The sequence below is a fragment of the Ambystoma mexicanum genome, chromosome 12 (genome assembly GCF_040938575.1).
Source record: "Ambystoma mexicanum isolate Mex_15411 chromosome 12, UKY_AmexF1_1, whole genome shotgun sequence".
NCBI classification, from domain to species: Eukaryota; Metazoa; Chordata; class Amphibia; order Caudata; family Ambystomatidae; genus Ambystoma; species Ambystoma mexicanum.
Window position 1 is genome coordinate 28,342,042 of NC_090936.1, and position 1,153,282 is coordinate 29,495,323.

The following is a 1,153,282-nucleotide window of genomic DNA, read 5'->3' on the forward strand; positions in this document are numbered from 1 at the left end:
TGCTTTGTTGGTGTCACCAGCCTATGATAGAATCCTCAGGTCTAGTCCAACATAGGGCGTAAGCATTTCCATGGGAAGTGGTTCTGGATTGGTGGGGCTCAATAAGTGGTCGCTGCTCAGTTTCATTGCTGGCAGTGCCACAGATACATCCTGTGTGCCAGCCAGGGGCAGATTACTGGATGAAGATCACACTCCCTTCCATGGTGAGGAGATTGGACTCAAATGAGGGAAATCTCACGCAAACGAGGAGGAAAAAGAATCAACATGTTTTTCTCTCTCCTGGAGCGGGCATACTGCTGCGTGTCAGCGACTCTTGCTTAAAGAAAATAGCCCTGCAACGAATGCTGCAGAGATTAAAAGGAAAAAAACACACCCTACCAGACATTTAAGTAATGCATTGTATTAAGTATTTGGAGTAGATTATGGGGTTTTGGAGTGCTGTGGTCTTTTCTGCACCCTTAGTCTCTGGCCTCATTGTGGTGCTTGGGGTGAGTGTTCCTTCAAAGCATTAAAAGAAGTCGGTCCACCAAGGTGGTGTGAGGGTTCAGCAGCTTCGTACTGCGGTTAGTTGTGGGTGGCAGTTGTAACCCTGCATTAGTTAACAATCATTTCGGTAGAGGAAGTGTATTTCACATGTTCCAGGATGTCTGCTGTTTATTGGTTGTGTGGATGAGGTATTAATCCCATTACCTGTTGAGGCATATTTCAGTTACTGCCCCACTCCATACCCATCACTGGGCAGCCTTCACTACTTAAGCAGCCAGTGATGGGATCAATGAGCGTTGCATCGTTATACCACCTCTTCGCCCCAAGACTCAAACTCTGCTTCAAACTCTCGCTTGGCTCTAAACCTTCCTGAGTGATAACACAAGGTTTTCCTCCTCTCAATGCAGAAGGTTTCCTTTAGGTATCATGACCGCTCCACTATGCCAACAATCATTGACGTGGTGCCCTCAGGAAAGCGGCCATATAGAGGCGTTAAGATCCTGACAGTTACTGTAGAACTGAGTAGTGAAGTATAGACGTTGTGTTATGCACATAAATAAAAAGCAATATACAAAGCATATTGAGAGCCTGCTATTTGTAGAACCAACAGTATCTATCAAGCTGTGCGCAGGGATGGAAGGAACGTGCGCTGGAGGAGTTACCTTTAAAACTCTAAATAAGACATCAGGGTCTTCAAGTGGATGAACACATTTCACAGTTTATTTCAGGTTACTTTTGATGAGCTGCGTAAATCTGCAGTGACACATGTATTTTTCTTCATAACGCCATGTTATGTATAATTTCAGAGCTTATGATAATAGGAAATCTTGGCATTTGCAGCTCATGATGCGTTGGACTCCATTCTACCAGCTGGTGATCGCCAAATGTTCCCATGTCCACTCCATCAGTCAACTAAAGAGGGAAACAAACAACAGCAACACATGGTTTGGAATCCAAAATTGCACATGGGACCACATGAATTCCATGATAATGTATGCGTATTTTCTTTAACATGTGTTAGTAGACGCATGCAAAGCCTAGCAAACTGCAGGTTGGATAATTGTCTGTGCTTCAAATGCCATGAATTTCACAGATGTAATTAGTACGTGGGTAAGTGCTATCAACCAATCAGATTGCACTGAATCATGGGCCTCAACATCGGTAACACTTGTAGACTGGACTCAATCTCATCACCACCTTGCAGCTCTGAGTGGAGCTCTTTGCCAGCTGGTAGCGATTAATCGCCAGTGAAACACCCGCAACACTGATGCTTGCTCTTTCCTCATTTTCATTTATTCACTCTGTGCCATCCAGCCTGGTTCCTCAATTTTTTCTGATCCAGAAATGGAGTTCACCCTTGAATTTAATATGGCAGAGATCATCAGGAATGCACAATTCCTTCACGTAATCGGAATTAAACATTTGTAGTGTTGGCCACTGAATGCATGAGCACAAGTTTATTTAGGAAGCAGGAATCTTACCTGGTCGGCCATTTGGTCATGTGACCAGAGTTCCCTGGCATGCTCAACCAAATTATACGTTTACTTAATCAGCATGTCCTCGCACAGGCTCAATTAACAATCAGTTAACCTAAACCTTTCGTCATGCCCTTTTAAGAACTGCATTTTTATGAGGCAGAGTCCATCATCCTGTGCCAGTGAGTCATACTGCCAAATGCCACTCTTTTTCTCTAGGCCAGACACCTTTGGTAGTAATGTGGCCAGGTTGCATAGATGACAACATTCGGGTCATGTGGACGCCTTCTCTATGGTGAAGTAAGGCTGCTGTTGTTTTCAGTGGCAGACAATGCTCCACCTCCATCTTGTGTTTCAGCCCTTCCTCTGGAAGATTCCCTTGGCTGTCGTTACTTTATTGAGCTCAAACCCTTAGGTGTATACATTTACAGTGCAGTTTTCCTGGGGATTCCTTGCCCTCTACAATCATCCTTGCACTGGTGGGTCATTACCCTCAAGCCTTAGACCCTCTGAAGGTTTGTTTCTCTCTAGAGCAGAGGTAAGCAATCTGTGGCTCTCAAGTCTGTTTTGTACTATGACTCCTGGGCTCCCCCATCACTGACTATTCTAGTTAGCTAGGGCCAACGGCCGTTGCAGACCAACATATCTGGAGGGCCAAATGTTCCAGGGTCCTTTTCTAAAATATTAGATCTGGTGCTGCACAGCTAGTATGCTCCACTAGCTGTCCCTTATAATGTAGTGTTTGGTTTGTCGGTGCTTCACTTGGTTGTCTTAAATTGTGCTCTTCAAACGGTACCAGCAATGTCTATTTGCACTGAGCGGTTTGCCGTTTATGCCTAGTTTGCTGCATTTGCACGAAATGCCTCCCTGATATAAGCCAGTGGGTACCATCACTTAGTAGTAGTTTATTATCTGCACTTTGCATTGGATATCTTAGGTACTACTTAATTATAATGAGACAGTCCATGCCTAGACTGTGGTTGCCATTCTCTCCTACTCGGGTGCTGTCACCGTGCCTATGAACTTTCAGTGCTTTCCTGGGTTGGCAGATTAGGACACTGATGAAATGGGAGACATAAGAATTTTAAACTGAGTTCAACTATACAAAGCTAATGCTGAGGTAACACAGAATGCGTTTTATGAAGGGCAGGTACCATTTTCATGGTACTCAACCTTATTGGCGAGAATGGGGATGCTAGAAACCTATTTTTGACATGTACTGCAAACAAGTTTCACTGTGCATGGCTGGCCTTGTGATGGCAGCATTGCACTAAATATGAAGTGTGCTTATGGCAACATGCACAATTTTAAAGAAAGCACTGCAAAATATTTTGTTTCCTGTCACTACGGGGTGAGTTCATTTCTCTTAGGTCAAGTATGTAAACTAAGGAACTAGTCCTGCAGGTCTTGTGTAATGTATAAGAAATTCTGAGGCCTAGATACCTTTTAAAACTAAAATGAATATCCCAAAGAACAAGCCCTTTAGATCTACAGAAGGAACTTGGTGACCCAATCTTTATGAAATGTGTCTTGGCAGTAGCCTAGGATGACAAACTGTCCTTAAACAACCAACCATGGGATAGCACATCCAGCGCAGAATGTTGTATTTACACAGTCTAGATCTGGAATCTGCAGTGGCTTTGTGTAACCTGAAAAATATTTTGACACAGAGCCTTTCAGATGCAGCATGATGAGACAAAGAGGCGGCGAACACGATGAGCCAGAAACTGGCCAAGATAGGAACCCCGGAGTGGTGCAGGTTAGCAACTAGTAAAGGAGATTGAGGCAACAATGGGGACAGGTCCGTAATAAGAAATACTGATGGGCAGCAGAATGTGAAAAAGAAAACATATAGGGTAGGGGAGCAAAATAAGGAAAGTGTCTGACCATACAGAGAGAGGCGACAGAGATGGACCAGTCACACAAGAATGGCGGGAGGGAAAAGGAGATGGTTGGGGATGATATAGAAGAGATGCAAGGATCAAACTCATGCCTCCCCCTTTGCTGCTGATAGCTTTCAACACTTTGAAGTGCACGCTTTGACAGCAGCAGAACCTCTGAGACAAATTAACTCAAAAACACTCATCTCCCATGCCATCTCCGTTGTTTAGAGCCTATTTGCCCCTAGGTAACACATGTGCCAGAGTTTTAAACAAAATGACGCCCCTCACTAACCATCAAGCTTGCCCTTCAGTGGCTCAAAAATCCTGCCATCATAATATTTTAGTGGTGGGCATGTGCTGTGCTCCATTAATAAAATCTCTCTTGACAGAAAGTGAGTGTTTGCGGAAGTGACTGACCTGAACATCGAAGCATTTTCCACTCCGTCTGAAGGTTGTGCCGTTGTTCTTCCACTGCTTGTATGACCACCTCTGCAGCTGCTGAATTTGGTGCAATAGCAGGTGTGTTAACGCCCAATAAGGCCTCAGCTACTGTTTTGAGATATTTTAATTCTGTGTCCTGCCATGAAAAGAAAGAGGAATAAAAAAAGTATTCTGGACTTTTTTTTAAAAAAGTGCTTTACATGACATTTTTTATTTTTAAATTATTGACTCCATATGCCTGTAATAGTCTTTCTAATGCTTGTATCTGCTTGGATTCACATGCTTTGAATAGGGCAAAAGTGCAGAGTATTACATTACTTGTTTTCAAAATCGAAAAGGGATGTTGAGAGGGGGTTTGTAATACTATCCCTACTGTGACGTGTACTATACCCATGGTCCTTCATGCATCGAGGTCTAGAGATTCTTTTGTTTCTGATTTGAGAGTGCATGAAGTGTATAGTCAATTATAAGAAAAGTGAATAGGGTGTAAGTCGCCTATGTAGCTTCTACTCCCAACGAGCGGAGGAAGGCTGGGTGCATGTGAATCTAAGCAGATACAAGCATCACAAAGACAATTACAGGTATGTAAGGTTTGTCTTCTGAGGCTTGTGGATCTGCTTAAAATAGCAAGCAGTATCAGGAGAACGAGGTGGGTTGTAAGAAAGGACAGAGTCAAAAAGTCAGTCCTAGTTTGTGTGTCCACAAAGTAATGCTGGGTGTATGTGTGAACTTTGCTGCATGTTGCTGCCCTACAAATTGCCTCTAAGGGCGCATTTGCAATGAAGGCTAATGTGGCACCAGCACCAGTAACACGTATAGAGTGTGCTCATGGTGTAAATGGGAGTTGTTTGTTTGCTAACTTGTAGCATTGCTGTATGCATTTCACAATCCTTTTAGAGTTGGCTGCTTTGGAAACAGGATGCCCTTCTCTCCCTGCAGCTAAAGAAACAAAAAACGAGTCTGTTTACCTAATAGTACATGACAGATCTCCTAACATCTAGTGTATAGCGGTCTCTCTCTCCAGAGTTTTGTGGTTCTTGAAAAAAGGCTAGCAGTTCAATGATTGGTTGGCATGGAATCTAGAAATACACTTAAGTGTGAACCTTGAGTGTGTTCCTAGGACTACCCTGTTTGTATGTATTGTGACAAAGGGCTCTGACACTGATAATGCTTGGAGCTCACTTACTCTTCCTATAGAGGCGATGGCTATAAGAAAAGTGGCTTTGTAAGGGAGACCTTTTAGGCTTGCCTTATGTATGGGCTCGGGGGGGGGGGGCATGAGCTTACTTGTTTCTATCCCATTCTGGGGTTGGGTTTGCAATTTGGGGATACTTGCTTTGAGATGTTGTGTATGCAGAACGTTCAGCTAAATTAACTTTTTTAATTCTTTTAATTTAGTGTTCCAGTTTTACATTAAAACCTTTCGTATTATATAAATCACTTAAATTAAATCATTATTTCCATCATTACATTTTTTGAAAACATGTTACAAATATTAAAAAGAAGCAATTCATCATTCTCAATCTTGACAAAGGACCGCTTTGAAGGTCATTTCTTATAAATTCAATTTCTCTAAAAAAAATATTATAGTCGCCAAATTTCGCGATACATCTTGGAAGTATTTCTGGTATTGTCCCATGCGTAGCGCTGTCAGATTCTTGCAATTCACTAACAATTGTTCCAAGGTTTCATACTCTTCTTTAGCATTACAATACCCACATTTCGCGTTACTCAGGTCATCTTTAGTTCGAATAGCCAAGATAGATTGAGATGGCCATAAATTGAATGGCAATATTTTTGCTTGGTATTGTTGATCAGGATATTTTCCTATGTACTTTGGTATTTGAATTTTTTCAAAGGGAAGTTCGTGCCTTTGCAGATTTTGTAACTCCTGAATTTCATTTGTGTATTAATCCAATCATCCTCCCATTATTTTATTTTTGCTCTGTCGGGATTCATTATGAGGGTGATCTCGTCAACGTCAGCGCTCTCCATGATCTTTTTACACTGATCTCTCCATAGGTTTAGACATGTATGATGCTTGTTGCGCATGGTATTTGCATTAATTTGGATCAGTGTCTGTCTAAAAGAATCTTCTATTAGATTTTTCCTATGGAGTGATAATGTGCTCCAACACGTTAGCTTCAAGTGATATTAGACCCAGTTCATATCCGATGATCGCAATGGGATAGCTCTTTGGGACCGGAAGTCATTGTTTCCAAAAGATACATTCAATTTGGTCCCACTTTGGGTGGTACTGAGGAAGTTTGGATTGCGGTCCATATGTTATGGTTGGTACAACTTTTTGTTGATAATAAATCAGTACAGGAACTTAAGAGAACGTTTGATATTTAGCATGGATGGTTTTTCCTTGAGAGCTTGAATTTTATTTTTGATGTCTATGTTAAAAGGTGCATCGGGTTTGCTCTTATTTATGTTTATGCCAAGATATTTATACTCTTCAGTACATATCAGTTGAGTTGTTTCAATGAACCACCTGGACTCCGAGATTTTATGGGATCTGTTTTTAATTGACATTTTCATGATGTTGGTCTTTTTTGCTTTTATCTCTAATTTGGTAATGGAAGTATATTCACTAAGGGCTTGTAATTGCCTCTGGAGACAGATGGGTGTCTGGTCGATTAGCACCAGGTCGTCCGCATAAAGGAGCATTGCTATAGGATAATTACCCAATTTAGGAGGAAAGGATCTGGGCAGTTTTAGATGATTGCTATTGTCGCTAATGTAAAAATGTAATAATGCGGCTGCAAGTATACACCCTTGTTTCAATCCATGGTATGTTTGTATGGACTGAGACAGGAGGCCATTTTGGTCCAACTTAATTCTGATTGTCGTGTTGGTGTAGAATTGTATCAAATTAAGGATGTAGTTTGGACAGTCAGCCTATGTTAGTTTATTCCATAGTAAAGGGTGTGATACAGAATCAAACGCTAATTTTAAATCGATAAAGGCAAGAAATGGCGGCTGTTTGGGTATTTTAGATTGTTCTTTCAATGGCAATATTGTTAGTAAGTTTATGCCTGTTCCTAGTCCGGGGATAAAGCCAGCTTGATGAGGATCCATCTTCATAGTTGTATTTAACCATTTCTGCAAATCTTGGAGCACTAATCTAGCATATATTTTGCCAGGCTAGTCTAGGAGGGCATGAACTTTCAAGGAATTGAAAACTAGACCTAGGTCTAACAAGTGACGTAGATTGTGCACTATGTTAGAAGGTGAATAGTCAATGGGATTCACATTAGATGTCTACACTATATTACAAATCTCTTCCATTTGTTAAAGTAGCAATGTCTAGTGTTCGGTTTACGTGCCTAGTTTAATATTTCCTTGCACCTGGTAGGTGAATTAAGATGGCTGAACTCTGACTTCAGGAGCCAAGTTGCTAAATTGGTTGTCTGAGGATGTGGATGAAGGATTGACCCTTTGCTCTGAGCCAACATGTTGCAAGCGCAGATTAGCTTCATTTGTGGGTCCACAGACATTCCGAGTAGGTGCCATTGGTGGGAGTACCATGTCTAACATGCCCACATTAAAGTTACCAGTGTCATAAGTTAAATGTTCGTGATGCATCTTGTGGATTACTCTGTTCAAGAGTGGGGTCAGAGGAAAAGCATATGCAATATCCCTAACCAATTGATCTACAGTGCATTCCCTTGGATTCCCTCTAGGGGGAACCTGGAGGCAAAGGTGTGGCATTATGCATTTTCTCCTGTGGCAAACAAATGTATGTCTGGATGACCCCATTTTGTGAAAATTACAATCTCTCGATGCAGCTCCCACTTGTGTTCTGATGAAAGGTCTGTATTTCTGCTTAGTGTGTCTGCTAGGTAGTTGTGTTCCCCTGGAACGTGTTGTGACATGATGAAAAATATTTTCTTTTAATTTTTATTTAATATGTTTGTATAAACCGTTCAAATATCAGACAACACATCATTTAATCATCATGTGTGTAATACATCTGGTAAATCATTCATTTCCACTTATGCAATAACAGAAAGATTGCTGTTGTCTTTCAGTTGTGATCCCAGTTTTGTTTCAACAGGATGTTGTTCAGGTTTTTTTTCCCCAAGGCCTTCATAGCTGCCAGGGTTAGGCTCACATCTGCCTCGCCCACAATCTTCCACCATTCCTCTGCAAATAACAAGTTTATTTTGCAGACGAAATTTCATAGGTAAATTGTCCTCAGATTTCTCAATGCAGGGAGGCGGTCCTTATATATTGTGAGGTTTCCCAGACTTGAACTCGCTGGCAAAATCTACACCATGGATTGTCATGTGGGTGTTTTTTCCAAAAGTATGGAATTTCTCCTGTCGGAAGCATGTTGAGCCTAAATCTTAGAAATATGTCTTGACAGAAATCAGTTAAGATATTCAGGCATGTCATTCAAGGCTCTTCTTTCAGATGAATTTGAAATGTACATTCGATTGTTGGACTTCTTGTTCTGTGTTTGAATCCAATCATATTATTTTAACTTCTTTTTGACCATGTTAGGGTTTGTTGTCAGCATTTCTGTTGTGGCTCCTTTTTCTTTGAGCCAAATTAGACATTGGCTTTCCAATGATCTATTAGATCTTCTCTTGTTCCGTTTCTTTCAGTTCTAATGATTTCAAAGGGTGGAGAATAGTCTTCTAATATACATTTCCTTACTAAGGGTAAGGATTTCCACAGAACCTGTGATTCCATGGACTTTAGCCCTAACTCGTATCTGATAGCAAGCCCCCTGGGTAGTCTTAGAACCTGTCTCCAGAAAAGGCCTTCCAGCACTGGCCATGTCTCCCATGATAAATCTAATAGCGCTTCTGCTCCATATGTTAGCACTGGTACTACCTTCTGTTTGTAGAATGTACCAATGTATATGAGACGTCCAAACTCTATGACTTCAGGAGCCATGCTGCCAAGTTCATCAAGTGTGGCTGAGAGTGCACTGTTAATCCCCCGTGCTGGGTGAGTAGGTTGTACTGCCACGGGATTTTGATGGGATCACACATCGCCAGTTTGCGCAGATGTGGATACAACAGTTGTCTTCCCCACATAGGAGCAACTAGGATTAGCGTCATCAGTTCCTTGTGTAACTTTTTCACCACCTCCCTCATGAGAGGAGTCAGGGGGCGAGGGGGGAGGAAGCGTAAGCAAACTTCCCTAACCAGTTCATCCATAGGGCATTCCCCTTGGAGCCTGGCTGGGGAAACCTGGACGCGAAGTCTGGGCTTGTGGCAAATAGGTCTATAGTTCGGAAACCCCATTGAGGGAAGAGGTGTCCTAAGACTTCTTTGTGTAGACGCCACTTGTGTTCCTCTTTTAGGGGATCTCTGCTCAATGAGTCTGCTAGAGCGTTGAGTTCCCCCGGAACATGTTGTGTTGACAGGAACATTTTCCGTCTGAGTGCCCATTTTCAGATTTTCTGTGCAAGTCTGGATAGATTTGGAGAGCGTGTACCCCCTGTTTGTTGATCTAAAACATTGCTGTGGTGCTGTCCGTTAGGATCTGCACCAACAGGTTTGTTAAATGGTGTTTGAAAGCCTGTAGGGCTTTCAATACTGCTAGAAGTTCCAGCACATTGATGTGGTTCTGAGCTCCAGTGTGAGACCACAGACCCTGAGCTGTGTGGGGAAGGTAGTGAGGCCCCCCCACCCTGCCAGTGAGGCGTCCGTTGTGACCACTGCCTGTATCTGTGGGTCGTAGAAGGGTTTCCCTCTGGTTTGGTTTTCTCTTGTCCACCAGCGAAGATTTTGTACAAGTGTTGGCGAAACGACCACTGGATCGTCCCACTGACCGCATGCCTGAGACCATTGTTTCATTAACCACTCCTGTATGGGACGCATGCGCAGGCGCACATGAGGAACCAGGTATATACAAGATGCCATCATGCCTATTAAACGTATTGCTTTGCGCACTTGTGTACGAGCGCGATAGAAATAAAATATCAATCAATCAATCAAAACCCTTATCTGGCGGCTGGCCTGATAATGTGGTATTTGCAGTAACAAATGCTCTACTCTTTCCTCTGAGGGAAAGACCAATCCTTCCTCTGTGTTTAGGATAGCTCCTAGGAACTGTTTGGAAGTGCTTGGCAGTAGGCTTGATTTTTTTTCGTTGATTGAGAAGCCCAATTGAAAGAGGTGGTTGATTGTTATTTGGATGTTGTGTTTCCAAATCAGAGGTGATTCCCCTGTTATGAGCCAGTCGTCCAGTTAAGGGCACACTGGGATTGCTCCCCTGGCCAGGTGCGCTGCCACTACCGCCAGTACCTTTGTGAATATACCCTTGGAACGAAGCTATTGCAAAGGGCAGCACCTTGAATTGGTAGTGCTTGTTTGCTATTTTGAAACGCAAGAATTTTCTGTGCGCTGGGAACATTGGAATATGAAAATAGGCATTTTTCATATCCAGTGTTGCCATGTAATCCCCCTTTTTAGTAGCGGGATTACCTCTTGTAGCGTAGTCATGCAGAACTTTTGTGGCTTGACATACTTGTTTTCCGGGTGCAAATCTAATACAGGGCGCATTGTTAGATCTTTTTTTGGCACATGGAAGTAAGATGAAGAAATACCCCTGTTTACCTGGTTGGTTGGGACCACTTCTATGGCGTCCTTTAATAGAAACGCTGTTATTTCTTCTAGAAGGATCCGGCTGATGTTCCTCCGAGTAGACTTTCTGTCGTGGGGGGTGTTCGTGAGGACATTGGAGTAGTTCTATGCAGTAGCCTACTGCTACCGTGTACAGCACCCATCCGTCCGAGATGATACCCTCCCATGCGTGGGTGAAGTTGGAAATGCGTCCTCCCGCTGGAGATGCATGGGAGGGTACCTGGAGCGGAATGTCACTTGCTCCGAGGTGGGGTGCCACCTCGAGCTGGGCCTCTGCCCCGACCACCACGACCTCTGCGTTGTCCTCGTGGATAGCCTTGAAAGGCTTGTTCTTGATTGTTGCCGTAGGAACCTTGGCCTTGATTGTAGCCAGATCCTCTCTGTGAATTTTGGCCCTGAAAACAGCGAAAATTACCGTTACCCCTTTGACCAGTGGGCTTGTTTGTGAGCTGACCCGAGTGTCATACTTTGCTGTCTTGAGTGCGTCTTCTACAGCCTTACCGAAGAGCACATTAGGTTCCACTGGCATATTTATCAGAGTGGCTTGTGTTTGTGGCCTAAAGCCTGACTGGCGAAGCCATGCATGCCTCTTTATAATGGTCCCCTCTGTAATGACTCTCCCGGCATTGTCGGCTGCATCGAAATTTGACTTGAGGAGACAAGTAGACATGGCCCTTCCTTCTGCTGCCACCTGAACTAGTTGTGATTTAAGTGGCTCCGGGGCGGACGAAAGTAACACAGAAACCTCCTCCCACTCATGGCAGTTATAACTTGCCAAAAGTGTAGCGTTGTTGGCTATTCTCATCTGCTAGGCTGCAGAAGAGGCGACCTTTCTGCCCATTGCATACATCTTCTTGCTTTCCTTATCCAGTGGTGCCTTGGAGGAAGAAAGGGGTGTGCCTGCTCTTTTTCTTGTTGCGGTGACAACCAATGAGTTAGGTTTCAATTGGCCTCTTATGTATAAGGGGTCTGATGGTGCAGGCCTAAACAGTTTTTCCACATGCAGGTTAACGGCCCGTGTGAGATTGGGAGCCTCTAAGGAAGGTTGAATTCTGCGTTGTACCGATTTTAACAGTGGGATAAACTGACCTATTGTCATTTTGTCACCCAATATTTGTTCAGCGAAGTCTCTATATTCCTGTACCTCCTGTGTGCCAATACGGCTCAGGACAGGCTCGGACAGGTAGTTAGTCTTAGTTGCGCTCCTTCGTTGCAGGGCGGGCTTCGCCTTCCGGCGATTCACAATTGGCTTCTTGTGCTGGAGTGAAGTCAATCAGCTGATTGGGGCGGGCTTCTTGGCAGGCTGTAAAAGGACTTGCTTGGGTAAAACAAAGGCGGCGACCATCTTGGAAAGATAGAACCCTTGTGGTTCTTAATGGCGCCGTGTAGGTTCAAAAGCTTTTTTTGTTTAGAAACTGCTTCTTATTCAGATTGTATGGGTTAGCAGTAGTTCTAGGCAACAAGTGCAAGCAAATTACACTTTAGACCCAATCGCGCACGGTGCGCAGATGATGCCTGTGAAATGGACAACTGGATGGTGGGGACCCTTGGGCTTACCTGCTATGCAGGGCAGGGTGTAGGTGGTGTTGCTCCTGCAGCATGGTGTGAGCTCCAGCTCCATAGGCAGGCTTCTGCCATTTCCATTTTCTGTAAAATCTTGTATTTTTTATTGGCCCAAACATAAGTGAGATGGTATCCAGTCATTTTACAGAATAAAATTCAGAGTGGTACGTTTTACTGGAGTAAAAAATATCGAAAAAATACAGAACATTTTAAATAAATATATTTGAGGCATGTGGAATCTGCTTAGATCACATGATGTGCATAGGCTGACATCTACTGGAAGCTACAGAGTATTACAGTTGTCGTTTTCGAAACTCGAAAAGGGACGTCGATAGGGCGTGCCAGTAATACTATCCCTAGTGTGATGTCCACTGTACCCATGACCCCTCACGCGTGTAGGACCCTCAGATTGTATTTTTTCTGACAAGAGGTAGCATGAGGAGTAGCGTGAGTACAGATTATCCAAGCAGATAGAAGGGAGATAAGACTACAAGCATCCATGCGCCTTCTCTCAGAGGGGAGGAAGGGTGGGTCACATGTGAATCTAAGCAGATACCAGTATCAGAAATACGATTACGGTGAGTAATGTATCTCTTCTGAGGCTTGTGGAATCTGCTTAGATCACATGCTGTGCATAGATTAGCAAGCAGTATTAGAAGAAGGAGGTGGGATATGAGAAAGGGCCTGAGCAAACAGATGTCTTATAACCGCTTGTCCCACTTGGGTATCTGTCTTGGAATGAGTGTCAATGCAGTAGTGCTGAGTAAAAGTGTGAATAGAGCTCCAAGTAGCCGCTTTGCAAATGGTGTCAAGGGGTACATTTGCAATGAAAGCTAGAGTGGCCCCAATGCCTCTTGTAGAGTGGGCTCTAGGCGTAAAAAAAAGGCAAAGTTCTTTCAGAAAGGGAGTAGCACAGTTGGATACAATTTACAATCCACTTAGAGATGGCACCTTTAGAGACACGATCTCCCTCTTTTCCTGTAGCTACGGAGACAAAGAGTTGACCTGTTTTTCTTAGCGGTCTGGTCTTGTTTACATAGTAGAGGACCGCTCTTCGCACATCTAGAGTGTCTAGTTTCACCACAGCAGAGCTTTTGGGTTCTTGGAAGAAAGCCGGGAGCTCAATGGACTGGTTTACGTGGAATTTTGAAATAAAAATAGGCGAGAACCGAGGGTGTGTACTTAGAACCAGTTTATCCTTATGAACAGTAAAGAAAGGATCCTGCACTGACGGAGCCTGAATTTCACTGACCCTCCTTAAGGATGTAATGGCTACTAAGAAGGCAGTTTTATAGGTCAGGTGTTTGAGACTGGCTTTATGAAAGGGTTCAAATGGTGGGCCCATGAGCTTAGCAAGCACCACATTAAGGTCCCAACCCGGTGGTGGGTTAGAGATTGGAGGGTGGAGTCTCTTTACCCCTTCCATGAAGGCCTTCACCACTGGTACTTTCCACCACAAAACCTTGCTGTGGGAAGTGGTGTAGGCAGATATCGCTGCCAGATGTACCTTGAGTGAGTTGAATACAAGGCCTGCGTCCAGCAGGTGGAGCATGTAGGTGACAATATTGGAAGCAGTAAAATCAACTGGGTTGAATTGCTTATTCTGGCACCAGATAACAAATCTTTTCCATTTATCAAAGTAACAGTACCTTGTGTTTGGTTTCCTAGATTCCTTTAGGATATCCATACATCTCTGTGGTAAATTGAGATGTCCAAACTCTATGACCTCAGGAGCCATGCTGCCAGGTTTATTGAGTTGGGTTGTGGGTGTACTGTTTGTCCTTGGTGCTGGGACAGTAGGTTGTGCCAGCACAGGAGTCTGATGGGTTCGCACACGGCTAGTCTGCGTAGGTGTGGGAACCACGGTTGCCTCGCCCACATGGGTGCAACTAGGATGAGCGTTGTCGATTCCCTGTGCATCCTGTTGACCACCTTCCTCATAAGGGGGGGTTGGTGGAAAAGAGTAGGCACACATCCCTGACCAATCCATCCATAGGGCGTTCCCCATGGAGTGTGGCAGTGGGAACCTGGATGCGAATCCTGGACATTGTTTGTTTTCGCTTGTGGCGAATAGGTCTATAGTGGGGAAACCCCACTGTGAGAAGATGTCTTCTACGACTTCTCTGTTTAGCGACCACTTGTGTTCTTGTGGGAGAGGATCTCTGCTCAAGGCGTCTGCTAGAGAATTGAGATCCCCTGGAACATGTTGCGATGACAGGTAAATGTTCCGTCGGAGTGCCCATATCCACATTTCCTAGGCAAGCTGGGGGGAAACCTAGATATACAAGACGATTGCATTCCGGGGAGGCCGGCGGGCGCATGTGAATCCATGAAAGATACCAATGCTAGGGAAATGGAGTTACAGGTAAGAAACTATTCCCTTCTCCAGCATTGAATCTTTCATGGATTCACATGCTTAGAATAGAATGCACAGCAGTGATCCTGAAAAAGAGGAGGTGTGAATGCAATCGGGTACCCTCCCAAGCATATGTATAGCAAACCACGCTTACGTAGGATGCCAATTTAAAATGCGCAACAGTACATGCACAGATCAATACCTATATACACATATATAAATATATATATACATACACATCCTTATATACATCCATATATACATATGTCAAAATAAGCACAGACCGTTCTTGAAAAGGGCTTACCTTATTGAAACAGATGGCGCAAGACTGCTCTTCCCATTTGTATTTCGTCCGCATGCTGCCGTTCGAGGCAGTAGTGGCGTGTAAATGTGTGAGGCACTGACCATGCCGCCGCCTGGCAAATGTCTGTCAGCGGGATGCCTGCCCACAACGCCGTCGACGACGACGAAGTTGCCCTTGTGGAATGAGCTCTCGGACGCCCTTGTAGCGTTTTTTCTGCTTTTGAATGACAGAAGGCAATCGTCGACGAGACCCATCGGGCCAGTCCCTGCTTTGAAATTGCTTTTCCTTTTGCCGAAGGACCATATGCAATGAAGAGTTGTTGCGTAGATCTAAGTTGCTGAGTCCGATGAAGGTAACATTTTATAGCTCTCTTGACGTCCAAGGTATGTAGGACTTTTTCTGCAGCCGATAAGGGGGTCGCGAAAAAGGTGGGCAGGACAATGGATGAGTGCTTATAATAAGCCGTAGGAACTTTTGAAATGAAACGAGGATTCGTTGACAGAACCACTTTGTCCTTAAAAAACCTTAGGTACGGAGGGTCTATGATCAACGCTTACAACTCCGAGATCCGCCTAGCTGATGTTATAGCTATCAGAAAGGCCACTTTCCATGACAAGAACTTCATCGACGATGTGGCCATTGGTTCAAAGGGTGGTTTCATTAACCCTGCTAGCACCATATTCAGGCTCCACGTTGATGGAAAACGTTTAACCGGAGGGAACGTCCGGAACAAACCCCTCATGAAGTGTTTCACCAACCTGTCACTAAACAAGGGAGGCGACTTCCTTCTCCTCGTGAACCTAGAGATGGCCGCCAGGTTTACCTTTATTGATGAAAAAGATAATCCGCTCTTCGCTAGGTGTAGCAGATACGGCAGAAGCTGTTCCGGAGTAACCCTTAGAGGTTGCACTCCCGTCTGTCCTTGACACCACGTACAGAACTTTCTCCACTTACACTTGTACGACTTGTTGGTGGAAGGGGCTCGCGCTGCTTGCAGGATCCTCCGACAGTCCGACGAAATGCTCAAGGCACCAAATTCTGAAAAGTCAGGAGCCAAGCTGTGAGATTGAGACTGACTGGATTGTAATGCCACACTGTTCCCTCGTCCCGGGACAGGAGATTGGGAACCTTCGGGAACGTTATTGATTGATCCACTGACAGGTGAAGCAAGTCGGAAAACCACAGCTGCCTCGGCCAACACGGTGCCACTAGGATGACCCGGCACCTGTACCTGCGTATCCACTGCAGAGTTCTCCGTATCAGAGGGAACGGAGGGAAGACGTAGAGGAACTTGTCCGTCCACGGACAGGAGAGCGCTTCCCCCAGCGAGCCTTCCTGTGGCCACCTGCTGGCATACATTTCGCACTTATTGTTCCTCTTCGTAGCGAAGAGATCCAGCGGAGGCCGTCCCCATTTTTCAAAGATCTCCCATTTGTGAATTTGGTCCATATTTCTGCTGAGCGAGTCCGCTTGCTCGTTCCGTACCCGCGGAAGATGATGAGCTACGATGGATATATCCTGTTTCAGAGCCCAGTGCCACACCTTCTGAGCCTCGGTGGAAAGGGTTCTGGATCGCGTGCCCCCTTGCTTCCTCAAGTAAAACATCGCCGTTATGTTGTCTGTCAATACTCTCACTATGGACCCTCTGATGTGCGGCAGGAACGACTTCAGGGCCCAGCGCACTGCTCTCAGTTCCAGAACGTTGATGTGCAGGAGAGATTCCCTCCGAGACCAATGACCTTGCATTTGTAGAGTGCCCATGTGTGCTCCCCAGCCTTTCAGGGACGCGTCCGTCACTATGGTTAGCCGAAATTCCGGCTCCTGTAGGGGTACCACTCTGGATAGATTCTGGAAGCTTTTCCACCACTGAAAAGCTAGTAGGAGCTCGTCGTCGTTGACAGTCAGTTTGTCCGACCAGAGCCCTTGGGCCTGCGTCCACCAGTCCGTCAGAAACTCTTGCACCGGCCTCATGAACAGGCGGCAGTTGCCCACCAGAGGAATGCAGGACGTCATAGCGCCCAGAATTGACATATATTTTCTCACTGACTGTCTGGTATTGATTTTCAGCTGACCTGCCAATCGATGATTCTGTCGAGGGATGGCTTCACTAACCCTGACTGGGTCTCGAACTGTGCGCCCAGGAACACCAAGCTTCTCGACGGTGTTAACAAGGATTTCTCGAAGTTTACCGCAAACCCCAGCCTTTGTAAGAGTTGCATGGTGGCCTGCAAACTTGTGTGAGTCGACATAGGGGAGGACTCCCTCACCAACCAGTCGTCGAGATACGGGTATACATGATGGCCTTGCCTTCTCAGCCAGGCTGCCACCGGGGCCAAACATTTTGTGAACGTTCTGGGAAAGGATTTCAGCCCAAAGGGAAGTACTGTGAACTGGTAGTGAGTCCGCCCTACCACAAACCTTAGGAACTTTTTGTGTCGCTGACACATCGGTATGTGGAAGTACGCATCCTGCAGGTCCAGAGACGCCAGAAAGTCCCCTTCTTGAACTGACCGGATCACTTCTTGGAGCGTGAGCATCTTGAATTTTAGGCTTTTCAATGATTTGTTTAGATCGTGCAGGTCTAGAATGGGACGCCACTTTCCGTTTGGTTTTTTCACCACAAAGTATCAGGAATAAACCCCTTGACCCCTCTGTGACGACGGAACTAATTCTATAGCACCTTTTTGTAGCATAAGTGCTACTTCCTGCTGCAACATGCTCAGATGGGTATGAGCTACAAACGCTGGTGGAATGTGCAGAGGGTTGCTTTTGAATTGCAAGGGAATGTCCGTATCTTACAGTGTCCAACACCCATTGATCCGTTGTTATTTGCTGCCATTCGTTGATGTAGCACAATACCCTGCCTCCCAGAACGTTCCGATGCCCGTCATTGCTGGTCCTTTGTCTATCCCTCGTCGACGACGAGTAACCTGTTCTCTTCTTGGGGGCCTGGTAGTCCCGGCGTTGTTTACCCGCTTGAGAAGCCCGTCTGTATCCCTGGGAGGGGTATGCTGGCCTACTGAAGGATCGGTCTCTCTATGCCGAGAATCTGGAATTTCTCGATGCTCCCCTGAAGGGACGAAAAGACTGGAAACTTCGACCACTTTGGAGGGCCCCCAAGGAACACGCTGTGTCCGAGTCCTCTTTCATGCCCTTCAGGGCCTCGTCTACCTTCTCACCGAACAGAAGGTCTCCCTCAAAAGGCATATCCAGCACCTTGTATTGCACCTCTGGTCAGAAGTTGGTGCATTTCAGCCATGCCTGCCTTCGGAGAACCACACCGTTATTCACCTGCTTAAACCCCGATGCCGCGAGGTCCACCGTGATGTTTATGGCATGATTGGAGGCCTCTTCACCTTCCCTGACCAGTAACATCGCCGCCTTACGATGTTCTTCCGGAAGATGCTCCAGCATAGGAGCCAGTCGGTGCCACATCTCGCTGTCGTATCTGGCTACGATGGCCAGGGAATTGGCCGCTTTCACTGTGGTAGCACCTACCGACAGCACTTTTTTGCCGAAAGCATCCTGTCGTCTGGCATCCCTTTCCGGGGGGGTTATGCACTTGTGCTGGGCCCTGGCCTTTCTCGCCGCCGCTGCCGACACCACTGAGTCAGGAGTTGGTTGGGAGGAGAGACACTTGGGGGTAGACTCTGGAGCCTTAAATATTTTCTCCAGACAACCTTTTATCGCTGGTTCCGAAAAAGGGTGGCGCATGGTCTGTAGCCCCTCCTTCCACACATGATCCAGGATGGGTACTGAAAACACTGACCTTCTCCTCTTTCCCATGTGGTCGAAAAGAAAACAGTCCTTTTTCTCCTCTTCCTGGGCCAGGCCGAATTCTGTACAAGCCTTGGCCATCATGGTGTGAAATGACCCAATATCGTCCGGGGGAGACGGCTGAGCCGGGCTTCTCGGGGTTTCTAATTCTGCTTCGGACTCCCAGGTTGGATCCCTGGAGGGGGAAAGAGAGACATCCGATAAGGCTCTACTGTCTGAGTCCGAATCCATCAGCTCTCCTTCCTCACGGCGTGGAGCCGAGAGGTCTGCAAGTGGCCGACGAGACGGGCCCGGGTCGTCGATGGCCGACCTAGCCGGAGTTGCTTGAGATAGTCTGTCGTCCAGTGTCTTCAGCAACGTTTGCAACGTGGATAAGACCTCCAGCGACAAGCGTGACTGCGGATTGAGCAGAGGGGTAGACCCCGGAATGCTCCTGGAGAGAGGCCTGGTAATCCCTCGTAACCCGAGGTCCGCAGGGCCAGCTACTCTCACATCCTCATCTCCCGAGGACACCGACAAGGCCTCTTGTTGCAGTAGTGTCTCTGGCAAAACTGGGACGTTAACCTCTGGTCGCCAGGCCTCTTGCGGAATCTCCGTCAATGAAGCAATAGCTGGACCCAACATCATCGTTATTGTCTGCGGTCCAAGAACGGTTGCGGCCAATTGTGTCAGTGGCAGAGACGTGGTCGACGACTGCCCTGCCGTCGACGACGGTGGCGGTCGTGCAGGTCCTTGAGGCGTTCCCGCCTTTTCCGAACTCGACCTGCGCTTCTCTGCATCTCGACTCGAGGTCGATCTATGATGATCGCCCGAGGAGGATTTAAATTTTTCTTTTCTGTCTTTCTTCGTTGAAGATGAGGATGACAAGGCTTTCTTCGAAGAAGAGTCCTTAGAATGGCTTGTTGATGATTCCTTCTCCGCCGGTCATGATTTCTTCACCGGGGGTTCCGACGATGTCGAGCGGCGCGGGGCCCCTGAAGATTTTGACACTGAGGCCACGCTGCATGTAGAGCCCACCTCCGAAGGCGGGTATGCCCCCGCTCCATCGTTTAACCATGCCACAATTCTTCGACTTCCATCTTTAAGAGTCTTCTGGGAGAAGCCCTTACATATGTCGCACTTGTCCGCCGAATGATGAGGGTGTAGACAATATATGCAATCCATATGTCTGTCCCCCTCGTACACCTTCAACCTGCACGTAGCGCACGGGCGGAACAGCGCTTTTCCTGACATCAGGAGAAACTCCAAAAGCACAACCTAGACAAAATAGTAGACTACACAAGGTGCTCCCACTACTTTCGAGACGCTTGAAATCTGAAGGGAGCCACGGGGGCGGCGCATTTATACTTCTACGTCCTAGTGGGGCATGCGTGCGCGGGCCCAAAACGACATAGATAGGACACGAAAGTGTTGAACGTTTTCCTATGGGAAACGGCTTTATAAGCGTACCGAGGGTTCCCAGTCTGTCGACGGGGAATATTCTAAGCATGTGAATCCATGAACGATCCAATGCTGGAGAAAACCTCATTTAGTAGAGGTTGGTTGTCGACTGGAGAGTCGGTAACCGGAGGTTCCTTGTCTACTGGGGAGTCTACTCTGTAGACTTCTGGGTTATCTTCGTCCTCGTCTTGGTACTCGTCATCCCCATAGTAGTCCGCCCCAGTTTGGACATCCAACGCTGCCAATTCTGGATCCTCATCCTGTAGTGGATCCTCATTATACTAAGAGTATGGCTGTACGTAAAAAGGTTCATCAACTTGCCGGTAAGGGCAAGACCAAACTACTAATGGTATTTGTATTGACCGTGGACCTGTTCTCTTGGACACAGGGTAAGAAGCTGGTCTGATGCAGGGTGGGAGTGGGGGCAACCAGCACAATTATGTGAGAGAGTGCGAGAGGGGAATTAAATCTCGTATTCTTAAATCTAGGCAGCTAGCGGTCACAACTGCAAAGATTGAGGCATCGAAATAGTCATGTAACTTTATTTTAACACTGATGACTAGAAAGTTCCTTGCAAAAGGGTGATTGCCCAGGGAGTGGTTTCGGTGATACCAAATTATCACTTAAAAATGCACTGTCCCACTTGTTGTGGGATGGGAAAGCCCATGCTTTTTGGGTTTTCTCTCAATTTCATGCAGTAACCCCTGTTGGTCTTGGGGGTATCATAAAAATGTTGTGGTGAAGCCACAACAGGTGAGGTCGACCGGTTTCGATGGTTCGTGAGTGATTACCGACCATCTTCTTCAGGACAAGATCGATCTTCATGTGCTACTGAATAGTGTCTGTCCTCTTAATAGGGCAGCGATGACAGGCTGCAAGTGGATCCTAGAATGGGAGACACAAAAGACATAATTGCAGAGAGGGCATGAGTTGGCCTCTAACTGCAATGTTGCAACTATGGTACATCCAGAGTACAGCTAAAGAACCTGTTGCAAGGCAAATGAATGCTAACACAGACAAGGTGCTCGCCAATTTAGAGCAAAAAGCCAATATAATAGTGGCTAAAAACATAGACAAGTCAACCCCGTGGCGGAGGGAAGGGAAAGTGACAGAACCTGTGCACGTGAGGGAAAGGGGAGGGTGGAAGGGGAGGGGTGGGGGGAGGGGGAAGCCGTGGGGTGTGCAGGGAGAGGGACCTACCTGGAAAGGATGGCTGGGCTATCCAGGAGGTCCGCTGGGAGCGGAGAATGAGCTCTCTCCAGTGGCGTACCTGCGGAGAAAGCGAGGCTGATAAGGGACTGGATGAGCCGGGGGAACGCTAGAAAAACGCGAGTGAATTCGCTTACCTGAGGAGAATAGGGGCAGGCACTGAAAAGCTGCAGCCTGCTCGGTCCCAAGGCTGTGGGTGTACTGAGCGGCTGCAGCGGTGAATATCTGCTGTGTCTGACGCTGCATGGAGGCGTGGCACCGTCCATGATGGGCACGTGAGCCAATCGGCTATGACCACGTCACGGGCGTCTGGGTGGATCGGTGGCCTATCAAAGGCGCAGCCCGGGCGGAAGTCTATATCACGGGCGGCCAATCAAAACACACATTTAGGAAGGTGTGTCTGCTGCCGGGCTGGGACAACCATGTATCGGGTGGGACGGCTGGGGAAGAGCCGGACAAGGCGTAGCCCGTGAGATGGCGTGGGCACGCGCGGAGCCAATCGGTGCTCGCTCATCGGTGGGTGTGTGTGTGTGTGGACGGGACTAGGCGCGTGACGGGGCAGGCAGGGGGAGGGAAAAACCGAATCTGCGTGTGGGCTCACAGGGGGGGGGTACCTGGGTCATGAGTGGTGGGTGCAGGGGGTGAACAATGAAAGGGTGCGCGATTGGAACGAGCATGCAGCAAGGGAGGAGTGGAGAAGTGAGGGTGATGCCAGGGAATAAACAGTAAAAAGCTGGTGTATAAGATCCACAAGTGCGCCAGAGGGATAGATCAAAGCAAAGGGAGGTAAAGTTGATGATGCAACATAGGTGGGTAAACAAGGAAGAAACCAATAGATGAAAAAGATGAATGGAAGAGGGAGACATTTGTAAATGGAACAGAAAAACACATAGCAGAGAGAAAAAATGCATCAGAAATTTCTTCAGAAATTTCTTATGTTATCCCGTTAATCACACAGATACATCTGCCAGTGGGTAGTGATTCGTGGAATGTCATGGTTCAATGTTGTAGCATCGCCATTTCTTGCCACTGCATTGCTTCATTCAACCCTTGTTTCCAGGTATTCAAACGAAAAATCCACTTCTGTTCTTGAGTGAAGAGTATGGCATGATAGTTGCCTCCTCGCTTCGGGTGTTTGATTTTTTCCAAAATGGTCCATTGAAAAGACTCTGCTGTCTGTCCTTCCGCCAAAAAATGCGGAACCATAGGTGCTGTGAGTTTCTTAGTACGGATGCAAGATCTATGTTCAATCATCCGTTTCTTCACTTCTCGAGCAGTCATCCCAATATATTGCACGTGGCACGGACAGGTGATCATATAAATTACTCCTTTGGTGTTGCAATTGGTGAAAAATTTCTGAATCCAGGGAGTAGTCCAGCCAATATCCAGACTGGTGCTCCGAACTGTCTGAGTGCACATTGAGCAAAGGCCACACGGACTATGGCCCACAGGGTTGGTCCGGTTCCATAGGGTGACCTGTGTGTTCTTGGCAGTGTCCGTATCTGGCTGCACCGTGTTGACGAGGGCGTCTCTCAGGTTGCGTCTTCTTTTTAGTGCAAAACGTGGCATGGGCATGTTAGACATACCAGTGTTGAGAATGGGCCATAGGGACTTAATTTCCTTTTTGATTTTATTAAGTAGAGGAGAGTAACTCAGTACAGCCGTGATGGTTGTGACATCTGGGTCCTTCTGGTGTTGTTCAAGGGTACATGCGCGTGGGATGCTTCTGGCCCTTCTGTATGTACTCCGGACAATCCTCTGCGGGTAGCCTCGTTCAATCTGTTGGTTTTTTAGAGTCTTAGACTGAGCAATGTAGTCTTCCGTCCTACTACAGAGACGACGATACCGCAAAAATTGGCCAAACGGTAAGTTATCTCTGAGAGATTGGGGATGGTAGCTCGAGTATGTAAGGAGGGAATTCCTATCCGTGTTCTTGCGGTAAACTTTGGAAATGAGCCCGCCTTGTGAGGCCATAATGTCTAGATCCAGAAAATGGGTCTTGCTTCTGTCTTGTTCCATGGTGAACTGCAAATGGATGTTGCGTGTATTGAGCCATTCATGGAAAGCCAAGAGTTCTTCGTTGGAGCCTCTGAAGATGATAAAAATGTCATCTATATAGCGGCGCCAGATGAGCAGTTTGTCAAAAAAAGGGTTGGTAGGAGGATATATATGCTGGAGCTCAAAAGAGTTGACATAGAGATTGGCCAGACTCGGTGCGAAGGTAGCACCCATAGCAGTACCCGAGATCTGTTGGTAAAATTGGTCATTGAACATGAAGTAGTTCTTCGTGAGGGCTATTTCAGCCAAGGAGGATATGAAGGTGGAAGGCACCTCATGAAGATCAATGCCTGAGTCAAGGAGATCTTTAAGCATGGTAAGAGTTTCTTGTTGCGGGATCTTAGTGTACAGAGATTCGATGTCAATGGTGACTAGCCAATCAAGTTCTGGGTTGAATTGCACAGATTCAAGAAGAATGAGCATTGCTGTGGAGTCTTTTACATAAGATTGCATTTTCGGAATTTCGTCCTTAATGAAAAAGTCTACGTATTGAGATAAAGGTTCCAAAATAGACTGAATCCCTGATACAATGGGACGGCCCGGGGTGGGCAGAGTGGTTTTATGTATTTTTGGAAGGGCGTACATGGCTGGAGTCCTTGGATGCAATGGCATCAGGAAAGCTGCTTCCCTTGGGCTGACATATCCTTCTGCTTCCGCTTCTTCAATGATAGGTGCTATCAAAGCCTGCAGAGAGGCTGTTGGGTCACTGCGAAGTAGTTGGTAACTGGAGGTGTCGCAGACCAGGGCTTCCACCATTTTGTTGTAGTCATTGGTATTCTGAATGACTATGGCTCCTCCTTTGTCTGCCGGTTTGATGGTTATGGCTTGATTTTTGGCAAGAGCAGAGAGGGCATCAAGTTGGATTTTAGTACAGTTGTTGTGAACGAATGGAATGCTATCTTCAATTTCTGAAAGTTTTTTCATGAGGGCTTGTTCAAACGTGATAGATTCGGCCGTGTAGGCGCTGGACGGTACGCAGAACTGTGAGGTGGGTCTGAGACCAGTGGCGTCCTTTTGTGGATTAGATTTATCTTCAAAAAATTGCTGCAGATGTATTTTCCGTAAAAGTTGATTGCATTCGATCCGGGTTTGAAAAGGATTGTATCTTGCTGTAGGTATAAATGAGAGGCCCTTTTGCAGGATCTCTTCCTCTGGTCGAGTCAATTGATGCGATGATTTGTTCATAGTAAGGGAGGTGGGAAAGTTGTTGCCTGTCCTCTGCTGCGTGTTACAACCGTCGGCTGTGGCGGTGCGCGCCATCTGGGTCCGCGTGGCCCTCTGCCTCGCTGGCCTAAAAAAGGTACCGCAGGGGTGTTGTGTGGTACGGGGATGTTGTAATGGAGTCTTGGGCCTTGACGTCCATAGCTGCCAGAGCTGTTACCGGAATTAGAACTGGAGTTAGACCATGACCTGTTTTGGCCTCTCTGTGAATTCTGAAAGCGCAATTGTGCTGCATCTCTCCTTGACTGTCGTGCCTCATCTGTGAAATATTCATCGGCAACATACGGGTAGACTTTTACGTGAGTAAAGTTCTGCAAGTCTTTTTTAAGCTTCAAGATTTTTCTATTGAGATTGGTGTCTTTAAATTCTTTCAAAGATGTTTCCAAAAGGGCTAGTTTTGCTGTATATACGTCTATTGCAATTTTGGTTTTGAGAGTGTTACTTTTGATCGTGAGTTCTGCTATTAATTTATCTGTAACTGTTTTAGCTGTATTGATGATTAAAATCAGCCAGTCTCGAGTACACTTGTTCGCAATAAAGGACCAATCTTTTCTGAACTGGAGATTATCTAGGAAAATCCGTGGTTCTATACGGATGATAAGTCCATTGGGGGCAGCATGGGCTCTCAGGTATTCTGTCATGAGGGCTCCATGAAGTTCGGAGCGGATGATCTTTTTCTTGAGAATTTCTATTTCATTCCATTCATCGGTGTTGCTGTTGATGTTAGGTGCCAGGTCAATCCCGAGCAGGGATGGATTGGCCAAGATGTCGTCAACTAATTCTTCAGCAAAAGCTAGGTAATGACCTTCTGCCATGGTGTGGAGGTGATGGAAGGAAAAGGGGGGGGAAAGGGGTTTGAACAAGCCCTCATGAAAAAACTTTCAGAAATTGAAGATAGCATTCCATTCGTTCACAACAACTGTACTAAAATCCAACTTGATGCCCTCTCTGCTCTTGCCAAAAATCAAGCCATAACCATCAAACCGGCAGACAAAGGAGGAGCCATAGTCATTCAGAATACCAATGACTACAACAAAATGGTGGAAGCCCTGGTCTGCGACACCTCCAGTTACCAACTACTTCGCAGTGACCCAACAGCCTCTCTGCAGGCTTTGATAGCACCTATCATTGAAGAAGCGGAAGCAGAAGGATATGTCAGCCCAAGGGAAGCAGCTTTCCTGATGCCATTGCATCCAAGGACTCCAGCCATGTACGCCCTTCCAAAAATACATAAAACCACTCTGCCCACCCCGGGCCGTCCCATTGTATCAGGGATTCAGTCTATTTTGGAACCTTTATCTCAATACGTAGACTTTTTCATTAAGGACGAAATTCCGAAAATGCAATCTTATGTAAAAGACTCCACAGCAATGCTCATTCTTCTTGAATCTGTGCAATTCAACCCAGAACTTGATTGGCTAGTCACCATTGACATCGAATCTCTGTACACTAAGATCCTGCAACAAGAAACTCTTACCATGCTTAAAGATCTCCTTGACTCAGGCATTGATCTTCATGAGGTGCCTTCCACCTTCATATCCTCCTTGGCTGAAATAGCCCTCACGAAGAACTACTTCATGTTCAATGACCAATTTTACCAACAGATCTCGGGTACTGCTATGGGTGCTACCTTCGCACCGAGTCTGGCCAATCTCTATGTCAACTCTTTTGAGCTCCAGCATATATATCCTCCTACCAACCCTTTTTTTGACAAACTGCTCATCTGGCGCCGCTATATAGATGACATTTTTATCATCTTCAGAGGCTCCAACGAAGAACTCTTGGCTTTCCATGAATGGCTCAATACACGCAACATCCATTTGCAGTTCACCATGGAACAAGACAGAAGCAAGACCCATTTTCTGGATCTAGACATTATGGCCTCACAAGGTGGGCTCATTTCCAAAGTTTACCGCAAGAACACGGATAGGAATTCCCTCCTTACATACTCGAGCTACCATCCCCAATCTCTCAGAGATAACTTACCGTTTGGCCAATTTTTGCGGTATCGTCGTCTCTGTAGTAGGACGGAAGACTACATTGCTCAGTCTAAGACTCTCAAAAATCAACTGATTGAACGAGGCTACCCGCAGAGGATTGTCCGGAATACATACAGAAGGGCCAGAAGCATCCCACGCGCATGTACCCTTGAACAACACCAGAAGGACCCAGATGTCACAACCATCACGGCTGTACTGAGTTACTCTCCTCTACTTAATAAAATCAAAAAGGAAATTAAGTCCCTATGGCCCATTCTCAACACTGGTGTGTCTAACATGCCCATGCCACGTTTTGCACTAAAAAGAAGACGCAACCTGAGAGACGCCCTAGACAACACGGTGCAGCCAGATACGGACACTGCCAAGAACACACAGGTCACCCTATGGAACCGGACCAACCCTGTGGGCCATAGTCCATGTGGCCTTTGCTCATGTGCACTCAGACAGTTCGGAGCACCAGTCTGGATATTGGCTGGACTACTCCCTGGATTCAGAAATTTTTCACCAATTGCAACACCAAAGGAGTAATTTATATGATCACCTGTCCGTGCCACCTGCGATATATTGGGATGACTGCTCGAGAAGTGAAGAAACGGATGATTGAACATAGATCTTGCATCCGTACTAAGAAACTCACAGCACCTATGGTTCCAAATTTTTTGGCGGAAGGACACACAGCAGAGTCTTTTCAATGGACCATTTTGGAAAAACTCAAACACCCGAAGCGAGGAGGCAACTATCATGCCATACTCTTCACTCAAGAACAGAAGTGGATTTTTCGTTTGAATACCTGCAAACAAGGGTTGAATGAAGCAATGCAGTGGCAAGAACTGGCGATGCTACAACATTGAACCATGACATTCCACGAATCACTACCCACTGGCAGATGTATCTGTGTGATTAACGGGATAACATAAGAAATTTCTGAAGAAATTTCTGATGCATTTTTTCTCTCTGCTATGTGTTTTTCTGTTCCATTTACACATGTCTCCCTCTTCCATTCATCTTTTTCATCTATTGGTTTCTTCCTTGTTTACCCACCTATGTTGCATCATTAACTTTACCTCCCTTTGCTTTGATCTATCCCTCTGGCGCACTTGTGGATCTTATACACCAGCTTTTTACTGTTTATTCCCTGGCATCACCCTCACTTCTCCACTCCTCCCTTGCTGCATGCTCGTTCCGATCGCGCACCCTTTCATTGTTCACCCCCTGTACCCACCACTCATGACCCAGGTACCCCCCCCCCTGTGAGCCCACACGCAGATTCGGTTTTTCCCTCCCCCTGCCTGCCCCGTCACGCGCCTAGTCCCGTCCACACACACAAACAACCACCGATGAGCGTGCACCGATTGGCTCCGCGCGTGCCCACGCCATCTCACGGGCTACGCCTTGTCCGGCTCTTCCCCAGCCGTCCCACTCGATACATGGTTTGTCCCAGCCCGGCAGCAGACACACCTTCCTAAATGTGTGTTTTGATTGGCCGCCCGTGATATAGACTTCCGCCCGGGCTGCGCCTTTGATAGGCCACCGATCCACCCAGACGCCCGTGACGTGGTCATAGCCGATTGGCTCACGTGCACATCATGGACGGTGCCACGCCTCCATGCAGCGTCAGACACAGCAGATATTCACCGCTGCAGCCGCTCAGTACACCCACAGCCTTGGGACCGAGCAGGCTGCAGCTTTTCAGTGCCTGCCCCGATTCTCCTCAGGTAAGCGAATTCACTCGCGTTTTTCTAGCGTTCCCCCGGCTCATCCAGTCCCTTATCAGCCTCACTTTCTCCGCAGGTACGCCACTGGAGAGAGCTCATTCTCCGCTCCCAGCGGACCTCCTGGATAGCCCAGCCATCCTTTCCAGGTAGGTCCCTCTCCCTGCACACCCCACGGCTTCCCCCTCCCCTAACCCCTCCCCTTCCACCCTCCCCTTTCCCTCACGTGCACAGGTTCTGTCACTTTCCCTTCCCTCCGCCACGGGGTTGACTTGTCTATGTTTTTAGCCACTATTATATTGGCTTTTTGCTCTGAATTGGCGAGCACCTTGTCTGTGTTAGCATTCACTTGCCTTGCAACAGGTTCTTTAGCTGTACTCTGGATGTACCATAGTTGCAACATTGCAGTTAGAGGCCAACTCATGCCCTCTCTGCAATTATGTCTTTTGTGTCTCCCATTCTAGTATCCACTTGCAGCCTGTCATCGCTGCCCTATTAAGAGGACAGACACTATTCAGTAGCACATGAAGATCGATCTTGTCCTGAAGAAGATGGTCGGTAATCACTCACGAACCATCGAAACCGGTCGACCTCACCTGTTGTGGCTTCACCACAACATTTTTATGATACCCCCAAGACCAACAGGGGTTACTGCATGAAATTGAGAGAAAACCCAAAAAGCATGGGCTTTCCCATCCCACAACAAGTGGGACAGTGCATTTTTAAGTGATAATTTGGTATCACCGAAACCACTCCCTGGGCAATCACCCTTTTGCAAGGAACTTTCTAGTCATCAGTGTTAAAATAAAGTTACATGACTATTTCGATGCCTCAATCTTTGCAGTTGTGACCGCTAGCTGCCTAGATTTAAGAATACGAGATTTAATTCCCCTCTCGCACTCTCTCACATAATTGTGCTGGTTGCCCCCACCCCCACCCTGCATCAGACCAGCTTCTTACCCTGTGTCCAAGAGAACAGGTCCACGGTCAATACAAATACCATTAGTTGTTTGGTCTTGCCCTTACCGGCAAGTTGATGAACCTTTTCCCCAGTAAACCGTTTCCCTGTGTATCAGTATCTCCCTACGGTTTGGGAAGGCAATTGCCACTCTGGCTCTCTGAGCTTTAACTTACCCTGTTGTTTCTTTCTGTACGTAAAAAGGGTCAGAAGACCGACCTTGTGTTGGTGCCTCAACTCGAGGTTTTTTACCAGGGGGTTGCGGGTCCCTAGACCCTGAGGGAGTAGCCCCGTCCGGGGTATACGAGAGGAAGTGCTCTGGATTCTTGGCATAGAAGTCTGCTAGGGATGACATTCTGGACATAACTCTGTCTATGTCCTCACTGGACCATTGTTTTGAGCTGGGAATTACCCTCTCTTGGGGGTGTTTCCCTGCAATCTCCTGACTGGACCTATGGGCTTGTACAGGGGTCTTAGAATGTTTAACAGAGGACTTGGAGCTGTCCTTAGGTATCTGTGGTGTAGAAGAAGGTTGAGAAGGCTTCTTCTGCTGTTTTGCCCCCTCACCGTGAGTGGAAGAGTGTTTCCCAGGGGATTTCACCTTTTCCGAGCTTTTCAACATCTGGCGTCGAGATTCGGGGGTAGTGTCCTTTTCCGTAGATGGAGTATGTTTGGACACGGGCGTAGGCGTCGAGCGGTCTGCGGACGCTGACTCCTGGAGTGCGGCCTGGGGATGGAGGTCTGCTTCGCCTTCGGACGATTTAACCTTCATTACTTTAGTAAGTGAGGCACTCTTGGCAACAGTGGATGGTTGCCTGGTGTCATGCGGCGATCTTGATCGAGAACACCCAGAGGACACTGATTCGGTGGACTGTTCTCTGTGTGCCTCAGTCCGAGAACTCGACGTGCGCGTCGAGTCTCGGTTGGACTTTGAGTACTTAGTGGAAGTGGTGTGGGTAGCGCTCGTGTCGCCGGGTGTTTTCCCCATAGCTGCCTTGCCGGGCAACCTTCCGAGGTCGGGGACTGCGCTTGGCTGTCTTTCGACGCCATGTTGCCCTCGCCGTCCGATAGTACGGCGTCGCTACCATCACTGAAGGCGCCCTCCGCTTCCATGGCCTCTCGTTGCCTGGCGTGGTGGGCCCAACGTTTGATCGAACGGTCCTTTAAAGTTTTTGCCTTGAACCGGCTACACGCTCTGCAATTCGCCTCGGGGTGGTCCCTCGGCAGGCAGAGGTTACCGGTGGCGTGTCTGTCAACCCAAGGGTACTTGCGGTTGCGCTTGGGGCAAAATTAGAAAGGGGTACCCTGCATACGCACCATGTGGCAGCAGGCTAGTGTGTAGGAATATATATATATGAAAATATATGTGAGTGAAGAGTATGTACCACCTCCCACTCTCCCTAATTGTACAGGGCCAATGCCAGAGGCCTTCCGAGGCCCGGGCTGAGGCCAGAGGCCTTCCGAGGCCCAAAGTCTGTTGTGTAGTTCGACGGCAGTTTTCTTCTCCGGTCTGGCGTAGAGCTTCGGATTCCGATGACTCGGCGTGGATACTGAAGAAAACGGGGAAATATATATTTAGCAAATTATGTCTAAAGCCAGGGAACTCGGTGGGATGCTTCCGACAAGTATGGCGGAAAAAAGCAATCTGAAGGTCCTACACGCGTGAGGGATCATGGGTACAGTGGACGTCACACTAGGGATAGTATTACTGGCACGCCCTGTGTCGACGCTCATTTTCGAGTTTCGAAAAACAAACTGTAATACTCCGCAGCTTCCACTAGATGTCGGCCTATGCACAGCATGTGATCTAAGCAGATTCCACAAGCCTCAAAAATATATATATTATTGCTTACATTTAGCACCGTAGCCTATACCATGAAAGCTGAACTAGGTACACTATAAAGTGACCCATCTCCTACCTTTGACATTGTACTTCGCTATCTGATTAATGCACCCTAGCTTATACTGTGATTTTAGAATTTAAGTGAACCCCCAGTGCTGAAATGAGCCACCTGCTTACTGCATTTTTTGCCTATACTGTGATTTTCAAATTTAGGTGAACCCCCACTGTTGAAACTAGCCACCTGCATACTGCATTTTTAGCCTATCCTGTGATAATCGAATTTAGGTGAACCCCCACCGTTGAAACTAGCCACCTGCTTACTGCATTTTTAGCCTATACTGTGATTTTTGAATTTAGGTGAACCCCCACTGTTGAAACTAGACACCTGCTTACTGCATTTATAGCTTATCCTGTGATTTTCAAATTTAGGTGAACCCCCACTGTTGAAATTGCACCTACCCATCTGTACGTTGCATTCTTAGCTTATATTGAGACAGTTCAACCTAGGTGAACCCCTACTGCTGAAACTGCTTCCAGCCATCAGCATACACCTAACGCTAACTGCAACTACTGATAACGTTAGCGAAGCACCTACTGCTTACAACTACCCTGCCTAACATGAGTAAAAACATAAATACCCAGACTCTCATACTCACGATTGGTCTCCTCACAATCATGGCCTTTGCAACCTCTAGCACAAGCCCACCCATAGACAGAAACATGAGACTTAGGTCAAGATTACCTTGTATTTATGAACCCAAAAGAAACAAAATAAGTAATACCACCGAACTCCTCTCCACCCATGACCACCTGGCCAAGCGAGCACAGGTAACTAAAACAGACACCCTAAACTCTGTGCCTGCCCACTCTTACACAAAGAAGCACTCGAGCCAAAATAGACACACAATTAAACCTTCTCACAATCCCAATCCTAAGAGTACCTTGACATTAACCGGGTTGCTCATCAACGCTAGATCCATGGTAGCCCATGCCACCAAATTTGCGGACATCCTAAGCAATGGTAGCCTGGACCTACTCGCCACAACAGAGACTTGGCTCCACGAGGCAGCAGGACATAACCTGATGATAGCTATACCTGACAGCCACTAGATCCTCAGAGTAGATAGACCCAATGCCAAAGGCGGCGGCCTAGCCATCATATCCAAAACCACTCTGCCCATTAGGTTCGTCACCTCTCCTCCGTGCTCATCCTGTGAAATACTCACAGCTAAACTGCTGTTATTCAATAACCGCACGCTGAGCATCCATTTGATCTACAGGCCCCCAGAACCACTAGGAACTTTCGAAGATGACCTCACCAGCCTCATAGCGAACAACACTCAAAACCATTCCCAAACCTTGCTGATGGGTGATTTCAATATTGGCCTCAACGACCCAGACAACAAACATGCCCACTCAATAGCAGCCCTACTTAATGATCACGGGCTCACCCAAAAAGTCCTCTCCCCTACCCACATCAAAGGTAGAACCCTCGACTGGGTATCCAATCTCAAATGTAACACTGCCATCACCGACATCGCTCCACAACTTTGGACGGACCACTATTTAATAAACTTCACAGCCACTCTTGATCTCCTCAGCCCCAAATCTATCAATATGATACCCCCCCTCCCTACCACATGTAAAAAAGATATTACTGCCAAAAAACCCATTTCTCTCCTCCTCCCCGCTATTAATGGCCTGGAAAATAACACTGATCGAGACACTTTAGTGCACACCTTCAACAAAGCTATGACCACTGCACTAGACACTATCGCACCAACCAAACTGCGCAAATCCAAGCAAGAAGTGCGCTTCAATGCCTGGTTCACATCTCAACTCAAGGATCTAAGAAAAGAGAAAAGAAAGCTTCAAACTATCTGGCGCAACTCACCTATCGACAACAACAAAGATAAATTAACCCAACTATCCAAACTCTATAAGAAAGAAATTATCAATACAAAAAAAAAATCTATTCGACGACAGAATCACAAAAGCCAAATCAAACACCAAGGAACTCTTTTCCATCCTCTGGGAAATTGAATCCCCCCTACAACAAGTAGACACTGTCCCTAAGGACAAGATATGGTGTACTAAAAAGAAAAAACACCCTATCTAATAAAATCCCAACCCTTCAACTCAAAATAACAAAAAAAAAAGGACTCTCTGCTCCTTTCTGATCAACAATTACCACTGCCTACCGAGCCCAATACTATCCCGCCCTTCAGCTTCAAAACCATTTCATTTCAATCATTGACACTGAAAAGGTCATTCTCTCCCTGAAACCCTCCAACTGCAAGGGTGACAGCTGCCCAGCGCAAATAATAAAGGATGCAGCTAGGGACTTAGCTCCTTTTATCTCGAAACTTAAAATTCTGCCTTTAAATCAAATACAGTACCCACCAATCTGAAAGAATCTTGGGTCCTCCCCTTACTCAAAAAACAAACCCTTGATCCACCCATCCCAACCAACTACAGACCTATCACCTATGTGCCAGTCCTACTCAAAATCATTGACAGAGTAGCCTACTTACAAATTCAGGAATATCTGGAAGCCAACCACCTGCTAGGCTCTCGGCAATCAGGCTTCCGCCCCCTCCATGGCACCGAAACAGCCTTGCTAGACCTCAAGACAAAAATCGAGGAGTTAAAGGATAGTGGAAAAATAGCTTTGCTACTTCTACTGGACTTGTCAGCAGCCTTCCACCTGGTGGATCACGGAGTTTTATGCAGTAACTGCAGGCTTGCTGCCAACTTCACAGGGGAAGCTATAGCATGGGTCCAATCCTTTCTAGCTAACCGGACTATGAGAGTTCTCTCCACCCCAACCTGCACTGATCCCATCAAAATAACATGCAGAGCCCCACAGGGATCCTGTGTCTCACCCACTATGTATAACATTTTCACCAAGCCACTGTTTGACAAGTTGGACAGACTGGACGTCACCTACACTAACTATGCAGATGACACCCAGATCCTCATACCCCTTTCGGGCAACTATGAAGCGGACTCGGCCTTGGTGAATAAGATATACATCCTTATTCAGGCATGGATGGCGACCCACGGACTCTGCCTGAATGACGATAAAACGGAGATACTGCTCCTCGGATCTGACTCTAAGCTAAAAAAACGAACCCCAAATTACGCATCCTTTAAAATTGATAACAATATCATTAAGGTTATGCCTGTGGTAAAAACACTAGGATTCTATCTGGACTCCTCCCTCACCCTTAAGAAGCAAGTCAACTCCCTCACCTCCACAACAGCCTACACTTGCAAATTAATCCGCGCTGCCAGACCATTCCTCTCCAGCGCCAGCTGTGTCACCTAGGCCAATGCTCTTATCATGTCCAGACTAGACTATTGCAAAGCCCTGTACTCAGTAGCCAACAAGTATGTCACTGACAAACTTCAACGATTACAAAATAATGCCTTAAGAGCAGCGCTGAATGTACCATTTAGAGAGCATATCACTAAATTCAGGAAAGAGCCCACAGGCTAAAAATAAAGGAAAGAATCTTCCTTAAAACTATCTCTATCACATCCAAAAGCCTAAACAATCTAGCACCTCCCTACTTAGCGGAAAGAATCTCCAGGAGAACTACGACCCGACCCACGAGATCTGCCAACTCATTTATGCTTGAAATCCCAAGATTTAAACTGACCACAGCTGGAGGAACCAGTTTCCCAGTCAAAGCTGCGCAATCATGGAATACACTCCCAATTGACCTTAGACGTCCCCTACCCTACGCCAGATTTAGACACAATGCTCTCAATTGGCTCCGCACTAACGACCTATAACCATTTCTTCCCCTTACTGCTGCTCTACCTTCTTGACATAACCATAACTACCACTGCACTTAGCATTACTAGTGCAACTAATACACCGGACCCTGTAGCCTATAGCTGTAGGCGCTACCCTAAGTATATGCAATGTTAAGCCTTGGTCCTTGACATGTACCTATGATCAGCTATATCCGGAATTATATAGTGTATTATATGTTGTATTCACATGTATGTACCTGCCTGAGACACACTGTAACTAAGCTTCGAGACTTCTTGTACTTTTGCGCCCAGCTACCTAAGGGTTTGGTGCGCATTATCAAATCAATAAACAAACAAATAAACAAACAAGATGGCAACAGGGCTTAATGTAAGGTCTGATCCACCACTTTGCAACCCACATGAGCCCAAGGTAATTACCCAATCACAGACCTGAGGCAATCAAAGTTCCTAAGCACCACCAAAATGGAGGGAAGTGTATGTAGCAAACTGGTGAGAAAGATGTGTATTGGAAGGTGAGCTGGGGGACATAATTGGAGGGAGTCTAAGTACCATCTTTAGACAAGAGTTTGAGGTTAGAGGGAGAGAAATGAGTAACTTAGAGGAGGATTTGATATCACCTGAAAGTGAGAATTCCTGGCAAAGTCTCAGCAAACTTGAGCTAAATGGCCTTTCTTGCCACAACAGGGGTTGGGGATCATGTAACCAAAGCATGCAACCAAAGCATCACCCACCCCCAGTACTCATTCACTTTCGGCTCCTGGGTTTAACCTCTTCTCACACCAGTTTTACCTCTCAGCACAACACTCACATCACTCCCCTCAGGCTTGTTGAGGACACAGGTATACCCTGCCAGCTGTTCTGCCATCCTCATAACTTGCTTGAACGTGATTGGCCTTAATCAACAACAGCCTTTCTTGCAAGAACACACTACTTGGTCCTCAATTAAGTCTTCTGTATAGGTTAAGCACATGTTCTGGTTAGCCCACATAGTGCCACCACATGACATCATCCTATCACTTGGACATTGCGTTCTAGATGAGAATAAATGCCTTTCTATGACAGTGTTCTGTTTTGGGGCAAACTATTCCTCCAGCATGATTTCAGTGGTGTGAAACACACCACAAGCATTTCCAAAACCCTCCCCAGAAGGTACTAGAGGGACAGCCTTGAAAGCCCTCTGGCATTCAACCATAAGGCAGTGCAACAAAATAGCCAGTTGTGGCCTAGTGCGCTCATGCAGCACATATACAACAGCGACAAATCCTTTGTAGTGTTAGTGTGGCGTACTGATGTTCACCTGTGGCACATTTGACAGAGCACGATAAGATTAGCACTGCTCTGAGTCTGGCACCCACAGCAAATTGTTGTTGCTGAGTTACGGGCATCAGGCTGTGGTGCTTCGGGCGCGAGTGGGGGAAGTGGCAGATTCTAGTCTCACAGGCAGCACAAACATTTCCCCTGCCACAATGCACCCTGCAGCAGCCCTTAATGATGCTCTTCAATCCCCCCACTAAGGTCTTGTACCTCATTGCTGTGCAACAGAGTGAGGGAGCACCACAACCTTCCCCTATTTCTGGTACACATTGCTTGGGTGCAACTTTCTGCAATGGATCCCCACCCCCTTCTTTTCTCTGGCATTGGTAGATCGCACAAGGCACAAACGCTCTAACTGGATAGTGGAGACTAGAAGCCCTCAGCCTCAGAAAGTAAAACAAGTGGCTTCAAAGGAGAGCTCACCAAGATGCACGTATGCACTGAGCACAACAGAATGGACCAACACAGATCACTGGTTGCTCCAGAGTAACTGTCCACACATGTGTGTGTTGGTCCCTCCTCACCGCCGCTCATTTCCAGTGTTGGAAGGAGGGAGCGGTGGCTGTTGGTAACAGCAGTTGCGTTTATCAATTTACAAGGTGGCGAGGCAGGGAAACAGAGACAAGAGCATAGCACCTACCCCCAGTGGTCTCCAATAGTCCACACTAAACCAACCTTGCTTTAACCAATGCATGCATCCACCTTTCATAAACCTAGTCAACCTTCCACCCACACTCCTCCCATCTCACAATATCATGCTGAAGAACTTAAATGGAGCCCATGATTTCAACAACATTTCTATTCACTTGCTGAATCTTAGCAAAATTGACTTTTCCGCATGACTCAAGGATATTCAATGCATAGGATGTCTTACCTGAATGAGTGCAAGGATGCCCCCCTCGCCCAGACCTTGCATTAGCTTTGTCAGCAGCGCTATGCTGCTGATAGTGATTTTACTTTCAGGACCAAACGTTATTACAGTTAATTCTGGCTGAAAGCTGTATGCCAAAGGCAGTATTAAGCTAAGCAAAGTATACACAAAGTTGTCATCTGTTTGCAGATCCTTTAAAAGAAATGAAATGACAAAAACAAAATGATTAAAAGCTCATAGGAAATGATCACAAAAATAAATAACTTAATTCACAAAATTGCAATCAATCACACAGGTTTGGCAGTGAACAAAACTGAGAAAAACAACAAGGCAAATAACTGATACGGTAGGTTTTCATACACTGCACTTGATATAATATAAAATGGATGTGCGGAGTACTTATTCAATTGGATTTTATATTAATATATAGTTGTTGCACTGCAAACTTAATAGCATTTTGCAGCTACCAATATGGGAGGGGCAGAAGGGTATTACAAATTCCTTGGTCCAGTTATGGCAAACAAACACCACAATAAATGGCACAAAATGAGCACAGGATGACTTTTGAGTGTTACAAAACTGTGAAATGGCTAAACAGTGTATGTAGGACTGTTACAGTGCCCTGATGCATTTGGACAGGGAGGTGCTTCAGTCGTGCTGTACTGGTTGTAGGTTTGTTAGGAAGAGAGTTCCAGAAGAAAGTGCCAATGATGCTGAAGTGACTTGTGTTGGGACACAGAGAATGCCTGGGGCTTAAGATCTGAATAAGCATCTACCCGTGGATCTGGTTTTGTATGTTGGTGGGTTTGGGGCCATGGATTGCACTCAAGCCCAGATAGTTCTAAAGGCTATTCTGGCATGTACCAAAAGAGAGGGAAGGCTTATCCTCAATGGGGACTGTGGTGTATGATATACCCTGAACAGGATACCCTATTTACCATGCAACACATTTTGTACTTCTAATAATTCACTAATACAATCATAAAACATTCAGCGGTTAAGTTCTGACACTAAGTGTCAAACAATCCTTAGTACATTGGTAACTGATTGCATAAAATGTCCACACTTTCTTTGTTTTAAGAATTCAATACTGCACAATTTACTTTGATTTGTTGAGACTCAAACACATAAATGTTGTGTGCCCCTAGGCACCTTGCGAATGCAAACTTAAGTTGTTTCTTTTATGCATGTTCAGAATACTAGGGAAATTGTATAGATCACATAAGGAACACGTTACTTACCTGTAACTATTGTTCTCCATCATGGATCTGGCATGGATTCACATGCTCATGAATATTCACCTTCGTCAGGCCGGGGATCCTCGGTAAAAGAAAAAACAGTTTCACTTTCACTTACAAACTGCATTTCTCCTCTAAACCAATCACTGTACTCTGGGTCATACTGCCCCAGCCAATGACTGCCCTCTCCCTAGGCCCCTCCTCTGGCAGCCATCTTCAGATATGGTAAGCACGGAAAGTGGCAGTATGACCAAGAAGAGCCGCAGAGGGGTAGGCGGCAGGGTTTGCATGTGAATCCATGCTAGACCCATGCTGGAGAAGGTAATAGTTTCTTACCTGTAACTCCATTTCTCCAGCATTGGTATCTTTCATGGATTTACATGCTTAGAATATTCCCTGTCGTCAGGCTGGGAATCCTTGGTAAGTTATATAGACATTTTCCATAGGAAAAATTCCGACACTTTTGTGTCCAATCTACGTCGTTTTGGGGCACGCACGCCGGCGCCACTAGGAGGTAGAGGTATATATAGCTCCGCCCCCGCGGCTCCCTCAGATTTCAGCCTCCAAAGTAGTATGGGGGGATCTCTGGTTTGCATGCTCAGGGGAGGCCGGCAGGCGCATGTGAATCCATGAAAGATACCAATGCTGGAGAAATGGAGTTACAGGTAAGAAACTATTCCATTCTCCAGCATTGGATCTTTCATGGATTCACATGCTTAGAATAGATTGTATAGCAGTATCCCCCAACATTGGAGGCGTGTATGCAAACCAACATCACAATAATCACAATGCCCATTTACTATGGCAACACATTACATTATAGCATGTTAACGGTGAAAGAAAATACTTTAAAGCATAGTTGCCGAAGGATGCAACCCCACTTGGGGCTTACCTTATTGGAACAGGTGACGTAGTACTACCCGCCCCATCTGTGTATCCTCAGCACGTTGCTGTGCGAGACAGTAATGTCGGGTAAACGTGTGTGGTACCGACCAGGAAGCCGCCTGGCAGATATCCCCCAGCGGAATTCCGGACCACAAAGCCGTCGATGACGATGTAGATCTCGTCGAATGGGCCCTTGGACGCTTTTCTAGCGGCTTTCCGGCCTTGGAATGACAATAAGAAATGGCCGAAGACACCCATCTGGATAGTCCTTGTTTTGAAATCGCTTTACCCTTAGCAGCAGGACCATAAACTACGAAGAGTTGTCTTGTGTCTCTGAAGCTTTAAGTGCGATGGAGATAAAAATTTTAAAGCTCTTTTCACGTCCAATGTATGGAGAGTCTTCTCTGCCACTGAAGACGGTGTTGGAAAGAATGTAGGCAACACTATAGAAGCATGTTTATGGAACATGGAAGGCACTTTAGGTATGAAATGCGGGTTAGTGGCCAGCACAACTTTATTACTGAAAAACCTCAAATACGGAGGGTCGATCACTAGAGCTTGTATTTCTGACAGGGGTCGAGCAGAAGTATTGGCCACCAGGAAAGCCAATTTCCAAGACAAAAATTTGAATGATGTCGACAACATTGGTTCAAAAGGGGGTTTCGTCAGGGCTGCCAGGACCAGGTTCAGACTCCAGATCGGAGGAAACTTCTTTGTGGGAGGAAAGGTTCGAAACAACCCTTTAAGGAAGTGTTTAACTAGGCGGTCACTGAATAATGGAGTGGAATGTCTCTTCCGAGTAAATCTCGAGATGGCAGCTAGATGCACCTTTATGGATGAAACAGATAAACCGTTTTTTGCCAGGAGCAACAAGTATGGTAGGAGTTGTTCCGGTGTATTCGCCCGCGGGACCAGACCTGGTTGACCTGCGCACCATATGCAGAACCTTTTCCATTTGTATGTGTATGAAGTATTCGTGGAAGGTGCCCTTGCAGCTTGCAAAATGCGACGACAATCCGCTGGAATCGCTAACGCGCCAAACTCGGAGAAATCGGGAGCCAGGCCGTCAGACTGAGGCTGTCCGGGTCGTGATGCCAAACGACCCCTTTCTCCTGAGACAGAAGGTTGGGGATCTTCTGGAACCTCATTGGTTCTGCCGCTGAGAGGTGAAGTAGATCGGAGAACCACACTTGTCTGGCCCAATACGGGCCCACCAGGATCACCCGACAAGGATATCTGTGGATCCACTGCAGAGTCCGACGGATGAGAGGAAATGGGGGGAAGGCATACAGAAACTTGCCCGTCCACGGGAAGGAGAACGCGTCCCTAGCGAGTCTTGTTGTGGCCACCTGCTCGCGTATTGGGAGCATTTCTTGTTGTCTCTCGTCGCAAAGAGATTGAGGGCCGGATGACCCCATTCCGCAAAGACACGGTGTAGTTGGTCGTTCAGTTCCCATTCGTGTAGACAATTCAGCTCCCTGCTGAGAGTGTCTGCTTGCACATTTTTTAGTCCTGGTAAGTGGAACGCCAACAGATGTATGTCGTGTTGTAGGGCCCAATGCCAGATCTCCTGGGCTTCCGTCGACAGGCTCCTGGAGCGAGTTCCTCCCTGCTTTCGTAGTTAAAACATTGTTGTCGTGTGGTCTGTCATGATTCTCACCACTGAGCCCTTTATCTGTGGCAGAAAGGATTTTAGGGCCCAACGCACCGCCCTCAACTCTAGCAGATTGATGTGGAGGGAGGACTCTTCCGATGACCAACGACCCTAAACCTGTAAGGAGTCCAGATGAGCTCCCCACCCAGTTAGAGAAGCATCCGTCACCACTGTCTTCTGGAACGCAGGTTCCAGTAGGGCCATTCCCTTCATTAGGTGTATGGAGATTCTCCACCATTGAAGCGCCTGCACGAGCTGGCCGTTGATGGTCAACTTGCCCGACCAGCATCCTTGACTCTGTGCTCATCGATCCGCCAAGAATTCCTGAAGAGGCCTCATGAAGAGGCGACAATTGTCTATCAAGAGTATGCAGGACGACATGGTCCCCAGTAGGGACATGTACCTTCGTACTGACACTCTGGTGTCGACCTCCCATTCCGATGCCTTTTGTTGCAGCCTGTGAATCCTTTCGAGGGATGGCTTCACCAGCCCCGACTGTGTGTGGAACTCTGCCCCCAAAAAGACCAAGGTCCTTAATGGCTTTAACAAGGACTTGTCGAAGTTCACTGCGAAGCCCAAACGTTGCAGGAGGGACAGGGTGGCATCTAGGCTTTCTTGTGCCCTTTCCGGAGACAGTCCCCTCACTAGCCAATCATCCAAATAAGGGTACACATGGTGACCTTCCTTCCTTAACCAGGCTGCTATTGGAGCCAGACATTTGGTGAACGTCCTGGGGGACGATTTTAGACCGAACGGGAGGACCTTGAACTGATAGTGGGTTTGTCCAACGACGAACCGCAGAAATCTTTTGTGCCGTCGACGCATAGGGATATGGAAGTATGCGTCCTGAAGGTCTAGCAACGACAAATAATCTCCGGGTTGCATCGATCGGATCGCCTCCTCAACCGTCAGCATTTTGAATTTTAAATTCTTGAGCAGTTTGTGGAGCGCTCGTAGATCCAGAATGGGACGCCATTTTCCATTCGGTTTCTTGACGACAAAGTACCGGGAGTACACTCCCTGTCCTTTTTCTGCCACTGGCACCAGTTCTATAGCCCCTTTCTGCAGCATAAGCGCCACCTCCTGCAGTAGTATTCAAAGGTGGGGCTGGGCCGAGAACACCGGTGGAATGTGTGGTGGCTTGCCCTTGAACTGTAGAGAGTGGCCCAGATGAATCCCATCGGTCTGTTGTTATGCGCTCCCACTTGTCGATGCGACGAGACACTCGGCTCCCCAGGACGTCATGAAACATGTCATTGTTGGTTCTTGGTTTGTTTATCTTTCGTCAACGAAGGGTAGGCACCCCGCCATCTGGCGGTTTGGTAATCTCTGCCTCTACGAGAAGATTGGGCCGCACGCCTGTAGCCTTGGGACGAGTAGGAGGGTCTGCTGAAACCTCGGTCTCTAGATGACCCAAACCGGGAGTTACCAGAAGCCCCTCTGAAAGGACGAAAGGAACGAAAATTCCTACCACTCTGGAGGGCTCCGAGTGACCGCGCCGTGTCAGTATCCTCTTTCATGCCCTTCAAGGCCTCATCAACTTTTTCACCGAACAGTTGTTCCCCTTCACACGGCATACCCAAGACTTTATATTGCACCTCTGGTCTGAACGTAGTGCACTTGAGCCAGGCTTGTCTACGTAGAACTACGCCATTATTGATTTGCTTAAAACCGGACTCGGCTAGGTCGACGGCAATGTTTATAGCATGGTTGGAGGCCTCCTCTCCTTCCCGTACTAGCAACATGGCGGAATTTCTATGTTCCTCGGGCAAATGCTCCAAGATAGGAGCCAGTCGGTGCCACATTTCCCTGTCATACCTAGACATAATCGCCAAGGAGTTGGCTGCTTTAACTGTAGTCGCGCCGACGGACAGCACCTTCTTGCCGAAAGCGTCCTGTCTCCTGGCCTCGTCGTCTGGCGGGGTCGTGCATTTATGTTGAGACCTGGCCTTTCTAGCTGCCCATATGATCAAAAAGAAAACAATCCTTTTTATCCTCTTCAGGGACTAGGCCAAACTCCGAACACGCCTTACTCATCATGGCATGGAATGCACCCACGTCGTCAGGTGGTGATGGCTGCGCCGGGCTTCTCGGAGCTTCCATCTCTGCTTCAGAGTCCCAAGTTGGGTCCCTTGAGGGGGATTGTGAGATGTCTGAACCTGATGCTTCACGGTCAGAGTCCTGTAGTTCTCCTTCTTCTTGTGGGATAGGGCAATCTTCTGCCGCGTGGGAAGCGGCCGTAATCCTGGTCGTCGAGCGAGGAGCCGGGCCCGGCTCATCGATGAATGGCGTAGACTGTAGCCGTGCCGGGGCCCTAGGCTGGGGTATTTGTGTGTCCAAACGCTGTAATAGCTTCTGTAGCGTATTTAGCACCTTCAAGGACAGAACCGCCTGGGGGTTCAGTAATGACGAGGTTGTAGGGATGGTACCCCCACCCAAGAGCGACATCGCGCTGGTTGGCTGCAGCCCCAGATCGGTTGGGCGAGCGACCATGTCGCGTTCCTCGTCAGCCAACGAGATGGAGAAAGTCGCCTCTGGTTGTAGCAGGGCCTCCAGCGGAACGGGATCGAAAACCTCCAGTTGGCATCCCATCGACGGAACCACCGTCGACGATATGTTTCCTACCGCCGCAGTCTGAAACGTGGGAGGAGCCGCTGATGACGCAGGCGTCGACGAGCGGGTCGTCGACGAAGCCAGTGGCGCAGGGCCTTGGGGTGTTCCCGCTGCTTTTGGGGCCGACTTGCTGGTCTCCTGAGGAGGATTTAGATGGTTCTTTTCTCTCCTTTTTAGATGAGGAGGAAGAAGACGCGTCTTGTGTGAAGAGGAGGCCTTCGAATGTTTCTCCGAGGGTCATTTTTCGGCAGACTCCGAGGGTCGTTTTGCGGCAGCACGTGCCTTCTTCGTCGGGGGTTCCGACTTACTTCTTGAGGCCGTGGAGCCCACCTCCGATGCCGGGTACGCACCCGCCCCGTCATTGAGCCAATCGACAAGGCGTCTTTTTCAATCTTTGAGGGTTTTCTGGGAGAAACCCTGACAGATTTCACAAGTGTCTGCCGTGTGGTGAAGATGAAGGCAGTAAATGCAGTCCATATGACGATCCCCTTCGTACACCTTCTTAAGACCGCATGTAGCACACGGACGAAACAACGCCTTTCCAGACATCCTCTTGAGAAGAACAAACAGTCACAGAAGTAGAAGTACAACCTAACCAAATAGCAGATATGCAAGGTAATCCCACCACTTTGGAAGACGGTTGAAATCTGAGGGAGCCGCGGGGGCGCAGCTATATATACCTCTACGTCCTAGTGGCGCCGGCGTGCGCGGCCCAAAACAACGTAGATAGGACACAAAAGTGTTGGAATTTTTCCTATGGAAAATGTCTATATAACTTACCGAGGATTCCCAGCCTGACGATGGGGAATATTCTAAGCATGTGAATCCATGAAAGATCCAATGCTGGAGAACAAAAGTTACAGGTAAATAACTTGTTCCTTCTCCAGCATGGGGTCTGGCATGGATTGACATGCTCATGAATAAAGAATACATAGCAGTACAACATTACACAACCACGGGTAGCACCGCTTGGTCTACTCTGAACTCCTGGAATCCCAGTCGACACAGGAGAGTCTCGTGAAGGTGTGCGTGGACCTACACATAACAGCCCTGCAGATGTCCAGCAGGGGAACACCAAAAAGGAATGCCATCGTTGCAGCGATTGCTCTGGCAGAATGGGCTCTTGGACGGCCCGGCAGCGGTCAGTTCGCAAGCCAATGACAGTGCGTGATGCAGCCAGAGAGCCACCTTGAGATGGAAGCCTTGGACAAGGCCTTCCCATGGTTAACAAGACCAAAGTTCACGAACAGTTGAGACATCTTCCGAAAACTCTTCGAGCAACGTCCAATGTGTGCAAGGTCCTTTCAGCTGGTGACAAAGGTTTTGGAAAGAACACAGGTAACACCAAAGGCTTGTTGAGGTGGAATTCCGACAGAACCTTTGGTATGAAGGAGGGGTGGGTCCGCAGCACCACCCTCGATTTGTGGAAAATCAAATATGGCTGTTTGCAGGATAGGGCCTGGATCTCACGCACCCTCTTGGCAGAGGTGATGGCCATGAGGAAAGCCGTTTGCACGAGAGGAACTTGAGAGGGGCTTGATGCATAGGCTCGGAAGGGGCTCCCATGAGCCTCATTGAGTTCCCACGCCGGGGCAGGAGCCTTCACTGGCGGGAAAGATCGAAACAGTCTTTTGAGGAACTCCTTCATGAGAGAGTGGGACCAGAGAGAAGATCTTCATGGAGACCTGGTGTAGCAGGAGATAGCGGCCAGATGCACCTTGATAGAGGCGTGCGCCAGACCCGCCTTGGACAAGGACAACAAGTACGGGAGAATCTGCAGGGCCGTGACCCTGAGAGGGTTGATTTTCTGCGACCGGCACCACGTAGCAAAATGCTTCCACTGGTGACCGTAGCACTTAAGAGTAGATGACAATCTGTCCTTGGCAAGGACCTCCCTGCAGTCTGCCTGCTGGCAACTCGTATCATCCAAGCCCTAGGGCTGCAGGAGCCAAGCCCTCCAGTTCAGACATCCTGGATTGTGATGGAGGATTGCGCCTCCTTCTCTGGTGAGCAGATCCGCGACCACTGGCAGCTTGACCTGGGGCGACGCTGACAGGTTGAGAAGGTCCGGGTACCAAATCTGCCTCTGCGACGAGTATCATCCTGCATCAGCACTGTTTGTATTGATTGATGACTCGCAGCAGGAGAGGCAACGGGGGAAACACGTACAAGAACAGGCCATCCCACGGGAAGGAGAATGTGTCCCCCATGCTCCTTGTCTGGTGGAACCTACGGGCAAATATCTGTCATTTGGAGTTTGCCGCCGTCGCAAACATATCAGGGGTCTGCCCCACTTGACGAAGTTCCCATTTGTAGCATAAGCGCACATCCCTGCTGAGGGAGTCAGCGATGGTTATCTTGACTCCTGCCAGGTGAAAAGGGAGGAGGAACATCCCTTGGTCAACGGCCCAGTGCCACAAGTCCTGCACCTCGGTGGAGAGCGGTGGGGATAGAGTGCCACTGTTTCCTGATGTACAACATCGTGTTGGTGTTGTCCGTGAAGATACTCACCACCTTGGAAAGACTTGTGGGCACAGAACACTGACCGCAGCTCTAGGATATTGATGTAGAGACTCTTTTCCTCTGGCAGCCACAGGCCTCTGGCGTGCAGACGTCCGCTTTGGGCTCCCCAGCCCAGCCCTGAAGGGAAGCGTCCGTGGTGACAGTTTCCTGGTATGGGGGGTTTTGAAACCCTGTGCCCCGAGCGATGTTGGAATGTACGCCCCACCACCTCAGCGCTCAATGGAACTCCTCGTCGAGAGGGATCTTGTCTGTGAAGCTTCCGGACACTTGTATACAGTAGGTGTCAAGGAACTCCTCAAGAGGACGCATTCGCAGCCTGCAGAACCGGATAAGGTAGATGCACGACATCATGCCAAGCAGCGACTTGATGGTCCACTCCGTGGCTTTCTTCAGTGACAACAGCCGTTGTACTTTACCCAGCACGGCCGCTATCCTCTCCTCCGAGGGCGACGCTAAGCAGGAGACTGTGTTGAGCCTTGCTCCTAGGAACAGCGCGTTCTGCTATGGTGTCAAGCAGGGCTTCAGATAATTTATGAAGAACCCCAGATCCATCAGCAGCCCGACAGTCGTCTTCGTGTGTTTGACGTCTACCTCTCTTGAGTTGGCCCGGATGAGCCAGTCGTCGAGGTACGGGTACACGTGTATCCCTCGTAGACATAGATGGGCTGCCACCGGTGTCAGGCACTTCGTGAACACCCTGGGAGCTGACTTAAGGCCGAAAGTAAGGGCCTTGAACTGGCAGTACCTTCCCCACGAAGTGTAGGAACTTTCGATGCTTCCTGTGAATAGGGACGTGGAAGTAGGCGTCCTCCAGATCCAGCAACGTCAAGAAGTCTCTTTCCTCCAGCTGGCCAAGCACGTGCTGCAACGTGACCATCGTGTATTTGTGGGACTTGAGGAACTTGTTGAGATGCTGCAGGTCTAGGATGGGCCTCCTACTCCCTGTCTTATTTTTGACTAAACTATCTGGAGTAGACTCCGGAGCACCGGAGTCGTCTTGGAACTAGCTGTATCACCCTAGCATGGCCCGTACCTCTTGCAGTAGCTGGGGGATGTGCTGCTCCTACCGGGTCACCGTAGGGATCCGCTGACACGTTTCCTGAAACTCCAGGATATGTCCATGGGCGAAAGCTTCCAGCACCCATCTTTCGGTAGTGATCTTTTCCCACTCGCTGACAAACCTAGCCAGCTGGCCTCCCACCCGGGTGCACAGGTGGGGGCCCAAGGTCATGGTCGGTTCCGGCTTGCTTTGGCGCCTTGCCCTGCCCTGCTGGCAACACTGTCCTTCTCCACTGTAGGCTTGGAAACGGCCTCTATGGGCTTCCTGGGTCGTAGATCTGAAAGGCTGACAGTAAGAGGAGGAGAAAACTTTTAAAGGCCTGCCCGACTTTCCTCTGGAGAAACGAAAGGAAGAACAGTGCTACTGTAGGGTGACCAGGGAATGGGCCGTCTCCATATCCGCCTTGATGGCCTGTAGGGACTCGTCAACGACCTTCCCGAAAAGGTTATCTCCGTCGAAAGGCATGTCCAGCACCTTCATTTGGACCTCCTGGCGGAAATTCATGGACTTCAACCAGCCTTCGCGACACTGTTCCCCATCTGCCGGAACCCGTTGTTGGCAACGTCCAGCACCACTGTGATGGCGTGGTCTGATGCTACCTCTCCCTCCTGGAAGATGACGATCGCCTCCATCCTCTTGTTGTCCGGGGGGAACTCCAAAATCAGACCCAGCTTGTACTACAGCGCCCAGTCGTACCTGGCTAGGATCACCAGTGCGTTGGCCGGATTTATGGTGGACGCTTTGGTGTAAATCACTTTCCGCCCCATGGCGTCCATCTTCTTACCTTCGCTGTCCGGAGGGACTGAAGAGGACGATGGCGACCGTTTCCTTGCGGCCGCCGAAAACCACCATTTCTGGTGATGGTTGCAACCTCAGGCACTTGGGTGCAGATTTCGGTACCCGGTACTTCTACAGCCTATCCCGCTTGGCTGGAGCAGTGCAAAGATTCTTCAAGAGGGCCAGGCCCTCCTCCCACACGTCGTCCAGGAGGGGCACTGCCATGATTGTCTTCCTCTTGGCTTCCCGCCTCTGGTACAGGAAACTCTCCTTCCTGGTTTGTTCTGGTACAAGCTGAAACAGCTTGGAGGCTTTGGCGATCATGGAATCGAACGTCCCCACCTCGTCCGGTGGGGACGCCCTAGGATGCGGGGACCCGCTGCCCGCACCGATGATGTCTGTCATTGTGGCTGTACCGGTCTCTGTACCCGTGTCTGGGTGTGCTGGGGAGAGGGGCCCGATGCGGATGTTGAAATGGAGGCGCCGGATGGCGCTTCCTCTTCTTCGTCACTGGTTGGTCGGGCCCTGAGGGACCGTTGGCACCGGCCCTTGCGGCATCCTCTTCTGGATCTCCGACACCAGATTGTGGAGGGAGGACAGGATGTGCAGAGATACATCCCTCGGCTGAGCAGGCATGATCGGAAGACTAGGCCTTGCGCCATTGTCATTGCCGTCCTCCACATCCTCGTGGACCATGTGTAAGGACTCCAGGTGCTCGTCGTCCGTGGACTAAACTCACATGGTCTTGGGCTGGTCCAGAGCCTCCTTGCCCCCCCAACCCCCTTTTTTCCATCCTGAGGGGTCTGAGCCGGACTCGGAGACAGCATTCTCTTCTCCGGCATGCCAGCAGACTTCACCACAGACTTTGCCACAGTCAGTAATTTCCCACCTCGGAGGCAGGGAAACCTTCCGCGCTGTGTGGGTTACCTTCACAGGGTTAATCCCTTTAGCCTCGTGAGAGCCGCCACCACCAGCTCGATCGTTGACAAAGACTTCTCCTGAGCCAATTGGGCCTACTTGGGCAGATTGGCCATCTTCTCCGTTCCTAGCTTCTCGGGCCTCTCCCACAGCTTAGCCGGGTTGGATGATTTCCTTTTCGAGGAGGAACTCGATCGCTGGCTAGCGATGGAGGCAGATGGTGACGTCGGTCACGCCCTGTCCATCACAGGACCCCGCTTGCACAGGGACCCTGATGGAACCGGACTTGCGGTGCTTGGCCTTGTTTTGGAACCCACGGATGAAGCGCCCTCAAAGGACTTAGAAGCCCCCTTCTGGGGCCGGTCGGTCCTGTGTGAGGGGAGGGGCTCGGAGCACGGGGCAGAGGCCTTGGCCTTCCGCCACCCCACCATTTCACTGTGCCTATCCTTTTTCGTCTTGGAGAAGCTGAGGCAGATCTCGCACACTCCTTCCCTGTGGTCCAGATGAAGACAGGTGCTTGTTCTCCACAAACACGTTCCTTAGCCCGCACTTGGTGCAGGGCTTGAAGAGAGATGTTCCTTCCTTCTTCTCCTCTGTCATGGTCGGAGAGTGCAAAGTAGGCCTGATGGCCTTCTGGAAACTTTGACGATCTTTACTGTTGAGGGGTGCTGAAATTCACTGACAATGGATACCCGCTGACGGCAGATGGAGAGAAGAGCACACAGGCTCTTTCTGAGCAAAAATAGAACCCTTTCCTCTGAAAAAACACGAAAAACGTAGAAGTAGCTCTCAGGGCAAACTAGAGGACTCCCAACACTGAAGCATACAGTAAAAATCTGAAGATGGCTGTCAAGAGGCTTAGGCAGAGGACTGTCATTGGATGGGGCAGTAAGACCCAGAGGACAACGATTGGTTTAGAGGAGAAATACAGTTTGTAAGTGAAAGTGAAATAAGAGCCTGGGAGTGGCTGGGGAAGGGAGTCATTCTCTCAGCCTTCGTGAACTGTGACAAAGAGCCTGGGAAGGGAGTCATTCCCCCAGCCTTTGTGAAGTGTGGTAAAGAGTTCAAGAGCAATCAGGGGAAGAAAGCCATACCCCCTGGTATTGGGTACCGTAATGCCAAGAGAGATCAGGGGAAGGAAGCCAAACCCCCTGGTGTTGTGTATCATGAAGCCAAACAGAAGGCGGCCCAGCGAAGGGAGTCTTTCCCCTAGCACTGTGGAAATATTGAGAACGAGATACCTGGAGAAGGGAGACATTCTCCAGGAACCCAATAGTGAGAACTATGGGAAATAGTGAATTATGTTTGTGTTGGAACTTTACCCTTTGAATTGGAACTGAGAACTTTAAAGCATTACAATCTGGGACTTTGTTTGATATCCTGAAAAGGAACGGAGACCTGGGGAAGGGAGTCATTCTCTCGGGTGCATTTCCCACCTACGAAGGTAAACATAGTTCATTTTCAAAAAGAAGGGAAGGGAGCCATTCTTCTAGACCACAGACATCCACTACCTCTTTAGTGTTAGTTACAGTTACAAGTGTGAGGGACAGAAGTAGGCATTTCACACATAACGGTGGACTCGTCATTTACCTAGACATTCTGTCTGAATCCTTAGGTGCAGCAGGGAAACTCCTTTTAGAGTTACAGAGAGATAGATTTCCTCTTTATTTTGATCAAATAAAAATCTATGCCAACAATCATGCCACCTGTGTGTCAGTCTCCTCCTTCTGCACCCTTACACCCCTCAACAGGTCATGATCCATTTAGTGACACGGCCAGATCTGTCCAATCTGACTCTGACCCATGTATCTGTGTGCAGCTTAATTATCATAGACAGTAAGCCCTTCGGTATATGCAAAGCATCGAGTTTGTGCCATAGGCAATTTCTAAGAATGGTATCGAATGTGGCACTCATTTCTATAAATGCCACATATACAGGCAATTGGCTGCTCTGTCCAGGTGTACTCAACCCATTATGCCAGAGTTAGCGAGTTATAAAGAATATTAGAACCTTTCTGAAAACCTCTCTGATTCTGTGGAATAATATTACCAGTATCACTCCATTTGGTTAATTCACGAAGCAAAACTCTTGCAAACATTTTTGATGGAATATCTAACATTGCTAGTAGACGATAATTGGTCAGAGAATTTCTACTTCCTTTCTTGTATACCGGAATTACATTACTATCTCTCCATGACTTCGGTATGGAGCGAGTAGAACTGATATATGAAAATAGATCGTAACAAGCAGCCGCCCACAATTCAGGATTCAATCTAAGTAAAGCATTACAAGTCCCATTGGATCCTGCTGCCCGCAATGTATTCCATTTCTGTATAAACAGCACCAGGTCACTAATAGATGACATAAACCACCACCTAGTTTCTTCTCCCCACACGTAGCAGGGTTCCCCGGAAGGCAAGCCCAATATACTAGCTATGTATTGTGAGAAACCTGACTGTGTCTCACCTGCTAGTCCCCGGGGATCTGACATCCAGTCGGCCAGGACACGGCCATCGCTATTGGATCCAGTTCCTGGGGGTGGACCAGTGCGGAAAGTTCACCTGGATGGGGGATTTTCAGGGAGTGGAAGTGGGACACTGAAGGGTGAGATGCGGTATCCTCTTTTTTTTTTTTACCCTTTTCCCCATCCTGTCCAGCAGGATACATAGAAACTCTACCCTCCCCTTTCCGTACACAAACACTTTCTCACCCCGTGAGCGACAACAGACTAATATCACAGCAGTTTATCTGACATGTCCAAACACAAGGGTCAGGCAGAGTCTAGCAATTACCGACAACTACACACACCTGACTGCCCTTTCCCTTCCCCACTGGGATAAAAGGTTGAGCACAAGAGCATACACTGAGCAAGAACGAACGCACGAGGAAGCAGCTATTCGAAGATGGCAGTTCAAATGGAGGAGAAAGACGGCGAGACCTGAAAGGACGTCAAGGAGGGAGTTGCCCTTTTCAACCCAGACCCGCAAAGCCTCTGACAAAATAAGCAGAAGACCCGGGAACCGCAGCTGGCGAGTGGTGCGACAGATGTCAGCGGTACATGCAACGATCCCGGACTGATACCTAGGGAGGGGAGACGCGGTTGCCATCGTGGTACCATCCTTGACTCTAGAGGCAAAAGAAACGCCAACGGGTTGAGCACAGCCGGTGAGTCAGAAGAACCCGATAGTGGGCCGTGTTAGACTCAAGGTTGAAGTGGCAACATTAAGAAGAATAAGAGACAGAGGTCTTTGTGAAAGAGACTTGGTACCAGAGAAAGAGTGATCCGGTGCCACGTGGGTGCTCATTAGAAGATCTCTGGGTGGTACCCCTCTCTTGAACAAGGAAAGTACTGAACCGTAGGATAGTGGAACTACAAGTACCAGGAGGCCATAGAGAAGGCCAGTGTGATGTCTCAAGGTGGTCATACAAGGGTCAAGCCAAACCCCTTGTACAATCAAAAGTCCTTGGCACGTTGTAGAAATTGTGAACTGTGGGAATGCGAACTGGTTATTGTACATAGACACGCCCTTGCCATAGGATAACAAAGTGACCCAGTGAGACGTGATCGCCCTTCGGAAGTCTTTGTTTAAAGTTGGCAAGTGCAGTGGAAGGTCTGAGCTTGGATGAGGGGGACCTAACAAAAGGAGGTTGTTTAAAAAAGATATAGGGGCTCATTACGAGTCCGGCGGTAACCATGTCGGTACTAAAGGCAGGTTGCCGCCGGTCCCGTAATGATTTACCAGCGCCTGACTTGCCGGTAACACCGGGGGATTACAACCCTGGAGTTCCAGAATCTCAGGCGCCGATAAATTGTTAGTCCCCTTTCCCATAGAGTCCCATATGACTATGGGAGTGGGGACCACGGAAGCACCAGCACCATTAATAACAGTGCCGGTGCTTCCGTGAAAATTCTGCGGGCGGGTACCGTTCAGCCCGGCTGGTCTGACCTGCCGGGCAGAACGGCACCCGCCCACAGAGTTGTAATATACGGTCCGGAACTGTTTTTGTTTTGTTGGTTTTGAAGAAGGCCCTGATATAGAGAAAAGGAACTGTAAGCTTGTGTCAGAAGCCCAGGAGTGTGCTGTGCTCAAGAGTCCCACGTTGTCCCGTGCTAAAAACATAGGGAAGGGAAACCCCGGCCATAACATCCTGACTTATATTTTAGTGAACACTTCTTTCTTTTCTTATGAATCATTAACCCACACAATTTTGTAGTTTAGCAGTAAGGATCGGCAATAGGTTTTTTTTAGTATATTGTTATTATTTTATGGTCGTAGTTTGCTCCAATCTTAGATTTAGGATTAGCTTAGGCCTTTATCTCACTCATTTTACAGTTTAATAAACACCCTTGAACTGTGATCACTTGTGTCTGTCTTGCTTTGATACCATGCTTTCCTTACAGTATCCTTCCCAGTCCTCACTAGAGGTGCCACTATTCATCACCAGGGAGTAGTTCCTAGAGTTGATGACACCTTAAAACAGTCTGGGCTCCTTTTTGCTAGCATGATCCACAAGAGTCAGCCATAGTTCTTTCTTTTTTCTTTGACTAGTCACGCAGCCATTTATTATACATATTTTTCCGATTTCATTTATAGCCACTTTAAGGTGGGGGTTATAATTTTTACCCACCCCCACACTTTCTTGTGTCTATCAATTATTTAATATCACCTCTCAAGATTCTTTTCACGTGCTATATCTTCAAATCATGCGTGTGAGTGCCCTTAGTCCTTTATTCTCCCTGTCTATGTGTATACATTTGTGTATAGTGGATAAAATCGTCTCAAATCCTTCAATCAAATTTTCATTTTTGGCCCTTACACAGAAATGTTCTGACATTATAAACTTCCACAATTCATCACTAGCGAATTGGCTAGCTTTAGTCAATTTAGGCTGATTCCACTTTACACGAAAGCCCGCAATTGAGAGAAACCACTCTACATTTGTCATAGCACTGCGCTGGTTTTTTGAACTCTGATAGAGCAAACAAAAGGACGTGGTTGCTTTCTTTCCCGATGACTATGGACATATCAATAACCAATGGGAGAGCTGCCTGATTAACAAATATAAATTGTAGTTGATGCACTACAGCCGCTAACTCTGGTGCAGCCCCAGTGACCATCCCCTTGACAATACCTATTCAGCATCACAAATAGCTACTGATATAACATAGGTGCCCATGACACACCTTTCTGATTGTAATAATTATTCCTAATAGAAGAGGACACAGCATCAGATACATAAGCAGCAGGTCTCGGGTGAATCTTAAGATTCAAATCTCCCCCTATGATTACTGGTCTAAAGATTCCCCGGTATCTAATAGTTCCTCAAAAGTATGAAGAATTTTTTCCATATAAAACCATTGCAGGCAGGTCATATACAGTCATGACTAAAATCCCCCTATCCCGATATCCCTCCGGTTTGATAGCTTTGGTGCTTAGCTCGTGTGTTCTGATGTTCCAAGTGTTTTCAAGAGAAATGAGTAAACCACACTTTGGACTACCTATAGGAGGACCCTTCACTGCTGGGGCATGTATGGAAGCTCGCCCACTCTCTTTAAAGGGATCCGTACACCTGGTCTCCTGAATTTACGAGATGAATAGATGTATGTTCTCAATTAGGCCTCCATATGAAGTAGTGAGAAGCGCCCCTTGTGTTCCAGGAGCAGACAACAAAACCTTGGTTAGGGTTTCTTTAAGAAGTGCAACTGAAAGGCTCCAAGCAACCATTGCTAATATGAATCCATAACTCCATCATCTGGTACCCTCCCCCTTGTAGTTACCTCTTTATTACTCCCATAGATATTATTCAATAACGATTGCTCAGGCCGGACCTCTTGCATTTTAATGGTTTTACCAAACTGTCCAATAGTCAGATCAAGCAGGCTATTATCATATTGCGATCTAGCTAACTTAACATTTGTACCCTCTTTTAAATAATTAATTCTCATGCAACAGTACCAATTCCATTAACACATCCATTTGAAACACCACATTGAAACAGCTCGGCCCATGCTCCTATAATTAATTCTCATGCAACAGTACCAATTCTATTAACACATCTGTTTGAAACACCACATTGAAACAGCTGGGCCCATGCTCTCTACTTGATCCACAAGCACTAAGGGCTTCATCAGAAATTGGGCGGTGCAGTAAAAAAGCAGTGACAATAGCGTTACTGCTGCATTACCGCACCGCCCAATCACGAGTCTGGGGGAAAGCAGGAGGATTCACCTCACGGGCTGGGGGTGAATGCACCGACTTTCCGCCCATTTTCAGCGCAATTAGCGCTTTAGTAATTGTACCGAAAATAGCCATTGAGTTCTGGGGACTCCAAAGAATTGGGACTTACACCGCCACTTGTGATACGCCGTCGGACCAAGTGGTGGTAATGGTTATTGCGTTGGGCGGTATTCTGGCGGATTTACTAGTGGGATACCGCCCAACTCCTGAGGAGGCCCTATATCTTCACTAGTTATTACCCGCACCGGAATTATAAACTGCAACATTTTCAATAATATAGACAGATTTATTGTGGAGTCCCTGTCATGGCAAGACACACTAGTCAATTTCAGTGCAGTATATCCATCAAATTCAATTTTATGTGCGGTCATGGTACCAACCGATACACAGTCAGTATTATATATACAATCTCTGTTATTGGGCTTGCAATTAGGCCCTTTAAAAGTGTGTGTGTCCCTGCATCAATGACTGTGTTTGAAGTACTTGAAGAATCCCCCTGAAATAGTACTTCCAGACATTCCAATATGTCTGTGTCATCCAACTCCCTGCTGTGAGGGTGCAGAGTAAGGCTTGGACACAATGGTAAAAAAACAAGGGGGTCCTGGGAAGTCCCTCTGCAGGACATTAGTCTCGGGGTTACGAGAGCCTTACCCAGATTCTTTAGCTCACTATCTTTCACAGAGGAGAAATATCCAAAACATATCAGTCTTTGTCCTACCCTGGGGCAGTCCAGTACCGAAAGGCCAGGCAATTCTCCTCTGAACAAGAGTACCAACAGCAGCCCCAGACACATGTTTCGATCCGATTGGACCGCATCAGTAGAGTGGAGCTGTGCCTCTCTAAGAATAGTGAGCACGGGGTCTATGTCTGGATTCCCCTAGTAACTTAGGGTGAGATCCAAAGTTACTTAAATTATGCAAAAAACTAGGGGGTGAAACACGTGTCTGGGGCTGCTGTTGGTATTCTTGTGCAGAGGAGAATAGCCTAGCATGTCGGTGCTGGACTGCGCCAGGGCAGGACAAAGACTGATATATTTTCGATATTTCTCCTCTGTGAAAGATAGTGAGCTAAACAATCTGGGTCTGAGAGAAGGAACGTCAAGCACATCTTTCGTGCGGCATGACGGCTGGGTGGGTATCGTGGTAATACTACAAATACTGTCGTAATGATAGTGGGCCTGCACCTAGGTGCCACACATTAATCAAATATTGTTTGATGCATGTAACGTATTTAAAACCGAATTGGCCTTGTCAAAAAGTGCCTTAAGCTAATTGACTAGTATATATCAAAGACAAAACAGTAACAAGCACAAAAGGTGTGAACGCACCAACCATATTGGCATACTGTACATTCCCCGTTTGGACAATGAATTGCGTGCGCGAATGCCTTGCATATTCTGTGAAAGCTTCACTGATAACAAGTCAGTCCTTGAATGCACTGTCATGGCTAAGTGAATGTAATGTCACTACTGATTACGTAGTATTGGTGGTATATAGCCCACTTAATTGTTAACCAGATTCAAATGGGGGAAATCAGTCTGGCACACAAAACTATTTAAATATTGAGATGGCCAGGGTTACTGACACATGCTTAGAGCTTTATTACTGTTGAGTTGCGATATCCAAATTTAAGAACAGGTCCAGATTTACTCCCTTATTACCAACAGAAAGTGTCATTGAAACATTCTATAAAGCATGGACGTAGGATATTTACAATAATATTCGTAACACCAAGAGGGGCTTTGGTAGCAACAAGCACAATCTATGCAAAGGGTAAAGGGAATCGCTTATGCAGCTAGCCAATGATAACACCATAGTCATTAAGGAAGCAGATAAAGGTTGTAATATTGTTATCATAAATAGAGAGGACTATATCAAGATGGCAGAGGTATATCTATCTACACAAGAATGCTACACAAAATTATCCTTAGATGGGATCCTATTCTACTTTTGGGTTCTCTTTTCCTTCTTTGGCTTTCGCTGTGATTCCCTTTCATTTTACCCTGTGTTCATTCCTTTGGTGCACGTTTCCAGACACATTGCATTGCTTTTCCTTCGGATTCCCGCTGGTCCTGAATTCTCTCGCTGGATTCTTCGTTCCGGCTGGACTCAAGATCTTCCACCCTGTGGACTGCTACTATACAGCAGGGTTTTTTGCCGCTGTGGTTTCCCCTACTTTCTGGCCCTGGCCTTGTGATTACTACACTATTCATATTCCATTATTGAAAGGGTAAGTGGTTACCAAGGCTTAACCTATGCTGCAAGGAAAAACATTCAACTCTTTCAGACCCGGTCCGTCTACCTTGCCAAAGTTGCATGGTGAGTAACTCTTACAGTAAGCAAACCCTAAAAAAGGAAAGATCACCATGGATCAAATGCAACAGGTCCTTGCTGCCTTGCAAGACCATACACAAGAGGTACAACACTTGAAAACTGAAAAATGCCACTTTAATTCACATTGTAGCAGCAGGACCTTCACATACTGAAATACTACCTTCGTTCCTGCCCTCAGGAAAGTTCGATGGTAATCCAAACAAGTTAAAGGAATTTTTGGAGTCCTGTATAGTACAGTTTACTCTAAAGCCTTCTGTTTTTCTTACTGAAAGGGCTAAGGTCAGCCTTTTGATTTCTAATCTAGCTGGTGGTACCTTGGCTACTCCCTTGGTGGTGGCAAAAAAATCAGGTGTTGGATTCTTACCCTGCCTTTGTAAACTGTGTTCAATTCATGTTTGGTCGGCAGGGGTTGACCATAACTCCTCAAGAAAACCTGTTAGACCTTAAATAAGGTTCTCAGGAGAGTCTGACTTACATAACTGTCTTTAAACAGGCGGCTGCCAATACCAATTGGCCTGAAGATGCTTTGGTGACCTTATTTCGACGAGGTCTCTCAGAAGAACTTAAAGATGAGATCTCAAGGGTCCCTAGACCCACAACCTTGAAAGAAATGATCACTTTAGTCCTTCAAATAGACTTCTGCCTGCAGGAGCGACATACAGAAAAAAGGAAATGACGAGTTCAGAAGCCTTCCGAACGCTTTCGAGTCCATTCATGCTATGCTCCGGAGGAAGAACCTGTGCAAATTGGCAGTGCCAGAGGACTGGTGACCTCTGAAGAACGGACTAGGCGTAGAAACCTCGGGTTATGTATGTATTTCGGGTCCAACAAACATATGCTTTGAGACTGCCGGTGGCCCCGTCGAGGCTGGCGGGAAACGCCAAACCTCGTCCTTAAGGGGAACTAGGGTATAAGGAGAGGTTGTAAGTTCCCAAGCACTACATCAACATGAGACATGCATGGTGGTCTTGAAGGTCGATTTACAGCTCTCAGGTAAGACCATTCTCAACATACGTGCACTCATTGACTGTGGACCCGCAAGGAATTTCATGGACGATCAATGGGCCTCTCAACATCATTTGAAGAGAGAACCCACGCCCGTACATATTTCTGTGGAAGGAGTGGATGGTACTCCTTTAAACTCTGGACCTATTAAAGAACACATATCTGTCCTTATCATGAATCTGGCATCCCATTCTGAACCCATTCAATTTGAACTCGTTAAGGCAGCACATTATCCTCTTATTTTGGGCCTAACCTGGCTTCGTCAGCATAATCCCTATGTCAACTGCACAGCAGGCACCTTATTTTTAGGATCTGAACATTGTTTAGCTCACTGTCTGTGTCAAGGTGCTCTTGGTTTTCATTGTAATTTGAGCTACATAGAAACTAAGATGGTGCCTTTGATCAATACCTTGCCCAAAGAATATCAATCCTATCAGCACATATTCTCAGAAGAAGAATACAAAGAACCTCCTCCACACAGAGCAGACAACTATGCGATAGATCTCTTATCTGATGCTAAAGTACCCTTTGGAAGAATGTACACCCTATCGGAACCTGAAAAGGAAGCTCTGAAATCCTATCTACAGACCAATCTCAAGAACGATTTGATCCAGGAGTCCGAGTCACCTGCTGGTGCATCATTATTTTTCATACATAAAAAAGAACTGCAGAATTATGGCCTTGTATTGATTACAGAGGCATAAATCAAATCACTGTCAAAGATACGTATCCCCTCTCGCTTATACCAGACATCCTGGTGGCCGTCCGAGGGGCCACAATCTTCACCAAGTTAGACTTAAGAGGAGCTTATCATCTGCTCCGGATTCGTAGTGGCGATGAGTGGAAGACGGCGTTCCACATGCCTTTTGGCCACTACGAATACTGTGTAATGCCTTTTGGCCTGGCTAACGTCCCATCAGATTTCCAGAGATTCGTGGACCATCTCTTTGCTCATCTCATGCTACCCTCAGTTATGGTTTACTTGGACGACATTTTGGTATATTCTAGATCTCTTTCTGAACACTGGATACATGTTTCAAAGGCATTGTCCCGTCTCCAAGACAACCACCTATACGCCAAACTAGAGAAGTGTCAATTTCACCAAACTTCGGTGAGTTATCTTGTCTTTGTATTATCTTCCACGGGAACTTCCATGGACCCTAAGAAGGTACAAGCCATTACCCGATGGAAGGAGCCGAGATCAGTCAAGGACATACAAAGGTTTTTGGTTTTTTTAATTGTTATAGAAAATTCATAGCCAATTTCGGGGAAAATTCTTACCTTGACTGCTCTCCTACAGAAGGGGATCCGTTTTCATTGAAATGAGTCTGCCCAAACAGCCTTTAAGGAATTAAAGGAACACTTTACTCGGGCACCTATACTTCATCTCCCAGATCAAACCAAGCCTTTCTACCTAGAGACTGATGGCTCCAATGTGGCAGTTGGAGCAGTCCTAAAACAAAAATGTGAAGATCAACTGGAGCCTCCCATTGCCTTTATGTCGAAAGCTTTGACACCATCGGAGCAAAACTATACCGTTTTGGAAAAATAACTTTTAGTGATAAGGAAGGCATGTCTTGAGTGGCATCACCTCTTACTTGGTTCCAGACATCCGGCGACCACAGGCACTGATGACTGCAATTTGAAAGTCTTACAGCAGCATGAGTGTCAGAATAGTAGGCAGGCTAGATGGGCATATTTTCTTTCCTCACATGACTTGGTATTCACTTATTTACCTGGAGCTGAAAACCATATGGCCGATGCAGTAACCAGAATTTGTTCGGATGAACACACCACCACATTGAAGGAGCTTCTTTTACCCAAGGTGGTGTTTGTTTTTGAGATCTCCACCTTTCTTCAACAAGTGAAGAAAGTTACTAATATGAAAGACCTATTGATACAAGGGATTGTACATCAACATAATTTTCAAGGGGAAGACTAGTTGTTGTTCCAAAAACAAGCCCTCTTCATACCTTCTTCCTCTATTCAGTTAGAAGTCCTTCAAATGTCTCATGACATCAAATCTGCAGGTCACTGAGGAGTCAGAGTCACTCAGGAAAATATCACTCGATATTTTTGGTGTCCGAAGGTTATATCTGACGTGGAAAGATACGTTGCGGCATGCACCATCTGTCAACAGATTAAGACTCCACAAAGATTGCCTTTGGGGAAATAAGACTCAGCCAGCTCTGCCTATGACACCTTGGGAACACATTGGCACAGATTTCATAGTGGATCTCCCTCTTTCTCAAGATCAGACCACTATAATGGTGGCAGTGGTTTCCCTAAGTAATAATGCTCATTTTATAGCCTTACCCAAGGTTCCAACTGCTCAAGTCAAGGCTAAAATATTTCTCCAAACCATTTGTCGACTCCATTGCCTTCCTTCGATCATTCTTTCTGATAGAGGCCCATAATATACCTCCAATTACTGTAAACATCTCTGTAAAATATTGGGCATACAACGGGCTCTGACCTCTGGGTATCACCCTCAATCTAATGGACAGACTGAGCGCTTAAATCAATCTCTACAACAGTACTTGAGATGTTTTGTTTCCGCTTCGCAAGACAATTGGGCCTCGTTGCTGCCTTATGCAGAATTTGCATGTAATATCTCATTGCATACTTCTATTGGGGTTAGTCCTTTCTTTTGTTCCTACAGATTTCACACAAGCAGTTTTCCTGCAGCTATTAGAACTTCCAACAAGGTACCATCAGTGGATGAATTGGTGTTCAGGATACAAAAGTGTCATGCAGAAGCCCTTCAGGTACTTACCAAATCAAGAATGACAAGTAAAAGGAGGGCTGATTCCAAGAGACTTCCTGTACCCAACTTCCAAAAAGGGAGTCTGGTTTGGCTCTCGGCCAAATATTTACCCACTAAACTCTCTCCCTGCTACTTTGGGCCTTTCAAGATTCTAAAACTTATTGGCCCTGTGGCCCTCAAGCTCCAGCTCCCTGCCTCCTGGTCTTGAATTCACGCCATGTTTCATGCATCTCAGCTGAAACCATACCTGGAAGACCCGTTCAAGAGAACAACCCAACCAAAGCCACGTCCCCTTGACACCCAGTCTGGTCCTGAGATCGAGGTGCAAGCTATCTGTGATTCGCGCTATTGCACAGGTCACTTACAGTACCTCCTGGACTGGAAGGTTTACGGTCCCTCCAATCGCACCTGGGAACCAGCCTCTGTTCATGCTCCTGTACTGCTCCTGTACTGTTGCAGCGGTATCACAGACTTAATCCTTGGAAGCCGGGACCATGTCTGCCTCAGAGAGGGCACACTGTTAGGACGTTCCCCAATTCTTGATCTGTGTGACAGCGTTGGAGGCGCGGACATCCTAATGGCATCTTAACCCCCTCAAAAGATGGCGTATGCTCAATGGGACCTTTTGTATTCCGCACAGCATTCTAGCTTTTTCCAAGATGGCCACCACGGGCCATGGTCAAGGCAACGGAACGCCTTGCAGACACTAAATGTGAGCCCAGTACTCAGTCTGCTGCGTTGATTTGTGCTCCTGGCCATCGCGACGCCCCTTGTTCACATTCCCATGTTCTTTGCTCTGGCGTCAGCTCCTCCGATACCTGACTTTTGCTTGTTCGGCTCTGGCTCTGAGCCTGCTGTGTTCCCGTTTCTCCTACTTGGGTCCCGGCTCCTCCAGCACCTTGCCCTCGGCATCGTTGGGTTGGGCTCCTCCGATCTTGCTGCCTTTTCTTTTGCTCTGTTTACTTCGGCTTCGCTGGGTTGGAGTAATAACTTCACAGTTGAAGTGCATAGTCTCACGCATTGGCAGTAGCATGAGTGGGATAGCTTAGCACTGACTCAGTTCATAATTGACAAGGAGCTCATGATCATTCATAGTGACTGTTTCGACAGTCAGTTTCGAATGACAAAAGTTCTGAAACAAATGTGTCGGAAAAAAAAGTTTCAATTTTTTTTTTTTTTACTTCTTTTAATTTGGGAACATGCCACAACTGTATAAATGTGTAATTATGTTAAGATTGATTTTTGGCAAAAAGGACTGTGGGAAGGCTTTCAACTTAGGTTGACCTATCCGTTCTTGGGGGTAGGTCTAACTCAGTTCTGCCCAAAACTAAACCCAGTGATGTTACCTGCTTTTATATAAAGGGTGGGAGCTTACAGGGACAGGGCACACACTCTCCTGAATTTCCAGCACCTGCGTATCCCGACATTTTAGATCCATCTGTGCAAGATTCCAGACTCTACTGCCAGGCCAAAGCATAGCTGACCCTATCCCAGCAAGGCCATTGATCCAGAAACCGCACTAAAATCCCAATAACAAGGGGGAAAAGCTGGGGTACCCTTTTTGGGAGCATCCTATGACCAGACCGGCTTTTGCCCACTACCTGCATGTCCGCTGTACCCTTGCCATCCAGTGACCAGACTTGCCCAGCTGTTTGCTGTGAGGGGCGCTCGCTGTGTTGTGACCTGAGTTTTTGAGTCCAGAACCCGGTTGAATGTCCCAAATCCCATGAAGTGCGGATTGTGAGTATTTCCCCATCCCATAGCAACACATAGCGTATCCCATCTTGACCCTTTTTCTTTGTCCCACTCTCAAAGTAATTCTATCCATACCCTGATAACTCGTTTAAAACTGTTAGAATTCTCTGTGCACCCTGTCCTTGATCTCCAAGCTTTAGTGCCACTTTTCTCTTAATTTCTACCTTGCTTAGATCCTAAGTCCTAAGTCATATTTTGGAATATTTTTAATTAATTCCCACATAGAGTTGAACGCGAGGTGAAAAGGTTAAGTTGCAAATTAACCTTGGAACGTACCGTGTCTTTCTTTAACAATCTAGTCTTGATAATCTAGTTTAAGTAAAACTTGTCCTTTTCCTTTCCAAACCGATTTGCTCACTTTAACTGCTTTATTTGACCAATACTGAATTTCTTTCACCTTGAAAATCTCATCCAATTATTAAGCTATAGTCACTTTTTCACTCCTATATTGTCCCTGTGATGTGCATCTATCACCCAGCCTAAAAACCGCATTCTTATTCTGTGTATTTCAGTTTTTTTTTAAACAAAACGTTTTGACATTTAAAACTGCAAATGTGTAAATTGAAATTTTTCAACGTGTGAATTTGGCTGCACTGTGTTTCCGTTTCAAGTTGCTTTTTTAACTACTGTATGACTGTTGTGATACCTTACCTTATAGTTGCTAGTGATATAACATCCCTGATACTATGATAAAACATATTTACATCATTATTTAACCACACATATAATTAATTATTTGTCAAATTTTGAGTGTCAATTTATGCCATTTGCCTCTTATTTTGGGAGGGAAGGTCAGATTTTGATTCTGTTTGCTGCCTCATATTCCCGATTCCCTGCTGCTTCTTACTATCCACTCAGAATTCGATTAATTGGGGTTTGAGGGAACATTGCAGGGGGGCTATCTATCCTAATTGAAAAAGTGTGCCTATTTATTTGTGCTTTGGATATGTTCTTGTAGAAGGTTAACCAAGTATATTTCAGTCGTTTTCACTGTAATTATCACCCCATTGGTGGTTGCTGCCCAATATAAAACTTGTGTGATTTTCTTCGAATTTAAAATACATATTTTATTCCCACCAACAGGCCTGGTTCATGGTGGATTGTGACCCAGGGTATTTGTAAAAGGGGGTGTGAGATGGGTTGGGTGCCAGCTCAATTCGAATTTGTTGAAAATAAAGGAAATTAATTCTAATTGAGGGCTACATCCTAGGCTAAGGGCAAGAGTCCTGACCGATTGGAATCCTTTACAACTTATCTATCGTTCCCATGCTGAATTTGTGAGCCTACAGAGATACCATAAATGGTTGATGTATTTTGTTGTCTACACAAGCGCATTGATACTGGCACATATGTTTTTGGTTTATTGTTACGCATCTAGGCAGGGGTTAGCCTAGTAGTGCCAGAATCTGCAGCTGTAACAACCTTTCCTAATTCACTTCACACATATCTTCAACCCCAAGCACCCGTACAAACCCGGTTACACCCCGGGATACTCTCTGTCAAGTATATTAGGTTGACTAACTTGGCAATAACAGATATTGGCCTTGACTAACTTGGCAATAACAGATATTGGCCTTATCAAAAGAAAGAAGGGGAGGACTGAACATTGGAGAAGGGTTTAGGTTTACTAACGCAGGGGCAAGGCCAAGGTTTTTTGCCAGGAAGGCAGAGTAAGATGGCCCAAGGAGGGCGGCCAGAGTGAGAGGGAAAGCGGGAGCAGGGATCCCAAGGAAAAGGGTCTCAGTCCTAGTGGCATTAAGGCAAAGATCATTGGAGGCGCACCAATCCTGAATTGTGGATAGACAGGAATGAGCAAGAGGGGAGAGGCGGCTGACAGGAGCCTGAAAGAGAGCTGAGTGTCATCCGCATAACACTGGAAGTTAGAGGAGAAGGTGGAAATCAGGTGGGCCAAAGGGGCCAAGTAGACCTTGAAGAGCCAGGGTGAGAGGTTAGAGTCCTGGGAATACCAAATGTGGAGAGAGAGGTGGTGGAGCGAAAGGACCCAACTTGGAGGGAATTCCTGTCCTGTTGTAAATCAACCCCGAGTCCCAACATGCACTTATCCCAACTACTTGCTATATGTAAATAAACCTTACAAAGTTTAAATCTTTACTTATTGAAACATGTATTTGTTAAATGGCCACATTTCAAAGTGAAATTTCACAAATAGGTATTTAGCTTTAAATAGATGTTCATAGTCCTGGATTAAAATGAAAAACAAAACAACAAAAAAGAAATTGGGAGTACCGGGAACATTTCTAGATGAATGTAGAACATTAAAAATCAAATGTCAACCCTAAAGGCAGAATCTAAAATACACATAATTAAAACCATGAAACTTAAAGTTTCCTTGGGGTTCACCTCCTTCCAATTCAGCGATATTTCATATTTGGAGTTTGCAGTCTGAGACGGCTGATTTTCAGAGATCCTTATAGAAATAATTTTTCTGTGAACAAATAATTTACATTAGCAAATGGCAACCAATGTTTAGTTACTGCAACAAGATAGTTAAAGCATAGCCTTTACTTGTATGGGAAATTTTTTAGCATCGCCTTAACAGCAAATAACATATAGCTCTGCTATTATAAGAAGTAAAATTGATCTGCAAATACCTAGACACCAGAGCAAGCCAAGTAGCACTCTTTTCTTTCCATAAGGGCTCATGCTCAGGAATGTGCAAGACTGCCAGGTGCAGCCAATGCTTTGCCTACTTTGTTGCAGTCATTGCACCATAAGCATAGCTCAAGTGTCGATTTTCGGTGAGTGCAAGATATCTCCACAAAGATCTACGAGCATGGATCCATAGTTTGCTCAACATTACAAAGGGAAAAAAGACTTGGACAAGTGTTTTAGAGCGTAATGAAGAAAATAAATGTAATCTGTAGTCACTGTGATCTCAAACATGGTAGGCATTCGCAAACAAGACTGGATTACAATCCTAAATGGTTTAATTGATTAGAATAACTCTAGGCTATCCCCAGAGTCCCCTTTCCTCCATACTGCATGGGCGTCCCTCACTAGGGACAGGAGACAGAACCCTTTTCACCAGAAAAAACCTTCCCCTTTAAATTTAGAGGCGTGCGGGGCGCGGCCCTGGAAGTATGGGCTCCCCTGACTCTGCCCATCATCACTCCTCAGTCCCCCTTGAGGTGCGGAAAATATCACAATTGCCTAAGTGACACCAGTTTTATTAGGGGGGGTGGTGGAATGTATGGAGGAAAGGGGACTATGGACTAAGAGTACATTAGTCACTACGGTGAGTAACCTGTAATTACTCTTACGTCCCGTCCCCTTTCCTCCATACTGCATGGGCGATTACAACTGAATGTAGCCCCAGGGTGGAGAGGTGACCCTCCTTAAGAAAACAAGTTCCTTAATACTGCCTGCTAGAATGCTGTGTCTGACCTGGAGCCGGCATCCCAACAGTAGTGCTTGCAAAAAGCCAAGGGAGTGGCATAAGTGGCCGCCTTGCTGATGACCTGCCACGGTACGTCTCTCTGGAAAACGACTGCCGTGGCCTTAGCTCTGCATGTGTGGGCATGCATGTTTTCCGGAAGTGGTTTGTGTTGCCCATCCTATGCCTCCTTAAGGAGGCCACCATCCGCCTTGCTAAGGAGGCCTTGGAAGCCTGATATCCTGGCCCTGACCCTGCGAGGGTGATAAATCGAGCCTCAGACTTGCAGAAGCTCTTGATCCTGTCCAGATAGAAATTTGGCACTCGTCTAGTATGAAGATAGTGCAGAACCCTCTGAGCATGGTCCTTAGGGTCAGCGAAGAAAGTAGGGAGTACTATCTCCCCCTTTAGATCGAACACAGAGACTACCTCAGTTAAGTACGCGGGTTGCGTTCTGAGGACCACCCTGTCCCTGTGAAAGGTATTGTATGGCTCAGGTGCCATCAGAGCTTGGATTTTGCTGACACAGCGTGCAGACGTAAGCCCCACCAAGAGGGCTGTCTTAATGGTTACTAGCCTGATGTCCGCGGATGCCATTGGCCCAAAGGGTTTATGCGCCAAGGTGCCCAAGACTATGTTGAGGTCCCACACGAGGTGCGGCTTCTTGATGGGCGGGTATAGCCTGGTGAGGCCCGTCAAATGTCTTTTAACCACCGGAATTGATAAAAAACGTCCTGCCCTGAGTTCCGGTAGGCTCCGATTGCCACCAGATAGGCTTTGAGGGTGAACCAGATGGCCATCAACTCAAGCCCGTTGATGAGGGCCACCTGCTTCTGACAGAACTCTCTCTGCGGGCACTGTGGCTGTCCAAGGTAGTTTCCCATCATGCGATGCGATGCGATGGTAACCTGCGGAGCTGGATGACGAAAGGGCCTGCCTATCCGTAAGTTGCTGTCTATGCTCCACCAGACTAAGTTGTGACGGAGATGCAGTAGAATTCTGCCCAGCTCCGCCCGGGAAGCCCTCTCCTGACTCCAGGAGGCTGCGTAGTGTAACTACAATTTAGGCATTGGTACCACCATGCCACGGTCACTGTTCTGCTAAGAAAATGCCCCATGTGAGGGGAAAATTCTCTCGGAGCTCTTGACCCAGATGAGGCCCAGGAAAGTTAGAGTCTGCCTGGACTAAAGCTGTGACTTCTTGAGATTGATGGAAAATCCCAACTCGTGTAGTGGAAGCATAAGGGCGGAGGCACTGTGGAGGACTCCCTCCAGAGACCTTGCCCTGATGAGCCAGTTTAGGTATGGATAGGCGTGGTGACCCTGGGCCCCAAGTAGGGCTGCCACGCCTTCATTCGTTCGTTCGTTCGTTCGTTCGTTCGTTCGTTCGTTCGTTCGTTCTGTACAGACCCTGGGGGTTGGATTGAGGCCAAAGGTTAGAAACTTGCATAGGAAATGGAAGCCCATGATCCTGACCTTATGAAAGAACCAATGGGGCTGCAGATCGGTACGTGAAGGTAAGCATCCTTCAGATCCAAGAAGCACATCCAGTCTCCCATGCACAATATCTCCGCAATATGCATTTGGGTAACCATTGTATAGCGAAAAAAGCGTGAATAGGAGCCCAGACCCGCTGGGAGGCTGGGACTTCTTCCACTGCCTGCCTCTCTACATGAAAGCGAATTACCGCCCACAGAGTTATTGTCCCAATCTGTGGGAGAGGAAGGGAGGAGAGAGAGGCGAAGGAGGGATTGGTAGGCGGTAGCCTGAGAACAGTGCAGGGAGGATCCAAGGGTCCGCGAACCTAGTGCGCCAGCATGGGTGTGCGTCTGGCTATATGCCTTAGCGAGGATGGATAAGGATTCAGCAGTCTGGGGACTATTCCTCCTCTTATCAAGTTCCCAAGCCGTCGTAGAATGGAACAGGTTGCACCCCCCAACCCCCTAAAGGTATGCGTTCCTGGGCGTCCGGGTTGAATTTGGTTGCCCGTAGCCAGACAGTCCTTCTCCTGCCAGTAGCAGTGCAAATGGCACGGCCTGAGGCGTCAATCTGCGCCACGACGGACTCCATTATGTCTTGTGCAACCATATTTGGCCTCCGCCAGCCCTACCTTGCAGTGTGCCAGGCGTTGCACCGGAAATGGTCGAGGAGTGTAGCTGGGAGAGTGCCAACAGCAAGAAGGGGCCCCCTCCAGCTGTCTAAACTTGGCGTTGAGGCGCCTGTTGGTAGGCTGCGCCAAATGGGTTTCAAACGGTGACCTGCTGACCCAAACCGGCTGCTGAGAAGGAGGTTGTGGGGCTGCCAAGACCGTTGGAGGTGTGGGAGCCAGTGTTGTGGGTACTGGAGGCACTGGAACCAAGGGAGGAGTGGCCGTGGGCGCTAGCGACAGAACCAGAGGGGTATGTCCCCGAGGGTCATGGCTTTTCAAGAAAACCTGTCTTCACAGGCCGGTGGAGCGCTTGGAGACGTGGACATGCTGCAGCCTGAACCCACTCTGCCTCACTGTTTGCGGGGTGCATTGGCCCTGCAACGATGAAGGGTATGCCGTGGGCCATGTAGTTAGTGAAGATCAGTCCCACCTGGGAACTTATTTCCCTACCTATTCCCCGAAGGTGGATGGTGTCGGACGAGCTGACATTTTATCAGGCCCGATAGCCATTTTGTCGGGCTGCATGCCGTGTTCCTGTGTCGTGGTGCTTGCCTCGTTGGGCCCCGCCTCTTCCAAGACTGCTGGCGGTGGAGGTTGAGGCCTATCCTGCACCTCAGGACGGGGTGTGGCAGGCAGATTTCCCTCGGCGATGCTGCCGGTAGTGCTGCGTACAGGAGCCACCTCAGACATGTGTCTGGTACTAGGGAATAGCCCTTCGGGCGTAACCCTGGTAATAGAACCTTGGGGCCCCTCCGCTCAGTTACCAGTAGGATCTTGCAACCCCTTGGCCTGGCGGCCAGTAGCTGTAGTAGCGGCCTTGGTACCTGCACTGGTACAAGAACCTGGAAGGTCCCTCCCGTGATTGACCCACATGGACGGAGACAACTTTGCAGGGTGCGTCGTGCATACAGGCGCCCCCTCTGACACCTGTCCGGTACTAAGGTGTAGACCCAGTAATTGAAACTTGCGGCTCCTCAGCGCAGTGAGCCCCCGGTAGGAACTTGCGACCCCTCAGCCTGACGTCTGGTAGCTGTAGCAAGCAGCCTTGGTACCTGCCCTGGTACCAGGACCTGAAAAGTCCCTCCCGCTCCTACACTTTCAGAGGAAGGAGTCGCTTTTGCAGGGTACGTGGTGAGTACAGGCGCCCCCTCGGACATCTGTCTGTTACTAGGGCCTAGCCCCTCGGTTTAGACCCGGTAATAGAACCTTGCAGCCCCTCAGCGCAGCGTCTGGTAGGATCTGGCAACCCCTTGGCCTGACGACTGGTAGCTGTAGCAGCCTCAGTACCCGCACTGGTACCAGGACCTGAAAGGTCCCTCCCGCTTCAACGCTTCCTGGGAAAGGAGTCACCTTTGCGAAGTACGTGGTGAGTACAGGCGCCCCCTCAGACATCTGTCCGGTACTAGGCCGTAGCCCCTTGGGTTAGACCCGGTAATAGAACCTTGCAGCCCCTCAGCGCAATGTCCGGTAGGATCTGGCGACCCCTCATCCTGGCGGCCGGTAGCTGTAGCAGCCTTGGTGCCTGCACTGGTACCAGAACCTGAAAGGTCCCACCTGCTCTTGCGCCTCCTGGGGGAGGAGTCGCCTTTGTGGGGTATGTGGTACGTACAGGCCCCCCCTCGGACCTCTGTCCGGTACTAGGGCGTAACCCCGCGGGTGTAGACCCGGTAATAGAGCCTTGTGGCCCTTTAGCGCAGTCACCGGTAGGATCTAGCGACCCCTCGGCCTGGCGGCCGTTAGCTGTAGTAGCCTCGGTACCTGCACTGGTACAAGAACCTGAAAGGTCCTTCCCCCTCTAGGTGCGGGTTAAAGCAGTGCCCCTATCTTGGGCCTGGACTTGTACTGACAAATTCCTTTGAGTCCTCTGGAGGCAAACCTCTGAAGTGCTCCCTCCCCCGGGCTAACCTGTATCTCAAAGCGCGTTGTAAGCGTGTTGCACGCTCTACAGGACTCCCAGCCGTGGTCAGGGCCAAGGCAGTGGAGGTGGAGAGCGTGGGGGTCAGACGTAAGGAAGAGCCTCTTGCAGGCTGAACACCTGCTGGAGCCTGCTGACGTTGAACTGTGCTGGGGAGGAGCGTGGCGCCAGATGACAGAGGTATCTGATTAAAGACAAGACAAGAAGAAGACAAAAAGAAAACACTTCTGCAGGGAAGAGCGCGTGAAATTACAAAGCCGGAGGCCTAACCCAAGAGCGCTGGTGAAAGCGGTCCGTTCCCGTCGACACGGAAAAGAGGACTAGGGAGTGGCACCGGTGGGCGGAGTCAGGGGATCCCATGCTCCCAGGGCCGCACCTCTAAATTTAAAGAGGAAGGTTTTTTCTGGTGAAAAAGGTTCAGTCTCCCGTCCCTAGCGAGGGACACCCATGTAGTATGGAGGAAAGGGGACGGGACGTAAGAGTAAGCTGGAGTATGCACCCAGGTAAGAGCAGACACAGGATGCTGAGGAGAGAGTAGACTCATGAGTGTTTGGGGTAGTGGTAGTAGAGCCAATAGGCTGGAGAGGAGAGTACTCCCAAGAGACTGTACGGGACAGTAGACCCACAAGGCCGGGGACAGGGGGGCAGTAGGCTAAAGAGGCTGGGGAGCAGTCAACACAAGAGAATGAGAGGGGGGGCATTAGGCGGTGTTAGGAAGGTTTTTTCTTTTAGAATCTTTCCCTCCATTTTCTATGAACCCCCAAACGTTTTGCTTTTGTTTTTTAACGTGGCCTGACTTTTTACAGGAAAGTGAAGCCTTCAGCTTCACTCCGCTGGCCTTTTGCTAATTTATTATGCAGAAAACTGATCAGTCCTTCAGACTATCAGTACTGGGACACTGTTTCCCTTTTGACTTTTTAGTAACTTCTGTGACGAATCAAGGGAATTCATCCCTTCTCCCCAAGGCGGAGCCCCCCTGTGAGGCTAGGGATGTTATCCCACTTTGCAACACCCTCCCTAGGGGTCAGGGCAGTGAGACTTCACCGGGGAAAAACTCCCCGTTTGGGGACAAGGACTCCCGTTCCCGTGAGGAACTCCAGGATGCCTTTCTTGTGATGGTCTATATGGAGATCACATCTAGCACTCCAAATCAGCACAAGTACCATAACTGGAACGAAGAGAAAATGGAATTATACCATTACCAAACAGAAAGAGTGCCTATCTTTTTAAATCAAAAACTCAGTATAACTGTGCTGAGTACGCTGTAAGAGGATGACAAGGGCGAGAGAGAGAGAGAGAGACACACAAGCAGGGGAAGTCCCCTGTGCGGAGAACGTCTGAGGAAGGCGGAGTCAACACAGGCCACGGAGCCCGCAAGTTTCAGAATTTCTTCAGCATGTACAAGGAAGCAGAAGCTGGGAAGACCGGAACAGTGAGCTTGGTGGTGGCATGACAATGCACGCAATGTGGTGGACAGGCTGTTCCCTCAACTACGCCGATACCACTGCACCGACTCACGGGCAGAATACCCATAATGACATTGAGATGCCAGGAAGGAGAAGGAAAGAGGTTCAAAGAGGATGTCACAGAAAACAAACAGAGAAACGAAGAGAATGATGAAGGTGGTCCCACCCACCTACAGGCACCAGAGGTGTTCCCCCTCAACACTGAAGATAAGGGGAGAACAGGAATACAGGGAAGGATAAAGCGACTTGTTCTAGAATTGGAGATACTGTCCCAGTACAGATGGCGAGACTGGCAAGATCCCATTGATGAACTTGAACTGTATGAATGTGATAAAGAGAAGCACAGAACCTACACAGAGCGAGAGGAATACAACTGGAACATTGCTACCTTTGGAAATGAGGAAAATAATCCAGAGACTAAGAAGCACAAGTGGAACACAACAGAGGGATATCATTGTGTACTAAAGACCCGAGGGGTACCTAGGACAGACTGCATACAAAGAAGTCCTGCGAAGGAAAAGTTGAATTGCAACTGTATAGAAGCCCAAACTCTCAGAGAAAAAGACACTACATCAGAATTCTCATAATCCTGTTGGAAGGAGAAAAGGATTCCGACTAGAACCAAGCAACCATTAATAAATGGATATAGAAAGACTATCAATCCCCGTCAAGGAGTTGTTACAACTAACACAAAGTATTACGAGAGACTATTTGAGAATTGCATACTAATCTGAGAAGAGAAGACAAGCGCAGAAGCACAACCAACAGGAGAAGGGAGTCATTCTCCTGTTCTTTGTTGATTATAAAAGTGGTAGGGTCAGTTAGGTTTGTTTTGAACGGCTGACTGTTTTTCTTTGGACATTTATCCATGACTGACAAGCACCTTAGTTAGTAAGGGAGGTAGGGAAGTCTGATAGTGAAAGGGAAAGATATATTCTTTAATAAAAACATGTTGCAAATGTCTTCAGTCTTGCGTCCTCCTTCTGATCCGCCACACTTATTAACATTGCACAAAGCATCTTACCATGCAGTGCAGTGGGGATACTTTTGTATTACCCTAGTTTTTTACACTTGGGATTTTTGGTTACTTTTCTATGTGCCAAAAGACTAGCTGGTGGCAGCAATTGCATTTTTACAATTTATGCATTATTCCTAGCGTGCACAGTCGTGTTTACTGCATATGCATATGGCTATTAAAAATGGTTATTGCGCTAAAATGGCTGTGCCACAAGATTTATGCTTGTTCTTTTGTCATATCGTGGTTTGGCCATCCTGCCATCTAAGGTCAGGAGATCTCATATAAGGTCATGCGTTTGCACAGGAAAGCTGCTGCTTTCGCTGGCTAGTGATGCCTTTGTGTGTGTTCGGCCCAGGAAGGGGTGGGACTGTCTGAGCCCATTCCATATCTGTGGTGCCTCAGAGTCTAAATGTGTGGCATTAGTAGTGTGCCCTAATTGGACCACTGCTGGCTGTTTGATCTAGAGCCTTACCATTGGTGGGCTTGGACTTGTTTCCAGGCTGGATTTGGGATAAGAAGACGGCTCCTGCAGACATTTCTGGAGATCCGCGTTGCCAAGTATCCTGTGTAAACGAGCAGTCGACTGAACATCCGTGGACGACTCCCTAAGAGGTCCAGCATCCCTTCCTGCGTTTTGCCCAGTAAAGCCCTGCTGGACTCCCTGATCTACGAAGGCTGTGATCAGTGCTTCAACCCTTGGGCTGATGGGCCCAACCATGCTCGACATGTTCTCAAGGATCCAGCCGTCCTGAGCCTTCAGAAGTGTCCCTGGACCACCCAGTGTATTGGCCAGCTCACCAGTGGGCTACCTCGGTAGAATCATTGCTGTTCCGTTTTCGCCGCCGGAACTTCGGTGGTTGCCAGCTTGTGGTATATGATATGATATGATATGGCATTTATAACGCGCCTATACACAAGTGTTTGAAGGCGCGACAAGGCAAGGGAGGTAGAACAGAGGGAAGACAGACAGTGATATTACTAGGTCAGGTGTCATTCAGATCACGCAAGTGTACAAGTCGCCTTCCTGCTGAATTTCAGCCTCCCAGCTTTAAGGAATCCTGCTATGGAAGGTCTTCTTCAACCGCGACTGAAAGGAAGCCCGCTCTAACCTGTGTGCAGTAGCAGTCACTGGAACTCACCTTACCCTGTCTGGTGAAGTGTCCTGAAGAGGTCTGCATCAGTGCCTTCTGCATTTCTTCTTCGCAAAGGGTTGCAGTCTGCTCCTGGAACTGACCAGAAAAATCGTTGCACCCTCAGCTCAAGGGCACCTCTCGCTGGGACCAATGGTGGGAAAACCTACCTCCAGCAACCCCCAGTCCACCGACCTAGTCATCTAGGAAAAATCGTAGTCAGGGGGTTAAGTAATTGGAACGCGTTCACCTACCCCTTTTCTCCTTAGAATAAACTTTAGAATGAACTTTGGTTATTCCATTGCTTTTTGATCTAAAAGACTTAGGCCTTTATTCACAGAGTGTTTTCCAATAAGGTTTTACCATTATAAAATGCTTCTGTGAATTAGGGCCTGTATCAGCAATATAGGAATATAATTTTACCTACCTGTAACTTTGATGAATACCTTTTGGAACATTTCACCTACACAAGAACTCTTCCTACATCGCCCCCTTTACCTAAGAAGAAGCTTTGTGACTTTTGGGCACAAGGCCCTATTCATCATAGGGATTGAACTTAGAAAGTGAGGATATCATTCGTGTGACTTGGTTTCATTCTAATGTATCACTACTTAGCTCCTTGTTGTTGAATAGGTTATTGACTACATTTCTAAGAACCAAAAGGTGACTTATATGTTTTATAATTGAGTGTTGGGTGATATTATCACCTGCTCGTTTGATTTTCTAGTGTGTGTTGTGAGCCTAGAATGAATATAGTAGTTTTGTCCAGACCAGTCTAAATTGAATTGCGTGCTTCACTGTGTGAACTCATTGTGGACTCCTGACCTGACCCGCACTCCCCTCAGAATAGCCTTGAATGCTCTCCACGCTTTATTGGGTTTTGGCTAACCTCTCAGTGTTTTCATGTTCACTCTAACTACGGTGGCCTCCTAAAATCTGTCCATCAGGCCAGATTCTGGAAATCCATCTGAACAAAGAGGAGCAAAGTTTTAGTAGTGAAGAAGAAGAGGGCAGGTCAGTGTCTTATAAAGTAAAGATTGTGCTATGGAGTGAAGCGAGCCCTGAACATGAAAAAAGATACTTGTGCAGAGGTGGAGGAACAAGCTTGTGGTGAAACATGAAGGAGGAGGGACAGACTAGTTTGACAGGCTGTAGAAATAGGACTCGAGAGAAGAGGTGTGAGGAAGGCCCAGTAAGCATTCAAGGGAGGTATCTTGTCCACTTATGCTTCGGGCATTGAAAAGGCCTGCCCGCAGCATCCCTGAATACCGATTCAGCACACTGACTCCACTCCATGCTCGAGACTCCAGGATTTAGTTACTTTCATGCACATTCCTAGCTCTAAGGGAATTGGTTTGGTGTTCAACTGCAAGATACCACAATAAGGAGGCTTTCAGATAGATCACTTGTGTATTGTGTGCGTTAAATCCCACTCGTCTTAGTGATAGCCAACCCCACATGCAACTGAACACCTCTCCCGACAGTAAAACATCAGATCACTACACATCTACAACCACCTTCCCTAGCCAATGCACACTAGCACCACGGGCACATAAGGCTCACCTTTGGAAACAGCTGCCTCTAGGCTATCCACACAGAACACCCAGAAACTGATCTGCATGCAGGGCTCGTGTTACTTCCAGCCTGAACGCATCAACTCACTGTGCATATCTTGCATTTTCTAAACCACCCCTCCCCTTACTTACTCACCAGAGCACCTGGAGACCAACAATCTCAACTTAAAAAATGCCTTCTAAATAGGCTTTGATGGTATGGAATTAAAAGATACAATAGAATTATAGCATTTCCATTTTTTAATTGTTCATTTCTAAGAAGCTCGCAAAATAAAAGATTCATACCCTTCTTCGTTTAAGTGGATTCCGCCAACATCTCCAAACATGATGTGTAGTACTCTGTGAAAAGAAAGACATGTTCACAAAACTAGGAAAGGGAACGGTGCATAAGAACACTTACAAATTAATTTCAATTTGAATTCAGTGAATACAAAACTGTGTCAGCATACTTAGGTTCTAGTTGAAGGCTGGTTGCAGATTGGCTGAAAGTAAGTACACAGCTGCACAGGGAAGCCGTGAACTGAATTAAATGGGCTTAAAAGAGCAAGTGGAAATCGCAGAGAGGACTGCCAACATCTGCAATTCCGTGCAATGCAGTCACCTCAGTGCAATTTGTGGGTACTATGTGAAGATGTCCCCAAGAAAATGTAGCCATGTGAAAATGTATTCAGCAAAAAGTTGTTTTAAAAAATGTAGTCCTTCAATACAAGCAATGCAAAGTGTAAAAATGTTGCCAGTAAGAAGGATGCCAAAAAGATATTTTTAAATACTCAAAAGTACAAGGCTGAAACCGTAGATAGGACCCAAACCTCTAACGAAACCTCTACAATCACCAGAACTCCATTCCTAAACCTTCCCCTAACTCCAATTACAGCCCGTCCTACCCTGAACTCTCACAGAACACTAGCCCTTCAGTGCGCTAAATGCTTTATCTGCATATTACTGAATGCAAAATAAATAGAAAATGCACAGTGAACCTTTCTCCAACCCAATCACCAGCTCGCCACAAATTACATAGCCCCTGCCCTAACCCAAACCCTTGCAGTAATACTAGCATTACCCTAACTACAACTCTGCCACTTACCCTAATGCTTACTTTACCCTAACCACTAGGTTTATCCTAACAGTTATCCTATGCCAACATCACTACCCCTTTCCAACCTCTGAATTCCTTTCAGTAACACTTACCCAAACCCACACCCTATCCTTACCCCACCCCATTCCTAACCCTAAACGAGGCAATCACAAGTACACTAAACCCTGCTTAACACACAACATTTCTCGCTACTTTTAAGCTGCATTTTTGACTACTTTTGCTTGGCAACTTATTCAGTGTAGAGGTTTTTAAAAAAAATGGTGTATTGTTTACAATAAACCTTTACAATTGCCATACCAAAACAAATCAATATATACATACAACAATACATGATATATACGATAATAATAAAATCCTTTAGAGCTGCCATCAATTCAATACACCACATCCAATCTAACCAAACAAGCTGAATAACCAATATCATTCATCATTAAAACCCCTTCCCAACCTTCAAAAATCATGTTACAGCAGAGCCTACTGAGGCAGGAGATCCCCCTAAACATCTTTGCCAGAACAATGTACTATCTACTCTGGATTCGTTGGGAACAAGGTTCTTAAAATATGAAGTGTGAAGTAATAAAAGTGTGTTGCAATCGATCAGCAGATGTCTCAATGTCTCCTTTACTGTTTTGTCTTTACAAAATCGACAGTAGGAGTTCTCCACTATTATAAGCTTATGACTAAGCAGTATTTCTTTAGTTAGAAATAAGTTCCATATAAAACGTAGGACGTCTTCTCGATAAGTCCGAACGGGAAAAATATTCAAATAAGTAGCAACAATCCCCCAACATTTATGCTCCAACCCCAAATAACTTTGCAAGGGATATTTAGGATATTGATCAATTGCGTAACACCAGTCCATTTCATAAAGAGCATCTTTAATCATACCTGGAATGTTCTCCGCCCCACAGTCCATAACACAGCTTCCCAATTCACGAAGTAGGTCATCATATCGAGTTCTCGAATTTCGGACTGGATTTTCGCCATACAACACCATAGTGTGTACAGTGCTACATATGAGGTTGTACGCTGAGGGAAGCCAACATTCCAATAAAAACTTGTGAGCATCCGCCACATTGTAGCTTTAAGAGAGGTAAGCCCAAGTTCCTATCGGATTGCGACCACAGCGATCACATTCAGAACAGCCAAAACCTTATGCCAAATAAGAGCATCTACCTTATCAAGAAAATTAAAAGCTCAAAGTACCACCAATTCTATACAATAAATCATTTTCTGAACGGATTTCCCTTCATAAAAATGTAGTACCGGCTTTATGGAGAATTTCCCTACTTCCTGTCTTGATTGCCTATGATTAGGCGTGACCACGAGCCTCTTACCTCCACCTCGTTTGAGGCTGTGAAAACAGACCCCTGGTCATCAGTCATTCATGTCAAAACTCACCCTAGGCTGTATCTCAGCGCTAAAAGGCAGGCATGCGCTTATAAGCGTTCATGTGCTTATCAACATGATAAAATGCACAGTCAAGAATTGTAAAGTTCTTAGACTCAAAGATATACCATTCTGACGCATTACTCTGAATTATACACTTGACACAGGAAATGCGGGACGATAGAGAGTCTGGGAGTTTAGGCGCGGGGTGGGGGAAAACGGCGCAAAAGCGTAGGGAGGGGCGTCCGAATGGCGCCACAAGAAACAAAAGCCCAGGAAGGGCAGGAAACAGCACCTGGAAAGGTGCGAAATGTAACAGCAAGGGGTCAGGGGGGTAACCTGGCCGCCCCTAGGAAGGAACAAAAAGCCGGGGGGGTATAAGTAAGCCTGGAAAAGGAGAGGCGGCACAAACCAGGTAAGAGCTCACCTCTCTCGGGTAGGCTCTTAGTACCTGGAGAAGGGGAAGGAAAAACGTTTGCCACCCAACCCACCCTACAAGAATAACGGAAGAAGAGGGGTGCAGACAGGAACCAGTATGCCGAGTACTCTCTCGGTACACGGTCCAAAAAAGAAGGAGCGGGCAGAACTAAGAACGCCGAGTACTCTTTCGGTACAGGGTCCAAAAAAAGAAGGATCAGGCAGAAGAAGGAACGCCGAGTACTCTTTCGGTACACGGTCCAAGACGCGTCGTAGGCGGCATGTGCCCAGGAACGAAGGCTCAGGGATAACAAGGACTGTGGAAGAGCCTTGGGCAACTTCGGAACTGGACACAATGTGCCCAAAAGCATATGGCAGTGTAATTATTTTGTTGTGTTGTATTTTCTGTAAGAAAATAAAATGCCTACGGCCTACAACTTTTCCATACACATAAGTTGTCTGTAATTTATTACTTAGGTAGGGATCTGGTAAGAGAAGCAAAGTGAACCCACACTACTCAGCCTATGCATTTAATATGACCCCCCTATCTTCTTGGGGTTCTTATTCTCACTAAACAAGCTAAAGCAAAAGCAGATATAACATAACATCACACCTATGAACAAGATAGCCATGTGGGCAAAGACCACGATTGAACGTGTAAGTAATAGAACAAGTTATGGCTTTAGTTTAAAAGCATGGGTAGCCTACATATCTCACTAAGCTACTCTACACTTTACGCCATCAGTCTCCATGCACACAGCAAGTTTCCACTTGTCACTCACCTTTTGGAGCAGAGTGTGCTTCAAATGAAACAGCTACTTCTTGGGTTGACGAGTTCTGCATGGCTGGAACTGGCTGCTGCTGCTCTGCACTCCTCCCCAGCCACTCATCCTTGTGCTGGGCTATACATCTATCAAGTAACATGGTTGCCCTGCATGTGTGAGTACATCAGATATGCTATTTGTAACAGTGAGGAAGCTAGCGTATCTCTTTGTTCTTGGAGGTAGAACTCCTATGTAAAACTACATTAGATGGGTTTTTACACCTCAAAGTGAGATCTTTGCACCCATTTAGTAAATGCCTTCACTGTACTCTGTCATTTGTGAAGTTCTGCAACATTACACACTGTATGCTTCTGCAGGCCATATTAGCCGGTGGTCTGTTTATCGATGTACATCTATCTCACTTGTTACCCACTGTTGCCCATTGTACCCTAAGGCCATTGACTTTGCAAATGTGCAAGATGCTTCTGTTCGTGTATGTAAATTTCCTGTTCCTGAATCTCTATCAGATATAACACTTTACCTGTATGAGGTTAAAAGGCTGCTCTCAGATAACACCTAATGGTGAGAAGTCAAACAGGCTGTTAGCTGTCATTTGTGGTCGGCCGATCTGCCTTAACAGCAAAGCACCATTTCCTGGACATCGGCAGATCTTGCAGAGCCTATGAACACTTGCTCAGCTCGTGTCACACACTTTGTGTGCTTCATTAAATTACTATGTTAAAGTGTGGTGTATGTTTGAAGAACACCTTTCATGGCTACAGGTTGTATAAGATATGAAAAAGCTATCTTAAATTAGTTTGAGTTCATGTCACCCCCTCAAGACAGATATCATAGATCAGAGATTTTAAGCACTGTGTAATCATCATTAAAAACTTCTAGGTGTTATATTTGCAAAACAGGCCCTCTATGTGGGTGGCAAAAAATAAAGCATATAAATCCTAGCAATGGTGAGTAATGATTACTGCATGCACAAGTCAATGAGTTGCTTGGTGAATGCATTTGCGCCTAGAAACATATTGCAGGTGCTAGAAAAAGTCAAATGAATAAATGCATCACCCATTTAAGCAGTTAGACATTATGGCGAACACAAGCATAAATGAATACATGTATTTAACAGTGAGGCATTCAGGTTAAGTTCAATATTCTGTTACTGGAAATAGCTAAGACTACATGAATGAATGCATGTATTTAATGTGAGGTATTTAGGTTAATTCAAACTCCTTACTGGCATTAGTCTTAAGGTAAGACACAGGCTTGTTTGAGAACCCATTAGAAATTAACAACCAACATAACTTGGCTTACCTGACCCAATGCACTTTAGAACGTCTGAACTTGAGCGTATGACCACATGTGTAAACTGTCCAGAGTTTAAATTGGTGCTCCGTGAGGTAGACCAAAATGCCAGTGTCTCTGTTACCCACAGCGATTTACAAGTGGAGGTCATCCAATACGTACGTATTCTGTGTGCACAAACCTGTACCTTGAAGTATATTTTCAGTTCTGTGGACCGTGATTGTGATGCCAGTCTTGGCGGATTCCACAACATTTCAGGCTTTCTGAACTCAGGGTTTGCTGTTAATCTTCTTTTGATGTGCGTTAGGAAGCAAAGTGGTGAAGGAAATAAAATGTGCATGTCAGATTTCTGCAAGGACATGGGCATTAGCTTATTTTGCCATACACTCATGGAAACAGAGGTATCCATTACTTGTCTTGACTGTGGAAGCTCCTGGGGCCCAGGGTTTGAGCAGAGGGATGTTTCATCTTGTTTCTGGCTTGAATCAGGCTTTGCGACTGGAGGCTCAAGTGTTTCACTTGCTGGTGTGTTGGTCTCACTGGAGACATCTAGACATAGTCGTTGCTTTCGTCGTTCTCCGAGCGTTTTGCTTTTCCTTGACATGCTCTCATAGGGAGCTGTGGCTGCTGAGGGGAGGGGGTTCAAGCACATCACAGTAGAACACTTGTGGGAAGACTCTCTGGATGCCATACACGTCTCTGTGCATGGACAAAGTTTTCGCAAGTCGAGTATGCCACAATCCAACTCTGGATGATGGGACTCTGACCCCCACGTTCTTGTCAAGAAGCAATTCTTTGGCGCACATCACACATCTGGCAATAGCTGATACCGTGGACTTCTTCCTGATCAATGAGAAAATGTTTCTGAAAATGAGCAATTTGCTGGTACCAAGTCCAAGTATCAGCAACAGTCCACAAAATGAACTAACTGGTGAATAAGTCAGTGTTTTAATGAATGTGTCCAGCGTGGTCAGCCCTTTTCGAAGAGCTTTTGTGGCAGCCATTGTAACCACAGAATAACCAGTATTCATGCCAGTTAACTGTGAGCTGTCGATTAAAGAATGCATGGCCTCTTCCATTGTATCTTCAGAAGCTAGTAGAGATGCAATCTGTTTGACCACTGGGAATGTGCTTCAAGATAAGACTCTTCACTGCTGCACACTTTTAGACGCATGTTTTGCAGGCGTGCCATATGCAAGGTCAATTTTGGAAATTGTAAGGGTCTTAACTTGAAACTATGCCAGTGTAGGAATTTGAATTGTGATGGCCTGGGTGGATTCAGAACAAACCCATAGCACTTAACTTGTGTACTCACATTAACCAGGGTTGGAACCCCAATTGCAACATGACAACAGGACTCATTGAATTGCACCAGATATGAGCCATTAGATAAGCTGTGTACTTGACTGTGAAGAAATGCAATTGGTGTAACATGAAGTGTGCATATGGTGTCACTGTCACAGGAGTTCACGTGTGCAGCATGCGTGCAAACTATGCAAGTGGAGCCTTTGCATTCATGTACTAAGTACAGTGTTATTTCAGGACTTGAAGGTGACACACATGCATGTGAATAAGGCACAATACAGTCTTCCCTGATCCAAGTGTCATTAAAGGAGAGTTCCGGGACTTTTTTTTTATTGTCCCTACGGTTCGGCCATGTGTTTTTAAGCATAACTCGGTAGATCGTGGAAAACTTTCCTATGGACCTTACCCGACTTTTCGTCCATTAACGCACTCGAAATCAGCCGCCATTTTATGATAATCCTATCACTTGCCGCATCGCCCTGGCTCACCTGCTTTTGCGGCACTAAATCAAATCCCCCGCCCCTGAAACAGACTTGATCAAAACATTCATATTCCCCGCCTCTATCCGTGACGTGACTGAGCTGCGTAGGCAAACGCGCCCAGGCGTCTTATACGCGACTCCACACAGAACCAGGAAATCAACACAGATGAGCTCAAACAACACAGCGCGCCACAATTGGGAATATGAAACTGTACTTTTAAATTAAACCGCAAGATTGTAAATTTGGTAAAGTAAATTTATTTGACATCAAATGTTTTGAGAATATTCAGCGATTTGCATTTTTATTTGTTCACGTTCCGAAAAGTTCGTTTCGAGGCACACGATGTTCCTTTGCTGTACACAGGGTCTTAGATCATCTCACAATACAGCGCCACAATTCGGAATATGAAACAGTGGTTTAAAAGCAAACGGCAAGATTGTACATTTGGCAAAGTACATTTATTGGACATCAAATGTTTTGAGAATATTCAGCGATTTGCATTTTTATTTGTTCACGTTCCGAAAAGTTCGTTTCGAGGCACACGATGTTCCTTTGCTGTACACAGGGTCTTAGATAAATGAATTTTTATTTGCTCTCGATCCAAAATATTTCGTCTTGAGGCAAGCGATGTTCGTGTGCAGTAGACATGGTGTTGGTTTACGATAAAATAAGCTCTTCGGTCGCACTGATAATCGCATGGCTATTCCAACAACGAGGCACTAGGGCACCACAACGGTCTGTATGTTGCATCTAGCCATTAGTACCGCGTAAGGGCATACTTGTACTTGGCGATCGTCCCACAAAATGGTCAGGGTGCTAACGTTGTTCACGCGGAGAAGCAACTGGCGATTATAGAAGCCATCCGCCGGTGTCTGGTACTCGTGACACAGACAATAATGGACGATGTATCTATTTGAAAAACATAAAAAAAGGAAATTAGTCTCACCATCAGATCTTTATTAAAATTATTCATTTTATATATTAGGTCTGGAAATTATTTCATAGCTAGGACAGTGCAACTGGGTTTTAAACGTCAAGGGGGGCTGTAGGATACTGAGACAGTCCCCCAGTGCAGGGGTTGACAGGGAGTGCAGGTGGAGAGTGGAAGGGCCCAGGACCGAGATCGCAGACAGTGGACCAGTTGTAGCAGGGGAGAGGGAGAGAGAAAGCAGAAGCAAAGGTTTTGAGGTGCTTCCGTAAAAGTATGATATGATATGATATAGTATTTGTAACGCGCCTATACACAAGTGTTTCAAGGCGCGACGAGGCAGGGAGGGAGGGGAACAAGGGGAAGACAGACAAACGATCCTACTAGGCCAGGTGTCATTCAGATCGCGCAAGTGCAGAGGTAAGGGGAAAAGGAGAAAGTGCAAGGAGAGGAGGTGGGGGGGAAGTGCAGTACAAGGTAAGTAGCGTAATAAAATAATAAATAATAAATAATAAATAAAAAGGGCCCGCTTGAGGCCAAGGACAAGTCTCGCAGTTCTGTTCTGGATAAGTTGCAGAGGGCGGAGAGTGGAGGCAGGCAGATTAAGATAGAGGCTGTTACAGTAGTCCAGCCTAGAGAGAACCAGGGCTCGGGAGACAGTGAGCTTCTGGGGGAAGGAGAGGAAGGGAAGAATACCTCTGAGGAGGTGCAGCTGGTAGTGTGACTTCTTAGAGACGTCAGATATATGAGGAGAGAAGGAGAGTGTGGAGTCGAAGATGACCCCGAGGTTTTTAGCCTTGCAGGTAGGGACGGGAAGGGGGCCAAGTAGACGGTTCTCCCCAAGATAGTGCGCGGTACAAAACAACATGCCACATAGAACGAACAAGTACAACTTAACCCGTCTTTAAAGCAACTGTATAGTAATTAAATTGCGGTATAAACTCATCTAAAGAGTTACTTACATTATATTTGCATTTTCCATTGCGTCTGTGCGTAGGGCAGCCGCGAAAGACCACTCCTTCTATGCCAACGTTATTTCTTCTAATGAACGAATATGAAATGGCTTTCGTTTCTGAAATTATATTCATTATCGTTTCTTACGTGGTCCAGGCCTGTCAAGGTCAAAATACAATAGAACCTTATTCTGAGTCGTGGGCCATTCTGGCACCCGAGAAAAAATCAAAGCAGCTGACCATCACTTCGAACGAGCACACATTCCAAGTTAGCTACATTCAGTGTAAGGCATTCTCACAGGACTTGAAATTTACACTCCATCTTTGCATTTTGTCTGCGTGCTTTGCAGCCACACAGAACCATAAATACGGAGAGATTCTATATTTATTGAAAAATGATTTATATTACTGTTTGGTTTAATTTAATGCGCAAATGAACAAGGGTGGAGAGACACATTGCATGTACACTGAGCAATCACTTTTATTTACACAATACATAGATACACATATTCAATGGGCCTGCGACATGAGGAGACTCCAGAGCAAAGTCACAGGTGACACCCGGGTGGTTCGCACTACTGCACGGTGAAGGGAGGGGCAAGGGTGGAGAGACACATTGCATGTACACTGAGCAATCACTTTTATTTACACAATACATAGATACACATATTCAATGGGCCTGCGACATGAGGAGACTCCAGAGCAAAGTCACAGGTGACACCCGGGTGGTTCGCACTACTGCACGGTGAAGGGAGGGGCAAGGGTGGAGAGACACATTGCATGTACACTGAGCAATCACTTTTATTTACACAATACATAGATACACATATTCAATGGGCCTGCGACATGAGGAGACTTGAGAGAACAGACAATCAAATTACAATCATTTAAACCGTGATGTGTATTTCTCAATGAGTTCTTCTTTAGGTGGACATGGAACAGATGCAATGTTGGGTGGCAATGCAGTTGTCCCCTGCACAGGTTCGTTCACAGCTCCATTTATGTGCCTATCTAGGACGTCAACAATAAGTTTCTCAATAAACTCATATTGCATATCCTCAAACACTGGTTTGATCACCCATTGTTTACTTCTTTTAGTGAAGGCCTTATTGTAGCGAAGCGTCCCTAAAGTTCCGGTCGTCCTACTTTGTTGACGGCCAACATTATGGTTATGTGCCAAGACCGCTAAAAGAGTCCGATTTATCATGCCCTCCATGCCAAAATGCAATCGTTTTGGCCTGTACTTTAGGCACATATTGTGGAACACCTCCAAATCTCCTGTGTGGCAGAATTCCATGAGTCCCCTCAAAGCTTTTGTTATAGTTTTATCAAATACAATCTTTTCAATGGCTTTGTGAGTGGGTGATGAAGGAATCAACCACTTCTTCTTCCGTGCCTCCTCTGTGGACAAATGGCCATGTTCACAATTGTGGAAATGTTGGTTCGTGTTCCATCGGTGAACATTTGTACAGTGTGGCATTACTGACCGCCATTTTTCCAGTAGAATTTCCAACGACCCTCCACATGTTTTTGAGCTCCACCGAAGATGGTTGCTGATTGACTTGGACCACTGTGAAATACCTTGCAATTCTTTTTTTTTACCTGCAGCCGACAATTTTTTATTGATTGATTTTGCAAGATGCCAAACGTCAAATTGGTGATTTATATTTTTGTACTGTTCTCTCATTGTCTTGGCAATTGAAACGTGTCTGTCCGTGGCTATCAGGTCGATCACCATTCCCCGCGATTGTAGTTCTTGCAATGATGCTACAAAGCCAACTTTCTCCATGGCCACTGAGGATGTACTTTGTGACACCTGCACGACCACCGAACTCACAATTTTCTTACTTTCCATGTCCTGAAAGTGGTAGGTGCAGTACTTGGCTGAAAATCCTGGGCTGTCGCACTGTCCATCACCGGCTAGCCTGAACCGTTTGCCCGCGAATGTACTATCAATAGACATTTTTTCCATTCTCCAAGCTTCGCTAATGGTTGGAAATAGATAATCGGTTTGGTATTTGTAGAACTGAGTTTTCGCAATGAAATGGATTCCCACAAACTGAAAGAACGCTCTAATTTTTTAAAACTTGAACCACTAAAAAGTGCAGCCGCTGCACAAAGTAGATTGCCTGCTGGCAGTTGTCCCAGCATAGGTTGTGCAGACCATGTGAAAGGATGATATTTTGTACAGGTGGCATGTATTTTAAGGTTAGTGCCTCGAATTGCACGAGTCACATTAATCAATGGCTCCCCACATACTTCCCCACCAACCAAATGCCCACATTTCATCCGAATAATAATATCAATCAAACAACTATCGAATACAATGAATTTGGCCTCTTTCCTTATACTGTCACTCTGCATCCCAGCTGGTTCGGCCTGTAACGTTGAGGACATGTCACTCACATGAAAGGTAGAATCTCTGATATCGTCTTCCGCTATGTTCAGTGATATTGATGGTGTTTCATTGTCGCCTACTTCATTCTCTTCCATTGCAACATCTGTTCCTTCTCCGGCGATGGGTGAATAAAACAATTTCTTCAACTTTCTCGCGGTCTTAGTTTTTGCGGGTGTGGATTCTGTGAATTGATCTCCGACTGCATCCGAACTACCAGGAGGACATTCACTATCAATGGCTGGTGGTGGTATAGCTCCGTTGTCAATCACTTCATATTCTTCCCATTGGCACGATGCTTCTCCAGTCTCAAGTCCCTGCCAAAAGGTTTGACAAGCAACATCTCTCGTTCGCTTCACTGTCTGTGTAGATCTAGTTCGTACACCCACTCGCAACTAAAGGACAGATTGGAAAAGGGGTGTTCAGTTTAAACACAACTTACAGTATTGAACTATTAACAGTGAAAAACAACATAATATAGTGACCAGGACACTAGCCTTCTTTTGCTTTCTTTTCTTTGAAACTTTCTTGCCTCGAACTTCAACATCAGGACGCTGTTGCTCCGACTCGTGTGTATATGTCTCCACTTCCTCTTGCGCTGCAACGACTATGTTTTCCTGATAAGCACATCCATCACACACTGACGCTCCATCGACTCCCTGAAACATAGAACTTTCATTAGTATGTATAATAATATCGAAAACACAAAATGTACTTGGGGACCAATACCCACGTACATCTCAATAGCAAAACACGAATGAACGCTTTGTGTAGAACATTCAAACGACAATTATTCACGCATTGTTGATCTAGTTAGATGGAACTGTCAAGATCCATACCTCGGGCTCCTCATAGACTTCCATTGATGATATTATTGAAGATGATGCTTCAGTGACTCCCTGAAAAACAGTAATTGCATTAGTATGGTTTTCTATTTTGATAAAAAGAACATAAAGTTTGTGCAGGCGTCAACGGCTCATCTAAATAGACCTGCACAAATGATCAGTTGTCTAAAATAAATAATGGATATCTAAATATGATTCGATTTGCTCGATCGTTGGAAGTGTCACCACCCAGAAATCTGCATCAACTACTAGGGGTGATGTTCTTGTAGAAGAAGCTCCGTCATCTCCCTGAAACATAGTACTTGCGTTAATAAAGAAGGAAGTATAGCGGATGTAATCAAGTCATATGATCTCGCTTGATCGAGCTGTCAGTATCCATACCTCGAAATGCATAAGAACATCAAGGGACGATGTGACTGCGGTGCACACTTCTGCAAGCTGTTGCGCCGACCCGTAACTGCACGCTCCCCCTTCTTCTTGGACTAATGCTCCATCGACTCCCTGAAACATAGGACTTTCATTAGTAATGAACACAATATTGAAAAAAGAAGACACATAGGAGGGCGACGACAGAAGGACATATCAATGGCTAAAAACAAAAGAAACATTGTGTGTAACAATCACGCTACAAGAATGCAAGATCTGATGATCTCCATCGATGGAACTGTCCTGAAACGTACCTCGAGCATCTGAGTGACATCAACGGTAGTCGTCAATACGTTGGACTCCTCAGCATCTCCCTGAAAGACAGTACTTGAATTATTTTGGATAACAATAATTATAACTGAAAGCAAAGACTAGAGGACGAGTACAAGGGTGTACCATTAGGTAAAATAATTACACGATAAATTAAAACTATTGATTTACATGCCTAAAACAAGTCAGTGGCAGAATAGCCAAGTAAGATTACCCGATAGGCGCTTGAAGTGGCTGATGACTGCAATAACGACACGGATGGAGAATCTTCCGCCTTCATATTGAGTGGATACATAAATGGGGAAATTATTGTTAGCTAATGCTACACACTACCGCAAGGCCGAGAGATAAATACGTAAACTTGACTCACCAGTGGAGGGATGTGGACGAATAGAGTGGGAATAGCGGTTGAGAGCAATTTTCGCCTCGCTCGCGGTGTGTTCTTCTTTATTAGCAATGATGTGGAGTACATGTCAGAGGTAAAGTGCCTGCTGCAGATGCGGTATCGATCACCCCTCTTGTCCGCAAAGACTTCTAGGACTCTACTTTCAAGCTCAGAGGGTGGATATCCGCAATATCGGACCCATTCTCTTATCTGATCTATTGTCTTAGGGAAAACATGCATTATAGTACCTTCAGATTTATTATGGGTCTTCGAAGGACAACCGCCAATGGAACAGGCAGGCATTGTGGAAAGTTCTGAAAAGTAAAGATCAACAATTCTCTATGAATACCATTGTGTTAAAAAATTAAATACATAAAAGGTTCAATGCAAGGTATGTTTTGGTTCTTGGAACTATACACGTTATTCACATGCGGATAAGTATTTGAATAACTTTAAAAAAATACAAAAATAATTTCACTAAACTCAGAACATGTGACTAGTTCCTTGCATGTACTGTCTTGAACGAAAAGAAATTGGACGCAAAATGAGTATGGTACATGGCCTTACCTTGACGAGCAAACAGTTAGATGCAGGGATCAGAGTAGTTTCTTGTCGTAGAACAGGGAGCAGTTCACAGGTTGCAAACTGATGAGTTTGCTCAAAGTGGTCACGGAAGTTCACAGAGACGAAGAGCAGACAACCAGCACCTTCACGGGTTGACTAGCAAAGCGCAAAGAAGTTCTCATTAGAAATATGAAGTGGGTTATAAAGAATTCGAAACAGGGGTGTGTTTGTGAATGAATGACGTGTATATGTCGTGGCATTATGCGGTTTGCAGGGGGGCGTCCCGCGTGAGGGGAGATGCTTGGCAGGAGACACGGGGTCTGGCGGTAGACATGGGAACAACAACCCATGCTCTATAGACCACTTTGAAGTGTACATGGTCTTTGGCACCTCTTGGCCTTTATCGCTCCCTGACAGCTCCACTTGCCAGCACAAGTACCCCGGTGCAAACTGCCTTTGATAGGGCGGGGGGTGGATTGGGGCGGTGGTCGTGCAGACAAGACACAGGAAGACTCGTGAATGGAGACACACTTATGTGGATTGCAGGGGGCCGTCCAGCGTGAGGGGAGATGCTTGGCAGGAGACACGGGGTCTGGCGGTAGACATGGGAACAACAACCCATGCTCAATAGACCACTTTGAAGTGTACATGGTCTTTGGCACCTCTTGGCCTTTATCGCTCCCTGACAGCTCCACTTGCCAGCACAAGTACCCCGGTGCGAACTGCCTTTGATAGGGCGGGGGGTGGATTGGGGCGGTGGTCGTGCAGACAAGACACAGGAAGACTCGTGAATGGAGACACACTTATGTGGATTGCAGGGGGCCGTCCAGCGTGAGGGGAGATGCTTGGCAGGAGACACGGGGTCTGGCGGTAGACATGGGAACAACAACCCATGCTCTATAGACCACTTTGAAGTGTACATGGTCTTTGGCACCTCTTGGCCTTTATCGCTCCCTGACAGCTCCACTTGCCAGCGCAAGTACCCCGGTGCGGGCGGTGGTCGTGCAGACAAGACTTGTTTGCCGTAGGGCCTCACCAAGGAGAGGCCATCTAACTGCATGTAAGAGGCAGGCTGCAGGATCTAGTACATGGAAGGCAGGGGGGTGAGTTTATAAATACCTCAGCCTCCCAGGAGAATATATGGGTGCAGTTCACCCTGGAGACCCTGAACAAAGTGGTGTGGTAAGTATTTTTGGGGGAGGAGGCAAGGCCGGGAGGCTTGATGCCAACCCGCAAAATAACATATGTATGTCTGCTGCATATGGGTTCAACGGTTATGTGGATTGAAGGTGGGCGGCCAGCGTGAGGGAGGATGCTGGCCGGAGACATGTGGTGTGACAAGACAAGGCACAGGAAGACTATTCAATGGAGACACACTAGATTCATTTAAAAAATCAAAAAAACCATTGTTAAAATATATGTTGGGTTTTATTTTAGATCTTAATTTCAATTGAACATAAATAATAAACATTACACATTGTAAAGTTGCGGTTGCAGCACATCCCGGGAAAAGCCGCGGTATTGTCCACTGTCGCTGGGGAAATGTTGTCTAATGGCAAGTACCGCACAGGCAGGTATTACTCTCCGAACGCGGTGTCCGAGCCTCCCGTGAAGCCACCAAGTGAAGCAACGATAGGCCACCAGCCTGTACCACCTGTGAAAATGAAAGATGCAAACTGTATTAAAATGACAACTTTCTTATCACTGTCGATTCAGGTACAAAAATGTCATTCTGCTTTGAAAAAAATTCTATCTAGAAAATGCACAACATGGAACCAATTTACATGCATTCGAATGATATGTAGATGTAGTTTTATATGTGGGAGACGACCATGAAATAGTAGTGGCATCACTGACATCACAACCAGAGTATACTTACTCGTTACTCGGATTACGCGGACGAACAGTGCCGCAAAGTTCGTGCATAAGCACCATCATCATCCTCAACACTGTCCGTGAGAGGCAGGCTTCCCTGAACTCTGGCAGCTCGGTGATGCATTGCGGACTTGGCTCGCCTTCCGAAATGTAGGCCAAGCACCCGGAATTTTCACGGCAGCAGCAGTTCTCCTCCTCAGTTGGCATTAGCTCGCAACGATTGCACGTGCACCAGGTGGAGACGCCGTCCATGCGACATGGTCCAGGCTCTTCATCCGTTGACTGGTCCTCCCAACTGCCGTCCGAATCCCCATCGTTTTCGCGTGCTTGCCTTTCCAGTAGTTCTTCCTCGGTGTACTCGGGCTCGTACATATACGGCATTATTGTAGCCATTGTGTGGTAAAGAAAGTAAAATAATTTATAGCGGTGGTACTGGTATCTGTTCACACGGGCTACAATCAACGAAGGTATTTGACCAGAGCACAGAAACGAGTCACAGAATACTCAAAGTAACACAGCGAGAGTAATGGAATCGAAAATCTGCTGCTGTGTGTTGTGAAACGGTGTGTTTATACTTATTGAGGAAAGAGGCGTCCTGCCGTTTCCATGGCGACACTTCATTAGCTGAGGCGCAGCGATTGTTGACACGAAACGTGCTTTGGCGTTGGGAAATGGGCGGTACGCGTCTGCTGATGTCAGCCTCGGGGGCGGGGGATTTGATTTAGTGCCGCAAAAGCAGGTGAGCCAGGGCGATGCGGCAAGTGATAGGATTATCATAAAATGGCGGCTGATTTCGAGTGCGTTAATGGACGAAAAGTCGGGTAAGGTCCATAGGAAAGTTTTCCACGATCTACCGAGTTATGCTTAAAAACACATGGCCGAACCGTAGGGACAATAAAAAAAAAGTCCCGGAACTCTCCTTTAACCAAGTGCACATGACCCCAGGAATGCAGTTCCTGACATACCATGGAAGGTGTCGTAGGAAGGGGCATATTTAACACACTATGCAAAATCCAATTAATGAAGCCTGGTGCCCAGGCAATTGATGCTGCAAAGCCTTTTGTAAGTACACTAAGCAACAAGAATTTAGAGCCTGACATTGATTGGCATTTTGAAAACTTGGACAAGTTAAGTGCATTTATTTGTTCTGGCCATGAAATTACATTCCAATCTGGGATTCCTCTGCTAAGAGTGGCCAGAAAATCTGTTACCACAGAAATACTTAGTGTGGCTTCTTGATTGCTTCTAATCATAGACAGGTCACTCTGAACCAATCCCACTACATCTGTAATGACATCTCTTACTGCATAGAAGCCCTGCTCTAGCGCTGGATTATTAGAATCTAATGCATGAAATTCTAGTGGCACGGTCTCACTTTCAGTCTGCAGGATTTGCATTATGACTTGTGACCAAGTGTACGTTTTACCTGTTATTGACGCCTGTCCCACCTAACAATGTACTATAGGGTCAGAGATGGTGCAAGTAGCTGCTCTCCTGACACGCCCACTCTGTGTGCACCTCAGAACAGTAGCAGACTGCATGAGCTGTCCAATTCTCTTCTTTTATGAAGTTATCTAGAAATTGTATCACCTCACTCAGGTGATACTGGGAAAGCATTCCTTGGCACAGCTTACCCATGGATATAGCTTGTGTCTGGGAAGTGTTATGGGAATTCCAAGCCCTATATGGGCCCGCACTGGTTCCTGCTTTTCTTTTATTGCATTAATTTGCTTGAACTGCCCATAATACATGACTCCCTGATACATAGGTAATATGCTTGGTGCCATTCTGTTCTTTTTCTTCTCTTTAGGCCGCACTCCCGAACTCACCTTCTTCCCTCTTCCAGTCAAGGTAGAAGCTCAAGTTCCAATTACTCTAAGTGGTCTGGGACTGTGTATAATTAAAAAAAATAGATCAAATGTGGGAATCAACATGCCATGTCTAACGTGTGAACACCTTTGATTTGTCATATCTGCTGATGTCATGCTTACCCGAGTTTCTGCAGAAGCAATGGATTCCCCCGGTTCCTTCTCTGGTTGTACACCACCCTTCAGTTAGTGGGAAGTCTGACCTGCCAGAAGAGTGAATTGTTAGGGGTGAACTCAAATGGATAGGAACCCTCCTTCCCCCTCCCAACCCAACTAAATATCTAAGCACCCTGTGCGTGTCTCACCTGTGTGTTTAATTTGGTGCGCCCTCCATCCTGCTCATGCAGGGGCACTATTTCTTGGGAGTTGCTCTGGAGTTGCTGTCAAGTTCACTGCTTTAGCTCCAAGGGTTCGTGTTACCCAGTTACTGCACTGGGATTTCAGTGCAGGTAAGTTCAGGTAAGTAGAGTCTCAATGTTCGTAACTGCCCAGTTACCTCACTGGGATTATTCAAATCTGATGTTTCCAATCTGCGTGGTGCTATGCGCCAGTTCACAGCACTGGACTGCAGCAATAGCGGTGAGTGGAGATTGTGGAAGAATTCTAATGTCTTTTCTCTTTCTTTGCAGGATACCCGAGGAGGGCAGAAGGTGCGCGAAATGAAGAACTGTGGTTTCTGCTGCAAGCGATGTTCGAGGTAAGTGTAAACATTCTGCTTTAGAGCATGCCGCGCGGAAGCTTGCTGGCGCGTGTAACTCACTGTGAGCCAACTGTTTTATCTCTCTCCTTCACGTTGCAGGGTTAATGAAGCGAACGCTGACTACGGTCGTCGGAAGGAATCAAATCGGGAAGGCTGAAGAGTGAGAACCAGGCGGCGGCAAGCATGTGCTCTCGAGCTTACAGGAAGCACACAAAGCACAGGCTGCTCTTCGGGCGTGGCTTTTATAGGCAGCCAAGCCCAAACACTAGAATGTCTTTTAGCTTCCTGGATGCCAGGATGTCCCACAATGTCCATATTGGAGTGGCAGGAAGTGATGTAACAACCAGAAAACAAGTGTGCAGCTACCCTAAGAGATAGGAGTGTTTATTCTGAGTGACATCTGTGAGTGTCTTGAATGCCAGGCTTTTACCCACTTGGCCGCTACCTGATCTCCCCACCTGCCTCCACTTGCCAGAAGAGGGGGTAAAGGTTTAAACGAGACCCTGAGTCTAGTAATCATGACAGCTGACCCCAAGTAGACCACAGAGGGACAGTTTCCCGCCATGTTTGTTCAGTCATGCTTGAAAGGTATTCTGTCAAAAACAACTGAATTTGCAATATACATGTGCTGTGCATCATTTGGCTCTGGAGGGAACGTATACTGATTTTCAAAAATGTGATCCCCTGCTTGGTATGGTCTCCGTTAAATATATGGGAACTACGTTTGCAATCGGGACTATCGGTTTGGAAAGGCTCTGCACAGTGTTCCCAGAAAGTGTATTTGGGCCACAGGATGGGCTCACGTTTCACAAGTAAAAAGGCATTGTAATATCACCTATAACGCACATGGTACCCCATCTCATGGAGATCCTCAACATCATCAAATGCATCAAACATTGCATTTTGCGCACATGACTGGAGCCTAGCTCTTAACAGTTCTCTATATGTCCCGGACACAGGATCACTGGGTGCAAACAATCTGGATTCATCAATCACAGAAAAAGTGTGAACTTGCAGCTGCTTGGCTGGTCATTAAACGTCTTAAATGATGGCATCCACACAAGACCCATGGTTAGAGGAAACATTTGTATTGAGGCTGGAGTTCCTGGCTCTTGGAGCTCTCTTTTTCTCTAGCATGTGACTTTAGAATAACTTCTTTGCTTGCAGTTGGAGTGGATGCCCTGCTCAAAAAATGCTCCAGTCAGTGAGATGAGAAACACAGTGAGGCTCAGCCACAGTAGGAGGAAATATACTGCCAGCATTATGTAACAGTTTCAGAAAGTATGTCCAAAAGAATTCTTTCATTAATTTAGCAATGAGGAAGGCTCTGTTTCCAAATTGGCAAACCTGCAGTACTTCCCTGAGTTGTGGAGTTACAGTCAAGTGTGGCATATTCTTACTCATCTTGAACGCACATCACCATCATCATTTGCCGAATCTCCATCTCTTCTTTTGCAGGCTCCTCAACTGGAAGAGGATGATTGCATGGAAACATTGCGGTAACCATCTGGAGCGGGTTTCAGGTGATCCACAGAAACTTGTCTGTTGCCTCTCTTGGGTGGTATTGCGGGCGGGACAGCAGTTCGGGAACCTCGTCATCTGATTATTTGCACTACTGGTCTGTAGGACAGGCCAAACAGAGTCTTACCATGGATCTTCTCTAGGACCCAATCTCCTGCTTTGAGAGTGGTCTCAGGACTGGCCTCAGCAGCTTCCATCTGGAGGGAATCTCTCAGCAACATTGTCGCCAGCAGTTGCTCTTGCCTAGAGAGGGGGCTGGGTCTCCCCAGACCCATCTCTATGCAAGAGCAACTGCTGGCGTCTGCAGATCAGGCATAAATAGCTTTCTCCCAAATAAGAGTTCAAATGGAGTCTCACCGTTGCATAGAGACCGGCGTGGTAAATTATTTAAACTTTTGATAACTAGATGCACGTGGTCTACCCAGTTACCCCCCATCGAAAGGATGCATTTATTCAGGCACAACATTATTGAATGGTTTGCCCTTTCTATGAGCTCATTTCATTTCTGTATAATACGGGTTTAGACAAGTGCAGCTCTGATCCCCAAGCCTCTAATGCCTTTCTCAGGGCCCGCGCTGCGAAAGCTGGACCATTATCAGCATAGAGGGTTTGAGTTGCTATCATGGCTACTACACCCGGAGTGCTTGTATGACTGATTTGCAGTCTGCTCTCTTGAGGAATTATCCAGGTGAACCTAGTGCACGAATCCACCATTACTACAATATATTTGTACTTATTTATTGCTGTAGTGGGCCTATATGATCCAGAAATGGAATCTCAAAGGGTGTGGTTGCCTTTCTAAAAGGAGCCTCTTTAGGTTTCTTGCTGTGGTGCACAGTTGTCTTCAGGCATGTGTCACAGTTCGCTATGCACACTTTTACCTGTTGCCTTAATCCTGGCCACCAATACCTGTCAAGGAGTAGCAGTGCAGTTACAGTAACCCCAAAAATTGGTAGATGCAAGTCCAGCATGTGTAGCTGCTATTAGCTTTCCCTGTCTGTCTGCTCCATTAGGGATTCATCTTTGAATAGGATCCCTTTTGTCTTAGGAATTGGGACTACTGCTTTATTATTCTCAATGTAATAACCTGGGAAAACTTTCAGCCTGGGTATAATACCCAAACAAGCTTCTGTTAAGCTCACCTGCTATCCACGGGGACGCCACCCAGCCCTGGTTGGATGATTTGCACTCTCAAACCCTCTCCCGGTCCCTTGGTAAGGCCCCTGGTTAAAGATGGGTCTTAATATTGTAAAAGGTGGATTCTCCATCCTGCTCCGCGTGGCAGGGGCACGTAGATGTGCTGGGCAAGCAGCAACCAAGTTACTTCACTGGTGCAAGCCCCCCTGTGGGAATCCAGGCCTGCTGCGACTCCGTAGGTTTGCTGCTTTACAGTCTTTATATGCATTTCTTATGTTCCTCTTATTTCGAATAATAATGTCTTGCTTCTTTCCTTTTAGGTATGGAAAGGTATTTTGGTGTTGTCATGCAGTTTGAAGATGAGCATGGGCCGGTAGGTGAAAGCGCGGTGTGCGCGATGCTGTCCGGTGAATAATGCGCAATGCGCGGCGCTGTTTCGCCTTTTATATTGCTAACCTGTGTCTTTTCTCTCCTTGCAGGTTGTGATGTTCCTCACCGAGCGCCCTAATGTTCCAGCAATGATACTGACCAGGAGATGACTACCCAGGTAAGAATTGTGTGGCTTTCTTCATTCGGGAGGAAACGTGAGTAAACGCTTACTAATGCTGTCTTTCTTTCTCCTCTTTCCAGGTTATGGTATTCCAGGATGCATGCGGTGTCGGATGATGGAGTTCGTACCTTCAGGTGAGTGGAACTGAAGTCAGCGATGGATTGAAGACAGGATACTGTTCCAGGTAAGTTTCGTGGTGTTCTTTCTCACTCTGCAGGTCCTTGGTTTCAGGTAAGCTGGCATCAAAGAACTGGACACAGTGAGCGTTATGCTGCCCACACCAGAATAACGCAAAGCATTTTCTGCTGTTTGGGTGTGGTTTAAATAGTCTCAAGTAAAGTAATCCAGGTAAAATAGTTCCAGGCCTGCCACACCCAAAGTAGTCCAGGTAAAGTAGTCCCAGGCCTGCCACACCCAAAAGACTAGACCGCATAGCTCAGTTCCTTGTGACGGAGCTATGTGTGTGCCTCCATGTTGGAATAGTCCCAAGTAAATAGTCCCATTCTAATGTTGGTCTTCATGATGGTTATGAGCCTGGCGCTTAACAGTTTTCTATATGTCCTGGACACAGGATCACTGGGTGCAAAAAAAGTAGTCCCAGGCCTGCCACACCCAAAAGACTAGACCGCATAGCTCAGTTCCTTGAAGGCGCCAGTACTGACTCCAAGAGAGTCTTGGATGAGGTTTTAAGGCCTTTGGCCCTAACTGGAAGGCTAACTTGCCAGTGACGGTCGGGGGAAGGGTCATGACAGCTTCTTTTATTTCCTCATCCATTGCTGTTGTTGACCGAGTTATGGCTGCTATTGTTTTTCTCACTGTGTGCTCTTTGGCACATTTATCTGCTAATGCATTGCCAGTACTATGAATGGGCCCTTTTGTATGTGCTCTTGTATGCATCACCCATAGCAATGGATAAGTCTGTTTAAGGTCCCAAACGTGTTTACAGAGTTGCCTGGAAGCAATAGTTTTATGCCTAATGTCTCTAAAGTCATTTTAAATCTACCAATGCAAATCAGTGTTATAAGCCCTAACAATGCAATCTGAATCCAATGCAATCTGAATCCAAGACTACTAGTGTGGGCTTCTCGGAGTCTGCTTGGCACAATGCAAGCAGCAATACGTGCAATTCAGCAGTCTGGGCAGAGATGTCTCCCAGATGCTTTGTTGCAATATCAGTATGTATAAATACTTCTTCATGTGTAAAATGGCCTACCACTGCTGCACATGCAGCAGCATATTTGGAACGTGTTTGTTCCAATAGCTGATATGGCAGAGCCATCACCATGTCAGGCAGTGAGGTGTCTGGTTCTGTATAGATTGTCCAAGTCAATCCACTCATTCTTTGCAATTCTGCTTTATAATGATACTTAACATCTGGAGCATGTTGAGATGCTGACCATTGAATCAATCTAGTATGCAATGCCTTTGCATTGGGATTAGGCACGCTAGCTTTTGAGGCAGACTCAAGTTGAGCTAAAGGTGGATTTATGTGTATAGTTCCATTTGCCGCCAACAGCCTTTCTTTCTGAATGATCATCTGAACTGAAGAAAGAATCTTTTCCCCAGGTGTAAATCTTAATTCAGGTGTGCAATATGCATGTGCCTTATATGCAATTGGTTTTAGTCTCCCCTAGATTGCAAACTGTGTATGTGAAAGCATTATCGCACCGACAGGTTTATTTCTAGGTCTTTTTCTGTATTTCTGTCTTGCAAAGGACCAGTTTGCGTCATTAACAAGTACACATGGTGCAGGATGTGAGTGTGTTCGGGCAACCAATGAGCTGCTTTGAAAACATTTTGTTTTATCAAAGCATACAATGGTTTAACTAGCTGGGTAAAATAAGACACAAAACATCTGCCAAAATTCAAAAGCCCTAAAATTGCTTGCAATTGTCTGAGTGGCCGTATCCTGGCACACTTCTCAAGAAAATCTGCTGACAAGCCTCTACCGTCATCTGTAAGAGTGAATCCTAAGAAGGTAACCTCACGATTTTTTTAAGTTAAATCAGATACCCTTTTGCAGCCAATGTGTGAATGACTACGTCTACTTGTTGCAAGTGTTCAGTGAGATTCTCATGGGTGATGTAAATGTAATGTACATATTGCCAACAATTAGGAATGTCAGCCAGCAAACTTTGTATTCTACTTGAGAATACAAACACCTGGAACTCGCCAACACCCTCAAACAAAGTCATCTTCCAGACTCTTGCCCAAAATTACAAGGAAGCAAACACCAAAGCCAAAAGTAATCTCTACAACACCAGAATCCAGAACGCCCAATCACGCCCCAGAGAACTATTCCCCATCCTCTGTGCACCAATGTTCAAAAAGCACTATCAGACAAAATCACCCTCCTACAAAATAAAATTGAAGTAAAAAAATCCATATTCAATCTTGATCTGGACCACCAACCTACACCTGTAACCCGAGAACCACCTCTGCTCAATAAATTTGCATTTAGACCAATAACCACAAAAGAAACTATTAATATCATTAAAGGACTTAAACCCTCTAGACGCAAAGGCGCATACCTGTCCAACCACACTGATAAAGGAATGTGCTCAGGAACTAGCTCCTCTCATCATGGCTATCATCAATACCTCATTCGCCTCTAGCTCAACATCGGACGACTTAAAAGAAGCTTGGGTGTTACCCCTGTTAATAAAAACACACCTTAGACCCTAATATCCCAACTAATTTTTGACCTATCACGACAGTACCATTCCTTCTAAAAATCCTTGACCGTGCAGCTTATCTGCAGATCCAGCAATTCCTAGAAACCAACAAACTACTAGGACTAAGACAGTCCGGGTTTACACCTGGCCATGGTACAGAGACAGCCTTATTGGATCTTAAAATACAGAGGAACCAATTCAAAGACAGAGGAGACCTCTGTATCCTTCTTCTACTAGACCTCTCGGGTGCCTTTGACCTGGTCAACCACAACATCCTATGCCACCACCTCGAAACTGCAGTCCAGTTCTCACCAGAAGCTATCTAATGGATCAAATCCTTTCTTTCCAATCGCACAATGAGAGTCTTCTCAACTACAGCAGCATCCTCCCCCATCCCAGTAACCTGGGGTGTCCCACAAGGATCATGCGTATCACCAACACTGTATAATGCATTTACAAAGCTCCTCTTTGACAAACTAGATAACATGGGTATCACATACACTAATTACGCAGATGATACGCAAATACTAATCCCAATAAAAGGATGCCATGACACTGACACCCACAACTTGAACAAAATCTACCTCGCCATCCAAGCCTGGATGGGCCAAAATGAATTATGCCTTAACAATGAGAAAACGGAGCTCATCCTAATAGGAAATAAATCTAAACTTGACAACTTGCCAAAACAATACGAATCCTTTAATATCGATGGAAACAAGATCCAGGTCGCCAAAGAAATAAAACTCTGGGGGTCTACATTGATTAATCTTTCTCCCTCACCAGACCGGTCAATGCAGTTGTCTTGTCTGCATCCTATAATTCCAAACTTATCAGATCCTGCAGACCTTTTCTCTCAACCGACAATAGTGTCACACTAGCAAGAGGCTTGATCCTTTCCAGGAAAGGCTATTGTAACTCACTATTCGCAGGCACTATCATGTGTAACATCAAAAAACTTCAAGTTGTGGAAAATAACATGATCAGAGCTGCTTTGAACATAACTAAGAATTAGCATATCTCCTCCACCAGACGACTCATACACTGGCTACCCGTCCACGACCGGATCAAATTCAAAATTCTTACCCTTACCCACAAATGCCTGGCCAACAATGCTCCGACATATCTCTGTAACCAAATCACCAGAACCCAATCCATCAGACCCACCCGCTCCTCCTACTCCAACCGTATCACCATCCCAAGATTTAAGAGAGTAAAAGCAGGAGGATCCAGCTTCCGGTAGTCGCAGCTAATCTATGGAATTCCCTACCACTACAATTAAGAAATGACCCATCCCTGTGCTCATTCCAAAAAAGTCTCAAAACTAGACTATTCAGTCTAGACTTACAACAATGACAGACGATAGGTGACATACTGATTATGCCCTCTTCAAGACATATGCCAAATCAAACTGTCAGTACGATACTGCCTGTTTTTCTGCCTGTACCTGTCCCAGCAAGTACGTACCTGTTTTATGAAGGTAATTACAATCTGTAACTGGAAACAAGCAACATGTAAGATGTACTAAAACTTCACTGTAAATATATTAAGTTCTAGCGCCTTGATGCCTCTGGGCTAAACGCACGTTACAAATGCCAAATAAATAAAAATAAATGTGCTGGGCAAGTTCTTATACCTCTACATTATTGTAGCGAATTTGAAGTGCGTTCCCTTAAAAGTGAATGCCGTGTATTTCTGGCTTTCTACACTTAAAGGTTGTGTGAAATGCCCATTGCGTAGATCAAGGTTTATTTTATATTTGCATCTCTGTAAATTGGCTAGACGTTCAGAACTATGTTGCTTTTGGACTGCCTCTGTCTTACAATGTGCATTCAAAATTCTTAAATCCACAATAAAACGATTAGTACTATCGGGTTTTAAAATGGGCAGCACCGGACTGTTTTGTGTGCTTGCTTGCTTTATAATTTTATATTACCCCCTGGTCCATTAGTTGGTCCACTATGGTCTGCATGCGGGCATTTGCTTGTGGCTTGACTAGATTCTGCCTCTGTGGTGGGGGTGGTTTCAGCACTGGAATCACATGCACTGGACATTCCAGATCATGCCCTACATGGTTTTTAAACAGCTGCACTGCTGCCAGCGCTGCCCAGTCTTATGCATATTTTTGTAGTAGTTCCTCACTCACTTCTTTTGAAAAGGCAGGCATCACTACCCCTTTACCTCTTAGTGCTTGTCTCACATACAATGGTGGGAAATCTTGAAATTCTAAAAGTCCTTTATATTGGATATGTAACTGTGGCCAAAACAGTGCTTCAATCTCTTTGGGATTTTCACCTTCCAGCTGAATGGTTACAAAATACACTTCATTATTTGCTAATGTCTGCCCAGTGGGTGTAGTTATTAGTGCATTTCTGTGTGCCTTTGTATGCTCCAACAGTGCCTTGTGGCTGTATTCAAATATGGAGATATCAGACCCAGAGACTAACAGGACCTCTATCCAGTCAGTGTTTCGCTTAGTTATGGGAATGATTTGAAGAGTGTGTGGACTCTGCATTCTGTAAAACGTGTAGGGCTGCAGTGTTTTTTCTCAACTTTCACGTCCTTCCCCTCAGTTTTAGAACGGTCTGGCGTCTTTGCCTGTGAGGAATGAGATGAACTCTCATCTGTGCCATACTTTTCTGGACTTTCCATTTGTCTTTGGTCTCTGAAATCATAGTCTGTTGGTCTAAACTGGGACTGCCTCCTAGGTTTACCCCAAGATCTTTTACCCATGTGAGTGCCTTTACAATGCAGGGCATCCCTTTCTCCTGTTGCTTTCCCATTCTTTGGTTCATGCTCTGGGCATCTTTCTTCCTCTATTGCTGAAATCTGTTGTCTGTGTGTTCTAGCTCCTTTCTTACCTCAAAACGATCCGCTTCCTTTTGAGGGTCTCCCTTCCTAGTGGGTCTCCCTTCCTGCTGTGTCTCCTTGTCTGGCTTACTATCCTTGTTAGCCTTCTTCTGTGCCTCTGCAGGTCTCCTGCCTAGGTGATCTCTGGCTAGTGATTGATAAGTGCATGTCACTATGTCCCCAAATTGCTTCCTTTGCTCTTGTTCATTTAACTGGGATCATTAAATATGAACTTCTAACCTTCTAGGCTCTCCTTTCAAAAAGGGTAGAATTATGCTCTCCACAATTCTATGATTATTGGATGCTATGGACAAGCCTAAATTCATGGCGAAGCAGGGCCCTGTGTTCCAATAATGTCTGCTAATATTGATGCTAAAGATGTGATAGACGGAATGTCTATCAGCTGTAAATAAAGCCAGCTAGAAAATGAGATCCAGCTGTCACAGTTTGCTAAAGGTGGTGTGCAGCCAGAGGGAAGGAACATGGCTAGTACCTTATGCCTTTATTGATCTCCTGATGGGCTATCTTCTGTACACACTTAACCTTTTTTGATTAAAAAGCTTTTTAGAAAAAATATTTCTGCCTGGTCAGATTATCGTGACTGGGGCATGAGGTTATTTTATTAGCAATACTACGGTCATCTCTAAGAAGTCCCATCTATCTGGGGTGCCACCAGGTCTTGATTGCTTATTATTGCAGGCGGAATAGCCGGCGGCCACTCGAAGGCCAGTACAAGGCCCTGTTTTGCCCCTGTAGGAGCCACACGAGCTCCAGAAGTGGCGCGGGCAGGAGCCCCCACCAGCAGCCACCCACGCGCTCCAACTCCTGGAGGCAGCGACCGCAACTCTACCGCGACCGCAACGGGCCATCCCTCCCACCCAGGCTCGGAGGTGCAACGGCCAGCCCTGTCAGGGCCCCCCCATCTGCCCACACTGCCTCCACATGAAGTCAAGCACCGGTGACCCATCGGGGCACGCACCGCACCGCGCCGACATTCCCTTCCTGAAACAAAATGTCGGGCGCGATGCGGCATGAAAGCGAGGCTCGGCTTCCCCCGGTCGCCTAGCAACGAGTTGCTTTAAACTCGCACTTCCGCCGGCAGGCGGAATAGCCGGCGGCCACTCGAAGGCCAGTACAAGGCCCTGTTTTGCCCCTGTTTAGCGCATGTGAGCGCAACACCCAATCTACATTCCCTCCAAAAGTTTCTGCTGCATTGGAGAATCCAGTACAGAGCCTAGACTGTTCCTTGAAGGAGATAGAAGGTCTCCTGACGGACCCTATAGAAAGAGACTATTCTAACCGTGGGACAGCCTCCGCTATGCCGAGGAGGAAGCAGTACTCTCTACTTGCACTGTCTGGACTCAACCCATTGTGAGTAAAGCATGACACCCTTAGTTGCTTAGTCTACCCTACGATCCACATGTGAATGTCTACTGATTACTGCTAGTATATACACACAAACTTGGTGAATTTACTCTTGCTAACTATTTGTTAATCATGTGCATCAGGCTATTGCTACTATTCTCATGTAACATATCGCGCCACGCCTACTAGTGTCGCTGCAATCATGTTGTGCCCTTTGGTCGCTCATTGACCACAGTAATTGCGTTGTGCCCTTTTGGTCGCTCATTGACCACAGTAATTGTGTTGTGCCCTTTGGTCGCTCATTGACCACAGTAATTGTGTTGTGCCCTTTGGTCGCTCATTGACCACAGTAATTGTGTTGTGCCCTTTGGTCGCTCATTGACCACACTAATTGTGTTGTGCCCTTTGGTCGCTCATTGACCACAGTAATTGTGTTGTGCCCTTTGGTCGCTCATTGACCACAGTAATTATGCTATGCCCTTTTGGTCGCTCATTGACCACAGTAATTGTGTTATGCCCTTTTGGTCGCTCATTGACCACAGTAACTGTGCTGTGCCCTTTGGTCGCTCATTGACCACAGTAATTGTGTTGTGCCCTTTGGTCGCTCATTGACCACAGTAATTGTGTTGTGCCCTTTGGTCGCTCATTGACCACAGTAATTGTGTTGTGCCCTTTGGTCGCTCATAGACTATAGCAATTGTGTTGCCCATGGCCATATATTCACCACACTGCCATCTGTACGAGCCCTATGATTACTGCAACTTAACACTATGTGCCTGACCTCATTCTCTAGATAACAACATAGCAGACTTAGCAGTTACTCTGCCTGCACTATACCATAACTAAAACTCTAGCCACCTATCCAGATACAGGACGCTTACACATTACACAATGCTCCTTATACTATCCTATCTAGTATACCTGGCCTCCTCACTTGCCTCACTCGCCCCATGGGAACATCTCACTATGTCGCCTCTTATAGCAACTACAATACAACAATCCACTACACAATATAACATAGCTGACAGAAACCTAAGATTACGAGCAAGACTACCCAGAATCTTTGATCCGCTCATCAAATACGAAACTAACACCACTCGAGAACCTACTCGCAAACCATTCACCCATAACCACGTTAAGCACAATAACTACCAAACTAACAAAGAAACATTTGCCACTCCCAATGCTGCAAAAAAAACTACTACACATCTTAACCGCACACCTAAACTCAAGGGAGCCTTAATAAACGCTAGATCCTTAGTCGCCCACGCCATAGAAATATCTGAAGTTATCCTGACAGAAGACTACGATTTCCTAGCCATTACAGAAACTTGGCTGCATGAGGCATCAGGCCCAGCACTATCCCTAGCCGTGCCCAATAATTATACTATCCTCAGATCGGATAGGTGCGGAGCTCGAGGTGGAGGACTAGCCATCATCGTCAAAACTAAACTCCAGATGAGACTCACCCCCTCACCAACCATTGAATCTTGTGAGATAATGTCCACCAAGACACCTACAGCTAACTCACAAACCCTTAACCTTCACTTGATATACAGACCTCCAGGTCCAATCAAGAATTTCATAGAAGACTTAACTACCATCCTATCAGAAAACCTTAAAGATACTACTCAATCAATATTACTAGGCGACCTCAATATTGGCTTTAATGATATCAACGACTTACAAGCCACAGCAGCCTCCAACACCCTAACAGAACTGGGTTACACACAAAGAGTGCTTGAGCCCACCCATATCAAAGGGAGAACCCTTGATTGGATTGCTGACCACAACTGCATTATAGCCACTCTCACCATCTCACCCCAAATCTGGTCAGATCACCACCTAATCTCATTCTCCTTGGACACTGCCACCCCCAAACTGCAACAACCGTGTGCACCCCCTGCACTTACCAGAAACAAAAAAAACATGACACTAGACAAACTACTCCCCGGCATCATGCCCACTTTGGACGCTCTACCTGACAACCTTAACCCTAACAGCCTAGTGGAAGAATTTAACAATATCATGAACAAAACTCTTGACAACATCGCACCACTCAAGCTCAGAAACAGCAAGCCAAAGAACCACCTGAACAACTGGTTCACCCCTCTCTTAAAAAATCTGAGATTAGAAAAAAGGAAATGGGAAAATACATGGAAAATTAACCCCAGCCCAGAAAATAAACTGAAATTAGCTAAAATCTCTTCTCATTACAAAAAAGAAATCATCTTAGCTAAACAAGAGACCTACAATAACAGAATCACACAAGCCAAATCAAGTACTAAAGAACTGTTCACCATACTCAGAGAACTGGAAAACCCAATAACACCTCAAGACAACTGTCTTAAAGATAAAAAGTGGTGCTCCGAAATCCAGCAAGCCCTCTCTAACAAAGTCCGAAACCTCCAAAAGAAAATAGAACTAAAACGTGAGACCCTAGCATTCAATATATTACCGCCTATCAAGACACTTCCTAACTCCAAACCCACTACGCAATTCCACTTCTCCAAAGTCTCCATACTAGAAGTAGAGAAAGTAATACTCGGTCTAAAACCGTCCAACTGCAAAGGAGACTTATGTCCAGCACAACTCATCAAAGATGCCGCACGAGATCTAGCACCATTTATCACCAAGTTAATTAATGCCTCCTTTACCACAGGCATTATCCCCAGTAACTTAAAAGAGTCCTGGGTGCTCCCACTCTTAAAAAAGGCTACTCTAGACCCCACTATACCCACTAACTATAGACCTATTACTACGGTACCGTTCCTTCTGAAGATACTGGACAAGGTGGCATATATACAAATCCAGAGCTTCCTGGAACAAAACCAACTACTAGGCTCCCGACAATCTGGCTTCCGCCCTCTTCACGGTACAGAAACTGCATTGATTGACCTGAAAGCCCAAATAGACAAAGTAAGAGATTCTGGAAAACCAGCACTCCTCCTGCTACTAGACCTATCGGCTGCTTTTGATTTAGTGGACCATAAAGTCCTATGTAACCACCTAGATTCAGCAGCACACTTCTCCACTGAGGCTATAGCATGGATACAATCCTTCCTCAGTGACCGCACCATGAGGGTTTTCTCACCTATAGCAGCTGCAGACCCCATCCCTATTACCTGCGGTGTGCCACAGGGATCATGCGTTTCACCAACGCTTTATAACATATTCACTAAGCCCCTGTTTGATGATCTGGACCATCTGGGTATCAGGTATACCAACTACGCTGACGATACCCAGATCCTCCTCCCACTCACAGGGGTTTACGAAAAAGATCTAGCAATGGTGAACAAAATATACAGCATCGCTCAGGCATGGATGGCAACCCATGGCCTATGCCTGAACGATGATAAAACTGAGCTTCTTATCCTAGGCACCGCACCCCTCATCAAAAAACTAAGCTCAAACTACTCTTCCTTCATCATAGATGGGAACTGCATACAATTTGCCAAAGAAGTTAAAACATTAGGCATCTACCTTGACTCTACCCTATCATTCTCCAAACAGGTAAACTCCCTAGCTTCCTCGACAGCCTACACATGTAAGCTCATTAGAGCAGGAAAACAATTCCTTTCCCAGCACAGTTGTCTAACATTAGCCAGAGCCCTTATCATCTCTAAACTAGACTATTGTAACGCACTGTACATAGGAGCCACTAAATCTATCATAAACAAAATCCAGATACAGCAAAACAAGGCCCTCCGAGCGGCATTGAACATCCCCAGGAAAGAACACATTACAGTAATAAGAAGGAAACACAAATGGCTCTCCACCCATGAGAAAATCAGACTCAAAACTGCATCTCTCACATACAAATCCCTACACAACAAAGCCCCCCAATATCTTAAGGACAGATTCACCAGAACACACCCCACAAGACAAACCAGACTTGCTTACACCAATCGCTTACAAGTACCACGCTTTAAACTGACCACCATAGGCGGAGCTAACTTCCCAGTCAAAGCTGCTCAATTGTGGAACGAATTACCCACTACTGCGAGGCTAGAACACTCCTTTTCCTAATTCAGGCAAATTCTAATCAACTGGCTAACGACAGCAACTGCTAATTGAACCCATGATAATGCTCACGCCTGTTTGCTACACAGTATCTGCACCATACGATTGTAAACTTGTATTGTAAACTTGCACCTGTAACTGGTAATGTCTGTAACTGGTAATGTCTGTAACTTGTAACTGTAACCTGTAACTTATGCTCTAAGCTGTACATATTCTTACTTTCTGCGCCCTTATACCCCAGGGTCCGGTGCGCACAATAAATTCTAAACAAACAAACAAACATAAGGCGGGACCACAAGCCTCTTATCTCCACCTCGTTTGAGGCTGTGAAAACAGGCCCATGGTCATCAGTCATTCATATCAAAACTCACCCACCCTAGGCTGTGTCTCAGCACTAAAAGACAGGCATGCCTAGGTTCATTTGCTTATCAACATGATTAAATATATACAGTCAGGAATTGTGAAGTTCTTAGACTCAAAGAGATACCATTCTGACGCATTCCTCTGAATTATACACTTGACGCAGGAGTTATCATGTTAATGCATTTAATATGACCCCCTATCTTCTGAGGGTTCTTATTCTTACTAAACAAGCTAAAGTAAAAGCAGATATAGCATAACATCACACCTATGAACAAGATGGCCATGTATGCAAGTAGCATGGTTGAATGTGTAAGTAATAGAACACGTTATGGCTTTTGTTTAAAAGCATGGGTAGCCTACATATCTCACTAAGCTACTCTACACTATACTAAACGCCATCAGTCTCCATGCACCCAGCAAGCTTCCACTTGTCATTCACGTTGTATAGCGGAGTGAGATTCAAATGAAACAGCTCCTTGGGTTGACTAGTTCTGCTTAGCTGTGACTGGATGTCTCCCTCCTATGCTGCTGCTGCTCTGCACTCCTCCCCAGCCGCTCCGGCTTTAATGGACTAGCAGGTCTGCTGGGCTTCCTGCTTTCCGCCTTAACTCATCCTTATGCTGGGTTATATATGGAACAAGTTACTTACCTGTAACTATTGTTCTCCAGCATGGGTCTGGCATAGATTCACATGCTCATGAATATTCCCAGTCGTCGGGCCGAGAATCCTCTGTAAACGAAAAAAACAGTTTAGCTTTCACTTAGATACTGTATTTCTCCTCTAAACCAATCACTGAGCTGTTACGCTCACCTGGTATCCACAGGGACGCCACCCAGCCGGGTTACTCGCTGGTATGCTTCTCAGTTTTGCCCAGATGTGGTCTGCGGGGAAGGTTCTGCCTTGTGGTAGAGTTAGGCGTGCTCTCTGTCCTGCCTTCTTTGCAGGGGCCCGTTGTCTTTTGTGGGCATGTGCGGTCCAGTTACTTCACTGACGTCGGCCCGTTTGATATCGTTCAGGTAGGTCTTATTGCTGTTCTTTAGTATTGTTGTGATCCTGCATGCCTCTCTTTGTTTAATAATGTCTCTTTTTCTCCCTTAGGTATGCGGACCTTCAGCGCGGCGAACTGGCTTGGTTGAGCCCCGCTGGTAAATGATGGCGCTTTAAGAGCGCTATGATGCGTTAAGTAAGCGCTATGCGCAGCGCTGCGATGGCTTGCCTTTGCTAACCTGTTTTGTCTTCTTTCATTGGAGGTCGCAGTGTTCTTCAGCGCGTGTGGAATTTCCGGAGTGGTGCCAGCCGAGAGACGACCAGCCAGGTAAGCCTTTTGAGCAGTTCATAATTTGCAATGTCTCTTCTGTTTTCTTAATGTTGCCTCTATCATCCTCTTTCAGGTCGTGCAGTCCGGGAGACGTGCAGATCCAAGGAAAGCTGTTCTCAGGAGCTGCGAGTAACTAAAGATGAAGACTGCAGGTAAGATGCTGCTGCTGCTAATGATGTTCCTTTTGTCTCCATGCAGGTTCTGCTTCTCCGAGATTCGGGGGTATAGCTGGACACGGTGAGCGTCACGTTGCAAGCTGCAAAGTAACGCGAAGCGTGTTGTCTTGCTCGGGTGTGGTTTAAATAGCCCCAACAAAATAGTCCAGGTAAAGAAGTCCCCAGGCTACCACACCCAAAACACTAGACCGCATAGCTTGGTTCTGAGGACCCAAGCTATGTGGATGCCTCCATGTTGGCTGACAACACAATAAAGTAGTTTCCAAGCACATTGTTTTTCATGGTGTATGAGCCTGGCGCCATAGGCGCCAGGACTAGCCCCAAGAGCGTTTTGGAAGAGGATGCCAGGCTCTAAAGGCCCGAGTCCTGACTTCACCGGGCCAATGGGTTTGCCAGAGGGGGTTTTGGGCGAGGGTCGTGACATGAGCTCTGGGTCATACTGTCCCCAGCTAATGGCTGCCCTCTCCCTATGCCCCTGCTCTGGCAGCCATCTTCAGATTTGGTAAGCACATAAAGTGGCAGTATGAACCAAAAAGAGCCGCAGAGGGGGCAGCGGGAGGATTCACATGTGAATCCATGGCAGACCCATGCTGGAGAACAATAGTTGCAGGTAAGTAACTTGTTCCTTCTCCAGCATGGGGTCTGGCATGGATTCACATGCTCATGAATAAAGAATACATAGCAGTACAATATTACACAACCACGGGAGGTGGCAAGGCTCAACAGAAGCAATTAATCTTACCTCCGAACAGGCTCACCTTCAAGCGACCAGGTTGCGTAGCACCGCTTGGTCAACCCGGGACTCCTCTCTGGAATCCCCATCGACACAGTAGAATCTCGTGAAGGTGTGCGTGGACCTCCAAGTAGCAGCCCTGCAGATGTCCAGCAGGGGCACACCAGACAGGAACGCCGTTGTCGCAGCGATTGCTCTGGTGAAATGGGCTCTCGGACTGCCGGGAAGCGGTCGGTTTGCCACCCGATGACAGTATGTGATACAGCCGGAGAGCCACCTGGAGATGGACGCCTTCAGAGCACAAGACACACCCAGCTAGTGCAAAGTCCTCTCAGCCGGCAACAAAGGTTTTTGAACGAACACAGGCAACATCAAAGGCTCGTTGAGGTGGAATTTCCGACTGCACCTTTGGCATGAAGGAGGGGTGCATCTGCAGCATCACCCATGTATCGTGAAAAGTCAGATAAGGCTGTTTGCAGGATAGGGCCTGGATCTCACCTAGTGATGGCCATGAGGAAAGCCATTTCCATTAAAGGAACCTGAGAGGGGCCTGATGCATAGGCTCCGAGGGGGCTCCCATGAGCCTCGTCAGTACCACGTTGAGTTCCCACTCCAGGGCAGACGCATTCACCAAGGGGGTTGGGGGGACGATTCATTACAGTCCTTTGAGGAACTCCTTCACTAGACGGTGGGACCAAAGAGAAGACCGTCCTGGAGACCTGATGTAGCAGGAGATAGCCGCCAGATGCACCTTGATAGAGGTGTGCGCAAGCCCTGCCTTGGCCAAGGACAAGTACGGCAGAATCTGCAGGGCCGTGACCCTCAGAGGGTTGGTCTTCTGCATCCAGCACCACGTCGCGAAACGCTTCCACTTGTGCCAGTATCACTTAAGAGTCGACAACACTCTGGCCCTGGCAAGGACCTCCCTGCAGTCCGCCGGCAACTCGTACCCTCTGAACTCTAAGGCTGCAGGAGCCAATCCTTCAGGTTCAGTGACCTGGTTCGTGATGTAGGATTGCGCCTCCTTCACTGGCAAGCAGATCCACAACCACTTTCAGCTTGACCGGGGGTGACGTTGACAGTCTGAAAAGATCCGGGTACCAAACCAGACCGGTGCGACGAGGATCATCTTGCATCAGCACTTTTTGAGTTGATTGATGGCTCGCAGCAGGAAAGGCAACGGAGGGAACGCATACAGGAACAGGCCTTCCCACAGGAAGGAAAACGCGTCCCCCATGGTCCTCGGCTGGTGGAACCTGCTGGCGAATTTCTGGCTTTTGGAATTCATCGCCGTCACAAACAGATCAATCTGGCTTCTGCCCCATTTGAGAAATAGGTGGTCCACTCGTGGCAGGAGCGCAGCTCCCTGCTGAGGGAGTCGGCAATGGTGTTCTCGACTCCCCCCAGGTGAAATGGGATGAGAAACATTTCTTGGGCGACGGCCCAGTGCCATAAGTCCTGCGCCTCTCTGGAGAGCGCTGGGGATCAGGTGCCCCCCCGCTTCTTGACATAGAACATTGTGGTGGTATTGTCTGTTAAGATCCTCACCACTTTGCCCTTGAGGTATGGAAGAAATGACTTGAGGGCCCAGAACACTGCCCGCAGCGCCAGGATATTGATGTGGAGAGCCCTCTACTCAGACAGCCACAGGCCACTGGCATGGAGACATCCGGTGTGGGCTCCATAGCACTCCAGGGAAGCATCCATGGTGACTGTCTCCTGGTGCAGGGGGTTCTGGAAACCTGTGCCCCCAGCGATGTTGGAGCGCCCGCCCCACCACCTTATCGCTCAGCGGAATTCCTCATCGAGGTTCATTCTGTCTGCGAAGCTTCCGGACACCTGGATCCATCGAGTGGTCCGGAATTCCTAAAGGGGTCGCATACGCAACCTGAAGAGTCAGCGACTTGATGGTCTGCACCGTGGCGGTCTTCAGTGCCAACAGCACTGCACCTTGCCCAGTATGGCCGCTACCCTCACATCCGAGGTGGCTGCCAGGCAGGAGACCGTGTTGAGCCTGGCCACCAGGAACTGCGCGTTCTGCGATGGTATCAAGCAGGACTTTGGATAGTTGACTGAGAACCCCATATCCGTCAGCAGCCGGACAGTCCTCTAAGTGTGTTCAACGGCTACTTCCCTTGACCTGGCCCGGATGAGCCAGTCATCGAGGTACGAGTACAGGTGTATCCTCTGTGTTCCGTCTTAATGCGTGCAGATGGGCCGCCACTGGTGCCAGGCACTTCGTAAACACCCTGGGCGCCGACTTCAGTCCAAAAGGGATGGCCTTGAATTGGTAGTGCCTTCATTGTACTACGAAGCGCAGGAACTTCCGATGCTTCTCGTGAATGGCGACGTGGAAGTATGCGTCCTCCAGATCCAGCAACGTCAAGAAGTCGCCTTCCTCCAGTTGGCTGAGCACGTGTTGCAACATGACCATCCTGAATTTTTGAGACTTGAGGTATTTGTTGAGAGGTCGCAAGTCTCAAATGGGCTTTCAGCCCCCGGTCTTCTTCTTTACCAAGAGATATCTGGAGTAGACTCCAGATCCCCGGAGCCACTGTGGGACCAGTTCTATCACCCCTTTTCTTATCATGGCCCGTATTTCCTGCAGGAGCTGAGGGATGTGCTGCTCCTGCCGGACCACCGGAGGTATCCGCTGACACTTTTGCTGGAACTCTAGCCTGTGTCCATGGGGGAGAGCATCCAGCACCCATCAGTCAGTGGAGCTCTTCTTCCACTCGCTGACAAGGCCTGCCAGCCGGCCTCCCACCAGGGTGCATGGGTGGGGGCCCGACGTCCTGGCCAGTTCAATCTTTCTTCAGGGTCTGCGTGCTGTCTTGGGAGCGATGATGACGTCAGCCACCTCCACCGAAAGCCTTGGAACGGCCTCCGTTGGCCTCCTGGGTCGTGGACCGGGAAGGTTGGCGGTATAAAGAGGACACCCTGCCGAAACCTTTCGACGATATGCCGAACTTCCAACCGTAGGCACGAAAGGAAGGGTGGTGTTGTTGAAGAGTGCCCAGGGCACAACCTTCTCCATGTTCCATCTTAATGGCCTGCAATAATTTGTGGACGGCGTTCCAAAAGAGGTTGTCCCTGTCGAAGGGTATGTCCAGCACCCTCGTCTGGAGCACCTGATGGGAGTTGGTGGCTTTCAGCCAGCCACAACGACAGAGGCAGACACCGTTCCCCCATCTGCCAGAACCCTGTGTCCGCGACGTCCAGGGCCACAGCAATGGCATGGTCTGACACCACCTCCCACTCTTGGAGGATGGAAAGTGCCTCAACAGTTTCACTTTCACTTACAAACTGTATTTCGCCTATAAACCAATTACTGAGCTCTGGGTCATACGGTCCCCAGCCAATGACTGCCCTCTCCCTAGGCACCTCCTCTGGCAGCCATCTTCAGACTTCTACCGCACTTTCAAGTGTTGGGAGTCCTCGTGTTTTGCTCTGTGAGCTTATCTACGTTTTTTGCGCTTTTTTCGGTAAAAAGTTTGATTTTTGCAAATAGAGCCTGTGTGCTCTCTAAATCGTCCGGCAAGCGAGGACCCGTTTGTCCGTGAATTTCAATGCCCTTCAAGGGCAATAATCGTCCAAGTTTCATTGAAGATTCCAGAAGACCATCGGGCCTACTCCGGACCATGTCGGAGGAAAAGAAGGAGGGAAGCTCCATTTTCAAGCTCTGCTCCAGCTGCAGAATGTTTTTTCCCCAGAAACGACTATGGTCGTCCCTATCAAATGCAGCCAACAAATCAATTGACGCTCCATGCATATCAGGAAACCTCTTAGTCCTTTTTAATTCCTGAGGGCTTTGACCATAAACCCATTCTGACTAGTACCATGGCCCCTATGGAAACCCATCAGCATTTTGTACAATCTACCAATTCAATTTTCCCATGCCTCCAGGTGACCCAACAAGAGGGAGGCGAAGACCTTACTATCCGCGTCAATAATAGTTATGTGATGATAGTTCTTCGGATCAGTCTTCACCCCCTTCTTATACAGTAAAATAACAAATGAAGTTCTCCAGGACCCTGGAAACTTCTCTGCCAATCTAATATTTTTAAAAAGAATGGTAGGTATGCATCCAGGTGTCTGGTTCTCTTTGAACAATTTATTAGAAACATGGTTAGGACCAGGGGCCCTTGAATTACTAATCCCACCTTCATAGACTTCAATCCCGAACACTCACAAGCTCATACTGCCCTCTCCTGGGAGCAATAAGACAAGCTAGGCTTGGCTCCTGTTCACACCCCCTGCCTATCCCTGACCTGACATCACAACCTGCTTCATGGTGTCATGAGCGCATTCTCTTGGCTCTTATGGCATAGGTGGAAGTTGGCCCGCCATTAGACTGTTCCACCATGTTTTCCCCATTCCGTGTGTTGTCGGTCTAGTCTTTTCCATCATGGCTGCTGCCGGGAGGTTCCCAGCTGTCACACTCCTGGCGGTCGGCGCATTGCAACCGCTCGTATCCTGATTTCACTTTGCAGCCATACGCTAGTTTTCACCTCCGGTCCATACCGGAACTCTTTCCCTTCGCTCCCTTGTTCTCCTGGGCTCTCTGCACCCTGTCTTTGTACTCCAGTGCCAGCCTTTCTCTTTTTGTATCATTTGGTCTCTCTTACCGTACCCTCGCCCCGTTCTTTCTCTCTTTCCCGTTTTTCCTTTTCCTTCTCGCTTTCGCACTTCTCTTGCCTTCTCCGGGTTTCTTTCACCCTTCGCCGGCCTCCCGCCTTCAGCATTTCCCACTTACCTCCTCGCCACTGTGTTAAGTGTTCCTACTCCCTCTCTGAGTCCACCAGCCCTGCCCTCTGGGGTCCTCGTTGTGCTAGCCTCGACCATCTTGCTGCCGGTAGTCTTTACCACGCCTTCACCCTCTCCTTGCCTGAGCCTGGTGTTATTGTTCCTCAGAGTGAATCCTTCAGTTTGCAACCCTGCTTACCATTCCTTGAACCGAGACGCCACAGCTCACTGGATACAAGTTGTCAACATCAAGAGACTGCTACACCGGGGTTATTTGTGTCAGTTTGGCTTTTTCCCTGTTTAAGTCCTTCTTCGGGAAAGGGGCCACAGGGCTGCAGTCCACAGGCGGCCACTGTGGCTTCCTCCGGAGGTAGGATCCCTCTTCTAAAGAAGGAAAAAGACTACAGATCCAGCCGACGTTTAACTCTAAGCAGCCCAACACCAGTGACACAGGTGAGGAGGAAGGGTAAAGCCACAGGTCGGGGGAGGAGGAACAAGGATATAACACATGGCCCCTAAGCAAACAGACAACCCTCAAATGCTATCTCTCATCAATGCCAGATCCTTAAGTGCCCACGCCATCAAAATCCATGACCTTATCCTTGATTCTCACTTAGACATCCTAGCCATCACTGAATCTTGGTTTCATGACTGCTCTGGCCCTCTACTCTCACTGGCCATCCCCCCAGATTACACCATCCTCAGATCTGACCACCTGAATCCAAACAGAGGTGGAGTAGCTCTCATAGCTAAATCCTCCCTTCTCATTAGACAGTGCACTTTTACCTACTACCCAGGCTATGAAATGTTGCTTCTAAAACACACTACTGACCCACAAACATCTTTCAACCTGCTCCTCATCTACAGACAACCTAATGGACCTAGCTGTTCTGACCTTGATATACCATTACTCATCACACCCCTCATGAAACCTTCAACCAAGTGTATTATCCTGGGAGACCTCAACCTGGGCTATAAAGATACCACTGACATCAAAGCTTCAGCGCTAACCTCTGCCCTCAGCGATATGAACTTCTCCCAGCACATACACCCCACCACGCACTCTAAAGGTCGCACCCCCGACTGGATCCTCACGACCAATGCCAAAATTAACATTTACGACATCAACCCAGTTCCCTGGTCTGACCACCCCCTCATCCCTCATCTCATTGACTAAACTGCAAAAACTCCCTGCTGTGTCGCCTAGCCCCATTCAAGTGTGCAACTCTCACAACTTGTAACATGAGGACTTAATTCCCTCTCTCTTAGCTTTGCTAAGCTCCTCTCACCTTGCTCAGAATATAACAGCACACGCCTACTTCAGGCCCTTGATCAGCTTGCCCAATCAAATACAAAATTCTAAAGCCTCATAAACCCAAAAGTACCTGGTTCTCATATGATTTAGTCTGCCTTCGCAGAGAAAAGAGATCACTTGAACTTTTATACAAGAAATAGCCTACTATAAATAACTGCTCTGCTCTTGCTACACTCGCCTTTACTTATAAGAAAGCAGTGATCACCTGGAAAGCCAATAGCCTCAATGACAGAATCTCCAGTGCTACTTCCAGCAGCAGATCATTTTTCTCCATCCTCAGAGATCTAGAGACCTGATCCCCCCCAACCCCTCTCTGCCACACGCACTGACAAAGCTTGGTGCACCACGATTCAAGATGCCCTCTTCGGCAAAATTGAGTTGCTAGGAAGATCATTTACACCAACTTTGCTGACAACACCCATATACTCATTCCCATCACATGTGATCACACTTCTCCATCTGCATTGACGTGTCTAACATCCCCAAAAACATAAAAACACTGGGATTCCACCTTGAAGCTGACTTAACAATGACAAGACAGAATAATGCTCAAGCTTCCTAAACGGCCTACACTGCAAGACTCATTTCACTTAGCAGGCAATTCCTCTCTCCAAGCAATTGCCTCACTCTTGCCCTTGCCCGATTCTCTCTAAATTGGATTATTGCAATGCCCTTTTCATGGGCACATCCTCCCACCACCAATTTTTCAAAATTCCAACTGTTTCAAAATAAAGCACTTTGTGCTACCCTTGGATTAAAACATTCTGACCACACCTCAACCATTGGAGGCAAATCACACTGGCTCCCCATCAAAACATGCGTTGCTTTCAAAACACTGGCCTTTGCTCACAGGTGCATCCACCAAGAAGCCCCCTACTACCTAAACAACTGCATCACCAAAAGTGTCCCAGCACGATCACTTAAGTCAAACACCAGCACAATCCTGACTACCCCACGGTATAAGTACAAAATATCTGGCGGTGTCCGTTTCTGCATCACAGCCCATACACTTTGGAACTCTCTACCCGCTCACATCTGTGACGAGCACTCGCTCACTACCTTCAAGAAACTTGGCAATACCTAGCTCTTTGATAAATACGAGTAACTAATATGGTCATTCAATGCCTTACCTGTTTTTCATGCCTTGTATTCGATCGACTCTTGTACAAAACACTGCGATACCCATTGGTTTGGGAGTTACAAAAATGTCAAAAATACATAAATAAAAAATAAATAATTCGACAAATAATATTTAAAATATCCTTTTGGTCACTCTAGATCCATTTTGCTAAAGCTCCAATCGGTCTCTCCTTAAATTCTGTTATAATATAACGTTCACTGATCCAATTGCTCAAAGTGAGTTACCCAGTCAGCTTCTGATGCAGCGTTAAACTGCTTCATGGACTGATTCATTTCCTGCACATTCATAACTTTCCAGAAAATAGTAATGTTACGAAATTTCAATATTTCAATCATACATTCTGCATCTTCCTGTAAAAGCATAACCTTATGTTGTCCACAAAAGTTCTACTAATTTTGTTATATTTTCCTAGTAAATCCAGTTATCTATATCTGGGAAACAGACAATTTATTAGTAGACGTAATTTTGGCACGCATTAGACATTTTTCCTCTATCAATTTCCCATTAAACTGATGCAAATGCTATCTAGAAGGCGCTTTATTTTGCTTACTGCTAAATTTACAATGAAAAGTATCTCTGGTAATAGTCCCAAGAGTTTTCTCATAATTATACAAATGAAAAGTTTCAAGTTTCCAGTCATAAATCATCCTGCTCATAATGGCACCACCAAGATTTATTTAAACAACCTATATTCCCATCTCTCCAGGTAACCCGGTCACCCCCGATGGTTAACCTTCAAGCTCACTGAGGCACCAATTTCATCTTTTCCTAAGTGGATTTAAAAAACAGCCTATCGATTTAATTAAACCCCGGTGCTACGTAGGTCGGCTTGGGTAATCCCCCTGTATCTTCCCATTCAATATATAGGCCAGGGAGGACAGATTATTATACCGTTTCCTAACATGTCCTTCCTTTTCTGACCGCAACTATATGCAGGCGGGGAGACTACCACCTATATTTACTATCACAATTACCCACCCCACCACATATATTTACAGACAAATTCAGCCAAAGAAAAGAAATTAGACAAATTCTACTGCAACCAAACCTCCCATTCCCTCCTCCTCAATATTATCATTGAATATGCACAGTGAATTTAGGTCGCCTGCAACTAAAACCAACCCACCTTAATTCATACATTTCCATTCTAAGATGAGGTTGGTCAAAGAATCCAGTATCACATCTAGGTTCCCCACCCCTTTATGCCAAGAAACATTTACCACTAAAAATAACCTTGAAACACACGCTCTTTCTATCCTAATCTCAACCGCTAGAATACCCTATGGAAGAATATTCATTTTGGCAGCACCCACACCGTGAATCGTTCTAATAGCGGTTAACAGCCCCCCTGAATGATGACCCCTTTTACTACGGTGGCATTTTGAACAAAAAACAGAGTATCCATCCCATATGGAGCAGTCTATCAACCATGTTTCCTGCCACAACACAATTCCATGAGACCTTAATAGACTCATGACTTCCAAATTAGTGAACAGATGCGTGTTTCCTCTTGTGTTCCAAGATACAACTTTAAATTACTAATAATGCTAAATAGGCATAGAGGATTGCCACTCTTAGAAGCACCCGCCCTACTCAGCACTGATGCATTCATGACCAATCAATATTTTAAAGATTTCTTGGCCCTTCATTATACGAGAAAGAAACCTTTCTGTGTATACCCCCTCCCGCATTCATCAAGACAAAACTATCTCATGCCACTGAATTGCTGAAAAAACATGCTTTTGTGAAGTGGAATACAAGTGCCTCATCACTCCGAAACCAAGATTCAGCAAAAAAAGAAAGTTTCTTTTAAAATGATCTCAGTAACAAAATTTGAGTCAATGTGTAATATGACCTTATGAGTACTAGTTGAATCCACAAACTCAACCCTATCAATATCCCGGGATGTAAGCGCCCTTAAATTAGGAATTTAACCAAAAATAGTCAAAATATTTGTTCTATTTAAGCATAGTGCAACTTCACCCCCATATATACTAGATATAATTACCTTGTTAGGGACAGAGTCAGGTTTAACTGTCCCACACAATCTATCCCTCAAAGTAATAAAAGGAGCATTACCAGATTTCTTAGTGTTTAATGCCTCATTATCTGTACTTCGAGATCCCTTAAGTACATTAAAAACCACACGTTCCCGCCATGCTTCGTTTTTTAAGGTACTTGCGACAGCCTCAATTCCACAGGCATCAGCACCAAAGGGACCCCGTAATAGCCCAATCATATCTGCATTTATATTAATTTGCTTATCACACCTAAACCCTTTTAACTTTTCCAGCAGATTATAGTGCAAAAGAAGTTTGGGCCCCATTGTTTGTTGACTGCTATTCTTTCCCACGTCTAAATGAATTCCAAATCACTATCATTTTGCAGATCAGAAAAGCAGACAAGTTTACCCTGGATCGGGGCATTCAACACAGGCTCCAAACCTGGCAAAGGTGTTTTCAACTGTTTAGTGCCAACTGTATTCTGATATGAGATACATTCCTTAGTCAAAGACATAGCTGACTTTAAAACCATATCTGTAGCAAACTCGAAACCTAATTTCCTGATGAGGAAATACCACAAACTGCAACAAAGTACTCATCTTCAGATGACACTTGTACAAGCTCTTGAACGGGAATATTAGACTTCCCTTTCTTATTGTCTTTTTGCTTAGATGCTTGCCGTTTCAGAGTTTACAAGATGGTTAGATTATGCATGAATTTCTTTGATGATTTCCCACTATTCTTGCATTTCTTCATATTTTTGTTTTTTTATTTTGTTTCCTTCCACCTCAAATCCGCTGGGACTCCACCGTGTCTCTAGATGTACCTTCCGAGGGGTCGTTCATTGCAATTACATCACCATCCAGAGCTTTCTTGGGGCCTTTTCCCACACTGACATCCAACACCGCCGTATTGACCATGTTTTTCCCAACAGTGGGTGTTGGACCTTCACCTTTTATTGTTGAACTAAACAGCCCAATCTGTTTTCCGACCAACTTTTGAATTAGATTATTATCTGACTGAGAATCCTGTACATGATCCAATTCATGTAGAACCTCGTACTGTGGTGCCCTTATAATTGACTGTGTGGTTCTGGTGTAATTCTGGACCCACCACCACCATCCAGTCTACTATTTATCGCAAGCAAAATAGGATCTTATAATGATGAACTAGTTAGTGATCATTGAGCATTAAGTGCAGATTCAAGCTTATTTCACTTAAGGTCATTGAATGTGCTCAGTTTGTTGAGTATATTGTCATAAAGATTGACAAAGGAGCTTAAAACTGTATTTAAGACATATATTACTGAGGCGGTCAAGCTAATCCGCTCATCAACCTCCCTGAGGGTATGATGCAATGGAGCATTCTCACATGCCCTTGTCCTCCCAGAAGCCTTCAATTAGTTCGATATATAGTAGATAATAGTCTCCATGTATTGGAAAAACCGGAGGGTCCAATAATTCATCAAAACCTTCCCTTCTCACAACATTTCCATTAGCTGCCTCCAAATTCAATAAATCTTCCGCTATCTCAGCCATACTTTGATTGTTATTTAATGACCCGCAATCATGGTCATCACAGATGACGCCAATAGGATCGAAATTGGTTTAGTATGAGAACTATTTCCTGCCTGTCTTGACAGGGAAGGTATTTATCTTTTCACAGCCTCACTTTCCATATCCAGGTTATCACCCAAGTTTTGAAATAACTGAAATCAAGGCAACCTCTGTGAGACCATCTGTCTGGCTTACAATACAATTGTTAGAATCAGTTGCCTGGGATGCTTTGAAAGCATTCTTGAGAGGTAAAATTATTAGTTTTGCGTCCTACAAAAAAAAGAAGAAGGTTGAAGCTGAGATTCTGCAGTTGGAATCTGTTTGTAAACAGTCTGAGGAACAGTTTAAATGTTCCCCTTCTGCTTCCAATATGACAGGCGATGCTAGGTGTTTGCTTGATAATGTATTAAGCTCCAACGGAGAGAGGGATTTGTTCTACACCAGGCAGGCATTCTGGAAACAGGGGAGCTGAAGGGAAGAGAGAAAGGGAGAAAAAGTACTTTTTATTGCAGTTGATGAAGGATCAATCTTGAGGAGGAATGAGGACATTTGTGGCACTTTTTTGAAGGTTTTATGAGTCGTTGTATAGAGATGATGGACATATTACAGAAAAAGGGGTGTCTGATTTTTTTGGAACCCGTTACTACGCCGTGATTGGATGACTGTTATAGACACTGGGCCTCATTACGACCCTGGCGTTAACCATGGCGCTATTAGCGCCATGGTTGACGCCGGTATTTTACCAACTCCGCCATGGTGAATGGCGGAATTACCTCCCCATTCCAAGGTTGGCGGGGCGGTAATTCCCCATTCACCATTGGCCCTTCCCCATTCCCATTTCTGCCCCCATAGGGCTCAATGGGAATGGGGAAGGCGGTAATTACGGTCCGCAAGTTGCGGTACCGTAATTACCTCGAAAGTCCCTTTGCGGGTTCCTTCCTTAACGGCTGGTAAAACCAGCCGTTAAGGTCGGGACCCGCAAAGGGACCTCGTAATTAGGCGGTAAGGGTTTAACGGCGCCGACACCTTTTACGGCGCCGTTAACCCCTTACCGCCTGGGTCGTAATGAGGCCCACTGTCAGGAAAAGGACATTATTGTTCATGTGATTGTGGATTCGATGGGTTTGATTTCATCTGGATTGAGTCCTGGACTGGACGGGTTCCCTATTGAATTTTATGCTGCTTTTAGTTGCTCTTGCGGCCCTTTTCTAGTAAAACATTTTGCAGAGCTTGTTGGCTCTGAGGTGGTGGCCGACTAGGAGGACTGCTATAATCACTGTGATCCCCAAACCTGGGGAAGGATCATTCAGTCTATGGAACTTACCGTCATATATCTCTATTGAATACAGATGTCAAGCTCTTGGCTAAGGTTTATGCTATCCGACTTAATCAATTGTTACCTAAACTTGTTCACTGAAACCAGACATGGTTTGTCTATGGCAGAAACAGTTATGAGAATTTAAGAGAACTTCTGGATATTGTCGATCTCAGGGGAAATTTGCATGAAGCTTATGCTGCGGTTAGTATTGATGCAGAAAAGGCGTTCAATAGGGTTAATTGGACATTCCTCCACCAGGTTTTTATCCCGGTAAATTGTGGGCCACGGTTTTTACAACTTTTCAGTGCCCTATATAATGGTGCTGGGGCTGTGGTTACAGTTAAGGGCTGCTCTTACGCTCACCTGGTATCCACGGGGATGCCACTCAGCCCGGGTTAGTTGCCGGAATCTTCTCCCCAATTTCCCTGGATGTTGTCTACAGAGGATGTCCAGCCTGAAAACACAGGAGGGCTGGATTCAAGACTGGCCAACTGAGGTAAGTATCCTCCCACCACCCCTTTTGGCTTCAGCTCTTCTGGGCCCTCTCCTTACCTTGTCGTGATATTAGGCGTGCTCTCCGTCCTTCCTTCTTAGCAGGGGCGCATTGTCTTCAGTGGGCGTGGGTGACCAAGTTACTTCACTGGCGCGTGCCCGTTCAAGTGTCTCTAAGGTAGGTCTTATTGCAGCTTCTGTATAGTTCTGTATAGCGAGGTTTACCTTGCATGCCTTTCTTTTGATTAATAATGTCTTTCTTTCTCCCTAGGTGTGCGGAGCTACAGCGTGGCGAACTGGTTGAGTTGGGCCTCGCCGATAAATGATGGCGCATGATGAGTGCTATAATGCGGTAAGTAAGCGCTATGCGCGGCGCTGCTTTTTCTTGCCTTTGCTAACCTGTTTTCTTTCTTCCTTACAGGTCGCGGTGCTTCTCCAGCGTGTGTGGAACTCCGGAGCGATGCCGGCCAGGAGGCGACCAGCCAGGTAAGCTTCTTGTGCTGTTCGTAGCTTAGCAATGCCAGAATATGCCTTTTCTGATGTTGTCATCTCCTTTTCCCTCTTAGGTCTTTTCGATCCGGAAGGTATACGGTGTCCAGAAGAAGCTGTTCACTGAAGCTGGGAGCGGATGACAGGATGGAGATTGCAGGTAAGATGCGGCTAACGATGTCTCTTTTGTCTCCTCTGCAGGTTCGGTTCTCCGAGGCTCGTGGGTATCACAGGACATGGTGAGCGTCACATTGCAGTCTGCAAAGTAACGCGAAGCGTGCTTTGCTGCTTGGGTGTGGTTTAAATAGCCTCAACAAAGTAGTCCAGGTAAAGTAGTCCCAGGCCACCACACCCAAAACACTATACCACATAGCTTAGTTCCTAGGAACCAAACTATGTGAGTGCCTCCATGTTAGCTGCAGGCCCAATGAAAAAAGTAGTCCACTTTTACATATGTTCTCCACAAAGAGTATGAGCCTGGCGCTAGAGGCGCCAGGACTGGCTCCAAGAGAGTCTTGGGAGTGGGTGCCAGGCCTTCAAGGCCTTAATGGAGCCCCGAGCCCTGATCCTACCTGGCAAGTGGACTTGCCAGTGGGGGTCTAGGGTAAGGGTCGTGACAGCTGCATATCCAAGTGTTTTTCCATCCAAAGGGGTACACTTTAGGCCTGTCCTCTGTCGCCCGTGTTATTTGATTGTTCCATAGAACCCTTGGCCATTATAATCAGGGGGAATGTGAGTATTAAGGGTATTTCGATTGGGGACTGTGTTTCAAAGGTGCTTCTGCATGTAGATGACTTCTGGTTTTGCTTACAAACCCTGAGTCTTTATTTAAGGAATTGCTCTCGATTCTGCAATCGTTCAGCCGGGTTTCTGACTATATATAAGGTTAATGTTTCTAAAACACTGCTCTTTCCGATCTCGACCTTGTGTCACGGGGGACTTTTTGGTGTGGAACGGGATGCCTTGGTAGATGGTGGATTTAGTTATTTGGGTATTCGTGTTACCAGACAGGTTGGCTCGCTACTTGCTTTGAATATTCGGCTTAAAATTGCGGAGATTAAAGCTTTATGTCTTAAATATAAATGGTAAAGGTTGAACCTGACAATATGGGGAAAGATTAATGTGATAACAATGACCGTGCTTCCTACATTACTGTATGCGTTTAGTATGCTTCCCCTTCCTTTCTCGAGTGAACTGCTTTGTGATATAGACCGGGTTTTTCCCACATTCTTTTGGGGGGAGGGTAGGAAATCCACGTTTCCGAATGACATTCTTATGAGGGCAGTACACTTGGTTGGTTTGGCTCACCCAATATTTGCCTATATCACACTGCTTTCTCATTTTGTACCTTGCATTTCTGGCTCAAGGATGATTACGCTTATTGCCCTAACTGGGTTGCTATTGAGAGAGAATCTGTCCGTCCTGTCTCCCTGGATTGCCTGCTTTGTATGGATAAGAAATAGGTTGTTTGTCAGATCCCACCATCTATTAAACAAGTCTTGAAGGAGTGCAAGAAGAGTTGTGAGAGTTGTGGTTTGAAATACATCTTGAGTTTAGATTCTTCTCTGTGGAAGAATCCAGCGTTACGGATTGACGAACATACTATCTCCTGGCCTTTGTGGCATTCGGCGGGTATTTAGAAGTTGGGGTGGGTTTATGATGATGTTTCCATGCTTAACTTTGAATTTTCATGGTTTAAATATAAGCTCCGTCCCTCAGAACCCCCCATTATATTAGGTAATGTTCTCTACATGGTGTCCCTTCGGTTTTTTTGCACTTGGCCAAGAGCAACCCACTTTCGGCTTCATTCTTGTACAAGTTTCTCACACTAGAGGAGTTTAACACTGCCTCCGAGCATGGTAGGGGCATATGGTGTTCAGTATTGGGACATCTATTCTCTGATAGTGAATGGAATCGCTTATGTGTAGGTACATCTAGGTTTAAGCTTGACTTGGATTTGAGATATACCCAACATCGGACCTCTCAATGTATTTATTGGTCCCTTGGAGGATGAAGCAATGTAGGTTTAGTCAAGTTGATACTTTTTGGAATTGTAAATCGGATGTGGGCACCTTTCTACACATGTTTTGGTTGTGTACGAGAGTCCAATCCTTTTGGGATGATGTCCTTCGATGTGTGGATCTCGTGTTAAGCCTTTCAATTCCTTGTGATCCCTTGATATGTGTATTCGGCTTGTTCCCGGTTGAGGGTCAGCTGCCTGTTGGTTTACTCGTTTGGGCCTATAGAGCCCTCTCAATGACCAAGAAACAAATTAAAACATTTTGGAAAAGTTGTCTCCGGTCCTCTGTGGATGTATGGTTGCATGATTTGACTATTCTTTCAGGCAGAGAGAGGGTATCTTTTCAGGTAAAGAAAAAACTCCATGTGTTTTCAGAAATTTTGAATGCTTTCAATTAATTATATGTTTAATGCGGATTCCCCCCCCCTTGTCCCCCCTGTTCCCTCTTTACTTCCCATTCCTACTTCCCATATTTTATTTTTCCTTTTCCCATCCCTGTATCGAGAGGTTGTTTACTGTTGACATATTACTGTTACCGTTTTTATTTGCTTACTTGATGTTCTTATATTGCTGTTTGTATTTTATTGAAAATCTAATAAAGTATTTAAAAGGAAAAAAAGAAAAAACCCTGGTAAGATATTCTCTCCAACACTAATCACATTATTACTCTACACTGACATGGCCAATAGACTGTTTAATACATATGTCGAACGGGCAGCCATAAATGTACTTTCCACAAGTTCACTACATGTAAATAATCCAAGATGATGTATTACAGTTAGTACTCACTGCCACCGTACAATGCAGATTACAGCACAGGTTCCTTCTTCTACAGCTTCACAGCCAAACTGCTCAACTGCATCTGCACTTATAAAATGCACTTGCTCCATGCGCAAATTGCGTTTTGAAGGACTCCCATCAGGCAAGTTGGAAAAGCCGAGAACCAAGCTCCCAGACTAAACCAACAGATGGCAGAGCCCCCGGGAGTATGAGCTGCTCATTAAGAATAATTCCAAGTCAATCAGAGAAACAGTATTTCTGCTCAACTGCAGCCGCACTTAAAATGCACTTGCTCCGTCTGTGTAGAGGTATTTTAACCACAACTTTTTCACTGACTACATTTTTACTGGATACTCCGAGTGGTCAGAAATGTGAGACTGACACAAGGGTATAGTTTTCTTAATGTTTACCATTTTATTAAACTTAAGAAGGGGTGAGATAAACGCCTATCTTTCCCTATCCTAATGAGGATGTCCCCAACTAGCAAACTAAAACTAAAGAAAGATGACCTAGTGAACAAAGTGTCTGACCCTCACACGAATACACATACCAAAAATGTACAAGGAATAATTGGCTGTCTTCGGTTCATCACAACAGTGCAAAAGTTCCAACGTATAGATTCTAGTATCACTCCTTGTGAGTAGGGTTGGGCTCCCATCTCCTGGATCAATTCATGAGTATCCTTGTAAAAGTTATGTGTCAACAAAGTTCTGTTCAGTTCAACAACAAAAAAGTATTTTTCCCCACTCTGTCCTTCCACTTGGCAAGTCCCTTTCACAAACACTTGTTCAAAACTCAAATCAACTGTTATCATCCACAGTATCCTTCTTGGTAAGACAAATGTCTCTCCCACAAAACACAAGTTCATAAACAAAGGCAATTGCTTTCCTCAGGATGCAAAGCAATTGTTAGCACATCACACATATTCTTCAAATTGAATACTTTTGTCACAATAGAACAGCAACTACTTTTGGCAATGCAACAGTTTGTCAAAATGATAACAAAGTTAACAAGTTCTTTCCACCACACCTTTTTGCCACAACAACACTTCTTCAAAGCATTTTCTTCTTTCCTGGTGTACTCACCTGCCAGGACTAACTACTGTGAAGGCCTCATAAAGCAAGACACAGACAACAGATTAAAAATCCAAACAAAAAGGTTTAATTAACTTAAATGTCAGGATGGTTTAAGGCCTAACTTGGCCTATGCTAAGGTTGAATTTCCCTACCTAACGAAACTAAGGAAAGTCTGAGTCAGAAAGTTCAACTTAAAAGTCTGTTTGTCCAAAACATATACTTGCCCTCACAAATAAAGCTAAACAATGTGTAGGGATGGCAGTAATAAAAGAAATAGTGTTTCCGAATAAAGTACTGAGCTTCTTCAAGTTCCTGGTTTACTTTCAAGCTCCCATTCCCAAAGTTCAAAGCAGTCCTACAAAGTCTCTCGGGTTCCCTTCCCCATGTTAAAGACAATTCCACAAAGTCTTGGGGTTCCCTTCCCCAAGTTCAAGAAAATCTTAAGTTCAAAACACAACAGTTCACCAAGGATTGGGATCCTTCCCAACCTCTTTACCAGGGTTACTTTTCCCTAGTTCGCCAATCCCCATTTGTTATCACAAAATTGTCTTCCTGTACATTTTAATTGACTTGCACCTCTTGACATCAACACTCTTGCCTTTCAGTTACTTTTCTGTTTAGGGCACTCAGTCTAGGCATAGTTGATAGACCACACAGGCCATATATCACAGGTAACGTAACCAATGCTCCTTTCTTGTGTGTGATTTATCAATATCCCTCTCATGCAGGGGTCCTCTCGGTCTAGGCACAGTTGACAGACCACACGGTCCACCCAAAACAGGTCTCGCAACCGATACCCCTTTTCATCTGCAAGTTCAACCTTAGTTCCCTGCTTTCCCTTAACAGTGAAGAGTAATTCTTGCCTCAGGTTTACTGTCTTAAACACCTTATCATGGCTAGCTTGGACACCATTCACTTCATTATGCTCTTCGTACTTCTCTGGCTCCTGCCAACACAAGTCTCCTTCTAACCTGCAGTCTTTTGACCACTTGTTTAGTGCCAATACTATTCTCGCACCCTTCTTGGGATTTTACTTGCTTTGCCAATACTTGTATTTCAGTCAGTTCATTCTGTGGCACTTGCCACCTGCACAAGGTTGCTTTTATTCCATTCAGAATATATGCTCATCATTTGCTTTCTTTCTCTAGGGGTCATTAAAAAATTATTATTCAATAATACTTGTTACTTGTTTTCATTCTGTATGGTATTCAGTAAGGCTTTCAATTCGTTGGATGTTCAAAGTTCACATTTTCAGTAATGCTTTCAGTTCGTTCAAGTTTGTAAACACTTGCCTCGGTATTCAAAAGTGTTTATAATAGTTTCTTAAACGTTTGTTATTCATGAAAGGCGTATTGCCTGTTTTCGGATTGCCCCGGTATGAGTGTTCCCCTTCTGTACTCACCAGCTTCAGGCGGCAGCTCCCGTTAGCTCTGCTTTCTTCCTCGCTTGGCTTTTCCCACCTCCACGGTCTCCGATCTTCTCTCACGGAGGGCGGGGAGAGCGCCACTCGCTCTCCAGGAAGTCCACGGCAATCGCAGCAATTCGGCGCCTCACAGCTTCTGCTTACACCCGAATCCAAGGGGGCACAGACCTTCTCTGGTCCTTTCTCGACACGGCATCCAACACTCGCGTCTCCCTCTCCTGTGCCTCCGGTACGCCAGCTCCAGCCGGCTCCACACTCCAGCCTGCTGTACGACCTCTTCCCTCTTGAAAAGCCCGCATTTTAATATCCGTTGGGCTTACTAAGTGGCCACAGGTGGTCACTTAGTCTTACTGCCTGATCATAAGAGAGAGATGCGTGATCTTCACAATATTCTGCAGGCCTCTTCCTCATCTCAGTACTAGATTGGTGAAATTACCTGCAAGTGTTCATCACCCTGAGTTGCCTCTTCCTCGTCCCAGTACCATAGTGTGTTAAATGATGGAAATGTGGGGAAAGGTATTACAATAGCCCATAAAGGCCAGGTTAGGCTGGCTTCAATAGGGAAAGGGGGATACCATGTCTCGTCTGTGGCTATCCTCTCCCTAATCCCCAAGGACCCTCCACCCAGGTGATCCTCCCTAGCTTCTCCAACCCCAGGGTCAGCATCCAAAAGCGATGGCCTTTCCTTGGCCACCTGAGAGCATCCAGGTCCTCAGAGGTGCAGGAGCACCGACCGCTGCAGGAGCAGTGGTGCCAGCATCCATGCTGCAATCGGCCGCTCAGGTAGGCACTTTGCCTTAAACTCTGACCCCAACATCGAAATTTGCCCCAACTCGGAGATTGCCGTATCAGTGCTGCACAATTTGTGGCATTTCAGGATAATACCCTGCCTGGCTTCGACTTGAGCCTCAAAGCCCCATTTTCGTTTTTATCTGCGTGCCACTATTGAAACCCTCGAGGTGAGCCAGTTCCAAGATGGCCACCGGCACACTCACTTCCTCACCAGCGTCCACCTGACCGAAGCGCCCATCCCCATTGGCCAGCCTCCATCTCATCAGGCTAATCAGGCGCCGGCAGGCTTACGCCGGCCCCTTCCCTAAGGATCCCTTCCACAAGGATCCAAGCCTGTCTGGAGCCTGTCCAGAGGTGTCCGAGGCACGGGCCACGGCCTTTGCCCTTCGGGCTTCCCCAGGAGCACAACAGCATCCACTCCACTCCTGCTGAAAGAACACACGCACGTGTTCCCCAAGACCCTCGGTCCACAATGCATCCGGCTGCACCACGACAGATGACTCTACCTTCCTCCTTGGGGAACGGGACCTGACTACCCACACGAGGTAACATTCAACATCAAGCCCCCTGCCACCCACATCTTTGCCAGCCACGCTCGCATACCCACCTAGCAACCTGCCTAAATAACACTCACCACGGCTGACTTGCACCACCCTCTAACATCCGCAGAACTTCATCTTCTAACTCCCACGCACGTGGCATGTGATCTTATCCCACCTAATGCATTGCACGGCCAGCGCACTTGCACTGCCCAACCACCAGTAGTCCATGTCCTGTCTATCCTGAAGTAGGCAGCATCCTGCACCTAGTCGGCGCATTGCCCTAGATGCTGCTCAGCTCACAAGCAACATTCCTATTGTTGATTTTGCACTGCCTTAGCTAAAATCGAACCTGCCTACTGCTGATTTTGCACTGCCTTAGCTAAAATCGAACCTGCCTATTGTTGATTTTGCACTGCCTTAGCTAAAATCGAACCTGCCTACTGTGGATTTATTGTTGATGTATTGGCCTAGCTAAACACTGAACTGCATCTACCATGCTCCTTAGGGCGCTCCTTCTCTTATTGCTCCACTCTGTGTCTTCTGGAATAACAATCCTCACTCAGCCACGCACACATCCGATACGGCCCACTCACCCTCTGTCAGGATTAATCAGATGAGTACAAAGGCAGCGAATATGGCAAGGGAAATGTGCACAAAATCGCACAGTGAATAACCTTGAATCAAACAACGTGCACACAAGAACCAAGACTCATGTATACTAAAACCCAGGAGTGGAGATAGAGTGAAACAATAATACAAATATATGAAAAGGGATGTGGGGTAAGCACTTAGAACTTCCTTATGACTGAAAGGAAAGTCAGCAAACTCCTTACCCACTATGCTATTACAGATACTGACAGCGCTAAACCCACGTAGAGGGCAAGCAAGGACAGGATCTGTGAGCTGACACTCTTGATGATATTGAAATAAAGAACTTAAAAAAAAAACAGTACTCACGAGGACTGGAAATACCACTAGAAGATCAGTAAGCCCACGAACCCTGTTGATCAAAAAGGGACCGAGAAGGCTATAACAGCAATGGGTGGAGGATAACTAAATACATAAGACTCAAGACAAGGGGCAAGTAAGAATTGTGATTATAGAATAGTGAGGAAAACAAAGGCATACACACAGGAGCAAGCTACAACAGCACACCACACCTAATAATCAATGGAAATAAATGCAGAAGTGCAAGGGAAAACATGGAATGCATTCCAATAGACAGTAAGGAGCAGGAGCAGGGAAAACGATATTACAAAAGGCAAACTTCTCCCACCCCTCCAAGGAATAAAGGCAGGAAGCTAAATCTATAAAGGGAAAGACTAAATCATCAACTTTTTCAGTAGCAAAGGACAACATCAAAGAAAAAGAGAACACAGGCAAATTGGGCTGCATCAAAAGGGAAATCACTGAGAAAGGCTGCCTGCAGACAGAGGAAGACAGAAAGGGAAATCTAGAAAGCAGAAATCAATTAAGCACATAAATTAGAAATCCAGGGTAGAGGAACAAGAAACAGAAACTAGGAACTAGGCGCAAAGCTAAGAACCAGGAACAAGGGACCAGTCACAACAGGAACACTGCAACAATGACCAGCGCTGGACTGAAGCAAACTGAGGCTTTTAAAGCTGTTTAACGAGCACACCCCTCAGGTGTGCCGCTTGCTGCACCTGCAGCCACAGGTGTTGCCTATCCTCCACCCAACCTTGTCCTGCAAGTGAGGAGATGAAGCAGTAAGCCAGGCATTCTGGGAAGCATAGTCATTAGATTAAAGAAGCATGCTGGCTGCCAAAAACCTGGAATGGATCCGGAAGGGAAGTAACTTGGAAAATAAGGTTTTAGCGCTCCCAATTCATCACAGCACTGTAGCATTAGGTTCGGAGGAAAAGTCCAGTAGGGAATAAACCCCAAAACATGCCCCCAAGTGGCGGGAACGGGAGCGAGTCGTGACACCCTCAGCCACCCGACATTATGTCTCGCCTCAGCCCGGTCTCACAAACATTGCACATGACGAACTCTGCACTGACACCCACCTCAGGCACCCAACACCTCACCACCGACCTCAACCCCTACCTCAATGACCCAGCCCTCTGGCTTGAGCACTTTGCCAGCAAGCCCACGCCGAACCAACCATGCCCCTCTTCTCTCAGAAATAAAAGACTAGGCACCAGATTCCGCATACGCCCTATGCGCTGCAACCTTCCAAAGCAATCACGACACACACTCCTGTGCCTACCAGTAGAACCCAACCTCAACAAAACCCCCTCTTCAGAGGTGAAACTGCCTGTCATCAAAGGCGCTCTTATCAACGCCAGATCCCTCCCTGCCCACGCCTTAGACATAGCAGACCTTATAACATCGTCAGATCTTGACTTCATTGCCATAACCGAAACTTGGCTACATGCCGCTTCTGGTCCGTCACTATCCCTTGCCATACCACCCGGCTTCAGCATAATGCGATGCGACCGTACCTCTGCTTCCCTCTCGAGAGGGGGTGGCCTTGCCATTATCCATAAAATCACTCTGGACCTAAGAGTAATGACCAACACCAAACTTGAGTCAGCTGAATTACTATCAGTCAAACTCACACTAACACCCAACCAAACAGCCACCATCCACTTAATCTACCGGCCCCCTCCAACAAGTTCCTCCAAAGGGGCCCGAGACCAGTAGAGCGGGGGGTAAAATGGAACCCGATGTATCAAAACTGGAAGGCTTTGAACAAGCTATAAGTCATGTCAGAAGCTGGCGTGCGCGTCAATCAATCAAACACAGGGGTGGGTATGAAAGCGGTGAAGACCCTGTGGGCAAGTAGATCACTCCAGGGCCAGCACCAGAATGTAGCTGGAACTCCCGTCTCAAGTTGGCGTAGCGAGTGAAGCAATCACTGGGGAGAAATGTTGGCGATGAGTGCCAGTCCGTGTCCGGAGCCGTAAGTTATTTTCGGATAAGACAGCTTCTAACCCCATTAAGGAAGCGTCAGTCTGGAGGATAAATTCCTTAGAAAAATCGGCCACTTTCAGAATGGGACTCTGGCATAGAGCTTGTTTGAAGGTCGTTTAACAAATGTTGTCTTCCTCCTCCCATCTGATCTTTTGGGGTTCAGCATTCTTCAATTTGTCAGTTAATCTTGCTGTCTTGCTGGAAGAATTCGGAATAAATCTGCGGTTGTAACCGATTAGCCCCAAAATGAGGGGAGAGGTTTTACAGCAGCCTATAAAGGACGGGGGAGGGTTAGGTTGGTCGTCAATAGGGAAAGGAGGATACCATGTCCCGCCTGTGGATATCCTCTGCCCAATCCCCAAGGACCCTCAACCCAGGTCATCCTCCCTCGCTTCTCCACCCCCGAGGGTCAAGATCCAAAAGCACTAGCCTTTCCCTGGCCACCTATGAATAGTATCCAAGGGGATTAGGTGTGAGGATACACTAAGGTATCTCAAACTTCAACTGATTCCCTTTCCAGTTTCACTCTCCTGGCAGGAAAATACATTTTTACAACTACAATTGGTCTCAGTGGCAATACTTGTTCCAATGTTCTCCACACCAGTATCCCCGTGTGAGGAGGGCTGAACATTGGCTGACTCTCTTAATAGTCTCTTGGTTCTTGGCAATATGGGTTACAGGTTCTCCCAAGCTGGTATCTCGAAAAAAGGAGGATTGCACCCAAGTTGCTTCTTTACTGCTTCTTGATAGCTCTTTGGCTTTGGGCAATGCTGAATACAGGTTTACACACGTTGGTGTCTCATAAAGGGGGAATTGCTCCCTTGTTTCCTCTGTACTGCTTCTTTAAAGCCTCTTGGCTGTGGGAAATGCAGGTCCCCAAGTTGGTGTCCCATTAAAGGGGAATTGCGCCATTGCCGCCTCTGTACTTTATGTGCTCAGTATTCAAAACCATTGGGTACTGCCCAAATGTCCTGCTTGGAGTGCCCCGGTTAAACATTAGCTTCAGGCCTACTCATCAGTGTCCTTTGGTGTTTCTGCTTCAGCAACAGACTCTGTGTTCTGTTCCCTCTGCTGCCAAGCTCCCACATATCTTCAGTAGTCTGCACAGCTCTTCTTCGGAGATCTGATAGCTTTGCTGGGTCTCTGTGTCCACTTCTTCACCGAACCAACCCTAGTTGGGTTGGAAGCACATCTCCCATATGGCTGGGCTCCCTTCCCTCTACCCGTCCACAACGCTGCTTCTTGCTGCACCCTCTGCAATGTCACATGCCTTCTCTTCCTGTGTCGGCTTCAGCTGGAACTCTTCCTTCTGCTTCTGTGGTGGTTCCCGAATTACAGGCTGCTTCTGCCTTTACTACTCCTCCAGCGACACTTCAGCTGTAGCTTAATCTTGGATTTAAATGTCCCGTTCAGGTGCTTGCTCTACGACAACTAAACCGCACAATTATGTTCAATGGCACCTTTGATCCTCACTGACTCTTGGCCCTTTTTCCTCATCTCAGTACCAAAGGCATTATGGATCCTGAAGGTCATAATGGTTTTGCTCCTTTGATATTTAGTTTTTGATTGCTTTGTCAACTGAGAGTTATCAGAGTTAAGGGATGTAAGTGGTTTGTGATTTAACACTGGGTTTAGGACCTCCATTTGAGATATGATAAGAGAATGTCATATTTAATTCCTGAACTCCCAAAGTAAAATTCTTACTCTGTTTAGATGACTATGCTCTTTGGGTAGTTATATGGGGGGGACTTGTGCAATGACAGCATGCCATTAGGTATTTGGGAATTATAGGACTCTCGCCCTCACAAGAAGATGAATATTGCGTCTCTCCTAAAGGAGTTAGCACTTCCACCTGACAGCCATCTGCTCCCATGTGATCCTCCCTCATGATACCACCCGGCGGAGTGTTTATCGAGTGTTTGGACTTGGGGCTTGCCACCACTCCTTTTTCTGCTGCCTGCGCCTGAGTGGCTCTACTACCTCCATTATCATCAGTGGGAGGCTGGAGGCGGACCCTTTCCTATAATACCATAGCTCCTAGCGGAGCATTTGCAGACTGTTTGGCGAGTGTTCGGCATGGTGTAAGGCAGAAGGACAAACATGGACCATACACACGCCTTGATCCCTGGTGATGCAGCTATTCCACAGGTACCCCGTACCTGTAGCCGCTGGAAATTGACTGCTGTTGGGGGCTCTACAGGGGATAAACCAGAGGCGGTGAGCAGCATGTCAGTTGATGTTGGACTAGTTGATGTGCCCTCCGTTCGGCCTGATGACTGTATGGAGCCCCCAAATGACAGACCCGCCCTTCCTGACCCACCCGCGCTGTCCCTCCCTTCTCACACATTCCCAGAAAATGTCTTACCTGCGGTGGATGGGCTCCTCAGTCCGCCGCGGTGGACGGGCTCCTCAGTCCGCCGCGGTGCGGGTCTCCGCTTGGCAGGGGCTCGCCGTGGGCTGCGGGCTGCAACGGAGACGGCTGCGATGCGCATGCGCGCAGTGGAGCTGCGCATGCGCACGATGCCGGAGTCTTGGCGAGTGGGTCAGGCGGAACTATGGAGCGGGCATCTATGCTGGGGAAGCCACTGCAGGCGGGTGACTCGCTTCCTTGGAGGGAAGCAGCGCCCACTATAAATGTGGCAAATAAGGATGCTTTCTGCCTGCCACAGGAAGAAGCTTCTTTTTTAACAAAAATAAAATAATCAGCAAAAACAAACTAAAAAACAAAGCCCCAAAAACTTTTATACCAAGCATACTCTATGAGAGTATTGAAGCAGCAGGCATCTTGGATGGTATGGAAAGTTCACAAGCCCCAAATACTAAGACGTCCCTTACAAAACAAAATGCACAGAAATCTAGCGAAAATGACAAACCAAATACCTTGTCCTCTCACAATAAAGATCCAATGTGTGATATTGAAAAGGGACATTTACAAGCTAATACACAAAAAACTTTGACACAAGGAAAAACAAAAATAACAAAAAATCCATCAAATGGGGCTGGTGACCTTCCGAAACCACTCTCCACTCAGAAATTTAGACTGCGTGCAAAGTCCCTTTCAGGGATAAGAACAATCAGATGGCACTTCAAAAACAAAGACTTACCTACTTTACAGAAAGACATGAGCCTGGCAACTGGGATCATGGATGCCAAACAACTAGACGAAATGGAAATGTCAGATCATGACCTTCTGCTAGCGTCTGGCCGATGCGAGCAATCAAGCTCCCACAATGTACAGATAGAACCAGACAAAAGCAGTAACAGCAACCCACCAAAGGATGACCCTAACCCTAACCCTAAGGATGCTATGACTATAGCAAGCATTGGAAATACAAATGTCCCTGCAACAATTATAATCATTCCTCAACAAAAACATTCAGAACAACTGGAAGAATCTCAGAAGCTGTCTTTTAAGGAACCAAGAAGTACTTCAACTCCGCAGATACCGCAAGTAAAAAGATTCTTTGAAGAAGTGGATGCAAATAAATCTAGTGCAAACATGGTCCCGATAAAAAGGAAAAAAAAACGAAAATGGAAAAACAAGAGTTATAAGTATTGAAGAGGTTCCAAAGGAAAAACAACTTCAGAACAGCGAGCGGAGCTAATTGTGCATTCACAAAAAGGAAAGGAAGATGTCCCTCAGGAACTAAGCAGTACCCTGACTGTGGACTCGCAGCTGGAAGACGAGGAACAAACTGTGCCGGGCCGCATTTCGCACGAAATTAAAGAAAAACATCTTGGAAGAGAACAAGTTCCGTCACATAACCCTTGGCCAATTACAGATATTTGTGCAAACATGGAAGCTGCAGTAGGATCTATGATGACCATAGCACTTGCACCATACTTGAAGTTATATGAGGCACTTCACGAAAACTGCAGAGATCAATCAAATCTATTGGCTCAAATCCAGTCCAAGTTAACATGTGTAGAAAAACACTTTGAAGGATCCATGAAAAAGCGTCGGAAAATGTTATAGTTAAGACGCTAATCGAGCTAATTGAGGAAGCTCGGGAAGACAAGAGAGCGTTTTTGCACTGTTTCAGTGATACTATCAACTTACTTAAAACAGAGAGCTACAAAAACAATGTCCAACATAAGGATAAAAGTACCTCAATAGAAATAAAGGACATAGAGTCAAGGTCAAGTGAGGAACAAAGAAAGGTAAATGTGATGGTTGACCGGAGTAAAAAAAACTGAAACAGAAAACATAAGAAAGACTGAACCTATAGTCAGTCGAGCACTGGCACCTGGCACTTAGAGAACAGAGGGAAAACAGGGAGTGTCCCTGATAAACAGCCAACCGATACAGGCTACTCCTAACAAGGACTGCGAAAACCAGCCTAATGGTACTTATCCATTATTCAACATTGAAAATCTAAAAGAACCAAACAGACCAGACAAGGTGGAAAAACCAAACGAAACATCGGAAAAATTATACAAAAGATGCTGTGGAAAAATCAAATAGAAAATCTAAAAACTTGCCCAATCAAAAATGTTTGACTAATGATGGAACACGGCAGTTTATTAGAAACGTAAAGCCTATAGGAAAAGAGACAACGAAGTCCACCCAACAAGCACCACTAATTAAAAAAAAGGATGGCATATGTCAAACAAAGAAACCAGTACGAGAATACATTAAAGACGTGGAACTAGAGAGTACATTAGAAAGCTCCATAAATGAGTCCTATGGTCAAGAGTCTTCGTTACTCTTATCTGTTTATGAGGATGACAGCTTGCAAGAGTCAACGGAGGAATGTGAAGAGCCCGTGAGCAATAAAAACAACGCTCCGGAATGCCTTGAAGTAGCAGCCTTGACCTTTCGAACTCTGCAAGAAAAAAGAATACAGATTGCAACAAAAAAGGACTTGGAAAGAAAGTTAAATAAAGAAATTCTAACTGCAGATATTATCTGCATTCAAGAGTGTTGGCTTCAAGAACAGCCATACATACATGGAGCAACTTGTTACTTGAATAAAGCTCTTAAAGGTAAAAAAGGCAGATCTACCGCAGGCTTATTAACTATCAACAAGCATACATATGGTGGAAATGTAATTGTCACAATCCACCCCTCACCATTGATACAAGTAATAATCATGCAACAGTATCCAAAAGGAAGTGACACACAAAAAGAAAAAAACACATCATCCATTTGTAACCTATACTGGAATGCAAAAGCAAAGGATGGCCAAATATTCTTGGAATTACTAACTAACCACATCGACCAATTGAGGTCAGAATATGATAACCCGGCATTAATCCTGTGTGGTGATCTAAACATCTCCTGTAGAAAAATCAAAAATCCACAGCCAAATTCGTCCAGTCACAATCGACAAAAACAATCAAGAGCAACAGAATGGCAGATGGAAATGAAGAACCGTGATCTCTTGCAAGTAAATGGTAATGTCCAAGGAGATCTAGAAGGACAACCCACATGGTCATCGCATAATTCATTGCAACACTAGACTACTTTTTTGTTGACCGAAAATTATTTGGCAGAACACTCTCCCTAAAAATCATACCAACAAAAAGTAGTGATCATAAAATCCTAATCTTTACATGCTCAGACCCAGCAATAGAGCATAAAAGGGATGTGGCACCAAGGAATACTTGGCCCACTGACGTTAGTGTAAATGAGGGGCGTAACAGACTGAGATTAACAACACAAATTATTCCCATGCTAACAAATTCAATAAACAAATGGGCAACCTCAACAGGAAAAGACGTGGAGTATGAATCTTGCCTCAGAATTTTTAAAGTGACCACCGAAACAAATAGAAGAACCACAAAAATCAGGGCACATTGTTTCAATACGGATATAGCGGAAAGAAAACGACAGCTGGCTAGAGATTTAAGAGCCTTAAAAAAACAGAATATTGCCTATGATGATATGCAAACAAAAAGAAAAGAATTGAAAAAAGGTTATCGAAATTGGGTTAAAACCCACAGAGCTCTATTATTCCAAAAAGACTCTGAACATATGCTAATGGCGATTCGAAATAAAAATGCAAAATATATATGGACACTGCTAAATCAAAAAGGAAATCACCAAAGTGAGGAACAACTTAACACTATACATGAAACAACGTGGGAACAATACTTTCAAGAAAAATATAATCGCGAGCCAGCAACAGATCTACTGCCTCAAGATGCCAGAAAGGAAAAAGGTTGGGACATCAAATTCAATTTAAGTGAAATCTTGGTACTGATCACAAAAGCAAGCAGATCGCGAGCCCCAGGGCCAGATGGCCTCACGAATGAAATCTTAAAGCAAGCTCCAGAGGTATGGGCACACATGTGCTTTGTACTCTTTAAACGAATAATAAAAATGGGTCATATCCCAGAATCCTGGACAACATCAATTACTATTCCGATCCATAAAAAAGGAGATAGAGCATGTCCGGAGAACTATCGTCCAATATCATTGCTGCACGTTTTAGGCAAACTCTTTGCTGGCATAATCTTAAAAAGATTAAAGGAATGGATACAAAGATCTGGCAACTTCGATCATAGACAAGCGGGTTTTGTAGAAAATGTAGACTGCAGTCTAAACCTTCTAATTCTCAACCTTCTAAAAGCAAAGACCATTCGCGAAAAAATCAAAAACTGTTTATTGCCTCAATAGATATGGCGGCAGCTTTTGATAGAGTAGACCGCCAAATTCTCTGGACCAAAATGAAAGAAAAAGGTTGTCCACCAGACCTGATAGAAGCCATCAAAACTCTCCACACAAATACATCGATGCGAGTGAGACTGGACCAAAAGGAAAAGGGAAACCTAACAAAGGCAATAGCAACAAATTGTGGGCTAAAACAGGGATGCCCACTAGCGTCCATACTCTATAACTTCTATATCTTAGAAGTAAAGCACTGCTTGGAACCACCAAGAGCATGCTCGCCTAAAATAGGAGAAATGAAAATTGGTCATCTCTTATATGCTGACGATCTCATAGTGATGGACAAAACTCAAAAGGGTCTACAGAAAAAACTGGAAGCTCTAAACATACATCTAAAAGAAATGAAACAAAAAATGAATCCGGAAAAATCAGTCATAATGATAATTAAATAAGCAGGTCCTGAAAGTAAAAAATCTTTTAGATGGCATATAGAGAATGACCCGATAACAACAGTTCAAAATGCAAAATATCTGGGAGCAATTGTAAGTGCCAACTGGAGTGACCAACCGTGGATTGAGCATTTGCAGAGGAAAATGGATCAACTAACATCACAGGCATTAATATTGAAAAGAAAGTTTGTAAATTTTCCACGCGCCCGATTGTGGAATTCTACAATGCAAAAGTCATCCCCACTGTAACATATGCTGGCGAAACGGCCCTGAGAATCCCTTGGGAAACATGGGAAAACTTGAAGCCAGATTCTGGTGTAAATTGCAGAAAATTCCCATATGTGTTCCGATAAGTATTATTCGACATGAACTGGGATTGTACTCAATGCAAGTCCGAATCGTCTGGAAAACATTGGCCACCTACAGAAAAATAACTCTGGAGAATTGTCCACCTCAATATCAAATATTGAATAAGGAAGCAGGAAAAATGCCCTTTTGGCCACTGGAGGAATGGAAAGCGAAATGTAATGAGCTGTTGCAAAACTTAAAAGTTACGACAGAAGCCCTTCTGAAACACCCAAAGAGGGTACAATTACTCTTACTATCAATTGACTGGGCAGAAACAGAGTGTGCGAGAGTAGCTTCGAACTATCATACCTTATCAGATATGATAACTAGATGCCCACAGTTATTGCCTGGCTACCTAGAAAAAAGCGCCAATCGGAATCATAGAGACTTAATAATGCGCTTTCGTCTGAACATTTTAAGAACACAGATCAACCTGTTCAGATACGGACTGGCAAAGGAAAAATGATGCAGACTATGCAAACAAGAAGAAGAATCGTCTCGACACTTACTGCTGTTTTGCCCTGAACTTAGATCTGAAAGGGGTTGTCTATTACTACCAATATTGTCACCATCATGTGATCTGGACCTGACTTATGGTGGTCAGCTCTATATGACGACCCAAGTAAGAAAACCATCAAAGGCTTGGGTATTTTCCTGGAAGCTATGCTAAAGAGGCTGGAAGGGAATTAAGACCACCATTATTAACAAGGAATATCTAAAAGGCTTGGGTATTTTCCTGGAAGCTATGCTAAAGAGACTGGAAGGGAATTAAGACCACCATTATTAACAAGGAATATCTAAAACACATAGCCAAACCGCGATTGAAACCAACATAGAACTAAGAAAGAAGAAATAGGAGAGGTTTGGCTTGTGCATGGGGAGGATGGAAAACGTGTACATAAGCAAAAGCTTGTATTTTTTGTACGCTGAATGCTTTAAATAAAAAAATTTAAAAAAATTAAAAAAACTTCCCCCTGACAGCCATCTGCTCCCATGTGATCTTCCCTCATGATACCACCCGCAGGATTATGATCAGGTAGTGTGGGCCTTCCCCTGGCCACATGAGAGGAGATTTTAGGATGGGGTTCAGTGATGACTCTGCAGGATTCATCACAATACCAATTTGTGGTTTGCAATAGGAGTGCCATGACCGAACGTAAATCCAGACTGACCCAGGATTACATTAATTATTTGCACTTTGTGGTGCAAACAGGGGTAAATGCCTGCTGCCAAGTATGATATGATATGGCATTTATAACGTGCCCATACACAAGTGTTTCAAGGCGTGACGAGGCATGGGAAGTGGAACAGAGGGAAGACAGAGACAACTATCTTACTAAGCCAGGTGACATTGAGATTGCCAAGTGCAGGGGAGGGGGGGGGGAGAGAAAGTGCAGGAGCAAAGGGGCGGGGGCAGCTTGTGGCAAGTGCAGGGATAAGTGCAGACCTCAAGTGTCAAGAGCTGGTGGGGACAGAAACAGCCCCCAAGTGCAGGGGTTGACCAGGAGGCAGTGCAGGTGTGCAGCTGGCGGGGAGGGGATTTGGGCCTGAGATCAGAGGGTGTCCAGGTGACCAGTGCAGTTTCAGTCGGAAGTTCAGCATGGTAGAGGGGGAGAGAAAGCAGAAGCAAAGAGGAAGGCCTTGAGGTGCTTCCTGAACCAGAGATGGTTCGCCCCAAGTTTCAGGGAGGCAGGGATGCTGTTCCAGAGCGAGGCCCCAGCCGAAGAAAGATCTACCACCAACGTGTTGCTTGGAGAAGCGACTTACCCTGAAGGAGTTGGAGGCGGATGAGCGAAGAGCTCGAGAAGGAAGATATTTAGGAAGAAAGAGTTGAAGGTATTGAGGACCCTGGCCCCAAGAGGCCTTGTGGACAATGCAGAGGGTTTTGAACTTAATCCTCGCAACCACTGGGAGCCAGCGCAGAGATTTCAGAGCTGGAGAGATACGATCTCTGGGCTTGAGGCCAATGACAAGTCTCGCCGTCCTGCTCTGGGCGAGTTGCAGAGGGCGGAGAGTAGAAGCAGGCAGATTTAGAAAGAGGCTGTTTCAGTAGTCCAGCCTAGAGAGAACCAGAGCTCTGGAGACAGTGGGCTTCTGGGGGAAGGAGAGGAAAGGAAGAATATCTCTGAGGAGGGGCAGCTGGTAGTGTGACTTCTTAGAGATGTCAGAGATGTGAGGAGAGAAGGAAAGTGTGGAGTCGAAGATGACCCCAAGGTTTTTAGCCTCACAGGTGAGAAAAGGAGGAGGGCCAAGAGAGGCCGACCAGAGAGCGATAGGAAAAGAGGGAGCAGGTGTGCTGATTAGGAGAATCTCAGTCTTACTGGCATTAAGTCAGGGATCATTGGCGGCACACCACTCCTGGATAGCGGACAGTCAGAGATGAGAGAAGGAGAAGAGGTGGTGGAAGGCAGCCTGAAAATGAGCTGAGTCTCATCCGGGTAGCACTGAAAGTTGGGGCAGAGAGCAGCAATTTGGTGGGCAAGAACTGCCAGATATTGGTTGAACGGACAGAGAGAGAGACGTTAAACCCCCTGGGGAACACCTAAGGTAGAGATAGAGATAGAGGAGAGGAAGGACGTACATATGGCAGGTGGCATGTAACTTGGATTACTATTGAATCTGCCAGCATTTAGCATGTTTCTGTTACGTCTGTGAAAAACGCAAAGGGAAAAGTCAATTTTTTAAATAATAACATAAAAGGATCCTATTTTATTCAGATGCTTTGATCTGGGTCTAAACATGCAGGTGGATACTACATCAATGGAAAGCAATATCTGCGCGAATAAATGCCACACATGGTCCTAATCTCTTCTGGAGCAGTAAGTTGGCCGAGCAAGAAACGCATCTCCCCAAATAGAAATGAAGCATATGTGTGAAAATAAATCAGAAATAAGTAGCGTTGGCTTCTTTTGAAATGGAATCTATGAGCATGATGATTTTGTATTATAGACATTAGATTCAAGTGAACTCTTCAAAATATTTAATATATCTTGCGTCTCTCTTCAGGAATCCCTTAGAACTGTGTGTTAGATTTTTTGGGAACGGTTCACCAGATCCTCTGTAATTGGCAGAAAAAAAAAGTTAGCTTTCCTCTCCTGCAATTTAATTGTCCTGACAGATAAAGAACACATCTCTTTCAAACAAGTATTGACTTGGAATACACGGTTGGCCATTGCATGATTGAAACCTGTACAAAGGGTCAGACAAAACTTTCTGAAAGGAGCACTTAACTCTCAGAGCTATCTCGCCCGCTTGAGGACTCAGGCCCTACCTTTGGAGGATGGGGGGAGCATTCTGCTTGCTTTAACAAGATCAATCCTTAAACACTGATGGTTTAAGGGTTGATCCAGTGGGACTTGATCCACTTTTACCAAGTGGGTGAAATGCGCATGGACACCAACCATGAGCTTCTTGGTCACTTTGCACCCATTTGGTAGCTCCTAAGCGTTCTAGGCAGGTGCTCGGGTTATTTGACCAGAGTGGTAGCTGGGCTAGCACCTGCATCTTCGGTTTGCCGGTGTAATCTTGAAATGGCACGTGCTGAGCCAGATTTCACCACTGTAGAACCAGACAACAGGGTGCGTCAACAACTCTCACCTTAGAATTGAGTCTACAAGTCTAAAAAGGACACAATGTTCATCAATGTGCTTGCTGAGGTGCAGCCCCTATGATAAAAGCAAAATTCAATAGCGACCTCTGTTGGGTTGACATTCTTGATGTCTTCACATTTCTTCACATCCTACCATTGTTTTTGGTTGCTTTCAATGCTTCCATCACTATTGCCTTGTCCTAACTACATGTTTTTGCTCAATCCTTATTAAGTATGGCAACTGTCCTTTTAGTTTTTACATTGTATCCAAAGGTTAAATAGTGCGGAAGACATTTCCGTCAAGCTGACTAAAACATGAAAGAGTTTCGAACACTGTATTCCAAGACAAGTCTTGTCTAGTGAGAGAACATCACAGAATTCAGGAGGAGCAACACACTTTTTTTTCTATACATGCTAGGTGGCATGTGTGTGATAGATGCTCAGAGCCTTCGAGTACATTTTTATTGAACCTCGCCACATGATGCTGGCCTACCTCATAAGTTAATATGGAGATGAGAGAGTAAGAGGAACACATTGGACAAGGTTCTGCAGCTTTAAGGTCACTGCAAAATGTGGCCACAATCGTCAAGCCCTATTGCATCAACATCAGGCATGTTGTACATATTGCAAACGTAACACACTCACCTGTTTAAGCCAAATCTAATACAGTGCTTTAAGGCAACAACAGCTGCAGCAGATGCCGACAGGCATTCAGAAATTCCACTGCGAACCTTAAAGAAAAACAATGTTTCATCATTATTTATACATTCCTAAGAGACAACTTACTGAACCACATTGTATTACTCATGTGTGCATGTTTATACCATAAAAGAGAACTCCCTAAGATAAATGGATAATGTGTGTAACTGCATCTTTGCGATTTAAGAGAGAATAATGCAGCAGTGAAGGACTACAGCTGGTGCATGACCTTATCAAGCTAGACACTTCTGGGATCAACCACAGTTCGATGCACCTGCAAATTCCAGCGAGTCCTGTCTAGTGCCTAGTGTCCGATGAGGAGGAGCTGGAAAGGATTCATTCACTGCTCAAGTAACAAAGCCTCAGAAGTGAGATGAGCAGAATGATCAATAAAAATGGTAGATGCCAACAAGGCGGCCAAGCAGACGCTATCAGCTTCCCCGAAGAGTCCAACCCTTAGCTACCTGCTTGCACGGGGATTCAGGGCAGCAGATGAGGCCAGGGTTTGGGGGGGGATAAGGCGAAGCTGTTGGAAGCCCAGGTCAAACTCATCCTACGCACGCACCCACCTTTGATATTGAGCACTGTTAGGAGACATGTTCTTTTTGCACCTTTCACTCCATAGATTCCTATAGGTCCGCCAATATTTTTGCTTATTGTTGAACCCTGTACTGGCATTTGCAGGTCATTAAAGCTTCTGCTTTGCTTTACTTCCCTTGCCTGTTTTGCTCATTCTTCAGGGGAAAATGACGAGTGCTTAAGACTGTCAGTCTGAGAGACTGTCTCTCTTTTGGAATTCTTGTATTTTTCAATTGCACACATCACCTTCCAGTGAAGTGTGCTTAGGATACTTTGTATCCTTATACCTTTTTAACCTGATGGCTTTTTAGTTCATCATCATCATTAACTTTATTTGGAAGATAAATCTCCATTAAAGTGCAATTTTCATAATACAATAAATTAAAACGAAATTCACATTAATATCCACATTGATCTTGAAATCATTGTGCACAAAATATGTGTACAATAATAAAACCAATATCAACTTATGTAAATCCAAACCTTAGTATCAAACACGCATCCCACTCAACCTACTGCTGTATCAGATTAGTGCTTATTCTAGTCTCTAACATTCTCTTCTTAAATGCGGATCTTAGAAATGTTGAGACTGATAACACATATGCAGGTTGGGTACAGCATTTCAAGGGTCGAATAACGCGCCCTTGCCGGCAATGAGCCCTACAAAAAAAGAAAATATGTGCCTCATCCTCACGCCCCTTGCCACAAAGAGGGCATAGGGACAAGGGACAGGAGCCACTCTTCCACTTGGTAGACCCATGGGCCAATGGGAGTATGCCTAACCGAAACTTAGCAAACCAGCTTTTAAACTTTGCTACCATCGGGAGGTCCAGATATACCTCCGGCCCCCAGACGTTTCCCCCATTAGGCAATTATCAATTATCATACTCCACGGACACTCTCTGAAGTTATTGTTAACTACCACCTTGTAGGCTCTACCCAACCTTGTGGGGTCACTCCACAGATCCCCAAGCCCAATGTTAAAAAGCATGGTTCTTACATGCCTAAACCATGAGAGTTTCCTACCACCTGCTAATGAGAGCAGCTCCTCCAAACCTTCCCGAAACAGAACTAAGGCTTTATTGTTCCAGATCCGCAGCCAGTATAACATGTCTCGGGAGGATAGCTCAGCGGCAACGTGTTCGCCTTGGGAGCAAGACGACAGAGCAATACAGGTTTGATCCCCGGGTCCACGCTTAGAAACCTCTGGGTATTAAGCGCGTTATAAATAACCTATCATATCATATTGAATCTCGATCAGGCCAAATTCGCACGCCACTGGTGTAGCCGGCGCATTAATGGGTAAACCCAACAATGATTTCAAAAATCTATTTTCGGCTATCTGAATGGCGGTGCAATCATCCGCACCCCATAGATCAGCAACTTATGTTATCCCTGGAATTGTCTGGACCTAGTAGATCTTAAGAGGTACTGAAAGGGCCTCACCATCCAATCTTCTCACCAGATTCCTAATAAGGCTGCACTGACGCAAATGCAATAGCGAACTTCTTGCTATCTGGTCCTGCCATTTTAGTTTATTCGAGAAAATAAACCCCAAATATGTGTACGAGTCTACAGACTGCAGAGGCTGGCCATTTAAGTTGAAATTTGCCCGTACTCTGGCCTTTTTCCCAACACCAACACACTGCATAGTTTTCGTTTAGGAGAAGTTCATTTTAATGCCTTTTTTCTATGGAACAAAACTTGTAGAAAACATCCAATTGGTTCTGCAGGTCAACCAGAGTTTTTGACAGCAAAACTGTCATCCACAAAAAACAATAGGCTCCATTTTCTATTGCCCAACATTGGAGCATCCCTTGCCGCTTCTAAAAAAAAACAGGCACCAGACTGTCAATATATAATAATAATAGCAAAGGTGCCGCAATGTACCCCTGCCTAACTCCCACATGAATAGGTACTGGATCAGTTAGCTCCCCAGTCAACCCCCACCGTATCCATGCCATATTGCAAGAATATAGAGATTTAATGGCATTAACCAGGGATGTTGGGATGCCTAGTCCCTCTAGTACAGGCCACAGAGAGTCCCTCGGGACTGTGTCAAAGGCCGACTATAGATCCTCAAACACCAGATACAAGCATTGTGAGTTAAGAAGCGAGAATTTCCGGCATTAAGAGGTCAAGCCTCATAGCCTGGTCCACGGTGAAGATTCCTGCTCTAAATCCTGCTTGCACATCGGAAAGAATACCTTCACTGGCAACCTAGTCCTCCAGACGGTGCAAAAGCACCCTGAAATAAAGTTTTGCCAGTGAGTCAATCAACGAGATTGGCCTATAATTACTCAGGGAATCCCGATCACCTTTCTAGTATAGTGGAATGATGGCTGCCTCCCTTCAACTACTCGGTGGGTGATTACTGGAAAAAAAAACATTAAAAAGTTTTGTTAAGAAAGGTACCCAAAGCACAGGTTCACTTTTAAAAAGAACAATGGGAATGCAGTGCATGCCAAGGGCCTTTCCCTTTTTCGCTTCAGACAGCGCCTGTGCTACTTCAAGGGATGTGATCACATTAACCCTGCCTTCGTTGGGGGGGAAAAAAGGATGCCAGTGCCTGTCCATTCATCTTGCTTACGGCCTGCACAGACCGCCATGCAGCATATAAGGCAGTGAAATGATCATGCCAAGCATCCAATGAAATGTTGCTTACCACACCCAGCTGCTCAGGTTTGAGGTTTTTCTCCACCAGATGCCAAAACTCTTTAGAGACATTTGACCCGGCAGCCCCACCAAGAGCTAACCAAATATGTTTACCCTGTTCACTCTCCTTTTCAATAAGCATGCATTTATAGTCATTCCTACGTTTTTTAATTAACCCCGGAGTAATAACCACCCCAGACTTGAGTGTGTTAACCAAGACAGTCTTGGCCTCCCGACATTCACGGTCATACCAACCCACAGGTTTGTGGTTAGTCAAGGCTTGGGGGCGTCTTTCCTTGGTGACAAACGGGTAAAGTGTTTCTATAAATAGTCTGTAGAAATCGGCAGTTGATATAGGAGAATATGTCTCTGCATAGGCACCCAATATTGGTAGTAAAGCCTCATAAATTCTGCCCTGAAAAACAGCGTTGGTAACTGGGGCCATCAGCGGTAGATCCGGGCCTGAGAAGAGGGACCGACTTGTACATCGGCAGGCCTACTTGGGCCACTAGTGTTAGAAAAGACCAAAAACGACACTACCAATGTGTCGTGATCGCTCTCAACACTCTCCAAGACCTTAAAAGACACCAACCCATCCCAATGGGAAGCAAGAGCGAGAATATAGTCAATGCGACTCCCCTTGTTCTGCGTGCGAAAGGTAATATGTGCTGGAGAGTCTTCTAAAAACCTCCCATTGCAGGCCCTCAGAACATGTGCGTATAACGATGACGAACCCTGCCCGCCAAGGGGTAACAACGCGTGCTTTGGGGGAATCGACGGCCACGGAACTCCCCATAGTTCATCTTCGGCAGCAAGGTACCACGTAGACTGGCTTGGTTGCTCCAACTGGCAATTAAAGTCACCCAAAACAAATAACTGACAGTTGGGGGAAGCAGCAATAGGTAGGGAGAGCCTGTTCAAAGCCAGCTCCAGGTGCTTAATGGCACTCCGATTTTGCCTCAGATATACATTTTGTTACGCTCACCTGATATCCCCGGGGACGTCTGGAAGGCTCCGAGATCTGGAACCATGGATGCGTAGTTGCCCAGTGCTGAATAATGAATCTGCAATTACAGAAGGGAGGATTTGTGATAACTGTCTCTAATGGGTTAATCTCCCACCTCCCTCTGACCGATTCCCTTCCCACTGGGTTCTTTTCTCACCTTAGTTATTTGTAGGGTGAGCTATCCATCCTGCGTTTCTTGTGCAGGGGTGCTTGACGTTTGTTGGCGAACTGCCCGAGTTGCTTCACTGGTGCAGTACGCCTTCCTTGGGTCCAGGCCTGCTGTGACCCCGAATCTGCTGGTAGGCAGGTAGGTTTGTTAATTGTAAGTCTTTGTTCTGTTTATGGTGGGAGTCTTTATCTCCTTCTTTTCAGGTGCGAAGGTCTTGATGCTGGCGTGCCGGATGGAGAGGCATGTTTTCTAGGTAAGAGAAAGCGCGAAGCGCAGCGCCTTTATTGTCTTTTAAAGCTAACCTGTGTTTTCATCTTCTCCTCACAGGCCGCTCTGGTGCTGCGAGTGGATGAGAATGCAATGAAAAACAGGCCCCCAGAATCCGTTAAGGTAAGTACAGCGCTGTGCGGTTGTTTAATATTGAAAGCAAACCTGAATATGTCTCTTTTCCTTTGCAGATGTTGCTGCAGTGCTCCGGAAGGAAGCGTGGTGTAGCGTATGGAATTCAGGTAAGAGTGATTGGAATTCGATGTTTTGGAAGCGCGCGTTCTAATATTGTTTTTCCCCTTCTCATTATTGCAGGTCGCAATGTTCGAACAGCTGCTGTGGTAGCGGTTCGCCGGAAGTCTTTAAGCTAGTACTCAGAGGTGAGTGATGTTTCTTCTTCTCTCGGTTTCCACAGATTGCAGCCCTGTTGGGATGCTGAGTGCTGGATGGTGTTTTCTCTGGTAAAACAGAATAATCTTGTTCTTGTTCTTGCAGGATTACAGGAAGATGCTGAAGACCAGGAGCTGAACACAGTGAGTGTCACGCTGTGGGTTGCAGAATAACACGAAGCGTGTTCTGCAGTCATGGTGTGGTTTATATAGCCCAGGTAAAGTAGTACCAGGGAAAGTAGTTCCAGGCCTGCCACACCCACAACACTAGACCGCATGGCTTGGTTCTTAGAACTAGACTGTGTGGGTGCTTCCATGTTGGAATTAAAGGCCCATGTACATAAATGGGACCTACTTTGAACAGCCCTTCCTTCCTACATTTAAGCCTGGTGCCAAAGGCGCCAGGACTGACTCCAGGCGGTGGTTTTAAGGCCCTCAGGGTTCTGGTGGGAGCCTGCTTGTGGCACAACGTGTGCCCCCTCACAGTGGTCATGACACAGTTGTAGTTATTTTGACTCGGTGACTATGTGCCTAAAATAAGCTAGAGGCAGCTGTGTGATTTTTACTGTTTTTGTGATATTCTTGTGCACTTTCACATTTACTGCAAATGACTACTTTCAATCAGCGCTTTGGTGTAAGACGCTATAAAAATCAAATAAAATACAAAAGACTAATGGTGGCTATCACCCTAAAATGGCTGTGCCATGAGATTTTTGCTTATTCTTTGGCTTTCTTCCTGCCTCTCAGATCAAGAAATACCATATATGGTAACCCCTTTGCCTGTGAAAGCAGCTGCTTTTGCAGGCAAGTGGGCTTTTTGTGTACGTGAGCCACAGGGGGGGTGGAGATGGTTGGGACTGTCTGGTGCCAGTCCACATCCTCTGGTTCCACTAAGTCTGTTTCTGGGCAGATGTGGTGACCAGTGGTTGTCCATTATTTGACAGCCCCTGGATGTTTGGATGTTGCAGAGCCTTACCATCCGTGTGCTTGGGCTAGCTCCCAGCCTTAATCTTGGTTAAGGATGGCTCCTGCAGCCATTCGACAGATCATTGCTGGAACCAAGACTTCTACAAAGAAGAGCAGCCCGCTGACTATGACTCCTGCAGCTGACCAGCATCGACTCCAGTGATTGGCCTGTTGAAGCCCTGCTCCTCTGTCTGATCTCATAAGACCCTTGTTGGTGCTTCGACCCTTGGACCAGTGGGGACAACAAGTCTAGACCCCTGCTCGAGGAGCCATGCCTTAGAAACCTTCAGAAGTGTCCCTGAACCACCCGGTGGACTGACCAGCTCCCTTTTGAGCTAACTCGCTGCACCCGTTGCCATTCCGAGCAGAGCATTTCCAACAATCTCACAACAAGGGACGCTGTGCTGCAGCTGCTTCTGCTTTAACCGCTGGACGATTACCCGTCGATGCCTAACCATAGTGACTTCCGCTGGATCCATCCTTCTGCAATCCCATGAGGTGTCCTGAAGGGTCTGCACCACCAAGATCTGCATCTTTTCTGCATTGGGGGTATTCTTCAAGAAGTTTCCCGGAACAGTCTGGTTGAGAACCGCAACCACCATCCGAAAACAAAAAGTGACAGCTACACCGGCGACCCCTGGGCTTCCATCAACCGAACCAAGGACAGAAGATTGTGTCTGCAGCGAATTCCTGAAGACCTGCATTCTCACCTGGAATAATCGGAATAAGGGGGGTAAATTACAATACTTGTTTCTGTCCCTCCTTGTGTACCCTAGGGTAACATTGGCTAGAGAGCCCTTATCCGTAAACTTCTGGCCTTGCCTTTGGTTGTCGAGCCTGGGGTAAGGAGCCTTAGCTTCAGTATAGGATATAGTAGGGTACTTACCTAATATGAAGTAAACGCTTACCTTACTTTAAATAACATTAAAATCACCACCATAGTCCACTGTATCATTTCTAAAATACCTTCCCTGTACAAACCATAGGTGGAACTTGTGACCTTTTGGGCACAAAGCCCCAAATACCTTTGGGATGGACTTCAAAAGACAGAGGGTCCTGGGTTGTGATTATTCTAACAAATGTATGTTCCTGCATCTAATTGCTCATCTGGCGAATAATAGTATTTATTGAATATGCAATCTTATTTCTTATGGTTTTTGATTACATTACTTACCTGTGATATTTGTATGCTTAGTGTATTCAGAAAGGCCTAAGAAATAATTGTATTTAAATTTAAGGTCCCATGTTTAGAAAAGTCAACCTACCACATGAATCTCACAATACAGAATTAACAAAATGCATAATTAATAAAAACAAACAGATCATCATATAAAATAGTGTCTATAGGTCATACAAATACATATAGTATTGCATTAAAACAAGAAGAATAAACATCTCAACATACACAGACAATAGCATTAAAACTATTATTACATCAGTAAACATATCAGCAGGAAAGCATTACAAGCTGAGTTTTATCAAATTGATTCGGTTTAGAAATGTACAAAGCCTTATCGATAAAGCAGTTTCAACACCAGAACTCAATCTAGACCAAAACAAAATCTGTATTCAACCATTCAATATTATCAACAAATCGAGAAAAAAAAGGTTTCCTATTTTCTTGAAGTATGGAGCAGTCTATCATGTGTTTTAATGTTTGTAATGACACACCATTGGCACTCAAATCCCAGTGCAACATGAGCCCCATATTTTTGGATCAAACAGCCAACACCTCCTTACTTTATAGGAGATTTAACCTGAATCTCAAAAATCGCCCACACAATAAAGCACATCTATTCAGGGGGAGTAAACCCACAAGTTTCTTTTAGATTACTTACAGTAATTCAAGGATAGTAGACCCTGTCAGTCATGCAGTCACACTCAGCTAATGAATCAAATCCCTTCGTAAACCAACCCTGTTACTAGGATACCTTTCTGAATAGTCAAACACTAATTCATGCAACAGTATAAACCTATAACTACATTCAGGATAAACCTCAGTTATACCCGGTAAGTAGGACCTAATGTTGTAATAAACTATTACAGTTGCTTTTCAGATCATAGGAACACAGATTAAGGTAAGCAATAACGCTACAACTTATTTTAGGATGGCACAAGGCAGACCAAGGTTAGTAAAACCCACAATATACTTATTAAGAATTGCACACAGCTATTCAAGGTGGATCTACGTGATTTCACTGCATCGCAACATTTAGAATGTGAAAAATCTGAATTCGAAATGTGCGCAGTGGTTTAATCACGGACGATTTCAGGCGCATTACTTCCCCCCACAAATCCCCTTACTAACCTGTTGGCAGCATGCCTCGCTGTGTGCCGCCGACTCCCCCATCTCCCTGCAATGCCGGTTCCCTTCACTTACGTGGTTGGGAACCGTCGCCGCAGGGTCCTCTTTTTTTTTTTGTTACAACTTTATGTACATGAAGCACAGGACACCCCCGCAACCATCGTAGCAAACAAGGGTGCGGGGGACACACCCCCAACCCCCACTGCCCTTTTTCACTACAGTGGTACCACATGGTGGATATGATCGAAATTGTCAGCTGTCTGAAATTTTCGGACAGCCAAAATTTGTTCTAATCTACCATACTTGTTTTTTTTCTTCTAGATTTTTTGGGTGATACCATTCAAGGTAAGCAAAACCCAAGGCAGACTTATTCTGAACAGGCTATACAGCAAGTTAGAGGAAAACGACTCAGTTGGGGAACTTGTACATTCATTTCCTAATAGAAATAGTAAAGTGAAGCCAACAGCATTAGTTTTGGGAAGAGGAGCAACCAATTGACAGGCAAGTAAAATAAACCTTCTATATACTTTTGAGAATGGCCCAACACATTCAAAGGAAGGTAAAAACTTTTGTAACTGCTCATATCTCAGCGTGACAGTTACCAAACTCTTTTACAAGTAAGTAACTTTTAAACACTTGTTACATTTCTAGGCAAAAGGTCCAAAACATATAAGTCCTTCCCTATTCTTGCAGCATGAGTGTTCTCAGTGCGTCACGCCACTTACCTGGGGTGCGGGGCGCACCTGCCGTTCCCGGCGCGCCCTGTCCTGGCGTGTCTACCCCCGATTCAGGTTGGGGGGACCACGGTCTTCCGCGGCTCTTGCCGCTTCCGGGTCTCCCGTTTGCGTGGGCTCGCGCATGCGCGGAAGGCTGGGTTTCGCCCTCCGCGCGTGCGCCGTCCTCAGAGCACTTAGGAAGCCGCAAGCTTGCTTCCCAAGCCTCGTTTTGGGCACGTCAGCACCCGGGGACAGCACGGCTTGTGTTCCAAGCCTCCGGGTGCTGCCTGCCCTATATTAAGGGCCAGTTTATTGGAACAAACCGCATCTCAACGCGGTTTGTTTCCTGATCGCGTCCTCGCCCGTGCAGCTCCCTGAGTTGCACCCTTGCCAGCCTTCAGCCTTGTTTTCTTTGCCTTGCCTCCTGGTTTTCCCTTGCCATCCCTCCTGGTTTTCCCTTGCCAGTTCCTAAGGGGGTAGTGTTCAGCTCCCTTCCTTGCCTTTTGGTTCTCCCTGGGGTTCTCCTTCTCTGCTCCCTACCCTAGTCCAGACACCCTTTTCTGGCTGCCCTTGGGTTCCTGAATTCCCCAGACCTTCTCAGCCTTCTGCTCAGTGCTTGCCCTCCTGCCTCCTCAGGGGTCATTTCTGCCTCCATAGCCTGCCTACTGCTCCTGCCTACTCCAGTTCTCTTATTCAGTCTGCTGCAACTTCTTGGAGTCTTCGCTGCTGAATCCTGTTGTGGACCATCTCCGTTTAGTCAAGACCCGCCTTCCCTGTCAGTGCTTGCACTGTCCCAACGTCACGTAAATCAGGGAAGTGCGCCTCTGTGGCGCTGGGAGCCGGTTCACCTCGGACCCTGTTGATTCCAGGGTGGGTGTTGTGCCGGTTCAGCGCGTTGTACTCTCAGCAATCATCAGTTGGACAGCCTGGCAACTTCACCACGACCATCAACCGGAAGTTCAGGTACTCAGCGCCCACGAGACGCTTTCCTTAACAGATTGAGACGCCTGCCTTCTGACTCCGAGATGGATGAAGCTCAGGAACTTCGGGAAGAGATGCGGGCCCTTCGAGCCGAGATGACTGCGCTCTGTCAAGAAAACATTGGTCTAAGACAGATGGTGGCACAAGGTACCGGGGCCACACCTCAGGTTGAAGGCGCAATGGCTCATACCGCACCTATTAAGTTTGATGGAGATTCGAGACATGTGGCTGAGTTTTGCAACCATTGCAGGATACATTTCCTCTTCAGATCCTCCTATTTCAACTCAAGGCAAGGCCAAGATTGGGTATATTCTGGGTAACTTGACCGGGAACGCACTTGCATGGGCAGCCCCCTTGGTGTCTGCCAATAGCCCCATTCTCAACGACTTTGCAGCCTTTGAAAAAGCGTTCCTAGAGGTTTTTCAATCACCCAATCTGGCCTCCGCGGTACAAAACCAATTGATGGACCTCAAGCAAGGAACCACGGACATTATAGCCTACATTGGTCGCTTTCGACAATTGGCCACCGATTCCCAGTGGCCTGAAGTAACCCAAAAGACTGTTTTGTCGGGGATTGAGAGAGGAATATAAGGACGAGTTATTACACATCCCAGAGTCCGACACCCTCCAGCAACTTGTGGAACAGGTTTTGCGGATAGACCACAGACCGGCAGAACGAAAAGGAGAGAGACGTCGAGCTGAAAGGATGTTCTCTAGACCACCAAACTCTCAAACCCGGACTCCTGGGTCTTCAGACTCCGGCCCAGAACCCAGGCAGTTGGGTGCTGTGAGGGGTCAGTTATCTGAAGCAGAACAGAAACGCAGAAGAAGTCTGAGATTATGTTTGTACTGTGGGGCCGCCGGGCATTACTTGGTTACCTGTCCTCTACACCCACAAAGGAAGTCGGAAAACTAGAAGGCCTGCCGTCTATAGGAAAGGCAACGACAGGTCCTTCCTCACTTTCAGTCCTTTCCGGCTCCTGCTCCTTGCTTCAGCCAATGCAACCAGCTGTCTTGTTAGTTTTGAAGATCAAGCTGACATGGTTAGACAAAGAGGTGGACGTTCTTGACTTATTGGACTGTGGAGCCTCTGGAAACTACATCGATTAAGCTTTTGCAGCACGTCATGGTATACCTTTTTTTCCCGGAGAAATGTCCTGCCCGTAGAAGTGATCGATGGGACTCCCTTATCCTCAGGGCCAATACGTCAACATACCATGGGTTTACATATCCAGATCAAGGAACATGGGGAAAGAATCGCTCTGGACGTCATCAAATCACCCTCATATTCAGTGGTTTTGGGTTTACCATGGCTTCTGCGCCACAATCCAACCATCGATTGGGAAGCATGCACTTTGGATTTTGCCTCCGCCCATTGCCTTCGTAATTGTTGCTTGCCAGGCATGCCCCAGAACGCCATCACTTCCATACCCCTTGCAAGGAGTAGTGGCCCACCTGGTTTTTGCTCTTTATCGCCAATCCCTCAGGAGTACGCCGATTTTCACACCGTGTTTTCCGAGCCTGAGGATATACCTCTGCCACCTCACAGAACGTTCGACTGTTCCATGATTTGGTACCAGGTTCGGTGATACCTCACGGGAAGGTGTACGCCTTGTCCGTAACCGAGAAACTGGTCTTACAGGAATATCTGGCTGACTGCATCAAGAAGGGATACACTGCACCTTCGAAGTCCCCTGCTGGTTTTCCTCTATTTTTCGTAAAGAAGAAAGAAGGTACTCTACGTCCTTGTATCGACTATCGTCAATTGAATGACATCACAGGAAAAGACAGGTACCCACTGCCCTTGATCCGGAATATCATGGAATCTCTTCGAACAGCTCAAATCTTCAGCAAGTTGGATCTTCGTGGTGCCTATCATCTGATCCGGATAAAAGAAGGCGATGAATGGAAGACGGCCTTCAAGAATCCATTTGGGCATTATGAATACCGGGTAATGCCATTTGGTTTGTGTAATGCCCCGGCCGTCTTCCAGCGCTTTATGGACTACATCTTTAGTGACCTGATTGGCATCTCGGTTTGGGTGTACCTTGATGATATCCTCATCTTCTCCGCTACCCAGGAACAACATGTGGTACACGTCCGAGAGGTGCTTTGACGGTTCTCCCAGAACCAACTATACGCAAAAGCAGAGAAGTGCTCTTTTCATCAGGAAAGCATGGAGTTTTTGAATTATGTGATCAGCGGCTCAGGCATCTTCATGGATCCAGCTAAGGTACAAGCCATTCAGGACTGGAATCAACCTTCCGATCTAAAGTCCCTTCAACGGTTTTTGGGATTCGCCAATTTTTATCAGCAGTTCATACCTAATTTTTCACAACTCTCGGCCCCTTTGACTCGACTAACCAGCAGCAAAGTACCTTTTCTTTGGAACTCGCAGGCCACCACAGCCTTTGACACCTTGAAACAAGCCTTCAGCACTGCGCCCATTCTGCGTCACCCCAACGACGAGATAACATACATCGTTGAGGCAGATGCTTCCGACTTCGCTGTTGGTGCTGTTCTCCTGCAGAAGGAACACGAATCCGGCATGGAACATCCTGGGGCATATTTCTCCCGCAAACTCACTCCTACTGAAAGGAATTATGCTGTGATTGAAAAGGAGCTGTTGGCCATAAAAGCAGCGTTTGAGGAATGGAGGCACCATCTCCTCGGGGGACGGCATTCTGTGGAAGTTCGTAGTGACCACCGCAACTTACAGTATCTGCGTTCTCTTCAGTGCCGTACCTCTCGCCAAGCCTGGTGGGCCTTCTTTTTCTCTCACTACGATTTCCATATTACTTACATACCCAGTGCTCAGACTGTGAAAGCCGACGCCTTATGCCGTTCATTGGAAGGAGACGTAAGAAGCGACTGTAGGGACATGCCACTAATCTCTCCGAAGCATTTTCTACTTACGCTTTCACCTCATCTCCAGATGATTTTACAGGACACCATAACGGATCCAGCTCGGGCAAGCCTCCGGAAGCAATCGCAAATCACTGAACACAATGGGTTGCTTTTATATCGGAACAGGTTATATATTCCCACAGTCTCTCTTCGGACTCTTGTACTTCATGGGTTCCATGATTCCCGAGTAGGTGGACATCGTGGTGTAAAGGCCACTCAAGAATTAGTATCCAGGCAATTCTGGTGGCCAGGATGGGCCGATGAAGTTGAGCGGTATGTCAAGAGCTGTCCTGTGTGTGCCCAGACTAAGACACTGACGAAGAGACCAATGGGGTTGCTTCATCCCACAGAGATACCTCCTTACCCATGGCACACCATTGCCGCCGATTTCATCGTTGAACTTCCCCCATCTGATAGATGTACCTGCATCATGGTAATTGTGGACTGTTTCTCCAAGACTGCCCATTTTGTCCCATTTCCCAGGATACCCACAGCGTCCCAGATGGCTTTGGCATTCTTCCAGGAAATGTACAGGTTATATGGATTACCAGAAAAGATCATATCCAACAGTGGATCTCAGTTCCTGTCCTCTTTCTGGTGTCAGCTGTGTAGTCATCTCGGCATTCACAGAGCCCTTAGTTCGGGCTATCATCCACACACTAACAGCCAGACGCAAAGAACTAACCAAACTTTGGAACATTACTTTCGATGTTTTGCTAAAGCCACCCAAACCAACTGGAAAACGCATCTGGTTCTGGCTGAAGCCTCCTATAACAATATGGTACATTCCGCTAGCGGACTCAGTCCGATTTACTGTTCATCCGGTCAACATCCTAGGCTGGTACCTTTTCGTCCTGTGCTACCCAGTGCTGTTCCATCTGCTGATCATCTGGTCGTTGCCATCCAAAAACAACACTCCTCCGCACGCAGTACCCTTGCAGAGGCACAGGAGCGCATGAAGCAACAGGCTGATAAAGGGCGCACCCCAGAACCAGCTTTCCGGGTGGGAGATCTGGTCTGGTTGTCTTCTAAGAATCTGCCAGTGCGTAATCTACCTACCAAACTGGCTCCTCGTTACTTTGGCCCTTTCAGGATCACTAAGCGTTTATCCTCAGTGGCATTTCGCTTACAGTTGCCTCAGTCCTGGTAGGTTCACCCTGTCTTCCACTTCTCCCTTTTGAAACCGTACATGGTTGACACTTTCAGGGGATCTTCCCCCGTCCTGCCTCTGTTGACCTCCGGGGGGTACCCGAATTTGAAGTACAGGAGATCTGTGATTCGCGCATATGATGGGGGGTACTCCAGTACTTAGTGGACTGGAAGGGCTAACCTGCCTGTGATCCCACTTGGGAACCGCGCAGTTATGTGCACGCTCCCCGTCTGGTCCGTGATTTCTATCACCGATTCCCTCTGGACTTTCTGGGAGGGGACATAGTGACACGCCACTTAACTGGGGTGCGGGGCGCGCCTGCCGATCCCGGCGCGCCCCGTCCTAGCGTGTCTACCCCCGATTCAGGTTGGGGGAACCACGGTCTTCCGCGGCTCTTGCTGCTTCCAGGTCTCCCGTTTACGTGGGCTCGCGCATGCGCGGGAGGCCGTGTTTCACCCTCTGCGCATGCGCCGTCCACAGAGCGCTTGGGAAGCCGCAAGCTTGCTTCCCAAGCCTCGTTGTAGGCACGTCAGCACCCGGGGACAGCACGGCTTGCGTTCCAAGCCTCCCGGGTGCTGCCTGCCCTATATTAAGGGCCAGTTTATTGGAACAAACCGCATCTCAACGCGGTTTGTTTCCTGATCGTGTCCTCGCCCGTGCAGCTCCCTGAGTTGCACCCTTGCCACCCTTCAGCCTGGTTTTCTTTGCCTTCCCTCCTGGTTTTCCCTTGCCATCCCTCCTGGTGTTCCCTTGCCAGTTCCTGAGGGGGTAGTGTTCAGCTACCTTCCTTGCCTTTTGGTTCTCCCTGGGGTTCTCTTCTCTGCTCCCTACCCGACTCCAGACACCCTTTTCTGGCTGCCCTTGGGTTCCTGAATTCCCCAGACCTTCTCAGCCTTCTGCTCAGTGCTTGCCCTCCTGCCTCCTCAGGGGTCATTTCTGCCCCCATATAGCCTGCCTACTGCTCCTGCCTACTCCAGTTCTCTTGTTCAGTCTGCTGCAACTTCTTGGAGTCTTCGCTGCTGAATCCTGTTGTGGCCCATCTCCGTTTAGTCAAGACCCACCTTCCCTGTCAGTGCTTGCACTGTCCCAACGTCACGTAAATCAGGGAAGTGCGCATCCGTGGCCTTGGGAGACGGTTCACCTCTGACCCTGTTGATTCCAGGGTGGGTGTTGTGCCGGTTCCTTGCGTGGCACTTTCAGCAATCATCAGTCGGACAGCCTGGCGACTTCACCACGACCATCAACCGGAAGTTCAGGTACTCAGCGCCCACGAGACGGTTTCCTTAACACAGTGGCAGGAGGGCTCACTAGGTCTCTAATGGCCAACTGACAGGTCGGGATAGGCACAGATGTAGCAAAAGTCAGAGTTCATGTGGAAAGCTGTTCAAGACAAGTATTTTACTTTAGAGTTGGAGAAAGATTCCAGGGACTTCTGAGAAGACACCCTAGGAGGATTCCAGCAGTGGGCCTGGGTGAACTGGATGAGAGGACTCCCAATCACATGAAACACCCACAAAGCTTTACAGGAATCACACAAGGCTTAAGGTAAGTATTACCCCAGCCAAAACAGTACTTCCGCACAGAAGAAGAGTCTGCAGCAGGACATCTTCAGAATCTGCAGCCAAAAACCTGGTTGATAAGATTCCTTGTCATGAAGAATGAAGACAGGACACTAGAAGGGATTTTTCAACAGGGATAAACCTGAAGGCTGCAAGCAAGAGCTTCTTTGTGCCTGGATGCAGTTCTGTGGTTTTGGCACCCTTTTCAGGAGTCAGGAGAAGACTGAATATCGCTGGTTGGATTCTTCGGCGCTAATCTGATGCAGCACTCTGGTGAGGGGACTTCAAGGACTCAAATCAAGTCTCTGAAAGTCCAGAAGGATGGCCCCAAAGTTTCAGCAAGATTCGGAAGACCGTACGCCGCCCAATGGCTCGAAGACCCAGGGTATTGGGGTATTGCAGCCCCGCAAGGTAGCAAAACAGCATAGGATGGCTCAGAATGCAGGTCTTCTTGAGTCTAGTGGATCTCACCATGCTCTGGGTCGGAGTCATCGCGTTCAGGACACCCAGGTTGATTGGAAGGAAGGGTAACTCAGGCTCCAGTTACACAGCAGCCTCTCTAGTCACTGGAAATCGCTACAGCCATATTTTCTTCGCCTTCCTCTTTGGTTTAAGCTCCAGTGGTCAACTTGTCCGCAGCTTCCACATTCTGAGTTTTTATCAGGAACTACAGCACACCTTCTGCATTCTCTCCCTGCATTTTACAGCACAGGGTGGTCTGGCTGTCCAATCAGGACAGCCAGCCCCCCACTGGGAGTTGATTCTTTCAGGCAAGGTGAAAGACAAAGGGCTGCAGAGTTTTGGACTCCTCCCTCGCTTCCTGTCTTCTCAGACACTCTGGAGCCTGGGCGGGGAATCCAAAGATTCCTGCCGAAGACAAAGCCTCCACTGATGTCGTTCCCATCTAGAAAGGCAGGGGAAGACCTCAGAAATAGCAAGCACAAAAGAAATGGCGAAAAAAGAAGGAGCCCAAAATGGTGTTGTCCTGTGCATTACAAAGGCTGAATTAACAGCCTGCGAGTAAAAATGACAAAGTCATGAAGGTAAAACCGCTGCCACCAGCCATTCATATAAACTCGTAATTGTAACATAAATGTTAGCAGGTAAGTAAGAAAGGGGATACATTGTATCCCCCCAGCACTGCACATAAGGTGGGGTGTGCTGGCTCACTTATACAAAATGCAAAGGGGATGAAAATCCCTCTTTACTACTTGGGAACAGTCGTTCACCCAAGTTTATGAAAGAGAAATTAAAAGGGGAGCCCAAAGGGGCAACCCAGCCTAAGCCCAAAAGTTGTAGATAACCATTACTTCAACCATACACTATGGAGAGACATAACAAGGACACCCATAACAAGAGTAAAAGACTAGGTGAGAGGGGAAAAAGATTCCCCTTCACCTAGGGACAAGGTACCATTGTCACCAAGACCAAGCAAAAAGTAATGGGGTTTACACAGGTCAGTAAGATATATCATAGATATGAAAATCTTACCTAACACTGCACATTGGTTTGCAATCAAACTGCCAATTGATTGATCACTTACCCTCAAGATCGAATCAGCCAATTCTTTTAATGTCAAAAGAGTATCATCTCTGCCTCAATCATTGCTACATTGAGTTCTACACAGTACATTGGGGGAACAACCAGCTTTTCATACAGTGTTAGAACTTTCTGATGCAGTCAACTCTTAGTGGAAAGTAATCCAAATGTGTATCTCGTAGATGCCATTGGGAAACTCTGGGGGAGATTTAGAACTTGCTTTCAAATACGCCCTTCAAGATGGTCCCAATTGATAGCATAATCTTGCGGCTAAGTCTCCACACCATAGAGAAGCGAGGGGACCACCTTTCTTTTGTAAAACTCAACTAAATGTTTATTTGAAAATCTGCAGGAAGTAGAGCAGATTTTCCCCATTTGCAATGAGAGTGTGTCCCCCTTACTAAGAAGCCTAAAGACAATGTAGTTCTTGTTCTGAGTAGCATAAATCTCAAAGCCCAGGTATCTTATGTTGCTCAATGGTATTAAACCTGTAACTGCTGCAGGTTTTCCCTCCCAGTGCTGAGCTCCTTTTTGGACATTTCGGTATGTTACCATTCAATACCTCTTAACTTTTTTGTTACAAGTCATATCCTGCCCAAATGTGCACCCTTCTCTTCTCTAGTGTAGGTGTTGTAACGGCACCAAGGATTTGTAGTGTGCTGAAAAATGGGCTGTGAGAAAAGAACAAAAAAGTGGCAAACTTTGTGTTTTGTTCTCTGAAAATGTCAATAAAATGATGTACAAAGAATACAAAAAAAGTAGCAGGCGCCCATCTCTCGCAGCCATCTACTTTTTCCTCACTGTACCTTTGACAGATGGGAAATATCCATTTGCTTATAAGTCCTTGTATGCCCAAATGGGCAGTCCAGCACCAAAATGCTACGGCAATTCCCTTCTGAACAAGAGTACCAACAGCAACCCCTTACACGTGTTTCAGCCTTGTTGGGCCTCATCAGTGAGGTGGAGATTTTCCTCTCTGAGCACAGTAAGCAGGGAGTCTACGTCTGGTTACCCCAAGGTAACTTCGGGTGACCAACCCCAAGTTCCTTCCAAAAATACAAAAAAGGTAGCAGGCACCCCTCTCTCGAAAGAACACGGCATGATAACCTGTTCAGTGGTTATTAACCACTTTGAGAGTTCGCACCCATCTACTTTTTGCTCACTGTACCTTTCACAGATGGGAAATAACCATTTGCATATCAATCTTTGTGCCGCTCACATGGGCAGTCCAGCACCAAAATGCTGTGGCAATTCCCTTCCAAACAAGAGTACCAACAGCAACCCCAATACACGTGTTTCAGCCTTGTTGGGCCTCATCAGTGAGGTGGAGCTGTGCCTCTCTGAGCACAGTGAGCAGGGAGTCCACGATGTACAAAAAAGCCTGTGTTTTTTTTCTGCTGGGAGCCATGAACAAAAGGTTTGTAGTTCTTAATTTGCCATCTTCCAAGCTTTCAAAAACAGGTTGAGTGAAAAATATCAAATATTTTTCCTAAGTGTACTGTAAGGATGAAGGAGGAGACTGACACGGGTGGTGTGCTTGATGGCATAAACTTGTATTTATAGGCAAAAGAAAGGAAAACCTAACTTTAAGAGGGGGCTTCCTTGCCTCTACTGAAGAATAGGTCAATGCCCAAGTAAATAAAAAGAGTCCACTGTCGTGCTGTCAAAATGTCTTATTCTGTCCCTCAAACTTGTAACTAATATTAAAGAGGCAATGGATCTTCCTGGTAGGGAAGAATGACTCCCTTCTAGACAATGAGCCTCAGTTCGACTCTCTTTGACCCTTACAAAAAAAAAAACTAGAGGGCCCACCTTCAGCCAGCAGGCATTGAAGGTCATGGTGATCCTCTGGGTTGAGTACCTCTCACTGAGGAGGGTCCTCAGGCTCTTCTCCCTCAAGGGTTGAGTCTAGGGTGGACTGAACCCACATGAGCTTGGTCCACAGTGGGCACTGCAGACGCAACAGATAAAGAAGGCGCCCCCCTCACAGAGGTGGCCTTCTTGCGCCTCCTTCTTGCCTTGGGTTTCCCCTTTGGCTTGGTTAAGTAACTATCAATCAGACCCTGTTTGGCCTTAGACATAGTGACTGCAACAGCAGCCAGGGGTGGCCCATCAAAGACCAACCCCAACTCAGCCAGGTCATTTCCCCAACAGCACCTGAGGAGGCAACATTGTCTTATACATTTACAGACAGTGTGGCTGTCTTGCCATCAATCTGGATGGTGACTAAGTATACAGGGGCAAGTTTGGGAGGCCCACCAGCTAACCTGGTGGTTCTCAGAAGAGCACCTACATAGTCCTCTGGCCTGAGTAGGGTTATGTCCACCACTACCATGCTACCCCCAGTGTCTCTCAAACCAGTGGAGGGCTGGATATTAAAGAGGACACTTCTCAAAAGACTCTGGGTATTCATGGGATAGTATTCAGCACTTCTGAGTACTGATCCCAGTCCCCAAGGGAAACTCAGAAAATCTCTGCAGGAACACCAAAGGTGATTCCTGGAGAGAGGGGGGGACAGTGCATAGAGTAAGGGTAGGTTAGGCTGGACTTTTCACTTTGGATCACCCTTCCTGTGATCCTTGGCCCCACGTCTCTAGCAAGTGCCCGGTATGTGTGGAACTGAATTGAGATCACTGGGAGTCTGCTTTACAGCAGGAGGGCCACGACTCTTACTCCCACACCCATTACATTTATTGCTACTAAATCTTTGGAACTTAGGAGAGGGAGGTTTTGATTTATTTGACTGTGGATGCCTTTTGGACTCATCGGATTTCTGGGCGGTCTCTTTTTCTTTGTCTTTGTTCTTCCCAATCTGGTCCTTAGGAGACACCCTCTGGGAGACCCACTTGTCAGCCAGCCTGGCCAACTTAAAGGGCTCTAAAATGTTCTGGTCAGCAACGTACTGATGCAGCTTTGGTGAACAAGATTCAGAAAAATGCTCCAAAAACAAGGTGAGATAATTCAACAAATGTTTTCACCTTGTATTCATCAATGCACCCCATCATGTTCATACGGGCAGCGCTCGCCCAATAAACCCAAGACACATTTGCTCTCTTCTTGTTCCCTGAACCTTCTAAGGTATTGGCTAGGTGTCTTGCCAAACTTGGCAATCAACGAAGATTTCATGCACTCATACTGGCCTCTTTCTTCCACACTCCGCTTCAGAATACAGTCATAACCAGTCTAAGGTACTCTACTCAATAATCACATAGCCATGACGTTGACCATAAGGATTGGGCTGTCACAGACCATTTTAAATGCCTCTAACCACTCGAGAACATCAGAACCCTACACAAACACACCAACCGTATCTTTCATAAACCTGGCAGCAGGAGGCCCGACACTCAACTGGTCTAGCTGAAGTTTCCACCTTATCTTTCTCCAGCTGGAGTCTTTGATGTTCAGTGCCACTGTCTTTGAGGACTACCTGCTGTACCTATTCCTCCTTTTTCAACTTCGTTTCTATTTCCAACCTTTTGTACTGAAATGCCAACTTTGCTCTTTGTAGTTCCAATTTCAAAAGTTCACGTTTCAGGGCATCCCCCTGAAGAACAATGCTGGGTTTGGGTAGTGGCAGGAAAGGTGCCAATCTCATCAGTAGTGGCAGGAGAGGTGCCAATCTCATATGTAGATTCAGTAATATACCCAGGGGCAGGGTCCCTATTGGAATTCCCCCCCTCCTTGAGCAAGAGTATCTCAATCAATCTGGTATCTGGTAATCTACAAGGGCAGTTCTAAGCTCTGTCCAAGACGTATCCTCAAAGTCTCTCTCTTCACAAGCACTCTATAGAGCTTCTAAGCTCATTCTAGTCAATTAACCATTTTACTATTAGCAATAGGTTCCATTGTTTGTCGTGATGTCTCTAGTATATACCACTAAACGTTCAACCTTTCAGAAAAGTGTAGATATTTTGTACATATCAAGGATCAACACTGAGCCCTAAAACCAGTGATCCCACCGCTGCCACCATTCTAAAGACTCGAGAGGTTTATCTGTACTTCTGCCCGCCATATTGTTGGAGTAGAGGCACAGAGCACCCCAGCCAAGGTTCTCTAATGGTATCTATGGATGAGCAACCAAGGCTGAGACTTAAAGGAGTTGATGAAGGCTGTTTCTTAAGTACAGTGAGTACTGAAGCTCCCCACAATGGAATGTCGACACACTATGTTAGGTGATAACACAGTCCATATATTAAAGCATAGAAATCAAGTAGATATACACAAATAAATAAGACTCACTTTGTACTAGAAATCTACACAGGTAATTCAACGTAATATGTACTATGTGTAATATGTAATATCTGGTACCACTGTTACCTTTAAATTCAATTGTAATGCAGCAACTGCTGACAATTATTAAACAGAGTTTAAATTATTAGGCAAGGGTTATCTTCATAAAACATTACTGCAGAAAGGCAGGTAATAATTAGAATGAGCTATCTCGTCCTTCGGACTTCAGGAGTTCATACGGATTCCCTGAATTTCCAAGAGTAGCCATGAGGCTTAATTAGATATTTATATAAACAAATTATTTTGGATTTACAATGAGGTCATTTATTTTTGCATAATTAGCGATTGCAGCAAGATGGCGCTGTAGACCCAGGGAAGTGTGGACCACATCATCTGCGTAGGCCATCCATGATAGTCTAAGCCTGCCCATTTAAGCAGTCCTCAAAGCCCTTTTTTCCACGGAGTCTGAGATATCTGAAATATAGAGATTGAAAAGGCAGGGTAGCAAAAGGCAACCCTGCCGCAATACTCGATATGTATGATTGGATTTGAAAGAGAAGCCTGATGGTCTAATCGAATCTGAATTACAGGGTTATCATGAAGATTAACAATAATATCCAACAGATGGATATAAATTTCCCAGTTCTTCAATTTGGCCCACAGTCACCCACGATTAACAGTGTTGAATGCTTGAGAGAAATCGATTAAGGACACGTAGACCGAAAGGCCACTATGTCCCAGGTGATGTCCCTCAAGCAACTAAAGACCAGTCCATTAAGAAGGATACTCATGTTCATGTGGAACCCACTTTGATATTTTTGGAAATGGCCAAAAACCTGAGCCCACACCTCCAACTCCCCAAGCATCAAAGCAGCAAAGATATTACTGTCAACAGGGCAATTAACAGGATTCAACCATTCACCCGTCTCATATATCGGGATCATGACGGATGATTTCCACGATGATAGGATGCTTTCTGTCCTAAGAATGTTTTGAAATAGCATATATAGGATGATGGGCCAGAAGTGGGGGTAATTGTGTTTTTTTATACTCACTGACTTGAATTATTGTTTCTGTCCTGTGTGGACCCGCTGTCGCCCTAGATAACTCTCACACTTTTCCTGAGACTAAACCTTGACTGCTTTTCCAGTGTAGCTTGATTGGGTTTTGGCGGACCCTCAGTTTCTTTTCCGTTTACCATAAATAGGCTGGCCTCCTAAAATCCTCCCCCCAGGGGCTGATTTTTTAAATCCATCTTAACGAGCACACTACCACTTTACACACTGCATTCAAGCTAAATAAAGTTGCGGGCTGTTAATCTGGAAGAAACAAGAGCCACAGGAAAAACAAGATCAAAAGTAATTCTATCAAGTACGCAACAGTGTTCTTCTAAAGAAGGAACACCTGCGGTTCTTCAAAGCATGCCACCAGTGAAACAGAGATGTGGAAGGAGTCAGAAGCAGATACATTAATTAAGAATAACGCATTAAGTGAGAACAGAAACCGAGACTAATGTCAATATAATAAGGATGCAAATGCTGTACCTGCTTTTGAAGAATTGTGTTCAAAAGGCTTAGGGTCTTTGTAAGCAAATAGGTATCAATTTCATCCTCCATGAGCTCCTTGTGAAAACTGTAAAATGAAATAGCATGCATTTAGCATTCCTCCAATTTCTAAACATGTACTGTATCATGCAACCAAATAGTAACCGACACTAAAAACAGCTGTAGATCCAGCCCTCGACTCAAGTTCTCAACCTTCTTATTTTTAAATCTTTCCTCTGATTGATATTGTGCTCTGCCCTGCCTCTAAAATGTTATATTGTCTGATTATAAGTGTTTTGTACAGCACTCTATTCTACTTAGGTGCTGGGATGGCACCACAGGGAAACTTTGAATAACATACACCACAGAGTTAAAGACAAAATCAGACTTGTCCTGCAATGGAATAAAACTTCAAAAACAATACAAGCTGACCTGAGGTGAGCCTGAGCTTCCTTCGCTGGAACGGTGTCCTCGTGAACGAGCATGCATTTTGGGAGCAGCAGAGTGTTGTTTTCTGAGACGACCGCCGCTGCAATTACAGGAGGGGCCGGAAACAGGAAGCTCTTCATGTGAGATTGCAAAAATATATCTGTTTCAATGGCAACCTCGCTATTGGTCTTCGCAGGAGTGGCCGCTTCACCGCTCCCTTGTCGCCTGGTATTGGCTGCCTGTACAATTGATGAGCCTAGACAATAGAGAGCTTTTGTAGGCTTCACAAAACAAACATGGATACACAATAAATGCACATAACGGGGAACAGAATTAAGGGAAGATTGTTCATAAAAGGCAGTTCTCAAAACAGAGAGAAGTCAAACGTCTGTCTGATATCAAATTATTTGGTTTCATGTGGTGCGATTGACCACAGATGTGGCATCTCTGCACTCCCTACAATCTAAATAAAAGGAAGACAATCAGAACATGAAACACGTGTTAGGGAAGCTGACTCGGTACAATGAGGGCCGTGAAGGTCAGGGTTCAACTGGATTTAGCGAGTTGGTCATCCCAGGGGGTGAGACCGTAGGAGGAATGGTAGGCGGGTCTGTGTTGGATCAGTGGTTTAGTTGCTGTTCAAATTCCACTTAAATAAGTGCTGCTTAAGTAGTTTGCGCAATGTGAGCAGGACGGTTGCAGATCTGTTGTGCAGCAGGCTCGATATTCTAAGAGTGAGGCAAGAGCAGTATTAATACATGTGGGGTGGGATGGGATGGATAAAGACCCAGCCTCTTAATGCATTGTAGGTTAGTGGTGACGGTTTTGAGAAGTGCTACGGGACGTTGGATGGAGAGCAATCCTGTATACACCACAGATTATGAGGTGGCCATCTTGAATATTTAAAGAAAATGGCATGGGTACTGAAAAGCAGACAGAAGCGAGACCAGCAGTTCAGAATGCGGTTTAGAAGATGGAGATGTAGTAACTGCACGTCCTGCTATTTGTCGTGGAGGTTCAGTCTAGGGGATGAAAATCGTGCTCAGTCCCCTTGAGTACATTGTGTTGCTTAGCAGCTACTAATACTAGGACTACTACCTTGCCTATAAACGGACCCATAACCGCTTCATTCCCGTCATTATGAGCTCTGGCACCAGATAATGCCTGTCCATGATTCAACCTTTAATAGACGCTTTTGATCACCTGCTAATCCCATGACATTCACCCAACACCACAAGCTTGCCCCATTACGTTAACTATTGACGGGAGATATTCCTTGGGCTTTGAGTAAGCCCAATGCTCCCTGAGGCATGCCTAGGGTGAACAGGCAGCACACTGCACCTGCCGCAACACACTTCCATTACTGGGCGGCTTTGCTGCCACAGAGCACAGTCCACCACACACCACTCCAGAACCCTGCATAACACAGTATTCAATCGCTTTCTTGTCCCGGGACGGAACAGGCCATGGTGGGCATACATTGTTAATCAATAATTCCATGCAATATTACTTAATGGTGTTTCTGAATATCTGAAATGTATAGTATATAGTATTAGTGAATTGAGTACAGTCTACCGGTAATCCAGAACTGTGCAGCAAAGCATGCAGTGTCACCCCACCAGTCTACAAAGCTATGCCAAAGCCAGCTGAGCGCTGTACCAAGGCAAAATATTGGTAACATACATTATTGAGGTCATGTTCTTAAGTCAAATTTGTTCCAGCCCCTTCTGTGCATTAGTGAGTTCAATGAAAGTCCAGAACTGACAAATGATGACTTGGTGACATGATGTGTTCACCTCGCCAACATAGGCAAGTGGGCACAACACAATAATCAATCAATCTACTAAAAGAAGAGGTCTAGATGTGCACTGCTGGCTTACAATAGTTACACTCAAACCCCGAAGAATGAGTAACTCAGAAGCAACAACACACCTCGAGAGGGAATCCCAGATTGAGCATTACGAAACGCAGAGACTTGTTGCTTGAGTTTAAGGAGAAGCCATCCTGTTTAAGTGTACAGAGTTTTGCCTAAGGGGGACCGTGCTCGGGTAATTCCTCCATGTGATTTATTTAATGGTTGTTCCCCAGGGAATATGGGATGTGGTTTCAAGGTATTCATTTATATTAGCCCACACATTCTAACCAACCTTAATTAACCTGTAACAAGGCTATCGCCTTTTGTCTTGTGTTGATCCAACTCTGCATGGGGACAGTACAGAACGTTTACTCTTGTTGGCGTGTCGACATTTTGTGTGAAGGTTTCATTGGGGTTTACATCACGGTATTTGGTGCTCAGTGGGAAGAAACATTCAAGGAGAGAAAAAAGGGCACACGCTTGTTATTGTTCAAAAAAACAAAACTGAATCCCTCTTCCATTGGTTGGAAAATGGAAAATTGGCATTGTGGTTCTTAAATTATACATCATTTTCCTCTTTGTATTTGATTGCTCCTCTAACCCATGTTTATCATTTTCAAGCAGCCCCAGTTACTGTGACACTCGTGTCTATTCCCAGGCGAAAATGAAGCCATCTCCCGCGTTCACTGTCATTGCAGGTTGCTAACCTTGATGACTTTACACAAGAACATCACAAGAATAAACAAGTGCTCTCACCACTGAATGCCAAACACTTCCAGTATGGCTTATGTGCAGCTCTCACGTTCTGAATAGTTTCAACAGCACTAAAAGAAACGGAGGTTGTGGAAATGTTAAATTATGTTAGATTCCGAGAATGTTTATACCGCTACCATGAAATGGACATTTTGAGAAGTCTACAGCTAAGTGGAACAGGGACAGGAACAGAAATGCCAACTCTTTCTCTTAAGGCTAGCAACTCTTCTCCTCCTTCCAAACTATCCAACAGTCTGTGGTAAGTTAATGGTACATAAGAACCTGCTTTGGGACAAAACGAGCAAAACCTCTTAAATGTTTATCAATGTTGCTACGAACTGAGCACAATCTGCATATACGCAAATAAGGGGGTAAGCAGGGTGGAGACGGATCCCCTATTGCCCCCAATTTACATATGCAAAGTTAAAGTAACAGAAAAAATAGCAAATTACCTGATCCCTTCTCCCTGGTCTCAAATTGTCCTTGTTTGAGCAATGGGGAAAAGCTGTAGTGAACTGTACACCTTTTGGCTATTTCTAAAAATCGTTTCACTTCCCTCTCTGTCCCATGCCAGCTCTACCAGTGCATGTTCAACTGCAGATTGTTCAGTTTTGACTTTCCAAAAGGTACATTTCCCATGAAGGGGAAAGTCACTATTTGTTGTGTGGCCCGTATGCTTGCACAGTGTGGACATGCGCACATCGCTTAACGTGTGTGTGGGTTAACATGCAGGCCCAAAGGGTAGAGCAACCAGCTCCGGAGACCCGTGCAAAGGAGAATGTGGACTGCCACCTGGTGAAGCAATCCGGTACTGCCCATATAGGCTTTTTCCCTGTTTGGGGGCTCTTGGCCTCTGTCCCTATCACGGTCAAGGTGGCCTCTGGTGGAGCTCACCCCTACCTTCACGAGTGAAAGAAGGGGAAGAAGGCAAAGAAGAAGGAAGAAGAAGAAGGAGGAGAGGATTTCAAGAAAGTCAGAAGAAAGAAGAAGGCAGTCACTCCAGACAGCTCTGCAGAAGATCCAGGTGAAGAGAGCCAGGGGAAAAATCTCTCAGAGACTGACAGCTTGCAGCGCCAAAAGACCAACATAGTTTCCTTGGAGCAGTATAATGAAATAGTGAATGCTCTACAAGGGCTTCAAGTAGAGGTCCAGAATTTACGTGCTGAGAATGTCACCCTAGGCCAGCAAGTAGCTGCACGAGAAGATATCAGAGGCAACCTTCCCCCCCTGGCTTTTCCCTTTGGGAAGTACAACAGCAATCCTAAGACTTTCAAGGAGTTCCTGGACGCCTGCATGGTCTATTTCACCTTCTGACCCAAGGCCTACGAACTGGATAGGGTTAAGGTCAGATTTCTAGTGTCGAATCTGCTGGGGAACGCCCTGGCAAGGGCAACCCCTCTAATCACTCAAGCCGAACCTGCAATGAACGACTATGCTCTTTTCACCCGACAGTTTTGGGCTAGGTTTGACCGCCCCAAAGTTCAGTTATCTTCTTATGAAGCTCTTCTGGATCGCCGCCAAGGTACTCAGGACGTCCAGACCTACGTATCATCATTCATGAAGCTTGCTGTAGACGCTGGATGGCCGGACTCTGCACAGCAGACCCTATACCGCAGGAGCTTACATGAAGACCCGAAGGACAAGCTGGCCAGGGTGTCTCGACCTGCTTCATTTCAGGACTTAGTATCTTTGACACTCCACATAGAGTTCCGGCTACTGGAAAGAAGACATGAAAGAAGGAGGACAAGATTCTCTCCTTCCACAGGACCCTCTCCAGCAGTGCCCCCTAGTCAGAATGGCATGGCAAGAGGCCCCCTGACCCTGGAAGAACGCAAGAAGCGTAGAGATCAGGGACTCTGCATGGATTGTGGTTCCTCAAAACACCTACTCCGCTCCTGTCCCGAAGTGCCTCCTAGGCGTTCGGGAAACGCATCTCCCCAGCCTTAAGCAGGGAAATGTCCCGGGTAGAAGCAGCTGGTCCCTGCAACGTTACCCATCAGGAAAGAAGCACTGAGCATAACAGACTCATGGTATTTTCAGTCCGACTATCTGTTGAAGCTGTACCAACATTGGAAGTACTGGCGATGTTGGACTGCAGAGCATCAGGCAACTTCTTGGACCTCCAGTGGGCACAAGAACATATCCCGTTGCACAACAAGGGTACCCCCCTCCAGTGGAGGGTGCAGACGGGTCACCTCTTGTCTATGGACCCATAATCCAGGAATCTTGTCCTGCCACGTTATCAATGTTCCAACACCAAGAACAGGTAGTCTTTGATGTCATCAGGGCAGCCCATATTCCTGTCATCTTGGGCATGCCCTGGCTGCGAAAGCACAACCAATTGATCAACTGGACAGCGAATACCATATGCTTCCGCTCGTCATGCTGTACTCAGAACTGTCTGCTTCAACCGAATCTGGGCCCAGGAGAAGGGACTGTGGTCTCTGTGACAACTTCAGTAGTTCAAACGATCCCTCCTTGTTACCAACAGTTCTCAGACATCTTCGAGAACAATCTCCCCCGTTCCTTGCCACTGCATCGCGCTGAGGACTGTGCAATTTACCTTATACCAGGGGATTCTGTATCCTTTGGCCGGATGTACCCAATGTCTTAACCAGAAAGGAGGGCTCTTAAGGAGTATCTGAAGGCCAACCTTCAGAATGGACTCATCCAGGAATCCGGCTCATCAGCTGGAGCTTCTATGTTCTTTATCCCAAAGAAGGGGACGACAGAGTTCAGACCCTGCATCGATTACTGCGGATTAAACAGCCTAACCGTGAGAGACCAGTATCCCATGCCTCTGATTAAATAGGTGCTTGAGGCGGTACAAAGGTCTAGTGTATTTACCAAACTAGACCTGAGGGGAGCACATCATCTGCTGAGGATTAAAGAGGGCAATGTGTGGAAAACCGCATTCAGGACCCCTCTGGGACACTTTGAATACCGAATAATGCTGTTCGGTCTGGTAAACGCTCCCGCAGTCTTTCAGCAGTTTGTCGACAAGGTGGTGGCAGACCGGTTATATGCCTCGTCATAGTATACCTGGACGAGATGATATTTTGGTCTTTTCATCATCTGTTTCGGAACACCGGAGACAAGACACGTATTGGAAGTGCTACAGAGGCTGTGGGATCATCAACTTCTGGTCAAACCAGAGAAATGCACCTTCGAGGCCTCCTCAGTGTCGTATCTGGGTTTCATCCTCTCAAAGGGTGGGGTCCATATGGATCCCAGATCAAGTGAAGGCAGTGCTGCAATGGCCTACCCCTATGAACCCAAAGGACATTCAACGGTTCTTAGGCTTGTCCAACTTCTACCGGAGGTTCATTCCTGTGTTCTCTGACATTTTGTCTTGCCCATTATCGCACTGCTGAAGAAAGGGAAAAGATTTGAATGAGACACGGACGCCGATCAGGCCTTTCAACTCTACAAGAAGGCCTTCCCCTCAGTTCCCATCCTGATCCAAACCAACCAATCCCTTCCATTAATAGTGGAGACTGATGCTTCCGGAGGGGCAATAGGAGCACCCTTACTGCAGACTGGGGATGATGGCAGCGAACATCCCGCAGCATACTATTCCCGGACACTTACCCCCAGTGAAAGAAACTATTCAGTCTTAGAATGGGATCTACTGGCCATCCCCCAGGCCTGTTTAGAGTGGAGACATTTGCTACAAGGAGCAGCACATCCCTTTCTGGTTCGTACCGACCACAGCAATCTAAAAGGTACTCCAACAGATGGAGTGTCGTAACTCCCGACATGCCCGATGGGCTTATTTTCTTTCTCAGTTTGATTTTGCCATTACTTATCTGCCCGGCAAGGAGAACGTTTTGGCCGACGCATTATCCAGAAGCCGTGCGAAGTTACCAGCCAGTTCCAAAGACATGAAGGGATGTTAACAGGCAAATGGGTCCTGGGGGACGTTCATTCCTTTCTGCAAGAAGTCGAACACTCCACCCAACTTACGCCCTTGCCCCAGGGCCAAGGACAGCGATTGGAAAAGAGGGGAATGATATTTTCACGACGGGTTATTACATCTTCCGTCCAAAGACCTTCAGGCACAGGCCTTGTCCTAGTGTCATGATCTCCCTTGCGTAAGATACAAAGGCCAAAAGACTACACTGGATCTACTGTCTAGGTACTTTTGGTGGTCCACTATGGATAAGGATGCCAAAGTCTACGTAGCAGTATGCCCTTTATGTGCTACCAGCAAACATTCCACCCAAAGACCCATAGGTCTACTCCAGCAAGAGCCATCACCCACACAGCTGTGGGAACACATCTCTACGGATTTCATTGTCAACCTTCCACCTTCACAAGGATCCAAGACTAATATCGTTACCGTAGACTCTCTTAGCAAGCTAGCACATTTTTTCCATCTTCCGGGCTTACCATATGCGCCCGAAGCAACTTTCAGTGTTCAGTGTCAGGTTGCATGGCTTACCCCACACAATAGTGTCTGATAGGGGGACTCAGTTTACCTCTAAGTTCTGGTCTACTCTCTGCAGCCAATTGGGTATCAAACAAGCACTGTCATCAGGGTACCATCCCCAGAGTAACAGCCAAACGGAACACCTAAATGCCACCCCAGAGCAATAGCTTCGATGTTTCTGCAACCAAGAACAAGAAGGATGGGTAACCTTTCTGTTCATGGCGAATTCACTTATAACAATGCTGTAGGTACTTGGAAATGAGAAGACCAGCCTTCAACACTTAGACCTACTGACTTTTATTTGCAGAAACAACAGGCTTCTTTAATTCTGGGGAAAATGAGGGAAAACATGCCATCCACTTTTCTTTCTCAAAAGATGAAGATACTGTTCAGGAATCATTCTGCTGAGGCTAACAGTGTTCGGGTTTTTTTTCCAGGAGATGGGGCTCTATTGTCTTTTATTCTGTGGAAACTGTTTTCCTAGGAATCATTCACCATCGATTCCTTAAAGTCTCATATTGTCTTATAAGCCTCCCTGTTCATTTCTCTATTATTCTCCAGAGGGGAAGTCTCCAGTTCACAGCCTCACTGGTGTTGCTTGTACTCCAGCCTCTTTGGCACAGCCCCTCCCCTTGTTGGGAAGGCTTCCTGGACAACCGTTAACATGGTCCTTTGCCTCTCTGTTCATTCACTCTTCCTCTCATTCATTCGACGCTCACCTTTGCTTCCGGCCCCCTCCGCGGTGACTTACAACAGCTGCGAGCACTGCGAGCAGATCCGACAGCTCCTTTGATGAGAGGGATGGGATGAGAGACGTCAACAGCTGGGTCTCAAGTGCCGTTAGGGTCGTTAGCAACAACTCTCTCAGGGCTAACTTCTTCTTTTGGCATAAATATCTTAGCAAGTGTCTATAAACGGGTTATAACAGGATAGGGCACAACGAGTGCAACTTGGACTACTGTTTCCTTATGGTCGGACGTCAATAGGCCCACTCATAGGCCACCTCCTCCTCAGGCCCCGGGCCCTCCTCCAACTCGTCTCTCTAACTCAAAGACAGAAACCAGAAACCTGTGTCAGTATGACACTCTTGGAACCTTTCTTGTTCTAGAGCATTATCATTGGTCCAATTGTCTGTCTCTCCCAGGTTGTAACCTCCCTCCATTACGACCTCATCCCACAAGGTCTGATTGGCTTCTTGCTAGAGGCCTTGTCCTGGCTCTGATCTTCCTTCCTTTCCAGCACCTTGTCACAAATCCTCCCCCTTAAGCCCTTACAATCGGGAAGGGCATGCAATCTGGATAAATAATCAGCTTGAGCCATTTTCTTGCTTGGCTGATGAATGGTGTGGAAAGAGTATGGTTGTAGCGAGAGAAACCATCTTAAAACGCAGGGATTTGTGTCCTTATTTCTGGACAGCCAGACCAAGGGAGCGTGGTCCGTAACCAGAGTAAATGTTCTTCCCAATAGATAGTACTTTAGAGTTTCTACGGCCCATTTCACTGCCAGGCACTTCTTTTCCATGGTCGCGTAATTAATTTCATGAGGTAAGAGCTTTCTGCTGATGAACAAGACAGGCCTTTCTTCTTCTCCCTTACTCTGGAAGAGTACAGCGCCTAATCCTGAACCAGAGGCATCTGTATGTAGGTAAAAAGGTTTCTCGAAATCCGGACATCTTAGAGTGGCCTTATCCGATAGGGCACTCTTAAGGGTCACAAACGCCTCTTCGGTTTCTGTATTCCTCCATTCTCTCTTACGTGGTACATTGGCTTTCAGAAGGTTCGTCAGGGGGGCAGCGATTGTCGAGAAGTGTGGGATGAATCGCCTGTAGTATCCTACGAAGCCCAGAAAGGCTCTGACCTGTCTAGTCGTTACAGGGAACTGTAGCTTACTGATGGCCTCTACCTTCTCTTGTTGAGGATGGATTTCTCCTCGACCGACATAGTAACCAAGGTATTTGGTATATGTGATGGCCAAATGGGTCTTTTTGGGATTGACATGTAAGCCGGCTTCCTTTAGGGTTTGGAATATCGCCTTTAAATGTTTTAAGTGATCCGGCCAGCTTTGACTGTATACCACTATGTCATCTAGATATGCTACGATGTATTCTTCATGGCCCTTTATCAAATAGTTCATTAGCCTCTGGAATGTGGCTGGGGCACCATGTAGCACGAAGGGTAACACAGTAAACTGGAACAATCCGGCCAGGGATGTTTTCTCGCGGTCAGCATGGAACACTGGTATCTGCCAATACCCCTTTGTCAGGTCAATTGTCGACAGGTGCTCTGCTTTGCCCAGCTTCTCTAACAGATCGTCAATTCTGGGCATAGGGTATGCATCGAATTTCGAAACTTCATTTAACCTTCTAAAATCCATACAGAAGCGAGTGCTCCCATCTGGTTTAGGGACCATTACTAATGGTGAACACCACTCACTGTGAGATGGTTCTATTACCTTCATGCGTAGCATCTCTTCTATTTCTTTATTAACCGCTTGTATCCTGGCTTCCGGGATCCTATATGGTCTCAGCCTCACCTTTGTACCTGGAGATGTTCGTATGTGGTGACATGTCAATGATGTTCTACCTGGGATTGAAGAAAAAATCTGTGTAATGATTGATTAGGTCACACAGTTCTTTCTTTTGACGTGGGCCATGGTCTGGGTTGACATTCAGGGCTTCTTTTCCTATGTGGTCTTCTGCTGAGGGGTAGATATTCTGTAACTATTTGGTCATGCTCAGTATTAATATCCAACGTTTCCTTAACGGCGAAATCCCCTAGCTTTAGTAGCTGCTTTGATGGGATCTCTTCGGTCTTGAACGCCCCTATTGTGGCCACCGGCTCCTCCCATCCCTTTAAAAGATGAATATGGTATGTTTGAAAGGGAATTCTATTCCCAGGTTGATGGACTTGGTAAGTAACAGGGCCCAAAACTTCTTTTATCTGGTATGGACCCTTCCAAGATGCTAGCATCTTATTTTCTGTAGCAGGGAGTAGCACGAGGACTTGGTCGCCCACCTGGAAGGTACGTAACTTTGTTCTTTGGTTGTAATAACGCTCTTGTTTGACTTGAGCCTGTTGTAGATATGACTGTGCCACCTCCTGCAATTTCTCCACTCTGGACTTCAGCTGAGCCGCATATTCGGTCAACGACATTTCTGTACTTGGCTGCTCCTCCCAACTCTCCTTTAGGATATCCAGGAGAGTCCTTACTGGTCTGCCGAATAGCAACTCGAAAGGAGCGAAGCCTGTAGATGATTGGGGGGTATTTCTCAGCGTCATCAAGATCCATGGTATTAGTCGGTCCCAATTCCTCTGTCCCGGCAGGATGATTTTCCGCAGCATTTGCTTTATCGTCTGGTTGTATCTTTCGATGAGTCCATCCGTCTCGGGATGATATACTGCCGTCCTGATTTGCTTGATACATAGGGTGTCACATACTTGCTTTAATATACTGGACATATAATTAGTGCCTCGATCCGTGATTATTTCTTTGGGGATTCCCACTCTGGCCATGAAAGGAACCAAGACGTTGCATATTTGTTGAGTATTCGCAGAACGCAAGGGAAAGACCTCTGGGTACCTGGTGGCATAATCTACTATTACTAATAAGTATTTGTGGCCCCGACTTGAAGGGTCCAGAGGTCCGACTATGTCCATCCCTATACGTTGAAAGGGTTCCAATATCAACGGCATGGTTTGGAGGGGTGCCTTTAAAATTTTGGGATTGTTCTTCTTTTGGCACTCAGGACAACGCTGGCAAAAGCTTACCACCTGGCCATAAATCCCTGGCCAGTACAATCTCGCCAAGATCTTCTGAGTGGTCTTCTCCGCCCGAGGTGTCCCTCTCCCACTTGAAGATGAGCCACTTCTAATACAGTCTGATAGTATTTGCTAGGGAGCAGAAGTTGTCGTGTGGTTGCTTTTTCTGTAGATTCTGTAAGGCGATAATATAAGCCGTTCTCTTTCACAAAGCATGGCATTCTTCCATCCGGTTTGTCGACCACTGAGGCTCTTGCGTGTTTCAGGATTGGGTCTAGCTCTTGTGCCATGCGAAAGCTGTCCCCTGTTCATCAATCCTCCAATCTATCGCCACCTGACACATTTTTCTCTATCCAGCCCCTTTTTTCTAGCCTCTTGGTAGATTTACTCTTCTTCAGCTTAGGCTTTCCGGCGTTTAGGTCTTGGTCATAAAAGGGGGCTTCTTTCAGCCAGTGGTTTTCCAATTTGTGGATAAGGCGGGGAAGATCTGGGACATCAGAGCCAATCAAAAGCGATTCAGGCAACGTTGGCATGACAGCGGCTTTTACAGCCATTTGCTCACCTGCTAACTTTATCTTGATTTTCTTAAGTGGGTACATTTTAACATCCCCGTGAACACATCGAATGGGTATACTTTCATTTGAACCTCTCACCTCTCTTACCAGTTCCGGTTGGACTGCTGTCTGTAGACTTCCAGAGTCCAACAAGTCTCTGGTTGGCCGACCTTCAACTTCAGTCTCACAAACAAAGGGATAGGTGATCTTGTACTTAGGATTGAACTGCATGGATCTACATCCCTTCCCCCAGCTCTTTCAAAACTTCCGATGTCCATTGGCTCGGACTTGATTTTCTTTGGACATAACTTCGCCAAGTGCCCCCATTCTCCACATTCAAAACACTGGGGGCCCCGCAGCGGGGCGCTTGGGGTTCGGGAAGGGAAGGTTGATCCAGGAGTTTCATGGTTAGGTCGGGGTCTTGACGGGTCCCAGTCTGTTCTGCGGAACATCGAATTTGGCCAGCGTGGATTGTTGGCCTATCTAGAGCCTATGTTATTAGGGACTCCGACAGCCCTAACTTGAGGAGGATAGGAGGCCAATCTCCTCTGTCCCGCTTTCTGGTAGGCGGAAGCTATGTCCACTGCTTCGAGTAGGGTGGGTTTATGGTGTTGTCGCCCCCATCTCTGCATTGGAGGAGGAAGGGCCTCCACAAATTGCTCGAGGACCACCTTATCTACCATCTCATGCACAGTACCAGAAGTGGTTTGCAACCACTTGTCCCCAAGTTCCTTGATTCTGTAAAACAACTGTCGGGGGGTTTCCTCAGGTAACAGCTTGGTATCTCTGAACTTGATCCTGTAGGTTTCTTCATTGTGGCCCATTCTCTCTAGGGCGGCCCGTTTCATCTCAGGGTATGTAGTGTCTCCTATGGGGTTAGTGGCCTGGTATGCGCTCTGCATTTCCCCCATCATAAGGGGAGCAATATAGTGTGTCCACTTCTCGACTGGCCATTGAGTGCTTTGGGCTACCCTTTCAAAGTTAACCAAAAAATGGGCAGGATCTTCCCCTGGGGAGTATTTGTGCAACACTGACGCAGGTACTTGTGGCTGGGCTCTAACTGCGGTAGCTTCTAGCAGCTGAGCTTGTTGCATTTGAATAGCTTGCTGGAAAGCTTGCCGGTCAGCCTGGGCTTGCTGGCTCTGTATCTAAAGGGCGTGTTGCAGCAGTTGTTGTCCCTCCGTTAGTGACTTTATCAACTCTTCCATCGTGTTTCTTGATCCCACCGCTGCCACCAAATGTAGGTACTTGGAAATGAGAAGACCAGCCTTCAACACTTAGACCTACTGACTTTTATTTGCAGAAACAACAGGCTTCTTTAATTCTAGGGAAAATGTGGGAAAACATGCCATCCGCTTTTCTTTCTCAAAAGATGAAGATACTGTTCAGGAATCATTCTGCTGAGGCTAACAGTGTTCGGGGGCTTTCTCCAGGAGATGGGGCTCTATTGTCTTTTATTCTGTGGAAACTGTTTTCTTAGGGATCATTCACCATCGATTCCTTAAAGTCTCATATTGTCTTATAAGCCTCCCTGTTCATTTCTCTATTATTCTCCAGAGGGGAAGTCTCCAGTTCACAGCCTCACTGGTGTTGCTTGTACTCCAGCCTCTTTGGCCCAGCCCCACCCCTAGTTGGGAAGGCTTCCTGGACAACCGTTAACAAGGTCCTTTGCCTCTCTGTTCATCCACTCTTCCTCTCATTCACTTGACGCTCACCTTTGCTTTGGGCCCCCTCCTCAGTGACTTACAACAGCTGCGAGCACTGCGAGCGGATCAAACAGCTCCTTTGATGAGAGAGGCGGATGAGAGACGTCTCCAGCTGGGTCTCAAGTGCCGTTAGGGTTGTCAGCAACAACTCTTTCAGGGCTAACTTCTTCTTTTGGGATAAATGTCTTAGCAAGTCTCTATAAACAGGTTATAACAGGATAGGGCACAACGGGTGCAACTTGGACTACTGTTTCCTTATGGTCGGACGTCAATAGGCCCACTCATAGGCCACCTCCTACTCAGGCCCTCCTCCAACTCTTCTCTCTAACTCAAAGACAGAAACCAGAAACCTGTGTCAGTATGACACTCTTGGAACCTTTCTTGTTCTAGAGCATTATCATTGGTCCAATTGTCTGTCTCTCCCAGGTTGTAACCTCCCTCTGTTATGACCTCACCCCTCAAGGTCTGATTGGCTTCTTGCTAGAGGCCTTGTCCTGGCTCTGATCTTCCTTCCTTTCCACCACCTTGTCACGAATGCCAAACACTCCACTACAGGAATCTGCCCTTTCTTTTTAACCTATGACTTCCATCTCAGACACGTCCCTCTCTTTGGACTAACTCCCACCACTGTACCTACCACTGTACCTACCATCGATCAACACTTGGATGACTTGAGACGCATCCAAAAGGAGGCTCTTCGTGATCTGGAAGCCAGTAGGAAGAGATATAAGATGTATACCAACAGAAAACGACAACAAAACCCTGCATGGGACACTGCATCCTGGTCTGGCTGTCTACCAAATACCTTCTGCATTGGGTTCATCCAGGAAAGTTCTCGGCCAGGTATATAGGCCCTTTTCTCATCATCTCCTGGATCAATCCTGTAGCTTTGCCAAACAGACTCAAGAGGATACCCCCAGTCCTCCATACCTCACTTTTGAAGGCCTATCAATCAGATCCCCCTGGCTGCCGGGTTCCTCGCATACCGGTACCCAAGGACCCAGATCCTGAGGAGTACAAAGTGGACAGACTCGTTGACTCTCGATACAAACAAGGAACTTTGCAGTACTTGGTACACTGGAAAGGCTTTTCAGCGGCAGAACGGACATGGGAACCCAGAAGCCACAACCATGCCCCACGGCTTCTCCGCCAGTTTCACAGACTCCATCCGGGAAAACCTGGGGGAACCCCGGTGAAGAGGGGGCATGCTGTCACGCTGCGGCCCTGGAAGGTGTGGCAACAATGGAGGCTCCGTTGAGGGTCGTTTCAACACTACAGTGTTGACGGTCTAGTCTTTCTAGGTGTCAGCAGTATATAGCAAGGCCACGCCCCCTGCTCGTAGCTTTGCAACTTCCTTAGTTCAAGATGCTCGTGCTTTCCACACTGTAGCAGTGTTCCTTCTTGCTATATTCCCTGGGCAGGTACCCCGTACACTGTCTTTACACTCTCTCTCTCGCCCTCCATCAGGCTCGCTACCTCTTCTCATCCAGCTCTTGTCAGTCTCTGCTACACCGACTCCAGCTCCTCTCTCCTTCCGTACAATGAGCCTGCGCTGTCAGGTCTGTCTCTCCTTCTTCGGGTTGCCCTGAACCCGCTACACCAGCTCCTCTCTCCTTCCGTACACGGAGCGGCGCTCCCTGTCTCTCCCTCTTCAGGTTACCCTGAACCCGCAACGCCAGCTCCTGCTCCCTTTCCCTGTTTGGGGGTTGGCTCCTCTGGGTCCCTCTTGGCCGCTGTCCCTATCACGGTCAAAGTGGCCTCTGGTGGAGCTCGCCCCTACCTTCACGAGCGAAAGAAGAAGGAAGAAGAAGAAGAAGAGGATTCCAGGAAAGTCAGAAGAAGGCAGTCACTCCAGACAGCTCTGCAGAAGATCCAGGTGAGGAGAGATAGGGGGAAGATCTCTCAGAGACTGACAGGTCATCTGTGTGTGTGTTTTGCCATTGGCGAGAACCAGTGGGTATCCCTGCCTAGGCTCCAGAAGGTCTCTGCAGGCTGGAAGTGAGGGAGGAGTCTTCCACCCCCATGCCCTTTGTCTGCCAGAGTGCCTGAATTGGGCCAGCTGCCACAGGGGGGTCTGGCTGTCCTGACTGGACAACCAAACGCCTCTTTCTGTAAAATGCTGAGAGAGATTGCAGGAGTGTGTGCTGGAACTGTATAAAAGGTGAGGCTTTTAGAGTGAAAAGCAAGTCGACTACTGGAAACTGAAGTAACCGAAGAAGAAGATGACCAGAGATGCCTGTAGACCCTTTGCAACACCGTGAAGCGACCACTGCTGTCCTGACTGTTTTGTATGCGACAGAGGAGCTCCAAAGAAGACAACTCCTTCCCTTTGGCTGGTCCATGACACGTTGTAGAAATTGTGAACTGAGGAAAGTGTGCACCCGACTGAGGGAATTGTGAAACTGGTGTTTGCACACGACTAAGCGGAAACACTGTATGAACTATGATATTGTGAAGTACGCACTTGCCATAGAATAACAGAGTGTCCCAGCGAGACATTATCGCCCTTCGGGAGCCTCTGTTTAAGTTGGCAAGTACTTTGAGAGGCTTACCCCGACAAGATGGATCGGAGACCGGCTGAGGGGATCATAGGGTGAAGAATAATCACCTGACATGAAGGTTATCAGAAGGAACTGTTTGTTTTGTTGTTTTGGCATATCAGGCCTTCTGAAGCAAGAGACTTTGCATGAGAAGAGACTTGAACAGAGAAGGCCTTCATATGGAGAAAAAGAACTGTAAGTTTGTGCCGGAGAAATCCAGAAATGTGCTGTGCTCAAAAGTGTTGCCTTGTCCAGTGCTAGAAACGTGGCCATAACATCCTGACTTATCATTTGGTGAACACTTCTTTCTTTTCTTGTGAACATTATCCCACACTCTTTTGTAGCATAGCACTAAAGATTGGCAATAGTTCTTTTTTGTACAGGCCCTTTTTATTTGACCATACTCTACTAGGACTTATTATCATTTGATGGTCGTAGATTGTTCCCATTTTAGATTTAGGTTTAGATTAGGCGTTTATCTCACCCATTTTACAATTTAATAAACACTCTTGAACCGTGATCACTTGTGTCTGTCTTGCTTTGATACCATGCCTTCCTTACATGGAGCAGTGGAGCAAAATGCTTTTCGAAAGGTTCTCTCTTGAAAAGTCTTGGCATCTGTATATGTAAACAGGAGTCAAATGTCCTACTGTGGAGCAAAATCACGAGTGCGCTTGAAGGTTGGAGGTCTATGCATCACTGTGCAGGTGATGCCACGGAAAGAGCTCATCATCGCAGATACTTTGGATCCAGTGCAGCCATTACAGATGCTGAATCGACTGGTGCTGCTGCGTGTGCCTGAACCAAATGGCCCAGAAGCAGCAGCCGTGAGTGTCTGAGTTGAAATGGCTCAAGCAGTGCCCAAGGAAGCTGCAACTGTGACATGTGAGTTGTGATCCACCTGCGGACAAAACATGAGCAATGATGGGTGGCACATGCTGGCTGATAAACAAGAAGGAGGCGGTGCATTGGAACTGGTTTCTGCGCAGAAGAGCTGCAAGTGCAATTCGGCAGTTGAGCTTTGAAGCTAAGCCAGGTGAGAGTGATTTGGGGTCCTGTTGCTATATTTGTTTAGATGTATAACTTGAGAAGTAAAGAGAAGTCTGCATTGGACCCCAACACCGTCTCTCCCCTATCCCAACAATTGGCCATTGTAATGGCTCTCCCTCTGCCGGTTTCTCCTACGGAGGAGGCGATTCCTGCTACCAGTGGTTTAAGAACGATTAATAAGGCTATTGATAAAAAATAAGGTCTCAAAATAGATAACAGCTTTTTTTAACCTATTGTTTTTTTTTTAAAATATATTTTTATTTTATTTTTAAGGTCAAACAAACACACTACAACTGTTTCAAAACATAGAAAGCATCATATTCCAACACATTTTCAAACTCCCCAACTCCCCCCTCCCCCTTTAAACTAGAGGCGGTTCTCACATATTGTTTACGGGAACATCATTGGGTGGCACACTACCCAGACAGCCATCAATCGGGTCCTCTGTTTCGTTGTCACCCTGGTGAGGGTTTGCTAACGAGGCCACCAATTGCCGCCAGGCCAGGAAGGGCCCTGCTTCTTCTTCGCCCCCCTGGTGACCGCTTCAAACCAGACTACGGATTCGGCTTCCGCCCACCTCAAGAGGTCTGTCCACCATAACTCCACCCTAGGTCTGTGGGCCGCCTTCCAGCCCATGGCGATCCTACGTTTGGCCAAGACATAGGCCAGATCCTTCATCTTGCTTATATGTTTCAAATGCTGGGGTCTAGGGAATAGTCCAAGCATGCATGACCAGGCCGATTCCACATCCAGCACCACCCCCCCGCCAGCCAGTCTCGTCTTGACCTCGTTCCAAAATCTATGCACCTCCGGACAAGCTCAAAACATGTGTAGCAGTCCCGCGTTCACCTCCCCACACCTGGGGCATTGCTGCATAGCTGATCCCCCAAACTTTGCAATCTTCCCGGGGGTTAAATAAGCCCTGTGGGTAACATACAATTGAAGCTGTTGGAATCTCGCGTTACGGGACACCTTTTTATGGTACCTCTGGGCCCGTTCCCACTGCCCATCCGTCATGGGTCCTCCCACCTCCTCCTCCCAATCTTGTCTCAATTGGAGCAACTCCTTCCCTGCCTTTGCTTGCAGGAGCTCATATATCCTCGATATTTCGTGCCCGCCCACCAATACATCATACATGGTTTCCAGGGAGGCGTCTGGATCCTCCGCGAGCACTGTCTCCGGCCATCTTTCTCTAGTCTTTTTCACCAGCCTAGCGTAGGTTATATATTAGCCACCATGTACTCCCGTCTCTTCCTGCAGCCGTTGAAAGTCCACTGCCTCCCCTTCCTGCCATATGTCCCAGAGGGTGGCTAGGCCTACCTGTTCCCAGTATCTGCGGACCGATTCAAGTAGTTGAGAGTCGCTCCCACACAGAGCCGCCAAAGGGGCCTGCTGGGAGTATGGTTCCGAGTCCCCCCCAATCTTCCATGTCCTGTGCCAGATCTCCCAGCCCAACCTCAGTAGCCGCCCCTTGCCCACCAGTTTATCTCTGCCCAACCACACCACTTCCATCAGAAAGTATGGGGCTGTATCTTCGCGCAGGAGCCTGCCTTCTGCCGAATCTTCAGTCGAGAGCCACCTGGCCACATACTGCAGCTGCCCCACCAGGTAATAGAGTTCGAAGTTAGGCAGGCCTATCCCCGCCCTGTCACACGGGTTCTGGAGCTTCCACAGAGCCACCATATTCCTAGAGCTGCCCCACACAAAACCCCTACACACGCTGTGAAGTTTCGCGAATAGGCTCCTGGGTATCAGAAATGGGACGTTTATAAAGAAGTGCAAGAGTCTGGGCAGGACCACCATCTTGAGCAGGGCCGCCCTCCCCATCATGGTCAGGGGCAATCTGGACCAGAATACCATACTGTTCTTAATCCCCTCTATTTTATTTTCCGTGTTGTGCTTGTGTTCTGTCTCGATCTTGTGATAAATGTTTATTCCCAAATACCTAAATGTTACGGGCTGCCATGGTATTGGCAGAACAGGCAGCCTCTGCACCGGGACATTCCTATATATACCCAAAGGGAACAGGCTGGACTTTCCAGGGTTCACCGATATACCGGAGAGTATCACCTCTAGGACGTACTGTAGGTTTTATTCTGGCTAGCGCAAATAAAGGAGCATATCATCCGCATATAATGATATCCGATGCTCTCCACTGGCCGTGTTTATGCCCACCTCCCCATATTGTTGACGCAGGCATATTGCCAGCGGCTCCAATGCCAGTATATATAGCATGGGTGACCAGGGACATCCCTGTCTGGTCCCCCTGCCCAGTTGCCAAGAATCTGAGACCGTGGACCCTGTCTTGACCCTCGCCATCGGGGTACTGTAAAACAACTGTACCCATCTGAGGTATGCGGGTCCCACTCCGTACCCCTTCAGGACCACTTTCAGCCAGGGCCATCGTACCGAGTCGAAGGCCTTGACCGCGTCTAACGACACTATAGCCAGCTCGCCCGTGTCCTCCTCAGTTTGGTCTGTGACATGGTGTAGCCTCCGGTGGTTATCGGTGATGTTCCTACCCGGAACATATCCCGTCTGATCTGGGTGTATCAGTTTCTTAATCACCCTCTTCAGTCTATTAGCCAGCACCGCCGTGAGTATTTTGCTGTCCTGGTTGAGCATGGACAACGGTCTGTAAGACCCGCGCTCCACGGCCGGCTTGCCTGGTTTCAGGAGTGGGATGATTACAGCCTCACGGAGGGACAATGGGAGTTCTCCCTTCTCATAGGCCTCGTTCAAAATGGCAAGCAGTGGCTGGAGCAACTCTTGCTGGTATGTTTTGTAGAACTCGCTGGGCAGCCCATCCGAACCCGGCGCCTTACAAGTGGGCAAGTTCCGAATCACTACCTCCAGCTCATCCGAGGTGACGGGTGCGTCCAACTCAGAACGTTCTAGATCATCTAAGGTGGGCAGCTCAATATCCCCCAATGTGTCTAGTATGTCTTGGCCCATATCCACCCCCGTGTCATCATACAAGTGTCTGTAAAACTTAAGGAATTCCTCATTTACCTCTTTCTGGGTGTTGCATCTGCTACCTCCTTCGCCCTGAATCTCACTAATCACCGAGCAGGGGGTCTTACTCTTGTACAGCCACGCCAGCAATCTGCCCGGCTTGTCGCCCCCTGCGTGTATCCTCTCCGTATATTTCCTGTAGCTGAGTCTGCACAGTCTATCCCAGAGTGCACTGCAGGACAACTGTAGCTCCTCTACTTTGGTTCTGTTATCATGAGCGGTGCTCACGCAACGCGTGAGCTCCTCTAGCTCCCTTTCCGCCTCCCGGAGCTCCCTTTTGACCCCCCCCTATAGCCCCTTAACTTGGGAAATAGCTACCCCACGCACCACCACCTTAAACGCTTCCCACAATGTGCCCACAGAGCTTACGCTTCCCGTGTTTGTATCAAAACATTCTTCAATGGCGTCCCTCAGGCCCTCCCGAAACCCCTCATCCTGCAGAGCCTCGGTCCTAAGTCTCCATGTAGGGATCTGCGGTCGTGGGGGCTGGTGTCTCCAGTCTACCACCAAGGGCGAGTGGTCCGACAGCACTCGGGCTTTGTATTCTGCTCCTTCTATTTCTCTCACTATCCCCGCTGTTACAAACATGTAGTCTAACCTTGTGTACAAATCATGTGGCGCTGTGTAGTGCGAGTACTGTCTATCCGTGGGATGCAGCCTTCTCCACGCATCCTCTAGGCCTAGGTCTTTCAGTAGGGTACTCAGCGCTTTAGCCGCCGGTGCCGTTTTTCCTGCCCTGTCCTTGGAACTATCCATACTGGGGTCTACGGTACAGTTAAAGTCCCCCCCCCCACACTACCGTACCCCCCGCCAGGGGGCCAAGTTTACCGTAGAGGGTCCTAAAGTAAGCCGCTGTATCGTTATTGGGGGCGTACAAATTTATGATGTGTACTTCTCTGTTTTCCAAGAGACCCGTTACCACCAGCATTCTACCCTCCGGGTCCACCGTAGAATCAAGCACTGGAAACGGCACATGGAGCGCCACCCAAGTGACAACCCCTCTGGCATACGCTGAGTACGCCGCCCCCACAACGGTGCCCTTCCATTTCCTCCCGACCACCTCCAACCTTTCCCTAGTGAGGTGGGCATCCTCTTTAAATACATCATCACTTTGTTACGTTTAAGGTAACTGTTGAGGCCCCGTACATTCCAGGTCACAATTCTGAGATTACCCGATGCCATCTAGTCGGTCTATCTCCGTCCCATCCCTCCCCATAATGTTCCCCATGTAGGGTCGCTTCCTGGCTCTTTCCCTTCCGTTAACGAACCATGCCCCCCTCCCCCTTCCCCAACCTCACACCACTGCACACAACCCCCCCCCCTCCCCACCAACCCCCAACAATAGCCCAGCTCCATCCCTGGATCTCAGGCCTACCCAAGTCTGGACCCGTCTCGTGACCAAGAACAAGGACCCCGCGGGGTGTCACCAATCTTACAGTGACCTAACTAAGTGTACTACTATCGGGTGCAGAGGTTGCTCCCCAGGAGCTCCCGGTCATCTATTTAAGAGAAGTGAATTCAACGGGACCCGCCGGCAGATGCCGTGACTTCCCCCACACAAGCACAATATCAAACTATATTCTAGTCCCAATGTCATGGCTATGGCCTCACGGGTGCCTCTGCAACGTGCTACTTATCTCTATCCGCTTCTGTCTGGGCATCCGATTCCTGTGGTCGACCTTGCATATCCAGCCATTCCATCGCGTCGCTCGGCGTCTCAAAGAAGAGGGATCTGTTCTTATGAATCACCTTTAACCTAGCGGGGTAAAGCAACATGTAGCGGTGGCCTGCCTCTCTGAGCCTCCTCTTCACCGTTCCAAAGTTCATTCGACTCCGTTGTACAAGCAGCGTGTAATCCGGATACGCTGTTATATTCGCTGACCCCCTTTCTATCGTGCCCCCTTTCCGGAAAAATTTGAGAATCTTCTCGCGGTCACGATAGTTCAAGATCTTTGCAATCAACGGCCGCGGGGGGGGCTCCTGGGGCCGGTCTCCTGGTCAGGGCCCTGTGCGCCCTTTCGACCGCAAACCCCTGGGTCAGCTCTCCGCCTGTAATCTCCTGCAAAAGCATGGTTTCAACGAAATCCGTGGGGTTCGATCCTTCCATTCCCTCCGGTACCCCCACTATGCGAATGTTATTGCGCCTGGCGCGCCCCTCCGCCTGCTCTGCTCTGTCCTCCAAATTGCCCACTCGTTGCACGAGGGCATGAAGTTCCTTGGCGTGTGTATTGCACGCCTCCACGGTCGGGGCCAACTCCTTCTCCAGTTCCCCAGTGCGCTCCGCGATCGTTCGCACATCCTGGCGCAACAGGTTCACTTCTTCTTGGACCACTACTATCTTGAGGTTTAGGCCCTCTTGCAACTCTTTCATGGCCAGGCCCAGCTTCGTCTCCCAAGCCACCTTCAAGTCGGCAATTGCTGCCAGCACCTCCTGGATAGTACCCGGTGGATCCGTCGCTGCCGCAGGGGTTTCTTTGCTCTTGCCCCCTTCCGCGCCCGAGGGCGACCTAGCATAGGTCTCCATAGTAGGCTGTTTGATCAGGGGTTGCACCACCTTGGAAGACATCCTGTTGCGTCGATTGGGCCCACGCGCCCAGTTGTATCCTCGCGGGGTTCGCTCGCCGGCCCCTTCACAGCGAGGTTTCGCTGAACCTGGATTCACTCTGCTAGCTCGCCACGGCCCATGGCCTCTGCAGTGGGGGCTCGCCCTTATGTTCTTGCCTTCAGCCCGGGGCGCATGCGACCCGTCTATCTGGTTGGGCTCTCCCACATTCCGACCAGCATTGTCTTCCTCAGCTCGTCGGACCTTTTATGGCCCTTTGTCCACAGGGGGCCATCTTGGGTGCTCCGCCTTCCTTTGCACGACCGCCACCTTCTTCGGGGTCTGGTTCCATGAATATGCAGTCTCGCCGTTGGGGAGGGCACGCACTGTATGCCCCCCACTTTCATACGCCTTTAGATGCACCGTGGGCTCGAAAGTCTGCCAAAAACCATCACTTTTTTCCAGGATCAGGATCGGATCATCGGGAGCTCCTCCATGGAACGTCCTCTCACGTACCCATCAAGCCACGCCCCCCTTTTTAACCTATTGTTAAAGAGAATGTACCAACCACGGTAGAGGTGGAAGATGTATATGAAAATATTCTTATGAGGAATTCCATATCAGATATGGAACATGCTCGATCTAAATACCGGTTAGATTTCGGGAGAAGTGAGTGATCATTATATTGACCCCCACTCCCTGTAATTAAAGAAATTGATTCCGCGGATACGCATAGTGATAGTTCTGCAACATCACCAGAGGAGGCAGAACTAGGACGCACCAGAGGAGGAGCGTAACTTCGCTGTTAAGACCATCTAAGGGTGGAGACCATAATTCCTATGCTATTATCACAGTGAATTGTTTTTTGACTAAGCACTGTACGAAAAAATGTATGGGAAAGTGTCACATTACTCAGATTTATTAAAACAACTATTGAAGAGAATGGATGGGCCCGATCTAAAAGGGGGCCAAGTAGAGAGGCTGCGTGTCCAGAGGATTCTGCATGTTTTCGGTATGAATACTACTCCTCTGTTCAAGAACACATCCTGGTCCGGGGGACTAACGGTGAATAAGGTGATAAATCCAAGCCCTTTATCGATCATCGAAGAGGAGACTGCCTGAAATGTCGATCAAGGGAATAACTCTACAGCTAACTTATTAGGTACCTTAGATGATTCCAGGGCTCATGCTTCTAATCTTAAATGCAAAGTAAATATTATCAAGGTCCCGCCTCAACTTACAAGTGTTGCTCCTATTAAGGTACCTTCGGAGTCCGTGTCTGAAATTGCTTCCCTGGTGATTGACATTACTAACACACAAAAAGACGGTGTAAACCCTCCCTCAAATAAAACCTACCCTTCTAAACCTGTTGGCAAGCAGTCTAAAAAGACTAAGCATATGAAAGCTAAGAAAATAAATAACAGTTATTCTAGGAAATGTCTACTAATTTTATTGCTTTCAATGCTTCTTCTGCCTTGAAAGACAGTGCAGCCGGGATGGAAAACGTGACTCTGAATGCCGAAAGATCGAATCTGTCTGAGCCGGGCGTATCACTGGATGGTGAAGTGGGTCCTTTGATACAAAAGTTGGGATATCTATTGCAAGCTGATTTGGCTATTATGCTACAGAACCAATATGAACAACATAGAACTCTAATAGAATAATCTCTGAAGAATGCTGGTATTAGTGTGGGTGATAATGGTGGAAACATATTCTCAAATTCTGTGAAAGACAGTTGTATTACCTAGCACCTCAGACACAATGGCGGTGGAGATACAGTTGGCTGAGAGAACATTAAGGATGCCGGTATCTGATTTAGCACCTAGGCCAGTAGTGCAGGAATCTCCTACTCCACAGATTACTCAAAGGATTGGTCTTATCCTTCCCACTCATAATGTTACTTCAGAACATGTAGGGCCGGAGGTTCCGTTAGTAGGAACCCTATCCAGGACTCTGGCTTTTGAGTCACTAAGAAGGATTGAGGAGCATGATCTTGGTAACATAGTTTCCTTATAGATGGAGTCTTGTCCCCAAAATAAAGTGAAGGGCAATGCTTCTAGTATTCTACGAGTAGCCTTCTCTGTGGATGCTGTAGCAAGGGTTCCGAATATGGGGTTGGGTCTGGTTATAAGCATGTGGATAGTTTTATTGGAAGATCTACCTTAGGGGCCGAGAGCTAATAGTCTGTTACTGTGGCTTGTGGGAAAGGATGCTGATATAATTCCCCTTAATCGTAGGAATATTTTAGCTCTATTTGCAGAAATCGCAGATCTAAGAGGCATTACAAGTCGGGATATTGAAAGGGTAGAGTCTGTTCATGATAGGAGGATAGATGATGTTGTTATGGAAATTGTCTCAGGGATTGTTTATGATTTGATTCCCAGTATTAAAAGCAATATGGTGTTATTATATCTAGACATGGCGCGAGATAAACATTATGCACTGATGCTGTGAACTCTGATTTTCAAGACCATGGCCTTATGAACTTGGTAATATCTTTAAATATGTCTAAGGACTCGGGCAGGAAAGTGACATCAGGTTGAATGGTCATGGATAGTAGCGTCCCTGAACAGTAAGAATCCAAATCTTTCCCTTAGACATCCTTGATATCCATGAAATATTGAGATTGATTTGTTGGAACTCTAGGGGTGATCTTCATTTGGTTACTAATCTGGAGTTGGGAGAGCATCTTAAAAGGTAACAATATCACACTGATTCAGGAAACTTGTGTAAGTGATTTCAACCCGGCACTCCACCTAAGTCAATGCCTAGCATCTGATGTACAGCTGGAACCCTTAATTATATATTTTTGTCTATAAGTTCTTTTATTTCTGAATGATGTACCCTTATATCACGCCCCTCTCTTTGAATCCTCCCTGGTCTCACTGAACCAGGAAGCAGGCTGTTTTACAAAGTTAAAATATTTATTTATGGATTTCCACAATATATATATGTCACACTATTTAATATTTATACAAGGATCACCAATGGGGTGATGTTACAATCAATCTCTTTAATCAGAAGGAGTATGGATAGGAAAAATAATGCAGCATAGAATACAACTTTGTGTGGGTTCAGTCAAATGCAATGTCACTCTTTCCCCCTGCACACTACTCAATCCCCCCAATATGGAAGATAAAGAGATGGAAGGAGAGAAAACAGGTTTCAGGAATACAAACTCAACAGATACAGCATTAATCCCAATTTCCCCCAGCAAACTCAGAGAGAAACAGGAATGATTGCAAACGGGTCAAATGCTTTTGAATGTGGCTTTGAACAAATAGTTAAAAACACTGAAAAATGAATTTAATTCACTAAATTGGATTCAAAACTAGCGTGAGCCGCTTTGTATTGTTTCAGATCAACACTAGCAATGATTATAGAGTCACTAGCAGATTGAAAACTGAATTCTGAGGTCAGATGCAAAGAACAGCTGTTTAACACGTGATGAAATTGAACCAAACGAAAAATTTGCGGCAAACTTTTCCGCGCGCGGGAAACGCAATTGCGGAAAAACTACAAGGAGTTGGAATGCAGTTTTGGATTCGTTGTAAAGCTGAGGATGTTAGCTTCAAATTGACACTTTCGTTTCTAGCATGCACGGTAAGTTATGAAGGTTTTAGTAGAGGCCGGTTTTTCTCAGAGTCAGAATTTGTAAACAAGGTTGCGCTTTTTTTAAAATTACAAACAAGTTTCTTATACTACGGAGTCTATGAAGATGGAACAAGTTACTTACCTGTAACTGTTGTTCTCCAGCATGGGTCTGGCATGGATTCACATGCTCATGAATAATCCCTGTCGTCAGGCCGGGAATCCTCGGTAGAGAAAAAAAATCAGTATCAGTTTCGTTTCTGATCTGTCTTTCTCAGGAGTAACCAATCACTGGTCTCTGGGTCATACTGCCCCCAGCCAATGACTGCCCTCTCCCTAAGCCCTGCCCCTGGCAGCCATCCTCAGATTTGGTAGCACATGAAGTGGCAGTATGACCAAGTGAAGAGCCGCAGAGGGGTAGGCGGGAGGGTTCGCATGTGAATCCATGCCAGACCCATGCTGGAGAACAACAGTTACAGGTAAGTTACTTGTTCCTTCTCCAGCATGGGGTCTGGCATGGATTCACATGCTCATGAATATAAGAGTACATAGCAGTATACACATGCACAACCACGGGAGGTGGGAAAAGGCTCAACATCAAGCAATACAACAACTCAACATTAAGCAACTCTTACATCCTCACCAGGCTCACCTTAGGCGAACAGGTTGCGCAGCACTGCCTGGCCGACTATGGACTCCTCCCTGGAATCCCGGTTGACGCAGTAGAATCTCGTGAAGGTGTGCGTCGACCTCCACGTAGCAGTCCTGCAGATGCAGGGGCACAACAGACAGGAACGCTGTAGTAGCAGCGATCGCTCTGGTCGAATGGGCCGTCGGACGGCCTGGCAACGGTCGGTTTGCCAACCGGTGACAGTGCATGATGCAGCCGGAGAGCCATCTGGAAATGGAAGTCTTCGAGAGAGCCTTCCCTTGATTCACAGGTCCAAAGTTCACAAACAGCTGTGATGTCTTCCGAAAACTCTTTGTGCGGTCCACGTAGAACTTCAGCGCTCTAGCTACATCCAGCGAGTGCAGAGTCCTCTCAGCCGGCGACGAAGGCGACGGGAAGAAAACTGGCAACACCAAGGGCTCGTTGAGGTGGAAGTCTGACGGCACCTTGGGCATGAAGGAGGGATGCGTCCTCAGCACCACCCTCGTGTCGTGAAAAGACAAGTATGGAGGCTTGCAAGACAGGGCCTGGATCTCTCCCACTCGTCGTGCAGAGGTGATGGCCACGAGGAATGCTGTCTTCCACGACAGAAACTTCAACGGCACTGAATGCATAGGCTCGAATGGGGCCCCGATGAGCCTAGTTAGCACCACATTGAGCTCCCACGCACGGGCAGGGGCCTTCACCGGCAGGAATGATCGGAACAGGGCTTTCATAAATTCCTTCACCAGTCGATGAGACCACAAGGACGCCCGTCCTGTAGTTCTGGTGTAACGTGAAACGGCAGCCAGATGTACCTTGATGGAAGCGTGAGATAGGCCAGCCTTGGCCAAAGACAATAGGTACGGCAATACTTGAGGGGCCGTAATCCACAGAGGGTTAATCTTCTGTGCACGGCACCAGACAGAGAACCTCTTCAATTTGTGTCCGTAGCACTTGAGAGTTGAGGATGCCCTGGCCTTCGCAAGAACCTCTCTGCGGTCGGCCGGGATGTCGTATCCTCCAAACTCTAGTGCTGCAGGAGCCAGGCCTGCAAGTTCAGCGACTCTGGTTCGTGATGAAGAATGGCGCCTCCTTCTCTGGAGAGAAGATCCGCGTCGTCGGCAGCTTGACTGGTGTGGACGCTGACAAGTCCAGAAGGTCTGGGAAGCAGATCTGCCTCGGCCACGCCGGTGCGACGAGGATCATCCTGCACTGGGACCTCTTGAGCTGGTTGACGAGCCGGAGTAGCAACGGCAACGGCGGGAACGCATAAAGGAACAGGCCGTCCCAGGGGAACGAGAAAGCATCGCCCATGCTCCCGGTTAAGGAAACCTGCTGGCGAACCTCCGGCACTTGGCGTTCGCCGCCGTCGCGAAGAGATCGATCTGGGGTTCGCCCCATCGTCGGAGGAGTCGGTCCACTTGATCCTGGCGCAGTTCCCACTCTTGGCACGAGCGCAGCTCTCTGCTGAGTGAGTCGGCGATGGTGTTTTTTATCCCTGCCAGATGAAAGGGTACCAGAAACATCCCTTGGGCGACGGCCCAATGCCACAGATCCTGGGCTTCCTTGGATAGGGCAGGGGATCTGGTTCCGCCCTGCTTCCGAATGTAAAACATCGTGGTGGTGTTGTCGGTGAAGATCCTCACCACCTTGCCCTTGAGGGACGGAAGGAAGGACTGAGGGCCCAGAACACTGCACAAAGCTCCAAGATGTTGATGTGGAGTGTCTTCTCCTCCGGGAGCCAAAGGCCTCTCGCGTGGAGACCCCCGGTGTGCGCTCCCCAACCTTCCAGGGAGGCATCCGTCGTCACCGTCACCTGGTGGGCCGGGGTTAGGAAACCTGTTCCCGCCTTCAGATGAGAGCGGATACCTCACCATCGTATCGCCTGATGGAACGCTTCGTCGAGCGGGATCCTGTCCTCGAAGCGGCCCATCGGCTGGATCCAGTGGGCGTCAAGGAATTCTTGCAAGGGCTGCATCCGAAGTCTGCAGTGGCGCACCAGATAAATGCAGGAGGACATCATTCCGAGGAGGGACTTGATAGACCTCACTCTGGCCACGTCCGTGGCCAGCAGACGTTGCACCTTTCCCAGGATTGTCCTTATCCTTTCCTCCGACGGTGAGGCCCGCCGCGCCACTTTGTCGAGCTGGGCTCCCAGAAACAGGGCAACTTGCGACGGGACCAGGTGGGATTTTGGAAAGTTGAAGGAGAACCCCAGGTCCGTGAGCAGCTGGACGGTCTTCACAGTGTGTTCCACGGCGAGCTCCCTTGTCCTTGCCCGTATGAGCCAGTCGTCCAGGTAGGGGTAGACGTGGATCCCCTGCAGGCGCAGCCGCGCCGCCACCGGTGCTAGGCACGTGGTGAACACCCTGGGTGCCGATTTTAATCCGAACGGGAGGGCCTTGAACTGGTAGTGCCGCCCTTTGACCACGAACCTAAGGAACTTTCGGTGTCTCTTTAAAATAGGGATGTGGAAGTATGCATCCTCCAAGTCCAAGGACGACAGGAAATCGCCCTCCTCCAGCTGTCCCAGCACGTGCTGGAGGGTGACCATCCGGAACTTCTGTGCCTTGATGTATTTGTTCAGTCGTCGCAGGTCCAGGATGGGATGCCATCCTCCTGTCTTCTTCTTTACGAGGAAGTATCTTGAGTAAACTCCGGAGCCCCGAAGCCTCTTTGGAACGAGCTTGATGGCACCTTTCCTGAGCATCGCCCTTACTTCCAACAGCAGTTGAGGGAAGTGATTTTCCTTCCTGGCCAAGGGAGGAATGCTGGGGCACTTCTTCTGGAACTCGAAGGCATGCCCCAGGGCCAGGGCGTCCAGCACCCAACGGTCAGTGGAGATGGACTCCCACACGCCGACAAACTTCGTCAGCCGGCCTACCACCGGGGTGCTTTGGCGGGGGCCCGACCAGACGGTCGGTTCAATCTTGCTTGGAGGCCGCTTTGCCTCCTTGACCACCTTGGCGACGATGGCGGGATCCACCTGACTTGCCGCGTCCCCTGTAGGCCTCCTGCGACGAAGATCTTGCCGCTTGACGGTACATAGAGGAGCTGCTGCCGGCTCCCTTGGAGGCACCCTGTCTGCCTCCGGAGCTCCAAAAGGACGGCCGTCGCTGTTGGAGAACACCCAGTGCACGGGCCGTCTCCGTTTCCGTCTTGATCGCCTGAAGGGACTCATCAACCGCCTTGCCAAAAAGGTTGTTCCCATCGAAGGGCATGTCCAAAACCTTGGTCTGTACGTCCTGGCGGAAATCCGTCTTATTGAGCCATCCTCGTCGTCTCAGGCAAACGCTGTTGCCCAACTGACGGAAACCGGTGTCGGCGATGTCAGTAGCCACCGTAATGGCGTGGTCCGAGGCAATCTCACCTTCCTGTAAGATTTCCAGGGCCTCAGCCCTCTTGGCGTCCGGAAGGAAGTCCAATAGAGGGGCGATCTGGAACCACAACTCCCTGTCGTAGCGGGCTACGATGGCCAGGGCGTTGGCTGCCTTGATGGTCATCGCTGCAGATGAGATGACCCGTCGTCCCATTGTATCCAGCTTCCTACCCTCGCCGCCGGCGGGGAGGTTGAAGTCGAGGCCGATGCCCCCCCCCTGCTTTCTTCTTGGCCGCCGCCGAAACGACCGAATCCAGGGTAGGTTGCGCCTTAAGGCACAAGGGGGCAGCGTTGGGGACCCGGTACTTCTTCTCGTATCTATCCCTCTTCGCAGGAGCCGTGGCAGGGTTCTTGAGGAGGGCGGGCTCCTCATCCCAGATGTCATCAAGAAGCGGTACGGCGAGGACTGTCTTCCTTTTAGCCTTGCGCCGTTGGTAAAGGAACCCTTCCTTCTTCTTTTCTTCGGGGCACGGGGCAGAGCTGGAAGAGCTCGGATGCCCTGGAAATCATAGCATGGAAGGATCCAATCTCGTCGGGCGGGGACGCCTGGGCAGGGGGCGACGGGGGACACGTCCCGTCGTCACCTCCGTCGTCATCCGTACCCGTCGTAGTCGTGTCCATGCCTGTATCATCCCCGTGGGTAGTGGACCGGGGGGAAGGCAGAGAAGGCTGCAGAGGCGGGAGAGGAGGCCTAGGATGCGTCCTCCTCCTCTTAAGTGGTGGGCTCTCCGAAGGTCCTGGCTCCGGTTCCCCCGTCGGGTCTGGCTCAGGTACCTCCGTCGGGGGAAAGGGCAACCTAGTCCTTATCTCCGAGCATAAGGACTGGATGGCTGACAAAATGGCCGCCGAGGTGTCCTGCGGCGCCGGAAACGACGGGAGCGAGGGCTCTTGAGGAGCCTCGTCTGCGACACCGTCGCTCTCGTCGTCGCCCTTGTCGGGATCCCTCCCGATGGACTGGGCCTCTTCCACGACTTGGATGAGCTCCTCTTCAGAGGTCGTGTCCGTATCCACGATGGCCACCAGCCCCTCCCCCACCCTTTCCAATGAGGACTTTGTGGGGGTCTTCTCGATGGGCCTGAAAGACGACTCCCTCCGCGGTGGCAGGGAGACTCTGGTACCTGAGGGCGCCTCCACTGGTGTAGCCTCCACAGGCTGAGCCAGGGCCGCGGCGACATCCTCAATCGAGGTCTTAGCAGGGTGTATTAAGGCCAACGTCACCTTCGGTACGCCTGGGGCCTTCACCTTGGGGGGAGGGTCTGAGCCTCGCTCCCCCTCTGCCGGAATCTTCGAGATCGATCGGGGCCTCTCCAGAAGCTTCGCCGGGTTCTCGGACTTCCTCTTACCCGAGCCAGAGCGTTGGCTCGTGGTTGATGGCGCCGGGGAGGATGCGCCCTGCCTGGCAGCTAAGGAGCCCGACCGTTCGGCGCTCCCGGTGCCAGCGGACTCGCGGTGCTTAGCCTTTTGCTGGGCCCCCATCGCCGTGTCGCCCTCACAGGACTTAGAAGACCGCTCAGACTTCTTTTTCTTCTTCTCGCCTGACGGGATCTTCCCTTCCAGCCAGTTGGCGAGACGGAGGTGGCGATGCTTCATGGTCCGCTCCGACATGTTCCCACAAAACGCGCAGTCCTTTTCCTTGTGCGTCTTGTCCTCATGGAGACAGTAGAGGCATAACGAATGCTCGTCCTCCTTGAAAACGTTCTGAAGCTGGCATCCAGGGCAGGTCCTGAACAGCTTCCCGGGCCTCAAGCTTCCTTTCTCCTGGGCCATGACTGGGGCAGGCCTCTGAACTTCTGGGATCCTCCAAAAGCGTAACTCGACGAAATCTTCACTCTTGAGGGGCGTAGAAACTCCGAAACGGATCCCCGTTGATCGGATGCAGACACGGTGGAGCTTGAGGCTCTATTTAACCAGAAAAATGAGAAAATCTCCTGAAAAAAAGCGCGAAAACGCAGAAAAAGCTCGAGAGCTACAGCACGAGGACTCCCAACACTTGAACGTGCGGCAAAAATCTGAGGATGGCTGCCAGGGGCGGGGCTTAGGGAGAGGGCAGTCATTGGCGGGGGGCAGTATGACCCAGAGACCAGTGATTGGTTACTACTGAGAAAGACAGATCAGAAACGAAACTGATACTGATTTTTTTTCTATACCGAGGATTCCCGGCCTGACGACGGGGAATATTCATGAGCATGTGAATCCATGGCAGACCCCATGCTGGAGAAACAAGATACCCAACGGTACAGCCACCAGATCAGTGACGCCTCTGTCTGGCTTTTGCCCCCCGAGACACTTGTCTTTCTTCAGCGCATATATAAGTGCAAAGATGATATTATCACTACCATTACAAAAGGACTATAGGAATGAGAGAAAGATTCAGGAAAGACAAAAGAAATTTCTACAATGCAGTTCTGTATATGATAGAATGGGTTTGGATAGGATTACTTATGATAAGGACAATTCTATGCTATAGATACTCACTACTACTGTTTGAGTATCCGTCAGGGATCTGGTCAAAGATTTCTGGACTGGAATTCTGCTAGTCCACCGGACAGGATTCAGGGTGCTCGGATTCTGCCATAGCACGGCACTCTGGACACTGCACGGCACTCTGGACTGGATCTGACGGGTTGGTTCTCGTTCACAGCTATCTGGTTACAGCTCTTCTCTACTGGTTTGGATCTCTGGATTCTAGCAAGAATTCTTAGCAAGAAAGCAGAAACAGCATAGCCAGGCTGTTCTTTTTGGTGTTCCTCTTGGAGGTCTGGGGTAAAATCTGGTTTCAGGATTTTAAAAGGCCAGCTGATAAGGGTTCAGCTTTGGAATTGGGCCTCTCTGCTTTCAAAAGTTCTGGAGTCTGGATCTGGGTTTCTCCTGCCGAGTGCTTCGCCAGCAATCAGTTGATGGGTGAATCTGTGTGTGTTTCTAGGTTCTAAGCTGTCTCTATTTATGTATTTCGAAAAGGGGTGGGTAGGCTGAATTATACTAGGCACACCCTCTAGGAATCCTATTGGTTAGGGTCTGTCCTCTCCCCTGATTTGAGAAGGAAATCTGGTGCCATGATGATGCTGTATTTTACAATCCCGGGAAACCCTCCCCTTTGTTTCTGCACAGTAAATCTATGTTTCATATAAGGCATATTAACAATATTACCAACTTGCTAGCAATAACATATTTACGTCACAAATTTAGTGGAGAAAGTATCCGTCCAAGTTCCATCTCGGTGAGAGCTTCGGTTCAGATTTGACAGTTTTTCGCGCTTTTGGTTGGGTACCCAATGTCAGCTTTGTCGACATTTTTCTACATATATGCGCATTACATCTGGGCAAAATCCTGTGAAGTTTCATATTTCTAGCATCATCACAACTGCTACAAACTCACAATTTCTGTAGTCATGTCTCTGAACATAGCACAGAGTTCTGAGTAGTTTCAAAAGTTGACCGGAATTTTCATGTTAACAACCCCATATTTTACAGAGTTTAACAATTTTGCACAGTTCTCGGAGTCTTTTTCAAAAAGATACTTTTTGTGGTTTACGGATACACATATCTGTCTGTCCTGCCCCCAAAGTTTTGCTGGGCCAAGAGCAATCCAGGCCTCTCTTCCTGCTGGCAGGGGTTTCTGTTGACACTTAAATTTGCATACCCTTTCAGTCCAGGAAGTCTATTGTCTCTCCTCAGAGCAGCAGAGCAAAATCTCCTCCGCCCTCAATTAACATCCGACTGAGAGTTCCTGTCTTTGCTGAGAAGCAGGAGAGCTGCCTTTGTTGAAGCAAACTATGGAATGTACTTTGAAGTCCTCTGGCTGGTATCAGTTTACTTTAAAACCCAACTTGTTTAAATTTGTCTTTGATAAAATAAACTTACATTTCAAAATAGGCAAACAGATCTCTAATTCCAGTCTTTTTAAAAAACAGAGATTAAATAGCGGCAACCTATATTGCTTTTGATGGCAAGTCACTTCTTTTCAACAGTTTGATTTTAATGCACAATTTTTAAACTGCCAGTGTAATTAAATGACAGCTTTGACACAGGCGGTCAGCGGTACTGCGCCCATATTCTGACAGATTTCCACCAACAAGCACACTTTTTAATGTGGATATTCTCTGATACATTCTGCATTTCCTGACATAGTGTGCTTATGTGGATTCCTTAAATAAGGTGATGGTTAACACCCATCAAGGATGATGGTTCTTTTCTGATGTTTGGGAACCATGATTTTGCAATTTCAACAGCCAAGGAAAAACGGATTTTAGAGCACTTTTGGTTTTCCTGGGAATGAAGCACTGCCGTTCAGTAGTTCCATTTTACTCTGTGGGCAGCCCAATGACAGGTTATGGCAGTGTGGCCTCCTGTTCTACCACGGAGGCAAAGTAGATTGGCATCCCATTTTCTGGTTTCAATGGGCACAGGGCTTTTTGCGGCCATTCCGTTGGTTCTGGTGAAAGCAGCGCGCAGTGATGTTGCAGGGCAGAGCCTAGTGGGTCAATGCATCCCACACTTGTTTTATGCACTGTCCTGTCCTAGATGGCTTTAAGTTGTTTTTTTCAATCAGCATAAATGGGGGATTTGCGTGGACCTTCTGGAGATTTAGTAATAGTAATTAAATCTCCTCTACTCTGAAAAGATACCAAAGAGTGTTCGATTTAGAGAGGGGCCCTTGGTGTCGCCTTAGATTTTTCTGGAAGTGTAAGCCAAGGAATTGTCTCATAATTAATATATATTGGCCTGAGGGAATTTGCCCATTGGAGGAATTTCTAGGAAAATGTGAAAAATATATACTTGAGTGGCAGGAATCAAACCAAAATAGTGTTATTATAATAGCTGGTGACTTTAATGCTGCTTGTGACAATCATGCAACCCTTGATGATGGTGAGGCTGTTCCAACTGCTGATATCTCGTCTAAGTAAGGTATGAATGGGATTTATTGGGAGTCAAATATTAGGCTCCTTAGGAAAGAATATCATCAACGAGAAGGGACTAAGAGACCTAAGAGACAGAGAGAAGGGATGGATGTATGTAGTTTGTATTTGGAAAATTGTAATCAATTAAATCAAATAAAAAATCAAATTTAAAAAATGAATGTTGATATTCCCTTGAAGCATACTTGGTAAAAGGGTTGTCTTAAATCCACTTTGGATTATGACTTTGTGGATCATGTTTTATTTACTACTTGTAAGTACTTTGTTGAGTGATCATAATATGTTGGAGGCTGAATTTTATATTCCATCAATTAAAAAGGATAGGATGCTGAATGTATTACTATCAGTAAATAAGGGGAGAATTGGGTCAATTTGACAAATTATATGATACATTTTTTTAATTAAATAAAATTACATAAGTGCAATTTAAGTATATTTAAAGAGACTCTCCATAGCTTGACACTTATGAATAAGGGTTCAAATCTTGGGAAGCGAGGGACTGCTAAACACACCCATCACTTTGATCTGTTGGCGGTGGAGCGTAAAAGCCTCATAGATCATCTATTCAGAAGATTCAAAAGAGCAACTTGGAGTTAATGGACAAACGTCTTAAAATAAAGACTGAGAAGGCGAACATTAGATATGAATTGGGTCTGCTCTCTCTATCTAATAGAGTTAAGTGGAAATGTATGTCTTTGATGTAAACATTTTAAACTCCTCCGGAAAATACCATATGGGATACATTACTCACCGTAATCGTATTTCTGATGCTTGTATCTGCTTGGCCTATGCACAGCATGTGAATCTGACATCTAGTGGAAGCTGCAGAGTATTACAGTTTGTTTTTCAAAACTCGAAAATGGGCGTCGACACAGGGCGTGACAGTAATACTATCCCTAGTGTGACGTCCACTGTACCCATGATCCTTCACGCGTGTAGGACCCTCAGATTGTATTTTTTCTGACATGAGGTAGAATGAGGAGAAGCGTGAGTACAGATGATCCAAGCAGATATAAAGAAAGGTAAGACTACACGCATCCATGCGCCTTCTCTCAGAGGGGAGGAAGGGTGGGTCGCATGTGAATCTAAGCAGATACAAGCAACTGAAATACGATTACGGTGAGTAATGTATCCCTTCTGAGGCTTGTGGAATCTGCTTAGATCACATGCTGTGCATAGATTAGCGAGCAGTACCTGAAGAAGGAGGTGGGATGTGAGAAGGGTCATGAGCAAATAAATGTCTTAGAACCGCTTGTCCCACTTGGGTATCTGTCTTGGAATGGGTATCAATGCAGTAGTGCTGTGTAAAAGTGTGAATAGAGCTCCAAGTAGCTGCTTTGCAAATGGTGTCAAGGGGGACATTTGCAATGAAAGCCAGAGTGGCCCCAATGCCTCTTGTAGAGTGGCGTCTTGGCGTGAAAGGCAGAGTCTTTCCAGAAAGGGAGTAACAGAGCTTGATACAGTTAATAATCCACTTAGAGATGGCACCTTTAGAGACGCGATCCCCCTCTCTGCCTGTAGCTACGGAGACAAACAGTTTGTCTGTTTTCCTTAGCGGTCTGGTCTTATCTATGGTGTGTAGGTTCACCTCAGCCGAGCTCTGTGGGTCTTGGAAGAAAGCCGGAAGCTCGATGGACTGGTTCACGTGGAATTTAGAAATAAACTTAGGTGAGAACCTAGGGTGTGTGCGTAAAACCAGTTTATCTTTATGGACAGTAAAGAAAGGATCTTGCACTGACAGAGCCTGAATTTCACTGACCCTTCTTATAGATGTAATAGCTACTAAGAAGGCCGTTTTATAAGTCAGGTGTTTGAGACTGCTTTTATGCATGGGTTTGAATGGGGGGCCCATGAGTTTAGATAGCACCACGTTAAGGTCCCATCCTGCTGGTGGGTTAGAAATAGGAGGGTAAAGTCTCTTTACTCCTTCCATGAAGGCTTTAACCACTGGTACTTTCCACCACGAGACCTTGTTATGGGAAGTGGTGTATGCCAACAGAGCTGCCAGGTGTACCTTCAGTGAGTTAAAAACCAGTCCTGCATCCAGCAGGTGCAGCATGTATGTAACAATAGTGGAAGGAGTGCAATCAACTGGGTTGATTTGTTTATTCTGGCACCAGATAACAAATCTCTTCCATTTGTCAAAGTAGCAGTGCCTCGTGTTTGGCTTCCTAGATTCCTTTAGGATGTCCATACACCTCTGGTAAATTGAGATGTCCAAACTCTATGACCTCAGGAGCCATGCTGCCAGGTTCATTGAGTTGGGTTGAGGATGCACTGTTTGACCTTGGTGCTGGGACAGTAGGTTGTACCAGGCCGGAAGTTTGATCGGTTCGCACACCGATAATCTGCGCAAGTGTGGGAACCACGGTTGTCTCGCCCACATGGGAGCAACCAGGACGAGCGTCATCGACTCTCTGTTCATCTTGTTGACCACCTTCCTGATGAGGGGAGTTGGTGGAAAAGCGTACGCAAACATTCCTGACCAGTTCATCCACAGGGCATTCCCCTTGGAGTCTGGTTGGGGGAACCTGGATGCAAATCCTGGGCATTGTCTGTTTTCGCTTGTGGCAAATAGGTCTACAGTGGGGAAACCCCACTGAGAGAAGATATCTCCTACGACTTCTCTGTGTAGACACCATTCGTGTTCTTCTGGGAGGGGGTCTCTGCTTAGAGCATCCGCTAGAGAATTGAGATCCCCTGGAACATGTTGCGATGACAGGAAGATGTTCCGTCTGAGTGCCCATATCCAAATTTTCTGGGCAAGCTTGGACAGATTTGGCGAACGAGTCCCTGTCATGAACCATCGAACTCGCCCCTTCTGGGCCGCCTGGTCCCTGACACGTCGAGCCTTACACTCCATAATACTACCAACATAGCGGCAAGCTCAGAACGCTGCTCGCCAGTCTTCACGTTCTACGCAGCATCCTCTATAAAAAAGCCACACCCCGCGGCCCTGCGCGTCTCAACGCTGCTACTAGCTGTGATCGGACGTGTGCTCCGAACCTTCTCTAGAGCTACTTGCTATCCCCTGGCCCCTGGATTCCCTTCTCCCAACTTCTTCCCTAACTTCCCAGAATCCCTGTGCCGCTTCCGCGTGCCCCCAACTCCTTCTTGAATACTCCTGGAGTTTCCCGTGATCCTGGACATCGAAGATGGACATAATCTGGAAGCCGAGGACGGCCGAGCAGGCTTATTTAAGTCCCGAACCATACGAAAGAAGACTCCACCTAAAGAGGACATCAGGCAACATAGACAGGTGAGAAAGGGGGAAACCTGTGACAGATTGAGACGCCACCTGACTGAAGTCGATACAGACATGGAGGCGGCCATCCAGGATCTTATGCGTGGCATGCAAGAACTATCGACTGAAGTACAGAACTTGAAAGCGGAGAACGCCGCGCTGAAACAATTGGCACTTTCACGCGACTCTGCCTCAAAGGACAGCGTGCTATTGGGCGGCATTGTTGACAAATATGACGGCTGTGCAAAAACCCTCCGAGGATTCCTGGATTCTTGTTTGGTCCACTTTACCTTTAAACCTTATTATTTTTCCACCCCCAGGGCTAAAGTGGGCTTTATTATTTCTCACCTCTCCGGGAATGCCTTAGCCTGGGCCACACCATTAGTTAACACCGGAGATTCCCTTTTGGATGATTATGATGGATTCATTCAAGCACTAAAGACTATGTTTGACCGTCCAGAACAGGTCTTTAGTGCTCAAGAACGTTTACTCTATTTCCAGCAAGGCTCTCAGGACATGCTCACCTACGTAACTCGATTCAAGCAATTGGCTAAAGAAGCGGGTTGGCCTTCTGAAGCTTGCTTCACCCTCTTTCGAAGAGGGCTAAATGAAGATGTTAAGGATGAATTAGCCAGGGTAGCACGTCCTAGTTCTTACCAGGGACTTATGGATCTTGCTCTACAAATTGATTTCCGCATCCAGGAAAGAAAGGCAGAGAAAAGGAAGACCAAGTCAACCATCCAAAAAAATCCTCTTGTGAGCCCTTCAAAATCCGAAGATTCTCCTGTTCCTACACATGAACCGGAACCCATGCAGCTAGGGGCCTTCCATGGACCCATATCCCCCCAAGAAAGGCTGAGAAGGATCCATACTGGCTTATGCATGTACTGTGCCTCGGACAAGCATTTAGTCAGAGAATGTCCCTTAGCCCCTCCACGGCGTTCGGGAAACACCAGCTCCCGATCCTAGATGGAGCTCAGTTTCGGGAGAGAGATGCAGGCTCCACATTTATACCATCCTTGAACTCTCCTGGACAAAACGCCCTAGTAGTCTTACAGGCTTCTATCGTCATCTAAGAAGGAATCCTACCCCATTCTGGCACTAGTGGACTGTGGGGCCATGGGAATATTCATTGATCAGGAATGGGTCCTTAAACATCATATTCCTTACGAATCCCGGAACGTCCAGCAACCTGTAGAAGCAATTGATGGAAGACCTCTTTCTTCTGGACCCATAACCCTTCAGACTAAGGAAATTGAGCTTGCTATAAACCATCACCGAGAAAGGATAAAGTTTGACATCATAAAATCTGCCCATTACCTAATGGTTTTGGGAATGCCCTGGCTTCAAAAACACAACCCATACATCAATTGGACAGCTGGTTCCCTGTTCCTAGGTTCCGAATGTTGCATGTCCCATTGTCTGCTCCAGGATCCTTCACCGACAACATCAGAAGAACATTCAACAACTCAGCAAGATCCTCTTAAGGTCTCCAACATCATCCAAGTTCCTAAAACCTACCAGGAATATGCCGATGTGTTCTCTTCTGCTATTGTCCAAGCCCTACCACCCCATAGGCCTGAGGACTGTGCTATTGAAACCGAACCTTCAGCCGTGATTCCCTTTGGAAGGATGTTCATCCTGTCTGAACCAGAGAAAAAGGCCCTTCGTGAATACCTAGATACTAACCTAAAAAACGGCACCATACGCCCATCCAAGTCTCCGGCTGGAGCTTCATTATTTTTTGTTCCTAAAAAAGGCACCAAGGAACTCAGACCTTGTCTTGATTATCGAGGTCTTAATCAGTGCACCCTTAAGGATCGTTACCCATTACCCTTGATCTCGGATATCCTGGCAGCCGTAAGAGGAGCCGTAATATTCACCAAATTGGATCTTAGGGGTGCTTATCACTTGATTCGTATTAGAGAAGGTGACGAATGGAAGACAGCCTTCAGAACACCCTTTGGTCATTACGAATACTTGGTCATGCCCTTTGGACTCTCTAATGCTCCACCAATATTCCAACGCTTCATGGACCGGGTCTTTTCGTCATTGTCTACTTGGGCGATATTTTGATATTCTCTAAGGATCCTCTCAAGCATGAAGAACATGTTAAATCAGTGTTACAACGGCTACGTGAACACAAGCTTCTAGCAAAACCCGAGAAATGCCTTTTTCATGTTTCCACTGTTCACTATCTAGGATTTGTCCTTAGCCCAGATGGCATTGGCATGGATCAATCCAAGGTTAAAGCCATACTATCCTGGCCAACTCTGACCTCCGTAAAACAGATCCAATCTTTCCTGGGCTTGGCCAATTTCTATCGGAAGTTTATACCATCCTTCTCCGAGATTGTTCAACCGATCATCTCCTTGTTGAAGAAAGATACTCCCTATCATTGGACCCTAGCCCAGGAGAAGGCCTTCCAACGCCTGAAAACAGAATTTACACAAGCCCCCATTCTGGTTCAACCTGATATAAATCGACCATTCCTAGTGGAAACAGATGCCTCTAACTATGCCATCGGAGCAGTTCTGAAACAGCAACTAGATGATGCGCCGGAACATCCTATTGCCTATCTTTCACGGACATTGACCTCCAGTGAAACTCATTACTCAGTCTTAGAAAAGGAACTTCTAGCCATGCGTCAAGCCTTCACCGAGTGGCGTCATTTACTTCTAGGAGCTAAACATCCTGTCCAGGTTCGGACGGACCATCGAAATCTACAAGTGTTACAGGCCCTGGAATGCAGGAACAGCCCTCAGGCCCGTTGGGCGTTCTTCTTTGCTCAATACCAGTTCACAACAAGAGACCAGCGGGTCTATTGCAGCAACCTCCACTTCCAACAAGGCCATGGGAATTCATAGCAACAGACTTCATTGTGGAATTACCACCTTCCAGGGGAGACACAACCATCATGGTCACCATTGATCTGTTCACCCATGTGGCCCATTTTACACCTCTGTTTAAACTGCCATCCTCGTCAGAACTTGCTGGAATTTTCCTGGAACACATATTCCGACTGCATGGACTTCCTTCCAAGATCATATCAGACAGAGGGCCCCAATACATTTCTCAGTTCTGGAAACATCTTTGCCAAATACTAGGAATCCAACTCGCTCTTTCCTCAGGATATCATCCCCAAACCAACGGAGCCACAGAGCGCATAAACCAAACCTTGGAACAATACCTCTGTTGCTTCACTACCAAGGTCCAGGACGATTGGTCCCTATTAATACCAGTGGCAGAATTCGCCTATAATAATTCGGACCACTCTGCTATTAAGACCAGTCCTTTTTTCTGTAGCCAAGGATTCCACCCTTCGGTTCTACCCTCCATCCTTCCTCATCCTACACCAGTTTCAACAGTCGATTCCTGGATTGAAATGCTCATTAATGTTCAAAGAGAAGCTAAAGAACAATTAGAAAAGGCCAGGACCCAGACCAAACTGTATGCGGACTCCAAACGAAGACCAAGCCCCTCCTATACAATAGGGGATAAGGTTTGGCTGTCCTCGAAATTGCTACCACGGCATTTGCGACCAAATAAATTGGCTCCTCTATATTATGGGCCACTCCTTATAAAGGAAATCATCAACCCAGTGGCCTACCGACTCAAGCTTCCAGACTCCTGGAAGAAAATCCACCCAGACTTTCACACGTCCTTAATAAAGCCATATGTTCAGACCTCTCGAACTAACCTTCGGCCCAAACCAGTACTCATCAATGACCAACTGGAGTATTAGGTCTCCAGGATTTGCGATTCTAGATATAGACGTGGCAAACTCCAGTACCTGGTGGAGTGGAAAGGATATCCCCCCAGTGAACGCACTTGGGAACCTATCTCAAATCTAAATACCCCCAGTCTACTCAGAAGGTTCCATCTCATACACCCGGGCAAACCCAGTGGAACGAGTTTCCGGAGGAGGCATGCTGTCATGAACCATCGAACTCGCCCCTTCTGGGCCTCCTGGTCCCTGACACGTGGAGCCTTACACTCCATAATACTACCAACACGGCGGCAAGCTCAGAACGCTGCTCGCCAGTCTTCACATTCTACGCAACGTCCTCTATAAAGAAGCCACACCCCTGCGGCCCTGCGCGTCTCAACGCTGCTACTAGCTGTGATCGGACGTGTGCTCCGAACCTTCTCTAGTGCTACTTGCTATCCCCTGGCCCCTGGATTCCCTTCTCCCGACTTCTTCCCTCTTTACTAACTTCCCGGAATCCCTGTGCCGCTTCCGCGTGCCCCCAACTCCTTCTTGAATACTCCTGGAGTTTCCCGTGATCCTGGACATCGAAGCTGAACGTAATCTGGAAGCCGAGGGCGGCCGAGCGGGCTTATTTAAGTCCCGAACCATACGAAAGAAGACTTCACCTAAAGAGGACATCAGGCAACATAGACAGGTGAGAAGGGGGGAAACCTGTGACAGTCCCTCCTTGCTTGTTCAGGTAAAACTTGGCTGTAGTGCTGTCCGTCCGGATTTGCACTGACAGATTTAGCAGGTAGGGCTCGAACGCTTGAAGCGCCCTGAATACTGCCAGAAGCTCTAGCAGGTTGATGTGATTCTTGGCCACTGAGTGAGACCAGAGACCATGAGCTGTGTGGTGGAGATGGTGAGCTCCCCACCCTGTTAGGCATGCATCGGTTGTGACTACTGCCTGTATCTCGGGATCGTAAAAAGGGTTTCCCCTTAGACAGATTCTCTCTTGTCCACCAGTTTAGGCTCTGTGCAAGTGTTGGCGAAACGACCACTAGATCGTCCCACTGACCACTTGCCTGAGACCACTGTTTCGCCAACCATTCCTGCATGGGACGCATGCACAGGCGCGCGTGCGGGACCAGGTAAATACATGACGCCATCATGCCCAGCAACCGCATTGCTTTGCGTACCGTTATCTGGCGACCGGACTGATATTGCGGAATTTGCAGCAGTATATTCCAAATTCTTTCCTCGGAAGGAAAGGTCAACCCCTCTTGAGTGTCTAGGATAGCTCCTAGGAACTGTTTGGAGGTGCTTGGCACCAGACTTGACTTTTTCTCGTTTATTGAGAAGCCTAATTCGAAGAGGAGGTCGATTGTCCTTTGAATGTTTGTTCTGCAAATTACTGGGGTCTCCCCGTTATGAGCCAGTCGTCCAGGTAAGGGTACACTGGGATTGCCTCCCTGCGTAGGTGTGCTGCCGCCACCGCCAGTACCTTGGTGAATACCCTTGGAGCCGAAGCTATCCCGAAGGGCAGTACCTTGAACTGGTAGTGCCGACTGTCCACCTTGAAGCGCAAGTACTTTCTGTACGCTGGGAACATGGCAATATGAAAATAGGCATCTTTCATGTCCAATGTTGCCATGTAATCCCCCTTTTTTAGGAGGGGGGATTACCTCTTGGAGAGTAGTCATGCGAAATTTTTGGGGCTTGACATACTTGTTTGCAGGCCGTAAGTCCAATACTGGGCGCATTGTCAAATCTTTTTTTTTGGCACAAGGAAGTAAGTTGAATAAATACCCTTGTTTACCTGGTGTCCCGGGACGAGTTCTATCGCGTCCTTTGCTAGCAGATTGACGATCTCCTCGAGGAGGATCTTCTGGTGTTCCAAAGAATGTATTCTTTGTCGTGGAGGATGGTTCCGGGGACGCTCTAACAGTTCTATGCAGTACCCTGCGGATACTGTGAACAGCACCCATCTGTCTGATGCGATCCCTTCCCAAACCTGGGTAAAGTTGGAAATGCGTCCCCCTACTGGGGTTGTGTGAAAAGGGACCCTGAACGGAGCGTCACTGTTTTGGTGGAGGCGTGCCGCCTCCTTTACTGGGACTTCCTCTACCTGTACCACATCCTCTTTTATTACCCCTGCCGTAACCCTGGGTAGACTGTTGGTTATTATTGTTCCACGGTGTACCCTGCCCCTGGGAATAGTTAGATCCTCTCTGGGAATTTTGGCCGCGTGGTCGACGAAAATTGCCATTCCCTCTCAGATTAGGGGGTTTATTGGTTAGTTGGCCTAGGGATTTGAGTGTCTCATACTCGTCCTTGGCATTTTTGAGCGCGTCCTCGACCGCTATACCAAACAACAGATCCGGCTCCACCGGTTTATCTAACAATGATGCTTGGGTTTTAGCTTTGAATCCCGACTGCCGTAACCAAGCGTGTCTCTTGATAACAGTTCCTTCTGCTATCAATCTGCCGGCGTTATCCGCGGCATCAAAAGGTTGCTTTTAGAATGCAACCGGACACGGCTCTTCCCTCTGCCGCAACTCGTGCCAACTGGCTCTTTAAGGGTTCTGGGGCGGAGTCTACGAGTGCCGCGACCTCTTCCCACTGATGGCAGTTGTAGCTGGCCAACATGGTGGTGGAGTTGGCAATCCTTCCCTGGTAGGCGGAAGTGGAGGCTACTTTCCTGCCCAAACCATACAGTTTCTTGCTCTCCTTGTTGGGAGGAGCTTCCGGACGATGACAAGGGTGTTCCAGCCCTCTTACGGGTGTTTGTAACAACCAGGAGTCTGATTGGGCTGCCCTGAAAAGTTTCTCAATCCTGGGGTTCACCGTCCTGGTGAGGTTAGGATTTAAAAGTGAAGGGTCTATTCTTCTCTGAATAGACTTAAGGATAAGGATGGCCTGAGCAACAGGCCTTCTTTCTCCCACTACATCTTCGGCGAAGTCCCTCTCCTCTTGAGCACCCTGGGTGTCAATGTGGAAATGTTCTGCCGCTCGGGACAGAACTTCATTCAGGAGAGGTTGATTGTCAACAGGGGAGTCGGTAATCGGAGGTTCTTTCTCTACTGGGGAATCTACTCTGTAGGTCTCAGGGTCTTCCTCTTCCTCTTCTTGGTCCTCATCATCCCCATAGTAGCCCGTACCAGTTTGCTCTTCCAACATGCCCAAATCTGAATCCTCACAAAGGATGTCTCTCCTTGATATTGAGAGTAGGGCTGTATATAGAAGGGGTCCGAAGACCGTGTTGGGGCTTCAAACCGGGACTTCTTACTTGGAGGTATTGGATCCTTAGAGCCTGAGGGTGCTGACCCGTCGGGAGTATAGGAGAGAAAGTGTTCAGGGTTTTTGCGTAGAAATCTGCCAATGAAGACATCCTTGACATTACCCTGTCTATGTCATCACTAGACCATTCTCTAGAACTGGGAATGATCCTTTCTGGGGCTTTCTCCGCCTTATCCTGACTAGACTTACTGGTTTTAGCAGGGGTCTTTGGGATAACAGAGGACTGGGACTTGTCTGTCTGTTTATGTGGACTGGGATGTTTTTGAGGTGTGTGAGGAGGCTGAGACTGTTTCCTCTGTTGTTTTCCCCCCTCCCCGTGGGCGGAAGAGTGCTTTCCCTGCTTTTTCGCCCCTTCCGAGCCTTCCGACGCCTGGCGTCGAGGTTCGGGGGTAGTGTCCCTATCTTTAGAACGTGGAGGTAGGGACTCGGGAGCCGCCGTTACGCGGTCTGCGGGTGCAGACTCCTGGAGTGCGGTCTGGGGATGGAAGTCGACTTCGTCTTCAGACGATCGAACTTCCGTTACCTTGGGGAGTGAGGCACTCTTGACAACAGTGGATGATTGCCTGGAGTCATGCAGCGATCTAGATCTTGAACGCCCAGAGGATACCGATTCGGACTGTTCTCTATGTACCTCTTTTCTGAGAACTCGACGTGCGCATCGAGTCTCGGTTGGACTTCATGTGTTTTGTGGAAGTGCTGTGGGTAGCGCTTGTGTCGCCGGGGGTCTTCCCCATAGCCGCCCTGCCGGACGACATTCCGAGGTCGGGGTCTTGCGCTCGGCTCTCTTGACGCCATGTTGCCCTCGCCGTCTGAAAGCACGGTTTCGCTGCCATCGCTGAATGCGCCCTCCGCTGCCATGGCCTCCTGACGCCTGGCGTGGTGGGCCCAACGCTTGATCGAACGGTCCTTAAGTGTTTTTGGTTTAAACCTACTACACTCTCTGCAGTTCGCCTCGGGGTGGGTCCCTCGGCAAGCAGAGATTGCATGTGGCGTGTCTGTCAACCCAAGGGTACTTGTGGTTGCACTTGGGGCAGAATTGGAAAGGGGTACCCTCCATACGCACCTTGTGGCAGCGGGCTGTTAAGTGTAGGAATATATAAGAATGTACCTATATACCAAAAGAGTGTAGAGTATGTCCACCCCCCACTCTCCCTACTTGCAGGGCCGAGGCCAGAGGCCTTCCGAGGCCCAAATCCGTCGTGCAGCTGTCGACTGTAGATTTCTTCTCCAGGCCAGCGGCGAGTGTGAAGTTCGGTGACTTGACGTTGGGGTAGAGAATGGGGAAAATATAACGATATTTTGCAAAAGTATGGCTAAGGCCAGGGAACTCTGCGAAAATGCTTCCGACCAGTATGGCGGAAAAAAACAATCTGAGGGTCCTACACGCGTGAGGGATCATGGGTACAGTGGACGTCACACTAGGGATAGTATTACTGGCACGCCCTGTGTCGACGCCCATTTTCGAGTTTCGAAAATCAAACTGTAATACTCCGCAGCTTCCACTAGATGTCGGCCTATGCACAGCATGTGATCTAAGCAGATTCCACAAGCCTCAGAAATAAAATAAAGATATTGGTTATTTAACAGAGAGTGGTATGAATCGAACTGTATTGCAGTAAGTCAAAATATGTACTGAAATTATGGAGCAATTGGGTTTTTCTTTTGATGATTAAGTACAATTATGAATATTAAAAATGCCATGTTTAGGGATGATTGGAGGCATACAATTGAAACTATCCATAATTATATTTCTCTTAATCATTTACACTTCGTAAATAAAAAGGATGCAATCTTACCGGCCTGTTTACATCTATTCACAAAAAAAAAGGGACAGGATGTTTTTATGAGGTTTCGCCTTAATATTTTACCTACTAGTGAAGCGTTGGTTAGAAGAAATATCTTAGCCATGCATATGAATACATGTAGATACTGTAATGATACAAATAGAACAGAAACACTGAGACGGAGTGCAATCATTTTTCTGGCCCTTTGTTATAAGTGTATGTTACATTTTAGGCTTTTTATATAGGTCAGATTTTATTGATTGTGACTCTCTGTGGTCTTATTTGTTGGGTGGTTATTCGAATCAAGTAATACAGTCGCTTCTAAATTTGATGAACTCTATAAAATTGAATGGGGATGTTTTATATGAGTACTTATGAAAATGGTATTTTTGATATTGTTTAATGTAATGATGTGGGATTTATTGATTATTCTGCTATTGTTAAATTGTAATTTCAAAGTGTAATAATATTTATTGTAAAGTTTTTTTTTAATTAACAGTATATAATAAAAGAAAAAAAGAAAAATGGACAGACCAAGAGAAAGGGGTAAGCAAATTGCTATTTTGAAGATTCCCAGTCAAAATCCTCTTGCAGGAAGCCCATTACTGCTCCTTTACCTGAACTCTATTTCGCCTGTTCCACATTGCACCTCCACCGGAATGATACTTAGATGATGGTTAGGGTTGTTATCGCCCTCAGAACCAAAAGGGTGGAAATCGGGCAGGGAGGTTCAGCACAACTAATCATGTAGAAAGCTCTGGTGTAACTGGCAGGACAAACAAATACACACGCAACCCCATGGCCAGGTCTAGTTTTGCCTTTTTAATATGATACTCGCCTGAAACACGGCACCATTTCCCCATGCAGCTGGGGCACAGGGTCTCCGAGCAACGTCTTCACAGTCATGCAGACGGATTCAGATAATGACCGCATGTGGTACCCACCCTAAAAAGAAAGAATATCTGGTCATTCAGGACTCAAGAAATCTTTGAGAGCTCGATGCTGTCATTAAATATTTTTATATTTAAAAGGTCTAGCGAATCGCTGGGAGAAGCATACATATAAGCTGAGCCACAGCATAACGAAGTTGCTTAGAACCTTACTTGTGAGGTTATCATAGCTCTAAAAATAACATATTTTATGAGGGTTTGGAGCATTAAAACATAATTAACAGTACTCCTCTGGGGCCTAGCATATGTAATAAGAGAAGCATTGAGATGATATAGCGAATGTTGGACAAAGGCGTTTTGTGGCCAGGTTGTACTTACTACACCTGTGAGTCAAATGTAGCTCGGGCCATTTCAGTGAATTTATAACACACTTTCGGTAATACGCTGTAGAAAATATGGAGTAAATTAAACGACAAAGCTAAAACGAGGCAGTGGCATGATGAAATTAGGAACCGGCAGGCAAGAGAGAATATAAGACTTAAGGGGAGATCAGAGGCCCGATAGACGACAGAGGAAATTGAATCCACATTAAGGGCATGCAGCGAAAGAGGGTGAATGCAAGATCCTGCACAAAGTGGACAAGGGACAGATCAGAAGATGATCAGAGGTAAAGCAAAGAATCTGGGCAGGATTGTAATTTAGTTTAGTTTATTGTTTATAGAGAGCACCTAACCCTGAGGCAAAATCGTGAAGACCATGTTACAGATTGGTCAGCATGACAATGGTGTCACATACAGGAAGCTGAGGAGTGATCCTCTGTTAGGGTGAATTCTCAGAAATGTGCTAATTCCTCTCTACCTTAGAGACCGCCAGCGACTTTGCTGGATTTTGAGGACTTGAATTTTTAACCTGGAGAGAGTGAGACCCCTTTTCCCCGCTCTTTCATGTATTTTAATGTGATTTTGAACCCTATGTTTCTTTTGGTTGTAGAGTCTGACAAACTCCATAGGCATCATCTTTTTACATTGTGACACACAACACCTTCAGTGCAGTGGCACAGGGAAGTCTTTAGATTTCCCAAGGTTTAAATACCTTCTCTTGGATAAACTACCGTTTCCAAGAAATTATAAGTTACTCACCGTAGTGACGAACGTACTCTTAGTCCAAAAACCTTCTTCCCCTTTAAATTTAGAGGTGCACAGGTGTTCGGCCCAGGGAGCATGCGCTGCCCTGACTCCGCCACCACACCTCAGTCCCCCTTGATACGTCGACAATAGATTTAACATTGCCTAATGACACTAGTATTATTAGGGGGGAGGTTGGTGGGACATATGGAGGAAAGGGGACTATGGACTAAGAGTACGTTAGTCACTACAGTGAGTAACTTATAATTACTCTTACGTCCCGTCCCCTTTCCGCCATACTGAATGGGCGATAACAACTGATCGTAGCCCCAGGGTGGAGAGGAGACCCTCCTTACGCAAATAGGTTCCTGAGAACCGCCTGTCCGAAAGCCGCATCAGATCTAGAGCCGGCATGCAAACAGTAATGCTTGCAGAAAGCCGAGGGAGAGGCCCAAATGGCTGCCCTCTTTATGACTTGCCAAGGGACATGGCGCTGGAATGCGATGGCCGTTGCCTTGGCCCTGACTGCGTGGGCATACATGTTGGCCGGGAGCGGGTTGTGCTGGCCCTCGAATGCTTCTTTGATGGCAGAGACCATCCAGCGGGATATGGAAGCCTTAGAGGCCTGATAGCCTGGCCTCGAGCCTCTGAAAATGACAAACAGGGTGTTGGACTTGCGGAAGCCCTTGGTCCTGTCTAAGTAGAATTTTAGGGTACGCCTGACATCCAGGCAGTGCAGCACTCTCTGTGCTTCGTCCTTGGGATCGGGAAAGAATGTAGGAAGGACTATCTCCTCGTTCAAGTGAAATGCAGAAGGAACCTTGGGCAGAAATGCCAGGTGCGTCCGGATGACTACCTTGTCCTTGTGAAAGGTGGTATATGGTTCAGAGGCGACGAACGCCTGGATCTCGCTGACTCTGCAAGCAGAGGTAAGACTGACTAGTAAGACCGTCTTGATGGTGACCAGCCTAATATCCACAGACGCCACTGGCTCAAATGGTTTGTGCGCCAGGGTGCCCAAGACTATGTTAAGGTCCCAAACAGTGTGCAGTCTCTTGGCGGGCGGGTAGAGCCTGGCAAAACCAGTCAGTTGTTTCTTGACTATAGGGTTGGAGGCGGAAAAGTTGCCTTCCTCCGACTTCCTGTAAGCCCCGATGACTGCAAAGTATGTCCGGCAGATATCCACCTGCACGCCCAAATGAGCGAGGTGGGCCGAAAAGGATAGCACGTCGTCCAAACTGCAGGCCAAGGGGTCGATTTACTTGGAGTCTGCCCAGTGGCAGAATCTGGTCCATTTGCTTTTGTACTGGGCCTTGGTGGCCTTGCTCCTGGCGCCCTGCATGATCTCCATATTGGCCTGTGAAAGGCTAAGGTGCCGAAGCGTTACCTGCTTAGGTACCACGCTGTGAGGGCTAGTTTCCCTGACGTGGAGTGGATGATCCTGCCCCCCTGCTGCACCAGAAGATGTGGTGGGCCCATCTCTCTCTCCCCTCATCCAGTATTTGAAATGCTGCCTTGCACTGCATCCTAACATACTAGTCAATGTTGACAAGTGTCACACCTGGAGGGAATTGTGGACGCGAGCCTGCGTCGCATGTAGATAGGTTTGTGAATGTTGGCATCTGCCTACAGATGGAATTAGGAAGGCTAGCATACACCACACTTGATAGAACTCTGATAGAAATATGAATTTTGGCATGCGCTGCACTTAGTTAGAATTCCTAGCTTTGGCCTGCCTCGCATCTAGATGGGATTATGAATGTTAGTATGCGCCACACCTAGATGGAACATGGATGTTAGCATATGCCACACTTAGAATTGAGAACATTAGCCTGCCCCATATCTAGATAATTATTGTGAAGGTTAGCGAGTGCCACACTTGGACGGAATTATATAGATTAGCAAGTACTACTTAGACAGAACTGTGAATGTTAGCATGTTAAATGTCATATAACCCACTAAGCTCAAACTCTCTGCATACTTTGCTCACTCAAAAATCTCACACAACCATCTCTCGCACAACAACCTGCACGCACTTCACCACACTGCAACAACACATAAGCCGCACCAACAGCACACGCGGACTGACACCGATCCAATACTCGCACCCGGTGTCTACCGAGTTGAAGCTGCCAACAGTACACCACTCCTCTCACTATCCTACTCCCTCTTCAACTTACTAACCTATCCCACCTTCTCGTTTACAGATCCGCCAGAGCGCCTGGGGACCAATTCCGTTGGTGACGGTGCACTATATAAGTACCTTTAACATAACATAACATAACACAGGGTTGTAGAACAGGCATCATCATTTTTCAGAAGGCAGTGTAAAAGTGGGAATGGCAGCGTGCCTCAGTACAGACTATGACAGCATGGTGGAAACAATAAAAGGAAGGTGTGATGAACTGGGGCAATTCAAAATTGATTTGACAGAAATTAAATGTGCATGCCATAGTTTCAACTGACCGGCTGGCAATGTGAGTTCCGTGGTGTATTTGAAAAAGACTCCACTCCACATTGTCATGTTAAATATCCTTTGAATGGCAGCACTGTGGGATATTTACTCAACCCGCTGCTGCTATGGGCAGCACCCCCCTTTATATGGCAAGTTCCCAGATATACATTGTGAATTTGGCGGCAACACCCTTGCATGCAATGCTAACTCTGAATGCATTTTTCTTCCAACTCTCATTTGCATTGCATTTGCCTGTGCCGGTCCAGCGATGTGTTTGCTGGCATGGTATTTAAGACACTGGGGTGGTTTGTGTCAGCATTGGGCTCCGGAATACATGGTAGTGCAGGTCTGGGTTCATGAATACAGGGAAGTGCTGGTAATCGATGTTCTGTCTCTTGCATAGGTTGATCCTCCATTTTGAAATGGGTCCTTAACTACATTTATCAGAATGAGGGATCCCAAGCCATCATGGTGGCGAGTGTCAAGGCTGTTGATTGACTCGTAAGGTCAGGTGTTTTCCTATTAGCTAGTTTTGAGACACTGGCAGGGAACTGTTTGCACCAACTGCCTTTCATCTTTCTTCCTCAGTGAGGAAGGTTCTGTGTTTTTCTGCTTATGAAAAAGTGGCCTGAAAATTCCCTATGAAGTTCAATGACAGGTAACAAGAGTGATATAGTGGTATCTACGTGGGACAAGACAAGCGGAAACCTTGGTGGGAGCGCAGCGTTCAGTTAATAATTGTGGAAGCTTTTCATCTGTGAGAGAATTTGTTAAGAAACAATTTTCAAGAAATTCAATTGAAAGAATGTGTATAGTAGTTTAGGTAGTTAGTTAGTTTAGGGTTACTGTGTGTCAAGATAAATGCACTGTTCATTCAACGCAAGTTTTTAAAATCCTTCTTGGAGTTCCGTGTTGGAAGTAGAGCAGTGTCATCATTGAAATGTTTTCCCTCTTGTGCGCATGTGCATATGTTAAGTGTAAGTTGTTGTCAATCCGCGACTGCTGTAGTTTGCAGTCACAGCGACTAGTGAAAACAAGCTTATTCATAGATAGTTTGAAAAGAGTGCATTTTTAGCGTCAGTCGGACGCCGAACTAGCAAACGAGTGTCTCTATTCAAATCTGCAAGAAGTAATCTTGCTGAAGAGATACACGCGGCGAGTTCGTGACCAAATCGCATTACGGTCGCAAGGCGCACGCATGTATCTTTTCGTTTCAAGCCAGGCAGAGAGCGCGCAGACAGTTTCTGTTTGAGGTTGCGCAAGCAGTAACATTACTCTTCGTTTCTGCACACTGCTTCAGCGACCAAGTTGGGACACTAATCTACGGTGCCACACAGCGCAAAGCTGCAACGTCCTTCCGCCGCACCTGCGCATTGCACATATCATCGGAAGTTGGAACACTAGCCTATGGTGCATTTCAGAGCACGAAGAACCACCGCTTTTTCCCCTCGCTTCTGTATAAAAATATTTGTGATAAGGTGGGGACGCTAATCTATGGTGCCACAATGTTCATGAGTTTGAGTAATGAAGGAGCATTAAAGACTCAAAAGCATCCTGAATTACACAGGAACTCTCAGTAAGAACTCTGTTTAAAGAAGTGTTTAAAGAAGTACTACGTTTTCCTTGAGTAATCTACACTGTTCAGTAGGGTTTTGTGCCAGACACCTAAGAGTAAAGGTCAGTTGTTCCAAACCAAGGTGATCAGTGAACAGGGTAAAAACAAGGCAAGGATCAAGTAAACTACCAGGAAACAAATCCATTGAGCTTCCCAGCGGAGACAAACAGATATTAACAGTGACTAGGAAGGGAGAGGGTTTATGTTGAGGATTACTTAACCCATGCTCTTCTTCAGGGGTGTTGCTAAGTCTGTAAAAGATCTGGGGCTAGGGTTATGTCGGGACTGTCAAGGCTCGGGGCTATCTAGCATTTTGGTTGCAGCCCCTGGGATTCTACCCAGGGCTACAACCAAAAGACCAGGGGCTACAGCCCCCTCAGCCCCGCCCTAGCAAAGCCTCTGCTCTTCTTCTTTGATCCTCTGCAGATTCCCGAACTTCCAGTTTGAAGACAGAAATCTGTTTTTTGTTATTTTTCCACTTTCCCTTTCCCCCGGAAGTGTTGGGATTTCTGCTGTTCACTAAATCAATAGTTGACCGGACACTTCAGAGGGACTGTGGGGTTCAGCAGCTTCCACGGATCAAGATTCACAAGACCCGATAGTTTGTACTGGCATGAGGATTATGATTGCCATTTGCCACAGTGAGAGGCACAGGCATTTGATTTCTGCGACTCCAGAGTTTCCATAGTTTTTTGCAAGATACATGCGTACATGGGTAGAAAAACCCTCCTCTGCACCACGTGAGATCTGACGTTTGAAGCAGACGAACCTCTCATCAGCTGCTCTATTTGAACCGCTTGCTTTAAAAATATTGTCAGTGGAAACATGGCTGCTCATTCCGCTCATGCAAGTTGCTCCATCTCATGCGGGAGTAGGTAATGCAGCTCTGGTTTCACTCTTTGCTTTCTGGCACTTGTAGTTTGTGTTTACCATTATAAAAATAGCCAACAATTCCACAGATGTCCCTTGACAAGCTATATGACTGGTATCTAGACTAGCAGATTGCTCTCAACTCAAGTAAAACTACAGCAAGGGAGTAGTTTCATACCTGGAACTCCATTTCTCCAACGTTGGTATCTTTCATGGATTCACATGCTGTGAATATTCCCCGTCGTCAGGCTGGGAACCTCGGTCATTTTAACTTAGCATTTTCCTATGGAAAACTTCGACACTTCAGTGTCCTATCAACATCCTTTTTGGGTGCTTTAGCCACCACCAATAGGACGTAGGGTATAAGTAGCGCCGCCCCCGCGGCTTCCCTTCAGATTTTAACCTCCAAAGTAGAGGCAACCCGAACCAGGTTTGCCTTTCGGGGGGGCCAGCGGGCGCATGCAAATCCATGAAAGATACCAACGCTGGAGAAATGGAGTTACAGGTAAGAAACTACTCCCTTGTCCAGCATTGGATCTTTCATGGATTCACATGCTGTGAATAGATTACATAGCAGTATCAAACATGCATGGCGGAGTGCAAAGGTAAACCAATACAGAACTAGAATCACCTACATGAGACCAAGAAACCCATCAGTGATCAAGTTTAAACAACAAAAATACCCCGAAGCTGCGGGGCCTACCCTATTGAAACAGGCGTTGCAGGACGGCCCATCCCAACTGCACATCCTCACCATGCTGCTGCTCCAGACAGTAATGCCGGGTAAAGGTATGCGGCACCGCCCAGGAGGCCGCCTGGCAAATGTCCACCAGCGGAATCCCTGACCATATGCCGCCGACAAAGCCGTAGACCTCGTTGAGTGTGCCCTCGGATTCCTTTCCAAAGGCTTCCCAGCTTTAGTGTTAGAAGACACCCAACGAGAAAGTCCTTGCTTGGAGATTGCCCGTCCTTGACAGACGGTCCATAGGCCACAAACAGCTGTTTAGAAAGTCTGAACTCTTGAGTAGGTTTCAAATAAAACTTCAATGCCCTCTTGACATACAGCGAATGCAAAGCCCGTTCTGCAGGCGTGGAGGCTGAAGCAAAGAACGAGGGAAACACAATAAAAGAGAGTTTATGAAACGTGGTTGGCACTTTTGTGATAAAGTGTGGATTAGTGGCCAGCACCACCTTGTCCTTGAAGAACCTCAAGTATGGAGGGTCCACAACCAAAGCTTGAAACTCAAGACATCCTTCTGGCCAAAGTAATGGCCACCAGAAAAGCCATCTTCCAAGACAAAAATTGCAAGGGCGTCGACGACATTGGTTCAAACAGATGCTTCATCAGAACTGCAGAAACATATTAAGACTCCACACCGGAAGAAACTTTTTAACTGGAGGAAAGGTCCGAAACAATCCCTTCAAGAAATGCTAGTTGAGACGATCACTAAACAGAGGCATTGCATGCCGTTTTCTAGTGAATCTAGAAATTGCTGCCAAGTGTACCTTTATGGAGGAGAATGCCAGACCCTTTTCTGCCAACTGCAATAAGTATGGTAAAACTTGCTCCGGCGAAATGTTGAAAGAGTCCACCCCAGGTTGACCTTTACACCACACACAAAACCTTTTCCATTTACATGCATAGGAGACATTCGTGGACAGAGTCCTTGCTGCCTCCAAAATGCGCCGACAGTCACCTGAAAGCTCCAGCAGGCCAAATAAACAAGTCAGGAGTCAAGCCGTTAGGCTGAGAGAGCCCGGTTTGTGGTGCCAGACAGTGAGTGCCCTTGTCCTGAGACAGCAGGTCCAGAGTCACTGCCAACCGAATTGGCTCTGGCACGGACAGATGAAGGAGATCCGAGAACCACAGCTGCCTGGCCCAGAAGGAAGCCACCAGAATCACACGGCATGGGTATCTCCGAATCCACTGGAGGGTCCGCTCAATTAGTGGAAACAGAGGAAATGCATAAGAGAACCGGGCCGTCCACCGGAGACTCGGGGTGAGCCCACCTGCTGGCAAATTCCTTGCACTGCTAGTTGTCACTCGTTGCGAAGAGATCCAACGAAGGACGGCCCCACTTCCGGAAGAGCATGGACACCTGCTGCTTCTTCAGCTGCCATTTGTGTAGTTGGCTCACCTCCCTGCTGAGCGCATCCGCTTGCACATTCAAGACTTCCGGCACATGAAGGCCACAATGCTGATGTCCTGCAACAGAGCCCAATGCCAGAGGTCTTGTGCTTCCTTCGACAGCACCCTGGAATGCGTGCCCCCTTGTTACCTGAGGTAAAACATTGTGGTGGTATTGTCCATCAACACCCTCACCACCGACCCGCGTATGCACGGCAGAAAAGATTTCAGGACCCAATGTACCGCTCTCAACTCGAGCACATTGATGTGGAAACGTGACTCCACCCGCGACCACAGGCCGTGGACCTGCGAGTCCTCGAGATGCACCCCCATCCTGTTTGAGAGGCATTCATCACAATTGTAAAATGGAATTCCAGTTCCAGCAAAGGCATGCCCCGAACCAGATTGTCCGAGCACTGCCACCATCGAAGTCCTTCCACCAGATCGCCGTCGATGACCACCTTGTCGGACCACAATCCGCGACTTTGAGCCCATCGGCCGGCGAAGAATTCCTGTACCGGCCTCATGAAGAGGCGACAGTTTTTCACCAGTGGAATGCAGGACGCCATGGCACCCAACAGTGACATGTAGGTCCGGACGGACACCCTTGCACTGATCTTCCACTCCACTGCTTTTGTCTTTAGCTTCAAGACCCTCTAGTCCGAGGGCCTCACAAGCCCCAACTGAGTTAGAAACTGTGCCCCCAGAAAAACCAAGTCCTTGGAAGGCAACTTAAAAGTCTTCTCGAAGTTCACGGCGAAGCCTAGCCGTTGCAACAGCTGCATGGAAAGCTGCAAGACTTACCTGCGCCTCCCCTGGCGATGAACCGCGTACCAGCCAGTCGTCCAGGTATGGGTAAACATGATGACATTGCCGTCGGAGCCAGGCCGCCACAGGCGCCAGACATTTTGTAAACTTTCTGGGGGATGACTTTAATCCGAAAGGAAGCACTCGAAACTGGTAGTGATGTTCTCCCGCGACAAACCACAGGAATTTGCGGTGCCGTCGATGCATAGGTATATGAAAGGACACGTCCTGTAGATCCAACGAGGCCAGCTACTCGCCCGGTTTTACAGACCAAACGACTTCCTGAAGCATGAGCATCTTGAACTTAAGGCGTTGCAGAGTCTTGTTCAATGCCCGAAGATTCAGTTTGGGCCGCCACTTGCCATTGAGCTTCTTTACCACAAAATACCGGAAATAAACCCCCAGGCTTTTCTCGGCCACCGGAACCAATTCTATAGCTCCTTTCTTCAGCACAAGTAACACCTCTCACCAGGAATAAACCCCCTGGCTTTTCTCGGCTACCGGAACCAATTCTATAGCTCCTTTCTTCAGCACAAGTAACACCTCTTGTCGAAGAATGTGAAGGCGGGGTTGTATGGTACACACCGGAGGAATGGGGGTAGGGGAACACTTTAACTCCAGGGAGTGGCCCATGCGCACCGTGTCCAACACCCAACGGTCTGTTGTCATCTTGCACCACTCGTCCACGTGTAGTGCAACCCTGCCCCCCTAGCAGTCTTTACACCTGATAGTCATTGCTGCAGCTTAGACTGCTTCCCTCTGGAGGAAGAGGCCTGCCCTGCTCTTTTCTTGGATGCCTGAAAATCTCTACTTTTTTGCGTCGACTGTGCTGACTCCTGTACCCCTGAGAGGAGTAACCTGATCGCCCGTAGCCTCGATCTCTGGGGGAAGCAAATTGAGTATTTCCCGCAGCTTCACGGAAGGGACAAAAGGGACGAAACGAGTGTCCACTCTGCAAGGCTCCTAACGACTTGGCAGTCTTCGAGTCCTCTTTCATACCCTTAAGGGTCTCATCGATTTTCTCCCCAAACAACTGCTCCCCCTCACATGGCATGTCCAGAACTTTATAGTGCACCTCTGGGAGAAAGTCTGTGCACTTGAGCCAAGCCTGTCGACGCAGTACTAAGCCGGTGTTGATCTGTTTAAAACCAGATTCTGCCAAGTCCATCGCAATGCTAATGCTATGATTGGACGCCTCCTCCTCTTTGCGTACCAACATCATAGTCGCTTTACGCTGTTCCTCCGGTAGATGTTCCAGCAAAGGAGCAACCGATGCCACATCTCACGATCGTAGCGAGCCATGACCGCTAGAGAATTGGCCACCTTCACCGTTGTCGCTCCCACGGTCAAAACCTTCTTACCAGAGGCATCTTGTCTCCTGGCCTCGTTATCAGGAAGAGTAGTACATTTGTGCCGACTCCTGGCTTTCAGGCTAGCCGCTGCTGAAACCACCGACTCAGGAGTTGGCTGTGAAACCAAACACTTTGGTGCCGATTCCGGGCCTTAAACTTCTTCTCCAGCCTCCCTTTGATGGCTGGTTCCGAGAAGGGGTGTCGCATCGTACGTAGGCCCTCCTGCCACACGTGGTCCAGGATTGGCACGGAGAACACCGATTTTCTCCTCTTGCCCATGTGGTCAAAAAGGAAGCACTCCTTCCGGTCTTCCTCAGGAGCCAACCCAAACTCCACACATGCTTTAGCCATCATTGCATGAAACGCCCCCACATCATCGGGGGGGGGGGGAGGCTGCGCCGGACTATGAGGTGGTTCCATTTCAACGTCCGAATCCCACGCCGGGTCTCTCGACGACGAGCCAGCTGACATGGTCTCCCCTAGGCCCACTGTCCAATTCGTAATCCGGTAGCTCACCCTCCTCAGGGTGGGAACGTGGGCGATCTTTTGGCACCTGTAGCGCTGAAGGCAACTCAGCCAAAGCCGTCGAACGCGGAGGAGCACCTGCAGCATCGACGGTAGGCCCCACCAGAGCTACTTGCACAGGAGGTAATCTGGAATCCAGTTGGCCCAACAGAGATTGTAACGTGGACAACACCCCGAGCGATAGCATCGCCTGCGGGTTCACCAAAGGTAACTGGTCGGACCAGCACCCCCACCCATCGATGTCACCGAAGCAACACGTTGCAGGCCCAGGACCGACGGATCCGCCACTGGATCCCCATCGTCCTCCGCTTCCGATGCCGTTTCTTGCTGTAGAATAGGCAGGCAAGAGTCAAAAGCAGAAGCCTGCCACACCTCCCTCGTCGGTAACAAGGTGCTCGACGACGACAATATCAGGTCTTTTTCTCCTACCGGAGCCGTAGACATCACGGTCAACGACGGTATCAAAGTTGACAACAGGATTGTCCACGACGGGACTCCCGTCGACGACGACGTATAAGGCACTGCAGCCTGTGGCGCAGATACTTCAGGCGATCCCACCTGATTAGTCCCACTGGACCGATGCTTTGACGACTTTCTACTGGAGGAGGACTGAAGAGGAGCGTCTCGATGAAGAGTCTTTCTTGGCCTTTAACTGAGACCCCTTGTCAGGCTTACTTCCAGATCCTCGTGACTGGTCCAACCGACCATGCTTGGACGAAGACTTCCCTTTAGACAGATGTTTACATGAAGAGGGGCGACTACTCTCACCGACCACTGGGACAGGCCGGTACTTTTTAGCCAGAGGCTCAGCCGATGCTGACCGGCGATGATCTGCCACTTGGGCTGGCCTCCCTGATGCCAACCTACGTACCGGGCCCACCTCCGAGGCAGGGTAGGTACCTTCATTCAGCCAGCACACCAACCGCCGATTGCAGTCCTTAAGCGTCTTTTGGGAGAACCCCTTAAAGATCTCACAAGATTCGGCCAAATGATGGGGGTAGAGGCAATAAAGGCAGTCTATATGTCCGTCCCCCTCATAAACTTTCCGCAGCCCGCAGGTCGCACAGTGCCGGAACAATGACGTTGCTAGTACACTGAAGTGTTGAAGTTTTCCATAGGAAAATGCTAAGTTAAAATGACCGAGGTTCCCAGCCTGAGGACGAGGAATATTCACAGCATGTGAATCCATGAAAGATCCAATGCTGGAGAACTCTATTTACCAGAATAGAGGTGAAAGAGCACCCAGCAATCCACTTTAATGGAGAGGCAATCACTTGGGAAAGCAGCAGCTCCTACCTTGGAGTAACAATGGACGCAAAACTAAACTGGAAAACCCATATTGAAAAAAACAGCAAAATGCAACCTGCAAACTAGTGGCACTATACCCATTCTTGAAGAGTAGATCTATGCTGATACAGAGCAATATAAAAGTCATCCAAGCTATAATTAGGACCACCTTGACTCATGCCTCTCCAGTCTGGAGTAGCTACCACGAGCGACACCACAACATTCTCCAAAGAGTCCAAAACAAGACACTACTAAGTGCAATGGGTGCTCCCCCCTGAACAAGGACAGCAGATCTCCATCGCGACCTGGGTATGGAAATGCTAGACAAACATCTCCTAAAAGTGAACAAAACAATTCTATGAAAATTTGAATCGGAAAGAAAACCCTGTGATCGGGAATCTTGGTGGTATCACCACAAACCCGTTTGACCGCTACCCACAGCCAATAGCAGCATTGAACTTGTGAACTGAGTAGCGATGTAAAACAGACCAAGATGTATTCCTAAAAGCGACTTAAAACTTCAACCAGCTACATTGGAGTAATAAGGCGAAAGCCTTGGCATCCAAAAAACAACGCTGCCAGAATATCTGTGGCAGAGAAAAAGAAGATGTCAAGCATGTGTTAGAAAAAAACAAGGAATGTGTGACACGAGAACTCTGCACTCGCTGCTACGGTACAACCCATTAAGGCGCTGGGATGTTTTGGCGCCAGCATGTTACGGCGCAGCAGCTAAGGCATACAGACTGTCCTGGGATGCCTTGGCACAGAGAAGTTCTGGGACACCCACACAGTGACCATGAGTCTTCCACTTGCAGAGTGCCCTGCGTGACCGCACAGTTGGACTATTTTCAGATGCCTCAGCACCTATGCCATCAGCCCTTAAAGAAATAGTGCGCTCAAAAATATTATTGTCCCAACAGATGGGCAATAATGAAAAACATGCATTAAACATCATTTTTAATGAAAGTTCCTATATAAACTTTTGAGCAAACAAGGCTCTAAGCGTTTACATGGGAGCATCCATTTTGCCATTTCAGGCAGCCTCCTCAGCTCATGTTAAGCTCTGCCCTGGCGGCACTAAACAAGCAGCAAAAGCCCCCTACTTGGAGCTTTTGCTTACAGCAGCCAAAGCAGAGCTGTACATGAGTTTGGGAGGCTGCCTTCACTTTCATTTTACGTTTTCGGTGCTCCTCAAGCCCAGGGAAGCACAGAAAACGTCAAATGAAAGGCAAAAAGCAAAGGCGCAGCAATTATAAATACAACGTTGTTGTATTTGTGATTGCCGTGGTTCGAAAACCACAGCAATCACAAATATAACAATGTTGTATTTCTGACAGCTGCGGCTTTCGTTTTGAGTCTTCTGGGCTCCCCCGCCCTTTCTCCACTAGTGTTCATAATGGTTGAGGCCAGACTACAGGCAACCCATTCGATGGACTGCATGATCTCCATCCAGTATAGCTGGCGCCTGTATACAGGCAGTGCGCCCACGCACATTATTTTATATCTTGCTGGTGGACTAACTGGAATGTCCCTTTCGCACCAGCGCACCAGGCACACGCTTTCTCCCCATTTCCTTCTCCAGGGGTGGGGCCTTTCCTTTATCTTTTCTTCCCTTATGGCCCTGGCTTGTCTTGGACAGCATTCACTGCACATGATGCTTTTATTTTGCACCCAGCCCCGGTGGGAGTGTGCTTAGCGCGCATGCAGCACCACTGTCATTTTCCACCCAGCTGTTTCCTTAGCTCCGACCACAGGGGAAACGCATTCCACACCCTTAGCAGCCCCGGCACACTGCAGATGTGCAGACAGCAGCGAAAACCTCCTTCCCATGTTACGCATAGCTATTGTGCAGGCTTTGGGGCTATTATTGCTGTGCAGGGAGGGACTCCCTCTCACGAGGTCCAGTGGCCCAGGCATCCCAGGCCCTGATGGCACTAATGCAAACGTGCATTGCAACTTGGGCAAGAGGCTCAAATGCTCTGCCCCCTTGACACAGAGCTTTACAGGCTCCAACCATAGAACACCCCCCCACCACCTGAGGCCCGGGATCTGCAGAGACAATATGCACTTCAAACTTTGGTTTGGACAACTCTGGGCTCGTAGCTTTGCATTGTTTCGCTGCCTCCTGGTCTGGGATTCTACTGGGGCCTCTATCATCACAGCTCCGTCACGGGAATGCTTGATTGTTCTCACTGCCTATCGCCGTGGGGGCCAAGTTTTCACTTTTGCTTCTCCAACCGCAGAGAGCTGCTGAGATGTGCACCTCTGTGTGGCCCAGGATCTCGAGGGGCAGTGGGCTCTTTCTTCTGCTGCTCGAACACACAGCTTTTCTGCTTCCTCACCACCAGCCTGGCCCGGGGTGACATGGAGCCTCAGGCACACTTCCAGCTCCGACATGGAGCGCCTTCCCATTCACCCCCAGGCGGCCCGAGATCACTGTGGGGGCTGCCAGCACAGAGAAAGTGCAGGGGTGTGCTGCGCTGGCATGAGGTATTTCCTGTCTGGGTAAGCTTGTTGGATGGCAGGCCGGGATCACTGTGCGGCCATATGTTCTTACTTCTACATGTGCGCCATGGAGCACTTGTTGCCACTTTAGCACGGGATCCACAGAAGGCCATCGCCTTCCTGCTCCAACATGGAGCACATCAAACATTCACTGCTGTGTGGCCTGGGATCTCACCGCCAGCGGCCTGGGAACTTCCAGAGAGCAGTGGGTGTTTCCTTCTCTTTGCGTGCCACCGCCCGGTGCCCCAGGTATGCTGTTGGGGCTGCCGGCCCAGCGAGATTGCAAGTATAAGCTGCTGTGGGCAATACATTCTCTTTTCCTTACTTTAAGCGTTGGTGGGCCGAGGTTAGCTTGTTGGGTGCGGCGGACAGCTGCTTCCCGCTGACAAGGGTTGGGGGGCAGACTAAACACTCGCCTCCCTCTTCTCTCGGGGGACAGCTTGACTCCCTCTCCCCCAGGCAGGGTTCCACTTCTCCCGCGGCTGTTCAGCTTGCTCCTTTCCGTGGCGTATGCCGCAGAGGGCCACAGGAGGTCCACTCCCTGCCCACACGAGCACCCACTTCTCAGAAGGCTGCGGCCAGGGCATAAGCCTGGAAATATTTTTGTGTGGGGGAGCCATGCAGGGGGTGACAGGTGACAGTAATAACAGTGCCAAATGATGAGACCCAACAAAAACTTTGGCCACAAGCTTTATTATATCATGAGCTATAGTGGAAAGAAAACAACCAACAAAACATGATGATAATATAACACAAACATTTTGGGGAACAAGGGATCAGGTGAGCGGGGGCCCTACTTCCACGTAGGGCCAACTCGAGGCTGATCCCTACTGCCCTTCATAACAAACCTTGTGACGTTTGGTGGGCCCAGCGTGTGAGTGTGTCTGGTGTATTTGGTGGAGCCAGCATGTGAGCTGTGTCTGGTGTCTCTTCTTTGACTTTGCCGTTGACCTTCTTCTACATTCTTTTTGTCTTTTTCATGCAAGGTGGAGAGGTATATGCCTTTCATCAACTGCTGTGCGCTTTCCCCCGCTTTGAGGCATGTGTAGACCTTCTTATCGCTCTATGACCCACTTGTGATGTAGCCCCCTGAGGGGCGTTATTCATTTTTTATCCTCAAAGGTGGATTCTGGACCTTGGCTTGCGGCATTGCCTTTCCCTTGTACCCTTTGTGGTGTGGCGTGTTAGCCTGTTCCACTGTGTTTAGGCAACCTTTTAGCTCGCTGATCCACATGTGATATGGCTCCTGTTGAGGCACTATTACTTTTCATCCTAAGAGGTGGGTTCTTGAGCTTCTATTATTTGCATCCAACATAATTCGGTTTTTGGGGATTGCCCTTCCCATGTCCTTTCGGGGAGGCATTCTGCCTTTATCCCACTGCCAAGTGACCTTCCTTTACTTTTAAGGCACATGTCGGCATTCGGTTTGCTCTGTGATCCACTTGGGATATGGTCCCTTGTGAGGTGTTCATAATATTTTATCCTCAGGGGTGGATTCTTGAGCTTTGGATGTCGTCAACTGAATTCAGGTTTTGGGGATTGCCCTTCTCATGCACCCTGGAGAGGCATTTTGTCTTCTCCCGCTGTTGTGTGCCTTTTTTCTTTGTTTTGAGGCATATATCGGCTTTCCGTTTGTTCTTTCGTGAAACTTACATTCAAGTTTGGTGACCGGTCATAGCACTTTGGTTATTTACTTGATTTTCCGCTTAGTAAGGCGTTAGCCTTATTGGTATTTTATGCTTTTCCTCCTTAACGGTGGATAACTGGGCTTCTGCTTTCCTCAACTTTACCTAATGTTTGGCAACCCGCCCCTTTGGTTTGGTTATTACCTTACTCCATTGCAGCATTTTACTGGTCTTCAGCTTCCTCCCAATTTTGCTTCAAGTTTGTTAACTTGCCCATGTGATTTGCCTATTTAATTAAAACCAGTGAGGCATCTACTGGGCTTCTGCATTCATCAAACTTTACCTCAAGTTTGGTAACCTGCCCGAGTAGTTTGTTTAATCGATTGATTCCCTTGATGCACATGATGACTTCTTTCTGAACCTTTATCTCCTAACTTGGTACCTGCCTAATCTTAAAATGTCATCGGCTTTGCAAAGTGTTTGCCTTTTATGTTTATTTCGTGTTTTCACCTTCTTGTAGGTGGATTGCTGGGCTTCGGCTTTCTTCAAACTCACTTCAAGTTAGGCAACCTGCTCCTGTGGTTTTGGTTATTTAATTATATCCTGTGAGGCCTATTGTACTTACTTTCTTTGACGTTGCCAACAGTGGCGTTCGTGCTAGTTGATACTTACCACTTACATTAAAACAGTAAAGCCTGTGATAACTTATTTATTTGAGCATTCTTGTGCACTAATACCTTTTAATTGTTGCCAGCTCTTAAACCGTTAGTTGTACGCTTTTCATTGGTACCTGTCCTGTTGTCCACTATTCGCAAGTTGGTAGTGGGTGAGAGGGAGGTCATTTTTAGTTACCATCACCCATCGCTCTCAGAGCGGCGGCGATGGCATTGCTCCTGTTCGTGCTGCTGGGCGGGGAAATGAAGACATGGGGCTGCCTGCCCTCCTCCAGATAAAGGCCAGCATTGGCCTGAGGGCAGGCAGCCCCCCCACCCTACCATGGAAGCATCAAAAGGCCCTTTGTCTCCCTTCCGCCCGGATGTGAGTGGGGCCTTTGATGCGGGTGTCAGGGGCAGGGACTGCCTGTCGTCACCTGGCCCTGTCACCTCCTCGCAGTTTTTCGGGCGCCCTAGAGTCTGGTTCCCTATTGTGCTGTGGGCCAGTGAAGGTGCTGCCCATGTCCGGGCCCACTACAGAGCCCACCTCCCATCTTATGCCCCTGGGCCTTCCACCTCCGGGGAGGGCCCATGTCTATGGCATCCATCCATCCCTCCTTTCTGTGACGGTGGATGCCGCCTGCTGCTTTCTCCCTCCTCCTTTCTTCGAGAAAAAATGAGGGAGTGGGGGACAGGGCCCATCAGAGGCTCTTCCTCCTCTTCATCATCCAGGAAACACCACGACGGCAGCTGGACCCCAACTCACCATTTCCCCCTGCAACTATATTTTCAATCAAAAACGGGAGAACAGGGGATGGGTGCATCGCCATTGTTGTGGGGGCCGGCTATTGGCATCAAGCCGCCCCCCTTGAGTGCATTGGGGCACCAACACCCTGGAGGCCCTGTGCCTCAGGGGATTACCGGGAACACTGGGTCTTATTGGGGGCAGGGCACATGCAGATCCTTGTTACCGTGCTGGCGAGAGGGCCCCATGGCCTGCAGGGCCATGCTCAGACGGTGTGGGCCTGCAGGCCTAAATGAGAGAAGGACTCAGTCATACCTCTTTGGAAGTCTGCAGCCGTTCTGCTGCATGTGACTGCAGGAGCTCCTTTTATTAGCTGCACTGGCTTCCTGTAGCCCGAAGGGTGACTTTCAAAACCTTATGCATCGCCCATCGAGCACTGCATAAAACCGGACCTGAATATCTTCAAGACAAGCTAAAACCCCTATCATCCCCCACGCACCCTAAGATCAAGCTCAGCCGGCCTCCTAGTCATACCTAAGACAACCTCAGTCAGGTTAGGCGGATCATCATTCTCAGCCTTGGCCCCCATGCTATGGAACTCACTCCCACCCCACATCCGCCTAACTCACTCCCACCCCACATCCGTGGATTTAACGTCTTTCTGCAAACTGCTGAAAACCTGGCTCTTCCTCTAAAACCAACCCATACCAAACTAACCCAAACAGACTTATAGCAGCTGATTGACACCAATCCAACAAACTACCTAATGCGAGAAATTGACAACTAGTAAACCCTAATATAAACTAGAAGGACAATCAAAATTAACTGAATAAAATAAGATCAAAGCAATGAAGTGGTTAATAAGAATAAATCATACGGAAACAGTAAAGAGACTTAAACTCCTGAAATGGACATAAAGCATGAGGAATGAATGAAGTGAATGACGTGGATGAAATAGTTAGAATGGATGAAGCGTGTGGACCAGATGAATACGCAGAGTGGAAGAATGCACGAGTGGAAGAACAGATGACTACATAGTTCAAATGAGTATGTAGATTGGATGAGTGGATAGAATGGATGATCAGTTTGAGCGGTTTGGGTGTGTAGAGCGGACTAACAGGCAAGTACGTAAAGCGGATGAATGCATAGAGCGGATGAATGTATAGAGCGCCTGAGTGTATAGAGCGCCTGAGTGTATAGAGCGGATGAGTGTACAGAGCGGATGAAGGTATAGAGCAGATGAGTGTAGAGGACAGACAAATAGATAGAACAGGATTACTGCGTACTAGCGAATTACTTTATATGGCTGATGAGTGCATATTGCTGTTGAATACGTGGGGACCGGATGAGCACAGGGGCAGATGAGTGCCGGGAGCGGATGAGTGCCGGAGCTGATGAGTGTGGGGAGCTGATGAGTGCAGGGAGCGGATGAGCGCGAGAAGCGATGAGCACGGGGACGGATGAGTGTCGGGGCGGATGACTGCCTTAGCTGATGAGTGCGGGGAGCGGATGAGTGCGGAGGGCGGGCGCGCGTGCAGGGCGATTGCGCGTGGAGAGCTGGTGAGTTCGGGGAGCGAGCGAGTGCGGGGAGAACGTGATTGTGTAGGATGGGTGAATGCATAGAGCAGATGGAGGCATGGTGCATATGAGGGGATAAAGCGGACAAATGCCTAGAGCGGAGGAGTTACATAGACCGGGTGAGTGCGCAGAACGGATAAGCATGTAGAACGGATGAGTGCGCAATGCATGCATAGCAGATGAATGCGTAGAACAAATGAGTGCGGGGAACTGATGGATGAGCGGAGCGGGACGGATGAGCTGAGCGGAAGAACGTATAGAGTGGAGGACTCCATAGAACAGACTGGTATGTAGGGCCGACAAGTATATAGAGCAGACGAGTGCATATGATCGAAAGAGTGCATATGAAGAAAAGGGGTGCGTAAAAGGAGATGAGTGCTTAGATGGGCGGAGTGCGTAGATGGGCGGAGTACGCAAAAGGGCTGAGTGCATAGAGGGGCTGAGTGCATAGAGGGGGCGAGTGCGTAGAGGGGGCGAGTGCATAGAGGGGGCGAGTGCATAGAGGGGGCGAGTGCGTAGAGGGGGCGAGTGCGTAGAGGGGGCGAGTGCCTAGAGGGGGCGAGTGCCTAGAGGGGTGAGTGCCTAGAGGGGGCGAGTGCCTAGAGGGGGCGAGTGCCTAGAGGGGGCGAGTGCCTAGAGGGGGCGAGCGCCTAGAGGGGGCGAGCGCGTAGAAGGGGCGAGCGCGTAGAAGGGGCGAGTGCATAGAGGGGACCTGTGTGAAAAGGGGACAAGTGCGTCGAGGGGACGAGTGCGTAGAGCGGGTGAGGGAGCAAAACAGGTGAAAGCATAGTGCGTGTTAGGGAATAAAGAGGATGAGCACCGGAGCGAACAGGTGCCTAGAGCGAACGAGTGCCTAGGGTGGAACAGACGCGTCGGATAGTGCGGACGACTTGCGTAGAGCGGATGATGACGTAGAGCAGCTGAATGCGTAGAGCGGATGGAACGAGTGAAATGGAGCGCGTGTGGCAGACAAGAATGCATGCGTGAGGCAGACAAGAATGCATGCGTGGAACAGACAAGAGTGCATGCATGGGGCGGACTGTAGCGAGCGGGGCGGACTGTAGCGCGGGGGGCGGACTGGAGCACACGGAGCGGACTGCAGTGCATGACTGCGTCGAGCGAACCAGAGTGTCTGGAGCAGATTAGGGTGCATGGAGTGGATAGGAGTGCATAGAACGGACTGGAGCGCATAGAATTGCGTGACCTATATTGTATGGTTTGGAATGCAGAGAACGTTTTGAAAGAGCATATAACCCATCATATCACACCACCACGCTTACTCTCCCCTCTACACCACCACTCAACTAGAACACAGAGATACTATGACACCATTTGGTATAACTGTTCTCATACCAATATCTGCCGCATACTACACATCATTCTAAGTAAACACTGCTGGTTACACCCCCCCCAGCCAGGCGATCTCCTCAGGCCTAACGCAGCCACACTTGGTCTGGATAAATCCTGCCAGAACGAACGCATACTCCTGATCTCTCAACCACCACACCTACCGCTAAGAAGCAGCTATTACACGAATACCGCACCAGCTGCACACATACCCGGTGCCCACACTCACCGTTGACTCTCTCTACTCTCTCTACTGATCTGAACTTCGGTTCCCAAGGGCGTTCAACCTACCAGAGCCTTCAGAACATACCAATGGTATATAAGGCACTATATAAATGCAGACACACATCACATGATTAAAAGGGCAACACACGTGGGAGGGTCAACACCCTTTGCGAATAACGTCTTCCCGATCAGCCAAGGATCACACGGTTCAAGGAGGTATACGCTGCCGGTGTTATGATGGCGTTTTTTTTTTGTTAACGAAAACCGGCGAGGCGAACTTTAAATCGGAAATCTGCAATGAGCACAGTCAAATTGGCGCCGGACATGCCGCGCCAGACCGGCTGCTGCGGCAAAAACGTCAGCGCCAAAATGTCCTGCTCGTCGCTGGAGTGGGGGGTGGGAGGGTCGAGGCTAGGGGCCTGTACTTGATGCCAGCCACGTGGTTTAGACTCCGGGTAATGTCCAGGCCCAGGTTCATATCTTGTTGTGTACGGCCATCGGTAGGGTGACCAGATTTTCAAAACAAAAAACCGGGACAGCCAACAACATAAAAGAGGGACTAACCCATCGCAGCCCACCAATTACCGCCCCTCCACCAACACGCCGCCACAACCACCGCCCAACCATATTTCCAGCACTTCTCCTTTCTATAAACTGTTTATAATCTCATTTGTGCAGTTTTGTCTGTGAATCGTGGCATGTTAATTCAAGAGGAGCGTTAGCTCTAATTGATATTACATCGCCTGCTGGACACACATGTGCAAGCCAGTCTCCGCGGCACAGTCGGTAAGTGTTCTGACTTGTACTTGAGAGGTTCGAGCCAATCCCAAACTTCAAAATGCTGAAAGTGTTGTGAAAAATAATTACGGTTTCTATTACCGTAGCCCCCCAAACATGCGAACCCCGGACGGGGTTTCAACAATGAAAAAACTCCCCGGGGACGGAGGGCGATTTCCCCGGACTGTCCCGCCGGTTTAGCACGCGACTCGGGCGCGGGCTGCAGGGGGTTCACGACCCACGCAGTCGCTGTGTTATTTGCCGAGAATCTCCACACGCCGCTGTTTGCATGGCAGATGGTCTTTATACGGAAGCAGTCAGGGGCGCTGGGGCCAATGCACCCAGCCCATGGGGCAGGAACGGGCAATATCTTATCCTATAGGGCCATCTGGTGGCTATCCAGGGTTGCGCCGCTTCACTGGAGCCACTTGCTGAGATGCTGCATGCAACCTTTCATAAGGGCTTCTCGGAAGCCTGTCCATATGGCTTCTCCTTTACTCACATAAGCACCCACTTTAGCCAAGAGGCTCTGTAATATCAAGGACAACCGCATATGTGTTGCCTTAAACATACATGTGCAACAATAGCAGTGGCTTTTCAGATGATATGACTGTGTGTGCTGATAATCATGCCTTTGGTAAAAGTTGGGAACCCTCCGTTCTTGTAGGGTATTTGCTTTCATATCTCTATGTCCATCCGCGGTTTGTGGGTAACCAGTAGCTAACCAGAGGCATGCTTTGCCTGTCTGTGGGCGCACTATCTATACATGCACCCCTGCGCTGCTCAGACGCAGAGCGGGCACGCTTCCAGATGCACTTTCTTGGGACGTCCGTTTCTCTGCTGCCCGACAGCAGCTTTGTGTGACGACTGTTAGACCTGGCTATGAAAAGGGAGTCCCTGGGAGTGCTTTTTGGCACCTTGCAGGTGGACTGTGTGGAGCACTGTTTGCGAACTTAAGGTATGTAATCTCCGTAGTAGTTAGTAGGTATTGACAACACGTGAGCGTTTCGCGTTAATTGCTATATGGCTCTGTTACTGTAAGTCTCTACATTACATTACTTAGTAAAGTAGACTTAGCAAGGGTAAGCCCCTGAAGATGGGACTCAGCCCCGAAACGTGCCGGCCCAAAAATGAAATCCATGTGTTTAGCTGTTAAATAGGTGATAGGTTGTCTCTCATATCAGTTGTGCTTTGTTCATTTTCTTAATTGTTTCCGCATCAGATCTCTTTCAAATGTTCGTGTGCATTTTGATTGTTATTTTCTTAGATTTAAAAAGGATTGTTTTTTAGTAATCATGATTTTTTTTCTAAAATGGGTTAGAAATATTGTTCGACATTCTTCATGGGTGACAAGGCCGTTTTCCTGTGTGCGGTCGCCTTCTGGGCCGCTCACGTTCAGCCTCTTCCGCGCTTGTATTTCTTGGGGGTACTTGGCCATACCCATTTTGGAATGGTGCAACTGTAAAAACGTGAACCTCATTGTTTGCTAGAATATATTCGTTGCCACATTCGTGTTTGAACTTATGACTGAAGCCTCCTTCCGGTTATGTAATGTTGGCATGCAAGCCAGGGCCGCACTGAAAGGTGCAAAGAAGGCACCAGATTGACCCTACAAACAGCAAAGGTGGGGGCCACTAAAAAGAGGAGACAGTGACACCACTTCACCTGAGGCTTAATACATGATCTCAAGTTTTGGAGCGTGTGACGGAGGGTGGTGCATCCTGTGAACGAGTGTTTACGCATGCAAGTGATACGGCTGCATGATAACGACTGGAAGGTTAAGGAATGTTAAGGCCCGAGTCAATGCCCCATATTACAGGCTACCTTTCATGGCGCCCTTAGGCCGTCTTCTCCCTCTTACAATCACAAGCAACATTCTTAGCACCTTGTTGCCTTTTCATTTAGGTTTCCCCGACATTAGCACTCTGCAATCAAAGAGCAATTAGAGGTTTTCAGCTGGCATTTAGATTTTCAGCTTCCCGTTGGCTGCCTGTTCCGTGATAATCTGCAGCTATTCACAACCTCGCTGCAGTCTTTTGATGTTATAAATGAAACACCCCACGGGCGCCTCTGACTGTTTCTCCCAGTTGTAAGGCAAAGAGAGCCCCTAAACATCATGTGGAATTAGGCCCACACCAGCCCTGGCATATTTAGCCAGCACTGGGGGATACCCAGAGCTACGGCAATGCTTCCTTTGGTGGTCCACTCCATATCAGTCTAAGGACTGTTTGCTTCATGGGAGAGGAGAATAAGTTGGACCACTTGTGCTCTGGAACCCACAACACCCCAAAGGTAGAAAACTCAGGAAATTGGGCTCAGGACAGCTTTTTTTTGCAGCCGCAGAAGAAATGGGCGTCTGTTTGATGAGTTCCACGCCTGGAGCGGGAGTCGCTGAGCAGCACACGTCTGGAGTGTGAACCTCGACAGTGAGTGTGGACCATCGTCAGCACAGTGCATTTAAGAGTCGGGAAAGTACTCGCTTGGAAATCGGAGGGGCAGAAATTTGGGTCACCCGATTCACACACAGCAGAAAAGGATTTTGTAACCTCGGGCCCCCGGGGCACAGGCCAGGTCTCGTCATCAAATGATGCGCGTTTCTGGTGCCCTCTTCCTACCCCTCGGCTACCTTGCCCTCTCCTTCTACCTCCTCTGCCCTCCCTCGGGATCCTTCTTTGCCTCCACAGGGAGTGCCTCTAATTTGTACCCCTCCCCAGAAGTCTTTCAAGGATGGCAACCTTCTCCATACTGCCACTCTTAACTTTCGCTCAGCTGTCAAACACTCCTCTGACATCTGCCATCTCCTGGAAGAACTGGACCTTGATGTCCTTGGTCTCACCGAGACATGGTTCATGGCCAGCTCTGTCACAGACTTTGACACTCTTCATCCTAATGGCTACAAGATCCTCTCCACGCCCAGATCCAACCATACCAGTGGGGGTGTAGCCTTGAACTTTCTGGATTGAATCCCTGCCTCTATCATTCCTATGCAGGCCTACTCCTCATTTGAATTCCTGGTCTGTAGGCTCGCTCTCTCTCCTGACCACTCTCTCACAGTGGCTTTCTACTGACCAACTGGTCAGACCTCTCTTCCTCCCTCCTGTCCTCCACCACTCAACTCCTCCTCCTTGGAGACTTCAACATCCATCTGGATGCCCCCTGTCCTGCCATGGGACTCTTTTGTGACCTTTGCGACTTTCTCGCTCTCTCTTCTTCCCTCTGGCCCTACTCACTCTGCAGGGAACACTCTTGAAGCTCTGATCTCCTCAGACCTCCCTCTCTCTAACCCCCTCACCACACCTCTCTCCTGGAGTGACCACTTTCTCCTCTCCCCTCTCTCTGTATTGCATTTAAAGTGCAAATTGGTTAATTAAAACATTACACACTATATTGAATAACAATCAAATAAGAACAAGACCATGATAACATCAGGCATCGCCTTATCCTCATAAATATCTTGTAGAGAGTGAAAGAACTACCTCCTAGGTACAGGTGCAGGAGTAGACCTGGAGTCCACAGGGGGCCTCACAGTCTTAGCCAGAGCCTTTCTCAGAGGATCCACAGCTCTAGGGGCCTCCACCGGCAAACTCAAACCTGTAGGCCCCGATGGCGTTGATGTCGACAATGGCGCTGAGGGCCTGGTCGAGGGCAAGGCCCAGACAGCAGTACACGATGGACACTGCGTCAATGGTATCGACACCTTCCCAGGCTTCGACGGTCTCGCCGGGGACGAGGACCTCGACCTGGTTCTGGCACGTATCTGGTGATCTACCGGAGCCTTGTCCGAATGGGACCTCAATGGTTCCCGATTATTAATCGGGCCGAATACGCGGCACGAAGGTGCGCAACCCTCAGACCGAGACCATTCCCCGCCGGCTTCAACCGAAGGCGCGGACGGGGCAGTGCCCCGAGATTGAAAAATCTCCAACCTTTTCTCCCTGAATGCTCCTCCGGAGTAGAGGATTTAGTGGGATAAGCCACTTTCCTCGAAGAGCCATCATCCGACGAGGACGGGGAAGGCGACAGGTGACGCCGCTTCCAGGAGTGCCTCGACGAGGAGGGCGAGTGGCGAGAACCACTCCAGGACCGAGATCCCCTGGACTCCTTCCGACGGGGAGGGTCACCCCTCGAGTCGTCGGGGGAAAGACCAGTAGACTTCTTGGGTTTATGGGGTTTGGATACCTGACCTACCTGCAACTTCCCCTTACGCTCCCGCAAGGCCTTGGCAGTCAACGACTGGCATTTCGAGCAGTCGTCGGTGTCGTGGTTCTCACCCAGACACCACAAGCAGAAACAGTGCGGGTCCGTGATGGACATCTTGGATTTACAGTCCCTGCACTTTTTAAAGCCCAACCGCAGGGTTGGAGGGGTCGAAGAAGAAGACATTATCAAAGTTGATAACACGAGGCACGCCGAGTTCTCGAAGCAAACACATTTGCAGAAAAAACAGAGCTGAGGCCACGGGCGCCGTGCGGCCTACTTATAACATCCGATGAAGTCACCCTTGACGGAGGCCTTCGAAGGACATCGACCCGACGCCATCGACGCAGGACACCCTCTGCCGAAAAATTTCCAAAGCAGCACAGCTGTGGACATTACATGCCAAAGATTTTTGTTTGTTTGTTTTATTATTTATAATGCACAGCATACCCGGGGGTAACAGGGCGCAGCAGTTACAAGTATATGCAAGGCTTAGTTACAACAGAAAAGGTATAAAATCTACATACAGGTCATTAATTACATGAAGGTATATACAGATGGTACCCATTTACAGGCATAGGATACAAGAGGGGTATATACAAGTGATATAGACATTTTACAGAAGCAGTATATACAAGGTTTAAAGTGTTTATAGATATAACCGGGTGGGCGGAGATACATACAAGTATACAGGCGGTGAGTAGGGCAGTTGTAGTTACCGCAAGGGTAGCAGGTCGAGAGAAGCAGGAAGGATACACTCTATAGAGGCATAAGGTACCATAGCAGTGAGTCCTAGCTGCTTGCTGAGCAGGAGTTATTTACTGGTCATTAGATTTCAGCCACATAATGATGTTGGATCTGAAGTTTTGGTAAGATTGGTCTATTCACAGTGTGGGAGGCAGGGAGTTCCACAATTTGGCTGCTTTCACGGGGAAGCTGTTGCTTCCGATTGTGGAGCATTTGAAACTAGGTATGGAGAGGCAATCGCTGTTAGCTGATCTAGGTGGTCTCAGGGAGGTCTGTTTATGGAATCTCGCGGCCAGGTAGATGGAGGCAGCATTGTTGAGAGATTTGTGGGTAAGTGACAATGTTTTTAGGAGGATTTTGTCATTGGTTGGGAGCCAGTTATTCTGTCGGCCAGGATGGTGCAGCTACTGTCAGAGAGAAATGGCTTGCCGGTGCAAATAAGTCTGCACGTGTAAGCCGTGCTAAAGGATGCTAAAGAATTGACCTGTTTGGCAAATGAGAGGTTTGAGTCAAGATAAAAGCCTAGTGTTTTTAACTCGTATTCTACTTTAATGCTATTGCCATCAATTATGAATGAGGAATAGTCAGATCCTAGTTTTTTTAGGTTAGAGGGGGTGCCCAGGATGATAAGTTTGGTTTTATTATCATTCAGGCATAGACCCTGCATGGCCATCCATGCCTGGATGATGATGTACACTCTATTCACCAAGGCCAAATCCTTTTCATAATCCCCTGAAAGCAGGAGGAGGATCTGGGTATCATCTGCATAGTTAGGGTGGGTGATACCGAGATGATCCAGATCATCGAAAAGGGGCTTAGTAAAAATGTTGTAGAGTGTAGGCGAGAAGCAAGATCCCTGAGGCACACTACAGGTGATGGGTATGGGGTCGGCAGCTGCTAGAGGCGAGAAGACCATCATTGTTCTACCATTTAAGAAGGATCTAATCCAGGTGACAGCGTCGTCAGAGAAGTGTGCAGTTGTGTCAAGGTGGTTGCATAGACCAAAAAGAGAAAAACAAAGTGAAAAACACCCTGTATCCCAGTGCTCCTCTTTGCTCCCCTTAAGGAGCTAAATTCATTCCTGTGTGTAAGGAACTTATATTTGTATTTTACTCATGCGTTTAGCTCAAAGCTGTAGAGTTCCAATTCAAAGTAAAGAGTTACAAATGAAATCTCAAACAATTTCTTCCAATATTTTCTAATTAATTTGTGGTTTAATCACACAATATTTGCAGGCGAATAAGAGATTCCTAAACTCAAAGTATCAGCTGTTGCCAATGCATTTCGGTGCATAGCATCATCTTCAGGGCTACATTTCATCACAATCAGTATCATTGCGTTACAATCAAATATACATACATTGTAAATGTACATACCATCACGTAGGTAAATATAGTAGAATCCAATCATATAGGTAGATGGCGAAAGGAAAAAATAACAGTGCGTTCATTAGTATCCTTAATCTAATCATGTGCATTGTTTTAAGAAATGTAAGAGCCTGTACCACATTCTTAATTCGTGTTTACCGTAGCGTACTTTCAAGGTGTCGCCTCACCTATATGCACGTCTGTCAGGAAAGCTTCGCTGTTAAAAGGAATAGTAATCAGCTACTCTGTAATCCTCTCCAAAAAATGCTACCAGATCTGTCTGCTGTAACCAGACGGAGTCCCTTACCTCCACGGTGCTCTAATCCATGCGTCTCGTAAAACGGGTCGTGTCCGCGCGTACCCGTGAGAGTGGAGGTTTTAGTGTTGTCATGGCGATCAGGGCGATGTCCGCCGTCCTGGATTGGACACGGCGGACGCGCCTCCAGTCCCACCCTCCCAAGGGAATGGAAAGGGCAGGACTGTTGATTGACATGGTAACAGTTCATGTAAGCAGTGTTCACAGTTAGGGTCCTTACACTCTAGTATAGACTTCAACCAGAAAGGGAATATGATATGGGTGACAGGACGTCAGGTCTTGTATATCGAGGGCTCAGCCCGCAGTCTTAGAGCCGGTCCTAGATAATTAAAGGCACAGTGCACAAAAACATGTTTCACCGTGCATTCTCATTGATACTGTAGCATGGCGATATAAGATATCAGATAGCTAGTACCTTGATTAATACATTGCATTACGTACAGCATAACTGTCTAGTGTTTCACCATATATTTACATTGATACTGCACCGTGGAAATATAAGCATTCAGGTACCTAATACCTGGATTACTACATAACATTACGTATACCATAACTGTCGAGTGCACTCCGGTAAATACCTGTACTACGGTATATTGGTATATATACACATTGCAGATCTGCCTATTCTTTCAATACTATGTTGTCCAATCATCATATTATTTCAATACTGTATTGACCAACTGTCATATCGACATACTATTTCAATACTATGTCGACCAAACTCATTACTCTTTCAAGACAATACCCACAATGGTTCAAGAAAACATGTCGAATTGATTACTACATTCAATGTACACGCATATTCAAAGAAAACAAGAAAAACTGATCTCCTCATTCAGGCCTCTTGGTGTCAGAGTTCCCAGCTTATCAGAAGGATTCCCTCTGGTCCAGTCTCTGTTGTAGGTTCATATGTGGCTTTCTTTTCCTCACCACTTCCAGAATTTGAAATCTTATCTGGGCTAGGTTGTGTTTTTTTATATCCCAGTGTCGTGCCACCGCAGGGTTTTTGTTAGGATTACGTATGGATGAGCGGTGCTCATTCCATCTTACTTTTGCAGTACGTGTTGATTGCCCCACATAATATAATCCACATGGGCATTTTATGGAATAGATAATGTTGGTCGAATTACATGTCCCAAAATGTCTGAGTTTTATTTTTTCACCAGTATGTGGGTGGTTTATTATATTCCCTTTCAGTATGTATCCACAATTGGAGCAATTGAGGCATGGATATTTTCCAGTTTTAGTGGTGTCATTCTTCGTCTTAAAGCTCCGTATTTTCACCAATTTGTCTTTTAAATTTTGGCTCCTCTTGTAAGCAAATGTTGGTGGTTCCTTAAATAGAGGCCCTACTCTCTCATCAAGGGCTAACGTATTCCAGTTTTTTCTGATTATATTCTTGATATGTTTGCTCTGTTTCGAATATTTGGAAACAAACACCTTGGGAGGTGTTTCATCTGATTTTTGTTTAGGTTCCAGGAGTTCGGCTCTTTCCTTGTTCTCAAGTCTCCCTTCTGCTTCTTCAATTTCCGGTCTTGTGTAGCCTCGATTTAAGAATTTTTCTCCCATCGCGTTTATAGCTTCTTCATAGTCTGAGGGGTCACTAACAATTCTTTTAACTCTCAACATCTGGCTGTATGGTAGATTTTTTATCAGGCTGGGTTGGTGGAAACTCAAATTGTGCAGGATATTGTTCCTATCCGTAGGTTTTTGAAATATGTTGGTCCTATAACCTGTACATTCCTTACTAACCTTCACATCCAAAAAATGTATGGTTTCTGTGGAGAATTCTGACGTGAACTGTATTCGTTGATCTATGCTGTTAAGATATTTCAAAAACCTCTCAAATTCCTCCTTGGAGTCATGCCAGATCCCCAAATGTCGTCAATATAACGAATCCATAGATTGATCTTGTTTCTCCACCCTTCGTGTTTTAAGACGTGGTCCACTTCGAATTTATGCATGAATGCATTGGCGTAGGACGGTGCCATCATGGCCCCCATTGATGTCCCAGCTATCTGCAGGAAAAACTTCTCATTGTATTGAAAGTATGAGTTTTCGCTGATGAATTCCAGTAAAGTCATGACAAATTCTTTTTGAGCTGGAATGTCACCTTCTTGGAGTAACAGCCACTCTACCGCTGCTCTTCCTTGATCGTGTGCGATCGACGTGTAGAGACTTTTTACGTCAATAGTAAATAAAATGTCTGTTACGACATATTCAGATTCTCTCAAATATTTCAGGAAGTGAGTAGTGTCTTTTACATACGTGGTGGTTTTTTGTATTAATGGTTGTAAGAAATTATCAATATAGACTCCTGGTGGTTGTAGGATGCTGTTGGTACCTGCAACTATGGGTCTGCCAGGTGGGTTCGTGAGGTCCTTGTGTACTTTGGGTAATATGTAGAAGTGGGGAATTTTTGGAAAGTTAGTCAGAAATTTCTTAGTGTGGTGATTGATCCAGCCGAGTCCCTCTGCTTTGGTTAGTAGCTCCTCCAAATTATGCTTTATATCTGCCGTGGGGTCTCCGTCCAGTCTTGCATATGTGTTGGGGTCATTCAACTGTCTCATACATTCCGCATCGTAGTCTGCTGTATTTAAGAGAACTAATGCTAAAGGTGGTTGCATAGAACAGTGTGGACACCAGGTCGAACGCAGCCGAGAGATCTACGAGGAGTAGTAGGGCTGATTTGCCATTATCTCTAAGGCCATCAACTTGGGTCTTGAGATCGATGACAACTCTCTACGTAACAGCTTGATCAGAGCAGACATAACCACCACGAGAACCGGAGTAACCACATTCAAGGGCACTGTCCCATGCCACAATTGCCAGCACTGTGGCAACATACTAAAAGGAAATACTATCAGTCACCTGCATACAGGGAAAACCATCCCCCTTAAACATTCCTGCACGTGTGACACATCAAATGTCATCTATGGACTCAAGTGTCCTTGTGGCCTATTTTATGTAGGCATGACCACCAGAAAGCTAAAATCTGATGGTCAGAGCATAAATACAACAATAGAACAAATAGTTAGAAATCACCTGTTGCAATACACTTCTCAGAAGCCAGACACTGTGTAGCACAAATGAAATGTGTGATACTTGAACATGTGAAACTCGGCCCTAGAGGCGGAGATGTTGTAAGAACTCTTCACCAGAGAGAGATAACGTGGATTGATACCCTTGACTGTCTTAGCCCTAGAGGCATGACTGTAGAGTTCGATCTGATGTGTTATGTCTAATGTATCAAAATGCAAAGTTGACTTTGATTTGAAACTAATCCTTGCTTATCTCTCGATGCCTGACTTCACGGTGTAGATGGATCTTGACCTGAAGTCATAGGGTGACCTAAAAATGCACAAAAAATCCCTTGATGTATGCTGCCAAAACCCTATGTGTGGGATAGACTGAGAGACTAATGCACACTAGTAGTCACTTTCGAATGTGAGCCGACATGTCAGCAGAGACCTATGTGGAATGTACAAACAGCAATACCCGGCTTTAGTAGGTAGCGCATAGCAAAAAGAGAGACAGGAGAGACACTTACCAGATTAGAGCACGATATCACACAAGAGCTAGCAAGCCTCATAGCCATGCAAGAACAGAATGTATACAGTGAATGGTGTAACCTCTTCTGAGGCCACAGTGGAGAGACGCAGTGTCGTGCCACATGATTGCTACAGCATGGGACAGATGGGGACCCAAGCCGACTTATGGTCTGCATTACTCCCCACTCAACCGTGCTGTGGCCCAACGACACAAATCCTTGCCAGGACCTAGAACCCTCTATACTAACAACAACCAGAATTAATGAGACATCCTGGCCCTTAATTCCAAGTGGATAAAATGTAGGAGTAACAGGTATTGAAATTCGGTACACCGGCCCTCATTTAGAGTTACATGAAGGTTAGGCACAGAGCTAGAAGAGTGGTACATGAACATAGACTTACATTATTATGAACAGCTGGAGCCCCAAATAGTTCAGTAACTAACATATCATCGTGTTTGCTTAGACATTGCCGGGACTCAAACTGTATAATCCAATACACTTTGGTTCCCCCTGTGGGAACGCCGAGAAAACCAACACGCATGCGCGGGGGAGTAGTGTGCGAGAACCGGGTTGTCACATGACACACCCTGCGCCTGCGCAGAAGGGGATGTGACCGGCCCATGGGGCTCACGCTACCCACCCACGCATGCGCGATGGGATCTTTTCTAAAGTACGCACCATGCACATGCGTGATTGGAAAGCGGTCCGACCCGCTCAACGCATGCGCATAGGTATTCAAACAGTACTTAAAACAGTATACACTCATAATCTTACAGACCGGAGAGAGCCACTCGACATCCGGATACCTGAGGATTCCGGACACACACGCGCATCGTGCACAGAGGTGAGAGATAGATCTATACTCAAACAGTAGGACAAGCCCCTACACTGCCATAGAGCTAATCTAGGAGTTACTTGGAATATTGCTAAGGTTAGAACTACCCTGAGGTACAGCAAACAAGGTATAATTTGCCAACTAAGGAGGGTGTGAGGGATGACTCTGCTCACCCCACTAACTAAAAGTGCTTCACCATAGGAACCAACCCTATAGAGGATGTATAAAAATATATCTAGAATCCCCTAAGAAGCATGAACTGACTCTACATTTCCCTCTGTTTTTTCTCTAGAAGTTCTTTCTGCGAGAGCCTTCTTGAGGTGAAACTGACCACACACACACAGCGAGTTATGCGCAGTCAATTCTACCAACAAGGTGTGTCCAAAGACCAGAAATAAAGGTGCTAGCGGCACTAAAAAGGCGGTGCGTTAAAGTGAAATGTTTGTAATTGTTAGAGTTGTAACTTTCAAAGTTGTAATTTCTTAGAGTTGAGATTGCCAATATTGAGTCAGTTAAATAACACTAATAGTGGAATATTCTCTATGTTTTTTGCTTTAGGAATTGGGATCACGAACATGTATATTGGCCCTGAAGATGGACTGTTGTAAAGTCCGAAACGCGTTGGCAATACACTGAAAAATCTTGATGCTATTTTGGATTGGTGACTTTAACCAAAGAACTTTATTATTTAATTCTGTTATCCCAAAAAAAGGGACTTTGTAAATGTATGTGTGAAACAAAAGTCTTACAATTGAGAATGTTTTAAACAAAGCCTGTGAGACAAACCAGCTATGGTTTAACCTTGGTTATGTTTATCAAAAATGTTTTGAAAAAATTGTACACTTTGATTAATTAAAATAACCCATAGAGGGTTTTTCTACTTTTCTAATGTTTTAAATCTTTGTATCAAGGAACTATTCTTATTGACATTTTTGGACCTATGAATTGTCATATCTTGTGAACTGAACTAAGTGCGTGGTGCACAACTGTTTGGTAAATTAATATTTAACCGGTTATACACTTATTTCAAACACCCCGAACCTTAGCACTTCAAATCCTAACATAAGAAATTACAACTATACTTAAATTTCGAATAGCAAGCAGTGGGACCTTCATTAGACCTCACGCGCCTGCGACACTAATGGTTTTGGGATTGAATTCCCCTTGGAGTGCACTAAGGGTTGGCACGTAGCAATACATGCCCTTTTTCCCTAGTCGATGAGGGCTGTCTCCGTTCCATGTTGGGGACGGAAGCCTGATTGTCTGGCTCCTAGTAGGTGGTGTAATTCCAGGTGCTTTTGGTTTTGTATATAAGCTACCTTGTCCAACATTTCTAGAAGGAATGGCACTGTAGTAATTGGCCTATAATTGGTAGGTGTAGATGGATCAAGAGTAGGTGTTTCTTTAGGAGTGGGAGTACCCAGGATTGTTTAAGGTTGGTAGGGAAGATACCAGTAGAGAAGGACGCGTTGATGAGTTTTGTTATGAAGGGTGATAGGTCTCGGGCTGCATCCTTGATGAGCTGCGCAGGGCAGAGACCGCCCTGCAGTTGGAGGGTTTGAGGGATAGGATAATTCTTTACACTTTAGGAATAGAGACTTTGGTGAAATTGAATCGGGTGGATTCATCAGCATTAGTATTCCCAATTATTTTAGGTGGAGGAGGGTCATTTAGAGAAGCTCTTTACCAGGAAATTTTGTTTTGTAAGGTGGATATTTTATTGGCTAGAGCGTTTTGGATATCTGGAATACGTTGGAGGACACAATCCATTCGAAATATATATTTAAGTTTTTTTTAAAGATAAAAGCAACATCTGCTCCTTTACCCACAGCTCGATCTACATGGAGAATTGAATGACTTTCCGGCCTAGCCAGGGATATTGCATGGTATGTGGTTTGGGTCACCCAAGTTTCTGTGATGAACAAAATATCCAGATCTTTCTCTTATATCATGTCTGTGATTTCTGTGGCATGTTTCACGAGGGAGCGGGTATTTAATAGGCAACAGTTAAGTTTGCCGGCTGTTAAAGGTAAGGTGTTAGCCTTATCTATGTTGCTAGCAGCCAAGGAATCATCGCACATTATAGGCTCCTCACACTCGAGGGCCTTGATAGCTACCTCTCGAGTAGAGGGGTCAGTGGTGCCATGAGCTTGGCTTGCAACAATATCTATCGGGCAGGAGGAAGTGATGACCTCTGATGTGTTTTTATTTAAATGCTCCCTGGAACATACGAGTAATGGCTCCTCTATTTTGTTCATCAGAGATGCTATCGGAGGGATAATGTTAGGGACTGCTAACGGGATTACAGATCCTACCTGTGCGGGTGCATTTGAAGGATAAGACGCATCTCACTTGGTGCTCTCGCTGGGGCTCTGTATTTTGAGCGAGGCTGTGAGAGCAATCATGTCTGCAAGGAAGAATTCACTCCTTGTTCGTGATTGTTCCCGGGGAAGCTTGAGTGCCTCTATGATTTCCGTGAGCCCCATAGTAGATACAGAAGCTAAGAGGGTAGTCCTGTACCTTTCCGGACTTTTTACGGACCGTTACAGACCGTCCCCGACACGCCTGTCATGGGAAGATAATGGTCAAAGAACTAGCAACTGTGGTGTTAGCCAAAGCTGTCAACACAGTTTGGCTGCACTGCCAGAAGTAGTCACAAGATTTGTCACACAAGAACGTTATAGCAGCAGTGACACAAAGTATCTAAAAATACGTGGCATTCAATCAAATCAGCTTCAGCAAACAATAAGAAACAACGTTAAAAGTAGCAATAACAAATAGCAATAGACAGCGCTTCCAGCCGCACAAGACAGTACCTAGCTGTTGGCAGGAAATCAAGCTCACCTTATATATGTTCCTGAACCCCTGCCGACGCACTGACGCGCCTGTCGTGGGAAGATAACGGTCAAATAACTACAAGTCCTCTAGGTTTTGTAGTTCTTATCTGAAAAAAAACGTGGCTGTCTTTTAGCAACTGTGGTGTTAGCCAAAGCTGTCAACACAGTTTGGCAGCACTGCCAGAAGTAGTCACAAGATCTGTCACACAAGAATGTATAGCAGCAGTGACACAAAGTATCTAAAAATACGTGGCGTTCAATAAAATCCGCGTTAGCAAACAATAAGAAACAACGTTAAAAGTAGCAATAACAAATAGCAATAGACGACGCTTCAGCCGCACAAAAGTACCTAGCTCCCTTCAAAGGAACAACTTGCACCACTTCAGAGCTACTGACGGACGAAGAAAGGCATTGTTTCCCTCTACACCGATTCCTCAGGAAGGAACAAGTTACTTACCTGTAACTGTTGTTCTCCAGCATGGGTCTGGCATGGATTCACATGCTCATGAATATTCCCCGTCGTCAGGCTGGGAATCCTCGGTAAAGAAAAAATCAGTATCAGTTTTGTTTCTGATCTGTCCTTCTTAGTAGCAACCAATCACTGGTCTCTGGGTCATACTGCCCCCAGCCAATGACTGCCCTCTCCCTAAGCCCCTCCCCCGGCAGCCATCCTCAGATTTGGTAGCACGTAAAGTGGCAGTATGACCAAGTGAAGGGCCGCAGAGGGGAAGGAGGGAGGGTTCGCATGTGAATCCATGCCAGACCCATGCTGGAGAACAACAGTTACAGGTAAGTAACTTGTTCCTTCTCCAGCATGGGGTCTGGCATGGATTCACATGCTCATGAATATAAGAATACATAGCAGTACACACATGCACAACCACGGGAGGTGGCAAAAGGCTCAACATTAAGCATTACATAAACTCAACATTAAGCAACTCTTACCTCCTCACCAGGCCCACCTTCAGGCGAACAGGTTGCGCAGCACTGCTTGGCCGACTCTGGACTCCTCCCTGGAATCCCGGTCGACGCAGTAGAATCTCGTGAAGGTGTGCGTCGACCTCCACGTAGCAGCCCTGTAGATGTCCAGCAGGGGCACACCAGACAAGAACGCCGTAGTAGCAGCGATCGCTCTGGTCGAATGGGCTCTCGGACGGCCGGGCAACGGTCGGATGGCCATCCGATGACAGTGCATGATGCAGCCGGAGAGCCATCTGGAAATGGAAGCCTCCGAGAGAGCCTTCCCTTGGTTCACAGGTCCAAAGTTCACAAACAGCTGTGATGTCTTCCGAAAACTCTTTGTCCGGTCCACGTAGAACTTAAGCACTCTAGCTACATCCAGCGAGTGCAAAGTCCTCTCGGCCGGCGATGAAGGCGATGGAAAGAAAACTGGCAACACCAAGGGCTCGTTAAGATGGAAGTCCGACGGCACCTTGGGCATGAAAGAGGGGTGCGTCCTCAGCACCACCCTCGTATCGTGAAAAGTCAAGTATGGAGGCTTACAGGATAGGGCCTGAATCTCTCCCACGCGTCGTGCAGAGGTGATGGCCACAAGGAACACTGTCTTCCACGACAGAACTACAACGGAGCCGAATGCAAAGGCTCGAATGGCAGCCCCATGAGCCTGGTCAGCACCACGTTGAGCTCCCACGCCGGGGCTGGAGCCTTGACCGGCAGGAATGATCGGAACAGTCCCTTCATAAATTCCTTCACTAGTCGATGAGACCACAAGGACGGCCGTCCTGGAGTTCTGGTGTATCGGGAGATCGCTGCCAGATGCATCTTGATGGAAGCGTGAGCCAGTCCAGCTTTGGCCAGCGACAGTAGGTATGGTAGCACTTGAGGTGCCGTAATCCGTAGAGGGTTGATCTTCTGTGCACGGCACCAGACCGAGAACCTCTTCCACTTATGTCCGTAGCACTTGAGAGTTGAGGACGCCCTGGTCTTTGCAAGAACCTCTCTGCAGTCAGCCGGGATATCGTACCCTCCAAACTCTAGTGCTGCAGGAGCCAGGCCTGCAAGTTCAGCGACTCCGGGTCGTGATGAAGAATGGCACCTCCCTCTCTGGAGAGAAGATCTGCGTCCGTCGGCAGCTTGACTGGTGGGGAGGCTGAGAGGTCCAGAAGGTCCGGGAACCAGATCGGTCTCGGCCACGCCGGTGCGATGAGGGTCATCCTGCACTGGGACCTCCTGAGCTGGCTGATGAGTCGAAGCAGCAGCGGCAACGGAAGAAACGTATACAGGAACAGGCCGTCCCAGGGGAATGAGAAAGCATCGCCCATGCTCCTCGGCTGGGGAAACCTGCTGGCGAACCTCTGGCACTTGGAGTTCATTGCCGTCGCAAACAGGTCGATCTGGGGTTTGCCCCATCGTTTGAAGAGCTGATCCACTTGATCCTGGCGTAGTTCCCACTCGTGGCACGAGTGCAGCTCCCTGCTGAGTGAGTCAGCGATGGTGTTTTTTATTCCTGCCAGATGGAAGGGAACCAGAAACATCCCCTGAGCGAAGGCCCAGTGCCACAGATCCTGGGCTTCCTCGGATAGGGCTGGGGATCTGGTGCCTCCCTGCTTCCGGATGTAGAACATCGTGGTGGTGTTGTCGGTGAAGATCTTCACGACCTTGCCCTTGAGGGATGGGAGGAACGACTTGAGTGCCCAGAACACGGCGCGAAGCTCCAAGATGTTGATGTGGAGGGACCTCTCCTCTGGGAGCCAAAGGCCTCTTGCGTGGAGATCTCCGGTGTGACTACCCCATCCCTCCAGGGAGGCTTCCGACGTCACCGTCTCCTGATGTGCCAGGGTCTGGAAGTCCGTGCCCGCCGTGAGGTGTGCACGGGTGCCCCACCACTGAATCGCCCGATGGAAAACCTCGTTGAGCGGGATCTTGTATTCGAAGCTGCCTGCCGCTTGCATCCAGTGGGCGTCGAGGAACTCCTGTAGAGGACGCACCCATAGCCTGCACAGGCGCACTAGATAGATGCATGAGGACATCATTCCGAGGAGGGACTTGATGGATCTCACCCTGGCCACGTCCGTGGCTAGCAGGTGCTGTACCTTGCCTAAAATGGCTTTCTTCCTTTCCTCCAACCGAGACGCCAATCGTTCCACTGTATCGAGCTTCGCTCCCAAAAACAGTGCCACCTGCAACGGAACCAAATGGGATTTCGGGTAGTTGATGGAGAAACCCAGCTCCGTAAGTAAGCAGACGGTCTTCGCCGTGTGCTCGACGGCGAGTTCTCTTGTCCTTGCACGGATGAGCTAGTCGTCCAGGTAGGGGTAGACGTGGATCCCCTGCAGGCGCAGCCGCGCCGCCACTGGTGCTAGGCACTTGGTGAACACCCTGGGTGCCGACTTCAATCCGAATGGCAGAGCTCTGAATTGGTAGTGGCGTCCTTGGACTACGAATATGAGGAACTTTCGGTGTCCTTTTAGGATGGGGATGTGGAAGTAAGCATCCTCCAAATCCAACGACGATAGTAAGTCGCCCTCCTCCAGCTGTCCCAGCACGTGCCGGAGAGGATGGGGCGCCAACCGCCAGTCTTCTTTCTGACGAGGAAGTATCTTGAGTATACTCCGGAGCCCCGGAGCCTCTTGGGGACGAGCTCGATGGCACGTTTCTTGAGCATCGCCTTTACCTCCAACAGCAGTTGAGGGACGCGATTTTCCTTCCTGGCCACGGGAGGAATGCGGGGACACTTCTTTTGGAATTCGAGAGTGTGCCCATGGGCCAGGGCATCCAGCACCCAACGGTCGGTGGAGATGGACTCCCACACGTTGACGAACTTCACCAGCCGGCCTCCCACCGGGATGCTTTGGTGGGGGCCCGATGCTACGGCCAGTTCAATCTTGCTTGGAGGCGGCCTTGCCGCCTTGGCCTCCTTGGCGACGACGCTGAGATCCTCCTTGCTTGCTGTGACCTCTGTAAGCCTCCTGGGACAAGGAGTGGGCCGCCTGGCGGTACGTAGAGGAGCCACCGCCTGATCCCTCGGAGGCCCCCTGTCTGCCTCCGGCACTCCGAAAGGGCCGTCGTTGCTGAAGGACTCCCAGGGCTCGGGCCGTCTCTGTGTCGGCCTTGATGGCCTGCAGCGACTCATCCACTGTTTTCCCAAACAGGTTGTTGCCGTCGAACGGCATGTCCAAAACCCTGGTCTGCACGTCCGGACAGAAGTCTGTCGCCTTGAGCCAGCCTCGTCGTCTAAGGCAAACACTGTTGCCTAACTGGCGAAACCCGGTGTCGGCAATGGCTGTTGCCACCGTTATGGCGTGGTCCGACGCCACCTTATCTTCCTGCAGAATCTCCAGGGCCTCCGCCCTCTTGTCCTCTGGTAGGAAGTCCAGTAGGAGGGCTATCTTGTACCATAGCTCCCCGTCATAACGGGCACAATCGCTAAGGCGTTGGCCGCCATAATTGTCGTCGCCGCCGACGAGATGACCTGTCGCCCCATGGCGTCCAATTTCTTACCCTCGCCGTCAGGAGGGGAAGTAGAGGTTGAGGCTGTCACCCCCGCCGCCTTCTTCTTGGCCGCCGCTGAAACGACCGAATCCGGCATAGGTTGAGTCCTGAGGCACAAAGGGGTGGCGTCGGGGACCCGGTACTTCTTCTCGTACCTGTCCCTCTTGGCAGGCGTCGTGGACGGGTTCTTCAGGATCTTTAGTCCCTCGTCCCAGATATCGTCGAGTAACGGTACCGCGAGGACCGTCTTTCTCTTGGCCTCTCGCCGTTGATAGAGGAAACCCTCCTTCTTCTGTTCCTCGGGGCAGAGCTGGAAGAGCTCCGATGCCCTGCCGATTATGGCGTAAAAGGAGCCAATTTCGTCGGGCGGGGAAGCCTGAGGGAGTGGTGATGGAAGGTCCGTCCCGTCGTCACCACTGTCGTCATCCGTCCCCGTCGTCGTATCTGTCGCCGTGTCATCCCTAGGGTCCGGTGAGGGGAATGAGGGCTCCACGGGTCGTCGGGGCATGAAGGGCGGGGAGGGGTGAACTCTCCTCCGCTTGTTCGGAGGGCTTCCTGACGGGCCCGGATCTGGATCGTCCGCCAGGGTTTGTGGTAATCTTGTCCTTATCTCCGTGCATAAGGTTTGGATTGCCATCAGAATGGCCGCCGAGTTGTCCCGAGACTCGGGCAATGGCTGCGACGGGAGGGATGGCTGCTCCTCCACTGGGGCCTCGTCGGTGCCACCGTCGCTTTCTTCGACCACCTCTTCGGGATCCCTCCCGTGGGATCGTACCTTCTCGAACCTCTTGTTGAGGTTCTTTACGGTTTCCACCAGCTCCTCCTCAGAGGCTGAATCCGTGTCCGTGATGGCCACCGCCCCCCCCCCTCTTTTTTCACGGGGTCTTGTCGATGGGCTGGAAAGAGGATTCCCTCGATAGAGGCCTTAGCCGGGTGAATCAAGGCCTTCGCCACCTTTGGCACGCTTGAGGCCTTCACCTTGGGGGGAGGGTCACCGCCTCGCTCCCCCTCGGCCGAATCCTTTGAAGTCGACCGGGGCTTCTCCAGAAGCTTACCCGGGTTCTCGAATTTCCTCTTCCCCGAACCAGAGCGTTGGCTCGTGGCCGATGGTGCTGGTGAAGGTGCGCCCTGCCTGGCAACCGAAGGGCCCGACCGTTCAGCGCTCCCGGTGCCCGCGGACTCGTGGTACTTAGTCTTCTGTTGGGCCCCCGTCGCCGGGGCGCCCTCACAGGATGTCATGATTCCCAGCCAGTTCTCTGATTAAGCCAATGGTTCCTTAAGGGTTAATATCGCTCTGTTGTTGGGAGGGGGTCTAGTTTCCTATTAGATCCATATAGGAAGACATGTGAAATTCTTGTTTCCTGAATGGCCGCTTAGTGGTGCCAACCAGGAACTAATCTTGCAGGTCTAGTCTTTGAGCAACCTTTGTTACAAGTACTCGTTTCCTGAGGAGACTTGCGCTTCGCGTTGCTGACTGCCTTGCAGTACAGACGCTCACCGCGGTCTCCACAGAATTCTCGTCAGAGTCTTCAGCCTGCCCCTTTTTTCATAGTTTTTTCAGTCCTGTCCTTGATTATTTCTCCTCTGTACATAGTCTGATTATAGCCCATTAGTTTCTGTTCCCTTTTCCACTTCCTATCTCCAAGTTTTAATTTCCAGTGTTCCCCTCCTCAGAAGTCTGTAAGAAGTTCTGCTTTTCTTCACGCAAGTACCTTTTTGGGGTTTTCCCATGTTTAATCAGATTGTTTAGTTGGAACTTCGTTGCGAGTGAATCATTAGCAACAGACTTGATTTCATTTCCTTTTATTGTACATTTACCCATTGCGCTCCTGTGTTAGATTCATTGACTGGGGTTGTTTCGTGTCACACTGCATTTCCATTTGCATCAGCAGTGCAAGTTATAGCGCACCACGCTTCTGTGTTACATTCATTGACTGAGGTAGTTTCGTGTCACTCTGCAATTCCATTTTTCTCAGGTTGCGAGTTTTAGCGCTCCATTCCCCCCTGTGATTACTCTCATTGCTGAGGCAGGCCTTTTATTTCACACTGTACTTATACACACAGCTGGTAACCATTTTTAGTTTGTTTTCTATTAGGTTAGTGTATTGAGGATTTCTCTCAGAACAGAGTGGTTTCTTGTGACCGTTTATTTGCCTCACCTGCCTGACATTAACGGTTACTTACTTTTTAGTTGCTTCCTCATTAGGAACCATCTGAATTGATTTCCTTTTCTTCCACAGTTAAATTTCATATTAGGCATTGCTATTAAGGGTGTCTTTTTCTCCCCCTGCCATTAGTTGCCCTTTGTCATTCTATAAGAATTATTACCTTGCATCCACACGACACCATCTCTTCAGGACATGCGCCCCTGTATGAATGCAGGATGGAGAGCTCATTAAAAAAGAATTTAAGGTGAGCTTTTTCTGGTGTTGGTTTAACTAATTCCCTTCTTGTTTTTATTAGGGTTAGATTTATTTAGGGAACACTAATTAAGGAGGGTTGTTTCCTTGTCATCTTTTCTACAGGAATAGTTATTTTCTGAAGTTCGAGGGAGTTCTTCAAGGGCGTCCCCGCAGAGTTACAGGTGAGCATTACAGAACACGAAGCCGCCATTTTGAAAATCTCTGCCTGGGCGCCATGGAGACTCCTGGATTTGGATCAGTTGGGGAGTTAAGAGCAGGCAGAAGTTCATGCCGCCCGTTCTGAAACTAGTGCATTGCGCAAGGAGTTGGTGGTTAATAGGGACCGTACTGACGAATTGGCACGCCAACTCTTACAAACACAGGCTGGTCAAGTTCCCTTACCCACAGCTAATCCATCAGCCCCTATTCCAGCTGCACCCCTTGCTCCAGTCCAAGTAATAGTTCCCGGAAACATTCCTTTAGCTCCTCCTGAGCCTTTTTTGGGGGATTCCAAGAAGTTTGCTGTCTTTATGAATCAGTGTAGGTTACATTTCCTCTGTCGTCCAGGAGTCTTCCCCACTGATCAGGCCAAGGTAGCCTTTATTTTATCTTACTTGGGTGGTTATGCTGTGGATTGGTCCATTCCCCTAGTCAATAGAGACGACCCAATCTTGAGGAATTTCCAAGATTTCCAGAAGGAAATGGAAAAATTATTTGCACGATATACCCTGGGTCAGGCCCTAGATAATGAGCTACTCTCTCTCCGACAGGGAAACCAGGAATTGTTGGTTTATGTGGCAACTTTCAATAGATTAGTGGCAGAGTCCAATTGGCCCAACGAAAAAAGAATAACCTTATTTCATAGAGGGTTGCGCAGTGAATTAAAGGATGTTTTGGCTCAGGTAGTCAATCCGCCCGATGGTATTGCTGAGTTTATTGACCTTACTATCCAATTAGACCAGCATCTGCAAGACCGAAGAGTGGATCGTTCCCGTTCCGAAAATGGAACCTATTTTGTGCGCCCCAAGGAAAACCCAGTAAGAGCTGGGCCTGATACTCGCCCGGAACGATGCAGTTAGGGGTGGTCAGAGGACCCATTTCGCAGGCTGAGAGGGACAAAAGGCGTAAACAACATTTGTGCCTTTACTGTGGCAAACCTGGACATTTTCTAAAAGATTGCCCTGTAAAACCTTCGAGAAGACCTATTGGAGGTTATCAACCAGGAAAAGAAGGATCAGATTTCAGAAAACTCCAGTGCCCGGCAAGTGTAGAGGTCAGCTTGTCGAGCATGAAACAGGAAGTTGTGACCTCTCACTTTGTCTTTCCAATTATCTTATTTAGTCCAGAACAGCCCACCAAGATGCATGCTTTACAAGCCTACATTGATTGTGGTGCCATCGGGAACTACATGGATTCTAAACTGGCATACAAGTTAGATCTTTCCCTTGTGGACAAGTTTGAAGCTGAAAATGTAACTACAGTCGACGCTACTCCTTTAGCTTCTGGCCCAGTCACACAGCGCACGGGTGACCTTACCATGCTTTGCCAGGAAAGACATAAAGAGAGGATAACATTCGACCTTATAAGTGCTCCACAATTTCAAATCATTCTAGGTATGCCTTGGCTCGTGAAACAAAATCCCACTATAAATTGGCGCTCCAGATCCCTGACCTTTGCTGCAGAATGTGAAGACTCCTCCTCTATAATGAGTAACCAGAAGAATTCCGGTCTACAGAGATCCTCTACTGGTTCAACCCTTGGATTAATTGGAAATCTACCCGCTGAATATAGGAAATTCCAGGAGGTCTTTGAAGAAAAATTGGCTGAGAGGTTACCTCCTCATCACCCTTACGACTGTCAGATCGATCTACTTCCAATAGGACAAATTCCTTGCAATCGAATATATTCATTAACTGAGAAGGAGGACGCTCACCTGGAGAAGTATCTAGACCAGTATTTAGCGAATGGATTCATTAGACCTTTGAAGTCCCCCGCTGCCTCTCTTTTTTTTGTACCGAGATCTCAGGACCTGTATTGATTATCGTGCTTTAAATCAGATTACAGTCAAGAACCGGTACCCCATTCCTCTCATTTCTAATTTGTTGGATCAAATCAAGGGCACCCAGATTTTTACCAAATTAGATCTTCGAGGCGCATACCATCTCATTCAAATAAAAGAGGGTGACGAATGGAAGACCGCTTTTCGCACCAAATATGGCCTATTTGAGTACCAAGTGATGCCCTTCGGATTGTGTAATGCTCTGGCAGCATTTCAATGCTTTATGGACGATGTCTTGAGGGATCTACTGGATGTTTGTGCTGTGGTCTATATTGACGACATTTTGATTTTCTCCAGGAACCCCCAAGACCATGTGAAACATGTGACAGCAGTTCAGGACATGCACCCCTGTATGAATGCAGGATGGAGAGCTCACAAAAAAAGAACTTAAGGTGAGCTTTTTCTGGTGTTGGTTTAACGAATTCCCTTCTTGTTTTTATTAGAGTTAGATTTATTTAGGGAACACTAATTAAGGAGGGTTGTTTCCTTGTCATCTTTTTTACAGGAATAGTTATTTTCTGATGTTCGAGGGAGTTCTTCAAGGGCGTCCCCACAGAGTTACAGGTGAGCGTTACACAGGACCTAGAAGACCGCTCGGACCTTTTCTTCTTCTCACCTGCTGGGCTCTTCTCCAGCCAGCTGGCGAGGCGGGAACGACGATCCCTCATGGTCCGTTCCGATAGGTTCTTGCAGAACGCACAGTCCTTCTCCACGTGCGTCTTGTCCTCATGAAGGCAGTAGAGACATCTCGAATGCTCGTCCTCCTTGAAAACATTCTGTGACCCGCATCCAGGGCAGTTCCTGAACAGCTTGGATCCGGGTGTCGAGCTTCCCTTGTCCTCGGCCATGTCCATGGTAGGCCTCAGATCTTCTGGAATCCTTCAAGAAGCGTAACTCGATGAAAACTTCACCCCTGAGGGGCATAGAAAATTCCAAAACGGGACCCCGTTGATCAGAAGTAGAACGGTGGAGCTTGAGGCTCGATTTAACTGAAAAATGAGAAAATCTCTTTGAAAAAAGCGTGAAAACGCAGTAAAAGGTCGAGAGCTATAGCACGAGGACTCCCAACACTTGAATGTGTGGTAAAAATCTGAGGATGGCTGCCGGGGGAGGGGCTTAGGGAGAGGGCAGTCATTGGCTGGGGGCAGTATGACCCAGAGACCAGTGATTGGTTACTACTAAGAAAGACAGATCAGAAACAAAACTGATACTGATTATTTCTTTACAGAGGATTCCCAGCCTGGCGACAGGGAATATTCATGAGCATGTGAATCCATGCCAGACCCCATGCTGGAGAAACATTTCTTCTTAAGATAGGATGGAGAACAGTACGGCGAAAGTAGCCGTGACATGCTGGACCCTATTATTAAAGATAGGGAGAGTAGAGCATCGAGGATATTTGATGGACTGGGCAGCCAGTTCTCTGACAGTGTGTTTCCGAATCCTCCTCTGGTAAGGCAAGCCAAAATGCCAAAACTCTTGGATGTTCCTCTGAATCATTTAGACACACATTCCTATTTGATTGAGTTCTCAGCTTTTGATCTCAGTGGACTTAGCCCAAAAAAGAGACCAAAAGAAACGAGAACATGAAGGCTATGCCTAGACCTGATAAAAGCCAAGAAGCGGTTCACGACTTACCATTGGATACTAATTCCAAGGAAATCCAAGGAAATCGAAGAGATAATGATTTACACCGACCAAGGAGCTACCCCCGAAAAGGAACCATTACCATCGCAACAAAAAATATGCTCCCGGAGACCACCAGGGGGCGCAGACGCGATGGTCGCTTGAGCCATCGTCTCCCTCTTAAAGCCCGCTAAAGTCATCTTTTCGAGCAGTGCAGGGGCAACCAAAGTCATGAAAAACCAGCTGATGGAGTAGATAAAGCGTCTCAGCACCTACCCAGCCATAGCCCAGGAGACGAAACTGCGTGGAGAGGCAGAAATCAGCTCTCGATCGAGAACCCCTGGGATCCCCCGAGCAGCACAGAAGGCCCGTATCCAGAGAGGCGAGGAGGAGGGGAAAAAATGGCCGCCGCCATCTGAAATACGCGCCGCGCGCGTAAGAGAGGAAACTTCACAAAGACTGCTACCAGCCCGCCAGCAGCGCCCTGCGCCCAGCGGACAGGGGGAATCCCTGCCCTTCAAAGAGGTGTGGCAGCGGCGAGGACAGTCGCAGCGGACCGCGGCGCCCGGCTGGCCGGGAGACGTTGGGCGGCCGGCCAGGAAGGCAGCTACCGGAGCGGGCGGCCCGGTGGGGGTAAGCAGTGCGCACACCCCCCCCCTCCTCTGACCCTGCGGACTTGTTGCGCAGTGCGAACCGCAAGCGGGGGCTCTCTCCCTCCGCCCACGCCTCACCTCGACACTTGGGAGCTTATTCTGGCCGCGCCGCACCTCCGCCCGGCAGTCCCTCGCGGGCCCCGGCGCCGGTTGTCATCTCTACCCTTCTCCTGGCGAGCCCACGGAATGAGGCCCGTGCTTCTTTACCAACGAGGGCGTAGCGCGCCCATTCCCGTGATCTAAAACACACAGTAACCACGGTGTCCACCCAAACAGTTTCGACCAGCCGCTCCCACACCACGGATCCCTACGAGCACTTAACCCAGTGGAAGCTCACCACCACTAGCGGAGCCTCGCAGCCAACCTAAGGACCATCATAGGCCCTCCACGAGCCTCACAGGGTGCAAAGACAGCCAGGGCACCTGATTTACCCGAGTGGTGCTCAGGGGGGTGGAGGCGGTACAGAGACCGCACCAAAGTTACTTAGGGCAAATACGTTGGCAATGAGCCACGAAGTCCGGGGCAGCCCACCACGGAACTGAGAGAGACCCCAGCGGAAAAACCAACCACAGAAACACGGTCGAGGGAACGAGCACATCCTAGCACAGCAGTCCATGCTCACGGCAGCAATAGTCTGAAGCCTCCGTAGGTAACAAAACTGGATCCACAAACCTTAGCAACCCTGAGAAAGTTTAGACGTATTAACGCAACCATGGAAGCGGAAGAAGCCCAAAGCACTTCAGATATTCCCGGGAATGACGGCGATGGCGCAACAAAGTCAGATATCCGCCTGCTGCTAGGGGAGATCAGATCAATGAGAAACAACCTAACTGAAATAGTATCAGACCTACAAACGAAAGTGGCCAAAGTTGAGGACCGCCTGGAAGCGGTTGAAAACAACCAACAATCAGGAGACATCGCTACCATGCAATACGAGGCTAGGCTCCTAGACCTCGAGCAGAAGGAAAGGGACATGGAATCAAAAGTGGACGATCTTGAAAATCGGGAGCGACGCTCCAACATACGCATTATCGGTCTGGAAGAAGAGCGAGGAGAGACACAGTCAGGCCTGGAGAGCATGGTGAAATCCCTAATCTTATCTCTCTACGAAGAAACCGACCCCCCGAACCTCGAGTTCGACAGAGTGCACAGGGCAGGGGGCTCAGCGAGAGGCCCTCGATCGATCCTAATCAAATGCCATTATTACACACAAAGGCAGGACATTCTACAAAAAGCAAGAATAAAGGACACAATCGAATTCCGCGGCTCTACAGTCAAGATATATCAGGATCTCTCAGCGATGACCCTCACAAAAAGGAGAGGGTGTCGTCCCCTCACGATCTGGCTCCAAGAGAAAGGCGTGAAGTACCGATGGGGCCACCCATTTTCCCTCACATTCGAGTACAACAGCGAAGAATATAGGCTCACCTCGGTGGAAGAAGCGGAACGAGCTCGCCGCCACCTGCAAGGCCCAGCAAGGGACTCAGACGTAGAGGGCCGAAGAGAACCAAAGGGCCCGCGCCGGATCCAGCTGAAAAGCCCTCGAGAAGAGGCCGTGCGCAACAGAAATGGAAATTTAAACGTTTGAACACTCCTTGAACTGCCGACACTGCATCTCGTGTCTGCACACTGTTTTGGTGCTCTAACTCTGGCCGATACAGTCGCCATGGGGCTCCATGGAAGTTTTTTCTCTTTACTGTCTGTTTGCCTAGATTGGGTTAGGGGCTTGGAGACACACTAGGTCTTTGCTCACTATTAAGGTCTCCTGTGCACTTTGTCCCTGCACAAAGAACGAATTCACAACTAGGGCTTGAAGAGGGGTTCTCCTAAAGTGGCCGTCTTTATACGAGGGCGTCTCCCTTTTTCTTTTTCTTTACTCTTTTTCCCTTTCTTTGTGGTGTGGATGCCCCTTATAGCATTCCACACGAGGGAAGGGGCGGAGGGGACGGGGGGGATTCAATTATCCACTCAACACAGCAAGTTCGTAGCGCACAAAAAACCATCTCAAACTCACCACAATACAAGTCAGTTTTCTACTAGCTCTAATATGATACAAAAGGGTCAAGCAAGCCACAATACGAAAAACACTATCCTAACCCTAGAATATGGCTAACTCACAGGGCATAGTCTTTGGCTCCCTCAATGTCAAGGGCTTAAATTCTCCGCAAAAGAGATCAATGCTAGCGAGACAGTTCGCACAATCCAAACTAGATGTCCTCTTCATACAGGAAACAAAATACATCAAGGGGGGAGAAAGAAAGATCTATGGGAGAGGCATAGGGGAAGCAATCTGGGCATCCGGCCCGGAGAAGAAGGGGGGTGTGGGCATTCTGCTGCGTAGGTCCCTGGGAATGCAGGTTCTTCATATACACAGGGACACGCACGGGAGATACGTCGCGCTCAAGGGAACACTGAGAACACGTACCATCACACTGTGCGCAGTCTATGCCCCCAACCAGGGGCAATCGAGCTTCACGGACCCCCTGTTCGACTTTATTGAAGAATGGAGGGAGGGCTCACTAATTTGTGGGGGAGACTTCAACGTAGTTATAGATCGTGAATGCGATTGGCACTCAGCTCGACTAAATTCCTTACCCCCAAGCACACTTCAGGGCGACAGATTCTCAAGTCAGCTCAGGGAACATCATTTAATAGATACCTGGCGTGCAACTCATCCAGGGGAAAAGGCCTTTACTTTTTATTCTCCACCACACCACTGTTTCTCCAGGATTGATTACCTACTACTGGGGGCGGAAAACGAGAGCGACATCCTAAGTACATCCATCCAAATAGTAGCCTGGTCAGACCATGACCTGTGCGCCCTAGAATTGGACCTAGGCCCACTCCCCGCCCTGGACCGCCGGTGGCGATGTAACGACCTGTTATGCAGAGACCCAATTTTCAAGGAGTTCCTTTCTGAGGCCATCACAGAATACTTTGACATCAACGACACTGACGGTATGTCACTGAACACAGTGTGGGAGGCAGGCAAAGCTACATTAAGGGGCATCCTTATATCAGAGGGAGCCGCCAAAAAAAGACTCCGGCTGCTCAAGGAGAAAGAGCTTAAGGAAGAGATCACTAGACTGGAACGCTCCCTTCGGGAGCTCCCCACTAGCGATAATGAAACGGAAATGAGAATTAGGAAAATGAGAGAAGAACTAAAAGATATATGGAATGGCAAAGCCCTCACCCAGATTAAGTACCTCAAACAGAAGTTCTTTGAAAAGGGAGATAAAGCGCACACCATGCTAGCGAACAGACTCCGTAAACAGAGGGCGGATAGAGCAGTCCACAAAGTAAAAAATGAACAAGGTATCCCACTCACAAATCCCCAAGACATAGTGTCTCGCTTCTCCAATTTTTATGCAGACCTATACGCTGCTGAGACTGATGGTACCTCCCCCGACATCAAAGAATACCTAACCAGTATGTCACGCCCGCCCATCACTGAAGAACACCTAGAAATGCTAAACGCCCCAATCTCGGCAACAGAGGTGCAGGGAGCAATTTCAGCCCTTAAGGCAGGCTCAGCCCCGGGACAGGATGGTTTCACGCCGGCCTTTTACAAAAGGAACTCTGGCACACTTGCGCCATTCCTCGCCAAACTATTTACATCCATCTTAGAATCGGGACGAGCTCCCGACTCCTTTACTGAATCCATCATCATTGTAATCCCCAAAGAAGGTAAAGACCCCACAGAGTGTGCATCATACCGGCCAATCTCCCTCATAAATGTAGACGCAAAAATTTACTCCAGCATATTGGCCGCCCGCCTCGCTCAGATTCTCCCGCAACAAATCCACACTGACCAGGTAGGGTATGTAAGCGGCCGGCAGGGGGCAGATAATGTTAGAAAAACCCTAGACCTCATGGCAACACTTCGAGAGGCCGGTGAGGATCCCCTCTTATTATCAGTAGATGCCGAAAAGGCTTTTGATCGAGTAGAGTGGTCCTTCTTGAGAGCTGTACTAGAGTGGGTGGGGTTGGGAGCTGCGTGGACACAAGGAGCGAAAGCACTATACCGCTCTGCCCGGGCCAAAGTATCAATCAATGGAATCTCATCGCGAACCTTCAACCTTACTCGAGGTACGAGACAAGGCTGCCCACTCTCCCCTCTCATTTATGCACTGGTCATTGAACCCTTCGCCCAAGCCATTAGGTCCAACCCGAGCATCAGAGGAATCCCGCGAGGTGGCAGGGAATACAAACTGGCAATGTTCGCCGACGACATCCTTTTGTACCTGACCGAACCCTCTATTTCTATCCCCGCTTTCTTCCAAGAGTTGTCGCGATACGGACCCCTTTCAGGCTTTCGGGTCAACCTACAAAAAACTATAGCTGTCCCCTTAAAAGACAACACCGACCTAGCGCTGCGCTTAGAGGCAGATTGGAATTTCAAAGTCCAAATCGACTTAGTCCGCTACCTAGGGGTTAATATAACAGTCTCCCTGTCCGACCTTTTCGAAGCCAACTACACACCACTGTGGGTAGCCATTCAAAATGACATCTCCAGATGGCGAATACTCTCCATGTCATGGGCGGCGCGCTTTACGGCCATAAAAATGAATGTTCTCCCACGATTCCTATTTTTATTCCAATCCCTCCCGGTCATTGTTCCCGACTCCTTCTTGGAAGAAGTAAAGCGCACATTGTTAAGGTTTTTATGGGCGGACAAACGAGCAAGGATCCCATACTCCACACTGATCCAACCAAAGGAGGAGGGTGGCATGAGCTTTCCAGACCTGGGAGAATATTACAGAGCGTCACAATTCCGCATTCTCCCGGACCATCTGTGGGAAAACCCAGAGAAACAGTGGGTGGCAATAGAGAACGACATCTTCACTCCGGTCACCTTGGGAGAGTGGTTATGGGTCCCGAGATCAGCCATGACACAAAGGATTAAGCAACACCCCATTCTGAAGGTATTATGGTCCCTCTGGCGTCCATCCCGGGCCATGCAGAATATCACAACATGGCCCTCACCTTTGAGCTGCATCTGGTCCCCACCTATTCAAAACTCACTAAGGGCAATCCAGCAATCCCAGTCATGGTACGAGGCGGGTCTAAGTCGGGCGGGACAGCTGTGGAAAAATGAAGTGTTTACAACCAGGGAAGAATTGCAGGCTGACTTGCAGGGCACGAATGTCTCCCCTTTGTCCTTCCTCCAGTTGCGAAGTGCCATGCACGACCCTAGGTGGGGCAACTCGTTAAAGCGCCCTCTGACACCATTCGAGCAAATCTTGAGTTCCCCCCAAGCATCAAGAGGCCTCATATCAAAGTTGTATAGAGCACTAATCACAAGGGGTCATTGTCCACGTCCATCTTCAGAGGTGAAATGGGAAACTGACCTATCCATAGACACCCAAGGGGAGGTATGGAAAGGAATATATAGAGCGGTATGGTCATCATCGGTCTCCATGCAATACAAAATGCACAATGTGCGATTACTGATGAGATGGCACTACACACCCCTTCGCCTATCTAAAATGTTCCCCGGGACATCTCCCTATTGCTGGAGGGGTTGCGGTGAGCAATGTGACTATTGGCACCAATGGTGGGGATGTGACAGAGTCCAGGTGTACTGGCGGGAAGTGCTGGGCTGGATTCGAGGAATAGATGGAGTCCTCAGAAACCCAACGCCCACACTAGTTTTGTTTGGAGTAGAGTCGGAGGATGATGAAACATATGAATCACTAATGTACTTACCACGCAATCTCCTATTAGCAGCCCGAGTGTGTCTAACCATAAAATGGAAATCGATGGTCTTACCCTCAAAGAGAGAATGGTTAATAAAGGCCCACGCAATATACGAGATGGAAAGTCTAACGGCAGCGGTAAATGAATCACGCAGAAATATTGAAATGATTTGGTTGCCCTTTCTAGAATATTATACGGCATACTGGGAGCCCACAGACTAAGGACACTTGTTTACCACCTCAGCCAATCAAAGGAATTAGGGCAGTGCCCCATGCCACTGGTTGATTGCTTACCCCAAGCTCTGTATGGGCTCTTCCCTTTCTTTCAGTTGCAATTTGCAGAGCACACGCAATACTGAAATGCCTAAAGTTGTTTTTGAATTTTTATTCTGAGTTGTGTACCAAGCGAATGTGTTGAGTGGAGGGGGGGTGGGGGGAGGCTGGGGAGGGGGAGGGAGGGGAATTAGAAACACAAGACTAGAGTTTATCATTGCTTTGCACTTCACCCCTTTCTATGTTTTTTATATAAATGTTACACGAAAATAATATAAGGGAACAATGTTGAAGCAACCATTTTTGCAATTGTCTTGTAGTAGAAAATGCAAATAAAAACATATTTAAAAAAAAAAAAAAATATGCTCCATTTTTGCAAAAAAAACTAGCAAAAAGTGGATCCATTCTACAACAGCATCTGGAGAACACTAACAAACCTCAACAAAAATTAACAAGGGCCAAGTTAAAGCCTTCCGAGATGAGACCCACAATATAAAGTAAGAATATGAAAGCCCCCGTAAAAACTTAGATCGAGTCGAACCGGGGCGTTTGTAAAAAGAATTCATGTGCCTAAACTGCAACAACAGAACCAACCAGAGACCTCTAAGTGGTGACAAGGGAATATCAGGCCAACCATGAAAATGAAAAAACGAAACCACTTTCATTGGTTCAGGAACCCTCAAAGATGACTGAGGACCTTGATGAAATTGATTCAATAGACCTTTGTGATCTGTCAACATATTCTATATCTGACCAGGACCGTGGTGATATGGAGGACTGTGACAACGGACATGGCTCTGAGGATCCCGGTATGGATGAATTGGAAATTGCTGATGAGGCAATTGTGAAACAGAAGGGGGTAGTAGGCCGAACAAGCCTATTCAGCCTTCGATGGACAAGGCGGCAAAGAGCCTAGGCATATTACATACAGGTCTAGCTACACTAAAAATGAAGAACCCCTGCATTAGTTGGAAGAAGGATGAGCTATCTGCCAGTACAGAGGACAAATATACACATAGGAAAGTGAGCTTGTTTCCTGCTTTGGAGTGCAAAAGGCGAACCAGTGACGACCCTGGGAATAACTGGCCTACTGGACGGAACCATCTACATGATAAAATGGGCCACCTAATACCAGCACTGAATAACCAACAAATCAATATTGACTTAACGCAAGATCATAAAGAAAGGACAATCAGGGGTCCAGAGAAAATTTCAGCGACGAGTAAAGAAGCAGACCCAAGGGACAGAAAGGGTGGTGCCGGAATCCAACGATAAAACTCATCGGCATAGCGATGAAACCTATCCAACTTCGCCATTAAAGCTTCCACATTATTTGTTGAAAGATGACAAAGTATAGAACAACAACCCAGGAAAACCTACAACAAAAGAAGTAAGCAAGATGGGCAACTACACCGACTGAACCCAACATGTCAGGGTGGACTGTTGCTAGAGAGGATGGAGATATCAGACAACGGTCTGATAGTGAATAGGGCTAACGTGGTGCGCCTACTCTATCATGTTCTTAGCCTGCAACTCCTTATCTCAGACGATTTGGTGACAGTGGAATTATTTGATGAATCTATAACAGATAGAGTAGCCCTCTACCCGTTAATGCCTCTGATTAGTCAGCTCCTGATGAAGGAAGCTAGTCATCTTAGACCACTGGGGATCGACCTGTGGGAATTCAACCTCTCAAGAAGGCACACCAGACTGGTATCTCCGAGACAAGGCATGTTCTCAAATGATACTAGGAGCAAGAGACAAGACCGCGAAAGAGACTATGGCAGAGGGTCATTTAGGGCCCAAAGGAAGATTTTAAGATAAAAATCTCTGCAAAATCAAAGAGACGAGTGATACTCCAGTAGATAGAGACATGCAACGCCAGATTATTAAGACAAGGACTCCAACCAGCGACGGTCCAGGCGAATGGAGGTTTTAAGGACCGATTTACCCGCAGCGAACCGAAAGAGAGGAAAAAATCCAATTGACCATTAGGGGTCCGATGACAACTGGAAGTGGCTGGTGGGTCTTCTAGCAGATAAAATGTCGATGACATAATGCCAACATTCGAAAGAAAAGGACCCTGTGACCCAGGCAAGCTGGAACACGAGGGGCTTTGTCCATCTATTTTCTGAGGGGATCTAACAATTGGAGATCACAACATCATATGTCTCCAAGAGACATGGTTAAGGAAGGGGCCAATTTTAGATGGGTATGAAGTTTATCTAAACCCAGCTGTCAAAGGACATAAGGGAAGGCCCTCTCTTCAGGCCTGTTGATCGCGATTAAAGATGATCTTCGCTTTCAGCACACTGAATCCCTTTCACACAATCCATACATTCAAATACTGGTAGGCAATTTGACTACTGACCAGGCAAAGTATATCAAGACACTAGTCCTTCTAAACCTTTATTGGAATCCGGCACGCTCCGAATGCTTGGCATATCCCGATCAAGTGGCTGACCTGATTGACGAACAACACCTAAAAATTTAAATTAAAAAAAGACCAGCCAAATGACATGAGCGAGCTAGTCCGCAAATTGAAACAGCAGCATCGAAACTGGGCAAAGATGCACAACAAAATGCTGCTTGGGGAGGATGCAGAATTGATGTTGGAAAAGATAAAAGCCTGCAACACTGGTGAAATCTGGTCAATACTAAATCGGTTGGATTTGCCCCAGGAAGCAGTGCTGATGAACCCTGTTACAGCACCAACCTGGATAGAATATTTTAAGAAATTCTCAGACGTGGTGCCGTTAGGGATCTCAGTTGGTCATTTAAACGAATCAGCGTGGGATGGTGTTGACTTTAACTCCAGAATCTATCCTAGCGATTAACAATAAGCTTAGCAACTCACGAGCCACAGGGCCTGATGAATGCGATGTTAAGGCAAAACCCTGCTCAATGGGCAGAATTCTTGTCGGTTCTCTTTCTATACATCGCTGAGTCAAAAGAAGATCCCTTCTTCATGGAAGACATCGATAATTGGGCCCACTTATAAGAAAGGCCAGAGATCGGACCCAGCTAACTCTCGTCCGATAGCGCTCCTGGATGTGGCCGGAAAAATATTTGCCACTCTAATATTGAAGAACTTATCCCAGTGGACAATAACATCAGCACACAGGGATGAGTGGCAATCCAGCTTTGTGAAAGGGCTAGGGACTTAATATCTTCATCTTGAAGTCTAGATCTGAGAGGAATAGAGCGAAGAAGACATACCTAGCCTTTGTAGATTTAACACAAGCTTTCGACACCATCAAGCACCCTGCCCTTAGGAAAAAGTTAAAGCAATGGGGCTGCCCCGGGAACATGTGAATGTAAATGTTAAAGGATATTTGTATTGCGCACTATCACCACCGGAGTGGTCCCCTGGCGCTCTAGGGGCTCTGAAAAAAGGGAAAAGGGAAAAAGGGGACCAGGGGGGTGAGTTAGTGGGAATAAGCTGGAGGAGTGCAAGAGAGCAGTGATGTGCCGGTGGGTCCGTTAACTGGGCTTGAGGTGTTTTACGGTCGGTAGTCGTCATGTGCTGTTGTGCAAGTCTATGCGTGGTTTGTTTTGTTGTTGCAGTGTAGTGAAGTTTGTGCGGAATGTTGTGTTGTAGGATTGTGGCTGTGTTTAGAGTTTGAGAGGTGTATGCAAAAGGGTGAAAATGTTAGTGGATTGGTTAATTGGCATTGCTGTCTGGAAGTGAGGTGCTGAATTTCCGTATTCTCTCCAGGTAGGGTGCAGGAGCATCTCTGCGTCTCTGTCCTGATCTGGGCCGTCCGATACTCACAGTCCCTTTCACACATGGCATCCACTCACATTCACAACCTTACGCGAGATCGGCCTCAGCCACCTACGTGACACCTGTCTGTATGCGGGGCAGGCAGGTGTTTGTGCGTCCTTCAAATCTGCCCCAGGCAGCATTCCCAATCCAGTCGGTGTGTAGCATTGAATAGCCAAGGCTACTCCATCCATATTTGGCAGGTGGTTGGCATTCATAATTTTATTCAGTTGTTTATGCAGGCTATCGCTCCCATCCCTTCAAAATGTGGCACATGCCAACGCTTGCAATTACGTCGAGGGGCGGCACCTGCCTTCATTCACGACTCCATATAGTCAATGCCAATGTCCACAACTTAGTTCAAGTGTGGCAAGTGCTAACGTTAATGTTAAATAAATAAAATGAAACTAAAGAAAACAAATAAGGAATCGAAACACAAAGCAGTCAGTGGAAAGACACCATTTAGAATGCAACCATTAAATAACACAACACAAATTTGAGATCATTGAAAGTATGCACACCGCCAAAGGGTGGGGAGGGTTGACTGAGAAAAGACTGCTGTAGAGAAGCATTTTGGATCTATAAACTACAAAGCATGTTTCTAAAAGACATGAATGAAGTCTAATGTTTGTGCTGTTTATTATGAACACTATCAAGCCCGGTATACACATCAAAAGGACTGAAACAAGGATGCCCGTTGTCGCCTGAATTATTCAACCTATTTACATCGGATATTGACAAGGCCTTTCTAGGTACCAGATGCTTCCCGACAAAGTTTGGAGCTGAGAAAATAGGGCTACTGCTGTTTGCTGACAACATCGTCCTGGCTGACCAAAGGCTGGTGGGCCTCCAGAGGCAACAAGACGCATTGCAAACAAATATTTCAGCAAATGGCCTGCAGATAAATCCTGCAAAATCAAGGATTATGGCCTTTGGAGAACCGACAAAGAGAACAAAGATCAGAGCAAAAACCTGGTACCCGCACAGAATGAAAATACAGGAGGTAAAATCTCTCGTTTATATGGGCGTTTGTTTAAACACTAATGCCTGTGACGCTTCTAGAATTGCTACGCTCAGGAACAAAGTAACAAACTTAGCATTGCAATGGCGAATAATTTTGAAAAAGGTCTGTGGCTTCTCAATGATCCCGGTGGTCACTTTTTATAGAATGAAAGCAACACCCATTCTAACATATTGTCACACTGCGACCCTGGAAGCTGTGGCAACAGTGGAGGCTCGGTAGTTAGCCATCTCACAACCTCCCTTTGACGGTCCACCCTTCATGAGATCAGCTGGATTAAAAAAAGCCACGCCCCCTGCTTGTAGCGTTGCAACTTCACTGTTACCGACGCTCGAGCTGTTAGCCTGCTACCCTGGTTTCCTCCATTCAATTCCTCCTTCGCTACTCTCCTTGTACACCACCTCTTCGGCGTACCTTCCTCCCTGGACTCCTCTTACCTTTTTCCTCATTCATTGCCCTGCTCGAGTCACGCCGACTCCGGTTCCTCTGTTCTTTCTTCTGCGGAGCCGGCGCTGCTAGACCTTCCTCCTTCCCTCTTTGGGAGCTTCTGTGCCCGCCTCGCTGACGCCGCGCCTGCCTCTTTCGGCAGGCGTTCTCTGGTGTGGATTTCCTTGACTCTTTGGGTCGCTCTGCACCAGTACCCCCGATTTCTTTTCTGCTTCATTTCCTTTCCATTCTTTCGGGAACGGAGCGCCCGCTCTCTCTCTCTCGCTCACACTCTCTCTCTTTCTCTCTCTCTCTCACTCACTCTTTCTCTCGCGCATGCTCTTTCTGGATCTCTCCTATCACCTAGGATTTCCATCTGTGTGTTTACCGGATAATTGCTACGGTTCTCTCCACATTCCGGCCATTCTGGCTCCTGTTTGTATCCTTTGTCTCTCGTTTACTTTTACTGACCAACAGCCCAAGGTCAGTTATTTCCTTCTTACCTTACTCTGGCTAATAATCTGACCCCTGGTATATTCTGAGTCCCACTTGCACTCTGCTGCTGATTGTCTCGCTTCTATACGGTCTCCAGGAGGGTACTGCTTCCTTCACTCACCCATGCAGCAGCACAGGGTTTTTTCTGCCTAGTAAGGCTTTTTCCTTGTTCGGGGGCTGGCTCCTCTGGATACCTCTTTGGCTGTTGTTCCAGTTACAGTCAAGGTGGCCTCTGGGGGGGGTTCATACCTACCTTCACGAGAGGAAGAAGGAAAAGAAGACAAAGAAGAAAGAAGATGAGGACGAGGATGCCTCTAGGAAGATCAGAAGAAGGAAGAAGGCAGTGTCATGATGCCTACCCCCGGGCATCCGGATCGAGTCCATCAGCCCCGGGAGCAGGCATCCAGATACTCATTAAAACCCCAACAGCCCCGACTAGGGGCTGTTTGGATTCAGTCCTGGCGCCTTAGGCGCCAGGCTCATAGACTTTACTTACCTTATGCAGACCATGCTCCAAATGAGTCCAAGCCAACGTGAGGCCTGGATGGGACTATTTTATTACAGGGACAATTTTTCACTCGGGTGTGGTTCTGGGGAACTTCTTACCTGGGACTACTTTGCAGGCTATTTAAACCACGCCCGAACAGCAGCCCAAGCTTCGCGTTATTCTGCATCCAGCAGCGTGACGCTCACTGTGTCTGCAAGTCAGCATCCAGTCTTCTGCCACGCCCGCCTCGAATCCGGAGCTCCTACACAAAAGGAAAAGAAAGGAGAAGAGGTTAGATCACGGACATTATTTGATTCCTTACCTGATTCCGGACCCAGCACATCTCCGAGCCTGGAAAGGACATTATTTCAGCACGCGTCGCTTCGCCAGCAGCAGCGCCGCGTTATACTCACCAGTCCACCGCATCTTTCGACTCGGCGCTGCCTCCATCATTTTCTTCGTCGAAATCCAGAACCTGGGGGGAAAACAAAAGGAATAACAAGGTGAGCCGAGAAAACCGACAAAGACAATCTTTTTGCCACCATAGGCTTACCTGCTTTAACACCGGAGGTATTACTCTTTAATTCGCTGCATCTTCCTATGCCGCACCTATAAAGGGAGAGAAAACAGCAAGTTAAACTCATGCAACTTTTACCGGACAGTGTTTGGTAATACAGACTCTTACCTGAACGCCATCAGCTGCCTCCAGGCAATATTCTTTTGGACCGAGCTGCAACCTAACGAGGGAATGGAACAAGAGTGAACATCGGACATATTGAACTCTTTGAACTTTATAGACACTGGAGTCAATATTCCTCCGGAACTCCTCCAGTACCTTCAACCCAGTGAAGTAACTGGTATCTACGCGCCCCTGCACTCCATGCAGGATGGAGAGCTCATCATTGAGGTTACCCAAAGGGGATATCGGAGGTGATTAGTGGGGAGAACGAGAACTGTTGGGGGGCCATCACTAAAGTCCACGGGTGGCTAAATCCCTTTCTCCACTTGCAGGAGAATACTTCTACGAGTCCAGCAGACAAGATTAGGCGGGCCAGTCCAGACTGTCATCTCTTCACTACGCATCACGTTGGTGGAGACCGCAGCTGTCCGGGTCCGATCGACGCCCCTGTGGGAATCAGGTGAGCGTAACAGGCAGGTCCCCTGACTCTGCCTAAATACACACCCCTACCAACTTGCCCTTTTTGGCTCTGCGTAACAACGCCACACCATTGGCCCCGCCCTGCCATGCAGGTAGCCACACTGCCACCCCCCAAATCCATGCAGACCGACGATGCACGCAACATACTGCAGCATCTCACACCTGTGCAGTCAAAGTGCTAGCAACATGCACACTCCCCCAGCCCTGCTCGCTGCCTCATGTCTCACTCTCTCCAGCAGCCAGCATGAAACTAGAATATAGTGGGACAAAGGCCAGACCTCGCCCGTTAGGAGAGTGCTCTCTACACCTGGCCACACAGTCTGTCACCACTAACATCGATTCCATCCCCCGAGCATTGGGATGGCGCAACGCCAACCTACGGCAACGCCAGCCTGCAACACTGCACAGCTCCCAGCCCTCTCCTATCCCTAATTTCACCCACCTAGAGACTCAAACCACACCCCCTCGGGCAGCAAAATCCCTGCATACAGGTATGCCACAAGCATCACCGCTCCGATGAGCCCTCCTCAACACAAGATCCCTGGATGCCCACGCATACGACATCCTTGACCTCATTACCTTGACCAATCGAGATATTCTAGCCCTCACAGAAACCTGGCTAACTCCCACTGCAGGACCATTGTTATCGATCGCAATCCCCACAGGCAACGCAATACTCTGCTGCGACAGAACTCCAAGAAAAGGGGATTTGTAGCGCATCTACAAGGACTCCATCCACCTGCGACTCCCCAACTGTGAATCCATCTCAGCCAAATGAAACTGCTCACCCAATGCCATCATCACCCTCCACCTCATGTATCGTTCACCGTGATTCGAGGATGACATCACACAACTCATCTTGCCTAACCTCAAACCCATCACCCAGCTCCTAGTCCTGGGAGACTTCGATTCTTGGTTTCAATGACCCCTCTGACACAGAGACCACTGCCCTATCCAGCGCCATGGCAGCCCTAGGCTGTACCCAGCACATCACAGACCTGACACACTGTCCAGGCTGCATCCTTGATTGGCTTCTGGACAGCGAAACCAACATCACAGTGCTATCCAACCTGCCTTGCCCTTGGTGGGACCACCATGCCATCACATTTACCATTCTCATCCCGAACAAACGCAGGCTACCTAGCACCAAGTCTGCTAAAGGTCCGGCCAACTTTCTAGCCCGCAGCTCTCGCGAATTGACCAGTACCCGGGTCAAACCATTGTTCAACTGCCCCCTCGCCCCCATTAAAGATCCTGCCACCTTGGTAGACTACTACAACATCTGGCTAGGCAGAGCCCTTGACCTCCTGGCCCCCTCAAAGTCCAGAAAGCAAATACGCCCTACATCGCAATTCCTGAGCCACCAGAGCAAAAAGAAAAGCTGTCAAAGTTGCCTGAAATAAAGACACAACCGCATCTAACAAACCCCACTTCTCCAAAATCTCTGTCCTTTACAAACAACCTATTCACGCCACTAAAGCAGCCACCCTGAAAACAGCTCCTGGTGTAATGATGCCCAAGACACCTTCATGGGCAAAATGACCAGCTGCAAGCCAAGATACAAGCCAAAATATCCTGCACATCAGCTGCCCCGGCCCTTACCCCAGTTCTCGTTAAACCCAGAGACATCCTTCTCTTCCAGTTCAAACCTACCTGCGTCCCTCCCCACCCTAGCCAAAATCATCAAAGATCTCAAATCATCACTCTGTAAAGGCAACATCTACCCAGCCTCTACTGTTGTAGAACCTCTACTCCCTCTCATTTCCGCCATCATTAACTCCTCCTTTGCGACTTGCACGGTTCCATCCTCCCTCAAAGAATCCTGGATTTCCACCTTGCTAAAAAAGCCTTCCCGTGACCCGGCTGTCCCTACCAACAACCGACCCATAACCACTGTCCCCTTCATCTTGAAAATGATTGATAGAGTAGCCTACTTTCCTTGAATCCAACCACATTCTGTGCACTCGACAATCGGGCTTCCGCCCCAAACATGGGACTGAGACAGCTCTCCTAGAACTTAAGAAGCAGCTAGACAACGCAAATGACCTCAGCAATCTCTCCCTTCTCCTACTGCTCAACCTCTCGGCAGCCTTAAATTTCAATTACCAGACACTTTGCCACCACTTTACATCCTCAGCCCACTTTTTATCAAATGCTGCCAAATGGGGTGCCTCTTTCTTGGCAGACAGGTATGCAGTGGCTGGACCAAGGCCTATATCTTGCGGAGTACCCCAAGGCTCCTGTGTCTCCCACACTCTGAACACTCTGTACAATGTATACACTAAACCCCTTTTCGACCATCTTGACATGCTAGGCATCTCATATACTAACTATGCTGATGTTACGCAAATTATCATCCAGCTCTCCGCCGACTACGCTTAGGAAACTCTCAAAGTGATCACAATATATGAAGCTATTCAATTTTGGATGGCCACACATGGCCTCTGTCTTAATGATGAAAAAACAGAGCTTCTCTTGATCGCCCCCTCTGGCCCGCCTGGCCAAACTCAGCCAAGCCTACGAGTCATTCATCATCGATGGACACAACATCCCCATCGCCACCTCGGTAAAAACTCTGGGCGTATACCTAGACTCCTCTCTAAGCATGACTCGACAGGTAATCACATTGCTTCCTCTTCAGGCTATGCCAACAACCTCATCTATACCAGTAAACACTTTCTGTCTTCCAGGAAATGGCTCGAAGTAGCCCACGCCCTCATCGGCTCAAAATTAGACCATTGTAACTCACTTCTCTCTGGCGCGTCCAAAAATAACCTGAAAAAGCTACAAGTAACACAGAACAATGCCCTCCGAGCTGCACTTGACATTGGCAAGCATGACCACATCTCAGCAGCTAGGAAGTCTGCCCAGTGGCTCTCGGGTTAAAGCCAGAATCAAGTTCAAGATCCTGTCCATCGGCCACTGCTGCCTATCAAACGACTCACCCTCCTCCCTCACTCAAAAAATCAAAATGCATACCCCAGCAAGGCCTTGAGGAACAGCCCAATAAACATCGCCTCATCACCCCCAAATTTAAGCACAAAAGATCTGGGGTTTCCAGCTTCCCTGACAGGGCTGCCACCATCTGGAATGACCTCTCCCTGCTCCTGCGAAGTGAACCGTCCTACAAAGTCTTCAAAAAAAAGCTCAAAACCCACCTTTTCAATTGACTCCTCCCTACCCCCTTGCCCTTTCCTCTCCTCACCCTCTGTAACTTTCTCTGGACCTTTGCAATTAGCGCCTAGATATTGTAAAAAAACAGAAGGTGTCTCACCCGTTAGTCCTCAGGCCTCCGTCATCCAGGTGGCCAGGACATGGCAATCACTTTTGGATCCAGTTCCTGGGGGTGGACCAGTGAGCGAGGATAACCTGGGTGAGGGGTCTTCGGGGAGTAGGACACCTAATGGCGGGATGCGGTATCCCCCTCCCTGTAACACCTTTACCCCATCCTACCCGGTAGGATATTTGGGAACTTCACTCCCACCCCTTTCCCTTCAAACACTTTCACACAGACAGCCCGCTCTAGGAAAAAACAGACTCCCACCCGAGCATTGTACCTGACATGTCCCACTACTATGGTCAGGCAATTACTGGTAACCACTCACACCTGACTTCCATTACGCTTCCTCACACGGATATAAGGCGGAGCACGAGAGCACACTCTGAGCGAGGCAAAGCACAGGAAGGAACAGTATTTTCCCAGACGGAAGCTGAATGAGGGAAGAAAGACGGCAAACCAAGAAGGGTGCACATGGAAGGAGATACCCTTGACCTTTCCAGCGAGAAACTGTTACTTTCCAAAATCCTTCAGAAATGAAAGCATAAGGCCAGGAAACCAGATTGAAGAATCCTGTAGTGTGTGTCGGAGATACCGGGGCCCTCCTGCACGGTTGACTGAGTCGGGGAGGAACAGCAGCCGCTGTGGGGCCGTCCTTGGCTCCAAGATCAAAGCAGTGCCAGAGCGATCAACACAGCCGGTGAGTTGGGGAGACCGATGCAAGACCGGTCTGTGTTGAAGTCAAAGTTGCAAGCGGCTGTCACTCACCAGATGGTGAGCTTCGGTCCTAACTTGATTGTAGAGCCCAGGTTAGACCGAAACCCGAGCCTCCTCTCTTTTGAGGGAAGAACTCTTTTCTAGGATATGCCCCTTTGCAGACCTGATTAGACCTGCAAAGGGGCCTATCACCGAAAAGAGCGGGGAATACACACCGCCATGAAACCGGCTGAAAAGGAATGATCAATAGGTTAATAACTGGGTGGGATAGAGACTGCCACTATTAGAGAGTAGGATAGATATATACCTGTACTATCCGATCCCCTCCCCTTTATGGAGAGGCAGCCCTGTTTCTCTCTATGAAAGACAGGAAGGAGAGATATAGCTAACTGGCACAGGAATAAGATAGTCAAGAATAATCACAGGGGTTATTGTGTTTCCGCTGAAGTTAATGTGTACTGATGAGGTTTGACAGTACCAATAACGAAAGGATAAAATAACAAAATGGGAAGGTTAGTATGGAAAAGAGACGCGGGAGGCACGAGGAGCGCACTTGTGCCGGGGAGGTGCACGTACAGCAGAGCGTTTGAATTTGCACAAGAGAGTCTAAATATTCTCCAGTAGTGCTGCAGGATTAGGGTAGGAGAAGGCTGCAGTTTTCTTGATGTGTCCAGAATAACACCAGAGTAGGGCTGTGGTTCAGGTTAGGCAGCCGTGGTATGGTACAGAGAAGGTTAAAGAAAAATTTCAGCTTAGTCCGTGTTAACAGGCAATGGTTTGGTACACGGAATATCAAAGGAAGCAGAACGTAATCTCTAGGCAGTCCATGTTAACAGGCAATTGTTCATTAAACAATATATCAAAAGGAAGCAGAACGTAACCTCTAGGCAGTCCATGTTCACAGGCAATGGTTTGGTACACGGAGTATCAAAGGAAGCAGAACGTAACCTCAAAGCAGTCCGGGAGCTAATGCAGAAGCTTGGTACACGGGATATCAAAGGAAGCAGAACGTAACCTCAAAGCAGTCCGGGAGCAAATGCAGAAGTTCGGTACACAGGAGTAATTCAGGGTTTGTAAGATGGATTGAAGGCGAGACTTCAGAATGCCGGTAAACGACTTTAATTGGAAGCAGCATTCTGCAATACTCAAACGTTTTTGTTGTGATGGACACAAGGCTCTATACGGCCATTGGCTGTCCTAGACACGCGACACAGGCGTGATGGGAATTGTAGTCCGAGTTGTTGCGAGAGACGGCCGAAGCAGCCTGTTTCCACAGCAGTTTCCAATGCCTAAGGAACGGGGCTGAAAAGCGCTGAAATCCGTATTGGAAAGTAAATCGTAACCCTTTGTTTTTAAGTTAGATAGCAGTGTATGTGCCTGCATGCACCCTGTGGAGCATAGGCGGCCTCTGAGCCATAACAGCGGCAACATTGTATAAAGAGTGCAAGAACAAAGATTGCTAACGAGTGTGATGAAAGACGCGAGGAAAGCTTAATTGCTGATGGATGTTTGAACATTAATGAAGAAAGATACAATACCAGTGACAGAGTGGTCCGGCACCGCAAGGGTGCTCAATCTAAGGTCTCTGTAAGGTATCTAGCCAAGAAGTGGTAGAAACGAAAGTAGAAGATTAGGAAGAATGAGAAGGGAAGTGAATTGAAGTGGTCCTGCAACGGTTTAAGCAAAACCCATTGCACATTCGAAAGTCTTCGATTTTTGATACAAAGAGGAGAAAATAAAAAGTGAGATTATATGGTCCGAGCCCGAACGAAGGAGACCAATTGCGAACATTGTGCTAAAGGGGTTCAAGCCCAAAGTAAGGGTGATCCATGGTACGAGCCCAAACGAGGGAGACCAATTGTGAACTTTGTGCTAAAGGTGTCCGAGTCCGAATGAGGGAGATCCATGGTCAGAGCCGATCGAGGGAGATCAATTGTGAACATTGTGCTAGAGGGGTCCAAGCCCGAACAAGGGAGATCCATGGTCAGAGCCCGATCAAGGAAGACCAATTGTGAACATCGTGTTAACGAGAACTTGTCAATGTGAAAATCCTGATAAGAAAGGAACTTTGGTGCTTGTTTGCTACGACAGGCCCTTTGCAATAAGAGACTGCTATTGGGAAAGAGGCTTTAACAGAAGGCCCTGACACCTATGCTTTGAACTGTATCCTTGTGGCAGAGAAGCCATAGTGTGTGAGAAGCTCGAACGTGCCCCCTTACCCTGTGTTGAAAACGTGGGGAAGGGAAGTCAACTGCTCAACTATCCTGACATTATATTTCTTGAACACTTCTTTTTACATACATTGTTGTCCCTCACCATTTGTATTTAGAAGGATTGGCAATAGGTTTATAAGTATAGGCCCTTTTATTTTGACAGAGACTCTACTAGGACTGCCTTATTATTATTTGATGGCCGTAGATTGCTCCCATCCTTAGATTTAGGCTTAGATTGTTTGATACCATGCCTTCCTTACAATGCCTACGGGCTTTGCACGCTTGTATAAATGTTTAAATAAATAAATGAAATAAATAATAAATCGTATGCTTTGAAGTTAGTCCTTTTTGGGGGTGCAGCCTCCTCTTTGATTTGTACACAAATGAAATGAACATTGACACTAAGAGAACTGTTTGTAGTAAATGCCTGGGTTTCCCCTCACAGGTGCCTAGTGCTGGAGTGCTTCTGAAGCCATCTACTTCAGTGTGCTTTAGGATGTGGGGGCAATCCCCATCTCCATTCGGGACCTGTAAAAATACCACCACTTCACGGATATTCCGAAGATGGTCACGGTAGTGAGCAACAAATGTGTGGCAATTGTAAATGAATGATAAAATAGACATTTAACGATGCAAACGAGTCTCGCTCTTTCATAGTTTGTGAAGTCAAATCCTATTCAATATTCGGTGTACAGTCAGTCACAGAGCATGGCCATAAACACAAAATATCAAAAATATGAATTAAAATCAAAATAGTAATCCAGCTTTTTAAAATCTGTAATTATTCTTACCTCCAGTACAACACAACATTTTCCATTAGCTAACTGCATGAGGAAATGAGTAAGATGGGCATAACATTCGGGGGTGGCACACATCTTGCCCTAGAATGATAAACACAGAATTTATAATCACAAACACAGATATAAATGGTCAAAACGCATTTGTGTCACTAGTTCTGTGTATTATCAAGCCATGTTTCGATTAACAACCATTTATACATATACACAATCCCTTTGCAGGGACTAACTAACAGTATGCAATCAGAGCCTTCAAATCAGCAAAGAAACATCTTGGAAAATCAGTCTTCACATCTGCCATTCAGCAGCCTGGAGCCCTGTTTCACAGGACGTATCAGCCACACTTCGACGCATGTCTAGAGTAAGGTGGCTGCAGGTTTTGGTGGCACTATGCAAAGCGACATCACTTAAAAACTGAGAAGGATGCACCCCTTTGCACCCATGATGTTCTGGCACCTTGGAGCTCTACAAGGTACAGTATGTTCGAGGAGCATTGAAACACGTACACTGATGCATGTTCTCTCCTATAGAAGCAACATGTCCAAGGTTGGTGTAAGATGGTTACTCTTGGGTTAATGTTGAACAAATTTCCACAAGGTTGGTCCCTTTCTGCAAAAGCAACACATATTGGCAAAGACAACAGTTTTGGCTTGTGTGTACGAATAGGATAGGCATAGGCATTTACCAGGCACTGCCATAATGGTACGACCTGTCCACTAGATGGCACCCGCTGGGAAATTGGTGTGAATACAAGGGCATACGATAGCAGTTACCTAAACAGTCAGGGACTGGAAAACCATTCTGGGACCCTCTACGGGTATTCACTCCAGCATAACATATATAACATACACATCTATAACATATTTTAACACACAGAAACGATTTTGGAGCGCATATGAGTACATATATAATTTATATCAGATTCAATCTCCTAATCCGCTACCACTGTCCCTGGATAAAAGCACACCCTGTCCCTGTCAGGGGGTGCTATCCCCAGGTTGTCGGTGGTGTACCCCCTATCTAACAGGAAAGAGAGAGATGATTATCCCAATAAACACAACCCAATCTTTCATATGTGGTACACAATTTCAAATGTAAAACCATATACAGTAGCCACACTAACATGAGAGGGATTAGTATAGTCTCGTCTCGTAACGCTCTGGACATTTCAAATGAGTTTTTATTTTGGTGCAGTCCTTTTTATTAACCCACAATGCAATATGTACAGTAAATGCATGGTGGGGCTAACTGTTAACTAAAAGACTGTGCACAGTCACAGCTTAAATACTATTTGTGAGTGATTCACTGCGCCAGCCCTTCGCCAGTATTCATTTGTTAGTCAAAAAAGTAATATCCATATCTATTTGTGGATATCGAAACTGGAAAAGGTTGACCAGTTTCGATGACTCAATTTGTTGGGGTCATCATCTTCAGGACCAATAGTTTGTTTAGTGGCGTCAGTCGCTGTAATCCTTCATTCAAAATCTGGCAGCCATTCCGGAACCTAGAGAGAAATGTGAAGTGGACATTCATTGGATTCAAGGCTGCAGCTGCCACACAAAAGGTTTCAAAAGAACCATTGCCATCATTTCGGGCATGAACCATCTCCACACAGGGGTTCTTACCCACCTCACAATAGAGGCCCACATCATTGCCTCATCATGAATTCATTTAGAGAACGTTAAAAATGTAAAGAATGTATGAAATTACCTTAGGGCCCAAATATGGTCTGTATGGGCTCGAAAGGACCTAGCTTGCCAGAAGTGTGAGCTGCTTTCTCATTAAATGCACGTCTCGCTGTATTGGGGGCAAACAAAAAGAGTAATGACTTGAATCAAAAATGACTTCAATCAAATCCACATGGCATTTCTCGTGCGCTCTTAAAATAAAAGCGCCAACAGGTACAAACGTACGCGGTGTTCAATATTCGAAACAGCGTTGTAATCGGCTCAAGCCGCCTTGAACACTCCCTCAATCAGAGAGCGGTGCCGAGTTCAGGTGCACACGGGTAATGCGGGCCTGGACGGATAACCTATCGTCCTACCACAATGCTGTTCGCTGATGCCATATACTTATTGTACCCAAGGGTTGCTGAGTTATTGCAAACTCATTCAGCCGCTTACCTTCCCCGAGCAGTGCCAATTACTCGCAATGGATTTCTCCTGTGTCGTTCTGATGCGGTGTATGAAAAGGTTGCTAAGCAATGCTGCTCTCGCGCTAGTAATATTCAGTCACAAATGGAGGCATGGCCAGGCCCGGAACTGAAGGGACATTTTGTGGGGTGGCCATATTGAAATGGTATGCCATCCAGTGGCGTCCAATGTACAATCAACCCATTGTTCTGGTGACAAGTGTCCCCTGCCTTCACCTCACTATCTGCAGGGTAGTGTCTAGTGAAACTCTATTATAAATGTCTGTCTCGTGTGGCCCCTACGGATCATCTAACCCGGGGTACCGTCGTCAGTGTTGTATGTGTGTGTACACCATTTAAAAATGTGTGTGTACACCAATTTAAAAAATAATGATGATGCTGGTCTCTATTCACTTTGTTGCAGGGCCGACTCGCTGCATTCCCAGGTTTTTTCTTGGTAAATCGGCCCTTAATGCAGCAAGGAGGCAGGGGTTATGTACCCAAACCGCTAAGGACAACCAAATCACTCCAGGTCACATGGTCTCATTCTAAAAATGGTACGGATTTGCACCCGATTTTATTTCATGACTGCCAGGTTGTGCCATTGAATAGCCCCATTGAGACCATTCCTACAGGTATTTAAGTGAAAGATCCACTGTTGTTCTTTTTACAAGAGTAAATTGGCAAAGTTACCGCCCCCCCACAAAATGTGGTACCAAAGGTGCTGTAAGTTTTGAAGTTCTAATGCATGATTTATGCTCAATCAGTCTTTTCTTAGTGGGTCTTGCTGTCATCCTTACATAATGCAGCAAGCATGGGCAAGTGAGGAGATATACCACCCCTGTGTTGTTGCAATTAGTAAATGTCCTCTTTTGCCATGGTGTCTTCCATCCGATGTCAATGCTGGTACTGTGCTGTGTTTGTGCACACATTGTCCATCTTCCACAGGGTGCATGGCAGGTTAGGGGGAGATTATCACATAGTGCTCGCGGATGGTAGCTGGAGCATGGCAATAGCGAGTTGCGGTCCATGCTTTTTAAATATAGTTTCGATGTGAGCTGGCCCTCCTGTGCCGTAATGTGGAGATCCAGGAAATGTATTTCCTGTTTACTTGACTGTAGACTGAACTTCAGATGAGTTTTACATCCATTCATCCAAGTATGAAACAGTACAAGTTCTGCAGCTAAAACTTCAAAGATTACCAGGATGTCATCTATGTACCAGCGCCAAACAGAGATCTCCTCTTAGAATGGGTTTGTCACCAGATACACGTATTAATGTTCGAATATATGTACATATATGATGGCTAGGCTGGGGGCAAAAGTAGCACCCATAGCCGTGCCTGAGATCTGCTGGTAATATGTCTTTTCGAACAAAAAAGACATTTTGGGTAAGGGCGATCTCTGCCAGTTGTATAATAGAGGCATGCCCATTGCCCAATTGTGGATCCGAATCAAGAAGTTGTTGGACAGGTGCCACAGTATTCACAAGTGGGATCTTGGTGTAGAGTGCCTCGATGTCCATGGGGCCTAGCCATTGGGTTTCCACATTGAATGCTAAAGTACCAAGGAGATTGAGAATGGCTGTTAGATTCTCACAAAAGACTCAATTTTGGGGATCACGTTTTTGATGAAAAAAAATAAAGAAACAAAACAAAAAAATTGACATATTGGGATAATGGTTCCAATATGGAATTTATGCCGGACACAATGGGCCGGCCTGGTGGAGGGTTAATACCCTTATGGATTTTAGGAAGGGCATAAAAGGCAGGGAGTCGTGGGTGTGTAGGTGTCAAACACGCAGCTTCCCTTGCACTAATATACCCTTCTGCTATTGCTTCTTCAATATTTGGGGCTATCAAGGACCTAATATTAGGTGTATGATCTGTAGGTAGTTTCCTGTAGCTATTGCCTTCCTAAAACAAGGTGTGGACCAACTTAGTATAGTGAGTGGTATTCATTATTACAGAAGCACCCCTTTTATCGGCTGGTTTTAAAACAATAGACTTATTGTTGGCTAGGTCGGTCAATGCTGCCAATTGTTCTTTTGAACAGTTATTATGTACAAAAGGTATTGCTTCTTCCAATGTTTCGATCCTTTTCAAAAGTACTTGTTTGAAAGTGACAGATTCTGCAGTGTTGGTATGCGTATGAGGAAAAAATTGGGATGGTGGACTTAAGCCTGTCATGTCAGACTGTGTGTCCGTTCATAATCTCGCAAACATTTTGGAGCCTAATTTTGCTCATCAATTAGGTCACTTCGATTCTTGTTTGTAAAGGGTCATACTTTGCTGTTGGAGCAAAAGAGAAATTTTTGTAAGATCTGGACTTCCGCCAAAGTTAGTTGGTGTGTTAAAAGGTTGATGATTAAAGAAGGGGCGGATGTTGGAGCCCCCTGCCGCTGCTGCCTGTCACTCGTGTTGACTGGTTCTGCCATCATGGTCTGCCTCTGTTGTTCCCTCGCTGGCCTAAAAATTTGGGTCCAGTATTGCCCGTCAACTGTGGGGGTGCATTAAAATGTACCTGCCGAGCTGATTGTTGATTCAAGCCTGATTGACCTGCCCGTGCATCATCATCATCCAAACTATTACTGCAATAGTTCCAGTCATAGGATCCTGATCATGTTCGTGCATAATCTCTATTCATGGACTGCAAGTTTTGTTGAGTGGCACATGTAGGATATTTTGTCTTATTGGGTAAATTTGGGGTTTGGCTGTATTTTCTTATCGTCAGAATATGAGCGGTCGTTTGGTGGTAAATTAGCCTGGCATTTAGATTGGGTTTGGCCTCATATTATTTTAGTGACCATACCTTGTTATATTATATTGGTGAATCTAGTTATATATTGTTTGCAGTATTTAGTGGTGAGCATAATTTCTTCCCTATATTATAAACCCATCATAAAACAAAACCTTCCTTTCTATTAGAGTACCTGCCAGTGGTCTATAGAGAGCCTTGGACCTATGCACGTGATAGAAACCAAACAATTTTATATAGAGCGCCACCTATAGGTTGTGGCCGGTATCGCTGGCTTATCTACATCCAGCGAGTTATATATTATATGAAATTCCTTCCAAACATGGAAGGAATGCATACACACACACACAAAAACTTGATCACTGAATATTATCACTGAATATTATTAAATAACAAAACAAATAGACAGTCTCTTTTCCATGGGCTTTGGGTGATGACTTTCAGGTGTAAATCCCTAGAAAGCTCCTTAATGATATCACAACCCGGGATAGCTAGGTTCTCTCGCTTTCGAAGGCCTCTCCGGTTCCAAAATAAAGTTCTTTTAACAAATGAAAGTTTGGTTCCAATGTTCACTGGGTGATGGATTCACCCCTGGGTACCCCCTCTTCTGGGTGCTGGCCCTTCTCAATCTCTTTAGCGAGTTTCACTTCCCTTGGTTTCTCAATGCCTTTCAAACAGTTTATAGTGGACATCCCTCTGCCGGCTTCACCACTGTCAACACACTTTCTCAGGACTTAAGACTTTGACCCTCTCGTGAGCATCCCTCGGTCGGGCTCACTCTTGCCAACTTCACATTCACTTCTCTGCGGGATTCACTTCCCGTGCTTTCTTATTTGGCGGGATTCACTTCCCTTGCTTTCTTTATAGTTCGTAGATCAAAGACTTTCAACTGTACAGGGATTTTACTCGACCTCCCGTATGACTACAGAACAAGTTACTTACCTGTAACTATTGTTCTCCAGCATGGGTCTGGCATGGATTCACATGCTCATGAATATTCCCCGTCGTCAGGCTGGGAATCCTCGGTAAAGAAAAAAACAGTATCAGTTTCGTTTCTGATCTGTCTTTCTTAGTAGTAAGCAATCACTGATCTCTGGGTCATACTGCCCCCAGCCAATGACTGCCCTCTCCCTAAGCCCCGCCTCTGGCAGCCATCCTCAGATTTGGTAGCACGCAAAGTGGCAGTATGACCAAGTGAAGAGCCGCAGAGGGGTAGGCGGGAGGGTTCGCATGTGAATCCATGCCAGACCCATGCTGGAGAACAACAGTTACAGGTAAGTAACTTGTTCCTTCTCCAGCATGGGGGGTCTGGCATGGATTCACATGCTCATGAATAAAAGAATACATAGCAGTACACACATGCACAACCACGGGAGGTGGCAAAGGCTCAACATTAAGCATTACATCCAAAACTCAACATTAAGCAATTCTTACCTCCTCACCAGGCTCACCTTAGGCGAACAGGTTGCGCAGCACTGCTTGGCCGACCCTGGACTCCTCCCTGGAGTCCCGATCGACGCAGTAGAATCTTGTGAAGGTGTGCGTCGACCTCCACGTAGCAGCCCTGCAGATCTCCAGCAGGGTCACACCGGACAGGAACGCCATGGTAGCAGCGATCGCTCTGGTCGAATGGGCTCTCGGACAGCCGGGCAGCGGTCGGTTTGCCAACCGGTGACAGTGCATGATGCAGCCGGAGAGCCATCTGGAAATGGAAGTCTTCGAGAGAGCCTTCCCTTGATTCACTGACCCAAAGTTCACAAACAGCTGTGACGTCTTCCGAAAACTCTTTGTGTCGTCCACATATAACTTCAGAGCTCTAGCTACATCCAGCGAGTGCAAAGTCCTCTGAGCCGGCGTCGAAAGCGACGGGAAGAAAACTGGTAACACCAAGGGCTCGTTGAGGTGGAAGTCCAACGGCACCTTGGGCATGAAGGAGGGGTGCGTCCTCAGCACCACCCTCGTGTCATGAAAAGTCAAGTATGGAGGCTTGCAAGATAGGGCCTGGATCTCTCCCACTCGTCGTGCGGAGGTGATGGCCACGAGGAACGCTGTCTTCCATGACAGGAACTTCAAAGGCGCCGAATGCATAGGCTCGAATGGGGCCCCCATGAGCCTAGTCAGCACCACATTAAGTTCCCACGCCGGGGCAGGAGCCTTCACCGGCGAGAACGATCGGAATAGTCCCTTCATAAATTCCTTCACCAGGCGATGAGACCACAAGGACGCCCGTCCCGTAGTCCTGGTATATCGGGAGATGGCAGCCAGATATATTTTGATGGAGGCGTGAGCCAGTCCAGCTTTGGCCAGTGATAGTAGGTACGGCAGTACTTGAGGGGCCGTAATCCGCAGAGGGTTAATCTTCTATGCACGGCACCAGACAGAGAACCTCTTCCACTTATGACCATAACACTTGAGAGTTGAGGACGCCCTGGCTTTTGCAAGAACCTCTCTGCAGTCAGCCGGGATAACGTACCCTCCAAACTCTAGTGCTGCAGGAGCCAGGCCTGCAAGTTCAGCGACTCCGGGTCGTGATGAATAATGGTGCCTCCTTCTCTGGAGAGAAGATCCGCGTCCGCCGGCAGCTTGACTGGTGGGGACGTTGACAAATCCAGAAGGTCCGGGAACCAGATCTGCCTCGGCCACGCCGGTGCAACGAGGATCATACTGCACCTGGACTTCTTGAGCTGGTTGATGAGGCGGAGCAGCAACGGAGGGAACGCGTATAGAAACAGGCCGTCCCAAGGGAACGAGAAAGCATCGCCCATGCTCCTCGGCTGCGGGAACCTGCTGGCGAACCTATGGCACTTGGAGTTCATCGCTGCCGCGAAAAGGTCGATCCGGGGTTTGCCCCATCGCCGAAAGAGCCGATCCACCTGGTCCTGACGTAGTTCCCACTCGTAGCACAAGCGCAGCTCCCTGCTGAGTGAGTCGGCGATGTTGTTTTTTATTCCTGCCAAGTGGAAGGGTACCAGAAACATCCCCTGGGCGACGGCCCAGTACCACAGATCCTGGGCCTCCTTGGATAGGGCTGGGGATCTGGTGCCTCCCTTCTTCCGTATGTAGAACATCGTGGTGGTGTTGTCGGTGAAGATCCTCAGCACTTTGTCCTTGCGGGACGGAAGGAACGACTTGAGCGCCCAGAACACTGCTCGGAGCTCCAGAATGTTGATGTGGAGAGACCTCTCCTCCGGGAGCCAAAGGCCTCTTGCGTGGAGATCTCTAGTGTGGGCCCTCCAACCCTCCAGAGAGGCGTCCGTCGTCACCGTCTCCTGAAACGCTGGGGTCTGAAAGTCCGTGCCTGTAGTGAGGTGCGCACGGGTACCCCACCATAGGATCGCCCGACGGAACTCCTCGTCGAGAGGGATCCTGTCTTCGAAGCAGCCCGTCGGGTGAAACCAGCGGGCGTCAAGGAACTCCTGTAGCGGACGCATCCGAAGTCTGCAAAGGGGTACAAGATAGATGCATGAGGACATCATCCCGAGGAGGGACTTGATGGACCTCACCCTAGCCACGTCCGTGGCTAGCAGGCGCCGCACCTTGCCCAGAATGTCCTTCGTCCTCTCCTCCGATGGAGGTCAATTGCCCCACTGTATCGAGCTTCGCTCCCAGAAACAGTGCTACTTGCGACGGAACCAGGTGGGATTTGGGGTAGTTGATGGCGAATCCCAGTTCCGTGAGCAGCCGGACGGTGCTTGCTGTGTGTTCGACGGCGAGTTCTCTTGTCTTTGCCCGGATTAGCCAGTCGTCCAGGTAGGGGTAGACGTGGATCCCCTGCAGGCGCAGCCGCGCCACCACTGGTGCCAGGCACTTGGTGAATACCCTGGGTGCCGACTTTAATCCGAACGGCAGGGCTCTGAATTGGCAGTGGTGTCCTTGAACCACGAACCTGAGAAACTTTGTGTCCTTTTAGAATGGGGATGTGGAAGTAAGCATCCTACAGGTCCAACGACGATAGGAAGTCGCCCTCCTCCAGCTGTCCCAGCACGTGCTGGAGGGTGACCATCCTGAATTTCTGCACGCTGATGTACTTGTTTAACCGACGCAGGTCCAGGATGGGGCGCCAACCACCTGTCTTCTTTCTGACGAGGAAGTACCTTGAGTACACTCCAGAGCACCGGAGCCTCCTGGGGACGAGCTCGATGGCACCTTTCTTGAGCATCGCCCTCACCTCCAACAGCAGTTGAGGGACGTGATTCTCCTTCCTGGCCAAGGGAGGAATGCGAGGACACTTCTTTTGGAATTCCAGCGAGTGCCCGTTGGCCAGGGTGTCCAGCACCCAACGGTCGGTGGAGATGGACTCCCACACGCTGAGGAACTTCGTCAGCCGGCCTCCCACCCGGGTGCTTCGGTGGGGGCCCGACGCCAGTCTTGCTTGGAGGAGACCTTGCCGCCTTGGCCTCCTTGATGGCAACGGTGGGATCCCCCTTGCTTGCCGCGACCTCTGTAGGCCTCCTGGGACGAGGAGCGGGCCGCCTGGCAGTATGTAGAAGAGCCACCGCTGGATCCCTTGGAGGCACCCTGTCTGCCTCCGGAGCTCCGAAAGGGCTGTCGTTGTTGAAGTACCCCTAGGGCCCGGGCCGTCTCCGAGTCGGTCTTGATGGCCTGGAGCGACTCGTCCACCGTCTTCCCAAAAAGGTTGTTGCCGTCGAACGGCATATCCAACACTCTGGTCTGGACGTCCTGGCGAAAGTCCGTCGCCTTGAGCCATCCTCCTCGTCGGAGGCAAACCCTGTTGCCCAGTTGGCGAAATCCAGTATCGGCAATGTCCGTTGCCACCGTTATGGCGTGATCCGACGCCACCTCTCCTTCCTGCAGAATTTGAAGGGCCTCCGCCCTCTTGTCATCAGGTAGGGAGACTAGCAGGGGAGCTATCTTGAACCAAAGCTACCTGTCGTAGCGGGCCACGATCGCTAAGGCATTGGCTGCGTTAATCGTCGTCGCCGCCGACGAGATGACTCGTCGTCCCATGGAGTCCAACTTCTTGCCCTCGCTGTCCGGCGGGGAAGTAGAAGTTGAAGCCGCCGCACCCGCTGCTTTCTTCTTGGCCGATGCCGAGACGACAGAGTTCGGCGTGGGTTGGGCCCTGAGGCACAAGGGGGAGGCATCAGGGACTCGGTACTTCTTCTCGTACCTGTCCCTCATGGCGGGTGTCGTGGAAGGGTTCTTGAGGATAGCCAGCCCCTCGTCCCAGATGTCGTCAAGCAACGGCACAGCGAGGACCGTCTTCCTCTTGGCCTCTCGTCGTTGGTAAAGAATCCCTTCCTTTTTCTGTTCTTCAGGGCAGAGCTGGAAGAGCTTGGATGCCCTTGTTATCATGGCGTGAAAGGAGCCAATTTCGTCGGGTGGAGAAGCCCGAGGGCGGTGGTGCCGGGATGTCTGTTGTGTCATCGCCACCGTCGTCGTCCGTCCCCGTCGCTGTATCCTCTCTAGGGTCCGGCGAGGGGGATGAGGGGTCCACAGGCCTCGCGGGCACAAAGGGAGGAGCGGGGTGGACTCTCCTCTGCTTGTTCGGAGGGCTTCCCGACGGGCCTGGTTCTGGATCCTCCGTCGGGGTCCGTGGTAACCTCGTCCTTATCTCAGTACATAAGGATTGGATCACCAACAAAATTTTGTAATCCGCATCCAGGGCAGCACCTGAACAACTTGGATCCGGGCGTCGAGCTTCCCTTGTCCTGGGCCATGTCCGTTGAGGTAGGCCGCAGATCTTCCGGAATCCTCCAAGAAGCGTAAACCCGACAAAAACTTCACCCTTGAGGGGCATAGAAGAATTCCGAAACGGGTCCCCATTATCGGAAGTAGAAACGGTGGAGCTTAAGGCTCGATTAAATCGAAAAAATGAGAAAATCTCCTGAAAAAGCGCAAAAACGCAGCAAAAACTCGAGAGCTAAAGCACGAGGACTCCCAACACTTGAACGTGCGGTAAAAATCTGAGGATGGCTGCCAGAGGCGGGGCTTAGGGAGAGGGCAGTTATTGGCTGGAGGCAGTATGACCCAGAGATCAGTGATTGGTTACTACTAAGAATGACAGATCAGAAACGAAACTGATACTGATTTTTTCTTGACAGAGGATTCCCAGCCTGACGACGAGGAATATTCATGAGTATGTGAATCCATGCCAGACCCCATGCTGGAGAATTTGACCTAACTTGGCAGCTCTCCTACGGCCTTCTGGTTTCTGTAGTTTGATTCACAGGGGGATCGAGCAGAGTCTCTTCAGTTAAAGCCCACGTGGTGCAGTTTTCCATCTGCAACTGGTCTCCCCTTCAACACTTGTTACAGTTCTTTCACAGTTCATCGAACTTGGTTCAAATTTGCCACTTTGCGATTCTAAAACAACACAGCCCAGCTCCTATTGGTTCTCCCCTCAAATTAACAGCTGTGTTGAGCTTGGCCCTCCTCTTCATTGGAGTCAAGTCCGGTACCACAGCCGCGGGAACTTCCCTCGCTCCCGCTTATCGGCATAGGCTTGCCACGTATTGTTCGCAGCCTTAGGCTCTCTTCCTTGAAGGTTCCGTGGGTCTGGGACGAAAAGGGCAAGGTCACGTCTCTCCTCACCACCCTCTCGATTCCTGCCGCCTTCCGACTTTGCTTGAACTGCTGAGCCTGCTTAGCAGTCTTGTTGTGCTGTCTACCATGCTTGCCTTGCCCGTCCTGTACTCTTTTATTCCACCTTTTATCCCTACGGGGAAAGGAAAGGGCCGTCACGTGTGTGTGTGTGTATGGTTCAGGTTAATTGCCTGACTTAGCCTGACACTGGGGTTGGGACATGTCAAGTAAACAGTTCTGTTACCAGTCTGTTGTCTTGTGTCTTGGGGAAAAAAATTGTGTTGGAAATGGAAGGGCTTGGAGTGTCGGAAAAAGTGGGTGGTAGAATTTCCAGGTATTCTACCAGGTTGGAAGGGAAAGAGGTGATACATGGAATTATAACCCTAGGATTAGGGTTTGTGTGTGGTGACCTCAGGAGGGAAGGTTTTGTGAAATAAGCAGGAGGGTTTCTGAGAATTCCAAAAATGATTAATCAAAGGGATGGGATTGGTAGAGTTTGCAGGGTAAACAGGAATAGCTGGGATCGAGAGATGAACAAATGGGATTGTGGGAATCATAGTGTTTTGTCTGATAAGTTTGCGAAAAATAATAATCAGAGGGACCGGAAGAAGAAGGATGGGGAGTATTCGAATGGAAACCGGTGAAACAAGGGTTCTGGGAGTTGTGCTTTTTGGATGCAACCGGGTTTCAGACCTTAGAGGATTGATTGTGTATGGAAAGTTTATTGGATCTGAGTAGGAGCGATGTAATGAGGGGGGCAGAGGGAGCAGATGCATTGTAGCCTACAAAGGCCTCAGGGATCTCGTCCTCTTCTTCCTCCTCGGTACAGTACCGTGCTTTTCGGGAGAATTCTCAGAAATGTGTTAATTCCCTTCTACCTTAGAGACCCCCAGCTCTTATTGCTGGACTTTAGGACTTTTTATCTCATGTATTTTTATTGTGATTTATTCTCTGTGTTTCTTTTAAGTTTTGAGTGTGACATACTCCATAGGCATCATCTTTTACATTGTGGCACACTGCACCTTCAATGCAGTGGCACAGGGAAGTCTCTTAGATTTCCCAAATGTTTAAATACCTTCTCTTGGTGAAACTACTGTTTCCAAGAGCAGTGAAGTGAAATTGACTTTACTTACATTTTGTAACTTTCTAGACCCAGCCCACACTATCTTACAACAGGGTGCTGGAGGGGTTACTTAGTATCCCCTTTGTCTAGTTTCTCATGTAACATTTTTATGTTACCCTTTCTACAATTAATGGCTGGTGGCAGTGGTTTACTTTTTTACTACCATTGTGTGTTTTTACTGCGGGCTCCGTTCGCAGCTGCAGTAAGGCACCCATGGGTGCCCATTTTGTCAAAATGGCCCTGGTCTTCTTTTTTCGCCATTTCTTGTCGGAAAGGTCCTTCTTGAGATTTACTCTGCGTGTGAAACCAGGTTTGGTCCCTTTGTTCGTTTTGTCTTTGGCAGGATTCATCAGTGAAGCCTGCCTCTGGCTCCAGTGAGGGAGGTGCCCGAAACTCCCTGTGCTTAATCCCCTTGGTTACAGGAATGCACCCAAAGGTGATTGGCTGGCTGGCTGGCTGTCCGGCAAGAACAGCCACCCTGCGGTGTGATTGACAGCCAGGCTGGAATCAATGGGAGAAACCTGCATAAAAGGCGATGCTTTCGGTTTGGAAGGCAGAGGTGACCACTGGACGAAGGAATCCGAAGAAGAACTTGGAAGAGACCCTGCTGCAAATCCTGGACCGTTGGTTTGCCCGGTGAAGCCCTGCTACTGTACTGAAGCTCCGAATTCACCTCGACTAGAGAAGCCCTGCAAGGACGACTTCTCCCTTTGAGTTGGTGGGACCAATCAACTCCAAAGTAAGCCCGTCTGGACATCCTCTCGAAGCTGGTTGTATTTCCACTGCTGCTGCTGCTGGAACCGAAGTGCCAGGGAGTGGAACACCAGATTTTGTGCATTGCTTTTAAATCAGACCTGAGCGCTAGTAAGATCCTCCGGACTTCCCTGATGTAAGACTGCCCAAGCCTGAGCCACCTCAATAGAGTGCTGGACCCCAGAAGCAAGGAAAGTCTGAAGTGGTATCTGAGAACTGCGGTGTTGCTATTTCCTGTCGCAAGGAGCTGAAACACAGAAGAACCTCTGAATCAAAATATGCCCACTGCTGCCGCTGACCTTCCCATTGCAGAGCAGGAGTCCCCAGACGTCCTACCTCCTGTCCCCACGACTGAGGCTCAGGAACAGCAGGATCTGCAGAGCTGTACAGGAACAGAGGTACTGTAAAGTCTAAGAGAACTTAACACTTATTGTGTAGCCTTACTTGCTCTCAGCTGAGACCTATCTTGGTTACCTTGCAGAGTTGCTAAAGCTTTGCCCTTCACAAGCCTCCCAGCTTGTGGCCCTTCAAGTGTTCTATTTTTCTACAAATATTTCTAAAAAACTTTGTGCAAGACTTTTTACCAACCTGCAAAGAAGATCCTCAGCTCTCCTTGACATTGTGCAATTAACATTGGCTGTCCTGTCTCCTTGAGAGACTCCTCTTTACCCCAGACTTTGTGCTTTGGCCGTTCCCCCAGGAAAGGGTTAATTTACCCTGCATTGGAAGGTATCAAAAGTACTTACCGGTTTATTAATTATTTGTTAACCTTTTCTTTTATTCGTCTATTTTATCTTTTACACCAAACTAAGTATTGCTCTAAATGTAGCAGTGAAAAATCAATGTCCACAGTGTCCTAGCTATTTAAGTCACCTGAGGGTGGAGGAAGTGCCTGTGTGCCATCTCCAATGGGTGTCATATGATTTAGAGAAACAGAGTGTGTTTTGAAGTGCATTATAAGTGTTATATATATATTGATCCCTTCTGCAGAAGACTTTACAACTGACTGTGAAATAAATTAAGAATTGTTTTATCAAGAAACCTTGAGTGTAAGTGTTTATTTGAATAACTGCTACTGTGAAACTCTTGTGTCACAACATTACTGCTCACATTGACCCCTCCTGAGATAAGCCTGGCTGCTCAGCCACACTACCAACCTGTGTAGTTCAGACTTATACCAAAGGGTGGGTCCCTATTGCCAGGAGGTCAAGGTTATTGTAGTGCACCCAAAGGGTACGTCATACAATCTTGCCTAACACTCGCCTCACCTTGGATATCCTCCCAAGCATAACCCCGGTCTCCCTTACCCAAGTGATCCTCCCACACTGGTCCACCCCCAGGAACTGGATCCAACAGCAATGGCCGTGTCCTGGCCACCTCGATAAGGCATCCCTGGGCTCTACCTGGGAGAATACCTTCAGGTTTCTCACATCTATTGTGAGGTGGGTGAGAACCCCAGTTTGGAGATGGTTCATGGCCGAAATTATGGCAATGGTTCTTTTGAAAACTTTTTGTTTGGCAGCTGCATCCTTGAATACAATGAATGTCGACTTCACATTTCTCTCTAAATTCCGAAACGGCTGCCAGATTTTGAATGATGGATTACAGCGACTGGCACCACTATACAAATTATTGGTCCTGAAGAGGATGACCCCAACAAACTGAGTCATCGAAACCGGTCAACCTTTTCCAGTTTCAAACCCACAAATAGATATGGATATTACTTTTTTGACTAATAAATGAATACCAGCCTAAGGGCTGGTGCAGTAAGTCTATCACAAATAGTGTTTAAACAGTTAGCCCCACCATGCATTTACGTACATATTGCATTGTGGGTTAATAAAAAGGATTGTGCACCAAAATAAAAACTCCCCTTTGGAATGTCCAGAGTGTTATGAGATGTGACTATACTAATCTCTCTCATGTTAGTGTGGGCTACTGTATATGGTTTTAAATTTGAAATTATGTACCACATTTGAAACATTGGGCCTCATTACACGTTGTGCGGTAATGGAATACCGTTACCGGTAATGATTTACCGGTACCGTTAATTCCCTAAGCAAATCACGACCCGGACCCACCGCTATCTGCGGACCCGTTAATTACGGTGCCACTAATAGCGGCAAGGCCGCGGGCGCGCGACCCACATGCCGGAATTAGCGCCATGGCGCTAATACCAGGCCATCACAAGCAATGCGGACATGGTATTAGCGGCATGTAAAACACCCAAAAACCCCTTACCGGCATGGCGCTAATAACGGCATCGAAAAGCACCCGTTAAGAGACCTGAGCAGTGTAACCATCAACTACAGGTGGACACAATCAGCACAGGTGCATGCTATGGGGACAGGCAGCACAAAAGAGCACACCACACCCCTACCCACACCCCTTCCCACACCAAGATGGTCCCAATAGCAGCAGCATGACATGACAGCCTTGACTACATGATAGCAGTGCAGCACCTACAACAACAGCCAGCACCAGAGGTGAGCCGTAACAGGCACCCATTACCCACACCATACAGGCAAAGACAGCCATCCACTGAGGAGGTGGCTCCTAACCCCTGTACGGAACCCACAGAACCATCAGGAAGAGGACAACAATATAGTACATCCTTCCAATGACAGTGCTCCGCTGCCTAAGCGGCCTGGGTGTGGCGCTCCTGTACGGCCGTGTCAAAGTGGCAAAGACAACCATGGCATGTGTAGAGCATCACAAAATGTGCATATGATGGAATGTGCCTATGCCACTTGAAATTGACATGCAACCACCAGAAGAGTATGATGTGGCTGGGGATGAGTGCGGGTGGAATGCCCCAGCAGGACATGAAACAGGCAGTGCCAAGGAGGCACACGATGTGCATCAGCATCTGATTCTGTAATCTCATCATGCACCAAGGTGAAATAGCATGGACGTAGATAGGAATTGTTGCCCTGGTGCATGTTTCGAGGCCCACAAATGACCCTGTCCACAATGAAAGACACATACACAATAATGGAGACCACGCTTGGGTTTCAAACTCTGAACAGTGTATATTGAACATATTGTGGTACTAAAGTGCATAACCCAAACTCCCAAAATACACCCTTACCCCCCTCCCCCCTCAACACACCCAAATACACCCTTACCCCCCTCCCCCCTCAACACACACAAACACACCCTTACCCCCCTCAACACACCCAAACACACCCTTACCCCCCTCCCCCTCAACACTCCCATGTGAATCTCATGACGTGAATGTGTCCATTGCCACATGTGGCACACGAATCCTGGTGGCCCTATTTGCCAGTGCCTGCATCGTCATCTGGTGGCTGTGAAGCCGTGCGCCGCAGGTTCCGCATAGACCGGCGCAGGGGACTAGTCTGGCGTGAACTCCCAGACGAGGAGGGGCCTGGTTCTTCCTGGGCCGGGAGTGGGCACCGACGCTCAATAGCGTCTGCTATGCGGTTCATGGCCTGCCGCAGTTGGGCCATTTCACTGCAGATTCGGCTGGTGCATGCCTCCATGCCCTCCCTTGTCTGCTGTGCAAGTGTAGCAATGTCCTCCCTCAGGCGGGCTGTCTCTGCCACATGTTGACCTACTAGGCCACTCATCTCGGTCTGCCTCTGGTAGATGGTCGAGAGGTCATGTCGCATGGTGGGTGCTGGTGGGATGGCTGATGCACCTGATCCCATTGCACTTGCATCAGGAGAGGATATCTGGGGGCTCCATATCCCTTCAGCCATATCCCTTCAGGGGTGGGTGAATCTCCATGACTACCCGGACCTGAGGAGTACCTCGGGCTTGCCAGTAAGGGGCTTGTTGGTCTGGGGCTCTGGCTATCAGCATCAATGGCAGGTGTGTCCTCCTCATCTGAAGGTGGGGCCGTGGCTGCTGCTTCACCCGTTGAGCTGGTGGCAGCAGAGTGCATTCCCTCGATGCTGCCCTCACCTGCTGGGAGACGCACTTCCGTGGGTGCCACGACGGGAGCAGCCATGGCCTGTGGATGCGTGCAACTGGTGTTCCGGCTGCTTTTGTCCCTGTGGTCATGGACACTCGTCCTGGCTGCCCTTGTGGATGTGGCGGTGTCCCCTGTGGCATCCCTCCTTGCTTTTTTGCTGGATGTGGGAGCAGGTGTGGAAGTGCGTGCCTCCTCAGTGTCAGTGTGTGATCCTGCAAGGGTGAGAAATGTTGACAACCATCAGTAATGGGTCGACCTGCCTTGAGCAAAATGAATACGTCATGCCGTTCTATGCATTCCGGGCTCTTTAGTGTGGATGCAGGTAATGGGGATGTTGGGTGGGTCATGCATGAATGGGTCTGTGTTGTACGGGCATGTGGTGATGCATGCATGTCTGTTTGTGGCTGGAGCCACGGCATTCATATGGACACATGATTGGGGGAACATCACACTTCACTGTGCATTGTTTGATGCATACACTCACCTCCATCGGACGAAACGGCCACGCCATGCTCCATTTGTCCAACTCCCTCAATGCATTCCACCCCGATGGTTGATGCACATGTCTCCTCCCACTCAGTGAGCTTGATTGGCGATTCACTGCCTCCTCCTGTGCCCGTAGCCAGGTTGCGGTTCACGGATAGAATGTTCCGCACACGGAGCCGGAGGTCATCCCACCTCTTTCGGCAGTCTTTGACTGTGCGGGTTGTGGTACCTACCGCGCTGACCTTGTGGGCTACCTCTTCCCAGATGGCCTTCTTCTTCACAATGGTCTCCCGACGCATGTCGTTGTTGAAGACGACATGAGCATTGTCTGCTAGTGTCTGCGTTAGCATGAGGAGCTCCTCCTTGCAAAATTTCTCCTTGCGTTGCCGCTCAGACGATTTTTTAACGGCCTTGGGCATCTTCACAGTGTCCTTGGTGTTTTTCCCAACGTGGTTCCTGGTAAGGTGTCCTGGATAAGGAGGATGGCAATGGATTGTGTTTTTAAAGATGGCCGCCGTGCTCTTTCCCGTTCCGGTGCAATGACGCTATTTCCGGTTCCGCAATATTACGGTGACCGCTAATAGCGGTCACCGCTATTTGCGGAAACCGCTATTTGCATGTGGCGGCAGGTCGGAAGTGCTAACAGCGCTTTCGAGGATGCCGTTAAGGGACTTTTTGGGGAGTTTAGCGGCATGGCGGTAGGCTCATTACCGGCATGGCGGTAGGCTCGTGCCCGCGATCTCGTAATGGCATGCAATTTGCGGCCTCTTGCGAGGGCGGACACGCTAATTACGCCATGCCGGTAATTGCCGATTTTTACCGCCTACCGTGTAATGAGGCCCATTGGGTTGTGTTTATAGGGATAGTTATCTCTCTCTTTCCCGTTAGATAGGTGGTACACCAACGACAACCTAGGAATAGCACCCCCTGACAGGGACAGGGGGTGCTTCTATCTAGGGACAGTGGTAGCGGATTAGGAGATTGAATCTGATAAAAATTTATATATGTACTCATATGTGCTCCAAAACCGTTCTGATAGCAGTGCCTGGCAAATGTCTACCCAATACCTATGCACAAGCAGACTTAGCCAATGCTCGTTTTTAATAGGACTTCAGTTCAAGGAGCATATGCGGGTACACATTAGCTCCTTCTAAATCACGTGGCAGATGACACACTTGGGGAAGACATTTTTATTACACCAGTAGAACATTTACAGACGCAATTAAACCATTAAATCTCAGAAGGCAGCTTTTAAATAACACTCCCAGGACGAATACTGCTTGATGTTACTGCTTCCTAAGGCTAACACAGACATCGCAGGAGGCTCAGGCTTGGGGGGGGAAGGGCAGTTAGTGAGTGGGAATAAGCACAGGATTTAGCATGGCTAAATGTCAATGTCCCAAGTGTGAGTGGTTCCTCACACACAGGCCATTGCCAAGAAGTCCCACTTTTAGCTCTTCCTTCTCTAAGGAATTCTACCATTTCTCACCTTCCCCAGAAACTCAATGTTACCCTAGCCCTGGTTCTCTCTAGGCTTGACTATTGCAATAGCCTCCTCCTGGATCTACCTTCTTCCATTCTGCGACCCCTCGAGCTAATCCAGAATAGGGCAGCAAGACGTATCCTTGGCCTCAAGCCCAGGCACCGCATCTCTTCTGCCCTAAAAAGTCTTCACTGGTTCCCGGTTGCTTCACTGATTAAATTCATATCCCTGTGCATCATCCACAAGGCTGTCTGGGGCTGGGCACCACACTATCTGCAACTCACTCTTACTAAACATTCCCCCTCTAGACCCCTGCGCAACTCTGGCACCAACTCTTTGTGTGTAAAGTGTTTTGCTAAAACAGAAGGCAGCAGGTTGATAACTTTCCACAGCTGGCTCCCTTCTTTTGAACAGCCTCCCCCTCCCTCTTTGTTTTGAGCAGGACTTTCTTAAATTCCAGAAGCTCCTCAAAACTTTCCTCTTTACCTCCTCCTTCCCTCCCTCTCTCTTCTGCTAATCTCAGTTGCTTGTTTGGTGTTCAGGGCCCTTATGCATCCTCGGGATCCTGACCTTTCACACCAAATCTCACAGCTTCTGTCTATCCTCAGCACTTGCCTCAGCTTACCCTCCGCCCTGGAGGCTCGCACTAACCTTGAATTGCACTTCACCTGTTGCTCTCCCATGAGCACCCCATCACCTATCCCATTCCCCTTCCTTTCTGCACTTGCGCGTTCGGAACACTCACAAGGCATATTAGGTGTGTCCTCCTCCCCCCACTGTATACAATATGTTTATGTATTCTGATTGTTTCTCATCCCCTTGTCCCCTACCTTTTGCCCTGTGGGCGCTTTGAAACAGTATTTCCTTCCTATATAAGTGCCTAACAAGCGAACAGTAATTAAAATAAATAGGATGTTAATGGGTGGGCAAAAAGTCCATACAACACCCCCAAGCTGTGTGTCCTTCCTCACATCCTATCTCCATCCTATCTGTACTTTAATACAATAGTTTGGCTTACAGGTAGCACCCCCATGGTAGGCTGATGTTCGCTAGCTGAGCATGTTGTGTTGTCAGAAACTCTGAACAAGAATTGTAAGGACCAGTAAACACTAAATTCAAATACTCAAACACCTCCTGAAATTCGTAAGCCAATTTAATGTTGGATCACCAACTTTAGACGTTTCTGTCCATCCTTCACCAATTCACTTGGGACAGTTCTTATTGCCTCCACCTTCTAAAGGCAGCCACGGGTCAGTGAAAAGAAAAACTGTGCACCCTCGTGTTCCCAGCAGAGCCGTCCTCTCTGCTCCAGCTCAGCAGCCAGATGATTTGTAGGATAGAACACCATGGTGCGTTCTGGTGAAGGTGGGTCAACATGGATGCCGCGCGTGCTCTAAGGAATGCAGTCTGGAGATCTGCATGCTGCAACGTGCTACCAGCTACCAGGTGGCCTGGAAAACATTTGGGTCAGTATAATGAACACATCCTGCTGGCCAGAAGTTACAATGCTTCTGCTGTAGTTGTAGAAAAACAAAAGGGATCCTGGCTCTGCCCCGATCTACCCAGGTGGGTTTGAAACTTATAACAGCAAAAATTATCAGGGTGACTGAACTTTTGTACACTGTCGACATTGACCCTACATACATGACAAGAAAAACATTGTGCTAGGTCCAAGTGTGAACAATGAGCTTTTTGCCCAACTATTTCTATGTATAAAATAGTCCAGTGTTGCACTCGGAAATGTCAATATCACAATTAAAAAAACAATTGTCATGTTGGTTAATTTACACAAGTAGTTAACAAACCTTAGTAAAGTAACACTGGACTAAGGCTCTCGAGTGGCCAATCAGTCCGTCGGATCTAAATCCTGGTCTCAAAGCTGTGTGCGGCAAAAACGTCCTTTCAAAAAAACAAGTTACTTTCTTACCTGGTAACGTTCTTTCGATGGGGTGGTCGGATGACGTATTCCATATCTATGACAGGTAATCACCACAGCTGTGCTGCTTCGGCAAATTTTCGGCGTCTGCGTCCTGCGTCGATGACGTCGATACGCTGTCCTCGAGGGCCTCCGTCGAGCCGACGTCACCAGATGTTATAAGTAGGACGCACGACGCCCGTGGCCTCAGTTGTAGTTTTTTCCCCAGAACGTGTGGCACCAATCGTCTACCAATAGGACCACAGAAAGCCTTGCGGAAACGTAAGCTGCAATCGGATAAGAAATTCTGTAGCGGGGCAGGTAGGGAGGGAGCGATATGGAATACGTCGTCGGACCATCCCATCGAAAGAACGTTACCATGTAAGAGAGTAACTTGTTCTTCGAGGGGATTGGGTCCTCCAACGTATTCCATATCTATGACAGACTCCCAAAGCAGTACCAACGTATGGAGGGAAAATAATTTAGAATATAGAAATTTAGAATGCCCAATTAAATTGCAGAGTAAAGGACCGCCTTGCCAGAGGCCAGATCCTGCCCATGGATAGAATCTAGGGAGTAGTGTCTTACAAAGGTATGGACCGAAGCCCATGTGGCTGCTTCACAGATTTTACGAATAGGAACACCCCTCTGCAGGGCAGTAGAGGCAGCCATACCCATAGTAGAATGGGCCAGTAAGCCTACTGGAGAGTCCTTACCCGCCAAGCGGTAACATTCAGAAATTGCTAAAATAATCCATCTAGACAAAGTCTGCTTAGTAACAGCTTGTCCCAACCGCCTTCCAGCATGACCTATAAAGAGCTGATCGTCCACTCTGACCCGGGACATGCGTGAAATGTAGAAACTTAAAGCTCTCCTAGGATCCAACCCATGGAGCCTCTCCTCTTCCTTACCAGGATGCGGAGGAGGATAAAATGCTGGAAGAATGACCTTCTGGCATAAATGAAATTCCAACACCACTTTCGGAAGAAAGGAAGGACGAACCCTAAGGACAACCCTGTCCTTATGAAACACTGTGAAGGGTGGCTTAACAGAAAGTGCGGCAACTCACTCAACTCTGCAAGCGGAAGTAACCGCAACTAAAAATACAGTTTTAAGGGTTAACAATCTCAAAGGACAAGAATGTAAAGGCTCAAATGGAGCAACCATTAGGAATTTTAGAAAAGTGACGGAGGAAACACATTAGTGAGCCCCTTCAGAAACTGAGAAATTAAAGGAATTTTGAAATAAGAACACTCCTCAGACGAGCACTTAAATATGGACAGCGCCGCCAGGTAACCTTTAATGGTACCCACTTGCAGGCCCTTGTGGGCTAACGAAAGCAAAAAAGACAGAACCACAGGAATGTCACATGAAAAAGGATCCACATTCTTAACCCTGCACCAGTCGCAGAACTTTCTCCAACGGCAACGGTACACGGACTTTGTTGCAGGCCGTCTGGCTGAAAACAACACCTCCATCACGTCTTCAGGGAGGTCCCAATCCTTATACCTCAACCTTTCAGAAGCCAAGCGTGAAGGTTGAGGGATCTGACGTCTGGATGGAGAACCTGACCCTCCTCCCGTGAGAGCAGATCGTCTCGGTAGGGAAGACGGCGTGCAGGGCAGATGGACAAGTCGAGAAGGTACCATGCTCTCCGGGCCCATGCCGGAGCAATGAGGATCATCCGGGAACCGAACCTCCGTAACCTCTGCAGCACTTGAGGGATGACGGGGACTGGAGGAAACGCGTACAGCAGTGGGAAAGACCACTCCACCACAAACGCGTTCCCTAAGGCTCCTCTTGGAGGAAATACCCGCGAGCAGAACCTCGCACTTCCGGTTGACACTGGAGGCGAAGAGATCCACTTGTTGGGTCCCCCAAAGGGCGAAGATCTCCAGGAGAATCTCCTGAGCCAGCTCCCACTTGTGAGAGATCGCGCTCTGCCTGCTCAGAGCGTCCGCCGTCTCGTTTTCGTCTCCGGCCAGATGAACTGCCGAGATCGAAATTTCCTGCTGGATGCCCAGAACCAGAGCTGCATCGCCTCCCTGCACAGAGGAAGTGACTCGGCCCCCCCCTTTTTGTTGAGGTAGTGCATGGCCACTGTGTTGTCCGTCAGAATCAGGACATTCTTTCCTCGCACAGTCGTCAGAAAAGCCTTCAGGGCAAGCCTGATGGCCCTCAGCTCCAACAGATTGATATGGAGTCTGGACCCTGACGGAGACCAAGGACCGCTGACTGTCAACTCGTTGGCATGAGCTCCCCATCCTGTGAGGGATGCATCCGTCACGATCGTCACCTCCAGCCAGGGTAGCCAAAATGGAGCCCCCCTCATCAGATTGCCTACGATGGCCCACCACAGAAGATCCTGGGTAGCCGAGGGTGGCACCTGAACGGGGTCCGAAATCCTGCCGGAGGCCTGTGACCACTGCATCTTGACAGCCCATTGCAGAGATCTCATCCGCAACCTGGTCTCTGGCACCAGAAGAATGCAGGATGCCATGAGGCTGAGCAACCTCAAGAACTCGAACGCCGGGAGACTCTGGGCATGTTGAAACTTGTGAACCATCTGCTGAATGTCATGAGCCCTCACCTGTGGAGGGAAACACTGCCCCAGAGATGTGTCGAGCACTGCTCCGATGTACTGGAGCCGCTGGGTTGGCCTCAAGTGGGACTTCTTTAAGTTGAGGGAGAAGCCCAGCTTCTGAAGGGAGTGGCAGGTGACTGACAGATGATCCAGGACTTGCTCAGGAGAGCGCGCCCTGATCAACCAATCGTCCAGGTAGGGGTAGACGTGAATCCCCCCTTTCCTGAGATATGCTGCCACCACCACCATGAGCTTGGTGAAAACCCTCGGGTGGAGGTCAATCCGGATGGCAGGACCCGAAACTGAAAGTGCGAGTCACCAACCGCGAACCTCAGGTACTTCTTGTGCTTGGGATGGATCGGCACATGAAAGTAAGCGTCCTTGAGGTCGAAAGACAACAACCAGTCCTGAAGTTGAAGGGCCTGGAGGACTTGAGAGAGAGTAACCATCTTGAACTTGTCCTTCCTGAGGAGTTTGTTCAAACCACGCAAGTTCATGATGGGTCTCAATCCTCCGTCTTTTTTCAAAATCAAAAAATAAGGGGAATACCATCCCTTGTTCCTCTCCGCTACAGGCACCAGTTCTATGGCAGCTTTCTCCAGCAGGGATTTTATTTCCTGCGCAAGGAGCGGATCCGTACTCCTCAAAGAGAGATCCCCCTGGTGGATTGTCGTGAAGCCTCTGCCGGAAAGGAAGACAGTAGCCGTGGGCTGTAATCTCCAGAACCCACACATCTGAAGTAATGGCACGACATTCTACAAGATGCTGCGCCAGCCTTCCCCCAACCTGCGAACCATGGGACATGGCCTCATGACTGAGCTGAAGCCGCTGCGGCATTGCCTGAGGGTAAAGAGGCAACAGCCTGAATGGCCTTGGCACCTCGAGTACCTTGTTTTCCACCTCTGGTACTCCTACGGTGGCCCCCTTGACTTGCAGCTCCTCTCGATCTACCAAAGGATGAGTAATATCGAAAGGAACCTCCCCTCCATTGCTGTCCCCTAGGACAAAAAGGCAGAGGTTGGCGAACTGCAGCGCTCAACGACTTTGCTGCAGCTTTGGAGGTCTGCAACCTCTCAAGGTTCTCGTCAGCCCTGCTGCCAAAAAGATGTTCACCATCAAAGGGCATGTTGAGAAGCCGGGCTTGTACATCAGGAGCAAACCCCGACTTCCGCAACCACGCAAATCTGCGCATTACGGCGCTTGCCGCCATGGACCGGCTGACGCAATCTGCCATATCCAGACCCGACTGAACGGATTCACACATGGCATCCTTGCCATCCTGAACAAGAGCAAGAAAGCCATCCCGTTCCTCTGCTTCGGGAATGTGTTCAGCCGCCAAAGAGAGACAATTCCACAGAGTAGGAGTGAAACGTGCTAAGGCACACACGGAGTTGGCTGCCTGTAAAGCCATACCCCCTGAAGAAAACATTTTCTTCGCCCAGCCATCAAAACGTTTGTCGTCCCTATCAGGAGGGATGGTTGATACGATGCCTGTTTTGCCGTGGCCGTAGCCGCCTGCACCACCAAACTCTCCAGAGTGGGGTGCGTAGTCAAGTAGCTGGGGTCGCTACTGGCTGGACGGTATTTTTTTCGGCAAAGACTTGCTCACTGCCGGGAGACTCTCCAGAGCAGTCCAAGCCGCTGCCACCCTTCTTTGCAAGGCCATATGGAATGGCAGTACCGGGTCAGTTGGGGAACCTTGGTCAAGGATATCCATCAGGTCATCCTGCAGAAAATCCACTGGTGGCGCAGACCACCCCAAGTATACCGTCACCCTCGACATAAGGCGTCGGTATGAGGACTCGGCGTGTGTACTAGGCTCAGGCCTTCCGAACTCAACCTGCGGCGTCGTGCAAGGACTGACGCAGGTCTTCTAGCTGGCTATGACAAGACATGAGTTCAACAGGAACCTCTTCAGGAACCATACCTTCATCAGACCCTTCAGCCACCTCAGAGATGTAATCCAGAGGCTGGAATAAATCCCTCGATGAGGGCACAGAAAAAGGCTCAAATGCAGGCCTTACTGACTTCCGCAAGGCCTTTCTCAGAGTTTCGAACGGTCTCCGGGGCACCTCCGAAAAATCCTCCTCGAAAGGCGTAGACGGAATCGGCGTCGACGTCGAGCATGGCACCGATGGCTTCGACAAAGGCCTCGAGGGCGGTGCCCCGAGCGTGTCCTTCGATAGCCTCGGCGCCGATGGCGTCGATGGCTTCCACAGAGGCAGAGCCTCGAGTGTGTCCTTCGACGGTCTCGGCGCCGAAAGCGTCTACGTCTTCATCGAAGACCTCACAGGCTCCGACGGTCTCGATGGCGTCGAGAACCGGGATCTGGAGCGGGCATGGCTAGAGCGATCCACCTTGTCCGACCGGCACCTCGAAGGTTCCCGGTGATTGCGACGACCGCTCGAGCCCGAAGGCGTGCGAACAGTGTCTCTAGCACGTTCCCTGCCGGCGTCTTTCGACGCCGCGGACGCAAAGGAGCCCTGCGACTGAAAAATCGCCATCATCTTCTTACAGAATTAATCCCATTCCGCAAGAGTGGAATGCTTGGTGGGACAAGCAGCCCGCCGACGGGCGGAGTCCTCGGACGAGGACGGGGAAGGCGACCGATGACGGCGCTTCCGTGAGTGCCTCGAAGAGGCAGAAGAATGGCGGGACCCGCTCCGGGACCGAGACCCCCTGAACTTACGCCGACGATGCGGAGAGTCGCCCCTCAAATCGTCAGTCGAAAGCCCAGTGGATTTCGACTTCCGGGGCTTAGACAGCTTACCGACAGAAAGCTTCTTCTTACGCTCCCGCAAGCCCTTCGAAGTTAACGTCTGGCAATCGTTACAAGCGTCCGTGGCGTGGTCCTCACTGAGGCACCAGAGGCAGGCGTTGTACGGGTCCGTCAGTGACATCTTGATACCACAGTCCCGACACTTCTTGAAACCCGGCCGCGTGGTAGAAGACGACAAAGACACCATGGAAATCTTTACAAACAAACTGGTTCGAAGAACCGATAGAACAACTCAGAAGAACCGAGGCGCACCGAGATCTCCGAAGCGAACGCGTTCGCGGAAAAAACGGAATTGAGGCTACGGGCCTTGTGCGTCCTAATTATAACATCCGGTGACGTCGGCTCGACGGAGGCCCTCGAGGACAGTGTATCGACGTCATCGACGCAGGACGCAGAACATTTTCTGAAGCAGCCCAGCTGTGTTGATTACCTGTCATAGAAATGGAATACGTCGGAGCACCCAATCTCCTCGAATATTGTCTTTCTGATATGCATCGTGGTCAAAATGTGTTATGTTGTTAAAAATAAGCGGGTAAACACCATTGTACTGGTATACCACGTTTTTATGTTTATGGAGGCAATAATCAACACCACACAAATATTTAGTCTAACAGACACCATGATCACGTTTCATAGTGTAGACTAAGCATGGGTAACGGCCACGGCGGGCCACCACCTCAGAAATATATAGTTTGTTGAGAAACACACCACACTAATCGCAACTGCAATGGCTACAGCATCAAAAGTGTCTTGACTCCATAACAACGAGCGATCAATGACTCGGCACGATCACGTGACCTTTTTTACTACATTTACACTATCAGACTCTTCGAATCATATACGATTTAAGCACATTATAACACGGTCACTATGGCTTTTTTAAAACAAAATGTTACGCTGAATTAATGTCCAGCAGGCTTATCCGAGTGATCCTGGGAACCTGATTGCCATAGTAACAACTGTACTTCAAAATGGTGCCTGGCTATAAACAGAAGCGTTACCATAGCAACACTGCGCGGTCCGTGCAAGCTGCGCATCGGGAGATCTATTCATACCGACTGTCTAGATAATCCCAGGTAAGGATCTGACTACCAGTGCATTATCTTGCCATGCGTGACTCTAAAACACTCTAGGCCCAGCGACTTAATTGATTTCCCAAACGAATCGCCAACCATGCGCCAACTGAGGCTTATGGCTCCCGGTAGGGCAATGACCACTCTTGTTTATCACAGTGCCGCGTAGAGCACTTTAGATGCCAGGGGGGACCCAAAACTATTTTGCTATATCAAAAGTATTGGGTGATTCCTTCCATCTTGTTTAACTATCGCTAATTTTGCTTTTTCCACCCCAATACACTGCTGTAACTCAGAGGCAGTAATGCACAGCCCGTTTTGCAGTAAATAGACCACTTTTTAGGGGGTCATGGAGTTGGCAGGAGTTTTTTGTAGATACCATGTGGTACCCGACTCTGATGTGTCTCATCAGGGGGTCGGGGACATATCCCACCGATTAACTGGCAAGGCACTTGTATCCAGTCACTGCCAAGCAAGAGCTACCATCGTCTCTGAGAGGTTGGGAATTATTTTACCAGGTTACTCACCGTAGTGACCACCTTACCCGTAGTCCATAGTCCCCCTTCCTCCATCCTGCAGTACGGGACCGGAGCACTTTGTAAAAAGCATCACATTTTTCAAAAATGTGTCCTTCCTCTATTTTTATGCGGGGTACCGCACATGGCCGTAACCCTGCCCTTCTTAGCTCCGCCCAGCGCATCGCCCATCAGTCCTTTTCTATCGCCAGGTCAGAGTGAACAAATTACTCATGTTCTTTTGGAAGAATTATTCTAATTTTAGAGGAACCTTATTAGAGGGAACGGTGGGCGGGGGCGTATGGAGGAAAGGGGACTTTGGACTAGGAGTAAGGTGGTCACTACAGTGAGTAACCTGGTAATTCTCCAACATCCCGTCCCCTTTCCTCCATACTTATGGTAGATTCCCAAGCACTCCTCACAGGAACTACGGGTGGATGGAAACCCCCTTACTGAAAAAGGTTTTTCAGCACAGCCTGCCCAAACTGAGCATCAGATCTGGAGCTCAAGTCCAAGCAGTAATGTTTACAAAAAGCCAATGGGGAGGCCCAAGTAGCCGCTTTTGCAATGGTCTCCCAGGGGACATACTTTTGAAAGGCAACAGCAGCTGCCTTGCCCCGCACCAGATGAGCATGAATCCCTTTAGTAGGCTGTAGACCTTGGACAGTGTAAGACTCTGTAATACAGGCAGCAATCCATCTGGAGATAGTAGCTTTGGAGGCCTGCTTGCCCTGCGGGTTACCAAAGGTTACCAAAAGTTGAGAGGAACTCCTAAGTTCAGAAGTCCTGTCAGATAGAACTTAAGAGCTCTTCTAACATCCAGGCAATACAAAACCCTCTCAGCTTCCGAAGCCGGGTTTGGAAAGAAGACAGGCAGCGAGATGATTTAGATGGAAATCAGAAACCACCTTTGGCAAGAAAGAAGGATTTGTCCTAAGGACAACCTTGTTATTGTGGAAAACCAAGAAGGGATGCTCCACCGACAAAGCTTGGAGCTCACTCACTCGCCTTGCCGAGGTCACGGCGACTAAGAAAGCCACCTTCCATGAAAGGTACTTAAGATCTACCGTAGCCATTGGTTCAAAAGGCTTATGGCACAAGGCCGTAAGAACCACGTTCAGATCCCACGTCGGATGCGGTTTGCGAACAGGAGGAAAAAGACGCATAAGACCCGCAAAGTGCCGTTTAATCACTGGGTTCGACAGTGAGAAAGAGCACTGGTCTGTGGACAGATAGGCGGCCACAGCCGAAAGATAAGTCCTGCATGACAGAACATGAATGCCTGACTCTGCAAGATGAGAGACGAAGGACAACACTGTGTCAATCGTAGCCACCCTGGGGTCCAGCTGTTTGGCTAAGCACCAGTGACAGAACCAAAGCCACTTGCTTTATACTGTGACCTGGTCAAAGGCTTCCTGGGTCCCTGGATTATGCGCATGTTGTCAGCAGATCGGGAACTAGCGGAAGCCCGATTGGTGCACACACCGACAGATGTTGAAGCTCTGAAAACCAGAACCTGGCCGGCCACCACAGAGCTATGAGCAGAAGAGAACAATTCACTGTGTTCTTCAGCTTGCAAATCGTCCGATGAATCAGAGGCAGAGGCGGGAAAGCATAGGCTCTCATTGTGAAAACAAGGAAATAATATGAGGCAGGGTAACCAAAAAGGAAACACACCAAACACAGGTTACAAAGGAACATACAAAGCACTTTATTTTATACTGAATCCAGTTACAAAAGAACAGAACAAAATTCAGATAGCTATCGACCCTCAGTACAACACAGCGAACTCCGGCGTGGTTCGGTGTGCTCAGTGAGTGCAAATATTCATTGAAACAGTCAGGCTTTTATACATTTCTCCAGCCTGTTGTCCAGCCTTTCTGCAGGTTAACCATTCCATAAATAAGTTACTGCTCTAGGGTCCCTTGCCAGGTCAAATCTAGTTCATCTTAGGTTTATACATTAACAAGAAGAAATGGTAATAATGTATGCTCTAGGCCTAACATTACAATGCGGGACTTAATTTATACAATATAGTTAAGCAGGTGTTCTCATTCAATTATAGATCAGTTTCGGTGATACAGGTAATCCATTGCACACAGGTCAGCAGAAGGACAAGGTCTCAGCTCATGACCCTAACAAGTGACCTGCAGGCAAGTTATACATTAGCTGTACAGAGGTCATGATAATCAAGTTCTGTTCTGAATAACATAGGCTACCATTTTAGCTCACATGGTGACTTTATAGAGCAAGAAAACCTAAAATGGCGGCTTGACCCAAAATGACAGTTTACATGGTTTCTAAGGTCAGGACCTTGCAATGCGAGTTTATTCACATGTAGGTTATAAGCAGCTTGTTAGCAGCTTGGCGTAGGCCAATATACGTATATTCATAGCAATAGGAGGCACAATATAATTTCTAGTTTGACAAACCCTCCTTTTGGCCTATGCCAAGTGCTAAACTACTTCTGATCTCCCTGCAAATAACTCCATGTGTCATCGTCCATACACCCTGAATAGCTGTCAGAAATATCTATCGCCATTAGATCTTTTACTAAGATCTCTTTCAGTACATACTCCTTAGAGGTTTTATCCGGGGCATACACTTTATGTCCTATTGTACCTATCGCCTGAGCGCAACATCCCCCTAGCATTGAACATATACTTGGTAGACATTGGATACAACAACAAAGAAATAGCAGAATTCCCAAAATAATCAGCAAGACTGAAAGCACTTTCCAACCCCAAGACCGCAAGAAGTCCCAGAACCAAGCGCTAAGATCCCAATTTCCCTCGGGAACATGCACTTCTGAACTAAGAATGTGCAGATTCTGTATTGCCTTAAAAATTGTCGGCGAGGAATCTGGTACGAAAACACAGCAAGCGGACTCCACTAATTTGCATACTCCACCTCGTTCTGCCAGAATGACATCTAATGCCATCCGATTTTGGAGTTCTACCAATCTTATTGCTTTTTGTTCTAGTGTCATATTGTAGAGTATGTCCGTGGTCCGGTTGATCGTTCTCTCCAGTACCCTTGCTAATCCCCTAATGTTCTCAGAGTTTGTTATTTGTCCCCAAAAGGGCACAACTGATTTTGCTATATCTCCCAATACTTGCCCAGGGGTATCTCCATTCGTGTCCCGCCGTGGGCGAGCCTTAGAAACCTCCAATGCGGGACTTAATTTATACAATATAGTTAAGCAGGTGTTCTCATTCAATTATAGATCAGTTTCGGTGATACAGGTAATCCATTGCACACAGGTCAGCAGAAGGACAAGGTCTCAGCTCATGACCCTAACAAGTGACCTGCAGGCAAGTTATACATTAGCTGTACAGAGGTCATGATAATCAAGTTCTGTTCTGAATAACATAGGCTACCATTTTAGCTCACATGGTGACTTTATAGAGCAAGAAAACCTAAAATGGCGGCTTGACCCAAAATGACAGTTTACATGGTTTCTAAGGTCAGGACCTTGCAATGCGAGTTTATTCACATGTAGGTTATAAGCAGCTTGTTAGCAGCTTGGCGTAGGCCAATATACGTATATTCATAGCAATAGGAGGCACAATATAATTTCTAGTTTGACAAACCCTCCTTTTGGCCTATGCCAAGTGCTAAACTACTTCTGATCTCCCTGCAAATAACTCCATGTGTCATCGTCCATACACCCTGAATAGCTGTCAGAAATATCTATCGCCATTAGATCTTTTACTAAGATCTCTTTCAGTACATACTCCTTAGAGGTTTTATCCGGGGCATACACTTTATGTCCTATTGTACCTATCGCCTGAGCGCAACATCCCCCTAGCATTGAACATATACTTGGTAGACATTGGATACAACAACAAAGAAATAGCAGAATTCCCAAAATAATCAGCAAGACTGAAAGCACTTTCCAACCCCAAGACCGCAAGAAGTCCCAGAACCAAGCGCTAAGATCCCAATTTCCCTCGGGAACATGCACTTCTGAACTAAGAATGTGCAGATTCTGTATTGCCTTAAAAATTGTCGGCGAGGAATCTGGTACGAAAACACAGCAAGCGGACTCCACTAATTTGCATACTCCACCTCGTTCTGCCAGAATGACATCTAATGCCATCCGATTTTGGAGTGCTACCAATCTTATTGCTTTTTGTTCTAGTGTCATATTGTAGAGTATGTCCGTGGTCCGGTTGATCGTTCTCTCCAGTACCCTTGCTAATCCCCTAATGTTCTCAGAGTTTGTTATTTGTCCCCAAAAGGGCACAACTGATTTTGCTATATCTCCCAATACTTGCCCAGGGGTATCTCCATTCGTGTCCCGCCGTGGGCGAGCCTTAGAAACCTCCAATGTACTAGCTACAAATACCCCGGGTAACAGGATTCCTAAATAACAGGTTCCCTGCCAATCCTTGGGCAACCAGGGAAATGCTAAACTACCACAAACGAAATAAACAGGCCCCCCTACATACAGAGGCCTGTTTTCTCCAGTCAAATTTACAATGTTCATACAACCTTCAAAATCTCCCATTGGCCGAGTGCCATTTCTTTGTACACAAAAGGGGACCGAGTCAGGGCTATGATTTATAGAGTAAGAAGGAGGCACGGCGTCCTTATTGCCTATCGGCGCCATTTTAAAGGAAATTAAAGTTTGAAAAGGAAGAGACAGTTTATCAGACGGCCTAATAGAAGCGACATTAGGTTTACTTCTATTTGCAAAAAGCGAGCATCCCAGGGGAGTTAATTCACGTTTCTCGAAATCATTCAAATTAGTTCCATCAAAGTTCCCTGAGATGCTATCATTCCAACGGCCAAAGAATAGTGCTCTAAGAGAGGCATAGCAAGCAGTCGTTAAAGGTAAAGGGTGAATATACCATCCCAGTCCCTTGTTCCCATGTTGCGGTAAATGAGTGCAAATCCAACAATTACTCTTATTAAAAATGGCATGCGTTGCATTCATTACTATCATTAGAGTGTTATTATGATCCTTTTGTCTATGTTGGGAGTCTCTAGGGGACAGAGTGTGAAGGTGTTCAGAGGGAGTCAAAGCAGTCGGTACAATCTCGGTCGGTAGTAAAGGTTTTAGAGGATAGATTTCTTCAAAGTACCAAAGTCCTACAGCAGTAATTGCAAAAATAACAATTATCGTTATCAAAACACAGCAGTACGCTTTCGGGGCCCAGGCACATTGTTCATTGTCCGAGTTGGTCACCCCCTTATTCACAAGTCCAGTGCGGGGAGCAGCAGTGGAGGTGGCAGGCATTGTAGTTCCTCAATCGACGACCCCAATGTTCGTTGCTGGTGACGCTACAGTCGCGCGATTTCTTAGTCCTTCCCAACCCTAGCCAGCAGAATCCCTTTTTTTCCCTTTTGTTCAACAGAAACTTTCTTATACAAAGGAAAACTTTCTATCACTTCTCTTTCTCAAATGCACGGAAAAACCCGTGCCGTAGTTCTATTTTCTTCGTCGAAGGTTGTAACTGGTGGTACCCAAGATTGTTTGGTCCGAAAATAAGGTGTCGTCACTTCCTGAGGGAAGCGACGTATCGGAGGCGACGGAAGTCGCAGAGCTTGAAACAGTATTTTCCGGAAGTGATTTTTCAAAAGAGTGCGGAGACGAAATGGACTGTTCCCCAAGCTCCACGGGCTCAGAGAAATTCTCCGAGGCACTCACAGCGCTGTTTGCTACTCCAAGATCAGGGACTGTAGCATCAGCGAGGGGTTCTGCTTCTTCTGTAACGTGTGGCGTCGGGTGAGGAAGTTTCTTGACATGCGTCGCGTGGATCCAGTGTTTCTTTCCAGCCACCCGCACTGCTGTCCGAGTGACCAACAGCACCTGGTAGGGTCCCTTCCAACGAGGAGCGAGACAGGAAGACCTTTCGTAGGCCTTCACTAGGACCCAACTTCCAGGCTGTATATCGTGTCCTGGGCCCGTGAACCGTACAGGTAAAGCTGAAAACACCTGGTGATAAATGAAATACAGGTTTTTAGTTAACTGGTTACAGTAGTCGGAGAGAAGTACATTTTCTACATCGCGCAATGCGCAGCTTTTAGGCAGACACCAAATATTAGCAGGTCTCCCCATTACCACCTCAAAGGGAGAGAGCCCAGTCTTAGTTTGAGGGGTTGTCCGCATTGAAAGTAACACGATCGGTAAGGCGTCCGGCCATTTTAGTTTGGTGCCGGCACATGTCTTAGCGAGCTTGTTTTTTATGATACCATTGTGTCTTTCCACTAATCCGGCGCTCTGAGCATGTCTGACCGAATGGAATCGTTTGTCAATTTGCAATGCCGTACATATCTGTAGAATTACACCAGCGATAAAATGCGGACCATTATCTGACCAGATAACTCTCGGCAAACCGAACCGTGGGAAGAATTCCTTTAACATGGTCTTTGCAGTGGTCATGGCTGTAGCGTCTTTAACAGGGAAAGCCTCGACCCACTTACTAAAGGCGCAAATTACCACAAGGACATATTTTAGATTGTTACATCGCTCCATTTCAATAAAGTCAAAGTGAATCACTTCAAACGGGACAGAAGGAGGCCCAAAGCTACCTCTTGGAGTTGCTGTCCCCTTTCCCACATTGTGTTGTAGGCAAATCATGCAATTTTGGACATAATGCTGGGCAATTTTTGAAATCTTATCATTTACCCAGACTTTCTCTCACATTCTCGTGATCTGTTGAGCGCACACATGTGTGGGACCGTGTGCCATGGTAACCATCATTACTATATAGGCATTAGGAAGCAACCATTTCCCTTCAACCATGTCCACCCAACACCCATCATCATCGAGTTTCCCCAAGCCCTCAGCCCACCTCTTGAATTCTTCTAATGTGGCATCGGCTTGGATATCCCGTACAGACCCAACACCCTCATCCATTGCATAGGCATCTACAGTCTCCATTGAAACATACATCTCCGTGAAGAGATCAGAGGCAGTTTGTCTAGCTATTTGATCAGCGAAAGCATTCCCTTTCCCTACATCATCTATAATCTTGCGATGTGCTGCGCACTTAATGATTGCTAACTTACTAGGGAGCGCAAGCGCTGAAAGCAATTGTACTATCAGGGAGCCTGATAGCTATTTGATCAGCGAAAGCATTCCCTTTCCCTACATCATCTATAATCTTGCGATGTGCTGCGCACTTAATGATTGCTAACTTACTAGGGAGCGCAAGCGCTGAAAGCAATTGTACTATCAGGGAGCCATGTTGGATCTTGGTGCCATGCGAAGTTAAAAACCCTCTCTCTGACCAAAGTCTCCCAAAGTTGTGAGCCACCCCCAAGGCAAACTAGCTATCAGTATATATGTTTACTGTTAGCCCTTCGGAAAGCTCACAAGCTCGAGTCAATGCTATAATCTCTGCGGCCTGCGCAGAGTTATGCGTAATTCTCTTGGTCTCCACAACCGTACTCAATGTAGTGACTGCATAAGCAGCTGTGGATGTACCATCCAGTAGTTTGAAGCAGGAGCCATCACAAAACAGCTCCCCTTGTGGGTTATCCAAAGGAGTGTCCCTCAAATCAACTCTGCCTTTTGTATCTTGTTCAGTAGTATACAGGCAGTCATGTGACTCTTCGTCACCGCAAACAGTATTTTGCGGGAAAGGAAGGAGTTCAGCCGGATTAAGAACGCAGCACCTCTTAATTTGAATGTGGGGAGCAAACAAGATTAATTCATATCTTGTCAGTCGTGCGGAAGTGAGGTGTTGCGTTTGGGTTTTGTTCAATAGAATATCTACAGAGTGAGGCACCATCTGGGTTAAATCATGGCCTAGGACCATTCCCTCACTCTGTTTTACAGACGCAGCAGCAGCAGCGACAGCGCGCAAACATCTTGGCAAAGCGCATGCAACAGGATCAAGGGCGGAAGAGTAGTAACCGCATGGCCTATTCTTCCCTCCATGTTCCTGCGTTAATACAGCCAAAGCACATCCATCACATTCATGCACAAACAACACAAAGGCCTTCTCATAGTTCGGTGTGCCCAAAACTGGCGCCGAACATAATGCAGTCTTGAGCAACTCGAATGAATGTTGATGCTCCGTATTCCATGGCAATGGCGAAGAAATACCCTTCTTCGTCAAGGCCAACATCGGTTTTATCACTAGTGAGAAGTTTGGGATCCATAACCTACAGTAAGAAGCCATACCTATCAAGGCTCTAACTTCCTTTTGTGTATTTGGGACAGACATGCCAGAAATGTGTTTTATTCTTTCAGGTGTCAATCTTCTTCCCTCCTTTGACAGGAGATAGCCTAAATAGGCGACCTCCTGGCAACAATATTGAAACTTTTTAAGCAAAGCTTTGTGACCATGCTTAGCTAGATGGATGAGCAACAACACAGTGCCCTCTTTACAAGAGCTCTCAGAGTCAGCGGCTAAAAGCAAATCATCAACATATTGAAGCAACGTACAAGTAGGGGGCAATCCAAGGGTACCAAGCTGCTCTTTCAAAGCCCAACTATAAATACTAGGACTCTCAGTATAACCTTGAGGTGCACGAGTAAATGTGAATGAGCGTCCACCTAAGGTGAACGCAAACAAGTATCTACTATCCTCATGTATAGGAATACTGAAGAAAGCATTCTTTAGGTCCACAACACTGAAGTGAGTAGCTGTAGCTGGAATCATGGTTAATATTGTCGTCACATCAGGCACAATTGGAAATTGCGGAGCGACGACTTTATTAATGGCACGTAAATCAATTATAAAACGAAATGGAATTGCATTATCACCTTTTTTGTACACGGGTAAAATCGGACTATTGCACAAACTTCCTGCAATCTCCTCAATCACCCCACGATGCACAAAATCGGAAACAATGCTCTTCAAAGCTCGCTCGCCTTCAACTGAGATCTTATACTGTGGAATACGGGGCAGCTTAATTCCATTTTTCAAAACTATTTTAACAGGCTCAATCTGCAAAACACCGACATCATTGTCAACAACTGCCCACAAACACTCTGGTACATTACTGAATTCTGGCGGCAAAGGTCTAGTCAAGAATTGCGAAACAGAACATTGCTGTGGTGAAATCGTCAAACGCACTCCATCAGAAGAACAATGAATTACCGCATTTAATTCCTTTAACAGATTCAACCCCAGCAAATTCTCTCCACAATTCGAAGTCAAGAGAAATGGACAGTGGTCCGTAAAGGGACCCAAAGAAATAGGTACCGGTGAAGAAACCGGACAAACAACTGGTGTGCCAGAAAACCCTACAGAAACATTGGTTAGCCCTGACAGTGGAATGTTTGGAACCCGAGAATGATCAATGGAGCACTTCTGTGCTCCAGTGTCTATCAAAAATTGATGTTTCCTATTTCCCACTACCATTTCAACGTAGGGACCTTTCTGATTAACGGGAATAGGTGTAGGTTCCAAACCCTGCTTCGGGCAATCCTAACGAAACAAAATATCATCAAAAGGAAGCTCTTCAGATAGATATGCAGCAGAAGGATGATCAAATATGTTTCTAGTATCCACACTCGGAAGTCTGATTATCCTGTGAAAAAGGTTGTTGGGGATCTTGCGAAAACTGGCCTCTACCAGGGCCCCCTACACCCGGGCGACCTCTGGATCGTCTACCCATATTTCCAAATGTGTTATTCGACCTCTGTCGAAGGACGGGGCATTGTGCACGCCAATGACCCTCCTGGCGACAATAGGCACACTGGTTAATATTCACAGGACCCAAGGGCACATTCCCTTGTGGAACATACTGACCTCTAATCTGCGAACTACCCCCTCTGGGGCCTCTAACAATTTGCTGTAACAATACTTTAGTCTTCAAGTCACCTTTTCTCTTCTCGACTCTATCTTTTTCATTATTGACACGGTTCTCGTAGTACTGAGCCATGTGCAGTACTTCTGATTGGGATTTCGCCTGCCAAGCGCTCTCAGAAGACATAATTTGTGACTGGATGTCAGGCAGCAATCCACATACAAATTTGTCCACAAAAAATCTTTTCCCAGACTCTGTGCCTAAGTCTTGTCCACTGAAATCCGAGAATACCTGTTCGAACTGATTAAAGAACTCGGTAGCACCCTCAGATTTTCCTTGGACACAGGCCGTAAGCTTGTCCCAAATAATTCTCTTTTCGGGGATTATAGTTTTCAGTTTTGCAATGATTCTGTCAGGCAAAGTTAGTATCACCTGAGGTGGTCTCTCACCAGCTGGCCTTTCCCCATCAAGCCTAACTATGTTAGCCCATGTATCTCCCAACCCTGGTACATCGTCTATAGTTCTAACTTGTTTCCACAAATCTACAGGCAGGAGTACAGGGAATAGCAAATCAATGTCGCATAGGGTAAACACTGAGGACTGCAAAACGGACTCTATCTCTTTATAGAACCCTGTCGGATTTTTCCTAATGTCAGGAATAGTTTGTCTAATAGTATTCACTTCCTGTCGTGAAAACGGGACGTGAACAAACTGCGATACATAATGTGCAGGAATGTCCACAGCAGGTGTACCTGCTGCAGCATTAGCAGGAATCTCAACCTTTGGGACAAATGTCGGAGGAACCTCTCTCATAGGCAACTGAGATGTAGGCAACTCCAAACGCTTACTAAGCAACAGAGCCAAGTCGAGCGCTAAAGCAGTTGAAGAAGTGTCAAGTGAAAAAGCTCTCTTATAAATGCTCAATAACTCTGTGGGACAACTAACCTTTCTCTTTAAACATTCATCCTGCAGGTACTCTACCATTACCTGTATCACTTTCCTCTGCATTTCTAGCGTATATTGACTGTATGTGTCATATACCTCAACTGGAGATATCGATATGTCTGAAATCCATCTAATCGCATCTTTTGTACAAATTCGTGCCTCCTCAGATGTCGATTTACGACACGGAAGAAATCGTTTCTGTACATACATACTTTCTTCTTCGTCATCCTCATTCCGTAACCATTCCAACTCCTTTCTATACTCAAATATCCTCTCAACATGCTCATGTACCTTCTCCACAGTGTCTCTTGAAAACGCTAAAGTATTCAGGTCCCTCAACCCTTGTGGGAGGTCTGCATTATTTAATTTACCCCACATTACACATAAATGAATCCCTAAACCTTCAATGAAAACATTTTTCTCAGGAAAATTATCCATATTAGAAAGTGTGGCAAGAACATTAGCTCGATCATCTCTCTCCATACAATGCTTAGCCCATGCAAAAAAATCCTGTTTCTTTTCTGTAGGAACAGTATTACGAGTAACAATCCTCGACCCGCACCCTGATCAACTACAAGCGGTACAGAACTACTTGGGAGTGAGGGTGCAGGCAAATTCAATGGAGGTACTATTACTGGTGCAATGGGAAGAGGCAGAGGAGCAGGTGGAGGAACAACAACCGGAGGAATAGGAGCAACAGGTTGAGCAGGAAGAGCAGGAATAACAGCAGGAAGAGGTACAGCAGGAGGAAGAGGAACATACGGAGGTGATGCAGAGGCACCAGGCCTTCGTTCATTTAACAATTTGTCGATAAACTCATGAAGATCTTTAGAAGGATAGATTTTCTGAATACCGAGTGAGAAAGCCCTGTCCATATTCCTAACCGACTCAGACTGTTTGTCCTGATCATATAACAACGCCTTTTCAGCATTTGTTTTATGACGGCGCACATGTTTTTCCCTACTTTTAAGCTGCTGCAACGCTTCTCTTTTCCAATTTTGCAAAACATCAAATGCTGCAGGTCTGGCCTTCTTTTTTAACAAGACTGACTCTAAATATTCAATACGAGGGATCTCAAAACTACCATTGACTGGCCACTGAAGTTCGGAGGCATGTCTGGTTTGTCTGTGCCAAATTTTATTAAATACTACACTTCCAATGCCATGCTTACAGTACATAGTACATGCCGGTGACCCCTCCTGTGGTGCCGGACGGCTAAATTCCAAAGATTGTCTATCGCTGCGGAATAATGCCCTAAAGCAGCTAGACAATTTCCCAGGCATTTCTCAAGTACTCGGTGTTACCTGGTCAATAATTGTGTCTGCAGATACAATGCGCCAAATTCAAATTGTCAGGGTTGAATTAAGAGTCGGGTAACGACTCACCTGACCAAACCTAAGGAGGACCGATCGGTTTACAAAGGACTTACCTAACGAATTTTACCTTGTGTATGGTGATTTCGGCAAATCTGCCCGCCTCAAAAAATTGACCCTCGTCAAGATGCCATCTCAGACCACACGGCTATCGTCCAGGGAACGGATCGTGCAGCGCTGTTGAGGTGTCGCGTCTCGTTCAGTCGGGCCCGTTATGTCACACCGTCCGATCCCGGTCCGATAGCGTGCGTCAACCTTCAATAATCCGGCATCAATCTTGAGGGTCCCTATTCCGGGCGCCAACTGTGAAAACAAGGAAATAATATGAGGCAGGGTAACCAAAAAGGAAACACACCAAACACAGGTTACAAAGGAACATACAAAGCACTTTATTTTATACTGAATCCAGTTAAAAAAGAACAGAACAAAATCCAGATAGCTATCGACCCTCAGTACAACACAGCGAACTCCGGCGTGGTTCGGTGTGCTCAGTGAGTGCAAATATTCATTGAAACAGTCAGGCTTTTATACATTTCTCCAGCCTGTTGTCCAGCCTTTCTGCAGGTTAACCATTCCATAAATAAGTTACTGCTCTAGGGTCCCTTGCCAGGTCAAATCTAGTTCATCTTAGGTTTATACATTAACAAGAAGAAATGGTAATAATGTATGCTCTAGGCCTAACATTACAATGCGGGACTTAATTTATACAATATAGTTAAGCAGGTGTTCTCATTCAATTATAGATCAGTTTCGGTGATACAGGTAATCCATTGCACACAGGTCAGCAGAAGGACAAGGTCTCAGCTCATGACCCTAACAAGTGGCCTGCAGGCAAGTTATACATTAGCTGTACAGAGGTCATGACAATCAAGTTCTGTTCTGAATAACATAGGCTACCATTTTAGCTCACATGGTGACTTTATAGAGCAAGAAAACCTAAAATGGCGGCTTGACCCAAAATGACAGTTTACATGGTTTCTAAGGTCAGGACCTTGCAATGCGAGTTTATTCACATGTAGTTTATAAGCAGCTTGTTAGCAGCTTGGCGTAAGCCAATATACATATATTCATAGCAATAGGAGGCACGATATAATTTCTAGTTTGACATCATGTTGTGCCATGGAATCTCGAGAGCGTCTCCCTGAGAGGAATTTCCCAGCCCGTTTCTGGAGGCATACAGAGGAAGTTTCTTGTTTGCCGATGTCGTGAGGTGGTCCACTTGCAGAGTGCCCCAACACAGGAATATCTGCAAGAGGACCTCCGCTTTCAATTCCCACTCGTAGCTGACCATTGTTTGACGGCTGAGGGCATATGCCGTGACTTTGAGGTGGTACGGGATGTGCACTGCCACCAGCCAGACACCATGATGAACAACCCATTCCCAAACTTGAATGGCCAGATCCACAAGAGGAGGAGACTTGGTGCCCCCCTGCTTGTTGATGTTAAATATGGACACCACATTGTCCGTGCGGACACGAACCACTTTGTTGGCAATGACTGGCCTGAATGCCTTGAGTGCCAGAAAAATCGCCAGAAGCGCCAGATGATTTATATGAAGGAACTTGTCTTGTGGCGACCAGAGGTCGGAGACCTGAAGAAGATCCAATGTCGCAGACCACCCAAAAAGGGAGGAGTCCGTCGTGATCGTCACCATCGGAGAGTGGTCCTGGAAACCCACCCCCACCGATAGGTTGCTGAGAGACGACCACCACACCAGGTCCGCTCTCATGAAAGCCGGAATTGATATTATCTTGGAGTCCGGATCCACAGCCTGACGCCAAGAACTCCGAAGAGCCAGCTGCGTCCGCCTCATCTTGAGTCGAGCAAGGAGAAGAGCCAATAAACATGAGGCCCAGAAGCCTCTGGAACCACCAGGCCGACATGCTCTCCAACTGTGCAAACATCTTACACGTGTCCAACAGATCCGCCATCCTGTCCCCGGTCAGGTAAACTCTGCAGTTGATCGTGTTCCAAAGAAAACCCAGGAAAGTCAGGTCCTGAGAGGCCATCATGGAAGATTTCCACCAGTTCCCCGACAGCCCAAGGCGAAACAGGAGCTGGAGGAGACTGAAGATTGCTCAAAGCTTTCAGCAGACAAGGACTGCGCATCAGCCAATCATCCAAATACGGATACATCCGACATCATCTTCGTAAAGACACGCGGTGCCGAGCTGAGGCCAAAAGGGAGCACTCAGAACTGGATGTGCTCCTCCCCCATGCGGATTCCAGATCAGGATATGCATATACGCATCCTGGAGGTCCACCACGCTGAGCCAATCGCCCTTCTGTAAAGAAGACTTTATCTGGCCAGACGTGATCATCTTGAATTTCTCTTGGGGTAGAGAGAGATTGAACTGGGAAAGGTCTAGGATGGTGTACATGCCAGCCTGGTTGGGTTTGGGCACCGCAAACAGTCGGGAATAGAAGCCCTCCCCTCGGTCCCCTAGAGGAATGGGTTCCACCGCCCTGAGATCCAGCAACCTCTGAATCTCGGCTCTGAGGGAGGGCGATCCCGACTGCTGGAAGGGAGGATTGAAGGGTGGGGTAGGGGGAAGGGGTAAGCGGAAGCCCGCCCGAGCGACTGACAAGACCCACCGGTCCTCGGTGATGGTCTGCCACGCCTCCCAATGAGACGCAATTCGTCCTCCCACCGGGGTCTCGTGCGAGTGCAGAAAACCCTAATTTTGCTGGTTTGTCAGTGGCAGCACCACCTGAACCTGAGGAGGAGGCTGAGGAGCGGGAGAAAAACCGACTCTGCTGCTGCCTTTGGCGGGAGTTTCCCGAAGGTGTGTCAACCCTGCGGGATTTCCGATCTAAAAAACCCCTGAAACCAGAGGAAGGCCGAGGGTTTGACAATGACCTCTGTGTCCTGAAAGGAGGTTTAACCAGGACAGACAAGGACTTGGCGGTCTGAGTGCTGTCCTTAGTTTTGGTCAGCTTCACGGCTGTTGAGGAGTGAAAAAGCTCCTTGCCATCGAAAGGCAGGTCCAAAACCTTATCCTGCACCTCCTCAAAAAACTTGGTGGCATGCAACCAAGTTTGACGAGAGGTACCCACACCAAGCATAAGGCCTCGGCCGAGGTGTCGTCATGGTGCGCCACAGCCTCCAGGAGATCCTGCGCCAAGACTCTGGCATCTGACAACCCCACTTTGAAATCTTCCAACTTTTCAGCGGGAATAAACTCCTCAAACTCCGACAGACCTTTCCACATTTTCATATTCGCCACTGCTAAAACCAGTTCTGCAATGGCTTAACGCAGCTGCAGAGCTGAGTTAGCAAAAATCTTCCTCCCAAGGGAATCAAGAAGCTTATCTTCGTTGGCCAGAACCTATGTAGCTGTCGAAGAGGAGGATGACGCAGGTCTGGATTGCAAAGTGGCTGCTGCCACTACCGTGCAGGGGGAGGGGGGGTGGACACGACGCCAAGGCCACTTCTTCTGAAGAATGGAGCCTGTAGCACGCGTCAATCTTCTTGTTGACAAACAGTCCAGAGTGTGGCTTCTCCCAAACTTCACGGACCTCGGCCAAAACGTCCTTCTGCAAGAACAAGCTGGTACGCTCCGAAGGAGATAAGGTGAACGCCCCCGAAAGCACGCCCACCTGCAGAGCAGGTGCCTCAGGTACTGGAACATCTAACAGACACATCATGTCCAGCACCCGATCATGAAAAGCTCTAACTGAGCGGGTTGGTCTTCGCTGTCCTGATCTCCCTGTAGATCATCCTACAGGTCCGGATCAGGTTGAGTCACATCAGGCACCACAACAGCCTTGTCCACTGAGGACAACGGAGGCAGGGGTAGAAAAGTAGGGGGGAGACCCAGCCAGTAAAGGCGGCGCCGGCAGAGGCACAGGAACCGCAGTCGGGACCGTCGGCGCAGGCGGGCATATCTCCCTGAACAAGCCTCGAAAGTGCTCTTCATGGGGTCGGAACGCATCGGTTTTGAAACTTGCCGAAAAAGGCGTCCTCCGCCGATGACTTAGTCGTGACAGGAGGAGGCCTCTCATGAGGACAGTAATTCCAGGGGCGTAAGAGAGAGGGTTGCCAAGAGGGCCCTTCCCACTGTTGTCTACATAATTCAAGGGCGCCGATGCCGCCAGCAGCGAGACATTGTGCAGTAGAGGCATCCGAGCGGTCCAGTCAAACTGAACGAAACGGATGTGCACTAGGAAACCGATGTTCACCTGAAAACATACCCCCTACACCTAGGGCCGATGGCGTAGTTGGAAGGATTGTATCCAAAATAGCTGCCGTGGTCTTGGCGGGAATGGTCGCCATTTTGTCGGCACCTGAGGAGAACTGTAACACGTGTGGAAGTGAAGCACGGGTCCCCACAGGTGGGTCAGGGGTCTTCATTTTAGCCTTAACACAAGGAACTTCGGCCAAGCCAGTACTGTGTGGCCTAGAATGTTTCTGTGACATTGTAACAGCCAAACTAGCCTTGAAAGGAAGGACCTCCGTTACCATTACTGCCGGTAACGGAGGGATTACGGTCTAAGACCTCACTCCATGCCCCCTCAACAGAACTGGGGTCTCCGCAAGAGCGGGAACGATGAGGAACACACCTCACCTGCAAGACCTTAACCGGTCTCTCAGAACTGTTGGTCATCTTAGCCTCTAAATGACGTGCCTCGGACCCCAGTCCAGTGAAAACCCCCTCACGAGGGGCTTCGAACTTTCGTTCGGTGTCAACAACCTCAACTGAGGTCTCAGGGTGTACCCCAGTGATTTTATGGGAAGCTCCAAGTAAGGAGACCTCAAAGCAAGCTCCCGTATCCAATGCCTCAGTCGAGCTGGGCCCACAAACAGCCCCCACAGGAGCAGCCTCGGAATGTAATCTGGTATCAATAGGCCCCTTACGGATGCCCTCGGAGAAAACTCCGGTAGAATTTTTAGGCCTGGCAGGCACCTCAGGGCTAGCCCCGGCAATAGAGCTTTTGATGCTCGTCCCGGACCAGGAATACCCCAGGAAGGAGTCCCCCAGCCGGGGTGACCTAAAAAGTAAAGAACTCACTGTGCGTTTCTTTTTTTCATCAATGAAAGTTTGAAAGTGCACCGGGGGAGTACGTTGAAACACCTCCAAACGATGTTGAAGCGCCCGGAACGAAAGGGAGTCACAATAAAAGGACGAGTCCCACCGGTGGTCTGGACCCAAACACTCTAAGCACAGAGGATGAGGATCTTCCCTAGCGAAGCGTCGCTGACAAGAAGAACAATTAGGAAAGTCTAGCTGAAACGGCATAGACGGACTGCCACGCGACCGCTAAGCCAGAGCAAGAGAGGAGGAACTGGAATGAAAAAATCTTCCGAAGATGCAAGCGCGTCCAGTCCCGAGCGAGCAGAGAAAAGGACTGATGGGCGATGCGCTGGGCAGGGCTAAGAAGGTCGGGGTTACGGCCACGTGCAGTGCCCCGCGTAAAAACAGAGGAAGGACACATTTTGAAAAATGTGATGCTTTTTACAAAGTGCTCTGGTCCCATCCCACAGGACGGAGGAATGTCCCATTAGTATGGAGGAAAGGGGACGGGACGTAGGAGTATGACCCTTTCACACACTTTGGCCATTTCACCGGGAAGCCAACTAGGAACCCTGGACACAAACGCTTCTCTCCCCCAAAATAAATTATAATGGGAGGGGCGACTACTATATGACAGTATTTCTTACCAACCAATATGATACTAGTCTCCATTTTGGGCTCTTATACATACCTGGCCCGTCACCACTGCCCGATGGGGCTACATATGCACTATTTTCTTTGCAGTAAATGGGATCCATTCCAGCAGAACAATTCACTCAGTGAGCTCGAATCCACACATACATCAAAAAGATATTGAGATCTGTGCCCTACGCCATTCCGTCATAGGGTAAGACCACGATTTATACTCCATATGGTACTTGCACAGAACATCTAGGGGCAGTGTATTGTGTTCGCTACATCATGTCTTCTTTCATTACTCATAGGTTTTCGGTTATGTTACACCGTGACAAAGTCATAATACGGTAAGATCATCAACCTATTCTCTGTGAGGAATAGGTCCCTTCATTTTTCAAATAAATTAGCATTAAGTGCAATCTATAACCAATATAATGAATCAATGAACTAGTATACACTCTAAATCCACACATCTCTTGTCATTCTTCGACAGAGAAAAATAGGACACCTTCAGTTCAACTTGTTTTTCCTGTGCTGATGAAGGCTAACCACTCGACAGCTTTATGGATCAGCTGATCAATGGTAGAAACACAGTAGTGTCAACTCCTTTTTTTCCACAGTTTGTAGTGTCAACACTGTCAATTTATGTACTGCTCTGTACTACACCAACATGTAAATTGTTCACTAAAATCTCTAGATTCTGTAAGGGATTATACATGTTCTTTCACACTCAGGCCCAGTCAATGTGACTGGACAGATTAATGTATTGTTTACAGATTTTGTTTTGTTCCCAATGTGTTTCCTATATTGAAAATGACTTTTTATACATTCAAATAGTTGGGCAAAAAGCCTGTTCACACTTTGACCTAGAGCAATGTTTTTCTTGTCATGTATGTAGGGTCAATGTTGACAGTGTACAAAAGTTCAGTCACCCTGATTATCATTGCTGTTATAAGTTCTGCTGTAGTTGGCCATGCATCTGGAGTGGGTTTCCATGTCACCACTGGGCAAAATGGAGAAGTAAAGCTTAATGCAGTTTTAAAAGCTGCTGGTTTCTCTAAATCTGCCCTCTCCTTTTCCTAGTTAGTTCAATGTGTAAACACAGACACAAAGCAGATAGTTAAATAAAACACAAAGATGTCACCCAACTTCATTTAAAGTTTTAATATTATTTCTTTGTAATCATCTCAGTTAATAGCGGAGGCTCCCAAAAGTTATGTTGTCTCCCCACGATAGTCCTATTTGTAGTAGAAATGAACTTCCTAATGTGCACTTTGTGAAACTTACCACATTCATGTTCTACTGCCTAATAAGGGTACCAATCGTGATCTACTTCTATACCAGCAGCTCTGGGAAATACAAGAAAATACACCAAACTGCTCAGAACGGCTTACTTCAGGATCTCCAATTGCCGAGTCGTATCCAGATGAGATTAGAATAAGTTCAGGATTAAACTGTGAAGGAGAGAAAATCAAGGTCAACCGTGTTGCTTACATACAATCACTACAGTGAGTCTTTACACGCATAATCTGCATGTTCCTAGAGCACCATCTATAACAGACCACCCCAGAGATGGCATTAATTCTCGAAAACAGATTGGAAGGTGAGAATAACACTTTGCAGGTTAAAGAGGAAGAGAAATAGAAGGAGGGTGGTGACTAAAGGAAGGAAATCTAGAAGAAGGCACAGCAAGACACATTGTAATGGGTAGAGATTTAGTCCATGGAAAACCAAGATTAATTGAATGAATTGAAGCAAAGCTTGGGGATTAAAATGTCTTGGAAAAAGGGGGCAAAATAATGCACATGTCTGATTTTAAAATACAAGTTACTTACTAGCCAACCTTCACATCGGAGCTCTATTTGCCACTTGGCTAAAGTCCCTCTGTCCATGTCCAGAGTATGTGCCGGAAAATAATTCAAGCTGGCATGGAGAGCCAAGGGAGGGTGTGGTGGGGAGGAGGGGATAAGGGCAGGTGGGAAGGTGAGGGCAATGCGAGTTTTTCGGCAGAGGAAGGACTGTGCAGAAGAGCGCAGGGGAAGATTGCAGAAAGCATGTGCAAGGTGAAGTATTGGTTGGTGAGAGAAAGTGGTACTGGGTGTGAGCGTGCATGTAAGGTGAGTGATTGAGACAAAGTGAAAGAGTAGGGGCGTGTGAGGGGTCAGAAATGTGAGGTGGACAACGTCGTAAAGTTTTCTCAAAAAGTGTCATTTTATTATAAGATAAGGTTGGATTTACGCCTCACTATCCCTACCCTAATGAGGATTTCCCTGACTAAAATAAACTAAAGGAAATACTCTAACAAAGGGTACCTGTCCCTCAGACTTGTACATACAGAAAATAAACAAGGACATGTAAAGCACTTCTCAACAAACAATAATGATTGGGTATGTAATGTCAACACAGTCTCTCTTTGTAACTTGGGCAAATCCCCCTTCCCCAAGTTTAAACGTGGTTCTGTTCCGCAGTTCAAGAAAAGAAAACAAGGAAATCCTGATTTTCAATAATGTTCAACCACAGCTTGTTTCCACTTCAATTCAACACCAAGTTCCGACTCAGTTTGATGTAGTAGTTCCACTTTGACAACAAATGTTCCAACGCCACTTGGTATAAAATCAATTTGTCAACAGAATGATCCAACTCAGAAAAAAGGTTCCTTTCCTTCCTTGAACAATTCTTCAGTTTATCAATAGCAACAATAATAGTCTCGTCAGGATGATTTTTGCCACAAATAAAAGAAGGTTCCTGTCCTGCTGTGACCCCTTCTTCAGTTCATCAATAACAACGATTGTCTTGGTCAGGATGATTTTGCCGCAAATAGTTTTAGTATCACCTTCAACATGAATCAGTACCCCTTTTAAGTACTTCTTCAATTTCCACCTGGTTTACTCTCATACCATGCCCACTTCTTCACCAGCTTGCAGTTCAGGTATACTCCCCTGCCCGAACAGCAATTCCCAACCACAAGTGCTTTGGGATTAAATAATATTTGATGTATGTTTCACCACAACTTTAATTTGTTCAACCAATTGAACTTTACAACTTCCAACAGCTCTTCAGGGAAAACAAGGTTTACATCAGTGCTCTGCAACACTCTTTTCACAATAATGCTCCTCTCCCTCTGGATCCCTGTCTCCCAGAAGGGCAGCCTTTGTGACACTTTTGTTTCCCCACTATCCAAGTAACCAATGACTGATAAGAAAAGGGTCTTTTAATTCTCTTCCTTTGAATTGAATAAATAAGTTCATACCAATTTTTACCACAGGTTGTATAACATATGAGCCACAATTGCCACTGTCCATGAATCTTTCAATGGCCCTTTTCCGTGGTTGGCAACCTCTGTTATTTTGTAACTGCCTTGGTTTAACGCTCTCTTGGCTTGGCCAATGTTTGTATGTGTTCTCTTCCAACCATGTTGCCCTTTCACTTTGTCGGCGTTTCCACAGACTCACATTTACACCATTATAGTCTATTTCTCTCGTATAACACAATTTCACTGCTGGTTAGGACTTTGGTATTCAAAAGTACTTTGTAAGTGCCTCTCGGCCGCTAGCAAGTGCTGCTTCTGCTTTGGTTTTAAAGCGTGAGTTTCAAAAGTGATTTTCCAGTCATTTTCGGTCACATGCAAGTTTCTTTCACTCGTCGTACACTTTCCTTGCATACGTGAACAGGGAAGGAGCGCTCCGGAGTCACACACAGCCTGTGAACTCACTGGGTAACTTCTCTTCCGCTCGGTGCTTACAGCATTATTCTTCTTTCAGCTTCTCTTGTTGCAGCAAAACTCTTCTTTTTCTTGTTCTCCGCTGTCCACGCCATTTGGTAATGGAGCCCTCATGGCTCCTGGGGTCCTTAGGTGCATGCCATCCACCAGAGACTTCAAGGCCCTCTGGTGCACGCCAGACACCTGAACCGGCCTTCGGGAAGGGAAAACGTCCTTAGCCTTCGCTTCCCACTGTGCAGCCTCTGCAGACCTGATCGCCAGAGGGAAAGCTACCCTCTCAACCACTTCCTGCTGCGTGATCTCTGTAATAAAGGATTTGAGAGGCGCAGACCCTCTCAGGACTGACAGTTGCTCTCTGCCACGCAATGTTCCCGGTGTCTTTTCACTCCTCCTGCAGTTTGGACAGTTTGCATACACCACGCTGCTTCTGCTTCCTGCTTGTTCCTTCTCTCCTTCCACAACTACTTGTTTACACCTGAGGGGGCCTTGAAAGCCTCTCAGTCTCCCTCAGGTGTGGGCAAATCTGCATCAATAAACTGACCACTCCTAAAATACTGCAGCTCTTCAGCCATCTTCCTCACCCCAGTACTTAGAGGATTCTGGCACCTGAAGTCCCCAATGACAAAATTAGGCTTTCTTATTTCTATTGTTTTACGCTAAGCCATCAGAAGAGTAGGAATATGGGGAAAGTTGAAGAGGAGTTTTCCTATTCCTCCTGGCCTGCTTCCCCCTCATGTGATGCTCCCGCAGACACAACTGCCAGATTCGGGATCAAAAAGCGTCTGCCTTTCCCAGGCCACATCAGAAGGGTCCCAGGCCAGGATTTCTGGGGGAATCATTGCTGATTTATCACAGGTGGTAGTGAGATTGACTCGGAAGGCTACTGGTAAAGATGAAAGGAGTGTGGCTATAAGAGACTGTGTGGATGAAGTGGAGTGTTGTGGGAGAGGTGAGAAGAGGCAGTCAAAAATAGTGGGAGTGGAGAAAAGTAGAGAGTAGTGGGAGTAGAGTACTGTAAAGAGGGAGTGGACAATTAAAAAGTGTGGCTAAATTCTACACCGTGGCAACATTCAAAATGCCTCTGAATTCAAGCCAGAGGTTATACTCAAAATGCAGCTAAATACACCATGAGTGTAATTTTGCAAACACAGGGCCTCATCACGAGTTGGGCTGTAGCCCTTAAATGCGGTGGTAACAGTATTACAGCCGCATTTAAAGGCTGGCCCTATCACGAGTTGGGCGCTAACTGGGCTGTTTTACCTCCAGCCTTTCTCTGGAGGTAAAAATCCCCTGTTTTCGGCTGTATTACCGCCAGCTGTATTAGCCTGCATAATTAGCGCTGAAAATGCCCCATTGAATCCAATGGACCCAATGGGGAATGGGGATTTACCGTTAACACCCAACCCATGATCCGGCGGTAATACAGCCGGACCGGTCGGTGCTAGGGCTATTACAGTCGGCGGTATTACAGCCGGGAATACAGCCCAACTCGTGATGAGGCCCACAGTATAATGAATAATCAAGAAGAAACTCTAATTCTTCCGTTTATGAAGCAGGATTACAACCCCAGCATTCCCTGAATAACAAACCATGACTCCTGCAGTTTGGCACACAATTAATACAGTGTTTGTGTTAAACGACAAATTCTTGCTATCCTCCATGCCTATATTGTCTCCAAAATGACACCACATATACAATTTCCCAAACTTAAATTACCTCAAAGGCAATCGGCAGCAGGACATGCAAAAACGCTGCAATGTAATCTGCGTTTTCCATCCCAACCTGCAAAGCAAACATCGAAATCATCAACATAAAAGTGTTATATGTACTAGAAAAGACCATCGATTTGAAGAACGCACAAAGTGTTCCTACAAGGAAAGGTCGATCTTCAGGACAGGTAATTTGCTCAACATTTTAAGAAACCAAAACTAGAACAAATTAACCATAAAAAGGCATCAATTTCATGTATGTATGCTGCTCACCACTGAATACAAGCACTGGCAAAGCCAATCATTCTCCCATTAAATTAAACAATGTAAATATTACTTGTGATCTGTAGGGGTTGTGGGGGAAAGCTTGGAATTGAACAATTGTATGTACTCCCTCAGTATACTGCTGCATTATATTATCAAGCAGGTACTACAAACTGCCATGCTTAAACAAATGTTTCTTGTTTGGGCAAAGCGAGGCTTTAGGCTTCACTGTGCATGTCTTTGCAATGAATGCTCTTTGCTTAGTGCATAGCTATGCTCGCCTCCAAACCTCTCGCTTCTGACGGGTTTCCCTTTTGGCATATGTAAGCCTGTTTTAGGCTCCCGCTTTCCTAGGCAAAGCGGCTTTAGTAGACAAAATCATCATACTGTAAGCGTGCTCGGCTGCCTCGGACCGTGTGGGAACCTTTGAGGAGTATATTCAGCTTCACTAAATGTATCACTTTATGCTGTCCTTCCTGATAAACCGTCTTACATCTAATAACGCTGATGCTAACAAAGGCTTTGATAGAGGGGTTTTGCTACCTTTTCATAACATTGTTTTCAGTATGGTTCCTAGCCCTGTCTGGACTTCCCCTTCCATTGAAATGCATGTTTTGCCTATGAGCACAAGAAAACAGTGCTTGAAGGGGGGGGGGCTCTCACTAGCATCAAAGTCTCGTACTGCGGCTGGTTTGTTTTTGTCCTGCTACTTACTTTTTACTAATAAATTGTTCACCAATCAGCGATTCCTGCTGCCCTGTGGCCAAGTACAAGGGTCGCCAGGCGCACCTCCTGGTGATCCCCATGGGCCCTGGAGAGATGATTTTATCAGAAGGGATTTTGTCAATGTATTCAATGCCTTGGGGTTCCCTTGCCGAAGCTTCAGTCCTTCCAACATAACCAAAAAAACACAGTTCTTTCTTTAAGCGTCTCAGGGTTCCCCTTCCTCAAGCTTCAATTCTTTCAGCAACACAAAATAATCAAGATTCCACTTTGTTAGGCCTCTTAGGGTTCCCTTTCCCAAGCTAAGGCCTCTTTCAAGTGTGAGAAACCAGAAGGTGTCTCTCTTGTTGGTCCCCGGGGATCTGTCATCCAGGACACCAGGGTACCGCCATCGCTATTGGATCCAGTTCCTGGGGGTGGACCAGTGCGGGAGGATCACCTGGATGGGGGATCCTCAGGAGGTGGAAGTGGGACACTGACTGGTAAGAAGCGGTATCCACTTCCCTATAACACCATCCTACCCCATAGGACATTGAGAAGTTTTGCCCCCCCCCCCCTTTCCAACACAAACACTTTCCTTCACTGCGACAGACAACAGACAAACACCAAAGCGGTTTACCTGACATGTCCCAACACAAAGGTCAGGCAGAGTCAGGCAATTGACAATAACTACACACACCTGACGCCCCTTTCCATTCCCCACAGGGATAAAAGGCGTAGCACGAGAGCACACTTTGAGCAAGGCCGAACGCACGAGGAAACAGCCACACCAGACTGAAAGAGAAAGGCGGCGAGATCTGGAGGGACGACTAAGGGGGAACTGTCCTGGCCCTTTTCAACTCAGACCCACGAAGCCTCCGAAAGGGAAATCAGAAGACTGGGAATTCCAGCTGGCGTGTTGTGTAACAGGTGTTAATGGCACACAGGGCCCTCCCGTGCTGATAGCCAAAGCGGGGAGAATCGCTTGCCGCCGTGGAGCCGTCCTTGACTCCCGAGACAAGAAACTCCAACAGTTCAGCACAGCCGGTGAGTCTGAGAAGACAGCAAAACCAAACTGTGCTGGGCCCAAGGTTGCGGGCGGCAACCTTGTTGAACAAAGAACTTGTGTAATTGAACTTTAAAGAAACCCTAATGAAAGGTTCAGAAGCAGAGTGGTCAGGCGTCACGGGGCGCCCATTCGAAGGACACCGACTGAAGACTTTTTGGGTTGTGCTGTTTTGTTGAAACTATGAGAACCAAGTGTTACGCTCACCTGGTCTCTGTGGAGGCGTTGGGGCACGGTTACAGCCCTCCCAGGAATTGGATCACCCCCGTCGTGACAACTGGTGACTTTGCTCCTGGTATTTATTGATGGTGACCTCTTCGTCCTGCTACTTCTGGCAGGGGCGCTTGTTGATTGGATCTAGTTCCTTCACTGATCCCTGGTGAGTAACAGTCCAGTCCAGCTGCGACTATTCTTCTCTTGATTGGTAGTAAGTGTTTCTCAATGTCTCTTGTCTTTTCCTCCTTCTGTTTTTCCCCTTCCCGCTTTCTGTCTTGTATTATTGCTCTCAATTTGTTGTTATTTCCTGAATAACGTTTTCTCTTCTGTTTTCTTCCCAATAGATGGAATTGCGGCTCAACAGCAGCTTGTGGAGGTGCGGAGCGCGGCCGGGATGAAGATAGATGAAACCGCAGTGTCCGACAACAGGTGAGTGATGGTTTAAGGGAAAGCGCGAAGCGCGTAATGCTGTGATGCCAAGAAGAAGATTTCAACGTTCAAGAGTTCAGCGCTCCGGAAGGTTTGAAGGTGAGCTGCGGTGCCAAGATGAAGAGTTCGGTGCTCCAGAAGATGCGGAGAAGAGGGGCACAGGTGAGAGCGGATTCCCCAGATGGTAAGTATAGAGACAGGAACCAGGATTTCCAAGGTAAATTCAAAACCCGGGCGGCGGTGAGCGTTACGCTGCATGGATGTGCAGAATAACACGAAGCGTCAACCTCGTGGATTGGAGCAGCTTTTATAGCTGTGAGCGTGGGCACGCCCACTAGGCCTGGCTTGCCTGCCACACTCTGCCACTCCTAGTGAGTCAGCATGTGCAAGGCAACCCAGTAAATAGCAGCCCCACCCAAGAGTACACATGGGGCTGGTTTAAGTCATAAAAGTGTCCAAGTTAAATGCATCTTACACCCGGAATGAGGTGCTATACTTATAATAAAAGCATTTTGTCCCCAATAAATGTTTCTTGTTGTCTGTTATTTATGAGCCTGGTGCCAAAGGTGCCAGAACTGTGTCCAACCGTGTCCTGTCTGTGTTCTTGGCCTGATGACCATGACAGCACTCCCCCTCAAGGCCCCTCTCAAGGGTGGTCCTCCTCCCGGTCCCGGCTTGGTGGGATTATTGTGATGGAACTGCCGATTAAACGTGGAGCATGGACGTGTTCACTGGGTTCCCATGTTCGGTCCTGAGGTCCGTAACCTTTCCAGTCTATAAGGTAATACAATTTGGATCAAACCACCTTGGAGTCCAGGATGGATTTAACTTCATACTCCGGTTCCCCAACAGGTAATTTGGGCTCTGGTGGAGGGCTAATTTGCGTATTCGTTTTCATTGGTTTGAGAAGAGAGACGTGAAATACTGGGTGAAGCTTCATGTGAGATGGTAACTCCAACTTCATGGCGGCAGGATTGATTATCGATTTGATAGTATAGGGGCCCAAATATCTGAGGCGGAAAGCCCTTGGTCTTTTCAACAGTATGTACCTGGATGCTAACCAGACTCTATCCCCAACCTGATATTCCGGAGCTTCTTTTCGGTGTTGCTCAGCAAACAGGTTTTGTCTTTCTTTGGCCTTAGTCAAATTTTCTCTCGCTTCTGCAAGAACCTGGGTGATGGTTTTATGCAAGGATTTTATTGCTGGCATTTCCAAAGTATTCATTGGATCAAACACTGATGTTCGCGGATGCCTTCCGTGCATAGTATAGAATGGACTTTGCCCAGTACTCGTGTGGACAAAGTTGTTGTATGCATACTTGGCTACCCAGAGTATGTCTTTCCAGGAGCCCTCAGAGTGCTGCAGCATACACCTTAAATATTGCTCCAATGTCTGGTTAGTTTGTTCGGTTTGCCCATCAGTTTGAGGGTGATGGCTTGTGGACAACCGGAGGTCAATCTTGGCGATTGCACAGCACCTTCTCCAAAATGTGGAAACAAATTGAGTTCCGCGATCTGATATTAATATCGATGGGAATCCATGTAACCGGACGATTTGCTCTAAAAACACAGTAGCGAGAGTTGATGCAGTTGGAAGCCTTTCAGAGGGATGAAATGGGCCATTTTGGAGAATAAGTCCACAATAACTAAGATGATAGTAGAACCATTGCAGGGGTGAAGATCTGTATGCCAAAGTGCTGGTGGTATCATCAAGAGACATAGTAAACCAGCAGGGTTTTGCTTCTGAGTCTTATGTTGTGCGCAAACACCACAGGTTGCAATAAACTGGGCAATATTTTTTTCTCCAAGTTGGCCACCAGTAGTTTTGCTTTATTTTAACTTGCGTTTTGGCTATTCCTGGATGTCCTTCCACTAATGAATCATGATAACTCGTAATGATCTGGTTCTGTAGTTTCTTGTACTGGATATATGAGCGTCCTTGAAAATATGGTAGATTGTTTTCGATGGTGTATTGGTCGCCCTTTAAAAGCCATTCCTGTTGTATTGACTGAGTCATCTGAGACTGCAAACTGGTTTTTAAGTCATCTACACACGTGGTGGTGGCGATCTTGGTTTTGATTAATTCTTCGGGAATGATGGCCACGGGACCAGCTGTTGTAAAAGCCTCTTTTTCTTCACTCATACGTGATAGTCCGTCTGCCTTTCCATTCCGTACTCCCGGGTCTATAGGTGATAATAAAGTCGTATTCTGCGAAAAAGAGAGCCCAACGAAGTTGACGCGAGGATTGTGCTTTGGCAGTCTTTAAGTATTGTAAGTTACGATGGTCCGTGATGATGGTGACCGTGTGTCTTGCCCCAAGAAGATAGTGTCTCCATGCCTTGAATGCTGCCTTAAATGCCAGTAATTCCTTGTCTGTGATCGCAAAGTTCAATTCGGGGGCAGAAAATTTGCAGGACCAGAATGCGACGGGATGTAACTGTCCTGTTTCCAGGTCCCGTTGGGACAATACTGCTCCCATCGCCACATTTGAAGCATCTGTTTCAACCACGTATGGTAGGTCTGGTCGAGGGTGTTCAAGAACTGGTGCTGTAGTAAATGCTAGTTTCAGTTTCTGGAAGGCTTCCTCAGCTTCGGTGGACCAATGGAACTTCTTGTTCTTTTTCAGCAGGGAGGTAATAGGGTGTACGATTTGCGAAAACCCAGGTATAAATCGGCGATAGAAATTGGTAAAACTGAGCACACTTTGTACTCCTTTCGTGGATGTTGGTGAGGGCCATTGGAGGATTGCGTCCACTTTTCGTGTGTCCATATGTATGCCCTGTGGTGCAAGCATGAAACCGAGAAATTCGACCTCAGTTACATGGAAGAAACATTTTTCCAGCTTGGCATACAACTGGTGTTGTCGAAGCTTCTCTAAGACTACCCGGACATGACCGACATGTTCTTCCTTGGAATTTGAGTAGATGAGAATGTCATCTATGTAGACAAGGGCACAAACATCCAATAATTCACAGAGTATGTCATTCATAAAGAATTGGAACGCCCCCGGGGCGTTACATAACCTGAAGGGCATGACCGGATATTCTAAGAGACCATACTTCGTACGGAAGGCCGTCTTACACTCGTCTCCTTTTTTGACTCTTACAAGATGGTAGGCCCCCCGTAAATCCAACTTTGTGTAAATCTGAGCGCGTTTCACCTGATCCAGGAGCTCTGGTATAAGTGGTAAGGGGTATACGTTTTTTACTGTGATCTGATTGATTGCTCTGTAGTCAATACAGGTTCTTAAGTCCTCCTCCTGCTTCGGCACGAAGAAAAGGGGCGATGAAGCAGGGGACTTGGATGGGCGGATAAAGCCATTTGCCAAATACTGATCCAGGTAAGTTCTAAGCTGTTGGTTTTCCTGTTCTGTTAAAGCATAAATTCGGCTTCAGGGAATTTGGGCTCCAGGCATCAGGTCTATTTGGCAATTGTAGGGTCTGTGCGGGGTAAAACGTTGGCTTGCTCCTTTTGGAAGACATCCTGGTAGTCCTGGTATTCAAGTGGTAAAGAGCCAGTGAGGTCCAGCATGATTCCTTTCTTTGGTTTCAGGTTGACAACGTCTTTGTTGTAACAGGTCTCGACACAGTCTTGAGGAAAGGTCAGAACTCGTTTTTGCCAGTTGATCCTAGGATTATGGGTCGACAGCCAAGGCATTCCCAATATCATCTGGAACTGAGGAGCACCAATGAGATCGAAGGTAATGTCCTCTTGATGTCCATCCTGCAACAGAAGCTTGACTTTCTCGGTGTGTTGTGTCACCGGCCCGGATGATAGTTGAGAACCATCCACTGCAGTGACGTTTTCCGAATTCTGCTTCTGCTGGAGAGGAAGGCCCATTCGGATAGCCAAATCTTGGTCAATTAAGTTTCCCACCGCTCCGCTGTCAATGTACGCCTAGAGGGCATGTATTTTTGACGGTTGCTTGTGATTCACCAAAAGTACCGGAAGGACTAGATTTCTCTCACGACAACCGGACCCCTACGCTTGTCGGGCATTTGAGTTTCCCCGAGTCTTGTACTTCTTCTTCGTTTCTGTCGGTTGCTCCAACGATTTTCTTGGGTGGTTTTACTGGGCATTCACGGAGGAAGTGACCTGCTTTACCACAATATAAGCAGAGCTGTTGCTTTCTTCTTTTCTGTCTTTCCACCTTACTAAGAGGGCTCCGTAAACCACCGATCTGCATTGGTTCCGACTGTTCGTGTGGTTTGGTCTGATTCTCACGGGGTCGCACATAAACTGACCTTCCTTCTGTTCTAGCTCGATCCATTTTCCTATTCTGCAACCTATGATCGAGTTGCACTGTTAGGTCTATGTAGTGCTCAGGTGGGTTCACAACTGGGTTCACAACCTGAGCCAACACATCCTTAAGTTCTCCATACAACCCTCGATAAAAGAGCGTAGTTCTCTTTTCCACTGGCCAGTTGGTTTGGGCTATGAGACGATTGAAGGTTGCAATGTAGGTCAACAGATCTTGGTTCCCCTGTCTGAGTGACAACAATTCTTTGTCCCGAGCTTGTCCTTGAGTATGTCGGGCAAATAATTTCTCCATTTCATGCTGAAAATCCCCAAAATTCCGAAGTAAAGGATCATCCTGAGTTACCAATGGTTTTGACCAGTCCGCCACATTGCCTCCTAAATATGAGAGTACGAATGCAACTTTGGTTTGATCATTAGGAAAGGCTCCTGGTCTGCATAAGAAATAAAGGCAGCATTGGTTCATGAATACGGCAAACTTGTTTGGATCGCCAAAGAAACGTTTGGGCGGGGCTAGAGGCACTGGCCCTGGAAGAACCACCTGAACCGGTGCTGACTGCTGTGACGTGGAAGAGGGGGCTATCCCAGGCAAGGGAACCTGTCCTTCTTGTGCCTGTAGCATCTGTCTTGCCAAATCATCAGTTCTTTCTCGAGTTACAATAAGATCCCTCCTTAATGCACAGGTCTCCTGCCTTGAAACATGTACTTCAGCCTGTAATTCCCCTAGTAATTGGGCCAATTGGTCTGTGTCAGAAGTTTCCATAACGCCCAGGCAGAGAGTTGTAGAGTCTTCGCGTTCTGTTACGCTCTCCTGGTCTCTGAGGCGGCGTTGGGGCATGGTTGCAGCCCTCCCAGGAATTGGATCACCCCCGTCAGATCTCTCCCCCTGCGGATAGGCTGTAGGCTGCGACAACTGGTGACTTTGCTTCTGGTATTTATTGATGGTGAGCTCTCCGTCCTGCTACTTCTGGCAGGGGCGCTTATTGATGGGATCCAGTTCCTTCGCTCATCCCTGGTGACTAACAGTCCAGTCCAAATGCAACTATTCTTCTCTTGATTGGTAGTAAGAGTTTCTCAATGTCTCTTGTCTTTTCCTCCTTCTGTTTTTCCCCTTCCGGCTTTCTGTCTTGTACTATTGCTCTCGATTTGTTGTTATTTCCTGAATAACATTTTCTCTTCTGTTTTCTTCCCATTAGATGGAATTGTGGCTCAACAGCAGCTTGTGGAGGTGCGGAACGCGGCCTGGATGAAGATAGATGAAACTGCAGTGTCCAACAACAGGTGAGTGATGGTTTAAGGGAAAGCGCGAGATGAGAAGGGAGCGCGACCTTAAACTCAATATCTTTTTTAATGTCTAACCTTGCTTTTTGCTTTTTCTTGCAGGTTCTGCGGTCGCGGACGAAGCACGTAATGCTGTGATGCCAAGAAAAAGATTTCAACGTCCCTGAAGTATTGAAGGTGAGCTGGGGTGTCAAGATGAAAAGTTTGGCGCTCCGGAAGGCGTGAAGGTGAGCTGCTGTGCCAAGATGAAGAGTTCAGCGCTCCGGAAGGTTTGAAGGTGAGCTGCGGTGCCAAGATGAAGAGTTCGGCGCTACGGAAGATGCGAAGAAGACATGCACAGGTGAGAGCTGATTCCCCAGATGGTAAGTATGGAGACAGGAAGCAGGATTTCCAAGGTAAGTTCAAATCCCGGGCGGCGGTGAGCGTTACGCTGTATGGATGTGCAGGATAACGCGAAGCGTCTGCCTTGTGGATTGGAGCAGCTTTTATAGCTGTGAGCGTGGGCACGCCCACTAGGCCTGGCTTGCCTGCCACATCCTGCCACTCCTAGTGAGTCAGCACGTGCAAGGCAACCCAGTAAATAGCAGCCCCATCCAAGAGTACACATGGGGCTGCTTTAAGTGATGAGTGTCCAAGTTAAATGCACCTTGCACCCGGAATGAGGTGCTATGCTTATAATAAAAGCATTTTGTCCCCAATAAATGTTTTTTGTTGTCGGTTATTTATGAGACTGGTCCAACCGGGCCCTGTCTGTGTTCTTGGCCCCATGACTATGACACCAAGAGGCCTTAGGAGAGGCCAGTGTGAAGTGTCAAAGGTGTCCAACGAGGGTCGAGCAAAAGCCCTCGTACACTCGAAAGACTTGGGTACACATGGGTGAAAACTGATTGAACTGTGAAACTGGCAAATGTGAACGCAACAGAGGGATGCCTGCGAATTGAAGGGAAACAGTGATGTGCCCGTGAACATTGTGACAACGAGTGTGAACCCGGCTAAGGGATGTCCACAATGGATAGCTGTTTAAAAAGACATTGAGACTGTTGAATGATACGTTTTTAAGTGAAAAGACGTAGTGAACCCGACTGAGTGAGGCTAACATTGCAAGAAGGATCAGAGCCTGGCTGAGGGGGATCCAAAGAGGCGAAGAGCATTCGTCCAACGTGAAATATTACCAAAGGAACTTTTGTTTGCTTATTGTTTATGGCACAGCAGGCCTTCTAAGGCAAGAGACTTTGCAGGAACTGATTGGCCCAAGAAGGTCCTGGCATTGTTGAAAGGAACTGTAACTTCGTGCTGGCGAGGCCCAGGAGTGTGCTGTGTTCAAAGGTCCTTCCTTGTCCCTTGCTAAAAATGTGGGAAGGGAGACAACAGCCATACCATCCTGACTTATCATTTGTGAATACTTCTTTCTTTTCTTGAGAACATTATCCCACACTATTTTTGAACTTAGTTGTAAGGATTGGCAATAGGATTTTTAGTGTAGGCTCTTTTTATTTGACAAGACGAGACTATGACTGCCTTATTATTTGATGGTCGTAGCTTGCTTCCATCTTAGATTTAGGTTTAGATTAGGCGTGTTTCTCACCCATTTATACAGTTTAATAAACACCCTTGAACTGTGATCACTTGTGGCTGTCTTTACTGTTGCCACCATGAGTTCCTTACATATGGTGCTTTTAGAGGTGGGATGTGACTCAATTGCAACTAATTCGGGAACCCTACAATTTCAAAAACGTAGTCTAACCCTTCCATTGCCACCAAGGAATCAATAGGTCTTGATATCTGTAGAAGTAGGCAGGGTATTATATAATTTTGGGCACAAAAATGTGGCCTAGCGGGGAATTTCGGGAAAGAAGGTTTAGCAGGCGTCATCGATCCTCACTTCTGGGAAGATGTAAAGGTCTCTTACAGAATCATGGTGAGATCCCCTTTGAAGTACATCATGGAGATCAAATTGCCCAAAGCATTTTGGAAAGGGCTCTATTTCCTCGGTTTAAAGAAAGTAAACCAGACAAAACAGAAAGTGGTACCTTGGGCTTTATGCAAGCTGATTAATCTTTTAACATTGAAGAAAGGAAGGGAGAAGAGCCTATCATCTATCCAGACATGGCCTTTGATCAGCGAAATTATCCAGCTCTTGCTGAAGATTTCTTACAAGCCGTTCCGGAAAGTGAAGACTTAGAAAAAGGAAGCCCCTTTTTCTACTTAAAACAAGGATTACTTTATAGAAGAGAGACATCTACGAAAGGCTTAGTAAAGACACAGATGGTAATACCCAAGAGCCACTGAAAGGTTGTGCTGGAGATTGCGCATTCCCATCTTACCTGGGTCATTTAGGACAGTCTAAAACCCAGGCACATTTTAGTGGGAAGTTTTACTGGCCAGGTATTCTTGTCGATATAAAGACCTTTAAACAGACGTGCAAAATATATCGAAAGACCAGCAGGTACATCCCATTACTTGCCCCTCTGAACCCATTGACGATCATAGAAGTCCCTTTTTCAAGAATCAGGGTGGACATAATTGTACCACTAGAAACATCCAGGCTAGACAACAAATATGTCCTTGTGATTGTGGACTATGCAACCCGATATCCCAAAGCATTCCCAATGCGAAATAATACCACACAGCAAATCCTTAAACACCTCCTACCGTATTTCTCCAGAGTCTGCTTTCCCAAGGAAATACTAACCCACCAGGGTTCGAATTTTATGAGCAAGCTCATGGCAGAAGTCAAAGAGCTACTCCATATTACCATCTTGCTTACTTCTGTGTACCATCCCCAAACTGATGGCTTGGTAGAAAGATGAAATAAAACTCTGAAGTTAATTCTACGAAAACTGGTAGATAAGGACGAGAAAGACTAGGACCGAATGATCCAGTGGGCACTATTTGCAGTAAGGAAAAACCCTCAGGCCTCCACATGTTTCTCTCCTTTCGAATTGCTCTATGGTAGAGAACCTAGATATGTCAAGGACAGGCACTGGGAAATCTGGGAAGAACGAGAAGAGGCACGCATTCCCATCTCGCAAACCGCCACCAGAATATGAGAACATATGAAATTGGTTCAAGATCTAGTCTGTACTCATATGGAAAAAGCCCAGAGCCAACAAAAATCCACTTACGACAAGAAAGTGAGCTTAAGATCATTCTCCATAGGACAGAAAGTACTGGTCCTCTTACGCACCTCAGAAAACAAGCTTGTCTCCAAGTGGCACGGACCCTATGAGATATTAGAACAAACGCAAACCTGTATTTATAAAGTAGCCCAACCGGACAGAAAACAGTAGGTCCATTTGTATCACATAAATCTCTTAAAAGAGTGGAAAGAGAACCCGTCAGCCACCCAGGTCAAAGTATTAGCCTGCCTGGTTCCTGAAAAGATAGATAACTTCGAATTGATTCCTCCAGAGCTATCTATCCAACAACAAGATCTAAAAGATGTAGTTACCTAATTTCCCGATGTATTCTCAGAAAAACCAGGAAGAGTAAAAGGCACATACCATTATATTCGAGCACCTAAAGGTAAAATGGTTCATTTAAAACCGTATAGACTCCCAGAAGCCCGTAAGCACATAATTATTGAGGAAGTCAACAAAATGTTGAAAGCCAATATTATCAAGCCTTCTTCAAGTCCATGGTGTTGGTCACTAAACCTGACCGTTCCTGGAGACTCTGCATAGATTTCCGTCAAGTTAATGCCATTTCGGACTTCAATGCCTATCCCATGCCACGCATCGATGACCTAATTGACAAACTCGGAGCATCCACCTTTCTATCTACCATAGACTTAAAAAAGGGTACTGGCAAGTTCCCGTATAAGGGCCAGATAAGGAAAAGAATGTTTTTTCAAAGCCTCTAGGACTGTTTCAATTCAAAGTCCTCCCTTTTGGCTTACACAGCGCACCAGCCACTTTCCAACGCCTCATGGATAAAATCCTGAAACCCTATTCCGATTTCTGTGGAGCTTGTATTGACGATATCGTCATTTATATCAAGACTTGGGTGGACCATCTCTTCCAGCTATGAACCATCATGAAAGTCCTCAGAGGGGCTGGCCTAACTGCTAATCCAGCTAAATGCAGACTGGCCTAGTCAGTCGTAAAATACCTCGGCTTCTTTGTAGGGAATGGGAACGTACAGCCTCAACATGAGAAAATGAAAGCAGTCTTAGAAACACCAACACCGAAGACCAAAAGAGATCTTAGAGCTTTTCTTGGCTTAATAGGATATTACCGTAGGTTTATCCCCAACTTTTCAGACAAAACAGTTAGGCTGACAGATAATTTCAAGAATGCTGAACCCCAGAAACTTCATTGCAATGACGAGGATGATATATGTTATAACACCTTAAAAAAGACGCTGTGACACAACCCAATCCTGCAGGTAGTCACATTTTCTAAAGAATTTATATTACAGTCAGATGACTCCCTTACAGGGTTAAGAGCAATCCAGTCCCAAGTTTGTGATGGATAAGAACACCCCATCTTATTTGCTAGTCGCAAGCTTTTCCCACATGAAAAAAGTTACCCTGTGTTGGAACTAGAGGCCCTGGCCATCAAGTGGGCCATTATTCATCTTAGATACTACCTATTAGGAAAAAAGTTCACACTTGTTACAGACCACTCACCTCTAGTTTGGATTAGCCAATGCAAAGATTGCAACACCCTGGCCATGCAATGGTTTCTAGACCAACAACCATATTGTTTCACTGCGGAACACCAAAAAGGCAAAGACCAGGGAAATTAATTCTTCCTTTCCCGGTTCTCCTATGAATCAAATGCGGCTACATCACATGGAGGAAGGGTATGTGAGCAACCTGAAGGTGTCTCACCCGCTAGTCCCCGGAGATCTTTCATCCAGGTGGCCAGGATACACCCATCGCTATTGGATCAAATTCCTGGAGGTGGACCAGTGCAGGAGGATCACCTGGATGGGGGTTCCTCGGGGAGTGGAAGTGGGGCAGCGACAGGTGAGATGTGGTTCCCCTTCCCTATACCACCTTTTCCCCATCCTACCCCATACGATATTCAGAAGTTCTACCCCCTACCCCCTTTTCAAACTTGAACACTTTCCTACACCGTGAAAGACAACGGACTAACACCAGAGCCGTTTACCTGACATGTCCCAACACAAGGGTCAGATAGAGTCAGACAATTGACAATAACTACGCACACCTGACAGCCCTTTCGATTGCCCACAGGGATAAAAGGTGGAGCACGAGAGCACACTTTGAGCAAGGTCGAACGCACGAGGAAACATCTACACTGGACCGGCAGTTCAATTGGAGGAGAAAGGCGGCGAGACCTGGAGGGACTATGAAGGGGGAACTGCGACTTCTCTTTTCAGCTCAGACCTGCAAAGCCTCCGAAAGGGAAATCAAAAGACTGGGAAATCCAGCTGGCTTGTGGTGTGACAGGTGCCAACGGCACACAGGGCCCTCCCGCGCTGATAGCCAAAGCGGGAAGAAGCGATTGCCGCCAAGGAGCCATCCTGGACTCCTGAGACAAGAAATTCCAACAGTTCAGCACATCCGGTGAATCGGAGAAGATGAATAGTAAAACCGAACTGTGCTGGGCCCAAGGTTGCGGAAAACTTGTTGAACAAAGAACTTGTGTAATTGAACGTTAAAGAAACTCTAGTTAAAGGTTCAGAAGCAGAGTGGTCAGGTGTTGTGGGGCGCTCATTCGAAGGAATCTGACTGAAGCCTTTTTGGGTCGTGTTGTTTTGTTGATACTATGAGAACCAAGAGGCCTTAGAAGAGGACAGTGTGAAGTGTCAAAATGGTCCTACGCGGGTCGAGCAAAACCACTCGTACACTCGAAAGTCTCTGACACATGGGAGGAATCTGATTGAACTGTGAAACTGGCAAATGTTAACACGACAGGGGGATGCCTGCGAATTGAAGGGAAACATTGATGTACCCGTGAACATTGTGACGAAAAGTGTGCACCCGGCTGAGGGATGTCCACAATGGATAGTTATTTAAAAAGACATTTGTTTAATTATACGTTTGAGTGAAAAGCTGTAGTGAACCCGATTGACGATGGCTAACATTGCAAGAAGGTTCAGAGCCCGGCTGAGGGGGACCCAAAAGGGGTGCAGAGCAATTGCCCAATGCGAAAGATTACCCAAGGACCTTTTGTTTGTTTATTGTTCACGGTACAGCAGGCCGTCTAAGGCAAAAGACTTTGCAGGAAAGAGACTTGGCCCTAGAAGATCCTGGCATCGTTGAAAGGAACTGTAACTTCGTGCTGGCGAAGCCCAGGAGTGTGCTGTGCTCCAAGGTCCTGCCTTGTCCTGTGCTGAAAACGTCGGAAAGGGAGACACCAGCCATACCATCCTGACTTATCATTTGGTGAACACTTCTTTGTTTTCTTGAGAACATTACTGCACACTATTTTGTAACTTAGTTGGAAGGAGTGGCAATAGGTTTTTTAGTATAGGCCCTTTTTAATTGACAAGGCGCCACTAGGACTGCCTTATTATTATTTGATGGTCGTAGCTTGCTCCCATCTTACATTTAGGTTTAGATTAGGTGTTTTTCTCACCCATTTATACTGTTTAATAAATACCCTTGAACTGTGATAACTTGTGTCTGTCTTTACTGTTGCCACCATAAGTTCAAACACAAGTTCAGCTCTTAGGCCTCTCGGGGTTCCTTTCCCCAAGCACTGGCCCCTCTTGAGTTTCAAAATACGAGTTCAATTTGTCAGGTTATACCTTTCTTTCATATAATCTGTGCTTTAACCCCTGTTTAATTTCCTGCTCTTTACCTTTTGCCTTCAGGGGCTTTCTGTGCCCGTTCTTCCCCTCTGCTTTCTTGACTTCTTTCTCGTGCCCTCTGGCACCTTTCTTTCCATCTCCTGCACACTTGCACCATCCTCTCCTTCTTGTGCCTATTGTGCTTTCTCCAGCTTTCTCGTGCACACTTGCGCTCCCTTTACCTTTCGTGCCCACTGGTACCTTTTCAGCTTTCCTGTGCACACTTGCACACTTTCCACTCTGCCAGGTCGCTTGCACCCTTCTCTCTCGTTTCGGGTCGCTTGCGCCCTCTTTATTACAGTTCTTTCACTTTGCGCACCTTACGCGCTCTGCTTTACTTGCTTTCTCTTACTTTGCTTTGATCTTCTCACTCCTCTTTAAGTCTGTATTGCTTTACTAATTTCTTTTCATTTATTTTCATTCGACCACCGATCCCCTGCCATGGCCTCAGGAAGCAGAAGATGCCTTTTTCACGATTAAGCAAGCACTCGCAACAGCTCCGAATTTAGGTCTGCCAGATTATAGTAAGCCCTTTGTGCTCTACTGCAACGAACACAACAGCTTTGCTCAAGGTGTGTTGACTCATAAGCATCGGCCCGTATACTACCATAGCGTAGCATTAGATCCAGTAGCCAAGGTACTCCCAGCTTGTCTGCGAGCCCTCAGTACTGCTACATTGTTCATTGAAAAAAAACAACTCACTAGTGCAGGGACCTCCTGTCACAATTGCAATTCCCCGAACTGTGTTGTCATTATTGCTTAAAGGGAAGACACAACATGTGTCAAATTTCCATCTTAGCCAATATGAAAAGTTACTCATTTCTGATGCCAATGTAACTTTGGACCGATGTTCAAACCTGGACCCTGGTTCCTTGCTACCAACCCCACAGGACAGGGAACTGCATAACTGTCTGGCTGCTGTGGATATGCTCATGTCACCACATGCCGATTTGTCAGATGTGCCCCTGTTGAACCCCGATCTGATCCTCTTTGTGGGTGGATCAGGTGTGCGTGTCCCAGAAACTGGGGAATTGGTCTCTGGTTATTCTGTATGTACCCCAATGTTGTCCTAGAAGCATACCGATTACCTATGGCAAAGCTAAACTCATGGCTCTCACCCGTGACTTGGCCCGAGATAGATCGGTAGATACGCACACCGACTGGTCCAAGACTTTGAAGTTCTTTGGAAGCAACGTGGGTATTTAACATCCAGGCAACCCAATATGGAATGGAAAATAAGTATCAGCTTTAATAAATGTACTGTTACTTCCCGCAGCTGTAGCTCTTGTTAAATGTAAGGGACATGATCCAGTCATTCACAGCTCAAGTAAATACGCTAGCATAATTTCTTGTTTGTGTTGAAGTCCAACTGTCACCAATCGCTTCCCTTTCAAGTCTGGCAATCCTCCAAGACCAAGCCCCGGAAACTGTAAAGGTGACATGGACCCAACAGCATTGTACACTGGGTGTAGTTGCCTGTGGTGCTCCCCAGACGGACACTTGGTAGCACCAAAGGTACTTCATCCCTACCTGGTCCATCAAGCTCACGGCCTAGCCCATTCAGGTTAAAATGCCATGATTACTGTGAGAAACCGGAGGGTATTCTCCCAGTAAGACCTTGAGAATCCCTTATTCAGTTAGCAGGACACGGCCATCGCTGTTGGATCCAGTTCCTGGGGGTGGAACAGTGAGAGAGGATCACCTGGGTAGGGGAACCTGGGGTTATGCTTGAGAGAATACCCCAGGTGAGACGCGGTACCATGACAGGGAGGATGGTGATGCGGATGAAGTCTCTGAAGCTTTCATGAGCTATTCCTGCTCATCATCTCTCCCACCCATTGAATCTTCCTTACCCAAAGGTAAAGCCAACAATCCATTCACATCGGGTAAACATATTACGAACCATATCTCCCAGACTCCCGCTTTCCTTGGTTCTTACCCGGATGCCCCAGGGCATTCTTTTCCACAATCCTAGAACACCCACTCAACTCGGGTTAGGCACTACCATTCCCTTAAACCCGCTGGTTCATTTTACGATCCCAGTTATTCCTGTCTGCTTGAAGAACACTGCCAAACCAGTCCTTCGGATTGTCACTTTCCAAGCTCCCAGACTGCTTTGACAACTCACTACCATTCCCACAATCCTCCATATTCAGGTCACGATAAGCACTCTGGTCATTCTCGTTTATCCCGAAAACCCTCCAAAACGTACCCTTGAGAAATCCCCCCAAACCCAAATATGAAAGACATGATCCCATGTCACGCCTCTTTCCCTTCCAACCCTGAAGGATACTTTGACACTTCAACCCCCTACCCCCGCATTCCGACACGAACACCTTTACACACCCAAGACAACAGACTATGTAAGCCCTATTTACGTGACATGTCCCACCCCACCCCAGTGTCAGGCAAAGTCAGGCAATGAACCTGAATCACATACACCTGACGGCCCTTTCCTTTCTGCAAAAGGATAAAATGTGGGGCCAAAAAGCACAGTACGAGTAAGGCAGGCACGGCAGACAGCACAACGAGACAGCTAACCCGACGCAGCATTTCAAGTGAAGAAGAAAGGCGTCAGGAATCGAGAGGGTGGCGAGGAGAGAAGTGACCTTGCCCTTTTGATTGAAGGCCCGCAGAACCTTTGAGGAATAAAGACTAAGATCTCAACAAAAGCATGAGTGTCTTGCAGCAGATGTCAACGGTACACGGGGCAAGCCTATGCCAATAAGGAGCAGCGAGGGAAACTCCTGCGCCCGTGGTACCGGCCTATACTCCAGAAAAGCCAAAAGCCAAGTGGTTCTTCAAAGCCGGTGGGTCGAGGGGAGAATCAATAAGAACCAGGCTGTGTTGAGTGAGCGAATCGCAAAGTGGCAAATTTGAACCAAGGTTAATGAACTGTGTAAAGAACTGTAACAAATACTGAAGGGGAGACGAGCTGCAAAGGGAAACCAGCACCACGTGGGTCCTAACTCCAGAGACTCTGGTCGAGCCCCATATGAGACAAACTACAGATACCAGAAGGCCATAAGAGAGCCAGCAGAATAGGTCAAAGTGGTCTTACTGGGGGCGCTCGAGAGCCCGAGCAAGATGGCCGTGGGCTGAGAGAACTCCGACTCGAAATGGCACAGGAAGCTGATTCTACCCCGTCAAAGAGCACACTATGACCTGAAACTGGGAGAAATATCGATCAGAACAAAGGGAGAAATGATGCACGAAGTTTCAGAAGAACCGCACAGCCTGAAGGCAGATACGAGGAGCCGAATGCACGGACAAACTACGCCATGACAGCAGACAGATTACATTGAGGCTCAAAAACAAATCACCAACACCACAGGGTCAGCCCGGCCTCCTCACAGCAGAAACACATTGCCATCATACACAGCAGAGGCGAGGCGCAGGCAAAAAGAAAGACAGCCGAGGGAAGAGAGGCAAGTGAAAAGAGGCGCCGCCCACGGGGCGACAGGACACATTAACATCACCGACCAGCAACGCGGAAAGGCGGGCAGGCAGAGAGATCGGACATACCAGAACGGCACTATTACCACAAAGCATGAGCCAAGCGAGAAATGCCAAACGACCTATGTGGTAAATTCAAAGACCCAACAAGACATGGAGGGCAGCAGAACTCCAAGAAGCGTCTGTAGAACAGCCCTGGCATGAGACACAGGAAGAGGTGGTGACTGCCGTGCAAAAGCAACACTGCGGAAGGCCCACGGAGCAAGCGGGGCCCGCCGTCCTGCATAAACCACCCTGGGAAGGAAACCAACACCGCCCACACCCCAAGTAAGTCATACGTGCAGTGGGGGCCAAACAGGCACAGCAGCCAAGCAACCGGCCTGCCAGTAGAGACGGAGTGTTATCAGGGGCCCCATAACACCGCCAGCCATGTGAGAAAGGAGGGGGAAGTGGGAAAATAAAAAGGAAAGAGCACAGTGTGCCTAACACGGCCCACACCGTAGGACCATTAGCTGGCACCTCAGAGGCTATTCTATCTGCCCGACCCAAAACGGAGCAAGCTAAAGGCACACAGTGGGCCGGCGGTAAGGTCCCTACGAAAAGTGAGGCAACCACTGCAATTGCATCTGAGGACCCAACGGGAAGGGATAGAGCCGCAATGGCCGGATAAGACTAACTCCCCCCCCCCTAACAGGCCCAGGCAGCAAACGCCTCCTCGCCAAGGGCTCTTTAAGACCGGCAACCCACAGAGGGGATCGGGGCCATAAAACAAGAACCGGCTACACGGGAAGGAAACTGAGCAAACCAGGACAAAGGGGACACTACAGGCACCTTCAGGCAACGGAGGGGAAGAAGGCATAAGAAATAGAACCCGTAGAAAAACGTGGGGCAGAGGTGGGCACTACTTTTATTTGATTCTGTTCGTCTTCATCAAAGGTATTCAATATTTCTATGTATACTTTTGATTGTAAATGGAGCTACCAGGTTGAAAAGGGCCCTGTAAGTGCAATGTCCGAAAAGAAACAGAGTGGAAGCCACCCCGTTAAACCCTGTGCTCCTCCTCGCTCCTTATAGGGAGCTTCAATTTTATTTCTCAATCTTTAGTGAACTGTGGATTCATACTCTAACAGTACATTCTGTATTTCAATGGGTATTCTTGAGTCGCAACCCTTCGAAATGATTACGGTAATATGCTTCCAAGTATTTTCTTCACAAACGTTGTGTACATAATTTGTGTTTTATTCACACAATTCTTTAAACGAATAAATAATTCCTCAATCCAGAGTGTAAGCTAATTGTGCCAATGCATTTCAGTGCTAGGCACCATCATCAGGGCTGTAGTTCACAAAAATAATACATTGTAATTTAACAGTAAATATGTAGAAATCCATTTCAAACATTGCATTAACTAACCGAATGTACAAACCACCAAGTAGATGAATGAGCAAATAATGAGTCCATCCATTCATGCAAATAGGTAAAGAAAAAAGGAAAGAGAGTAAGTTAATTAATATCATTGTTATTGTCAGTGAAACACACTTTCAAGCATCTGCGTGTATGTCCAAATGCTAATTTACCTTAGCTGCCCTTCAAAACTTCTGTATCGCCTTGTCTATAAGTGCGTGATTCGGGAGGGGCTCCCTGTTGAAAGAAGCTTAAAATCAGATTCCCTGTCTTTTGCTAAAAAGAAGTACATACTTGTTGCGCCCGACGTGCGAGCACAAAACTGCTTACTTACACACCACTCCAGCTTCGCGTCTCGTGGACCGGGTAGCGAATTGCTATGTGCGCAGGAAGCCTCAGTTTCATCGTTGCCATGGCAATCGCGGCGTCACCACTCGTTTGGGATAGGACAGAGTGAACGCGCCTCCAGTCCCACCCTCCCACAGACAATGGGTGGGCGGGACTGAGCACCATGGCAACGTCTAGTTTACGTGTTGTGTGCGCGTAGCACTTGCACAATGATTGCATTTCAAGCTCCATGTAGGAACCTCATGTTTAAGAGCAGTAAGTCGGCGCATGCCCTGTTATTAGTATCCGCAGCTCTGGATGGGTTATCAAGTCCTTAATCATGAGACTTGGTTAGTGACCTCCTCTCGACATCTAGCATAATCGATCCATATTTCAACAATATACAGTGACTGTAGCCGTGACGTGGTCAGTACACTCACGTATGCGGCATTGTCCCTTAAAGATGCAGTGTATTAACAAAATATGGTAACAATACTGAACTCGTGTATATGCTCGATCAATTGCCCATTGGAAAAATATACAGTGTCTACAGTGTCTGTAGCCGTGACGTGGTCAGTACACTCACGTATACGGCATTGTCCCTTAAAGCTGCAGTGTACTAACAAAATATGGTAACTATACTGATCACGTGTATATGTTCGAAAAATACCCCATACTGGATAAACCTTCTGTCTATGTTGCTAAGCCATTAACTAGTTATTCATTCTTATATTTTGCACACGTACCGCAGCAATCACCTCTATTATCTATAAATTGACTCCATTCCCACATTGCTTTCACTGACTATATGGCCAAACTACTCATCTTACAATATTTTCCCATTTAGTACTAGATGACCATTATAGCTACACTTTACATTTTCTGGTATATTATGATGCGTCATTATGGTGGTTTCTCTTTATCTTAAACCTTCATCATCTCATCCAATACCTACAGGTTGTATTGTTTAAACACCTTTCAAACTCATGGTTTAATTTAGGCCCCACTGATTAGTTATTAAAGAAAACAAGCATAATTGATCTCTTTATTCAATTCTTTAGGTGTCAGTGTTCCAAGCTTGTCAATCCAGAAGGATTCCCTCTGGTCAAGCCGTTGCTGTAGATTCATGTGTGGTTCTCCTCTCTTTACCACCTCTAGTATTTGGAATCTTATCTGAGACAAATTATGCTTCTTCAGATCCCAGTGTCTAGCCACCGCCAAATTCTTGTTGTCGTTGCGTATACATGAGCGATGCTCATTCCATCTCACCTTCGCAGTCCGTGTTGATTGTCCCACGAAATATAGTCCACATGGGAATTTTATTGAGTAAATAATATTGTTAGTATTGCAGGTCCAAAAATATCTGAGGTTTATCTTTTCACCACTGTGTGGATGATTGATTATGTTTCCTCTGAGAATATATCCACAATTGGAGCAACTAAGACACGGAATGTTCCAGTTTTGGTTGTGTTCTGTTTAGTCTTAAAGTCCCTTGTTCTTACCAATTTGTCTCTTAGATTTTGACTCCTTTTATAAGCAAAGGTAGGTAGTTCCTTGAATAATGTTTCAACTCTTTCATCCAAGGCCAGAATGTTCCAGTTCTTTCTGATTATTTCTTTATTGCGTTTACTTTGCTTTGAATATTTGGAAACTAACACTATTGGGGGTGTCTCTTTGATTTTCTCTTTTGGTGAAAGCAGCTCCTCCCTCTTCTTCTTGTCAAGTCTCACTCCTGCTTCTTCAATTTCCAATGCAGTGTAACCTCTATTCAGAAATGTTTCTCCCATCTTGTTTATTCCTTCTTCAAAGTCTGTGGGGTCACTAACAATCCTTTTCACTCTCAGCATCTGATTGTAGGTTTTTGATCAAACTATGTTGATGGAAGCTCAACTTGTGTAAAATGTTGTTTCTATCAGTCCGCTTTTGATAAATATTGGTTCTGTATCCTGAGATTTCCTTGCTGACCTCTACATCCAAAAAATGTATGGTTTCTCTAGGAAATTCTGATGTGAACTGGATTATTGGGTCTATGTTGTTCAAAAACTCCAAAAAATGTGTCCGTTCTTCTTTGTTTCCATGCCATGTTCCAAAAATGTCATCAATGTAACGAATCCATAGTCCAATTTTACTTTTCCACACCTCATGTTTCAATACGTGCTCAATTTCAAATTTATGCATAAATGCATTGGCATTGGAAGGTGCCATCATCGCACCCATCAACGCTCCAGCTGTCTGTAAGAAGAATTCTTCTTTGTATTGAAAGTAAGAGTTTTCACTAATAAATTCCAAAAGTGTCATTATAAACTTTTTTGAGCCAGAATATCATCTTCTTGGAGTTGCAACCATTCCACTGCTGCTCTTCCTTGATCGTGCGGGATCGACGTGTAAAGGCTTTTCACGTCTATTGTGAACAAAATGTCAGTTTTGGTATGTTCTGTTTCTCTTAAGTATTTCAAAAAATGTGTGGTGTCCTTCACATAAGTACTGGTTTTCTGTATTAGGGGTTGCAAAAAATAGTCAATATATATTCCCAATGGTTGTAATATGCTGTTGGTGCCGGCAACAATTTGTCTGCCCAGTGAATTCGTGAGATCTTTATGTACTTTTGGTAGCATAAAAAAATGGGGAACTTTAGGAAAATTGTTGGTCAAAAACTTCTTGGTGTGGTGGTTGATCCAGCTGAACTCTTCAGCTTTAGTGAGTAGCTCTTCCAAGTTTTTCTCAATTTCAACAGTAGGGTCTCTCTCCAATCTTGCGTATGTATTGTGGTCATTCAACTGTCTCTCACATTCTGCAACGTATTTTTCTGTGTCTAAAATTACCAAAGCTCCTCCTTTGTCTGCACTTCTTATAGTTAGTTTTTCATCGCTGTAGCGTCTCTTTATCAACTCCGATTTGTGTGGTTCCATGTTCCCCCTCCTTTGGATTTGAAGTTGATTCTTTCAAGACCTTTAATGGTCTGCTTTCTAAAAATTTAAATCGATGGTATACTGGTCGGTGGAATAAATCCGCTCTTTCCTCTAACTTCTTTGTATTTCTTTTCTTTGACTTCTTTCTCCTCTGACGTTTCCAATTCATTGAAAAATACTTTTAGCTTCATTTTCCTCACAAGTCTATACAGTTCTATGCATGTGTCAAACAAGGAGCTGTTGTATGTTGGCACAAAGCTTAAACCTTTGTGTAATGTTTTTATTTCTTGTTCTGTTAATCCTCTTGAAGAGAGATTCAATACTAAACCTTTCTCTGCTTCTGCCACGTTTCCGGTCCGTCTCTTGGCTTTCCTCTTCCACCTCCTGGTTCTTTTTGCTCTTTCCGGCCTCTCTCTAAAAAAGCGGAAGAATCACTTGTAGAGGTACTTGGTTTTTGTGTCTGACTCGCGTTGCGGGTTCCCTGTTCTTCCTCCCTTTCTGTTTGTGGTGGAGTGCTCTCTGATCCTGAGCTTAAGGTTTCACTGGTGTTCCCAGGTCTAGGTCTGGATTTAGGTTTGCCTACTGTTGGCCCATATTTCTCCATCCAGGTGTACACTTCCCCATTCAAATAGTCGTATGTGTCTCTGCGAAACTTTCTTACTTTCTTTGCTTCTAATTCAGATGTGTATTCTCCCAGCTTCTTGTTTATGTCGTCAAGGATCGTTTGTACCTCTTCTTGGTTCAGTGTTTTTACCAATACTTTCTCTATTTCTTCTATTTCGATGTTTAGTGCGGTTAAATCATTTGCCAGTTCTTGTATCGTGAGAAGTATCAGATCTAAGGAGCATTTATTCAGGATGGCCTCCCATTTTCTTACAAATTCTTTACTTTCCTTACAGAGTGTGGGGCGCAATTGTATCTGTAAACCACATGGTATCCTTTGATTTTTGTGGTATCTACTTAAGGTTATCGCGTGCAATTTTCGATTAATTTCTTTCCTAATCAAGTATTCCAATTGTTTGATTTTTCTAGCTGGATCCTGTCCAGCTGTTGAGCTTGTGCTGAATGAGGAATCGGTAATTAAACCCAAAATCTTATTCGCCTCTTCTGCAGAAAATCCTAGGGTTTCTGCCTTGTTGCTTGTGAGTGCCTTGATATCTGCAAACGACATGTCCTTATCGCGTGTCTTTTTCAATAGTTTATATTACTTCAATATTTTGTCGTGTGTGCCTCCACCTCCTTGTGTCAAGAGGGAACTGTAGAATCCAGTATGGGGTATTTTTTGAACATATACATGTGATCAGTATTGTTACCATATTTTGTTAGTACACTGCAGCTTTAAGGGACAATGGTGAGTGTACTGACCTGTTGTAGAATCCACAGGGATTCTAGAAGGAGAATGTGGAGGTGAAAGGAGAACTCAGAAGACAGTTGGAGATACAGAAGCAGCTCCCTCCTGAGACTCCTTCCCTATTCCCCATTTTATATACTTATATTTAATATGTAACGTATTTCTTACTCTAATAAACCTACAAGGTTATATACATAATCCTTTCCGTCCTGTGCTTCATGCTACACTAAAGGCACACAGTGGGCCGGCGGTAAGGCCCCTACGAAAAGTGAGGCAACCACCGCAATTGCAACTGAGGACCCAACAGGAAGGGATAGAGCCGCAATGGCCGGATAAGACTAACCCCCCCCACCCGCCCATAACAGGCCCAGGGAGCAAACGCCTCCTCACCAAGGGCTCTTTACTTATATAAATAACTCGTATTCATTGGCACTGTCCCGATAAATAATGTTCCATTAATTATTCTCCTTTATTTGTTCACTCTTTAATAGATCGGTGCGGGCATTACGAGCGCTGTAACTGTAACGCTCCGTTGACCAACGCAAAATGGCCGCCCAAGCATGACGTGCGTCACGACGTCGAAGGTCCTTTCCTCTATAGTACTAGCATACTCTGCACTGCGAGCTTGCGATCAGCTTGGAAGCAGTGTTTACATTCGGGTTCAGCTCGAGATGTTCGCGCGTATTATGAAAAATGAAATTGTGAGTTGACCAAACATATATAAGATCAGTGGCCTGTCAACTGCAGAGTAGCTCGCCGAAATTTCTTTAAATATGCATGGGGGTAGGGTTCCTTGAAGATCACCTGGGGGCTTCAGTATTCAGTCTTTTCACTCTTCCAGGTGAACGAAGTTCCAAACTTCCTCGTCGCCAATTGTAGCATGAAGCACAGGACGGAAAGGATTATGTATATAACCTTGTAGGTTTATTAGAGTAAGAAATACGTTACATATTAAATATAAGTATATAAAATGGGGAATAGGGAAGGAGTCTCAGGAGGGAGCTGCTTCTGTATCTCCAACCGTCTTCTGAGTGTCTCCTTTCACCTCCACATTCTCCTTCTAGAATCCCTGTGGATTCTACATCAGTGTAGCATAAGATGCACTATGCTACATTTAGCTTGCTCCGTTTTGGATCAGGCGGATAGAATAGCCTCTTAGGTGCCAGCTAATGGTCCTACGGTGTGGGCCGTATTAGGCACACTGTCCTCATTTTCCCACTTCCCCCTCCTTTCTCACACGGCTGGCGGTGTTATGGGGTCCCCGATTACGTTCTGTCTCTACTGGCAGGCCGGTTGCTTGGTTGCTGCGCCTGTTTGGCCCCCACTGCACATATGACTTACTTGGGGTGTGGGCGGTGTTGGTTTCCTTCCCAGGGTGGTTTATGCAGGACGGCGGGCCCCGCTTGCTCTGTGGGCCTTCCGCAGTGTTGCTTTTGGACATAAGAAATAGAACCCCCCAGCGTTCTCTAAAAAGGACTACAGCACAGAGCTACTCCTAAAGCGACCATGGTGGCTTGGAGCAGCGGTGGGGACCCACTTGTTCTGGAGTTAACACACGGCGCTAAACATACACCCTGAGGACACCGTCAACCCGCGAACGCCTGGAGGGGCCCCCCATCCCAAAAGCAAAACCTTACTCGGACTTGAACGCAAGACTACCTCGCCTTAAAGTGGCACAAACTGGACAAATTCACTGAATCTGAAAAGCAGACCCGGCCCCCAACCCCACCTGCTCTCTGTCTCTACTGGCCACGGATCCCATGAGAGGCCCCACAATCAACTGAAGACACATCAATCATTGGGCAGCGGAAAATCCAAAACTATTGCCCAATCACCTCTGCCTCACTGGGGGGGCGGGAACATTCACAGCAGGAGCAGGCCACAAACCCTTGAACCAAGCGCATCTGATAAGGGTGCGAACCAGGGTCTGCTGTAGAAACTGGTGGGACCAAATATCTGGCAAGACTTTCATGGACTGACGAAAGCATAAATCTTTATATCAAAGACAACAGGAAGATCACACAACAATAGGACCTCGCACAAAAAAACAACCTGCTTGACTGAAAGATAGCGGCACACCCACCAATCACCCCATGGGCACCAAGGACCCAAGAGTACACAGAAGGAAATCAGCAAGAAACTCCTAGAGCCAACCTGGTGCTACTCACGGTAAGCCGGATCCAAGGGGGCATGCAACAAGATAACCATACGCCACTCCAAAAAGACACCGCAGACAACACTCAACAAGGGGCCTTGCCTTGGCAGTCAGCAAGAAACAAAACCGAAATGGATGTCCAGTTGAAATTACAGGCCATTCTGGCTAAAATGAAACAAATAGGCCAGCGGACACAAGAAACAAACACAACCGTTCAAGACATTAAGGGCCCCGATTCTCATCATGGCGCAGTGAGCGTGCTAAATAGCACGATTCACTGCACCATTTCTTGATGCCCAGGCACCACTGCTATTCTGAAGTGGGCCTGGGCGTCATCGCAAAGCACGACAGTGCTTTCATTGTTATCCGCCTGTTTCCATTGGAAACAGGCGGATGAAGATTCTCGGCCGCACTTTCGTTAAATAACGAGGAAATCGTTGTTTAACGAAACTGCTGCCAAGATCAAAACAAAAGTACGTGCTGCCTGAAGCCCTGCGAGTTCGGCGTGATGGTTACGTCAGCCTGCCTTTTTTCCTTCTTTTAAGGCATTTTTCTGCATCATTGGGGCATATTACGTGGACAGCAGTGCACAGGAGTGCAAAGTGACCTACTATGGACGTTGCCTACCAGCTCTGTGTGATTTCCTTCTGTGAAGTTAGGTAAATGAGTTCTGTCAGAATTATACATTTTAAACATTTCAACATCTTTGGTGCCAACAATGATGTTTTGTATTTACCTGTGATGTAATTATTATGCAAAGTATTATTTTTGAAACTTGAAAAAGCATACATCTTTTTGGTCACACATGTTGGCAAGTATGGTAGAATACACACAAAGAACAAGTTACTTCTTACCTGGTAACGTTCTTTCGATGGGATGTTCCTCCGATGTATTCCTTATCTTTGATAATTCGTCTCCAGCTTGCTGGCCTCGGAAAATATTTTCAGCAGAGGGTGCTGCGCATCGACGTCCGTCGAGTTGGTGTCCCTCGACAGCCACCGTATCGGCGCCGACGTCACCATGCCCATAAATAGCCACGCGCAGAGTCCGTTGCTCACTTCCGTTTTTGTAGCATAAGATAAGTCATGCCTGAATTGGTTATTGACCTTGAAGGAGCGGAAGCTGCAACCACAAGGAAAGTATTACTGCGGGGATGGATGGGAGGGGAGATAAGGAATACGTCAGAGGAACATCCCATCGAAAGAACGTTACCAAGTAAGAAGTAACTTGTTCTTCGAAGGGATTGTGTGTTACGCTCACCTGGCTCGCACAGAGGCGTCGATCTGAACGGGACAGCTGTGGTCTCCACCAATGTGATGCGTAGGGCCGAGATAACGGACTGGCCCACCTAACTTCGTTTGCTTGGCCCGTAGGAATATTCTTCTGCAAATGGAGAAAGGGAATCAACCACCCGTGGAGTTGAGCATAAATCCCTCCACCCCGCTGTTCTCCCCACAGATCACCTTTGATGTCACCTCTTATAGTCTCACCTGATGGTTTGAAAAGATGAGCTCTCCATCCTGCATGGAGCGCATTGAGCTGCTTGTTCCCTTATTCAGGTGTGCCGAGAAAATATGAAGTTCAGGGAATTATGCCTCCGGCGTTAAAATTAGGTAAGTCTATTGCGGTGAGAAGAGTTCCCCTTATTTGTCCCGTTGTCTCGCCTTGTCGTCCTTTTGTTCCCCTTAGGGGCCGGGGTACGGCGAGGATGCAATGGAGACTGCACCGACCCGTGAAGAGGAATAGTACCCCCGGCGGTAATCAGGTAAGTCTATGGGGGTAGTTACTATTGCCTCTGTTTATTTCCTTGGCTCACCTTTGCTGTTCTTGTGTTCCCCGTAGGTGCCAGAATGCGGCGGGAACGTGCAGAAGGATGCAGTGGATCGTGAGGATGCTGCGAAGGCCGGTGAGTTCAGCGCGGCGCTGGAGCAGGCGAGGCGGCGCGCATAAATGCTTCTTTCTTCCAGCTCGAAGGTGCGGTGGATCTGGAATTCAGGTAAGGATCGAAGGTTTGCTCTTATTCTAACCTTTTCTCTTTCTGTTCCTCCCTTTTCTAGGAGCTGCCGACTCGAGGTGGGCATTGCAGAAGACTGGATGCAGGCTTGCAGACACGGTGAGCGTTACGCTGTTGGATGCAGAATAACGCAAAGCGTGTGCTGCTCTTCGGGCGTGGTTTAAATAGCCGCCAAAGTAGTCCCAGGTAAGTATTCTTCTCCAGCCCCACCCGAGTAAAAAATAGTCCCTAGGTAAAATAGTCCCTTCCCAGCCTCATTTAGCTTGGAGCTCTGCAGCATGGTCTGCACCAGGTAAGCTTGCAGCATGGTCTGCATCAGGTAAGTTTTACTCTATGAGCCTGGCGCCTATGGCGCCAGGACTGACTCTCCATATGAGCCTGGCGCCATAGGCGCCAGACCGCACCCAAACAGCCCCTAGCAGGGGTTTTTGGGCTTGCTCAAAACAACTTGATGCCTGCTTCCGGGGTTGCTGGACCTGGTCTGGTTCCCCGGGGGTAGGCATCATGACAGCACTTCCCCCCAAGGCCTCTCCTAAAGTAGTTCTTCCCCGTGGTTTTGGTTTGTCTGGGAAATTTCAGTGGAATCTTTTCACCAATCGAGGTGCATGCACGTGGTCACTAGGTTCCCAAGACCTTTCCTGTGGTCCGTACCCTTTCCAGTCGATAAACTAAAAAAGTTTTGACGTCACCATCTTGGAGTCCAGGATGTTCTTAACTTCAAATTCGGGTTCCCCGTCTATAAGGACAGGGTCTGGTGGCTTGGTTAGTCTTGTCCCTGGTTGCACTGGCTTCAAAAGTGACACATGAAAGACGGGATGAGTTTGCATATTAGTAGGTAAGTCCAACTTGACGGCCACCGGGTTGATAATGGCCTTAATAGAGTAAGGTCCCAAATATCTAGGGTTAAAGGTCCACGTTCCCTTGAGAGGTATGTGTTTTGTGGCCAACCATACTTGATCCCCAATCTGGTACTGTGGAGTATCACTTCTATGCCGATCAGCATCTTTCTTATATTTCTCCTTCGCCTGTTTCAAATGTGCAGTTGCCTCCTTAAAGGCTTGTGTAATTGTAGCGTGTAGATGGTCCACTGCGGGCATTTCTAAATGTTGGGGTGAGTCAAGGTCTGAGGTTCGAGGGTGGTGCCCATATAGGGTATAAAAGGGACTTTGTCCAGTTCCAGAATGTGCTGAATTATTGTATGCATATTCGGCGATCCAAAGGACGTCCTTCCAATTACTCTCAGTTTGATGTAACATACAACGCAGGTATTGTTCAAGAGTCTGGTTGGTCCTCTCCGTTTGATCATCGGTCTGGGGTTGGTGACTGGACGATAATCTCATGTCGATTTACGCCAATTGACAACATTTCTTCCAGAAATGTGAAATGAATTGACTGCCCCAGTCAGAGACCAACACGGACGGAAATCCATTTATGCAAACAATGTTTTAGAGGAATTCTTTGGCCAGGATTGAGCCTGAAGGTAGTCCTTTTAAAGGAATAAAGTGGGCCATCTTGGAAAAAAGATCCACAATAACTAGAATGGTGTTAAACCCATTACAAGGAGGTAGATCAGTAATAAAGTCTAACGATAAGGTGTGCCATGGTGTAGGCGTAATGTCTAAAGGTTGTAAGAGTCCAGCTGGTTTTTTCTTTTGACTTTTGTTTTGGGCGCAAATGCCACAAGACATCACAAATGATTTAATATCCTTTCGCCAGGTGGGCCACCAGAATTGTCTTTTAATCTTAGCTTCAGTTTTTGCAATACCTGGGTGCCCCTCCATTAGGGTATCATGATAACGGGAAATTACTTGCTCTTGTAGTTCCTTGTGTGGCAGAAACAGTCGCCCTTGGTAATAAGGCAGATCATTGGTGACAGAGTAGTCCGGGCCTTTCTTTACCCAGTCCTGCAGGGCTGTAGGATCAAAGAGTTGCTGGATCTTTACCTGAATGTCCTCTAGTGTCTGTAGAGTAGTCATGCTAAGGATCCTTTGTTCGGAAATTATAGGTACTGGTTCTGGGTTCACTTCTGCCTCTCCCATCCCTATTCGGGATAAGGCGTCTGCTTTACCATTCTTATAACCTGGTCGATAGGTTATCACGAAATCAAACTCGGCAAAGAACAATGCCCATCGGAGTTGACGTGACGATTGGGCCTTGGCTGTTTTTAAATACTGTAAGTTCCGGTGATCGGTGATCACAGTAATGGTATGCCTGGCACCGAGAAGATAGTGCCGCCAAGCCTTGAAGGCTGATTTAATGGCTAATAACTCCTTGTCGGTAACCGCATAGTTTAACTCGGGTGCCGAGAACTTTCTGGACCAAAATGCTACTGGGTGAAGCTGGCCAGTTTCAGGGTCCTTTTGAGACAGGACAGCTCTCATGGCTAGACTGGATGCATCAGTTTCCACTATGTATGGAAGTTCAGGGCGCGGGTGCTTTAACACAGGTGCAGACGTAAATTTCGCTTTCAGCTCTTGGAAGGCTTTTTCAGCTTCTTTAGTCCATATAAAGTGTTTTTTTTTTTCGCAAGAGTGCTGTGATGGGATATACGACATGTGAAAAATCTGGGATGAATCTGCGGTAGAAATTGGCAAAGCCGAGCATGCTTTGTACTCCTTTAACTGAACTTGGTGATGGCCACTTAAGGATTGCGTCCACCTTTCGTGAGTCCATTCGGACTCCCTTTGGAGTCAGGATAAACCCAAGGAATTCAACTTCTGTGGCATGAAAAACGCATTTTTCTAGTTTTGCATATAGTTTGTGCTGGCGCAATTTCTCAAGGACTGCTCGGACGTGCTTCACATGGTCAGATTCTGAAGAGGAGTATACTAGAATATCATCGATATACACGACAACACAAACGTCAATGAGTTCACGAAGGACATCGTTCATGAAGTATTGGAAGGCTGCTGGTGCATTGCACAACCCGAAAAGCATCACCTGGTACTCTAATAACCCATAATTAGTGCGGAAAGCAGTGTTCCATTCGTCGCCCTCTTTTACACGTACCAGATGGTATGCCCCCCGGAGATCTAATTTAGTGTATATACAAGCGTCCTTCATTTGGTCTAATAGTTCAGGGATCAGAAGCAATGGGTATCGGTTCTTAACAGTTATCTGGTTCAATGCGTGGTAGTCTATGCACGTTCTGAGGTCACCTTCCTTTTTGGGCACGAAGAACAAAGCTGAAGATGCAGGGGACTTGGATGGGCGAATAAAGCCATTGGCAAGGTACTGGTCTAAATATTGTCATAGGTGTAGGTTCTCAGGTTCCGTAAGGGCATAAATCCTGCTACAAGGGGGCTGTGCACCGGGTATGAGATCGATTTGACAATCGTACGATCTGTGAGGAGGTAAGGTGTTTGCCTGTTCCTTTTGGAAGACATCCTGGAATTCTTGGTATTCGGGAGGTAGTTGCATGACTGCTGTGGTTACTGTGGCCAGGCCTATGTTCCGATTTTTCTGTGGGTAACAGGTGTGTGCACAATCCGGGAAGGTTATTCTCTTCTCTCGCCAATCAATAGAAGGATTTTGTGTTTCCAACCAAGGTATCCCCAGTATTATTTGGAACTGTGGGGCTTTGATTAGATCAAACACAATAGTCTCTTGATGCCCATCCTGACCCAATAGTGTCATCTCTGCGGTGGAATGAGTTACAGGCCCAGAGGCAATTTCAGTTCCATCGACTGTGATGATGACATCTGAGGTGGTTTTTCGGCAGAGAGGTAGATTCATCCTGGAAGCCAATTCATAGTCCACATAGTTTCTCCTATGGCCCCGCTATCAATGTATGCCCTTACTCCGTGCATACGTGAAGGCTGCCCTGGATCTACGAGGACCATTGGTATGATGAAATGCAAGGTCTGAGTATCCTTCTTCAAGCTCAGCAAGCGGACCTCTACGCTTGTCGGGCGTGGTCGTTTACCGAGTCTGACTCCATAGGGCTTTTATCAGCAGCTCCTACCACCTTCTTGGGTGGTTTTACAGGGCAATCCCGTAGAAAATGCCCAGAAGTTCCACAATATAGACACAATTGCATTTGTCGTCTCCTTTCTCTTTCCTTCTGGGTTAAGGGTCCTTTAGCCCCTCCGATTTGCATGAGTTCTGAAGCATCTGCTCCTTTGGGGTTAGCGTGGGTTTTGACCAACACCCGATTCTCAAACTTGGCTCGATCAGCCTTTCTGCTCTGAAGTCTGTGATCTAACTGGACCACTAAGTCTATATATTCAGCGCAGTCTTGAGGTGGGTTCACGACTTGAGCCAAGACATCCTTGAGTTCTCCTCGAAGCCCTCGATGAAATAACGTGATTCGTTTCACCTAAGGCCATCCAGTTTCCACTATCAACCTATTAAAGGTTGCGATGTAGGATAGAAGGTCCTGGTTACCCTGTCGTAGGGACAAAAGTTTGTTATCCAGGGCCTGTCCTTGGGAGTGCTGGGCAAATAGTCTTTCCACGCTAGTTTGAAAGCCCTGAAAATCCCAAAGAATTGGGTCATCCTGAGGGATTAGTGGAATTGTCCAATCAGCTGCACTGCCGCTGAGATATGACAATACAAAGGCTACCTTGGCTTGGTTGTTTGGGAAGGCTTCAGGTCTGCATAAAAAGTGCAGGCGGCATTGGCTCATAAACACGGCAAACATTTTGGGATCTACGGCAAAGCGTTCGGGTGGAGCTAATGGAATATTTCCTGGTAGGTTTATTTGCACAGGGTTACTCGATAACACAGGAGCTGGATTACCCCCAGAACCAGGTAGGGGTGTTTGTCCAGCCTGGCTTTGCAATAGTTGCCTAGCAAGGTCATCAGTTCGCTCCGTTGACAAAATCAGTTCTCTCCTAAGAGCATTAGTTTCTTGACGGGCGGAATGCACTTCAGCCCTCAGTTCCCCTAGTAATTGGGCCAATTGGTCAGTCTCTGAGGTATCCATAACGCCCGGGTGGGAATTTGTGGGTAGGCTTCGCATTCTGTTACGCTCACCTGGCTCCCACAGAGGCGTCGATCTGAACTGAAGAGCTGCGGTCTCCACCAATGTGACGCGTAGGGCCGAGATAACGGACTGGACTGGCCCACCTAGCTTCGTTTGCTTGGCCCGTAGGAATATTCTTCTGCAAATGGAGAAAGGGAATTAACCACCCGTGGAGTTGAGCGTAAATCCCCCCACCCCCGCTTTTCTCCCCACAGATCACCTTTGATGTCCCCTCTTATAGTCTCACCTGATGGTTTGAAAAGATGAGCTCTCCATCCTGCATTGAGCGCAGGGGCGCGTTGATAACCAGTTGCTTCACTGGCTCGAAGGAATTGGTGAGTTCCAGAACAATATTGACTCCGAAAAATATGTAGTTCGTGAGAGTTCAAATGTCTGACTTTCACTCTTATCCGATTCCTTGCAGTTTGCAGCTTGACCCCAGCGAAGAGTTCCTCGTGGTAGCTGACGAAGTTCTGGTAAGGATTTGGCTTGTCATACACAGTTCAATAAAATAAGGTCAGAATGTAAGCTGCTTGTTCCCTTATTCAGGTGTGCCGAGAAAATATGAAGTTAGGGGAATTATGCCTCCGGCGGTAAAATTAGGTAAGTCTATTGCGGTGAGAAGAGTTCCCCTTATTTGTCCCGTTGTCTCACCTTGTCGTCCTTTTGTTCCCCTTAGGGGCCGGAGTACGGCGAGGATGCAATGGAGTCTGCGCCGACCCGTGAAGAGGAATAGTACCCCCGGCGGTAATCAGGTAAGTCTATCGGGGTAGTTACTATTGCCTCTGTTTATTTCCTTGGCTCACCTTTGCTGTTCTTGTGTTCCCCGTAGGTGCCAGAATGCGGCGGGAACGTGCAGAGGATGCAGTGGATCGCGAGGATGCTGCGAAGGCCGGTGAGTTCAGTGCGGCGCTGGAGCAGGCGAGGCGGCGCGCGTAAATGCTTCTTTCTTCCAGCTCGAAGGTGCAGTGGATCCGGAATTCGGGTAAGGATCGAAGGTTTGCTCTTATTCTAACCTCTGGCACAAGGAAGATGGAGGATGCCATGAGGCCTAGCAACCTCAAAAAGTCGAAGGCTGGGAGATGTTGGGCATTTTGAAACTTGGTGACCATCTGCAGAATAACTTGAGCCCTCACCTCTGGTAGCGAGGCTTATCCCAGAGAAGTGTCCAGGACCGCTCCGATGAACTGGAGCTTCTGTGATGGTATCATCTGTGACTTCTTTAAATTGAAGGAGAAGCCCAGTTTGTGAAGGAAGTGGCAGACATAATCTAGCTGGATCTGAGCTTGTTCCGAAGATACAGCTCTGATCAGCCAATCGTCTAGGTACGGGTAGACATGAATCCCTCCCTTCCTTAGACTTGCCGCCACTGGCGACATTAACTTGGTGAAGACCCTCGGGGCGGAGGTCAGCCCAAATAGAAGAACTCGAAATTGATAATGAGAGCCGCCAATTGCGAACCTCAGGTATTTTCTGTGTTTGAGATGGATTGGCACATGGAAATAAGCATCCTGGAGGTCCAGAGATACCAGCCAGTCCTGGAGCTGGAGGGCCTAAAGGATCTGTGAGAGAGTTACCATCTTGAACTTGTCCTTCCTGAGGAACTTGTTAAATTCTCATAAGTACAAGATAGGTCTCAGTCCTCCGTCTTTCTTCGGGATGAGAAAGTAGGGGGAGTACCAGCCCTTGTTCCTCTCCGCTACAGGTACCGGTTCTATGGCACCTTTCTCTAGCAGGTATACAATTTCCTGCAAGAGGAGCGGATCTGGAACTTTCAGAGAGCTGTTCCCCGGTGGATGACTCTGAGGGATGCGTAGAAAAGGCAGGCAGTAACCTTGGGCAACTGTATACAATGCCCAAGCATCTGACGTAATAGCCTGCCATTGAGTTAACCTGCCCCCTACTCGTGTCTTGTGAGGAGAGTCCTCAGAGCGGTTTGGAGGCGGCTGATGCAGATGCTGAGGGTAAAGAGGCACCTGCTGCTGCTGCGGCTTTTGTATTTTTAACCGGTCCACCTCGGGTGAATTTTTTCTGACCCCTTTGAACCGGCTGTCCTTTGCCTCTTCCGAATGCGGAATAGAAGCGAAAGGACTTAGCTCTCCAAGAGGTTCCTGAGGGGCGATAGGGTGTCTGACGGATTGCAGCTCCCAGGGATTTTGCTGCTGCCTTTGATGTTTGAAGCTTTTCTAAACTGTCATCTGCCTTCTTACCAAACAAAGAAGAGCCGTCAAAGGGCATATTCTAGAGTCTGCTTTGCACATCTGGAGCAAAACCAGACTTTCGCAACCAAGCAATTCTCCGGGTTGTTGTACTTGCCGCCATGGCCCTGCTGATGCTGTCAGCAGAATCGATGCCAGTCTGAAGGGATTCGCATATTGCGTCGTTACCATCCTTAATGATGTTGAGCAACACGTCCCTTTCTTCTCCCTCCGGGAGGCAGTCAGCCGCTGATGAAGCACACTCCCAAAGTGTGTGGCTGAACCTTGCGAGCATACAAGTAGCATTGATGGATTTCAACGCCATGCTACATGCAGAAAATACTTTTTTGGCCATAGAGTCATATCTCTCGTCATCCCTGTTCTGTGGAACAGTAGGGTAAGCCGATTTACTACCTGATGAAGTTGCTGCCTGAACAACCAGACTCACCGGAGTCGGGTGTTTGGATAAATATTCAGGGTCAGCAGTAGACACCCTATACTTGGCTGATAATTTTTTGTTAACTGCCGGGATAACCTCAGGGGTTTCCCAGTTTGCCAATATTTTCCTTTGTAATGCCGCATGAAATGGCACCACAGGATCCTCCTGTGGACCTTTAACCAAAATGTCTGTGAGGTTGTCTTGCTGAAAAGCAGGTGAAGGCGTAGACCACCCCATAAACTCTATTATCCTTGCCATCAAGGGGTTTCAGCATGTTTCCCTGGGTCTGGTTTGGCAAATTCCACTTCTGGGGAAGTGTCCAACCCACTTGCTTCATGTAAAGATTCTTGGAGGTCCTTAAACCTACCTTCCTCAGAGGTAAATTGCTCTGATACAGGAGTTGCAGATCCCTGCAACTCAAAAGGTCTCTCCTGATCCGAATTCTCCCCTTCCTCATAAATAGATGATAAGGCTCTGGAATGAACAGATCTTGGAAATGGTATAAATCCCATTTCCAGAGCAGAAGGGGCCAAATTCGTCATAATTGGCTGAGAAAACGTCGACGTTGTCGACGCGGATGTTAAAGGTTTCGAAGCCATCGAAAAAGGCGTCGAGAAAGTTGGAAGAGACCTCGAGGAACTCGAGAGTATCGGAATTCTACTCGAGGTTGTCGACGACATTCTCGTGATCGAGGCTCTGGGTATGGCCACTGGCTGTGAGGTGACCGTGGGTTTGTCCTTTCTCAGCATCGAAGATGGCGTCAAATCGACTGACCTGTGCGTCGAAGAACCCTTCGATAATGGCGTCGAAGATGCAGATCTATGCGTCGAAGGGATCTTGGACGATGGCGTCGAAGACGCGACCTTGCCTTTACTCGAGGGTTCGTGACGCTCTCGAGTAGCTTCTTTCGGCCGGGTGCTGCGACTCGTGGCGTTTTGATCTTTCGGATCTTTCACCCAGGGTATCACCCTCAGCAGTCTTCGAGGGGGTCGAGGCCGCTTTCTCGAAGACGCTAAGCATCTTTTTCCTGAATTCCTCCCACTCAGCCTGCGACCTATGTTTTGTGGGGCTGGAGACCCTTTTCGGGGAAACGGAATAAGAAGAAGAAGAGGAAGGGGATCTTCGACGTCTTTTTTGAATGCTTAGATCTCGAAGAGTGATAGGAACTGCTTCGAGACCTAGAACAAGAATGTCTTTTGCGATGGCGAGGAGACGAATGTCTTGACTCCGCCGAGGAAACTTTTGAAGAAGTTTTAACTGCCTTACCTCTCTCAAGCTTCCCCTTACGCTCCTCATGCAGTCCTCGCACGCCGAACAATGGTGCTCGAGTCCCAGGCACCACAAAAAGACAACGATATTTTCTTTCCACAGTTTCGACATTTTTTGAAGCCGTCGGTTTGGATGAGGAAGCCATCGAGTACGAGTCGGTATTCACGATGAATAATGAAGTATATTTGACTGAAGAACTGAGCAACGATATTCCGAGGCCCCACGAAGCACGGAAAAACGGAACTGAGCAACGGATGCTGCGTGTGGCTATTTATGGGCAAGGTGACGTCAGCACCGATACGGTGGCTGTCGAGGGACACCAACTCGACGGACGTCGATGCGCAGCGCCCTCTGCTGAAAAAAATTTCTGAGGCCAGCAAGCTGGAGATGAATTATCAAAGATAAAGAATACGTCGGAGGACACAATCCCTTCGAATAATATATCACCCACCTGTCACAAAAAAACAACTGATTCTTGTGGCATTCCTCCGAACGGCACCAATTGTGTACCGTAGTTCAGCGCCAATTTCAAGCACTTACGAAATTGGAGGAGTGCCACAAGAATAGCCATGCAAAGGCAGAGTTAATGAGAGTGCCGGTTGCTAGGTCAGTTTCCAGCCCTTCCTAGCAACCGGCACCCATATTCCTAAAGTGGCGCAATCATTCCGTCTTCAGAAGATTGTGCCAACTTCAGAATAGGGTGTAATTACCGAAAATGTCGTTAGCCCTTTTTACGGCATTTTCGGTAGTTACCACCAACTTGAGAATCGGGCCCTAAGAGGGACCTCCAAGATGTGCAAAGCCGCCTGACGGCCCAAGTACAGAGAACAGATAACAAACAGTGCATTAGCACATTAGAAGACAAGCAGGCAACAGTGGAAACAGACCTAGATGGGGTTATACGAGAAGTTCTAGGAGACGGGATAGAGGATCAAGAAAACAGATCCAGCAGAAATAACCTCAGGATCGTTGGCATCCCGGAAAATGCTGAAGGATCAGCCCTAGAAAGTTACATATACGACCTCCTGCAGAACTCCCTACACCTGGGCATCGCCAGAGATCTAGTTATAGAAAGAATACAACGGGCCCGATACCCAAGACGGCGCCAAATGATCATCCAAGAGTCATCACCATGAGGTTACTAAACTTCCAACACAAAGTGGCCATTCTGAAAGCCTATAGAATGGCGACTCCAGTACGGCTTGCCAGAACAGAAGTAAGAACATTCAATGACTACTCAATGGAAGTCTCAAGATGACAGAAGTATTTTAACCCCATTTTTGAGGCACTCAAATCGACAGAATGTAGACATCATTCTAAAGTTACCGGCGATATGGTGCATCCAAATGAACAGACAATGGCACTCATTCCACGATCCAGAACTTGCTTGGCGTTTCCTACAACAACACAACTTAGTGACGACAGATTGGGAAAACTCAACAGCAGAAGCAACAAGATCGGACCACAACCCCCCACCCCAACAAGAACGAATAAGGGCAGAAGGAAGGTGGCAGAAGGGAAGCAGAGGCCTTGGGGCCCCGAACTGAGGAAATGCACAGGAAAACCCTGAAGGTGACCCAACCCGGAGATCCTGGAAATAAAACCACCTGTCTCCCATCACAATAACGGAAACATCAAAGCAACACTATGCATCATGCACCCAAGCATCTCGGGCCCGATAGATACATCTCCACACAACCAAGGGGTAGATGACAAAAGAGACACATTATAAAGCGACTTTCACCACACCAGCCATCTACCATCTCTTTAGGACTTCCCTGAATTCGGTCCATTATGTGACTCAATTGCCATCCAACAACTTCAAATAGGGACTCAACCCTTTACGTATTTTGGTGAGTTTATATAATTCTCAAATTCACTACAGCATGATCACCAAGCTCACTGTAATGACTATCCTAATATACTTAGTCACCTTCTGATTTTGAATTACTGTACTGGGACCGCTATCCAGCCTCCTATGACTTTGGGACTCACCAATACAATCCTAGCAGAATGACCGAACTTCACTGATTGTATGCAACCACCTTGGATTTTGCATGCAGCACGTTGGATTTTACCACTAGAGAATCCACATAATCCATTGTACATAACCACAGTAAACATTTGCATATTGCTCATTATACCTCCTCTGTTTCCCCGCATTGGTTCCTGCCCCTCTTTGGTTATCTCGGAACTTGACTAGCATTTGGGTATGTACACCCTCGCTTTTATCAACAATTTTTTCGATTATGAACAGATTTACATAAATGTTGAATCATTGCTAAACAACCAATTGTCTAATTTAGTAATCTGTCAATGTTATTTTCTGCATTTTTTCACCCCCCCCTTTTTTTTTGTTGATTGTAATGTATGGATTTCCTTTCATATATTTGTTACTTTCATAAATGATTACTCATAACAGCCTTGAGGATGACCCCATGGGTCGAAACACGTTCGTCTGTGACCGCAATAAATCACTTTCCACATTATTGGACTTCTGGCTTATTCAAGGACATTTGAGCTGTCATCTTACTATTGAGGATCTGACCATTTGAATACTGAGTCCTCTGCGTACCACAACTGCACAAACTCCACTGCAGCCATCTACCACCCCTCCAGTACCACCAGGACATGATATATGGGAAAGGAAGGCAAATCTAATGCTTGCACCCACAAACCCCATACATGGGCTTTCTGGCCAAGTAGTGGGTATGGGTCGGCTGGTTGGCCCACCCAATGTTACTGTTTATGGTTTTATACAGGCCTACATTTGGGCCTCTAGTATGGTTCTGCTGTGGGAGCCTACCCACAAATTACATGGTTTGAGACAAGGACAAAGGATGAACACAAGATGTACCAACACGCATATTGACCCTAGCAACAAAGACTCCACGAAACCACAGCCTAGAGGAACCCACACAATCACAAAATGGCTAAACTCACCTTAGTGACCCTAAAGATCCAAGGTCTGGGCCACCCTATAAAGTGCAGGCTAATGCTCAATTACATGCAAGACCTACAGGGGGATATCCTATTCCTACAGGAGACCCATCTCAACATAATTGAGGCGGATAAACTAACACAGAGGTGGGTGGGCACAGTCGCACACACACACCAAGCCAAGGGAAACGGGGAGTGTCCAGGATGGCCTGGTCCACAAGCGGATCCCCTTCCAACTACAACACACATGCAGTGACAAAGAAGGCCGATATATACTGATGCAAGGTCGGATCCAACAACACTCAATCACCCTGCTAAACATCTATGCCCTCACAACAGACACGCCATCCTTCTTCACCCACGTGAGGGAAACCTCACCATAATAGGCAGAGACCTGAACGTAACCTTAGACCCAGAACTGGATCGCCAGGGGCCTAAGCCCAACAATCCACACAATATAAGGAAAAGAGCGATCTTCAAAGCACTAATGTCTGACCTACAATTAGTTGACATTTGCAGAAACACCCACGGGGCCCACCAAGATTTCACATTCTATTCCCTATCGCCATAGCAGCTACTCCCGTATAGATTACTGGCTAATGCCAGCTAACACAGCACGCATGGTAACCAGCTGCAATGTTATGCCGACCACTCTATCAGACCATGCCCCGGTCACACTCCAAATCATGCTCCCAGACACGAACCGCAAACTCCCGACAGGGCGCCTAAATCTATGCATCCTGCAATACCCGGACATACTAGCGCACCTACAAGATGACATAGGCAACTTCTGGGAAAACAACGAAATAACAGACTACTCCCCCTTCAAATGCTGGGACGCATACAAAGCCTTCTTGAGAGGTCAGTGAATCTTGCGATGGGCATATAAACGGAAAACATGGGTAGAGACAGGAGCCCGCCTGACGGAGGAGCTTAAGCTGCTGGAAAAGCGGCACACAGCGACCCGTGACGGCCAACTACAACCCCAACTCAAAAAATTAAGAACAGAGATTAAATAACTCACCACAGACAGGGCACAAAAATCGTATACAAACTGGCCACAAACGTATTATTTGGCGAGTGACGGACCCTTACATTTAATGGAAATCGCACTCAAACAACGTCAAGCCGCGCATATGATAACTGCCATCAGAGACAACACTAACAATATGGTGCTAGGGGACGAACAAATCAACACAAGATTCGTTGAATATTACTGTGCATTATACACAGCAGCCGATACATGCACCCCCCCAGGCCATAGAAGCCTTTCTGAATACGAAAACCAATCCCCCCTGAGTATCTGAAGATCAACTGGAGGACCTAGATGCCCACATAACGGCCGCAGAAATCACCTGGGCAATTCAATCCCTTCTTAGGGGAAGGCGTCCGGGCCCGTCGGGAACCCAATAGGCCTTTACAAAAACATGCTAGAAGTAATAGCACCGAAATTGGAAGCAGTCTTCGAAGAAGTGGTCACCCAGAAACAGCTACCAAGATCTATGCTAGCAGCCAATATTATCGTATTTCATAAAGGTGGGAGGGACCCGGAAGCATGTGAATTATGGGCCAATCTCATTAATAAACTCAGATGCCAAAATATTAGCGAAATGCCTGGCACAAAGAATAGAAAACTCACACCCGTAGCTAGTACACAAAGATCAAATGGGCTTTATAAAAGGCAGACACTCTAGTGATAACATCCACAGGCTCCTTCACGTAATTGCGGGAGAAAGAGACCCCCAAAACGCCATACTGGCACTATAAGCAGAAAAGGCGTTCGAAAAATTTCAGTGGGAATTTATGTTTCATGTCCTACCTAGCTACGGCTTCCCCCGCGCCTTATCCAATTAATTAAGCTCCTGTACACAGGTCCGACAGCCTCAGTGGTCACCAACGGGGTGGCCTCTGCAGAATTTCCATTACAATCCGGAACGCGTCGGGGATGTTCACTATCACCACTTCTCAACGTTCTATCCATAGAATCCGTGGCAATCAAATTACGCATAGATCCAAACTGGTCGGGGATACACCAAGGGGAGGAAGAACATCGGGTCTCGTTCTACGCGGACGACCTACTTCTATACATTAGCTCTAGTCCCACAACTCATATATCAGGCTACTTTTACAGGACATAGGCCTGATGGTAGGATATAAAATAAACTGGAGCAAATCGGAAGTTATGGCCCTAAAACAAGACATTCCCTGGGACCCAGGCGGGGTGGCACCGTTAAGCCCTCAGCTCCGATCCATCAAATACCTTGGAACATATATTAGTGCCTCAAAGGAGGAACTCTGTGACCTAAATTATCCACAGATCCTGAGGAAAATAAAAACAGACTTAGAGAGGTGGGACACGCTGGCCTTATCCATGACAGGGAGGATAAACGGCCTGAAGATGAATTCATACCCTAAGCTAATTTATATAGCCATGATGCAACCGACCTGCCCAACATCAACCAAGCTAAAAGACCTAGATAAAGCCGTTACAAAATTCGTCTGGCGAGGGGAACAAAGCATGAGCCCGCCTCCCCATATTACAGGCGGACAAGACAAACGGAGGCCTGGCAGCCACCTCACTAAAAGCCTACAATCAGGCGGCGCAGATTAGTTGGATGAAAAGTTGGTTAAATGCAAAGACGACGCCAGTTGGCGGACCATAGAACTAGCCCTGCTGACTCCATTAAATCCCATAGAGACCATAGACATACCACCACACAAACTCTTGCCGCAACTCAAAACTCACCCGATAATAGGACCAACACTACATCAATGGCATAGACTCCGGGCAGCACAAGGGGCACTAACCAAGAACATATCAACAAGGGCCAGCATATGGTCGATCCTATCATATGGGCTAACACGGACAATACACTAGAACCAGACAGATAAATGGGCAAACACACGATTAATGGACATCACGGAAGAGGGAGCACTGACACATTTCCAAGAAGCATGCTGCACACTACGACTGGGGGTGGGGGACTGGCTAACATACCACACCATCCTGGCCACGATCCACGAAGGATGCGTTTATCTGCTTTACAAAGTTCTTGTCGCTCTTGAAATGCTGCTTTCATCCCCTTGAGATATCACATCTCATGCTATAGGAAGACGAGAAGGAGGATGTCGGGAAGCTCCTGCACAGCCCAGGGATAAGGCCACAAGCTTAGCAAAACGTAGGTTTAAGGTGTGAGTGCCTTAAAGAACACAAGCTGGTATCCTTCCCACTGGCTATCTGGTTTTCAACAGCACTCTGCATCCCTTTCTTTCGGTCAATTAGTCTCCTTCAGCCGGGCTCGGAACAATTGTGATTTACCTTAAACTAGCGAAGACCTTCGAATGTGCACAGTTTTAGCTTGACCTGTTGCGTGACCACTACGATCTCGTTATTCCTTTTTCTCACACTCAGCATCAAGTGGATACCTGACAGAGAATTTCGAATCAGCGCCCACGTGGTGCCAGACCACTCTGTGTATGGTATCTTTTGTTGCCCTCTCAGAGTTCAAAATGTAAAGTTCAATTAATTCTTTGGTTCCAATTATATTTGCGTTGCTCTCTGCAAACGCCTCACACAATGTTCTCTTTGTACAATATTGCAGCTTGCAACCTTGGTTCAAAACACAAGCTGGTTTGATATCAGTCTCTCCGACTCACTGGCTGTGCTGTCTTTTTGGACGCTGCTTTGTTGTAGGAGCCAAGGACAGTACCACAGCAGCATTCGCTCCTCCCCGCCTTGGTTATCGACGCAGGAGAGCCGTGGATACCTCTGACACACTGTGCAGGTTTGATCAGCCTTAGTTCCTGGTCTTCGGTTTCTCACTTTCCAAGGCTCCCGAAAAAATAACGGTCTTAAGAGGTCACGGGTACTTCCCTCCTTGCCACTCTCTATGGTCTCGCCGTATTTCTCCTTGTATTAAACTGCCATCTTGGAACTGCTGTTTCCTCGTGTGCTTTGCCTCGCTCAGAGTGTGCTTTCGTTCTCCGCCTTTTATCCGTGTGGGGAAGTGTGATGGAAGCCAGGTGTGTAATAATCCATAATTGCCTGACCTTGCCTGTCCATGGTGTTGGGACAGGTCAGGTATACGGCTCTGGTGTTAGTCCGTTGTCGCTCACAGTGAACTGTCAGTGAGAAAGTGTTTGTGTCAGAAAAGGGGGAGGGTGAATTCCTAGGTATCCTACCTGATAGGATGGGGAAAAGGTGTTATTAGAAAGGGGATACAGCGTCTCCCCTTCCGGTGTCCCACTTCCACTCCCCGAACACCCCTCATCCAGGTGATCCTCACGCACTGGTCCTCCCCCAGGAATTCGATCCAAAAGCGATGGCCGTGTCCTGGCCACCTGGATGACAGATCCCTGTGGACTAGCGGGTGAGACACCTTCAGGTTTCTCACATGTTGTAAATAAAATTATATACCAACCAATATGCCACCTCTGTATCAAACTTGTACGTCTGGACCCTTACAGTTGGTAGAGGCATAACCCATGTAGAAAGGCAGATGCTGATAAAGTGGCCAAAACGTTGTTGACAGAATTCATACCCCGATATGGATTGCCTCAGTATACTGTGACAAATTGGGGGACATACTGAAAGAAGCAGTAGTGACGGGACCTCAACGAGGTGGACCGTTTGGTCAAATAACTACACCTACACGTAAAAAGCAGAGTACTGCGGAGCCAACGCAGAACAGCACAAGTAGAGGAGAGAAGTGTCAGGGGTCAGAAATGTGAGGTGGACAACTTTGTGAAGATTTTTCAAAAGATGCCATTTTATTAACTCAAAAGGTTGGACACACGCCTCACTATCCCTACACTGATGAGGATTTCCCTGCCTAAAATAAACTAAAGGAAACACTCTCACATTAGGTTTCTGTCGCTCACACTTGTATATACAACAACTCAATGAGGTAATATATGGCAGTTCAAACAAAGCAAATATCAGTTATGTTCACAAGCTGTCGCTCCTTATAATCTGGGAGAATTCCCCTTCCCCAGATTTAAGCGGGGTTCTATTCAATAGTTCCAAAAGGGTAAGGAAAGCCTGTCTTGTAACAAAGTTTCAATTCAGTTCTGTTGATTCCAACTTGACAACAAAATGTTCCAACTTGAATTCAACCAACAGGTCAAAAATGATGAACAAGGTTTTCCTCTTTCTACTCGTGACAAAGAGCTCAAAACAACTTCTTCTCATCAACAAGATGCTCCTCCTTCCACTTGTGACAAAAGAGCTCAGAACTACTTATCATCACAAAGTGTTCCATAGTTCATTAGGATCAACAACAATGTCTTTATCAACATAATTATGCAACAGTTCACCAAAACACTTGTTTTAACAATGTTAGATATTTCTGCAGCAGTTCACACAACACCAGATTCCACAATATTTATGTGTCAGGATGACTCTTCATCAACTCACAAAAACCTTTTAGAGGTTCTACCATTTCTTCTTCAAGACTTAACCACACCACGGAAATTCAATGACGGCCAGCTGTTCCACTCACCTGCCAGGCCGACTAGTACAAGTTTCTCTGCCCTGGTGTACTCTCCTGCCAGGACAGAATAAACTACTAACTACAAGTACGTCTGTGGTAAAGATGATCTTCCAACAAATTAGCAATGTCTCTTGCTTTACAACTTCAAGTTTAGGTATGTCTTCTGGGAAAGCAAGAACCACACTGGTGTTGTTTGTTACACTCTTGTGATTCCTATATGAAATGCAGGTTATGCTCCACTCCTCCTGAATATCCTCTATCGGAAGGACAGCCCTCCTGCCACTGTTGTTTCCCCACTCCTTTATTAACCAAATGCCGAAAATGGATCTCTCTCAGTTTTACAGTTCTTTGGTTTTGGCAATGTGGGTTTAAGCCAGCTTCTCTTATGAACCCTTTCACATATGGACAATATGTTTCAGAACAAATGGACTTGTTATTAGTCCCTTTTGTCTTTGTCAACATTGATTGATATGATATGATAGTTTATTTATATAGCGCCTATACACAATGTGTTTCAAAGTGCTTTAAGGCAAGGGAGGGAACAAGAGAAAATACAATTACATTCTTACAGGCCATGAACAGTAAGGATGTGAAATTAACTATCGCACTCGGCCTGAAAACATTTCAGATAGTGCAAGAGCTATGACATAGATATGGAAGGGAGGGGGAAAGAGTGGGAAGGAAATGGAAACAGACAGGCGACTACTGTACTAGACCAGACGACATTTCAGATAGTGCTGGGGGGGGTGGGGCACAAGGGGGGGAAATCAGTAAGGGGAGGGTCGGAGGAGACATATGAGGTTGCTATCATACTAGGTCCAGGGACAATTCTGATAAAGTGCATAGAAGAAAGTAAGGGGAGGAGGGGAGGATATAGGAAAAGGGAGAAAGGGAGAGGAGGAGAGAACAGAGAGTAAGCAGTTAAAAAGAGTGCAGAAGCAAGAGGGGAGAGCAAATACAATTGCAGAAGTCAGAAGTAACTCATAATTTTGCAAGCCTGGATACAAGATGAAGATGGGAACAGCATGATTCAGGGCCACCATGAGAAAGGGTGACGCACCATGAATCAATGAAGTCCATAAAAGTAAAATCCAGCATTGACCACAAGACAGTGATGGTGAAACCAGAATGTATCAGGACTCCTGCAGAAGTAGGATGGGGGGGGGATCAGAATCAAGCAAAACAGGCAACACCTGTGTGCGAGAGGAGGGGGGGCACAAGGGAACATCACGTGGGGACCAGAGGGGTGGGGGTGGCCTGTGGGGACAGAGGGAGTAAACACATGCTGGAGCATGCTTACCTACTGTCTGAGCAGGGGTTCTGCCCTGGATCCTCCTGGTCCAAACATGTCCAAACAGGAATTGCCCTTTTTAACTTGCCTTGGTCTGATTCTCTTTTGGCTTTGGCATTAGTTGCTTGTATTGGTATCTTGTAATATTGCCCTCTTTTGGTGCTGACTGGTATTCTGACACACATAAATACAATCACACCTTTCTGGTCTGTTAAGTTCTTATGCTGCCACTTTCTCCTCTTAACATCAGCTTGGTTTTCAACTGGATTATTGTTCAAATTTACATCAGTGAGGAATTCAAGATATGGATTGTTTTGCCCCTTTACTCTCCTTCCATACTTATGAGTCCCTGGCTTGGCCAGTAGGAATTCAAAGAGCATTCTGCAATCACAGTACAACAGTGAACTCACCGGGTCTGGCATGGGCGTCCGCTAGCTGCGTGGCCTCCATGTCTTCTACTGATTTTCAGGACCCAGAAACCTTCTTCCTTTGGTCCCCTGTGACCCGCGTCACTCGAAAAAAAGGAGCGTTCTCTGCTCCAGAGGCTCCCCGGTGCTCGACTGCCACCGGAGCCCTCCTTACTCCGGGGAAAGCTTTCCAAACATACCCTTCCCGAAATCCAACGCCCCACTACGCAACCTGGGTAATCAAGATCTCCAGAAGAAGATACCCTACCAGGACCAGCAACTGCTGGACATAAGAGTGGTCCGAGCGTGTCCGCTCTCCTCAAGATTCTGCTTCTCCTGCAATGTGGAGAAATCACGACTACTCCACCTCCTGCTGCTACTCTCCTCTCTCATGGCCTGCACCCGATGGGGCCTTTTATGCCTCTCAGTCTCCCTCAGGTGTGGGTCATTAACATTAATACGCTGCAACTTGCAGTCTTGTGCCTCTGCAGCCCTCTTCTTCGTCCCAGTACTTTGGGATTTGTGGGATTTGTAGTCCACAATATACAAGTCAGCTTTTCTACTGGAATTATCAACACCAAGTGCCTTTCTTTCCTTATTTATATTCCTTAAATGAGTATCATAAGGATTTAAAGGTAGAGTTCAGTTTTACAGGCGAATTATGATTTTCCACATTTAAGTTGGTCATTTTTAAGGACACATTTTCAATACTCTCCTGTGATTTATAGGAGCTTTAATTTCTATGTAGGTCAGTGACTTTAAAGAGGCTTTTCTTCCTTCCATTGCATAACTGGTTATTATTGTTTTCACTCACAGTGAGATAGTTAACTAGGGAAATTAAAAGCTCTCTCTGACAAGAGGCCATCACATATTCTAGTATCCCTAACACTTTCTTCTTGGAGGAAGATAAATACCGTGTCTCACCCAAAGGAGTCCTCCTGTTCCCCTATGGCCCTTCTCCTGCCAGGTGATCCTACCGGCTAATACTACCCCTAGGTTCAGGATCAGGAATCGTATGCCTTTCCTTGGACACCTGGGAGGAGACTTTAGGTAGGGTCCTTGTGAGGACTCTGCAGGATTAATCACAGAAACCAGGCAGGCCGCCAACACAGATCTCAATCCCCAGAAGAATCAGTGATGTGACGCAGCCAAGAAGCCGGTAAATGGAGGCACGGGAGACACAGAGGGGGTATGAGGGTGGTGGAGAGGAACATTGAGCTGTGCATCGGGAGTAATCAGCAATATCAACTTGGTTTTGCAATAAATTTGTTTTTTTTATGGAGGTTTTTCAGAATGGCTATCCAACAACTCCTCTCAACAAAGTCATTCCAACAGCAATGTGCACAAATATCACTTTTCCAAACTTAGATATGGAAAGCAACCCCGCTCTTCATTCTAGTTGCCAGGTTTGTTATTTAATATCATATTTTTGGTTTAAAAAACCTTAACAAAAAAAGTATTCTTTAACATATAAGAAACCTATACATTGAATAAATAAGAATTATAAAAGCTCTTATTTACTTAAACAAAATCATATACTCCATATACCCTAAAACAGCTCAAGATAGGACCTTAACAAAGTCTAGCTTTTTGAAAATAATACTACTTAATAGTTCCAAAATCATTTGGAGGATCTAATTTTCCAGGACTTAAAATAACTATTATAGCCAGGGCTTAAAAATGTGCACTCCCCACTAGCCAATGATAATTGTCTCTTGGCAAGTAAAAAATGGTGTGCTGTGTGCATGTGTAGACTGTGAGGTAACGAGTGATGTGTTATGACGGATAGTAGCTTGCAACTTGAGAATTTGACCACTGCTCTCAGCTATACCACAGATTTTATACTGCACTACCGAAAGGCCAAGAACACGTGTTTTACATGCCTTCACAACTATGCCCCTGCACAACTATGCATTCAAGTAATGACAATATAATAATAATCTTTTATTGTGATTTAGTTCATTTTGAACTTTACACAAAAGGAAAGACAAAACAATTTTTCCAGATAAAATTACGTACATTATCACAGCATATGATATGATATGATATGATATGGTATTTGTAACGCGCCTATACACAAGTGTTTCAAGGCGCGACGAGGCAGGGACGGAGGGAAACAAGGGGAAGACAGACAAACGATCCTACTAGGCCAGGTGTCATTCAGATCGCGCAAGTGCAGAGGTAAGGGGAAAAGGAGAAAGTGCAAGGGGAGGAGGTGGGGGGGAAAGTGCAATACAAGGTAAGTAGCGTAATAAAATAATAAATAATAAATAAAAGGGCCAGCTGGTGGCAAGTGCGAGGTAAGTGCAGAGCAAGTGCTGGGAAGGGGGCTGTAGGGATACAGTGACAGACCCACAGTGCAGGGGGAGCCAGGGAGGCAGTGCAAGTGGAGAGTGGCTGGGCCCTGGACCGAGGTCGCTAAGAGTGGCCAAGATGCAGGTTTAGTGCAGAGTTCAGTGGGGAGTTAAGCAGGTTTAGCAGGGGAGAGGGAGAGAGAAGGCAGAAGCGAAGAGGAAGGTTTTAAGGTGCTTCCGGAACCGGAGATGGTTCTCCTCAAGTTTCAGGGAGGCAGGAATGCTGTTCCAGAGGGAGGCCCCTGCTGCGGAGAGAGATCTACCCCCAGCTCGTTGCTTCGAGAAGCGGCTGACCATGAGGGAGTTGGAGACGGATGAGCGAAGGGCTCGTGAAGGAAGATATTTAGGAAGAGAGAGTTGAAGGTATTTAGGCCCCAGGCCCCAGAAGGCCTTGTGGACAATGCAGAGGGTTTTGAACTTAATCCTCGCAGCCACTGGGAGCCAGTGAAGAGATTTCAGTCCTGGAGAGATACGGTCCCTGGGCTTGAGGCCAAGGACAAGTCTCGCAGTTCTGTTCTGGATAAGTTGCAGAGGGCGGAGAGTGGAGGCAGGCAGATTAAGATAGAGGCTGTTACAGTAGTCCAGCCTTGAGAGAACCAGGGCTCGGGAGACAGTGAGCTTCTGGGGGAAGGAGAGGAAGGGAAGAATACCTCTGAGGAGGTGCAGCTGGTAGTGTGACTTCTTAGAGACGTCAGATATATGAGGAGAGAAGGAGAGTGTGGAGTCGAAGATGACCCCGAGGTTTTTAGCCTTGCAGGTAGGGGCAGGAAGGGGGCCAAGGGAGGCCGGCCAGAGAGCTGCAGGGAAGGAGGGAGTGGGTGTACCGATGAGTAGAATCTCAGTCTTACTGGCATTAAGGCAGAGGTCATTGGCGGCACACCATTCCTGGATAGCAGACAGACAGTCGGAGATGAGGGAAGGAGGGGAGGAGGCCGAGGGTAGCCTGAAAATGAGCTGGGTATCGTCCGCATAGCACTGGAAGTGGGGGCAGAGAGCGGCGATGCGGTGGGCAAGGAGTGCCAGATACTGGTTGAAAAGCCAGGGAGAGAGGTTGGATCCCTGGGGGACACCACAGGTGGAGAAAAAGATGTCAGAGAGGAAGGAGCCCATTTGGACCTGGGAGGGTCGACCGGAGAGGAAAGAGGTCAGCCATGCCAGAGCCTGACCAGTGATACCCAGGTTATCACGGAGACGGTTGAGCAGGATGGCATGGTTGACAGTGTCAAAGGCAGAGGAGAGATCGAGCAGAATGAGAACACAGGGAGTGTTGGAATCGAGGTTCAGGAGCAGGAATGAACAATAAGATGAAGCAAAGTAAAATCAATAGAGTATACATCAACAGCACAGTGGCGACAACAACATTAATTGGATTGATTTGATTGCGTAATTAAATGAATTGAATACAGCACTATGTGAATAAAATAGTAAACAGCCAATTAAGTGACCAATAGCAAGGTGATTAAATAAACAGATTAGGCCTTGTGGGCTACGAAATCCATAACATCTTTAAATCAATCATACATTTCATTCCATAGTATTCATTCAAACAAGTTTTTCTTGAACTCAGTGTTACCATTCTGTGAGTACAGTTCAAAACAATTCAAGTCAGGAGTGTATCTCTAGCTACTTCCCCAACTATCCCGTCTGTCTGTCAGGTACAAATGCTCACAGGAAAGGTCAGTACATCATCCGGCTTACAAGATGGTTTGTGACATAAAATTTCATTTTAGTTTCCTTTAACAGCAAACTTAATACGGTCCTGTCACAACCGTGCAACCATGTTATTACTTTCACTGACTTTGATTGTGACTTAATGTTCCTTACTATTGGTCTTATTGGGTGATGATCGCTTTGTCAGGCGACTGTGATGGTAATAATAAGTTTTTTGCCTGTAGCCAGAACCGATATAAGGCAATTTGTAATGACATTATAAATGTTTATATATTGCGGCAACACAGTCAACATAACCAATGCTTCCAAGGTATATCCCCTGAGGATTTTTTTGAATATTACATTAAGCTTCCATGGGTCTGAACTTTAAACAACTTATTAGGTCAACAGAGCTGAGAAGCTATTGTTGTAGAATATATGACATTCATTTACTTGTGAACGTGTGAGATTCAGAGTGCACCACCACGTGGCCAGCACTGTACCTTGTTCCAGGGGACATTGATGTTAAATCCCGTTCCGTCTCCTTTACCGACAGCATCAAAATCCGACTCCCTCAGTTTTGGCCAGAACTCTTGATGTTGGTAGAGATGCCATGAGAAATACAACACACTAAAATATGAAAATTAAAGACAGAATATGTATTTGAGACTCATATGGCATTTAGTAGACAACATTCTTTAGGGTCCCAAGTAAAAATGTAACCTTATCTATACACTGAGACTATGCTGTTCACCGCTTATAAAGATTTAAAACATGTTCACCCCACATGTAATACTTTTCAATATCAATATTTGTAATCTCGGCAGACCTGCAATACGCTCTTTTCTGCAACATGAGACCCTGCAATAGAGCAAGCATCATCCACCACATTTGTTTTGTTACCCCATCACCAATAGGCTTAAAGACAAACTAACAGCTCCTCGCCACAGTGTGGTGGTGCTAGTGTGAGAAACCAGAAGGTGTCTCACCCACTAGTCCGCAGGGATCTGTCATCCAGGAGGCCAGGACACAGCCATTGCTTTTGGATCCGGTTCCTGGGGGTGGACTAGTGCGGGAGGATCACCTGGGAGAGGGGTTTTCGGGGAGACGGACACCAGATGGTGAGACACAGTATCCCCATCCCTATAACACCTTTACCCCATCCTACCAAGTGGGATATTTAGGAACTGTACCCCCCCACCCCACTCCCTCTACAATACAAACACTTTCTCACGGACAGCCCGCTATGAGAGAAAAGAGATTAACACCCGAGCCGTGTACATGACCTGTCCCAATACTATGACCAGGTGAGGTCAGGCAATTAGTGACCATCAGACACACCTGACTTCCATTAGGCTTCCCCACAAGGATGAAAGGCGGAGCACAAGAGCACCACTCCGAGGAAGCAAAGCACATGAGGAAAGAGCAGTTCGAAGATGGCAGCTCAACGAGAAAGACTGGAAAACAGAAGGGGATCGTAAGGAGGGAAGTTCCCTTGACCTTTTCGACAAGGAACTGTTGCTTTAATGAGCCCTCAAGATTGGAAAGTGCAAGACCCGGAAAATAACTGAAGAATCCTGTATTGTGTGTCGGAGATACCCGAGGCCCTCCTGCGTCAATAATCACAGTTGTCAGAATCACCAGCCGCTGTGGTACTGTCCTTGGCTCCAAGAATAAAGCAGCGTCAGGGAAACAAACACAGCCAGTGAGTTGGGGAGACAGATACAAGACTGGTCTGTGTTGAAGCCAAGGTTGCAAGCTGCAACATTGTATGGCGAGCGCTGGAACCAACATTGTTTGAAATATGTGTGATAAAAGACGCAAGTAAAGTTGAACTGCTGAGGAGTGATTTTACTTTGAAACTAAGATTCAATACCTTCGACAGAGTGGTCCGGCACCGCATGTGTGCTCAATCGAAGGTCTCTATAAGGAATCCTGCTGAAAAATGAAAGAGTTGTAGAGAATTGTGAATGAAGGTGGTTGTGCGACAGGTCAAGCAAAAATCCCACGCACAATCGAAAGTCTTCGATGTTGATACAGTAAAGAAAGTTTGTGGCGAAGTATATAAAGTTGGTTCCGAGCCCGGCAGAGGGAGATCAGATCAATTGAAAGCTTTGTGTTAAAGTGGGTCTGACCTCGACGGAGGGGGACCCGGGCTGAACAGAAAATCCCCCGAGAATTTGTACATGTGAAATCCTGAGAAGAAAGGAACTTTGATGTTTGTCGTGTTGCATCAGGCCCTCTGAAAAAGAGACTTTGAATGGCAAAGAGACTTTGGCACAGAAGGCCATGATGTTGAAGTTTTGAAGTGCACCCTTGTGCTAGAGAAGCCAGACACTGTGCTAAACTCGAGTGTGCTGCCTTGTCCCGTGCTGAAAATGTAGCGAAGGGAAGCCAATGGCTTGAATATCCTGACATACAATTTCTTGAACACTTTTCTTTTGCATAACATTGTTTCCCACACTATTTGTAGTTAGAAGTAAGGATTGGCAATAGGTTTATTAGTATAGGACCTTTTTATTTTGATAGACACTACTAGAACTGCGTTATTATTTAATCGTCGTAGCTTGCTCTCATCTTTAGATTTAGGTTTAGATAGGCCTTTTTCAAATCCAATTGAAGTTCAATAAACACCCTTGAACTGTGATCACTTGTGTATGTCTTACTGTTTGATACCATGCCTTCCTTACACTAGGCACAAAACTACACTGCCCATGCGCAAGGTTTTAGTCATTCCAAACTGGCTGCATGGTCTACTGTCCTGCACGGAGAACACACAAGTCACTCAAGGAACACTTACGCTATTTATTGTTTAATTAATTGTCTGTCCGGTTAAACTGTGTTCTATTGTTTGTAGTGCAATTCTAGGGGGGTACTGAACACTGTGACCGATGGAAGGTATATGTCCAGATAATTTTGTTTTTAATTTCCATCATGCAAATAATTGTTCTTGCTTTTAGAGGTGGTGGGATGCTATCGGAGTTTTGATTAGGGGTTAATGATATAATATTAAGGGGGGCGTTGTTGAGCAGCGAGCTGATGAAGGTCTGAACCGACATCGCTCTGCTCAGACCTGCATATTTTGTGCAAATAATACCATACAGATATATTTTCTCGAATAGTGAACGTCAGATTCAGTGATCGGAAGACACCTCAAGTTTCAGAAACTCCTCAAGACCTTCCTCTTCTCCTCTTCATGCTCTTTAATCCTACCCTGCTAACCTAGCTCTCTGCTCTTCCTTCTCTCCCTCCTTCCACACAGCTTATTGACTGGCCGCCTGGTGTATTTCAGAGTCTAACAGGTCCCACGCACCCCTTCCAGGCCCTCTGCACTTACCGCAAGGCCCTGCACCACTCTGCACTTGTAATAAAAACCCTGAGAGCTTCTCTCCCTGCACTTCTCCAATCTCTACTGATGCACTTGGTCCCCTGCCATCTCGCACTTGCACAATCTGTATACAGCCCTGCTTAAAGATCGTCTGTCTGTTCTCCCTTGTCTTCACCCCTTAATGTGCACTTGGAAAAACCGCAGAATCGCCGGCAGTCCTATTTGCTGTATGTAAACTGTTAAATGTTTCATATTCACTTAATCTGCCTGTGCAGACCTTTACTGTCTCAGAAATTCAAGGGCTCAGAGCGACGGTTTCTTCCTGTGTTCCCTCCCTCCTTGAGCGCTTTGAAACACTTGGCTGTGTACAGGCGCTATATAAATAAACATTACCATACCAGGGGCTACTAACTACAGTTTTCCTGACTTAAAACAGAGACGAGAGACCCTTTATTGGCAGCTGGTGGTGAGGCGGAACTCTGGCGGGCGAACTCGCCAGCGAAGGTGGCATGGCAGGCGCCGCCCCTTAGTGGGGGCTGCCCAGCCGACCTCCTCCCCCACTATTCAACCAGGTCAGGGGTCGGGGATGGGGGAGGAACACGTTAGCCCGCCCCCGGAAGCAGACGGGAGCGCGCAAAACCTGAGGGGCGGGGCAGGGAACCGAGGGAGAAGCAGGCCCCATAAAGGCACGGGCTTTTCTAGACACCAACACATTCTCCCTCGGTTTCCTGCCTCACCGGATCGTGGATTTTGTTTTTCTGCTGCGGTGTCGCTGTTCCAGGTGTGGCGGAGAAGTAGGGGGCCTAGGACTCGGGAGTTCGAGCTGCAGCGGTTTTCGGTTCCAGCCGGGAGTAGAAAGGTATGGAAAATCGTGGCGGGGAACAAGTGTTTGGGGGCCTGCTAGGTTCGTGATGCAACCGACGGATGGCTTAAAGGTAGCATAATATAGCAGCGCCGAGTTAGGGATTGCTAGGAGGGGGAGGGAGGGGTGTTGCAGTATCGTTGCATGGCGCGGGCGGTATAAGGTGCGTCGGAGTGCGGGTAGGGAGCATTACAAGGGTAGGTGGTCGTTAACGAAGCTCTGCCGATGAGTGCCGCTATCCAGGCGGCGTTAGCTGAGGCACGGGGAGAGCCACGGCAGGCGCCTGGGGGACTTGACTCGGGCAGATCTACCTGAACGAAGCGTGTAGGTCCATGTGCAATCACTAAGAAAGGCATTTGGCAACAATGGGTCACCCAATGAACAACGCTGCAAAGCGCTTGTCAGGGCAGATCACGGCGAGCACAGTTAGCGGGAAGAAAAGGGAGGTCGCAAAACATTATGAGGTGTCGGAGTCGCGGGTCATTCCGGGTACTGCGGTTGCTATTTGGTTCTGGCTATATGAGGGGGGCGGCGAGCAAGCTGGACCGTTAGCACTGCCAAATCCGGGAGGGTCTTGGTATGGGAATTATTAATTGGGCACTGCATTATCAAACATCCAGATGGGCAGGAATGTCAGAATTCGCATCGCAGGGCGGTAGTGGGGTTGGTGCTGCCAGCCCCGTGGCTAATGGCGGGGATGGGGGAGGCGTGCTTTGCAAGGCGGCGCGAATACAATTAAATTGAACGACACTGCTGCGCCCATTACGGCTGTCTGAAAGGGAATGGTGGGGCATATGCATTGCGACAAGCGTTCGTAACGGAGAGATTAATACGTGGACAGGGGGTGAGCTAAGAAGAGGTCAGGGTGGAAGCCGAGGGGTGGTTCGATGTTAACGGGGATTGTTGTTGGTTGGTGCACGTGTACTGGGTAGGTCGCCTTTCTCATTGCCATGTCAGCACAATGCGGCCGCACGGGGCTGTAGAGGATTAGTTTGCGCCACACAGCCTGTTACATGGAATTGATAACGCGCCTATACACAAGTGTTTCAAGGCGCAGGTTTGCCGTGTAGGATTGTATTACCACGCGGCCTCATAAGCAAATGGGCAAGCAAGGTCCGGATTGGGGTGACCGCGTGTGAGGTAATGGAGGCTGCTGCGCCATTATACTGTAAGTTTCTGCGATGTCGTTACTTTGATTGTTTCATGGCCCCGCGCCATTGTGGTAATGCTGGTTCCTCGGCCACCGCACCAGTAGGGGGGAGGAGGAGGAGGAGGAGGAGGAGGAGGAGGAGGAGGAGGAGGAGGAGAAGGAGAAGGAGAAGGAGAAGGAGAAGGAGAAGGAGAAGGAGAAGGAGAAGGAGAAGGAGAAGGAGAAGGAGAAGGAGAAGGAGAAGGAGAAGGAGAAGGAGAAGGAGAAGAAGAAGAAGAAGAAGAAGAAGAAGAAGAAGAAGAAGAAGAAGAAGAAGAAGAAGGAAAAAAAAATGCTGTGAGGTATGTTTGCACTCTTTAAAGATTGGGCATTCTAGAAAAGTGGCATGGCGCTGCCAACGGCCATTGTAGGTGTTTAAACCATGTGCGTCGCGCCACGTGGGGGAGAAAGGCCACGAGGGTTTGCCATGACTAACTTATATATGTTCACATTATTTCATTGGTTTTGAAATCCTGGTTGCTTTGCAACCGCGCCAGGAGGATCAGGGGCCATAATGTACGTTTGGGTCCAATTAAATAATTGGCATTATGGGAAAGTGGCCTGGCGCCAACAACTGCCATGATCGTGGAATCATGCCTAATTAGGTGGCGGTGAACATGTACCTTGTGGCCAATGCCGGCACAAAGCCAGCGCCGGTTTGTGACACGAAGGTGACAACGCCAGGCATATAGCACAGCGAGTGCCGCCATGCGGGCATGGGTATGCATAGAATATGGGACGAAGTGGGTAGAGTTCAATGTAGTGGCGCGCGCCATTCACACCACGGTTGGCTGACGCTTGGCCCTTGTTGGAAGCAAGACCACACGGAGCACCACACATTCGCTTCCAGCCCCCTCACCCTGAGCAGAGAGTTGCTGGGGAGTGGGGTGCTCGGTCCGGTACAACAGGGGGCGAAGGGAGGCACAAGATTAAGGGGTACGATCAACGATACGGGTTAATTTGTCATGGTAATGCAAGCGTAAGTGCGGCTTAATGTATTGTTCATCTCCTGGAAGGGGGCTATAGAGGTTTCATTGCAACAAATTTAAAAGCCACCATAGGTACACATGACAATGAAGACATCAATTCGCAAGCAAACGTTACGTAAGGGCACCCGTATTTGAGTTTGGGATACTAATCCAGCAACAAATTACAATCAATACAGGGCCCGTAATCTGTGCGTTGCACGATGGGACGTGAGTGGGCCAGCATAAGTGAGGTAATTAGACATCTTGATGCAGGGTGACCCTGCCGGGACCGGTGGAGTTTCAGTGGCTCACGTCGTATAGGCTCACGACAGGATGCACCATTGCACTTTCATGCGCTTGAAGGTCACCGTAGAACCTAAGCGGCAATTTCGCGGACGGCCACGTCAAGCCAGTGGACACCATGATTGAATAGAGTGATCACGGCAGAGAGGGAGATGGCAGTACACCTTCATCTGTTAAATTTGCATATAGCTGGAGCACCACCAAGGCCCACCTTCTTCACTTATGTTCACCACCAGCTACTGGGGGCCACTAGGAGGCAAGAAAGCATGTTCTGGGCAGCACGATCAAAGGTTGTGGTAGATGGGTACAGGGAAATCTTACCACCTAGCGCAATACATCTTCCAGAATATCTTACTTTCAAAACATTGTCAGGTGGTAAAGGGACGGGGGCACCTCGCAAGCAAGGGGCACGAGGCAAAACGACGGAGGGTGGGTGGCGGGTACATTGTCGGAGGCTAGACCACACGGAGGGTCAGGGCACAAATAACACAACTCAGTGTGACCGGTATGGCGTGCACAGTTCGAGCAAACCAACAAATAATCAAGTGGCAAAGTGGCAGCAAGAGGTGATGGCTGGGTCCTTCCGAGAGGCAATAATGATGACACGATTCAGGAAAGCGCACATGCAAGCACAGCCCATCATGACTCCGTTCGACAAGGAACTATGGCAGCTAGTGAGTTGGGTTAAGGAATGAGGCAGCTCGCTTCCAGAGCGTTGGCTGGGAGCACATGGACTCGATACAAGGCTCACTTCAATACTTTCCTCGAGAACACCAAACAACTGGGGGGAGCTAGTGTGGAAGAGAGGGTAGACTGTTTTGTGCTCTGGGCCAAGGGGGCGGGCAAATCAAGATCATGGCTGGCAGGGCACCTCAGCGCAGAGGCATTTCATAGCCAGCTGGCGGGCCGGCAAGACCCAACTAAGGGCTTTCTGGTAAGAGCAGCACTGAAAGGTTGGGACAGGGGCAGGGGGGCCGCGGTACCAACTTCAGCGAGGAGGCCGATTGATTTTGAGCTATTACAGAAGGTCATGACAGCAACTATGGGGGTGTGCTACTCTCAATAAGAAAGCACCATGTTTAACCCTTTAAGTGCCAAGGGCGAGGTATCTCGTCCTTGACAGTGCACACGCAGTGCCAAGGACGAGATAGCTTGTCCTTTTCGGCACCTTGTTTTGAGCGATTCCTGCCACCCCCCGTTGCGGTACATCATTCGCTGCCAATTTAGGGTGGCCCTCAGCCCCCCCTAAAAAGCAGCCTATGAATTTGTATTTTGTTTTTTGTTTACCCAACTTTGCTTGGTGCATATGGCCAAAGCAGGGATCGCTCAAAACTGTAATCCAACCCCCGGGCTATGTGAGGGGGAGGTCCCCCCTCACTGCCAGGGGGCTGGATTACCTTCAGTTTCACGTCGGCGTGCCTAACGCACGTCGGCGTGAAAATGAAAGTAAATTCCCCGCAGCAGCCATTTTCGGCTGCTGCGGGGAAGAGAGAAGGTAAGAGACCATCTTTGTCCGCCTCGATCTCCGGCTGTATTTCAAGCCAGAGATCGAGGCGGGTATCGTTGGAAAGGGGAGATTCTCCCCTTTACAACGATACCCATTGTGTGGCATTGCTGCCCGCGGATCGGGCGCAGGGCGTGCGATCCGCGGGCAGCAATGCCACTGGATCAATACAGATCCGTTTGTGACGCAAGGGGAGGAGGGGGCTGCTTACTAGGTAAGCAGCCCCCCTCCCCCGTGGCCCCAAGGCAGATGATCACTGCCCCCCAGGGGTGAATACGGGTGGGGAAAAAAAAAAAAGTTAGAGGGAAGGGGGAGGTGGGAGGGGTGTTGGGGCCCTGGGGCCCACTAGACCACCAGGGATTTTGCAAAAAATGGTGTACTTGGAAAGGGGGGGTTCCCCCCTTTCCAAGGACACCACATATATGAGGCATTGCTGGTCACGGACCGGCTCAGAGCGCTCGATCCGTGACCAGCAACCCACTAGACCACCATGGATCCGTTTGTGAGGGGGGGGGGGGGCTGCCTCAAGTAAGCAGCCCTCTCCCCCCTCCCGGCCCCCAAAGCATGTGTGAACCCTGGGGCTGACCATCTGCCCCAGGGGAATGAAAAAAAAAAAGTAGAAATGATGGGGAAAGGGGGTGGGGGGAAGGGGTGGGGGGCCACTAGCCACCATGGATTTTTTATTGAATGAAAGGGGGGGGTGCCCCCCCCAACCGAAGTAGAAAGGGGCACCCCTTGTAACCCTCCCTGGGGGCAGATATCTGCTCCTAGGAAGGGGCATCTGACCCCAGGGAGGGATGCATGAGGTGGACACCCCTATCTGCCCCCAGGGAGGGTTGCATGAGGTGGGGCCCTCCATTTGGGGTGGGGGGGTTGAGGGCCACCCCCGTTGCGGTACATCATTCGCTGCCAATTTAGAGTGGCCCTCAGCCCCCCCTAAAAAACAGCCTATGAATTTGTATTTTGTTTTTTGTTTACCCAACTTTGCTTGGTGCAGATGGCCACATTAGTGTGGCTATCTGCCCCCAGGGTGCCCAAACCCTACTGCCCCATCTATTGGGGGTCCTGCCCCACCTTTTGTGGTGGCCCTCTCCCCCCTCACCCCAAATGGAGGTGGGGTGTACCTCACGGATCCGTTTGTAGGAGGCCCAGGGAGGCCTGCATGAGGTGTGTCCCCCAGCCATTGGGGGTGGGGAGGGGGGCACCACAAAAGGTGGGGCAGGACCCCCAATAGATGGGGCAGTAGGGTTTGGGCACCCTGGGGGCCGATAGCCACACAAATGTGCCCCTGTGCACCAAGGGGAGTTGGGTTACCAAAGGAAAAAAGTGAAAATGGTGGAACGCTTTTTAGGGGGGGCGGTGGGGCACCCCAAAGGGTCGGGAAAGTTTCTAATGGGATGGGGCGTTAACCCCCCCCCGCCCACAATGGAGTGGGTGCCATGTCATGCAGCCCTCCCTGGGACCAGATATCTGCTCCTAGGAACGGACGCCTGAGCCGAGGGAGGAGTGCAGGACAGCCTGCCCCCTTATATGCCCATGGGGAGGGCTACATGAGATGGGCCGCCCCTCCAATTGGGGTGGGGGTGGAGAGGTGCACCCCACTTCACGTTAGAAAATTCCACAGCGGTTTAGGGGGCCCCTCCGCCCCCGCAAAAGGGCAGCCTGCCATTTTGAATTGTGTTCTTCGTTTACTATACCTGCCTTGGCGTAGAGGGGCACATTGGTGTGCCAGTCTGGCGTCGGGGTGCCCAAAACATACTGGCCAATGCAACAGGGGGGGCCAATATGGGTGGTCTGGTATTTGGGTGGGCTGACACAGATAATATATGTTTTGTTTTTCCCTTTACAGGTCTTGAGCAGTTCAAGCTTCTCCCTTGTTATGTATGTATGAAATTTTGGTTATTCCAACATTGCATAGTGGGTGGAGGGCACATTGCTATTGGGATGGGGGTGAACAGGGCCTGTAGTGTTGGTGTTGTGAAGGAAGTGGGTGCTCTGGGGAGGTATTGGGGTGGCCAGGAACACACTTGCCGGGGTAGCGCACAAAACACCCCCCAGTGCAGCTGAACAGTGCTGTTTCCCTGGGAGGGAAGTTTGCCACTTAGCCATCTGTGCAATGTTTTTTTTGTGTGCTGGGTGTTGCCATACACCCATTGGTCTTATGCCAGTTTGCTATCACTGTGCAGTCCAGCCTTCTGTGGAGGTAGATGACTGAGAAGTTTCATGTATGTGGTGGAAGGAGCTGAAAAATGTACAGATATATGCCAGACAGTGTGGATGTGTTATTGGTAGGCAAAGCACTGAATGTAATTCTTTTACGTTTCCGTTGCAGTTGCGGCTACTGAAAAGCTTTTGCTGACTTATGTAAGTACCACATATATTACTTGGTAATGTGCGGGTGGAGGGTTACTGTGGTGGGAGAAACTATGGCTGCAGTGTCAGTGGTATGGGTGAGAAAGGGTAGTGGGGCGGTTCGGGGGCCAGTGATGGGAGTGCCTTGCATTGAGGAAGGTGGCTGCTTTGCAGAAGGAAAAATTGGCCGACATAAGTAGCAGCTCCTTTTCAAAAATGTTGCCGGTAGTAATGCAGATGGTCATTTTTTTCTGAGCATGGTACGCACACTTGATACAGAGAACACTACTTTTACTGCAACGATCCCCATTTCTGTGGTCCTTTTCCAGCAGTCGTCCCAGTGAGCCCCGCCAGGGTCCCCATCCTTTTGCAGGGGGAAAAGCTGTAACGCAGGGTAGCTAGAGGGGCAGGAGGGGTGGGGGGTGAAGTCATTGGCCTTGGGCGTCCATCTCCCAGATGGATATTTTGTCCCTCAAAAGCAGCAGTGGGTGCAGGGTGCCCCGGCACGGTCCCCATCCCGTCCTAGAGGGGAAAGCTGCAGTGCTGGCCAGGCAGAGATGAAGGGTGGTGGTGGTTGATGTGTGTGACCTTGGCTGCCTCTCTGCCTTGGTAGTCGAATGGCCCCAAGTTCACCAGTAGTTCAGGAGCTGCGCCCCAATTTCTCACAATCAAAGTGTCCAAAATTGCATGCATGTGTGATGAATGGCGCACATTCTGTCAGAGTAACTATATTCAGAGAGGTTACAAAGCACCCTTGCTGCACAGGTCATATCCTCTGTCAGACTAGTCACCCTGCCAAAGTGTAATGGTGTAGCATGTGCAAGTCACCTTACCACCGTGCAGTGCAGGCGGTGGGCCACAGAAGCAGACAACCTTTACTGATTACAATTGCCCCAGCACAACTGTGTTATTGGCACAAGGTAACATACTGTCTTCTTCACCTCTTTCCCACCTCCTTCCCCTTGGCATGTCAAAGCATTCAGTATGTTTGTGCTGCTTATTTCTTAGCTACCCATCACCACTTGCTTCGGCCTACATCAATTTGCTTGGCCTTGCATTAATTTTGTCCTTGTGAGCTTTCCCCTTACAATAGACACCCCTATGTGAATGAGCAGGTGTTTTTGTCAAAAGTGTGCCAGCAGTTGCCTGGAAGGGCCTGCCATGTACTTTATTTATCTTCCCTTTCTGCTTCTTCATTGCCTATGGCTTTTCAACTCACCCAATCACTAATACATGCATGGTTGCTTCTCACCTCGATTTCCCATCCACAAGCATCCCATGGAGGAGGGAATGGTGCAAAACGTGGAAAACGTGCGAACGTGGTACCCATCTTCAAGAAGGGAAACAGGTCAGACCCTACCAGCTACCGACCGATCGCTCTTCTTGATTCGATAGGAAAGTTGTTTGGGTCCCTACTGTTAAACCATTTTACAGCATGGGCGAACGAAGCCCCCTGCCAGGACAACTTACAAACCGGCTTTAAAAAAAACCTGGGTACAAACGCCAACATAATAATATTGAGTACCTTGAAAAGTAAAATCATCGAGGGACGCCCACGCCTATACATCGCCTTTGTCGATTTAACCCAGGCTTTCGATAAGGTGGACCGGGAAAGACTATGGATGAAACTGGTCCAATGGAAATGTCCGCCAGACATACTAAACCCCATCAAAGTCCTACATGCTAACACTTCTATGCGGGTACGCCTGAACAAACAAGGACTGTTAACAGATGAGATAACAACAGCCAGAGGAGTCAAACAGGGCTGCCCCCTGGCCCCAGCTCTGTTTTGGTCCTACTTAGGCGACTTCCAAGACACAGAAAAAGAGATTCGAGCCTTCCCTCCTAAACTCGGAGGCGATCAGATCAGTCATCTCCTATATGCCGACGATTTGATTCTTCTGGACAATACCCCAATAGGCCTACAACGCCAACTCACAAACCTACAACAATACATGACGGTAAACAATCTAGAAATCAACCAAGCAAAAACCAAAATGATGGTCATAGAGAAATCTACGAAAAAGAAACCCATTCCACCCTTAAAACTAGGCTCAACAACTGTCGAGAAAGTTTTGACCTTCAAATATCTAAGGGTCATCCTAGACAGCTCACAAAGAGACAACGCGATGAAAGAGACACTACAGGGAAAAGCCACAAAACTAGCTATACAAGGAAAAGCCATTGACATTAAATTCGGCAGATTCTCGATTATACCAGTACGAGACTTCTATAAAAAGAAAGTTATACCATCTTTGACATACGGCGTCGACGCAATGCCAAGCCTCTCCCAAGATCTGTGGCAAAACCTGGAAGCAACCTTTTGGAGAACAGTCCTAGGTCTCCCTAAATCCACGCCAATAATACTGATCAGACGTGAACTTACTCTTTCATCATTAAAATCAATTGTCGATTGCAGCAGTGTCTTGCTCTATCGGAAGTGCATCCAGAAAGACGCTTTATACGCCTACAAGTTGATAAGTGAAGAACTTCGTCTCGGAACCTGCCAAATGCTCATTCGTTGGGAAACAAAAATTTTATCCATCTTAGACTCAGTTGCCTGCAGCACGGAGGACCTCATCTGCAACCCAGTCAGAGTCACCAAAAAAATCAAGGAACTGGACTGGATTACCACCATCGATTCTGCTACCCGATATAAACTCACTAACCACCTTCCAGCGTTTTGCAAGAAACTTGACTCGGTCCAACCATACCTGAAACTATTCCCAACTAGGGCTGCGAGAATCTACTACTTAAGAACCCGACTTAACCTTCTGGAAACAAATGAAATCTTAGCGATCAGACACTTATCCTCTACCAGCAACTGCCGGCTCTGTAACACAGCCAAGGAAACAATACGTCACCTTCTTCTGTCTTGCCCGATAACGACGGACATCCGCCGCACTTATCTGAAAGAAATTTTCACAAACTTCACCTTGCAAGATGAGGAATCGTGCTGGAACAAACTGATAGACGGTGACAAACAGTCATGGCAGCTTGCAACAATAAATATCATGACCTACATCTTAAACGTGCTTCTTCCGCTGCAGACCGCACGACAAGTTCCATCAACATGACCACCAAACATGCAGGACATTTCCCTTTTCTACTTCTAGATGCTCCTGACGCTCTGGAATTTTTTTTTTTAAAGTCCAACCACTCTGAAACCTTTGAAACCTTTGTTAAAAAATCTTTCAGATTATAAAAAAAAAAAAAAAAAAAAAAAAAAAAGGAATGGTGCAAAGCATGTTGGCTGTTTCTGATAGGTAGTGTGGCTGAAATCCTCGTCCCCACGCTTGTAATTCTGTACAGTTTAGCGCAATAGTACATTGTCCATAGATTTTTTGTTCTCTTTCTTTTAGGTGCAGGTGTGTTGTAGCTGTCTACCCACTTGTAGGAAAGCAGTCAACTGGTCCTTAGCATTTCACGTGAGTGTTTGCAAAGTACTACTCCGTTTATTGTAGCGTGCAGGGAGTACGTCATATTGCAGAGGGCTGCTACAGTTTGTGAGCAAAGTCTGGACCTTTTGGTGTACTTGTGTGGAGTAGGTTTGTGGCACTGAATACCACTTACTGTGCTACGTTCCATACTTTCAGAAGCACACATACTTATTGTTTCAGTCTTCATCTGGTCTTTGGGCAGTGAAGGGTTCCATAGCGAAGGTACTCATGGCTTCTCGGCGATCAATGTCTGGTGCGGAGGCATTAGCTGCAGTGATGGAGTCTGGCTCAGAGCAAGGCACAGATGTGTACATGCATTCTGAAACAGATAGTGCTTCTAAGGGGCAGGAGGGAAGTGATTGGGGAAGTGAGATGGCCATTGACGAAAGTCCCTCCTCCCACTCATCATCGTCATCATCTGATGACGAAGAGGAAGGAAGAGTGCGTCCACCTTTTCGCACACTTCCCACACGCAGGGGACCTGTAAGGGGGAGGGGACGTGCAAGACGGCCACGCAATGTGGCAGTTCCTGACATGACTCAAGAGTCGCTCTGGGTGCCTCCAGCAATGGCTCAGCCTGTTGTGCCCCTTTCACTGGTATATCAGGGTGCACAGTGAATACAGAAGGGTTTCAGCCTATTGATTTTTTCAACCTTTTTGTTGATGATGGGTTCATTGCAGATGTGGTTCAGCAAACCAATTTATACGCTGCACAGTTCATGAGGTCTAGGGGTCCCACTCTGAAACCCCACTCCAGAGCACAAGCATGGGTACCCACAAACGATGTTGAAATGAGACAGTTTTGGGGTCTCATTCTGCTCATGGGAATTGGACACAAGCCGTCTGTTGCGATATACTGGTCTACTGTAGCACCACTTTATTGCCCGTTTTTTTCAGCTACAATGAGCAGAAATCGCTTTCAAGCACTGTACCGTATGTTGCACTTCAATGACAACTCGGCAGCATTACCCAGAACGGACCCAAACTTTGATAGGCCGTTCAAACTGAAGCCATTTCTGGACCACTTCACTCACCGATTTGCAGAGGTGTATGTTCCTAGCCAGAACATATCCATTGATGAATCGTTGGTGTTGTTCAAAGGTCGCCTAGTATTCAGGCAATACATTCCTAGCAAGAGATCACGATATGGGATTAAAATGTACATGTTGTGTGAAAGTACCACTGGGTATGTCAGCAGCATGAGAGTCTACACCGGTAAAGACTCTACCCTAAATCCTCCGGGCTGCCCAGCCCATTTAGGGACAAGTGAGAAGATTGTTTGGGATCTTCTCACACCATGGCTCCACAAGGGACATCATTTGTATGTAGACAATTTCTACACTGGAATTCCACTGTTCAAGGAATTGTTCAATGTGGGCACACTGGCATGCGGTACAATCCGCAGTAACTGCAAAGGCTTCCCCAGACAACTTGTGTGTAAGAAGTTGGCCAAGGGACAATGTATGGCATTGCGGCAGGATGAATTGTTAGCAGTGAAATTCTGCGACAAAAGGGATGTGTACATGCTAAGTACTATTCATGATGAAAGTACTTCAGCTGTCCCTCTGCGCAGGCAGACTCATCAAGTGTTGAAGCCCAATTGCATTCTGGATTACAACAAATACATGGGTGGAGTAGACAATAATGACCAAGTGCTTGAGTCATACCACGCTGAACGCAAGTCGCGTTTCTGGTACAAAAAGTTAGCCACACACATTGTGCATATGGCAACGTACAATGCTTATGTGGTGTACCGTGCAGCTACTCCAGAAAACAAGCTCTCCTTTTTGGATTTTGAATTAGCAATTGTTCAATCTCTGGCTAATGTTCATGTACAAATTCCCTCCTTTCCAGAGATCGAAGATGTGGCCAGATTGCAAGAGCGACACTTTGGTGATTATGTTCCTCCCACTGCCACGAAGGCACAACCGTACCGAAAATGTAAGGTGTGTACAAAACAAGGAAAGAGGAAGGATACTCGGGTGTACTGTCCCCAATGCCCTTCCCAGCCTGCCCTCTGCTTTCAGTCTTGTTTCCTTTTGTATCATACAAAGGAAAATTATTGGGAGATCGACTGATTTCCGAAAATGCCCATCATTCCTTGAAAGGGACCCTTAGCCACTGAAATCGTGCATGTCTTATAAAGGAATGGCACTCTTGCACCCTGCCCTGGAGGTGTACCTTCAATGAAAATGCAACAGGATGTCAACTCACTTCACTTGATTTAGCGTGCATTCATGAGCATTGCTAGTCCTGCTTCCTCCACTTGAGGCCTGCCTTGGAAAGGCAACCACAGCCGTAGCTTTCCCTTGAGGCCTGCCAAGAAAATTTACATCAGTCTAGATCCCTCAGCTCAAAGCGTGACTTGCAAAGGAACGCTAATCAGGCTCCTTCCATTGGAGGTGTGCCTGCGAAATAGTAATCATTATGAGTCCCTGTACTTGAGTTGTGCCATGCCGGTCTTTCCCCTTTGGCGTGCTTTGGCAAGCAATGCTAGTCCTGCTCCCTCCACTTGAGGCCTGCCTGGGAAAGAGACATCACCCCTGGTACCTTTCACTTCAGGTCTGCCTCATAAGGAAAAGGCAGTCTAGCTCCCTCTGCGCGTGGTGTGCCTTGCAAAGTAACGCAATGCTTGTTTCTTCCAAAGCAGGCGCATCTTGGAAAGAAATGCCACTCTAGCTCCCTCCACTTGAGGTGTGCCTTGGAGTAGGTGGGGACAGCACTCTGCTTTACTCCCCTTTGGCGTGCTTAGGCAAGCAATGCCAGTCCTGCCCCCTCCACTTGAGGCCTGCCTGGGAAAGAGACATCACCCCCGGTACCTTTCACTTCAGGTCTGCCTCATAAGGAAAAGGCAGTCTAGCTCCCTCTGCGCGTGGTGTGCCTTGCAAAGTAACGCAATGCTTGTTTCTTCCAAAGCAGGCGCATCTTGGAAAGAAATGCCACTCTAGCTCCCTCCACTTGAGGTGTGCCTTGGAGTAGGTGGGGACAGCACTCTGGTTTACTCCCCTTTGGCGTGCTTAGGCAAGCAATGCTAGTCCTGCCACCTCCACTTGAGGCCTGCCTGGGAAAGAGACATCACCCCCGGTACCTTTCACTTCAGGTCTGCCTCATAAGGAAAAGGCAGTCTAGCTCCCTCTGCGCGTGGTGTGCCTTGCAAAGTAACGCAATGCTTGTTTCTTCCAAAGCAGGTGCATCTTGGAAAGGAATGCCACTCCATCGCCTCTAGTTGAGGCGGGCCATGGAGAAGAAGGGTGGAGCACTCTGGGTCACTCCCCTTTGGGGTGTCCTGGCAAGGCACGCTAGTGCAGCTTGCTCCTGTTCGGGATTGCCTTATAAAAAAAACGTCTGGAAAGCCCCATCCGTTTCCGGCGTACTTTGGACAGGAACCCGAATCTGGCTCCTTCCACCTAAGGTTTGGCAAGCAAAGAAAGGCCAGTCCCGCTCCCTCTACTCAAGCGGTGCGTTGTGGAAGACCAGAACACCATTCAGGTTCCCTCCACTCCAGGGGTGTCTTTTCAAAATAATACACGCCACTTTGGCTCCCTCCCTTGAGGTCTAAGTGTCATGAAAGTGGTACTTGGACACCAACTACATGGCAGCGGTGTCTTGCGTACCTCGTAACATCCTGCCTTGTTTATTGTTTTACTGCGAGTAATGTTATGTGTGGTGTAAGTGACACGTCTTCTGTAGGAATGAATTGGATATGATTGGTGTGTGAATTAGGTAAAGATACAAAGAACATGCAGATGCAATTTCTGTGAATGCACTTTTCCAGCACTGCAGAAATGATTGTCATGTTGCAGGGTGGCTGTTTTGTGTGGGTACGGTTGAACATAAGAATGTTTGCCCATAGTTGCTATGGGCATACTCAAAGCTGGTGTGGAAGATAGCGCCTGTACGGCAGGGTAGCGAAGTGAGCCAGTATGCACTTGCTATCAGTGTCCACATGTGATTGCAGGCACATAAAGTTTGCATGCAGACACAGTTGCTATAAAATTGATGCCAAATGATAGTTAAGATATTGCTAGAGACACAGTTGCATTGTACACACGTCCACATGGTATAAGTGTGTAGATATGCTCATGTGTAGATACACTTGCTCTGGTGCTAGTGATTTGGTAGAAGTGCAACTGCTGAAATGGATGCCAACTGACTGCAGACACGAAAGGGATACGAATGGCCAGTGATCCGGTGGGTGCCTTGTCGTGGCATCACTGCTCACAAGGACAAACCTTCTTGTGCTACACAAGGAGGTTTCTCCTTGTGCTAAATCCCACCTTGCGTGTCTAACTGCATTGTGTCTGGTATGTATGGGAAGTGGGAGGAAAGGTGCATGTGAAATGGCTTACTACCAGTACTTTACTGTTTCCTAAGCGCACTACAGAGAAGTTACTATACAAAAGATGTACCCATTGTCACTCGGGTACCACACCTGCACACAAGAGGTCTGCCTCTCATTGGGACACGTGTGGCGATGCGGGAAGGTAGGCCACGTGTTGTTGGCGGTGTGTTTCGGTGAGTGGCCAGAGGGAAATATCTGAGAATTGTCTGCATTTCCAGCCAATTTCAGATACATTTCCCTGTGTGCACTCACCGAAACACGTCGCTACCAACAGATGTCATACCTTCTCGCGTTCCCACAGGTGTCCCGACGAAAATGGTACCTCACATGTGTGGGTGCACCTACCGGGGACGCAAAAGGAAAGGGGTAACCCGCTAGTAACCCCAAGCCTTTCTCCACAGCACAATCTGTTCATGTGGGCAACCTACAGATTTGGCCCTAGGGTGTCGAAGCCAGCAAGGAAAACAGGGAACCCCATGCATTTCCCAAAAGAGGACACCTGTGGGAATGCGCAGAGGTCTGACTTGCGCGAAGCGGCCCAGAGTTTATTACCCAGAACACCAGACAAAGTGAACATTGTGTTTTTTTTCCCCCACCAAATATAACCCTTTGTCGGGGATTGTGGCTAATAGAAACTGGGGCAATTTGCGCAAGGCAGACCTTTGTGCAGTCCCAGGGGTGTTCTCTTTTGGAAAATGCATGGGGTTCCCCGTTTTCCTTGCTGGCTTCCACGCCCTAGCGCCAAATCTGTAGGTTGCCCACATGAACACAATGGGCAGTAGCGAAAGGCTTGGGGTGGCCAGTGGGTTAACCTTTTCCTTTTGCGGCCCCGGTAGGTGCACCCACACATGTGAGGTACCGTTTTCATCGGGACACCTGTGGGAATGCGGGACAGTAGGCCATGTGTTGTTGGGGGCGTGTTTCGATGGGTGCGCCGAGCGAAATATGCTGAAAAAGCGTTCATTTTCCCCACATTTCGGACTTTGCGGGCCTGTCTGGGTAATAAATTCTGGGGCGATGTGCACAAATCATACCTCTGCAGATTCCCACGGGTGTCTTCTTTTCAGAAATGCATGGGGGTTCCTGTTTTTCTTGGTGGCTGAAACACCCCAGGCCTAAATCTGTTGGTTGCCTCCCCAAACCCTTTGGGGGGGATAGCAGTGTTTTAGGCTTTCCCCTTCGCGGCCAGGTAGGTGCACCCACACATGTGAGGTACCGTTTTCATCGGGACACCTGTGGGAACGCGGGACGGTAGGCCATGTGTTGTTGGGGGCGTGTTTCGATGGGTGCGTCGAGCGAAATGTGCGGAAAAGCGTTTTTTTCCCCAAACCCTTTGGGGGGGATAGCAGTGTTTTAGGCTTTCCCCTTCGCGGCCAGGTAGGTGCACCCACACATGTGAGGTACCGTTTTCATCGGGACACCTGTGGGAACGTGTGACGGTAGGCCATGTGTTGTTGGGGGCGTGTTTCGATGGGTGCGTCGAGCGAAATGTGCGGAAAAAGCGTTTTTTTCCCGACATTTCAGACTTTGCGGGGCTGTCTGGGTAAAAAATTCTGGGGCGATGTGCGCAAATCATACCTCTGCGGATTCCCACGGGTGTCCTCTTTTCGGAAATGCATGGGGTTCCCTGTTTTCCTCGGTGGCTTGGACACCCGAGGCCCATATCTGTACGTTGTGCCGGTCGGCAGAATGTCTGAGATTTCGCTTTGAAAACAGACTTGGGGTTACTTGTGTTTTAGGCTTTCCCCTTGGCGGCCAGGTAGGTGCACCCACACATGTGAGGTACCGTTTTCATCGGGACACCTGTGGGAACGCGGGACGGTAGGCCATGTGTTGTTGGGGGCGTGTTTCGATGGGTGCGTCGAGCGAAATGTGCGGAAAAGCGTTTTTTTCCCGACATTTCAGACTTTGCGGGCTGTCTGGGTAAAAAATTCTGGGGCGATGTGCGCAAATCATACCTCTGCGGATTCCCACGGGTGTCCTATTTTCGGAAATGCATGGGGTTCCCGGTTTTCCTCGGTGGCTTGGACACCCAAGGCCCATATTTGTACGTTGTGCCGGTCGGCAGAATGTCTGAGATTTCGCTCTGAAAACAGACTTGGGGTTACTTGTGTTTTAGGCTTTTCCCTTGGCGGCCAGGTAGGTGCACCCACACATGTGGGGTACCGTTTTCATCGGGACACCTGTGGGAACGCGGGACGGTAGGCCATGTGTTGTGTTTGTGTGGTTTTCATAACGTTTTGACCCATTTGCTGGTGCCCTTTGTCTCACAACCCTTTCTTTTCCCAAATGTGACCTACATTTAGTCGCTGCTTTAGCCACCATACACTTTTGTAACCTGCACAAGTCACCTATCCTTGAAAAGGTCTGCCTGTGCTCTTTCAAAAAATGTATGCTTGCCGTTCCTCACCACATTGGTTTTCCCAATTTACACATGCTAAGTGCGTCTGGTCAGGCCGTGAGCGTAAAACTCCTGTGTACCATGGCTCATTGTTTGGCTTGTGGTATTGCTTGTTTTGTAAAAACACTACAAAAATTGTATGCTCTCCTAACTGCAAGAGTCGCGGGAATGTAGCGGAGCATTGCTTTTCTCAAAATTCATAGAAGCCATTGCCGTACCAAGCCAACCATGTCCAACACATACCTTTTTTTTCAGTCATTTTCCCGCTTTTCCCCCATTCGATGGCAGTTTCCCCTACCTAGTTGTTGCCTGACCTATGCAAATCACCCCTTCCTAAACTTGAAATTTTGTCTACTTTTCAGAAATATATGCCTTTCTGTCCTCCAATTTGGCTTTCCTGCCCTTTTCTTCCATTCCGTCCATGCATGTCCAATTGGCAAAAATGGCCAAAATCGCCTACCTCTCACAAAACGGTTGATAACCACATCAAACTAATTTTTTTCCATTTCCACTCAACCTGTTCCTGAAAGCCAGGAAATTGGGGAACTCAGCACAGCAAACCATTTGTTCCTAGCTCTTACAAGGAAAAAACCACAGGCTTCTTTGTACATCATTTTATTGGCATTTTTTTGAAAAAACCCCAAATGTTCGCACTTTTTCCTTATTTTCTCTCACCCCCCTACAGCAACCTGGGATTCCTGGGTGGCGTTACGACCGCCTACATGTGGGAAAAAAAGGAGCCAAATTTGGCCGAGATATCTCATGTAACAAAAAAGTTACAAGCCATTGAATGGCCACATACCAAAATCACCAAAAAAGGCCCTGGCACTGGGGAGAAATACCCATGGCACTTAAAGGGTTAAAGCATGCTTCGCATTGTTCTTTTCTGGGGCCCTACGGGTTAGTGAGCTAGTGGCTAAAGCAAAAATGACCAGAGCTTCAGAGCCCTATTATGGGGAGATGTATTGCATAAGGGAGGGGGGATATCGGTCACCATCAGCATATCTAAAACAGACCAGCAGGCCAAGGGATGCGAGCTACTGTTGGCCAGACTGGGACAGGAAACGTTCTGCCCAGTAAAAAATATGACAGCATATTTTGCGATTAGGGGGGTAGAGCCGGGTTATTTGTTCCAACACGAGGACGGAACCCCACTTACCCAGTTCCAATTCAGGCGAGTCTTGGAGGGAGCCCTGGCGAGTTCCGGCGTGAATCCGGTTCAATATTCAACCCACTCGTTCCGCATAGGCGCAGCAACGACAGCAAGCAGGGAAGGCCTGGGGGAGGACAGGGTCAAAAAGATAGGGAGAGGGGTATGACCTCTCATGTCTCCACAGAAACCACCAGGGTATGGGTCGTGGGCCATTCCTTCGTGGCCATGGCAGCTGCCAGAGCATGGACGGCGTTTTGGGATGGTAACCTGGGCCTACGGAATACACAGATCAGTTGGATCGCCAAGGGAGGCTTAAAAAGCACGTTTTTATGGGATACATTGGAACAAGCAGCTCAGCAACACCCTTCTCCCGAGATTCTGTTGATACATATTGGGGGCAATGATCGTGTGACAAAAGGGAGGAAGGATTTGACAGAGCTATTAAGAACTTTACTAACCAGAATAGGGAGGGCATTCAGGGAGTGCGAGGTGATGTGGTCTGAGATAATTCCAAGGCAGGAATGGAGGGGTGCGCTACGCCACGGGGCCATAGAGGAGGGGAGGAGGAAGACTAACAGTCGTATGGGGGGTTTTCCTAAAAAGTAGGGGGATGGTATGGGATGGTATGGGTTCGGCACCCCCTTATTACCTTAAAGGTACCTGGTTATTTCGATAAGGACAAAACGCACCTGTCCGAGGTGGGCACAGCAATAATGTCCTTAGAATGGAGGACCGCACTAAATAACGCGGGATGCACGAGATGGGGTACAGATCGGAGGGGCGTGGGTGGGGGGTAGGGCATAAAGGGGGGCAATTCCTCCTGGGCCAGACTTCACAGGAAGGCCTTGGGGGAGAGGGAACTGGGAAGTTCATAGGGGCTCGGCAAGACGGAAGGGAGACATGGGGGGGCAGCATAGATAGGATTGGGCTTCCAGTACAAGCGGCAATTGGGGTACAGAGGGGGGACAGAGTAGAGAAGAAAGGACTCAAAAATAGACGGGCATTGCAAAGCGATGACCATATAGGCAGGCAGAAAGGTGTGGGCCGGCACCGGAGGGCGGTGTCGGCCTTAACGACGGATGTGGGATATGTGTAGCGTTGGGGCACTTGTGGTGGTGCCGGTATAGGAACCTGAACACTAGCGAGGCACCGCGTGGCTGCCTGTTTTATCTAGACCCAGACCCAGGACACAGGGCAAGTGTCGGGGTAGGAGGGGGGGGCAGGGCATTCCCAACAAAGACCTGGAGCAAAAGGGGGGGCATATGGCAAAAGTCGGTCATGGGAAATCTACAAACGGCCAGGGGTAGAGAGAGGCTCAACCTGAGGCGTCCACCGGACGAGGACGGTAAGGGAGAGGGGGGGAGGGCAAGGGATACCTAGGTAGCCGCACACAGAGTAGTATCCCTGTGGTGGTGAATTACGGATCGCCTGTAAAATAACTCCAAGACTTTATGCAAAATAAAGCTGCTGAGGCATTTTAATCTTCCAACTTTACAAGGTGTCTGAGTTATTTTTTCCAACATGTGATGTATGACATATGCCGGTTTGCACGAGGAGAGGGGGGGTGGGGGGGAAGTGAGGGGCCAGGGCATGGAGGAGGGGGTGAGGACAAGGCACTGGGGTGCCCACGCTAAGAGGCGGTGCCATTGCAGTAAAAGAAAGCGTGCCCATTTGAAGAATGGTGGCGCTACCCTAGTGCGAAGAGAGCAGACCGAGCTCACCGCGGCCTCACCCGGATAGCAGGCTACGAGTGAGGCGTGCGGATTGAGGTGGACCCTCTCTGACTACAGCAGATCACGAGAGCACGAAACTCTGCCTGCTGTGGCTGACGCAACCTCGGTGAGGAGGCGGCTGATGTGATCGCCGCTGATGGTGAACCTGCAGAAGCAGCTGAACGACCTGTAGCGGACGCCTTGCCAGCTCCCTAAGCAGCTGGAGATCTGGATACCAAAGGAGAGGGGGGGTGGTGAGAGCAGGGACCTGCCCAAAGTCCTCACTGCCTGCCGTGCAGGGAACACAAGGCCAACTTTGTGGCTGACATCTGGGGCGGTGTAAACCGCTTTAGCCTGCGCCCTGGGTTTGCCTCCGGGAATGTGCGCTACATTGGCCCTTCCCAGCGGCTTGTACCAGCGGCTTGCAGCGCAGAGACCACGGGGAGGCGGAATCCTTCGGATGGTGCCGGGAGATCAGGGACCACAGAGGGAGTGACGAAGCGACCCGCCCCACATAGACACCCATTTGGAGGCCTGAAAGACCCTGTTGGCTCCTGCGGGCCATTGCCTCCCTGAGGAGATGCTTCCTATACAATTCCGACGGAACCTGTAGAAGTGTATCCTTGCTGGCTAACTGCAACAGTGGACCCGGATCTGTTTACACTGTGCTGGAACTAAGGGATACTTATGCACTCCGGATCGGCCCCAGGATAATAGGGGAATTGTGCCATATGCAGGCCTGCCACTCAACGCCTGGAGCTGCTGTGTGATCCTCTGCTCCCATTAAGTGCCAGCACAGCACAGATCCTACCCCGCACAGCCCCGTTTTGGGGGGTGACCACGGTCTGGTCCGGTTCCCACACATCTCAATCATCTGGGCCATCACTGTCAGCCATATAAGTGCAGCCTCCTGTGGGCGGCTGCTGAGGTATGATATGACAGGCTGGCCCCACAGATGCCGACGGCCTAGACCCGACTGGCCACGTGGCTTGCACCGAGCATAAATCATAGGGAGGACTGCTGCCTGCCCCTGCCCACCGCCCAGCTTTGTGCTGGATCTTGGGTCCTCTGCAACTGGGTGCTCTTGGTGTGGGGCTGTGGGGTGTGCGTGGACCCACCAGAGCGGGCTGTCACATTGTGGGAAGTGCCCAGTGGTCCTATCAACGTGCCATTGAAAGATACAATAACGTGTGTGGGCCTGCACTAGGGAAGATATTCGATTGTGTGGGGCCTGAGTGGGGGGTTAACTGCACTAGCGGATTGCACCATGTGAGCTAGGACCCCAGTCCTCACCAACACATACGTGACATATAACTGCAAAATTCGTGTGGCACAGACCAAACACGATGCGGCCAAGTGGTGGAGGAGGAAGTGTGAACTGTGAACCGTGGCCCCTACTAACGACAGCATACCTAAGGGAGGGGGCAGTGGGAAGAAAACGGGGGCAATGAACTAGTTACTCTTACCTTGTAACGTTCTTTCGATGGGATGTTCCTCCGACGTATTCCTTATCTTAGATAGAAATCCTTCAGCTTTGCTGGCCTCGGAAAATTTTTTCGCCAGAGGGCGCTGCGCGTCGATGATCGCCGAGTCGATGACCCTCGACGGCCTCCGTGCCGACGTCGACGTCATCCTGCCTATAAAGGCCGCGCGCAGCGTCCGTTGCTCAGTTCCGTTTTGTAGTCCCCAGTAATGTTTTTGGATTAGACTAATCACCTTGAAGGAGCATAGGCTGCAAACCCACAGGAAGTCATACTGCGGGGATGGATGGGAGGGTCGATAAGGAATACGTCGGAGGAACATCCCATCGAAAGAACGTTACAAGGTAAGAGTAACTAGTTCTTCGAAGGGATTGTGTCCTCCGACGTATTCCTTATCTTAGATAGACTCCCATAGCAGTGGTATTGTGACTGGAGGCGGGAGTAATAAAAGTTATGTTACCCTTCCAGAATGGACAGAGTGTAACACAGCCTTGCCGAATCTAGTTTCTTGACTAGAGGAGGAATCCAGGCTATAGAATTTGGTAAATGTATGTGCGGACGACCATGTGGCAGCCGCACATATATCTCGAATTGGCACCCCTCTTTGAAGGGCTGAGGATGTTGCGATACCCCTGGTAGAATGAGCCCTTAGATTTTGAGGAGGCTCCTTTCCTGCCAATTTGTAGCACTCCAGAATGGCTAAAATAATCCATCTGGAGATGGTTTGTTTTGTTATTGGAAGGCCCAACTTATGTCCTGCATAACCTACAAAGAGTTGGTCTGCTTGTCTGATCTTAGCCAATCTGCTGATATAGAAGCTCAAGGCTCGCTTAGGGTCCAGCCTGTGCAGTCTCTCTTCCTCCTTCCCCGGATGAGGAGGAGGGTAGAAAGAAGGTAATATAATCTTCTGAGTGATGTGAAACTCCGAGACTACCTTCGGGAGGAAGTTAGGCTTCACCTGAAGAACAACTTTGTCCTTGTAAAAGATTGTATGTGGAGGTTTACACGATAAGGCTTGCAACTCGCTAACCCTTCTAGCAGATGTCAATGCTATTAGCAAAACAGTTTTGAGGGTGAGAAGCTTCAATGAACAAGAGTGTAGTGGTTCAAAAGGGGCACCCTTTAGGAAGTTTAAAATTAGGTTTAAATCCCATAAGGGAACTTGAAAAGGTTTCGGGGGATAAACATTAGTTAATCCTTTTAGGTATTGTATTACCAATGGAATTTTGAAGTATGAAGGCTCCTCTGCAGTGCGCTTAAAGATTGATAGCGCTGCGAGATAGCCCTTAATTGTGCCAACCTGTAGGCCTGAATTAGCCAGGTAAAGTAAGAATGACAACACCATAGGTGTACCACAAGAAAAGGGTTCAATATTCTTTTCTCTGCACCAGCTGCAAAATTTGTTCCAACGGCAGCGGTATAGAGTTTTAGTTGCCGGCCTTCTGGCCGAAAGCAACACCTCCATAACATCATCCGGAAGGTCCCAATCCTTGTACCTCAACCTTTCAGACACCAAGCGTGAAGGTTGAGGGTCTTGATGGCTGGATGGAGAACCTGACCTTCCTTCTGCGAGAGAAGATCCTCTCTGTATGGCAGTCGAATTGGAGGGCAGATGGACATGTCTAGAAGGTCCGGGTACCACGTTCTCCTGGCCCAATCCGGGGCAATTAGGATCATGGTCTTCCGAAACCTTCTCAACCTCCTGATCATTTGAGGAATGACAGGGACCGGAGGGAACGCGTACAGAAGTGGGAACTCCCAGTCCACTACGAACGCATCTCCTAGAGCTCCTCTCGGGGGAAATTCCCTTGAGCAAAATCTGTCGCACTTCCTGTTGATACTGGTGGCGAACAGATCCACTTGAGGGGTTCCCCAAAGGGCGAAGATCTCTTGAAGGACTTCCTGAGCTATCTCCCACTCGTGAGAGACTGTGCTCTGCCTGCTCAGAGCGTCCGCTGTCAAGTTCTTCTCTCCGGCTAGGTGAATTGCCGATAGAGAGATTCCTTCCTGAATTGCCCAAAACCAGAGCTGCATCGCCTCTCTGCACAGTGGTAGTGAGCCTACGCCTCCTCTTTTGTTGAGGTAGTGCATGGCCACTGTATTGTCCGTCATTATTAGGACGTTTCTTCCCCGTACAGACGGCAGAAAAGCCTTCAGCGCTAGTCTGATGGCTCTCAGCTCCAACAGGTTGATATGTAGTCTGGACTCCGATGGAGACCAACGACCGCTGATGGTCAAGTCGTTGGCGTGAGCTCCCCACCCCGTGAGTGAGGCATCCGTGACTACTGTTATCTCCGGCCATGGTTGCCAAAACATTTCTCCTTTCAGGATGTTCTCCCGACAGGCCCACCACTGAAGGTCTCGGGCTACTTTGACCGGGATCCGAAGGAGATCTGTCATCCTTCCTGAGAACTGTGACCACTGAGTTCTCAGTGCCCACTGGAGGGATCTCATTCTCAGGCGAGCCTCCGGCACGAGGAATATGCAGGATGCCATGAGGCCTAGCAACCTCAGAAAGTCGTAGGCTGGGAGATATTGGGCATTCTGAAATCTGATGACCATCTGCAGAATATCTCGAGCCCTCACCTCTGGTGGCAAGGCTTTTCCCAGGGAAGTGTCCAGGACTGCTCCAATGAATTGGAGTCTCTGTGATGGTATCATCTGTGACTTCTTTAAATTGAGGGAGAAGCCCAGCTTGTGAAGGAAGTGGCAAACATAATCTAGTTGTCTCTGAGCCTGTTCCGAAGATACAGCTCTGATCAACCAATCGTCTAGGTAAGGGTAGACATGAATCCCTTCCCTCCTTAGACTTGCAGCCACAACCGACATTAGCTTGGTAAAGACCCTCGGGGCGGAGGTTAGCCCAAATGGCAGAACTCGAAATTGATAATGAGAGCTGCCAATTGCGAACCTCAGGTATCTCCTGTGCCTGGGATGGATCGGCACATGGAAATAAGCGTCCTGGAGGTCTAGAGATACCAACCAGTCCTGAAGCTGGAGGGCCTGAAGGATCTGAGAGAGAGTCACCATCTTGAACTTGTCCTTTCGGAGGAATTTGTTCAATTCCCGTAAGTCTAAGATGGGTCTCAGTCCTCCGTCCTTCTTCGGTATTATGAAGTAGGGGGAGTACCAACCCTTGTTCCTTTCCGCTACAGGTACCAGTTCTATGGCACCTTTCTCTAGCAGGTCTAAAACCTCCTGCAAGAGGAGCGGATCTGGAAGCTTCAAAGGGTTGTTCCCCGGTGGATGACTCTGAGGGATATGTAGGAAGGGCAGGCAGTAACCTTGGGCCACTGTCTCCAGAGCCCAAGCATCTGACGTAATAGCCTGCCATTCCGTCAGATGGTGAGTTAACCTGCCCCCTACTGGTGTTCTGTGAGGGGAGACCTCAGAGTGGTTTTGAAGCGGCTGATGCAGTTGCCGAAGGTAAAGTGGCTCCTGCTCCTGCGGGTGCGGCTTTCTTTCCCCTACCCCGTCCACCACGGGTAAATCTTCCTTGGCCTCTTTGAGCCGGTCGTCCCCTGCCCCTTCCATATGAGGAATAGTAACGAAAGGACCGTCCTCTCCACGATGATCCCGAAGGACGAAAGGTATTCTGACGGATAGCAGCTCCCAATGACTTGGCTGCTGCCTTGGACGTTTGCAGTTTCTCCAAACTGTCATCCGCCTTCTTTCCAAAGAGGGTAGAACCGTCAAAGGGCATATTCAAAAGCCTGGTCTGCACGTCAGAGGCAAAACCAGACTTCCTCAACCACGCATGCCTGCGGATTGTGGTACTTGCCGCCATGGCCCTGCTGATACTGTCAGCAGAATCTAGGCCAGTTTGTAGGGTCTCGCACATCGCATCTTTACCATCCCTGATGATGTTTAAAAATGCGTCCCTTTCCTCTCCTTCTTGGAGGCAGTCAGCCGCTGATGAAGCGCACTCCCAAAGGGTGTGGCTGAACCTAGCGAGCGTACAGGTCGCGTTAATAGACTTTAACGCCATGCTACAGGCAGAAAAAACCTTCTTAGCCATGGCATCATACTTTTTGTCATCCCTATCCTGCGGAGCAGTGGGGTATGCAGATGTGCTGCCTGATGAGGTTGCAGCCTGTACAACCAAGCTCTCAGGAGTAGGGTGTTTTGACAAATATTCAGGGTCAGAACTAGCCACCCTGTATTTTGTTGACAGTTTTTTATTTACTGCCGGGATAATTTCTGGCGTTTCCCAGTTTGTCAAAATCCTTCTCTGTAGAGCAGAGTGAAATGGAACCACAGGATCCTCCTGTGGGCCCTTGTCCAGTATGTCAGTGAGGTCATCCTGCTGAAAGGCAGGAGAAGGTGCAGACCAACCCATAAATTCTATGATTCTAGACATCAGAGCTCTATATGGAGTCTCCGCATGTTCTCCTGGGTCTGGTTTGATAAATTCTGCTTCAGGAGAAGTGTCCAAGCCACTAGCTTCCTGAAGTGCATCCTGAAGATTTTTTAATCTTCCTTCCTCAGAGGCGAAAGTCTCTGGCTCTAGTGATGTGGTCCTCTGTAAATCAATATCTTGGTCTGAATCCTCCCTTTCCTCAAAAATCGAGGTTAAAGGGGGATACATTGGTTTTTGGAATGGTATAAACCCCATTTCCAATGCAGAAGGAGCCATCATCACAGGCCTTGAAAACGTCGATGTCGTCGACACCGACGTGAAAGTACTCGAAGGCGCCGTGAAAAGCGTCGAGAAATGTGTACTAGGCCTCGAAGAACTCGAAAGGATCGGAGTCCTGCTCGAGAACGACGTCGACGTTCTCGGCGTCGAGTCGGAGGTCTTTTGTCTAACCGTTGGCTGTGGAGTAGCCGTGGTTCTTTCCTTCACCGGCGTCGATATCGGCGTCGACGTCGGCGTCGACTCGATCGACTGATGCGCCGATGAATCCTTCGACAACGGCGTCGATGGCGCCGACCTCTGTTTCGAAGGAGTTTTCGACGATGGCGTCGATGATGCTTTATCTCCCGATGGCTCGAGGCGCTTTCGGGTTGACTTTTCCGCCGGGTACTGCGACTCGCGGCGTTTAGATTTTTTGGGTTTTTTACCCGGGGTATCACCCTCAGCTGTCTTCGAGGGGGACGAGGCCGCTTTCTCGAAGACGCTTAGCATCTTTTTCCTGAATTCCTCCCACTCAGCTTGCGAGCTGCGTTTTGTGGGGCAATGAACTCTCTCAGGAGAACTCGACGAAGATGACGAAGGGGATCTCCTACGTCTCTTCTTCGAGTGTCTCGATGTCGACGAGTGGTGGGAGCCACTTCGTGATCTAGATCGAGAGTGTTTTTTATGGTGAGGAGACGAACGTCTCGACTCTACCGAAGAAGCTTTCGAGGAAGTTAAAGTTGACCTACCTCTCTCGAGCTTCCCCCTACGCTCCTTCAAGGCTTTCGCCGTCATGGAAAGGCATTCCTCACACTCCGAACTCTGGTGCGTGATTCCCAGACACCACAAACAGACCCTGTGAGGGTCCGTCAACGACATTTTCTTCCCGCAGTCTCGGCACTTTTTGAAACCGGACCGAGGGGTCGTCGGGTCGGAGGAGGATGCCATCGATATCGAGGTAAATAGTAGTTATTATATACGTTATCTTGACGAGAACTGAGCAACGGTGTTCCGAGGCACAACGAAGCGCGGAAAAACGGAACTGAGCAACGGACGCTGCGCGCGGCCTTTATAGGCAGGATGACGTCGACGTCGGCACGGAGGCCGTCGAGGGTCATCGACTCGGCGATCATCGACGCGCAGCGCCCTCTGGCGAAAAAATTTTCCGAGGCCAGCAAAGCTGAAGGATTTCTATCTAAGATAAGGAATACGTCGGAGGACACAATCCCTTCGAAGGATAGATACACCATGGCTAACGCCAGGGATACCCCAGCGGCTATGCCCGCCCTGGACATGAATGGCTCACAGAGTGTAGCAGCCTCAGCTCCTGATCTCACGAATATGATGGAGGCCATGGCAAAAAGCTTTGCGGCTGTCCACACAAAACTGGATGACATCACGTCCAATGTTGCTTCCATAATTCATCACGAATTGACATGTTCCTAGTATCTGGTACCTTGATGGGTAAGGTTGAGAACACTGAAATACACAGGATCTATGTGATTATTACGACGGCCGAAAATGGCGACTTTTTTTTAAACCCCTTTACATCACATATATATGCGTGGGGAGACCAGCTACAAGCCCCCCCCATATTAATATTATACTCTATACGCCCCCACAATATGTGGTGTAAGGGGGGGGGCAAAACAAAAAGTCACCATTTTAGGCCGTCGTAATTTTGAGGGCGACATTTTGGTACGATTCCAAATACACGCCCGTACATTGTCAGACCATGCCAGGGTGACACTGTCATTGGTGATAGGAACAGCACTGGTCACACATACTGCCTGATGCTTTAAATCTGAGGCTCTTTCAGATATCGTGTTCAAGGAAGAGATCCAATCTGATATCGAGAAATTTTTTAATTGCAATATGCCACATGACACAACCGCAGGAGTGAGATGGGAGGCCTTCAAGGTGTACATACAGGGCATGTCCATATCCAGAGAGGCAAGCATACTAAAAGTTATCAGAAATGATCTTCGGCACTCGGAAACCAAACTCAGGGGACTAGAGCAAGAGTGTGCAACCATAGCGAGCCCCGAGAAACTGGCGCAGATTCAATCATAGCTTGAGATCTTTGAATCACATGCCCCTAGGGAAATACGCTATTTCTCACGCCCACAGGCAGTGAAAAAATATGGGGAGGGAGAGAGACCAGGTAGGACACTGGCTAGGCTAACTATTATGGAGGGAGGACAAACCCAGGTGGAATGTATTACTGATGAACATGGCGCCTTGAATTGGACAGATCATGAAATCCTTAACTTTTTCTCCAAATTCTACAGTACCCTGTACCCATCGAGCCAATCACACGATGTACACGCTATTCATGCCCTACTTGATCAGATTCCCATGACCTCCATTAGTCCCCAAACTAGAGATGACCTCGAAAGCCTGATCACTCTAGAAGAAATAGTGAAAGCTATAACTGCGGGTCCAGACGGTCTCACTTCGGAGTTATACCAAGAACACGTTGCACTTCTTGCCCCATGGTTAATTGAGGTCTGGACCGAATCACTGTGCAAACCGAAAGGACCAACCAGACCTTGGAGCAATACCTGAGGTGTATGTTACAACAAACTGAGGATCCTGGAAAAATATCCTCTGTTTGACCGAATTTGCCTACAATAACTCTGTCCCCACTAGCACCGACAGACGCCGTTCTACACAGTGCAAGCTCGGCATCCTCGAACGTCCACTTTTGATTCACTTTGCAAATTGGAAATGCCAGCAGTTACAACATTGCACAAGACTATCACTCTAACCATTAAAGAGGCAGCAGAAATTCTGACCAGAGCCAAAGAACAACAGAAAAAATGTGCAGACCAACATCGAAGGGAGGCTCCGCATTATCAAGTTGGGGATAAGGTTTGGTTGGCGTCCAAGAACATTCCCTTGAAAGGACCCTGAGCCTTCAGTCCCAGGTACCTAAGACCCTATCCCATCAAGGCCATCATTAACCCTGCTGCCGTAAAATTGGATTGACCAGCTAACATGCGGATCCATCCGGTGTTCCATGTCTCTCTCTTAAAACCAATGAAGCAAGATACTCGGATTGAAGCACCACCCGAGCCCGACATCATAGGAGGGGAACCGGAATACGAAGTCAAAACCATTCTGGATTCCAAGACAGTACGATCTAAACTGTATTACCTTATAGACTGGAAAGGTTATGGACCTCAAGACCATACATGGGAGGCTAGTGAATTTGTACATGCCCCACGACTAATCAGACAATTCCATCGTAACAACCCCACCAAACCAGGACCAGAGCGCCTGTGAGAGGGGCCTTGAGGGGGAGTGCTGTCATGGCCACAGTGCAAGGACCACAAGCTCCATCACTTAAAGGGTCCAGTTGGATCCAGTCCTGGCGCCTTTTGCACCAGGCTCACATGTCATTTCATCCCCGGCAGTGCCCCCACGTGCCCCCAAGTCGGGCGTGGCCATAGGAAGGCATAGGGCTACACGTGCAGCATCTTGTGGGAGTGGCAGGGTGGAGCCACAAAGCAGAGCAAAGGGGCGTGGCTGGGACCAGGCTATTTAAGCCTGCCCCGCCCGCATGACAGCGCTTCACGTTAGTCTGCTCTTAAGAGCGCAATGCTCACCGCCGCCTGAAGCGCTTCTTACCTGATTCCATTGATACCATTGCCTGAAGCGCATCTTACCCGATTCCAGCACCATCGCCTGAAGCGCATCTTACCCGATTCCAGCAATACCTTTGCCAGAAGCGCATCTTACCTGATTCCAGCAATACCATCATCAGAAGCGCATTTTACGCGATTCCAGCAATACCATCGCCAGAAGCGCATCTTACCCGATTCCAGCAATACCATCTCCTGCAACGCATTTTACCTGATCCTAGCAGTCACCACAGTCGGAGCGCATCCTTACCTGTTCCGGATTTCCAATACTTACACGGGAGCACATCTCAGCCAGCATCCTAGCGGTTCCAGCCATCCATCACCCGCCGGCAAATCTTAGGATAGCTGCTCCGTGTCTGACTTTGCCAGGCCATACCTGCAGGAGAGAAGGACAAATAAGGTTAGAAACCACATAAAGACATTACGCTAAGGTTGCGCGCAACACAATCCTCGCGCTGACCATAGAACCAAAACTTACCATCTATTTGGGACATTGTAAACTCCTCAGGACTCCATTGGGGCTCACTTCCAGCACTGCGACTCCGCTGGGCCTCTCATCACCTATTGGGAAGAAGGAAAGACATTACAAGGGTATGAACAATAATCATGGGGAAAAAGACATTACAAAAGAATACAGACAATAATCATTGTTTAAGAACTCTTACCTTAGAAGTGGATCAGCCACAGCCGGTCTGGGCTGCCACGCACATGGACTAGTGAAGAAACTAGGTCCATTTAAAGCGCCCCTGCACTTGAGAAGCAGGACGGAGAGCTCATCCTCATAAATAAACAGGTGAGACTCTATGGGTAAACGCATGCTCACCACATTCTGGCAAGAAGGGTTTGAGGGAAACTACAGCCATATTACAGCATTTTCACGGCCTCTCGTACCCTCAGAGGGGCAGTATCAACAACCAGAGCAGTCCACAACACAGGAGCAGGGGAAGAAGCCTGACCCAGGGGAGCCAGATCCAGGGAGGGCTGCAACCGTGCCCCAACGTCCCCGCAGAGACCAGGTGAGCGTAACACTAGCACCCTTCATCACTAAACTGATAAATGCCTCATTCCGTGCCGCCAACGTCCCTAACAACCTGAAGGATGCGTGGGTACTACCTTTGTTAAAAAAAAACTCACTGGCCCCTACTATCCCTAATTACAGACCTATAACTGTTACGCTCACCTGGTATCCACGGGGGCACCATACGATACTGGATGGAGGTCTAAGCGCTATCCCGGACCCTTCTCTACTTGGTTATGTGCCAGACGTTGGGTAGCGCCCATAATAGGAGAATGCAGGGTTAAGATACTGGTTCTGTGATGGGTGGATTCCCACCTCCCTCTGGTCCAAATCCTCTCCCTTGGGGTTATTGCTCATCTTAGGTTTTTGTGCATTGAACTCTCCGTCCTGCGTCTCTGTGCAGGGGGCGCGTGGTTGGTGCGGGCGTTCCCTGGACCTAGTTGCTTCACTGGTCCATGTGCCCTTATGTCGGGTCCAGACCGGCTGTGACCCCGACTCTGCTTGCTGTCTTCCAGGTGACAGTCTTTTCCGTCTTTATTCTGTCTTCTCGGCATCATGCTCCACTACGCTGTTCCCTAACAATGTCTCTTTTTGTTTTCACAGGGGTGGTTGCGATATCGGAGTTGCCGCGCTGATGGCGAAGGCCACAGTGAGTTATTGATGCACGGAGCGCTGCACTGTTTATTGGTGTTAATTGTTAACCTGTGTTCTCTCCCCTTCTTTGTACAGGTTGCGGTGATGTTCCGGAGTGATGAGCGCTCGAATCGCTGCTTGCCCAGGTAAGTGCTTTGTTAATGCTGACCTTGTTCCTTCTCTCTTGCAGGTTGCGGTGAAACCCGGAGATGGGCGAGGTAATTAATGGAATCCAGATCTAAGGGATTCAGGATCGGGCCGCCGGAGAAGCAGATGAGCAGGAGCTGGACATGGTGAGCGTTACGCTGCAGGAGTGCAGAATAATGCGAAGCCTGTTCTGCTGTTTGGGTGTGGTTTAAATAGCCCAGGTAAAGTAGTTCCAGGCCAAGTTGTTCCAGGCCCAGCCACACCCAAAACACTAGACCGCATGGCTTGGTTCTAAAGAACTGAGCTGTGTAATAGGCCTCCATGTTGGATTAAGGTCCAAAACTGGTATTACTTTATTCCTGATAATGAGCCTGGCACCAAAGGCGCCAGGACTGACTCCAGGTACGTTTCTGATGGAGTTTTAAGGCCCTTGGGGCCAGTGTGAAGGGCTTTAGCCCCACTGCTGACAGGGGGCTGTTATACCTGAGGGGGTCAGGAGCATGGATCGTGACAATAACAACGGTCTCATTTTTGCTCAAAATAATTAACAAAGCCGCTTACATGCAGATTCAATCATACCTAGAGACCAACAACCTCCTAGGAATTCGTCCATCAGGTTTCAGACCACTCCATGGTACAGAAACCGCCATGATTGACTTGAAAATGCAAATCAACCAACTACAAGACAACAGACAATGCGCCTTACTCCTCCGACTAGACTTATCGCCGCATTTGATCTGGTGAATCATAAAGTCCTTTGTAATAATTTGTCCACTGCTGCCAATTTCTCGCAAAAAGCCACCAATTGGATTCAATCCTTTCTCAACAATAGGTCAATGAGGGTCTTCTCCCCACTGGCAGCCGCTGACCCTTCTACCATCACGTGCGGTGTACTACAAGGCTCATATGTCTCCCCGACCATGTGCAAAATTCACAAAGCCTCTGTTTGACTATCTTTACCATCTGGGTGTCACCTACACTTACTATGCAGATAACACCCAGATACTCTTACCTCTGTCAGGAGACTACGATAGAGACCTGGCTCTAATCAATAAAATGTACTCTATGATTCAGGCATGGATGGCAGCACATGACCTTTGCCTGAATGATGACAAGACCGAGATCCTGATTTTAGGGACCCCATCCAACCTGAGCAAGCGTGGATGCCAATATACAACATTCATGATTGACGGTATCGAGATCAAAGTTACCAAGGAGACCAAAACTCTAGGCTTCTACTTGGACTCAACTTTGAACGTAGGGAAACAAGTCAAGGCCACGGCTTCAGCTACAGCATACACATGCAAGCCGATACGTGCTTGTAAACTGTTTTTATCTAATGACAGTTGTATCACACTTGCCAGGGCACTAATCATGTCCAAACTCGATTACTGCAATGCCTTATACGCAGGTGCCAATAAAAAGATTCTGAATAAATTGCAAATCCAGCAAAATAATGCATTAAGATCTGCACTAAGCATACCGAGGGGACTCCACATCTCTGGGACCAGAAGATACCAAAACTGACTATCCATCAAGGATAGAATTCAGCTAAAAATAGCGTAAATCACCCACAAATGCCTGAACAAAGCGGCACCGCAGTACCTAATAGACAAAATCACAAAAAAATCTTCCTCACAACCTACAAGGACGGCAAATTCACATTGCATCATTGTCCCCAGATTTAACTTGTAAACAGCAGGGGACTCTAGATTTCCCGTGCAGTCTGCCCAGTGCTGGAATTCCCTCCCTCTCCACTTGTGCTCAGACCAGTCCTTCCAGAACTTTAGGACAAATCTAAAGAAATGGCTTGTGTCCAATGATTACTCACTGTCCTCTATCTTCATCCGTTGTTTGAACACGGTTTGTTCATGGCCTGTCAATTATATGCCATTGTGTATATCTGTACGTTTACCTTTGCATTGTTATCGATTATTACTTTAATTCTGTGTAACTTAAGTCTTGTATTATCATGTAATGCTCCCAGATACCTTTGGGTCAGGAGCGCGATATAAATAAATAAACAACAAAGACGACTCTCCACTGGACCCTACAACCACCACATTACTGGCCTGGCACCGGGTGTGGCCATCACTGAGCGAGTCACACCCCTATTATAAATGGCTCCCGATATGGAGATTCCCTGGGCGTGAACCCACACAGGATATGATGCTAACACAGCACTGGCAAGGGTTGGGATACAGGGCTCTAACTGACTTATTCCCTGAGGTGAGGTTCATCACGCCCCAGACATGGTGAGATGGACACTCCGGTTTGGCACTAGAGATGGTACAATACTATAGACTCTGCACCGCATTCCGTTCTATGTGGCCTTCGTTCCCTGATGAGACCCCCGAAACACAAGAATTATACTACATTGCCAACTCCCCATGCTCCCTCTATCTCTCTTCTCTCATTTTACACTCCCTCTCGTCCTCTCCGCTCTGCTGACCTCTTCTTGCTCACTGTACCCCTGTCACCATGTGCAGCCTCTCGCTTCCGTTCCTTTCAGCTCTTGGCTGCCCTACACTAGAACTCCTTACCCCACCTACACCTCCTTCCGCACCTCCTTGAAAGCCCTTCTTCACTGCCCCCATTGACCTTCTACCATCTCCCTGTCCCTCTTACCTTCCCTTCTCCTCCCTTCTCACATCCACCTGACCTTATATCTCACATCTGACTTTACTGCTTCTCTTGCTTTCTACCTCCTCTGCCTTCCTTCTTTCCGTTCCATATTCTCCACTTCCAAGGAAACTGTTCTACATATTAAATTGTTGTTTGTATCAGGATTGTTAACTTGCTTCTACCATTATTGTATCTTGTTGTTATATTGTAAAGCGCTTTGGCTTAAAGCGCTATATAAAATAAATAAACATAAACTCTAGTGGAGCTCGCGGGGTAGTCTCCTCCCTATATAAGATGCTGCAAGAAAAAAAACAGACCTGTCACCTGGAATACGCAATGCATGGGCAAATGAGCTTGGCCTAGATATCCCAGACGCCCTATGGAAAACTATGTGTTCCCTTACACGCAGAGTTTCCCTTAATTTTAGGTTCCATTGCATACAGTTCAAAATATTAAATAGATTGTACTACACCCCGGACAGGCTCAACCGATTCGCCCTGCATACACTTGCCCAAGATGCCACGTTGGAGAGGCTGACCACATACATATGTCCTAGAAATGTACCAAGCTTCATAACTTCTGGAAAGAGATCCTACAGGTGCTTACTAAAATTGTGTACCATTGAATCTGATCCACTTGGGGTCATGTTTGGGGTATGGGAAGGTGTAGTGATTAGGAAAATGTTATCCTTTCTGAATGTCATTTGTATTGTAGCTAAGAAATGCATTCTCCAACACTGGAAATAGCAACCCCCACTACCTTTACAATGTGGTTGACTGCACTTACCTGGACTCAAACATCTGAGGAGGAGTATGTGAACTCACTTGCCCCACACTCCTGCCCCAAAAATGTCTGGGCTGAATTCCATACTTATCTTTCCAGTCAGGCTGATGATGAACCTTAATGAACTGTGCTGCATTGTCTTTAAGTAAATTCAACCCAGAAAAGGTGAATACAAAATACCTAATCTGGATGCGATAGACCCAATAACCTCAGTTTGAACGCATTTAACCGGTCTGCATGTATATTTAGAAAGTACTGTTTGAACATGTACGCTGTACATTTTTGCCAATAAATAAAAGTTGAAGAAAAAGATATGCAACAATATTAAGAAAATGGTTGGTGGTATTGATTTATTCAATTGATGTGACTTAGGACTTCGAGGTCCTGTAATGCTTTTGGCAGAAAAAGGAGACTAGTACTTGTGTTGTGAGATCAGCATTGGCTAGTTGCACCTGAGCCTGTGCTAAATATTTGTATATGCAAACTCAACTGGCAGGGCAAAATAATGTTTTTCGACTGATGGCTTCCCCAAAGAGACAGCAGGTAAAATTCACTGGCCAAAGGGGAAAAGCTAAGGCAAGATGCACGAATTTGTATCATGATGCTCCTTTTCTACGGTATAGGTTCCATACCAGCATTGGTCATGTAAGAGGATCGAACTAAAGACAAGTTTAAATTCTGTCAGGAAGAGTGTGCCATTAGTTGAAGTGTGTTGTAAGGTATTTGTACAGGTATGCCAGTGGACCTGGGGTTCGCACTACAACATCACAGCTTAGCAGAGTAACCAGGGCCCATCAAACCCTCCCCAGGCAATGACGGAGGACTCGGCCTTGGGGCAAGTTAGAACTGTCCTTTATTTTTCCAAACACACAGGGATCATCCAGGAAATCACAGAATCACTGGTAATCACAGCTCCTGAGTTCGTGTTACAAGCTTTTATCCCGTAATGACGTCACAATTCCCAACCCTTCCCAAAAAACGTAAAAGCCAAACCCCTTGGGTAGCTTGGGTAATAACACCTATAGAGGTCCCCTATATGTGTTGTTAGATTGGTCTTCCCATGTCAGGTGGGTTCGCCTGAGACTTCCCCAAAAACTATCTATTACATTGTTGCAGGGTGGCAAGACAACCACTGGCCCTTAACTCATTAGACACCACCCATGGATTTGAGCATCGTTATTGGCTGGAGCGGGTCTCCCCAGGTCTGGGACCCTATTCTTCTCACTGCGCTCAGTGTACCTTTTCAAGGTAATGAGAAAGACTGGGTGTCCCCATTGTTGCCATTGTTGCCACTGGTGCAGCCACATAGCCTGGGAGAGTGCCTGACAGTTGCAATGTTTGGTGGACAACGCATGGATCCGTCTTCGCTGGGAACAGCTTCTCTTCCCATCACGGGTAAATGGCCAAAGTTCGGCTCAGGCGAGTCACGTGGGCAAGGACCCCAAAACTGAGCTTTTCGGTCTACAATTACTGAGGATTTTCTTCTGTTATTTTGCAGGTGGATCCCAGCCCCGGGAGCCAGGAATTTTCCACCCGCCCTTGTCCTTGGCTGCGAGCACTGGCTCTGTGCTTCATGCTGCATAGCCTGCCTCTTTTCTTCCCTTATTCTGAGGCCTGATTTCACACAGTCATTCTATGGTCTCTCTCTATATATATTGTATTATTTTCGTTGAAGGTTAGTAGTACTTGAGCCTTTCTAGGTCCCTGTAGCTCCATATGGTTAGTTGCAATAAGCGGCTGCAAGCTTGCTCCGTGCAAAATTAGCTTTCTTGCATTTCTGCGTTTGGCTAGTGAAAAGGAAATGATTCTGACAGTATGTATATGTATCTGTCCTCTATCTACAGAACAGTGTATGCATGTGTATATCTGTGTAACTTTGTGCAGGGATGTGGGTAGTCTTTGTGACTAACACTGCTATGTCGTGTTGTCACTAATGACGTCAGCACAGCTGGACAGTTATCATTAGTCAACCTTTTCCAGTGATGAGGTACCTGTATCTGCAAAGACATCTGCTGGATAGGGTTTGAATGGTTGTATAACAGAATTTCTGCTCACATACGTGGAATGCACCGGTCCACCTGGAGGTTGGCCAAACAGTGAATGGCATCTCTCGTTTCACATCCTTCAGGCTGAATGTACATAGGGGACACAAAGGCCATTCCAGGGACCCTCTCTTCATATTGATAATGGTTCAGGAGGGTGACTCACAGTAGAGGGTGAGAATATCTAGACTTGACAATTATCGTAAGCAGTGGAGAAGGAAATACCGCTGGTAGGAGTGTGCTGTAAGGTATTTTTGCTGGCCCAGGAGGGCAGACCCACTCTACAATAAGAATATCTAGGCCTAACCAAAACCCTACAATAAGTGAGGTGTGGGCGGGTGGGGTGTTTGTACTTGCGGGTAGGCATGTGTTGAAAGCATTGAAGTTGCCAAGAAGGAAGAAGGGTGTGTTGTCCCCTGGACTGAGATTGCAAAGAAGCATGCAAGGTGCACTATTCATAGGACTGAGATTGCCAAGAATCAAGCAGGATGTGTTATCCTGGGACTGAGTTTCCAAAGAAGCAAGCAGTGTGTGTTATCCCTAAGACTGAGATTGCCAAGAAACAAGCAGGGTGTGTAATCCACAGGTCTGCGATTGCCAAGAAGCATGCAGGGTGTGATAGCAATAGGACTGAGATTGCCAAGAAGCAAGCAGGGCGTGTTATCCCTAAAACCGAGATTGCCAAGAAGCAAGCAGGGTGTGTTATCCCTAAAACTGAGATTGCCAGGAAGCAAGCAGGGTGTGCCTAGGGCTGAGATTGCCAAGAAGCCAGTAGGGTGTGTTATCCCCTGGACTGAGATTGCAAATAAGCATGCAGGGTGCAATATTCATAGGACTGAGATTGCCAAGAAGCAAACAGGGTGTGTTATCCTAGGACTGAGATTGTCAAGAAGCAAGCAGGATGTGGATTCCTAGAACTGAGTTTGCCAAGAAGCAAGCAGTGTCTCTTATGATAGGACTGATATTGTCAGCAAGCAAGCAGGGTGTGTTATCCCAAGAGCTGGGATGGCCAAGAAGCAAGCAGGGTGTGTTATCCCCAAAACTGAGATTGCCAAGAAGCAAGCAGGGTGTATTATCCCTAGGACTGAGAATACCAAGAAGAAAGCAGGGTGTGTTATCCCTAGGACCGAGAATGCCAGGAAGCAAACAGGGTGTGTTATCCCTAGGACTGAGGTTGCCAAGAAGCAAGCAGTGTGTGTTATCCCATGGACTGAGATTGGAAAGAAGCAAGCATTGTGTGTATCCCTAGGGTTGAGATTGCCAAGAAGCAAGCAAGATGTGTTATCCCTAAAACTGAGATTTCCAAGAAGCAAGCAGGGTTTGATATCCTCAGGACTGAGATTGCCAGGGGGTAAGCAGGTTGTGATATCCCCAGGATTTGTCAAGAAGCAAGCAGGGCATGATGTCCCCAGAAGTGAGTTTGCCAAGCAGCACGCACAACCCACTATTCCTAGGTCTGAGATTGCCAAATAGCAAAACATGGTGTAATATCCATAGGTTTTGATTGCCAAAAAGCAAGCAGGGTGTGTTTTCCCTTGGACTGAGATTGCCAAGCAAGCAAGCAGAGTCTGATATCCATTGGACTGAGATTGCCAAGAAGCAAGCTGAGTGTGATATCCATAGGACTGAGAGTGCCAAGAAGCACGCAGGGTGCGATATCCTCAGGACTGAGATTGCTAAGAAGTAAGCAGGGCGTGATATCCACACAACTGAGATTGCCAAGAAGCAAGCAGGGCATGATATCCCCAGACTTGAGTTTGCAAAGAAGCATGCAGGGTGTGATATCCCTAGGACTGAGATTGCCAAGAAGCAAGCAGGGTGTGTTTTCCCTTGGACTGAGATTGCCAAGAAGCAAGCAGAGTCTGATATCCATTGGACTGAGATTGCCAAGAAGCACGCAGGGCGTGATATCCTCAGGGCTGAGATTGCCAAGATGTAAGCAGGGCATGATATCCCCAGGACTGAGACTGCCCAGAAGTAAGCAGGGTGTGATATCCCCATGACTAAGATTGCCAAGAAGCAAGCAGGGCGTGAAATCCCCAGGAATGAGATTGCCAAGAAGTAGGCAAGGTGTAATATCCCCAGGACTGAGATTACCAGGAAGTAAGTAGGGCATGAATTCCCCAGGAATTAGATTGCCAAGAAGTAAGCAGGGTGTGATATCCCCATGAATAAGATTGCCAAGAAGCAAGCAGGGCGTGAAATCCCCAGGAATGAGATTGCCAAGAAGTAAGCAGGGTGTGATATCCCCAGGACTGAGATTGCTAGGAAGTAAGCAGGGTGTGATATCCCCATGACCAAGATTGCCAAGAAGCAAGCAGGGTGTGAAATCCCCAGGAATGAGGCTGCCAAGAAGTAAGCAGGGTGTGATATCCCCATGACTAAGATTGCCAAGAAGCAAGCAGGGCGTGAAATCCCCAGGAATGAGATTGCCAAGAAGTAGGCAAGGTGTAATATCCCCAGGACTGAGATTGCCAGGAAGTAAGCAGGGCATGAATTCCCCAGGAATTAGATTGCCAAGAAGTAAGCAGGGTGTGATATCCCCATGAATAAGATTGCCAAGAAGTAGGCAAGGTGTAATATCCCCAGGACTGAGATTGCCAGGAAGTAAGCAGGGCATGAATTCCCCAGGAATCAGATTGCCAAGTAGTGAGCAGGACTTCCTCCATTCTTTTCTAAATTAAAAGACTCATAGGAAGGTACATTTACTTTTATTGCTCCTGAAAAATAAATAAATACACATTACTTCATTTACCCAGGAATGATCAGGGGAATCCAATATCACTTCCTATATTATATAGGAAATATATTTCCAGAAAACCAGATACCCCACAACTCTTTGCCTCTAAGAACTCATGCAATTTGGCCAGAAAAACGTTGACCAGCGTACTACACACTGAAGGTTGCCTATTCTATAGTGTAAGTCTGTATACACTCCCATTAGTACCCTAATCAATTGCCCTTGCATTCAGAGCATCATATAACTTTTCTTTTGAGACTCTTTGTTTTTATCCCCTCTCCTTCTTTATGAACAGAAGGATGCCCAAGACTTAAAGAGACTTAAAGAGACCTTCTCGTCCAAGTTGCTTACCACAAGGATCTACTGAAATCCCTCAAATAGGGCGACCAGGCAAGCTAGGATATCAGACTGTCCTGTAGAAAGGGGTGGGCTCTCCTCTTCCAGTGCACAGCACCATCTCCTCTGAAGCTCCTCCAGGTTTCAGACATTTCACAAAGTTCTTGTCTATTTAATGTTGGCTCATTAGGATATTTCAAGATGGCCACTGCTTTCCTCACATCTCCAACACTGACAGTACAGCAATTCCTACCCCAAGTTCTTCTGGCCTCGGCACCATCCAATATGGGGCAACCGAGAACTTACATTCACTGTCAGGGGACAGGAACTCTCACCAGTCAACTTTGCACTTCGCCACTGTCCGCTGACCTGCAGTGTCAATCCCCACTCCGCTGCTTCTAATTGTTTCCTTTGATGCTTGCTGAAGTCAGATTTCCACTTCCTGGGGCGCCAGTTCACAGTCGAGGGGCAGCCACAGGTGCCTTCTTGTCTGCTCTCCAAATAGCCACTGTAGCTGCTCTCCCTGCAGGTGGCACCAAGCGAAAAACCAGCAACAGCCTTTAACACCCTCCTATTCTCTTCATATGTCTGCCCAACAAGGAGCATCTCACATCATGGGCTATAGAGGAAAGGCCCAAGAAGAGCAGCCCTCACAGAGCCCTGTGATGCTGCCGCCTCTGCACAGGCCAGCTGGCTCTGCACTTCCCTCTTTGGGCTTTAAATGCTCTTTTTAATAATACTGAGATCCTGCCACTGCTGGGCGGTATCTTGAAGAATTCATAGGGCACCCCTTAACTAAGAAAAACATAATTTTCCTACTTCTCTGGTGGATAATAAGCTAATTATTCAAACTTGAAATTTCCCTTGTAAAGTACACAGAAAGTGATGTTGATACATTTTAATTGTACACTGGGAACTTGGGAAGCAAAAGAATAAATAACCTAACAGAACAGATGCTAGAATATAGCTTGTACATCTAGAACTTAAAAGGAAAAATAAAAGGCAAGCTACGCAACCTGGGATCCTCTTCAAAGATATATTGAATTCCTTGTCCATGGTGAATGTCCCAATCCACAATCAGAATTCTGCAAGAGAAAGAAAAGGAAGAATTTACAAACAAGAACTAAAACCACCACGCAAATAAAAAGGCTTGGTCACCAGTTATACTGACCTTTGGAGGTTGTATTTCTTTTTGGCGTATTCTGCAGCAATCGCAACGTTATTAAACAGACAAAAGCCATTGGCAAGATTCCGCTGGCTGTGGTGACCCGGGGGCCTTATGAAGAAATGCAACATATTACTACCAAACTGTACCAAAGAAAGAAATTGTATCCCCAGCCTACGCCAAGCCATACCTGACTAAAGCCATTCCATTAAGCACTTTTCCAGACATCACAGAGTCGACTAGTTGCAAGGTGCCGCCAGCAGCTAACTTGGCACATCGGTAAGAGTTCTGGAGAAAAGAAATGTTGCATGGAAATCAGAAACTTTCGCTAGCGACAGCATACAGGGATTTTAGATTCAAACAAAATATAAAGATAATTTCTTTAAAACACTAGTTTTTTCTCAAAGGGTAACCAGAAGGCCAATAGTGTCGGGAAATAATGGAAGGTGGATAGATTGGGGCACAGTATGAAACCACAAGTGCATGGCAGGACTGGAGCCTAGCAGACGCCAGAAACTGGAATAACGTGAGATGTTTTCTGGTCCGCTATGAGGGGAATGAGAAAGAATTTGGATGTTTGTTTGGGTGTTATTCATAGCACTAACATGCCACCTCAATGCCGCTTCCAAGCTCTCAGTATACTGCATCCAAGCTACAATCTGCGTCAGACTGCTTGGAGAATCAGTAGGCATTCAGAGGACTTCTTTACCTTTAATGATATGGTGTCCCTTGCCAACGAAGGCCCATGCAATGATGATTCTGGGAGAAGCCTGCTGAGCAGAGATCGGAGACCATCCGAGACCAAACCTGTATTGGAAATCCAAAAAGGCTGCCCTGCTTTTATCACCTGTGTTACAGCATAACTATCAGGACAGGGCGGCTATTTGAAGAGAGTCACATTGACTTTTTCAAATGTGTAGTTGATTGCATTCAAATCATTCCTCTAATAGACATCATGATTTTGCATTTGGTTCATATAACCTCAGCAACCACTTTTACAGGTCTTGATAATGAGAAAAGAGAATGCTGTTCAAACGTGTGTTGCGTTAGCATTGTTATCAGCCTGGATTATATAATGTCCTTTTGCTATTAAGCAGGCATCACATAGACGTGCACGACATTGTTAAATGCTGTCTGCCTATGATCACATGAGAGATTTGGTCAGCAAATGTGATAAATGGTGGTCCTGTCTGGCTGCTTCTCCTCCATATCCTGAATGCTTGATGTCCGATAGCCAAAGACTATGGTTCCTATGCCCTAATGTTCCGATACAAGATCCTCATCCTAACAAAAGTCTGTAAAAGCTGCTCCTCTTGCCCATGGCAATTTGTGGATTAGGCAGCAACCAGCGGGAAAATAGTGAAAATCATCAACACAACTTGAAATGGTTCCCACCAATTCATCAAGAGCACTGGCACAAGCAGGCTTCTCACAATGGGTTTCTCCATATCAAACTGAAACATCAGTAAATATGGAAGGTATCGCCTCAGAGGGCCGTGGCCCTTTTCAAAGTCTTTAATCTTAGCTTGTGTAGCCTTTTTCATTTTTGTTTCCCCATCAGTTTGTCATGTATTCTTTTTTCATTTTTTATTATTAAGTATTATACAGTTAAAATAAATCAACAATTAATACATCTCAACCACATCATCCATTTAACAACCAATAAAAACAGTTTCCCCCAAATTCCAACCCGCCCAGTTTCTGTAATAACGTCAAAAGGCCAATAGATCCAAGATTATGACAATTTTCCTCCAAAGAATAGTAAAATATATAATACAGGCTTCGCGATTCTCATTCAGAAATGTAAACATTAGGGATTCCCTGGTGGTACCGGCAGACATACCCGCAGGTCTCAGTGTGGGTTGCCTAAGGTGCGCAAGAGATGAGCACTCAACTAGAAGATGTTTTGCGGTTTCAATTTGATCCTCCCCACAGAGGCGGCATGAGCTATGTGCTCTATGTGTACTCAGCCACGCTCCCTTTATTTCCCTAGATTTCACCACATTAAACTTGATTTTGAGGTAGTCACATGCTAATGCGTTTCCCACAAAGTGTTTTATATAGCTGGGAAATTCCACCCGCTCCTGGATGTACTCAATATATGCAGCTGAATTGTTTTCCAAACCGGAATGGGGTAGTTGTTCGTGGCTATAGTCAAGCATCGTGTTTTCATGATTTTCTTAAATGTTTTGTAAGGCAAACTGGCAGCACTCTCAGACACCATCCCAAGCCATCTATCAGCAGTTCCTACGATTTTCACAATGCACCTTGTCAGTATTAAGTCAGCTTTATACATCATTGTGTCGTAGATCAGCCCAGACAGGTTAGTACCTATTCTTTTTTTCAGTTTCCTGTAAGTGTTCAAGCAGGAAAGGCAGAATTTCATATAGATGGGGCAATATTGAATTCCACGAACAACTCGGCTGGGGTTCAGGGAGATATACAAGTAAGTTTCCTTAGCAAATTACGCTCAAGTTCTTGATCATTAGTTTGTCAAAGGCCCAAATTTCAGCCTCATGCAAGATTGTCAGACACATTTTGGCCAGGTAGAATTGTATCACGGCACCCACTGAATAACCCCTGCCCTTTCATGCAAGAGAACCAATGGCACTGCTTATCCTAACAGTATGGGTGGTCAGAATTTCAAGGTGCTTTCCATCCTTCAGTTTACAGTCAGGATTGATAACTAGATATTTATAATGGGGAACTGCTTCAAGGACTCCCCACCAATCTTCTAGCACAGCCTCTTGATCTTTTTTGCACAGATCATTATCTTGTTTTTATTAATGTTTGCTACCAGGGAATTTGATTCTGTGTAGGTTTTAAGACAGTCCAAATTTGCCTGCAGACCACCAGGAGTAAGATCAAGAATGACAAGGTCGTCCACGTAGCCCACCCATTGCAGGGTGGTATGCCCTCATTTCAGAGGTATGGACAGTTGGTTACAAATGCCATCCCCTAAATCCGACAACTAAGGGTTGAACAGGGTTGGGGCCAATATACAGCCATGTTTAAGACCCTTGTAAGTGTAGATCCAACCATCATTGTGCCTTGCTAGTCCAAACAGACTTTAACCCTCTGTTTCTCGTGCAGTTGAATAATAATCTTTAAGAGGCCAGATGGAATATTCCAGGATTTCAACTAGTCTGCCCCTATCGACAGTGTTAAATGCTGCGCTTAAATCTATAAATGCAGAATCTATAAATGCAACATGAGTCAGCCGGTCCAGAAACAACGGTGGCAGTAAATCCGCCGCCACCGTTGTTTCCGGACGGGCTGATTCAGAGTTCTGCAGGCGGGAGGTGTCACTCCCGCCAGGTCTGACCTGGCAGGAGTAACGCCACCCGCCTGCAGGCAGAAATGGAAACACCGGCTCCGTCATAGACGGAACCAGTGTTTCCATTGTCCCCATACCCATGGGAATGGGGATTTATGGAATCCCGCCTCCGGAATTACCGGGGCACCGGCGTTGGAATGCCCCGGTGATTCCGGCAATCACGGAGGCGGAATGGTATTTCGGGTCCGGCAGCAGCCTGCAGGTTATTCCAGTACGGCTACCGCCGGACTCGTAATGAGGCCCAGTGTCTTTTCTGATGGCCCAGGTTTGTTGAATGGTAGTTGCCAGAGCCAGACTGTTAATAGGGGTGTTTAGGCCCTTCCGAAGCCCAGTCTGGTTGAGGGGCATGATGTTCGCGAATTCGGCCAATGCCCTTAACTCATCCAGCAAAACACGTGCAAAGATCTTTGCTGGAGCGTCCAGCATTGCCAAAAAGCGATAATTACGGGGATCTGAATGACTCTCCTTTTTAAATACTGGCACAATAGTGCTGCCTCACCGAAAGGAGAACAAGTTACTTACCAACTGTAACGTTCTTTCGACTGGATGTTCCTCCCACGTATTCCTCATCTTGTGATATTCGTTATCGCCAGCTTTGCTGCTTTGGAACATTTTTTTCGTTACAGGGCGCTTTGCTCGAGGTCGTGGTGTCGATTGTCCCTCAACGGGCTCCGTACCGTGTCAACGTCACTGCTGGTATAAATAGCTCGAGCCGCGCCCGTTGGCTTCAGTTCTGTTTTTCCGAGGAAATACTCGTGGAACATCCAGGCGTATGCTGTGACTGATAGGCCCATCGTGAGAGGGAAGTGTAAGAAAACGTAAACTGTACTGCGGGGCAGGCTGGGAGGGTCGATGAGGAATATGTGGGAGGAACATCCAGTCGAAAGAACGTTACAGTTGGTAAGTAACTTGTTCTTCGAATGGATTGTGTCCTCCCACGTATTCCTCATCTTGTGATAGACTCCCATAGCAGTCAATTTGGAGGTGGGAGTGCTAGTTCTTGTTTTCATGGACGGAATGAGGTACCGCCCTGGCAAATAACCCCTCATTGGAGGAGGAGGCATCTAAGCAGTAATGCTTGATAAAGGTATGCATTGATGCCCATGTTGCAGCTGAGTAAATGTCTTTTGCAGGGACTCCCCTCTTCAAAGCCGCAGAAGTAGCCATTCCCCTGGTGGAGTGAGCATGCAGCCCATCCGGTGGGTCTTTTCCTGCTAATCTGTAGCATTCCAATATAGGCTGAATGATCCAGCGGGATATGGTTTGTTTTGTCACCGCTAACCCCAATTTACGACCTGTGTAACCCACAAAGAGTTGGTCATCTTGACGTAATTTTGCCATTCTTGAAATGTAAAAACTGAGAGCACTCTTGGGGTCCAGTCTATGCAATCTCTCCTCTTCTTTACCCAAATGAGGAGGAGGATAGAATGTTGGTAAAATAATTTTTTGTGACAAATGGAAGTCAGAAACTAGTTTCGATAAGAACCTTAAGAACTACCTTGTCCTTGTAAAAGATGGTATATGGAGGCTTACATGAGAGAGCCTGTAGTTCACTAACCCTGTGGGCTGATGTTAATGCCACAAGAAGGACAGTCTTTAGTGTTAAAAGCCTCAATGGGCAAGAGTGCAGAGGCTCAAATGGTATACAAGTTAGGAATTTAAGAACCAGGTTTAAATCCCAAGTTGGGACATGAAACGGTATTGGTGGATATACGTTGGTAAATCCCTTCAGGAACTGTATGAGGAGCGCTTAAAAATGGACAGCGCAGCAAGATATCCTTTAATTGTTCCGATCTGGAGCCCCAGATTGGCTAGATGTAACAGAAAAAAAAGCACCATTGGGGTGCCACATTGAAAAGGGTCCACATCCCTATCTTTGCACCAGTTACTGAACTTGTTCCAACAACACCGGTACAAGGATTTCGTTGCTGGCCTTCTGGCCAAAAGCAAAATCTCTATTATGTCATCCAGAAGATCCCAATCCTTGTATCTCAACCTCTCAGAAACCATGCATGTAAGTTGAGTGTCTTGACCTTTGGATGGAGAACTCGACCTTCCTCTTGCGAGAGAAGATCCTCTCTTTGCGGAAGACGTATTTGAGGGCAGATGGACATGTCCAGAAGGTCTGGGTACCACGTCCTCCTGGCCCAGTCCGGGGTAATTAGGATTATGGCTTTCCTGAACTTTCTCAACCTCCTGATTACTTGAGGAATCACGGGGACTGGAGGCAACGCGTACAGCAGGGGGAAATCCCAGTCCACCACGAACGCGTCTCCTAGAGCTCCTCTCGGGGTAAATTCCCTTGAGCAATACTGATCGCACTTCCGGTTTACCGTGGTCGCGAACAGATCCACTTGAGGGGTTCCCCAAAGGGCAAAGTTCTCCAGAAGGACTTCCTGAGCTAACTCCCACTCGTGGGAGACTGTGCTGTGCCTGCTCAGAGCGTTTGCCGCCGTGTTCTGCTCTCCGGCTAGGTGAACTGCCGACAGAGAGATTCCTTCTCGTATTGCCCAGAACCAGAGCTGCACTGCCTCTCTGCACAGAGGTAGTGATCCTACGCCTCCTCTTTTGTTGAGGTAGTACATGGCCACTGTGTTGTCTGTCATTATGAGGACATTCTTCCCCTGTACAAAGTGCAGGAAGGCCTCCAGCGCTAGTCTGATTGCCCTCAGCTCCAATAGGTTGATATGTACTTTGGCCTCCGATGGAGACCAACGTCCGCTGATTGTCAGATCGCTGGTGTGAGCTCCCCACCCCGTGAGTGAGGCGTCCGTTACTACGGCCATGGTTGCCAAAAAGATTCTCCCTTGAGGATGTTGTCGTTGCAAGCCCACCATAATAGATCCTGAGCAACTGCGCTCGGGACTTGCAGAAGATCTGACATATTCCCCGAGAATTGGGACCACTGAGTTCTGAGGGCCCATTGGAGGGATCTCCTTCTCAGTCTGGCCTCTGGCACCAGAAAAATGCAGGATGCCATGAGGCCGAGCAATCTCAGAAAATCGAAGGTCTGCAGATGCTGGGCTTTCTGGAATTTTGTTACCAGCTGCTGGATGTGGAGAGCTCTTACCTCGGGCGGCGAGGCTTTGCAGAGGAAGTGTCCAAGACTGGAGTTCTTGGGATGGTATCATGTGGGAATTCTTGAAATTGAGGGAGAAGCCCAGGTTGTGGAGGAAGTGGCAGGTGATCGACAGATGTTCCTGAGCTTGTTCTGGAGAACATGCTCTGATCAACCAGTAGTCCAGGTAGGGGTAGACGTGAATCCCCCCTCTCCCGAGACTCGCTGCCACTACCGCCATCAGCTTGGTGAAAACCCTCGGAGCGGAGGTCAGCTCGAATGGCAGAATTAGAAATTGATAGTGAGAACCACCAACTGCAAACCTCAGGTATTTTCTGTGCTCGCGATGGATTGGCACATGAAAATAAGCATCCTGAAGGTCCAATGATACCAACCAGTCTTGGAGTTGGAGAGCCTGAAGGATCTGAGAAAGGGTTACCATCTTGAACATGTCCTTCCTGAGGAATTTGTTCAATTTTCTTAAGTCCAAGATGGGTCTCAATCCTCCATCCTTTGGGATGAGAAAATAAGGGGAGTACCAACCCTTGTTCCTCTCCGCTACAGGTACGTGTTCTATTGCACCTTTCCCTAGCAGGGTTAAAATTTCCTGCAAAAGGAGTGGGTCTGGAATTTTAGTAGAGCTGGCTCCCGGTGGACGATCGTGAGGCCTTTTTAGGAAGGGAAGGTAGTAACCTAGAGCTACTGTTTCCAGTGCCCAAGCATCTGAAGTAATGCCCCGCCATTCTTTCAGATGCTAAGAGATTCTGCCTCCCACTTGTGTTTTGTATGATAAGACCTCACAGTGATTTGGAGGTGGCTGCAGGAGCTGCTGAGGGCATAGATGCCGTTGCTGAAGATGGCTTTGTAGTCTTTCCTCGTCCACCACGAGTGACATTCCTTTTGCCCCTTTGAAAACCCTGTCCTCTTCCTCTATCAACAGAAGAGTAGTATCGAAAAGGACGACCCCTCCAGGAAAATAAGCCCGAATAGGGTTTCTGAGGCTGTCACATGGAGGTACTAAGGGATTTAGCTGCCGCTTTTGAGGTCTGTAGTTTTTCTAGGCTCTCATCAGCCTTGCTACCAAACAGCCTCGAGCCATCAAAGGGCATGTTGAGAAGTCTGGTCTGCACATCTGGTGCAAACCCCGACTTTCTCAGCCACGCAAATCTGCGTAGCACTGTGCTTGATGCCATGGATCTGCTAATACGATCAGCAGTATCCAGTCCAGACTGGAGACAGTCCCCCATTGCCTCCTTCCCGTCTTTCACTATATTCAGGAAGCCTTCCCTTTCCTCGCCTTCTGGAATATGTTCAGCCGCCGCCGAAATGCATTCCCACAGGGTATGTGTGAACCTGGCCAGGGTACAGGTGACATTGGTTGATTTCAAGGCCATGCTACCTGAAGTAAAAACTTTATGAGCACAAGCATCAACCTTCTTATCCTCCCTATCCAGAGGTATGGTTGGGTATGCTGTCTGTCTAGAAGTAGTAGCAGCCTGAATAACCAGACTTTCTGGAGTAGGGTGTCTATTCAGATACTCTGGATCAGAAGTAGAAGTTCTATACTTCTTTGGAAGATTGCTGTCTACTGCAGCAATGTTATCAGGTTTTTCCCAGTTCCTTTCAACTGTCCTTTGAAGCGCCCTATGGAAAGGGAGAACTGGATCTTTCTGGGGTCCTCGGACTATTATGTCCGTCATATCATCTTGCTCAAAGTAGGTGAGGCTCTTCCCCAACCCATATATTCTATCACCCTGTTAATCAAACTCCTGTACCCTGAGTCTGCATGCTCTGCAGGATCAGGTGCAGCAAACTCTAATTCAGGTGACGTGTCAACACCACTAGCAGAATGTAGAGTTTCGCACAGGTCTCTCATTTTAGATTCAGGGTTTATAAGTTCCTCTGGAACCTGTCTAGTGCCATATTTTACTCCAAAAGGAGTGACATCTTCATCCTCCGAGCCAGATTCTTCAAAAATTGATGACATGGACCTAAAAAAAATCTGACTTGGGTAAAGGTGTAAACCTTCTCTCTTCCTCCTGATTTTTTGTCGAAGGAATAGGTGTTTTCTTTGAAGGGGTCGACGAAGTTGCACTCGATTTCGACAACTTCTGCTTTTTATGAGGGATCGGAGAAACACTCGATCCTCGAGGATCTCTCGACGACTTGTCGACTCGAGTTTTACGGGCTTCATCCATACTACTGGGTTTTAGCGCCGTAGTTCTCGACTTCCCTGTGTCGTCCAATGGAGCGACCGGGGTCTGGCTCTTCTGAGGTTTCTTTGAGGCGGTTGAGGCCGCATTCTTAAAGACCTGCATCATTTTTCTTCTAAAATGTTCTCATTTTGTAGGGGAATCCGATCTTGTTGGAATTCGAACCAATTCAGTCGATGTATCGGATGAGGACGATGGAGATCTATGTCTCCTTTTTAGTTTTTTAGTAGGAGACGAAGAAGATCGTCTCGATCTACTACGAGATCGGGATCTCTTCGAGTGTTTTTTATGACGTTCCGATTCCTTTGAATCAGACGTTTTTTATGCCTTTTCGACGAGGCCTTTGAAGTGGCCTTTGACACATCCCGCCCACCACTAACTTACTTTTCCTCTCACGGAGGGGCCTTCTCCATCATCGACTGACAGAAGGCACAGTCGCCGGTTCGATGATCCGAACCCAGACACCAAAGACAGATACGGTGAGGATCAGTGATAGACATCTTCGACCCGCAGTAGATACACTTCCTAAACCCAGTTTTGGGTGTAGAAGCAGTTGATGATGAAGACATTTTCTGACAGAAAATCTCGAAGCGCGCCGTTCACGAGAGCGAAGCAATCGGAAAAATGGAACTGAAGCCAACGGGCGCGGCTCAAGCTATTTATACCAACAGTGACGTCGACACGGAACGGAGCCCATCGAGAGACAATCGACGCCACGACCTCGAGCAAAGCGCCCTCTACCGAAAAAAAAAATCCGAAGCAGCGAAGCTGGCGATAACGAATATCACAAGATGAGGAATACGTGGGAGGACACAATCCATTTGAAAGGGATAGCCTGAGACAGGCCGATCCAGCGGAAGAGCCACTGCAATGACTGGGCCCATAAGTCTGCATCGGCCTTAATCAGTGCACTATAGATCCTGTCTGGTCCTGGACAACTTGCTAGCACTTATTTTAAAAATGTCACAGACAGCCCTGAGGAGTGTACTGAAGCCCTAATTGGTTTCCTGTAACTGACAATGTGCAATTTGTTCCTTTTTTTTGCCTTTCTCCTTCTCTGGTGCTTTCTTTTCACCCCCCCCCCCTCTATAGTCCATATTTAATGACTTTCTCGATGTGATTGCTGTACATTTGGGGAAGGCAATGAATTATGAACATTTATAATGCTATACGATGCTTGCGTGATTTCAGGTTGGATTATGAACTGGGTTTTATCAAATGACTTGGAGGGGGCGGGTTGATTGTTGCTTAATGAATTTACGACGTGCCTTATTGAAATGTTTGTTCTTGTCAGGTTTTTTTTTATATACTGAAAAATTCAATAACATTTAAAAAAAAAAAAAAATGTCACAGACCGATTTCTTGAACGTCCACCTCCCCTCAGAGAGTGTGCATTGATCTGGCCTCTCTTTTTCCTGTTCAAAGAACCCTGCAACATGCATTTCCCAAGCCTCTTTAGTAACTCTGTTTAAGTTGTTTTCTTTTGGCTTGTAGGAGTTGATAATTTTGAGGAACCCAACTGAGTTGTTAGTATTGGACATATGAACCAAGTCGTTCCATCTCATACATTCACTCTGGTATTTGTGTTGTCTCAACCATCGATGGTAAGTAATTTTTAGGTGTTTAGTGTTGGAGGCGTACTCAGTTGCTGTTATGTCCTTAGAAGCTATAGCACGCAGCTCCTTCTTTTTATCTTTAATATATCCATCGAATGACCGACAAAGGTTTTTTAGGCCCACACCAGTGCAAGACTTGGTGACTATTTTAACTAGGGCACCAGTTTTAATTTTCTCTAGAGAATTCTCATAATCTATGATAACCTTTTCCGCTTGGTGCACAGTGGGGGACTCATATAAAAGCCTACACATTCTTAAGTATTTGCCAAGATGGTCTAGTGCTACTAGGCTCGCGTCTCTCAATCTGTTGTCATTCCAAGATCTCCGGTTCTGGGCTATGTATATGTGTAGTGTCCCAGATTTAATCAGGCAGGTTAGTTGGTTAGGTAGGTTAAGAGCAGCTAACAGAGGAAAGTGATCACTCTCCTCTACCTGTGCAACACACATATCAGTTATAACCGGTGTAAAGCCAGGATTGGGGTTGGAAGCCTGTTACTGAAATGTTCCAGGGAGAAAAGACAGAGTAATTTTTCCGAAAACCTTCAGTCTTTTCTCCCCTGAACATTGCTACCATGGGCTTCCAACCCTAACCACACCCACACCCCTACTTACCTTACAGTGGCACACTTCGCTGTGTGCCGCCGACTCGCTGTGTCCCTGCGGCGCCTGTTCCCTTTCACTTCAGTGATCGGGAACCAGTGCCACAGGGTCCTTTCCTTTTTTTATTTTTTACGGTGTACAGGATCAGCTGCGGGAGACACCCCCGCAACCCCCATTCACTGTATAGTGAAGAAGGTTTCGGGGGAACACCTTGCCAGTGAATGGGGGATTTGGTCGAAATTCAGCCAAATCACCCATTCAGGCTTTTTTATTCAGCCTTTTTGGACGATTCCCTAAGGCCAGAGTAGAAAAATGTAATCTATAATGCTACTGCAATGGGGCCCAACATGAGTATACTGATGGGGTGAATCGGAGGGGAATGGCTCCATTGGCCATGACAACCCCAGCAAAATTCAGTAGCCTCACCCAACTCATCCCTCGCCTCCAACACTTTCCCAAACCGTTACTCGCGTCAGGCTACAACATTCCCCCAACCTGCTTCTCCAAAAGAGTATCCAAGTGGATTCTGGAGTTCAGGTTCCCACAAATCAAAACCATGGAGCTAGATGGGAAGTAATTTATTAGCACTTCAACACTTTTTAGAACCCTCTCGTGTTGACGCTTGTAGGGGGGTTTCATAAACATTAATGATGGTTATTTCCCTTATGTTTGACACACCGGGCCCACGTGAAATGATAATGCTTCCTGCAACTACATATTCTGTCCTGCTTGGGATTTCCAATATTCTGAGTGAGTTTGTTTACGCCATATTTTAAGCTGCCCTAGAGGCGACCCCCTCAGGCCTTCAGTAGCCAAGGAAGACAATATATGCTACTCATCGATCAACAGCGGATCTGTGTGCCATGTCTCCTGGAGCACAACACCACCAAAATGATCAATGTGCTCCAGGAGTCCATCCTGGGCAAAGAGATGCGAGTGTCCACGCATGTTCCAATTTAGAAAAAGAAGCGGTCATGTATTCTCCATCCTAGATCTGCAGCCTCGTCCACTCGGACTTTCTTTTGACCGTTTGCCTGGCCATGCATATAGTACATAGGTCAACAGATCCGTGGCTCAAGACATTGTGAGATGTCAGGAACTTTAAAATATTTGCCATGTCCTAAAATCTATGTAGCCATCATGGCATATGTAGTATCAATGTGCTGCACATCATGGATTTGGGTCACTCTGCGAAGGGTGCTGGTAGCTAATGTGATCAAATTAAATGCAGGAAGAGTTAAGATGCACAAAGCTCTGTGACGTTAGGTCATACCTACTCAATGCATGAATCCTGAATAACTCTCTGTAGACTTTGTAAGCATTTCTCAGTAAATAGGTCAGTCCAAACAGTTGCCTGTCTTCACAATGTCAAGAAGCCCTTGTTAAACATGGAGTAGATATGTTGATGCTTATGATCCAATTGCGTAATCTGTCAAATAATCATGTACACCTGGCTTAATTGTCATGATTAGAATTGGCAAAGAAGGGCAGCCAGGTGTGCCCGAGCACCTGAATGAAATTCACAAGAGACCTCTGCTCAAACAAACATTTTTGCAATGACCACCAACCTCAACTGCATAAGCCAAAGGATTGCAGGTAGGCTAGATTTGCATAGAACATTCCCTTTTCAACAAAAATACAGATTTTGTGTCAGATCATCAAGCACCTGTGATGATCACCCTAACAGCTGTCACGCAGCCTTGCAGTACATCATCAAACAATTGGGTCAAAGTGTGCAAAACCTGTTGTGCAAATGCAACATATGGAACAAGTTACTTACCTGTAACTGTTGTTCTCCAGCATGGGTCTGGCATGGATTCACATGCTCATGAATATTCCCCGTCAGGCTGGGAATCCTTGGTAAAAGAAAAAATCAGTATCAGTTTCGTTTCTGATCTGTCTTTCTTAGTAGTAACCAATCACTGATCTCTGGGTCATACTGCCCCCAGCCAATGACTGCCCTCTCCCTAAGCCCCGCCTCTGGCAGCCATCCTCAGATTTGGTAGCACGCCAAGTGGCAGTATGACCAAGTGAAGAGCCGCAGAGGGGTAGGTGAGAGGGTTCGCATGTGAATCCATGCCAGAGAACAACAGTTACAGGTAAGTAACTTGTTCCTTCTCCAGCATGGGGTCTGGCATGGATTCACATGCTCATGAATAAAAGAATACATAGCAGTATACACATGCACAACCACGGGAGTTGGCAACAGGCTCAACATTAAGCAATACAACTCAACATTAAGCATCTCTTACCTCCTCACCAGGCTCACCTTAAGCGAACAGGCTGCGCAGCACTGCTTGGCCGACCCTGGACTCCTCCCTGGAGACCCGATCGTCGCAGTAGAATCTTGTGAATGTGTGCGTCGACCTCCATGTAGCAGCCCTGCAGATGTCCAGCAGGGGCACACCAGACAGGAACGCTGTGGTAGCAGCGATTGCTCTGGCCGAATGGGCTCTCGGACGGCCGGGCAGAGTTTGCCAACCGGTGACAGCCGGAGAGCCATCTGGAAACGGAAGTCTTCGAGAGAGCCTTCCCTTGATTCACAGACCCAAGGATCACAAACAGTTGTGACGTCTTCCGAAAACTCTTCGTGCGGTCCACGAAGAACTTCAGCGCTCTAGCTACATCCAGCGAGTGCAAAGTCCTCTCGGCCGGCGTCGAAGGCGACGGGAAGAAAACTGGTAACACCAAGGGCTTGTTGAGGTGGAAGTCCGACGGCACCTTGGGCATGAAGTAGGGGTGCGTCCTCAGCACTACCCTCGTGTCATGAAAAGTCAAGTATGGAGGCTTGCAAGATAGGGCCTGAATCTCTCCCACTCGTCGTGCAGAGGTGATGGCCACGAGAAACGCTGTCTTCCATGACAGGAACTTCAAAGGCGCCAAATGCATAGGCTCGAATGGGGCTCCCATGAGCCTGGTCAGCACCACATTAAGCTCCCACGCCGGGGCAGGGGCCTTCACCGGCGGGAATGATCGGAATAGTCCCTTCATAAATTCCTTTACCAGGCGATGAGACCACAAGGACGCCCGTACCATAGTCCTGGTATATCGGGAGATGGCAGCCAGATGTATTTTTATGGAGGCGTGAGCCAGTCCAGATTTGGCCAGCGACAGTAGGTACGGCAGCACTTGAGGGGCCGTAATCCGCAGAGGGTTAATCTTCTGTGCACGGCACCAGACAGAGAACCTCTTCCATTTATGACCGTAACACTTGAGAGTTGAGGACGCCCTGGCCTTTCCAAGAACCTCTCTGCAATCAGCCGGGATATGGTACCCTCCAAACTCTAGTGCTGCAGGAGCCAGGCCTGCAAGTTCAGCGACAGTGGGTCGTGATGGAGAATGGCGCCTCCTTCTCTGGAGAGAAGATCCGCGTCTGCCGGCAGCTTGACTGGTGGGGACGTTGACAAGTCCAGAAGGTCCGGGAACCAGATCTGCCTCGGCCACGCCGGTGCGCCGAGGATCATCCTGCACCTGGACTTCTTGAGCTGGTTGATGAGGTGGAGCAGCAACGGCAACGGAGGGAACGCGTATAGAAACATGCCGTCCCAAGTGAACGAGAAAGCATCGCCCATGCTCCTCGGCTGTGGGAGCCTGCTGGAGAACCTCTGGCACTTGGAGTTCGTCGCCGTCGTGAACAGGTCGATCTGGGGTTTGCCCCATCGTTGGAAGAGTCGATCCACTTGGTCCTGGCGCAGTTCCCACTCGTGGCACGAGCGCAGCTCCCTGCTGAGTGAGTCCGCGATGGTGTTTTTTTATTCCTGCCAGGTGGAAGGGAACCAGAAACATCCCCTGGGCGACGGCCCAGTGCCACAGATCCTGGGCCTCCTTGGATAGGGCTGGGGATCTGGTGCCTCCTTGCTTCCGTATATAGAACATCGTGGTGGTGTTGTCGGTGAAGATCCTCACCACTTTGCCCTTGAAGGACGGAAGGAACGACTTGAGAGTCCAGAACACTGCTCGGAGCTCCAGAATGTTGATGTGGAGGGACCTCTCCATCGTCACCGTCTCCTGAAATGCCGGGATTTGAAATTCCGTGCCTGTCGTGAGGTGAACACAGATGCCCCACCATAAGATCGCCCGACGAAACTCCTCATCAAGAGGGATCCTGTCCTCGAAACAGCCCCTCGCCTGAAGCCAGCGGGCGTCGAGGAACTCCTGTAGCGGACGCATTCGAAGTCTGCAAAGGGGTACAAGATAGATGCATGAGGACATCATCCCGAGGAGGGACTTGATGGACCTCACCCTGGCCACGTCTGTGGCTAGCAGACGCCGCACCTTGCCCAGGATGGTCTTGGTCCTCTCCTCTGAAGGGGAGGCCAATTGCCCCACCGTATCGAGCTTCGCTCCCAGAAACAGTGCTATCTGCGATGGAACCAGGTGGGATTTGGGGTAGTTGATGGCGAACCCCAGCTCTGTGAGCAACCGGATGGTCCTCGCCATGTGTTCGACGGCGAGTTCCCTTGTCCTTACCCGGATTAGCCAATCGTCCGGATCCCCTGCAGAAGCAGCCACGCCGCCACTGGTGCCAGGCACTTGGTGAAAACCCTGGGTGCCGACTTTAATCCGAAACGGTAGGGCCCTGAATTGGTACTGGCGACCCTGAACCACGAACCTGAGGAACTTCCTGTGCCTTTTTAGAATAGGGATGTGAAAGTAAGCGTCCTCCAGGTCCAAAGACGACAGGAAGTCGCCTTCCTCCAGCTGTCCCAGCACGTGCTGGAGGGTGACCATCCTGAATTTCTGCGCCTTGATGTACTTGTTTAAGCGACGCAGGTCCAGGATGGGGCGCCAACCGCCTGTCTTCTTCTTGACGAGGAAGTACCTTGAGTACACTCCGGAGCCCCGGAGCCCTCTGGGGACGAGCTCGATGGCACCTTTCTTGAGCATCGCCTTTACCTCCAACAGTAGTTGAGGGACGTGATTCTCCTTCCTGGCCACGGGAGGAATGCGAGGGCACTTAAATTCCAGCGAGTGCCCGTTGGCCAGGGTGTCCAACACCCAACGGTCGGTGGAGATGGACTCCCACACGCTGACAAACTTTGTCAGCCGGCCTCTCACCGGGGTGCTTTGGTGGGGGACCGACAACCCGGCCGGGTCAGTCTTGCTTGGAGGCAGCCTTGCCGCCTTGGCCTCCTTGGCGACGGCGGCGGGAACCCCCTTGCTTGCCGCAACCTCTGTAGGCCTCCTGGGAAGAGGAGAGGGCCACCTGGCGGTAAGTGGAGGAGCCACCGCTGGATCCTTTGGAGGCACCCTGTCTGCCTCCGGAGCTCCAAAAGGGCCGTCGCTGTTGAAGCACCCCCAGGGCCCGGGCCGTCTCCGAGTCGGTCTTGATGGCCTGTAGGGACTCATCCACCGCCTTACCAAAAAGGTTGTTGCCGTCGAACGGCATGTCCAACACCCTGGTCTGGATGTCCTGGCGAAAGTCTGTCGCCTTGAGCCATCCTCGTCGTCGGAGGCAAACTCTGTTGCCCAGTTGGCGAAATCCGGTATCGGCAATGTCCGTTGCCACCGTTATGGCGTGATCCGACGCCACCTCGCCTTCCTGCAGAATTTCTAGGGCCTCCGCCCTTTTGTCATCAGGCAGGAAGTCTAGCAAGGGAGCTATCTTGAACCAGAGCTCCCTGTCGTAGGCATTGGCCGCCTTAATCGTCGTCGCCGCCGACGAGATGACTCGTCGTCCCATAGAGTCCAACTTCTTGCCCTCGCTGTCCGGCGGGGAAGTGGAAGTTGAAGCCGCCGCACCCGCTGCCTTCTTCTTAGCCGCTGCCGAGACGACAGAGTCCAGCATGGGCTGGGCCCTGAGGCAGAAGGGGGCGGCATCGGGGACTCTGTACTTCTTCTCGTACCTGCCCCTCTTGGCTGGTGTCGTGGAAGGGTTCTTGAGGACAGCAAGCCCCTCGTCCCAGATGTCGTCGAGTAAAGGCACTGCGAGGACTGTCTTCCTCTTGGCCTCTCGTCGTTGGTACAGAAACCCCTCCCTTTTCTGTTCTTCAGGGCAGAGCTGGAAGAGCTCGGATGCCCTGGTTATCATGGCGTAGAAAGAGCCAATTTTGTCGGCTGGAGACGCCCGCAGGGGGGGGGGGGGTGACGATGGGATGTCCGCTGTGTCATCGCCGCCGTCATCGTCCTTCCCCGTCGCCGTATCCGTCGCCGTATCCTCTCTAGGGTCCGGCGAGGGGGATGAGGGGTCCACCGGTCTCGCAGGCACGAAGGGCGGAGCGGGGTGGACTCTCCTCTGCTTGTTTGGAGGGCTTCCTGACGGGCCTGGTTCTTATCTAGGTGCATAAGGATTGGATTGACAACAAAATGGCCACCGAGCTATCCTGGGGCTCAGGCAATGGCTGCGACGGACGGGATGGCCGCTCCACTGGGCCCTGTTCGTCGTCGTCGTCGCTATCGTCGATCACGTCAGCAGGTACCGCCCCCCTGGGATCGAACCTTCTCGAACCTCTCGTTGAGGCCTATGAACCTCTCATTGAGGCCTAGGGACCTCTCGTTGAGGCCTATTGACCTTTCGTTGAGGCCCTTCTCGGTTTCCACCAGTTCCTCCTCAGAGGCTGATTCTGAGTCTGTAATGGCCACCGGCCCCCCCCTCTTCTTCCGCCGGGGGCTTCACAGGGGTCTTAGCGATGCGCTGGAAAGAGGATTCCCTCCGCGGTGGCAGGGATACTCTGGGCCCAGAGGGCGTTTCCACAGGCGTAGTCTCAGCCGGCTTCGCCAGGGTCGCAGCGACCACTTTGGTAGAGGCCTTTGCCGGGTGGATCAAAGCCCTCACCACCTTAGGTGCGTCCTGGGCCTTCGCCTTGAGGTGAGGGTCAGTGCCTCGCTCCCACTTCGAGATCGACCGGGTCCGCTCCAGCGACCTACCCGGGTTCTCGGACTTCCTCTTCCCCGAACCAGAGCGTTGGCTCGTGGTCAAACATGCCGGGGAAGTAGCGCCCTGCTTGGCAACCGAAGAGCCCGACCTTTGGGCGCTCCCGGTGCCCGCAGAATTGCAGTGCTTGGCCTTCTGTTGGGCCCCCGTCGCAGGGGCGCCCTCACAGGACTTAGAAGCCCGCTCAGACTTCTTCTTCGCCTTCTCACCTGCTGTGCCCTTCTCCAGCCAGGCGGCAGGCGGGAACGACGATCTTGTTTGGTCCGTTCCAAAAGGTTCTTGCAGAACGCACAGTCTTTCTCCACGTGCGTCTTGTCCTCATGAAGGCAGTAGAGACATTGCGAATGCTCGTCCTCCTTGAAAACGTTCTGTAATCCGCATCCAGGGCAGCACCTGAACAGCTTGGATCCGGGCATCGAGCTTTCCTTGTCCTGGGCCATGACTGTTGAGGTAGGCCGCAGATCTTCCGGAATCCTCCAAGAAGTGTAAACTCGACGAAAACTTCACCCTTGAGGGGCGTAGAAGAATTCCGAAACGGGTCCCCGTTATCGGAAGTAGAAAGGGTGGAGCTTGAGGCTCGATTAAACCGAAAAAATTAGAAAATCTCTGAAAAAGCGTGAAAACGCAGCAAAAAACTCGAGAGCTAAACACGAGGACTCCCAACACTTGAGCTTGCGGTAAAAATCTAAGGATGGCTGCCAGAGGCGGGGCTTAGGGAGAGGGCAGTCACTGGCTGGGGGCAGTATGACCCAGAGATCGGTTACTACTAAGAAAGACAGATCAGAAATGAAACTGATACTGATTTTTCCTTTACCGAGGATTCCCAGCCTGACGACGGGGAATATTCATGAGCATGTGAATCCATGCCAGACCCCATGCTGGAGAAGTTGGCTTTTCTACTTTCTCACTGGTGCTTTCTAAGTCATGCATAGGGAATGTATAGTTCAGGACATCTGCAATGACTGTAGCTTGCACAGCTGCAGAGATCAAAGAGTGGCCTTGTATGAAATGTGCATATGCTTTGCAGTACAGAATCTGCGGGATTCAGTTTGCAGCGTATGCAACCTGCAAGGTTTCTTCAGCACTTGGCCCGCTCATTTGTTACTCCAATGGCTCCTAAAAAGAGACATCCACATACTGAAGTCTCTAATTTGGCCAACGAGATTGAGGAACTCCTCAAGCATGATGCATTTCTTGAAGTGCACAGAGATTTTTTTCAAAAGTAAAAACGCCAGCCTCATCTTGAATGTTTAGGAGGATTTGCTGTAGAAAAGAAAATGGCATCTGAAAAAAAGGGACCATTTTAGCTGCCCATTCCAGAGGACACCTGTATGCTGCCGGTCAGGTGGGTGTGTCTCATAAATGTCCCTCGGCTAGCGAAGCGGAGTGCTGCAGAGTGTGTTTCGTGTAGTTTTGCAGTATCCTGGAACTGAGTCTGTCTACCGTTTCATTCCTTCAGTTAGGTTGTCTCATAAATATCCCTGGGCTAGTGGAGCAAAGCGGAGTGCTGTAGAGTGTGTTTCGTGTTTCTGTGGAGCCGTGAGAGCAAACAGTAAGAAGGAAAGTGCTGCAGTATCGCGTTGGGCAGCGCCTGTTGGAGGATATCATTGCAACATTTTATCATTTGGGAATCTAAACATACATGGATTTTATTGTAGTTCAAAAAGTATTTAGTCATTGACTCATACAAGTACATGTTGTTTAGTAAGCATAGCAGCCTTAAACCACGCCCCCAGCCTATCGTAAATAGGCGAGAAATGCCCGGAAGTCCCGGTTTTGCCCGTTTGGCCGTGGTGGCTGGGTGTGGATTAGCTGTTCGTCAAATTAGTTGTGTAAATGGAAATGCTGGGTTTGCTTTATTTCAGATGATCTGACACAGTAATTACGTATGTGTTGAGACACGCGTGCTGATTCAGACAGCTAACTGTATTCTTGTGGTCTCTCAGCAGGCTACAATGATTGAGGGATACTAGATTTTACATCCCTTGTTAATAACCTAAAACGGCTTGCATGCAGATTGCGTGTATTTATAGGGTGCACTGTTAGATGCTAACTTAGTGCCGAGTCCCTTTGTTCTCATCACGCTTTGTGTAAGTTGCTGGATGTCCGCTGTGCATACAACGTGCTGTAACTTGGGGCTTTTGTGATTAATCCACTTCCACTCAGTCTCAATTTACTTCCTGTCCTCATCCATATAAAATGGTTAGGGGACTTGGATGCAGCAGATGCCTCAAGGAGTCCATAGTCAATAGCTCGGCAAACACCGACCCTATGTCTCCATCATATGACCTCAGAGATCATGTAGAAGGGAACGTACCATTGCAGGATGTTTTGCCTGCTGTGCATTCTGATAAGCTATTGCATGATGCGCAAAATGGTTGTTCCTATACCAGCTCGATAGGTCAAGACGCTGTTCCCACGAAAGTATACGCACAGGTACATGCTTCTCCCCATGCCCAACGTGAACTTACAACATAAGCTTTAAATGAGGTAGATGACATGGATGCGTCACCTCCTCTAAACTTATCAAACTGTGTAGCCATTCCGTCTAACACTTCTATGCTGCCAAACCCGATTGAATGCTTTAATAATTCTATATCAGATGTATCTATGCTTGCTCCCGCCGTGATGCCTGAACTGGGCAAACGCATTAGACTATCGCTTGGTCCATCATCACCTGTGTTCATCTTACCAAGCAAAATTGAGGAAGTGCGTTTGTACAATAAAACAAGTTTACATTCTTTACTATTGGTATAGCCCCTGTCTTCTGGCAATCTGAGTAGTAGAGCCTCCTATATACCAATGGCCAGCTCCCCAACCCCTTATCCTGAGCACTTAGCATATGACGTGAAACGGAAGGCTCTAACGTACGATGATTATCATCAACGTCTGAATGAAGAGGATGTAAAACATACCAGGATGGACCCAGGTTGTAGTGCATCTTCCCCATGTAGTAATTTGTCTCATGATTTAAATGCACCAAATACTTATTCCTTCTGAGTTCTGACTCGCATTTTAAATCTACTTGATAAAGGTCATGAAACTACTCATTTCGAGATCAGGGATATCAAAGTGTCCCTTTCGGACATATTAGCGAAGTTAAACAAGTTGAAAGGGTTTATTCTTGCCCAGGAAACTATCCTCATTGCATAATGCCTCCAAGTCAGTACCCTCAAAGTCAAATTCGACACAAACCACCACTTTAGGGGTCTGTTCTAGTTCTAGACAAACATGTGGTGAGCATAATATACATGACTCTAAAAATAAGTCTTATGCTAGTGTAGTGGGGAACGCCATACCAAGTCGTGCCAGTCTTTATGATGTTTCCACCAGAGACTTATCACAAGTAGTCAAAATGAACATAAAAAGAATTACTGGAAGTGAGATCCAACAGAAAAGTATACAGGAAGTCATTAATATCAACCAATGGTACAGTCACATGTCCACTTAGATGAACGGCATGGACAGTGAGTCAAATTGTGATGTCCCTAATAGTCCAACCCTGCTGATTGATCTAATCGAACAAACTGACAACGCAAAGGCAATTTCGCAGGAAACCTCTGGATCTTTGTTGAATACTGAGGCTTGTTGCGTGCCTAATCAGTTTCTATCAAGAAGAGCTAAGCGTTTAGAGCACGGAAAGGAAGACTCAACAGAAAAGACAATCGAGATTCCATAGGGAAAACAAAAAGAATCAAACCACAAAAAAGATTAATGATCACAGCTCAAATTCAAAAAATCTGTGTAACATCTCTAATGAGGGCGATTTTGGACCTAAACCAACTCAATGAGGAGTGTAAATGGCTCCTACAAATTAAAGAAGCTGAGTCTCCATCAAAGGCCAAATCTAATTCCGCTCTTAATTTAAGCAAAACAAAAAAAAGTGACTTGAAAAGGTTGAGTCCAGTGGCAGCCATAGTTTCAGAGGATCAGACAAACTATAAGTCAATTGATTCTATCAAGGTGCCCTACCATCCTTTGTCCGCCTCCAATAGTGTTAAACGCACCTATCCCATTTTTTTCCAATTATAAGCAATAAAACAGGTCGGGCTGCTGATCCAACTAATCAAGCTCAAGCTAAGAACATTTTGAACTCAGAACATGTGAAGGAAACTCACTAACAACCTGATGAAATTTCACTCATCACATCTGCACCTACTGCTAAGGAAAATGTTAGTAGTATTTCCAAAGAGTCTACCACTTCTACGACCATAAATGAACACAACAACCCGATAAATGATGTATCTATTGAATTAGGTGAAATTGAGCTCACTCCTGAAATTCCAAACATCATTGGGTTGGTGAGCGAAGTAAACATTTTGATGATATGGATTGGGTGACTTTGTCCATAAATGAAAATAATCAAATGATCTGGCAATTTCATTTGCATATTATTAGGAAATTAGTCTGAACAGCGATCTGATTTAGCTCAACTTGGGCTTAGTGCCTACTTATTCAAAACTAAGAAAGATTCACTCATATTTATAGATACTCAGGAGACAACCACAGATGGTGGAAATGACTTAACCTCAAATTCTGACAACCTGAAACTATCAAATGATGAGTTGATGGCTCAGTTCTCCTCACTTGCCAGTGAAGTGAAGGACCTGTCGTGGGTAGAACCCTTAATGAAATGTCTTCTATCAAAAATCCCACTACACAATTGTAGCCAGAATGCAATGACATTTAAATCTTGGAACTCTTGTCGCTTTAATAGCTTAATGTCCTGGTTTAAGTTGTTGCCAATCGGCAGCAAACCTTCAATCATTTTACTGCAAGAGACTATGAAATTGCAAAATGTGTACTTGAATAGCTACACCACCTATAAGTAACCGGCAAACAGTGGTCGTACAGGCAGACCATTTGGGGGCCTAGCCATCCTAGTGGATAACATGAAACTGGGTACAAGGTTGATTGCAGCATTTGAAGATCTGTTGATGATAGAGCTAATCAAACACGTCGAGAAAAACACCTTCTTGATAATATGCATATATTGGAATCCAGCATATGGAGCTGGGTACTTGTAACAAGGAACAACTACATACCAGTTAAGCCGACATTGTGGCAGTCAGAAACTGAAGCAGATTTCGAGGTGGCTGCAAGACTTAGAAGAAAGGCAAAGAGGCTGCTCTTTCTGGTAGAAGTAGAAAGAAAGAGTGCCTTGACAACGTGTAGAGGTCGGAGAGTCTTTTTTAAGTTGCCTAATAACATTTCCACTATATCATTTTGCAGAAGTTGAATTGTGGTTGTCTAAAGTTCTGTCAGAACTATTATATGCTGAAGAAGTTGAAGTACAAGTAGTCTGTAAGAAAGAAAAGCCTACTATCACAGTAGCTAAAGTGGTTTGAGAGCTTGTTAGGACTGTGGGTCTTGCGCTAGTGTGTGCGTTGCTATCTTCTTTACGTTGCCTGCCGCCTGTCAGGTGGATTCCAGAGGGACCAAGCTCTAAGGTCCCAATGTTTGCAAGGGTTGTTCTGGGTTACTGAGATCCAAAACTTGAAATTAGGCGCTGCACAGTGGTTCCTTTGTATCCAATGAGTATCAATGTCCACACACGTTAGGTGTTTGCAACATTTGTTGATTTATTTTTCCTTCAGTAATTCACACATTGGTTGTCACTCTTGTGACCAACATAATGTTTGCTAAAACTTTATATATGTGGTACAGAGTATGTGATATACTTTTATTCTATTAGTGCCGACACGTGTTTCAATGGTAAAAATGCAATGGCAATTTAACCCATGTGACCAATTAACATACACGCAAATGCATTGCTAATATGTGAATATGTCACACCTGACAAATGCCATGGGACTTTTAACATTGTTTATGAACTTGTCAACTATGGTCCTGCCGTCAAATACTGACAACCAATTATGGACTATAATGTAATAATTATGAATGTTCCTCTATCACCACTCACCATGCACACTGTCACTCATGTCACTGATATGCAGCCTTGAGAAAGACCTCAAAGGTTGAAACACGTGTCAGCACTAATGGAATAAAAGTATATCACATACTCTGTACCACATTTGAAGTTTTAGCAAAGATTATGTTGGTCACAAGAGTGACAACCAATGTGTGAATTACTGAAGGAAAAAGAAATCAACAAATGTTGCAAACACCTAACGTGTGTGGAAATTGATACTCATTGGATACAAAGGAACCACTGTGCAGCGCCTAATTTCAAGTTTTGGATCTCAGTAACCCAGAACTATTCTCACAGTAGCCCCAAGAAAAGGAAATTGTCATAGAGAGCAATTTCCTTAGAAGAAGCATCCTGACAAATTGCAGACAAGACGTGGCAGGATGTAAAGTTGTTATTAAGTGGAAGTGGCACGTTTGTTTGAACTTTACCTAGGATTACCTTTGGTGCTGTTTTCTTTATGGACATTTGAAAAGGGAGCTTTTCATCCAGAGAAAAAGAAACTGTTACCTTTGGATTTTTGTTTAAGTGACTTTATTTTCTTTGCAACTTTTCAAAAACTTACTGGAGACTTTGTTTTTAATAGGAAAAAGTGACTTTGAACATTTCTAGTGGAGCGGAATCTGCCCAGAACCAGCAGAAGTCAACCAAGACATTTATTGTTTGGTAATCATTTATTTATGCTATTGTTGCTTTATTTTGATTGTTGGATTGTTTGGTGTGAGGGTTAGTTTTGTGTACGCTAGAAGGTTTTCCCTTAGGTCTTAGAATAGGCAGGGAATCCCCTGGTAGAGTAGGTTAGTTATGATTTTTATATTGTTTCTTTTGCAAATCAAATGTCAAACTTTGAAGAACCTAACTTCAGTTATGAGCCTCACATTACTGACTCTTCGCACAACACATTTTATTTCTTAAATTAAAAGTAAGTGGTGAGCAGAGCTAGAACTGGCAGGGAGCTGTGCATTTCATAGAGCAGCTAAAACTACAGTTGTACATAACATGTTCTGCTGAAGTGTATATTTTAATTGTGAGGCCGGGTTCACGTTAAACAAGTCCTTTCACATCAAAAGTCTACACAGATTTTGAGTTTTCATATGAAAAACTAAACAAACCCCTCCAACAAAGAGATGAACCTGCCCTTTGAAGTTCTGTGCTATTATTTAGTTTACAACACTGTGTCCATCGGTATGATCTACAGTCGACCTTTATGCAAATATGGCACTCCTTGCAGCAGAAAGCACACTGTGCATCCCATAGAAGTCCTTTCACATCAAAAGTCTACACAGAATTTGAGTTTTCATATGAAAAACTAAACAAACCCCTCCAACAAAGAGATGAACCTGCCCTTTGAAGTTCTGTGCTATTATTTAGTTTACAACACTGTGTCCATCGGTATGATCTACAGTCGACCTTTATGCAAATATGGCACTCCTTGCAGCAGAAAGCACACTGTGCATCCCATAGAAGTCCTTTCACATCAAAAGTCTACACAGAATTTGAGTTTTCATATGAAAAACTAAACAAACCCCTCCAACAAAGAGATGAACTTGCCCTTTGAAGTTCTGTGCTATTATTTAGTTTACAACACTGTGTCCATTGGTATGATCTACATTCGACCTTTATGCAAATATGGCACTCCTTGCAGCAGAAAGCACACTGTGCATCCCATAGAAGTGTTATGGGCAAGGACCCCATTACTCTGCCTCTCTGAACATGAATCCCTCTCACAGTCTTCCCCATGTGTGCATCCTAGCTGCAGGCCCGGGCGCATGTGCATCCCAGCCGAAGTCCCCCTGTGCATCCCAGCTGTCTTTATTTATTTATGTTTACTGTTATCCTATGTACTGCACTGCCCCCTCCACTTTTCCCCTCGCACTTTTCCCTTCCCCCCCTCTCCTGCACTTGTGCAATCTCAATGTCACCTGGCCTAGTAGGATCGTTGTCTCCGTCTTCACTCTGTTTCCCCTCCCTTGCCTCGTCGCGCCTTGAAACACTTGTGTAGAGGTGCGTTATAAATATCATACCAGGCGCACCACCTTGTGCGCATCCCAGCTGCAGTCCCTCCCACATGCACATGCCACAGCTGCTTAATGCGCATGCGTACACCAGCATGCATGTGCTGGAGCACGTGCATGTCCTAGCCATAGCTCCCCCATGTGTGCGTATACCAGCCGCAGCAACCCCAAGCGCATCCCAGCCGCTGCCCCCCACGTGTGTGTATGCCAGCCTCTAGCGCACATACCCAAGCCGAACCCTACGCGCAGCTCCCAGCCGCAGCCCACAGTGGGCATCCTCGCTGCAGCCCCCGCTCTGTGAGCATCCCAGCCACAGGCCACTGCATGCATCCCAGCCACAGGGGCCAGCCCCCCCCTCGTTTCTCAACTGCAGGTGCCTCCCCCTGTATCACAGCTGCAGGCGCTGGCGTGCACATTTCGCAGCCGCATGTACCATCTCTTACGTGCACATATCCCAGCAAGAGTTCCCTGCTGTGTATGTATTGGAGTCGTAGAGTTCCCCCTCATGAGCATTTATCCCCTCTCACTTCCCACTCCTGCATGCCAGCCTCCTCACACACCTATTCTCTCCCCGCCACCCCCGTTTATTTATTGTTCGCTTGTTAGGTGCTTATACAGTAAGTTCATTCTGTTTCAAAGCGCCCACAGGGCATCATGGAGGGGACATGGAAATGAGACACATTAAATGCATAGAGATATTAAATACAGTGGAAGAGAAAAAAAGACGAACCTACTACGCGTAAAAAAATCCTCTTCTGAGTATTCAGAACATCAAGTGCAGAAGGGAGGGAGAAGTGGGGGCAAGTGCTGGGCTGCCAGTGCTCGTGGGTGAGCAACAGATGAAGTGCAAGGTATGGCAAGTACGAGCCTCCAGGACAGAGGGTGTGCTGAGGCAAGTGCTGAGGATAACAGAAGCTGGGAGCGATTCAGTGTGGGAGGTGAAGGCCCTGAGGATGCAGAAGGGCCCTGGACACAAATCAAAGCAACTATGAAATAAGCAGAGGAGAGAAGGGGGAAGAAGGAGGTAAAAAGGAAAGTCTTGAGGAGCTTCCAGAATTTAAGAAAGTCCTGCTCAGTATGCAGAGGCAGGGGGAGGCTGTTCCATAGAAGGGAGCCAGCTAAGGAAACCGATCGACCTTCTGTTTAGCGAAACGCTTTACACATGAAGGGTTGGTGCCAGAGGAACGCAGAGGTCTAGAGAGAGAATATTTAGTAAGAGAGAGTTGCAGATAGTGTGTCCCTGGCCCCAGACAGCCTTGTGGATGATACAGAACGATTTGAATTTAATCTGTGAAGCAACCAGGAGCCAGTGAAGACTTTTTAGGGCAGGAGAGTTGGGGTCCCTGGGCTTGAGGCCAAAGATAAGTGCTGCTGCCCTATTCTGGATTAGCTGGAGGGGTCGCAGAGTGGAAGAAGGTAGATTCAAGAGGAGGCTATTGCAATAGTCAATCCTAGAGACAACCAGGGCTCGGGTAACATTGAGCTTCTGGGGGGAAGGTGAGAAAAGGTAGAATTCCTTTGAGTAGGAAGCGCTGAAAGTGGGACTTCTTGGCAACGTCCAGAGTGTGAGGGAGGAAGGAGAGGGAGGAGTCAAAGATGACGCCAAGGTTTCTGGCTTCAGCAGAAGAAGGGGGTGAGCCCATGGAGGAAGGCCAGAGAGAAGGGAATAAGGCTGGAGCATAGGTATCCAATGGGAAGGATCTCTGTTTTTCTGGCATTGAGGCAGAGATCATTGGAAGTGCACAGGCCTGGATGTCAGATAGGCAGTTAGGGGTGAAGGAAGGTGCAAGAGGGTCAGCAGGAAGTTTGAAAAAGAGTTCTGTGTCTGTGTAACACTGGAAATTGGAGAGAAGGAGGAGATGAGGAGTGCATGGCAGGCCAGCCCCCCCAACAAGCACACATGTTCTCCCCCCTTTACAGGGTTGCCCCCCCTCACAAGCGGATCCCCCGCAAGCTCCCTTTGCAGCCCCACGCGTATCCCCCCTTGCAGGGCAGCCCCAACACACGCGTCCCCCAAACGTGCATGGCAGACACCCCTGCATGCATATCCCCCACCTGCAGGCCGCCCGTACATGTATGACCACAAGCAGGCTGCCCCCATGCATGTATCCCCACCTACAGGCCAGCCCCTGCCCATGCACGTATCCCCTCCACCTGCCGGCCGGCCCCCCATGTGAGCATCCCCCACCTGCAGGACAGCTGCCCCACATGCGGATCCCCCCACCTGCAGGCGACCCCATGTTAAGATGGATTTCTGAACTTTGACCTTGACTTTGAGGTTCAGAAGGCCAGCCTAGTTTCTTGGAAGGGTAACATTATGGACAAGCCAGACCAATCAAGGTAGCATTGGAGGCGGTCAAGACTAGGTCACAGGAGGGGTGAGGGTGACTGAAAGACCTCAATGAGCACAAAGAGTAAAGGACAATTAAAAATCACTCCTAGTCAGGTGTGTATATATATATTTATCAAAAATACAATTACATTTATTCAAGGCCTTCGAGTTTCAACAAACAGTAATAATCAACAGTAATACTTTTAAAGCAACACAATCCTACTAAAATACATATATACAATTCCAAGTGGCCTAAAGGGTTAAACACACAGAATGGGTCCACAACCTGCAAGGGAAGGAAACAGGCAGTGCAAATTATCTTTAGGCAGTTCTGCAAAGTTCAATACCTCACTGAAAGGCAGTCCAGTCCCTACGTTGAGAGGAGCCTAGTGCTCAAATGTACTTTCAGGTGCTGGTGCACGCGATAGTGCAGAGGGCGAAAACGGGGTCTCTTGAAGGGTCTGTAGCAGCTCAGGAAGGTGGGTGAGGTGATGCAGAATAAGTTCCTGCTATTCGTAGAGGGTCTCCCCAAAAGGGCAGAACAGGTTCCAGGAGTTGGGAATGGTTCGATAGCTCAGGCTATCTGTGGAAAAGAGAGGGGCCCTCAAGGGCCACTCGTGTATAAAAACGGGTGGATGCGATGGGGCCACCGGTAAGGGTTGCAAGTACTCACCAACCTCTGGCGCACTCCTGACCAAACTTTGTCAGTTGAGTCCACTTCGGTGGCAGGTTCAAATGCAGCAATTGTGCGGCTCTGCAGCTTTCACCGGCGAAGTTACAGTGATGATTCCCAAACGGGACAGAGGCGATTTCTCCGCTCCTGGTGGATGGATCAGGCCAGTTTCACTGTAGCAGGCTTCAGGGCACAGAGGGGCACAGCAGAAAGGCACCTGCGAAGTTCGTCACCACAGCTGGGCGACACAGTAGCCGCATGTACTCCGGTTCGGGCGCTCTTTCTTTACTCTAGATTTGGGAGTGTACGAAATTCGTTGTGAGAGTGCCGTGAACACACAGCTTGCGATGTACCAAGTTTCGAGGGTCTCCTCGAAACGGCAACGGTGTAAGAGCAAAGGCTCTGCGCAGGCTGGTGAGCCCACTGGTTGGCCCAGGGATACTTCCGAGAAGGCTTACTTGCAGGGATTGATGAAGGTGATGAGAATAGTTAGTCCCACTATTCCAATGTGTCGAAGCGTCTTTGCAGACTTTCTAGTTCGATCAGATGCGGAGGGGTCAGGCGGGACAACAGCAGGCTCAGGGTGCCAAACCTTCCAGCGAGTCACCAGCGGTTCCTCGACTCGCTTCTTAGTTTCAGGATACTTGGATCCTATCCTAGGTTCAGTGAGAACTCAAGAGATCAACCTGGTATGGGTGTTTGGAGCCTTCTCTTATCTAGAATCTCCTTCGCGTGAAAACGAAGAGGACCCGATGGGAGATCTGCTCATATACAGGCACACCATAAGTGGACCACACACGGACCACAGTGGTCCAAGTCATTCACAGCACACCAGAATCAGTGTCACCCAGGATTTGTATTGGAACCAGACAGTCCAACCCACGTCCTGGAAGCACACCAACAAGGCATGCAGAAGCCCACGAAAGCCTGGCGTTTCGCAGGAGAATGCATACCCAAATAAGGACTGACCCGGGTCGGCTGGACTTGGGAAAGGAGAAGGGGCAAGATAGCCAAAGGACAGGAGAAAAGAACCTTGTGGCATGGCCATTTTGGAGCCAGGCCAGCTTTCTGTGCCAAACGCGGTTTGGATGACAGGAATGGGTTAAAAATATATCAAAAGATAAGCTTCCACCAGCCCTGTCCAAGGCACATCCGCACTTCTAAAAAATCCTTCGAGAGTGTCTAGGGACTTTAGAAATGAAAGGAAGACCCAGGTGCACTGTACTGTAAGGTACTTTGTGCACTTGCAACATGTTGCAGAAAAGTTGCAACATTGTAAAGGATTAAGGGAAACAAAGTCTCCCACTACTGACTGTCTTTAAGGGCATGTCAGTTCCCCATAACAAAGTGAGTGAAAAAGCCCAGGGGAGTGCAGCTGAAGGCTGTGCTCCACTGGCAAAGTCAGACTATGGTGTTTAAACAGCAGAAAAAAATTGGGGGGTACACAACTGGAGGGAAAACTTCACAAACATGGGAATCTTTCCTAACACCCTCCCACCCTCCTCCACGCTTGTACCCCCCACCTGCATACCAGCACCCACGTGCGTCCCCCTACATGCATACCAGGCCCACTGCGTGTGTATCCCCCGGCATGCATGCCGGCCCCCACGTGCGTATCCCTCCCCCTGCTGCATGCCGGCACCCCACACGCGTATTCCCAGGGCCCCACACACATATACCCCCTGCATGCCAGTCCCCATGCCCCACCACATGCATGCCAGCCGCCCACGTGCATAATCCCCACCTGCATACCAGCCCCCACGCGTACATCCGTGCGCATTTCCCCCCACCTACAGCCAGCCCTCCCGCCCTCATCACCTTCCCCTCCCCGAAACGTGCATATCCCCCAGCTGCAGGCCAGCCAGCCCTGCACGCATTTCCCCCCACCATGCGCATATGCTCACCTGCAGGGTGGTCCCTCATGCGCATATTCCTATTTACACGGTGGCCCTCCCATGTGTATATCCCCCACCTGCAGGCCACCCCCCACGCGCATGTCCCCCACGTGGAGGCCTGCCCCCCACACATGCACATCCCCCACCTGCAGGACACCCCCCACGCTTCTTTCCTCTTTCCTCCCTCCTCCCCTTGCAGGACAGCTCCCCCATCCCCTTTGAAGTATCCCCCCTAGTCACATATCATCCACCTGCAACAGGCCACCCCCAACACGTGCATCCCTGCTGCACAGCGGGCCCAGCCCCACTTGTGTATGGCAGGCACGTGTGTGTATCGCAGTTGTAGGGGGCAACCCCCCCAGCACACATCCCAGCTGCAAGGACCCCCACAGGTGTATGCAAAACAGAGGGGGGTCTGGGAAACTCTCCACCAGCACAAACACAGCCCATTGACTTGTTCTTGGGTGGATGGCCCCTGGGAGAGTCTCAACCAAGTCTTTAGTTACCAGGGTGATCCAGACGTTGACCCCTTGCTCACTGTTCTTAGAGAGACACAGCTTCACCTCACTGATGATGCCCAACAAGGCTGCAACACGTGTATGGGGTTGCTGTTGGTACTCTTGTTCAGAGGAGAATTGCCTAGTATTTCGGTGCTGGACTGCCCCTGGGCAGGACAAGGACTGATATGCAGGGAAATTTCACCTCTGTGAAAGGGGCAGTGAGCTAAAGACTTGGTAGAGTCTCTCCCAGGGTTTTTTCACCCAAGAACAGGTCATTGGACTGTGTTTGTGCTGGTAAAGAGATTCCCAGACCGCCCCCCCTGTTTTGCATAAATGAACTTTGGGTCTCACCCTAAGTTACCAGGGTGATCCAGACGTGGACCCCTTGCTCACTGTTCTTAGAGAGGCACAGCTTCACCTCACTGATGATGCCCAACAAGGCCGAAACATGTGTATGGGGTTGCTGTTGGTACTCTTGTTCAGAGGAGAATTGCCGAGCATTTCGGTGCTGGACTGCCCCTGGGCAGGAGAAAGACTGATATGTGGGGAAATGTCTTCTCTGTAAAAGGGACAGTGAGCTAAAGACTTGGTAGAGTCTCTCCCAGGAGTTTTTCACCCAAGAACAGGTCATTGGGCTGTGTTTGTGCTGGTAGAGAGATTCCCAGACACCCCCTTGTTCCCCACAGGTGTATGCCAGCCACAGGGGCCCCCTCGTGCACAGACGTATCCCAGCCACAGGGGGGCCTGTAAGTGCATGCATCTTAGCCACAGTCCTTCACTGGGGGCACATCCCAGTCCCAGTACTCCCGCCACAACGTGTGCACATCCCATTCACAGTCCACGCTGTGTACTGATCCCTGTCCAAGTGAATCCAGAGCTGTGACCTGGGCAAGATAGGCACTGGCCATGGCCACAGGACATGTGATGTGACCTAGGGACCCGCAATGGGGAGAGTCCCATTAATGCATAGCTTAAAAACACACTGATAACTTTGCAAATTACATCAGTTATGGTAGCAGAAGAAAGAATCTGTAAGGTGATTGGTCAAAAAGCAAATACATGGTACGGGGGCATCTGCTTCAGTAACTGATTATAAATAGGATGCATACTGTTTATTGAATCTATGTAACAGCATGATTGTGATGGAGTTCACTCTTAGAGCTCATGATACGTTGATAGTGGAATTCGCCATTCAGAGATTAGAGTGTGTGAGGGTTCAGAAATGCAAAGAGGACAACTTGATAAAGGTTCCAACAAGAAGCCATTTTATTAACTTAAAAAGGTGTGATAAACACCTCACTTTCCCTAACCTAACATGAGTTTCCCTGCCTATGAAACTAAGACTAAAGGAAAACACACTAAAAAGGTATCTGTCCCTCACATGTATACATACAACAAAAACATTTCAGGTATTTATGTGGCTGTTCAAATAAAACAAAATAATAATTAGAACCAAATATTCTCGTAACCAGGGTCTGATTCCCTTGCCCAGAATCAAGGTACAATTTCCAAATAAATGTTCCAATGGATATGGTTCACTTCAATAATCAGGTTCTACTTAAAAAAGTAACACACAATGGTTCCTCCCAACAGTCAAGTTCTGTTTCCAACACAAAGTTCTTTCACTCCTGGAGGGTTTCACTTGGCGTCGTGATTGTCTTAGAATAAACAAAGTTCAGCACTCTTCAACATAAAGTTCCCACAGGCTTTTTTTTGGTCAAACCAAAAGTCTTTGTGCCTCATTAGAAGTTTGACGATCCGGAAACAATGGTGCTCGTATGCTCACCGGCACCCTTGTTTCCAGACCGGCTAACTACGAGTTTGTCTGCCGTGGCCGCTGTTCCCGTCAGGTCTGACTTGCCGGGTGCAGCAGCCACAGTAGGCAGACTCTTCACGGGAGCGACGTTAACAACGGTGCCGGTGCTCCCTTGTCCCCACTCCCATAGGACTCTATGGGAATGGGGGATAACAAACATACCGGCGCCTGACTTTCTGGCCGCTAGATTCGTAATGAGCCGGTGGCACCGGGAGGCCGGGCAGCAGTAAATTATTACGGGTCTGGCGGCAACCTGCCGGTAGCATCAGCAGGGTTACCACTGGACCCGTAATGAGGCCCTTTGTCTTTACTGTTCCAGTCAATATTTCAATACGACTGATCTTCTCTTGAGAGAGACAACTACTACACATTTCTTCTTGATACACAACTATGTTTTTACCACAGTTTATCAAAAACATTAGTGGCCTTGCCATTTTCTTTCTACCACAACCTTTCACCACAATGCAGTACTTCAAGGTCTTCGTCCTAATTCACTAACCTGCCAGGACTACAACTAACAATCCCTTTCCTTTTGTACGCGCCTGCAAAGTTAAATCGTCTAACAGTATTACACGTATTGTGCATTGTGGTTCATTTCAAACATCAATAAAATCCTTGACTTTCAATAATAGTACAATTCACAACTTCTTCCATAAGGATACAACACCCATTGATGCTGTTTGTTCCACCGATTGGTCACATGCAATGCAGGTTATGTTCATCTCCCCTTGCCACTTTCCACAAGCAGGGACACTTTCCTGCCACATTTGGGTTTCCACTATCACAACTCGTAATTGTTGGTAATGTATTTTGTTCAACTTTGTTTTCCCTTTTACTTCCAATAACCTTTCTTTGGCTTAGGCAATGCTGGTTGTTATCTGTCTCACATATTGCCTCCTCTTTACTTTGCCAATGGTAGTCACAGCCTTTCTTAAATATCAATCTCTCTTTACTTAGATTGTGATAGTTATAAACGTTCTCTTCTCGTTTCCTCTTCATATGAATTGTGGGCCAAAAACATTCTCTTTCATTAGTTCGATATTCAAAAAGTCTATAAGCGGTCAGCGGTTCACTACGGAGCTGCCCGGAGTCACCTGTCAGAAGTCAATTCACTGGTGTCCCCTGCGCATCCACGTGTCCCGCTGCTGCTGCCACTTCTTCTCTGCTTGTCGGATTCAGAGCATTTGATGGCTCTGGTTGCAGTCCCGTGACTCGCGCCTTACCGAACAGGATCCCACATTGCTCCTCTCGTTCCCTGGTGCTTGCCAGCCACCAGAGTCAGGCACATGGCGCGGAGAGCGCTTATCTCGCACCAGGTAACCTGCATCCGCAGCACTTCCGTCTGCAATATGGGGTCTGCCTTCTCATGACTCTCTCAGCACCATCAACTGCTACAGACACGGCGGAGGTCCCAGTGTCCACAGCACTCTGCCCCTGCTGCATACACGGCTGCTGATAACTTCTACTACTACTACTTCTGCTGCTACACCGAACCACGGAGCATCTTTCGCCCGGATACAGATTGGCTAACCAGAAAACCGGCCAGGAGCACCGGGAGGTTCCTTTCATGTGCTGCAATCCTACACAGGATCACACACCATTATCCTGCCTTGATAAAGACTATGGTCGAAACGCACATTGGCTCCTTTTTTCACCTGTATCTAGCATGCCTTGCTAGGCCTGTGATCTATGCGTGTTACAACATTAAATCCTTACTGATTACAACAAGTCAGGAGATTTTCTCCCTTATTTCAAATTTCCAGCAACTAGAATAACTTAGGGCTACACCTATGGTTAAAAACCACCTGCCAGTGCCATCATAAAACAACATTTGTCACCTTATCCAGTACTTCTGCTGCTGCTACTCCTGATCTGTACCTAAGGGGGATTTAAGTAATCAAAATTCCCGCTCAGGTGTAGGTTGTCAGAAACACTAGACTGCGTACTGCAGTTCTGTGCCTCTGAGCCCCTCTTCCTCATCCCAGTACCTATGGCATTATGGGACTTTAAGTCCCCAAGGTTCTTAGGCTTCTTTTCTTCACAGGTTTCAGGTTGAACTTTACCAAACTCAATCTGTTTATAAGACACATTGCTAAATAAAGGTTTTATAAATATTAATGATTGGTTCTTAATTTCACAACTCAAACCAAAGTAGAAAGCACATCTCTCAGAAGTATTGATGTTCTGATCCTTACGAGTAATATTCTTATGTGGACCACAGGTGTCTTCAATAGCAACATTTTGGATACCTTTGGGAAGGGGACTCTTACTCCTTACTCTTGACACCAAGCCATTAGGTATTCTGGCAGCATGGATAGCTCGCCCTCTGACAAAGATCAGTACTGTGTCTTGCATAGCAGAGTCCTCCTATTCCCTTGGGAGCCTTGTCCTGCCAGGGGATCCAACCGGGTACTACCACCCCCAAGGTCAGCTTCAGGTAGCGGGTGCCTTCTCCTGGCCACCTGGGAGGAGACTGAGGACACTAGGATTCATCACAAGTGTTTGGAATCCATATCTGGAGTTTTTGTTGTACATCACAGAAAGAAAAGGCTGAGGTGGAGCAATGATAAGATGTCCTCCTTTAATGAAAGAATGAATAATGTCACGCCAAATACATGCTATGATAATAATGTCATGGCAAATACATGCTATGATAATAATGTCATGGCAAATACATGCTATGATTGGAAACAGTATTTTCTGGGCCCAGAATGTTTCCATACATATATTGGAGAACTTATTGGGAGTCCATTTTGCCAAAAAGCTGTAGGCACATCTCACACACAAAAGTCTTTTCATCATATTCATGTGTTTGATTTACAAAATAAGGTGTGGAAAAAACAATTGAGACTTGACATTAGACATTGTCTCAAGTATCTGGAAATGAAAAAACGCTGCAATTAAGGAAAAAAAACATGATCATAATTACATTTAAAAAAACCAATAGATGGAAAATTAGTCAGCAAGATCGCTAGACTATGTTGAAAATATGAATTAAAAAAAGGATGTCTCTACTTTTTGGCAATTGGTTAAAAATCTAGAAAAATTGCAAGCAGTCCTGCAAGCTAAATGCATTCTGGAAAATGAATGGGCTAATTTTTTTAAAGCTAAGTTCACTGAGCATACTTTAAAGGAATGGTTCGGTCAAAGATTTTTATTGTCCCTACGTGTCGGCCATGTGTTTTCAAGCCTAAGTCGCTCGATTTTAGAAAAATTTCCTATGGACCTTACTCGAGTTTTCGTCCATTAAACGCACGCGAAAACGGGCACCAGGGCGCTGCCATTTTGTGATAATCCTATCACTTGCCCCATCGCCCTGGCTGACCTGCTTTTGCGGCACTAAATCATATCCCCCGCCTCTGAGCCTGTCATCAGCAGACGCGTACCACCCATTTCACAATGCCAAAGCATGTCTCGTGTCAACAATCTCTGCGCTTCAACTAATGACGTGTCGCCATGGAAATGGCAAGACGCCTCTTTCCTCAATAAGTATAAACAGACCGTTTCACAACACACAGCAGCAGATTTCGATTCCATTCCTCTCTCTGTGTTACTTTGAGTATTCTGTGACTCGTTTCTGTGCTCTGGTCAGCTACCTTTGCCGCTTGTAGCCCGTGTGAACACCTGTACCATCGCTATAAATTATTTTAGTTTGTTTACCACACAATGGCTACAATAATGCCCTACATGTACGAGCCCGAGTATACCGAGGAGGAACTACTGGAAAGGGAAACACGTGAAAACGATGGGGCTTCAGACGGCAGTTGGCAGGACGAATCAACGGATGAAGACACTGGACCTAGTCGCATGGACGGTGTTTCCAACTGGTGCACATGCAATCGGTGCGAGCTAATGCCAACCGAGGAGGAGAACTGCTGTTGCTGTGAAAACTCGGGATGCGTGGCCTACATTTCGGAAGGCGAGCCACGACCGCAATGCATCACCGAGCTGCCAGACTTCAGGGCAGCCTGCCTCACACGGTCCGTGTTGAGGATAATGATGGTGCTTATGCACGAACTTCGCGCAACTGTTCGTCCTCGTAATCCGTGTAACGAGTAAGTATAATCTGCTTGTGATGCCATTACTATTTCATGGTCGTCTCCTATATCCAAAATTACATCTACATATCATTCTAACTCATGAAAGTCGTTCAATAGTGTGCAGTGTCTAGATAGCATTTGTCCGAGCAGAATGCCATTAGTTACAAGAATTGTCATTGACAACAAACGTTTAATCAACTTATCTTGGTCATTTAAAAACAGTTTGTATCATTATTTTTCACAGGTGGTACCAGCTAGTGGCCTATCGTTCCTTTACATGGTGGCTTCACGGGAGGCTTGGACACCGCGTTCGAAGAGTAATACCCGCCTGTGCCGTTCATGCCGTAAGAGAAACTTTCCCGAGTGACAGCGGTCAGTAAAGGGGATTTTCCCTCGCTGTGCTGCAACCTGAACTGTACAATGTTTAAAGTTTTGTATTTTTGTGCCATCAAAAAAAGAAACAAAATAAAACACCACATATATTTTAACAACGGTTGTTTCGATTTTTTAAATGAATCAAGTGTGTCTCCATTCAGCAGTCTTCCTGTGCCTTATCTGCACGCCCCAGGCCCATCCATCCCACCCCCTCTATCAAAGGCGGTTCTCGCCAGTGGATGCGCGCTGCCATGGGGGGCTGTCAGGGGCGCGAACGGCCAAGGTGCCAAACAGCATGTACACTTCAAAAGGTATCCCACTCCAAGGGCCCATCGCTCACATGGCCTCCTCAGACTCCGTGTGTCCGGCCAGGACCCCCCTCACGCTGGCCGGCCCCCGGCAAACCACATAATACCACGACATACACACATCATTCATTCAAAAACACACCCCTGTTTGTAATACTTTATAAACCACTTGATATGTCTCATGAGAACATCTTTGTGCTTTGCAAGTCAACTCCTGAACGTGCTACCTGAGAACCACTGAGATCCATGCTACTCTGCTCGTCGTCGTGCTATCCGTGAACTTCTGTGACCGCTTCGAGCAAACTCGTCAGTGTGCTACCTGTGGCCATCTACCTGTTCTCCTGCAACATACTGCTCGGCTTGCTGAATCCAACTGTTTGTTGGTCAAGGCAAGGCCATGTATCCTAGTCATATTTCGCTGATTTTTAAATTTCTATCTATTTGCGAGTAGAGTACTCAACAGTGCTATGTTCCTTGGTCTCATTGATATTGACTTGAGTTTCCATTGTTATGCTATCAATAGATCTATTTATTTTCATCTGTGTCAATTGTCATCGAATTGCATCCTTCGGGGGTCCAGTCTATAATGTAAGCATGTTTCCTTCTTGTGCAAGACAGAACATCCAAGGGACGACTCACATGTACAGAGTTTAGTCACATCATTTATAAATGTCTGCAATTTATGCAAATGCTAAGCCGCACATGATGAACTGGTATAGTTCTTGCGACCAAAACAAACCTTGCATTGAACATTGTATGGTTCATTTACTTTTTTATCACATTTTTATTCATCAAGATTGTATAATAATGTCGATATTTACTTTTCAGAATTTTCAACAATGCCTGCCTGTTCGATTAGCGGTTGCCCTTCGAAGACCCATGCTAAATCTGAAGGCACTACAATGCATGTATTCCCGAAAACTGTTGATCGAATAAGAGAATGGGTCAGACATTGCGGATATCCACTGGATGAGCTGGAAAGTAGAGTCCAACAAGTCTTACAGGACAAGAGGGGTGATCGATACCGCATCTGCAGCCGGCACTTTTCCTCGAACATGTACACAACATGTTGGGTAACAAAGAAGAATAAACGGCGACCGACACGAAAATTGCTCACGAACCCTATTCCCACTCTATTGGTCCACATTCCACCACTGGTGAGTCAAGTGTCCGGATTTAGCTTTAGGCCTTGCGGTAGTGTGTAGGTAGCCAAATGGATTCATTGATACTTTAGGTGTTGTGTCCCTTGTAATACTTTCGACATTGATATGTGTGTATAGCTTTTTGAATAATGACATTTATCAATATATTCTTTTTCGATTTCATAACCCACAAACGAAATCTATATATGGGCACAGGGAACTTTTCAATAGCATTACTCTCAAGTATTCTGTCTCCTTACATGGCAATTTTTTATATTGGCATTTCATTATCAATCAATAATTTACCTTTACAACTGCTTGACTATCCCTTGAATCTGAAGCAAGAACGTTCTACATCCGTGACGTGCTCGCAGTTATCAACCACTTCTAGCGCGTATCAGGTAATCTTACTTGGCTATTCCGCTACAGACTTGTTTTATGCATGTCAAGTAATATTTTTATTGTATCGTGTAATTATTTTACCGAATGTTTGGTTAGTGCTTTCCAATTGATATACACCTTAGATATCGTCCACTGGTGTTCGCTTTCAGTTATGATTAGTGTTATCCATAGTAATGCAAGTACTGTCTTTCAGGGAGATGCTGAAGCGTCCACCACATTGACAACATCCCTAGATGTTCTCCAACAGCACGAGGTATGGATACTGACAGCTCCATTGAACTAGATCATCAGAGCTGTAATACTTGTCGTTTGATTGTTCTAAACAATGTTTCATTCGTGGGTAGCCATTTATAGGTACCTGTGCGGTTGACACCAAGTGTGTCTTATGTTTTAAATATTGTAATCCTTACTAATGCAAGTACTATCTTTCAGGCAGTTGATGGAGCGTCAACCCCTGCACTTGATGCGGAGCCTGACATTCAAGTAATTCCAGGGGAAGTGGAAGCGGGACCTTGCGTATACAAATCGGCGCACCAGCATTCGGAAGTGCGCACTACATTTACAACATCCCTACATATTCTTCGGCAGCACGAGGTATGGATACTGACAGCTCCATCGAGCGTCATCATATAACGTGATTCCATTTGCTATACTTTCTTCCCTATTAACGCAAGTACTGTGTTTCAGGGAGACGACTGAGCTTCCTCTACAATTACAACATCCCTTGTAGGTGATGCAGATGTTAAGAAATCGGAGAAATAAGTCGATGAAATCTAATCATATTTAAATATTCCTTGATTCTTTTAGACAATGCATCATTTGTGGTTATCTCTTTATATGTACCTGTGCCGTCGACCCCAAGTGTGTGTTATGTTTCCAATATTGAAAACCATACTAATGCAAGTACTGTGTTTCAGGGAGTTGCTGATGCCTCCTCTCCAATACAACCATTCATGGCAGCCAGAGCCAGAGGTATGGATACTGACAGTTCCATCGAACTAGATCATCAGAGCTCGAATACTTGTGGTTTGATTGTTCTACAGAATGTTTAATTTGTGTTTAGCTATTGAGATGTACCTGTGTGTTCGTCCACACATGTGTTTTATGTTTTCAATGTTGTGATACATAGTAATGAAAGTACTATGTTTCAGGGAGTTGATGGAGCGTCATTCCGTGCTGTCTATGCGGATCCAGAAAATATAGCCATTGCAGCGCAAGAGGAAGGGAAGACATGCGGAAATGAATCGGAGCAACAGCGTGCAGATGTTGAAGTTCGAGTCAAGAAAGTTGCAAAGAAAAGAAACAGAAATAAGGTTAGTTACAAACAGTTCATAATTTTAGGAATTGTTTTGTTTTGGGGACTATATTATGTTTTTTTTCCTGTCAATTGTACTATACTTTATATTGTGTTTAAAATGAACATCCCTTTTCCAATCTGTCCTCTAGTTACCTGTGGGTGTACGAACTATACATAGACAGACAGTGAAGCAAATGAGAGATGTTGCTTGCCAGACCATTTACACTATGGAGGAACTATTAATTCAGACGCGGTGCGTTGAGACTCTGGATGCTCATGTCCAATGGCCAGAACATGAATTGAATGTGTCCGGAGAATCCAGTAAAGTTGTATTGGACCATTGCTACAGTTCGACTGCACCACCAAAAGAAGATGATACTGAATGTATTGAAAATAGCTCTGAAGTAGTCGCAGATCAATTCACACAATCTACACCTGCCAAAAAAATGCCACCCAAAAAGCTGTCGACAATGTTGTGTTCTCCCATCAATGCTGAAGTAACAGATGTTGAAATGACAGAGAATGAACCAGCAGCAGCACCCAACGACACATCAGAACTTGATATCAGCAATATTTCTTTCGAATTTCTTTATATGTCCTCAACGGCACAGTCCGAAACAACTTTCACGCCGGATGACAGTCTAATGAAAGAGGGCAAATACATAGTATTCGACAGTTGTTTGATGGATATTATAAGTATGCTGAAATGTGGGCATTCAGTTGGAGGGGACGTATGTGGGGAGCCATTGATTCATGTGACTCGTCAAAAACAAGGCAGTAACGTCAAAATACATGCCGCCTGTAGATTTAATCATGCGTTCTCATGGTCTGCACAACCGATGCTGGGGAAGCTGCCAGCAGGCAATCTACTGTGTGCAGCTGCCTCACTTTTTAGTGGGTCCAGTTTTAGAAAGTTAGAGTCTTTCTTTCAGTTTGTGGGACTCCATTTCATTTCTAAAATGCAGTACTACAAATACCAACATGATTATCTGTTTCCGGCCATTAGTGATGCTTGGAAAATTGAACAATTGTCTCTAGCAAGTACATTCGAAGGGAAATGATTCAGGCTAGCCGGCGATGGACAGTGCAACAGCCCTGGATTTTCTGCCAAGTACTGCACCTACCACTTTCAGGACATGGATAGTAAGAAAATTGTTAGTTCGGTGGTCGTGCAGGTGTCCCAATGTAAATCCTCAGTGGCCATGGAGAAACTAGGATTTATAAAATCATTGCAATATCTACAATCAAGGGGAATGCACATCGACCTCATAGCCACGGACAAACACGTTTCAATTGCCAAGACAATGAGAGAGCAGTTCCCAGATATTAAACATCAATTTGACGTATGGCATTTTGCTAAATCAATCAATAAGAAAATCTCGGCTGCAGGGAAAAAAAAGTCTTGAAAGTATTTCACAGTGGTCCCAGTCTATCAGCAACCATCTTTGGTGGAGCTCCAAAACTTGTGAAGGGTCAGTGGAAATCCTACTTGAAAAATGGCAGTCACTGATGCACCACTGTACCAACGTTCACCGCTGGACAGAAAACCAACATTTCCACCAATGTGAACATGGCCCTTTGTCCACAGAGGAGGCACGGAAGAAGAAGTGGTTGATTGCATCTTTACCTACACACAAAGCCATTGAGAAGATTGTTTTCGATAAAACTATCAAGAGATTTGAGGGGACTGACAGAATTCTGTCACACATGAGAATTGGAGGTGTTCCACAATATGTGCCTAAAGTACAGGCCAAAGCGATTGCATTTCAGCTTACAGGGCATGGAACATAGGACTCTACTAGCGGTCTTGGCCCATAACGAGAATGTGGGCCGTGAACAGTCTAGGACTACGGGAAATGTAGGGATGCCTCGCTACACTACGACCTTTGGAAAAAGAACTAAGAAATGGGGGGTAAAACCAGTATATGAGGAAACGGAGTTCGACTTTGTTAAAGGCCTTATTGTTAGTGTACTAGAGAAGCACAGATATGGAATTTTGAGCGTTTCTATGCAGAGCACTGATGCATTGCCACCAAAGATTGCCACTGTGCCATGTCCACCCAAAGCAGAGCTTGTTGTGAAGTTCAAATCCCGGTTTAAATAAATCATTGTAATCTGATTGTCTTTTTGAAAATAATGTTATTGTACATTGTGCATACAAAGTATGCTAACCCTAAACCCTCCATTCACCATCCTGGGTGGCGAACAACATGGGTGTCATCTTTGACTTCTCTCTCTATTCACCTCATATCGCTGACCTTGTGAATATGTGTATGTATATATTTTTGTTGCTGTAACTAAGTTTCGCAATCTCATGTAAATGCTGCGCACTGTTAACCGAGGGGAGGCTTGCGTATTGCAAATAATAAAACAAATAAACAATAAATCTCACTTTCAACTCAACTCCTGGGGTACATTATACTTTCCCTGACCTTCCCCCAAAAAGTCAATGTCTCCATAGTTATGGTTCTCTAGGGCTGCAAAGCTTGCGGACAACGAGGACAACATTGGGGGCATTAGAACGCGCCAAGCAATGCGTTGCAGATGGGAGAGAAGCCAGTTCGCATTTGCACATTGAGGCCTAGTACAAACATGGAGTCGAAAATTCAAGTTCTCACAGATGGCTTTACACGGGATGTTGCAAAGTAAGAATGTACGCTCATGCAGAGTGAAGGTCAGCGGCTTTGATTTTATGCTTGCGGGCTGAAGAGGCCCACGAATCACACTGGCAGTATAAGGTTCTATTGTTTTTTGACCTTGAGAGACAGGGACTATGCCGAAAGGACTTCATTTGAAGGAGGTGGGCAATAACGTAAGAGACGATAAGGCTGAAAATTCTGAAACTAGACCGAGTTTCATGTTAGTTCAGTATATGAAAATTCGTTGGCACGAACACAGTGGGATTTATGGACTGCATTACGCAGATATACAATGGAAATGGCAAATATAATGTAAGTAACTCTTTAGACGGTTTTATACCGGAATGAATGAATGAATGAATGAATGAATGAATGAATGAATGAATGAATGAATGAATGAATGAATAGCAAGTACAACATTTGTGGGATCGTCTTTCTACCGGGCACATGGGTACATGCCCAATCGACACGCATTAAGACAAACAGTTGTTTCTCAACGGTTCAACGGTAAAAAAAAAACATTTGTTTGTGTGTTTCCCTCGATTTATTTCGTTAGTTTTCGCATTGCTTTTAGAGCCGAACATACTCCATTGCACTATCCTCGCAAGCAAATAGTTTCAGCTCGCCCGTAATAAATAAAATGAATAATAGTAATAAAGATCGGCTCGAGAGACTAATTCCAATTTTTATGTTTTCTAAACAGGTACATCCTACCATATTGCCACTGCAACCTATTCCAGACCCCGGCAGACGGCTTCTTCAACCCCCAGCTGCAGCTTCTTATAAACAACTGCACTACATTGACCATCTTATGGGACGATCGCCAAGGAGCCATATGCCCTTACGCAGTACTAGCGGCTAGAAGCAACATATCGACCTTTACGGTGGCCTAGTGCCTAGTTGATGGAACAGCCTTCCGGTTCACCGTGCGTCCAAAGTGCTTCTTTTAACGAAAACCAACACCCCGTGTACCATAAAGGAACAGCGCGTGACTCACGATAAACATTTACGGATTTGCGGATCGAGAGAAAAGAAAAAAAATTCCATTCCGATTTAATATGCCAATTGCTGAATATTCTCTAAGCATTTAATGTCAAATAAATGTACTTTACCAAATGTACCGTATTGCTGTTTGATTTTAAAGTACAGTTTTATATTCCGAATTGTGGCGCGCTGTGTTGTGAGTTGATCTGTGTTGGTTTCCGGGTTCTGTGTGAAGTCGCGTAGAAGACGACTGGGCGCGTTTGCCTACGCAGCACAGTAATGTCATGGAGAGAGGCGGGGAATAAGAATGTTTTGATAATGTCAGGCTCAGGGGAGGGGATATGATTTAGTGCTGCAAAAGCAGGTCAGCCAGGGCGATGCAGCAAGTGATAGGATTATCACAAAATGGCAGCGCCCTGGTGTCTGTTTTCGAGCGTGTTTAATGGACGAAAACTCGGGTAAGGTCCATAGGAAATTTTTCTAAAATCAAGCGACTTAGGCTTGAAAACACATGGCCGACACATAGGGACAATAACATGTTTTGACCAAACCATTCCTTTAAGTGTGAGCTTGCTGGATGATCGTTTGCCAGGTGAGGGTACATGTGCTATGACGTTTGATAGTAGTGATGTTTTGTCAAAAAGCCAGCTCTTCTGAAGCCATTGGTCCAAATAAGCTTACCAATTGTTTGTTTAAAACTGCGCCTGCCATGAACCGTCGTCTGCGTCCCTTCTGGACCTCCTGGTCCCTGACTCATAGGGGATTGAATGCAGTGATTCTTCCAACATGGCCGCTCGGAATGGAACACTCCTGGTCAGTCTCTGCGTTCAACGCTGCACGCTTTACAAAAGAGACACGCCCCCGCGGCTCTGCGTGTCTCAATGCTACCGATTGTTGTAGTTGGACGTGTGTAGCCGGAGTTTGTTCGGGGCTCCCTTTTGAATCCTTGTTTCCAGTTCTTTGAAACCCCGTCCTTCCTCCCATTCCTCTACCTACCTTCCTGGAATTCTTCCGCGCTCGGGCCACGGCGTTCCGTGCCTCCGAGTGCAACTTCATTGCATTCTTGTATCCATCCTGGACTTCTGAACGCTCCCAGAAACAGAATAGCGAACCTCACGCTGGACTCCGAGGACCAGCGTTCGGGTTTGTACAAATCCCGGACTGTGAAAAAGAAGACATCCCAGAAGGTTGCGAGCAAACAACAAAAACAGGTGAGAAGGGGAGAGACTTGTGACAGCGCCCGAGAATTGGGAAGGGATGCTGGACTTTTTCTTTCAAGAGGATTCTAAGGACTAACATCTTCCCTGATTCCTGGCAAACCACCTATGTTATACCTATTCATAAAAAGGAAGAAAGATCGAATCCCAAAAACTATTGGCCCATTATGATAATGGATGTGGATAGTATGTTGTTTGCATCACTGCTACCTACCCTTTTGGAAAGGGAAAGGGACATCAACAAAAAATATCAAAACGGTTTAGGCAAGGACATGGTACCGCCTTAAATGGAACCATCTTGAAATGTGTACAAGAGTTGGCGTGGGATCGGAAATGCAAGTCTATATATACAGCGTCAGTCCACCTTACATCTACATTTGGCATGGTGGTTCGGGGCAGGCCCTGGCCAAAACTTGTGAAATGGGTCTTACCAAAGGGCCTATTACGCATACTGATAAGCTGCATGATAACTCCAATATTCAAGTCAAATTAGACATGGATGTTAGCCTATCAAATAAAATAGAGACTGCATTGGGTCTGAGACAAGGGCGTGTTTACGCCCCCAGTCTTTTTAATTTGTATATGGTGAATCTGTGGAAGGTTTCCTTCATTATTCTGAAATTAGATGGTCAGCGCATGAGTTGAATATCATACGCTGACGAATTCAGGCTGTTTGACTGTACATGTATAGATCTTCAAAGGATACTTGTGGCCTTTGCTAATTAGGGAAATACTAATGGTCTGCTGATTACTGTACAATCTTTTTTTTTGGGGATTAAACAACTAAAAAAAAGTCAGATTGTTTTGTATGCACAGTGAATAATGAACGACTAAAGTCGATGTTGTCTTCCCAGTTTTGAGCTCGCTGATAAAATATAATTTCTGGAATTATTTAATAAATAAAGCAATTATGGCAACTAAGGAAAATATACAATAAATATGGCAAATTCTCCCCGATTCCCTTGGTTAAATATTGTGAAGAGAAAATGGTTCCAAAACTCGCATATGGGATTGAAATGCTGCTGGCATGGGTTTTGAGCAGTTTGGAGAAGCTGGAAGCCCTAATTTGGAGAAGGGCTCTTGGCCTACCCAGCTGCATTTATAAGATACTAGCTGATATATACGGCGTTGACCGGGCTTTCTATCCCTCAGAGATACATGGAACTCTGCAAAATTTGGTGCAGATTGGTGAAAAGGTGTGGAATTGTATAAGGAACAATGCATCGGCAAGCCACAAACAAATGTTGCATTCGCTCAAATCCGGGGAAAGGGGCGGGGTGTCCAAATGTCATGTAGCCAGTAATGTCCGGAGGGTTTTAACAGGTGACACTGCAAAATTTGGTGCAGATTGGTGAAACGGTGTGGAATTGTATGGGAACATATGCAAAGCCACAAACCCACACACACCTTTTCACTTTCATATATATATAGATGAACTAGGCCTCAATTCTTTGCTAGCAAAAGCAAATTGGAAACTCTTGACTGCGTTACAAAAAATAGTGGATCCTCAAGATAAATCACTCTATGTGGACTTAAATGCTCCTATAACTACTTGTAATGCTGGATCAATTGAAAGAACATTGCTTGAATTTACTGCATGAGATCAATTGTAATGTGAAGGATCTTGTTGACAGTCCCTCTTTGTATAGAGCAGACTGGCTACTAACAATGGAGACAATGCAAATGCTCCTCCTGACGTCTCCCTTCCCCTTTTGTCCGTTTTGGTGTGCGCTCTGAGGCCTTTGTGTGTGTAGTCCATTATACAATTAAAAATAAATAAATATAGCTCCCTTTCTCATTTAAAGTTAGAACATAAAAAACTGGTAGAAATAGCTCTATATTTGGCTCGCATTCCTAATGCCTCGGCTCGCAATATTCTGCTGAGATTTAGGGTGAATTTGTTGCCGACTAGGAATCATTTGGCAAAAAGAGGCCTTATCCCAAGGGAGCATCATTTCTGTCAACATTTTATGAAAATAGATGAAAAGGAAACATGGCAACATATGTTACTTAACTGCCCTGCACTTACCTTCTCTCGTATTCTTTATCTTAGACAATTTGCGCATAAAATGTACTATGTGGCTGAGGACAGATTATGGCACAAACTAGTTGATCTTGATTCCACATTGGTTTGTTGTGTAGTGTGGAATGTTATCAATATTTTGAAACTGATTGCATGTAATTGGGTCTTTTTGCTGATTTTTAAATGTGATATGTTTTTTCTTTTTAACGGGTGGCTAGAATTGATAACACTTCTTGGATCTTTGCACTTATCTTTTATAGCTTTGTATGTAATAAATATATAATGAATTGTTATTGTGTATATATACAATATGGGTTATGAAATTAATTCATTGTTTGTTTAACTTGATTCATTATAAATGTAACCATATACACTTAAAAACAATTAAAAAAATATATAGCATTAAAAACCGTTGGATTTCAGGGAAAAGAAAATTTGGGACATTAAGCTGCAAGTTTAACTTAACAAAAGCCATGAAATACTGCAGCTGTTGGAAGCTGTGCAACCTTTCTGTAAGCATGAAGATGACATCAAATGTGATATCTCTTATAGAGCAGAAGAGTAAGATGTCGGTATGAAAAATTCATGTCCTTCATTTTAAGACATTTGGGATGCATTGTACAACTAGACATTTAGGGCCTGATTTATGGAAGTGTCTTATAAGGGCGCAATCCCATAGGAAAATGTTCCATGAATCAGGCCCTTAGTGTAACAAATTAACAAAGGAGTCTTTTTCAGTGCATCATGCCTTTCATAACGCACCACATTTTCCCGAAAAAATCGAGTTCCCTTTATAAGTAATAAGATACAGTGAAATAGTGTCAATAATCAATGATCTGACCAAATATAAACAATATTCAAATAAACTCTAAAAGAACACCACAGCCTATTGTTTATAATAGCGACTTAAACCGCTACTAAACCTACCAATAGACTGCAGCCTAGATTGTAGTATTGCCGGTCTGAACTTCTCAGGATAATACTAGGACTTTAGTCCATGTTTTAGAAGAGTTTTAGATATTTATGAAAAGGAAATCTTAACTTTTAGCAATAAATCCATTGTTATGTGTTATTCTGTTTGCATTTTCTTGCTGCTAATTGTACGCGTCTCATCTGTAAACTTTGATTTTAGATTTTGTTATGTTTTTAGAGGAAATATTATATATGTATGTGAACCACCATTGTCGGCAACAACGTAGGATCCTGAAAAAATAAGATTGGTAAGTCTGAGTTAAAATAAGTAGACTGAAAAACATATTTCTGTAATCTTGCATATTGAATGATAGAATGAGATTCGAACTCATGATAACTGTGACCATATCTGAGGTGTGATGCATAATGATTAAGTATAGTAAGGTAACTCCACCCACATCAATGTAACTCACTTGAGATACCAATTATCTTGTTTTTCAACACATATTTTTACAAAGTTGTAATTACAACTAAACCAATTTTAATAAAAATAAAAAATAAAAAGTATTAAGATAATCATCTTTAGTGCCCAACAGAACCGTCGACCTCTGACCTAGCAATGTATTGTACCCCAAACTTGTAGCTAATTCCTCAGGACTGACCTTTACCAGTCACCTTACTCGAGCATTGTCATTTTACATTGTACTGGCCTACATTCTACAGCAACAGACAGTTGTGAAATTAAAAAAAATGATTTGTTGAACTGTTTCCCTCCCGTCTACGTAAATATCCAGCTCTGCACTTACTACTTACACAAAGCACTGTTATTTGAGAGAGTACGGTGTGGACATTTTAACATGTGACTGTTTCCATACAGACTACCTTTTCAATATCCATGATCCTTGGAAAGAATCAGCAACAGAGCTTCACCAGCGCACCCTACTGGATGAAGATTTCAGATACTGTTTGCAAATGGAACATTTTTTTAAAAAATAATTAGGAATGTGGGTGGAACGTATCAATATACAAATATTATTATGCACCCCTTAAACATACCGGATGAAGGAAAACGCAGTCATAATTCATTGAGGTATTTCGAAGTTCATCTTCATTCATCGACTGGGTGCTCTTTATAACCTCCAAGTATTCTTGGCTAAAGAAAAGAAGTAATTGAACTAACTTTGAGCAAATCATAGGAAAGGGTTCCAATCAGTGCAAATAATTCAACACATTTGTACATTAACTGCGCGCACAGTTGAAATTGGGAACCATGTTAAATGAGTTACATTTTATTTTTGACTAGCAGATTCTGGTATCTGCCATATTCCCACTTACCCATTTACATATTTTTATAAGACACAGAGCCTCATTACAAGTCTGGGCCAAAATCGCGTGGAATAGAGGAATTACTGCTATATACCATCCTGGCGGGCGCCCACACCGTACAACAGTTGCAACGGTAATTCTGCACAGCAGAGTTACCGCCGAAAACCTAGTAAATGGCAGAATTTCTGCCAAAATAGGTGGAATTTCCGTTACCACCCTGATGACCAGCAGAATTTCTGCTGGTGGAAATCCGTCATCACTATGTAAGGAGGCACATAGCCGCAGCCATTTTGGAAATCACAATCCGTCAAATATCTGGACAGAGAAGTGCCATCCATACCCAGGCAATCTTAAACATGTCAAGAGGAAAGAGAAAAGGCAGGGTGCCTGATATGAGGCTGCATAAGGTTCAACTTACTTGCCTGTAACTATTGTTCTTCAGCATGGGTATGGCACAGATTCACATGCTCATGTATATTCCCCGTCGTCAGGCTGGGAATCCTCGGTAAAAGCAAAGACAGTTTCACTTTCACTTTAAAACTGTATTTCTCCTCTAAACCAATCACTGTCCTCTGGGTCATACTGCCCCATCCAATGACAGTCCTACCCCAAAGCCCCTCCCCCGGCAGCCATCTTAAGATTTGGTAAGCAGGTAAAGTGGCAGTATGACCAAGAAGAGCCGCAGAGGGAGGGTTCTCAGGTTTCCCCCCTGCCCTGCTCATGCCCCGTGTGTTCTCCTGTCTCCCCCAACCCCCGCTCATGCCCTGTGTCTCTCTCCTGTTCTCCCCCTCCCCCGCTCATGCCCCGTGTGTTCTCCTATTCCCCCCACCCCCTGCTCATGCCCCATGTGCTCGCCTGTTTCCCCCCACCCCCCTGTATTCTCCTGTCTCTCCCCACCCCCCGCTCATGCCCCGTGTCTCTCTCCTGTCTCCCCCCTCCCCCGCTCATGCCCCGTGTGTTCTTCTATTCCCCCAACCCCCGCTCATGCCGTGTGTTCTCCTGTCTCCCCCCCCCCCTGCTCATGCCCCGTGTGTTCTCCTGTCTCCTCCCACCCCCCGCTCATGCCCCGTGTCTCTCTCCTGTACTCCCCCACCCCGCGCTCATGCCCCAAGTCTCTCTCCTGTTCTCCCCCTCCCCCACTCATGCCCTGTGTGTTCTATCCTATTCCCCCCACCCCCGTTCATGCCCAGTGTGTTCTCCTGTCTCCCCCCACCCCCTGCTCATGCCCCGTGTCTCTCTCCCGTCTCCCCCCCCCCCCGCTCATGCCCAGTGTGTTCTCCTATTCCCCCCACCCCCGCTCATGCCCTGTGTGTTCTCCTGTCTCCCCCCTCCCCTGCTCATGCCCCGTGTGTTCTCCTGTCTCCTCCCACCCCCCACTCATGCCCCGTGTCTCTCTCCTGTTTCCCCACCCCCCGCTCATGTCCCGTTTTGTTCTCCTGTTTCCCCCCACCCCTATGATGCCCCTTGTTGTTCTCCTGTTCACCCCACCCCTTAGGATGCCCCGTGTTGTCTCCTTGTACCTTCAACCACCTCAGTATTCCCATGTTCTCTCTGCATCCCCTCCTCCTTTACCCTGTGCTGTCTGTTTATGTCCCCCACCCACTTGCAGTCAATATAGTCTTGTGTCTGTGCCCTCGGGCCCACCCCTCATTGTTTTGTTGGCTCCGTGCCCTTATGTCCATCTTGTTTGCCTCCATCTTGTTTGCCCCCCACTGCCTCTTGCGTCTTTTCATGTGTTCCCCCTTTTGCCCCTGCATCCACTGTTGCTTGTCCCCCCTGCCACACGTTCATCTTTGTTCCCCCATGTATCCCTCTGATGCCCCCTCTGGCTCATCTTCCTTTTTTTCCTCCCCCTTCTTCCTCCTGCTCCCTCATCCTTGCCTTTGCCTCCTCTTGTCTCCGTCTCCCCCCTCCCTTCCTTTATCCCCCTCCCCCCCTCCCCTCTGTTTATTCCCCGGCACTACCCCCAATTGCCGTCAGGCATATTAAGTGTAGCGCCTGCTTTCTGCTTCCATCCTCCCTTCTTCCCTTTTTCCTTCTATTTTACAAGCACTTACTCTTATCACTGTCCTTGACTTCTGATAAAGAGCTTGTCTGTTTCCACCTCCTCCTTGTTTTCTCCTCCCCTCCCCCTAGCACTACCTTGATTGTTCATTGACCCTCAAGATAGTTCACCCGTGTGTTCCTCTCCCCTCCCACTCCATCCCCTCCCCCACCTCCTCCCCTTCTCCCTCCTCCTTTTGTCATTTTTGCACTGCAACAATTGGCGTCAGTCATAGTAATGCTACTGCTTGTATTGTCTCCTTTTTTCCTCCCTCAACTCTCAGTTATTTGTTCCATGCACTTATACTATCGGCTATGATATGATAGTTATTTCTCACATTCTGATTTGCTTCAAGGACCTGTAAGAATGTATTGTATTTTCCCTTGTTTCCCTCCCTCCTTGAAGCGCTTTGAAACACATTGTGTATAGGCGCTATACAAATAAACAATCAATCAATCAATCCATGCCAGACCCATGCTGGAGAACAATAGTTACAGGTAAGTAACCTGTTCCTTCTCCAGCCAGGGTCTGGCATGGATTCACATGCTCATGAATAACTAATACATAGCAGTACAACATTACACAACCACGGGAGGTGGCAAGGCTCAACAGAAGCAATGAACTCTTATCTCTGGAATAGGCTCACCTCAAGCGAACAGGTTGCGTAGCACTGCTTTTCCGACTCTGGACTCCTCACTGGAATCTCTGTCAAAGCAGTAGAACTTTGTGAAAGTGTGCGTGGACCTCCACATAGCAGCCCTGCAGATGTCCAGCAGGGGCACACCAGACAGGAACGCAGTCGTTGCAGCGATCGTTCTGGTGGAGTGGGCTATCGGACGGCCAGGCAGTTGTCGGTTCGCCAACCGATGACAGGGTGTGATGCAGCCAGAGAGCCACCTTGAAATGGAAGCCTTGGACAAGGCCTTCCCATGGTTCACAGGACCAAAGTTCACAAACAGTTGTGAAGTCTTCCAAAAACTCTTTGTGCGTGTCACATAGAACTTCAGGGCACGAGCAACGTCCAGTGAGTGCAAGGCCCTTTCCGTCGGCGACAAAGGTTTCAGGAAGAAAACAGGTAACACCAAAGGCTTGTTGAGGTGGAATTCCGACTGAACCCTCGGCATGTGAAGGATGTGTGTGCGTAGGCAGCACCACCCTCGATTCATGGAAAGTCAGGTACAGTTGCTTGCAGGATAGGGCCTGGATCTCACCTACATGTTTGACAGACGTGAAAAGCCGTTCTTCACAAGAGAAACTGGAGTGGGAGCTGATGCATAGACTCGAAGGGAGCCTCCATGAGCCTCGTCAGAACCACGTTGAGTTCCCATGCCGGGACAGGAGCCTTCACCGGAGGGAAAGATCGGAAAAGTCTTTTGAGAAACTCCCTGACGAGTCTGTGGGACCAGAGTGCAGTGGTCGAAGTGTACGAAAAGAAGTAGTGGAGCTATGTTCCCTACTGGTCTGCAATGCACCCCGCAAACCCCATCGCCACACCCCCTCCAATGCACAATATAAACCCCCAAATGCATGCGCCTGCAGTTTAAGGGACTGTTCAGTGCACTGCACTGAAAGTGCAAGTTTCAACTGCTTCATACACTTATTTTAAAACGAAACCATTCCGGAACGGTTTCTTTTTAAAATAAAAGTATAGGAACGGTAAAACTTAGTTAAAAGAAGTAGAGGAGCACCGCTCCTGTCCGCTCCTGCCCACTTCGACCACTGCCAGAGTGAGGATCTTTCTGGGGATCTGGTGTAGCAGGAGATTGCCGCCAGATGCACCTTGGAGGCATGCGCCAGACCAGCCTTTGCCAAGGATAATAAGTATGAAAGGATCAGTGCAGCCGTGACCCTCAGAGGGGTAACCTTTCTGCGACTTACACCATCTAGCAAAATTCTTCCACTTATGGATGTAGCACTTTAAGGTCAACGACGCCCTGGCCTTGGCAAGGACTTCTCTGCAGTCCGCTGGTAACTCATAACCTCCAAACTCTAAGGCTGCAGGAGCCAAGCCATCAGGTTCAGCGATCCTGTGTCGTGATGAAGGATTGCGCCTCCCTTTCTGGTGAGAAGATCTGGAACCACCGGCAACTTGACTGGAGGTCCCAATGACAGGCTGAGAAGGTCTGGGTACCAAATCTGCCTCGTCCACGCCGGACAAGGAGTATCACCTTGCATTGGCACTGTGAGTGTGTTGATGACTCGTAGGAGGAGAGGGAATGGGGGACGGGGACACATATTGAAACAGACCTTCCCACGGGAAGGAGAACATGTACCCGAAGCTCCTCGGCTGGGGGAACCTACTGGCAAACTTCTGGCATTTGGAGTTTGCCGCCATCGCAATTAGCCGAACAGGCGGTCCACCTGATCCTGACGAAGCTCCCACTCGTGGCAGGAGCGGAGTTCCCTGCTGAGGGAGTCTGCAACAGTGTTCTTGACTCCTGTCGGATGAAGAGGAACAAGAAAAATCCCTGTCTGATGGCCCAGTGCCACAAGTCCTGGGGCTCCTTGAAGAGCGCCGGGGCCACTTGCCCCCTGCTTCCTGGTGTTGAACATGGTGGTGGTGTTTTCCGTGAAGATCCTCACCACCTTGCCTTTCAGAGACAGTAGGAACGATTTGAAGGCCCAAAACACTGCCTGTAGCTCCAGTATGTTGGTATGGAGGTCCTTTTCCTCCGGCAGCCACAGGCCTCTAGTGGGCAGACGTCCGCTGACCGCTTCTGAACCTTCCAGGGAGGCGTCCGTGTTGACCGTCTCTTGGTATGGAGGGTTTTGAAATCCTGTGCCTTGGGTAATGTGTGAGCAGACCCCCCACCACTCTATCGCTTGTCGTAACTTCTCTTTGAGAGGGATCCTGTCCATGAAACGTCCGCACACTTGTAACCAACAGGCATCCAGGAATTCTTGTAGGGGACACAGCTGCAATCTGCAGAGGCGGACAAAGTAGATGCAGGATGACATCATGCACAGTAATGACTTGATGGCCAGCAAAGTGGGCATCTTCGCCGACAATAGCGGTTGCACCTTTCCTTGAATGGATGCTCGTCTCTCTTCCAAGGGAGACCCCAAGTAAGACACTGTGTTGAGTCTGGCGCTGAGGAACAGTGCGCTTGTTGATGTCGTTAAGCAGGACTTCTGATAGTTTACGGAGAATCCCAGCTCTGTCAGTAGTCGGGCGGTCTCCTTCGTGTGCTTGTCAGCCAGTTCCCAAGAGCGGGCGCGTATCAGCCAATCGTCCAAGTACGGGTATACGTTTATGCCCTGCAGACACAGTTGAGCCAGGCATTTTGTAAACACTCTTGGGGCCGATTTCAAGTTCAATGCTAGGGCCTTGAACTCGTAATGTTGGCTTTGCACCACGAACCGTAGGAACTTTGGATGTTTCCTATGGATGGGGACATGGAAGTATGCATCGTCTAAGTCCAACAACGTCAAGAAATCCCATTTCTCCAGTTGGCCGAGCACATGCTGCAACGTGACCATCCTGAACGTTTGGGACTTCACATGCTTGTTCAGACGTCACAGGTCCAGGATGGGTCTCCGAACCCATGTCTTCTTTCTTACCAGAAAGTATCTGGAATAGACTCTGGAGCCCCAGACCAATTGGGGAACAAGCTCTATCACCCCTTTCCGTAACATGACTCGCACTTCTTCCAGGAGCTGAGGGATGTGAAGCTCCTGATGGGGAACCGGTGGAATACGTGGGCACCTGCGATGGAACTCCAAGGTGTGTCCCTGGGACGAGAGCATCCAGCACCCATCTGTCGCAGGTGATCTTCCACTTGCTGATGAACCTCGTCAGCCAGCCTCCCACTGGGTTGCATGAGTGGGGGCCCGACGTCTTGGCAGGTTCAGGCTTACTTGGGTGCCAGCGCCCTGCCCTGCGGAGGATGGCGATGCTAACCTCTGCAACCATAGGTTTGGGAGCGATCCCTGTATGCTTCCTGCGTGCAGGATCGGGTAGGTTGCCTGTATGATGTGGAGAAACCCTTGAATGATCTGCTCTGTTTTCCCCTGGAGGAGCGAAAAGAAGACGAGCAATGCTGCTGAAGAGTGCCAAGGGAACATGCCGTCTCTGTATATGACTTTATGGCTTGAAAGGATTCGTCGACCACCTTCCCGAACAGATTTTCTCTGTTAAAGGGCATGTCCAGCACCTTCGCATGAATGTCCTGACAAAAGTTTGTGGCTTTCAACCATCCCTTGCAACGAAGGCAGACTCCGTTTCCCATCTGCCGGAAACCTGTGTTGGTGATGTCCACTGTAATGGCATGGTCCAACGCCACCTTCCCTTCCTGAAAGAGGTCGAGAGCTCCCATTTTCTTGTCATCGGGGAGGAATTCCAGGATCGGGCCCAGCTTGTACCAAAGCTCCCGCTCATATCGGGCCAAGATAGCCAGAACATTAGCCGCCTTGATCATGGATGCCGCTGTATAAATGACTCTCTTCCCCATGGCGTCCATCTTCTTCCCCTCGTTGTCCGGGGGAACCGATGATGAAGCCGGGTTAGCCAAACGTTTCCTTGCGGCAGCCGACACTACCGAGTGCAGCGACGGTTGTGACCTCAAGCACTTGGGTGCGAAGTCCGGCACCCTATATTTCTTCTCCAACGTGTCTCGTTTGGCTGGAGCCATGCATGGGTTCTTCACGAGAGCTAGGCCTTCCTCCCAAATGTCGTCCAGAAAGGGTACCACCATGATAGTCTTCCTCATGGACTCTCGTAGCTGATAGAAGAAGCCCTCTTTCCTGGTTTCCTCAAGCACCAACTGGAACAGCTCGGTGGCCCTGGAGATCGAGTGGAAAGATCCCACCTCGTCTGGTGGAGAGACTATGAGGGGCGTCCAGGTGTGGTGATTCATTGTCTGTGGGACAGAATCCTCATATTCGTCGGTTTCCGTGGCCGTCTCCATACCAGTGTCTGTGCGCGTATCCAGGTCCGTTGGTGGAGTCGGGGCCCGACGTGGTGGAGGAAGCTGATGTGGAGGCACTGGATGGTGCTTTCTCTTCTTACGCAGAGGTTGAGCAGGGGCATATGGCACCACAGGTGTCGGTGCTGGAGGCAACCTCTGCTGGATTTCTGTCACTAGGGTGTGGAGAGTCGACAGGATGTCCATGGATATGTCCCTTGGCTGTGCTGCCGTTGTCATCCTTGTGGACTGTATGGACGGACTCTTGGTTGTCGTCATCTGTGGATGAGATGTCCATCACTTGAACACAAACCTTGGAGGGCTGTTTTGGGGCCTAACCCCCTCCCTTTTCCTCCCTGAGGGTTTTGAACCGGGATCTGGACTGGTGTCCCACCTCCACACCCCCGGGTTGCTTGCACCCTTTGCTGTTGCCTCAGCTGCTGTGTCGCACCTTGGAGGCAGGGATACCCTTTGCGCAGTAGGAGCCACCCACTGCCACTGTGGCCGTCACAGCAGATGGTTGAGCCTGCTTGGGCTGCGCTGTCTTCTTCGCTTCCTCCGGCCTAGGCTTTCTGATTTCTCCAGTAACTTGGCCGGGGTGGATGACTTCCTCTTTGAGCAGAGGTGGACGACTTCCTCTTTGAGGAGGAGCTCGATGGCAGGCTGGCTATGGAGGCGGACAGCGATGGTGATCGCGGCCTATCCAACATGGGACCGACATCAGCGGCGAACCCAGTAGAATCAGACTTGAGGTTCTTGACCTTATCTTGGACCCCCACGGATGTGGCGACCTCAAAGGACTTTGATCTCTTCCCAGCGGGAGGCCCCTCTGTCCTGCGCCTTACATGACCCTGCTCTGAGCACGGGCAGAGGCCTCGCTCGAATTGAGCCATGCCAATAGCCTGCTATGCTGGTCTTTCTTGGTCTTCTTCAAGAAGCCCAGGCATATCTCGCACCCATCCTCATTGTGGTCCAGGTGCAGGCACTAAAGACATTGAAGATGTTTGTTCTCCACGAAGATGTTCCGTAGCCCGCATTTGGTGCAGGGCCTGAAGAGGGTCCGTCCCTCCTTTTTCCCCCTCTGTCATGGTCGGAGGCCGCGAAGTTGGCCCAAGATGGCCTTCTAGAAATGTCCCCTTGAGGGGTGCAAAACTCCACAAACCACAGATCCCCGTTGCTGGCCGGTGATGAAAGAGCACACAGGCTCTGGAGGACACAAAAAATTAACTTTTCTGTGAAAAAACTTGATAAAAACATACAAATAGCTTGGAGAGCAACTTGAGGACTCCCAACACTGAAGCGTGCAGTAAAAATCTGATGATGGCTGCCAGAGGCGGGGCTTAGGGAGAGGGCCTGTCATTGGATGGAGGCAGTATGACCCAGACGACAGTGATTGGTTTAGAGAAGAAATACAGTTTTAAAGTGAAAGTGAAACTGTTTTTTCTTTTACCGAGGATTCCCAGCCTGACGACAGGGAATATTCATGAGCATGTGAATCCATGCCAGGCCCATGCTGGAGAATAGCCACTTATATTGAGATTCATGAATTCCATACGTATTTATAATAATGTGCATACATGTTTTTACACTTGGTGGATTTAATACCTTAACTTTCTGTGTGCGTGCAGGCTAATATGTATCAATTCTGAACAAAAGTAGCACTCATGCTCAGGTCGCTGCACCCCCAGTCACCCCAACACACTCATGTTGATGCGACTTGGTCTATATGGTACACTTGAAGTCATTCACATTGTTGGAGTCGACAGTCATCGAAAGTATTTGTCAATGCAATGTCATCAGCAATGCACTTGTCACTTATGGTGTGGCTGTACGCCAGGTAGGGACCATGACAATGCTTTCATGGGGTTGACGGGTGCCCTGATTGCGTTGTACTGCCTTGCATGGCAGGATGCCCTTTGTTGTCACATGGTCACAGTCTGTGTACTGGGGTGGGTCATCCAGGGTTCTAGGCCTGTTCTGTGCATTTGTGTTGTTGCTTCATGGGACTTGGAGTTGTTTCACATAGCCACTTCTTCTTACATACCCCAGGTGTGTGTCAGTGATTTTTAATAGGTCTGACTACTACTTACCTACAAGCCAGGTGAGCTGTCCTCTGTGTCTCTCCATGTACGCTGGTAGGGTGCTGTTCCTCAGTATCATGGAATCATGTGTGGCCCCAGGGTATCTGGCACAGCAGTGGCTGATTGTGAGGTCCGCATCACATGTCATTTGCACATTCATGAAAAAGTTCAGTTTCCTGTTCCATTGCCTGGGGGTTAGGGAGGAATGGTATTGGGGGAATGGGAAATGGTGTAGAAACGTGCCTTTGCTGCATGGACCTGCGCGTGGGTGATGGGCATGAAGATGTGCAGATTCGAATGCCTGATAAGCACAGCCAGGACTTGGTCCAGTACCTTGGAGAATGTGGACTGTGACATCCCATGCAGTGTCCCAACTGTGTGCTGGAATCCACCCGTGCCACAGAAGTGTAAGACTGACACAAGCTTGCAATGTCACTCTGTAGTTCCGCCCGGATCAGGGTGAGCAGTTCTGTTATGGTGGGATGGTCCAATCGATATAGGGTCACTAATTTGCTGTCGGTCAGTGTCCATGGGGTGGGCGGGCACGTGGTATGGGTGCCCTCCGTAACACACATATCCTGCGCCTTTGTGGGCCTGTCTCCTTCCCTGCTGTGGTCATGCATGCTGCTGTAGCTGGATGTATAGTAGGTTTGTGGATCCCATAATCAACATCTGCTTGTGCCTGCATGTTATGTGTCTGGGGAAGGTGTGTGCTTTTTATGCTCCTCCTGAGTGGTTCTGGTGCACCTGTGCCTTGATTTCTGGCACCTGTATGCATTTACCTCAATTTCTTTGGTGTAAGTAACTGATGTGTTTTTGGCGGTATTACCGCTGATTTTTGGCTGTAATTCCACAGATTTTGGACTTGTAATGCAGCAGAAATGGGTTTTTGGTTTTAGCCCCAGCGCTAATTCCGCTGATTCTTGGAGTAATTACCACCAGAGGTAATTCCGCCAGGGGAATTTTTGCCAATTATTTTGTAGGTCGTGATTTTGCATAGTGGTAAAGTTGGCATTAACAGCATCCCGCCAACTTTACCACTTACTGCCATACTTGTAGTGAGGCCCACAGTCTTCTCTTACGAAGAATAGTTTTTATAAAAACAGCCTGGTCTACAATAATTTGTCAGTGAACATTACGTTTACGTCAGGAAAACTGCTCATAAAACTAATAAAATCACATTTGGTCACAACACATATATTTAAGACTATTGTAAAAACATCACCATCCTAATGTTAAAAACCCCAATAAACCTTTTCAATACAATTTCACCACTTGTTATAGCTTCTTGAAGATGCCAGAAATGGCAACTTAGTTCATCATAACCATACCATCTCTAAGTAATTACCTACTGCAAAAGTCTCTCAATGTGTAGATTTACAGTAGGATGCAAAATGTGCACTCACTGTCTCCCCTCCACACCTTCCTCTCCTACCCCCCGGTGTCTCCTCCTTTACTACCTTGCCCTCTCCTCCTTCCTCTTATGCCCCCCCTCTGGCTTCTTTTACACCTCCGCAGGGCGTACCTCTGATTTGTACTCCTCCCTGGAAGTCTTTCAAGGACGGCAACCCTCTCCATATTGCCACTCTAAACTCTCGCTCAGCTGTCACACACTCCTCTGACATCTGCTACCTCCTGGAGGAACTTGACCTCGATGTCCTCGGTCTTACCGAAACATGGTTCACGGCCAGCTCTGTCACAAGATTTGACATTTTTCTCCCGGATGGCTACAAGATCCTTTCCGCTCCCAGAGCCAACCGTTCCGGAGGGGGTGTTTCATGATGCCTACCCCCGGGCATCCGGATCAAGCCCATCAGCCCCGAGAGCAGGCATCCAGATATTTAATAAAACCCCAGCAGCCCTGGCTGGGGGCTGTCTGGGTTCAGTCCTGGCGCCTTAGGCGCCAGGCTCATAATAGAAATCAGTCCTGGCGCCATAGGCGCCAGGCTCATAGACTTTACTTACCTCATACAGACCATGCTGCAAATGAATGCAAGCCAACGTGAGGCCTGAATGGGACTATTTTACTACAGAGACTATTTTGTACTCGGGTGTGGTTCTAGGGACTTCTTACCTGGAACTACTTTGGAGGCTATTTAAACCACGCCCAAACAGCAGCACATGCTTCACGTTATTCTGCATCCAGCAGCAAAACGCTCACCGTGCCTGCAGTCAGCATCCAGTCTTCAGCCACGCTCGTCTCGAATCCAGAGCTCCTAGCAAAAGAAGAAAGAAGAAGGAAGGTAAGAACACAGATATTATTTCAATCCTTACCCGAATTCCAGATCCATCACGTCTTCGAACTTGAAAAGGACATTATTCTACACGCGTCGCATTGCCAGCTGCAGCGCCGTGCCATACTCACCAGTCCTCACAGCATTTTTTGATCCGGCGCAGCCTCGATCATTTTCTTCGCCGAATTCCACCATCTAGGGGACAAAGGAAACATAAGGTGAGCCGAGAAAGCCAACAAATACAACCTCTCCACCATAGACCTACCTGATTAACAACCGGAGACATTATTCTGTAACAAACCGCAACTTCTTACGCCGCACCTGTAAGGAGAGAGAAACCAGCAATTTAAATACACGCATCTTTTACCGGACAGTGTTGGGTAATACAGACTCTTACCTGAACACCATCAGCTGCCACAAGACAATCTTCCCTTGGACCCAGCTGCAACACAAGAAAGGAATGTACAAGAGTGAACATCGGACATATTGAACTCTTTGAACTTTATACTTACGGGTTCTCGCCTGGAACCTCGGAGTCAATATTCATCCGGAACTCTTCCAATGCCTTCGAACCAGTGAAGTAACTGGTATCTACGCGCCCCTGCATTCCACGCAGGATGGAGAGCTCATCATTTAAAAACATAAGGTGAGCTTACTGAAAGTGAATATCGGTGGTGATTAGTGAGGAGAACAGTGGGGTGCCATTACTAGAATCCACAGGTGGCTAAATCCCTTTCTCCACTTGCAGGAGAATACTTCTACGGGTCAAGCAGACGAGATTAGGCGGTCCAGTCCAGTCTGTCATCTCTGCACTGCGCTTCACGTTGGAGGAGGTTGCAGCTGTCCGGGTCCGATCGACGCCCCTGTGGGAGCCAGGTGAGCGTAACAGGGTGTAGCCCTGATCTTCCCTGAGTGGATTCCTGCCTCTGTCATTCCTACACAGGGCTACTCCTCTTTCGAATGCCCCGTCTGCAGGCTCTCTCTCTCTCCTGGCCATTCCCTTACTGTGGCTACCATCTATCGACCACCTGGTCAGATCTCTTCCTTCCTCTCTGAGTGGGCAGACTCTCCTTTTCCCTCCTGGTCTCAACCACTCAACTCATCCTTCTTGGAGACTTCAACGTCCACCTGGATGCTTCCTGTCCATCCACTGGACTCTTTTATGACCTCTGTGACTCTCTCACTCTCTATTCTCCCCTCTGGCCCGACTCACTCTCCAGGGCACACTCTTGATGTTTTGATCCCTTCAGACCTTCCCCTTTCAACCTCTCTCACCATTCCTCTCTCCTGGAGTGACCAATTTTCCTTTCCTCCCATCTCACCCTCTCTACCCCTTAGGTGAAGCCAACCCTAGCACTGCCACCTACCTTCTCGGTTATCTGACCCATGAAGCGTGTGTCAGTTGAGGCTTTCGCCACCGCTTTCTCACCTCCCGCCCCCCCTTGGCTGACTCACACCCTGACACAGCCCTTTCCATGCTACACTCTGCTATATCGGATACTCTCGATGTTCTTGCTCGCGTCATGAGGATCCGCTTGAAACCCAAAGCCAAGTGTAACTCTTCACCCTTAAACGCAAGTGCAGGGAGCTGAGAGGAAATGGTATGCTTTCGGTACATCCTCTGACAAACTGGCCAGCCGCCTGCTCCAAAGGCAATACCGGCTCTCTGTCCTCACTAAGAAGAGAGCCCACATCCAAGCCCGCGTCTCTGCGGCAACTAACAACAAACTCTTTAAAATCTGCAAGGAGTTGGCCAATCCTGCTGTCGTCTCTACCTCCCCTTTCCCCTCCCAGGCCCTCTGCACGGCCTTGGCTTCTCATTTTATCTCTAAAACTCAGAACATCCGGTCCTCTCTCTCTTCCTCTCCCCCTCCTCCCTCTACCCCCTGCTCTTCCTTTGGCCCTTCTTCGGCCACCTCTCCTCCATCTTTCTATGCCTTTCCCGTGTTCTCCTCAGACGAGGTTTCTAGACAAGTCCGATCTATGAAAGTCTCGTCAAAACAGGTTCGCCCCTGTTCCTCCAAAACCATCAAGGACCACATTGATACCCTGGCTCCTGCACTGGCTGATTTCTGCAACCACTCATTTGCCACTGGAGTCTTCCCCTCCCCCCTGAAGCACTCTCTCCTTAAGAAACCCTCTGCCGACCCATCCTGCCCAGCTAAGTATTGTCCTATCTCCATCACTCCTTTTCTGGGCAAGCTCTGGCTAAAGCTGGCCATCTCCCAGCTCAATCTTCACAGTGAATCTGTTGGTTGTCTACATGACCATCAGTCTAGCTTCAGAGCTGCCAGAAGCACGGAACCTACTCTCCTGAACATCCGTGAAGACCTGCTCTCCAACCTTGATTCCAATACCCCGTGTCCTCATTTTACTTGATCTCTCTTCTGCCTTTGATACGGTCAACCATACCATCCTGCTCAACTGTCTCCGTGATCAGGCTCTGGCATGGCTGACCTCCTTCCACTCTGATAGACCCTCCCAGGTCCAACTTGGGTCCTTCCTCTCCTATATCTCCATCTCCAACTGTGGTGTTCCCCAGGGGTCTAGCCTCTCTCCCTGGCTGTTCAACCAATACCTGGCACTTCTTGCCCACCGCATTGCCGCTCTCTGCCCCAACTTTCAGTGGTATGCGGATGACACTCAACTCATTTTCAGACTACCTTCTGCCACCTCTTCTCCTTCTCTCATCTCTGACTGTCTGCTATCCAGGAGTGGTGGGCCACCAATGATCTCTGGCTTAATGCCTGTACAGCTGAGATTCTCCTCATCAGCACACCTGCGTCCGCCTGTCCTGTCACTCTCTGGCCGGCCTCTCTTGGCCCTCTTCCTGTTACCACTTGTGAAGCTAAAAACCTTGGGGTCATCTTCGACTCCACACTTTCCTTCTCTCCTCACATCTCTGATGTCTCTAAGAAGTCACACTACCAGCTGCACTTCCTCAGAGTATTCTTCCTTTCCTCTCCTACCCCCAGAAGTTCACTGTCTCCAGGGCTCTCGTTCTCTCCAGGCTTGACTACTGCAACAGCCTCTTTCTAAATCTGCCTGCCTCTAGTCTCCGCCCTATGCAACTCATCCAAAACAGGACTGCCAGACTTGTCCGTGGCCTCAGGCCGAGGGATCGTATCCCTCCAGGTCTGAAATCTCTGCACTGGCTCCCAGTGGCAGCGAGGATTAAGTTCAAAACCCTCTGCATTGTCCACAAGGCCTTCTGGGGGCAGGAACCTCAATACCACACAACTCTCCCTTCCTAAATATCTTCCTTCTCGAGCTCTTCGCTAATCCGCCTCCAACTCCCTCAGAGTTAGTCGCTTCTCCAAGCAGCGAGTTGGTGGTAGATCTCTTTCTTCTGCAGGAGCCTCCGTCTGGAACAGCCTCCCTGCCTCTCTGAAACTTGTGTAGAACCATCTCTGGTTCCGGAAGCACCACCTCAAGACCTTCCTCTTGGCTTCTGATTTCTCTCCCCCTATCCCCTGCTGATCTCCTGGCTGAATCTGAATCTGCACTGGTTACCTGGCTGATCTCGGGCCCAGGTCCCCACCCCGCCAGTTGCACACCTGCCCTGACCCCCTGGCATCCCATGCACTCGGGGACAGCTTCTGTATCCCTACAGCCCCTACTAGCACTTGACAACACCTGATGTCTGCACTCACCCTGCACTTGCCACCAGCTGGCAGCACTGTTATTTGTTTTATTTATTTTACTGTTATCCTATCTACTGCACTGTCCCCTCCCCTTTGCACCCGCACTTTTCCTCTTCCCCTCTACCCCTGCACTTGCACGATCTCCTGGCCTAGTAGGATCGTTATCTCGGTCTTCCCTCCGTTTCCCCTCCCTTGCCTCATCACGCCTTGAAACACTTGTCTATAGGCACGTTATAAATGCCATATCATAATATCACCATTAGCCATTGGCTAGTGATATTTGACACTTGGCAAGTAGGAAATGCTGTGCTGTGTGCATGTATACAATTGAGGCGGCGAGTGACTTCTGCAACCTGAATGTCTGCCCCTTGTTTTACAGTGCTCCAAAAACCCACTACGGTTTCTCATCTCACTCACACTGAAGCTAGGTTTGAGCCATTCCATCCTAACATCAGCTTAAAAATGGCAGCTAGAAAGGGAAGGACTGAACTTGTCCTCCATGTCAAGACAGACCGGTAATCGTTCAGGCGCATCACCTTCCCATTCACTGGCTGCTCTTTCTAACTACAATATACTCAGTCGGAACTTAACGATTTTTCCCAGAATGGCTCTATTCCACCCTTGCAAGTCTATATCCCAAAATGGCACCTTGCTGTCGATAGAGCTCTCACTAATAGTTCCCCCAACCTCCCCCCCTGCCCTCCATTTTGGACAAAACCAACAAAAGCATCTTCTAACACATGACAGTAAACTGATATTTTCCCTTCCCTTGGAGTTAGGCAGTCTTCCTGACACATACAAACCAAGGGCAAGCAAGGGTGCCTGGTATACCCCCCACATCCCAAATGGCATCTCTGTAGGCTGCTAAACCACCCATAGACGTAGCTTAATCCGATGGGGGATTGGTCTAATCCTAGTTTAATGTTCCATTCCAAGTTGCCCCAGTTCAAGTCTACCAGGTTTGCATTGTGGTGATTTGAGTAGGGCAAGATGGTGGTTCTCGCTTGCTGCCATATGTTTGAGGTTTACTCAGGCCCATAACTTAATGCCACAGAGGTTCACAGAATTTGCTTGAGCCCATTACACTTTAAGGGAACGGGAAACTGCACGACCTCCAACATTTTTTGAAAGATTACTATACCATAGCATCGTTTAATAGATAATTCCCTTTTTAATACCTAGTGATCCAAAGACGAATTCTCACTGAAATTATTTACTGCCGCATCAAGTGCTGAATATAGCTAGATGTCTTTGAAGGCCTTGGAGGGTCTGAGAAATCAAGGCCACATCGTCGGCAAACAAAAGGTTTCGGAGCATCAGTTTGTAAATTAATCATCTTTAAAATCATGTCTTTTGAGTGTCAACACGAGAACCCAACCCTGTGGACCCCTTCTCGATGACAATGATCTTGTCGTATCACCACCAGCACCCTCACCCAAGTGCAGCTGCGTTGAAAAGGTAGAATTATTTTATTGATTAAACCCCTTAACTGCTGAGGGTTTTCGCTCCCAGTACTGAGCCCTTGTTTGGGATTGTTGCATTCAATCCCTTGTAACTTTTCTTGTTGAAAGTGATATCCCGGCCAAATTTGCACCCTTTTCTTCCCATATGTTGGCGGTCATAACGCCACCAAGGTTTTCTAGTTTGCTGTAGGGGGTTGTGAGAAAAATAACAAAAAATAACAAAAATCTGACCAAATGTGTTTTCAATAAAATGAGGTACAAAGAAGCCTGTGTTTTTTTCCTTGAAGAGAGCTAGGAACAATGTTTGCTGTTCGGAATTCGCATTTCCCAAGCTTTCAGCTTTCAAGAACAGGTTGAGTGGAAACAAAAAATGTTTTTTTTATAAAGATAACCATCAGTTTTGTAAGGTAGGCGATTTTTCCCTTTTTTTTTTTCAATAGGACATTATGTAAATACCTGGTCTCTCCTTCGTTGAGTCTGCTGGCTGGAAGATCGTTTTCCCGAGGCTTCTGGGTCCTTCGGTGCTTCAGTCCCGAAGATAGTGCAATGCTAGAGTCAGCCCTAGTATGGAACTGAAAAGAGTGCCTGTAAGCATCTCCCTACGTCACGGTATGCTTCCCCAGATTAACGTGTAGCAGGGCAAGCAATGACCGGGGAAGCCAGATGGTAAAACAGACTGGAGAGGTTCCAGTCGAAATTGGGGAATATGAGGGCAAATTCCAAGACAGATAGAGAGAGCAAGGCAGCAGGGAAGGAGAGGGAAGGCAGAAAAGGATAACAGGTCAAGGTAGAAAGCGGCCAAAAGGCTGGTGAAACACTAGTACAGATCAAGTCTGGAACAGAGCGCAATTAAGACGCATCTGCCGACCAGCAAGCAAGGGCTAAATAGCCCAAGAAACAGGAAGCTTGGCAACAGAGTCAGCCGTCACTGTAATGGCTCACTGAGACGGCCATGGTGAAGATGCTGGGACTGCGAAGATGACTGTGGGGCCGGGACTGACCCTGCGCCACCCCTCGGGCGGTTGATACAGCTGGAGACTCATGCTGCAGGCGCCAACGAGGCTAGAGCTGCCAAGCAGGTAAGCGTGGGCCGCGGCGGTGACGTGCACGCATGACACCCCACCTCCCTCCCATGGCACCAAGCTTCCAAGGGAAACGATGAAAGAAGCGTTGCACCAGACAGGGGCATGGACACTCGATGCAGGTTCCCAGGAGCGGTCACAGGTTGCATAGCCTTTGCAGTCAATGAGAAAAAACAGACAACCCTGCCAGTATCTGGAGTCACAGACTTCTACAACTTAATATTCCGGCAGACCATCGACATCCAGAGAAGGACGACGGGAAGTACCGCGGCCAAAAGTGTCATGTAGAAAAGGCTTCAGCAACGAAACACCGGGTGGACCGGCCACCCATCCGGAAGCTGCAAACGAAAAGCCACTGGAGAGACAAAGGCCTGGATTCGAAAAGAACGCAGAAAACGCGGAGCCAGCTTGCGTGGCAGATTACGCACAGGTAGGTCACGGTTGGATAACCACATCCAATCACCCACTCAGTGGCAGGGGTCAACGGAGTGACTCCGATCTGCCTGGACTACTGCGCACACTGGAGTCTTGCAGTGAACACATCACTACAGCCCAAACCCGAAGCAATTCTTGGAGCAAGGCGTCAACAGACAGCACAGTAGTCTGTGCAGGTATGGTAACAGGAAACACCTTAGGGTGGAATCCATAGGAGCAGTAGAACGTTCTGTGCTTGGTGGAGGCATGTCAAGCGTTATTGTATGCAAACTCAGCAGTGTCCAAGAAATCAAACCAGTTGGATTGTAATATGTTGGCATAACAGGGCAGGTATTGTTCTAGAGTCTGATTGGTCAGTTCCATCTGGCCGTTGCTTTGTGGATAGTATCCAGAACTCAACGCCTGTTGTATACCCAGGAGTGAACACATTTCCTTCGAGAATCGAGAAATGTACTGCGGACCTGTGGCAGAGATAATCTTGACGGGGAGGCCATGCAATCGGAACACCTCATGAAGAGACACTGTAGCCATCCGGGAAGCCATGGGCAAAGCAGGCAAGGGGATGAAATGGGCCATCTTGGTGAAGCAATCAACCACAACCATGACACAGGTATTTCCATGGGATTCGGGTAATTTCACAATTAAATCGGTGGCGATAGTATGCCATGGAAAAAGTGGTATTTCAAGCGGCTTAAGCAGACCAACAGGACAGCAATGGCTGGGTTTGCGCTGGGCGCAAACTGAACACTCATGTACATAATTCTGAGCTTGTCTCTGCATGCCAGGCCACCAGAAGTGTCGAACAAGCAGCTCTTGAGTAGCTTTTACTCCACGATGTCCTGAAATCTGTGAGTCATGAAAACAGGACAAAATAGCTTGTAGCAGAATTCCAAAACGGCCGCTGACGGGAGAGCACTATGATCGAAGCTCTCCCTCCCTCAAACACTGCATTAAGAGTTGTAGCTGCAATCCCCCCTCCCCAGGCACGAAATCTGCAAATGGGTGCATGAAGTACAAGCCAGGCGAAGAAATAACACCCCAAAAGCGATAATCCGGTGGATTGGACCGGATTACGGGAATAAGGGGCGGACCGGCAGCAGAGCAGGCCGCAGAAGAAAACTCGAGGACCGTTCCGAACCCAGCTGAGCAGCTCTGGGAACCCGCGGGCGACAGCTTTGGTCCGGTGAGATGAGGGGGACTGGACGGAGGAAGAGATGAGGATGGAAGCAGAGGGGATTCCCTGGGGAACTGGCCCCCCTCCCTACATTGCAGGATCAGCAGAGGAATTAAGGTGAAGAAGGAGCATCTCCCGAGGACAAACGATGGAGGAAAGGACCGCCTGTGCCGGCGTGGAGGGTCAGAGTGAACAGAGGTGAGGAGAATGGTTAAGGGTGGGGAGGTTACAGCAGAGGACTGGGTGCTAGACAACCTCATGAGCGGAGAGGAAAAGTGGACGTATCCCCCTCCCCGCTGCCACCCGCCCCAGAAACATCACCACTAAAGAGAGCAAGCAACAGCGACAAGAACACAGAAGGGAGGCCTAGCAGACACTATCCCACCTCTGACAGGAGCAGGGGTGGGTGGAAATAGGGGGGGGCGATCAACCCCACAGAGAAGCCCAATAGCAGTGGAACAGAGGGGTCTGCGACGCAGAGGTCCCTGGGAACATAATAAAGCTCCAAGCTGGACAATACAGAGGTGCAGTGCCAGGGGCCTAATGGCTTGCTGAGGGCAGGCCCTGAAAAGAGCAACGCACATAGGTTTCGAAGCAACAAGGAGAACGCGAACATAGACGTCCGATACTAACTAGCCTCGCCCACACAGTCATATAGTGAACATAATATGCCTATCTCTACGCAAAAAGAGCAGAACATAAAAATGTCAAAGTTGAGAGGAAAGGACTCGCTAAATCTACTGAAAGGGGCTAGGAAATCCCCAGAAGGCACCATTCAAAAGTTATGGAGAAGAGACACTGGGAACCCAGCAGATGGAGAAGGGTGTCCGGGGAAGCAAGACAAGGGTGGGCCTTCTGCAGGCATCGGTGAGGACCAGGCGGTCACACAAGACATCTTGAGATAATATTTACAGGACTTCGGGGACAAAAAAAAAAAAATCCCTGGGACCATGGAAGTCCAGCTAGATAAAATGAGGGGAGATCTGGCATCCGCGCTCCACAAGATAAAGGGCGAGGTGAACAAACTAGAGGAAAGAGTTGACACAAATGAGAGGGCACTGCAGGACATGGTGGAAGAGGCTCGAAAAACAGATGAAGTCGTGAAACACCTAGCGCGGGCCACCCACAACCTGGAACTACAAACAGAGGATCTAGAAAACAGATCCAGATGATCGACAGTTTGTGTAAAAGGATTGACTTAACAAGATGTCCGAGATAAAGAACTCAAGGCAACTATCAGACAAATATTCGGAGACTTGTTAGAACTGGACAGTGATGCAAGAGCTCAAATTGGACAGGGTTCACAGAGTGGGCCCGCTGAGGAAGGAACCGGAAGCCAGACCAAGAAATATACTGGCCGCCCTACACGACTATGGGCAAAAAGAGGGGATCTTACGAGCAACAAGAAAAATGAAGCAGTTAAACTACAATGGCTCGGAGATACAGCTCTTTCAGGACCTGTCCCAAATAACTTAGATGAAAAGGAGGAAAATGGCCCCGGTGGTGGGAGTCCTTTGTGAGAAAGACATAAGATATAGATGGCCATTTCCCTTTGGTATTTCGAATGGCATGGCTGGCAACATCGGGTCACTTCTTGTAGTGAAGGTGCGCACATCCTTGGGCTAGAGGAAGAGGAGGCCGGATCTAGAGGGCCAAAGGAAATGGGTCCGAAGACCAAAAAGAGAGGGGAATGGACTACGGTTAAGAGAAGGAACTCTAAGAAGATACCGAAGGACCCCGCAGCCACTTGAAGAGGACATGCGCTCTTTAATGTATTGCTAGATAAGCCTGGGGAGGGCATCTGAGAAAGGTTGATGGTGTTCGGGGGGAGGAGAAGGTGAGTTTTAGGATCACTAAATGAGCTTGGGAGAGCCTGCATTGGTCAGGGCTGGGATAGGGAACGGGCTTAACCCACGAGAAGGTGTTTCGGGAGGGGCTAGAGGCCAGATTGAGTCTGCCGAGTCAGGGGGATCCCAATCAAGAACACAAGGGGTACATGATTGGGCTCTTAAGAGATTTAGAAAATGGCTGTCAACCAAATATGCATTATATCTTAGAATATCAACAGCCTGAATTCCCCCCTGATGGGTTTATACAGGAGAGGCTGGCTAAATTAGAAAAATGTGCATAAGAGGGGCGCTGTTGAGCAGCCAAGAAAATGGTGGCTTGAGCTAGAAGCTCCGGTTCCACGGAATCCTGTTTCTAAATTAATCCTGCATCTATCCATCTGTACGGCATTTCAGCGGCTTCTGGGGGATGCAGATTCGACGTGGATTTTGCTGGTCTAAGCTGGTGTTGATCCGTGCTCTGTGGGTAGAAAAGTGCGCCTCAGTGGATTTTGAGGCTGCTGCGGGGAGCAGGCCTGTGAGACGCACCTTCGTGGGCCGGCTGCCTGGTCTTGGGTAGTTGCAAGCCTATTGTTGAAGTCTGATTGGGGAAGGCGGGCTGTACGAGCCCTGTGCTGGGGTTGCCTTGAGCGATTTACCCTGCGAGCAGCAGTCCGGTGTGAGACCCGACAATTGACCCGGCAGCCTGCTTTCATCGTTCCGGCTGTGGGGACGCGGCCGCTGAACGCAGTTAACCCTGGACCCCATCCGAAGCTAATGATCCTCTGCACCACTGCGAGCGACCGCCGCCATCCAGGTTGAGGTGTCCCTGCATTTCCAGCTGTCATCCCGGCACCATCCCCCCACGAGATGGCCGGGCTTTGCACCTGGACGTACCGCCAGCATCGGATGGGTATCTTTCTCGTCACCCTTTCTAGTCACCCTGCCAAGGTCTCAAATGTATGAGGCCATCCTGACCTCTTGCACAACCCCTTGACTGTGGCTTGACCCGTTGGCAGGCTTCTCCAGCTTCTGGTGCGGGTGGGGCGCTGCCCCTCCACTTGATGCGTTCGCCACTCCTGTTTTCCAAGTAAGAGGCTGACCGGCCCCCGCAGGGGGCGCTAGAGGGACAGCCTACATAGCGGGCTGTCCCCTCTGGCCGCCCCCTTCCGGTTGCTGGTCATGCCTCTCCTCTTCCCCCCCCCCCTCAGCGAGGCAGAAGAGGCGTCCCCGGGGACCTGGCTTCCGGCCGGGTCTCCCGGGTACACTTATAAGGGCGGGAGCTGCTGGCCATCATTCTTTTGCCCAGCAGATCCCGCCTTGCGAGAATCATCGAAAATCATTGAGAATTGGCAGTCGCGACAGATTGGTAAGTATGGGGGGGGGAGGAGGGGCCCACTCGCTGGCCACCGCGTCAGCTTGAGAGGGCCTCCCACATTCGGGCCGGGTTGGCCATTTGTATGCATTCATGGCCGCCGTGCCTAATATTATGTGTTTTAGTATGCACGCTGGGGTGGAGTCGTGGCCGCCGTGCCTTTGTTTATAAATGTGTGCGTTGTTCGAAATCAAGTTGGGGCCGATGTGCCATGCAGTGGGTTTAGTCATGGCCCTTGTTTGTATGACACGTGTGGCGGCGTGAAATCATCCTGGGTTTAAAAGGATGCATGGCCGCCGCACTGGGTGTTTTCTGCAACGAATGCAAGTTGTTGGTGCCGCATTGGGCCCTCGTTTGTATAACATGGGCTGCTACTTGTAATCATCCTGGGGTTTAGCGGATTCATGGCCGCCGCACCGGGTGTTTTTTGGTAATGAATGCAAGTGGTGGATGCAGCAAAGGGGCCGTTTCAGGGGCGCGAGTCGTGGCCGCCGTGCCATGCATTTTGTTGTAGTTTTGTTACATTTATGAGGTTTCAGGGCACACAACGCGGTATGGTTAAGCAGCCCTCGAATTATGTCGGTCAAGTGGCACGGCGAGTAGAGCACTTGCTTTGACATACATGCAGAGCCTGCTAACGCAGGTTCGGATCCCAGCGGCGCCAAACTCAGCCTTTCATCCTTCCGAGGTCGATCAATGAGCACCACACACGGGTACCTGCGCTGCGCTCAGATACCTGAGGGTTCGTAGCACTATATAAGTGCCAAATTATTCCGAGTTTTAGGAGCGCTACATAAGGCTGGATCAATTTAATTGTTTTATGAGGCCGCGAGAGCCGCGAGTGGGGGGAACTGTGATCCTACGTTTTCGCATGGCGGGTAGAGTCGCAGGCTTTTCTATGCGGTTTCGCTCTTTCCCGTGCGCCCGCTAGTACGGGTTCGGGCCTCAGCAGAGGCTAAGCGTAGCCGTTAGTCCTACGGGGCGCGAATGCGCGCCAAACAACACTGATGGTGCGGCTGCAGTGCACGGAGAAGCAGTGCCTGCTTCTTTAAAATTGGCGCAGGGAAGCAATTAAGGAGCAATGCATGTTAAATACGCCGGGTGGTAGGCGAGTTATAAAGGGCTGCATGCAAATTGGTTGAGCTCACGAATGACATTAGGGGGGAGGCCTCCGCATCATGGGCTGAACATGTGCTTAGCCAGGGCACAGCCAGTTACGCCTATTACTTCTTTTGTCTCCCAGTGTGGTGTGGGGACATTTTTGCAATTCACGTGCTTTTCTTGGGGCCAATACATTCTCTTTATGATCCTCAGGCGCCTTTTGTGATGTTGAATGAATGAATTGCTTAACGGCATGGTTCAATTTTTGAATACAGGTCGGGCAAAGGAGCAGCAGTTAAGAGGAATTTAAGGATATTCACCAAAAAGAAAAGAAGTGGGGTAAGGTATAGGTCAAGGAGGAATGTCTGGCAGCAAATGAGTGAAAACTAGTCTTGGCGGGTGCACTTTAGTCAGCACTCACAAAGTGGAATGCGATAAGGTCAGGTAGTAACTTGAATTTTCCATCTTCAGTTAGGATGTCGTCGGTGGAGGACTCTCAAGACCTGTTCCACTCCATTGAGGAAGTGCCCAACACCCCGGGGTCAAGTGAGGAAGAGGACGAAGGGGCCATCTGGGCGTTATTCCAAGAGAGGATGAGCAGTGAGGGGAAGGGTTGGGCTAAGAAAGTGTTAGCCAAAAAGCAACCAGAGCAACCCAAACAAGTCGTGGTGGACGCCCAGATCTGTCCACCCCTCGTGGTAGATACTCCCCCACCGAGCGCAATCGCACTAAAACCTTTACCTGCCAAGAGAAAACGCCAGCAAAAGGGTAAGAAAGAGGCTGAAATGTTGCAGGTGGCGCCTACGTTACAAACTGTCAGTGAGCTGGCGCAAGTTGGGCCAGGGGCTACAGCCTTGCCACCGGTAGCAACTGCAGGTGTAGCGAGTGTGAGCGAAGCGCAATTTTGTCCCATTGTACCTAACATGTTACAGGTTTCAGTGGAAAAATCAGGTGTGTCGCCACCAGTCGGGGGTGCGGTACGTAATGAAAGTTTTGGGTTGATTTTAGAAGAGTTATTATTGTTGGTCAGGGGCAATGGGGCTCCCGCGGCAGCAGTGGCTACCCTACCAGTGGCTAGGAGTGTGTGGGAGGGGACCAGCGCGAGCACTACTGATATCAATTTGCCCAGTATACCCATCCTGCCCCTACGATGGGCACAGCCCCCACCGTCAGCGCCCCCATCCCTTCACTCACATCACCTTCGGCGCCTTTAGGAGCGGAACAGCCGGTGACGGTTGCCCCCCTGTTATCAGGCAGGTCATCCTTAGCCTGGCATATACCCCAGGACATCACAGAGCAAATATGGGCCAGGAAGAATATTGACATATTCAGCCTTTTAGCAATAGAAGATGCTGGCCCCAATGTCACGCTAAGTACTGAAGAGAACAATAAGAGGAATCGTAAGTATCATCCGGAAGAGAACATCGCCAACTGGGAGAAGGCATTTGATATAATGTCAGTTTTGGTGATGGAAAAGAACCCTGAGCACGGCCCGGGTTTGATCAAGTACAGGGAATCAATTGTAAAAGAAGCTAGGATGTACGGTTCTACTGGATGGATCGATTATGACAGGAAGTTTAGACATATGATGGAACACTGCCCCACAATGACATGGGACCAGAAAATGATGGACGGTTGGGTCACTTTTATGGGGGGTAAGCAGAGGAAGAGTATTGTCTGGACTGATATTTACAAAAGCGGGAAGAAGAACGGGTACGGTAAGCAAAACAATGGTGGTAAGGGGCAACCCTTTCACAATACCCCCCCAGGGACGGGGGGGGCCAAGAGTCGGGAGCCACAGGATCTGGTACCTCGAATGGACCACAAGAGGATAGGAAGGGAGCGAATAGGGCATGCCGGTTTTTTAATAAAGGCAGCTGTAACTGGGGTCCTAAGTGTAAGTTCAGCCATGAGTGTGGGAAATGCGGGGGGAACCATCCCTTGGTCAGATGTTTCAAACGGGAGGGTGGCTCCGGGGGTAGGGGCCAGAGGAAAGGACAGTAAGGCTCACATATTCACTCCCCCCCACCCCCAGGCAACAAGCACGGCTACGCGGAATTTGGATTTGTCTAGGAAGGGTCCCTCTCCAGTGAATTTGCAGGTGTTAGAGGATCATCTAAGCCATTACCCCAGACAGCGTGAGAGGGATTTGCTATTTCAGGGTTTCACAGAAGGATTTGTTATTCCTTACGAGGGTCCCCTCACCTGCCGCTTTGCTAGGAACCTACCTTCAGCGAGGGATCTGCCTGGGGAAGTTGATAAGAAATTAAACAAAGAACTAGAACTAGGCAGGATTTCTGGACCTTTTGATGCCCCCCCCTCTCCCCAACTTCATTGTGTCACCTCTGGGAATAGTTCCCAAAAAGGAGAGGGGCAAGTACAGGCTCATTCACCACCTGTCTTACCCGAAGGGCGAGTCAGTGAACGACTGGTTGAGCCCTGAAGTATGCTCGGTTCACTACGCATCTTTTGATCAGGCTATGTCGGTGGTGGCCAATATTGGAAGAGGGGCTTTGATGGCCAAAGTGGATATTGAGTCTGCATTTCGCTTATTACCTGTGAATCCAGCCAGCATCCATTTGCTGGGTTTCCAGTGGAATGAGGGTTTCTTTGTAGACAAATGTATGCCCTTGGGGTGCTCAGTGTCCTGTTCCTTTTTCGAAACATTCAGCACGTTCCTTGAATGGGCGGCATGCAGAAGGGAGCAGCGGGGGGCAATGGTTCATTATCTAGATGACTTTCTATTCTCTGGCAGGGAAGGGTCCGAAGACTGTGCAATAGCAATGTCTGTTTTTCAACAATTGATGGGAGAGTTGGGTGTTCCCTTAGCTCCTGAAAAAACGGAGGGCCCTTGCAGGGTTCTGACATTTCTTGGCATTGAGATAGACACGGTTAAGGGCACTTGTAGGTTGCCCGAGGATAAGGTAAAGGGATTGAAGGAGGAAATAGTGAATAATTTGTCAAAGGACAGGACCACTCTTGAGAAAATGCAGCAACTTCTGGGGAAACTGAATTTTGCGGCCAAGATAATCCCGGCAGGCAGGGTTTTTGCACGTAGGCTGGCCAGGGCAACAGCTGGTGTGGTTCAGAAACAACACCATATTAGATTAAGCACTGGCCTCAAGGAAGACTTAAGGATGTGGTACAGATTCTTAGACAGCTTCAATGGGGTGCAAATCTGGCGAACCCCGTGGGAAACCAACACTGAACTACAGTTGTTTTCAGACGCTGCAGGAAGCGAAGGTTTCGGCGTAATCCTAGGGCCAGAGTGGTGTGCTCAGAAGTGGCCACAGCAGTGGCACAAGAAGGGGAGAACAAAGAACATAATGGTCTTGGAAATGTTCCCCATTGTTGTCGCACTGTTGTTATGGCCTACGGTTTTGGCCAATAAGAGGGTTCGTTTTTGGTCTGACAACAATGCGGTAGTGCAAGCCATTAACTTACAGTCCGCATCATGCCCTGCAATGTTGAGCTGGCTCAGGATACTAGTGGAAGTATGTCTGTATCACAACATTGAATTTAGGGCCCGACATGGGCCGGGCACTGCTAATATTGCTGCTGACGCTCTTTCTCGCTTTCAGTGGTCCAATTTCCGGAAGGCCCACCCGGAGGGCAGACTGGAGGGAGCGCAGTTCAAAAAGGAGTGGTGGCAGCTGGTGGTGTGGACAGGGCGCTCGCCGAGTTGAGTGAGCGCTCACTCACGCCCGGAGTAAGATGTAGATACCAGCAGTATGGTAAGTTCAAGAACGTGATCTCCCATCTGCAGGGTGAGAAACTGACTGCGGAGGAACAGATACGCGCCTTTGTGGTCTGAGCACACACGGGGGGCATGTCAAAGAGTTGGGCAGCATCGCATTCCACTTCAAATTGGAAGGGAAGGGCGATCCCACGAAGGGGTTTTTGGTGCGTTCTGCATTGAAAGGCTGGGCCCGTTCGGAGCCAAGGTCTAAGGATGTGCTAAAACCAATTGACTTTGGGTTATTGGTAAAGTTGTTGGCCACATTACCTAGCATATGCTTCAGCGAATACGAAGGGGCGCTATTCAGGTTGGCATTCGCATGGGCCTTTTTTGGGGCATTTAGGATTAGTGAGCTAGTTTCTGCATCTAAAAAGGACACATCTGGGAGGGCCATTGCTTTGGGGGATGTATCTCTGTTCCACAAGGAAACAGGCGAAGGGGTCAGTATATTATTGAGGAAAAGCAAAACGGACCAGCAAGGAAAAGGTTATAACATAGTCTTACACGCGGCACCCCTTTCAGAATGTTGCCCGGTACTCCTTTTCAAGCTCTTTGTAAAATTACGTGCCACGAGTGCCGGCCCCCTGCTAACTCACGCTGACACTTCCCCCCTTTCTGTATTCCAATTCCGCATAGTGTTGGCAATGGCATTGAAGGCTTTGGGCATCCAGGAGGAAGGTTGGTCCACGCATAGTTTTAGGATAGGCGCAGCCACCACAGCCTTTCAACAAGGCATGTCCCCTCGGGCGATTATGAAAGTGGGGAGGTGGGAGTCGGGCCGTTATCGACTTTATGTCCGCCCCCAGCACAGTGCATGCCCAGATGAATACTAGATAGCAAGAGCACTGAGGGGCCAGGGCAGGGAATGGGGTTGGTTTGGATACAGGTTAATCAGGAAACTGATGGTATGATATGTTTTTCCCCACAGATGATGCAGTGTGGCTGATCGGCCACTCATTTGTGACACGGGCAGAAAAAAGGGCTAGGCAATGGACGATCGGACAAAACTTGGGATTCAAGAGTACTGAGTGTGTGTGGCTGGGCACTCCTGTAATGAGGTGGCATTCCTTAATGCCGGCCATTCACCAGACACAGAAATACTCTGGTCAGAGATGGTGCAAAGGCGGGTGTGGAGAGATGCCATCTCTCTGCCCGGCATGGAAAAATCCAGGAAGCGCCACAACAGAAGTGTTGCAAAATTCACAAAGGCAGAAGGCCTGGGGTTTATAGGGCATTGCTGCCTGAGCTCCTTGCCTTCCCATTTTGATGTAGATGGTGTACACTTATCTGACAAGGGCAACGATGTTTTCCTGACGGCTATATTGGGCGAGCTAAGGAGAGCTGGTTGCAGATGAACTAATGGTGAGTATGGAACAATTCGGATGCTAAGAGAGAAATAAGGGCCTAAGGTTTGGGGGCATTGATGGCAGCGCGAGCCACCATCAAAGCGTGGCTGAGTATCAGGGCGGTCCTAGCCAATGAGGGACTTCACGCTGCAGCTGCAGCTGCAGCGGCTCAGGATTGGCTAGGCTCGAGCCGATCCCTCGACGGGCACTGACTCCCTTCCTTAGGGCGATAGGCCAACAATCTCCTGGTCAGTGCCCGAGTGTCCCACTGGTGTACCAGTGTAGCTGGAAGTAACCAGCGGTTTTGTCAGTTTGGCCAGTGGCTAAAGAGGTGACAGGATTCACCTGTATCTGACTGTTTTGTAATGTGGCTGGGACCGTCCCAAGTTGTCTTGCTCCTAATAAAAGTTGTCTGTTTATTCATTTCATTGTGTTATGGTACGGACCAAAGGAGGTGGGGGTGTCCAATGGGGATCTCCCCGCTAAGAGGCTGACCAGCCCCCGCAGGGGGCGCTAGAGGGACAGTCTACATAGCGGGCTGTCCCCTCTGGCCACCCCCTTCCGGTTGCTGGTCATGCCTCTCCTCTTCCTCCCCTCCCCTCAGCGAGGCGGAAGAGGCGTCCCCAGGGACCTGGCTTCCGGCCGGGTCTTCCGGGTACACTTATAAGTGCGGGAGCTGCTGGCCATCATTCTTTTGCCCAGCAGCTCCCGCCTAGCGAGAATCCCCACCCACCCATGCCGAAATAGAATCAATGGCTCACATGTAGAAGGTTGGCAAGAAATTGAGTATGCAGTTATTTTGTACAGACCGGTAGTGAGAGTAGGACCAAGATGAAGCGGTCGCGTCATCAATGTGAATTTTAAGGTGCACATAGTAAAAATATTGAAGATAAGTTAATGTGTTGTTTGATTTGTGTTTAATTCCTATTGTTTTTTGTTACAGGCGGAGTATCGGGCGGTCCTAGCCAATGAGGGACTTCAAGCTGCAGCTGCAGCGGCTCGGGATTGGCCGGGCTCGAGCCGATCCCTCGACGGGCACTGACTCCCTTCCTTAGGGCGATAGGCCAACAATCTCCTGGTCAGTGCCCGAGTATCCATCTGGTGTACCAGTGTAGCTGGAAGTAACCAGCGTTTTTTTGTCAGTTTGGCCAGTGGCTAAAGAGGTGACAGGGTTCACCTGTATCTGACTGTTTTGTAATGTGGCTGGGACCGTCCCAAGTTGTCTTGCTCCTAATAAACCTGTGACCCTGTGTTTTCCAAACTTTAAAAGTTGTCTGTGTATTCATTTCATTGTGTTATGGTACGGACCAAAGGAGGTGGGGGTGTCCAATGGGGATCTCCACGCTAAGTGGCCTAGTGCAATATTCTGGTCAAACTACACTGGTGCCTGAGCAGCGGGGCGCATTGGGCCTTTCCCGGCAGGATCCCGTGGGGTCGCTTGGCTTGCTCCACGTTTGGCCCTTGCTGACAGCGGGGGTGCCGGGTCATTGGGGACTGCATTAGCTGGACTCCAGGAACATATTGTAAAACGTGCGCCAGGGCTGGGTCTCTGGCGACTTCTGGGTTCTCCTACAGTCATCCTGCTGCCCATATAAGCTTGGGGGTCATTGCTACTGCTCCGCCTGGACTCTAATCTACCCACGGCATAGGACTACTGCCCTCGGGCGGTGACACAACCAGTGAATGTAGGGGTCACCCGATTTCTTCTGGAACCTGAAAGCCTTTGCCCTGTTGCGCGGGGCTGCCACCATATAAGCTGAGGTGGCTAGATGTTTGAGCCTGACATCCTGTCACTGCTCTGCTGCAAGTTACTCGGACGTGGCTGTTGGTGGTGTGCATAGGGCTGGACAGATCTCTTGCTTTTCCCCCTGCTGGGTCCTGGGCTGTTTGGGGCCATTGTGCAGGGAAGTGCGACCCCTTAACTGTGGCTTGGCCTGTCGGCAAACTACTTCACCTCCTTGTGCTGGCAGAGAGCTTTCATAATATTCGTTGTGTCACCCTTCATGTCTTCTCGAGGGTGCGGGGCATCCATAACATTGTGGAGCACTGACACCGATACCTGTGCCGTGAGGTGCCACGGACCTCTACTGGTGGGACCCTGTGTTGTTGCTTGGTGTGCACCACGCTAAGGCTCTTGTCGACTGCGCTGGAACCCTGCCTGGGGTTCTGTGCCAGCACTATCCCTGTGTTCCACTGAACTTCACTTGGCGGGACAGGTGCTCCGTTGTCCACCGGGCTCACTTTCAACACTTTCATCGCTCAAACGGGCTTGGAGCACTTTGCCATAACACCAACCTGGCCTCCTACCTACCTTCGCCATAGGATAGTGGCTTTTACTATATGGAAACGTGACTCTAAATCTTCCAATTACATCCTAGCTGGCAAAGCGTTAGAGGAGCTAATAAGGTGACCTCCTGCTGGTGGATAACTGTGGCATCATCCCTCATCCTTCACAGCTCTTTCCAACTTTCTTTGGATCACACCAGCACTCTTACATATGTAGAATTCGCCACCTGTTGTCGCATAATGGCAAAATGAGTAAAGGGGTCGGTCAGTAAGAAAAAAAAGACAATGGACTCTTACACCAACACCCGAGGTAAAACCTCAGGGGTTAAGGACCCGACATATGACGATGACCCTGCCACGTCGTCCGGTGCTTCTCGAGATGATCACTTATTGACTGCAATGAAGAACGGTTTCATGGCAGTCAACATAAAGCTTGATGACATTGTGTCCACCATTGGCTCACTGAAATCTAAATTGGAGAAAGAAAGTGCCTGGATAACTGAGGCAGAGACAAGGATCTGTGACACGGAGGACAAGGTCTACAGACGCGATCACGCCATTACGCAGCTGAGCAGGAGGTCAATAAAATATGCAACAAATGCAAGGACTTGGATTCACGCTCTAGGCGCAACAATATCTGTATAATTGGAATCCCGGAGGCGGCCTGCAAGGGTCTGGTGGAAACTTTCGTTGAAAAACTGCTGAAATCAATATTTGATAATTCGAGGTTCTCCCACACTTCTTGGTGGAGCGGGGCATCGAGTGTTGGCTCCTGTCCCCAAGTTGCCCCCTCCCCCCCCGGGCACCACCTTGGCTAGACTCCTTAATTACCGGGATACAGACCTTATCCTACGTTTGGCTAGGGAGAATGGCGCACTTCGATATGAGGTCTCAGAATCCACATTTACCGAACTTCTCTGCCAACATACAAGCCCTACGGAAATCGTAAGATCCTGTCAAGAGACTACTACGCTTCAGGCATGTCCCTTATGCACTGTTTTCTGCCAAGTTACAAATTCAGCATGGTGGTCATGTGCATTTTCCTGAAAACCCAGCTGATGCCACGGCATACACAGAAGCCTCTATTTCTATTCCCCTACCTAGGCATGACAGAAATCCGGGTCGGAGTCCTCATCCGCACAGCAATGAACCTGATATTATGGACAACGATTGACCAACGAGGAACTCAAATTGATCTCTCCTTTCATGGAGCCGTACATGGATAGTTAACCCTTAAATTATTGGGGCTGGCTGCTGACACTGCAACCAGCTACCTGATAGCAGTTTCTGTTTGCAGCGCACCCCAGGAAATTTCATGTTATTTTTGTTGTTGGGGTTCATCGTCAGGTTTGGGGTGATGATGTGGGTGGTCCGTACAAGTAAACCACAAGTTACAGGGGTTTAAATGTTTTGATGATGTATTCAAATGTTTCTTATCAAAAACCAGTGCAGGCTGTCCCTCTATCACGCATTGCAGTAACATCCTCCTGGACCACGAAAGCGAGATATATTCACTGCTTAACATACCCATGATGCTATAGGAGTCAAGATCTCCTACTTAACCTCGAATGTCCAGGGCCTAAATCACCCTATCAAGTTGCGTACGGTAGCAGCATATATTAACCATCATGGGCCGAAGGTGGTAATGCTCCAAGAAATTCACGGCCAGAGGACGCTCAATAAGATTTGCCCCTAGCTAGGGACCCCAGCGTTACTACACTGATTATTCCTCACAGGCTAGAGGAGTGGTGACGTGGATACACCGTTCACTCCCCTTTCAGGATGCTAAGCACTGTATAGACACACAGGGGAGGTATGTGATCCTATGGGGCAAACTAGCCAGCATTGACACAACATTGGTTAACACTTCCATCCCACATTTTGACGACCCTGAATTCTATGGTCAAGTGATGGGTATTCTGACAGGGGGCCTCAGCTCCAGTATTATTTGGGGGGGGGGGGTGACTTTAGCTCAATCCTGGACTGTGGGGCTGACCGATCCAGGGCCATCCAACACGATTTGACAAATGCGGGCTGCACGATTCTACACTTCATGCGTCGACTAACTCCATTTGTTGCATAGAGTGACCGCAATCCTGGAGTACGCTAATTCACCTACTATTCGACGGTGCATGATGCATATTCCAGAACTGACTACTGGCTGGTTACTGCCGCGCTCATGGTGCGGGTGCAGGACTGTAGGATTCACCCTAGAACTATCTCTGATCATGCACAGATCACACTGATAATAGTTTGGGACAGCCCTGTTTCCCCCGCCCACCCTGGTGCATGCCCCCCTCATGCTTACGAGACTAGTATTCCTGGAGAGACTACGAAACAAGGTCACAAACTTTTTTCAGAGGAACGAAGGGTCAATTTGGCACACCACCACAGTCTGGGAGACATTTAAGGTATGGGTTAGGGGGAAGGTGATTTCAGACTCCACAGGCACTTTGAAGCCAACGAGAAGGGAGCTGGGAAGCGTGGAGGCTGACCTGAGATACTTGAAAATGAATATGGCATGTCACATAAAACAGCATTATTGGGCCTCATCAAAGGGAACTTGTTGAGATTCTCAGAATAGGTGGACCGAGAAGTACGCTTTATGAATTATCCCATTCAGGCTAGGCGTTATGGGGAGGTGGATAGGCTGGGCCGTCACCTGGCAGGCACTGTTAGATCTGAGAAAGGGGTACAACACATCACTGGAATCAGAGGGTCATCAGGGAATATCCTTACTGCACCGGAGGCAATCAATGCTGAATTCTGCCAATATTGTAAGACTCTATATGCTAACTCCGACAGGTGCACCAGTGCCGAGCTGGCGAGCAACCTAACTGAGATCCCATTCCCATCGCTCTCGCAAGAAGCACAGATAGTACTGAATCAGTCACTCACACTTGATGAAATTACAGAGGCAATTATGGCTCTCCCATCTGGAAAGACCACCGGCCCTGACGGTATAGGAATCGAGCTGTATAAGGAGTTCCGGCTTATCCTTGCACCCAGGCTGTTGCAGGTCTGGCAGGAATCCCTGCAACTCAGACATTTACCCCCCCCTCACTCTTGGAAGTAATAATTACTGTATTAGTAAATCCCAACAGACCTGTCTCTGAGATGGCCTCGTACAGACCGTTATCCCTAATCAACAGTGACACAACATTTTTTGCCAAATTACTGTCCACCCGCATCCTCCCTTATATGTCGTCATTGGTCCACCCGGATCAATCAGGATTTATCCCAGGCAGCTCCACGGCATTTAATTTGCGCAAACTATTATGCATCATATCCCAAATTAACCCATATGCACAGGCTGTGGCCGCCTCACTTGACGCTGAGAAGGCATCTGACACCCGTCTCATGGCAATTTCTCTTCTCAGTGCTCCAACAGATGCAATTCGGGGATATTTCATACAGTTTATATGCCTGCTTTATTCCGACCCTTCAACCAGAGGCCGCACTGGTGGTGCGCTCTCCCCGGCTTTCCACTTGGGTCGTGCGACGAGGCTGGGCTGCCCATTATCTCCCCTACTCTTCGTTCTGATGATCGAGTAACTTGCATGTATAGTGCGACTCAGACACAGCCAGAGAGGTCTGCATATAGTAGGCCCACCACAAATAATATCTCTGTATGCTAAAAACACACTGTTATACATTTGAAATCCTATTTAAAACCGGGTCCCGCTGCTGGAAGAGATCTGTAAGTTCGCAACATACTTTGGGAACCGTATTAAAGAATCAAAATCGGAGATGTTCCCGCCAATTGACGCCACACACGTCCCAACGGACACGGTGGGGTTCAGGTGGGTCCCACATAAGTTTAAATATTTGGGCATACTGGTCTCTCATTCACAGCGATCATTGTTGGCAGATAACCATGAGACATACTTGGTGGCACTGGCGGATAGGCTGGGTCTGTGGGCTAGATTCCCCATGTCACTATATGGATGGCTCTCAATATTGAAATGATTGTGGTTCCCAATCTACTGTATTATATTTTTAAACCTTTATGGCGGGGATGCGCTTTCTTTGATAAGTTAATGGTAATTAGTTATGCATGGGCACCAGTGGTTTCATGGATAAAATGGGAGGGATTGTCGAGACCGTTCGTTCAGGGCCACCTTCAGGCCCCTGACTTCAAACTTTACTATGTAGCCTAACAAGCGCAGTATGCCGGCTATTGGTATTCCTCTCAGGATTGCCCGTTACATATGGCCTTAGAGACATACAGCGCTTCCCCCCTCTAACCTGAAATCATTCTTGCTAACCAGCACGATACTTGTACATTTGACCCAATTCGCGCAACAGTAAATGAGTGGGCAAGATTATTTAAGAGACTTGATGTGACAATGCCATAATGTGGAGGGCTCCCCCTATGGAACTGTCCTGCCCGCCCCCACGTTTGACAAATATATCCAATGCACATGGGTCCTGGGGAGACATTGACTCTTCACAACCTTTTCCCTGATGAGACTTCTGTCTCATATGAAGACTTTACAGTAAAACTAGGTAATAACCCAATAAGAGCGCTCCAATATTTCAGAATGAGAACGGTGGTCTGGAGCTGCTGACCCTCGTTCCCCCACGAGCCCGGTGACTGAACTGTTGGGAACGGTGGTGACGGTACGGACCCTAGAAGACTGGTGTCTAGGCTGTACAAAGCATGTCAGGCCAATCAAACTCATATCCATAGTGCTAAAGGGAAATGGGAAAAAGATTTGGGTATTGTAATAAATGATGAACAGTGGTCGCGATGGTGCCGACTGACAAAAGATGTTTCCCTAAATGCACAGTTTAGACTGATACAATTCAAGATATTAAATCAATTGCACTACACGCCTGCGTAAATAGCAAGGTTCGCACTTACGGCCAGCAACGAATGCCTGAAATGTGGCGCAGTTGACTCCCTGCATATGTACTGGAGCTGCCCACAGATCGCCAAGTTCTGGGCATCGGTGGCGGATGCCTTACATGAGATCACTGACAACCCCATTCACTTTGGCCCCCCCCACCAAATACCTGCATGGGTGACATCGGGAAGGTATCTGTGACGATTAACAGTCTTTTCAATTTGGGATGTCTGATTGCAAAAAAATGCATATTGAAATGCTGAAAATCTAAAACTGCCCCCAATGTTAATGTGTGGCTCAGGGAGCTGGCCTATGCCATTGAAAGGGAGGAAGGCTACATTTTGCTGATTGTGCCCAGCTGCAGGCCCAAGCACCTATGGGAACCATTCTGCGAATACCTACGGAGGACAACTTTAGCTAATTGAGTGCACCTTGGGATGTTATTTGCGATTCTATACATTAGTCCTGTGTTGCCCGCTTGGAAGATTATGGTTGTTTTAAAACATGATTGTAACAAACTCGCATATGTATGTGTTTGAGGATGTACGTCTGTCAGTTTAAGTAAAATAAAAAAATAAAAATGTGCGCAAGGACAAATCTTGTCTGGGGACTTCAATATTGCGTGGAACCTGGGAATAGATAGGAGCATAGGTAAGATGGGCACCGAGGGCAAACCCACGAGAGAATTGAACGAGAAAATAGAGCAGCTATCATTGGTAGATGGTTTGAGGGAAAAGAGGGGGGACAAAGAGGGTACACATTTTTCTACCATGTCCATAGGACCTCCTCTAGGATAGACTACATGTGGCTATCTCGAAGTTTGTTGGGTAAGGTCCTAGAGATTGAGGTGGCTGCTATAACATTATCAGATCACGCCCCTATCATGATGCTAGTGAAGAGAATGGGCTCGAACCATGAGTTGTTGAAATGGAAATAGCCCACCTACATTTTAAGATGCGACATTGAGAGAGGAAATAAAAGCAAGCATAGAAGAGTTCTTTTAAAGCAATAAACCAAGAGAGCAGAATTAAACATTAGGTGGGATGCCTTCAAAGCCACGATTAGAGGAGAAATGATTGCAGTTAAAGTCCGAAGAGCTAATGAGAGGACAAAATGGGAAAGAGACAAAGAAAAAACTGAAAAAGGTCATGACAACTAGAAATTCTACAAACAAGGGAGGCAGAACGGGCCCTCCTTTATCTCAAACAGAAATACTACGTAAAAGCAAACAAGGAAGATAGGTTACTGGCTAGACTATTGGGAAGGGAAGAGAAAAGTAGAACCATAATGAGAATTAAACTACAAAAGAGAGGGGAGAGCTCCGTGCTAACTGAGATAACTAAGGAACTTACGGAATTCTATTCTGCTCTATATAAATCCGACAACACCCTAGGGCAAACTCAAAAGGAATATCTCGAGAAATGTGACCTTCCAATATTAACAGACCAAGATAGATTGGGCTTACACAAAGAAACCACAGTGGAGGAGAGCCGTAGGGCCATAACTTCATTGCCAATTAATAAAGCCCCAGGACCGGATGGATTTACAGCTGACTTTTATAAAACATAGGGAACAACTGATCCCTTAGTTGATTAATTTGTTCAATAACTTTGGTAAGACAGGGAAAATAACACCAACAACGGAAGTGGCTAAGGTGGTCGTTTTTCCGAAGCAGAGGAAAGACATGACAAGTTTTAAATCGTACAGGCCTATAGCACTAATTAAAATTGAGTTGTTTCAAGTTGGCAGTTGAACGAAGGGAGAAAGACGACCAGGCACAAGAGGTTCATGAGAAGGGCAACACCCTTCACCTCGTTGAAAGGAAGCCATTACTTTCAAGAAACCTTCAAGGCAGAAAACGTAAGACCAGGAAACAAGGCTAAAGCATCCTGGCTTGTGTGTCGGAGATATTGAGGGTCCTGCCGCGTAACTGACCAACGCCACCAGAAGCAGCAGACGCTGTGGTATCTCCCTTGGCTCCAAGAACAGCGAAGCGACATAGGACAACACAGCCAGTGAGTTGGGGAGACCGGTCTGTGTTGAAGTCAAGGTTGCAACCGGCAACATTGTAAAATGAGCGCTGGAAGGAACAGTGTTAAACACGTTTTAAGAAAGACACAAATTAAGCTAAATTGTTGGTGAATATTTGAACATTAGAAGAAAAGATACAATACCATTGACAGAGTAGTCCGGCACAGTGAATGTGCTCAATCAAAGGTCTCTGTACGGTATCTTGACAAAAGGAAACAAAAGCAGAAGATAGATGTGAAGTGTAAATTGTGTGAAGTGAATCCAAGTGGTCCTGCAACGGTTCAAGCAAAACCCATCGCACATTCTAAACTCTTCGATTCTGGTATCAAAAGGGGATCTGAGCCCGAACAAGGGGGATCCATGTCTGAGCCCGAAGGAGGGAGACCAAATTGCAAACATTGTAGAAAAGGGGTCCAAGCCCGTACAAGGGGGACCTGAGGTCCAAGCCCGAAGGAAGGAGACCAGTCTTGAACTTGTGAAGGAACTTTTGTGTTTTGTTTGCTGCATCAGGCCCTCTGCATTAAGAGACTGTCATTGCGAGAGAGACTTTGGTCAGAAGGCCCTGATGCCTATGTGTTTAACTGTTACCTCGTGGCCAAGAAGCTAGAGTGTGTGCGAAGACCCCACATGCTGCTTTGCCCCGTGCTGAAAACATGGGGAAGGGAAGCTAACTGCTCAACTATCCTGACATTTCATTTCTTGCACACTTATATTTTGCATACATGGTTATCCCGCACCATTTTGTATTTAGAAGTAAGGATTGGCAATATGTTTATTAGTATAGGTCCTTTTACTTTGACAGACTCCACTAGGACTGTGTTATTATTGGATGGTCGTAGCCTGCTCCCATCCTTAGATTTAGGTTTAGATAGATGTTTTACCAACCAATTAAAAGTTCAATAAACACCCTTGAACTTTGATCACTTGTGTCTGTCTTCACTATTTGATACCACTACGTTTCTAGGAACTATAGCACTGGTGCTAGTTGACGCTTTTCTGCATATTCTTAAAGCCTCGACCTGTGCCAGTTCATTCTGGAGATGGCTCCCTACTGATCCTTGGGGCATCACCCACAGGACCAATGCCTTGTGAAGGCACATTCAAGGAATACATTTGCTTTGATGCACTGAATCCACAAGTTATTCTGGGAATTGCTTGGCTGTCTTCACACATTTGATAGTTCTTCAAAAGGAATGTTATCAGAAATTTGCAAATGGAGCTGCTTGAAAGGCAGTGGATTTTTTAATGTTGAGTAAACAGTTCGAAAGCTAAGGCTTGTTAAGACAAACAATATTAAGTATATCCAACCAAATGATTTCTCTGTGACTGCAATTTCAGGAGACTACTACTTAAGTAAATGCTTTAGGATACACCCTGTTCTTGAGTTCCACAACCTGTTCTTGAATCCCAGTTTAGAACAACGGTAATGTTTTTGTCTGGATATTCAGACTGACATCTTTATCTATGTATATATCAGGTAGAACAGAAAATGTGCCAGGAGGTATCTCACTGCCCTAACATTTATTTCAGTATTGGAAATGCATGACCATGTGACTCAAACAAAGCTAATTATTTCTAAGACTGCTCTGTATTCCCTGTAAGGGAGGGACATTTTGAGCTCTTGCCATCATGTGTGCAATACTAACCATTAAGTTATTCACAAATGTGCAACAATTTCTGGTATTACAATAAAGCAAAGAAACATTTTCAAAGTCAGTCAATAAAAGGGGACACACGAATACTGCCTGATCAGGATTTTTCCTCCCTTCCCAACACTGTTGCTGACCTGCATTTATATGAACGATGTGTTTTACTTTCAATTATTTCACTCCTATACTTCTTCAGTGAAGTAAGGACATAAATCCACAACCCTACACAAACCTTAACTCATGTTTGAAAAACTCTAGGTGCAGTGAAATAGAACTGAATCGTCTGTTATGTTACATTTAGGGATTTCAGCTTTAACAATCATATGCCTCTTAACCCTGCTTCACTCCATTATAAAAGTTTACTTTAATTAACATAGCCCCATATAGTTACTGCTTCATACAATTATACCATGTGTGAGAGTGTAGGAGTAAGAGATAGATACAAGGTTGGCATGTTGCTTGGCAAAGACTTACCTCATAAAACTGGGGAGGGTGGGGGTTTGCAGGAAAACCTAGCTGACCCTATCTCTAAGAGGGGTTTCCCTGCCTCAGCAATACTCACTAATGAAAACTGTCTGTGTCAGAATGTCCCAAAGTAAACTTAACCATCCTGTGTCCAAATCCTAACCTATCCCTCACAAGCTAAACAAAGTATAATGTGCTATGGAAATGTCTCTTGGCTGCCGGCCTGCAGCCCAGCTTTGCAGTTCAAAATAAACATTCCAAAAGGTGCAGACAGCAGATAAAAGTTTCTCAAGACTCAAAGGATTGTTTCCTTTTCCCAGAGTCTTTCCAACCTTCTTGGTAGACCTGACTCTCAGGCCTGGTAAGAAGGAAGGATGGCCTGAATGCCTTTCCCAGGCCGTGCTGTAGGTCCCAGACCCTTGTGAGCAGATCCAGCTTCCAGGTACTGCAACAAAGTACAACCTGGACACCTTTATCCAAGCTGTGTTGTGAGTCCCAGACCCTTGTGAGCAGACCCGGCTTCCAGATTCTGCAACAAAGAAGAACCACCTGGATGCCTTTTCCAAGCTGTGTTGTAGGTCAGAGACCCATGAGAGCCGACTGCGACAAAGAACAACAATCTGGATGTCTTTTTCCAATTTGTGATGGGGTACAAGACCCCTGTTAGCAGACCCCTGCTCAGTACCCCCTTCTTGATCCACTCTCCTGCCAAGTGGGGTATTCAGTCATGCGTGCAAGTTTACTGTTTCTCTTAATCACTATCAGGGGTGCACCTTCCCAGTGTGGGTCCCAGACCCGCTTCATGTGGCTATTCCACAGTTCTCTCTGTGCCACAGCCCTGGTTTACTCTCCTGGAAAGGTCTGTGAACACTGTTTGCCAGTGTGAAGTTTATGTCCCTTCTTGGTGCTCTTTGGGATGTGTACTCCCAATGACCCCCTTTACCGTGCTGCTGCGCGTCAGTAATTGCTCAGGTGTCTTGCTCTCAAAGACCTTTTGTGTTCTCTGGGTCTCCCCAACCCTGGGCTTGGCCACCCCAATACCTGTAGGGTCTTGGCGGTTACCTTCGGGTCTCCCAGGATCTTCTGTGACCTCTCCAGCTACCCAGAGCCTTCTCCGGTCTTCAGCGAGCCTCTCTAGCAGCTCGACAGTGTGTTTCTGTGCTTCACCAGTCTCTGCTCTCAGTGAGACTACTTCCTCCTCGGTGGAAAGCTTCCTGCTTCTTTAGACCTTTGTGCAAGCGTTCCTCTCCCCAACTCTGGCTGCTTCTCTGGTCCGTCCTAGTTTGTGTGGTCTGATGAGCTCCCGGTCCGTGCTGCAAGGTAGACAACTTCATTGTTCTGTTCCCTCGTCTGTTTTGAAAGACAGCGGGCCAATCTGTGGATTTGAACAACTAAACTGCATACCTTGGTTCTTACCATTGATCGTCATTGTTCTTGGCCTCTTCTAAATGCAGGCACTGACCTTGTAAACCTTATGGACGTTTTCCTTATCAGTCATCCCCGGTTGTGAAGTGCAGCAAAGTACATTAGGGTAGCTGATGGGAGGTTAAGAGAAACGTTTTTTAGGGAAGGTGGGAGGGTCAAAGGGATACTGTATTATCCCAAGTTGGTCACTATTCTCAATGGGGTCCTCCCTCACCATGAGATCCTCCCACTGAGCCCCACGGTAACTATCAGGTAGCGGCCTGACCTCGCTGATCTCATGGAAAGGGGCTCCACCACATAAAGTAGTGAGAACACCTTGGGATTCGTCACACATGTTATAACCCTTTTAGTTAATTCTCTACATTTTCCCATCCAGCTCAACCGTGAGTAGCGAGGGATATTGAAAGTCATTCTAAAAAGCAGTGTTAATAATGAATAGGTAACTTGTACGTAAAGCACAATCTTAGACTGCAAAGAAAAGAAGCTCTGAAATCTATATAGAATATTTCCAAAGACCTTGTACAACAACAGCACCTTCTCATTATGAAGAAAAAAAAAAGTGAACTGCAGTTTGCAAATTCAAGGTTTAAACTGCTGACCCTACTCAGTATATTTTATTTATACATATATTCACGAAATACTAAAAGACACAGTGAGTTAGATGTTATTTTATGGTATGTACAAATAATAACACATTTGTGACTATTTAACCGTCGTCATCATCATTACAAGTTTATTTGGATAAAAATGTCATCCTGGAAACATACAAACCAGTACAATATAAAAAGTGTAAGAAACTCATGGTGGCAACAGTAACAAATGATGACAGTTCAAGGGTGTTTATTAAACTGTATAATGGGTGAGAAAACAACGCCTAATCTAAAACTAACAGGGTAATTCATAGAATTTCGCACAAAAGTGGCGCACGCGGCTGGCGCACAGTGTGCACGTGCGAATGTCTGCGCCAGCCGCGTGCGCTAAAATCGATATCCGTGCACAGCGTATTCATGGATTTTAGCCTCCAAAACCAGCCGTGGTGCAGCGACCCTGCAGCAGCGCCAGTTACGACCCCAAGAACGCCCTCACGCAAGGAAAAGCCATCCAAATTCCCAATTCAGCGCAAAGGGCTGCGCTAACCCTGGAGCAGTATACAGGGCTGGCAAACAGCAAACGCCAAACGGGGAACGTGTATTACTGGGGTGCGCGGGAAGTTCCACACGCGATTTCAGCAGGGTACGTGTATTTCTGGGGTGCGGGGAAGTTCTACACGCGATTCCAGCAGGGTACGTGTATTACAGGGGTGCGCGGGAAGTTCCACACGCGATTTCAGCACGGTACGTGTATTTCTGGGGTGCGGGGAAGTTTTACACGCGATTCCAGCAGGGTACGTGTATTACAGGGGTGCGCGGGAAGTTCCGCACGTGATTTCAGCAGGGTACATGGATTTCTGGGGTGCGGGGAAGTTTTACACGCGATTCCAGCAGGGTACGTGTATTACAGGGGTGCGCGGGAAGTTCCACACGCGATTTCAGCAGGGTACGTGTATTTCTGGGGTGCGGGGAAGTTTTACACGCGATTTCAGCAGGGTACGTGTATTACAGGGGTGCGCGGGAAGTCCCCCAAGCGATTTCAGCACGGTACGTGTATTTCTGGGGTGCGGGGAAGTTTTACACGCCATTTCAGCAGGGTACGTGTAATACTGGAGTGCGCGGGAAGTTCCACAAGCGATTTCAGCAGGGTACGTGTATTACTGGGGTGCGAGCAAGTTTCACATGCGAGAGGCCTTGTGCGAGTGGGGTATGTGTATTTCGGGGGTGCAGGGGAGTCCTACACGTGAAGTGGCAGTGTAGGTCCTCCCAGGTGTTCCCTCTACACCCTCCACGGCCCCTGCAAGCAGACCACACCACAGGGGACTACCCTGCACCCCTGGTCATGTCCCGCAGGCAGCCCATCCACCATGGGCATGCCCCCCCAGCCAAGCCACATGTCACCTTGCACTAGTGATCACCAACGCATTACCCCCTTGCACCCCCACCCCACAGCAGTGCAGGGCACCTGCCAGCAGGCCCCCACTCATGTCCCCCATCACCCCCACCCCCCAAACAGTGCAGGGCACCTGCCAGCAGGCCCCCACTCATGTCCCCTTGCACCCCCACCCCCCAAGCAGTGCAGGGCACCTGCCAGCAGGTCCCCACTCATGTCCCACTCATGTCCCCTTGCACCCACAACCCCAGCACTGAGGGGCACCTGCCAATAGGCCCCCACACATGTCCTCTGCATCCCCACCCCCCAGCAGTGCGGGGCACCTGCCAGCAGGCCCCCACTCATGTCCCCTTGCACACCCACCCCCCCAGCAGTGCGGGACACCTGCCAGCAGGCCCCCACTCATGTCCCCTTGCACACCCACCCCCCAGCAGTCAGGGGCACCTGCCAGCAGGCCCCCACTCATGTCCCCTTGCACCCCCACATCCCAGCACTGAGGGGCACCTGCCAGCAGGCCCCCACGCATGTCCCCTTGCACACCCACCCCCCAGCAGTGCGGAGCACCTGCCAGCAGGCCCCCATTCATGTCCCCTTGCACCCCCAGCACTGAGGGGCACCTGCCAACAGGCCCCCACACATGTCCCCTGCACCCTCACCCCCCAGCAGTGCGGGGCACCTGCCAGCAAGCCCCGACACATTTCCCCCAGCCAACATGTCATCATAATCTAGATCCCTGGCCCTTATGGACAGCCTCCACATGCCAAAGACCCACCCAGGTATAGCATCCACCCACATAGAAATGCAAATTACATGATACAACCCCAATGGCAAGTATGTAAATGAACCCATGTCCGTCAGACACACACAATGGGTGCAAGTGAATGTCAAAACCCATATCATGACATGCATGAAACCAATGAGATGATACCACAAATGGAAGTATAAAAAAATATATATTAAAAATAACATGAACGCAAATCAAATTAAACACACAACAATGGGAATAACAAAAGAAATGGTTCATGCCCGATAAATTACGAAAATCAAGAAAACATAAGCAAAAGAAATCCAAAAGTAAATGTTGTCCAAAGTCACAGTTCAAAAAATCAAATCCAAGGGAAAATAAAAAAACCATTGCTCCATGGTGAACAAAAAAAATACCAAAAAAGATGAATCCAATGTAAAACTATGTACAATTGAAGAATCCAGGGTCCATGAGCCCAACTTAAGAAATGAAACCTACCAAAAACTACTACCTAATAAAAAAACTATATACAAAAATGTGGTCCATTGTCCAAGCGGTCCAAAATAAAGAAAAAACCAAAGGAAACCTAATACTAACTAACTAACTATTTACAAGGGCAGCGGGCAAGTCCAACGGCTCACATGTTGATGTTCCGGGCCAGGGCATCATCGAACTCCTGCTCGATGTCCCGGAGGCGGTCCTCTTCCATGGCCCCGAGGGTTCGCAGGGACGATGACATCTGGAACTCCAGGTCCCTGCGAATGGCCTCGAGGCACTCGGCACGCTTCAGGGCCCTACGCATGGAGTTCTCCGCCCTGGCCATCGTGAGCCGTGCCTCTTCCGCCCACTGCCGCTCCGCATCTATCGCATGGCCCAACCGCTGCCACACGGAAGACACTTCCCGTCCAGGGTCCTCCTACCCTCCGGCCGATGCCTGCCCCTCCGATGATGAAGGCCCCGAGCCATCATGGCTCCCACCTTGTTGCTGCTGCTGCTGTGCCGCTGCCTGTGCCCTGGCTCCTGCTGCCTGCACATCCTCCTCCAGCTGGGGTGCAGTTGTTGAGGTGGCCACCCCTGCTGGACGTCCGAGTCCCGACTGTGGCAGGGATGTGTCCTCCACCAGCCTGGCCGCAGGGTCAGAGGCAGCTCCACAGGGCACCCAGGTGACACATGGGTGGGAAGATGGCACGGAGGACGACTGGCGCATAGGGGGTTCAGTTGAGGAGGGGGTCGGAACAAGGTCCAGAAAACGGAGGAATCCGGCCCTGGTGAGCTGTTCCAGTGGGTCAACGCGGTCAACGAGACATGCGAGAAGACGTGCAGTCTCCTCATGAAAAGACTGCAGGTCTGCTCGCATGGCACGTTGACGCAACGCCACCCCACCCAGGACAGGCTCAACCCGGTGCCGGATAGCCACATCCGCAGGGAGAGGAAGGCCAGTTGGTGTAAGCCAATCCCCTCCCTGAGAACGGGTCTGGACGTGGGTATCCCTGCTGGTGCAAGATGATGCAGTCACAGGATCGGGGACAGGATTACACACAGGCACCTCCGCGGCAGTCTGTGCTGCCTCCTGTCCCTGCCCCTGCACTGCACCAGTGGAAACCCCAGCTCCAGACCCCGTCTATGTCCCTTGCACGGTCTCCTCCTCCACCAAACCCCCCACCAACCTGGATGACTCCGTGCCATCTTCCTCCGTCGGGCCCTGTGGGGTCTCAGCTGCCCCTTCGGCTGCCGAGGAGTCCAACTCCAACCTCCGCCTCTTGGACCTCTCCTCGGAAGCTGCGACCTGGTACGCGGCACCAGACTCCTCACTCCCCGACGAGATGACAACCTGGGAGGGGAGCCGGGCCTTGCGTCTCCGGCTGGCGGTGCGATCCCTGCCGCTGTGCTCCACAGCACCTTCTCTGCCCTCTTCATCAGTTGACGCTGCAGACAGGGAAAGATAGGAGACAGGCATCAGGGCACTGTACAATGGACTCATACACACATGACAGTTGTACATGAGTGGCATTGTCAAACTTCAGACATGGCATCACAATCCCCAAAACACATGTCATTGCAACTCACACACATGAGCTATTCCACAGCCATATTGCAACAGCCAGCACCATCCATACACATACAACAGCATGAGCAGCCAAAGGTGAGCCAGACATCACATGAAACACAGGGAGTGCACTAGACATGCACACACGCCACCACAATTACATGCATGTGTACACCTCCGCCAACTGTCACAGTGATGAGATTGGCATCCATGTCACATCTGGCAATCAGTCTTCTACATATCAGTCTCACATGCATCCATGTTGCATCACTGTTGCACCCATGTCAAATACACACACATGCACATGTACACGGTGCATATACTGTCATGATCTCTGCTTCCAAAAGGTCAGGGTTTTCCCAACTCCCTTGGAAGCAGATCCATAACCCAGGTTCCGAGTGCCAACCAGTCCCAATTGGGACCTTTTGGACCCAGTCCTGGCGCCAGTGGCACCAGGCTCATAAATATGCCCAGTCCCAGCGCTGGAAGCGCCGGGCTCATAATGCTTGGGTGGACTTACCTGCAGCAGGCCATGCTGCTTACTTGCCTGCCAGTTGAGCCTCTGATCCTCTTCTGTTTGGAACTACTTTTCCTGTTGGGTGGGGCAGGAGCCACTCCCTACATTCAGAACACTGGAACTCTTCTGGAAAGCAGGAACTCTTTTCTTACCTAGGCGTGGCTGTGGAAGGAGACACCTGAGCACTACAGGAGGCTATTTAAACCACACCCGATGGATGAATCTTGCTTTGCGTTATTCTGCATCCTCTGCAGCAGAACGCTCATCGTGTCTTCTGCATCTGATCCTGGGCCTAAGGAAAAAGGCTTACCATCCTGAATCCAGTCTTCAGCAACACCTATAAAGACAAGAAAGAACAGGTTAGCATTACGGTCTTCAGTGACAGCTCTTCACTTACCTGGTCCATCGGCTGTCACCAACGCCTCGCGCTGCATTCCGGCATCTGAAAGACAAAGGCTTACCTACTCTTCGTGCGCTCCGGAGGTCTTCACACTGCATTCCGGCATCTGAAAGACCAAAGCTTACCAACTCTTCGCACGCTCCGGAGGCCTTTGGCGCTGCATCCCGCATCTGAAAGACAAAACAAGGTGCGTTTAAAGACATTGGGGAACTTTAATACTCACGTGCCATTACTCCTTTCCACATCTAACCCAGTGGGTATTCCGGCACCCTGCAGCCGCTCCGAACTTGTACCTGCAAAATAAAAAGACAGTTAGAGCGCATCGTGAAGCAGGCAACAAGCGCTTACTTACGTGCTTCCAGGCGCTTCTATTCATCACACGGGCTCCATCTTCAACTCACTTCAGCCCGTCATCCGCCATCGCCGGAACCCTGCAAAACAAGAAACATCATTACTAAAGACTTTAAAGACATTAGAATTACTCGAAACTTACCGTTCGTGCAGTAAACGACGGACAGCAGTCCTCTGAAGTCAAGAGGCCTGCTCCCCTTATCCAGTGAAGAAACTGGTTACAGCACCCTGCCCCGAGGCAGATGGAGAGCACGGCGTTCACTTACCTAAGGTGAGAGCGTTAACCTTTGGGGTTCTACAGGAGAAGAGAAAGGGGAAGAAAAGAGAGACATTCAATAACCCAGTTCCTTAATCCCATGTTTTCTATCTGCAGACATCTTACCCTTCAAGTCAGACATACAGTGCACAGAGGTCCAGCCCAAAGAGCCAGCCGTGTGTTACACATCACCTTTGCAGATACGGTATACGCCCAGTCAAGACCGGCGCCTCTACGGGAATCAGGTGAGCGTTACATATACATGCAGCTGGAACCAACATCCATGTGAGACACCACAACCATGCCAACTTACATACACAGTAATCCAAACATGTGTGCCCACACATCTGCATTTGGCCTGCATGCTTACCCACACATACACCATCCATGTGTCTCACACATGAAAGGACTTGCATGTGTCAGCCTCACAGCCCTGTACATACACATCCATACATGGCCCTACAAAACCACATGTACAACCTGCACACTACTGGCACACCACCACACGCACAGCTTCCAATCAGTATGCATGTACACTTACCGCTCGACTCCAGACGGGTCTGCCTCTCATGGACCTGGACGTGGAGCGCTGGGCGTATGCGTTCCAGGACCCTCATCTGATGTTCCGACAATTGGCCCCGGCACCCCTTTAGCATCAGCTGCCTTCAAGCGGCGCCGGGCCTTGAGGGTCCTGGACCTGAAGTCCTCCCAGCGCTTCTTGACATGTTGGAAGTCGCGGACTGCCACCCCCTCCGCGTTGATGGCAGTCACGATGTCCGTCCAGATCCGAGTCCGTCGTCCTTTGTCGGTGTCCAAACTTCCGAAGAGGGCATCATACTGCCCCAGGACTTGCTCCACCAGGACACCAACTTCGGTGGCAGTGAAGCTGGTGGCCCTCTGCCTCTCTGGCTGGGGGTTGCCAGTGGTGCCAGATGGTGTAGTGCCCGACATGGCAACCCCAGAGGCAGGTGTGGGTGGGCTACTGGGTCCTGGGGCTGGGCTGTGGAGCGATGGAATAGCAGTCGGGAGTCTTCGGTTCCAGCAGTGGTGGTCACAGCAACAGCACCCCGGGCTGACGTGCAGGCAGCAAATGGCAGGGCACGTGGGCAGCAGGCAATCAGGCAGCAGCAGATGGCAGGTGGGAGCGTGCTCGGGGCTCTGGGGGGCAGTAATTTGGCCTACTGGGCAGGAGCGTGGTCTTCCGTGTGTGAACGCGTTGCCAGCTTGATACGGAGTGATTTGGCACGTGAAAATCTTGCACGTCAGTGTGTAATTCGAGGACAGTCCCTTAGCGCGTAAGCGCGTAAGCGCACGTATGTGATTTCATTGAACCAAAGGCCCTTAGCACGTAAGCGTGTCTGACGTGACACACGCGGTTGTTTCCCTCATAGCACGTGATGACAGAGCACACGTGGAAAAGCTGCACGTCCGAGTGTCAGCGCGTGTAATTGGAGGAAAGGACGCGTACACGCATAAGTGACGTGTACGTGTGGGCCGGTTTAAAAGGTATGTGTAGAACACCATTTTCTTGTACATGCTTTTCGTGGAGAGCGAGTGGGTGAATTCTGTACTTCTTGTCGGTTCACACGCGATTACTTCACAGCGTTTCAAGTTCATACTCCTGTTACGTCTGACAGCTTTCATTATTCTACTTTTTTTGGGCCTGTTTCCTCAAACAGTGTTCACTTCTCCTTTTGTCCTGTCTCCTCAGACAGCGTATAATTCTTCTTTTGGCGGGGGTGTTGCCAACGCGCACACGCGCATATTTTTCACGTTCTTATTCCAGGCAGACGGTGAGTTCCGCATGTACTTAGCAACTGTGCTTGCCCCGTGTGTCGTGTTCCCCTTCAGAGGTCATTGTAGGCTGCGTGTATTACGCGTACGCTTATTTTTGTGTTTCTGGGTGCCACAGCGTAGTGCGGGTTCATTTTTCCACGCACGTGGTCTACGAGGGGTTGCGTGCACGTTTATTTTTGTTTTTGGGCTGCCTGTGCATTGCGTGACCCGTCATCTTCCCCCAGGGGTCACAGACAGCCTTGTTAGAGCACTAGGGTACGAATTCCATCTAGTACCCTACCCCTTTGACCCCCAATTGCCCAGGACCATAGTTTACTGCTCCTCCCATACGCACAACAACATCAGTGCCATGGTTGGGAGCGACCAAGCGGTAAGGGAGGCAAAGGTGGCCGACCTTCAAAAGGTTGACGTGGTGGGCGCGGTAGGGGACGTGGCCAGGATTTGCAGGGTGCCCCTAGACCCCCATGTGTGGAGGACCAATCAGGGACGCCCATGCTCCCCCCCATGGTTGAGGGAAACGCGGCTGACACCATCCCAGCTCAGCCCCTGTTGGACCAGCCCATTGTGGCACCTGACCTGGCACAGGATGACTCCCTGGCTGACTTCCAGGTCAGCAAGTCTAGGCCACGTGTGGTGGTGCAAGTTGTCACCAAGGCACGTGGATCTGGGGCAGCTATGTCATCTGCTGCCCCAAGTATGCAGGGTGGTGAGGCTGCAGGGGCAGCTGCAGCTCCATCCGCCCCAGCTCTGACTCTCCCAGCCAGGACAGTGTCGGTCCTGGTCCATCATACTGATGTTCCCCCTGCCAACATCACACTTCAGACAATGCCTGCACGAAGTCCTATGGTCAATGTGCATTCGCACACTCCAACAACCCAGTCCACCGGTGATTCTGCCCCTACTGACCAAAGCAGCGTTAGCCACTCTGGCTCCGCTCCACCATCTAAAAAGAGGAAGAAGGGTGCTCTGGCATGACAGGCTGAGACCCCAGGCACGGCTACACACTCTGGCACGTCAATGAAGCCTTGCTTTAATGACGCGGAGCTTAATGCACTTGTGAGCTAAGTGTCGCAACATAGCCACGAAATGGTGGTGACTGCAGGGTCCAAGACCACACCTGGTCAACATAAGGCACACTGGCAGACCATCGCCGACCACATAAGTGCCCTTGGATTCGTGAGGCGCTCAGCTGATGATTGCTACAAGCGGTGGAACGACCTGAAACGCAGAGCAAAGGACAAGCTGGCCTCAAATCATGCCGCTACTCTGGTGACTGGCGGTGGGTCTCCACAAGAGGACAACAAACTCACTGAAGATGAGTCTGTTGTTGGGACCTGCGTCACAGAGGAACAAATCCGAGGTGTGGGAGAACTACCGGATCACGAAGCATTGTCCGGTGAGTGCCCATGCGTGTGTGTGTAGTGCATGTGTATGTATTTTGGGTGACGGGTTCTGATGGAGTGCCAGGTGAGGGTGTGTACTCCAGAGTGTTATGGGTCACCCATTTCCTTCCTCGCATGGGATCACGTGCCTTGTATTTGGCTATGACTGCATCCCTTCTGCCCACAGTATCCTGTTAAGTCCACAATTGTGCAGTTGACCTTGTACTGCCATCTTGCAACTACATTGGTCAGAATTTGTAAGTGTGCCTTCAGGATAATATTTTCCACTCTCCCCTTTTTTGCTAGACATTTATCAACCATATTGTGACATATGTGATATGCTTCGGTCATTGTTTACTGGCCACACTGGGGCAATGCTTTACCTGGTTATGTACACAATGAGACCATTCAGGCTGATGGAGTATTGGCCAGCACAAATGTTTAGATGAGTGCCTGTTTGCATGTGGAAAATGACAGATGTTTCCTGCGATGTCAATGTGAGGAAAAATAGATCAGCCAACTATTACTGTATTCTTGTACCTTGCATGTGTTGCAGTGAGTGGCACATGTGTACTTAGTCCCAGTATACAGCATTTTTCATGTCATCATGTCCATCTCACATGGATGGGTGACAGTACTCAATCACTGACATATGGCTGTACTTGTTAAATGTACCAAATGTACCATGGCTATGCTAAATGCCATCTGTGTGCTGCCATGTGTCATGTATGTTTATTGGACATGCCACTCACAGGCCAATGTGTGATGGCAGTGCTACCCAGCTTGCAGCAAATGTGTTGCTATCCCATATTGGTGTCATCAGTGTCTGCCTTTTGCCTCCCCTTACTTCTCAGTGACAGTGCAGGCATGGTAGGGTTATAGTCATGTGGGACATGTGTGAATCATGTACTGGTTCTGTAGCTTGACAGGCCTATTTGTGTGCTATGGTGCTAATGCCTGTTTCCACTTTTTCTCTTTCATGTTTTTGCAGGGGATGACGCACTTGATGCGGTTGAGGAGATGGTGCAGACCCATGAGGAATCCCAGGCACGACCCGGCACCAGTGGGGACCGTGGTGTGGTGGTGGGTGAGAACCCAATCCTCCTGCAGACCATACTTTTCAGGGTGTCTCTGGGTGCACCTCCCCAGACTTCTATTCAGGTGCTGATTCGGATGATGAGACCTATGTGCTGTCACAGGTAAGTGTTTCTGGCAGGGATTCTGTTCTGGCCAACCCACATGCACCAGGGGTAGATCCCTCTATGGGGATGTCAGTGTTGGTAGAGGCGCATTTGGCGGTTACGGATGCAGGGTCACACTCCATAGCATCTGATCCTGTTCCTGGGCCAGCAGATCAGAGGGGCAATGCAGTCCTGCAGCCTCAGGCGGTGCCAGCACAGCAAGGTGCACATCGCCTTGCCCCAAACAGGTGTGGTGCCCGTCGATGCGGTGGCCGTACGCCACCAGGAAATAGCGTATGGGAGAACTCCATGTACGCTATGGCAACCCAACAGTCAGCATCAGTTGAAATTATGGCTCTGGCAATGGAGAGGGTGGGCACTTCCATTATCCCCCCCTGAAAGGCAGATGGAGCAACTACAGCAGGCAACATACTGCATTTGCCAATCACACAGAGAAGACATGTTGGCGTCCAACAGGGACCGACGGGCGGCACTGGAGACTCTGCGCCAATCCATCTCAATAGAGTCCCAGGCCCACAGGGAAGCCCTGAGTGAAGATCTCCATAACCTCAGGCAGACTCTTCCTGAGCTTGAGACTTCCGCTAATTTTAGGGCAGAACAGCGGCTGGAGCACCTCACAAGTATGCTCTCAGCTGAGGTGCGGGCAACTCGGGAGGAGATCCGGGCATCACGTCAGGTGTTGCATGGGGATCTCCGCACTATAATCCTCCAGAACGAGACCTTCCACACCCGCATGCTTGCTGCCATGGAGGACCATACCAGGGCTTTGCGTGGGCTGCCTCCCATAGCACCACCACCTCCTGATGCAGCAGCAGAGGGTCATGAGGGCGACGGCAGCAATTCTCCCACATTGGCATAGCCGTGCAGGCCATGAGCCATTGGAGGTGTTTTTTTTCCCCCAACTTCCACACAGGTGGCTGTTGGTGCGCACCCTGTCCTCGGACCTCCTGGGTGGCCCCCCCCCCCCTGGCCCCCACATGGCCATTTTTGATTTTTGATTTTTTTAAAAAAAAAAATTTGACAGTGTGTTGCCTTGTGTGGCTCCCGTGGGCATCCACTGTGTTCCAGCTGGGCACATGCAGACTTGTCCTGAGTTTGGGTTAGATGCTTGGGTTCATGAGACACACACCTCTCCTGTTTCCCGTTTCCATGGGCTTGCAAAGGGTGTGACCAAGTGAAAGTGATGTACACAGTGACATTGGGCTCCCATGAGCTGTGTGGGCAGTCTGTAGTCAATACTGTGTCGACATTCCTTTTGTATATTGTTGTTGTATTGTACACTGCATGGTGTATTAATGTATGATTTTGCTTCCATGTCTCCCTCTGAATTTGCAGGTTCATTCCTCATGTCTTCACAAGGCCGTCTACTTTGGAGATGGAGTTCATGTTGTATGCAGTACACAGACTAGTTTTGAAGGCTGCAAGCCTACAGTTTGAAGGGGGCGATGTGGTGGCATTTTCAGGTTGTATGACTATGACTACTTTAACTTAGTAAAGTTCACATCACCCACCCTTTGCTCCCAAGCACTCAGCCCCCTGGAGAAGGTCCTCAATGTACTGCACTTTTTGGCCACCGGATCATTTCAGCGGACAAGTGCCATAGAGGGGGGGGTGTCACAGGCCACACAGTCACGCTGCCTACATCAGGTCTTGGCCATCATGACTGCACGCCCATCAGTCCGCATGCACATATACCTGCCCAGAACACCTGCAGAAAGGCAGGCTGTTGTCCAGGATTTCTACGGGGTGGCACAATTCCCCAAAGTCCTTGGTGCCATTGATTGCACCCATGTGGCCCTATGTCCCCCCAGGGCATCAGAGCACATCTAAAGAAACCGCAAGCACTGGCATTCCATCAACGTGCAGGTAGTATGTGATGCCAAGGGAATCATCACCTCAGTATATGCCAACTATCCAGGGTCCACCCACGACAGTTTCATTTACAGAATGTCAACCCTAAACCGGGACCTAGAAGCTGGGCGGCATGGCGATACATGGCTGCTTGGTGAGTATGAATGCCACAGCACATGCATGCATGCCAGATACTGAGTAATGTCACAACCCCACTAATGATACCCATCACCACCTCCCCAGGGGACAGTGCCTACCCTCTGAGCACCCACATGATGACGCCAATTCGGAACCCCACCACGCCACCCGAGGTAAGATACAACACAGCCCATATTGCAACACGGGGCATAGTTGAGCGCACATTCGGAGTGCTCAAGTCACGCTTTCGCTCCCTTGACCGTTCTGGTGGGCAGCTGTTATACGCTCCCCCAGTAGTGTGCAGGATCATAGTGGCAGCATGTGTCCTGCACAACGTTGCAACATGCCGGGGCCTGCCGGTGGACATGGTGGTGCCCCCACATTCCCAACCACATGCACGCCCGCTGCGCATGGGAGGGGAAAGGGCACGGGGTGAGGCAGCCCAAACACAGCTGGTGGCTAATTACTTCACTTAGAATCACACCCCTGTGGAGTGCACACAGCCCTGCCACATACCAGCTGACAATGATGATGACATGAGGGACAGTCAACTGTCACAACCATACCATCCTGAGATTGGTCACCTGGAAGTGTCACAATGTGTGCATCCCTACCTACAGAAACACCACCAATGCTGTGTCATCAAAAGACACATATGCTGCTAAATGCATGACCCCCTTGCAAAATACAACATGAGAACAGTGCCATGTTGCCCAACCCCTCCCCAGCACCGCCACCGAACACACCATGGCATGTCATGCTATGTGAGAGCAAACAAAGTAATCCCAAAAACCTGTCACAAAGTACAGTGTCCCTAATGGAAACTGGCCACACACAATATGCTCCTAGTAATGTTGAACTAACAACAAACATGACCAAATACTTACCAACTAAACAATGCATCTAGACAAGTTCAAACATTTCTAAAACATGACGGTACTCCCATTCACTGACGGTACTCCCAAACATGACGGTACTCCCATTCCCATCCTCCCACTCACTGACCAGGTCGAGTATTATGTGAGGTGGAAACCTGTACCTCCCATACACCTGGTCATCAGGCATGCCAAAAAGGCTGGTTCTGGGTGTGAAAATTCTGGGCCTGACTATCCTCCTCCTCCTCCTGCGGTATCCCACGACCACTGCTGCTAGGAACGGTATGTTCATCCTGGCGTCTAAGCTTGCTTGTTGTTTGCGCGTACTTTTATGCTGTGCGAGTCCACGTACGCCTGCTTCCTGCTGGCGTACGTGTTTCCAGATTAGCGTGTCTTTTCTGGCGCGTGCGTGTGGGCATTACGCGCATTTGCCTCCTGTACTTCCCCGCCCACCCCAGATTTACACGTACCCCGCTCGCACAGGGCCAATCACAGGTAAAACTTCACGCGAGGCCAACTTCCCGCGAGGCCAACTTCCCGCGAGCTCCTGAAGTACACGTACCCCACTCGCCCAGGCACAATCGCGTGTGAAACTTCCCGCGCACCCACGAAATACACGCTATTGTTGACACAGCGGGTGTCCGTGTTTTTCGCGTACCCCTTTTCACGTCATTTGTCCTGGAGGGCCACAGTATGGAAAATTCATCAGAGCTGTATATACGTGCTTTTTGATAGCGCACATTTTTTTGATGCGCAGGGACGCTACCACCTGCCTTCGTGTGGGGGACATGTGTTGATGTACATAGTTGACTTTTGGTTTGTTTCATGGAATCGCCATTTCACTGCTGAGGGGTGGGGGTGCAGGGGAACATGAGTGGCACATGAGTGGGGCCCTGCTGGCAGGTGCCCCTGACTGCTGGGGGGTGGGGTGCAAGGGGACATGAGTGGGGGCCTGCTGGCAGGTGCCCCTGACTGCTGGGGGGTGGGGGTTCAGGGGGACATGAGTGGGACATGAGTGGGGGCCTGCTGGCAGGTGCCCCTGACTGCTGGGGGTGGGGGTGCAGGGGGACATGAGTGGGACATGAGTGGGGGCCTGCTGGCAGGTGCTCCTGACTGCTGGGGGGTGGGGGTATTGGGGGACATAAGTGGGGGCCTGCTGGCAGGTGCCCCTGACTGCTGGGGGGGTGGGGGTGCAAGGGGACATGAGTGGGGGCCTGCTGGCAGGTGCCCCTGACTGCTGGGGGTGGGGGTGCTGGGGGGCATGAGTGGGGGCCTGCTGGCAGGTGCCCCTGACTGCTAGGGGGTGGGGGTGCAGGTGGACATGAGTGGGGGCCTGCTGGCAGGTGCCCATGACTGCTGAGGGGTGGGGGTGCAGGGGAACATGAGTGGGACATGAGTGGGGCCCTGCTGGCAGGTGCCCCTGACTGCTGGGGGGTGGGGGTGCTGGGGGACATGAGTGGGGGCCTGCTGGCAGGTTCCCCTGACTGCTGGGGGGTGGGGGTGCAGGGGGACATGAGTGGGGGCCTGCTGGCAGGTGCCCCTGACTGCTGGGGGTTGGGTGTGCAAGCGGACATGAGTGGGGGCCTGCTGGCAGGTGCCCCGCACTGCTGGGGGGTGGGTGTGCAGGGGGACATGAGTGGGGGCCTGCTGGCAGGTGCCCCACACTGCTGGGGGGTGGGTGTGCGAGGGGACATGAGTGGGGGCCTGCTGGCAGGTGCCCCGCACTGCTGGGGGGTGGGGATGCAGAAGACATGTGTGGGGGCCTATTGGCAGGTACCCCTCAGTGCTGGGGGTTGTGGGTGCAAGGGGACATGAGTGGGGGCCTGCTGGCAGGTGCCCTGCACTGCTGGGGGGTAGGCGTGCTGGGGGACATGAGTGGGGGCCTACTGGCAGGTGCCCCCGACTGCTGGGGGGTGGGGGTGCTGGGGGACATGAGTGGGGGCCTGCTGGCAGGTGCCCCTGACTGCTGGGGGGTGGGGGTATTGGGGGACATAAGTGGGGGCCTGCTGGCAGGTGCCCCTGACTGCTGGGGGGTGGGGGTGCTGGGGGACATGAGTGGGGGCCTGCTGGCAGGTGCCCCTGACTGCTAGGGGGTGGGGGTGCAGGGGGACATGAGTGGGACATGAGTGGGGGCCTGCTGGCAGGTGCCCCTGACTGCTGAGGGGTGGGGGTGCAGGGGAACATGAGTGGGACATGAGTGGGGCCCTGCTGGCAGGTGCCCCTGACTGCTGGGGGGTGGGGGTGCTGGGGGACATGAGTGGGGGCCTGCTGGCAGGTTCCCCTGACTGCTGGGGGGTGGGGGTGCAGGGGGACATGAGTGGGGGCCTGCTGGCAGGTGCCCCTGACTGCTGGGGGTTGGGTGTGCAAGCGGACATGAGTGGGGGCCTGCTGGCAGGTGCCCCGCACTGCTGGGGGGTGGGTGTGCAGGGGGACATGAGTGGGGGCCTGCTGGCAGGTGCCCCACACTGCTGGGGGGTGGGTGTGCGAGGGGACATGAGTGGGGGCCTGCTGGCAGGTGCCCCGCACTGCTGGGGGGTGGGGATGCAGAAGACATGTGTGGGGGCCTATTGGCAGGTACCCCTCAGTGCTGGGGGTTGTGGGTGCAAGGGGACATGAGTGGGGGCCTGCTGGCAGGTGCCCTGCACTGCTGGGGGGTAGGGGTGCTGGGGGACATGAGTGGGGGCCTGCTGGCAGGTGCCCCCGACTGCTGGGGGGTGGGGGTGCTGGGGGACATGAGTGGGGGCCTGCTGGCAGGTGTCCCTGACTGCTGGGGGTGGGGGTGCTGGGGGACATGAGTGGGGGCCTGCTGGCAGGAACCCCTGACTGCTGGGGGGTGGGGGTGCAGGGGGACATGAGTGGGACATGAGCGAGGGCCTGCTGGCAGGTGCCCCTGACTGCTGGGGGGTGGGGGTGCTGGGGGACATGAGTGGGGGCCTGCTGGCAGGTGCCCCTGACTGCTGGGGGGTGGGGGTGCTGGGGGACATGAGTGGGGGCCTGCTGACAGGTGCCCCTGACTGCTGGGGGGTGGGGGTGCAGGGGGACATGAGTGGGGGCCTGCTGGCAGGTGCCCCTGACTGCTGGGGGGTGGAGGTGCTGGGGGACATGAGTGGGGGCCTGCTGGCAGGTGCCCCCGACTGCTGGGGGGTGGGGGTGCAGGGGGACATGAGTGGGGGCCTCCTGGCAGGTGCCCCTGACTGCTGGGGGGTGGGGGTGCAAGGGTACATGAGTGGGACATGAGTGGGGGCCTGCTGGCAGGTGCCCCTGACTGCTGGGGGGTGGGGATGCAAGGGGACATGAGTGGGGGCCTGCTGGCAGGTGCCCCTGACTGCTGGGGGGTGGGGGTACAAGGGGACATGAGTGGGACATGAGTGGGGGCCTGCTGGCAGGTGCCCCTGACTGCTGGGGGGTGGGGGTGCAGGGGGACATGAGTGGGGGCCTGCTGGCAGGTGCCCTGCACTGCTGGGGGGAGGGGGTGCAGGGGGTCATGAGTGGGACATGAGTGGGGGCCTGCTGGCAGGTGCCCCTGACTGCTGGGGGGTGGGGGTGCAGGGTGACATGAGTGGGGGCCTGCTGCCAGGTGCCCCTGACTGCTTACGGGTGGGGGTGCTGGGGACATGAGTGGGGGCCTGCTGGCAGGTGCCCCTGACTGCTGGGGGTGGGGGGTGCAGGGGGACATGAGCGAGGGCCTGCTGGCAGGTGCCCCTGACTTCTGGGGGGTGGGGGTGCAAGGGGACATGAGTGGGGGCCTGCTGGCAGGTGCCCCTGACTGCTGGGGGTGGGGGTGCAGGGGGGCATGAGTGGGGGCCTGCTGGCAGGTGCCCCTGACTGCTGGGGGGTGGGGGTGCAGGGGGACATGAGTGGGACATGAGTGGGACATGAGTGGGGGCCTGCTGGCAGGGGCCCCTGACTGCTGGGGGGTGGGGGTGCTGGGGGACATGAGTGGGACATGAGTGGGGGCCTGCTGGCAGGTGCCCCTGACTGCTGGGGGTGGGGGTGCAGGGGGACATGAGTGGGACATGAGTGGGGGCCTGCTGGCAGGTGCTCCTGACTGCTGGGGGTGGGGGTATTGGGGGACATAAGTGGGGGCCTGCTGGCAGGTGCCCCTGACTGCTGGGGGGGTGGGGGTGCAAGGGGACATGAGTGGGGGCCTGCTGGCAGGTGCCCCTGACTGCTGGGGGTGGGGGTGCTGGGGGGCATGAGTGGGGGCCTGCTGGCAGGTGCCCCTGACTGCTAGGGGGTGGGGGTGCAGGGGGACATGAGTGGGGGCCTGCTGGCAGGTGCCCCTGACTGCTGAGGGGTGGGGGTGCAGGGGAACATGAGTGGGGCCCTGCTGGCAGGTGCCCCTGACTGCTGGGGGGTGGGGGTGCTGGGGGACATGAGTGGGGGCCTGCTGGCAGGTTCCCCTGACTGCTGGGGGGTGGGGGTGCAGGGGGACATGAGTGGGGGCCTGCTGGCACGTGCCCCTGACTGCTGGGGGTTGGGTGTGCAAGCGGACATGAGTGGGGGCCTGCTGGCAGGTGCCCCGCACTGCTGGGGGGTGGGTGTGCAGGGGGACATGAGTGGGGGCCTGCTGGCAGGTGCCCCACACTGCTGGGGGGTGGGTGTGCGAGGGGACATGAGTGGGGGCCTGCTGGCAGGTGCCCCGCACTGCTGGGGGGTGGGGATGCAGAAGACATGTGTGGGGGCCTATTGGCAGGTACCCCTCAGTGCTGGGGGTTGTGGGTGCAAGGGGACATGAGTGGGGGCCTGCTGGCAGGTGCCCTGCACTGCTGGGGGGTAGGGGTGCTGGGGGACATGAGTGGGGGCCTGCTGGCAGGTGCCCCCGACTGCTGGGGGGTGGGAGTGCAAGGGGACATGAGTGGAGGCCTGCTGGCAGGTGCCCCTGACTGCTGGGGGGTGGGGTGCAAGGGGACATGAGTGGGGGCCTGCTGGCAGGTGCCCCTGACTGCTGGGTGGTGGGGGTTCAGGGGGACATGAGTGGGACATGAGTGGGGGCCTGCTGGCAGGTGCCCCTGACTGCTGGGGGTGGGGGTGCAGGGGGACATGAGTGGGACATGAGTGGGGGCCTGCTGGCAGGTGCCCCTGACTGCTGGGGGGTGGGGGTATTGGGGGACATAAGTGGGGGCCTGCTGGCAGGTGCCCCCGACTGCTGGGGGTGGGGGTGCTGGGGGACATGAGTGGGGGCCTGCTGGCAGGTGCCCCTGACTGGTGGGGGTGCAGGGGGACATGAGTGGGGGCCTGCTGGCAGGTGCCCCTGACTGCTGGGGGTGGGGTGCAAGGGGACATGAGTGGGGGCCTGCTGGCAGGTGCCCCTGACTGCTGGGAGGTGGGGGTGCTGGGGGACATGAGTGGGGGCCTGCTGGTAGGTTCCCCTGACTGGTGGGGGTGCAGGGGGACATGAGTGGGACATGAGTGGGGGCCTGCTGGCAGGTGCCCCCGACTGCTGGGGGGTGGGGGTGCAGGGGGACATGAGTTGTTGATCATATTGCAAGGTGACATGTGCCTTGGCTGGGGGGCATGCCCATGGTGGATGGGCTGCCTGCGGGACATGACCAGGGGTGCAGGGTAGTCCCCTGTGGTGTGGGCTGCCTGCAGGGGTCATAGAGGGGGTAGAGGGGACACCTGGGGGGACCCACACTGCCAATTCACGTGTAGGACTCCCCGCGCACCCCCGAAATACACGTTCTCTGCTCTGAAAGCAAAATCGCGTGTGAAACTTCCCGCGCACCCCTGAAATACACGTACCCAGGCCAATCGCGTGTGAAACTTCCCGCGCACCCTAGATTTACACGTACCCCACTCGCCCAAGGCCAATCGCGTGTGAAACTTCACGCGAACCCCTGAAATACACGTACCCCGCTCGCCCAAGGCCTATCGCGTGTGAAACTTCACACGAACCCCTGAAATACACGTACCCCGCTCGCCCAAGGCCTATCACGTGTGAAACTTCCCACACACCCCCGAAATACACGCACATGCTATTTTTCACACAGCGGGTGTCAGTGTTTGTCGCGTACCCCTTTGCACGTCATCTGTCCTAGAGGGCCACAGTATGGGACATTCATTATGGCTGTATATACGTCCTTTTTGTTAGCGCACATTTTGGCGCACATTTCTTTCATGCGCAGGGACGCTACCGCCTGCCTTCTTGTGGCGGATGTGTTTAGGCCTGTGCGCGTCTTTGCCCGTGCGCTGGTTTGCCCTATTCGATTCCATGAATACGTGTTGTAGGCGAGCGTGTGGGCGTTCAGCGCACTTGCCTCCTGTACTTCCTGTGACGCCCTCATTTTCACGCTTTGTTCCCCATTCCGCATGTCACGCCCCGTGTTACGCCTACTTTTGTTGTGTGCGCCGCACTATGTGCGCTTTCGCTGTGCGCTTACCGCATGCGATTTGAAGATGTGTGCACCAGCGTGCGCCACGCAGTATTTTGGCGCACATCCTGGGATTTCCTCGTGCACAGACTTCCATGAATCGCTGTGCGTGGGTTTCGCTGCGATTTTCGCACTGGCACTGCGATTCGCACGCTTTCGCACGCTTGCGCCGAAAATTTCAGCGCACATTATTTCCATGAAGTGGCCTGAAAATCTAAGATGGTAGCAAGGTACGACCATCAAATAATAATAAGGCTGGCCTTGTGGCGTCTTGTCCAATAGAAAGGGCCTATACTAAAAAATCTATTGCCATTCCTTACCACTAAGTTACAAAATAGTGTGTGATAATGTTCACAAGAAAAAAAAAAAGAAGTGTTCACCAAATGATAAGTCAGGATGCTATGGCTGGGGTCTCCCTTCCCCACGTTTTTAGCATGGTACAAGGCAGGACTCTTGAGCACAGCACACTCCAAGGCCTCGCCAGCACAAGGTTACAGTTCCATTCAACGATGCCAGGACCTTCTGGGGCCAAGTCGCTTTTCTGCAAAGTCTCTTTCCTTAGAAGGCCTGCAGGACCATAAACAATAAACAAAGGTTCCTTTGATGATCTTTCACGTTGGGCGATTGCTCTTTGCACCTTGGATCCCCCAAAGCTGGGCTCTGATCATTCTTGCATCGTTAGCCTGCCTCAGTCGGGTTCACTACGGCCTTTCACTCAAAACGTATCATTCAAAAGTCTCAATGTCTTTTTTAACGAATATTCACTGTGGACATCCCTCAGCCGAGTTCACACTTGTCGCTACAATGTTCACAGCTATATCACTTTTTACCCCCAATTCGCAGGCATCCATCGGTTGGGTTAATATTTGCCACTTTCACAGTTCACTTAGTTTTCCTCAATGTGTCAAAGACTTTCGAGTGTACAAGGGATTTTTCTCAAACCTCATAGGACCACTTTGACACTTCACGCCGGCCTCTCCTAAGGCCTCCGAGTTCTCGCAGTTTCAACAAAACACAAAAAGGCTCGAGTCAGAGTCCTTCGAATAAGCGCCCCCGCAGCGCCAGACCACTCAGCCTCTGGACCTTTACTGGGGGTTCTTTTAAGGTTCAAACACACAAGTTCTTTGTTCAACAATGTTGCCGCCTGCAACCTTGGGCCCAGCATAGTTTGGTTTACCATCAGTCATCTCCGACTCACCGGCTGTGCTGAACTGTTGGAATTTCTTGTCTCGGGAGTCAAGGACGGAACCACAGTGGCAAGCGCTTCTCCCCGATCTGGCTATCAGCACAGGAGGACCCTGTGTGCCGTCGACACCTGTCACACCACACGCCACCTGGACTTCCTGGTCTTATGATTTCTCTTTCTGAGGCTTCCCGGGTGTGAGTTGAAAAGGGCCTGGGCAATTCCCTCCTCATTGTCCCTCCAGATTTCGCTGCCTTTCTCCTCTGTTTGAACTGCCGGTCACGAATAGCTGCTTCCTTGTGCGTTCAGCCTTGCTCAAAGTGTGCTCTCGTGCTCTGCCTTTTATCCCTGTGGGGAAGGGAAATGGCCGCCAGGTGTGCGTAGTTATTGTCAATAGCCCGACTCTGCCTGACCCTTGTGTTGCGACATGTCAGGTAAACGGCTCTGGTGGTAGTCCGTTGTCTTTCACAGTGTAAGAAAGTGTTTGTGTCGGAAAAGTGGGGTCACAGGGTAGAACTTCTGAATATCCTATGGGTTAGGTTGGGGAAAAGGTGTTATACGGAAGGGGGTACAGCGTCTCACCAGTTGGTGTCCCACTTCCGCTCCCCCAAGACCCCCCATCCAGGTGATCCTCACACACTGGTCCACCCCCAGGAACTAGATCCAATAGCGATGCCGTGTCCTGGCCACCTGGATAACAGATCCCCGGGGACTAGCGGGTGAGACACCTTCAGGCTTCTCACAAAATTTGAAAATACACCTGACATAAGAACCCTTAAGATGTAATATTATAGCATCTAAAACGTATTAACAAAAAAACAATTAAACACGTACAATAAATCAATCACTATTAATCTACAAGCTAGAATAAGGCTTTCACTTTTCTTCCTTAAATACATGGAGCTTGGTGTAAAGGGTTGCAAGACCACGTTACCTCTTTGCTGTTGGCCATCAATAGAAACAGCAACACAGGTTTACATTGCCTTACTCCCTAGGAACATAGAATTTCGAATCATTCCCTTTTTCTAATATCCCGATATATACAGAGCAAACAAATAAGAAATGCAATAGGGATTCTATCTGATATGGTGCAAAAAGGGTAATGGCAAAAAGCCAAGCTCTTCCCTTCCAAGGGCCGGTTATTGACACAATTTGGAGGAGATTAAATCTGGCTCTCAGTAACCATTTAAGATGAAAGTTTAGGCCCATTCCTATATTTTAACTAAGTGTTGAAGTAATTAATTAAATAATGTTTTTAAGAACATCCGTGTGCTTTTATAAATCACGACTGCTACGACGATAAGCCCAAATAAAAACAACTACTCAAATGAAACAGAATGGGGAGTGCAAATCTACATGGCTGCAAGAAAATGAAAAGTGCTGGGGGCATTGGAATACAAGAGTTACCTGTGAACTAAGGTAATCTCGTCTACGGTCGCCTCTCTGACGGGTACCCGAACACATCTCTCAACAAGATTGTATTGTCGAAGCTGCTCGTAAGAAGCTGATAACCGTTCTGGAACTTCAATGTCACACTCAGTGCTAGCAACAAAAAAAAAGCACAATCAGTGTTAATTTACAGCATACATGAGGTGTAAGTGAATGAGTTGCTAAGGCTGTATTTAAAATGATAGGCATCCTGCAACACTTGTGATTAAAAGCCTATTCAACATTTAAAGCGCAAGCATTTTTGATAATCGAAATGCTAGATTCAAAGCATCCTGAGGCAGCACACAGAAGCACCTAATTCCCAAAAGGATAGTCCTCAACGGAGTGGATAAACCATGCCAAATGTTTGCTTTTCAGAACTAAACTTTATATCTGTAGCATGAAACCATGAATCCACAGAAAAGTGGAAAGCAGCAGCATAGGCTACCCACAAACCTTACTACTGGTTATCTAGGGGTGAGAGTCATGGCGTTGTGTAGTTGGTCTATTCGTTTGGAGAAGGCAAAACTCACGCTAGCTAAGCATAGCGGTGCCCTCCTCAGTTTACAAATGAACACGGGAATGGGGCAGTCTGTGGCCGGCGGTAACCGAGCCGGAAAAACCAGCAGGTTACCGCCGGACTCGTATTACCATTCCGCCTCCGTGATTCCCGGAATTACTGGGGCATTGCGACCCCGGTGACCTGGGAATTCCGGAGGCGGAATTGTGTAAGTCCCCATTCCCATGGACTCCATGGGGATGGGGACAATGGAAACACCAGTTCCGTCTGTGACGGAGCCAGTGTTTCCATTTCCGCCTGCAAGCAGGTGGTGCTAAACCCACCAGGTCAGACCTGGCAGGAGTGACACCTCCCGCCTGCAGGACTCGGAATCAGCCGGTCTGGAAGGGAATAGTTTCTTACCTGTAACTCCATTTCTCCAGCATTGGTATCTTTCATGGATTCACATGCTTAGAATATTCCCCGTCGTCAGACTGGGACCCCTCGGTACACATATTTAGCCTTTTCCAATAGGAAAACTTCTGACACTTTTGTGTCCTATCTACGTCCTTTTAGGACCCGCCTACGCATGCTCCGTAGACCGTCCCAGTATAAGAGGCCCGCCCCCGCGGCTCCCCTTCAGATTTCGGCCCCTCCAAAGTAGGAAGGGTTAAACTTATCAATCAAATACATTACATTCCGGGGAGGTTGGCGGGCGCATGTGAATCCATGAAAGATACCAATGATACCATGAAAGAACCACGGTTGCCTTGGCCAGTATGTTGTCACTAGAATTACCCGGCAATTGTATCTGCGTATCCACTGTATTGTCCTCCGTATGAGGGGGAACGGGGGAAAAGCATAGAGGAACATGTCCGTCCATGGGAAGGAGAATGCCTCCCCCATGGAACCCTCTTGAGGCCATCTGCTTGCGAATTGCTCGCATTTCTTGTTGTCCAGAAGGGGGTGACCCCATTTCTCGAACACTTTCAACAGGTGCACTGTTTCCATTTCCCACTCGTGTATCTGGGCCATGCTTCTGCTGAGGGAGTCTGCTTGGGAGTTCCTCACTCCTGGGAGGTGATGAGCCACGATGGAAATTTTGTGCTTTAATGCCCAATGCCATGTTTTCTGGGCTTCTATGGAAAGAGGTCTTGATCGCGTCCCTCCTTGTTTCCTCAGATAAAACATGGCCGTTGTATTGTCGGTCAGTATTCATACTCGCGAACCCTTGATGTGTGGTAGGAATGCCTTCAGGGCCCATCATACTGCTCTGAGCTCTAACACGTTTATGTGTAGGAGTGACTCCGTTGGAGACCATCGACCTTGCGTTTGGAGAGCACCCATGTGAGCTCCCCATCCGGTTAGGGACGCATCCGTGACTATGGTTCGCTGAAACTCCGGCTCCTGTAGGGGTACACCGTTGTTCAGATTGTGGAAACTCTGCCACCACTGAAGGGTCCGAAGCAGCTTGTCGTCGTCGATGGTTATCTTGTCTGACCACGATGCTTGAGACTGCGTCCATCGGTCCGCGAGGAATTCCTGGACTGGCCTCATGAATAGGCGACAGTTTTCCACCAGATGGATGCAGGATGCCATGGCCCCTAGGACCGAAACGTATTTTCTCACTGAGATCTTGGTGTTTCGCCGTAGTCGGCACGCTTGTTGATTGAGTCTTGAGGTTCTGTCGAGAGAAGGTTTCACTAGCCCTAACTGGGTCTCGAACTGTGCCCCCAGGAATACCAGCGTTCTCGATGGCCGCAGAGAGGATTTTTCGAAGTTTATGGCGAATCCCAGCTGTTGTAGAAGCTGCATGGTGGCTTGTAAACTTGTGTTGGTCGACGCTGGGGAGGATCCCCTTACCAGCCAGTCGTCGAGGTATGGGTATACATGGTGGCCTTGCTTCCTTAGCCAGGCCGCTACTGGAGCCAGGCATTTCGTGAACGTTCTTGGGGAGGTCTTGAGCCCAAAAGGAAGAACCGTGAATTGGTAGTGAGTCCGCCCTATTACAAATCTTAGGAATTTCCTGTGTTTCCGACATATTGGAATATGGAAATACGCGTCCTGTAAATCCAGGGACGCTAGAAAATCCCCCTCTTGAACGGCACGGATCACTTCCTGCAGAGTGAGCATCTTGAATTTTAGGCTCTTTAAAGACTTGTTGAGATCGCGTAAGTCTAAAATGGGATGCCATTTGCCGTTCGGCTTTTTTTACGACGAAATATCTTGAGTAGACTCCTTGACCTCTCTGTGATGTTGGAACTAATTCTGTCACGCCCTTTGCTAACATGAGTGTTACCTCTTGTTGCAGTATCTTCAGATGGGAATGAGCGGTGAACGCAGGTGGAATTTGCGGAGGGCTGTGTTTGAATTGCAGAGAGTGTCCGTTTCTTATAGTATCCAGCACCCATTGATCCGTCGTTATTCGTTCCCATTCGTCGACATATGCTGAAACACTTCCCCCCAGAACGGTGTGTTGTATGTCACTGCTGATCTTTATTTTGCTTGTCTCTCGACGACGACGGATATGATGGTCTTTTCCTGGAAGTCTGGAAGTTCCGGCGACGGTTTGCCGTTTGGGAGGCACGTCTGTATCCCTGGGAGGGGTAAGCCGATCTGCCAAAGGATCTGTCTCCAGACGCAGAGAATCTCGAATTACCTGAAGCCCCTCTAAAGAGACGAAAAGACTTGTAGCTTCTGCCACTCTGGAGGGCACCCAATGAACGTGCCGTGTCCGAGTCCTCTTTCATTCCCTTTAGGGCTTCGTCCACCTTCTCACCGAAAAGAAGGTCTCCCTCAAAGGGCATATCTAAAACTTTGTATTGTACTTCTGGCCTGAAGTAGGTACACGTAAGCCATGACTGTCGACGTAATACGACCCCATTATTGACTTGCTTGAAGCCTGACTCAGCGAGGTCCACCGCAATGTTTATTGCGTGATTTGAGGCTTCCTCACCTTCTCGGACAAGTAACATCGCTGCCTTCCTATGTTCTTCCGGAAGATGATCAAGCAACGGAGCTAGCCTGTGCCACATCTCCCTATCGTATCTGGCAACAATTGCCAGAGAGTTTGCGGCCTTTACTGTGGTCGCTCCCACGGATAGCACTTTTTTGCCAAAGGCATCTTGGCGTCTCGCTTCGTTGTGCTTCGCCTTCCTCGCCGCTGCCGCCGACACCACCGAGTCTGGCGTTGGTTGGGAGGATAAACACTTTGGGGTAGACTCTGGAGCCTTAAACTTTTTTTCCAGGCGTCCTTTCACTGCCGGCTCTGAAAACGGGTGACGCATTGTCTGCAACCCCTCCTTCCACACATGGTCTAGTATTGGTATTGAGAACACAGACCTTCTTTTCTTACCCATGTGGTCGAACAAAAAACAGTCCTTTTTCTGTTCTTCCTGGGACAAACCAAATTCTTTGCATGCCTTTTCCATCATAGAATGGAATGACGCAATGTCGTCCGGAAGGGACGGGTGAGCTGGGCTTCTAGGGGTTTCCAACTCCACCTCTGACTCCCAGGTTGGATCCCTGGAAAGGGATGATGAGATATCCGACATGGCTCCCCTGTCAGACTCCGAATCTGGCAGCTCACCTTCCTCTTGTGCCAGTGCTGAGATTGGCGTGCGTAGGTGCGTCGGCCGACGGGACGGGCCCGGTTCGTCGACGGGTGACTGTGGCAGGTTTGCCTGAGGTAGTCTCTGGTCCAACGACTGTAACAAAGACTGAAGCGTGGACAGAATTTCCAACGACAAAACAGATTGAGGATTGAGTAGAGGGGCAGATACCGGTATAACGGATCCCCTCGTCGACGACTTGTCAGTCACTCGTAGCCCTAGGTCTGCTGGGCCAGCTATTCTCTCGTTCCCGTCCTCCGAGGAGAGCAACACAGCCTGTTCTTGTAGTAAAGTATCCGGAGGGATCGGATCAAAAACTTCAGGCCTCCAGGCCTCCTGTAGGACCCCCGTCGACGAGGACATCGTCGACGCCGTCGGTGGGATGGTGGATGCCACCTGCGTAAGTGGCAGGGTGGAGGCCGATGACTGGACCGCCGTCGACGACGGTGACTTAGCAGGTGGTTTTGGCGGTCCCGCCTTTTCCACACTTTGCTTGCTTTTACTCGACTCTCGACTCGTGGTCGATCTATGATGATCGCCCGAGGAGGATTTCCTTTCCTTTTCATGCTTTTTTGATGAAGGTGATTTCTTTGACGAGGAGTCTCTAGTTGAGTGACTTCCAGACGACTCTTTTTCCGTCGGTGGTCGATTTCTTCGCCGGTGGTTCCGACGAGGTAGCGCGGCGTGATGTTTTCGCCGATTGTGTGGAGCCTACCTCCGAAGGGGGGTATGCCCCCGCTCCATCATTCAGCCATGCCACCAGTCGTCGACTCCGGTCTTTGAGGGTTTTTTGAGAAAACCCTTTGCATATGTCGCAGTTATCCGCCGAATGATGAGGGTGGAGGCAATATATACAATCCATATGTCCGTCCCCCTCGTAAACTTTTTTCAAGCCGCACGTCGCGCATGGACGGAATAGCGCCTTTCCTGACACAGAGGACATTTTCCTTACTCAAAAGTAATGCAACCTTGTACAAAATAGTAAGACAACACGAGGAGATCCCACTACTTTGGAGACGGTTGAAATCTGAAGGGGAGCCGCGGGGGCGGGCCTCTTATACTGGGACGGCCTACGGAGCATGCGTAGGCGTGTCCTAAAAGGACATAGATAGGACACAAAAGTGTCGGAAGTTTTCCTATTGGAAAAGGCTATATATGTGTACCGAGGGGTCCCAGTCTGACGACGGGGAATATTCTAAGCATGTGAATCCATGAAAGATCCAATGCTGGAGAAAGTACGGTGGTGGCGGTTTTACCACCACCGTTCTTTCTGGACCGGCTGACTCATAATGAAGCACTGTGTCTCTTTGGAGGCCTATAAGGCCCAGGCCCGGCAAGCCGCTTTGTAAGGAGCTGAACCTTTGGGCCAGGTAAACACGAACCCCTTGGTAGTGGTAGAAAATAAGTACTTGAAAAATGTACTTGGTCTGCACATTTGTGCACCAAGTATTGCAGTACTTCTTGAAACTGGGATGCAAGGGTTTGAGTCGATCTCAGAACTCCGACCAGTATTCTATTGGGTTTGACTGTAGACCAACACAAGCCACTGCAAATATAAGGAGGCACTGTTGGACATCCTGTCCCAGCAAGGGAGCGCTTCTTTGAAATGGGTGTCCCATGTTAAAAATAGGTTGGAGAGTCTGGGACTTGGGAGTACTTGATTAATCCATCTGTAACGACGCCTGCCTCTAAGGCAGTGATAAAACAAGCGGCGAAGATCAAAGAAGAGGGCGACCTACAGCTGAAGGCTCGGGCCTCTCCTTCCTTGGCCCACCATCTTTCCATTAAGAAGCAGCCTGGCTGTGAAGAATTTTTAGATTATGTTACCTGCAGGTAGGAAAGAGCTTCCTATGCAATGTTTTGCCTCGGAATACTCCCCACAGCCTTTCTTTTGCACAGGTGGAATATCGAATTTTCCCGATCCTGTATACTCTGTAATGAATCTGAGGAAGACCTGCAACACTATCTTTTGCTTTGCCCTAGGACCGGACTGTTGAGAAGATGTTTCCTAAAGCCATTTTTTTTAAGCCACGGGACTAGGCCTACCTTGGATGCCATGGCTAAGTGCCTGAACTCTGCGGACGTCCTCGCTGTTGTTTGCAACTTGTAGTTATTTAAAGTGGACATGCAGAGTCCACCAAAGGATCAGTAAGGAGGGTGCAGGGCCATCATGGGCACCTCTACTTAATATTTCATGCTTAGGAAATTGTGCAATCTCTGTGTTGACCCTTTGATGGATAGTTGGGTTATTGACTTTGTGCCCCTTTATGTGCTATGTACCAGGTTGTATTCATGCTGCAATTATGAGACTTTTTCATGTACTATGTGATGCACTAAGATATGTTGTTTTAATGTGGCCATAATGTATTTGCAAGCATTCATGATGTATCTATGAGATGTGGTTTTATGTGAGGTTGCTTTTATGACCTTAATGCAATCCAAACACATTATATCGGCCCTTTAAGCAGTTTGTACTCACCGATTACTGTTATGACTTCCAAATCTCATGAAATTATCTTCATTCCCAAATCTCAATTCCTATGTCCTTAAATTTCCCCATTTTGCGCCTTTCCCCTCTCATAGTGTAGCTCTCTAATGTGAAACTTAGGGTCCTCCAGTGAAGCAGAGGACCGAACCATTCTCTCCAACACCCTGCCATAGTTTTCACAAGCTTTCAGCTGACAGACTCCCAAAGTGTATATATTCCCTATCCTTTCTTTATAGAAAACTCAGAATTGTTGGGAAAAGATTATCTGCGTTGGTGCTCAAGTGCGCTAAAGCTTCAGAGGCAGACACAAGGGCCTTTCTATTTCCCTCCGACACATTTGCCAGTTTAGGGATTGGTGTATGAGGGACTTTCCTTTTTTCTTCACTTTATTTAAGACTGTGATCTGATCTGTGTTGTTCTCCAGCTGAATTACAATCAATGATGTTCACACTTCTAATGCTGGGACATCCAATTCCAAAGAAAGTTCATGTTGGAAGAAATCCACTATGACTCTAAGTGCCCAACAACTGCCAAGGTCGGAACTCATCGGCCATCTCACTTGTTTCACTCACTTTCTATCAAGATGATCAAACCGGAGATCCGAATCTACTGTGTTTTGGGTCGCATATCTGATACTTTAGCTCAGATACCACTCCCTCAAACTTCTCCAATTTCCCCTCCATGAGTAACAGATTTCCGTTTTCATCAGTCTCCCAGGCAGCTCTCCAAAAGCCAACTAGAGAGTGGCCAGCCGGTTCTCCACACTATCTGCCTGTTGTTTATGTAAAGCCTTTAATGAAGTCTGCATGGTTGCGGACCAGGTCTTGGGTGTCTGGAGCCTGCACTAGCACCATCTTGGATCATCCCCAGTCACCAGGTCTCCAGAGGACCACACAAGGATGAGGAAATCCACCCAGCACTGGAACCACACGAGTGGATGGTCCAATGAGCATCTTCTTGGTTCAGGACTGATTTCTGTTTGTGGGTCGGCTGTCATGAATGAATCTATTTCTGCAGTAAAAAATAAATCTTGAAACCCATACATTTGCATTTGGCCAGCAAGAGGTACACAGAATACCTGGCTGGTTAGAATTAATAACAGCATATATGAGTCACCTTATAAGCATTTAACATCAATGGATGGTCAAGACCCATTTTGAACAGTGGGGTTCATATACTTGCCATTATAGCGCTTAGAAGCAGATTCAAGGAGCTTTATGCATTGGCTGAAAAATGTATAACTTCACCATAGTGCTTAGAAGCAGATTGCCTATTGAATGTATTAAATACACATACATTGGATTTATATTTAGCCATTATCATTGTTTACTGAAAAGTTTATGGTCTTATTACATTGCACTTTGAATTTAGGAAATTTACCTTTTGAACATTCCCTTCTCTAAACTCGGAAGCAATTAAAACAAGATCAGAATGAGGAAAACATTTTTGAAAGTTAGACAGGAAGGTAAGTCCACTTAGATACAGAGATGTTGCATTACATAAGACAAATTAGGAAGTTAATAAACACAGTCTATAACAGAAAGCAACATCCGTGACCACTCACTAGAATAAAGTGATGTCTGGTTAGCTAATATGATTTAATAAAACAATACAGCAAGGTATCCATTAGATTAGATATAGGTCCCAATTCAAGTGTATATAATTCGCCAAGAAATCTGGTTGAGAGAAGCTCAGAAAATGCACACAATTATGGGGTGTTCCACCAGCCGACGAGAGATGCATATAATGGAAGAAGAGTGCTAATACCTGGAGCCAAAGGTGAAACCAGGGAGCAGAATACAAGCCAGCCAGATGGATGCCAGCCACAATGAAATGGGTATGAAAGCTGTGATTCAGTACACCAACATTCTAATATTTGTACATATTTCAGAGACAAAGGCTCTGGAATTTTATTTGGTTACCCTCTAAACTGAATTGGGACAGAAGCACAGAAAGAGGTCTTGTTAGGGAAAAGTCTCATGAATGTGCTAATCCCCTTCAACCTAGAGACCCCCAGCAACTTTGCAGGATTTTGAGGACTTTCTTTTTTCCTGGAAAGAGTGTAAGCCTTTTTTTCCCACTCTTTCATGTATTTTGATGTGCGTTTTACATTTGTGTTCTTTGATTATGGAGTTTTAGGGAACTCCATAGGCATCATCTTTTCATGTGTGTTACACAGCACCCTCCGTGCAGTGACACAGGGATGTCTTTTAGACTGCCCAAAGGTTTAAATACCTTCTCTGGGATAAACTACTGTTTCCCAGAGAATATAAAGTGAAATTGACTTTACTAGTCTTTTCCAAATTCCTAGACCCAGCACACACCATTTTACAATGGAGTGCTGGAGGGGTTACATAGTATCCCCTGTGTCTAAATACTAATCTAGCAGTCAAATGCTACCCTTTCCTATTGAAAAGGCTGGTGGCAGTGGTTTTACAAGGAACTACCATGATTTTTCCCGACCGCGAACACCGGTAGCAAAAAATCACGGGAGCCATGTTTTTCAAGATGGCGCCTTAAGCCCCTTTGTTTAAACAGGTCCAGTCTTTTTTTTCGCTGTTTCTTTTTGGAAAGGTCCTTCTAGTGTTTGTCTCTGCGTGCCAAACCAGGTTTGGTCCCTTTGTTAGTGTGCCTTTGGCGGGCTTCAGGAGTGAATACCACCTCTTGCGTCCGAGTGTCTGGGGTGGGCAGGAAGTGAGGGAGGTGCTCGAAACTCCCTGTGCTTAGTCTCCTAGGAGATCTAAATGCACTCTGGCGTGATTGGCTGGCTGACTGTCCGGCAAGTACAGCCACCCTGCTGAGTGCGTGACAGCTAGGCTGGAATGAAAGGGAGAGAACTGTTTAAAAGGCGGGTCTCTTGGACTGGAAAACAGAGTCGACCACTGGATCGAAAGAACCAAAGAAGAGCTGGAAGAGGACGGCTGCTGCAACTCCTGGACCGTTGGTTTGCCCGGTGAAGCCCTGCTGCAGGTCGGAATTGCCAAGTTCATCTCAACAGAGAAGCCCCTTCAAGGACAACTTCTTCCTTTGAGTTGGTGGGACCAATCAACTTGTAAACCACCTGGATACCATTCTCAAGGCTGGTTAGGATTAACCAGGGAGAGGGATACAAGCTTGTGCGCTTTAATCTACAGCTACTGGAACTGAAGTGACCCCATCTTGTTTGCTTTTTCGACGATCCCGTGCAGTGCAGGAGTCCCCCGACGTCCTCCCTCTTGTCCCCACAACTGAGGCTCAGGAACAGTGAGATCGGCAGGACCTGCCAGGAACCAACGTCTTCAGCTGCATTTTGTTCTTCATACTAAAGGTACTGTGCCAACCTGATTGAGAGAACGCCACTCTTGCGGTGAAAGTTTGTGAAACTTTCCCAACTTGCAGGCCTAATTAGCTTGTGACCCGACATATGTTTCTTTTTCGCCTAAACTTCTTCTGAGAACTTTTGCAAAGACTTTACCGTTTGATACCAGAACTGCTCTTTCCTATCCAGAACACTAGCCCATTGACTGTGGCCTGGCCTATTGACTTGAATTGAACTCTTCTGGTGAACTGAAATTATTTACGCTGTCTAACAAGTATATGTGATCTATTCTACTTACCTTGTCCCTTTTGCTCACTTCTAAGTAACTGAACTGACATTTAGCTCCTATTTCAGGGGAGCTCAAACTGTCTAAAAGTCTTGAAGTTTTGTATTGAAGTGTATTGGTATATAATATTAAGTTGTCTTCTTCTAGTGAAATGTTTTCTAAATGATTGTGTAATAAATAAATAAGTATTTTACCAAGAAACCTTGAGTATAAGTGTTTACTTGAACCACTGTGATTGAAAGTCCTCTTTGTGATTACTTATACTGCTCACATTCACTCTTGAGATAAGCCTGGCTGCTCAGCTCGCTACCAAAAACGGTGTGGTACAGACTTATACCAAAGGTTGGTTTGGCTAACCATTGTAGTACTAATTGTGTTTTACTGGTCCCAAAGGGTACTACATGCAATTCTGCCTAACAGTTCTGCATTTATATTGATTTTTATGAAAACTGTATTAGAGAAGAGAATTAAGTTGGAGATTTTTGGCAGCATAGATCCAGGTTTTATCCTGTATCCTAAACTAGAATTGTTTATGTAACACACGAGTGATTGAAAGAATATTGGGCAGTGTGCATGTGTTTGTTAAGAACAGATTTTCTTGGAGCAGTGGTTTCCTCAGGCCACAGGTCAGTTGAATTACAAGCATTTAGCAACACAGCAGAGAATATTCTGCACCCTTAATCAAGTTATGTACAACAAGCAGAAATCCTTTTAAATTAATTGAAATACCTAGTGCAATTGCTAATACATGATGAATTCTGAGCAAAGAATGTTTTTTAAAAGGTTAAGATCTTTATTGAGAGCGACGCATCATTCCGGAGGCATTGTTTTATTGTGATGGTAGAAGAACACCTGCAAAACAATTTTTTAAAAAACACTTTAAAATTATACACCCATTTAGGAGTATTCTCTTTGTTATTAATAAATGTGCAAATTAATAGGAATTCATCAACGGGTTCTTTTGAAACACTTCCCATTCACAAAGACGGAAGTCCCTAGATGCATGGTATAACTAAGAGAAGTAAGTAGATAATCATAAATGTGAAAAAAGGGTCCCAAGGAAAGCTTAAACCCAATCAACCTACTGGTGCCCCAGCAAATGATGGCAGACACTTATCACAGACCATGCCCTGACTACTGCCAGACTCTGACGTCCTCACGCTAGCGACAGAGAAAAGCAGCCCAACCACACGCCGTAGAGTCTGAGGGCTCCGAAAATGGACTTCACTCACAGGCTAAGCCAATTGATCGGCTCTGGCAATAATACGCCGCCTACAGAAAAGCATTCAACAACTCCCTACCGCCGGCCGTACGAGACAACATGTCTCCTAGACAGAAAAGGGAAGAATACTTAAACCAGCTACCGACTCACCCGCCGGACGAGGGGGATCAAACCCGCAGGATGTCAGGACAGACACAGAGAACCGCTGAACACCCACAAAGGGAGTGTGCAAGGCTTAGAACCCTTTTAAAGTTTCTACATTTCACAGACACTGCCCAGGGCTATTTTAGTTGGATAGGGGCAGAGCACTAATTGGGAAACAGGGACAGGAATTTAAGTAAGGCACAGGAAACATGAAGTGTGGGTTGCAGGGGGAGGTCAGCAGTGGAGATGGAGGTATTTCAAGGGACCAGCAGTTTGTGGCGGCAGTGATTGGAGAAGACTTGGTGGAATGGAGAGAGTGATTCTTCTGCAGCGTAGATTTGTATAGGTATGTGCGAATGAGCAGAAAGTAGCTTAGGGCGTACCTGTGAACGGTGGATGAAAGGATGTCAGCCTAGTTGATTGGAAGGAGAGTAGTTGTAGTAGTGAAGGAAGAGTAGTGGTAGTAGTGAGAGGAGGAGGCATTGAAGAGCGGTAGGAGAAATAGGAGGTTCAGTGGTAAGATTAACGGGTGAAGGCTAACAATAGCAAGAGAGTGTGACATGAGAGTGAGAGAAGGAAGGGGGGGAGTGGCGAAAGAGGGAGTATGTAGAGTAGAGAGGGCAAGGCAAGTGAAAGAAAGAACCAGTGCTCTATGGAGTAAGTGCAAGGCACTGACCCAATCCCTACAGAGTACTAACCTCTGGATAGAGTAGGGACAGATAGTTGAGTCTTGGGGGAATCCCAGCAGCCAAAGAGAGGAAATAGACAGTAGAGGTTACTGATCGATAGAATTAACACAAGTTTACGGATGTCTGGGTTAGGGAGGAAGCCCAAGAGCGACACGAGATAGAGCGGTTAGCCCTTTCGCCCACAACTTAAAATAAAAAACCTAGAACAGGGACACAGTGATTTTTGGTGCCATCTGTGAAACAGATTAATCACAGACTCCAATTTTCATTTTTTCTATCAAACTATGAAGGATGCCATCTGCCAAGGGTGTAGGAGCCCTGGCCTTTTCTTTATCAATAGTAAAATGGTGCAGGTAATTCCCTCTCAAAGGGTGGTCTGCTGACCAGAGCCCCCTTTCAGCAAACTCCAAAAGCCTAGTGTATGCCTGTGCCAGGTTAAATCATTATCCTGATCCGTAGCACCGGCTCTTCAGTGGCACAGAGCATGTTAAGGGGCCACAGGTGCCCTATGACAGCTGCAGTGACAGCCAATTCACTTCAGCGCAGAAGCTGCATTTAAGAGATGCAACCTTTACAAAAAACAAATAACTGTAAGAGCTACGGTCCTGGTGGCAGTTGTAAACTTTAAACACAAGCCATATCTGAGTTACGGTATGGTGGCTAGTATCTATCAGGCTTATTAAAGCCACATCAAATGTATATCATACATGTATCAGTACTGATAGCCACCTCAGCTGTGGAGGGATTATGTGTATTCTTGTCAGACAGCCAGGAGGAGCAGACTGAATGGGCTCGGCATTTCCTTTGAACCTTTGTGAGGTCTGGTGACACCTCTCTCCAGCAGGACATGCTTCCAGCAGAAGCAGTTCTGGGAATTGGGCATCAAACGGCACACCCATCCAAAAGGACTAGCCTCACAGAAGGGTGCTACATACCAAAGAGCCTTTGATGCTGTTGATAAAGGAAGGCGGCAGAGTGAGCGTAGACGGAGGGGCCATAGCATAGCTGGAGGAAGATTCCACAATCTTGTTTTCTCTACAATTCTTTCCTCCTTCCTGTCCCCTCCACTTCTTTTTTCACAAAGCACTTTGGGGATGATGTCAGAAGGTAAAGTCCACTTGTCTCAAGGACAGGGACTGAGCCCCCAAGACTGCTTTAGTCCAATCCACTACAGAATGTTGTTTTACAAAATGCATCTCCTACCCCTTCTCTTATGCAATCTTTAACAAACATGTGAGGAAGAATTCAATGGACCTCTATTGGGAGAGATGATGTTCCAAAGCATTCCACCAGTGAGGCAAAGAATGGGTGTTCAAGGCAGAGGCAAGCTCTGCACCCTCCCTATCCCCAGGGCACATTGGAGGTGACATGCTGCTGGAGCAAGACCTGTATCTCTGCCAGCCACACTGCTGCCCTTGACCGCATCATGTTGAAAAACCTCTAAAGGTGTGTGCCAGCCTATGAATTCTTGGGGGCCTGATAACAAGGATTAAACGTGCCTTTGACGCACTAGAGTGCAACTCACAGCACCAAAGAGCCAAGCCAACTAGGATCCTTTCTTGTTTTTTCCACCACGCAACAACATCGTTGTCAAACTGTTGCGAGCTGCAATGACAGTCAGTTTCGTCACCATCGAACCAACAGGACCCACCAGAGCTGCCTTTGGCACTCAACCAATTGAGCCGCTTTACTGCATGCTCAATCCAATTTGCTGCTGCACTGTGCAAGTGAAGCGTGTTATTGCCTTGGCTCAAACTTGAAGCTCATCGCTGCATACGCCATGTTCAAACCATTATTTTGAAAGGCTGGCATCTTCATTGCCGATCTTCATCAACAGTTGAACCCACCCTGGTGGCTTAATCGAACCTCAACCATTGAACTGCGCATCGAACCACCCAATTCAAACTGCGCATCCAGTCACCAGCATCTTCGCTGTCGAAATGAATGTCGAACCAACCACTGCGGCCCTCAGGATCCATCCTTCTTCAAACATTGCATCAAACTTCACCACATTTCAGCTCGACCCTTGCTCGACACAGCTCCCCTTCTGGAACAACACAACCGCTGTATTAAAGCCGTTTTAAACCACACAAGCACTGCCTAACAGCTTGCTTCGCCATTCTCAAAAAAAAACAACCAGCCAAAGTTGCTAACTGCCCCCTTCGACCATCTTTGGGCCCTACGGACTGGCTAGGTCACCATTAATTCCTTTTCACAACATATTTTCTGTTCTTTCCACAATGGTTGGTTTCATATAGTGTTTTTCTATTTAGTTAGTATTACAGATGGTGTGTTTAATTAAGGTGTATATATTTTATAGAACCTTGATTGGACACTCCTTATTTGAACTGTTTTTACTCTGCTGTTTGGGATGTTATCATATAACATTTGCCACAAAAGGCGAAAGAGGAATATCTCTTAATTATGACTGTTTCATTTTTATGATTGGATCACTCTTCTTTTGAAAACATGTGAGGGCGGAGTAGGTGTTTTAGCCACTACTCATACTCATGTGGAACAGACGTCATTTTGTCACACAAACTTTACATTCAGTCCTTGGTGGACCTTTCGCTGAGCAAAAGCTCTCAAATGACTCACATAGGATAAATGATGAAATAGGAAAGCCCTTGTTACATAAGAATCTTTTGTAATTTTTGCTCTGAAGCAAGGTCCTCTCTACTCTCTATGGGGCAAGAGGTTGAAAGGTCACCAACGTACAAATGCATGTAATGGGGATGGAAGAGTGGGTGGTGGATCGACAACATAGTAGGACTTGTAAAGTGAAGGTTCTATTGGATAAACAATGTAAGCTCTTGTTTTTTATTTTTTTTTAAAGAAAAAAGCCCCCCACCCCTTGTTTCTGGGCAATGGGACAAATCAGCAGTGTATAGATGGGAAAAGTAGTACCCAGCGTCCCAAAGTATGTCACAGCCTCATGGATATAGCATTTCTTTGCCAAGTGTGTTCTTCACAAGGTTATAGAGCCCTGCTCACTATCTGTAATCCACAGACATTGCATTTCCTTTTGGTCCAGGAATAACGAAGTGCTCCATGTAACTCACAGGGAAATTGTTCCCTGCTCACACTGAAGGACCGGGTGCCTTTGTCGCCCAAAAGGATTTAGTGCCCTTCCCACTCTCTGCATGGAGACCCTACTTGCCAAGGCTTCCTAGGGCACTGTGACTAATCGAGGGTACTCATCACTTTTCACCATGGGGGAACCCCCTCCCTGTGAGACGAGGGAGGTGAGCCTGTTCCATAACACCTCTCTAGGGGTTGAGACAAGTGGGACCTCACCAGAAGAGGCTCCCACTTAGGGAACAAGTACTACAGTTCCTGTGAGGAACACCCGAAGCCAAGGCATATACTGGCAAATATGGGACGGTCTTGTCTCCCATATCCAATACTTCCAATTATCAAAACTTGAAGAAGGAACAAGAGAAAAGAGCAGCTGTCTCTAACTGAAAAGTCTAGATCCACTGAGATAAGTGGATTTAAAGAGGAGTGTTATTTAACTCTGAAGAGGAAAGAGAGCAAAGAGAGAGGACTGCATGGTGAAGCAGGCGAGGTTCCCTGATAACGTTATGCTGCATGGAGGCGGAGGTGCCAAAGTCCAAAGTTGCTGGAAGCAGTCAACAAAGAGGCGAGCTGCGTGAAGGCTGAAGGAGACGAGACTCTGACCTGAGTGGAGCCAGAGTAGTGGAGGTGGCAAGACCACGAGGTTACAGTGGTGGACAGGCTGCTCGGGCAAAGACGCTGAGACCACCAAGGGAGACCGCAACGGCTGGCATGGTTCCCCAGAGAGGAAAAAACAAAGTTAGGAGAGAGGACGAGCTGCATCGGGCAAAGGAAGCAGGCAATGAGACAAACGAAGGAGAGAGAACACCGAGAGAGACCCTAACTGTACGCTACCCTGTGACATTGCCAGCTGAACGAGAAAGTAACAGGGAAACAAGGAGGAACAGGACCCGAGGCGGGAATCATAAGAACACTGAAACCCGTCCCAGTAGAAACGAGACAAAGTGAGAAAGTAAATTTGACCAACTTGAACTGCATGGTTGAAGGAAAGAGAAGCATAACCCACCCTAAAAGGGAAACCAATATAGCTGAAAGAGAAAAGGAGTTCTTGCAAAATGTGAACTGCCTAAATGACAGGGAGAGAATAAATAACAAATCCTAAAAAGGGAGAGAGAGAGGAATCTGAAAGTTTGAAACACACTTCAAAGAAAGTGAGAAAGGCTACAAAGCCTTTAGGATAAACAAGGTAATGTGTAAAAAAGAAGCGTCTGGACCTCAATGCACTCTTGGCACTTGAATTGCTGAACCATGAGCAGCATTGGTTCATTTATGAAATAAAGAAATTATGCCAATATGCTATGGGTAAATCATTTGAGAAGTGTATAAGGTAAAAATTGCAAAGGAATCAAATAGGACAGACATCCAGCATGTGTTTTGACCATTAACCTGTCCGCCTCGGGGTGCAAAATGATCCCAAAACCACTTATGAACTCAATATACTTCCATAATTATACATCCTAGTCATCTAGATTGGGACGATACCAAACATGCACTTGATTAGTGCTCTTGAACTCAAACCACAAGACTTTCCTCAAAGGAATGCTTGTATTGTATCTAAAGCAGTAATTCACAATGTAAACAGTTCCTATATTGCACAGTGTAATGACTTAGGAGCAAGACGCAGACACAGGCTTGTCATGATGGTTGGCAAAGACTTTTTAACCAAAATAAAAGGAGAGGTTGGAGAAAATCCTCTCTCGCCCTAACTCTAAGAGGGGTTTCCCTGCCTCAACAAAACTACATGGTGTCCATGCCAGAATGTAATGTCCAAAGTAAACTTCTGCATCCTGTGTCCATATCCTAACCTGACCCTTACAAGCTAAACTCACCATAAAGCGAAAAGGAAAATGTCTCATCTGGCCACTCGCAAAGTTCCAACATAAAGTTTCAAAGCAAGGTGCTGAATACAAACAGTTCAACAAGTCTCTGGGAGGGTAGCAGGAGATGGGGGGAGCATGGTGGGGGGCTTCCTTCCACTGAGTTTCTTCAGATTTAAAAAAGTTCACAATATCAAGGGGAATGACTCTTCCCTTGAGCTTTCTGTAAGGGGCCATGAGTAAGACTTGGGCATAGTGGCATGTTAAGTTTTGGTTATAGACTTTTATTGTCAAACTAATAAGAGGGGTTGGGGAAATCCTTTCTATCCCCAACTACATGAGTGGATTCCTTACATCAACAAAACTAAGGAACGTCTGTGTCAGAATGTTAAACAAACAAAGCGTCTCCAGTCTTGTGTCCAAATTCCTAAACTGACCCTTACATTCTAAACTGAATACAAAGTGAAAATGGGGATTTCGCTGAGCTATAAAAAGGTATAGCTTATTCTTGAAGTTCCAAACAAAGTTCTAAGGTGAACAAATGAAGAGAAAACAAAATTCCATTCGGAAAGGTGCGTCCTTTCCCCTGAATTTCTTCCACTGGTCTTGATAATGTTCTATTACAGTTCTTTAATCAAAACAGTTCTTTTGAGTTCTTTTGAATCCTCAAGGGGGCATGAGTCTTCCCTTATCTGATACACACTTTCACATTTATGGGTTCTGACCCCTGAGCTTTATCAATCCTTATAAATACTTCTTCCTTCCCTGGTATGCTCTCCTGCCAGGGTATTGTTCTTGTGCCTGCGTCCTTCACTGGTATACTCTCCTGCCAGGTTATTGTTCCTTGTTCCTGAAAAAGGGGAATGGACCCTCCATTTTATCCTTTGTCTTCTGTGAGAAACCAAAGAGTGTCTCAATTTCTAGTCCTGTGGGATCTCTCTCTCAGGTGGCCAGGGCACGTCCATCACCTTTGGATCCAGACCCTGGGGGTGGACCAGTGCGGGAGGATCACCTGGGTGAGGGGTCTTCGGGGAGTGGGGGTGAGGCAACCGATGGTGAGATGCGGTATTCCCCCCCCCTTTCCTGCACACATGCATCATCCTATTGTATAGGATCCTCCAACGTCCCAACTCACCTAGCCCCCTTTCTACACAAACACTGGGCCGAGGAAAAGGGCGACAGAATAAAGAGGCTAACACTGGACATGTCCCGCTAATCGGATCAGGCAAAGTCAGGCACTTGACTTTAATCACATACATCTGATACCCATTAGCTCTCCCCACACAGATAAAAGGCAGAACATAGAGACACACTCTGAGCAAGGTTGACACACTCGAAGCAAGGTGGAACATGAGAAGGAGCAGAACTTCCGGGGCAAAGGCGAACCTTCTGCAGCAGGACGACCCGAGGGACTAGAGCAAAGGGTAGGAAAACCCTGAAGATCCCTACAGATGGTCGTTGCTTCCGGGAAACCGGGAAAGAGATGCAAAGAAAGCCAAATCGCAGACAAGAAGAAACCTGCATTGTGCTTCAAGGACGACAACAACGTTACTGGGTGAACGACAGGAGGCGAGGCCAAGCCTGTGGCATTAACCTTGACTGGTGAATCAAAGCCGCAGAGACAAGAACGGAACGCGTACAACCAGTTAGTTAGTAAAAGACATGAAAGGCCAGTTTGTGTCCAGGAAAAATTGAAGCCGCAACAATGTATCTCACAAGTGAAGGTTGCGCACATGTTGGTGAGACACAAAAGAAAGCTAACCAGTGATTAACTTTTAAGTGGTTGATAACTGTGAAGCCAGTGATACAGAGTAGCGGAGTGGTCCAACGAAAGGAAGTAGCCCACTCGAAAGTATCTGCGAATGTTAAAGGTTTTGTTATAAAGCAGCAAAGTGAACAAACTCTGAAATGCGTGATGGTCAGTAAAAAAGGTGAATGCTTAAAGAGAAAGATTTCTTTGAACTTTTGTGCTTGTGGTACTGAACTACTAAGACCAAGAGACACTCGGGCAAATAACATAAGAGTGAGCTGGAGGAGGGGGCGTGGCTTGACAAGCCATGGGTTAAGACGTTGCCCTTAGTGCGGTACGAGAACTTTGACGCACGGACGTGCGAGCACCGCGCTGCCTGAGGGGAGAAGTGTGCGAGGTCCGCCGCATTATAGACAAAGGAGAACCGAAATCGCTTTAACACAAGAGCAGGAGCCGGGATCCGCGTAATGCGCCTGCATGTAGCCACTGGATGCAACACTGTGGCGGTCGCTGGAGCGAACAGTCCAGGCGATAGGAACACAAGGACATTTGCGAGGTGCTGCTGGCGATTGCCCCGATACAATGTATCAACAAGTAGACATGGCAACAATGGAATCTTGGGGGCACAAACATGCGAGTGAAGTAGTTAAGGCCTAAGGATTGGAGTGCTCGCACAATACAGAGATCCAGGCACTCCTCCCCCCCTGCTGATATATACTGCAGTGCAGCCAATGTCAGAAATACTAATACTAGGAGGTACCCTGGACCAAATAAACAAATGGAGCACTCTATGGAAGTTTTGCCAAGGATAAAGGTACAGCAGCTACATGGAGGTTAGAGTCCTGCTGATGACCCTGAGAGACCACTGCACATGAACAGATCCTAAATAGAACTGATTGCCCACTGACATTTACAGGCCCCTGATGCCACAACGTAGGGCATAAGAGGTGTGCACACAGCCTGACGTGATAGACAACTATCAGAGGTAGGGCAGCACTGTGGTTCCACAGGCCCAGAGCTCTAACTGCTGCTTGGGTCACAGCGTCACCTCACATTCGAAACGTGGCAGGGGCAGATCTGAGTCCATAGGTGTAGTAAGGAGTGAGCCTGGAGGCGCAGAGAGCCCCACACTGAGACTGGTTGGACCACACCAGATTAGAAAGGGGAAGGCACGCCAAACAGAGGAGGAGCACATGGCATCCAAAACAAATAAAACCAAAGCGAAGCAGCCGCTGATGGATATATTTACGAAATCGCAGCAAGCAGGCAGGGAGGCAAAATCGCTGGAACGCAATAAACAGGAAGATCATGTTTGGGCGAGAAATGACGGGCAGATCCACGCTGCAATTGACGATCTGATAGTAACATGGGAAGCTAAGCTGGGAGCAGCCATTGCAGACTTAAAGACATCTCTGGAGAATAAAATAGACGCAGTCAGTGTGGACGTCAATCTATTGAGGCAAGATGTGAGAGGTCTGGCTGAGCGTACAAGCAAACTGGAAACCGAAGTGCAGATGAACACTAGTGGTTGAACCCATGGCGCCAAAAAGATTGCGACGCTCCAACAATAAGTGCGAAACCTGGAGAACAGGGCGGAAGGCAGGGCGCACAGAAATAATGTTCGTATCGTCAGCCTGCCAGAAGGGACGGAGAACCCGGATACAACTAATTATGTGGAAAACCTACTGCTGCAGGAGATCAATCATCGCCAAGATCCTAAATGATAAGGATAGAGAGAAAATCCTTTAATATTTCCGAAAGAGGGGGCACCATCAGCTGGGCGTCAGCAACTATAACAGCATACCCAGACTATACCTTCCAAGTGCAGAGACAATGGTTAAGCTACGTGGCGATCAAACGAAGGCTGCGTTGAGTCTGGCCTGAAATATATGCTGATGTATCCTGCAAGATTGAGAGTGTTACACGGGAACAAAACGTTGTTCTTTGAATCTCCTGAGGATGCAACGAATTGAATGGACGCGCAGAACTGCCTGGCGGCAGCGGATGACGGGTCGGAAGGCGGTGGCGATAAGTGAACTCAGGTCTCATCTACCGCATCTATGTTATGTATAGCGCTCGATGTCATGGGAGTTAATAAGGGGAGGTGGATAGGATATGATAGATGAGTCTTGAATTGTGGACTTGCCCTACCCAAAGCGGTGGATACCGGAAGTGACTAAGATCCGAACCTTTCTTTTTTGGGACTATATTATTACGGTAGAGCGAGATACCCAGCAGGCAGATATGAAGCAGTGCGCAAAATGCACAAGTGGATAACATGATATAACATGGATGCAGGGACTTGGAGAAGACGCATCCTTAACCTCCAGTAGTTACTTTAGGTAGGATATTAGTAGAATAGTATCCCCCTGCTGGGTTCTGAGTATCGGCCTAAGCCAGGGAAAAGGACCAGATGCGGAGTAGCCTGAGATCCAGAGATGGAGCTGGGCAATTTTTTAGGGTGTTGGGAGTTCAGGTTGGGGGTGAGTTGAGGGGAGGGAGGCATCAGTTGGGGTCGGGGAGGGTGGAGGGACGGGTAGGAATTGGGGAGTTTGAGTATGGGCTGGGTCGGGTTGGGGGCAGGAAGGCAGCTGGGGGATTTGGGCTGGTAGCAACAGTCAGGGAACAAGTTTACACCTACATGCCGTTGCGTATGGAGCGGATGACAAGGGAGGAAAAGGATGGGACGGGATATGGATAAGATGGGAGACCTGAAGATAGCTACCTGGAATGTCAGGGGGCTCAATAGTTATAGAAGAGAAACAAGATCATGATTTATTTGAAACGACAGAGAATTGAAATCGCCCTATTACAGGAAACTCACCTAACGAAGGAGAAACAGGAAATAGTGGGGAGGAAATGGAGAGGCACCCCCATAGGAGCGACATACTCAGCGTACGCCAGAGGAGTTATTATGTGGATAGCACCACATGTCCCCTTTAAGCTGTTACAGTCCACCATAGAGCCTGATGGGAGGATGTGCTGATAAGGGGCCTGGTGGAAAATAGAGAGTAGAGTATCATCAATACGTATACCCCGAACCAAGACACTGTAGGCTATTTCAAGACCTTGTATAGCAAGATCAGCCCATACATTGGAGGGGCAGTCATATGGGGGGGGAGAGACTTCAATTGCACGTTGGATCCCAAGGTGGATAGATCAGATAGGAAGATAGAGAAGCCCGCACCTTCAGCCAAGGCCCTGCGAACCCTACTGGGAGATTTTCATCTAGTAGATATGGAGCATGCACCACCCACAGGACAGGCAGTATTCCCACTACGCGGCACCACAGGACCTGTATACACGGCTGGACTATATGTTTGCCACATCGGAGCTGACAGTAGAACTAATGCGCTCGGAATATAAAGCAAGAGTCCTATCGGACCACTCGCCACTGATCGTGGAGTGGCAGTATACTCCACCCAGGGCACAGATACCCGACATGGAGACTTAGAGCGGAGGCCTTGAAAGATGGAATGTTTAGAGAGGACCTGAAAAAAAGAGATAGTAGAATACTTTGAACACAATACCGGGAGTGTGGAGTCAGCTGGCACGTTATGAGAGGCATTTAAGGTGGTAGTGAGGGGAGCAGCAATGTCCAAATTCTAAGGGCTGCAAGGCGAGATCACTAGAGAGTTACATGAAGCGGAGAAGAAACTAGAGGAAATTGGACTATTAAGACGGTTGCAACAAGATTGCGAGGAAAACTGGGGGAGATTGTGTAACCTGAACTACAAAAAATATGTAGAAAGACAGCATGCAAGGGGGGATAAGCCCGGCAGGCTGCTGGCCTGGTTATACAAATGTGAAACGCCCAGACAGACAATTAGAGCAATATGGGACAAAAATGGGCAAAAGCTCGATACTCAAAGGGAGGTGAACAATGGATTTGTAGAGTTTTACCAGCAACTATATGTAGATACTGACGGGGAGACAGAGGTGGATATAATAGACACATTGGAAGACATTGGCCTTCCCAAACTGGAGACATCAGAAAGGGAAAACCTAGAGGTCCCAATCACCCAGAGGCGGCGATCAAGCTTTTACCTACCAATAAGGCTCCGGGGCGGATGGACTCCAGAGTGAATTTTATAAAACATACAGGGCGGAACTACTCACGTAGCTGCTGGCAATGCTAAATGAAGCATTAGAAAAAGGGATATTTCTGGAATCCCTGAGGGAGGCGATCATAATCCCGCTCCTTAAACCTAATAAACCAAGCACGGATTGCGGGTCGTACAGACCGCTATCCATGCTTAACCAAGACAGCAAGATACTTACTGCAGTGTTGCCAAACAGGTTGAGACCAGTCATTAATAGACTCCTACATCCCGATCAGACTGGGTATGTCCCGCACAGGAACATATCCGATAACCTCAGAAGGCTCCATCATATCATGGAACAAACGGAAAAGGACACACATGAGCTTGCAATAATATCATTAGATGCGTTGAAGGCCTTTGACTCTGTCAAGTGGCCTTGGTTGATAGCAGCCTTAAAAGGATATGGGATGGGGCTGGTGTATTTGAGGTGGGTGCATCTGCTATATAGCGCGCCACTGGCTCGAGCTAAGATGGGTGCAATCATCTCTGACCAATGGCAACTGAGCAGGGGCACCAGACAGGGATGCCCATGGTCCCTGATGTTGTTTATTCTGGCTCTAGAGCCCTACGCAATATATTTGAGGCAAAATTTCGCAGAAGTGGGGATTCCTACGAAGGGAGGGTTACACCTGATATCAATGTATGCTGATGATATGCTGTTATATGTAAGATACCCCGAGGAGAATCTAGAATACATATTCGAAGTGATGAATAGATATGCAGCATTTTCTGGAAGAACGGTGAATCCCAAGAAGTCATGTATATTTACCCTGGGTAGGTATAAAGGGATACCACGTGAGGAGCTGCCGGTACTCCAAATACAATGGGAGACTGACCTTTAGATACCTGGAGATTGATGTATATCATACGACCGAGGTTGAATATAAACATGACACAAAAAGTCGTGACAAATATTGAACGCAGCATGAAGTTCTGGGCCAAGCTCCCCCTGACCATGATGGTGAGAGTGGCATTGGGAAAGATGGTGGTGTTACCTAGGTTGTTGCACTTCTTCGGGAACATACCTTACATGATACCCAAGTGATTCTTTTGCAAGCGCCAAAGCTTGTGCAGGGGATTTATATGGCACAACACTAGAAATAGGATAGCACTGTGGAAACTGCAAAACACATATGACGGGTGGTGCGGGGGGCATTAAATTGCCAAACTGCTTGCCTTCTACTTGATTCGGTTCACCTGTGTTGCTTTTAAATGTCCTGGTCTTTCTCTGCAATTTCCAACGACTAGAACGTGGTGTAGGTTTACCATGCCTAGTCATCCTCACTACTCCTACACTCTTCCTCGTATCAGTACTTCAAAAGGAGGGGGTGGTGGGTAAATGAGGTTTTGGGCTAGAGAAAACCGGGAAATCAGTATCAATGTTACAATAGGCCATGTAGGAATGTTGCAAAGGCACATGGTTGTCACTAAAAGGTATAACGGAAGGGTTATCTTGATTCAGTCTCTTTCTCCCTCCCTGAAGCTTGTCCTCTGCCACGTGGATGTCCCGCAGATAGCCACCCGCAGGGTCAAAGTCAGGTAGCTTCTGCCTTTCCCTGGCCATGTAAAAGAGGCTTCATTTCAAAGAATCAGTGACAAAGTTGTTAGATTCCTCACATTTCCAAGATTCTCCCAGTTCACAATCTCAAGGGGTAGGACTCTTCCCTTGAGCTTTCCCAGATTTACACACGGGAAATGAAGCAGGTCCACTTTTGTTAGCCTCTTGACAGCACCAGGGGGAATGATTGCCTGGTCACAATATGTCTCAATTCCAATTGCAGGGGGATTGCCTCCCTTCCCCTGGATTTCACACACTACCTAAACTTCAACAAGCGTCAGAGTCAGTTCCAGACCTTCCTCTGTCAATCTGGTATACTCTTATTAAGCTTTAATGATTTGGATTACAACAGGACCCAGACTCGCAATTCCTCTGCCTGGTATACTCTTGTGCCAAGGCTTTCTTGCCTTGCTTATATGTATTCGGGTGCAGGTACCAGACTCGCAATCCTTATGCCTGGTATACACTCCTGCAAGGGCTTTCTTGCAATTAACGAATTTTCATTATTTCTCAAAATTTTCCTTATTTCTCAAACAATTTGCTATTTGCTTCTTTTATACATTGGGTCCTCGACCCGTTCTCATCTGCCTTTGTCTCTCTCAACAAATGGCTCAGCATCCAGCTCCCCTGTTCACACTCACCAAATTCCTACAATTCTGTTCTAAAGTTACACAATACACACCACGAGGCACCCCAGCATCCCAACTTCCCTCTATGGGGCTCACCGGCTTCACTCGGCAGCTTCAGCATGCATCGTAGTCTTAGGTTCTTCCAGTTGCTTGCTCTCTTGTCTGACAGGCGTCTTGTTGGCTCTCTGGTTCCCGTGATGCTTCGGACTTCTCTCAGTAGCTTCATCCGCTCACAGCATTCACTCTGCCTCCTTCACGCTTCAGAGCGTCCTCCGATGGCGCATGCAGGAGTTTCCTCGTTCCACACTGCAGCTTGCTTCCATTGGATTTCCCGACTTGCTTTGGGCATAGTAAGACTCCATCATTTCCGACGCTTGGTGCTTTTGAATGTCCTGGCATCTATCGCATTCCCCCAGCAAATAGAGCGGGTTTCTTGCTTCTTAGCCTCAGCAATCTTCATCACTCTAGTCCTCCTCCTAGTCTCCATATTGTCGGACATTTTCAAATAAGGATATGAAAGATCTTTGCTGTTAGTCATGAACTGCAGTTCTTGTCTAACATTACAAAATGCCATGGAGTTACGAGAGTGTCGCCAGGCTCTAAGGTGAAAGGGGAGGATACCATGTTCCACCTAGCGAGTCCACTTCACTCCCATGAGGATCATCTCCCCTCATGTGGTCCTCCCTCAGATAGCTGCCCTCAGGTTCAGGTTTGGGTAGCTTCTGCCATTACCTGGCCACATGGGGAGAGACTTTCCCCGGGAAAGGAGTGACGATATCGCCAGATTCATCACAATGGGTTAATTAGACACGCAATCCTGTTGGATCCAGGGTAAACAGGAGCATTTACTTCAACATTGTCACATGTGCCATGATTGACGCTGGCTGGCTCTCATAGGTATGGTCAATGGGTCTCAAAATGAAGTAATGGGCTATCGAAGAATGAAGCGCCTTAACATCTAACGTGACAAAACAGCAATTGGAATCCCAATGGAAACAGCGACGAATTTGAAGCAGATGCATTGTATCCCTTAGGAATGCTGGAAGTTTGACTACCTCAAGGTTGATGATGGCGTCAATATAATGTGAAGATTTTTCAGTGATCCAGCCTCTCCCATTGACTATTGGGTGGCTCTCTGGTATTCCTGCAAATCCTGTGTGAATTTTGGGTAGCAAGTAGTGTGATGAACCCTGCAGAGTCATCACTGAACCCCAGCCTAAAATCTCTTGCCATGTGGCCAGGGGGAGGCAGCTGCTGCCTGCTCCTGACCTTGGGTATGGCATCATGAGAAAGGATCACATGGGAAGAGATGGCTATCAGGGGGAAGAGGCGACTCCCTTGGGAGGGACTCAGTATTCATCTTCTTGTGAGGATGTGATTCTGTGAAAAGTCACTGAGACAGAATAAGTGTTATACTTCGGTAATTAAATATTCAATGTGACATCCTCTCGTTATCCTGATTCTGTCTTAGGTGAAAGTCCCAACCCCACTACAAATTCATATAACATTCACATAACATCTCTGAGCTCTGATTATATTCAGTTCACAAATCAATCATAACTAAAGAGATGAAAGAGCCACAAACACTCTAGACTTCCATAACCATAATGCCTGTGGTACATGGACGAGGAAGAGGGACATACTTAATGAGGATCAAAAGGTGCTGCAGAAAGAACTGTGCATTCTAGTTGTTTGAAGTTGAGGCACCTGAGTCGCACATTTAAACATGAGAATGAGCCACAGCTAGGGAAGGAATGGCAGAGGCAGAAGCAGTCAGGAGAGCGGCCAAAGCGGCTGGAGCTGAAGCAGCAGTACGAGCAACAGCAGAAGCCGACGTGGGAAGAGAAGTTGTGCGGTTTTGGAGAGTACGCGCAGCAGGAAGCAGAGTCATGGTCCACAGCAGGAGAGAAGCCCACCTGTGTGGCACACATGCTCCCAATCCGACGTGAGTCACTTAGTGGTGCTGATGGATGAGGATATGCGCCAGAGCTGGCGGAACCCCAAAGAAGGGCCGTGCAGACGGTGACAGATACAGAAGAGCTGTCAATGGGGGTTTATAGTGATAATACCGAAAACAAAAATCTCGAAAACAAAAATATCGAAAACAAAAGACCGAAAAAAAAAAATATAGAATTTTTTTATGACGTTTTTTTCTCGAAATGGGGGGGTTCCCCCCCAACCCCCCTTTTTTTCTATTTTTTTTTTATTTTAACCCTTTTTTTTTTACTTACCTGACCCCAAAAACACATATAAATAAATAAATAAATAATTCGATATTTTTTTTTCGAGATTTTGTATTCGAGATTTTTGCAGTTCGAGATTTTGTTTTCGGTATTTTGACCGACCACCGTCAATGGGATTGCCGATCTGCAGAAGATCCACTGCAGCAGCAAGGATTGACACGGAGCTGGCGAGAAAAGCCAGTGAGCTGGCCTGCAGAAACAGGTAACCCTGGTGCACTCTGAGCAGAACATTCACTAATATGAGATAATTTTGAATACAGAGCAAGCAGAATTAAAAATGCAAAAAAGGGCACAATTCCCCTTTCATGAAATGACAACTTGGGGAACTCTGTAACCCACGTTGTCATTAGCTAAGAGGCCATAGATATTCTTCTGAAAGAAGGGTGCGATTCTCCTTTTATGAAATGTAAACTTGGGGAAATATGTAACCCATACCGCCAACAGTCAAGAGACTTAAAAGATAGGCAATCATTGTTGAACCCTCCTCACATGGGATACTGGTGGGGAAAAACCTTGGAACAAATATTGCCACTAACAGAAGAGACCAATTGTAGTAGCAGGAGTGTTTATTCCTGGCAGGCGATTAAACCAGGAAAGGGACCAGTTGTAGTTAGTGCTGGCAGCCGAGTATATCACGAAAGAAACAGTTACTTTGAAGAAATGTGGTTATGGTAAAAAAAAAAAGTGTTGTGTAAAGAAACGGCTAACTTTATCATGCAGACAAATTGTTACATTACAAAAGACTATTGCTGTACTATCCTGACAAAAGTATTCCATTGGAAGAATAATTGTGATATCCTAATATTTGCTCTTCATCCTGGGAAACAGTGGTGGCTGGTGACTTTGAAAGGTGGTGGGGCGTAAATTTCTCCAGGAGCATTTGGAAGCGAGTGAGCCCAACCCACATCAAAGGAGGTGCGTGGTGGGGCGGTGAGGGGAGTTCGGGAAGATTTTGGAAAAATGGCTTCCAAAACAGGCAATTTTCTGTCCAATCCCACACACATATGACCTAAAAAGCCTTAGGTTTTAGTTACTAATGGTGGTACATTATTCATACGCGTGCAAGTGTGATGCTGTATTTTACATCATCTTGTATTGAGAATTACGGGAACTATGTTGTATGCATAAAGAAATTCAATTACCTCTGAAGGGGTTATTTACAGCTATGAAGGCAGTTTAAGACATTTTAAATAGGAGGAAATGTCATGTCATTTAAATAACATGGGCTGTGCTTGGTTAATCATCTGATTCGGGGCTAGAATCCTGAGAGTTCCCCTACCCTCTCATTGTGCTCTCATGCCCCTCAGAAAGTAATGTGCATGCAATTCACAAACGATCATGTGGCTGTTTAAAAATGTTGTGTACATTAGATAAGCATTTAAAAAAACAACATGGTCAGGAGCCACGCCACATGTGCTAGTGGTGTCTTTTATAACTATTTTCTTTGATGAAATGTGGCGCATCACATCAAAGGCAATATTTTCAAAGCCAAAGACGCCAACCACGGAAGACATTACAGAGGGTGCTGCAGAGACCCTTTTCACTTTCTATGCTGGCCGAATAGGCACTGAGGCAGAGGCCTGTAGATGGTTATAATGAATACATAAAGTGCATGTTTAAACAATACAACACTTCCAATGTGCACTGCGCATATTCATTCTAAGTGGCAGGGACCATGAACTAGGGCAATAATGCTCTGGGTTTATACCTGTGCAGAGAGGACCTGGCCTGGCAGTCGGACAGGGCTGCTCCCATTGGTGGTACTACCTGAATGATTTGCATATGGCTGGACCACATTTGCAATGACGCAGACAGGCAAACAAACTGATGTGGAAGGTTGCCCAGAGCAGTGCCAGTGGTTCAGATTAATTCAAAACCTTTAACCCATCACTATTGTTTTGGTTTCAGTGCAGTCATGAATCTCTACAGATGTTTAGTCAACTTAGAAACCTTGAGACCTGCCTAAGGTTACAGAGGCAGAGGAGGATCAGCAGACCTACCAAACATGCTGCAAATCGATCTGTGTGACTTGCAGGTTCAAATCCCAGCAAGAGCAACTCAGCCTTTCATCCTTCCGAGGTCGGCGACTATCAACTTTGGCTGGGTGATATTGTATGTTAATATGTTCTATGTAAAGCGCTTTGACGAAAGTGCTATATGTAAATAACACATCATTATCACATCATTTAAAATGCAATTTTGCAATGGAGCCTTTTTACTGTAAATGAGAATGTTAAGCATGCATGCCATCATGTGTAATTAGTTTGTTACTTCGGTTTCCTTCCTTTTTATGAAATACGTCATTTTTTCTGCACGCTACACTTGTTTCTCCTCAGAGCACTTCCTGATGCACACTAATGAGATCATAAATGTAATTAATACTGCTAAGGCGAGTGTAATAAGAATGTGAAGTTCCTTGAAGGCATTGCATTACAGGAAGTTTCATTGTGTTGGTCTGTAAGTATGCAATCAGCTCATTAATGTCAACCAATTTCCATAAATTAGGGAGCAAAGCGCGCAGAGGAAGGCCACACATATGCAGTGGCAATTCAACAGACTGCACGCCACTGCGCCCAACTCTAAATGTGAGCCTCACTGTTTGCACTTACTGCTGCTGCAAAAAAACTTGATCACTATCATCAGACGTTTTATGCTAGGCAGGCTGCAAGCGCCTTCCGAATCTACCGACGATGAGTTTTCCTCAGCAAAGCATTCAAGAAGATAGCCAGGCAGCACCTGTGCTTTTCGGAAATGTAGCTGATCAGTAATTCGTGACCAGCTAATAGTGCACTGTTAAAATGCCAAAACGAAACGCTATGTGGCAGCCTGCTAATCCCCCCAGACACAGACACAGGGGGCCTCATTATGAGCATGGAGGTAATCAAAAAAGGAAGGCAGAATGGTAATAACGGCATCCAGTACCGGTCTGGGCCATTACGAGCCATAAAACCCGGCATTACCGCCACCGCCTGTACTGTGCCCCTTCTTACAAGCATGTGCGCGTCCACGCGCCCTTCGTGGCGGCAATACCGGGATGCCGCTAAAAGGAGGACATCACAAGTAACTCGGGCATGCACCTACCGGCATCCTGGAGGCGGTCAATAGGGCCTGGACGATGGCGGTACTACAGGCATCGCGGATCACCCGTAAATAGCAACCTGCTGTGTACCCAACTGCCACAGGTGCACACAATCACCACAGGTGGAGGCAATGGAGCCTGTCCCAGCACAAAAGGAACACACCCACACACCACACCCCCTTATAACACCAAAATGATTCCACTTGCTGTTGCAATCCTGAGGCTGGAGGACATGCCTGCACTGCTCCACCAGCAACAACAACAACAACAAAAACAGGCAGCACAGAGGAGACGCAGGAGGAGAAGGAGGGTGAGACAGGCCCAGCAAGTCCCACCAGTGGTACCACGTAGGCAGCCACCAATCCCTCACATCAGAGGCAGTCCATTCAACCTAACCCCTGTACAGATCCACACCCTGTACCGGTTGGACCGGGACACCATCACCACCATAGTGGACATGATAAACGACATCGTCAGCCTAACAGAAATCCGCACTGCCATCCCCCCTCTACTGAAGGTAGTGTCTGTGCTCCACTTCCTGGCCACAGGCACCTACCAGCACACAGTGGGCCAGCTGCATGGCATATCACAATCCCTTTTTTCACGCATGCTGATCCAAGTACTGGATGCCCTACTGAAGCATGCAAGCCTCCACATATCCCTACCACAGACTGGCCAGGAGCTCACCGACACTAAATTTAGCTTCCATGCACTGGCAGGCATGCCCAATTGCGTTGGTGCTCGACTGCACCCATGTAGAAATGGTGGTCCCTCATGCCATTGAGGTGGTGTACCGCAATCGTTAGCAATACCACTCCATCAATATGCAGATGGTATGTGACTCCAGCAAGATGATCACACATTGTTGTGCCTGATATCCCGGATCCACACATGATGCCATAGTGCTGCGTAACTCCTCGCTACCCTGCTACATGGAGCGACATGCTGGACGACGTGCCTGGCTGCTCGGTAAATTGCCTGACAGGCCCATGGCAGTGCAGTGGGGGGGTGAGATTTGGGGGGGCAGATGTATACTCCACCTGGGTGAGATTGGGGGCGGGGGTGCATACTCCACCTGGGTGAGATTGGGTGGTGAGTGGACAATGCACATACAGCTAAACACTGTTGCCCTGAACATCCCAACCTGAACATGACACATCAATGCCATACTTAAGACCAATGCTGCACAGAAATGACAATATGCCAGACGTACAAGCAGGCCACCATTGGAATGTCAAGCGATGGATGACAAAACATGATTACACCTGTGGCAATGCCGCTAGTGGGAATACATACAGAGTACAATACATCACCAATATGGGTGGAAAAACATTGTACCACATCCACAGTATATCTGCATCAGCATGCAAGTGAACACCCTGCATCATCTGGACAACGCAATCCACACCAGCAGACCATAGTAGAGCACACATTGCATCAAATGAACCTGTGTGCATACATCCAAGGACATGTGCATGCCAACATCAAATAGCTGCAGCCATGGCAGTGATTCCTAAAGGTGTCAGGTCAGATATTCACTCACACATACCTCATTGTGCTCCCATACAGGTGATGGTGGCTATCCCTTGAAGCCGTGGCTACTTACCCCTGTACGGAACCCGCAGAACAGGCACAAAGAGGAGTACAACAGGGTTCATACCCGTAATCGTGTTGTGATTGAGCAGACCTTTGGCCTGTTGAAGGCACGGTTCCGCTCCCTCAGCAGGTCTGGTGGAGCACTCCTTTGCGGGCCTGAGAAGGTGGGAAAGATCACCATGGTCTGTGCCATGCTGCACAACATGTGCATCCGGCGAAACGTACCACTGCCACCTGACATTGACCTGCATGCACCGGGTGAGGATGAGGATGATGATGGAGGAGATGCAGCACCCCTGCCAGTTCTCGGTGCACAAGATGGCAGTGCTGTGCGCCAATCACTGATTGACGATTTCTTCTGAACCACAGGGATGCTGATGCCTCTGTGTTAGTACTACACTGGGCACTGGGATCGTGTGCATATGGACACAGGGTGTGTGGGGAGTTGGGCACTGTGCGCTGTCATGAATGGAATAAACACACATGAAATGAACAATGTCCATTCATGATATGATTTTGAACACAACGGGTGTGTGGATATTTAACATTATTGTGCTTGAAACCTCCACCTCACACACACCCTCCCCCCTCCGCCCAACACCCCATCCCCGCCAACACCCCATACCCCCCCAAACGCCCCCAACACCACCTCCCCCTCCCCCCAACACCACCTCCCCCTTCAGCCATTGTCATCCCACACATGATGTGCCAATCATGGTTTTCCCCAGGTGGCAGTTAGCAGATGCAGAGTGGACCTGCTAGTTGCGGCCTCTCTTTGGGTCTGGGGGCAGCATGTCCGTGTGGCATGCGCTGCGCCTGGTCATGCGCACAGGGCTTGCAGGAGTTGAGCTGGCAGGTGTGGTGGATGCCTGTGCGACCGTCGGTCTAGGTTGTTGCTGCTGCAATTGTTCAACAATCCTGTCAAGGACCTGGGTTACTCCAGCTAAACTGTTGCAGATGAACATGGTGTTGGTGTTCATGGCTATGATGTTCGCTGCATTAGCTTTGCGTATCTCACAGCGTGTCAGTTCCCCCTCCGCCACATACTACCGGACCAGCTCCATCATGCTATCCTGGTGGGTCTCAACCGTCGTCAAGCGGGCCTCCACGTTAGTGGTGGCTGTGGAGGTGGACGGTGCAGTGGCAGGGCGGGCCAATACTGGACTGCCCTCTGATTGGGACGACAGATGTGGACTCCCAGTACTACTGCATGTTCTTGCATGTTGCTGACTGGTGTGCCCTGTGTGGAGTGCAGGGGGGTGGGCTGGGGGCTCGGGGTATGAGGACATACCACATGGAGGTTGTTGTCCATGTCTAAATATTCCTCGCTGTGGCCCTCCAAATCGCTGAGGGGGGCTGAGGCAGCTACCTCCCCAACAGAACTGGTGCCATAACCCTCTGCCTCTGCAACAGTTGACAACTCCATTGTGGCTGTGTCATCGGGTGGTGTCTCACATGTTCATCCTTCTCTGCTGGCCTGGCCTGTACTGCTGGTGGTGACCTGTGTTGCAGTCTGGGCGTTGGTGTTGCCCTAGAGGTAGAAGGTCCTGTGCCTTCTTGACTGGCCCTGGATCCCTTGGTGGATGTCGTGGCCTTTGGGGCAGGCTCCTGGCCTTCACTTTCTGCATCTGTGCCTGTGGGGGAACAAGAGATGCAGGGCATCCGTGATGGTGGTACATGCAAGATGCATGATTTGGTGCTGTTCAGTAGTTCACGTTTCATGCATTGCATTCTTGGAGGTGTGACGCACAGGGTACTTGCAATGGGGGGGGCCATATTGGCATACGTCGTGGACTCTCCTTTCTGGACTGATGTGTACTATGTGGCATACCGTTGTATTGCGGTTTGCGTGATGTGTGACATGTGATTTTTTCGTGTATGTTGGGTGTCTGTTGGTAAGGGGATTGGCACGCAGCATGCATATCAATGTGCCAGGGTTTGGGCCGCTGTCTGGATTTGGATCTGTATATGTGTGTATGATGGGCCATCAATTGACTTGGTTCACTTTCACATCTGTTGTGCTACGTCATGCTTTGGTTCTCTGTGGTTTGTGGGGACACTCACCTCCATCTGCCGATGACGGCACACCTGTCTCCATGTCTCTGAATCCCTCGATCGATTCCATATTGATCGTGCTGCTACATGTCTCCTCCTTTCTTGAAAGTTTGGTGGGAGAGTGGTCCCTGCTGTCTGTTGCCATGGCCTCCCTGCGGTTGGCAGACAGTATGTTGCGAACCCGGAGGCGTAGATCCTCCCACCTTTTTTTCAATCCTTCACCATGCGGGTGGTGGTGCCAACCGCAGTCACCTTCCTTGCCACCTCCTCCCATATTTCTTTTTTGCACAGTTGGGGTGCGTGCTTTAGGTCATTGGCAAAGACCTCATCGGCATGGGCTACTGCGTGTCCGCTAGAATATTCAGCTCCTCGTCCGAGAAGTGCTTCTTGCGCATGAGGGGGGTGGACTTCCGAGTAAGCTTGGACATTATTGCTTGATTGGGCGTGCTCTCTACTCAGTACCAATGCTGTGTTCGGAGGTTTGCAATGGATTGTGTTTTTTAAGATGGCCGCCGGTGCATTTCCCGTTCCGGCGCAATGAGGTTACTTTCGGGTCCGGTATTACGAACCCGGTATTTACATGATGGTATTGCCAGGTCCGTTATTAAGGGGTTGCTCCTGAGCAGAGGTGGTATCAGCGGGTTCTGTGATGGCGCTATCAGGGGTTTGGGGGGTAGTTAGCGGCATGGCGGTGCAGCCATTACCGGCATGGGCGTTCGCGCGTGCTCGCGCTCTCGTAATCAGCCGCTATTTGCAGTTTCAAAGGAACACGGACGCGCCCCTAACACCATGCCGGTAATGACTGTGTTTTTACCGCGATTCTCGTAATGAGGCCCAGTGTGTGAGTGGACCGTCGGATTCAGGAGGGGGGTGGGCTAGGGTCAGCCACACACACACACACACACACACACAATCCAAACTCAAGAAGGCAAGAGCAACTAGGAAACTAGGACGCGGCACGCACCACACGTGGCTTAGGCAGGCTCTGCTTACTGTAGAGAGGAGGACAAGTCGACCACGCCCTGTGCTAGGCAACAACCTATTGAGAAGGTGCTGCTGTGCACATCACCCACCCCACACGTAACCATAATTATCTTCATTGGCCGGAAAACAGCCAATGAAAACTAGACACACTATCACTGTTATCATGCAGTATTTCACTGACCTGTTTGCGCACAGTATATATATTTATACTGGCGGGGCCAGAGTCACTGCTCTTGCGCTACGCCAGCACCTACATTCAAATGCTACTAGTCTGCTAGCATAAAGTTCGGGGAGCTACGACCTCCATGCAATATAAAGAAAAGAAAACTGTTAAATGGGATGCACCCCTGCTGCGGTCAGGGCCAGCCAACCAGGCAAGTAGAGCCAGGCGCAATATTTATTTATTCATTCATCACTAAACATTGCTGTTTAACAAGTCGCACAGATTACATTAATTCCTTTTCTCTCTGCACTCCAGGGGCCGGGAGTGGCACCCCCATGCCCTAAATAAGGAGCCCCCACTGCTGGGCAGGATACTGTGAGGAGGAAACAATTGCTTTGCTTTATGAACTAGTGACATTTTCTTTACCAGGAAAGATACTGTGAGGAGGAAACAATTGCTTTGGTTTTTGAAGAAGTGTTTTGTGAAAGAAACATTTACTTTACCAATTGGAAAGACGCATTGGATGGACAGGACATTTTGTGTTGAAATGAACAGAACTTTTTCAAGGGTTTTCCTAAATTGATGCAGGGGAAGGGAGCCAAACCCTGGTTGCAAGGAGTACTTATAAGAAGTATAAGTTTTGTACTCTTGCACTGTTTTGTTGAATTGACTGATATATATTTAGCTTGTACACTTCGGTTATATGTCTTTGTCAGGTTTCCACATTATGTACTTTTCACTTGCAAGGGCCCTAGGAGATTCGGGCATTTCAGACATTATTTCTGGAGAACTAGAAGGGGAGGGTTGTTTAAGTATTAGATCAACTCTAGTTTTAGTGTAGCAATTTTCATTTTAAAGTTTGTTCATCTTTCCTTAACTAATTTTCAGAAAGATGAAATTCTCAAAAGCCAAGATGGTGGAAAACCTTTGATTACAGCAGTCAGCATTGTGTTGTCATTTGGAATGTTGATTATAGTTCTAAACTGCCTTTCATTAAAGTTCGTACCTTAGTAGGTCATGTTTTAGTTAGCTCCAGTAAATAAAGTCTTAGTTTTCATTTTAAAAGTTGTAGACTACTTATATTTTAGTTTTCACCTCATCTAGCATAGTACTCAATTTTGGTTGAAGACTTCAGTAGAAGAAAGAAACAATATATAAGAGACTCTGATGCAGTGCAGCTGAATCCAGTCCTCCAGATAAAGACTAAGCTAAGTGAACCTTTGGATCTACAGTGATTTATCTATGTTGGATTCAAGTATATTTTATTTGTAATCATTTAAGTCTTTTGAACAGAATCTGGAACTGTACATTTTTGCAGAATTGGTTTTTAATTTTTTTAGATTATATTTTCGTTTAATACCATTAACAAGGCGCGCGGTTCTGATTCGCCGAGTTATTAACGTTTGAGAACATATTTAAAGTTACTAATTTCCTTTGCACGGGCGTGAGTCGTGATTGTATAGTCTGCACGCACTGTGTATTATTATTATTGATGCACACAATTAGAGAAAAGGACCCAACTACGTTGTGCGTGCGTCGTGGCCATTTTGGATTTTGTGATTTTTTTCTTCACAAAAGAAGAACGAAGGACTTTGGAGCATTAGACACTCTTTTTGGAAGCAGATTTTCCGATTTTTGAATTCCAGACAACTAAATCGGATAGTATCTTCATCTCATACTGCATCAGGTATTTTTATATGAAGAAAGACTATGATCTAAGTTCTAAGCTACAAACGAGGATAGTATTAGTGATAAACTTCTCTGGTATTTATTTAAGACTATCATTCGTGGTTTTTGAGGAAGAGTTTTATTGAAAGAACTATTTGAAGAAGAATTACCTTTTTAAATATTTGACATTACAAACTTGTGAAGAAAAGACAGTTACATAAGTCTACAGTCAAATATAACAACTTAAGGAATAAACAGCCTAATGGCAATTCAAGCTTAGGCTACAGGTAATAGAATCAAGTTGATTCAGAAAGTTTTAGTCATTTGTAGAATTAGAAAATGTATTAAAAGATGGCATTCTCATTTTAGGAACTCAACTGAAATAACAAAAACAAAGGTCATTTCAGTGAAGACAGACTGAAGGGCCAGCAGTAGGAGTTCCTGAATTGTTGTTTTCTCTATTCCCTTTTCCCCTTGGGTTTGCCTGTCCAATAGTTTTATAGTTACTGGATTGTTGGGCAAGCAGGCTTAGGGGGTTTAGAGGACCAGCTTCACTCCTGCAGGATCCTTCAGCATCAGCTTCTGACAGTCTTAGTGTGAAGGTCAGATACCTTTGGACACTGGGTCATCTTTCTTTAGTTTTAGTTTTGCTGGGTAGGAACATCTTTGTTAGGATAGGGAAAGTTAGGTGTTTATCTCATCACTCTTTATTTTGATAAATGGCAAACATTGAGAAAATGACACATTTTGTCTGTCTCGCATTTCTGACCCCTCACGGTAGATTGTTGGTAATCTGGGATATTTCACCATCAAAGTTGATCTTTCTTCTTCTGTCAGTAAACCAAAGCAGGTCCACTTCAAGATCAGTTCTCTAGCTTCTTCAAAAATTACATGGGTAGGATGCCACCCTCTCATACTAACCCAGTGTTTCAAGAAGTTCCTATCCATTAAAGCATAGTCTTGTCTACTAAGAATCACAATGTTCCTGCCTATTGTCAGCCTGTTTCATCACAATACCCTCTCTGGCGGCAAGGACGGCAATGGCCACTGGAGCGGGATGCCAGGGAGGATGATGGCAGCGGTGGCGCAGCATGCACCACGGAGAGGACCGGCAGCGCCATCGCACTACAGGATAGAAGAAGAGAGAGGCAGAGGAGAGGGGCTGATAGAGAGGTGCTGCAGAACCTCAGTGCAAAAACCCTAGCCTTCATCTTCAGCAGCACTAGCACAAGTCCAGGATGTTTGTTACACCATAGAGCCTTAAGGAAGACCCAGGTTCAAATCCCCCTAGAGAAACATGGAGGAATGTAACAGAACTTAAATTAATAAAATGAAAACCTGAGCCCCAAGGACATGGCAAATAATATTTAAAAGGTGCATAGAATAAAACGAGGATAACTAAAATAAGGAACATTTCAACATTAATTCAAACTGGCCAATAGAGAGAGAGAGAGAGAGCCTAACGCAGTAGAACCAGAATAGAAACACCCTGCATCCAATCCTTCAAGCAGGGTTTTCCACCAATCAGCAACCAGCAGAATAAGGAGGAGTCTGGCTATAAAAGTAAATCTGGTTCACTCTGAACTTGTCCCAGTCAGTCAGTCAGTCAGTCTCTGGGTGAAGAAGCTTGGACTACCCCCTGTAGCCCTGCCTGCCTGGAAACTGCCTGAAAGAAACCGACTATCCCAGAGGGAAGAAGTAAAGTGCCCCTGCAGCACCTCCTAAGCCACTTGGCACAGGTAGTATAGCTCAGTGGCAACACGCTCGTCTTGGAAGCAAGACGATGCAGAGCAACACAGGTTTGAATCACAGGTCCGCGCTTAGAAACCTCTTCGGTATTAAGCGCGTTATAAAAAAAATATATATATAATTATAGTTCTAGAAAGGTGGAAGTGCTGACCCACCTGGGAAGAGGCTAAGGCAAAACCTTGCTAAGACCCTGGTAGAGATGCCAGGACAGAAGCAGGACCACTGAAGAGAAGAGGGACAAACCAAGACCCCTATAAAGAGAAGTAGGGCAAAGGCAAACATGAAAAGGTGAGGGGCAGAAATCCAGGTCTACTGAAGACGTGAAGGGTGAAGCGAGAGAAAAAGAAGGTAAAAAAGAAAACACTCATGAAGGAACGTGGAGCAACGCCAAGTCCCTTGAAGAGTAAAGGGGCAAAGCAAAAGGAAATAAAGTCCCAAAGAAAAGGTTCACCAAGTAAGAAGTGAAAATATACCACGGACGGGGCAAAGAGACAGAGGCCAAGTACACTGCCAAGAACCCCTGGAGGAAGACAGAGGAAGGTCAAAACCCCTGAAAGGAAGACAATGGTACGGTCAAATAAAGAAAGAAAGACTCCAACAGAAGATTGGGCACAAAAGACCCCTGGAAGCAGAAGAGGGGTAAAAGCAAAAGGGTGGAGAAGAAAGAGGGAGAGAAACCAAGGTTGGGGCAACGTGCCAAAAAACAGAGCGGTAGTGGAGAGAGAGGGGGAGGAATGGAGAGGGAGAGGCAGAACCTTTATGTTAAGCTGAGGATTAGTTGTAAAAGGAGAGTTCACTTTAGGGTTTTTAGTACTTTGGGCACCATTGTTCCTTCATAGGTGAAGTGCACCTTAAGTTTGCATTATTTATACAGGGGTGGACTTTTAAGTAACTTATGCTTGAACACTTTGCTTTATTCCTTAAACCCCGATTTTCTGTTACACTTGCTAAATAGTTTTCTTTGAAAGGACCCACAGTCTAAGACCCTTCTGTTCGCCATGTTGTCACATTCTCCGTCATCGCTTTAGCTGTGGATGCTGTAATCTCATTCCAAAGATATTTAATCAACAGATGCATGCTGAGAAACGCATGGTAAAGTGCAGTGGCAGTCAGCATTTTCCTGGTTCAATGCTGTTAGCACTGCTACTCTTTCATTGCTTTTGCTGTGAATGCTGTAATCTTTACCAACATTACACCTTGAAGATATTTAATCAACAGGCGCCAGGGTTCGAAATTGAGGGGAGATGGAGACTATTTAGCTTGCAGCGTAGAAGAAACTGGTTAGCCTGATGACAACAGCTACCAGGAGCTCAATTGATGCAGAACAAACACCCCTGTGTGAATTTAACTCTGCGAGTTTGGAGCAATCTATAAAGAAGCATTAGGTCACATCTATATAGCATTTAATGCATAAGGGGGGGTCATATAAAATTGACAAAATGATAAGTTTGCATCTTATATGGGAGTTCAATTTGCACTATGCTATGTACTAGCTCTTCATTCCCTGGTGCTAGCTCCTGGTCACTGGTTAATGCTAGATACTCTGGTGTTGCTTTTAGCTCCTGCTTATCCATTTTGGTCCAAGGGCGCGCACTTGTGATCATGGAGCAAGTAAGGTAGGATCTTACAATTTTTGCTAGTTGTCTTAATTTGCTTGGTAATTAAAAGTAGTTTACTCTTAGCAGCAGACAGCAGTTGATGCCAATGGCTTATGATCCACCGAAAAAAACAGTGCTGCGGAGCACGCCAGGACCAAAGGCGAGTCCCAGGACCTTCCGGAGCCCACATCTACTCTCCCTGGTGGTAGGGGCCACCATGGGCCCGTCGGTGGTGACAGAAGAGTGGCTAGTGGTCCAGTGGAGAGATCCTGATGCTTTATCAGTAAAAACAGAGAACGGAAAACAAAGGCTCCGAGAGAAAGATCGGAAAGCTTGTTATTAACAACTCAAGAAATAGGATCAATTGTATTTGAAAAAATAGCAGATTTAACTAAGATATGAATTCTGTTAGTAATAAAACAGTAAGTGAACTTTGTAGGAAAAGTGTTCAGGAAATAGCCAATTGGATTTGTAACATGACCGATCGGTATGGTTGAGACAAAAAGATATTTATTATTAAAAAATAATATTTGAGATAAGGAATATTGTACGATGCCAAAACTGCTAGCAGGAAATAACAGATGCAATTTAGAGCTCTGTATAAAGGACAGTTAATTAAGGAAAAGGAATGAGTGGCCAACGTATAGGCAAATAAAAGAAAGATACAAGAATTTGCTTAAGTATCATAACATGTCATTACGTAAGGCAAGGTGGCAAATCACGATACGTACATTGGCTACTAATATTACAAACACATTTTGGCATTTGATCTACAAAAATGTGAATATAAATGAAAACACACCTATTAATACTATTGATAACTATTGGTGTACTCCCATCACTAATACCTTTTTGCATTAGACACGTAAAACCTAAAAACGGTCTGTTTGAAAGAGTGTGATGAGGGTGATATATAAACCCAACATTGCAAGTTAAAGTGCTTGCAGGCCCCTGTCTCAGATGGCCTTGCCAGTATTGTTTTGAAAGCCAACTCAAGGGTATGGGCAAGATTATTATATCTCAGCGTTAAGAGCATCCCTGAAACATATAAAATATCCAGATTCTGGGGAAATATTGTATTGTCCCAATATTTAAAAAAGAGAATCAGCCTGACCCATTTAATTATCATATGCTAGCATTACCTAGCAAATTATTTGCTAGATTTGTATTAAAAGAATTAAGAAATTTGACACATTCATTTAAAATATTCCTGCCAAAAAGGATTTAGAGGGGGGTTTAATACAGCACAAAATACCTTAATTTCAAAAATATTAAGAAAACGTGTCAACGGTATGAATGCAGGCCAATATATGTGGCTTCTATTGACTACAGTATAGCTTTTGATAATGTAAGTAGGGCCTCCCCGCTCGTTTATTAAATATTCTCATACAACTATACAGCGACTCCACATCAGCTGTTAAATTGGATAATGATAAGTTAACACACACATCCAAACCCAAACCTACCTGAAACCACTAGCACCCTTTCACAAACACACACCCTCTGACTGACACAACCAAGTGCTATTGTAACATCAGGGTAGTTACACCAACTGAGACGAAGAAGATCGTCCAAGATGTAAAATGCAACATCATGTCAGTTTCATCAACTGAGATGAAGAAGATCGTCCAAAAAAGCGAAGGTTAACCCCAATGCAAATACCGAGAATAGTTGACCCCAAGGAGCCATGAAGAGCGATTCATGGACCAAGAGAGAACGTTCTAGTGCTCTGCAGAGGAGTGGTCACCAAAACAAAAAAAGAATGAAGGACTGAGAGACGGAGAGGACCGTCCCAGATGCGGGCCAGCCAAGAAGGAAAGCAGCACAGGAGACAGTCCAGACAGGGAAAACCAAAGGCATAGCAGACAACGCTCCGGGGAAGCAGAAAGCAGTCATCTGCTGAAGACGAAAGGCAGGCAGCGAGAATCCTTTACCTGGTGGGGTGGAGCTGATCGGGAACGTGGCTAGAGCCTGAAGTGCAGTGGCTTGAGAAGGTGGACTGTGTGGTCCTGCAACAGCAACTACACCGCAGCCCGGGCAGTGAGGCCAAAGAAGGTAAAGCAGGAGCCGCAGAGACAAGGAAGGGCCGCACAAACGCTCCTGAACGAAACAAGACCCATGAAAAACCGGCAGAGCATCCCGCAGCCAAAGGTAACAGGTGTAACGTGGGAACTGGTCAGGGCCGTAAAGCTTGAAAATAAATACAAGTTGATTGGAAATACTGATTGTGAGTTAACCAAACTTGATGATACGAGTAATCTTCCTTGTGGCAGTACTTGGCAGAAGAGTGAACCAAAAGGGCCTAGAGGAAAGGGGAGGAAGAAAGGGTTTGGAACACAAGGAAGATAAGGGTCTGAGACCCAAAGCAAAACCAATCAAATACCGGAGGAAGTCGCTCTCAAGACAGTGGGAGAGATAAATCCACTGGCCACCAGGGAAGGGTCTGGAACCCTGTCCACAATTGCAGTGAGGGCGAGGTGCCCACTGGTCACCAGGGAAGGGCCTCGGGCCCTGTCCATTGCAGACAGGGGGAAAGAGGAAATCACTGGTGATATGAGAATTGTGCGAGTGCAGATGTAAGGCATGGACACAAAGGTGGCATGTTTTTGGGCAGATGCTTATTATATGAAAAGGGGTTGGAAAAATGCCCCTGTCCCTAAAACTAAGAGCGGTTTCCCTGCCTCTAAGTCCGTCCCTGTTGTGTCTCAAAAGGCCTACTTCTTTCCCTAATACTAAAAACATAAACCAACTGTGCATGGATGATCTCTTCACAAAGTAAATCTGTTCTTCTCGAGTCCAATAAACAAAAAGGTTCCCGGACTCTTGGGGTAAAAAGTCACAGAAACAAAGAAATGTTAAAAACTATAGGCTTCTGTATGAAACCTGAAGGTACTCTCACAGCCACTCCCCAGGGATCGTCTGCTCAGGTGGCCAGGGAAGGGCCATCGTTTTTAGATCCCAACCCTGGGGGTGGATAAGCGAGGGAGGATCACCTGGGTGGAGGGTCCTTGGGGAGGGGGGCGTCGGATGGCGGGACATGGCATCCCCCCTTCCCAAACACTGGCTTACCCGCCCTTCCCTCAACGTTCATGGGCACTTTCCATTCATGCCCTATCTTACCCTCTAAGTATCCACCAAGTACTGAGAAGAAGAAGCACCTATGAGTAATACATACTTCCTATTACAAACACCACTCTAGTACTGGGACAAAGAAGAGGGGTATGAAGACATCCAATACTGAAGATCAGGCATGTCCCATTGATTGGATTAAGTATAGTCAGGCAAGACAAGCCAATAACTCACACCTGGGGCCCCTTAATAGGGCTCAGGTGTATAAAAGGGGAAGGGCCAAACATCAAGCCGAGACGCTGTGTTGGGAAGAGACTCAGAAGTCTGGACGATGGGATCGATCCCAGCGTACCTGCAGCTGGTGGGTGCAAGACAGGGAGCCTTCAAACTGGAAGGTGGGCAGCTGGAGCTGCCAAATTGAAGAGACACTGTACGTTGTTAGGGAGAATTCTCCAGAATGGCTAATTTCCCTTACCTTTTGAGTCCCTCAGCAGCTTTGCTGGATTTCTAGGGTTTCATTTTTTTACCTGGTACGAGTGTGAGCCTTTTTTCCCCCTCTTACATGTGTTTTGCCGTGTGTTGTACATTTTTACACTTATGGGCTATGGAGTCTCACCCACCCCATAGGCATCATCTTTTTACTTTGTGTCACCCAGCACCTTTAGTGCAGTGACACAGGGTTGTCTTTTCAGACTTCCCACTTTAAACTCCATTTTCTGGGACTGACTACTATCTCCCAGAACATGTAAAGTTACCATTGACTTTACTAGTCTTTTTAAATTCACAGACCCAGTACACTATCTTCCAATAGAGTGCTGGAGGGGTTAATAGTAATCCCCTTTTGTCTGATTCTTAGGGAACATTAGTATGTTCCCCTTTCTCTAAAATATGGCTGGTGGCAGTGGTAGCTACCATTTTTATTCTACCGCAGATTATGAAAATAGCCTTTGGTACCATTGAGGCTATGGTGGTAGCCTCAAACTCAAACCCGGTAATCCACTTTTATTTTAACTTGGTTCTGGTCGAGTTCTTTTGCCATATCTTCTTGTAAAGGTCTTTCTAGTGTTTTACTCTGCGCGCCAAACCAGGTTTGGTTGCTTTGTTCGCTGTCCTTTGGCGTTTAGGCGCCTGAGTGTCTGAGTGGGCAGGATGTGAGGGAGGGGTTTGAGGCCCCCTGCACAGGGTCTCCTTGGAGACCAAAGTCGCACTCTTGTTTGATTGGCTAGGTGGCGGCCCTGCCAGGACAGCCACCCTGCTGTGTGATTGACAGCCAGGCTGTGTGAATGGGGGATTTGGTGCATAAAAAGCCAGTCTCTGGGACTGGAAGGCAGAGTCGCCACTGGAACGAAAGAATCAAAGAGAAGCTGACGGAAGACGACTGCTGCAACTACTGGGCACCCTGTGAAGCCCTGCTGCAGGTCTGAATCGCCTGAAACTTCGACGACAGAGGAGATCTGCAAGAAATCTTCTTCCCTTGAGCTTGGTGGGAACAGTAGTTATGGTGAAGACAGAGCTAAAGTGTAGATGCCACACATTTACAGGACTCCCAGAATCGGGAGACCACACAAGGACCAGTCGTTATTAAAAAGAGATAAACATCAAATTTAATAGGTTCAGAGTCTAAAAAGTGATTAAATAATGTGGTCCACAACACATACAATTCATAAACAAAGTAACAGAAAAACAAACAGGCGTTACGTGACAGGCTAAAATTTAGCTGATTTACAATGTATCATACTGTAGACACATTCAATGTCTGTAGGTACATTTTAACAAATAGTGTACCATACCCTACACTGGTTAGGTTTAGTTAAGACAAACAATTAATAACTCTGGTGAGAAATACAGAGTATTAGCTCGACATGTTTCAGTTCCTACAATTATTATGGAACATTCATCAGGAGGTATATGATTAACCACGTAACCAGGACAACAGTCAGTAGACAACTAATAACATTCGCGGAATTCGTGGCATCTATAAGATAAAAGACAAAACGCAAAACATAAACTTACAATTAGCAATTCATGTTGCAAGTTCAAAATTCATGAACTACGGAATCAAAAAAGAGGGGAATAGATACCTCCATTGATGCCGCGTGGGTGCTCTCTACTCGAGAAGTAGTAGGCGGTATGGGACCGAAAATCGTTCCTACCTAGAGTAAAAATACATACACATGAGCGCTAAAAAGTAGCTCATTAACAAAAGCAGGAAACGTGCTAAAGCTTAGCAGCTAATGACATAAGTGTAAAGTGTGAACCATCTAGAGATGGAAGTATAGACAGAGAGAGTCTAATGTGGTAAAATGAACAAACATGTCCACAGGGTGCCTCCTACGTAGCTCCGAGCTGTAGTGCATTGGGTAGCTCTAATCAAAAAAGATTCATCAAAGCGTGACACGGTGTCTCGTGCTACACCGTTAACAGGCCCTGAAGTAAGAGAATTGGGCGACTAGAGTGGCAGAAAATTAGTAAATGCCGCCATTGGAAACCAAGCAAGTCATATATCAACGGCGGTCCCCAAACAGGGAATCAGTGTGCATCTAGCCTTACCTACGAAATGTAAATAGCAGTGCCGGGCGAGAACGGATCTGGCAAACGGCTCCAGGAATAGACGCTGCAACCAGCGATAAGTGCTGCAAGGTTAGTACAGCGAGCACCGTGTTCTGGGGAGATAACAGGGTCATTAGGCTGGATGACCGGTGCTTGAACGGTAGTCATGGAGACAAAGTGGTCCTACAACTATGTCTGGCCAGGAAGAGAGCAAGCAGACCAACGTAGTTCTGAACGGCCGCCATCTTGGAGTGGCAAGAGCCGGTCGCAGAGCAAAAACAGAACTCATGAGTGCTAACAAGATAGACATACGGGGAAGCTGTTGGGGATAGTACCAAAACTATAACAGTTCTTAAAAAAGCTACTCCAAGAGCAAGAGGACCGTATAAAGATAATAGAATAAATTATCTATAAATATATTCATTAGGGAGAATACAGCTAGTATGTAGAGAGATAAGGGTAAACAATTATCCTTATAGGTGTACAGTGCATGGTAAACAGTGTAACAAATAATACAGCTACCAATATTAGTCCTGAGAACTCTGAGGTACCTCGTACACACAATACAGAGATAGCAGAAAAAAAGATCAAAGAAATGGTCAAAAAAACAGGCAATTTAGATATTGTACCATTCGACAGAGTCATTGAGACCCCTGATATCACTCTGCAAAGTATAAATCATCTTTTGTTCCATAGTAAACAATTTTTTCTCACGGGTGGCATAATTAGAACCTTTGAGTGATAACAGTATTGTCCATTTAAAGTCTTCATAGTGATGTTTCAGAAGATTGAAATGCTTCACCATTGGGGCATTTTCAGTCCTGTTTTTAAGACAGCTCCGGTGTTCCATGATCCGAACTTTAGCCTTGCGAGTTGTTTTCCCCACATAATGCAGTCCGCATTTACAAGTGATCAGATATACCACAAATTCTGTGTTACAGTTAGTTAAATTTTTTTGTGTCCAGAGCTTTGAGAGTCCAACATCAATATTTTTAGTTACAGAGGTCAATTTGCAGACCCCGCATGAACCACAAGGGTAATGACCGGTGGGTTCAGGTAGACCCCATAGAGTGGTCAATCTGGGTTCCTGGATAGGGATGGATTTAAGTTTGCTATTACTAACTCTGTTGCCTATCGTTGTGCTTTTTTTATAAGCAAAAATTGGCATGTTCATAGTTGGAGAGGAGGATTGAAAAATTTTCCAATTCTTCTTAATGATGTTGGTAATATCAAAGCTCTGGTTAGAAAAGGTACTCACACAAACAATCCGATCATCTTTAGGTTTGACTGGTTTAGGTTCTAATAATGCCTCTCGATTGTTATTGAAAGCCCTTTTGGCTGCTTTTTGCACCAGTTTCTTAGGGTACCCTCTCTGTCTCAGTTTTTTTGCAAGGGTGTCGGCCTCCGCCTCATAAGTTTCTTTAGTAGAGCTATTCCTTTTCAGGCGTAGAAACTGCCCAAAGGGGAGGTTGTCACGAAGATGTTTAATGTGGTGACTGGAGTACTCTAGAAGGGAGTTTTTATCGGTAGGTTTATGATAGGGCTTAATTTTCAGAACTCCATTCGAAGCAAAAATGGTTAGATCCAGAAAGTTAGTGAGCTCGTTGCTAGACGTCATAGTAAACTGGAGGTGAGGGTTACGGTTATTAAGCCAGTTGAAAAAGTTGTTAGCTTCAGTCAAGGTGCCTCTCCATATGACCAGGATATCATCAATGTACCGACTCCATTTCACAATGTTATTATTGTAGGGATTAAGATTACTATAGATGTTACTTTTCTCGAACGTCTCTACATATAAGTCTTTAAGGTAAGATGACATAAAGTGTCCAAAGCTAAAGACCGAGAATGGATCTCGAAACAAGAGGCGGATTTCCTCATTAACAAAAAACCAAGCATCCCTACGTTTTACATCTTACCTAAGGTACACAAAACGTTGGTCAATCCTCCAGGACGACCCATTGTGGCAGGGATTAACTCGGTTCTCGAACCCCTTTCCACTTTTGCAGACCACTATCTGAAGGGATTTGTGCAAAAAATGTCATCTTACCTTAAAGACTCTCGAGATGTTATCAACAGTCACGAAAACCTGGCCTTCGACCCCAATACCCAGTTGCTACTCGGCTTTGACATCATATCTCTTTACACCAATATTCCTCAGCAAGCATCTTTAGAGGCGATTGAAGAAATACTTCTGGGCCGTACTGACAAGGATCCGGTTCCCACGTCCTTTATCTTGTGGTGTGTCGAACTGGCGTTGAAACGCAACTATTTTGAGTTCAACGGTAGGATTTTTCAACAAACGGAAGGGACTGCTATGGGTGCTACCATGGCCCCGAGTGTTGCGAACTTATATGTAGAGACGTTCGAGAAAAGTAACATCTATAGTAATCTTAATCCCTACAATAATAACATTGTGAAATGGAGTCGGTACATTGATGATATCCTGGTCATATGGAGAGGCACCTTGACTGAAGCTAACAACTTTTTCAACTGGCTTAATAACCGTAACCCTCACCTCCAGTTTACTATGACGTCTAGCAACGAGCTCACTAACTTTCTGGATCTAACCATTTTTGCTTCGAATGGAGTTCTGAAAATTAAGCCCTATCATAAACCTACCGATAAAAACTCCCTTCTAGAGTACTCCAGTCACCACATTAAACATCTTCGTGACAACCTCCCCTTTGGGCAGTTTCTACGCCTGAAAAGGAATAGCTCTACTAAAGAAACTTATGAGGCGGAGGCCGACACCCTTGCAAAAAAACTGAGACAGAGAGGGTACCCTAAGAAACTGGTGCAAAAAGCAGCCAAAAGGGCTTTCAATAACAATCGAGAGGCATTATTAGAACCTAAACCAGTCAAACCTAAAGATGATCGGATTGTTTGTGTGAGTACCTTTTCTAACCAGAGCTTTGATATTACCAACATCATTAAGAAGAATTGGAAAATTTTTCAATCCTCCTCTCCAACTATGAACATGCCAATTTTTGCTTATAAAAAAAGCACAACGATAGGCAACAGAGTTAGTAATAGCAAACTTAAATCCATCCCTATCCAGGAACCCAGATTGACCACTCTATGGGGTCTACCTGAACCCACCGGTCATTACCCTTGTGGTTCATGCGGGGTCTGCAAATTGACCTCTGTAACTAAAAATATTGATGTTGGACTCTCAAAGCTCTGGACACAAAAAAATTTAACTAACTGTAACACAGAATTTGTGGTATATCTGATCACTTGTAAATGCGGACTGCATTATGTGGGGAAAACAACTCGCAAGGCTAAAGTTCGGATCATGGAACACCGGAGCTGTCTTAAAAACAGGACTGAAAATGCCCCAATGGTGAAGCATTTCAATCTTCTGAAACATCACTATGAAGACTTTAAATGGACAATACTGTTATCACTCAAAGGTTCTAATTATGCCACCCGTGAGAAAAAATTGTTTACTATGGAACAAAAGATGATTTATACTTTGCAGAGTGATATCAGGGGTCTCAATGACTCTGTCGAATGGTACAATATCTAAATTGCCTGTTTTTTTGACCATTTCTTTGATCTTTTTTTCTGCTATCTCTGTATTGTGTGTACGAGGTACCTCAGAGTTCTCAGGACTAATATTGGTAGCTGTATTATTTGTTACACTGTTTACCATGCACTGTACACCTATAAGGATAATTGTTTACCCTTATCTCTCTACATACTAGCTGTATTCTCCCTAATGAATATATTTATAGATAATTTATTCTATTATCTTTATACGGTCCTCTTGCTCTTGGAGTAGCTTTTTTAAGAACTGTTATAGTTTTGGTACTATCCCCAACAGCTTCCCCGTATGTCTATCTTGTTAGCACTCATGAGTTCTGTTTTTGCTCTGCGACCGGCTCTTGCCACTCCAAGATGGCGGCCGTTCAGAACTACGTTGGTCTGCTTGCTCTCTTCCTGGCCAGACATAGTTGTAGGACCACTTTGTCTCCATGACTACCGTTCAAGCACCGGTCATCCAGCCTAATGACCCTGTTATCTCCCCAGAACACGGTGCTCGCTGTACTAACCTTGCAGCACTTATCGCTGGTTGCAGCGTCTATTCCTGGAGCCGTTTGCCAGATCCGTTCTCGCCCGGCACTGCTATTTACATTTCGTAGGTAAGGCTAGATGCACACTGATTCCCTGTTTGGGGACCGCCGTTGATATATGACTTGCTTGGTTTCCAATGGCGGCATTTACTAATTTTCTGCCACTCTAGTCGCCCAATTCTCTTACTTCAGGGCCTGTTAACGGTGTAGCACGAGACACCGTGTCACGCTTTGATGAATCTTTTTTGATTAGAGCTACCCAATGCACTACAGCTCGGAGCTACGTAGGAGGCACCCTGTGGACATGTTTGTTCATTTTACCACATTAGACTCTCTCGGTCTATACTTCCATCTCTAGATGGTTCACACTTTACACTTATGTCATTAGCTGCTAAGCTTTAGCACGTTTCCTGCTTTTGTTAATGAGCTACTTTTTAGCGCTCATGTGTATGTATTTTTACTCTAGGTAGGAACGATTTTCGGTCCCATACCGCCTACTACTTCTCGAGTAGAGAGCACCCACGCGGCATCAATGGAGGTATCTATTCCCCTCTTTTTTGATTCCGTAGTTCATGAATTTTGAACTTGCAACATGAATTGCTAATTGTAAGTTTATGTTTTGCGTTTTGTCTTTTATCTTATAGATGCCACGAATTCCGCGAATGTTATTAGTTGTCTACTGACTGTTGTCCTGGTTACGTGGTTAATCATATACCTCCTGATGAATGTTCCATAATAATTGTAGGAACTGAAACATGTCGAGCTAATACTCTGTATTTCTCACCAGAGTTATTAATTGTTTGTCTTAACTAAACCTAACCAGTGTAGGGTATGGTACACTATTTGTTAAAATGTACCTACAGACATTGAATGTGTCTACAGTATGATACATTGTAAATCAGCTAAATTTTAGCCTGTCACGTAACGCCTGTTTGTTTTTCTGTTACTTTGTTTATGAATTGTATGTGTTGTGGACCACATTATTTAATCACTTTTTAGACTCTGAACCTATTAAATTTGATGTTTATCTCTTTTTAATAACGACTGGTCCTTGTGTGGTCTCCCGATTCTGGGAGTCCTGTAAATGTGTGGCATCTACACTTTAGCTCTGTCTTCACCATAACTACAGATCTTTGTCCCCCCGGACACAGACAGAGTATACGTTGCTAACTTATGTCAGTCAACTGTATACCGGGCTTCCTCCATATTTAAGTTGCTTGGTGGGAACAACCAGCTCGCCAAAAACCAGACACCGGTCCTCAGTCTGGTCGAATTTACTGTGCATCGCTGCAGTAGATCGGAAAGCCAGTGGGAAGAGAACCAGATTGGGTTCTAAGGAGCGCACCTTTTATTCGTCATTTTGCTCCGCTGCGGCCTTCTTCCCTGGGCAGTGCAGGACCCTCCAGCCGTCCTCCTTCTTGTCACCACAACGGAAGCATCAGGAACCGCAAGCCTTCAGGAACTGCCAGGAACAACTGCCTCAGCTACAGCATTCTCCTTCTTTAAAGGTACTGTGTAAATTCAGTTGTTCGTTCCGTCCGACTGCAGTGAAAGCGCGGGAAATCGTTTGGCTCTCCGAAGGCTTGTCCTTCTCTTCTCCTTGAAGTAACGTTTCCTCCGACCAACTTTGTTTTGAACTCTTGTCAAAGACTTAACCGTGAACTACTTTAAACTGTGTAAAGACTCTGAACCATTAACATTGGCCCAGAGCTATTGACTTGAATCCTAGTTGTAGTAGCCTTTTGTAGATTGCCTTGCCTATAACTTGTTGGTGTAATTGATTTTGGATAACCTTGTCTTTGCTCCCTTTTAAATTACTGGAGTGCCATTTTGCTCACACTTCATTTTGAGCTTAACTTGTCCAGAATTGATTGGGTGTTATTGTAGTATATTAAGACTGTGATTTTCTGCTGCTTTATGATAGTGAACTGTTTTATAAATAATGGTGTCAATAAATGTATGAGAATGCATTACTTACCGTAAAAGCATTTCTGATGGTTGTATCTGCTTAGATTCACATGCTGTGCATAGGTCCGACATCCAGTGGTCACTGCGGAGTATTGCATTTTGTTTTTCGTAGTCGAAAAGGGGACGTCGACAAGGCGTGTCTGAAACACTATCCCTATAGTGACGTGCGTTGTACCCACAATCCCTCACGCGTCGAGGTCCCTCTGTTTGTATTTTTCTGCCCTGAGGGAGCCTTCTAGACGTGAGTGAGTACAGAAAAGAGAGAGATATATAAAGGAAGTCTATGTTCCTTCCATCCGAGCGGGGAGGAAGGGCGGGCGCATGTGAATCTAAGCAGATACAACCATCAGAAATGCTTTTACGGTAAGTAATGCATTCTCTTCTGATGTTTGTTAATCTGCTTAGAATCACATGCTGTGCATAGACTAGCGAGCAGTACCCGGAGTTGGCGGTGGGTTATGAGAAGGAACAGTAGAGAAAAGGTGTCGTAATACTGCCTGTCCCACCTGGGAGTCAGATCTAGAGTGTGTATCTAGACAGTAGTGTTTTGTAAAGGTGTGCACAGAACTCCAGGTAGCCGCTTTGCAGATGGACTCAAGGGGAACATTTGCAATGAATGCTATGGATGCCCCCGTGCCTCTAGTAGAGTGTGCTCTTGGCCTAAAGGGCAGTTCTCTCTTAGCAAGAGTATAGCAGAGAGTGATGCATTGAACAATCCATCTAGAAATAGTGGATTTTGAAACCGCATCTCCTTCTCTTCCTGCTGCCACCGAGACGAAGAACTGATTAGTCTTCCTCAGTGGTCTGGTTCTTTCCATGTAGAACATGACCGCTCTGCGTACATCTAGTGTGTGCAGAGTCCTTTCTCCCAAATTGGAAGGATTTTGAAAGAACGTTGGTAGTTCTATAGATTGGTTTACGTGGAATTTAGAAATAAATTTCGGAGCAAACCTAGGGTGAGTGCGTAGAACCACTTTATCTTTGTGAACTGTAACGAAGGGGTCTAGAATAGAAAGAGCCTGAAGTTCACTTACTCTCCTGATGGAGGTGATAGCTATTAAAAAAAGCAGTCTTAAGCGTGAGGTGTTTAAGAGATGCTTTGTGCATGGGTTCGAATGGAGAGCCCATGAGTCTGGTAAGTACCACATTAAGGTCCCATCCGGGAGCTGGGTCAGCTATCGGGGGGTGTATTCTCTTTACTCCCTCCATGAAGGCCTTTATAACAGGGATCCTCCACCACGACACTTTGAGTTGGGAAGTGGTGTATGCAGAAAGTGCAGCTAGGTGGACTTTAATGGAGTTAAACACTAGACCTGAATCCAATAGGTGGGTCAGGTATAGGACCACATGTGTGGCAGAGCAGTCAATAGGGTTGATGCTTTTACTCCTGCACCAAATGACAAATCTTTTCCACTTGCTAGAATAGCAGTGGCGAGTGTTCGGTTTTCTGGCTTCCCTGAGGATGTCCATGCATCTTTGCGGGAGTTGTAGATGTCCGAACTCTATGATCTCAGGAGCCAAGCTGCTAAGTTCATGTTCTGGGGGCATGGATGGAGAGTCCTGCCTTTGTCCTGAGACAGCATGTTGTACGGGCAGGGGAGTTTTACTGGGGGGGATAGAGACATCTCCATCAAGTGAGCGAACCATGGTTGTCGTGCCCACATTGGGGCCACTAGTATCATGGTCACTTGTTCCTGGTGCATCTTGTGCACCACTCTGTTGAGAAGGGGAGTCGGGGGAAAAGCGTAAACAAATTTCCCTGACCATTGCATCGACAGACCGTTCCCCTTGGATTGGTTCTGGGGGTACCTGGAGGCGTAACTTAGGCATTGTGAGTTTTCCAGGGTTGCGAACAGGTCTATTTCTGGGAATCCCCATTGTGTGAAGACGTCGAAGACGATGTCTTCGTGCAGGCGCCATTCGTACTCTTCGGGCAGGGGGAAATCTCTGCTGAGACTGTCTGCCAGCAGATTGAGTTCCCCGGGTACATGTAGTGATAGTAGGAACATGTCCTGTTTGAGAGCCCACTTCCATATATTCTGGGCCAGCTTGGACAGGCCTGGAGAGTGGGTGCCCCCTTGCTTGTTGATGTAGTACATGGCTGTGGTGCTGTCTGTAAGGACCATTACTGTTTTGCCTTGTAGGTGTTCCTGGAAGGCTCTTAGCGCCTTGAACACAGCTAGTAGCTCCAGTAGATTTATGTGTTTGGATGCTACGTTCGGAGTCCACACTCCGTGAGCAGTCTGATGGGATAGGTGCGCCCCCCATCCTGTGAGGGATGCGTCTGTGGTTAGAGTGGCTTCCGCCGCGGGTGTGGCAAAGGGTTTCCCTTTTTCCATGTTTTCCTTTGTCCACCACCGTAGCGAGAGAACCAAGGCTTGCGAGACCACAACTAGATCCTCCCATAGTCCGCTGGCCTGACACCACTGGCTGTTGAGCCACTCTTGCATTGGGCGCATGCGCAGGCGCGCGTGAGGTACCAAATAAATACACGACGCCATCATTCCTAGCAAGCGCATTGCTTTGCGTACCGTCACCTCTCCACCGGTCACATATTGAGGGATTTGAAACAGCATGTTTTGGACCCTCTCTTTGGAGGGGAAGACGAGGCCGTCCTTTGTTTGAATTAGAGCCCCTAGGAATTGCTTGATTTGACTGGGGTCTAAACTGGACTTCTTTTCGTTGATGGAGAAGCCCAACTGGAACAAAAGGTCTACTGTCTTTTGGGTATTGGAGAAGCATGTTTCGTAAGAATCCCCTGTTATGAGCCAGTCGTCGAGGTAAGGGTAAACTGGGATGGACAACCTGCGCAGGTGGGCCGCTGCCACTGCCAGCACCTTCGTGAATACCCTTGGTGCTGATGCTATGCCGAAGGGTAGCACTTTGAACTGGTAGTGTTTGCCCTCTATCATGAACCTGAGGTATTTTCTGTGCGCTGGCAACATTAAAATATGAAAGTATGCATCTTTCATGTCCAATGTTGTCATGTAATCTCCCTGAGAAAGCAGTGGGATTACTTCCTGTAAGGTTACCATACGAAACTTTTGGGGTTTGATAAACTTGTTCGCTGGGCGCAGATCTAATACAGGGCGCATGGTTAGATCCTTTTTGGGTACAAGGAAGTACACTGAATAAATACCTTCCGTTACCTGAGATAGAGGCACGACCTCTATGGCTCCTTTTTCCAGCAGTTGTTGTACTTCTTGGAGAAGGATGGCAAGATGTTCCGGTGTCATGCGACGTCCCCTCGGGGGTCTGTAGGATGGGGAACTGTTGAATTCGATACAGTATCCGTGGGCTACGGTGGAAAGTACCCAACGTTCTGACGTTATCTCCTCCCATGCAGGAAGAAAGGATGTTATCCGGCCCCCGACCGGTGTTGCATGGGAGGGGACGCGAATCTTCACGTCACTTGGAGTTGTTGGGGGCTTGGGAGCCTCTGGGGGTGGATCCCCGACCTCTCCCTTTACCCCGGCGTTGGCCTCTTTGGCTGTACTGCCCACTATTGGTCTGGTAATTGGTGGCAGGGTATTGTTGATGCTGACTTTGTTGTTGTTGTTGGCGTTGGCCACGAAAAAAACGTTTGTTGCCATAGCCGCGTCTGGCAGTGGGCTTAGAGATTTGGTCAAGAGTCTTGATAGTATCGAACTCTTTTTTAGCCATCTCTAGAGCTTCATCCACCGCTTTTCCGAAGAGGTTAGAGTCTTCCACAGGTTTATTTATTAAAGACGCCTGTGTCTCCGGTTTAAACCCTGAGTTGCGCAGCCATACATGGCGTTTTAGGAGTATTCCCTGCACCAGGGAACGTCCCGCTGTTTCTGCCGCGTCCAGAGAGTTCTTTACAATGCTCTGGTTCACCTGGGTTCCTTCGCCAATAGTTGAAAGTAGGCGAGTACGTAAAGGCTCCGGTGCTTCCTCGGCGTCCTTGCGCAGTTTGGCCCACTGCGCGTCTGCATAGCTAGCAAGCAAAGAATTGTTGTTCGCAATTCTTGCTGAGAAGGCAGCCGAGGAAGTTACTCTTTTTGCAAGGGCATATAGCCTTTTGCCCTCCTTGTCAGGGGGTGCCTCACTGGTGGAAAGTGGTACCCCTGCCCTCTTTCTAGTATTAGATACTACTAGGGAATCCGGAATGGAATGTCCCCTAATGTAGAGCGGGTCTGAGGGAGAAGGAGTGAAAAGTTTTTCAATTCTCGGATTGACCCCTCTGATCAATGCGGGAGTGGCCAGCGAAGGGATGATTCTTCTCTTCACTGAAGCTAGGAGGGGAATGGTTTGGCTGACCGGGGGTTTCTCTTTAATTACTTTTTCCACAAAGTCTAATTCTGGAGAGAGCTCCCCAGTGTCCAGTTCGAAATGTGCTGCTGCTCTGCGCAACAGTGCATTGAAAGTGGGCTGATCGTCAATTGGAGACGTGTTCCTAACCGGTGAATTGTCAGGAGGATTTAGGTTTAGGACATCAGTGTCGGAATATACTGATGGGGATTGCCACGGGTGCGAAGGTCCTTCTTCAGTGTCTTCTCGGAAGCCTTCTTCTATAATGTCTGGCCTGTCTCCCAGACATTCCTCCTGGTTCTGTCCTTCATCGTCCATGAAAACATCCTCCTCCTCCAAGTATTCTTCCTCCCCAGTGAGGTCGTATACGTTATGGAAGTCTGAGGCTGTGTCCACCTGGGGATCGACTAGCCTCGGATTTTTGGCCCTGGGGTCCTCCTGAGGCCCTTCTCTAGTCCTCTTGGGAGTTTGAGAGGTCTGGGTATTCATAAACCTTTCCATCCTCTCCATACAGAGGTGGAGTCTTTCCATGGTTTCATGGGGTACCCCAGAGCGGTCTGGCGGGGGAAAATTAGAGTCATCTAGCTGGAAATGGCTCGACCTCTCCCAAAGCGTCGAGGAAAGTGTCCCGTCGCCCTCCGAAAAGCCTTCAGGTGTGCTGGGTGACCCCCCGACTGAAGGGGGTAGTCCCTGCCTTTCTTCGGGCTTTTTCGGCGTGTCTTTCGACTTATGCGTAGCGCTCGACGTGTTCTTCGGCGTACGCTTCTGGGCGTCGGCTACAGCGATCCTCGCCAAGCTTTCGGCGACTCGTTTGTCGGCGACTCGTTTGTCGGCGGAAGCTTGCGTTTTCGACGCTATGGGTGTCGAACGCTCTACGGCGGTATGCGCCTTCTGTTGATGCGCGCCGGCCGATGGTTTGGGGGCGGCGCCCTTATTTGCCGAAAGCCCAGTCGCTGGTCGCGGCTGCGGTTGCGAGAGGGGCTTCGAACCCGAACGGTCCAAGGAGGCCGCCGGTGGAACCTGCGTCTCCTTGGGCGCCGAAGCTCTTTTCGTCTTAGACGAAGAAGAGCCATGGGTTGTGTGCTTATGTGAGTCTTTGTGTGCGTCAGTGTCGCCGGGGTGTTCATCCCCATAAGCAGGGCGTGAGCCGAGCCCGTCGGGGCCGGGGACAGACGAAGCGCGCAAGCGCTCCTTAGAGGGGGTTTCGACTTCCGTAGCGGAGGTCGTGTTATCGCGTTCCTCGTCACTGTCGGTGGTAGCAGCGGCGGGTGAACCTTCGGCCTTCGACATCGCGTAGGCCGCCCACCTTTTAACCCTACGGTCTTTTAGAGTTTTGGGCTTAAGAAGCCGACAAGCCGCGCAACCTTCCTCCTTGTGATCGAGGGGCAAGCAGCGGTTACACCGTGAATGCTTGTCCTTCCAAGTGAATTTGCCTTTGCAAAGCGGGCAAAACCTAAAGGGTGTCCTCTCCATAGCCGAGGCAATAAATCGCGATAAGCACCCCAAGGGAAAGGAAGGGGAAAGGGAAAGGCATTCTCAGAAAAGACCCAGAGATGTCCCACGACCCCACTCTCCCTACTGTATATGGCCTGCGAGGCCAGGCCACGTGTTCGGCAGCGCCGAAGGATTTCCTCCGCTCGACCCTCCGTCGAAGATTTTGCTCGGCGGAGAACAGCTTACAACTGCGTCGAGGGAGGGATTATTAATATTATGTGAAAAAAACGACCAAAGGTCGAGGAGTTGCAATGTCTCTCGAGGAGCTCCGCGTGAAGGCGACCAGAAGCTGGGCGGAAAAAAACAATCTGAGGGACCTCGACGCGTGAGGGATTGTGGGTACAACGCACGTCACTATAGGGATAGTGTTTCAGACACGCCTTGTCGACGTCCCCTTTTCGACTACGAAAAACAAAATGCAATACTCCGCAGTGACCACTGGATGTCGGACCTATGCACAGCATGTGATTCTAAGCAGATTAACAAACATCAGAAATTCATTTACTCTTGTTTGAAACATAGTGATTGTTGTCCTTTGTGTAATCTCTTGTACTGCTCACTATACTCTTGAGATAAGTCTGGCTGCTCAGCAATTGCTACCCCTTTACTGTGTAGTACAGGCTTGTACCAAAGGCGGAATTGTACTTACACTTGTACTCTTAATTGTGTGTAGTGTTCCCAATGGGTACTGCACATGATTCTGCCTAAAGTACATGCCGAGACCCAGAGGCAGATGGAGCTACAAAGGCAACCGGGAACAGGGGAGACGCAGTCCGAGTTTATTGTGCAGTAAGAAGTCAGGAAGGACAGTTGGGGCATGTGTCATATCTAGGTTCTGGCATCCTACTTTCCTGAAACATTAGAAACGATGTTGTTCCCAAATTTCTTGTTCCTCCAACATGGCTCCCAGTGTGCACAGTGCTGTTCTAGTTCCTGCTTCAAAGAAGACGAGTCACATGATCATGACGGCATCAGCACCAAGCAAAGGAGAGGGAGACGGTGCATTGCTACTGTTGTGTTAATGCTCGTAAGTTTGCCTTCTTTATGCCCGTCACTGTGTTTCCACTTACACGTCCTGTCCCCAATTCCCTCCTGTTTCATTCCGTTCCTTTCCAACCTTGTGCAAAACATGGCCTCTATCTCAAGTCTCCGGAACGACATCTCCCTCGGGGCTCGAGTCCTAGCTTCCCGACACTCGGGTACAGTGTCCACCCAGAGGGAAAAGCACTTTTCCTTCTGCTTGTATTCGAGGCTTATCCCGCTCTCCGTTTACTCTCACTCAGTTTCTCATTGAGCCGGAAGAGGAGTCGGATTCCTGCGGACAACGCGGCTAACTACGACACCAGCTCCTCGAGACTGAAGAACAGGTTTTTCTTCCCCTAGAGGGTTTCCCTGTGGGCTCTGTGCATTCTCTCTTGGTTTAGGGAGTGGCAGAGTCCTCGGGGAGGTCCTTACTAGCCTCGGCTGGAAAGAACACCATTCCAAGTTAGTCAGAGCCTATTTAAACTACCGCTCATTGTTACAATAATAACAGCATGCCTGATAAACATGGCGGTCTGCTTCCCCGCTCCAGAAAAGGTGAGCAAGAGCAACAGGAGCAGCCGCTGTGGAAACGTGAAGTGCCGGTGAGTATCAGAGGACACAGAGAGACCGGATCGCTCCAGGGAACGCAGGCAAGTGACGGTCGAAGTGAATGTGAACTATATTGAATACCAAACTGAATTAAAAAAACGGATTGATTATATTGAACACCAAACTGAATGGAAAGTGCTATTTGAATTAGATAACGACATATTAAACACCAACATTTGAACATTTGAAGTTAAACAGACATACTGAATTGTCAGACTATATGTAAGCATCACTGTGGGCAAAACGGAAAGAATATGGGATATTGAGCAATCATTTAAGTATTCTAACAAACAGTGTGAGAAAGGCCCATAAGTCTACGGTAAAGCAAAAGACTGATGCAGAAGAGTGTTAAGAGCCTGAGAAGGGGCCAAACAAGGAGAAGGGTACTCATGGTTGCGCAACCTGTAATGGGTGGACTATGTGGTCTGACAATGTTACACTCACCTGGTCTCTGGGGGGACCTTGGGGCACGGTTGGAGCCCTCCCTGGGCTTGGCTCCCCTGGATCGGTTCTCTCCCACAGCTGCTGCAATGTAGACTGCTCTGGTTGCTGGTACTGCCCCTGAGAGAATACGAGAGGCATTGAGAATGGTGTGGTTGTATCATGATTTCCCTCGAACCCTTTGTTCCAGAATGAGATGAGCAAGCGTTTACCCGTGTAAGCTCACCTGATTTCTTGTAAGGATGAGCTCTCCGTCCTGCTTCTCATTAGCAGGGGTGACTTGGGTGGACATAGTTGCTTCACTGGTCCGTGGATGTGGCGGCCCAGACTGGCTGCAACCGAACCACTTGGAAGGTAAGTGTTCTTAACAATGATTATTGTCCGTGGTTTTGTACAATGTCTTTTTGCCGTGATTATAGTTTGTAATTCTTGCAATGTCTTTTCTCTCCCCAATAGCTGTGGAGATGGCTGCGCGGAGTCGCTGTGTTTAGAGCGAGTCCAAATGGAGCCCAAGAGGATAGCAAAGCTCTCAAATAGAAGGTAAATTGGCTTTAAGGGTTGAACGCAAGGCTCAGGTGTTGCGCAGCCAAGCGCAAGTTATTTATTCAGTTTCTAACCTTGTGTGTTCTTTTCTCTTGCAGGAATGGCCTGGCGGTGTCAAGCGGGAAGCGGCTATCCAAAGACCTGCCCGCGGTTGCTGGATGGATGACTCTGTGAAGATGATGGATGGAAGATGAGCTCCCGCGTAGCAGGACGTCCGGAACAGGTGAGGATGCGCTCCAACTCCGAAGACTATGGGAATCAGGTAAGATGCGATGCGCTGCAGGAGATGGATTGCAGGAGACAGGTAAGATGCGCTTTCAGCGATGGTGTAGCTGGAGCCAGGTAAGGTGCGCTTTCAGCGATGGTGTAGCTGGAGCCAGGTAAGATCGCGTCGACCGACGGTAAGCTGGAACTAGGTAAGTTGTGCGCTAAGAAGATGGGCTGGAACCAGGCAGATGCGTGTCGAGGTGATGAGCTGGAAAACAGGTAAGAACTCTGCAGGCGGCAGTAAGAGTTACGCTGCTGAAAGCAGACTAGCGCGAGCCTGGTGTCAGAGGCGACAGGACTGGGTCCATTTGGACCCTCTAGGTGATAAAAACATGGGCCCTTGTCCAGTGGCCATGACAGACAACTGTGCCTAGACCATGGAGTTCCCCACTGTGAAAAAATACAGACATCAGAAATCAAGTCAAGGAGAAGCTTAGGGTTCCTGGTTGCGTGACCTGTAGTGGGTGGACAGTGTGGTCTGAAAACTGCACCTAGACCAGAGAGCCCTAAATGATGACAAGCAAAAGACATTGGAAATGATTACCGAAGAACTGTGAACCAATTGGTAAAGCAAGTCAGAAGCTTGGTCAAGCAGACCTATTATTTTCTTGTATTGAACTTTGAGTGGATGAAAGCAGTATAAGACCCGCAGTGAAATCTTGGGGCAGGGAACCCAGAAAGTTGAAAAAACTGACAAACGCTGACTTGGGGAACGGAACCCCAAGACATCCTTTTTGTGTAAACTATACTGTATTGAACTGGGGGAAGAGAATTTCAAGATTTGACGTAGCATTGTGGAGACAAGCAGTCATCAGAGCTGTGTTAAACAGGGATAGGGAACCAAAAAAGAACTGTGAGATATGGACAGCTGAGACTTTACTTTTGAACATTATTCCGTTGCTAAAACCCACACCATGCCTTCTCTAGATATGAGGATAAGCACAGGTTTTTTGACACAGACAGACCTTTCAGTTTGGACTTACAGACTTCCCTTAGTTTTCTTTAGGCAAGAGAAATCACTACCTTAGTTATAGGACAAGTTAAGCGTTACACCATCCTGAAATTTGAAACAAAACATTCTTTGAAACTTGAAATCTATGGTCTGTGTCATCTCTTGATACCATGCCGATCTCACACTTCCAAGGTTAAGGTCGTAAACCTTTCCCTGGATTCCTTATGATCGTACTCTTCTCCTTTTGGGGCCTCCCGTGCCTGTAGTTGCTAAACAAACATCATTAGGTAGTTCACAAGAATATCGTCTTTATGCAGTGCCTATGTATCCTACCAACTTGGCACGCTCCTTTTTGCCAAGTATAGGATTGGTGGTACTGTATTTTCTTCTGGGTGCGAATCCTCGACTCGCAATATAACTGCTTTCACAGAACTTATGTGGGTGCGGTCCCAGACTCAACATTTAGTTCTGCTTGCTATACTTTCCTGCCAAGCCTTCATCCTCTCGAGTCCCAGACTCATAACATTCACTGTTGCTTGGTTTATTCTTCTGCCAAGTGACAGTTCCAATATGGACTGTCTCTTTTTGGGTGCAGGTTCCAGATTCACAATGTATGGTTTGACTCTGTTTCAGCTGTTTCTGTTCCCTGACTCGCACTGTTTGAAATGGTTATGGTTTCTGACATTCAAATGGGTGCCTGTCCCAAACATGCACCCGGATTCCAGGGTCTCAGACCCTCTTATTAATGCCTCTGCCTTTCCCCCCTTGTTACACCAACCTCCTGTTTGCTTCCCTCTGGAAGGTACCAGCATTTCTCTAATGGCTGCAGCTTCTGTGGAGGCTCCGGTCACGTTCAGGGCTTCCTCGCGAACAGCAGTGGCTTCCTGCTTCTTTCCGGCGGTGCTCCTCACTGCTGGGCGCTTCGCTGTGCTTAGGGAGCCCGGAGGTACCAGACAGCAACAACGTGAGTGGTCCAGGCTTCTGGCACCTTGCTCGCGTTCTCCTCCTGCTCTGCTGTCGGCTTCCCTCCAGCTGGCTCTCACAATTGTCGCTGCTACCTGCTTTGCCGGTTTCCTCAGAGGAGGACCATTCACTGGAGGATGGTTCTCTGGAGGCTCGTCCTCTAGATGCTCCTTCTCTACCATCGAGTCAGCTGTTTGAAGTTTAAACTCCCGCATTGGGAAAGGGAGTTACTTTGGACCAATCACGTTTGCTGAAAAACTAGAGTGCTCAGTATGCTTCATGACAGTGATCCCTGACCTCTTGATCATCTTCCTCTTCTCAGTCATTAAGAAGCTAGAATGTTCATTCTATTCCTTTGTAGGGATGTTTGGACTCCTGATCATCTTCTTCTTCTCAGTATATGTTAGAGTCAGATATGAGATATCCTGCATAATCTAAGATTTGAGCCCTGTCAAGTATTTTAGATTGGCAATAATTGATATTGGCCTTATCACAAGGAGGGAAGGGATGGTTAAAAATTGGAGAGGGTCTTAGGGGTACTAATGCAGGGACATAACGCCTTCTCTGAAGATGATCATCCCTAATCCCATAAGGGGGTCCCTCGCCCACGTGATCCTCCCTTGGTGCACCACCCCCAGCGGGACTATTGTTCTATGGACGAACCGCCCTGGCCCCAGGGGAAAGGTCTCCCCATAGGGGAGAAGGGACGACATCCTCAGATTCGTTACAGAAGAACAAGTTACTTACCGACTGTAATGTTTTTTCGACTGGATGTTTCTCCCACATATTACTCATCTTATGATATTAGTATCTGCCAGCTTCGCTGCTTCAGAAAAAATGTTCTCGGCAGAGGGCGCTGTGCACGAGGTTGTGGCATCGATGTCCCTCGACAGGCTCCGTACCGTGTCAACATCACGATTAGTTTAAGTAGCTCGTGCCGCGCCCGTTGGCTTTAGTTCCGTTTTTTAGAGGAAATATTCGAGGAACACGCAGGCGTGCCTCATGACTGAAAGACCCTTTGTGTGATGAGAAGTGTAACTAACGTAAACTGTACTGCGGGGTAGGATGGGAGAGGCGATGAGGAATACGTGGGAGGAACATCCAGTCGAAAGAACGTTACAGTTAGAAAGTAACTTGTTCTTCGAATGAATTGTGTCCTCCCACGTAGTCCCCATAGCATAATTTTGGAGGTGGGAGTACTAATTATTTTGTCATGGACGGAATGGAGTACCGCTTTGGCAAATAAATCTTATCCGACGTATTCCTTATCTTTGATAATTCGTCTCCAGATTGCTGGCCTCGGAAATTTTTTCTCTGTAGAGGGTGCTGCGCTTCGACGTCCGCTGAGTCGATGTCCCTCGACAGCCACCGTATCGGCGCCGACGTCACCATGCCCATAAATAGCCAAGTGTGGCGTCCGTTGCTCAGTTCCGTTTTGTAGCATAAGATAAGTCATGCCTGAATTGGTTATTGACCTTGAAGGAGCGGAAGCTGCAACCACAAAGGAAGTATTACTGCGGGGATGGATGGGAGGGGCGATAAGGAATACGTCGGAGGAACATCCCATCGAAAGAACGTTACAAGGTAAGAAGTAACTTGTTCTTCGAAGGGATTGTGTCCTCCGACGTATTCCTTATCTTTGATAGACTCCCATAGCAGTGGCATGTAATTGGAGGTGGGAGTAATAATGTCATGTATGCCTTTTAGGAATGAACCGAATGTAATACGGCTTTGCCAAATCTGGTCTCTTGACTAGTGGAGGAATCCAGGTTGTAAAATGTTGTGTGTATGTGCAGACGACCATGTGGCAGTCACACATATGTCTCGGACCGGTACCCCTCTTTGGAGGGCCGAAGAGGCTGCGATACCCCTGGTTGAATGAGCCCTAAGATTTTGAGGTGGCTCTCTACCTGCCAGTTTGTAACATTCCAGAATGGCCAAAATAATCCACCTGGAAATGGTCTGTTTTGTTATGGGTAGTCCCAACTTGTGACCCGAGTATCCTACATACAGTTGGTCTGCTTGCCTAATCCTAGCCGGTCTGCTGATGTAAAAGCTCAGAGCTCCCAAAAACAAGAGTAACAGGGGATACCAGGAATATCCAATTACTGTGACCCGGCCTGGGAAGGACTAGCAAAAAATTAAAAAAGGGGTCAAAGTAGTAAAGTGTTCCGGTGGCCTCTGTTGGTATAGCAACAAAACCTAAAGACTCATACTAAATATTGAGTATATACAGCAACAAGGGGGGTATACGTCTATTAGTCAACAATTCTCATGAGGTGAAACAATTAAATTCAACCCAGTAGACGCTTGATCAATTAAATATATATAATTTATTAACATTTATTAAATAAATCATTAGAAAAAGTCATATTTTAATAAAAACATACACCGACATTAGTATCAACAATAATTCATGTGGACCAGTCTCTACAATTCATTGATGGACTGGTCTGATACACCGTTCTAATCCATAAACCACTTCCAACTCCACTGCAACCATACCACATGCATACACTAATCATTCAAAAAGCTCACTCACAATCCTTACAATACTAAAACAATTTGTCCTCAATAAAATCTCAAATATAAGACATCATTGTACCGCATCTAGTCACTTATTAGTACGAACCATTGATATAACACCTACGAGCATATTCCATGTTATTATGGACTTCCTTGGCTCGGGTAAAATAAATTTCTTATTTTGCTACTAAATAACAATACATCCCCAACCCGACATGTTTCTTTCTGTATATCATCCAGTAGACAGAAATTCTTCAGGGGCAATAAGGTCCAGCGGGGTCAGATGAATTGTACATGGGAAAGAAGGAATTTTGTAGAATACACCAACAGAGTACACCTAAATGCAAGCAAAAGAACACTCAGTCAATCAGGCTAAATTGCTCAAATTACATGATTGACCATTACTGCCATCGTATTTCAAATTAACGTGGCGTAGATGAGGTTATTAATACCTCTCAGCTCTCTTCAACACGGGAAACAGAAAGCGGACCAAAATCCACAAATCAATGAGAGACACCTACATAAATTAGGGTCTCCACAATCTATCCACCATCACCAACACCACGTGGTACCCTTCAGATACTCACAATTCACCAAGCAATACCTCGCCGAAAGGAAAAACCTCGAGTTACAAAGAAGTCCATATAGTCAAAACGTCAAGAGATGAGAAAAGTTGAGAAAAAGTTGAGAAAAAGTGGAAAAAGAGTTCCACAATGAAAGTCGTCATTATAACGACACTTACATTTCGTATTCTGTGATTTTGTAATGGGAAGATCCAAACAAAGGTGATTCACAATATCACACCGATGGTAGCACTGCGTCACAGCGGAGACACCCGGCGTCCATTCAATTGATTATTAGGAGGAGCATCCTCAACCTGTGCTCAGTACAAGGGAAATGGCAACTTGATACTAGTCTGTGAACGCAGAAGCGGAAAACACAAACGAGAACACAGTGAGAAACCATACATTATGTAGATCCGTGGAAAACTACATGAACAATACCATATGTTAGCGTAAAGTCTGGAGGGCAGCTAAGTTACAAGTAACCCCATCAGGAATGCCGGTCCCCACAATATACTTCCTTAGTACCTAAGAGTCCCGGCAGGAGACAAACTCACCTCAATAAAGTGGTCGACCTCTTTTCAATCGATGCAAGAGTCTCAATAGTATCAAGAAGGAGCTTTTTTAATACAATACTATCAGCCGCAGTTGCCAGGTTAATCGTGACCAAGAAGATAATTAATTCTGGGACAAAAAAGACAAAAAGACAAAAAGAAGAGGAGAATCATAGAAGGAAATGGACCTGAAGATGATAATTGAACTGTCACATATTCCTTAAAGTAATGGGTACCAGGATAACATCTATGCTCGAAACATCTGATACACAAAGTGCGTTCACCGCTAAAAGTTCTACAGCAAGGGTCAACAACCACGGGTGTAAGACGCACGAGTGTACCGTGCGTCCAGTATTTACAAGTCTATACGGTTTGTGAAGTCGAGACAAATACACCGTAGTATTAGTTTTTGAACAAGAAATACCTGGTACAAAAAGAGGAATAACAGAGGGAACTATCCCTAAGACTACTCTGACCCCAGTGACTCTTCGATAACAGGCAACAAATCATAACATAATCTCCGCGCTCGTGCTCGAGTATATTACGTATGTAGCGGAGTTACAAAGGGAATTATCCCAGTAGCTGTTCGTACCTCAATGGTTGGTTACTGACAACTATCCAGGGTGGCCGCTTGCATCCAATCGGCCGGCGTCACCATCAGTCCAGCTCGGGGGATCCGATTTAAAAGGACCACCCCGTAGTGTCATGTGACGTACGCATGATTAGTACGTAACGTATGTCGAGCCGGCACGGAACATCTCTATTCGGTTCAATAGGAGCACGGCTAGTTATACAGCCAATAAGGTGCCGATAAGGTGCCGTTAGTAAAAATGACCATGTGTCTCGAATGTGTGAATAAGGGACCCATGATTATCACCAGGGGAGACAAACAAAAACCGGGGCAGAATAGCACACGAGTGGCAGGGGGAACAAGCACCGGTGTCTTGGATACAATTGCATACATCAGACAACTTCTACAGTACATTGTGAAATGAAAACCCAGTCAATCCTGTCAAACTCGAAAGGCTATAACGTGTATCAACAGATGGTAACTATCAAAGGGGACAACCGAGCCAGCATTCTGAAACCCGGGATGTAACCCAATCAGATAATGGATTAAAAATTCCAATCTATTGCCTAATTTAAGCCCACCAAATGGCTTTTACTCAAAAAAATAAGTTTGGTCTCTTCCTTAGATAAAGTCTGTTTATCCACAGCGGCGTTATTAGTTATCATGATCTTTTTTAATACAGTCCATCTCAGGTCCTCACAATTATGGTTGCGCATTATGAAATGCCCTACCATCGGGGCTGTTAAGTTCTTGAGTCTAATGCAGCTCTTATGTTCACTGATGCGAACTTTGATTTTTCGCTCGGTTTTGCCGATGTATATTTTACGGCACGGACACCAAATGGCATATATCACAAAGCTTGAATTACAATTTGTGAAGCCTCTTTGCTCCCAGAGTCTTGGAAGTCCGATATCCACCTCGGTGGACCGTCTAGTCAGGGGACAACATACACACCTGCCACACGGGGCATGTCCCCTCAATTTGGGTAATCCCCACTGTTGAGTGATGGTGGCTTGTTTGTTAAGCTTATTACTGATGTCATTCCTGCACACCATCTCCTTAACATTGCGGCCCCTTTTAAAGGCGCACCGCAGAGAAGGCACTGGTATCTTAGCATGTGCCAACAGGTGCCAGTGTTTTTTGACAATCTTGACCACCTGATTGGAAAGATGGTTGAAAGTACTCACGAAAACTAGAGAGTCCGACTTCGAAGGGCTGGTTTTTGGTCTATATTCTAGCAAGGCCTCCCGATGGTTATTGGAGGCCCTTTTCAGCGATCTCCTCACAATTTTTGTGGGATATCCCCGTTGAAGCAGGTTATGGCTCAAATCTAAAGCTTCCGACTCAAACCTTTCTTTCTCACTGCTGTTCCGTTTGAGTCGGAGAAATTGTCCGAAAGGGAGATTATCCCTCAGGGCCTTGGGGTGAAAGCTGTCATATCTGAGAAGCGAATTCCTGTCTGTGCTCTTATGAAAAGGTTTCAATCCCAGTACATTGTTGCATGGTTTAGAATAGATGGTCAGATCGAGAAAATCTATATGTTTCCTATTGAAGTTGATAGTAAACTTCAAAAAAGGGTTAATCCCATTCAACCAATCGAAAAAAGTATGTAAAGTGGTTTCATCGCCATGCCATATTAGCAATACATCATCAATGTACCTACGCCATAACAAGATGCATTCTTTGAAGACATTCTGTTCGCTATAGATACACATGTGTTCAACAAAATCAACATAAAGGTTGGCTAAAGAAGGTGCCACAGCCGAGCCCATGGCAGTGCCATGGACCTGCTGGTAAAAGCGGCCATCGAACTGGAAATAATTTTCAGTTAGTGCTAGCTCCGTGCACCACAGAATAAAAGAATTAGGTGTCATTCCAGTGCTCCGTTTCGTTACCAACAACTCCTCGATAACATCCATAGTGGATGACTGGGGAATTTTGGTATATAAGGAAACAATTTCCAGGGTTACAAGAATATCCTCAAGGGGATTGAAATGTGAATTTTCGATCAACTTAATAACAGCCATAGAGTCTTGGACATAAGATTTCATTTTGCTGACATATCCTTTTAAGAAGGAGTCAGCAAATTTAGCCAAAGGTTCCAGTACTGTATTTGTTCCCGAAACTATTGGTCTACCCGGAGGATTCGATAGTGTTTTATGAATCTTTGGCAAGATATAAAACAAAGGAACACTAGGATCTTTCTTAACCAAATACTCAGCTTCCTTCCGAGTTATCCAGTTCCTTTCCCTAGCTTTTTCGACTTTATGGGCAATGATATTCATCAGGCGTGGCGTGGGATCCTGTTCAACAAGTTTATAGAAGGTGGTATCTGAAAGCTGTCGTAAACACTCTGCGACATAATCTTGACGGTTCAATAGCACTATCGCTCAGAGCTCGCCTTGGGTCCAGCCTATGTAGCCTTTCTTCCTCTTTCCCCGGATGGGGAGGAGGGTAGAACGAAGGTAAGGTAATTTTCTGAGTGATATGAAATTCAGAAACCACCTTTGGGTGAGCTTGTAATTCGCTCACCCTCCGAGCAGATGTTAGTGCTACCAACAGGACAGTTTTAAGAGTGAGAAATCTCAGCGAACAAGAGTGGAGTGGTTCGAATGGAGTACCCATTAGGAAATTTAAGACTAAATTTAAGTCCCATAAGGGAACTTGGAATGGTCTTGGAGGATAAACATTATTTAATCCCTTGAGAAATTGTATTACTAGAGGTAGTTTGAAATACAATGGTTCCTCCGCAGTGCGCTTGAAGATTGAAAGCGCTGCGAGATGGCCAACTTGAAGGCCTGAGTTTGCCAAGTAGAGTAGAAACGATAACACCGTTGGTGTACCACATGAAAAAGGGTTGATATTCCCTTCTCTACACCAGCTGCAAAATTTGTTCCAACGGCAGCGGTATAAAGACTTTGTTGCTGGCCTTCTGGCCGAAAGCAACACCTCCATGATGTCATCAGGGTGGTCCCAATCCTTGTACCTCACCCTTTAAGAAGCCAAGCGTGAAGGTTGAAGGTTCTGATGTCTGAATGGAGAACCTGACCTCCCTTCTGTGAGAGAAGATTCTCTTTGAGTGGAAGACGGATTGGAGGACAGATGGACATATCTAGAAGGTCCGAGTACCACGTTCTCCTGGCCCAGTCCGGGGCAATTAGGATCATGGTTTTCCGGAATCTTCTCAACCTCCTGATCATTTGAGGAATAACAGGGACTGGTGGAAACGCGTAAAGGAGTGGGAACTCCCAGTCCACTACGAACGCGTCCCCTAGAGCTCCTCTCGGGGGAAATTCCCTTGAACAGAACAGATCGCACATCCTGTTGGTGCTGGTGGCGAACAGATCCACCTGACGGGTTCCCCAAAGGGCGAAGATCTCTTGAAGGACTTCCTGAGCTAGCTCCCACTCGTGGGAGACTGTGCTCTCCCTGCTCAGAGCGTCCGCTGTCAAGTTCTTCTCTCCGGCTAGGTGGACTGCCAATAGAGAGATTCCTTCCTGAATTGCCCAAAACCAGAGCTGCATTGCCTCTCTGCACAGTGGCAGTGACCCTATGCCTCCTCTTTTGTTGAGGTAGTGCATGGCCACCATGTTGTCCGTCATTATCAGGACATTTCTCCCCTGTACTGATGGCAGGAAAGCTTTCAGCGCTAGTCTGATCGCTCTCAGCTCTGATAGGTTGATGTGTAGTCTGGACTCCGATGGAGACCAACGACCGCTGATGGTCAAGTCGTTGGCATGGGCTCCCCACCCCGTGAGTGAGGCGCCTGTCACTACTGTTATCTCCGGCCATGGTTGCCAACACAGTTCTCCTTTCAAGATGTTCTCTGGATAGGCCCACCATTGAAGGCCGTTGGCTACCTTGCCCGGAATCCGGAGGAGATCTGTCATTCTCCCTGAGAATTGCGACCACTGAGTTCTCAGTTGTCATGAAATAAACACTTTAACAACTGGCAGGTTATCCAAAAGACTCACTGGTACCTCTCTTCCTCTCCTTGTGACTGCGACCTTCCAATTGTGGGAGGAATCTGCTTGTTCCAACAGGGGGGACGAATGCGAAAAGCCTCCCAGATACCCCTTCTCCCCACTAGAAAACCAGAGAGGAGAAGAGATCCCAGGGAAACCCTCTGGGGAAGAAAACCCTGTGTCGACGGCTGCGGGAAAGTAGTTTTCAATGCAGCTGAGATTCAGGTGAAGTCCGGAGACTGGTGGTCTTGAAAAAGAAAGAAAATGGTAAGTACTTGCAGGTAGGTGAGAGGTGGAAATGTAAGAGATTATGATTCAGAGTACCCTTAAACAGGAGTGTAATGCGAGAAAAGGTGCCAGCCGGAAACTTCTGAGAATCCCTAGGGTAGCATGAAATAGTGAGATTAGAACGAGTAAGAGGACTGAATAGAATTGGGTTGAGGTCACGGGAGAATCTTTTACCTGGATAGAAAGAAGGGTGGAGCATGGAGTTTATTCAGTAGCGAAGAGTTTGGAGCGAACGGGTGCGCTACCCGTGTCGCGTATGTCTGTAGATGTAAACAAGGGAGAAGGCAATTGAGTAGGAAGACGTTCGGAAGGTGGAGGATCTCGGAGAGCCTGAATGCCACTTACCGTGTTCCGGAAAGGAACCGGTGAGCCGTTTGGAGTGAGAAAGTGTTGGAGTCCAGGGAGTTGGGAAACAGAGACATGGTACGGTAAGCACTGAAATCGAGATAGGATAAAGATTGTTTAAGATGCAGAAATGTTAGTAATATGCAAGACGTATCAGGAAGATCCTAGATGCTAACTCACGGAGCGTTGTTGTGGAGTAGTAGCAACGCATCCGTGCGTCGTTCACAGGAACAGATAAACCTTCTCTCGGGTAGGGGGATGGTACTTCCTGGATACTGAGGCGTGCAACATCTAGACCTGCATCTTTAGCTGCGGCGGCCATCTTGCCAGTAAAAATGGCCGACACCCGCCATCCCAAGGTCCATCGATGCCACAAGGACCAACGCCTTCGGAGAGGCGTGACATCAGTGCCCACTGAAGAGATCTCATTCTCAGGCGAGCCTCTGGCACAAGGAAGATGCAGGATGCCATGAGGCCTAGCAACCTCAAAAGGTCGAAGGCTGGGAGACGTTGGGCATTTTGAAACTTGTTGACCATCTGCAGAATATCTTGAGCCCTCACCTCTGGTGGCGAGGCTTTTCCCAGGGAAGTGTCCAGGACCGCTCCAATGAACTGGAGTCTCTGTGATGGTATCATCTGTGACTTCTTTAAATTGAGGGAGAAGCCCAGTTTGTGAAGGAAGTGGCAGACATAATCTAGCTGGATCTGAGCTTGTTCCGAAGATACAGCCCTGATCAGCCAATCGTCCAGGTAGGGGTAGACGTGGATCCCTTCCCTCCTTAGACTCGCAGCCACTACCGACATTAGCTTGGTGAAGACCCTCGGACGGAGATCAGCCCAAATGGCAGAACTCAAAATTGATAATGAGAGTCGCCAATTGCGAACCTCAGGTATTTCCTGTGTTTGAGATGGATTAACACATGGAAATAAGCATCCTGAAGGTCCAGAGATACCAGCCAGTCCTGGAGCTGGAGGGCCTGAAGGATCTGAGAGAGAGTTACCATCTTGAACTTGTCCTTCCTGGGGAACTTGTTCAATTCTCGTAAGTCCAGGATGGGTCTCAGTCCTCTGTCCTTCTTTGGTATGAGAAAGTAGGGGGGGGGGAGTACCAGCCCTTGTTCCTGTCCGCTACAGGAACCGGTTCTATGGCACCTTTCTCTAGCAGGTCTATAATTTCCTGCAAGAGGAGCGGATCTGGAACTTTTAGAGAGCTGTGCCCCGGTGGATGACTCTGAGGGATGTGTAGAAAGAGTAGGCAGTAACCCTGGGCAACTGTCTCCAATGCCCAAGCATCTGACGTAATAGCCTGCCATTCCGTCAGATGGTGAGTTAACCTGCCCCCTACATGTGTTTTGTGTGGAAAGACCTCAGCGTGGTTTGGGGCGGCTGATGTAGATGCCGAGGGTAAAGAGGCACCTGCTGCTGCTGCGGCTTTAGTACTTTTGACCCGTCCACCTCGGGTGGCTCTCCTTTGGCCTCTTTGAGCCGGCTGTCCTCTGCCTTTCCCGAATGCGGAATAATAGCAAAAGGACTTTCCTCTCCCAGAGGTTCCTGAGGGGCGAAAAAGAGTTTGGCGGATTGCAGCTCCTAAAGATTTTGCCGCTGCTTTAGATGTCTGCAACTTTTCCAGACTGTCATCAGCCTTTTTTCCGAATAAAGAAGAGCCGTCAAAGGGCATATTCAAAAGTCTGGCCTGTACATCTGGAGCAAAGCCAGACTTTCGCAACCACGCATGCCTGCGGATTGTTGTACTTGCAGCCATGGCCCTGCTGATACTGTCAGCGGAATCGATGCCAGTTTGAAGTGACTCGCACATGGCATCTTTGCCATCTTTAATGATGTTAAGGAAGGCTTCCCTTTCCTCTCCTTCCGGTATGCAGTCAGCCGCTGATGAAGCACACTCCCACAGTGTGTGACTGAACCTGGCGAGCGTACAGGTGGCGTTGATGGATTTCAACGCCATACTACAAGCAGAAAATACTTTTTTTGCCATAGAATCGTACCTTTTGTCATCTCTATCCTGTGGGACAGTAGGGTAAGTGGATCTGCTGCTTGATGAAGTTGCCGCTTGAACCACCAGGCTCTCTGGAGTCGGGTGTTTTGATAAGTATTCAGGGTCAGCCACAGCTACCCTATACTTGGCTGACAATCTTTTATTGACTGCAGGGATAACCTCAGGAGTTTCCCAATTAGATGAAATCTTCCTTTGCAAGGCTGCATGGAAGGGGACCACAGGATCCTCCTGTGGACCTTTGTCTAGTATGTCTGTCAGGTCATCCTGTTGAAAACAGGTGAAGGCGCAGACCAACCCATAAATTCAATAATCCTTGCCATCAGGGTTCTATAGGGTGTTTCGGCATGTTCCCCATGGTCTGGTTTGACAAATTCCACTTCTGGGGAAGTGTCCAGCCCACTTGCCTCATGTAATGATTCCTGTAGGTCTTTCAACCTTCTTTCCTCAGAGGTAAAATCCTCTGAAACAGGTAGTGAGGTCCTCTGCAACCCGAAGGTTTCCTGGTCAGAATCCTCCCCTTCTTCATAGATTGAAGATAATCCAGGGTACTCTGACCTCGGAAATGGTGTAAAACCCATTTCTAAGGCAGAAGGAGCCAAACTCGTCATTATTGGGCGAGAAAACGTCGATGCCGATGTGACAGGCTTCGAAGGCGCCGAGAAAACTGGAAGAGGCCTCGAAGAACTCGAGAGGATCGGGATCCTACTCGAGGATGTCGACGACGGTCTCAGTGTCGTGCCGGAGGCTCTTGGTATCACCGTTGGCTGTGAAGTAGGCGTGGTTTTCTCTTTCATCGGCGTCGATTCGATCGACCGATGCGTCGAAGAACCCTTCGACAACGGCGTCGATCCATGTGTCGAAGGGATCTTCGATGACGGCGTCGAAGATGGTACCTTCTTACCCGATGGCCCGTGGTGCACTCGGGTGGACTCTTTCGCCGGGTGCAGCGACTCGCTGCGTTTCGATTTTTTGGGTTTTTCACACGGGGTATCACCGTCAGCTGTCTTCGAGGGGGTCGAGGCCGCTTTCTCGAAGACGCTTAGCATTTTCTTCCTGAATTCCTCCCACTCAGCCTGAGAGCTGTGTTTTGTGGGGCAGGAGATCCTTTCTGGGAAACAGAAGATGACGAGAAAGGGGATCTTCGACGTCTCTTCTTTGAGTGTCTAGATCTCGACGAATGGTGGGAGCTACTTCGAGACCTAGAATGGGAATGCTTTCGACGGTGAGGAGACGAATGCCTCGACTCGGCCGCAGAAACTTTCGAGGAGGTTTTGACTGACTTACCTCTCTCGAGCTTCCCCTTGCGCTCCTTCAAGGCTTTCGCCGTCATGGAGATGCAGTCCTCACACTCCGAACAATGGTGCTCGACTCCCAAGCACCACAAGCAGATCCTGTGTGGATCTGTTATCGACATTTTCTTACCGCAGTCTTGACATTTTTTGAAGCCGGACCACGGAGTCGTCGGTTCCGATGAAGAAGCCATTGAGAACGAGTTGGTATTTTGAGTAAATATAAGGAGTTTTATCTGACTGAAGTGAGCAACGATATTCCGAGGCCCCACGAAGCGCGGAAAAACGGAACTGAGCAACGGACGCTGCACGTGGCTATTTATGGGCATGGTGACGTCGCCGCCGATACGGTGGCTGTCGAAGGACATCGACTCGGCGGACGTCGACGCGAAGCGCCCTCTACAGAGAAAACATTTCCGAGGCCAGCAAGCTGGAGACGAATTATCAAAAATAAGGAATGCGTCGGAGGACACAATCCCTTCGAAGAACAAGTTACTTACCAACTGTTAACGTTCTTTCGATAGGATGTTCCTCCAACGTATTCCTCATCTTAGATGTATTCCATCCAGCTTTAGCTGCTTCGGAAAAAAAATTCAGCAGAGGGCGCCGATGTCGTCGAGTCGATGGTCCCTCGAAGGCCTCTGTCGAGGGTGACGTCATCGGGTATACAAGTAGCACGCGCGGCGCCCGTTAGCCTCAGTTCTGTTTATACCCCCTCACTTTTGTTCAACTGTGTAGATTGTGCCAGTAGTCAGGTATCAGCCTTGCGAGAGTTGAAGTGGCAATAACCCGGAAAAATCTACAGAGGGGTAGGCGATGAGGAATACGTTGGAGGAACATCCAATCGAAAGAACGTTACCAGTTGGTAAGTAACTTGTTCTTCGAGTGGATTGTGTCCCCCAACGTATTCCTCATCTTAGATAGACTCCCAAAGCAGTATGGACAATTTCTTTAGAGGAGGGAGTAGATTTTTGATGCCCTTAAATGGCTGAATATAGTACTGCTCTACCAAAATTAAGCTCCTTAGACTGGGCAGCATCCAAACTATAGAATTTTGAAAAAGTATGCAGCGAAGACCAAGTTGCTGCTTCACAAATGGATTTTATGGGAACAACTCTTTGAAGGGCTGTCGAAGAGGCAATGCCTCTGGTGGAATGGGCCCTTAAGCCTTCTGGTGGGTCTTTCTCTGCTGATCTGTAGCTTTCTGAAATGCAATGCACAATCCAATGTGATATGGTTTGTTTTGACACCTATTGAACCAATTTCCTTCCGGTGTAGCCAATGAACAGTTGATTATCCACTCTAAGCTTGGAAACCCTAGAGATGTAAAAGCTTAGAGGTCTTCTCGGGTCCAACCTGTGCAATCCTTCCTCCTCCTTACTAGGATGAGGTGGAGGGTAGAATGCGGGTAGAACAATTTTCTGATTAAATGAAAATCGGACACAACTTTAGGTAAAAATGGAGGGTTTAACCCTTAATACCACTCAGTCCCTATGGAACACAGTATACGGTGGCCCAGAAGACAGTGCCTGCAATTCGCTCACTCTTCTTGCAGATGTTAAAGCAACTAGGAAAGCAGTTTTCCATGTCAGCAATCTTAATGGACAAGTGTGCAAGGGCTCAAAAGGGGCACACATTAAGAATTTTAGAACCAGATTAAGATCCCAAATTGGTACTTGGAAAGGGTAAGGAGGAAACACATTGGTGAGTCCTTTTAAGAATTGTACTACTAAAGGAATTTTGAAATAGGAGCATTCTTCCGACGAGCGCTTGAAGATGGAAAGCGCTGCAAGATAACCTTTAATGGTCCCAACATTTAGACCTCTATGTGCTAGGGATTAGAGGAAGGACAGTACTTCTGGAAAAGAACATAGAAAAGGATCAAACTTTTTCCAACGGCAACGGTATAGAGATTTTGTTGCTGGCCTTCTTGCCGAAATCAACACCTCCATGAAGTCATCTGGAAGGTCCCAATCCTTGTATCTCAGCCTTTCAGATACCAAGCGTGAAGTTTGAGAATCTTGACCTCTGGATGGAGAACCGGACCCTACATTTGTGAGAGAAGGTCCTCTCTCTGAGGAAGACGTACCGGGGGACCGATGGACATGTCTAGGAGGTCCGGGTACCACGTTCTCCTAGCCCAATCCGGGGCAATTAGGATCATGCGGTTTCCGAACCGTCTCAGTCTCCTGATGACCTGAGGAATTACGGGAATCGGAGGAAACACATATAATAGTGGGAAATTCCACTCCACCACGAACGCGTCCCCTAGGGCTCCTCTAGGTGGAAATTCCCTTGAGCAATATCTTTCGCACTTCCGGTTCATTCCAGCCTACTTAAGGGGTTCCCCAAAGGGCGAAGATCTCTTGAATGACTTCCTGAGCCAGTTCCCACTTGTGGGACACCGTGTTTTGCCTGCTCAGAGTGTCTGCCGTCATATTCTTCTCCCCGGCTAGATGAACTGCCGTTAAGGAGATTCCTTCTTGAATCGCCCAATACAGAGCTGCATTGCCTCTCTGCACAGAGGTAGTGGCCCGACACCTCCTCTTTTTATTAGCTACTGCATGGCCACTGTGTTGTCCGTCATTATCAAGACATTTTTTCCCTCTGACAGACGGTAGAAAAGCCTTCAGCGCTAGTCTGATTGCTCTCAGCGACCGCGGATTGTCATTCGTTGGCATGAGCTCCCCACCCCATGAGTGAGGCGTCCGTCACTACTGTAATCTCCGGCCATGGTTGCCAAAACTGCTCTCCTTTTAGGATATTCTCTGTGCAAGTCCACCACAGAAGATCCTGCCGAACTTTGTTCGGAATCTGAAGAAAATCCGTCATTTGACCTGAGAACTGGGACCATTGAGTCTTTAGAGCCCATTGAAGGGATCTCAGCCTCTGGCACTAGGAAGATGCAGGATGCCATGAGGCCGAGTAACCTTAAGAAGTCGTAGGCCTGGAGATTTTGGGCATTTTGGAATTTGGAAACCATCTGAAGAATGTCTTGAGCCCACGACTTGGGAGGCGAGCTCTTGGGAAGGTGTCATTTGTAACTTCTTAAAATTGAGGGAGAAGCCCAGTTTGTGGAGGAAGTGGCAGGTGATTTTCAGATGATCCAGTGCTTGTTCGGCAGAACGTGCCCTGATCAACCAATCGTCCAAGTAGGGGTAGACGTGAATCCCCCCTCTCCTGAGGTGCGCTGCCACCACTACCATTAACTTGGTGAAGACTCTCGGGGCGGAGGTCAATCCGAATGGCAGGACTCGAAACGGATAGTGTGAGTCGCCAACTACAGGTATTTTCTGTGCATGAGATGAATCGGCACATGAAAATAAACATCCTGGAGGTCCAGTGACACCTACCAATCCTGAAGTTGAAGGGCCTGAAGGATCTGGGAAAGAGTGACCATCTTGAACTTGTCCTTCCTGAGGAACTTGTTCAAGTTTCTTAAGTCCAAGATGGGTCTCAGTCCTCCGTTCTTTTTGAGAATCAAAAAATACGGGGAGTACCATCCCTTGTTTCTCTCCACTACAGGTACTGGCTCTATAGAACCTTCCTCTAGCAGGGTTAAAACTTCCTGCTGTAGGAGCGGGTCTGACAAATTCAAAGGGTGTCTCCCTGGTGGATTGTTTTGAGGTTGCGTTAGAAAAGGAAGGCAGTAACCTTGGGCTATTATTTCTAGAGCCCAAACATCTGAAGTAATGTCTGCCATTCTTGCAGATGCTGCAACAGCCTGCCTCCCACTGGTGTCTTGTGATGCAAGTCCTCAAAGCGGTTTTGTGGCGGTTGCTGCGGCCGCTGATGGCAAAGAGGTTGCAGCTGGAGCTGGCTGTGCAAGTTTTCCTCATCCACCACGAGTGGCCTTTTTCTGGCCCCTTTGACTGGCCATTTCTCTCGCCTTTCCATATGAGAAGTAGTAACGATAGGATTGTCCCCTCCAAGATTATCCTGGCGCACGAAAAGGCTTATGTTGCCTAATAGCATCACCTAAAGACTTGGCAGCTGCTTTTGAGGTCTGCAACCTCTCAAGGCTCTCGCCAGCCTTGCTGCCAAAAAGGTGAGACCCGTCAAAGGGCATGTTCAGAAGGCGGTTCTGTACATCTGGTGCGAAACCAGACTTCCGTAACCACGCAAATCTGCTTACTACTGTGCTAGTGCCCATGGACCTGCTCACACTATCTGCAGTGCCGAGTCCAGATTGAAGGGATTCCTACATGGCCTCCTTTCCATCTCTAACAATGGCTAGGAATCCTTCCCTTTCATCCCCTTCTGGTATGTGCTCCGCCGCCATTGCAATGCACTCCCACAGATTGTACGAAAACTTTGCCAAGGCCCATGTGGAGTTGGCTGATTTTAAGGCCATACTCCCAGCTGAAACTACCTTGCGTGCCCAGCCATCCACACGCTTATCGTCCATGTCCGGACGGATAAATGGGTACGCCATTTTTTTTTGAAGCTGTGGCTGCCTGTACCACCAGACTCTCGGGAGTGGGATGTTTAGACAGATAGCCCGGCTCGCTACTGCAGAGCGGTAATTTGAATTAAGGGATTTATTTACTGGAGGAATAGAATCCGGAGACTCCCAATTCTTGGCCACCCTATTTTGCAAGGCTACATAAAAGGGTAGTATTGGATCTTCGGTGGGATCATGGTTCAATATATCAGTCAAATCATCTTGAATGAAATGGGTTGGTGGTCTAGCCCATCCTAAATAATCAACCACTTTTGTCATTAGTTGACGTTATGAGGGACTGGCATGCTCTCCTGGAACTGGCCTGCCAAAGTCTGTTTCAGGAGATGTATCAATGCCACTTGCATTATGTAAGGATTCCACCAGGTCCCTCATCCTGCTTTCTTCCGAAATCAGGCATTCTGAGACATTTGGGGTGCCATATTCCAGTCCAAAGGGTACACTCTCCTCATCAGATCTCTCCTGCTCCTCAAAAATTGAGCTCAGGGACTTGAAAAATTCCTTCCTAGGAAGAGGTTGAAAAAAACTTTTCTGGGAGAGGTGTGTTAGTGGGCCCTGAAGGCATTACAGGCTTTGCAGCCTTCTCTTTCCCCTTTTCTGGCTGAATTTGCTGAACTGGAGCCTTTGGCACCAAGGGCTTCGGGGTCGACGTCGACAGAGGCGTCAATGGCGTCGACGTAATAGTGGTCGTCAACGGTGTCGGCTTCGAGGGCGTCGTGGCGCTGTTCGAAAATTTGCCCTTCGAGATGCGTTGGGTTTTGGATGGCGTCGGTGACCTCGAGCGGTCGACTCGAGCGGTCTTTCTCGCTCGGCGTCCGTGAAGGTTCTCTATTCTTCCTTCTTCCATCACATGGCTCGAGGAGCGCGAATGTCGGAGCGATGACGCTCACGGCTGGCTTCCGAAGAAGGCGCGGACCGAGGCTTCGCTTTTTCAAACACCTCCATCATTTTGAATCTGAATGCTTCCCACTCTTCGGGCAAGAGTGTTTTGTGGGGCATTTCATCCTTTTTGGGGATTTGTCCGAGGACGAGGTGGAGGGGGACCTGTGGCATCTTTTCTTCGATTTTTTTGTCAAAGACGACGAGCGATGGGAATCGCTTCAGGATCTGGACCGATGCCTTTCGCGTCGAGGAGACTATTCCTCACGGGACCTCTACTCGACGCTAGAGGCTTTGCGGTCGGATTTACAACCTACCTGTAGTTTTCCCCACCTCTCTCGCAAGGACATCCATATCGTGGCCTTCCCTGATACACCACAAACATTCTCGGTGCGGGTCTGTGATAGACATTTTCGAACCGCCCAATTTGCACTTTTTGAAACCCGATCTTGGGGTCGTAGTCGGCGTCGATGACAAGGACATATCGACATATATCAGTAATATTCACTGCGTCACAGAACTCTAGGCGCGCTGAATCTCCGAAGCAACGTGTACCGCGGAAAAACAGAACTGAGGCCAACGGGCGCCGCGCGTGCTACTTGTCTACCCGATGACATCACCCTTTACGGAGACCTTCGAGGGCCTATCGACTCGACGACATTGACGCACGGCGCCCTCTGGCGACAATTCTTTCCGAAGCAGCTAAAGCTGGATGGAATACATCTAAGATGAGGAATACGTTGGAGGACAAAATCCACTCGAAGTGGAAACTCCAAGTCCACCACGAACGCGTCTCCTAGAGCTCCTCTCAGAGGAAATTTCCTTGAGCAATACTGTTCGCACTTCTGAGTGACCCTGGTCGCGAACAGATCCACTTGAGGGGTTCCCCAAAGGGTGAAGATCTCTCGAAGGACTTCCTGAGCTAGTTCCCACTCGTGGGACACTGTGTTCTGCCTGATCAGTGTGTCTGCCGCAGTGTTCTGCTCTCCTGCTAGGTGAACTGCCGATAGAGAGATTCCTTCTCGTATTACCCAGAACCAGAGCTGCATTGCTTCTCTGCACAGTGGTAGTGACCTTACGCCTCCTCTCTTGTTGAGTTAGTACATGGCCACCGTGTTGTCCGTCATTATCAAGACATTCTTTCCATTTACAGAGGGCAGGAAGGCCTTCAGCGCTAATCAGATTGCCCTCAGCTCTAACAGGTTGATGTGCAGTTTGGACTCCGATGGTGACCAACGACCGCTTATAGTCCGATCGTTAGTGTGGGCTCCCCACCCGTGAGTGAGGCGCCCGTCACTACATTTATCTCCGGCCATGGTTGGCAAAAAGATTCTCCCTTGAGAATGTTGTCGTTGCAAGTCCACCAAAAAAGGTCTTGAGAAAATGTGCTTGGAACTTGCAGAAGATCCGACATATTCCCTGAGAATTGGGACCACTGAGTCCCGAGAGCCCATTGAAGGGATCTCATCCTCAATAGGGTCTCTGGCACTAGAAAGATGCAGGATGCCATGAGACCGAGAAACCGCAGAAAATCGAAGGACGGAAGATGTTGGGCATTCTGGAACTTTGTTACCATCTGCAGAATGTGGAGAGCTCTCACCTTGGGAGGTGTTACGCTCACCTGGCTCCCACAGGGGCGTCGATCTGAACTGGACAGCTGCGGTCTCCACCAATGGAACGCGTAGTGCCGAGATGACAGACTGGACTGGCCCACCTAGCTTCGTTTGCTTGGCCAATAGGAGTATTCTTCTGCAAATGGAGAAAGGGAATTAACCACCCGTGGAGTTGAGTGTTAACCCCCATCCCCGCTGTTCTCCCCACTGATCACTTTTAATGTCCCCTCTTATAGTCTCACCTGATGGTTTGGAAAGATGAGCTCTCCATCCTGCATTGAGCGCAGGGGCGCGTAGATAACCAGTTGCTTCACTGGTTCGAAGGAATTGGTGAGTCCCAGAACAATATTGACTCTGAGATTTCCGACAAGACGCCGTAAGTATATAGTTCGTAAGAGTTCAAATGTCTGACTTTTACTCTTGTCCGATTCTTTGCAGGTTGCAGCTTGACCCTAGCGAAGAGTTCCTCGTGGCAACCGGTAACATTCAGGTAAGGATTTGTATTATCCAACACAGTTCGATAAAATAATGTCAGTATGTAACCTGTTGCTTTCTCCCTTATTCAGGTGCTGAGAGAAATTATGAAGTCTCGGGGAATAATGCGGTAAAATTAGGTAAGTCTATTGTGGTGAGAAGGATTCCCCTTGTTTGTCCCTTTGTTTCACCTTGCTGTCCTTTTGTTCCCCTTAGGGGCCGGGGTGCGGCGAAGATGCGGTGGAGGCTGCGCCTACCCGTGAAGAGGAATAGTACCCATGGCGGTAAAATCAGGTAAGTCTATGGGGGGTAACTAATATTGCCTCCGTTTATTCTCTTGGCTCACCTTGCAGTTCTTGTGTTCCCCTTAGGTGCCGGAGTGCGGCGGGAACATGCAGAAGGAGGCGGTGGATAGTGAAGATGCTGCGAAGGCCGGTGAGTTCAGCGCGGCGCTGCAGCAGGCGAGGCGACGCGCATAAAATAACTTCTTTCTTCCAGCTCGAAGGTACGGTGGATCGGGAATTCAGGTAAGGACTAAAGGTATTGCTCTTGTTCTAACCTTTTCTCCTTCTTTCTCCCTCTTTCTAGGAGCTCCAGACTCGAGGCGGGCGTGGCAGAAGACTGGATGCAGACTTGCAGGCACGGTGAGCGTTAAGCTGCTGGATGCAGAATAACGCGAAGCGTGTGCTGCTCTTCGGGCGTGGTTTAAATAGCCTCCAAAGTAGTCCCAGGTAAGTATTCCTCCTCGACACCACCCGAGTAAAAAATAGTCCCTGGGTAAAGTAGTCCGTTCCAAGCCTCTTTTGGCTTGGAGCTCTTGCAGCATGGTCTGCATCAGGTAAGTTTTAATCTATGAGCCTGGCGCCTATGGCACCAGGACTGACTCTCCATATGAGCCTGGCGCCATAGATGCCAGGACTGCACCCAAATAGCCCCTCACAGGGGTTGTTGGGCTTGCTTGGAAAAACTTGATGCCTGCTTCCGGGGTTGCTGGACTTGATCTGGATCCCCGGGGGTAGGCATCATGACAGGAGGCGAGGCTTTGCCCGAGGAAGTATCCAGGACTTCTCCGAAAAAATTGAGCTTTTGGGATGGTATCATGTGGGACTTCTTGAAATTGAGGGAGAAGCCCAGTCTGTGAAGGGAGCGACAGGTGATTGATAGATGTTCCTGAGCTTGTTCGGCAGAACGCACTCTGATCAACCAATCGTCCAGGTAGGGGTAGATGTGAATCCCCCCCCTCTCCTGAGACTCACTGCCACAACCGACATCAGTCTGGTGAAAACCCTCGGGCGGAGGTCAGCCCGAATGGCGGAACTCAAAACTGATAGAACCGCTAACCACGAACCTCAGGTACTTTCTGTGCTTGAGATGGATTGGCACATGAAAGTAAGGATCCTGAAGGTCCAATGATACCAACCGGTCTTGGAGTTGGAGAGCCTGAAAGATCTGAGAAAGGGTTACCATCTTGAACTTGTCCTTATTGAGGAACTTGTTTAAGTTTCTTAAGTCCAAGATGGATCTCAATCCTCCGTCCTTCTTTGGGATGAGAAAGTAAGGGGAGTACCAACCCTTGCTCCTTTCCGCTACAGGTACCGGTTCTATTGCACCTTTCTGTAGCAGGGTTAAGATTTTTAAGGAGCGGATCTGGAATTTTGACAGAGTTGGTTCCCGGTGAGTGGTCCTGAGGCTTTTTTAGGAAGGGAAGGCAGTAACATTGAGCAACTGTCTCCAGTGCCCAAGCATCTAAAGTAATGCCCCGCCATTCTTTCAGATGCTGTGAGACTCTGCCTCCCACCGGGGTCTTGTGTGATAAGGCCTCAGAGTGACTTGGAGGCGGCTGAAGGAGCGGCTGAGGGCAAAGATACCGTTCCTGAAGCTGGTTTCGTACCTCTTCCTCGTACACCACGAGGGATATTTCTTTTACCTCTTTGAATGGCCTGTCCTTTTCCTCTACCAAAAGAGGAGTAAAGGAGTAGTAATGAAAAGAACGACCTCTTCAGGAAGATGAGCCCGAATAAGGTTTCTGAGGCTGTCGCATAGAGGCGCTAAGAGATTTAGCTGCCACTTTTGAGGTCTGCAGTTTTTCTAAGCTTTCATCAGCCTTACTGCCAAACAGCCTCAAGCCATCAAAAGGCATGTTGCGTAGCCTGCCCTGCACATAGGGTGCAAACCCCCCCCGACTTCCTCACCCACGCAAATCTGCATAGCACAGTGCTTGCAGCCATGGATCTGCTGATACTATCAGCAGTATCCAGTACAGACTGGAGACATTCCCCCATTGCCTTCTTTCCGTCTTTAACAATATTCAGGAAGCTTTCTCTTTCCTCGCCTTCCGGAATATGATCAGCCGCCGCCGAAATGCAGTCCCACAGGGTATGGGTGAACCTGGCCAGGGTACAGGTGACATTTGTAGACTTAAGAGCCATACTACCCGAGTTAAAGATCTTAGGGTAAAGCATCCACTTTCTTATTCTCTCTATCCGGGGGAATAGATGGATAGGCTGTCCTGACGAAGTTGCTGCCTGAATAACAAGACTTTCTGGAGTGGGATGCTTCCTTAAGTAATAAGGGTCAGAACTGGCAGTTCCGTACTTCTTTGGGAAAAACTGTTGACTGCAGAAGCAGTATCGGGAACCTCCCAGTTTTTTTCCACTGTTCTCTGAAGTGCCCTATGGAAGGGGAGAACTGGGTCCTTCTGGGGACCCTGGTCAAGTATATCAGTCATATCATCCTGATCAAATATGGGAGAGGAACTACCCCAGCCCATGTACTCCACAACCCTATTCATTAAACTCCTGTACCCTGAATCTGCATGTTCTGCAGGGTCGGGTTTTGCAAACTCTAGCTCTGGTGACGTATTGATACCATTAGCAGAGTGAAGGGTGTCACACAGGTCTCTCATTTTCGATTCTGGATCGATTAATTCTTCGGGAACCTCTCTGGTACCATATTGCACTCCAAAAGGAGAAACTTCTTGTTCTTATGAGGCACTTTCTTCAAATAAAGAAGTCTTACTTAGGTAAAGGATTAAATCTCCTTTCCTGTGCTTGAGTTTGGGTCGAAAGAATCTTCGATGGTATCGCAGGAATCTTCGACGGCACCGATGACGTCTTCGACAAAAATGTCGAAAACACCTGTGGCTTAGATGTCAAAGCTGTCGGCGCCGATGGTGTCGACGAAGTCGTCGAGGGCTTCGGCGATTTATGTTTTTTGTCAGAGTCAGGAAAACACTTGATTCTCGATGAGTCTTCCGCGATTTGACGTTGACTCGAGATTTTCAAAGTTCATCTTTACTACTGGATCTTTCCACAGTGGTTCCTGACTTCCCTGTGTCGTCCAACGGAGCGACCGGGGTCTGGCTCTTTTGAAGATTCTTTGAGGGTGTCTAGGCCGCATTCTCAAAGACCTTCATCATCTTCCTTCTAAATTCATCCCATTTTCTTGGGGAATCCGACTTAGTCGGACATCTTACAAATTCGTAGAAAGAGGAGGGAGATCTATGTCTCCTTTTAACCTTCTTTGATGAAGATGAAGAACGTCTCGATCTACTGCATGATCGAGACTTCTTAGAATTTTTACGGTGATCCGATTCCTTCGAATCGCTCGACTTTTATATGTTTTTAACAAGGCCTTCGAAGAGGCCTTGGAAGCTTTCCGCCCCACTGCCAGTTTACCTTTTCTCTCACAAAGGGCCTTCTCCGTCATCGACTGACAGGAGCCACAGTAGCCGGTTCGATGGTCTGAACCTAGGCAGCAAAGACAAACGCGGTGGGGGTCTGTAATCGACATTTTCGATCCGCAGTCAATACATTTTTTTAACCCCGTCCTGGGAGTAGAACGGGTGGAAGAAGACATTTTCTTGAAGAAAATTTCGAAGTGCGCCGTTCATGAGAGCGAAGAACTAACCAAATGGGCGCAGCAAAAGCTACTTATACTGATGGTGACGTCGACACGGTACGGAGCCCATCGAGGGACATCGGCGCCACAAGCTTGTGCACAGCGCCCGCTGCCGAGAATGATTTTTCCAAAGCAGCAAAGCTGGCGGATATGAATATCATAAGATGAGGAATACGTGGGAGGACACAATCCATTTGAAGGGTGTAGGGAAAGCATGGTATCACAGGTATGACACTGATATAATGGATACAATTTGTAAAACCTTTATTGAAAATGTTGGGGTTGGAGAAACTCCTAATTTGCCCTATAACTAAGATGGGAGTATTCTCAACCATCAAACGATAAACAAAACAGTCCTAGTGGCGTTGGTCAAATCAAAATGGCCTATGCTAACAAAACCTAATGCCTGCCCTATCTCTTATACACAAAGTGTAAAAGGAGAAATGTATGCAAAAGGAAAAATCAGTGTTCAAAAAGAATAAAAGGTAATTGAACCAGCTCTCCTCCTCACGTTACACCTCACGTAATAAGGCTTTCTCTGTAGGCAGGATGACACACTCTGGCTGCGTATTTTAACACTCTAAGCAGTTCCAAACCATGGATTGAGGCCCGCCTGGCCTTCCATGTTAAAGTCTTTTTCTTGACTTTCCAAAATTGTCTTTCCAACATAAAGTTCAGAAAGGTCCCCCTCTGCCAGGCTCAGACCTTACAGCACACAATTCATGCAGGTCCCCCTCTGCTGGGCTCAGACCTCTCACGTCACAGTTCAACACAATCTTACAAGGGGGCTCCCTTCCCCAAGTTTATTGTACTTTAGGTCTCCCTCAATCAGGCTCGGACTCCATTAGAGCCCATTGAAGGGATCTCAGCCTCTGGCACTAGGAAGATGCAGGATGCCATGAGGCCGAGTAACCTTAAGAAGTCGTAGGCCTGGAGATTTTGGGCATTTTGGAATTTGGAAACCATCTGAAGAATGTCTTGAGCCCACGACTTGGGAGGCGAGCTCTTGGGAAGGTGTCATTTGTGACTTCTTAAAATTGAGGGAGAAGCCCAGTTTGTGGAGGAAGTGGCAGGTGATTTTCAGATGATCCAGTGCTTGTTCGGCAGAACGTGCCCTGATCAACCAATCGTCCAAGTAGGGGTAGACGTGAATCCCCCCTCTCCTGAGGTGCGCTGCCACCACTACCATTAACTTGGTGAAGACTCTCGGGGCGGAGGTCAATCCGAATGGCAGGACTCGAAACGGATAGTGTGAGTCGCCAACTACGAACCTCAGGTATTTTCTGTGCATGAGATGAATCGGCACATGAAAATAAACATCCTGGAGGTCCAGTGACACCTACCAATCCTGAAGTTGAAGGGCCTGAAGGATCTGGGAAAGAGTGACCATCTTGAACCTGTCCTTCCTGAGGAACTTGTTCAAGTTTCTTAAGTCCAAGATGGGTCTCAGTCCTCCGTTCTTTTTGAGAATCAAAAAATACGGGGAGTACCATCCCTTGTTTCTCTCCACTACAGGTACTGGCTCTATAGAACCTTCCTCTAGCAGGGTTAAAACTTCCTGCTGTAGGAGCGGGTCTGACAAATTCAAAGGGTGTCTCCCTGGTGGATTGTTTTGAGGTTGCGTTAGAAAAGGAAGGCAGTAACCTTGGGCTATTATTTCTAGAGCCCAAACATCTGAAGTAATGGCTCGCCATTCTTGCAGATGCTGCAACAGCCTGCCTCCCACTGGTGTCTTGTGATGCAAGTCCTCAAAGCGGTTTTGTGGCGGTTGCTGCGGCCGCTGATGGCAAAGAGGTTGCAGCTGGAGCTAGCTGTGCACGTTTTCCTCATCCACCACGAGTGGCCTTTTTCTGGCCCCTTTGACTGGCCATTTCTCTCGCCTTTCAATATGAGAAGTAGTAACGATAGGATTGTCCCCTCCAAGATTATCCTGGCGCACGAAAAGGCTTATGTTGCCTAATAGCATCACCTAAAGACTTGGCAGCTGCTTTTGAGGTCTGCAACCTCTCAGGGCTCTCGCCAGCCTTGCTGCCAAAAAGGTGAGACCCATCAAAGGGCATGTTCAGAAGGCAGTTCTGTACATCTGGTGCGAAACCAGACTTCCGTAACCACGCAAATCTGCTTACTACTGTGCTAGTGCCCATGGACCTGCTCACACTATCTGCAGTGCCGAGTCCAGATTGAAGGGATTCCTACATGGCCTCCTTTCCATCTCTAACAATGGCTAGGAATCCTTCCCTTTCATCCCCTTCTGGTATGTGCTCCGCCGCCATTGCAATGCACTCCCACAGATTGTACGAAAACTTTGCCAAGGCCCATGTGGAGTTGGCTGATTTTAATGCCATACTCCCAGCTGAAACTACCTTGCGTGCCCAGCCATCCACACGCTTATCGTCCATGTCCGGACGGATAAATGGGTACGCCATTTTTTTTTGAAGCTGTGGCTGCCTGTACCACCAGACTCTCGGGAGTGGGATGTTTAGACAGATAGCCCGGCTCGCTACTGCAGAGCGGTAATTTGAATTAAGGGATTTATTTACTGGAGGAATAGAATCCGGAGACTCCCAATTCTTGGCCACCCTATTTTGCAAGGCTACATAAAAGGGTAGTATTGGATCTTCGGTGGGATCATGGTTCAATATATCAGTCAAATCATCTTGAATGAAATGGGTTGGTGGTCTAGCCCATCCTAAATAATCAACCACTTTTGTCATTAGTTGACGTTATGAGGGACTGGCATGCTCTCCTGGAACTGGCCTGCCAAAGTCTGTTTCAGGAGATGTATCAATGCCACTTGCATTATGTAAGGATTCCACCAGGTCCCTCATCCTGCTTTCTTCCGAAATCAGGCATTCTGAGACATTTGGGGTGCCATATTCCAGTCCAAAGGGTACACTCTCCTCATCAGATCTCTCCTGCTCCTCAAAAATTGAGCTCAGGGACTTGAAAAATTCCTTCCTAGGAAGAGGTTGAAAAAAACTTTTCTGGGAGAGGTGTGTTAGTGGGCCCTGAAGGCATTACAGGCTTTGCAGCCTTCTCTTTCCCCTTTTCTGGCTGAATTTGCTGAACTGGAGCCTTTGGCACCAAGGGCTTCGGGGTCGACGTCGACAGAGGCGTCAATGGCGTCGACGTAATAGTGGTCGTCAACGGTGCCAGCTTCGAGGGCGTCGTGGCGCTGTTCGAAAATTTGCCCTTCGAGATGCGTTGGGTTTTGGATGGCGTCGGTGACCTCGAGCGGTCGACTCGAGCGGTCTTTCTCGCTCGGCGTCCGTGAAGGTTCTCTATTCTTCCTTCTTCCATCACATGGCTCGAGGAGCGCGAATGTCGGAGCGATGACGCTCGCGGCTGGCTTCCGAAGAAGGCGCGGACCGAGGCTTCGCTTTTTCAAACACCTCCATCATTTTGAATCTGAATGCTTCCCACTCTTCGGGCAAGAGTGTTTTGTGGGGCATTTCATCCTTTTTGGGGATTTGTCCGAGGACGAGGTGGAGGGGGACCTGTGGCATCTTTTCTTCGATTTTTTTGTCAAAGACGACGAGCGATGGGAATCGCTTCAGGATCTGGACCGATGCCTTTCGCGTCGAGGAGACCATTCCTCAAGGGACCTCTACTCGACGCTAGAGGCTTTGCGGTCGGATTTACAACCTACCTGTAGTTTTCCCCACCTCTCTCGCAAGGACATCCATATCGTGGCCTTCCCTGATACACCACAAACATTCTCGGTGCGGGTCTGTGATAGACATTTTCGAACCGCCCAATTTGCACTTTTTGAAACCCGATCTTGGGGTCGTAGTCGGCGTCGATGACAAGGACATATCGACATATATCAGTAATATTCACTGCGTCACAGAACTCTAGGCGCGCTGAATCTCCGAAGCAACGTGTACCGCGGAAAAACAGAACTGAGGCCAACGGGCGCCGCGCGTGCTACTTGTATACCCGATGACATCACCCTTTACGGAGACCTTCGAGGGCCTATCGACTCGAAGACATTGACGCACGGCGCCCTCTGGCGACAATTCTTTCCGAAGCAGCTAAAGCTGGATGGAATACATCTAAGATGAGAAATACGTTGGAGGACAAAATCCACTCGAAGTGGAAACTCCAAGTCCACCACGAACGCGTCTCCTAGAGCTCCTCTCAGAGGAAATTTCCTTGAGCAATACTGTTCGCACTTCTGAGTGACCCTGGTCGCGAACAGATCCACTTGAGGGGTTCCCCAAAGGGTGAAGATCTCTCGAAGGACTTCCTGAGCTAGTTCCCACTCGTGGGACACTGTGTTCTGCCTGATCAGTGTGTCTGCCGCAGTGTTCTGCTCTCCTGCTAGGTGAACTGCCGATAGAGAGATTCCTTCTCGTATTACCCAGAACCAGAGCTGCATTGCTTCTCTGCACAGTGGTAGTGAGCTTACGCCTCCTCTCTTGTTGAGTTAGTACATGGCCACCGTGTTGTCCGTCATTATCAAGACATTCTTTCCATTTACAGAGGGCAGGAAGGCCTTCAGCGCTAATCAGATTGCCCTCAGCTCTAACAGGTTGATGTGCAGTTTGGACTCCGATGGTGACCAACGACCGCTTATAGTCCGATCGTTAGTGTGGGCTCCCCACCCGTGAGTGAGGCGCCCGTCACTACATTTATCTCCGGCCATGGTTGGCAAAAAGATTCTCCCTTGAGAATGTTGTCGTTGCAAGTCCACCAAAAAAGGTCTTGAGAAAATGTGCTTGGAACTTGCAGAAGATCCGACATATTCCCTGAGAATTGGGACCACTGAGTCCTGAGAGCCCATTGAAGGGATCTCATCCTCAATAGGGTCTCTGGCACTAGAAAGATGCAGGATGCCATGAGACTGAGAAACCGCAGAAAATCGAAGGACGGAAGATGTTGGGCATTCTGGAACTTTGTTACCATCTGCAGAATGTGGAGAGCTCTCACCTCGGGAGGTGTTACGCTCACCTGGCTCCCACAGGGGCGTCGATCTGAACTGGACAGCTGCGGTCTCCACCAATGGAACGCGTAGTGCCGAGATGACAGACTGGACTGGCCCACCTAGCTTCGTTTGCTTGGCCAATAGGAGTATTCTTCTGCAAATGGAGAAAGGGAATTAACCACCCGTGGAGTTGAGTGTTAACCCCCATCCCCGCTGTTCTCCCCACTGATCACTTTTAATGTCCCCTCTTATAGTCTCACCTGATGGTTTGGAAAGATGAGCTCTCCATCCTGCATTGAGCGCAGGGACGCGTAGATAACCAGTTGCTTCACTGGTTCGAAGGAATTGGTGAGTCCCAGAACAATATTGACTCTGAGATTTCCGACAAGACGCCGTAAGTATATAGTTCGTAAGAGTTCAAATGTCTGACTTTTATTCTTGTCCGATTCTTTGCAGGTTGCAGCTTGACCCTAGCGAAGAGTTCCTCGTGGCAACCGGTAACATTCAGGTAAGGATTTGTATTATCCAACACAGTTCGATAAAATAATGTCAGTATGTAACCTGTTGCTTTCTCCCTTATTCAGGTGCTGAGAGAAATTATGAAGTCTCGGGGAATAATGCGGTAAAATTAGGTAAGTCTATTGTGGTGAGAAGGATTCCCCTTGTTTGTCCCTTTGTTTCACCTTGCTGTCCTTTTGTTCCCCTTAGGGGCCGGGGTGCGGCGAAGATGCGGTGGAGGCTGCGCCTCCCCGTGAAGAGGAATAGTACCCCCGGCGGTAAAATCAGGTAAGTCTATGGGGGGTAACTAATATTGCCTCCGTTTATTCTCTTGGCTCACCTTGCAGTTCTTGTGTTCCCCTTAGGTGCCGGAGTGCGGCGGGAACATGCAGAAGGAGGCGGTGGATAGTGAAGATGCTGCGAACGCCGGTGAGTTCAGCGCGGCGCTGCAGCAGGCGAGGCGACGCGCATAAAATAACTTCTTTCTTCCAGCTCGAAGGTACGGTGGATCGGGAATTCAGGTAAGGACTAAAGGTATTGCTCTTGTTCTAACCTTTTCTCCTTCTTTCTCCCTCTTTCTAGGAGCTCCAGACTCGAGGCGGGCGTGGCAGAAGACTGGATGCAGACTTGCAGGCACGGTGAGCGTTAAGCTGCTGGATGCAGAATAACGCGAAGCGTGTGCTGCTCTTCGGGCGTGGTTTAAATAGCCTCCAAAGTAGTCCCAGGTAAGTATTCCTCCTCGACACCACCCGAGTAAAAAATAGTCCCTGGGTAAAGTAGTCCGTTCCAAGCCTCTTTTGGCTTGGAGCTCTTGCAGCATGGTCTGCATCAGGTAAGTTTTAATCTATGAGCCTGGCGCCTATGGCACCAGGACTGACTCTCCATATGAGCCTGGCGCCATAGATGCCAGGACTGCACCCAAATAGCCCCTCACAGGGGTTGTTGGGCCTGCTTGGAATAACTTGATGCCTGCTTCCGGGGTTGCTGGACTTGATCTGGATCCCCGGGGGTAGGCATCATGACAGGAGGCGAGGCTTTGCCCGAGGAAGTATCCAGGACTTCTCTGAAAAAATTGAGCTTTTGGGATGGTATCATGTGGGACTTCTTGAAATTGAGGGAGAAGCCCAGTCTGTGAAGGGAGCGACAGGTGATTGACAGATGTTCCTGAGCTTGTTCGGAAGAACGCACTCTGATCAACCAATCGTCCAGGTAGGGGTAGATGTGAATCCCCCCCCCTCTCCTGAGACTCACTGCCACAACCGACATCAGTCTGGTGAAAACCCTCGGGCGGAGGTCAGCCCGAATGGCGGAACTCAAAACTGATAGAACCGCTAACCACGAACCTCAGGTACTTTCTGTGCTTGAGATGGATTGGCACATGAAAGTAAGCATCCTGAAGGTCCAATGATACCAACCGGTCTTGGAGTTGGAGAGCCTGAAAGATCTGAGAAAGGGTTACCATCTTGAACTTGTCCTTATTGAGGAACTTGTTCAAGTTTCTTAAGTCCAAGATGGATCTCAATCCTCCGTCCTTCTTTGGGATGAGAAAGTAAGGGGAGTACCAACCCTTGCTCCTTTCCGCTACAGGTACCGGTTCTATTGCACCTTTCTGTAGCAGGGTTAAGATTTTTAAGGAGCGGATCTGGAATTTTGACAGAGTTGGTTCCCGGTGGGTGGTCCTGAGGCTTTTTTAGGAAGGGAAGGCAGTAACATTGAGCAACTGTCTCCAGTGCCCAAGCATCTAAAGTAATGCCCTGCCATTCTTTCAGATGCTGTGAGACTCTGCCTCCCACCGGGGTCTTGTGTGATAAGGCCTCAGAGTGACTTGGAGGCGGCTGAAGGAGCGGCTGAGGGCAAAGATACCGTTCCTGAAGCTGGTTTCGTACCTCTTCCTCGTACACCACGAGGGATATTTCTTTTACCTCTTTGAATGGCCTGTCCTTTTCCTCTACCAAAAGAGGAGTAAAGGAGAAGTAACGAAAAGAACAACCTCTTCAGGAAGATGAGCCCGAATAAGGTTTCTGAGGCTGTCGCATAGAGGCGCTAAGAGATTTAGCTGCCACTTTTGAGGTCTGCAGTTTTTCTAAGCTTTCATCAGCCTTACTGCCAAACAGCCTCAAGCCATCAAAAGGCATGTTGCGTAGCCTGCCCTGCACATAGGGTGCAAACCCCTCCGACTTCCTCACCCACGCAAATCTGCATAGCACAGTGCTTGCAGCCATGGATCTGCTGATACTATCAGCAGTATCCAGTACAGACTGGAGACATTCCCCCATTGCCTTCTTTCCGTCTTCAACAATATTCAGGAAGCTTTCTCTTTCCTCGCCTTCCGGAATATGATCAGCCGCCGCCGAAATGCAGTCCCACAGGGTATGGGTGAACCTGGCCAGGGTACAGGTGACATTTGTAGACTTAAGAGCCATACTACCCGAGTTAAAGATCTTAGGGTAAAGCATCCACTTTCTTATTCTCTCTATCCGGGGGAATAGATGGATAGGCTGTCCTGACGAAGTTGCTGCCTGAATAACAAGACTTTCTGGAGTGGGGTGCTTCCTTAAGTAATAAGGGTCAGAACTGGCAGTTCTGTACTTCTTTGGGAAAAACTGTTGACTGCAGAAGCAGTATCGGGAACCTCCCAGTTTTTTTCCACTGTTCTCTGAAGTGCCCTATGGAAGGGGAGAACTGGGTCCTTCTGGGGACCCTGGTCAAGTATATCAGTCATATCATCCTGATCAAATACGGGAGAGGAACTACCCCAGCCCATGTACTCCACTATTCATTAAACTCCTGTACCCTGAATCTGCATGTTCTGCAGGGTCAGGTTTTGCAAACTCTAGCTCTGGTGACGTATTGATACCATTAGCAGAGTGAAGGGTGTCACACAGGTCTCTCATTTTCGATTCTGGATCGATTAATTCTTCGGGAACCTCTCTGGTACCATATTGCACTCCAAAAGGAGAAACTTGTTCTTATGAGGCACTTTCTCCAAATAAAGAAGTCTGACTTAGGTAAAGGATTAAATCTCCTTTCCTGTGCTTGAGTTTGGGTCGAAAGAATCTTCGATGGTATCGCAGGAATCTTCAACGGCACCGATGACGTCTTCGACAAAAATGTCGAAAACACCTGTGGCTTAGATGTCAAAGCTGTCGGCGCCGATGGTGTCGACGAAGTCGTCGAGGGCTTCGGCGATTTATGTTTTTTGTCAGAGTCAGGAAAACACTTGATTCTCGATGAGTCTTCCGCGATTTGACGTTGACTCGAGATTTTCAAAGTTCATCTTTACTACTGGATCTTTCCACAGTGGTTCCTGACTTCCCTGTGTCGTCCAACGGAGCGACCGGGGTCTGGCTCTTTTGAAGATTCTTTGAGGGTGTCGAGGCCGCATTCTCAAAGACCTTCATCATCTTCCTTCTAAATTCATCCCATTTTCTTGGGGAATCCGACTTAGTCGGACATCTTACCAATTCGTAGAAAGAGGAGGGAGATCTATGTCTCCTTTTAACCTTCTTTGATGAAGATGAAGAACGTCTCGATCTACTGCATGATCGAGACTTCTTAGAATTTTTACGGTGATCCGATTCCTTCGAATCGCTCGACTTTTATATGTTTTTAACAAGGCCTTCGAAGAGGCCTTGGAAGCTTCCCGCCCCACTGCCAGTTTACCTTTTCTCTCACAAAGGGCCTTCTCCGTCATCGACTGACAGGAGCCACAGTAGCCGGTTCAATGGTCTGAACCTAGGCAGCAAAGACAAACGCGGTGGGGGTCTGTAATCGACATTTTCGATCCGCAGTCAATACATTTTTTTAACCCCGTCCTGGGAGTAGAACGGGTGGAAGAAGACATTTTCTTGAAGAAAATTTCGAAGTGCGCCGTTCATGAGAGCGAAGAACTAACCAAATGGGCGCAGTAAAAGCTACTTATACTGATGGTGACGTCGACACGGTACGGAGCCCATCGAGGGACATCGGCGCCACAAGCTTGTGCACAGCGCCCGCTGCCGAGAATGATTTTTCCAAAGCAGCAAAGCTGGCGGATATGAATATCATAAGATGAGGAATACGTGGGAGGACACAATCCATTTGAAGGGTGTAGGGAAAGCATGGTATCACAGGTATGACACTGATATAATGGATACAATTTGTAAAACCTTTATTGAAAATGTTGGGGTTGGAGAAACTCCTAATTTGCCCTATAACTAAGATGGGAGTATTCTCAACCATCAAACGATAAACAAAACAGTCCTAGTGGCGTTGGTCAAATCAAAATGGCCTATGCTAACAAAACCTAATGCCTGCCCTATCTCTTATACACAAAGTGTAAAAGGAGAAATGTATGCAAAAGGAAAAATCAGTGTTCAAAAAGAATAAAAGGTAATTGAACCAGCTCTCCTCCTCACGTTACACCTCACGTAATAAGGCTTTCTCTGTAGGCAGGATGACACACTCTGGCTGCGTATTTTAACACTCTAAGCAGTTCCAAACCATGGATTGAGGCCCGCCTGGCCTTCCACGTTAAAGTCTTTTTCTTGACTTTCCAAAATTGTCTTTCCAACATAAAGTTCAGAAAGGTCCCCCTCTGCCAGGCTCAGACCTTACAGCACACAATTCATGCAGGTCCCCCTCTGCTGGGCTCAGACCTCTCACGTCACAGTTCAACACAATCTTACAAGGGGGCTCCCTTCCCCAAGTTTATTGTACTTTAGGTCTCCCTCAATCAGGCTCGGACTCCATTAGAAGACTTTCAAATGTGCATGGTGCTTTTACCAGAGCACCGCAGGACCACTTCGACTCTCAGTTCACGGTTACTTTTCCTTAATTCGCTTTCGCCGTCTGTTTTAGAACTTCAAACAATGTACCTTTCACAGAGACTTTCAAATGGGCTACTTCCTCTTGCCGGACCACTCGGTTACATAATATCACTGATCTCACAGCTGCTTTTTTACTTCAAAGTTCATTCACAGGTCTGCCTTTCTTCACGACTCATCCATACTCGTACAACCTTTACGTGTGATAATGGTTGCTACTTCATTCTCTTTAACACACACCGGTCTCTCAGGTCGCTTGCCAACTCTCTGGCTGTGTGCGTTTCTTTCCTGTTTTGCTATGTACAATTCACAAGTCAAGGTTAATACCACAGGCTTGGCCTCGCCTCCCCAACTCTGCTGTTCACCAGGGAGTGTTGCTGGTGTCCTTGGAAACCAATACTATTATAACTTATGGGATCTGTCCTTCTCCACGTTTCTTTCGTAGTCTGTCAGAGGCAACGACCTCCAGTAGGGAACCCTATGGGTGTTCGGCCCACTGCTCTTGTCCCTTGGTCAGTTGCTCTGCTCCAGTAGGTGTGCTCTCATCCCGGAAGTTCTGCTCGTGTTCCGCCTTCCTCAGAGTGTGTCTTTAGGTGTTGCCTTTTATTCGTGTGAGGCGAGCTAACTGGTATCAGGTGTATGTACTTAATTTAAAGTGCCTGACTTTACCTGACCCGTTTAACTGGACATGTCCAGTACGATGTGGGAGAGTTAATTTGGTTGCTCTCAGTCATCCTTTTTCTCGGCCCAGTGTTTGTGAAAAAAAGGGGGGGTTGGGACTTGGAAAATCCTATAAAATAGGATGGGGAAGGTGAACAAAAAAGAGGGGAATACCGCATCTCACCATCGGCTGCCTCACCCCCACTCCCCGAACACCCCTCAGCCAGGTGACCCTCCCGCACTGGTACACCCCCAGGAACTAGATCCAAAAGCGATGGCCGTGTCCTGGCCACCTGGATGACAAGTCCCCGAGCTCTAGTGGGTGAGACACCCTTTGGGCTCTCACAAGGGTCTGGAACCCCAACAAAAAGACATTAAACCAGAGAGGAAATCTTCCTCATCGTAGTGGTAGAGATAAGTCCACTAAACACAAGAGAAGGATCGGAGATCCTGAGAAGATTTGGGACATTGTTGAGAGCAAGTTACCAAGGCAAACAATCTGAAAGCAATGATTATCAAATAATACCAGGAGAAGGGGGTCATTCTCCTGGTAGCAAAGCAGTAGAGAGATGTTGGGGAAAGAGTCATTCCCCCTGGCTTTGTGTGTTAGGAGCAGAGCAAGAGTAGGGAGGCATTCTTTTAGTCCTGGAATAAAAGTCAAGCTGGTGACGCCAGGGTTCTATTGGAACTTGTACAGAATCACACCAGAAGAAGGGAGCCATTCTCCTGGAGAGAACACTGTATAAAGACTGTTTAGAAACCTACAAATCAGGAGAAGGGTGTCATTCCCCCTGGTGCTTATGTTTGAAGGAGCATTTTGGTTAAGCAACAATCCAGAAGCAGGAGAAAGGAGCAACTCTCCTTAAAGAAGGAACTTTATGTTGGTTTACTCTTTAGTTTTAGAGTGTGATGACAGAAGTAGGTTTTTGACACAGGACGGTGGCTTATACTTTGACGGACATCTTCACAGACCCTTTTAGTATTTGTTTTAAGGTAGGGGAAACCCCTCTTAGAAGTTAGGGATAGCGAGGACTCTTTCATTTTCCTATAACCCAAATCATGCCACCTTGGTGTCAGTCTCTTTCTTCGACACCTTTACAATTTGGAGACATGTTGGATATGTATAAAAGCAGGTCAACTAGGAACTATTAGACATTTGTTAATGAATTGTGGAAAATGTACTGCTCTCAGGTATTCAGTGCCAATTTCGATTGGGTAATAATAGTAATGTATGTAAATATGTCCTATGTAAAGCGCTTTAGATTAAAGCACTAAATAAAAAAGAATTAATTTTTTAAATAAATGTGTGCATAATGTTGAATAAGTGCAAACAGATTAATTTGAAATAAAATGTTTGGCAGACAACCAAATGTCCCTTGTTTTAGAGTTAGTTAAGTTTTGAATTGAAGTAGAGGGGAGATTAAAATAATATAAATGTATAATGCATTATAAAGGGTGTAAATATAGATTGAATTGTAATTGGTTATTTATAACGCGCTTAATACCCAGAGGTTTCTAAGCGCGGACCCGGGTATCGAACCTATGTTGCTCCGCGTCGTCTTGCTTACAAGACGAGCGCTCACATTGTTATACGTGTTTATTTTTATTTGAATAACTGCAGGTCCCACAAACTCGACTAGCCCACTTGCATGGGCGAAGAGATTTTATGAAGGGGAGAGTGACATTTGCATGGTACTCGACCTTGCTGGCGAGTATGGGTAGGTTGGAAACCTATCTGAAATTTACTGCAACCAACCTTTTTGTGCAGGAAATGGCAAATAAATGTTTCATCGTCCATGGCTGGCCTTTGGGTGGTAGCTATCTTTGCACCAAATACAAAGTGTGCTGCTTAAAGTGAAATGCACCATTTTGAAGAAATCACCTGTAAACATTTTGTCACCCATCACTGTGGGGCGAATGCATTTCTCTTAGGGCGAGTATGTAACGTGAGGAACTCGCCTTCCAGGTCTAGAGGGATTGTTAAGAATTTGCAAGGTCTTAACTGTGTGAGAAGTTACTTAGGTAAACTATATCACAGTTGAATAAAAAAATAATTTTAATGATAGAAGTGAAAAAGGAACATAGTAAAGTTCATGCAAACCTGCAATTCCTTTCAGACTTCTTTCTTACAGAAAAGCACAATCCAGATATAAGCAGTTTGTGCAAAGTCACAATTCAACAATAGGAATGGCCTTAGAACGTATATGTACACATTTAAATTGTGCAAGATTAAAAGATGATGGAAGGAAGGGTTCCGCAATCTAAACGCTTGTCTATGTGGGACATTACAAGTTTGCTGGTCCGGAACATAAGTGCTGGTAATAACGTACAATAACTATACGAGCATGTTTCTGGATCGGCAAGCTACAAGTCAGGCGCTTCTTAGTATTGTTCCCACCAGCAAAAAACAGCCGTTATTTATCAGCGCCGGTATTACCCCCATGGAGTCCTTACCATACGCTTGCTTGACACCTGTAATCTGCCAGGAATACCGCCAAGTCAGGCGCCGGAAGTGCCATTGCCGTTTCCCAGTATGCTGGCGTATTTACAGCCCGGATACTGGTAAACGACATGCATTACTTACCGTAAAAGCATTTCTGATGATTGTATCTGCTTAGATTCACATGCTGTGCATATGGTCCGACATCCAGTGGTAACCGCAGAGTATCGCATCTTGTCTTTCGGGGGACCAAAAGGGGACGTCGGCATAGGCGTGTCTGAAACACTATCCCTATCGTGACGTGTGTAGTACCCAAAATCCCTCACGCGCCGAGTTCCCTCCGATTGTATTTCTTCTGCCATGAGGGAGCCCAAGGCTATAGTGAGGGAGTACATGAAGAGAGAAAGTAGTAAGAAGTCTATGTTCCTTCCACCCCTTGATATTGCTGATTTAGAGACAGGGCCCCCTTCTCTACCAGCTACCACTGAAACAAAGAATTGTTTAGTTTTCCTCAGTGGTTTAGTTCTATCCATGTAGCACATGACTGCCCTGCGCACATCTAGTGTGTGAAGGCTTCTTTCGGCTATGTTAGTAGGTCTCTGGAAGAACGTGGGTAGTTCGATTGACTGGTTCACATGGAACTTCAAAATAGGTTTCGGCTCAAATCTGGGATGAGTGCGCAGAACTACCTTATCTTTGTGGACTTTAACAAAGGGGTCCAAAACCGAGAGGGCCTGTAGTTCGCTAACTCTTCTGATAGAAGTGATAGCTACTAGAAAGGCTGTCTTTTAAGTCAGGTCTTTCAGAATAGCTTTATGCATAGGCTCAAAAGGGGGTCCCATGAGCCTAGTTAAAACCACATTTAGATCCCACCCAGGGGCTGGGTGAGCGATGGGGGGGATAAATTCTTTTAACCCCTTCCATAAAGGCTTTAATCACAGGTATTTTCCACCACGACACCTTCTGCTGTGACGTGGTATAGGCTGACAACGCCACTTGGTGAACCTTTAAGGAATTGAAGACTAACCCAGAGTCCAACAGATGGGTTAGATATAACACAATGTGTGAAGGCGAGCAATCGGTGGGATTGACGCCTTTGGAACTGCACTGACCAGATGACAAAATGTTTCCATTTGCTGGCATAGCAATAACGTGTGTTAGGCTTTCTTGCCTTCCTCAGTATGTCCATGCATCTTTGAGGGAGTTTCAGATGTCCAAACTCTATGACCTCAGGAGCCAGGCTGCTAAATTCAGAGTTTGTGGGCATGGGTGCAGAGTCTCCCCCCTGTCCTGAGACAACATGTTGTACAGGCAGGGCAGCTTGACTGGTGGGGAGAGGGACATTTCCATCAGGTGCGCGAACCAATGTTGGCGGGCCCACATGGGAGCCACCAGAATCATGGTGACTGGTTCCTGGTGCATCTTGTGTACTATCTTGTTCAGAAGGGGAGTCGGGGGGGGGGGGGGAAGCGTAGACAAATGTCCCCGACCAATTTATCCAGAGACCGTTCCCCATGGATCGGTTCTGGGGTTACCTGGAGGCGTAATCTTGGCACTAGGCGTTCTCCTGAGTAGCGAACAGGTCGATCTCTGGAAACCCCCATTCTACAAAGACATTGGATACAATGTCTTTGTGCAGTCGCCATTCGTACTCTTCTGGCAGAGGAAAATCTCTGCTGAGTACGTCTGCCAGAAGATTGAGTTCCCCTGGAACATGTTGGGATATCAGGAACATCTTGTGTTTGAGAGCCCATATCCAGATGTTTTGGGACAGCTTGGATAGCCCTGGAGAGTGAGTGCCTCCCTGTTTGTTCAGGTAATACATTGCTGTTGTGCTGTTGGTTAGGACCAGCACAGTCTTCCCTTGCAGTTGCTCCTGAAAGGCTTTCAATGCTTTGAACACTGCTAGTAGCTCCAGTAGGTTTATATGGTTGGATGCTACCTGAGGGGACCACACTCCGTGCGCTGTCTGTTGAAGCAGGTGAGCCCCCCACCCTGTGAGAGATGCGTCGGTCGTGAGAGTGGCTTCCACTGCAGGGGTGGGGAAGGTTTTCCCCTTCAAGAGGTTCTCCCTCGACCACCACTGCAGAGAGAGAACGAGGGCTGGCGAGACAACTAACAGATCTTCCCATTGTCCGCTGGCCTGACACCACTGGCTGTTGAGCCACTCTTGCATGGGACGCACGCGCAGCCGTGCGTGGGGGACCAAGTATATGCATGACGCCATCATCCCTAGCAAACGCATAGCTTTGCGTACCGTCAGCTCTCGACTGGCTACATACTGAGGAACCTGAGAGAGCATGTTCTGAACCCTCTCGCTGGAAGGGAAGACTAGACAGTCTTCCGTACGAATTAGAGCCCCCAGGAACTGTTTTACTTGGCTGGGGACTAAGCTGGATTTCTTTTCGTTGATAGAAAATCCCAGGCTGAACAGTAGGTCTACTGTTTTTTGGGTGTTCGAAAAACAAACGTCGAACGAGTCCCCCGTGATGAGCCAATCGTCAAGGTAAGGGTAAACTGGAACTGAAAGTCTGCGCAGGTGTGCCGCTGCCACTGCCAGGACCTTGGTAAACACCCTTGGCGCCGAGGCTATGCCGAAGGGGAGTACCTTGAACTGGTAGTGTTTGTCCTGAATCACGAACCTTAGGAATTTTCTGTGCGCTGGCAGCATTGAAATATGAAAGTATGCATCTTTCATATCCAATGCTGTCATGAAGTCCCCCTGTTTTAGCAATGGGATCACCTCTTGCAGTGTTACCATGCGAAACTTCTGGGGCTTTATGAACTTGTTCGCTGGGCGCAGGTCTAGAACAGGACGCATGGTGAGATCCTTTTTGGGTACAAGGAAGTACACTGAATAGATGCCCTTGTTTACCTGAAGAATCGGGACGACTTCTATGGCGTCCTGTCCCAGCAGCACTTCCACCTCTTGGATCAGGATCTGCAGATGTTCCGGTGAAAGGCGTTGATGTTTCGGCGGTCTGAACTGTGGAGGTCGGGCGAATTTCACGCAGTAACCGTGGGGGACCGTCTTTAAGACCCACTGGTCTGAAGTTATCCCCTCCCATGCCTTGAGGAAAGATGTTAATCGCCCCCCGACCGGGGAGTCATGAGAGGGGACCTGGACTTGGTGGTCATTTCTGACCCAAAGTTGACGCTCCTCTGGAATTGGAGCCTCTTCCTCTATTCATTCCGCGCTTCTGACCCCTCTGGGGGTAGAAAGTAGGGCTTGCGGCAGGTTGACTTGAGTTGAAGTTGCCCGTGCCGAAATTATTTTGAGCGGCGCAGGCTTGTCTTCGAAAGGACCGCTGAGAATTACTGCCCCTCTGTGAAGAGGGTTTCTGGGAAATTTGGTGCAGCGACTTAATAGTCTTGTGCTCCTTCTTGGCTGTCTCCAATGCATCATCTACCGCCTTCCCGAAGAGGTTGGCCTCTTCGATGGGTTTGTTGATAATGGATGCCTGGGTCTCAGGCCTGAAGCCCGACGTGCGCAGCCATGCGTGCCTCTTTAGGAGAGTACCCTGTGTGAGAGACCTGCCTGCTGTCTCTGCGGTGTCCAGGGTATTCTTTACCACATTCTGATTGGCAAGTTTGCCCTCCGAGACAATGGCGAGAAGCTTGGCTCTGGTTGGTTCCGGAACCTCTTGAAGGCCTTCCTGGAGTAGGTTCCATTGGGCGTCGACATAGCTTGCCAGTAACGTCGTGTTATTGGCAATCCGGACGGTATAGGCCGCCGCCGACGTAACCCATTTGCCTAAGGCATACAACCTTTTGGACTCCTTGTCCGGGGGTGACTCTCCCGTGGCAAGGGGAACCCCTGCTCTCTTGCGAGTGTTGGTCACCACCAGCGAGTCTGGGATTGCGTGTCCTTTGATATAAAGCGGGTCGGTGGGGGAGGGTCGGAAAGGAAAAGTTTTTCGACCCTTGGGTTCACAGCCCTAGTCTGAGTGGGTGTGAGTAAGGAAGGGGCCAGACGTCTCTTTACAGAGCTCAAGAGAGGGATAGACTGGCTTGCCGGAGGCTTTTCATTAATAATGTCCTCCGCGAAATCTTGTTCGGGCAGAGCTTCCAGCGTGGCAATTTTAAATAATTCCGCTGCTTTTTTCAACATGTTGTTGAAAGCCATTTGATCATCCACCGGGGAAGCTTGTCGAATTGGGGTGGATGGGGGAGAGTCGAGGCAAATGATATCAGAGTTGTGATCGTTCTGCTGGGAGTCCTACCAGTTGTCCGTTGCCCCTTGATCTTCCCCATAGTTATCCAGAAAAGACTCCTCTTCTTCTGTATAGATGTCTCTATATGTGTCCATCTGGACATCTTCTTGATAGTCAACTTGGTGTTGGACATCCAGGTGTTGGACATCTTGTGTTTGAGGGTTAGGGTCTACCCGAGCTTTTTTCAGCGGAGGTTGATCAGAAGCCCTGAAAAACTGCTCCAGCCGATCCATACACCCCTCGAATTGCTCTGTGGTCCACTTGGATGACCCAAATGGACCTAGCTGAGTAGGAACCGTGTTCTCCGTCCTAAGGCGTCGAAAGGATCTCCTCAGGGTGCTTGAGAGGGGTAACTGGCTTTCTTCGTAAGAGTCTTCGGGATGGTCTTACCAATCAGTGGAAAACTTTTCGGCGGATTGGCCCATAACTGTGGGCGGAACCGGTACTAGGCCCACCGCCGTAGCAATCCTATTGATGCTCTTACGGATAGTCACCGAATCTTCGGGAGACAACGCCTCCGATGATGTGTCGGCAGTGAAAATGTCTCCCGCGGCTCCAGAAGGGCCAGCGGATGGCTTCTCGGGTAGAGGCCTACTCGTAGTTTTCGGGCCTGTACAGGCCTTGGGAACCTTGGAATCCGTTGAAGTTTCTTGTTCTGAAACTTCGGGGCGTGTAGTTTCGGGAGTAGCGCCCTTGTTATGTTTCTTTTGCCCAGTCGTCATGCGCTGCTGTGGATGCGGGGAAGGCTTCGGATCAGACCGATCCGTGGGTGTCGCCGAAGTTTCCGGCGGACCCGTTGGCGCTTTCGCCTTCTTCGACGAAGTCATCGAGGAGGGCGCTTGGGTTGTGTGCTTTGTGCAGTGCGAGTGTACGCCCCTGTCACCAGGTGTGGTCCCTGTAGCAAGACCGGAGTCGATCCTGGAAGGGTCGGGGACGGGCGTGGCAGCCCTAGAATAGTCCGCCTCAAGGTCTATAACGTCCGCGTTGGACGTTTGGTCATCCGATGTACCCCCGTCACTTTCGGCTGGTGTCGCAGCAGGGGAGGGGGCTCCACGCGTGACATTCCGTACGCGGCCCACCGCTTCAACCGACGCTCCTTAAGGGTTTTAGGTTACACGCCGAACACTGCTTCTCATCGTGCTCTAGGGGGAGACAAGCGTTACACGACGTGTGCTCGTCTTTCCACGGATATCTGACCCTACACACAGGGCAGAATCTAAATGGAGTCCTTTCCATAGCAGAAGGGAAGGGTGACCAGACCAAGAAGGAAAGCAGTAGAAAAGAGGAAAGACATAATAACAGTATGGCGAACCCCGAGCCCACTCTCCCTACTATGTAGGCCGGCCAGAAGGCCCGACCACGTGGAAGTCCGAACGCCGGATCTTAGGCGCCGGAACCCACAGCCGTAGACGATTCCCCCGTAGTCTTCGTCGAAGATGTTCTTGATGGGCGAAGTGACTTAACGGGGAATAACCGACAATTCGGTAAGATAAACAATGTCTCACGAAGAGCTCTGCTATAGGGCGACTAGTTATCTGGGTGGAAAAAAACAATCTGAGGGACCTCGGCGCGTGAGGAATTTTGGGTAGTACACACGTCACGATAGGGATAGTGTTTCAGACACGCCTATGCCGACGTCCCCTTTCGGTCCCCCGAAAGACAAGATGCAATACTCGCGGTTACCACTGGATGTCGGACCATATGCACAGCATGTGATTCTAAGCAGATTACCAAGCATCAGAAATGTAATTACCCCTTATGTTTTCAACTATTGTCCTCCAGTAGGGTTTTATAATGCTGCAGAACTCCCATTGGTGATCTTTAATGATAGAGGATCCTTTAATCTGCTCCTCGTGGTTTTGACTGCTTGTCCTGATGCATCCCAGCACACACACAGATGTCAATGGTATGCAACAGATATTGCCAATGTTTCACTAATACCGAAATGTATGATTAATGAAAACATGCATACTAAGTAACAATCATGACTTTGTTAAAGGACATCCATACTTCAATCAATTTATGTGGTCCCGATAAAGATCATGTTTTACCCAGGGGGTTGCAAATTGTACACAACGATAACACAATTGAGAACTTCTATCTTGGAAACTGCCATCCAAGTGTTTTTATGTAGTAAAACTGGAGCCAGAACACAAAACTTGCAGTTTCGGTCTATGTTTTTTCTCCCAAACATGCACGCCATCTTTAAACCCATGGTACCATTGAGGGGTTAACATCCTTTACCACCTCAGTGTCCAATTATAAAATTAGCTAGATCTAAAACAATGGCTTCTATTTTTAGGGAACAAAATTAGGCCACACCTTCTCAGACTTAAGTGCCAAATTCCTGTGTGAAACCTCAAGGTGCTGGACGCATCATACTCGATCAGGGATCAAGGTCATTAACTGTTTTGGTTGCACAGAATGAATGGCATGTTAAAGGTTACAATGAATACAAAGGTTACTTACTCCTCCCACAGTAGCTTATGGCTCATCATCTCACCATCGTAGATTAATGCTGTCCCGGAAGCCATGGCTGAAAAAGACAGTAACATTTGAGCTTCTTGCAAATGAAAGGTGCAATGTGGATTGCAGTTCATGGTTTTGGTAAGGTTCCCCTTATATCACCAGTATATTAAACACAGGCCAAAGGACAACACCTTTGTGTGTGGCTTAAGCTAAAAAACACAAGAGGATGTAGATGTTGTTTCTATTGAGATTGTTCATTTGTTGATATAACAAGAAACATTCTGTATGTCCACTCACAGTCAATTTGTGAAATTCAAAATGATAAAACATGCATAAAAAGAGGGTTGTAATGATTAGATAAAGTTTTCAAGGAGAACAGTGGTAAGCTTTTGGACTTTTTGTAGCAACATCAGGGGAACAATTTGAAGTTGCAAGCTAATAGCCAGTCATAATAAAAAAGTCCCTTGCCGCCTCAATTCTGCACGTACAGACAGGACACCATTTCTTACTCGCCAAGAGACAATTATCAACAGCCGATGGCTAGTGGCAAATGCACATTTTGCATATTTTATGTAGAGGCATTGAAAAATACTAAAGGATTACTACTTAAGACCCGCCAATGGTTTAGAAAAGGATGATTGGCAATTCATTGGGAATCAAACCCGCACTGTGTCAATTGCTTACAGGACAGGAATATTCTGTGCGTACATATATGACCTTTATGCAATTGGAAGATAAACATGTTGCAGCGTGGGATAAATTGAGGATGGTGTTGTCGGATGATCTAAATATGTATTTTACGGACAGGGAATGGAAGGATATTCTTAGGGTAAGTGCCAATGTGGGTACGGATTTGAACTTGCGTCCGATTAGACAGAAGGTGGTGGGTAAGGTGTACTGGACACCAGTTAAAATGTATAAACTGGGGTTACAAACTGATAATCTATGTTGGGGATGTGGAAATGATGTTGGTACCCTTATGCATCTTCTATGGGATTGCTCTAGAGTTCGGACTTTCTGGACTGATGTGACTGATAGAATTGATTTAATTTTGGATGTAGCTTTACAGAGATTGGGTGGGAACATTATCTTATTTCTACATCGAGGTAGGTGTAGGCGTTCTTTGAAATATAGTGGTTGGATAAATAAGGCTGATCCTTCGAGTTTGGAAAACTAGGAAGAAGCCTACAGTTGAAGATTGGTTAGTTGATTTGCGCACCTTATCGAATTTTGAAAAGTTCTCATTTAGAGTGAAAGACAAGGAAGAGGTGTACAATCTGTTTTGGGGTCCATTCAATGCCTTGTATGATTGACTATATACGCTGCGGATTAGTATGAAGAGTGGGTAGAAATGGTGTAGTGGGAAAAGGAAGAGGAAAGGAAGAGGGGAAAGATTTATGTATTTATTTATTTTTCTTCTCACTATTATACTTTTTGGGGGATTTGGTTTGGTGTCCGTGTGTTGTTGGTGTTTGTGTGTATGTTCTATGTTAAATGTTTTTATTGACTGTGGTATTTTGCTCTTTTATTGTTTACAAAAATGAAAATGTTCTTAGTATGTCGGAGGGATCATTTGATTATGATGTTTGTTTATTGATATGTTCATTAATTGAATAATTTTGATTTGTGTTCTCTGGTTCACTATTCCTTTCTATATTTCATTCTTCTGTGATTTAATTTAATGACATACTAATAAAGAGATTAAAAAAAAAAAGAAATATAGAATAAATAGGTAACAATTTAAGTTTGAAAAACAGATGATACTGCATCCAAATGCTTTCAGAATAACCAGCAATGTACACCGAAGTTGGTCCAGGTAACCTCTGAAGGGTATGCACAAGTTCATGAGACATTTTTGCCAGTATTTGCTGTATATTCCTTTCAGATAATTATAGGTATTGTGACGATTCATAGGATCTCAGCACTTCTCCCCAGAGGGGAGCCCTTCTCCATGAGGCTACTGGGGTGAGCACGCTATGCAATAATCCCCCAAGGAGTGGCGGTCAGCGGACCTAACAGGGAGAGCCTCCCCACTTAGTGGACAAGGATTTACATTGCATCCAGTAACTCGCTATAACCACTCATGAGGCAGTAACTATAACTTCAAAGAATGAAAACATTACCTCCTAAACCGTCACTATTTGCTACTGTAATGTTATCAGTAATCAACCTTCACAAACCACTCATACTGTGAAGAAGAATGGGAGAACCATGAAGAGTAATCAGGAGTTGGTAGCCAACCACACAGAGACAAAGAATATAGGGTGAAGCATGACGATTGTGCCACGGAAAGAGACAAAGGACTGTGAGCCTACGCTGAGGAGGATCCAACACTTTCTCATAAAAACCAAGGAAAGATTAATGGAAGCAGATCTCGTCTTGGGAGCCCAGGCGATTTGAATCCTAGCTTAGGAACCAGTCGGTGAACGCAAAGCTGCCTGTTGTGGAGCAGGCATCGCAGACCAAGAAAAAAGAAAGGGAGAGAGAGAAAGGGAGGCCTGAAGGTGGTGCGTGACTCAGACAGGGTGGACCGACAAGTCCGTGAACAACACTGAGACCGTACCAGGGATGGAGCTGCGGAAGGAAGAAGGGAGGAGAGGAAGTCCATGCAAGTTATGTGAGACGGACAAACCTGACCCAGAGGGTAGAACTGGTGATGCCTACCCTGTATGAAAGAGGTATTCGGAATGGTGGGAGACCCGGGTGGGGGAAGTGGCATGAATAGAATGAAGACTACCATGGGATCACTCATAGTCGTCCCAGTACCAGTGAATGGTGTCAAGTTAACAAAGATTACAGTGGGACCAATCCAACTCTTCCCAGTACTAATAAATTTTGGTGTCATGCCTCAGGCCTGTCACTGCCATAGCCCGTTGCAACTTACCTGGAGGCAATACCCGCCTTGCGACTGTGGGAAGGAGGGGCCGGCAGGCAGGACGGCGGCAGACTGACTCGATCCAGGCCACAGCACAGGGGCAGGAGTCATCCTGCCGGTTCCGTGATGAGCGCCACTATGCTGTTCTCAAGCACAGCGGTGCACTGCTGTTCCGCCGCGCATTCTCTTCAGGCACTGCATCCATCATTATGGCAACGACACCCGCTGCAATGAACGCAGTGCAGGAGCAGCAGGCTATTTAAACCCTGCAGAAAACCACACAGATGCGTCCAAATGCGCTCTGTGTAATTTAGCTTGCTGAATCCCTGTGGGTTGCCCCTTTTCCTGGGGTTTTCCCCTGCCTGCCTGCCTGCCTGCCTGCTGCTCCTACTTCTTCGTCTGTCCTGAACTGCTTGCCTTCCCCTCTTCTCTGGTTTTCCCTTGTGGCTGCCTTGTTCTGGCCTGGTCTATTCTCCTAAAGAAAAGAGGGGGCTAGGTGCCTTCTTTTTTGTTAAAGAGGGGCTTGACTCAGAAAGGCGTTAATTACAGGGAGAAGAGAGAGTCATAAGCTACCCCTATTTTACTGTGTTAACTACGGTAGGTTTCCAAAAGGCAGGAAGCTAGTTTGGTAATTGTTAGCTGTCGAAAGTCACAAAAAAATATATACATAAGAATAGAAAGAAATTTTGGTTTATTCAGACATACATATGGAGTATAGAATTCATAGTAAAGAAAAAACAGTTTAAAATGAAAGATCACATGCAAGCCGAGTTTTTTTTTCCGTGCGCTTTGTTACAAGCCAAACTAGGCTTGCATGTGATCTTTCACTTTAAACTGTTTTTTCTTTACTATGAATTCTATGCCTCCACCACAGCTCCTTATTCCCTCGGACCCAGGGGCCGCCTGCAACCAGCTGAACCCTTCAGACCTGTGGTCCGCCTGCACCCTTCTGGGCCCTTCCGATCAGCTGGCCCTCCTGCCACCTCCTGGACTCTTTATTCCCCACATACTGTTTGCTACCACCTAGACTCTTCTAACCTCCCCTTCACTCTCTCCACCACTGCACTGTCCTCCCCCCACTGTCATGTGTTTGCCAGAATCCACTATCCTCATCCTCCTTACTCTTTGCCCTCTTCCCCCTCCTTTAATTCCCCCCCATCTTCTCCTTTCCCTCCCACTTATCCTCAAGTCCATTCCCTTGCTCGTTCACCCCATTCCCTTCCAACGCACCCTCATCGCCCCAACCTCATCTACCCCCTATCATCCAACCCTCCAGGCTCATCAACATTGCTCTCTGGAATGCTAGATCCCTCTGCAATAAGACAGCAGCTGTCTTGGACATGTTCTTCCGACTTAACTTTCATTTCCTCTGTATAACCGAAACTTGGACCCCCCTTCACAACTCTACTGTTCCTGCCTCTCTCACCACCACCTTCTCCTCCTCCTCCTCTCATGTCTCTCGTTCTTCTGGTCGTGGCGGCGGCATTGGTCTCCTCTTCCACCCTAAATACATTTCTTCGACCTCCCCATTGCCTCTTCCAACTTTCCCTTCCTTTGAATACTTTTACAAATCCTTTACTTCCCCTCATCCCATTTCCTTTCTAATTATCTACAGACCTCCTGCCCCTCTTTCCTCCTTTTACGCCGACCTTGACCACCTCCTCTCTTATCTCCCACTCCTCCTCCCCCCTCACCGTACTTGGCGATTTCAACCTTCACCTCCCCACTACCCCTCATCCTTCCCCTCTTCTTTTCATCCTTGACTCCTACCTCCTCTCTCCTCTGGCTCTACTCTTGACCTTATCTTTAACTCTACCTACCCCTCCCCCATCTCTACTTTACCCAACTATCTCTCTGATCATGCTTTACTCTCCTTTTCCCCCTTCTCCTCTCCCTACACCCATTCCTTCATCCTCCTCCACATCTTTTTCTCAACAAGATCTCCATAACTTTAGCCCTTCTCTCTTTCTTGACACTTGCTCTTCCTCTCTTCCCTCTCTCTCTGATTTCTCTTATCTCACAGCTAATGATGCCCTATCCTCTCTGTCCTCCTCTATCTCTTCCAGTCACAACCAAACCCCCTTTCTTCCTTTTGTCCTACTCGTAAACCTTCTCAACCCTGACTTTCCCCTCACCTCCTGTCCATGCGTCGCCTTCTGAGCCGCCTCGAACGTCGCTAGCTCAAACTCCCCTCTTTATCTAACCAAACCTCCTATTTCTCTTACCACTCTCTAAATGACTCCTGCCTCAGCTCGGCTAAACGTCCCTACTATTCTAACCTCCTTCACTCCCAAGCATCTCATCCTCACCGCATCTATCAAACCCTTTCTCGTCTTCTCTCCCCGCCCACTCCTGACCCCTCTGCTACGTCTCCCCTCTCTCCTTCTGACTTCGCTGAATTCTTCTCTTCCAAAATTCTTTCTCTCTGCCAAAACATTCATTCCTCCCCTTCATATTCCAGTCCCCCCTTTCCCCACTCTCCCCCTCAGCTTGTATGTCTGACTTCTTTCCTGTCACTCCTTCTGATGTCTCCCTCCTCCTGTCCAAATCTCATCCTACTGCTGCCCCCTCTGCCCCACTCCCCACCTTCCTTATTCCTAAAATGTACCCTCTTCTCATTACTTACTTAACCTCCTTCTTCGATATATGTCTCTCATCTGTTACCTTCCCTGCCGCCTTCAAGCACAATACTATCATCCCTATTCTGAAGAAACCTTCTGCTAATCCCCATCTTGCATCTAATTTATGTCCAATCTCACTTCTTCCATTCCTCTCTAAAATACTTGAACGCTTAGTCTACTCTCAGCTCTCTGCTTTTATTGCTAACCTCTCTCTCCTTCCCCTCTCTCAATCTGGCTTCCGCCCTAAACACTCCCCTGAGACCTCTCTCACCTATGTTCTCAACCCTCTCCTCACTTCTCGCTACTCTAAGCAATCCTCAGTCCTCATCCTCCTCGACCTCTCTGCTGCCTTTGATACCGTTGATCACCCCTTACTTCTCAACACTCTTTCCTCTCTTGGTCTCAAAGGCTCTGTCCTTAAATGGCTCTCCCGTTACCTTTCCTGCCGCTCTTTTGCTGTCTCCCGGGGAGGTCGTACCTCCCCTACTCTCCACTTGGACTACGGTGTACCCCAAGGCTCTGTCCTTGATCCTTTCCGATTCTCTCTTTACACCTTCCTTCTCGCCCCTATTGGAATCTCGCACCATTTCTATGCCGATGACACCCAGCTTTTCCTTTCCTTCTCTTCCTTCACTCCTGATCTCCACCTTAATCTTTCTTCCTGCTATTAAAGACTGGATGTCATCCCACTTTCTCTCTCTCTCTCAACACTGATAAGACTGAAGTCTTATTCTTTCCCTCCAACACTCTTCCCGCTCCCGCTCCCCCTCCTTTTATTTACTTTATCCCCTCCAACCCTCCTTTTTCTGCCCATGCTAGTAACCTAGGTATTTACTTTGACTCCTCCCTCTCCTTTACCCACCATATGTCTATTACCTCTTGCGCATGTCGCTTCCACCTTTTCAATATTCGTAAAGTCTGCTCCTCCTTCACCTTCCACGCCACTAAACTTTTAAACTCCTCCCTCATCTGCTCTCGTCTTTTCTACTATTCTTCCCTCCTCTTTGGACTCCCTGCTTCCTATCTTGCCCCCCTCAAATCCCTCTACCACTCTGCCATCGTACCCTCTAGCTTCTCTCTCCTCATGACTCCATCTCCTCCTCGCTTTCTTACCTTGGCTGGCTCTCCTTTCACTCCCAACTTAAATTTAATTTCCTCTGCCTGGTCTTTAAATATCTTCACGACCTTGCCCCCCCTTATCTCTCCTCTCTCCTTTCATTCTACACTCCCTCCCACTCTCTCCGATCTCTTCCTACTCTCTGTTGCCCCGTCCACTTGCACCTCCTCTCGCTTCCGCTCCTTTCAGCTCCCTACCCCTCTCTATCAGTTCCATCCCTACCTATTCCTCCTTCCGTATTTCCTTGAAATCCCTTCTTCTCCACTCCCCACCCTGACACTCCTATCCCCTCCATCACCTTCCTCTCTCTTCCCTCATGCCCTCCCCTCCTTACCTTTCTTTTCCTGCCCCGTCTCCTCTAATGTTTCCTCCCCTCATCTCGCATCTTCATTCCATTATTCTTCCTTCTCCCTCTTCTTTCCCCTTCTTCACCCCTCCTTTCTCGTTTTTTCCTCATAGGCAAATTGTTCTACCTACTGTTTTAATTCATGTTTTGTAATTTGCTTCTCCTGTTTTTATTTTCAATGTATTCTTGTTGTTATAATGTAAAGTGCTTTGGTGTAAAGCGCTATATAAACATAAACATAGATTCAAATGTGAACATGGTCTGGACAACACAGCTAGATTCAAATGTGAACACAGCCTGGACAGTGCAGCTAGATTCAGGAATGCACAGAGCCTTGAAAGCAGAACTAGATTCAAGTATGAACAGTACTTGGAAACACAGCTAGATTCAAAATGTGAACAAAGAATGGCCAACACAGCTATATTCAGGTATGCACAGAGCCTTGAAAGCACAGCTAGATTCAAAGGTGAACAAAGCCTGGACAACACAGCTAGGTTCCGTTATGCATAGAGCCTGAACAACACAGCTAGATTCAGGTATGCACAGATTGTATGATAACTGACAGTAAAGCGAGTAGGGTGCTTAGGTAAGCGATGGTGGTGGGTAGCGGTACAGTGCACTGAGGGTGGGTTAGAGGGAGTGGAGTCTCACCATATATAGCGGGTGTAGGAGGGTTCACTAGGTTGGAGCAGGGGAATTAGGTTAAGACTATGGGGAAAGGTAGGCTTGGGGAGCAGAAAGATATGAACTAGCAGAGCAATGTCTGGGAGGTACATTGCGAGGATGGAACGCAGGGGTTCTGTAAGGGTGCATAAGTAAGGCTCAGACACAATGGTGGCAGGTTTTTGGATATTAACTTTTAGGGTTAGAAAAATGCCTCTTTATCCCTATAAGAAAGGTTTCCCTGCCTTAAAGGAAACAAATGAAATTGCCAGGAAGTCCGAAACTAAAAAGTCTGTCACCGTTGTGTCCAAAAACCTGCTACTGTCCCTAACAGTAAAAGAATAAGATAAATGTGCAAGGATGGTCTTTTTGTAAAGTATTTGTTGTGCTTTCAAACAACAGAAACATTCCCCCTCTCACTGGTAATAAAGTGATGCAAAATAATGTTCCAAAATATGTGACTCCAAAGGTTAGGGTTGTGCTCTTTTCCCATTGACTTATTTGCCTGTTAAATTGCTGGATACCTCCCAAGAAACTGGTGCTTGACTTCACAGTTCCTGCATCCTACCAGATTGGTATGCTACGCTAGCAAGCGTAGGATTCCTTTTTCTTCTCTGTGGGTGCGGGTCCCAGACTCGCAATACTTTACACAGCTTGATTTGCTTCCTTGCCAGGCAAGTGTTTCCTCTTGTAATGTCTCTTTTCATCTTTCAGGGTCTCAAACCCTCATGGCTTTAAACTTTGGCTTCCCATATGAAGTCCCTGACTCGCAAGGTTACGTTGTATCCAATTGGTTTACTCTCCTGCCAAGTATGCAACACTCATTTGCTTCAGGGTCCCAGACCCTCTCTCTCCCTCTCTTTTGGGTCGCAGACCCGTTATCTCTTGGGTGCGGCTCCCAGATTTGCGCCTTCGTGTTGTATACACTTGGTTCACTCTCCTGCCAAGTATACAACGGTCTCTCCTTTGCTTCAGGGTCCCAGACCTCTTTAACTCCCAAGCTCACCCCGATGCTTCCCCGGACATCATTGCTCCCGGGCAACCCGCGTGCCTGTTTGCTTCCTTCTTTGCGGTACCTATGGTACCCGGGCAGCTGTATTCTTTGCGGCATCTGCAGCATCACTGCAGACTGAGTTGTCTCTCGGGTTGCGCATTCTGTCTCCTTCGCGCTTAGCCTAGCGTCCAGGTAAGTATCTCGCTATTACTCTTCGGTAGACGGCTCTCCCTCTCTAGTGTCACTCCGGCACGTTCGCTCGAGCTTGAGCAGGACACTGGGTCTCATTACGACCCTGGCGGTATTGGGTTTAACGGGGCCAGTAGAGCTGCCGGCCCCGTTAACCCCCTACCGCCTCATTACGAGGTCTGCTCACGGAACCCGCTAAGGACGCCTGGTAAGCGGGTCCCGCGAGCAGACCAGGATGCTAACAATGGACCCGTCATTAACGGGCCCGTTAGCATCCTCCCCATTCCCATTGAACCCTATGGGGGCTGAAATGGGAATGGGGATGTACCGGGTCCGGGTTCCTTGAATGGGGAAATACCGGGCCCTCCAAGGTCGGAATGGCCCGGTATTTCCCTATTCAGGGAACCCAGACCCGGCACCCGGTATGGCGGTAGCCATGCCGCAAAAAGCGGCATGGCTTTCACCAGGGTCGTAATGAGGCCCACTGACTTCTTTTGGAACTTGCGCGTCGGGTTGATGTATTCGTTAGAGCTAATCCTTGGTCTCGGAAAACTAGACTGCTCGCTCGGCTACACGGCAGTAATCCTTGTACTCTTAGCCATATTCTTCATCACAGTATCAAGCATAAAGCTGCATGGACTACTTGGTTTCTCATAGTTGTCATGTAGGTTTCCCGTCCCATGTGAGCCACCCTCAGTACACATCCCCAGGGCGGGCTATTGTTCTGTGGATGCACTGCCCTGGGCCCATGGCCCAGATTCGTCACAGTTCTTATATTGGAATTGCAGGGGGTTGCTTAGCTTGGGTGCTCTGGGTGAACAAGGGTAAACAGGGAACAGCAAATACCCTTAGCTGTAGCCCTTGGTAAACAGGGAACAGCAAATGCCCTTAGCTGTTGCCAGTGGCATCGCTAGGGTGGAGCCAGGGGGGTCCCGGGCCCCTCCTCTAAAAATCTGTGCTCCCCTTGTGCCTTCGATACCTGGGCTTCTCTCTCTGCAGTGCTGCTAGTTTAACTTTGGGCCTACAATGGCTCACAGAGCCATGGAAGTAGAGGTTCAATGCGATAAGCATCGGGATACGGTCAGAGGGGCAACCTCAGGTGCCTTTTGGGCACCTGCAGCACCTAAGGGACAAAAGGTGCTCTTAGCACCTTCCTGATGATAAAGGGCAGCGCCCGCTTCCCTCGTCGGACACCGACAGACTAAAGGGCTCCCCTCTCCCAGGAGGTAATATGGGGGAGGGCTGCGTAGGGGCGCCGGCCAGTCTGTGGCAGACCAAAAGTTTGGACACCTGGGGGCCAAACCAGCCTGGCCTCAGGCGGATTTTATCGAATAAAATGCAGCATTCTGCCATAGGGCAGGAACAGGTGTGCCCCTAATGGCAGCAAGCTGATCGGAGCTCAAGTTCTTCTTGCCCACCCTCCGCTCCCATGTTCAAAAGAAAATGAAAACAAATTTGTTAAAAAGAGTAACTAAACAAAGTTTGGAAATTAAGGAAATACCCACAAACCTCCAAAGGGAAGGACGAGGGCTAAAGTAAATCCAATTTCAAGAGTAAAAATGAGTTTCTTCCTTCACAAGAGAGTAAAAAAGTGTCTGACAACTATCCAATTTGTGCGTAAAAATTAAAACTATGTTCGAAAACATTAGTGACAAATTACTTGTCGATGCGTACTACCCAGCTTCATCTTCATTATAGTTGGACACCAAAACTCTAAGAACTACTACAGATGCTAGCTAGTTACTTCATAAATCAAGTCCCTCACTTTACCAGCATCACTTCTCTGCCTCTCGGGCCTACTGTTGCTGCCTGGCACTACCTGCATGATAGCCACTCTATGTTTTTGCTCCAGCTCTCCTTCCCTGTGCTACTCTGTTTTCCCTGTCTCCCACTTTCTGATGTTCTGCCGCTCACTCTTAAGTGGTGCTATGCCACGTTTTGAGGTCTGTTGCTCAGTCACTCTTCCTCTCCCATCTATGCATTCTATTATTGCTCTTTCCCTCCTACATTGTGCTGTATCACTTGATATAACTTCTCTTCCTCTTTCATGTCATTACTCTGTCTATATCTGTTTTTTTCATTTTCTCTGTTGTGGTTGCTACTCCTTTTGATTATCTTTCTTGAACTGCCTCTTATGGTTTTTTATTTTTTTTTATTTACTTGATTGAATCAGATTAGTGATTTTTACAAGAAAGAAACACGTAGCAGTATATAATTGTAACAAAGTTAATCTAAGTTTGGAGTAAAAAAAATGTTTTAAACACTTTTCCTGCGTGGGTCCCTTCTCAATGTCTTTGTTGTTATCTTATGTAGCTCATTGGTCTCTCTCTGCCTGTTGATCAAATTCCTGTTTTGGATTGTCTAATACATTCTTTGTTCTCGCTGCCTCTCCCCTGCCCCTCACTTTGTTTTACTGTATTGCTTAGGTTCTCTCCTTTTTGTCTTTTGACATAGCACCAATAAACATTTAAAAAGCTCAAAATGCCCTTTTCATTTACAAATCCAATGCAGCTTTACAATTGGGTGCTGCTTTTTTAGAGGAGTGCAAACCTACTTTTGGCCATTAGGTTGGGAATTCTGGAATTAGAGGTGTGGCTCACCAGATGCAGTACCTGCTTGAATGCGGATGCGTTACCAGCACTGTATGCCATTACAAGTATAAGAGCCCAGATGAGATGTGTGTTTTGAGCCATTACAAGTATAGCAGCACTCATGGGGTGTGCTTGTTCTGAACCATTACAGATGTAGCAGCCCTGATTGAATGTGTCTGTTCAGAACCCTTACAAGACTAGCAGCCCGGATGAAATGTGTGTGTTCCGAGCCATTACAGGCATAGCAGACCTGATGAGAGGGGATAAATGTTATCACTGTGCTGTTTTTACTGCGACCACTGAAAATGCTGATTTTCAAAAAAAAAAAATCTACAGCCTTTTCACCCCATATTATATATATATATATATATATATATATATATATATATATATATATATATATATACACACACACACACACAGGGAGAGACCACCCCTACCCTGCTACCCCCTACATTCATTATATGCCATACCCATTCCCCCACATATGGGTTGAAATAAAAAAAGTCCACATTTTCAGTGGTCGCAGTAAAAAAGGCTCAGTAATTGTATGATCCCGATGAGAGGTGTGTGTTCTGAATCACTGAACGTTTAGTAGTCCTTTTGATACATCGAAAGCTAAGTCAGCTCTGTTACAATTGAATGTTACATGCATCTTAAACACATACCTTTGATGCAGGCGCATTAACTCACCTATCACCAGGATTTAAACTAACAGGTTACACAATGATTTCTGCAGCATGGTTATTGACCCACTGAGCTACCTTTCCCAACATGCTGTTGACTTGGAAAGAGATATAGTTAGGGCAGTGGCAGTTCCATGTGAGGCTTGACTGACATAACTGGCTTGTCAAAATCGCACAGCCTGTTTGGACTATCCTACATTAGTCAGAAGATTCATAATGAGGCTTTCAAATGTGCTAGATTTTTGGTAGTGGGACTCAGTAATGTTACATGGGAGAAGCAGAAGTTTTGAAAAGCGCAAGGCAGAGTAGGAGGGATTGAAGTTTATGACAGCATTGCATTCTTCTCACACTGTCCCCCAGTGTGCATCACACCAGCTCAGGAGGGTGGTGTGAAGGATCTACGTGAAAATACCACTTTTCTTTTTTTTAAAAAATATTTTATGAGCATCAACACATTTATTTTCAATATTTAACATATAATTTGACAAAAACATTCTCATGCAAACGCCCCTTGAAAACACAGATAAAAATCTTGTATTGATAACTCCTATCTTGGAATGCAGTTAGGGGCAAAAGACAAAGCTATTGATCCAAGTTACTTGCAGAGACAAAACTAACGGTTAATCTGCATAGACGAATAAATACCACTTTTCTTACTGCAAGGTCGAAAATCCTGCATGTAAAACACAGTTTCTGTATTTTTAATGCTCGCAGCACACCCCCTCCACATCTACCCACTTTATTAAATACCCCTACCCAACGCCCTGCTCATCTATTCTTTGGGGCACATTTTTTATTTTCCATGCAGTTTTCTACATCGCAGTAATGGGATTCAGGAATTATGTAGTGAAAGCGGCAAGGAAAGCTCAGACACTGTTCTTGCTCAGTAGTTTAGCTCGCAGCAGAAAATGCCAACACATGTTCGTGCTTTGTCATTACAGCAGCTCTTTTCAGAAATTCAGGTACTGTCCCAAAACATAGCAGTCCCGCTAAGAAATGTGGGAAAGATGCAATCAGCCCTGCTGTGAATAATTGGCACTGTGCCATGACATGTGTATAGCAGCTCTGCTTATAAATTAGGCTACTTTGCCTGAATATATAGCAGTCCTGTTCAAAGGTACCTGTACATTCTGTGCCACTGAAAATAAATATATACAGCACTGCTTCTACCTGCATCCATTATACCCACTTGCAGTGGGCGGGAGGTCAGAAAGGGAGTTAAAGTAAAGTTCAGACTACAAGTCCAGCTATTCCTTGCTCTCCAAGACAACAAACTATGTCCAGTGCCCTTTCATGCATGGACATGCACATGCACACGGACACGGACACATACAATCTTAAGACTAAAACAAAACACATCTTCATTTAGAACACTAAAAGCTTTTCCTTCTCACAAATGCCAAACAACTGCTTGTTGGGAGGCTCTTCTAAAACTTTGAGACATCAAACGCAAATGATGTGCTTCTGTGATGAAAAGGAAACAAAGAATGAAATGCCCATGATGCTGCAACTGCGCTGCCTCTATTAAAACTGAAAATGAAGCAGAAATGCAGCGCTAGTCTAAGACAATTTTCATTTTACACAATACTACATGTGTCCTAGAGCAATGTGTAAAGCATGTTCATGATTCAAAATGATTTAATAACACTATAACTACAAAATGCAGGCAGTTGAACAAAGTGAACAAGACCCAAATTCCCTTCTACATTACTCAGAAAGTATTATCTTGTAAGAATTATTAACAGAGTGTTAAAAAAAAAAGACCAGGACTCATCCCAGTTGTTTCTTTCAAGGAACTGTGTTGAGTGCAAAAGTAAAGAGTGGGTTTGCAAGCTGCTGCTGGCCAACCTGTCACCAGTGACCTCCAAGATTTATGGGGGTGCTGCTATAAATGGCCTGTGTAAGCACGGAAGAATTAAAAGGGCCCTATTGACAAGATTTCTGTGCGTATAAAGAACCGATTTGCACCTTATCTGGAGGGCTGGAACCGGTCCCGCTTACTGAATGCTAAGGGGACCTGGACCAAATAACCTGGAGTTTGAATGGATCAGGGTTGAAAAACTGTGACGGAAATGTTCAAGGGAGAAAAGACCCAAGATTATTTTTCCAAAATAATCTTTGATCTTTTCTCCCTTGAACATTTCTGACTTGGCTCCCCGCCTGCACCCTCCAGAACTCCACTCCCAACGCCCTACTTACCTTGTGGCGGCCGCCGACTCGCTTTGTCGCTGCAACGCGTGTTCCCTTTCACTTCCGTGATCAGGAACAGGGGCAGCAGGGTCCTTTCCTTTTTTTAGATTTTTAAAAAACTGTTTTGTGGCTTTTTGGGATCAGCTGCAGGGGACACCCCTTCTCACAATATAGTGAGCAAGAGTGCGGGGAACACCGCTGCAGCACCCAGCACTGAATACGTGATTTGGTCGAATTTCGGCCGTTCAGAATTTTTAAATGGCTGAAATTCGGGCCAAATCACGCATTCAGGCTTTTATTCTTGGTCATTTTGGACTTTTTTTTTGTTTGAATGGCTGAAGTGAAGTGGGGACTTCCTCGCCACCTGTCCGCGTGGTACCCAAAAGCACCTGTCAGTATTTAATGTTTGCAATATTGTGCTATAAAATAAAGTCTGCAGCCTTTTACTTTTCCAATACACAGCATTGTCCGGTTTTATTCCTGTCTTAGGTATTTCCAATGCTTATCCCGGCCGAGCCCCCAGCTTTGCTGAGGGAAGCAGGGGGCTCTGTGATCCCTGCTGTCCTCCATTCCACAGTCATCACTCACACGTTTGCAGGCTTTTTGCTCATCCTGTCCTGAAACAGACACACTGTCCTCGAGACATCAGAGTGGCTTCATCTCTGCAGAAGACAGTGTTTTACAAGGAACATATCTTGTCGCTGGTTGACCGCTGTTATAGCACACACAAGTACGCACACTGTGCTCCTCTAATTCATATGCCGCTCTGGATATTCTCAGTGCTCTTGCTACATTTTTACTATAAAATGTACACACAAAGACACTGCTGCGAAAGGAACCCACAGCCCCAATTGCGATCTGCACAGTCCTTCCAGAAAAGCACCCGCAGCCAGATGCGAGATGCACAAAAAGGCATTGCGCACTGTGGGTAATAATGGTACACTTGTGAAAGGCCACCTCCAGCAGATGAGATCGGAACACAATATGGACACTGTATCATTTCAAAGTGCATAAAATGGCAGGTGTTCATTACCAGCCAATGACAACAGGCACCGTCTGAACAAATTGCCCATGAAGGCCCGAAACCAGGAGTGAACTTAACTGATGCTGTGTGTGTGCTTTTAGAATAAAAATGTCCCTTTGCATTTCTTAACACGGAAACATTAAGAACGTCTTGTCCAAAAGAATGGTCTCTTAAATGGGCCATCACTGGTAAATCGCTCTCCCACTTTAAATGCTCTGCCAGAAAAAAAGAAAGTGATAAGCAGTCACCAAGGTCTCGCTCCCATTCCCCCAGTAGCGTCTGCTGCTGTCAGGGGGTATTTGTCTTCAGAGATTCAAGGGTAGGGCTGGGCGATATATCGAGTTTTGGGATAGATATCATTATATATTTTCAATATCGATATAGGATGAGACAATGGGCCTCATTACGACCCTGGCGGAAGACCATGGTGCTATTAGCACCATGGTCCATGCCGGTAAGTTACCGACTCCGCCATGGAGAAAGGGGGAATTACTACCCCATTACAAGGTTGGCGGGGCGGTAATTCCCCTTCCTCCATGGCCCTTCCCCATTCCCATTTTTTGCCCCATAGGGCTCGATGGGAATGGGGAAGGCGCTAAGTACGGTGCCGCAAATTGCGGCACCGTACTTAGCACCAAGGTCCCTTTGCAGGTCCCTACTTTAACGGCTGGTAAAACCAGCTGTTAAGGTCGGGTCCTGCAAAGGAACCTCGTAATTAGGTGCTAATAGGTTAACGGCGCCGCAGCCTTTTACGGCGCCATTAACCCATTAGCGCCTGGGTCGTAATGAGGCCCAATATCATTAACATCAAGATGTATACAACCGAATTGCTTGCTGTATAAATGCACGTTTTTTACCTCCCCCGGGCCTCTTTGGACTAATTTGCCCACGTCAATTTGGGAAAAGCATACACATTGCCCTTTCTTAGGCGGCCCACGTACTTTTGTCTGTGGCCCCTCTCCGTGCCACCCCCCCCCCAAATTTGATTCATGGAGCCGCCACTGGTTGTAGACCTTGGTAAACAGGGAACAGCAAATGCCCTTAGCTATTGCCCGTTGCTGCCTGCCCTGGGAGAGCCTGTTAAGAGTGGAATATCCTGTCATCAGGACCCAGCATTCGGGATAATGGGGAGCGAGGAGGGCGGAAAAGGGTCAGAGGAAATATGGACAGGGAGCAGCACTCCAGACACACAATGTTAAGGCAAAAACAAACACAGAAAACATGAGAATATGCTTTAAGGTAAAAATGCACAAACACTGCAAAAACACCTTACCCACGCTGCTGCTCAAATGGAGAGCAGGGCTCCAGACATACTATGTTAAGGCCAAAAGAAACACAGAAAACACAAGATGGAATACAACTTTGGCACTAAGCCACTCTGCGGCAGACCAAGGCATCACATAGCACTTCGCCCCCTCCCGCCCCGCCTCCCATAACACAAGTGGAGACAGTTTCTTTGAGGCTTGATCAGCCGCAGGTTTTTTTCTTAACACTGCAAACACTACTTATTCATTTCTACATCACATGATTGTCTTCAACGCAAACATAATTAATTTCACATTGCCGGGGGGCGCTGTTGCGTGGCACGCAAGATGGCCGCAGCCAGAAAGTGCTGCGTCAGAGGCTTTCATATATGGAAAGAAATCCTGTGATTCTAGGTGTACCAGGTCGCCTTTTTGAACCTGCATCGTAGCTGGATATATCCCGCACCCAGGGGTGCCACTGGAGCCCTGCAGGACTTTGCAGATCCTATTGTAATACTACCAGGCTCTCTGTGTGATGTGCCGAGAGCCAGGAGGGAAGACCATCCCCCACTGACTGTGGTCCCGGCAGTGCGCTGTACCTGAGACCTGGCGCTGGGAACTTCGGTCCGCAGGGGAACCCTGCGCTGGTGATATCTTCCTCTGGAGGAGGACTCGGACCCTGTCGCGATCCCTGATCTATATTCGGCACGGCCGCGCTGCCCCAGTCTTCTCCTGGGGCTGCGCCGGCCTGGCCCGCCGCTCCGAGTCCACGCAGGTAGACAATATGGAGCAGTTTGTTGAGAAATGACTGCTGGATGATCTTGGCAACCCACCGGTCACAAATCTCTTTATGGTGGAACGGGCCCATCTCTCGTTAGCAAAAAGACCGCCCCCTGGGGCCCCGGAGAGGGCTATTAGAGCATGCATTTTCAATTACCGGGACCGCGACATCCATCTATGGGCAGCAAGAGAGAAAGGGGTGCTGAGGTGGGGATCTGCAACAATACGCCACTTTCCGGATTTCAGTCAGCAGGCGCAGGACCAAAGGAAGCCTTTCCAGAATGCAAAGAATATCCTGAGGAAAAAAGCAGTGCGCTACGCAATGCTGTATCCGGCTAACCTCAGGGTGGTCCACAACGGCAACACCTTTTTCTTTACATTGCTGGATTTAGCTGAGAGATTTGCTGTGGAAATTTCTGATCCTGAGGCACCCCCTCGCATTCCCCCCTGATCTGGAGTCTAGTGGATCAGGTTGCCGGCAGGCCGTGGGATCGGGCTTCCCTGGGATCGGGCGCTGTGCCCCACATGGCAACCATAGGTGTGACTCTCATTATATGGTAGGGGAATGCTGTGTAAAGGATATGGTTAATAGCCTCTCGACAATAGGAGTCACAGTGCCCGCCAACACCCCCCATGCCCAGCGGCGTAGTACTATTACTAGGAGTTGTTGTTTTATGTTGTTTGGGTGGGGGGTGGGTTGGTTGGCCAGTAGAATGGGGTTTCTGGCGTGGGAGGGGGGCGGTGTTCAAGTTCTGGGTTTAACGAAGGTTAAGTTACAGCGCTCACAAGTGGGGAGGTGGAAGGTGCTCCCCCTGACCTCTTTCGACTCTGGATACTCCTAACATTCCACACTTCGCAGTACATTCATTTGCAGTCACTGATGGTACAACTCACTATTCTGATATGCATTAAAGCCCGAGTCTAACATGACAGTCCCTACTAGAGTGCTCCCAAATTCAAACACGGACATTAAACTAATGTCTTGGAATAGTCTGGGATTCACTAACGGGAAAAAAACTTGAATGATTACGAACTACGCCAAAAACCATCACGTGAATGTCCTTTGTCTCCAAGAGACCCTTTTGGGTAAGGATCACAAACTCCCGTCAATGGCTGGGTGGGGCATCCATAGATATGGCTCTTCTTATGCTTTCCACTCCCGTGGAGTGGCAATTTATATACATCGCATCCTGGACTTTAAACTGCATGCCTAGAAGGCTGACCCAGAGGGTCACTTTATTTTGGTTGCGGGGGAAATAGCGGGTCGGTCTATCCGCTTTATTAATGGGCTGGGGATTACAACATTGCATTGTCGTTGCATTTGGACAGGTCCGCCTCTGTTCAAACTACTCTATCAAAGGCAGCCCAAAAATGGAAGACCATCGCAGCAGACTATGCGCTTATAAATATATGGCGTCTTCATCACCCTAATGCTCTCGAATTCACCTATTATTCGACCGTTCATGGGAGCTCCTCCAGGATTGATTATATTCACACGTCCTCGGAACTGGCTCGGGCATCCTGCCAGGTACAGATATTACCTCGAACCCGATCTGAGCATTCCCCAGTCCTCGCGCATTTCTCTGGCTTGGTAACCCCCACAAAACAGCTCCGTTGGGGATTCAGAGCCCCTGCGCTCGAAGATATAGCCTTTCGTGAAGACATACGTAAGGCCATCACCGAGTTTTTTCAGTTAAACGTTAATTCAGTCCCTGACCCCAGGTTAGTGTGGGAAACTTTTAAAGTGTTTATTCGGGGTTGGTGCATCTCTCAGGAGGGTGGGGTCCTGAAAAGCATCCGCAGATCTATCTCCTCCAAGGAAACTGAATTGAAGGGCCTGGAGACCCGTCAGGCGCACCGAGACTCCTCTGAACTTCAAGCCGAACTATAGCTTAAGAGGGACGAGATTCGAACACTCATGATCGGCGAGGAGCGGTTCCTGGGGGATCCGATAGTGACAGCTAGATACAGGGGGGGGGGAGAAATCGACCCAGTAAGACCCTGGCGTGGGCCATCAGACAGGAACGTCACCTTAATCCCACTGTAGAAATAGTGGCGCCAGATGGTGAATTTACCAGGGAGGCAGGGAAAATAAAGACGTGTTTTGGGAATGCTATGGGGGGCTCTATACCTCTCAGCTAACAACCGGCCATGACAATATCATCCAATACTTGGATAGGGTCGCCCTTAGGTGGCTGGACCCGGAAGTGGGCTTCGCCTTAAATAATCCACCCTCGGATGAAGAATTTCTTAAGGTTATCCGATCATTCCCCAATGGTAAGGCCCCGGGGACAGACGCCATTACGGCCGAACTGGATTAGGCTTTCCCTGACCTCCTCATCCCCCAATTGAGGAATATGTTTCAGTCGGCTAGTGCGGCCGGGGTGCTCCCAGAGTCAACCAGGACGGCCTTGGTGACTGTCCTACTTAAACCCGATAAGGACCCTAGTAAATGCTCGTCTTATAGCCCTTTGTCCTTGGTGAACACAGACAATAAGATAATAGCAAAACTATTAGCGGATAGGCTCTACCACTTATGCCCAGCCTAGTTCTTCCTGATCAGGCGGGGTTTATACCAAAAACAATATGCAAAGACTTTTCAAACTAATGCATAACGTGAACCAAATGGTCCCCATGGTGGTGGCCGCACTGGATGCAGAAAAGGCATTCGACTCAGTCAAATGGCCTTTTCTATTTGAGGTTCTTCGCCGCTCGGGTCTGGGCAATACGTTTCTTCACTGGATTCGGTTGTTATACAGGGATCCCAGAGCCCTTGTGCACACTAACGGTAATCAATCTGGACCCATCCTTCCGTCCCATGGAACTAGGCAGCGGTGCCCCTTCTCTCCGATATTATTTGCCCTTGCAATCGAGCCGGTGGCATGCGCCTTGAGAGACTATCATGCACATAGGGGGATAACACTTCATTCTTAGACATCCATCGTCTCCTTATATGCGGATGATATGTTCATATATGTCAAACATCCCCGAACGAACCTTCGCCCAGTGGTGGAGGAAGTCACTAGATTTGGAACCCTCTCTGGATTGCGTATCAACCAGTCTAAATCAGAGGTCCTCCCTCATCGGTGGCAATTTCGCCTGGTGCCCACATTGGATTCGCTACCTGGGAATCCGGGTGTCTACATCGCCTGTTCAGCTCTATGAGGAGAATTACATGGCGACCCTTCAAGCGCTGGAACACAAGATGGATACTTGGGGGCGCCTTCCTATTTCCCAGGCAGCTAGAATTTCTCTGTTGAAAATGGTGGTACTCCCTAAACTTTTATACATTTTTAACAACATCCCGACCTGGCCCCCAACACATTTCTGGGTCAAACTGAGAAGCATGATAAATACATTGATTTGGGCTGGTGGGAGACCCCGCATCTCGCTATACGCGATGTGTCGACCAAGCTCTCAAGGGGGCCTGTAGGTCCGCGATCTATTCCTCTACTTCCTGACCGCCCAGGTAGGCCCAATACGCGGCATGATGGTGGACCCAGACAACAGATTTACCACACACGATCCTGGAGAAAGCTCTTGCCCACCCCGACGACGTGAGGGGCCTCCTGTGGGGCACGCGGGAGCATAGCGTTAAGGCAGAGGTACAATCAGTTGCGATCACTCTGGGGTCTTGAGATCGTTTGGCTAAACTTGCGGAACTGGGTCAATGGTTCTCGCCGACTATGGCCATCTACCGTGTCCGTGGTATTCCTCTCACACATGAGGAACTTTTCATTCAATACTTTACACAGTTACAGATTGAAACCATAAGGGACATCGCCCCTCAGGGCAGATTTATATCTTGGGATGACCTTAAAGCCAAAGGGGAATGGAACCCTGATAACGTTTTTGTATTACCGGTTGCGGGAGGTGCTGCGTGTTAAATGGCCAGACTTCCCAATCTCCCCCCCAGTCGCCCTGATCATGACATATATTACTACGGAGGTGTCCACAAAGAAATTAGTCTCAACATTATATCGCCTGACTCGGTCCCTTAACCCTCATCGAGTAACCAGGTACAGAGATAAGTGGGAGGTCAACCTAGGCCATTCATTAACTGACAGTCAGAGGGACTCTATTTGCGCCCAATCCTAAACCATATCTGCCAATAATAGATTCTGCATGATACATTTTAAATTTCTACACCAAGTGTACTAATCCCCCCTTCAGTTAAACAAGATCTACCCACTTAGACCCTCGAACTGCAAGAGATGTAATCTAGTACAGGCTGATTTTTTTTTAATGTAACCTGGTTGTGCCCTGCAATCCAACCGCTATGCGATAAGATAGCTGAAGCCATGACCAAAATGATGGGTATCCACGTATCAACAACCCCCGAAGTGTGGCTTCTGACTTTGTTCGAGGAGGGAAACAATAGTGAGAAGCGGCTTCTGAGCATGGCTTCTGTGTTGGCGAGATCCCTCGCGCCCGTCCCTGGGGTGCCAGCAGCCCCCCCTCGTTCCTGCATTGGCTTAGGGTAATGTCAAACTGTGAGCAGAGAGAGACTCAGTTCAACCTAACACTTCCCTCCCATAGCAGACCTAAAGACTACTGGGCGCCCTTCAGGAATTATTTGTGTAACATATCGCTCCCGCTCCCGCAATGCCTGTTTAGTTTCCAACAGGCGGGGCTCGTTTTCATTTCTCCAATGCTGGAGGTTGCCGTGGAGATGCGGGACGCGTGTCTCGCGGCTCCGTACCGTGTCACGTGTCGGGTCAGGTGATAGCGGCACGTCAAGGGTCCTCCCACTGGCAACACAGTCATAACGCTGCTCGCCGGAAAGGACGCTGCTTCTAATCAGCGTTTACTTACACAAAAGACGAATTAGCTTGAATTGAGGTATCAGACTTCAGAATTCCACCTGACACTGCTGCTCGTCTGCTCCTTTGAACCTGGCGATCCGGACCCGGTCTCCATACCGGTGTTTCTTTCTTCCCTCTGCAGCACCCCGTGAATCCGCCCGCTGTATTACGTGGATTCCTCGTCCGCTGCAGACCCTTGTTGGGTGTTCATATTAGCAACACGTTCCCTCAATTCAAATTGTGCTTGTTGCAGTTTCAACAGTAGGGGATTGCCATCACTTCCTGTTGTTGAACACGCGATACTACTCTGCTTTTCTCTCAGGTGAGCTCTGTCTACTCCCTGTTTATCATTCCTTGTTTCACCGCTCCTATCTGAGGGGGATTAGAACAGTGCCATCTTGTGCTACTCACTTCTCGGAACCTTCTACTCTTAAGTAAAGAGGACTCTTGGCCTGCATAGAGACTCATCCTGTGTGGAACTGTGTTCTCATCTTTGGAATCGTAGTGCACTGTGGACGCTATCCAGGTTAGTGCACCATCCCGGCTCTAGTTGCGTACCGCTTGCCGTCCGGGGGTACTTCCCTGTACCAACCTTCCTGTTTGTTATTTTTTTCCTGTCGTTGTGTCCCTTTCATTGAAACCATTCCTGTCCTCCATAGGGTAAGAATTCACCAGTTGTTCCGATTACTATTCTGTATTACTTTTGGGAACCCCAGGGTAATTGCTGTTTTTTCTGCCTTTCATAATTGGTGACTATCATTGAGAAACATCCCTATCAATGTTCCATCCCTGGGTTGATTCAGGTAGATAACTTAAAGGAAAGAATAACTATTCACTATTCCTTTCTGGTTGACTAACTTATTCCGTGTTTTCCTTACAGCCCTGTCATAGCGGTGGTGGTATCTCCACTCTTTTGAGTAATCCATCAATCTGTCTGTAATCTTTCACAGCAGAGGGGTATATTGCCTAAAAGAGGTCCTCAAGTTGAGGAGGCCCGGTTCTGAGTGTATCCTTGTTTGGAAACACACAGCTGGGGCTGAACTATTATTTGGAGCAGCTCCCTCTTATCTGCGGATTCGAGGTCGAGCAACGCCCTGGCCTGTTCAGCTATTGGTGAGTTACAATTTGAATGAGGAGCGGACATTGCATGGCACCTCTCGGGATGCGGTTAGTTCTCCACACTGACTTAGTCATGGCCTGGGACTAGAGACAATAACGGAGCCCGGCCATGAGATGATGTTTTGTTGTACCTGTATTATGATTACTTCATGAGTTGGGAGCAATAGAAGGAGTCGGGGAGGGCGGGGGGGTTTAGTGGCGCTGTGCCCCGTTTGGGGCTTGTTCTATTTCTGTTGTTTGATCTTGCTATGTGGTTTGATATAACAATAAAAACAGTTTACAAAAAAAACATTTCACATTGCCATGACAAAACTTCAAAACAGATATGAATTTCTTGCATAGGGCATTTGATGTAACCAAAATTGTGTGGCAACCAGCAGGCTGTGTAATTAATAACCTTCCTCAAAGCATTTCACTTCAGTCAGTTCATAGCCAAAACTCCCCCAGCCAAATCAGCTGACTCTCCTGCACTTGCGGGCTGTCCTGGGCTGGAAGGAGCACGTTCTATGGGGGGAGACGTAAAGCTCCCCTTGCCGTTTGGCCTCAGAGGGGGGCCTCTCACCTCGACAGGGGCGTAAACCGCCATCAAATGTCTCTCCAAGCTTGTTCTCAATGCCTTTCTGCCAGTGGTGTTGCTGGGTGTGGGGGGGGGGGGGGCTGAGGGGGCTAGAGTCCTGGTTGTTTTGGTTATAGACCCAGATAGAAGCTCAGGGGCTACAACCAAAAGGATAGCTAGCAGGGGATCCCAACAGTACCGACATTAGCATAGCCTCGGATCTTTTCAAGACCTAGCAACCCCCTGCCCTGCTTTCTAGCCACACTGGTTACTTGCCCAACGCCACGCCCTTCTTTTGCTCCCCCACTCATGCCACTGCTTCTGGTATTCGCAGATCCGTCAATTTAGAGGACAAGTTCCATAGGAAAATGTCCATGCCCTTCTCAAACAAGTGCGCACTGTCTTGTAGGAAATATTCCGGTGCCTCCAGGTTTATAAGCCATGGCGCATTGGATTAAACCCTATTTCTTTGTAGAATTTCACCGGCGCCTTGTTCAACTTCTTTCAGGAAATTTTTGACTGCTTGATGTGATTCTGCCTCTCTTCATTTGAATCTTGGTATTATTTTGGACCACACTATCTCTGTCCCTCCCAAGTTTTTAATATACACACATTGCTATATAGCAATGCATGTACATGGCCCATTATGGCCAAAGAGCCATTCTATCGTGTAGTCCCTCCTCCTCACTTTGGTCCTTTGTGGCCTCAACCAATGAGGTGGCAGGGCTTAAGCTCCGCCCCAGGCAGCCATCTTGAGATTTTGAAACGGTAGAGATTACAGTATGATGGATGCCGAGCATAGGAGCAGCTTCTCAGGGGAAGCGGGCGGGCGGCCGCATGTGAATCTACGAAAGATACCGATGCTGGAGAAATACAGTTACAGGTAAGTAACTAAGACTTCTCCAGCATTTCATAGATTCAGATGCTTGAATAGAATACCAAGCAGTTAAAACGTGCCACTATCATATAGGTTTATGCATAAATACAGAAAAAAACATATTTCTGATCAAACCTTTACCATGCAGCAACCCAACTGTTACATACTTCAGGAAAGGTGGGAAAGGAGGTTGGTCCTACCTTATGCAAAGAGATGGCGGAGCACTGCCTGTCCAACTGCAGTTTCTTTGTTGGTTTCTTCAGTCAGGCAGTAGTGTTTCGCGAAGGTGTGCAGAGTGCTCCACGTGGCGGCTCTGCATATGTCCTTCAAGGCCACCCCTGCGTGGAATGCTGTTGACGCCGCCCTCCCACTGGTGGAGTGCGCAGACGGCGGTCTAGTTAGAGGGTTGCCTTTCATCTGATGGCAGTGGGTGATGCAGGACGATACCCAGCGTGCCAGACTTTGCTTAGAGATATGCTGTCACTTGGTACGGCCAATGAACAGTTTGAGGAGCGGAACTCCTTGGTTCTCTGCAAGTAAATCTTCAACACTCTAGCAACGTCTAGAGAATGCAATGTTCTTTCCACTGCAGAAGCGGGATTCTGGAAAAAGGTTGGTAAAACAATGCGCTCAGTGAGTGTCATCTCCGAAAAGCACCTTGGGATGGAGCTTAGGATGTGGCCTTAAGATGACGCGGTCCTTCAGGAACAAAGTAAACGGAGGTTCAGACGACAAAGCTTATAACTCACTGATGCTTCTGGCTGATGTGATGGCTATCAGAAAGGCTGTTTTCCAGGACAAGAACTTCACTTCGCATCTATGTATGGGTTCGAAGGGAGGTTCCATGAGGGCTGTAAAACAGTGTTGAGCTCTAGTTCCGGACTGGCAAGGGCGTAGTAGGATAAGTACGCATCAGCCCTTTCAGGAAAACTTTAACTACCGGTAAAGAGAGCAAGGATTGCATCTCCGGAGTTGTTGTGTACGCCGCTACGGCTGACAGATGGACCTTGATGGAGGACAATGAAAGCCCTGTCTTAGCTAGGTACAATAGGTAGGGTAGAACCTGATCAACCGAGACCGTGAGAGGATCGATGGCCGATCTCTAGCACCATTTGGAAAAACGAGTCCACTTCGTGGTGTAGGTAACTTCTGTCGACGGGGCTCTCGCGGCCCTGATGATATCCCAACATTCTGATGGTAGCTTAAGGTTCATCAGTTTGCGCTGTTCAGGAACCATGCCTTGAGAGATAGGCTCCTCGGGTCATGGTGGAGGACCTTGCGGTTCTGTTGCGTCAACAGATATTGATGAGTCTTGAGGCGAATCAGGGCTGACGGGATAGATGCTGTAGTGTCAAGTACCAGACTTGCCGTGCCCAATCCGGTTCAATTAAGATCATTGAACAATCCTGTTGCTTCATCATGCGAAGTACCCTCGCCATGAGGGGAATGGGGTGGAAGGCATAGAGGAATTTTCCCGTCCAATTCACTGAGAAGGCGTCTCCCAATGACTGATACTCTGGGTATCTCGAGGCAAACCTCTTGTCCCTGGTGGCAAAAAGGTTGATATGCAGATGGCCCCATAAGGCAAAAATCTGTTGGGTTTCCTTTTCGTCCAGCTCCCACTCGTCGGACGACGTGTATTCTCTGCTTAGTCTGTCCGCTAGAACATTGTCCACTCCCGGCAGATGCTCTGCCTTGATCTGCACCCCGTGGTGTAAGGCCCATGCCCATAGCTGTTGGGCTTCTTGTGACAGGATCTCTGACCTCGTGCCTCCCTGCTTGTTTGTGTAGTACATGGAGGTTGTGTTGTCTGTCTGGACTGTAAGTACCTGTCCCACTATCACAGGTAGGAAAGCTTTCAGCGCCAACCTAATGGCTCCTAGCTCTAACACACTGATGTGGAGCTAGGCCTCTTGTGTTGACCAAGTGCCCTTGGTTTGGAGGTTCGCAAGGTGAGCACCCCAGCCTGATAAGGACGCGTCCGTCCTCAGCAGAAGGGTCGATGTTGGTGTTTGAAATGGCATCCCCTGTAGAAGATTCCTCAGAACATTCCACCATCGAAGGGCCTTCTGTAATGTCGATAGGATCTGGACGATATCCTCCCAGCATCCGAGAGCTTGTTTCCATTGGTGGTCCAGGGCCTCCTCAACCGGTCTCATGCGAAGCCTGCAGTTTGGTATGAGGAATATGCACGATGACATCATGCCCAGAAGGGATTTGTAAGAGCGTACAGATGTTGTCTCTCTCTCTCCAGGAAGCACGATGGTGAGCGTAGAATCGCTGCCACTCTTTCTGTCGATGGCCTTACCCTGGGAATGCTGGTATCAAGCTCAGCTCCCAGGAAGATAGCCGTTTTGCTGGGAACGGGGCAGGACCTTGTGTTGTTTATGGAGAAACGTAACTCTTTTAGGAGGTTGGTAGTCGTCCACACTGCTGAGCGAGCCCTTGCGGCGGAACTTGCTTTTATCAGCCAGGTAAGGGAAGACTTCCGTACCTGCCCTCCTGAGACTTGCGGCTACAGACGCCAAGCATTTTGTGAAAACTCTCTGTGCCGATTTTAGCCCAAACGGGAGCACTCGAAACTGAAAATGAAACCCTCACACCGTGAACCTGAGGAACTATCTGTGGGCTGGATGGATCGGAACATGGAAATATGCGTCCTCCAAGTCTAAAGTGGCCAAGAAGTCGTGCTTGTTCAACCAAGGCAGCACCCCTTGTAATGCCACCATCTTGAATGTTATGCGTTTGATATATATGTTGAGTGCCCTCAGGTCCAAGATGGGTCTCCATTGACCATTTTTCTTTCTGATGAGGAAGAAGCGGGAGTAGAAACCCTTTCCCCTCTGGGAGTACGGCACTGGTTCTAACGCTGCCTTCTGGAGTAGTTTTTGCACTTCGGACAGAACCTGCCTTAACATATGCACCCTGCCTGTAGTTGGAAGCAGGGAAGGAGGTTGGTCTAGAAATTCTAAGGTGTGACCCTTTCAGATCACTTGCAACACCCATTTGTCCGATGTAATTGACTGCCAGCGCTGGAAGAACTGGCTTACCCTTCCCCCCACCGGGGTGTGGTGTTGATGGGAAAGAATCGGATAGTCAGTTTTGCTTGCTTTGTGACTTCCCTTGGGCGGGGCCACACCTGCCTCTATGGGCGTATCTGTTGGAGGTCTATTCTCTTGGTACGTGCCGCTTTGTGTTTTCTGGCCATAAGAGGAGCGACCGTATCCTCTGAATTTGGAAGATGAGCCTCTATAGGGACAAAAAGATCGATGGTCCTTATTCTTGTCCTTCAAATAACTGATGGCTCGGGCTGTGTCCGTGTCTGATTTGATTCCCTTCAGATGGTCGTCTATTTTCTTTCCGAAGAGATCTTGTCCATCAAAGGGCATGCCTAATATCTGCGCTTCATACATAAAATCATACATAAAAACTGAGGTATGGATAGTCCCTTAAAGCATTATGTGGATTGGGACATGCGAAAAGTATATATATGAGAAATCTAAGATAAGTTTGATTGATTTAATTTTGTGTGTATCCTGAACAGCGGATATCACAATTATTTTGCGCCACTGTAATTACTGAAAACAGTCCTTATATTTGAAACAATTTTTAATGAATTATTTTACACACTTTAAAAAAAGACATATTTAATTAGAAAAGATAAGCAAACAGACATTAATTTTTTTTTTTTTAAAAACCTTGACTCACTTCACATAGAAAAAACCTCAAAAAGATATATCAGATTTTGAACACAAATGCAAAAAATGCTGAAGAGGAAAATCTGGCAGAGTTCGGTGAAATCAAAAAGGTATTTGAAACACATAAATGCAAAGAAAATTTGAAAACAAAGAAAAACTTTTTTGAAAGAACACCAAATCTTTAAAGCAAATTGATGCAAAAAAATGAGCAAAGAAAAAGGAAGAAACGAGACGGATCATGCGGCCTAAATTACTGTTACAGGTTCCGCAGTTCCATAAACGCAGGTCTGCCAAAATATATAATATCTGCGCATGGACTTCAGGCCTGAAATTAGTAGCCTTCATCCAGGCCTGCCTTCTAAGTACAGTGCCATGTGCCATCTGTCTGAAGCCTGATTCGGCCACATCAACCGCTGCGCCGATCATATGATCCGATGTTGCTTCAACATCAGCGATTATAGATCTAGCCTCTTCCTCGAGCTCTGATGGTAACTGGTTAGCCAATTTGGACATGCATAGCCAAAGCGCGTGATCAAACCTTGCGGTCATGGCCAGCGCTTTACCCGCTCTGATGGTAAGCGACGCAGAAGATGACTCCTTCCTGCCCATGACTTCTAGCTTACGCCCGTCCTTGTCCGTTGGTGCCGACAGAGGCGAGGCGGGATTGGCGAGCTTCTTCCTTGCTGCAACTGTGATAACCGAGTCCGGTTTTGTATGACCTCTCAAACAAAGCGGTGCAGACTCGGGTGTTTTATATTTCTTCTCTGGTCTGGACACCAGAGCCGGCGTAGACAAGGGCGTAGATAGGATCTTGGATCCGGACTCCCAGATGGTGTCAAGGAGAGGGATGGTGGTCACCGTTCTCCTGCGTTTGTCCCTGTGCTCATGAAACAGCCGATTTCCTTTCCTCTGATGTAACCTGAATTTTGAACAATTCTGCAGCCTTGCCTATTATGGTGTGGAAAGAAACCAGATCATCTGGCGATGAGGCATCGCCTGGTGAATCTCTCCTCCTGGGCTTCTCGACTACGTAGTCATCCAACTCACTGGTTGCGTCAGGCTCCTGTGTAATTTCGCCTTCTTCTGGATCAGAGAATTCTCTAAAAGGATCCTCCTGCCAATCTGAGACCGAAAAGGAGGACGGCACCATTGTTGGATCCCTATCCGGAGATCGAGGCCTATGCGATGACTGTGGTGATGGGACTCTTGTTGGTAAATCACTGTTGAGTCCTGCTTCTAGGTCTTCGAGCAGGCTCAGGTGTTCTCATTCTCTTTTGAGGTCTACTCATGTGAGGTGAACTTCCCGATGTGCCTGGAATTGGAGATGTGTCTCTCCGATGGGTTTCCGTGGGATCAGTCGAGTGTCCTTCTCCCATTGACGTCTGTAAAACTCCTCGACGATCCTCTGTACAGATACAATCAGTATCAGGTCATGAGAATGGTCGGCCTCTTCCGTGGACGTTTGCCAAGGGGGACTGTGTTGCTTAGGGGAAGGACAAAGTCGCTCTTCCACCACTTCTGCATTTGAAAATTCTTCTTGGAGAATCACATCATGGAGCTCTGCCATGTCCCCCAAAGGTGAAACTTGCGGTACCATTGGTTCAGAAGCTTCAGCACCCTCAAGGAAATTGTCCTCAATGACAGGTATCACCTTGTCCTGAGCAGAAGGAACTCCCATTCCTCCGTAGCTGCAGGAACTTGCGGTGTCGCCGACGGTGTTGTGATCGATGGTACATTCGTTGATGAGCGTCCCGCCGACTGTAGTTCCGTCGACGAATGTGGTTTTGATCCCGTTGACGAGTGCTTCGTGGACGACTGTGATTTGGATCCCATAGACGAGTGCTTCGTGGACGAATACGGTTTGGCCGTTGACGAGTGCTCCGTGGACGAGCGTGTCGTGGACAAATGCCTCGTGGACGAATGGTGTGTTTTCTTCGTCGATGAGAGATTAGTGGACGATAAATCCGATGATGATGATCTTGCCATAGACGATGTTTTATGCGTAATCGGCGATGATGGTTTCGTCGACGGTATGGCCGATGACGGGGTTTACCTTTCCCTTCGCTCGTGGACGGCTTCCCAGTCGACGACTGCCCCCCACCCTGGTTTTTTTGCAAACTCCTCCTTACCTCTGGAGGTAGATTTTGCTGATGAATGTGACTTCTTCTGGCTCGCGGAGTACAGTGGAGGCAGAAAGGGTATAAGCTCCAGCCTCATCTTGCTCTTGGCAATAGCAGTGGAACTCCTTTCCACTGAAGAGGACCTTCTCTTTGAAGTTTGCCTCTCAGATGGAATGCTGGAGTGGACAGGAGCTGTCCTGACAGACTCTTCGCCCCAAGTTTGATCCCTGGCTTCAAGGTGTAAAAGAAGTCTTCTGTGCCTGTCCTGAAGGGTCTTGTTGGAAAATGTTTTACAAATATCGCATTTCTGAATGTCATGTGGGTACAGACAATAAATGCAATGTTCATGGGGGTCTTTCATGTAAACTAACTTCTTCTTGCACCTCGTGCAGTCCCTGAACATCCTGAGATGAACAAGTTACTTACCAACTGGTAACGTTCTTTCGATTGGATGTTCCTCCAACGTATTCCTCATCTTAGATGTATTCCATCCAGCTTTAGCTGCTTTGGAAAAAAATTTAGGCAGAGGGCACCGTACGTCAATGTCGTTGAGTCAATGGTCCCTCGATGGCCTCCGTCGCGGGTGACGTCATTGGGTATACAAGTAGCACGCGTGAGCCCGTTGGCCTCAGTTCTGTTTTTCCCCCTCACTTTTGTTCTACTGCGTAGATTGTTCCGGTGGTCAGGTATCAGCCTTGCTAGAGTTGAAGTGGCAATAACCCGGAAAAATCTACAGAGCGGTAGGCTGGGATGGCGATGAGGAATACGTTGGAGGAACATCCAATCGAAAGAACGTTACCAGTTGGTAAGTAACTTGTTTTTCGAGTGGATTGTGTCCTCCAACGTATTCCTCATCCTCATCTTAGATAGACTCCCAAAGCAGTATGGAAAATTTCTTTGGAGGAGGGAGTAGATTTTTTGATGTCCTTAAATGGCTGAACATAGTACTGCTTCACCAAAATTCAGCTCCTTAGACTGGGAAGCATCCAGACTATAGAATTTTGAAAAAGTATGCAGCGAAGAGCAAGTTGCTGCTTCACAAATGGATCTTATGGAAACATCTCTTTGAAGGGCTGTCGAAGAGGCGATGCCTCTGGTGGAATGGGCCCTTAAGCCTTCTGGTGGGTCTTTCTCTGCTAATCTGTAGCATTCTAAAATGCAAAGCACAATCCAACGTGATATGGTTTGTTTTGACACCGATTGACCCAATTTCCTTCCAGTGTAGCCAATGAATAGTTGATTATCCACTTTAAGCTTGGAAAGCCTAGAGATGTAAATGCTTAGAGCTCTTCTCTGGACCAACCTGTGCAATCTTTCCTCCTCCTTACTAGAAAGAGGTGTAGGGTAGAATGCGGGTAGAACAATTTTCTGATTTAAATGAAAATCGGACACAACTTAAGGTAAAAATGAGGGTTTAACCCTTAATACGACTCTGTCCCTATGGAACACAATATATATATAGGGTGGCCCAAAAGACAGTGCCTGCAATTCGCTCACTCTTCTTGCAGATGTTAAAGCAACTAGGAAAGCAGTATTCCATGTCAGCAATCTTAATGGACAAGTGTGCAAGGGCTCAAAAGGGGCACACATTAAGAATTTTAGAACCAGATTAAGATCCCAAATTGGTACTTGGAAAGGATAAGGAGGAAACACATTGGTGAGTCATTTTAAGAATTGTACTACTAAAGGAGTTTTGAAATAGATGCATTCTTCCAACGAGCGCTTGAAGGTGGAAAGCGCAGCAAGATAACCTTTAATGGTCCCAACATTTAGACCTCTATGTGCTAGGGACAAGAGGAAGGACAGTACTTCCGGAATAGAACATAGAAAAGGATCAACATTCTTTTCTCTGCACCAATTGCAAAACATTTTCCAACGGCAACGGTATAGAAATTTTGTTGCTGGCCTTCTTGCCGAAAGCAACACCTCCATTACGTCATCTGGAAGGTCCCAATCCTTGTATCTCAGCCTTTCAGATACCAAGCGTGAAGGTTGAGAATCTTGACCTCTGGATGGAGAACATGACCCTCCATTTGTGAGAGAAGGTCCTCTCTCTTAGGAAGACGTAACGGGAGACAGATGGACATGTCTAGAAGGACCGGGTACCACGTCCTCCTGGACCAATCCGAGGCAATTAGGATCATGCGGTTTCCGAACCTTCGCAGACTCCTGATGACCTGACGAATGACGGGAATCGGAGGAAACGCGTATAATAGTGCGAAATTCCACTCCACCGCAAACGCGTCCCCTAGGGTTCCTCTCGGGGGAAATTCCCTTGAGCAATACCTTTCGCACTTCCGGTTAATTCAGGTCGCAAATAGGTCTACTTGAGGGGTTCCCCAAAGGGCAAAGATCTCTTGAATGACTTCCTGAGCCAGTTCCCACTCGTGGGACACCGTGCTCTGCCTGTTCAGAGCATCTGCCGTCATATTCTCCTCCCCGACTAAATGAACTGCTGTGAAGGAAATTCCTTCTTGAATCGCCCAATAGCAGAGCTGCATTGCCTCTCTGCACAGAGGTTGTGACCCTACACCTCCTCTTTTGTTTAGATAATGCATGGCCACTGTGTTGTCCGTCATTATCAAGACATTTATTCCTCTGACAGACGGTAGAAAAGCCTTCAGCGCTAGTCTGATTGCTCTCAGCTCTAAAAGGTTGATGTGTAGTTTTGACTGCGATGGAGACCAGCGACCGCTGATTGTCAGATCGTTGGCATGAGCTCCCCACCCCATGACTGAGGCGTCCGTCACTACTGTAATCTCCGGCCATGGTTGCCAAAAATGCTCTCCTTTTAGGATATTCTCTGTGCAAGTCCACCACAGAAGATCCTGCCGAACTTTGTTCGGAAACTGAAGAAAATCTGTCATTTGACCTGAGAACTGTGACCATTGAGTCTTTAGAGCCCTTTTAACGGATCTCATCCTCAGGCGTGGCTCTGGCACTAGAAAGATGCAGGATGCCATGAGGCCGAGTAACCTTAAGAAGTCGTAGGCCTGGAGATTTTGGGCATTTTGGAATTTGGAAGCCATCTGAAGAATGTCTTGAGCCCTCGACTTGGGAGGCGAGCTCTTTCCCAAGGATGTGTCTAATACAGCCCCTATGTATTGTAGCTGTTGGGAAGGTGTCATTTGTGACTTCTTGAAATTGAGGGAGAAGCCCAGTTTGTGGAGGAAGTGGCAGGTGACTTTCAGATGATCCAGTGCTTGTTCGGCAGAACGTGTCAAGCTCTGGTTCAAAATCCCCCTTCTCCTCACCTGAATCCTCAGAAGAACGGTTCTTAAGTACCTTTTCGGATTTCTTACTGTCCTTCTTCCTTTCCTTGGGATGGTTATCCCTTAGTTTCCGACCTTTTCTTTCGTGTAAATAAGGTCTGGCCCCTCCAGAGGCCACCGTGACAGAGATGAGAAACTGCCCAGGGAGGCCCCCAGGAGGGCCAGCCTCGCCCCAGGGAAAAAGCCGGAAGGCAGAAAAAACCCTGGTTCCAAAGTAAGTGAGAGTTGTTTCCAAAGACCAAATCTAGTACTGAATGTAGTACTGTAAGCTGAGAATGGCTCAATTCACAGAGAAGAATGTAACGAACAAAACATATAGGGAAACGTATTATATATATATAGCAAAGATCCCTTAACACCGAAGAAAATCGCTGGGAGTAAGTAAGAACAAGAAATGAAAGTCGCGAAAGCTGTTCGCATACAGAAAGTAAACACCGCCGTCTTGCGTGTGATACAAGCGGCTGGTTTCGTTTGGGCAAGACACCTTGAATGCAAGCCGTAAATGCGAGCGGTGAAATGCAAGCCAAGGAAGAAAGTATAGAAGGCGGACAGACAGAGGGTCGCCAGGAGTAAGTAAGAAACTGAAAAGAAAGTCGCGAAAGCTGTTCGCATACAGGAAGTAACACCGCCGTTTTGCGTGTGTTACAAGCGGCTGGTTTGTTTGGCAAGACGCCGTGAATGCAAGTCGTGAATGCAAGCTGTGAATGCAAGCTGAGAAATGCAATCTGAGAAAGAAAGTATAGTTACCGAGGGCGAACAGACAGAGGGTAAAGATGATAAACAGGTAGGTAAACGAACAGAAGGAAAAGAAAGAAGTGAAATCACAGATACCAAACAGAATAGACCCCGGGGAGGGGTTTTCTAGATACAATAGAGTAATCACAAGAATCACTAGAATCACAAGAGTGGCACCGAAATGCAAGCGTAGTAGCGAGAGAAAACAGATACAACGCGCCGGCAGAAGGGGAGGAGCCGGCAAATATAGTATAGTCCGCCATGTTGGATGAGGACTAGAGCGCTATTCAGAGTAGAATTAAAGCCGCCGCCAGTAATTCCATACCTTCCAACCACCGATCCTGACAGTATACCCCCTTCTCCTCCGGGGACCCCCCGGTTTGCCCGGGTGGAAGTGGTGAAATCTCCGAACCAATCGGGGTGCCTTTATATGACTCACTGGTTCCCAGGATCTCTCATCCAACGGATAACCTTTCCAATGCACTAGGTATTGCAACCTACCCCGGTGGTACCGGGAATCAACTAAATAAGCCACTTCATATTCTTCAGGTGTTGGTTTCACTTGTGTACGTACCTTGCGGACTGGTCTTTGGAAAGGATCTTCCTTGTACTCCTTGAGTAAGGAGACATGGAAGACCGGATGTACCCTCTTGAGATAATCAGGGAGCTTGATCTTAAAGGCAACCGGATTAATCCGTTGCACAATGGGAAAAGGTCCGAGGAACCTGGGGGAGAATTTACCAGAATGAACCCACCTGGGCAGGAAACGGGTAGACAACCAGACCAATTGGCCCACCTGCCACGTAGGGTTGGGGCTTCTATTCTTGTCTGCCCATCTCTTTTGAGCCTGTTGGCTGGCCAGGTGTGCCTTTTGTGCAAGTTCATGTACCTCATGTAAGTTCTTCAGAACCCCGTCCACAGCAGGAATCTTAGTGGAAGGGGTACTGAGCCAGGGCAGATGTTGGGGATTATACCCGTAGGTACAAAAAAAAGGACTCATCTGGATGGACGTATGAACTGCATTGTTGTAGGCAAACTCTGCTTGTGGAAGGAAGCGATACCATCCTTCCTGCTGTGGACTACAAAAGCATCTCAGATATTGTTCCAGACTGGCATTCAACCTCTCGGTCTGTCCGTTACTCTGAGGATGGTAACCCGATGAGAGAGCCCTGTGAATCCCTAGTGCCTGGCAAAGAGATGCCCAAAATTTCGAAGTAAATTGAGGTCCCCGATCCGAAACCACAGTCCGAGGCAACCCATGTAAGCGGACTATATCCCGAAGGAATACGGCTGCTGTCTCTGAGGCTGATGGAACATGCTTGAAGGCGGAGAAGTGAGCTAACTTACTGAAAGTATCAACCGTTACCATGATCACAGACATATCACCCGAAGGAGGGAGATCCACAATAAAATCAGTGGAAATATGTTCCCAGGGACGTTTAGGTAAGGAGTCCTGCTGAAGTAGACCTAGCGGTCTTCCAGTTCGATGTTTGTTAGCGGCACAAACCGAACATGTGGAAACATATTGACAAACATCGTTCCGTAGGGTAGGCCACCAAAAACCCCTGCGTAGCAAGTCATAAGTCTTCCTGACTCCTGGGTGTCCTGTTAAAGGGGAATCGTGGCACCAGGACAAGACTAGGGTCTGAAGTTTCTTGGTAGGAATGAACAAAGCCTCATCATGATAATATAACCCATCCTTGCCTTGGATGATAGAGGATGGAGGATCAGAGCCTGTTTGATATTGAGGTATCAAATCTCGAAGAAAGGATAGAGTGGACGCAACAATCTTAAGCCCTGGGAAGACCAATTCGTGTCCCCTGTAGATTCCAGAGCCTTCCCCCAAACTACGAGACAGGGCATCCGCCTTCGAATTTTCTGTGCCCGGAATGTAGGTGATATTAAAATCATATTGCAGGAAGAAATAGGCCCACCTGGCATGGCGTGCATTGGTGCATTCCATTTGTTGTAAAACCCGAAGATTACGATGGTCCGTTCTGATGTCAAAGCTGTGAGCGGCCCCTTGCAACAGATGGCGCCACTCCTGACAGGCTAACTTGATTGCCAAAAGTTCCCTTTCCAGTACTGAATAGTTACGCTCACTAGCAGTAAGAGTCCTTGAAAAATAGGCCACTGGATGTTCCACCTCGTCCTCAGACTTCTGTAGTAGGATAGCCCCTACTGCACCAATGGAGGCATCCGTTTCCATAATGAATGGTTTAGTTTGATCTGGTTGGATCAGTATGGGTGCCTTAGAAAAGCATTCCTTGAGTGTCATAAAGGCTCTTCTGGGATCCTCATCAAAGATGAACTTTACACCCTTCTTTAACAGAGTAGTTAGTGGAAGCACCGTTTTAGAGAAATTGGATATAAACCTCCGATAAAAGTTAGCTAAACCCAGGAAACTCTGTAGCTCCCTTATATTAGTAGGTTCCTTCCAGCTCCGGATAGCCTCGATCTTGATTGGGTCCATCTCTATGCCCTCCTTAGTTAGGATAAATCCCAAATAGGATACTGACGTAGCTTCAAACTTGCACTTCTCTGGTTTGACAAGCAACTGATGGGACTTAAGGCGTTGCAAAACCTGTACAACAAGTCTTCTGTGTTCTGAAAGTGTCTTGGAAAATATCAAGATGTCATCAAGATAAACCACTACTGTTATGAACAACATATCTGAAAACACCTTATCCATGTATCTTTGGAATATTGCTGGAGCGTTTACCAGTCCGAACGGCATGACCCTATATTCATATAGACCAAATGGGGTGCGGAATGCCGTTTTCCACTCGTCTCCTTGTCTTATCCGCAGAAGGTGATAGGCACCTCTTAGGTCGAGCTTAGTGAAATATACCGCTCCTTGTACCGCTTCTAATATATCCCTTCTAAGTGGCATGGGATATCTGTCACGGATGGTAACCTTATTCAATCCTCGATAGTCGATACAAGGACGTAACTCTACTGAATCTTTCTTAGGGATAAAGAATAAAGAAGCCCCACAAGAAGACCTAGATTCACGGATAAGTCCGTTCTGTAGATTTGCATTTAGATATTCTCTAAGAGAATTGCGTTCCAGAAGCGATAATGGATACATGCGACCAAAGGGAACTATGGCTTCAGGTATCAAGTCGATGCTGCAGTCCTCTGCCCTATGAGGAGGTAGTATCTTGGGTATAGTATCCAGAAATACTTCGGAAAATGCCTGATATTGAAGAGGGACAGAAGAAATGATCATGGAATTGTGAGTAGATCTTCCTTCTTCCAATCTGGCCTTGGTGATTTGGGTAGTAGGAAAGTCCATACAGTTGGTTTTTACAAAACAGAGAATCAAAGCTCACCTTATTGTCTGTCCAGTTAATGTGCGGGTTATGCCTTCTTAACCATGGGATACCTATCACAACCGGAAAATGGGCGGCCCTGATCTGATCAAACACTAAGATCTCTTTATGTTGGCCCATCTCCATCTTCAGTGGGAAAGTCTCTGAGGTGATGGGTCCAGAGGATAATGGCCTGCCGTCAACACCTTCTACTGGAATGGGAGATGACTTGAGTCTGGTAGCCACCTGATGTTCAGTGGCCCAATTGAGGTCCATAAAATTGCCTGCTGCTCCGCAATCCAACATTGCTAATACCTCCGTGGGAGCAGTCTCGGACAGCCACAGTTTCACCTTGAATATCATCAGGCTGTTTTCTTCCTTGTTGTCTAAGGTTCTTGAGTTGTTGCAAGGGTATTTGTCAAGTCCCCCGACACTTCCCTTGCAGCAGAGCGGGGGCTGAAGTTTCCCTTCCGTCGAAGAGGTACCTCCGGGCAGTCTCTCAGTAAATGTTTGGAAGAACCACAGTACATGCATAATCCTGTGTCCCGTCGTCTTCTTCGTTCGTCTGGAGTCAGGGGACCTCGAGTGGCTCCTATCTGCATGGGTTCTTCCGTCCTCGCTGAGGGTCTTGCTGGAGGAGAAGGGGATGGGAGCCTCATGGTTAGCGGAGTTCCTCTGGGTCGTCTTCTTTCTTGTCGCCTTTCCTGTAGGCGAAATTCGATCTGGAGTGATAATGTTACCAACTCTCTGAAGGATGCTGGTCTGACAACTCTAGCAAGCTCGTCCTTGATCTCGTCGTGAAGACCTCGTCTAAAAATGGTCTGTTGGGCCGAGTCTGGCCAGTCTGTTTTAGCAGCTAAACTCTGAAAGCGGGAAACGTAGGTTTGAAGATCAGAGTTACCTTGATAAACATCCAGAATGGCTTCCAAGGAGGAGTAGAAGACCTCCGGTCTGTCGAATCTTTCCTTGAACAGTTCTATGAAACGGTCATAATCATTTAGGGATGGGTCATTATTAGTGACCAATGGTGTGACCCAGGATAATGCGTTTCCTGAAAGGTTTGCGATGATGAAACCGACCCTTGATCTGGCCGTTTCATATGCATGGGTCCTGAAGGCAAAGTACACTTTACAAGCATCTAGAAAGTCCTTTAGACCTCCAGGGTACCCGTTGTACTTGCCGAAAGAGAGTGGCATAGTGGGTAAGTCACCATGTCCTTCCTGACGTACCACTACCTGTTGTCGAAGTGCAACGTTTTCCGTTCTCAGGGCTTGAACCTCAACTGTTAGATTCTGCATAGCCGCAAATAGCTCTTGGTATTGCTCCAATGATGCCATAGTGTGATTCGGGCGTTGTATGCTGTCAAGCTCTGGTTCAAAATCCCCCTTCTCCTCACCTGAATCCTCAGAAGAACGGTTCTTAAGTACCTTTTCGGATTTCTTACTGTCCTTCTTCCTTTCCTTGGGATGGTTATCCCTTAGTTTCCGACCTTTTCTTTCGTGTAAATAAGGTCTGGCCCCTCCAGAGGCCACCGTGACAGAGATGAGAAACTGCCCAGGGAGGCCCCCAGGAGGGCCAGCCTCGCCCCAGGGAAAAAGCCGGAAGGCAGAAAAAACCCTGGTTCCAAAGTAAGTGAGAGTTGTTTCCAAAGACCAAATCTAGTACTGAATGTAGTACTGTAAGCTGAGAATGGCTCAATTCACAGAGAAGAATGTAACGAACAAAACATATAGGGAAACGTATTATATATATATAGCAAAGATCCCTTAACACCGAAGAAAATCGCTGGGAGTAAGTAAGAACAAGAAATGAAAGTCGCGAAAGCTGTTCGCATACAGAAAGTAAACACCGCCGTCTTGCGTGTGATACAAGCGGCTGGTTTCGTTTGGGCAAGACACCTTGAATGCAAGCCGTAAATGCGAGCGGTGAAATGCAAGCCAAGGAAGAAAGTATAGAAGGCGGACAGACAGAGGGTCGCCAGGAGTAAGTAAGAAACTGAAAAGAAAGTCGCGAAAGCTGTTCGCATACAGGAAGTAACACCGCCGTTTTGCGTGTGTTACAAGCGGCTGGTTTGTTTGGCAAGACGCCGTGAATGCAAGTCGTGAATGCAAGCTGTGAATGCAAGCTGAGAAATGCAATCTGAGAAAGAAAGTATAGTTACCGAGGGCGAACAGACAGAGGGTAAAGATGATAAACAGGTAGGTAAACGAACAGAAGGAAAAGAAAGAAGTGAAATCACAGATACCAAACAGAATAGACCCCGGGGAGGGGTTTTCTAGATACAATAGAGTAATCACAAGAATCACTAGAATCACAAGAGTGGCACCGAAATGCAAGCGTAGTAGCGAGAGAAAACAGATACAACGCGCCGGCAGAAGGGGAGGAGCCGGCAAATATAGTATAGTCCGCCATGTTGGATGAGGACTAGAGCGCTATTCAGAGTAGAATTAAAGCCGCCGCCAGTAATTCCATACCTTCCAACCACCGATCCTGACAGAACGTGCCCTGATCAACCAATCGTCCAAGTAGAGGTACACGTGAATCCCCCCTCTCCTGAGGTGCGCTGCCACCACTACCATTAACTTGGTGAAGACCTTTGGGGCGGAGGTCAATCCGAATGGCAGGACTCGAAACTGATAGTGCGAGTCGCCAACTACGAACCTCAGGTATTTTCTGTGCTTGAGATGAATCGACACATGAAAATAAGCATGCTGGAAGTCCAATGACACCAACCAATCCTGAAGTTGAAGGGCCTGAAGGATCTGAGAAAGAGTGACCATCTTGAACTTGTCCTTCCTGAGGAACTTGTTCAAGTTTCTTAAGTCCAAGATGGGTCTCAGTCCTCCATCCTTTTGGGGAATCAAAAAAAACGGGGAGTACCATCCCTTGTTTCTCTCCGCTACAGGTACTGGCTCTATAGCACCTTTCTCCAGCAGGGTTAGAACTTCCTGCTGTAGGAGCGGGTATGAAAACTTCAAAGGGTGTCTCCCTGGTGGATTGTTTTGAGGTTGCGTTAGAAAAGGAAGGCAGTAACCTTGGGCTATTATTTCTAGAGCCCAAACATCTGAAGTAATGGCTCGCCATTCTTGCAGCTGCCTTGACAGCCTGCCTCCCACCAGTGTCTTGTGATGCAAGTCCTCAAAGTGGTTTTGTGGCGGTTGCTGCGGCCGCTGATGGCAAAGAGGCTGCAGCTGGCTTTGCACGTTTCCCTTGTCCACCACGAGTGGCCTTTTTCTGGCCCCTTTGACTGGCCATTACTCTTGCCTTTCCATATGAGGAGTAGTAACGATAGGATCGTCCCCTCCAAGATTGTCCTGGCGCACAAATAGGCTGAGGTTGGCTAATAGCAGCTCCTAAAGACTTGGCGGCTGCTTTTGAGGTCTGCAACCTCTCAAGGCTCTCGTCAGCCTTGCTGCCAAAAAGGTGAGACCCGTCAAAGGGCATGTTCAGAAGGCGGTTCTGTACATCTGGTGCGAAACCCGACTTCCATAACCACGCAAATCTGCGTATTACAGTGCTAGTGCCCATGGACCTGCTCAAACTATCTGCAGTGTCCAGTCCAGATTGAAGGGATTCCTGCATGGCCTCCTTTCCATCTCTAACAATGGCTAGGAATTCTTCCCTTTCATCCCCTTCTGGTATGTGCTCAGCCACCATTGCAATGCACTCCCACAGAGTGTACGAAAACTTTGCCAAGGCACATGTGGAGTTGGCTGATTTTAATGCCATACACCCAGCTGAAAATACCTTGCGTGCCCGGCCATCTACACGCTTATCGTCACTGTCCGGAGGGATAGAAGGGTACGCCATTTTGCTTGAAGCTGTGGCTGCCTGTACCACCAGACTCTTGGGAGTGGGATATTTAGACAGATAGCCGGGGCCGCTACTGGCAGGGTGGTATTTTGAAGCAAGGGATTTATTCACTGGAGGAATAGAATCCGGAGTCTCCCAATTCTTGGCCACCCTATTTTGCAAGGCTACATAAAAGGGTAGTATTGGATCTTCGGTGGGACCATGGTCCTATATATCAGTCAAATCATCCTGGATGAATTGGGTTGGTGGTCTAGCACATCCTAAATAATCGACCACTTTTGACATTAGTTGACGGTATTTGGGACTGGCATGCTCTCCTGGATCTGGTCTGCCAAAGTCTGTTTCAGGAGATGTATCACTGCCACTTGCATTATGTAAGGATTCCACGAGGTCCCTCATCCTGCTTTCTTCCGAAATCAGGCATTCTGGGACATTTGGGGTGCCATATTCCAGTCCAAAGGGTACACTCTCCTCATCAGATCTCTCCTGCTCCTAAAAAAAATCCTTCCTAGGAAGAGGTTTAAAAACCTTTTCTGGGAGGGTTGGGACAGGTGTGTTAGTGGGCCCTGAAGGCATTACAGGCTTTGCAGCCTTCTCTTTCCCCTTTTCTGGCTAAATTGGCTGAACTGGAGCCTTTGGCGCCAAGGGCTTCAGGGTCGACATAATAGTGGTCGTCGACGGAGCCGGCTTTGAGGGAGTCGAGGTGCTCTTCGAAGATTTGCCCTTCGAGGTGCGTTGGGTTTCGGATGGCGTCGGTGACCTCGAGTGGTCAACTCGAGCGGTCTTTCTCGCTTGGCGTCCTGGAAGGTGCTCTATCCTTCCTTCTTCGATCACCCGGGCTTGAGGGCACGCGAGTGTGCCGGCTTCCGAAGAAGACGTGGACCGAGGCTTTGCTTTTTTGTGCTACTCCATCATTTTGACTCTGAATGATTCCTATCTTCGAGGAAGAATGTTTTGTGGGGCATTTCATCCTTTTTGGGGATTCGTCCAAGGACGAGGTGGAGGGGGACCTGTGGCGTCTTTTCTTCGATTTTTTTGTCGAAGACGACGAGCGATGAGAATCGCTTCGGGACCTGGACCGATGCCTTTCATGTCGAGGAGACTTCTCCTCACTGGACCTCGACTCGACGCTAGAGGCTTGGCGGTCGGATTTACGACCTACCTGTAGTTTTCCCCTCCTCTCTCGCAAGGCCTTCCCTGTCATCGCCTGACACTTCATACAGGCCTCCATGTCATGGCCTTCCCCGAGACACCACAAACATTTTCGGTACGGGTCTGTGATAGACATTTTCGAACCGCACGATTTGCACTTTTTGAAACCCGATCTCGGGGTCGGCGTCGATAACGAAGACATATCGACATATATCAATAATATTCACTGCGTCACACAACTCGATGCGTGCCGAATCTCCAAAGCAACGTGTACAGCGGAAAAATGGAACTGAGGCCAACGGGCGCCGCGCATGCTACTTGTATACCAGATGACGTCACCCTCGACGGAGGCCTTCGAGGGGCCATCGACTCGACGACATCCACGCATGGCACCCTCTGCCGAAAATGTTTTCCGAAGCAGCTAAAGCTGGATGGAATACATTTAAAATGAGGAATACGTTGGAGGACACAATCCACTCGAAGCAGCCATTCTGTAGAGAGGGTTTACACAACGATGTAGAGTAAAAAACAACTATTATCTGTCCCAAATATCATTGAGATCAAAGCCCCTAAGTAGGGGAACAAGGCAGAATATATTTGAAAAATATATTCCACAGAGAAAGTAGAAAAGAATTGAAGAGCTCAGAGAGCTTGAGGATTCCCTGTGTCTGTTAAGACTGCAGTGAAAAATCTGAAGATGGCTGCCAGGGGCGGAGCTTAAGCCCTGCCACCTCATTGGTTGGGGCCATAAAGGACCAAAGTGAGGTGGAGGGACTACACAATAGAATGGCTCATAGGCCATAATGGGCCATGTACATGCATTGCTATGTAGCAATATGTGTATATTAAAAAAAAATATTATCACCGAGGATTCCCAGTCCGACGGCGGGGAATATTTAAGCATCTGAATCTATGAAAGATCCAATGCTGGAGAATGTTAGCAATACTAAAGTAGGAGACGTTTAGATGACATTTGTCTACTCAAAATCCTTAGATGGCAAATTAATATTTGAATTTCATAATGTGTTAACTTGCAAGGGGACTGCTGTAAAGCAGTTGCGTGACATATGTACAAAGACGAAGAAGCATCTGATGAGGCTAGACATCCAAGTAGATAGCTTAAAGTCAGTATCCAATATTTGGCTGATAGATGGGATACATAGTGTGGATGACGCTTTTGGTAAGGCACCATGAGCAACAGAAATTCTGGCCCTTGAACGTTATCCATATTACAACAAATATAAAACAAGTGGATGTAGGTACAAGTCTGGTAACCTTTCGTAGATACAAAAGAGGAAGTGTCATGGTTGACATCGAAATGTGTTCTGGGGCACACAGAAGTTAGTCATAAAGTAAAAGCATGGTAGAGTCAAGTATCAGAGTCATGGGTGTGGAGGGTACATTATTGGGTTAATGTGTCCAGGCATATCTTGGTTAGATTCTTTTGTTTACAGAGCCCATTTTCCTATTAGTTTTTAACCTTCTGTGTGTGTATTCTGTTGGGGATTTTACGTTTATAATGTCACACTTGCATAGTAGGGTAAAGCAAATGATTACCAGAATATCAAGATTAGTTTACTTTATGAGCAAGCAAATAGCAGATGTTTGTGCCTTGTACCTTTATTAAATCTTTTAGAATAGGTGAGAATTGCCTGTGTGCGCTGCTACAAATCTTCTGAGCGGCACCCAGAAGCTAGCTGAGCAAGCGCATATGCACACAGCTTAGAGGGAACATCGATGCCATGTGATGGGAACTTGATATGCATGCTGGCATTCAACTTTTATGACAAACATCAACTTTGCTTTACATTGAAAGTTGCCAGGTTTATAATTTGCGTGGCTGTGCAATACATGAAGCCTCCCCTAATATGCATATATATTGACCTCAATGGAAGCGATACCAACGAAAATGAGCTCATATGTAGCCTAATATACTCAATGTGATAATGGCAAAATGCATTACAAAACGTTTTTATAATTAAGCTGAGACAAATAGCTTTGCTTGGCAGATTAACAAGTGGCAGTATCATTATTATATATGAAGCAGGGCCTTGAATTAGCTTGTTTGTGTAGCATACACATGTCAACTGAATGGCATGTGGGCACTTCCAACTCTGACAAAAAACACACAGTGAGATCAAATAATTTGCCAAGGATCACACAATTTAATTGTGAAGCCGGGATTTGAGACCAGTCTGCAACCTAAGGACCTTAACCAAATATCTTGCCAGCTGTAGTTTGTTGAAATAGTACTTTGGTTTTAACCCCTTAACTGCCATGGGTTCCCCCGCCCCCCACAGTGTCAAGGCCTTTTTTGGTGAGTTTGGTATGTCGCCATTCAATGCCTTGTAACTTTTTTGTTACATGAGATATCTTGGCCAAATGCCAAATTTGGCCCCTTTTTCACCCACATGGAGGCAGTCGTAACGCCACACAGGAATCCTAGTTTGCTGTTGGGGGGGTGAGAGAAAATAACCGAAAAGGGAGAACATTTTGTACAAAGAAGCCTGTGGTTTTTTTCCTTGTAAGTGCTAGGAACAAATGGTTTGCTGTGATGAATTCCCCATTTCCCAGGCTTTCAAGAAAAGGTTGAGTGGAAACCAGAAAAACAAATTTTGATATGGTTACCAACCGTTTTGTGAGAGGTAGCCGATTTTGGCCTTTTTTTCTAATAGTACATGCGTGGACAGAATGGAAGAAAAGGGTAGGAAAGCTGAATGGGAGGACAGAAAGACATACATTTCTGAAAAGTAGACACAATTCCAAGTTTAGGAAGGGGCGATTTGCGCAGGTCACGCAACAAATATGTAGGGAAACATTCCATAGTTTGGGGGGAAAATAAATAAAAATAAATCAGAAAATGAGAGGAAATTTCTTTTTTAAAAATTACAAAAAATAAAAAAAAAGGTATGTGGTGGACATGGTTGGCCCGGTAAGGCAATGGCTTCAGTGAATTTTGAGAAAAACAATGCTCCGCTACATTCCCCCCCCCCCGACTCTTCCAGTTAGGAAATTACACATTTTTTGTAATGTTTCACAAAACAAGCAATACCACAAGCCAAAAACGGAGCCATGGTACACAGGAGTTTTATTCTTATGGCCTAAACAGATGTACTTATCATGTGTAAATAAGGAAAACAAATGTGGTGAGGAAGGGCAAGCATACATTTTTTGAAAGAGCACATGCAGACCTTTTGAAGGGTAGGTGGCTTGTGCACGTTACAAAAGTGTATAATGCCTAAAGCAGTGAGTAGGTCACATTTGGGAAATGAAAGGGGTGTGTGACAAAAGGCAGCAGCAAATGGGTTGAAACGTTATGAAAACCGTGCAAACGCAACAAATGTCGTACCTTCCCGCTTTCCCACAGATGTGCCGACGAAAATGGTATCTCACATGTCTGGGTGCACCTACCTGGGCGCAAAGAGAAAAGCCTAAAACACGGGTAACTCCAACCCTTTCGGCACAGCAGATTTTCATTAATTTTGCTCATGCGGACAACCTACAGGTTTGGGCCTAGGGTGTCAAAGCCACCAAGGAAAACAGGGAACCCCATGCATTTCCGAAAAGAAGACACCCGTGGGAATCCACAGGAGGTCTGACTTGCGCGAAGCGGCCCTGAATTTATTACCCACAATCCCAGACAAAGTGAAAATTGTGTTTTTTTCCACCAAATATCAAACTTTGTCAGGGATTGTGGGCAATAAATTCTGGGACTATTCGCGCAAGTCAGACCTTTGTGGATTTCCACGGGTGTCTTCTTTTTGGAAATGCATGGGGTTCCCTGTTTTCCTTGGTGGCTTCGACACCCTATGCCCAAATCTGTAGGTTGCCCACATGAACAGAATCTGGTCTGCCGAAAGGTTTGGGGTTACCAGAGGGTTAGCCTTTTTCCTTTACGCCCAGGTAGGTTTCTGAAAAGAAGACACCCGTGGGAATCCGCAGAGGTGTGACTTGCAGCAACCGGCCCAGAAGGTATTACCCACAGCACCCCGCAAAGTCCGAAATGTGGCAAAAGAAACCCCACAATTTTCGCACATTTCACTCTGCTCACCCACCGAAACACGCCGCCAACAACACATGGTCTACCGTCCCGCATTCAAGCAGGTGTCCTGACGAAAACAGTACCTCACATGTATGGGTGCACCTACTTGGGCGCAAAGGGAAAAGGCTAAAAAGGGGTAATCCCAAGTCTTTTGGCACAGCAGATTTGCGGGAATTTTGCTCATGCGGGCGGACAACCTATAGACTTGGGCCAATGGTGTCGAAGCCACCAAGGAGAACAGGGAACCCCATGTATTTCTGAAAAAAAGACACCCATGGGAAGTCTGACTTGCGCGAATCGGCACAGAATGTATTACCCACAAGCCCCGGCAAAGACCCACATGAGGACGGGGAATGTCCCGGGCCTCCCTGGAACCAACGCTGGGCATGAGGACGTTCAACCCACATGGAAGTCAGCCGCCCAAGGCCAGGGATATCACCCCCTAACACCCTGATGCTCTGGCTGGGTTGCGTTACAGCTTCTCCCCTCTTTGAAAGGACGGGGATCCTGCCGAGGCTCCCTGGGACTGCCGTTGCACTTGGGGATGGTCAACCCATATGAGAGACGGGTGCCCAATGCCGGGTACGTGATCCCCAACCATCCAGGTATTGTGGCTGGGCTGCGTTACACCCCTCCGGGAAAGGACGAGGAATGTCCCGGGCATCCTGGGCACTTTGCTTGGGGACGGTACACCCACATGGTAAACGGATGTGCACGGCCGGGGACATCACCTCCAACCATCCTGGAGCTCTTGCTGGCCTGTGCTAAACTGTAACATGGGCCAGCAAGAACTCCAGGACGGTTGGAGGTGATGTCCCCGGCCATGCACATCCGTTTACCATGTGGGTGTACCGTCCCCAAGCACAGCGGCAGCTCCAGGGACACCCGCCAGGGTCCCCTTCCCTCCCCCAAGGGAAATTCTGTATCGCAGCCTAGCCCGCGCTTCAGGATGGTCAGATAAGGGGAGGCATCTCATGCAGCCCTCCCTGGGGCCAGATGCCCCTTCCTTGGAGAAGATATCTGCCCCCCAGGGAGGACTGCATTAGATGGCCCCCACTCCATTTTGGGTCAGGGCGAGGGGAAGTTGGGTAAACAAAAAGAAAATTTGAAAATGGTAGGGTGAATTTTAGGGGGTGCTGAGGGGCACCCTAAACCACTAGGGAATTATGTAATGGAAAAGGGGGTGGCCCTCGCCCCCCGACCCAAAAAGGAGGGGGGCATTTTCTGCAGCCCTCCCTGGGGGCAGATAAGGGGGGCATCTCACGCAGCCCTCCCTGGGGGCAAATGGCCCTTCCTAGGGGCAGAATTCTGCCCCCAGGGAGGGCTACATGAGGTGCCCCCCATCCACTTGGGGTGGGGGGGGGAGAGGGCCTCCCCCTTTCCATAAAAACATTTCCCTGGTGGTCTAGTAGGGGGGCTTGCCATCCCTAGGGGCAGATGGGCACCCATCTGCCCCACATGGACCCTAACCTGCAGGCCCCATCCTTTGGGGGGGTCTAGCCACACTTTTCTGGTGGCCCTCTCCGCCGCCCAAATGGATGGGGGGGGGGACCTCATGTAGTCCTCCCTGGGGGCAGATGGCCCTTCCTAGGGGCAGAAATCTTCCCCCAGGGAGGGCTAGATGAGGTGCCCTCCCATCCACTTGGGGTCGGAGGGAGAGGGCCACCCAGCTTTCCATAAATAATTTCCATGGTGGCCTAGTGGGGGGTGGGGGGCACTCCCCCACAGCCACCCATTGTTTTTTTTTTCATTTTCGGATTTGGGCCCTTGCCTAGGGGCCCAAACCTACAGCCCCATGCTTTGGGGGCTTGGGGGCGAGGGGGCCGCTTACCTAGTACGCACCTCCCTGCCCCCACGTCACAAACACATCCATTGTGTTTCACAGGCATTGCTGCCGGTGGATCGAGCGCTCTGCGCCCAATCCGCGACCAGCAATGCCTCCGAAATGGTGTTGTTGGAAAGGGAGGAATCTCCCCTTTCCAACAACACCTCCCTCAATCTCATCGGCTCAAAAAAGGAGGAGATCGAGGGAGAGGGAGAAGGGCACTTACCTTCTCTCTTCACCCCGGCAGCCAAAAATGGCTGGCGCAGTGAAATTAATTTCAGTTTCATGTCGGCATGCATTGCGCACGCCGATGTGAAACTGAAGGTAATCCAACCCCCGGGCCGTGAGGAGGAACCTCACCCTCACATAGCAGGGATCGCACAAAACAGATAGCCAAAAAGGACTCGTCCTTGGCACTACGGAAGTAATGTCAAGGAAGAACACTCTTTTGTAGAGATGTTCTAAAACGTACAATAAAAAAAATCATCCAAGCTGAAAGAATTTATGTAGCCCTGTTGAGAACCAACAGTATGGTCGTAGCTTTATTTACTAATTCTTGAATACAAAACTAGAAGAACGCAAAGTAATGTGAAGCTAAAAAAAATCCTACAAGTTTGAGAAGTGTACGTTTAAGACTTAGACACACATAAAGGTATTGTATGATAAGGTCACCTTCTTGTAGCCATTGTTTGACAGAATCAATCATGTGAAGGGGAAGTGAACACTTGTCAGAAACAATTGTTTGTCAATTAACCACCACTAATAAGGAGAAGTGTGTGTTGAGTTTGCAAGGGTAATGGTGGCCGGTCACATGTCCAACAAAAGGCATTCTCATTATAGCACCCATGGTGAAACAGGCATGCAAGGTAACTAGGACCTCTGTTGCCGTACAGGGGAAACATGTCTTGCATTGGGCCTGATTGAAAGTGAGGAAATATCAGGTCTAGCAAAAGGCTGTGTTAAGACAGATCGAAGAGGAGTGAAAACCTGGCAAGGAAGAACACCAGCTATCATACCAAGATACAGACGCACAGCCAAGTTGTTTTAATAACCAGTTGTTGTTGATCAAGGGAAATTTAAGGAACAAACATTCTTGGAAGTATAAACAGAGTGAAGAGAAATCCAGGGGAAGGGAAGCACCCCCTGGAACAAGGAACTCTATCCTTCTGGAACTTTTGTGTTGGAGATACACATTTCCTTTTTGAACGTTTATACACCACACAAGGCCAAAGACATTACCTGTTTCACTTTAGAGTTAATTTTGTTAGAATATGAGGGCCAGAATAGTACTTTGGACACAGGACTGTTTGCTTTGGACATCTTAACATCGGACAGATCCCTAGTTTATGTTAGGTAGGGAAATACCTCCTACAGTAGAGACCGAGGCCTTTTCCAACCCCCTTTTTGTTAGTAATAAATGTTTATGGACAAAATCATGAACCGCTGTGTCCGCGTCTCATTCCTGGCTCCTCACAGCAGTGTTGCTGTTAGCAGTAATACCTTCTTGTTCACCAGACCCTTCTCCCAAAGGCAGAAAACAATTGCAATGTGGAACAGCCCCAGGAATTGTCGGCTGTCAGCCCCTTGACATGCCATTCCTTCGGCAAGGGTTGCGCGTGCCATTCCGTGTTTATTATGATCCCAAAACTGTGTTTGCCCCACGCAACTGTGTACAATTTTAGGTTCTTGCTACTTGCCCAAGGTTTCCTGAACATTAAGGTACTGTTAAACCTGTTCAGGAATACAGCCCACATCTTCCAGTCCTCCTTCACTGTGGCACCCAGGACTATGTAATGCGTCACCGCTGATTTTATGGTCAGGCTCCTGGCGAATACCCTACCTGCTGCGGGATCACTTTACGTGTGAAAGTGAGCTTCCCTTCCAAAGCCGGTAACTCCCTCACTTACCCCATCTTCCTTTCCCAGCAACTCACTTATGGCTGCTTTCAGGTCTGCTACCTTGTCGCTCAGCATCCTAGTGACCCCCTCTTGCGGATCTATTTCTATTCCTGGGAGTTACCTTGCCCAACGGCCCTACTGTTTTGTCCTGTTTCAGTGGAATGCCTAGATCCTGAGCGACCCATGTGAATTTTGTGAGAAACCTGAAGGTGTCTGTCTCGCTAGTCGCCGGAGATCTGTCGTCTAGTAGGTGGCCAGGACACGGCCATCGCTATTGGATCCAGTCCCTAGGGGTGGACCAGTGGGGGGGGCTTCACCTGGGCAAGGGATCTTCAGGGAGTGGAACTGGGACAGCGAGGGTTGAGACGTGGTATCCCCTTCCCTTTAACACCTTTTCCCCATCCTACCCTGTAGGATATTTAGAAGCCCTTTCCCTCACGAACACTTTCTTAAACGGTAACAGACAACAGAGTGACACCAGAGTCGTTTACCTGACATGTCCCAACACACGGGTCAAGCAGAGTCAGGCAATTAACAATAACCACGCACACCTGATGGCCCTTTACCTTCCCCACAGGGATAAAGGGCGGAGCACGAAAGCACTCTTCGAGCCATGTCTAACGCACTAGGAGACAGCTACACCAAACCGGCAGTTCAAAAGGAGAAGAAAGGCGGGGAGACCTGAAAGGCCGACGAAGGGGGAGTTACCCTTACCCTTTCTACCTCAGACCCACAAAGTCTCCGAAAGGGAAAACATAAGACCGGGAGCTACAGCTGGCGTGCAAAGCAACAGACATCAATGGTACAAGGGGTCCTCCTGCTTTGATAACATAGGCATAGGGGTCACGCAGACATGATTTACGACTTGTTCGGGAGAACCCGCCCTGATCAGACAATCGTCTAGGTAGGGCTAGACATGAATCCCCCCTCTCCTGAGACTCGCTGCCGCCACCGCCATCCGTTTGGTGAAAACCCTTGTGGGTGGAGGTCACCCCGAATGGCAGAACTCGAAACGGATAATGAGAACCGCAAACGGCGAACCTCAGGTACTTTCTGTGCTTGAGATGGATTGGCACATGAAAATAAGCATCCTGAAGGTCCAATGACACCATCCAATCCTGGAGTTGGAGGGCCTAAAGGATCTGAGAAAGTGTGGCCACCTTGAACATGTCCTTCCTGACAAACTTGTTCAAGTATCTCAAGTTCAAGATGCGTCTCAGTCCTCCGTCCTTCTCGGGTATTAGTAAATATGAAGAATACCATCCTTTGTTCCTCTCCGCTACAGGTACCGGATCTATATCACTTTTCTCTACCATGGTCAACATTTTCTGCACAAGGAACGGATCTGGAACCTTTGCAGAATGGCTCCCCGGTGGATGATTCTGTGCTCTCTGAACGAGGGTGAGGCAGTAACCTTGGGCTATGGTTTGTAATGTCCAAGCATCTAAAGTAATACCCCACCATTCTTTCAGATGCTGAGACAGTCTGCCTCCCACCGGGGTGTCAGAGGTGAAGACCTCTGAGAGGTTTCGGGGTGGCTGAAGCAGTGGCTGGTGGTAAAGATGCTGCTGCTTGGGCGGGCTTTGCACCTCTCCCTGGTCCACCAGGAGGGAATCTTCTTTGGCCTCTTTGACCAGCCATTCCTCTTGCTCTTCCAACTGAGGAGTAGTAGTGAAAGAATCTACCCCTCCAAGACCGTCCACTGGGGTGAAAGGGCTGAGGCTAGAGACTTGGCTGCCGCCTTCAAGGTCTGCAGCTTCTCAAGTCTTTTGTCAGTCTTGCTGCCAAAAAGATGAGACTCGTCAAAGGGCATATTAAGGAGTCGAGATTGCACGTCCGGTGCAAATCCAGACTTCCAACTCAAACCTGCGTATCACGGTGCTTGCCGCCATTGCTCTGCTGATACTGTCAGCAGAATCCAAACCCGACTGAAGACACTCACACGTGGCCTCTTTGCCATCTTTTACAATAGCCAAGAAGTCGTCCCTTTCTTCCCCTTCGGTTATATGTTCAGCCGCCATGAATGCACAGTCCCGTCCCATAGGGTGTAGGTGAATTTTGCAAGGGCACATGTAGAGTTGGCTGATTTGAGAGCCATGCACCCAGCAGAAAAGACTCCATTGACCAGGCCTCTATATGTTTATCATCCCGATCTGGTAGGATGGTCGGATAGGTAGCCTGCTTAGGGGTAGAAGTTTCTGCTTGCACCACCAGAATTTCTGGGGTAGGATGTTTTGACAAGTAGCTTGGGTCAGTAGTTGACGGCCTATTTTATGACTGCCAGACTTGATTCCAGTGCTTCCCAATTTGCACCTACCCTCTTTTGTAGAGCGACAAGAAAAGGTAGGATAGGATCCCTTTGAGGACCTTCGTCCTGATATCTATGAGGTCATCCTGTTCGAACGGGAGGGCAGGCCTGCTACATCCCATAAAATCAGTGACCCTGGTCATTAATTGTTTGTGAAATGCATCTGCGTGATCATCTGGTTCTGGCTTACCAAAATCCAACTCTGGTGAAGTGTCCACTCCACTGGCTAACTGTCATTTTCACGCAGCTCCTGCAACCGCGATTCCTCTGATATAAAGCTATCAGGGACATTAGGAGTGCCATATTGCAATCCAAAAGGTGGATCATTGTCATCTGAAGGCTCATTGTCTTGTATATGTTAATGGATGGGAGTGATTTAGAAAAATCCTTTCTAGGCAAAGGTGTGAAGGTTTTTTGAATTAATGATAAAGGCATCAATGGCTTTGTGCCAGATCCCGAGGGAGTCGTTGAGGTCTTCGATGAAGACTTCTTGGGCGTTGATGGCACTGGTGGCGTCGATGGCATCAACAGCGCCACTGGGTCGATGACTTTGACTTGTCCGTGGACTTTGGCCGTGATGGACTTCGATGGCTTGAAGGATTCTTCTACGACTTTTCATTGTGTCGCCTCGGCGGCTCTCAATGAGAATCTGGCCTTCGTCTCGGGTGTGCAGTATTTGGCTCGAGTATGAAGCTGGTCCTGAGGTGATAATCCGGTAGAAGAGCTAGTAGCGTAGCTGTAGAGTTCTTCCTACCAATGTATCCCTTTTTTATTTCTAATCAAACTACAAAGGAATCAATTAGCCGAAAGATGGAGATCACTGCATCTGTTGTTGGAATGTTCAGACACCGTTGGTAATGTAGGGTTGGAGATTTCAATACCGTTGACGGTAGAAGAGGAAAAACCTGAGATCAGATCAAGATAATCTCCCAAGGACCAGAGCAAGAACAGGAAACCAGAATAATGCGAGAGATTTACTGAATTTCCAAATAATTGAAGAAGAAAGCAATGAGATCAGATTATGACTTACCACTGTGGGTCTTTTGCGAAACACTACCGAGGAACTCTTACACCACCCAACCTAGCCCTAAAACCCAGCCGGCAAGAGGACGCCTAGGCGGAAAACAGTCTCTAGTCCAGGATGCTGCCCCGATGAAACGAGGACGCCTGACGGCCTATGCGCCAATGATCACAGTCTCTAGTCCAGGCGCTTTGTGATTTTGGATGGTGTAGGTTTGCTCTAGGCAGTAAGGGGAATGGAAACCAGACCCAAGGTCATCCGAAGAACGGTCAGCAGCGTATGGACAATGAAGGTACTGTAGTACAATAAGTAGAAGCAGGTTGTTAGACGATCCGGAGTCAACAGCGTGTGAGCAATAACGGTAAGATCCGATAAGAAGAAGCAGGTTGTTAGACGGTCCGGAGTCAGCAGCTTGCGAGCAATGCAGTAAGGGTCCGATAAGCAGAAGCAGGTCGTTAGACGGTCCGGAGTCAGCAGCGTGCGAGCAATGCAGGTAGGATCCGATAAGCAGAAGCAGGTCGTTTGAGGCAGGCCGGGGTCGAGTACCAGGGGAGGACCAACACAGACAAAGAAGGGCAAGAAGGGTCAAGAACAAGAGCAAAACTACGAGCAGACACTAGCCTTGATTCGAAATCAGAAGCAGCGAGTGCGGCAACCCGGAAGTGTTTATAACGGGTGAGCGCGGCCTCGCTTGACGACTCCTCTGCGGAACGCGATAGCGTTGCGCTTGTGGAGAGGACGCCACAATCACCATGGTAACAATGCTGTACAAGTTCTGATGCGGCTGTGGGTATAACGAGGTAATGAATGTTGTGTAAGGTTTGGAGAGGTTTTGCCGGAGGTTTTACCAAACGGTAAAGACGACAGAGTGTTTTGGCCCAATCCTGACATCGAACCCTTTCATTAACGGCTTCAGAAGGCGCGGGAGGAGCATGGCCTACTTGCTTCGAGGGTTTCTGGCTCTCGAAAATGTTTAGTATTTCCTGCCTGAATGATTCCCATTCAGCCGGAGTAGAGGCCTTAGTGAGGCAAGATATAGTCCTCTCTGGGGAGGAGTCGGACGAGGAAGACGAAGTAGGTGATTTATGATGCCTTTTCTCCAATTTCCCCGACGACGAGAGTGGTGGGAACCACTCCGTGACATGGACCTGTCAGTCTTCTTCCGTCGAGGAGAGTCGTCTCTCTCGCTTAATCGAAAGAATGCTTTTTCGATGGCATAGTGGAAGGAGATTATTTTTGGGAATTCTACTTACTGCCAATTTCCCTTTACGCTCCTTCAGAGCTTTTCCGGTCATCGACTGAATACTTTTGAAAGGTCGAGGTCTTGTTCTCCACACCGAGACACCAGAAGCACACTCAATGTGGGTGCGTCAGTGACATTTTTGCATCGTTGTCTTGCTATTTTTTAAACCCGGTCTTCACGGTTGTCGGAGCCAAAGACGAAAACATTGTTGACAATTTTCGAAGCAATATATGAAGCGCGCCATAGTTTACAAAGCGAAAGCGTACTCGGAAAAACAGAACTGAAGCCAACGGGCGCTGTGCATGCTATATATACCTCCGGTGACATCATCCGAGAGACGGAAGTCCTCGAGGGACATCGAGTTGAGTGCATCGACGCACAACACCCTCTGCCGGAAAGACTTTTCAGAAGCGGCTTAAACTGGATATTTGAGATATCAAAGATGAGGAATACGTAGGAAGACACAATCCATTCGAAGTATTCATTACAAAAACATTTCTGTTTTACAATTAACAATATTTGTACTCGCTTATGAAATACTCTGATTGGGACTTGCTTTTTTACTCCCTAAAAAATCATCTGACTCCCAACTTTAAAAAATAGGGAGTAAAATACTCCTACTTCAAAATCTTATCTGAAGCACTGATGACACCATTGGATTCATCACAGTATTTCCCCTTCTGATCCTAACTAGAGCCAAGGGATTCCGAAGAAGAGGAGGAGGAACATGTAGAGGAATCGCCTATTCGAAGATCTGCATCAACCTTTTCTCAAAATGTTCAACAACCTTCTTCCTGGGTCGCTCTGGAGAACTGGAGCGGGTTCCACATGTTACACTTTCTCAGCACGCTTCATCATGGTGACGGTGAAACAAGAGAAACATACGAGTGTCACACAGGAGGTCAGGGTTTAAGTAGTGACCAGGAAGCGTGCCAACAGCCCGCCAGCTGGCGGCTTAAGTAAACAGAACAACCAGCCTACTGAAACGAGGGCTGTTGGCCTGACAACACTACACCCCTCCCCGACTCCTTACATGTGCCCCGGTTTGACCAGGGCACCCGCAGGGACCGGAAGCACAGTGCTGCTTAGCAGGGTTTCCAACCCTGACACGGCAGACAGTGGACGCACACAGTGTGATGTCATCTGGGAGTACCTCTGTGCTGCGCGTGGAGCTCAGCAGGAGCATGCCACCCGGAAACGCTCAATCGCCACCCCTCACTCCGCGGGCATCCCAGGAGCGTCGACCTGCAGAAGGCTGCGAAGTCAGGTGTGGTCGGTCTGCAAACAGGTCCTGGACCGCACCCCTACAGCTTTGCCAGCAACGAGCAGAAGGATTCAGTGAAGGTAAGGTTCTATCCGGAGGGAGGAAAATTATAACAGAGGCTAGTCGGGTTTGAGGGGTCATATATCCCAGAGGGAGGGAGGGAGGGAGGGGACGGGGAAGGAAAAGAAAGAAATAGAAGAATGGTTCCTGTGGAGGTTATCATATTTTGTATTGGGAGGAGGAAAAGGGACATGGAGGTAATGGATATATAATAGCGCAAGGAGGTGAAATAGCGGTGGACACAATTATTTTCTTTCTTAGATTTTGCAAAGATACTCTTGCTTATCGTCATCAACCTGAAGCCTCAGACCAAAATCGGTTCAGTGTTAAAGAATAAATCAGACACATCATCTCTATTCATTTGGATTGCTAGCGCTTGAACAGGTCATGCATGTCAAGAGATGTCCCCTTGGACAAAACCACATTAGGGGGCAGTTAAAAAAGGTTGTCGCAGAGGTGCAGTTAATTTACTGTGAAATGTAGAAAGCCACATTAACTAAAATATATTCCTTGTACTGCAAAAGCAGAGAAATGTAAAAGCTGCATATCATTCCTGGCTTCCAGACAGAGAGAAACTTCTCTGCATAGTTGCGAACATCCATTCCAATCTTAGATGCTTATCTAGTCCTGTTTTTCGCCCCCATTCTGGGACTTGTAGTTGTACTTTTCCCAGTAAGATAACACCTGCCAAAAGGGAGTCCTTAAGACTAAAATTCCCAAAATAAAGAAATGTAAAATTAAAAATCAGAACTGGATAAGCACGAAGTTTGGAATGGATCATGTAGGTCTCTGGGGTCTACAAGAGGGAGAGGCAATGCATACATTCCAACATGATCCGTTCCATTCGACTTGTGAAACGCAAGCCCAGTCCTGATTCTAACTTTGCATGCTGGAACGTGTTGTCACATAGTTGCATTTATAAACCCATGAATGCAATCCTTTAACCAGGACTTGAGCACTGTCTCGCGAATAGACTGAACAATGTTAGCAAGCAATGCATGGGAACTACAACGACGGAATGCACCCCGTTAAGCAAGAGGGATGGCTCTCATGTATGGGTTACCCCACCACAAACACTGCCAGGGCTGGAGCTGCACCCACCTGCTGGGGGAGATTAGGGAGACGTGCAGCTCTCACAAGCGCTGCGCCTCGAAGCAGGAACTAGACTCTTCTAGACTAGAGGAAGGGCCCCAGCAACGCCTCCGCCAATCACGCGACCGACACGTTCAGCGCAGCAGACTTTCTACTGGCCCGAAGGCGGGAGTGGCCGAGTGCCTCGTGCCTGAGCGCTCTCGCGCACTGGCGTTATGCGGGAGGGAGGGAGGGATGCAGCCACTTCCTTACGAACTTCAAATGAGCAGGCGAATGCCGGGTAAAAAACGATGTTTAAAAATTGAGGGACGGATGCAAAGCAAGAGGCTCTTGTTTTGCATCTGTCCCTCAATTTCTAAAAATCGTTTTGGTTTGGGTATATTTCTACATCTGTGTGTAGAGGTACATTCAAAACGGAGGCACAGATGCAAAGCAAGTCTGTCCCTCCATTTCTAAAAATAATTTTGGGTTGGGTGCATTTGTACATCTGCGCGCCCCTCTTGAAAAGAGGGGTGCACAGATGTAGAGATACACCCAACCTAAAACGATTTTTAGAAATGGAGGCACAGATGCAAAGCAAGTCTGTCCCTCCATTTCTAAAAATAGTTTTGGGTTGGGTGTATCTGTACATCTGTGCGCCCAAATGGAGGGACAGACTTGCTTTGCATCTGTGCCTCCATTTCTAAAAATCGTTTTAGGTTGGGTGTACCTCTACATCTGCGCACCCCTCTTTTCAAGAGGGGTGCGCAGATGTACAAATGCACCCAACCCAAAACTATTTTTAGAAATGGAGGGACAGACTTGCTTTGCATCTGTGCCTCCGTTTTGAATGTACCTCTACATCCGTGCACCTGGGTGCACAGATGTAGAAATACACCCAAACCAAAACGATTTTTAGAAATGGAGGCACAGATGCAAAGCAAGTCTGTCCCTCCATTTCTAAAAATAGTTTTGGGTTGGGTGTATCTGTACATCTGTGCGCCCAAATGGAGGGAGAGACTTGCTTTGCATCTGTGCCTCCATTTCTAAAAATGGTTTTAGGTTGGGTGTACCTCTACATTTGTGCACCCCTCTTTTCAAGAGGGGCGCGCAGATGTACAAATGCACCCAAACCAAAACTATTTTTAGAAATGGAGGGACAGACTTGCTTTGCATCTGTGCCTCTGTTATGAATGTACCTCTACATCCGTGCACCTGGGTGCACAGATGTAGAAATATACCCAAACAAAAACGATTTTTAGAAATTGAGGGACAGATGCAAAGCAAGTCTGTCCCTCCATTTCTAAAAATAGTTTTGGGTTGGGTGTATCTGGACATCTGTGCGCCCCTCTTGGAAAGAGGGGCGCACAGATGTAGAGGTACACCCAACCCAAAACGATTTTTAGAAATGGAGGGACAGATGCAAAGCAAGTCTGTGCCACAATTTCTAAAAATCTTTTTGGATTGAATGTATTTGTACAACTTTGCACCCTTCCCAACCCAAAACGATTTTTAGAAATGGAGGTACAGATGCAAAGCAAGTCTGTCTGTCAATTTCTAAAAATCGTTTTTAAGTTGGATGTATTTGTGTGCACCCCTCTTGCATTGCATCTGCGAAGGGAGGTGGCAGGGAGAGGGCAAATGAGACTGTTTGCATGTCTCTGAGTGTGTACGTGGTGAGGGTGAATGCTATGCTATGGGCGAGGAACGCAAGCATTGAGGGAAGTAACTCCCCTGAATTCTAAGGAAGGTAACAGCGTGGGAGACGGTGCGAGTGTGGGGTGAGGTGGCATCACTTTCTTGGGGTGGGGTTTAGCAGTGTGAGGGGGCAGTAGAATGTGATAATTGGGCCTTTTGAAGACCACACAAATCGGCCAAAATAAATCAGTCTTTTTTTTATTTGTTCTTCAAAATGCAGAATGATCACATAGAACCTAGTTAGGACCTTGCCATACTGTTGACCTTGTTCAGTGTAATAGCATTCAATGGGACAGTACTTGCGGGGCCTAATGGTGCAGAGCTAATGGGCTTCTATATTTTTTAAGAGACAGTAACAGCACTTCTCAGCAGGGCTGTGTAACTATTTTCTATTAGAGCTGCCATATTTGAAATGGGGCAATGCTGGTACTCCTCAGTTAACTCGCTGAACAGGGCTTCTATAATTGTTATACTATGCTTTTGTTGAGGCAATGCTAGTTCATCTTAGTGGGGCTGCTGTACTTTTGATGGGACAACATCAGCACTTCTCATTTGAGCTGCTACACTCTTATTGATAAGGCCCCAGCACGGTTCATAGACATAATTTCGAATACAAAATATTCGAAAGTCAAAAAGTCGAAAAAAAAATGTCGAAAAAAAAAATGTCGAATTTTTTTTTAATGACGTTTTTTTTTCGGAATGGGGGGGTTCCCCCCCAACCCCCCTTTTTTTTATTTTTACCTATTTTTTTCACAGAAACTAGAACCAAAAAAAAATATCGAAAAAAAAACAATTCGACATTTTTTTTTTCGACATTTTTGATTCGACTTTTTTTACTTTCGAAATTATGTTTTCGAAATTATGACTGGACACCCCCCAGCACTTCTCAGCAGATTTATTTATTTTTATTTTTATTGGTTATTTATAGTGCGCATAATAATACCCAGAGGTTTCTAAGCGCGGAATGAGGGATCGAACCTGTGTTGCTCCATGTCGTCTTGCTTCCAAGGTGAGCACGTTCCCCCTGAGCTATCCTCCCGAGACTCTGAAGATCTGAAGTACATTTAGTGATACAGAACCAGAACCATTGAGCAAGTCTAACATCATCAGAATAACTCAACACCGTTGTGGTTATACAAGAGCTAATATATTTAAAGGGATGGAATGTAGCAGCACTATTCAATAACCTAAAGTGCTTAAGCATAGTTAATGTGAAAATACTACACTTCTCACCATTGGGACAGTACTGCCACTTCTCACAGAGGCTTCTACATCTTTTATGGGGCAGCACTGATCCAGCCTACTGGACAGCTTCACTTTTAATGACACTTCTCAATAGGGCTGCTATACTTCAATAGAAAATGACCAACACTACCCCACAGGGAATAGCATACTCTTGATGCCACCGGAGCAGCACTTCCACCCACCACAGCTGCTTTATTTTTAACGGCACAGTGCGTGTACTTCTCAGCCACTCCGTTTTACATTTAAACAGACCGAATTGTCATTTCTCAGCAGGACTGCAACACTATACCATTGTGTTCTGTATGTTGAGTGCTTCTTCACCACCAATGTGGGTTCATGGCACTCTCCCAGTGTCTAAATAGTAGATCTGGCTACATTCAATTGGCAACAGGCATGTCCCGAGCTGCCTGCTGTCCATAAACTGCCGCTCAGGGTGTTGGAAGCCGTGATGGGGCAGGGGATAGAAGGCTTGAGCCTGTAGGATAGCAGAATCAGCAGGGTCTTAAAACATTCTCACTCATTCTGCAGTGAGGGGCATGGGGCAAAATGAGCCTGATCCCACATACATGGGGTTGTTACCCCTTTATCTCTACTGAATGAAAGAATGAGCTCTCTCAGACACAGGTTATCACCCCTGCACACACAATGAATGAATATGGTATAGATCTATAGATCGAGAAAACTGGAGTGAGAATTCAGAGTGTTTTAACAGAAATATAATTGTTTTCCCAGATGGCAGACTGACTCCATTAATATACATGGGGTCACTGAGATGACCAAAAGTGAAACTATGTTCAGTTGTGAGATTACCAGCAACCGGTATACTATGCTCCAAGGAGTGAGGTTCCCACTCAATATATCACGCTGTTTAAAGGTCTGAGACCCACCCTGATTGCTTGCCCAAAGAGCCTTGCAGAGTTTCACACTGAAGAAGTGAGCATGTGATCCGGGATCTGCAGCCCACACAGATGCATGGGATTCCCATGCACCCACTTGCGAGAATTGCACCAAATTAGTGAGATTGTGCTCCGAGGTAGGAGGCACACAAACAGTCTTTGCTCTAAGGTTTGACACACTCACAGGATGGGATGGCATTTCGTTCTCCCATCCTAGTTGTGCTGCTCTGCCTTTTGAGGGCTACTACAAACTGGATGATTATAGAGGGGTGGGGTAGGGGCAGTGTTGGCCTACTGGAATGCAACTGGAAGGCTTAAACCTTCTTACTTGACTTTAGTATATGCAGTACATGCTAGCCAATGTTTCCACTATTCTGCACCCCACCCACCACCCCCTCGCACCAAGTTGGCGACTACATGCAAATGCGGTCATATAACTGCTGGTGATGTCACTTCCTATATTTGGGCACCCCCCGGGAAATTCATAAATCGGCTCCCCTGAGAAGGTGATTGCAAGGGACATTGTAAAGGGGATGTCTGAATATGTTCACAAAGGTATGTCCGAGTCATTTATATGTGGTTCTTCATGAGCTGCACAGGGGGCAGCAAACTCCATTTAAATATTGGGTGGACACACAGGGCCTGCTGTATGTACGATTTGTGATGCAGAGAGAGGAGTATTTTTTCACCACATTACAGTCAGTGATGGCGTTAGCGCCTTTCAACTCGTTCAAATGAAAGGAGGCCGAGCAACTGCCCCCATCTTATCTGTCAGCAGTCTTATGACACAGCCAGTGCTTTCAGTGGGGTAAGAAATTCAGGGGCTGCCCTAATTTGGGGGCGTGGCTTCCATGGTGAGCGTGGTCTGAAAAGTGCCCAAAAACCATAGCAAGGTGCGCAAACAAATATATAAATGCAAGCATTTATATATTTGTGTGCATACCTTACTATGGTTTGTGTATTTTTCAAGCCATCTTTTATAAACAAAGAAATATGTTACATATTTCTCAGGACAAAACCTGAGGTGTCTTTGTCCGTTGACTAAGCTTTATAAAAGATGGCTTGAATTGTGTATTTTTCAAGCCATCTTTTATAAACAGAGAAATATGTTACATATTTCTCTGTTTATAAAAGATGGCTTGAAAAGTACACAATTCAAGCCATCTTTTATATAAAGCTTTGCCAACCGACAAAGACTCCTCCGGCTCGGTGATCTGGGCTCTGCTCTGCAGAGCAGATAGATCACTGAGGCGTCTTTGACCCTCTGTGAACCCGGGGGCTGCGTGATTTAATCTGTAGATTAGATCACGGACAGAGCCCCCAGGTTCGCCGAGGGTCATTGACCTGGGGTGGGGAAACAAAGGGACCATAACTTCCTCTTGTGACCACTCACGCAAGGGGTCAAAAGAGGAAGTTACAGTGACTGACAGAGTGCCAGCCAGCCACAGCGTTGCTGAAACAAAAAATTCCAGTTTCAGCAATGCTGTGGCTGGCTGGCAATTCTGCCAGTCACACAGCTGCCTGACTTTAAAATGGCAGGTGCATCTCCCGTCACAGTTACGATCATGGCTGGATAACGTCTCCCGTCATGGTGTGGTGGGACCGGGGGCCCCAGCAGGGCAGCGGCTTAGCCCCAGCCTCAGTTTTGGGGTCTCCTCAGCTGCTGAAATATTTCAGTCCGAAATACACAACATCATAAAGCACATACCAAATTGCTTGAACTACAGTGATGACATTTTAGTTTTCAGCCAAGATCAAGAACAACACAACAACACACTCACTCTAGCATGCATGGCCATGTAGGAGGCCCAACTCACCCTCAATAAAGAAAAATACAAGTGTAGGAAACAAACGCTCCATTTCTTTGGACATGTTTTCATCACTTGGAATGACACCAGATCCAGGAAAGCTTACGGCGATCACTGATACAGAGCCGCCCAAGAACATCTCAGACCTGCGTTCGTTCCTAGGGCTTGCCAGCTATTGCACCCGCTACATAAAAGACTTTGCGTCAGTACCAAGCCCCTCAGGGCACTGATGAAACAACACACGAAATTTGTGTGGACCGAGGAGTGTCAACAGGCGTTCCAGACAATCAAACAGCAGATATCGGATGCCAAAAACATGGCCTACTTCAATTCCAAAAGAGAAACGGAACTGATTGCCAACGCCAGCCCGGTATGTCTGGACGCCATTCTGACACAAATTGATGCAAAAGACAACCACACAAGACACGTTGTCTCATACGCCCGCAGGAGCCTGTCAAAGACTGACTAGGCCTACCTGCAGGCAGAAAAGGAAGGACTACCGGTGGTGTGGGCTTGTTAGCATTTCCACCTCTTCCTATACGGTAAACCCTTCAAGGTGGTCACGGACCACCAGGCACTGCTGTTTATATACGGAAATCCACAGGAAAAGATGCCGCAGAGAATCGCCAGATGGGCACAGAGGCTAGAGGACTACAGCTTTAACATAATACACTGACCGGGAAAGGCTCCTAACCCAGCAGACTCCCTGTCACGTCACCCCTGAAAAGAATCCCTGTCTACTCACTCTATCGCAGATCAATACATTGACTATATTGTGCATGAAAACATGCTGAGGTGTGAACCCACACCAGATTGCACAAGAGACTGAAAATTACCAGGACCTACAGGTCATCCTTCGATGTCTAGACACAGGCCACTGGAAGCAGGCAAAGCAGACGGGAGATAGCACCTGTGAGGAAACAAACCAATACATCAGCTACTTGGTAGCGTCAAGGAGGAATTGGCCAAAACTGATGGAGGACTACTACTAAAGGGAACAAAAATAGTGATTCCTCGAACACTACGTCGGAAGGTCCTGGAACTAGCGTATGAGGGACACAGAGGCATTGTGTCCACAAAGAGAATGCTCAGACAAAAGGTGTGGTTTCCCCAACTAGATTCCCAAGTAGAAGATCTACTCAAATGCTGCCCCCCATGAGCTGTCATCGATCCACATACGTGACCAGAGCCCCTACGAATGACAGGTCTCCCAGAAAAGGCCTGGGACGAAATTGCTGTGGACTTCTTCTGACCGTTGGAAGAGGGTGAATACATAATAGAAGCTGTGGAAGAAAACTCTTCTTTCCCCGATTTGCAGCTAGTGCCATCCACCTCTGCGTTCCACACCATACCCGCACTTGACAGGATGTTTGCCACATATGGCATGCCCAAAATCTTGAAATCGGACAATGGACCCCCCTTCACGGGACAAGATTTCAAAGTGTTCTCAGAATACATGGGTTTCGCACATCGAAGGATCACACCGTTATGGCCACAAGCAAATGGCACAGTGAAACGTTTTATGAGTAATATCAAAAGGAATGTGCAAATTGCCCATCTGACAGGGGAACCTGTAGAGAAGATACTATACCAACTGCTGCGAGACTATCGCAACACCCCTCACAGCATGACTGGAAAGACTCCGTCTGAGGTAATGTTCGCCACGAACATACAGACGAGACTACCCCAGGCCACCAGTTCTGACGAAAGATATCAAGGAGATGCTGAAATGAAGGAACAGGACACCAGACATAAGGAGAACATGAAGAAGCGAGCGGATGAAAACAGAAGAGCAAGAGACAATGACCGGGAATCAGGGGATGTTCTAATAGTGCATCAGTCACAAAGCAAAAAGAACATAGCTGCTTTCAACAAAGATCCCCTGACGGTGACACATGTAAAGGGCTCTCTCAGTTCAGCAGAAGGTAAGAGAAGGAGCATCACCAGAAATTCTTCACACTTTAGAAGAATGCCAGGAATCGTCCCGTCAAGAACACACACCCCAGACCCTACAACCCAAGGGTGGTATCTGTCCTATGAGGGTGATGGAGAAGACTTGTGTGAAGACCAGGCCCAGTCACCTCAGAAGGACCATGAGGGCAGTCTGACCCCGAGAATGACAGCTCGACCTGAGAGAGCTCAAAATCGACCGCAGAGACTAATTGAGGAAATTAACTAAGGTTCATCGTTGTGTTTAGTACCGGGGGCGGGGGGTGTGATGCCGTTACTTAAGTCTGCTCCCACATCACGTGAAGAGGGTCATGGGGCTACGGGAAGGGGAGAGGTGGGAGGCAGGAAGTTCAGTTGGTGTTTGGGAGTTGAGAAATAAAGACGTGCTTTATCCTCCTCCTGTCTCCGCCTCCTCATTACATGAAGAGTATGAGTGAGGGCGTGTGGGTGATCCTCCAGACCAAGAGAAGTCTGGATTCTACAAAGTCAACTGAAGTGGTGCATTTATACATACCTTAAGCTCAGATTGAGTTTATCTTTGATGTCGCTGTTTCCTCCGATCGTCTCTACATCAGCTGCCGAAACGGAGAATGGGGCAGAATTAGAGAGGGAAATGCGCACCCTGAAGCAAGGATGTGTGACAAGATGGTGGTTGGGGGTATGTATGAGTGGGTGGTGAAGCAAACATGAGGTGGAAAGGAAGGAATAGGAGGTGCAGGAAAAGGTCCCCCTTAGACAAGACTGTTGCAACTCATCATGGAAGTGAACAGAGTGTTTAGTGTGGAGGCAGGACCTCAAGACAAGAGGTGAAGTAGATTCCCCAGAAGGCCAGCCTCATTGAAGCACTGAGACACACCTGCTTGGCCAGCCCTAGGTCGTGCACTTGCCACGTCAAATGTGTAGGTGCACGTTGGGCCTAGACATGTAGAGATAAAGGTCTCGCTGGAGAAACAGAGTGTTTAATACAGAGTGAGACGGACAAGGGAAGAGCCTCTCAGGAAGAGATGCCTTATTTGAGGAATACAAAGATTTCTATCCACCTATACGCTTCGGTTTAAATTCCAAGGAGAGCGCTTCAAGCAATGTTGGGGAGAACGTGTAAAAATCTACCACCACCCCGATAAAGAAAATAAAACAATTGACACATCAGACAAGTGTGATATTAAGTAACATGTTACATGAGGTGCAACCTCAAAGCAAGCTCCAATACTGAATGGGCATTAAGTAAAGGGAACGCCTTGTCTCTTTGCACTGCCTGCATGAAATACAGAAGCTGAGCAGTAATGGCACCCAAAGCAGGTGTGAGATACTGTAGCCTGTTGCTAGACTTATCCCTCCAGTTTTCAAGACACTTCGCTAATAATCAAAATGGCAAAAGCATCTGTAAACAAAAAAAAAACAAAAAAAGACAGGCCCCATCAAAATAAGCCTCATTCATTCTACCGCCATTTTCGAGAGTCTACATTCTTGCTTAAACTACATAGGAACTTCCAGCATGTATGTGGAGGATGAGATACAAAAATAGAAAAGTATATATATATATTTTTTATGAGTGCTTCAGTGTAGAAACAACACAAGGAAAATTGAACAAGTTGCATCAGTTTTCTTTTCTCAGTACTTGGCTACCCGCATGCAGTGTGAAGAAAGCCAACACTCCGTATGGTAAGTTTAACACTTTATTGTGTGGACCCCGTAGGCAAGCAGCCGCCACCAGAGAGCCCAACGAACAACTGGGCCATGTGGAATGTTAATGGCTGAAAGCAGATCAACATTCCACACGCGCCACCAATACACTACAACATATCCTCTTCCCTTACATAAACAAGTAATACCATAAACAATTGGATGTGTAAATAATGCAATACATAACTCCTATATAAAATATTGGAAGAAATTATAACTAACATACAACTTTGAAGTTTTGATCTGAGGCAAAATCCAGCAAGCTGCTGGTAGCAGTAACATTTTTTTTAAGCAAATGTTAACAGACATAATCCTTAAGCTTCACAGGCGCCCCACACTTACTTACTTTATGCGCCTCACCAGCTTCAACCTGTTCAGCTCTCAGTGCCGTTTGAGTTTCTCTATCTGGACCATGAACAGTGCCACCTTCATCAGCACCCACCTCCACACGGGATCTCACAGGATAAAAATCCAATGCAACATCCTCTTCTGTTTGCGTCACACAAGGATTACAACCTCCCCCTATTGCCACACGTCTTTTGCTCCATACAGAACCATCCTCCAATTGCACATGATCCTTTCCAGTTCTTATCACCCTCTTGGCAGGCAAAAATGCGCTGGAACCTTTCTGCACAAATCTAGGATTCTTAATGCACACCGCATCACCTACCGCGACTTGCAATTCTTTCCTATTCACCTGAGAAAAACCCATGGCCTCCTGGCGTGCTAGGATATTGCGATGAATATGCTCCAAGTCCAAACCACAAAGACCACCACCACCCAAAGCCAATGTCCTAAGAGTGGTAGCCGCCTTCCTACCTCTTATGAGTTCAAACGGCAACCTACCCGTGATAACCGATGGGGTCCTACGATACGCCACCAAATACTGTGACACAACTTCGTGCCAGTCCAGACCATTCGCCAAAGCCAACTGTATGGCAGCCTAGATGGTGCCATTGCCCCTTTCCACAAGGCCATTGGCGCTAGGATTATACAAGGCTGTGCGATGATGAACTATTGCACATTCCCCTAAAAACTCTTTCATGGCCTTGGAGGTGAACTGGACACCATTGTCGGTGACTAAACTAACAGGTATCCCCTCCCTGTCAAACACTTTCTTCAAAAAGGCAATCACTGAATCAGTGGTAACACTTCCAAACGCAGCCACCTCAATCCACCTAGAGGTATAATCCACTAGAACTAGTAAAAACCTACATTCTGGCTGCAGACACTCGAAGGGACCCATAATATCTAGAGCCAACTTGGACCAAACCTGCTTAGGAATTTCTACAGGGTGTACAGGTTGGGGATGCACCACCTTGCTCTTGTCACTGACAGCGCAGGCTTTACATTCCTTCACTGCTGCCTCAACATCCCTATGCATGGACGGCCACCAATATTCTTCCCGGAGTCTCCTCTTAGTCAATGAACGACCCAAATGTCCTAAATGAGCTAACTCCACAATCTTACCTCCGAGACTGACCGGGGGTACCAACCTGACTCCTCTAGACACACCCCAGGGACCCTCAGCTAACTCATGCAAGACCTGAGAATAACCCTTCCCTTCAGGTCTATCATTGACAGCCTCCCAACCTTTGTTGAGACCTTCTCTGATCCATTTAAGTTCAATATCCGTTTCGCTTTCACTATCCCAGACAGACTTATCCACAGCAGACGTGACATTGGCAATTTGACACTCTTGCAAATCCCCTTCCTTCTCCAACTCACTATCATAGCCCTCACAGCACTCCACAATGGGCAAGTGTGAGAATTAGTTCGCTACCACATTCCATTCCCCTGGAACATACTGCATAGTGAAATTGTAATCTTGTAATTCAACCGACCACCTTGCAATCCTTGGCGATACTGCTGCTACACCTCTCGAGGATAATACCTGAACCAACGGCTTATGATCAGTTCTAACCGTGTTTGGAACACCGCATAGGAAAGTCCTGAAGTACTTTGATGCCCATACCACAGCCAAACCATTCTTTTTGATTACTGAATACCTCCCTTCCGCCTCCCGTAAAGTCCTGGAAGCAAAAGCCACTGGCTTATGTTCCCCTTCACACCATTGTTCTAATACCGCTCCTAACACTACTTTGCTGGCATCCACAGTAAGGAATGTTTTGTGTTTAGGATCAAACGACCTCAGACACGGCGCATTTTCTACATCACTTTTAACAGACTTAAACTCCTCATCACACTCACTAGACCATACAAACCTGGCTGATTTCTTCATCAAGCCCCTCCTAGCCATTGTCTTCTCATCGTAGTTAGGTATGAAATTAACGTAATATTCTGCAAGGCCTAAAACTGCCCTCAACTGTTCCTTGTTACTGGGAACCGGGGTGTCTTTCATGACCTGAACCAGTCCCACCTTTGGGCTGACACCCTCTGCACTCAGGGTATGGTCCAAATACATTACCTTATCCACAGCTATTTGACATTTAGACCGTTTCATGGTAAGGCCTCTTTCCTTTAAGACTTTCATTACATTGCGAACCCTGACATCGTGTTCGTCCCTAGAACCTCCCCACACCAAGATGTCATCTTGAAAATAAGATACCCCGGGCAAACCACCAAACATTTCTTGCATCAAGCGCTGAAATACCGCCGATGCCGACGTAAGCCCAAAGGGCATGCGACAGAAACGATAGGCCCCAAATGGAGTTGCAAATGAGGTGAGGGGTCTGGAGTCAACATGTAAATCAATTTGATGGTATGCCGTGGACAAATCAAAGGTGGAAAAACATGTTGCCTTGCCTATTGTCAACAATAACTCATTAATGTTCGGCAAAGGTTGCCGGTCCACCCAAATACTAGAATTCAGATCCGGGAGGTCCACACACATCCTGATGTTACCATCACCCTTCTTGACCAGGACCACCAGAAACAACCATTCTGACGACTCTATGGGCTCAATTATTCCTGCCTCATGTAACTTATCCAATTCCGCCTGCAAACCCTCCCTTGCATAAACTGGAACCCTTCTCACTTTGTGCACTTTAGGCACCGTACCCTTCTTCAACACTATGCAATGGGCAAAACCTTTGAGTTTACCCAAAGTACTGGAGAATACTTCAGGAAACTCAGCCATAAGTGAAATGGGAGTCACCCTGGCGTTATCCTCATGCCCCTCCTGAATGCTGAGCACCGGAACCTCCTTCCACGGATGTATCTCCATCCCCAACGCTGCTTGCTCATCCCAGCCCAGAATACTCGTACCCTTATGTGCCACATACAACTTTCCAGTAGCCTGCCTACCCTTAAACGTGAAATTGGACCAACCATAACCCAGTACATCAATAGGGTTCTGCCCATATGCAGTGGGTTTGATATCAGGTGCACACAAAGCCGATATCTGCCTTCCCAGTTTTCCCTCAAACACTTCTGGAGCCACCAGCGTGTATGGTGACCCTGAATCCACTAACATTTCCAAGGGATGGTCATCCACCAACACCAAGACCCATGGACCCTTGCGAACCCTTCCATCCACATGCAAAATAATCCCCTGCTCAGGCTTACCACCCAATGCACCTTCCTGCACCAAGGCACACTCCTCCGGAGTAACATTGGCCATACTATGTGATTTACACATGCAAGCATAATGACCAGTGCGTTTGCATTTTCTGCACTCAACATTTCCAACAGGGCACAACTTAGAGTCTGAAGAATAGCTAGACCAACCACAATGTTTGCATGTTTCTTTCACCTTAGCCCATCTGCTCCCTTGGTTAATAGGCTTATCGATCCCTTTCTTGTTCCGTGATAACAAAGCATGAACCCCATCCCTGGACATGTCTCTGTCCGTAACAATCTGTACACTCGCCCTGGAGGCTTCAATCGCTCTTGCAATCTCTAGAACCGTGTCCAAGGGTGGGTTGCTCTCAATCCACAATCTTTCTCTAATGTTTTGGTTAGATGTTTTCATCATTATTTGATCCCTAATGTATTAATCCAAATTACCAGAAAATCTACATGTGGACATGAGAGCATGTAATGCTGTTACATACGCATTTATACATTCCCCCAATCCTTGTGCCCTAGAAAAGAACTTATACCTCTCCAACACAACATTAACTCTTTTACCAAAACGAATTTCCAGTTTCCTTAAGGCAGTCTCGTATGCACTCACAATAGTCTCCCCTTCACCATCCCCAGGAATTGTCACATCCTCGCCAGGTAGATGACGAAAAACTGTCAATCCCTCAGTGCCAATGCAGTTCAACAGTGCAGCCTCCCTTTCATCATCATTGAACTTGGCACCACCAGCTGCCCTTAAATACACTTTAAATGCATCCACCCACTGGTCCCACGGAGCGGTAGGCTCCCCTGGATTCGACAAGAATGCAGGTGGAGGTCTGGCGGCTGTATGCAACATGTCTGATCCGCAGGCTGCAGGTCACAACCAACACTCCTTTAACACACCCTTCACAGAGCCGAATTAACGATCCTGCTCAAATGATAATCCACACCAAAGTACCTTTGTTGTGTGCACTCCCAACAACTCCAAAGATGCGATGTCCAACAACACGGTCTTTTATCACCTTACACAGCAGCTGTACCTGTAGCCGCCGGGTTCACCCAGGAAAGCGAGAAAAATGCGATCACAAACAGCAGCTAATGTCGGTCCAGCCCAGCTGATGGAAAGTACTTAATGAGGTACGCCGTGGTATCGGTTACTTGGCCACCCGAAAACAGCGTATCAAGGCTGCGGTATGGACGTTAGCCCACCCCTTCGCATCAGATCGACGAATGAGCAGACTGGAATCCTTGCTTGAACATCAATCGACAGTACGGCCCAGGTGAGGTTGGCCCCACCACCACCCGTCGATCAACCAATGAAGCTCCAACGTTGGGGGGCTGGTCACACCCCAAATTGTCACACGCCCCGCTGCTGATTGGCCATCCACCGGCACCCGACATCGTCCTCAGGCGAACGCTGGTGGATGCGGAAGCGAAGTGCCCAAGGAGACCAACGGCCGACAGCCGCCCGGGACCGGAGCACCCAACCGTGCCCACACTCGGCAGTATTTGCTGCAACAGGGGCCGGCAGACCACCTGCCCCTGTCCGATGCCGCCGTACGTGGCACGGCTTGTAGCACGGCTCAGCACCACCGCAGTCACTCCTCTGGGGGACATCCACGGACCTGGCGAACTGCCGCGGTCCGTACAGTGCCGCGAAAAACAAGACCAGTCTCCTCCCCGACTGGCCACGGGACGCAGCTCCTGTCCTGGACACTCCTCGACGCACTCACGCCAACACGGAACTGGAGCCGCCACAGCAACGCATGGGCACCAAACGAGAGGTCCACACACGTCCTCGTCACCAGTGAAGAAAGCCAACACTCCGAATGGTAAGTTTAACACTTTATTGTGTGAACCCCGTAGGCAAACAGCCACCACCAGAGAGCCCAACGATCAACTGGCCCATGTGGAATGTTGATGGCTGAAAGCATATCAACATTCCACACGCGCCACCAATACATTACAACACAGTGCTCTTCCTTTCCCTCCACTCACACTGTGTCTTTGGCGACATGATCTGCTCATCTTTCCTTGCCCAGGGCTTGTGTGTGTACATGCTGATCGACCCGGATATGTTACAGGATCCTGCTTCCCTGAGCCTAATGCCAGACAGCCGGTTGCATGTACTTCGGTTTAATTATTTCTGTCCCAATGCAGGATTCACAATTAGGTCAAGACCCAAAGCTAGCCAGGTGGATCATTCTCTCTAAGCACAATAACTTGAGTTAGTTAAAATACATGAGCAAAATGGCGGCAAAGGGCAGTCCTGCAGTGGACTCTGTGCTGAGAAGAGGCGGAGGTGGGGTCCCATTGCTACACACCTGCCATTACTTTATAACACCCTGGGACGGTGAAGCCTGGCGCAGGGCAGCAAAGAGCAGTCCTGCAGTGGGCTCTGTGCTGAGAGGAGGCGCTCTCAGCACTACACACCTGCCATTACTTTATAACACCCTGGGACGGTGAAGCCTGGCAAAGGGCAGCCCTGCAGTGGGCTCTATGCTGTGATGAGGCAGAGGAGGGGCTCTCACCACTACACACCTGCCATTACCTTATAACACCCTGGGAGGGTGAAGCCCGGCGCAGGGCAGCAAAGGGCTGTCCTGCAGTGGGCTATGTGCTGAGAGGAGGCGGAGGAGTGGCTCCCACTGCTACACACCTGCCATTACTTTATAACACCCTGGGACGGTGAAGCCTGGCGCAGGGCAGCAAAGGGCTGTCCTGCAGTGGACTCTGTGCTGAGAAGAGGCGGAGGTGGGGTTCCATTGCTACACACCTGCCATTACTTTATAACACCCTGGGACGGTGAAGCCTGGCGAAGGGCAGCAAAGGGCAGTCCTGCAGTGGACTATGTGCTGAGAGGAGGGGCTCCCACCACTACACACCTGCCATTACTTTATAACACCCTGGGAAGGGGAAGCCCGGCAAATGGCAGTCCTGCAGTGGGCTCTGTGCTGAGAGGGGGCAGAGAAGGGGCTCTCACCACTACACACCTGTCATTACTTTATAACACCCTGGGACAGTGAAGCCCGGCGAAGGGCAGCAAAGAGCAGTCCTGCAGTGGGCTCTGTGCTGAGAGGAGGCATAGGAGGGGCTTCCACTGCTACACACCCGCCATTACTTTATAACACCCTGGGACGGTGAAGCCCGGCGAAGGGCAGCACATGGCAGTCCTGCAGTCCCTCAGGCTTGCTGGATACAGCCTGGTTAAAGAAACATGTGAATCCCAGAGACTTATGGTAACTGTGTGCACTATGTGCTCTTGGCCCTAAATGATTTTCCATTCTTTTTTATGCCCTGCTCTGCCCTTCTAATGCCCTATTTTATTTGCTTGCTTTGCCCTTCTTACCTCGCTTGTTTCTGGTTGCCTGCGGTCTCCTGCTGACTTTTGTGGCTTTGCCTGCCGGAGGACTGGACTTCTGTCCTCGTCCGTTCCCCCTCGCTCCCTGGTGCTGGTGTGGAGTGCAGCGCAGTGGTTTTCGCTTAGACTGCGGCGGGGGGAGTGTGTTTGAGTGCGCTCATCTGTGGCCTGGTGTCACCCACTTCAATGTACTCGTTGCGCTACCTGCAAGTATCCGGAAGCGGTGTGCCTCTCGCCGCCGGTCCTCCCACGGCAATAAGCAGGAATGCGGGCGGTGGGCAGGTTGGCATGTGTCACGGATGCCTAACGTTGTCCAGCAGGACTGATCTTGGACTGGACAGAAAGCCCTGTGAGAGCAGCGCATGTGCCAGGTGTACCGGGTGAGTGGTTGTGGAAGAGAGGGACAGGAGGCTGTCCAACGATCATCATACAGGGAGTTGCAGGAGCCACCTGTAAGACTGAAGGTGACGACGGAGGACAAAATAGAGGGGGCACCCCGATAACCAGGGCAGGGTCCTCCTCCTACCTCCCCCTGGGTAAGGGGGAGGGTCGCAGCAAAGCGTGCCTAAGCGCTACGAAAGCCAGCGAAAGGCAGCAAAGGAGCAGGGCGTGGCGAGCGCAATATATACCGGCGGGCGTCCTGCTGCAGGAAGCATCTAGCCCCCAGCAGAAGGACGCCCGCCGCAGCCAAGGAAAGGATTTTCGTTTTCCACCCACCCTTCCTACATAAGGAATAGCGGTATGGCAAGGCCTGGCCGTTGAGGTTGCGGGATAACGAGGCAGTGTTTGGGTGACCAATGACAAGAGACAGACTCTGAATGTGCCATGGGAAAGTCGGAAGGGTCTTCGCTCTTCTCAGGACCAGCGCTTCTTGGGAGCCTAAGCGGCGGGGGCGTCTGGTGGTAGCAATAAGCGCTCAGCTTCCCCCAAATAAATGGCACCCTCTCGGCCCAGGAACACCTGCAAGGGTAGGCGGGGCTCAGACACAAAGGGTTGGGGGAGTTATGCCTACTGTTGGAAAAAGGGGGAAGCAGGTTTTTGGACAAGGAGCAGTCGCCGCACCTTCAAACTATTTTCACTAATTTGTGTGCAGTGGTTCGGAATCTATGATGTTGTGGAAATAAATCTGCAGCCTTTTTATGCCAAAAATAAGACCTGTCTCCTTCTGCACCTTACTGGGGGGAGAAGAAAGGGGCAAAAAGAATGAGCAAGTATGATGTATGTTGGTACAAAGATGTAAAAATGCCCAGGTTATGATAAAAGGCTAGTCAATCCACAGCGTAGTTTGGCGAGTGGGGACCCTGCACACTGCCATATAGCTACGTGGGAGCGAGGGGGGGAGTTGGACTAAGGCAGCCCCTTGAGCTGTGGAGGCGTGCCTCGCTCCATGTATGCCCTTCTTTTAAAATTGGGCTAAAAGACTAATTATATTGATTGCAATATCTCCCCCATTGTGGTTCTGAACACATTTGCCCAGGCATAGGTGTTGTGATTTGTTTGTATTCCTGATTGGGGGGTCGGTGGGGCGGGCCTTGTGTCCTCGAGTCCCAGTGTCCTGCCTGGGATAGAAAATGCTTGATCATTGGGTCTTAATATTAGGCAGTGGGGTTTTAACAACCCTTTTATTATTTTAGATTTTACATGTGTGTTCAATAGTTTTCATGCTTATTTTAACAAATTAGATGTTCTTATACTGTTTATGACTGTGTCTTGGATTTTAAGGCGGCTAATATTTGCAAATTGTAGGCCTGCAGATTGTTTTATGCCTCATAGCTTTTAAGTGTTGAGATATTAACTAACACAGGTTGGAGGTAACTAAAAGCTCCTCTGGTGAATACTGAGACTATGGGCCTCATTACGAGTATGGAGGTAGCCATGCCGCTTTTACCGGGCCCGGTACATCCCCATTTGAGCCCCCATAGGGCTCAATGGGAATGGGGAGGATGCTAACAACGGGCCCGTTAATGACAGGCCCGTTGTTAGCATCCTGGTCTGCTAGCGGGTCCCGCTAAGGACGCCTGGTTTAACCAGACGTCCTTAGCGGGACCCGGGAGCAGACCTCGTAATGAGGCAGTAGAGGGTTAACGGCGCTGGCAGCTCTACCGGCATCGGTAACCCTCTACCGCCTTCCTCGTAATGAGGCCCTATGTTTAAAAGAAAGGTGGTGAGCCCTTCAACTAGTGCCTCAGCAAGGAAATGTATTCCGAGGTTCGTAGACCTCATCAATGAGGCCAATACGATACTCAAGGAGATTGCAGGGTTCCTATAGGATAGTGACTCAGCTAGCAAAGCCCATGCAGTGGGAGGAAAGAAGGTGATAAAAGGGGTAACCGAGAGTGACCACCAACTTGAAACACTTGTCTATAGGCACGTTATAAATGCCATATTTGTGCCCAAAATAGCAATTTAATTATTAAAATAGCCACTGAGGAGGTGGTTCCAACCGCCTGCAGGGGGAAGGTGGATCATACGCAAAGGCTTAGAATGGATGAGATGCGTGTACTGGCCAATGACAGTATGGGCACTCACAGGGCAAGTTTAATGGCTCTCGCGGATGTGGAGAAAATATTGCCCGGGTACCAGATCCAAATACAGGAAGAGTTATTGATCAGGGTGCAGGGGATTCGGGGGAGGATGGGGTGAATGTGCTGCAGTAACTGGAGCACAATGCATCTACTGGCATCGATTACCCTCCAGAGGTGGTTATTAGTAACAGGTCTGACACTTTGAATATGATGATATTGCTGCCATCACAATCACTGTGCCCCACGCTGCACCCATACCTGTGCCCTCTGTCACTAAGCCTGGGAGGGATGATCTAGTTATAAACCCATTGAGTGATCCCGGGTCATGTGGGTGCGAGGGTTGCAAATGCAGAATGATGAACTAAAGAAAGATCTGAGTAGATTGTCTGGGATGGCCGAGGAATTGATGTTACATATACCTGTACACCAGTCACGCTCACCTCTTCTACCTGCGGGCGCGATGGAGCGGGCAGCGGAACTTGGGCTTGTTGAACAGAGGAGGCAGGCACAGCCTGTTGGTTGTAGCTCTAGTGGGCTCCTTCAACAAGAGCATGTGCAGGTGAGCAGAGGCCCAGTGCCTGGCTTTTCTGATAGCCAGTCAAAATTGAGTAATAACGTGCAGGATCAGACAGCATTAGCACCGAGGATATGCCCCGCCCCCCACAGGCACAAGAATGTAGACAAAATTGGGCCAGATTGTCTCTTCTTAATGAATGTCCCAAAAAAAGGGGATAATAAGTATGAGAAGGGTGAAGGCCTCATAAATGAAGTCACACATTGGCAGTAAAGAGAGGGTGCCTCTCAGTCATACGCAGTGACATTTTGTGAAAGATTGAGGGGGCCAAATGAGGTGGACGCCATAAGAATTCATATGAGCGACACTTTAATGATTCAGGGCTTTCTAAAAATGGAGCAGCGGTCACTGCCCCCAAACGGCCTGGCGATATTTTAAAAATATCGCCGCCCCCATGGTTCACTGATAATGCAAGCGTAGACATGTCAAGAAACTGGGGGAGATGGGGAATTACCAGAGCCCTGGCACCCCGCTTCCAGGCACCACTGAAGCTAGATGCTGCAATCAGGCACCTTTTCAACCAAGCGCAGAACCCAGGGCTACCTGTGGTGCCCAGCACAAGGAGGCCCGTAACTTAGCACAAATTCCCACTACTGGCATTCAGCACAGGCTACTGCAGCTCAGCAGAGGAAGTAACTGATTCCAAGGGAACTGATGGACCGGGCACCCTGGGCAAGAACAGATCCAAGCACGGCTTTTGCATGAGCAGGAGCCAGGCTTGGAGGATGTCTGGGACATACCGAATCAACATCATGGCGTAGGCCCCACAGGGTGCGGGTCCTCTCGCGGAACATAGCGGGTTTAAACAAATACATGACGCACAATGAGTGGCTTGAGTTCATCCGGGGCTATGGGGGGATTTGCCTCCAGGAAACGTGGGCTATAGAGGCCCCTGATATTCAGGGGTATGCCACCTTTGCCATCCCAATACATAACCAAGGGAAGGGTCGCCCTAGTGGGGGATTGGTTATGTGGGTGGATGGATGTTGCTTTGTTTAAATCAGCTAGGCTAGTTGACACCGGTGTGCCTGATTTACTTGAATTTCAGCTTAAATTGAAGGACAATTCTGAGGTGTTGTTGATTGATTTCTACAATATGATTTTGCCAAATAGGGGTGCAGAGCTGATTGACAGGGTGACTGACCGGGTCCTGAGCTGGAGATCATCTTCCCCCAGCCTTCTAAAGATCTTCGCCATGGGGGATCTTAACCTCCAGTTTGAGCCACTGCATGGCATGACTGACATCAATGAAGGGCTCGTAATGGCCGATAACCGGGGGACGCCCCAGCCATATCAACTTTTGAAAACAGTCATGGGGAGAGCAAGATCGATTACATTCTTGTGAATATTGAGATTTGGGAATTAGTGAAGAGCTTCAAAGTTCCTAAAAGGATTGCGTTATGGAGGTCGAGTGTGCGTATGTGGGGGTTTAGGGGAGGCAGATCAAATGGTATCGAGGAAGGTGCAGTCCAGTTGGAAGTACAAGGATATGCTAGGTGCAGTATCAGGTGGGGTAAGCTTGACCTATAGAAAATCTTGCCTCTGGTTTACCGTGACATTGCCCCCACCCTGGCCACACTAGATCATGATGATGCAACTGCATTAGTATCCTTGCATGAAAGTATAATGGCAATGTTGGGGTCCCGGTTCTGGAAGCCCTCGATAGTAATACGTAAATTAACTGAAATTTCCACTCCTTGGTATGACAAGGCGTGTAAACAGGCCAATGGCCGATTAATTGGTGAGGCAAGGTCTGAAACACTGCCAAAGAGTCAAGGGTTAAAGACGGTCAGTGTTGAATACATAAGGTTACTGAGGGACAAAAAGAGGGCATGGCATAAAGACACCTGGAGTACTTCACTTAATGTTATCGGTAGGGGGACTCAAAGGGCTTCTGGGGCGTAATGGGGACAGGGCATAGAGCAGGATCAAATACATTGCAGGGCTGCATCACAGAGCAAACCTGGGTGAACTATTACAGCAGTCTCTATGGTAATGGTGGGGCACATAGTGGTGTTGTGACCTCCTCTGAGCAGACATGTGCAAGTCCTGGAGATGGGGAAGATTACACAATGCTGGTACTGACCAGTGAGGAGGTCAGAAGAGCATTGGTGTGTCAAAAGATCGGAAAGGAGTTCACATAAAAATTTACTTGGACCCTTTTATGTGAACAAGCCGGTTGTCTGGGTCCTGTACCTAACACAACTTTACAATGCCATTCTGAGCCAAAATGTGGTACCCGTGGTCCTGATTCACAAGAAAGGCTCAAGTGACCAGCCTTCGAATTATAAGCCATTCTCGTTGTTGGACACAGGAGGGAAATCCTTTGCCAGGGCCTTATTGTTCCATCTGGAGGCCTGGGCAGCAAGCAACCTGATAATTAATCACCGGATAGTAGGGTTTCGCGAGGGCCTGAGCAAAATAGACCAAAGCCTGCGATTGCGGGTGGTTGTTGATAAATATGCAGTTCTCAGGAAGGTTAGAGTCTACGCAGTATACGTGGACCTGAGAACTGCATTCAATACTGTACCCAGGCACCACCTCTGGGGGATGCTCAGGGGGTTGGATGTACCGCCTGCCATTTTGTATGCTAATCAGAGTTTATACATGGATAACACAGCTGTGGTTAGGTGGGGAACCGATGGTAGGACCTCTAGCAGAATCAATGTTGAAAAGGGCGTCCGCCAAGGGTGTGTTATGGCCCGAAGCTATTTTGCATTTTTATTAATGGCGTCATCGTTGAGCTGTTGGCCGTCCAGAACGATAAACCAATGTTGGCTGGCAACAGGATACCGGTCCTGCTATTTGCGGACAACGCTGTATTGCTATCTTTGACACCCACTGGCGTCTGCAAACAGCTGTATGTATTTGTTGCCTTCTGCAAGAAAAATGGCCCTTCACTCAACATAACAAAAACAAAATCTATGGTTTTTAACAAAAAGATGGCCCTGGACGAGGGGGAAATAGAGTAGGTATTGCATTATGACTATCTGTGATTGTAGAGTGATGGCATTGTGAGCTGTGTATTAAATATTGTAGGCTTTGGAAGTCGGTTTTGACATACGTTCTCTGAAACAGAAAACTGCAAACATTTCTTGCCTTAGAACTCCTGAGCTTGCAATTTAAGTGAAGGTCTATGTATGGATTCAGCTGCTCACTTGTGCTTAAAGAGCACGTTTTTGTATGTTGTATAGCCTAGGAACAGCTGCGAGAGAGTAAGTTGACGCCCTGGTCGGAGTGCAAATTTAGCCAGGCTCAAAGACTTTTTGAAAGATTACACTAGCTGTAAAATGTATAAAGGCTCTCCTTTGAATGGGGAGAGCAGACACAGATAATGAGAGAGCAGGTGGTTACCATGGTAAAATTGTAAGACCATGTGGAGATAGCTGCAGCTATGTACTAAAACCTATATCTCTGAGAATAAGACAAATTCTGTTCCAGGTGTTTCATTTTGTGCTTTAAAGTTATTTTCTGAACACAGGCGGGGAACACAGGCGGGAATACAAACCACAATTGGCACCACCAGATGGGACCTTATTGCAGTTAAGATCCAGTCGGTTTAAATGTGCCACGGTCGGAGAACAGGCAAAGGTGGGCGTCGGGCATGGGGCACATTGCTGTCATCAGGACAAGAAGTTTTCCTTGCAGCCACACCTTCACTCACCAGTTGACTTCTTCGACACGATTAATCCCTACAACTGAAGATCCCCCTCGGTGTGAGGAAAAGAAATTTACATCCCTGGTGAAGCACTGGTACAGAATACTGCTGAAAATTAGGTGAGAACGTTCCAGAATTATATTTCATGTTCGATATTATGAAAATGTAATTCTGCGTTCCCTGTGGAAAGCATACTGTTAATGAGCCATAGGAGAATGCGCTTAGAAATATAATGATGTGTTTCTATGGACGCTTACTGCTAAACTGAACCATAGGAAAATACATTCTGTGTACTCTGAGAAACCAAAGGGTGTCTCACCCACTAATCCCCAGGGATCTCTCTCTCAGGTAGCGAGGGCATGGCCATCGCCTTTGGATCCAGACCCTGGGGGTGGACCAGTGCGGGAGGATCACCTGGGTGAGGGGTCTTCAGACAGTGGGGGTGAGGCAGCCTATGGTGAGACGCGGTATTCCCGCTCTTTTTGTTCACCTAACCCATCCTATTTATTAGGATTCTCTGAGGTCCCAACTCCCCCACCCCCTTTTTACACAAACACTTGGCCAAGGAAGAGGGTGACTGAGAGTAACAAGACTAACTCTTATACATCATACTGGACATATCCCGCTAATCGGGTCAGGCAAAGACAGGCACTTGACTTTAAGTGCATACACCTGATACCAATTAGCTCTCCTCAAACGGATAAAAGGCAGAACCTAGAGACACACTCTGAGAAAGGTGGAACAGGAGTACGAGCAGAACCTCCTGGGCGAAGGGAAACCTACTGGAGCAGAGTGATGGACCAAAGGATGAGAGCAGCGGGTCGAAAACCCCAGGAGTTCCCTATCAGAGGTCGTTGCCTCCAACAGCCCGTGAAAGACACGTGCAGAAGGCAAGATCCCAGATCAGAAAGCTGCGTTGTGTTACAAGGACGCCTGCAACCCTCCCAGGTGAACGGCGGAGTTGGGGAGGCGAGGCCAAGCCTGTGGTACTAACCTTGACTCGTAAATTGGAAATCCAAAAACCAAGAAAGAAACGCACACAGCCGGTGAGTTGGTAAGCGACCTGAGAGACCGGTATGTGTTAAAGAAAGATTGAAGTGGCAACATTTTATCGCAAGTGAAGGCTGCTGCGTGCGGATGAGATGCAAAGAAAGGCAGACCTGTGAATGAACTTTGAAATAAGGACAGCTGTGAAATCAGCAATACTGAGTAACGGAGTGGTCTGGCGAAAGGAAGTAGCCCACTCGAAAGTTTCTGTGAAAGGTGCATTGTTTGTAATGATCAAGTGAATGAACTGCAAAAATGAAGTAAGCAAAATGTAACCCCAAGAGACTGGGAGAGTGAAAAGCTGAACATTGAACTTTGAGTCGAAGTGGTCCTGCGGAGGTCTGCAAAGAAGCCACACGCATTCGAAAGTCTTCGACATCCAAAAACGGTCTGAGCCCGATTGAGGGAGACCCACGTGAGGTCTGAGTCGACAGAGGCGGACCCACATGAACTTTGTTGTGAAAGGTCTGAGCCCGACAGAGGGTGGACCCACATGAACTTTGTTGTGAAAGGTCTGAGCCTGACAGAGGGGGGACCCACTTGAACTTTGTTGTGAGAGGTCTGAACCTGACAGAGGAGGACCGGCGTGAACCTTTTGTTGAAATGTTATTTGAAAGACCGGAAAGAGAAACTTAAATGTGGAAGGCCAGGCGGGCCTCGATCCATGTCTTGAACTGTTTTATGTAGAAAAACCGAGCCGGGGTGTGTCATACTGCCTAAGGGGACAGCCTTACTCTGTGGGTCCAACGTGGGGAGGAGACCTGATTCAGCACATCATCCTGGGGGGTGGCAAGTTGTTTGGAACCATTAGGGGTTGAGGGGAGAGAAAGGATGCACGCCCCCCACTATACCTCTCGGTCCTCTCCAGTTCGATGTTCTGGCAGACTCCAGGATGCACCAGGCCTCCTGTGCAGTCCACCCCCAGTGCAGCACATCATCCTGGGGGATGGCGAGTTGCTTGGAACCATTAGGGGTTGAGGGGAGAGACAGGATGCACGCCCCCCACTATACTTCTCAGTCCCCTCCAGTTCGATGTTCTGGCAGACTCCAGGATGCATCAGACCTCCTGTGCAGTCCACCCCCAGTGCAGCACATCATCCTGTGGGGATGGCGAGTTGCTTGTACCATTAGTGGTTGAGGGGATAGAAAGGATACACGCCCCCCACTGTACCTCTTGGTGCCCTCCAGTTCGATGTTCTAACAGACAGCAGGCTGCACCAGGCCTCCTGTGCAGTCCACCCCCAGTGCAGCACATCATCCTGTGGGGATGGTGAGTTGCTTGTAACCATTAGTGGTTGAGGGGAGAGAAAGGATGCACGCCCCCCACTATACCTCTCAGTTCCCTCTAGTTCGATGTTCTGGCAGACTCCAGGCTGCACCAGGCCTCCTGTGCAGTCCACCCCCAGCGCAGCACATCATCCTGTGGGGATGGCGAGTTGCTTGTACCATTAGTGGTTGAGGGGAGAGAAAGTATGCACGCCCCCCACTATACCTCTCAGTCACTGCCAGTTCGATGTTCTGGCAGACTCCTGGCTGCACCAGGCCTCCTGTGCAGTCCACCCCCAGTGCAGCACATCATCCTGTGGGGATGGCGAGTTGCTTGTAAACATTAGTGGTTGAGGGGAGAGAAAGGAGGCACGCCCCCCACTATACCTCTTGGTCCCCTCAAGTTCGATGTTCTGGCAGACTCGAGGATGCACCAGGCCTCCTATGCAGTCCACCGCAGTGCAGAACATCATCCTGTGGGGATGGCGAGTTGCTTGTAACCATTAGTGGTTGAGGGGAGAGAAAGTATGCACGCCCCCACTATAGCCCTGAGTCTCTGCCAGTTCGATGTTCTGGCAGACTCAAGGCTGCAACAGGCCTCCTGTGCAGTCCACCCCCAGTGCAGCACATCATCCTGTGGGGATGGCGAGTTGCTTGTAAACATTAGTGGTTGAAGGGAGAGAAAGGAGGCACGCCCCCCACTATACCTCTTGGTCCCCTCCAGTTCGATGTTCTAACAGACTCCAGGCTGCACCAGGCCTCCTGTGCAGTCCACCCCCAGTGCAGCACATCATCCTGTGGGGATGGTGAGTTGCTTGTAACCATTAGTGGTTGAGGGGAGAGAAAGGATGCACGCCCCCCACTATACCTCTCAGTTCCCTCCAGTTCTATGTTCTGGCAGACTCCAGGCTGCACCAGGCCTCCTGTGCAGTCCACCCCCAGCGCAGCACATCATCCTGTGGGGATGGGGAGTTGCTTGTACCATTAGTGGTTGAGGGGACAGAAAGTATGCACGCCCCCCACTATACCTCTCAGTCACTGCCAGTTCGATGTTCTGGAAGACTCTACGCTGCACCAGGCCTCCTGTGCAGTCCACCCCCAGTGCAGCACATCATCCTGTGGGGATGGCGAGTTGCTTGTAACCATTAGTGGTTGAGGGGAGAGAAAGGATGCACGCACCCCACTATACCTTTTGGTCCCCTCCAGTTCGATGTTCTGGCAGACTCCAGGCTGCACCAGGCCTCCTGTGCAGTCCACCCCCAGTGCAGCACATCATCCTGTGGGGATGGCGAGTTGCTTGTAACCATTAGTGGTTGAGGGGAGAGAAAGGATGCATGCCCCTCACTATACCTCTCCGTCCCCGCCAGTTGGATGTTCCGGCAGACTCCAGGCTGCACCAGAACTCCTGTACAGTCCACCCCAGTGCAGCACATCATCCTGTGGGGATGGCGAGTTGCTTGGAACCATTAGTGGTTGAGGGGAGAGAAAGGATGCACGCCCCTCACTATAACTCTCAGTCCCCGCAAGTTGGATGTTCTGGCAGACTCCAGACTGCACCAGGACTCCTGTGCAGTCCACCCCCAGTGCAGCACATCATCCTGTGGGGATGGCGAGTTGCTTGTACCATTAGTGGTTGAGGGGAGAGAAAGGATGCACGCTCCTCATTATACCTCCTGGTCCCCTCCAGTTCGATGTTCTGGCAGACTCCAGGCTGCACCAGGCCTCCTGTGCAGTCCACCCCCAGTGCAGCACATCATCCTGTGGGGATGGCGAGTTGCTTGTAACCATTAGTGGTTGAGGGGAGAGAAAGGATGCACGCCTCCCACTATACCTCTCAGTCACTGCCAGTTCAATGTTCTGGAAGACTCCACGCTGCACCAGGCCTCCTGTGCAGTCCACCCCCAGTGCAGCACATCATCCTGTGGGGATGGCGAGTTGCTTGTAACCATTAGTGGTTGAGGGGAGAGAAAGGATGCATGCCCCTCACTATACCTCTCCGTCCCCGCCAGTTGGATGTTCCGGCAGACTCCAGGCTGCACCAGAACTCCTGTGCAGTCCACCCCAGTGCAGCACATCATCCTGTGGGGATGGCGAGTTGCTTGGAACCATTAGTGGTTGAGGGGAGAGAAAGGATGCACGCCCCTCACTATACCTCTCAGTCCCCGCAAGTTGGATGTTCTGGCAGACTCCAGGATGCACCAGGCCTCCTGTGCAGTCCACCCCCAGTGCAGCAAATCATCCTGTGGGGGTGGCGAGTTGCTTGTACCATTAGTGGTTGAGGGGAGAGAAAGGATGCACGCTCCTAACTTTACCTCCTGGTCCCCTCCAGTTCGATGTTCTGGCAGACTCCAGGCTGCACCAGGCCTCCTGTGCAGTCCACCCCCAGTGCAGCACATCATCTTGTGGGGATGGCGAGTTGCTTGTACCATTACTGGTTGAGGGGAGAGAAAGTATGCACGCCCCCCATTATACCTCTCAGTCACTGCCAGTTCAATGTTCTGGAAGACTCCACGCTGCACCAGGCCTCCTGTGCAGTCCACCCCCAGTGCAGCACATCATCCTGTGGGGATGGCGAGTTGCTTGTAACCATTAGTGGTTGAGGGGAGAGAAAGGATGCACGCCCCCCACTATACCTCTTGGTCCCCTCCAGTTCGATGTTCTGGCAGACTCCAGGCTGCACCAGGCCTCCTGTGCAGTCCACCCCCAGTGCAGCACATCATCCTGTGGGGATGGCGAGTTGCTTGTAACCATTAGTGGTTGAGGGGAGAGAAAAGATGCACGCCCCTCACTATACCTCTCTGTCACCGCCAGTTCGATATTCTGGCACACTCCAGGCTGCACCAGGCCTCCTGTGCAGTCCACCCCAGTGCAGCTCATCATCCTGGGGGGTGGCAAGTTGTTTGGAACCATTAGGAGTTGAGGGGAGAGAAAGGCTGCAAGCCCCCCACTATACCTCTCGGTCCCCTCCAGTTCGATGTTCTGGCAGACTCCAGGATGCACCAGGCCTCCTGTGCAGTCCACCCCCAGTGCAGCACATCATCCTGTGAGGATGGCGAGTTGCTTGTACCATAAGTGGTTGAGGGGAGAGAAAGGATGCACGCTCCTCACTATACCTCCTGGTCCCCTCCAGTTCGATGTTCTGGCAGACTCCAGGCTGCACCAGGCCTCCTGTGCAGTCCACCCCCAGTGCAGCTCATCCTGTGGGGATGGCGAGTTGCTTGTACCATTACTGGTTGAGGGGAGAGAAAGTATGCACGCCCCCCACTATACCTCTCAGTCACTGCCAGTTCAATGTTCTGGAAGACTCCACGCTGCACCAGGCCTCCTGTGCAGTCCACCCCCAGTAGAGCACATCATCCTGTGGGGATGGCGAGATGCTTGTAACCATTAGTGGTTGAGGGGAGAGAAAGGATGCACGCCCCCCACTATACCTCTTGGTCCCCTCCAGTTCGATGTTCTGGCAGACTCCAGGCTGCACCAGGCCTCCTGTGCAGTCCACCACCAGTGCAGCACATCATCCTGTGGGGATGACGAGTTGCTTGTAACCATTAGTGGTTGAGGGGAGAGAAAGGATGCACGCCCCTCACTATACCTCTCAGTCACCACCAGTTCGATATTCTGGCACACTCCAGGCTGCACCAGGCCTCTTGTGCAGTCCACCCCAGTGCAGGACATCATCCTGGGGGTTGGCGAGTTGCTTGGAACCATTAGTGGTTGAGGGGAGAGAAAGGATGCAGGCCCCCACTCTATCTCTCAGTCACCGCCATTTCGATGTTCTGGCAGACTCCAGGCTGCACCAGGCCTCCTGTGCAGTCCACCCCAGTGCAGCACATCATCCTGGGGGGTGGCGAGTTGCTTGGAACCATTAGGGGTTGAGGGGAGAGAAAGGATGCACGCCCCCCACTATACCTCTCAGGCCCCTCCAGTCCGATGTTCTGGCAGACTCCCTGATGCACCAGGACTCCTGTGCAGTCCACCCCCAGTGCAGTACATCATCCTGTGGGGATGGCGAGTTGCTTGCACCATTAGTGGTTGAGAGGAGAGAAAGGATGCACGCTCCTCACTATACCTCTCAGTCACCACCAGTTCGATATTCTGGCACACTCCAGGCTGCACCAGGCCTCCTGTGCAGTCCACCCCAGTGCAGGACATCATCCTGGGGGTTGGCGAGTTTCTTGGAACCATTAGTGGTTGAGGGGAGAGAAAGGATGCACGCCCCTCACTATACCTCTCAGTCACCACCAGTTCGATATTCTGGCACACTCCAGGCTGCACCAGGCCTGCTGTGCAGTCCACCCCAGTGCAGCACATCATCCTGGGGGGGTGGCGAGTTGCTTGGAACCATTAGGGGTTGAGGGGAGAGAAAGGACGCACGCCCCCCACTATACCTCTCAGGCCCCTCCAGTCCGATGTTCTGGCAGACTCCCGGATGCACCAGGACTCCTGTGCAGTCCACCCCCAGTGCAGTACATCATCCTGTGGGGATGGCGAGTTGCTTGTACCATTAGTGGTTGAGGGGAGAGAAAGGATGCACGCTCCTCACTATACCTCCTGGTCCCCTCCAGTTCGATGTTCTGGCAGACTCCAGGCTGCACCAGGCCTCTTGTGCAGTCCACCCCCAGTGCAGCTCATCATCCTGTGGGGATGGCGAGTTGCTTGTAACCATTAGTGGTTGAGGGGAGAGAAAGGATGCACGCCCCTCACTCTATCTCTCAGTAACCGCCAGTTCGATGTTCTGGCAGACTCCAGGCTGCACCAGGCCTCCTATGCAGTCCACCCCAGTGCAGCACATCATCCTGGGGGGTGGCGAGTTGCTTGGAACCATTAGGGGTTGAGGGGAGAGAAAGGATGCACGCCCCCCACTATACCTCTCAGGCCCCTCCAGTCCGATGTTCTGGCAGACTCCCGGATGCACCAGGACTCCTGTGCAGTCCACCCCCAGTGCAGTACATCATCCTGTGGGGATGGCAAGTTGCTTGTACCATTAGTGGTTGAGGGGAGAGAAAGGATGCACACCCCCCACTATACCTCCTGGTCCCCTCCAGTTCGACGTTCTGGCAGACTCCAGGCTGCACCAGGCCTCCTGTGCAGTCCACCCCCAGTGCAGCACATCATCCTGTGGGGATGGCGGGTTGCTTCTACCATTAGTGGTTGAGGGGAGAGAAAGTATGCACGCCCCCCACTATACCTCTCAGTCACTGCCAGTTCGATGTTCTGGAAGACTCCACGCTGCACCAGGCCTCCTGTGCAGTCCACCTCCAGTGAAGTACATCATCCTGTGGGGATGGCGAGTTGCTTGTACCATTAGTGGTTGAGGGGAGAGAAAGGATGCACGCCCCCCACTATACCTCCTGGTCCCCTCCAGTTCGATGTTCTGGCAGACTCAAGGCTGCACCAGGCCTCCTGTGCAGTCCACCCCCAGTGCAGCACATCATCCTGCTGGGATGGCGAGTTGCTTGTAAACATTAGTGGTTGAGGGGAGAGTAAGGAGGCACGCCCCCCCACTATACCTCTTGGTCCCCTCCAGTTCGATGTTCTGGCAGACTCCAGGATGCACCAGGCCTCCTGTGCAGTCCACCCCCAGTGCAGCACATCATCCTGTGGGGATGGCAAGTTGCTCTTAACCATTAGTGGTTGAGGGGAGAGAAAGTATGCACGCCCCCACTATAGCTCTGAGTCTCTGCCAGTTTGATGTTCTGGCAGACTCCAGGATGCACCAGGCCTCCTGTGCAGTCCACCCCTGTGCAGAACATCATCCTGTGGGGATGGCGAGTTGCTTGTACCATTACTGGTTGAGGGGAGAGAAAGTATGCACGCCCCCCACTATACCTCTCAGTCACTGCCAGTTCAATGTTCTGGAAGACTCCATGCTGCACCAGGCCTCCTGTGCAGTCCACCCCCAGTAGAGCACATCATCCTGTGGGGATGGCGAGTTGCTTGTAACCATTAGTGGTTGAGGGGAGAGAAAGGATGCACGCCCCCCACTATACCTCTTGGTCCCCTCCAGTTCGATGTTCTGGCAGACTCCAGGCTGCACCAGGCCTCCTGTGCAGTCCACCACCAGTGCAGCACATCATCCTGTGGGAATGACGAGTTGCTTGTAACCATTAGTGGTTGAGGGGAGAGAAAGGATGCACGCCCCTCACTATACCTCTCAGTCACCGCCATTTCGATGTTCTGGCAGACTCCAGGCTGCACCAGGCCTCCTGTGCAGTCCACCCCAGTGCAGCACATCATCCTGGGGGGTGGCGAGTTGCTTGGAACCATTAGGGGTTGAGGGGAGAGAAAGGATGCACGCCCCCCACTATACCTCTCAGGCCCCTCCAGTCCGATGTTCTGGCAGACTCCCGGATGCACCAGGACTCCTGTGCAGTCCACCCCCAGTGCAGTACATCATCCTGTGGGGATGGCGAGTTGCTTGTACCATTAGTGGTTGAGAGGAGAGAAAGGATGCACGCTCCTCACTATACCTCTCAGTCACCACCAGTTCGATATTCTGGCACACTCCAGGCTGCACCAGGCCTCCTGTGCAGTCCACCCCAGTGCAGGACATCATCCTGGGGGTTGGCGAGTTTCTTGGAACCATTAGTGGTTGAGGGGAGATAAAGTATGCACGCCCCTCACCATACCTCTCAGTCACCACCAGTTCGATATTCTGGCACACTCCAGGCTGCACCAGGCCTCCTGTGCAGTCCACCCCAGTGCAGCACATCATCCTGGGGGGTGGCGAGTTGCTTGGAACCATTAGGGGTTGAGGGGAGAGAAAGGATGCACGCCCCCCACTATACCTCTCAGGCCCCTCCAGTCCGATGTTCTGGCAGACTCCCGGATGCACCAGGACTCCTGTGCAGTCCACCCCCAGTGCAGTACATCATCCTGTGGGGATGGCGAGTTGCTTGTACCATTAGGGGTTGAGGGGAGAGAAAGGATGCACGCTCCTCACTATACCTGCTGGTCCCCTCCAGTTCGATGTTCTGGCAGACTCCAGGGTGCACCAGGCCTCCTGTGCAGTCCACCCCCAGTGCAGCTCATCATCCTGTGGGGATGGCGAGTTGCTTGTAACCATTAGTGGTTGAGGGGAGAGAAAGGATGCACGCCCCCCACTATACCTCTTGGTCCCCTCCAGTTTGATGTTCTGGCAGACTCCAGGCTGCACCAGGCCTCCTGTGCAGTCCACCACCAGTGCAGCACATCATCCTGTGGGGATGGCGAGTTGCTTGTAACCATTAGTGGTTGAGGGGAGAGAAAGGATGCACGCCCCTCACTATACCTCTCAGTCACCGCCAGTTCGATATTCTGGCACACTCCAGGCTGCACCAGGCCTCCTGTGCAGTCCACCCCAGTGCAGGACATCATCCTAGGGGTTGGCGAGTTGCTTGGAACCATTAGTGGTTGAGGGGAGCGAAAGGATGCACGCCCCTCACTCTATCTCTCAGTCACCGCCAGTTCGATGTTCTGGCAGACTCCAGGCTGCACCAGGCCTCCTATGCAGTCCACCCCAGTGCAGCACATCATCCTGGGGGGTGGCGAGTTGCTTGGAACCATTAGGGGTTGAGGGGAGAGAAAGGATGCACGCCCCCCACTATACCTCTCAGGCCCCTCCAGTCCGATGTTCTGGCAGACTCCCGGATGCACCAGGACTCCTGTGCAGTCCACCCCCAGTGCAGTACATCATCCTGTGGGGATGGCGAGTTGCTTGTACCATTAGTGGTTGAGGGGAGAGAAAGGATGCACACCCCCCACTATACCTCCTGGTCCCCTCCAGTTCGACGTTCTGGCAGACTCCAGGCTGCACGAGGCCTCCTGTGCAGTCCACCCCCAGTGCAGCACATCATCCTGTGGGGATGGCGAGTTGCTTGTAACCATTAGTGGTTGAGGGGAGAGAAAGGAGGCATGCCCCCCACTATACCTCTTGGTCCCCTCCAGTTCGATGTTCTGGAAGACTCCAGGCTGCACCAGGCCTCCTGTGCAGTCCATCCCCAGTGCAGCACATCATCCTGTGGGGATGGCGAGTTGCTTGTAACCATTAGTGGTTGAGGGGAGAGAAAGGATGCATGCCCCTCACTATACCTCTCCGTCCCCGCCAGTTGGATGTTCCGGCAGACTCCAGGCTGCACCAGAACTCCTGTGCAGTCCACCCCAGTGCAGCACATCATCCTGTGGGGATGGCGAGTTGCTTGGAACCATTAGTGGTTGAGGGGAGAGAAAGGATGCACGCCCCTCACTATACCTCTCAGTCCCCGCAAGTTGGATGTTCTGGCAGACTCCAGACTGCACCAGGACTCCTGTGCAGTCCACCCCCAGTGCAGCACATCATCCTGTGGGGATGGCGAGTTGCTTGTACCATTAGTGGTTGAGGGGAGAGAAAGGATGCACGCTCCTCATTATACCTCCTGGTCCCCTCCAGTTCGATGTTCTGGCAGACTCCAGGCTGCACCAGGCCTCCTGTGCAGTCCACCCCCAGTGCAGCACATCATCCTGTGGGGATGGCGAGTTGCTTGTAACCATTAGTGGTTGAGGGGAGAGAAAGGATGCACGCCCCCCACTATACCTCTCAGTCACTGCCAGTTCAATGTTCTGGAAGACTCCACGCTGCACCAGGCCTCCTGTGCAGTCCACCCCCAGTGCAGCACATCATCCTGTGGGGATGGCGAGTTGCTTGTAACCATTAGTGGTTGAGGGGAGAGAAAGGATGCATGCCCCTCACTATACCTCTCCGTCCCCGCCAGTTGGATGTTCCGGCAGACTCCAGGCTGCACCAGAACTCCTGTGCAGTCCACCCTAGTGCAGCACATCATCCTGTGGGGATGGCGAGTTGCTTGGAACCATTAGTGGTTGAGGGGAGAGAAAGGATGCACGCCCCTCACTATACCTCTCAGTCCCCGCAAGTTGGATGTTCTGGCAGACTCCAGGATGCACCAGGCCTCCTGTGCAGTCCACCCCCAGTGCAGCACATCATCCTGTGGGGGTGGCGAGTTGCTTGTACCATTAGTGGTTGAGGGGAGAGAAAGGATGCACGCTCCTCACTTTACCTCCTGGTCCCCTCCAGTTCGATGTTCTGGCAGACTCCAGGCTGCACCAGGCCTCCTGTGCAGTCCACCCCCAGTGCAGCACATCATCTTGTGGGGATGGCGAGTTGCTTGTACCATTACTGGTTGAGGGGAGAGAAAGTATGCACGCCCCCCACTATACCTCTCAGTCACTGCCAGTTCAATGTTCTGGAAGACTCCACGCTGCACCAGGCCTCCTGTGCAGTCCACCCCCAGTGCAGCACATCATCCTGTGGGGATGGCGAGTTGCTTGTAACCATTAGTGGTTGAGGGGAGAGAAAGGATGCACGCCCCCCACTATACCTCTTGGTCCCCTCCAGTTCGATGTTCTGGCAGACTCCAGGCTGCACCAGGCCTCCTGTGCAGTCCACCCCCAGTGCAGCACATCATCCTGTGGGGATGGCGAGTTGCTTGTAACCATTAGTGGTTGAGGGGAGAGAAAAGATGCACGCCCCTCACTATACCTCTCAGTCACCGCCAGTTCGATATTCTGGCACACTCCAGGCTGCACCAGGCCTCCTGTGCAGTCCACCCCAGTGCAGCTCATCATCCTGGGGGGTAGCAAGTTGTTTGGAACCATTAGGGGTTGAGGGGAGAGAAAGGCTGCACGCCCCCCACTATACCTCTCGGTCCCCTCCAGTTCGATGTTCTGGCAGACTCCAGGATGCACCAGGCCTCCTGTGCAGTCCACCCCCAGTGCAGCACATCATCCTGTGGGGATGGCGAGTTGCTTGTACCATTAGTGGTTGAGGGGAGAGAAAGGATGCACGCTCCTCACTATACCTCCTGGTCCCCTCCAGTTCGATGTTCTGGCAGACTCCAGGCTGCACCAGGCCTCCTGTGCAGTCCACCCCCAGTGCAGCTCATCCTGTGGGGATGGCGAGTTGCTTGTACCATTACTGGTTGAGGGGAGAGAAAGTATGCACGCCCCCCACTATACCTCTCAGTTACTGCCAGTTCAATGTTCTGGAAGACTCCACGCTGCACCAGGCCTCCTGTGCAGTCCACCCCCAGTAGAGCACATCATCCTGTGGGGATGGCGAGATGCTTGTAACCATTAGTGGTTGAGGGGAGAGAAAGGATGCACGCCCCCCACTATACCTCTTGGTCCCCTCTAGTTCGATGTTCTGGCAGACTCCAGGCTGCACCAGGCCTCCTGTGCAGTCCACCACCAGTGCAGCACATCATCCTGTGGGGATGACGAGTTGCTTGTAACCATTAGTGGTTGAGGGGAGAGAAAGGATGCACCCCCCTCACTATACCTCTCAGTCACCACCAGTTCGATATTCTGGCACACTCCAGGCTGCACCAGGCCTCCTGTGCAGTCCACCCCAGTGCAGGACATCATCCTGGGGGTTGGCGAGTTGCTTGGAACCATTAGTGGTTGAGGGGAGAGAAAGGATGCAGGCCCCCACTCTATCTCTCAGTCACCGCCATTTCGATGTTCTGGCAGACTCCAGGCTGCACCAGGCCTCCTGTGCAGTCCACCCCAGTGCAGCACATCATCCTGGGGGGTGGCGAGTTGCTTGGAACCATTAGGGGTTGAGGGGAGAGAAAGGATGCACGCCCCCCACTATACCTCTCAGGCCCCTCCAGTCCGATGTTCTGGCAGACTCCCGGATGCACCAGGACTCCTGTGCAGTCCACCCCCAGTGCAGTACATCATCCTGTGGGGATGGCGAGTTGCTTGCACCATTAGTGGTTGAGAGGAGAGAAAGGATGCACGCTCCTCACTATACCTCTCAGTCACCACCAGTTCGATATTCTGGCACACTCCAGGCTGCACCAGGCCTCCTGTGCAGTCCACCCCAGTGCAGGACATCATCCTGGGGGTTGGCGAGTTTCTTGGAACCATTAGTGGTTGAGGGGAGAGAAAGGATGCACGCCCCTCACTATACCTCTCAGTAACCACCAGTTCGACATTCTGGCACACTCCAGGCTGCACCAGGCCTGCTGTGCAGTCCACCCCAGTGCAGCACATCATCCTGGGGGGTGGCGAGTTGCTTGGAACCATTAGGGGTTGAGGGGAGAGAAAGGATGCACGCCCCCCACTATACCTCTCAGGCCCCTCCAGTCCGATGTTCTGGCAGACTCCCGGATGCACCAGGACTCCTGTGCAGTCCACCCCCAGTGCAGTACATCATCCTGTGGGGATGGCGAGTTGCTTGTACCATTAGTGGTTGTGGGGAGAGAAAGGATGCACGCTCCTCACTATACCTCCTGGTCCCCTCCAGTTCGATGTTCTGGCAGACTCCAGGCTGCACCAGGCCTCCTGTGCAGTCCACCCCCAGTGCAGCTCATCATCCTGTGGGGATGGCGAGTTGCTTGTAACCATTAGTGGTTGAGGGGAGAGAAAGGATGCACGCCCCTCACTATACCTCTCAGGCCCCTCCAGTCCGATGTTCTGGCAGACTCCCGGATGCACCAGGACTCCTGTGCAGTCCACCCCCAGTGCAGTACATCATCCTGTGGGGATGGCGAGTTGCTTGTACCATTAGTGGTTGAGGGGAGAGAAAGGATGCACACCCCCCACTATACCTCCTGGTCCCCTCCAGTTCGACGTTCTGGCAGACTCCAGGCTGCACCAGGCCTCCTGTGCAGTCCACCCCCAGTGCAGCACATCATCCTGTGGGGATGGCGGGTTGCTTCTATCATTAGTGGTTGAGGGGAGAGAAAGTATGCACGCCCCCCACTATACCTCTCAGTCACTGCCAGTTCGATGTTCTGGAAGACTCCACGCTGCACCAGGCCTCCTGTGCAGTCCACCCCCAGAGCAGCACATCATCCTGTGGGGATGGCGAGTTGCTTGTAACCATTAGTGGTTGAGGGGAGAGAAAGGAGGCATGCCCCCCACTATACCTCTTGGTCCCCTCCAGTTCGATGTTCTGGAAGACTCCAGGCTGCACCAGGCCTCCTGTGCAGTCCATCCCCAGTGCAGCACATCCTCCTGTGGGGATGGCAAGTTGCTTGTAACCATTAGTGGTTGAGGGGAGAGAACGTATGCACGCCCCCACTATAGCTCTGAGTCTCCGCCAGTTCGATGTTCTGGTAGACTCCAGGATGCACCAGGCCTCCTGTGCAGTCCACCCCAGTGCAGCACATCCTCCTGTGGGGATGGCGAGTTGTTTGGAACCATAAGTGGTTGAGGGGAGAGAAAGGATGCACGCCCCTCACTATACCTCTCAGTCACCGCCAATTCGATGTTCTGGCAGACTCCAGGCTGCACCAGGCCTCCTTTGCAGTCGCCCCAGTGCAGCACATCGTCCTCGGGGGTGGCGAGTTGCTTGGAACCATTAGGGGTTGAGGGGAGAGAAAGGATGCACGCCCCCCACTATACCTCTCAGTCCCCTCCAGTTCGATGTTCTCGCATACTCCAGGATGCACCAGGCCTCCTGTGCAGTCCACCCCGAGTGAAGTACATCATCCTGTGGGGATGGCGAGTTGCTTGTACCATTAGTGGTTGAGGGGAGAGAAAGGATGCACGCCCCCCACTATACCTCCTGGTCCCCTCCAGTTCGATGTTCTGGCAGACTCAAGGCTGCACCAGGCCTCCTGTGCAGTCCACCCCCAGTGCAGCACATCATCCTGCTGGGATGGCGAGTTGCTTGTAAACATTAGTGGTTGAGGGGAGAGTAAGGAGGCACGCCCCCCCACTATACCTCTTGGTCCCCTCCAGTTCGATGTTCTGGCAGACTCCAGGATGCACCAGGCCTCCTGTGCAGTCCACCCCCAGTGCAGCACATCATCCTGTGGGGATGGCAAGTTGCTCTTAACCATTAGTGGTTGAGGGGAGAGAAAGTATGCACGCCCCCACTATAGCTCTGAGTCTCTGCCAGTTTGATGTGCTGGCAGACTCCAGGATGCACCAGGCCTCCTGTGCAGTCCACCCCCAGTGCAGCACATCATCCTGTGGGGATGGCAAGTTGCTCTTAACCATTAGTGGTTGAGGGGAGAGAAAGTATGCACGCCCCCACTATAGCTCTGAGTCTCTGCCAGTTTGATGTTCTGGCAGACTCCAGGATGCACCAGGCCTCCTGTGCAGTCCACCCCTGTGCAGAACATCATCCTGTGGGGATGGCGAGTTGCTTGTACCATTACTGGTTGAGGGGAGAGAAAGTATGCACGCCCCCCACTATACCTCTCAGTCACTGCCAGTTCAATGTTCTGGAAGACTCCACGCTGCACCAGGCCTCCTGTGCAGTCCACCCCCAGTAGAGCACATCATCCTGTGGGGATGGCGAGTTGCTTGTAACCATTAGTGGTTGAGGGGAGAGAAAGGATGCACGCCCCCCACTATACCTCTTGGTCCCCTCCAGTTCGATGTTCTGGCAGACTCCAGGCTGCACCAGGCCTCCTGTGCAGTCCACCACCAGTGCAGCATATCATCCTGTGGGGATTACGAGTTGCTTGTAACCATTAGTGGTTGAGGGGAGAGAAAGGATGCACGCCCCTCACTATACCTCTCAGTCACCGCCATTTCGATGTTCTGGCAGACTCCAGGCTGCACCAGGCCTCCTGTGCAGTCCACCCCAATGCAGCACATCATCCTGGGGGGTGGCGAGTTGCTTGGAACCATTAGGGGTTGAGGGGAGAGAAAGGATGCACGCCCCCCACTAAACCTCTCAGGCCCCTCCAGTCCGATGTTCTGGCAGACTCCCGGATGCACCAGGACTCCTGTGCAGTCCACCCCCAGTGCAGTACATCATCCTGTGGGGATGGCGAGTTGCTTGTACCATTAGTGGTTGAGAGGAGAGAAAGGATGCACGCTCCTCACTATACCTCTCAGTCACCACCAGTTCGATATTCTGGCACACTCCAGGCTGCACCAGGCCTCCTGTGCAGTCCACCCCAGTGCAGGACATCATCCTGGGGGTTGGCGAGTTTCTTGGAACCATTAGTGGTTGAGGGGAGAGAAAGTATGCACGCCCCTCACTATACCTCTCAGTCACCACCAGTTCGATATTCTGGCACACTCCAGGCTGCACCAGGCCTCCTGTGCAGTCCACCCCCAGTGCAGCACATCATCCTGTGGGGATGGCGAGTTGCTTGTAACCATTAGTGGTTGAGGGGAGAGAAAGGATGCACGCCCCCCACTATACCTCTCAGTCACTGCCAGTTCAATGTTCTGGAAGACTCCACGCTGCACCAGGCCTCCTGTGCAGTCCACCCCCAGTGCAGCACATCATCCTGTGGGGATGGCGAGTTGCTTGTAACCATTAGTGGTTGAGGGGAGAGAAAGGATGCATGCCCCTCACTATACCTCTCCGTCCCCGCCAGTTGGATGTTCCGGCAGACTCCAGGCTGCACCAGAACTCCTGTGCAGTCCACCCCAGTGCAGCACATCATCCTGTGGGGATGGCGAGTTGCTTGGAACCATTAGTGGTTGAGGGGAGAGAAAGGATGCACGCCCCTCACTATACCTCTCAGTCCCCGCAAGTTGGATGTTCTGGCAGACTCCAGGATGCACCAGGCCTCCTGTGCAGTCCACCCCCAGTGCAGCACATCATCCTGTGGGGGTGGCGAGTTGCTTGTACCATTAGTGGTTGAGGGGAGAGAAAGGATGCACGCTCCTCACTTTACCTCCTGGTCCCCTCCAGTTCGATGTTCTGGCAGACTCCTGGCTGCACCAGGCCTCCTGTGCAGTCCACCCCCAGTGCAGCACATCATCTTGTGGGGATGGCGAGTTGCTTGTACCATTACTGGTTGAGGGGAGAGAAAGTATGCACGCCCCCCACTATACCTCTCAGTCACTGCCAGTTCAATGTTCTGGAAGACTCCACGCTGCACCAGGCCTCCTGTGCAGTCCACCCCCAGTGCAGCACATCATCCTGTGGGGATGGCGAGTTGCTTGTAACCATTAGTGGTTGAGGGGAGAGAAAGGATGCACGCCCCCCACTATACCTCTTGGTCCCCTCCAGTTCGATGTTCTGGCAGACTCCAGGCTGCACCAGGCCTCCTGTGCAGTCCACCCCCAGTGCAGCACATCATCCTGTGGGGATGGCGAGTTGCTTGTAACCATTAGTCGTTGAGGGGAGAGAAAAGATGCACGCCCCTCACTATACCTCTCAGTCACCGCCAGTTCGATATTCTGGCACACTCCAGGCTGCATCAGGCCTCCTGTGCAGTCCACCCCAGTGCAGCTCATCATCCTGGGGGGTGGCAAGTTGTTTGGAACCATTAGGGGTTGAGGGGAGAGAAAGGCTGCACGCCCCCCACTATACCTCTCGGTCCCCTCCAGTTCGATGTTCTGGCAGACTCCAGGATACACCAGGCCTCCTGTGCAGTCCACCCCCAGTGCAGCACATCATCCTGTGGGGATGGCGAGTTGCTTGTACCATTAGTGGTTGAGGGGAGAGAAAGGATGCACGCTCCTCACTATACCTCCTGGTCCCCTCCAGTTCGATGTTCTGGCAGACTCCAGGCTGCACCAGGCCTCCTGTGCAGTCCACCCCCAGTGCAGCTCATCCTGTGGGGATGGCGAGTTGCTTGTACCATTAGTGGTTGAGGGGAGAGAAAGGATGCACGCTCCTCACTTTACCTCCTGGTCCCCTCCAGTTCGATGTTCTGGCAGACTCCTGGCTGCACCAGGCCTCCTGTGCAGTCCACCCCCAGTGCAGCACATCATCTTGTGGGGATGGCGAGTTGCTTGTACCATTACTGGTTGAGGGGAGAGAAAGTATGCACGCCCCCCACTATACCTCTCAGTCACTGCCAGTTCAATGTTCTGGAAGACTCCACGCTGCACCAGGCCTCCTGTGCAGTCCACCCCCAGTGCAGCACATCATCCTGTGGGGATGGCGAGTTGCTTGTAACCATTAGTGGTTGAGGGGAGAGAAAGGATGCACGCCCCCCACTATACCTCTTGGTCCCCTCCAGTTCGATGTTCTGGCAGACTCCAGGCTGCACCAGGCCTCCTGTGCAGTCCACCCCCAGTGCAGCACATCATCCTGTGGGGATGGCGAGTTGCTTGTAACCATTAGTCGTTGAGGGGAGAGAAAAGATGCACGCCCCTCACTATACCTCTCAGTCACCGCCAGTTCGATATTCTGGCACACTCCAGGCTGCACCAGGCCTCCTGTGCAGTCCACCCCAGTGCAGCTCATCATCCTGGGGGGTGGCAAGTTGTTTGGAACCATTAGGGGTTGAGGGGAGAGAAAGGCTGCACGCCCCCCACTATACCTCTCGGTCCCCTCCAGTTCGATGTTCTGGCAGACTCCAGGATACACCAGGCCTCCTGTGCAGTCCACCCCCAGTGCAGCACATCATCCTGTGGGGATGGCGAGTTGCTTGTACCATTAGTGGTTGAGGGGAGAGAAAGGATGCACGCTCCTCACTATACCTCCTGGTCCCCTCCAGTTCGATGTTCTGGCAGACTCCAGGCTGCACCAGGCCTCCTGTGCAGTCCACCCCCAGTGCAGCTCATCCTGTGGGGATGGCGAGTTGCTTGTACCATTACTGGTTGAGGGGAGAGAAGAACTAGTTACTCTTACCTTGTAACGTTCTTTCGATGGGATGTTCCTCCGACGTATTCCTTATCTTAGATAGAAATCCTTCAGCTTTGCTGGCCTCGGAAAATTTTTTCGCCAGAGGGCGCTGCGCGTCGATGATCGCCGAGTCGATGACCCTCGACGGCCTCCGTGCCGACGTCGACGTCATCCTGCCTATAAAGGCCGCGCGCAGCGTCCGTTGCTCAGTTCCGTTTTGTAGTCCCCAGTAATGTTTTTGGATTAGACTAATCACCTTGAAGGAGCATAGGCTGCAAACCCACAGGAAGTCATACTGCGGGGATGGATGGGAGGGTCGATAAGGAATACGTCGGAGGAACATCCCATCGAAAGAACGTTACAAGGTAAGAGTAACTAGTTCTTCGAAGGGATTGTGTCCTCCGACGTATTCCTTATCTTAGATAGACTCCCATAGCAGTGGTATTGTGACTGGAGGCGGGAGTAATAAAAGTTATGTTACCCTTCCAGAATGGACAGAGTGTAACACAGCCTTGCCGAATCTAGTTTCTTGACTAGAGGAGGAATCCAGGCTATAGAATTTGGTAAATGTATGTGCGGACGACCATGTGGCAGCCGCACATATATCTCGAATTGGCACCCCTCTTTGAAGGGCTGAGGATGTTGCGATACCCCTGGTAGAATGAGCCCTTAGATTTTGAGGAGGCTCCTTTCCTGCCAATTTGTAGCACTCCAGAATGGCTAAAATAATCCATCTGGAGATGGTTTGTTTTGTTATTGGAAGGCCCAACTTATGTCCTGCATAACCTACAAAGAGTTGGTCTGCTTGTCTGATCTTAGCCAATCTGCTGATATAGAAGCTCAAGGCTCGCTTAGGGTCCAGCCTGTGCAGTCTCTCTTCCTCCTTCCCCGGATGAGGAGGAGGGTAGAAAGAAGGTAATATAATCTTCTGAGTGATGTGAAACTCCGAGACTACCTTCGGGAGGAAGTTAGGCTTCACCTGAAGAACAACTTTGTCCTTGTAAAAGATTGTATGTGGAGGTTTACACGATAAGGCTTGCAACTCGCTAACCCTTCTAGCAGATGTCAATGCTATTAGCAAAACAGTTTTGAGGGTGAGAAGCTTCAATGAACAAGAGTGTAGTGGTTCAAAAGGGGCACCCTTTAGGAAGTTTAAAATTAGGTTTAAATCCCATAAGGGAACTTGAAAAGGTTTCGGGGGATAAACATTAGTTAATCCTTTTAGGTATTGTATTACCAATGGAATTTTGAAGTATGAAGGCTCCTCTGCAGTGCGCTTAAAGATTGATAGCGCTGCGAGATAGCCCTTAATTGTGCCAACCTGTAGGCCTGAATTAGCCAGGTAAAGTAAGAATGACAACACCATAGGTGTACCACAAGAAAAGGGTTCAATATTCTTTTCTCTGCACCAGCTGCAAAATTTGTTCCAACGGCAGCGGTATAGAGTTTTAGTTGCCGGCCTTCTGGCCGAAAGCAACACCTCCATAACATCATCCGGAAGGTCCCAATCCTTGTACCTCAACCTTTCAGACACCAAGCGTGAAGGTTGAGGGTCTTGATGGCTGGATGGAGAACCTGACCTTCCCTCTGCGAGAGAAGATCCTCTCTGTATGGCAGTCGAATTGGAGGGCAGATGGACATGTCTAGAAGGTCCGGGTACCACGTTCTCCTGGCCCAATCCGGGGCAATTAGGATCATGGTCTTCCGAAACCTTCTCAACCTCCTGATCATTTGAGGAATGACAGGGACCGGAGGGAACGCGTACAGAAGTGGGAACTCCCAGTCCACTACGAACGCATCTCCTAGAGCTCCTCTCGGGGGAAATTCCCTTGAGCAAAATCTGTCGCACTTCCTGTTGATACTGGTGGCGAACAGATCCACTTGAGGGGTTCCCCAAAGGGCGAAGATCTCTTGAAGGACTTCCTGAGCTATCTCCCACTCGTGAGAGACTGTGCTCTGCCTGCTCAGAGCGTCCGCTGTCAAGTTCTTCTCTCCGGCTAGGTGAATTGCCGATAGAGAGATTCCTTCCTGAATTGCCCAAAACCAGAGCTGCATCGCCTCTCTGCACAGTGGTAGTGAGCCTACGCCTCCTCTTTTGTTGAGGTAGTGCATGGCCACTGTATTGTCCGTCATTATTAGGACGTTTCTTCCCCGTACAGACGGCAGAAAAGCCTTCAGCGCTAGTCTGATGGCTCTCAGCTCCAACAGGTTGATATGTAGTCTGGACTCCGATGGAGACCAACGACCGCTGATGGTCAAGTCGTTGGCGTGAGCTCCCCACCCCGTGAGTGAGGCATCCGTGACTACTGTTATCTCCGGCCATGGTTGCCAAAACATTTCTCCTTTCAGGATGTTCTCCCGACAGGCCCACCACTGAAGGTCTCGGGCTACTTTGACCGGGATCCGAAGGAGATCTGTCATCCTTCCTGAGAACTGTGACCACTGAGTTCTCAGTGCCCACTGGAGGGATCTCATTCTCAGGCGAGCCTCCGGCACGAGGAATATGCAGGATGCCATGAGGCCTAGCAACCTCAGAAAGTCGTAGGCTGGGAGATATTGGGCATTCTGAAATCTGATGACCATCTGCAGAATATCTCGAGCCCTCACCTCTGGTGGCAAGGCTTTTCCCAGGGAAGTGTCCAGGACTGCTCCAATGAATTGGAGTCTCTGTGATGGTATCATCTGTGACTTCTTTAAATTGAGGGAGAAGCCCAGCTTGTGAAGGAAGTGGCAAACATAATCTAGTTGTCTCTGAGCCTGTTCCGAAGATACAGCTCTGATCAACCAATCGTCTAGGTAAGGGTAGACATGAATCCCTTCCCTCCTTAGACTTGCAGCCACAACCGACATTAGCTTGGTAAAGACCCTCGGGGCGGAGGTTAGCCCAAATGGCAGAACTCGAAATTGATAATGAGAGCTGCCAATTGCGAACCTCAGGTATCTCCTGTGCCTGGGATGGATCGGCACATGGAAATAAGCGTCCTGGAGGTCTAGAGATACCAACCAGTCCTGAAGCTGGAGGGCCTGAAGGATCTGAGAGAGAGTCACCATCTTGAACTTGTCCTTTCGGAGGAATTTGTTCAATTCCCGTAAGTCTAAGATGGGTCTCAGTCCTCCGTCCTTCTTCGGTATTATGAAGTAGGGGGAGTACCAACCCTTGTTCCTTTCCGCTACAGGTACCAGTTCTATGGCACCTTTCTCTAGCAGGTCTAAAACCTCCTGCAAGAGGAGCGGATCTGGAAGCTTCAAAGGGTTGTTCCCCGGTGGATGACTCTGAGGGATATGTAGGAAGGGCAGGCAGTAACCTTGGGCTACTGTCTCCAGAGCCCAAGCATCTGACGTAATAGCCTGCCATTCCGTCAGATGGTGAGTTAACCTGCCCCCTACTGGTGTTCTGTGAGGGGAGACCTCAGAGTGGTTTTGAAGCGGCTGATGCAGTTGCCGAAGGTAAAGTGGCTCCTGCTCCTGCGGGTGCGGCTTTCTTTCCCCTACCCCGTCCACCACGGGTAAATCTTCCTTGGCCTCTTTGAGCCGGTCGTCCCCTGCCCCTTCCATATGAGGAATAGTAACGAAAGGACCGTCCTCTCCACGATGATCCCGAAGGACGAAAGGTATTCTGACGGATAGCAGCTCCCAATGACTTGGCTGCTGCCTTGGACGTTTGCAGTTTCTCCAAACTGTCATCCGCCTTCTTTCCAAAGAGGGTAGAACCGTCAAAGGGCATATTCAAAAGCCTGGTCTGCACGTCAGAGGCAAAACCAGACTTCCTCAACCACGCATGCCTGCGGATTGTGGTACTTGCCGCCATGGCCCTGCTGATACTGTCAGCAGAATCTAGGCCAGTTTGTAGGGTCTCGCACATCGCATCTTTACCATCCCTGATGATGTTTAAAAATGCGTCCCTTTCCTCTCCTTCTTGGAGGCAGTCAGCCGCTGATGAAGCGCACTCCCAAAGGGTGTGGCTGAACCTAGCGAGCGTACAGGTCGCGTTAATAGACTTTAACGCCATGCTACAGGCAGAAAAAAACCTTCTTAGCCATGGCATCATATTTTTTGTCATCCCTATCCTGCGGAGCAGTGGGGTATGCAGATGTGCTGCCTGATGAGGTTGCAGCCTGTACAACCAAGCTCTCAGGAGTAGGGTGTTTTGACAAATATTCAGGGTCAGAACTAGCCACCCTGTATTTTGTTGACAGTTTTTTATTTACTGCCGGGATAATTTCTGGCGTTTCCCAGTTTGTCAAAATCCTTCTCTGTAGAGCAGAGTGAAATGGAACCACAGGATCCTCCTGTGGGCCCTTGTCCAGTATGTCAGTGAGGTCATCCTGCTGAAAGGCAGGAGAAGGTGCAGACCAACCCATAAATTCTATGATTCTAGACATCAGAGCTCTATATGGAGTCTCCGCATGTTCTCCTGGGTCTGGTTTGATAAATTCTGCTTCAGGAGAAGTGTCCAAGCCACTAGCTTCCTGAAGTGCATCCTGAAGATTTTTTAATCTTCCTTCCTCAGAGGCGAAAGTCTCTGGCTCTGGTGATGTGGTCCTCTGTAAATCAATATCTTGGTCTGAATCCTCCCTTTCCTCAAAAATCGAGGTTAAAGGGGGATACATTGGTTTTTGGAATGGTATAAACCCCATTTCCAATGCAGAAGGAGCCATCATCACAGGCCTTGAAAACGTCGATGTCGTCGACACCGACGTGAAAGTACTCGAAGGCGCCGTGAAAAGCGTCGAGAAATGTGTACTAGGCCTCGAAGAACTCGAAAGGATCGGAGTCTTGCTCGAGAACGACGTCGACGTTCTCGGCGTCGAGTCGGAGGTCTTTTGTCTAACCGTTGGCTGTGGAGTAGCCGTGGTTCTTTCCTTCACCGGCGTCGATATCGGCGTCGACGTCGGCGTCGACTCGATCGACTGATGCGCCGATGAATCCTTCGACAACGGCGTCGATGGCGCCGACCTCTGTTTCGAAGGAGTTTTCGACGATGGCGTCGATGATGCTTTATCTCCCGATGGCTCGAGGCGCTTTCGGGTTGACTTTTCCGCCGGGTACTGCGACTCGCGGCGTTTAGATTTTTTGGGTTTTTTTACCCGGGGTATCACCCTCAGCTGTCTTCGAGGGGGACGAGGCCGCTTTCTCGAAGACGCTTAGCATCTTTTTCCTGAATTCCTCCCACTCAGCTTGCGAGCTGCGTTTTGTGGGGCAATGAACTCTCTCAGGAGAACTCGACGAAGATGACGAAGGGGATCTCCTACGTCTCTTCTTCGAGTGTCTCGATGTCGACGAGTGGTGGGAGCCACTTCGTGATCTAGATCGAGAGTGTTTTTTATGGTGAGGAGACGAACGTCTCGACTCTACCGAAGAAGCTTTCGAGGAAGTTAAAGTTGACCTACCTCTCTCGAGCTTCCCCCTACGCTCCTTCAAGGCTTTCGCCGTCATGGAAAGGCATTCCTCACACTCCGAACTCTGGTGCGTGATTCCCAGACACCACAAACAGACCCTGTGAGGGTCCGTCAACGACATTTTCTTCCCGCAGTCTCGGCACTTTTTGAAACCGGACCGAGGGGTCGTCGGGTCGGAGGAGGATGCCATCGATATCGAGGTAAATAGTAGTTATTATATACGTTATCTTGACGAGAACTGAGCAACGGTGTTCCGAGGCACAACGAAGCGCGGAAAAACGGAACTGAGCAACGGACGCTGCGCGCGGCCTTTATAGGCAGGATGACGTCGACGTCGGCACGGAGGCCGTCGAGGGTCATCGACTCGGCGATCATCGACGCGCAGCGCCCTCTGGCGAAAAAATTTTCCGAGGCCAGCAAAGCTGAAGGATTTCTATCTAAGATAAGGAATACGTCGGAGGACACAATCCCTTCGAAAGTATGCACGCCCCCCACTATACCTCTCAGTCACTGCCAGTTCAATGTTCTGGAAGACTCCACGCTGCACCAGGCCTCCTGTGCAGTCCACCCCCAGTAGAGCACATCATCCTGTGGGGATGGCGAGATGCTTGTAACCATTAGTGGTTGAGGGGAGAGAAAGGATGCACGCCCCCCACTATACCTCTTGGTCCCCTCTAGTTCGATGTTCTGGCAGACTCCAGGCTGCACCAGGCCTCCTGTGCAGTCCACCACCAGTGCAGCACATCATCCTGTGGGGATGACGAGTTGCTTGTAACCATTAGTGGTTGAGGGGAGAGAAAGGATGCACGCCCCTCACTATACCTCTCAGTCACCACCAGTTCGATATTCTGGCACACTCCAGGCTGCACCAGGCCTCCTGTGCAGTCCACCCCAGTGCAGGACATCATCCTGGGGGTTGGCGAGTTGCTTGGAACCATTAGTGGTTGAGGGGAGAGAAAGGATGCAGGCCCCCACTCTATCTCTCAGTCACCGCCATTTCGATGTTCTGGCAGACTCCAGGCTGCACCAGGCCTCCTGTGCAGTCCACCCCAGTGCAGCACATCATCCTGGGGGGTGGCGAGTTGCTTGGAACCATTAGGGGTTGAGGGGAGAGAAAGGATGCACGACCCCCACTATACCTCTCAGGCCCCTCCAGTCGGATGTTCTGGCAGACTCCCGGATGCACCAGGACTCCTGTGCAGTCCACCCCCAGTGCAGTACATCATCCTGTGGGGATGGCGAGTTGCTTGCACCATTAGTGGTTGAGAGGAGAGAAAGGATGCACGCTCCTCACTATACCTCTCAGTCACCACCAGTTCGATATTCTGGCACACTCCAGGCTGCACCAGGCCTCCTGTGCAGTCCACCCCAGTGCAGGACATCATCCTGGGGGTTGGCGAGTTTCTTGGAACCATTAGTGGTTGAGGGGAGAGAAAGGATGCACGCCCCTCACTATACCTCTCAGTCACCACCAGTTCGATATTCTGGCACACTCCAGGCTGCACCAGGCCTGCTGTGCAGTCCACCCCAGTGCAGCACATCATCCTGGGGGGTGGCGAGTTGCTTGGAACCATTAGGGGTTGAGGGGAGAGAAAGGATGCACGCCCCCCACTATACCTCTCAGGCCCCTCCAGTCCGATGTTCTGGCAGACTCCCGGATGCACCAGGACAGCTGTGCAGTCCACCCCCAGTGCAGTACATCATCCTGTGGGGATGGCGAGTTGCTTGTACCATTAGTGGTTGAGGGGAGAGAAAGGATGCACGCTCCTCACTATACCTCCTGGTCCCCTCCAGTTCGATGTTCTGGCAGACTCCAGGCTGCACCAGGCCTCCTGTGCAGTCCACCCCCAGTGCAGCTCATCATTCTGTGGGGATGGCGAGTTGCTTGTAACCATTAGTGGTTGAGGGGAGAGAAAGGATGCACGCCCCTCACTCTATCTCTCAGTCACCGCCAGTTCGATGTTCTGGCAGACTCCAGGCTGCACCAGGCCTCCTATGCAGTCCACCCCAGTGCAGCACATCATCCTGGGGGGTGGCGAGTTGCTTGGAACCATTAGGGGTTGAGGGGAGAGAAAGGATGCACGCCCCCCACTATACCTCTCAGGCCCCTCCAGTCCGATGTTCTGGCAGACTCCCGGATGCACCAGGCCTCCTGTGCAGTCCACCCCAGTGCAGCTCATCATCCTGGGGGGTGGCAAGTTGTTTGGAACCATTAGGGGTTGAGGGGAGAGAAAGGCTGCACGCCCCCCACTATACCTCTCGGTCCCCTCCAGTTCGATGTTCTGGCAGACTCCAGGATGCACCAGGCCTCCTGTGCAGTCCACCCCCAGTGCAGCTCATCCTGTGGGGATGGCGAGTTGCTTGTACCATTACTGGTTGAGGGGAGAGAAAGTATGCACGCCCCCCACTATACCTCTCAGTCACTGCCAGTTCAATGTTCTGGAAGACTCCACGCTGCACCAGGCCTCCTGTGCAGTCCACCCCCAGTAGAGCACATCATCCTGTGGGGATGGCGAGATGCTTGTAACCATTAGTGGTTGAGGGGAGAGAAAGGATGCACGCCCCCCACTATACCTCTTGGTCCCCTCTAGTTCGATGTTCTGGCAGACTCCAGGCTGCACCAGGCCTCCTGTGCAGTCCACCACCAGTGCAGCACATCATCCTGTGGGGATGACGAGTTGCTTGTAACCATTAGTGGTTGAGGGGAGAGAAAGGATGCACGCCCCTCACTCTATCTCTCAGTCACCACCAGTTCGATATTCTGGCACACTCCAGGCTGCACCAGGCCTCCTTTGCAGTCCACCCCAGTGCAGCACATCATCCTGGGGGGTGGCGAGTTGCTTGGAACCATTAGGGGTTGAGGGGAGAGAAAGGATGCACGCCCCCCACTATACCTCTCAGGCCCCTCCAGTCCGATGTTCTGGCAGACTCCCGGATGCACCAGGACTCCTGTGCAGTCCACCCCCAGTGCAGTACATCATCCTGTGGGGATGGCGAGTTGCTTGTACCATTAGTGGTTGAGGGGAGAGAAAGGATGCACACCCCCCACTATACCTGCTGGTCCCCTCCAGTTCGACGTTCTGGCAGACTCCAGGCTGCACCAGGCCTCCTGTGCAGTCCACCCCCAGTGCAGCACATCATCCTGTGGGGATGGCGGGTTGCTTCTACCATTAGTGGTTGAGGGGAGAGAAAGTATGCACGCCCCCCACTATACCTCTCAGTCACTGCCAGTTCGATGTTCTGGAAGACTCCACGCTGCACCAGGCCTCCTGTGCAGTCCACCCCCAGAGCAGCACATCATCCTGTGGGGATGGCGAGTTGCTTGTAACCATTAGTGGTTGAGGGGAGAGAAAGGAGGCATGCCCCCCACTATACCTCTTGGTCCCCTCCAGTTCGATGTTCTGGAAGACTCCAGGCTGCACCAGGCCTCCTGTGCAGTCCATCCCCAGTGCAGCACATCCTCCTGTGGGGATGGCAAGTTGCTTGTAACCATTAGTGGTTGAGGGGAGAGAACGTATGCACGCCCCCACTATAGCTCTGGGTCTCCGCCAGTTAAATGTTCTGGTAGACTCCAGGATGCACCAGGCCTCCTGTGCAGTCCACCCCAGTGCAGCACATCCTCCTGTGGGGATGGCGAGTTGTTTGGAACCATAAGTGGTTGAGGGGAGAGAAAGGATGCACGCCCCTCACTATACCTCTCAGTCACCGCCAATTCGATGTTCTGGCAGACTCCAGGCTGCACCAGGCCTCCTGTGCAGTCGCCCCAGTGCAGCACATCGTCCTCGGGGGTGGCGAGTTGCTTGGAACCATTAGGGGTTGAGGGGAGAGAAAGGATGCACGCCCCCCACTATACCTTTCAGTCCCCTCCAGTTCGATGTTCTCGCATACTCCAGGATGCACCAGGCCTCCTGTGCAGTCCACCCCCAGTGAAGTACATCATCCTGTGGGGATGGCGAGTTGCTTGTACCATTAGTGGTTGAGGGGAGAGAAAGGATGCACGCCCCCCACTATACCTCCTGGTCCCCTCCAGTTCGATGTTCTGGCAGACTCAAGGCTGCACCAGGCCTCCTGTGCAGTCCACCCCCAGTGCAGCACATCATCCTGCTGGGATGGCGAGTTGCTTGTAAACATTAGTGGTTGAGGGGAGAGTAAGGAGGCACGCCCCCCCACTATACCTCTTGGTCCCCTCCAGTTCGATGTTCTGGCAGTCTCCAGGATGCACCAGGCCTCCTGTGCAGTCCACCCCCAGTGCAGCACATCATCCTGTGGGGATGGCAAGTTGCTCTTAACCATTAGTGGTTGAGGGGAGAGAAAGTATGCACGCCCCCACTATAGCTCTGAGTCTCTGCCAGTTTGATGTTCTGGCAGACTCCAGGATGCACCAGGCCTCCTGTGCAGTCCACCCCTGTGCAGAACATCATCCTGTGGGGATGGCGAGTTGCTTGTACCATTACTGGTTGAGGGGAGAGAAAGTATGCACGCCCCCCACTATACCTCTCAGTCACTGCCAGTTCAATGTTCTGGAAGACTCCACGCTGCACCAGGCCTCCTGTGCAGTCCACCCCCAGTAGAGCACATCATCCTGTGGGGATGGCGAGTTGCTTGTAACCATTAGTGGTTGAGGGGAGAGAAAGGATGCACGCCCTCCACTATACCTCTTCGTCCCCTCCAGTTCGATGTTCTGGCAGACTCCAGGCTGCACCAGGCCTCCTGTGCAGTCCACCACCAGTGCAGCACATCATCCTGTGGGGATTACGAGTTGCTTGTAACCATTAGTGGTTGAGGGGAGAGAAAGGATGCACGCCCCTCACTATACCTCTCAGTCACCGCCATTTCGATGTTCTGGCAGACTCCAGGCTGCACCAGGCCTCCTGTGCAGTCCACTCCAGTGCAGCACATCATCCTGGGGGGTGGCGAGTTGCTTGGAACCATTAGGGGTTGAGGGGAGAGAAAGGATGCACGCCCCCCACTATACCTCTCAGGCCCCTCCAGTCCGATGTTCTGGCAGACTCCCGGATGCACCAGGACTCCTGTGCAGTCCACCCCCAGTGCAGTACATCATCCTGTGGGGATGGCGAGTTGCTTGTACCATTAGTGGTTGAGAGGAGAGAAAGGATGCACGCTCCTCACTATACCTCTCAGTCACCACCAGTTCGATATTCTGGCACACTCCAGGCTGCACCAGGCCTCCTGTGCAGTCCACCCCAGTGCAGGACATCATCCTGGGGGTTGGCGAGTTTCTTGGAACCATTAGTGGTTGAGGGGAGAGAAAGTATGCACGCCCCTCACTATACCTCTCAGTCACCACCAGTTCGATATTCTGGCACACTCCAGGCTGCACCAGGCCTCCTGTGCAGTCCACCCCAGTGCAGCACATCATCCTGGGGGGTGGTGAGTTGCTTGGAACCATTAGGGGTTGAGGGGAGAGAAAGGATGCACGCCCCCCACTATACCTCTCAGGCCCCTCCAGTCCGATGTTCTGGCAGACTCCCGGATGCACCAGGACTCCTGTGCAGTCCACCCCCAGTGCAGTACATCATCCTGTGGGGATGGCGAGTTGCTTGTACCATTAGTGGTTGAGGGGAGAGAAAGGATGCACGCTCCTCACTATACCTCCTGGTCCCCTCCAGTTCGATGTTCTGGCAGACTCCAGGCTGCACCAGGCCTCCTGTGCAGTCCACCCCCAGTGCAGCTCATCATCCTGTGGGGATGGCGAGTTGCTTGTAACCATTAGTGGTTGAGGGGAGAGAAAGGATGCACGCCCCCCACTATACCTCTTGGTCCCCTCCAGTTCGATGTTCTGGCAGACTCCAGGCTGCACCAGGCCTCCTGTGCAGTCCACCACCAGTGCAGCACATCATCCTGTGGGGATGGCGAGTTGCTTGTAACCATTAGTGGTTGAGGGGAGAGAAAGGATGCATGCCCCTCACTATACCTCTCAGTCACCGCCAGTTCGATATTCTGGCACACTCCAGGCTGCACCAGGCCTCCTGTGCAGTCCACCCCAGTGCAGGACATCATCCTAGGGGTTGGCGAGTTGCTTGGAACCATTAGTGGTTGAGGGGAGAGAAAGGATGCACGCCCCTCACTCTATCTCTCAGTCACCACCAGTTCGATGTTCTGGCAGACTCCAGGCTGCACCAGGCCTCCTATGCAGTCCACCCCAGTGCATCACATCATCCTGGGGGGTGGCGAGTTGCTTGGAACCATTAGGGGTTGAGGGGAGAGAAAGGATGCACGCCCCCCACTATACCTCTCAGGCCCCTCCAGTCCGATGTTCTGGCAGACTCCCGGATGCACCACGACTCCTGTGCAGTCCACCCCCAGTGCAGTACATCATCCTGTGGGGATGGCGAGTTGCTTGTACCATTAGTGGTTGAGGGGAGAGAAAGGATGCACACCCCCCACTATACCTCCTGGTCCCCTCCAGTTCGACGTTCTGGCAGACTCCAGGCTGCACGAGGCCTCCTGTGCAGTCCACCCCCAGTGCAGCACATCATCCTGTGGGGATGACGAGTTGCTTCTACCATTAGTGGTTGAGGGGAGAGAAAGTATGCACGCCCCCCACTATACCTCTCAGTCACTGCCAGTTCGATGTTCTGGAAGACTCCACGCTGCACCAGGCCTCCTGTGCAGTCCACCCCCAGAGCAGCACATCATCCTGTGGGGATGGCGAGTTGCTTGTAACCATTAGTGGTTGAGGGGAGAGAAAGGAGGCATGCCCCCCACTATACCTCTTGGTACCCTCCAGTTCGATGTTCTGGAAGACTCCAGGCTGCACCAGGCCTCCTGTGCAGTCCATCCCCAGTGCAGCACATCATCCTGTGGGGATGGCAAGTTGCTTGTAACCATTAGTGGTTGAGGGGAGAGAAAGTATGCACGCCCCCACTATAGCTCTGAGTCTCCGCCAGTTCGATGTTCTGGTAGACTCCAGGATGCACCAGGCCTCCTGTGCAGTCCACCCCAGTGCAGCACATCATCCTGTGGGGATGGCGAGTTGTTTGGAACCATAAGTGGTTGAGGGGAGAGAAAGGATGCACGCCCCTCACTATACCTCTCAGTCACCGCCAGTTCGATGTTCTGGCAGACTCCAGGCTGCACCAGGCCTCCTGTGCAGTCGCCCCAGTGCAGCACATCGTCCTCGGGGGTGGCGAGTTACTTGGAACCATTAGGGGTTGAGGGGAGAGAAAGGATGCACGCCCCCCACTATACCTCTCAGTCCCCTCCAGTTCGATGTTCTCGCATACTCCAGGATGCACCAGGCCTCCTGTGCAGTCCACCCCCAGTGAAGTACATCATCCTGTGGGGATGGCGAGTTGCTTGTACCATTAGTGGTTGAGGGGAGAGAAAGGATGCACGCCCCCCACTATACCTCCTGGTCCCCTCCAGTTCGATGTTCTGGCAGACTCAAGGCTGCACCAGGCCTCCTGTGCAGTCCACCCCCAGTGCAGCACATCATCCTGCTGGGATGGCGAGTTGCTTGTAAACATTAGTGGTTGAGGGGAGAGTAAGGAGGCACGCCCCCCCACTATACCTCTTGGTCCCCTCCAGTTCGATGTTCTGGCAGACTCCAGGATGCACCAGGCCTCCTGTGCAGTCCACCCCTGTGCAGAACATCATCCTGTGGGGATGGCGAGTTGCTTGCAACCATTAGTGGTTGAGGGGAGAGAAAGGATGCACGCCCCTCACTATACCTCAGTCACCGCCAGTTCGATGTTCTGGCAGACTCCAGGCTGCACCAGGCCTCCTGTGCAGTCCACCCCAGTGCAGCACATCATCCTCGGGGTGGCGAGTTTCTTGGAACCATTAGGGGTTGAGGGGAGAGAAAGGATGCACGCCCCCCACTATACCTCTCAGTCCCCTCCAGTTCGATGTTCTGGCAGATTCCAGGATGCACCAGGCCTCCTGTGCAGTCCACCCCCAGTGCAGTACATCATCCTGTGGGGATGGCGAGTTGCTTGTACCATTTGTGGTTGAGGGGAGAGAAAGGATGCACGCCCCTCACTATACCTCTCAGTCACCGCCAGTTCGATGTTCTGGCAGACTCCAGGCTGCACCAGGCCTCCTGTGCAGTCCACCCCCAGTGCAGCACATCATCCCGTGGGGATGGCGAGTTGCTTGTAAACATTAGTGGTTGAGGGGAGAGAAAGAATGCACGCCCCCTCACTATACCTCTCAGTCACCGCCAGTTCGATGTTCTGGCAGACTCCAGGATGCACCAGGCCTCCTGTGCAGTCCACCCCCAGTGCAGAACATCATCCTGTGGGGATGGCGAGTTGCTTGGAACCATTAGTGGTTGAGGGGAGAGAAAGGATGCACGCCCCTCACTATACCTCTCAGTCACCGCCAGTTCGATGTTCTGGCAGACTCCAGGCTGCACCAGGCCTCCTGTGCAGTCCACCCCATTGCAGCACATCATCCTCGGGGGTGGCCAGTTGCTTGCAACCATTAGGGTTTGAGGGGAGAGAAAGGATGCACGCCCCCCACTATACCTCTCAGCCCCCTCCAGTTCGATGTTCTGGCAGACTCCAGGATGCACCAGGCCTCCTGTGCAGTCCACCCCAGTGCAGCACATCATCCTGGGGGGTGGCGAGTTGCTTGGAACCATTAGGGGTTGAGGGGAGAGAAAGGATGCACGTCCCCCACTATACCTCTTGGTCCCCTCCAGTTCGATGTTCTGGCAGACTCCAGGATGTACCAGGCCTCCTGTGAAGTCCACCCCAGTGCAGAACATCATCCTGTGGGGATGGCGAGTTGCTTGGAACCATTAGTGGTTGAGGGGAGAGAAAGGATGCACGCCCCTCACTATACCTCTCAGTCACCGCCAGTTCGATGTCCTGGCAGACTCCAGGCTGCACCAGGCCTCCTGTGCAGTCCACCCCAGTGCAGAACATCATCCTGTGGGGATGGCGAGTTGCTTGGAACCATTAGTGGTTGAGGGGAGAGAAAGGATGCACGCCCCTCACTATACCTCTCAGTCACCGCCAGTTCGATGTTCTGGCAGACTCCAGGCTGCACCAGGCCTCCTGTGCAGTCCACCCCAGTGCAGCACATCATCCTCGGGGGTGGCGAGTTGCTTGGAACCATTAGGGGTTGAGGGGAGAGAAAGGATGCACGCCCCCCACTATACCTCTCAGCCCCCTCCAGTTCGATGTTCTGGCAGACTCCATGATGCACCAGGCCTCCTGTGCAGTCCACCCCCAGTGCAGTACATCATCCTGTGGGGATGGCGAGTTTCTTGTACCATTAGTGGTTGAGGGGAGAGAAAGGATGCACGCCCCCCACTATACCTCCTGGTCCCCTCCAGTTCGATGTTCTGGCAGACTCCAGGCTGCACCAGGCCTCCTGTGCAGTCCACCCCCAGTGCAGCCCATCATCCTGTGGGGATGGCGAGTTGCTTGTAAACATTAGTGGTTGAGGGGAGAGAAAGGAGGCAGGTCCCAACTATACCTCTTGGTCCTCTCCAGTTCGATGTTCTGGCAGACTCCAGGATGCACCAGGCTTCCTGTGCAGTCCACCCCCAGTGCAGTACATCACCCTGTGTGGATGGCGAGTTGCTTGTACCATTAGTGGTTGAGGGGAGAGAAAGGATGCACGCCCCCCACTATACCTCCTGGTCCCCTCCAGTTCGATGTTCTGGCAGACTCCAGGCTGCACCAGGCCTCCTGTGCAGTCCACCCCCAGTGCAGCACATCACCCTGTGTGGATGGCGAGTTGCTTGTACCATTAGTGGTTGAGGGGAGAGAAAGGATGCACGCCCCCCACTATACCTCCTGGTCCCCTCCAGTTCGATGTTCTGGCAGACTCCAGGCTGCACCAGGCCTCCTGTGCAGTCCACCCCAGTGCAGAACATCATCCTGTGGGGATGGCGAGTTGCTTGTAACCATTAGTGGTTGAGGGGAGAGAAAGGAGGCATGCCCCCCACTATACCTCTTGGTCCCCTCCAGTTCGATGTTCTGGAAGACTCCAGGCTGCACCAGGCCTCCTGTGCAGTCCATCCCCAGTGCAGCACATCATCCTGTGGGGATGGCAAGTTGCTTGTAACCATAAGTGGTTGAGGGGAGAGAAAGGATGCACGCCCCTCACTATACCTCTCAGTCACCGCCAGTTCGATGTTCTGGCAGACTCCAGGCTGCACCAGGCCTCCTGTGCAGTCGCCCCAGTGCAGCACATCGTCCTCGGGGGTGGCGAGTTGCTTGGAACCATTAGGGGTTGAGGGGAGAGAAAGGATGCACGCCCCCCACTATACCTCTCAGTCCCCTCCAGTTCGATGTTCTGGCAGACTCCAGGATGCACCAGGCCTCCTGTGCAGTCCACCCCCAGTGCAGTACATCATCCTGTGGGGATGGCGAGTTGCTTGTACCATTTATGGTTGAGGGGAGAGAAAGGATGCACGCCCCTCACTATACCTCTCAGTCACCGCCAGTTCGATGTTCTGGCAGACTCCAGGCTGCACCAGGCCTCCTGTGCAGTCCACCCCCAGTGCAGCACATCATCCCGTGGGGATGGCGAGTTGCTTGTAAACATTAGTGGTTGAGGGGAGAGAAAGGATGCACGCCCCCTCACTATACCTCTCAGTCACCGCCAGTTCGATGTTCTGGCAGACTCCAGGATGCACCAGGCCTCCTGTGCAGTCCACCCCCAATGCAGAACATCATCCTGTGGGGATGGCGAGTTGCTTGGAACCATAAGTGGTTGAGGGGAGAGAAAGGATGCACGCCCCTCACTATACCTCTCAGTCACCGCCAGTTCGATGTTCTGGCAGACTCCAGGCTGCACCAGGCCTCCTGTGCAGTCCACGCCAGTGCAGCACATCATCCTCGGGGGTGGCGAGTTGCTTGCAACTATTAGGGGTTGAGGGGAGAGAAAGGATGCACGCCCCCCACTATACCTCTCAGCCCCCTCCAGTTCGATGTTCTGGCAGACTCCAGGATGCACCAGGCCTCCTGTGCAGTCCACCCCAGTGCAGCACATCATCCTGGGGGGTGGCGAGTTGCTTGGAACCATTAGGGGTTGAGGGGAGAGAAAGGATGCACGTCCCCCACTATACCTCTTGGTCCCCTCCAGTTCGATGTTCTGGCAGACTCCAGGATGTACCAGACCTCCTGTGCAGTCCACCCCAGTGCAGAACATCATCCTGTGGGGATGGCGAGTTGCTTGGAACCATTAGTGGTTGAGGGGAGAGAAAGGATGCACGCCCCTCACTATACCTCTCAGTCACCGCCAGTTCGATGTTCTGGCAGACTCCAGGCTGCACCAGGCCTCCTGTGCAGTCCACCCCAGTGCAGCACATCATCCTGGGGGGTGGCGAGTTGCTTGGAACCATTAGGGGTTGAGGGGAGAGAAAGGATGCACGCCCCCCACTATACCTCTCAGGCCCCTCCAGTCCGATGTTCTGGCAGACTCCCGGATGCACCAGGACTCCTGTGCAGTCCACCCCCAGTGCAGTACATCATCCTGTGGGGATGGCGAGTTGCTTGTACCATTAGTGGTTGAGAGGAGAGAAAGGATGCACGCTCCTCACTATACCTCTCAGTCACCACCAGTTCGATATTCTGGCACACTCCAGGCTGCACCAGGCCTCCTGTGCAGTCCACCCCAGTGCAGGACATCATCCTGGGGGTTGGCGAGTTTCTTGGAACCATTAGTGGTTGAGGGGAGAGAAAGTATGCACGCCCCTCACTATACCTCTCAGTCACCACCAGTTCGATATTCTGGCACACTCCAGGCTGCACCAGGCCTCCTGTGCAGTCCACCCCAGTGCAGCACATCATCCTGGGGGGTGGCGAGTTGCTTGGAACCATTAGGGGTTGAGGGGAGAGAAAGGATGCACGCCCCTCACTATACCTCTCAGTCACCACCAGTTCGATATTCTGGCACACTCCAGGCTGCACCAGGCCTCCTGTGCAGTCCACCCCCAGTGCAGCACATCATCCTGTGGGGATGGAGAGTTGCTTGTAACCATTAGCGGTTGAGGTGAGTAGGTCCCCTTCTTTCTGGAAGTTGGGGGGAGGAATCCAACAAGCTTTAGACCTCGGAAATGTGGTCGTAAGAGAACCCGCTTTGTATGTGAGATTCTGGAGCCCGCTATCTGAGAACATATCTTAGAAAAAGGCTCAGGTGCGCACTTGCCAGGGAGCCTTGAGCACACGGGAGGCCCTCACTTCTGTAGTAGTGCAGGGGCTGCGGAGGCAGATGGCCGAGTCAGGAGCGTCTCATGTGGCCCATAAACTTTAGCTCCCTTTCAGCCGGCTGGAATACTTTCCACTGGGTCATATTGACTAGCACTCCATTGGATTCCATCGTCTGAGCGGAGCAATGGATAACTCCTTGTAGTTCAGCAGCCAGCCAAACTCCCTCAGCTTTTGAGCGAAACATCTGTCAACCGTAGTCACCCCCTACCTCTCCCGTCTCCAAACCAGGTACCTTGCTCTCCCGGCTCAGGGATTATCTCACAGTGCGTGCACCACAACACCGTAGGAACCAAAGCGGCCTCTTTAAGGGTTTTTCCCTCTGCCTCCTGCCTAGAGTGGCTGCTTCCGCCGCCCATAGCTACTTCCTGTTTAAATTAGAAGGCGCGCTGTGTAACTACAGGATCTTGCGTTCCACTCCGTGACATGCCAAGCGCAGCGTGCCATGTGGTCCGGGGATATGCGTGTGATATGATGTGGCATTGATAACGCGCCTGTACATAAGTGTTTGCGGGCTCAGTGGGAAGAAATGAATGTCGGGGCGGAGGTGGAGGGGGAGGGGGGGGGGGCGCTGCTCCTCTCTGTGACATCCCCGCTTCGTAAAATTATGCTGTGAAGCCTGGCGTTTGAGCAAGACAAATGTAACAAAAAATGACCTTCACTTCTCTCCATTTTAGATCGCCTCTGAAGATAAGTGTTCATTTGGATACTGGCAGAATTGAAAGGGCCCTTGTACGGTGTGCACAGCTAGTGGCGTTATTCACGCTTCTCCACAGGGCATGCAACTGCCGGAGTATCCATCCAGGGAACCTGTAGCAAAAAAAACACGGAATCCAAATAGAATCCCGACCTTTCCTCCCCGAACGTGTTGCCTGCCAGGTACAGCTGGTGTTGCTAGTTATCGCCTAGACGACACGGCCATTATAAGCAATGTCAGGGCCCGGGGCAGATACTTTTGAGCGCCCCCCCCTCTACAGAACCAAAGAAGTTGTGGAATCCAGAATAGCTGGCTGTACCCCCATGTCGTGCTCTCATCGCATAGATTGGCTGTTGCCTAGTGGCTATTAAAATTATAGTACACCCTTGCAGTCCCCTTCTTCATCCGTCTTGGAATCAGGAAAAAAACCTAGTGGCTTTCACTCGCAGTCTGGGATGAGAGTGTGCCCCAGTATAGGAACAGAGACTTTTTACCACGAAAGAGGTTTACAGGCTCAAATAGAAATGCAGGACACAGATGAGTGGTCATATGAAAAAGGTGTACATAGCACAGAATAGACATAGGACTCCTATTAGCAGCCTCGGGGAATGTAAAAGTTCTCAAGCATGGATACAGGAGACCAACGTTCACATATCATAGAATAGATGGCAGACACAGATTAGAATCTACAAGGAAGGTACACGTTTCTGGACTTCTGGACATAGACTGAGGTAAATTGCGTTGCCACGAGAGAGCAAAGAAACAAATGGCTGTGGTGTGCACTATATCAATGGTCACTATCATTATATATGAAGTAACAGCAGACAGTCAAACCAAGAGTGAGGCTTTTTTGAAAACCATATCTTGAGAAAAAAAAAATCACTCTTGGGGGCATATAATTTTACAATTTTTAGGGAAGGGCATTTTTGACAGGTTAGGCAATATGAGAATACATGAGTTGCCTAGGATCACACACATTGATTAAGTGGTCCGGCTGGGATTTGAACCCGGTCTGCAATTTCTTTACCACTTCGTTTCCCATTTCTTATCACAGAGCAAGGTTGTGAATGCTTGACTTTCATGGACTAAAATAATCCCATTTTGAAGAACTGACTTGGAAAGTTACACCAATGACAGTCCCACAACATGACAAAAACAATATGGGTGAATTTGGTACGCTCGCTTCTGTCTAAGACCCCCTCCACTCAAAAGGCCTACATAAAAATAAAGGTCAGGCAATGGGCTAAATAATGCCAGCATCAAGTGAGAAGGCAAGCCTTTCCCTGGAAGACTTTAAAGTACCATACAGTGATGTTGGATACTTTGTCCAAGATCACTGTGTTGTCCGCTCGCAAAGGCATGATACACTTTGGTTCCAGTCTTGAATGGCTACCTAATCACCAGCTAACCCTTTATGCTCGTCATTGCAGGTTTCTGCCCAGGTTTTACAGCCCACGTCTGGGGGAATCGTGAGGCTACGTTCGTTTTTGAAGCTACCACAATGCATTGCAGGGTGGTTGTTTTATAGCACATCAGATTTTACATTCATCAACCTATACAAAAGGCTTCAGACATAGGAAAGGCTCAGTCAGCCCTATTGGTATTTGGTACACTGATGTGGCATATGAACACACATCTGTTGCAAATGCTTAGCGCACACACACACTGAGCTATCTTCGGAACCATAGCAGCACTCATGATTGATTATTTCAATGTTGGCGATTGCACGTGATCAATATATTCCACATGGACAGGTGGGAATGCTACAGGAGATGTGCCAGAGTGAAAAGAAAGGGCTTTTTAGGATGAATTGATCGAGCAGAAAGAATATGCTTCTCAATAAGAGTAAGGCAATAGGTTTTGAGCCTCGGCAATGCGTCACAAAATATATGACGTTTCTTATGTATACTTAAATAATGGTCACTGAAGTCTTAGTATCAGTCAGCTATGTGGGGGGCGCCGGGGCACATGCCCCTTTTGCCCTCCTATAAATATGTCTCTGCTAGTAGATTAAATAAACATCGTTCACCGAAAAGCTTTGGGGGGCGGTGGGGAGTCAACCTTGCATGGAGGGGGCTGCTGCCCGAAATGGGCGTTTGCTGTTTCCTCCTGTCCTGTTTCCCTTTTGACTCCACTCACAGCTTTAAAACAACTTCATCCTACCCTCACTCAACCCTATCACACTTTCCAACCCCCCCCCCCCCCCAACCCTCCCCACTCCCGCTTCTGCGCTTCTGGCACACCCATGCGTAACATTACATGGCACTGTGAGCCGAGGATTGTCTGGTTACATGAAACTGTCCGGCCTAAATGTCACAGGCCGGATCGAAGCCCCAAGGTGCAGAGTGAATGTGGCCCTGCAGGGCAGTTCTTGAGAGAAACAGTGGAAAGGCCCTGGTAAGGCACGATAAGACCACTGGACTGAAAGAGCTTGATGGTATTATGTGACCCGGAAGCAATCTCAGTGTGCTTATTGGTGCTTTGAAAATAGAGCGATACCCAACTCATTTCTATAGAAAATAAATGTAAACAGTAAAAATAAGGAAATATCAAGTGATGTAAATTCTTTTTTATTTTGCGTATTTTCACACAATGATATTCTGTGCAAAGATCGGTATTTGTGTAAATAATGTGTTTTGGCTTGATGTCGACATGGGTGTCCTCCCCACTAAAGCTGAAGTCACTCTTGTCTAAGGGTGCTTTGTGTCTTTTTGCTTTAGGATTTCTTTTTTGTTCTTTAAATATATCAGAGTTGTGCTATATGTTGCGATCTTCGTTTTTAGCTTCGTTGTTTTCAGTAAGTTATGTATGCATGTTTTTAGTCATCTTTATTTTGGAATTGTTGTCAGTGTACCTACATTTCAGGCAACTCTGGAAATCCTTTCTACTCTATAGAGGTCCAAACGTCACCACCTGCGGTTAACCAGAAAGCGGCCATGGATGTAGAACGGAAAGTGCCCTTGGGACGTCTGCCTTAGGCTGTTGAGGATATTATAGGCAAGCAAAGGTTGTTCTACTGCAAAGAAAAGATTAAGATGGATTTGTCAAGATCTGCCGTGCCCAGGGACTCACTCATGCATGGTGTCGCTGGTACCTTGTGTGTGCTGAAAATCAGTTCCATGTAAAAGAAATAAAGTACATGAGCCATGTTTTTAAGAAAAATGTTTATGGTAATATATATTTATACACTTTATATATAATTTTGTACATATACTATACAGTGATATACAGAAAAGCACATTGGGAGGCAGCACAACTGTACATGAAACATCCCAAAATGATAAATCTGTTTCTATATTTACAATATATACATACTTGTATTTACAGCTGGGTTGGATATTAAGAGCGCATTGGTTATGTGCAAAACATACACAGGGCCGGCCCTTTCCTGGTGGCGTGGCCCGCCCCTTTAGGTGTTGGTTGTCGCCTAGTGCCGCTTGTAGTGCCTTGTGTTCATGCAGTAGTCTCTCTATCTAGCACTTGTGGTGCCTCCATTTCCTGATGGCGAGTGCCAGCTGGGAGTCCCTGCGGTGCCAGTGGAAGAGCCGGTTGAGCATCACGTTGCCGCGCTGCACGTCGCCCACCATGACGTAGACCATGGGCCGGTTGCTGCGCGTCATCTTCTGGGCGCAGTTCTCGTTGATGAGCAACCACTGCTGCACCAGGTTGCGGGTGTCGTAGGGGAGCAGCAGGCCCTGGTTGATGAACTCCACCTGCCCCTCCAGCTCATACTCCTGCTCGCCGCCGGCTGTCTTCCTCTTGGCCAGCTTGACCTTCACAGCTAAAAAGGAGAGAGACAAGGTTTAGTGCTGCTGCTTCGAGGGGTTATGCAACTTCGCACAGGTCCGAAAGGTTCCCTCTGTGCGCTGGTGTTATTTGATTTGCTGCTTGGCGGCCATTACAAGGTTTGGACAAAGGTCAAATCTATGCGGGAAGGGGAACCTGCACATGGGCAACGTCTGCTGCTTGACAGGGATACTGGTTGGTCACTTGGCTCAGCATCTCGGGTTCCCAAGGCAACGGCCACTGAGCGTGACAGGAGCCGAGGTTTCAGAGCTCTTAAGTGGACCCTTGATGCCAAAGGAATAGTAGAATGTCGGGGTCGCTTTAGTTTGTCTGTGTTCTCTGCGTGTACACACAGAGAACACGGCAACAGATATTTCAACGGTTTATAAATCACTTAACAGATCGAGGGCTATCCCTCAAAAAGTTGCCGGGCCTTTTGAAGAACCCCGTTTCATTTGGTTCAAAATGGTCGTTGGCATGGCATTTGGGCAGGAGTTGCGGTACTGCCTTGGGGGCCCGATGCTGCCCTTAAGACGGGTAGAGGGGCTCGCAAAAGTAAATGGGGGGGGGGGGAGTGCATTGTATGTAAGAGCGGGCCCTCCCGGACAGAAACACTGCTGCGAGTGCCCGCCGTGCATGCTACAACTGTGAGCCGTGGGGGCCCATTGCGGCAGGATTTCATATAAAACACCGAACAAAAATATACTTTTCTCAGCAATCAATCTAAAAGCACGCGCTCTGCTCTGCAGCAAAGGCAGCTGGGGAAACATGCGAGGCGGCAATTCCTCCTGTGTGTCGGCTCCGAGTAGTTTCCAATCATGTTCATGTTTTTACTGTAGCACCCAAGGGGTAGTTCTGCGAAGTGGCAAAACTGACTATTGGCACCTAGCACAGGACACCGAGACCTCGGTCTAATGCGGGCAAAACAGCCTCGCCAGCATCCTAAGCAAAAAACAAGGCAATGCTGGAAAAATGCTATACAATAAATAAATGAGACCCATTTAAAAGGGCCCAGTAGAAAAAGAACCACAAGGAGCCTGCTTTGCTTTTCTTTACAGACCCCAGATTGTAGGTTTATGGGGGCTAGCGGGGATGCAAATGCCTCAGAACACTGCTCAGTATTGTAACATGCTGTACCAAGGCACGGAACATTTGTAAGTGGCAGGGCACATTTTGTTATAATAATATTGTTGCGCCCACAGTCCTTCCGACATTGAGCCATCCTTCTGTTCAAGAGCAAGGACTCACCAAAGTTATTGTCGCAGAAGGACTCGAGCACTATTTTCTGCGACGCCACGTCTTCGGGCCCCGGGCATTCCTGGCACGTGGGCTTGGGGAATTCTGCAAAGGAAGGGAAGGTGGTCAGACATCTCGCGGGCAGGTGGCGCGGGGCAGCGGGCGGATGGCGCGGGCCAGGCTCGGGCGCACGCTTACCTCGGTAGATGTACTGGTCCTCCTTGCTGATGGACGCCAGACACATTCCCTCGCCCGCCGGGAAGCGGTCGCAGTCCAGGCTCTCGGGCCAGCTCTGGCCGTGGCAGGCTAGCACGGGGGCGCAGCTGTCCCGCACCGACACGCACATGCTGCGGCAGGGCTGGATGAACCTGGGGTGGGGGAGAGGACAGGGGAGAGAGTCAGCATCCAGCAGCTTACAATCAAACAATCCCTCTATGCAGAGAGAGCAGGCGAGTGTCATTTTCTGTTCCATGACAGTATTTCATAAGTCTATATTTACTGCACCTTAGGGCTGCTGTAAAGTTGCACAGTGGGTGCGATAACTATTACATCCATTTAAAAATGCAATGGGTCGCCTAAATGTATCAAACAAATGAAAATTCTTGCCGCAAGAGACAGAAATGGCCTTGTTAAATAATTAAATAATCAAAGGAAACACATTACAATAGATGTCATATACAAATATAAAATAAGCGCTGTAAACCAGTTACAAACTCTATGAATCAATTAAGTTTAATTCATTAGGTGGCTACAAGAAAAGAAGCAGAGCACTGGCTAAACACTGCATTACAAAAGGTTATGCGTGGTTGGGAACGCGTGATAAATGCACTTTTCACACGATGCTGTTAGAGGAAAAAGGGGAAAGAGAAACATGTGTCTCGCGTGTAACCCTGCAGCTCACGTTCGAAAGGGAGATCACAATAAGCATAAAAGCAGTCATTCTAAAATAGTTAAATCCGTGCAGCTTTAAAGAAGTTGCTAATGGGCCTGACTGACAATACACAGGCAGCGGAGCACTCACATTTAATCAGGGAATGCGGCATTCCCGTGCACACCCCCAAATACCAGGAGAACTTTTCGGGGACTCGAGGAGTGCTCATGCACATGACGAGTAAGAATCGCTGTCCCCAGGGCAACCAGAGATTCGCGAAGGTGGGCGATGTTAAATATTCCTCGGGGAGTTGGGGACCGGTGAGGGCTGAACGGAACTCATGTGGGGACATGGAGTGACACGAGGATGAGGCTTGAATTCGAGGCTAGTGGGCAACCTGTTGAATGTGGACAATGCTCAATATGAAAGAGTGCGCACATCGAAACCCGCTAGCCTCGGTACAGCAGGGGCATCATTGAATCGTTGCAACTTACGTGTCCAGGCAGATGGGGGCGAAGAGGGAGCAGAGGAAGGTGCGGGCGTGCGGGTGGCAGCCGGTGTGCAGGAGCCGCAGCCACTGCGCGCTGCTGGGCAGCACCTCGGCCACGCTGCGCTGGCCCAGCAGGTTGGGCAGCCGCATCTCCGAGTAGCCGACGTCCTGGCACAGCCCCATCTCTCGCGGCACGGGCACGCACTTGGTGGAGAGCTGGATGTCAAAGGCCGCGCAGAGGCCGAGCAGGCAGGCGAGGCGGAAGAGCGCGCGTGCTGGGGAGGGCATGGTGCAGGTCCGGTGGTCACTCCCGTCCTAGAGATCAGCTGTGTGCGTTGGCGGACACTCGGGTGGCCCTGCTTATGTAGAGGCGCGCCCTGTCCTATCTCTAGCCTGAGCCCCCCACTGGCCAATCCGCTGTCAGGGTACGCGTGCGCGCGCCGCCTGGACAGTCTAGTCTCTCTGTCCCCCTGCTGCGGGCATCGAGCTCCTGAGGCGAGGCTCTTGTTTATATGCGCGCGCGCCCCCTGGAGGCCTCATTATCAGATAGGGGGGGAAGGGCAGGGGGGGGGGCGCAGACGCAGCCGGCCACCACCAGACGGGCTTCCAATGACGCCCCCCCGCCCGGCCCCAGGACAGGCCTAACCGCAGGTCGTGTTATGAGCAGCGCTTATTATAAATAAAAACAGAGTGACAAATTGCCATCTTTGTGGCCAGATGCTAAACTGACGGAGGGGACGCTCCCCGGCAGACAGGCTGTCTCCTGGGCCCGGCGGCCTGCTTTGTACTCCCGCCAGGGCTGATTTAGCAACAAAAACACCAGGGCAGGGGGGGCCTTATCAAGTGAGAATGGCCCGTTGTCGCTAATGGGCCCTTGTCTCTCCCTGTGTTCGGGGCACTTTCCTTGTCCAGGGCGGGTATTACTGCGGAGACAGCGTTCTGGGGCGAGGACGGTGCCAGCCCTGCGGGTAGTGCCGCTGGGTGCCCACGTCCCCTCCAAAAGAGCGCTCCTTATCGTCTGCCGGAAGCCAGGCGCTGTTATTTAAAGCACAGGCCGAATGACACGCGGTTTCCATCTACAGTGACACAGACTATATGGTGTTCATACCAGCATTGCCAACTTCCAGGGACACAAAAGAGCGATATTGCCTTCTGGGGTCTTTTAGTCCGAGAAAGCATGGCAGCATGCAACTTATTACACTTCTCTGCCTAAAAAGAGCACATGGTCCAATGAATCCCGCTGGGTTTCCCATGCGTGCTCTCGTTGCGGAATATCAAACGGAACGAGCTTAATTTCAATCACCGTGTGTGCAGCTGCTTTGACAGTAACTCCGGTTTCGTGGCGCTGTGATTAACAGGTGCTACTATTCCCCACGTCAGTGTTTCTCATATAATCGATACGGCACGCACGTGAAGCAGAGTGGTCTATACGCACTATGGAATAAACGGGCGATACATATAGGCAACACGCACATTATTATAGCGGGTTGAAGGGTTTCCGAAAATTCAACAAAAATAGAAACCTAAAAAACAATTTTAATACACAGGCATTTTCAAAAATCGGGATATACATTACAAGTTTCACAAGTAGTTGAAATGGCGATTGTAAACAGATGCGTTTCATTCTATTGTTATGCCATACGTTTATCAATTAGCCACAATGGCGTCGATAAAGCATTCCTTCTTTGCAGAATGTCGTTAAGAGACTATGCTCTAATGAATATTTCCGTATTCAGGGTCACGAACGGGGTCGCCTTTATGTGCTTAGGCGCTAAGGAGTCAGCCTTGCAGGTGCAATGTATATTTCTGCAATACATGCCTAACGTATCCATCGAAGTCCACCCTAGATAGGTTTCGTCTTCAGAGCTCTTTTTTGACGTCGGCATCCGTGGATTTCAGCCATTGGCCCAGTTTCGAAATGTGAAGCTATATGCGGGGATCTTGTTTTCACGCTTTCTTTTGAAACGTCCGATTCTAAACCGCCTGGGGCTGTATCCGATGTTGTGTCTGCCGACCCCTATTAAACATGCCCCCAGTGTCTGAGAGCTTCCAGTATACACTTAGCGGGGGACGCCTTAAAACAACATTTTAACTTTCGGTCGATGTTAACTTTGTCCGTTCTACAGTATCCCTTATCCAAATGCAACTGTGTGGCCAATTGAATTCTCCCACTTTCCCCTCGAAAAATCCCCCGTGACCTCGAAATATTTGCGTGTATTCCATTACGGTGTCAAGGGTTAGATGTACTGCCGGTGGAAACCCCAGTGCCTTCCTCTAACCCCCCCCCCCCCCACCGGCTCCAAAACCACCAAAACCATAGTCATTCAACTTTCAGGGTGGGGTCATTCGAAAGTTTTAGCCTCGTCAGCTCATGCAAGGGGGTGACCATTTCCCAGGTATGTTATGGCCACGTGCTAGTCGGGAAACTGAGGGACCCCACACTCCGAGCACACTCTGCTTGTTAGCCCTGTAAGTAATTCGTGTATTAAACGCAACCCAGTGTCGAGTTAGAAGAAACTCGGATGTTTCTAAATAACTCCTTTGGTTTAAGGCACATAAGCCCGAGTATAAAAGACCAACAGTCGTTAAGTGTGTTACTAGCGCAGGAGCTGTGCTTGCTGAGATTAAATAATCTTAACTGCTGGGGTGGGCATCGGTAAAGCTGTGTAATTTCCGGGAAATCGTGCTATCTCGCTCAGGGGCCTGTGATCCAGGGCTATAGTTCACGGCGGTGGTTTAAAGTGGTTAATTCGAAACCAAGGTACGTCTTGATCGCCCCCCGCAGCTGGGCTCACCTGTGCCCACACATCGCCGCTGCCAATTCCGGCGAGGCCACTGGCGCCTCGTCCATCTCACGGGAGGGGGCACCCCCTAATGATATTGGCCAGAAGACGAGATTCCTGGCTCAAACTTTCCGCACCGTGTAATCGTGCCCACTGAGCCACCTGCGGCGTCTGTAAAAGCACAAGGCCGATGGCGCCAGGTGACAGGTCACTGCATCACGCGCTCAAAAGGTAGGTGAGTGAATTCGGCGATCACAATGAGGATCCAGGGGGTTCCACGGTTTGAAAGGGTCCCACATCTATGAAATCCTGGGGCCAAGGACGGGGTTTCAAGTATTTCTTCCAAGATCACACATCGTGTGCAAGTGTGGCACTCGGGACCAGAGCCTATGCATGTCTCCCGCTTCCACGGGCAGCATTCCCACCCCTTCACAGCCACTGCCCCCTCCAGCCCGAGTTGGCATGTTTGAGAAGGCATGTTACCCATGCGTTGCAGTTTCCCTTCTCCACGCTGGACTTCCAAGCATGCATTGGGGAATATCTGTGTCCCGTCATTAGCATTTGCTTCAGGGTCAAGGTTTATTTGGGCACACTTGTGAACACTGTCACACACCGTGTCTCCCAGAGAAAACGCATTCAGAACTCCTCCACGTTAACAAAGGAGGGACATGTCCCGAAAACAGAAGGATTGCTTCCGCGTGTTTGGTTTGTCCCTCTCCCGCTCACAAAATGCTTAGCGCATTGAAACCCCAGAGCCCGTCTATTGTGGTTACCTGTGGAAACTGTCAAGAATCACACTGCTTGGGGTTGACACTGTCAGGCTCACGCTAAAGGGCCCGAGGGTGCATTTTGGTCTCAGTTGGGTAACCAACAAAAGACAGGGGTCCCCCACATTGAACGTAGAAAGAGCACGCTCGGACTGGCCTGTGGTGCAGCTGAGGGGCCAGTCCAATGAATCCAGTATGGCCAATTGTTTCATCCCGGTGCTAGCGCTGGTTTAGAGAAAGGTCACTGGGCCAATTTGTTTTGAAAATACTCTCCGTCAAAACATTTTCCAAAATAGCACCCCAACTACCACTCAAAGATGCTCTGGTGATTTTCTTCAGGGGTCGCTTTTTTGGCCATTTCTAATGTTAGCACCAGTTTTATTTATTATATTTTATTTCGATGATATATGAGAGCAGCCTGCTCTCAGCAAGTTCGCACCCCAATTCCAGGCACCCGTGGCCTTCCGAGGAGGTCTTTACATTAAGTACCATTAACGTGGATCAGTGACTGCTATTGTAGCGCTTAGAAGCTGGAGTGGTCTGGCATTGAGCGCTATATAGTATCTATATTATTAATATTGTACAACTCGTGAAGGGCCCGGGGTGCTGAAAATGGCTACACCCGGTTGTAACGCCATCAAAGAGGCTGTATAAGAAAGTCCACTGCATATTTGTAATCGGATAAAACAGGAATATTAGATGGCCGGCCAGTGTCCCGACCTTGGCAAGGTGAGCCCTTTCATGTCCCCGCCACAGACACCTGTGCCGAGAACAAAGGCAAGGCCTGTCTCCGGCCCTCATTAGCGCCTGACTGCCAAGTTCATCAGCCCCGGAGCCGCCCGCCGCCCACACAGTCTGGGTCCCAAATCAGCCAAGTGGGGGAGCTTTCAGAATCACGCATCACTGCATACCCAAAGCTCATATGATACAACGCGCACGCATCGTTTCAACACCAAACACACGGCTTTTCGGACATATGTCTCCGTATCTAACGTTCCAGGGCCCGTGGTTTCAAAATGCCCGAGTTACCGGTTGCTGATGGGGCATCAACCTGGGACTTAGATAAAGAGCCAGGCCTGAGAGATATATATACGGGCTTAAGGCACCAGAGGCGACTGGTGTATTTATTTCATTGGAGGGGCGTAAATATTTCCGACATATATTCCAGAGCGACCGTGCGTAGAGAGGGCATTAAAAAAAATATTTGGTTAAAATGGCGCATTTTAAAGCAGACTTCTTGTGAAAAACGGAGTAAAAAGTCAGTTTTCAACTGGTTTTGTAGGATAACTCAAATCCCAAAATGCAAGCCTTTCACAGCACATTTTCATAATGCTTTCGGACACAATATATGTCAGTATAAAAACATTTTCACACTGGCTGTGCCCATACATTTCCATGCCAGCTGCATAAAACATACGCATGTTTGGTTTGCACATAATGGCAGTAGTGATACTATAAGAAATCATTCCTACACTGGTTCTGCCAATATATGCAAGTATTCCTACCAATGAACATAGACCTGCAGGCTCTGCCATTAAAAACGCCATGACACAATAAGGAAACATGCCCAAACTGGTTGCACAATTTAGTCCCGTCTAGGCACGTAGTAACACTTATTCAGCTTAATTCATCATAGAAGCCCAGAATAAAATGCCATGCCACAATAAGAAATAGCCAGACTGGCTGAACCAAAATACAAGCCTAATCATGTAATAACACTTTACATGCTTGTTTTATCGTTGATGCCCAGAACAAGAAACATGCTACAGTAAGAATTGGCTAGACTGGTTGCATCAAAATGTCAGTCTAGCCATGTAATAACGCATCATCCATTATATTATCAACCACAGGTTAATAAAAGGAAGGGTGATGATTTTTTACTGGGCATCTATGAGAGATGCCAGTAAAAAATGTGTTGTTGACGTGCCTCCACCCCCCGCCCACCACTCTCCGGCCGAGCACAAGCACATGGATGCGCACACATTCACACAACGCATTTACACACCACATTCACTCACTCACGACCACACATACATACATTTCAACAAATAAAAAGCTTACCTGCACACAGCTCCCGTTCGGATCCAACTGCATCGGCCTCCAAAATCACTCTGGTTCCCGTGGAACAGGAGCCAGGAAGCAGAGCACTTCCTGGTTTCTGCCCAGGAGCCTCACTACCAGACCACTGATGGCACAGCGTCCTACTCCATTTCTATGTGTGGGGAGCCACACGAGTGCCCCCTCACATATACTAAAATGCAGTTCCCTAGTCTGCATCCCCAATGGGCCAGGCAAGACTGGGGAAGCAAAACGCCCCAGCCTTGCATGACTCATTGGACACGCGCATTTGGGGAACAGAGCTGTCAAAGGGAGACCACGCTTTTCCTTTGACCGTTCAAGTACGCCCAAGAGCGCTCCCTCGGCTGCAACCAGCAGCTGAAGGAGCGCTCCTGGGCTGATGAGGCTCCTCCATGATGGGCGAGGGTTCTGGTGGGTGGCCCCCCTCGCCCATCATTGACGAGTCGCGGCTGGTAATAACACATTTACATGTATACAACTGAAGCTTTGGAGCACAAGGCAGAGGTTCTTTCTCATGCACAGCAGGCAACAGATTAACAGCACAGATTTGCTCCCCTTCTCTCACAACCCAATGGTATTGCATTTTTGGGTTAGGTCTTCCTACACATGTCCTGTGCATTTTGAAGATTAATCAGCTTCTATTAACTCAGTAGAGCTGATTATTTTAATGGATTGTCCAAAGTTACGCCTAAGTGTGGGGCATAATTTATTGCCATGCAAATGAAGACAATTAAATAATAATTACGTTTTGTAGGTGATATTAAATTAATTATTGAGAGATGTTTTTCAATCAATATCTTGTGAAGGTCAAAGACTGCAGTTTTTCGGTGCTACCCTAAGTCCAAGAACTCCACAGAAGGAGAGTTCCCTGAGGCTCCTTTATGCTGAAGAAACACTCCAGTCTCCTATTGAGAAGTAGAAAGCATCTTTTTAAGTGCGAAAAGACCATCCAAGGAAAAGGGAGGACACGGAAGAGATGATCACATATGTATAGTTGTGTTTGCAATCATTTCTTGATCCTCATATGTTGATGTGGATTAACCTACTTTTATGGGATCTTTTATGTTGTTATATGCCACTGAGTGTGTTTATCTGGTTTAAGATGATATCGATAAACATTTTATAACCTTTAATGAGCTTATGAGTATTGATGTTACTGACCTATGTATTTTGTACCATTGAATGTTGATGAATTTTGAAAGTTTTGACTAATGATGACAATGTAGTAACTATGAAAGGTATAAAAGTTCATAATGGACTATAAGGGAGTAGTTTCTTACCTGTAACTCCATTTCTCCAGCATTGGTATCTTTCATGGATTCACATGCTTAGAATATTCCCCGTCGTCAGACTGGGAACCCTCGGTACACATATATATAGTCATTTCCAATAGGAAAAACTTCTGCCCTATCCCCGTCTGCGTCCTCTACGGGGCCGCCCACGTACGCCCCGTTGGACGTGATGGTATATAAGCCCCGCCCCCGCGGGTCCCTTCAGATTTCGACCCCTCCAAGATAACGGGGGGAAAACTTGCTTACATACCAATCTTCCACATTGCAGTCCGGGGAGGCCGGAGGGCGCATGTGAATCCATGAAAGATACCAATGCTGGAGAAATGGAGTTACAGGTAAGAAACTACTCCCTTCTCCAGCATTGGATCTTTCATGGATTCACATGCTTAGAATAGATTGTAAAGCAGTAACATCAAGAAGGAGGTGAGAGTGCAATGTAACTTACATTCGTAGAGACACCCCCAAACACTACCGTTTACACCATGTATGTAAGCAACAACTTATTATACTGATACGAAACGGATTTCCGCCATACAATGCTATGTCATATGACTCAGTATGCACCCCTTGCGCACATATCTACCCAACCACTTATGTTTAGGTCAATAAACTATGCACATTCATGTATACACTGAAAAACCAGCTGAGGCCAAATAATAATAGGCAGCATTCTTCTTGAAACTTTGGCTTACCTCATTGAAAAAGGTGGCGAAGCACTGCCCTTCCCATTTGTACCTCATCCGCGTGCTGCTTTTCCAGGCAGTAGTGGCGCGTAAACGTGTGCGGAACAGACCATGCCGCCGCCTGGCAGATGTCCGTCAGCGGAATTCCTGCCCATAGAGCCACGGAGGAAGATGTCGATCTCGTGGAATGGGCTCTGGGACGATGTAGTAGAGGTCTCCCGGCCTTGGAATGACACAGGGTAATCGCCGAGGAGACCCAGCGAGCCAGACCTTGTTTGGAGATAGCCTTACCCCTAGCCGAGGGGCCGTAGGCGACGAATAGCTGTCTGGTGGCTCTGATATCTTGCGTTTTTTGCAGGTAAAATTTTAGCGCCCTTTTGACGTCCAGAGTGTGAAGAGCCTTCTCCGCCGTCGACGAAGGAGATGCAAAGAAAGTAGGGAGTACCAGGGTCGAGTGCTTATGATAGACCGACGGTACTTTTGGGATGAATGAAGGGTTAGTTGATAAAATAACTTTGTCCTTAAAGAACCTCAGATATGGAGGGTCTATGACCAGTGCCTGTAGTTCCGACATTCTTCTAGCCGAAGTGATGGCAACTAGGAACGCGAGTTTCCAAGATAGAAATTGTAGAGATGAAGAGGACATTGGCTCAAAGGGAGGCTTCATTAAGGCAGCTAGAACCGTGTTCAGACTCCACGACGGTGGGAACCGTTTTTCCGGAGGGAAGGTTCTAAACAGACCCTTCATGAAATGCTTCACTAGCCTGTCACTGAATAGTGGAGGGGACTGTCTTCTTCTGGTAAATCTCGAAACAGCCGCCAGGTGTACTTTGATTGACGATGATGACAGTCCGCTCTCCGCAAGATGAAGAAGATACAGGAGGATTTGCTCCGGAGTTACTTCCAAAGGTTGTATATTTTGTTGTGTTTGACACCATATACAGAACCTTTTCCATTTGCTTACATATGATTTGTTAGTGGACGGGGCTCTGGCCGCCTGCAGAATCCTTCGGCAATCAGTCGAGACTTTTAGGTTCCCGAACTCCGAGAAGTCAGGAGCCATGCAGTTAAGTTCAGGCTGTCCGGATTGTGGTGCCACACGGTCCCCTCGTCCCTGGACAGGAGGTTCGGTACTTTCCTGAATGGTATCGGCTGATCCAGCGACAGATGAAGGAGGTCTGAGAACCATGGTTGCCTCGGCCAGCGCGGGGCCACTAGGATGACCCGGCAATTGTACCTGTGGATCCCCTGGATCGTCCTCCGTATGAGGGGAAATGGAGGGAAGGCGTAGAGGAACTTGCCTGTCCACGGAAACGAGAACGCTTCCCCCAGGGAGCCTGTTTGGGGCCATCTGCTCGCGAACTGAGCACATTTTCGGTTTCTTTCCGTGGCGAAGAGATCGATCGACGGGGTCCCCCATCTTTCGAAGATTTCCCCGAGTTGAGTGGAGTCCAGCTCCCACTCGTGTATTTGTGACATAGTCCTGCTCAGGGAATCCGCCTGTAAGTTCTTCGCTCCCGGTAGGTGGTATGCCACTAGGGAGATGTGGTGTTTTAAAGCCCAATGCCAGATCTTTTGAGCTTCCTTCGAGAGGGTCCTGGATCTGGTGCCACCCTGTTTTATCAGGTAGAACATAGCTGTCGTATTGTCCGTGAGCACTCTTACTTTTGACCCCTTGATGTGTGGGAGGAAAGATTTCAGGGCCCATCTCACCGCCCTTAGCTCCAGGACGTTGATATGTAGGCGAGATTCGGTCGACAACCACCTGCCTTGGGTTTGGTGACGTGACATGTGTGCTCCCCAGCCCGACAGAGAGGCGTCTGTAATGATGGTGTTCTGAAATTCCGGCTCCTGCAGGGGGACCCCTCTGTCCAGGTTGCGCGCCACTTTCCACCATCGGATGGCTTTGATAACTCGTTCGTCGTCGACTATTATCTTGTCCGACCAGCGGCCTGTGGCCTGCTTCCATCTGTCTGATAGGAACTCCTGTAGAGGTCTCATGAACAACCGGCAGTTCGCGACTAGGTGGATGCACGATGCCATGGAGCCGAGGAGAGCCGCATATTTTCTTACTGACAACCTTCTCTGTAAACGAAGTTGGCTTGTCAGGTGTTTGATCTTCAACAACCTTTCCAGGGATGGTTTCACTAGTCCCGTGTGGGTGTCGAATTGAGCACCTAGGAACTTCAAGCTCTTCGAGGGCTTTAGTGAAGACTTTTCGTAGTTCACTGCAAATCCCAGACGCTGTAGCAGTCGCAAGGTGGTCAATAGGCTGTCGTTGGTCGACGCTGGGGAGGATCCCCTCACGAGCCAGTCGTCGAGGTACGGGTAAACGTGATGCCCTTCCTTCCGCAGCCAGGCTGCTACGGGTGCTAGGCACTTTGTAAAGGTTCTTGGGGAGGACTTCAGGCCGAAAGGGAGCACAGTAAATTGGTAGTGTGTTTGGCCGACTAGGAACCTCAGGAACCTCCTGTGGTGAGTGCGCACCGGAATGTGAAAATACGCATCTTGGAGGTCCAGAGACGCCAGGAAATCGTTCTTTTGGACCGATCTGATTACCTCCTGTAGAGTAAGCATCTTGAACTTTTGACTCAGCAGGGTTTTGTTGAGGTCCCGTAGGTCGAGGATGGGGCGCCACTTCCCGTTTGGTTTCTTTACTACGAAGCAGCGTGAGTAAACCCCTAAGCTTCTCTGTGAAGCAGGGACTAACTCGATGGCGCCTTTTTTTAGCATGAGCGCAACCTCTCGACGCAAGACGCTTAGGTGTGGTTGAGACAGGCGTATCGGTGGACGTCTTGGAGGTCTGGATTTGAATCTTAGGGAATGTCCCAGTCTCACCGTGTCCAGAACCCACCGATCTGTCGTAATTGACTCCCATTCCTCGACGCAACTTGACACTCTCCCTCCTAGAACGTCATTGTTGATCTTTTTGTTTTCCCGTCGACGACGAGTAAGTGGGACGTCTCTTAGAGGCCTGGAAATTTCTGCGTCGGGTCGAGGACTGTGAGGCGCGTCTATAGCCTTGGGACGGATATGAAGACCTCCCGAATGCTCTATCCCTGGATCCCGCAAATCGTGCGTTTCCCGTAGCTCCTCTAAAGGGGCGAAAGGAACGAAAGGGCTTACCGCTTTGGAGAGAGCCCAGCGAGCGCGCCGTCTCAGAGTCCTCCTTCATTCCTTTCAAGGCCTCATCCACCTTTTCGCCAAACAGGTGGTCACCTTCGAAAGGCATGTCGACGACCTTATATTGCACCTCGGGTCTAAAGTTGGTGCACTTGAGCCAGGCCTGGCGTCGTAGAACCACTCCGTTGTTAATTTGTTTGAACCCCGAGTCTGCCAGGTCCACCGCTATATTGATAGCATGGTTCGAGGCTTCTTCTCCTTCACGAACCAGGGACATAGCTGATTTTCTGTGTTCTTCTGGGAGGTGGTCCAAAATGGGTGCCAGTCTGTGCCACATCTCCCTGTCATACCTGGCCATGATTGCCAGGGAGTTCGCTGCTTTCACTGTTGACGCTCCCACTGACAGGATCTTCTTACCGAAAGCGTCTTGGCGTCTAGCTTCGGAGTCCGGCGGGGTAGAGCACTTATGCTGGGCCTTTGCCTTTCTCGTCGCCGCCGCCGATACCACCGAGTCAGGCGTGGGTTGCGCAGAGAGGCATTTTGGCGTCGAATCTGGAACTTTAAATTTTTTCTCTACGCGGCCTTTGACCGCAGGTTCCGAGAATGGATGCCGCATGGTTTGGACGCCCTCTTTCCATACGTGGTCCAGTATCGGTATCGAAAAAACGGAACGCCTATTCTTGCCCATGTGGTCAAAGAGGAAGCAGTCCTTCTTTTCTTCTTGTTGGGTCAAACCGAACTCCTTGCAGGCCTTTTCCATCATGGAATGGAAGGCCCCTATGTCATCCGGTGGAGATGGGTGAATGGGACTTTTCGGAGGATCCACCTCCACATCCGAAACCCATGACGGGTCTCTCGACGGCGAGAGGGAGATATCAGAAGCTGACCCCTGTTCAGAGAGGGAGTCCGAGAGCTCACCTTCTTCCTGGACTGTTGGAGCAGTTGGGCCCACGACCGATCTAGTCGGGCGGTGTGAAGGTCCGGGCTCGTCGACGAGGGGAGTCGTCGGAACAGGTGGGAGCCTTTCGTCCAGGGACTTCAAGAGCGAGTGTAAGGAGGAAAGTACCTCCATGGAGAGAGTAGCCTGGGCGTTTGGAGGCTGGGTGAAAACTTGAGAGCAGGTTGCACCAGAAGGAAATCTGGGCCGTAGCCCCAGGTCTTCCGGGCTCACTATTCTGAAGCCGTCGTCTTCTTTGGAGGCGATCGAAACTGCCTGTTCTTGTAGCAGTGTGTCGGGTAGCCCCATGTCGAACGCTTCTGGCCTCCAGGCCTGGAACTCCGTCGACGAGGGAATCGTCGTCGACGATGAGCCCGTTTGAAAGGCGGGGGACTGTGACGGAGTGGGCACTTGGATCGTCGCCGTCGTCGTCGTCGACGGAGGGCCTGCAGGTGGCTTAGGCGGTCCCGCCTTCGCGGAGCTCTCCCTGCGTTTATCCGCCTCTCTACTCGTAGCTGATCTTTTCTGATCGCTCGAGGAGGATTTTGGCCTGTCCTTATCTTTCTTCGACGAAGAAGAAGAGGAAGATGATTTCTTCGTCGATTCTTTCGATGAGGCCTTAGAGGAATGACTTCGAGGCACGTCCTTCTCCGTAGGTCGTGATTTTTTGGCCGGAGGTTCCGACGGATGTGAGCGTCGGGAGGCTTCTGATGTTTTCGCTGAGGCGATACTGCGCACCGATCCTACCTCCGACTGAGGGTACGCTCCAGCGCCGTCGTTCAGCCACGAGACCAGTCGCCGATTCCGGTCCTTCAGGGTTTTTTGGGAAAACCCCTTGCAGATATCACATTGGTCCGCCGAGTGGTGGGGGTGAAGGCAGTAGATGCAGTCAAGATGGCCATCCCCTTCATAAACCTTCTTTAGACCGCACGTGGCACACAGGCGGAAAAGAGGCTTACCCGACATTATTGCCAGACCAACTAACAAAACTCGTAGGAGTTAGAAGCGGACCAAACAGACAAACTCGCAGGAGTTAGAAACAATCGATAAGTATTTGAAGAAAATACACGAGGAGATCCCACTATCTTTGGAGACGGTTGAAATCTGAAGGGACCCGCGGGGGCGGGGCTTATATACCATCACGTCCAACGGGGCGTACGTGGGCGGCCCCGTAGAGGACGCAGACGGGGATAGGGCAGAAGTTTTTCCTATTGGAAATGACTATATATATGTGTACCGAGGGTTCCCAGTCTGACGACGGGGAATATTCTAAGCATGTGAATCCATGAAAGATCCAATGCTGGAGAAACAACTATATTAAATAAACATTGCGATGAAAAAGACCGTCCGAGCTCTTTCAATAAAAGAACACGGATAGTGCACGAAGAACAGCATCTGCTGAAGGACAGGGGTAGACATTCTTTCGTGCAGAACAGCCAACCCCCGGTGCTAGATGGAGAACTCTAATTCGCTGGGAATCAAGGTTTTCATATTTGCCACGATTCACTTCTGGCAACACAGAGTTTCCGAATCATGGGTTGCTTGAAATGGGTTCTTTCAGGGCAGCCTTTTGCCCAGTGATCGACACGGACCCGACATGCAACCAGCTCCCAGTTGCTCACTGGTCTCTGCTGTTCTCTCCGTGTCATTGAAAGTCATGTTCTACTCAGGGCGACCCTCTTTAAAGGTCTTTATCTTGGCTTAAGGTACACAGCTGATGACAGGCTTAGCTGGGTGAAGTCCTCAAAAAAAGTTGACAAATGTGCAGGCAGCGCTTATTAGTGCCGTTCGCTCAGGTCACTGCAGTGTTTCTGGTTCTATGAATATGAAAGGAAGCAGGGAGGCGGGGAAAAACTGTACCCACCTCCATATGGTTGCTCATAAACTTACTTCTGTGGCCTATTACACTCATCTCTGGGTGGGAATCCAGGTGCCTGGCGTTAGGTTATATCACAATGCTTTTATAGTAGTAGTCATTAATGTAGTGCCTGTTCCCATGTGTATGGATCAACGTGCTTTTGGTGGGAAAGCCCTTGGGGACCGAAGTCCGAGCATTGGACCATTATCAGAAAAGCTTAGAAAGCGTGTGTGCATTTGGCTGAGAATAGGAATTAGGTGGGCTGGCTAGACTCCTGTAAGGAACCCAAGAGGCAAGTGCATGGGTGCTGAGGGAGGTCACAAGAGTGTGCTAGTTCAAGAGATTCTATACTACACCAAATTACCATTGTAGTAGTCTCAGAGCGCTTGGCTTGTTGGAGGTTGGCATATTATTCCCACGATCAAAGTATCCTGACCTTAGTCAACTGAGAAGTGGAACACACAACAGAACATGTGAGGGATGGCTCGGACTCAAAGTATCCAGACCTTACTCAAAGGAGAAGTGAACACACAAAAGAACATGTGAGGGATGGCTCGGACTCAAAGTATCCAGACCTTACTCAAAGGAGAAGTGGACACACAACAGAACATTTGAGGGATGGCTCGGACTCAAAGTATCCAGACCTTAGTCAAAGGAGAAGTGCACACACAACAGAACATGTGAGGGATGGCTCAGACTCGGAAGTATCCAGACCTTAGTCAAAAGAGAAGTGGACACACAACAGAACATGTGAGGAATGGCTTAGACTCGAAGTATCCAGACCTTAGTCAAAAGAGAAGTGCAACACACAACAGAACATGTGAGGGATGGCTCAGACTCAAAATATCCAGACCTTAGTCAAAGGAGAAGTGAACACACAACAGAACATGTGAGCGATGGCTCAGACTCGAAGTATCCAGACCTTAGTCAAAGGAGAAGTGGAACACACAACAGAACATGTTAGGGATGGCTCAAACTCGAAGTATCCAGACCTTAGTCAAAGGGGAAGTGGAACACAACAGAACATGTTAGGGATGGCTCAAATTCGTAGTATCCAGACCTTAGTCAAAGGAGAAGTGGAAACCCACAACAGAACATGTGAGGGATGGCTCAGACTCGAAGTATCAAGACCTTAGTCAAAGGGGAAGTGGAACACAACAGAACATGTTAGGGATGGCTCAAATTCGTAGTATCCAGACCTTAGTCAAAGGAGAAGTGGAAACCCACAACAGAACATGTGAGGGATGGCTCAGACTCGGAAGTATCCAGACCTTAGTCAAAAGAGAAGTGGACACACAACAGAACATGTGAGGGATGGCTCAGACTCGAAGTATCCAGACCTTAGTCAAAGTAGAAGTGGACACACAACAGAACATGTGAGGGATGGCTCAGACTGGAAGTATCCAGAGCATAGTCAAAGGAGAAGTGGACACACAACAGAACATGTGAGGAATGGCTCCAACTCAAAGTATCCAGACCTTAGTCAAAGGAGAAGTGGACACACAACAGAACATGGAGGAATGGCTCCAACTCAAAGTATCCAGACCTTAGTCAAAGGACAAGTGGAACACACAACAGAAGATGTTAGGGATGGCTCAGACTTTTGTGAGCAGAGAATGCCAGACATTATTTCCGTAAAGCTGCAGTGAAAACTTTCGTAGCTCAGTTTCGGGGGACATATTGGTGTTGATTAGCTCTGCTGTGCTGTATGCAAGGTCAATTTCATCCCTTGGCAGGAAATGTATTGCTTGTAATTTTCATCCAATCAACCTTGTATTGCTTGTAATTTTCATCCAATCAACCTTTGGCACAAAGGCGGATATTTCAAGGCTTTCTCATGTTGACTCTAATTGATTATGAAGCACTTCATTTAAATTGTGAAGTCCAGCTGATGCCAGCGCTGCTTTGGCATGCTCAGCTGTATTTTATTTTGGCCAGGCACAGTCTGGATATGCTAATAGAATGGTGAGTGCCACGGGTCTATATACCGTACTAATGTGATTTCCCACCCACGGTTTTGTGTCTCTCAGATACACAGTCATTGCACTCAAATCTATCAGAAATGCTGGGCACTGGTTTTCCGTAATAGAGCCGAGCTTGTTGACCCAGAGAACAGTAATCAGCATTGATGTTTTCAGTATATCCACTATAAATATGACAACAAAACAATACATTCCCATTATGATTATTTGCACTTTCTAAAAACCCAACCATATTTTCCTTTTTTTCAATCAATGGCAGACCAGTCCAGCACTAAAAAAATAACAGTTTGTTGTTCTAAATTGGAGGCTTAAGGAGAAAGATGGCTACAAGCAATTGTCCAGATGGTTTCGGGAGGCCGTTTGGTGGGATTTCGCAAAGGAGGAGAACCTGATACGCAGATGAATTCAGGGTATGTTAGAAAAGAGTCAATGAGTCCTCTCTCATAATTTCCAACCACAGAGAATGTGGAAAGAGGCGTCGTTCCTCAGGATTTTGAGCATTCTCTCATGAAGACGACTGCTCTCAGAAGTGGATGATGTAGAGTACTCCCTCAGGATGATGAGCATTTCATCAGGATAATTTGTGTTCTCACATAGAGCTTCATATTAGAGGAGTCCTACTTTTAAGCACTGTAATAAGAGGTGTCCATGTCCAATTGAATGGTTATTGACATCAGAAGGTTAACTTAAATGTCTGTTTGGCCCTGCCAGGATTCGAACTTGCGAATAGTAGGCTGGTCCCATGTAAGAGGGCAGTACTTAATTTGTGAGCTATCCACCCAGACACGGTGTCCAGCATTCCCCATGATGGCTCCTCCCTCAGGGATGACAAGCCCTCTTTCCGTATGATAAGCACTGGGGTAAGATAAAAGAAGTAAGCAGTAGGCCATATTGTTATCTTCAATATTTCCGTCCATAGTTTGGCTTCTTTCTTTACCTTTAGCTGAGGAGAACTGCAAGCAAACATGAGAGACATCTTATCCAATAGTATTAAGTTTGATAGAACGCTTAGTACTAATATTCTTAAAAGGAACGTTTTATCCAGAGAAAAGTATGTGCCAGCAATCCAGACCAAGGCTACACATGTGTTTTCCACATCAAAGGATTTCTCACGCCTCCACTACACCAAAAAACATAGCAAAAGGGTGGGGGCTGGGAAGTAGGGCACTGAATCTGTGTTGCGACTCATGAAAGAGTTGTGGTTTTCAACGTTTTCCAGTAGCTAATGGTAGAGAACATTTTTCAAGGTGTTTGATGGAGAATAATGGTGTGCTGACGATCGGTCGGTAATTTGCTAGGATTTTTTAGCAGTGGTTTGACCAAGGCTAGTATGAGGTGTGAAGGACGATCCCTTGCTCTGAGATGTTATGGATGTCTTTGAAGGAGAGTGCTAGTTTGGGTTATTTAGTTACCAGTGTGTAGATAGCATTAGGGGTACACAATTTCTGATGAATCTGCTTGATTGCTAGGGTTTCCATGGGAAGGAAGTCCTTGGTGGAGAAGAGGCGATAGGGTGTTTTATGTGTTGTTTCCAGGGATGGAATATTTTCGTTCAAGATGTGCTTGGATTTTCAAAATATTGTTGCTGATGTGTCAAAATGGTGTGGCAAAGTAATTGAGATGTTATTGGTTCTGTTTAAAGGCTGCAGAGTTTCTGAATGTGTGGATGATTTTGAAGAGTTGTGTTTGCATATTCACTCTTCCCGCTTTTATGATTTATGATCTGTAATATTGAAGCTGTTGATGGTAAGCCATTTTTTCTTTTGGAAAGTAATGGCCTCTCTGTACTTTCTACCACCTTTCTTTTTTTCTTTTTTAAGAGATTCACTTTGGGTTGAAGCCGCTTGGTGACTTGCTTCTACTGAGTGAATCTGCAGGGCTTGTCTGTGGTCATGCTGGACGTAGTTGATTTGGTCGTCCTGTGTTCTCATCGGGTTGTCAGTGGTGGGCTGGAGTTGGGAGGCTTACATTACTCGCAGGCGGTTGTCCAGTTGGATCTATTTACAGGGTCTCATTAAAATTGGGGGAGTTTTGATTAGTTTTGGAAGAAGCTCAGCAGCCATAAAACATTAATAAGATAATCTAAAACAGGGGTCTGCAACCTTTCACTCTCCAGATGTTTTGGGCTACAACTCCGATCAGCCCCTGGAAGCATAAACAATGGGGAGGGTTCATGAAGGTTGTAGTCCAACACATCTGTGGAGCTGCAGGTTGCAGACCCCTGATCTAAACGATGGGGAACTTAATGAAAGAAATGGCAAAACCATTTTGAAGACCAGTAAATAATACAATTGGTGAATCAGTACATTTTCTATATTTGAAAACATAGGCGACAATGATACATGGAAGTTGCAGGATACTAATACTACCCCTTTTAAATCAAGGATTCTTTCTTTTTAAAAGTAAATATCTGATTGACAGTTTTAATAAACAGTTCACATTGTAAAAATTGCAATACACTAAACACATGTTAAGCAGAACCACAAGACATTGAACAATAAATCTTTTTTACTTGTGTCTTAGTAACCCCTCTTTAAAACAGTCGTACGAGACTCAGCCAGTAAATAACTTAAGGCTTAAAGGCTTAAGAACACCACTCTGCAGCCCTCCACTTATATGTGACAAATCAATAAACCATTACAGTGTCATGTATACAAATATACTATAGCCTGTTGGCGTTTTTATAGGGCATGCTTTGCATAAAAATAGGAAGCACTCAGTAGTGCTCGCCAAGAACACTAAATAAATCTTGTGCTGTGTTAAACAGTGTATCCGCGAAGAAAGCCAGTATACTAGAGCAGCAGATTGTTTTTTGTAACCATCCTTCTGAGGTTTGGTATACCATTTATAAGGTTCAAAATCCAATTATGTTTGTAGCGTGCACCACAAACATTGCATAACTCTATAGGTGGTGGCTTCATGTCATTGTAATAGCTGTTATTATAGCACATAGAAGCAGGAGAAGTCCGCCCAGATGCACTAGCCAAACCCCTAGTCCTATCACTACTTTAAAGGTGCTATTTGGAAGTGCTTCAAAAGTGGGTTCGGTAGCTGATCGCCCCCACCGCCTCCCCTACAAAGCAGTACAAAGAAGAAAAGATGTAAGGCCCAGAAAAAAGCTCGTGAAACGGTGCACCTGTCCCTAAGACTAACTATACACATGACTGGGGCCTTCGGGCCTCTAATAGCTGTCGTTCGGTTTGAATGGACCACTGGTGGCCAAGTGAGAGAAGTGTATTGGAGCGCTGAGCAGCTCCTTGTTAAACACAGGCGTCATCAGCATTCAAGCCCAGAGATCAACTTACTGGGCTGCCCCTAAACGGCAGGTACACGGGCACTGCTTGCGGGCTATTGACAAAGTGCACAAGGCCATCTTGTCTGCTCTGCTCTGCTCCCACGCCTGCTTTGTCTGAAGGCTGCAGCCGCCTGCTGATCGCTGCGATAAGGTAAAGCACTCCAGGAGCGGACCACAGAGTCTGGCTCTGCCGACCACTCAGGTGGGTACTTGCTAGACTCCAGAAAGACTGGGGCTGGGTCCCATGACACTGTCCTGCTGGGCAGTCATCAAAAGTTTTACTCAACTCCAGGCCAAGGCATACTGAGTTTTACGAAAAATGAGGTCTTGCTTTTTCGTCAACACTGCAAAAACTTCATCGCACAATCGCGTGGATTTGGAAAAGTTGCTCTGCGAAGATCTAGGCAGAGGAACTTAAAAATCATCTGCTCATGCGCTCCCCGTAGTAGCGGTGGAACATAAAAAGATGCAGGCCCATCAAATGAGATTCCTGCCAACCAAGCCGGTGCCCCCTGAACTGCAGAACTGAATGTTACGCCAATGGCTGTTCCTGCAGGCCTGAGTGCCGGCACGCTACTTCTCAGCAAGGAGAGGACCAGCACTTTTCGGGAGGGGGCTGACACTCTGAGTTGGTGAGTGTGTGTCGACATGCACATCTCTCTTTCCATTTCAAACACTCTCCTCCTGACTCTTCATTACGGAATCGGTCGCCTACTGCCCCGCTACCCCATGTAGGCCTGGGTCGTTTGTTGCTGCTATAGGCTTCGGCAAAAGCATAAATCCCCTGTATTGCCGTAACATTTATAACCACAAGGAAATATAACACCAGCCACTGATTCCAAGGCTCCTCCGGGTGTCTCCGTGAAATAACAGGCTCACAACGGGAGTGTGTGGGCAGAACCTTAGACAACAGCTGCTTTATTAGGCCCGAGTTATCTTACAGGTGGCCCCTAACAAACGTCCCAACTTGAGTTTATGTCTAGCCCGAGCTGACTTTATAGCTACACCCAGAGTAAGGTGTCAGCTCGTATTCCCCTCAGGAGGCCCCCCCGATCTAAAACCCCCTAACCGCCCCTCTCTGTGTGTCACTTTATTTACATCACATCTCTCTTTTACTTTCACCATGATTTATTACTTAGATAATTAGATCATTCTGCTTAATTTCCTTCCCACACTTTTGGGGCTGGAAGGAGTTCCAAGCCCACCTAGCCCGCCCCTTAACATCACGCCCACCCCCTCCGGGCGCCGTGACCAAGCTAGTGGCTGTGCCTGACCCTTGAGATTCTCGCCAGCACTTTCTTTCAGGATGGACCCTGCAACTCCAACATTGGGCTCAGGTGGGAGGCAGTGCCATGCAGCCGAACAAACTACCAAACACATTGTTTTTTGGAAAGACATGGCCACATTTGTTTTCTATCATATTAAAAATCCCCATCACACATAAACGTATAAACATGACCCTAAAAATCAAAATGCATAATTATCACAAACACACATCAAATTGTGTGTATATTTTATCAGTGGTTTCCCATGTCACAGGTGGACCAGGTGGAACCGCAAACTCCGCCCCCATGGGCGCTGTACAGCGACGAGGTCCCCCTGAACCGGCATGGACCTCCCTGCCATACCCTATGTTGGGGGGCGATCCCTGAAGGCACCCTTTTCTTGTCCCACACCGCCTGCCTCCTGGCCTCACCCCTTGCCACCCACAGGCCCGAAACCACCCAGTAAGAGGTAGAACATCCCCTCGCCACTGCACCATATTGGCCTCAGGCTCCCCCAGGAGGGGCACATCAATGACCATATGGTTCTCCCACACCTGCCACATGGCGCTGGACCAACCGGTGGTCGGGCCTCTCCCCCCAATCCGAGTTGTGCATATTATTTATTTATTTGGATTTGTAAAGCGCACTAGCAGCCCAAGGGCATGGAGGCGCTGTTGCATGACATTGTCTTAGTTACCTACGGGTACTAGGCTCTTGGTTACAGGGAGCATGTCATTAGCGCAATTAAGTTCTCTAGTAGCATATCCGCCACTTCAATCGGTAAGTGAACGCCATCCTCTCCCCAGGCCATTGGCCACCACCTCGAGCAGCCCCCGGTCTTCCGCCAACCGGGCAAGTTCACTCTTCAGTTTTCTTGCTCATATGTTCAAGGGTCTGGCGGGCCTGGCGCTCCCCATCTTGTCCTTGTGATGATCTGCGACCAAGCAATCACAGCCTTTGGGCAAAACCTGTCCATCCAACCATGAGTGATACCAGTGCCACTCGTAGTTCCTTCTGCCCCATTGGCACCAAATCTTTTGCTCCCACGTGGAGGATCACCAGATCCAGTTCTCACAGTTGATGAAGTGCCTTATGCCTGGTCACTGTGTCACGCACGTCCTTAATCCGCATTCCCCATCTATTGATCCAGTGCACTGTTACCCCCGGGCATCTAAGCACCCTAGAGCATTCCCTCACTCTTTTTTACATTCGCCTTATGACACAGTGACCGATTACCCAAACCACTTACACTGGCGGCACCCTCTACAGACAGTTGAAAAAAAATGACACATTAAGCAAGGTACAGGGATCGGTTATCAACTATCAAAACAAAAAACCTGCAGATCTAACTCTTCCTCTCCCACCAGGTGTTACTGTCCTCCTCCATTAGCAGGACAAGTGGGGCCCAATGAAACCCTTGTAGGCCCCCGACTTCCATCTACCAATCCTCATGATCTCATCCCTCTGTAGGCCCCACCCAACTGGCGTGGTCGCTGCACCGATTCAGAAGGAATGTGGTGGGAACCGCAAAGGCAGAGGTCCGCTCCTTCAATGGCCTTTGGAAAAATCATTCTGAACTGAAACCTGGAAGCTCCCGACCCATCCTGATGCCTGAATAAAAGACCCTCGTCCTGTAACGCTCACCTGATTCCCACAGAGGCGCTGACCCATTCTAGACTGCTACCAATTCTTCTACAGTAAAGCGCAGGGCCCGGAAGATGGACTGGACTGGCCCTCCCCCGAATCTCGTCTGTCTGGCTCGTAGGATAATTTTTCTGTAGGTGGGAAAGAGGGAGTTAATATCTGCTGGAAAGAGTATCTGCTCCCCCCTATCTCTCCCTTCTAAATCCCCTTGTCGCTAGTTCGGTTTTTGTGGGCTCTCACCTTATTTTCTGTAAGGATGAGCCCTCCATCCTGCTTCTGGTGCAGGGGCGCGTTGATTCCAGTTACTTCACTGGGGTATTTAGTGGGCGCGATTCCTCTGGCTGTTCGATCCCACTTCGGGATTGCCGTAAGTATGTAGTCTTTAGATTATATTAAATGTCTTTTCCCCTTCGGGACCGGGGTCTAGAAAAGGCAGAAAGGCCCTTCTGACCAGAATGGAGGATTGAGTTCAACCAAAATCTGGTAAATCCTTAGGTGAGTATTCCCTCCTGTATCAAGTCCGATGCTCACCTTCTCCCCTTTTGCAGGAGCCGATTCGCTGCCGGCGTCGAAACTGCTGTAGTTCGTGGTAAGGCCTCGTAAAGGTAAGTGGAATAGGTGTGGCACCGGGTGAAGCGGAGCGCTTCTAATCGTGTCTTTCCCCTTTTTGCAGGTGCCGAGGTGCTACAAGCTGTGTAGCCGTTTCTGCACGTGGCACGGCCACGATAAGGTAAGAGAAAGCGGCGCTCCGGCGAGCGTTGTGGTGCGATGCTAACCTTGTGCTTTTCTTTTGCAGGATTGTCGGAAGAAGGTTTCCCGAGTGCAGGATTCCGGTGAGTAAAGCTTTGGATGCTTGTCTTTTCTCTCCTTTTGTCTTTCAGGTGTTCCAGGAGCTGCGTGCGTGTCAGGAGCCAGGATGCAGGAGCCGACTCGGTGAGCGTCCTGCTGCTGATGCAGAATAACGCGAAGAACGTGAATTCCTTCGGGCATGGTTTAAATAGCAGAGGAGTGCTTCAGGTGAGTATCCTTCCTCCGGCCCCACCCAGGTAAGAAAAAGAGTTCCTGAAGAGGAAAAATAGTTCCTCCCAGCCTAAATGGCTGGAGACCTCAGCCAGACTGGATTGCTCTGGGTGAGTAAGCAGCATGGTCTGCCTCAGGTAAGTCCACCCAAGCATTATGACATGTTTTTACCAAATGAGCCTGGCGCCTATGGCGCCAGGACTGAAGCCTTTTATGAGCCTGGCGCCAAAGGCGCCAGGGCGTGGTCCAAAGGGCCCCAGTAGCGGTCTGCTGGATCCGGTGATGTGGGTGATAGGTCTGCTTCCGGGGACGCTGGGCCTGGCCTGGCTCCCTGGGAGCAGCCATCATGACAGCACCCCCCCTCAAGGCCCCTCCCAAGATTGTCTTCCCAGGGGGTTTTGGTTTATTTGGAAAGGTCTGATGAAATTTCTTAATCAGCCGAGGAGCATGGACGTGGTCACAGGGTTCCCATGATCTCTCCTGAGGACCATAACCTTTCCAGTCAATTAGGTAGAACAGCTTTGACCTAATGACCTTAGAGTCCAAAATGTTCTTTACTTCGAATTCAGGTTCTCCATCCACTTGAATAGGTCCCAGAGGTTTAGTTAGTCTGGTTCCAGGTTGTATAGGTTTTAAAAGTGATACATGAAACACTGGATGTATTCGCATATGAGTTGGTAATTCTAGTTTAACAGCCACTGGATTAATTATAGCAGTAATAGGGTATGGCCCCAGGTACTTTAGATTAAAAGTGCGAGGTCCTTTGAGTGATAAGTGTTTGGTGGACAACCAGACTTGGTCCCCAACCTGGTATTGAGGTGTCTCGCTCCGGTGTTGATCTGCACCTCTCTTGTATCTTTCCTTGGTTTGCTGTAAGTGTGCCGTTGCTTCTTTGAAGGCTTGGGTAATAGTAGTGTGCAGCTGATCCACGGCGGGTGTTCCGAGATCCTGAGGAGGATCGAGGTTGGAGGTTCGAGGGTGGATTCCATATACTGTGTAGAAGGGACTCTGCCCCGTTCCTGAGTGAACTGAATTGTTGTATGCATATTCAGCTATCCAAAGAATGTCTTTCCAGTTGCTTTCTGACTGTTGTAGCATGCATCGTAAATATTGTTCGAGAGTCTGGTTCGTTCTCTCAGTTTGACCATCGGTTTGGGGATGGTGGCTGGTTGAGAGTCTTACATCAATTTGGGCCAACTGACAGCAACTACGCCAGAAATGGGAAATAAATTGACTCCCTCTGTCGGAGATGAGCACCGACGGGAATCCGTGTAACCGGACAATATTTTCAAGGAATTCACTGGCTAGTACTGAAGCTGAAGGTAAACCTTTTAACGGAATGAAATGTGCCATTTTGGAAAATAGATCTAAAATAACGAGGATGGTGTTGTACCCGGAGCAGGGGGGTAAATCAGTGATAAAATCCATAGAAAGGGTGTGCCAGGGAGATGGTGGAATGCTTAACGGTTGAAGAAGACCAGCCGGTCTTTTCTTTTGACCCTTGTTTTGTGCGCACACACCACAGGACATCACAAATTCTTTTATATCTTTTCTCCACGAAGGCCACCAGAATTGTCTTTTCACTTTTTCTTCTGTTTTGGCTATGCCAGGATGTCCTTCTATCAATGAGTCGTGATAGCAGGTAATAACTTGCTTTTGGAGTTCAGAGTGTGGAAGAAACAGTCAACCTCGGAAATAAGGTAGGCCATTGGTTAAGGTAAAATCAGTTCCTTTTTGTATCCAGTTCTGCAAATCAGTTGAATTTAAGCGTTGTTTAACTCTGTCCTGAATGTCTTCAAGTGATTGCGAAGAAGTCATGCCTAAGATTCTTTGCTCAGGAATTATTGGTACCGGTTCAGTGTTACCGATAACGTCCCCCATTCCAATTCGAGAAAGGGCATCTGCTTTACCATTCTTACAGCCAGGGCGGTAAGTGATTACAAAGTCGAATTCGGCAAAGAACAGGGCCCAACGGAGCTGTAGAGATGATTGTGCCCTGGCGGTTTTCAGATACTGTAAATTCCTATGATCAGTAATCACTGTGATGGTGTGTCTTGCTCCAAGGAGATAATGACGCCAGGCCTTAAAGGCGGATTTAATTGCCAGCAGTTCCTTGTCAGTGATGGCGTAGTTTATCTCGGGAGCCGAGAATTTCCGGGACCAGAACGCTACGGGATGCAATCGGTTGGTTTCTGGGTCTCTTTGAGAGAGAACGGCTCCCATAGCTAAGCTGGACACGTCCGTTTCAACGATGTAAGGGAAGGGAGGTCCGGACGTGGGTGTTTCAAAATAGGTGCAGAAGTAAACTTCTCTTTTAGTTCTTGAAAGGCTTGCTTAGCTTCTTTGGACCATTCAAAACGTTTATTCTTTCTTAAGAGTGCCGTGATGGGTTGCACCACTCGTGAAAACTCCGGAATGAATCGGCGATAAAAATTGGCGAAACCTAACATGCTCTGAACACCTTTTACGGAACTGGGTGATGGCCATTTGAGGATAGCGTCCACTTTTCGTGAGTCCATTTGGACTCCTTTAGGTGTCAGGATAAAACCCAGAAATTCGACTTCGGTGGCATGGAAAACACATTTTTCAAGTTTTGCAAATAATTTGTGTTGACGTAATTTTTTAAGTACTGCTCTGACATGATTTCGATGATCAGCTTCCGAAGAGGAGTATACGAGAATGTCATCTATGTACACGACAACACAAACGTCAATGAGCTCCCTGAGGACATAATTCATAAAATATTGGAAGGCAGCCGGTGCATTGCACAGTCCGAAAGGCATCACTTGGTACTCAAACAACCCATATTTGGTGCGGAACGCCGTCTTCCATTCGTCGCCTTCCTTGACCCGCACCAAATGGTAAGCCCCTCGGAGATCTAACTTGGTGCATATGCAGGCATCCTTCATCTGGTCAAGAAGCTCTGGGATCAGAGGTAGTGGATATCTGTTTTTGACTGTTATCTGATTCAAAGCACGGTAATCTATGCAGGTTCTGAGGTCACCTTCTTTTTTTGGTACGAAGAATAATGCTGAGGATGCAGGGGACTTAGACGGGCGAATAAAACCATTGGCCAGGTACTGGTCCAGATACTGACGTAAATGAAGATTCTCGGGCTCGGTGAGGGCATAAATCCTGCTGCAGGGAGGAGTTGCTCCGGGTATTGAATCTATCTGACAATCATATGACCTGTGGGGCGGTAGGGTATTGGCTTGCTCCTTTTGAAAAACGTCCTGAAATTCTCGGTATTCCGGCGGTAATTGCAAGCAGTCAGCCGTTACTGTAGCTAGGCCAGTGCCTGAAGCTCGTAGGTAGCAGGTTTGTGCACACTCTGGAAAAGTTATAGTCTTTGCTCGCAAATCAATTTGAGGATTGTGTGTTTCCAGCCAAGGAATTCCCAGAATTACTTGAAATTGCGGGGCCTTGATCACGTCAAACACTATTGCCTCCCGATGCCCGTCTTGACCTAACAATGTCACTTCGGTAGTTGAGTGGGTTACCGGCCCAGAGGCGATCTCAGTTCCATCCACTGTGGTGATAACATCCTTGATGGTTTTTGGGCAAAGAGGCAGATTCATCCTGGAAGCCAACTCGTGATCCACGTAGTTTCCTATAGCCCCACTGTCGATGTACGCCTGAATTGCATGCAATGGTTCTGGCTGCTTCGGATTTACGAGAACCATTGGCATAATGAAGTGTGAGGTCAAAGAATTGGTTTTCAAGCTCGGCAAGCGGACCTCTACGCTTGTCGGGCGAGGTCGTTTCCCGGCTCAGACTCTACAGGATTTTTATCAGAGGCGCCTACTGTCTTCTTGGGAGGTTTCACCGGACAATCTCGAAGAAAATGCCCCGACGACCCACAGTAGAGACACAGTTGTATTTGCCGTCTTCTGTCATGCTCCTTTTGGGTCAAGGGGCCTTTTACCACCCCAATTTGCATAGGTTCAGTGGCGTCGAGGCCTTTGGAGTTACTCTGGATTTTCGCGAAAACCCGAGTTTCAAACCTGGATCGATCTGCTTTCCTATTTTAAAGCCTGTGATCCAATTGGACCACCAAGTCAATATATTCCGAACAGTCCTGGGGTGGATTTACAACCTGGGCAAGGACGTCTTTAAGTTCACCACGAAGACCTCGATGGAATAACGTGATTCTTTTGTCCTCGGGCCATCTTGTTTCTACAACTAGCCTATTGAAGGTTGCAATGTAGGCCAAAAGGTCCAGATTACCTTGTCGTAGGGATAGGAGTTCATTGTCCAGGGCCTGCCCCTGGGAGTGTCTTGCAAACAGTCTTTCCATACAAGTCTGGAAGGCTTGAAAATTCCGAAGGATTGGATCATCTTGGGTAACCAATGGAATTGACCAGTCAGCTGCACTGCCACTGAGGTACGAAAGTACAAAAGCTACCTTGGTCTGGTCATTCGGGAAGGCCCCAGGCCTGCAGAGAAAGTGCAATCGACATTGATTCATAAATACTGCAAATCGTTTGGGATCTCCTGCAAAATGTTCAGGTGGTGCCAATGGCACATTTCCGGGTAGGTTGATTTGAACTTGATTAGTTGCAGGCACAGGGGTGAAATTCACCCCTGAATTGGGTAAAGGTGTCTGCCCCGCTTGACTCTGTAACAGCTGTCTGGCAAGATCATCAGTTCGTTCCTTGGACACTATCAATTCCCTCCTGAGGGTGTTTGTCTCCTGGCGGGCAGCATGAACTTCGGCCCGTAGCTCCCCTAATAGCTGAGCCAGTTGGTCTGTCTCAGAAGTTTCCATAGCGCCTGGGTAGGAGGTTATTGGTAGGCTTTGCGTTCTGTAACGCTCACCTGATTCCCACAGAGGCGCTGACCCGTTCTGGACTGCTACCAATTCTTCTACAGTAAAGTGCAGGGCCCGGAAGATGGACTGGACTGGCCCTCCCCCGAATCTCGTCTGTCTGGCTCGTAGGATAATTTTTCTGTAGGTGGGAAAGAGGGAGTTAATATCTGCTGGAAAGAGTATCTGCTTCCCCCTATCTCCCCCTTCTAAATCCCCTTGTCGCTAGTTCAGTTTTTGTGGGCTCTCACCTTATTTTCTGTAAGGATGAGCCCTCCGTCCTGCTTCTGGTGCAGGGGCGCGTTGATTCCAGTTACTTCACTGGGGTATTTAGTGGGCGCGATTCCTCTGACTGTTCGATCCCACTTCGGGATTGCCGTAAGTATGTAGTCTTTAGATTATATTAAATGTCTTTTCCCCTTCGGGGCCGGGGTCTAGAAAAGGCAGAAAGGCCCTTCTGACCCGAATGGAGGATTGAGTTCAACCAAAATCTGGTAAATCCTTAGGTGAGTATTCCCTCCTGTATCAAGTCCGATGCTCACCTTCTCCCCTTTTGCAGGAGCTGATTCGCTGCCGGCGTCGAAACCGCTGTAGTTCGTGGTAAGGCCTCGTAAAGGTAAGTGGAATAGGTGTGGCACCGGGTGAAGCGGAGCGCTTCTAATCGTGTCTTTCCCCTTTTTGCAGGTGCCGAGGTGCTACAAGCTTTGTAGCCCTTTCTGCACGTGGCGCGGCCACGATAAGGTAAGAGAAAGCGGCGCTGCGGCGAGCGTTGTGGTGCGCTGCTAACCTTGTGCTTTTCTTCTGCAGGATTGTCGGAAGAAGGTTTCCCGAGTGCAGGATTCCGGTGAGTAAAGCTTTGGATGCTTGTCTTTTCTCTCCTTTTGTCTTTCAGGTGTTCCAGGAGCTGCGGGCGTGTCAGGAGCCAGGATGCAGGAGCCGACTCGGTGAGCGTCCTGCTGCTGATGCAGAATAACGCGAAGCACGTGAATTCCTTCGGGCGTGGTTTAAATAGCAGAGGAGTGCTTCAGGTGAGTATCCTTCCTCCGGCCCCACCCAGGTAAGAAAAAGAGTTCCTGAACAGGAAAAATAGTTCCTCCCAGCCTAAATGGCTGGAGACCTCAGCCAGACTGCATTCCTCTGGGTGAGTAAGCAGCATGGTCTGCCTCAGGTAAGTCCACCCAAGCATTATGACATGTTTTGACCAAATGAGCATGGCGCCTATGGCGCCAGGACTGAAGCCTTTTATGAGCCTGGCGCCAAAGGCGCCAGGACGTGGTCCAAAGGGCCCCAGTAGCGGTCTGCTGGATCCGGTGATGTGGGTGATAGGTCTGCTTCCGGGGACGCTGGGCCTGGCCTGGCTCCCCAGGAGCAGCCATCATGACACGTCTCCTCCCCTTAGCGCCATGTAATCCCTTAGTGATGACACTGGGCAAATTGTCCCGCCCTCATTACCTGCTAGGTCGAGTTTTGCCCGCTTCCCTCCTGGTCAGTCTTACACTTTCTCACCCATATTTGCACCAGGCCCTTTCCCTGGAACTGTACATCAGAGAAAGCAAGTCCCCCCTTCTTGTCAGTCCTGGAGGACCCTACTATTTCCCCCAGCCTGAAAGCCCCAAAGAAAGCTGTGACATATGCGTCCCGGAACAGCGCCACCTCGTATGTGTCTCTTCATACCCCCGACTAGTGCCAAAATCAGCCCTTTCAATTTCCGCAGGCCGAGGGGCCTCCTGGAGTCCTCCTTACTTTTGCCCAGTCTTGGCCACTCTGCCAAAGCCTTCTTATTTGCGTCGTCGTTGGAAGGGCTTGCCACCCTGTGGAGGCCAGCCACAAACCTCACTCTCACCACCTTCCCCTTAGCGGTCCCCGCAGATGCCCCTGCATTATGCAGTATCTCTGTGATAACCTGGGCATCCCCGATCAGGCCCTGGCTTAGCTGACTTCTTTCTTTTCCGATCGACCCTCCCAGTTCCAACTTGGGTCCTTCTTCACCTCTATCTCTATCTGTGGTGTTCCCCAGGGGTCTAACCCCTCTTCCTGGCTGTTCAACCAATACCTGGCACTTCTTGCCCACCACATTGTCACTCTCTGACCCAACTTTCAGTGCTATGCAGGTGACACTCAACTCATTTTCAGGCTCCCTTCTGCACCTCTTCTCCTTCTCTCATCTCTGACTGTCTGTCTGCTATCCAGGAGTGGTGTGCCGCCAATGATTTCTGCCTTAATGCCAGTAAGACCGAGATTCTCCTCATCGGCACACCTGCTTCCTCCTTTCCTGTTCCTCTCTGGCCACCCTCTCTTGGCCCTCTTCCTGCTCTCACCTGTGAGGCTAAAAACCTAGGGGTCATCGTTGATTCCACATTCTCCTTATCTCCTCACATCTCTGACGTCTCTAAGAAGTCACACTACCAGCTGCATCTCTTCAGAGGTATTCTTCCTTTCCTCTCCTTCCCCCAGAAGATCACCGTCTCCAGAGCTCTAGTTCTCTCTAGGCTGGACTACTGCAACAGCCTCTTTCTACATCTGCCTGCCTCTACTCTCGGCCCTCTGCAACTCATCCGAAGCAGGACTGCGATACTTATCCTTGGCCTCAAGCCCAGGGATCGTATCTCTCCAGGTCTAAAATCTCTGCACTGGCTCTCAGTGGCGGCGAGTATTAAGTTCAAAACCCTCTGCATTGTCCACAAGGCTTTCTGGGGTCTGGGGCCTCAATACCTTCAACTCTCTCTTCCTAAATATCTTCCTTCTCAAGCTCTTCGCTCACCCGCCTCCAACTCCCTCAGGATCAGTCACTTCTCCAAGCAACGAGTTGGTGGTAGTTCTTCTTCTGCTTCCCTCTGGAACAGCCTCTCTGCCTCTCTCAAACTTTAGGAAAACCATATCCGGTTCCGGAAGCACCTCAAGATCTTCCTCTTTGCTTCTGCTTTCTCTCCTCCTCTCCCCTGCTTATCTCCTGGCTGAAACTGAAACTGCACTGGTTACCTGGCTACCCTCTGATATCGGGCCCAGGTTCCCTCCCCGCCAGTTGCACACCTGCTCTGCCCCCTGGCAACTCTTGCACTCAGTGACTGTTTCTGTATCCCTACAGCCCCCTACCTGCACTTGCCACCAGCTGACCGCACTTTTATTTATTGTCTTTATTATCTTACTGTTATCCTATGCACTGCACTGCCCCCTCCTCCTTCCCCTTCCTGCCGCACTTTTCCCCTTCCCCCACCCCTGCACTTACACAATCTCAATGTCACCTGGTCTAGTAATATCGCTGTCTCTGTCTTCCCTCTGTTCCCCCTCCCTTGCCTCGTCGCGCCTTGAAACACTTGTGTATAGGCGCATTATAAATGCCATAGTATATCATATCATATCATATCATATCATATGCAAATGGACCAGGAACATGATCAAAATATTCAGATGAAATAAGTCGCCCTTTGCCCTATCCCAGCAAAACTCCCTGTACTCAATCAATGTTCTCATAAGCTGCCTTTGTCTTCTTGGTGAATGAGCCGCCGCTCACCTGTGCTATAACGGGCCACCACGACTCCAGAGAGTATCAGGAAAAGGGTCATCACTACCTCCGCCTGAGGTAACCATCTCCAAAACTCCTGCATCTTAAAACGGGACAAAGCATCAGCTGTGTTATTGAGCACCCGTGGGACGTGTTTTGCCTGAAAGTGCACCCCCCTCTCATACATACAACACCATATGCTTCAGTAGCCTAAGTACCATGGGGCACAATGCACTTTGATTGTTAATCGCCATCACCACCAACATGCTGTCTGACCAAAATATCACATGTTTCCCTCGCAACCCCTCGCCCCATATAGCCAGAGCCACCGTGATGAGAAAAAGCTAAAATAATGTAACATTCCTAGCCAGTTCCCTGCTTGACCATTCTACCAGCCATCTCTGCCCACACCATTTGTTTTCCCAAATGGCACAGAAACCTACACTTCCTGCCGTCTCCGTGTACAGCACCTCCTTAGCATTAGGGTGCGACTTGTCTGGCCAGACCTGTACCCCATTGAATTCAGACAAAAATCTGTCCCAGACCCTTAGGTCCTCTTTAATGGATGCGGACAGCCTTGTATGATGGTGTTTTTCCTTCAGCCCTGACATTGTACCTGCTACTGCACGTGAGATTGGGCGTCCCATAGGGATGATCTTGAGTGCAAAGTTTAGCTGCCACAACTAGGCGTTGCAACTACCCCAAAGTAACTTTATTGGCCTGCAAGCAGACGGATACAGATTCCTTCAATTCCTCCACCTTGTCTGCGAGAAACCGGCATATACCCTGCATTGAGTCAATTTCAATACCCAAGAAAGTAATAGGGGTGACGGGCCCCTCTCTCTTGCGCTAAAGGCACCCCCAGCTGTCTTGCTACTTCCTGGAAAGCTCTCAGCATGCTCAAGCATTTCCCCGATTCTGGTGGACCCAAAAACAAGAAATCATCCAAACAGTGTATCACACTGACCCCACCCAACTGCTGCTTTGTTACCCATCGTAAAAAGGTACTGAAGGCCTCAAAATAGCTGCAGGATGTGGAACACCCCATGGCCATGCATTTATCGTAGTAGAATTTGCTCTCTGCTTGAAAACCTAGCAGTCGGTAATCATCTGGGTCCACTTGCAGGAGTCAGGAGGCCGACTTAATATCCGCTTTGGCCAGCAGTGCCTCCTTTCCTAGTGCCTGTAGCTGCCCAAGCGTGTCATCAAAGGACACGTATCTCGCCGAGCACACCTGCTCACCGATTGCGTCATTTACTGATGCCCACTTCGGGAAAGACAGATTGTGTATCATCCTGTACTTGCCCTTCCCTGTCTTGAGAACAATGCCCACTGGGAAGCGCACAATGGATGGGAACGGTGGTTGCCCAAATGGGCCCCCTGTTCTCCCCATCTTCTTTTCTTTTCCTATTTTTTCCATACCCACCACCATGTTACTCGCGGCCGAGAACTGATTTTTTGCCACCGATGGTCAAACAACTCCTTGCACTGGGAATGCAAAATCCCGCTGAAACACCCCCAGCCAACAACCGGGCATCCCACTGCCTTGGGTATTTGTTCATCCATAGGTGTATCGCGTTCCCCTGGGTCGACGTGGGCAAAGCGCCCTGCCACATGAGGTGTCCTCTGTTCTATTTGTGCTTCATGTCCTTTGCTCTTTTGTCACATCTTGGCTCAGGGTGACCTGTCAGTCTACAGAAAGAGCATGCATGCTTACATTTACAGACTGACCTGATGCATGATTTTGTGTTAAATGCCCAACACATACCCTTTTTGTCCCCAGCCTGGGGAGAAGTCCGAATGGACTGCCCCTGCCTCTGTACCCAAAATCCCTGTGCCCGCCCAGCCTGTGGACGAGCCATGGTGCAGCTGGCACATATGCAGTCCTCTGGTGCCCCAGTCCAGCTGCACATTCCCTGCCTTCGATGTCCTGAACAGTTCATCATAATTCAACCATGCGCCGAAGGGCCACTCGCAGTACATGGATAGTATTAAGTCTAGGTATGACCATAATTTCTGATGTAATTCTGGGAATCTTTCCACCATTACAGCTGAAAAAAGCCGTGGGCCAGTTAACTATTGACTTCTCTACCTGTACCTTCTTTTCTTTGTTCTCCCCCTTTGCATCCTTAACCTCTTCTGAAACCAAATAATCAATTAAGGAAAATATATCCACATACTTGTCCTTCCATATCTTACCTTTTAATTCGGGGGATATGTGCCACATGAGCATACCTGATGTGTTGGTGATGGGGGCTGCAAGTGCCTTCGCATCTCCTACAGAGGTGATGGTTGGAGGAAGCTCCCACTGTGCCCGCCCCTATAGCTGGCGTAACCATTTAATTGCGCTCTGCCCAGACCCCCCTGCCAAACTCCCCAAGGGTGCATTAGGGATTGTCCCCAGGGTACCCCAGAACCCTAATGCAGACCCTGCCCCGGAAACAAGTGTGATGGAGGCAAGCGTTCCCTGTACTACTGTGCCCAAGGCCCCTGCCATCCCACCCATCCCCTGCAGACCGATTCATGGGCCTCCACTTATGCCTACGCTCCCTGGTCCTGCAGCCCATTGCCCTGCCAAGGATCTACCATTCCCTGGGACCTTCCCTGTGAAGGTGGCTCAGAGGTCCCTACATTCCCATAGCATGTTGGCCTCTCTCCTATGTATTTATTTATTTATTGATATGTTTGTATAGCGCTGCAGCCCGAAGGCATCAGAGCGCGTTCCATGTAGACGAGGACAGAAGTGATGGGACAACATATAGGCATGAGAAGTTATAGTCTATGATTTGCGTGAGTGATTCATTTGAAGAGCAAGGGCTTCAGTTTCTTTTTAAAACAATTGGAGTTTGGTTCGGTTCTGAGAGTCTCTGGTAGTGTGTTCCATTTGACTATTGCTTTGGCCGAGAAAGCTCGGCCTAGGCCCTTTGTTTTTTTGGTTTGCATGGCTTGGAGTAGGCCTTTGTTTGCTGATCTGAGATTTCGACTTGGATCATACCACTTGAATTGTTTCTTTAGATATGTCAGGGCCAGTCCGTAGAGACAGCGATGAACCAATGTTAAGAACTTGAATGTGATATGTTCATCTATGGCTAGCCAATATAAGTCTCTTCTCTCACCTGTGATGTGTTCTCTCCTTGTTTTGCCAGTTATAGTTCTTACTGCATTGTTCATGATCACCTGGCACTGTTTTAGGCATTTATTGCTAGCACCCAGCCATAATGCATTTCCATAATCTAGCCGTGAGAGAATAGTAGCCCTAGCACTTGTTGTGTTGTTTTGTTTATTAAGTAGGGGTCTAATTTTTCTCAGGAGTTTCTGACGGTACTTGCAGTTCCTTTTGAGATAAGCTACTTGGGATTCGGCTCCTAGTGATGCCTGCAAGTAGATGCCTAGGGTCTTATCTTTTTCTGCTACTACGATAGGTGTCTCTTTGATGTTAAAAGAGGAGTAGGCTGGGCTAAGTTTTTCCCTGGCGCAGGGTGAGCCGAAAATCATTGGCTCTGTTTTAGTGCCATTTAGGCACATCCAGTTGGTTATTACCCAAGATTCAATGATAGTGTATATGGATGTTAGTTTTGCGCTTTCTTGGTTATAGTCTCCACTGAGTTCGAATACCAGCCGGGTATCATCGGCAAAATTTGCGAAGAAAATGCTGAGATGGGTCAGCAGTGTACATAAGCAGCGTAATTATAAGTTAAATAGCAGCGAGGAGAAACTAGCTCCCTGTGGGACACCGCAGTCCACTGGTTTGGATGCCGAAGCATGATTTCCCCAGATTATTTTGGAGTGTCTGTCTTGCAGGAAGGAGAAAACCCAATCAATGGCTCATTGGGAGCAGTTCCCTGCTACGTCTAGGGCCTCTCTGAGCTTCCGGTGATCTAGAAGATTGAAAGATGCTGGGAGGTCCAAGAGACTCAGCAAACCTGCTTTGCCCTTGTCTAAGAGGCCAAGCCTCTCTGTCTGCAGGGCGAGCAGTGCAGACTCTGTGCTATGGACCTTCCGAAATCCTGACTGTTGTGGATGGAGAAGATTGTTTCCATCCACATATTCTTGAAGTTGTTTTGTGGCAATCTTATCCAGTATTTTCAATAGAAAATGACAGTTGGTGATCGGCCTCAAATTATGCCACCCAAGGGCTGGGACCCTCCCCACTGGCTTGGTCCTCCCCTCGTTGGCCCCATTGCAGCTTGCCCATATTACTATATGCTCCCCATGGCTATGTAGGGACAATCTATGCCGGTGCTGCCTGTGTGGGCGGGTTTACTGCTGTGAACCCTGCCTGCGCCACTGTGCCCATACTCCCCCTCGGGGGACCCCATGACTGTATCGCCCCCCCACAACAGTACTTGGTGGTGCCAACTGAATTACTGGATACCGAGGAGCCGCTCCTTGCCCCCCGCTGGTACTTGACCTGTTGCCTGCGTCCCCCCACTTCATACAACTGGGAAATTGATGCACCCTGTGTCACCACTGACACCATGGTGCTTGCCACAGTGTTAACATTGCAATTGTTGGTGCATGTGGGTGCGGAACCCCCGCAGCCACGCTGCCTACACCAGCCCCACCCATGGGTACTTGTCCCTCTGAGGTCCCCAGTCCCTCATCCCCCCTCAATCCCTTACACCTTTCCTCTTATTGGTGGGTGGGAATGCCACCCTTGGGTCTACATTTTTTCTCCTGGGGTGGGATACCCCTTGCTTTGAAGCCCCTGCCAACTGTGGCTGCCCCCCGTACTGGACCCTAGTTGGTCCATGACAGAGTCTATCCCCCTGTCTTGCAACAGGGTGAACAGGGCTGGCACTTTAGCTGGGTCCATCCCCTCTCAACTCTCCTTCTGTTGTTATCTAGTTTGTATATGTTTTAACAGTCTGGTGCAGTCTATCTGCCTCTGACTGTTTCAGCTCCTGCAAACCTAACTTGCCCCCGTGTGCTCTCCTCTGCTACATGCTTTTCTTTAGTTCGTATTGCGCACCTTTATTTAAATTTCAGTTCATGCAGTTGTGAGGCGAGCGAGCGATTCCTTTAATTACATTCCTTTAAGCCCAAACAGTATTTTACAACTGAACGTTGCTCTACAACTACCGGCAGCCTCTCCTATCCCCCATCCCCCGCTCTGAACCCAAAAAACAAACTCCTGCTCGTGCGCGCACTAATTATACAGTTCACCGGCTATTTTAAAGGTTATGCTCCCACCTGTAGTCCGCCCAACCCCAGCCGCCAATACAAGGCACACCCAGCCAGCCCCCACCTCCATGCAACCGATCGCCCGCCCACCTCTGGAGCTGCACCACTGTCCCGCTAGGGCTCACACCAAACAGTTAAACACAATCCATCCCTCCTCCTTACCTCCTCAGGTGTGTCCCTCGAGCCCGGGCCGTCCGGAAAATACTGCTCGACCCACGACTCGCTGGAGAAAAACCCGAAGCGTCCGAAGAGTGCGAGTCCTCACAGGCAGTGGCTTTCCAGCGACGATCTGGAGCACCGGCAAAGCAGGAGAAAGAGAAAATGGAAAAGGAATGAGGTGGGCAGCAGACGTGTACCTTGGCTGCAGGAGCTGCGGCGGTCCAGGTGATCAGGGGCGTCAGTGGGTCCGCGAGAGGAGCCGTTGAGCTGATGCTCCACTGCGCTCCTCTGCCCCGTTTAAAGCACTAATTTTGGCACAGCTGGCCGACCACCCCTGCCCACACCGCGCTTCTATTGTTGTGCTGGAATGTGCCTTCGGCCACCTCAGCCAGTTCTCCGCGGCTGCTTCCTGCAGCTGCCAGCTTCCCCTGCCGTTCTGGTGCCTCCCGCCCGCCCATCCAGCGGCCCCTCCACTACAGTGGCTGGGAGAGTTTCCTATTCTTAGACCCGGCCTCTAATGCACAGTTGCATTCAAGACAGTGGACGTGAAGCCGAAAAAAGGTGAAGGACCATTATATACCACAAATTAGCACCCAGCAAGGGGAGTGTGGAGGCCTCCCAGCCAATGAGGACGCTCAGAATGGGGTTCTTTCCACTGCTTCTCTCCTCCCTGCCACCTTCCTCAATATTATGAGGTCTGCTCTTACCATAAAACAGAAAAGAATGTAGCAATCAGGTCATCCCTCAATGGCCTCTGCCTCCGTTCCTTCAGTCTGTTAACTTAGCGTTCTATGAGACCATACAAAAGGGACTATCTAACACCATGCACTAAACTCTCTCACACGTGTGCTTTTGTGCACATTCTTTGTTACTTCATGCACCAATGCATGGACACCAGTCATGCCATCAATCTAACATCCCGATGCGATCCCTCATTTAATGTCGGAAGATATTGATTTTATTGTTGGATTCTTCTGGTGGGGCACTGCCAATTTTATTTCCCTCCTATGTACAGTCCTAACCTACAATTCTGGAAAAGTGGCAGTGGGATTCCCAAAATTCAACGTGTATTCAAAAGAACTGGCTCAATTCAGACAACAGCAGTCTCGAACTTAACCCTGGAAATTATTACAATGGTATAAATACCACAAACAAATAACACAACTGGTTTACCTGCCTACACAACCCTCACTATTGATAGCCATTCAGGCATTCACTCTCAATTCTAAATATATATATATACAGTGTACTCTAAAATATCCTAGCCACCGTAATAATGTCTACTGCTTCTGAATACAGACAACCGAGAGCTTCAATGCTAGTGTTATGAATCTCACTATTGATAGCCATTCAGGCATTCACTCTCAATTCTAAATATATGTATTGTACTCTAAACGATCCTAGCCACCTTAAAAATGTCTACTACTTCTGAAAATAGACAACCAAGTGATTCAATGCTAGTGTTTCAACATAAGGCAATTGTGTTCACAACAGTTGATTTTCTCGAGTATCAAAACAAGTATGGTATAAGAGAAAGATAATAGAATAATTAACATTTACAGTACATTTACAATCAACTTGACTCGCCTGTATAAGTGTAGGGTTGTGAATGTATTGGCTATGTGCAAGGTATTTAATGTAGACATTGGTCAACTTAATTTGTCTCCTGCAGGTATACATTTGAAGTAATTATCTCTCTTTTCTGAACCCACATGTATACTGTGCTGTCAAAATACCTAGGTGCAGCTTTCTCTGAACATGCGTGTGCTACTGTGTCACTTTGAATACAGTTATGTATGAAGCTTTAAATACACGTGTGTGCAGTGCTTTCAGTCTATTCACATGAGCAACTGTCAATCTATGGATGCATGCACAGCTTTTAATGTGCCTGTATATGATTTGCAGCCTGAATGTGTTTTTGGGCTGGAGATATATTATTCCCCAGTAACATGTACAATGTTAATTCCACCGTGCCCTTCCACATTAAACATGAGTTTGTTTGTGCATTTTAAAATCAGTGTGACGACTCTGGACTATTCGTCCCTCCTCTCCAGAGGGGATCAACCTTCTTTGAGGTAAGGGAGATGAGCCCGCTAAGCAAGATCCTCCGCCCAGAAGTCTGGATAAGTGGGACCTGTGAAGGCATCACAAAGAAGACACAGACAACAGGTTCAAGTTTTGTCTTCAAATATTTACTTTACTCAAAATGCATGGTGGAGTAAGGCCTAACCTGCCCCCCTATACTAAGATGGGATTTCCATACCTAAAGAAAACTAAGAATAGTCTGTGCGAGGAAGTCCAAAGCAAATGTCAGTGCCCAAAACCTATACTTGCCCTTACGTCTAACTGTATACTAGAAATGCAAATGTACTACCCCTGTAACTAAGAATTATTCTGTAACAAGCGCCACGATGCTGCTTGCACGCTCTACAAATGTGAATAAATAAATATGTGCAAGGATGTCAGCATCAAAATGAATAGTGTTCAAAGTAAAGTTCAGAGCTTCATCCAGCTCTTGTCTTGCAATCAGCACCCCCTTCCCCAAGTTCAAAACAGTTCACAATGCATAGGGGTTCCCTTCCCCAAGAGTTAAAATCGTCCAGCTTTTCAAAACAACACAATTCCTTGGGACACTTCCCAGCTCTTATAATATTGTTCTTTTCCACTAGTTTGCATAGGCAATTCTGTTTCTTGATTTCAAAACACATAAAAGTCTGTTGCAGTATACTCTCAAACTTCTTTATGGATGCTTTCAGTGGCTTTTCCATGCAGAGGTGCATTCAGTCTAGGCGCAGTTGTCGGACCACATGATCCACCCATTACAGGGCACGCAACCGGACCCCCTTCCTTGCTGCTTTTTCATCATCACTAGGCCACTCTGTCAACTTGACATTTCTATTTGCTTTATCCACATGTGGCACACTCTCCTGACACTGCACGGTGGCTTGCTTGCTCAAAAGGCACTTGTTACACTTTCTGCTGGCTCTTTCAAATGGGGTTTTCCTTCTAACATACAATTCTTTTCCTTCTCTTGGCTGTTTCCAATGCTCGCTTTCTAAGCACTATTAGTTACCTTCTTGTGGTGTTGTCCAATATTGGCTGATCAGGTATTCTAATGCCTTGCACCTTGACTCTTGCCACTGCTCATTGTTTCATATAACCCAGTTCCTTGGAATTCTTTTGGCCTTGGCATATGCTCAATTTCTCATAGAATGCAGTTTATTGTCTTCTCTTGGCTTTTATATAAATGCTTGTTTCTCAGGTAATATAGTGCCTTATACCTTGGCTGTTGCCAGTGCTCGCTTTCTTATATAATACAGTTCCTTTGACTTCTTGTGGCTTGTGCCAACTCTCGTTTCAGTTCTTTGCATCTAATAGATTTGCAGTCTTTCTTTCACTCCACTCAAAATGCTTGTTTCTTTTAAAATAGGGTTCTTTGCATCTGGTAGATTCACAATCTTTCTTTCACTCGGTTTAATATTCACAAGTGCTCCCAACTTGCTTTCACTCTGTTCGATATTCAAGATTTCTTATAATTGCTTACATTTCTTTCAGAATTCAAAAGTTCTTTATTTTCACTTTGTTCGGCATAATCGTTTTGATTTCGTTCGGAATTCAAAAGTACTTTACTTTTGCTTCATTTGGCATTCACAGTAATGGTCAGTTCGATTTAAATCAATGGGCCTTATTACGAGTCTGGCAGTAGCCAAGGCGGTAAAACCGTCTGGTTACCGCCGGACTCGTATTACCATTCCGCCTCCGTGACTCCCGGAAATAACAGGGCATTACGACCCTGGTGTCCTGGGAATTCCGGAGGCGAAATTCGGTAAATCCCCATTCCCATTGAGTCCTATAGGACTCAATGGGAATGGGGAAGTGGAAACACCGGCACCATCTCGTGATGGTGCTGGTGTTTCCACATCCGCCTGCAGGCGGGCGGTGTTAAACCCGCCAGGTCAGACCTGGCGGGAACATCACCTCCCGCCTGCAGGACTCGGGATTGGGCGGTCCGGAATTAACTGTGGCGGCGGGTTTACCGCCACTGTTAATTCCGGACCGCCCGACCTGTATTGAGGCCCAATGTCTGTTATCTGCTTTACATATTCACCTGCCAGCGAGGTGTTTCCTCTTGTTGGTACACTCACCGGTCAGAGTTTATGGCTTTGCTGCAAGGTCCTCGATTACCACAGGCTCTCTTCTTCCCGTGCGGTACCTGGCGACTTCTCCCTGCGGCTCCTCGTGGCTCTGCTCACCCAGCGATGGTCCTCCTGCAGCTTGGGGTTTCGCTCAGTCACGCCGGCTTCCCTCCTGCGGCCTTCAGTTCTGCTTCCCGCTGCATAAACTCTGCATCCATTCTTGGGTCTCGAGCGCTCCGCTTGCCACAACGCTGATTCGGAGAGGTCTGCCCACACTCAGAAGTTCGTATCACTGCTTCCAATGCCAACTCCATTTTCCCAAGGATGTTGGCTTTTAAAGTTCCTGCCACCATGATTAGTTTGGAAAAGACTAGACGGCTCACTATGGAAATGGTAGTATGGTCTTGCACTTGTCCTTTTCTTCATCTCCGTACTAAGTTGAGATCGGTAGGTATGTGTATTGCTAAAATGAGGATGTGCTTCTCTAGTTGGTCTCTTCCTCTTCCCAGTACTGAACTGGTGTTTCATGGGCAATGTGTTACAGGCAGAACAGAGAAGGGAGCTGACAATAGCCTAAGAAGGCTTGTGGGATAGAAGGTTCTGTCATGACGCGCACGCCATGGAAGCTGTGGTGGAAATGGAAGAGGGGCTAGCACAGGCAGTTGGAAGAAGCGAAAGTAGCGGTCTAGTGTTTTCGCCGCACAAGGACGTGTACAAGTACACGCCCATTCAAGTCATCAGTGCGTTGCAACCCTTCGTTCTAAACGGGTTAACACATTGTGTTCCTTTCGCTCTTACGGTAGTAAGTGGCTTCCTCTCCCCTTGCTTTTTCCTTCTTTGTTCTTGTTTCCCTCGGCCTGCCTACCAGTCCTTTTCCCGCTGTTGTGTGTGGTCCTGCAATTTTTCTCACCAGTTCTGCACAGCTCCATTTCCTCTATGTTCCATTTCTGTCCCCCGAGTCCTCACCGGAAGTTTCTTGCCTCCTTCCCCTTACCAGTTGTTGGATCCATGACCTGTGGAAGGTTAGTTCCAGTTTAGCTTCCTCAAAGCTATTTTGCCTTTACCATTTGGAGGAACAGCGTGGCAGGCATCTGGAGTTTCCCAGTGTGTCCTGGGTATTGCAGTCCGCTCTACAAGCAAGATCTCCACACACAAACAAGACGTGCAATTCATTCACATCTCCAGGGTTTTTTAGCTACGCCTTTCCGTGGTAGTGGGGCGAGCTCCCTGGGGGGTCCCACTGCCAAGCAGATAGCTTATTGGCAAGGTGGCCTTCAGTAGAGCCTGTCCTAAGGTCCACACAAAAAAGCCAGAAAGTGCGTGGAGAGAAAGGAGGGTGATATCATCAGAAGACTCATCCGAAGACCAAAACACAGGTGACGAGGAGGAGGAGGAGGTGATTAAGGGCATTGAACAGGTCAATTCTCCAGCAGGATACCATGTTTCACCTAAGGACGTCCTCTCCAAACTTCCTAAATTCCCTCCACCAGGGTGATATTCCCTCGCATATCCACCCCCAAGGTCAAGATCCAAGAGCGAAGGCCTTTCCCTGGCCATCCGAGAGGAGGATACAGGGGGAAAAGAAGTGAGGACGCCCTCAGGTTCCTCACAGACATTACTGGGAGCGACTCCCCTCTTGGGGACAAGGACTCCTATTGCTATAAGGAACTCCCTGTCCAGAACAGATTCTCTGCCTATATGTGTTTTGGATTCATCAAATAGTGACATTTCTTCAATCGCTTTGGCTTCAGGTAATGCTGGATTCCACTTGAATTCCACAGTCAAAGAGGAAAGACACCCCCTTTTGTTTGTAACAACGTACATAAAAAGACGAATAACCTTGAATGAAAGAGGGAGAATCCTACGCAGAGGCGAGCCTCTGAAGGGAAGATGTCCTGGAGGGGCAGAGACACACAAGACCATTGAGCCTGCGGTAGCGTGGAGGGGATCGCTAGCAAGACACCGGAAGACTGGCGTCTTGAGCAGCAACAAAGCCAAGAACAAGTGGGAGGCAGTAGAGAGACCGTCTCGCCTGGTGGCGCGACCATGCCAGAGCTGTGGTGGGCAGGGGATCCGTTAACCAATGCAGAGACCAGAACGGCGCGGAGAGATCGGATCACTGGCCTCTGCATGAGAAGTGTGTCTCTGCCGAGCCGGGTAGGAAAAGGAAAGCAGACACTCGCGAGAAGGTAACACCGGGGAGGGGGCGAGCGGCTGTGTCCCAGAGTGTTGGAGAAGCTAGAAGGATTACGGAGCCTGAGAAACCTGAACGCTGAACACGGGCAGATGCCCAACCGAGGCGCCGCTGCATTAACTATATCAGAAGGCCAGAGGGCTTTGGAGAGCCCAAGGGAACTAACTAAGTGGCACTGCCATTCAAGGTTGGAGAAGCCAAGAGGGTTACTAGAGCACGAGAAACCCGAATGCTGGAGACGGGCAGACGCCAAATAAAGACTCTGCTGAAGTGAGCACATCAAGGGGCAAGAGGGCTTTGGGGAACCCTATAAATACAAACCATAGAGAAAAAGACTGGGACCAAAGAGAACTTCAAGGGTTCCATTGCCCATACCCTAAACAAGAACACTATGAAATAAAATTTCCAGAATGGTGGAATTACACTAAAAAAAAACTTTCCCCATTAAAAGTGAAGACATGACTTGCCATAAAAAACCTGCAAAGAGGCTGGATAACCATATTGTGAACTTCGACAATTTAAAAACCCTTCCTTGGGAGGAAACCCAAGCAGTTTGGTCAAGCAAAGCCTGAGTTTAGAGGCTGGTCTATTTAGTTATGTTTTTTCTTAGTGGTAGGGCCAGATAGCAAGTAGGTTTTGGAAGGAACACTTTATTAATTTGGACATTTGAAGAGCACCCTTAGTTTAGTTTGTTAGGTAGGGAGATACCCTCTTAGCAATAGGGTTGGATAGGAGTTTATTCTTTTTATTTAAATAAAACTGTTGGAACATGCTGTGCCCAATCCTACTCCTTCTTCTGGTTCACCACATAAGGGACTGCAGGGGCTAAACACTTCACACAATTCTTATTGATCAAAACTAAGGCCTGGAGGTGTCAGACACCTACTCTCTTCCCGCCTCAATGTCTCGCAAATCTCCAATGCCATGTCCTCTCCTACCTCTTTTGAATTCACCATCTCTACTATTGCTCTGCCTCACTCAGTACACATCATCTCCATCTATCACCCTACTGGTCCCACTGGAGCATTCTTTGATGGTCTTGGGCAACTCCTTGATTCTCTTTCCACTAAACATCACCTCATTCTCTTTAGGTGACTTTAACCTTCCCTCTCCAAACACTTCTCATAAATCTGAACTTCAGTCTTTTCTTAGTGAGCATGCGCTCCACTCTATGCCCAAAATTAGAGATTCTCGACTGACCTTCCACACACTCCCTCCCCCATTTCACACTCTGCCTACTCTACCATCATCCTCTGCCTCTATCTACCACTTTAGTCACAGACATTTTTTTTTTTTGTGTTTAATTGAATTTACAATTTTTACAAAATAGTTTCCATGCTTTAGAAGTTTGTGCCGTCCTTATTCTTGGTATAGGAATGGTGATTTACTCTGGCATGTTTGTTTCTTCCTGTAGAGTTGGCGCGTTTGACTTTCCTTCTAAATCCAGACTCTCTAGGAACTTTGCTGTTGCCAAAGTCAGAGTTGTGGAATCTCCACTCATTATCTTGTTCCACCAATCTTCTTCGCTTGACGTCAGATATTTAAGTCTATGTGGTCGTAGATAAGTTGTTCTTGGTTTGTCTGTTCCTGGGCAGTGAAAGAGGAGGTGTCGCACTGTTTCAATGTCTAAACTTGTACAGTAGCGACATTTGTTATCCTTTGATTGCTTCCTGAGAAATAGAATTTCCTTCGTCTTCAAGACATTCAGACGCGCTCTTAAAAAGATTATTCGTAGTCGCTTATCTGGAAATTTCTTCAAGTAACTCCTGACCTCATCAATCCTTTGTGTGTTAATTGTCTGATGGGTCGAGGATGTAAACTCTTCTGCTTTTTCCAGTGTCTTGATCCAGTCTTGAATTTTTAACTTTTCCTTAAGTTTCCCAGGAATGCGTTCAATGTCCCATTCTGAGCAGCCAACTTTTTCTGCCTGTTCTAATAAAGTGTTATACCATGTCGTCAGCATTAGATTTTTTTTGCTCGTCATTTCTTTGTAAATTATGTCAAGAATTTTAGGACGTGGGCTCCTTAGAATTTTGCCCAGGAATAACAGGCTATTTCTTTCGACCACAGACTTCATTGATTGGAGGCTCAGCTCACGTCTAATTACTGCTATGGGAGAAGAGTTGGGAAGTCTTAGTATTTTACGCCAAATAGGCCCTCTAATTTTGCCCATAGTGCAGATGGAAGTTGTGGCATTGCCCCTGCACCGTAAATTATTGCTGGTGTGGCTTTTGCTTTGAAGAATTTTATTATTGGAAGAATTGTGAATTTACCGAATTTTCTTTCCAAGGATAAGGCTTGTGCTGCGAGTGTCTTTGTCTTGGTTAAGAGATGCTCTTGTATAGTAATTTCTATTTGGCTATGAGAGATTTTCACCCCCAAGTATGAAAAACTTTTCACTGTCTCTAGTTTTTCAGAGTTTGCAAACTGTTAGGGAGAATTCTCTCTTTAGGCTAAATTTCCTAACCTAGTGAGTCCCCCAGCAGCTTTGCTGGATTTCTGGAGTTTGTTTTTTTCTCCTGCCAAGAGTGAGACTCTTTTTCTCCCACTCTTGGACATGATTTATGGTGTTTCTTTGACTGTTAATGGGCCTCATTACGACCCTGGCGCTAAGGGGTCTGCGCCAGCGTTAGCTGCGTGGACCCCTTACCGCCAACTACGAGTTCCTGGAGCGCCATGGTCATTTTTCCGCCCGCTTTTTGCGGGCGGAAAAATCCATGGCGCTCTGGGACCTTGGTGTTAATTACGCCACCGTATTTTACGGTGGCGTAATTAACTCCTTCCCCACTCCCATTGAGCCCTATGGGGCCGAAATGGGAATGGGGAAGGGTAAATGGGTCAATGGGGACTTACCGCCCCGCCGACCTCCGAATGGGGAGGTAAGTCCGCCATCCGCCATGTCGTAAAGGGACTTTGCGCCATGGCCGGAAAGTCCGTCGCTGGCGGAAAAAATCCGCCAGGGTCGTAATGAGGGCCAATGTGTTTTATGGGCTATGGGGTCCTTTACACCATAGGGTCTCATGTGTTTTTACTACGTGTGTTACACAGCACCCTCCGTGCAGTGACACAGGGGTGTCATAGTGACACCCCACCATAGACTCCATACCCTGGGACTGAATACTGTCTCCCAGGGCAGGTAAAGTCACCATTGGCTTTACTTGTCCCAAATTATTAACAGAAACCGGTACAAACCATCATATTGTGGACGTACTGGTCGGGGCAATTCGATTGCCCCGAGGTCTGTTAGTCGAGGGGGCACGTCTCCGTCGCCCCTGATCGAGTTTTGGCTGGTGGCATTGGATACTACTTTTTATATTCGACCGCGAATATATCCCTATGGGATTTTCCCATTGTTCGAGGCTACCAACTTTCATTATTTGATTCTCATAGCCTCGAACATACCGCCGGTTTATTTAATTAATATTAATTCGCCGGTTGGTATTTTTTGCCAGGACTCCATTCTAAAATGGCGTTTGTGTTCTCTTCTGTGACTCCAACCCAAGTCAAGCCCTTTGTTCCACTTTTTGGCGGGCTTCTCCACAGAAGCCTCCAAAAGTGGTGCCACTCTGTCTGGGTACCACAGGGGGTGTGGGAGGGGGTTTAGGCACCCTGGACTGAGTTACCTTGGTAACTCAAGTTGCACTCTTGTGTGATTGGCCCAAGTGGTGAGCCGGCCGGCTCACCACTTAGCATGTTTGATTGACAGCTAGGCTGAGTGAATGGGGGTGTGCTGCATAAAAGCAGGGCTTTGGGGAATGGAACTTCAGAAGTCGCCCCAGGACCTGAGAATCCGACGAGGGAGAAGCTGAACCGACCTATCACAACGACACCACCGGTGGTGCTCTGCGGAACCGACCCACCACTTCCCGACGACAGAGAAGATCTCCCGACTGGAGAGGCTTCTTCCCCTGACTGGTGGGCACAACCAGTTTACCTTCTTCTCTTCGCATCCCAGCCCGTCTTGAGGTCGAATTGCCCGTGCCAAGCACCCCGGGAACCGGATAGCCACTTAACACTGGACCGCGAATAAAAGGATCGCTCCTTTTACCTGAGGACTCCGTGGCTGGTTTCTTCCCTGGCAGTGCAACGGACTCCTGTCTTCCTCCCCAACGAGATCCTCTCTTCCCCCGGACGAAGCACCGACTTGCATCCGCTGCCAGGAACAACTGCCCCCGCTGGAGTATTCTCACCACTTTAAGGTACCGTGTCCGCCAGGCCTCCCTTTCTAAAGATTGCTACAAGGTAATAATAATCCCTTAACCTTCTGGACTGGGTTGGCCGCCTTGACCTTCTAACGGGTCCCTTTCTTTTGGTCCAACTCTTTTTTTAACCTTTGCAAGACTCTTGTGCACTTCAACCGTGTGACCTTGGACACATTTCGTTCTGATCCTCTTAAAGTGGATCCGGCCTTCAGAACTCTAACTTCACGGTTTTACTTGCCTCCCTCTCTTGTTTTATTCTTATGAAAGGGTTGGGATCTGTTTCATATTATACTCTGCTTTTCTCTCCCTTTTAAAACGAATTATTAGAGTGCCATCTGCGTTAAACGCTCACCGCTGTCTGAAAATAAGTGGGGCTTTACTTAAGACTTGTCTAAAATTCTTCTAAGGGAGTGTATATCTTTTAGTGACCGTGTTTTTTAATTGCTTACTATTAGTGCCTGTGTGTTTTTCTAGATGTGGTTTTAAATAAATAATTATATCTCTTCTACACCAAGCACTGGTCAGTGTTTACTTGTTCTACTGTGCTCTTCTGACCTATTGTGAATACTCTGTATACTGCCTAACTCTTCTTGAGGGAAGTCTGACTGCTCAGCCACAGCTACCAAGTGAATCTGTGTGGTACAGACTGCTACCAAGTGGGTTTACCGCCAAACACCTGTAGTCTTAAATCTTTTGCAGTGGTCCCAGAGTGTCATGATGCCTACCCCCGGAGCACCAGGCCAGGCCCAGCACCCCCAGAAGCAGGCATCATGCCCTCGGGTAAAAGCCCAGCGGCCCCTTATAGGGGCTCTTTGGACTCAGTCCTGCCGCCTTTGGCGCCAGGCTCATGTTGGACATCAGTCCTGGCGCCATAGGCGCCAGGCTCATAAAGGGAGGTGTTTTGTGCACTTACCTGATGCAGACCATGCTGCACGCTTCAGGCCTCCCTGAGACCTGAAAGGGACTATTTTTTCATAGGGACTATTTTTTCACTCGGGCGTGGCCAGGGAAGGATACATACCTGGGACTTCTTTGGAGGCTATTTAAGCCACGCCCAGACAGCAGCTCATGCTTCGCGTTGTTCTGCTTCCTGCAGCTTAACGCTCACCGTGTCTGCTCCTACTCCTGGACTCCAGCCACGCCCGCCTCGAACCTGGAAGACCTGCAAGGAAGGAAGAGAAGAGAAACGTGAAAACCAAGGACTATTTCAAACTTCTTACCTGCATCCGGAATCTTCTCGCCAGCATCCCTGAAGAAAGACTTCCATTTAAAAGCATTGCGTTGCTCGCTGCAGCGCCACGCTTCACTCACCTGTCCTCGAGACATCTCCCGGCTCCATCGCAGCTGTCAGCATCGGACGCCACATCTCTGCACCTAGGGGAGAGAGGAAGAAACAAAAGGTGAGCAGAAGGAACACAGAAGGAAAGCCTGATTAACAGCCATAATACTTACCGGCTTTTCTTCCACATTTCGGGTCGGCGCCGCCCCGTTGGCAGGTACCGTACCCCGGCCGCTATGGGGAAAGGACAAGAGACATTTCTGGAGAATGATAAGGACATTTAGAGGGATCGCCCTCATTACTACTCACCTCAGCAGTTTAACCCCTCAACGCATCGCCTTCATTCTGCAACAGAAATAAAGGACAGATCACAGGTTAGAAAGACAACATAAAGGGGGCCTCACTTGAACTTTGAACTTTCATACTTACGGCGCATCGCTCAGGAAAGTCAAGTGGATTTTGCCAGCGCCATTCTGAAAACCAGTGAAGTAACTGGACGAACACGCGCCCCTGCACCAGAAGCAGGATGGAGAGTTCATCCTTCCAAACCATAAGGTGAGCTTCAACCGGGGTTTGGAGGAAGTTAGAGAGGAACGACGGGGGAAGGGGGGGAAGGAGGGAGCTAGCACACTATTCTGCAGACTGTTAATCCCCTTTCTCATCTGCAGAAGGATATTCCTACGGGCCAGGCAAGCACGATTTGGAGGTCCTGTCCAATCGGTGTTCCGGGTCCTGCGCATCACGCTAGAAGAGGCCACAGCAATCCAGACTAGACCAGCACCCCCGTGGGAACCAGGTGAGCGTTACAGAACGCGAAGCCTTCCTACAAATTCCCACCCAGGCGCTATGGAAACTTCCGAAACTGACCAGTTGGCCCAATTACTGGGGGAATTACGGGCCGAAGTACACGCCGCTCATCAAGAGACTAGTGCCCTCAGGAGGGAAGTGATTGTAATAAAGGATAGAGCTGATGACCTGGCTAGACAGCTTTTGCAAGGTCAAGCTGGACAAACTCCTTTACCCGGTTCCGGGGGGAACCCCGCTCCTGTGGTTTCCAGTAACCCGGTGCAGATTAATCTACCTGGAAACATGCCGCTGGCCCCACCTGAACGCTTTGCTGGGGACCCCAAACGATTCGCCGTATTCATGAATCAGTGTCGTTTGCACTTCCTCTGCAGACCTGGGGCCTTCCCTAATGATCAGACCAAGGTAGCCTTTGTGTTGTCATATCTCAGCGGCTGTGCTGCCGATTGGTCAGTCCCACTGGTAACTCATGATGACCCGATTCTTCGTGATTTTCAAGGATTTCAAACAAGCATGGAAAGGTTTTTTGCTCAACACTCCCAGGGACAGGCTCTGGATGACGAACTTCTATCTCTGCGACAGGGCAATCAAGACCTTCTATCCTACATTGCAACCTTCAATAGACTAATTGTGGAAACTGGTTGGCCAGAGGATAAAAGAATCACGTTATTCTATCGAGGTCTACGCGGAGAACTTAAAGATGTCCTGGCACAAGTTGTAAATCCGCCCCAAGAATGCACTGAATATATAGACTTAGTGGTCCAATTGGATCACAGGCTGCAAAACAGAAAAGCACATCGGTCCAAGTTTGAAACCCGGGTGTTGGCCAAGACCCACGCTAACCCCAAGGGGGCTGATGCCTCGGAGCCTATGCAAATCGGAGGTGTTAAAGGACCCCTAACTCAAAAAGAACGGGAAAGAAGACGACAGATGCAATTATGCCTTTATTGTGGGTCCTCTGGACACTTTCTACGAGATTGCCCGGTAAAGCCGCCCAAGAAGGTGGTAGGAGCCGCTGATAAAATCCATGGAAACTCTGTATCGGGAAACGACCACGCCCGGCAAGCGTAGGGGTCCGCTTGCCGAGCTTGAAAACTAACTCTCAGACCTCGCATTTCATTGTGCCAATGGTCCTCGCAGATCCGGAACAGCCTAAACGGTTGCATGCTATAAAGGCATACATCGATAGCGGGGCTATAGGAAACTATGTGGATCGAGAATTGGTCTCTAGGATAAACCTCCCTCTGCGTCCTAAAACCAACAAAGATGTCATCACCACAGTAGATGGAACCGAAATTGCCTCTGGACCGGTAACATATTCCACAGCTGAGGTGACACTTGTAGGTCCGGATGGCCATCGGGAGGCAGTTGTGTTTGATGTAATCAAGGCTCCACAGTTTCAGCTTATTCTCGGAATCCCTTGGTTAGAGACACATAATCCTCGAATTGATTGGCGAGCGAAGAGAATAACCTTCCCGGATTGTGCACAAACCTGCTACCCAGAAAATCCAAAAATTAATCTAGCATCAGTAACCTCTGTCCCCGTGCAACTACCTCCAGAGTACCAAGACTTTCAGGACGTCTTCCAAAAGGAACAGGCCAACACGCTACCTCCCCACAGATCGTACGATTGCCAAATCGATCTGGTGCCCGGTGCACAACCCCCTTGTAGCAGGATTTACGCCCTTACTGAACCAGAGAATCTGCATTTGAGACAATATTTAGATCAATACCTCGCCAATGGTTTCATTCGCCCGTCAAAGTCCCCGGCATCCTCAGCTTTGTTCTTCGTGCCTAAAAAAGAAGGCGACCTTAGAACTTGTATCGATTACCGCGCATTGAACCAGATAACTGTTAAAAATCGTTACCCTCTGCCTCTGATCCCTGAACTCCTTGACCAGGTGAAGGACGCTTGCGTATACACCAAGTTAGATCTCCGGGGGGCTTATCATCTGGTACGAGTAAAAGAAGGCGACGAATGGAAAACGGCCTTCCCTACAAAATATGGACTATTCGAATACCAGGTGATGCCTTTCGGGTTGTGCAACGCGCCTGCAGCCTTCCAATTCTTCATGAACGATGTCCTTCGGGAACTCATCGATGTCTGTGTTGTCGTGTATATCGATGACATTCTTGTGTACTCCTCTTCGGAATCTTATCACAGAAAGCATGTCAGGGCCGTCCTAGAGAAACTGCGCCAGCACAAACTGTTTGCCAAGCTGGAAAAATGTGTTTTCCATACCACCGAGGTTGAGTTTCTCGGATTCATCCTGACACCTAAAGGGGTCTGAATGGATTCACGGAAAGTGGATGCCATCCTCAAATGGCCATCACCTAGTTCGGTGAAAGGTGTCCAAAGCATGCTTGGTTTTGCCAACTTGTATCGCAGGTTTATCCCGCAGTTTTCACGTGTGGTGCAACCCATCACTGCACTCTTGCGAAAAAATAAACGTTTTGAATGGACCGAGGAAGCCGAACAGGCCTTTCAGGAGTTGAAAGCTAAGTTCACGTCCGCACCTATTTTGAAGCACCCGCGTCCCGATCTCCCATATATAGTCGAAACCGACGCGTCCAGCTTAGCCATGGGAGCTGTCCTGTCTCAGAGAGACCCTGAAACCAACCAACTGCACCCCGTAGCATTTTGGTCCAGAAAGTTCTCGCCGCCGGGGATAAATTATGCGATCACCGATAAGGAACTATTAGCCATTAAGTCCGCCTTCAAGGCTTGGCGGCATTATCCCCTATTATCCCCTCGGCGCCCGGCATACCATCACCGTGATCACTGATCACCGAAATTTACAATATTTAAAAACTGCCAAGGCTCAATCGTCTCGACAGCTCCGATGGGCTTTGTTCTTTGCTGAGTTCGATTTTGTAATCACCTACCGCCCCGGCTATAAGAATGGTAAGGCGGACGCTCTATCCCGAATTGGAATGGAAGAAATAGACACAAACTCAGAACCTGTGCCGATAATTCCCGAACAAAGAATTTTGGGGATAACCACTTTACAAACCCTTGAAGACATTCAAGCACGAGTGAAACAATTCCTGGACTCTTCAGCCTTGCAGGATTGGATCAAAAGGGGGTTTAACTTTTCAGTCAAGGATGGCTTACCTTACTTCCAAGGACGCTTATTTTTGCCAGAAAAGGAATTGCAAGAACTGGTTATTTCCCATCATCATGATACCCTGATGGAAGGACATCCTGGCATTGCCAAAACAGAGGAAAAGGTTAAACGACAATTCTGGTGGCCTTCCTGGCGAAAGGATATTAAATCTTTTGTGATGTCCTGTGGAGTTTGTGCCCAAAACAAAGGTCAAAAGACAAGACCCGCCGGTCTTCTTCAGCCCTTAGACATTCCACCAGCACCTTGGCACACCCTGTCACTAGATTTTATCACAGACCTGCCCTCTTGTAATGGTTACAATACTATTCTGGTCGTGGTGGATTTATTTTCCAAAATGGCCCACTTTATTCCGTTGAAAGGATTACCTTCAGCCTTTGTTCTTGCCAAAGAATTCCTCGAAAATATCATCCGTTTGCATGGATTCCCGTCCATACTAGTCTCCGATCGGGGAAGCCAGTTTATTTCTCATTTTTGGAAAAAGAGTTGTCAACTGGCACAAATCGACGTAAGACTCTCGACCAGCCACCACCCACAGACCGATGGTCAGACGGAGAGAACGAACCAGACCCTTGAACAATATCTACGATGTATGTTGCACCAATCGGACGGTAATTGGAAGGACATTTTATGGGTGGCAGAATATGCATACAATAACTCGATACACTCTGGAACTGGTCAGAGCCCCTTTTATACCCTATATGGACATCACCCTCGTACTTCAGACTTGGACTCACCTCTGAGCCTTGAAATGCCCGCAGTGGACCATTTGCATTCTACGATTACTCAAGCCTTCAAGGATGCAACTGCACATTTGCAACATGCGAAAGGGAAATACAAAAAGAATGCGGATCTGCATCGAAGAGCGGCGCCTCCATACCAAATAGGGGATCAAGTATGGTTGGCTACCAAACACCTATCACTCAAGGGGCCTCGAACTTTTAATCCAAGGTATTTAGGCCCTTACTCGATCAAAGCTATAATCAACCCAGTGGCAGTCAAGCTCGATCTACCAGCTAACATGGGGATTCACCCCGTTTTTCATGTGTCACTTTTGAAACCAGTGCACCCAGGAACCAGATTAACAAAGCCACCAGAACCGGTTCAGATAGATGGGGAGCCTGAATTCGAGGTGAAGAACATTTTGGATTCTAAGATCTCAAAATCAAAACTTTTCTATCTTATTGATTGGAAAGGGTACGGGCCTCAGGAAAGGTCTTGGGAACCCAGTGATCACGTACATGCACCTCGGCTGGTAAAAAGGTTCCATCGGAATTTCCCAAACAAACCGAAACCTCCAGAAGGAACAACCTTGGGAGGGGCCTTGGGGGGTAGTGCTGTCATGATGCCTACCCCCGGAGCACCAGGCCAGGCCCAGCACCCCCGGAAGCAGGCATCATGCCCTCGGGTAAAAGCCCAGCGGCCCCTTATAGGGGCTCTTTGGACTCAGTCCTGCCGCCTTTGGCGCCAGGCTCATGTTGGACATCAGTCCTGGCGCCATAGGCGCCAGGCTCATAAAGGGAGGTGTTTTGTGCATTTACCTGATGCAGACCATGCTGCACGCTTCAGGCCTCCCTGAGTACTGAAAGGGACTATTTTTTCATAGGGACTATTTTTTCACTCGGGCGTGGCCAGGGAAGGATAGATACCTGGGACTTCTTTGGAGGCTATTTAAGCCACGCCCAGACAGCAGCTCATGCTTCGCGTTGTTCTGCTTCCTGCAGCTTAACGCTCACCGTGTCTGCTCCTACTCCTGGACTCCAGCCACGCCCGCCTCGAACCTGGAAGACCTGCAAGGAAGGAAGAAAAGAGAAAGGTGAAACCCAAGGACTATTTCAAACTTCTTACCTGCATCCGGAATCTTCTCGCCAGCATCCCTGAAGAAAGACTTCCATTTAAAAGCATTGCGTTGCTCGCTGCAGCGCCACGCTTCACTCACCTGTCCTCGAGACATCTCCCGGCTCCATCGCGGCTGTCAGCATCGGACGCCACATCTCTGCACCTAGGGGAGAGAGGAAGAAACAAAAGGTGAGCAGAAGGAACACAGAAGGAAAGCCTGATTAACAGCCATAATACTTACCGGCTTTTCTTCCACATTTCGGGTCGGCGCCGCCCCGTTGGCAGGTACCGTACCCCGGCCCCTATGGGGAAAGGACAAGAGACATTTCTGGGGAATGATAAGGACATTTAGAGGGATCGCCCTCATCACTACTCACCTCGGCAGTTTAACCCCTTGACGCATCGCCTTCATTCTGCACCTGAAATAAAGGACAGATCACAGGTTAGAAAGACAACATAAAGGGGGCCTCACTTGAACTTTGAACTTTCATACTTACGGCGCATCGCTCAGGAAAGTCAAGTGGATTTTGCCAGCGCCATTCTGAAAACCAGTGAAGTAACTGGACGAACACGCGCCCCTGCACCAGAAGCAGGATGGAGAGTTCATCCTTCCAAACCATAAGGTGAGCTTCAACCGGGTTTGGAGGAAGTTAGAGAGGAACGAAGGGGGAAGGGGGAAAGGGGGGAGCTACCACACTATTCTGCAGACTGTTAATCCCCTTTCTCATCTGCAGAAGGATATTCCTACGGGCCAGGCAAGCACGATTTGGAGGTCCTGTCCAATCGGTGTTCCGGGTCCTGCGCATCACGCTAGAAGAGGCCACAGCAATCCAGACTAGACCAGCGCCCCCGTGGGAACCAGGTGAGCGTTACACAGAGGGAACTGCACAGGTTTCTGCCTAACACTGGTGTACAGCGGTGGGATTTGTATTGAGTATACACTTTAGAGTGCTTTTTGAACAATTTAGGACAACTAACCACAGAGCTTAGCACTAAAAAGCTGATTTTCTAACTATGGGCCTCATTACGACCCAGGCGGTAAGTTACCGCCTGGGTCGTACCTTTACCACCATGGCGTAAACTACGTTTACACCATGGTGGTTGGCGGACTTACCGCCCCATTCCGAGGTGAGTGGGGCGGTAAGTCCCCATTAACCCATTTACCCTTCCCCATTCCCATTTTTGCCCCATAGGGCATAATGGGAGTGGGGAAGGCGTTAATTACGCCACCGTAAATTACGGTGGCGTAATTAACAACAAGGTCCCTTAGCGCCATGGATTTTAAAACCTGCTAAAAGCAGGTGTTAAAACCTCCATGGCGCTAAGGGACCTCGGAATCAGGCGGTAAGGGTCGGCGCTGTTTACGCCGCCGTAAACCCCTTACCGCCTGGGTCCTAATGAGGCCCTATGTCTGCTATGGAGAGTTATACCCTAGAATCATTGTCTGCCAAAACGGCTGATTGCTTAAAAGTATTGTGTAGACATAAGAATCTCTCTGAGAAGGGCAAGAAAATGGAACTTATAGAAAGATTGTTAGAAAACCAAAGTCTGGGAGGTACAGAGGAATCTACCCCCCCAGCAAATGTAGAAAACAGTGATGGTATTGATCTGAATCAAAGTCTTGATAATGAGTCAGAAGAGGAAAGTGAACCTAATGAAGTTAGCCACTCTGAGCCTCTGTCTGCCTTACCTACTGTACCTACTGGGCCTATACCAGGTCCTACATGTAACCCTGCTTATTTTGAACTTGAAAAAATGAAGCTTGAATTAGAGTACAAAAGTTTTATTGCTCAATCTGAAAGAAACCAAGAGCTAGAGTTCAGAAGAATGAATGCCCAGGCTGAGCAGAAGCAAGCTGAGTTAAGACTCAGAGAAATAAGAGCTTAATCATGAACTAGAAATGAAGAAGTTGTCTGTTGAAAATGCTTCTCTCTCCTCTGGTTCCTCTAGGAGTTCGAGTCCCAAAAGACCCCGGATGCCTAAGGAATTAGTGGTTATGTATGAACCTAGATTGGATGTGTTGGATTGGTTAAAAATGTTTGAGTATAATCATGGGCTCCAGGACATCACAGGGAATGAGTTACTTCCCTGGTTGTTCTCTAGGCTTCCCCTATTGCAACTGATGTGGTAATGGAGTTGGGGGAGGTGGATAAAAAGGATTATGAATGTGTGAAACTAGCTTTGATAGCTAGATTTGGGAAGACCCCTTCCCAGTACCTTAAGAGGTTTAGGACCCTCAAAAAGCATGATGGTACCCCTTGGGCTACCTGGGTGAGTGAAAGTTTGAACAACTTAGAGGGATGGATTAAGGGTTACAGAGTTAACACTTATGAAGGAATGAAGAATCTTGTAATGTTGGAGTCAATTTATGATGCCTGCTCTCCTGAGCTCAGACAGCACTTGGATGATTCAAAGGAATTAGATTCCAGGATGTTAGCTAAGGCTGCTGACTTGTGGGTTGCCAACAGGGCCACTCACAAGGATTCTGGGGCTACTCAGAAAAAGGATGAGGGAAAACAGCCAAAAAAGGACTCCAGAGAGAATTCTAATAATTCCAATTCCAAAGAGGGCCCCCAAACAAAACCAAACGGGTAAGCCACAAGGGAAACCAAATCAGGCTAGTGTACCTCCTGGTGCCAAACCAGAAGGAGGTCAGAACAAGCCACCATTCCAGAAAGCATTTGGTAAATGCTTTGTTTGTGGCTCTACTGACCATGTGAAAGGAGATCCCAGATGCAAGGGTAAGCCTTCAGGGGTCCAGCATGTCTCCTTAGCCTTCGCTCCAGAGGAGGAAGTACAAATGGCAAGTGGAAACTTTCTACTGCTGGCTGATGAACCCATTGGAGTCTCAGCCAGTGTTTCTTTAGTGTCTCTGGGGTTGTGGGAACAACAGAACTTAGATGTCTATAATTCTATCCCAGATAATACTAAAGAGTATTATAAGGACAGTGTCCATGTGAATGGTCAGGAGACTCCTGCCATTAGGGACACTGGGGCCAGCATAACTGTGGTGGACAAATCTTTTTTTCAGGCTGAGGATGTTGCTAAGGCACCCAAACGCCTCACCAAGTTAGCTGGAGGGCCTGTGCAGATGCTTCCCCAATTACCAGTTCTCATCCAGTGTAATGACATGACTGTGAAGATACCTGTCAGCATACAAAGTGAGGTGCCAGGAAGGGTTCTGCTGGGTAATGACTTACAAACTCTTGGAGTAGTGTCACATACCCCCAGACCTCCTAGTAAAAGGTTACAGGAGCTCACCAGACCTGCAAGGGAGCGAACCATGTGAGGCACTCCCAAGGAGATGGTGAAGAAAGAGATCACTCCTACTCCACTGGAGATGTCAGCTGCTGTCTCTAAGAAACTAGAAGGAAAAGGGAAACCTAAAACCTCTAAAAAGGACCTCCCAGCCAGCACTCCAGTGCAGCCAACAAGGACTTCCCCTAGGTTGTCCAAAGTTACACCAGTAACTCCCCCTCCAGCTGAGGCTGAGAGGGAGGTACAACCCTGTGTGGTTGAACTAGACTCTGAAGAAGAACTAGTGGAAGGCCAGGAACTCATTGGAGATCTGGATCCTGTTGACCACCCTGAGCTGCAGTCTTTACTGGCAGAAGGTGGACCCAACAGGGCAGACTTCAGTAAGGGACAGAGAGAATGTCCAACTCTGGAAGGTCTTCGCCACCAGGCAGATGCTAAGGCTGAAGGGCAAGAGCCTGGGAAATATAGGTTACACTGGGAAGATGGCCTCTTCTACAGTGAACCAACAGAGTCTGCACCTGGGGACAACAAACGATTTGTAGTACCCCAAGAGAACAGACCACAGTTCTTGCAGTTAGCCCATGAGATTCCTTTGGCTGGTCACTTGAGTTTCAAGAAGACTAAGGAAAGGCTCTCACTCTACTTTTATTGGCCAAAGATGGGGGCTGAAGTAGATAAATACTGCAGGAGCTGCCACACCTGCCAGACTTCTGGTAAGGTTGGCTCCAACAATGTGGCACCTTTAGTGCCTCTCCCTGTAGCGGGAGTCCCATTTGAGAGAGTAGGGATTGACATTGTTGGTCCACTTGATCCTCCAACCTGCTCAAGCAACAGGTTTATACTTGTTGTAGTAGACCATGCTACTAGGTACCCTGAGGCAATTCCTATGAGGACTGTTACAGCCCCGGCTGTGGCTAAGGCCCTCTTTGGTATTTTTACGAGGGTTGGGTTTCCTAAGGAAGTAATCTCTGACAGGGGGTCGAATTTTATGTCCCACTACATGAAAGCCATGTGGAAAACCTGCGGAGTTACTTACAAGTTCTCAACCGCATACCACCCTCAGACAAATGGGCTGGTTGAAAGGTTCAACAGAACCATGAAGAGCATGATAGGTGCTTTAGAGGACCCCCTTAAAAGAAAGTGGGACCCTCTACTGCCGTGCCTTCTCTTTGCTTATAGAGAAGTCCCTCAGGAGGGAGTAGGCTGTTCTCCCTTTGAACTTCTTTATGGTCATCCGGTCAAAGGTCCATTGGCCCTTATCAAGGAGGGGTTGGAGAGTGCTCCTTCCGCCAAGCCAGTCAGAGTGACTGGCTATGTGATAGGTCTCCGAAGGAGAGTGTCACAAATGATGGCAGAAGCAAGTGATAACTTGAAAGCTGGGCAAGCATTGGTCAAGCACTGGCATGACCAAAAGGCTAACATGGTTGAGTTTACTCAGGACAAGCTAGTTCTCGTTATGATTCCAACAAGGCAGAGGGCCTTGCAAGACAAATGGATGGGACCCTTCAAAGTTGTGGGTAAACTTGGAGAGGTCAACTATCTGGTGGACTTGGGCAATCCCAAGGAGGCTCCAACAGTCTTCCACACCAACAGACTAAAAGCGAATGTCTCCAGACATGATGTAGGAGCTTTGCTTCTAGCATCATCAGAGGAAGAAGAAGAGAGTGAAGCTCTTCCTGATCTCCTCACTGGCTTACGTTTAGACGAAAATATTGAAGGGGTAAATCTCTCTTCAAATCTGACACCTGAGCAACAGGAAGAGTGCAAATCCATGTTGAATCAGTCTGCTTCCCTGTTCTCACTTTCACCAGGCTTGACCCCTTGGGGACAGCATGACATACTCACTGGTGACTGTCTGCCAGTCAAAAGCAGAGGATATCGAATGTCAGAAAATGTAAGAACCCACATCAAAGGTGAGGTCAGCAAGATGCTTGATCTCGGGGTAATAGAGCCCTCTACTAGTCCATGGTCTAGCCCCGTTGTGTTAGTACGAAAAGGCAGGATCTAAAGAACTTAGATTCTGTGTGGATTACAGAGCTCTTAATGCAGTCACTAAGACTGATGCCCACCCTTTGCCAAGGACAGATGAGTTGGTGGATAGACTTGGTGCAGCCAAGTTCCTCTGCACATTTGACTTGACGTCAGGCTATTGGCAAATAGCCCTGACAGACCATGCCAAGGAGAAAACGGCATTTTCTACCCCAGTTGGCTTATACCAGTTTAAGGTTATGCCTTTTGGATTGAAAAATGCACCTGCTACATTTCAAAGGATGGTAAACCAGGTTCTGAATGGGATGGAGGACTTCTGCATGGCATACTTGGATGACATAGCAGTGTTCAGCAATTCCTGGGAAGAACATGTAGACCACCTGAGATATGTTTTGCAGGCTCTTGGAAAGGCCAATCTGACCATAAAGGCGAGAAAATGCCAGATTGGACAGAGTAAAGTGGTCTACCTTGGACATGAGGTAGAAGGCGGAGGAATAAGGCCTTTGCCCAGTAAGATTGAAGCTGTGCAAAATTGGACAACACCTACTACTCAGACTCAAGTGAGAGCCTTCTTAGGCCTCACTGGGTATTACAGGAATTTCATTGAGAACTATGGGTCTATAGCTTCTCCACTGAATGTCATCTCCTCTCCTAAATTCCCTAAAAAGGTTAGGTGGAATGAGGAATGCAACCAGGCCTTTGTTTGAAACCCTGAAAAAGGCTTTTGCCAAGCCCCAGTACTCAGAGCTCCTGACTACCACAAAACTTTCATTGTGCAAACAGATGCTTCAAATGTAGGAATAGGTGCAGTCCTCAGTCAACTGGATGGGAAAGGTAGGGAGCACCCCATTTGCTTCATGAGTAGAAAACTGAAGGATCCTGAAACAAGGTGGGCAACCATTGAACGAGAGTGTTTTGCTATTGTGTGGGCTCTGAAGAAGTTTAGGCCATACTTGTATGGTTCTACTTTTGTCATTCAGACTGACCACCAACCCTTGAGATGGTTAATGCAAATGAAAGGGGAAAACCCAAAACTATTGAGATGGTCAATTTGCCTGCAAGGGTTTGATTTCACCATTGAGCATAGATCAGGGTGTCACCACCAAAATGCTGATGGTCTCTCTAGGATGTATGTCATCGACTAGAGGTATTAGATTCATTCAGGAGTGGATTAAATCCTCCTGTCCCTTAGTCTGGGGGGGGCGAGTGTTATGGAGAATTCTCTCTTTAGGCTGAATTTCCTAACCTAGTGAGTCCCCCAGCAGCTTTGCTGGATTTCTGGAGTTTGTTTTTGTCTCCTGCCAAGAGTGAGACTCTTTTTCTCCCACTCTTGGACATGATTTATGGTGTTTCTTTGACTGTTAATGTGTTTTATGGGCTATGGGGTCCTTTACTCCATAGGGTCTCATGTGTTTTTACTATGTGTGTTACACAGCACCCTCCGTGCAGTGACACAGGGGTGTCATAGTGACACCCCACCATAGACTCCATACCCTGGGACTGACTACTGTCTCCCAGGGCATGTAAAGTCACCATTGGCTTTACTAGTCCCAAATTATTAACAGAAACCGGTACAAACCATCATATTGTGGACGTACTGGTCGGGGCAATTCGATTGCCCCGGGGTCTGTTGTTCGAGGGGGCACGTCTCCGCCCCACCTGATCGAGTTTTGGCTGGTGGCAGTGGATACTACTTTTTATATTCGACCGTGAATATATCCCTATAGGATTTTCCCATTGTTCGAGGCTACCAACTTTAATTATTTAATTCTCATAGCCTCGAACATACCGCCGGTTTATTTAATTAATATTAATTTGCCGGTTGGTATTTTTTGCCAGGACTCGGTTCTAAAATGGCGTTTGTGTTCTCTTCTGTGACTCCAACCCAAGTGGAGCCCTTTGTTCCACTTTTTGGCGGGCTTCTCCACAGAAGCCTCCAAAAGTGGTGCCACTCTGTCTGGGTACCACAGGGGGTGTGGGAGGGGGTTTAGGCACCCTGGACTGAGTTACCTTGGTAACTCAAGTTGCACTCTTGTGTGATTGGCCCAAGTGATGAGCCGGCCGGCTCACCACTTAGGATGTTTGATTGACAGCTAGGCTGAGTGAATGGGGGTGTGCTGCATAAAAGCAGGGCTTTGGGGACTGGAACTTCAGAAGTCACCACAGGACCTGAGAATCCGACGAGGGAGAAGCTGAGCCGACCTACCACGACGACGCCACCGGTGGAGCCCTGCGGAACCAACTCACCACTTCCCGACGACAGAGAAGATCTCCCGACTGGAGAGGCTTCTTCCCCTGACTGGTGGGCACAACCAGTTTACCTTCTTCTCTTCGCATCCCAGGCCGTCTTGTGGTCGAATTGCCCGTGCCAAGCACCCCAGCAACCGGATAGCCACTTAACACTGTACCGCGAATAAAAGGACCGCTCCTTTTACCTGAGGTCTCCGCGGCTGGTTTCTTCCCTGGCAGTGCAACAGACTAATGTCTTCCTCCCCAACGAGATCCTCTCTTCCCCCAGACGAAGCACCGACTTGCATCCGCTGCCAGGGACAACTGCCCCCGCTGGAGTATTCTCACCACTTTAAGGTACCGTGTCCGCCAGGCCTCCCTTTCTAAAGATTGCTACAAGGTAATAATAATCCCTTAACCTTCTGGACTGGGTTGGCCGCCTTGACCTTCTAACGGGTCCCTTCCTTTTGGTCCAACTCTTTTTTGAACCTTTGCAAGACTCTTGTGCACTTCAACCGTGTGACGTTGGACACATTTCGTTCTGATCCTCTTAAAGTGGATCCGGCCTTCTGAACTCTAACTTCACGGTTGTACTTGCCTCCCTCTCTTGTTCTGTTCTTATGAAAGGGTTGGGATCTGTTTCATATTATACTCTGCTTTTCTCTCCCTTTTAAAATGAATTATTAGAGTGCCATCTGCGTTAAGCGCTCACCGCTGTCTGAAAATAAGTGGGGCTTTACTTAAGACTTGTCTAAAATTCTTCTAAGGGAGTGTATATCTTTTAGTGACTGTGTTTTTGAATTGCTTACTATTAGTGCCTGTGTGTTTTTCTAGATGTGGTTTTAAATAAATAATGATATCTATTTTACACCAAGCTCTGGTCAGTGTTTACTTGTTCTACTGTGCTCTTCTGACCTATTGTGAATACTCTGTATACTGCCTAACTCTTCTTGAGGGAAGTCTGACTGCTCAGCCACAGCTACCAAGTGAATCTGTGTGGTACAGACTGCTACCAAGTGGGTTTACTGCCAAACACCTGTAGTCTTAAATCTTTTGCAGTGGTCCCAGAGGGAATTGCACAGGTTTATGCCTAACACAAACCAATGTGATCTTTTGGTTGGTTTCATAGATTTCTCCATAATCATTATCTTGGTTTTAGCTGTATTGAGATCCAGGTCATTTTTCTTCAGATAGGTTGAAAGACTATCTATTTGCCGCTGTAGGCCTATGGATGTTTGGTCCAGCAGAAGGATGTCATCAGCGTAAAGCAATCGCGTGACCTTCAAGTCTCCTATTTTGGGTGGGAATGAACGAGTATCGTTTTCTGCGTCCACTATATCAGCCATGTACGCCTTGTATAGAGCTGGGGCCAAGGGGCAGCCTTGCTTGACCCCCCTTGCCGTCTTTATGGTTTTTGACAACAGTCCCACTTCGTTCAATCGCACTCGGATTGAGGTGTCACTATACAGGGCTTTAACAGGGTCTAGAAGCGACGGGTGACATTCTAGTTTTTCTAGTTTTTCCCACAATTTCTCCCTGTTTACACGATCGAATGCTTGGACCAAGTCTATCAATGCTATGAATATTGTCGGATGGCCCTCAGAGACTCTTGCCTTCAAAATGCTGATCATCATAATATTGACAGAGGTGCCTAGGTTCTTTTCAAAGCCAGATTGGAACGGATCTGTTGTTTTTGCTTCTTTCTCCCAATCCCGGAATTCATCCAAAATCAGAGATCCGAAAAGCTTCCCCAGCACATCCAATAGCGCTATGGGTCTATAGTTTTTTGGATCGTCCCGAAAGCCTTTTTTGTAAATTGTGACAATATTAGCAGTTTTCCAGGTGGCAGGGATGGATCTTGTGACCTGGCATCTTCTGAAGATTTCCGTTATTAGTGATGCCCAGGTTGCCGCGACCTGTTTGAGGTGGACGTTTGAAATTCCATCAGGACCCGGGGCTCGGGAATTGTTCAACTTCTTGATCTTCTCCAAAACGGTCTGTTCGTTACATGTGATCCATTTACTTATGCCACGCTTAGCTGTTTCCCTTGTGTTTGGCATTGGATGTTTGAATAAGTTTGCAAAGTGTTCCAACCATTTATCTTCACTATTAGTGATAGTCATCTCTGTAGATGTTGATTTGTTCTTCATTATTGACCAAAAATCTTTAGAGTTTCTGTTGCAAACCTCTCGTAGCATGGTCTCTGCATCTTCTTGATACAATTTCCATCGGAATGATTTTAGCCATGATTTGTAGCTTTTTTTCTGTGTATTTGCAAGGTCTCCATTTTCTTGTGATGGATTACTTTGGGCCCATCTTGTGGCTTTTCATAAATTAGATTTCTTTAGCCTTAATTCCTCGTTGTATTTGTGGAGTTGAGAGTTTTCCTGTCCAGTTTTGTGTCTCGGACGTAAATACGGAATGAGGAGCGGGCAATAATCCAGTTTTTCTGACGTTTGGCTGATGATATTTTGCCTGTTTTTCTGTTTGTAGGTCGCCGTGATGGAAATTATTGTTTGTGTTGTCAATTTTAGTCGATTTCCTTGCGAGTTGGTTTCTACCTGGTGCGGCATTATCGTGGGCCTGCATTTAAACGAAGACCATGTCGCTGTTAGTAAGTTATGGTCACTCCGAGTGGTTTTGACTACCTCGAATATCTCGATCAGTAAACATAATCCCTTAGAGGCAAAGATGTAGTCGATGGTGCTTTTGTTGCCTTCACTTTCCCAGGTTGGAATCCTGGGTAGGGCTGTGTCTATGAAGTTGAGGTTGTCTCAACTCAATCCTCTAACTGTTGGTGTTGCACAAGGCTCTGTCTTGGGTCCGCTGCTCTAAAAAAAAAAAAATACTAAATCTCTGCTTTTGGGCACTAATCTCCTCCTTTCGGTTCACGTACCAACTCTTTGCCGACGATACCCACATCTTCTTCTCTTTTCCTGAACTCTCCTCTGAGCGCCCTATCAAAATTTCCAACTGTCTTTCTGCCATTAAATATTGGATGGCTTTGCACTATCAGATGTTAAACTCTACCAAAACAGTGGTGCTTTTCTTGTCTGCCAACAGCTCTCTCTCATCTTGTCCTCTGCCTATCCAGTTCCCAGCTGACACTCTCCCCTACTCTTCTTCAGCTAGAAACCTCAGCGTCAGCTATAACCCTTCGCATACCTTATTTAATTTCATCTCCAAAACTAGAACAGCAGCTCGCCTCAACCTCCTAAATATTGGGAAAATCAAGCACCTCCTTCCTTTCAACACTGCCAGGCGTCTCTTAACCACTCTTGGCTTCTCTAAACTGGACCACTGTGCCAGCATCCTCTTTGGCCTCCTCAACTATGCTTTCTGTCCTCTCAACAAGATCATTACTTTCGCTACCAGGACTCTCTTTGTACTCCCTCACTTCACACCTACCTCCTCGTACCGTCACCAGGCTGGATGGCCGACTATGCAAAACAGGTCCAGATTTAAATGTCTTCTCCTGGTTCACAAATATATCCACATTAAGGCACCATTGCATCATTGCTAGTGAAAAAAGCCCAAGTTCCATATGGATTGCTTTAACAGGGAGAGAATGAGGGAGCCTCAAATTGTGTCTCCAGAGTTTCCTTTTTTAGAACTTTCAACCAGGTTAACTGCTTCTCTGTATATGTCTCTAATCCATATGTAATGGGAGGCACAATACTTGCTTTGAATGCTTTTATCATTCCTTCTACTAAAAATCCACCCTTAACATGGATTAATGATTTTACCAGTCCAAATCTATTCACTGCAGTAAGGATGCAGAAGTAAGGCACGGACACAATGGTGGCATGTTTCTGGATGTAAACATTTATTAAATAAGAAAAGGTTATTAGAATGCCTCTCAATCCCTAAATGTAAGAGGGGGTTCCCTACGTCAAAGGAACCTAGTAAAATTGTCAGGGAGTCCGCAAATAAAGAGTCTTGCCCAAAAACCTTTTTCTGACCCTAACACTAATAATCTACAATAACTGTGCAAGGATAGTCTCCACCTAAAGTATCAAGTGTGTTTTGTGGTTTCAATCAACAGCAAAGTTCCCAGTCTTTCTGGTAGTAAAAAGTGATGGAATAAACAATGTTCAGGAGTATAAGATTCCTAAGCTAGGGTTCTACTCTTTCCCGTAAAGTTTTTCTCAGTTTCCCTCTTTCGGGCTGTTGAACCTTTCTAGGATATAGGATATAGGATTCCAGTTTCCCAACTCCGGGGTACTTGACCCTCTTTGCCTCTCACACGGGTGCAAGTTCTAGACTTGCAGTTCGTTATGATATATGTTTAGTTCACTCTCCTGCCAAGCATAGGATTCCTCTGCTTTACTTATTCTTGCCAAATACCTGATCCTCTTATCTTGGTTGCTCTCGGTTTGTTAATTTAATGTAATTTTATTGTGTTTGGTTCATTTAAAAACTTTTCACAAATGTAGAAACATATAGAGAACTTAACGACCTGGAACGCCCTGATAAATGCTCTGTTCAGCTCCCCTGAGGACAAACCTCCCTGAATCCTCATGGAAACAGGGTACATGATTGAGGGGTAACACTAGAGAGGAGAAGGGTCGAGTGAAAGCAGGACGGGTGAAGCCAGAGCAGTCCAGCTGCAGCAGAAAGTTGAATTTCTGACAGTTTACAAGCCATGTATGAAGTTGTTTTGGGTTTGTTGGTTGGGTTATGATGGAGGGATAGAGGGAGTGGGAGGGTAGTTAAGGAAAGGCAAATGCGGATGATGATACAAAGAATCTGATACCGTACATGTGATTAAATAATTGTATGTAAAATAATAAAGTGGTTTAAAAAAAAACATATATACCATATGAAATTTTCCACTTCCATTTTTAAGGACGTTTAAAACATTATGAGTTCATTGTTAAACCAAGATTGAAAACCAATTTTGCAAAATGTTGTCCAATTATGTTATTTTAGACTAGCTATCAGTTGGATGGATGTTAAAAGTCTAATACCATTTTCTCTTGACATTTTACCTTTCATTCGCTCAACCTTGTAGTAGTAATGTTTCATCTTCATTCACTTTTGAATTCTCTAAAGACGTGTCTCGCTGTTTCAGGCTTCTCAACCTGCTCACGCATTTGACAAAATCTTGCCTCAGTGCAGATTTTCAACTGTGCACCTTGCATTACTCGTAGCGGTAACTGGTTAGTTCGTACCAAAAGGATCAATCTGCGAACAGCAGGGTCAGGCCACTGGAGTAAATGTAGCTTTTTCCTAGTTTGAAAGAAGGAATCCAGTTAATTTCCTTGAACATTACACAGTTAAGCTGTTCAAAATGAATCCCTCTCGAAACCTCTCTGTGCAACAATTATCGCCAATTTTAGCTAATAATGGGGGACGCTTTAGACTTAATATACAATTCGCATTTACATTTCAACGCCATGCCATAACACGAGTTTTGTCGAGATTTCTACTACATAGTCACTTAGCTTGTTAATCATTCTCTTCATTCCTGTAAAGGTCTGGTCGCAAATGACTAAATCATTTGTGTATAACATTGTAGCTTTTCGGTTGTTGCCTATTCTGGTGGGACATTTAACCCCATCTCTCAGACGCTGTGGAAGGTCGGCTAGGTATAAATTGAGTAACAGTGGAGCTAGCACACTTGCTTGACTCCCCTGTTTGTCAACACAGGAGCCGATAATAGACCTTCATTGTTCATATGCACGCTAGCACTGGTGTTATTGTTTAAAGAAATTAATATATGCAGCAACCACTTAGGGCATCCCAGTTTTCTCATTTTTTGAAACAGGGTTTCACAGTTTACCTGATCAAAAGCTGAGCGAAAGTCAACATAGGTGATATATAAAGATGGTACATCACCTACTCAAGCTCTGTGGATCAGGGAATTTAACAGCCTGATGGTATGCACCGTAGCTGACCCAGGGCGATAACCAGTCTGAAAAGAGCCTAAAATGTGATCTGACCCAGCCTTGCAGTTCTCATAATACAAAGGAAGCAAAGAGCTTTCCTGTGACATCCAGCATTGAAAGCAGTCTGTAATTACCCAGAATTAGGCGATTTCCCTTTTTATATACCGGTACCAAAATGGACTGCTGCCTTGACTCTGGGATGCCACGCTGTAATAAAGTCTCTTTGTAGTCTCTCAGCTCACACTCAGACTAGCTGTGAAGTCTTAGATTGGTCCAGGTAGACTTTATTATACAGTATGTACAGTATGTACAAAATCCTGTTACTCTCAAGTATATACAGTGACATTGATGACTGGACAGGGACAAGGATTTGTAAGTACATAACATACAAGGGAGCAGACCCACCAGCCATCCTACCATACCCAGCTCAGGCCCCAACTGACACTCCTAGAACATTCACTCACAGATCCACACAACATGCTACTAAGCTGCTCATTCATACATCAACATTCTGATAGCAATCACTCCAGGCCAGTGACAAGACAAGACTACAATATAACATCTTCATACCAGATCCTACCACAACACACGCTCACCCCAAACTCTCTCAAACACGAGGTGCAAGACTCTAGCCCACCGTTTCGGTTCTTTTTCCCATCGAGGAAGCCCTTTGCCGTCTCCCCCACCCAACACCCTCTTCCAGCTCCGATCCCTCCCGCCTACCAACCCGCTCCCTCCTGCTCTGATTGGGCCTTTGGCCCTTGCATCCTGGGTCTACTGACCCGTGTGTGCACCGGCTCCTCTTTCCATCGAGGAAGCACAGTGAGTGTTGTATCTGCAGGAGCCTTGCCCCTTGCAGGAAAAGTGCCCATCTGTGTAGGTAAACGCCCCCCCCCTAGGCCCCGCAGTCCCCCTTTGCCATCTCCCCCCACCCCACACCCTCCTCCAGCATTGATCCCTCCCGCCTCCCAAACTGTCCCCCCGTGCTCTGATTGGGCCTTTGGCCCCTGCTTCCTGGGTCTACCGACCCATGTGTGCACTGGCTCCTCTTTCCATCTAGGAAGCGCAGTGAGCGTTGTGCCTGCAGGTGCCTTGCCCCTTGCAGGAAAAGTGCCCATCTGTGTAGGTAAGCGGCCCACCTAGGCCCCACAGTCCCCCTTTGCCATCTCCCCCCACCCCACACCCTCTTCCAACTCTGATCCCTCCCCCCTCCCGACCCGCCCCCCCCCTGCCCTGCTTCCTGGGTCTACCGACCCCTGTGTGCACCGGCTCCTCTTTCCATCGAGGAAGCGCAGTGATTGTTGTAGCTGTGTACAACACCCATTTAACCTTTTAGGCGTAGGCCTCTCTCCCACTATACAGGACTCGCAAATCTTGCTGTGTTTAGTATTGTAATCTCTGTCACCTGTATCTCAAATCTAGCTCTGTTTAGTACAACACGCATTTAACCTGTTAGGCGTAGGCCTCTCTCCCGCTATACAGGACTCTCAAATCTAGCTGTGTTTATTAAAACACCCATTTAACATGTTAGGCGTAGGCCACTCTCCCACTATACAGGACTCACAAATCTTGCTGTGTTTAGTATTGTAATCTTTGTCACTTGTATCACAAATCATGATGTGTTTAGTTCAACATCTATTTAACCTTTTAGGTGTAGGCCTCTCTCCCACTATACAGGACTCACAAATCTTGCTGTGTTTAGTATTGTAATCTTTGTCACCTGTATCTCAAATCTAGCTGTGTTTATTACAACATCCATTTAACCTGTTAGGCGTAGGCCACTCTCCCACTATACAGGACTCACAAATCTTGCTGTGTTTAGTATTGTAATCTTTGTCACCTGTATCTCAAATCTAGCTGTGTTTAGTACAACACCCATTTAATCTGTTAGGCGTAGGCCTCACTCCCACTATACAGGACTCACACATATGGCTGTGTTTAGTATTGTAATCTTTGTCACCTGTATCTCAAATCTAGTTGTGTTTAGTACAACACCATTTAACCTGTTAGGCGTAGGCCTCTCTCCCGCTATACAGGACTCTCAAATCTAGCTGTGTTTAGTACAACACCCATTTAACCTGTTAGGCGTAGGCCACTCTCCCACTATACAGGACTCACAAATCTAGCTGTGTTTAGTATTGTAATCTTTGTCACCTGTATCTCAAATCTAGCTGTGTTTAGTACAACACCCATTTAACCTGTTAGGCGTAGGCCTCACTCCCACTATAAAGGACTCACAAATATGGCTGTGTTTAGTATTGTCATCTTTGTCACCTGTATCTCAAATCTAGCTGTGTTTAGTACAACACCCATTTAACCTGTTAGGCATAGGCCTCTCTCCCACTATGCAAGATTCACAAATATTGCTGTGTTTAGTATTGTAATCTTTGTCACTTGTATCACAAATATTGATGTGTTTAGTACAACATCTATTTAACCTTTTAGGTGTAGGCCTCTCTCCCACTATACAGGACTCACAAATCTTGCTGTGTTTAGTATTGTAATCTTTGTCACCTGTATCTCAAATCTAGCTGTGTTTATTACAACACCCATTTAACCTGTTAGGCGTAGGCCACTCTCCCACTATACAGGACTCACACATCTTGCTGTGTTTAGTATTGTAATCTTTGTCACCTGTATCTCAAATCTAGCTGTGTTAAGTACAACACCCATTTAATCTGTTAGGCGTAGGCCTCACTTCCACTATACAGGACTCACACATATGGCTGTGTTTAGTATTGTAATCTTTGTCACCTGTATCTCAAATCTAGTTGTGTTTAGTACAACACCATTTAACCTGTTAGGCGTAGGCCTCTCTCCCGCTATACAGGACTCTCAAATCTAACTGTGTTTAGTACAACACCCATTTAACCTGTTAGGCGTAGGCCACTCTCCCACTATACAGGACTCACAAATATGGCTGTGTTTAGTATTGTAATCTTTGTCACCTGTATCTCAAATCTAGCTGTGTTTAGTACAACACCCATTTAACCTGTTAGGCGTAGGCCTCTCTCCCACTATGCAAGACTCACAAATATTGCTGTGTTTAGTATTGTAATCTTTGTCACTTGTATCACAAATCTTGATGTGTTTAGTACAACATCCATTTAACCTTTTAGGTGTAGGCCTCTCTCCCACTATACAGGACTCACAAATCTTGCTGTGTTTAGTATTGCAATCTTTGTCACCTGTATCTCAAATCTAGCTGTGTTTAGTACAAAACCCATTTAACCTGTTAGGCGTAGGCCTCTCTCCCACTATGCAAGATTCACAAATATTGCTGTGTTTAGTATTGTAATCTTTGTCACTTGTATCACAAATCTTGATGTGTTTAGTACAACATCTATTTAACCTTTTAGGTGTAGGCCTCTCTCCCACTATACAGGACTCACAAATCTTGCTGTGTTTAGTATTGTAATCTTTGTCACCTGTATCTCAAATCTAGCTGTGTTTATTACAACACCCATTTAACCTGTTAGGCGTAGGCCACTCTCCCACTATACAGGACTCACACATCTTGCTGTGTTTAGTATTGTAATCTTTGTCACCTGTATCTCAAATCTAGCTGTGTTTAGTACAACACCCATTTAATCTGTTAGGCGTAGGCCTCACTCCCACTATACAGGACTCACACATATGGCTGTGTTTAGTATTGTAATCTTTGTCACCTGTATCTCAAATCTAGTTGTGTTTAGTACAACACCATTTAACCTGTTAGGCGTAGGCCTCTCTCCCGCTATACAGGACTCTCAAATCTAACTGTGTTTAGTACAACACCCATTTAACCTGTTAGGCGTAGGCCACTCTCACACTAGACAGGACTCACAAATATGGCTGTGTTTAGTATTGTAATCTTTGTCACCTGTATCTCAAATCTAGCTGTGTTTAGTACAACACCCATTTAACCTGTTAGGCGTAGGCCTCTCTCCCACTATGCAAGACTCACAAATATTGCTGTGTTTAGTATTGTAATCTTTGTCACTTGTATCACAAATCTTGATGTGTTTAGTACAACATCCATTTAACCTTTTAGGTGTAGGCCTCTCTCCCACTATACAGGACTCACAAATCTTGCTGTGTTTAGTATTGTAATCTTTGTCACCTGTATCTCAAATCTAGCTGTGTTTATTACAACACCCATTTAACCTGTTAGGCGTAGGCCACTCTCCCACTATACAGGACTCACAAATCTTGCTGTGTTTAGTATTGTAATCTTTGTCACCAGTATCTCAAATCTAGCTGTGTTTAGTACAACACCCATTTAATCTGTTAGATATAGGCCTCACTCCCACTATACAGGACTCACACATATGGCTGTGTTTAGTATTGTAATCTTTGTCACCTGTATCTCAAATCTAGCTGTGTTTATTACAACACCCATTTAACCTGTTAGGCGTAGGCCACTCTCCCACTATACAGGACTCACAAATCTTGCTGTGTTTAGTATTATAATCTTTGTCACTTGTATCTCAAATCTTGCTGTGTTTAGTACAACACCCATTTAACCTGTTAGGTGTAGGCCTCTCTCCCACTATACAGGACTCACAGATATTGCTGTGTTTAGTATTGTAATCTTTGTCATTTGTATCTCAAATCTTGCTGTGTTTAGTACAACACCCATTTAACCTGTTAGGCGTAGGCCTCTCTCCCATTATACAGGACTCACAAATCTTGCAGTGTTTAGTATTGTAATCTTTTGTCACTTGTATCTCAGCTCTTGCTGTGCTTAGTACAACACCCATTTAAGCTGCTAGGCGTAGGCCTCTCTCCCACTATACAGGACTCTTAAATCCAGCTGTGTTTAGTACAACACCCATTTAACTTGTTAGGCGTAGGCCTCTCTCCCACTACACAGGATGCCCTAATCTAGCGGTGCCCTACTTCAAATTTGCATTGTCGATTGTAGGCCTCTGTCCCACTATACGAGACACTCATATGTGACTGGCCAACTCACACCTAGAGAGTGTTTCTGTAGAGTCAGACAGAAATCACTGGCTGACAACTGTTGAGTGATACTGTGATCAGGGGCTCACCCCTCACAAGACAACACAGTGACCCTTTGTTATGCCCAGTAGGACAATTATGTAGTTAATAGCTATCCTTCTTAACCACAGATACCTAGCTCACCGCAGTGAACCTCGTCCAGGGATACAGACATTAAGGACAGCCACCAATAACACCCAACGATTGAATAACCCTACCCACCTCCCCTACCACACGTAAGACAGCGACTGAACTAGTTGGCAACACCAGCTGAGAACCCCACCACAGACAGAACCTAAACTTGTAGCAGACAATTCTCTACGCCCAGCACTACAGCACAAGACAGTCAGACCAAAATCAGATCGGCATCAACAAACACAACAAGGGCCAAAAACAACTCTCAAGCTCAAAATACCGCTCAAACGACCTATACCGAGGGAAAGGAAAGGAAAAAGAACAAACACACTAGAACAGCAACAAAGACTCACAACTGCAGAACACACTCCCACAGACAGGAGCAGAAACCGAACCAACGCTGAGAGAAGAGACAAATCTCTCTACTTAACTACATACCTCGCAAACAACCGGTCACCAGAACGAACCAATCAACGCGAGCAACAGCAGACAACCTAACACAATCACGCAGAAGAAGGACGGACAACACTAGAAACAACAAAAACATAATAGACGCAATAACACCCTGCATCACCAAAAAAAGCGGAACTTCCACTCGACACTCACAACCCTTGGAAGAAGAGCCTGATGAAAACAAAAACCCAAGGCAGAAATTAGAAGAACCTTTCGACGACACAGATGCGCCTGTACTATCACCTCAACTAGAGATTGAACAGAAAGGAAACCCCAACACCGATCAGAAGACAACTGCAACAACAAAGCCCAAACCAAACTACACCTACAAACTCCACTGTAATCTAATAAACGCAAGATCCATGTCAAAACACTCAACAGAGATCGATGACAACGACATCAACATCCTATTCATCACAGTAACATGGCTGGACGATAACTACAAAATCACACTCCAAAGCTGCCTCCCAACCAATTTCAAATGCCTTCAAGTAAACAGTAAAAATAAAAAAGCATGAGGCATCGCAATAGCATTCAAAGGACACTTGAAAATAAAAACAGACGAACCTCTCAACATCATCAACTGTGAAACCATGGTCATACACCTATCAGCAAACCCAAACACCAACATCACATTCATCCTGGTGTACAGACCACCGACATACGATGAAACCTTTGTTGATAACTTCTTTGAAGCCATCACCAACATAGCCATCAAGCACGAACATCTAATCATCTTGGGGGACTTCAACATCTGGTTTGAAGAAAGTTAAGCCAACTCCCAAAACTCACTGATTGAACAACTCACAGCCATGAAACTGCAACAGCTAGTCAAAGGGGCAACACACTCGGCAGGACACACCCTCGATACAATCTTCGCCAAGGAAAAACCTATCACCACGGCAACGCCGATACAAATACTGTGAATCGACCATCTCATCATCCCATTCATCATCAGACTACCAACTCAAGTCGGGGGGCACTGTTGCGCACACGGCGAGATGCACCTAGCCACGTGAGCTCCGAGATGACTAAGGCCGTTACAGCTATAAAATCTGTATAATCTCTCGATTCTGCCCGAGCTTTGGATGAGCAGTACATGAAGTCTTGCCCGACATAATGTCCAAAGATCGCGAAGATTCGGAACCGGAAATACACTGTGTTGCAGTATCACCTCGGTCAGCGTACAGCGCACCAAACCGAAGCAGCAAGCTGGCAGGCTCACTCTGCCGGTCTACGAGCATATGAGCAGCGATGGCGCAGACGGTGGCCAGAGAGGGCTGAAACTCTTCACCCGTCAGAGCCGGAGCCCGGACTTGTTGATCCCATCCATCGCGGGTGCTCCAGTCCCCATTGAGCGCCTGCAGGGAGGGTGGACACTCTGCAATACCGGCGACCTGGCGGGCCACGTTGAGAGGTAAGGCTTGGCAAGGCTTAAACGGACGAACGAACAGTGACCGTAGGCGCATGCACTAACGCGCCGCTCCAGCCTCACCCAAGGAACAACAGAGGGTCCCGGTGTCCAGCTGATCCACCCCGCGGATAGACTCGCCGAACGTGGTCCTCCATAACACGAGGCAGCCCCAACGGCCTCCAGTGATAGCGGGCAGATCGCAAAGGCATGCATGGGCCGGATATCTAGGAGCCAGCTGTAATGGCTCACGAGACGCCCACGGGTATGCGGGGGGTGTGCGAGGGAGTATGAAAGTCGTTCGGTCTCCGTGAACGACATCCCTGCACATGACCAATGGCCTGCAGGGCTTACAACCCCCGCAAGTGGACCGGCATAGTGGGTCAGCGAGGGAGGTGAAGCAGGAACTACTGAAAGCTGCCCGGGGACCTAGGTACAGCAACCTGTGTGTGAAGCAAGAGGCCAACCACTCGCCCACGTACAATTGTACCCTGGTGTGGGAGCTAGGGGCCGTGCATTAACGGCGGTAAGCATTAATATTAATAATCGCCATCCACCAGCTCACAACTATAGCACCTGCTGAATATGGACTGCAAGGCAGGGAAATCAGTGTGAGACACTTTAGCGTAACAGCACAAGTCAAACAACAGCTATATTACGCTCGACATTGCCCTCCACGATGCAAGGGTAACTGTATACGGGACTCGAATGCACATGATACAGCCCTACTTCTGAACCTACCCAGCTGGAGTGCAACGAGGAAGCATGAGACCTGAACACTAGAGTAGCAACCAACGAGTGGGCAGTGCTCCACCAGGCAACCCCTCGTACAAGGTTGCCTACAATACTTGTAATCGAAGTGAGGGTGCACACCACATGAGCCCCAGCAAGGAGAACCTGATCATCAGTTAATGGTAACGATTTTAGTTACATAAAAATGAGAGGTCGAAGGGGGGGATATCAATCAAACTCTGTGAAGACCTGAGAGCAGTAGCTCTTCACTCGGTGGCAGCGGCGCACAAACACCCGGAAAGTGGCGCAATTTTTAAATAAGACTCATTTATAAAACTCATCACTCAGTCACTCAAGAGCCAAAATGAAGCGGATCTTCGCACAGAAAGTGATCACGCGGAAACAAATATGCCCGCAACCCTTGCAGCGGTACACTCATCTCTCTTCCCCCTTTGGAACAGTTAATGTGATCACTGAATCACAAACACAAACTGAATCAACTCCCACAACAGGAAGATCATAGTCAACGGGCGGTTCCTCCCAGTCTACACTCCAACGCATGAAGCAGTAAGAACCACGAAGACACCCAGTCCAGTTGCGGACAATGCCCAATGGAGCAGGTAAAAAAAAAAGAGTAAAGGTACTATAGACAAATTCAGTGGTAAGAACTGGAACAGTGGTGGAAATGGCTACAGATCAGACACCCCAGGCCGGCCCATAATCCCTTCAACGGCCATGCACCCTCAAGCGGTATTCACAGCAATACAGCAGGGCTTCTCAGCTCTAAATGATAAACTTGACGGAATCACAGTGAATGTTGCAACCATCAAAAACCAGTTCGAAAAAGCTACGGGCCGCATCACCGAAGTGGAGACACGGGTCAGCACCACTGAAGATACACTGGTGACACTACGCAACACAGTTACGGCAATGGCAAAGGATCTTGGCACAGTCAAGCTTAAATGCGAAGATTTAGAAGCCATGTCGTGCCGCAATTACATTCGCATAATAGGCGTCCCTGCGGAAGCTCTTAAAGGCCCCATGGAGCTGGCAGTGGAAACATTGCTGAGGGACTTGCTCGGCGACCCCGGCTGGTCGGCCATGTTCGTTGTGGAGAGAGTTCACAGGACATTAGCACCACGACCGAAACCGGGTGCCTTCCCCAGACCCATCATTGCACGTATGATCAACTACAGGGACGGAGACCTGGTACTAAAAGCTGAAAGAGACAAGCAAGAACTGAGATGGGGGACCAGTGTTATTCGTATATTCCCAGACTATACGCTAGCAGTACAACAGGAGAGACGCTCATTTGCCAATGTCAAAACACTATTACGTGATCGTCAGACTCCCTATGCGATGCTATATCCTGCTAGACTACGGATTCAGCACAACAATAAAACATACTTCTTCACGTTCCCCAAAGAGGCAGCAAGTTTTGTAGAGGTCAATATCCCGGTACCATCTGAACAGTCACGGAACGGAGCCGGAACTTCAACAAATGCATCGTCATGACACGCCTCATCACGAATAAATATCGACAAGGAAAGGGCACTGACTACAGAGACTTGATAAGTGTAACCCTGAACTGTTCGCTGACTATTAGATATACTACTTGTGCAAACCGGGGTATCAGCTAATGTTCATTATGTGTACGAGTAACAGTCTACTTTGAGACGAATTGGGAGGGGAAACAGGAAACAATTTGCTAAAAGGCCCAGGACGTCTCGATTGGAGCCCCCTGTTGCAGGTGCAAATCACTCAGTATGGGGTGGGAGGGTGGCACCGGGGCTAACATAGTTGGAGTTCGGGTGTGGGGTGGGGTTGGGATAGTTGTAAGGGAAGTTAAAGTTAAAAAAGCACAGTACAAACCAATGGTAAGCTTGGAGACACACTAAAGTACAGACACACTGCATATTCAATGATGAAAGCATATTTCGATGGCTAAGAATGACATGGATAGCATTACGCTGTTCAGCTGGAATGTCCGCGGGATGGGGTCGCCAGTGAAAAGAAGGAAGATCATAGCTTGTATTAATAGGCTGGGACCACGAATAGTTTTCCTCCAGGAGACCCATTTACTGGGTCACCAGGCAGAAATGTTAGCACCCGGCTGGGGCAACCAACGGCATTACACATCCTACTCGAGCAGAGCACGGGGAGTGCTTACTTTGATACACAGGTCTATCCCATTCACACATCTTAACACAGAGAATGACTCAGAGGGCAGGTATGTCCTAGCACATGGTAAACTCAGGGAAGAGGAGGCACTACTGTGGAATATATACAGTCCAAATATAGATGACCCTGGTTTTTACTCAGCATTATTCAGCAAGTTAGCCAGTTACCCCACAGTCCACCTGATTTGCGGTGGCGATAGCAACACCATCCTTGACACGCAACTGGGCCGCACATCAGATCAACCCAGGGCACTCACTAATGCTGCACGCATGATACTTAACCATATGACCGACCTGGGTTTGAGCGATGTATGGCGCTCCCTAAACAGGATGAAACGGGCATACACGTTTTACTCCACAGTGCATGACATGCACTGCAGAATAGATTTATGGCTTTTGTCCCATAGAGTGCTGGGCTGGGTAAGCGGCGAGACACAGATACACCCTAGAACACTGTCCGATCACTCTCCTATTCAAATAACGTGGCAAATCCCAGAGATGACACTACACAGACCCCCATGGAGATTCAAAACCACTGCCCTGGCGGACCAGGTATACAAAACCGCATTAACCCAACATATTGAGGAATACTTCGAAAATAATGAGGGCACAGTGTCGAGTCAGCAGTGCTATGGCAGGCCCTCAAAGTATGTGTAAAGGGATTGCAATGTCTACCGAATTCGGGGTATTAAAAGACATCCGCAGGGAACTCAAAAGGCTTGAAGGCGAAATAACAAGGCTGCAAGACCAATAAACAAAACATCCATCCTCTCAACTAAGGCTGAACATTAAAACACAACTCGAGGAATACAGAGAAGCGGCGGATCGGGAAGTCTGTAACTTTGACAGGCCCACTGCTGCAAGGCGTTACAGGGAACAAGAGCGTCCTGGCCGCCTTTTGGCAAGGATGGTTAGGAGTGAACGTGGACACACATGCATTCCCTGTATAACCCAGCCTGATGGCGCAGTTGTAACAGGAAAGGCAGAAATAGATTGTTTTCTTCGACTTTTACAAACAACTGTACCCCCCCCCAAAGCTCAGCTACTGCAACTGATATAGACGAGTGCCTCGCTGATATATCTACCACTCTCTTATCCCGCACAGCCAGGGACGCTCTAGAGGCTCTGATCACCCTAGCTGAGATAACTGATGCCATTAAAGCCCTACCCAATGATAAAGCCCCAGGCTCTGACGGTCTAGGAGCAGAATTTTACAAAGAATTTGTGGGGCTCCTCGCTCCCAAACTGCACGCTGTTTGGTCTGAAGCCCTATGCAGAGACGAGCTCCCAGAGACCACCAGGGAGGCCATTATCACACTACTACTCAAGCCAGGGAAACCCCGGAAGAATGCGGCTAATACAGACTGCTTTCATTGATAAATACAGATGTCAAGGTCTTCGCCAAGATCTTGGCTGCGCGCTTAACACCACTAATGCCGCACATGGTCCACACTGACCAGGCAGGTTTCATACCTGGTAGGTCGACAGCGGCAAATATATGGTGCCACTATAACATATTGGCGACAGTTTTGAAAGAGTTGCAAGGAGTAGCAGTAGCTTTAGACATGCAGAAGTCCTTCAACACCGTCTATTGGCCATTTTTGTTCAAAGTCCTACACAACTATGGGTTTGGAGACAACTTTATAAAATACGTCAGGGTACTGTACACATGTCCCTATGCGAGAATAAGCATCAATGGCAACCTCCCGGCTGTGCTATACCCACCGGGAGGCACGCGTCCAAGCTGCCCGTAATCCCCATTATCCCCATTGTTGTTCGCACTATTAATTGAACCTCTAGCAGACTTGTTGAGGTTCAGATACAGCAAACTTGGGATTACAGCTTGCAGGAAGAGTGGACCTTATCACATTGTACGCTGATGATATACTAATGTATCTAAAAAATCCGGACCACAATCTAGGCATCGTTCTAGAAGTTCAAACACTTTGTAGAATACTCAGGTCTTAAATTGAATTCAGCTATATCAGAAATATTCCCCCTCACTGACGCAACCGTCAGGCCTCCGGAGCTTCACAGGCTGCTCTGGAGCCCAGTCCACATTAAATACCTCAGGGTGTACGTAGCCAGAACTGCGCAGCTATCCCGCGCAATGAATTATGAGACACTGGCGGATGCCCTCTGTGTTAAAATGGAGCAGTGGAGGTCCTTCCCAATATTTGATCTGTTCACCACTGTTCCGGTATGGCAGGGTAGAGCATTCTTTTTGAAAATAAAGAGTGCATGCACCACATTGGTGTGGAATGGGCAGTCCAGAGTGAGCTGGCGGGTACTCACCGATCACCATTCTCAGGGCGGCCTGGCAGTGCCTGACTTTGAAATCTATTACTTAGCAGCAGAAGCACACTATGCGCCACAATTGGCTGCTGCATACCTCAACCCACAACATCCGGCAAGCGACACACAGGCCCTAGATCCGAGTGATCTCTTACACAAAGCAGCTGTATTACGCCCCAAACACCACAACACTATTAACCCGGCGCAGGTGACATGCACAGCCTGGGTCAAGATTACAGAATTACAGGGGACAGAAACAGTGAATAACCCGAATGTGAAACATATGCCCTCATATAGGGGGGCTCATTACATTCCACCCACGCTAGACACAGAGATAGCTACACATTGGGGCAACAAGGGAATCAACCAATTTGGAGACCTTTTCCCGATAGGAAATTCATAACATGGGAGGCAATTGGAAGAGTGGTGGGCTGTTCGCCGAGACAGAAAATGTCTTACTTACGTATGAGATCCACCATGGCAAGAGTGTGGGACGCATTCCCAGCAGAACTGGCAATAAATCTGGGCATGGGCTATATGTTCAGCGCGGATACAACTAAAACATCGGCCTCCACACTGTACAAGCTCATACTGGCCTCCCGGAAACCGATAACACATAGTGCCAAAGAAAGATGGGAGTCAGAGTTAGGACATCCAATTACAAACAAACAGTGGACACAGATCTGCGGGCTGACGAAACACTTGTCATGCAATGCATGTTACAAACTGATACATTACAAAATCATGCATAGGATACACTACAATCCAGCAAAATTACAACGCATGTACCCAACGGCAGATGTCAAATGCACTAGATGCGGGAACGAAGAAGCAGATACCTTACACATGGTCTGGGTGTGCACACGCTTAAGTGAATACTCGGCAGATATATGTGATGCAATAGATGTCATGGCAGACGACCCCATCGAAAGGACCCCAGGGGTGTGCATACTAGGAGCGACATGGACGATAACCTCCACGTGGCGTAAGCTACTAAACCTCAGCCTTCTACTAGCAAAAAGGGTAATTCTCCTGAAATGGAAGAGTTGTACCCCACCCACCAAATGCGACTGGGAAAAGGACATGCTATGGGCAAATGATAATGAGGAAATCTGCATTGAACTAATGCACACAGCTACACGCCCTAGAAACATTTGCGGCAGGTACAATCCGTACTTAGCAGACAGTGTCGACGAGAATGAGAATGCAACTTATTCATAATAATGTACAAAGGACCCAGATAATGCAATACTGTTATGTATGATGCAAATACTGAAACAATTGTTAATATAATGTACCTGTGCAAGTTAAAATAAAAGTTATTAAACATTTTCTTTTAAAAAAAAAGACTACCAACTCAAGTCTGCATCCAACCCCTCAAACTCACAACCACCACAAAAAGAACTGGAAAAGCATCAAAGCTAGCAACCTATTTGAACAACTTCAGATGACCAAACCCTCAACTATAGATCTAGAGCTGGCTGACCTAGACGGGAAAGCGGAGCTACTACACAAATGGATTGTGGATACAATTGATTAGATCGCCCCAGAAAAACCATTCACCCCATCAAAAAAAGAGCAATGGCAAAATGGTTCACCCCACTACTAAACACCATGAAAAAGGATAGCAATAAGATGGAACAGGAATGGAGGAAAGAACACAAACCAGACAAAAAAAATACTGTTCCAGAAACAAATCCGAGCATACAAGAAGGAAATACAAAAGGCGAAGAGAAGGCATTGTGATGACAGAATCACCAATGCCACCAACACACAAAAAGAAATGTTAAACATCATTAAAAAAAATGAGAAACCCACCAAGCTGCGACAACACCCTAACTCCCTCAGAGAAACTTTGCAATGACCTGGCAGACCACTTCAACAACATCCGACAAATCATACAAAACAGACCAACCAACCATTAAATTCAACCAACCACACCCAACACAGAACCACAGCACAAACTCCAAAACGATCCAGAAATATCAGAAGAGGCATTTGTCTTGTTGGTAAAACATAGCAAGAAAGCAGGATCACCCAGGGGTGCTGTTGAGCAGCCTGAGCAATGGCTGCCTAGCTCCTGAGCTCCGTGGACTTCCAGCTTTCATCCGGAATTATCGGCGGCCATCCTATAAATCCCTGGCCATCACTTCACCAGCCGATAGCTGACACCCTGCTGTATGCCCACGTGTGATTTCAGAGAGAATCAGAGCCGGGAAACCACGCTACGGCCACCAGCAATTTGGCTTGTGGTGTGGCCGCCCGCTGCCGTGTCTGGCTGCCCCTGCGGGCGATCTCCCACCAAGCTGCAGCAGAATACGCCGCGCTCAACAATCTGCTCCTGCGGCACCCGTGGAGCCCACCTCTGACCCGCGTTGTCCAGTGGGGCTGCCTGCTCCGGACTGTCTTCCTGTTTTTCCTGCTCCTCCCGTGGCTTGGCGCCTGTCCGCTGCCGGACTGAGCAGACCCGGCGAGACGCGGCACCTCGCGGGGGACATCAGAGCCTCCCAGCTTCATTGCAGCGGTAGTGGCCCCCTCGGGGGCACCGCTGCTAAAATCCGACCCGGAGGTCTGCCTCTCCACGAGGCTGCCTGCCTTGCCCTCCACTGGTGTGGTACCGGGGGCAACCCCGAGCCTGCAGGCAGCCGGTAACTGGCGCTGCCTGGGCGCGGGGTGAGCCGCGGCCGGACTGCTCCCCTCCTCCTCACCCCCCATGCTCCTCAACACTGCCTGGAATCCACCCGTGGGGGACGAGAGTGGATTCGACGGGCCGCAGCACTGTGTGGCCGCCCCTCCGGGACACCATCGCCGGGGACCTTCTTCACAGCCGAGCTGCTCCAAGGCTGAGAGGTGGGTGCTGGAGGCCCAATCATAAGCTGGTGCCTGTTCGCTCCCTGTTTGTGCCCCTGGGCCACCTGGTAGCCCTGACACCTCTCCATATAACTCCCACCATCAGGTCCAATGCGCCCCATCACCCATTGGACCCAGGGAGGCAGCTTCCTTGCCGCGGTCGCCTGACCCAGGCTAATGTGCGGCGGTCTGTGCAGGCGCGCTAAACTCTGGAACCCCTCACCGTTGTAGGCCCTGAGCCCCGGTGGAACTGCTCACAACCCACTTCACTGAGTGCCATACATCACGCCAATGCATGCAGCTCACTATAGAGACATTACCGACTACGGGGAACCTTGCTAGGCAGGCAGTGGTAACGAGATCACCCATACATCTCCTCTGACTGTCTCCATCCATGTCATCATCGCTCGACTGCGATCCAAAGCCCATCCCGCAACACCACACTGAAATATCCATTCCTCTGGCGGGAAGACACACAATCAGTGCACCGACCCTGCTTGTCTGCCACGGTGCACCCAACCCTCCATTGTGGTACGCTCTCCACTGTTACTACGGCTTCACAATACTTCTGGGTCCCCACCCGACCGGCTGCTCCGCTACTGCACCTGGAAACCAACCATCGGCGGGTACCATACACCCAACTACATTGTCATGTCTAACAGATCCCGAGGCGCCAGTAAAACGGGAGCTATGGATACGTTTGCTAAAGCGATGCTTAGATCGGATCAGGGCATCCAATCAAGATGAATCTACCACGCCCACACCTGCCCCGGCACCTGACCTTGCGGCAATATTGGAATCCATGACCAAGAATTTTGCTTCCTTTCACGTGAAACTAGATGATATAAATGCCAACGTTGCATCGCTCAAATCCCAAATAGACCATGCAGGCACCAGGATCACGGAGGCGGAAGCACGAATCAGTGCCAATGAAGATGGTATACACACCCTCCAAGACACAGTTGGTTCCCTTAGCCGTGATATGAAAAGGGATATTGCCAAATGCGACGACCTGGAATCGAGATCGCGCAGGAACAACATACGTATAATTGGTGTTCCAGAAAATGCTCTCAAGGGCCGCATGGAACTGGCGGTAGAAGGTCTGTTAAAAGAGCTGCTTGACAACCCCGCTCTGTCACCCTTCTTTACCGTAGAGCGGGCTCACCGAGCCTTGTCACCACGCCCTGCAATCAGGATCTTCCCTGACTTTTCAGTGGGGGTACAGCAGGAAAGGCACCTGTTTCTCGGGGTCCTGAAGATGCTGCGAGAACGGAACATCCCTTACGCAATACTGTTCCCGGCACGGCTGAAGTTCACATTCAAGGGGAAACTTTACTTTTTCGCGGTTCCTGACGAGGCGGTGAAGTTCATAGAGGCACAGATACCGCTCAATAACCCTCTTGAGGACCACATGGACATGGATAATGACTGATACGCCCCTTAACTGCTCCTAATTCCCAAATAATCTGGCAACTAATATCCTTCAGCATCTAGTATGTTAGCTATTCTCTATGGGCGTACGTAGCGCCCCGACACTTGTTTCACCGTGCTGCATAGGTCAACTTTGAAGCTGCCTCATGGCACCCATCTCAGTCATGAAGCGACACTGGTTCATACTCCTACACATCTCGTCACTCTCAAGCTGGGTTGATCGAAGCTGCTGGGCAAGGTCTACTGATGTAACGACTCCATCCGCTGGCCCACATGTCTGTTGAAGGGAAAACTACGTTCTAAGGACCTACAGAGCTGAACTCACGTACTCCTGCAGTACTTCACTACTCTTCTTTGCCTTTGTTTTTTGGTTGGCAACACGGCAACAGCGTACCCCACTGCAGTTGCAAAAACTATGTTGGAAGATCTGTTTGGTGTGAGCCTCTGTTGGGCCAGAAGTGCTGTCGGTCCATGTTGGGATCGGCCCACTGACACCCATTCCTGGGTGGTTGTTAGAGATGGGCGGGAGAGGGAGGGAAAGGATGCCGCTGGCTATAACTGGATGGCGAGGGAAGGGGAGGTAGAGTTCTGGGAAGTTATATTGGAAAAGGCAGAGGCAGACCAGCATCTCACATTATATTGGAGCGTCTTAAGAGTAACGACACAAACTGCAAATACATGCCACGACAGGTGAGCTGGGATGTGCCCTAGACAAGTGAAGTGCCCACTGCCATAATGTCCTGGAATGTCCGGGGATTGAGTAACCATACCAAGGCCCGTAAAATTATGGCCTATGCCAATAGACACAGTAGCAAAATACTGCTGCTGCAAGAAACGCACTCTACAGGCCGCCTCGCAGTGAGCATGGCACCGTCATGGGGACCTAACAGACACTACACTTCCTACTCCACACAGGCCAGAGGTGCAATGACACTGATCCACAAATCCATTAAATTCATACTACACAAGAGCTACATAGATCCCGATGGCAGATATGTCGTATTACACTGTACCATAGTAAACAGGGAGTACCTTCTTGTAAACACCTACGGGCCCAATGTACAGATCTGATCAGAGCGGGCAAGCCTTTCTTGTCAAATGACAACTGCATCATTCTGCCAAGAGCACTGATCTTATTTAGACTAGACTACTGTAATGCCCTCAACTGCGGCACCAACAAAACCAACATCCATAAACTCCAAATACTACAAAATAATGCTCTCAGAGCTGCATTAGGCATCAACAAAAGAGCACATATGTCCACCATTAGACGCCAACACAAATGGCTCTCAACACAAGATAAGATACACCTAAAAATTGCCTCCGTAACTCACAAAGCATTACACAATGCTGCCCCTATCTACCTCATAGACAAACTGTCCAGAAGGTCCTCCGCCAGGCCCACTAGAACCATCAATGCCAACTGTCTTGTGGTGCCCAGATTCAAATCCACCAAAATTTGTGGCAATAGCTTCCCAGTGAAGGCTCCTAAACTCTGGAACTCCCTACCTCACGAGTTAAGAGCTGACCAACCCTACCTTCATTTCAGAAAAAGCTACATCGCCCTTCTCAACCAAACGGCAGTATTGCCTAAAACGTGACTACTGCATAACTGTCTGTAATTGATCACTCTACATGTCTGCCTTGTAAATTTGATATTTTATTTCATTCTGTCTCTACTAAACTATGCGTGTATATCACTGTATCTACTCTGCAAATGTGTCTACCCTATGTACTTACTATTATGTCACTGTATTCCCATTTTTGTAACTTGAAAGCTTTGCACATTCTTTTTGCTGCATCCTGCTACCTCTCGGTCTGGTGCGCATTAGAAATTCCATAAACGACGGGGGCGCTGTTGAGCGTCGAACAAGATGGCCGCCTGAAGCTCGAGCTCCGGGGCCGCAGATCGCAAGATCCTAAATTGGCACCCTTACCACCTGATAGCCGATCCCGGCTTACACGTTTCTGGAGCCGCTACCCCAGGGACCCAGCGGATCGAATCCCGACAAAAATCGGAGCTGTGAAGCGCGATACCTGGGCGCCGCCGTACCATCCCCCCACCTGACTGCAGCGCTCCCGCGCCAAAACTCGGCCCCCGGCGGAGCGGACAGACTTGCCCGGGGGCCTGCGACGTGTTCCCGCCTCGGTGGATGTACGCTGCCGGGTGGTGGTCCGCCTCTTCCCTGACTGGTGGTGCGATCTTGAGGCGGCCGAGGTGCGTCCTGAGACCGTGCACTGCCGGCTCGAGCGGTCGCGACCCGGGGCACACTTGGAGGGACGTTTGCCCTGCATCGGGGCTGCCCGGGCCCCTCTCTCCGTCTGCTGGACCTCGCCGTGGTGCCGCCTCGGCGGGAGCTCTCCCCCCCGCCGACAGCGGGACTCCGGCACCCGGGGGACGCACGCGGTGCACCGGATCCTTGCGGCCACCAGGTACGTGGGTCGGGGAGGCCCCCGCGGACTTTCCTGGGCGGCGACATTGCCTCACCCCCTCCCTACAGGGGGTTGCGGATTACCCGCCGGCGCTCCCCGGCCTCTGGGCCCATTAGCGGTTGGTGTCGCCCCAGGCCTGGCGCCCCCCCCCCGGAATTTCTTTCATCCCCTCGCTCCACTGGACATCACGGGCTGCGTGTGTCTTCATCCTTGGGGGTCTCCTATGTTCTGAGGGGGCCACAGTGATCTTGGTGTTACTACTTCGCCCAGGACCTTTTGTTCACCGGCTGCCTGCCCTATCCTCCATCACTGTGCTCGAGGCTGTGGCCTGTCTACCCTGCGGGGCATTGCGCTGGGAGGCGCCCCCCTTCACTTATCGCACTCGGCCACCCATATCTGGATCCCGGCTCTCACAGTGTCCGCTGGGCGTCATCGCCCCCAACCCTGGGGTCTTCCACCCCGAGGTCTCCTCGCGTTTCTCCCCACGCCTCCCTGGGCTGGCTGAGACCTTGCGGCCTGCGCTGGTGGCCGCAATATCACATCTATATGGATTCACAGCCACGGCTCCCCCTGCATTCCTCCCTGTCTCATACCATACTTCGCACTCTCCCTCAAGTGGTACAGGGCCTGAGCTCCCCCCTTCATTTCTCCCGGGGCGGCCGGGGTCCCCCCCCTCACCCCCACTCGACCTCCAACATCGCCAGGATGACCAAGGGAGGGGCGAGGAAACAGAGCTCCATCAACATGTTTACTAAGGCTGCGACGAGATCATCAGAGGAGACCACTGAGCAGGCCCCTGCTGCACCTCCACCCGACACAGCACCGGAATCCCAAACTATGATGGACTTTATTCGCGAGGGCTTCACCGCACTCCACTCAAAACTGGATGACATGAACGGTACTATATCCTCCATTAAGGCCCACATAGAGCGGACTGACAGCCGTGTGTCAGAAGTCGAGACACGGGTCGGTTCCGCAGAGGATGCACTGGGAGCCCTGCGCTCCGAGGTCACCGCTCTCTCCAACTGAGTCCTTGAGGTAGAGAAGAAGAACGAGGACTTGGAATCTCGAGGCGTAACAACCTCCGCATCATCGGGGTTCCCGAGAACGAAGTTCATGAACCAATGGAGGACTTTGTCGAGCGCACATTGGTCTCGCTCCTGGATTCTCCCAAGCTCTCCCCGCACTTTGCCATTGAGCGGGCACACCGAGCCCTGACGGCTAAGCCCAGGCCTGGTGCTCCACCTCGGCCCATCATAGCCCGGGTGCTGAACTTCCGTGACCGAGATGCCCTCCTCAGGGCCGCTAGACTAAAAGGGGAGCTACTATTGGACGGTGCAAGGATTCATCTTTATCCGAACTTCTCTACGGCCGTCCAATGTGAACGCAAGACTTTCCAGGCTGTGAAGCGCAGGCTGCGGGACCACTCAGTCAAATACGCTATGCTCTATCCTGCCAAACTCCGCATAGAACACGCCAACCAGGTGTTTTTTTTTCACGATCCCGGAGGAGGCCTCCAGGTTCATCGACGAACATTTCCCTGGTTGACCCCTCCCCTCTGTTCACGGTTTTGCAGTTATCCTTCTGTCCAGACGTGGAGGGGCCAGACAAGGCCGCCTTCCTGCATCGGCGTTACTTTGATCCTCTATTCCGGAATCTGCTTGTTTTGTTCATTTTACAAATATGTGCCACATTAACATGTGCCAGAACCCTGTTCAAGTTATTTGCAAAGGTCTACTGTGGGCACCTTTTGTCTTATTTGAATCTGCCGCAGCCCGGACTGCGGTGGCTAGTCCGGCCCTCAGGCCCCCAGGCGCTGATGCCTCTGGTTTGGTTTTGGTTGAGGGGGGTTGGGATTGTCATCCCTCTGTTTGGGGGGGGATGTGGGTGGGGGTGGGTCATGTCAGGGGTTTTGTTGTTAAAAAATTGGCGTTGGCAGCGAAGGCGAGCCGCAAGGTGGTGCTCAGGACTTGGTGCTGCTGGGCTGTGAAATTGGCCCGCTGGGTACTGACATTTTTCCCTTTTCAACCACCACTGCATCTGTGACCGAGAGTGACCTGACCTTCATGAGCTGGAACGTACGTGGGTTGGGAAATTATAAAAATATGAGACAGCTCCAGTTGCAGACCGAGCGTCATGGGTCCAAGATTCTGTTTCTACAAGAGACACATGCCCGCGCGGAACAGTGTATGCGTTTTGCCAAAACCTGGGGTCCCCATAGATTTTTTACCGATTTCTCCACCCAAAGCCACGGGGTTATGACCCTCATCCACAAGAGCCTCAAGTTTACTCTTATTTCCTCACAAATAGACCCTCAAGGCAGATATGTGCTGCTTCATGCTACGCTACAACAAAGGGAGGTGGTCCTGATGAACATTTACGGCCCTAACCTAGATGACCCTGATTTTTATGTACAGGTCACGTCCCTCCTTGAAGGCTTCCCCCTTGTCCCCATCCTTTGGGGGGGAGACTTCAACACAATTTTCGATGTGGCCCTTGACAGATCTGGATCCAGGCCCCGTCTACTCTCCAGGGCAGCCTACGCTGCACTATCATCCCTGCCCCGTCTCGCCATGGTAGACGCGTGGAGGTTCTTCTACCCGGACTCCCGTGTGTACTCTTTTTACTCCTCAGTCCACGATTCCTATTCCTGTATTGACAGATGGGTGATCTCCAACGAACTGGTTAAGAGCGTTATACAGCTAATGATCCTCCCGAGAACCCTGTCTGACCACTCTCCAGTTACTGTGACCATCGGTTGGGGTCCTGATCCCGGCCGGACACGCAACTGGAGGCTGAAACCCCTGTCCTTACTGGACCCGGAGTTCTGTTCCGAGCTCGAGCGGTCGATTGAGGAATTCTTCGAGACTAATACGGGTTCGGTAGCGTCCCAGGCCACTCTATGGGAGTCATTTAAGGCTTATATCAGAGGGATTGCGTTGTCCAAGGAGAATGGGGTCCTTAAGTCAATCCGGAGGGATCTTGCTGCTAGTGAATCCAGACTCTCTACCCTGGAAGCTACATGCTCACTTCACTCCACCCCGGGCAACCTGGCTGACATAGGGTCGGAATTGGACACGTTCCGATCCCTCGCGGATCGCAAACAAAGGTTTTTGGATAGTCCTGGTATGGCGAGGAGATATGGGGAGGGGGAGTGCCCCGGTCTATTTCTGGCACGACTGATCCGTCATGAGACAGGGTCCCCACACATAATCGGAGTCGAGAGACCTGACGGCTCCATGGCTGTCTCTTCGCAAGACATCAACAGGGAATTTTTCACATTTTACGAAACCCTATACTCTAACTCAGATGAGGTGTCGGTAGCGGAGATCGACTCCTTTCTCGATGCCCTCCCTCTCTCAGCCCTGTCCCCGGTAGCCGCGGCTTCCCTCGATTCCCCTCTCACACTGGAGGAGCTGTCGGACGCTATTGACTCCTTATCCTCGGGGCGTGCCCCCGGTTCGGACGGTATCCCGGTCGAATTTTACAAGCATTTTAAGTCACAGCTGCTCCCTTACTTGCTAGCTCTTTGGGAAGAGTCTGTGGAGTCCGGTGTATTCCCCCCTTCACTCCGGGAGGCCACAATCACAGTACTACTTAAATCAGGTAAATCCCCCTTGCAATGTGGTTCATACCGGCCGCTCTCACTTATAAATTGTGACGTCAAAGTATACGCCAAGGCTCTGGCGCTCCGGTTAGCTCCCCTCCTGCGATCTATCATCCATCCAGATCAGGCGGGTTTCATTCCGGGTCGCTCCACCTCTCTGAGCCTGAGGCGCCTATTTAATATAATCAACAGAATCAGTTCCGATATGCAAGCAGTGGCTGTCACCCTCGACATGCAAAAGGCGTTTGACTCGGTCTCTTGGAGGTACCTATGGCGGGTTCTCGAGAGTTGCAAATTCGGCCCCTCCTTTCTCTCCTGGGTCAGATTGCTTTACTCTTTCCCGGTGACCAGGGCCCGCACCGACGACCACTGCTCCCCCCTCTTTGAGATTGCCAGGGGGACGAGACAGGGGTGCCCCTTCTCTCCCTTGATCTTCGCTATAGCAATAGAGCCCTTCGCTGATATGCTCCGCCAACTTCATGCTCACAGAGGCCTCCGCACTGCGGGCCAGTCGGACATAGTGTCCCTATATGCGGATGATGCATTGTTGTTTGTGCGCTCTCCCTCCATCAACTTACCCCCAATATTGGAGGACATCATTCGGTTTGGTCGAATCTCTGGTCTTAAAGTGAATTGCTCGAAATCCATTCTTTTCCCACTCACAGAATGCACTCTCCCTCCTCCTGACACCTTTGGCTTCACATGGGCTCAATCCACATTTACCTACTTGGGAATAGCGGTAACGCGCCAGCAGGCGTTGACCTTCCAGGAAAACTATCAGAAGTATCTCACACACCTGACGGCTAAGGTCCGGGCCTGGGACAAGCTCCCGATCTCCCTGGCAGGCAGGATAGGGCTATTGAAGATGGTGGTGTTGCCCCAGTTGCTTTACAGGTTCACTAACATACCCTTGTGGCCTGGGGGGGGCTTCTTCCGGGACTTGACTCGCACTGTGAATTCCTTTCTCTGGCACTCGGGTGAGGTCTGCCTTAAAATTGATACCCTGTCTACTCCCATCTCTAACGGGGGCTTCGGTGCCCCTAACTTCCTCAAATACTGGCTGGTATCCCAAATCCAATATACTTTTCACTGGTTTAATACAATTGACCCTCCCCCGCATGTCCGACTCGAGAAGCTTGCCGTCTGTGACCGGGATATCCGCTCCTTGGTGATACAACCCGCTCCCTTAGCACTGGACTCACAGAGCCCGGTCGCCTGCACATCCATCGCATTGGCGAAGATGTGGAGACTAGTCAAAACTACCTACGCCTTTCACGGCAACCTCCCTCTCTGGAATTTCCTCCCGGGGGTCCCGCGGGTCCCACCGGGCACGGTTCGTCGCTGGGCGGACGCAGGCTACGAGCTGCTGCGTGATGTGTTTGACCAGGGTATATTTGTTGAATGGCCCGATCTCCCGTTGCCCCTGAGGAGTGACCAGGGTGTATGGCTTCAATACGCATCCCTCCGCAGGACCCTCAAACGTAATTATCAAACGTTCCCCGCGCTGCCTCCGGACGACCCTGCTATTGAGGAGCTCACCTCCCCTGGGCCCACAAGAGGTAAAATCTCCAGGTTATACACGATGTTGCAATCCAGATCTGTCCCAGACTTCACTAAACTGAAGTGTGTGTGGGGGGTAGACCTGGGTGTTGAAATGTCGGATGAGCGCTGGGCACATCTATGCGAACGTACACATCGAGTGTCCTTCAACTCCCGGCTTAAACTCATTCAGTTCAAAGTACTACACAGGTTTCACTACACCCCGATCAGACTACATCGCATGTCCAGGGATCACCCTTCCAGCTGCCCTAGATGCTATCGGGACGATGCCGACTACATTCACATGATTTGGTCCTGCCCTCGCCTCTCACAGTTTTGGGAGGCAGTTTAGTTGACAATGTCTGCGGTTCTCGACCATCCCATTGTTCCTTCCCCGTTGGTATGCCTCTTTCATGACCTCCCAGGCCTCTCCCGTGATTCCAAAAAATTAGCCGGCCTCTGCCTGCTACTGGCGGTGCGCTCCATCCTGCTCTGCTGGCTTCGCCCCTCACCTCCCACACACGCCCAATGGCTGAGAGCGGTCACGTGGGCCTCGGACTCTGAGGAAGCCTGGTCCCATATGCAACCTGCCCACTCCAGACCTAGAAATGTCTGGCTTAAGTTCCGCTCTTACATGTCCGATCTAATCGCGACACCGGATACCTCCCCCCGCCTTCTTCCCCCCACCTGCTCGGGTCCTCACCCCTATCACGGTCTTCTGTTGCCCTATCCATGCTGTGATTGTACCCATTGACTGTGCTATTATGTGAAGTAACCTCTGTGCACCTACATTATGTATACTGTATTCATATTGTAACGCCTTACGCTGTTCGCTTGTGTTTTGCTGCCAGGCTGAATAATAAAAAGAAGTTTAAAAAAAAGAAATTCCATAAACAAACAAACAAACAAACGAAATACCCCTGATTTTGTGGACACTGTGGCTGCTATACTGCTGGGCTATGTGGGAATCCAGATCATATGGGGGGGGGACATGAACCTTATACTGGACACTAACCTGGACAGGACGGGGACCACCCCCAGGTCCTTGTCCGGCGCTGCATGCAGACTATATAATCACAGCGCAACACTTAACAACATTCGAGATGCTTGGAGGCCACTGCACCCTCAACGGCGCAAATATACCTATTACTCCTCTGTCCAGGATAGCTCCTCCAGAATTGACCTGTTCCTAGCGTCAAGTGAAGTGATGGGCAGGGTGGAGGGAGCGAAGATACTGACTCGCACATTATCTGACCATGCCCCAATTACCCTATCGGTAGAACTGGGAACACCCATCCCGACATTCAGCACATGTCGCTTTAAATCCGCGGCCCTCAGGAACATTGTGTTCAATACTGACATACTAGCCGATATCGAGTCCTTTTTTGAGTGCAACACCCCTCAGGCTACTTCCATTGGCTTCAAAGCATATATCAGGGGGATGTCCATATCCAGAGAAGCGGGAGTGCTAAAACAATAAGAGCAGCCCTCAGTCGCTCTGAAACCAGACTGCGTGAGTTGGAACAGGAATGCTCGACAGCGGCTAACCCCGCCAAACATGCTCTAATTAGCAAGGAACTCCAGACATTCAACATACATGACACTAGAGAAGTCCAATACTTTAGCCGCCCACGGGCTGCTCGAAAGTATGGGGAGGGCGATAGACCCAGGAAAACACTAGCAACTCTAATAAGGGGGAAATGGGGCCAGGCCCAGATTGCCTCTATCAAGGATGAACAAGGCATCCCACAATGGTCGGACCAGCAGATATTGGATATATTCACCGAATTCTAGATGACCCTATATTCCCAACCTCCCGAACACAGTGAACAGCATATGAGGGACCTCCTTGATCAGATACCCACAACATGCATCTCCTCCTCGACCAGAGACCAGCTGGACTCCCCGAACATATTGGATGAGATAGTCAGGGCCATCTCAGACCGGCCTGAAGGTAAAACACCGGGTCCTGACGGACTCACGGCCGTATTCTACCAGGAACACATAGCCATACTAGCCCCCAAACTATTGGAAGTCTGGGACAAATCGCTCCACGTGTCTGTCCTTCCTCCTTCCTTGCGTGAAGGCGTTATAACGGTGTTAAGCCTGGCAAGCCCGGCGATGAATGTGGTTCATACAGGCCCCTCTCCCTTATAGACATAGGCCCTCATTACGACCCTGGCGGAGATCGTGGTGCAATATGCACCATGGAGCACGGCGGAAAGCTGCCGATACCGCCATGGGGGTTGGCGGATTTACCGCCCCATTCCGACCTTGGCGGGGCGGTAAATCCCCATTCCCCATTTTACCCTTCCCCATTCCCATTTTTGCCCCATAGGGTATAATGGGAGTGGGGAAGGCGTTAATTACGCCACCGTAGAATACGGTGGCGTAATTAACTACAAGGTCCCGTAGCGCCATGGATTTCTCCGCCCGGAAAAACCAGGCGGAAAACGGCTCCATGGCGCTACGGGAACTCGTAGTAGGGCGGAAGGGTCCGCCGCGAATACCGCTGGCGTAAACCCACTCCGCCAGGGTCGTAATGAGGCCCATAGACACTAAGATCTTCGCCATTGTGATAGCGAACCGCTTCCTCCCGATTATGATGCATCTGGTCCATGAAGATCAAGTGGGCTTTGTACCAGGAGATCCACTTCCCATAGCATTAGGCGGTGTATAATGTGATGGCCTGAATTGACCAGGAAGCGCACGCAATTGCGGTCACACTCGACGCTCAAAAAGCATTCGATACAGTATCATGGAAGTATATGTGGCTAGTGTTGGAGACAATGGGCATCGGCCCCAATATGATTGGATACATTAAACTACTATACACCTCCCCAGTGGCCAGGGTTCGGGCTAACTCCCTGACATACACTCTGTTCACACTCTTCAGAGGCACCAGACAGGGTTGCCCATTCTCCTCGATCTTCTTTGCACTAGCGGTAGAGCCTATGGCGGACCACATCAGAGCACGCCATTCCCAGAGGGGGATACAATTGAAAGACACCCCGGAGATTATATCCCTTTATGCAGATGATGTATTACTATGCATTAGGGACCCTGCCACCCATCTTGATCCCATAATATGAGACATCACACGCATAGGCACCCTTTCAGGATTCACAATCAATTACTCCAAATCCGAGGTCTTTCCGCTTACTAACTCTACCCAACAACCAGCCACCGAATATCCACTCCGCTGGTCCCCCGGCGGGATCAGATATCTGGGAGTCCAGGTGTCCCTAACCAAGACTACCCTGCTGGCAGACAACTACCTAGCCGCAGCACAGCTAGCCGAGATGAAAATCGCACGGTGGGGCTCTCTTCCACTGTAATTTGCCGGGAGGCTCTCTCTCATCAAGATGGTCATACTTCCCAAGTTGTTATACACCTTCAGTAGCATACCCATATGGCCCGGGGGTAAATACTTCACAAGACTACACAAATCATGTGCACAGTTCCTATGGCACTCCGGTGCGGTGCGCAAGAAATGGTCTGATATGACGCTTCCATATGAGAAAGGGGGGTTTACTGCCCCCGACCTAATATCATATTGGAGAGCTGCACAGGCCCAGTATGCCACTCACTGGTACCCTGGCTCCCCATCCCACCCACATGTCAAGATGGAAATCCTGGCAGCAACCGGAGTTAACATAATGACCCTCATATTACATCAGCACTCTCCCATCGACCCAATCGGAACCACCTTACGTGCCTGGAATTGACTGCTATATCCAACAGGGGAATCCCCCCTATTATAAATGGCTCCCTGTGTGGGCTTTTCCCGGGCTGGAGCCTACACACGACACTGACCTGGCTCTGCATTGGGGGACTCTAGGCTACCAGGCACTGACAGACTTCTACCCCGATGGCAGGTTTATTGACCCACAGACATGGAAGCCAGGCCACTCTGGGTCTGCTTTGGAGATCCTGCAATATTATAGGCCCCGTGCTGCATTCCAAGCCACATGGCCCGCCTTTCCTAATGAACCCCCTGACACTCCAGTAATTGCATACATTGCCAACTCGGGCGGCGCCCGTGGCGTCGTCTCCTCTTTATATAAGATGTTAGTGGAGGGCGCCCCAGCCCAGCTTTCCAGGGCACGCAGGGAATGGGCAGAGGAACTGGGCCTTGAGGTCTCCGACAAGTTGTGGGGGTAAATGTGCTCACATACCAATAAAGTTTCCCTCAACGTCCACCATCGAGCTATGCAATATAAACTACTGAACAGGTTGTACTACACCCATCTCAGGATTTCTAAGTTTGCCCACACCACCACACATTCCTGTCCCCGCTGCAAGGCGGAGAACGCTGACCATTTGCATATGTTCTGGACTTGCCATAAACTGGAGGAATTCTGGGGTAGAATCCTAAAGACACGTTCTCGTCTTGGAAGCAAGACGACACGGAGCAGCACAGGTACGATCCCCGGGTCCGCGCTTAGAAGCCTCTGGGTATTAAGCACGTTATAAATAACCTATCATATCTATCATCATATCATACTTGCCGAGGTCATTGGCACTACAATCGACCCTGACCCACTGGGAATCTTGTTTGGGTTATGGAAAACCAACAACATTAAACGCATGGCTAAATTCTTAAATATAAGCTGCACAGTGGCCAAGAAATGTGTACTTCAAAGTTGGAAGAGCCCCTCTCCCCCGACATTTCAGAAGTGGTTAAGCTTGCTCACATGGTCCCGAAACTGTGAAGAAGAGTACCTTACTATGCTCCCTGTCTGCATTCAACAGCTACCTTAACAGCCAAGAGGAGAGTACATCTGAGAGTGGCTCGTCTCCAGCCCCACTGGAAAGTACTTGAACACCATGAAACATCATAATCTGTTACTCCCCCACGTGTTATACTCTTGCTTTTTGCAGTTACTGCACTACTGTTCATGTGTATATTGAATGCATCACTCGCTTTAACATGTGTGTTTGTTGTAAACCTCTGCCACCTACCCCCCTGACATCTACAAGTCAATCCTCTCACAAGGAACGCCATCAGAATACTACAGAAACCTCATAAATCTCTCACTAACAACATGAATTGTACTAAAAGCCTTCAAATCAGCACATATCAAACCGCTTTTAAAAACCACAAGTGGCGACGTAGAAGACCTCTCCAACTACAGGCCGATTTCAAACATTCCCTACACAGCAAAACTCCTTGAAACCTATGTAAACAAGTTAACCCAATAACACATAGAAAAACACCACCTACTAGACCAAGCACAAGTCAGTTTCAGACCCATAAGAGGAACAGAAACAGCACTACTATCCATCTGGGAGGACCTAAAAACGAACGCGGACTCCAACACAACCTCAGCCCTGATTCTGCTCGACCTTTCCGCAGCCTTGGACACAGTTAGCCATCACACCCTAACCAAAAGACTAGAAGACATAGGCATAACGGACATGGCACTACTCTGGATTAAATCATTCCTAGCAGACAGAACAGAAACCGTATGGATAAAACCCTTCAAATTCACCCCATGAGTTAATGACTGTGGAGTACCACAATAATCCTCACTATCACCACTATACTTCAACATCTACCAGACTCCAGTAATCAGAATCTTCAAAAAATACAACATTACATGCTAGAACTACGCATATGACACTCAAATCATCTACAAAATCGAAGACACTCAAGCCGATCACTCAACCCTAATCAATTGTCTAAAAGAAGTCTTTAACTGGATGAATGCCAACAACTTGAAAATCAACCCAGGAAAGACAGAAATCATGATTATATCCAATAACCAAGAGAACAAAACCTACATTCCATGGCCAACAGAAATGGGAACCGCACCAACACCATCTAAGGTAGTAAAAAATCTGGGAGTGCTAACGGACAACACCCTAACCTTCGAACTACAAATAAATGCAATCATCAAGAAATGCTTCTTCCTCCTCCACACGGCAAGAAGAATCCTACCTGTCCTCTCCTTCACTCACAAAACACTCAAAACATCGCCCTCATTCATGTCAAGAATCGACTGTGGAAACAGCCTCTATCTCAGGATACCAGAATACCTCCTGAAGAAACTACAACGGATCCAAAATGCAACAGCTTGATTGCTCTTCAAACTATCCAGAAGAGACCACATCATTCCAGCCCTAAAAACACTGCATTGGCTCCCAGTCAAACATCGCATCACCTTCAAAACAATGTGCATAACACACAGGGCAGTCAGCGGACAAGGAGCTGAATTGCTACAAAAGAAAATAAGAAAATAACGATCTACAAGATCAAGAAACAAAATCCGCCTGGAACAAAAACCATACCTTAAGAAAAAACTTGGGGGCTCCTCCTTCTCCCACTTAGCCGCAAAAACCTGGAACAACATCCCGAAAGAAATAAGAAACACCAAAAAGAAACACCTACAATTCAGAAAATTACAAAAAACCTGGCTCTTCAACACCATAGATTCAAACTGAAAAACCGAAACAAACGAACGGAAAACACAAAAAAAGGATGACTAAACTTAGGATGACACTGTCAACACCCAGAACCGACCAGAGAAACTCTTACTACAACTAGAGCAACGATACTAAGTCAAATAGGACACAAGCGACACCCAGGAGGACAGAAATTCAGTATCCCCAGCCATCTCCAGCCAACAACCTCACCCGCCCCATAATTACTAACAGGTATCATACTTGTACAGAGTTGTGTTAATACTAACGCTGGCCACAATGGAACTAAGTTGTGGACACTGGCTTGGACATTGACCGTATGCAGTTGTGAATGTAGCAGGTCCCGACCCTGGACGTAATTGCAAGCGTTGACATGTGCCACGTTTCTGTGAAAGGATGCACATACGCCTGCCTTCCCCGCATACAGACAGGTGTCACATAGGTGGCCGAGACCGAACGTGGATAAGTTTATGAATGCGAGAGGATGCCATGTGTGAAAGGGACTGTGAGGATCGGATGGCCCAGATCAGGACAGAGATGCAGAGAGGCTCCCACACCCGACCTGGAGAGAATACGGATTCAACGCCTCACTCCCGGACAGCAATGCCAATTAACCAATCCACTAACAATTTCAAACCTCTGCATACACCTCTCAAACTCTAACAAACACAACCACAAGCCTACAACACAACAATCTGCACAACTCCCACTACACTGCAACAACAAACCACACAGACTCGAACAACAGCACACGACGACTACCGACCGTAAAACACCCCAAACCCAACCAACTGACCCACCGGGTTGAGCCGCCAACAGCACATCACTTCTCTCTTGCACTTTTCCAGTTTATTCCCACTAACTCACCCCCCGCCCTTCCCCTTTTCTTTCAGAGCCGCCAAAGCGCCAGGGGACCACTCCGGTGGTGATAGGACACGGTACAAATATCCTTTAACATTAATATTAACATTAACAGTACTGTGTTGGCTAGGCTGTTAGGACCCGGGGCTCTGGAAAATTTAAACATTACTATTACTTCTTTTTCTTCATGGCTCATTTCAAGGGGTGAAGAGGCTACCTCTCTTGTACTAATTTTAGGGGAAAAGAGTCTGCAGGAACAATCTTAGAGTGTATGCGTTTCTGACATGCTACTGATGTAATTGGATTGACTGTTTTTGCTGGTCTGTCTCCCTCGGCACAGTGAGCAAGTATTGCGGCTCTTAAGGATCTCTAGCAGTCGTTGCCAATTTACATTAGCAATAGACGCCTTGTGCCTCTTTATCTAATTATGATACACATTTTTCCTTTTTCTGGTCATTTCAAGAGCCTCGGAACTAGGGCAACTGGTTTTATTGATGCCTCCAATGTCCCTGCACCGTATATGCTTATGTTACGAAAGATTTCCATTTATGTGTAATTGTCCCCCCCCAACATTTTGCTGTTGTGTGACCATTTTAGCCTGACTTCTTCCAGTGGAGCCCACCCTTCTGCTGTACTCCACTTGGCTTTTGCTCATTTTGTTATGGGGAAACTGACATACCCTTAAGACAGTCAGTACTGGGAGACTTTGTTTCCCTTAGTCTTTCACTTTGTTGCTAGTCTTTAGCAACATGTTATCAGTGCACAAAGTACCTTACAGTACGGTGCTCTGGGGTCCGCTTTTCATTTTTTAGGCCCTAGATACCCTCAAAAGATTTTTGGTGAATGTACAAATGTGCCTTGGACAGAGCTGGTGGCAGTTGTTACTTTTCATGTATTGTTAACAATTTTCTATGATCCATACTAGTTTACCGCGTTTGGCCCAAGCCAGTGGACAGTGCCTAAAATGGCCATGCCACAAGGTCCTTTGTTCTGTCCTTTGGCCATCTTGTCCCTTTGTCTTCCCCAGGTTGAGCAGAACCGGGAAATTCCTTATTTGGTCATGCAGATCCCCGTGCAACCCAAAGCTTTCGCAGGCTTCTGCATGCCTTGTGTTGGGCTGGACTGTCTAGTTCCTATACGCATCCTGGATGCCAGGATGTCCGCTGTGCTGAGAATGACTGGGACCACCGTGGTCCCTGATTGGTCCACGTCTGGGATGGCTGTATGTGAGCAGATCTCTCATTGGGTCCTTTTCATTTTGGCGCAAAGGAGATTCTGGATAAAAGAAGGCATCTTATACCCATTCCAGGTCGATCTCTTGAGTTCACACCAAACGTAGGAAAGCAGCCAAGTATCCTGAAACCAAGAAGCAGAGCCGAGGAACCGGTAGTGACCCGCTGGAAGGTTTGACACCCTGAGCCCGCTGTTGTCCCATTGGACCCCCTGTTTCTGATCGAACCTAGACGGTCTGCAAAGGTGCTTCGACCCATTGGAATAGTGGGGCTAACTATTCTCGGCATCTCCAACTTACAGTAAGCGAGCCTTCTCAGAAGTATTCCTGGACCACCCAGTGATCTGACCAGCTTGCACAGGACTTTTTCTCTGGAACTGCTGCCGTCTTGAGTTGACACTTGAGCATTTAGAGACTGTAAGCTCTGGGTATAAGGCACTCTCCTGCCGGGTTTCGTACACCTAGCATTCCTATGTCTGGAATTAGGAGAGTATGCCTGAACCCGAGCATACGCGGTCACTGTGTCGCACAGCTGTGTTGATGAACTTCGTGAGTGCCTTGCTGCTGTGCCCCCCTGTGCCCTCCGACTCGCTGCAGTGAAATTGGCCTGATCCCTTCATCAGGATCGGAGATATCGCCAGTGTCCTGCCACAGAATCATCCCTGGAACACAGCCCCTGAAAGATACAGAGCCGCACAACTGCAGGATTTCAACCTGTGACCGAAGTGGACTCGACTGCTGAAGTTTGGTCCAGAGTGCACCGAAGTGTTTCAAGGCGCAACGACGCAAGGGAGGGGGAACAGAGGGAGGACAAACAACGATCCTACTAGGCCAGGTGTCATTCAGATCGTGCAAATGCGTGGGACGGGGGAAGGGACAGTGCAGTACATGGGAATAGATAATAACAATAGGTAAAAGTAACGACCCGCAAGTGGCAAGTGCAAGAAGTGCAGACATCAGGTGTCAAGTGCTGGTAAGGGGACAGTCCCCAGTGCGGGGGTTGCCAGGCATGCAGTGCAGGTGTGAGAGACAGGCAAGGGGGGGACCTGGGCCCAAGATCAGAGGGTGTCCAGGTAATCCAGTGCAGATCCGGTTACAGCCAGGAGGTCAGCAGGAGAGAGGAGGAGAGAAAGCAGAAGCGAAGAGAAAGGTTTTGAGGTGTTTTCCAGAACCGGAGATGGTTCTCCTCAAGTTTCAGGGAGGCTGTTCCAGAGGGAGGCCCCAGCCGAAGAACGAGATCTACCACCAACTCGTTGCTTGGAGAAGCGACTGACCCTAGGGGAGTTGGAGGCGGATGAGCAAAGAGCTTGAGAAGGAAGATATTTAGGAAGAGAGAGTTGAAGGTATTGAGGCCCCGTGCCCCAGAAGGCCTTGTGGACAATGCATAGGGTTTTGAACTTAATCCTCGCAGCCACTAGGAGCCAGTGCAGAGATTTCAAACCTGGAGAGATATGATCCCTGGGCTTGAGGCCAAGGACAAGTCTCGCAGCCTGTTCTGGAAAAGTTGCAAAGGGCGGAGAGTAGAGGCAGGCAGATTTAGAAATAGGCTGTTGCAGTAATCCAGCCTAGAGAGAACCAGAGCTCTGGAGACAGTGAGCTTCTGGGGGAAGGAGAAGAAAGTAAGAATACCTCTGAGGTGGTGCAGCTGGTAATTTGACTTCTTAGAGACGTCAGAGATGTGAGGAGAGAAGGAGAGTGTGGAGTCGAAGATGACCCCGAGGTTTTTAGACTTGCAGATGGGAGCAGGAAGGGGGCCAAGAGAGGCGAGCCAGAGAGCTACAGGAAAGGAGGGAGCGGGTGTGCCGATGTGGAGAACCTCAGTCTCACTGGCATTAAGACAGAGGTCATTGGCGGCACACCACTCCTGGATAGCGCACAGACAGTCAGAAATGAGGGAAGGAAAAGAGGTGGCCGAGGGTAGCCTGAAAATGAGCTGGGTGTCATCCGCATACCACTGAAAGTTAGGTCATGAACTCTTGGATCCTGTTCTGCCCTCTTGGGAAGACCATCCTAGAATCGTGGGAACTTCTTCTTCACTCTCTCACCCACCCTGCAGAGTCACTACAGTCCATGCAAGAAACCCCGTTTGGCTCAAACGCACGATCGCGTGCACCTGCACCGAAAGTACTTTTGAGCACAAGGCCCCACTCATCTTAGGGATTGGACTGCCTCTCAGCTAGGGCTTGAATAGTGAAGGACTGCCAAAACAGTATTTGCATTGTATGCTCCCTTTCTTAACAGGTTGTGGACCCTTACTGTGTACTATTCCTTTAGGCCATTGGTAACTGTATATATGTTTAATAGTAGTGTTGTGTTGGTTTAGTTATCAGTGCTGAGATTTGCTCTGTGTATGGTTTAAAAGGCCTTTAATAAAAGTATATGTATTTTTGATATATACACCTGACTGAAAGTAATTTGTAGAAATTTACTGTGTGTGCTCATCGTGGGCTTTCAATCACCCTCACCCCTGCTGAGACCTAGTCTTGACCGCCGCCAATGCTACCTTGATTGGTCTTGCTTGTCCAGAAGGTTACCCTGTTCCAGGAAACTAGGCTGGCCTTCTGAACGTCTGCCCACCAAGTCAGAGTTCAGTAATCCATCTTAACAGCTTACATCCCATATTTCAATGTCAAAGGGTTTTTTGCATTGCCTGCTGGACACCAAGTACCTTTTACCACTGTAACCCTAAGGGGCCCTAAAAGATAGGGGGTTATGAAACCATATAAATACATATATAAATAAAGACAAAAAGACAAGACAATCTGGGAGTTGTTTTAGAGCTTTATTAAATGTGTATGTGCTTTACATAGACCTATCTGACTGCACCATGTTTCCCACCATGGGACACACATGGAACCTTAAGGTTGAAGGACAACGGCAGTTCTCCCCTGACAAGGGTGAAAATAACACCCGACCCGGGCTGCGTGTTCGTCGTGTTCCGAACCGGAGCACAGCCTGGTGGCTACACCCCTCCCTCTCTATCAGCGATTAGCATAAGCCAAGTTTCAATCTCACTGGCTGCGAGATCATTTAGTTTTTGTCGATGTCCTCTATGTCAAAGATTCTTCCGCAAACTTTTTCTATGTTGCCATTCGACCAGTATAGACGATTGCCTGCCTGGTTAGTTAATACTTCCCCAACATCAAAAGTTCTTTCCTTCTTGTCACCGGTATTAAGACTGAGGGAGAGGATAGCGTGATCACTATGCATATTAGAAATGATCTGCAAATCAGTAACATGTTCCAGCAGGGCATTGAACCTGAAGTAATAGTCTAGTATTGCTGACTTAGTCCCCTCATGCTAAGTGTACTTCCCTGGGCAGTCGCTCTTGGTGCGCCCGTTTAGCAATGTCTTTCAGGAAACTCAACCATTTATTTCCACACATATTATGGAACTTATGCGCAGTTACACTTTTGGCCATTCCATTCTCATAAGAGGCAGACAGATCTTTGTCAAGACATCTGGCGTTTAAATCACCTGCCACTAACACATTGGGCCTCATTACAAGTATGCCGGTACGGGAATAGCAGAGCCGGTTTATCTGTACCGGCAACTTTTTCCAGACCGACATTGCCGAGTCGCAATGCCGGTAACACTGGCATCGCAAGTGACCCACCGCACCCACCAACAACATTTACCGGTATCTGTGGAGACACGCGGCAGCTATGCTGAGATACCGGCATAGCGTAAGTAAGTGCACATTCTGATGTGCACGGATACGAAATCACCGGCATGGACATGCCGGTAGCAACGTAAAAACGATGCCGGAAACACCGGCAGGCGGCATTGCGGACCAGGCATTATGTGGATTCTTGTGTGTAGAAACATGCCACAGGTGCTCAAAATCAGTACAGGTGGGCCCAATGGGCTGTGCCACAGCATAAAAGGACCACTCCCACACCCTTTCCAACACCATGATGCTAGCAGTAGCTGTAGCAGTAGTGGATCTGGAGGCCATGCAAGCAGAGCTATTAATTGAAGAGGCAGTGGGGCGGAGGATGCAGCGGAGATGCTTGAGGAGAAGGAGAGCCATCATGGCCCCGCAAATCCCCAATGTCTAGCAGGTTGCACCCCGCAGGCAGGTACCAATCCCTCGTTTAAGGGCCACACCATTCAACCTCAGCCCAGGTCAGAACCACACCCTGTACCGGCTAGACAGGGACACCATCATCTAAATAGTGGACCTGATCCATTACGACCTGATCCGCATCATCAATATCCGCACAGCCATCCCCCCTTTGCTGAAAGTAGTGTCTGTGCTACACATTCTGGCCACAGGCACATAATAGCACACTGTTGGTGAGCGGCATGGCATTTCGCAACCCTGTTTCTCCCGTGTGCTATTCCAGGTGATTGATGCACTCCTGTGTCACGTACAAGACCACATCAGCCTGCCCAGGACAGCTGACCAGGTAAATGCATAAATAATTGCCTACCATGCCCTTGCAGGCATGCCTAACGTCATTCGTGCCATGGACTGCACACATGTGGAGCTGTTGGCCAGGCATGCCGTGGAGGCAGTGTACCGTAACAGGAAGCTCTTTAATACGCTGAACGTGCAGATGGTGTGTGATGCCCACCACCTCATCACCCATTGCTGTGCAAGGTATCCCGGGTCAACACACGACTCCACGTTGCTGCGCCAACTCCACGATGCCTTGGTACATGGCACGACATGCTGGACAGCGTACCTGGCTGCTGGGTGAGTAGGCCATGTGCAGTGTTCAATTGAGGGTCGGGGTAGTAAACAGCATAGCCTACCTGGCTCCTTTGAGAGTGTAACTACTAGGCCATCTGCAGTGTTGAATTGGGGGAAGGGGGGCACTGTTGTGCGCCGAACAAGATGGCCGCCTGAATTGCGAGCTTCGCGGCAGGAGGATCACTCAATCCTGATCCTGTGCCTCTACGACCAACTGCGTGAACCTAGCTGCTACGATTCACGAGCTGCTGGCCCTGGGGTCACCCGGTCCAAATCCCGACTGAAAACGGTGTCGGGAACCCTGAAATCGGGTGCTGCCGCGGCCATCCCTCAACGGCTGTGCAACTGAGCACCAGAATCCGGTGCTGGAGGTGAGGCGAGTCGATCCGCCTCACATACCCGGGATGCCCCGCCACCTTCGTGGAAGCCCGTCGGGCAGTGGGACACACCCGCCGTTCCGCATATGAGCTGAGACCAGGAGCGGAGAACGCGGGCGCCAAGGCCCCCACATCTCCAGTGCGAGTTGACGCCGCCGACGGAGCTGCATGCCCCGAGGCGGGCTTAGATCCTTGTGAGCTGCGCCGGCACCCGCCCTGAGAAGCGGGCTGTACCTGCATCGGATGTATCCTCCCCCCCCTCGGTGGCTGCATTTCAGCGAGTGAGCGGTTCGGTGGTGGGCCTCCCCCCCACCGTCAGCGAGACTTCAGCGCTCGGGGTAGAGCTGTGGCACACCGACTGATACCAGGTGCCGCGCTCCCCTGGCAACGTGGGCTGGGATCCGTCGGGCGGTGGGACACCCGTGCTGTTCTGCACATGAGCGGAGACCAGGAGCGGACAACGCGGGCGCTGAGGCCCCACATCACCGGTGCAAGTTGATGCCACCGACGGAGCTGCAAGCCCCGAGGCGAGCTTAGGTCCTTGTGAGCTGTGCCGGCACCCGCCCTGAGAAGCGGGCTGTGCCTGCATCAGACGTGTCCTGCCCTCTCCCTCGGTGGCTGTATTTCAACGAGTTAGCGGTTTGGTGGTGGGCCTTCCCCCCACCATCAGCGAGACTTCATCACTCGGGGTAGAGCTGTGGCACACCGACTGATACCAGGTGCAGCGCTCCCCTGGCAGCGTGGGCTAAGATACTGGATCCTCGGCGGTCATAAGGTACGTGGGGGACAAAAGCCCTCAAACACCCCCATTGATGGACACTAACTCATATGCACCCTAAAGGGATCTTCAGATTGACTGCCATCAGTTTGCTACCACGAGGCGAGATAATAATACTGGGCTGCGCTGCCCTGGGGGAGACACCGCCCGTCCACATTCGATAGGGGATGCCCTGGGACCCGTTGTCTCGCACCTGAGGGTGTACTGTGGCCCAGACCCTGTCCCAGCTCCACTCCTCCTCCCCTCATGGTGCCCCCTGCGGTGTAGCTTCATCCAAATCCTCCTGCTCCATCTAACGCGGGTCAGACCGCATTAGACTCTTCTACTGTGCCTGGAGAGATACCAGTCCCTGTTTTCTTTGATGCGGCCCCTGTCCACCCTGGCTGTGTGCCCCATACATGCGCAGGCCACATCATCTTTTCCTGAGATAACGTCACAGGATCTATTAACAATTGAGTGCATATCCCGACCTTCCTGTATATAATATAACAAGGCGAAGAGGTAGTCTTCCTTGCCCCGCCAGCAAATATAACTTGACGCCTGATCTTTGAGTTACTGACCTCCGGAGAGGTGGAACTGTGACGCAGCGCCTAAACCCTCGGGGACCAACAGCGGTTACGCCTATCGACTCATACACAAGTGGCTCTGAGGCTTCATCCCCAGCTCGCCCACTATAGATCGGGATCCCACAGGCTACATTGGTAGCCACATCTACTGTAAAGACGTGAGTGTGGTCATCAGACCCCCCCAACCACCTACTCAATCCTCTCCCCCCCCCCGGGGTACAATAAGCAAATAGGGCTGTCAACCGTGGCACTCCAATTCAACCTCCTACATAATCCGGGGGACCTCTGACTCATTGAAGGGGTAGAATTGGGGGGGCAGTGAACAGCAAAGCATACCTGGCTGCTGGGAGAGTCCAACTACTAGGCCAGGTGCAGTGTTGAATTGTGGGGGACAGTTAACAGCATAGCATACCTGGTTGCTGGGAGAGTCCAACTACTAGGCCATGTGCAGTATTGAATTGAGGGGGACAGTAAACAGCATAGCATACCGGCCTGCTGGGAGAGTTTAACTAGTAGGCCGTGTGCACTGTTGTATTATGGCCCAGTATGCCAGCCATGATCAGTGGATGTGCACACTGCATGCATGAATCCATCATTACTCCCACAGGGATTTCCTGAAACTATTTCAAAACCTCCATGTAAGTGCACAGAGGCCGGATAGGGGAAGGCAGATCAAGAATAAGAGCAAGGAACAATATTACCGACAACTGTAAAACAAGTATACCTCAAACATTGAAGTGGAGATGACCCCACTCATTGTTGGGAGTGGGCAAGTGTGTAGGTGTTACTCAAGGTGCAACACCGTAGTAGCATGGCAGAGTGCAAGTCCTTGACATGCATGTATCCATGCATGAAAAATACCCAGTGCATACATACCCACATTTATCCTGTACAGCAAAAAACTAAAGAACTAAATGTACAAAAATGCACCACACCATAGTGACAATGACAGGCAAAAACACAGTGATGCACAGCCAGAGAATATTGAAGCACCCACCCACAAAACACCTTTTTGCTGCACACAAATTGGACAGGTACACTGCCTGTCACAACCACACAATCACACATGCACTTCATAGAAATGCTAAATGTACCGTTGTACATGGCCATATAACTGGAATTCACTCGTAACACTTTGATAACATTTACATCCATTCCATGTGTGTCAGTTGTACAAAAAGGGTCAGAGGTCATGAAGTCTGTGAATGGCCCATGTGAATGCCACTGTACAACACCCCCCCACCCCCAAGCATTCTGACAAAGTGCTGTTCTGGTACCCAAAAATTGACATATGCTGCCTAATCTCATTTATGCTTGTGCATGTTTGTCTTCTCAAATGAACACTATACAGCCTGTGCCAACATGAAATGACCAATAAATGAACATGTACAATTTCTGTCGCTCTCGTGCAGGTGATGCTGGGTATCCCCTGATGCCATGGATGATGACCCCCGTCCGGCAAACCCACAAAATCCATGAGCAGGCATACAACCGTGCCCATGTACGTACTCGCTGCACCATTGAACAGACTTTTGGCTTGTTGAGGCCCGGTTCCGCTGCCTCAGCAGATCGGGGGGAGCACTCATGTACAGCCCTGAAAAGGTTGGGAAAATTGTGCTTGCCTGTGCCATGTTGCACAACGTCTCCCTGACCACCGACATGGTCATGCACCCGCCAGAGGCTGAAGACGACAATGACGATGAGCTGGCTATTGCACCGCGCCGCAATGGCACGGATGGGCATGTCACACATGATGACCTCATACACTACTACTTCTAAGTACCTATTACACACATGGTGCAGGACATCTAGCACACTGGGCACTGGGCACTGTACTTGAATAAATGCACTCACACTGAAAGATCAATGTCCATTCATGATTTCTTTTTCAACACCAAAGGCCGGTAAAGGTGCTGGTGTCGTTAAACCCATTCCGCCCTATTACGAGGTTCCCTTGCGGGACCCGCTCTGGACGTCTGGTCAGACCAGACATCCTTTGTGGGTCCCGCGAGGGGATCAGGGAGTTAACAGCGGGCCTGTTATTAAGGCCGTTGTAAGCTCCCTCCCCATTCCCATTGAGCCCTATGGGGGCTCGAATGGGAATGGGGATGGGTACATTGAATGAGGAATTACCGGGTCCTCCAAGGTTGGAATGGCCCGGTAATTCCTCATTCAAGGAACCCGGACCCCAGTTTGGAGGCAGCCATGCCCTTATTAAGGGCATGGCTGCCTCCAAACTCGTAATGAGGCCCCAAATATATTGTGACAAAAACAATTATTTACATTGTTGAAAAGCCTTAACTCCCTCTACAATGCCACCCAACTATCCCTCCCCACACCCCCAACTATCCCCACCCCCTACCCAACTATCCCCATACCCACTCCCCAACTATCCCCACAACCCCCCGCAACTATCCCCACACCCCCACCCCAACTGTCCCATCGCACACCCACCCAATCAGTGTCTTATTTCCATCCCCTTTTAGGCTCAGAAGGTGCGGCCTTCTGCAGGCCTAGACAGCGCTCAGAGCAATGCCTTGGGCTGCTCTGAAGGGAACTCCCTGTAGTTTAACTTTTGGAGGGAGCCAGTGGCATGGGCATGTGCCTTTGGTCCACGTGGGCCTGCACCAACATGGAAATTGCCTCAACCAATGAGGACATCACACTGTTCCGATCCCTCACAAATTGTCCAAATGCAAAATGCCACGTGGCTCTGCCCTGTGACCGTGCAGGACTCCTGGAGCTGGCCTGAAGATCCTCCCGCATGAGTTGGGCCTCATGCAGGTGCTGTTGGACATATTGAAGCCAGTGATTCCTGACGTACCTCCATTCTGGACATGGTCCTTCAATATCCCTGTGTTGTGCTAAAAGACACATGCTCTACCGCATTGGTTGTTGCATGTGTTAGCTGTCATCCAGATGAAAAATGAACATTAGTTTTAATAGGTTTTCTCTGGATGAACAGGTGCAGGTTAAAATTGAAACAGCAATGAAGAATTTTTCTTCAGCTTTATTCTCTCTGAAGATAGTTACAGGGAAGACCCCTGAATATTTAGGCAGATATTTACCTGTGCCCAATCTCTCTCCCCTCCCTCCTTGTCACCTCTACAGGGAGTGTTTTTGAAGAGATACAGACGTGATTCCCAGCAGGCACATACCCAGATGCCCTGCGAAGCCCTGATGAATGTGGCCCACTAATTTGTTCCACAGAAACCGGTCGGCTAGAGAACGACCACACCTAGTGCACAACATGAACTACACAGGCTATGCTCGTTCGGATTTAGGACCCCCTGCCTAAATATTCAGGGGTCTTCCCTGTAACTATCTTCAGAGAGAATAAAGCTGAAGAAAAATTCTTCATTGCTGTTTCAATTTTAACCTGCACCTGTTCATCCAGAGAAAACCTATTAAAACTAATGTTCATTTTTCATCTGGATGACAGCTAACACATGCAACAACCAATGCGGTAGAGCATGTGTCTTTTAGCACAACACATGTGCACAAGAGACTATTTGGAAAGCGCAATTAGCTAACTAGGCTTTTTGGCAAACTCCTCCTCACTCGATATAACTGTGTCATCCCCAGTGTGAAAACGGTTTTGGGCAATACACAGTTGAGATACCCATAAGTAGTCCCCTTTGACTTTGTTGAGTCCTTCTTACAGCCACGGGCTGTGGACTATAACTCGAAACTTTCGAGTACCTACACCATTTTACCTGTTTTTATTTGGCAGACATACTAAGAGTAAGATACCCCACTGACACCCGACCGCACCTTTACAATGGCCGAAGCAAGATGCCTGGCTTTTGCTGAAGAAATGGTGGATACCATCCTGGCAATCCCCTCTATCCTAGGAGATGAAATATCCATACCAGCCCCAGGGATGGCGAATAATGAATGGAATGAGCTGGAGGTCCTGAAAAAACAATTGATAAGAACAGAACTGCATGGGGCAATAATGACAGAGTATCTACGAGCCCATGCAGCTCCCGTGGGACTGATTATACGGATAGAACCCAGAATTTTCCTCCTGGAACATATAGAGTTCAGGAAGGACTGGAGTTATATCTCTAATAAATGCACCAGGGACTGGCTGATATTAATCATCAGCACAGCTAAATCTGTGTCCGAAAAACTAATGAAGGAGATAGAAGAGAAACAAGAGAACCTTAAATCTTCGAATGTCCTTGCCCAATATAAGAAAAGCCTGGAGGACCTAGAGGCCACAATGAAAGAATTTAGAGACTTCAATCTTAACAAGAAAGTTACCAAACTCAAAAAAGATCTGGCGGTCTACACACAAGACAGAATCTATCCATACATCACGGATGCATACTATGAGGACCTGAGTGCCAACAACACCTCCACGCCAGGCCAACAAGTAAACCAACACAACAGAAAAAGAATTTACAACAATCGAGCAAGACCCAACCAATGGACATTCTGGAGTGGAAGTTCAGGCAGTGGATCAAACACCTCAGGATCTAGCAGCTCACTGGGTGGAACAGCCCCAGCCAATAGCGGCCCATCAAGACCTTTTTTTTCAAAGAGGGCAAGGAAAAGCCAAAAACAAAGGGAGAGGCAATTGGCAACCGCAAGTGCATTGGCAGAATCAACCAACTCGCATCACCCGCAGCAAAGGTCGCGGCCAAGGACAGGCAACAGCATCGAACGAATGAATCGACACTCTGGAAGACGGCCACAGGAGAGCAGACTTCAAACAGAAAGCCTAGTGATAAATCTTTCACAATATATCCTATCTCCAGATGAAGAAGATCTACTCGAGAAGGGACTTTCATTTGTGCCCACAGCCGAGCATGACCCATTCCAAACTAGGATAGAAATTGCCCAACTCATCAGAAAAATCAGATTGAAACAATATCTTGGGCAAATTACACTCTCAGAAGAGAAGAAGGCTACCACCCTGAGAGGTAAATCCACCTTTTACCCCCCGCCTAATGCCATTACACCCGAGTCCATCACGTTTGAGAAAGCACTCTTGAAGAAACTGGAGGAACTGGAGTTAGAAAGCGTGCCGGGATTCAAAAATTTCTCCAAGAAGAATAAACAGGCACTTCTATCCCTATCCAACAACGACGCTATCACCATAAAACCAGCCGACAAAGGGGGCGCCACGGTAATAATGGATACTATGGCATACCACCAAATGGTGATGGAACTCCTACAAGATCATGCGAGCTATAGACAACTTGGATCGGACCCCACTGAAGCTATCAGACGGCAGATAGTACCCATTCTAGAGGAAGCCATTGCTGAGGAACTTGTCAGTAACAAAGAGTATGAATTCCTTAACCCTAAATATCCTAAAAAACCGGCTTTCTATGCTCTACCAAAAATCCACAAAGGGAGGAATCCACCACCCGGCAGACCTATTGTATCCGGGATAGGCTCTATACTGGAACCACTGTCACAGTTTGTGGACTATTTTTTGAAACCAGAAGTTGTGAAAATGCGTTCATACCTCAAGGACACTACAGCCGTTCTAGAACTCATCAAGGACCGCCCTTTCAATCCTGCACACAACATCCTGGTGACACTGGACATCGAATCCCTCTACACTAAGATCCCCCAAATGGCCACACTCAGAGTCATTGAGCAAATACTACAAGAAAGAGATCCTCCCATGCAAACTCCAGTTACCCTAGTGATGCAATTGGCGGAGATTGCCTTGACCAAAAATGTCTTCATCTATGAGAACTCGTTCTACGAACAAGTTTCTGGGACGGCAATGGGAGCCACATTCGCCCCGAGTCTTGCGAACTTATACGTAGCCAACTTTGAAGAAGAAAGAATCTACAATCTAGCTAACCCATGGCTACCTAAATTGGAAGTATGGTCTAGATACATCGACGATGTGTTACTCATCTTCAAAGGCACTGAACCTGAGCTTGTATTGTTCATGACATGGCTCAACAGTCAGAACCCCTTTCTCAAATTCTCTGAGACCCATAGTACAGAGTCTGTACATTTCCTAGATCTCACTCTTGAGATACGAAATGCAACCATTCACAGCACAGTGTTTAACAAACCCACGGATAGAAACTCACTACTCACCTACGGGAGCTTCCACCCTACCAGTTTGAGAAGGAACTTACCGTTTGGACAATTCCTTAGATACCGGAGAAACTGTTCAACATTACTAGATTACAATCGACAATCAGCAGACCTCGCAACCAAACTCCACAATAGGGGGTATCCTAAACGTATAATTAAGCAGGCACGCAAACGAGCCAGTAACATCCCACGCGAAGTCACTATGGAACATCATGCCAAACCGAATGAAGCCAACAACATTATAACAGCAGTAATGAGCTTCTCTCCACTCATCAACAAGATCAAGAAAGAAATCGTGAAACTTTGGCCAATCCTCAACGTCGGTCAGCACAATATAGAAACCCCAAGGTTTGCATTAAAAAGAAGGAAGAACTTGCGAGACGCCCTCGTACATTCATACAAAGAAATAGAACCCAAACCAAATACACTGTGGGGACAGAACCCAGCAACTGGCCACACTCCTTGTGGCGCATGTAATGCTTGCTCCAGCACCAAGAGAACCACCTCGATTGACATAGGGTGGCATTTCCCGTGGATTCAAAAAACATTTACGAACTGTAACAGCAGTAACGTGATCTACATCATTACATGCCCCTGCAATAAACGCTACGTAGGCATGACAACACGTCCTATTAAAATACGCCTTGCAGAACATAGATCATGCATCCGCACGAAGAAGATTACGGCACCCATGGTGGAACATTTCCTAGCCCAAAAGCACACCCCGGCAGATTTCACATGCACAATAATCGAAAAAATGGCCATCCCCACCAGAGGGGGGAATATACAGAACTTGCTGTTTAGACGGGAACAACTTTGGATTTTCCGTCTCAAAACAGACAAATTTGGGCTGAATGAAGCAACGCACTGGCAATCATTGGCAACCTTATAAGCCAGATTGAAAGTGGACCAGTGGTCATTCCTCCAATCTGATGTTGTGATAAAATGTTGTGATTTGTGCTTCTCGGCTTCTCTCTAAATTGAATTCCCCTGCATTCACCGGCAACCTTATGAGCCAGATTGAAAGTGGACCAGTGGTCATTCCTCTAATCTTATGTTGTGATACAATGTTGTGATTTGTACTTCTCTGCTTCTCTCTACATTGCATTCTTCTGCATTCGCTCGCACTGCGTGAGAGCCATGGGGTCATGTGAACTTTTGCCATTGAACACACAGTAATGAAGCATACCCTTTCGGTGACCAGTGCCTTCCAGGTACAATGTGGCTGTCCGATGTCCTTGCGATCCGCGACGCGCGTTGCCTGACTCTGCGATGGCCGCCGCTCCTTCTGATGGGGCGGCCATGCTAGAGCCAGGCGCGCGGGCGCGGTACACAATGGAAATAAAAACAGTCTGCGAACGCCGCCCGCTGAGAAACACATCTCTCGCGCGCGGCTCGTTACGCGAACAGAGACGAATGCTCCAAGGTAAGCGACCACCCCTCGCGGCTTGCCTGGGACTGCCACCTCCTCCCACCCATTCCCTCCCCTCGAGCGTGGTGTCTTTGATTCAGACACGCGACTCAATGTGTACACTCAGGATGTCCTTGTATGTTTGCTAAACCATCAGTGACCACGCAGCGCGTGTCGCTGTAGACAGGATATACACTTAATTTGGTTAAAATAGTTAGCAATTATCATGCTACCTGTTGCTTTTCCGAAACGATGCACTTAGGCATCACTATTGACAGTACTCATTGTCTCTTGGCCCACAGGTTCCGGGCCGTCTCACCCACCGTGCTAAGTTACCAGTCCACACGGAGCGGGTAAGCATTCTCCCCTCATTATATAGCAATGTAGTGTTTCGAGACAATCTTTGGACATAGCACTAGATATTTACCTGTGCCCAATCTCTCTCCCCTCCCTCCTTGTCACCTCTACAGGGAGTGTTTTTGAAGAGATACAGACGTGATTCCCAGCAGGCACATACCCAGATGCCCTGCGAAGCCCTGATGAATGTGGCCCACTAATTTGTTCCACAGAAACCGGTCGGCTAGAGAACGACCACACCTAGTGCACAACATGAACTACACAGGCTATGCTCGTTCGGATTTAGGACCCCCTGCCTAAATATTCAGGGGTCTTCCCTGTAACTATCTTCAGAGAGAATAAAGCTGAAGAAAAATTCTTCATTGCTGTTTCAATTTTAACCTGCACCTGTTCATCCAGAGAAAACCTATTAAAACTAATGTTCATTTTTCATCTGGATGACAGCTAACACATGCAACAACCAATGCGGTAGAGCATGTGTCTTTTAGCACAACACATGTGCACAAGAGACTATTTGGAAAGCGCAATTAGCTAACTAGGCTTTTTGGCAAACTCCTCCTCACTCGATATAACTGTGTCCTCCCCAGTGTGAAAACGGTTTTGGGCAATACACAGTTGAGATACCCATAAGTAGTCCCCTTTGACTTTGTTGAGTCCTTCAATATCCCTGACATTGCGTAGGGTGGTGGTTGTGGGCTCATTAGGCCCACAGGACTGAAGCCCTCTGTCTCCTCATAGCTGTGGTCTGTTTCCACACTTCCTACTCCACCGTCATCCCCAATGTTATCATCTAGACCCCCTGTTAACCTCCTTGCGGAAGGGGTGCAGGTGCCTCCTGGTTGGGTGGTGGCTGGGGTGCAGGTTCCTCCAGGTTGGTTGGTGGATGGTGTGCAGGTGCCTACTGGTTGGTTGGTGGCTGGGGTGCGTGTGCCTGAGGGATGGTGGGTGACTGGTGGGATGGAGGAGTTGTTGGCCTCTCACGTCTGCCAGAGGATGCAGTCGAGACCTGTGTGGACGTGGTAGTGGTCTGTCGCTGGCGTGGCCTGATGTGCCAGGATGTGCTCGGCTATTCCACCTCATTTGCAGATGATATGCCTGTGGGGGTCAGAAAGGCAGGGCATCAGTGATGGGTGTGGATTCATGAGACAGACATAAGTGCTAGTACTTTCAGATGACAATGCTGTGTCATGGACATGGTGGTGGACGTGGCATGGTGCACACATGCATGTGTCGGGGATGTTGTGCGGGTGCATGTGTGGTGTGGCAGCATGGTGTGTGCAGTGGCTGTTGTGTGCTGTACTGGTGTTTCCCGGTTTGGGTGTTATGGGTGTGCCTCACAAGCTGTATGATATGGTGTTGTGGCTGGTTGTGACATGAATGTGTTACACGTGTGACTGCTGCCTATGGCACTTATTATTTATTATTATTATTATTATTATTACTTATTGCGTTGGTAATGAATTTGCAGGATGGGCCGTGGTGGATGAGACGAGTGGCCCACGGCTGGTCATTTGCTAGTAGTGGAGGTGCTTGACACTTTTGCCTTGTGCTAGCACAGCGGTGACAACAGAAGTTGAGCTGTGTCAGGGGGATGTGTGTCTGAGTGCCAGCAGATGCATCTTGCGAGGGCGATACAGGGGGCCTGTGTGATGTGTGAGTGGTGTATGAATATGGTTAGGCTGCAAGGTCTATGTGGATGTGTGAAACCAGGTTGAAGGGGGGGCGCCAGCAGGGCTGTACTGGCGTTGGGCACTACATACTTGACATGTTTGTCTACTCAATTGAATACTGGGTACAAGGTGTATGGTCTGACTTTGGGCCTACGGGTACTCACTAGCCTCATCCGATGTCACATCTCTAGCCTCTGCTGCACCTACTCCCTCTATCGCCTCAAGGTGGAGTACTCGCTGCTGCGTGTCTCCTCCCATGGCTGCAGGTGGATGGGAGATGCTGAGCCGCCTCCCGTGCCTATGCCCTGGGTACGCTGGGCTGACAGTAGGTTTCGCCAGCGCAGCCGAAAGTCGTCCCACCTTTGTGGCAGTCCCAGACTGTTTGGGGTGCTTCTGGGCCACCTCCTCCCCGATTGCCTTCTTGCGCATTTGTGCCTGCCGCCGTAGGTCGCTGCTGAAAACCTCATCAGCATGCTCCACTAGAGTGTCAGCCAGCATGTTTAATTCAGCCTCGCTGAACCGCGGCTTGCGCCTTGCTGCTGGTACCCAGGCAGACATGTCTACGGTTGGTTATCTGTGCTTGGGATGTGGCTGTCACTCCTGTGCACAGAGGATTACAATGGATTGTGTTTTGTTAATGGCCGCCAGTCCATTTCCTGTTTCGGCGATCATTTTTCCGGTCACGGTTCTAACGGCAGCGGTAACAACGGTGCCGGTGAGTCCGGTAGGGTGGAGCCACATTCGGAGTCACTTGCGCCATCAGGTTTTTTTGGGGGGAGTTTGGTGGTATTACCGGCATGCCGTGCAACTGATTCCGGCAGCAGTGCCTCATGGACATGGTAGCACCGACATTCTGGTAATTACCTTATTTTACCAGCATACTTGTAATGAAGACCAATGTAATTCTCAAGGTATCAAATATTGCAGGCATAGACCAAACCTCCGGCAAACAGATCTGCTGGATTTTGGACGTCGCTGTCACAAAAATGCAGCTCCAAATATTGTGTCTGCCCAATATCCAAAATATATCCTTCAAATTATGGAGCGAAATAAATGCGTCAGCTAAGGTTTACTTTTCATATCTGGTTATGTGGCATATTCCTTCAATGAAAGACTCTGAAGTGAATAGTTTGCATTAATTTGTTGTTTATTGATACACACTCCTTAAAAGGTTGTATATATGGAAACAAAATCAATGGACTGTTTTGCCATAAAACAAGTACATTTGAGTACACGTGTTTCACCACTGTAATTAAGTGTCTCATCAGGAGGAATTGAACACAATCGGTAGCTTTTCTAATTAACCACAGTGTTTCAAACAGCTAAATCTTTTTTTTATCTAAAATGAAATCAGAACGAATTCCATGAGTAATGATTGATACTGGTTAAAGTCAGTTGAATTGGAATGCACACTCTATACATGGTTTTACACAAGACAATGCCAGCTCACCTTTTGTTGGTCTTGATTCAAGTTAATTCGTAGGATGGCTATCTTTTGTTTAGGAGAGTGGAATTCATCATAAATAGTTAAATAGTTCATTATCTTGATTGAGGCCGGAGAAGCAAGTGTCCATGATGTTTATCCACTTTGCGTCTTTCTGTCGCAGAAGCTGTTCTCTGTTTCCTCTCTGCTGGACATGTTCATTCTTTCCAGCCCCACACATTTCAGGAGTTCCAGTTTCTCCTTGGGATGTTATGCAATAAAATGTACTGCTAATGGATATTTGATATCTTTTTTCTGCATTGCCCTAAAGTGCTCCATTAACCTGATCTTCAAGTTGTGTATGGAACTCTCAATGTACCATTTGTTGCATAGACATTGGATACCATAAATAACAAATTTGGTGTTACAATTAATGAATTGGTAGATTATTTGTTGGGTTCCATTCAGTAGATCAATACTGGTTTTGCCATTCATCATGTTTGAGCAAATTTTACAATTACCACATTTGTAGTTTCATGTTGTTGTGGGTAGATTCCACATGCTTACCAGAGTCGTGGTTTTATTGCTGGATTTCATATAACTGGAGCTGACTTGGTTTTTAACTGTTCTGGCCTTGTGGTATGTGATGGATGATTGCGGATCCAGGTATTTATCAAGATGACTGACTAGCTGAAATATGTTCCAATGTTTCTTCAAAATGTTCTTTATGGTATACAGATTTGTGCTATAAGTGGTGATGAATCTGATTTTGTTATAGCATTTGGTATGGGGGTCTTTGTTCTTTAGGAGTTTGGATCGCTCGTTGAGTTTAGCTCTGTTTTCTGCTTTGTCTAGGATTTTATTGTGGTAACCTCTCTCTTTAAATTTCGCCATTTTTTCTCATGTGTGTTTTTCAAATGCTGATTGATCACTGCAATTTCTTTTGATTCTGAGGATTTCACCATATGGAAAGCTGTGTATGATAAGTGTTGGCATGCAGTGTGATGTTGCCTGCCGAAGGTTCTTGATAGTGTCGTCTGTATTGTGTTGTTCTTTACATAAAGTTCCAGATCCCGAAAACAAATTCTCTCTGTACTTTGATACATGTAAGTTTGATATTGTAAGTATCGGTGTTGAGATAGTTGACATATTGAAGAAGGGAATGCTGATCTCCATCCAAATAAGTAGAATGTCATCAATAAAACAACCCGAAGGGCCTCAGTACGACCCTGGTGCTCCCGTAATGAAGGGTGCCGGTACCCGACCGGTTCCTTTCATTACGGGAGCGCCTATTACGAGGTTCCCTTTGCGGGACTCGGAACAGACGAGTCCCCTTGGAGAAGGTGCTCAATGTACTGCATTTTTTGGCCACTGGGTCATTTCAGCGGACAACTGCCATAGTAGGGGGCGTCTCACAGCCCACGCAGTCACGTTGCCTACACCAGGTGTTGGCAATCATCACTGCGCGCCCCTCTGTCCACAGGCACATATACATGCCCAGAACACTCGCAGAAAGGCAGGCTGTGGTCCAGGACTTCTACAGGGTGGCACACTTCCCCAAAGTGCTCGGTGCCATATATTGCACCCATGTGGTCCTACGTCCATCTAGGGCCACTGAAAACATCTACCGCAAGCACTGGCATTCCATCAACGTGCAGGTTGTATGCAATGCCAAGGGAATCATCACCTCTGTCTATGCAAACTATCCAGGGTCCACCCATGACAGTTTCATATACAGAATGCTCGCCCTGAGCCGGGCCCTGGAAGCTGGGAAGCTTGGCAACACATGGCTCATAGGTGAGCACAAATGCCTGTGCACATGCATGCATGTCACACAGAGACAAATACACAAGCCCAACTAATGACAACCATTATCACCTTACCAGGGGACAGTGCCTACCCTCTGAGCACCTACATGATGACGCCAATACGGAACCCCACCACACCACCCCAGGTAAGATACAATGCAACCCATATTGCAACCAGGGCCATAGCGGAGCGCACATTCAGAGTGCTCAAGTCACGCTTCCGCTCCCTTGACCGCTCTGGCGGACAGCTACTATATGCACCCCCAGTAGTGTGCAGGATCATTGTGGCAGCATGTGTCCTGCATAACATTGCAACACGGCGGGGCATACCGGTTGTCATGGTGGTGCCCCCACATCTCCAACAACACGCACAGGCGCTGTGCATGGGAGGGGAAAGGGCACATGGCGAGGCAGCCCGTACCCAGCTTGCGGGCACATTTTGAACCTAAACTCCAACCCCTGCGGAGTGCATACAGGCGTACAGGCCTGGCACATACCATGTGACAATTGATGATGAGAAAGGGACAGTTAACTGTCACAACCTTACCACCCTGAGAATGTGTCCATGGAAGTGCCACATTGTGTGCATCCCTAGCTACTTAAACACAACCAATCCCGTGTGACCAAAAGGAACACATGCAAGGTGCATATCCCATCCACCCCCTGCAAAACAGCTCATGAAAGTACTGGTATGCCACCCAAATCCTCCCAACCCCCATGACCCCCGTCTGCCACACCATGCCATGGTATGCAACGGCAAAACATCAAACCAAATGCACAACACATGACACAATCGTCATGAAGTGCCACATGACAAATGTAAATAGGCACCAGACAATCACACCTGACATGGAATCTGAAGAATTGACTGACCAAAACCTCACACCCTGAAAACTGTGGCACAAATGCATGCCGCCAGTGGAACAAGCTACAAGACTCAGAATACCTGTTGCCATGCACATTGGACAATAGCAAATTGGCGTTACAAACACTGTGTGCTGCGTGTGTATTCCCTACAACACACTGCTCACCGGACAGCACAGTGAGTGTGCATTGTGTTGGGGAAACCCCTTGAGCATCATGAAAAATAAGTAGAATCAACCCAAAGTACCCTGTGATGCATGTACACGATCAATGAATTGGAAGTGAACATGGATTGTAGGGACACAGCATGGCTGAGAAGGCAATTTGGGTGCACGTGTGTGCATGGTGTCGTCATAGTTGGTGTGGGGGTGCGTTGGCTAAGTGTTTGTGTCAGTAGGGACATGCATTGAATACATGCATGTCAAATGATGTGAGCCTCAGTGTCCTGTACACAGCACATGTGAACATTGCCCTCAAGGACCACCCTGTGTGTTAAACCACACCAATCCCCTGACACCTCAAAATAAAACCCAACATAGGATCAGCCATTGACCAGCAGAACATATCAAGACAGTGAGCAATCACTGATTGATTGATTGTAAATCCGTATACGGCCTACACACAAAGTTCATCAAAGCGCTTCGAGGAGGGAGGAACAAGGGAGAATAACAGTACATTCCTACAAGTCCTTCAAACAGTCCAGAATGTGAAAAATAGCAATCAAATCAAAGTATATAGTACAAGTGCTTGTAACAATAAGGGAGAATCTAGTAAGGGAATGTGGGAAAACAAACTAGCATCAGCATTGCTATGTCTGACGGCAATAGTTGCGGTGCAAAGTCACATAAGGAGGTGGGGGGTGAGGGAAGAGGAGGGAAGAGGTGAGGAGAGTAACAAAACAAGTGACAAACAATGGAAGGTCGATGAATAATCAAGATAGTGCTGGGGAGGGGGAGAAGAAACACAGAATGCAAAGGGGCAACAGATGAGCTGTAATCAGTGGTGGAGGGACTGATGATAAAAGTAAGTGCCAAAATAAAACTCAAAAAGGTGAAGGTGGGGGTGGATGGACGGAGGCAGAGGTGTCTGCAAAGAAGAAGCGGCTATGTATCACCATGCCTGACGGCAATTGGGGTAGTGCCGGAAAAAGACAGACAGAGGACAAGGAGGAGGGGAAAAGGTGGTGGAAAGGGAGAGGGAGGAGAGAAGGGAGGAGGGGGCCAAGGTGTAAAGGCAGTAAGAGGGGGAGGGGGAAGAAAGCACACACAGGGGGCAGAGGGAAAGAAGAGGGTGCAGAAGGGGAGGGGGCATGACAGTGAAGGGGGGAGACAGAGGGAGACTGGCAGGGGGCAGGTGGAGACTGGCAGGGGGCAGGGGAGACAGGGAGACAATCAAGGGACTCAGGAGGGTGGGGTACCGTGGTGGACAGGGGTAGACAGGGCCTCCATTGGTGGCCTTTGGTAGTGGTGGCTGGCTCCAGCCTCCTGGTTCCCCGGATTGTCTCAAGGGACAAGTGCAACCAATGGGAGGGGGGAGCAGGGCCAAGCCACAAACAGGACAGTCAAGTCAAAAGCAATGCAGCCATTTTTCAAATGGCACAACAAAACACCAGGCAGGGCTGCAAGATGGCCAAAGCAGGGGAAGCAAGGAATTGGGGGTTGATGAAACATGTGGTCACAAGGATAACTCAGCATGCAGTGTTGATGTGGCATATCAAAATCACTGTAGGCTAAGTGTCCCAATGCAACATTGTCAGCACACGGACCCCTCCCACCATCAGTGTGTGTTACAGAGCCAAAGGGTGCATGGTACCGCCTACAGCAGGAAGTGCATGAACATAGACAGTCAAGTAATGAAAAAATCACAAGCAACATGATGAAATGCACAGTCAACAGAATACTCACCAAAAAGAAGTGCATACATGCATTGGAGAAGCCATCCGGAATACCCACTAGGGGTCTACACACAAGTAGGACTGCAGGCTGGCCACAGATATGACAGAAGCCCAATGTCCCTGTGTAAGATGCTGTCATACCGAGCCATCCTTGCAAGCCCAAGGAAAGGGGAAGCAGGAGTAGCATATGTGTCAGGACCCCAAGCAAAACACATACACGAGGCAAGCCTGAATGGGCCCTGCTGGAACATAAAGTGGATGCCTTCAAATGCCACAAAGCACCACACTGTCACATGAATGCACAATAGACAAAAAAATGTTTTCAAAACAAATACTGCAGGAAAATAAAATAAAAAAATAAAATGCCCACATACGACCCAGGGGGTGAGGGGCACCCAGGAGGGGGGAGGTACAGGGTGCACCTCAACACCCACATGTGTAGAGGTTGAGATAAAAAAAAAACACAATGGGCTCAGCGCCTGCACAGCCCGACCTATGTGGGAGATAGGTTGTCGTCGTAACCCTCTGGATGGAAATCAGAAGGTGGATGCGGCACAGTTGCCTGACCACGCCTATCCGCGGCTTGCCCCTCAGCGGCAGCAAGCATGCAGGTCTGGTAAGCCAAGACCTGCAGTGCAATGACACGTAGGTCTGCATGCATTACCTCATTTGTCACACATGCTTCCTCCAGCAAGGACTCACGTGTAAGACGGAGTTCTGCCTGCATTCCCTCACATGACAAACAGAGCACCTCCCGGCTTGCATGGAGTTCAGCTGAGATGGTTCTTTCAAGCCGCTCCATCCTGTCTTCTGCCCGCCTACTCTCGCTCATCATGAGCGCACCCAGAGTAGATCTGAGGGATCGGTGTTCCACCCTCGGGGCCTCACGGTGTGCCTCTGCCTGAGCAGCAAGGCCTTGACGCAGAGCTACCATTTCAGCCAAGTGCGACCTGTCAGAGGCCGCCATGCCCAGCCTGAGTGAGTGGCACGTGGACCGTGTAGCCTACTGCTGGAGCTCCACCTGCCTTCCAGGGGGGAGGATGGAACGGGCCACACTTTCCATACCTTGAGCCATCATTTCAACTGCTCGCCCCTGTTGCTGTGCCATGGCATAGATGGCTTGCTACCACTCAGTTGACCCCGGTGGCACACGGCCATCGTGTTGCTGGACACTACACCTGCCGGGGCCAAGGAGCCGTGGTCCTTGCTGGGTTGGTGCCGCCCGGCGCTGCAGGACTGCATCCCTCTGTCGACCTGATGCACCAGGAACATGGCCAACTGGTTTGGAGTGTGACCCTGCACCCGTAACGACCACAGGCAGACATTCCAACCCCGCCTGGCCCCCTAATGCAGGTGTCGCAGACAGAAGATCATCCAACGCAAGATCACTTACCGGCGATGAAACGTCAAGATGCAGATCGAGCTCAACATAGTGGTCAGAGGATCCATCAGAGCCTGACTCAGAGTCAGCTCTGGACACGATGGCCTAGAGCACCTGTGGGTTCTCGTGGGCTGCCATCTTCATCCTCTGCCTCCAGTGCGTCATCACCTGCAAGATAAAAAGAAACATGAAGACGCATGTCAGTAGCACATACCACACACATACAGATCACAACATTGACAGCCAACACATGAAGCAGACATGTCACACACAACTCAAACCCCAACATGCATCCAGTGGCATTGCAATGCAAGGGTATCCGGAAAGTAGAAAAGGATGTGTGCAAAATGTGAAGCCAATACATGTATTGCATGTTGTACATCACCTGCATCACACACAACCTCTAACAGGCACATATCCAAGGCAGAAATAAGAGATGGCAACAAAGAGATGGCACGTAGCATAAGCATGGGGGAACACACACATATTAACACAATAGGAGGTTGATCAATTCTGTAAAAGTATTTTAATAAAAATTGTTTAATTTTTTGTTTTTAAAGTTCGCCCTCGAGTGAGGTACTTGGAATTTCTTAAAAAGATGCTTCATAGATGAAAAAAGATGATTTTATTAGATTTCTCTATCCACAGGATGTTAAAAAGGGAGGACAATGCTAATAGATGTGTTTCTATTCTCTACTTCTATTCATTTAGTTTGAAAAAGTAGCGTCCAATTGTTTCTTCCGGTTTTGCTTCAAAAATTTCCAGATTCCCATATTCTTCTTCTGTTCTGATCTTTTAACATTCTTATTTCATAATTCAGTTTGAAAAGGTTTTTACGGAATTCCCATCTATTTGTTGGGAGATCACAAATCAGGAAGTCCAGCAGGTTGTAGATAGATTAGTTACTAGTCTGGGACTATTCCTGATGTAGAAAGCCACAAAAAGCCTACCGGTTTCAGTGGCAAAGAGGCCACATTCATCAGGGCTGGGCAGACGTATTGAAAAGTGGATGTGTCTACGTCTAGGAGGCTGGGTAGATGGTACCAGAGGATCCCACCTAGTTTAAGGGGTCCCCATAGGTGTCCATGTGGGTGGGGAAAGTAGGTATTTCTACTTCCCAACAGGGGTCATGGGTCGTTTTGTCATGCCCTGGATTCTGCTCCGTATTCTATGTTGTGATCGGAGTTTCAGAAACGAAAGGTCGGCTCACCGTGGGTGATGCCGGACCAAGCGCGGGTAGTGGTGGCTGGAAGTCGGACCTGGTCGCACTACAATGATGTGTATGCCCTGCGTCCGAAAAATCGTGGGATTTTTCGGACGCAGGGCATACACATCAGAATCCAGGGCATGACAAAACGACCCATGACCCCTGATGAATGTGGCCTCTTTGCCACTGAAACCGGTAGGCTTTTTGTGGCTTTCTACATCAGGAATAGTCCCAGACTAGTAACTAATCTATCTACAACCTGCTGGACTTCCTGATTTGTGATCTCCCAACAAATAGATGGGAATTCCGTAAAAACCTTTTCAAACTGAATTCTGAAATAACAATGTTAAAAGATCAGAACAGAAGAAGAATATGGGAATCCGGAAATTTTTGAAGCAAAACCGGAAGAAACAATTGGACGCTACTTTTTCAAACTAAATGAATAGAAGTAGAGAATAGAAACACATCTATTAGCATTGTGCTCCTTTTTTTACATCCTGTGGATAGAGAAATCTAATAAAATCATCTTTTTTCATCTATGAAGCAGCTTTTTAAGAAATTCCAAGTACCTCACTCGAGGGCGAACTTTAAAAACAAAAAATTAAACAATTTTTATTAAAATACTTTTACAGAATTGATCAACCTGAGTCTTCTATTGTGTTAATATATAAGGGTACACTCAGGCCAGAGACCCGTTTCCTGGTCCTTTTTGTGACTATTGGAACACACAAATAGCCACAGCTGGCAATCAAACCAAACACACTATGACACATGTAACATGCATGTTCACGTGCAGCACTCAACAACCATCGACTATGAGGAGTAAATGTGTCACAGGAGGCACCTGTGCTAGTGCGTTTCTATACAGTGAAAGGTGGGACATGGGTACATACATGCCAGGTCACTATCACACAGCAGCATTGTGTTGGCATGTTGAAGGCCTGAAATTGGCACAGGAGTGGGTGTGTGTGGTGCAGTGCATGTGTATCCCCTCAACTTCCAACATCAACACGTAAGTAGTGATGTCAATCTCCAAACATGACAGCAGTGTAAGGGCAATGCAGCCATCATGTGCAAATGGCAAGCACTATGTAGCATGGATACTGTGAAACCCCCACCCTCTCGTGAATAGCTGGGAGGCACTGCATGGCAATGAAAGGTTCACCACAGAACTGTGCATTGGCAGACAGTGTTGGCATGAGTCTATTGCATGTCGTCAGTCAAATGTCACTACAGCCGATGAGAAGTGGGCATGATACAGGACAGAGGAGGAACCATCAGTAGTACACCAATGCATGCAGAAGACACAACACCAGTTGAACAGAGGCAGGGGGCCTGTAACAGGGGGAGCCATGTGCACGACATAGATGTGGACACCCTAAAGTCGTGCGTGATGACACACAGACCTACAGTGAGCATGAAATGGCTGTCCAAATAACATGAGACTTGGATCATCCTGGAGACGTACTACAATGAGCAGGCGGACCAGGACACCTAGGGGCATACATGGAATGCACATGGTGCATGATTGTGCACACAGGTGCATGGGGAGCCACTGCCATCAGCACAGTCAGGGTGAGACACACTGCACCAAGGACAAAGGATGTATATTACATGATATGACATCTCATCAAGATTGCCCTTGTACACAAGTGGCTCAGAGCGCAAACAAGCAAGGGGAGGGGAGCAAGGGAGAAAAGAAAATGAAAACAACAATCTTACTGGGCACAGTGACATTGAGAACACACAGGTGCATGGAGAAGGGGAAAAGGGGTAAAGTTCCTGGAAGGGGGAGAAGTGGAATGTGCAGAACAGAGGAGAGTAAAGAATGAAAATGAAATCTTATGATAGAATAGGCATTGAAAAGGTGGTAGTGCAGCCAGCAAGTGGCAAGTGCAAGATCATTGGAATGGGGCAAATCTGATAAGTGCAGAAGAAGAGTGGGGGACTGTATGAGTACACGTACAGGACCCACTGCAATGGGAGGCCCGGAGGCAGTGCAGCAGGGAGGCAGGGTAAGCAGGCACCTGGGCCCGAAGGACAGAGGGTGTCCAGGTGCACAGTGCCAAAAGAGAAAACAGTTCAGCTGGGGAGATGAGGGGCTAATGCAGGAGCAAATAGGAGGGTCTTGAGGTGCATCCGGAAGCAGAGATGTTTCTCCTCAAGTTTCAACGTGGCAGGTAGGTGTTACGCTCACCTGACTCCCACGGAGAAGCTGGCCTGGTTCGTGCTGCTGTGACCTCTTCTAAGGTGATGCGCAGGGTTCGGAAGACGGACTGGACCGGGCCCCCCAAATCTGGCTTGCCTGGCTCGCAGAAGTACCCTTCTGTAGGTGAAAATAGGGGATTAACTGTCTGCGGGTTAATGCAATCGGCCTCCCACTTTCCCCTCTCACCCTCCTCGAAACCCTTCTGTGATTTCTCGTAGCGTCTCACCTTAGGGTCTGGAAGGACGAGCTCTCCATCCTGCTTCTGATGCAGGGGCGTGTTGGTATCCAGTTACTTCACTGGATTTTCGGATTGGTGAGAACCAAACTTGTTTGGCTTCCAGGTAAGTTTTTTGATAAGAGGTTCCCCTTGTGTCCATGCATTAATGTACTAATGCCAGTGTCTTTTTCCCCATAGGGGCCGGGGTACGGAATGCCGGGGAACAGGCACCGACCCTAGATGAGAGGTGAAATCCTTGTAGAAATCAGGTAAGTCTTTAATGAGCGTTTTTTATTAATGTCTTTTCATTCGCTCATTAACGCTGATGTCTCTTTTTCCCCTTAGGGGCCGGGGTCCAGAAATGCCAGGATGCGGCGCGGACCCGAAATGAAGAGGGAGTGAATTAACAGGTAAGTCTTAACATGGAGATTTAGCTTTCCTTATTCCCTTCTCTCTCTCACCTTTTGTTCTGGTCTTTTTCTCCCTAGGCGCTGGGGCGTGACTGCGAATCCGGATGATCGCTGCTGAACATGGAGGCGCCCTGTAAAGGTGAGTGGAATGCGGCGTTGCAGCGATCGACGCGATGAGCTTTTAAATTAAAGTCTTCCTTTTCAGGATTGTCGGCGAGATGTCTCCGGGATGCGGATTTACAGGTAAGGACATTTCCTTCTTCTGTTCTCTTCTTCTCTTCCTTTGCAGGTGATCCAGGATGCTGGCAGGCGTGGCAGAAGTCAGGATGCAGGAGCAGACACGGTGAGCGTCCAGCTGCTAGATGCAGAACAACGCAAAGCATGTGTGGCTGTTCGGGTGGGGTTTAAATAGCCTTGGAAGAAGTTCCAGGTATGTATCCTTCCTCCAATCAGGTATGTATCCTTCCCTGACCACGCCCGGATGGTAAATTAGTCCCACAGGTAAAGTAGTTCCTTTCAGGCCTCAAGGAGGTCGGGATCCTGCAGCATGGTCTGCATCAGGTAAGTGCACCCAAGCACTCCCATAATGAGCCTGGCGCCTATGGCGCCAGGACTGATGTCTTTTATGAGCCTGGCGCCATAGGCGCCAGGACACTGTCCAAAGGGCCCCTATATGGGGTTGCTGGGTCCTTCCTTGGGGACTGGATGTCCGCTTTCGGGGACGCAGGGCTTGAACCGGCTCCCCGGGAGCGGGCATCATGACAGTAGGCTGTTCCAAAGGGAGGTCCCAGCCGTAGACACAGATCTGCCCCCAGCTTTTTTCTTCGATAAACAACTGACCCGGAGGGAGTGTGAGGTAGAGGAGCAAAGGACTCGAGAGGGGAGGTATTGGCAGAGGGATAGTTGAAGGTATTTGGGCCCAGGCCCCAGATATCCTTATGCACAATGCAGAGGATCTAAAATGTAATCCTTGCTTCCACTGGTAGCCAATGAAGGGATTTCAGAGCTGGAGAGATAGGATCCCAGGGCTTGAGGCCAAGGACAAGTGTCGCAGTCCTGTACTGTATTAGTGATAGAGGGCGTAGAGTGGAAGCAGATAGAATTTAGAAATAGGCTGTCACAGTAGTCCAACCTTGAGACAACCAGAGCTTGAGAGACAGTGAGCTTGTACGTGAACGAGAGGAAAGGCAGAGTACCCCTGAGGAGGTTAAGCAAGAAGTTAAAATCTCAAGAGACGCCAGAAATGTGTGCGGAGAAGGAATGTGTGGAGTCAAAGGTGACCCCAAGGTTGTTGGCCTTGCAGATGGGGGTAGGAGGAGAGCCAATGGAGGCCGGACAGAGAGTGAGGGGAAAAGATGATTAAGGTGTACTGACAAGGAGGATGTCAGTCTTGCTGGCATTTAGGCAGAGATCGTTGGCAGTACACCAATTTCAAATGGCAATGAGGCAATCAGGAATGAGGGAGGTAGAAGAGGTGGCCGAGAGCAGCCTGAAAATGAGTTGAGTGTCATCAGCATAGCACTGGAAGTTGTAGCAGAAAATGTAAATGCAGTAGGCGAGAGCTGCCAGGTGCTGTTTGAAAAACCAGGCCGAGAGGTCAGACCCCTGGTGAACACCACAGGTAGAGAGGGAGATTGATAAAAGGAAGGACCCAAGTTGTAGCTGGGAGGGTCACACACGACAAACACACATGTCATTGAGTAACACGCATCAATACTCACTGGACGATGCATCATAATCCATCCTCTCTCTCACTCCACGGATTTGTTCTGCCTGGATGAACTCTGCAGCGATGCTGAGTGCGTTCCTCCTCCTCTGGTGCTGGCCTACCACCAGTCACCTGAGACATGGCATAATTGGAGGCACACTTTTGTTTTACAGAGCGTCGGTGGTCATTCCAACGCTTGTAGCAGTCCTGAGCCGTGCGCACCTGGAATCCCATGGCTGTCACACCATCTGCAATAATCAGTGGGGGCAGTGGCGTTGGTGGACTGGACCAAGGGAGTGGGAGTTGGAATGAGGACGGAAGGTCTGGCTTGGGTCTGACTCACTGCCGGGCTGGTGTTGGCTGCATCTGCCCATGCAGTTACCACCACCCGGCTGCTTGGGGCAGCAGATGTCATAACTGCCCCAGATACGTGTGCCCCGGTCACAGCTACACTGGACACACTTGACCCGCACCTCCTGACAAAATGGAAATCGTCCTGGGAGTCCTCATCACGCAACGCAGCATGCACTGCCTGGCCCCGATCCCGGGTGGTGGTCCCGACAGCTGCACCTGCAGCTACCACCACCAGTGGGCCTGTGACAGCAGATGAAATTTGGTGTTGGGTCATATGGGGGCTAGGTTGTGATGCAACAGCTGCATCTCCAGGAGCCACATGGGGTGGTGGCATGTCTGCATCAGCACGTGGCTGGGCATCCTGCCCCAGTGGGGTACCCCTGCCTCTTCCCCCTCTGTAGCCTCCCTGGCCACCCTGGCCTCCCTATCCCCCCTGGTCTCCGCGCCCACATGACCGACCACGTACACCCCTGGGGGGACGCCCAACTTTGCCGCCCTTACCCTTTGGTGGCCTCCCAACCATGGCATAGATGGTAAATAGCCGATGGGAGGTGCACTCAACAATTGTCCTGGGCAATTGGGTTGAAGGGGGCAGGCTACTGGATGGAATAGGTACCCCTGTTCTCCTGCAAGGCTGTCTGTGACCCCTGGGGAAAAATGACGGGTCACGCAATGCTCAGGCACCCCTAAAAAAAATATATTAATTAAAAAGAGGAAAAAGAAAAAAGAAAAATATAATAAAAATACAAACAAATAATTAAAGAAAAATGTGCACGCAACCCCGGTAGCCCACGTGCATGGAATAAACCGCCCGCAGTACGTTGTGGCACCCAGGGATACAAAAAACATGTACACGTGGAATACGCGGGCTACTATGACCGCAAAACCGGTACGTGATGCACAGGGGGAACCACAGTGGGAAAAATAGCGTGCGCAACTCACCGTCTGCCTTGCGTGGAAAAGAAAAAGAAAAACACATGCGCTTGTGCGCGTAGGCAACACCCCGCCAAAAGAGGTACGAACTTCAAACGCTGTGAAGTAATTGCGTGTGAATCCAGAAGAGTAAACAGACGCGACGGTCTCCACGAAAAGCACGTACAACGAACTGCTGGCCTGCGCTCACCTTTAACCCGTGCCAAGGGAAACGCCTGCGCGCTAAGGCCCTTTCCTCGAATTACACGCTGACGTGCTGTATTTTTCACGTGCAGATTCACTCTGTATCAAGCTGGCCACGCGACAACACAAGGAAAATAGCGCTCCTGCCCAGAAGGCTAATTTCCTGCCCCCCAGAGCCCTGAGCCGGCTCCCACAAGCCATCTGCTGCTGCCTGCCTGCTGGCCACGTGTCCTCCTATTTGGTGCCTCCACATCAGACATCTGCAGGTGTCCAGTTGCTGCGACCACCGCTGCTGGAACAGAAGACTACTGACTGGTGTTCCATCGCTCCACAGTCCAGCCCCAGGACCTAGTTGCCCACCCACACCTGCCTCGGGGGTTGCCATGTCGGGGCAAACACCATCTGAGACCACTGGCAACCCCCAGCCAGAGAGGCAGAGGGCTGTCAGCTTCTCAGCCAGAGAAGTTGGCATCCTGGTGGAGCAAGTCCTGGGGCATTATGATGCCCTCTTCAGATGACCGTGCGCCGACAAGGAAGGACGGAAGAGGACCTGGTCGGACATTGTGGTTGCCATCAACGCGGAGGGGGTGGCAACCCGCGACTTGAAACACGTCCAGAAGCGCTGGGGGGACTTTAGATCCAGGACCCTCACGAAGGCCAGACGCCTCTTGCGTGCTGCGGATGCAGGGAGGCGCCGGGTCCAACTTTCCATCAACCAGATGAGGGTCCTGGAACGCATTGAGCCAGTGCTTTAGCACCAGGTCCCGAAGAGGCAGACCCGTCTGGAGTCGAGCGGTGAGTGTCTGGGCTATCCCATTCCACACAGTGCATGTTGAGGTGTGGCAGGAGTGTGCAGCTTTGACATATGTCTGACATGGCCCATGTATGGGTGTGTGTGTGTTCAGGGACATGTCCATGCTGCATGTGAGTGCAGTCATGTTTGATGCACATCAATGATGTATGTGTTCCAATGGTTGGGGTGTGACACACAGATGCTGGTTCCACCTTCATGTACGTGCACATCGGACATGTGCATGTGTGTGTTTGACATGTGTGCGACTGTGATACGCCATGGATGCAAGTGACCCAGACATGTGGCTACCCGATTGGCAGATGTGACTTAGTTGCCGATGATTGCACTGTGACTGGTGTTGGAGATGTACAGATGCATGTCTGTCTGGTGGCGTGTGTGCATGTGATCGGCACTCCCCATGTTGATTGTGACGTCATGCTAACCTTTGGGCGGAGACGGTGCTGTGGAGCACAGCGGCAGGGATCCCACTGCCAGCCGGAGATGCAAGGCCCAGCTCCCCTCCCATGTACTGATATCTTCCGGGAGTGAGGAGTCTGGTGCCGCGTCCATGGCCGCAGCTGCCGAGGGAAGGTCCAAGAGGCGGAGGTTGGAGGTTGACTCCTCGGCAGCAGTAGGGGCAGCTGAGCCCCCACAGGGGCCTACGGAGGAAGATGGCACAGAGTCATCCAGGTTGGTGGGGGGGTTTGTTGAGGAGGAGGCCGTGGAGGCCCCGCACACAGTGCCTGGAAGGGGGGATTCCACTAGTGCTAGTGGTGCAGTCCAGGAGGCAGCACAGGCCGCCGAGGAGGTGCCTGTGTGGAATCCTGTCCCTGATCGTGTGACTGCATCAACCGGCACCAGCAGGGATGCCTCCGTCCAGACACGTTTTCAGCAAGGGTATGCGCAAACAACTGGCCTTCCTCTCCCTGCGGACGTGGCGATCCGTGACCGGATTGAGCCTGTCCTAACTGGTATGGCGTTGCGCCAACGTGGTATTCGGGATGATGTGCAGGGTTCTCGTGAGGACAATGCACGTCATTTCGAATACCTGTTTAGCCGTGTCGCACTATTAGGACAGGTCGTCAGCAATGGGTTCCTCCATGTGCTGGATCTTCTTGCGACCCCCTCCTCAACTGAACCCCCTATCCGCCAGTCGTCCTCTGTGCCAGCTTCCTGCCCAAGTGTCACCTGGGCCCTGTGTGGAGCTGCCTCTAAAGCAGCGGCCAGGCTGGTGGAGGACGCATCCCTGCCACAGTTGGGAGTCGGAGGTCCAGCAGGGGTGGCCACCCCACCAACTGGAACCCAGTAGATGGAGGTCTTGCAGGCATCATCAAGCAGGGCATGTGCACAGCAGCACCAGAGGATTCCATCAGCCTGGAGGTCATCGTGGTGCCAGAGGCAGTTGCATTGGAGGCAGCAGCAGGCTCAGCGTGGGAGCGATCATGGCTCAGGCCGTCAACATCCCGGGGGCAGGCATCGGCTGCCGGGCAGGGGGACCCAGGATTGGGAGTGTCTTCCGTGTGGCAGCGGTTGGGGCAGCAAATAGATGCAGAGCGGCAGCAGGCGGAGAGGACACGACTCACAATGGTCCCGGTCGGAGAACTCCATGCACCGTGCTTTGAGTGGGGCTGAGTGCCTCGAGGCAACTCGCAGGGAGTTGGAGGAGGACATGGCTGCATCTCTGCGAGACCTCGAGGCCAGGGAACAGGCCCGCCTCCGGAACATCGACATGGAGTTCAATGATGCCCGGGCCTGGGACATCAATAAGTGAGCCGTCGGATTAGCCTGATGCCTTTGTATATAGTTATTTAGGTTTAGGTTTCATTTGGTTTTTATTAGGATTTGGAGTCCACTGACTTTGCTCCACTTTTTGTATATAGTTGTATTTTATATAGGGTTTTTGGTAGGTTTCCTTTTGTTTTGGGATAATGGACCCTTCAGACTTTCATTTTCAATATTTACGGACATGTACATACTTTCTTTTTTAGATGTTCACATGGAGTAATGTTTTTTTATGCTTTTCAACTTAGGATTTCTTTCTATGGACTTTGGGGATGGACCACTTATCTTTTTTCATGTTTTTTATTTTTATTTTTCCTTGGATTTTACTTTCTTTTTCATATTGCAATCATAATTTCTTCATTTGTATGTGTGGTTTTCATTTTGTCATTTGTTTTTGTTTTTAATACATTTCATTATTCTTTATTATTGTTGTGGTCTACTTTGATTTATTTCGTGCATGTCTCCATGAGCATTGGCTCAGTCATGTGTTGCCACTGTGTGGCTCTGTATGTAGGACATTTGTTGATGGGCATGCTGGTTCTTTTCAGACTCTCACGGCATGGGTAATTTACTAGGGAGTGGGTGCAGTGGATCGTTGGGTGTTTGTACTGGGGGTGGGGGGTGGGATTTGGTTTGGCATTAGGGCCATGGGTCTGTATTGTTATGACGTGGTGTTTGGGGGACATGAGTCGGGGCCTGCTGGCAGATTACCGTCACTGTGGGTGGGGTGGAGGGACATGAGTCGGGGCCTGCTGGCAGGTTGCCGTCACTGGGGGTGGGGTGGAGGGACATGAGTCGGGGCCTGCTGGCAGGTTGCCGTCAATGGGGTGGGGGGGGACATGTGTTGGGGCTCCCAAGTGCATGGTGCCATGTGGGCTGCCTACGGGGCATGGTCAGGGTGGATGGGCTGCCTGCGGGGCATGGGGAGGGTGGATGGGTTGCCTGCGGGGAATGGGGAGGGGGGGCACACCCGGGAGGGCCCGCACTGCCAAATGGAATGTGAGACTCCTTGCGCACCCTCGTAATATTCGTACCCTGCTTGCGCCAGGCCAATCGCGTGTAAAACTCCCTGCGCACCCCTCAGAATATGCGTACCCCGCTCGCGCCAGGCCAATCGCATGTAAAACTCCCTGCGCACCCCTCGGAATACGTGATCCCACACCATTTGTATTCAGAAGTAAGGATTGGCAATAGGTTTATTAGTATAGGCGCTTTTATTTTGACAGACTCCACTAGGACTGCATTGTTATTATTATTTGATGGTCGTAGCTTGCTCCCATCTTTGTTCAAAAAACACCCTTGAACTGTGATCACTTGTGTCTGTCTTCACTGTTTACAGGAGGGATTGCCCTAAGGCGAGACATGGTATCCCCCTTTCCAATAACCCCATACCCGACAGCAGACTGTCCCCTTTTCCCTTTGACAAAACCTCCCTGCTCTACAAGAAGGGTGTTAGGTGCAAAGCTGTTCTCCAGAGTGAGCCCATGGAAGGGTGTTCGTTATCCTGGGCCACATAAGCCGCCGATGAGAGTTGGAGGGGGCTGGCGAGGAGCCCTTGGCCTTCACTCGATGAGACTGCAGCAGTGATGTTAAAGAAATCACAACCAGTGAGTTCAAAGCCAGAGGGAAAACCGTCTGATGATAGCGGCAAAGCACGAGGGATAAAATGTTGCAAGAAGTAAGGTAAAATACAAGAATGAGCGTAGCATAAGAAGCGCGCTGAAGAGGAAAGCTTCTGAACTGGAGGCTTCCAGCCCTTTAAGATGAGTAGCAATACCCTGGAGATGGATGGGAATGCAGATTTTAATCAAACATCAATAATTCAGACAACACAAATAGCTTGGCAAAGGTTCTTCTGTTTTAATGCAAGTCATTAAAACAGGGAGCACAACGAACATCAGAAATCGCTCGATACTCAACTCTCTCCACATTTCATAAACAAGCTTGATTGATTGATATTTTATTTCTATCGCGCTCGTACACAAGTGTTTCAGAGCGCGACAAGGCAAGGGAGGGGAGCAGGGGAGAACAAAACAGCGATCTTACTAGGCCCAGTGACATTGAGAACGCGCAAGTGCATGGGAGAGGGGGGAGGGGAAAAGTGCATGGAAGGGGGGAGAGGTGGAAAGTGCAAAGCAGAGGAGAAACAGATAAATAACAATAAATAAATAATAAAAGCAACAAACAGTGGTAATGCAGCCAGCAATTTGCAAGTGCTAGGTTTAAGGCAGCAGACAGGGTAAGTCTGATAAGTGCAGGAATATAAAGGGGGGGCTGTATGGGTACAGATACAGACCCTAGTGCAAGGGGTGGCCCGGAAGCAGTGTGGGAGGGTGGCAGGATGAGAAGGTACCTGGGCCCAAAAGACAGAGGGTGGCCAGGTGCACGGTGCCAAGATAGAACAGATCAGCAGGGGAGAGGGGGAGCGAAGGCAGAAGAAAAGAGGAAGGTCTTGAGGTGCTTCCGGAACCGGAGATGGTTCTCCTCAAGTTTTAGAGTGGCAGAGAGGCTGTTCCAGAGGGAGGCCCCAGCTGAAGACAGAGATCTACCCCCTAGCTCATTTCTTAGAAAAACGACTGATCCTGAGTGAGTTGGAGGTAGAGGAGCGAAGAGCTCGAGAGGGGAGGTATTTGCAGAGGGATAGCTAAAGGTATGTTGGACCCAGGCCCCAGAAAGCCTTGTGGACAATGCAGAGGGTTTTGAATTCAATCCTTGCATCCACTGGGAGCCAGTGGGGAGATTTCAGAGCTGGAGAGATACGATCCCAGGGCTTGAGGCCAAGGACAAGTCTCGCAGTCCTGTTCTGGATTAGTTGCAGAGGGTGGGGAGTACAGGCAGGTAGATTTAGAAAGAGGCTGTTACCATAGTCCAAGCTAGAGAGAACCAGAGCTTGAGATACCATGAGCTTCTGGGGGAAGGAGAGGAAAGGCAGAGTACTTCTGAGGAGGTGCAGTCGGAAAATGGCTTCTTAAACCCAAAATTGGTCACAGCTGACGTGTTGACCTGCGTCATTAGCAACGTTATACTACATAGCAACAAACTAAACTTATTGGGACGCGGGATTGGTTCTAAGTGAATAACTAAGTATAGGTGTTATATCTGTATGCAGTAACGGAGAGAAATAAGTGGATACTGACGTCTTGTTTTCACTTGACCTTCTTGAACAGGTGCTTCTGTTCTTTCACGTTAATTGTATCCAATGTCACCCAATTATAGTTCTGATAAGACCTTGGCTTTCTTGACTCAGCCAACTCCTTAGCTGTACTATATTCTGTTTAGTTCAATTTGCTTTTGTAACTGCAACACTGAATTGAGGCCTTCCTCATTGTTCAAGACTATTTTATACGTAGAGGAAACATGAATTCTTATTTAATCCATATGTATCTATGAGGTATATATGTATATGTTGGCGCTTGCCACTGTCTATTCACTATTAAAAGCATGTGGCTAGCTTCATGATTGCTTTGCTGCTTGCGTTTCATTGCATCTGTACACCTTTAAACTAAGTATCTTCATCATGCTTATGGCATAAGCCTCTACATCTTGATCCCAAGACATCACTTATCCTTGGTACTTCTGTATTCTTCATAAATCGTCTGCCTCTCTGGTCTGGTTATCTTCTATATGGAGTCGATTCAGCTTTGGATGACGTCACCATTCATCCTGGTTATTCAGTTTCTTTGTTTCAGCAGGAATCGCGTTCAAATGGCCATCATATGGTCTTGGATGTAGGTATGGTTTCCTCAATGGTTACTTCACTTCCATATTCTCTTAGGTATTCTTATGGGTACTGCACAGAGTCGTTGCCCTTCTTCTTGCTTTCTCATTGGTGCAGTATACAATACTTTGGTACATACTTTTCAGGTAATGTAGGCGGGGCAGGTGGAGTGGGGGTACTTGGCTCCTCCTATACACTTCGATTGTCAGTTGTGAAAGTTGAAAAATGAGAGAAAGTTCACGATAGAGCAAATATGGAAGCAAGTGAAGGGGGCTATGCATGTGGGAAAAGGCATGCCAAGACCCTGTGAAAACTTTGTTATGGATTGTAAAAGGTGCCAGGGGCACGATATTGAGAAAAGCTGAAGTTGAACGGTAACAAGGTGCCAGGGGCACGCTGATAAAAGTAAGCCAAGATTTAACTGCAAAACGGTGCCGGGGTACGATGAGAAGAGAAAACTGAAAGAAAGACCTAAGTATCAGAGTGGTCCCACACAGGGCTGGAAGTACTGTGTGTTCATTGAAAGTCTGATACGCAGAACTGCTGAATAACTGTGTGAGGAGAGCCGAGGTATCAGAGTGGTCCCACCTGGGGATGAGAATACTGGGCATTGTCCAAAGGCTCTGATACGCCAATACACCAACCTGTTGTGAACTGTGAAAGTCTTGTGAACTAATAAGTAGTAGACTTCCTTAGGAGAGGTGACACAGAAGAATTGTTACCTAAAGGAACTTTGAACTTGTGCAACCAGAACTGTTTGAACTTTGTAAAAATAACTTTATGCAGTGCCTTTGAAAGCTGAGGAATGCATGCTGAATCCCAAGTGGCTCAAGACTTGGGGAAGGGAGCTGTCGACCAGCTCCAATACTATCCTGACCTTTACTTTGAAGCACCCTTTTTATTTAGTCCAATTATGTATTAGAGAGTGTGAGGGCAAGCATATGTTTAACACAGATACTTTTGTTTTGACTAACGTGACTGACTTTGAACTTATATTTTTGTTGATGGTCGAGACTACTCTCATTATAAACGTAGGGCAAGTTAGGCAGTGCCTAAAACCCCTTCTTTACAAAGTAAAGGTTTTCAAAACTTGAATCCTTGTGTCTGTGTTCCTCTCATGATACCATGCCTGTCTCACACACCTTAGTATGTTATCATATTTTAAGGTTTTTGGTGGGGCAGCCTTTGGTCCACCATTGGTCTTAGCATTCTGTTGTACCTTGCATTGTTGGCAACAGGATGTTGCCCAAATGACACATACTTCTTTGTCAAGAGTGTACCCAAGATAACCTAAGGATAGTTGGTTTGAACGTATATGTGTTGCTGTTTCAGGTAAAAAGCAGTATATGCACAATATTTTCCCGCTTTCACTACTTAATGGCTCTATAAAATCAAAGTCGCCAGAGTTCAATATTCTTAGCTTTGGGATTCTTTGAAATAATCTTAATAGTTCCAAACAAATAATGCATGTTTTAAGATTGTCTGATGGGTCTACAGCTATCGTTAAAGGCATGATCCGGTAAAAAATGTTATTGTCCCTACGGGTCGGCCATGTTTTTTTAGGCCTAAGTGGCTCGATTTTAGAAAAATTTCCTATGGACCTTACCTGAGTTTTTGTCCATTAAACGCACACGAAAACAGGCACCTGGGTGCTGCCATTTTGTGATAATCCTATAATTTCTCCCATCGCCCTGGCTGACCTGCTTTTGCGGCACTAAATCAAATCCCCCGCCCCTGAGCCTGACATTATCAAAACATTCATATTCCCCGCCTCTCTCCGTGACGTTACTGTGCTTCGTAGGCAAACGCACCCAGTCGTCTTCTGCGCGACTCCACACAGAACCCGGAAACCAACACAGATCAACTCACAACTCAGCGCGCCACAATCCGGAATATGAAACTGTACTTTAAAATGAAACAGCAACACGGTACATTTGGTAAAGTACATTTATTTGACAATAAATGTTTAGAGAATATTCAGCAATCGCCATATGAACTCCGAAAGCCATTTATTTTCTTTTATCTGTATCCGCAATAACTGTTCCGTTTCATCTTGAGTCACGCGCTGTTCCTTTATGGTACACAGGGTGTTCATTTTCGTAAAAAGAATCACTTTGGAAGCACGGTGAACCGCAAATCTGTTCCATCAACTAGGCACTAGTCCAGCGTAAAGGTTGATATGTTGCTTCTAGCCACTAGTACAGCGTAAGGGCATGTGGGCCCTTGGCGATCGTCCCATAATATGGTGATCGTGCTCCAGTTGTTGACACAAAGCTGCAGGTGTCTGCTGAAGAATCCATCCGCCGGTGTCTCAAACAGATGGCAGTGGCAGAATGGGATCAAATACCTGTTATGAAAACAAAAAAATTATAATTAGTCTCGCTAGCCGAACTTCATTAATATTACTCATTTTATTTATTACGGCCGATCAGAAACTATTTGCTTGCAAGGATAGTTCAATGGAGTATGTTCGTCTCTAAAATCAATGCGAAAAGTAACGAGATAAATCGAGGCCAACACACAATGAGAAACGACTGTTTGTCTACATGCCTGTGTAATTATATGATATATGATATGGCATGTGTAACGCGCCTATACACAATGTTTTCAAGGCACGACGAGGCAGGGGGGGAACAAGGGGAGACAGACAACGATACTACTAGGCCAGGTGTCATTCAGATCGCGCAAGGGCAAGGGGAGAGGGGGGCAAAAGTGCTGTACATGGTTAGTAGAATACAAGATAAATAATAGGGCCAGCTGGTGGCAAGTGCAAGGTAAGTGCCGGGAGAAGGGGCAGAAGGATACAGAGACAGTCCCGTAGTGCAGGTAGGCAGTGCAGGGAAGAGTGGCTGGGCCAAGGAACGAGATAGTTGAGACCTGTGGACCTGCATGCCCATGTGCCCACTACGAACACGTTTCCCTTTCTTTTCCTAGCTCTTCATTCATTCATTTATTCATGCATCCATTCATTAATTCTTCATTCCGGTATAAAAGCGTCTAAAGATTTACTCACATTATATTTGAAATTTCCATTGTGTCTCTGCGTAATGCAGTCTGTAAATCGGACTGTGCTCTTGACAACGATTTTTCGTATACTGAACTAACATGAAACTCGGTCTAGTTTCAGAATTTTCTGCCTTATCGTCTCTTATGTTATTGCACACCCCCTTCAAATGAAGTTCTTTCGGCATGGTCCCTGTCTCAAGGTCAAAAAACAATACAACCTTATACTTCCAGTGCGACTTGTGGGCCTCTTCTGGCCGCGAGCTGAAAATCAAAGCCGCTGTCCTTTGCATTCTTTATTTACAACATCCTGTAGTAAAGGCATCTGTGAGAACTTGAAGTTTCGAATCCATCTATGTAGTGCGCCTCAATGTGAAAATGCGAACTGGCTTCTCTCCCAAATGCCACGGCCCGTTTGGCGCGTTCTAAGGCCCCCAATTTTGTCCCCGTTGTCTGCGAGCTTTGCAGCCCCAAAGAATCATAACTATGGAGACATTTAATTTTTGGATGAAGGTCAGGGAAAGTATAAAGTACCAGAGGAGTTCAGTTAAAAGTGAGATTTATTGTTTGTTTCTTTTATTGTTTGCAATACGTCAGCCTCCCCTCCAATAACAGTGCGCAACAGTGCGCAGCATTTACATTTACATGAGATGAGACATGAGAAAAATATATACATACACATATATGAGGTGAATAGAGAGAGAATTCAAAGATGACACCCAGCAGTTTCGCCACCCATGATGGTGAAGGCAGGGGTTAGGGTTCCAGGTACACTGTACAATAACATTTATTTACAAAAAGACAATCGTATTGCAATTATAGACATATAGACATGGTCAGCAATATTCAGACAACGGTCGGCTTGTTCGCCACCCATGATGGTGAAGGTAGGGGTTAGGGTTCCAGGTACACTGTACAATAACATTTATTTACAAAAAGACAATCGTATTGCAATTATAGACATATAGACATGGTCAGCAATATTCAGACAATGGTCAGCTTGTTCGCCACCCATGATGGTGAAGGTAGGGGTTAGGGTTCCAGGTACACTGTACAGTAACATTTATTTACAAAAAGACAATCGTGTTGCAATTATTTAAACCGGGATTTGTACCTCACAACCAGCTCCCCTTTGGGTGGACATGGCACAGTTGCAATGTTCGTTGGCAACGCATCACTGCTCTGCACAGAAACGTCCAAAATTCCATATCTGTGCTTCTCTAACACAGCAACAATAAGGCCTTTCACAAAGTCGAACTGCAATTCATCATAGACTGGTTGGATCACCCATTGCTTCGTTCGTTTTGAAAAGCGCTTATTGTAGCGAGGCATCCTTACTTTACCCCTAGTCCTAGATTGTTCACGTCCGACATTGCTGTTATGGACCAAGACCGCTAGTAGAGTGCGATGTTTCATGCCCCGATGGCTAAAATGCAAGCGCTTTGGTCTGTACTTGAGGCACATATTGTGGAACACCTCCAAACCTCCTGTGTGACAGAATTCTGTCAGTCCTCTCAAATCTTTTGATAGAGTTTTGTCGAAAACAATCTTCTCAATGGCTTTGTGTGTCGGTGAAGATGGAATCAACCACTTCTTCTTCCTTGCCTCCTCTGGGGACAATGGCCCATGTTCACATTGGTTGAAATGTTGGTTTTCTGACCAGCGGTGAACGTTGGTACAGTGGTGCATCAGTGACAGCCATTTTTCAAGTAGTATTTCCACTGACCCTTCACAAGTTTTTGAGCTCCACCAAAGATGGTTTGTGATAGACTGGGACCACTGCAAAATACTTTCAAAACCTTTCTTTTTTCCTGCAGCCGAGATTTTCTTACTGATTGATTTAGCAAGATGCTATACGTCAAATTGATGATTAATATTTGGGAACTGCTCTCTCATTGTCTTGGCAATTGAAACGTGTCTGTCCGTGGCTATGAGTTCGATGTCCATTCCGCTTGATTGTAGATCTTGCACTGATTTTATAAATCCTAGTTTCTCCATGGCCACTGAGGATGTACATTGTGACACCTGCACGACCAATGAACTCACAATTTTCTTACTATCCATGTCCTGAAAGTGGTAGGTGCAGTACTTGGCAGAAAATCCAGGGCTGTCGCACTGTCCATCGCCGGCTAGCCTGAATCGTTTCCCTTCGAAATGTACTTGCTAGAGACAATTGTTCAATTTTCCAAGCATCACTAATGGCCGGAAACAGATAATCATGTTGGTATTTGTAGTACTGCGTTTTAGAAATGAAATGGGAGTCCCACAAACTGAAAGAAAGCCTCTAACTTTCTAAAACTGGAACCACTAAAAAGTGATGCAGCTGCACACAGTAGATTGCCTGCTGGCATTTTCCCCAGCATCGGTTGTGCAGACCATGAGAACATATGATTTAATCTACAGGCGGCCTTTATTTTGACGTTACTGCCTTTTATTTGACGAGTCACATTATTCAATGGCTTCCCACATACTTTCCCTCTAACGGAATGCCCACATTTCAGCATACTTATAATATCCATCAAACAACTGTCGAATACAATGTATTTGCTCTCTTTCATTAGATTGTCATCCGGCGTCAACGTTGTTTCGGCCTGTGACGTTGTGGAGATTTCAACACATTGGAAAGTAATATCGCTGATATCAAGTTCTGATGCGTCGATGGATGCTGCTGGTTCATTCTCAGTCATTTCAACATCTGTTACTTCAGCATTAATGGGAGAACACAACAATGTCGACAGGTTTTTGGGTGGCAATTTTTTGGCGGGTATAGATTGTGTGAACTGATCTTCAATATGCGGTGGTGCGGTCTCACTGTAGCAATGGTCCAATGCACCTTTGCTGTATTCTCCAAACTCAGCAAATTCAGTTTCTGGCCATTGAACAGGAGCATCTCGAGCCTGAACACGCTGCGCCTCAATGAATAGTTCCTCCATAGTGTACATGGTCTGGCAAGCAACATCTCTCATTCGCTTCACTGTCTGTGTATGTATAGTTCTGACACCCACGGGTAACTAGAGGAGAGATTGGAAAAGGGATGTTCAGTTTAAACACAAGATAAAGTGTAGTCCAATTGACTGGAAAAAAACATATAATAGTCCCCAGCACAAACATTTTTGAAAAGTTATGAACTGTTTGTGACTAACCTTTTTTGGTTTCTTTTCTTTGCAACTGTTTTGACTCGACCTTCAACATCTGCACGCTGTAGCTCCGATTCGTTTCTGCATGTCCTCCCTTCCTCTTGCGCTGCAACGACTATATTTTCTGTATCCGCATAGACAGCACGGAATGAGGCTCCATCGACTCCCTGAAACATAGTACTTTCATTACTATGTATCAAAATATTGTTAGCATAAAACACACGTGAGGACGAACACACAGGTACATCTCAATAGCCAAACACGATTTAAACATTGTTTGGAACAATCAAACGACAAGTATTCGACCAGTGATGATGTAGTTCGATGGAACTGTCAGTATCCATACCTCTGGCTCTGCATGGACTGCCATGAATGGTTGTATTGGAGCGGAGGCATCAGCATCTCCCTGAAACACAGTACTTGCATTAGTATGGTTTTCAATATTTGCAACATAACACACACTTGGCGTCGACGGCACAGGTACATATAAAGAGATAACCACAAATGATGCATTGTCTAAAACAATAAAGGAAACTCAAAATATGCAGATTTCAACAACTGATTTCACCAATTCCTTTACATCTGCATCTAAATGGGATGTTGTGATTGTAGTGGAAGCTCCGTCGTCTCCCTGAAACACAGCACTTGCGTTAATAGGGAAGAAAGTCTAGCAAATGTATTCACGTTATATGATCACGCATGATGGAGCTGTCAGTATCCATACCTCGTGCTGCTGAAGAATATCTATGGATGTTGCAAATGTAGTGCGCACTTCCGAAAGCTGTTGCGCCGATTCGTATACGCAAGGTCCCGCTTCCACTTCCCCTGGAATCACTTGAATGTCAGGCTCTGCATCAAGTGCAGGGGTTGACGCTCCATCAACTGCCTGAAACATAGTACTCGCATTAGTAAGGATTACAATATTGAAAACATAACACACACTTGGGGTCGACAGCACTGGTACATAACAATGGCTAACCACGAATGAAACATTGCGTAGAACAATCAAACAACAAGTATTACAGCTCTGATGATGACGCTCGATGGAGCTGTCAGTATCCATACCTCCTGCTGGTGAGGAACATCTAGAAATGTTGTAGATGTGGCGGATGCTTCAGCATCTCCCTGAAAGACAGTACTTGCATTAACATGGATAACACTAATTATAACTGAAAACAAACACCAGTGGACGGTAACTAAGGTGTATATCAATTGGAAAGCACTAACCAAACATTCGAAAAAATAGTTACACGATAGAATAAAACTATTACTTGACACGCATAAAACAAGTCTGTAGCGGAGTAGCGTAGCAAGATTACCTGATACACGCTAGAAGTGGTTGATAACTGCGAGCACGTCAATGATGTAGAATGTTCTTGCTTCAGATTGAAGGGAGAGTCAAGAAGTTGTAAAGGTAAATTATTGATTGATAATGAAATGCCAATATTAAAAATAGCCATGTAAGGCGACAGAATACTTGAAAAATGCGCAATATAGCGCAGTTCCCTGTTCCCATATATATACATTTCGTTTGTGGGTTATGAAATCGAAAAAGAATTTATTGAAAAATTTCATTATTCAAAAAGCTATACACTCATCAATATCGAAAGTATTACAAGGGATACAACACCTAAAATATCAATTAATCCATTAGGCTACCTACACACTGCCGCAAGGCCTAAAGCTAAATCCGGACACTTGACTCACCAGAGGCGGAATGTGGACGAATAGAGTGGGAATAGCGTTTGCGAGCAATTTCCGTGTCGTTCGCTGTTTATTCTTCTTTGTTACCCAAGATGTGGCGTACATGTCCGAGGAAAAGTGCAGGCTGCAGATGCGGTATCGATCACCCCTCTTGTCCTGTAAGACTTGTTGAACTCTACTTTCAAGCTCATCCAGTGGATATCCGCAATGTCTGACCCATTCTCTGATTCGATCAACAGTTTTCGGGAACACATGCATTGTAGTGCCTTCAGATTTCGCATGGGTCTTCGAAGGGCAACCGCTAATCGAACAGGCAGGCATTGTTGACAAATATGAAAAGTAAATATCGACATTATTATACAATATTCATGAATAAAGATTTGATGCAAAACTCTATACTAAACTCTGAACATGTGACTCGTCCCTTGGATGTTCTGTCTTGCACGAGAAGGAAACATGCTTACATTATAGACTGGACCCCCGAAGGATGCAATTCGATGACAATTGACACAGATGAAAATAAATAGATCTATTGATAGCATAGCAATGGAAATTCAAGTCAATAACAATGAGAGCAATGAACATAGCACTACTGGGTACTCTACTCGCAAATAGATAGAAATTTAAAAATCTGCAAAATATGACCCGGATACATGGCCTTACCTTGACCAACAAACAGTTGGATTCAGCAAGCAGTGCAGTATGTTGCGGGAGAATAGGTGGATAGCCACAGGTAGCGCACTGATGGGTATGCTTGAAGCGGTCACAGAAGTTCACGGATAGCACGACGACAAGCAGATTAGCATAGATCTCAGTGGTTCCCAGGTAGCACGTTCAGGAGTTGGCTTGCAAAGCACAAAGATGTTCTCATGAGACATATCGAGTGGTTTTTAAAGTATTAGAAACTGGGGTGTATTTGTGAATGAATGACGTATGTATGTCGTGGTATTAGGGGGGCGGCCTGCTTTAAGGGGGGCCTGCATGGAGACACAGTGTCTGAGGAGGCCATGTGACCGATGGCCCCTTGGCGTGGGATACCTTTTCAAGTGTACATGTAGTTTAGCACCTTTGCCTTTCGCGCCCCTGACAGCGTGCATTCACTGGCGCACACCTCCTTTGATAGAGGGTGGGTGGGATGGAGGGGCCTGGGGCGTGCAGATAAGGCACAGGAAGACTGCCGAATGGTGACACACTTATGTGGATTGTATGGGGGCGGCCTGCATCAAGAGGAGGCCTGCATGGAGACACGGTGTCTGAGGAGGCCATGTGACCGATGGCCCCTTGGCGTGGGATACCTTTTCAAGTGTACATGTAGTTTAGCACCTTTGCCTTTCGCGCCCCTGACAGCGCGCATCCACTGGCGCGCACCTCCTTTGATAGAGGGTGGGTGGGATCGAGGGGCCTGGGGCGTGCAGATAAGGCACAGGAAGACTGCCGAATGGTGACACACTTATGTGGATTGTATGGGGGCGGCCTGCATCAAGAGGAGGCCTGCATGGAGACACGGTGTCTGAGGAGGTCATGTGACCGATGGCCCCTTGGCGTGGGATACCTTTTCAAGTGTACATGTAGTTTAGCACCTTTGCCTTTCGCGCCCCTGACAGCGCGCATCCACTGGCGCGCACCTCCTTTGATAGAGGGTGGGTGGGATGGAGGGGCCTGGGGCGTGCAGATAAGGCACAGGAAGACTGCTGAATGGAGACCCCTTGCCCTCTACTGCAGTATATCGTTGCCTATCAATAACAAATGCCACATACCGGAGATTCGTGTGAGCACAGACCCACACTTCAACCAGTGTATTATAGTGGTGAAGACCCTTGACCTAAGGCCTGCATAATCCAATGTTAATTGATATTATAGATATATGTGTGGCTTTTATAGAGACATAACCTACTGAAAGACTTTGAACAATTGTTATTTAGTGCATGCATTATCGAGAATATTTTATTTTAGCTTAGATAGATAGTGACCACCATGCTTCACAGCGACCATAACCTTCACCAATTCGGCGCACAGATGTCTGACGTCCATCCTTGAATGGAGACACACTTGATTCATTTAAAAAATCGAAACAACCGTTGTTAAAATATGTGTGGTTTTTTATTTTGTAACTTATTTTCATGACACAAAAATATTGAGCTGGAATATAAATTTATAGACAAAGCAAATAGCTAATGAAAGCTCAAAAGGAAATTGCCCATATAAAAGCAACCTATGGGGAAAAGAGTATGTGTGAAGGAGTGCAACTAAAAGTGGGGCATGAACAAGACCACCACAAAGTGAATCTTGTGAACGTATGCGGTGCGGCAAGGCCAAAGGCTGACAAGAGGTGTGTAATACGTTATAGCAAAGGCAGGAGATTAACTAGGAGAAGCCAAGAGAGTATAAAACTGTCAGGGTCAGGTAGCGACTGCCGTCCACTGGCCACATGGGAGCAGGTCACCGCCGGGGAATCTGTGATGGCTCCATTGGATCCATCACATTGCTCTCGCTTTGTTATATGGGTGTGGGTCCCAGACTCACAATTTGTTATCATATCCGTTCTGTTCACTTTCTTGCCAAACATATGATTCTCTGCTTTTGGGGTTTCCCAGGGTCCCCAACCTTCTTGCAACAAATGATTCTTGTGGGGGATGTTTTTCCAGGGTCCTAGCCACTTTCGCCAATGTTTATAGTCACTCTCTACCTTCCCCGGACCTCCAATAGCTCCTGGTAAACTTGTGTGCCTGTTTTCCTTCATCTTGACAGGCACCCGCGTTTGTCCAGCCACTGTGTTGCTCTTCGAGGGTCCGGCAGCTCCCTGTTGAATGGCAGGGTTGGCAGAGGTTCCGCAGGCGTCTCTCGTCACCCGGTTGCTCATCGTGCCTTGCAAGCAGCTCACTGGAGCATGTGGTGCCCTGAACTATGTAGGTATCGGCCGCAATCTGAACGGTTCCTCCAGTTTGGACATCATTCAGGTTCTCCTTCTCCTAGCTTCTCGGCTTCTTTCCCTTTGGCTTCTCTCTGCCTGCCCAGTGCAGGAGGGCCGCAGTTCCTCCTCGGAGGATCATTCATGCGCTGCTTCACAGCTGAGTTACTTTGGAACACCCGCGTCAGTCGGCTGCATTTGTTTGAGCAAATGACATCTTGAGAAAAGCTAGACCATTCACTCTGCTTCTTCTGAGTGATCCTCAGACTCTCTATGATCTTCTTCCCAGTACTCATTTTAAACTAATATGTAAGATACTTAGTATTCACTTGTGTTTTAACTTTGTCAAGTATATTATGGGGACTGACCTAGCAACAGAGTATATTTGCTCTACCTAAAGGGGTGGGGGAGAATTGGTAATTGAGAAGGAATTGGCTGTATTAAGGGGGGGTACTGTGTTCCCTAAGAAAAGTGGCCCCCCGTGTGATCCACCCTCGGTGCACCACCCTCAGGGAGACTATTATACTGTGGACGCACCGCCCTTGCCCCATGGGGCAGGTCTCCCCTTAGAGAAGAAGGGATGACATCCTCAGATTCGTCACTGCAGGTAAAATTTGTTGGATTGCCCAATTGCATTTGAGCCTGTAACAGTAGATCTCTGTGTTGTAAAGCTGGAGCCCACCTTGATTACAACGTAATTCTATTCTTTTAAATGCATTTCAGATTTTGAGAAATTCACTGTTTTTCTTTCCCAGAATTGTCATGCCAGACTAATACAAATCTGGATTTTAAACGTGTCAAAATTAATATATTTTTACAGTAGGACATCCATGGAAGTATGAGGGAATATTAAGGCTAGGCTTATGTCCTTTTGATTTAATCAATATGTTCAAGATTTGGAGAACCTCAAACCTCCATTGTCACTTTGTGTTGACCCATTTCAGACATGTTTTTCATAGCTAGGATTTCCCCTGGATCTGATATGGGTTTTACCAATCCTATCTTGAAAAGAACCATCAATTAAAGTTTTGTTGGAGATATTTACCTCAACATCGCCTCTGTCATTGCTCAGACACCCCACATATGGCGGCGGTGGTGGCATTGTGAAACTGTGACGCGATGGGCCACGACCAAAGCTTGCCACTGCTGTGCCGAATAGCAGAATTTCTGCCTTAGCTAATCTACCCAAGAGGGGCACCCAAAGCTTGGCCGCTCTGGACTTGTATCGTTTTGAAAATCAAGTTGCCTGCGCTGGAGGTAGAGTCAGATATGCACTGGATTTGTAAACAAAATGATTACCCAGACTCCTCAAAATTATTACCTCCTTCCTGAATGCTCATTTGTGTGCCCATTATCTTTCTGTACTGTCCCAGGAATGCCCTAGCTCATCACTTAGAGGTTCATTATTCAAGAACATTTAGCACTGTTACTGTATCCATGTTTTTGTTTGAAGCACAGTGTTAAAGTAAATATATACAAACACAAAATTAAAAAGCATGGGAATTACTGGAGTTTTTTAAAAATAATAAAAAAGGTAAAAAGGTTACTCTATATACTTTAGGAATGGCAATTCTAAGGTACAAACACCAAAAGGCCAAAGGTAACAAACTATAAAGTCTAACAACGTTGGGAATGTCAATGTTACCATACAGTCAAAATTAAGTTTTACCATAATACAAATAGTCAAACTACAAGTTAAACATGAACTGACACTTCACCACCACTTTACAACACTAGATTTAAAAATTACGTGACTCACATCCATGCTATCATAAAAGTGATTGTTGTGAAGCAGTGTGTTCAGTTTTTTGGAATGCTTATTAAATGTGTATTAAAAAAACAACACATCAACTAAGCCAGCATCTGTGTGCATTTAGACACTTGCAAAAAAACTCTAGGTTTAGGAGCGAGTCCTGCAGGGTATTGGGGTTATTTTTCACTCAAGAGTAAGTCAGTGCACAATTATAATTTCCATTAGTGTCCCAAAATGTTTACAGTAAAATACAATAAATATGTTAGTGGCATGCGCCTTGGTGTTGGAGTATGTACAAGAGATTTCTAAGAGCGCGGTGAGAGACTAGGGTGTGCCATTTCAAGATGTATTTATTTTAGGCAATAACAAAATGCCTTACTTTCCCTAATCTGAGAGATTCCCTACCCAACACAACCAAACTAATCATCCTTTTTAAAATCCAAAGCAAAAGTCGTCCTCCGTCCAAAAACGAGTCTATGCTGACCCTATACTTATACTAAATAACTAAAGACCAGGAGAATCTCCTCTGATGTTTTCCAGCAAGTCCTTGTTAGTACAGGATCTTGTGATGAATCAGATGTGATTATCCCGGGAACCATGGCTTGCAACCCTTCTCATGTGGTCAGGGAAAGGCAGACACTTCCTGACTTTGACCCTGGAAGTGGTGTTCTGCTGGAGGATCACATGAGAGGCGAAATGAGTGAGGAAAACTGGGAGAAAACCTTTAATAACTTCCCTAGAGACTCTATGATCTTAATGGCCTATTGTAGAATTTAAAACTGTGAAGGAAATGATAATCAGAACATTGTGGTCTTCAGGTCCCACAATGCCCTAAGTACTGGGATGAGGAAGAGGGACTCAGAGGTACTAAACTGCAAAGCACACTCTAGTGGTTCGAATGACCCACACCCGAGTGGGACTTTTGAATATATAAAGCCTCCTCAGGTGCAGGCCATTAGAACCAGAAGGTGGCGTGGCAGAAGAAGCTGCAGTAGCAGCAGCAGGAGTGGAAAACCAAAGACGCCGGAGGCGCTGCTGTATCTGAAGCAGGTGCCTGTCCTGAGAGGGTCTTCCTGTTTACAGATCGCAAGTGCAAAGGGCGCGCAGCTGGAAGCGCTGTTTCGGAAAGCTTTCTCTGTGATGAAAGAGACTCTCCTGACTGCGCGTCTTGCTCCGGTGGCCGGCAAGCACCGGGGCACTTTAGGAGCGAGAACAGCTCCTTTTCCTGGCACGAACCACGGAAGAAAGACTGACGCTGTCGGTCATACAGAAAGCAGCAGAATAAGCAGAGTTCGATTCAGCAGCGCATCGAGTGGACACATATAAGGAATCCAGTGAGTTTACCGTTGCTGGGTAATTCCGGAACGCTCGATAGTCGACCACTTGCTATTTTTCCTTATTTTGAATACTGAACTAATGAAAGCGACTCATATTTGCGTTATAACAACAATGACAAAGGACAAGAAAGGAAAGGTTACAATTGCTATTATCCAAGTCAGGAATATTATCAAAGCAGAGAAAAAGCAATATTGAACCAAAACAGAAACACACATTGCCAAATCTAAGCTAGTGCAATACAGAAGTCAGCTAATTGTAACCATTATTGCCAGAGTAGAGAAGAGGCATTAGTTGAGGAAGTTAAGCCAAGGAGGGGCCAGTGTAATACAGAATCATTGTCAGCAGTTGTTTGATGTAGAAGAGGGAAAACAAGAGTGGCAGGAGAGAAGCCCTCCTGATAGAAAGTATCAATGAGGAGAGGAGAATAACCTGCATTGCCTGTTGCAAATACAAAAGTGGAACAAGCAGCACCAATGTGCCTCATGTTTTCTCAGAAGAAGTTGTGAATTTTTATGTTGTTGAAAGTCAGGTGAGTATGCCAGGATAGGGACCATTTAGTGGCAGTTCTGGTAGGTTAGTGGACCAAGAAGAAATTATTGAAGTACTGCATTGTGGTTGGAAGTTGTGAAGAAGAATAAGTGTCAAGACCACTAAAGTGTTGAACGTTTTATTGTGGTGGAATCATCCTGACATAACATTGTTGATATAGAAGAATTGTGGAAGTAGATGTGTTTTCTTGAGAAGAGGAGAGCATGTTGAACTTCTGTTTATACTTGAAGAGATAAAGACTTTTCATCTAATTGAACTTGTTGTTAAAAGTCCAAGTGAAAGACTTTTGGAGTAAGAGGAACTTTAAGAACAAAACTTGATTAAAAAAAAAGGAATTTCCTTTTTTCAACGTTTGATTGAAATTCCTGCTTTGAATCTGAGAAAGGGGATCCAACTCAGGTTAGAAGGAAACCAGCTGTTGGGTTTAAGTCTAATTTAACTGTTATTTCTGTTACATTTTATTTGCTGTTGATTACCTTTATGAATTTGATGTATGTATAAGTGAGAAGCACAGATTTCTTATTAGAGTGTTTACCTCTAGCTATTTTAATAGGCATGGAAATCCTCTTTAGGTTAGGGATAGTGAGGCGTATTGTCACACCCTTTGGAGTTAATAAAATGGCAACTTGTGACAAACCGTTACCAAGTTGTCCGCCTCACATTTCTGACCCCTCAGATTCTTCAAATAGCTTCTAGCTAATCCTTTTATCAGTTCACTCAATTCTCTTATAGGACTTTTCCACTTTTGTTTATTTGTTTTCCTTTGCTTTCTATAAGTCCTCGCTCTAGTTGTCTTGGCAACTACATTGTCTTCCGCTCTTTTCTTCCCAATTGTAGTGGGTAATCTTTCACCTTCTGATATCAGTTTCACCCAGTGTTTATCTCCTCTTGTCTCACTTATTATTATCTTCTGTTTACTTTTCTACTCACTGGGATCTCTGTAATGTACGCAGTAACAAGTTTCACTCTTCCTATAATTTAGGCATTCACTGGGACTAGCAGGCTGAGTTCCTGAATTATTCTCACCCTTCGTATTATATGGTCCTTCACTAGAACGAGTAGGCCGGTTGCCTGAATGTCTCTCACTCATTTTATGGGTTTCCCCTTCACTGGGACGAGTAGGCTAGTTGCTGGAGTGTCTCTCACGTTTCTATGGTTTTTCCCTTCACTGGAACAAGTAAGCTAGTTGCCTGAATCGTTATATTCGCTTTCTGTACTGATACAAGTATAGTCATGCCACCCGTTACAAGTGTCATGTTCCCGGGTCGCCCGCTTTCCCAGTTACCTTCACGGTAATAGGGTTGCGTCCCCGGGTCAGCGTTCACTGTCTTCAGCTCTCTGTTTCTTGTCAGGGTGGCTCTCTTTGTTACTTTTTCTTTGATGCTTATGCTGTGGTAGCCTTCTTGCAGCGTGGTATCGGCACAGAAAGGGGGTTTCTCCTTCTTCCCCTCCTGGCCATTAAGTTCTTCTTGCGTCCCTGTCCTGGGACTTCTCTCTTCAGTATACCACTCCACAGGTCTGTCTGTCTATCTCTCTCTCTAGGTGTAGTGCAACTTGGGCACTCCACCATACTAACCTCCTTCAGTTAGGCTCCCTTGAATGTCCCTCTTGGGACTGTCTTCTGGGCAACGGTTTGTTAGTCTGTCTCTCTCGCAGACTAATTAGAACGCATGTTCCTCACGGCTGCTCACTGGCATGAAATCAGCATTCTCTCTGGATTGCCAGCTTCCCATCTCCAACTTGTTTGAAACTCCTGGGTCCCTCTCCGACATTCCCTTTTCCCTTGTACTTCTATGACACTGTTCTGGGGCTTCCCAAGCTTTTCCAGAGTCCTTTGTGTCTTGAGTCCTAATTGTTATGGCTCCTTTGGGTTTCATCTACTCAGTACCTAGCAGGTACTTATTCTTCATTACTCCTGACGGGTATTTGTTTTCTGTTGAAACACCACAATAACAAATTTAAGAGGTTTCTTCAAGGTTTATGTCATCAAGTTGGCTCTTGATATATCATTGAATAAGGTGGAAAGATAGTTCCTTATCGGAATGGGAGTCTTTGTGACCACGGGGGAATCTCTCCCTGCGAGGTCTCGCTTAGCGACACTCTTAGGAGGAATACTGCATAGTAGGCTCACCTCCCTAGCCTCACAATGAAAGGCTCCGCCCTAGGGAAAAGTGACCAAATCCCATGATTCACCACAGGGGAAAAACAGATATTGCTCTTGGATTTCTCTTTTAGAAGCAACAGTGAAGCTGTTAAGCCTTATGTTGTGATCCACTCATTTTCCTGTAGACAGGGCCGGATGCACCCTCCATATTTTGGGGGAGGTGGGAGGGGATTCATGACAATTTTTGAAGCGGGCGTGATTGCACCATGAAACCTTTGGGCTGTTGAACCCCATCTTCCAAATAAGAGGATATTTAGTTTCACAAAGAGATGCTAATCATTGGAGGTGTTTGCCAGATGGGTGTGAGCCCAGCAGTTAAGCCTTCGACTTCCTCATTGGGGGCATATTGATTTTGTCTTTTTGCCCTCTGGCACTGTTAGTTTGCTGTTGCCATATTGATTGTTTAATCGTAAATATTCTGCTCTCCCAGATGACAAATTTGGAAGACTCTTGCTGTAGCTCCCCTTCTTTACGATCGGTGACTCAGGCTAAGAATTGGCAGAGTAGAGTGCTACCTTCTACCTGCGCAATGGGCGAGGGCTTAAGTCACCCCTGCCTAGGGTTGTGGAAAGCCTCCCAGTCATTACATTTGATGGGACACTCACACTGCTCCCATTGAATCATAGGGCCGGAAATATCTCAATTGAGAGGAGGCAGTACTTACTGCTGAGAAGGTTGTAGGAGCTGCTGTGTGCCTTGGGCATGCATGCAGAGGTACGTGCAAATAAGGGTGAGGGGATGGCCAAAAGTTGGTGTTTGCACACTATTATATTGATCAAACAAAGTAAGTGCAGTGATTGGAATCTTTTCACTATGTCTATGTTTGATGTAACAAGGTGCGAATTCTACTTTTCACACGTGTTTAAGCCTTGAAATAGATGTATTAGGTATGTGAACATTATTTGTCTACTCTTTGTCAAATTACTGCACGTTTTGAGAGAGTTATAGCACCATCTCAGAATCTTGTGTAATTTGACAGAGTACTAAAATAAAGCCCATACACCCAGTAAATACCTGTAAATGCTGAAAGCATGACTGATTTAGAATGTGCACATTAATATTGTCTTAGAAAAGACAATATAGTGTGCAATCCCTAACTTGCATTCGTTTTTCAGTGTTGAGAGATATTGACTAGGTATACAGGCTTTATTGAGAATGTGATGTCATCATCTCAGAATGTGCAAACAGTAATTAAGTGAAGCCCATATACTCAGCAAAATCATTTCAACTCTGTAAAATATGTGCAAATTAGGTTTTTAACATTAAGCATAGATAAAGCAGTAAGACGTCTGCTCTGCACCGTGAACGGATGTATTTCTACTATGTCTAAGCATAATGTGCATTGCATAGGGTGAACATACATTCCGTATACATGTCCTGCTAGTCAAAGAAAGGGTTGGTGAGAGTGCACACTTAAGGTAAAATGTGCTCCTCAAACTTTCTCTAGCCTCTCTCTCTAGACATCAACACTGAAGATACTATCTCAGTATACATAACTGCTGGAGTGTCTCACCCTTGCTCGGGTGTGCTGAACCTCATAAGAAATTCCGTCAGGCCTAGTATGTTCATTTTTCTGTTTAGATCATTCGGAAACTTCAAGGCCTAAGAATAATCACTGTATTCCCTTGTTCCCTTCCCACCTTGAAGCGCGTTGAAGCACTCCACCTGTGTATACGCGCTGTATAATTAAATAATTACAAAAGGTGCTCCAAAGGCGTGGATCACATTTTTCAAAATGACCCCGAAATAAATCTGGCTTGTGCAAAAAGGAGATGGATTTTGGTTTGCAAACAATTCTGTAAACGAGATGCTCACCTCAGTATGAGCGTCGTCTCCAAATAAGAGACTAGAAGTTGCCGCCTGGCCCAATATTTTTACAAAAGAAACAGGGAACCGTGTAACTGTGTTTTGAGGAGTGTTGCGGGGTGCTTGCTGATGTCTAAACATGTTGGAGAATACCTGCACTGACGATATACCTGACCTCTACTAACTTTTACACCTTTGTAATTATTTCTTTAAAATGACCTATGTGTGTGCATTGAGGACCTCCTTTGGTTATATTGTGACTTTGTCACCCTCGTAAGTGCCTGTTTATCACTTTAGGTTACATGGTTGTGCGCAGCCTCAGGATCCTTAGAGGAAGCACGAGGGAGGGAGAGGAGAGGATGTACCGTTTTTTGTTTTGCAAATCTGGTTACCCTATACATAGGCTATTACTGGCATTACTGGCAATCCCAAGGAAAATATTCCACGACAGAGAGACAGCCGCAATAGGACCAAAGACCGAATACATAGCTAGACGAAGACAGAAACAGTAGGACGACTCATCAATAGGACCCTATCCCTAAACTAAAGCACCCACACTACACAATACTCATCAAGATACAGCGGGATGCACAATGTGCCATCACACACAAACTACAACCAAACAATAGCCTAAGCAAGTCCCCACCGAAAACCAAAGAGCTAACTGAAAGATAGTCACGATAGGAGGAAACTAACGACTAAACACACAGGCTGACCAAGACAGATACACTAGGACGCCTCATCAACAACACTCTGACCCTGAACCATTCAAAGCTTTAACTGACCAATGTCACATTAGATAACAAAGAATAGATAGTACCAACCCAGTTCCACACCCGAAGAAAAGGTTCAGATACACCTATCACGCCATACAATATCCACTATGATACAGCTGGACCCGCGCAGCACCACCACAGTGAGACGGCTTATAAGGAACCAGCTACAACCCAACCCACAGGGATACAGCTAAAACGGAACCAGACCATTAATTTTCCGCATACTCAACCCACACAAAACTCACACAACCATTTCTCTCCCAGCAATCGCATGCACTTAACCACACCGCATCAACAACACATAAACAGCACCTACAACACACAAGGCCTCGCCCGATCCGATACTTGCACCAAAGCCCAGCACACAGTGTATACCGAGCTGAAGCTGCCAACAGCACACCACCTCTCCCACTCTCCTACCCCCCTCCTCACGACTAATCCCTACCCGCCCTGTTGCGGGCACAGGCATCATAGCCGTGTCTCTCATGTAAAAGATGCAGACATTTTTGGGCAAAGCCATAGCAGATGCCCCGTATATGGGCATGTGCTGCCATTTTGGGTCAAAGCAACCACTGGTATGTTCATACAGGGACAATTAATGGCATTTTGGGGCAAAGACATTACAGATGGGTATTTCCCGGCATTGCCTTTTTATTAAAAAGTACAGGCAAAATTGAGGACAAACAAAAGCCTGTTGAAATAATATTTTTCATAGGAAGTCGACGTGCTTTAATTTCTACCTCAAATGATGGAATGTGTAAGCCAACTTTAGCAAAGGAAAGAGTTCCAAAAATTCGAGAATGAAAAAAAAGATGTGTCCCCATGCTGAATCTGTTTTTTTCTTTCTTTGTGTCTAGTCACTTATTAGAAGCAGATCTAATTTGTTATCGACGCTGGCCTGTGCCATCATTTGGACATAATGACATGTTATGGGCTGGTGGCTAACATACAACGGTGGAGCCAGAAAAGTGGGCTAATCTCAGCCTCCCTACTTGACTATTGCACTCCCTGATGTTCAACTCGCTTATCTGTCAAGTGGGAACACTTACAAACAGGCTAAACTCCACTGTTAAGAGTTATAAGAGCTTTGGATACTGACACTGCCCAGGGGCAAGCATCTTTCTAACACACACCCAAAGTTTCAGATGACTGAGCACATTTAACTCATTACTAGTTGTAAAGAGAGAGAGGAGCATTTTATACAGTAACTACGTGCCTGCAAAAATCCTCTTTTTAGAAATATGAAAATTGAAAATGTACAGATGTGGAGAATGCCTGCATTACTATGCTAACAGCAGAACCGCCATTCCGGGCAGTGCTTTGCAAAGGTTTCCCCAATGTCATAAATAAGCAAGCAGTAGTCCTCGTTTTATATGTCCCTGATGCAACGAATGGGATGAAATAATCTGCCTAGCATCACACAACGTGGACAAGTGGGAAAGCTGGGATGCATGCCTTTTTTATATATCAGACTGGATATGATGCAAGGTTGGAAATTAAATCATAAAAGTACGATGAGTGAGCGAACGTGGAAGGCTGCAAAGGAATGTCACGCTGCTGTTGGAACAAGTCCTTTAGACATCAATGGCATGCCAAAAACATTTTTTTTAATGCATCGCTGATACAACAATGGGCTTGGAGCAGGTTTTTATAATACGTTCCAGCATGCAATGTTATTGTGCTGTAAGTGCCAAAAGTTAACATTACCCACTCAATGGTACAGATTTTATCATCCTGATGAAAATTAACGGCAGAGAGAAACCTGCTATATTCAAAGACTTGACAGAGGTATGCTAACCCACTGAGCTATCTTATTGAACCAGTTGTGTTAGGTTTAATGAATGTGAATAGTGGTGGAGATAGTAGCAGTATCACGTTGAACAAAACTTTACCTTTGACTTAAAAAATGGAGGACTTTTGAGGCAAAACGTGTTGCTCCGAGGTTTGGTGCAGGCCAGTGAAGTTGCCATGGGGCACTTCAGTAGCTGTGCAGATGCAGAAGAAATGGGCCTGGGGAGGTGCCGGTAACAAGTAATCATCATATTTCCCCCTGTGTGTCTGATAGATGTGTAGTGGGATTTTGATCAAGATTACTTGCTATTGTTATTAATCTGTCATTCTTTACAGCTGCATTTTTTGTACTAAATGTGGCCAAATGCCTTCCAAAGACAAGTGTGTATGGTCTGACCTATGAGGGCCTGCGGCTTTGCCTCCTACATCCAAGTATTATATCCTACAGTGACTGGCCGTTTTGGCTGTCCACAGGAAAAATCCAGTTGGCAATTTCTATTTTCCTGACTAGTCCACTTCCTGACATCCTGGGAGCATTACTGTACTGATATGGAGTGTAGTGTGCCGCTTTAAGAACAAACGCGTAACTCCATCATGTGCAATAAACGGGGCAGCCCCGCGATGCAGGTAGTGCATGCGTGGAGGCCGGACGGTGAGCAATGTGTCCTGTGTCGGTCTGTGGGACTGGGGGAGGTGGGGTTTGCAACTAGCTTGGCCCTGCAGGGTGTGTACTACACTGGCAACGAGGGGGGTCATCGGTGATTTCACAGCCATGATGGTTGGGCCAGGATGCAGTGAATCTGAGCAGTTGCTCGAGGAAAGAACGATCACCGGCCACGGAGCATCCACAGATGCAAAGTTAAAAAAAGAGGAGGGAATTTTACATCTTCTTCTGTCTTTCTTGTTTATCTGCCTCTGTTTTGTCTAAAAGAAGGAGAAGGGCCTGTCTGCTCTTACATTTTTCCAGATATCTGCTCTGTTTGTGAGGAAGAGGGTTGCACTGTCTGCACTTCAATTTTTCTTGTTCTCTTCTCTGTTTGTGAAGAAGAGGGTTGCAGCAGCCAAGTGTCTCACTGATGGGTGGCACATGTCTCTTCTGGGTTGCAGCACCTGTCAAAAGGGGGTGCCTGAGAACCCACGTGTTTGTCTGGGTTGCGGTCCGTATCACAAGGGGGTGCTTATGTGCCCAACACCTAGTTCCACCTACTGGAACCAAAACCATGCAGGACAATTAAGATGGTGGGGCTGGAACTGGTGGGGTTGTCCAACCGGGAGCGCAAGTGCCACCCCAGCAAGGTTCACTAGTTCCAATGCCGGAGTTTGATGTCTCTGGGACACCCTCTAGTCTAGGACCAAGGTGGAACTCATGGATCGACCGCCTTGAGATGTATTTCAAGGCCACAGGGGAGACAAGATAACGAAAGCAAGGTGGCAACCCTCATATACGCAGCTGGTCCTGCGGTTCACCAGATCTATAAGTCGCTGCAGCCAGTCGATGATTCATACGCTGAAATGTGCTTATGTAACATTTTATGCCCCTTGCAAACATGTTAATGTTAAAAGATATTTGTACCGCGCACTATCACCACCGGAGTGGTCCCCTGGCGCTCTGTTCTGGCGGTTCTGAAAAGGAAGGGGGGGTGAGTTAGTGGGAACGAGCCGGAAAAGTGCAAGAGAGCAGTGATGTGCCGTTGGCAGCCTCAGCCCGGTGGGTCCGTTGGCTGGGCTTGGGGTGCTTTCAGTTTGGTAGCCATCTTGTGTTGTTGTGCAAGTCTATGTGTGGTTTGTTTCGTTGTTGCGGTGTAGTGTAGTTTGTGCGGTTTGTTGTGCTATAGAGTTGTGGTTGTGTATGTTTAGAGTTTGAGAGGTGTATGCAGAGGGTTGAAATTGTTAGTGGGTTGGTTATTGACATCACCGCTTAGAGAAGCTGTGCTAAATATCTACGTTCTTTCTAGATGTGACACGTGAAATATCCCTGCATTTCTATCTAGATTTGGTACTGGCTAACATTCACAATTTCATCTAAGTGTTACATGCAAACATTTGCAATTTCATCAAAGTGTGGCACAGACTATCATACACATTTCTATCTAGATGCGACGCAGGCTAAATTTCACAATTTCATCTAAGTGTGGCGCAGGTTAAAGTTCACCATTTGATTTAAGTGTGGTGCAGGATAAAGGTCACAATTCCATCTAAGTGTGGCACATGCTATCATACACATTTGTATCTAGATGCAACATGGGCTAAAGTTCACAATTTCAACCAAGTGTGGCGCAGGTTAAAGTTCACCATTTCATCTTCTAAGTGTGGCGCAGGCTAACATTCGCAATTTCATTTAAGTGTGGCACATGCTATCATACACATTTCTATCTAGATGCAACGCAGGCTAAAGTTCACAATTTCATCTAAGTGTGGTGCAGGCTAAATTTACAATTTAATCTAAGTGTGGCGCAGGATAAAGTTCACCATTTCATCTAAGTGTGGTGCAGGTTAAAGTTAATAATTTCATCTAAGTGTGGCGCAGGTTAAAGTTCACCATTTCATCTAAGTGTGGTGCAGGTTAAAGTTCACCATTTCATCTAAGAGTGGTGCATGCTAAATTTACAATTTAATCTAAGTGTGGTGCAGGTTCAAGTTCACAATTTCATCTAAGTGTGGCGCAGGCTAAAGTTCACCATTTCATCTAAGTATGGTGCAGGCTAAAGTTCAAAATTTAATCTAAGAGTGGCACATGCTATCATACACATCTCCATCTAGATGCGACGCAGGCCAATCTTCACAGGTCTCTCGATGGTGTGGCACTTGTGTGTAAAGCAATGCAACATTTACAGTCAAGCCATGAATAGATTTAGGCTGGTGGTCACAAATATCTCTGAGTATGCACGGTGTAAGTCTATGGCAGTCTATGTTATGGAAAGGTAAGGTAGAGTGGCGGGGGCTTTCTGGAGTAGAGTAATTGCTCTACCCCCACCCATGCCACACTTACAGTTTTTGTTAGGGTCTTTTGGCTAGAGTTGCGAAGCGTGTCAAGTGGGAACTGGATAGACAGAGGAAGAGATGAGAGCTTTTGGCAGGAAAGAAGAGTGCCTGTATTGGTAGTTTAACATCAGAGTGTGAAGCCATCCAATATTTAATAGCATAGACAGTTTAGAATGTCCAATAAGAGAACAGAGGAGAGTTCGGGAAGAGAGGGTGTTGTCTGCGAAGAGTTGGTACGAGAATCCAAAGATGAGTTCCCCAAAAGCAGAAGTGTAGAGTGTAAAGAGAGGCGGACTCAAGACAGAGCCTTGTGGAACACCAAGTTAGAAGAGTGAATTGCGAGGTGGTTTTGCTCCATGAGACAGAATTGGGAAGGTGCGAGTTAGGATTCAACCCTTACTTGATCGTGAGTCCCAAGAAGAGTATTAAGGGGATCAGAGTGATCAACAGTGTCAAAGGCAGCAGACAAGTCAAGGAGTAAGTAGGATAGGTTTGAGTGCTTAGCAGATGCAATTCATGAGAGCAGTTTCCGTGGAATGACAAGAACAGAAACCTGCTTATAGGGGGGTCTCAAAAGATGTGGACGTCTACGAAATTGATAAGGCGGTTGAACAAGGAGAGACTCTGTGAAAGTTAGCCAGTAGGTTCGTGTCAGCCCCTTGCTTTTTTAGGAGGGGCGACTGCAGCAGTTTTGAAAACAGGGAAAACCAGGTTGAAGCATTCAGCGAGTTCAGAGGCCACTTTAGGGGCAATAGTTGTAACTAACCGAAGATCAAGAGTCTGATGGGGCAAAAGATGGGTTAACATAGACTATGGGCCTCATTACAAGTATGCCAGTCGGGAAAGAGCGGGGCCGGTAGCACCATACCGGCACCGTTTTCTGGACCGGCACATTCAGAGTTGATAATGCGGAAACAGCGTTACCGCAAAGTGACACCCTTGGTGCCACCGCATCTGGCAGCACCTTGACCGTGAACTGCGGAATGAGTCGCCGAACGTGCCTGAATTACCGGCATGGCATTGGTACGGGCACATTCAGAGTACCGCCTACACGGAAACACTGCCATAAAAATGCCGGTGGCACTGTGAATACCGCGCCTGTAATACCGGCACTACGAGCCCGGCGTTAAACAGTGCCATGTGAGCAGCAACAGGGCCCAGGCGTCCACAATCAGCCCAGCTGCACACCATTGACCACTGGGAATTTACACAAGGACCACACCTAACCCATCTCAAAACACAACCATGCTGGTAAACAGGCCCCAGGTGTCCAAAATCAGTCCTGCTGCACACCATTTAGCACTGGGAATGTACAATAGGACCACACCCACACCCAACCCACCTCCTAACACAACCCTGCCGGCTGTCGCTGTACCAGCAATTGGGCGGGGGAACCTGCAAGGAGGGATTGAGGATGAAGCAACAGAGATGCAGAGGAGGTGGCGGAGGTGCAGGAGGCAAATGAGGAACCAGTTGGCCATGCACAACATCAATGGCCAGCAGGTAGCACTCCACAGGCAGCCACCAATACCCTGCATCAGGTCCATGCCCTGGAACCTGACCCCAAGCCAAATTCACACCCTGTACCGGCTTCACGGGAGACCATTACATCAATTGTCACCCTTATTCATGACGACATCCGCAGCATGATAAATATACGGACTGCAATCCCCTCCTTGCTGAAGGTAGTGTCGGTACTGCACTTCCTGGCAACCGGCACATACCAACATACCGTGGCTGAGCTGCAGAGGCTGTCATAACCCTGTTTCTCAAGAGTCCTGTTCCAGGTTCTGAATGCACTGCTGCGCCATGTGGCAGAACACATCATCCTACACTGTACCCCTGCCAAGGTTAACGCCACCAAAGTGGCCTTCCATGTCCTGGCAGGCATGCCAAATTGCATTGGTGCGTTAGATTGCACCCATGTGGAGCTGGTGCCAGACATGCCATTGGGGCAGTGTATCGAAACCGCAAACAATTCCACTCCCTCAATGTGCAGATGGTCTGTGATGCTGAGCACCTCATCACCCATTGTTGCGCGGGATCCACACACGACTCAACGGTACTGCAGAACTCCACGTTGCCAGGGAACATGGCATGGCACAGCGGAGAGCGCACCTGTCTGGTGAGTAAAATGACCAAAGCATGACCTCTGTGTAGTGGGAGGGGTGGGTCGGGGGGGGGTAGTTCACCTGGCTGTTGGGTGAGTAGAATGGCCAATGCATGACCCCTGTGTAGTGGGAGGGGGGTAAATAGGCACTCACCAGAGTGCACCTGGCTGTTGGGCGAGTAGAACGACCAATGCCTGACCCCTGTGTAGTGGGGGGGTAGATGCACAGTCAGCGGAGCATGTGCCAAATGCAACCTAACACACACAAATTGCATCCCTGATGTCAAAGGCATGGAACACATGTACCAAATGGGCATACGGATCACACCCAATCCCTATCATTTTGAGGTCATAGAGGCAACTTAAAAGTACCACATGTACCAGAATGCATCACACCATGCAATCCTACACGCCACCAGCAGTGAACACCATAGCATGTAAGCAGGACATGCCTGTCACAGGAGCACATACACATATGCATGTGACATGTATGTGAACCTGAATGTGGCACACAGGAATGAATGGCAGTGATGAGCAAATTACGACATATCAACGGACATAGTATGGGCTGACGCAATGGGCATAGCAGGAGGACACAGAGGCAAAGGCCAACATGGCAAGGTGTGTGAGAATCAGTGAGGGAAAGTTGACAACAGCACATCCAGTCAACAACCCTGCATAGGGACCAAGGCAATTGTCGCCATGCCTACCGACAACCCGCCATCCGCTACACAACTGTTCAGCAAGAACCAAGTGCACATTACAATGCATACACGCACCACAAGAAGTACCCAATTCTGACATTGAATAACAACCACACACCCATGCTACATCATGTGTGATGAACGATAAACACATCACTGCACACATGTATCCATATCCCAAATAGATGTACATTAGTGTACCATCATGCTACAAATTGCACCTGTGATCGCAGACATGCACATTGACATATGAGCACTCAGAAGATGTAGAATGGCATTGTGAAGCAAGCAATACACACAACATGAACGAACAATGCAGAGGAATTGAAAGACATCAAAGGGAAAACGCACTTGGGCCACATCCAGAGGCCTGCAGCAAGCCCAACCGTGCCCCTGCCGGAGTTCTGCCGGAGTTCTACCGGACTCCAGACACCTTACATGTACCTGGCTTACCGGTGCCACAGGCCCATTACAGGTTGCTGTGGCCCAGGAAGCCAGGTGACGGTAAAATGCAAGTACCCCTTACCATGGTGTGTCATAGTACACAATGAGGATATGGACATGAGAGGATTGGCACTGTTGTAAACGTTGCTGGTGCTACCGTGAGCACACTGCCTACCGGGGCAGCAGCGCACAGCTGTGTCAGGCCTCTTGGGCACTGTGGGTACAGTAGGCAGATTGTTAGCACCGTACCAGATACAAGGTTCCTAGTAGGCGGCCACGCACCCTTGTTTCCATACCAGCAAAAGTATAAGTAGCTGCATTCAAGGCCATTTCAATTTATGACTGCAGACAGTGAGCACGCATAACAGTCTCAGATCAAATGAGTGACCAACCATTTGAATGGGGTTATGGCATTACATGTGACATTGCACCAATCACTTGGGTCATCTGTGTCATGTGCTACATCTTGTGCTAAGTAAATGTGGGAAATGGGTAGATGCACACTTCACTGACATGAAATTGGTACCAATAATGATTCTATCCCCCTTCTGTCACTCCAATGCAGGTGATGCCGGATACCCCATCACGCGATGGCTGATGACGCCCGTCAAACTGCCAAGGGACATGCATGAAGATGCCTACAACCATGCACATATCCATACACAGGGCACTAGAGAACAGACATTTGGACTGCTCGAGGCAAGGTTACAATTGTCCTGTCCTGTCCAATGTTGCAGAATATGTGTATTAGACGCAACATTGCACTGCCCCCGGACATGGACCCTGCTGAGGAGGGGGATGGGGGTGACGACGATGATGGGATGCCATTGCGACCCCGTCGGGAGGCCATGGATGGACAACATGCACGTGATGCACTAATACACAACTTCTTTTGAACACTACTCACAACTACAATAACTGGTGGCACGAACTTTTGAGCACATTAAATTAAACACTTTATACTCACGCAAAAACGGAATGTCCAGCTGTGATTTATATGCAGAATCAAGTGTATTGTACATGAAGTATTGTAACAGCAAGTGGCCCATTAACACCCTCCCCAACTTTCCCTCCCCCTCCACCTCCCCAACTATCACTCCCCCCCCAAATGTTCCCTCCCCCTCCAACTCCCCAACTATCACCCCCCTCCCCAACTTTCCCTCCCCCTCCGCCTCCCCAACTATCACTACCCCGTCCCTCGCCGCAACTTTCCCAACCCCTCCACCTCCTCAACTATCACTCCCAACTACCACTCTCCCCATCCCAACTCTCCCTCCCCCTCCCTAACTAGTCACATGTGGTACAAGTGTTCAATGGCCATGTGTGATCCTTGCCATGTCCATGGTAATATCCTACTTGCGCCCACGCTTGGCAGCATGTGTGGACTCGTGTGCCGTGCCAGACAGGTGCATGGATCGCCTCCTAGGGCAGTCTGGTTGGGAGCTCGTAGGCGCGGAGCTGGTGGGGGCCAACCGTGTGTGGTCGCTGGTGATTCGGTAAGCATGCTGGAGGGCCAGTGCCATTGTCTCAGCTATTGTGGACTGGACGCTATTCCCCTCATGGACCCTCCTGGCCAAATGTACAGTGGCCGCAGTTGACCGGCCAAGTGCACGGTACATCGATGTCCAATGGCCTGGTTGCTTTCCCTCATGAGGTGGGACTCCTCCATGTGCTGCTGCACCAGGGTAGTGAGGGTGTCCTGACGGTCCTCCATGCGTCTGAGACATGCATTAATTTCCCTGACAGAGGGGTAGGGTGAGCGCTGTGGGCTTGATAGGCCCATGCGGCTGAATGGCTCCCTCACTTCCGGGGGATATGATCGGTGTCGTCCCCTGTGTCAGGTGCAGCGTCTCCAGCTGCAACCCCATCACTGGTGTCAGTGCCATGGTAGTCGGCTGCTGGGGTGAGGGTGGTGCCCGTCCCCATGCTGTTCCCCTTGTGTCTGCTTGTGCCACAGCAGCTACTGCCCGGTGGTGTGCGGCAGCTGGGGTGTCCTCCACAGGGGCTGCCTGATGTACAGGGGCAGCTGGGGTGTCCTACACAGGGTCTGCCTTGTGCACAGGGGCAGCTGGGGTGTCCTCCACAGGGGCTGCCTGGTGCACAGGGACAGCTGGGGTATCCTCCACAGGGGATGCCTGGTGCACTGTGGCAGTTGTGACATGCACACTGCCGGATATACTGTCACTTGAAGATGAAGGGCATTGTGATGTCTGCCTTGCACGTCTGGTGCCCTTTGACGTATCTGTTTGGCTGCTGTCCGTGTCAGATGATGTGCCTGTGGGTCAATGAAAGGAATGATGTCAGTGACCTGCCTGGCCAACAATTGTCCAGTTACATGCAACATGGTGATCATGCAGCATTACATTGTGGGGGCATGCAGTGCTGCTTGGTATGGCAAACCCATGCATGTGTTGTGTGGCCACAGCTGCAGGTACTGTGCAGGCGGCACATGCAACACAGCTGTGCTGGGATTGCTGCCACTTAGACCTGTATTAGGCTGTGGTATTGGCATGCCGGTCCGCCCGTGTGCAGGTCGTTGGGATGTGATGAGAGGGGTGTTGAGGGGGGTACTTTGGGGATGCGTGCCTGGGGTCGATGTGTGACCCGACTGCATGCCCAGTATGTGTGTGTGGGGTTTTCGTGGTAGGGCTGGCTTTGTCATGTAAGGGACATGCACTCCCCATTGAATGAGCGGGTGCCCATATGTGCGTGCAGTGTTGTTGTGTGGTGGCAGTGGCAGCATGGCAGGCACACATGCAGTACTCGCTGCCAGGGTGCACAATGTCTGCGGTGTGGATGGAACAAGTTGCTTACCTGTAACTGTTGTTCATTCACATGCTCATGAATATTCCCCGTTGTCAGGCTGGGAATCCTTGGTAAAGAAAAAAATCAGTTTCAGTTTCGTTTCTGGACTGTCTTTCTGCTAGTAACCAATCACTGGTCTCTGGGTCATACTGCCCCCAGCCAATGACTGCCCTCTACCTAATCCCCTCCTCTGGCAGCCAACTTCAGATTTGGTAGCACATAAAGTGGCAGTAAGACCAAGAGAAGAGCCACAGAGGGGTAGGCGGGAGGGTTCGCATGTGAATCCATGCCAGACCCATGCTGGAGAACAACATTTACAGGTAAGTAACTTACCTGCATGGAGCCTGGCATGGATTCCCATGCTCATGAATACAAGAATACATAACAGTACACACATGCACAACCACGGGATGGTGGCAAGGTTCAACATTAAGCATTTCAACAACTCAACATTAAGCATCTCTTACCTCCTCACCAGGCTTACCTTCAGGCGAACAGGTTGCGCAGCACTGCCTGGCTGACTCGGGACTCCTCACTGGAATCCCGGTCGACGCAGTAGAATCTTGTGATGGTGTGCGTCGACCTCCGCGTAACAGCCCTGCAGCTGTCCAGCAGGGGCACACCAGACACAAACGTCGTAGTAGCAGCGATCGCTCTGGTCGAATGGGCTCTCGGACGGCCGGGCAACGGTCGGTTTGCCAACCGGTGACAGTGCATGATGCAGCCGGAGAGCCATCTGGAAATGGAAGCCTTCGAGAGGGCCTTCCCTTGGTTCACAGTTCAAAAGTTCACAAACAGCTGTGACGTCTTCCAAAAGTCTTCGTGTGGTCCACTTCGAACTTCAGCGCTCTAGCCACATCCAGCAAGTGCAAAGTCCTCTCAGCGAGCGACGAAAGCGACGGGAAGAAAACGGGTAACACCAATGGCTCGTTGAGATGGAAGTCTGACGGCACCTTGGGCATGAAGGAGGGGTGCGTCCTTAGCACCACCCTCGTCTCGTGAAATGTCAGGTATGGGGGTTTACAAGAGAGGGCCTGGATCTCTCCCACTCGTCGTGCGGTGGTGATGGCCACAAGAAACGCTGTCTTCCATGACAGGAACTTCAACGGAGCCGAATGCAGAGGCTCGAATGGCGGTCCCATGAGCCTGGTCAGCACCACGTTGAGCTCCCATGCCGAGGCCGGAGCCTTCACCGGCGGGAACGATCGGAACAGTCCTTTCATGAACTCCTTCACAAGGCGGTGAAACCACAGCGATGACCGCCCCGGAGTTCTGGTGTAGCGGAAGATAGCCGGCAGATGGATCTTGATGGAGGCATGCGCCAGCCCCGCAGTGGCCAACAATAGTAAGTACGGCAGCACTTGAGGGGCCGTAATCCGCAGAGGGTTAATCTTCTATGCACAGCACCAGACAGACAACCTCTTCCATTTGTGTCCATAACACTTGAGAGTCGAGGACGCCCTGGCCTTTGCAAGCACCTCCTTGCAGTCCACCGGGATATCGTACCCTCCGAACTCTAGTGCTGCAGGAGCCAGGCATGCAGGTTCAGCGATCCTGGGTCGTGTTGGAGGATGGCGCCTCCTTCCCTGGTGAAAAGATCCGCGTCTGTTGGTAGTTTGACTGGGGGGGACGCTGACAAGTCCAGAAGGTCCGGGAACCATAACTGCCTCGGCCATGCCGGTGCGACGAGGATCATCCTGCACCGGGACCGTCTAAGTTGACTGATGAGTCGCAGCAACAAAGGCAACGGGGGAACGCATACAGGAACAGGCCATCCCAGGAGAATGAGAAGGCATCGCCCATGCTCCCCGGCTGGGGAAACCTGCTGGCGAACCTCCGACACTTGGCATTTGTCGCCGTCACGAATAGGTCGATCTGGGGATTGCTCCATCGTCGGAATAGGAGATCCACTCGATCCTGCCGCTATTCCCACTCGTGGCACGAGCACAGCTCCCTGCTTAGTGAGTCGGCAATGGTGTTCTTTATTCCTGCCAGATGGAAGGGTACCAGGAACATCCCTTAGGCGACGGCCCAGTTCCACAGATCCTGCGCCTCCTTGGATAGGGCTGGGGATCTGGTACCCCCCTGCTTCCGGATGTAGAACATCGTGGTGGTGTTGTCGGTGAAGATCCTTACCACTTTGCCCTTGAGGTACGAAAGGAACGACCTGAGGACCCAGAATACTGCTCAGAGCTCCAGGACATTGATGTGTAGTCACCTCTCCTACGGGAGCCAAAGGCCTCTTGCGTGGAGATCTCCGGTGTGCGCCCCCATCCCTCCAGGGAGGCGTTGGTCATCACCGTCTCCTGATATGCCGGGGTCTGGAAGTCCATACTCACTGCTAGATGCGTGGGTGCCCCACCACCGGATCACTTGGCGGAAAGTCTCGTTGAGGGATATCCTGTCCTCGAAGCTGCCCGCCGCTTGCATCCAACGGGCGTCAAGGAACTCCTGCAGTGGTCGCATCTGTAGCCTGCATAGGCTCACAAGGTAGATGCACAAGGACATCATTCCGAGTAGGAACTTGATGGATCTCACCCTGGCCACGTCCATGGTCAACAGCCGTTGCACCTTGCCCAGGATGGCCTTCGTCCTTTCTTCCGATGGGGAAGCCAGTTGCGCCACTGTGTCCAGTTTGGCTCCCAGGAACAGGGCGTCTTGCGACGGTACCAAGTGGGATTTCGTGAAGTTGTTCGAGAATCCCAGATCCGTGAGCAGTTGGACGGTCTTCGCTGTGTGATCGACGGCGAGTTCCCTTGACTTTGCTCGGATGAGCCAATCGTCCAGGTAGGAGTAGACGTGGATCCCCTGCAGGCGCAGCCGCGCCGCCACTGGTGCTAGGCACTTGGTGAACACCCTGGGCGCCAACTTCAATCTGAAGGGAAGGGCCTTGAACTGATAGTGTCGCCCTTGGACCACAAATCGTAGGATGTCCTTTTAGAATGGGGATGTGGAAGTAGGCGTCCTCCAAGCCCCGCGACGATAGAAAGCTGCCTTCCTCCAGCTGTCCCAGCACGTGCTGGAGGGTGACCATCCGGAATTTCTGGGACCTGATGTACTTGTTAAGATGACGATAGTCCAGAATGGGCCGCCAACCACTGGCCTTCTTCCGGACTAGGAAGTACCGCGAGTACACTCCGGAGCGCCGGAGCCTCTTTGGGACGAGTTCGATGGCTCCCTTTCTTAGCAGCGCTCGCATTTAGCAGCAGTTGAGGGACGTGGTTTTCCTTCCTGGCCACGGGTGGAATACAGGGACACCTTTTTTGAAATTCCAGAGTGTGCCCGCGGGCCAGGGCATCTAGCACCCAATGGTCGGTGGAGATGGACTCCCACACGCTGACGAACTTCGTCAGCCGGCCTCCCACCGGGGAGCTCGGGTGGGGGCCCGACACCACGGCCGGTTCAATCCTGTTTCGTCGCAGCCTTGCCACCTTGTCCTCCTTGGTGACGATGACGGGATCCTCCGGTCTTGCCGCGTACTCTGTAAGCTTCCTGTGATGAGGAGCGGGCCGCTTGGCGGTACAATGAGGAACCACTGCCGAATCCTTTGGAGGCGCCTTGCTTGCCTCCGGCGTTCCGAAAAGACATTTGTCGCTGTTGAAGAACGCCCAAAGCCCGAGCTGTCTCGGTGTCCGCCTTGATGGCCTGCAGTGACTCGTCCACTGTCTTGCCGAACAGGTTGTTCCCGTCGAAGGGCATGTCCAGAACCCTGGTCTGCACATCCTGCTGGAAATCGATGGCCTTGAGCCAACCGCACCGTCAAAGGCAAACGCTGTTGCCTATCTGGCGAAACTCGGTGTCGGCGATATCCGTGGCCACCGGTATGGCGTGGTCCGAAGCCACCTCGCCTTCCTGTAGGATTTCCAGGGCCTCAGCCCTCTTGTCGTCCGGGAGGAAGTCCAGGAGCGGAGCGATCTTGAACCCAGCTCCCTGTCGTAGCATGCCACAATCGCAAGGGCGTTGGCCGCCTTAATTGTCGTCGCTGCCGACGAGATGATCCGTCGTCCCATGACGTCCAGCTTCTTCCCCCCGCTGTCCAGGGGGATGTAGAAGTTGAGGCCGCCGCTCCCGCCGATTTCTTCTTGGCCACCACAGAGACCACTGAATCCGGGGACGGCTGTGCTCTGAAGCACATCGGGGCAGAGTCCGGGACCCGGTACTTCTTCTCGTACTGGTCTCTCCTAGCGGGAGCCGTGGCCGGGTTCTTCAGGAGTGCCAGTCCCTCGTCGCAGATGTCATCCAGTAACGGAATTGAGAGGACAGTCTTCCTCTTGGCCTCCCGTCGTTGGTAGAGGAAGCCCTCCTTCTTCTGTTCCTCAGGGCAGAGCTGGAAGAGCTCAGATGCCCTGGCGATCATGGCGTGGAAGGAGCCAATTTCGTAGGGGGCGGGAGGCCCGGGGAAGTGGTGATGGGAGGTCCATCCCGTCCTCACCACCGTCGTCGTCCGTCCCCATCATCGCCGCCTCCGTCTCATCCTCGGAAGAGGGGGTGTGGGGTGAAGGCTGGAAGGGGGGAGGAGGATGGAGTCGTCTCCGTTTGTTCGGTGGGCTCCCCGACGGTCCAGGCTCTGCTGGGTCGTCGGTGGGGGTAATGGCATCCTTGTCCTTATCTCCGTACACAGGGCCTGTATAGCCATCAAGATAGCTCCTGAATTGTCCCCTGGTACGGGTACCAGTTGCAGCAGGACCGATGGCTGGGGCGCGGGACCCTCCGCGGCCCTATCTTCCTCGTCGGCTCCCCCGTCATCTATTCGTCGGCCTTGTTGGGATCCTTCCCGTGGGCCCTGGATTCGTCGGACTTCCTGTCCAGGATCCTTTGAACTGTAGCCAACTCATCCTCAGAGGTGGTATCTGTGTCCGTTATGGCTACCGTGCACCCCCCTCTTTCTCCTGCTGGGGTTTAATGGGGGTCAACAGTCATTCCTACCATTTGATGGTAATCGTACACTGCTCTGGCCTACTACTTATTCACTTACAAGCTTTACATACAGATTCTATTCTTTATAGATTGGGAATACCGTAGAATTCACCAGAGGACCGCATTTAACGTAGCCCAGGTAAGGGCTTTCATATGCCACCATCATTACTGCTAATCTCTTTTAACACATCATAACCTACACCATTATGTTCACAGATACACAGAGCAACTAGTTGAGGTACTTTGATGATCTCGCGTCCTGATTATTATCTTCATGTATGTTACTGATCCCATCTCTAATATTACTCAGTTTTTTCTTTTTTCCTTTATTGTAATTACCTACATTGTGGTATGTATGTCCATCTGTATCGAATCTATATGTTATTCACGTATGATATTATGTACATTTGTACAATTTTTGTAAATGTACGTACTGTTATCATAAAGAGCTAAGCCCTGAAGATGGAATCCCTTTCCGAAATGCATTGGTTTATTAGCTAATAAAACTAGAAGGCTTTTCGCCTCTATGAAAAAGAATAAAATATTGATTTGGGCATTTTGCGAAAAGCATTGATGTACCGATTTCATCATTTACCAATTGATGGGATACAAAGCACAAGAATATTGCAGCTTTTCTACAAGAGCACTCTGCAAGCGCCTGGCTAATTTAGTGGTTACACTCAGGTTACTTGCTCATGTGTCACTTTAAGAACACACATGGCGGAGTGACGTAACTCTGTTGCTTGCAATAAACGGCGCGGTCCTGCGATGCAGGCAGCGCGGATCCCGGATGGTGAGCAGCGTGTCCTGTGTCAGTCTGTGGGACGGGAGGGGGCTTACAGCATGCTTGGCCCTGTGGAGCGTGTACTACATGGAGTACATTTTCCTTTACTCCTCTTGCATCTCAAAATGGGTTTTGGTGTTTAAAGGAATGGTTCGCCCAAAAATGTTTATTGCACAAAAAGATGAGCAATAATAAAAAAAATCGATTGCCACTTTTTTTTTAAGTCCCTATGTAAAATTTTGAGAAAATGAAGCTCAAAGGGAAGCACATGGGGGCATCCATTTTGTGAAATGGATGCCCGCGGCTGTGCTTGCTTTGGCTTTTGCAGCACTAATGAAGGAAAAGCCAGCCAGCTGTAGTAAACAAAAGCTACCACTGGGTGGCTTTTCTTTCATTGGTGCCGGGACTCGGAGGACGCAGACCGGAGACTACAAGCAGAAAAGCTGCAGCTGCATCTCGGTAAGTGCTATTTTCTTTTTTTTAAAATAAGCACTAGCTGCATTCTTTTTTCTAAGTTTTCCGGGCTGGAAAACTTAGAAATAAACTGCAGCTTTAAAAACGTTGTATTTATGTTTGCGGTAGCTTTTGAAGCTACCGCACACATAAATACAACGTTATTGTATTTGAAAACGCTGCGGTTTTTCTTTCAAAGTTTCTCAGGCTCCTCCGGCCTGAAATGCTAAACGCTGCAGTGTTTCTGCCTAAAGCTACTTTCCCATTTGGGGCTTTCGGGCTCCCCGTGGGGAGCCCGAGAGCCCCAAATGGGAAAACAGCTTTAGGCAGAAACACTGCGGCATGGAAACACAACCGCGTTGTGTTTCTGCTGTCTTGGCTTTCACTTTGGGTCTCCAGTGCTCCCCTGCATACCTGCCTACATTCCAAAATGAAAAACCCAGAGATCTACGTCACCAGGTTGCCCTGCCCATGCGTTCGCAGTGTCACGCCCACACGTTGCAAAATATTTGTTTGTTGTGTGTTTAATAAACTAACAGGATTCTAATGAGCACCAAACGTGCAAAACATATTAAAGGATTTCTCACAAATATATATATATATGTTCAAATGTGAACGTGTATGTAAACTGAGTGCATTATCAAGGTGATAATGAAATCTAACACCCTACAATAGCTTTTTTTTATCCACATATGGCATAGCACACTTTCGCCATAGAGGAGGCCGTAATCATACATGCCAACACTCCCGTCTAAAATAATGATAACCCCAATGCAATCCTAGGAGAAAAATACATGTTCCCGATTGCTGTGGTGAAATCTCCCTCCCGGGGGCTCCCGAATGTTGGCATGCCTGCATAATGTCTGCCCTTCATTAAAGTTAACTCGCTTTGAAGGCAAACATGAGCGTATTTGGGGAGGGAGGGCAGCAAAGAAACATTCACTCCCATCAAATGTTCTGTTAGACAGCGCTGACGAACACAGCGTTACTTGCCAGTATTGCATGCATGGCAGGAAAAGGATCAAAGGACACAAATCTAGTGGAGATGCAGGGACGGCCGGAAAATCCGGAGACTCCACACACTTCCCCATAGCTCTCATCTCACCCGCTTTTGGCGGCTGTCACCCGCCTTGCAAAGGGCTGACTCACCCGCCAAGCCTCATGCACGCCCATTCATTCCAGTGGGCGTCTCACCCGCCAGAAACAAAATCGGGTGATTTCACCCACCTTTGCGAGACACATGGTTGAGAGCTATGCTTCCCCAGAGACCCAAAGCGCGTAAAAACCCAAAGTCTCCGGGTAAAATCCGGAGGTTAGGAAGGTATGAAGCAGGCCTTCATGTGGCAACAAACCTTAGTGGCGCCCAATGAAGTACATACTGAGTGCTTATTTTTTGCCAGTGCTGGCTGGTGTCTGCATAGCTCTCAACCATTTGTGTTGCAAAGGCGGGTGAAATCACCCGATTTTGTTTTTGGCGGGTGAGACGCCCATTGGAATGAATGGGCGTGCAGAAGGCTTGGCGGGTGACACCCGCCACAAGCGCGAGTTGAGAGCTATGTACCTGTATGATTTTTAAACAGGAGCTGAGCACCAGCATTTTGGGTAGCTTTCTAAAGGTGTTTAGCCTAGTTAGTTGTTAAATGCACCATTTTGGTTCACATTTTCACCATTTAGCACGATTAAGGTTTTAAAAGTTGCTGCGCGATTACCTTACAGCTATGACCTACTTTTGTGTCTTGCTGGAATCTCGGGCACCACTTCCGGTTTATGTTGGTGGGACTCCGTGGGAGCAGCCGGTGCATGAGGTACTTAACCGCTACCGTCGGGGACATTTTTTGGGGGAAGGGGGGGGGGGGGAGCGCTACTGTGACAAAACGTCCGCCCTACGAAGCGCCGAATTACACGCGGGAAAATACTCGGAAGTGCGACACGCGATAGCTCGTCGTGTTCCATCGAACATTCTACCTGAGGTGTTTTTTGAAGTAGAAAAGTTCGTTGGGGGGCCCAACGGACCGCGCCAAGATGGCGGCTGCGCCGGCGTGACGTCACCACGCCCGCCTTCGCCGCAGCCGCGCGGGCTGGTCGTCGCGCGGGCCGCTCTGTCCACTTCAAAGGGAGGGCCTCAATTGGGTCCCATTATCGTATCTCTGTCAGAAGCTCGCTGATAACGACGTCTCCACCCAAATGATTAGGCCGCACTCAGGCCAACGTAAACTAATGGCCCCTGTCTCCAGACTGGGCCTCACAAATTGCTGTCTCCAAAACCCATTTGTTGGGCTGGACAGAGACAAATTGATGGTATTGTGTGAAAGGCAAGGTAACATCCCCCGGGTCCCCGCATTGTACGGGGGGGGGGGCTTTATGGACAGAAATAAAAATCTGTTACCGGGAGTGCCGCGATGGCTGGCTATTTTCAGCCCCCCATTCTGAGCTCCTATGAGATGACGTGGTAGGTCTAAAAATGTTAAACGTCAACGTCTTCCTTCAAGGTTTAACTGTGCATACTCAACGTAGAAGTCTTAAAATAGAACATTAGGTGCATGTATTTCAATTGCTTGCTTTTACCAAGACTTTCCTTTAAATTCAGGAGGTCGTTTTATTACAAATATCGTCTTCTAATGTGAAATGAAACATTCGTTTTTTTATGTGACAGTTGTCTTTATATGGTGCATTAAAAGGAACACTTTAAACAATTTCAGCACGAAAAAGATTAAGCAGAAATAAACTAATCAGGGTGCGCAGTTACTAAACATGTTACCTCTAAATAAAGAGAGCTAGGTTAAGCGCATTGGACACACAAAGACCAAATAAGGGGGAAGGGAGTTAAAAGAGAATAGGAAAAAGGCACATATCTAAAATGCACCAATACCTCATAAGATAACCCTATTCCCAGCTAGCCTCATATAGCCCCTTGCACAGTCACTTCCATAAGACACCACACACCCACATATCTCAAATGTCAGATTAAAGACATCCCATGCGCCAAAGGCTGCCAACTCTTAGGACTTCCCTCATATTTTACAGTAGTGGCTGTAGAGAAATATTTAGGGCACGCCCCTATTGACAAAAGAGTTAGGAATGCAACTGTTAAATTGAAAGGCAAAGGACCCAGCTATTGCGGGGATGCCGGGTTGGGCCGGCCGAGGGGCGTCCTGGGGGCATGAGAGGAGAAATGGTGGCGCCTGGAAGGGACAGGCCAGCTTTGTGGGCTCGGGGCCAGTGGGGGAGCACAGTGGCACAAAATGCCCCATAAAAAGGGGCGACACTAGTGCAATGAGCACAGTTTTCTGCCATACCAATGAGATTTTCACGTCACTATATTCATGCCGTCTGGACCTGCGCCTTCTTGACTGCCGGCACCATTGTGCTTTCTTCTTACCTTCCTGTGAACCCGGATTCCTTGCTCTGGCTGTCTTCCTGAGTCAGTACGTGAGTCAAGAAAGGAGGAGGCAAAGGTGCTCCAGGCGCGCAGGCTCGTGTGGTTAGGCAAGGTAAGGCTTTAGGAGAGGGAAGGTGGTTGGGCGGGTAGGGTCTGTGCGGTGCGAAGTGGCCATGGGTGGAGGGTTGAGGAATCATCAGGGATAGTGTAATATATAATTGTCAGTTTTCCGTGTTATGTTATGTTATGTTATTTTGCACTTATATAGCGCCTTATATACCATTGGTATGGTCTGAAGGTGCTGGTAGGTTGAACGCCCTTGGGAACCGAAGTTCAGATCAGTAGAGAGAGTAGGGAGAGTCAAAAGGTGCGTGTGAGCACCGGGTATGTGTGCAGCTCGTGCGGTACTCGTGTAATAGCTGCTTCTTAGCGGTAGGTGTGGTGGTTGAGAGATCAGGAGAATGTGTTAGTTCTGGCGGGATTTATCCGGAACGGATGTGGCTGCGTTAGGCCTGAGGAAAACGCCTGGCTGGGGGTGTGAAACCAGCAAATGTTTACATAGAGTGATGTGGAGTAAGCGGCGGAATGTTGGTATGAGAACAGTTATACCGAATGGTGTCATAGTATCTCTGTGTTCTAGTTGAGTGGTGATGTAAAAGAGAGAGTAAGCGTGGTGGTGTGATATGATGGTTGTGCTCTTTCAACGAGCACACTTCTAAATGTAATTTTCCCAGAGAGGGTACTGGGCAAACCTCTAAGTTCAATTTTCCCAGAAAGGGTACTGGGAGAACTTCTAAATACAATTTTCCACAGAGAGGCTATTGGGCACACTTCTAAATTCAATTTACCAGAGAGGCTATTGGGCAGAGGGCTATTGGGTACACTTCCAGAAGCAATTTTCACAGAGCGTCTACTGGGCACACTTCTAAATGCCGCTTCCCAGAGTGTCTATTGGATACGCCTTTATAATCAATTTTCAGAGATGCTATTGGGAACACTTCTAAATGCAGCTTTCACAGAGGTTATTGGGCGACACTTCTAAATGCAGCTTTACAGAGTGTCTATTGGATACACTTCTATAATCAATTTTCAGAGATGCTTTTGGGAACACTTCTAGATGCAACTTTCACAGCGTGGCTATTGGGGACATTTCTAAATGCAGCTTTTACAGAGGATATTGGGCGCACTTCTAAATGCAGCTTACACAGGGAGGCTATTGGGCACACTTCTGAATGAAACTTTCACAGAGGCTATTGGGTACACTTCTAAATTTCACAGAGGGGTTATTGGGAACACTACTAAATTCACAGCGAGGTTATTGGGCACACTTCCAGATGCAACTTTCACATAGGATCTTGGGTACACTTCTAAATTCAATTTACCAGAGAGGCTATTGGGCACATTCCACATGCTAACATTCACAATTCTATCTAGATGCGACGCAGGCCAATATTCACAATTCGATCTAAGAGTGGACATGCTGACATTCACAATACCATCTGAGAGTGGACATGCTAACATTCACAGTTCTATCTAAGTGTGGAGATGCTAACATTCACAATTCTATCTAAGGGTGGGCATGCTAACATTCACAATCCCATCTTAGAGTGGACATGCTAACATTCACAATTCCATCTAGATGCAACGCAGGCCAATATTCACAATTCGATCTAAGAGTGGACATGCTGGCATTCACAATACCATCTGAGAGTGGACATGCTAACATTCACAGTTCTATCTAAGTGTGGAGATGCTAACATTCACAATTCTATCTAAGGGTGGGCATGCTAACATTCACAATCCCATCTGAGAGTGGACATGCTAACATTCACAATTCCATCTAGATGCAACGCAGGCCAATATTCACAATTCCATCTAAGAGTGGACATGCTGACATTCACAATACCATCTGAGAGTGGACATGCTAACATTCACAGTTCTATCTAAGTGTGGACATGCTAACATTCACAATTCTATCTAACTGTGGGCATGCTAACATTCACAATTCCATCTGAGAGTGGACATGCTAACATTCACAATTCCATCTAGATGCGACGCAGGCCAATATTCACAATTCCATCTAAGCGTGGACATGCTGACATTCACAATACCATCTGAGAGTGGACATGCTAACATTCACAATTCCATCTAGATGCAACGCAGGCCAATATTCACAATTCCATCCGAGAGAGGACATGCTAACAGTCACACTTCCATCTAGATACAACGCGGGCCAGAGTCTAGAATCCTGAGTGTGGCACATGCTAACAGTCACATTCTAACTAGATGCGAAGTGAGCAAAAGTTAAGAATCCAGAGTAGAGAAGCGGGTGCAGCCGTCAATTAATTTTGTCTGTGGGGTGGGAGAACTAGCACAGGAGGGTTATCATAATATATTGCTCTCGGCAGGGAGTCACAACCCACAGCAGAGAAACGACATACACCATGTTCTGTGGACGTTTATGGCCATATTTATTCTTAACATTTCAAAACCATGAGAACACATACCACTCATAAATGTGTCCCAAGAACATCATAACACATTATTCACTTTAACTCTATACATGATTGATTCTACTTTGACAATTATAGTTCATCAAATTGCATACACATTGTTTTCCCCTGACAGGTGGTTCAGGTGATACTGCCAGAACTCTGCCACTTATGGGTGCCATACAGCAGTGAGGTCCCCCTCCTCGTGCGGACCTCCCTGCCATACCCTTGGGGTCGATCCCAGGAGGCACCCTTGTCTTTCTCTGGCACATTCCGCCTCCTGCCCCCCCCCTTTGGCCCTCCACCGGCCCAAAACTACCCAGTGCGAGACAGACCATGCCCTTACCGCTGCGCCCTACCAGCCTCAGGGTCCCGCGGAATAAGCTACTCCATGTCCACCTAGTCTTCACCCACCTGCCACAGGGACCTCAACCACCCGGTCAGGGGCACTCCACCCATCAGTCCATGTTATGCGTATCAATGCCACAAAGTTCTTCAGCAGTCGGTCAGTACCCTTTGTCGATAAATGAACGCCATCCACGTGCAAGTTCTCTGATCCTCTCACAGACCATTAGCCACTACCCGCAGAAGGCCACTGCTGGATGCTAGCCGAGCCAGTTTGTTGTTCAGTTTCCTGGCAGATGTGTTCAAGGGCCTAGTGGGGCCCGGCCCCCTCCACCTTGTCCTGGGTATAATCTGTGACCAAGCGATCACTGCATTCGGGCAACATTTGCCCATCAACTAAACAGAGAGACCAACAATTATCTCACTTTCCTCGGACTCAAAGGGACCAGGTCATTGCCCCCGATGCGCAGGATCACCAGATCCGGCTCCAGCAATTGCAGGGCCGTGCTCTGCCGTGTAACCACATCCCAGACATCATCAATCCTCATGCCGCCCTTTCCGATCCATCGCACCTCTAACCCTGGGCACCCCAGCACTCTTGGACATTCATAGACCTTTCTCTCCATTCGCCTGATGAACGAACGAGTGACCGATTACCCATATCACTTGCACCGGCAGCATCGTCTCGGTATTCAAAGATTAGAAAACCACACGTTAGATACTGGTTAGGTGTCACACTTCCAACACCCCTCCATCGCTCCACTCACCCCCCCCACCCTGTCCCACCGGGCTCACCTTAACATGACAGATGAGGCCTAATGTAGCACTTGAAGGCACCGGAATCCATCCCATATCCTCATTATCTGGCCGTCCTTCAACCACAGGCCAGCAGCCGTGGTTGCTGCTCCAATTCGGAAAGAATGTGGGGCGAATCCTAGTCCCCCTAAGTCCGCCCCCACTAGGGCCCTTAGAAAGCTCACCCTGAACTGAAACTGAGAGACTCCTGACCCGTCTTGATGCCTGAAGAGGGGGCTCTCCCCCTTAATGTCACATACTCCCCCAGGGCTGATAGCGGGCAAATCAGCTTGTCACTGTGCTCCGCTAATGTCACCCTGGCCCCTCTTCCCTCCTGATCTGTTTTTGAGCTTCTCAGATACAAAAAAGTATTGTAATGAAAATCGATGATGGGAGATCTACCTCATAAAATGTGTGGGGCTAATCTGCACACATTTTACTATGCTCACCGCACAACAAGCACATAATCATGTCTACTCTAGGGGCACACAGCCTAAAGGCGCTGTCCTCCCTGTCACATTTAGCTGAAATGTGACAGCCACGGGTACATCAAAGCATCTCAGGAAGGGGGAAGGCAACACCTTCCTTCGGCCATGGCAAGCCTAATTAAAATATCAAAGACTCCATGGGTTCCGCCCTGTTGTATTGTCAAAGTACTGTGTGTTGGCAGCGCATACTGATGAGAGTTAAAGGAAAGCAGGCCTCCAAAGAGGCCTGGTAACATATGTTACACAAGGGACAGGATACTAACACCTCTTTAATATGCAATGTGTCAATTTGAACCTAACTCCCACCCTCTGTATGAAGGGCAGTGGATGTCAGGTCTGGGACAACTGTTTACAATAGGCAACCCCTGCAGGGAACCCCCTTTCAGAAGGACAAAGTATGTGAATTGATGGAGACAGAAAGTCTGTTCTTGCCACAAACTTCAAGCTTTAATCAGAAGCCACAGAGAGCTCAATTAACCAGAGCGACACTTTGATCTACAACAGACAGGAAGATGGGTGGGTCTTAGTACATGTTGTCACCCCTTACCTTTCCTGTTGCAAAGCGTTCTGGTTGTGACCTCACGAATAACAGGAGATTGTTAGTGGGGACCCAAGATTGGTTAATTAAGGTAGGCTTAGCCTGCACCAATCATTGAAGCCCATTTGGCTTTAAAAGAGGGTTGAGCTCCTCTTTTGGCAGATCGTCCGACAACTTCGAAAGGAGTAAGAAGTACTCATTTGGACCCTAGCTGAAGGTATAGTCTGTCTTACAGCTTCCGCCAGTGAAGGAAGGCCAGGATTACCAAGAGGGAAGCAAGATCCCTCTCCCTAATCATCTCCCAGGGAACAGAGGGACATACTGACCTCAGAGGACCCGTCCAGCAGTTTGAGAACCGGTACGCAACCACCACACAGTGTGCCCTGCTAGGTTCTGCCAGCAAGCTTCCTAGGTGGGAAGTACCAGTGAGTCTCTGACCAAAGGACAAGGCCTTTGCCTGCAAACACTCTCCTCAGCTTTGTGCCGTCCGCCTTTAAGGACAACACAAGCCCTGCGAAGAAGCTAGGAGTGCCACGACAAGCATCAACCAGTGAACATCTTTTAAGGAAATTTTTGAGGCAGTCGAGCCCTCGATCAGTGACTGGCTGCACCACTGACTGTTGTCACGCTGCAGTCACTAAAACCGTCCTAAATGCCTCAACCAGCATTCCAGATCTGCCAACCAGCACAGAGACAACGATTATTGACCATGAGCCGCTGTGTAGGCCAGCCTGCAGCTGTCCATCCAGCCTCGCTTGCCGAACTGCCTGCCATCTGATACCCGCGGCTGTCTCCCGTTTGAACTCTGTCTCAGGAGCTACAGAGCGTCCTGCAACCGACTCAACGCTGTCGAGCATCAATATCATCTCAAGCACCAGGTACATTGTGGTTCTGTCCCCCTGGTCCTTCTCAGAAGACCCCTAGTGACATTTATGACCCCCTTGCTCCCTTGGTGCTGAAACCAAATAACCTTAAACAGTTAAGACAGATTGCTTTGCCGACAACCCTCTTGTCAGTACCCAGAGTGCTTCCCTTTCCTTCGTGAAACTGTCTGTCCTCTGTGTTCCTTTACAAGGCGGGTTGGATTTTGTAGTGTGCTAGAACTGTCTGTTGTGATAATAAAGTAGATATTTTTGTACAACCTTGACTGGACAGTCTCTTTTATCATTGGGCAATAATAGTAATTTTGCTGAGATGCAAATAACCAACGATCCAAGAACTTGCAGAGATAAGCCTGCTGTTCCATCCACGTTACCAAAATTGGACGAGGAGTTTTACAATTGGCTTGTGCTTCCAATCTGTTCGGATCCCGTCTTGTGTACTAGAGGTGTGGGGCCGATTGATGGTTAAGAAACCGATATTCAACCCTGGACCACTGGTGCCCCGGAAGTTGATTTGTCACGCAGTCAACTTCGATCCCCATAAAAGTGATTGTAGTGACTGGACGCTCTGTTTTATCCTTTTTGCGAGCGGTACCCGCAACTCTCTGGTTACTTCTTGGAATGCCTCCAGCGCACCTGGCCCAGCCCTGACCCAGCTGTCCCAAAAATTGGAAGTCATCCAAATAATGCATGACCTTAACCCCTTTGCACCGCTGTTTTATAATCCATTCAAAAAAGGTACTGAAAGTTTCAAAATAACTGCAGGATATGGAGCACCCCATGAATAGCAAAACTGTCCCCCGCCTGAAACCCCAGCAGATGGTAATCCTCGGGGTGCACCAGAAGGAGCCTAAATACAGACTCAATATCTGACTTGGCTAGGAGGGCACCCCTTCCAAGCTTCCGTAATTGACTCAGTGCCTCATCGAATAAAGTGTACCTAACTGAACATGCCTCCTCGCTGATTGCATCATTTACAGACGCACCCTTTCGGAATGATAAGTTATGGATCATTCTGAACTTGACCACTGGGGAACACACAAACTCCACGAAAGGGGGGGTGGCTGAAAGGGCCCCCCAGCCTACCCAAACTTCTCTCATTATCATTTTTTTCCATCAATATGCCCATGTTGCTAGAAGCAGAAAACAGATTTTTTTTGGCACTGACGGGCGTATGGCCCCTCGTATGGGAATGTGAAAACCTTCTGAAAATCCCCCCTACCAATACCTTTGCTTCTCCCCCCCTCGGGTATCTGTTTGGCCATAAGCGCAACACATCCACCCAAATTGGTGTGGGCAATGCGCCCCGCCTCTGTGCAATCCATCCCCTGTTACTTGTGCTCCCTGTCTTTTCCTTTCTTGAGACACTTGAGCTCTGGGTGTCCCCCCAACCCACAGAAATGCATGCATGCTTGAATTTGCAGCTTGTCCTGGCACAGATTGTTTAATTGAGAAGCCCAGCAAGTTCCCTTCCTGACCCCCTTGCCCCTGTTTTTGGTGTTCCAGCACCCTGTGCCCTCCCGGCTTACGGGCGCTCCATGGTGCAGCTGGCCCATAGGTCCATGGCTCTGGTTTGGTCCAGCTACACGCTTGCTGCCTTGGAAGCCCTAACCCTCTCATCACAGTTCCGCAAGGGCCCCAAATGTACATTCCGGTACATGGAAAGAATCAGGTGCAGGTAAGGAGACATTTTCTGATTTCACTCCGGGAACTTTTCCACCATCACTGCCGAAAAAATTGCAAACCCGGTGTCCAGTTGCCTATTGTTCTGTCCACTTGCACCTTTTTGTCCTTCCCTTCCCCCTTGTAATCCTTGTCCTCCTCCGTTACCGCATAGTTTAGCAGTGCAAACACAACAACACATTTCTCCTTCCTAATCTTATCCTTTAACTCAGGGAACACATGCCATGTGAGCATACCTGATGGATAAGTAATGGGGGCCGCGAGTGCCTTCGCATCACCCATCGGTGCCCCTGTTGTGGCCCCACCCATCATCCCTTGAGGCCCCCTGAAACCTGTCACTGACATCGTTGACCCTGCTGCCTGTGAACCCTGGCTGGCTAGCCGACCCCAGCGCTGCTGTGTTGTTAATAAGCAGGGTCTCACTCCCCCACCCAGCCGGCTCATTACATTGTCGACAGCCCACTCCTGGAGCATGGCGAACAATGCTGCAACTTTTGCTGGCTCCATCACAAGCTCTCGTGTTTCCCGTACCCATATCTCGCGCACCGATGGCTTTCCTCGTGTATACCTTTCTAACAAAAAATGCTTCACACGGCTTCCTAGCGTCCACGATCCCGATTGTGGCCAATTAGATTGTACACTGACTCCTTTTTATAGGTTGGTCCGTATGGGCACTTTGACTATTCCCTTATCAACCTCGCTCTGCTCCGTAGACTCCCCCTTTCGTTCACTGCTGCGCCCAGATTCACCGACCTTGGTTCTGACTTCCCTGCGAGTGTCAGCTTCCTACATTAAACCCTTCCTTTGCCCTGCACTAAAGGCCTGTCTTCACGCACCCTAAAAGTGCACCCCTGCTCTCTGCCACTACACACACCCCGCATCTCCGCCTGAACCTCCCCCCAGGACCAGCCTGCCCTCACTTCGCACTCTTTGTCGCCCTTCCCCGCACCTCCCTCCCTCTTAAGGCACCTTGCGTCAGGCCAGGGCCGAAACCGAATTCAGAAACTCCTTCTCCCCGAACTGCCGAGACCCAAAGCGGCAAGACAGGCTGCGGAGTCCAGGCAGCTGTAGCCGAACATTCCGTCAGGCAGCAGGTGATCCCAGGAGAGGCCGTCCGAATTTTAAACAGGTTCAGGTGCGTCCACGATGTTGGTGAAGCACAGGAGCAGCGGGCCATTCTATGATATGATATGGCATTTATAACGTGCCTATACACAAGTGCTTCAAGGCGCGACGAGCCAAGGGAAAGGGAACAGAGGGAAGACAGACAACGATCCTACTAGGCCAAGTGTCATTCAGATAGTGCAAGTGCATGGGGAGGGGAGAGTGCAGTACATGGGATAATAGAATAAATAGCAATAGTAAAGTAGGCCAGCAGGTGGCAAGTGCAAGGGTAAGGTAAGTGCAGGCATCAGGTGGCAAGTGCTGGTAGTGGGACTGTAGAGATACAGAATACAGCCCCCAAGTGCGGGGGTTGCCAGGAGGGCAGTGCAGGTGTGCAACTGGCGGAGGAGGGCACTTGGGCCCGAGATCAGAGGGTGGCCAGGTAAACCAGTGCAGTTTCAGTATCAGCCATGAAATCAGCAGAATAGAGGAGGAGAAAAAGCAGAAGCAAAGAGAAAGGTTTTGAGGTGCTTCTGGAACCGGAGATGGTTCTCCTCAAGTTTCAGGGAGGCTGTTCCAGTGGTAGGCCCCAGCCAAAGAAATTGATCCACCACTAACTCGTTGCTTGGAGAAGCGACTGACCCTGAGGTAGTTGGAGGAGGATGAGCAAAATATCCCCTCCGCTCCTGCTCTCCCCCTTTTATGCCCCAATTGTGGGTCTTGCCACATTTACCCCCTATCGGCTCCCCATGGCAGTCCTGGGGTCAGCTAAAGCTGCCCTCGACTGGTCCAAGGCAGCTTCCAGAGTCAGCCCCCAGTTTCACCCCAACCACTCGGGCGCCTCCCGGCCCGCCCAACCCAGCAGCCCCCCGCCCCCCACTGCGGGGGTGACTTGCTTCCAACAGGCCTGTTGGTTCGAATAAAGGAGCAAGTACTCGTAAAGAAGGTGGAGTAGGGGCTGTGAACTGCACTAGGACTGAGTGAAGGCAAGCGGAGAGCTGCAGCATTTGTTTATGTATACTTTAATAGAACTTTGCGGCGGGGATTGTGTACAGAAAGCCTCAGCATTATATATATATATATATATATATATATATATATATATATATATATATATATATATATATATATATTTCAATGGAAACGGGAGGCAGGGATTGCAGGCTGAGGGCCGGGGGCTGTGAGAACAATTTTAAAAGTGGTGATTAATTATAAATGCTTGCCATAAACACAATATTGTTGGGACTTCATAGGCCATACAGTGTTATATAATTGTGGCTGTGAGAAGAGCGGGTGATAGACTCATACAGGCTTAATAAGATTGGCAGTCAGGATGGCGGGACCATTCTTGTACCGCACCATGCAGAAATGTGTGTGTTCACTGATGGGCATTGTTCCCAAGACGGAGCCTAGGAAATTCAGATGAATCCACAATGTATCCTTCCCAAAGGGGTCATTAGTGAATGATGCAATTGATGAGACGTTAGCAGTAATACAGCAATTTGGTAGAGGGACTTCGTTGGACAAATATGACATAAAAACTGCTTTTCGTTTACTGCCAATTCACCTGGAGGACTACCACTTGTTGGGGTTTCAAGTTGGAGGGGAATTTTACTTTTGACAAGTGCATGCCAATGGGGTGTTCGATATCGTGTTCCTATTTTAAGGCATTCAGCACATTTCTGGAGTGGGTTAAAAAAGAGGAAGTGTAAGGGAGCCCAAGTGCTTCACTACCTGGATGATATTTTGTTTATGGGACCGAACGGCTCAGACTAGTGCGGGAAAGCACTGCAAGCGCTCCAGAAGGTGACAAAGGAGCTGGGGGTACCCCTCGCTGGGGAAAAGACAGAGGGGCCCACTGCATAACTTTGTTTCCTGGGTATCGAGGTTGATTCCATAAGGGGGTGTGCCGCCTCCCAGAGCACAAGGTCCGGGATTTTAGGGAAGCAGTGGCCATCTGCCTGCAGGCCAAGAAGGTAACCTTTGGGCAGCTACAGGGTCTGGTGGGACAGCTGAACTTTGCCCTGTGGATAATTCCAATGGGTAGACCATTCCTGGTCAATTGCAGCGTCCATGTCAGGGCTGGCCAAGACATGCCATCACACAAGGCTGTCCAGGGAGCTAAAGCAAGATCTGGTGATCTAGGAAACCTTTCCGGCTGAGTTTAACAGGGTACCAGTTCGGCCCACTGAAGTAAATAACAGCAAGCCACTGGGGCTTTACACAGACACTGTGGGGAGCGTAGGTTTTGGGGCCATTTTGGTGGACAAGTGGTGCAGGCAGCAGTGGTCCACCAGTTAGGTGGACAGCGGCTTGATCAGGAATATAGCATTCCTGGAGCTCTTCCCTATAATAGTGGTTATGGACATATGGGGAGAAGAGCTAAGGGGCAGGGATGTGCTGTTTTGGCCAGACAGCATGTCTGTGGTGTGCTCAACTAACAGCCAAAAGGCGGCATGCCCTGTAGTACTCAGATTATTGAAGACATTGGTATTGTCATGTCTGATGAACAATGTGCGCTTTCAGGCTAAACATGTGCCTAGCATTAACAACAACGCGGCTGAAGCTTTGTCCCGTTTTAAATTACAGGAGTTCCAGCATTGCCTACCAACAGCAGCCCTGGTCATGATGCCGTTTCCCGAGATACTTTGCGGGCTTGGTTCCCAGATTTCGCCTTATTGACTGAGGGCCCAGTATCACAGAAGAGCAGCAAAGCTTCTGAAAAATGTTTCAGAGAATTAAGGGAGTTTTGTGAAACTCAGAGTATGGTGACATATTCCACAGGGAGACAGAGACGATTAGAAAGTTACTGGGATACTGCAGGGTTTGGGAATATTGGTGGGGGCAGCCGGAACTAAGCTGGCAGTTATCAGGTTTTTTTGTCGGCTTGGACAGTAGGGCTACCCCCTCCGCCGACTTTGCAGTAAAAAAGGCTATGATAGGATGGAAGATGATTGAGGGCTCTGTGGAGAATCCTACCGATCCCTTAGTAAAACCCTGCCTAAAGTCTCCTCCCAGGTGGCCAGGAGAAGGCAGCTGCTTCCTGATCCCAATCCTGGGGGTGGTGTACTGCGGGAGGATCACCTGGGTGGAGACAAGGCCCAGGGCGGTGGGAAGTTTTCACAGGCTGAGACACAGTATTTATCCTTAAAGAAGAATACTCTTACCACAGACTTAAAGGAGGAAATGGATTATTGCCATTTTGATATATCTCGGCTTCCTAATAAAGATGGAAGGATACATGCTAAAGAAGTGATTCAACATACTGTTGTACCCAAAGAACCAGTCTTTTAGACCTCTAAAATACCATATCCTGCACAATGTCAAAGGTAGACCAAAAGGAACGACGAACATGTGACTTCTCCTGTCCCATCTGTCTCTAAAAAGGTTAAACCCTATAATTTCTCTTCCAATAACATCAAGGAAGGAAAACCAATTCTTAAACCTTTTAAAGAAGTAAGCAAACTGAATTTCTCTAAGGTAAACTACATGTCCCAGAATCCCCCAGGGACTGTGACAAAGAAGAGGGCTGGAGAGACATGCAGGAGCGAAGGACATGTAGGCAGCCCTAATAGCTTTTGAGAAGGTCAGGTAATTAGTCTTAAGGGCCTGTGCCTGAAGCCAATTAACTCACCTGAGGGGCAAAAAAGGCTACAGCAGGAAAGAAACTGGAGTAGGAGCTGGAAGGTCGGCAGAAGTAGCACAGCACAAGGTTGGCAGTTCACTAGGGAGTATCACCACGAAAGGGACGCCGGAGCAGAGGAAGAGCAGATATCACCTGTAGGGTCTGAATTGGTCATGGGCTCACAAACCCTGTTTGGCTATGGCTCCATTGGAAGAGACTGGAGGAAACTGTCAGTCTTTCCATCTGCACCTAATTGCTCTGAATGCAGAGCTGAAGTCATGCAGACACCGAGGCCCGTGTGCAGAGGTATAGCAGTAGCAGCAGAAGAAATTAAGTCGGGAAGTAGAAGCAGCCCGCAACCACTGTGATTGTGGTGTTGGTGATTGTAGCTCCATACTCCAACTCATCAGGAATATCTTGCTGGTAACAGTGGCTCTCATTACAACACCGGCGCTAAACCATGGCGCTATTAGCACCATGGTTGGTGCCGGTGTTGTAACGGGTCCGCCATGGTTCAATGGGGAATTACCACCCCATTCCAAGGTTGGCGGGGCGGTAATTCCCCATTGAACCATGGCCCTTCCCCATTCCCATTTTCGCCCCATAGGGCTCTATCGGAATGAGGAAGGCGCTAAGTACGGTACGGCAAATTGCGGTACTGTACTTAGCACCAAGGTCCCTTTGCGGGTCCCTACTTTAACAGCTGGTCTAGACCAGCCGTTCAGGTCAGGTCCCGCAAAGGGACCTCGAAGTAAGGCGCTAAGTGTTTAACGGCGCCACAGCCTTTTACGGCGCCGTTAAACACTTAGCGCCAGGGTCATTATGAGGCCCAGTATCTAGCTCAAATGTTGCTCGCGAGTTAGTAAAGGTGAGTACCTGTGGGGAGTTGCTCTAACAAGGGAATAATATCAAACGCTTATCTCAGCGATGTTAAAGTACCCGCGTGAAGACAAAGCCTTTCCTTTTCCCCTTGTTACATCTAAAGTGTTACTGAATGGTCGTGTGTCTCCTGTTAAGGAGGAGAAAGTTGCTGGTAAACTTAATGAATTAGAATCTGACTTTCCTGCATTGTTACAAGAAGCCTATCTAACATCATAGAGAGGTTACGCGTATGAACATTCGTTTCCATATTTCTATTGAAGTTGAATGCTACCCGGAAAAGAGGGAATGCAAACCTTTAAGTGGAAGTTTGTCAGCAAAACAAAATTGCGTGTGCCTAAATTAGTTTCTATAGATAAGCTTAATTCTTGTAATATCTTGAACAAACATTTAGCAGTTGTAGAAGCTGCGGAAGTTAGTAGAAGAACAAGAGTTACCCAAGCCAGTAGACAAAACCCTTTCAAGGTGAAATCAGCGCAATTAAGAACTGAACACTATTGTTGGAAAGTTGTTGAAGCTGTTTCAAACTGTGAGAAACCTGAGGGTATTCTCACTCCTACTCCCCTTGGATCCTCTGTGCAGATGGCCAGGGAAAGGCTCTTGATCCTGGATCCTGACCCTGGGGGTGGAGTAGCAAGGGAGGATCATCTGAGAGGAGGGTCCTTGAGTATTGGGAGTGGGGTGCCTTTGGGTGAGGCATGGTATCCCCCTTTCCCTATTGACAACCACCCTAACCCTCGCCCAATCTTTGTGGGCAATTATAAACCAGTTCCCCTCAACTCTTCACATGTAACACTTGACAGTACTAAGACGAAGAAGAAACAACCTTTACACCACTTCGGTACTGGGATGAAGAAGATGTCTGCAAGGAACTGTGAGGGTCAGGCATGTCCCTGTAATTATGGTCAGGCAGGGCTAATCATATTTCCACATCTGCAGCCTGTCAAGGGGCTGAAGGTGTATAACGGGAGACCAGCCCAGCAAGGCAGGGCGCGACAGGTGAAGCAGCAGGAGACCTGTAAAAGGAGGCCGCCGTGGTGGCCCAGGAGAAAGAACCAGGACGCCGCCAGAAGTCCCAGAGGACTTGTGGAACCCGATGTAAGTGGGCTCTGTATTCCCCACAAGCCTGGGAGCCTCCAAACAATAGCATGTACTGTAGAAGAGCAGCCACATGCCTCTGCAGGAGGTGCCACCCACCACCACCTGTATGCTGGAAGCCTGAAATTGTGCCATGCTCGACACCAGCAGTTGTGACCATTCTGTGGTGAACCTTCGAGAAAAGATACCCTTTGAGAAAACCGTATCAGATGTACTCCTGAAGAGATGACAATCTAATGGGGGACATCACTGAAGGAATATGAAAAAGAGCAAAAAAAGTAACTGGTGACATCACAAGAAGCGAGCGTGACGCACAGAGAAGCCTTGCTGAAGAAGATATATGTACCTTATAGAAACTGATGACAAAAAGAATCAAGTAAACTTTCATATGCGAAGAAAAGTGCACGTGTGAAGAGCACTGCAGAAAATGCAAGCCGTTCAATAACTGTACAGATGCAGTAATGCAAGTAGATTAAGTGATCATAGAAGCTGGCTATATGTAGTAAATAGACTACAGGTGAAGCCGCCATTACATAGAAGCTGGAAATCTGTTTCATGAATTTAGTAGGTTTGCACCCATGTAGAAGAAGGACCGACAACTGTGTCGCAGCAAGAATTAGCTGAGATCGCGGACTTGAATGGTGAAGCTGTCTGGCCTGGTATCAAAGTTGAATCAAGCCAAGGCCAGTTATCTATTCTCAAGGCAATGAACGTGAAAAGCTGAAGCATCCCTTGTTAAGGTGCGAAGGAAGAACACCAAGCATGTCAAGTTGGATTAATTTAAGACATTTAATTGCTGCAAAATGGTCTCCTGTCACGTGAGCCAAAGATGGAAATAGACTAAGCATGGAGTCCCAGAATACCGATAGTGCATGCTCGCACTCCCTTATATTCCCAGAGACAAGAATAAACTGCAAGGCCAAGTTCAAAGACAATCTTCATGGCAGAAGGCATGGGAGATGAGAGATGTTGGGCCAATTTGGTGGGGAGGTTCAGTCAAGCCTACCTCCTGGCATCTGGGGTGTGAGCTTATGTGCTGCTAGCGAGCTGAATGTTCCAGAGTGGCACAAGTGTGCCAACCCATTGTAGAGGGCCATATAACGATGGGCCTTATAGTTTGAGAGCCAATGATATGTACTGTGTACCTAATAGTGATGAAGATGACTTGCACTAGAGAATAAGTTGTCCACCTGACAGTAGATATCCAATAACAACCCAACACATTATAGAAAGTATACTTAGATGTTCCCCTTGAGCGTATCACAATCCCTCATAGGTTTTACTTATTTGCCACGTAGTATGACGTCACATATGATGAATATTCACTATATAACTATGATTATTTTGTAAGATGCATTGAGAGCTTGTGCGATGTCCGTTGATGTCCATTGTAACTCCCTTTGTTAGACAATTGATAATAAAACTGAAAACTTTGCCATCTTCCTGAGTTGGTTCGATTATTTGGTGTAAGAGTTACTCTGCATCCCATCCACTGCATGCACTCTACCCAAAGGGCCTTACATTCAGTACCCCCCCTTTTCTCCACTCCCCCTTACACATCTCCTTCTTCCCCTCTCAGTGCACTTCTTGATATTGCATGTGCACAATCCAAATGTCACAAGGCCTAGTAGGTTCATTTCTGTTATTTTTTCCTTGTACCCGCGGCCCCGTTGTCTTTTGGTGCCTGGAAACACTTTCTGATGTATAGGCGTGATATAAATGTTCAATAAATAAATAAAATAAAACAAGGAGCCCGGAATGCTGAGGACACTGTCCGCGTCTGGAAACCAGCATCAAAGGTGCCGGTGTGAAGCAGGGAGCACACAGCAAGCGAACGGAGCTCGCAAGAGTGGGTTTTCCCGACTTCAGGAGATGCAAGTAAGTAGCGGGAACCATCCGGTGGTAGCAGAGAAGAAAGGCGAGTGTCAGAGAGGCTCTCCAGCACCGGTAGGCTCCTAAAGGACCACAAGTGAGTAACAGTCTATGAGAGTAGATAATTAAGCGCATATTAAATACCACACTAAATGGAAATTCAACATTACAAATCCAATGCATATTGAATACCTAACTAAATGGAAGATTGAAAAGTCAATGCATATTAAATACCAAACTAAATAGAAACTGAGCATTGAGATTAAACCAGCGCACATTGAATATCGAATTAAAGAACAATTTAACATTAAGGCGAACAAGTATACCTTCAATACTGCAACATAAGAGAGCATTGAACTCTGAGCTGAAAGTGAACTTTAAAACTTATGTGGCACAATGAATTAACCCAAACCTGGAAGTCGAATACATTAAGGGCTGAGGAAAGCCAAACAGTGAACTTTAATGAGTGAATGCAGTGTGACAAGGCTATAGTGTGGCAAGGGGTGTGTGATACATGGCAGCAGAGCCACAAGGCGACCAAGGAGAAGCCAGAGGAGTACAAGAATACACCCTAAGCCAAGAGCCAAAAAAGTAATCAAGTGACAGTGACTTGGTGCACAGGAACAAGTACCAAGTAACCTGTGGGTATGGGCTAAGGAGCCCAGGGGTCGTGGTTGCGCGACTTGTGATGGGTGGACCGTGTGGTCTGACAACTACTCCCAGACCAAGGAGCCCTAAATGGTGAAAGGACACTGAGAAACAAACAAAACAAAACCACTGCAAAGTGTCATGCACTCCACTCGTCCCTCTGGGGGTCCCATTCCTCATCCCCGTGCCCCGAACACCCCTTGCCCTCTTGCCTGGTTCCGGGACTCACAGGTTCTCTCTTCGCCCCAGTTGCCACGGCGCCGATTGCCACAAAGCTTGGGTCGGCATGCTGATTGCCCGCGGAGACGTCTGCCCCTTTGGCGTCTTCCGTGACGGCTGCTAGACCGGCTTCTTCCGCGTCACATGACCGCTGCCTCCCGCTCACGTGTTTCTGGACTACACTCACGTGATGCGCTCGCGGGTCATGTGACCGGGAGGAAATAGCAGCGCCAGTATTTAAACGGCTGTGTTGCGGTGCTTTGGTGCTCTACAGCTGTTTCTTCGGATTCCTGTACGGCGCTACTTATCTTTTGTCTCACCTTTTTGGATCTTGACCTCGGATTTGTTTAACGGACTGGCAACGGATAACCCTTGGCTTTGGTACTTGCTTTTGGATCATTGTTACGACCACGGACTGCTTCACGGACTCCTACTACGTTCTGCCCTTCTTGTGCGGATTCTGGCATCAGGTGGGCCTGGCACTTGCAACGTTGCTGGGATCGCTACATACTGAAAGAACAGCCTTGCTGCGTCTCGGAACCTTCCCCATAGGTACAACCGCTACTCCACAGACGCCTTTTGGTAAGACCGTTCCACTTACTTGTTGATTGGTTGTTGATTCTGTTTTGGCTTGACACTTAACCGGTGTTTCCTTTACAGTGGTTCGGGGTTCCACGAGTACCGCCGTTCCGGAAGAACATCTCCCACCTGTGGCCTCAAAGGCTGTACAGAGAGTGACTTTGATTCTCTCTGTGCGGCACTTGTGGACAGAGGACTCTTCGGCTACACGACAGTCAAGACACAACAGACTGTGAAGCCATCCTGTCGTGTAGCTATGGAGGGAGCTGCGGATGACCCCTTGACCACTATGGTTCAGGCCATAACTGTGTTACGTGCAGACATGGCCGCAGCAAATACAGCCATTCACCAACGGTTGGATACCATCCAGAGTGCTAGACACCCTCAACCCTCAGATGCTGAATTTGGGGATACTCCACCAGGCCCCCGCCCGTCCAACCTCCCGTTCCACCCATTCCTAACCCCATCCCCGTAGTACTGCCCTCTCCTTTTCCTTTGGCCGCCCCTGAGAGGTATCATGGGGATCCCGGCAAATTCAGAACCTTCCTGAATCAATGCAAGTTGCATTTCTTGTGTAGACCCATGGCCTTTCCGGACTCCACCTCCAAGGCAGCCTTTACTCTCTCTCATTTAGCAGGCACTGCTGCTGCCTGGGCCAATCCACTCCTGGAAAACGACAACTCAGCCCTTTACGATTTTGATCTGTTGGTCACTAAGATTTCCCGAGTGTTCGATACACGCCAAAAAGTCCAGTCCCGAGACCTGGAACTCCTGGACCTGGGGCAGGGTAGGGGGTCTTTAATCGAATACATTACTAAGTTCAATCAGCTTGCAGCCGAGACTTCCTGGCCTGAAACCAAAAAGGCTGTTGTGTATTATCGCGGCTTAAACAACGCCATGAAGGATGAAGGATGCCCTTGCGGTTGAAGGATGCATGAAGGATGCCCTTGCGGTTGTTCCCTCCTTACCAACCTCTTACCATGATCTAGTTGATTTAACACCGCAATTGGACGCTAGACGTTCTGAACGTAGGGCTGAGGCCGGTTTCATGCACACCACTGCCCCATCTCCTTCCACCTTGGCCCCCTCAAACGCCAGTTCCGAACCCATGCAAATCGGGGGCATCAGGAGCCCGATCACACCCATAGAAAGGGAACGTAGGAGGGTGGACAATGCTTGCTATTATTGTGGTCTAATTGGCCATTACGTGAAGGAGTGTCCCCGTCGCCCCAAGCTGAAACCATCGGGTTTTCGGAGTGCTCGACCCTAAACTCGGGGACCGGGTTGAGCGCTCCTTGTCATACCCCGAACCCTGTGTTTGCTTTCGGTCGCATCAGACCCATATATGTGCAGGCCATTCTACAACCCACACCTGACATCACACACCCGGTTACGATTATCATAGATTCCGGGGCTACAGGTAATTATATGGACATCATGCTGGCCCAAACCCTGAACCTACCTCTTCTAGCCAAAACCCGGCCGGAACCAGTACAGGCAGTTGATGGGACTGCTCTGGTTTCCGGACCGATCAAACAACAGACCGCCCGATGCTCTTGACCATACAAGCTATACACAGGGAGACCCTGAGTTTCGATCTCATCTCAATGCCCCAGTTCGGTGTAATATTGGGAATACCCTGGCTACGGGAGCACAACCCCTTAATCGACTGGAAAGAGGGTTTGGTGCATTTCGAATCCGATCTCTGTCAACACTTCTGCCTAACCGCAGCCACCAGCATTGAGACACCCGCTCAAGCATTGGGGGTCATGGCTCAATTATCTCTAGAGGATCCCGTTGTCCCCTCCACAGAATACCACACGGTTGGACTGGTCTCCACACTCATTCCGGCCCAATACCAAGACTATCTGGAAGTGTTCGACCATGGTTCATCAGAAGTTCTACCGCCACATCGCCCGTACGACTGCCCGATAGATCTGGTTCCGGACAGCACTATCCCCACAGGTTGTATCTACTCCCTGTCTCCTACTGAGGATCAAGCCCTCAAGGAGTACATCCAAAAGTCCCTCCGTCTGGGCCAGATACGTCCTTCTACATCCCCGGCGGCGAGTCCCATTTTCTTCGTTCCCAAGAAGGAGGGTGACTTACGGCCTTGTGTGGACTACCGTAGACTCAATGCCATCACCAAGAAAGACCGCTACCCCATTCCACTAATCACGCCCCTGTTGGACCGTCTCACACACGCCACTGTTTTTACCAAATTAGACCTCCGCGGTGCCTACAATCTGGTTCGTGTGGGTTCCGGGGATGAATGGAAGACCGCCTTTTGGATTCGCTATAGCTTGTATGAGTATACGGTCATGCCATTCGGTTTGTGCAACGCTCCATCCACGTTCCAGAGGTTCATGAACGACATCTTCTCTGACGTCCTGGACGTTTTTGTGGTGGTCTACTTGGATGACATCCTGATATTTTCCCAGACCATGAAGGACCACGTACAGCACGTCAGGGAAGTGTTGTCTCGTCTACGGACTCACTCCTTGTTTGCCAAACCCGAGAAGTGCCAGTTCCATGCCGACTCCGTAGAGTTTCTTGGTTTTCACATCTCGTCTGGAGGGCTAGCCATGAACAACTCCTAGGTCCGCGCGGTGCTGGATTGGCCGGTCCCCGATTCTTTGAAGGCGCTTCAGTCTTTCCTTGGCTTCGCTAACTTTTACAGGCGATTTATCTCTGGGTTTTCTTCTTTGGTGGCTCCCATCACTTCCCTGACTAGCCCTCGCACACCCTTTCTATGGACGGACACACATCAACAGGCCTTCGAGGCTTTAAAGACAGCATTCACTACTGCCCCCATCTTGCAGCACCCAGACCCAGAACTGCCATTCATAGTGGAGGCTGATGCCTCATCCTTTGCCCTAGGTGCTGTACTGTCACAGACTTGCCTTACCTCTGGTCATCTTCACCCTGTGGCCTTCCATTCCCGTAAATTCACAGATGCCAAATCCCATTATACCGTGATCGAAAAGGAACTACTGGCGGTCATGGACGCATCACCTCTTGGGTGCTAAGCACCGTGTCACGGTTTATTCCGATCACCAGAATTTACAAGACCTGGCATCTCTGAAGTGTATCAACAGCAGGCAGGTCAGGTGGCATCTCTTCTTTGCGGCCTATTTACAAGACCTGGCATCTCTGAAGTGTATCAACAGCAGGCAGGTCAGGTGGCATCTCTTCTTTGCGGCCTTCGACTTTGTGATCAAACATCGCCCGGGTACTACCCATGGCAAAGCCGATGCCTTATCGTGTTCCCCTGGGGGGGTGGCCTTGCCGACGTTTCCAGACAGCCTTCTAGACGTCGGCAAGGTGGTTTGTTTGTGTAATCCAACCCTGCCCTTACTTGAAGCGATACGGGATTGGGTTACCTCACACCCAGGCCAGTTGTCCGATTGGGATTTGGTGGTCCACGATGATCTCCCCTTTGTTTCTGATCGTTTATTCATGCCCACGGTAGACACCCGCAATATGGCCTTGGAATGGTCTCAACGACGTCCCGGTTCATGGTCATCCTGGTCAGAAACACACTTTGGCGCTGCTGAGAAGGTGGTGCTGGTGGCTGTCTATGAGAAAGGATGTTGAATCTTACGTCAACGCATGTGCTGTTTGCGCACAGTGTAAGCACCGTAGGGGTCGCCCTGTGGGTCTCTTGCTTCCTTTACCTGTCCCTCCCAAACCGTGGCACACCTTGACCATGGATTTCGTCACTGACCTACCCCGGATCCGGGGCTTCGATACGTTGTGGGTGGTCATCGATTACTTTTCTAAGATGGCTCATTTTATCCCTTGTAAGGGCATCCCCTCGGCGCCTACACTGGCCCGGTTGTTCTTCGAGAATGTCTTTTGTCTTTTCGGGCTTCCCTCGGTTCTCGTCTCGGACAGGGGTTCGCAGTTCACCTCGCGTTTCTGGCGGGCCCTGACTAGGTTTCTCGGGATGGACGTCCGCTTCTCCTCAGCATATCACCCTGAGACGGACGGCCAGACCGAGCGACTGAACCAGACGCTGGAGCAGTACTCACGTTGTCTGACCCTACAGCTGCAGTCTTCTTGGTTGAGCGTCTTGCATCTTGCGGAATTCGCGTACAACAACGCTGTCCATTCTTCCACTGGTTTCTCCCCGTTCTACGTACTTTATGGTCAGCACCCTCGTGTTCTGCCCTTCACGGACTTGCCTACTTCAGCCAATCCGGCTGCCCTTGCATGTGTTAGGGACCTGGCCTCGGTCCACGCTCAGGTGTCGACTCATCTTGTCGAGGCCCAGGCTTCCATGAAGGCGCAGGCGGACAGGAAACGGGTGATGGCCCCGTTGTATACTGTGGGATCCCGCGTTTGGTTATCCACCCGACATCTGCACTTGGTGGGTTGTCGCAAGCTTCTACCTCGCTTTGTGGGTCCCTATACAGTTACTCGTGTTATCAACCCTGTGTCTTCTCGACTTGCTCTCCCGGGTTCCTGGCGGCTTCAACCTGTTTTCCACGTTTCTCTGCTCAAGCCCTGTCCCGCTCCCACACGGCTTCGCTCTCCTGTGGCCCCGGTGTCTCTGTCCACTCCAGATGTTTTTGAGGTCTCTGCCATTCTGGGTTCCCGTGTCTCTAGGGGGTGTCTCCAGTACCTTGTGGATTGGTCAGGGTATGGCCCAGAGGAGCGGTCCTGGGTCCCGGCTACTGATGTCCAGGCTCCCCGTTTGGTGGCACGGTTCCATAGCCCACGGGGTCGTGGGCCTTTGGGGGGGGCTCTGTCACGCACTCCACTCGTCCCTCTGGGGGTCCCATTCCTCATCCCCGTGCCCCGAAGACCCCTCGCCGTCTTGCCCGGTTCCGGGACTCACAGGTTCTCTCTTCGCCCCAGTTGCCACGGCGCTGATTGCCACAAAGCTTGGGTCGGCATGCTGTTTGCCCGCGGAGACGTCTGCCCCTTTGGCGTCTTCCGTGGCAGCTGCTCATGTGTTTCTGGACTACACTCATGTGATACGCTCGCAGGTCATGTGACCGGGAGGAAATAGCAGCGCCAGTATTTAAACGGCTGTGTTGCGGTGCTTCGGTGCTTCACAGCTGTTTCTTCGGATTCCTGTACGGCGCTACTTACCTTTTGTCTCACCTTTTTGGATCTTGACCTCGGATTTGTTTCACGGACTGGCAACGGATAACCCTTGGCTTTGGTACTTGCTTTTGGATCATTGTTACGACCACGGACTGCTTCACGGACTCCTACTACGTTCCGCCCTTCTTGTGCAGATTCTGGCATCAGGTGGGCCTGGCACTTGCAACGTTGCTGGGATCGCTACATACTGAAAGAACAGCCTTGCTGGGTCTCGGAACCTTCCCCATAGGTACAACCGCTACTCCACAGACACCTTTTGGTAAGACCATTCCACTTACTTGTTGATTGGTTGTTGATTCTGTTTTGGCTTGACACTTAACCAGTGTTTCCTTTACAGTGGTTCGGGGTTCCACGAGTGCCACAGTTCCGGAAGAACATCTCCCACCTGTGGCCTCAAAGGCTGTACAGAGAGTGACTTTGATTCTCTCTGTGCGGCACTTGTGGACAAAGGACTCTTCGGCTACACGACAGTCAAGACACAACACAAAGGAGCTGGCGAGTCAAGCCAGAAAGAGGGTCAGGTTGACCTGGTGTTTGTTAAAAAATACTTTTGAAAAGACTAAGACAAGTGTTGTTAAAGGAAATGAAGCCTTGTGGAAGGGAATCCTGATACCCAAGTAACTACACTTGTCTTGGAAACCGAAGTCTCAAGACCCCTTAGTTTTGATTGTGTTACTTAACACTTGGGTAAGGGAGCCCCAAGGACTGGTTCTGAACTATATTTCCTTGAACTGGAGAAAGGTAAACTTTAAGATTTTTTCATGGAACTTTCTTATGCTTAGGTAAGAGGAGCTGAATCAAAGCTGCGAGCTGGAAGAACCTTGGAACTTTGAGTTAAACACAGTTTCTTGTGACTTTGACATCCCTAAACATTGGTTAATTGTAGTTGTGAGGACAATGATAGGTTTTGGACAGAGACAGACTTTTAAGTTGAAACCTTTGACTCAGACTTTCCTTAGTTTCATTCAGGTAGGGAAATCCCACCTTGGCATACAGCAAGTTAGGCCTTCAACCATCCTGAAATGTAAGTTAATAAATATCTTTTGTTTGAACTTAAAATCTGTTGTCTGTGTCGCACTTCATGATGCTTTCACAACACACAGAGTCCCAGCGTCCTCTGATATATGAGTGACAAGGTTATCCAAGGCTGTAAGAGTGGCAATACAGCTTTAGGGTAACTACTGGAGACAATAAGGTGTACATGTAGGTGGGGAAGGGGGCTGGGTGCTTGTTAAAAGAAACCATTTCTAAATGTGTAGAGCTGAGACGGTTCAAGTAAAGAGAGAGATGCAGTCTGGGAGCTAAGACAGATTTAGTGGTAGCTGCAAGCCAGAAAGGAAATGCATAGAGGCTGCCCTTTCTTACTATACAAGAGAGAAGATCATTTGTCAACCTGTAATGGTCAAAGTGTTTTGTTGAAGTTGCCTAAAATACCAAGTAGCAGCAGAAGCAGTAGTACTGTGGTTGCTATACATTTTACAGAACATTATTTGAATGTAGTAGAAGCAGAGGTAGAAGCAGAAGTAGACTGTGGGACAAAGGAGCCTGCTCTCACAGTATCATTGGCAGACGGGAGATGCTAGAGAGAGAGCAAACTCTAATGTAGAGGAGCTGCTTCACCCCTGCTATTTGATTACAGGCAGCTAAATATGGTAGTCAGGGCCAATACCACGCTCCCCTGTCCATCATTGTACACATTAAGAGCTTTATTTAAGGCAAATACAGTGGAAATAGGTAACACTGGACACACTTATTTAGGGTAACATAAAACATAAAGTTATGCTTACATTACGTACAACATTATCACAAAATATAGGTTAGCAAAAGATAGGCATTGTATTATAGATGGCTGTAGCCCTCAGAATCCCATGAAAGTTTAAAGGTGCTAGAAGTACAGGAACAGTGCCATGTGCAACTCCAGAATGGGATGTCTAGAGAGAAGCCAAGGTTGGGAGAGCAGCTGAAAACAGGTGCAGATCAGTTGGCAGCATTTAATAACGGAATATGTTATTTTCAATGGTGTAACTCCTAAAACCAAAACTTGCATAACAGCCTGGCAAAGATAAGGTGGAGATATTAACCAATAGAAAACAAGACAGTCTATTTATGTGTTGAACGCAGTGTACTAACAAATCTGAAGATGTAATTTTTGGAAACTTGTTTTTGTCTAGCTTTAAGGTTGCAACATACGTCAATGAGTCAGTGAAATTTGGGAAATTACCTAGTATTGCTAATTTGCATAGGGACTTGTGTGTTTCAGGAAGTGTTTAATGGGAGACAAGTGATGTTTTGACCTTTAAGTAAAATGGCCAATTAGAACATGGTAAAATCTAAGGTTCAGGTTAGCATAAAAATTGTTGTGCAATACTGTATTTTCTATAAAAGTGTTTTTAAAATGTGCAGGCTTTGAGTCCCTGGCTAATTGACCAACTCTATGGCTTGTGTAATGGCTCCCAATCGACTGATGATACAACCTTTGCTGTTGGCACAATCCATCTCTGAAAGGGCTTTTATTGAATTATTACTGGGGCAGGGCCTCCTTAAAATTTTGGCGCCCACAAAAAGACCAGGGCCCAAGCCTTTTCCTGATGATATGCAATGATGTACGGGTGCTGCAGAGTGCAGAGACGTGCAGAGGAACAAGTTAACCTCATTCAAAACAGATTTGTCTTTTTCTGCATTCTGCAGTTTAAACACAGAAGTCAGATTTTGTGTAAAGTATGAGATTCTGCAGAACAGCAAAGAAAAATAGTGTTGTAAAATATATATATATATATATATGTATGTGTGACAATATGTAACAGGATTTCCAGTATATAAATAAGAAAGTGTAATAAAATGTGTTTAAGGAAAGGATATCTCTGAATACTGACAGCTAGGCTGTTAACATGTGGTGTGTGGTCCTCTGTGAAGAGGCAATTATTTATATGGTTTCCTGAGGCTAGGACTGAGATGGACACAGTTCAAATTCCAGAGGCAATAGACTTGAGAGATGAGAATTGCGAGAAACCTGAAGGTGTCTCACCCAGGTAGCCAGGACACAGCCATCACTTTTGGATCCAGTTTCTGGGGGTGGACCTGTGCAGGAGGATCACCTGGGTGAGGGTTCTCCGGGGAATGGTACACCTTTACCCCATCCCACCAAGTAGGATACCTAAGAACTCAACCCCCCCTTTCCCAGCACGAACACTTTCTGACGTACAGCTTGTTATGAGAGAAAATGTACTAACACCAGCGCCGTATAATTTGTAATTGGTTATTTATAACATCCTTAATACCCAGAGGTTTCTAAGCACGTACCCGGGGATTGAACCTGTGTTGCTCCGCGTCATCTTGCTTCCAAGGCAAGCGCGTTGCCCCTGAGCTATCCTCCCGAGACTGTATACCTGACTTGTCCCAATACAAAGGTCAGGAAGGGTCAGGCAATTACTGACCATTACACACACCTGACTTCCACACATGTACAAAAGGCGAAGCACAAGAGCACACTCTGAGCGAGACAAAGCACAAGATGAAGCAGCAGATGCGACAAACAAACAATACGTTATTTTCCTATTAGGATTTCACAAGTACTCATTTTCTCAGGCAATTCACTATTCACTTCGGATCCCCCTCTGCCGGGCTAAGATCCTTTTAACGCATTCAGGTGATTCACGGTTTATCCCGGATCCCCCTCAGCTGGGCTCAGATCCTCTTAACACAATGTTCAATTAGTCTTCCTCTGTGGGGCTCGGACCAATTTCATTTTAACCTTTTTGACTCAAACTTTCTTCAACCAAAAGCTCTCAGCTCATCTCCCTCCGCCGTGCTCGGACCAACTTCATCTACTTTGTCATCAACTTTCTTTACGCTATTATCATTGAAGACATTTGATTGTGCACAGGATTTTGCTTGACCCATTGCAGGACCACTTCGATTCACAAATCTTTGGCACTCTTTCACTTTTGCCATCTTTCAGTAGGATACCTTACAGAGACTTTTGAATGAGCACGCATGCAGTGCCAGACCACTCTGTTAAATTTATTATATATTGGCTTCAAAGTTCAATCACTCATCTGTTGTTCCATTTTACTCAGGTTGATTATCACATACGCCTCATACACTGTTTGCTTCGACGCTCACTATACAATGTTGCAGCTTGCAACCTTGGATTCAACACAGACTGGTCTGGTATCAGTCTCACCAACTCACCGGCTTTGCTGACTTCATGGGCGCTGCTTTGTTGTAGGAGCCAAGAACAGTAACACAGCAGCAAGCTATTCTCCCCGCCTTGACTATTGACACGGGTGAGCCCCGGGTACCTCCGACACACAATGCAGGATTCTTCAACCTTGTTTCCTGTTCTTACGTTTTCTATTTTTGAAGGTTCCTGAAAGTAACTTTTCCTCGTCGAAAAGGTCAAGGGCACTTCCCTCCTTGCAAACCCCAGCTGTTTTTCGCCTTGTATTAAACTGTCATCTTGGAACTGCTGCTTCCTCGTGTGCTTTGCCTCGCTGCCTCGTGAAAGTGTGCTATCGTGCTCCGCCTTTTATCCCTGTGGGGGAGAGAAATGGAAGTCAGATGTCTGTAATCAAAGGTAGTTGCCTGATCTTGCCTGGCCTCAGAATTGGGACAACATAACAGGGAGGTATAGCCCTCTTATTCCTATGGGGAATTTTTCAGTCTTTGGTTCATTTGTCCTCATCCTAATAGGGTTGATCAAATCAGAAGAGTGAGAATCTGGGGAGTTGTAGTGTTTGTGTGGAAGGAATTAGACAAATCTGTAAAATAATAGTTTGGATGTCTGTCGAGGGAATAACGGGGGTTGTAGTCTTGTAATGTAAATGGAAAGAATGCATTTCTTATTTGTTTCCAGAAAGGTCGAGGGGAGTATTGATATGTTGTTTCTCTGTTAGGAGAAGAATACTCTGTCTTGCCCGCGTTTTCCCACCTGTGTTTTCCAAGTATCGCTGGGAATAGCCTGTGAGAAACGCCTCAGGTTTCTCACATTGTTCAGACCCAGAGATACTTACATGCAGAGTGCTGCAGGGATCATCTCCTTTGCTTTTGAGGGACATAGCAAAACTGGATGTTAGTAAACTGGTTGGGCCTCAACCAAACCAAGACTGAAATTCTATTTATTCCACCTACCCAGACAATTTATTAAGAGCGCCTCAAGTTTTTTGTGTTGGATGAAACGGGATGCTTAGTGCAAGCCCTTGACACAGCTAAGACTCTCTGCATCTATTTTGGCTCCTCTTTGACGTTTAGTTCCCATTTTAGATATTTGCTGAGCACTGCAGAAAGATCAAGACTTTATCATCGGCCGATAATTACTTGTCAAGACCAGAGGTGAGCATCATGCTTCAACTTCTTTATTGCTACTCTTCAGCAGCCCATTAAAATAAATATATATGTACATATATTTATTTAAAACAACAATATCTAAACGCAACTGTGAAAACCTCAAGAGATGGAACTACAAATCCCCATGAGTCCACTCTCTTGAGTAGTTTTTCCTTTCTTCCCAGTGTCCACCAATTCATGTTTCATGCTCTCTCCTTCCCTGTATGTCCCTGGGTCCTTTCCTCTTCTTTTGAGCTCTTCAAGCAGATAAGTACCCCCTTTTGTTTGCAGGTGTAATAAGTATGTTTGTAAACAGGAGATTTGACCGTTCAGCACACTAATGTGCGGGGCACAATTGGAAGGTGCTTGGAGCATGATGTAACATTTTTAACGACATAGTGTTAAGGGGATGATGAGCTAGCGAGGAGCGCAAGTGGCGCACACAGCGTGTAGGCACGCGAAGGTTGCCGTGAGTCTGGAGCAGAGCGCATGAGGGATGCGTGGAAAAGCAAGAGGCAGAGTTGTTGGTATTGCAATGGAAGCGTGAGCTGGGTCTTTGATCGATTTTGCCCACTTCGGGAGACCATCTCGCGCTCCATTGTCCAGCAGACGGCGTTCGCAGGCCGTGAGAGAGACAGGCGCCAGACACTGGTGCCACATGACGAGAGAGATTGCTCACGTCACGTAAAGTGCACTCATTAGAAGAACGCACGTACATAGAGCATCTTTCACGGACGCGTCAGCTCGGACGAGCGGTGCGTTATAAGAGCATGTAGAAAGTATTCTTGTGAATAGGTGTAAGATTCAAAAGAAGGATTCCTCTCTTTTAAAAGAAAAAGAAGGACATTGATCAGAGTGTAAGACCCTTACAGGTGTGGTGGGTCAGAAGAAGGAGATAGAGTCACTGGTGGCATTTTAGCAATCAGTTTTATTTAAATAGGAAAGGAAAAGGACTGTCTATCTCTAATCATATGGTGTTTGCCGTACCTAACGTATGGATGATCACCTTCGTGATGAAGCCATCCAAATATGCGATGAAAGGCATGGATAGTGCATGGAAGGGATGCCAAGACAAGCTCCTGGATCTAGCCGGTCCCACCACAAAGATTGGGGACCTAGACAAAAGGGTGAAGGACACAGGGAAGCTGATAGACGCTCAGACTCTTGCCAACTGGGCCCAGCTGGCAGTGTGTCTTCTGGGTAACGCAAATTGCGTGCTATCTTCAGAGAAAAGACAGAGCCTGCTATTGAAAATAGATAACTAGGTAGGAAACCTAGCTTTCTATGAAGCGGGGGAATAAGCACAAGGGCTGCTCTTTGGAGAGGCCTTTGCGAAGGAGATGAACAAGTTTGCAGGCAGATACACAGCGCTAGAATAAGTGCAGTCATCCATGCGGTAAATATTTCCAGGCAGGGTAACTCGGTCAGTCAATATAATTTGCAGAGAAGACCTCAGGGAGCCAGTCCGCAGTACTGGGACTCCAGACAACAAATTTGTTCTTCCAGAGCCAAGGGAGTAGTTCAAGGGCCTTCTGGCCTTCCAGTCTTGGTCCCTGTCCTATTCCGGTTCCTTCTTTAAAAGACCTTGGCATTAAAATATCATTGTCCGTATCTGCCGACATTTAGGTCAGCGCCATTTGCCTTAAAGTATACTTTCAACTAAAGACCCTGTGCAAAATCCTACCTTACCCTCCTTCCCAATTCTTTGCTCCAGTGGTATCCTCCCTTATTCTATCGACAATGGACTACTGTAATGCCCTATTATTAGCTCAGCCTGCTTATCTTTGCGACGTCTGCAGGTGCTGCAGACCTCAGCAGTGAAAGGGGACACCTCTACACCCAGGCGTGCTCATATCTCTCCAGTGCTTCGTCAACTCACTCTGCCTGGTCCACCATGCCTTCTATGGTTCTGGGGTAGAATATTTACAGACAAAATTCCAACCATTATGTTCCTGGCTGGGCACTCTCTTCCATTGATGCCTGTCTGATCTCTGTACCTCGTTTCAGGGCAGCTCGCATTGGCAGCCGCTCCTTTTCAATTGGGACCACCCACCTCTGGAACTCCATTCCTTTTTCACTCCGAACATCAAGGAACACTGCATGTTCCGCCGATCTCTGAAAACGTACCTCTTTAAGTCCCCCTCCCCTTCTTGCACTTCAGTGCTGTTCATAGCACCATGATGCCTTTGTTGGCGACCGTGTGCTTTTTATATTAATTATAACATAACATAACAAGGGGTTGCAAAGGAAGAGGCTATTTTTTAGACATTAGGGAGCCACAACAGGTGTGAGCCCTGAGGGAGAGTTACCCACCAGTAGGAGGCAAAATAGGGCAGTTTATAGCAAACAGGCAGACGCTATCAAGCGACTTTTGGGTGATGCAGACAGTGACCGGTTTCAAGCTGGAGTTTGTGAGTACTCCACTGCAAGCTCGGGTCCCGTCCCACCTGAGAGTAGCGCAAATGGAGGAAAAGCTGTTACTGGCGGACATAGACCTGCTGAGAATAAAAGTGGCAATAGAGAAAGGAGACCCTCAGTCTCAAAGGTTTTACAGCAATATGTTCCTAGTACACAGGAAGGGCAAGGCGAAACAAGTAATAAACTTGAGCGATCTCCACGGATGGTTGGTGTACAGACATTTCAAGATGGAGGGTATACACCTCCTCAGAGACATACTCAGGAAGCGAGACTGGTTGCAAGGATGCGTTTGTAGGACGCCAACCGGACAATCCCTCTCTACTTGGGGATCATCTGGAAAGGATGAGTTTTGCAATTCTAGAGCCTGCCGTTTGGCTTGTCGTCAGCACCTTGGGCCTTCACCAAGCTGATGAGGACAGTAGCCCCCATAAGAGAGAGAAAGAAGTGGGGATCATAGTATATCTAGACGATATACTAATTCTGGCACAGGAGAACCTAGTGCTGCAGGAGCAAGGGCAATAGGTGAGTGCACTCCTGTCATCCTTAGGATTTCTCATCTATCGGGAGAAATCAAAGCTGTCACTGAGCAGACGCAGGGAGTTTCTAGGGTTTTTGATAGATGCCAGAAAGGCGATGCTGGAACTGCCAGCTCAGAAGATGAGAGCAATAAAGGAATTGAGAGCAGACAAATATCTTGCATCAGAGTTTAGCCAGAATTGTTGGAGTCCTAGCGTCTTCTATACAGGTGATTTTCCCAGAGCTGATGCTTTATAGAGCTCTGCAGAGGCTGAAGATCATAGAACTTCAAGGAGGAGTAAAGTACAATTGATTAATTCCCTTTGACGAGAAAGGGAGAAAAGAGTTGTAATGGTGGCTTCAGAACATGAAAGCATCGAACGGTCGAGCTATCTTCAGAGATGTTCCAGAGTTGGTGATAGAGTCAGACGCTAGCAGATCAGATTGGGGAATGAGATGTGGTCAGCTGGAGACAGGCAGCAAATGGTTGCAGTCGGAGCTGGACCGCCACATCAAATAGTTTTGAGCTGCTAGCGGGCTCCTTTGCAGTGAGAATGTTCGGGAAAGACAGGGCGAACTGCTGCATACTCCTCAGGATGGACAACATATCAGGGGTATGGTACATCAACCTCTTAGGAGGAACGAGATCCAAGATGATGGTGGAGTTGGTGAAAGACTTCTGGCATTACTGCCTGGAGAGGAGGATCTCAGGGGCAGCAGCGTATCTCCTAGGAGAGCAGAACTTAGGCAGCAGACTGGAATGCCCACTATATACAGAATGCGACCAGTCTTTACACAGAGGAGTATTTATGAGGTCAGGAGAGATATGGGGTCCCCTAGACATAGACCTATTTGCATTCAGGTTGAATGCACAGACACCCAGATACTTCAGCTGGAAGTTAGAACCGGGAGAGCTGGGGACAGATGCTTTCCTACAGAGCTGGAACGGAGCAATTCAATACGTGTTCCCTCTGTTCATAATCTCAGCATGGGTATAAGTGAAGATCCGCAGGGAGGGGTTGGAAGTAGTGATAGTGATGCCCGATTGGAAATCACAGGCACGGTGCGGTCAACAAGTTGTTCATCCCGTTTTTGACCCTATAATTCAAGTACTTAATTTCTTAGCAATTCTGTCAGAGGAAGTGTAAGGAACTCATTATGGCAACAATAAAAACAGACACAAGTGATCACAGTTCAAGGGTGTTTATTAAACTATATGCAGGAGTTGAAAAACGCCTAATCTAAACCTAAATCTAAGATGGGAGCAAGCTACGACCATCAAATAATGATAAGGCAGTCCTAGTGGCGTCTTATCAACTAAAAAGGGCCTATACTAAAAAAAACTATTGCCAATCCAAACAAGATAGTACTTTGGCATGGGTGGTTTACGGGTTCTCTTTCCAATCCTTTAAAAGATTTACATGATATAAGTGGACCTTCTGTTTCCTTTCCAGTTGGGCTACTTTATAAGTGCAGGTTCCTGTTTGTTATACTATGTCATAGGGCCCATGCCACTTGGAAACAAGCTTGTTTTCTGAGGTGGGTAATAGGACCAATACGTTCTGTGTAATAGAAAACGATCTAAAGCTTACTTTCTTATCATAGTTAGATTTTTGTTGGCTCTGGGCCTTTTCCATATGAGTGCTGACTAAATCTTGGAAAAGTCTCATATGTTCTCGCATTCTGGTAGCAATTTGCGAGATGGGAATGGGTGTATCAAGGGGAAAATCCTTTAGAGGCCTGTGAGGGTTTCCTCACTGCAAATAGTGTTGTCACACCCCTGGAGTATCACACAACTCCTTCCTAGCCACGGAAGCCAAATGCAGTTGACCCCTTCCATCCTAGTTGGCAGGGACTCCTGGTTTTAGCATATACAGGTACCTCTGAGGCAGCCAAAGGGGGGAAGAGGGTTAGGGAGAGGTTGTGGATAGGCAGGGGGTGTTAGGATTACCGGAAAGAGTGTTAGGGTACTTGCAAATGGATAGGTATAGGGGAACATAAGGAAAAAAACAACCTGTTAACACACACTTGTCTGAAACCTGTGGTACACCTAACATAATCTAACACCCTTCCTGCTTAGAACATAGCTTCATAATTCATGTAACTCCTCCCTGCCAGCAACAAACAGAAGCACATACATGAGTTACTAATGGCCAAAGATAACTGCAGCAGCGTACAGGCAAATAACATGTATCTTGCAGCAACGTGATTTTCCCATTAGAATAACTCCAGCCCTTGCTATACTGTAATAAGGCAAAAGTTACTCCTGGAAATGCATAGAACATAAGCAAACTGCCACAAACATGAAAAGAACAAGAGTAAGCAGACACAAACGACACAAGTGATCACAGTTCAAGGGTGTTTATTAAACTATACGGAGGAGTTGAAAAACACCTAATCTAAACCTAAAGCTAAGATGGGAGCAAGCTACGACCATCAAATAATAATAAGGCAGTCCTAGTGGCATCTTATTAACTGAAAAGGGCCTATACTAAAAAAAAAACGATTGCCAATCCTTACCACTAAGTTACAAAAAGAGTGTGGGATAATGTTCACCAGAAAAGAAAGAAGTGTTCTCAAAATGATAAGCCAGGATGATATGGCTAGGTCTCCCTTCGCCACGTTTTAAGCACAGGACAAGGCAGAACTCCTGAGCAAAGAACATTCCTGAGCCTCTCCAGCACAAGGCTCACAATTCCAGTTCAACGATACTAGAACCTTCAGGGGCTAAGTCTTTCCTAAAAGTCTCTTGCGTTAAAAGGCCTGCTGGTTCAAAACAACAAACAAACAAACAAACAAACAAAAGTTCCTTCGATTATCTTGCACCTGGGCAATTGCTCTTCACCTCTAGGATCTCCCTGCGCCGGGCTCGGATCCTCCTTGCAAAGTGGGCCTCCCTCTGTTGGGTTCACTACAACCTTCTTTAACACAGTTCATGAATTGCTTATTTTCATTAGAAAGTGTGGGTTCCCTTCTCTTAGCTTTCTTTCGGCATCCCTCTGTCAGTTTCACACTTGCCTTATTTCACCGTTCACAATCTTATCAGGAAGCAGGGTTCCCTTCCCCTAGCTTTCCGTCGACCGTGAGTGGGAGACTTTCGATTGTACAAAGGATTTTATGTGACCTTTGTAGGACCACTCTGACATCTCACGTCGTCCTTTCCTAGGGCCTTCTGGTACTTGCCGTTTTCAACATAAAAGGAACCAGCAAGAGTCCTTCGACTAAGCACTCCTACAACGCCTGACCACTCTGCAGCTGGCCCTTCTCTGGTCATTCACAAAAGTTCAAATACACGCAAGTGATTTGTTCTACGTTCCTGCATTCATCTAATGTTGCCACTTGCAAACTTGGGCTCAACATACGTCGGTTTTATATCAGCTTTCTCTGACTCACTTGCTGTGTTGAACCCGTTGGCTTGTCTTGTCTCTTGAGTCAAGGACGGTACCACGGTAGCCAGCACGCCTCCTTGCCTGTGTTATCAATGCGGGAGGCTCCCGTGCACTATTGGCTTCTGTTCCTCCACACGCCAGCTATAACTCCTGGTCTTATGATTTCTCTCTCGGAGGCTTTGTGGGTCTGATTTGAAAAGGGCAAGTACAGTTCCCTCTTCGTCATCCTTCCGGGTCTCTCTCTCTCTGCCTTTCTTCTCCGTTTCAACTGCTGGTCTGGTATAGCTGTATTCTTGTGCATTTAGCCTTGCTAGTCATGTGCTTTCGTGCTCTGCTTTTTATTCCTGTAGGGAAGATAAAGGGCCGTCAGGTGTGCGTGATTATTGTCAGTTGCCTGACTCTGCCTGACCCGTGTGTTGGGACATGTCAGGTAAACGGCTCTGGTGTTAGTCCATTGTCTTTTACGGTGTAAGAAAGTGTTTGTGTCAGAAAAGGGGGTAGAGCTTCTAAATATCCTACAAGATGGGCAAAGGGTGTTACAAGGAAGGGGGTACTGCATCTCAAACTTCGGTGTCCCACTTCCACTAGTCATAGACTAGTGGAAGATAAAACTACTAACCCTAGAAAGGCTCTAAAATCCCTTTTAGTTTTGGGTGTAGGTGTATCCAGGACGGCTCTCACTTTCTCATGTTGGGGCTGCACATGTTGGGGCTGATCCCTACAAAAAACAAGATATTGTACGACTGACTGTGCCAATCTGCATTTAAATGGATTAGCAGTTTGGCCAGCCTATCTGAGGACTCTCATAATAGTATGAAGGTGTAAGAGGTGGTCTTGCCAGGTTTTACTATAAATGACAAATTCGTCAATCTAAGCTCCACAGAAATTGGAATAGCGACGTAAGATTTTATCCATTAGGCGTTGGAAAGTGGCTGGTGCGCTGTGTAAGCCAAAAGGGAGGACTTTGAATTAAAACAGCCCTAAGGGTGTTGAAAACGCTGTCTTTTCTTTATTTGGCCCATATACTGGTACCTGCCAGTATCCTTTTGTTAAGTCTAGGGTGGATGGAATGTGGCTGCTCCAAGTCTATCAATTAGGTCATCGATGCATGGCATGGGATAGGCATTGAAGTAGGATATGGCGTTGACTTGATGGAAGTCTATACCGAACCTCCAGGAACGGTCAGGTTTATTGACCAACACTATAGGGGAAGACCATAGGCTCGAAGAGGGCTCGATAATATTAGCTTGCAGCATTTTGTTTACTTCCTCTACCACTATCTGTTTATGGGCCTCTGGGAGTCTGTACAGTTTTAAATGTACCACTTTTCCCTTGGGTGTTCTAATATAGTGGTGAGTAACTTTGATTCTTTCTGATTTGGCTGAAAATACACTGGGGAATTATGTAATTACATCTTTTAGATCTTCCTGTTTTTGAGTAGACAGCTCGGGAGGAATTAGTCCAAAGTTGTCTATATATTCTGTAACCAAACAAGACAGTACTTTGGCATGGGTGGCTGACAGGTTCTCTTTCCACTCCTTTAAAAGATTTACATGATATAAGTGGACCTTCTGTTTTCCTCTACTTACACGAAAATGCCCCCTCAACGTTCTCCTTTTTAGTTCGCTAGGATTCCACTTTCCACGGTTTGCCCTGCATGTGTTCATGAGGCTCCCTTCAGTAAGAGAATATACAGCTGCAGCACTTCATGAACGTGTTACTGCTGTCAATCAAGGTGCAGAGAAATAAGAATCAGTGAGTTACACCCTGTGAGAATCGCGCTCAGACAACGACTGTATGCTCCCAAATACAAACGCACTCCTCGTGGCACTTCACTGAAGCCTGGGGGGGGCTTGCCGGCACCTCCCCAGGCAAAGCGTTATCCAGCGTTGGACGGACTAACCGCCGTGACTCTGCTCCGTGCCCAAATGAGGGACAGAGCCTTTCCTGGAAGCATGTCACCTCACTGCCTGATCTGGGTCCTTTCCATAGCTTCCACGAATGACTGAACACCTGCGCTCCTCTGGCCCGTGCCTGCTATGCCAACAATCACCAACAGGCAGCACGAGCCGAGGAGCCACTTAAGTAGCGCTAATGAGCCTGTGCACATGCCTGCCCAACTGTCAACACAAAGGCTCATGGGAACTTTCGTTTTTTTGGCCATTTTATCATGGGAAAGCTGTTCTGAACCATCTTGCAACACCCTTTTCCTTACATTACCCCCTTCTCTAGGGCCCTTCCCACGACCCGGCTTACCCGGATGAGACCGATGAAATAGTCTTACCAGACGGTCTCCATGCACTGCTTCCGCAGGTTCCCCAGAATTATCCTTAGGACCACAACCCACTCAGGAGATCAGGTACCAAGGTCTTGTACCGCGCCACGTAGAGTCCAGAATGTGCTGCACTTCAAATTCCTCTTGACCATCCTTCATTACCACCGTAGCCTTTCTTGTCACCACACCAGGAGCTGCAGGTTTAACCAAAGAAACGTGAAACACTGGATGAATCCTCATATGAGGTGGCAATCGCAATCGTACTGCCGTATCAGACACACACCGTATGATAGTATATGGTCCGATGAAGCGTGGCAAAAACATCCGGGACCCAAACAACTTAATGTGCTGAGTGTATAACCACACACAATCTCCCACCATATATTTAGGACTGGACCGTCTCTTTCGATCTACTTGCCTCTTATATGCCACCTTGACCTTTTCCAGATTTTGGCGTACGTTCTCTCGTACATCAAGAAGCTCCTGCGTGCGTTCAGTCACTGCCGGGATCTTATTAAACCTTGGAACCTCCTCTGGTAACATTTGACAATCTTGACCATACAAACAGAAATGAGGGGACATTCCAAATGAATCATGTTTGGTATTATTATAACAGCACTCTGCCAACCTCAGAGACTGAACCCACGAGGATTTGCCCTTGGCCAAAAAACACCTAGGATTTTGCTCCATAGTCTGATTTACTCTTTCAGTTTGACCATCCGTCTGGGGATGGTAGCTAGTAGATAATGCGCAGGAGATTCTGAGTAACTTACAGAAAGCATGCCAAAACCGAGAGGTGAATTGCGACCCTGGTCGGATACTATTGTTCTTGGCAATCCATGCAATCTCACTATGTTTTGCAAAGATAATTCTGCCAGAGTACCAGCACTCGGAATTCCGGAAGATGGTATGAAATGAGCCTGTTTTGTCGGTTTATGGTCAAAGGTTCAAATAAAAAGATTCGAAAAACAAAAGATTTGAAACGAAAGTTTCAAAAACAAAAGTCTCGACATACTATTTTTAACATGGAAAAGTGCATTTCTTTCGAAACCAATCCGTCGACAATAATCATGGATTGGTTTCAACTGAAATGCACTTTTACATGTTAAAAGTAGCATTTCAAGGCTGTTTTGTTTGAAACGTTGAAACGTTACATGGAGCTGTCCAGTGCTGAAATTGAAGGACTGGGCAGCTCTATATAACATTTCAAAGTTATTTGTGTATATTGGCATTAAAATGCCTTTTTTTAAAACTTTGAAACGTTACATGGATCTATCCAGTCCTGTAATTTCAGCACTGGACAGCTCCATCTAACGTTTTAAGGTTTTAGTGTATATTGGGGGGTTCCCCCTAGCGCCCCAACCCCCATGCCACCCTCCCACCCCCAATCCTAACGCAAGCCCCAACCCTAACCCTAATCCAAGTTTCAAAAGGCAAACTTTCAAATTTTTTTCAAATAAATTGTCATTCGTAGCATTTGTATTTCAAAAAAAAAGATTCAAAAGTTTGCCTTTCGAAACTTTTGTATTCGAAAAAATGGCTGGACACCTGTTTTGTCAGATAGTCCACTACCACCAAGATTGTATCACAATCTCCATCTCGGAGGAGCTCAGTAACAAAGTCCATAGATACACATGCCCAAGGTACTGTGGGAGTAGCCAATAGCTCCAACAATCCAGCCTTCTTCAAATGATCTGCCTTTGATCGAACACAAGTCTCACAACCTGCCACATATTCCTGTCCCTGGGAGGCCCACCGCTCTCACCATAAATACTGTTGTACCATGCCTTGCGTCTTCCTAACGCCCACATACCCTGCCATAGGGGAATTATGGTACCAAAACAAAGCCTTTTTCCTCAATGACTCAGTGGGGAGAAAGAGCCTCCCCTATTAATAAGGTGGACCCCCGCATATGACTCTAGCCTTGCACTTCTTCACCCACTCTGTCCACCTTTCTTTGTGGACACTCTGACGTATCTCTCCCAAGCACCACCTGAGTCACTTCTCCCACAATGTTCTCCACAATGATGATACTTGTTCCTCTTGACACTGCCCTCCCAAATTTTCCTGCCTGGATAATGCATCTGCCTTTCTGTTGCTCCTGCCCGGCCTGTATGTAACGAAAAAATCAAATTCATCAAAGAATTTAGCCCATCTTAATTGCTGAGAACTCAAGGTCCTGGCCAATCTTAAATACTGTAAATTCTTGTGATCTGTGATACCCAATACATTTAGGGCTGAGGAAAGCCAAACAGTGAACTTTATTGAGTGAATGCAGTGTGACAAAGCTATAATGTGGCAAGGGGTGTGTGATACATGGTGGCACAGCCACAAGGCGACCAAGGAGAAGCCAGAGGAGTACAACAATACACCCTAAGCCAAGAGCCAAAAAAGTAATCAAGTGACAGTGACTTGGTGCACAGGAACAAGTACCAAGTAACCTGTCGGTGTGGGCTAAGGAGCCTAGAGGTCGGGGTTGCGCAACCTGTGATGGGTGGTGTCATGATCACTGGGGTTTTCCTTCAGAGATTTTCCTAGGTTCTTAGTGCAGCAGGGTACATTCATGGGTTAAAGGTAAAAGAGGACATGGTGGTTAATAGTAGGACACTTCATTAGATTTCAACATGGCTGCCCACGAGATTCCTTGAAATAGAATGCGCAGTCTAGTGGCAATCACTCACACCTCACTGGGTATTTAAGCCCCTCCCCTTTTTCGTTCTGTGCTTCGCGTCTGAAATTTCTTCCGAGACGCTTACCGCGGTCCAGAACTCCTGCATAATTTCCTCAGCATTTTCCCTCCACTGTCCGTAGTGATCTTCCCAGTCCTTGTCTTTCCTTAGTCCTCCCTTGTCTCTGTTCCACTGGTATTTACTCCGTTCGAGTTTTCCCTGAGAGCAAGTCATTTGAATTCCTTGCTACCGTAGTGCTGAGGTTTTCACAGTCACCGCAAGTATCGTTTTCCTTCTTGGGTGTCTTGTTCTAGGCACAGTTTCCTTGCTATGTAATTAAAGAATTTCAAGGTACCGAGGGTTGGAGTTAGTTTTTGAGTGTATGAGGTGAACCAGTTAATATATGCGCTCCGCTCTTTGAATTGTGCACAAGTTGTTTTTTTGTGACAAGTTGTTGAGACACTCCGTGTATTCGCTCTCCTCAGTAGGCACTCGCATTTTAGGAATTAGTCATGCGTCACATGCTAGTGTTCCTTCAGTGCCATGCGCACATGTTTTCCCTGACAAGTCTATGAACAGAATTTTTTCCTCTTCACATTAGGCGCGCACCTTCTTTTTTTTTTAAGAAACCTTTGAAACACTTATGCAAGCATTCTCTTCAGGTGTGTGTTTACTAACGTTTATTGAACTAATGCATTGTTGACACAGCTGTTCTGGGAGAATTAGAAGTGTGAGTTCTTCAGGCTGGTTTAGTGTTTTCCTCAATGTACTCCCTGTCAGTTTTCTAGTCAGCGCCTTCCGTCCAGTGAAGTTTCGAGCCCTTCTGTTTCCTCAGTCTTCAGAACTAGCGCCCCTGCCAGTTGCAGGATGGAGAGCTCCCCCCATAAAAACCTAAGGTAATTATAAAGAACAGTGGGAATTATAGTTATATCCTGGTTATAGGAAGGATCCTTCTAATTAGTTGTTCCTGTGTTCTCTCATTAGATACAAGGTCAGGAAGGAGAGTAGCGATAAAGAATTAGTTGAGCACAACGCACCCAGAGAAGAAAGTTATCAGCATTGAGAGTGGTGTCCCCACAGAGTTAAGGTAAGCGTTACAGAACGCAAAGCCGTGCAGAAAAGTACTCTGCCTGGACATCATGGGATCAACTGAGATAGATCAGCTCACCCAATTATTGGGTGAATTGAGGTCTGAGGTTCTTGCAGCCCGGTCTGAAACCAGTGCCCTCAGAAGAGAGCTAGGAATGAATAGGGAACAAACTGACGAATTAGCTCGTCAATTGTTAACGAATCAAGCAGGGCAGGTGCCCTTACCCCAAGGCAATGCCCAGGCTTCATCCTCTTCATCGTACCCTGTTCCTGTTCAGGTGGTCATTCCTGGAAACATCCCTCTGGCACCTCCAGAACGCTTCACGGGAGACCCCCAAAAAGTTTGCAGTATTCCTCAATCATTGCAGACTCCATTTTTTGTGTCGACTGGGAGTCTTTCCCAATGATCAATCTAAGGTTGCCTTTGTGTTATCTTACTTGGGGGGATGCGCTGCAGATTGGTCCATTCCCCTGGTAAATAGGGATGATCCTATGTTACAAAACTTCGCAGAATTTCAACAAGAATTAGAAAAATTGTTTGCTCACCACACGCAAGGACAAGCATTGGATAATGAATTGCTGTCACTAAAACAGGGCAATCAGGAGCTGCTTTCATATGTAGCAACTTTTAATAGACTGGTAGCTGAAACAAATTGGCCAACTGAAAAGAGAACAACATTGTTTTATCATGGTCTCCGCAATGAATTGAAGGACGTTCTGGCTCAAGTTGTAAACCCGCCGGAAGGAATTGCAGATTTCATAGATTTAACTATTCAATTGGATCATCGTCTTCAGGACAGAAGAATAGATCGGGCTCGTCAAGACTATCGGCCCTTCGTAGTCCGTTCCAGAGAACCAGTGGGGAAGTCAGGAGTGGAAACTCGTCCAGAACCTATGCAATTAGGGGGAATCCGAGGCCCGATATCCCAAGAAGAGCGAGACAAGAGACGGCAAATGCAGTTGTGTTTATATTGTGGCAAGGCTGGTCACTTTTTGAAGGAATGCCCAGTGAAACCGGCTCGGAAACCATTGGGAGGAGTAAATCAAGATAAAAAAGAGCAGGTGGCGGAAAACTCCAGTGCCCGACAAGTTTAGAGGTCCGCTTGTCGAGCATGGAAAAGGTTGCAGCGACCTCACACTTCGTGTTTCCTATAGTCCTTTTTCATCCAGAAACCCCCGCAGACAGACATGCCTTAATAGCGTACATTGACTGTGGCGCCATTGGTAATTACATGGATCAACAGCTGGCAAGCACCTTGGGATTCTCTTTGAGGAATAAGTTGGAAGCCGAGAATGTTTCCGTGGTCGATGACACTCCATTGGTGTCAGGTCCCGTTACACAGTGCACCAACCCACTCATGATGCTTTGTCAGGAAGGACACAAGGAGAGGATCTCTTTTGACCTGATTCGAGCTCCGCAATTCCAGATCATCTTGGGAATACCCTGGTTGGAAAAGCATAACCCCGTAATAGATTGGTGTGCACGAACATTAACATTTCCCTCCAAGTGTCAGAAAGAGCGCTTTTCAGTAGAAGGTGTGGAAGAAACTCGACAGCCTTGTGTTACTACCCAATCTACTCTAGGTTTAATAGGTTCATTGCCAAGGGAATATCAAAGATTCCAGGACCTATTTCAAGAAGAAAAACAAACAGAAGTATTACCTCCACACAGACCGTATGACTGTCAAATTGACCTCATTCCAGGAGCACAGCTTCCATGCAGTAGAATTTATGCCCTCACCGAAAAAGAAAATTTGCACTTGAAGTCATACCTGGATCAATACTTAGCCAACGGATTCATCAGGCCATCTAAGTCTCTGGTGGCTTCGCCTCTTTTTTTTGTGCCCAAGAAAGAAGGTGATTTAAGGACATGTATTGACTACAGAGCCTTGAACCAAATTACTGTAAAGAACCGGTATCCTCTCCCCCTTATTTCAACTTTGCTGGACCAGGTTAAATAGGCACGAGTATTCACCAAATTAGATCTGCGAGGTGCCTATCATCTCATCCGCATTAAGGAGGGGGAAGAGCAGAAAACTGCCTTTCGGACACGGTTTGGGCTTTTCGAATATCAAGTCATGCCCTTTGGGCTTTGCAATGCACCCGCAGCATTTCAGTCCTTCATGAATGACATCTTTCGAGAACTATTGGACATCTGTGTGGTTGTCTATGTGGATGACATTCTCATTTTCTCTGCAACTATTTCGGATCACGTGAAACATGTAACATCAGTGCTGCAAACGCTGAAGGAGAATTCTCTGTATGTTAAATTAGAGAAATGTCATTTCCATGTTCCCGAAGTGGAATTCTTGGGTTTTAGCCTGTGCACAAGGAATCAAAATGGACAACAGAAAAGTTGAAGCAATCCTATCTTGGCCCGCCCCTAATTCTATCAAAGGGATTCAGAGTTTTCTCGGATTTGCCAATTTTTACTGGCTATTTGTTTCTGATTTTTCCCGCCTGGTTCATCCAATCACCTTGTTACTGAGAAAAAAAATAGAAAATTTGAATGGACAAAAGAAGCTGACAAGGCATTTCAGAACCTCAAGGAGCGATTCACGGCAGCGCCAGTCCTTCATCATCCAAGACCCGACCTCCCGTATGTGGTTGAGACTGATGCATCAAATGTATCCATGGGAGCTGTTTTGTCTCAGCGTGATCCGGATACTCAAGAGCTGCACCCAGTAGCCTTTTGGTCTAAGAAATTCTCTGCTGCAGAATTGAACTATACCATTACTGACAAAGAACTGTTGGCAATAAAATGCGCACTAAAAGAATGGAGGCATCACCTGCTTGGAGCAAGACACACTGTGACCATTTTTACCGACCATCGTAATTTGCAATATTTACGCTCTGCAAAGGCGCAATCCTCTAGGGCAGTTGCGATGGGCCCTCTTTTTTGCCGAATATGATTTCATCATTACCTTCAGACCTGGGGTGAGAAACGGTAAGGCTGATGCCTTGTCACGCATTGGAAAAGGCAAAGAAGCTTATGTGCCCGTAAATCCCATGGAGATCATTTCTGGGGAGAAGGTAATTGGAGTTCTAAATAGCGTTGATTCGACACTTGAAGAACTACACAAAGAGATCAGAACCAGTATTGATCAGGATGAATTAATGAAGTGGGAGTCAAGGGGAGAACGTTTCACTATGCTGGATGGGTTACCTTTTTATCAGGAACGTCTGTATTTACCCACGCCAAAACTACAAGGGCAAGTGATTGCTAGTTATCATGGAGCACTTCTGGAAGGTCATCCTGGAATTACCAAGACATTGGAGAAGGTAAAAAGGTCGTATTGGTGGCCTACTTGGAGGAAGGATGTTATTCAGTATTTGAAAACCTGTGGTAACTGTGCACAAAACAAAACTCAAAAACAAAAACCTGCTGGTCTGCTTCAACCATTGAGTGTTCCTCTGGCCCCCTGGCACACGATGTCGATGGATTTCATCACAGATTTGCCAAATTGCGAAGGGTACAATACCATTTTAGTGGTGGTGGACTTATTCTCAAAGATGGCACATTTTATCGCATTAAAAGGATTACCATCAGCTTCAGAATTGGCAAAACATTTCTAGAAAATATTGTAAAGTTACATGGATTCCCTACAATAGTGGTTTCAGATCGAGGAAGCCAATTTGTCTCTGAGTTTTGGAAGAAATGTTGCGAATTAGCAAAGATAGATGTACGCCTGTCAACTAGTCATCATCCCCAAACTGATGGCCAAACTGAACGAACCAATCAAACCCTGGAACAGTACCTTCGATGCATGCTACATCAACTTGAAGATACCTGGCTGAATGTTCTATGGATTGCAGAATATGCATATAACAACTCAGTGCATACCTCCACTGGACTAAGTCCTTTTTATACTCTACATGGCAGACATCCACGTACTTCGGTCTATGATCCACCGGAACCTTTGGAGATGCCTGCAGTGAAATCTCTGCATGAAAAAATTACCACAGCTGTAAACCAGGCAAAAGAACACCTGTCCTTGGCTAAAGAATCCCAGAAGAAGTTTGCAGATGCAAAGAGATGTGATGCTCCTGAATATAAGGTGGGGAATTTGGTGTTGTTATCCACTCGGAATTTGGCCCTGAAGGGATCACGAAAGTTCCTTCCACGATTTCTGGGACCTTTTGCGATTGAGAAAATAATCAAACCAGTAGCCATGTAATTGATCCTTCCAAGAACCATGAAAATCCACCTGTAATGATCACTATCAATCGTTCTCAATAATAAGTCAGTCTTTAAACATTGCAACATAGGAAACGTAGAATCTCCTACCTGGAAATGGACGAATCGACCAGCTCGTACCTCCAGAGAAGTATCAGGTGTAAATCCACCAGAAAGTTAAGCTGAACCCAGGTCGAGAATAGGAATCCCCCTGACTCCTCCCTCGGAGCCCAGTAAGAAACTTGGCGACCGAGGAAAAACCCAGGGAAACCCTCGTGGGGGAAAAAACCCTGTGTAGAGCTGCTAGGGATCGTTGGTAATGGCAAACGAATCAGGGGGACTGATGGACCTCAGATTCCAATGATGACGTCTTAGGTTGATTAAAGGCTGTTGATTAAAGCTGGATAAATATAAGGGTAAAGATATGAGATTCAGTTGAAAGAGGAGAAAGTCACGCAATAAGAAATGGTGATGAGAATGAAGGATCAGGAATTACCATTCAGACATCTAGACAAGGAGTTATTAGATGAGGGAATCAGGGAACCGAACCTCTTCAAGAACTATTTCTTCGTGAGAAACTGGACGTTTTGGGAAGCAATAAGTATAAGAGTTAAGACAGAAAAGAAAGACAAGTGGTAGAACTGAATGGTTCAATAATGAATTCTACCTTCAAGAGAAAAACGTGAAAATGTCAAGATGGACCACGCACGGAGAGGGCGTGGCTTATTTGTAAAAAATACGATATCCTCGATCCGATCGTGATCCGGATCCTGAGAACAAACGGAGAATAGATGATGGAGGCAACCAGGTATGGAGAGAAGAAGAGGAAGATAAACAATGAGAAAAGGAGCTGGTAAGCTATACTCACTGAGCGTCCGTATACTCCTAAGAGAGTAGCAACGCGCCGGTATCCTGGACTTCCCGGATGATATGCCGAGGGGAAATCGACTTCCGCTTCCTGTGTGACTCGAAGCAGGGAAACAACTAGACCGTGGCTGGAGTCGCCGCGTTCATAAACCGGTGCGGCCATCTTGGAATATGTTAAAGCGGAATGTATCGTCCTCACGAACGTTACAGTATGCCCCTTCTTAGGTCCAACCCCTCCCGGCTTGTCAGGGTGTCTGGAGTGAAATAGTTTAACAAGGCGTGGTGCATGTACAGTGTCTTTTGACTCCCAGGTACGGTCTGAAGGGGAATAACCCTTCCAATCAACCAAATATTGTAAATGTCCTCGAAAAATACGAGAATCACAAATTTCTTTCACCTCAAACTCAGGACCAGATGAGGTCAAAACTGGAGGAGGGCGAGTTGTTATCTTTGGATGAAAAGAATTTCGATTGTCCGGTTTCAATTGAGAAACATGGAAAACAGGGTGAATACGAGACCAGGTATCAGGAAGAATAAGTCTAAAGGCAGCACTGCCGATCGGTTTGTCCACCCGAAAAGGGCCAAAGTATCTTGGAGACAGTTTAGATGGTACCAGGTGTCTTGGGAGGAATCGTGAAGACAACCACACCCTGTCTCCTGATTTGATGATTGGTGCGGGAGAACGGGAACGATCAGCAAATTTCTTGGTTCTATCCTGGGTTTGTAATAGGGTATCTTTAGCCTTCTTGTGACCTTGTCTGATTTGGTTCATTAAATGATCTACATCTGGAATTCTGTGTTCCGATCGTTTTAGAATCGGAAATGTTGAAGGATTGAATCCATAGGAGCAAAAAAAAGGAGAAGTGCGAATGGAAGAGTGATAAGAGTTATTGTAAGCATACTCTGCCAATGGAAGTAAATCCTTCCAGTTATCCTGAGCTGCCGAAATGTAATTCCTTAGATATCCCTCTAGAGTTTGATTGAGACGTTCCGTCTGACCATTGGATTGGGGATGGTAACCGGAACTAAGGGCACGAGAAATCCCAAGATGTTGACAGATGTGTTTCCAGTAGAGTGAGGTATACTGCGTTCCACGGTCAGAGATAATTGTATCTGGTAAGCCATGTAAAGCAAATATGTGATTGATGAAGATACGAGCCATAACGGCCGCTGTAGGAATTCTGGTGAGAGGTATAAAGTGAGCCATCTTCGTAAAAGAATCAATCACCACCATTATTGCCGAACACCCCTTAGAGGGGGGAAGATCAACGATAAAATCTGTTGAAATTATTTGCCATGGATGAGATGGAAGGGGCATCTTGACCAGTAGTCCCAATGGAGACTTTCGGGAAGACTTGTTCTGAAGACAGTCTGGACAAGATCCAATGTATTCTTTTATGTTCTCCCGTATAGTTGGCCACCAGAACCAACGGGAAATCATTTCGTATGTTGAAGTTATTCCACGATGTCCTGCTACCTTAGATTTGTGACACATATCCAATACCTCCTTCTGGAGTGAGGTTGTAGGGATGTAGGCTCGATGACCAAGGAAATAACATCCATCCTCTTTGACCAATGTAGGTAGTTCCCCTAGTGAGATTCCTGATTTCCCAACTGATTCAGATTGATGTTTCAGACGAATCAGGAAGTCATGGGAAGCATGTATTCCTAATGCCATCCTAGGAAAAATTGGTTCAGATCTAAAGGAATCATTAGGGAGCTGTTCCTTACGTGATAAGGCATCGGCAATTATGTTATCTTTCCCAGGTATAAAGGAAAAAGTAATCCTAAACGGAGAAAAAAAATGAGCCCACCGGGCCTGACGACTATTACAAGTCTGGGCGTACTGGAGAATACGGAGATTGTGATGGTCCGTACGAACTTCTACCGGGTACTTAGCTCCAAGTAATAAGTGTCGCCATTCTTCGAAAGCTCTTTTGATGGCTAACAGCTCTTTTTCCAACACCGTGTAATTTAGTTCTGCAGGTGCCAATGTCTTAGATAAGTATGCCACTGGATGTTCCTGTTCGAAATTATCGGACTGTAGAAGAACTGCTCCCAAAGCATATTGAGAAGCATCAGTCTCCACAATAAACTGGCGATTCTGATCAGGTGTCTGTAGAACAGGGGCGGACGTGAACAGATCCTTAAGTTTCTTAAAGGCTTGATCTGTAGTCTCAGGCCAAGAAAAGGGTACCCCCTTTTTTAGAAGATTAGTCAGAGGTTTAGTCAGACTTGAAAATCCCGGGATAAATCGTCGGTAAAAATTGGCAAGGCCGATAAACCGCTGAATGTCTTTCCCTGAGTTTGGGATAGGCCAATCCAATACTGCAGAGACCTTCTCTGGGTCCATAGCTACACCTTTTGCCGATAGTACATAACCTAAGTAAATGACTTGAGATTGATGAAAGTAGCATTTCTCCAATTTGCAGAACAGGTGATTTTGGTGAAGACGACGAAGAACCTCTTCCACATGTTTAACATGGTCCGGTAGGGTATTAGAGAATACCAGAATATCGTCTAGATATACAATTACATTATGTAAGAGTAGATCGGCGAAGAGGTGATCCATGAAGCGTTGAAAAATCGCCGGGGCATTAGAGAGTCCAAACGGCATAACTCGGTATTGGTAATGACCAAAGGGTGTCCGGAATGCCGTTTTCCATTCATCTCCGGCCTTGATCCTTATCAGATGGTATGCTCCCTTGAGATCCAATTTGGTGTATAGATTTGCCCCCCTGACTGCTTCTAGAATATCTGGTATCAGGGGCATCGGATATTTGTCTGGGATTGTGATTTTGTTGAGCCCTCGGAAATCGATACAGGGACGTAGTTCCGTTGTGTTCCGTTTAGACACAAAAAATAATGATGCAGCTGCCGGTGAAGTAGATTCAGTGATCAACCCATTCATGAGATTTACTCTAAGATATTCTCGTAGCACCTCTTTTTCGTTGTGAGATAAAATGTACATTCGACCAAAGGGTAAGGGTTGATCAGGTATTAGATCAATAGCACAATCGTCTCGTCTATGGGGTGGTAACTGTGAATACTCAAAGGTGGAAAAGACTTCTTGATATTGATGGTACACGTTGGGAAGACCTGTGATTTGATTAAGAGTAGTCATTCCCTGGAGTTCAGGAGCGGAGGAATTGGTTTCCAACAGAACCTCTTGTTGATCTTTTATGCAGTGACCGAGACAAAATTCGGAACCCAAAAAGAAAGACCCAGCTGTCCAGTTAATAAAGGGATTATGCTTCCTAAGCCATGGTATGCCCAAAATAATCGGATGGTGAGCTGCCCGAATGATGTCTAAAACTATGAGTTCTTGATGAGAAGAGATAGACATAAGTAGGGAACCAGTGTGATCCGTAATAGGTCCAGATGTGAAAGGACTGCCATCCACACTTTCCACAGGAATAGATTCGATCTTACAGGACCGTGGGATACCATGAGTAGAGGCCCAATGATCATCGATAAAATTCCCAGCAGCACCACTATCGATAAGAACCGGGATATTTTGTACGACTTGATTCCCAAAGGTTAGAGATACCTTTACAATCACCATGGTAGTATCCGAGGGATTGCTACAGGTAGATGTATGGACAACTTGTGAGGAACCTTGTTTAATCAAAGGATCCCGAACCGTGGTTCCCCTTACGGCCGGGCTTTTGCGTTTCCCGTTCTCCTTGGTGGTGCGATAGTACACTCCTGTACAGTGTGGGTATTGGAACCGCAATACATGCACAAACCCTGGGATCGTCTTCGACTCCGTTCTTCAGGGGAAAGTGGCCCTCTGCCTGTTGTACCTAATTGCATGGGTTCATCTGTAGATGAAACACGTGGAATAGCAGGAATATTAGCAGAAAAACGAGACATTCGTCCTTTCCTTCTTTCACTGATGCGTTCCTTCATACGATAATCAATCTGAAGGACTAATGCAATAAGCTCGGTCAAAGAAGAAGAACGAGGAACCCTGGACAATTCGTCCTTCAACTCTTCCGACAGTCCTCTCCTAAAGATGGTGATTTGTGCATCATCGGACCAAGTGGTTTCGCTGGCCATTTGTTTAAATCTAGTTATATAGGCCAAAATGTCAGTATTTCCCTGTTTTAAATCTAGTAGGTGTTCTTGGGAAGCTACTCTAATCTCCTGTCGACCAAACATAGTACGAATACTATTACAAAATGCCGTATGGGAGTCTAGTATAGGATTATTGCTGACAATTAAAGGTGTGACCCAGGCTAAAGCTGAACCAGTCATTTGGGACACCATATAACCCACACGATCCCGATCAGTATGAAAGAAGGCATTTTTAAAGGAAAATTGAACGTAACAGGAATCTAAGAATTCTTTCACCTTATGGGGATTCCCATCGAATTGGCCTCCCGGAAGGGGTCCTGGGGGAACCTCCGAACAGTGTGGAACTCGTGAGGCATTAGTATGTTGTGCTATTTGCTGGGATGTCTGTTGTTGATTTTGCCTTAAGGCAGTATTCTCCTGCTGGAGTTGTTGAACTTCAGTGGTTAAGGATTGTACAGCAGAGATCAATTGTTGGATCTGCTGTTGTTGTTGTTGGGAATCCATTATGAGGATTTCCTAGACTCCCTGTTGCAATGACCAAAGACAACAGGAATATTTTATTTTTATGGGCGTTGCTATCTGTAATGATCACTATCAATCGTTCTCAATAATAAGTCAGTCTTTAAACATTGCAACATAGGAAACGTAGAATCTCCTACCTGGAAATGGACGAATCGACCAGCTCGTACCTCCAGAGAAGTATCAGGTGTAAATCCACCAGAAAGTTAAGCTGAACCCAGGTCGAGAATAGGAATCCCCCTGACTCCTCCCTCGGAGCCCAGTAAGAAACTTGGCGACCGAGGAAAAACCCAGGGAAACCCTCGTGGGGGAAAAAACCCTGTGTAGAGCTGCTAGGGATCGTTGGTAATGGCAAACGAATCAGGGGGACTGATGGACCTCAGATTCCAATGATGACGTCTTAGGTTGATTAAAGGCTGTTGATTAAAGCTGGATAAATATAAGGGTAAAGATATGAGATTCAGTTGAAAGAGGAGAAAGTCACGCAATAAGAAATGGTGATGAGAATGAAGGATCAGGAATTACCATTCAGACATCTAGACAAGGAGTTATTAGATGAGGGAATCAGGGAACCGAACCTCTTCAAGAACTATTTCTTCGTGAGAAACTGGACGTTTTGGGAAGCAATAAGTATAAGAGTTAAGACAGAAAAGAAAGACAAGTGGTAGAACTGAATGGTTCAATAATGAATTCTACCTTCAAGAGAAAAACGTGAAAATGTCAAGATGGACCACGCACGGAGAGGGCGTGGCTTATTTGTAAAAAATACGATATCCTCGATCCGATCGTGATCCGGATCCTGAGAACAAACGGAGAATAGATGATGGAGGCAACCAGGTATGGAGAGAAGAAGAGGAAGATAAACAATGAGAAAAGGAGCTGGTAAGCTATACTCACTGAGCGTCCGTATACTCCTAAGAGAGTAGCAACGCGCCGGTATCCTGGACTTCCCGGATGATATGCCGAGGGGAAATCGACTTCCGCTTCCTGTGTGACTCGAAGCAGGGAAACAACTAGACCGTGGCTGGAGTCGCCGCGTTCATAAACCGGTGCGGCCATCTTGGAATATGTTAAAGCGGAATGTATCGTCCTCACGAACGTTACACCACCCCGTGTTTCATGTTTCTCTTTTGAAACCAGTTTATCCAAACACTCGAATCCAAGAGGCTCCAGCCCCTGTGGAATTGGAGAATGATCAGCTGGAGTACGAAGTAAAGGCCATCTTGGACTCCAAAATTGTGCGCAATAAACTATACTACTTGGTGGATTGGAAGGGTTACGGCCCACAGGACAGAACTTGGGAGCCCCTCGAAAACCTGCATGCCCCTAGATTGTTAAAGAGTTTTCACCGTAATAACCCATGCAAACCAAGAAAGGGGAGTTCGCTTTAGGAGGGGCTTTGGGGGGGTATACTGTCATGATAACTGGGGTTTTCCTTCAGAGATTTTCCTAGGTTCTTAGTGCAGCAGAGTAAATTCATTGGTTAAAGGTAAAAGAGGACATGGTGGTTAATAGTAGGACACTTCATTAGATTTCAACATGGCTGCCCACAAAATTCCTTGAAATAGAATGTGCAGTCTAGTGGCAATCACTCACACCTCACTGGGTATTTAAGCCCCTCCCCTTTTTCGTTCCGCGCTTCGCGTCTGAAATTTCTTCCGAGACGCTTACCGCGGTCCAGAACTCCTGCATAATTTCCTCAGCATTTTTCCTTCACTGTCCGTAGTGATCTTCCCAGTCCTTGTCCTTCCTTAGTCCTGCCCTTGTCTCTGTTTCACTGGTATTTACTCCGTTTGAGTTTTCCCTGAGAGCAAGTCATTCGAATTCCTTGCTACCGTAGTGCTGAGGTTTTCACAGTCACCGCAAGTGTAGTTTTCCTTCTTGGGTGTCTTGTTCTAGGCACAGTTTCCTTGCTATGTAATTAAAGAATTTCAAGGTACCGAGGGTTGGAGCCCCCAGCCCCCACAACTGTCCCATCACACCCTACCCCCCACTCCCCACAACTGTCCCATCACACCCTACCCCCACCCCCCACAACTGTCCCATCACACCCTACCTCCCACCCCCCACAACTGTCCCTCATGTGTCTTCCACAATTTTTGCGTCCAGGCATGCACGCGGAAGCATGGATATTCACTCCCTATTGGTCATTGCCTAATCCAGCATTTGGAGGCTGCCTGGAGGTGCGCCTGGTGGTGCGTGCGGAGCGTCAGAGTGGGCTTGTCTGCCGTGAACTGGTGGACGAAGAAGTGGCAGACTGTCCTGGTGCTGGTGGTGGTGGGAATTGATGGTCCATTGCATCTGCAATGCGTGTGAGGACCTCACAAACTCTGATGAGCTTCCCACACAGCCTGTCTGTGCAGGTCTCCATACTCTCCCTGGAGTGCCTGGATGTCTCCCCAATCTCTGCCCTGAGACGGGCAGCCTCCGCCACATGCTTACCAACCAGCACAGTGAGACCCTGTTGCCGCTGGATGATGCTGCCAGGTCAAGGGCAGTGTCGGCCTCTGGTGTTGTGGCTGCTGTGCATTGTGTTGCTGGCACGTGTACAGTTGGAGGCACCGGGGGGCTACTGAAGGATCCCATGGTCTCGTCACCAGTGATGTTGGAGCCAGGTGTGTGGTGATGGGGTGATGGCTCAGGGGTCCCAGGGGGGCTTGGGGTGTGCATGCCCAGCTCGAATTCAGTTGTGTCCTCCACATCAGTTAATGGTGCGGTGGCTGCCGTCTCTCCTGCTGAACTAGCAGTAGCTGAGGGTGGTCCCTCGGTGGCTGTGAGTGGTGGTGGTGAGTGAACCTCCTGAGGTGGGGCAGTTGGGTTTGGTGTGGCCTTGGCAGTGGCGCTCGAACGATGTTTGGAACTCTGCAAATGGAGCCTTGCGCCTTTTCCCCTTGATGTCGTGGGGGTGTCCTCGGTGGGCTGTGGCCTTTTCTTCTTCTGCGCAGGGGGTGCATGGGATGCATCCTCACTGTCTGTATGTGACCCTGTCGGGGACAAGAAGGGGGATGGCATTGGTTAGGGTTTGATGTACTTAATGCAGGATACATCATCAATGCAGTTGTGGGCATTTGCAATTCATTGTGAAGGGTGCAGGTGATGTGCCAGTTCAGTGGCTCATCCATGCAGTTTTGTGTGTGGCACTTGGCTCTGTTGATGTGTGCATGTGTGTGTGTTTGGGTCTGGCACTGACATGGCCAGGGTGGGATGCATGTGTGGATGTTTGGCCATCCATGAGGTGAGCCTGGGCTGACATTTGTGGGGACCTGTAGATACACATTGCATGCTTTCATCAGTACACTTACCTCCATCCGACGTGTCTGCCACGCCATGCTCCATCCTCCCGACTCCCTCGATACATTCGACTCCGATCAGGTTGGCGCATGTCTCCTCCCATTCCTTTAGCTTGATTGGCGCCCCAGATCCGCCAGCGGTGGCAGTGTTATGATTCTCTGCCAGGATAATTCTGACCCGGAGTCTCTGGTCATTCCATCTTTTTCTGCACTCACGTATATTGCGGGTTCTGGTGCCCACGGCACTTACTTTCATTGCCACTTCGTCCCAGATAGCCTTTTTCTTAAGGAGGGTCTCCCGCCGCATGTCGTTAGCGAAGACCACTGCAGCATTGTCTGCTAAGGTTTGGGTCAGCATGAGAAACTCCTCATTAGGACACCTTTCTTTCCGCTTGCGGTCAGTTGTTTTTTTCAGTGCCTTGGGCATGGTAAGGGTATTCCAGTAAATCTCAGACAGCAAAGTACCACAAACAGGTCCAGGGGGCAGAGGATGGCAATGGATTGTGTTTTTTAAGATGGCCGCCGTGCTCTTTCCTGTTCCTGTGCGATGACGCTATTTCCGGTTCTGCAATTTAACGGTCACCGCTAATAGCGGTGACCGCTATTTGCATGCAGCGTGGGGGCGGAGGTGCTATCTGCACTTTTGTCGAGGGCGGTAAGTGACTTTTTGGGGTCTTTAGCGGCATGGCAGTTGGGTGATTACCGGCATGGCGCTATGCTCGTGTCCGCGTACGCGTAATAGTGCGCTATTAGCGACCTCTTGCGAGGGCGGACACGTTAAGAGTGCCATGCCGGTAATTGTGGATTTTTACCACACAACGTGTAATGAGGCCCTAAGACAAGTGTTATTAAAGGAATTGAAGCCTTGTGGAAGGGAATCCTGAAACCTAAGTAACTACACTTGTCTTGGAAACCGAAGTCTCAAGACCCCTTTGTTTTGATTGTGTTACTTGACACTTGGGGAAGGGAATCCCAAGGACTGGTTCTGAACTATATTTCGTTGAACTAGAGAAAGGTAAACTTTAAGATTTTTTCATGGAACTTTCTTATGCTTAGGTAAGAGGAGTTGAATGAAAGCTGCGAGCTGGAAGAACCTTGGAACTTTGAGTTGAACACAGTTTCTTGTGACTTTGACATCCCTAAACATTTGTTAATTGAAGTTGTGAGGGCAATGATAGGTTTTGGACACAGACAGACTTTTAAGTTGAATCCTTCGACTCAGACTTTCCTCAATTTCATTCAGGTAGGGAAATCCCACCTTAGCATAGAGCAAGTTAGGCCTTCAACCATCCTGCAATTTAAGTTAATAAATATCTTTTGTTTGAACTTAAAATCTGTTGTCTGTGTCATACTTCATGATGCTTTCACAACACCCAGAGTCCTCTGATATAAGAGTGAAAAGGTTATCCAAGGCTGTAAGAGTGGCAATGTAGCTTTAGGGTAACTACTGAAGACACTAAGGTGTACATGTAGCTGGGGAAGGGGGCTTGGTGCTTGTTAAAAGAAACAATTTCTAAATGTGGTGAGCAGAGACTGTTCAAGCAAAGAGATAGATGCAGTCTGGGAGCTAAGACAGATTTCGTGGTAGCTGCAAGTCAAAAAGGAAATGCATAGAGGCTGCCCTTTCTTACTATACAAGAGAGAAGAGTGCCTTGTCAACCTGTAACGGTCAAAGTGTTTTGTTGAAGTTGCCTAAAATACCAAGTAGCAGCGGAAGCAGTATTACTGTGGTTGTCTATACATTTGACAGAACATTATTTGAATGTAGTAGAAGCAGAGGTAGAAGCAGAAGCAGACTGTGGGGCAAAGGAGCTCTGCTCTCACAGTATCATTGGCAGACGGGAGATGCTAGAGAGAGAGAGCAAACTCTAATGTAGAGGAGCAGCTTCTCCCCCGCTATTTGATTACAGGCAGGTAAATATGGAAGTCAGGGCCAATACCATGCTCTCCTGTCCAGCATTGTACACATTAAGAGTTTTATTTAAGGCAAATACAGTGGAAATAGGTAACACTGGACACACATATTTAGGGTAACATAAGACATAAAGTTTACCAAACAGCATGTCGGAGACGATAATTGTACCGATCCTCAAGCCAGGGAAATCCCCAGTAGAGTGCGCCTCCTATAGGCCGATCTCCCTCATTAATCAAGATGCCAAGATACTTACTGCGGTCCTGGCTAACCGTCTGAAGGTGGTAATATCCACGCTGATCCACTCAGACCAGACGGGCTATGTTCCGGACACAACACTTCATGGAACCTCCGCAGATTGCATCATGTCATAGACCAGACGAATCAGTGACGGGGCGAATGCGCAGTAGTGTCACTAGACACTGTTAAAGCCTTCGACTACGTCAGTTGGAAATGGTTGCTGGGAGTCCTAGCCCACTTTGGTATGGGGGAAGGGTTCCTTAGATGGATTAAGCTGCTGTATAAAGATCCCAGAGCAAGGGTGAAAACAGGAAAACAAATCTCGAAACCCTGGAGAATATACAGAGGAACCAAACAGGGCTGCCCACTGTCACCAATGTTATACATATTGGCTCTGGAACCATGGGCGGTCTTTCTCAGGGCAGAATATGGGGACACAGGGATAGAAATAGATGGAGTGGTACACCAGATCTCGTTGTATGCAGACGACATCCTCCTTTTCGTGGAGAACCCGCAAGCTAACCTACCTTGCCTCCTAGAAGCAGCGGACGCATGCACCAGGCTCTCAGGAATAGCTATTAATAAAGAAAAGTCTGTTCTGTTTCCTCTGGCTGATTTAAAGGGGGTCCCTCGGGACAAACTTCCAGATATGGGTCTAGCGTGGGCACCAAGCTCCTTCCGATATTTGGGGATAGAGATACACCACATCACTGCAGATTCGCACAAGCACAACACACAGGTAGCCCTAGAAAAAACACAAAAAGCCATGGACATCGGGTGGACACTCCCGTTGGGGATGATGGGAAAAGCAAATATCCCGCACGCCATACCCAGGGCTTTTTTCAAGAAGCTGAACACAATAGTACAAGGGTTCCTGTGGGGAGGAGGGAGGTGCAGGATCTCAATGGCAACCCTACAGAGGGACTATGAAGAAGGGGGCATCAGACTGCCGGATTTCGAAAAATACTATTTAGCAGGGCAACTGCAATTTGTGGTCAAATGGCTGGGCGAGGACGAGTCAATAGACAAAACACTCTTCCAGCCAGCATTAAAATCATATTACCTACGAGAATTACCATGGGTCGACAAATCCCTGCTCAGGACCCTGCCAAACATGCTTAAGCTTGCAATGGATCTGTGGGAGAGGGCGTAGAAACTCCAGAGGGCAAAAGATCCCTGCTCAACACAGATCCCATTAGCGGGATTACTAGGCACAGACGCAAGTACACTCGCAACATACAGATCCCATTGGGAAACCAAAGGAGTAGCGCAACTAGGTGATCTGAGGGTGGACGAACAATGGATGGCGTTCCGAGACTTGGTGGAAGATTACGACATACACGAAGGTCAATTCCTCCTACACAACAGAATAATACTAGCAATTAAGAAGAGGTGGCCGGAATAGCCAGACCAGGAAGATACAGAAGGAGAATTAGATGCCTGGTATGATGTATCGGAAGGGGGACATACAACCTCCAGGCTATACGACCAATTGCTACGATCCAATAACTCGCAAGAGCTACATATAAGAGGACGCTGGGAAGAAGAACTAGGGAGACCCCTTAGCGATCAGGAATGGACCCGAGCTCTGAAATATCCCAGAAAAGTATCGAGGAACGTGAGGTTCAGACAAGCACAATTATACACCACACACAGGGCATACCTCATGCCCAAAAGGATGAACTGAATGAACCTTGGAGACCCCCGCTGCTCCGACGAAGAAGCAGACATGATACACATGTTCTGGACCTGCCCAGTGATACGGGTCTTCTGGGATAGAATCAGACATAAAGTGGCCAGAAGTGGACTTCAAATACAAGCAGAAAATCCTGAGCTGTACCTGCTGGGCCTATTCCCAAGAGAAGGCAGACACAGGACGCATTTACAAAAATGAAAGATCTAATATGCATATTAGCTAAACAACGGATAGCAATGGCGTGGAATACAAAGGAGGGGCCGACAATAGACTCATGGTGGGCAGACCTCAGGAAATGGGCAATGGCAGAAACGACGGTGTGGATACGAGCGGTGCAGAAAGGAGAAGGGGAAACAGGACAAAAAATAACACCATGGAACTCCCTGATGCAAGACCTGTTTGAACACAGAGAGGAAAGTGAAGGGGACAACCCTGGAGGGGGAGAGGAACAATGACGAAAAGACACTTGAGAAGTCCCCAAGAATAGGTGGACATAAATGGGGAAAACTTGTAAGACTGCCAAGGGCACAGAGTTAGCCCACAACAACGCGATCGCCGGATCACTCTGAGATGAAAGATGAGAAGAGATACCCACGCAGAGTGCCAAACAGCCGGTTATGGTTTTTGTTATATGTTTTGTTTGTTTTTGGAATGTTTCTTAAAAAAAGTAAAAAAGAGTTAAAAAAACATAAGACATAAAGTTATGCTTACATTACGTACAACATTATCACAAAATAAAGGAGGGGCCGACAATAGATTCATGGTGGGCAGACCTCAGGAAATGGGCAATGGCAGAAACGACGGTGTGGATACGAGCGGTGCAGAAAGGAGAAGGGGAAACAGGACAAAAAATAACAGCATGGAACTCCCTGATGCAAGACCTGTTTGAACACAGAGAGGAAAGTGAAGGGGACAACCCCGGAGGGGGAGAGGAACAATGACGAAAAGACACTTGAGAAGTCCCCAAGAATAGGTGGACATAAATGGGGAAAACTTGTAAGACTGCCAAGGGCACAGAGTTAGCCCACAACAACGCGATCGCCGGATTACTCTGAGATGAAAGATGAGAAGAGATACCCACGCAGAGTGCCAAACAGCCGGTTATGTTTTTTGTTATATGTTTTGTTTGTTTTTGGAATGTTTCTTAAAAAAATTAATAAAGAGTTAAAAAAAAACATAAGACATAAAGTTATGCTTACATTACGTACAACATTATCACAAAATATAGGTTAGCAAAAGATAGGCATTGTATTATAGATGGCTGTAGCCCTCGGAATCCCATGAAAGTTTAAAGGTGCTAGAAGTACAGGAAAAGTGCCATGTGCAACTCCAGAATGGGATGTCTAGAGAGAAGCCAAGGTTGGGAGAGCAGCTGAAAACAGGTGCAGATCAGTTGGCAGCATTTAATAACAGAATATGTTATTTTCAATGGTGTGACTCCTAAAACCAAAACTTGCATAACAGCCTGGCAAAGATAAGGTGGAGAAATTAACCAATAGAAAACCAGACAGTCTATTTATGTCTTGAACGCAGTGTACTAACAAATCTGAAGATGTTATTTTTGGAAACTTGTTTTTGTCTAGCTTTAAGGTTGCAACATACGTCAATGAGTCCGTGAAATTTTGGGAAATTACCTAGTATTGCTAATTTGCATAGGGACTTGTGTGTTTCAGGAAGTGTTTAATGGGACACAAGTGATGTTTTGACCTTTAAGTAAAATGGCCAATTAGAACATTTTAAAATCTAAGGTTCAGGTTAGCATAAAAATTGTTGTGCAATACTGTATTTTCTATAAAAGTGTTTTAAAATGTGCAGTCCCTGGCTAATTGGCCAACTCTATGGCTTGTGTAATGGCTCCCAATCGACTGATGATACAACCTTTGCTGTTGGCACAATCCATCTCTGAAAGGTCTTTTATTGAATTATTACTGGGCAGGGCCTCCTTAAAATGTTGGCGACCACAAAAAGACCAGGGCCCAAGCCTTTTCCTGATGATATGCGATGATGTACGGGTGCTGCAGAGTGCAGAGACGTGCAGAGGAAAAAGTTAACCTCATTCAAAACAGAGTTGTCTTTTTCTGCATTCTGCAGTTCAAACACAGAAGTCAGATTTTGTGTAAAGTATGAGATTCTGCAGAACAGCAAAGAAAAATAGTGTTGTAAAATGTATATATATATATATATATATATATATATGTGTGTGACAATATGTAACAGGATTTCCAGTATATAATTAAGAAAGTGTAATAAAAATGTGTTTAAGGAAAGGATATCTCTGAATACTTGATTCAAATGTTAGGGTTCCTGGTTGGGAGCCTATTCTACCCAGGAGGGTTAGTAGGGAACAATGATTACAGTTGAATAGGTTCAAGAAAAATAGGTGCTATCAGAATACTCCTGTTTTTTGTCACCCTCTGTATCATGAAAGAATACATATTTTCAAACTCTGTTGTAGAATCCATCTTATTCTTTATCTAAAGTTAGTACAGTTCAACATAGAATGGACGTTTCAGAGTTAGCAACAAGAAAAAGGGGAGGTCATTGACCTAAAGTACAGAAAATATTTACATCACACCGAGTCAAAAGTTTTTCGGTAAGACAACCATTTTGTGTGTGCAAGACAAAATCAAATTCAAATTTCATTTTCAGGGAGTTCGCATGGAAATGGCAAAACATATAAACAATTGGACATTTACAACATCACTTGAACATTTCAACAAAAATAAGTCATTTTCAATGTGTAAAGCAGCATGGATATACTGCAGTTGGGGATAGTGCGTCTACACCACGGTGTTTCAGCCATTTCTAGGTGGGCTTAACATGCCACATCTGGTATGCGGTCTTCATCAGGACGGTGATCTGTACTGTATGATGTCTGTGCTATGGGTGTATTAATTCCAAATGTTCTGTTATTGGAAGTTGTATAAGCCACAAGGGCTAATCTCTGTCTGATCCTCTTAGCTGGAGGTAAAGTTTCACTTGTAAACAAGCCTAGTTTCTCTTTTCTTTAAAATGGTCCCGCGGCCAAAAACCTGTCAGGGTACAGGACCTGCTCGCAGTCTGCCGCTGTAGCGTACGAACCGCTGAGTCATTCTACGATTCACGGGGACCTGCCATACGCGGGGGTCTGCCGTTGTGGCTTATACAACTTCCAATAACAGAACCCCTTAATAGTTTGGATGTCTGTTTGGATGTCTGTCGAGGGAATAACGGCGATTGTAGTTGTGTAATCTAAATGGAAAGAATGCATTTTTTATTTTTTTCCAGAAAGGTCGAGGGGAGTATTGATATGTTGTTTCTCTGTTAAGAGAAGAATACTCTGTCTTGCTGGCGTTTTCCCAACTGTGTTTTCCAAGTATCACTGGGTAGTAGCCTGTGAGAAACTCCTCAGGTTTCTCACATTGTTCAGACCCAGAGATACTTACATGCAGAGTGCTGCAGGGATCATCTCCTTTGCTTTTTAGGGCATAGCAAAACTGGATGTTAGTAAACTGGTTGGGCCTCAACCAAACCAAGACTGAAATTCTAATTATTCCACCTACCCAGATAATTTATTAAGAGTGCCTCAAGTTTTTTGTGTTGGATGAAACGGGATGCATAGTGCAAGCCCTTCAGACAGTTAAGACTCTCTGCATCTATTTCGACTCCTCTTTGACGTTTAGTTCCCATTTTAGATATTTGCTGAGCACTGCAGAAAGATCAAGACTTTATCATCGGCCGATAATTACTTGTCAAGACCAGAGGTGAGCATCATGCTTCAACTACTTTATTGCTACTCTTCAGCAGCCCTTTAAAATAAATATATATATTTATATATATTTATTTAAAACAACAATATCTAAATGCAACTGTGAAAACCTCAAGAGATGGAACTACAAATCCCCATGAGTCCACTCTCTTGAGTAGTTTTTCCTTTCTTCCCAGTGTCCACCAATTCATGTTTCATGCTCTCTCCTTCCCTGTATGTCCCTGGGTCCTTTCCTCGTCTTTTGCTGCTCTTCACGCAGATAAGTACCCCCTTTTGTTTGCAGGTGTAATAAGTATGTTTGTAAGCAGGAGATTTGACCGTTCAGCACGGTTACAGGTCATTTGGTCAAAAATAAATGGTTGACAGGACAAATGGTCGACGCAATTTGGTCGAAAGTCAAAAAGACAAATGGTCGAATTTTTTTTTTTTTTTTAGTATTTTCACATTTGTTTTTTTCTTTTTGGGGGCCCCCCCCCCCCAACCTCCTTTTTTTGGTAAAAAACCCTTTTTTTTCCTAAACGAAAACCTGAAAAATAAAGATATTAATAAAAAAAAAATTTGACCATTTGTCTTTCGACAAAATTGCATCGACCATTTGTCTGTCGACCATTTGTCTGTCGACCATCGACCAAATGACTGGACACATTTCAGCACACTAATGTGCGGGGCACAATTGGAAGGTGCTTGGAGCATGATGTAACATTTTTAACGACATAGTGTTAAGGGGATGATGAGCTAGCGAGGAGCGCAAGTGACACACACAGCGTGTAGGCATGCCAAGGTTGCCGTGAGTGCTGGAGTAGAGCACATGAGGGACGCGTGGAAAAGAAAGAGGTAGAGTTGTTGGTATTGCAATGGGATTGTGAGCTGGGTCTTTGATCGATTTTGCCCACTTCTGGAGACCAGCTTGCGCTCCATTGTCCAGCAGACGGCATTCGCAGGCAGTGAGAGAGACAGGCGCCAGACACTGGTGCCACATGACAAGAGAGATTGCCCACGTCGCGTAAAGTGCACTCATTAGAGGAACGCACCTACATAGAGTATTGTTCATGGACGCGTCAGCTCGGATGAGCGGGGCGTTATAAGAGCATGTAGAAAGTATTCTTGTTAATAGGTGTAAGATTCAAAAGAAGGATTCCTCTCTTTTTAAAGAAAAATAAGGTCATTGATCAGAGTGTAAGTCCCTGACAGGTGTGGTGGGTCAGAAGAAGGAGATAGAGTCACTGGTGGCATTTTAGCAATCAGTTTTATTTAAATAGGAAAGGAATAGGACTGTCTATCTCTAATAGTATGGTGTTTGCCGTACCTACGCATGGATGGTCACCTTCGTGATGAAGCCATCCAAATATGCGAGGAATGGCATGGATAGTGCATGGAAGGGATGTCAAGACAAGCTCCTGGATCTAGCCGGTCCCACCACAAAGATTGTGGACCTAGCCGAAAGGGTGAAGAACACAGCGGAGTTGATAGACGCACAGACGCTTGCCAACTTGGCCCATGGGGCAGTGTGTCTTCTGGGGAACGTAAATTACGTGCTATCTTCAGAGAAAAGACAGAGCCTGCTATTGAAAATAGATAACTAGGTAGGAGACCTAGCTTTGTACGAAGCGGGGGAAGCAGCACAAGGGCTGCTCTTCGGTGAGGCCTTTGCAAAGGAGATGAACAAGTTTGCAGGCAGATACACAGCGCTAGAATAAGCGCAGTCATCCATGCGGTAAATATTTCCAGGCAGGGTTTGTTCTGCGACCACCCGAATCAGCGGTAGCTCGGTCAGTCCATATAATTCGCAGAGAAGACCTCTGGGAGCCAGTGCGCAGTACTGGGACTCCAGAACAACTAATTTGTTCTTCCAGAGCCAAGGGAGTAGTTCAAGGGCCTTCTGGCCTTCCAGTCTTGGTCCCTGTCCTATTCTGGTTCCTTCTTTAAAAGACCTTGGCATTAAAATATCATTGTCCGTATCTGCCGACATTCAGGTCTGCGCCATTTGCCTTAAAGGATACTTTCAACTAAAGACCCTGCGCAAAATCCTACCTTACCTTTCTTCCCAATTCTTTGCTCCAGTGGTATCCTCCCTTATTCTATCGACTATGGACTACTGTAATGCCCCATTATTAGCTCAGCCTGCTTATCTTTGCAACGTCTGCAGGTGCTGCAGACCTCAGCAGTCTGAGGGGCCACCTCTACACCCAGGCGTGCTCATATCTCTCCAGTGCTTTGTCAACTCACTCTGCCTGGTCCACCATGCCTTCTATGGTTCTGGGGTGGAATATTTACAGACACAATTCCAACCATTATGTTCCTGGCTGGGCACTCTGTTCCATTGATGCCTGTCTGATCTCTGTACCTCGTTTCAGGGCAGCTCGCATTGGCAGCCACTCCTTTTCAGTTGCGACCACTCACCTCTGGAACTCCATTCCATTTTCACTCCGAACAATCAAGGATCACCTCATGTTCCTCTGATCTCTGAAAACGTACCTCTTTAAGTCCCCCTCCCCTTCTTGCACTTCAGTGCTGTTCATAGCACCATGATGCCTTTGTTGGCGACCGAGTGCTTTTTATATAAATTATAACATAACATAACAAAGGGTTGCAAAGGAAGAGGCTATTCTTTAGACATCAGGGAGCCACAACAGGTGAGAGCCCTGATTGAGAGTTACCCACTGGTAGGAGGCAGAATAGGGTAGTTTATAGCAAACTGGCAGATGCTATCAAGCGACTTTTGGGTGTTGCAGAGAGTGGGGGTCATTCCGAGATTGGAGGTAAGGAATTACCGGCACCGGTAAGGGTGCCGATGCCGGTAATCCCTTACCTCTGTATTCCGAGATCCCTTTGTGAGTCCTTCCTTACCTCCTGCTTTTAGCAGGAGTAAAGTACGGGACCCGCAAAGGTACTTTGGAGGTAATTACGGTACCGTAATTTACGGTGCCGTAATTACCTCCTTCCCCATTCCCATTGAGCCCTATGGGGCAGAAATGGGAATGGGGAAGGGCAAAAGGTGAATGGGGAATTACCGGTCCCTCCAACCCTGGAATGGACCGGTAATTACTCCATTCACCATGCCGGATTTGGGACGGTTTCAGAGGCAACCATGGAGCTAATTACTCCATGGTTAGCTCCAAACTCGGAATGAGGCCCAGTGACCGGTTTCAAGCTGGAGTTTGTGAGTACTCCACTGCAAGCTCTGGTCCCGTCTCGCCTGAGAGTAGCGCAAGCGGAAGAGAAGCTGTTACTGGCGGACATAGACCTGTTGAGAATAAAAGGGGCAATAGAGAAAGGAGACCCTTAGTCTCAAAGGTTTTACAGCAATATGTTCCTAGTACACAGGAAGGGCAAGGCGAAACCAGTAATAATCTTCAGAGATCTCCACGGATGGTTGGTGTACAGATATTTCAAGATGGAGGGTATACACCTCCTCAGAGACATACTCAGGAAGGGAGACTGGTTGCAAGGATGGATTTGAAGGACGCCTACCGGACAATCCAGTGGTGCCCAAGCACCGTCCCTACTTTGGGATCATCTGGAAAGGACGAGTTTTGCAATTCTAGAGCCTGCCGTTTGGCTTGTCGTCAGCACCTTGGGCCTTCACCAAGCTGATGAGGATAGTAGCCCCCATAAGAGAGAGAGAGGAGGGGGGATCATAGTATATCTAGACGATATACTAATTCTGGCACAGGAGAAGCTTGTGCTGCAGGAGCAAAGGCAATGGGTGAGTGTGCTACTGTCTTCCTTAGGATTTCTCATCAATCGGGAGAAATCAAAGCTGTCACTGAGCAGACGCAGGGAGTTTCTAGGGTTTGTGATAGATGCCAGAAAGGCGATGCTGGAACTGCCAGCTCAGAAGATGAGAGCAATAAAGGAATTGAGAGTAGACAAATATCTTTCATCAGAGTTTAGCCAGAATTGTGGGACTCCTAGCGTCTTCTATACAGGTGATTTCCCCAGGGCTGATGCATTATAGAGCTCTGCAGAGGCTTAAGATCATGTAACTTTAAGGAGGAGTAAAGTACAATCGATTAATTCCCTTTGACGAGAAAGGGAGAAAGGAGTTGTAATGGTGGCTTCAAAACATGAAAGCATCGAACGGTCGAGCTATCTTCAGAGATGTTCCAGAGTTGGTGATAGAGTCAGACGCTAGCAGATCAGGTTGGGGTCAGCTGGAGACAGGCAGCAAATGGTTGCAGTCGGAGCTGGACCTCCATATCAAATAGTTTTGAGCTGCTAGCGGGCTCCTTTGCAGTGTGAATGTTTGGGAAAGACAGGGCAAACTGCTGCATACTCCTCAGGATGGACAACATATCAGGGGTATGGTACATCTACCTCTTAGGAGGAACGAGATCCAAGATGCTGGTGGAGTTGGTGAAAGACTTCTGGCATTGCTGCCTGGAGAGGAGGATCTCAGTGGCAGCAGCGTATCTCCTAGGAGAGCAGAACCTAGGCAGCAGACTGGAATGCCCACTATATACAGAATGTGACCAGTGTTTACACAGAGGAGTATTTATGAGGTCAGGAGAGATATGGGGTCCCCTAGACATAGACCTATTTGCATCCAGGTTGAATGCACAGACGCCCAGATACTTCAGCTGGAAGTTAGAACCGGGAGAGCTGGCGACAGATGCTTTCCTACAGAGCTGGAACGGAGCAATTCAATACGTGTTCCCTCCGTTAATAATCTCAGCATGGATATAAGTGAAGATCCGCAGGGAGGGGTTGGAAGTAGTGATAGTGATGCCCGATTGGAAATCACAGGCATGATGCAGTCAACAAGTTGTTCATCCCGTTTTTGACCCTATAATTCAAGTACTTAATTTCTTAGCAATTCTGTGAGAGGAAGTGTAAGGAACTCATGATGGCAACAATAAAAACAGACACAAGTGATCACTGTCATGTCCTCGGGTAGTTCCTACGACCTTGTCTCGACACCCAGTCCAGTGTCCTACCCCTCCCATTCACCTGTCTCCCGGGGCTCACGTAGGCAACCCCGGTTGGCTCGCGCGCTGGCCAAACAAACGCCAGACACCCTACAGTCACGATTGCGGCCGTTTCTCCATTGGCAGTTGCCTTGGAGATTAGGCCACCGCTCGAGCAGTAACACACTCGCTCGTGCTGTTGTGGCCCGATCACGTGACCCGAGGAAACGGTCACGTGCCCCGGTTTCGCGGTCACGTGACTCCGGTTGACATCATGTGACCAGGAAGTGGACGATATTTAAGCAGTGCAGTGCCGGTATCCTACGCTTCACAGCTGGTTTACCAGGAGTACTCTGTTTGACTTTCTTTCCTGTATTGCTTACCTGGCTTCCTTGGACTTGGCTTATGTTTACTGGACTTCTTGTGGATCACGTTTGGATTTGGCTACATCGGCTTTTCTGCTCATCACGGCTCCTGACCCCGGACTGAACTACGAACTTCCTCTGGATCTCGTTCTTGTTTATCCCTTTGGTGTAGACTGCTCTTCCTGGCTTCAGACCTTCGTCTGCAACGGATCTCTGTTGGGCCTCCCTGATTGCACCTCTACACGGGGAATCTCACTCTCCAGTTGGTGGCTGCCACCTGATTACTTGGGGGCCCTCTTCAATACACTCTCCAGGTGGAGACTGGCGAGGTACATCTAGACCTATCCCGCAGGGTGGGTCTTTTGCCTACGTGAGTCCCGGAACCATCCTCCCATTCAGGTTTTCCATCCCTTTCATCAAATCCCCGGTAAGACTCTGACTGTATTCGGATTATTGTATGTAGTGTCCTGACTGCTTGGTATCTAATCATTGCCTTTTTCCACAGCTGCCTTGGGGTTCCTAGTACTTCGGTTCCGGCTTCGGATTATCTCCACCTGTGGCCGCAAAGGTTGCACAGGGAGTGATTTAGTGATTCTCCCTGTGCGGCACTTGGGGACAGAGGTCTTCTATATCTTCACGACTCTCAACACAAGACAGACTGTGAAGCCTTGTCGTGCAAGATATGGAGGGTACCGCCGAAGACCCCTTGGCTGCTGTCATCCAAGCAATCACGTTACTACGAGCCGATATGGTGGCGGCTAATACCGCGGTCCATCAGCGTCTTGACCTGTTACAAAGCACCCAACACCCCTTACCCTTGGACCCGGAGCTCGGAGACGCCCCTCCAGCATCGATACCCCTTGTACACCCAATCCCGACTCCCTCGGCTCCTGTTCCGGTGGTTTTGCCTTCACCCTTTCCTTTGGCTGCCCCAGAAAAGTTCCATGGGGACCCAAGAAGGTTTAGGACTTTCCTTAACCAGTGTAAGTTGCACTTCTTGTGTCGACCCCTTGTTTTTCCGGATCCTACCACCAAGGCGGCATTCACTCTCTCTCACCTAGCCGGCATGGCTGCTGCTTGGGCAAACCCGCTGTTAGAAACCAACCATCCTGCCCTCTATGATTTCGATCAGCTAGTATTGGAAATGTCCCGAGTGTTCGACACCAGGTATAAAGCACAATCCCATGATGTAGAACTACTGGACCTGTCCCAGGGGAAGGGCTCTCTTATTGAATACATCACGAGATTTAACCAACTGGCAGCAGAGACCTCCTGGCCTGAAAGTAAGAGATCGGTGGTATTCTATAGAGGACTAAGCAGTCCTATGAAAGACGCCTTGGCTATGGTACCGTCTCTGCCAGTCCAGTTCCCGGCCCTGGTGGACCTGGCTCTCCAAGTAGACGCACGACGCTCCGAACGCAGGGCTGAGGCCGGGTTTTCCCAAACGGCCAGCTCTGCTATTCCGTCGTCGTCCTCTGAAGCCACCGGTGAGCCGATGCAAATAGGAGGTGTTAGGAGTCCCATCACCTCGAGAGAGAGAGGGAGCGCAGAAGGGCTGAGAATGCCTGCTTTTATTGCGGCTTAGGGGGGCATTTTGTGAAGGAGTGTCCCCGGAGACCCAGACCCAAGAAGCAGGTTTTTCATCCAGCTCGATCCTAGATACGGGGGTAGGATCGAGCTCCCCATGCCCTTCCCCGAAAATCGTTCCATCATTTGGTCAGATTAGGCCCATTCAGGTAGATGCCACCATACAACCTGCCCCTGGGATTATCCACCCCGTGCGGATCATTATCGATTCCGGGGCCTCCGGGAACTATATTGATATCGCTCTGGCTCGGACATTGAACCTACCCCTGATCAATAAACCCCGACCCGAACCGGTTCAAGCAGTTGATGGGACGGAACTCGCTTCTGGTCCCATTAAGCAACAGACCACCCCCCTCGTCCTCACTATCCTGTCAGTCCATAGAGAAATCCTCCATTTTGATCTAATAACCACGCCTCAGTTCGGCGTCATAGTAGGCATACCCTGGTTACGAGAACATAACCCGCATATAGATTGGGGAACGGGACACGTCCATTTCGAATCTGAACTCTGTCAGAACTACTGCCTCCCCGTGGACAGTGAAACAGACACACCAGCATTAGCACTCGGTGCTGTCGCCCAACTCACGATACTGGGCGACGACATTCCCCCTGCCTCACACATAGTGGGTTTAGTCACCGCTCCCATCCCTGTGGCTTATCAGGATTACACCTTGCTATTCGATCAGGGCTCCTCTGAAGTACTCCCTCCTCACCGCTCCTATGACTGTCCGATCGACCTTGTGCCTGGGGCCTTGGTACCTTCAGGCCGCATCTATTCTTTGTCCCTATCGGAAGACCTGACTCTTAAGGAGTATATTGATAAGGCGCTGCGTTTGGGTCACATTCGTCCTTCCAAGTCGGCTGCAGCCAGTCCCATATTCTTCGTGCCCAAAAAAGAAGGCGACCTTCGTCCCTGTGTGGATTATCGTCGGCTTAACGCCGTCACGGTGAAGAACCGTTATCCGATTCCACTCATCTCTCCCCTCCTGGACCGGTTAACCCACGCCTCCATTTATACCAAGCTGGATTTGCGGGGGGCATATAACCTCGTCCGCATCCGAAAGGGTGACGAATGGAAGACCGCCTTCTGTACGCGGTATGGCCTTTTTGAATATACGGTCATGCCCTTCGGCCTGTGTAACGCCCCTGCCACCTTCCAACATTTCATGAACGACATCTTCTCGGACATATTAGACACGTTTGTGGTGGTGTATCTTGATGACATTCTCGTCTTCTCTCACACCCTGCAAGAACACTCATTGTTTATCAAACCCGAAAAATGTCTGTTCCATGTGTCTAACGTGGAGTTTCTGGGGTTTAACATCACGCCTGGTGGTCTGGCCATGAATCATGCCAAGGTTCGAGCTATCCTCGATTGGCCAACACCAAAGACCCTAAAGGCTTTGCAATCTTTCTTGGGTTTCGCCAATTTCTATCGGCGCTTTATCTCTGGGTTCTCTTCTCTCGTGTCGCCTCTTACGTCCCTTACCAGTCCTCTTGTTCCTTTTGAATGGCAGGAGATACACCAGCAGGCCTTCGAGGCGTTGAAGAACGCTTTTACCACTGCCCCGGTGCTCCAACACCCTGATCCCGAATAACCATACGTCGTTGAGGCCAATGCCTCTTCCTTTGCGTTGGGGGCGATTCTGTCACAGGTTTGTTCCACTACAGGGCGGTTGCATCCTGTGGCCTTCCATTCGCGTAAGTTCAGCCCCGCAGAGTCCCACTATACCGTAACCGAAAAAGAGCTACTGGCGGTAATGGACGCCTTCCGAACTTGGCGTCACCACCTGTTGGGGGCCAAACATAAGGTTACGGTATACACAGATCACAGGAACCTGCAAGACCTGGCAGCCTTGAAATGTGTAAACAGTAGACAGGTCAGGTGGCATCTGTTCTTCGCCGCTTTCGACTTTCAGATTAAGCACCGCTCTGGTACAGAACATAGCAAGGCGGACGCTTTGTCTCGCTCCCCTGGGGGGGTTTCGTTACCGGTGTTTCCCGACACACTCTTACCCCGGGGACATGTTGTCTGTACATGCACACCCCCTCTGGCACTACTAGAAGACATTCGTTCCTGGGTTCAAAGGCACCCCGATCAGCTGTCAGAATGGGATCCCACCTATCACAACGGTTTGCCATATGTACAGGACCGTCTAGTACTCCCTACCACTGACACCAGAAACCTAGCCCTAGAGTGGTCCCATGACGCCCCGATCAATGGTCACCCGGGCCAGGCCCGCACCTTGGATCTCCTGAAACGATGGTGTTGGTGGCCGTCCATGAGGCACGACGTGGGCTGTTACGTCAACACATGCTCAGTCTGTGCTCAGGGCAAACATCGTAGGGGTCGTCCATTGGGGCTACTGCGACCCATACCCGTGCCACCAAAACCCTGGCACACCCTGAGCATGGATTTCGTAACCGATTTACCCAAGATCCAGTGGTCGATGTCTTCACCAAGATGGCTCAATTCATCCCTTGTCATGGTATCCCGTCTGCCCCTGCCTTGGCCAAGTTATTCTTTGACAACGTTTTCTGCCGCTACGGCCTTCCCTCTGTCCTGGTGTCCGATCGAGGCTCTCAGTTCATGTCCCGTTTTTGGCGTGCATTGACCGCTCTTCTAGGTATCGATGCCCGGTTCTCCTCCGCTTATCACCCGGAAACCGATGGCCAGACCGAGAGAACAAATCAGTCCATGGAACAATATCTGCGTTGTTTGATGCTGCAACAACAATCAACCTGGTTCCAGAACATACATTACGCTGAGTTCGCCTACAACAACGCTACTCACTCCTCCACGGGTCTCTCTCCATTTTATGCCATGTATGGCCAGCATCCCAGGGTCCTCCCTATCCCCGACATTTCTCCCACCGAGAACCCTGCAGCAGTAGCCTGCGTTCGAGACATGTCAGCCCTCCATACCCAGGTCCTCGTTCATCTGCAGGAGGCACAGGCATCCATGAAGGCCTCCGCAGACGCTAGTCGTACCATGGCCCCGTTGAATCCCGTTGGGTCCCGGGTTTGGCTGTCCTCCCGTCATCTCCACTTGAAGGGCTGCCGCAAACTCATGCCCCGTTTTGTGGGTCCTTATGTTGTTTCCCATGTCATCAACCCGGTGGCCTATCGCCTGGTTCTCCCCTCCTCTTGGCGGGTACATCCTGTGTTTCACACCTCCCTCCTCAAGCCCTGCCCATCCTCGACGCGTCTTCACCCTTCTCCTGCCCCCGTGTCCCTGGATGCACCTGATGTTTTCGAGGTCTCGGGCATATTGGGGTCCCGTTTCCTTCGGGGTCGCCTGCAGTACCTTGTTGACTGGTTGGGTTATGGTCCGGAGGAACGCACCTGGGTCCCCGCCTCGGATGTCCATGCCCCTCGATTGATCTCCCGGTTTCATAGGGAACATCCTTCCTGCCCACGGGGTCGTGGGCCTTTGAGGGGGGGCTCTGTCATGTCCTCGGGTAGTTCCTACGACCTTGTCTCGACACCCAGACCAGTGTCCTACCCCTCCCATTCACCTGTCTCCCGGGGCTCACGTAGGCAACCCCGGTTGGCTCGCGCGCTGGCCAATCAAACGCCATACACCCTGCAGTCACGATTGCGGCCGTTTCTCCATTGGCAGTTGCCTTGGAGATTAGGCCACCGCTCGAGCAGTAACACACTCGCTCGTGCGGTTGTGGCCCGATCACGTGACCCGAGGAAACGGTCACGTGCCCCGGTTTCGCGGTCACGTGACTCCGGTTGACATCATGTGACCAGGAAGTGGACGATATTTAAGCAGTGCAGTGCCGGTATCCTACGCTTCACAGCTGGTTTACCAGGAGTACTCTGTTTGACTTTCTTTCCTGTATTGCTTACCTGGCTTCCTTGGACTTGGCTTATGTTTACTGGACTTCTTGTGGATCACGTTTGGATTTGGCTACATCGGCTTTTCTGCTCATCACGGCTCCTGACCCCGGACTGAACTACGAACTTCCTCTGGATCTCGTTCTTGTTTATCCCTTTGGTGTAGACTGCTCTTCCTGGCTTCAGACCTTCGTCTGCAACGGATCTCTGTTGGGCCTCCCTGATTGCACCTCTACACGGGGAATCTCACTCTCCAGTTGGTGGCTGCCACCTGATTACTTGGGGGCCCTCTTCAATACACTCTCCAGGTGGAGACTGGCGAGGTACATCTAGACCTATCCCGCAGGGTGGGTCTTTTGCCTACGTGAGTCCCGGAACCATCCTCCCATTCAGGTTTTCCATCCCTTTCATCAAATCCCCGGTAAGACTCTGACTGTATTCGGATTATTGTATGTAGTGTCCTGACTGCTTGGTATCTAATCATTGCCTTTTTCCACAGCTGCCTTGGGGTTCCTAGTACTTCGGTTCCGGCTTCGGATTATCTCCACCTGTGGCCGCAAAGGTTGCACAGGGAGTGATTTAGTGATTCTCCCTGTGCGGCACTTGGGGACAGAGGTCTTCTATATCTTCACGACTCTCAACACAAGACAATCACAGTTCAAGGGTGTTTATTAAACTATATGCAGGAGTTGAAAAACACATAAGGGTCTCTCCTCTACCTACGCGAAAATGCCCCCCTCAACGTTCTCCTTTTTAGTTCGCTAGGATTCCGCCTTCCGCGGTTTGCCCTGCATGTGTGCATGAGGCTCCCTTCAGTAAGAGAATATACACATGCAGCACTCCATGAATGGGTTACTGCTCTCAATCAAGGTTCAGAGAAATAAGAATCAGTGAGTTACACCCTGTGAGAATTGCACTCAGGCAACGACTGTATGCTCCCAAATACAAACACACTCCTCGTGGCACTTAACTGAAGCCTGGGGGGGGGCTTGCCGGCACTTCCCCAGGCAAAGCGTTATCCAGCATTGGACAGACTAACCGCCGTGACTCTGCTCCGTGCCCAAATGAGGGACAGATCCTTTCCGGGAAGCATGTCACCTCACCGCCTGACCCGGGTTCTTTCCATAGCCAACAGGCAGCACGAGCCGAGGAGCCACTTAAGTAGCGCTAATGAGCCTGTGCACATGCCTGCCCAACTGTCAACACAAAGGCTCATGGGAACTTTCGTTTTTTTGCCCATTTTCACATGGGAAAGCTGTTCTGAACCATCTTGCAACACCCTTTTACTTACATTACCCTGTTCTCTAGGGCCCTTCGCAGGACCCGGCTTACCCGGATGGGACCGATGAAATAGTCTTACCAGATGGTCTGCATGCACTGCTTTCGCAGGTTCCCAAGAATTATCCTTAGGACCACAACCCACTCCGGAGATCAGGTACCAAAGTCTTGTACCACACCACTTAGAGTCCAGAATGTGCTGCACTTCATATTCCTCTTGACCATCCTTCATTACCCCTGTAGCCTTTCTTGTCACGACACAAGGAGCTGCGGGTTTAACCAAAGAAACGTGAAACACTGAATGAATCCTCATATGAGATGGCAATTGCAATCGTACTGCCGTATCAGACACACGGTATGATAGTATAAGGTCCAATGAAGCGGGGCAAAAACTTCCGGGACCCCAACAACTTAATGTGCTGAGTGTATAACCACACACAATATCCCACCGTATATTTAGGACTGGTTCGTCTCTTTCGATCCACTTGCCTCTTGTATGTCACCTTGACCTTTTCCAGATTTTAGCATACCTTCTCTCGTATCTCAAGAAGCTGCTGCGAGCATTCAGTCACTGCCGGGATCTTATTAAACCTTGGAAACTCCTCTGGTAACATTTGACAATCTCGACCATACAAACAGAAATGAGGGGACATTCCAAATTAATCATGTTTGGCATTATTATAACAGAACTCTGCCAACCTCAGAGACTGAACCCACAAGGATTTGCCCTTGGCAAAAAACACCTAGGATTTTGCTCCATAGTCTGATTTCCTCTTTCAGTTTGACCATCCGTCTGGGGATGGTAACTAGTAGATAATGCGCAGGAGATTCTGAGTAACTTACAGAAAGCATGCCAAAAAAAACGAGAGGTGAATTGCGACCCTGGTCGGATACTATTGTTCTTGGCAATCCATGCAATCTCACTAAGTTTTGCAAAAATAATTCTGCCAGAGTACCAGCACTCGGAATTCCGGAACATTGTATGAAATGAGCCTGTTTTGGCGGTTTATGGTCAAAGGTTTGAATCAAAGGATTCAAAAAACAAAAGATTTGAAACAGAAGTTTCGAACACAAAAGTCTCAACATACTATTTTTAACATGGAAAAGTGCATTTCTTTCAAAACCAATCTGCCAACAATAGTCATGTATTGGTTTCAACTGAAATGCACTTTTACATGTTAAAAATAGCATTCCAATGATGTTTTGTTTGTAACGTTGAAATGTTACATGGAGCTGTCCAGTGCTGACATTACAGGGCTGGACAGCTCCATGTAACATTTCAAAGTTATTTGTGTATATTGGCATTAAAATGCCTTTTTGAACTTTGAAACGTTACATGGAGCTGTCCAGTCCTGTAATTTCAGCACTGGACAGTTCCATCTAACATTTTAAGATTTTAGTGTATATTGAGGGGGTTCTCCCCCAGCCCCCCAAACCCCAAGCCACCCTCCCACCCCCAACCCTAACCCAAGCCCCAACCCTAACCCTAACCCAAGTTTCGAAAGGCAAACTATCAATTTATTTTCAAATAAATTGTCATTCGAAACATTTGTATTTCGAAAAAAAAGATTTGAAAGTTTGCCTTTCGAAACTTTTGTATTGGAAAAAATGGCTGGACACCTGTTTTGTCAGATAGTCCACTACCACCAAGATTGTATCACAATCTCCATCTCGGAGCAGCTCAGTAACAAATTCCATCGATACACATGCCCAAGGTACTGTGGGAGTAGCCAATAGCTCCAACAACCCAGCCTTCTTCAAATGATCTGCCTTTGATCGAACACAAGTCGCACAACCTGCCACATATTCCTGTCCCTGGGAGGCCCACCCCTCTCACTATAAATACTGTTGTGCCATGCCTTGCGTCTTCCTAACGCCCACATACCCTGCCATAGGGGAATTATGGCACCAAAACAAAGCCTTTTTCCTCAATGACTCACAGGGGAGAAACAGCCTCCCCTATTGATAAGGCAAACCCCTGTGTATAACGATAGCCTTGCCCTTCTTCACCCACTCCTTCCACCTTTCTTTGTGGAAATTCTGACGTATCTCCCCGCTGCATTGTCATTTTCTGCTCAAAATTCCAGTGCTACGCTGACGACACTCAACTCATTTTCAGGCTGCCCTCTGCCACCTCCTCTCCCTCTCTCATCTCTGATTGCCTAACTGCCATTCAAGATTGGTGTGCCGCCAATGATCTTTGTCTGAATGCCAGCAAGACGGAGATCCTCCTCATCGGCACACATTCACCATCCTTTCCCCTCACTCTCTGGCCGGCCTCCCTTGGCCCTCCTCCTACCCTCACCTGCGAGGCTAAGAACCTCAGGGTCATCTTTGACTCCACCCTTTCCTTCTCTGCCCACATCTCTGAGGTCCCTAAAAAGTCAAATTTCCGACTGCACCTCCTCAGAGGTACTCTGCCTTTCCTCTCCTTCCCCCAGAAGCTCATGGTATCTCAAGCACTGGTTCTCCATAGCTTGGACTATTGTAATAGCCTCTTTCTAAATCTACCTGCCTCTACTCTCCGCCCTCTGCAACTAATCCAGAACAGGACTGCAAGACTTGTCCTTGGCCTCAAGACCTGGGATCGTATCTCTCCAGCTCTGAAATCTCTTCACTGGCTCCCAGTGGATGCAAGGATTAAATTCAAAACCCTCTGCATTGTCCACAAGGTTTTCTTGGGCCTGGGTCCAAAATACCTTCAGCTATCCCTCTGCAAATACCTCTCCTCTCGAGCTCTTCGATCCTCTACCTCCAATTTACTCAGAGTCAGTCGTATTTCTAAGAAATTAGCTGGGGGTAGATCTCTGTCTTCGGCTGGGGCCTCCCTCTGGACCAGCCTCCCTGCCACTCTAAAACTTGAGAAGAACCATCTCCGGTTCCGGAAGCACCTCAAGACCTTCCTCTTTTCTTCTGCCTTCGCTCCCCCTCTCCCCTGCTGATCTGTTCTCTCTTGGCACCGTGCACCTGGCCACCCTCTGTCTTTTGGGCCCAGGTACCTGCTCATCCTGTCACCCTCCCGCACTGCCTCCGGGCCGCCCCTTGCACTGGGGTCTGTATCTGTACCCATACAGCCCCCCCTTTTTCTTCCTGCACTTATCGGACCTACCCTGTCTGCTGCCTTAAACCTAGCACTTGCAAATTGCTGGCTGCATTACCACTGTTTGTTGCCTTTATTATTTATTTATTGTTATTTATTTGTTTCTTCTCTGCTTCGCACTTTCCACCTCTCCCCCCCTTCCATGAACTTTTCCCCTCCCCCCTCTCCCATGCACTTGCGCGTTCTCAATGTCACTGGGCCTAGTAAGATCGCTGTTTTGTTCTCCCCTGTACCCCTCCCTTGCCTTGTCGCGCTCTGAAACACTTGTGTACGAGCGCGATAGAAATAAAATATCAATCAAAAAAAAAAAGCTCCACCTGAGTCACTTCTCCCACAATGTTCTCCACAGGGATTATACTTGTTCCACTTGACACTGCCCTCCCAGATTTTCCTGCCTGGATAATGCATCTGCCTTTCCGTTGCTCCTGCCAGGCCTGTATGTAACGAAAAAATCAAATTCAGCAAAGAATTGAGCCCATCTTAATTGCTGAGAACTCAAGATCCTGGCCAATCTTAAATACTGTAAATTCTTGTGATCTGTGATAACCAAAACTGGATGTCGGGCTTCCATTAGGTAATGACGCCATTCCAGGAAACTTCCATGATTGCCAAAAGCTCCTTATCCATGATGACATAATTATCTTCACACCCAATCAATTTGCGAGAGAAATAGGCTACTGGATGTAAAATGCCCTCCCCATCTGCCTGTGACAGGATTGCCCGTATGGCCAGATTGGAGGCATCAGTCTTCACCTGAAACTGTTTCTCAAGATTAGGGTGACATAGAATAGGGGCCTCAGTAAATTCTGCCTTTAAGCTCTCAAAGGCTTCCTCAACCTCCTGATACCAATGGAACTTGATAGCCTTTTTTAACAATTAGGTAATGGGAGTAATGATGGCAGAGAACTTACTGATAAATCTTCGATAGAAATTGGCAAATCCTAGAAATGATTTAGATGTCCTTCACACACTGCAGAGACAGCATTTGGTGACTGCCTGTACTTTCTTGTCATCCATAACTACTCCTGCTGGTATCAAAATGAAACCCAGAAATTCGACTCTGGTGGCATGAAATTCACATTTTTCTAACTTGGCAAATACTCTTGTAATCTGCCTAGAACTGACTTGACATGCCGCACATGTTGCTCTAAAGACTCAGAAAAAATTAAAATGTCATCAATGTATACAATCACAAACAAATCCAAATATTCTCGCAACACTTCCTGCATAAAATGTTGAAACGCAGCAGGAGCGTTGCATAAACCACAAGGCATCACCAAATACTCAAATAAACCAAACTTGGTTTGGAAAGTCATCTTCCATTCATCACCCTCCTTCACCCTGATGAAATGATATTCTCCCCTTAAATCCAACTTAGTATAAATCTTGGCCATCTTTACTTGGTCTAGCAATACTGAAATTAAGGGCAAAGGGAACCGGTTCTTGATGGTCACCCTATTCAATGCTCTGTAATCAATGCAAGTCCTTAAGGTGCCCTCCTTCTTGGGCACAAAAAACAAGGGAGATGAAACTGGGGATTTAGAAGGTCTTATAAAATTCCACAAGCCAACATCCCACAAATGTTGTGTCTCTTTTTCCAAAAAAGAGGACACCTAACTGCAAGGTAACCGAGCCTGCCACTCCAACTCGATCACGCAGTCAAATGACCTCTGAGGTGGCAACTGGGACGCACCGCCCTTGTCAAAAACCCCAACAAACTCTTGATATTCTACTGGCAGGGTGGTAACCACTGCCCCAAACTAAGCCTGCTAATTCACTCCTTCCACCAAAAAGGCTGTTGGACCACCAATGCCTTTTAAATGGGATCCACACTGCTTCCTTCCAAAAGTCAATGTCCTTCCTTGCCAGTCTATGATTGGATTGCGTGCCGCTAACCAGGGCATTCCCAAAATTACCCCAAATTCGGGAGCAGCAATCAAATTAAACATGATCACCTCCTCATGACCCTCACCACACCACATCCTCACCTCCTGGGTCGGAGTGGTAATAGGACCTGATGAACCATCCACTTCCTGCACCATCTCACTTTCTTCTTTGGTTCTTGTAGGGATTCCTAATTTGGTTGCCAAGGCAATGTCTATGAAATTTCCTGTGGCCCCAGAATCCACCATTGCTGATACCATCTCCTTACTATTTGCAAAAATAAAAATTGCCAATAAATAGATGTGGGGAGCCTTAACCTGCATAGTATTAGCCAATGTTGAAGGGAACTCTGCCTCATGCTGGCTCAGTAGAGTTGTTCCCCCACTTACCAAGCCCCTTCTTTTCCCACCTCTACCTTTCTCTTCTCCCCAAGTCGAGCGGGTGTATTGGGACAGTTCCGGATGTAGTGCCCCGATTTCCCACAGTACAAACACAAATTATTAGACTTCCTCTTCTCCTTTTTTTCTGCTGACAAAGGTCCCTGGATGCTACCAATCTGCACGGGCTCCCCGTGCTCCCCACCAGCACATCCCCCTACCTCCCTACTTCTGTCTAGATGCATAAATGGTACCCCTCCGTCCTCCTCTTCTCACCCCAGCGCTCACCCAATCTATGGTCCAACCGCAGGGCCAAGTCAATTAATGCACTACATGACTCTGGCTGAGGTTCCACATGTTCTATTGCATCCTTTAACTCCTCTTTCAATCCTTGATGAAATAAAACTGCTTGCTTGGGTTCTGGCCACGCTGTCTCTACCACCAAACGATTAAATTGCATCACATAAGTCTCCAAATCCTTAGTACTCTGCCTCAATGCTAATAGCTCCTTGTCCTGGGCCAATGATACATTACGGCAATGAAACATTTGTGCACATTCCTCAGAAACCCCGTCCCAATCATATAAAATAGGCTCATCCTTCTGTACCAAGGGAATCGCCCAAGTTGCAGCAGCCCCAGTTAAATAAGAAATCACAAAAGCTGTCCGTGCTTGAGCGGACTCAAATGCTGTTGGTTTGCATAAAGAATGTAGCTTACGTTGCGTCAAAAAGGTAGAAAACATCCTGGGGTCCCCTGCAAATCTATCAGGGGCTGCACACGGAACACCTAGCTGTTGTTGCACCACGACTGTATTGGATCGACTAGATGGTCCTGCCGAGGAGGCTGCTGCCTCCTCTCCCTGGAGTGGCGTTCCTTCAGCTATTAACCCACTAACCTGCATCTTCAACGTAGCAGCCTCCCGCCAAGACTGAATGAGCTCTGCCTGAATATCCTGCAGTGCCTTTAGCACCTCCTGAAAAATATGGTAGGAGGTGTTTAAGGATTTGCTGCGTGGTATTATTTCGCATTGGGACCACTTCAGGGTATCTAGTGGCATAATCAACCATCAGAAGGACGTATTTGTTGTCTAATCTGGATGTTTCTAGAGGTCTGATAATGTCCATTCCAATTCTTGAAAAAGGAACCTCTATGATTGGTAACAGATTAAAAGGGGCAGGCAATGGGACATGTGTGCTTGTTTTCTTGACATATTTCACTCGTCTGGATAAAGGTCTTTATATCGCCGTGGATACCTGTCCAGTAAAACTTCCCACTGATGTGTGCTTGGGTTTTGTATTGTCCTAGGTGGGACCCGTTCAGATGGGAATGTGCAATCTCCAGTACAACCTTTCAGTGAGTCCTGGCGATCACCAACTTGGTTTTTATTAACCTTCGGTTGATGTGTCCCTCCTATACAAACAATCCCTGCTTTAAGAAGAGAAAGAGGCTCCCCTTTCCTGTACTTTCTCCTTCCGGTATAGCCTATAAAAAGGTTTCCCGCGAGAGCAGGATCGTTTCGCTGGGCCAAAAGCTCGATCGGGATAGATGGTGGGCTCCTCTCCCTTCGTTTCTTCGATGATAGATGGTTTATCAGCTTCCCCAAAACCCAATGCACTTGTTTCTGTTTTGTCTGGTTTGTTTTCTTTAAACCGAGGGAACAGTGTCCTTTCCAAAATTCTGTGAGCAATTTGATCCCCACAATGTACTTCAAATGGGATTTCGCCATGATTCTGTAAGAGAGCCTTTACGTCCCCTTGGAAGTTGGAATCGATGATGCCTGCTAAAACATCTATACCAAACTTCCATGCTGGGCCAGATTTTGGGGCTAACCTGATGTAGCACCCTGGAGGTGGTATCCAAACTAAATCGGTAGGAATCATTCCTCTTTTCCCAGAGGGAATGACAGCTTCCCTAATGCTACAAATATCGAAACCTATCGATTCTTTTGTGGCAACAGAAGGGTTAGAAGCTCGATGAATAGGTTTTTGAAAATGAGGGTTCCCCAATGTGTTTCAATTGAGTCACATCCCAACTCCTGATACCATATGTAAGGAACTTGAGAACAAAAAAAGGGTTCCCAAAGGTTAGGGAACTCCCGTCCCCTGCACTCTAAATAAGCCAAAAAGTTAGAAATTCTCTGGAAAAGAGTTTAAAGTAAATGTAAAGGTATGTCCTAGATTAAGTTGAAATCTTTAGAAGCGTTTCACTCCATGGCTAACTATTATATATATATATATATATATATATATATATATATATATATATATATATATATATATATATATATATATATATATATATATATATTTCTTTTAAGCATTCATTTTGTCATAAAACAAGAATTGTATTGATATGGTTACCAACGCGTTTCGAGAAATGTTCTCTTGATCATATATGAAGAGGATATTAAACAGCGCAAACACCGCAAGTTTATAAGGGACAAAATTGATTATGAGACCGGAAGGATATTTACTTTTGCCAAACGTTTTGATTGTTTACCGAAAAATCCCACCATCAAACCTGTTCTTACCGCATCTGGTGATCTTGGCACCATCTCATCTGAATCGGATGTCTCAGCTTCTGAAACTGACGAGCCAGTGGCTAAGTTAAATTTTTTAGACGAGATGCGGTTATTTTGTCAGGACGGGAAAAATCAAAAACGTGGCAGAGGTCAAAGCAAACCAAGAGGCAGAGGCAAGGGACAGAAATCCCGAAAAGGACTCGCCGAGGCCGGCGTGGGAAACGGCTCGGGCGCAAATCAGGAGAGCAGATCAACGCGCTCTGGAGCCAAAAAATAACTACCGATACCATGAAGCTATGTCAAATCATCAATCTGTCTTCTCATGTACTTACTAAATCTCAAACCTCTGTCCTTTCACTTGGTCTTAACTTTTGTCCTACTAAGGCCTTCGATTATGTTCAAGCACGTTTGGACCTTGACAAATTCTTCCGCAAGATAAAACTGAAGAAATTCTTTAGTATCAATCCCAAGGTCCGTAAGCCTTTTGCCCCTCGGACTGGCTGTACTGACCTTCAAATCTCGGATATTCCAGTACTTATGAATCTGGCTAGCCTTGAAGATTCACAGTTTGATTCCACCAATGCTGACTTCACAGATTTTGACATCGACCCTAACTGGGATATACGTAGGAGACTTAAGAACAAATCTAAATTCAATCCCCAGTTTCCCTTGGGTGGCTGCCTGGAAGCTTTCTACGATCTCTGTGTCAGTGACCTCAGAAAATTACGTACTAGTACGGATAAAGGCAAATATAATCTCACTGCTTCACAACTCAAGGCTATAGGCGAACTTCAACAACTGCCCAATATTGTTATCAAGCAGGCTGATAAGGGGTCGAACATTGTGATCCAAGACGAGTCCATTATGTCGCCGAAGCCAACCGTCAACTAAGGGACAGGCTATGCTATACCAAACTAGCCAAGAATCCTTTCCCTGATATTCAATTGGAACTCAATGTTCTTTGTACCAAGTGGGTTGATATTGGACTCTTGGAAGAGGACTTTGTCAAATGTCTTGTTCCCTCTTGCTATACTGTTCCCACCATTTATTTCTTACCTAAAACACATAAATCTCTCATCCACACTCCCGGGAGACCCATTGTTACCTTATGTGGTTCCCTTCTTGAACATCTGGCCCAATTTATTGATGAGACCTTGTTTTCTTTTGTTTCTGTTCTACCTTCTTATTTGCAGGATACAAGGGATTTTCTACAACATATCAATGACACCCCCTGGGAAGAGGGTCTTCTTTTGGCTACCCTTGATGTTGTTTCTCTTTATACATCTATTGACCATCAAGTAGGAATACATGCCTGTCAATTCTTTATGGAGACACGCTCATGGAATTATCATGGACATAGTTTGATGATTCTGGAGATGTTGCTTTTTTGCCTCACTAACAATGTTTTCTTGTTCGATGGTGCCTATTACCGACAAGTTAGGGGAACTGCTATGGGTAGTAGCTTTGCCCCATCATATGCGAATTTAACAATGGGGTGGTGGGAGGCTACATTTCTATGCGATTTGCTTGCATCCAGCTTCTCTACTCAAATCGTGGCATGGTGGCGTTACATTGACGATATCTTTGTTATTTGGAAGGGCAGCGAAATTGATTGGCAGTTGTTTGTGAGAAGTATTAACACCAATGTAACCAATTTATGCTTTACAGAATATCACAGCACCACCGAGGTGATTTACCTTGATGTGGTAGTCACTTTAGATACATCTGGCTTCCACACTGTCTTACACAAGAAACCCTCAAATACCGGTTTACCACTGCATGCTACTAGCTGCCACCCAGTACCATGTAAAACAAGTATTCCGTATGGTGAATTTATCCGTTACCGTAGGAATTGTACTGATTTGGCATCCTTTGACCACCATTGTGCCCGCATGGCTATTGATTTTTTGCAACAAGGCTATAGCAAACGCATCATCGAAATGGCCTATATTAAAGCCCGAGGACTGTCTAGGGACAAACTATTGTATGGCACCAAAACTAATAAGACCTCAACAGATGATGAACCCAGACTCATTGTCTCCTTTGACAATGCTTCCCACAGTGTCCGCAGGATCATTGAACGACACTGGCGCGTGTTGAACCTAGATAAAGATTTATGCCCTTTACTCTCTAAACGCCCTACCATTACGTACAAGAGAGTACCTTCGCTCAAAGACAAGCTTGTCTCCAGTTTTCTGTCTCCTAGTGTTTCTAGTCCTCCCTTTTCAAATTGGCTGGCGGTGTCCCCCATTGGCTTTACCAAATGTGCCAAATGTAAAGCATGCGCACATGCCATCCCTTGTAAATCCTTTTTGCATCCAATCACTAAATGCAATCAAATTATTAATCACTCCATTAACTGTGACACCACTTTTGTTGTCTATGTCCTTTCGTGTCCATGTAAGAAGTGGTACGTGGGGAGCACTACCTGCAAGCTCAAGCTCAGAATTCTCCAGCATCTCAGGGCCATCAAAAACTTAGATCCCGCGTACCCCATGGCCAAACACTTTCAGCAGGAGCATGAGAATGATTTAAATTTGCTTACATTCTTTGCGGTTGCACATATTCCCATCCATCCTAGGGGTGGAGACCGCGTCCTAAAATTGAGACAACTGGAAACACGTTTTATCTTGGACCTTCATACCAAGTTTCCCAATGGACATAACCTTGATGAGGAGCTTTATACATTCTTGGGGACTTAAATTTGGAAGTTATGGTTTATGTTTGTGTCATCTCTCCTTTTGCAGTTGCTTTTTGAAAAAAAAATTTTGGCATAGGTTTTCTTTGTTGGCAATTCTTTCTCCTAATATATTACATCCTTGGATTGTCTGTACTATTTTACACCTTATCTCATCAGTGTTTTAGTGTTCAGATTGTCCATGTTCAACTATTTTATTTTTTGCTGTAGCACAACCTTTTGGGACTTGAGCTCTTTATTGTCCTTGTTTATTTTCCTTTATCTTCTTTGTCTTGTCTATGTAGCTCGGCCTTCCTTGTGTCTGTAGTCTTGTAGTGGATTATGGCTTTTGTGTTCTGCACTAGTATCAACTACTACTTTTGATATTGGTTAATAGTAATTAACCCTTATCCTTATAGCCCATGTTAGATCTATGATCTTCAGGCAAAAATAATGTTTTTACATCCTTTCCTCTTAACTGGTTAGCCATGGACTTTGTCATTTTATGTGTGTTGATTGTTGTCACTCTGGCTCCCGTATCATTGCATAGTATCGAGGTTGCTAGATATTCCCTTTTTTAATGATGCTGACATCTTGCATTTTTTGCTACCATTGATTCCGGTATCCAGGCCCGGCATATTTGTACAGTATTATGCTGCTATGCATTTGCACTTTATTTCATCTTTTAATGGGGCCAGATTAATATATCATGCATTTTTATAGATTTTTATCTTTCAACCATTGCATTTGTGCTTCACTATGCTGTTACAAATGTATGCAATTGCATTTTATCCCATCAGCCAGAATGTTGAAAATTTCTTTATGTATATACACTTTTATTGTGACCGTGGCCCTGCATTTTTGCACATTACCTTGCTGCTATTATTGTTTGTGTATGCACTTTGCATTATTTGCACTCCAATTTGCACATTACCTTGCTGCTATTATTGCCTGTGTATGCACTTTGCATTGTTTGCACTTCTATTTTGCTGCTATAATTGCTTGCATATGCACTTTATCTCCAGTTCAATGGTATTAGAATTGTATACCTTTTTTAAGGAGGACCAAGATTTATGCCATTCATCTTCTCATGTGGCTATTTAATATATTGTGCTTCCACTCGGAATTACGTTTCTCTATGTACACTGCTTGACTACTATTATTGACATTGGAATTGCAGTGTTGCCCGCCATGGAATGTGCACATTAGAGCTCCATTATTCTGCTGTTGCTATGACCCTGCTTGCAGCACATTCATTAGTTTATGTGCTGTTCGACTTCAGGCTTTTCATTATGGCAATTTCATTCCATCATGGCCGCTGCTCTTTCCATCTGCCTAGGCACTTCTCTGAGTTCCATAGACATAGCTAAAGGACTATACTGGTAACAACTATTAAGATGCTTTAGTCCCTTGTTTTTTCACGTGACCAAGCACTCAGTTGAGTGTGAAACGCGTTGTGTGCGGGCCGTTCTGACAGGCGTCCTACCTCTGTTTTTGCTGCTGTTCCAGCCATACTTTGCATTTTTTTGTTTATTTTAAACAATTCCTTTGTGCAACATTAAATAATTTTTTGTGACCTTTTTAGTGTTGTGCGCTGTGCTTTTTCTGTTTGGAAATTGGGCATTCAACTGTTCTAATTGACTGTGGAGAGTGCGGTTCATTTTCCTCTTTTTGTGGACATATATATATACTATATTAAAAGAATATATATATATATATATATATATATATATATATATATATATATATATATATATATATATATTCTTTTAAGCATTCATTTTGTCATAAAAAAGAATTTTATTCATATGGTTACCAACGCGTTTCGAGAAATGTTCTCTTGATCAGGGGTCTTCAAGCAATAATATGATCTATAAATGATCAAAATAACTATAATAAATATTCTATTAATATCTCTGTCAATTTCATCATTCTTATGTGCTAGCGTGTAACATGTACAACCACAATTATTAATTCCATTCCACCTATGTATATCGAAAATAGGTAATTATCAGCATCAGCATTTAAACATCTCATAAAAGCAAGTCTAATCATCCTGCCAAGCTTACTATAACAAATGAGTTCAGAAATAAGCGTGAATATTCTGTTATACAGCCTCCCATGTAACATTAAAACTAAAACAAAATGATTGCAATGATGTACCTTCAAAGTGTCCACAATCTTGGATGGACTCTATTTCAATGGCCACAATGGCAGGCCTTATACATATACTCTATGGGTGTCTCTCCATCCATTGTGATATTCTGTGTGCCTCACTATCTCTATGCCTATGTTAATACGCCGCACAGGCTGCTGCTGTTCTTCAAAAAAGTCAGTCCGTCATCTCCTCCCTCCCACAAAAAGTAAAACATCTATTTCTCCCACCCCCTTCTCCCCACACCTCCCCCCACTCTCACACTCCACACGCTCAACTCACACCAACAATTACACAAAACGCCCCTATGGGACCTTCTCCCTTCTCCCGACACAATAAAACTCTAACAAAACAAACTAAATAACAAGCTAAAATAAAAACAACCACTATTCCCAAGCCCACTAATTATTGTGATACCACCTTCGCCCCTCTCTATGGGAGGCTCCCTACCATTCAATTTATCAAAAATGTACATAATAGCAAAAAATAAAACAAACCACAAACACGACACACCAACAATTTCACTCTTTGTTTTGAGAAACGTGAGGGTATTCTCCCCAACAAACCTTGAGAATCCCTTATTCAGGTGGCCAGGACACAGCCATCGCTGTTGGATCCAGTTCCTGGGGTGGACCAGTGGGGGAGGTTCACCTGCGTAGGGGAACCCAGGGTTATGCTTAAGGGAATACCCCAGGTGAGATGCGGTACCATTACGGAGAGGATGGTGAGGGGAATGAAGTCTCTGAAGCTTTTATAAGCTATTCCCGCTCATCATCTCTTCCACTCATTGAATCTCTCTTAACTAAAAGTAAAGCCAACAACCCATTCTCCTCTGGTAAACTTGTTAAGAACCACAACTACCAGAATCCTGCTTTTCCTGGTTCCTATTGGAATACTCCCGATGATTCCTCTCTTCGTCCCTCTGGTTATTCCTTCCTGAATATCTAGTTCAACTTGACAAAACCCTATCAATCCCATCCCTCTGATTATCATTTTCTGCAATATCAACCTGCTTAGACCAAACACTACAGTTCCCACAAATCTCCATGTTTGTCTTTCAACAATAATTCTGGTCATTCCAGTTTGTTCCACACACCCCACAAATCTCAACCTTCCGAACTTACCCAAGTCCCTAGCAGGAGAAAGGCATACAACACCTCTTGCTCTCTATACCCCATAAGATATTCGAAATCTCTAACTTGCCCCCCTTCCCGACACGAACACCTTTAGACAACGGACTTGTAATAGGACTGATTACCTGACATGTCCTGACACAAGGATCAGGCAAAGTCAGGCGATTGACTTAAATCACACACTTGACAGCCCTTCCTTTTCCCTACAAGGATAAAGGGTGGAGCAAGAGAGCCCAGGACGAGCAAGGCGAGCACGGCAGAAAGACCAACGAGACAGCTAATCAGACGTGGCAGTTCAAGAGAAGGAGAAAGGTGGCGGGATTCAAGAGGGTGGCGAGGAGAGAAGAGACCTTGCCCTTTTCATCCCAGGCCTGTGGAACCTTCGAGGAAGAAAGCCTAAGACTGCGAACAATAGCACAAGTGTCTTGCAGCAGATGTCAACAGTACACAGGGCAAGCCTACGCTTAAGCAGGATCGAGAGAAGCTACCGCGACTGTGATACCGGTCTTGACTCCAATGAAGAAGAAAAGCCAAGCGGTTCATCCCAGCCGGTGAGTCGAAGGGGAAACGATAAGTACCGGGCTGTGGTGAGTGGAGAATCGCAAAGTGGCAAGTGTGAACCAAGTTCTATGAACTGTGAAAGAACTGTAACAAGTGTTAAAGGGGAGACCAGCCATAGAGGGAAAACGGCACGATGTGAGTGCTAACTCAAGAGACTCTGGTCGAGCCCCATGTGAGAGAAACTACAGATACTAGAAGGACGTAAAAGAGCCAGTAGAATAGGTCAAAGTGGTCATACTGAGGGTCAAGTAAAATCCCTGTACAATCGTAAGACTTTGATCTACAAACTGTGTGAAAGCAAGGGAAGTGAATTCCGCAGAGTGAGAAAACAAGGGAAGTGAATCACGCCATAGAAGTGAAAGTAAAGAGGGGTCAGCACCCAGAAGAGGGGGACCCAAGGGTGAGCCACTATCACCCTAATCGAGGGCCATAGTGAACCCGGAGGAGGGAGGCTCACAGTCGAAAGGGGTCAGAGCCTGGCATAGGGGCATCCAAGGGTGAAAAGTTGTCACCCCCAAAGATTGAGTGAACCCGAAGAAGGGATGCCAATAAAGAGGAGCAAAGTCTAAGGTCCCAAGGAACAGTATGTTGACAGATGTGAAACCCGCCGAAGGATGTCCACTATGACTGTTTAAAAAGACATTGAGATTTGTGAACCATAGAAGGGAAATCCAGAGTGAACCCGGCGGAGTGAGGCTGAAAGCAAAGAGGGGTCATCACCCAAGAGATATATAGAACAGAACTTTGTGTTTGTTAGTTGTTTCGTGGAATTTTGGCTAAGAATCTCAAGGGGTCTACGCCCAGAAGAGGGACACCCAGGGGGTGAAACATTACCGCCCCACTACTGTGTGAACGGAACTTTGAGTCAAAGTAATGAGAAGGGTCAACACCCAGAAGAGGGGGATCCAGGGGTGAACCATTATCACCCTAGAGAACTTTCATTTGTTAAACAAACTGTTTATTTGTTTTGTTGGTTGAATATGTCAGGATCTCGAAGGCAAGATACTTTCATGAGAAACAGGACTTGACTGTTGAGGATCCTGATAGCTGAAACGGAACTGTCATCTTGTGCTGGAAAGGCTCGAGTGTGTGCTGTGCTCCTCGATCCCACCTTACCCTGTGCTCAAATTGTGCGGAAGGGAGACCCAAGCCAGCGTATCCTGACATATTGTTAAAGAACACTTATTTCTTTTCTTGAAAACCACCCCCCACCCTTTTTGTATTAGTTGTAAGGTTTGACAATAGGTTTCGTAGTATAGGTCCTTTTTGTTTGACGCAACGCCACTAGGACTGCCTTATTTTCATTTGATGGTCGACGCTTGCTCCCATCTTAGATTTAGGTTTAGAGTAGGCGATTTTCCATCCCGCATACAGAATTCCTTGTTCAATAAACACCCTTGAACTGTGATCCCTTGTGTCTGTCTAACTTGTTGCCACCATGAGTTCCTCACACCGCGCATTCACCCTCTGCACACTCTCCCATACATATGTGCCCAACTTGTTATCACTTGCAAGACTATACTCACATGTGCGTGTTCACCCAAACTCCCTCATCACAGGGATCCAACAACAACAGCCTGCACTCTCCTCAAAGCTACGCCCTGCTCCAAAGAGCAGGCAGGAATTCGGCAAAGACGGCTCCCACGCGGCCACTGGGGAATATGTGTTTTTTGGGACTGGTCGCTATAGGTGGGTGCGGCCCCATTGGTGAAACTGCCTGGACACCTCTGTAGGTACGGGTGTCGCTGGGATCATGTTCGGGTCACCAATTGAAGGCACGGCCCCAAACGCTCACACCAGAAAAAATACAACACATTAGGGAAAAAAGGCAAAGAGATTCTTGCAAGGATAGCAAGTTTTAATTATACAAAAAAAGGTGTATCAGCAAAGAACTCTGCTGTTCAGGAAAGCTCTGAGCAAAACGGGTGCAAGCAAGAGCTTAAAAGGGGGCACGGCATCATTTGTATACAGTAAAAACCTGCATGGCAGGTTGGTGCGTCCCTAAGCATGGTCAGCCTAATCGATAGGGGATGCCAGGCCATTGGCCCCAACCCTGCCCATCTTCTATCACTTGGGGCAGCTGGGCTCATCGTCTCCAGAGAAGCAAGGTCGAAGAGATAATTAAATGTACTATTCTAACAGTGCTACTCTATTAATACACAGGGCACCTGGCATGATCATGGACTGGTACAGGAGGAGGCTGAAGGTCGCTGTGACCCGCACACATTTCACTCATCCCAGTTGCGTCATCCGGCGTCCAAGGATGCCACCCTCGCTTTTGAACTATAACGTGTCCCTCCCTGCACCTCGCATTGCAAATTATGCCATTGTAAAATAACGAGAGGGGGACCATTCTCTTAGATCTTTTATGATTTGCTGGTTTATTGCTGGGGGCCTGGGGTCAGCTGGTATCTTGGAATTCAGGGGTCTTGGGACTCGGATAGTTGTAGGGGCTATAACTTGTAGTTGGCTGGTTGGGGATCAGAGGCTTGCGCTGACCTGGTTGAGATAACATGTATAGCGAGGTGCCTAGCACCGTCTCATGGCCTTGCAGTATACATTTGTTCTCGGGATAAAAAGTATTGGCAACCGTTGTAGAACAAAGGAGGGTTTCTGTGGAATTTAGCAATGTGGGTCTCTCTCTCTCATCAGCGCTTGGGCCTATTCAGGTTTTTTCATCAGGTTTTTGACATTTGTCTAATGCGCTGCATGCAGGCCCTATGTTTCTGCCATAGCTACAAAATTGCGTCTGTTTATATGCGCGCACTAAGTCTAAACACCTACAATTCGCATAATATTATGTCTGTGTGGGGTCTTTTAGTAAGCCCCCCCTCCCCCCTTGCAAATCATGGGTTTCCGCATGGTATTCGCCTCACCCTAAATCGCCTAGGGGGGTGGGATAGGTTAATTTCCTTCCCAACAACACCTAACTCAATATTCATCACAAACAAATGCCCCCATAACCACTGGCGTAAAGGGGGTCCCCGCACCCTTGCAGTGCGGGGGGGAGGGGGTCCACCACCCCTTGTCCTGGGAGGGGGGCCCGTGGACTAAAAAAAAATATATATATATATTTATTTTTTTATTCTCTCTGCCTTCATAAAGAAATCATTTCTGTTACAGCAAAACAGAAATAATTTCTTTATGAAGGCAGAGTGACTACAAAAAGAAACTATTTATTTTTGAGAAATCCGAGGGCTCCTCCCACCCCATGACATGGAAGCCTCTGGGCTGGAGGCCTTTATTTTATGGTGTAAGGGAGCTCTATGACTTCAAAAAGAAATATTTTCTTTTTGAAGTCACTCTGCCTTCATAAAGAAATTATTTTCATTATGATTTGGTCCTTAATGGAAAAAATGTCTTTATGAATAGGGCTCACCTCAACCCCATGACGTGTAAAGGTGGCTGCCTGTGTGAGTGTATAGTGAAAGGTGAAAGGGTGCACAATAAAATGTATGGGTGGCCAGGTGTGAGTGTCGAGAGTATGGTGGGTGACAGGGTGCACAATTAAATGTATAGGTTGCGATCTGAGTGTGCCTGTATGGTGAAAAGGTGCACACTTAAATGTATAGGTGGCTACCTGTGTGAGTGTATGGTGAAAGGTGAAAGGGTACACAATAGAATGTATGCTGGCTGGGTGTACGTGTAAAGTGTATGGTGAAAGATTACACACTTAAATGTATGGGTGGCTGCCTGGGTGTGCCTGTATGGTGAAAGGGTGCACACTTAAATGTAAAGGTGGCTGCCTGTGTGAGTGTATGGTGAAAAGGTGCACACTTAATTGTATAGGTGGCTGCCTGTGTGAGTTTAGGCTGAAAGGGTGCACACGTAAATGTATGGGTGGCTGCCCGGGTGTGCCTGTTTGGTGAAAAGGTACACACTTAAATGTTTGGTTGGCTGGGTGTTTCTGTGTGTGTGTGTGTGTGTATGGTGAATGGTGTGTGTGGTTCTGTTCAGGGGCGCAACAATACCTACATTTCAAGGGTGTGGGGGTGCTAACCCTTCAAATGTTGGGAGAGGTGCTTACTTCACGGGCAGTGGGTGAGGGACTCACTTATTTGTGTGGGGCATCTAACTTCTTTATGCATTTTAATGAGACTATTCTAGTGCAGCTTAAATTTTACAAGCAGTTAACTCTCTCCTTTAAGTCTGAAAGCAACCACTTATGGACTGCTGTGAGAATAAGCGGTCTCCAGTCCCCTTTTTACCCTTATAATCACTTCCCTGGCATGCAAGTACTAAACCAACATCAAGATTTCACTTGCCTAAAGAATTATGCATTTGAATGCAGGTACTAACAGTAAAATGCTTTATGTTAGTAATTGCTGGGCCTTTGTTAACAGCGAAACCAAAGTGCCCTTTAACATCTGTGTCCTGCTCTGTCCAGCAACGGCTTTGTAGGTCAGCCAGGTCGAGTCAATGTAGCTCAAAATTTCAAGTGGGGGTGGGGGCAGTGCTGAAGCCCAGTCATCTCAATGGAGTTGCACCACTACTTGTGTTTAATCCCTTGGTTACTTGTTGGTAATTTTCATTACTCATAGCCCTATTCTTCCTCGTCCCAGTACTTGTGTATGTTATGTTTATGTTTGTTTATTGAATTTATATAGCGCTTTAAGCCAAATCGCTTTACAATATAACAACAGGTACAAAAGTGAGAGAAGCATATTTACAAACATTAAACAAGTCGTTAGAACAATATGAAGAACAATTTACAAGGAGGAGGGGGAGAATGGGGGAAGGTGATGGGGTGACAGTGTCTGTTTTGAGGTCAGGGAGTGGGAGGAAGGGGGGAGTGGGAGCGGGAGGGAAGGGGGAGTGATCTGGTGTCCTCAATGCCCTTAAGTGGTATAAGTGATGAATTTAAGGTCAATAGAGAGGGGGAAGGAGGGGAGGAGGGTTAGAAGGGGAGAGGGGTAGGGAAGGAGCGTCAGGGGGGAGTGAAGAAGAAGGGCTTTCAGGGAGGAGCGGAAGGATGAGTAGGTGGGGGTGGAGCGGATGGGGAGCGGGAGGGAGTTCCAGTGTAGGGGGGGCAAGAGTTGGAAGGAGTGGAAGCGTGAGGAGGCACATGGGGCTGGGGGTACAGTGAGGAGGTAGAGGTCTGCTGAGCGGAGAGAGCAGGAGGGGGAGTAAAAAGAGAGGAGGGAAGAAAGGTGGCGGGGCCAGGTCATGGAGAGATTTGTAGACAAGACAGAGGAATTGAAATTTCAGTTGTGAGACGAAGGGAAGCCAATTAAGTTGAGAGAGAGAGAGAGAGAGAGAGGAAGAAATGGAGTTTCGAGGGCTGAGGAGACATAGAGTATGAATAGAGGAGTGGTAGATGGATTTTAGGAGAGTTAGGTGAGAGACAGGGAGACCAAAGAGGAGAGAGGAGCAGTAGAAGAGGCGGGAGAAAATAAGGGAGTAGATTAGGAGTTTGGAAGCATGAAATGTGAGAGAGGAGCGGATCTTGCAGATGTTGAAGAGGTAGTGAGGACAGGCTTGAGAGGTTAGAGAGATGTGGTTGGAGAAGGAGAGAGAGGAGTCGGGATGCAGGCCGAGATTGTGGGCATGGGTAGATATGGGGAGGTTGGAAGGTGGAAAGTGTATGAGGCACTTTGACTCATACACAAGTGCTGGGATGAGGGAGAGGGACATGGAGATTATGCCCAGCTTAGTTACGTGTAATCTTCATTACTACTAGTCCCACTCTTCCTCATCCCAGTACTTACCTATGAGGCAACAAGCCTCATACGTAAGCATTGGGACAAGGAAAAGGGACATGGAGGTAATTTTGGGCCGGGAAGCTGATTTTGCGGGTTGGGACAGGGGATGGGAGGGAGAGGGGATGTCTGGGGGTGGGGAGGGACAGGGATTGAGCGATAACTCATCATTGTCATCCATGTCCAGGCTATGCAGGCATGATATGTGGTATCAGTGGCTAGAGAGGCATTTTGATGCAGCCAGTTTAGTCATTTCTTAGTTCATCTTGAAGTTTATTTAACTGGGCATCTCTGATAAAGCAGTCCTGCTAAGTGTAATTACCTGGCTAGACTACCATGTGGGTGCTGCCAGTCTAGCTGTTTCTTACTGCAGCATTGTATATTTTTCTGAGCATTTGTTATTGTTATTGTTATTTTGCATTTATATAGCGCCTTATATACCATTGGTATGGTCTGAAGGCGCTGGTAGGTTGAACGCCCTTGGGAACCGAAGTTCATATCAGTAGAGAGAGTAGAGAGAGACAAAAGGGTGCGTGTGGGCACCGGGTATGTGTGCAGCTCGTGAGGTGTCCGTGTAATAGCTGCATTCTAGCGGTAGGTGTGCTGGTTGAGAGGTCAGGAGTATGTGTTCGTTCTGGCAGGATTTATCCAGAGCGGATGCGGCTGCGTTAGGCCTGAGGAGAACGCCTGGCTGGGGGGGTGATACCAGCAGTGATTACTTAGAATGATGTGGTGTGAGCGGCGAGTGTTGGTATGAGAACAGTTATACCGAATGGTGTCATAGTATCACTGTGTTCTAGTTGAGTGGTGATGTAAGGAGAGAGTAAGCGTGGTGGTGGGATAAGATGGGTTATATACGCTTTCAGATAATCTCTGTTTTCCAAATCATACTATATACGTCGCGTGCTCCAGAGCGTTCCATGCACTCCTATTCACTCCATGGATCCCAGTCTGTTCCATATATTTAGGTCACGCATTCATGCATTCCGGCTTACCGTGTTCGTTTGAGTTCGCGCCGTGCACTCCAGTTCGCCATGCGTACTCCAGTCATTGTGAGTTAAATGCTCTTTAAGCGTTCTCTGCGTTCCAAACCATACTTTCTATGTTGCGCAATTCTATGTGCTTCAGTCTGCTCCATGCCCCCCTATCCAGTGTGGTTTGCCCCACGCATACACTCTTGTCTGCCTCAAGCATGTACCCACTCACCCCCTATACCCACTCACCCCTCTACCCACTCACCCCCTCTACGTACACAAACCTTCGACGCGCTCTCCCCCTCTACGCACTCACCCCCTCTATGAACTCACCCCCTCTACGCACTCATCCCTTCTTCGCATTCATCCCTTCTACGCACTCATCTTCTCTACGCATTCTTCCTCTCTACGCGCTCGACCCCTCTACGCAATTCAACTCCCTTTATGCACTCATCCCTCTACGCAATCATCCCTTCTGCGCACTTATCTGATCCCTGCACTCGTCTGTTTTAAGCACTCGTGTCTTTCACGCATTCAACATCAGTATTCTGTCCTATTTATTCATCTCTACACTCATCGGTTCTATACTTTCGTCCATTATGTACACTCATTCACTCTGTACACTTATCCACTCTGTACACTTATCCACTCATACGCTCTAACCCTCATCCGTTTTATCCACTCATCCACTCTATTCACTCATCTGCCTCATCCGCTCAATCCACTCATTCTCTCATCCGTTCTATCCACTTGTCCGTTCTATCCTCTCATCCACTCTATTCACTCATCCGCCCTATCCATTCATCTGCCCTATCCACTCATTCTCTCATCCTTTCTATTCACTTGTCCGTTCTATCCTCTCATCCGCTCTATCCACTCACCCACTCTGCGCATTCACCCCCTCGACGCACTCACCCACTCTGCGCATTCACCCCCTCGACGCACTCACCCCCTCGATGCACTCACCCCCTCGACGCACTCACTCCCTCGACGCACTCACCCACTCAACGTACTCACCCCTATGAAGCACTCACCCCTACGACGCACTCACCCCTATGGCGCACTCACCCCCACGATGTACTCACCCCCACGATGCATACACCCCCACGACGCACTGACCTCCTCTGCGCACCCACTCCCTCTGCGCACACACTCCCTCTACGCACCCACTCCCTTTATGTTCACACCCCCTTTACGTACTCACCCCCTCTACGCACTCATCCCTTCTACCACTCATCCCTTCTACGCACTCATCCCTTCTATGCACTCATCCCTTCTATGCTCTCATCCCTTCTATGCACTCATCCCTTCTACACACTCATCCCTTCTACGCACTCATTCTCTACGCACTCATTCTCTAAGCATTCTTCCTCTCTACGCACTCATCCCTCTACGCGATTCGACCCCCTTTATGCACTCATCCCCACTACGCACTCATCCCTCTACGCATTCATCCCTTCTACACACTTATCTGATCCCTGTGCTCATTTGCTCCCCGCACTCATCTGCTCCTCGTAGTCATCTGATACCTGTGCTCATTTGCTCCCCGCACTCATCTGCTCCTCGTAGTCATCTGCTTTAAGGGCTTGTGCCTTCCACGCATTCAGCAGCGATATTCTGTCTTATATGTTCATCTCTACCCTCATCCATTCTATACTTTCATCCGTTCTGTACAGTCATTCACTCTGTACACTTATCCACGCATACGCTCTATCTACTCATCCGCTTTATCCACTCATCCAGTCTGTACACTTATCCACTTATACGTTCTAACACTCCTCTGCGTTATCCACTCATCCTCTCTATTCACTCATCTGCCCTATCCACTCATCCGCCATATCCATTCATTCTCTCATCCGTTCTATCCACTTGTCCGTTCTATCCTCTCATCCATTGTATTCGCTCATCCGCTCTATCCATCCATCTGCCCTATCCACTCATTCTCTCATCCGTTCAATCCTCTCTTCCACTCTGTCCACTCCTCTCGTCTATCCACTCCTCTGGTCTATCCACTTCTCTGGTCTATCCACTCCTCCAGTCTATCCACTCCTCTGGTTTAACCACTCCTGCATTCTGTACACTCCTCTGCTCTGTACACTCCTCCGCTCTGTACACTCCTCCGCTTTGTACATTCGCTAGGTCTACACACTCTTCACACTTCCATATTCATGCGTTGTCCATATTAATGTGCTCTACATACTCATCAGGGTCACATACCCGTCATTTCTACACAACTATCCCGTATATGCTCATCCATTCTGGACATTCATCTGTTTTACGCACTTCTGCGTTCTACTCGCTTCCCTGTATTACGCGCTCATCCGCTCTACATGCTTGTCCATTCCACAAATCCAGCCGCTCTACATACTCATCCACTCAACATGTTCATCCATTCCATACACTCATCCGGTCTACATATTCATTCGATTCCCAGATTCATTCAAACTATATAGTTATCTATTCTAAGTAATTCATCTACGCCATTCACTTTGTTCACTCTGCATGCATTCTATCCATTTCGGGAGTTTAAATCTCTTTCCTGTTCCCGTATGATTTACTCTTATTAACCAATTCATTGCTTTGATCTACTTTATTCATTTAGTTCTGTTTGCCCTTCTAGATTACATTGGGGGTCGTTAGCTGTCAGTTTCTCGCATCAGATGGTTTGATGGATTGGTGTCATTGAGTTGCTGTTGGTCTGTTCGGCTTAGTTTGGTATAGGTTGGTTTTAGGGGAAGAGCCAAGTTTTCAGCAGTTTGCGGAAAGCCATTAAATCCTCGGTCTGGCGGATGGGAGTGAGTTCCATAGCGTGGGGGCTAAGGATGAGAATGATGATCCGCCCAACCTAATTGAGTTTGTCTTCGGAATGACTATGAGGCCGGCTGAGCTTGATCTTAAGGTGCGGGGGGGTTGAAGGGTTTTAGCTTGTCTTGAAGATATTGAGGTCCGGTTTTGTGCAACGCTCGATGGGAGATGCACAAGGTTTTGAAGGTCACCCTGCGGGCTACTGGAAGCCAGTGCAGCGTCTTAAGGGCTGGGAAATGTGGTCTCTTGGCCCAAGTGCAAGAAGCAATTTGGCTGCCGCGTTTTGTGCCCTTTGGAGTTTATTCAGTTGGTACGTGTGGACTCCGAGGTATAGGGGGTTTGCGTAGTCCAGTCTTGATATAACGATTGATTGGACCGCGGAGAGTCTGTTGGGAAAGGAGAGATATGGAAAGATGCGTCTAAGGGTTTTAAGGTGGTAGTGGCAGGACTTTGAGATATTGTTGACTTGGCGCGAGAGTGTTAGGTCAGAGTCAAGGGTGCATCCAAGATTTTTCACTGAGTTGGAGGGGGTCGGAGACTTGCCCATGGCGGAAGGCCAGGGTAGTGGTTGTGGGAGAAGTTCCAGGTTGCCACATACCATGATTTCAGTTTTGGAGGGGTTTAACAGGAGGTGGTTTTGGGTCATCCAGAGTTCTATGTCAAGGAGGCAGGAGGCCAGGTCAGGTCTGCAGTTGGGTTTTGAGTTCAGGAGTTTTAAAATTAGTTGGGTGTCGTTGGCGTAGTTGTAGCACAGGATGTTGTGCAAACGAATTATTGGTAGGAGGGTGATCAAGTAGAGATTGAACAGGAGGGCGGAAAGGCACGCTCCTTGTGGGACTCCTGTGTCGACTGGTCGGGCTTTGGAGGTATAGTTGGAGAGTATCGTTATTTGGTACCGATCTTTGAGGAATGAAGCTATCCATTTAAGAGCGGTTCCACGAATTCCTAGGGAGTGGAGGCAGTCTAGGAGGATTGAGTGATTGATTGTGTCGAAGGCGGCGGATAGGTCAAGAAGGATTAGTGCTGCGCATCCCGCGGAGACTGCAGTCATTTTAAGCTCATCCCAAATTGAGGTTAGGGTGGTTTCAGTTCCGTGACGGGCTCTGAAACCAGATTGAGCGGGGTCTAGGAGATTGTTGGCTTCGACAAAGGCATTTAGTTGGGAGTAGGCAGTTCGGTCAATGAGTTTGGCAAGGAATCTGCTGTTTGAGATGGGGCGGTAGTTTTTGGGCTCGAGAGGGTCGAACAAAGGTTGTTTAAGTAGAGGTTTGACATAAGCCGTTTTGAATGCGTCGGGAAAGATACCAGAGGAAAGGGAGGTATTTATGATGGATCTTGCGTGTTCACCTGCGCAGGTGGAAGTGAACCTTTCTTTGAGGGTTGTGGCTGGGCAAGGGTCCAGTGGCGGGCCAGATGGTTTGCGGGCAGATAGAAGTTTGTGAAATTGCTCTGGTGATATTGGACTAAAGAATTCAAACGTTGGTTGCGTAATGGTTGCATCGGTTGGGGTGGCCGCTATGGGGGAGGGAATTGGTTGGAGGATGTAAGAGAGCTAGGTTGGTGGCTAGAGTATTTGTTCTTTCGAGAGCTGTGGTGAAGAAGTGGAGGGAGAGTAAGTCGCACAGTGATTGTGAGGGAGTCAAGACGGTCGTGTTGCAAGCCGTATGGGTGAATTCGGAGATGATTTTGTGGAGTTCTTTGCTTGGGTTTTTGCAGTTTTGGATTCGGGAGTTCTAGTGGCCTTTTTTGCTTTCCGGATTTCGGCCTTGTACTGATAAAGGTGTCGGGTCAATGTGGCCCTATTCACCTGGGTTTTGTCTTTCTGCCATTTGCGTTCTAGGTATTTATATAGTTGTTTAGTGATCTTCAACTCGGGAGTGAACCATCTGGGGAAGAGGCCGTGGCGGGTTGATGGTTTGCAAGGGGGTGTGAGCCGCATCAGAGATGCATTGAGCCATGAGTCAAAGGCGTCGGGGGTTAGTTGTTTGTTCAGTAGGCAGGTAGGTGGTGGAGACTGGAGGAGTGCGTCGGCTAGGTCTGGGACGATTATTAGTTTTTTCCAGCATTTGCGTAGATTCGGAGGTTCAGATTCGAGTATGGGAGGGCGGTCGGGTGAGTGAATGGTGAACGAGAGAATGAAGTGATCGGACCAGAGGATAGGGGTGGGGGGTTTTAAATTAATCAGGGTGGTGGAGCTAAAGATGGCATCAAGAGTGTGTCCTTTGTAGTGGGTCGGGCCATTTGTGTGGGGTTGGAGGTTAATTGCGTCCAGACCGTCGACCAGAGAGTGTGTCATAGGGTTGGTGGGGATGTCGAGCCATATGTTGAAGTCTCCAAGAAGGGTGAGATTGGGGTGGTTTAGTTGAAGGGTGGCTATAGAGTCGCAGAGGTTGTTTGCGAAATGTCTATCGTAGCCAGGGGGTCTGTAGATTATTAGGAAGCTGTGTGAGAGCGATGGGGAGAGGGATAGTCTAACGAGGAGAGATTCGCAGGATGGAATGGAAGGTTGGCTGTCAATGATTGAGGCGTGGAAGAGAGCCTTGAAGACGAATGCTATTCCTCCTCCTCTAGAAGGACGGTTCAGTGTGATGAGGGAGTATTCGGGGGAGGGAAGGCTTCACTGGCGATTGGGGCGAAGTCGTCCGAGAACCATTTTTCTGTGATGAAAACCAGATCTGGTTTGTTCGAGGTGAGGAGGTCAAAGATGCATTATCTGTTTTTTGCTACGGAATGGGCATTAAATAGGATGCAGTTCACATTGGGAGGCGAGGTTGGTCTCGGAGCAGGAGCGGAAGGTGGTGGTGGCTGAGGGAGAGGAAGCTGGGGAGGGAGAGGGGTAGGGTGGGAGATGATCGATGGGAATAGTGGGCGAGCAGCAGAGTTGGCGGGTTTCGGGCAGGAATGGGTGGCTGTGTGAGTTGGGAAGCTCAGGGTGGGCTCGGGGGATTTAAAGGTAGGGTGTGGGTGGTTAGGACTTTCAGTTGTTGTTGGAGAGAAGTCGGGGGAGAGGGGTTTCAGGTAGGGTGAAGCTACGGGGGAAGGAGGTGATTGGGGTACAGAGGTTGCGGGTCGAGACAGGGGAGGCGAGGAGTGCTAAGAGATTGAGGGGGACCAGGTACGGTTCCTCTTTAGTTTCTTTATTGTGATTGGAGTGTGGGAGAAAGTAGGGAGTTCAGAGGGGGAGAGGGATGCGGCTTCGGTTCTTGCTAAGGCTCGGCGTGCAGGTTTTAGGGAGGGGAAATGGTGTGTTCGGGGAGCGGAGGCGGTGGGTGTTTGTGGGCAAGGCAGGGGGGACCCTTGCCGGGCGTGGTGTTCCCCGCTATGATACTGAGGGGAGCGGGCATGGGTAATGTGGGCTGATCGGTGGTGATGTTCGGGGGGGAGACTTCTTAGGGTGGTTGGCTCGCCATCGTGCCCCTCTGGCTTGGTGTTTGGAGAGGCGAATGGTAGGGAGTGCAAAGGAGGGTGGGACGATTTGGGAAGAGGGAGACGGGAGGGGAGGCATAACAGGGAGTGGGAGCAGATCATGGTGGTCATTTCTGACGGACTCTGGAGGAGTGGATGCACTCATGCCTAGTAGGAGCTGTTAGGTGTAGTCTCAAGTGCAACTTTACAGTTTATTGGACTTTATAAGTTCCGCTGTTTCACTGGCTGTGAGAAGTCTTGTACTCAAGGTTCCAAGAAGTTGGTGATATTATTCACTTATTCTAGGTTTTAGTGTACAATTTGTCTCCTAACATGCAGATATAAGGCCGTTTGAGATATAGCTAGATCCTAGGATATACTAACTGGGCGGCCTATTTAGTTGTAGCTACAGCACAGTTACGCTGTTGGATAGGCTTTCTTTTAGTAAGCTGTAATAGAGGTATGCTAATTATTATTTTAGGCGGAGTTTGCGAGGCTGTTGGGCAACTTCTAAATTCAGTTTCTAAATTCACATTTTTAAAATTACAGAGAGGCTGTTGAGTACACTTCTAAATTCGCACGGAGGCAATTGGACATACTTCTAACATTCACTAAGAGGCTATTGGGTACATTTCTAAGTTAAAGTTTTCACAGAGAGGCTATTGGGCACACTTCTAGATTCACAGAGCGGCTACTGGGCGCAATTCTATATTCAGCGAGGCTGTTGGGCACACTCCTGGGAACACAGAGAGGCTATTGGGCACACTTCTAAATTCAGCTTCTTAAATGAACATTTCTAGAGTCACAGAGAGGCTATTGGGCGCACTTGTAAAGTTCAGCTTCTAAATGCACTTCTAAGTTTAACTTTCACCGAGATGCTAAGGGTGCAATTCTAAAATCAACTTCTAAGTTCAACTTTCACCGGTAAAGTTCAGTTTCCACGTGGAAGCTAATGGGTACACTTCTGAGTTCACAGAGAGGCAATTGGGTACACTTACTTTCCACAGAGAGGCTATTGGGCACACTTCTAGATTCAGCTTTTCACAGGGAGGCTATTGGGCACACTACTAGATTCAGCTTTTCACAGAGAGGCTATTGGGCACACTTCTAGATTCAACTTTTCACAGAGAGGCTATTGGGCACACAATACAATCAAAGTGGGGCAATTGGGCATACTTCTAATTCAACTTTCACAGAGGCTAATGGGCATACTTCTAAATTCAGCATTCACAGGGAGGCTATTGGGTACACTTCTAAGTTCGGTTTTGCACAGAGAGGCTATTGGGCACACTTCTAAATTCAACTTTCACAGAGAGGCTAATGGGCACACTTCTAAATGCAACTTTCACAGAGAGGCTATTGGGCACACTTCTAAATTCAGCATTCACAGAGAGGCTAATGGGCACATTTCTAAATTCAACTTTCACAGAGAGGCTATGGGGCACACTTCTAAGTTCAGCTTTCACAGAGGGGCTATTGGGCACACTTCTAAGTTCGGTTTTGCACAGAGAGGCTATTTGGCACACTTCTAAATTCAGCATTCACAGAGAAGTTAATGGGCACACTTCTAAATTCAACTTTCATAGAGAGGCTATTGGGCACACTTCTAAATGCAACTTTCACAGAGAGGCTATTGGGCACACTTCTAAATGCAACTTTCACATAGAGGCTATGGGGCACACTTCTAAGTTCAGCTTTCACAGAGAGGCTATTTGGTACACTTCTTAATTCAACTTTCACAGAGAGGCTAATGGGCACACTTCTAAATGAAACTTTCACAGAAAGGCTATTGGGCACACTTCTAAATTCAGAATTCACAGAGAAGCTACTGGGCACATTTCTAGATTCAACTTTCGCAGAGAGGTTATTGGGCACACTTCTAAATTCAGTTTTTCACAGAGCAGCTAGTGGGCACACTTCTAAATTCAGTTTTACAAAGAGATGCTATTGGGCACACTTCTAAATGCAACTTTCACAGAGAGGCTATTGGGCACACTTCTAAATGCAACTTTCACAGGGATTTGTGATAAAATAATCATGACAAGTGTTATTGCTTCGACTAGCATTTTGGTTAAACCAGTCTAGGTATGTCTAAATCTAGCCTAGCATGCTTTACTGAAATATCTTATTACATGTATCTCCATTATGCAGCCAGTTGGACAGGTTTTCATTGTGGCACAGCATTTTTAATAGCAACGCATTATATTAATTAAAGCACTAATGTTCCTGTGCACTGTTGGTGACTTGCATGTATAGGAAGTTTGGATTGGTATTACCCTACAAAACAATTGCAAATGCTCTGGCTTGTTAGCCAATTTTTCTCAGAAAGTGTGCTGTATATATGTAAGCCTTCACCCTTGGAGCATGTTCCAAGGTTAATGTCCTTGGGGTTTGGCCTGAGCACATGGTGCACATATATGGAACAATAACGGACCCAGGCAGATAATACAATTTGTATCCTTTATATGTGTGATGACTGACACTAATCTTAGATTCATTCACTGGCCATAGTATTGGTTTCCCACTTGCTAGATGTTACCTGTCTGCGCATCCACCCACGTGTCTAGTAATTCTTGTATACTTGGCCCTTGATATGATAGGTTATTTATAACGCGCTTAATACCCAGAGGTTTCTAAGTGCGGACCTGGGGATCAAACCTGTGGTTCTCTGTGTCGTCTTGCTTCCAAGGCGAGCATGTTGACCCTGAGCTATCCTCCTTTGGCTCCAAGTGTAATGTCACTTAAGGTCCTGATAGGCTTAGACTTCTAATCCACCAGATCTGGATCTACTCTACTTGTCTAGTCCATCCAGAGAGTTGGGGGCAGATCTATCTCCTCGGCTGGGGCCTCCCTCTGGAACAGCCTGCCTGCCGCTCTCAAACTTCAACACAACCACCTGTGGTTCCGGAGGCAACTCAAGACCTTCCTTTTCGCTTCCGCTTTCTCTCTTCCTCTCCCCTGCTGATGCACCTGACTGCTCCACGCACTGGTCACCTATTCACCCTCTGAAATCTGGCCCAGGCCCCTGCATGTCCAGTTGCCCTCGCACTGCCTGCGGACTCCCTAGCACTTAATGGTCTGTATCTGCAACCCTACAGTCCCTTCTCTCTGCACTTATGAGGCACCCGCTGGCTGCACTTGTGAGTTAACTGCACTTCCCCCTTCACCGGCCCCCTGGCACTTCTCCCCTTCTCTCTTCCCCGGACTTGCACGATCTGAATGACACAAGGCCTAGTAATAGGGTGACCAGACGCCCCGGTTTTGCCGGGACTGTCCCGGTTTTTAGTGCTCTGTCCCCCTTTCTCAAGATTATGTTTCCTTTGGAAACTGCAGTGGTCCCGCTTTTTGCTAGTTGCTCTTTATTGCTGACAGGCATGAATGCACAATATAGCACAGAAAAAATGCTGCTTTTTACAACTTAAGATAGTGTTAGTTTGTGATACATTTTTGAACAGTAACACTTAAACCCCCTTCTCCTCCAACTGATACTGAAGTGTAGTGCCTTGACAGCCACTTTCAAGAGTTAGTCCTACTTTTATGTTAGTTGCCCTGTCCCGGTTTTTTACTTTTTAAATCTGGTCACCCTACCTAGTAAGATCGTTAATTTGCCCTCCCTTGTTTGCCCCTCCTTGTCTTGTCATGCCTACAAACACTTGTGTACAGAGGAGTTATAAATGCCACATCATATCATATAATGCATTAAAACACATATATCTTTCTCCTAGTGCAGTGTGTGGTTTACTCCGGCAGCAGCACGTTTGTGCGTATTGTGGAAACGTGGTAATCTAAACCGGGCCAGAGGGTGGTGCGACCCGTGATTTGTTGCCGAGTTGGGGGTGCCGTGCCCCCTCAGCATGGCACGCAGGGGGGCCCCCACATTTTGTGTTACGCCACTGCCCAGAACACGAACACGAACATGCATGCAGATTTAAGTTTTTTCCAATGTTTTTTCGAATGACAATGGCTAATAAATCCCTTTTCTTGTTCCAGTCTTCTCCACGCCCTCAGGGTAGTGTGCCATCGTTTTCTAAGTGTCCACAAAATGAGTGCACTTTGCAGATGTACACTTGGCACCACCTTTGAAACAGATGTGATGAATAATACCTCGCATACAGCTCGGTAGGGCATACAGGCCCGGTTTTTCCTCTTTGCCTTCTGGGGTTTGTAGTCCTAGAATTAACATGGGAAAAAGACACAATTTCAAATCCCAGATTGCAAAGAAGAACACCAGGGCTCGTTGCCCTACTTACACGGATGGCATTGGGAAACGTGAGAGCATCTGCAGAGAATGCAGTCATGTCCTCAACATAGATGGTATTTTCCCTTTCAGGAACTTGGAAAAGAGAGCCTTTACATTGGAGAAAGAAAACATCCTATTACTACTTGCGAGACATGCGTTTTTCCTAAACGCCTCTCTCCAAAAGCTATCAAAGCAGGTGATCTTTGCCCTCGAGACGTGGGTTTGCAAGCCAGACTAAGCCAATGAGTATTTTATTTCTGATTTTGCACCTCTTCCAATTTGCTTTTCAGCTCATACGCTTTCACCAACCCTTGGAGGTTGCTGTTTGCTCGGCCGGCTCCCCTTATCGCAGCTACGTCACAATCTCTCTGTGCAAACAGCCACCAGCAGCCCCTCTGACTCCACGGCTGGCAGCCCCCTGCTAGTAATGTTGTTTGATAGTGTCGAAGAGACTGCTTCTGTTTTTAATCTGTTTCCTGTACAGCCCCCGCCTCGAATTTGACTTCTGTACGCCTGCCTCGTCGTTTTAATCCTGTTATGCAGGTTTGCTCTGACGTTTGTAACATCAGCTAAGCCCCTTGGTTCATTTGCAGAAGACCTTAAGGATGCGTTTACAAATGCATAGGCAGCGAATAGGATGCGTGAGGCGTTCTGAAGATGGCGGCCGTGACACTCCCAAGGACACGGCGATTGGGCTAATCTGAAAACGTGACGGCAGTTCTGGCCCTGCTTTCAATCTGGATTCGTACTGTGACACAGTAGTGGCAGGAGTGATAAACAGATGACCAGGGCAGACTGCCAGAGTGGCATGGTAGTGCCCCACAGGTAGAAGAAGCAGTCTTAAAGGTTCACGGTACTCACAGGGCTGGAGGCTGGTGTCCAACTGGGCACAGACGAACAATAGTGTAACACTTTGCTTAGAGTGCCAAAGCTATATGTCACAGTGAGTTGGTATTTTTCTTGGCAGAGAATGTTTCCTGCAATACAATTAGAAATACTCTTGAACTGCATATCTGCCAAGTTTCCCTAGTTCCGTGTGGAATTTTTGAGGCAGTCCTGTGTTTTTTTTTGTTTGCACACTTCGTGTTGGGACTTGTAGGGCCACCCTTGCAATGGGAACAACAAAACTACAAGTTCCAACATGCAACTGGAAGCAAAAAACAGGACTGGCTCTAGGTGTTATGCATGGAACTGGGAAACTTGGCAGGGTGAACTGAATGACTGCACAGGTGGCATTGTGGCACACATCTGACTTTCTTGTGAAGTTATTGGTCAGTTCTTGCTCATCATTTCGCTGATGTGCTGGGCCAACTTGTAGATTTCACAAAGAGAAGCCTAGCCTATGAAGGAGAGGTGTCCGCAGTCTAGTTGCCTATAGTGAAGGGAATTCCCCAAGTTGAAGCGCACCTCACAGATAGGAGATCCCTGGCAGGCCTGCACTTGGCACCTTGAAGGGCAGATCACTCCTGTTAGGTGGGACCCTCCCATGTGTATTGCCCCTTTTAGGGGATGTGTCCCTCCCAGTGTATTGCCCCTTTAAGGTGGGCCATGACTGGGTCATGGTTCAAGCTAATAAAAGGAGCCCCTGCAGGCACGTGAGACAGAACGGCTGCAGACTCCAAAAGAGGAGGTTCTGAGTCTGTGTCTCATTTCATGATGCAGGCCTACATGTGGTGGCTCAGTGGGACCCTCGTGTCAGGATGTTGGCTAAGGTCTGCATGGTCAGGGGCCAGGCAGGCTGTGCCCCCACCCCCGATGGTGCTGATGCCCCCATAGCACCAGGGGGCCTGCCGGATGTCCAGGGCAGGCCCCAACCCCCACAGGCACTGGCCTGTCGCACCTGGGGTGCCTTCCAGATGTTCATGGCAGGCAACCCCCAACAACTCCTAAGATGGGAACAGGACCATTGCAGGGGCTGCTACAGCTGTAGTCTACGCGTACGGGAGAACTTTTGAGGAACCAATAACACAGAAAAACGCAGAAGGGGCCTCTTTCCCTGTAGCACAGTTCCACTTTGTGACTCGCTTGCTTCTAGTGGCTGACACATAGGCAAGTATTCTACGCTTCATGAATTGACAGGAGCGGCAGAGGGGAATGACTAAGGCAAGAGAGAAGGACAGTACTGGTCTAAAAAAAGAGCAGATAAAATGGGCCGTGAAATGTGAGGTCCTCTCTACTGAGAGCGAATACGGCCAAATAACCTGTTCTTTGGAAGAACTATTCTTCATTGGCAACTCCGTAGCTGCTTTTAGATTGTCCTGGCTCTGGCGGATGAGGCAGAGAGGAGTAGGGCAACATTCATTGCCTGATAGGGGTGGTGCATACCTGAAGCGAGCTCTGTAGGTGGAGGCGACAGCCTCTAAGCAAAATGCACATCAATAGGAGCAATACTCATACATTGCACTCTCCATGCCCCGTGATCCTCCGTGAGCCCCCTCCAGCTACAGACGCACACAGGACACGTCTGTCCAATTCAGGCTCCCCGATCGCTCTGCCTGGCCGGAAACGCCTGTTTATTTAAAGGCACGCAGCTGAGTGCAACGTCACTCCGCCTCGTGCTAAACCCTTAAAGGGGCAGCACCACACTCCTCCTTTTTCATGAGGACAAACAATAAACATCGTAACAATACTATTTCTGAACCACACAGTACACAGCAAACCAAATCAGAATGGACCCCTTTAATCACAGCACCCGGGTCCCCATAACACTTCAGCGCCCCGGCCGGATCGTCCGGACTCACTGCTCCAACACATAGTCACTGAAGCGAACAGGTTTCCCTCACCATGTCCTCAGGGGGTACCTCCTGCTCGCCTCCCGGAGAGGGGATACCTTGGCAGTGGTCACGCTGACTGGAGAGCACGGAAGAGGGGCCACACCCCAGTCCCCATCTGGATCCTCTGTTATGTCCTTGTCCGGGGACACCTCTGCCGAGGTTCCCCTACTCTTTTAAAGAAGCTTACGTTTCGGGTGACATATGCCTTGCCATCGGAGGCCGTTACCAAGGACCCCTTGACAGCCACCACGTCCAACGGCTCAGGCTCGTAAGTTAGTGATAGTTTCCTGTGTGGGTGCCTGTTCTTGATAAGCACCTCATCGCCGGGCACATGTTGATGTGGTCTGAGACCTCTCCTCTGATTCTCTTTATCAGTGTCAGACTTCGCCCTTGGAAACTGTGACAGAAGTGGAAGCATTAACACATTAACATAAGCCACTAGTTTCTATGTCTAGTCCTCATCCATCATGGCCGCTTTATGCTTATCAACGCTCTGTTTACCTCCGAACAGCGCATTGTATCGTCATTTCCGTGACACACTGCTGCTGAGTGCTTCTCAGTTCTCCTGTGCTCCTCTCTCCTTGTTGGAGTTGCTATCTTTAGTTATTTCTCCTTATCTTTACCTCGGTTGTATTTGTGAATATATTTGTTCGCTAAGTTTCACCTCTTTCTTTTCTTTCCTTGTCCATCGCGTATATCAGTATGCCCTTCTTTCTTTTCTGCTGAACGTAATCTCGCTTACGATTCGGAACTGTTCTCTGTCTATCTATTTTTTGGAGCCCTGCCCTCCTGTCTTCTTAACTGTTAGCTATTCTTCTGCGCACCCGCAACTCACCCTGTTATTCCAGTGCTTTTCCAACTATTCTTCCTTCATTGCTTCGTGACGTTTCTTGTTACGACGCGGTTCCTTTCTGTTTCCGATGGCCTTTTTGATCGTTCTTCAGTGCTAGCGTCTTACGGCCACCTGGTCGTCTCTCCCCGTCCGTCCATACGGCTCTGCAGTGTTTCCATAATAGACTGTGGTCACTTTGGATACTATATCGCTGAGCAGCTGCAGCTACTGCCAACCTTCTACACTCCTGGCCTCTGCACCTGCAATCCTGTCCTCCTTCCACACTCTTGGACTCTGCTTCCATTATCCAGTTTCCCTTCCACACTCCTGGACTTTGCTAACCGGTACTACTTCCACCAGATTTTTTTGGTGCCATCCCGTCTTTTTCCCTGGTTACGGGTCTGGCTCCTTGGAGTTCCCCAGGGCTTGGTATTATACCGGTCACGGTGGCCTCTGAGGGAGCCAGGCCTTACTTTCACAACAGAAGGGACAAGAAATCCAAAGAAAAGAAGGACCCGACGCAAGAAAGACCCGAAAAAAGAGAACCACGGAATCCAAGGACAGCTCTACGGAAAGGCCAAGGTGAGGAGGAGGTTCGGGAGGGTACGTTATTGCAACACAAACCTGACATTTAGTCCTTAACCTCCAGTCCTGTTCTACTTCTTGATCATCAATGACCGCCGGTTCCTTTTCCCCGACCTCAGGTATCAGCCCCATCAGGCATCGTTTGAAGAGGTCTTCCGCCGGCACCTCCCCCGTAGGTGTGGGGTAGTCCGGTACACACACAGAAACTGGTACAGTGCCCTCTGTAGGCACTGGCCTTGTCCCTGGCGATGCAAAATACTTTGTTGAGAGTCCTCATCATTCTCTCTGCCTCCCCGTTTGCCCTGGGCCACAGTGGGGTGACCTTCCTGTGATGAACACTGTGGCCCTCCATTAATGTGGAAAAACTCTCACCCTGGAATGGCACCCCATTGTCCGAACACAGCACCCTGGGGAGTCCATGTGCAGCGAAGATCTTCTCCATGGCCACTACCACGTTCTCAAAGTCCACTGACTCAATGAACTCGACCTCAGGGTAGCTGGACCATTCGTCCACCACCACCAGGAAGTGGGTGCCCCGTGTCGTGGAGCCAAAGTCTGCATGCACCACCTCCCATGGTTGCTTGCCTTGAGGCATGGCTTCAATGGAAGGCTCTCTCTGCGCTGGAGACGCTGCCTGGCACCATACTTCCACACGTCTCTCCAGCTCAGGAAACCACACCTTAAGGCGCAGTCAGGCTTTTGTTTTGGCAGCCCCTTGATTTCCTTGGTTGGCCAAACCAATGATCTCTTGAACTTTCACCCGAGGGACCACGATCCGGTCACCCCTGAGTAGGAGGCCAGATCCGGAGAATGACAGTTCGTCCCTCACCTTCCATAACTTTTCGAGAGTGACCCTCGCCTCCTACATCCGCAGCGCTAGTGAATCCAGCTCTGCCTTCCAGGGTCCTTTCTGCATTGCAGATTTCAGGATGAGAAAACACTTGTCCTGGGCCGCAGCCACTTCAAGGTCTTCCAGTGGTACATAGTTGGGGGTTGCTGCCTCCACCACCAGCCGGACGTGTGCGTCTGCCTCCTCTGCACAGTCATCCCCTCAGCGCTCCGGGTCTCCTCTGCGATGGCGTGACAGATAATCAGCCACATTTTTGTTCCCAGGCCGATAAACCAGCGAAACTCCGTACTCGAGTAGCGACAACATCCACCGTTCATTCCTTGCAGGTGGTTTCGAGGATGAGTCTGCCAGGATGGGCAGCAGAGGTTTGTGTTCGGTCACTACCGTCACGGGCCGTCCCAGCACACATAGCCGAAAATGCCTGCAGCCCCACAGAACAGACAGGGCCTCCCGCTGGATGTGGGAGTACCGCTGTTCCATCTCAGACAGCGCCTTGCTGGCATAAGCCACCGACCTGACACCAGAATCGGCGTCAACCTGCGTCAACAAAGCTCCCAGACCAAACGGCTGGCGTCCGCGACGATCTCCGACTGGAGGGCCGGATCGAAGAACTCCATGGTGTCTTCGGCCATGAGAGCGTTCTTGATGTCCTCGAACGCCGCCTGTTCCAGCGGCCCCCACTGCCACGTGACCTCTTTTTTTGTCAAGGCTCGCAAAGGCTCTGATCGAGAGGCCAAGTTCTTAATGAAATAGCCACAGTATGTCACCATGCCCAAGAAGCTCCGCACCTCCGAAACATTCTCCGGTGGTCGTGAATCCATAATGTCTTTAACCTTGCAAGGGTCAGGTGACACTCCCCCTTCCTTAAACATGAACCCAAAGAATTAGATCGTGGACTTAAGGAATTCACATTTTTCACGGTGTAACGTCATTCCAAGGGACTGAAGCCGTTCAAATGTCTTGGCAAGCTTGTGCAAGTGTTCTGTTTCTGATTTTGCAAACACCAGGATGTCATCACTTAGATTGAGGACTCCGTCCAGGTCCGCCAGGGCACCAGGAATTATGTTTTGAAACACCTCTGCCGCAGAGGACACCACAAAGCTCAGTCTCTTGTACCGGTATAACCCTCTATGAGTGGTGAATGTTGTGATATACCATGATTCAGGGTGTAACACGACCTGGTGCAACCTGGCCCTTAGGTCTAATTTGGAAAAGAACCGGGCCCCCTGCAGCTTGGTGATAATGTCATTGATGGTAGGTGTCAAATGCAGTTCTCTCTTGATAGCCTTGTTGGGGAGCCGCATGTCGACACAGATCCTCACCGAGTCCGGCTGCTTCGGCTTTCTTGCAACGACAATGGGGGACACCCACGGGGTAGGGCCTTCAACCTTCTCGATGATGTCAAGGCTGACGAGATTGTTCAGTTCTTGATCTACTAACTCCCGCAAGTGGAAGGGCACCTGACGGTGTTTGAGAGCGATGGGTTGCACTGACTCATCAATGTGCAGTCTCACCGTGTCTCCTGCCATCTGCACAGTCCCCTGGAACAGTCGGGAGTATTTTTCCAGCAGTGTTTGTATGTCTTCCACATACACTGAGTATGCGAAACTCACAATCCCTAGGGCTTCAGCCGCCGCGCAGTTTAACAACGTGTTGGTGCTTACTGGTGTCACATAGAAGCGAGCCCTTATTCTAGAGTTTCCATGTCCCACATCAGCCACGAAAGCACCGCCCAGGGGGATTGGCTGTGACCCCCCAAATGTGAAAATACGGGCCTTGGGAGCAACCAGTTGTGGGAGGCACTCCATGACATCGTAAGGTTCCCTTGCCATAACGTTGACAGAGGCCCCAGTGTCCACCAACACTGGGACAGATAACTCGTTGACTGCGACAATACATCGCAGTTGCAGTCTGTTCTTTGATTGTAGGGCCCCAACGCTGGACACAAAGAAGATGTTCTCCTCTTCCTCCTCCTCTGCTCGGGCGCCTTCTTCACCCTGGTCTCACTGGGCGACATTGGGCGGGCGTGATTGCCGAAAGTAGCCAGATCGGAGAGGACCCCTCGGCACCATCAGGTGTAGAGTGGCTCTGCACATGCAAGCGTAATGATCAGCTAGACCACACCGACCACACGCTTTCTCCGCTGATGGGTACTCAGCAGGATGGGGCAGGTCATACCCACACTTCAGGAACGCCTCTCCTGGCTTTCTGCCCCTGTCACGGAAATTACCTGCTGGCCTCCTGGCACCTCTGCCACCTGCACCACGGCCTACAGCACACACCTCTTCCGCCTTGCCTGGGCGCACTCCCTCCTCCTTCCTGGATGCCCTCACTTCAGACACCTCTTGGCACTGACCCAATTCGAGGATACGGGGTAAGGTGATTCCTGGCTCCCACAGTACCTGTCCCCATAGCTTGCCGGATGAGCATCCTTGGATCAGCTGATTCCTGACCATCACATCTGGATTGTCCCAGGCACATGCCACTGACAGCCGCTGCAGATGGCCATAGAAAGTGTTGAGATTCTCATCGTCTTTCTGACGGGTGGAAGCCATTACAAAGCGCTCATAATCCACATTTTCCAAGGGCAGGAAATAATTGTGAAGAGCTGCCTTTTCCGTGTCATAGGATGTATCTGCTGGTTGAGGAGATTAAAAAATGTTGTGTCCTGCAGGCCCCGCATAATACAAAAGGGTCGCCAGCTTGCTGTCCTCATTCGTTTCCATGGTGACTTGGAAGTACATGTCCAGATGATCAATCCACCTTTTCCACCGAGGCCCCAGGCTGCATGGGGGACCAGAGACGTTAAACTCAGGGATTGGCTGCAGCGCCCCTGTTGGTTTCATCTGGGCCATAGCTTGAGGTGCAGGCTGAGGTGCAGGCTGAATCACAGGTTGGGCCACAGCTTCATCAGATTGGTCATTCATGGGTCAAGCTCACAGGCACCCCACCTTAATTCAAGAAGGGGCCGCAACTCACCCCAAACAGTCTACTTTCAGCTGGAATAAAGTTAGTAGCAGGCTTCCTTGATCATCATCCTCACATAAAACAGTCAAAATGCAGCCTTGAGACGTCCCCACTTGAGCAGTCCAAAGCACACAACCAGTGTGCGGCAGATGAATCCACAGGGGAAAGATGAATGTGTCCCAATGTGTCCAAAAATGGAGCTAGGGAGGCTTAGGGGGCCAACCAAGAAAACAGCAGGCCACACCCAGCACCTCACCTCAACTCAATGAAAATGCACTTCAAAATCAAAATGTTGGGTTTCTGATGTGCTGCGCGTGTAGAAGCAGGCACCCTTCTAGAGGGCCACGACCATCCAAAGCCTTATCCTCAAAATGGCTCCCGAGCCGCATGGGCCACTCCCTCTCCGCGGCATAGAGCAAGACGAAATTCACCTTTTTCAGGAAAAAAAATGTTTTTCAAATCACTGCTGGACCTGGGTGTGGCTCTGATCTCGTCACCACTGTTGTGGGGCACTCTTCATGCTCCGTGATCCTCGGTGAGCCCCCTCGCGCTACAGACGCACAAAGGACACGTCTGTCCAGTTCGGGCTCCCCGGTCGCTCTGCCCGGCCGGGAAACACCCCATTTATTTAAAGGCACGCAGCAAAGTGCAATGTCACTCCGCCGTGTGCTGAACCCTAAATGGGGCAGCACCACAGATGACTTCCTAAAGAGGAGTGGGCTCATGTTTGCGATTGAGCTTTTTATCAACATAACAATTTAAATAAAGAGGAGGGATGTGGCCTATGAACCATGGAAAATGGAAGGAGGCAGATTCTATCAAGCCCTGCTTATTTGGCAACACGCATTCTTGAACTTTTTCTGGATGGCCTCAGGAGTAATCTGCAGAACTCATGAAGGCCAAAGAACCAGTATGGTCTTTTCTAGGGGCCTTTCAAAGGAAAATGACAAAATGGAAGCTTCATTCACAGCAGTGGAGCGCAGCTGGATATCACTGCTCATCTTCCTTGGGTTCAGAAAAAAGCTTGGAGCTAGAAAATCACATATCTGCAGCAAACGGTGGGCATGTGGCCCACTGGTTGCAAGCCCTACAAAGCCTTGCGGCCGGGTGGAACTGACACCGAAATAGAAAAAGTGACACCATCGAGGCTGTATTTATTTTAACATCTTTTGATTAGCATTTGTATATACATAACAATATCAATACAGGATGATTGCCTCAGGATTCTGTGCATATGTATCAATTGCCGTTAACGGCCAGACAACCAAAGAACAACTAAACAAAACATTGTTTGCTTGTTGGTAGTATGCATTTATGAGCAGTTACAGTTGATTTGCAGGTATGTGGGGTTGGCGTTTGCATCTGACATTCTCCACTCCCGGGGAGGGGCATGTTGGTCAATGTCAACCTCATGTTGCTTTACACGGTGCCTGACTTAAATATTGTAGGGAAGACCTATTTAAGCTCATGGCGGTTTGTCATCTGAAGGGTGGAACATGTCCCAGATCAGTGACCTTCAAGCATCATAAGCATTGCTTGCGTTCCCCTCCGCCCTAGTGGCTGCATCCCGCCATACATTGGTTTCAGCCTCTCCCCAGCGCTCAAATTGTTTGTGCCAACGTGTAAATTGTGGCCCACTGTTGATTTTCAAGCCATTGCGATTGCCCTTTTGGCCAGTATGCACGCCATATCCATGAATTTGACCACATGTCTAAATTTACCAATTCTTGGGTAAGCCCACAGCAGGCATTCTTTCGGGGTCCAGTTGTACCGTGCAATTCCCGATTTCCTACCTTTGTATTTGCCCACATTTCCAAAAAATGTGTATCAGTCCTACTGTCTCTGTTCCGCACCAAGGGCACCATGGTGGAGTGTTCTTGCAGAACCTAGCCATCCTTTGTGGCGTCAAGTAGGTGCGATGTAAGACATTTAGCTGGATTAGCCTGAAATGGGAGTTCCTGGACACTTTTTCTGTTTTTAAATACTGCCACTACAACAGATTAAAGGCTCACGGGACTGGCTCGTGGGATTCTTTGAACTATTCTGCAGAATAGTGCACATCATTTCAATGTGGAACTTTCCTGACTGAACAGGCTACTCCTAGTTACCAGCGAAGGATTTATTCCATTACATCTTCTACACCTCCAAATATGAAATACGGAGATGATGTGGCTTACTCCAGTGCATGAACGTCAAGATATAACCAGATCTTTGCTTCAGGTCCTGATGAAGGTCTAAAAAGAGAGGGACACGATTGTCAGTCTCATGACCGAAACATGTGTCGACTATAAAAACTGTTTGGAATTGTAACAAACTGAAAATTACATCTGTATTAAGGATAGGGTCAAAGTATGTTGTAAAAGTACTTGCGTAAAAATGGTGTAATACAAAGTTTGATTTACACGAGAAAATGGAAAGCCATTGTTGATTTTTGAGTGTTTGTATGAATGAATGACGGAGAACATCTGATTGTGAGCTTGACTGTGGATAATTTTTGATGAAAATATTGATTTTATGATATTGGTATGTATTATTATTACAATGTACATATACATATATATTTTTGTATTGATTGAATAAAATTGGAGAAAAAATATTGAGTTAATAATAATAATAATAATTTAGCATTTATATAGCGCTATGAACCCTCAGGCATCTGAACGCTGCTTATTATTACCCACGGTGTGTGGTGCTCATTTATTGACCTCAGAAGGATGAAAGGCTGAGTTTGGCCCTGCCGGGATTCGAACCTGTACCAGCAGGATCTGCACAGATGTCAAAGCGAGAGCTCTGCTCGCTGTGCTATCGGACCGGCATGGCTCCAGTTAGTTAGTCATGTCATCCTCCATCCACTGGTCCACCCTATTATTTTCTCTGTTCAATTACCTGAAGGACCAGGGATTTAGTGCAGGTAACTCCTTTGTGTTGGATTTTTCATCGAGGGGACAGCCAGTGCGGTTCAATTCTGGATCAAGTTTCAAGTGATGCCACAGAGCAGCAGATGACACATGTAGACTTCAATTAAGAAATAGAAGCAAAGTATGTCCAAATCAAGTGTATCTCCATCTTATAGCAGTTGCACCTGCTTCCCCAGACAGAGGCTTCTGATCCTAGATGTTTCCTAGGGTGGACTAAATGGGACTACTAAGTATTGGTGTCTGAGGACTGCGTGTTAAGTGTTTTCTCCCTTCCTTCATCCCTGATAGTATATTGTCTGTTACCATAACGTTGTAGGTATACGCCTACATGTTTAGATTTCATTTTTTATAGACGTTTGTTTCTTTATGAACATCTGCCAGCAAATTTGCTAGAGTTTATGGGACCAGTCCCTTAAACTGTAGCAAATTACCTCCAGAGATTATGGGATTTCAAGTTTTATTCTCCCTGTGCACATTTTAAATATGTTTCTTTTACATAGAAACACATAATTGAAAGGATTTTAAAAAATTGTTGTATTGATATGGTTGTATCTATACAGAAGAAAAAACAACCTTTAAATTCGTAAAATCATGAAGTCAATTATTAACATGTAAAATGTCTGCAACTCAGCATATTTCAACACAATAAAAAATGATTTACTTTTAAGTATGTGTCGTACCACAAATTAAATAGACTGTTGGTACACCTGAATCCATGGAGAGAAATACAAATGTTGTTCTTGCGTTACACACTTTTAAACGTCTCTGAGTGCTGACAGTAAGTGGTAGTGTCACCCAAGTCAATGGGGATTTTTCATCTTGGATTTACAGGGCGGGGGGAGCAGTCTTTGAGAAGCTGCATCTTCCCACCCAGATAAAACGTTGTGACCTTCAGACAACAAAGATTATGCAGGACATGGTTGGATAGGGTATCTGTGGATCAAGCGAAAACTGGCAAAATATATTAGAATTCCTCTGAAACTGAAGGCACATTTTGGTCCAGAAAACCAGACTAGCCACACAAAAACAAGTAGGGTGGTGAAAGGTGCTAGAATAGATGGGTGAGAATGCATGCAAGGGCATGGGCCACACTCCCCCCATTAAAACAGAGGGATCAAGCACTGAAATATTGAACAAGCTCAGAGTTCTTGTCAGGATACATTTTTTTTCCAGGCACGTAGAGCTATTTGTGCACAGAGCTCAAACCATGCAGTGCAACCCAAATTCATTTTAGCAAATGATTTATGTTATAAACTCCCAAGAACTCTTTTTGATGTACTCTACAAAATGTTCCCATAAAGCCATATAGAGACATTCATGTTGATTATTGTTGGTGTGGACCTCTTCAGTGCTCTGTTCCAACAATGTGGCAGCTTGGCCGTCCCTGGACATTTCCACGGCCGAGTCAGGAATAGGTCCTTGAGCACTGTGAAAGCCAGTAGCACTATCACCTTTACAGCCTGCTGTGGTGGGTAGAAAGAAGGAGTCGAACACAACGTGGACATTTTGAGGTTCTTTTGTTTAAATAATATAGAAAAGGCCTATCTCGCCCTATCGCTATAAGGGAATTCCATACCTATCTAAATTAAACTGAAGGCGCTCATTTGTCGTCAGGAAGTCAAAAACCAAAATGTCCTCAGTCCAAACCTAAATCTACCTGACCCTACCACTAATAAGTATGCTGAGCCAAAAGAATGTCTCTCTTCTGGTGGCTTCCCCTTTGCCTTTTACATATCATTATTATTATTATTATTAGGGTATTTATTGAGCTGGGACCTAGCTTCTGGAAGCAACTGAGTGCTTCACAATCATACGGGGAAGAAACATTGAGGGTAGCAGAGAAAAAAAGAGTGTGGAGCTAACAAGGGAGGGCAATTGGCAGCATGGAGGGGAAAACAGTGGGGAGCAGATCACTGAGTCTCAGATAGGGTAGGGAGTGCAGGGTGTGTTGGTCTAGGTGTTAAGGAGGAGCCAAACCTTGAAGGGGAAGGTCTTGAGCTCTTTCCTGAATTGTAGAAGTGATGGGGCAAGTCTGATGTTGACGGGAGGAGGTTCCAGAGTCTTGGAGCATAGACAGAGAAGGCCTGTCTTCTGGTTCTTTCCTTCTTGTATTGTCGTAATTCAAGTCTACACATTTGCTTACTTCTGGTGGATCGCAGTCCTCTGGAGATGCTGAGTTTCTCAATGAGGTAGATTGGGGACTTCAGAATGACAGCCTTGTAGATGATGCAACAGGATTTGAAGATGATTCAGGCTTGCAGTGGAAGCCAGTGCAGTTAGATGCAGGTCGGGGTGATGTTTGTCGAATTTGTGGAGTCCTTCAATGAGATTTGCCGCAGCATGCAGGACACATTTCAGTGGTGCCTGGGTAGTCGCTGGAAGGCCTTCCAAAAGGGCATTGCCACCATCCAGGTGAGGCGTACCTTCAGGGTTTTCTTATTCAGTACAACTCTTCAAAGTGTAAAGTAAATGTCTCTGTTTGGAAAAACAGCCCCTTATGGTGATTTCTTCTGATGAGGTTTTAGGGTTATGTTTACTAGCTCATGTAGTTTTTGCCAAATGTTAATGGATGTTACTGTCTAGACCCTATGATTCTTCTATTGCTTGTGTTTAAGATAGTCTCTCAAACATCTTCCTTTCACTTTATGCTGCATAAACTTTCTGAGTTCTCCAGCTCTGGGGTCTCTTTAATGCACTCTTTTCCACCTTGCTAATCTCACTCTGTAGTCTTAGTTCAGAGCAAGTTCTATAACTTCTCGTTAAGTGGTCTACCCACTCTTCAGCACTTACCTCTCTTTGACTTATCTCCTGGAATTCGTTCTCTCTCCAGGATCTTTGCCTCCAGTTTCTTACTGCTTCACAGTTATTCTTATTGTTTAGGGTTTTGAACAGTTCCTTAGTTATCTTGTGATGCTGGTTCTCTATTCTGTTATTGCCCATATGGCCATAACGTCCTCTGCTCTTTATTACAGACTCTCCCGGCAGCCTCCCGCTTCTCCAGTCCACCCCGGTGTCTGTCTTTATTATCACATCACAGGCCTTGCCACTCGCTCTGACAGGTTAGTCGGCTTTCTCGCTTCCTCTTTTCGGGCTTCTTGCTAGTTCCGATCTCAGCGTCTGTGCGTCTTGCTTTCTTCTGATGGTGGTGGAAGGGAGCTTTCCACTCGCCCAGTCTTCCAGGTTTTGGTGTTGTTATGCAGACACCATGCCCACCACAGCACATCCATGTTCGTGCCATATCATTGGACGGTTCCTCGTTCCCCGTACCTGACAACAGCTTCACCACTGTCTGCTTCGCCGGCCTCCAGTGTCCTCTGCTTCTCTGAGTGCTGCAGGTTTCACGGCCACACTTTGCTCGCTGCTTCATAGTGTTGTGATGTAAATGGGCTTCCCCTGCATACCGTTCTCTCTCCTCTTGCCTCCTCGTCCCATTTTCATACAAACCTTTTCTTTATGGGGTATTCCTTTTTCATGCAGACAGCGTGCTTGATTCAATATTGCCTATAGCCAAACAGAAGGAGGACACAGTGTTTTGCAAGCAAGGCATTCCTATATATGCAGATACATTGTCCTGCATAGGGAGTTCCCATTGGGAATGGGGGTCCTTGTGTCCTAAGGGGGAGTCACTCCCAGTGAGGTCCCAATTGCTCAGACCCCTAAGGAGGGTCTTGCGAAGCGGGCTTACCTCCCTAGCCTCAAATGGGGTAGCTCCCCCTTTTGGAGAAGGGACACATACCCCTGATTTGTCACACTGGTTACTGTGATCTTCCATGCATCATCTTTGCAGAAGTCCGCCATTTAACCACCAGGCCTAGTGTTCAGATCTGGCAGCCAAATGGATCTCTTCTTTTCTTGGGCCACGCACTGCTAGAGTGGCAGTTGGTGAGGCAAGCTCATCACCCACCACACACACACATGCAGTATCCCTCACGGGTCATGTATTGCTCCGACACTCTTTAATATCTATATCTAATATCTATATCTATATTCAGCCCTTCCTCTTGGACCACCTGGCTATGCAGTATACCAACTATGCAGACGAGACCCTGGTCATCCTTGAGCTCACCAGGGCTTATGCTGAGGACTCTGATACAATCAACAAAGTGTATGATGTCATACAGACGTGGATGACTGATACCTCACTAGCCTTAAACAGAGACAAAACTAAGCTGCTGAATGTAGCCTGTGGTCCGGGCCTGAAAAAACCTTATCCAGCCCCTGGCTGTTTCAGCATTGCTGGCAACTCCATCAGTGTCTCCAAGAGTGTGAAGACGCTCAGCATCTTTTTGACGGCAAACTCACCATGAAAACCCATGTATCACACACACGTGCCTCATGCGGTTACACAACAAAGTTTCTCAGTCATATTCACCCCGTCTTCTCTGCAAGTAACTGCTCTCTTCTGGCCACTGCGCTAGTGAACTCATAGCTAAACTATTGTAATAGTCTGCTGGCAGGCACCACATAAGCTAATCTACACTCGCTCCAGGGATCTCAAAACTGTGCTGTTCGTGCGATTCACGATCTGTCTAGAAGGAATCATGTCTCTGACACCAGAAGAGAACTTCACTGGCTTCCCATATGACACTGTATCACCCATAATATCTTGACTTTGTCCTATAACTGTTGGACCGACACTAGCCCTATATACCTCAAGGATCTGATTAGGTAAACAAATCGGTACACCACTTGCACTTCCAGGACAATCTTAAATTGTTTCAATCCAGATACAAGCTCGTCAGGTTTGGCGGCACTAATTTTGATGTCCAGGCTCCCCTGGCATGCAATGCTCTACCAGGTTCCATAAGATCAGCAGGCATTCTCAGTGTCTTTAAAAAACTGGTCAAGCCTCACCTTTTCAATCTGAAACCCAGCGGAATTGGCTGCCTCTCCTAGCAGCTTCTTCCCCCAGCTTTGACCCTTGTCCGTCATGTCTCTGTTCTGTGTTTTTTTGTGCGCCCTGAGGACCATAGGCAAGCGGCACTTAAACAAATTAAATAACTATAATAATCTCTCTGTCACAGCCTGGGCATTCTGGAGCACCTTGACCACACATGCAGAAAACTGGTATTTTGTCCAGACGTCCCCGAACAACAATTTCCTCCTCATTTCTATCCATCCTTGCAATATTACACAGCCTGGGGGAAGGGGGAGTATGTTGCATGCAGGGTCTGAAGCTGATCTGCACAACCCTCCTGTAGCAACCTACAATTTAGGCAGTGACTTACATAGATGCTGGTAATCGAATTGTGACACTTGAGCGGCACACACTCAGGGAGCACATTGATAGACTGAAGCAGAGGACACAGGAAGACTCCCATGTAATACTCACCTGGAATCAATGTTCTTCCTCACAAGTCAAGTCTGTTTCGACCAGAGCACCCGAAACTCCACATACAAGAGAGAAGAGACTGGTTGGTGACACTTCCCTAATAATCATTGTGAGGAACCAGAAGGTTTCTCACCCGCTAGTCCCCAGGGATCTGTCATCCAGGTGGCCAGGACACGGCCATCACTTTTTGATCCAGTTCCTGGGGGTGGACCAGTGCGGGAGGATCACCTGAATGAGGGGTCTTTGGGGAGTGGGAGTGGTACACCAGATGATGAGATGCGGTATCCCCTTCCCTGTAAAACCTTTTCCCCACCCTACCAGGTAGCACACTTAGGAACTCAAACCCCCCGCCCCCGCCTTCTCCCGACACAAGCACTTTCTCATGGACAGTTCACTGTGAGAGAAAACAGACTAGCACCTTAGCCGCATACCTGACATGTCCCAATCAAATGGTCAGGCAGAGTCAGGCAATTACAGATAATTACACACACCTGACTTCCATCCCTCTTGCCCACATGGATAAAAGGCGGAGCACAAAAGCACACTCTGAGCAAGGCAAAACACACGAGGAAGCAGCAGTTCCAAGATGGCAGATTAATACGAGGAGAAAGACGGTAAGACCAGAGTGGGTTGCAAGGAGGGAAGGGGCCCTTGACCTTTTCGGGAAAAAAAATGCTACTTTCAAGAACCTTTGAGAATAAGAAACATAGGACCTGGAATTAAAGCTGAATAAAGGTGCAGTGTGTATTGGAGGTACCCGGGACTCTCCCACATTGATAACCAAGGCAGGGAGAAGAGTTTGCCACTGTGGTACTGTCCTTGTCTCCTACAACAAAGCAGCACCAGTAAAGTCAGCACAGCCGGTGAGTTTGGGAGGCTGATAGCAGACCGGTCTGTGTTAGAACGAAGTTGCAAGCAGCAACATTCTATGAAGAAATCTGAAGAGAACTTTGTGTCAAGCGTATGTGATGAGCGACTCAAATATAATTGAACATCCAAGGAGTGACTGAAGCCAACATAGATTGCATATTCAGAGTAGTTCAGCACCACGTGGGTGCTCATTCGAAGGTCTATGTTAGGTATCCAACTGAGAGATGTCAAATGTAAATTTTGAAATCAAAGTGGTCCTGCAATGGGTCAAGCTAAACCCCATGCACTTTCGAAGGTTTTCGATAGCTAATACGAACTGCAATTGGTTCGAGCCCAGTTGAGGGAGACTAATTGTGTAAAAGAGATACAAGATTGTGATTCAATATATAGGTACTGTGTGCTTGTGACCACTCTTACATTGAATAGCAACAAGGAAGAAAATAGTGTGAACTTGCAGTGATCACTCTTATCCCTCCAACTCATTCACCAGAGTTGGAAAATAATAAAACAAGAGATTGTTGGGGTGGGAAGGTGATTCACGCTCAAGTAGACTTAGACAATAGAAATGTTCAACATCTGAAATACAGTATTCCAAAACGAGTGAATTCAGAGAAGTATGCTGTTTATTCCAGATTGTGGACAGTCGACACGTGTTTGGACCCACAGATCGCTCTCAAGGCTGTAGTTTTCCAACATAACAGGTCATTATTATATGCAAATTCAAAGGAGATGGACCATCCAATCTGTCCATTTGAAACAAATCAAAATGATCAAATTCAACAGAAAAATAAGAAATTGTAGTGTAGAATTAAAGTAATACAGATTATTGTGGAAAACCAGCATTAATAATCATCAAAAAGAAATGTACCACATTTCGGGATGCCGGTGGAGGGGGTCAATCAATTAAAACAGGAAATTGACAGAACAACATTGAAGAAAAAGAAAAGAAAACAAAAAAAAAACCATAATAAAAGAAAAAAATGAAAAACAAATCAGGTTTTCTTGTTTATCTTTAGTACATCATATTGATAGGCAATGGCAAGGGTATAGTACCCAGATATGAGGCACCGTGCCAGACATGAATTGCCACCAGGATGACCGAGTAGAATGAAAGTGTTGGGATGATCCCTAGAGCAATCTAATTAGGAAGTTTTAAAATTGCGCAATGTCACCCGTCTGATTGATTTTTTTCACATTGATATTGTGATAAGAGTCCTCAAAGTAAACCAAGGGGAAGATATAAAACCGCTCTTACCCTAACTCTTGTTTCAAATGGCCAATTTCTGCCAAGGTAGAGTGATAATATTAATGCATGAAGTGGGACATGAAATATGTCAATGTTCAACTTATTGCAAAAGTGAAGCAATGGGATATGAGGTATGTCAAGCATGCCTGTAGGTGGAGACTAATCCTTTGGAGACACCCTCTTCGAGTTAATTCTGTAGAATCCACAAAAATGCATAATTAAGGATTTGTAAATTGACAAATATAGTCCTTCAATGGGTGCATCATTGAGTCGTTGTCAAAAAGAAAATATTTTCCTAAAGCCAAAGTACAGTATTTACACATTAGACATATGGTAGCCAGCTCATTGCATGTTGATGCCTATAAGGCTCTTCTCTAGATTAGTTCAAGACAAGTAGTATATCTTTAAGGAAAAACGGGGGTTCCTTACCCGTGAATCAGTGGAAATAATATAGGGCCACTATATCATGCCCCTTTGTATATAATAATGACCTGTTAAGTTGGAAAACTACAGCCTTGAGAACGAACTGTGGGTCGAAAAAACGTGTCGGCTGTCCACAATCTGGAATAAACAGCATACTTCTCTGAATTCACTTGTTTTGGAATACTGTCTTTCAGATGTTGAACATTTCTATTGTCTAAGTCTACTTGTGCGCGAGTCACCTTCCCACCCCAACAATCTCTTAAATTTTGTAAAAGGAAGGATCTGAGCCTGGCCGATGGGTATCTGGGGTAAACCGTGAGTCACCTAAGAAAGAATATTCTCTGAACATTGGAGAAGGGTATCTGAGCCCAGAAGAGGGGGATCCTAAGTAATGATCATGGTATAAAAAGGGATCTGAGCCTGGCTGAGGGGGATCTAGGATGAATCACCTGAATTGAGTACATATAAGAGGAAAATAACTTTGTGTTTTGTTTTTGATACATCAGGCCCTCTGAATCTAGAGACTTTGTTAAGTAAAGAGACTTGGGCACAGAAGGCCTTGATGCTGGTACTTGAACTGTATCCTCGTGCTGACGAAGCCAGAGTGTGTGCTTTGCTCAAGTGAACTGCCTCGTCCCATGCTGAAAACGTGGGGAAGGGAGGACAACGGCCTGAACATCCTGACATATCTTTTTTGTGAACACTTCTTTCTTTTTCATAAACACTACCCCACACTATTTGTATTTAGAGGTAAGAATTGGCAATAGTTTATTTTTAGTATAGGTCCTTTTATTTTGATGAGACTCCACCAGGACTGCATTATTATTATTATTTGATGGTTGTAGCTTGCTCCCATCTGTAGATTTAGGATTAGATAGACATTTATCACACCATTGTTGAAGTCCAATAAACACCCTTGAACCGTGGTCACTTGTGTCTGTCTTACTATCGATAGCATGCCTTCCTTACATGTGGTGTGAGGAGTGGGATGTGACTCAATTGAAACAAACTGGGGAACCCTACAATTCCAGAAGCTTAGTCATCGAGCCTCAGACCCCTCTGTTGCCTTGAAAGAATCAATAGGCTTTGATATCTGGGAGTTACTATCCCTCCTGGTAAAAGAGGAATGATTCCCATAGACTTAGTTTTGATAGCCCCTAATCTGGCCTCGCCTGGAAGTTCAGTATAGACATTCTAGTAGGCGTCATCGATCCCGACTTCTGGGGAGACAATAAGGTTCTCTTAAAGAACCATGGTGAAATCCCATTTGAAGCACATTGTGGGGACCAAATTGCACAAGGAATTCTTGAAAAAGATCTATTTACTCATTTTAAAGCGAGTAAACCAGAAGAAACAGAGAGAGGTACCTTAGGCTTCGGGGAAGCTGATGAACCATCTACCACTGAAGAGAAAAGGGAAGAAGAAACTACCATCTTTCCCGACCTGGCCTTCGCCCAGCAAAATGACCCAGCTCTCACTGAGGCTTTCTTACAAGCTGTCAGGAAAGATTTAATTGATGTGCAATTTATCCTCCATTTATGGGCCCTCCAAACTTTTTGCTTTTGTTGGCTTTACTATCCTGACTTTTTCCAGTGGAGCCCAGACTTCAGCTGAACTCCCCTGGGCTTTTGCTTACTTGTTATGGGGAAGCTGACACGTCCTTCAGACTGTCAGTCCCGGGAAACTATATTTCCCTTAGTCTTTGAGTATGTTGCCATTTCTTGGTAACTTTTTAACAGTGCACAATGTACCTTCCAATACGGTGTGCTGGCGTCCCTTTGTGTTTTATGGCCCTAGACACCCTCAATCGATTTTTTGGTGATTTTACAAGTGTGCCATGGGACGAACTGGTGGCAGCAGTTACTTTTTATAATGTTTTACACATTCTTACAGAATCATATCGCATTTACTTGATTTGGTTCAAGACTGTGGCCAGGTCGGAAAATGGCCGAGCCACAAAGTCTTTTGTTCTGTGCCATGGCCATTTTGTCCCTTGCCTTCACCCAGGTCGAGTAACCGAAGTTTTCCTTATTTGGGCATGCAGCCACCCACGAAATGGATCTCTTTCGCAGGCTTCTGTCTGTTACGTGTTTGTGCCCAGGAAGTGGGTTGGGACTGTCTCGTTCCAATCCACACTGCTGGTGCCAGGATGTCTGGAGTACCTGAATGACTGAGACCACCGTGGACTGTGATTGGTCCACTACTAGGATGTGTGCAAGAGAGCAGATCTTCGATTGGAAGTCCTCGATTTTGGCGTGAAGCTAATCTTGGATAAGAGAAGGGGCTCTGCATCCATTCCAGGTCGATCACCTGAGTTCTCACCAAACTACAGAAGGAGCCAAGTCTCCTGCATGAAGAAATGTACTTGTGAAACCGCCAGAGAAACTTTGGAAGCATTTGGCACCCTTCGCCCTCTGCTGTCCCGTCGGACCCCTGCTTTCTTCGATCAATAAGGCCTGCCAAGGCGATTCGCCCCTTTGGACTAGTGGGAACAACTACTCTTGGTGCCCCAGTTTACCCACAGAACGAGCCCCTTTGGAAGTGTTCCTGGGCCATCCAGTGGACTGTCCAGCTCTACCCCAGTGTATCCCGAAGAACCACAGCCATCTCGAGTGCAAAGCCGAGACTTGGGACATCGCTTGCTCGTGGTCCCATGCATTCTCCCACCAAATCTTACAGGCCTAGCTCCTCTGGGTCCCAAATTAGGAGAGTGCATAACGCTGCCTGCACCTGTGGTTCCAGCATCACTACCTGTTGGTGACGGTCGCTGTAGATCCTTTTCTGTTTTGCTCTCCTGTGCCCTGAAGCCTGCTGCACCAGAATTTTCTTCATACCTTCTTCGGAAGCTGAGAAAAGGGAACTGTCACGTCACAGATGATCGTTCTTCACCGCATCTGCTGAAAGCCGGAGCGCTGTAAAACGGCAGGACTCGTTCCTACTAGCGACCTCAACTAACCTGGCAAAGTTTGGTCCGGACTGTGCCGAGGGTCAGTGAGTACTTGAATCACTTACCGGTGCCCCCCTAGCACAACCAATCACATTTACGCACAAGTATCCCTTAAAAGGTATTCAAACTTGGCTGGGTTAGCCTGTACTCCCTAGCCATTCTCACCATTTGGACACTGCTTTGCCACCAAGGGCAGGGCCTACTCGAATAGTGGGAACCAATTTTTCATTGCCTCAAGCCCCTTCCTGACTTGTTACAGCCCTCCCAAGAAGACTCGCTTTTTGTTTCACCTGTGTGATCTAGCTTTTTTACGCACAACTGTACTGTTGAGCACAAGGTTCCACTCTTCTTAGGGCTGAACTCAAAAGTTAGGGAACGACTCAGAAGAATTGCCTAATGCTATTAATGTGCTAATTCAACCCTCTCTTTCCAGGTTGTGGCTATATCTTATCACTGAATTGCATTAGGAAACGTAATCTATATATATTGTATAGTATAAGGATTTTGTGTGATAACTGTTTTTGCACTGCTAAAGTTACTTTTGTCTATTGGTCCAGCCGAATAAATGTATAGATATTTTTCATATACTCTTGTCTAAGAGTAATTTGTCGTTCGTTGCTGTGTGCGCTCATTATGGGCTTGCGATCACTCTCACCCCTCCTGAGACTTAGTCTTGAAGGCCTGCCAAGCTACCTAGATTGGCTGACTTGTCTAGAAGGTTCCCCTGTTTCACTAAACCGAGTGTGGCCTCCTAAACATCTGCCCACCAGGTCAGAGTTAGAAATCCTAACAAATTGGTCTACAGCGGTGGGCTAAGATCGGAGGTACCCAGTGTTGCACACTGGTAAGGTACCCAGGTTACACATACACAAGAGACATAGGGCCTCATTACGAGTCCGGTGGTAGCCGTGCCGGTAAATGAATTACCGGCGCCTGACTTGCCGGAATAACAGGGGAATTACAGTATGGGCGGTCCGGTAAGTCAGGCGGCAGCAATTGTTACTCTGCATTCCCATTGAGTCGCATAGAACTTAATGGGAATGCGGAGGACGGAAGCCCCGGCACTGTGCGCAACAGTGCTGTGCTACCGTCAAAGTCTGCTGGCAGGTGAAATGGCACCTGACAGCAGACTCATAGTTTGCCAGTCCGGAAACAACGGTGCTGGTAAGCTTACCAACACCGTTGTTTCCGGACCGGCACACTTGCAATGAGGCCCATAATATTCTTAGGTTAACGTTAACTGTAAGCCAACTGCCTTTTCTTGTAATATGGAAGCAATTACGGACATTGCTTTGAGTGCCGCTAGATCTGGGACACTAAAGATCTTTACCGAAAGGGGCCTGTCGGCCACTGGTACTAAATCCGAAATGATCCAAAGGATCACAGATTGACTTTAAATGCAGATTCCGGCTTTTGCCCTCCTATGATGGTGCAGAAGGTACTGGGGTTATCCCAAGTACCAGTAATGTATTGACTAGTGGAAGGAAGTCATGGTGGCAACAGTAAAGACAGATACAAGTGATCACAGTTCAAGGGTGTTTATTAAACTGTATGAATGGGTGAGAAAAACGCCTAATCTAAACCTAAATCTAAGATGGAGGCAAGCGTCAACCATTAAATGTAAATAAGGCAGTCCTAGTGGCGCTGCGCCAAAATATAAAGGGTCTATACTAAGAAACTTATTACCAAACCTTGCAACTAATACAAACAAGGTATGGGATAATTCTCAAGAAAAGAAAGAAGTGTTCACAAATAATATGTCAGGATGCAGGAGCTTGAGTCTCCCTTCCCCACATTGGGGCATGGGGTAGGGTGAGATCTTGGAGTACAGCACACACTCGAGCTTTCCCAGCACAAGTCGACAGTTCCACTTGCAGCTATCAGGAGCATCGATGGGCAAGTCTCGTTTCTCTTGTAAGTCTCTTGCCTTTGAAGACCTGACGTATCAATTCACAGACAAAAGTTCTTTCAACAAAATTAAAGTTTGTTTCCTGGTTTTACTTAGGGTGAGGATTCTTCACCCCTGGGCCCCCTCTTCTGGGCCCGACCCTTCTTTACTTTCAGCCTCCCTCCACCGGCTTCACTATGGCTTTTCCTTTAGTCACAAATCTTAATGTATTTTTAAACAGTTCCAGCGGACATCCCTCGGCTGGGTTCACTTTTGTCAATACACTGGGCATCATCACGAGTTGGCCGGTAGACCTTAAATGCAGCGATAACGCTATTAATGCTGCATTTAAGGGTCCGTGAATCACAAGTCTGGCAGCATTTACCCTCAGCTGTAAACTGTAATATTTAAGCGGGGGTAAATGCGCCAATTTAACGCTCATTTGTGGGCGGCACTATTAGCGCACACTAATTGTGCAAAAAATGACCCATTGGGTCTAATCGACCCAATGGGGAATACCCATTACCTCCCAACCCTTGATCCGGCGCTAATAGCGCTGCACCAGGTGGTGGTAATGCTATTCGCCCCGGCCGGTACCCTGGCTGTAATACTGATGGAATACAAACAAAGTAGCAGGCACCCCTCTCTCGAAAGAACACGGCATGATAACCTGTTCAGTGATTATTAACCACTTTGAGAGTTCGCAGCCATCTGCCTTTTGCTCACTGTACCTTTCACAGATGGGAAATATCCATTTGCATATCAGTCTTTGTCCCGCTCACATGGGCAGTCCTGCACCGAAATGCTATGGCAATTCCTATCTGAAGAAGAGTACCAACAGCAACCCCATACACGTGATTTAGCCTTGTTGGGTCTCATCAGTGAGGTGAAGCTGTGCCTCTCTAAGCACATTGAGCAGGGAGTCCACGTCTGGTTGCCCCCAGGTAACTCAGGGTGACCAACCCCAAGGTCCTTCCAAAAATACAAAAAAGGTAGCAGGCGCCCCTCTCTGGAAAGAACACGGCATGATAACCTGTTCAGTGATTATTAACCACGTTGAGAGTTCGCAGCTATCTGCTTTTTGCTCACTGTACCTTTCACAGATGGGAAATATCCATTTGCATATCAGTCTTTGTCCCGCTCACATGGGCAGTCCTGCACCGAAATGCTATGGCAATTCCTATCTGAAGAAGAGTACCAAAAGCAACCCCATACACGTGTTTCAGCCTTGTTGGGCCTCATCAGTGAGGTGAAGCTGTGCCTGTCTGAGCACAGTGAGCAGGGAGTCCACGTCTTGTTGCCCCAGGTAACTTAGGGCGACCAACCCCAAGTTCCTTCCAAAAATACAAAAAAGGTAGCAGGCGCCCCCTCTCTTAAAAACCATTGAACAGGTTATCATGCCGTGTTCTTTCGAGAGAGGGGTGCCTGCTACCTTTTTTGCATTTTTGGAAGGAACTTGGGGTTGGTCACCCTAAGTTACCTGGGAGCAACCAGACGTGGACTCCCTGCTCACTGTGCTCAGACAGGCACAGCTTCACCTCACTGATGATGCCCAACAAGGCTGAAACACGTGTATGGGGTTGCTATTGGTGCTCTTATTCAGAAGAGAATTGCCAAAGCATTTCGGTGCTGGACTGCCCATGTGGGTGGGCCAAAGACTGATATGCACATGGGTATTTCACATCTGTGAAAGGTACAGTGAGCAAAAAGCAGATGGCTGTGAACTCTCAAAGTGCTTAAAAACCACTGAACAGGTTATCATGCCGTGTTCTTTCGAGAGAGGGGCGCCTGCTACCTTTTTTGTATTTTTGGAAGGAACTTGGGGTTGGTCACCCTAAGTTACCTGGGGGAAACCAGACGTGGACTCCCTGCTTACTTTGCTCAGAGAGGCACAGCTTCACCTCACTGATGATGCCCAACAAGGCTGAAACACGTGTATGGGGTTGCTGTTGGTACTCTTGTTCAGAAGAGAATTGCCATAGCATTTTGGTGCTGGACTGCCCATGTGGGCAGGACAAAGACTGATATGCAAATGGCTATTTCCCATCTGTGAAAGGTACAGTGAGCAAAAAGCAGATGGCTGTGAACTCTCAAAGTGCTTAAAAACCACCAAACAGGTTATCATGCCGTATTCTTTCGAGAGAGGGGCGCCTGCTACCTTTTTTGTAATACCGCTGGAATACTGCCCAATTCGTGATGCGGCCAACTGTTTCTTGGGACTTTAGACTTTGACCCCCTCCTCATCAGCATCCCTCTTCTGGGTTCACTCTTACCAACTTTACATTCATATTTGCTTTCAATATTTACGGGATTCACTTACCTTGCTTTCTCACCTTAAGGGATTCACTTCGCTTGCATTCTTTATAGTTCTTAGGGCAAAGGCTTTTGACTTTACAGGGAGTTTACTTGACCTCCTGTATGACCACTTTGACCTATCTTGTCGGCTCTCCTACGGCCTCTGGTATATGTAGTTTCACTCACATCGGGATCAGCCAGAGTTTCTCTGAGCAGCACCCACTTGATGCCGGTCCCCTTTTTCAGCTGGTCTCCCTGATACACTTTGACAGTTCTTCGAACTTCTCTCACTTTGCGACTTTCATTTATCACAGCCTGCTTCTTTTCGGTTCCCCTTTGACTCATCGTCTGTGATGAACCGCTTGGCTTTCCTCTTAACTGGAGTCAAGGCCGGTACCATGGAAGCAGGAGTCTCCCTCGCTCCAGTTTATCAGCATCGATACGCTTGGTGTACCAATGACATCTGCTGCAAGACACTTGGGCTATTGTACTTGGTATTGCGATTCCTTCTGCAGAGGTTTCACAGGGTTTTGTCGAGAAGGACAAGGTTGTGGCTCTCCTCGTCAGCCTCTCGATCTTTGCCACCTTTCTCCTCCTCTTGAACTGCCGGTTCTGGATAGCAGTCTCATCGTGCGGTCTGCCTTGCTTGTACTGTGCTCTCTTGCTCCACCTTTTATCCCTGTGGGGAAGAGAAAGGGTTGTCAGGTGTGTGTGTGATTCTCATCAATTGCCTGACCCTTGTATTGTGACTTATCAGGTAAAGGGCTCTGGTGTTAGTCTTTTGTCTTTGTGCAAAAAGTGTGTATGTCAGAAAAGGTGGGGCAGTGTTTTTTAATGTCCTACGGAAGAGGCTGGGGAAAGGGTGTTGAAAGAAGGGGCATACAGCGTCTCACCCTTCAGTGTCCCACGCCCAGAGGCCCCCCATCCAGGTGAACCTTCCTCACTGGTCCACCCCCAGGAACTGGATCCAATAGCGATGACTGTGTCCTGGCCACCTGGATGACAGATCCCTGGGGACTAGCTAGGGAGACACCTTCAGGTTTCTCACACTAGTGCTACTGTAGAGAGAAGCAATGATGATGATGAAGGTGGGTCTTCTGTTTCACTGACCAGCTCTGGGGCTGAGGCCATGCTGGAATTCAAGAAGCAAGAGCTGCTATTTAAGCATAAGGATCTTGAATTCTGCATGGCTAAGCTGGATCTGGGGAGGTAAGAGAAGCAGAAGGACAGGGTCCCCCAGTTGATGCCTGCTAGATTGCAAGGCACCAATGGTTCCACTAGAGGGTCTGGTAATGGGTCTGCCCCCTCCCCTCATCCAAGACTTCCAAAAGATCTGCTTAGTGTGTATGATGACAAGAATGACATTATGGATTGGTTGAGTGCATTTGAGTATGCATGTGAAGTACAAGAAGCAGTGGATGCTGACAAGATTGCATGGTTTGCTCAGTCGACTACCCCATTCTGGCTGCAGTGCTATTATGGATATGTCAAAGGCTGACAGAAAAGACTTTGCAAAATTGCCCAATACTTGAAAAGATTCAGAGAATACAAAAAGAAAGAAGGTAATACTTGGGTTTCTTATGTTGCTGATTATTTTAAAAACTTGACTGGTTGGTTAGAAGGATACAAGGTCACCACCTTTGAGGGTATGATGTATTAAGTCATGCTTGCACATATTTGTGCTTCTTGTTCCCCTGCGCTTAAGCAGCACTTGGCGGATTCTAAGGAGATAGATCCTAAGAAGTTAGCCATTGCAACAGATGTATGGGTATCACACAGAGTGTCCCATAAGGACACGCCTGTTTCTGGTAAGCAGGGGGAGGGGAAAAAGCACAAGGACAAGGAAGGTGGGCCATCTGAGAAATCTTTCTCTCAGAAGGGCCACAAAACGTTTAAAAAAGGTAAGTCACCTGAGAACAGTCAGAGTAGTGGGAGTAACCCTCCCAAGCATAGCTCAGGTTACAGTAAGCCTCTCTAGGTGCATGGACCCAGTGGATCCTGTTTGGCTTGTGGAGCAAGTGACCATGTGGAAGGGGACCCCAGATGTAAGGTCAACACCTTGGGCGTCCACTCTGTAAATCTGGCCTTCTCCTCCTATGAGGAGGATCTAATTATCACAGTGACATCCTTCTCCTCAGATTCCTTCCCCAGTGGGATAGATTCTGAGGTAGTCTTAGCTTCCGTGTGTTCCTGGGAGCAAATAGTTTCAGAAGCTCATGCTAGGATACCTAACAACACCAAACGCTACTTTATAGACAGTGGGCTGATCAATTCAGTTGACACTCCTGCCCTTAAGGATAATGGAGCCAGCAGAACTGTGGTGGATGCCACATTGGTTAACCAGGAGGAGCTTGCCAGAGCTCCCCTAATGCCCACCAAGTTAGCTGATGCCCCCCTCAAGTATCCATTAATGCCTGTAAATCTAACTACCAATGGTACAGTAGTGAGGATTCCTGTGAGCATACAGAGGCAAGACCCTGGAATGTTGCTGGTTAATGACCTTAGAGACTTAGGTATTGTAGGCGATACAGCAGAGAGACCCTGCACAAGGTCACAAACAAGAGCTGCCATGGCCATGTCCAAGGCTGAGCCAAAGCCAAAGGGGAAACCCAAGGCTAAGGGAGTCAGAAAATCAAAAAGAGAGAACGAGAATATTCCCCCAAACTCACCTACCACTGAGGTGGAGGTAGTTGGCCAAGCACTTGAACCTGACAAGGAAGAGGTGTGGTCTGAAATACTCAACCTCCATGACCATCCTGAACTCCAAAGGTGATTGATTAAGGGTGGTCATGACAGGGAAAAGTTCAGTAAGGGCCAACTTGAGTGCCCATCTTTGGAGCGCCTAAGGAGACAGGCCTGCTCTCAGCTTGAGGGTGAACCTCCTGGGAACCATGGGATTTATTGGGACAGTGGTCTCCTTTACAGTGAGTCAACAGAAACTACTGAAGGAGACCCTAAGAGGTTGGTGGTCCCCCTTCAAGTAAGACCCTTCTTCCTGCAATTGGCGCATGAAGTCCCCATTGCTGGTCACCTTGGGACCAAGAGAGCCGAGCAAAGGTTATCCATGCACTTTTACTGGCCCAACATAGGGGTGCAAGTAGAAAGCCATTGCAGGAGTTGTGCCACTTGCCAGTTCTCTGGAGAAAAGTGGTGCAACAACCCAGGCCCCATTGTTGCTACTCCTTATTGTGAGAGTGCCATTTGTGAGGTTAGGGATTGACATTGTTGGTCCCCTTGACCCTCAGACATCCTGTGGCAGTAGAGTTTATCATGGTGCTGGTCGACCATGCCACCAGATATCCTGAAACTATTCAATTGAAGACAGTGACTGCCACATCAGTTGCTAAAGCTTTGCTTGGCATATTTAGTAGTGTTGGCTTCCCTAAAGAAGTTATGTCGGACAGAGGTAGCAACTTTATGTCCAAGTATATGCAAGCCATGTGGAAGGAGTGTGAGGTCACTTATAAGCTTTCATCAGCTTATCATCCACAAACCAATGGCATAGTTGAGAGGCTTAATATAACTCTCAAAAGCCTGATTGGGGCTCTGGAAGAACGCCAAAGGATAAAGTGGGATCTCCTGTTACCATGCTTACTCTTTGCTTACAGAGAGTTGCCTCAAGAGGGACTTGGCTTCAGCCCTTTCATGCTTCTTTTTGGTCACCCTGTAAGGGGACCACTGGCCATAATCAAGGAAGGGTGGGAGCTCCCCACTCCTCCTATCACTATCAATGTAGTAGAGTATGTGCTGGGGTTAAGGAAGAGTCTGGTTCTCCTGATGGCTCTGGCCAGTGACAAGATGAAGGCTGGTCAGGCATTGGTAAAACTTTGGTATGACCAGAAAGCTTCACTTGTTCACTTTACCCATTTTAAGAAGTCCTGATCATGAACCTTATGGGGCCTCGAGCCCTACATGATAAATGGTCAGGCCCCTACACACTTGTTGTGCAGCTGGGTGAGGCTAACTATTTGGTGGACCTTAGAAGGCCTGGACAGGCTCCAAAAGTGTTTCACATAAATAGACTGAAGGCTTTCATCCCTAGGGTTGAAATAGCTACACTGCTACTGCCATCAGATATGGAAGAGGAGGAATCAGAGCCTCTCCCTGACTTATTCCAGAATGGTCCTTTAGATGGCTCCATCAAGGGTGTCCATGTGGCCCCTCACCTGACTTATGACCAACAAGGAGAAGTAAGAACTTTGCTGAGGCAGTTCTCCTTGTTCTCACTGACTCCAGGTTTGACATCTTGATGCAAACATGAGATTGACGCTGGAGATAGTGTACCTACCAAAAGTAGGGGATACAGAATGTCAGATAAGGTGAGATCCTACATCAAGGGGGAGGTCAACACATCAAAATGTTGGATCTGGGAGTGATCGAGCCTTCCAGTAGTCCCTGTTCCACTCCAGTGGTCTTAGTGCCAAATGCTGGTATCTCTGAACTTCGGTTCTGTGTGGATTACAGGGCTCTGAATGCTGTCACCACGACAAATGATCACCCCCTCCCTATAACTGGGCTGATGGATACATTGGGTGCTTCCTAGTACCTCAGTACATGCAAAGGAGAAGACAGCATTCTCAACTCCAGAAGGCCTTTACCAGTTTGGAGTAATGCCCTTTGGGTTGAAAATGCACCTGCCACTTTTCAGAGGCTTGTGAACCATGTTTTAAATGGGATGGATGAATTCTGCTTAGCATATCTGGATCATATAACAGTCTTCAGTGCCACCTGGTAGGAACATGTGGAGCACCTTAGAATTGTGTTACAGGCTCTTCAGAAGGCCCACTTAACCATAAAGGCCAGTAAGTGCTAGATTGGTCAAGGATCTGTGGTCCAACTTGGACATGAAGTAGGTGGAGGGAGGATTCAGCCTCTACCCAGTAAAGTACAAGCAGTACAAGACTGGCCTACCCCCAAGACACAAACCCCAGTGAGAGCCTTCTTAGGACTCACTGGGTACTATCGAAATTTTATGGCAGACTATGGCACCATAGCTGCCCCTCTGACTGCTCTCACTACGCCAAAGAAGCCTAATAAGGTCTCTTGGTCTGAGGAGTTTGAGAAGGCCTTCAATGGCGTTGAAGACTCCCTCAGCCAAGCCCCTGTCCTCAGGGGCCTCCTGACTACAAATGTGCTTTTATTGTGCAGACAGATGCCTCTGACACAGAGATATGTGCTGTACTATCACAGATAGAAGAGAAAGACAAGGAACACACAATTGGATTCATTAGTCACCTGCTTAAGGACAGAGAGTTCAGGTGGTCCACAGTAAAGAAAGAATGTTTCTCTGTCATGTGGGCCCTAAGGAAGCTGAGGCCCTACCTCTATGGGACCCACTTCACTGTGCAAACTGACCATACAACCTTAAAGTTGCTGAAGAACAAGAAGGGAGAGAATCCAGAGTTGCTCAGGTGGTCCATAACTTGCAAGGATTTGACTTCACCATTGAGCGCAGGCCAGGTGTCTAACATAGCAATGGTGATGGGTTGTCCAGAATGTTTAACCAACCTGAACATGAAGCCTATCCAGGGGTCGATTAGTTCCCCCTGTCCTTAGTCTGGGAGGGGTGAGTGTTAGGAAAGATTTCATTTTTGTGTAATTTTCCCTCCATTTATGGACCCCCCAAACATTTTACTCTTGTTGGCTTTCCTGACTTTTTCCAGTGGAGCCCATCCTTCAGCTGAACTCCCCTGGGCTTTTGGTCACTTGTTATGGGGAAACTGACATGTCCTTCATACTGTCAGTACTGGGAAACTATGTTTCCCTTAGTCTTTAACTATGTTGCCATTTCTTGGTAACTTTTTAACAGTGCACAATGTACCTTCCAGTAATGTGCGCTGGGGTCCCTTTTTTTATGGCCCTAGACAGCCTCGAAGGTTGTTTTGGTGATTGTACGAGTGTGCCTGGGACAAACTGGTGGCAGCAGTAACCTTTTATAATGTTTTACTTCTTTTTACTGAATCATATTGCGTTTACCGCATTTGGTTCAAGACTAAGGCCAGGTCCGAAAATGGCCGAACCATGTTTGTTCTGACCCATGGCCATTTTGTCCCTTGCCTTCACCCAGTTTGAGTAACCTGGGTTTTCCTTACTTGGGCATGCAGCCTCCCCCGAAAACCAATCTCTTTCACGGGCTTCTGCCTGTCACTTGTGTATGCCCAGTAAGCGGGTTGGGACTGCCTGGTCCCAATCCACACTACTGGTGCCAGGATGTCTGGAGTGCTTGAATGACTGAGACCACCGTGGACCGTGATTGGTCCATGACTGGGATGCCTGCAAGAGAGCAGCTCTTCGATTGGAAGTTCGCGACTTTGGCGTGAAGCTAACCTTGGATAATAGAAGGGGCTCTGCATCCATTCCTGGTCGATCACCTGAGTTATCACTGAACTACAGAAGCAGCCAAGTCTCCTGCACGAAGAAACTGACTTGTGAAACCGCCAGAGACGCTTTTGGAAGGTTTTGGCACCCTTCGCCCTCTGCTGTCCCGTCGGACCTCTGCTTTCCTCTTCGATCAAGAAGGCCTGCCAAGGCGCTTCACCCCTTTGGAGTAGTGGGAACAACTACTCTCGTTGCCCCCTGCTTACACACTGGGCCATCCAGTGAACTGTCCAGCTCTACCTCAGGGTATCCTGCAGAACCGCTGCCGTCTTGAGTACAAACCCCAGACTTGCGGCATCGCTTGTTTGTGGTCCCATGCATTCTCCTGCCAAATGTCGCCGGCCTAGCTCCTCTGAGTCCTGAATTAGGAGTGTGCGTAATGCTGCCCGCACCTGTAATTCCTACGTCACTACCTGTTGGTGACGGTCACTGTAGATCCCTTGCTGTTCTGCTCTCTTGTATCTTGAAGCCTGCTGCACCAGAATGTTCTTCATACCTTCTTCGGAAGATGAGAGAAGGCAACTGTCCCGTCACGGACGATCGTTCTCCCCCACACCTGCTGAAAGCCAGAGCGCTGCGAAACTGCAGGACTCAAACCTACAAGCGACCTCGACTAAACTGGCAAAGTTTGGTCCTGACTGTACCGACGTTCGGGAGTACTTACCAGTGGCCCCCTAGCACCACTGATCACTTTTACACACGAGTATCCCTAAAAGGTATTCGAACTTGGCTGGGTTAGCCTGCGCTTCATTTGAACACTTCATTACCGCCAAGGGCAGGACCTACTCGAATAGTGGGAACCAATTCTTCATCGCCTCAAGGCCCTTCCTGACTTGCTACAGCCCTCCCAAGAAGACCCGCTTTTTGCTTCACCTGTGCAATTGTGAGTTTTTTTTGCACAACTGTACTGTTGAGCACAAGGCCCCACTCTACTTAGGGCTGAACTCAAAAGTTAGGGAACCACTCAGAAAAATTGCGTAATGCTATTCATGTGCTAATTCAACCCTCTCTTTCCACGTTGTGTCTGTATCTTATCACTGAATTGCATTAGGAAACTTAATGTATATATATATATATATATATATATATATATATATTGTATAGTTCAAGGATTTTATGAGATAACTGTTTTTGAATTGCTAAAGTTTCTTGTGTCTATTGGTCAAGCGACAATAAATGTATAGATATTTTTCATATACACTTGTCTAAAAGTAATTTGTGGTTCGTTGTGTGCTCATTGTGGGCTTCCGATCACTCTCACCCCTCGTGAGACTAAGAGCCTCATTATAAGTTTGCTTGTCTGGAAACAAGGGTGCCTGTAAGCTCACCGGCACCTTTATTTTTGGATTGGCAAACTCTGAGTCTGCCTGCCGTGGCCGCTGTGCCTGACAGGTCTGACCCTGCCGGGTGCAGCGGCCACAGTAGGCAGACCGGTCACGGAAGCACTGGCACGGTTAGCAACTGTGCCGGTGCTTCCTTGTCCCCACTCCCATAGAGTCGTTGGGGACTGTATAGGAACGGGGACTTATATTTTACCGGCGCCTGACTTCCCGGGCCACCGGACTGGAATCTCCCGGTGGTACCGTGAAGTCAGGCACTGGTAAAATTTCACGAGTCTGGTGGCGACCCGCCGGTAGCACCAGCAGGGTTACCGCCAGACTCATAATGAAGCCCTTAGTCTTGACCGCCTGCCAAGCTACTTAGATTGAAAAAAACAAAAAGGTAGCAGATGCCCCTCTCTAGAAAGAACATGGCATGATAACCTGTTCAGTGGTTTTTACCCACTTTGAGAGTCCGCAGCCATCGCTCTTGGTCACCCTAAGTTACCTGGGTGGACCCCTTGCTCACTGTACTCATAGAGACACAGCTCCACCTCACTGATGAGGCCCAACAAGGCTGAAACATGTGTCTGGGGTTGCTGTTGGTAGTCTTGTTCAAAAGAGGTTTGCCTGGCATTTCGGTGCTGGACTGCCCTTGTAGGCAGGACAAAGACTGATATGCAAATGGATATTCCTCCTTTGTGAAAGGTATAGTGAGCAAAAAGTGATGGCAGCAGACTCTCAAAGTTGGGAAAAACCCACAGAACAGGTTATCATGTCATGTTCTTTCTAGAGAGGGGCACCTGCTACCTTTTTTGTATTCAATCTACCTAGATTGTTCTGGCTTGTCCAGAAGGTTCCCCTGTTTCACTGAACCAAGGGTGGCCTCCTAAACTTCTGCCCACCAGGTCAGAGTTTAGAAATCCATCTTAACACAAGCAGGTCATTAAGGAGAGGGAGTAGAGAAGGGAAGTCTTTTTTTCTTCTTAAAGCAAGGATTGCCATATAGAAAAGAAACATCTACAGAAGGCCTAAGTAAAACTCAGTTAGTAATCCCTAGAACCCACCAGAAAATCGTACTAGAGATTGCGCATTCCCATCTGACAGGGGGACACTTAGGACAATCCAAGACCCAGGTACACATCAGTGGGAAGTTTTACTGGCCAGGTATCCATGGCGATATAAAAACCTTTATTTAGACATGTGAAATATGTCAGAAAAACAGTGCTCACATCCCATTGCATGCTCCTCTGAATCTTTTACCAATAATAGATGTCCCTTTCTCAAGAATTGGGATGGATATCATTGGAATTTTAGAAACATCTAGACTGGGTAACAAATATGTCCTTGTGATTGTCGACTACGCGACTAGATACCTCGAAGCATTTCCTATGCGGAACAACACTACCCAGCAGATTCTAAAGCACCTCCTACCATACTTTTCCAGAGTTGGCTTTCCTAAGGAAATCCTAATGGATCAAGGATACAATTTCATGAGCAAGTTCATGGGTGAAGTCAAGGAGCTGCTCCATATTACCACCTTACAAACTTCAGTTTACCATCCCCAAACAGACGGATTGGTAGAAAGATTCAACAAAATACTCAAAATGATCATAAGAAAGTTAGTAGATAAGGACGGGAAGGACTGGGACCGGATGATCCACTGGGCACTATTTTCAGTAAGGAAACCCCTCCTGCATCCACTGGATTTTCTCCTTTTGAACTACTTTATGTTAGGGAGTCTAGAGATGTCCTGGACCTGCTTCGGGAGACCTGGGAAGAAAGAGAAGAGGCACCCATTCCCCTTTCGCAAACTGCTACCAGATTGCGAGAGCATATGAGACATATGTTCGAGCTCTAGTCTATACTCATTTGGAAAAGGCCCAAATCCAACAAAAGTCCACCTATGACAAAAAAGTAAACCGAAGATCATTTTCCATAGGACAAAAAGTATTGGTCCTCTTGCCTACCTCGGAAAACAAACTCGTCTCTAAGGGGTATGGGCCATATGAGATACTGGAAAGAACCTGTACCTATAAGTACCTATAAGGTAGTTCAACCTGACAGGAAACAAAATATCCATCTATTCCACATACATCTCTTAAAAGATGTAGTATTGGAGGATGGTAAGAAGTCATCAGGAATCTGGTAAGGCACTGGGGACTCGAGTATATAAAAGGAGTATGTTTATTTGTAAGTTGCAGGGCTAGTTGGTTAGGAAAGGCAGGAGCTAAATAGGTAACATTCTTTCAGTTAGGTTCTCCCATCCTGTGTTCACAACTGTAGCTCTTGGAACACTCATGTCCCATAACATTCTAGATGACATCACTCCATTCTACTACCTGCACAGTGTGCACCCGGAACAGATAGATACAATAAATACTACTTATCTCCCTCTGTTCCAACTGAACACACAAACAAGATACCACAAATCTCCCTCTCTTCCAAATGAACACACAAACAAGATACCACAACCCAGTCATTCAAATGTCCACACTCATGCACATCTGTATACAAACTATACAACAATCACATCCATAAAAGCGTATGCCACATTCACGTAATTAATATTCAACACACCAAGTACACAATTCACCACTTGCCCGGGACTGCCACTCCCTGGCCTCACTGCTGCCACCTGCGAGCACATACATTGCTTGCCACACTCTCAATCACCGACACGTATCTCCTCCCACTCCATCTGCCACCTGGAGGCAAGGGTCTGCCACATCCAGCACAACCGAATACTTACGCAACCATCAGGAACTAGCTAACATTCATATAAACCATTCAATTACATCACTTATCACAACTACATCACAACCATAACTACAATACACCACCATTCTTCTCAGAAACACCTGTCATTTGCGCCATCCAATTATTCATTCAGATACACACCCTTGCCATAGAAACACTGAAGAGTAGGAAAAGGACAGAAAAGAAACTTACAAAACAAAGATCACATTTAAACAACGCAGCAGGAAAGAACAGCGCGAGAAAGAAAAACACTGCAACAGAGATGATCAGATCTGAGTCCAAGTGCAAATATGATCTTCCATAAAACTGAAATGCAGTCAAATGTGAAAGCATTAAAAGTTTAAAACATGTATGGCCACCAAAAAAAATAACCCGGTTAATTATTAATTATAATATGCATGCTATTTATCATATGCCCATAAACTTGTGTACTTAACACGCAACATTCATATCACAATTATATAATGGGCTACAAACCCATTCATATGTTGAGCTAATACAACTTATTAATGACACTGTCACACCTCATTCATGAACATGTGGGTTAAGACATAACCTATTACAGGCTCATGTATTTATGGCATCAGAACGATGCTGTGCCACTCCTCATATACCTATTGACAGTTTTCAACATGAAATATAACATAACAATAAATGTCCCACCATATATACACATATATATATATAGAAGTACTAGGAAAGGGTCTGGCTTTTTGCCCTACAGCTAACTTTAATTACTCCCAAGCAAGAATTGATTTATACTGCTTTATCCGCAAACTAAGACTGATTAAATTTCATGCCAATCTGAACAACGTATCAATGCCTGGACCCAATATAACTCCCTCACATCTAAACATCAGTGATATACCAGCCTTAAGAGACCTTGCAAACCTGGGGGAGAACATGACTACTCAGACTTCTCAACATGCAGTACAAGATGAGTGGCAAATCGAATTACCAACAGAAATAGATACCGGTATGGCAGCTCCCAGTGGTATGAAAAATAAGTCCAAATTTAATCCCTCCAATCTATTTTGTCCTACGATAGATCTATTTGAAGACCTTGTTATAGATGACCTCAAAAAAATGACAATCAGACCAAGCACAGTTCAGAATTTGACGAGATTGCAGCATACAGCTATGGAAAATTTACAAGCGGATACATCGATCATCATTAGATCCTCGGACAAAGGTGGAAATGTGGTAGTCCTTAACACCAAAGACTACCAAGCAGAAGCAGCTCGGCAGTTAAATGACACCAGTAATTATGTCAAACTGCCCTGTAACCCCTACCCAGAGTACAAAGTACAATATGATATCATGTTGGACCAATGGCATGGTTTGGAACTCATTACTACTAAAGAGAAACAATATCTAACCAAAGACCATCCCAAAACACCAATCATACACTTTATACCGAAAATTCACAAATCCCTGATTAGACCACCTGGAAGACCCATTGTGGCATCAATAGACTCCTTATTTGAAAATACCTCCAAATTTGTTGACAACTTTTTGTTCCCCTTTGTGGAAACGTTACCTTCATATACAAAAGATACCACAGCATTTTTTAACCAAATCGCACATATTCCTTGGCAATCCAACTTTCTTTTGGTCACATTAGATGTTGTTTCCCTTTACACATGCATTACTCATTCAAAAGGTTTGCAAGCAGTTAAAAGATTCCTGTCAACTAGATCGTTGAGTTTTCGAGAACACTCTATCATGCTCTTGGATATGCTTTCTTTCATCTTAACACACAATACCTTTATGTTTGATTCCAAATATTACAACCAAATCTGTGGCACGGCAATGGGTACAGCAGTGGCTCCTACCTTTGCTAATCTATACATGGGTGCATGGGAAGAAGACCTTTTTCACAATGACAACTATAAAGAACATACAGATAAAGTAATCATGTGGCAAAGATACATTGATGATCTTTTTATTATTTGGAGCGGGACGAACACTGAATGGATAACTTTCTTTCATACTCTGAATCAAAATCAACAGAATCTACAATTTACAGAACATCATAGTAAAACAGAAATAGTTTATTTAGATATTAAGGTGAAAATTGTTGGAAACAGCATAAGTACAGAACTGCACAGAAAAGAAACAAGTACTAATACACTATTACATGCAACCAGTGCACATCCACAAAGTCTCAAAAACAGTATTCCATACGGAGAGTTCTTACGGGTAAAAAGAAACTGTAGTGAGAATGAAACATGGGAAGAAAATGCCAAAAAAACTGCGGCTAGATTCTTAACCCGAGGCTATAAGAAAACAGTTATTAACAAAGCCTACGATCAAACCTGCAAGAAAACCCGAGAGATGATTCTAGCCAAAAGAAATACAATCAAAAATTCAACAAAGGATCTACCGCATGAAGATTGCGCACTCAGATTCATTACCACTTTCAATTCTGGAGCAAAAGAAATCAAACAAATCTTAAAGAAACACTGGCATCTCTTGAAAAGAGACCAGGACATTACTCCCTACTTGCCAACACATGCCACTATGACTTATAGAAAACCACCTTCGATACAAAGTAAACTATCACCGAGTATGTTCCGATCGCCCAAACAAAGTACTAACACCTGGCTACCCACCGATATATCGGGTTTTTTTACTTGTGCTAAATGTAAAGCATGTCGTCATGGAATAAACATGAAAATAGTTCTACATCCTCGGACCAAGAAAGAAGTTAAAATCAAACAAGATCTGAGATGTTTCACACAATTTGCCATCTATGTGATTATTTGTTCCTGCAATTTATGGTATGTAGGTAGCACTAAACTAGAAGCTAGGCTAAGAATATTGCAACATCTACGTGTAATCAAAAATCATGACATGTCTTACCCACTTGCTAAACATTTTAAAGAAGTACATCAAAATGACATCACTTCTTTTAAGTATTTCATTATTGACTCAGCTAAAATTCACCCAAGAGGAGGGGACAGACTACGAATACTCAGACAAATGGAATCCAGATATATAGTAGATTTTAACACCAAGTATCCAGGAGGTCACAATCGTGATGAAGAACTATATGCGTTTTTGGGATCCTAAACATTTAAAGACTTCAAATCTCAATCATTCATAGACCTGAGTCCTTCCGAAGTTTTCCAATTTTTCTGCATTTTTGAAAATTCTATATATATTATTTGCATTTTTTGTATATCTTGTCTATTTGGTGGATATGTACAATGAAATAAGGTTTTTAGAAAATTGAGTCTAATTTGGACGCCTATGCATCCCTACACGGTTTTCCCTGCAAGCAGTTTTTCACTTTGATTGTGTGTTGTTTCATATCACCAATCATTTTAAATTAGCATCTTAGTTCAGGGAGAGGATATTTTATCTTTAGCTCTACCAAGTGCTGTTTTTATCAATATGTAAAGTGCATTTATCATTTAGTTGTCAAATGTATTGCAAGTTCCCTCAAAACAATGTGCATCAACCGCAGGATTGTTTTAAATGTAACCGATGGGTTTGAAGTATGGGAGAAGGCAATAATTTGAATGTTAAAAATATCATGCCCCATATCCACTAAAAAAACTTTCAAGCATAAAACACCAACACATGAATGTGACATCCAGCACTATGCACCTTAAATCGTTTGTACTTGAATTATAAGGAGTAATTTTAACATATAACATCAAGCAACTTAACTCTTTTCAAAACTTTTTTCAAAACTTTTTTCACAATATGTCCGTACAACAATTTTAGAAGGCAATATTTATTCTTACATTTGCATTAATTACTTTTTACTACCTTGCTAAATATACAGGTTGGCACAGTCACAATATATAGGCGCCCGCAAGGGTAACACACTGCCTATGTGTACACATTAGACCACCTATATGTTTTATTATGAATATTCATAATATATATCATGGATCGTATGTCTCTTCCAAGTATAGTTATGCACAGTAGAATCGACCGATATGTGAGGCACCCGCAAGGGTCATATACAGCCTCATGTCACAGCATCTGGGCGCCCGTGAGGGTAACACACTGCCCATTAATATCAACATTTTTGATACTTATGATATACAGAGATCTGAGTGGGATAGAATACACATTAGAGGCACCCGCAAGGGTTAAGTACCGCCTCTAGATTTAATTCCCAATCACTTGCGATTTTGCAATATGCACTTTATACAATGCACTTTATTGATAGCACTCAGCACTTTATCAATCAACCGTTTTTCAATGTTTACAAAGCATGCAGCACTTTATTACCTATAAAACACCTGCATATCTCAATTTTGATGTCTGCAACATATATGTTGTAAAACAATTTTTGAGAGCACACTTCAGTCCATGTTGAGACACTGTGTCGGCCCACTTGGGCTGAACTAAACAAACCCAGTACAATAGAAAACGGTGTACGATCGTCTTACCTAATTTTATTGACATTGGCAAATACCATGATGAAACCACATGATTTAATATCAGTGATTCAATATCAGTAATTTCAGGCTTTCTGTCCACCCCTTACCCACTTGGGACATTTGGTTTGATCAAACAAACATGTTTCGAACCGCTACACTGTTTATGAAAATGCCGTGTTTCTTATAAATGCACTGAGATGTGTTGTTATTTAGGTTCCAACATGGCTGCATTCTTGTCTACCACTTGTTACCTTATTTTAGTGCAAAACATTGAAAAAGGACTCATATACTTGTCTATATAATACCACAGTCCTCTCTCTATGTCACTTACCAGACGAAGCCCGAGTAGGGTGAAACGCGTCGTTCCTTTCTTGCACCTAAGACCGTTGCTGCCTCCTTTGTCCATGTATCTTAAACAATAAAGGACACTTTGACTGCACGGAATACAAGTCTGTGTGTGGATTTATTGAAGACATCCAGCCTTTCGTTTTCATCACAGCCGGAGTGCCGATGTAACCTGGATTGGTTTCCAGTCCTTTTTTCTACATATATATATATATATATATATATATATATATATATATATTCACCAAAGAAACTTTGTTAAGGTGCGTTATGGTTAAGTTGCACTACTACACACCTGTCAGATTCTCTAAAAATACTACACTAACACGACATAATACAAACGTGCCTTTATGGTTCACAGTAAAACCGAAAAAACCCTGAAATTCACCAGTTATGGTAAGCTAAGCAACCATAACTCGCGCCACCACCGTGCACTGCTAAGACTAACACCTAGGACATCAAAGATGACATCACAAATGTCATTGATGACATCACTGATAACATCACATGTATGACTCGCTGTTTTTTCCTTTAGTGATATATCTTAGACAGTAATAGTTAGGCACAAAAAAATCAAAAAGTACTATATTTGTAGACTTTTACTTTGAATATGTTCTTACAATAATTATTTTAGGGTCCACTCACACCATATAAAACATATACATAGGACAAATACACAATAAGTAAGATTATCAACACTTTCTTATGCTTTTGCTGTTTTTTTATTACTGTACTTTCTCTGGCTGTGCTCATATTTGTATTTGCATTAGTTTCTTTAGGGTGCAGTCACATCATGTGATATTTGTACATAGGAAAGTAGTAGGTTTGAAGCAGAGCAACCCTTTCTGTGCATAAAGATAATCAGTTAGGTTGTGAACACTTTCTGCTTCTACTGCTGCTTTTTTGCATACTTCACTTTCTCTATAGATACTCATATTTGTATGTGTTCTTTTGGCTTTGTGTTTTGTATGTAATAATGAAATTATATAGCAAGTGTTTTTTTAGCTACTTATTACATGTTGCACAGTACACAACACTCTAATAAAAAAGCATTTATCATTTCACTATTCAACATGGTAAGATTATGAATATTGCACCTCCATCATGTATACTGCACACAATGCTTATATTTATACTTGAGTCGCTTAGTATAGTGTAAAGAACTTCATAATGAAATGCTATTTATATCAATGCATTGCCTAATCCACTACATAGCTCAAGACATCTATTCCAATTATGCTTCACACTTGTTCTGTCAACATTATAATAAGAATCCCTTGTACAGACTTTTCATGAAAAGTAAATGCACATGTGATGTTATCAGTGATGTCATCAATGACATTTGTGATGTCATCTTTGATGTCCTCGGTGTTAGTATTAGCAGTGTACGGTGGTGGCACGAGTTATGGTTGTTTAGCTTACCATAACTGGTGAATTTCAGGGGTTGTTCGGTTTTACTGTGAACCATAAAGGCACGTTTGTATTATGTTACGTTAGTGTAGTTTTTTTAGAGAATCTGACAGGTGTGTAGTAACTTAACCCATAACGTCCCCTTAACCAAGTTTTTATTTTAGTGAATTGTACAGGTTTTTAGTAGTCCAATTTAAGTATAAGTTGTAGCTAAGAAAAAAATGTTGTACTGCATGTCACAGATTTTCAGTAGTGTAACATAACCAAAAGGTCCCTTTAGGAAGGGTCGTTTGGTAAACAGTATACACCTTCCGAAGAATGCCACATGAAACTATACTGTCGTACAGCAGCGTAACATGTCCCAGAATCAGTACACACTTACCTGAACGAAGTATGCCTGTTGGGCAATGTGGAAATAGATTTTATAATCATGTAGGAACGTCCACCTTCCACATTTACCTTACACAACGCCAACACGTATTGGTATACACTGATTGCCAATGCACTACACATTATATATTGGTAGTGATAGTTCTACTTATTTAGAAAAGACATCAGCTAAAGGTAGCCTTCCTCTCTAAGAAACACCAGCAGTGGTGTAATGTGAAAGCATAAGAAACTGTGTCGCTACCTTGCACATAACAGACAAACAAAATGTGTGCCATATATGCACCCACTCATATTACAATTTGAAGCCTTTTTGCTCAATGCCGTTCGCAAATTGCCTTATTGGCTGCTGTGGCAAAAAATAAAGCCACCCGTAAACAATGATAATAATGCGTTAATAACGACCTTTCACAGTGTAATGGAAAAAAAAAATGTGCATACACTCCACGTACTCCATATTTCTCAGTAAAGTACATAGATGCAATAATATTTGCCAGTAATAGTCTAAATTAGTAATGCAGTAAAATGTGCTACTAAAAATTACGTTTACTTGTTGTAATCCGAGGCGACTTTGGCAGTGCAGATCACAAAAGAAAATCCTCTTTCAAGATGGACGCCATAGAAAGGGAAGGCGGTTATTGCATACATATCCCCTCTTCCCTTTCCATTGTAGGTTGCAAAAAATACAAGTATGTGCCGTGACGCAGAACCTGTAAATAAACATTCCGCGACGTCCAAGCTAATAACTTACATTTTTAAATAATATAGTGGAATGCTAAAGAACATGTGACCATTTTACAGGTTACAAAGTAGGTTTATTTAACAACAAACTTGCAGAGACCATCAGAATAATCCCATAATCAATGCAATGATTACAATGCTTGTAAGGGAGGCATTGCAAATGTTGAAGATCAGGAGCCCGTTTTTTTTGTTGCTCAAACAAACATTTTGGGGTCTTCGTTGAAGAAGTCGCTTTGTTTCCACAGTGATTTCCCAGAAGTCGTCATGACGTTGAGGCTACAGCACCATAAATGATGTCACGTTGCTCCGAATAGCGAGTTCAGTGAACGGACAAAGCGGGCTTACAGCGTCATTCCACATTATTGTTATGGACAGGCAACCGCTCACCAGCAGTTATATTTGCCGTCCGAAGAAGCCCTCACTTGGGATTTGAATCCCATGGCACGCACAGTACGGCAATATATACCTAGGGGCGGGGGGGAGGTTACAGAAAATACGTGTCAGTAACCAACCTATACCATATTTTTTTTTTTAAAACACACAGAAAATGTGCAAAGTGCTACCCAAAAGCGGGGGTTGGAAGTTGACATTTTAGTAATGTGTTAGTAATGTCCATGTTTACCTATAGTTGGAGGCTACAAACGCCGAGATTTTGCATACACCGTAAGAGAAAACAAAAAGCCAAGTATAAAGAAAGATGATAAAGTAGTTATGGAAAAAAAAAAAGAGTGGACAAATAAAAAAAATGTACATCTTGTCATTTCAAAGAAGACCAAAAAAACATGCAAAGTTCTACACAAAGCTATGTGGGCAAAGTAAATGTTTCAAATAAGAAATATTGATGCTAAAAAAGGTTGAGTGCAGTCATACCCTGCAAATGAGCAACCTGTGCACTCTGCAACATTATAGGAAAAATGTAAAAGGGTAGAAAAATAATAGGCCAATTACATTAGCACAATTAGATGTACAGTTATGTAGAAATAAAGCACGGGTCGCTGTAGAGTTGTCCAGAGTAAACTTACAAAATATTTACTGCCTCCATTCTTTTTCTGCAAATCAGTCACAAATGTGTTTGCAGAGAAGAAGCTTCGTTGACTGATATTGCATGTCCCTCACAAACTTTTTAAAACATAACCTTATCAATTGCTGTTTTTTTCGACCCTTTCATTCCGTGAATAGCGAGTAAGTTTCACTTGCGCTCAAGGTCAAAAAACAATTGCCCCTTTACATTCACTCGGATGCGCGGGCGTATTGAGTGGTCAACCAAAAAAGCAACTCAAGTGGCCTTCACTCACAAGCCAAGTACATTCTTGCTTTGATTCAACATAGTGAAATGCAATTATGAGAACCTCTACTCCCATACACCTCCAGAAGTGCTGTTTCAAGCAAACACTGCAGATGATGGCCTTAGTTTACAAAACTGAAGAGGCCAATGTGAGGGAAATATTATTCCAAAACACATTTTATCCCACACGCTGTAATTGGTTGTGGTGCAGTGAGCACAAACTTCCATTTAAACAAATCATTTGGAGACAAGAAAACTCTACTCTCTCACTTTGTGCTTCTACAGCTCAGTGGCCCCTCTCAAAGGTCACCTTCTGAAATACTATTACTTGAGTGTGAGAAGTGTAATGCTCTCTTGTTTTGGAAGCGTTTCTGGTGATATCCGCGCACACAAAAAAATTACTAAAAGATAGGGGGGGACATAAGAAAGCTGCCTTACTTCACGCTATTCTTCAACCAATCTGGGAAAGAGCCACATGGTCGTGAGCACGACCTATTTCCCCCGTTCAGTGTAAGGGGAAAAGAGACGTTTTGAGAACCCCCCCCTTATAACTTCCGCCCCCCTGCACCAAACATCACCAAACTTTCCAAACAAAATCAAAGTGTCCGATATATTTTTTTTGCAAAGTTTGGCGACGATTCATCCAAGGGTAGGACAGTTATAAGGCAGCCAAAAACTGTTCTTTTTATGGAAACAGCCACTCCACCAAAGCAACACAGTCAGTAACGTGCCTGTCTAATGTGCTGCAGTGGGTTACGGCAGGACCTAAAGGTTAAGATATATGTCCACGTACTTTTGAATGTGTACGTGTACATTGACTTATACCTCCAATGCTAACAAGGTCGTTTCTGGGTGCATGGGCTTTGGCCATGCACCCAAGACTGTACACCCTCCCCAGAACCATCTGACATGTTAACCTATAGGACGAGTGTATACAATGCAGTAATATGATGTGGTGTTTCTGAATAGGGCCTAGGGTTTTAGGAGTATGTTGTATGGGCTACGTGTGGCAGCCATGGAAGCAAAACTGTACATCCTGCCCACAACCACCTTAGTGATGTACACTAGTATGGGTATATTGATAGGTGTGGTAGGCTTCACTTATTCTGGCCAAAGACTGCACACCTAGCTGTTTGTCCATAGATATTATTGCAATGTGTGGATGTGCACTGGCTTATAACTGCAGTGCTTATAACTTTGTTTTTGAGTGCATGCCTTCGGCCATGCACCCAACACTGTACAGTCTCCCCTCAACCATGTAATCGATAATCAATACTACACGTTTATCCATGGTCGTGACATGCTGCGGTGGTTGTGGGCAGGGCCTATAGTCTTGGAAGTATGGCCTTCGGCCTACGGCCATGCATCCAAGACTCTAGACCCTGCCCACAACCACCGCAGCATGTAACGACCATGGTGACGTACTAATCAACAACAGAACCATAGGAAAATATAATATAATAGCGCAATATACTGAAAGTCAATGGTCACTACGCCACGCGTGTTCTGCGAACATTTTCAAGGTGCCTGTACACAGCACGGACTCAAATAGTATCCTTATTAGATTCTTCATTTTCTGCACGTACAAACACCCTGAAGAAGGCACCAATGCAGAATATATAATATACAATTGCCGCACAAACAAGTACAGTATTTCATCCGTCTCTTACTCTTTAAACCTCCGCAAACACTGATGGAAATCAAAATCATTTCCCAATCACCATTTCCCATGGCGAATACATCATTACATCTACCGGCCAAACAAGTACAGTATTTAACCCATCTCTTACTCTGTGATCCTCCCCACGCACTGAAGAAGAGCAAAACAGTTGCCAAAACAGCATTTCGTCTCTGGTACGTAGCGTGCTGTCTTCGGTTCCAAAATGTCGGGCGCATCCACACATTCTAACGTACATCACGGCTCGCTGTAGCCAATCGGCGAAGACATTGTATGCCCGCGGTGATGACGCCATCTCCCCCTGGCCAATCGGTATCATGTCCACGGAGCGAACATGGAAATGTGACCGCAGAGCAGACATAGATATTACTAATTTATTGAGACATATTTTTTGGTCGTTTTAAAGGAAAGTACTGGACGGATTGTCACCAAATTTACTAAAGCACGCTTTCGGGACCAAGCCCCTGCCCCAAATTTGGTGAAAATCCGTCCAACGGTTGGAACTGTAGGCATGCGCAAGGTTTTTCCCCATTCAGTCTATGGGAAAAAAGGGCGTTTTGGGACCCCCCCTATAACTTTGCTCCCCCTGCACCAAACATCACCAAACTTTGCAAAAAGATTCAGAGTGCCCCATGTGGGGTCACTCAAGAAAGTCATTCGCATCGCCAAGGAAAAAGGACAATCATGGCTGAAAGCAGTGCATCATTTCCTGAGAACTCACAGGCAGACCCCGCACTCTTTGACAGGAATCAGCCCAGCAGCACTCATGTTTGGGGTACCCATACAAGCAGAACTTTCCATACACCCCCAATGGGTAGCACCTGAACCAGATCTTCCAACCAAAGAGTCAAAAAGAGTAAAACGGAATGAACAAGAGAGCATTTCTCGACGAGCCAGCCATCGGGAGATAATACCCGGAGACACAGTTATAGTAAAGAACCGAGCCACTCCAAAGAAGATGTCCCTCAATTTTGAATACCACCCCTGGACAGTCAGTGCCGCGAATCACAGTATGATTACGGCTACTCGAGGAAGTGAGACTGTAATGAGAAACATTTCACACTTCAGGAAAGTACCACCTGAATTATGGGAAGAGAACCAGGAAACTGTGGGAGAAAGAACTGGATCGCCCTACCGACCTTTAAGTCAAACACCCTACCGACCGTCAAGCCAAGTGACATCCGGACTCTCTGAGACACCAAGAGAACCGAAAACTCTCAGTCGGCAAGAAAAAGAAGTCCAGCTCGAGAGCCCTTCGGCAGAGAGCCCAGAGAGAAGCAATTCTCGATACCACTTAAGGGAAAGACCAAAACCATCATCTCGCCCGCAAGGTTATGTGGTGGATGGGATCTACCAGCCAGTGAGCCTGCCCTGATAAAGCTGAGAGACTAGAATGGATTACACCTGTTTAATGTTTATATTGGTTGTTGTTAAAAACATTCCAAGTTGGGGAGGAAGGAGGTGCCATGTGCCGGAGAGTGGCCAGTCACGTGACACAGGGAACCAGGAAGTTAAGAAAAATAAAGAAACCGGAACTGACGTCATGAGGTCAGTCTGGGTGTGAGCACTATATTGAGCGGGCGTGTTTTCTATCTGCGCAGTGACGTGCTGCGTCACATAATCGAGGCCTGGTGAACGCAGCGTTAAACCTTGAATGATGTTAGAGAAAACATCACACCCCATATACTTTTTCTGCAAAGTTTGGTGAAGATTCGTCCAGGGGGCACGGAGTTATAGGCCCCCGAAAAAATGCTCTTCCTATGGAAACAGCAACTTAATCATTTTTTTGTGGCTGTGTAATATATATGGATGAGCATAAATGCATTCCAAATATTACATATCACACATTGACAGATATATAAATATTGCATTACTAAACATTGCTCCCGAATTCCATCGAACCATAATGACAAAATCAGAGCACAAATGTAGATGTTTAAGATCCATAAAACAGACCAGTAATGGGAACCTGCAAATCTTAAAATAAACATGTTAAACATAAAACATATCATGGCTAAAAAAATATCCATATGTGTAGGCCATAACGTTATCCTGCAAAACCTGTAAAGTTGTTAAACACTAAAAATGACAAAATGTTTTTTTTTTTTGGTGTTGTTTGTTTCAAGTAATCTTTATATACACGCACACATCAACCATGCACCTTCCTAACCAAGCACAACAAATATGAGCAACATCCAGTCCCATTGAATCACTGGCAACACCATTCATAACGTTGCAATACAAATTGCAAACCAAATAAAGTGTAGATCCAATACATCTAACATAAAAACACCATTTAAAATATGCATTTAAACATTTCAAAGAGAATTAGAATTGCCTGCACCAAAACAGTTGATATCACAAGTAAGTCCATGAATTGCACGTTGACCAAGCACATGGATAACACTTCCACGCTTCATTGTATAATATATATCTTAGCAGAAAATAAAAACAGTACATCATGTAACGCTATAACGGAACAGGTAACATTGCTGGTGCTCCGCGCTCCGTTATTTGACTAATGCTGGTGGGTTATTTCTCTATTACTGGCACCAAAAGTATTTCTTTGCATGCTGCTCCTATCATGGAACACTGCCACAAAATAAATCGTTTATAGAGCTCGCAGCAGTCACGTTCCGAACGACCATACTTCCAGAAGACATGACTGCATCACAATCATCATAGGATCACCGAAAGTTCTTCGAACGCGCAGTTCATTTATTTGAGTCTCCATCAAAGACTCCACGTATCATCCGTGTACGTCATTACGCTGTAACACGTTTCAAACGCCATTTGTAGTATTGGAGGATGGTAAGAAGTCATCAGGAATCAGGTAAGGCACTGGCGACTTGAGTATATAAAAGTACGTTTATTTGTAAGTTAAAGGGCTAGTTGGTTAGGAAAGGCGGGAGCTAAATAGGTAAAATCCTTTCAGTTAGGTCCTCCCATCCTGTGTTCCCAACTGTAGCTCTTGGAACACTCATGTCCCATAACATTCTAGATGACATCACTCCATTCTACTACCTGCACAGAGTGCACCCAGTACAGATAGATACAATAAATACTACAAAAGAGTGGAAGGAAAACCCATCTGCCACCAATGCCACAATACTATCCTGTTTGGTACCAAAAGAAATAGAGAACTTTGAACTAATTCCTCAAGAGCTATCTAATCAACAACAAGAAGATTTAAAGGATTTAGTTATATCATTTCCTGATGTATTCTCAGAGAAACCGAGAAGAGTGAAAGACACTTATCACTACATTATAACACCCAAGGGAAAGGTGGTCCATCTGAAACCTTATAGACTCCCCGAAGCTCACAAACAGATAGTGGTTGAGGAAGTGAATAAAATGTTAAGAGCAAATATTATCGAACTCTCTTCAAGCCCATGGCCTTCCCTATCGTATTGGTCACCAAACCTGACCATTCCTGGAGGTTTTGCATAGACTTCCGCCAAGTCAATGCCATTTCTGATTTCAATGCTTATCCCAAGCCATGCATCAACGACCTGATTGATAAACTCGGAAACGCCACTTTTCTATCAACCCTAGATTTAACAAAAGGGTACTGGCAAGTCCCAGTGTATGGACCTGACAAGGAAAAAAGACGGTTTTCTCGACGCCCTGGGACTGTTCCAGTTCAAAGTCCTCCCTTTTAGTTTACACAGGGTCCAGCCACTTTCCAACGACTTATGGACAAAATATTACAGCCTATTTCAACCTGACGAGTGTGAGACACCTGAGGGTATTCGCACTTATATTCCCTTGGGATCTTCTGCACATGTGGCCAGGGAAAGCCCATCGCTCTTGGATCCCCGGCCCTGGGGGTGGAGAAGCGAGGGAGGATCACCTGGGTGAAGGGACCTTGGAGATTGGGAGTGGGATATACTTAGGCGAGACACAATATTCCCAATTTTCCTTCCAAGAAGAGCCCTCTATTCCAAAGGTAGCTATGAGGTATTGTTGTGCATGTCCCATTGACCAAGAAAAGGGTATGAGATACCATCAGTCCAGACGTACCAGAAAGAGAGCAAAAAGGTTTAATGTAAGATGGGCAAGGCATGGTATTGCCCTTTCCCTGTTGACGACCAACCTAATGCTGCCCCAACCTTTATGGGCTATTATAACCCAGTTCCACATGTAACCCTTAACGGTACTGGGACAGAAAAGAAGCAACCAGGAGTAATGAAAACTACACTCTTTCACCACTCTGGTACTCTGGCGTGGAAGATGCCTGCTAAGAGTTGTGAGGGTCAGGCATTTCCCTTTGATTATGGTCAGGCAGGGCTAATTGGACATCCACAACTGCAACCTGTCAAGGGGCTGCAGGTGTATAAAAGGAGACCAGTCCAGCAAGTAAAGGCGACACTGGGAGACCTGTGTAGTGCATGTCAGGTAGGACAGCAGAGTCCCTTGAGAGGAGACAGCTGTGGTGGGAGGATGCCGGCAACAACCCCAGAGGACTTGTGGGACCCGAAGTGAAGGGGCTCTGTGTTTCTCACAAGCCTGGGGCCTCCATTATCTAGTGTGTGCAGCAGGAGCTGCTACTGAGCCCGGGAGCTCAGAGGATGCAGTCCATGTCCAGGTAGAACCATTGGTGGTACCGGAGTGTGAGAGACACACAGCAAGCGAGCAGGGCTTGCACCAGTGGTTTCTCCAGCTTCAGAAGCTGGGAGGAAGTCACGGTAGCCACCAGAGAGAAACCTAGTAGGCTGGTGAGTGGCAGACGAGTGTTTAAGCACCCAGAGCGCTCCAAAAGGACCACACATAAGCAATGGTCCAAAAAAGGCAGTCAATAAATGTACATTGAATACCAAACTAAATGGAAATGTTATATTTAAGCAAACTAGTGCTTATTGAATCCCAAACTACATGGAAATTCAATATTGGTTTGAATAAATGCACAATGCACACTGAACACTGAACTAAATTAAATTTGAACATTGAAGCAAATAAGTGCATATGGATTACTGAACAAAGTTAAACAACATAAGTGCCTATTGAACACGGAACTGAAAGTCAACAATATTGAAAATATGTTGCACAGCAATTTAACAGAAACCTTAAAGTCAAGCACATTGGGGGCTGAAGAAAGCCAGACAGTGAACTTTTGTATGAGTTAATGCAGTGTGGCAAGGCCAGGTTTTGCAATTTGCAAAGATACTCACACATAACAATATGCCAATTCTCTCCTCTGCACCAACAAACAATAGAATACAGCTGTACCCCTCGATTAATTCGGCCTAGCTGCACACATACTTATATACCTCCATGAGCATACCAACAGTCTTTAGAATGCAGCTATCCCCCACGAAAAATAAGCCAATTTGTATACATAATCTCATACACAAGCTCCACCTCTGCCAGAATGCAGCTACCCACATTCTACTGATCTCACACAACCACTGCACCACACCTAACATTACAATACAGCTGCACACCAGCTGCACACCACCCTGGCTGCCCAAGCACTATTTACCACCCTACTCTCTCCACTGACCCTGACTACAGTCCCAGGGGTCATTCATCCCACAGAGCTTTGAGATCCTCCCATTGGTAAAAAAAAAGGTGCTATACAAATGCCCAATAACATAACATATCTGCATACTAATACTCTTCCCCTACCTATATCTGCATACTAATATCCTCCACCCATAGCCACATACTAATATTCTTTCACTACCTATATCCACATACTGATATTCTTCACCCATAGCCACATACTAATATTCTACTCCACCTGTATCTGCGTGCTAATATTCTTCCCCCACCAATATCCGCATACTAATATTCCTCCACCTATACATGCATACTAATATTCTACCCCACCTATACCTGCATACTAATATTCTACCCCACCTATACCTGCATGCTAATATTCGCCCCACCTATATCTGCATACTAATATGCTGCTCCACCTATATCTGCATACTAATATTCTTCAACCTATATCAGCATACTAATATTCCTCCACCTATACCTGCATACTAATATTCTACCCCACCTATCTCTGCATGCTAATATTCTCGCCACCTCTATCTGCATACTAATATGCTGCTCCACCTATATCTGCATACTAATATTCTTCCACCTATATCCGCATACTAATATTCCTCCACCTATACCTGCATACTAATATTCTACCCCACCTATACCTGCATACTAATATTCTCCCCACCTATATCTGCATACTAATATGCTGCTCCACCTATATCTGCATACTAATATTCTTCCACCTATATCAGCATACTAATATTCCTCCACCTATACCTGCATACTAATATTCTAGCCCACCTATCTCTGCATACTAATATTCTCGCCACCTATATCTGCATACTAATATGCTGCTCCACCTATATCTGCATACTAATATTCTACCCCACCTATACCTGCATACTAATATTCGCCCCACCTATATCTGCATACTAATATTCTACCCCACCTATACCTGCATACTAATATTCGCCCCACCTATATCTGCATACTAATATGCTGCTCCACCTATATCTGCATACTAATATTCTTCCACCTATCTCTGCATACTAATATTCCTCCACCTATACCTGCATACTAATATTCTACCCCACCTATACCTGCATACTAATATTCGCCCCACCTATATCTGCATACTAATATTCTACCCCACCTATACCTGCATACTAATATTCGCCCCACCTATATCTGCATACTAATATGCTGCTCCACCTATATCTGCATACTAATATTCTTCCACCTATCTCTGCATACTAATATTCCTCCACCTATACCTGCATACTAATATTCTACCCCACCTATACCTGCATACTAATATTCTACCCCACCTATCTCTGCATACTAATATGCTGCTCCACCTATACCTGCATACTAATATTCTACCCCACCTATCTCTGCATACTCATATGCTGCTCCACCTATACCTGCATACTAATATTCTACCCCACCTATCTCTGCATACTAATATTCTCGCCACCTATATCTGCATACTAATATTCTTCCCCCACCTATATCTACCCACTAATATTCTCTCACGCCCAACTATATCCACATACTTATATTCTGTCCCCTCCTATATCTGCATGCTATTATTCTTCCACCTATATCCGCATACTAATATTCCTCCACCTATATCAGCATACTAATATTCCTCCACCTATACCTGCATACTAATATTCTTCACCCATAGCCACATACTAATATGCTGCTCCACCTATATCTGCATACTAATATTCTTCCACCTATATCCGCATACTAATATTCCTCCACCTATACCTGCATACTAATATTCTACCCCACCTATACCTGCATACTAATATTCGCCCCACCTATATCTGCATACTAATATTCTACCCCACCTATACCTGCATACTAATATTCGCCCCACCTATATCTGCATACTAATATGCTGCTCCACCTATATCTGCATACTAATATTCTTCCACCTATCTCTGCATACTAATATTCCTCCACCTATACCTGCATACTAATATTCTACCCCACCTATACCTGCATACTAATATTCTACCCCACCTATACCTGCATACTAATATTCTACCCCACCTATCTCTGCATACTAATATGCTGCTCCACCTATACCTGCATACTAATATTCTACCCCACCTATCTCTGCATACTCATATGCTGCTCCACCTATACCTGCATACTAATATTCTACCCCACCTATCTCTGCATACTAATATTCTCGCCACCTATATCTGCATACTAATATTCTTCCCCCACCTATATCTACCCACTAATATTCTCTCACGCCCAACTATATCCACATACTTATATTCTGTCCCCTCCTATATCTGCATGCTATTATTCTTCCACCTATATCCGCATACTAATATTCCTCCACCTATATCAGCATACTAATATTCCTCCACCTATACCTGCATACTAATATTCTTCACCCATAGCCACATACTAATATGCTGCTCCACCTATATCTGCATACTAATATTCTTCCACCTATATCCGCATACTAATATTCCTCCACCTATACCTGCATACTAATATTCTACCCCACCTATACCTGCATACTAATATTCGCCCCACCTATATCTGCATACTAATATTCTACCCCACCTATACCTGCATACTAATATTCGCCCCACCTATATCTGCATACTAATATGCTGCTCCACCTATATCTGCATACTAATATTCTTCCACCTATCTCTGCATACTAATATTCCTCCACCTATACCTGCATACTAATATTCCTCCACCTATACCTGCATACTAATATTCTACCCCACCTATACCTGCATACTAATATTCGCCCCACCTATATCTGCATACTAATATTCTACCCCACCTATACCTGCATACTAATATTCTACCCCACCTATCTCTGCATACTAATATGCTGCTCCACCTATCTCTGCATACTAATATTCTCGCCACCTATATCTGCATACTAATATTCTTCCCCCACCTATATCTACCCACTAATATTCTCTCACGCCCAACTATATCCACATACTTATATTCTGTCCCCTCCTATATCTGCATGCTATTATTCTTCCACCTATATCCGCATACTAATATTCCTCCACCTATATCAGCATACTAATATTCCTCCACCTATACCTGCATACTAATATTCTACCCCACCTATCTCTGCATACTAATATTCTCGCCACCTATATCTGCATACTAATATTCTTCACCCATAGCCACATACTAATATGCTGCTCCACCTATATCTGCATACTAATATTCTTCACCCATAGCCACATACTAATATGCTGCTCCACCTATATCTGCATACTAATATTCTTCCACCTATATCTGCATACTAATATGCTGCTCCACCTATATCTGCATACTAATATTCTTCCACCTATATCAGCATACTAATATTCTACCCCACCTATCTCTGCATACTAATATTCTCGCCACCTATATCTGCATACTAATATGCTGCTCCACCTATAGCTGCATACTAATATTCTTCACCCATAGCCACATACTAATATGCTGCTCCACCTATATCTGCATACTAATATTCTTCCACCTATATCCGCATACTAATATTCCTCCACCTATACCTGCATACTAATATTCTACCCCACCTATCTCTGCATACTAATATTCTCGCCACCTATATCTGCATACTAATATGCTGCTCCACCTATAGCTGCATACTAATATTCTTCACCCATAGCCACATACTAATATGCTGCTCCACCTATATCTGCATACTAATATTCTTCCACCTATATCCGCATACTAATATTCCTCCACCTATACCTGCATACTAATATTCTACCCCACCTATACCTGCATACTAATATTCGCCCCACCTATATCTGCATACTAATATTCTACCCCACCTATACCTGCATACTAATATTCGCCCCACCTATATCTGCATACTAATATGCTGCTCCACCTATATCTGCATACTAATATTCTTCCACCTATCTCTGCATACTAATATTCCTCCACCTATACCTGCATACTAATATTCCTCCACCTATACCTGCATACTAATATTCTACCCCACCTATACCTGCATACTAATATTCGCCCCACCTATATCTGCATACTAATTTGCTGCTCCACCTATATCTGCATACTAATATTCTTCCACCTATCTCTGCATACTAATATTCCTCCACCTATACCTGCATACTAATATTCTACCCCACCTATCTCTGCATACTAATATTCTCGCCACCTATATCTGCATACTAATATTCTTCCCCCACCTATATCTACCCACTAATATTCTCTCACGCCCAACTATACCCACATACTTATATTCTGTCCCCTCCTATATCTGCATGCTATTATTCTTCCACCTATATCCGCATACTAATATCCTCCCCCACCTATACCTGCATACTAATATGCTGCCCCACCGATATCTGCATACTAGTATGCTGCTCCACCTATATCTGCATACTAATATTCTTCCACCTATATCAGCTTACTAATATTCCTCCACCTATACCTGCATACTAATATTCGCCCCACCTACATCTGCATACTAATATGCTGCTCCACATATATGTGCATACTAATATTCTTCACCCATAGCCACATACTAATATGCTGCTCCACCTATATCAGCATACTAATATTCCTCCACCTATACCTGCATACTAATATTCTACCCCACCTATCTCTGCATACTAATATGCTGCTCCACCTATATCTGCATACTAATATTCTTCCACCTATCTCTGCATACTAATATTCCTCCACCTATACCTGCATACTAATATTCCTCCACCTATACCTGCATACTAATATTCTACCCCACCTATACCTGCATACTAATATTCGCCCCACCTATATCTGCATACTAATTTGCTGCTCCACCTATATCTGCATACTAATATTCTTCCACCTATCTCTGCATACTAATATTCCTCCACCTATACCTGCATACTAATATTCTACCCCACCTATCTCTGCATACTAATATTCTCGCCACCTATATCTGCATACTAATATTCTTCCCCCACCTATATCTACCCACTAATATTCTCTCACGCCCAACTATACCCACATACTTATATTCTGTCCCCTCCTATATCTGCATGCTATTATTCTTCCACCTATATCCGCATACTAATATCCTCCCCCACCTATACCTGCATACTAATATGCTGCCCCACCGATATCTGCATACTAATATGCTGCTCCACCTATATCTGCATACTAATATTCTTCCACCTATATCAGCTTACTAATATTCCTCCACCTATACCTGCATACTAATATTCGCCCCACCTATATCTGCATACTAATATGCTGCTCCACATATATGTGCATACTAATATTCTTCACCCATAGCCACATACTAATATGCTGCTCCACCTATATCAGCATACTAATATTCCTCCACCTATACCTGCATACTAATATTCTACCCCACCTATCTCTGCATACTAATATTCTCGCCACCTATATCTGCATATGGATATTCTTCCCCCACCTATATCCACATACTTATATTCTGTCCCCTCCTATATCTGCATGCTATTATTCTTCGCCCACATATATCTGCATACTAATATGCTGCCCCACCTATATCTGCATACTAATATCCTCCCCCACCTATACATGCATACTAATATGCTGCCCCACCGATATCTGCATTCTAATATGCTGCCCCACCTATATCCACATACTAATATTCTGGTCCCCACCTGTAGTCGCCTCTAGCATTTTAGGCTCTTCGTTTCCTCTTCCCCTCCCGTTGTGAGCTTACAGACCTCAAAGCCTAAGCAATCCCCCTGCCACCTCCCTGCCTCTACAGAGGCTTTTTCATTTGAGCTGCTGGCATCAAGGATCTCTTGCACTTCAGCAATGACATTGGCTTCCGGTGACAAACATGCGCGAGTTCAAGGCACTGATTCGGCCACATGTAGGACATTTCTTAGAAATGCATACCCACAGTCCAGTTCACTTTTAGTGGTGAAAGCCTATCTTTTTCCATCCTAAATCCAGGTCTTCTCCTTACGTGTCTTTTCCTCAGTTTAGTATCAAGATACCTCTGCAGAGCTTTTTAGAATATTAGTTGTCATTTTATTGGACCAGAAAGAAAGCAAATATTGTTAATTTCAAATGGGCAGTTTAAAGATCTCTCCTTCCACTGAAGCGAGGAAACTTGGGGCCATCTTCGACTCCTCTCTACCCTTTATTCTTCACACCTTGGACCTTGCCAAGAAGGCAAACTTTCAACTTTACCGCCTCAGAGGCATTCTCTCTCTCCCACAGAAGCTCAATGCCTCTAGAGCTCTGGTCCTCTACGGGCTGGACTACTGTAACAGCCTCTTCCTTAACTTGCCTCTTCCTCTGTTCGCCCTCTTCAACTAATTCAAAATAGGGCTGCAAGACTTATCCTTGGCCTCAAGCCCAGGGACCATATCTCTCCAGCCCTAAAATTCCTCCACTGGCTCCCGGTTGCTGCAAGGATCAAATTCAAGATCCTTTGCATCCTCCACAAGGCTGTCTGTGGGCTGGGACCACGCTACCTGCAACTCTCTCTTACTAAATACTCTCCTTCCCGATCCCTTCGATCCTCTCGCTCCAACTCTCTGCTGGTCAAGCGCTTCTCCAAGCAGAGAGCTGGGGGCACATCACTCTCCTCAGATGGGTTCCTCCTATGGAACGGCCTCCCTCACTCTCTCTCTCTCTATCTTGAACCGGACCACCTCAAGTTCTGCAAACAACTCAAAACCTTTCTCTTATCCTCCACCTTCCTCTGCCCTTACCGTGCTAACCATCCCCTCTGTCACTGAGATTGTTGGCCTGGTCCCTCAAGAGTCCAACTAGAAGCCAGCCTTCCCCAAACATCACCAGTACCCCCTCGCCCCACCCATGCACTGGCCCTAGGCCCATACCTGCCTGTCGGTTGGTTTGCCCTCATGCTACACTTAACCTGAGCATTAATAATCGACTCATTGTACTTACTGTCGATTTAGCTGTTGTGTCTAGCACTGTAACCACAGCTGGATTCCACGGTATTATATGTAACCTAAGCCATACAATCCTCTTGCTGCTCCTGCGCCCTGCTACCTCCGGGTTAGGCGCGCATTACAAATAAAATAAACAAACAAACCTGTTGGCCAGTAATCCGCCCCCTTCGCCTGGAACGTCTCTGCCCATGCACTTACCTGTTTCCTCCCCAACAGGCAACCCTGGCACTTCCATCCCACCCACTCCCCCGCCATTTTTCTTTTCATTGCACTTGCACGCTCTGAATGTCACAAGGCCTAGGAGGCCAGGTTTTTGCTTCTATTTATTATTTTTCATTTTCAATGTGTAGTTCCTCCCTTGTTCCCTTCCCTGTTTCCTTGTGGGCTTTGAAACGCTGTCTTGCTGTATAAACGCCTTATAAATATCTGATAAATAAAATAAATAAATCACTACCTTTGCAATTTTCATAAATCAGAGAAATCGCAGAACTATGGCTCCAGTGTCCAGTCACGTATTTTAAATAGCCCAATGCTCCCCTCTAGTGGTCCTTCAGAACTATAGCATCCTTTTTTAAAGAAAATAACTCATCCCAAAACTGCGTTTTTTAAGTTTCGATGTACTCTTAGACGTTGCCATGAACAATTCTAGAACTGCCAATATAACATTGTTACACATTTTTGTTGTACCATACGTCGACGCGCTTTCCAGAGTAGCTCTGAGCTTCAAAGTATTTAATTAGCGGTTTGTGCAAAACAGGTATGTAACTAGAGCGCAATTCACATTTCAGATTCCAATGTATTCTAATTATTTTAGGCACGGCATTGAGTGCAAACCTTGTCACAGAGAGTAACGGAGCCCTGGTCATAAAGAAAAAAGATAGAGAGGGATCCAATAAGTTCGGGGACATCCAGCAAATATCCCATATGTAGCATTTTGAACGCTGCCTGCGCGTTGGGAACTGAGCATGCGCACATCCGCCTTTAACCTGAGCCCTGGCTAATTGGCCCTGCATGGAAAGGAACCCTCATCTCAGCACAGCTCTTGGACTCCAATCAGGTGGCTGATTTCACAATTCCATCCTCACATCCAAATCCTGAGAATGCCCGAATTTGTATATATTTTTCAATGTAGAAACATTTTAATGTTCGCATGAGCATAATGAAAAATTCAATGCGTGCCAAGTCGTGTGTGCATTACGGACTCGCCGACTGGAACCCTCATTGATGCTATTTGTCCCATTCCCCTTTCTCATGGGGGTGTTCAGAAAGAGTACAACACGACCAGACTACCTACCCATCTTGTAAATAATATGTATGTTTATTCTAGGTTTTTCATAATGTGCTTTGCTCAGTAACACAAGTGTAACATTCTTGGGCCGGAAAGATATTTCAGGGGCAACACGTTTGTCTTGGAAGCAAGACAACGCAGAGCAACAGACGTTTGAATCTTGGCCCTGCGCTGTTCTCTAGTATTTGATTTGATTTATTGATTTATAAAGGGCAATACACCAAGGCGCTGTACAGTGGAACAACATAATACATAACAACATCAACAAAATAACAGTGGAAGCAAAATTACATCATGAATCATTCAACAAAACAGGGAAAAGAGCAATTTACTGAAGGGGAGAGGGGGAATAGGGGAGTGGGATTAGGTAGGGGGGAGGGGTGGTCAAGAGTTGGAAGAGAGAAATGGAAGGGAGAGAGAGGAGGGGTAGCAGAGGGGAGAGAGAAAGTCAAGGGGAAGAATGAGGGGGGAGGGGAAGCAGAGAGGGCAGGGGGGAGGTTTCAAGGAGGAGAATGGAGGAGGAGGGATTTAAGGGAAGTGAGAATGAGGAGAAGGTCGTGGTGGAGTGGATTGCGAGAGGGAGTGAGTTCCAGTGCAGAGGAGCTAGGAGTTGGAAGGAGCGGAAACGGGAGGAGCCACAGGAGGATGGAGGTACAGTGAGAAGGAAATGGTCAGCGGATCGCAGGGAACGGGAGGGGGAGTAGAAAGAGAGAAGGGAGGAGAGATAAGGAGGAGCAAGACCATGGAGGGATTTGAAGACAAGGCAGAGAATTATTAATGAATTATTAAATGAAGTATTAAATGTGTTATAAAAAATTGATTCTTATGACAATATCTGCTGGAAGTAATCATTACAAATGAACTTTGTATAATGTAAAAAAACAACATTACTGACCTCACAATCTTCTTGTAGCCCCAATGTTCCTTTGTTAGTGTAATCTACCAGGCGCATGCTGGCCTACGGCTTGGTTCTTTTCTTCTGGTTTTGCAGCCATCTTCAGTCAGTTTAAGGTCTATCCTATGGTCGTGTTCTGTTCTGGGCTCCCTTTCCACCCTATTGGCATGGGTCACCTCTTCCACCTCTTATCTTTTTCCCAGGGCTTTAAGTGGGCCAGGGCCAAGGCCCGGCAGGCTCCGAAATCTCGTTTTGAGGCAGGGCCTTGCCGGGGCTCATTAGTCTCCCCTGGCAGCCCCGGCCATTACATGACAAGGATTTTTTTCTAAAGCCTGAAGTTTTTTTTAAACCCCCTTTCTACCATTCTGGCGATATTTCTGGGATATTGCCAAGAGCAGAACACAAAACACACGCAAATATTACCTATTCAAACGTTTCCTCTTCTACCTCAACCCGCAACACAAACTCCTCGGAGCAGTGCTCAAATGTAAATCAGTACCCATGGTCGGGCCTCGTGCTCCAGAAGTGGCCGTCTAAGTGGGCAGTCTGCTGGAGCAGGGGCCCTGTCCCTGTGGTGCCGTGCAGGTAATCCTTACCCAGCCAATCCAGTCGTGCGGCTGCTCTCAATGCAGCCACCAGGGCCCTTTGGGAGCGAAGAAGGAACCCATCATTTTGTGGTTTCATTAAAGAAAGCATGTATTGGAAGTCATCTTAGTTGACATATTTTGTATCCTTGGCCTTTCACCATGCACACTAAAAAGGCCCTAAATAGCTTGCTAGCATATTACATTAACAGGCAACCCACGAGCTTAGAAGAACATTAACGCCCTTACTATTGATCTCGCAGTCTATTGATAGTCCAATATGCCCCTGTCCTTCAGCACTACACTGTAGGGCCTCCTCCTGGCGGACGAGGCCCTTGTTTCCTTCTTTTAGCCTTACTTGGGCGTGGGCCCATCCTGCCATATCGGCCCCGGTTTTCCTCTCCACCACCTCCAATGTGTTTTACCTTCAGGCCCCTACACCTGTGGAGAGAATTCCGGCATGAATAAATCCTCCTAGGTGGTGTTATTTCTGACTCTCCCGCCTTTCTACCTCTCAAATAAAGAGAGTCCCACCACCCTTGACCCACAATGCAATCCCTGACCTAACTGCCAAGCGTTTGCAGCCCTGCCTGGCAGCACAGGTCGAGGTAACCAACCCCCATCTTGCCCTTCTGTGATCAGGGACGTCTCTATGGGGTGGGGGGCAAACAGGGCACAGGCCCCCATTCCTGGTGGCCCTGGAGGGGGCCGCCAGAATGTTCCTGGAGAATGTCGTGACACTCGTGTGAGAATAGCACGTACCGTGCCAGCCTGCCTGCAGCAGGAGGCACAGGTGCACCGTGCACGGTTGGCTCCCCCTCCCCGGCCTTTACTTTAATTTAAAGGTCAATCCTTCCTTCCTAAGTAGTAACTCAAAGAAGTAACTAAGCAACATAGTGCTCTAGTCTCCTCTCTGTGCTCCCACCGCCACTTGGCCGGCTTTTTGTTTTCGAGTAGTTGGCAACAACTTGAGTTTGCTGCCTTGGATCATCATAAATCATTGTTGCAGGCCATCAATGGCTGGGCCTGAGAGGGACTAGCAATATAGCAATGCAACAACAGCCAATGAAAACTACCATTCGAATGGATTGTGTCCTCCCACGCATTCCTCATCTTATGATAATTCGTTATCTCCAGCTTCGCTGCTTCCGAAAAAAATGTTATCGGCAGAGGGTGCTGTGCTCGAGGTTGCGGCATCGACTGTCCCTCGATGGGCTCCGTACTCTGTCGACGTCACTGATGGTATAAATAGCTCGAGCCGCGCCCCTTTCTTCAGTTCAGTTTTTCCGATCGCTTCACTATCGAGAACGGCACGCTTCAAGTTTTTCAGAGAGAAAATATCATCTTCTTCTACACCTTCGACACCCAAGACTGGGTTTAAGAAGTGCATCAATTGTGGATCGAAAATGTAAATTATGGACCCTCACCGAGTTCATCTCTGGTGCCTCGGTTCAAGTCATCGAACCAACGACTGTGGCTCCTGTCAGTCTATGACGGAGAAGGCCCTTCGTGAGAGGAGAGGTAAACTGCCGGTGGGGAGGGAAGCTTCTAAAGCTAAGGCTGTGTCCAAAAAACATTTTTAAAAAAATTGACCGATTCGAAGGAGTCGGATCACCGTAAACATTCCAAGAGATCTCGATCTTGTAGCAGTTCGAGACGCTTGTCACCTTCCTCGTCTAAAAAGGTGAAGAGGAGACATAGGTCTCCTTCATCATCTTCCGAGTCATCGACCGAAGAAATTCGATGTCTGACAAAATCGGATTCCCCCAGAATTTGGGAGGAATTTCGAAAAAAGATGATGGAGGTATTTGAGAATGCGGCCCGACCCCCTCGAATAAACCTCAGAAGAGCCATACCCCTGAAGTCGCTCCATTGGAAGACAAAGGGAAGTCGAAAACTACTATGGTTAAAGCCAGTAGTGACGAGGATACTCGAAAAACTCGAGTCGATGACAAGTCGTCGAAGACTTTTCGAGAGTCGAGTACCTCTCCGGTGCCACATAAAAAACATAAGTCGTCGAAGGCTTCCACGACTTCGTCGACGCCATCGGCATCGATCGCTTCGGCATCAAAGCCAAAAGCGTCCTCGACGCCTGTGTCGAAATCCTCATCGAAGTCATCGAAGATTCCTTCGACATCTTCGAAGGATTTTTCTATTCCTTCGACAAATATTGTGGAGGAAGAGAGGAGATTTACTCCTTTACCCAGATCTGACTTTTTTAAGTCTATGTCCTCAATTTATGAGGAATCTGCCTTAGAGGATGAGGAAATCTTTCCTTTTGGAGTTCAATATGGCACAAAGCAAGTTCCAGAGGAACTTATAGATCCAGAGTCTAAAATGAGAGACCTGAGGGATACTTTTTGCATTCTGCTAGTGGCATTGACACGTCACCAGAATTCGAATTTGCCAGACCTGATCCTGCAGAACACGCAGGCTCAGGGTACAGGAGTTTTATGACTAGAGTGATTGAATATATGGGTTGGGGTAACACTTCACCCGTTTTTGAACAGTATGATATGACAGACATAATTGTCAGAGGTCCTCAAAAAGATCCAGTTCTCCCTTTCCATAGGGCTCCTCAGAGGACAGTGGAAAAAAACTGGGAAAATCCAGAAAGTATTGCTGCTGCAAACAGTAATTTTCCCAGGAAATATAGACCAGCTGGTTCTGATCCTGAATACTTAAACGGACATCGGACTCCAGAAAGTCTAGTTGTTCAGGCAGCATCTACATAAAAACAAACAGCATATCCCACTATCCCTCCGGATAGAGAGGATACAAATATTGATGCTTGGGCCCGTAAAGTTTTCACTTCAGGCAGCATGGCCCTTAAATCAACCAATGTCACCTGTACCCTGGCCAAGTTCACCCTTACCCTGTGGGACTGTATTTCGGCGGCGGCTGATCATATTCCGGAAGTCAAGGAAAGGGAAGGCTTCCTGAATATAGTCAAAGACGGGAAGGAGGCAATGGGGGAATGTCTCCAGTCTTTACTGGATACTGCTGATAGTATCAGCAGATCCATGGCTGCAAGCACGGTTCTACGCAGATTTGAGTGGTTGAGGAATTCGGGGTTTGCACCAGATGTGCAGGCCAGACTTCTCAACATGCCCTTTGATGGCTGGAGGCTGTTTGGCAGTAAGGCTGATGAAAGCCTAGAAAAACTCCAGACCTCAAAAGCGGCAGCTAAATCTCTTAGTGCCTACATGCGCCAGCCTCAGAAACCCTATTCCGGCTCATCTTCCTGGAGGGGTCGTTCTTTTTGATACTACTTCTCTTTTGGTAGAGGAAGAGGACAGGCTTTCAAAGAGGCAAAAGAAATGTCCCTTGTGGAGCACGAGGAAGAGGTGCGAAACCAGCCTCAGGAGCGGCATCTTTGCCCTCAGCCGCTCCTGCAGCCGCCTCCAAATCACTCTGAGACCTTGTTACACAAAACCCCAGTGGGAGGCAGGATCTCTCAGCATCTGAAGGAATGGCAGGGCATTACCTCAGATGCTTGGGCACTGGAAACAGTAGCTCAAGGTTACAGTCTCCCCTTCCAAAAAAAAGGCCTCAGAATCATCCACTGGGAGCCAACTCCATCAAAATTCCAGACCTACTCCTGTTGCAGGAAATTTTAACGCTGCTAGAGAAAGGTGCTATAGAACAGGTACCTGTAGCAGAGAGGAACAGGGGTTGGTACTCCCCATATTTTCTCATCCCAAAAAAGGACCGAGGATTGAGACCCATCTTGGACTTAAGAAACTTGAACAAGTTCCTTAGGAAGGACAAGTTCAAGATGGTGACCCTTTCTCAGATCCTTCAGGCTCTACAAATCCAAGACTGGTTGGTATCGTTGGACCTTCAGGATGCTTACTTTCATGTGCCAATCCATCTCAAGCACAGAAAGTACCTGAGGTTCGCGATTGGCAACTCCCATTATCAGTTTCGATTTCTGCCATTCGGGTTTACCTACGCCCGAGGGTTTTCACCAAGCTGATGGCGGTAGTGGCAGCGAGTCTCAGGAGAGGGGGAATTCACGTCTACCCCTACCTGGACGATTGGTTGATCAGAGCACGTTCTCCCGAACAAGCTCAGGAACATCTTTCGATCACCTGCCACTTCCTTCACAAATTGGGCCTCTCCCTCAATTTCAAGAAGTCCCATATGATATCATCCCAAAAGCTCCAGTTTATCGGAGCAGTCTTGGATACTTCCTCGGGAAAAGCCTTGCCTCCCGAGGTGAGAGCTCTCCACATTCTGCAGATGGCGACAAAGTTCCAGAATGCCCAACATCTACCAGCCTTTGATTTTCTGAGGTTGCTCGGCCGCATGGCATCCTGCATTTTCCTAGTGCCAGAAGCCAGATTGAGAATGAGATCCCTTCAATGGGCACTCAGAACTCAGTGGTCCCAGTTCTCAGGGAATATGTCGGATCTTCTGCAGGTCCTGAGCGCAGTTGCTCAGGATCTTCTGTGGTGGGCTTGCAACGACAATATCCTCAAAGGAGAATCTTTTTGGCAACCATGGCCGGAGATAACAGTAGTGACGGACGCCTCATTCACGGGGTGGGGAGCACACACCAACGATGTGACAATCAGCAGTCGTTGGTCTCCATCGGAGTCCAAACTACACATCAACCTATTGAAGCTGAGGGCAATCAGACTAGCGCTGAAGGCCTTTCTGCCCTCGGTACAGGGAAAACATGTTCTGATAATGATGGACAACACAGTGGCTATGTATGATCTCAACAAGAGAGGAGGTGTAGGGTCACTACCACTGTGCAGAGAGGCAATGCAGCTCTGGTTCTGGGCAATACGAGAAGGAATCTCTATCGGCAGTTCACCTAACCGGAGAGCAGAACACAGCGGCAGATGCTCTGAGCAGGCAGGGCACAATCTCCCACGAGTAGGAGCTAGCTCAGGAAGTCCTTCTGGAGATCTTCACCCTTTGGGGAGCCCCTCAAGTGGATCTGTTCGCCACCACGATCAACCGAAAGTGCGATCAGTACTGCTCAAGGGTTTTTCCTCAAAGAGGAGCTCTGGGAGACGCATTCGTAGTGGAGTGGAGGTTTCCACTGCTGTACGCGTTTCCTCCAGTCCCCGTGATTCCTCAAGTAATCAGGAGGTTGAGAAAGTTCAGGAAAATCATTATCCTAATTGCCCCGGATTGGGCCAGGAGGACGTGGTACCCCGACCTTCTAGACATGTCCATCTGCCCTCCAATACGTCTTCCGCAAAGAGAGGATCTTCTCTCGCAAGAGGAAGGTCAGGTTCTCCATCCAGAGATCAAGACACTCAACCTTCACGCATGGTTTCTGAGAGATTGAGATACAAGGATTGGGATCTTCCGGATGACGTAATGGAGATCTTGCTTTCAACCAGAAGGCCAGCAACAAAATCTTTGTATCGATGTCGCTGGAATAAGTTCTGTAACTGGTGCAAGGATAAGGATGTGGACCCTTTTCAATGTGGCACTCCAGTAGTGCTCTCTTTTCTATTGCATCTAGCCAATCTGGGGCTCCAGATAGGAGCAATTAAAAGATATCTTGCTGCGCTGTCCATTTTCAAGCGCGCCTCGGAAGAGGTTTCATACTTCAAAATTCCATTAATAATACAATTCCTAAAAGGACTTACTAACGTATACCCTCCAGTACCTTTTCATGTCCCAGCTTGGGATTTAAATTTGGTACTTAAGTTTCTGACTTGTATACCTTTTGAGCCTCTACACTCCTGTCAACTGAGGCTTCTAACATTAAAGACTGTTCTCCTTGTGGCCTTATCATCAGCCCGCAGGGTTAGTGAACTTCAGGCTCTCTCATGAAAACCTCCATACACTATTTTTTATAAAGACAAGGTAGTTCTCAAAGTTAAACCTTCCTTTTTACCAAAAGTGGTTTCCGACTTACATTTGTCACAAAACATAATATTACCAACTTTCTATCCTCCTCCTCATTTGGGCAAAGAAGAGGAGAGACTACATAGACTAGACCCCAAGAGGGCTCTTAGTTTCTATATTTCAAGGATGTCAAAGTTACGCCAAGATGACCATCTTTTTGTGGTTTATACTGGTCATAAACTGGGTTTATCAGTGACAAAACAGACCCTATCCCGCTGGATCATTCTAGCTATACTGGAATGTTACAAATATAGCAGCAAAAGACCCACCAGATGGGCTTCGAGCCCATTCTATAAGGCGAATGGCTATTTCTGCGGCTCTAAAGAGGGGAGTTCCTGCAGCAGACATTTGTTCAGCTGCAACATGGAAATCAATGCATACTTTCATCAAGTATTACTGTTTAGATACTGCTTCCTCCAATGAGGGGCTGTTTGCCAAGGCGGTACTTCACTCAGTCCATGAAAACAGTATTTAGTACTCCCACCTCCAAAATTGACACTGCTATGGGAGTCTACCATAAGATGAGGAATACGTGGGAGGACACAATCCATTCGAAGAACAAGTTACTTACCAACTGTAACGTTCTTTCGACTGGATGTTCCTCCCACCTATTCCTCATCGACCCTCCCATCCTACCCCGCAGTACAGTTAACGTTTTCTTACACTTTCCTCTCACGAAGAGTGCATCAGTCATGGGGCACGCCTGGGTGTTCCTCCTATAGTTTCATTGAAAAAACAGAACTGAAGCAACGGGCGCGGCTTGAGCTATTTATACCATCAGTGCCGTCGACAGAGTACGGAGCCCGTCGAGGGACAGTCGACGCCGCAACCTCGAGCACAGCGCCCTCTGCCGAGAATTTTTTTTTCCGAAGCAGCGAAGCTGGAGATAACGAATTATCATAAAATGAGGAATACGTGGGAGGAACATCCAGTCAAAAGAGAGTTACGTTACAGTTTGTAAGTAACTTGTTCTTCTGTTTTTACTATGCAGTAACACAGAATGTGCAGTTTTCATTGGCTGCAGTGAAATGACATGGTGACATGTTGTTGTTGCCACAGGAGGCAGCGCAGCGCCACCTTCATTTCACGAGTTGAAGGTGTCTAGCTAGGCACGGCATCTGTCGACCGTCTTCAGACAGAGAACCTGCCTGCTGCTGCTGCATGTGGTCTAGTTGGGCCCAGTGACTGCCACTGCTGCAGTGTCAGTAGCCAGCCTGTGTGCACTGTGCACCAGCCATCCACCCACCCCTGAGAGGCCCCGACAGGAGACAGAGTCCCCGGCAGCCGAGCTGAGTGCCAGTCCGACTCTGACCAAATCAGGTAAGTGCCTGTGTTGCCAAACATACTGACTATGTAATACTAGGACATCTTTGGCCAATCAATGTGGGCCAGTATTATAAGTTACTTCACCAGCGGCTAGTAGTTTTGCCCATTGTTCCTGAATAAATGTTCTTTAAATTGCACAATTTGCAGCACACTTTATAAAAAGAAAACCCTGGGTACTATTCAGTCTGTCACAAAAGGAATGAATTGACATTTGCAACAGTAGAGCACTTTTTCATTGGTGCCCGAGACAATTTGGTGATCCAGCCCACCCCTGGCATTATAGCCCCTTTTTACAGAGCGATGTCCTGACAGTTAAATATGCCAATGACCCGTATTATTGTAGGATTATGTATATATTAGTTGTTTGCAGGTAAGCTTTGTATGGGTGTTCAATTCCTAAGGGGTTTTGTTAGGAAGGGGGATTTGGGAGGGGGGGTTCGTGTAAGGGTACATTTGTTGCGTACACATTCGTTTGTTGTGGATTTTTAGATGTGTGTTTGGTATTCATGTGTATGTGTACATTAGGTACCTGTTCATACTTGAATTTTGTACATTTCTATTAGTATATGTAGTTGTATATGTCTATGGGTGTCGTGTCGCAGGGGTGACATGGGTTTGGGGGCGGGTGGGAGTAGGACATGGGTTTTGGGGTGGCAACATGGGTTTCAGGGGGGATGCCCCAAGGTTGTCTGTGCCCTGGGCCCCCAAAACTGTTAAGATGGCCCTGTGTGTGATCCTTTCCAGTATGCAGCATGTCTCCAGATACAATGTTCCTTCCAGTTCCTCCATCATCTACTTCCCTCCGCCATGTGAGTCTAAAAGTTATAGAAAAGTTGCAGAAATACTGCACAGTGAAAAGGGACATTTTCCTTTTAAAATGTGCTTAATATTAAGTAGCATTTCACCTGAAATGGACACCATCACATGCATCTTATAGTACTGCTTTTCCCATTTGGGAGGAAGCCATTTTGTAGTACGGCTTCTCCCAGTTGGGAGTCAGCCCTTCGTTACCTCTCAGTAGGATCATGTTTTGTAAAGGTATGATTGTGTTGTCTCGGGAGGACAGCTCAGGGGCAATGTGCTCGCCTTGGAAGCAAGACGACACAGAGCAACACAGCACAGGTCCGATCCCCAGGGGCGCGCTTAGAAACCTCTGGGAATTAAGCGCGTTATAAATAACCGATCATATTATATGGCTCAAGAGGCAGGCAGCCGATTTATAGTGCTGTTGCGTTTTTATCATACCTGAAATTGGCTCTTGGCGTAGTGTGCAATCCCTTGTTCGCTAATGAGTACATTCTTGAATGCAATATACACACTTTGTCATGCTAAGCCCATTTCATTAATGAGATTTCCTTGGTTGTTTGCAACTTCTTTCATTTTTATTAGTACTTTATTGCCCTGTAAACAATACAGAACTGCCCTTTAATGTCCCGTCTGTCTTAATGTGTTTCTGCATTTGCCTGTGGGTTAGTAAGGAAGACTGGGCGATTAAGAGCTTGAAATGAAATGTAGATGAACTTTTTGGTGAGAAGCACGAAGAATGCCTAAAGATCACTGTGTCCTTGTGTATCAAACGAATGCTGTTCAGTGGGAGCGGGGCCGGGTCATGGAGCAGCAGGCCAGGACAGGGGTCAGAAAAGGGAAAACGGGAAAGGGGCCAGAACAAAAAGGGTCACAGGGGTGCCCCCCATGAAAGGACACCCCCAGAATGGTATTTTATGTGAATGGATTTGTATCGTGCCAAAGCCCGAAGGCATCCAGGAACCCAACAAAGAGGGTTGTGTACTATTTGAGTTCTCATAGTGTTCAAACAGTCCAGTCTTAAGGAGCTTCCTGAACCCTAGGTGATTTTCTTCCTTGCAAAGGTTTTCCGGTAGGTCGTTCCAAGCTCGTACTGCTAGGGCATGGAAAGCCAGACCGTTTCCACAGGCTCTTTTTATGCGATCAACTACTAGGCATCAAGCCTTGGCAGATCGAAGATTTCTTTTTGGCCGATAGACATTCAGCTTATACTTGAGATACGCCTGGGCATTTCAAAAGACACATCTATGACAGGTAGTCAGCAACTTAAATTCGATTCTTGCCGAGATAGGCAACCAATGCAGATCAATGCGAGCTGCAGAGGTACGTTCAGTACGACTCATCTGGTGTACAATGCATACTGCAGCATTCTACCCTTTTTGCAGTTTCTGGACATCTTCCTTGCTTGCCCCACCTAAGAGGGCATTGCAATAGTCTACTTGTGGGAGTATCACCGCTCTAACCAATTTAACACGAGTTTCCTTTGAGACCAAGGGGGAAACTTGGCGTAGCACATTTAGATGGTAGTGTGTTTCAGTATTGCTTCTACATGGGCACCACTGTTTAAGGTGTCTTCCAGATAAGAGCCCAAAGTTTTCACCTTGGACATAACTGCTATCTGGCTAGCATCAATCATAAAACTCGCAAAAGCTTGACTCAAACTATCCCTGGCATACCGAGACCCATTGATCATGAGCTCGGTCTTTGCTGCATTTCAAAATAAACCAGTTATTTGTCATCCAACCCATGATGGTTTGATAGACGAAATCCAGCTTTCCCTGGTCTGTTTCATGATTACCACTGATCTCAAGTGCCAACTGGAAATCATCCGTGTAGTTAGAAAAAAAAGACCCAAATTCTCCAAGTCCATACACAAAGGGATAATATATATATTAAAAAGCAAGGGGGACAGACATGCCTCCTGAGGGACTCCACAGGCGGTGATATCAAAATCAGAGGCCTTTTGACTCCAATAAACTCTTGAGTGACGGCCCTCAAGAAATTATTTTAGCCATTTAATAGCCTCTACTTAAAGGCCCCCCACAGTGGCCATCCGATCTAGCAGAATCTTGTGATCGAGCAAGACAAAAGCCGCAGATAAATCTAACAATACCAGGAGCCCTGATTTACTTGACTATCTTGGCTAACATATGAGTCTGTAAATCCATTAATGCACTCTCACTACCGTGGAAGCTGCGAAAACCAGATTGCTTTTTCTGCAGAATGCCTGCACCTGAAATATGAGATTGTAGTTGCACAGTAGCAATTTTATCAATCAGTTTTAAGAAGAAAAGGGTATTTGTATTTGGCCCAAGATTCGCAGCGTTAAAGAATGCCCACCTTCTCTAACGGTGGAGTAACCGCCACATCTTTGATGGACTGCAGAATGACACCTGTACGAAATGAGGCGTTTACAAACCTGCATAGAAACGGCACAAGGATTTTCTTATGCTCCAGGATTATATTGGAAGGTAAGAGTTCTCCTGGGCAGCTAGTGGGATGCATAGTTTAAAGAATATTCTGAATTTCTATTGTAGTCACCCCCGACTCTGGGGATTCACCTTGGCCTTTACTTCAAAGGGATTGTGTCCTCCGATGTATTCCTTATCTTTGATGTTACCCATTCCAGCTTACTGGCCTCGGAAATTGTTTCAGTAGAGGGCGCTGCGCATCGACATCCCTCGAGTCGGTGTCCCTCGACAGCCTCCGTATCGGCGCCAACGTCAACATGTGTATAAATAGACTCGCGCAGTGTCCATTGCACAGTTCCGTTTTTCCGCGCTTCGTGGGCCTCGGAAACGTAACGCTCAGTTCCTTTCTTCAGGAAAAACCTTCCTATTCTTCGAAGATTATTACCTTAATACAATGGCTTCTTCACGCGAACTTCGACTCCATGGACCGGTTTCAAAAAATGTTGACTGTGGGAAGAAAATGTCGTTAACGGATCCTCACAGGATCGGTTTGTGGTGCCTGGGATCAGAGCATCACTGTTCGGAATGCGAAGACTGTATGTCCATGATGGCGAAAGCCTTGAAGGAGCGTAAGGGGAAGTTAGAAAGAGGTAAGGGCTTTAAAACTTCAACTCCCTCGAAAGTTTCTTCGGCTGAGTCGAGACATTTGTCTCCTCATCGACAAAAGAAACATTCCCGTTCAAGATCTCGAAGTGGTTCTCATCAGTCTTCGAGATCAAAACACTCTAAGAAGAGGCGTTGCAGATCTCCCTCTTCTTCTTCTTCTACCTCTCCAGAAAGGGACACCTGCCCCACGAAACACAGCTCTCCAGCAAAGTGGGAGGAATTCCATAAGAAAATGCTTAGCGTCTTCGAGAAAGCGGCCTCAACCCCCTCTAAGACGTCTAAAGGTGATACCCCGGGTGAAAGACCCGAAAAATCAAAACGCTGCGAGTCGTTGAACCCGGCGAGAGAGACTACTCGAGAGTGTCATGAACCCTCGGGTAAAAGCAGTAAGACCGCGTCATCGACGCCGTCATCGAAGGTTTCTTTGACTCACAAATCTGCGTCATTGACGCCTCTGTCGACTCCGATAAAAGACAAACCTACAACTGTCACTACGTCAAAGACAGTAGAGGTGTCGAAAGGTTCGACCATGACGTCGAGGATGCCATCGACGATCTCGACGACGCAGAGTAGTATTCTGATCCTCTCGAGTGCATCGAGGTCCCTTCAAACTTTCTCGACGCCTTTTTCAGGATTGTTGAAGCCTTTGACTTCCACATCGACAACCTTAATGTTTTCTCAGCCAGTGACAACCAATTTGGCTCCTTCTGCTCTAGAAATGGGTTTTAAACCATATCCTAGGTCTGACTACTTTAGAGCCTTGTCCTCTATTTATGAAGAAGGGGAGGATTCCTACCACGAGAGACCCTTTGGTTTACAAAGGACTACAATACCCATGCCAGAGGAATTAATCTCTGAGGAGAACAGATTAAAAGACCTTCAGGACTCTCTACATGAGGCAAGTGGTTTAGATATTTCTCCAGAAGTAGAGTTTTCAAAACGAGACCCCGTAGAGCATGCTGAGACTCCTTATACGATTCTGATGGCCAGAATAATTGAGTTCATGGGGTGGTCTATACCTACACCTTCTTTTCAGCAGGATGACCTTACTGATATTTTAGATAAAGGTCCACAGGAGGATCCTGTTGTTCCTTTTCATACTGCTCTGCAAAGAAACATTTCTGCAAATTTGGAAACTCCTGAAGTTATCCCTGCAGTAAATAAAAAACTTTCTGTTAAATACAGGGTATCAGCTTCAGATCCTGAATATCTGAGCAAGAATCTAACTCCAGAGAGTTTAGTTGTACAAGCAGCAACTTCATCAAACAGTAGGTCGGCATACCCTAATATTCCACAGGACAGGGATGATAAAAGATTTGATGCAATGTCAAAAAAAGTCTTTTCAGCATGTAGCATGGTGCTTAAGTGCATAAATGCCACTTGGACGCTAGCAAGATTCAGCCACACACTTTGGGAGTGTGCTTCTTCTGCAGCTGACTGTCTCCCAGGAGAAGAAAGGGAAGCATTCTTAAACATCATCAGGGATGGAAAGAATGCAATGTGCAAGTCCCTCCAAACAGGCATGGATTTTGCTGACAGCATCAGCAGGGCCATGGTGGCAAGTACCACAATCCGCAGATTTGCCTGGTTGCGGAAGTGTGGTTTTGCTCCAGATGTACAAGCTAGACTTTTGAACATGCCCTTTGACGGCACTTCTTTATTTGGTAAGAAGGCTGATGACAGCCTGGAGAGATTACAAACATCCAAGGCAGCAGCAAAATCTCTTGGGGCTGCAATCCGGCAGACTCCGAATCGCCCCTCAGTAGCTTCCTGGAGGGATAGGTCCTTTCGCTTTTACTCCGCATTCGGAAAAGGCAGAGGACAGCCAGCTCAAAGGGGCCAGAAACGATTCACCCGTGGTGGACAGGGAAAAGGTACAAAAGCCGCAGCAGCAGGTGCCACTTTGCCCTCTGCATCTGCGTCAGCCGCTTCTAAACCCCTCTGAGGTCTCCCCACACAAGACACCAGTAGGGGGGGGTGGAGGTTAACTCAACATCTGGCAGAATGGCAGGCTATTACATCAGATGCTTGGGCATTGGAGACAGTTGCTCAAGGTTACTGCCTGCCCTTCCTACCTTCCTACACACCCCTCAGAGTCATCCACCGGGGAACAACTCTGAAGTTTCCAGACCCGCTCATTATGCAGGAGATTGTAGACCTGCTAGAGAAGGGTGCCATAGAACTGGTACCCGTAGCGGAGAGAAACAAGGGTTGGTATTCCCCCTACTTCCTAGTACCAAAGAAGGACGGAGGACTGAGACCCATCTTGGACTTGCGAGAATTGAACAAATTCCTCAGGAAAGACAAGTTCAAGATGGTAACCCTTTCTCAGATCCTTCAGGCCCTCCAGCTTCAGGACTCGTTGGTATCTCTAGACCTTCAGGATGCTTATTTCCATGTGCCAATCGATCTCAAACACAGGAAATACCTGAGGTTCGCAATGGGCAACTCTCACTATCGATTTCGAGTTCTGCCATTTGGGCTGACCTCTGCCCCGAGGGTCTTTACCAAGCTAATGTCGGTAGTGGCTGCAAGTCTAAGGAGGGAAGGGATCCACATCTACCCCTACCTGGACGATTGGCTGATCAGAGCAGTATCTTCGGAACAAGCTCAGATCCAGCTAGATTATGTCTGCCACTTCCTTCACAAGCGGGGATTCTCCCTCAACTTAAAGAAGTCACAGATGATACCATCACAGAGACTCCAGTTCATTGGAGCAGTCCTGGACGCCTCCCTGGGAAACGACCTCGCCACCAGAGTTGAGGGCTCAAGATATTCTACAGATGGTCACCAAGTTTCAAAATGCCCAACATCTACCTGCCTTCTATTTTTTGAGGTTGCTAGTCCTCATGGCATCCTGCATCTTCCTAGTGCCAGAAGCTCGCCCGAGAATGAGATCCCTCCAGTGGGCACTAAGAACCCAATGGTTGCAATTCTCAGGAAGAATGTCAGATCTCCTTCAAGTCCCAGACAGAGTAGCTTGAGACCTTCAATGGTGGGCCTGTCAGGAGAACATCTTGAAAGAAGAACAGTTTTGGTAACCATGGCCAGAGATAACATTAGTCACGGATGCCTCACTCACGAGGTGGAGAGCCCATGCCAACGACTTGACCATCAGCGGTCGTTGGTCTCCATCGGAGTCCAGACTACATATTAACCTGTTGGAGATGAGAGCAATCAGACTAGCGCTGAAAGCTTTTCTGCCATCAATACAGGGAAAGAATGTCCTGATAATGACGGACAACACAGTGGTAATGCGCTACCTCAACAAAAGAGGAGGCGTAGGACACTGCCACTGTGCAGAGAGGCAATGCAGCTCTGGTTTTGGGCAATTCAAGTAGGAATCTCTCTATCGGCAGTTCACCTAGCCCGAGAGAAAACTTGACAGCGGACGCTGCGAGCGGGCAGAGTACAGTTTCCCATGAGTGGGAGCTAGCTCAGGAAGTCCTTCAAGATATCTTCGCCTTTGGGGAACCCCTCAAGTGGATCTGTTCGCCACCAGCATTAACAGGAAGTGTGAGCAATTTTGTTCAGGGGAATTTCCCCCGAAAGGAGCTCTAGGAGACGCGTTCGTAGTGGACTGAGAATTTCCACTCCTGTATGCGTTTCCTCTAGTCCCTGTCATTCCTCAAATGATCAGGAGGTTGAGAAGGTTCCGGAAAACCATGATCCTAATTGCCCCGGTTTGGGCCAGGAGAACGTGGTACCGGACCTTCTGGACATGTCCATCTGCCCTCCAATTCGCCTCCTGCAAAGAGAGGATCTTCTCTCGCAGAAGAGAGGTCACGTTCTCCATCCAGACATCAGAACCCTCAATCTTCACGCTTGGTGTAACGCTCACCTGATTCCCACAGAGGCGCCGACCCGTTCTGGACTGCTACAACTTCTCCCACGGTAAAGCGTAGTGCTTGGAAGATGGACTGGACTGGACCCCCAAACCTCGTCTGTCTGGCCCGTAGAATAATCCTTCTGTAGATTGTGTGTGAGATTCCCCCCTTTTTCCCCTTCTCACCCTCCTCGAACCCTAGCTGTGCCTTCCGCAGACTCTCACCTTAATTTCTGTATGGACGAGCTCTCCATCCTGCTTCTGATGCAGGGGCGCGTAGATTTCCAGTTACTTCACTGGATCTCGGATTTGGTGAGGGTTCGATGTCTGCTTGCCTTTACCAAAATGCTGCCGTAAGTATATAGTTCAAAAGATTAAGTCTTATTTGTCCCTTGGCCTTTGTTTAATTTTCAGGGACTAGGTGAGGAATCCGTGTGGAGGAATGGATTTGCCGAGGTAAGCTCAGGTGAGTACTTTTAATGAAGGTGTGCCGTAGTGGTTTGCTCCGACACCTTAATGAGTGTGTCTTATTTCCCCATAGGGGCCGGGGTACGGAAAAGCCAGAAAAGCCGCTCCGACCCAAAAAGGGAACTGAGGTCCCAACAAAATTCAGGTAAGACTTAAGGTGAGTAATATGTCCTTTTGCAAATAGTTTGTTGCTCACCTTGTTTTGTCCTTTTTCTCCGTAGGTCTTAAATGCGACCGATGTCGCCTATGGGCGCTGAAAAGGTTGCCGGCGCCACGTGAAGGTAAGTGGAAGCGGCGCAGCAGCGTGAGAAGCGGAGCGCTTCTAACTATTGTCTTTCTTTTCCGTAGGTGCTGGGATGCGGCCGATGTCGCCTATGACCGCTGAAAAGCTAGACAGCGCCACGTGAAGGTAAGTGGAAGCGGCGCTGCAGCGAGCGTTGAGAGGCGTTTCTAACCCTTGACTTTCTTTTGCAGGATCGACGGAGTGAAGAATCTGGATGCTGGATGAAGGTAGGTAATGTCCTAATGCTTGCCTTTCTCTCCTTGCAGGTGTTCCAGGTGCTGGTGGGCGTGGCAGGAGCCAGGATGCAGGAGCCGACTCGGTGAGCGTCCTGCTGATGCAGAATAACACGAAGCACGTGTGGCCATCCAGGCGTGGTTTAAATAGCCTTGGAAGAGCTTCAGGTGAGTGTTCTTCCACTGGCCCCACCCGAGTAAGAAAAGAGTTCCTGAAAGAAAATAGTTGGCTTGGAGCTTCAGTCAGCATGGTCTGCCTCGGGTGAGTATGCAGCATGGTCTGCCTCAGCTGAGTTCACCCAAGCATTACCATATGTTCTGCCATGATGAGCCTGGCGCCTATGGCGCCAGGACAGATGCCTTTTATGAGCCTGGTGCCAAAGGCACCAGGACAAGTTCCAAAGAGCCCCTATAGGGGTTTGCTGGGTCCTGCTTGGTGAGTATGAAGTCTGCTTCCGAGGATGCTGGGCCTGACCTGGCTCCTCGGGAGCAGGCATCATGACAGCACTCCCCCCCCAAGGCCCCTCCCAAGGTTGTTTTCCCCGGGGGTTTTGGTTTGTCTGGGAAGGTCCGGTGAAATGTTTTAATTAACCGAGGAGCATGTACATGGTCATGGGGTTCCCATGACCTCTCTTGAGGCCCGAAACCCTTCCAATCGATTAGATAGAAAAGCCTTGATCTTATCATTTTAGAATCTAAAATGTTCTTCACCTCGAACTCAGGTTCTCCCTCCACTTGAATGGGTTCTGGAGGCTTGATTAGTCTGGTTCCAGGTTGCACAGGTTTCAAAAGTGACACATGAAAAACAGGATGTATTCGCATATGAGCTGGTAAATCCAGTTTAACGGCTACAGGATTGATTATGGCCGTAATGGAATATGGTCCCAGGTATTTGGGATTAAAAGTTGGAGGTCCTTTGAGTGATAAGTGTCTGGTAGCCAGCCAGACTTGGTCCCCAATCTGGTACTGAGGTGCCTCACTTCGATGCCGATCAGCACTTTTCTTGTATCTTTTCTTGGCTTGTTGTAAATGTTCAGTTGCTTCTTTGAAGGCTTTGGTAATTGCAGTATGCAGCTGGTCCACTGCGGGTGTTCCAAGATCATGAGGTGGATCCAGGTCAGAGGTTCAAGGGTGAAGCCCATATAAAGTGTAAAAAGGACTTTGCCCAGTTCCAGAGTGCACAGAATTATTATATGCATATTCAGCTATCCAAAGAATGTCTTTCCAGTTACTTTCAGATTGTAGCAGCATACAACGTAAATATTGTTCGAGAGTCTGGTTCGTTCTTTCTGTTTGACCATCGCTCTGGGGGTGATGACTGGTTGATAGTCTTACATCGATTTGTGCCAATTGACAACATCTACGCCAAAAGTGGGAAATAAATTGGCTTCCTCGATCTGAAATCAGCACAGATGGAAATCTGTGTAACCGGACAACATTTTCAAGGAATTCTTTAGCTAGAACCGAAGCTGAAGGTAAACCTTTTAATGGAATGAAGTGTGCCATCTTGGAGAATAAATCCACAATAACAAGAATAGTGTTATATCCTGAACAGAGGGGTAAATCCGTAATAAAATCCAATGACAGGGTGTGCCAGGGCAATGGTGGAATGTCTAATGGTTGAAGAAGACCGGCTGGTCTTTTCTTTTGGCCTTTATTTTGGGCGCACACACCACAGGACATCACAAATGATTTTACATCTTTTCACCAAGAAGGCCACCAGAATTGCCTTTTCACCTTTTCCTCAGTTTTGGCAATGCCGGGGTGTCCCTCTATTAGTGTATCGTGATAACAAGAAACAACTAGCTTTTGTAAATCCGTGTGTGGAAGAAATAATCGTCCTCGGAAATAAGGTAAATCGTTATCTATAGTAAAATCAGATCCCTTTTGAACCCAGTCCTGCAAGTCTGTTGGGTCCAGGAGTTGTTTAACTGTAGTTTGGATATTTTCTAGCGATTGTGAAGAAGTCATACCTAAGATCCTCTGTTCGGGAATTATCGGCACAGGCTCTGAGTTAGTGACTGTGTCCCCCATTCCAATTCGGGATAGAGCATCCGCTTTGCCATTCTTACAAGTTGGACGGTAGGTGATTATGAAATCAAATTCAGCAAAAAACAGAGCCCAATGGAGCTGTTGAGATGACTGAGCCTTGGCGGTTTTCAAGTACTGTAAATTCCGATGGTCGGTGATCACCGTGATGGTATGTCTTGCGCCAAGGAGATAATGTCGCCAGGCCTTAAAAGCAGATTTAATTGCTAACAGTTCTTTGTCCGTGATGGCGTAGTTAATCTCGGGAGCCAAGAATTTTCTGGACCAGAACGCTACGGGATGCAGTTGGTTATTCTCTGGGTCTCTTTGAGAAAGGACAGCTCCCATAGCTACACTGGATGCATCGGTTTCGACGATATAAGGGAGATCCAGGCGCGGGTATTTCAATACGGGTGCAGAAGTAAATTTAGCTTTTAGTTCTTGAAAGGCTTGCTCAGCTGCTTTAGACCATTCAAAACGTTTATTTTTTCTTAAGAGTGCAGTGATGGGTTGAACCACCCGTGAAAACTCCGGAATGAACCTGCGATAAAAATTGGCAAAGCCAAGCATGCTTTGAACTCCTTTTACAGAGCTGGGTGATGGCCATTTGAGGATAGCATCCACTTTTCGTGAGTCCATGTGGACTCCTTTAGGTGTCGAGATAAAACCTAGAAATTTGACTTCCGTGACATGGAAAACACATTTTTCAAGTTTAGCAAATAGTTTGTGTTGGCGCAATTTCTCGAGGACTGCCCTGACATGGTTTCGATGATCAGATTCTGAAGAGGAGTATACAAGAATGTCATCGATGTATACGATAACACAAACATCGATGAGTTCCCTGAGGACATCGTTCATGAAATATTGGAAGGCAGCCGGTGCATTGCACAGTCCAAAAGGCATAACTTGGTACTCGAACAACCCATATTTAGTGCGGAAGGCAGTTTTCCATTCATCGCCTTCTTTGATTCGCACTAGATGGTAAGCCCCCCGGAGATCTAGCTTGGTGTATATGCAGGCATCTTTCACTTGGTCAAGGAGTTCAGGGATCAAAGGCAAAGGGTATCTGTTTTTGACAGTTATCTGGTTCAGTGCGCAGTAGTCTATACAAGTTCTGAGATCGCCTTCTTTTTTTGGTACGAAGAATAAAGCCGAGGATGCAGGAGACTTAGACGGGCGAATAAAACCATTGGCTAAGTACTGGTCCAGATATTGTCGTAAATGAAGATTCTCGGGCTCGGTAAGGGCATAGATCCTGCTGCAAGGGGGTGTTGCACCGGGTATTAGATCTATCTGGCAATCGTATGACCTGTGGGGCGGTAGAGTATTGGCCTGTTCCTTTTGGAAGACGTCTTGAAACTCTTGGTACTCTGGCGGTATTTGCAAACTGACAGGAGTTACGGTAGCTAGGCCAATGCTTGTATTTCGTGGATAGCAGGTTTGTACACACTCTGGAAAGGTTATCCTCTTTGCTCGCCAATCAATTTGAGGATTGTGTGTTTCCAACCAAGGGATTCCTAGAATTACTTGAAATTGCGGAGCCTTGATTACGTCAAACACCATTGCCTCCGGATGCCCGTCTTGACCCAGCAATGTCACTTCCGTGGTGGAGTGAGTTACCGGCCCAGAGGCGATTTCGGTTCCATCCACAGTGGTGATGACATCTTTATTGGTTTTAGGGCAAAGAGGGAGGTTCATCCTAGAAGCCAATTCACGATCCACGTAGTTTCCTATAGCCCCACTATCGATGTATGCCTTAATTGCATGCAACCGTTCAGGCTGCTTTGGATTTACGAGGACCATTGGCATGGTGAAGTGCGAGGTCAAAGAGTTGGTTTTTAAGCTCGGCAAGCGGACCTCTACGCTTGTCGGGCGTGGTCATTTCCCGGCTCAGATTCTACAAGATCTTTATCCGTGGCTCCTACCGCCTTTTTGGGCGGTTTTACAGGGCAGTCTCGTAAGAAGTGTCCTGAAGTTCCACAGTAGAGGCACAATTGCATTTGCCGTCTTCTTTCACGTTCCCTTTGGGTCAAAGGTCCCTTGACTACTCCAATCTGCATAGGTTCAGTAGCATCGACACCCTTGGGGTGAACCTGGGCTTTGGCAAAAACCTGGGTTTCAAACCTGGACCGATCTGCTTTTCTGTTTTGAAGCCTGTGATCCAGTTGGACCACTAAGTCAATATAGTCCGAGCAGTCCTGGGGTGGATTTACGAGCTGGGCCAAGACATCTTTAAGTTCTCCACGTAGACCTCGATGGAATAGCGTAATTCTCTTATCCTCGGGCCATCTTGTTTCCACAACTAACCTATTGAAGGTCGCAATGTAAGCTAAGAGGTCCAGATTACCCTGTCGTAGAGATAGGAGTTTGTCGTCCAGGGCCTGTCCCTGAGAATGCCTCACAAAAAGGCTTTCCATACTTGTCTGGAAGGCTTGAAAGTTCTGAAGGATCGGGTCGTCTTGAGTAACCAATGGAATTGACCAATCAGCTGCGCTGCCGCTGAGATAAGAAAGTACAAAGGCTACCTTGGTTTGGTCATTCGGGAAGGCCCCAGGTCTGCAGAGGAAATGCAATCGGCATTGATTCATAAATACTGCGAATCTTTTGGGATCTCCAGCAAAACGTTCAGGCGAGGCCAGTGGCACGTTTCCAGGTAGATTGATTTGCACTGGATTAGTTGACGCCACGGGGGTGAAACTACCCCCTGAACTTGGTAGAGGAGTTTGACCAGCTTGACTCTGCAACAGCTGGCGGGCAAGATCATCAGTTCGTTCCTTTGACACTCCCTCCTGAGGGCATTTGTCTCCTGGCGAGCGGAATGAACTTCGGCCCGTAATTCCCCTAATAGCTGGGCCAGCTGGTCTGTCTCGGAAGTTTCCTTGGCGCCTGGGTAGGAAGTTATTGGTTGTCTTCGCGTTCTGTAACGCTCACCTGATTCCCACGGAGGCGCCGACCCGTTCTGGACTGCTACAACTTCTTCCACGGTAAAGCGTAGTGCTTGGAAGATGGACTGGACTGGACCCCCAAACCTCGTCTGTCTGGCCCGTAGAATAATCCTTCTGTAGATGGGAAAAGGGAGTTAACTGTCTGTTAGATTGTGTGTGAGATTCCCCCCTTTTTCCCCTTCTCACCCTCCTCGAACCCTAGCTGTGCCTTCCGCAGACTCTCACCTTAATTTCTGTATGGACGAGCTCTCCATCCTGCTTCTGACGCAGGGGCGTGTAGATTTCCAGTTACTTCACTGGATCTCAGATTTGGCGAGGGTTCGATTGGGTGAACTGCTTGCCTTTACCAAAATGCTGCCATAAGTATATATTTCAAAAGATCAAGTCTTATTTGTCCCTTGGCCTTTGTTTAATTTTCTGGGACTAGGTGAGGAATCCGTGTGGAGGAATGGATTCGCCGAGGTAAGCTCAGGTGAGTACTTTTAATGAAGGTGTGCCGTAGTGGTTTGCTCCGACACCTTAATGAGTGTGTCTTATTTCCCCATAGGGGCCGGGGTACGGAAAAGCCAGAAAAGCCACTCCGACCCGAAAAGGGAACTGCGGTCCCAACAAAATTCAGGTAAGACTTAAGGTGAGTAATCCGTCCTTTTGCAATTAGTTCGTTGCTCACCTTGTTTTGTCCTTTTTCTCCGTAGGTCTTGAATGCGACCGATGTCGCCTGTGGGCGCTGAAAAGGTTGCCGGCGCCACGTGAAGGTAAGTGGAAGCGGCGCGGCAGCGTGCGAAGCGGAGCGCTCCTAACTATTGTCTTTCTTTTCCGTAGGTGCTGGGATGCGGCCGATGTCGCCTATGACCGCTGAAGAGCTAGACAGCGCCACGTGAAGGTAAGTGGAAGCGGCGCTGCAGCGAGCGTTGAGATGCGTTTCTAACCCTTGACTTTCTTTTGCAGGATCGACGGAGTGAAGAATCCGGATGCTGGATGAAGGTAGGTAATGTCCTAATACTTGCCTTTCTCTCCTTGCAGGTGTTCCAGGTGCTGGCGGGCGTGGCAGGAGCCGACTCGGTGAGCGTCCTGCTGCAGATGCAGAATAACGCAAAGCACGTGTGGCCATCCGGGCGTGGTTTAAATAGCCTTGGAAGAGCTTCAGGTGAGTGTTCTTCCACTAGCCCCACCCGAGTAAGAAAAGAGTTCCTGAAAGAAAATAGTTCCTCCCCAGCCTTAGTTGGCTTGGAGCTTCAGTCAGCATGGTCTGCCTCGGGTGAGTATGCAGCATGGTCTGCCTCAGGTGAGTTCACCCAAGCATTACCATATGTTCTACCATGATGAGCCTGGCGCCTATGGTGCCAGGACAGATGCCTTTTATAAGCCTGGCGCCAAAAGCGCCAGGACAAGGTCCAAAGAGCCCCTATCAGGGTTTGCTGGGTCCTGCTTGGTGAGTATGAAGTCTGCTTCCGAGGATGCTGGGCCTGACCTGGCTCCTCGGGAGCAGGCATCATGACACTTGGTTTCTGAAAGGTTGAGATACAAGGATTGGGATCTCCCAGATGACGTCATGGAGATGTTGCTTTCAGCCAGAAAGCCAGCAACAAAAACTTTATACTGCTGCCGTCGGAACAAATTTTGCAGCTGGTGTAGAGAAAAGAATATTGAACCCTTTTCATGCAATACACCAACAGTGTTATCGTTCTTGCTTTACCTAGCAAATTCAGGTCTTCAAGTTGGTACGATCAAGGGCTAGCTCACAGCGCTGCCAATCTTTAAGTGTACTGCCGAGGAGCCTTCATATTTCAAATTACCCTTGGTAATCCAATTTCTGAAAGGGTTAACTAATGTTTATCCCCCAAAGCCTTTTCAAGTTCCATTGTGGGACCTAAATCTAGTCTTAAAATTTCTGATGGGTACTTCTTTTGAACCACTCCATTCCTGTTCATTAAGATTTCTCACTCTTAAAACAGTCTTTCTAGTGGCTTTAACATCTGCCAGAAGAGTGAGCGAATTACAAGCTCTTTCTTGCAAACCTCCTCAGACAATCGTTCATAAAGACAAGGTTGTTTTACAAGTGAAGCCTAATTTTCTCCCAAAGGTGGTTTCTGAATTCCACATTACTCAGAAAATAACTTTACCTTCGTTCTATCCTCCTCCCCATGCAGGGAAAGATGAAGAAAGATTACACAGGCTGAATCCAAGGCATGCCTTGAGTTTTTATATTAGCATACTTGCTAAAATAAGACAAGCAGACCAACTGTTTGTAGGATACGCAGGACACAAATTAGGATTGCCAATCACGAAACAGACCATTTCAAGGTGGATCATTTTAACCATTCTAGAATGTTACAAATTGGCAGGAAAAGAACCCCCTCAACATCTTAGGGCTCATTCAACCACGGGTATCGCAGCCTCTTCGACTCTCCAAAGAGGGGTTCCGATTAGAGACATATGTGGGGCTGCCACATGGTCGTCCGCGCATACCTTTACTAAATTTTACAGCCAGGAGACAAGATTTGGGTAAGCTGTGTTGCATCCTGTACATTCTTAAAGGGAAATATTTAAATTTTACTCCCACCTCCTCTTTACACTACTGCCATGGGAGTCTATCAAAGATAAGGAATATGTCGGAGGACACAATCCCTTCGAAGAACAAGTTACTTTCTTACCTTGTAACTTTCCTTTGATGGGATGTTCCTCTGACGTATTCCTTATCGCCCCTCCCATCCATCCCTGCAGTAAAACTTCCCTTGTAGTTGTAGCTTACACTTCTTCAAGGTTAATAACCAATTCAGGCAAAGCAAATTTAAGCTTAAAAACGGAACTGAGCAACGGACACTGCGCAAGTCCATTTATACGCATGATGACATTGGCGCCGATACGGAGGCTGTCAAGGGACACCGACTCAAGGGACATCGATGCGCAGCACCCTCTACTGAAAACATTTCCGAGGCCAGCAAGCTGGAATGGGTAACATCAAAGATAAGGAATACGCCGGACGAACATCCCATCAAAAGAACGTAACAAGGTAAGAAAGTAACTGGTTCATTTTTCTTGTCCTTATTGCCGCTTGATATAGTGGCTGTTGGATGTAATTTCTGCCAAGTTAGCTCTTCCCTGATCTTTTTTTGCGCTTGCTGCAATTTATCAGAGAAGGCTTTTTGAACTCTTATACAGTCAGCTTTGGTGGGTTTGATGACAGGGTCTGTGACTGTAGGTTTTTTCCAGGATCTCAGAAGTTGGAAAAGTTCTTTTGTTTGGTTACCCGTCTGATTTATTTTGTCATTATAAAAGCTACCTTTTGCTTCTATAAATCATGGCCTTGCACTCCTTTTCCTTGAGTTTCCATGCTGCATGATTTTCAGAGTTTTTTTTCTTTCAACCAGGCATGTTCCATATGCCTTTTACTATATTTCAGTTTCACTAAGGACCGAGAAAATAATTTCTGGTGATTAGGATTATCTCTGGCTACTCTGGTTTTCAGAGGAGCACAGCTATCTATCATACTTGTTATCTCCTTATTATAAATACTAATAAACGTGTCAGGGTCATCAGAGTCCTCTGTTTTATTCAGTAGGGCATTAAGACACTCAGAAAGAATAGGTGCTGTGATGGCTTTATAGTTCCCATTTAGGACCTTACACAAAGGTTATTGCGCTTTAGTTAGAGGAGAGGGAAGGGGAGCTATAACTGGCATAGGATAGAAGAATGGTCGGAACATATGCAGGGTGTGGTGATAAAATCTGTAAGGGAAATATTACCACTCCCCGCCCAGTCCAGGGTATGCCCTTTCGTGTGCGTAGGATCAGAGTTCTGGATAATTATCTTATTTTTAAGGTTTTACTCGAGCTCTAAAGCTTTTTTGTCTTTGGGATGTCCTTTCCACAGATTCAAATCACCTAGCAAGACTACTGCCGAATTTACAGTTAACATAGGGGTTACCACCCTTACAAGATCCTAGGTGACTCGACTGGTGGTCTGTAAAGCAAGACCAGGTTAATACTGTGATTAAAATTAGCAATGAGCTTAATATGTAATATATTGCAGCCTTCACATTCTATCTTGACTTCATAACGCTAGGTTCTTTTTTACATAGCACAGCAAATCCCCCTCCAAGACCTCCCTCACGGTGCTTACCAAAGAAGGCATATTCCGGTGGGGTTAATTGCTCAATGGTGGGGCCATGAGCATCAGTGAGCCACGTTTCCGTGATGCACAAGACAGCCACCCTGTGTTCCAGGATGAAATCAGGCACATCAATAATGTGCTTGACAAGAGATCTGGTATTTAACAACGCTGGGGTCAAGTTTGCTACTAGAGGTGCTTTTGTAAATGTAGCATCAGTTTTTGTGTCTCTCTCCCCTGGGGAACATGTATCAACAGTTACAACATACAGCGGTTTCTCCTTACCGTAGTTGGCGCTATTTCCCGACACACATGTTTCCTTTTCCACGGTTATATGATTTAGCGTAGGTGCAGTATGTACTCTACTAGTGTCAGCATTTGGGGCTGTAATATCAGAGCAAACAGCAGCATGCTCCACCATTTTATCATCCGCTTTTGCTCGCTCATAACTAGAGGTATGGGCATAAGACTTGCTTCTAGCCCTTGCAATGGCCTCAAACACTTCAGAGATACCCATGAGGTGATAACGAAAGTAGACTCATCGCAGCTGCACGTCATAGCACGGACTGGCACAGACAGTAAATATCTCAACATGGCAAGTACCCTGAATTTTCAAATCTTTACATGTATGAATACATTTTTGAGAACTATATTTTAATGCAAATCAGATAAAACTAATCTGGGGTCTGCACGTCCTTCCTGTGCAGAGATATCATTTTTCTTCATTTACTCAGGAACCATATCAGTGAAAAATATGCCATTTTACAGTTGTCACATTAATTATTACCGGCATGCTTTTACCAACTTTCACATCTCTTGGAATCACGGGAAGGCCCAAATCACATAAAGGTTAGTTTCAAGTTTGGAGAAATGACCGTCCATGTACCCTGCAGGAAGATGTCATGGAGGGGCCAAGCCATGCTCAACCGCAGAGCCAGCAGTAGCATGAAGAGCGAGCTGATCGCAAGGGAGATACTGGAAGGCTGGCGTACTGAGAGGCAACAAAGCTGAAGCAGAGAACGTGACAAGGACTGTAGAAGGACCGTCTTGCCTGTTGGCGCGACCACACCGAAGCTGTGGTGGGCATGGGGCCCGGTTAACCGATGCAGAGACCAGCCCGCAGTGGGGAGATCAGATCACCGACCTGTGCATGTGAAGTGCGACAACTGCTAAGCCGGGAATAGAAAGTTAAGTGGACACTCCCTCGAATGTAATGGCGGGGAGAGGGGACGAACGGTTGTGTTCCGAGTGCTGGAGAAGACGAGGGTCATGGGAGCCCAGAAAAATGGTACGCTGGATACGGGCAGGCGCCCAATCGAGACCCGGCTGAATTAAGCAGATCAGCATGTCAGAGAGCTTCAGGGAGCCCTAGAAAAACAAATAGCATGGATATACGAGGCTGATATGATATGTTATTTATAACGTGCTTAATAGCCAGAGGTCTCTAAGCGCAGACCCGGGGATCGAACCTTTGGTGCTCCATGTCGTCTTGCTTCCAAGGGGAGCACATTGCCCCCAAGCTATCCTCCCTAGACTGAGGAAGCCAAAAGGGTGACAGGAGCCTGACAAACCCGAATATTGGATACAGACGGACGCTCACAAGAGATTTTATTCAGTTAAACACATCAGCGGGCCAGCAGGCTTTTGGAGAGCTTTAAAAATACAAATACTAGTGATCCAGACTGCGAACAGTGAGAACCTGGAGGGTTCCCATTGCTCAAACCAAGAGCAATATCAAAAGCAAGGTAAAAAAAATGTGGAATAGCACTAAGAAAATACCTTTTCCCCTTTAAAGAATGGAAAGTATTGGATGTGTGAAGACTTCCTACTGGTTATTCAGAACCTGAAAAGAGGATGGAGAAGTTTAGTGTGAAAAAGTTATTAACTTTGTCCATTTGATGAACATTATTTGGGAGGAGCCCAAGTAGGTCGGCCAGGCGAAGCCCGAATAGAAAGCTACTGCCCTATTTTTGTTTTATGTTTTTTCAAAAGTGGTAAGGCCAGATCGCAAGTAGGTTTCAGACGGAAGACTATTTTGTTTTGGGCATTTGATGAGCACCATTTTAGTTTATTAGGTAGGGATGTACCCTCATAGCCATGGGGCGAGTTTGATGAATCCTGCAGAGTCATCACTAATCACCAGCCTAGTCTCCTCCCATGCCTAGAGGAAGGTAGCCGCTACCTGATACTGACCCTGTTTTGACCATGTAATGTGAAATCCATTGAAACCTCTTTGGACTCAAAGTCCCAGAAATCCTCAAGAACTGCACAAGGAGTTCATCTGGAGGAAATATGACTGAGAATACTGTGCAGTCTAGTTGCCACAAGTCTAATCAGCTGTGCAGCACTTTTAAATGACCAAATCACCTGCAGCTGGGAGAACGTTGAAGAAGAGAAGGAAGGTTGCTGAGTGAGCGGAGCGGAAAGCATGACCGGTGGCAGAGGAGCTCCTATGACGGACTGTAAGAATAGAAGCTCACCAGAAGTCCGCTGACAGCATTCGAAATTGGAGAAGGGAGGCTCTGGGCGAGAGAAAGCAGAAAGTGCGCAGCAGAGCCATGTATGGAGACGCGGTCCTGCAAAGCTGCGTTGGTCTTGGCAGCGGAGAATGGAGGAGCCAATGCGGAGACCCAGCGGGACTCTACCACTAAAGGGAAGCCAGCCCCTTGCGAACATCTTTCAATCACCGCACGAAGAGTCTTTGAGTCAGCCTTATAGAGAAGGGGGCCCCGGGATGAGCAGATATGCTGAAAAGCATATTAAAAGTACTTTTGAAAAACAAAGGACTATAAAATCGATAGAAAAGGCAAATGTGATGCAATTCTCCTGACTTATGAAGTTAGCTGGGGAGAATCTGGAAGAAGCATTGCCGAAAGCGAAGAGATTGGAAGAAAGGCTGAAAGGAAAAGCTTGAGCAAGTCCTCAGACATTGGATGTCAGTTTGGGGGCGATTGATCCAAGTAACAGTTGAAGTCAATAGAAGTGTGCTAACGATGAAGCACAGTTGTGTGATACTTAAAGGTGAAAGCTGTGGAACGGAAGCGGTTGGCTTCTAGCACATCCTCTGTCAAACAGGCCAGCCACCTGCTCCAAAGGCAATACAGACTCTCCATCCGCTCCAAAAAATAGGCCCATATTCAATCCCGCAACTCTGGGGCCTCAAACAACACAGCTGAACTTTTCAAAATCTGTAAGGTACTTGCCAATCCTACTGCAGTTTCCACTTCTCTTTCTTCTCAGGCCCTCTGCATGGCGTTGGCCTCCCACTTCCCAACAAAAACTCCGGCCCATCCTGTCCCCTCTCCCTTCTCACTTCTCTCCTCCTTCTCACCCATAGCACCCGATGAGGTTACCAAGACAGTCTGCGCTAGGAAAGTCTCCTCCAAACAGATGCCATCCTGCTCCTCTAAAACTATCAAGGACAACATTGCCTCTCTCGCTCCCTCCTTGGCCGAGTTCTGTAACCCCTCTTTTGCCACTGGATCCTTCCCTTCACCCCTCAAGCACTCCCTTTGTGCACAACCTCTAAAAAATAAAAGCCATCTGCTGACCCTTCCTGCCCGGCTAACTACCACCCCATTTCCACTACCCCTTTCTTAGCCAGACACCTGGAGAAGTTGGTCATTTCTGAACTAATCCATCAGACTGAATTGGTTAGTTGCCTGCATGACCACCAGTCTGGCTTCAGAGTAGCAAGAGGCATGTAAACTGCTCTCCTGAACACCCGTGGAGACTTGCTCTCAAACCTCCACTCAAACACTCTTTCTGACCTTATCCTCCTCGATCATAAATCGACTCCATGATACCCTGGATATCACAGACTGGGCACTGGACTGGCTGACCTCTTTCCTCTTGAATCAGCCAGCTCAAGTGCAACTGGGCCATTTTCTCTCCTCTTCCTCGCTCTAAACTTGCAGCGTTCCTCAGGGCTCAATCGTCTTGCTGTGGCTTTTCAACATTTACCTTGCCCCACTGGCCCACTTAATCTCCACCTACTCACCTCATTTCCAGTGTTATGTTGATGACAGCTCTCCTTTAAGCTTTCCTTCTCTTCCTCCTCTTCTTCCTCCTCTCTCTTTCCAGACTGACAGCTATTCAGGGGAATCGTACCTGTACTGCGACCTCATAAGCTCTCCTGGTTCTAAAACGGCACCTTTGCGCATAACAAAAATGGCGACCCCCATTACTGCGCCTAAGGGAAATGGGTGTTGCAGGGGTGTCCTCCACTCCTCTTAGTCGTGGCAATGGTGGTCAGGGGTTGTGGGGATGTCCCCTGCTTCCATTAAATGGAGAACGGGCGACACAAAAGTGTTTTCTTTATTTATTTTTTTAAAAAGGACTTTGTGGCACAAGTGGGTGGGAACAGACGCTGCAGGGATCGAGGGTGTGTTTTGCCTTTAAGGTAAGCGGAAAAAGGGGGGATGTAGGATGGGGAATGAGGGCTACAGTGGTCTATCTGATCACTGCGCTGCACCACAATGGTCGGCGACATTTTCGTCAGAGGAATACTCCTACGTCCCGTCCCCTTTCCTCCATACTTATGGGACATTCCTCCATCCTGTGGGACGGGACCAGAGCACTTTGTAAAAGCATCCAAAATTTTGCAAACATTTTAGTCCTTCCTCTCTTTCTACGCGGGGCCAGTCACGCAGCCGTAGCCCCGCCCATCTCGGCTCCCTCCACTCGTTCGGGACTGGACACACTCGCATCCGTGGAAGATCTTCTTCCCTTTTTTTCCTCCTCTCTGGCTCTCGCTAGCGATTGTGTACTAGTCTGTCACCGACGCTTCGCGAGGGCAGATCCCCATCCTCTTTGTTTAGAGTGTTTGGGTCCGGAACACCGTTGGGACTTCTGTTTTTATTGCGATTCCCTTTCGGTCCTGGCACTTCAACGTCGGTTGGAGCGCTGGGAGGAGGCGTTTCGACATACTCCTCCTTCGCATTTTCCATCTTTTATCGACGAAACGAAGAAACACCCGGTAAGTTCTTTACTTTTCAGAGCACCCCGGCTGGGAGACACCTTTCAGGGCTCTTCCCGGGCCGGGAGGAGCATCAACCGCTCTATCACCGGGGATTGCCCCCAGGTGCCTTTTGGGCCTAATAATTGTACGAGAGTTTTCTCCGAGGGTCTCCGTAAGGGGCCTGTGGATACCGGAGTACGCTCCGAGGCCCCTCCTGTGGGGGCTACTTGTAGACCCAGTTCTACTGAGTCGTGGGGTACCGGTGTGCACTCTGAGGCCTCTATCGGCTTCCCTCAAAAGTACCAGGGTGCGCCCCGAGGCCTTGGTTGGGCTTGGTGTTACCGAACGGATGTTCGAGGCCCACGCTAGTAAGGCTGTTAGCGGACCTGGGTCCGAGGTCCCTCGTACAGAGGCTAAAGTAACCAACATTTCTGAGAGGCCCGACAAGGCCTTATCGGTGAAAGTTGTTTCTCACCATTTCCGCTATTGTGGCGACACCAGAACTGTTGCGGGGGCAAGGAGTGAAAGTTCCTCCTTTACCGGCAGTGCCGAGGTCCTTCCTGTGAAGGCTAGTTTGGCTATTGGTATGTCACAGAAATATTCCAGGCCTCATAGTACCGGCTTGGCCGAGGTTCCTTATGTAAAGGCTAAAATTAAGACCTCTGACCCACCGACGGGGACCCCTGCCTCACTTCCACACGTGCCGCAGTTACCCTCAGGTGATGGCAAAATGGCTGCCATCCCCGCCATGACCACGGCAGCCATTTTGGGAGCTTCCCGTACAACTACACCATCGGCCTCAGGTGTAGGAGTTGGTTCTGCGCGTGAACATAAAATTCCTTGTGCGCATCCATTTCGTCAGTTTACGACTGGAACGCTCGGATGCCCCTTCCGCACAATCTCTCGCTGCCTGTGGGTTCGGCACCCTTCATTTTTGTGGACACTTCGGGGGATGGGCCTGTATGGCAACCCTCCCCTCTGCGTCCCGGGAATTATTCTCCTCATGAGAGGCCTCCTCCGGCAGCTCCAAAACCGTCTCTGGAGCATGCCTTTTTCGGCAAATTTCAGACGCTCATGCGTACCAGCCCCATGAGAGAGTATTTCAAGGGTCTTTTTTTTAGGGAGATATGCCCGCCTGCGCCTCCGGCTCCACCCGTTCCCCCGGTGGCTCCCCCGACCCTTCCGCCCTTGCCTCCATTGTTCCCTGTGGACACAGCAGCGCCTGACACGGTTCAGAAGGATCGTGACCTGTCAGATGATGTGCAGGCGATCAGGACAGCTAAGACCAGCCACGCTCTATTAGAGCTTTTCATGGGTATTGGACATGATGTGCCTATTGGATGTTCCAGTGCCCGAGGCACCCGCTCCGCAGGAGGGTGTGCTTTCGGGGGCGTTCACCCCGTCTCCTTCGGAGCGTACCGGCCTGTTCTTGCAGAAGGACGTTTTGGCCGAGGTCCGTAGGCTCTGGGAAAAACCACACTCTGGACTTTTTTCGTCAATAGGAAAATTGACACGCGATACAGGCTACATTCTTCAGAAAAGGTGGCCCTATCATCTTGTCCGCCCCCCTCCTCCACAGTGGTGGCTGCGGCCACTTTAAAGTCCAGGCCTGCAGCATCCTCTTCTACGACGGCTACTCAGGTTCTGAGGAAGGAGGACAAGCTCCTCGACTCCCTTGGGAGGAAGATTTTCACTAACTCAGCCTTGCAGCTCTGGCAGGCTAATGCAGAACTGGTGTTAACGGGGGCGAATATGAAGATGTGGAAAGGTCTGTCGGAGTTCGAGGAGTTCCTAACGGTCGAGAAGCTGGAAGACTTTAAAGCGGGTTTATCCGATGCCAGGTTCTTGGCCCAGGATCTGCTTGAGGCCGCGGCTCATCACATCGACACTTCGGCTCAGGGCCTTATGCTGGGAGTTGATACCTCTCGACAGGCCTGGTTGCATGGCACCAAGTTCTCAAAGGAGGTGCAGGACAAGGTGTTGGACCTGCCGTTTCATAGCAAGGAGCTTTTCCATTCCACAACGGATGTGGAGCTCACCAAAACAAAGGACAGCAACCAGACAGCTAAATCCTTGTCTGTCCTGGTTAGGGACCGTTGTCGCAAAGTCGGCCCTCCTCCGGTTTCAGGCTGTTCCTAGACCGGATATCCTGCAGAGTGGATACCCCTTTGGGTAATTCCCACCGGAGGCAGCAACGGACTCTGGTTTTCTCCCGCTCCTCAGCCTCCTCCTCAGGTTCAGGTGGTAATACCACTGAAAAGCCTGCCAAATGAGGGTTCTCCACGCTCGCACAAGACCCTGGTGGGAGGACGCATTGCGTCTCATTTTGAGGCGTGGCAGACCATCACCGAGGACAGGTGGGTCTTGTCAGTTGCTCGGGCGGGCTTCTGATTACCCTTACCTCCTACCCCACCCTTCAACCCTCCTTTCCAACAGTCGGGGTCGTCCTCCCTAAAAGCAGAGGTTCAGAAGCTTCTGGACCTCAGAGCTGTGGAAACTATTCTCCTTGGGGAACGGGGGGGAGGGCTTCTACTCCCGGCTCTTTACGGTGCCCAAACCCAACCAGGCTTGCCTGCGCACCATCTTAGACCTTTCCCAGTTCAATCTTTCCCTACCCCAAGAGAAATTCAAGATGATCACGCCCGGCCAGATACGGTCCTCCTTGCAGATGGGCGATTGGCTCAGCGTGGGGGACCTTGAGGATGCGTACATGCATATTCTGATCTGGAATCCACACAGGAGATATCTCCATTTCTCTGTGGGAGAGGAGCACTTCCAGTTTCGAGTGCTTCCTTTTGGCCTCAGCTCGGTGCTGCGTGTCTTCACAAAGATGATGTTGGTGGTCGCAGCCTGTCTTCTTCTGTAGGGTATCCATGTGTATCCATATTTGGACAACTGGCTTTTATGCAGCCCTTGCCCGTTGAAAGCCGCCTGCAATCTTCAGTCTCTCCTCCAGCTCCTGTTCCACCTCGGGCTGTCGGTTAACTGGCGGAAATCTTCCATGATGGTCTCTCAGGACTTGATTTTCCTGGGTTTTCGCTGGAACACGATCGACTGCAGAGTGTACCTGACTGGGGACAGAATGGCGGATCTGTTGGCCACGTGTCAGATGTTTGCACAGTCGGAGAGCATGTCGACCTGGTGGTCCCAGAGGCTTCTGGGCCTCATGGCCTCGTGCGTGTTGTCTCTTCCTCGTCTCAAGATGAGGCAGACTCAGATGGCTCTTCGGAGTTCTTGGCTGCAGGCTGTGGATCTGGACTCCAAGTTGATAACGATTCGGACTTCCATGAGAGCGGACCTGGTCTGGTGGTCGTCTCTCAGCAATCTGTCGGTGGGGGGTGGGTTTTCAGGACCCAGCCCCTATGGTGACGGTCACAACTGACTCCTCCCTTCTAGGGTGGGGTGCGACGTTGGATCTTCTTCAGGTCTCGGATATTTGGTCACCTCAGGACAAGCTCCTCCACATAAATCCTCTGGAGCTTCTGGCGATCTTCCTAGCGCTCAAGGCGTTCAGACCGATCATTGCCAACAAAGTGGTCCGTATCCGCACAGACAATGTGGTGTCGATGTAATACATCAACAAGTAAGGGGGCACCAACTCTCCCCCTCTCGTGGACCTGTCCATCCAGATTTGGGAGTGGGCAGTTCGTCATGGTGTCTGGCTACTTGCAGTACACATTCCGGGCCAGCTGAATGTCACGGTAGATGCCCTCAGTCGGCGGACGATAGTCAGCTATGAGTGGGAACTGAAGGCGGAGGTCCTCTCATGGAATTTCCTGCGCTGGGGCCCTCCGGAAGTGGACCTCTTTGGTACGTCGGCAAACAAGAAACTTCCTCTGTATTCCTCCAGAAACGGGCTGGAAGCCTCCTCTCTGGGGGATGCTCTCGAGATTCCATGGCACAAAAGGAGGGCTTATGCCTTCCCACATCTGCCTCTGGTTCATCGGACGATTTGCAAACTGAAGAACACAGTGAACTGTTCCCTTCTACTCATAGCCCCATGGTGGCCGGCCAGGTTTTAGTTCTCAGAACTTCAAACACCTGTCGGTGTATCCACCGATCAGGTTACCGGTGAGCCCTGATCTTCTTCACCAGGTGGAGCAACAGCTGTGGCACCCCTCCCCACAATCGCTCAGCTTGGCGGCATGGTGCCAGAGTTCAGGTCTTTAGAACATCTTAGCCTGTCTGCGGATAACATGCATATTATTCAGGCAGCCTGGAAACCCTCGACTAGGTCCCAGCACAGAAGCAAATGGCTCAGGTTCTTTCATTGGTGTTAAAACAAGCAGCTGGACCCAAGGGCAGCTACGATTGACAAGGTACTGTCCTTTGTATCCCACCTAGCAGAGTCGGGAATTCACGTTCTGTCATGCAGAACTTATCTTTCAGCGGTTTCCGCCTACCTATCTACGGACCAATGCTCTTACTCTCTGTCTAATCCAGTGGTTAAGAGACATTTTGCAAGCTAGACCCGCCTTTATCCTCCGATTCGTAGTCCGCACCCGTCGTGGGATCTAAATGTGGCTCTGACGGCGTTGTGCCATAAACCTTTCGAACGAATGGCCACGGTGGACCTCAAGAACCTGCCGTTACTTCAGCAAGGCGCATGAGTGAGCTCCAGGCTTTGTCAGTGAAGCATCCCTTCTTGGTTTTTCACAAGGATAAGGTGGTCCTACGGACAAACCCTGCTTTCCTGCCGAAGGTGGGCTCTGATTTCCATCTGAACCAGTCAATCTCCCTGCCGGTATTTTTTCCGAACCCGCTTCAGAGGCGGAAAGGGTTCTGCATTGCCTAGATGTTAGAAGGGCTCTTAAGTTCTATCTGGACAGAACATCCGAATTTACAAGCTCTTCTCAACTGTTGGTGACTTTTGGTAATCCACAAGGTAAGCAGGCCTCTAAAGCGACTATCTCCCGATGGATCGCTGCCTGCATTACCGAGTCTTACACCGTCCAAGGTCTGAAGCTTCCTAAAGGTATTCATGCACACTTTGTACGGGGCAAGGCAGTCGCAGTTGTCTTTCAAAAATATGTCCCCTGGGAGACCAACGCAAAGGCAGCTACTTGGGCCTCCCCATCGGCTTTTTGTAAGCATTATTGTCTAGACCTGAGCTCAAGATTTGATGCTCAGTTTGGTCAGGCTGTGCTGAAGAACCTGTTTAATTAAGGGGTTTTCCATCCACCCATAGTTCCTGTAAGGAGTGCTTGGGGATCTCCCATAAGTATGGAGGAAAGGGGACGGGACATAGGAGTATAACCAGGTTACTCACCGTAGTGACCACCTTACTCCTAGTCCATAGTCCCCTTTCCTCCATACGCCCGCCCTCTGTCCCCTCTAATAAGGTTCCTCTGATATTGCTAAAAGGGCTCTGACCTGGCGATAGAAAAGGACTGATGGGCGATGCGCGGGGTGGAGCCAAGATGGGCGGGGCTACGGCTGCGTGCAGGGCCCCGCATAGAGAGAAGGGACTAACATTTTTGCTAAATTTTGGATGCTTTTACAAAGTGCTCCGGTCCCGTCCCACGGAACAGAGGAATGTCCCATAAGTATGGAGGAAAGGGGACTATGGACTAGGAGTAAGGTGGTCACTGTGGTGAGTAACCTGGTTATTATGGGCGGTGCAGTGATCACAGATTCTTATTCAACCATGGTGCGCTGGTAATGATCTCTGCCTTCATGCCAGTAAGACTGAGATCCTTCTCATTCGGGCTCCTATCCCCTCCTTCCCTCCTACACTCTGGCTGCCCTCCTTGGGCCCGCTCCATTCACCCTAGTGTGAGGCTAAAAACGTGGGGTCATCTTCGACTCTCTCTCCTTCCGTCCTCATATCGCGGACGTTGCCAAAAAGGCCCACTGTCAGCTTCACCTCCTTAGAGGAATTCTCTCTTTCCTCACCTTCCCCCAGAAACTCAATGTTTCTACAGCTCTGGTCCTCAAGGCTCAATTACTCCAGCAGCCTCTTCCTTAATCTACCTCTCTCCTCCCTTCACCCTCTTCTACTAATCCTGATTAACACTGCAAGACTTATCCTTGACCTGAAGCCCAGAGACCGCATCTGTCCAGCCCGAAAATCTCTCCACTGGCTCCTAGTGGTTGCAAGGATCAAATTCAAGACCCTTTGCATCATCAATAAGACTTTCTGGGGCCCTGTGACCTCATTACATCCAACTCTCTCTCCCTAAATACCTCCCTGCTAGAGTCCTTCGGTCCTCTAGTTCCAATTCTCTGCAGATCAAATGTTTCTCCAAGCTGAGAGTGGGGGGGAAGATCTCTCTCTCCGGCAGGAGCCTCCCTTTGGAACATCCTCCCTGCCCCTCTCTCACTTGAGCCGGATCTCCTGGAGTTCTGGCAGCTTCTCAAGACCTTCCTTTTCTCCTCCTCCTTCCCCCTCCCACTCCCCTGCTATTCTCCTGCTGCAACTAATTCCCTTATGAGTCTTACTGGGATCAGGCTCTCCTTCGACCAGTCTTCCCCTGCACCAGCACTTGTCCTCAGGCTCCCTTCCCTGACCGGCCTTCTGAAGCCAGTCCACCCCCGTCCTCTTACTCAACCCTATCCCATGGTTTTCCCCCTGCACTTGCCCTCCTGAGCACCCTTTAGCACTTCCCCCTCTCCCCATCTCATCCGCTCGTCCTGTTCTTCCCTCTTGCTCTTTTATACTGCACTTGCACAATCCGAATATCACAAGGCCTAGTAGGACCATTATTGTTTTTCTCCTCCATTTCCCCCGCCCCTCTTGTCTTGTTGTACCTGGAAACCCTTTCTGCTGAATAGGCATCATACAAATGTTCAATAAATAAAGAAAAACAAAATGTGAAGAGAAGCCTGATAAAGATAATCGGGTAGTGAAACCTTTTTTTTTTTTTACAAGGATACCTGGCAGGGGAGTAGACCAGGGGATCTGAATTAGCCAAAGGGAAGATATTCCTGGCAGGAGAGTAAACCAGGATATCAATAGTTTTCAGTTGATGAGTTTCCTGGCAGAAGAGTGTATCGGGAAACTTGCTTTGTTTTATCATGTTGAAAAGAGACTTGGTCATATTGAGTTCCTATTTTCTTTGAACATTTTGTCAACCAGCTCCTTTGAAAGGACTTGCCATTTGCCATAATTAAATCTATGTTTTGAAAAAGACATTTGTTTTGCCATCCTAAAAAGTAGTAAAGACTTTCCTCGAACATATCCAAACCAACACTGTGGAAAATATACTTTATTTAGCCATTCTGAAAGACGAAGACTTCTTTTCCAAATCAGCCTCATGGAAGGAACATTTGTTTTGTCATCTTGAGGGGCGTGTTCGGTAAAAGACATTTGTAAGGCCTTTGAGAGACTGGTTTTGACACAGAACATCGTGAAATAATGCAGGGGAAGCGAACCAACCCTTGGATACAAGAAGTGATTTTTTTAAAGTTGTATGTTTGAGTTATTGCACTTTTCTACTGAGTTGAACTTTGAAACCGTTTCCATACACATTTTGTTTGACTGCATTAGTGAGGGTAAGATTGAGCTTGGACACAAGGTCATCCTACTTTAGTTTTATTTTATAGGATGGGACACTCTTGTTAGGATAGGGAAAGTTAAGTCTTCATCCGAACCCCTTTCTGTTTATAAAATGCCTAATGTTGAGAACAATACCTCTGCGTCCGCCTCTCATTACTGACCCCTCACATTTTCTTATGATTTAAAT

The 1,153,282-nt window shown here is 47.8% G+C and overlaps 2 protein-coding genes across 2 annotated transcripts; both read right to left on the reverse strand.

Moving 5' to 3' along the window:
* Positions 1–1,184: 1,184 nt before the first annotated feature.
* HDAC10 (histone deacetylase 10) lies at positions 1,185–707,195 on the reverse strand. Its single transcript, XM_069627848.1, has 21 exons — positions 707,103–707,195; positions 649,560–649,626; positions 543,549–543,683; positions 479,617–479,713; positions 430,554–430,651; positions 430,370–430,474; positions 430,215–430,283; positions 386,078–386,204; positions 333,979–334,044; positions 329,936–329,995; positions 282,769–282,858; positions 215,731–215,837; positions 170,740–170,807; positions 168,132–168,384; positions 167,700–167,787; positions 144,684–144,769; positions 76,004–76,057; positions 65,435–65,519; positions 37,309–37,497; positions 4,262–4,421; positions 1,185–1,398 (listed from the first exon to the last, which is right to left on the reverse strand). Exons 2-21 carry the CDS (start codon positions 649,622–649,624, stop codon positions 1,391–1,393), a joined length of 2,010 nt encoding a protein of 669 aa, XP_069483949.1. The 5' UTR covers positions 649,625–649,626; positions 707,103–707,195; the 3' UTR covers positions 1,185–1,390.
* A 63,115-nt stretch (positions 707,196–770,310) lies between these two features.
* LOC138513203 (secreted frizzled-related protein 2-like) lies at positions 770,311–773,959 on the reverse strand. Its single transcript, XM_069627849.1, has 4 exons — positions 773,520–773,959; positions 772,353–772,522; positions 772,167–772,259; positions 770,311–770,913 (listed from the first exon to the last, which is right to left on the reverse strand). Exons 1-4 carry the CDS (start codon positions 773,801–773,803, stop codon positions 770,606–770,608), a joined length of 855 nt encoding a protein of 284 aa, XP_069483950.1. The 5' UTR covers positions 773,804–773,959; the 3' UTR covers positions 770,311–770,605.
* Positions 773,960–1,153,282: the final 379,323 nt, after the last annotated feature.

Coding starts and splice junctions, on each gene's coding strand:
- HDAC10 (XM_069627848.1), bottom strand. CDS start 649,624: ATGGCTTCCGGGACAGCATTAATCTACGATGGTGAGATGATGAGCCAT. Junction 479,714..543,548: donor GAGATTACCTTAGTTCACAG/GTAACTCTTGTA, acceptor TCTTTTCTTTAG/CCAAGAATACTTGGAGGTTA. Junction 430,475..430,553: donor AATGGAATGGCTTTAGTCAG/GTATGGCTTGGC, acceptor TTTCTTCATAAG/GCCCCCGGGTCACCACAGCC.
- LOC138513203 (XM_069627849.1), bottom strand. CDS start 773,803: ATGCCCTCCCCAGCACGCGCGCTCTTCCGCCTCGCCTGCCTGCTCGGC. Junction 772,523..773,519: donor GCCCCCATCTGCCTGGACAC/GTAAGTTGCAAC, acceptor CCCCCACCCCAG/GTTCATCCAGCCCTGCCGCA. Junction 770,914..772,166: donor CTTCTGCGACAATAACTTTG/GTGAGTCCTTGC, acceptor TCTCCTTTTTAG/CTGTGAAGGTCAAGCTGGCC.